Genomic DNA, 1,087,805 nt, shown 5'->3' on the forward strand with positions numbered 1-1,087,805 from the left:
CTTATATAATTCTTTTCATAAATACAACCTTAAAAAGTTTAACCCAAGGGTAAACTTCTATATACATATGTTGATTTAGGAAGTTGTCAATTTCCACAACCTTTACAATTTCAGGACAGTTTTTCTTCCAAAGAAATACAAATTATTTTTTTTATCACCTGCTGAGAGTGGATGCTGGATTAGAACCATTTCCTTCCATTGATACTGCATTTTTAAGGTTGGGTTGAGGTGGGAATCAATTCTATTCTCTTATTTCCAATCGTATGCCTTAATCTTCTTAAACAAGAAGGGCTCTGCTGTTGACTGAATTGCTCTAATCCTGTAGCCAGGTCTACCGCCAGCTGCTGTATACTGAGTTCTAGTAAAGATGACCTTGTTTAAATCAGTATATCATCTAGGACATTTTTTTTTCAGAGACTGGATAAAGCAGCTACAAAAGCTTCCCTTAGCACCCAGCTCTTCCTGTATAGGTACCACATTTTTTATTCTTACTTGAAAGTCGAGGTTTACAAAAGTATAATTATTCCACTGGGTATACAATTCAAGTATTTGTAGGACAGGGTGACTTGTCTCCATTTCCTAGCCCACTTCCCTGCCCAGAAGCATCTGCTGTCCATCCCCGGGACCCCCTTCCAGAGAGCAGTGCGGGTTTCACGCATTTCTAAGGTGAAGGCTATTAAGGGGCAGGAATTCAGAAGGAATTTGAGCTTCCTACTTTATTTTCTGGAAGTGCAAGAGACAAGGCCCCCACTTAGCTGGGTCCACCGAATAGTCCCAAGTACTGCAGTAACCTGTCCTAGGACAGGCAGGCCCACTGCTGACACAGTAACAAAAGGCGCCCCACTTACCTTGTGGCTGATTTAATGTTGGGTATCTAACAGGCTGTGCAGGTCCTCTATGGAGTATCTTTTCCATTTGACCAAAACCCATCTCTTCCCATTTTCCACCTAAATCAGATAACTCCTAGATTATATCAAAATGAATAGAGGAAAATGTATTAAATAGACACCAGCTGTCTAGCCCCTCCGATGGGAGATGAGGTGAGTGTGCCTGAGTCTCTGCAGACGTGGCAACTGGTCCATGCAAACCTTTTCCAGGCCCACCAGCCACAAGCAAGGAACCCGCAGTGTCCCGCCCTGGACAAGCAGAGGGCCCAGCACACACTGACCCTCCATAATCCTGAGGAGCTGGGTGTCACGGTCATTCCCCAGTGATGGTCAGGACGTGCTGTTTCTCATTCTCAGCCGTTCTAAGTATACAGCTGATTTAATTTTCCTGAACATGTAATACTCTACTTCTAAATCACAAAATGTTCTGGAAGCAAATCATTGTTGCTCATCCAGTAATTAGGGACAATCTCCACTAAGTCAACAACTGAAATGGTGTCTGAACTACAAAAGCATAAATCTGTACTTCTTCAGGTGGGTCATCTTAAATACTCTCTTTAAGGGGCTCCTGGGGGGGCGCAGGCGTTGGGCGTCTACCTTCGGCTCAGGGCGTGATCCCAGCATTCTGGGATCGAGCCCCACATCAGGCTCCTCTGCTATGAGCCTGCTTCTTCCTCTCCCACTCCCCCGCTTGTGTTCCCTCTCTCGCTGTCTCTGTCAAATAAATAAATAAAATCTTTAAAAAAAAATACTCTTTAAATGCGATAACTAACCAGTGCTCCTTAAGGGAATATAAACGGCTTGGCCCTCCCTTAGTTGAGTATCAGCAATCTGAATAAACTCTCCCATATCCTTTCACCAATCAGAGTAGGAATCATGCCATCGCCAAGTCACAAAAGATGCTTCTGAACCTTCCCTACCTGTGCTACATGTACACGGAGATGGCTGGGTGGGTGTCCAGGTGAGTGGACTGCCAACTCATCGTTGATGTAAGATTTGTGCGTGATAAGAGCCCTTTATCAGCAGGAGTTTAGATGGTGTGGCCACCCGGTACACCGCCAGGCTTCCGGAGTTTGGCTTGGTCAGTGCGGGGCTGACTGGCTCTCCGCCCGCCAGGCCCAGCCCCGGGTCAGGCCGTGCCACATGCCGAGAAGAGAACATGTTGAAGCGGGGTTGACTGTTGATTAACAGGCTTTCTTCCGGTTTCTAGAAGAACAAAACCAGGCCTCGTGTGAGAGGCCAGAACACATCACTTCCTGTCTTTTGCCCCTGGGGCAAAGCATTCACTATCTCATCCTTACTTTCTTCGTACATAAAATGAAAATGCAGAATGGCCATATGGATTACATAAAACAACACATAACAAGTGTCCGCACGGAGATGCCATCAATACTTGAGCTCTCTTAAAAATCATGCAGAAAGCCATGGCCCACGAATTGCCTAGCAACAGAATTTTTCCACCAAATAAGCTGCCTTTTGTGACAAAAATTGAGGGGGCATTTTAATATGAACCTCAACAGCAATTGCAAAATGTCATCCCTTCTCCTAGGCAATCAGGTATTTTTATTTTTACTCACGTCTCTGGCAAACTGTATAAATAGCTGCAGATTAAGCTAAGTTTTCATTGTAGTTGATGACTACCTCTCATGGCCCTAAGGGGAGGGACCATGACTCTCCTCTTCCCAGCTGAGTCCCCAGCTCCTGGCACAGGGTCACCTCTATAATAGGCCCTTGCTGCACATTTGTGACTGATGGTCGTTATTAATTTTCTAGAGCCGCCATAACAAATTACCACACACTTGGTGGCTTAAAACAATAGGGATTTATTCTCTTACAGCTCCAAAGGCCAGAAGTTCAACATTAGTTTTACTGGGCCAAAACCAAAGTGCCAGCAGGGCCATGCTCTCTCCAGAGGCTCGGGGTGGGGGGGGGGGGGAATTTGTTCCCGGCCACTTTCAGTTTCTGGTGGCTGCTGGCATTCCTTAGCATGTGGCCACATTGCTCCAATCTCTGCCTGTCTTAAGACCTTCTCTTTTGTGCATATAAAACCTCCCTCCACCTCTCTCTCTTAAAAGGACATTTATGATTAGATTTAGGGCACACCTAGATAATCCAGGATTATCTTTCCATGTCTGGGTCCTTTCCTTACTTTATTCACATTTGCAAAGACCCCTTTTTTTTTTTTTAAGATTTTATCTATTTGTCACAGAGAGGGAGCGCACAAGCAGGGGGAGCAGCAGGCAGAAGCAGAGGGAGTACCTGGCTCCCTGCTGAGCAAGGAGCCTGAGGTGGGGCTCGGTCCCAGGACCCTGGGATCATGACCTGAGCCAAAGGCAGAAGCTTAACCGACCGAGCCCCCCAGGGACCCCTGCAAAGACCCTTCTTTATCACATGTTCAGGTTCCTGTGATTGGGACCTGCTCTCTTTGGGTGGTCATGACTTAGCCTCCTGTGGTATCTGGTGATATACTATCTCAGGGCCATGAGCACAGAAAGGGTAGATTTGGGGGCGGTGGACAATGAGGCAGCCACCCGCAGGTTAGGAGCTCAGAAACCAGGTCTCCTGACTCTGATCCTTCACTGTATTTGATGATGGGCTTGGGAGAAAACAAAACAGGGTCTTCAGCCCTCCTGGGCCCTGTGCATCCTCCCTTCCATCCCCAAAGCCCTAAGTTATCTTTAAATCGAAAAAAACCTTAAGATTCCAAAGAAACCTAAACCCAGGCCTCTGTAACAGAAGAGCTTGCCTTCTTTGCTGGCAGTTCTGTAATTCCAAACTAACTTCAGAAAGAGGCAGGAGAATACCTATGGTGACGACCGTTGCCGGTCCTGAAGCATCTCCCGAGGGGAAGGTACTATTTTGTTCAATGCTTCTCACAGGTCTTCCAGAGAAGCTTAACCTCCTGAATTTAAAACAAACAAACGAACAACACTAATAGAGGAAGCCAGAGTAAGTGGCAACAAGGAGGGAAGAAATGAGCAGCAGGAATAATCCTTTAATTTCGCTAAGAACTACCAAACCAAGTTCCCAATAAAAAGACTCTCCGTACCTTGCTGTAACCAAGACATTAGTTGACCTTGCTTGCTTCCTCTGAGAATTTTTTAATACCTAAAATAAAATTAACTTCAGATTTATTCAGTCGCTTCCTTTTGAACGTGACCTTTTATTCCAAAGCAGTAACTCCCAGCAGAGCGCTAGGGGCCCCTAGAAGGACATCGAAGCATCTGTTCGCTAAATGGTGCAACAAAAATGCATCTTGTGTCTGCACGTCCCAACCCCCACGATATAGGTGCTCTCTGTCCGTATTCGCTGCGGACATAACAAACGCTCTGACAAACAGCCACATCATATCACAATATTACATGTTATTTAGAACCATAAGAAAATAAGCATTAATAACCTATGTATCTTTTCCAATACAGTGATTAAACTCAATTGTCTGTAATACACAGACCTCCTCTTGGCAGATTCTGGGCTTTCCTGGGGTGCTCACTTTCATCACGTATTATCTGACCACTACCCGCTGGAAAGAGCTTCCAGGCTCTCAGGAGAGTGGGGATGCAGAAGCAGAGGACACAGTCACGGAGGCCTGCGGGGAGAGCCTCTGATCTTCTGCTCTTCAGACAGCACGACTACATCTTGTCTGTAAATCACATGCACCCAGATTCAGGCATACAGAGGTTTGAAAAGTGACGCAAACATGGAGTTAATGGCTTGACCATCTACCTGTGCAGTGGTTCACCTCTCCCTCTTGCCAGAGACAGAGGTTCCACCCCGGGAACCGGGCACCACTGGGCTGAGGGGTTCCTGTGGAGGCTCGGCCACCACCCGGGCACCAGCCACCCCGGTGTGGCCCCTGGCAGTGCCTTCCCCACTGGACACCTTAACTTCTGATGACCGGTACTCAAGTGCCAAGGACTACATTTGTCACTCTGAGGTTCTCTGTAGACAAAATTTTAAATTTCCATTTTGTTTTGGGAACTTAGTCAATTTTTTGAGAAAATGAATTTTTACATAAGAAGTAAGAGAGTTGCACAATAATTCAGTTTTTAAATGCTTCTCTAATTTTTGCATCAGCATTACAATGGAGCAAAACAAAATACATGGATAATATGGTGATCTGTATGAGGTCATGCTAACAGGTCCTGCAAAAAACACTGATGCCTAATTAATAGGAGTTACAAAAGGCACATTGGCGGGCACTTCCCACTCTATTAACACAAAAGAATAAACAACAACAAGAAAGCCAAAGGGCCTGGAGGCCATTCCAAGCCAGAGTCCTTCTGACGAACCTGAGAAAAGGTTTCCCCAATTCAGAAGGTGAGCCTTTGGAGCTGTTTAAGGCCTTACGCCCAAGAGAAGAAGTTTCCAGCCATGGCATTAAACTCTATTTATTTAGTATTTGAAACATGGTGTACATTTATGAATTTGTATAAACATTTAGTACATCTAAAATCCACAACTGGTAAACAATCTGTGCTTTCTTTTTGTGTACAATTTTGGAGTTTCCATCTGGATATTTTGGTGTCGCGGAGAGACCCAGTCTGTGAACCTAATCAGCCCGCCTCACATGCCCTCAGTAACTGTGACCGAAGTGATCCGCTCCGTAAAACGGCTGCTCCTTGCACAGAAAAGGTGTCACACTTTGGAACTACTAAACCAGGTGTCAAGGAAACACGAGAAACACAGCTGACACAATGACGAAGTGTGTGAAGGAGACGCCGAGAGAGCCCCATCAGTGCCCAGCGCGGCCCACGCAGACACCTAGACATGGACACTCCCCTTCAGAACCTTCGGATGTTAGTGTCGAGTCTCTTCACCCCCAGCTGGAGGGACTCTGTCCAGCAGGAATTTGCACTCTTGGGCACACTTCTCAGGGTTCCCACTGGTGTCACAGCTGCAACTCTGCGGTGCCAACCAGGCCCAGGGCTCTGGCTTCTTCCGGAGTCAGGCCGCTCTTGAGGGTCCTTCGCACTGCAGCAGCACCCGCAGATCACGTAGGGATGAGAAGACAGGGAGGTGTTAACAGCCAGCACGTGGTCATTCATCGCCCCCCCCCCCCAAGACCCCCCAGGGTAGTCACTGGGCTCACAGATGCTCAGCCCCACCCTGCTCCTGATGAATGCCTGGCCATCTACCTGCCAGGGCAGGACAATTCGAGGGCTGCAAGAGGCTGACCTGAAGAGCCAAGTGGAGGGACTGAGCTTGTAAGAGGGTAGAAAGGAGGCCCACCCTCGTAAGGTTTCTGAGAAACGGGTGCAACAGTGAAGTACAGACGGCATGTGGAGAGCTCAGCGTCTGGCCAGCATAAGGAGTGGATCAGAGCTGGAACAGTCCTTACAGTTCCAACGACTGCAAACTAGGTAAGATGACCCCATAAATCTGTAGGATGAGCAATGATCTGGGGGACCTGGTCCTGCAGAGCAAGGTGTTAACAGAACTGGGCAAGGGGCGGCAGTCAGGACGAATCTCTAACAGCGTTGTGGCTCTTAGTCTCCACTCATCAAAGGGGCTCTGGAGGCAATAACTGTTGACTCCTTATGGACCGGCTGCCAGGGAGCAAACTGCCAAACTTCTGCCCGGATTCAGTAGATGTTTTCTGTGAAACACGCAAGGCTCAAGAAGGACCTGTGACACTCTCCTCTGGGGCTTACGACTGGCAGGTGGACGAATGATCATATGTGACTAAGAATTGGCTCGTGGTTAGCTTGGCATTATGGGCTTTCCCATTGTTTAGTGTTGATCAATTCTGACATCAAAATAAAGGCTGGATAAGGGTGAATGAGGAGGCAGCTGTCCCTTCCAAGACAAGTCCTTTCATTTGAAAGGTTGCCTAATTACATGTCCCTTAATTTCTAAGTTGTATTTGGCCTACTTTCTACAAAAGGTCATAGGGAGTTTGGGGTATTTGCTCTATTTTCAGAAGAGATGTGCTATGGATATACCTTCCACCCTAAACCCTAAATCGGACAGCGGACCTGAGTTGAGCAGGGCAGGCCCTTGATCAGAATGTGGAGAAAGTAAAGCTCACCCCAGTGTCTTCCCATCTTCCTGTGCCACACCCAATTCCCCGCACCCCCTGTGGCCACAGGGCCTGTATTCGCCCCCTCACGGGGAGGCCTCAGATGATACAGACGCCAGGATCCCAGCTCACGTGTCTACAAGCAACACCACATATTCCATGCCTTCCTGTCCTCCTCTAAGCCCACTCAGCCTGTGGGCAAAGGATCTGAAGAGACCTGGTAAAACGTACAGGGTCTAAATATCTATGAATAAATGGTTTCTTCTCTCCCGGGAATCAGCGCTTTGAACAGGGGCCAAAACCTAACCCATCAATTGGTCAATCAACAAATACTTTATGGAGAACCTATTGTGTGCTTGGGACTTATAGAATCAAAACACTGCTAGAAGACTCACAGATGTCAAGTGTGGATTTGACACAAACAGAGACACAAAGCTCTGTGCTGAGGGTTACCCTCAAATCATGCCTCCACACACGACCGTAGCTCTGGGCTCCCCAGCCATCCGTCTGCAGCTGCTCTTGCACTGGCTCACCCTCCCCCCACCCTTGGCCCCTGGGCTCCAGACTGTCTAACTTGTCCAGACAAAATGTTTGGCTCCAGAGCCTCGGCTGGAGGCAGATTGCATTTAAATGAGTAATGGAATTTGTTCTATGGGGCAGCAATAAAAATACTAGTTTGTAATAACCTTTTATGTTCTTTAAACACTCCTTCAAGTGTTTGTTAAAGAAAGATAATTTTAATGGCAGAAAATAAGATAAAATGTTTCTCATTCTTGACAAGGACTGCCAGGACTTCTAAGATACAAAATTCGGCTTGAAGAAGTCCATGCTGCATGAGCAGGCCATCTCGAATTTCATTAGGCACAGAAGGCGGCAGGGACATGAGTCTGCGAACTGTAATCCCTGAGCCTTTAGGTACACGTGCTTGGCCAGGTGACTACAGAAGCCTTCACAAACTGATGGGCATTTCACAGGAGGGCTTTTCAAGATGCTTCCTTAACCTCTGTGCTTGCATTTGCTTTAGTCCTGTAACTGTGGTGTTCAGTTCAGTTCATGTAAATATGGTAAATAAGGACCCTGGCACCTTGTAGGGTGTGCAGTCATCTCACGGATACGGGCATTGGGCTGGCCTCTCTGGAACAGGTGCAGAGAAGAGAACAATGCTTAATGGCATTGCTTTGGCCTGAGCCTCGTAGCCTACTCTTTGTTTTGAGGGGCCACACCCTTTGGGGTCCTCCCTTGCCCCTTCTGCCTGGGCTCAGGTGTTCCGTGCTGTGGGGGTAAAAGCCAGCATAGGCCAGGTCTCTTTGCTCACCAGGTGTGTCCCTAAAAAAGAATTCATAGGAAAACCTACCCCATTAATGGAATCCGACTTTCCGTGGGCCTTCGTGACACTTGAGATAAATTCTCTCATATTAAATACAACCAGCCCATCATCAATAGGTGATGTATATAGTAACGTACATATACATATACAAAGTCATATAGTAACCCCCCCAAAGACCTTAAGAATCTGAACCCTTCCTTTGCTAAAAAGTCACACTACCACTTGAAAAGACGTGTGGAATGAAGATGAGCAGTTGAAATCGGTTTTGTGCTCCTGTTCAAATTACACATAGAGAGGGCCTCTTGGGGTAGCCATTCATCCATCTGCCTGCTCCTCAGTTCTTTCGTTTGTTCATTCATTCACTCACTCACTCAGCCAATGTTACTTGCGCCTCTACCCTGAGCCAAGTGTTGCAATCAGGGAGGCAGGGGACTGACAGGGACACGGTATGAGGAGACAGCTCAGGGCAGCAGACCCCGGCTGGAGAGGGTGTTGGCTCTCAGTCTCTGGAAAGCAAAAAAGGACTGGGACATAAGAAGAAGAGGGCTGGCAGGATAGGGAGCCTGTATAATAGAAACAAGTCATCAAGTAGGGGATTTCGCCAGTCCTGCGGGGGGCGGGGGGCGGCGTATGTCTGATAGAGAACGTCTGGGCCGCTCTCCGCTCCTGCTTCCCGCCTGAACGCTCCGGCTGCCCCGGAGCGGCTCCCCAGCCTGTCGCACGCGCCTGCCTCCCCTCCCTGAGCCGCTTAACAGACACCGGCCCGTGCGTATGTTCATCCCCGGGTGCCCGCGGCTCTTCCGCAGACGGCACGGGTCGCAGTGCTGGCACCAGCCTCCGCTCTCTGCCCCAGGCACTGGTGACAGCTCTCACGAGGCGGCAGTGACAGCAGCGGATCAGACACAGGACAGCCTCCGCTGTCAACACGCAGCACAGGCGCGTCTGGGGACCCCGGGAAAAACTAAGTTCTTTTTCTCTCCCCGCCCCCAGAACGGAACAATATTTGATCCCACAAAGAGCTCTCAGGTGGCTCTTTGCTAAAAATGAGCTGAATCTGAGAACAACAGTGATGGCAGCCTGCCTTTCCTGAGGGTTAACCTGGATGATTCCATCTATTCTCTATGGAAACCCTAGGAGAAGAGTGCTGTCATTTCTCCAGCAAGTGAGCGGACAGCACAGAGAGATCAAGTCCCTGGCCCGAGGGCACACAGGAAGTGGTCCACAGAGGGACTGAAGGCAGGACGTGTGAGACCCCGTCCGCCCTGGAAATGGCAGGACACATTCAGACCGGCTTTCATACCCATGGGACACCCGCCGAGTTGTACGTCCATACGACAGAGGTCTATTTGCACCCTTTCACCTTTAGATCACTGAGAGGGTTTTTTCTCCTTTGCACATAATGCCAAACAATTTGGAAATAAGTGAGCTTTTTCGTAATCCCTAAGATTCTACTGAAGATTTTCTACCAAGTATACGGAGAGTAGTGTGTCCAGGACTGCGGGGACTAATACCAGAACTACAAGAGGTCTTAAACGCATGTCTCTGGTGGCTGGGAAGTCACAAGACTGCTGCTGTTATCCACACCTCGTTCCCTGAGGGACCCGTCCACTGACTGGAGCAAAAGCGCCAGGTTCAGTCATGCCTCTTAGACTTAAATATAAGGAACTCTTTTTAGCTCTATCACGATTACTGATTCCATATTAGACTGTCTGTGGGTTGGTTCACTTTGTTCTGTCCATGTTGATTATCTAACCATCTGAGTTCTTTTTGTTGTTTCCACCCTCCATCTTGTTTTTCCTCAAGTATCTGTCCACTAGAAGCAGAGGTTTCCCAAATTGACAGGCATTCTACAAAATAACTGACCAGTACTTTTCAAAAGTGTCAAGCTCTTAAAATGTCCTCCACACATCAGAGGAGACATGCCGTCTCAATGCAGCGGAACAGCCCAGGGAGGGCAGTGGAACAGAAAGAGGACATTCATGGAAATATCGGTGAAACCTGAATCAAGCCTCTAGTTCAGCTAATGGTATTGCACCAAGGTTCATTTCTTAGTTTCAGTGTTGTCCTAGGGTGTGCAAGGTGCTAGCATTAGGGGGCGCTGGGTGAGGGACACAAGGCAAGTGTACTCTTTTTGCAACTTAAGTCTAAAACTCTTTCAAAATAAAAAATAAACAACAACAACAAAATTCAGAACACTAACGAAAAGTAAAGGTTCCCAAACCTGGTTGATTTAAATTCAACTTTAGACTCAGCCCAGATGCACTGAACTCGAGTCTCAACGAGAGGTCCACGCACTGCATTTTAACCTTCCCCAGGAGATCCCGACGGCCAGCGAGGCTTGGGGTCCCGACTTAAATCACTGCCACCTGACTGAGACCCAGGGAAGGGCGGGCCCTCAGGAAAGCAATGGCCTTCATGACAGCAGAGCTGAAGTCTCCGAGTGCTGCCTAACCCAGGAGTAAGCTCACCCACGAGGAGACAGCTCTTGGAAATACTTACGGTAGCAGGTGCTTTCTAGAGCCAGTGGTCTGGCCATGGTCTTGGCTCGGCAGACCTACCTCTGCCTAGCCCGTGGCTACATTCGCATCCAGGACCCCACAGTAATCCCTGTCGCTCCTAGGCAGGCCTTGACCAGAAAGCACTTCCGAAGCAAGAGCAGACTGCCCCATAGGAGTTGTGCTATGGGTGAGGGAAGGAAGACATGAAATAAGTTCTCTCCACTGTTTCTGGGAGAGCCTATGTGAACTTGGGGCATTCCGCAGACAAGAAGGAAGGGGGCTTCAAGAGTCACAGACTCCTGGGTTGTCAACATTATTTCCTGGGCAGGACAAAACTGCCCCCCCTTTCCAGATGATGTCCGGCCTGGCAGTTCTCCATCAGAGATGTAGGCAGAACCAGACAAGCACCATGCTAACAACCCAGCCTTGGGTGCACAGCTCTAAGCCCACTCAGCCAGCGCCCTGCGGTACGAGGAGAGGTGAAGCTGGGTCTGGTCTCATCCCCGGGGGCCAAATCAGGTGGGTGCCGGTAGCAGAGTGACGGCTGGGTAGGTGTGGCTTCAGCTTCATACTCCCCCCGGGCTGGGGTCCTGTGGGGGCAGCAGTGAGACAGAGCCCGGGACGGAGGACAGTGGGAACCCGTCTGAGGCACCTCACTCAATGCTCACAACCACCTGGGAGGGGGCACCGCTGGCCTCACTGGACGGCAGCAGACTGAGGCTCAGTGGGGCCGAGTGAGTGAAGAGGGACCCCGACCCCTCCTCTGTTGTATGAATGTGTACATTCCGCACATGGAACAGGATTCCATTTGAACTGGGCAGCAACAGCAATGAGATACACTCACTTTGTGTCGGGAAGGTGCTCGGCTCTTTCCACAGCCCCCTTACAGGATCCCTCTCCGGCTTTCCTTTCAGAGCAGCTCTCACAGGCAGGACAGACTCCTGGGCTCCTCTTTTCACTGATCCTCCCTCCTCTTGAACCCCCAACACTGAGCCAAATGGGTGCCCGGCACCCAGACTTGGGGGGGAGACAGGTAAGCCAGCCTCTCCTCTTTCAGTGTGCTAGTTCCCAGTTTGGGGGGGGGGTCATCTGAACACGAAACCAGAGAGCCATCCAGCACAGTAAAATATTTCCAAACTCTTCCTGCATCTGCCTCTTTGACCCGAAACTTCTAGCTGGGCTTCTTCCTACATCAGAGTCCTGACCTCTGGCCCGGCCTACGGGCTTGGGTGGGAGGCCTGTACACCCTGATGTTGGACCCGCCTTCAGGGCCTGGGTGATGTGGGATCTGTTGGCCATTCTGACAACACCTCCTCTTGTTCGGGCCTGATTTCTCTTCCAAGTTCCCAGACCCTGGTTAAGCCCCCCATCCCACCTCCACCCCTGCATATACCTCCAAGGCTCTTTCCTGCATCTGTCCATCCCCACCTCCAAGACCCTCCCAACCCCAAGCAAAGACTGCCCATGCCTTCCTCACTTCCTGCTCTTACTTTGTTAGAGAGAAGGTCTTCAAATCACCAGAGGCTTAAAGCAGGACGCAAGAAATCAGAGAGCCACCATCAGCTCCATCCTGTCCCGGTCACCCCCTCCCATAGCCTGGAGGAGACACGGATGGTGTCACTCTTCCCACGAGGCACGTGCCCTCCGCTGACCCTCTAGAGGAAGAAACTCTTGGTCCTCTCTTGGACTTCTTTTTGTCCTCCTGTCCTGTGGCCTGGACACATGGGTGGGCACCCTCAGCCATCTTTAGAGGAAGGTCAGTCCCTCTGTAATGAGCTCTAAGAATAATGAGGGGCTGAGTAAATAGGAATGAGGTTGTTGTGGAGAAGCCAAAAGTTTGAGAAATTTTGGTCCTTTCCACTAATATCTTATTTTACTATATTGCAAGAGCATTAGTTTTCATTATTGCCATGGTTAGCTTGCCCTATAAAAGAATATAAAATTGATTCACAGTAAGCAAAAACTAAACAAAACACAGGGAAGTTTTTCTTGATGGGATTAATGGGAAATTCCTGGGTATTTACCACTTTGGAGAAGGAGAGACAAGTGAACGAAGTTGTGTACAGATCAGATCCAGGGCTAGATCTAATATTTTGTGAGGCATATCTCCCGTTTTCCCTAAAACAAATTGAATAATTTTTCAGATCTGTTGGTTTTCTTTCTCCATGAAGTTCTACTTAACAGCGTGTTTACATCCCTGAAAGTTCTGTAAAAATAAGATGTGAGTTACATAAATCAATGTGAGGTATGTCACAAGCCCTTTGAGGGGGATGTTGAAGCTTTAGGACATGATGAGGAGGCAGTCATGGTGGGGGGTGGGGTTTGGGGGTCAGGGCGTCAGATCAAATCAAGATTCTGTGCTCCTTTCCCAGCAGTCCCTGGAACTAGACTCTGGCTCTTTCCACTGAGAAACTGTTCTTACAAGGGTGACCAGCCTTAAGATCTTAATGAGCTAAGAAATTGGCCAGTTTATTTGTAAGTCACATTAGCGTAATCACATCTTTATAGAAATATAGCTCTGTGCCCAAACTTCATGGTTATGTCACTGGTAGGGCCCAGACCCCCACCTTAGAAGGAAACTCAACACGAAAATGGTACCCAGCCTCTCACTACTGTGACAAGATCTGGCTCCCTGGGGAAAAGAGAACAGACAGACTGAGTCCCTAAACCTGTTCTGTTCTGCGACAGTCTGGGCTGGTGGCCATATGCAGCCAGGGAGCTAGGCAGAGACCTTCTTCCAAAGATAGGCCCAAGAGAAAAGAACATGGGGGAGCAGCTTCTCCTCCTTACAAGCCACCAGGGCCCATCCGGCAGAATCACACTGGTAAGGATATTTCAAATGCCATTCAGCTTCAGGATTTTCTAGAAAAGGCCAACAACCAGGACACCAAAGAGAACAAACAGCCCTGGGACAATATAGTTGCCTCAATATGATGAAAAGAGAAACCAAAACAAGAAAAAACCAAGAAGCTCCCAGAATGTTCTCCCTCAATCTGATCCACCAGCCGATCGGAGAACCTCAGCTGGAATCAGGGGCAGGCACATGAGAGGGCATTGGGTCCACCATTCCACAGACTAAAAATCACTGTACAAGTCAAAACACTTGAAACCCGGATTGTCACCAGCTGGAAAAGCAGAACTGAGCCACGGGAACCTGCAAATCGATTAAGACGCCTTCCCTGTGCCCCCACCAGCTGCATATTTCAAGCTTTAGCAGGACATTTGGCCGGCGCAGTCCCAGTCACCAGCATCAAACACGAAAGCAGACATTTAATTATCTTGGAGGATGCTCCAGCGGCTTGGAGGTTGTAAATTTCTAGGTTATGGGGTGGATTCTGTTTGGTTTCCTGCAATAGCTGGACTATTACTGTCTTTAGCCAAATGAGTGATGGCCCAAATACGTTGGTTATTCATTACCCACTTGCCTCATCATGGCCATTAAACAATCAAATCAAATACAGCATTGTCCAAACCACGGAACTTCACATCGATTTTGCAAGCTGGTTTTTTTCTCATTCCTTTAACCTCTTGCAAGAAAGCTGGAGTTTATCATCCCTCCTCAACAGAAATCAAAGTAACTTTCCCCCGTCTTAAATTTCTGTTGATGGTGCCATTACTAATAAATTAAGCCTGTCAGAGATAAACACTCACATACAAGCAGGGCTGTATTTGTTGTAGTAACTGCACCACAGAATAAAATGTGTTTGGCTGACTAAAAAGAATATATGGCTGTTTTGCATAAGATTGGAATGGAAATGGTACCACAGGAAATTGGTTTATGTCAACCACAAACACAGGCAAAATGTCTCCCTGGCCAGATTGAAGAGGAAAATTAATTATGACTGTGTTGTTGTTCCCAGCGACATTATGTGTCTCTCTAAGAATCTGGTTCTCTCTAGACCAGAGGGCAGGGCCTACACTCTTTGCCAACACAGGCATATAACCCAGGGGAGGAGCACATATCCTCGGCCTCCGGGCACTGGCCATGTCACTGCCTCACTCGGTCTCCTTTTCTGAGGCCTCTGGCCCCACAATGCCCACCTTCCGTGAGGGCATTCCCCTGCCTGGCATCTTCTCTCAGCCCTCTTCCTTGGGCTCTGCAGCTCAAACCCTGATCCCCTCCTGCGTGAATCTCAAAGGTGGCACCAAATGGAGTCCGAGTTCTTACTGAACTCCTGCCTACCTGGAGTCACTTTCCTTTCACTTTTTGGAGCCACTACTGGCAGAGGTAAGCAGTCTTCCCTCTTGTGATGGTCACAGATCCCTATGCTCCTTGCCATCCCTCATTCCTGGAGGCAGAGCCGGTACAGACTCAAGCTGGTCTCCTGAGCTGAGTGATGCAGCACTGGGCCAAAGGTTGGGGGCTGAGCTCTTTCCTAAAACACGCGAGGGTCATGGCTCATGCAGACAGATACAGAGGAACCCTGTTTCTCTACGGAGAGCGGCCCCTTTGAGAGTTAGCATGGTGCCCACAGAGGCAGCCCCATGCCCATCCTTCCATGGGCAGGAGCAGGCCGTGGGCTCAGACAAAGGGGAAAATCAGTCCCTTTGATTTAGTGGAATTCTCTGGTACCAAAACAAACAAAATAAACTGGTCAACCTAGATTAAGTATTCTGAGCACCCCAATGACTATAAAATCATTGATTTTCACCTTTGACATATCTGTGAGCAGCAGTGAATCCCTAGGGAACCCATCTTCAGCTAGAAAATGGTCCCTGATGCAGAAATATGGCCTCAGCAAAGCACTGGGGCAGTGCTTGGCAATGGCCCCCCTGTACCTAACACTGCACGTCAGAGATATTTCAGGGTCTTTTGGACCCTCTTGGGAACAGAGTAAGAATTGAGGGAGGCCTGACCAGAAGTGGCAAATACACTGGACAGGTGTGGCTGCAGCCCCACCCCGCCCACAATGGTAACATTGATCATCAACCGAGAAACCTTTCGTTGATGAGTCCGGGTGACCCTCCAGGCATCACTGACAACTGACTGGAGCTGGCCTCTAAGTGTCTGTCCCTCCCAGGGCATGTAGAACAAGAGGCCAGGTCCCTGTAGGGCCAGTCCCTCACCCCAGCTCCAAGGCACTTACGAGACTTCCGGTTGGCCCGGGAGCGCTTCCTCTCCCGAGGCACCACTCGCTGACTGGGCACCTGGGTGGCCGACTTGACAATGCGATCCATGATCTCATCGGCTGCATCATCCGTGACGTTAGGGGAGTCATCAGTTCCCATAGTCCATGAACTAGCGGATCCTGAAGAATGAAACAACCAGAGAGAAGGAACACACTAGAGAAAATGCCAACGCTCTCTTCCAGGCATGGAGCTCTGTCAGCAATGGATCACACCTGCGGCCAGAGCAAGCACATGAGCCCGCAGATCCCGGGGTACTCACCCGCCCCCCACCGCAGGGGCGCCACGGTGACCTGTGGCCGCTACTGCCACTCACGCGCACTTGGAGCACTTAACTAATAGGACCCTGTAACACAGCTACCGAAGGCCTCCACCTGACAGGCCCCATGATGGTGGGAGGGCAGACCCCACAACACAGCGCACAGCACAGACACTCGGTGATGCACACCCAGTGAGGTCCCGAGATGTGCGTTCATTCAGCTCTCCAGCCATGGCTGTCCATGCCGAGTGAATGTCAACCGACCCTAACTTTTCTTCTAGTTAAAAGAAAATGGATTTTGTGGAGAAAGGGGATCCCTCCTACATTGTTGGTGGGAATGCAAGTTGGTACAGCCACTCTGGAAAACAGTGTGGAGGTCCCTTAAAAAGTTAAAAATTGAGCTACCCTATGACCCAACCATTGCACTACTGGGTATTTACCCCAAAGATACAGCCATAGTGAAGAGAAGGGCCATGTGCACCCCAATGTTCATAGCAGCAATGTCCACAATAGCTAAATCATGGAAGGAACTGAGATGCCCTTCAACAGATGACTGGATTAAGAAGTTGTGGTCCATATGTACAATGGAATATTACTCAGCTATCAGAAAGAATGAATTGTCAACATTTGCTGCAACATGGACGGCACTGGAGGAGATAATGCTAAGTGAAATAAGTCAAGCAGAGAAAGACAATTATCATATGATTTCTCTCGTCTATGGAACATAAGAACTAGGAAGATCAGTAGGGGAAGAAAGGGATAAAGAAAGGGGGGGTAATCAGAGGGGGAATGAAGCATGAGAGACTATGGACTCTGAGAAACAAACTGAGGGCTTCAGAGGGGAGGGGGGTGGGGGAATGGGATAGGCTGGTGATGGGTAGTAAGGAGGGCATGTATTGCATGGTGCACTGGGTGTTATACGCAACTAACGAATCATCGAACTTTACATCAGAAACCAGGGATGTACTGTATGGTAACTAACATAATATAATAAAAAAATATAATTAAAAAAAAAAAAGAAAATGGATTTTGGATTTTATAACCGCTTATCTTTGGATTACTTGATCTTTTTTTTTTTAAGGAACTTTATTTTTTTAAGGTTTATTTATTTTTAGAGAGAGCGAGCTAGCCCAAGTGAACGCATGGGGGAAGGTACAGAGGGAGAGAGAGAATCTCAAGTAGACGCCCCACTGAGCCCAGAGCCCAACGTAGGGCTTGATCTCATGACCCTGAGATCATGACCTGGGCCGAAATCAAGAGTCAACTGCTTAACTGACTTACCCACCCTAGATTACTTAAGCTTTAAAAATCATAACAGGAGGAGCACCTGGGTGGCTCAGTTGGTTAAGCGTCTGCCTTCAGCTCAAGTCATGATCCCAGGGTCCTGGGATCGAGTCCTGTGTCAGACTCCCTCTCTCACTCCCCCTGCTTGTGCGTGCTCTTTCTCTCAAATAAATAAATAAAATATTTTAAAAAATCGTAACAGGATTATCTTCTTCAACTAGCAAAGGAGGAACCGACATAAATTTTTCTCTGCTTCTTGACCAGAAAAATACATTTATAAACAATTGTATATTAAAACAGAGCAGGTCTAAATCTGGCATAAAAGCATCTGCCTGTAGACAAGCAAGAAGAAAGCCCCACAAAAACATAAGCTCCCAAGTCATGTTCAACAGTTAGAAATGAATGCTATAATATATCAAGAAATGTGCCTTTGTGACAGATTAACTTCCTTGTGAAATCTCTAAGATGGGAAATAAGCTTCTGTAAGAAGAAAAATGTGCAATGTGCTCAAAAGTGTGAATTTCCTCCACAAACACGGCCCTTTGTAACAAACATACAACTTCAGAAGCCTGTAGGTGCGTTCTCACACCCTGTGCCTATGGAACACAGGTATGTGGAGCCGAAGGTCCAGCTGAGGCTGAAGACCAGTCAGCTTTTCTCAAACCACAGGCAGAAATGTTAGTACCTCTTTACCTTAAATTCTTTTTTTTTTAAGATTTTATTTATTCATTTGACAGACAGCCAGCGAGAGAGGGAACACAGCAGGGGAGTGGGAGAGGAAGAAGCAGGCTCCCAGCGTAGGAGCCCGATGTGGGGCTCGATCCCGGAACGCCGGGATCACGCCCTGAGCTGAAGGCAGACGCCCCACGCCTGCGCTACCCAAGCGCCCCTCTTTACCTTAAATTCTTGAGTTCTATTCCCATACTAATTTTTAAAACCTTTTGCCATTTGGATATCGATGGTAATAGCTGGGAACAGTTGATCACAGTTCAGTAGACTGTGATTCTTGCGGACATGTGTTTGTGGTTGAAATTTTACAGTAAATACGTAATGTGCTATCATTTAGTCCTAATTTCTGCCAGTAAAATGCACACTGCTGAACTGCATACATAAATAATTCACACTTTGCAAAAGGAGTAGCAGGATTCCTGGACCCCCCACCCCCAACATGCATGGATCTGTGGCTAGAGGTCAATATGTTTTCCAATGACAAAGTTTTGTTGTTGTTGTTGTTGTCATTTTAAACCTTAGTTGTATGAATGGGAGCATAGCTACAGCGCTGGCATATACAAAAACAGCAAATTGTATTTTTTCTGCTTATGCCCAAGGGCACTTGATCTACTTGCTTCCATCAGATGAGATTTTTCAGCATCATAAATCCCTTTAAAAATAGGCTCTTCTCAGAAAAGAAGTTTTGAAATGGCTGAACTTTGCTGCATTCTTGGGATGGTCCAGGTGGTCTAACTGGAGGCAAGAGGCCTCCCATTGGCACAGCTCTACACTGGGACCCTTCGGCGCCTCTGATCAGTGGTCTTCCTCAGAGCAGACAGGGCAATCCATAATACAATTGTGTTTTGCCCAGCAATTTCCTGTTTTCCCTTCTACCTAGTGATTTATAATTCTGTATCTCATTTTAAGAGATGCCAAGTTACCCTTCCAAAAACACACAAGTTTCAATCAACTGTCTTTGCTCATAATACATTTTCAGAGCACTGGGCCAAAAATGAAGGCATCATCTGATTCTCCTACTAAGAATTCCCTATTCTTCCCATCTTCGACATCCCTAGGGATCCGCTTTCACTGTAATATGTCAAGAGAGGCTTCAAAGGGACGTGCTGCCATATGTTCAGGATTGCCAGACCTGGTTTTGTGATGATTTCATTCTTTTATGGCCTCAGGCCTGCTTCTGCTTTTTTTATCCCCCCCTCTCCTAGGTTATTTTCCTGCCTGATAACTTTATATGCATTCTTTCTGGTCATGTATAAGCTATTTTCCCTGGAACCCTGCACCCACATTTAGCATCAGGGAACCACTGCCCATACTTTTTACAGACCCCAAGAGGCCACTGGCTCACCACAGCCTCCCAAGTGTTAGCAAGACATTTATTTTTTTTCCCAAAGATTTATTTACTTTAGAGAGAGAGAGAATGTGTGGGTGTGAGTGAGGGGGTGAGGGCAGAGGGAGAGAATTTCAAGCAGACTCCCCCACTGAGTGTGGAGCGCAGTGCAGGGCTCGATCTCATGACCCTGAGATCATGACCTGAGCTGAAATCAAGAGCTGGATGCCTAACCGACTGAGCCACCCAGGTGCCCCACAAGACATTTATATATAGTGAGATGTGGCAGAAGGAATGAAGTATTACAGACTATGATAGCACCGTATCACTTTATTTTGACTTCAGTTTTAAAAAATGTGTAAATTGATAACATACGCTTATTGAATCACTGTCGTACACCTGCAACTCATGTGACATTATGTGTTGACTATACTTCAATTTTAAAAAATGTAAACTGCAGTTTGAAAGAAAACACTGTAATTTATTTTTTCTCTAAAAAATCTGACCTAAAATAATAGTCTAAAAGGGTAATAATTGTATCAAAAAAGAGATTATATTTTAACGTAATAAAAGTTTTCCTGTGTTTCTGAAAGAATTTCCCTGGATACAGACTTCTAGGTTTAAAGGTTTTCCCCTTGGCAGTTTGAAGATGTCATTCCACTTTCTTCTGACTTCCATGGCTCCTGATGACAGTGAGCCCTCATTCTGATGGGTGTACCTTAGAAGGGTAATATATCTTTTACATCGGCTTTTTAAAAGATGTTATCTTCATCGTTGGTTTTTAGCAGTCTGCCTACATTATACCTAGGCATGGTTTTCTTTTTATTTATTCTCCTTGGGTTTGCTAAGTTTCTTAAATACGTGGGTTGATATCTATCATCAGCATTGGAGATTCTCAGCCATCAGCTCCTTAGTTAATGCTTCTTACCCTCCTGCTGCTGCTCCAATTACATACAGGTGAGACCATTTGATTGTGTACCTCACACCTTACATTTTATTCTGTTCTGTCCATTTTTTCCTATGCTTCACTCTGTGCATTTTCTAATAACTTGTCTTTTGAATTCTATCTTTTGCTGGGCTGAGTCTGCTGTTAAACCCATCCAATGAGTTCCTTATTTCGGATATTTCTTTTGCAGTTCTCCAATGTCTATTTGATTACGAGTAAGTTCCAATTTGCTGTTGAAATGATCCACCTTTTAATCAATTTGTACGTATTTCCCTTTACATTAACATTTGTCATGGTTAAACCTTGGCTGTAAACTTCAACATCTGGACCACCTTTGGATCTGCTGCTTCTGCCTCCTTTTCCTTGCCGGGCACATTTTCATCTTTTCCTCTTAGCTTGTAATTTGGACTATGCACTGCACTTTGTGTACAGAAGGATGCAGAGACCGGGGTCGGTGTCCTTTCCCCCAGCCTTCACTCTTCTGTGAAGCAGACATGGTGAAGTACTGAGTGGGGTTGGGACTGGACTGTAGTTTTAATGAAGAATCCGTCCACCTCTGTTTCTAAATAGCTGTATGTATTTGTTGAAGATGCTCAGTCCAGTTTGGTTTTGTTTCCTCAGACCTTCAAGGCTACAGCAGACTTCCTCCAGCCTTTCTGGCTCTGCCTCCCTCTCTCCATGCTGCCCCGGCACTTAGCAAATGTCTCACGGAGAACACGGTCTCGGGGTTCAGAGACCCTCTACTTCCAATCCCTTATGGCAGCACCCCATGGCTGTTGGACGCTCTGCTGGCTTCTCTCCCCTATTCGAGTCTCTCTGCCCATGGCAGATCCAATTCTCAGCCTATGCCCGGACATGGCAAATGGTCCTGGACAGGCACGCTCAGCTCATCTACAATTCTAGTTTGTCTAGTTCTCTTTCCCTTCACAGGTCACTGATACCTTTTAAAAGAAAGCTCTTGCCATTAGAAAAAAAAAAATTGCAGTTGTTTTAGAAGGAGTGGTGGCCTGCCACTCCCTACTACGTGCCATCTGGAAGCAGCAGTCCCTGAATGTGCAGAGAAACTGAACAGCCTTTCTTTCTAATCCCTTTCTCTTTTAAAATTAGCACAGTCTGTTATGTTCCATTAGACAAACTAGGCTCCATCTCCCTCGATGGCTTCCACCAAGCTACTCTTGCACCCACCCAGGTACAGGGGCTCAACGCTCCTGATGGCTGTGGTCAACTCAGTGCAGGCATTAATGTTGCCCTTCATCTTCGTGGTGGCCATGTTCCCTCTCCATACTCTTCGTGGCCAGGACACAAAGCCTGCAAGAGCTGCTGGGGCCCACAGAGTCTAGACTCACCCACGGAATGTCTTAGGTCTTTTTGAGTACCACAGGTACAACGGATTCCCTTCCACACACCCCAAAACACTGCAAAACTGTTTTATTTATTCTTATCCTTGTTCGATGCTCCATCTAGAATGAGAATCTCCACTGCAAAGCATTTAATGGTACTATTTTTTTCACCATCTGATCTTCCCCACTTTTTCCTATTTTTTCTTGCTTATGCATTCTTTCTCTGTGTCACTACTTGGTTTCCTGAGAAATGGAAGCCTTCTATATATAGCACTGGCCAAGAAGAGGACACCTCTCCTTCCTTGTAGAAAACCAGGTCATCAGGGGTGCCTGGGTGGCTCAGCTGGTTAAAAGTCTAACTCTTGATTTTGGCTCAGGCCATGATCTCAGGGTTGTGAGATCAGGCTCTGCATTGGGCTCCACGCTTAGTAGGAGTCTGCTTGAGATTCTCCCTCTCCATCACCCCCCAACCACCATGTGTGCTCTCTCAAATAAATGTCTTTTAAAAAAAAGAAAGAAAATCAGACAATCAGAACATACCACATAGAGTATTCAGGACTATGGTTCTTCATAGCTGTGTCTGTCTGCTGTTGGTCACCAAAAGGGTGCCCTTTCATTGCTAAAGCAGAGTATTTATGTATTTTCTTAACTCCACAGTCAAGACTACCGAGAACTTAGGGGGTTTGGGAAAACCAAATCCCAGAGAACCCAATCTTTGATTCTTTGACATAATAATAATATTTGGAAGTATTTGGGGTATAGTTTGGGAATCAAGGTTGTAGTAGAAGATAGAACTTTCCTACTTTGTCTGTGTCTCAGGATAACACTGGGGCAAAGGTGGAGGGAGGCAGCTCTTCTTCTGTCATGTTAACTGCTTATCAAAGTAAAAACCCTGCTAAAAGGTAAAGACGGAAGTCCAACATTAAGAAGCAGAGAAATGAACTAGGGTGATACAGAACTCACATGAAATAAGAAAAACATCTGCTAATTTCAGCTCCACTAGGGAATCCCACATAAACCATAGGGATCTGGAACATGGCCTGAAGCCCTTTCAAGACTCCTCCGTAGATGGCTGACAAGAAGCTCCAAGAATCTCTATGCACCATGTGACCCACTTTCTTCTAAAGAAAACTTGAAACTACATTTATTTTTTCTCTTATGTTGAATTTATTGTTACTATCATTCTTTGTTTATATGTAACAGAGTTGACAACAGCAAAATTCCAAAGCACTGGTCAGTCCGCAAAGGCAGAAGTCACTGAAGGGCTTTCTCAGGGGTTTTTCCATTGCAGCTCAACCTGCCTTTCTGTCATCTTGTGAGCTGGAATGTTCTCCTGAGCCTGGGACGATGCCTGATGGGTACTGCATGGGCTCATTGCTTTACCGAGTTTCTGTGAGAGGTAAGCTAACCCACAACCCAGTTTACCTGGCCTGTTCTCTTTTGTCACCCAGTATAATCACTACCAGAACCGCTGTCACATGCCAGAGCATAACAGCTTAGACAGTAAGTGATAACGCCTTCTTCTAGCTGTGCACATTGCATGTGTTAAGCAAACGCCAAGAGAAGAAAGCCTGTCCTCCAGGAGTTCATTCTCTTTAGTGATAAAGTCTGTAATTTTGAGGCAGCCTGAACTGGGGGTTCGGGAGTGTGTGGGAGGAAGGCGTGGCCCTCGAGTTGAGGAGTATGGAGGAGTAGGTAGGTTCTGGAGGTGAATGGGGGCTGGACTGGCAGAAGAAAAGGGGACAGCATCAACAGCAGAGGGGCTCAGGGAGACACAGGGTGCGGGGAAGGGCGGTGCTCACAATGTGGGAGTGCGTGAGTCCCAAGTGTGGGAGACAGGCTGGGACCAGACCACAGAGGGCCCCAAGGGACAGCATGAATAGCATGGGCTGCGTTTTGCAGGCAGTATGGAAGCTGAGGAGGGGTTCATGTGCTGTCAGTCTGGATCCGGGAACACCGCTAAACATTCTCAGGTGAAAAATGCACCTTAATTCTCAATTAAAGTAAAATATCCCTTCCAAGTTATAAAACAAACCTAGAAACTCTTATCTGTCTTTAGCACCTTTAGTTTTCATTTCTTCCTTGCCTCTAAAGATTTTAAAAGGCGCAAAGGGGCAGTGCTTGAATCCAGCAACCTTTCCCTACACAGGGCCAGCCAGTGAAAACCTGAGGCTCTACGGGCCCCCGAGTCTCTTCTACAACCGCTCACCCATGCCACCACCGCATTTGTGCACCATGGATAGCACCCACACAGTCCGCCTGGCTGTGCTCCAGTGAACACCTCATTTACATAACAGGTGGCCAACTGAATTGGGCCCAGGGCCATGGCTTGCTGACCCTCACTTTAACCCATAAGGGTTCATTCATAATCATAACTCCTCTTGTGTGAATGGAGTTACACTTGTGGGAGCGCCGTGTGGCTTGAGATGAGGAACTACAGTGAGTCACAGAGATGTGAGTGAAGGCAAGTGGCTACGTCAGCCCTGGCGGTCCTGGGGGTGTGGTGGTCCTTAGCAGATACTTCCTGGACACAGCCATCTGTAACCCCATGACAGGGACCAGACCAGAGGGGGAAGGCACCCCGCCCACCGTCCCCCAGCCAGGAGTTACCTCGGCTTGCTCGGCTGCGGGTGCGGATGCCCAGCACCGGGGTGGCGTCTTCCATGGCGGGAGACGAGGTCTTCAGCACAGCCTTCATGTTCTCGTGCTCCGTGGCATCCTCCGCGTAGCTCAGGCCCTGCGGCTGGCTCAGAGGTGCTGGAGAGCTGCTGGAGAACTTGCCGGACTACAAGACCAAAAGTAGGGGTTAGGGCGTGAGGGGACTCCCCAAAAACCAACTTCAGTTGAGGAAAACCTCTTCGTGTTTATATGCATTCTGCAGACACGCTCTCTACGGCAGTCCCTAAGGTTGTCCGTGAGCCAATGACAAATGTCCATGGATACGGGAAGTTCTCCTCTCAGAAAGAACAGAGCTGCTCCCAGAAGGCCCACACACCCGTCCGCTGCAGTGGCTCTCCTGCCCCACCGCAGCTGCCCTCAGTGGGTGCCTGCTAGCGGCGAATGACCGGAACCCTGGGAAGAACTCAGAAACCCCATCTGTTTTTAACACAAAGCCCTGATATGAGAATTAAAATATGCCCAATTAATCAAATGTATTGAGATTTTTTAAAAATTTAGCACCAGAGAGCAGTTAAAATTTTTTTATAGATCACTGAGGATGTTAGCATTTAAAAAGTGGGATTCAGTTATAAGAATCCTACTATGGTAAGCACTGGGGAGACTCTTTCCAGGTCTAGTCCCATCCCACTTGACAGAGAAGGAAACTGAAGCCCTCCAAAATTCAGTGACTTGCCAAAGGCCCCAGGGGAATCAGCTGCAGGGCCCAGACCAGAACATGACATAGAAATTCATGCTGAAATGGAGTCTGGCAACTCATTGCTTCTGGCTGTGTCAGAAATGGGGTTGCTTGAACACGCATTCCATGTACATGATCATATTCTCTAACTGTAGCTGAGCAAAGAATCAGGGCATATATGCTTTAAAAGAGCTATGCTGGAATACTGGGCCATATGTACAGAAGGCCAAACCGCTGGATGAGAAGGAGAAAGTCAGATCAATGTTTGCAAAGAGCAGTCCCACAGATTCTTGGCTTCCTCTTTTCATCGAGTGTCTCAGCCATGGCACCAGGGCCCAGGACACATCTGCTAGTACCCTCTGCCCTGCTCCCTCACCTTCCAGGGCCAATTGGTCCTGACGTCTCTGGTTCTCCCCTCTGCACCTGGGCCAGGAGGAGGAGCCCCTGCCCTCTCACCCCTGCACGCATGAATTCCAATGAATCCAATGGAAAAGGGGCCCAAGTCAAAGGCTGCCCATGAGTGATGACCACTTCCATGGCTGCTGTCCCAATTCCTCTTTGGTTTTAGGGCTCTTTCCATGGTTATTCTAGAATCCAGTTCTCATATTTGGGTTGCCAAAAGGCTCAGGCAGGGGGCTGGAAGGAGGAGTCCCTGTCCACTTCTCCAATATTGGGAGAATATCTCCAATATTAGATCAGCTGAACCTGGCATTCTTGACAGGCCCTGGGACTCAGGAATGGCTTGGAAAATGCAGTGAGCCTTTTGATTCCTGGCATACCCATCATGATGAGAACCCACGTAAGGTTAGTGATCACACGGAAAGCAACCGGAAAACGATCATGCATGGTTTAGAGCACTGGGTGGTGCTGAGGCCTCATGCTGCTTAGGTCAGGTTAGACTCTACAGCACACTTGGGAAGGTCAAATGTGGCGTTCTTCAGGTTTATTCAACAGTCCTACCTCCACTTCATCCTCTTCATCAGTCTAGAGGACAGGACGGGATGGAAAAGACAGAAGGGATTCTTAGAAGGTACAGAAGTTAGTAAAGATGAGATCATCTCAATGTCATATCAAATTCCAAATACAGAAATTGGCCACCACAACCGGAGTCCGCCCTTCTGATGTGGGAGCGGCCAGGCCCTGACTGCATAGCCCTCCCGCCCGTGTCCAGACATTCCCTCTCTGAGCCCCAAGGCCAGTTCTGACCAAAGTCAGGAGGAATTTGTGGGGCTCCAGACCAACCTCCTGAGGCCGCCCAAGGGCGCCCAGCCAGTGTACCTGGTGTCCTGACTACTACAGACTTAACTCGCAGCTCTGTGCCCTGCTCTTCAGCTGGCCATGTCCTGTGGAACCCACCACAACCCACCAGTCATCAGGGTCTCTGCAGGTGGACCAGCCTCCACCTGCCTGGTGCCACCTGTCAGCTACTACCGCCCCCCCCCCTTCCCCATCCCAAGTGCTTGAGCCCTCCCTGCCCAGCTGCCAGGTCCGGGCCTCCATGAATCCTTCCACACACAGGCCAGACGGGACAAGTGCTACGGCTCCCCAGGCAGACTGGCTCCCATTACTCTCGCCTCAAAAACATGAAATTCAGTTCTTTAAAAAATCCTACCTGCCCCTCATGGAAGCTTTCTGAGTGGACATGCCCAACTTTTAATTATCACCAGATAAACTTCTTTAAGTACCTTTTAAATAAATATTCCTTTCCTAAAAATAAACTGAGGGTGGAGGTCATGTCCATTTCCTGGTTTTAGATTAAACACACCCTCAACATAACCTGTGTTTCCACTGAGGTTACAAGGCCAGGCCTGCAGATTAGACAAGGTTTTTGAGAACTGACTAAACTTTCAAGAGCTGAAATGACAAAATGCTTCCGGTTCATCTCATTCCACACCACCCCCAGGCAAATGGCATTCCACCCAGAGATGACAGTCCTGCTCTGTTTTTATGTCTACCTTAGAGCTTATTTATTTAACCAGGATGGCTGGTGTTTTCTCAACCATCAGCCCATGTGCAAGGAACTACATATACAAAATCTCTAGCTTTCTCAACATCCGTCAAAGGAACTTTTTATAGGAGACAAAGCTGAGGTGACATCCTGCGAAACTGAAGGAAACATTTAAAATAGTCAGGACACTGGGGTGGGGGGGCTCTCATGCCTTACTATGGTCATCAACCACAGCCCCCAACAGGAAGTAGCCGACCTTACGTCCCAAGAGAGATGAAGATTTTCTCCTCACCTGGCAACAGACCAGCCAATGAGAAACTGCCACAACTCAGCCAATGAGAAACCACTGCCACCCGGGATGCTCACTTTTTTCCAAAGGACTTTCATTGGAAGCAGCCCCTCCCAATGCCCTCTTTGCTCAAAGTCATGTTCCTCTCCTTTGTTCTCTGGACTTGCCCATGGTTTTATCATAGCCTGCATGTCCCAAGTTGCAATTCCTCTGCCATTCCTGAATAAATAATTTTGCTGGTAAAATAAAATGACCTTCATTTTCAAGGTCAACAGAGCTCCCCACTGCCCCGATATGGAGGGCCTGGGATTGATGGTCTGAGTTCTTGCAGCCTGTCTTGAGTATGACCACAGCAGACAGGGCTACGGTTGTCTTATGCTTCCTGTCTATGTCACCTTTATGTCTAGAACTAGCTCGGGGAGCAAGGACGAGGAATCCCTTAGTTTCTCACTGACTCCTACCTGGGAGGGTCCCCGGATTTTGAGAAAGAAAGCCTTCTGCATTTCAGAAACAGAGAAAGAAGAGGAAGGGCAGGCACACAAGGGCAGATACAGGGCAGACTCGAAACGCAGGGTGTTCAGACTTTACCCAGATTTCACTATGTCTTAAACAATAATTGTTTTTCTAAAATCATCTCCGCTTAATTGCTACCACTTCCACATTCATTTTACCCAGCATCTATATAACAAATGATTCGCCACACAGTTTTCTCTAAAAATTGAATTGAATTTCCAGCTCTAATGTTCAGGGACTCCATCTATTGCTGGGTTTTGTTTTTAGAGTTTTAAGTTGATATGGTTTTCTAACCAGATCATGAGGACACCCTTGGGGTATAAGCTTGTCTTTTACTGTAGTCACCTGCTGGTCGGTCCCCAGGGCAGCGCTGGACACACAACAGGGAAGCTAATTGAGAGTTGGGAAAAGCAGCTCTACTTTGTTTTAAGTGACAGTATCCTAATCTTCCAGCAGATGGCAGTCTCTCTACGTGAATGATGCCACTGTGCCCACTGAAAACTGGATGACATTGAGGATGAACCCTGAAGTCCGCCCTGTCCATGTTTTAATGGGAATTTAAATATTTTTGAGTCAAACTCCAGAAATATTTATTCCTGTTTATAAATAGGCAAGCTAGATGTTTTCAGAGAAGGGCAGAATTTGAAAATTAGTGGGATCTGTAAAAAAAAAAAATCTGAAGAAATTGGCAAGAAATTTTTGTGTTTTCCTAACTATAAGCATACCAGGCTTGTAGTTTTCACCCGCCAATGTGTCTCACTTCCACAGAAACGAGGCAGCCCCTTTTAAAACTTTTAAAAATAACACCTTGGAATGAGAAGTGGGCCACGGTTTGCCCAGATGGATTCAGTTTGCTTCCTGTTTCTGTCCTCTGGGAGGCTACACATCCTACTGAACCCAGATTTCAGGAGACGAGAAGGGAGAGTCTCGGCAGGTGGCACTGGCATCCAGAACCACCAATGGGCTGTACACAGGGCCCCTCTGCAGAGAAGTGATCTAAGGGTTGAGAAATTTCCAGGGGAACAAGGAGTCTGGTGAGGGAATGGTGAGGGGATGAGTCCCTAGTTGTTCTCAGAAGTGCCTTAAAATTACAACAAAATTTCTAAAATGATGGATCCAGTCTCCACATTCCTGAAGAATGTGGACAGTAATCACGCGCCCTCTGTTTCTCCTACAACCTGCACACCCTCTGGGGAGAGAAGGCAGAACTGATTTTGTTCCTCCCCAAAGAAATCGCCCTGACTTGAGCTCAGTTGAGGCCTGCAACCCCTAGGATGATGGCATTCTATTGCTTGGACCTTTTCCCATCCCATTCTCCATATTACTGAGAGCCAATGTGCTTCTTAGATCCATATACAGATGGCTTAAGTTTTACAAAGACCCACCAGAAGGAGGCACCTGCATGGTATGTCTTTGTCTCAGGCATCTTCCCACATCCCTTTCTCCTCTACTTACAAAGCATCTTGCATCTGAAAGCCCACAGCACTTGTGTCCTGCAGGGTTCGGGGCTGAGGTGGGAGAGGGGAGCCCAGGAGCTGGGGCAGCATACACATGTGCAGCCTCCCACCCCCACCCCAAGGGGTTCTGGGGAACTCCTGTTGGATTCACTGTTCTGCGGATCTCTTCCCACCTGAATATTCTCTGACTCAAGGGACTGCCAAGAACCCCTCGGATTATGTCTTTGAGCAACCACATCCATTATTTCTCGATTCCGATGCCTCGAATGGGTGGTCCATGTGTCAACTGATTGGTTATATAGCATTGTTATGGCGATTAAAATCCTGAATCAGTATATCTATTCTCCTAGGATAAATGGCATTGTCTCTTACATTTTTTCTTTTCTTCCACTTTTACCCACATCCCAGAGGTTGAAAATGGAATCAAACCTTTAATGACACCACATCCTACAACTCCAACATGGGTTAAAGTTCCTCCACTAGCCACACATCCTTAATTTACATGTATTTGTCCCACGTATATTATATAGCAGATTTTCACAGTCATAGTAGAGGAACAGTTTAAGAGCACTTTTTAAAAGATAGCATTTTTTTTTCACATAAAAAAAAAAAAAAGGCACAGCCCCCAAACTGCGGGGGTTGGTCTACTTTCACAATAAATGACACAAAGAGACAGATTTCATGGAACTTACATCGGTGATCATCTTCCCTCTGGTCTTATTTCTCTCTCTGTGGTTGGCCCGTTTCTGTTTCTGCTGCAAAACCCTTTCCCTGGTGGTGCGATACTCCAGTGCAAACTCGCTAATGATCCTGCAGAATTTGTTTATGTTCACTTCCCGAATTGCATAAGGCGGGTGACCCATGAAGAGCAAAAAGGAATGGAACCTGCAATGAAAAACCCAATAGCAGTGATGACTTCAGTTCTAAGGAACAAAAACCAATTGCCTGAAAACTTTCAGCAAGAAACCAATCAGGCAGGCATTGGTCTTCATTTCTGGGGCTCTGGGGCTGCAGGGTCTTCTTGAGCGAAAAATTCAACTGGAAGTCAAGTTCAACTCACTTTCTCACTGATGGAGGATGTCTAGGTGGTAGGATTTTAGGAGATTAGTTACTGTTTTTGCTTCTCAGTGTCTTAATGTTTTTCTAAAATGTATGTGCAAAGCTTTTGCAAGAAAAAGGATAAAGCACTATTTTAAAGAAAATACTGCACAAGTTTCTAGGTTATGTAAGAACTGAATATGGAATAAAGAAATATAGCTTAGCAATTCCTTGAGAACCTGCTTTAATGCCTATTGGAATAAACACAAGCATATGAGCTGTTAACTGATGGTTTGTAAAAATGCTGATTAAGTTTTCCGTGAGTATATCTTCTGAAATATTTTCTCATGATCTTATATACAATCTTTTTTCTTTTTTTTTGAGAGTACACAAATGAGTGGGGGGAGGGGATGGGCAGAGGAAAAGGGAGAGAGAGAATCCTAAGCAGCCTCCACGTCTGGTGTGGAGGTCAACGTGGGGCTCAATCTCACGACCCTGAGATCATGACCTGAGCTGAAATCAAGAGTCAGATGCTTAACTGACTGAGCCACCCAGGCGCCCCACATACAATCTTAATTTTATTAGGAAACACCACACAAGCAGCACGATATAAATTTCAGCTATTTAACTTAATAAATGAAAACTTACTGGATTTTATTGACTTAAACGTTTTCTAGAGGAAATTAAATAAGCAAACATGTACACCATTTTTAGTTATCAGGAAATGAGAAAGAAGATACTAGGAGACAGAGGGACATTTGTATGTAGACCAAACAGTCTTATATAAATGATACCACTATTTGTGGACAACTATTTCTGTGTTCGATTGTTCTAATATGTATAGATTGAACAGGGGTTTCGTTTTGTTTTCAAGTGAGGGAAATGGGCATATTCTTTATGTGAAGAATAATAAAGTAAAACATACAACTTGTAATTGAAGAGGCTGAAAAAATGCTGTTTAAAGACAGAAAATTTAGCTACAACTATAAAGCTCTTAGAGGAACATGGCCTGTTAGTTTTCATGACTTTGGATTAGCCAATGATTTCCTTCTTATGTGTGACACCAAAACCACTGGCAACTGAAGAAAAACATAGATAAACTCAACTTCATCAAAATTAAACACTTTGGCGCTTCAAAAGACCACCATTAAGAGTGAAAAAACAACCCATGGAATGGGAGAGAATTTGCAAATCATATGTCTGATAAGAGATTTGTATCCAGAATATATGAAGAAATCTTACAACCCAACACCGAAAAGACAAAGAAAATATGGACAAAGGATGTGAATAGACATTTCTCCAAAAAAGACACACAAATAGCCAATGACCAAATGAAAAGTTGCTTCACATCCCTAGTCATTAGGGGAACGCAAACCAAAACCACAGACAGTAACAAGTGTCAGTGAGAATGGGGAGACACTGGAGCCCTCATACAGCAGCAGGTAGAAACACAAAACGGTTCAGCTGCTATGGAAAAGTCTGGCAGTTCCTACAAAGTTTACACAGGGTTACCATATGATACAGCAACTTTGCTCCTACGCATATACCCAAAAGACATGAAGATGTGTGTCCACACCAAACCTCTATAGAAATGTTCATAGCAGCAGTAATCATAACAGCCACAAGGCAAAAATGACTCAAACGTCCAACAAATGAACAGGTAAACAAAATGTGGTCCATCTGTACAAGGTACTGCACGACCGGCCCCACTTCCTCTCTCAACTCCACTGAACCCAGCCACAATGGACTCCTCAAGATTCTTGGAAGAAGCCCCAGGCCCCAGGGGTGATATGGGGGGGATCCTACAGGGACACGGAGATGGCTGAGAGCCTGTAGGGCCTGTGAAGAAGGGCACGGAGGCCATTCCAATGGCAGGACCACAGGCTCTGAAAGGTGTCTAGTCCCAGCCATTCCCTCTCTCTCATCCTACAGGATTCTGCCCAAATATCACCTCCTCAGAGAAGCCTTCCCTGGTCTTTCTATTTTGTAAAACAGCACCTGGTCACTCCCTGTGTTGATTATAGTCTTATCTTTCTTCCTGGCTCTTACTACTACCTGCATTATATAGTGGATATAGGATCAGTCTCTCTGCTCTGTTCCATCATCCACCCTTCTCCTCAAGTGTGCTAATGAGTAGGGGGTCTGGCCCAAGAAGGGGAGGGGTGGAATTTGGGCTACCAAGAAGCCAGTGTGGGTGTCACCTGTCTCCCCATCTCTCCCGCCAGCCCCTTGCTGAGTTCTCCGGAGGCCTTCCTCCACTGGCTTCCGGGCCCAGTGCCCACCACCACGTGCGTAACTCAGCCTAACGAGTCTATGGGAGTGAGCGAGTGCACTTGCTCATTCGTCAAGTGGACGAGGCTGCTGGGGGGGCACGGTCAAGCAAGCAGAACGAGAGCTTCTTAGCCATGCAATGGTTTGAAAGCTGAGTGTTACTTAAAGAGGATTGTCTAAGTTCTTTTATCTGCCCCTTTACCAAGAGGAGACCCAGTGGAATAACTAAGGGGGGGCCAGACAGGAAGGTGGGTGGTCAGATGTGTGTTCTCGTCTCTCTCCAAGGAGGCCCTGGAGTGGAGAGAGGTCTGTTGAGAGGCTAAGGGGTGCTGAGGACAAGAGGGATTTCTGTCCCACCAAGAGGTCCCTGTGCAAGACAGAGGGTTCCAGGCCACAACAGAGCACCCCAGGCAGAGTGCAAAGAGCAGCCTGGTAAGGAGAGGAAGCAGGAGGGTCTGGCCAGACTCACTGCCCTTCAGGGGATCCTGCGTGGTGTGCAGTGGACCCTAGGGAACACAGAGGGTGTGAGCAGAGAGCCTGCAGGGTCTGAGGGGATGAGTGGAGCAGAGGGGAGACCTGACCACTTGTCCCTTCAGCTGCCAATCACAGCAGGAGGTGCCCGTAGAGGCGGGCCAGGCCTGTCCACATGGGAGGCTCCATCTGAGAACCTATCCCCTTCTTCACCACTGAGCTCTAGAAATCACTGTTCTTTCCCAAGGCCAACTTTGAGAGGGGTAGCAGGAACGAGTTGAACTCCTGAAGACCAAGCATTCAGGAGACTAAAAGTTCAGCGGCTTACATTATTGGCTAGGTCAGCAGACGGCTACCCCGCCATGCAGTGGATCATTAAGGAGTTGGACTGAACACCGTGAAGGAAACAAGAGTTCTTTTCTCTGCGTATCTGAGTGTCATGAGAACAGATCCGCAGCTCTGCTACCTGTGGAGGTTTGAGTTCATCCCTAGGAGCCAGATAACCTTCACACCCCGAGAACCGCCGAGCAGTTCTGTGAACAATGGCGTCTTTCAAAAAGTGCCCTATTAAATGAATTCCTAATTACACAGATAAAAATGTAACTCTTACACTTGCAGGTGAGGAAAAAAGATGCAGGCCGAGCTACTTCCAACTTTCTGATCTGAAGTCTTCTATTTAGGCTGATCGGCATGCCCCAAAGGATTCGACCTGTACCCACCTCAACCAGGGTTTTCCTCCTCCCTGCGTCTCAGTTGCCCAGTGTGTAAAGGGAACATGTCCGATCACAGCAGTCATGGGCTATGCTCCTGGGAAATGCTGGTAGTTGGGGAGAGAAAGAGGAAGCATAGCCTCTGCGGCTCTGAGGCCCCCATGGCCATTTCAGCAAGATATTCCTACTTTCGTCACTTCTATATATGGCATTCCTGCTACCAACTTCATTTGAAGCCAGGGTTCTATGGTTTAGGTGCTTTGGCTTGGCCATTACCTGGACCCATACTTTAGCCATGGCCCCTTTACCACCCAGATTCCTAGCTTGTGCTGGTCGTCCCCAGTGGGACGGGCACCAGTGAGTAGACAGGGCTCTAGGTCATGCAAGAGCAACCGTCATGTGGGTGACCAGCTTACCAGGGAGAACAGGACAAGCAGAGCAAACATTATACGCATTTTATGCACACACACACACACACACACACACACACACACACACACACGCAGTAGAGCCTATAGCTTAAGGAACAGCTGTGTCACCAAAATGAGCTCTTACCTGTCCGGGGTAAAATGGCTAATGTGATCAGGCCTAACAGCTTTACAAGACTTTCGGAAAACTGTTCCAGTTTCATGACATTCCAAGTGGAAACTATTTGTTTATTTGAGCAGTTTTAAGTTGGAAATTGCTCGAATCATACAAAGCATGGAGGGCCAAAGCACCTCACATTCCCTGCCTCCACTTTTTAAACATGTTAAAAGCATAGTGTACTTTGATTTCACTAAGAAACCTGACCAAATCTCTGATAAGTCCCTCCTGCCCAGAAGGCCCTGTGAGGTCAAGGTGGAGTGCAGTGAGCAAGGTTTATAACTGAATTCCCGAAGCACTGAGTAATGGACAGTCATCAACCTGGAGGGAAGAGTCTGTTCCCTATTCTTGTCCTGGCTAACGTTTAAAGACTTCCACCACCTTCTCTGCCCTACAACAGTCTGGATCAAGACCCAGGAGGTATACGGTTACCAAAGCAGCAAATGGCACAAGGTGGGCAAGAGCTCGCATGCAGACAAGACAATTAGGTTATTAAAGTGCTGGTGGAGGGGGCGCCTGGGTGGCTCAGTCGTTAAGCGTCTGTCTTCAGCTCAGGTCATGATCCCAGGGTGCTGGGATCAAGTCCCGTACTGGGCTCCCTGCTCTGCGGGAAGCCTGCTTCTCCCTCTCCCACTCCCCCTGCTTGTGTTCCCTCTCTCGCTGTCTATCTCTCTCTGTCAAATAAATAAAATCTTTAAAAAAATAAGTGCTGGTGGGTTCAAGGAGGGTGAAGGAAGGAAAGAAAAAAGAAGGTTAAAGGAGGGAGGGAAGGGAAGAGAAGAAAAAAAAGTGAAAAAAAAATGAAACACACAGGGATAAATGAAAATACCACCCATCTGTTTAAAAAAATAATCAAGTGCTTGGACACCAGCCTCGGTGTCTACCTGAGAGGCAGGTCTCCAGGAAAGGCCCCGTGGGGAGGGCTCCCTTCACAGAACCGCAATGAGGCCTGTTTCAGAAGGCCCGTCACAAGAGTATCTGTTCCCGGTAGACCACAGCCTGCAGGTCTGGAGACTTGCACATTTATTCAGTAAGGCCCAGAACAGAGCATTCAGACCCCGAAGGTCAGGACCTGGAGCCTACAACCGTACTCTGTGATATCACAAAGAAGAGGGCGATGGTGCATGGTCAGAAGCGGCCTGGCTCAGGAAGTCAGAAGACCCAGGCTCCAGTCTTGGTGCTGCCACTGCTTACAGGTGAGCCACCCTGGACCGCTGTGGAGCAGTTCTAGACCCCAGCCAGCCTCCCTGCAGGCAAGCAAGGCCTCATACAGCCCTGCACGTCTCCCAGGGTCCTGTTGGATCCTGTGACTCTAAGGGCGGCTGGTCCAGGGGCTGGCACCCATGGGGGCCCAGGCCCCATCCAGGTGGCCTGCAGCAGAGTGGCCTTGGAGAATCAGCAAGGGGCAGGTCTTGGAGGGGACACTGCAGATGATGTAAAAGGAGCTTGTCTAACAAGTCAAGCTGCCTCACAAGGACACATGCTGTCTGTACGCAGAACTGTTCAAGCAGATGCAGAGATAAAACTTGTCAGAGATCTCAGAGAGGCAATTCCAGATCAAACGGGATTTTTGGATCACGTTATCTCTGAGATTCCTTCCAACCTCAGAATTCAATGACATTATTGGGGTGTGTGAGTGTGTTTGTGTAAGAAAAATACCCATGAAACAAACATGTGCAAAGGTGTGTTTTCTATGTTCCCAGAATTTAGAGTACAACTTTTGTAAACTTAACCTTCAGATATTGGTTTCTAGAATATTTTTAACATGCCATTGTATGGGTGTTGCCATTAGTTCCTTCATCCACTTACCTGTTAATTATTCTTCGATGGACAATCTTTAAAATTATAATTCGCTCTGCACAGTCTTTTAGGAACTCTGACATTCGCTGTTTTAAAACTGGTTTCATTTCATGTTTTGCAATTGCCTTGAGGTGATCCCATGAAGCTTTGCATCTTCTCTCCATCTGACATAAATTATCCTGAAGTTGATCAAAGTCAACCTGAAAATCGGAGGGAGAACAATTGTAAAGGCGCTGAAACCACTGGACACCAACCTGCACCAGGAAATTCAACTGCCTCCGGGAAGAAACAAACATCAAAACCAAATTTACATCTTGAAATACAAACGTATTTATGACCTAAAATTATCCACATGTGGATTTGTCATTATCTTAACATCAAATTATTTAGTGATAAAACTGTTCTCCAAATGAACCCAATGCAAATATCACTCTTTTCCCCCCCATATTTGGAAAGAAATCTTAGGAAAGTCTTCAGGAACTGTAAATTAAAACATGATATCAAGGAACTCTAGTACAAGAGGAACTGAGCAGATGTCTCATAAAATTTTTCAGAGCACTCTTGCTCTTCAGAGATGATTTTTCACTCAGGGCTATAGGAACAGACCGGTCATACAGGGACGGTTCTAATAGGGTGGGGCCAGCTCAGGGGCAGACAGCGTCTCTTCACAGTGATCTCTTACACTGTGTGACAAATGTTATTTATCCACCCACTCATTCATTCATTTGACCCACACCCATGGAGAAATGGGTGTATGTCAGTTCCTATACCAGACACTGAGGATGCAAAGATAGATGTTGAACGAGACTAGGCTGCTGTTCTCAAGGAGACTCAGTGTATAGACAGGTGTACAGACCAGACATTGAGGATGTACAGAAGCCATCAGGCATGCGCGTGCGTGTGTGTCTGTGTGTGTGTGTGTGTGTGTGTGTGTGTGAGAGAGAGAGAGAGACAGAGAGACAGAGAGAGAGAGAAAGAGACAGAGAGAGAGAAGTCTTGCTGGCAGATGCAAGCCACATGTGCAACGAACAGATGTGCTCTTCAGGGAAGTGGGAACAATCTGGATTAACTGAGGTAGCCTGAGCGGAGGCTTTCTAAAGTGATGCTTTGGCTGAATCTCTAGACTAGAAATTATGTGAATCACAGAGTTCATCATGAAAAGAATGCACTTGAGGGCATTTAACGCAGAGAGCTGTGGGACAGGGGAAAGAAACTGAGAAGGCGAGGAGGGGAGGCAGAAACAGATAAGTAGGTGAGCTGTAGGCAGGAGACTGAGGGCACAGAAGTAGATGCAGAGGGGAAGATGGTGGGAGAAAGCGAACGCTGGCCAAATCAAGGTCAGAAGGAGAAATCAGATGCCTGGAGGTGAGGCGCCATTGCTTAGATGACAGAGGTCAAGGGATGTGAGCCTGGATGTGAGTGCGCTTGCTGGAGTGGTCCCGCCCTCCACGAGACAATGGAGGGGATCAAGTCAAGGAAGGTCAGAGAATCTATCACCAGGCGGGATGAAGCCAAGCTGAGCACAAGGGATGCCCTGGGGGCCAGGCAAGACCTCGCAAGTTCTGGGTTTCTTGGGTGCTGAAGAGCCAACAACAGAAGGCAAGTTTAGGCAGAGCCCCGGCATTCAGGTAAGCAGGGGGTTCGTGTGATTTGGAGAAAAATGGCCTGAAACCAAAGGAATTCTGGGCCCAGAGTAGAAAAAGCTTCACTTTCCTATGATAGACTGGAACTGAGAAAAAAAATCAGGTGCTCATCTGAGAAGGAAAAAAAATATAGATTTAGAAAGGCACTAAATAGTTCAAAGAAGAAGTCTAGAAAAGGATCCGGATGACCTGGGACTGACAAGTAATGTCCAGGAGATTTTAAGCCAATTGCTACACGTCTAATCCTAACTCTCTGGATCTGTCCTCATTTGCATCTGGCAGCTCCCGGATGGACAATAAAATAAGCTCAGTTCCGCTCCGACAGGCACCGAGCAGCCCCACTCAGTCTAACCAGGTGACACTCGCCCGGCGCGGCCGTGGACACAGCAGCCGGCGGACCCCGTGGAAGGGATGGTTTTCCAGGGAAGAGAGTCCGCCGTGAGCCCTTAAGGGGGGGGCGGGAGGCAGGAGCCCACTGCCACCAGAAGCCAGGTGCGGAGGCTTCCGACGAAGTGCAGTTTGGGGGTTGAGCTTAATGCAGCCTCTCCTGAGGGGGCTTGGAAGCCTGCCTCCTCTGGCTGGCTGCCCGGCCGCAGGCCACAGGCACAGGTGTCCTGAGTCTGCACAATTCTCCCCGACCTCAGGTTCTGTCACCAGCTCCACTCGGGAGGGGACGAGCAGAGGCACAGAGAGGTGAAGTAGCTTGTGAGAGACCACACGGCTCGAAGGAGTGGAACTGGGATCTGAACCCAAATCTCTCAGGCTCCAGTCTAAGTTCTCAACCAGCATGTGGTAAGCCTAGATTTGCCCCTAAAAAATTCCACCCCAGAGACACAGCTGGCCTGGCCGCCTTCTTTGAGAAGGAACAGCTCTCCTGAGGACTGATCCACAATGGGCCACTGTTGTGTGTAGGAAGCCCCATGAGCTGTGCTCTGAAGCAAAGTCAAATCTTATCAAGTCAGACTGGGACGCCGTGGGACAGCTCAGGGGACACAGTTATCCTGCAGATGCCGGACAGCCTGCCCCCAGGGGCTGCCGTGCTGAGACCCCACGTGCAACAACACACCAGGGGACGGAGCGAATGCAAGGAGGAGTGAGGTTTCCTGAGGCTTATTTTGTGCCTGTCTACACAGGACGACCCCTCAGGACCCCAAAAGGCATTGGGAGTAAAAGCTGAGAAGGGGTAGCTGCCCTCTTGCAGGTCACAGGGAGCTGGGTCAACAGTCGTCTTTAGCAACTGCCAGAGTTAATAGGTAAAATCGACCTGCGCTTCAGGCTTGTGCAGCCAATCTTCGCACAAGGATAAGTTATTTTGTTATGACTTAACTACAAACTGAACATCCTCTGGGGATGGGGCGGGGCGGCGGCCGGGGCAGTCGCTGGGGGCCAGCCTGGTGTCAGGACTCCGAGGCCAGGGCTACTTTAGTTCCAAGCAGGCTCCACCTAGGAGAAGACCGTGGGAAAGAACAAAGGACCACGTATAACTACGGAACGGATTTGTCCTGTGGGGTCTGGAAGCAGGACAAAGAGGCCTCCAGATATGCAGCAGACTCTGTCTCAGAGACAGGTGTTCCTAAGGAACTGCCATCTGAGAAGGTGCTCAGGGCAGGTGTCGGAGCAGCCGTTGGAGGGCCCCCTGCTGCCGCACGCAGAGGGGCTCTAGGTCTTGGTTAGGAGACGGATGCGATATCTGTAAAGACTTCAGAACACTGTCTGGCACGGAGTAAACACAGAAAGCGTGCCTGTGAAGTACAGGAGTCTGCGTCTCAGAAGCCTGCGGTCAGCGGTTGGAGCTGCGGGACTGCCGGCCATGCGTCCTTCGGCCTCAAGGCTGGGCCCCCGTCAGGCCGGCCCGGGGCCCCCTGCTTGCTGTACTTGGCAGCTGCCGGCCTGTTGCTCCTGAGTTAGGTGAAGGAGGGTCCCAGGCCCTGGGGTCCCACAAGCCAGTTCTGTGGGAGAAGGCGGTGAGAGAGAGTTCCGTGAAGGAGACCTCAGCAAGGCCCCTTCCCCACTGCCTGCCTCTCTCTCTCCTCTTCTTATACTAGGGTCCAGAGTGTCCCAGAGCTAAAGGTCATCTGCTTTCAGCTTCTCAGCCTGCTCAGGTTGGGTTTCCAGAAGTTTTCCCCACACTGGCCTGACTCCTTTTGCCCTATGAAGCCGTTCCCCATGCGGTTCCTGTGGCTCCCGAGACCCTCACATTGTCCAGCTGTGCCGTGTTGGGGATTCCTCGGGGGTTCTTCAGCCTCAGAAGTGCTCCTGCAAGTGGGGGCAGCTGGGTGTCCAGCTATTGCAACTGTCTCTTTTCTAATAAACTACAAGTTCATGAAGATTTTAACTGTGCACTCGATTTAAGAGTTTGCAGCTGAGGGGCCAATGCTACATACTGTTTACAGCCCTATAAAACCGTTCCCTCTGTGTAAGATCATAGGAATAGCCAGCCAGTCTTTGGCGGAGCAGAAGGCCAGGTGCCCTCTGTTTCCTGGCTCCACGCCTCACTGCAGGGTCCTGTGGAAGTCTGAGGAGGAGCCAGACTGCATCGTTGTGACATTTTTGCCCACTGAAACCTAGTGGAGAGGTGTTCATGCTCGGGAGAACCCAGACCTCTGAGTAACACTGCTCCATAGTGGACGCGGAGCTAGGACCAGGAGGGCAGACCTGCCTCACATACCTCAGTAGGAAAGAATCTGACAGAGAACCAGAGATGGGGAAAGGATCTTACAAGTCCATTAGAATCGGCATCAGACGAGTCAGATCCACAAACTGTAGAGCAAGGGTTGCAAGCAGCACTTGGACATTTTTACTTAATAGAGGCTGCGCTCCTCCAAGATGACTGACAGAGATCCAACATCTGAGGGAAAGGCACGGCCCACTCTTCCGTGCCCACGGACGTACCTTGGCTGACCTGGTGACGGCCCCGATCTCCGAGTACAGATCAGAGCTGTCTGGGAAGTTTTCTACCACCATGGTGCACACGTGGTGGAGAAGCGACTGCTTGTGCACGGTGTCTTTGACTTCTGGAACCTTCTCGAGGTAGCTTAACTCAAACGCTTTGGCCTGTTTGGTGAACGTTAAATAAAAGGCAAGAATAAGTTTTACACAGGCTCTCAGAGAGGCACAAAGGGCTAGAAGCAATGCCCTGTTGGAGTACTGGGCATGAAATAAGCCTCTGGCTCTTTCCCACCACAGCCGTCAGCCACGAGCTGTCCCAGGCCTCTACCCCGAGATCAGGGAGCTGTGGGGCTGGGTCTCCACCATCTGGGTATCTACAACTTCTTTCTCTCTTTGCCCTCTACTTTTCTACTTCTTGACCAAAGATAGGCCAATTTTTCTAAAAAGTTGGTTTATAATGTGTATAAGTACAAATATTTGAGTGATAAGTTCAGGGAAAAAATGGGGGGAGGGAAGTGGAAGAAATTCTTTCCAATGTCAGTTTTGAGAGTAGCCAAGCTTCATAAGGAACAGGGTGCTTATTTTTCTAAATTTTCTTATTTAATAGCAAGATACAGACTCAAATAAGTAGGCCCTGGTAAGTTCAGGATGAAATCCTTCCAGATTTTCCAGCAAGAAAATACAAAAGTTACTTCATTTGTGCTTTGGAGGACCAGAGGTACAACCTCCCTCAGCAAATGGAGAGCAGGGATTTTGTGACAAGGGAGGTAGGAGAATAAGGGATACAAAACACTTACATTAGTTCCATTTAGAAAGTTCCCAATGGCTAAGAGAGTAGACAGGATAAAGCCCAAGGTTTTATTGTTCTCCAGTTGGTCTATTCCTTCCTTCAGATCCAAAAGTGGTTCTGCCACTTCCTTTCAATTAAAAAAAGTTGGAAGGTGATGATAAAGAATGCACATTTTGGCTTTCCTTTGTTCTTTTCAACTTTTGTACGAGGTAACAACAGAGGCGTTCTCTTGGTATTAGGCAGTCCCATGTGATGGGCGCACGCACCTAAGTATGGAAAAGTGCCAAAGGGCAGTGGGGAAGTCTAGTCCTCAAAGTCTCTTCAGTGGGGACCAAATGGGTGTGCGTGGCTACCTGTGCCGGGGTGACAAATGCTCTGTCTTCCCTCGTCCCTGCCAATCCACCAAGCTCAGGCAGGACCCTTAGACCACCCTCCCCTCTTCTCTACTTCCTCTGCATGTACCTTCAGCATTTGGACCATGGTCTTCCTTTTTGCTTTCTCCTTCTAGGCAGATGACACCAGAAACTGCCCCTCACTGTCCCTGGACCCCTCAGGTCTCCTAACCTCCCCTCTGGGCACTCTGTGGCTGGCCACTTCTTTGCTCTGGTTACTTTCTAGAAGACTGCCACCCTCATGACCGCCACTGCCTTTGTAATTCCCACTCTCGCAGACTTTCACACTGGCTTTGAGACTACGTCATGCCAAGTCACCTCAGCAGTCCTACGTCTCTTCATCCTCGCTTGATTTCTGAATGAATTCAAACACCATGGTTCCCTCCTGATGCCCCTACACCCACTGCCACCTACCTGGTCCTCAGCATAAGACCCTGCTGCCTCCTTTGCCAGAGGATGGAGACTATACGGGCTTCTCAGTTAAGCTATTCCAGCTCACCTTCCATCTCTTTCCTCCCTACTGGTTCCTTCTGCTCAGCCTGTAAAAATACTCCCATTTCCTCAGGTAGAAGACACCTGCTCCTTCCACTTCTTACTCAGATGAATCTCCCCATGCCTTCACTGTTAAGGTCCCTTTCCTTCTATTCTCCTCTCAACCTCTTAGTGTGTTTCGTCCTCAGCTTCCTACGGAGGTACTTTCTCAAAGTGACTCCATGCCAGGCTAACCGCCGCAGTCAATGGTACTATAGTGACTCGTCAGGTGGAAAGATAGTAAGTTACTTTCTATATTGTGCATTTCTGTGTTTTCCAAATTTTTACAACGAGTTTACACAAGTCAGAAAGTTAAAAAAATTTTTTTAACCGGCGATCTGGTACCCTCGAGCAAGTGTCTGAGGCTGAGGCCAGGCAGCCACTGGAGAAAAATGCCTCAATGGCAGCCGGCCAGTCACTTAGTGTAGACACAACCTCACCATAACCAACTTGCCCTTCAGACCCTCACTCAAGAATGATACTTCATAACCTTCACTCATAAAAAACTGACTTTCTCAACGCTGGGGGTGAGGGCTGGCGGCCTCCCTTCCTAAGTGCATACCTTTTCTGTTGTTTCATAATCCATCTTGAATGCCCACAGGTGGAGCCGAGCCGAGAGCTCGCTGATGGAGGACAGCGTGAGGAGGAACTGCTCAGCACTGCCCAGTGGCACGTCAGGGTTGGCCAGCTGCGCCTCCTGGATCTTCTGCTTCTCTTCTTCGGTGGGAATCATGGTTAGAATTTTCTGGAAAGATGGAACAATGTAGTACATTCTTAGTGACGGACCCTAGCCCAGCCCTTTGATGTTTCCAAAATCATACTGTAATTTTCCAACCAGGTAGTGAAAAGATTCTGTCAGCGTTCACATCATTCACAAGTGGTACACCATTATAAACCAAATACCACAAAGAAGAAAAGTCCCAGGAAGAGTCTAAATTCACATTTATTGTTCTAAACTGGTCTCTCTCTCTCTCCTTTAATCTCCTGTTTCAGAAGGAATTTAAAAAACTTGCCCCAAATTTTCTGAAACTGAGGACATATTCCACATAATAGTCACACCACATATTCCCCCCACCAGTAAGTATGATTTCTCAAGCACCTAGTAGGTGCCACTTCTGTGTTCGGGCACTTTATTATTATTATTTTTGGTTTCTTCTGGCCTCACCCCCCACATGGGCACAGTCACAGAAAGGACATGGCAAAGTGAGGCGATTGAGCCCCAGTTTTAGCTAGAGGACCAAAAAGGAAAGCCCCAGGGAACTAGAAAGTGCTAGGGAGGTCAGGGAAAAGGAAACCCTGGCAAAGCAAGTGCAAAAATGGTGTTTAAGAACTTCTGGGGTCATCCCTGAGCTGTTGATGTGTGAATCTGACCTTAAACGTTGTATCAAAGACTTGGAAAACTGAGCTGACATTGGAACCACAGCCCAAAAGAGGCAGGTCAGAACCTGTGGCCTGAATCCAAGCGAGTGAGGGAATAATTTTCTTTTCTTTCTTTCTCTCTTTTTTTTTTTACGAGACCAAAATTACCAAAGATACTACAAGAAAACTGCAGACCAACATCCCTGATAAACCTATATGCAAAAACCCTGAACAAAACTATTTTTAAATATGTAAATGTCAATATATTAAGATATATAAACATTGTTATATTTTATAAAGTGACCTATTAAGAATAATAACCACAAGTTTGGTTCAGTACAAAAAACCAATCAATGCAATTAATCTACCATATTAGCAGTCAGAACAAGAAAATTCACATAATAATATCGGCTGATGGGGCGCCTGGGTGGCTCAGTCTGTTGAGCGTCTGACGCTCAGGGTTGTACGACTGAGCCTGATGTCGGGCTCTGCGCTCGGGGGGGGGGTCTGCTTGAGAGTCTCTCCCTCTGCCCCTCTCACCCATCTTCTCTCAAAAAGTCTTTAAAAAAAATAATGTCAATTGATGCAGAAACATTTTTTGTAAAATTCAATATCCATCCATAACAAAAAACTCTCAGCAACCCAGCAATAGAATGAATCTCCTCCATCTGATAAATGACATTTATGAAAAACCTCATATCATGCTTAACGGGAACAGACTGAACACTTTCCCTCTAAGACTGGGAACAAGATGGGGCTTATAAAATTAAAAAAAGACATAGAGATCAGAGAGGAAAAAGCAAAACTATTCCTAACACAGACAGCATAACTATGTGAATCTACAAAAAACTTATAATACTGTGAGTTTAACAATATCGTATGATTTAAAGTTAACATATTAAAGAACCATTTTATTTCTATATTGACAGCAAACAGTTACAAACTGAAATTTTAAAAAAGTACTATTTAGAGTGAAATATTTAGGTATAAATCTAACAAATCACGTGCAGGACCTATATGCTAGAAAGTAAAAATGTTAGTGAAAGCAATCGAACACAATCTAAATAAATGGGGATATACCATGTTCCTAGACTGAAAGACTCAATATAGTCAAGATGTTAATTTTCCCCAAACTGATCTATAAATCTAACTCAATTCCAACAGCAATAACACCATGAATTTTTTGTGGATATAGACAAGCTCGTTCTAAAAAAGTTATACGGCAAAACAGATGAACCAAAACAATTTTGAAAACGGGGGAGATCTACTGTACAGCTATAGGAAGAAGACAGTGTGGCCCAGGCCGTGGGACAGACACACGGATCAGTGGGACAGTACAGGGAGTCCGAAAATAGAGGACACAAATACAGCCCAGTGATTTTGACCAAGGTGCAAAGGCAATTCAATAGAGAAATGACAGTATTTTCAACAAGTGGTATTAGAACTGGAATCCATATGCCAAAAAAAAAAAAAAAAAAATTGAACCTCAAACCTTAAACGTTACGCATAAATTAACTCAAAAGGGATCACAGATCTAAAAGTACAAAGTACAAACTTGAAAGTACAAAACTTTCAAAAGGAAACACAGAAGGAAATGTTTGTGGCCCACGTTAGGGCAACAAACTCTCAGACACGATAGCAAAAAGAATAGGTTGAGAAACTGAACTTCATCCAAATTAAAAACCTTTTCCTCTGTGAAAGACACGTGAAGAGAACAAAAAGACAAATTATAGTTCCTCAAAGTTATTAAACACAGATTTACCATATGACCCAGCCATTCCATTTGTAGGTATTGACTCTTGAACAATGAAAACTTAGGTTCACATAAAAACTTATAAGTGAGTATCTGTAGCTTTATTCACAGTTGCCAAAAACGAGACCAGGTTACACAATCCTTCGACAGACGAACAGAGCAACCGTGGCACATCCCAGTAATGCAGTGGTGCTCGGCAATGAAAAGGGACCAACTATAGACACATACCACAACTTGGATGAATCGCAAAAGCATCGATCACGCCAAGTGAAGGAAGCCAGTCTCAAAAGGTTACACACTGCATGCTTCCATTTACGTGACTTTCTCGAAAAGACAAAACCATAGTCATGGGAAGAGATCAGTGGTCACCAGAGGCTACAGGTGGGTGAAGGGCGTGACTAGAAAGAGCTAGCATGAGACTTTTTCTGGGACACAGGATGGTTCTGAATCCTGACTATAGTGGTCACTACGTGGATTTATAGATTTTTAAAAGTCCTAGAACTGGGCACCAAAACATGTCAATTTTCCTTTATATGAATGCAAAAAATTCAAAATAAGATAAAAAACAGGACAAGACAGCATAATCCACAAACACATCATTCACATGACTATGATTCAGGATCTGTCCGGGTGGGGTGGCTGGCATCCTGGGTCTGATGGGAGAGTTCTCAGGGCTGGTCATCTTTGTAGTTTCTTAGAAGCCAGTGATACCAAACTGTTCTGTGCTTTAGTCATAGTGACGCTGCACAAGGGGAGCCTAGCTACGTCCTCTTCCAACATTCCCTTCATCGTGGCCCTCACGCTGAGACAGTGGGGGTGGTTGTAGGCATCAGGGCACACATCCAGTAGCCATGCTCGGTGCTCCCACCTGTCCACACAGATGGTATTAAAAAAATAACCAAAGCAATCTGAGATGTCACTCCTTTAAAAACATCCAGGATCTGAACTGAACTAGCCTTCAAAGCAAAAACTGAATTTGTATTTTAATTTTCTTACTGCTTAAATTGTTTGAAGCGTGTACGAGAATTCCAAAACAGAAAATTGTCAACACTCCACCCCCCCTTCCTCAGAAGGCATTTTCCTGCAATGATTTTAGCTGCTTCTTTCTTTTGGGAAAGTAATCAAACACTCTTACTTTTGTTTTTTACTTCTCTAATTTAAACCATTTGTTCACCACTGAAGATTTATGAGGTTGCCATCTGCCAGTTTATTTCACTTTATTTTTTTACACATCCCTGGCAGTCAAAATAGCCGCCAGGTGGGGGAATGGCGGGCTGAAGCCCTCTTCAATGAGCCGATGGCCCTCTCTTTCCAGGAGCAGAAGATAAGGGGTGAGCGGGAAGAGGTACCTTTAATTTGCCCCTCCGCCATGTCTGCGAATTTACTGATGATCTTACCGTCATCATTTGGTTTCACAGGGAAAAAGACATCAAACAAAACCACTACAAACTAATCTCACTGTTTGTTTTCTTTTTTTGCTTTCTCCCGGACGGTGTCCTGCCAGCTCTGCTTTAAGTCTGCTTGCTTGGTTATCTGAAAACCGTAGTCCAGAGAAAAATGGAGAGGTCTCATTTTTTATGAACCCAAATGCTTTTGGGTTTGGCCATCTCATTCACCTGCAGATAAGACCATCACGAGTTATTATTCTGCCCCGTGAGTCTGGAACAGAGCTGGAGAGAACCTAGCACAGGGATTTTGGTGACAAGAGCAGAAAGCTGGAGCACTCAGAGCTGGGGCTGGTTGGTGTACAACTTGTGTAATCTCATGAGTCAACGGCTCTCTGCTCATGCACTTATTCTTACGCAGGGATTTCTTCCCTTTGCTTCTCAAGGTACCTTGAGCGTATTTTCTTTCATTTTTAGGACTCCTCGGTGAGGCCTGTGGGGCAGAAACTGCTGCATCAGATTTGCAGGTGAAGTGGTTTGCCCGAAGGTAGGTTGGGTCAACCACGGCGGAGCTGGAGAGCCACCGAGGGGGCTGCTCCTACTTTCCCAGCACCATTGCCACAATTTGTGGCTATTCAGCCAGAAAGGCAAGACCCCCTGTGTGGCTAAGGCGCCCGGCTGAGTGACTGTGGCTCCTGGGCCCAGGCTCACCCGTGTGTCCAGCGCCCACTCCGATGGCAGTTGCACAGCACGAACAGCCTGAAAATGTGCTCTCGTTCTGTATATGCGGCCAAAGGGACTCTGTTTCTAGGACCCTGGCAGGCCTGGCAGCCACAGTGAGCCAAGGTAAGTGTCATATGGGACCATCCACGTGTGCTACTCTGCAGATACAGACGATAAAAGTCAGAAAAGCAAGAGAAAGAAGGAAAACCCTTCATACTTCATTTATGATAAGCCGATGACCTGTTTTATTTGGGAAAATGTCATGAATACTACTTAGAGATGGCCCCGAAATGTGCTCTCAAGTTCAACACTCTTATGAAAGATGAATTCCTTAATGCAGTGACTTAACCACTCTCTCAGGCCTTCGTGACAAAGCCGGACACACATCGCTGGGTTGCTAAGCAAAGCCGCAGGACGTAATTAAATACGTCCTAATCACATTTGGTACACAGAGGTTTCGAATGGCCCTATCGAGCCGTGGCACCATGCTACAGGGCCTGCGGCCAAGAAGCAGACAATTCGTTTGACAGAAGGCCCTTCAGGCGGTAGCTGGAAATCTTATTAGTAAAGATCTGTAAGTACACCACTTCCATCTCTTCTCCGTCCTGGCTTAGCTCTTGAACAGCAAGCCCAGAGAGTAAGTTCCGGGTAGTGGCTCAGGACAGGGATCTAGAACAGCGATGTCCCCTCAGGGCCAGGAGATCAACGGCCAGAGACAGCAGGTGACAGATGAGTGTGTCCGGTTTCCACTGGACTCTTCTCAGCACGACTGACCAGAACTGAAAAGCAAACATGGTCCCTGGGGCGCCTGGGTGTCTCAGTTGGTTAAGCACCTGCCTTCGGCTCAGGTCATGATCTCAGGGTCCGGGTCGGACTCCCTACTCAGCGGGGAGTCTGCTTCTCCCTCTGCCGTTGCTTGCGTTCTTTCAAATAAATAAATAAAATCTTAAAAAAAGAGAGAGACAGAAAGAAAAATATACACGGTCCCTGGATTCACAGGGGTGGCCTCAGGTCAGGTATCCTCAGGGGGATTTTGCCCCCAGGGTGCATCTGACGAAGCTGGAAACATATTTGGTGGTCACCGCTGGGGTGGTACCACTGGCCACTTTGGTGGAGGCCAGGGACACTGCTAACCATCCTACAACGTAGAGGACAGCTCCCAAACAAAGAAATGTCCAATCCAGGATGTCAGTAGTGACGCGGTTGAGAAACTGTTCAGACACACACTGTTAAAAATGCGCCACTCCCTGTGCTGTTGTGACTGGGGGTGCACTCACTGCACACTCACGACACAGCGAACGCTCAGGAAGGGTTCAGCGGTGTTTCTGTGGCTGTGTCCCCCCCGCTGTCACCAGTCCGCACCTCAGCTACTGCCCCGGGGGGCACACTGCAGGTGGCGCTGTGAGGCGGACTGCTTGCTTCAGGAGTCTTCTCCCTCTTGTTCCTTTTGTCACGAGCCCGGGCCCTGACTGACACTGGGACTCTCTCCTCATCCTCAACATAACAGCTGTATCACGAGCATCTGCCCACAGGAAGGAAGCTACGGAAGGCACGTTTACTGCCGCGTTGCTCCCATGCCCTCAGCCGCACTACTGGTGCTCTGCTCCTTCCTGGATCAAAAAGGTCCTCACTGGAAACCAGTCAGGAAAAAAATAAAAGTAATTTGCGTTATTCTGAAATCGAAGTAACTTATTGTACCTGAAACTTTCCCTACCCACGGAGAGCTACATTTCAGGAAAGAACAAAGGCAAACCCCAAAGGAATCAATCTTTCCTGACGGACTTTCAAGTTCTCATGACAAGAAGGGGAAATATTTTTAACAGGGGAAGATGTCATTTTTCCCTTCCATCAGGCTGGCTCCAGCTGCATTTGAAGCCTCTCTTTGGATGGATCTGAAGCTTTTGCGATCTCCAAAGGACACCGTGAAGTCAATACGACGGCTGGAATGTGTGCTAGGGCCTACCACGTAGTTCGCCCCAGATGAAAGACACGTTGCGCTGGGTTCATCCAGGTTGGCAGCTCCCACCTGCCTAGTGGCCAGCCAATGCTCTTCTCTTCCCTCGCTTCTCTGGGGGCCCCAGAGAGGGACTGCCTCACACTGAGGCCTGGCCTGCTGCCTTCTCACTGTCCGGCAACTGCCTCAATGTTCCTCTCTGTATTTGCCTGCTGTCACCGGCTCTCTCCTTTAGACCCCTGCCTCGGCCTGCCACTCGCTCTCATTCCTTGGCTGCCCACCTAGATATATTCACCTGGTCTGTTGCCTGGCCTGACTCCAGGGCTGGGGCTCAGTTTCCTCCCCACGCAGACAGCAGATGCAGGCTCCACCTCATACTGGCTCCTGGAACCGGGCGTGTGTGTGTTTCTCAGAGTGGAGCTGCTCGGGCTTTGCATTGGTTCCCTAGGGTTTAACCACCAAAACCGGGTGGTCAAAACAACAGAATTCTCTCAGTCTGAGGGACTACAAGTCTGACAGCAAGGTGTCAGCAGTGTGGTGTTCTCTACGAAGGCTCTAGGGAGGAACGTTCCTCACCTCTTCCTAGCTTCTGGTAGTTGCAGGCGATCCCTGGTGTCCCTTGGCTTCTAAACGCATCACTCCAATCTCTGCCTCGGTCATCACGTGTCAGTCTGCTCTGTTTCTGTCCCTGTGTTCTCGGTCTTCACAGGATGGCATTCCCCTCTGTGTCTCTGTCCAAACTTCCCTCTTCTTATAAGGACATTAGTCCCTGGAGTAGGGCCAACCCTAATTGAATATGACATTATCTTGATTGCCTCTGCCAAGACCCTATTTCCAAATAAGGTCACAATCTGAGCTTGTGGGTGGACATGGATTTTGAAGGGACACTACTAACCCAGTATAAGCCTCTAGGAGCCCAGTTTTTCCTGCGGGGGCCTCTTCTTTCCAAAGCACAGAGGCATGCCCGCCCTTCTGGGTTCAGACCCACTTGGCCCCATGGACCCCAACTGCTCCTTCCCACACTTGGGGTCATGGGTGAGCCTTGCACCGTGGTCCTGGGCCCTTCCGCCCCGTCAGGAGCTCATTCTCCCTCTGCAGCCAGTCTTCACTGTCCTGCCCACTCTCCAGTCCCTCAGATAAGACTGCGCATGAATGAACCCCAACTATGGGAAGCCTTTAAAGGGATCCCGGGCTCCTTGCCACAAAGCAGTGTCTTCACATCCCCATGGTGACCCAGCAAGCCCCAGGCTATATTGCTCATCTGGAGGAATCTACGTGCTGGGCCACTTGCTCCACACACTCTTTCTTTGTTATTAGAAGAGAGGCTTTAACTTGCCGCAGAGTGGAAGCATCCCATGGTGGACACAGAACAGAGCCTGGTAGACGAGCGCTGAGCCCGGCAGGCCATACAGTCCCAGCCAGCGACCCACCTCTCTCCACTGCTGCCGTTCAGACCAACAACTGCCAAAGGCGCAGGGGGCGTGGGTTCTCCAGCTTATCACCCCCGAGCTAGCTCTACGCATCCCACTGAGCGCCGAGAAAGAAGGAAAGTCATTGTTAGGGAGGTGAGCATGCGCTAAAAGCCCTACTCATGAAACTGTTCATTCAGCACGTGCGGTGGGAAACGACGTGAAACAGACCCCACCAGCCCCCTCAGGAGGTTATCCTCGTCTTCTTCCATGCTGAGGTAGGTGAGCGTGGTCAGAAGGCAGGCAGTAAATGAACCAGAGAGTGAGGCTCATTGAACTTCAGGCCAAGTGGGGCTTCCCCGCATGACCCAGAGCTTTACTAAAAAAATGTGAGAATTCTTAACGTTATTCAGAGTCTGGCTGAAACAGCAAAACGGCAAGCCACCCTGTGGAGAAAGTCATATTGGACACAGTAACGCTTTACATATGGGACACGTTAACAGAACACAAATAATGCTTGATAGAGCTTCTCTTACCTCAATTCCTTCTTTGTTTAAGGCATATTCATCAAAATTCAAAATGGCTATCTTAATCGTTCTCGGAGGTGGCAGCACTGTCAGACCAATATTAATGGCATTGCTCCTCTTGGGGTCCAGGACGATGACCTCCTGCCTTTTCCCATCGGCAGCAGTTTTCTTGGTGATAAAAAAAGGAGAATCCAAGATTAATGCATCATCTTTGGTCTTTTCTGTGTTTCATTACTAAAAGCAAACTCACTACTTATTTAGAGATGAAAACAAATGGCCCCGATTCAGCTCAGGGAAGGGCTGGCTACCGCTCTGCACAGAGGAAAGAGATCAAGGATTAGCTCTGAGAAGCCGCCAAGCATGGGTCAGCAATGGAACTTCACGAGTCAGACACATTACAAAATAAAATTGATTTTCCTTCAATTGGGAAAAATGTAATATTTGGCAGGAAGAAAAAAAACCCTGTTTTTTTCCATAGAAGCAGTGGAAACAAAACTAAAACCTCTCAGAGCTCCCTTCCTACAGGCTGCAAGGTGTTGGAATGTGCCTTGGTTGGCCCTAGCGCAAATGGTATGAGCCCGGAGATGGAGACCATCAGTGTACATGCTGAGAAAACAAGAGTGACGAGGACAATCCGACCTCGTTGGTCAGTCAGCCCCTCTGCATCCCCGGCTGCAAGTCTCCAGGCTCCTCACACCATTTCCACAGCCTGTGCCCCTGCCAACAGAGGACCTGCCACCCTTAGACACCAGGCGGCTGCCCACTGGGAGGTGAAGAGGGGCCTTCTGAGGAAGGGAAACCAAAAGGAACCCGCTCAAGAAGAATGAGGGGTGAATGGGCAAAGGGGCCAAAGAGAGGGACAGGTGTCCTCACGGAGCCTTGTGTGTATGGCCTCCCTGCTGCCCTGGGTGCTCCTTGGGGGGCAGGCCCTCAGCTAGCACGTGACCAGAGCCTAACAAGTCTGTGAGGTGGTAAGCCAACAGGGGCCAGGGCCGCGATGACAAGGCCCTCCGCGCCCCCCTCAGCTCTCCAGAAGTTAAGGGTGGGTGGCAACGGGGGCCAGTGGATGAGACCCGGCTCACAAGCACCCTGTTTGTGCTCAGATTTCCCTTGAGACAAAACAGAGCTGGGAGGATGACTGTGTTCACATATGGAACGAGCCCAGGACAACACTGATGAATGTGGCACAACGAGCCTACTGAAAGAAAAGACCTGTTCAACACGATGGTGGGTGTGCTCCCCATGGGAAAGAGCTCAGCAGCGGGGTAACCACCATACCTGGGGCTGGAGGGGGTCAGGGTCTGGAAGGGCTGACACTTGAGCTGGGCCCTAAACATTGTCTAGGATCGAGCCCGGAACTGGGCAGTTAAGACAAGGAGAGAAGAGGCTTTGTCTAGCTCGCTGGGAACTGCCAAGGATGAGGCTGGAGGCTGGGGGGCCACATGCAGGGGAGCTCAGGGGCTGGCTGCTCCAGGCCCCAGCCGAGTGGCTGATGCTTGGACGGCCGGTCTCCTGTGCACAGGCCCTCCCGACTGGCCGGGCCTGCGAGTGGCGGAGCTTTCTGGAGAGGCTGGCTTGCTGCAACACTGGAGGCTGGAAGCTGGCAAGGAGAAATGGACTGTGGTTCCTTAAGTCCTCCCAAGCCCTTCCAAACGCAATTGCTAAAATTCTATTTTAAATCCTTAAATATGCATTTGGGAATAAATTAAAATTTCCTCATGAAGAACTGAAAGCATCCCAGCTGTTCTGGGGCCTGGTGGCCAGGAGGAACAATTCCTGTGGGTGTGAGCAGTTTTGAATGCCCAGGGACATGTGGTGCCGAAGGTTCACCACTCTGCAGGGCAAACCGATCTTCTATGTATTTAATCAAGTAAGCTCACTAGTAGCCCCTGAAATTCAGCTTTCAAACCTAAGATATTATTTTGTGTGTGGAAAGTGAAGAAGGAACGAGAAAAGGTTTGGCAAAACAATGAGAAGAGGCAGTGAAAAGGGGTGCCAGCACGTGAGGCCTGGAGACCCTACGGTAGACATCCCATCAGCATGTGGAATGGTGCCACATGAGGAGGGTAGCAGGGACGGCGGGAGGCAAGCACCCCCAGCCAGGCTCCAGGACAGCAGGCATCTCCTGGAAGGCAGGGGTTCCCTGGGAATCATTACTCTTAGCCTCTCATCTATAGAGCCCCTCTCACTCCAAGAGCCTGGAAAGATGACTGAGCAGACTGAGCCCAACCCAGCCTGTGTTCAAATGAGGAAAAGATGCCCCCCTCTGGCGAGACAGAGCCCCTGGCAAAGAGCTTGAGAGAGAAGCACCACTCAGATTTCAGTCCTTTCCCCTCAGTCAGCATTCAGGACAGCCTACAACGTGCAGACACCTATGTGACCGGCTCTGAGCCTGACCTGTCCTTGTCCCCGTTCCCAACAGAACTCAGTTGACACCAGTGGACACGCCCACACACTCCCCTGCGAGTCAGGGAGCAGCAAGCCACTGAGCATCCCGAAACGACAGGGAGAGCTGTCCCCAAAGATGACTCCGCATGTTTTCAGAGCACTTCGACCCACTCGGCGAAGGAAAGAATAAGAATTAAAGCAGTATCTGAGGAGGGCACGTAGTGCACGGGGCACTGGGTGTTACTGCATCAAAAACTAATGTGCTGTATGGTGACTAACATAAAAAAAAAAATCAGAGTAATATCTGAAATTGAATTTTTCAATCTCTGGATTTTATCCAAGAGGTGTTCTAAATGCTGTTCTTCATAATTAAAACAGACTCCACTAGATGCTGAACACGCAAGTGCCCTGGGGTCTGTGCTGCCCGAGACAAGGGAGGGGTCATGTGGGGATGTCCGTTCTCTCCCTCCCTCCCACAGTAACCTAGAACAGCACCTTCAAGGGTGGGCCCAAGGTCTCTGTGCCCGGGAGCACATGTCCGTGTCTCAGGATCAGCAGTCATCAAGTCTGAAGCATCTCAATTGTCTCTCTGTGGTCAAAGCCCCAGATCAGTAAGTGTGACCTTCGTGATGTCCTTCACATGGTCCCGTGACAGAGTCTCTGCTTGCAGGGCCCTGCATCTTAGAGCGGACTGGTTCCAGAGAGCAGCCCCAACCCAGGAAGCGGACAACTAGGTGAATCTGGGGCTGCAGGGAACGGTCACAGCCCTCCCCCAAGCCTTAGCAGCCAGCAATAATCACTTAAACCAACTACCTCTTCTATACTTCTCAGAAGTCCTCTAACCCCTGGGGCGTGGGTGCTGCCTGTTTGGAGTCTCTTCCTGGAAGGGCTCACTTCTACCTTCCTGGAAGCTAGACCTTCAGTCTTCTTGCATAGCTTGGAAAAAGGCTGTTGAACTGCCTTAGGGGCCTCCTTCCCGACCCTTCTGAGAGGTCTCTGTTGGCCTTGACAGCACTCTTTCCGTGGAGGGTAACCTCTTCTCTTACCAGTTTGGCCATTTACAACTCCCCCCCCCCCCCCGCAATCTTCTTGGCTGAATCAGAAACAAAAACAAACAAAAGCCCTACATGGCGTCCAAGGCTGAAGCACTTCCCCAGAGACACATTTCTGGAAAGGCAGCGGTTGGCGTGCTAGAGGGTCCCTGAGAGTTGGGGCTTCAAAGGCGGTGCTCTCTTAGATACTAAGCATTACTGCCTGGTTCCGCTCAAACGTTTGGGTTAACCAGGCTTTCTGGAAGCAAATAGAGCCTGGTTTCTTCCCAGGGTACCCCGTACCCCTTAAGGAAGTTCCTCTTTTCCCCTGAACACTTCGGGACATATTTGGAAAAGTGGCATGTTCAGAGACATATGGTTTCCCCACCCTCCCTTGATATTATTCTTTGGTTGGCGCAACTATCTCACCCCAGAGTCCGCTGCTCCTGTTTTCACTTTCTGCCAAGTCCTAGCCTAGCATGCTGTGCCCAGAGCCCGGGCCCCCAGGAGCCTCCTTCCAACAATCCTTTCCTCCCTGAGAGTTCTTGAGACTCTCTCAGGTGGAGGATAGAGCTTTGGCTGATTGACTTTTTGTCAAAGAATACTAGAAACAAAATGGAATCCAAGGATCACATGGACAGACTTAGGAGCCCTGAAAGGTAACTTCAGCTGGGATCTGACCATTCATGGCTGTGTGACTTTGGCAAGTCACTGGACCTCTCTGTGCTTCAGTTTCCTCTCTGGCACATATCTCACAAGGTTTGCTGTGAGAATAATATGACAATGGATGTAAAGCAGCAAGAACAATGCCTGGTTCATGGTAGGAACTACAGAAGTATTTGCTAGAACTATCAGAATAGTATTACTGGTATTAATACATGCAAAGTACTTATGACAATGCCTGGAACATAGTACTTTCTAAAAATGAGCTCTTACCTGTTTCCCAACAGCGATTCCTTTTTATTGTTTTTACTCTATTGACATTTTAAAAATACGTGGTCTACCAATATATATTTTTCATGCCTAATGCATCTACCACATTTACTGATAAAAGGCACCTACATAAATACGAATGTCAGATCAGATCAGTGGCCCCACCCTGAAGATGATAGTTCCAGAGGAAAGCATAGAGACTCCATACTCAATGTAGCCCACAGAGCTGCTTGCCGGGGACACGGACAAATTGCATGGGGCTTTGTGAATGACTGAAAATAGCTCACAGGTGTTCATTAGAGTCTGCACAGACCTTCAGGCACATAGAATCCCAGAAAATGAGCGCATCTTCAGGGATACTAAAGATCTTGCAAAAAAGAATGTAGAGAACATCTTGGTTTCTGTTTTTAACAAAGAATATCATGGTGATTTCCACATGCCGAATTCCCTTCTGAAGCTAATAGACTGGTCTCCAGGACTAATGCAAAGGGATATTCTAGAGAAAGAACAGGAGATTTTCCTTTTCCAGAAGACATGGCTGCCTCCATGACTGACGGCAGAAAGGGTAAACATTAAGTCACTACCACTAGCTGGGAAAAATTCAACATCATGTATCTGAGGAGGAAGCAGGACTGATCAATCTACTAACACTTTCTGAAGGGAAACCAGAAAAGCATTTTAGACCAGTGCTTTACAACTGTGGGTACACAAAGAATCTTCAGTGGTACTTCTAAACATCACTGACGTGTGGATTCTATCCTCTGAGATTCTGACCTCCTTGGTCTAGAACAGGGCCATGGGTCATAGATGTTAAATCATCTCTCATGCAATTAGAGTCACTGATTCAGACTTTTTGTAAGTCTAAAGGCTTTTGAGACAGGACTGTTGAGTAGAAAGGCATTCTTTCAAGAGGAATGCAATTTAAAAATAGGAAACAAAAGGCAGGGATAAGAGAACATTTCTTAAAATAGGAAAACAGTAACAGGGTCCTCCTGTTCATTCTAAGATGTAACAAGGACTGGTCCTACCATTTTTATGAATGATGTAGGATAAAGTCCCAACAGCTATAGACAATGTGGGGAGTTTTTATCAATGTTACAACGCGAATGACGTACCCAACAAATGCCAAGCTCACAGCCCAATGCAGGGAGCTGAACTGGCAGCTACAGAGAAAGTCTTTCCACACTCAGGGGTAAAGCAGCTTTGGATGCTGACTCCTGAAGACACGGCCACACATTCTGCCACAGCTAACACCACACAACCGCATTGTGGGTGTGGTTCTTGGAAATAAAACAGAAAACCTGGCTCCACCTCTCCACACAGTCCTCGGGCTTCTGCCTGCAGCAGACCATGGTAAGGAAGACCAAGGTCAGACTAGCGCTCCATGGAAGGCAGAAAATTCCTCATGAGGGCAAATATGAAATAAGCATGGGGGGAGAGGGGACCCACGTGGGGAGGCATGCCATCTGGGCAGGTAAACAGGGCTTGGTTTCCAGTCTCCTGATGCTGCCATGAAGAATCAGTCCTCTGAATCTCTAAAGACTGATTTTACTAGAAATAAAGGACGCAACCTTTAAAGAGTGGATATTCAGTGTATAGAACTTGTCACCCAGATGGTGCTGTGACTGAACGTAGAATCTGTGCTCAGGATGTGATTAGATGAACACCCCTAAGCCGAGAACACTCCCATGAAATGCACGACCTCTCAAAACGCTTCTTAGCATCGCTGTCACAGACCCTGGGTCTGGCTCAGCAAAGCACGGGCTTTACGATGATAAATCATTCCTCCTCACTCCCTGCTAACTGCCAAAAGAGTGACGCCAGAAGATATTTTCAAAACTGCCTGTTGAGAAAGTGACAATGACAATGAGGCCATGATACAGATGTCATAAAGATGTGACAGCTGTGGAATTTTCCTAAATCCTGTAACAAGGGAGACTGATACACATGGGCGAGCATTAAGGCAACAACATCACCCAACTATGTCTAAATAAAGGCTGAAAATCCCATAGTTAGGAAGAGAGTTTCTGAGGAACTTGCCAGAATAGGCTTGCCTTATCATGACGTTTAGGGGAAAAAAAGTATTAATTTCCCCGTTCTGCAGCAGTCTTCTACAGCTGAGGCTAGCTGCAAAACAGCTGTGTTTCCAATGGTCATCGTGTGTGTATAGTACCCTAACGAGGAGACCCCTGAGGGAGCAAGGAAGTGCTTTAATAATCATGCTGGGATGACAGGCATACACAGGGGCCAACCTGGAAACACTAGATGTATGGTCAGCCCACTGAAGTCCCAAAGTTGGGTTTTGAACTTCCAGACAGAATTCAGTTTTCTGAGGGTGATGTTAAATAAAATACCATTTCTGTATGTCCTGAACTTGAATACAAGGTAGAAAAACTTGACTCTCTTCTTGGAAGAATAAAACAGATTGGGGCGGGAGGGGGGAGTCAACATGGAGAGTGGTGGGGTGGGGGGATCAATACCTTCCTCATTGTTGCCTCAGTTTTCACTTTAAATCAGTGGTGTCAACTTTGATTCAGTCCCTGGGAAGCTTTTAAAAATAACCCAGGCTGGGGCTCACCCCAGACCAAATAAATCATCATTCTCTGAATTTTCTTAACAAGTCACTGCTAATCATTTCTGATACCCTTTGAAATGTCAGGGTAAATAAAGTTGAAAAAAATTTCTCCAAACCCATTTTGGAGCTCCCTTCCCATGATAAACTTAATGAGCCCAAGGGAGTAAGACAGGATTGAGTCCCCAAAGGGGACACCAAGTCTCTTCCTTCTTTCTGTTTCCTCTTCCACGCTTCACCTGTCTGGGTCTATCTGTAACTTAGGACCTAAAAACTGCCTTTTGGGAGCAGGAGGGACTTTGCCTCTCTTGATTAGGCACACAGGGTGAAGACCACTTCCTGGGGGCTCCTCAGGATCATGGCAGGTCCGCAGAGGTACTTCCCCTTACGTCCAGGGGCTTTCTGCCCTGACACCTTTCTCTGGGGTCACTCCTACAATCTCCTATGTGATTCACCACATCTTAGACCAGCAGTAGAAACACAACGTGATGAAATTTAGCACCGGATTTCTGCCTTTCTCCACAAAACATAATTAAAGTCATCTTACTAAAAAGCTATATATATTTCCTGCTGAGAGAGAAAAACTATTCCTAAAACTATGTGGAAAGGAAATACAAAAGCATACTTTTCTGTTCTTATTTCCACTAAGTGGTCACCCAGCCTTGGATCTGGAATGTGAATCTTCATTTTGGGGGTGACCTGGATGGTCATAAGCATGTTCCGGAACTCTGGTTTGGTGTAAGCTGCCTGACAAAACCCAAAACCGATTCCCTTTGCTCTGTGCTGGCTCGTGAAGTCTATTTTATTTTATTTGTGTTGCTCGTTATTGTGTTTAATGAAAAACCTCTCATGAGCCAGAATTCGGAAGTGGCTGTTTACAGCTGTGTTTTATGAAAATCACAATCGAGGATTAGAAACAGAAGTAAAATTGGTTATATCTGCACTGCGAATGTACACTTAAGGATTCAACTCTCCAATGTGATATATTTTTATCTTCATGTGCATTTTCATCTTTCGTAACATTTGTGAATTAGTTCCTGCTCACATTACTTATCCCCCCCCCCCCCCCCGCCAAAGAACAAAGGTACGGGTTTCTGGGTCCCACTGAAGAACATACTTGAATCCATGTGGTAAATTTTTCAATATACTATTACTTTTCTCTTATGCTCTCACCTTATAAAAACTAGGCAAACACGTGTCCTTTAGCCAGGCAATAAAGTATTTTATGAGATCATCACCTACTTCAAGCAAGAATGGAACTTCGGGCTACTGAGAGGGCGCTGACCAGACTCTTGTCACCAACCAGAGCAGGGCCAAAAGAAGGAAGGAGGCAGGTGGACCGCCCTTTTGGGTTTTCTCAGTGAAGCTCTAAATCTTGCTATTTCCTTTGTAAAAATGAAGTCAGAAGTAATTTCATTGCCAAACCATTACTCCCTTTTCTTCCTCCCACCCGAGTCAAGGGCCAGCAATGTAAGGGTGCTGAGCAACCAGGGGAAGCCCAGAGGGCGTACCCCCAGATGAGCCCACATGGGAGGTGGGGGCTGAGGGAGACCAGCCAACTAGATCAGTGGGTTGGAGGGTGGTGTGAGCGAGGGCAGGCCCCGGGTAACTCCGGGCCATCAGACACTGCTGTTTAAACCAGCCGGGCCTGTCTTCTCCCAAATGCCGGGCTGCACTGGAAGAACCGAAGGGGGTGTGCGGGCGGCTCAGCACCACGTCACCAGTCCTGGGAAAGTCAGGACACAGACGCACAGAGCGGGTGCCCAACCTCACCTTCCTCGATGTCATTTCCTAGAGAGGACCAAAGGGCGTCTCCTTTCGGCTGAAGGAGCGCACTGACAGGACCTGATTTGCTGTGCTGGATTCTAGCCGTTTGGATTTATAAGCAGGAGGAAGCTTTAATTCTGACATGGGGGGGTTCCTGAGGCTGGAATTGTTTAGACTCACATCACTGCTGAGACTGGGCAGAAATTAACATCAGTGTAAAGGCCAACTTAGGAAGAGCTGCCCTACCCTCCAAGGCCCCACCCCTCCTCAACCAGTCACTGATCCTGTCACTTGGCTCCTCGTCTGAAGAGCACTCTTGTCTGGACAATGCTGCACGTGCTTTTTGATTCAGAATTCATACTGGACTGGCAGGTTGGGGAGCCCGACTCAGGTGGCTTTATACTCACCCAAAACGCTGATAAATGGAACACATGTGGAGCTAAAACTAATTTATGGTAAGTTCCGGCCGGTAAGTCTTGCAGACTCTAAATCTAAGGACTCAGATTTAAACTAAATTAAGTCTTAGATTAAATCTAAGACTTAGACTCAGCTGTGTGGTTACAGCTGAGGTTCCAATAGACTACCACTACCATCAACTAGAATCAACCAAGGTAAGAGTAAGTAGACCCATCCCCTGGATAAAATCCATCTGTCTGATAAATCTGCACGACTGCTTTCCTCCAATTAATGCCAGCATCTATGATTGGGCTATGCTCATGTTCCCTGGTGGATCGTGCTGTCTTTTCCTCTGGGTTATTCGGTTCTTTGAAAGCTACTTTGCCTGACCGTGTTAGGAGGCTGCCGTCCATGTTAGCCAATCAAGGGTCCTGTACTGGTGCAGTTTACGTCTAGCACAGGACACAGACTAATCTCGGAAAGGGCAGACTTTTATACGGACCGCCTCTTTTTACCACATAGCCAAAGCAGCATGAAAGGATTTTGAAATACAATAGAGCTCTCAGTCCTACTCAAGAGCTCAAGAGCGGAAAGGAACTCTGCAAATCAAGGAGCATTTGGGATGCTAGCGGTACCTTCGAGACGGACAGTTCCTTAGATTTAGACTCAAACAGGTGCTCCAGCCTGGACGTGTCCACCTTAATAGGTTCCAGTTTCGACCACAGGAATTCTCTGCAGCGCCGGTTGTTCTTACATGGCCACTCAAACGGCCGCACTTCATTCCAGAAGAGACGGATGGTCTTCTTTTTCTTGGTGAATGCAGGCTGACCCCGGGGGACCTGGGGCCACCCTAAGCCCTGAGGAGCGTTGAATACTGGAGGAGGAGCCAATAAATTACCGGGGACTGGAGGGGGAGGCACGCTGTCCAGCAGGGGCGGTGGGGGCGGGGGCGGCAAACCCAGAAACGTGGGCGGGGGCGGGGGCGGCGGCCCCGGGGCCTCCCTGGGACCCAGGTCCACGTCCAGGACGTCCACGTCGTCCTCCTCCCCCAGGTCGGTGAAATCCATGTCTTGGATTCTGAGCTCCCTCGGATTGGCCATGAGCTGGTCCCAGATGTAGTCGGATTCTGTCTTCGGCTGTGCGGATGCTTTCTCTGGGACCTTGTCATCAGGCTCGGCGTCAGGGGAGACGGACCCTCTCCCTAGGTCCCCACTGTTGAATTTCTCAGCGAAGGCTTTCACGCTGCCCCGATTGTCCAGACAGCCAACGTCCATCCTCCTGACGCTCTCATCCTGGGCCAGAGAGTTGGCCTGCAGCGTGGATATCCTGCTAGCCAGGCTGGCTACCGCCTCCGCGCCCGGCTCAGTCCTCCCGCTCTCGCTCTCCGCCTTCTCCTCGTCATCCGTGGGCTTTCTGTTATGGGCATACAGCATGTCCAGCATGAACCTTTTGTTGGTGAGGATGTCGCCACACTGTTCATTTACACCAGCATCCTGAACACCCGTGGACCACAAACCTGAAAGCATACAGGTGGGAAAAAAAGTGAGCAAGTGGCAGGTGCCTAGTCTCATGAGAAAGCCGTTAGGTGATAGAGAGGCCTTACACACAGAGTGACAGAGAAGACACTGAAATAAAGCGATTGAAAAGGAAGGGGTCACAGCGGACAGGATGCTCTTGACCAGGAAGAGATGCTGGTCAAAGTCACAATGACCTGCTCCAGGACCCAAGACACTTGTAGGTAGGATGCTGCTCTCAGCTCCCACTGTGGCTCATGGGAGTCTTTTCCTCACTTTTACTGCCCACCCATGACAGCGGGTCGGGACCCACCCAGCCACAGGTAACTAAGGGGCTTCTGTCCTAACTAGACACAGGGAGGCAAGGAAGACGCTCCCTCGCCCACCATAGGACAGTGTTGGAAAGGCTGCAGATATGTTTGTTTCCCCCTCCACTCCACATCTGTATCAGCGCACCCCAAATGCCTGGGGACACACATAAACCATGTCTCCAGTCGTATTTTAAGTCTGTGGTCACCAGTCTCCAGGAAACCCTTAACGCTGCCTGCAGCCTCATTCACCACCTTTCCTGGGGGACCTTTCCCACCTCCCCTCTCTCCTCTACCCTCCCCACCATCTCATCTGCACACCAGCATAGCCTTGCTTCCCAGTTCAACAGATTAACAGAAGTCAGAGGAGATCTTCCAGGGTCTCATCTGGCCTTCCGCCCACCTGCACCTGAACCCCAGCCATGGCCTCCCTCCAGTGACTGCCAATAAACCACCCCCCTTAGCAGGGTCAGTCACTTCCCATGTGCATCTGGAAGCCATTCCAGCAGTTCTCTGTCTGGCATTTCCCATGCTCCTCCCACTAGACCTTCCTGCTGGCATGTTAACATGGCGTAATTTCACCCATCTTAAAAAAACAAAAAACAAAAACAAAAAAACAACTCCACTCCACTTAGCCCTCCAGCTATAATCCAACTTTTCTCCTTTCCTTTAAAGTAAAGCTGCATATCAGAGTTGTTTTGCTCACTGCTCCGATTTTTCTCCTTATTCTCTCTCTTGAACCCAGTCTCATCAAGTTTTTGCTCTCACCGCTTTCCAAAGCTGCTCCTTCCCAGGTGGTCAAAGACTTTGGTGCTGCACTAGACCCAGCAGCTCACTCCCTCCTTTACTCACAGCCTTCCCTTGGCTTCTAGGATGTTGTACTCACCTGGGCTGCTTCCATTTCTCTGGCTGCTCCTTCTCAGTCTCCTATGCCAGTTCCTCCTTATCTTTACCCTTTAAATGTCCTTGCACCTCGTGTCCTTGTACACTTAGTTCCCATCTCATCCAGTCTTCGGGCCTTAGGTACCATCGCTGCCCTCATCCCCACCCCCTCTCCAAACCTGCTTCTCCTGCAGCCCTTTCCTATCTCAGACATGGCAACTTTCATCCATCTTGCTGCCAATTCCAAAAATCTCAGTCGTTGGACTCCTATTCTTTCACATGGGCACCTAATACAGCAGGGCATCCTGTTAGCAAAATCTTCAAGTCACATGCAGAATCCTCCCACTTTTCTCATCACTTGCCCTGCCATGGTCCTAGTCTGAGCCAGCATGGTTTCTGGCCTGCAACACCGCAGGGGTGTCCCCTAGCTGGTCCCAACTTCCATGCATGTCTCTCTAGAGTCAGTTCTTAACAGCAATGCGATGTGTTAAAAGGTCTGATCAGATCTTTCTGCTCAAAGACTTCTAATGCTGCCAATTCCACCAAGAAAAAAGCCAGTGACCTTTCCACGTTCCCAAGCCTCGTGTGAACCCACATTAATTTTCTTGACAAACATACCTGGGCCTCTTTAGCTACAGTAGCTGCTTGACATTTCCTAGACCTCACCGGGCAAGATCTGGCCTCAGGGCCTTTGCCTATCCCAACACAAAGTGCACCCATCTAACCACACAATTTGCTTCTCAACCTCCTTTTAGGTCTTCCCTCAAACGCTATCTTCTCAGTGAAGTCTTCCCCAATCACCTTATTTAAAATTGTGCAACGCTCGCTCCCTCTCCCCAACGCCATTTATCACCCTTGCTGGCATTCGTCACCAGAGCACTTAGTACTGCCTCATCTTCCACACACTTTCCTTATTTATTTTATTGCTGCCTTTGTCCTACCACTGGAATGATTATAATTACTTGTTCAACTGTCCTCTTCATTGGAATGTAAACTCTACAAGAGCAGGGATTAGAGTTATTTGGTTGCTGTTGTTCACTGTTGTACTCCAAGCATCTAGGATGAATCAATGAACGGTCAGGAATATTATTCCTCTGAGTTTGCTTCCTAAGGGCCAGCAGGGCTGTTTGGCGGGCATTCAGGATGTGAGTTCCATCATGTACCCAGGGCCTCTGTGGATACTTGTGTTGGGGAGTGGCAGGGACCTAGGCCACGGACACATGCATCAGGAGCTTGTGTTCCACCAAAGGAGAATGGCCCAATCAAACCTGCTGGGAGGGAGGGACACTGGTCTCTCCCACATGGCCCTGCCCTGATCTTAGAGGAGGCATTACTGGAGAAGCACAAAGGTCCCCTGGTGCTCTGTTTCCTTTGAAGCTTCGTCCTCTGCTCAGCAATGACCTAACCTCACCAAAGGACCAATAACCAGAACAAGGAGCTCTTGAACCCTCTCAAACAATACACTTAGGAGACAACCACCATCAAAGAGGGAAGAGATGGCATTTGAGGACATAATGGGAAAATCTGGGTGCCCAGAGTCCCTACACCTGGCCAGACAGCCCCATAAGTGGGAAGACTGCTTTGAGGTCAGGGAGCTGTAGCACATAAAGTGGCTGAGTCTCTCTCCTTCTCCATTTACTGAGAAATGTTGCAATTTCTTATTTTGTCAACAAGGAAAAGGACAAAATCAGGTGGTATTTTAAATGCTGGTGTTCTCCCTTACTCTCTTTATTCACTTAGGTCTTCTTGGATCATTACGTAGTGTTGCTTCTTTGTCTCTAGTAATTTCCTTTGCTCTGAAGTCTACTTTATCCGATATTAATATAGCCTCTCCTGCCTGTCTTTGATTAATGGTAGCATGGTATATCTTTTCCCAACTTTTAACTTTCCATCTGTCTATGCCCTTATGTTTAAAAGGAGTTTTGTATACATGGCATATAGTTGGGTTATATTTGTATCTACTCTGCACATCTCCATCTTTTAATTTAAAGTAATTATTGGCTGGCTCAGTCAGTAGAGCGTGTCACTCTCGACCTTGAGGTTGTGGGTCTGAGCCCCTCGTTAGGTGTAGAGACTACTTACAAAACATAAAGTAATTATTATGTTAGGGCTTCAGTCTGCCTCTTTATTTTTTGTTCGTTCTCTTTGTTTTAGTTCCTGTTTCTCCTTTTATGGTCTCAGGTGGGTTACCTGAATATTTTTTAGAATTTCAATTCGATTTTTACTGGTTTTGGTTATGCTGCTTCATACCATTGTCTTAAAAGTTGCCCTGGGAATTACGATGTGCACGCTAACTTCTCTGTGTGCTGGGATTGATATTCTGCTACTTGAAGCCCGGAACCCTTACTTCCATCTAGACCCTTTTACCGTCCCTTCCACTTCAAAAACAGAACTGTCCGAACTATTTCCTCTACATACTTGAGCACGACACATCACATTTTAATTTTTGCTTCCACCATCACATAGATTTAAGAAACTTATAAGGCAAAGATAGTCTTTTTTATTTATTATTTTTACCTATTCCATTGTTCTATTTCTTTCTGAAATTCCGAGCCTTCTTCTGTCATCATTCCCTTTCTGTTCTGAGAACATCCTTTAGCCATTCTTCAAGAGTAGCCTGCGAGTGGCAAATTCTCTAAGTTTATCTTTAACTGAGAATGTCCTCATTTTTCTCTTCATTCTTAAAGGCTACCTCCACTGGATCCCGAATTCAAGGTTAATAATTCTAGTCTTTTAGCACTTGACAAATGCTGTGCCCCTTCCTGCTCGCCTCCATGTTTCAGATGAAACAGTTGGAATTGGCATTCTTCTATAGATAACGCATTGTTTCTTCCTACTCCCATTCAAGACTTTTTATTTTCGATCTTTAGTTTTCAGAAGTTTGATTATCATTTGTTTTGGTATGAATTTCTTTGGATTTATCCCCGTTAGTATTTGCTTAGCTTCTTAAATCTGGAGGTTTACACCTTTTGCTAAATTTGGGAAATTTTCAGTCCTTATTTCTCCAAATATTTTCCCAGCTTTCCATTGGTCCCTACTGATTCTGGGTTGGGAAGAATAGATTGCAGACTAGTTCTACCTCCAACCACATCATTCTGCCTTTTTTTTGTGCTGGGTGGGGATGGAGGTTGAGTTCCCTGCTGGGCCCAGCTGGTGTCAGAGAAGGAGGGCAGGGGCAATAGAATGCTGGTTAGTCCTCTTCCACTGCCTCCTTAAGTCTCTCTCCTACTGGGTGAAAGTGAAATCTCAGATCTCTATAGGACCCCATTGACACTACCTCAATAGGGGTACTGGGATGCCCCTTGCTTCTGCCCTGTAGGGGATAGAATATCAGTTCCCTATTAGCCCAGAACTACCCCCAGCAAGGAAATGAGAGAGCATTACTGGCTTCGGTTGGGCAGGGGACAGAGGACTAGCTCCCTCCTGAGTCCCACTGACACCACAGAATTGGAGGGAGGGGAGAATGGGAACTGTGTCACCCCTGTTTCCATGGAGTGGAAGTTATAGAAGATCACTTCCTCTTTGGTCCCACTGAAATTACTAGGTGGGAGAGGAATAGGACAGCAGCAGATTTTCCATTACTGCTTGTCTAGGGTAGGGCATGTATTAATAGCCAAGAAGGTTTTCTGTTCTGTTAGGCAATCCTTTTCCCAATTCTTTGGCTATGGGAATAGGATTTACTTAGAGCTTCACTGCCATGTCACTGAAGTCCAAAGGTCCTTAGACAGTCTGCCTTCTTTCCACTTTTCAGAGTCATCCTATGATTGATTGTTCTGTTATGCCCAGGGTGTTCCTATTTTAGTTGTAAGAGGAAGGGACTGGGAACTACAGAGCTGCTCCATCTTAGCCAGATGCCTCTTGATTCGATTATTCATCAGCGGTTTTTTTTGAGCCTCTACTATGTTCTAGTCCTATGGCTAGGAAGTGAGGACTCACAATGAATAAGACAGACATCCCCATCCTCACAAAGCTTACACTCAAGTGGAGGTAAAAGACAGTTATACAAGGCATTACAGCGAAGTGTAACAAATGCTACGATAAAGCCTCTCACACTAACACCGTGGAGTGGAACACATGAACCAAAAAGAAAGCCACACAACCAGAATAAGTTGAGACTCTTTCAAGCCCTACAGATTCATTTCTGAGTAATGGATACAATCACTAGGATCATTCTGATTGCTTTTGTGAATTGAGAACACTCTGAAAGGCAAGAGCTATGATGACAGAGCTGCCTGACTTCACAGCTGCTGATGGTGCCTAGGAGCAGGATTTTCTAGGAACTAAGAAGCTACAACAAATAAACACAATCACATCTCTTAATAGCCCCAGACTGAAGCAGAAAAAACCACTGCAGAGCCCTAATTCCTGAGTCAATAGTCTTGGACACCACCAGCTTTTGGTAGAAAGTCAATGGTTCTTCACTGGGAGTAGAGTCTCCATTTTTGGAAAGTTGCCCTTATTTGGAAAAATATTGGACAATCTGATCCAAGAAAGTTCTGTTCCTTGGCTTCTTCTCACCAACCCAACTTGTTGATATGTTTTAGGCTAGCTAAACCTAGTGGTGATGAATAATGCCTACAGCTATTTATAATAAAACATGATTTAAGACCAAACTGATCAAGAAGACTTACCCGACCCAACTCCCTGTACCGTGACCATAATCACATTAAATGTGAATACTAACAAGTAGAATTTGGGACACTAACTGCCATCCGATTTTGAAAGAAAATTAAATATCAGTATATGTAATTCCTTCTAGCACATACATCTTCAACTAGACACGAGATTTTCAATACAATAATTACTAAGATGTGAACTCACAGACTTCCAGTTCTTGTTCAGTGCATCATAATGGCCAGCAATATAAAGAATAAAACTTATTAATGTAGCTGGTGAAAACTCAAATATCAAGTAGGACTAAGCCACTGGTTGATAGGTCTCATGGTAGGCATGATGGCTCCATTCATTCATTCATTCAATTTTCATTCACACACCCATGCCTCAGGGACCATGTATCCTTAATCTATGAGCTAACGAGCCATGCACAGGTCATGTCACTGGCTGGCAGGCCCCAGCAGAGCTTCCATGATGCACTTTGGGCCCAAGACATAGGGTCCTTGAGTGTGTATCAGCCTGTAGGTTAATGAAGGCTGGCTAGTAAGACTTGGGTCCACTGGTGGAGGGTGTTAGTCGAGAGAGGTGGCTGTCATCTCAACAGCTCACAAGTCATGGGTAGAAAAATCAATCTTATGGGGTTGCATATGAACCATAAATCAATAATTATTCCTATAATCCTCTGTGGCACCCTCCCTGAGTCCCCAGTGAGGATTAACATTCCATTTGGTCTCTCATCATAAAGTCACCATTACACAAATGAACTGAATGAGAATCCGCTATAATGACAAAAAGATCTAATTTCATAAAGAAAAGCAAATACTTTCTAACAAAAGAGTGGCCCTGAGCATACTGAAGAAAGTTCCTTAAATTATGTTTATGCCACTGGCGTACATCAAACTGACTTCAGCACATTTCGAGCTGCCACTTTCTTTCTAGAAGTACTCATTCAATTCATTTTAACAAATTTGCTCTGGTCTGAAATGTCCATCATAATGGCTTCGCACACTTCACTGAAGAAATTTTCAAGGGAGCGGATACCAACATGACATATGTCTAAATTTAACACAGAAAAAAAAGCTACATTTGCTGTTAAAAAGAAATTAGAAGGAAATGAGGAATTTCTCTTTTGGGACTTATTCCTCAGGAAAAGTCCTTTGCTGTCCTCATTATTGGGCCATTTTTCCACCTGTTGAAGTGATGGTACAACAGCCTGGCACAGGGCATGGGGGCCACCTCCCCATGGGGCAGGAAACTGAGGGCTGCCCACAGCGTGGCCACACCCCTCACCTCCAGACACCAGGTGACACAACCCAGTGAGTGAGCTGAGCCAGCAGGGTCACCTCTGGCCAGCAAACCAACTCCCCCGCCCAGGGTTCCCTGGAATGTATTTACGAAGAAAAGGGGCTATATTACCAGTTCCCCTGTCCCTGGAGAGCTTGTCCTCCTTCTCCTCCCTCTCTAACGTGCTGCTGGAGGACGAGATGCTGGAGGCAGAGCAGTTGTCCTTCTCGTTCACCTCCTCACTCTGCCTCTCTTTCTCACTGAGGGAAGCCCGCTCTTCCGGCTCTTGCTCCAGTGCTCGCTCCACGTCACTCTCTGCTCCCACGCAGGCAGGGGCTACTTCAGGGCTGGCCTCATCCGTGCCCTGCCCCACCTCCACCTCCGCCTCCCGTCCAGGCTCAGGATCCCCAGCACTCCCTGCTGGAGACAACAATGGAGATTTTAATCACAACAGGAATTTCTTGGGAATGTCAAGTGAGGTGTGAAAGTCGACATGAGGTTGATTCCTCTTTGCTGTTTGGTGTGGGCAGATTTCTAAAGATGGCCCCCAGGATTCGCATCCCCTGGTCATTCAGTCAAACACTCCTCTAGGGACTGCTGATGGTGCAGTCTCCAGTCACTGGACTCTAAGATGTGGAGATTATCTAGGGGGGCCTGATACAACCCAGTGAGACTTTTAAAAGCACAGTGTTTTCTGATTGGCCACAAAAAACAAAGAGAGATTAGAAACATGTGGCCTTAAAGATGGAGGGGTGATGTGACGGACAAGGAATGTGAGTGGCCCTCTAGAAGCTGAGAGCAATTCCTGGCCAACATAAAATAAAGAACAGGGACTTTGGGTCTATGAGTGCAAGAAACCGACTTCTGCCAACAACGTAAATGAACCTGGAAGTGGATTCTTCCCAGGGCCTCCAGTAAGAGACAGGCCAGCCTCTGCCTTGAGTGGGCCCTCGTGATACCCAGGGCTGAGAACCCCGTTGAACCCTGCTGGACTTCTGACCTATGGAAACTGTGAGAGAATGAACGGGTCTACTGTGAGTCACTGTTTGCAGTATTTTGCTACAAACCAGGAGCAGCCATGTGTTTTATCAGTAGCCAAACCAATGGGCACTGTCGCCCTTTACTTGAATTAGGTTTGCTCATAATTTGATTAGCCCATGATTTTGAAAGTTGTTCAGGAGAATCACTCACGGGCACAGAACTATGTATAAACCTATCAAGACTGGAGATTTGATGCCCGTAGCAAGGTAAAATGTTCATGCTCCCATGTGTGACATCCTCTACAGAACAGGAAAATGGCATAGTATGGCCTTGCGTGGTTTTACTGAGCAAAATTCTCAGCTGGGCACCATATATCGGTAGCAAATGACTGAGAATACAGAAAGTTCTGAGTCAGCTGCCACACGTGAAGGCCAGAGGGAGACAGGTGACTCCTGAGAGCAGGGCTGGGCGAAACCACATCGCTGGAATCATGGCAGTGTGCCCTAAGAGCACGTGCTCAAGCCCTAGGCATATGCTCCGCAAATACAGAAAGTCAGCAGGGTCTGCACAGGGCAGGAACTGTAAGACACTTGCCCAGACCCCAGGAAAACAAGCAGATCAGGGCGTTCCCTCTGGGGAGGCAACCTGCTGGCTCAGGTAAGGGGGGGATGGCTGCCAGTGGAGTTTGCAGAACTCGCCCTCCAGCAGGCCAGCCAGTGCCATTCCTATGGGACAGGAGAGCTCAGGCCTCACTGGCCAGGAGCCCAGCTGCCCTCAGCTTCCCAGCCAGAAGTCATTCTGCCAAGACTCCTTGGGTCCAGCACCCCCACCCCCCATCTGCTCTCAGGCTGCCTTCCTCCGAGAAAGAGGGAATTGGGGGAAGGTGCAACGTCAGCTTCTCCTTATGTCCTTGGGTAACTTCCAGCCACGGAAGGAAGAATCACTCCTCCAGGAGTCTCTCCAGTGCCCATCAGGTAGGACGTGAGTGTAGAGGTCAGAGAGCCTCTCCGTTCCGCCTGCCCGTGGCTTCATGACAGGCTGTCTATCTTCTAGTCTAGTACAGCAACCTGCTTCCCTGGGAGACTGGAGGAAGGCAGGCCGGGGCAACAAAGGCCCTCTGCTGTCTACTGGCTGTCCTGCTGGGTGTCCCCAAGAACTGGTGATATGAGGACAAAGTTTCCAGGCCGAGATGTGCTGCCTGGCAGTAGCAGGAGGAAACCAAAGGACATACAACCATGAGCCCACATACGTAAGTGTGGTACCATCGGACACTCTTCCTCAAAAGCAAAGACTGAGCTGAGTACAGGGAAAGAGTGAATACATCCTTGAGAAAAATTCCCTTTGGTATTAGAGGAATTTTTATGGTGATTTCGTCTTCATCTGATAATAAACTATTTAGCAAGGAGCTACAAACACCCCTTCGTTTACGAGCAAGGCAGAGCACCGTGTGACCAATACCACTGTCATCCTTCGGTTGACAGCAGGCATATGTCCTTGCGCACATTTACTTCAGAGCAGCCACATCAAAACGAAAATGTGTTTCCAACCGTCTAGCATGTGGCAGGCATTTGAGGTTTAATTGGCGAGCATATGGCGAACACTGGCTGGGGTGCCTCCCTGTGGCTTTATCACTGACAGGGTGGTTGCCGTGGGTCTGTGTCCACTCTCCATCCCCAGGACACTGGGCATGCGAAGTGGGAAAGACCCAGGATTCAGTGGCGGTTTGACTTCAGCGCATGCGCACGCCGCCATCATGCGTCCTTCCACCGAAGCAGCGACTCTGGCCCCTGATGAGCCGTGGCCTTCTGGACAGGTGTGGTGACAGACATGCACGTGCTAGCGAGCCACACATCCTTGTGGCTAAGACACGAAACAATTTCACACCCCTCCGCTAGGGCCCCACTTCATGGAGGCATTTCCACGTGCGATCGACCAGCGGGTGGTCTCTCTGTCATGACTGCTGGGGAGGTAGCCATCGCCACACCCGCCTCCTGACCAGAACGCAGACTCAGTAGCACAAGGCCAGACTGCAAATCTGTGGCATGGGAGGCTGTCCTGGCGACGGACAAATACACACATTCGAGTCAAGCAAAACCAGCACAGCTAGAGAGTGACGATGTGGGCGCAAACACACACCACTGCTCCTTCCTGACAACACCCGTCCTGCACATGCCTGGCCGCACACTTGTCACTGACAGAACACACACCCCGGCTTTCAGAGGGCTTGCTCCTCAGCTACGGAAACAGGACGTGAGAACCCATCAATGGGGATCACAGTGGTATGTCGCTGGGCACCCAAGGGAGGGCACTGGATAACAAGGGACAGGGGATCCCTGGAAGGAGCAGCCGGGACCCACGGCAGAGCCCTTCTGCAGCTGCATTAATCAAACACAGGAATGACAAGGGCAAAAGGTCCCCAAGGGCTGAGACCTGACCTTCCTCTTGTGTCCACGAGCGCCCAGCACAGTATTGAGCTGACGTCTGCTCTCCCAAAGTCTTCGCTGACACCCAGGAAGCTCTCTGAGGCTGTACCCCAAGTTTCAGAACATTTCTGCTCCCCTTTCCCATTCTTCTCCATCAGGTCCCCTCTTATCAGCACCCTCTCCACACATACACCCCCATTCCTTGACACTGCCCTCTGCCAGGCTACCCCACTCTGGGCGGACAGGGGGAAAAGTATCATCTACCCTCCTGGAGTACCCAGGAAGCAGGAGGAACCATATCCTAGGAGTCTCCAGGAACAGCCCTAAAGAGAGCTAAGGCATTTGTCAACACCTAAGGGTGGAAACTGCTCACGACTTCCCCCTATTGCTGGTCCTTGTGTTTAGTGAACCTTTCTCTGGCCCAACAATGGTGTTGGTGGTGAAAGACACAGTGATCCGTGAGTGACACAAGTGACAGACCCAGTGCTTGTCATCACAGGGATCACAGAGGAGCAAAGAGAACCTATGTGCCTGGCCATGGCCCCCGTATGGCAAAGGTGGGGGAACCCTACCCCAATGAACATGGACATCCCAGCCCCCAGGCTCACCCAGACACGGTTAAACATACCCATACATGTGACAGAGCTCTAAAAACAGCAGCATGGTGCCCTGGGGGGCGGGCGGGGGGCGGGTATGGCAAGGGACTTCGGCAAGGCCTGGGAAGGAACATAAGCCGCTTTGCCAAAATGACATTTAAGCAGGGTCTCCAAGGAGGAAAATGAGTTAAAAGGGTGAAGAGTGGCCATGTTCTGGGCAGAGGGAAAAAGCATGTGCAGAGACCGGGAGCACAGGGCACGCTGGAGGAATGAAAGCTGTCTTGCTGTTCTTGCAAGGCGGGGTGAGGACCTGGGACGTCATGCTAAGGGCAGTGAGAGCTGCTGTAGGTAGAGACAGGCAAACAACACTTCCCGCTGGGACAGCTGACACATGCCTGGTGCTATGGGTGAAGCTCATCAGTCATGTGGAGCACCCAGTCCCGGAAGCAAGCCCTGCAGACAGAGACTCAGGAGGAAGAGGCGAATGCCAGACACTGGGGCTCAACAGACCATGATGAATAAAAACATGACGCCCATGGGAAGCTGATCCCACTCCAGAGAGCCACTAGGGGAGCTAGCCAGTCAGCATCTGAGGGAAGCATGGGGTGCTGTCTCCCTCTGAGGACTGCAATGGAGCACACCTCACATGAACGGTCTCCTAAATCCACACAACCCCTCTGTGGGGAGGCCTCTCCTATTGTCCTCAGAAAGCAAGGCTGGGGAGGGAAGAGTGAAGGCCCAGGCCATGGTGCTGGGCAGGGTACCCATTCCCGAGCACATGCCTGTAAGGACCCTGAAGCCCTGCCTTTGATGCAGGGTCAGAAATGACTGCAATAAACCAAACCTGCAAGTCAGGGGCTGCCAGGGCTCCCCGCCCCCAGCCTTTCCATCAGCAGCCATGCCCGCCTATCACCCCGGACGAAGGAAGGACGTGAAGATCTGCCGCATCTCTGGGACTGGGCGGAGGAGGAGAGGAGTTAAAAGAAGTTCCTGGGCCAAGCACCAGGTAGTCCTTCCCACAGCAGGCATGAGTATGGAAGCAAAGGGAGGACATGGCAAGAAATGCCTGGCAACATAAAAGGCATCCAAAACCGGCACCTGTCTTCCATCCTAATGGAGCAGACTGATGGGATCCTGGCATTGCCAGAACGCACTTAGCAAAGGCCAGAAAAATGTATTTGGCCAGATCCTGCACAGACCTGATTCAAAGGGCTTTAAACTAAATTTTAAGGTGGGAGTGCAGAGAGGAGAAAAAGGAGGGAAAAAAATCAAAATTAAACTGCATAAAGGGATATAGGAATGGCTAATTTAGGTAATGTGGAAGAAATCATTGAAAGGAAGAGATCCACAGTATACTCAGAAAGAAGTAACAAGGAACCTGGTTGTCGCCATCCTGGGGACGGGCCTGCAACCCAAACATGGCCACTGAAGGGAATTCTTTATCCAAAGAAAACAGACATTACAGGAGAGAGAGACTGGGCGTGGGAGCAGGATGGGAACCCATCAACATGAGAACCACAGGGAAAGAGGGAAAACGTCACTGCTTTTGTTGAGAGAATATAAACAGGGTATCCACCAGATACTGGGACTTCCCTCATGCAGATCACAGAAGTGGGAGGGAGATGAGAGAGAGCAGGCCCTGAGCAACTTAGCCAGGGCAGAGGATGGCTCCTAACAGCTAGTTCTCTTTGTCCCTCCGAAAGCCCAGCACCAACTCATCTGGTCCCGAAAATCTCACTAGACATCAGGCCCAGCATACTGGGTACCGAGCGCCTTCTATACACTGGAGCGTCCCCGGAACCGCATACACGCCACGCAATGGAGTCCTCACACCAGCAGTATGAAGATTTGTGTCCCCGTGTGGGAAGTGAGGACACCTGCCCAGAGAGGTTAAGCAACTTGTCCAGGGCTACACCGTGGGCTGGATGCTCACGGCTGCTCCTCCAGACCACTCTCTGCTCTGTGCCCTGGGAGGCTGGCTGCCTCTCACTTTCACAGGGAGGTAGCAGCAAGGGAGGGAGGGAGGGAGGGAGAGGCTGCAGTATTTATGACTCCACTCTCTTCACATGGGGCCTCAGTTTGGCAGAAGTGATCAGGCCTCCGTTTCTGTCCTGTGCCCTCCTTCCCAAGGCCACAGCTCTCACTGAGTCCCAGGCATGGACCAAGTTCCTCCAGGCCTGGAGGTGGGAGCAGTGTGGACAGTCTCCCACCACTGCTCATCTCCGGAGGCTTCTCCACCGGATGGTCCTGTGACCTTCCCCACACCTCCGTGAACGGTTTCTTCACTGGCTGCCCTCAGGCACCCTCTGAGCACATCTGTCTCCTTCCAGCCTCCCCAACAAGCAGAGCTGGGATTTGCACCCCACGGGACTGACTGAAAGCTCAGGCTATTAATCACGATGGCTGTGAGGTGGGAGACTTATGCTGTAAAGGAGAAGTACATAATCATTCCTGAGGAGACAAGCAAATATACCATGCAGCGTGCACGAACCTTCCAGGTCTGCTTTCATCCATGTCCCTGACAGCTGAGTCCAGAGTGTCCAGTTGGGATCTCCTGTCATGCAACTTTTCTCTGAAGAGATAAATTGCTGGTAGAAAGATCTGAACTTAATAAGTCTTTGGGTGGCTTCAATTGATTTCAGTCTGTGATGGTGTCTCGATGACTCTGCCAGGACTTGGCTCTCTGGCAGGTCTTATGAAACCAAGGGCTGGGCCAGCCAATTCTATAATAGTTGCTCCAAATCCTGTACATTCCAGGGACCTCCCCAGTTCAGAGCTCATAACTAACACCATCAACGTTAAACTTGGGGTTTAATCACATAAATGTGAAAAAGGTCCCAAGAGAAAAAGCTCACAACTTTGGAAATTCTTTAGACTTTGCGTTTGGTGTTGGGCCAGTTCATGCTAAGCTATTCACTCAGATTCACTCTAGAGCGGGATTTCTTGGCCTTAATACCATGGATATTTGGGGTTGGAGAATTCTGGGGTGTGGGAGGGCTGTCCTGTGCACTGTAGGGAGTTCAGCAGCATTCCTGGCCTCTACCCACTAGAGGCCAATAGCACCTCCCCCTCAGTTGTGACAACTAAAAATATCTCGAGACACTGCCAAATGTCTCTTGGAGGGAGATGGGGGGGGGGGGCAGCAGGGATCGTCCCATGTTGAGAATCACTACTCTAAGGGAACGGTTTCATTAGGATGGGCTCAACTCAGCCTCCTCAGGCTTTACACAAACAAACAAAAAAACCTACTTTATCATGTGCAAAATACTGACCCATCAGTCTAGTGTACTCAGATGTCTTCAAAATTTAGCCCAGTTTTATTCTCAAAATTGAGATCTAGATTTTCTAAACAGGCTCAGCCTAAGTCACGTCTTAAGATGAAAACCATATGTGGCCAAAATTACCTTCGGAAGCCCTTTTGGAAGATGCCATTTTATAGACACCACACCAACCCTCACAGTTCCAACAGTCAAGGTGTTCATTTAGCTTCAGTGGAATGCCATTAAGAAGTATGGGGTTTGTAGTGGTGGGCGAGTTACCATGAAACACAAATCTTCATACTCTAACATCACTTTTGATGCAGAGCTGTTCACACTTCATGAGGCACATGAAAGTCAGAAATGACTCAAGAAAAAAACAGATCCGTGGGCCTTGTGTCATGCTCACATGGAAACCTACACCTGAGCTGGGGGTTGGGCAGGATTACAAGCACCATTCGAATTGAAATCTGCACTCCCCCCACCTTTGCCCCTCGGGTTATGCTTCTGATGGCGTTCACAGGATATAATTCCACTGTATTATCATGTAGGACAAAAAAGAAGTTTCTAGTTTCAGGTCCAACTATTGCAATATCGGTTAATGGATAGATTCTATTTTACACTATAAACAGAAAATGAAAAGAAAAAAGAAAAAGCAATTTAAGATTATTGTATCGTGTATCACTACTCTGTATTTTGTATCATTGTTTTATCATTATCTTGAACTCAAACCATACGACCCCAGATATCAACCCCTGGATATGAAGACTTCCTTTGAACTTGTTTAAATTCTTCTAAAATCAGATGGACAGATCTTGTCTTGGCTCAGGATCAGTTCGGGATCAGAACAGGATCAGTTCCAATATTCATTTGTCTTTCCATGCCCAGTAGGACTGGTGGACCTCCTAGGTTAACTACATGCTCATTTTCTTACAAGAGCAAATAGGAAGACAGCAAGACTTTCCTCAAGGATGAAGACACTAATTCCAAACTGGCAATGCATGTCAAGAGCACCGCTAGCTCTTGTCATAGTCCCAGACAGAACATCAGTGACATCCAAACAAAACAGCTATTTTGGAAAGTATATACTAGCATTAAAATGGATCGTCCTGAATAATAACAGCTAGCAAATAAATTGACTGACCTTGAGTTTTTTTGGTTAATTCACTTTTTCAGGCTTAGCAGGAGGAAGTTACTTTTAATTAGATGTTCTAATGTAATTAGTAGCAACACTCGCTCACTCGTCAAATTTAGTGATACCTCTGTTGTGTCAGGTGCTGCACTAAGGCATAAGGAAGTCAGATGTGAAAAATATCTTCCAAAAATATTTTTCAGGATAAAGTGGTCTAGCCAAGAGATATTATGGTATCAAAACAACTATTAGCTAAAGAAAATACTAGCTCTTCCTGCCAGTAGTGTCTGACCAGGCCTAGGCAGAACCAGCTGACCTACAACTGGGGTACAACTAGAAATCTTAAACTCTCACCCCAAACAGTTGACTCTTCTTCACTTATAGTCACTAATCCATCTAGTCAACAACTTAGTTTATCTGAACTTGTCAGCGCATTCATATAAAAGGAGAAAGATCCATTTATATTAAAATCCATTTATATTAAAATAAGGGACATTTTAATAGGTGGTTGAATAAATATCTCAACTATCAATTTATCAAGAATCATCCTCTGAATTTTCTTCTTCCTTTAGGGTTAGATCCTCAGAAGGAAATGGCCCACATAATGTCAATTCTCTGTAAGAGTTCTTTTTCTACATTATCCCACCATCCTTCCTTCAGTCTTTATAGAGCAGACTATGTTGTCAAAGATGTGTCCTCCATCATGACCCATGTAGTAAATTTCTGGATACAGGGGAAACAGCTGTCTCTATAGATTACTGTATTTTCTTTTTTCATGCTATTTGTTCATTCACTAGCTCATAAAACATTTACCGAATGTCTATTCTGCTCCAAGCAGTGGGAGATAACAAAGGTGAGTGCAGGCATGGGCTCTCCTCTGGGGAACACACAGATCAAGAGGGGGGACCATTTACTGCATATACAGTGAGATAAGCCCTGTATCCCTGGTATGCACAAGAGGTAAGGGAAACACATAAGAGGAATCAAAGGGGGCTTTAGAGAAGATGCTTCAATTAGATGGCTAAGAGCCCAGGGGACCCCTAGTGGAAGAGAGCTCTCAAGCACAGAAGCACACGTGAGAAAACATAGCCCCCTTCAGGTAGTGCCAGTGGTTTGGTGCTGATGTAATCTAACATGTAAGGGTGGTTGTGGAGGTTAAAGACTGGTAGTAGGGACTGGATAACCAAAGCCTTGAGTGCCACGTAAGGTCTTGTCTTTACGCTATAGATAATGGAGAGCCACTAGAGCTGTTTAAAAACAGATATGATTTTTTTTGGTTGGGTTGCTAATAAGAACCTGGAAGATATGAGATCTATTAGAAGTTATTGAAATGGTCCCCATGAGAGATGGTTGAGAGCAGGACAAAGGCAATGGCAATTGGGAGACAGGAAGGAGGGCTGAGTTGAGAGAAAGGAGCACATGAACACTTGGTGATTGCATGCCAGTGTGAGCACTGACGGAGGAGTTAAAAATTATATGCATGCTTCCAGCTTAAATGACTAGGCCAAGAGAGATGGTCTACACCAATGAGGACTGGAAGGTATGAACGAACAGGCTTGGGGGGTAGGGAGTTTATGGGTGAGAGATGGGCAAATCTCCCATCTGAATGCCCCTGACTGGCACCTGTTGAGTGTGACATGTCTGTGGAGCATTCAGATGCTGATGTCTAAGGAGGCTAGATAAATGTGTCGTGAGCTCCAGAAGGCCAAGGCTGGAGATGCAGGCCTGGCGGTTTTCATCATATAGTCGGGAGTTAACAATCACAGGTGGGGATGTGAGAAAACAGCCAGAAGTCAGGCATAAAAACAGAGGGTTGCTGGGAAAGGTCCCTTGGGAAAACCCAATACTTAGGAGGCAGGCAGGCAGAAGAGTCAGTAAGAAGACTGAAACAGAATGACGAGAAAGACTAAGGTAAATGATGAGAAAACAGTGAGGAGAAACGCAGGAACATATGATAAGCCAAATAACACACTGAATCTGGAGATTATCTAGAGGATACACAGGGACCAAGAGCTGCTCGATCTAGAGAGTCAACAAAAATCTACTGGAACTTCCAAATGTATCTGGCGGAGGCAGCTTTCTCAGAGGATGTCCCAGCTTCAGAAGGCTCTGAAGATTCGTGCCATGTTCAGAGACAGGTAAGATGCACTGCAGGGTCACTGACCCGAGGAGTTCTCTTGGAAAAGCATACTTTAGGGACTGGAAAGCTAATGTGTGATTATCCTGCCACACTGCAAACAGTGTATCATTTTGCACAAATGCCTTATCAGGGTGGGTGAGGGAAAGGCAGGGGTGGTAGAGTGGGGGCAGGGGTGCTGGAGGGAAAAGTGGAATGGCAGGGGGGTGGTCAAGGTCCTGATCACAGGTAAGAATGCTACAAGGGACTGGGTAGTTACTCATCTTTGTTATTTCTCAGTTCTTAATCAACAACTCGGGAAATTCAAAGTACCACACTGACTGAAGAATGCTCAGCATCCCTACCTGTGGAGGCCTCCGGAATGTCCCTGGGAACATTTACCCAAGGCTCCCACCTGGGATGAAAGACACTAATGTCTTTCCAGATTGCCTGTTAGCACCTCCAGATGCAGACAAGCTCATTCACCCCCAGTGCCTGCTCCAGACGGGGTCTTGCAACTCTGGATGTGCTTTCTTTTTGTCAAATAGGAACAAACAAGCTAATTCCTGTTCTAAAGTTGAATATTTTGTTTTCATTAAACAGATTTTAAGATGCAAATTTGTAAATGTTGGTTAAAAACCATTATAATCCAATGCTTGGAAACTTTTCTCCATGGGTCTCTTGTGTTTCTGCAGTCTTACAGGCAGGGGCACTGACAGTCTTAGCTCTGGAATATCTTTCCAAGGATATGTGCACAGCAAATGGTTTTGGAAGACAGAGATGGTGTCTCCCCCTGGAGCAAAGCACTGGTTGGTTTATAGCTCACTGTGATGAAGATAATGTCTCCCTCTGGGACAAAGGGAAGACATGTTTACTGCCCACTATAAAAGATGTGGTGTCCCTAAGTTCAAGGTTCCTCTCTGTGTATGCAGCCATCACTTGGGCCTATTCACATCAACTTGCAGGAACTGGGGTTTGGAGAAATGGCACAAATGCTGATACTCCGGCTACTACTATTGCCATGAGTAATAAAATCCATTGTCTCTGACCCTGGAGTTTCATGTCTTGTGCCCCCATCCACAAAATTGTGGCAGGCTAACTTGGTAACTTACAAGTCGGTAAAGTCTCAGACCCTTCAGAGATTTTGATACCTAATTACTACCTATGAAATGATCATGTTGTTCACATAATACCATTCTTTAACAACTTTTCCAATGCCATTCCCTGCCTTGTCTTCACTTAAGCATACTTAAGTAGGACTCATACTCGATCTACGTCAAAAGGATTCAAGACTATGTTTTAAAATGTGGTGCATGAAAGCACGCTGCAGGCAACTGTCATTTTCTATAGGAGGGGAAAAAGGGAAAATTTTTACCCTTTTCCATTTTTAGAGATGGAGAAAAAGCGAGGCAGGAAAATCCAATGATTTGCAAAAACTCTTAAAGCAGTTCCACAGCAGGTGTAGCAGGCAGTGCCTTGGCCTTGGGTAGAGTTTCTGAGAGGTTTGGTCTAACTGACCAAATGGCATCAAGTCGCAGCAGTCAGGTGAGGTGTGGGGAGGTGGGGCCGCCCTGAGTCACAGAACCACAGGAATCTAGTTTCCTGCCAATTCATGAAATACTGGACTGGAGGTGTCCAAAAGGTTTATGCAAGGGAACCAGCATGCATTAGGCTGATGACTGATGATATTCCATTGCTACTGTGCCAACTGGAAACAGGATACCAGATGTTTCTGATTTCTGCCATGTGGATTGGGTAACTGAGGAGAGTGTCTACACCCGAAGGAGACTCAAAACATGTCACACAAGGTGACAAAGGTGCTCAGTCAATGACTGGTAACAATGACAGCAGCTGTGATGATGAATGATGCCTAGGTGAAAAATGATTATTCATTTAAGCTAATGGAACAATTCAGGATATAACTATAGGTCTGTGTTTTATTTCCAGGTGAGAGGACAAGGAAGCTAGAGGAAGAGTCCTATTTACCAGCACTTTAAAAGCTTGGATCTGTGAGAGGAAAATATCAGTACAGCATGTCAGTCATTTCTGTAAATGCCTCCAGGTGAATGCTGGTGAGTAGGTCATGGCCATATAGGTTATATCTCCAAGGCCCAACAGTAAGACAATTGGAAATATCTAGGAATCCAGTTACGGGAAGAAAAAAAATCATTGAACATATTTTCCCCTGACATTAAATTAATATAGTGTGGTAAAATTTTTAGATGCATCTCTAAAGTGTTGTTTCTGTGTGTGATGCAGAGAGCATGGAGCTAGAAATAAGACAATAATCTAGCCACTATGTACACTTTCATTGGCTGCATTAGTGGGTACAAGCCACTGGTGAACTCATGACAGCAGCTGCTTTCGAATGGGAAAGGTAATTTCTCTCCACTTAGCCTCGGGATGGACTCAGGTGTATCAGCCTGGGAACAAGAAAGCCACACAGCGCTAGCCTCCAGGAAAGGCAGTTCCCAACGGGGCCACCCTGCAGGGACCAACAGCAACACCTGGTTTTGAGATGGATGGCGTCTCCATTTTGTTTCCACAAAACAGGTTATATGGATCCGCTACCCACTGGGATAATAGGTGACTTGGCTAAAATGATTTCACTTGTGGGTACACATTACTTTTATTCCTCAGTAACTTCTGCAAGAGTCATAGCAAAGAATTCTGTCCCAATAAGAATACTAAACTTCTTTCTTGAATTAGTGAGAATCACTTATTTCCAGAGACAGTTGTGAGTTTCAGAAAATAATAGGAAGTAAACGTATTAGATATTCTGACCTAGACTACCAGGGCTCAGTGAAAGTAAGGAAAGGCTAATTAAAGCAATGAACAGAGAGGACCTTCATGTTTAGCTCAATCGGGGGCTGACTGTCTCCATTAATTGCAGCACAGTACAAATGAGAACACGTGTATTTGTTCGTTCCTCACTTGGGCCTGGTCGTTTCACACAGAGGAAAAATATTCAGACCATCACCATGAAGTCTAGGCAGCATTGGGACACACATCTGCTGTGAGCCACAAGAGGGCCAGATGGAAAAGTAATTCAAGCACACACTGACTGGATGGTAGGGGTAGGGCTTCAGTTATACAAAAGTTACAGCAGATTTAGCTGGGAAGGCTTTTGGCTGAAGCGTCTCACTAGATGGCACCTAATGCTATTGCTATTTTCACATTTACCCTTCCTTCTTTCTAAATACATTGTGTAAGAGCAAAGGTAAAGAAGTGTTTAATGTTTTCCTATCTTCTGCTATTAACAATTCTCCAGACTCTTTAATTTAAAAAAAAACCCATAAATTGACCTTTAATACTGAAATCTATATCATTCAGTAACAAATATCTGTCTTTCCTTTTCTTTGCAGACATAACTCTGAAATGTAGGCTGCAACGTTTGCAGATATTGGGGAAGGGGTCAAAGCAGAGGGATGGTGTGGCATTAATGTGAACACCACAAATATTAGGGTACCATGATGCCCTCATAAATGGCTGCACTGAGCGTGAAAAGATGGGTTCTACTCCCAGGATGGTGCCAAGAAGATCTGCAAATGGTGGCCCTTTCCATTTACTTGAGTCTCAGTAAAATATGGATAATAGCATCTCCCCTGCTTCCTCAGATGCCCAAGGACGTGTTAAATAGTAGCATTTGGGAGGGAGGGACAGAGCACTACACAAGTGTGAAGATTATCCTCATATGATTCCACAAGCAGAGAGAATGAAAAAGTGAGTCAACCCGGGCACGTGTAGACCACACAGTGCCAGGTGTTCGGAGCAGGACAAACATCTGCATCTGGAATTAGATTTTTTTATTCTTCCCCCAGATGTTGGGATATTGTAAACATTAGGGAGAAGCAAAAAATTACTTTGAGCCTTTAAAAATGGGACCCAGTAAAAAGAATAGATCGTGAATTGGTGGCTAGTAGAATGTTTCAGAGAACAATAGCAAGCTAGGCTGAGAAAAACCTTGCCGCCAGCCCGACTCTGTATTTCTGCCATAAGGGCAAAGGTGTCTAAATCAGAAGGCAGTCTCGGCACCTTTCTCAGACAACCTCTTGTCATACGCTTGTAACTGCCACTGTATAATTCAGGGATGTACTGGAACACAGACGTCAGATTACTTTGCTGGTTCCGACTGGTTTGGGTAAGTACTTAGCGTATGATGCACAGCTTGTCCAGATCCCACAAGAACCACTGCTTTGCTTTTTTTGACAAAGCAAACGTCATACGATGCTATGTCATTAATCTGTAATTAGGCTTCATTTCAAGCCCAGTATTCCTATTTCAGATGCATGTGGCGTGAGTTCAGTCAAACATTTTCTCTGAGTCCCTTCTCCGGAGAGGAAAATGACATTTACTATTAATCTTTCTGAAAACATACTGAAATAAATTTATTTTCCTCCAATGCATATGGCACGTAGCTCAAGTATTTTCTGTGTTCTTCCTGAAGCTTAAAATATTCTGCCTTTTTGGGCACCTGGGTGGCTCAGCTGGTCAAGCATCTGCTTGGGCTCAGGTCATGATCCCAGGGTCCTGGGATCGAGTCCCGCATCAGGCTCCCTGCTCTGTGGGGCATCTGCTTCTCCCTCCCCCTCCCCTCCCCAATCCCACTCATTCTCTCTCTCTCTCTTGCTCGCTCGCTCTCCCTCTCAAATAAATAAAATCTTTAAAAACTTTATTCTGCCTTTTTAATTGGATAGAACAGCCTCAAGTTTGACCATCACTGGGCAAAATATTTGAGGAACTGTCTTCTCATCACAAACATCAAGAAGACTAAAAGTTTTAAGGACAAACAATATTTATATATACCAACAATTCTCTCTTGACTCGGGGCTGCTCCGTATTTCCCAGTTTAGACAACCATTCCGTAAACTAGAGAGGGTACAACTCTTAGAGTTAAAAGTCCCAAGATTAAGTGCTGAACCACAACTTTGCAGGGGAATGTTTTTCATCTCGCCTCTGGAAATACCACAATCCTGATAGAGCAGGGATACCAGGCAGGGTCTGGAAAGCACAGAGCTGTCACAGAACAGTCTGTTTTCCTGATTCTTCGAGTCTCGGGATTTTCAGACCGACATTACTCATCCTTGACCGAGCCATCTGCCTGGGACAATGTTCCACGGCTCAGGGACCAGCAGGAACTGGACATGACGGAAAGCTGCAGGGAAGCCAGCCTGCTCCTGCAGAATGAGCCCCAAGGCTTGGAGAGCCAGCGAAGACTCGGACAGATGAGATTGTTCCGTTCCATCCATCCTGCTGAGGTCATGCAGTCCTGCCTTGTTGAAACTAAACTTGACGCCATATTTAGTCAGCCCTCTGAGAGTTAAAAGTTGAGCTCCTCTGCTGTCTTCAGTTGGCTAAGCCTCGGTCAGGCTGCAAGCCATAACACCCGGTCATGCTGAATAGTGCTAGCTGCAGGCTCGTCAACACGCAGTGTAGATGGTAGTACCCAAGACCTATCCTCTCTGTTAATGTCTGAGAAAATGGACCCACCGTCCTCAGAGCAATCAGGAAAACAGCTGATGCTCTCAGGCTGCAGTGTATAACATTGTTTTCTCCAAATAAAGCTAAGATGACAGACAATTTCTCCAGGGAGAGCTTGTCTGCACACAAGCATCTACACCCACACCACACGTGCCAGTAATCGCTACTATCTTCCCTTTTTTTCTGCTTCAATGTTTAACTTCTATTTCCACTAGGTCCACATTTTTTCCTTGCTTGCTTTAATTTTATTCTCCATCAGTTTAACTGAAAACAGACCCACAATTCCTAAGGTCAGAACATTCTAAAGTGGTCACTTCATTGGGCAGAGCCAATAAATAAATAATATCCAAATTAGAGAGTACTAAGTTAATACCCTGTGATTTAGGAAGAAATGGCCAAGTAAGCCTTGTTTTCAATATTCTCCCTTCTCAATGACCGTGCACTGACAATCTTCACACATAATTTTGCTTTAATAGAAGCAGCTCTGAAGGCAGCTGGTTTATTAGTGTGGTGCATTTGCCCTGAGTTTACCCTTCGTTACTACTTGATACCACTTTGCACGTAGTAATGGTCCCTACTGCCCAGAAGCCTCACGTGAATTACCCCATCAGAGTTCCCTGTGCCCTCCCAGCACTCACCTTGGGGATGCGGAGGTGTTCCTGGAGAGGAGGAAGATCCCGGGAGAGCCTCTTGTGAATCTAGACACGGAGGGCTACGGCGCAGAGGGGTGGGGGAGGCAGGGGCTGCCGGGGAGGTCAGGTCCAAGGAGAGGTCACCTCTGCCCCGGCTCGCGCTCCGGCTTCTCAGTTCCTTCTCGTGCGCCTCGGCTGCCAACTGCTCCAAGTATTTGTATCTGAAAGTTAAATTCCAAAGGGTTTCCGTAAAAAGAAAGAGGAGCCCGTGGCTGATGCTTGTTTATGGCTGAGACACCTGCAGAGTGAGCTGGTTTCCTGATGCACGGAGCACGGCTCAGGGCTGGCTGGAGGGCCAGTCTGCCAAGAACAGCCAGCAGAGCCAAGATGCTAATGATTAAAAACCCCGCATCATTCATAACCAAACAAATTGGGAGAAATGGCAACATCACACAGTCTCCAGATACTGGATCACTGCTGCACAGTCCGATTTTGCTCTTTTAGGAAACATTTGTACAAATAAGCAAAACAGCCATAATGCCCATTACAGAGCCCCAGCAGTGACAGCTGAAAACCACACGCACTCAGAGCTTGCAGCTGTGAGATGGGAGGGGGCCCTTGGTGCGGCGGAGAGAAACAATGCCCCCAAAATACCAAAAGGGGTTGTTGGACGAAGCCCTCCCTGAATTTCTGAACCTGCTTCAATGCTAACAGCAATGCGACTGGAATTCACTTTGTTCTCTCAGTGTCGACCATGGAAACTTTTTTATATTCTAAAATATTTCTGAGTAGGACTCAGACAGCCAATAGCTTGGACCTGACGTCACATATAGTTTATTCATCAAAGTCAGTTTAAAAGAACAAAGATACATCTGTTTTGCATTTCAGGCAGGCAGAACCCACTAACTGTTTATTAAGACCAGCTACCAATCATAGTCCTCATAGTGTGCTTTACAGATCAGACCAAAATAACTTTGAAATACGTGCCTCTTCCAGATGTCTGCTAATTTTACCCACCATTATTTGTTCAGAAATAAATTTACGAATTCAGCTGTAGCAGGTTTCTATCTTACCAACCACGACCCTTTGAGACAGGTTCTTCCAGACCCTCACTCACACCTGTCCAGATTCACTGCTTCAGTTCCTCCCAATGGGCAAGCCCCCCAACTCTAGCCCACCGAAGCCCCCACCAGACACCGCACACGGCATTCCAAGTTCACCCGCATAAGAAAGGCAGAGTGCATCTACGAAAACTTTAAAAAGAATGCACTGAAAAAGCACGCATTCTGCATGCATCCACAAGGTGGCTGTGGCTCCCCCACGGCTGTCTGTCCGCGGTCGTCACCCCTTCTCCCTGCCAGTCCAAAGGCCATCTGCCCCACAGGCCAGGCTCGCACGCGTGTCTCCCTCAGCAAGGCCTGCCTTGACCACCACAGCTGGAAGTGATCTTGGCCTTGCCTCTGAACTCATGTCGGATATGTAGTCCATTCAACTCAGATGGCATTTTACATTTACTGCCTGGCATATTTAGTCATCTTTTCACATGTGTGTGTCTGTTCTCAACAAGCAGCTAATAGGATTTCTGAGAACAGAAGATTACCATCCTTTGTTCTTTCCCTCGGCGCCTTGCATTTGCAGGCCGAAGAGAAGCAGGCAAGGCATGCAGTGAGGGGCCTGCGAGAGAGTGCCCCGCCTGCAGGGGTCTCCCTGCAGCAGTGGAGGCCCAGGGTGGCAAACACACCGATTTCACTTGCCGACAAAAGACCTGTGATGGGTCCGCATACCCAACGTCTGGGGCATGGTTGGGAGAGCAGCTGCCTCATGGTGACAGGGCGTGGGAACTCAGCCCAGAGAGAAAGCTTTAGAAACTCTGGACTTTCTTCGCCAACAACGTCACCTCTCAAAAGGTAGGAGAGGTAACACAAGGAAGCTATCTGAACTTAACTTAGACCCGCAAGGAAAACCACCCGGCTGTGGAATCTTGGAAGAAAGGGACCTTGAGGGCAAGAGTCAGAGCCCCAACAGGAGGCATGTTCTAAATGAGGTGGAGGCACCCTTGGCCCGGGAATTGCCGTGAGCCCAGGAGGGGGGTGGGAGGTATCCCCATGCTGAGTCCAAGCCTTCTGCCACAGGAGAAAGGGGCAGCCAAGAAACGGAGTGCAGACAAAGAGACCTACATAGGCCCAAGGCTTCAGGCCAGGAGGACAAGCCATTTATGACCTTCATTTCCGGTGGCCCAGCCCTGGGCCTGGCCTCTCCACACCCCTACCTGCAGGCAGCCAGACTAGCGGGGACGTGGGGTTCACCCCACTTTCCAGAGGTTGCCAGGGGTTGTTCATCCAGCGTCTGGACAGATAGGACTCAGAGGCTTCCTGCACACCCTCCGTCTCAGAGATCTCATCCATAGGGGAGCTACAGGACATGGGAAGTGCTGAGGACTTAATATGAATTCTTCTGAGGAGGCTTAGCTGGTAGACAAAAATGGCAGGGGAGGGGGCCTGGGGACTTGTTTTATGGATATCAAGTTTCAGTTTTACAAGAAGAAATGAGTTCTAGAGATGGATCACACAGCAATGTGACCATACCCACCACTACTGAACTGATACGCTTAAAATGGTTAAAATGGTAAATTTGATGTTATGTGTATTTTGCCGCAACTAAAGACTTTTCATTTATTTTTTAGAGAAAGAGAGAGTGCACGCATACGAGGAGAGCGGGGGCAGAGGGAGAGGGGGAAAGAGAGAATCTTAAGCAGGCTCCATGCCCGGTGTGGACCCTCACGACCATGAGAGCATGACCTGAGCCGAAACCAAGAGTCGGATGTTTAACAGACTGAGCCACCCAGGGGCCCCTACAATTAAAGACATTTAAAAATGGCAGGGACAGGGGCGCCGAGGTCAAGAGTAACTAAATCTTTGTGAAAAAGCAGTGCCAGTGTCCACTTGCAACAGGCCAGAGAGGGGAGGGGACCCGGTGCGCCTGGGAAGGGCTAAGCCCCCTGGCATTTACTGCTGAGTAGCTTAGCAACCTCTCCTGACCCCGTCAACCTTTGGCAGTCCTTGGGGAAGAAGCTCGCTCTATGTCTCAACCTTCCCTTACAGACAGACTCTGAGCGCCCTTAGAGGCCCAACAGTACCTGATCCCAGGAGAACGGCAGCCCATGTGAGGATGGTCGTATGTCCCTGTGACTTTGTGACACACCCCCAACCAACAGACTCTCCTTAAGTTTCCTGTGTGCAAAGCACTGGGTTTTCTACCCACAGACCACAGCCTCAAGGAAAGACATTTCACCATTCCCACCTTCATCTAAACATTCCCATTTATCCTACTTCTGCCCGTATCTTTTGTTTATTCATTCAGCGTTTCATTATTTATTGAACATTTGGTGAGTGCCTGTCATGTGCTAAGAGCTGCCATAGGTACGAGAGACTTCATAATAAACAAGAAAACCCCCACCCTGGTGGAGCTCACAGCTCGGTGGGAGAGACAGGCAAACAAACCTTAGGAATGAATTCACACATCCACCAAGGTCATGGGCTGCAGGGGCCGGGAGGACAGTCGAGGGAACATATACAGGGCTCTACAGAAACTGCTTGACCGGAGCTTAACCTAAACCTACTTCCAGATGACTTTTCCTGCCACTCTCCTACTTGTGAACTCTCCCTTACATTAAGCCAAAATCTGGCTCCTTCTAAGTTCTACTCTGTCCTCAGACCTGCTAAGCAATGCTCAGAATCCTCTTTACTGCTTCACTCATCACCTTCATGCATCATTTCTCCAATCCTAGCTCAGTCCTGACCTTCCCCCTGCCCTCTGTTCCCATTACCCCCGCTTGTCATAGGCATTTCCTATGCCATCCCCCTCAGACGAATCCCTGCTCCGACCCCATCCCAACATATGCTCAGCCTGGATCCCATTCCTTCTTAGTCCCTTAAAAAGATTATTTGTGAATATCACTTAATCATGATCAGATAAAGCCTTTCTCCCCTCCCCCCCAAAATCAGAAGTAACACTTCAACAGTCTACTCTGGGTCTGCACCATTGTCAATAAAATAGTTTGCCTGAGATTATGGAATGACAATAGGAAATAAATCAAAGTAAAATCTAATGGGCCATTACACCTCAAAATAGCAAAACTACATTCATCTTGTTATACGACAAACCTCAAAAAACACTCTGCTATGACTCTGGCCATTCTTCTCGGAGTCATTAAATTTAGAGCAAGAGACATGGGACCCAACAAACACACCAGGCTCTACCAAGAGTTGCTAGGGGTGCCTGGGTGGCACAGTCAGTTAAGTATCTGACTCTTGGTTTCAGTAATGACCTCAGGGTCGTGAGATCGAGCCCCCTATGGGGCTCCGCACTCAGTGGGGAGTCTGCTTAAGTTTCTTTCTCCCTCTCCCTCTGCCCCTCCCCTTGCTCTCTCTCTCTAAAATAAATAAATGTTTTTAAAAAACCCTTTCTAGATGGAGTCCTCTTCCTTACTTCTGAACCTCTTTCCACCTCTGATCTCCAGTTTCCCCATCCATTTCTGAATCCCATTATACTTGGCAATCTTATCTTTTCCTGGTCTACCAGAAAGCCCCAATAGCTTTCCAAACAGAGACAAAAGTTTATATCCCTCTCTCCCTTCTTCACCAGGTTATTCAAGAAGCAAATTAACCAAGAAAAGTGGCTGGTCCAAACCAAAGGGAAATTCTTGGCTGCTTCCATAACGTTCCGTGTAAGCAGAGATAGGGCCCACATGAGGCCAGAGAGAGCCCACTCCTGCACCGGCGAAGAAGGCCCAGGCAAATGGGTGGCATGGGGCAAGGACTGATGTAAGAACAAGAGGCACCAGGAGACAAGTGGCAAGCACCCCTCTGTATAGGTTTTCCAGGCATAAGTGATGCTGTGCTTTGATATCCAGAAAGAGGGAGCCTTCAATGGTTTGGGGAAATTTTGAGGTCAGTCTGAGCCAGTACAGGCCTTGATATCTCCCCAGAAGCTTTCAAGCCTTGCTGGTGCAGACATAACCTGACAGTCAAGTTGTCAAAGCTAAAAAAAAAGAAAAAGAAAAAAAAAAAAAGGCAGAATCTGGAGGGAAAGCTAAAAAATAAAATTTGGTTTCTTAAGCCTGGGCATGAAGTCGACAGCATTTTCAATAAAAGTCTATGTCCTCCAATATCAAAAATGGGTATGAATTAGAAAAATAGAAGTTTCTTTAAAAAAAAATAGAAGTTTCTTGTTTCTTTTGCTCTAACTTTGCCGGCTACAACTGGTTATTATGATGGCAATAATCTAATAAAACACTGGAATTAAAGCAATGCCATAGTTTTTTTCTAAGTCTGACCTAAGCATCTAATTTTTTAATTGGATACAGGCAGGCTCCACTCTTCCCTGCCCTCAGACTGTCTTGAACTATTTAGCTGAAGGTGTCTAAGAAAATTCAGCAAAATTCCACTTTTTGGCATAGTTCACAGATGGTGAGGTTCCCAAATGGCTCTAGTAGGAAATCAGCCTTTCCATTGCTCCATGTACTATCGCCATCTGGTGGTTGATGGAATTACTACAAGGTCAAAACTTGCCTTGCTGGTTTACTTCCAAAAACAGTTTCTTTTGCTTCTCTTAGTTTATCAGACATTGAATACATTTACTTTGGATATTTTAGGATTCAAAGAATGGGGCAATTGAAAAAACAAAATAGTTTACAGCTTAATATTTTAAATAAAGCTGTGGATTCATTTGTTCATTTATTTCATATATCCTTCCTAAGTGCCTACTATGGGCCAAGCACTGTGGAGGGCACTGGGACAAGGAAAATGAGACGTGGTTCCTGCCATCTAGGAACTGAGAACAGTTCAGTAGGGAGACAGGTAAATGATCAGGCACATCCTGCAAGAGTCTCAGGAATGTTCGGCACTTCAGCTAGCGCCTGCCATAGTGTGTGCATTCAAATATTTGTTAAAGGAATTCTGAAGGAGTGACCTGGAAGTACACAGTACGGACACCTACCCCAGGCTCAGTGGTGGCAGTGCAGGGTATTTAAAATACATACCATATGTCAATATGCAAAACTAGTGTGCTCATGTGGAGAGTAGTCTGGAGGAACAGACCTATATTTCACACCATGATGGCACTAAATAATAAATCTGTACTTTCTTGGAAAATTTAGATAGCTAGGACACTTCATTCTACAAAATACCAGTTACCCAAAGTCTTAGGTGTCTTAAGTGAAGCTATTTATTTTAATTAACACAGTCTACTCAGCATGCTCGGTTAAGAATGCAAAGTCAAGTGCCATTTGGTTGTAATAGGAAAGAAGAAATATACAAACCTTTCTTCTCTTGCTTGTCTTTGCTCCTCTCTTTTGTCTAAATACTCTCGGCTAATGGAAATATGCAGAAGAAACAAAGTAGGGAAGGAAAATAACAGAATTAGATGCTCATGAATTGCCAAGAAATTATTGACAGTGTATCATGAAAGACTCTATTGCCTCAGAAACGGATAGTGGTTGTATTGGATTAAAAAACAACAACAAATATAAAGGCTATACTTTAAAAGTACTAAATACAATGGATTTCTTATAAAAGCACAGGGATGAGAACATGGGAGACTCTACAATTAAAGAAAGAAGAATTTAGGTATATGGGGGAGAGGGAAGAAGAAAAAACTTTTTAAAATGTCAAACAATACACAAGTAACATATGTCAATTGCAAGCAATAGCTTTCAGAGACAATTAACATCCAATCAAGGTCTGGTAGGCTCCACAACTTTGGTCTCAAGAATTAAATCTGAGTGGGTCCAGGCATCTTGGCCATTTTGTGTTGTACTCTGCAGTTTGGAAACTCATCCCACAGTGCAGGATTCTTTCTCTTCACCTTTCACACTCCCAGTTTCTCTGCAGGGATCATGGGAAGCCCTTGCTTTGTACATTTACTTGTTTGCACTCCCAAGATGCCAAACTTCATCCAATTTTAACGTTTATTGCTCTGCTCCTGCTGATGAGATTCCAGCTTAAATCTAAGTTTAGCTAAGTTAGCTAAGTTCAGCCACTTCTCAATGGACCTCTTATTTGCTTGAAAAATTATGACTTCATGGTTTTCTAAACTGGACCTCACAATGTAGTTAAGTATTCTATCCCTGGGGCACCGGGGTGGCTCAGTGGTTAAGCGTCTGCCTTCAGCCCAGATCATGATCCCAGAGTCCTGGGATCGAGCCCCATTTCAGGCTCCCTGCTCAGTGGGGAATCTGCTTCTCCCTCTGCCCCTTGCCCTGCTTGCGCTCTCTCACTCTCACTCTGCTCTCTCTCTCTCTCAAATAAATAAATCTTTAAAAAAAAAGATATTCCACCCCTCCATGCACTGGTAACAGGATATGAAGGGGCAGTACATCAGAGCAATTAAAGCAGATCAGGAGAAGGAGAAAACACAGCAAAGACCCAGATTTGTTATCATTTATAAGCACCTCTCCTCATCACTTACCACATTAGAAATAACACATCCCATAACCCAGAAAGCTTAAGATCATATTCAACAAAATAACAACAGATAAGGATAATTTGCAAGGGAAAAAGCATAAGAAGACTAAGTAACCTAAATCAATAAAATGGCTGAAGAAAGGTCAGCCATTTGAGTCATCTCAGGGACTACTTGATAAAGCTTTTCCTATTTCCTTTTTTGAATTTCTTTTCATTCACATCCTAAGACTTCAGGATGGAACCACAGTCATCATAATTAATAGCTGTATGTGGTCTGTCCTGATGGTCAGCATTCCTTCTTGGACAGGGTTGTTTTGCCAGGATCTCTCTGTGTCTTAAATGAGAAGTAAGACCCACTTGGGACCAAGGGCAAACTGGATAATTACAAGTACAGTCTCTGCCTACATACATACATATGGCTTAATATATAATACAATGCACTCTTGTCCTGTTCTTCTGGGACTCTAACTACATGAGCGTGAGGCATTCTGTTATTGATCTATGGGTCCCTGAGACACTGTACATTTTTTCCAATGTTTTGCTCCATTTTTTGGATTGGATAATATTTCTATTGTTCTATCTTCCAGTTTAATGACCCTTTCTTCTCTCATCTCCATTCCGCTATTGAACCCATCCAATGAATTTTTCATTTTGATTACTATATTTTTCAGTTCTGTAAGTATTTCCATGTGGTTCTTCTTTAAAGTTTCTATTTCTTTACAGAGACTTATCTTTTCATTAGTTTCAAAAGTATTTGCCTTTACGTCTTAGAACAAGTTTATAGTAGCTGCTTTAGTCTTTGTCTGATAATGATGTCTATGTCCTTTTGTAGTTAGCATATTTTGATTCCCTTTTTTCCTCTAAGATTCTCTTGGTTTCTTTGTGTGACAAGTGACTTTGGATTGCATTGAGAACACTTTAAATATTTTGAAAGGAGACTCTGGGTCTTCCTTGAATTCTATGGAGAATCTTGTTATGCTTTAGCAGGCAATCAACTAGGTTAGGTTCAGCCTTCAAGTTCCGACTGCCTTCTGACATTGGTTCCCATATTAGCTCAGTTTTCAAATATTTTTAATTTTCTCCAAATCAAGCCCTGTGTGTACCCACTCAGTGGCCAGTCTGGGAGCTGAGTGGTGGTCCACTCTATTTAGTTCTCAAAGTCTGTGGCACGCTGTTCAGGTTTTAAGCCACATGTGCACAACTGGAGATGAGCTCAGGAGTGCTCTCTTGATTTCTCTACTCTTTGTGAATTTCCTATAATTTTCTGGCTTCCCTGGGTCTCCCTTCCTGCTGCTCTAGCCAGAAAGCTTGGGCTTTATTTTCTACGCTCTGCTGCAACTTGCAGTAACTCCATCTGCACGCATCTGCAGTGTGCCAGAATGACACAGAGAAAAAAATGGTGATTTCCCTAGCACTCTTGGAGTCACAGTTCCTCTGGTCAGAGGAAGGGTTCCCCTCCCTTAGAGTTTTAGGCACCTGGCTGGACACTGCTGCCATCATTGTGCTTCTGTAAAAATATAGCTTCAAGGCTGGGGTAGGAAAAAAGGGGAAAATATGGAAAAACAAGACATTTCTCCAGTCTCTGACTCTTAGGACCCCATTTGCTGCTCCTCGGTCCAGAGAGGTCTTCTCTTAGAGTTTTTTAGTTCACACTTAGTATGTGCTTCTGAGTTTTGGGGTACCTCTGACGACACACTAGGTGACAGTGGAGGAAAAGAAGGGTACGCTCTCACTGGCTTGGAACTTTGAAGACTAACCTCTGTCCCCAGTTCACCCACTCCCTTTTACAGCTCAGAATTATCAGAGCTCTCAGCATTCTGTCCATGATTTCTGGTTGCATTCAGTGATGCAGTAGAAGAGACAGGACGGAGGATGCATATTCCATCTTCCCCTGAACTGGCACCCCGTTTTAATAGGTTTTTCCAACAAAATCCTTCTATATGTAAACAAATCTCTGAATCTTCCATGTTTTTCTGTCAGATTCTCTGCTGCTACTTGGTGGCAAAATATGCAAATCTCTCAGAAATCCCTGATTAGGAAGGATTTAATCTGTTCCAGCGGTTTTACAAATGGGTCTTTCCAGAAGTGACAACTTCCAGAGTTACCTCATGAGAAATGGTGCATATAGGTGTGGCATTTCCATGTATAATTTGGGAAGAGTGACAGCTCAGGGTATGCCATGCAATCACAGTGGAGGACGATGTTGGTTTATTTCCTGCAGGCAATTAACCCAGCCTTACAAAAGCCAGGATTAGCATTTCACCCACAGACTTGGGATATTTGTTTCCATGTAATAGTGAGTTACAATTAAGGCAACTTCATAACTCTGCTTATATTTTCACCATTTCTACAATTACACATGCTCTCCTGGGTTCTGGAAAAACATTACTGAACCTGTAAATCCTCAATGACAATGTTTGATATTCTTTGTGGATTTAAATGGGAGTAATTGAAGGGAATATGGTTTGCCAAAGAAACTGAACTGAGGAAACAGGAAATGAAGATGGAGTAAGAAATGAAAACAAGAAAGAACATAGGAGGTCTAGGAGCAATGACTGGAAAGATGACAAAGGGAGAGATTCGGAGGAGGAGAGGAAGCAGGGAAAGGAAGAGGAGAAGGAATGAAATGTGTCAGGAAAGAGTAATCAGCAGAATGGCTTTCTCCTTCATAGGAGGAGAGATTATTGTTTAAAAAAATATATTGAAGATTGCTACAGGGAGCAAAGAAGCAAACCAGAAGGTGGGAAAAGCATTTTCTTTTGGCATCCAATAGAATATGAATAAAACATGAGTAGCTTTAGGGGAAATGACAAATTAAGTTAAGACAATTAGGCTCTCAGTCTTCAGGAAGGCCTGGATAAGACCATTTTTGATAATGGAGGACCCAAAAATACACAAGTTCCTAATTGTATTTGGCTGGCTTTCTGTGCTTCCTGCCATATGGTTAGAGGAAGAGGGCCATAACAAGCCAGAGCTAGCCCATTTCAGGAATGTCTTACTGTTCCTTAAAAACAGAGACAGAATCTAAAGCAAACATATTACTACCTAACCCTTAAGACCCATATGAATCATACAGAGCATGAAGGTATGTGCTTTAATTTTCAATTTGTTATTTACAAAATCTTGAAATTTCTCTTACTTGAATTTGTTCCTTTCTTCCCGTTCTATTCTCTGCAACCTTTCTTCTCTCTCCTGCCGCCGCCGCTCTCTCTCCGCTGCCAGTGACTCTTGGTGCTGCCTAAAGGATGATGTGAGAAGACCACTCAGTGATGACCTAAAGATACAGAGTTAACGTTTTAGTGGCTTGGCCTGTGATTAAAAGTACCCAAGTAGGAACCAGCAAGACTTCAGTTAGAATTGAGGGTCTGGTCCACTGGTACCTAGGTATTGCCAGGGGAAAATTACTGAGTGTCTCAGGATCTTCATCTGTAAATGGAGGTAAGTAACACACTTCATGTGCCAGAAGGACAAGAAGGTGGCAATGTCTATAAAATACTAAGCATCATGCTTGACATATAAGCAGTCATCAATAATAGGTGCTATTATTATCAAAAAGAATTCCAGTAATATGCATAACATGTAAATACAGGTTCATCCCCTCTCTCCCCCTCCCTTTATCTCTCTATAGAGAGAAACACACACATTTTAAACGTGTCTATGGAAAGACTTTATAGAATCATCATTCAATCTAAAACTGTTTTCTTACTCAGTCATCAGTTTAAAAAAATGATATCTTACCATTTTCAACAACATGGATGGCACTAGAGGGTATTATGCTAAGTGAAATAAGTCAGTCAGAGAAAGACAATCATCATATGATCTCACTCATATGTGGAATTTAAGAAACAGAGGATCATAAGTGAAGGAAGGGAAAAATAAAATAAGACAAAATCAGAGAGGGAGACAAACCATAAGAGACCCTTAACTATAGGAAGCAAACTGAGGGTTGCTAAAGGGGAGGGGGTAGGGGGGTGGGGTAACTGGTGATGGGCATTAATTACATGATATAATGAGCACTAGGTGTTATATACAACTGATGAATCACTGACCTCTACCTCTGAAACCAATAATACGTTATATGTTAATTGAATTTAAATAAAATAAAATGAAATACAATAAAAATAAATAAATCTTTAGGGGAAAAAAAACTGTTTTCTATTTTACATATGCTAAAATATTTTACCATACACCAGATTCTCAATATACCCCCTCAAGATAATTGTGTCGTCTTAAAACAGGTGTTGGGATAACAGATGAAGGAAAAAAGACACAGCAATGGTCTGAAATCTGATTGGAATTAAGGAAATTTCATTCTACGTCAAGAAGCAGTCAAGAACATACAGCATGTTCAAAGGACTTGACTCTTAGTGATAGCTCCCAATCTTGACTGTCCACTGAAGATGGCATTATGGGGACAGCCAGCTGTGGGAGGCCTCAGTGAGGGATCACAGGGGTGGGTATCACAGGAAATGTTAAGTCAGGAGAATGGGTGGGAAGAGGGAAAATTATGTAAGCATGTGAAAAATAAGGAAGGGAGTTTGTTGGGAAGAGGAGTCTGTTGGACCTCTGGGGAATAACAAAACAAATCTGTATGGACAACAAGGCCTTAATTTATTGAAAAAAATTCCAAAACTAAGATACAACTATTTCTGAAATATTGGTTGGGTGAAATCCTACCTGAACTCAGTGAAAATATGCCTGCCTAGTGGAAAACGCAAGGTTCCTTAGTGCAGGAGAAAGATGTGATTCTGGTATCACGCACATTCTGCCATAAGTCCCACAGCCGTTCTCCCTAGAAGAGTGGAGCTGCCTCTCGCTCTCATTCAGAGGTGGAAGAAGTAGAGGGAAGAAATTGCCTTCCTCATAGCTACAGGAAGGGAGTAACCAAATCCTAAACTCCAGGCTCACTAGGGAGCTATGACATCAGCCCTGGACAATCAGGCATGTATAGAATTTGATTTCTCCTTCACATAAATGAAATCCAGACTATCTTGCTTAAGTTGCTGTTATTTATTTTTCTGTTATATGCAGTTGAATCTAAGCCACAGAGTGGACAGGCTTACTATACCTCTCACCCAGTGATGGATAGAAATTTCATGGACACAAGATTTTTTTCAACTTGATTAATAAGTTTAACATAACAAAGGAACATATATACCCAATGCCCCAAGTTAGAGAAAACACATTCTTCTCAAATACACAGAGACCATCCAAACACTGACCACTAATCCTGCCACAAAGCTCATAAAGAAACACCAAAAATTGGTTTCATATGGGCTACCTTCTTAACCACAATGCAACTGAGTCGAAAATAATAAAATTTAAAAATTGATATAAATGGAAAATTGTAAACACTTCTAAATAACTCAGGCCAAAGAAGAAAAATACAGAAAATCAGAAAATATTCAAAGGGTACTATAATGAAAAAGCTATATATCAAGATTTAGAGGATGTTTCTATATTAGTACTTAGATTTATTGCCTGCAGTGTTTATATTAGGAAAGAAGTTAACTCAATAATCTGAAAAGCAACAGAACAAATTCAAAGAAGGCAAAAGAAAGGAAATAAAGGTATGAACAAAGATGAATGAAATAGAGAAATCAAGATATATAGAGAAAAATCAACAAAATCAAAGCTGATTTATAATTTTTAAAAATAATAATACATTCTGTCAAAATTGTTCAAGAAAAAAGCTACGAATAAGCAATATTCAAGAACAGCACATAGATACAACTACAAATATAACGAGAGAAAAATAATGACGAAAAAATGGGAGAAATTTCTTTGACAATACATCTGGAAACTTTGAAGAAATGGATGATTTTCTAAAAATAACTTACCATAACAGACAGAGGAAGAAATAGATATTTTAGATAGCCCTATTAACCTTAAGAAATTGAATCAATTCATTACAGATATATCTACACACACCAAAACAAAACAAAAACCTCACAAGGCTCAGATTTTTTAAAGGTATTTTCTATAAAGTAATCAAAGAAGAGCTCATCTTAATCATATACAAAGTTTCAGAATATATGAAGAATGAGTTCACTAGCTCATCTTATGTGATTAGTAATACTCTGACACAAAAACTGAACAAGAACAGTATGAAGATAGAAACTTAAATACTGACTGCAAATATAAACACCACTGCAAAATCTGAAATAAAATCATGTTTTGTTTGTCCAATGAATGCGAGGATGTTTAAGATGAATATATCAGGGTGCCTGGGTGGCTCAGTCGTTAAGCGTCTGCGTTTGGCGCAGGTCATGATCCCAGCATTCTGGGATCGAGCCCCCGCATTGGGCTCCCTGCTCAGCAGGAAGTCTGCTTCTCCCTCTCCCACTCCCCCTGCTTGTGTTCCCTCTCTTGCTGCCTCTTTCTCTGTGAAATAAATAAAAAAATCTTTAAAAAAAAAGATGAAGATATCAATGACTGTAATAGATATAGGAGAAAAACCAATGACTACCTCTTTAGATGCAGGAAAAAGTTTAAATGCAATACTCATTTGTTTAAAAAAAAAAACACACGCAACGAACAAACCAACTTCAGCAAGCACTGGATTGGAGAGTACTGTCTTGGCCTGACAATGGGTATTTAGCAAACAGAATTTTTTAAAAACCTATGGTAAACATTACTCAATGCTGGAACATTAAGAGCATCTTAATGTTAGAATTGATCAATCAGTGGGAAGTGATGGACTATTTAACAATTGGACTATTAGCCACATAAAACAAAATACAATTAGGCCTTCCACATACCAAACACAAAAATAAATTCTGAGAGTTTAAGTGGAAAATGTAGAAAGCACAACTTTGCAATGTTTAGATTTCAAGAAAAAACTTTTATACGAGAAACCAAAAAGGGCAATCAAACAGGAAAAACTTGATACATTTACATATATTAACATTTGAAATTTGTGTGCATTTAAAGAGTATTTAAGAATAAAGAAAAGCCACCACTTCGGAGGAGCTACTTGTAATACATATAAACCACAAAGGACTAGTATACATGCAACAAAAAGAACCACTCCACATCAGAAAAAAGAAATCACTCAGTGGAAAAATGAGCAAAAATGACCCAAAAAAATGACATTTTGCTGAAGAAGAAAACTAAATGGCCAATAAATATACAAATGATTATCATCTTAACTAGAAATGAGGGAAAAAGCAAGTTAAACCCATAGTGATATATGGTTTCAGATGTCTCAGATTGCAGATTGACAAAAACTAATGCCTGATGACATGAAGCACTGGTACAGAACAAGACAAGAACTCTCTTATGTTGCTTCCGGGAGTCTAAGCTGATATAATCATTTTGGAAAAGCACTGAATACATTTGAAGATATACATATCCTACAACCCAGCAAATCCACTTTTAGATTTATATTAAAGAGCAACTTTTGCATGCTAAAGATGGCCAATATACAAGAATAGTATATGTTACACTGTTTTGTACTGTTAATGGTTAATGATTAGAAACATCTATATAGAAAAACATAGTATATTTTTACAAAGAAATACTCTATACCTGTGAAAAATGATTTGAGTGAAATGGATGAGTCTCAAAAGCACGATATATTGACCGTGAAAAGTACTTTGAAGAATATGAATAGTAGGCTGTTATTTCTGTGATGTTTAAATATATGCAAAACAAAATCATACACTATTTAGGGATATGTTTATCTTTAGCAAAAATATAGTAACATATATGGAAATGATTAAACCAATTTCAGGTGGTCGTGACTGGGGAAGAAAAAAGTTAAAGGGACAAGGGCTTCAATTTTTATATACAATGTTCTTTATAGGTCTATAACTTTCTGTCATTATCTAAAATCTTCTGTAAGCCTGGAATATATTTTTGGAGGTCATTCTTTTGCTTGGTAAGAATCAAAAATACTTCTCTTTTAATACCAAATATCTTTGAAGCCTCAAGCTAGCTGAACATCAAAAGTTAAGTCTAGTTCCAGAATTTTATTTATTTATTTTCAAGATTTTACTCATTTACTTGAGAGAGAGAGCAAGAGAGAGAGCACAAGCAGGGAAGAGGAAGAGGCAGGCTCCCTGCTGAGCAAGTAGTCCTATGTGGGGCTCGATCCCAGAACCCTGGGATCATGACCTGAGCCGAAGGCAGATGCTTAACTGACTGAGCCACCCAGGCGCCCCTAGTTCCAGAATTTTAAAACAAAAAATAAGGTCCTCTACACAGGAGAATTATGTTAGGGACTACGTGGGGGATTTGAATCCAGCCCAACTTCCCAGCCTGCCCTGTGCGGTTGTCTTTTTAAGTGCTAGCAGCTTTACCTTAGGAGTTCTCTTTTCAGAGGTAAGAGACAGGAGCAAACTTGGTGGTCTGCGCTCTTGGGTGAAGAGCAAGGTAAGGACCTTGCCATTTCCCCTTACACTTCTGACTTTAGTTTGTTCTTCTAAATGTTCCCACTTATTTCAGGAAAAACTTAATACATAACTTAATAATGGGCCATTCAAGGCTATGCTAAAGAAGTCTCAGTGAAGCTTCTCTATATCATATATTAACATGGTTTCCTTACATAAACTGGATATTAGAGCCTGTATAAAATTAAAGTAGCATTAGAACTTGAGAAAGTTAAGGAGGGTCCAGTTTAGTCAAATGGACAGGCCATTCGTCCTGCAGATTGTGCTCCTGCCCACTTGGACCTCGTAAGAAGCGCTCTCATCTTGACTCTCTGGTCAGAGCACAGCAAACACACTATCGGGCAGCATTAACAATACATGAAGTCTCCTTAATTTAAAATTTCAGTGTGGAAAGAACTGAAATGTGAGTTGTTAACTCCAAACAATACAGAATGGTTCCTCTTTTCTGGAAATGATACAAAAGGCCTTGAGCAACTTAAGATCCATTCTCCTGAGCACCCTAACACAGATCCCTGTGGCAGGAAGGGAGAATTAAAAGACCCCCTCCCATGAGATTTCTGTCCTAGATGCATATAAGCTACTTCAGTCATACTGGAAACAGAAGACTATAAACATAATATTAAAAAATTAAATTTCCCTAGGTCTCCTGGATAAGCGCAACATGTGAGAATATAAACTGTGGTCCTATAAAGCCCGTTTCTGGAAATGGGCTCAACCTACAATATCAGTGCCAGAATGCATTCAAACCATACAAAGGGGACTATCCCAAATCATCCTCAAAAAAAAAAAAAAAAATCAAAAAACAAAAAACCCAACACCCAAATAGCAAAATTCAAGCTAGCATGGTAATTTCTTCTCCTTATAAAGACATCTTTAACAGATTTTTATCTTTCATATTAAGTTTTCCAGGAAAAATACCTACAGTGATTGGAAATTGCTGTGATGTTTCATCTTGGCCGGTCTGAGGGCCAGCTATGGCGGAAAGAATGAGCACAAGGCTTAGAGAAAACCTGAGCATGGCCGATCATTGAACACCTGGGAGCCTACTTTACTTGTTTGTCAAATGGTGGTAATACTACTTGCAACTCACGAAGCACGCGGTAAGGTTAACAGGAGAGTTTAGGTAGGCGTTTGCTTAGAACAGCATCTGGGCCACAATGGGTGCATGACACATCTCATTTTATGTGGGGAGCCTAAAATCTCTAAATGTGGGGGGAATAGCTAAGCTGCCATCCTCAAGACTAGATCTGCAATATGACCCAGGCAGTTTCCAGCCTGAGGCGCAAGTTGGCTGGGGATTTGATCTGCACCTTCCCGCCACGGCTTCCAGCCGGCTGAGTCACCAGGACGGCGTGCCACCCCGGAACGCAGCTGGAAAGCTGAAGTCATGGAAGTTACACCCGAGGCAACTGCAACCGAGTGAAGCCACCTAAGAATGCAGGTGGAGAGGAGCCAGAGAGAGATTTTGCAATGGAGCGGATGATATACTCTGAGGGAGAGGAATTGCAATAATTAATCTTGGCCATCCCAGGCCCCCAGGGGCTGCCCCAGAAACCCATCTGGTTAAAGCCTCCCTCGCCAGGATGTCTGAGACAGGAACTCCATTTCACTGAAATGTGGGGTACTAAGAGTTACCATTTATGGAGACAATACCGTGTGGCAATTATTTTATGTGAAATGGTTCTTTTAACCCTATGACGTCTTGCACAAAGTTCCATTATTCTCCCCTTTATAGGGGAGGAAATGGAGGCCAGAGGAGTCACACTGGGGAGACAGCAGAGCTGAGCATTTAAACAAGCCCATGAGGCCAGACCCCCCAGTGTGGACCAATGTCTTAGAGAAAGTTCAAGAGGAAGGAATACATTTCATCTCATTTTATGAGGCCAGCAGTACTCTGGTGTACAACCATTCTGGAAGACAGCTTGGCAATTTCTTAAAAAGCTAAACATGCCCCTACCATAGGACTCGGCCATATCGTTTCTAGATATTTAACCAACAAGAAATGAAAGCACACTTCCATACCAAGACTTACAAACAAATGTTCACAGCCAAAATTTGGAAACAACTCAATGTCCACTAGCAGGTAAACAGATAAACTGTGGTATATTTATACAATGGAATACTAGTCAGCAATAAAAAGGAATGAAGTACTTAAACGTACAACAAAATGAATGGATTTCAAAACAGTTATGCTAACTGAAAGAAGTCAACCCTTCCCTGGGAGTGCATACAGTGTGATTACATAAAACTCTAAAAAATGTAAACTAATCTATAATGACAGAAAGCAGACCCGTGGTTGCTTGGGATGGGAAGCAGCAGCCATAATCACAAAAGGGCATGAGAAAATGTCTGGGCTGATGGATATTTGCATTATCCCGACTGTGACAATGGTTTCACTGGCATATACGTATGTCAAAACTTTGGCTCAGCTTTTTTATGTCAATTATGCTGCAAAAGCTATTTAAACACACAACACCCCTTTTGGTAAGTTGGAGTTAAGTAAAAGTCTTATCTGTAAAAGAAGATCTTCAACATTTTTTATTTAAAAAATTATCTCTGGTGATACAGTAACAAAAGTCAGACTAAGTTCACAAATCATCTGATATTTGAAATGATCACTTAACTCACAAGTAGATGATTTAATATGAAGATACAGAGGTCAAAGAACAGTAATAAAATGGCAATTCAACAATGCACAACAGTGAGGTTGTCCTCACAACCTGCCTATGAAATTGGGGGTCCCCCAATCTAATCACAGGAGAAGAGGTAACTCTGGGTTATGCCTAGCTATAAAAGGCATGTGCTTGCCCTGAAATGAGGAAATGTCCAAATCTTCTTTCACACTTTGGGGCTACGAATCAGCTCTCAAGATGAAATGAGCAAGCCCCAAGAAACAGGTAACCTTTCTCCATGAACACTGCTACGATCCTGGAGACCTCTGCCATCAAAGATGGGGACATGGGTTTAAGGGTTCCTTTTGCTTTCCCTTCTCCAGGCTGTCACACATGGCTTCAGCACAGGCCCGAGTTTCTCAGACACGGAGGGGAAGAGCAGAGTGCATACAGCATGCCACGGAGACTGGTCCCACGTGCAGCCTCACGTGACTATGCTCACTTACGTGCAGGGCATGAGACCATTCCTCTAGGCCTAGCTGGCATCGTGCTTTGACCTGTCCCCTGTCCCCTTCTGCAGGCCCTGACCCCAGGCTCACAGCAGTTCTTGCCAGTTCGTTCTTACTTTCTACCCCTCTGTCCAAGACTAAATGAGTCTGCCAGCCAGGAGGCCAGTCTTCCTGTCACAGCTCCAGGACCAACCCAATGTGGCTTCGTAATTAAACTCTTCTCCTGGCAGCTTCCAAAATATGGATTGCCACCAGCACCTCCTGTGCCATGGCTTCCTGGCCTTGCTGGCCCAGACCGAGGTCCATCCTCCCTGACTTCTATCTTCCTCTCCTCTCCAGGCCAACTTACACCTCCCATGCCTGCCTACCCCTTCTCTAAACACCGAATCTCTTCCAAACACAGTTCTCCAGCTCAGGATCATGTTTCGAAGACAGATGGGGACTCTATTTTCTTTTAAATTTCCCTCATTTAAATGGGCTTGCTCATCTCATCATGAGAGCCGTCAAACCTGGGATAAAATGCAACAGGTCTTACATTGGTGACTCAGTTTCCCAGACCTCTTACGAGAGGTGTCCCTCACCAGGACAGAGCACCTATGCTGGGCTCTCCACTTTGATGGCCTCTCTCTAGCTCTTCTATGAAATTTCATTTTCTTCACAAATTTACTGCAATGGAAACTCTCTATTTGCTGATAGTTTGCTTATCTTCTCTTTCTGACGCTAGAGTGTGAGCCCAGTGAAGCCAGGAGCAGGGTCTGATTAAATCAATGCTAGATTCCCTTGCTGGCAGAGGTGGTCCGTCGTGAGCGCTGAATAAATATTTACTGAATGAAATTCAGGAGTCACTGTGTGTGTATGAGTCTGTGCAGCCCCCAATGGCTAGGATTCCGGATGTCACTGGCTACCCTGGTTTTGCACTGGCACTGTACTAAGATTGGAGAGTGAGAAAGGGTGTGGGTGTGGGTTCTATCTAAATATCTTGCTATCTGTCTACACACACATACTCTTTCTCACAATCAACCCAGGAAGAAAGTCAGCCTCTCCCATTATCATAGTAAAGCTTATTTACTTATGGCTGGGCTTTGTAGGAAGCGGTGGGGGAAATGGGACAAGGGACCCAGGAGGACATTTTCCGAGTGAGAAATCTCTTCCTCGTTCTTACCCTTTTTCACTCTGTAATCTTTGTACAAGGCTAGTGCAACACCACGGTGGCCAGTGATAACCGGAAACCTGGTCATGAGGGGCTGACCCACCAGGAGCAGGTGCACAGAAGGGGGACGGCTCAGGGGCTCAGTGTGCAGCTGTCTGCCGCTCTGTGGGTGTAGCTGCTCCATCCGCACTTTGGTGGGGAGTGATGTTTGCATTTCCTTGTTATAAATCGCACCTAACCCTAAGTGTTACACACACTGTTCTTGCTTCCCAACGGAATTACGAAACATACCCTTTAAGGTTGCTGTGCTTACCTTTTATATAAACAAGGATGAGAGAATTGTCTAATTAAAAAAAAAAAATCTATTCTAATCCCACTTTCCAAAGGAAGAAAACAGGATTCTGTGAGGTTAAACCTGGCCAGGCATCTGTTCGCCTATTCATTTGACAAAGAGGTATGGGGCAGGGCAGTGAACAGGAGCTGGGGAGCCTCATGCGGGAGACACAGAAATGGCTGCCGCCCAACAGCACTGAAGCAGCAGCAGTCGTCCTACAGGAGAAGGCAAGGGACGGGAGATCAGCACCAAGGGCTTTCTGCCTTGCAAAAAGAAAAATGGTCTCTTTCTCAGTCATGTGAACATGGTTCCCATAGAGCACAGTCCTGCTTGTCTTAATGATTTTCCCCAAATCTTATAATAAAATGGCCAGTCTAGGAAAGTCAGCCATCCTGATCCCATGGCTTTGGGGGACCCAAGTTCATTCCCATAGACTACCGCAGATTTGTGAGCCCCATTTTGGAAACAAAAGGATAAATACATAATGATTTGAAGGGTCAAGAACTGAAATAGAGGTATATGAACCCACAGAGACGTTACAACTCATTCTGTCTGAGGAAGTCAGAGGAGTTTTACAGGACAGATGTCATCTACGTGGCTCTTGGAGGCCAAAAAGGAATCAAGTGAATGAATAAAGGAGAGGTTAGTCAAAGAACAAACAAATTTGAAGGAAGGGGCCTCAGGAGAGCCTGGTATGCTCATGGTGGCATCTCCAGGGGGTTGAAGTGCAGTGAGGACGGGGGACATGATGGCTGATGAAGCTGGAAGGTGCACGCAGGACCCAAATGTGAGAGATCCTATCGGTGATGTTAATCATTCTGGGCTTCCCTGACAGGCGGGGGGCGGGGGGAATCATTCAAGGTTTCTAAGCAAGAAAAGCCACCTGCTCAGATCTGCATTTCAGAAGGACATTTATGGCTCAACAGCTAGTCCAGGCATGACCTAGATCTTGAACTAAATCTCTGTAGTAGGAATGGTGAGGAGTCGGCCCCAGAACACATATGGGAGAAAGAGTCTCTAGCGTCTGCTGAGGATTTGGAGTCCTCCTGCAGGACAGAGGGCTGAAGGTCTCCCAAGACCCCAGGTCACCACATGAAGCTGCCGTCAGGGAGCCAGACCTACTGCAAACTCGCTCGGCCACTGTACCGGCGCTTCTCCTCACCTGTGCTTGGGACGTAACATAGCTGGTTAATCAGGACCACCCCGAGCCTCACAGGAACTCAGTGCAACAAGACTGCTTTCAGCACTTAGCGACAGGCAAATAGGAAGTCCACACGGTAAAAGGAGAACACAACTTCTTTGAATGGTAGGGACTCAGTCCACATTGGTGCCTTTTATTTCCTATTGGCAGTTATGGACTGGGTGTCATTAATTGTGATCACATAATAAGGCAACATCTTTTATTCAGTTTTATGAGCAATTCAGGGTTTTCTCAGTGATGTTCGAGGTTTATTTTTTTTAAATCTACTTTGACAGGGAGCCTGAGTGGCTCAGTTGCTTAAGTGTCTACCTTGGGCTCAGGTCATGATCCCAGGGTCCTGGGATCGAGCCCTGCATCGAGCTCCCTGCTCAGCGGAGAGTCTGCTTCTCCCTCTCCCTCTGCTGCTCCCCCTGCTTGTGCTCTCATGCGTGCCCCCTCTCTCTCTCTCAAATAAATATTTTTTAAAAACCTACTTTGAGCAATTTAAATTGAAAATTAAAAAAAAAAAAACTTTAAAGCCCCACTGTACAGTGGGCCTCTTGACTCTACTAACACAATTTTTAACATGATCTATATGGTACTTTGTTCATAGATCAAGTGATGGAACATAGCCAGCAAGTATTTGAGATCCAGAAAAACACATGAATCATATATTTGGAGAAAGCAGTGGTTTGAAGACCAAACAAGTAAAACCTCAAGGTACATGTAGGTACTAGTGAAGGCAAGAAGTGATAAAACCCAAAGCTGACCAGAGCAAGAGAACACAAGCACGCGGATCCACGCTGAACAGAGCCAACGTGGAGGAGGAAATCAGGCTGAGGAAGATTCAGGTATCAGCAAGTTACACTCAGGGCAACAGTCAAAAGGTCTGCCAGGCAGGTAATAAATAGAAGAGCTAAAGTTACTGAAAGGCAGAAAATGCATGGAAACAGACATCTTCATTCCGAGGAAGAAGCTGCCACACCAATGGTGGAGACAGGCATTGAAGGGGGTCACAGGAAGTGAAATCCCACAAGGGGGAGCCTGACTCGGGAGAAGTCACAGATCAACACAGCAGGCTCCCATTCCCCTAGTCCTCGCTGCTCCGTCCCGGGCTCCCCAAATACCCCTCATTCTCTATTCCATATGTCAACCACCATTTAAAAAAACACAAAACCACACAATAGCAGATGACAAAAATAATGGGACTGTTTCTAGGTGGCCCATGATACATTCCTACTGTGAAGACAACCGACTGAATGGTAAAGACAAGAACTGGGAGGAAGGAGAGCTCCTGACAGCCTCAGAGAAGGCAGGAGACGGGAGATGCTCCTAAGGGAACAGTTTGAACACAGACCCACGCACAAATCTGTGTTCCTGTCGGTGTAGGACAAATTGGTAGGGAAATGATGGATTATTCAAAAAATGGTATGCAAACAAGCGACAATATTTAAGGTGGATCTCTGCCTCATGTTAAGTGCCAAAATAACTTCCGGATAGATACGATATTTCAATGTGAAAATTGTAGCTCGAAATTCTAGAAGCAAGCATGGGAGAAAAGGCTTTCCTGTTGGGGAACACAAAACCAGAAGACAAAAAAGATTAATACGTTTAACTCATAAAATATAAATTTTTCTGCATGGCAAAACCACCAGAAATGAAGTAAAAAGACCAATGATTGAGAAAAATAATTGCTGCTCTTATCACAGCCTATAAATTACCTCTACACTTGGGTAAGAACTCAATGACCATGAACCAAACATTCACAGAAAAGGAAATATTAAAGGCTTAGGAAGTATGAGAACATGCTCAATCACATTTAAATTTTACTGACATGTAAAATTCTTCACTACCAGGTGAGCAATGGTTGAGATGTTGAATGATCCTTTTGCAGGGGGATGGGCAAACAAGCTCTCTCACACTATGGTTGACACTCAAAACTGGTACAATCTTCATGAAGAGCAATTTGACAAAAATTAAAATGCATCAACAACTGACTTACTAAATCTATTTCTAGGAACTTATCCTATGGATAACCACACACATGTAATGTGACACATGGGTAATGATTACACAGCAGTGTCACTGGTCACAGCAAAACACGGGGGCCCATCAATATGGAACTGGGTACAGGAAGAGAAAAAAGTATGACGCAGCCATTAAAAAGAATCCAATAAGTACTGTGGTGGGAAGGACCAAGATATATTTTTTAAGTGAAAAAGCAGAATGCAGAATAGTCTGTATAGTATATGACTATTTGTGTAAAGATTATGAAGCATGTATACGCTTCTGTGAACATCAAAGGTCTCTAGAAGCATACCTAAGAAATTGCCAGGAATAGCTGCTTCTGGGGAGGGAGCTTCACTTTCACTGTACAGACCTTCCCACCTTCTAAATGCTACACGGTGTATGCGTAAAGCCCATATAAAAATAATATTTAAAGTTGCATCCTTTACTCATCCCTTATTATCCATTATTACTCCAATGGAGGTGCCATTACTTATATGTGGGTTTACTGTTGTCCAGGAAGTAGGAAAAACTCTGCTGGGACAACTATACAGGACAGATAATTCCCAAATTTTCTAAAGGCTCCTGATATGCATCTATAAAACGGGCAGGTGACCGTCATTTCCAGTAACCAACGGTACTGTTGTAAGGGGAAGAGAGAACACAACCATTGCTTAAGGCACATCCTGCTCCTTCAGGTTTCAGCTCCTGAGTGCACAAAGCAGGCGCCCCTGCCCCCTGAAATCTGGGCCCGGGGTTCTTCCAGTGCGCTCCCACTGAGCGCTCAGTGTGTTCACCGGCTAATGCCCCCTTTCGTGGTATAAGCTGGGCCTCATTATCAGAGAACTTCCCAGGCCCAGCGCCAAGACTAATGGCCTCAAAGTACCTTCAGCCCCAGGCACCGGACTTCCAACCCCCTCACAGTCACCCAGGAACTGCAATCACCACACCAAACAAGCACCTGGCCGCCATTTCTGAAAAGGCCCACAAGATGGAGATGTCACTGCAGGAATGGGAAGAGAACGCGCCCTGCCCTCCCCAACTTCCCAGACACGTTTGCTCTGGTGTAATAATCGTTGCTTGTTTGTCTCATTTGAATACTCAACATGAATGGTTCAAATAATCTTGTAGTTTTTTCTTTAAAATATATTTAGAACGTTTCCATTCAAAAAGCACACTTTCAAAACTGAAGCATTTAGAAAGTCTGCTTTCATGAAACACTTGCATCTTGCATCCCTGAAGTCCTGTGCAAATAGTTCTGGTTTTCTTATTTTCTTTTGTTTTGGCATCACTCGACTTCCAATTTCATGGAAATTAATGTTACGTTGTTTCTGAAAGAGAGCCCTATAAATGAAGCTGTAATAGGAGATGTGGAGATGGATTCATTTTAATACCCTTGCCTTGGCTTAATTCTGTATATTGTTTCTTCTAGGTCAATTTATCATTGCAAATTTGATTAACGTCCAATATACGAGTATGCTTGGGAAAAACATGGAAAACTCTAAGCTCACAATGATGCCTGGTGGTATTTGGGCCGGTTGTAAGTGGCCCAACATGCCTGAAGGGGTGTTTTGGCCGGCCTAATTCTCCTAGGACTTCAGGGAAAGGAGTCTTACTTCCAAATCAAGGGAATAGAGTTCTAGATCTTTCCAGTACTGCACAGCACCCTGATAAGCTGTTTATTCGTCAGGAGTGTGTTAACAGAAGATGTGGTTTCTCACTGCAAAAATGCAACTATTCTTCTTAATACTTGAACGTCTTTCCTGAGTTTTTTGTTTTGGTTTCAATAATTATGGGTATGTAAAACATCTCAATAATCTTACAGATTCTACTGAAGTATATACCTCAGTAAAAACAATCATATACCTTAATAGGGCAGGAAATCGTCGTAAATGTGAACAGATTATGAGTGACATCCAAGACTCATTAAATATATAGTATCAAACTATATATTATAATAAATACAACTGACATTGTACATTTGGGTGATGGTATACAAATATGAGTTGGAGCTGGGGGCCCTCCTTCTCTCTTTTTTTTTTTTTTTTTGTAGTCACCCAATATAAGCCAGCAAGGTTAGAGTAAAACATGGTGGCACAGACAGGCCTGGGGACTTGCTGGTCTTAATAATGAAGCGGCACATCTGATGTTTCAAATAATTCATCACATGGTTTTGCAAAGCCATAGACGGTGATAGTTGGGGAAAAAAAACATGCAAATGTAAAGGAAGTGATAAACTCTTTGAAGCTTTACTTGCTAGTGGATACAGTAGATGGTACAGGTAAAGAACTTCTGTGGCAGAGGGTGCTGTAAGAGAGAACAGATGACTTAGGAGAGGAAAGGACCCTGTTACTGGTTTCTCTGGTCACCAGGTCTCAGTAGGCTGCCTGAAGGGATTTCGTGCCAGTATGTACTTCAAGCCAAGGACCACTGAGTCCACCTCTCTGTGCGCCGCCCCCCCCCCAACATCTCCCTGGGTGTCATACAGACTCCTCATGCCTTGCATACCCCAGGCTGAATATCTCCACCTTCTATTTGCTTTTCTTCTAGTAACTTCTGTCTCAGTTCCTAGTTTCTAACATCCTCATGTTCCAGCAAGCCTGAACCCTCACTCACTCTGCTACCCCTGCTCCCACCCTCCTCCAAGTCTGCCCAAACCCACTGTACCTCTCAAGTGGCCACTGCCCTTCCTGGGCATGGTCAACTCTCTCGGACTCAGAGGCATCTTCTGGCAGCCCCTGCCCCGTGGCCTCAACCCGTGGACTCCATTTATGGGTGTGTCAGAGCACCTCACCAACTGCTTCAAAACCCTAACAGCTCCTGAGGTCTCAGGATGAAGACGAGCCCCATCCCCAAGCACTCTGGGATCCAGCCCCACCCTTCCTCTTTTAATCCTCATCCCCGCCCCACCCCGGGCCCCAGGAGACATGCAGCCAGACCAAGCAGGGAAGGAGACACAGGCAGGAGTCTTTCCAGAGGACTCCCCAGCTCAAACCTGGAACTGGGCTTCCAGGGGATGGAAGGAGGCAGAGGCTGGGGCTTCCCCTTTAAGACCTAGGGGAAATTTCCCCTAAAGCCCAGGGCTTTGGACACCTGCAAACTTCCCATCCTTATAACTCGTCAACTTCAGGGTTCTCCACACTGTTCCCCAGCCAACAAGTAGGTAATTCACCTGATCCTTCAACTAGTGTTACCACCAGCTCTGCCATAGCCAGGCCCCAGGTACTATGGGGGACACAGCAATGAATGGGCCCTGGTCCTTGTTCCCAAGTTGCTGTCCACCTAGCAGGTACAAGACGTGAGATGTAATATCAGAAACACTCTAATATTCCTGACTTTGGCCTCAAATCCCACATCCCTTAAGACAAAGATCCTCTTCATCAGTGACCTCTCTGGGACCAGAAGTGATCCCAGCTGATCCAAGAAGAGGTTCCCCAGGGTGAAGGACAGAGTGTCTTCAACCTAATCAACTTGTTATCTTATTGCCAAGGCCTAACAAAGTCCAAATATGCCCAGCCCAGGGCCATGCTGGGCTGTGGAACCTGAGATTTTGACAGAGTGGAGCTTACATGACACCTTGGAAATTAACGTGATGGGTTAAATAGCTTATTGGACAGCCCCTCTTCCTGGGGCTGTAAAGTGTTGCCTGCTGTCCATCCCAACCAAACCTCGAGTCACCAGCCATGCTCAGCAAAACACACTTCAGAATACACAGATGATGATCAGAGTACGGAATACAGGTTGAGTTTGCTTTAAATTCATGATTTGAGGCAAATGATCTTGGGGAATTGCTCTTGTCTAGATTTCTGATCAGTCATGAGCCGCTGGGTGTTCTATCTTAATCACATATTGTCACTTCCCACTGGACCCACATGGTGGGGTTCACACTTTCATGGGTACCTTTCATGGGTACCTTTTCATTGGCTCATCAAAACCACCCTCTAAGGTAAGAGTTGGCATAAGTGGCATTTCACCCTCAGGGATTAAATAACTTTGCAGTGAGCATTTTGGAACCCTAGCCAGTCTTCTCTAACTCAGCACTCTTGCCCTATAAGGGTAACTGTTTTTAATTGTTCTAAAATTACAGGTCTTACCTTTTCCTTGTAAACACATCCTTGTGCAATCACTCGCTTCCAGAAGTAATAATTAGTTAATTTCTAGTGGTCTAATACTCTTGCCAAGTTACATTCCTTCCATGGACCAGTGCAATTCTTTTCTCTTCTGGTAGGTCCTGGATTAATTACCAAGGTACTGACCTTTATGGGCCCACTATCTCCTGATTTATATGGAATTAATCATTCAAAGGTAAAAACTGATGTGTATAGGACCAAATACAGACCTTACACAAAATCTAGAACGGTTTCTCATAGGTCAATCAAAGCATTCACATTTAAATATTTGGGAACAAATTTTTATACTTTCTATGGAAAGTCTGTAGGCAGATGAGGCAATAGTAACAAATATCACCTCTAATAAAATATTTACTTTGTAGGTAGTGTGAAAGAGAAGATATTCTTGCCCCTGGACTCTATTATATAGAGGAAAATACCTCAGATTCTGCTTTTTATTTATACTTTTCCTTTAGTCCCTCAATCAAACGGATTTCCTTCACTGGACAACAGTGAAGCGATCAGCATGCTTATAAAACCTACCTTTCCAGCCTGGCCTCCTGTGGGGGTGAGAGAGATGACGTGGGGGTGGTGGGCACAGCAGATCCAGAAGGTCTTGAGTGATAAGAGGTGTTGCCAAGGCTGTTGTATCTAAATAGTGTCAAAGTTTAAGGTGGGGAAGAGGGTGGAAGGACAGAGAAATGAGTACAAGTCAGTAAATGAAAAACATTTATCAAACTATCTTCATTTTTGCAAGAAAAACAGGCTTGGAAATGTTAATACCATTAGTGATTATTCTAACTTAAAGAGATTTACTAATTGCTTTGTTTTGATTACTTCTCATTTAGAGAGGTTTCCCAAAGGCCAACCCTGTTAGGCAGCAGGATTTATGATAAAGGGTTTAAATAAAGCCGTCATCTTTCCTTGTTAAATGTACGTTAAAATTCTTTGCTAACAAAAAATCCAAATTATTTTCATTTGAATCTATGAAGATTCTTCATGCCTCTCATGGTGCTACAACTAGTGTTAAATCCATCAAAGATCTGTAGAAAATACCAAATGATTAGCTAAACCAACATCTTATTAAAAATTCTCCAAATCAATGCCATTCATTAAATGCAATCTTGTCACGTGACCAATGACCAAGGAGAAAATGTCCTCAGATCTTCTGAACCGATCTACTGACCAGAGGTACACGGATGCACGATTTCAGCCAGTATTTCTTTTTTTTTTTGTATTTTATTTTTTTGATTTTTTTATTATAATATTTTTTATTATATTATGTTAGTCATATCCCTGGTTTTTGATGTAAAGTTCGATGATTCACTAGTTGCGTATAACAATATTTCTTTTGAACCAAGAGTACAGCCACCGGGTTTAAATGAGCCTTTATCATTTCCCAGTCATCTCTGACAAGTTTCAGGATTTGTTAAATTCTAGAGTTTTCTGTTTTTCAGAATAGCTGTCCTTTAGCAGTTTGCACTTAGCTATCATCACTGTGTATTCCCAGAAAACAAATCATCCCCTGAAGCCCTTGTGGGGGGGGGGGTGGAGAGCCGACACCCATGATTAGTTACAAATAATGAGATTCAGCGAGTTCTGCCTCTCAACCTAGTCAGCCACAAGGCAGGGCCAACTCCTTCCCCTAAACTAGCAGGGGACACTGTGTGTGGGTGTGTGGGACCCCCTGGGTCACTATGATATAAGCGTACAAAGACCTTCCTACACACAGTGAATCCAGTCCAAGCGCCCATCAACAGAAATCAGCATGAATCATTTTGGGAAGCAACTTAACTTCAAATGTGGATATCTTTTCACAGAAGCAAGCCTACTTTTGGGAAGCTAACATAATCTTATGATTATTTACATATTGAAAATGTCATGCATGGCAATACTCACTGGAACATTACTAAGATCATGGTGGAAAAGCTGGAAATTACCCAAGTAGGTAACAACGCAAGAATGGCTAAAAATTGTGATCTGTTATTTATCAATGGAATATTATGCAATCATTAAAAATGATTGCCAATTCTGTACAGGATAGCAGGGGAAATGTTTATATACAGGCTGAAGCAAAACATCAGAATATTTATACCAAGTTAGATTACAACTGTATAAAAATATTCTCAAAGATCAAAAGCTTTGTATAGAAAAAAATTAAGAACAGGTCATCTATTTTAAAAAGTGGAATATAGACATACATTTTCCATTTGACTTCATAGATTAATTATAACGGGAAATAAAATATTTATATTATCCCAAATCCATCCTGTGCTAAGTCTGGTCTGCTCAGCTACTGCTCCTCTTGTGTATTTGGTGTCACACGTCAGGCCCGTGCTTAGTACCCAGGCATGCCACCAGGCAGATGACGGCTCAGATCACACAATCTTACTCTACCGGCCTCCTCAGTTAGCACAACACCTTCATGGGACTTGGTTTCTGGGCTTTCCTTTTCTTTTCTCTTTAAAAACCCACCATGCTACATGTCTAACCGGTTAACTGCTTCTCCATGTGAGGGTTGGTTTGACTTTTCGAGAGTGCTCCCAAACCACAGGGCATGGAGAAGGCAGAGAAGCAAAGGATGAGAAGAACATACAAAGAAAGGAGCGGCAGAGAAAGGAGAAAGCAGCTCAGGAGCGGAGAAGAGGGAGAGAAGTGGGCAGAGAGCACTGTGACGTGGGTAGGGAAGGAGGCTACCGTCAGGAGCTGAGTCCTCAGGGAGCCGGGGCCCCTGTGCTCAGGCTTCAGCCCTGCATCTCCCAGCCGCCTGGACACCCAGCTTGTTACTCCACGCAAGCGTCTAAAACAATGCCCTTCCCACCAAAAGTGGGCATCTTGGAGAATGTTTTAACAGGATTACTTTACTAAAATTGAGTTTAAATGGCCTGATGGAAATAAAAACAAGCATAACGCATATTCCCCCTGCTTTGGTTTTTCTAATGGCTGAGCAATTAATTCGAATACCTCACAGTCTGTTCAGTTTTGCTTCTCAATTTCAGCCCAACGAACTAGATCATACGACTCACTCAGTCCACTATACTTTTTTTTTTTCCTTTGGTACTTTCCACGGACTAACTGGTTGGTATCTACTAGAACTGGTTCAATGGCAGTCAACCACTGAGCTGTACAGACTCCATGAAAACCACAGTCAGTGAACATCAGAAAATTAACAGGTACAAACAATATTTATACAGCATTCAAATTCCTGTCAGACAAAAGATTAATAATTATAAAAAATTCTCAGTTAACTATAAGGCAATCCTATGCACAAGCATGAAGCTGTTTTTCTTAATTTATGTGTATACTCATCCCAGCGATGTGTTTCTATTACTCCCATCCCCCAGGACTATAAGCAAGTAGCGACAACCAAGTGGGAAGGACCTGGGCCCAGGAAAGCCTCAACAGAGGCTGTGAGACCATCACCAGAAAGTCCAGAGTCACCCTCATGGGCTAACACCACCCTGCTGGCGAAGATGAGGTTGCCCAGTTATTTTTATTCCAGTCAAACGTACAGCTCTTAACTTGCACATAGATACTGTTCTCGGAGGGCCTAAGAGCCGTGTTGGAGGCGCTCCATAAAAATCATGTGAGAGATCCAGCGAGCCCACAGTGTGAGACCCAGAGGAGACTCCTAGAAAACCTGCAGTTTGGAGGTGCTCACGGTGGAGTTCACACACTCCTGCAGGCATATAAAGCCACCCTGGAAACAAGAGGAAATGAGCTTCAGAGCCCCAGGCTCTGTATCTGCTCTTTTCTTAAAATGGGTCTGCCTATGGCCTCTCCGAGGGTCTCCAAGTTCTCCTCTCCTGCCTCCCCTCCCAAGACTGCCTTCCGCATTTGGGGGAAAAAAGCAACACCCTCACTCAGGCCAAATCAGCGTGGGGCACTGCTTTGAGCGTCAACAGCTCCAGGGTGCCGGGCAAAGGAGTAGTGCGGGCAATTCTTGAGGGAATCCCTTAAGAAATGCTGAAGAAGGAGAAGGCACTACCTTATCCAGGAGTAAACTCAGAGCCAGGCCTCCCCCACTTTCTTTATCTACCTGCCCACCTGCCTATGAATTGTGTCTAAATGGAATTAAAGTAATAAAATAAGCATAATGCGCTTTTCCCTCCATTGGTTTTTCAAATACCTGAGCAATTAGTCCAAATACCTCACAGTCTGTGCAGTTTTGCTTCTCAGTTCTAGAAGTGAGGTGGTTGTCACAGGGACATGTGCATATTTGAATTGAAACATGAAGTCAGACTTTTTCTGACAGAAATTCAGTCTCATTCGTCTGAGGACAGGCTTTGCCAATCAGGCATATGTAGGTGTTTCCCAGAATTTAATTGCTTAAATCTGAAACCCCAAGGTTTTGACAAAAAGGAATTTAAAGCACATATATAATAAACAAATGACGTCTTTTACAGCTTTTTAAACTCCTAACAAAAAACTTTAGACAGGCTATTTAAAACTTTGAGGGAAGTATGGGGCACCTGGGTGGCTCAGTTGGTTAAGCCTCTGACTCTTGGTTTCGGCTCAGGTCATGATCTCATGGGTCATGTAGGGCTCCACACTCAGAGAACAGTCTGCTTGAGATTCTCTCCCTCTGCCCCTCCCCAGCACCACGTGCATACTCGTGCTCTTTCACTGTTTCTAAATAAATAAATCTTAAATTAAAAAAAAAAACAAACTTTGAGGGAAGTTTCAAAAAATTCTTAGGTCATATGTAAGCAGAAAGGTTGATGGTCACAGTTCTAGATTAATTCTTCTATTAGACGGTGTGTCTGACACCTGCTGCAACTGGTCCTATTTGTGGTGTGAAAGAGCTGTTCTTCAGGTCTGGGTCCCATAAGCCTTCATTCAAATCAAGGCCTAACTTCTTGCTGGGCACCCAGGCCGAGGGTCCCCCAAACACAGGCTCTGGCAAAAGCATTTTGTTGACAAGGACTTGCCCTAAGAACCCCTGGTGGGGAGCGTCTGGGGTTCAGGCCTGGTATTTGGAGCTGCTGTGTAGATGGCCCCAGGCAGGAGAGAGACAGACTGCCTAAAAGAGAGGCCTGCACAACCTACAAGTTAGAACCAGAACCTGGAGCAGGATGCTTGGGGCAGAAACCACTCCCCACTTCCCTGGGTCTCTGTGCTTTAGCTTCCTCATTGTAAATAAGGGTTGGTAACAGAACCTACCTCTTAGCATTAATATTTTAAGATGTTAATTTCATAGCAAGTATAGGGCCCAGCTCATAATATACAAGTGTTATCAATGATTATTACTCTAAGATAGGAGCAGTCATCAGTATTACCAATCATTGATTTTGGACAATTGGTTGCTCAAAATATTCAAACCCTCTGTCCCCCTTTCCCCACCCTGCAGAGAACTCCTAACCCAGGCAATAGTAAGGGCAGGCACACGGGCACGCAACAGGCACCTGCTAAAATTTCCTTGTGCAGTTCTGATTTACACACCTCCCTTCCTCTGCTCCTCTCTTCAATTTTTACAAGAATTATCACATTGCTCATACTTAAACAATGTACTTGCATCAATGCCTGTGAAGGGATTCAAACCACAATTGCTTGCCATCTCATGGGGAGCTATGAGCAATCTTTGAAAGAAAAACGCATACATTAGAATAGAAAGAGAAAGCAACAGAAAAGGAAGAGAAAATAAAGACAACCCACCTATTAGATGAGAAAGACCACAAGTTGTAAGGTTCAGAGGCTGAATACGTGCTCAAAAGGAGAGAATCAGAGGGACTGTTAAAGGAAGGAAAATCCCACTCAAAACACTGCATGGAAAGGGGGCAGGACACTTCACTATATCCTGCAGGTCCCACACCACACAGGTAGGTGCAAGATGTAAAGATTTTGTCAAACCATGCATATTTTTAAAAACCTATGCTTAAAAATCCATTTTTAGTAATTGTATTATAGCAGAAGAGCTCCTTGATTCAAACAGATGACAATTTTCTTCTGCCTCTTGCCTAAATGCTGGTAGTTAGTGGTTAAGGAGTTAGTTTACGCCACAACTGCCCTCTGCTTGGACTGGAATCCACACAAACAAAGCAGAAGGCAAGCCCGAAGGTACAGTCAACATGCTGTGTCCCCTTCCCTGGATGAAGCTCACACAGGCCTCCCAGGAGGCGGGATCTACCTGCTTTCCTTCTGGGACTCGGCCTCCTTTTCCTTGGCGGACAAGGGCGAGTCTTCAAAGTCATAGGAGAAGAGGTGGAAAGGGCTGTGGGGCACATAGGGCAGCTTTCCTATGGTCGGTGATGCCTTCGGGGGACCAGGTGCAGTGGAGGAGGGCCGGGAGGTAGGGGCAGGGGTCAGGGGCGGTGACAGGAGGGCAGGCCCAGAGGACCCGCTGCACAAGGGACTCCCCATCGCAGTGCTGGCTGGAAGCTGTTTTCCCTGCAAGGTGGCACTGGAGAGGGCTGAGGTCTCGGGAGCAGCATCCTTTCTGGCGGGGCTCTGCTCCGAGGCAGGCCTGGCCTCCCTGCTGAGCCAGCAGGGAGGAAGGGAAGCAGGGGAAGGAAAGGGAAGTAAAGGTTAGGAAAGAGAAAAAGACACAGAAACCCCACTACTGTTATGGCCATTTAACTCCAGAATCCAGCTGTTTCTCGAACTGCAGCATGGAAGCCCACCACCAGAAGCTTTGGTTTGCCCAACAATCCTGGTGCCCTGGGCTTGTCAATCTGGGAGGCAAGGCTTGCCAAACGCAAGGACACATCTCTGCAAACCAGTCTGGCCTCTGGGCTTTCGGAGGCTTTCGTGTGGGGAGTTAATGGAGCTCCCCCTACGGCTCTTCTTCAATAGCTCCCCAGCCTCCCCAGTTTCTCCCCACTGATTGTACTGGGACCTGAATTTCCACGATTTGAATTTCATTTCTTTCTCTCGGTCAAAATCAAGTTCTGTCCTTCACCTAAAAAGCCCAGCCTGGAGGAAGAAGTATCCCCCAAGCCTCAGCGTTTAGGTCCCTATTTTCAGGTGCTTCCTCAAAAGCAGGTATGGAAAAGGACAAAGGAGAAGAGATGCCAGCAAGGAATGGAAAGAGCCATGAAAGAGGGACTGGCACACTCAAGTCAGATTTTGCCCGCCTCACACTTTCCCCACAACCCACATCTACGACTAAGCCCTAGACATCTGGACTCCTTCAGACAGCCCAATTCTGCCACAGTTGTAAACTTTTTCCGTCTTCACAAGACTGCATTTGGACTACTTCAATCTTTGGAGGTACCCTCTTCTAAACGACAGTCTCTGTTCAACTATGCATTTTTCAAACCATTTTTCTTCTCCCGGAGAACTTGACGCCCAGCCATGCCCATCGTCCTTCTTCCAGAATTTGACTCCCAGCCATGCCCATTCGAGAATGGGACGTGATCTGTTTTCTTTTCTACCTCAAATTGGGAGCTCCCTCTGTATAGAAGGGCAGGGACAGAGTAGTTCTCCTGGCCGGATGAGGGGACGGCAGGAGACCTCGCCGCAGTGCTCAGCGCAGGCCCGGAGCCCGTGACATGCACACAGAAAGAGCAGCCAGCAAGCAGGTCACGCAGGGGAAGACACGAACCCAGCAGAAGCAAGCAGCATCTTTCTCGCCACTTTAAGGTCTGAGTGGATTACACCAAGAAATAAATACATCCACGTCAAGGTTAATGAGTGCCTTAGTCACTGTCAAGATCAAGCCCCAGTGTTAAATATGCACCACTTTATTTCCTAAAACTGGAAAGCTTAACTGTAGTTTGATCAAGGACGCCTCCAGCATCGGGTCGTACAGAGAAAAGCCCTGACAGAGCAATCCGCCACCATCTACCCGTGGAAATAACAACCCTATGTAAAGACAGCACGACATCAAGAGGGATGCCTTGAAGGTTGCCCTTTCTAGCCAGATTCTTCCATCCGGTCCGAGGTGCTGTACCATGAGAATAGCCGAGGGCGGATGGGTTTGTGTGGGTGGGACAGATCACCCACATGTAAGCACGTATGGAGCCATACCAGCATATACATTGAGGGTCTCCAGGATCTCCTGTGGCAGATTTTCAACCTAAGGTGGGACTATCAACCAAACTCCCTCCCTCCCCAGAGCACCCCTGAGTATCATTACCCCCAGGCATGGCAGTTCCCCCTAGGTGACGGGCTCTGGCTAATGACAACTTTCTCCCCCTGCATTCTGACATGGGTGGCTCACTCTTTGTGACCAGGTCATTCTTTTCTTCTCTCCACACCTGCACCCTGCTGGCTTCTTCCCAGACACTTCCAAAGCAGGGAAACAATCACTAGTTTGTCGGATCAGAGAGGAATCCATGACCCCTGGGAATGGCGGGTGTCTCAGCAGGTGAAACGGACCCCTTTTTCGTGCACTGGTGGCCTGCAGAAAGAGGCCAAGCAGCAAGGAATCACACTAATTTTGAAGTTCGTAAGAAAGAGGTTTCACCCTAATTTATCTACGAGCTTTTTGATTTTGCTTATTTGTGGAAAAACTAAAAATGTTAATTTGCAGTGGTAATCAGTGAAACGAAAAATATTTCAACTTTTGAATTACTTTTGAATGTTAGAAAATGAAATTACTGGTGATCAAATTTTTATCTTTTAAAAACACATCATGTGGGGAAAATACCTATAAAATTAAAAAATATCGGCAAGATGCCTCTGTTAACGTTGCCTGAAGACAGAAAGAACGCATACTTGAAAAGTATGAGCAGAGGACAATAAATTCCCTCAAAAGGCTGTAGAATCATGGTACATTTTTCTGTGCTGCATGGGGTGAAAAGTACTCCTGTCCATTTGGATAAAAAACAAACCTGCATCATAAACACAATAGTTACCCACACACTTTAGCAACTATTATGTTGGTAAAATCAATAGGAGGAAGGGGACACATGGTATTATCCTTCCTACAACACTGGAAGAGTTAATAACATTTTCCGAGCAGACACGAACGTCCTTCTAGCCAGTGTCAATCTAAGCCAGCGCGCTAGTGAGGGAGGGAACAGCAGGGAGAAAACCAGTTACGTGATTTTTTTTCTATAAAGCGTGGTCAGGAAGGGACGGTGCAGTTCTCTAATGAGCACGTGCTCAGCTATTTCTACAAAACCAGTCACTCTGGGGCTCTGTGCTCAGGGTACAGCCTGCCAGTGGGAGCCAGTGAGGAAGGGAGATTCCCGAAAGGTGGCTGCGAACTGTGGATTAGGAAGGAACCGGGCTATTAGTGGGAGCCTGGGAGGGTCCAGGCTCAGTACCTGTCCTTGCCCTGACAGGGGGCATCGTCCTCTCTCTCTTCCTCTGAATTGGGCTCCGTGACTGGCTGCTCCTCTTCCTCCTCCTCCTCTTCCCTGAGACAAGGCCAGGAAAGAGAAATGCACAGACACGAGATGGAAAAGCAAGATAAGCATTACAAACAGGAAGATGAAGCAGAAAACAGAACACAACACAACGCTCCAGCTGGCTGAAATGAACAGAACACACTCAGTGTGTTAGGAGAGAGGAGGCAGTTCTGAGATGAGGCAAGTTTAAATGTGGGTAGAGATACAATAACCCAGCGCAGGCCAAGATTCTCTGTCAGGTTGGCTGGATGCCCCCGCCCTGCACCCCTCCCCCCACCACGCGGTTCAGAGCAGCTGCTGGCCTTGGGCAGGCCCCTGACGTGGTTGGCCCCCTCCACACAGAATCAGGCAGTGAGTGTTCCCGGCGGTGTCCAGCTCCTGCAGAAAGCACAGAGTCCTCACTGCACTCCCCCCCGTCCCCGGGGTTAGAAACCACTGAGTGTCAGGCCAATCTGAAACCTACCTCCATGGAGGGCACGGTTTTTACATTCTACTCCCTCGTCCCTAGGGAACTTGGGGCAGGGGGCTGATCTGCTCCCACTTCGAGGGTGGACACGTGGTCCTGGTGGAGTCAACAGTGTCACCCCTGGGATTTCCCCTGGTGCCTTCCGGGATCCGTAACTGGAAGGATACCCCAACTGCGTAGCTACAAGCGGAGGAAGGCTGCCTGTCACGAACGCCGAGCCAAGAAAAGCACAGTTGGGCGGGGGCGGTGCAGGTAGACATCCAGGACGATTCTAGTACTTGGACCCAGTACTTTGGAAGCTCTACCCTAGCCTTTCACTAACGGAAGATAATAAATTCTCACTTGCACTTAAGACAGTTTAATTTGGGTTTTGTCCTTGCAGCTACATGAGTACAGACTTTGATAACCAAATCATTACCCTCCTTTGGGCTCTGAGCCCTGTCAACACCTGACTCATGTCACTCTCTACATGGAACACCTACCCCAGGGCCTGTGGACCTCTCCATCACTTGTGTTCTTGAACTCCAGTGACCTTCACCTTCTTTCACTTCGCCCCTCACACCCTGGACCTCACCGTCACACAGAACCTGTCTACCTCGGAAAACGTACGTTCAAACTTCCTACCCCACCGCCGGCCACAAACCCTCACTCACCCCCATCTCTCATTCCTCTCCTCCCACCAGAACCCCACTGCCATCTCCTCGTGTCCACCCTCTACCTTCTCAACGCGGCCAGCTCCTTCTTGCCTTCAGTCCTCACGAATCCACCTTTCCCCACCCCAGGCATCATTTTGCCAGGATCTTTAACTCTTTTGCCCCCTCCGTCCTTCACTTGTGTTTTCTCTTTTTACTGAAGTATAAAATACATTCAGAAAAGTACACAAATCACTGACGTTTCACAAAATAATCACATCCCTATAACCAGTATTCCCTTAATGCTCCCTTCCAATTGCTTCCCTCCCGTACCTCGCCTCAAATAGCGGAGATCAGCCTGGCCGGTTCTTCTTCTGTCTAGAAGGAACCACATCCAGCTTCTTTTGTTCAATAGAACATTGGTGAGACTCATCTTCGTTGTTATATGCCCTTGAAGAGCACTCATTCCCGTTGTTATGTAATACTTCCTTGTATGAATAGACCACAGTTTAGTTACCCATTCTACTGCTGATGATTACCAGTCACTTTTCAGTTTGGGGTTATTCTGAGTGGGGTTATTATGAGCATTGCAGTATATGTCTTTCATTGAATATGTGTATATATTACTAGGCAGTATGTATCTAGGAATAGCATGTCTGGGTCATTGATGCTTGGGTTCATCTTTGTTAGAGACTGTTAAACAGTTTTTTAAAATGTACATTCCCATAAGTAGTATATGAACATCCTGGCTGTCCCACATCCTTGCCAAGATTTGGCTTTTTCCTCTATTTCATTTTAGTCATCTGTTTGTAGTGACATTTCACTGTGGTTTTAGTTTGCCTTCCCCGATGACTAGTGAAGCCAGGCACTTTTGTCATACTTCTAAGTGTCCTCCAGATAGATATTCTCTTTTTGAAGTTTAAGTACTTTGCCCATTATTCGAAACCCAGTGTGTTTTTCTTTTTGATTTGTAGAAGTTCTTTATATAATTTGGGTACAGGTCCTTTGTCATACTTAATATGTTGCAAGAATCTTTTCCTTCTCTGTGGGTTGCCTTTGGATTCACTTCATGGTGTCTTTTAATAAATGAAAGTTCTTAATCTTAATGAAGTCCATTTATCTTTCTTCTTTGATAGTGCCCTTTTTGTGTCCTGTTTTAAAATGTTTTGCTTACACCAAGGTCTTAAAGGTATTCTTTTGTGTATCCCCCTAAAAGCTCATTACCTTTGTTTATATTTGCAACTCATCCAGAATTAATTTTTGTACATCACGTGCAATAGGTGTTTAGACATATTATTCCTCTATATGGGTATACGACTGGCCCAGAATCATTTAGTAAAAAGGTCATTCTTTTCTCCACTTCAGTGTCATCATTATCATAAATCAGGTAAATATCTGTGGGTTTTGGGACTTTTTCTTACCAAAGGTGAATTTTTTTTTTTATCTGTGAATACCTTGCTATCTTACTTACTATAGTTTTATGACAGATCTTGACATTGTATAGTGTTAAGTCCTTAGCCCTTTGCACTTCTATGAGAATTTTGAATCAGCCTATCAATGTCCATAAAAACCCTGCTGGACTATTTGGGATTACACTAAATTCATAGACAAATTTGCAGAACTGACATCTACGTACTGAGTCTTTCAAACCATGGTATGGTATAGTCTTTATTTAGCTCTAATCTTATTCCAACCTTCTTTAATATCCCCTAATAGTGTGGTAATTTTTCAGAAGAGATCCTACATATCTTTTGTTAAATTTATTTCTGGTATAAATTTTGATGCTACATTACATTTATCAATTTCTAAACTTCATTTTCTATTTGTTGATGGTATAATCTTTTAAAAAATCTACCTTGTGTCTAGCAACTTTTCCAAATTTATTGACTGTAATACTTCTTATATAGATTCTTTAGACTTCCTCTGTAGACAATCATATCTGTAAGTAATGACAGTTGTTTATTGCTTTCAAATTCTCACGCCTTTCTTGCCTTATTACACTGGCTATGAACTCCAATAAGATGTTAAATTGAAGTGATGAATTTAAGTATCCCTTTGTTTTTCCAAATATCAGGGGAATCTATGAGGTTTGCCATAGTTTTGTGTGGATATTCTTTACCAGATTAAAGTTTCCTTATTTGCCAAGAATTTTTATCATAAACGAATATTAAATTCTGTCAAATTTTTTTCCATTTGAAAGAATAAGTGTATGATTTTCCCCTTTCTCTATTAACAATGAATTACAAGGACTGCTTTTTTTAAAATATTAAACCAAACTTTATACCAGGAATAAACTCTATTTTGTGGTATTATTCTTTTTATATATAGCTGGGTTCTATTTGTTAATATCTTATGAATTTTTTTTACATACACCTTCTGCAAAAATTGGCTGTAATTTCTCTTTCTTATCATGTATTTGTCAGATTTTGGAGTCAAAGTTATGCAAGCCTCATAAAAAATTAGGTAGAGCAGAGAGGGAGACAACTGTGAAACTAAGGAAGAGGAAGGGGTCTGAAAAAGATGAAAGCACACTTGGCTGAACTTGGTGACTGATTAGATGGGGCAGAAAAGGGAGAGAGAAGCATTGGCAATACCCAATGATGACATGCCCCACACCTGGATGGAAGGGTGCCTCTGTCACAAACAAGGAGGCCAGTGGAACGGGGAGGCCAGCATTCCTTCTGTAATGCCACCAGACACACACCCACACACCTCATCTGTCCTTCTCAGCCTGGTACAGCTTTTACTCACAAGTCACCCCTTATCAGCCTTCGTCTTCTTTTCTCCCACCTGCTCCAACAGCAGCCCAGATAAAAACTGTTCCCTCAACCTTCAGTCTGATGCCACCCTCACTCAGCTTGAGTGGCAATTTGCAGATGCTATTATTTCTAGTCTACTGAGGCTGTCCTCTCCTGACGCCCTCCCTCCAAAATGTCTTGATTTTACTTGCTCCCCCAGGAGGTAAAGTCATCAGAAGCAAAGTCTGCTAGAGTTGGAGACGCTCAGAGCCAGGCTGCCTGGGTTGCACTCCAGCTACACCACTTACTGCTGTGTGACTTTGGGTCTTATGATCTCCTCCCCCCCCCCCCATGGGTTAGTAACAGTACCTACACCTTGCAGGAGGGTTGCATTCATATGTAAAAGCATTTTGAAAAGGCGTGGCATATGGCGGACAAATCAGTTTGTTTTAGCTATTGGCCATCATCAACAACGTCACCGTTGCCTTTTGGGCCCTCTCAGGAAATCTCTAACATCTCCCACCAACGGACATTCAGAACTCTGCTCAATGCCCTAAAAAAGAGGACACAGTACTCTGCAAAGCACTCTATACCACTGACAGACAGCAACACTTTTCCATTTATAACTTCTACCTGTGTAAAACTCTTCTTGATCCTTCTCTCCTCTGCATAGTTGCCCCACAGATGTTTGAAGATCACTGTCCTGACCGACATCCCAAACTGTATCCTCTTTGGGCTCCACACCTGCCGATCCTGCACCAAACTGTCACATGACTTGTGTGTGCCATAGCTGAGCGGTGGGACAGAACCAATGGCAGGCAGCACAATGACCTACTTGGAGGGCCCACTTCCAGGGTGCCCTATGGTCAAGGCACTGGCCTTGCCCTATAATCCAAATAGATGGAGAAAGAAATACTCTCTCGTGGTACAAAGGATTTTCTATGCTTGATTTTAGTTTCAGCCCATGATGACTTAGTCAAAAAGAATCTTTTATGCTGATAATATTTAAGATGAAGAATTAGTTCAGACAATTTTGCTTTTCCCCTAGCTAAATTTTCTCTTAAAGTGTAACTTAGTTTTGTTTACATTTGTTCAGAAAGAATTCTGGGTCTCTGGCCTTTGGCTTTCAAATACCACGAGGGGTGTTTTATTTTTAACTGATAAGGAGTTACTCCAGTGCACAGGTCTACTCTGAACCCAACAGGCACTTTCCTTTCTACCACAGGCAATCTCAGACTGGAGGCCACCCTTCCATATTAGAAAAGAGACCCAGAGGCCCACAGTCTGACCAATTCTGCAAAGCCTAGTTTCCTTCAAAGCAAACTTTACTTTCCAAATTTGGATCTCAGGCTGAGGTCACATTTCCTAGGCTCCAAAAGACAAACAAAAAGGAAAATGAATGTTGCTGAACCTTTCAAAAGTACAAAAAAACATTTAAAACAGTGTTAAAGTCTATTCTAAGACCAAAATACTACGGATGAGGGAAAGTCAAGCAACGCATTCAGAGAAGGCATTTCAGTACATCTAACAGACAAACTCATATCAAAAATATACAAAAATATATTTTAAAAATAAAAACACAACTATATGATTGGGCAAAATACATGATCATGGGCAATAAACTTCTATGAAGAGATATTTTAACCTATCCATCAGGAAATATAAATCAAGACCACAGTGACATACCATCTTATCTCTACTTGGAAAAATTAAGAAGTCTGGTAACACCACGTGCTGAAGAGAATGTAGACCAACTGACTCAGATTGCTGATAGGAGTGTGCACTGGTCTAACCACTTCGGCAAAGTAATTGGTGCTATCACATGAAGCCGAACACCCGTATTGCGACCCAGCAACGCCACTGCTAGATGGCACCGCGATCCCCCAGAGCAGTGGTTCGGAACTCGGGTGATTCAGTCCCCCAAGGGACATTTGTCAATGGAGATGTTTTAGTTGTCACAGCTGGGGAGGGGGTGCTGTCATCTGGCAGGTAGAGGCATCGTGCAATATGCAGGACAGTCCTCCACAACAAAGAAGAATTCAGTCCAAAATGTCAGTAGTGCCAAGGTTGAGAAACTCTCCCTAGAGATACTGAAACACTCATGCAGCAAGATAGGAGTCTAAAAATATTCTCAGCAGTACCGTTTCTAATTGCCAAGAAATGGAAACAACCCAAATGCTCAGCAAATGCTCGCCAACAAGAAAAATGATACACGGATTGAGGTAGAGTCCAAGCGGTGAAAAATAAATGAAGGTCAGCTTCACGTGACGATATGGATGAACATTAGCTACGTAACATGGAGAAAGTGTAAGAAGGAGCACACAATAGGATACACTTTCTAAAAGCTCAAAAAGGCAAAACTTATAATGGGTTTACTTACGCATATGTTTGATAATATTATAAAACAACAAACACGTAAAGACGACAATAAACAATATTTGAGGGTGTTGGTTATCCAGGCAGAGGTGGGAAACATGGAAGCGCTCAGATGGGTGTAAGTTAGGGGAAAGGCTCTGGTTTTTTAGGTAGGCCATAGTCTCACTGATGTTTTTTTTTATATCACTAAGTAAATTTTACATCAAAACAAACGAGGAAGAGGGCCACACGTGGACCAACAACAATACACCATAAACCAAGGATTATCATTGATCCAACACTGTTAAACTGGGATTTTTATAATAGGTTTTTCTCAGAGCAGTTTTAAGTTCACAGCAAAATTGAGCAGATGATACAGAGATTTTCCATAAGTAACGACCGTTTTTTCAAAAGCAAAAAAGTCTAACAATGGGACAAGAGTGCTCTCTTCCTTTATCCAACAAATATTTATTGAGCATTTATTTTATGCAAGACTCTGGTTCCTACCCTTGGAGTTTACAGGCCCGTGGGGAAGCAAGACATTATACAACAAACTATACCAGGAAGTATTCGGCTGGGGAGTGGAGGACTGACTGGTCTGAAAAGCGAGACTTCCACACAGTTTTGCTGTTGGAACAAAACTCGGAAGGCTGATGAGGCATGGACCAGAGGAGAAGATAGGCTTTGCGCATGACATTGCCCTACTCAAATCTTAGGATTCAATCCAATTTGCCCAGCTAATACCCTAACTCCCTCTACCATCTCTTCAACTTCATCTCTCACTCTCCCTTCCTAAACCTCCCTCCCCCCGTCTTAATCGGTCTATTAATCTATCCACCCAATGCCCGGTGTATTTCAGCTTCGGGGTCCCCCCGCAGAAGCCATTTCCCTGCCTGGAGTTACTCCTCCAGCTATTTCTCCAGCAGACCCAGCCCCCAAGGACATCCAGTAAATCCCTGCTGACTGTTGCGGTTCTTTGGCACTGTGAACCCAGCATGGTGCTCAGCGCAGAGGCACCTGTTAAGGGTGGTCAAAGAACAAGACTGGCAAGAATGGAGATAGGGCCGTAGAGACCTCCCCATGCTGCAGAAAAGAAAGATGAGGTCCAGAGAGGGCAAGATCACACAACCTGCCAGGAAGAACTCTGGTCTCTTGATATCCAGGCTAGCGTCCTTTCTACCAGCCAGCCTACCCAATGAAACCAAAGCAGAATCTCAGCTGGTTTTATCGCTCTGTCATCAGTGCACTGTCCTTCTAAGCCACAGTCTCCTGCACTGTGCTTCTCAATCCTCCCGCACAGCACAGATGATAGGATACACAACACAACAGAATAATGGATGAAGTTGCTTATGGCCCCCAGTTACCCCAGACCTGCCTGGTTGCCTTGAGGAGATCAGCGTCTTGATATAAGTATGACTCTTGACATAGGTATGACATTTGTGGCAATTAATTGGAAAGCTCTGTTTTAAGGTTTAGAAATAATGCATACATTTTACATGCTCCATTCAGTTCTGTAAAATGTGCATGACTTATCAAAATTAGATGAAAAAATATTGCATAGAAATGCTTTGTTAAATTTATGACAGAGAAAGCATCCCCTTGGCTCCATTTGCCTCACCCTGTGTTAACGAATACTTAAACCACTTCAGATTTAGCTTTAGCAGTGACTCACACTTTCTGTTAACTTTAAGACTGTTTCCAGGTTACCAAGGGCCAAGATGAGATTTGAAAACGTCCAATTAGTGATCTTAATCAGTTAAGACATATAGCTGACCAAGTAAAGCAGTGATTTCATTCAAAAATAGTTTTATTATCCACCAAATTAAAAAAAAAAAAAAGTTCCCTTAAAAAATTTTTGCCGGCCAAGAGAATGAAAAGACATTTAACCGAGCCCAGCTGTTGCTCTGATGTTTCCATGGTGAGAACCCAAAGTTAGACAGGAAAGTATTTATTGTCCTTGTAGCATGCAAAGTTTAGAAGGAATATAAAGCACAGGCCATGGATGCCGAATATATCTAAGAACTGGACTCCACTGGCAGAATCTTAATGCATAAGCCATTATTTTGTTATTCTGTTTTAGAAGAAAATACTAATGGATCCAACACATTCTTTCTGCTGAAAACATGCAGTAGTTTAATATAATGGAATTCCAATCTACAGAGTATAAGCAGCAATAGGAAAAGATACATTAGCTAGGTTGCAGTTAATTCAGGTGTCAAAGTAATTCAGGTGCCAAGCAAATCAATCCAGTGATAACTACAGACAGAAGTGAGGCGTCTCACTACTTTGTATCTTGATTTTATGTTTAAAAAAACCTTTATTCCAGGCCATAGATACTAGTAAATTGTGTTAAGTGTCCCTTACAGATCTAGGAGAGAAGTGAAACTAGGATAAAGGGAGACTGGAATTCTCTATGAACTTTTGGAAATGGACGGGATGCCAAATCCCAGGCTGAGGTTTCAAGATGGCGGCCTCCAGAGGTGAAAACAGTCCTGCCCTGGGTCTGGCTTGTCTTCCTACTTATCTCATTCATATAATAAAGTGGAACAGGAGGATGGTAGCTTCCAGCTCTGGTGGTCTGTGATAGCTGAAGACACAAAATTGCATGGACGTTGGACAAGTTCTCCCATTTCCAGAACTCGTGCAACTACTAGTCTAATATGTGTTTACTGGTCAAGCTTAATTATAAATGTTTCAAACAATGGCCCCTCTTACACACATTCTTTCTCATGTTTTTCACAAATGGGAAGAGAAGTATAATAAAGAGTGAAAAACTTTTAGTTATAAATCAGAGAAACAGGATATGTGTGTCTTTGTGAACCAGATACCAAATGCAACCACCATGAGGAAGCCAACGTGTTTCAGAGTTTGTGTGCAGTAATATCTTTCTAACTCATGACTCAGTTTGCTTCTAGAATTCTAATTGCCCTTTCACATGCTTTAGACTTGAACCCACCAGAGTCAACTCTTAATATGGTAATAAAGTACAGATAATTGACATCTGGAGATAAACCTCAAATCTTATATTTCAGCCAGGGTTTTTCTCAACAACCTCATTTTCTATTTTCTACCCCCTCAAGTCATGCCTCCAAATTACCAATAGTAACCACACGGACTTGTGTGGGTAGATTGCTTTCTACTTCGCTGGCCATCTGCTGGTGAAGATGCCAATGAAGAATGAATTGTATAAAAGGGAGATAATAGGAAGAGAAAAAAGAGCAGCAAAGGGCCAGAATTATCTATAAGGACCATCACCAAAGGAACTGGACATGGGCCACCAGTCCCCACGCTGCTCTGTAAAGTCACACAGTCCCCAGAGTGTCCCAGTGTGGGGCTCAACCTGGTCCAAGACAGTGGTCCTGGGACATAAAGCAGTGAGGACTACTGATTCTTTCTCCAGTGTGGGCCTCAAATTCTCCACAGCCATAGCAACCTCCAGCCTAATGATCCTCTCCCTTGAGATACAGGATTTTAAAATGTTAATGCTCAGGTCCTACCTTCAGAAATTGTATTCCACCATTTTGAGGTGTAGTCTGATCACAGGTTATTTTCAGTGCTCCACAGGGTTGAGAACCACTGCCCTAGTTCAAGGGACCAATGTTTTTCAGTAGTTCTGTGTATTAGCTACGACCCACCATCCCCGTGTCCACTTTTCTTCACCTCCAATCTGATCCCCACCAGGAAGACAGGCATCTCTTCAGAGGTGCACGGCTAAGCCTTGCATGTCAAATAGCCGCCAGACTCCATACTATGGTTTCCAAGGTCCTGCAGGACTTAACCTGCTTGCTGTGCAACCTCATCTCATCTCCATGGCACCTGTGTCCCCAACCATGCTCCACAACCCTATTTCTGGAAACCCCTATTCATTACCTGGGGACACCAAACCCTTTCCTCCCTTTGCCACCAAACATGACATTCCCTCAGCCCAGGGAGTTCTTCTCATCTTTCAGGATTCAGGCTAAGTGCCTGAGGAGACGTCTTGGTCAACTCCCATCCCACTATCCTTTTTTCTAAAGAACCTTTTAAAAATGAATATGTAATTACAGGAATATATGCTTCCTTCAAAAAAGTATAAGACTGCTGATAAAAACTGAGTTCCCTTTGATCAGGGATAACCACTGCTACAAATCAGGTGGGTAAATTTCCAGATTAAAAGAAAATTTAAAAACGTTATTCTATAATGTTTTTATACAGCCACTGATATAGCAAGAATGTTAGTACTTCCGGTATAGTACATTTCTTATAACTGGTTTCATTACATAATATGCCTATTCAATGTTTTCCTTAGCTAGCCATTTCCCAATTCTTTGCTCTTATAAATGATACTGTAATGAAATCCCTGCCCATAGCTTTGTGCCCCTCTGCAAGTTCTTCTCAAGGATGTATCCTCACATCCCTGTTACCCTCTACCATACAGTCCTGTTTACTTCCTTAGAAAGCCCTCTGCCGAAGCTGCACACAGTTATTTGCTATACTATTTGCGCACACGCTGTCTGAGGCTTCCTGAGAGTCATTTCACCACTGTAGCTCAGAACCAAGAAAGTGGCAGGTACAAGAATATAGGAGTTGGCTGAACAATGAAGAATGAATAGGATTTTGCTTTCCTTTAGCCCATAAACTAGGATTTCTGCCACAGACACAAAGCAGTCATCCTACTATCAAGGCTCATAAAATGTCAATACTAAGAAGTCTATCGAGTTGAAGTCTATCCCTGAAATGAGACGCTCAGGACTGGGGGTTTCTCATCCAGAGGTTTGGCGGCTTCCTCATGGACTTAGACACACAAGCTATCATGATGAGGACCCAAGCCCCAGCCATGTTTTTACAAATACAAAGGCACTCATCTTCGCTTGTTTTTTTCCCCCCATTCCATGATCAAAATTATTTACCCTTCTATTTTGAAGGCAACTTTACAAAGCTTGTCACAGGTGAAAAAAAAAAAAGTTTTCCAGTATCTTCTCAAGTCCAGTAAGTCAGTATTGGTTTTGGTCTGGAGGCCTGCTGCTGACACAGGTCACTACAGCCTCTGTCCCCCTCACACCCCGTCCTGTCCAACACCTGTACGAGACAGACACCTGCAGGCAGCGGGCTCTGACCAGCCCACTTGCTCATGGGGCGACTCTCTAGCCATTTGTAATCTCATGTTTATAAAATCAAAACCACAGTTGGGGGGGGGAAAAAAAGACACCAACTCTCTCAGGAATGAAATTATTTCTCTGGGACAATGTGAATATCCCAGTTGAATACTCCTTAAGTGTGGTATTAGTGTCTCTGAAATCCTCTCTGAGTTTCTGTGTCTTTAGGAATTATGCTCTATCATGATCATCAAAAGGTATTTAGGCTGCAGATACCTGTCCCAGATGTGCCCGGGCTTCCTAGAATTCTCCAGCGCACTCTCGGAGGGTAAGGCTGGTTTCCCTCTTGGCTGGGCTCTGACTCTGCTCTGAGGAAAGCAGGAGCTACTGGGGTGAAGGGAGGCGCCTGTAGTCACTCATTTATTCTAGTTATTTAATGTACACTGTGTGGGGTGTTCTCCTGCTGCACACTTTGCCTGGTTTACTCCTTGAATTCTCACAGGAGCCGCTGAGGTAGGTACTAGTATTACTCCATTCACAGACGAGGAGCTGAGGCACAGTGTGGTTAAGGAGTTTCCCCTTAGTCACACAGCTAGTAAGCAAGCCAGGACCTGAACCCAAGTAGTCCAACTCTAGCATCCAAGCTCTTAACCACTATGCTTTGCTACCTCAGCTGTGATCATTTCTCTGCGGGTGGGGGCGGGGGAAGCCTTTTCTATGTAAGGACCAGAAAAGGCCATTAATCCTTCCTTCTTCCGAATTCTTTCCTGAACATCAAGGTCTTCTCACTGCATTCACGTGCACAGTGAGTTTACTGGCTCTCGCCCCTTGCTCAGCCCACCAAGGCTCCATCCCTCCAGAAGGAGATACAGCGCCGGGCACCACGAGACACATTTGGGCCACGGCTAGAGTCCATGTTAATTCTGGTCAGTTTCTGAACCATCAACAGTACCTCACTCAGGAATAAAGATTTTTTTCAACATGAATCCGATGCTTCAGTGATCACGGTCAGCGTGCTGAGCAGGTGCCGACAGACAACAATGCCATCAGGCTGGGTCTCTCTCTTTCTCGTTGGGTCTGTACCCTTCAATTTCCCAAGCCTATTCCCCAAAGGCTCCTTTGCAAAATGCTTCACCAGCTACACTGCTGGCCACTCTATCTTCTTTCACCAGGTCAGATTTGGCCTCTTCCACCTATATTTTCGGGGGTTTATTTCCCTGTTCATCCAACCTTCCTGAGTGAAGAGTCATCACCAAGCTTCTTCCGCAGACTCCTGTCAAGCAAAGGTAATCACATTCCTCCTCACATGACCGGGACCAAACAGGTCACTCAGTAATCATGAGAAAGCCTCTGCTCCATTTCCACAGGCATCCTGGGACTCGCACGAGACAGAGAGAGAGAGAGAGGCTCACCCTCCAGAAGGACCACCCCACCCACACCCACACAGACTACCACGGAAAATCAAGCTTCTCCAGAAAGGGCTGTGAACATCCAGAACATGGAGGGGAAGGTGCACGTTATAGGAAAGGTGGTGTTTGCACGGGTCAAGGGGACGCAGCCTGGACACTGAAAGAAAATTCCCAGAGCAAGTCAAAGATTTAATGAGAAACAAGGACCTGTCCTTCTCTTTGAAATGTGCTCACTATGGCTCTCCCAGTAAAGGCTGTCTCTTCCTGAAACATCACACCAAAGTGGGCCACTCTAGCTTGAAACATAGTCACACCTGAAGACAACCAATTTCAAGGTTCATTGACTTGGCAAGTAAGTGAGCTTCTCGGTTCCAGCATTTCACACGACGATGAGCCTCCACTTTGCTTTCCAGGGCTTTCCCCAGTCACTGCTCCGCGCACTTGCTTTCTCCCTGGGTTATGGCATTTAAGCCTAGACGTCAACCATCACCTACACATACCTGAGTTCCAGAAATGTCTATACAACAGTAGGGGAAGTTGTACTTGTGATCCACTGACACTTGCACTTAATGCCCAAAGCTTGCAAAGTGACCTAACAGCCACCCCATGATGCTGGGCCAGTGGCTGCCTGGGAATCGCCCAGACTCCTTTTTCTCACCTTAAAATCCAGTCACTGTCCTGCAGATAATGCCCTCCCTGTCTCCTCAGCTGCTCCTAACTCGCCACTCTCCCGGCCACTGCCCGAGTCAGGCCCTCTCCCGGACTGCTGCCACCTGCTCTCTGCTCTTCTGAGTCATCTCCCTGGAACACAACCCTGATCACACGTCACCTAAAAATTCACTGGTAGCTCTGCTCAGTTTTAAGGATAAAATTTTGCCAGTTTCCTCAGAACCTAGAAAGATCCCCAAATTCAATTCGGCAAAGCTCCGAATGTATACAAATGTTGGTCAAATCCCTACGTTGTGCACATGGAACATAATACAGTATGTCAATTATACTTCACTTGAAAAAAAGCAGCAAGGTCCAAACGCCCAATCAAGTCACAGCGAAATTTTAAGAAACCAGAGATCCTGCCCCAGAAGTCAGAGGAGCTTTGCGAAGTCACCTCTTCTCACACTTCAATGCCTCTGTTTTTTCTTTTCAGCAGTTCTACCAGTTCCAAGCTAACTCCCCTTTGCCCCCCCAGCACTCTCCCCTCCGGTCCACCCCCTTACTATTCAATACTCGGGAAACCAGAAAGAGCCTCTTAGACAGCAAATGGCAAATCTGAATCACCGGCTGTATTCCAATCATACCCACCTCACAAGGTCACATCCCTGGTCCATGACTCCCACTTATAACAAATCATTTGCCATCAGATAAATCTTCCCAGGTAGCCACTTGCCACTCAGGGTACCAGTGGTTATTAATCTGGCTGTTGTGAAATCCTCTAGCATGTTTACGCCAGGGCACAAAATCTTCTCCCCAGCTCGCATCCGTATTTATTTAACAATTACCTTCCTTAATAGAACAAAGCCCAGGAAAGCTCCAGGGCATGGAGTGGCTGTAATAATAACAGTGAGCTAAGCACACATTTGGGCTGCGTCTCTTAAATCACCCACCACCCTATTAAAGAGGTAGCATCATCCTGAGTTTACAGGGAAGAAGACCGAGGCCAAGCCTGGACTTTTACGCAGTCACAGGTTGTGAAGACCTACCCTGTGCTCTCGGCCACTTCCGCCACTGCTCCTTTACTGCCCTTGGCCAAACCTTCCTCCCGGAGCCAGGACCGACCACGGCACCCAGTTGTAGATCTCGCAGGTTAACACCAATTACACACCACCTACTCGTCTCATGCTCTTCGTCGGTCAATCCGTTGCTCATTGCTGTTTCCAAGAAAGAGAGCTAGGACTAGTCTGCTATTTCTGCTACTGACCCTACAACTAACCAGCCGAGAATTCTGTGACTCCTGGCCATGAAGTCCTGTGGACAAGGTGTGAGAAAGACCAGAGAACAAGGCACTGCCCCAGAACTCGGCATCCAAACACGCCTCTTCCCGTCAAAATATGGGAAGATGAGCTCACCCACCCTGCTAATGTTTCCATAATTAGGCTCTCCTTTGCCCACTGGTTCCTGTGGCTGGTGGAGAGGAGCCAACACCCCTTCGTACTTCTGCAGGAAAACAGAAAACAACTCCCTCTCCAATTGCCTCCCTCCTGCTCCCACTCAGAGGCTCAGCCCCAAGGCTTGGCTCCCACCACTCGCCGGGCCACTAATTGGTACACACCAGGTATGAGCCCCCAAAAGGTGAGGACAGCCTAGCCTCTGACCATTTTTAACTGTGGCTTCCTCTCAACCAGATGAATTTCTGTTCCTATACCTTCCTTCCTTCCTCTATCACAAGATAAAGGCTGCTTCGTTATGCTGAACGAGGAAGGCTTGCTCCAGTGTTGCAGTTACTGCTCTGAACATTTTCAGAACTCCTTAGGAATCGTCTTCAGTGCCAATTTTTGAGAAAAACAAACAAATCAGTGTGATTATCTCAAGATCAAAATCTAACAGGGACTATAAACAATACGGCTCATTAGGATTACCAAGTCACAGTAAATATTTGCTCTGAGTGATTTCTTGCTTTTTCAACAATCCTGATTCATCCTCGAAAGAGAAAAAGTTGTTACTGCTGAGCACGTTGTGCAGGTTCAGAGCACAGTCCCAGGGATATTTGGTTCTGAGCACATGCTCTGGACTAGGAAGGAATGGGTTCAAACTCAGCTGTGCCGCTTACCACCTGTGCGATATGGGGCCTGCTCTTTAACCTCCGAGCCTCAGTTTCCTCACCTTAAAAAGGGGAAGATTCTACCACGTTCTTCACATAACTTACAATTCATGCAAAACTGCTCAGCATGATAGCGAGCGCAGAGTCAGTGCCCCATACGTGCCGGCTCCTGCGATCACTGCGTATCTCCTAGACAGGGAATGAGGAAGAGCAAAGCATCCTCCCCGGACAAAGTAGAGGCTGGTTAGGAGGAGGATACACTTTCCTGAATCAGCACGCCACCTACAAGCTGCACAGGAAGAGACTAATAAATTGGGTACCCTAGCAATATCTTTTACGCATACCAAGGGACAGTGGAAGTGAAGATGTTTAATAGACAAGGAAAAAGTATTTGTGACATAGCTGTCAAACTTATTACCTATATCGTATAGAGGATGTTTACATTCTCTCTGCTTCTGTATCTGAAAATTTCCCTATTAAAATAGAGTAGGTGCTCATCAGTTTAAAAGGACAAACCATTCAGGAGACAGATGAGCCAAGGATATAAACAGGCAACACTCAGGAAAGGAAATTTCAACAGCCAATGAGCAACCTCAGCGGTAATCTAAAAGTGCACAGGGAAACACTGAGGCACCACAATTCACTCTTCAGAAATACGAAACTTCGGAACAACTCCTAACACCCAGTGCTGGTGAAGGTGTGACAAAATGGTCAGTCACGTGCGGGGGGGGGGGGTGGGCAGCAAAGTGGTATCGTCTTTTTGAGGACCAGTGGTGTGATATCAATAGTTAAAATGTAAGGCCCTTTGATCTAGAATCTCACTCCTACGAATCTCTCCTAAAAGAATGCTAACATATGTGTACAAAAACATGTGTGGATGCTTATTCCAGCAAGTTTAATACTAGGAAAAAAAATGGGAATCAAGCCATAGCAAAATGAATGAAGGCATCCTGTTTTTATAGTACCCCGTATAATGGAACACTAAGCAATAACTTTTTTAAATGTACTGACATAAAGATCCGGAAGTAGTAATATAAAATATGGCAACGTGTATTTGATAGTTGCTTATTAACTGCCAAGTACCAAGGATATTTGTTTTATATTTATGGAATCCCAGGGGAAGAAAAAGTAGTTGAATAAAATGGGACTCTGGAGGCAGAGCCCTTGAACTCGAAAACCAGCTCCACCAGGAACTCTAAAATCAATCTGATCAGCTGTGGGACTCTGGACAGTTCCTTTAACTCTCTTTGCCTCAGCTTCTCGTCCTGCCACACAGAGATCCTATCAGCACCTACTAATGGGGTAATGATGAAAATGGACTTGGTGCATTGAAGCTCTCGGCAGAAGGCCTGGCAGGTAATTAGGTGCCCAGGAAAGGCGAGCCACAGCGACAGCTGCTAATTGCCATCATCATCCTCTGCACCGTATGGTCCAACTAGGTCTATTTTACACTGCATAGTTGCTACCACATCTTCACATCCTCGATCCTTTTTATTGGAAAACAGAGTTGCTATGTAGTTGATGCCCCCTGTGTGCCTGGGGCCATATCTAAATTGCTACACGGCTCTTAGTGGTGGAGCTAAGCAGCCCCTCCCCTGCCTCAGTACTTCCATCCTAGGTGGGGATGGGAGGACCTGTGCAGGCTGAGGGTTCCTCTGCTCTCGAGGAGCCGTAGCCTATTCTCCGCCAGCGGGTTCACACTGAGCTCCCGATGTGAGGGTCCACACCATACCCAGCCTGACTCCCCCTCCCTGAAACGCGGGTGAACTAGCTATCTCCTGGTCAGGACCCATGGCCTGTAGCCCAGGTGGGCATGGTCCCTCTCGGCTTCCCCCTCTCTGGGACCCGCCAGAGGCAGGCCGCAACTTTTCCCTGCGGCTTGCAGATCAGGTATGTATACAAATGACTGTGTCTGGTTCCTCCCAGCAGCAAGCTCAAGGCCTGGCCCCAACCCTTATCTCCCCCATCGGCCTGTTGACTTCCTTATCAACTTATTAGAATGAGTACTTTGGCGCAACATATGTTAAGCCTTTTTTTTTCTTATTTTTACCTCCCGTCTAACTTATATAACAAAGTAGCAATTTTTGAATTCAACTTCTATTTCTTGACCACCAGTTGATAATACCATGAGCCAAGAGGACAGTGCCCATTGCTCCTTCTCAGAACTGACTCCTCAGTGCCACCCGACCATCTGAGAGCCCTGGGTAGTCAGAGTGACTCTAGTGAGCTTGTCTTGTGTTCCTGTTCCTCCAGATTCCTGAGCCTGGCTGCAAAACAGCACAGCTTCCACTACAGAATCATTGCTCAATCTTGCCGCTTTGTAATATGGCTGGCGTCACGTGCTGTTATGTCAATTTGGGGGAATGTGATAGATATAAAGCTGATTGGCATTGGGTATACTGGGCTTTTGGACTACTGAGAAAAATCAGGAGGTCTAGTCAAACCTTTGGTTCTTCCAAAGAGGGTTCAGCATATTCCCTAAGAATTTGAAGCATAAACTTTGCTAAATCAATTACAACAAAAACAAGCAGAAAAGGGACTCTACTTTGTGTACAGTAGCCAAGAAATCTGAGAATTCTATTCTCTGAAAAAAAATAAAAAGCCAGCTTTGACCCATGCACATGAACGTTTGAAGGTAGATCCACAGAGTTCCATGTGCTGCTAAGAAAGACACCACGTCCTTCCAACAGTTGAAGCTCTCCCTACCTCAGCATCATCCCAAGGAGGAACGAAAAATTATAATCAATTACTTGCTGTCCTGTAAGGTGGGGTTTCTCAGACTCAGCACTACTGATATTTCAGAACAGATCATTCTTTGTGCAGAGGGCTGTCCCGTGCCTTGTGGAATCTTCAGTGGCAACCCCAGACTCTATCCCCCAGGTGCTGACGGCACTCCGCGATGATCGTGGCCACCAAACACGTGTCCAGACATCGCCAAATGTCCTGAGGGACAACACCACCACCTTCATGGGAACACTGGCACTGATTCCAGGCTGTTTCCACCTCTTGGAGCAGCCCCACCTTTCTTGGACTCATCTCCAGATCCCCTTCTCCTTGCTGGCTCTGTATGTCCCCTCATCTAACTCATCTCCTGCCTTGTCCAATCCCTTCAACCGCCCACAGTGCCCTGAGAACCTATGAGCAGCTGTCAGCCAAATCCCGGATAGTCTCAATGTCTTCATGGAATATTCCCTGCTCCCACCCTGAACTTAGCACACTGTTCCCTACAGCCCTCTCCTACGTCATGATGGGCTCTTCGGTCACACCCCATATACTCCTCTTTGCCAATTCCAGATCATTTCTCGGCCAACCTCCCTCTAGAAACTGAGCGTCTTAGAACAGGGGCTGGCCAACGATAGCCTGTGGGCCAAATCTGGCTTACCACCTGTTTTTATATAGTCCGTCTGCTAAGGATGGTTTTCAAATTTTTAAATGGTTGAAACACAAACCAGAAGGATATTTCCTGACATGTAAAATTGCAATCTCAGTGTCCGTACACAAGCAAGCTCATTTGCTTACCTGGTGTCTCGGGCTGCTTTTGCAAAGGCAGAATGCCATTGAAGGGTTGCAACACAGACTGCCCGACCTGCAGAGCTTAACCTATGTACTACCTGGCCTGACAGAGAAAGCTTCCAACCCCTGCCTTTGAGGTACGTGGCAGCAGTCTGGGCCAGCCAGTTGTCATCATCTACTACCTGCCAGGTCACTCTTCCATGTGTATTAAAATATACACAGGACCGAAGGCTGGATGGCACAACTGCTAACGTTAGTGACTGAATCAAGTTCAAAATTACCTCCGTGGGTTGGAATGTTGTGTGGAAATCAGCAGGATGAAAGGTTTCATATATTAAGTCCCATGCAATGTTCATTATCAGAGAGACTGACACACAGAGCAGAAAGATGATCTGGTGTGTGGTGACAGAGGTAAGAACTATGATGAATAGGGAAACACTATGGGGAATTTCATCCATGTAATGGCATACGAAGCAATAATAGAGCTAGAATATTATGGAGTGCATTTAGGTCAGAAGACCTTCCTCACAAACAGAAAAGTTCAGGGATAGAACGGGGTGCCCCAGAGAGGAGAGGGCCTAAGCCTAAAAGTGCATAGAAAGTCCTCCTGCTATAGGCTTAAAGATTTTTTTTCTCTTAAGATTATCTACTATTTATAATTTAAACCAGCAACACTGGTTGTTTTGCTGATTTGAGGCTGCAAGTAATTTTTCCTTGGTAAAAAAATGAAAGCACCCACAGTTTTCTTCCAGTGCAAAGATGAATGTTTTTTTCTTTTTAGAAAGAGAGAGAGAGCACACAAAAGAGCGGGAGGCAGGGGGCGAGGGGCAGAGAGAATCAGAAGCAGGCTCCACACCCAGCACAGAGCCCAACATGGGGCTCAATCTCACAACCTGAGATCATGACCTGAGGCGAAATCAAGAGTTGGGTGATTAACTGACTGAGCCACCCAGGTGCCCCTAAAAGCATTTTTGGTGACTATGTGCCATAATGAGCTTTATCTTTACACTTACATTTTGGATTTCATTCTTGGGGTGCCTGGGTGGCTCAGTCAGCTAAGCGTCTGACTTCTGATTTTGGCTCAGGTCATGATCTCAGGGTTGTGAGATTGAGCCCTGAACTGGGCTCTGTGCTGGGCGTGGAGCCTGCTTCAGATTCTCTCTCTCCCTCTGTCCCTACCCCCCCACACTCCCTGCTACCCCTTGCACTCATGCGTTCTCTCTCAAAGAAAAAAAAAGGTGATTTTAGGTGATAGATGACCAATAACCAACAAACTTCTACCTTATTTGATAAATGCTCAGTGCAGAGTTCTATTTCTTATGAAACAAAAGCAAACCAATCTGTTCTTGGAGTCTCAGTTCTTACTGGAATTAAAGCACATAGCCCAGCAGGCTTAAATCATAAGGAGACTTTGAAATTTTCTCCTTCCGAACTCTGAATTTTTAATATTTGCATCAAAAAAATATACTTACATAGTATATAAATAAAATTTCTTCTCACTCGGTGACTGTGCTTTGGGATAGTGGGTTGGGAAGTGATTCCGTGTGATTTGGACACTGAAAGGCAAAGGCCAAAGACTTGTGTCGAACCCACAACTCAGCCCCTTAGTCCTGGGATCATCACACGGCACCAAGGCCCTGTCTCTCACTTGTAAAACGAGGATGAAGACACTTGTCCTGCTAGATCCTCCAGAGGACCATTGTGAGAATGTCAGATGATGTTAAAGGACCATCTGAGCAGGGAATGCCATATGCATTTTAGGGCAACGTGAATCTCTAAACTCTAGCATGTTCCTATCATCTTCTTTTCAGAGGTACCGGCATTAGTTGGGTCAGAATGATAAAATCCAGTCTAAAGATCCTATGTGGCATACACAAGGCACGTTGCCACAAGTCAGTGCTGAGCAGGGCCAGAATGCTCACATACATGAGGAGCCAGCTAGGTCAGGCCTGCTCTGTCTTTCAAGGTCTGTGGGGAGTCGGACACAAGGAACTACTTGATGCTAAGGTGCCGTGCGGAGGCACAGGTGTTAAGCAGCTGACGAAGCTATGCATGCAGGGATCATTTCCCGTTTGGCCTCTTGTCACCCTTTCCCCCATCCCACTCCCACCTCTGCCAAAACTGTACTGCTGCTTCGGGGCCGGAGGGCCAAACCCCTCCAACAGGCTTCATGAAGCCACTTCATAATCAATCTGTAAAATGTTATGTCTTTACAAGTGGGAAAGTGTATTCTTCTCCAATAAATGCTGTAAATGTCCGTCAAAGTACTCATTTCAGTAAAATGAAAACTCAGTCCTGTTTGAAAAGAATGAGACAAGAAACATGCAGAGCATCACGTGTGGCTCCCATTCCAGATCCCCCCCAAGCCCCACACCTCGAAACCGTGAACTGTGCCCATGACGGTCTACTCCACTGCTGTCATCCTTGCCAACCTGCCACAAGGTGTGGCCATCTGAGCTCACAACATGGGGACCTTTGAAAAGTGTAACAGCAAGAAACAGACCAGGCATCGACAGGACACAAGGCAGACAGAACAAGAGAACGCCAAGCGCTGCTGACAAGGACTCCGAATGACTGGCCTCAGCATCTGGGGTGGTTTTACATACCGATTTGCAGCCTACTGCATCCCCTTCTCTCCCTCAGCTAGGAGCAGTGCTGAAAGAACCTTACGTGCCCTTTGAGCACTGCCTAAGTTTCTTGAAGATCTTAGACCACAAGGTGCAACGTTTAGGATAGACGCGCTCATTCCTCCGTCTGTTTAGAAGTTTGTCTTCTTTTAACACCTTGTTCTACACAGACTCTTAGAAAAATCTGTAGATGGATAGTTACGTGGTAGAGAAGGGTGTCAACGAGGATCGTGGCTTGCACATCACTCTCGGACTAGTGCCTTCCTCTCCTTCTGCGACAGGAGGCACCCAAGGGCATGGCCAGCTCAGCCTCCAGGGGCTCTATGCACGCCAGACTGCTCAGGACATCGCTCAAGATGGGGGTGGATGTTCCTCAGGGATACAGAGGAGGGGACATATCTCGATCACTAGCTTAAGGGCATCCAACTTATGCAGAGTGACCTTCTTCTTCACCAGGCAGCCTCATGACTCACATGTGGCTCCCAGGTGGATCTCCATGATGACAGAAAATGCTCCAGCCAAATGATGTAAGCAGAGCCTCCACGTGCCAGCAGCAGGGGGTGACGCACTGGCAAACCAGTGCACCAGTCAGTCCAGGTGGACCTGGCTGGCATGGACTGGTCCACAGAGCTCCATCACCCTAGTGAACGGACAGCATTCCCTTGGGGAGCTATCAGTGGACCCAGACTCCAGAACAGCATGGCCCTCCATCGTGTTGCACCTCTACTTTATAGAACCGTTTCTAAGTTCCTATTGATTTTGTCAAAATCTATTACTTTTGTGTGTGTGTGTCAATGGCATTTACTGAAATTTATATATTTATATATTATCTACTCATATAAATATAATATAATGTATATGTACATCTATGTTTATATTTATATAATTTATCTGTTTAATTCACACAGGCTTACTCTATTTAACTAAAATCACCCTCAACTATGCATTGCTACAAGTATCTCAAGACTAACGATCTTATATTTACAGGATGGCGCACCATTCGTTTCTAGGTAAAGTCCTGTGTTTTGTATTCTTTTCCATTTGATAAAGCACAGATTTTCGTACAGATATTAATTGAGATAGGACTGTGAAAACACAAGTGTGTGAAGAAGAGCTCGTGGAGTTAATAAGATCACATCTAGGCCTTGCCTGGGGACGTTCCAAGGACCTCTGGGGTGGCGTTTTAAGGGCAGGGAAGAACCCAGAAGCCGGGAGCAAGTCAGGAGAGGTTGTGTGGCCAGCAGGGCCGGGATGGTGGTGGGTGCCTGCTGGGTTGTGACCCCGCCCACCTCGTCAGGGTCCTTGCGCCCCTCGAAAGGGCTGGGGTAATGCTTACTTTTCACAGTGCTCTCGTACTTGACTGGGCTTGAAGCCAGGAGCCGACTGGGAGCAGGGACTGGTGGGGGCCGACAGGGGACTGCCAGTGCTCTGCACCGAGTGCCTGCGGCTGCGCCTGCGGTCCAGGCCCCGCTGCTCGCCCGCGCTGCCGCTGCCGCCACCGGAACACACGCTGGCCCTCCTCCGGTCCCGGCGCCCGCTGGGGGGCGGCTCTGCAGTCTCATCGCCGTCCTCCAGCCGCAGTGCCACCTGAAAAAGCAGAGAGCGCCCAGGGCAAAGTCAGACTTGACAGCCTCTCAGCGACTTTAGGTGGGATCTGCATTTCAGGTTCGCTCTAATGTGACTCCACATTCCTTCCATCCTGCGAACTCAGCTTCTCTGCAAGATCTTCACAACCACAGGCGTGCCAAAGTGCAGTCTGCAAACGGAAAGATGCTTGCCACTGTATATTTTCCCAGTCAAATGGGGATGAAAAGGCCAACAGATACCCTGAGCAGGTCTGCGAAGTACTCTGCAATCAGACAGGATCTTTACCCTGGAGCCCAGCACTGTCCCTTCCGGGGCTGCATCTCTCCCGGCCCACCCTGTGCTCTGCTGTGGTCCAGGAGGCGATGTCTGTCCTGAAGCCCAGCCGCAGGGAGCCCTCCAGTGCCTGATCATTCCTGAGCTTGCTTCCCAACCGAGCGCAGCCAGGACTGTGGTCAGGGCAAGGGCCCCAAGACGCAGGTGAGCGGAGTTGGCCGCACGCACGATCTTTCCGAGAGGCCCGGTGCAGCGGCACATCCGGCCTGATGTCAGCGCCCCAGCTTGGCGCTGCGGCTACGGGGCTACCCTCCCTCTGCCTGGTCCCTGGGGTTGGGGGTGGAGCCTGAAGTGACACCAGACAGCCTGCATATGCCAGTCACAAAAATATACACCAGAGATAAACTTCACCTCTAAATTGTTTTTAAATCTTCCCTTAAAAGTCATGCATATTTATGCAGAAGAATAATTGCCTTACACCTTGCCACTGTGGTTTCACGTGGAAACCGGAGCCAGCTGGCACCACACCCCCACACCACTGCCCTTGGCCGAAGGGTATTTTAGTCCTGCTCCTAGATGGCGCCCTTTCCAGAGGCCCAGCTCTGCCATCTTGTCCTCTCGCTCTGCCCGGGATCCTGCTCCGCGGCTGCCTCAGTTTAGGCTCTGACACCATCTGGCTGTGCTTTTGCACGGCTCCCTCCTTGCCCGTGCCCGCTCTCCTCGGCCAGGGGCACCGCTTGGCAAAGCACAAGCTGCCAATGACGAGGCCTGGCATGCATGCTGGCGGTGCCACTCACCAACCGGGTGTGACCTGCAGCTAATTACCTGCCTTTTCTCTAGCTCGCCCCAGGAGGTAACAGTATTGCGTTCGTGGGACTGCGGGAGGAATCGCTTCTATAAAGATGATTTATGTGGCTGGTACTCAATAAATAGGACTATCCTTCCCCAAGCTAGGCCGTCAGACGAAGGGGCCCAGGATGCCCACAAATTCCTCCATCGCACATAAGTGGCAAGCCTGAGCCCATCCCAGCCAAGTCCAGCAGTCTCTCTGACTCGTCTACCAGGGAGTTCCACAGTCCTGCATCCCCCGAGGTGCCGATTCTCCAGCCCTACAGGTGCTCTTGGTCACATTTCACAACTCAGTCCTGACAGGTGAGAGAATGGAGACCGAGATTGGCTAACCAAGCAAAATGGTTTTCATATCACCTATCTATAGAAAGCCAAGCTAGTGCAAAATCAACAGTCCCCTGTGTCCAAAGTTTTGGCACCTGCGCTCATTTAACAAGGTGAGCTTGACTGTGTCAAGGCCAGGTTGGCCACCCGCATCCCGGTTCACAGAGATGAACACCTGGGACAGGTGGCCTGTTTCACAGGGGTGTACTCCCCCGCTTTACCTGTCCCATCTCCAGTTTCTTCCAGCTCTGACTTTTGGGTAAGATCAATGTAGTGAAAACTCTATCTTTGTGCCAGATACATTTTATAACACACTCTCAGATGGATATAGGAAGACAATTTAATAATATTTTGACTATTTGTTCTCCCAGAATTTACTAGTCAGACATAATTTTGGGAGGTTTGAGGTAACAATTGATAAGAGTTGAGAAAAAGCACTGTTGTAAAATGTCACTAGAAAAAAAAAAGTCATTGTAAAGTCGGTTTCCTAAGGGTCTTCACTCCAGTATCACTGCAGGAAGTAAGAAAGAAATGATGCATTTGGTTAATCACATTTATCATCTCAACGTTAACACTTTAAATGGCATTCTCTAGGACAGTGGGAGAAGGACTGTACATCTGACGAACGACGGTATTCTTAAATATTTCTAACCAGTTGTTTTTTCTTCATTTTTAGATATGAAAATTCTAGACCATTTGAACTTATTCTGACCCGAAGTATTGATTCTGCTTCTTATTAAGGCACACATTTGGAATGATAAGATTAGGGGATAAAGTAGAGTTCAGATATTTCTAATTCCTTGTCTAACCTCAGAGATCCAAGGATCAAATAGCATGCCTCTCACAGCTCCTTTCAGAGAGGAGCTTTGTGTTCTGTGTGCACAAAGCAAAACCCATTTTAACTGCCTTTCGTCAGAGAAGATGGAGACAATCAAGAAGTTTAAATGAAAAGAAAAACCTGGAAAAATTATCAAAGCAACCCCATAAAACAAATTTTAATGAGGGCTTTCTAAAGTTCAGAGCCTCGGCAAAACATCTATCTCTTTTACAAAAAAGAAAGAAAGAAAGAAAGAAAGGGGTGCACGGAAGGGTAGTTACAGAGCACAGAATCCCAGTCGATTCAGTGGCAGCCTGGGGCCTCACAGCGAGCATCTGCGTAACATGAAATTTGGGCCCAGTGTTCACTCGTGATTTTGTTTTTACCAGGAGAATCGTAGAATCACCAGTATCCACTGAAGACGGGAAGAGAGGCTTTACTTTCCCACACAAGGCTACGGTGGCAGTGCCCAGTTCTTTAGATTCTAGGGAGTGCAACAAATTAGTCAAGAACACACAGAGCTGGCAAAGACCTGGAGGGCCCAGCACTTACCACGACTCCTCCTCCGAATCTCGGGTGTCAGATCGAATTAACTACAGCTCAACCAGCATCCTCCACCAAACCCAAGATAAGACCAACAATGTCCCAGGGAATCTCTAGTCTCTCCCTAATGAGGAAGTGTTTCACTTGCTGGGCCCCTCAGCAAATGCCTTCTAATTCTTGTAATTAAATGTAGAACACAGTTTATACACTAAAACCCAGTTGAGGGGCAAGCGGTTTCCAAATCCAGCACTGAATGCTACCACACTCTATCCCACCTTACTAGGAAAGCAGTTAGAAGATAGGGTGCTATCTGTGACAGCTTCCTTCCGTCGTTGAGGCCGGTGAGTGATGTGGACACTCTTTTCAAGTTTTCATTATGGAAATTTTCAAACATACACAAAATATGAAAGAGTATGAAGACTGTGATGCATTTTTCAGCCCTGATAGTCCGACAAGTATCAACCCCATCCAGTCTTGTGTTATTTATACTCCACTCCTCGCCCCCAAATCCCAGACGATATCATTTCATCTGTAAATATTTTAGTAAATGTCCCTAAAAGATAAGGATTTTTAAAAACCATAACCCCCGTACCACTGTTCCACTTAAAATAACTTCTTAATATCATCAAATATCCAACAATGTGAACATTTTTGATGGAAGTCAAAAGCTACCACATCTCTTCGAATTTATATCATTATTACTACTAACATTGTGGCAGGCTGCCATCTTGCATAATAGATAGTCGTTTTCCATATAGCTATCTCATACCTTCTTTTTAATCCTATACCTGTACATGCATACCTATACGTCTTGGTTCAGCTTTTAGGTGAAGTGGATGCCAGCGCTAGTACCATTTCAAGAAGCAACATGCCAATGGCAGCTTGTAGGAAATGGTCACAGCGCTAGGCTCCCAGAGTACCATGCCTCCTTGTTTCCTCACTCTTGTGTAGCCCCCTCCTACACCGAGCCCATTTCCTATGGGACTTGCTTTGGCCAATGGGACATCAGCAAACATGATGCAAATAAGGCTTGACAAGTGTTTGCACGTTGGGACTGGCCCTTCTGAAATGCTGCTACCACACGAAGAAGTGCGAGCTAGCCTGCTCAAGACTCAGAGCCCAGCCAAGAGCCAGCACCCAATGCCAAGCCAAGTGAATGAGGCCATCATAGACCATGCAGCCCCAGTCAAGCCACCAGATACTCTCAGCTGAACCAAGCCCAAATACCTGACCCACAGAATTATCAGCAAATTCCTGTGTTGGACCACTGTGTTTGGCTTACTTGACATGCAGCAAGAGTAACTGATACACATTTTTAAAATCACCTATGACAGGAAAGGACTTGAAGAGACTGGACTATTAGTTAATTATTCCTAACATTAATAGCTACCCCTCTCTTTTAGGGTCTCTGGACCCAATTCCAACAGTGGGGGGGGGGGGGAGTCAAGCAATTCTTGAACACCCGCAGGGTGTCTAAGAATTAACTCCATTCAACTCAGTTCTGACACTGTCTCCCCAGGGCCAGCATCAAATATTCTAGGTTAAGAGTTCAGTTCGACAGGACTGCCTCACTGCCTCCCACCCCAATTCAGATCCCAGCTGCAAGCTCCAGGCTGTTACCTGTGTTTCTGACCAACCAGACTGGAGGTTCCAACATCCTCCTCCTTAGGTTCAATGAATTTGCTGGAGTGGCTCACAGAGCTCAAGGAAACACTTACTTACATTGACCAGGTTATTAAATTATAGGATAAAAAATATAAATCAACAGCCAGATTAAGAGAGACACAGGGCAAGTTCCCAAACAAAGGAGTTTCTGTCCTCATGGAACTTGGTGGAATGTGTCAGCATTCTGCTTCCCTGAGACTGGAAGCTCTCCAAAAAGGACCAAAGAGCTGCCCTCGTGGGTGTTTATGGAGGTTTCATGATGTAGTCATGATTAACTAAGTCATTGGCGATTGGCTGATCCAACGTCCAGCCCCTCCAACCCCAGGAGGTCAGGGATTGGGGCTGAAAATTCCAACCATTCCTTTGGCAACCAGCCCCATCCTTAGGTGCTTTCTGAAAGTCACCTCCCTAATATAACAAAATATACCTTTATCACTCTCAACACATAGGAAATTTCAAGGGTTTGGGGAGCTGTGAGCCAGAAATGAGGATAATGACCAAATACATTTTTCTTAAAATAAATCACGTTATCACACTCTCACCCCCAAAGTCTTCAGCCTTAATATGCTTTTCCATTACCAGGACCACATTTTTAGAATTAAAAATTAGAACATATAATCTGACAAAAGTTTTCATATTTGATTTGTGAATTTATGTATTTGAAAACTCATATGAAGCTATAAAAATTAAAATGAATTTAATTAAACAGGAATTAAATCACCTCTCTGAAATGGAATTAAATTACATGGAATTGGGCCTGTCCCCAGAAAGTCCAGGACATGTGGTCACCAGACATCCTTCACTTTTAGCAAGAATTCTAGAAACCGAACCAAGTTCTCTGCAATTATTTGAAAACATTCATAGTCTTCTGTGAGGAAAAGCCTGGCTTTGCTCATAGGTCTCTTTGCTGTCCCTGCATATACTGAACTTAGTTGTCCTGTGGCAGTAAATAGTTTTCAGAACATTCACTTTCAGAAAGGAATAAAAACCCTGATTCCGCCCCATATCTCAAGCATCGAGTTGTCACCTTGGGATGTTACTCTTTCCTTTAAGATAGCTGCATCCTGATTAAATCATGCCCTTCCTTCAACCCAGCATCTGGCAAATATAGTCATAAAACAAGTGATATCTAAAAGAGACTTTCATTCGCGCACTTACTGAACATCTACTCTGGACAAGCACACTGCTGGGCTCTGGGGCAAAGAAAGAAATGAAATATGACTCAGAGTAACAGCTCAAAGGAAGACAGACAGACAAGTACGTCCTGAGGACTGCTCAGTCCAAGCTATGGTCATAGCGAGCTCTCTTTCCTAAGTTATGAGCAAAGAGCAGGGGACAAGCAGGAGGAACTCCTTTTACCTTGGCACGAACGCCTTGCGGATAAGGGGACATCTATGGATCTATGGTGACTCCTACAGGAGTAAGAATTTGCAAACTATGAGAGCAGGAAGGAAGAACTCTAGGCAAAGAAGAGAGAATGAAGGAAAACTCCCTGCCCACCCCCGCAAAGACCTGCCTTCCATGTTCTAGAGACAGGAGAGAACTTCAGAGACATTGTAGGAGTGGCCAGAGACAAGGCCACAGGAGCATAAAGGCCACAAACAATGTAGGTCTCTGTACCAACTCAATGTGTTTGGGCTTCATCCTCATGGCCACAGAAAAGGTTTTCTCATGTATTCATTCACTCATTTGCTTACTCAAGTTTGTTCTCTTAGAGGAATGGCATAGTCAGATCTAACTTTCAGGAAGATCCTTTTTTTCAGTTGCTGGGAGTTAGGCAGGGGAGAACAGAGAGAGGTCTTAATGGGATATAGCCCCTGCAGGATGCCAGCCTCTCCAGGCTCAGATCATGCTGCTGTCCCAGACCCTAACCTCTCCAGTCACACCAATCTCTATTTGACCCTTCACACCTGCCAAGCCAGAGCTCCTCTGCTGCTTTGCCCTCCATCACTATCCTTCTTTAGGCCATCTTCTCAGAAGGCCATCTTTCCTGTCCCTGCCTCACTTTCTCACCCCTACTTCATCTTGTCTCTCTTCATAAACATGTTTGGAGCTTCCAATTCTCAATTAATTCATGTACTTGGCCACTGTATGCACCCCACTAGGGTGTGCACTCCCTGAAGGCAATGGCCTTGTCTGTCTAGCTCACTACTATGTCCTAGGGTCTGGAATAGTGCCTGGAACATAGTAGGTGCTCAATAAAGTTGTGCTGAAAAAGCAAATTTTGAATTTGTTAAGAAGAGAAGATACTACAATGAGAAGATACTACAATAATCCAGGTAAGAAACAAGAGGACCAGAGCTAGGGGAATGGAGAAGAAAGTGAGGTTGTCAGCTATTATATTTCTAAATGGGAGGGGGGGCAGGAGAAAAAAAAAATAAAGGAGTCTAGGATAGCTCCAGGTTTGTAACATGGAAGACTCTACTGTTTATAAAAGCGGAGAAACGAACAGATGATACAGGACTTTTATTTTCTTTATGGGAGAAAAATAAAGTTCAGTTAGGGCTGGTTACATGTCATGTGCAGCTTCCAAACAGCTGTGCCCAACATAGAGCTCCCTAGGCACCATCTATGTCCCTCTGCACTGTTACATTTGGCTCCTGGAGGAATCAGCTATTTGCTTGTCTTAGACTATAGGTTTAGAGTTCCTTGGATACAGACAGAACTTCTCTCTGCACTTTTAGCCCCAGCAAAGTATATGATATATAATAGGCCCCATGAATGAAAGTAACACAAGAAGAGAAGCAGGAAGAAAAGCAGGCAGCCATGGGCCTTGGCAAAAGCTCAAGGTCAAATATCAGCCACCAGCCTCAAAAACTGAACTCACTGGGTAAATCAGAACAGGCCACACACACTGAGAGAGGAGGTCTGGAACCCCGACACTGAAAGGGAGGTCAGAGAAGGATCCAGGGGAGGACACTGAGGATGAATGATCAGAGAGAGATCCTGGAGCCGTTAGCACACTTAGCCACCAGAAGTACAGAAGCAACACACAAGAGTCATCTCACAAACACTAACATCATTCTTTCAAAATGCTAGCAAAACAGTGATGCCCAAACTGATAAAGACGGCATACAAAAAGAAGGAAAGGAAGAGAAGAGGTGGAGGGAGGATGAGGGGGAAGCCAGTAAGACTTAAGAATACTTGTGCACAAATCCTAAATAAGTTAGTAATGAACAGAATTCCAACAGCATATTTTAAGAAAGAATACATCATCACCAAGCGGGTTATAGTCTAGAAACATGAAGATGGTTAAAAACAAGAAAAAGTAAAGAAATGAATTAAATAACCAATTCAAAAAACTAGAAAAAAAACAACAAAGTAAACTGAAAGAAAGTTAGAGATGAAAATTATAAAGATAAAAAATTGAAGAGGAAGGAACACCTCCAAACTCATTTTATGAGGCCAGCATTACCCTGATACCAAAACCAAATAAAAACAACACACACACACACACTACAAGCTAATATCCCCAGTGAACATTGCTGCAAAAATCCTCAACAAAGTATTAGCAAACTAAATTCAACAGAACATTAAAAGGGATCATACACCATCATCCAGTGGAATTTAATCCAGGGATGCAAGGATGGTTTAATATCCACAAATCAATCAATATCATACATTACATTACCAAAGGGTAAAAATCATATGATCATCTCAACAGGTATAGAAAAAGCATCTGAAAAAATTCAATATCCATTTATGGTGAAAATTCTCAAAAAGGTGGGTATAGAAGGAAATACCTCAACATAATAAAGGCCATATATGACAAACCCAGAGCTCACACTCAATGGTGAAAAGCTGAAAGCTTTTCCTCTAAGATCAGAAACAGACAAGGATGCCAGCTCTCATCACTTTAATCAATATAATATTTGGAGTCCTAGCCACAGCAGTTAGGCAAGTAAAAGAAATAAAAGGCATCCAAATTAGAAAGGAAGAAGTAAAAGTGTCACTATTTGTAGATGACATGATACTATATAAAGTCCTCAAGACTCCACCAAAACAAACAAACAAACAAACAAAAATGATTAGAATAAGTGAATTCAGTTAAGTTACAGCACACAATATTAGCATACAGAAATTGGTTATGTTTCCATATACTAATAATGAGCTATCAGAAAGAAAAATTAGATAAAAATCCCATTCACAATTGCATCCAAAAAAATACCTAGGATTAAATTTAACCAATGAGATGGAAAATTTATTTTCCAAAAACAATAAAACACTGATGAAAAAAACTGAAGATGACACAAATAAATGGAAAGATACACCATGCTGTCAGATTGGAAGAATACTGTTAAAATGTCCCTACTACCCAAAGTAATCTACAGATTCAATACAATCTCCATCAAAATACCAAAGGCATTTTCAGCAAAGTTGAACAAATAATCCTAAAATTTGTATGGAACCACAGAAGACCCCCCAAATAGCCAAAGCAATCTTGAGAAAGAAAAACAAAGCTGGAGGTATCATGCTCCCTGATTTCAAGCTATACTACAAAGCTACAGTAATCAAAACAGGATACTGGCACAAACATAGATACACAGATCAATGGAATAGAATAGAATAGAATAGAAATAAACCCATGCTTATGTGGTCAATAAATCTCTGACAAAGGAGGCAAGAATATACAATGCGGCAAAGACAGGCTCTTCAATAAATGGTGATGGGAAAAACTGGACAGCTACATGCAAAAAAATGAACCTGGACCACTTTCTTCTATCATACAGAAAAATAAGTTCAAAATGGAGTAAAGACTTGAGTATAAGACCTGAAACCACAAAATTCCTAGAAGAAAACAAGCAATAAGCTCTTTGACATCAACCTCAGCAATAGCTCTTTGGACCAGTCTCCTCAGGCGACGTTAACAAAAGCAAACATAAACAAATGGGATTATATCAAACTAAAAAGCTTTTTATACAGTGAAGGAAACCACCAACAAAGCAAAAAAGGCAACTTACTGAAAAGGGAGAAGATATTTGCAAATCATAGATCCAATAAGGGGTTAATATCCAAAATATATAAAGGACCTCCAAAGCTTCCCAAACAACCCAACTAAAAAATGAGCAGAGGACTTAGACATTTTTCCAAAGAAAACATCCAGATGGCCAACAGACACATGAAAAATGCTCACCACCACCAATCATCAGGGAAACATATCAAAACCACAGTGAGATATCACCTTACACTGGTCAGGATCAGCTGTTATCGGACAAGAAATAACATGTGCTGGTGAGGATGTGGGAAAATGGGAGCCCTTGTGCACTGTTGGTGGGAACATAAAATGGTGCACTCTGGAAAACAGTACAGGATTCCTCAAAAACTTAAAAATAGAACTACCATATGACCCAGCAATCCCACTTCTGGGTAATTCTCCAAAGAAAATGGAAACACCAATTCTAAAGAGATATATGCACCCTTATGTTTACTGCAGTTTTATTTATAATAACCAAGATATGGAAGCACCCTGAGTGCCCACTGACAGATGAACAGATAAAGACGACGTGGTATATATACACAATAGAATATTACTCAACCATAAAACAGAATGAAATCTTGCCATTTCCAAAAACATGGACGGACTGAGAGGGTATAAGGCTAAGTGAAATAAGTCCAATAGAGAAAGACAAATACCATATTATTTCACTTATATGTGGAATGTGAAAAACAAAACAAACCAAAAAAACAGACTCACGGATGCAAGAAACAAGCTGTTACCCGAGTAGGGATACCCTCAGAGGGCAGGGGAAACAGATGAAGGGAATTAAGAAGTACAAACTTCCAGTTATAAAATAAATAACTCATGGGGATGTAACGTACAGCATAGGGAATGTGGTCGATAATATTGTAATAACTTTGTACAGTGATAGACAGCTAGATTTATCCTGGGATCATTTCATAATGTATAAAACTATCGAATCATGATGATGTATACCTAATAGGATATTGTATGTCAACTATACCTCAATTTTAAAAACAAGTATTGAAGGGCACCTAGTTGCTCAGTAGGTTGAGCATCTGACTCTTGATTTTGGCTCAGGCCATGATCTCAGGGTTGTGAGATCGAGCCCCATGCTGGGCTCCAGGCCACATTCAGTGGGGAGTCAATCTATAAAAATAAATAAATAAAAAGTATTGAGTTACAAACAGAAAAGCAGTGCAAATCATATGTAAGTCAAAATTATTCAGAAAAAAAAACAAAAAATAGACAAACTGCTAGTTTATTTAGAATTACAAACAAAAATTATGAACTATCAAAGGGAAAATATCTACTGAAACAGAGGAAATTAAAAACATTCATAGGAGATTTATACATCTCTTTGCTAATCCATTTAAAATCCAAAAGAAATGAATGATTTCCTAGTAAAATATAATTTAGCAAAATTGATCCCAGTAAAGATAGGGAGTTACAGAAGATTTTCTCTTGCCGCCAGCACATGCATGCACGCACACACACACACACGCACGCACACTCTTTCTTCTCCTCCTCACACAGGCCCACACAATTCCCTAAAGGAATTCTATCAAATCATCAGAGAAAAAGGAGACAAATTTCTAAATATTTTTATAAAGCAAGAATAAAACTGATATTTAAACATAAAAAGTATTGCATACACACACAGAAAGGAAGTACAAGAACACTCAAGGCAACACTGTTTGTCATGGCAACAATACCACAAACCAACCAACATTCATTTCGAGAACAGTGGGTAAATAAATTGTCATACATTCGCCAGCAATGAAAATGAATAAACGAGAACACCACACAATAACATGGGTAGGCTTTTTGTTTTTTTTTAAGTAGGCTCCACGCCCAGTGTGGAATCCAGCACAGGGCTTGGGCTCACGACCCTAAGATCATGACCTGAGCTGAGATTAAGTCAGACACTTTGGGATGCCTGGGTGGCTCAGTTATGTGTCTGCCTTCAGTTCTCCCAGGATCGCATCCGCATCAGGCTCCCTGCTCAGCATGGAGTCTGCTTCTCCCTCTGACCCTCCCCCATCTCATGCTCTATTTTCTCTCTCTCAAATAAATAAAATCTTTTAAAAAAATGTTTAAAAAAAAAAAAAGAGTCAGATACTTCACCGACTGAGCCACCCAGGTGCCCCGACATGGGTAGGTTTAAAAAACGGTAAGCAAATGGGAAAGTGTAAAAGGGTACAAATGATATATTTCCCTTTATAAAAAGTTTGAGAGCAGACATAATTAAACAGTGTGTTGTTTAGGCATACAGACTGGGAGGAAGGAGCTAGAACAGCTGGCCTGTGACCTCTTCACTCCTTTTATAGAGGAATGCCTCTGGAGAAAGAAACAAGGCAAGTGACTTCTTCTAGTCTTTTAAGTATACCAATAACCAGGCTACCTAATAAATAGCCTAATGATATTTGCTAAAATGAGAGCTCTTGTTTCTGGAATGCCCTTACCAGGATAGGACTGGCTAAGGATCTCCTGGCCGAGGATTACCTGTAGTAAATAAATGTAGAATGTGTGGGCTCACGAGCCACGACTCTCTGAGCCATGTAGTAGAGATGTCTCACAATGGAATAGTACTCGATGGGCGGGGGGACCTGTGATCCCCACACTTGGAGACCTCGCCTATTCCGGGTCAGAGAGCACAGGTATGATGAAGAAAAGACCTAAGACAGACCCCTCGCGGCTCCCTCTGCGCCTCTATAGTCTGTATTCTTGAAAGTATTAGCATAACTAGATTAGCACAGCTAGATAACAAGATCTCTGATCTGTCAACTGATTTGATATTCTGATGTTTTGTGTTAGCTCACAGAGTAAGGGATTTTCAGGTAAAAGTGTAAAGAAAAGAAGAGTGCTGGGGGATAGTGGGATGACAGCAGGGAGGGCTACAAAGGACACTTCCGAGTTCCTGGTAATGTTCTAATTCTTAAATACATGAGGGTATCAGTCAGGATTCTCCAGAGAAAGTAAACAAATAGGATATGCATGGAGATTTATTATAAAGAATTATTGGTGGTCCAAAGGCCTGAGAACCAACAGTGTCAGTCTCAGAGGGAGTTCAAAGGTAGTAGGCAACCTTTGTCCCAGCTCATTACCATCAGGCAGAGAGAATCTGTTCTACTGAACAGATTGGATGAGGCCTGCCCACACTGGCAAGGGCAATCTTTACTCATTCTCCCAACTCAAATCTTAATCTCATCCAGAAACCCCCTCACAGACATGCCTAGAATTATCTGAGCACCTTCTGGTCCAGTCAAGTTGACACATAAAATTAACCATCCCAATAGGAATTTGTTTTATTGTTCTTTAAGTAACACATAGATGCTATATTTGATGCTAAAAGTATGGAGGAAATGCAATTCGATAAAAGGAAGATGGTGAACACAGAACAACTTTTGAAAAGGTTGATGGGAAGGGGGAGAGGGAGATGGGGAGGTAGCTTGAGAGTCAGGCAGGCTGAAGAGAAGGTACAGCCTGAAGCGGGAACTTTCCTGGGGTAGGTATCCAGGCCACTTTTCAAAATTCTCTCCCAGTTGGCTCACTAACGGGAAATTCACCTGCATTATGCAGTCTTCCCGTATACACTGACTACAAAGAATCCAGAGCTGTATTCATGCAAGCCTCTGATTGAGCAGAGTCTCAGAGATGGGCGTTCTGATCGGGGGGCTAAGGTAAAAAGGTTGTCTGTACCAGGAAAAGTCCACCTTTCACCTCCATGTAAGCCAACTGTCTTTGGTTTCTTCCTGCTCCATCTCTAGTATTCTTACATTAACCTCTCATTTAGGAGTCGTAAGAATATACTCCTCCACCAGCCACTGGCTTCCCAGGGCCATTGGGCAGTGATAACAAAACACAAAAGTCAGAGCAGATAACTGGGGAAATGAGGGTCAGCTGGAGAAGATGCCCAGAGCAAGGACACAAAGAATTGGGCCTGCTGGGTGGCTATGGGAAGCTTTAAGCTCTGATCACAAGTATCTCTGGTTTAGTGTCTTCTGATCTCTCCTAAGATTATAAAAAGATAATTCTGTTCTGTCCCTCAACTGTCACTTTTTATGACAATGACTTGTAGCAAATAGTGAATTATATGTCAGTCTGTTCACTTCTACCCAGTAAAGTCACAATGGAGCCTCTTAACTGGGAAATATCCTTCCAAGGACTCTAGCCATGCACAAGAAATTTATGAATAAAGCTGTCCATCATAACAGCATTTCTAATTGCAAAAGTTTGGAAATAATCCAAATCTGGAAAAAAAAAAAGGAGATTTCTACATTATGGTACATGCATACAGGTAGAATATTGTGTTCCTAATAAAATTAAGTTATTGAATATTTAATTTAACAAAAAAAAGGCTCTAACACATATTTACTAATAAAGATTCAGCACACGACCCTGTGTATAGACAATTATCTCCATAGTTAAAAACATACACCTGCATATACAAAAAAGGCTAGAAAAATGGACCAAAATGTTAACCATGGTTAGTAATAAAATCATGGGTGATTTTCTTCCCTGTTAGACTTATATATTCCTCAGTAAGTACATATCATTTTTGTAAGTGAAAAAAGGAAAGATTAAAAATATAAATCACTATGAATAAGACTGATCAGTTAGGTCAGACGTGGAACAATACAACCCATCTACTGGGAAAAATGTATTAAAATTTATATTTGATAAGGATCTAGTATCCAGAGTATATCAAGAACTCTTACGATTCAAGAGTGACAGAACAACCCAATTAAAAAATGGGCAAAGGATCTGAATAGACATTTCTCCACAGAAAAATAGAAAAATGGCCAATCGGCACATGGAAAGGTGTTCCACATCATTAGGCACTGGGGAAACGCCAATCACAACCAAAATGTGTACCACTTCACATCCACTGGGATGGCTATAATTTTTAAACAAGGACAATAATAAACACTGAGGAAGATGAAGAGAAATTGGAGCCCTCATTACACTGCTGGCGGGAAAGTAAAATGGCGCAGCCTCTGTGGAAAACAGTCTGGCAGTCCCTCAAACAGCTACACATCAAGTTACCATATGACCCGCAATTTACTCTTACAGAGATATAGCCAAGAGAAGTGGAAGTATGTCCACACAGAAACCCTGTACACAAATGTTCGTAGCAGCATTACTCATAGCTGCCAAAAATGGAAATAACCCAAATGTCCATCCAGTGGTGAACAGATGAAGAAAATGCAGTGTTATCAATGGAACATTAGCATGAAACGGAACAAAGTACAGATACATGCTTAAAACATGGATGAACCCTGAAAACACGTTACGTGAAAGCTAGTCACATGTTGTACGGTCCCATTTATAGGAAACGTCTAGAAAAGGCAAACCCATAGAGTAGATTCGTGGTTTGGGCGTTATGCAGTACGCGGGGCAGGGAGAAATGGAAAGTGTCTGCTGACAGGTATGAGGTTTCTTTTTGGGGTGATGAGTACATTCTGGACCATGTCCTCAAGGACAGCCTAGTTCATACCGTTATTATGGGTAAGCATGTGTATAATTGTGTCTACAGTAATAAGCTTTCCTGTGTAGTCACACACCAGAGTGGAATCAGATCTCCAGATTCTGCCCCCTTCTGGCCATGGAAGGGAACTGGGACAGTCAGGATCAGCAATAAGGAATGTGAGTGGCTACTCATAAAACGGGCTCTAACCTTCATTTAGAGTCCAGACAAGAGTCACATCAAATAAGTAACTTCAATAAGAGGGCATTTGACTTAAAACTAACCCACAGGGAACAGTTTGAACTCCAGTCAACAGGCCACAAAGTCATGATGCGTAACCCAAATCCAGGCCACCTTGATGGATGTGTCATGCGGGCTCCATGCTCACACTCTGCAGGGCTCTGTGCTTGTTCTAATACTCTTTTGCCAGCTTGAAATTCTTATTAATTTTATCTTTAAATTTCTGAGGGTTTTTTAAATTTATTTTTTAGAGAGAGTGCGAGCAAGAGCAAGCAGGGGGAGGAGCAGAGGGAGAGGGACAAGCAGACTCCATGCTGAGGGCAGAGCCCGATGTGGGGCTCGATCCCATGACACTGAGATCACAACCTGAGCCGAAATCAAGAGTCAGATACCCAACCGACTAAACTACCCAGGCGCCCCTAAACTTGTGTTTTAGAAGTGAAATCCAGTGGGACAATGGAGTGTGTGCATGAGTAGGGGAAGCAGATCCAGCACGCACGTGTGCCAACCCCTGCCCCCGTTAGCACAGGGTGCTGATAGAGGCACGGTCCACGGGGCTCGGTGAGAATCAAAATGAGCACAAGGGAGGCGTGCTCCCTTGGAACTAAGCAGAGGCACACACAGCCCTGGAGCCCTAGAGGCCTTCCGTGCAAACCAGAGCTGGCTCTGAATGCACAGAGATGGCAACCCAAGGGTCCTACCATATCCCTTCTTAACTGGGTTACTCTGCTGTACTAGCCAACCACTTATGCTGCAATGACACAGAAAAACTAGAAAGTTAAGGCAGCCCACAGTTCCTTTTCCTTTCAGCCCTTCCTTACTCATCAGTCGAAGGTAGAGTGTTAACAGAATAAACACATACCAAGAGCTGAAGTAAAAACAGAGTTCACCTTGTACAGTATTTCCACTGTTCCGGTAGGAACAAAGCCCACAGGCCTGTAGGAGCCAGGAACTGCACATTGCATAGGATTCTGCATAGAAGTTAAATGCTCTTATATTTGCGTTTTGAACTGGCATTACATAATATGAAAATGGACGGTAAAATCTATGCTAATATTTTAAAATTTCCATTTTTATTTCCTTACGATGGCATTAAATAGCAAATAAAACACCACAACGAGGCAAGAGAGGCCTCAGAGGGAAGGGAAAAGCTGTGTAGTATCTTGAACAGTCAGCAAGCGACCAAGTCTCCTCCAGCAGGGGCTCTGGCCTTTGCGTGAACACCAGCAGCACCTGAAGCTTGCAGCGTGCAAGCTGCTGCACCCACTCCCAGAGTTTCTGATTCAGGAGGTCTGGGGGTGGGCGGCCCCAGAACCTATGTTCTGTAAAGCTCCCAGGTGCTGTGGATGCTGCTACCCCACACTCAGGACCACCCATCTAGAACGCGTTCGCCTCAGCCCCTGACAAGCTGTACGACGCCATCCAGAAGGGACGTGCTGTTACCTCGTAAATGTTCAATTGCTCCACCAAGTCTAGGTCGGTTCCTTTCTTGTTCAAGTGCCGCTGGGACACGGCCGCAATGCCCAGCTCCTCCAGGCAGTCCACCACATCGTAGAAGCTGTCTTGGTCTGGCAATCCCGACAGTGTCTGAAGAAAGAACAGGACACGAGCATGTTTTAGAGGACAGTCTCAAGGCTCTCGAAGCATTTTTTTGCAGGGTAGCCAGTGGCCAGGATTCTAACTATATGGGACAAAACAAGACAAATGACCAGATTGTTCGAAAAAAAAAAAAAAAACCCTATAGCGTGGTAAGCAGAACACACCCCAAGAGCCCACTCCTGCTGTATAGGTCCTGTATAATCCCCTTGAGTCCAAGCAGGACACTCCCATCATTGAACTACATTATATGGCAAAGGTGAAGGGATTTTACAGATACTCAAATTCCAAATCAGCTGATTTTGAGTTAATCAAAGGGAAGAGTATCCTGGGTGGGCCTGACCTCATCAGGTGGGCCATTTAAAAGCAGGTTTAGGCATTTCCGGAGCTCGGAGACTAGGAGAGAGATTATCCCGCTGGCCCCGAAGAGGCAGCAAGCCACCATGAGTTCTCCAGCTGCAAGGAAATGAACTCTGCCAACAACCACGAAAGCTTGGAAGAGGCTCCCAAGCCTCAGACCAGACTCCAGTCCTGGTCGACACCTTGACTATGGCTTTGTGAGACTGAGCAGAGGACCCAGCTAGGCGGTGTCTGGAGCCTGTCCCACGGAAACTGTGAGATGATAAGTCTGTGTTGTTTTAAGCTGCTAAATTTGTGGTAATTCGTTACATGGCAATAGAAAACTAACATGCTCGCTGATTAGAAACTCCTGTTAGGAAAAGTCTACCAACAGCTGGAGTTATAACAATGCGATGAGTCCTTTTTCTTTCAATTTGGTAGCCCTTGCCCTTGGTCTATGAAGTTTAGGAAAACATGAGAAATTTCAAAGCAACAACCAAGAGAGGAAAAGATAACCCAAGAGTGGAGAAAAGCAGACTTCTTTTTGAATTCTGTGTCTCTTAAAAGAAGGATGATCTTTCAGACGGGGCTTCTGCTCAGAACTGGAGGGACCCTTGAGGTGATTTACTGCAAGCCCTTATCTCTCGAGTGGGGAGATGAGGGCTGGGGAGGGAAGGGGTTTGCCTGAGGGAACAAGAAGTTCCCGCAGACCTGGGACAGAAGCCTCCCCTCCCCTCACACACTCATGCTTCTGCACAAATTATTCTGGCCTGGAATTCCCAACACAGGTCTTTACTCCCTACTTCATTGCCTTTGCATTTCCAAGAACCCTACATACAGATTTCAAAATTATTCTGAATTCAGAAGAAAAAAAGACCAACACTGTCTTAAGAACAGTTTGAAGCACAAATTTTTCCAATGCTTCTATTTGGGGGCTAGTAATAATTAGAGAGAATGTCTCTATTCATAACCCAAATAATGGATTTTTTCCTTTCAATGCTGACTGAAGAGGACTCAAGTTACCGCTGTTGAGATCAGAAATGAATGAAAAATAACCGAGATGGGATAGCTTGATTAATGAGGGGCCCCAGCAAGGACCCAGAACGGGAGGCTGTGAACCAGACTCCGTCATAAACACGTGCTCACACCTACGGCACGGCAGCATCTCTGCATTAGCGGGACAACAGTCCCCGGAGCTGCCCCTGGCTCCCGACATGAAATGAAAGAGCATGCAGCCTTTTAAAGAATCCCATCATCCTAACAAGCCATCTTCTGGTTTTAGCGAAAACCTTGAACTCGTTAAAAGATGAGGAAAAGAAAACAGGACCCCAAAGCCTGGGCAGGGCTGGTGAATGGAGGTGCCCTGGTTTCGGCCCAAATTCCCCATTCGAGAAACCCAGATGAATTGACATTTAGTGTTGGGTTTATGGGGCACCTGGGTAGTTCAGACATTAAGTGTCTGACTTTGGCTCAGGTCATGATTCCAGGGTCCTGGGATCGAGCCCCACATCGGGCTCCCTGCTCTGCGGGGAGCCTGCTTCTCCCTCTCACACTCCCCCTTGCTTGTGTTCCCTCTCTCGCTGTCTCTCTCTGTCAAATAAGTAAAATAAAATCTTAAAATATCTCTAAGCTTTTAAAAAAATAAAAATAAAATAAAACTTCCTACTCAACTGTGTGGGGGCCACGATGAGGCACAGAGTCCTCCTCACCTCTCACTTCCCTTCCCTTCTTCTTTCCTTTTTTTCCCTGCTGAGAATCAACTGAAGTCCTTACAAAAGCTTCCAGGGGGTTAGATTCCTAGACCTAATTCCCATTGCCTTAGCAAGCCCAACCACGATAAAGGGGGCTTACTATTAATTAAACAATTAGGTCCACAGAACCGAACAGATTCAGGGAGACTTGCTCAATAATAGGTCCAGAAGCAAGGGTATTAAGAGGTCATTTGTCATTTCCGCCATGGAAATTCAGGCTGGAGCCAAGCCCACACACACCCCTTCCAGGTATGGCTGCAGGGGACATGGCCTTTTGCCACCCACACACACAGGTGCTTTTCTCCAGGTGCAGAGGAAGAGGACTATCCATCCTAGAAGCACATTCGCCTATTTTCAGCTGATTCTCTGACATGCTTAGCAAATTGTACCATGCTCCCTTTGCTCCCTGGGTCCTGTCCTCGCATTTCTACCCTGACATGTCACCGCTAAATTGCCTCCTTCTGGCAAAGGGGGCAGCTAGCCCAGAGAAGTCTGTGAGGCAAATGTCTTTTGATGCCTTCACTTTCAGACGACAGTCACGACCCACCCCCCACCTGCTTTCTCTCAGACCTCGTCCTGCCAGGGCTTGTGACACGTAAATCTTCACAGGCATCTCTCCAAGGGAGAAATTTCTGTCCTGAAGGACATTTTCTTTTCCTCTCCTGGGTTCTCACTGATTGCATCAAATATTTCTTCTAGGAAGAACCCGGTGTGGCAATGCATGCACACAAACTTTTAGAGCACCGTTACTGGTGAAATCCAAAAGCTGCAAAAAGCCAAGTCTCCTTCAATGGGAGAATCCATCGTGGTGTATCTATATTATAGACTAGGGCGCAGCAGCAGAAAGGAGCAACCATTACTGCCCTCGGTAACAGATCAGCCTCAGAGACAGTATGCTGAGTGAGAGAAGCCAGACTCAAAGGGTTACATCTATCCTGTGTGGTTCTATTCGACACTGATGACATGACAGAACTAGTCTAGACAATGGTTGTCAGGGCTAGGAAGAGGGAATCAGGAGATCACTACAAAAGGCTACCATGACAGAGATTTGGGGGAAGATGGGAATGTTCTATATGGTAACTCTGAAGGTTATGCATAGCTATCCAAGTTTTACAACTGACACAGCTGAATTTTTTCTTACAAGTTTCCGGTATGGTAATTAACAATAAGTGAAATGCAAAAGCCAAGGCGAATACTCAGCATGAATCCCATCCAGGTTACTTACCCCCCTTCCCTGAAAGCTCCAAGCCAGCCTCACAGAAACAGTAATACCTCTTGTGACTCACCCTCCCCCATCAGCCTCTTCCTATTCTACAAGGTGGTCAATATCTGAGCCCCTCAAAGCGGGGGGTTCCCACTGAGGGGATTTCAGCTGGATCAAGACAGGGCATTAGAGAACATCAGCTTGCAGGGTGAGAAATGGTTGGTTTCTGATACTCCTTCAGATCTGACAACACAGCGTCAGGAGGTAGGAGCAGGAATGGGGGGAGATTAGTCTGGATCTTGGAAACCCCCCATTAATGTCCCTGTTTAACAAAGACAGCAAACGCCAGTCTTGGAACCCTAAGCAGGCTAAAATGTAGCACCCTTGTTTTGTCATAACAATGTTCATGTTTTGAATTCCATGTTGGTAGTCCCTCTTTTATTTTGTTGAAAGAAAACTTAGAAAAGCAATATAATCGTTTCCCAGATTTCAGAGTCTGAATTTTTTCCAGACCCATATTAACACTTCAATTTATTTATTTATTTTGTTTGGGATCTCAGAACATTTACTCACTGGGGCAACAAACAGGCCTAAAATTCAACAAAGGAAAGCAAACCCAGTGTGGGTGCCAGGGGTTTACTTGACCTTTTTTTTGAGGAAAGGATGACATTTGGAGTAATGTCCATAGGACCTTCCTCAACTTTCCCTGAGCCAGAACTAATAAAAGATGAGATAGAACTGCCCTAAGGGAAAGAGTAAGCGAGGAATTCCTGGACATTAAATGCCATCTGATGCCAGGGAGAATGTGACATGCGCTGGGTCTTTGCCAGTGACTGGCAGCAAGATGCCCACACACTCCCCGCCAACACTGCTGGGACCGTCGGAACAGCCCAGCGCGGCCTCCGCCAATAGGATGGGTAGCATGACAATGGAAAACATCAGGCAAGAAAGAAAATTCCATTTTTGCTCAAGTCCACGTTTTCCAAAACAATGTCACTGACTGAAAAGGGTACGAAATAGATGACCTTAATCTTAAAAAGAAAAGAAAATTGCTTTAAAATTGCAAGGTAAAATCAACTCACAAAGACGTCTGAAAACATAAAGAGAATTCTTAGGATTATCCTACAGAGAAGTACTGCCCATTCCTCACCAGGACTGTAGAAGAATTTCCTGGGTCCTCATCAACAAATGGCATTTCATTAAAAAGCAATCCCTGCCAATGAGACCTGGGGGAAAACGCCTGTTGTTTTAGTATATATTTCTTTACATCTTACTAGATTTAATGTCCTTCATTATTCCACTGGGTTCTTTATATATCGAGGATTGGGTAACTTCCTGCTCTATTGTTTGCAAACAATCTCCCAGTTTGCCACTTGCCCTTAGCTTTTGTTTGTGGTTTTCATTTTACAAACAAGATCCATAATTTCATAGTTTCATGCAGTGAAATATTTAAAAGTCCTTCCCTTTGGATTCTTTTTGACAGGTTTGTTGATTAACATGATCTTCACCTCTACTTCCCATTTTGCTACTGTTATGTGTTACATCGAACTCTAACCTGTCTGGAATTCATTTCAGTACCTGTCAAAGGACGTATTTGTTTATTTCCATTTAGCACACCCCCGCCCCCAGTCATGAATGATGCTAAGCCGTTCCCCGCTGACTGCAGTCCTAGAGTGAGTTGTTCCGGGCGGTGAGGTCTGTTTCAGAGCTCCTCCGCTCCCATCATCTGTCTGCTGAGGAAAGAGCCAGGACCACATTGTTCTAATCCTTAGAGTTTGCACAACAGTTTAATATCTAGTGGAAATTTCTGCTCACAATGCTTTCTACTAATGTGTCTCCAGTTCATCAGGGGAAATGTTTCCCTGGTTGTACTTCATGCAGAGATTCTGAATCTTCTCTAAAGAACCTCCCATCACTGCAGCCGGTACTGTAGGCCTACGCTCAGCCGCTTGGGGAGGAAAGGCAGGTCCATGGGGCGGTTGTGGGATTCCTGGGGTCAGAGAGCCATCTGAGGGACATACCACCCCTCCAACCACAGCTTCAAGGAGAAAGTGACTCAGGTCCCGAGAGTGGGCTGTCCCAGGGCAGCGTGGGGTCAGCACCCTCTCCAGGGAGGGATCCTTAAGATGGCTGCTGCCCTCCCAGCTGGTGACCAGGAGGGATGTGTTGGGAGGGAGGGGAGCACAAGGGTGATATCACCTTCATAAAAGGAGGATGGGACCTGCCCCCAGCAGTCAGAATTCATTAAGCAGTGGAACAAGAGTACCTTCATTTCTCCTGGACTGTAAGCTATTTTCTTTCTTTTTTAAAAAAAAGATTTATTTGAGAGAGAGAGAGAGAGAGAGAAAAAAAAAAAAAACAAGCAGGGGAAGGGCAGAGGGAGAAGCAGACTGCTGGCTGAGTGCAGAGACTGATGCTGGGCTTGATCTCAGGACGCTGAGATCATGACATGAGCCAAAGGTGGATGCTTAACCGAGCCACTCAGGCGGCCCTGTAAGCTATTTTACTTGGGGAAAACTTGTGGATTTATATTCTTTTTTAAAAAATGATTTATTGGAGAGAGAGAGAGCAAGCAAGCACACATGCATGAGCAGGGGGAGGGGCAGAGGGAGAGAAAGAGAATGGGAAAGAATCTTAAGTAGACACTGTGCTGAGCATGGAGCCAGACATGGGTCTCCATCCCACGACCCTGAGATCATGACCTGAGCCGAAACCAAGAGTCAGATGCTTAACCGGCTGAGCCACCCAGGCGCCCCAAAACTTGCTAATTTATATTCTTAAGGAAAAATGTTTTTAAGGGGACATCTTGATAGGAAAAGTAATCATAAAATTCTGTCATCTCTCTGGTTTTGTTAGAAAAGACCAAAGCAGAGAAAGCACAGACACTCCCAGGCCTGCACACACATGTGCACTAGCCACGCACGCACACACACCATTTCCTCTTGCAAACAACACTGTAGCCATGGTTCCAGCCACTATCATGGGGGTCCTAGGTGACGTGGCTCTTCCTCAGAGGGCAAACTGTAGATTTTCACATTGTATGAGTTCCCTGGGGCTGCCGTAACAATGTATCACAAACTGGGCGGCTTAAACCAGCAGAAATTTATTTTCTCACAGTTTGAGAGACAAGAAGTCTGATCTCAAAGTGTAAGCGGGGCCGCAGAGAAGGAGGGTCCTTCTCTGCCTCATCTTGCACTGGCTGCTGGCAATCCTTGGCAGTCCTTGGCTAATAGATGCATCCCTCCAATGTCTGCCTCTGTCTTCACACAGCTGTCTTCCTCACGTACGTGTGCACACATTGTCTTCCCCCTGTGTGTGTGTCTTCTCCTCTTCTTCTAAGGACACCAATCATGTGGGATTACGACCCACCTTAACGACCTCATCTTACCTTGGTTGTTTCTGCAAAGACCCTATTTCCAAATAAGGTCACATTCATAGATATTCATAGGGGTGAAGACTTCAACATATCTGTTAAAGAGACATAATTCAACCCTTAACAATCATCAACCAACCTTGTTCACTAAAGTCATCGCATAAACCAGCAGCTCTGTGTCGACCCCATCTTTTTCCTCCAGGATTTCCATGATATTTGACCAGGGTTTGACTCCTAGGAGTAAAGCAAAAATCATTAGAAACAGCAAGTCAGTGCTCCTTATCCAACTCGTATCACAGTTTATCCAAAGACTTATCACCCAATGATGGCAGTCTTTCAGTCGCCAAATTTCAAAGTGTAACATTCTCCTGAGGATGGACTTGAATATGCTTCTAATTTGGCAATAATATACCACTTCATTCTCATCCACTTGAACATGTGTACTCTCTATTGTCAGCGTGGCTATCAATTTGCTTGAAAGTTCCCTTTACATTAAATATGTAATTTGAAAAAATCCATTCGTGGGCATTTCCCTCTCTGAGCATGGAAACTCTTGGTAAATACTCTCTGTATGTCCATCAGCGTGGTATGCTCTGATGTCCTGCAAGGAAAGGGGACATGGAGATCTTTACATTCACTCCAACAGTGGACTCCCAGAAATACCAGTGAAACCTCTGTCTAGCAAACATTTCAAGAACATAAGTATATTACCTCTATTCAATCCAGGCATAAATACCATTTAAGCATTAACAGGGTACAAAGAACCCACCTCACTAAGAACCTGGTCCTTTGAACCCTGTTGATGCTTAAACAGTATTTGTGCCAAAGGTGGCAGAGGACCTGGTACAAGAAGTGACTCTTAAATGGGGCTCTGCTAGTTAAGATTCAGGGGTGGTTATTCCCTGGCTCCCAGAGAGGGCGGGAAACCCATCACGTTCAGGACTGCCAAGCCAAGGCCAGGGTCACAAAGGGGATGCAAAACCTGGACACAATTTCCTACATCTGAGATAAGCATTTGAAGTGAAGTATTGCCTTGCCCTTGGCATGGCCACGTGGAGGATGAAGCTCCTTCCTGCTTTCTCTATAAAGATCTCTAGGGATAGTGTTTATTTTTGCTGCTAAGAGTAAATTCTGAAATACTGTAAAATCGGTGGCTTCTTGGCTGAGTTATGTCTGAGCTGATTTGCTGGCCTTGAGAACTAAGCTCCCCAAGGACAGCAGTGATCTCGGTCTTACTTCTTTGCTCTTAGCACAGCGTCTGGCACATAATCGGTCTGAGTAGTAAGTGGAGATGTCTGAGAGGGCATGAAATGGGTAAAGCTGGAGGTGTTCTGGGTTTTTTTTTTTTTTAAAAAGCTTTTATTCATTCATTTGAGAGAGAGAGAGACAGAGAATAAAAATAGGGGGAGCAGCAGAGGGAGAGGGAGAAGCAGACTCCCTGCTGAGCCAGGAGTCCCATGTGGCGCTTGATCCCAGGACCCGGAGATCATGACCAGAGCCAAAGGCAGATGCCCAACCATCTGAGCCACCCGGGTGCCCAGGCTGGGGCTCTTTTAAAAGAGCCAGAGGGGGGCACCTAGGTGGCTCAGTCGTTAAGCGTCTGCCTTCAGCTCAGGGCATGATCCCGGCATTCTGGGATCGAGCCCCACATCAGGCTCCTCCACTGGGAGCCTGCTTCTTCCTCTCCCACTCCCCCTGCTTGTGTTCCCTGTCTTGCTGGCTGTCTCTATCAAATAAATAGATAAAATCTTTAAAAAAAAATAAAAAATAAAAAAATAAAAATAAAAGAGCCAGAGGGCAAATGCACACAGTAAGAGAAGGAAGGGGGTCAGAAACAGGCACCTACTACGTGATGGTTAAGAACACAGACGTAGTTTGCTATAGAGGCGCACGGGCTCTCCTAGCTAGCTAACAGAAGGCCGTTTCCTTGGGCAAAACTGCCCAGCTGGTTAGAACCAGGCAAGCTTCTCTCACCCTAACTCCAAACACAAATGCCTGACCCTTTGCCTGCTAATGGCTCATGTTTACCATCAAACTATTCTGAAGTCCACACCTGTTCTTCAGCCCCCAGCAAGGCAGCTCTTCCTGCCCTCATGCAGTCAGTGTGGTGAGGAGCTCTCTAGTCTGTCAGGGCCAGTCTGAGCACCGCAAGTCCTTCTGCTGTGTGCAGGACAAGTGCAACTGGCAGTATTCCCAATCCGCACCCAACCTCAGCGCAGAACACGGGTTCTAGTGGGTTCCCCACAGATGGCTACAAGGGAGACTGCAGGAGACAGCGCTGAAGCTAAGCACTTCCAGTGGTGCTAGTGGGCCCAGAACGGCTTTCTGGTTGCATACTTTGGAGCCAAAGATGCCAAACGGCCTGGGGAAGAGAAGGGAAGTGTAGCCAGATCATCTCCTCCCTCTCACATACGGACATACTCGTGTGCACACCATTTAATCCTTTATCATGAACACATTCACACACTGGCTTCTTTTAATTGAAAAATTTAATTGAAAAATGTGTTCTTCAGATGTGGTATGTGATTACCTTTTAAGGATATCAAAGCCTGGAAACTTGCATATATTCCTACACTACTGAGATGAATGTTTACTCTCCATGGATTGTTTTGGGGCCACAAAATGGGAAACATTTTAAAGAAAGAAGGTGAAGGGGAGGAAACATTTTGGTGCAACAAAACAGCCTTGACAGGGCTCAAGCTGGCCCGTGGGAAGCACCAGCCACTCAACTCGCCCAGGAGCTGCCCCCACTGGAATGAAATGGTCCAGGGCAACCCCACCCCCACCTCCGCGTGCTCCATAAAGTGTGTGTGTGTGTGTGTGTGTGTGTGTGTGTGTGTGTGTGTGTGTGTGCGTGTGTGTGTAGGGGGGGTAGCCCTGTATAAACCATATGATCTGACCTCTTCCCGTAACAGAGAAAGAAGCTGAGCCCCAAAGTAGTGGAATGAGCAGAGGCTCGAAAATGCTTCTATGTAGGGGTGATCGTGTCAACCTCAGAGAGTCCTGGGACGTGTCAGGGAGAGAAAGCACTTTGTCTTTTTGCCTCAGCGCTCATGAAGGACCCCAGGAGACAGTAATTTCCTTAATCATGTCCTTCTGTCTCCAGCTCCACCTCCAAACACTGGCTCTGTGAGTAGAGGCTCCATGAGAGCCCGTTTTTCCTCTGATGTTTCAAGCACATCACTGGCACTGAAGTATTTACTGAATCAATGAGTTTTATATGAAAAAATACTTAGCACAGTGTCTGGTACATAACAGGCACTTGAATATCAGTAGCTGTAACTGTCATGGTGGCGGGTGGCAGTGGTGACACCCACACTCACCCAACCGGCTTCTACACACTCCAGGGCAGGTCCCCTCTTCCCACCAAACCGCAGGGCCTCGCTCTCAACCCAGAAAAAGCAAGCACACCGCAGATGACTCAATGCCTTCTCCCCCCGACTTGCCTCCTAGGTCCCTGTGGTAACTGCTCCCCCACCAAATAAAGGTTTTTAGCCCGATGCCCTGTACGTGAGGTGGTCTACCCCGCCATCAGAAGGGCAGCGTGTTCCGGGTCTTTCTACATGACTGACAAACATGCTTATCTATGCTTCGTCTATAGACAACCATGGAAACAGAGCTTAAGTTTTGTCACCTAACTCCCACCACGCTCCAGGAGCACTCCACAGATCAATATATCCTCGAGCAGGAGGCAGAGACGGGCTGGCTTCAGAGGATGGCTGGATTTGTCTTCCCTATTAATCAGGTGTGATCAACACGCTTGGGAATGAAGTCCTATCTCATTACCTCACATCCCAACGAACATGGAACTTCTTCGAAAGCAGTGCTGACCTCAAAAGCACTTGCTGACCCAGTTATGACTGAAATTTCAAAATAAGTTCCCCAGTCTGGTCACTTGCCCCACCCTCTCTCTGAGAGGCAAACCCGTAGAGTTAGTGGAAAGGGCACCTTCCAGAGGAGCAGAGCGTTCGGTTCTCAACCCGTTTCCTGCCAATCCCCATAGGGACAGTCTCAACCAAAGGGAGTCTCTGATGATGGCAAAGTGACAGAGCAAGGCCCTCTCACAGGCGCCTGTCCACACTCACGGCCCTTCCCTCTTCCTGCCACACCCTGTCCACGAAGATGGGAATGTGACCTGAAGATGGCAGGAAAGAGGTGACCCAGCAGTGTGAGCAGGCGGCTGTGATACTGCGCCACGCCCCGGACCCTGGCGCCAGTCCACCTCTCCATTCCCACCCCTGCGCAAATGTGCCACCTGCCGGGCTCAAAGGGGGCATAATTCATTTTCCTTAACTCACGGGTAGTTGTTAGTCCCTATGATGGACGTAGACCCCTCAGCTTCCATACCCGCTCCACGGCTGGCCCACTCCTGGCCAAAGGGCAAACCATCCACACTCACGGAATGCACCCTTCTGGGTAACAGCCATGCAGCCTGCACAGTCTTTCCAAAGCAAACGGGCAAATTTGTGCTGGATTCATCCACTGTAGGCGGTGCTAATTTTTGAGGACTCCTAGCTTACTTGTTGGCTTTCTTTGCTGATTATTTAAATCTGACAGTTTTCATCAAAGCCACTTTGAGGAGTCAAATTTATGGCTTATTTATACACTTGGGCACCACCGGCCATGCTCCATTGGCCCTCAGTCACCACCGGCACCTCTGTCTAGCCCTTCACCCAGCTGAGAGGGAAACGAAGAGCCGCTTCTAAACCGGCCAGGTGGAAACACAGCTGGGAGTCACGGGGCTCTCTGCAGAGCCCCGTGACATATTTAGATGTTTTAATTCCATCCTAGGGCTCGGGAACAATTTTACTAGCAGTAAAATAGGATGATGTTATATGTATGCATTATAAAATCACAGCCAAGACCACACATGTCCGCAGAGAAACGTGCTATGGAACCACGTGAGAGGCTGTGTCTGAGTTTTTCCCTCAGTGTTGCTTTTCACTCCGCTGCTAGCGCTCAGTAGCAGACAGATGGCAGTAGCTGCCAAGAAGTTAAGAAATTTTATAGGCAAAACCATCAAGTTGAGAAAACAATCCATTAGCTACTTTTTTATTTTTTTGAACAAATTGGGAAAAGATGGCCATCGTTGTGTCTTGGGAGAGACACTGAAGATAGCAGAAAGCCTCTGGCAAGGCTGTTTGGTGGGGTCTTAGATGTGGGGACCAAGCCCTGGGTTATCCCAAGATCCCTCCTCTACCCCCCGCCAACACACCCTTCATAGAATGTGAAGTCCAAGGAAGGAAACTCTAAACTCCCAACTCGATGAAGCCAAAGGAGGACCCCAAGGCTGTGAGAAGGTTTATCCCTTACATACAGCCCCCATGAGAAGGGCCCATGGGTTACCCAGAATTTAGGACAGGAAGAAAAATCCATTAACTGTCCTAAAGTAATCTCCAGAGTTGGGGAATGGAGTATGACCCCTCCAAGGACCAGTAAAAGGGTCTGCCTCACTGTCTTCCCATACACCCACCTTTGGACCTAAGCCTCATTAACTGGCCTTGGAAACACAACCCCTGGTTTCTGAGGAACTGGCCGTCTTCATTCAGGATTTTCAGATGGCCCCATAATCTGCTCTTGGCCATAAGAGATTTAAAATGTGGCACCAGATGGAAACATGCTATGGTAGAAACACACACACAGGCCTGCCCTGGTCTGAGATCCATCTTCCAGATTCATGGCTCGTGTCTACACACGAGGGTGTGTCTCTCTCACACCCCCACCCAATGCACAAGCCTAGAGTTACCTCCAGCCTGCAATCCACCATGCCTGGTGCTGACATCTGCCTGAGCATTCGTGGGAAACGTATGGGAGCTCAATTTATGGCCCTGGATGGCTTTCATTAACTTATATGAAACTGTTGAAGTAAGCAGTGAGCTACTTTCTTTCACCTTTGGATTCAGCACTGGGAGGTGGGTCTCAGAGCAATGCCGAGTCAGAGGTACAACTGGTCTGAATCAAAGAGCGCTATTTAGGCCCCTTGGTTCTGACAGTTGTATCTCGGCTGATTTGTGCATAAGTGTGTGCACAGAAACACATACATGAAACTGTAAGGAAATATACCAACGTGTTAACAATTATTTCTGTCTGGTGAGATTAGAGGTGATTTGTTATGGTCTCTTTTATACTCCCCTCCCCCCCCCCGCCAAATATTCTGAGAGTATTACTGTTATAAAAAGAAAAAAAATGTTACCAAGTTTTTGTTCTTCTTTGGGTCTTTGTGGGGAGGATAGTGGTAATAATAATGTCCTACTGGAGAACAAACCCCCAAATTTTGTTAAAAGGACAAAACCAAAAGCCCGTAACATTTCAGTTTCAGGCTTCACAATGTTACAGGGGCCACAGCATGTTACACACTAAACCAAATCCAAAGGCATTTTGTCTTCAAGTGTATGGAAGGCCTGCCTGCTGTGGGCCAGCTAGGTGCTCGGAAGCCAAGAGGAGAGCCAAAGGTCCTGCCACCCTCCAGCAGGGGGCACACTCTTCGGAAGGGTCAATGACAACAACAGAGCAGAGAAGTGAACATATGGGGTGACTGACCAGGGAAGGGGCAGTGCAGGTCAGGTGGGAGGTGGGGGGTGGCAGGTGGACGGGGACTGGATGGTGGTCAGTTGCAGGGCTTGGACCTAATTCTGTGGGAAGCCACTGACAGGGAAACAACGTGACCAAATTTGTGTTTGAGAAGAATCTTCTAATAGCAGGGGTGAGGGTAGCACTTCAGGGAAGTGAGGGATGCCAGGTGACGACAGATGGAGAGGGCCCCCAGGAGGGGGGTATGAGATGGAGGGACGGAAGGGAGCACATTTAAGGAACATCTACGGGTTAGAGCCAATAAAGCATGTGTGAGAGCGGGGCGAGAAAGGAGCCACGGTGACCGGAACGACATGGGAAAGGGGAGAAGGAGCTGGTTCTCCCGGTTGAGTGGAGGGGGCTGGGGACAGGACATAAACGTAGACCTGTCCTGGGTAAGCCCATGAGTGCTTTTCTTTGCACTGTTAAATTTTCTTTGCACATGTTCCATCCCTGATCTTTGTGTACTTACAATTCTAGAAAATATGTTGCCTGCAGCGGGGAGCCCGCTCCCAGCAGACATGTCCACCTTGATGGAATAGTGTTTGCAGACCACTTACCCCTTTTAGTGTCCACAGCAGAGACAGCCTGGATCAGAAGAGGTGCATTGGACTCGGAGTACTCCACAAAGACGAGCAGCAGCTTCAGGGCTGTCTTCACCACCAGCCGGAACTGCCCAGAAAAGAGAAAAGCGTCACGCAGCTGTGGACAGTCTGCGTGCACCTGAAGGCAGGCTGGCCCCCAGCGCTTGCTTTGGCCTGGGGACTCTTCTCCTCAAGCAACACAGATGCCTTAGCCAGATGCCTCAGAAGCAGGAATTCATATTAGCTCTACTGCACAGATCAAGAAACTGAGGCACAGACTATCCTGCCCACAGCCAGAAATAGAACCAGAATTCGAACCCAGGGCCTCTGGCCCCGGAGCTCACACCCTGTGGTCTCTCAACAAACAAGGTAGCACTTGCCACGTCGGTTGCTTAATTTTATCCACACTAGAACACTATGGTAGGAACCATCACAATTCTCGTTTTTCTGGTAAGGAAGCAGGCACAGCAAGGTAAAAGACTTGCCCAAAGTCACACCACTGAGCTGAGGCGAGCAGGAATCTGAACCGAGTCCCATCCTGCTGGGCCCAGGGCACAACATTGGTGAAGAGCCACCCATAGCCCAGGGCCCTTCCGTCACACAGGCCACCAGTTACCCACCCAGAGAAATTCCCAAGCCTCCCAGCTGAAGCTTAGCCAACCCTGGGGACTACCTGTGGGAGCCTCGGGGGGAAGGGAGGGCTCCAGGTCACCTCCTTCCACATTCCCCCAGGTGCTGCTGCCACAACTCATTACCTACAGTCTCCCTTCCCTGAGCCCCGCCTTCTAAGAACTTCCTTCTAAAGGAACTCACCCACCAACTCTCTCCTGGAAATGGGTTCCAATCATGCATCTAAGAAATAAAGAGCCTGCTCTGGGCTACCATCCCAGCCCCAGCCATTTGGTTGGCAACGCCCCAGCCCCACAGACCATAGGGGAGGGGAGTTTATCTGCATCGTGTCGTGTGTGCAGGACCCAGAACTGCATTTGGCTGGAGTGGGCTCTGCGACGTTTGCTCACTGAATGGATCAGTTAATGGCCAGTCAATGCACGACCCCTCGACTCCATCACCTTGGCTGTGCAGAATCAGCTCCAGGTTCTCCATTTGCAGCCCGAGGAAGACCCAGGGCCTCCCGGAGGCAACAGCTCACATCAAAATACTAGGGACACATGTAGATTTTACAAGGACCTCGGAGCATCGTGCGCCCCGCGGTGAATAGTGTCAACACCTCACCCGTATCATTTCCCCAAAGTCATGCAAACACCTCGACCCCCTTGCCCTTTCTCGAAACTCTGGCATACTTCCCTAGTGAACTCTCTTCTCCTTGACTCCACGTCTCTCTCCAGCCAGTGCCTTGGTTCTCAGCTCCCCCTTACAGGAAAACGTTTCAGAAGGATTGCCACACTCCCTGGCTCCACTTCCTCACTTCCCACAGACACCTCAACCCAGTCTGATAGGGCTTCGATCACCATCGTGCAAATTAAACTTCTCTTGTTAGGGTTGACAATGGCCTCCATGTTGTTAAATCCAATGGTTGCTTTTCTGCTCACCGCAACCCCCAACAGCACATGACACAACTGCTTCCTCCAAGAACAGTTTCCTGTCACCATGGCCAACCCGTCTCTGACCCGAATGGCCACTCCTTTGCTGGCTCCTTCTAGGGTACTCAAACTCTAGGTGGGGGAAGGCCTCAGAGCTCATTCCTGCATTCTTTCCTTCTCTTTCCATACACTCCCTCTAGGGGAGTCCATCCAGTCTCTTGGTTTTAAATTCTATCTGTGACTCAATGCTCACTGTTGCACCTCAGGAATGACCAAAGTCCTGGGCTCTGACACCCACCTGACCCCTGACATCACTACTTATATGCTAACAAGCACCTCAAATTCAGGTGGCCAAAAGGGAACCCTTGATCTCACATGTGCTCATTCCATCCCACCTACCATCCCAGCCTGTTCCTTCCACTCCCCATGTCATCACAAGGTCCTGCCACACACTGAGTGGCCAGTGGGGGTCACCCTGCACTTTTCTCACCCCATTCCCACAACAGATCCATCTGCGAGTGCTTGCCTTGAGAGCTGCCCTGAATCCATCCACCTCTCTGACTCCCTGTCCATCCTGGACCACTGTAAAGCCTCTTCAGTACTTCCAGACTTGTCCCTGCCTCCCCTGATGTTCATTCCCCAAGCTGTAGCCAGAGTGACCCCTGCACTCTCCACCCTCCCTTCATGGCCCACCGAGCTCAGGATGGAACCCCCTCCCACAGGCTGTCATGGTTCACCTGTCACTCCTTCTCACCCGGTGTGTTCCCACCACCTACATTTCTGCAGTCATGTGACTATGTGTTTTTAACATACCAAAGCTTGTTCATGACTCAAGGCCTTCTCAGGGGATATTCCCTGCCTAGAAACAGTCACCACAGAACAGGCCTTTTCTTATTTCCCCTCATGGGAAATGCCCTCCTAACCCCTTCATCCAAAGGGGCCCCTTGGTCACTCTCCTATCAGGGCGTTATATTCTTTTCATCCTTTATCATGATCTGAAATTGCTACATACACAGCTGACATTCCTCTACTGTCCCCAACGAAGACATAGGCACCTGGCAGCAAAGGTGTTCTCTCAGACACACCAGAAACAGCGTCTCTCCCAGAGCAGCTGACCAGTCAGGGCTGCAGGTGAGGCTTGGTCTTCAAACGCATCCCCCCTCATGTCAGTGGAGCAAGCCGTTCCCCACTCCACCCTCATCCTCAGCAAAGCTGGGGCCCCTCCACAATCACACTGAAGACAAGCGGTGCCTTGGGCTTCTGTCCTCACCATTATGTCCTTACCACCCCGAAAACGGAATTCTTTAGAGGGCTCGAAACTCTTTAGAGAGTTTTTACCTGCATAACTTGAGTCCTGCATTCAGTCCTCTGCTCTCAGACTAGGAACAGACTGAATTCCAGAGTATTTTTTTCAACCACAAGGTTGGGGGTAGAAGGGGAAGGCAAGGCATAATGAACTGTTCTATCTTTGTATGTTTAGAGCTGTAGACAGTTCTTTAAGTAAATAAAACAACCTAGCAAGCCCAGGCAACTTCCTCAGTGGGCGGACTATTATTAAGTAGATTAAGCCTTCTCAGTGCCTTCCTGGGCAAGATCCTGGCTGGTGCCCACCCCACTCCTCCCATGAGCTGGTCTCAGCGGGGGGGCTGCCCTTGTGCCCCTCTCATCAAGGTTCTTCCTGAGCATCTCTGTGGTCACAAGATCTTGGCCAACACAGTCCCAGGGACCCAGAACCCCCTAGCCATTCTCCCTCATGAGGCTAATTTTTTTTAAAAAACCCACTGTTTTCTAGCAAAGTCTTTTTTTATTGGTCTCAACATGTCTATTCATGTCTGCTTCTGCTTTGCTGTAAAGGGCTATGTTTGGAGCTCTTTTGGCATTGTATTTTTATTAAAAAAATACCAAACTCTTCTGATTCATGGTTTTAGGCTTCTATTGAGTCTAAGTTTACATTTATGTGTGTTTGGAAGCCTAACTATGTGAAATTAACAAACATGTTCGATAGCTAAAGTACTTTAGAAAAAAGAGCAGAATGTGAATTTATGGAAATGCATGATACGGATTGCAAAGCATGTCCTAACTAATCACCAAATGTGTCCAGCAGGACTCCTCCCCAGAAATACCTTATTAGCATTACTGTAGAGACTTGAAAGTAATAAAAGCACATTACTTTAAAAGGTTTCTACATCAACCCTTATTTATCCAGAAATCATTTAATTTGATGCCCACAAGTATCTGGAATGCAGTCAAAACCCTCCAAAGCCTTGGAACAGCCACAGCGGAGGCCACACACCCATTCCTCCAAGTCCAAACACGCTGCTCCTCGCAAAGCTCTGAAAAATCCACACTTGGTGCGTCTGCACTGATCTGAGACACATTCTAATAGGAACGGCTATGGAGGCCGCCAGCCCACATCCACTGGGAAGGGACAGACCACAAGCCAGCGACAGACCGGAGAGGCAGGCCCAGCATGGCAGCAAGAGCAAGGACCATGAATGAGGAAGGTGGGGGCAAGCTACATGGGGGCCAGCACACACACCACAGCCCAGCTCAGCCTCTGAAGGCTCCTCCAAGGGACAAGGCAGCGTCCCTCCAATCTGAACTGTTGGATTTTCAGTTCTGCCTGGTGCTCCCTCATGTTTTGCAATGACTTACTAAAGGCTCAAACATACGCCCATCTGTCTAACATCAAAGGAAAGTCAGTAAGAACTGATTCTCGTTGTGAAGGCTCATCGATCACATGAGAAGAGAGAGCAACCAGTCATAAAACAGTCCAAGGAATACAGGGCAAAAAGGAGTCGGTCTCAGAAGCAGTGGTACAAAGCCAAATGGGCACATTTCTCACGTCTGGAGGTTTCTGAGGGGCCACCTGCTAACGCCCCTGCAGAAGAAATTCAGAACCTGGATGGTGGCGGAATGGCCTACCCCGTTTAAGGTCCCTCCCATCCCAAGACGCTGTGCTGCTTCTTTCAACAAGATCGGGTGCTTTCCAGACGCCCAGCACCCAACGAGGTTCTGTGAGGGGATAACAAAGCCATGGTCCTGTCTTCGCAGACATGCTCATCTCGCTGCTGAGAGAGGACTGAGAATACCTCCACACTCCACAACGAGTGTTCTCTGTACTAGAAGCCCTCAGAGTCGGGTTGCTGAGGAAAGAGAGCACTTGCCAGAAGCCAGCCCTGACAGTGGGGAGGGAGAGTCAGTAGAACCAGCTTGGAGCCGATCCAGCTGCCTGTGGAAGAGAAAAGCTGTGTGACAGCCTTTGGGTTCATGCTCCCACAAATAATGCCCCTTCCTTAGGGCTAGAGGAAACACGCTGGGGGTCTAGATTCAGCCTTTGAGTTGCACGTTACCTGCCTTTTATGTAATTATATCCTAGGGAATACTGGTATTCTATTTTAACACAAGTCCATTATAATAAATTATGCTTTATATTGCTTTAAACCAAGTAGCTAAATCACAGTATTTAACAGGACTCTGAGACAACCCCTTTGTTATAAGGGCAGGACAAGAACACGAAGCCAGCTGTGAAGTGTGCTTCTCTTAAGTATTTAGCGCACTTTGGGGGCCACTGGGCTGAGCTTTACTTTCTGCTGCAACTACCACTTTGCACTCCATTCTTACTCGGCGTAAAAGAGAGGCCACGAGCCTTCAGAGGAACAGAGATGCCTTTTGACCAAGGGATGTAATATTTGTCAGGTCAAGCCTCAGTCCGGGGATTGAGCCTCCAGATTCCATAAACAACTTGGGGATCCAATGTCGCCTCCATGCCAGGGAGGCTGAGCCTGAGGGAGGGATGGCAGGATACTGTCAACATAGCACTTTCCCTTTTTTTTTTTTTAAATTTTCTGGGCCAACCCACAGAAAGAGTGTGGCGTCAGCCGATACAGAACCCAGGTGTCTGGATTTTAGATAAAATGTAACTACCAGATGTATGGAAAAGGAATTAAAGCCAGTTTCTCAGTCATCTTGCACGTTAGAGCAAACTGGAGCTCCCTTCATGTTTTATTGTACTTAGAGAAACACAAGAACTATACTTAGAAGGTCAAATATGCTGCTTATTAAGTAGAAATAAAAGTATTCCAAAAAAAATCTCCAAATTCCTACTCCTCTTCTAAAAATTCAACAACCATAAAAAGAAAACAATTTCCAAACCTCAGGATTTAAATTACAAAGGAAGTTAGAAAAACATGCTTCATTTTATTTGTTTCATTTTCCACTAAAAAAGCATAAATATATGTTCTAGAAGCGGGTGCTCGTTATTAAAGCTGAATTAGAAATTGGTAAGATAACTTGACTTCTAAAGCTTTGCCACACTGTTTACCAGCTTACCAGAACTAAGAATATACTGAGTATTTTAACAACAACAAAGAGCCAAGTGACTAAAGACACTTACTTTTAAGACCTTCTCATGTAAACACTTTATTCCAAAGGCATATTATCCTTAAGCTCAGAATTCCTGAGCCAGCAGCTCAGAACAGGCCCCAAAGCATTTTCAACTGGTTATCAAACAGTCCAACAGATACCTCAGACCCTGAATCTATCCCCGTTTAAGAGACTGTCTCCAAAATGAGACGGGTCTGGTCAGAAATCAAGTGTGGGCCCAAACAGATTACCTGAGTACAGAACTCTGGGCCATGGCTTTGCAGGCATCTGGCATGGGGGCGGTGGGGGATGGAGACCAGGGTTGGCGCATCTGCCAGGACAGGACATCACCTGCACCAAAGCCACGTGCTATGGCCTCAGGGCCTGATAACCGACCTGCTTATGACCTAATGGAATTTGTAAAAAGGGAACCAAGCTACACTTGTGATTCATGTAGTAGCCAAGTGTGAGTCTGGGAACCCCTTAAGACTTCACTAGTTAGTGGAGAGGAAATCTTGCAGGATGCAAGATACAGCAGAGTATTCAGAAACAAATATCAAAATAATAAAAAAAGCTACAAATGAACATTTTCTTTCTACTGAGATAAAATTCAGGGGTTCAGCAGGAGGTTTCTTTAGAGAACAGTGGATAAGAATGGGCAAGGCCAAAACATACCCACTTTGCTAACTTTCCTTTAGGACACTCAATGGAGTTATGAGGAGCTGGTTGAGAATAGGTAACACAGATTCACTCTGTTATTGTTAACTAAGGAACACCAAAAACTCTGCACTAAACTACTGCCTTAAAGAACACCCTGGTGATATTTACAAAATGAAGGAGAGAAATCAACAAGTTGGGTCCTTGTCCAGTTAGTGATATCCCCATTCTCAGATGCAAAGTCTCGTGTTCTGGAAGGCTACCCAACTTGTCACATGACTCATTTCTGAAGAAAGTCAAATGAAAACACAAAGGCCAATCTGATTCTTTCTACTGTACCATGGGGAGCCCCATCTTTCCCTCTGGTGCAAAAATTTAAGCCTTGGGGAAATGAGACAAATATGCTCTTAGGAGCTGTAATCAAGGTTAAAGAACTTTCCTAAGTAAATAATCCACCCTGGAAACATGACAGAGGACAGCTAAGCCTGAGGAATGGTGAATGTGAATTAGTGAGAGTTTGACAACTTAGAGTGGGTGGAGGATGCTGGCAGGTGAGCCCTGGCAGGTGGAGAGAGGCTTCGCGAGCGAGCTGAGCAGCGCTGGCAAGGGCAACCCTGAGCCTGCAGGGCCACTCCCAGGCCGGCTCCCAGAAGCCTACACTTGGTCTGGTTCTCCTGCCCAACCAACTCGCCTAGAGCACTGCTTGCTGAGGAACAGCGCTCTGGCTCCTCTGGGGTTTCTACATCACCCCAAATATTCCTCCTTATTAGAACCACCCATTCCTAGTCTCTTCAGCTGCCAAAACACAGCTGCTAGTCCTCAACCAAATGCCCTACCAGGGCAGAAGGGTCAAAGTCCCACCCCTGCTCCTGTTTCATGAGGATCTTGCCTGTGTAAATTAGTTAGCTACTATTCTGGTTTATCAACAAGACTCTTGAGAGTCATGGTTCCTACCACAAATAAGCTCCCTGAAGTGGATCATCTCAGTGTGGACGGAAGAAGCTGCTGTCCAGCCCTGTGGCTGGAGACCCATCCTGCTGATGGAGAACCATCGGGTTCTCTCTGCATACGGGCTCCTGTAAGGTCTGCCTCAAATCTCTGGTCTCTCCCCGTAACATTTTCCTATAATCATAATGAGTGGAACTACTACTTCTCTCTTTTTTTTTTTCTTTTTCTTCCGCTGAGATTATCCTCATATGGGGCTTCCAAGCGATCACACAGGTGAGAATTCGTTTTCTGGCTGTATGTAGCCAAGTAACCAGCAAGACGGTGATCACCCTTTGGACCCACCATCTCTTTAACACAAATACTACTTGAACATGCCATTAAAATTTGTACAATTTTTTAAACCTTAAAAATGATCCACTGATAAACATGGAAAAATATTCAAACACCACCTCACTCACTATGTTTTCATGAAGTTAGTAACAAAGCTCTTTAAACGGAAATAACTCAATTAATATGAGAAAAGTCAAATGAACTATAGTCCCTTTCTATGACTATCAAATGGGTTTTAATGTTTTAGTGTAATAACACAGGAAAATGCTGGTACTATAGAGTTAACTATGTAAGAAAGATTCCAAAGATTAGAAGAAAAAGTACAAAGTTAATGTTTAAATCTATATAGAAGTATTTCAGGTGATTTTTACTTTTTTTGTGTATTTCTAAAGTTTTAGACAAAGAGACAATATTACTTTTTTGATCATAAAAAAATTCACTGAAAGTTTTAAAAACCCCAAGTCCCCACCCGTGCTATCAAGAAACTAAGCAATCAACAGAACCAGATTTAACTCAGTGTTGGCACTTTATAATTCACAATGACCAGTATGTTAAAAATTTTGGTGGAAAAAGTGGACAATGTACATGAACAGATGAGGAATTTCAGGGGAGGGAAACTCGTAAGGGTCAGATGAAAATGCTAGAAATAAAAAGCACTGTAAAAGAGATGAAGACTGTATTTCACAAGCTCATCAGGAAGACTCGCGTAGCTGAGCACAGAATCAGGTAACTTCATAAGTCAGCAGAAATTGCCCAAAATGCAGCAGAGGAAAGGAGAGAGAATCAGTTTTAACCACACGAAGCATATTTTTATGTCAATCACAGGCAGCACTTTAAAGACTAAAACTTTCCCTTCCTGGACAGAGAAGCCCGACGCAGGAACATCTTAACGAGCATCCCACTGAAGGTAAAAGGATACTAATGAAGCACACCATCTCCATTTCCTCCGGTGAAGATCCAAAGATGCAGAGATTAAAAACCTTGGAAAATTATGTATCTTAAACAATAGTACATATGACGTTCCCCTAGAGTGAGAACAGGAATTCGGATAATGACTTCTCAACACAGTAACTCTGTTTCAGTTTTTACATGTGAACATGTTAATTAACGTGACCCCTCATGATACGGGTAAGAATAAGTGAGCACCGTATTTGCCGTTCTGAGACTTTACGACGTGGGCACCTCAAACAATGCAACGTTAATGTCCCAATTTTCAGAAAAAGGATTACCGATGAAGTCGAAAATGGAGAGCCCACACTTTATGAAGCCCTCTATTGATCCCTGGCAATGTGCTCCAAAGGCTTTCTGGATGGAAGTCTTATAAGCGCTTAGGAAAGAGAAGGAAACCCCTGGAAAGCAGCTTCTGGCTGGCTGAGCATACCTCCCTTTTTTAAACAGGAAGTTGGTAGAAGTTGTGGGAAAAGAGAGATTAGCTCACAACACTGGGCACTAACGTGCAGACACAATCAGCAGTGTTTTACATATTCTTCACTATTATGTGCATCCCTATTTCATAGATTATCCCCCTTCTATAGATGAAAAAATAATCCACCCAAAGTATCACACAGCTGTATTTGGTCTCAGAGCTCTGCACTTAACAGCAGATGTAGCGTACCTTGACTTTGACCTTGGAACCCAACGAAGAAATGAGGCTGGCCAATCAAAGTTGGGTGCCTTCCCACTAACTGCACCAAAATGGTCCTAAAACAAGTGATGAGTGTCGACCTGCAAGCACCATTCACCGGCTTAGGCACCCTTGCCTACACCGACATTGTGGTTAAGAACAAAGAAGCTCCACTTGTTAAATTTATGTTAAATAAAACTAGAATTAACAGTTAACATGATGAATGGCCAGAGCAAAATGCAAAATAATCTTAAGGCTGGCCCTCTGACCTGATCTCAAGGGGAACAAAAACAAAGCCCTGTGTTCAGGTGTAAATCAGTCACAGAGGTGCAGAATGGGAGAAACTAGCAAATAAGGATGTATAAAAAACAAACAAACAAAACCCCTGGGAGGTTTAGTGCATTATCAGTCTGATGCGAGCCAGCACCCAGGGCAGCTGCTGCAAGCCTAGTGAGTCAAAAGTGGGATTTGTGGCGGGGGGGGGGGGGGGGGGGGGTGCTGTCTCCAGTATACTGAGGAATTGCAAATTATGTCGCCAAGGACTATCTGTGGAAACCATCAAGCTTAGCTTGGACAGGATGACATGTTAACGGCTTTAAATACTCAAAGAGCTTCCACGGGGAAGTGAGGGTGTGTTGCTCTGAACAGCAGTGCATAATGTTTGGTTAAGGTCAGAGAGGTGGACACAGGTCCCAGGAAGGAAGGCTTCCCACCTATTCCAGGGCCCAGCAATGGTGCTACCTCTGCCTCGAGAAGGATCAGGAAGGTGGCTGGTGAGTATCAGGAACATCTTTAACAAGACTTTGTCATCTCTTCAAGGCCAGGGTTCTGTTTGATATTCCATAACTCAAAGAGTTTCAGATCTCACTTCCATGTGGGGCATCTGAAGGGATCACACAGCAGTGACATGCCAATGACCCGAGACCAAAGGGCTCCCTGGATCTCCTCTCCTCTTCCTGGATCAGCTGCCACCGTGGTGGCCCTGTGGACACGACCTTCACCTCAAAACCAAGGTGTCAAAGCTTTCCTGCCAATGAATCCCAATATGCAACTTCTCCGTTCCTGCCAGAGGCCATACCGATTCCTGGCTGCCCTGACTCAAAACTGTGACCCTATCTTTGATTCCCGCTTTCACGTATCCACATCCAGAAACCCAAACCTAGGAGGCTTTTCCTCAAAATGTCCCCATGTGTCCATTATTCTGTTTCCATAGCAACTTGTGCCTAGGGGTCACCATCCCACAGTTTTTTTTTTTTTTTTTTTTTTTTTTTTAAAGATTTTATTTATTTATGTGACAGAGAGACAGCCAGCGAGAGAGGGAACACAGCAGGGGAGTGGGAGAGGAAGAAGCAGGCTCCCAGCCGAGGAGCCTGATGTGGGACTCGATCCCGGAATGCCGGGATCACGCCCTGAGTCGAAGGCAGACGCTTTAACGACTGTGCTACCCAGGCGCCCCACCATCCCACAGTTTTGATAGTGTGTGAGCATGCCTGTCGCCAGCCAGGCACGAAGAAAGCCTAGAGATCTGTGATCAGCAACCTGGGGCACAGCTAAGAGAAATTAGATTCCACAGGGCTGACAGAAAAAGAGAGACAGCAGGGCAAGCCAAGGTGGACAGCCAACCAGAAAGTGCAGATTTCATGACTGGAGGCATCCCTGGAGAACCCACAAGGAAGTGGGGGGCCCTGGGGCCTCCCCGATGGGCCAGAAGGGGATCCATATGGAGAGACAGACTTTCTGTGTTAGAGTGACAAAAGGCCAGGCTCTACAAGCCAAATCATCTCACCCCAATTAATTAGACTTCCAGATGTAGGAAGAGAAGAAAATCCATGCTGTGTAAGTAGTCATGGGATGGGCATCTGCTTCGTACCTCTGACTGGGGAGTTTAAAGATGGGCTTTTGTAAATAAAATGAAACATTTTATTGAAAACACTTTTTTTCTTTCTTTTAAAAAGTGATTATTTGGCTGCAAATGCATCATTTTCTCCTCTGGCTAGGAGTCTCAAATATCTGCAAATATGCATTGCATAATGACCCTCTGGCAGGCTGCAAAATCACATCTTGCTGCCTTTCATGGAAGGAAAATGAAGAATTATGAAAACAGAATGACAAGGTTTCTCTAACCCAAGATTTCATGTATCAACACTGTGCCTGTTTAAGGCAAAATGAACAGAATCTTAACGTAAACCTTTTAGGTTCTGAGAAATCGGGCTTTGAATCAAAACAAAGCCCTAGGACCTCTGGCTTTCCTGATTTCTTCATGTGAACGGGGAAACCTATGTGTAAGGAGGGGACAGAGGCTTCCTTCTCCAGACCTATGAGTTTCAGGTCGGTGCAGCCATGCTTCTCGTAGATCCTCGCTATCCAGGCACGGGGGTGAGGGGGGAATGTCAAGGGTCCCCGTTACTGGTTTTGCAAACAAGAGGTGATCTCATGAGAACTACACCAAACATCAGTTCGGTGGCTGCTGCCACTGTTGACTTTCAGCCACTAGCCCAGAACCGAGCACACCCTGGAGAGCAGAGCGAGACCTTTATCTGACATCACAGTAAGTGGACATGGGTGGCGGGTGTCACCCACAGTCCCGTCTCACAACACTGCAAGCTCCAAGGCTCAGGCTGACCATGTGCTCTATTTTCTCGCCTTCAGAGTGACCGACTCAGGGTCAAGCACAGGAGACAGAGATGATTATGGACCCTTTGGGAAATAAAAGATGGGGAAAAACCAGCACTGAATCCCCAGCTGGGAAGGAAGCAAATGCCCCACCCTAGACAGAGGCCCCAGGGACAGATGCCCAGGGTCACAAACATGTGGGTGCTGGGCAGGGAAAGGAGGCTGGGGAGGCAGAATTCCGACACACTCATTCTTGAAGACTTTGAATTTTATGATTTCTCCATGTTATTTAGAAATGCAATAAGGAGGTTCCCTTTTTTTTTTTTTTTCAAGATTTTATTACTTATTTGACAGAGAGAGAGAGAGTGAACACAAGCAGGCAGAGTGGCTGGCAGAGGGAAAGGGAGAAGCAGACTCCCCGCTGAGCAAAGAGTCTGACGTGGGGCTCAATCCCAGGACCCTGGGATCATGACCTGAGCCAAAGGCAGAGGCTTAACTGCCTGAGCCACCCAGGCACTACCCTTTCAATTGCTTTCCTTAAAAGAATGATTCTCAAGAAACATCGGCAGGACTGTGTTGCAACAGGTTAGACTCTGAGCCCTCCTCCCGTCTACTGAGCAGAGAAATGATCTCTGTTTGGCCTGTTTTCTTTTTCTCTTCTCCTCTTTTTCTTTTCCTCCCCTGGGGTCTCTCCTATCATTTTTCTCCACCTTCCCCTCTTTCTTTGTGCCTTTCCCTCTGTATCCTTGCTTCTTTCCTCGGGTCCCACCACCTAGATTTTGCCTTCACTCTATGCCTTCCTGCTGATGAGCTAAAAGGCTGTCATGTGTCCTGCTGTAAGTATGTAGGTTTTGTTTCCTTTTAGAAGTAGGGCTGGCTATTGGTGTTTGATCATGGCTGTATTAAAGCTACGAAGATTTTTTTTTTTTTGGAGGGGGGAAAGAGGGAAGGCAGCAGGAGAGAGAGAGAATCTTAAACAGGCTCCACACTCAGGGCAGAGCTCAACGAGCACAATGCTGGGCTCGGTCTCAACCATAAGATCACCACCTGAGCCAAAATCAAGAGTTGGACACTTAACGAACTGAGCCACCCAGACACCCCCAAAGATTTCTTTATTCGTCTACAACATGCACCAGAAGTCCATTTCTACTGCAGAATCTCCTTCCATCTCCCTAGACTGTGGGGTCCTTGAGACCATCCAGAGAGCCTTGGGAAGGGAGAAGCTTCCAAATGAACATGAAGATGGGGGAGGGCTCCCAGCATGAGGAAAAAACAGAAAACACTGAAACAGGATAGGAGATATAAATCTTCCCGCAGCCTGCCTAATTCAACCTGGCAAAGCCAGCATGTCATTCAGCATCTAAGGTCACCCACGGCTGTTTGTAAATAGAGTCATTTCCATTTTCCATAGAAAACAAAGCCAAATACAAAAAAGAGAGAGAAGATTGTCAGCCTTCTGAGAGAAACCATGGCTATTTCTATTATGACATGTGTGTGTTTGGGAATCTATCATCAGTAATAGGAGGAAAAGGAAAATGAGAGGGAGATGTAAGGATCAACCACGGATTTGGGACCCAAGGAGTCCTGCGTATCAGCACCACGCACAGAGAAAAGGCCCTCCCCACCGCACACGGGCGCCCTCACCAGGACTCTGGAAGTCTGTAAGGGCCACAAACCTCAAACGGGATCTGTTCTCCAAAGTCAAATCACAGCTGAGCACTCACTCCTGAAGTACAGAAGCGTCTTCAGGAAGCAGGTAACAGGAGAGGTCGGGCCAAGGGATGGGACTTGCCACCACGAGCGAGATGCTAGCACCCACCAGCCTTGATGGGCTTGCCGAAGTGTGCATGGGAGCAAGTACGGGGACGGGGAACAGTTTGGGCTGACCGCATGCTCTCCAGGGACGCCCAAAAAGTTGTTGATTCTGTGACCTGTGTAAGTCAGGTTCAAGTCTCCCCTCCAGACCCCCTAGATGCCACCCTGCCTGACCCTGGTGCCCACAACACGACAGTGACTTTGATCTCCTCCACGATGCCCACCCATCCTCACCCCAAAAGCTGACCACATTCCAGCCTGGGTTCATTCGCACCTGCTCAGGACAGGATCCCTTCTTACACCTCCTCCATCCCCCCTCCAAGCGGGTCTCCCATGGCCCCATGGGAAGACCCGGGGAGGACCCCACCAGAGCCCTGCCCAGCTTTCGGTACACTTCAAGAGACGGGGAGGTCTTTTTTCTTAGTGGAGCACTTCCAGAGTGTGGGGACCTCACGCCACATCGTGCCTGGATGAAGTCACCACATGCCAAGATCTGTGGGGGAAATCAGAGGGTCCTCCTAACTAAGCACTACTTTCTCAACTACGAAATGGGGTAATGTTATTTATCTCATCAAGGGCTTCTGTGGATTAAAGGAGATCATGCTTGTAAAGCACCTACTATAGTGCCTGGTCCATCTGTACTCCATGTTAGTTACTTTTATAACCGATGGGAGAGTTGGAAGGTGGTCTCACATTCCTTTACTGCACATAGGAATAAGCATAAACCTATGTACAACACAAAAATACGTCCCTAAGTAACTGCAAGATGGAACAGAGCAGCTAAGCTTGATACTCTCTCTGTGGTACAGTCTTTTAATTAAGCACTAAAACCCAGAGGTGCCGAAAGCACCTGATCAAAGCTGAAAAGAAGAAAACATAAAATGCATTAAAAATCCAAAAGCTTTTTGCAATTTGAGTGTATTTTTAGATCTACAAAACCATAGTCCCTCACTTGTCCTGTTACAGGGCTTGGAACCAAGCTGAATAGAATTTCTTTCTGCAAAGCCAGCTCAGAGAGGAGAATAAAAAGAAAGGTGGGTGACATGCAAACTGAATGAAATGTCCAACTACAACCTTCTCTTACCTTTGACCCAATGAGCGTGTACAGCCACTGAATGGTTTCATTGTGGGTTATGACTCCATTCATCCCATCCACATACAACATAATCTGGCCCAAAGCTACAAAAGAGAGGAGAAAAAGGAGGAGACATTATGGTTTTATATGTACATGTAATCTTCAGGAGACATAATGGCAGCTGAGATTTTCATACTGTAAGTACACGGTGTATCACGAACCAAACCTGAAGAGATTTCCTGAGCTCTGACATTAGCTAAATCTCATCTCGGAGAGAAGGTGTTGACCATGGCAGAGGAAGCAAGGGCTATTCCTGGTGTCTGGAAGATGCAATTAAGGTACCAAATCTAGTGATTGTTGTTGCTGTGTGTCTTGATGTATAAATGCATGTTTTTATGTTTCTATATCTGTGTGCAGTCCCAGACGGGGCAACCATATCCCTTGGATGGTGTCTGGGTTGTGGCCTCCCACTGGGGCCAAGAGGAAAAAATCAAGTTTTTAAAAGCAACCTGGCAGGTCTCAGATGCTATGGGACCATCCTGAGCTCATACAATTTTAATCCTTTAGATAAGAGATAAATATGTGTTTCATTATTTGCAATTCCTTTAAAAGACTTCTCAGATTTAGAAAAAGGTCAGAAAGCAAGAGAAACATCATTTGTCAGATGCCAAGTCCCAAATTCCTAGTTAAGAGGAAAGACAGTCACTACATATTATCTTTATTCACCAGAAAGAAAATACAGGTCATGTTACTACCTTTTTTAAAACGATTATTAATTCTAATTTTTCGGTTCCACTAATACAAAAAACCATTTGGATTCTAGAAAATGAACAGAAATTACGTATGCTGAATAGGTTTCCTTAAATCACGCGTGACCTCCTGAATCTTCTTTCACCCGTAATTAATTGGCACAAGATTGACATTTTTAGGCAACACTTTTTTTTCCTGGTCACAGTAGGATATCTCATTGTAGAGAATTGGAAAATATAGAAAGTGAAAATAACTCATAATCCCATAATTTAAGGATAAACATTCTTAATACATGGATTTATCTTCTTCCATTCTTTTATTATACACATGCACGTGCACACACACGTTTATATGTAGGTCATAGGAAAATGGTGTTGAATGAAAACAGTAAAACACAAAATAGTGAGTATACACTAATTCCAAGCATAGAAATATATGTGATATTAAGAAATACTTATTATCCTAGCCAACAAAAGATCAAACAAAACCACATAATCATTGAGAAAAAATTCTCTTAAATATGCAAAAATTCAATATTTTAAGAAATTATATATATTCGTGACACAATAAGCACTGTATTTTTCAAAATAACAAATTCATATTCTATTTAATGGTGAAACACTGGAGATATTCCTATTAAAATCAGGAAAACTCGAAGATGATGCCCACTAATACCCATGATTATTTAGCTCTGTTATAGAATTTCAGGTAAATGTAAAAGACATGAAAATTAACGAAAGGTAGGATGGTCGGAAATGAATACATAATATTGTCGTTATTTGCAAGAAATATGGATCCAGTTAAAAATTCATCTATGGAATTTACAATGAAGAGATCACAATTACAACCACTTTCTCACCTTCATAAGAAAGGTGGACCATATAAAGAAAGTCAAGTTTAAGGTAAAGATGTAATAGATAAATGGACATATGACAGCAAGTATGATAAAGGTGTTATTATATAAATAATTCATAAATTGATTAGAAAATACTAAATGCCAAGAGAAAAAAGTCAAAAGCATTTCATAAGAGAGATGACAAGCTAGTTTACAATAACACACAAATTTGTCCATCATCACTATAATAAAAAAATTACAACGAGGTAGCATTTTCAGTTAAATCAGCAAAAGCATTTTTAAAAAGAAATAATTAGGTATCAATTGCTAGAGAGTTAAACAAATAACTTCACTCATTACAGGTGGCAAGGCAAACTGATATAAGTCTTGTAACAAAGCTACTTAGTGCTGTAATTGTTTTAAATTGTTTCCATTTGTTTAATGCCCACTGTGTGCCACGCTCTGAGGGGATATTTTATATGCATTATTAATACAACAGCCCTCTGCACTGGGTATTGTTACCCCCGCTTGACAAGAAAACAAACAAACAAAGAACAAAAAACCCAAGGCTCTGGAAAGTACAGGAACGTACTCTAAACCTCCATTGATACCAAGGGGTGGAACCCACCCTCAGTCGGGGTGGGCAGACTCCCTTATGTAAGTACTAGGAGCCTGAAAGTCCTGAGTTCTTCCCTGTCGTAATTTCAGGAATCTGTCCTAAGGAAATAACCCTAAGGGGAAAAAATGAAGCAGCAGAAAAGATAGTCACTGAAGTGCCACCTGTAATATTAAAATTAACTAGGACCTAAATATCTATCATAGTTCTAGAACTCAGCTTTGGTAAATGATTACATATGTTATGTCCTAACCCATAAAATGTTTCTGATAATTAAAAAGTAGAGAATTATAAACATGAAATTATGCAATAAAACAATCAAGTCTTCATGCATCAAAGGGAAGGAAAACAAATGAAATAGTAAGCTTATGATTGGGTGTCTATTCTTTGGACATGTTTGGGTTTTTTCCCATTATGGGCATCAATTATGTCTATAATAGAAAAGTAAATAAATATACAAAAGGAACAAAATAAGACTATAAAATAAAGTGTTAGGTGTTCTTGGTTTTCAGAATTTTTTCCTAGCCCATCCCTCTCAATGAGCTCCTCCCTCCTTCAGAATGATAGACCCCCCACTCCAGGGAATAGCTCTGAGAATTTAGTACATTCCACCCCATTCTTCCCCTTTCCCCCCTTCTTTCCTCCTCTCCCACCCAAAACAAACTGGCAAATCTCCAGGGAAGGGGAGTGCGCACCTCTGTCCTTTTCTCATTCTAGTTCCACTGCTGAAGCAAATCCAGAGGCAGAATTTAACACCTGCCTCTAAATTAGCCTGAAGGCACGGGGTAGGCCGTCTACTCGCCTGCCTTTAGGGACATGCAGCCTTTGGAAGGACCCTGCCCCTAAGGCTGAACAGCTGGGCCCGGAGGTCTTCACCCTAACTGCCCAGGGCCTGGTGCCAGTGCTAAAGGTACCCCAAAAGGCCAAGTCCCTGCTACAGAAGAAGGCAGCCAAGTGAGATTTAAAACCAACCGGAATTTCTCTAAGTCTTCTGTGACCAGCTTCCCTCCAAGATCCTATCGTTATTAACAAATCACACTGGACGTAACTCACCAGAAAGTTCACGTCTAATGGAATTCAAGATTCTGATCACACTGATTTGTCCTATTTTGGTCATCAGAAGCTTTCCCACTAGATCTTTTATTCCCAGCCCTAACGCGGAAGGACAGCTTCCTGTCAAATCCACTGCAGGCACAAGAGGGCGCTAAATAGATTTAAGTGAGTTAATACCGCACTGACTCAGTCTCTAAAACCCACCAACCTAAATGTGGGCCAGTGAACAAAACTCACACAGAAACAAAAAGCAGAGGGCCTGGGTCACAGGAGCCATGAAAAGCAGTGATCTGCATTTTCAAAAAGGATGAGAAAGAGGAGAATGTCGAGCAGAGTGGTGGGGAACAGCCGAGGTCTGAAAACAGACGGCCCAGAGTATCTGTCCTTCTGCCCCAGGTGGACTTTGCTCTGGGCACACTTATGAATATCTGTGCCTCGGTTTCCTCATCTCAAAAGTGAGTATCTATATCACAGGGGTGTCGCAGGGACTGAGTGAGAACAATGCCTGACTCAGAGCAAAAGCTCAAGAAATGTCAGTCATATCACCATCACCTACATCACCGACATCGGTCCATTATCTACTGAACAGAAACACCCCTGAAAGGATCTCAAAGACACCAAGCAGGGGAACAGACCCTCTGCTTGAGGCCAAGTCATAAAAATTTCTCCTGCATTTTGCTCCAGACATTTTGTAGTTTTACTCCTTCAGATATATGATCCATTCGGGGATAATCTTTGTGTAACTTGTGAGATTTAGACGGAAATTCATTTTTTTCCCATACAGATGTCCATTTGATCTAACACCTTTTGAAGAGACTGTTGTATTTATTGCACTGCTTTTGCAAATTGGTTAAAAAAAAAAAATCACCGGCTCTGCTTGTGTGGCTCTATTTCTGGACTCTGTTCCATTCCTCTGTCTCTCCCTCTGCCAATACCACATTATCTCGATTACCGTAACTAGAGTAAGTCTTATCATCAGGTAGTAGGATTCCTACAATTTCACTCTTTTTCAAAATTGTTTGGGGTGTTCCTGTCCTTTGGCCTTTTCATATAAATTTTAGGAACAGCTTGTCTAAAATCTACAAAAAATCTTCCTGGAAGTATTATGACAAATACATGAAGTCTACAGATAAACTTTGAGAACCGACATCTTTGCTAGGTTGACTCTTCTAATCCATGAACCGTCATGTCTATTAATTTAAATCATCTGACTGCTTCCATCAGTGCTTTGTAGTTTACAGATTCTGTACGTGACTTTTTGCTAATTCTTAAGTCTTCCTCATTTTTTTGGAGGTATTAGAAATTACATTTTAAAAACTTTTCCATTCTCAACTGCTTATCACTAGCACGTAGAAATAAAATTGATTTTTGTCTGTTGACCTCATATCCTGTGACTTTGTTAAAATGTATTAACGCTTGCAGTTTTTAGGTTTTGTTTTTGTAGATTTTCGAGACTTTCTACTTAGACAGTAATGCTGTCTGTGACCAAGAACAATTTCATTTTTTCCTTCCCAATCTATAACCTCCTTCATCCTCCTTGCCCGACCACAAAGGTTTAAGATTTTCAGTACAAAGTTCAACAGAAGTGGTAAAGGTGGACATCCTTGCTTCCTCTCAATAATTGGGAGAAAGCATGTAGTCTTTCACAATTATGATATTAGCTGTAGGTTTTTTTATATTGCCCTTTGTCAAGGTGAAGAAGTTCCCCTCAATTTCTAGTTTGCTAAAGTTTTTTTTTTTTTTAATAAGTGGATGCTGAATTTTGTCAAATGCTTTTTCTATTTCAACTAATAGGATCATGTGGTTTCTTCACGCTGTGAATGTGGTGGGTTACACAGAGTGAACTTCAAATATTTGAACCAGCCTTGCATTCCCTCTTGGCCATGGTGCATTATTCTTGTTATATATTGCTGCGTTTACTAATATTTGCTGAGGATTTTTGCTGCTTGGTTCATGAGAGATATTGGCCTGTAGTATCCTCTCTGTCTCATCTCATAACGTGGTAATTCTGGCCTTATAAAATGAATTTTGGGAAGCATTCCCTCCGCTTCTATTTCCTGGAAGAGATCATATAAAATTGGTTTTATTTTGTCTTCAAATGTTTAGATTCACCAGGAAAATATTTGGGTCTGGAGATTTCTTTTTAAGAACATTGGTAACTGCAAATTAAATTTCTTTAGTAGACACTGTTAATAACAGTTAAAATAGGGCTAATCAGGTTATCCATTTCACCTTGTGGGACCATTGGTAGTGTGTGGTTTTTAAGGAATTGGTCTACTTCATCTAAGGTATCAATTTTATGTGCTTAGAGTAGTTTATAGTATTCTATTACTCATCTAATGTCTGCGGGGTCTGTCATGATAGTCTCTCTTCATTCCAGATGTTGGCAAATAGTGACTTTTCTTTTCCATCATCATTATTGCTGGTCATTTTTCTTTTCAAAAAAGTTATCTTTTTGTTTCACTGATTTTTTTTTACTGTTTTTCTGTTTTCAATTTCACTAGTTTCTACTCTATTACTTCTTTCCTTCTACTTGCTCTGGTTTTTCTTTTTCTTATTTTTGGTTTTTTAAGGTGAATATTTGTATTATTTTTTTTCTAACATAAGCATGTAATGCTAAAATTTTCCCTCCATGCATTACTTCAACTGGATCTCTCAATTTCTGATATTTTTATTTCCAATTTTTTCAAAATATTTTCTAACTTCCACTGGGAAGTTCTCTTTGACACAGGGATTATTTAGAAGTATGCTGTTTAATCACGAAGCGAACGGAAATATTCCTGTTACGTTTGTTATTTATAGCTTAATCCTATTATGGTCAGAAAACTCATTATAGGGTTTTCTTTCTTTTAAATTTGCTCTAGTCTGCCTTCTGACCCCGGAGGCAGGCCATCTTGGTAAACGTTTTACGCACACTGCAAGACCGTGTGTGCCTCCCTGTAGTCGGGTGGAGTCCGCGAAGACTCTCGAGAAGAGCTGGTTGCGGGCGGGCGGGCGGGCGGGGGGTGGGGGGGCTGTTTAGCTCCTCCATAGCTTTGCTGATTTTCAGTCTACCAGTTCTATATATCACCAAAGAGAGGAATGTTCACGTCTCCAACTATAACTGACCATTTTCCTTTTCTTATTTCAGCTAAGTTTCTGCCTTACGTGTTGAAGCTCTATAGGTTTTCCATTTCTGGGTGAACTGACCCTTTCATCATTATAACGTCCTTTGTCTTTTTTTTTTTTTTTTTTAACGTCAAAGTCTACCTTCTCTGATGTTAACATAGCCTTCTTTTGATTAATGTTTGCATGGTATTTATTTCTGTATCCCGTTGCTTGAAAACTACCTACGGCATTATCATTAAAGTGGATTTCCTGTAGGCAGCATTTAGTGGGGTCCTGTTTTCATTTTGATTATCTCTGCCTTTTAATTGCCATGATTAAGCCAGTTATGTTTAATTATTGGTGCATCTAAGGTCAGGTTTATCATTTCTAATTGTTTACTGAGCTCATCCAGTAAGCTTTTTATTTGGTTATTATATTTTTCATTCCTATATTTTCGATTTGGTTCTTCTTTAGATCTTCTGTATCTTTCTTTGCTTAGGCTTTCTATCTAAGTGTCACCCTTTCTTCCTGATGCATTTTTAGAATGGCTGCTTTAAAGTATTTGAAAAATCTAATATCGATGTTGCCTTGGCACTGGGGTCTGTTGATTTATCTTTTCCCATGCAAGTTGAGATTTTCCTAGTTTATTGTATGCCAAGTAATTCTGGCCTATTTCCTGGACACTTTGAAAATTTTAAGACTCTGGGTTTTGTTTAAATATTACAGAAAATGTTGACATTTTTGTCCCAGCAGGCAACCAACCTGGTTCAACTCAAGCCACAAGTTCTGACCTGCCTTTCATGGGCTCTGGTCCTAATGCCAGTTCTGTTTTCAAAGTTCTTACTGTGCTTTTTGATTGATCCGGCATGTGTCCCATCCAGTTTGAGACTTGGACATGACCCACCTTGTTGTTTCAGTCTCAGATTCTCCGGTATGCCGTTTAGGGTCAGACTTAGGCATGTACAGTTTGTAGGAACCCAAGACTTCCTAAGAAAAAGTCTCCAGGTGACTTTCCTGAGCTTCTCCTTCGATGTCTCCCTGATACTTTTAGGCTCCCGGGGCTCCCCATCAGCCAGGACACTGGGCCATCAAATGCCCTATTCTGCCCCTTACTTTCTGTGACTATGTCCTCCTCTGGAGCCAAGATGTGGGAGAACCAAGGGAAAAAAACAACAACAGAAGTTCACCTGAACCTCCTGGGCCACAGTTCTATCAGAGAAAAAGGTTATGCCTCCCTCCAGGTTTCAAGTGTTGCAGACCCCGCTGTTCGCACATTGCCCTGGCTGTTCTCACCCTGCCATTACCTAGGGGGCTGGGGCACAATGTAACATAGAAAGGAATAACAAACATGGGCAGCTTTTGTACTCTGAGTGTTTGCAGTCCTTTTTCCTCCTACTCAAGGCAAAAGCAGAAGGCTTCTTCTGGAATGCTCTCTGTCCACACAAATGCCCGCTTCTGAGTTTCAGGCTGATTGTGGAGTCCAGATCAGAGAATACAAGAAAAATGTTAAAATGTTAAAAGTACCATCAGTTCAATGCTATTTCACAATCTAGACTTCTTCCCTCACCTGCCACTCTTCCGAGGCCTTGACTGTTGCCCTGTGTGTTTGCTCCAGCATTACAGCTGCATTTAATGGGTCGCGTGTGCTCATTCCATCTCACCCCGAACCAAATCTCCTCCTTCCTCCTCTGCTTTTAGAATAAGAACTGCAGCAGCACCATAGGAGGAAGGTGGCCTGGAGAGCGCACATCCTGTGGGGTGGGGGCGGGGAGTGTGTCCACCAGAACTTGGCCTCTGCAGTCTAACCCCATGGTTTTCAATCCTTTCTCTCTCCTTCCTTTCTCCTCCTTCCCTCCCCCCTCATTTTTACTTTCTTTCCTTTCTTCCTCTTTTATTTTCCTTCCTTTTTTAAAGCTAGAGGTCTTTCACTCCAAGAAGCTCTTAAAAATAATCCAAACACGGTTAACAGATGCTTTGCTGGATTTTGACTGCTTCCCCCACCGCACTGGAACCCCTACCGCACCCTGCCTACTGCACACAGCACCCGGTCACCCAGGCTAGGTACTGGAGCTCAGGTGCAAACCTGCATCTTCAAGCACCCCCCGTGAGTCAGAAAAGCAGCCTAGTGAATCCAGACCAGCAATATTTTTTTTTTCAGGAAACAGAATAGAAAATAGAGTGCATTTCATTTATTCAAATAAGGACTATTTTTATTCTATTATAAATAAACAGGAATCTTTTTTCCTGTAGGTGTCCAGCCACAAAAGTTTAGAATCTCCTCCTCCAGACTCCTTCCCTTCCCTTATCTTCCACCTGCATCCACATGAGTCACCTAATTCCCTCAATTTGTCTTCTGAAACAGGCTGCAAATGCATCTTGTCTTCCATCACTGCCTCAGGTCCAGCTTTCGTTGTCTTTCTTGAATGACAGCTGCTGGTGTCCCTACGTTGACTCCCACTCTTTAGCTAATCCACAGTAGATGTTGTTACCACCCAATTTTCCAAAGCATCAAATGTCTCAGCTGAAGCTGGAAAACCTTCCAGCTCCCTCCTACCTCAGGACGAGGCCCGGGCCCCTCACCTCCCCAGCCAATCTGCCAGCCTATTGGCTTTTGGCGCAGACCCCCCGGGCTCCTGTGCCTCTGAATCTTCTGCCACCATCTAAGGGCTTCAACGCAACCCTATCAGCCTTGAATTCATAACCCATGCCTCGCATTTAAGAGAAGTCCTTACGTATAAAATACACATTCGTTTTACAAACCAGAGCTAGATGTAAATTTTCTAAAAAAAAAAAAAAAAAAAAAAAAAAAATTTCTTACACCCCAGAGACATACAAGAAAACAATTCCAAATCAGTCATTGGCCTGCTTGTTCATGTCCTTTCCTTTGGCCAAAGATGCCAAAAATGCCGTGGAAGAAGCTGGAAGGTAATTCCTTCCCAGCAGAGTCACTCTGACTTTTTAAACAAAGAGCTCAAACACTGCTGCCCCATGTAGTCTTTTAATAAACCCTTCACCCATGCTTTCCTCTTATTCAGTGTTAGTGACATTATAGGTCACACATGTTCTGGAAACAGATTCAGGAGCTACGTTACCTTCTTAGGGGAGTTCCTATGACTTACGCCTACATTTTTTTTATTATTATTATTGTATGTTGGTCACCATACAGTACATCATTAGTTTTTGATGTAGTGCTCCATGATTCATTGTTTGCGTATAACACCCAGTGCTCCATGCAATGCGTCCCCTCGTTAATACCCATCACCGGGCAAGCCCATCCCCCCACCCCCCCTCCCCTGCAGCCCTCAGTTTGTTTCCCAGAGTCCATAGTCTCTCGTGGTTCATTTCCCCTTCTGTTTACGTATTTTAAATACAACATTGTTGCTGTTGTTTAAAGTGCTGTTATAAGTATGGCTATATCACACAATTTATTCTAAAACAGCTCTTTTACGTCCTAGATAAGCCTTGGTTTGTAAACTAAGTATCCAGGGACATAGTTGACCCTGCAGTTCCATCATGAAACAAAAGATGCTGCCTCCTGAAGTCGGAGTATTTCAATTTACCTTTTTTCTACAGCATCATCCTACTACTGTTTTTTTTTTTTTTTTTTTGGCATGTTTGGGTAACTTTTCGTTTTGAAAGAATTACAAAATTACCAAAAAAGCTGCAGGAATAGCACAAGGAACACTTATTTACTTGTATACATTTTACCCGAATTAATCATTTACATGGTATACTGTGTACTTTATCGTTCTCTTTCTCTGAGATTTTTTAAATTTTTCAATTAAAAAACGAGTATGTTTAAGGTGTACAACATGATTTGCTAGACATACAGTGAAATGATCACCACAGTCCAGCTGATCAGTGTATCTCCTTGCGAGGTTCACGTCTGTGTGTGCTGAGAGCACCTGAAACCTACTCTCTCAGTCTATCTCAGGAATTTAACAGCATTAACTAGAGTCAGGCTTGTCCGTTAGATCACCAGACGTATTTATTGCCCTTACCCATTCTTGAGTTTCTCTTCACGAAAGCAGGAGGGAGGAAAGCCTGATCTACAGCCATTTCCTAAGATATCTTACCAATTGAAAATGTGACTGCAAATCACTATTTATTTAACCCAAAGTAGAGAAAAATAAGCTGTATGAAAAATTAAAGAAAAATAGCCTCATCTCAAGGGCAACTATCTGCTACTAGCAACTATTACTGGTCACGAAGGTATTTCCTGGAGGTGGGGGAGGCTGACCTGCAACTTGCCCATCGGGGGTGAAGATGGATGTTGCCGTGTGGTCAGACACCATCAGTTCCTCCTGGAGGCAGATGTAAGCACAAGACTGACCCGGCTTTCTTCAGCCAGAACCCTGTGGGGGCTCCGAGAATCTGCAGGGAGACTGCTTAAATCCAAGTTATCTCCATGGAGGGGAAAACCCCTACTACCACTCAAACCTTATCTTCTGGGAAGGGCTAATTCATCTCAGACTCCAGATTCCAACTTCTTTGAATCAGACCATTAAAACTTACTCTTCTTAATACTGAAATGGATTTGCCAATCCCCAATTTCCATTATTCTCCAAAGTCCGCAAGAAATAGTGAAAAGAGGTCGATAACGTTGACATTCTTGGAACTAAGGGGAGACCGTGGAGTCTGAGTTATTATTATGCTCTTCCACTTAACTGTCCGCCCTCAGTAACAAGCCCGGGCCCAGTTTTCCCCAAGGGCAACTGTCAAAAAAATACTCTTTCAACACTGATTACCACATGAAAATTAAGGAGAATAAGCTGCCAATTCTAGACTGGAGACAAGAATGTAATCAGCACAAAGAGCTCCAACAAGGTGTCAAAGTTTTGAGTCCCCAGCTGACATTTAGAAGGATTTGCAATGCAAATTTTCTGAAGCACTCTTAGAAAAATGACTAACCTCCCCTCACCCCTGAATGCCCAAAAGGTCCCCAAGATAAGTTTTAAAGTAAATCAGACCTAAGAGCCTTGCTTAACACTTGCGAGCTTCACCAGTAACACCCAGAGAAGGGAGGAGGGCCTTCCACCCAGGCTCCCTAGAACAGGATCATTGGCCTGGTTCTTTCTGATAGATCTTCCCACCAGGTCATTATGCAGCCCAGCTGTGTCCGCATCCAATACCACTCGCACAGGACCGAGTTGTTGCTGGTCTATTCCTTCACCTTCCAACCAGCAGCAGAGTTCAAACCCGTTTCTGATGCTCAAAGTTTAAAAGGCCTTCCCCAGCCATCAGTACAGGAACAGCCTCATTACCGCCAGGTCTACTGTGGCCTCAATCACCCCTAGGCTCCCTGGCCTCTCTCAGTCTCTGCCATTCCACATTACCCCATTTTTTAGATAAGGAGAAACCAAAGGAATAAAGATAGGTTTAATACATTAGCAGCTTTTCAGCTTCTAAAAAGTTTTGGCAGACCCCTAATTTCTCTATGAAAAGAAGAGTCCCTCTAATAATGCGTTCTATGATGATCTTCCAGAACTTTTAGCCAGTGACCTCAGAGCAGACGTGCATGCCCTTCCCAAGGCATCTCAGAGCCAGAGATAAGCTAAACCAGAGACTCCACAGGCCCAGCAGTGACCCACCCATCCTGCTCATCTCCTGCTCTCCCTCTAAACCCTGCTCTTCCCCACGGGGACCCGGGGTGGCCCCATGAGTCCATGACAAGGGCTTGCTTGAGAATGCCTCTGGAGAAGCAGCTCCTCCCCTGACCTAGGGAGGGTACACGCAGGAGGCAAAACACAAGGGGTACCACCGTCTGAGTGGCTTACCTCGACTCTGGGATGACAGAGGCCATAGGCACGAGGCTTGGAGGGAGCACTTAGACCCAAGCGGGGTGGGATGAAGTGGGATGGAGCTCATAAACACCCCAATTTAGAGAAGGGTGGGGTTGGTATGAGCCTAATCATGGAAGAGGGCAACAGAATCATACCTTAAAGGCTGGGGCACCCTTCACTGCAAGAAAACAGAGAGCTTCCAGGGCATGAGAAGAGAGAAAGTACATCGATGCTTCCCCTGATTTCTGCTTTCAGGACAGTGTAGCACCAATGAAAATTCACAGAACTGGGACCCAGGGAGAAGTTGTTTTCCATGTTGCCGCCACCAATTCCTAGTTCTAAACAAGTGCAACTTATCCAGCCTGGGCCTCAGTTTGCACATTTCTAAAACGGAGGGTAAGTCCCACCTGGATCCCCAGTTGTAAAGATGAGACGAGGTTCTGTATTAGCCCAGCACACGGCTGACGGTCCAGCGGTCCTTGCCAGTGTGGTTGTTGAACTACATCTCTGGGCTTCAGCTTTGTCATCTGGGAGATATAAGGGTTTAACCTGAAGACCTCCTAAGCCCCCGCCCAGCTCCAAAATTCTCCCTTCTCATAACATTACTCCAAAGCCCCTTGTGGGGATGTAATATGAAGTGTCTGGCACCAGGGGGAGCACTTCTAATGGACTGCTAACCCAGGCCACCAAGATGCAACTCCAGAAAACTCAGAAATATACTTCCAGGCATTAAAGCAATCACAGTATATCCCAGTATACTAATTCTGTACTTCTATTTAGAATTTCAACACCTTTAGGATTTTAACTTCCTAAAAAAAAAAAAAAAAGAAAGAAAGAAAAGCCTGTCTTACTAAACTTCCAAACTTACTAAGATTCTACCAACTACTGGTGAGTCTGCGTCTACAGGGGACTGGCCACTGGCCCCCTCCACGGTGCTGGCCCTCTTCAAGGTGTTGCCTCTGCAGGACCTACAAGGAACCTGTGTCCTGTAATTACCTCGGATGCCAGTATCCCAGGCAATGATCCTCCTCAGGGCTCTCAGGCAGGGCTGCAGGGGAAACCCATTGCCTGGGAAGCCTTAAACCGCTGCTCCCGACCCCTAGAGCCCCACCTCAAGCAACCCCTGGGTCCTGGGTGTGGATCTGGCATCCAACGCTGTCAAAGGTCCGCAGGTGTTTCTCCTGAGCAGGCAGGGATGTGAACCACTGGTGGGCACTAAACTAGTCATTACCTAGGAGATGTGTTTGGGGTAGGCTCTCTCCCAGCTCACTCGCTCTCAGTACTTGTTTTGAACCAAAACCAAACTCAAAGGCAAACACGGAAAAAAACAAATTCCCGTGTCCAACAATAACAGTTGCTCCATGTTTTCCAATGGGGCAGAGGACTGTGGATAGGGACAAGGTAGGTGACACTGGTTTCTACGAGCCCAGCCTACATCTCTCCCAAAACTCTAAATGGCTGGAAATGGTTTCCGGGTCTCGTCTTATTTGAAGGACAGTTTCAAAATTTCAATTTTTAAACATTATTTTGAGATCATAACATAATGTAATGCAGTAAATAATGTTTTTAAATAAGACAATCCCTTAGTCACTTCTCAGAGGACTTTATTACAGACCTCCACAATGGAATTTCAAGGATGTTTTAAAAATGTGGGTCCAGTGTAGGCGTTACTTGCCTATGACTTAAACTTAAGTGTATTAGTATGACAAGCTTGCCAAATGTATTTTTATGATATTTTACACATTTTCAGACCTAGAACAATACCAAAATAGGCAAAATTGTCAAAGATCTGGAAGCCTTCCTCATGTGACTCATTCTTACTTGTACCTGTTGCCTCTAAATTGGTGTTCAAAGAAAAGGAAGAGAAATAATGAAAGCTCCTTTAAACACAAAAATAATCAAGTCCCTCTTTTGATTGCACATGCCCACTCCATTTTCTATATGCCATAATGCTGAAATAAGTATGGAAACATTTTTAAAAATCCTATCAGATGCATGCTACATACAACACAGATGAACCGTGAAAAAACATCCCACTAAGTAGAACGAAGCCAGAGGCAAAAGGACTATACTAAGATTTCATGTACATGAAATACCTAGAAAAGGCAAATTCAGAGAAACAAAAAAGGGGTTGAGGAAGGGGAAAATGGGAAGCCACGGCTTGGTGGGTACAGTGTGTCTGTTTGGGGTGATGAGAAAGTTGTGGGAATAGGGGTGATGGCAGTACAACGTTGTAAAGAGAATGCCACTGAATTGTACAAAAGTGGTTAAAATGGCAAATTTTGTTATATACATGTTACTTATGTATATGTTATATGAGATATATTTTAAAAAGAAAACAATAAAAACCGATGGCCTCACACCCATAGCAGAAAACCCTCAAAGCAATTAAAACGTCTTGGGAGTCATGTGGCCTGAGCACATTCCACAAGTCCCTCCCTGGCGCGAGTATGCGTAAGACTAGACCAGCCCTTGCCGAGCTGACCGATTGTTACAAGGCTGTGCATCCACGGACGCCACTGCCACCCATCCTGTCCCCTTAGCCAATGCATTAGACTCCCATTTAATTAACAGCTCTTCCCTGGCAGCTGTAGTCACATGTTCGTTAGAACTGGATTGTTTTGCCATGCTAATAGTCATTATGGGCTGTCAACAATGAGTACTTTATTTTCAATCCTATAAATCCATGAGCATTTCACATGTCATCAGCTAGTGAAGCTAAACAAAGACTTTAGGCCATGCATTCTCAAACAAGGCCAAAAACCAAAAAACAACAAAAAAAGTTCTCGGTTGCAAAAATACTGTAAATATTAGGATGGTTTATGGTCTACAGACACACAGTGCGTAAGAAATGCACAGTATGTGTGCAGCATTAACATTTCATGGCAGGGTGCGGGGAGGAGATGGGGTGATTAAGAAAAAAATGTCCCTAGGGGGGCTGAAAATGAAGAAAGGGTTGATAAACATGGCTTTGAATCCTATAATTAAAGATTTTTCCTTAAACCAAAAATAAACAAAAACCAGCTGCTCTTCACAAAAAAGAATAGAAAGAAAGAAAAGGGAAAAAAAGGAAAGCTATGAGAAGTTTTCACTGAAGACCAGGGTACAGCATTGCTGCAGACCTCCCTCTGGTCTTTTCCGCGCTCTGCGAGGGGCCTTCCTCTCCATGTGGCTCAAAGTCTCTCAGCTTTCCCTAAGACTGACATAGGTATTCCTTCCCCAAGCCGTGGCGCACAAGTACTAAGTGCCAGGCATTCCGCTAGGCCCATTCAGGCAGGACCCTCATCACCAGAAGGAACAGAGCCCCATGGCCGTGAGGAACAGAGGTGGCTGGACCCCTGGCCCGACAGCAGCCTGGAAGAAAAGCAGCAGGGGGAAGGCCAGGGAAGAGCTCACAAGCATGGGCTCTGAAGCCAAGAAACCTAGGTGTCAGGCCACGTGGCCCTGCCTCTTACCAAACTAGCAACTTTGGGCAAATGATTTGACCTGTGTTGCTTCAAAACCCTCTTCTGAGGGGGAAAAAAAAAAAAAAAGACACACGGTTGCATTGGGAATCAAGTGAGAGAGGACAAAATACACTGGTCTCTTGCAAGCTCAATTAACTACTGGTAAGGCTCTACCAGGTGAACTAGGATAATTCGAAGGGACACAGCTTGCTGCCACAATTTCCATCAGTGGACCCGGGGCACCGACATCATTCCACACTCCTAGGGCCCTGTAACATCTCCTGGGGCGACTCTGGCTTCAAGGTCAGCTTACAGGAGAATGGGCTCCAGCAGGTTAAATGCAAAGCCCAACCTGAAGGACCCGAGGACTACGGGAGCAGCGGCAGGCAGGGTTTCTAGGTCAATGAAGAATTTCAGCAACGTGTACCCATTTTTTAGTTGAATTCATCTAGCTAGGGTGAGGCACTGACTCTGGTTGCCCAAGGACATACTGAAAGGACACACCGAGTTCACTTCCCACAAACTAAACTAATGAGCAGTTAAAAAAGTTGTCTGCATGATATCATGGGTCCTAGAAGGAATAGGCCCTTGAATAGATGCCTCTTGCTAAAACTTTATCAGCAGATACATGCTTCCATGCCACAAAGGTAAGGTTAGGTTGCAGCACACATCGCCTTGTGGGGTTAATGTAACTTATGACATAAAGCTTATGTTCCAGAGCCCTTCGCTCCTGCAGGTGCCTTCCCAGACCTTGAGGGGCCCTGGCAATGCATTCTCAGAGCCCTGTATTTTCACATAATTTGTAAGAGGAAGGTACTTTAACAGCAATTGCCCCAGACCATGGTTGCTTTCCACGCTGGTTCCCTCCATCATCCTTTCTCGAGTGGCGGGTAGAAGGGTGGTCATGGGCATTTGGGGAATCCAAATAAGGGAGGCGAGGTGGGGGTTTGGTGGGTATATTTACATGGTTTACCATCTCTGTGGCGTACAGAGGTTTTTGCTCGTCATCCCGATGAAGGAACGATTCTCCAGAATGTTCCTGCTGCCCAATGGGGCAACTCACCTGATTGTGTGACCTGAGGGACAGACCCTAAGGTCACACTGTAATATGAACGTGACCTAACTGTGAGGCAACACGAGTATGTGAATGGGAGAACCAGTGCTTCAGGTGGAAAGAGCTAGAAGTTTGTGGTGTATTCTTCCAATTCCTATAGCTCCCATATGAAACTAATAGAGGCTTACATCCATTTGAAAAAAAATCTCAGACATTCCCAAAGGATTACCAAGAATGAGCTGTGAAGATAAAAAAGAATAGTCTAAAGCAAGGGTTGGCAAATTATGGCCCCACAAATTATAGCCCACTGGCCAGATTTGGTCTCCTGCCTGTTTTTATAAATAAAGTTTTATTGGGACACAGACACACCCATCCATTTACATGTTCATAGGCTGCTTTTGCCTATAAAGGCAGAATTGACTAGTTGATACAGAGGCTCCCAAGGCCTAAAATATTTATCATCTGATCTTTTACAGAAAAAGTCTGGTGATCCTTGCTCTAAAGTATCAGTACAAAACAAACTGCAGTCATACCAGAACAAAGGCTGGATTATCTTCCTGCTTTCTCTATAGAAAACACATTGCAACAGTACAAAATCATTGTAATAGTAAGAACATAGAAAGCCACAGCCAGAAAGTGCAGGGAAAACTGTATTATAGACGCACATGTTAGTATGCCAACTAAGAAAAAAACCAAGATTTTTTTTCATAGTAAGTTTTTCTGGGTTTGGAGATGTTTATGGTATCTGTCAGCCTCCTATAATCTATAATTTGTTGTGATTCATTTTCTCATTTTAAGATATTCACTTCTGGGTCCCCCCAAGTCACATTAGCTTCAGGCCACACAAGTCTGGATAACATACACCCACTAATGTATGAAGAGGTGGTACCCAGACATTTCTGTGGACCCTAGTCATCCCCAGACAGAACTCTCCTGGACTTTTCTGAGGGGAAAAATAAACACTGATAGGATGGAAAAGGCAAGTAGTTGGAGACGAGAGCTCAGAGTAAGACAGTGATTATAACCAAAATAGACACGTCCTCAGGGAGCGCCAGCCTCACACAATGAGGAAAAATCACTGTGCAGCTCACTTTAAAATGTGTGTTCTGTCCAAGCAAGGTGCTAAAATGAAACACAGTCAGGTTCAGAGGAGCAGAGGCATTGGTAGCCAAATGACATACAATCACTCAACAAAAATCACATGTAAATTGCCACCTATTAAGAGGGAAAGGTAGACCAGCTAGTCCTATTTTAAAAGCTTCCTTCTGAGCTGGGGAGGGATTTGTGTGGGAGCAGGGACAGCTGCTCTTCTTTCTCTGCTTTTTCTGCTGGGCTGGGAGAAGCAGCAGAGAGGGGGATCCTGGGAAGACAAAAAATGCTACTGGGTCGACAGCAGGTAGGTGGTCTTGCTATTGCAGGGGAATCAAAGGCAGAGAGTTTTGAAACCTTCTAGCTTTTCTACATCATCCTGCCCTGAGAAGCTGAGCATTATCAGAAAAATCCAACTCCCAGAAACCATCAAGGAACATTAGGAAGTGATAACTGTGATCCAAGCAGAAGATCAAGAGAGAAGACAGTGCTTTATACTAGGTCAGGATAAGTGAGGTCGCTGGAGCCAGGTGATTCTTCCTGTTCTGTCAAGACAATGGGGGCAACAGGGTAGCTACCAGGGGCAGCGGGACTGAAAGCTGAGAAAGTACCGGCAGGCAAACACGGAAGATGAGACAGACCGGATACCTGGCAGCTCAGTGGGGCTGCAGCTGTGGTGAATTTAGCCTCAGGGGGTCCAACAGGAAAACCCCAGGAGTCTCATTATACAGCAGCTCAATGCGGAAGGAATCACGTGTGAATGGCACGGAAAAAGATACTGAAATTCTACAAGACTCTCCTAATTCTAGATAACTAAGGCATAGCTCTGTGGATTAACCACAAAGGTTCCAGATTCTCATTTCAATTTCAGTTAATCTGACTAGTAATGCCATTTATGGTGGCTTTTCTTTTTTTAAGAATCACATAAAAATGTGAATATGTACTTAAAGACGTAAGGCGCCCCTTCTCCCAGAGAAGAGGTAAAACGAGAGAGGTTATGAAACTTAGCTCCATAAAACATAATTATTAACCTCCCAAGCCTACAACTTCTCTTATACCAATACGCTCTTGTCTAGAGAAACTCTCACACATGCGTAAGGAGACATGTGCAAGAATCTTCGTAGCATCAAGGTTTGAAACTGAAAAACTGAGGCAACTTAAATGCCCATCAGCATCAGGAGGTGGCTCATGAAACTGTGTACCCATATACGAACACACCACACTACCAAGAAAATAAATACGCACATACATATAGTATGCCTGCAGGGATTTATCTTATTTTTCTTTACATCTCTGCATGCTTTTGATATTTTGTAATAAATTAAAAATTATATTAATTGCAAATGGACAGATTCTAATACAATGATTAACACATTCTTAAAGTAGAGGAAACTGGCCAATTCAATCTTATCAAAATGCTATGTCATTTTGTGTATTCTCTTGAGTGTTTATACATATGTTTTGTGAGGCTGTACTGATGGCATACCATGGAATATTTTTGTACATCAGTAATGAGTTCAACATTAAACATATTTAATGTTGAAAATCTTCGAAATTTTCATTTAAAGTAACCCACTGTTTTATTGCATATAGATGCCTCAATTTTAACCACTCTCCTTTTCTTAAACAGATTTCTTCTCATTTTCCATTATAAATCACACTGTACAGAATATTCTTGTGTGCATAGCTTTTTCCTTTTAGAATTATTTAAGATATGTTCCCAAAAGTAGGATTACAGTTCAAAAAATTTTGATTTTTTTTGAGTCATTATACATTGTCAATACATTTTAAATATAAATGGTTGCAAGACTTCTTGTTCTGGCCGAGATTGAGAAACAGGCATCAAATTTCCCCTGCTGCTTAAAACATAAAAAATCCCAGCTTACTGCCTTGAAAAAATTTCCAGACATGACACGGGGAAGAGGACCCAAAGCAGAGCTGGGGAATCATCAAACTCCCTGAGTGGGAGATCTGAGAGAGCAAGATAGATTGAGTTCATAGGACAGAATACAAAAGAGAGCTGTACAAAAAGAACTTGGAAATCTACAAGGATTCCCTTTGAGCAGTCAGCAGACTATTAATCAGTGCACGTAAGTACCTGAGGTCAGGAAAAGAACCACCCAAAAGGATTAGAAAGAAAAATACCCAGTGCTCATATACGGCTATTTCCACCATACAGACTAAAAAAAAAATCTCATGATTCACAGGACATTGGGTACATACAGTACTCGGAAGTACCTTGTCTTAGTCATGGATAAAAATTAGCCGTATACTACATGCTTCTCTGATACCACCTAATTAATCCTAAAAGCAAAATTCAAAGGATCAAACTGTTTTCAAGTAACCGTTCCAGGACAAACTTTAAAAATGTTTATAAATTTTTTTAAAAAATCAGCATTCCAATAAGGTAAAATCCATTATGGAATTCATAAAAATCACCAGGCATACAAAGAAGCAGGAAAAAAACATCCCTAGTCTGGCGAAAAATTAACCAAAACTGACACAGATACTGGAAATATCAGTCAAGGGCATTAAACAGGTATTAGAACAATATTCCTTATATTCAAAAGCTAAAAGTAGGGACATGAAAAATGTTAAAGAGACCTAAATTGAACTTCTAGATGAAAACCATAATCAGACTAAAGATGAAAGATGAAAATTATACTACGTGGAATTAATGGCAAATTAAATACAGAAGAAAGGATTAGCAAAATTGAGGGCAAAGCAACAGAAACTGCCCAAAATGAAACAGAGAAAAAAAAATAATTTAAAAATAAAGAGAACATCAGTGAGCTGTAGGACATCTTCAAGCACGTGTGATTAGAGGTCTTGTGGAGAAAAGATGGAGAAGGTGTCAAAAAATACTTGAACAAATAATGGCCAAATCTTTTCCAAATCTGATGAAATGAAAATTGTAAACCTACAGATCTATGATGCTCGACAACCACAAGTAGAAGAAACATGAAGAAAACTACACCAATTCACATCATAATCAAATTGATCAAAATCAGTGATAAAAAGAAATATTAAAAGAGACGTAAAAATGACAGTATATACAGAGGACCAAGGATAAGAATGACAGCACATTTCTTGCCAGAGACAATGCAAGTGAGAAGATAGTGGAATAACATATTTAAAACACTAAAAGGAAAAAAAAAAAAAAAAACCTGCCAGCCTCATTTTTACACCCAGTGAAAACATCTTTTAAAAACAAAAGTGAAATAAAGACTGCTGTGTACAGACAGGCGAAAGTGAAATAATTCATCAACAGCAGATTCCACTATAAGGAAGAAGGAAGGACGGCAGAAAGAAGATGATGCCAGATGGACATATGGATCTACAAAGAGGAGTAAAGAGCATTGGAAAATGTAACAATGTGGGTAAATACGTAATTTTTAAAAACATCTAAGTCTCTTTAAAAGATAACTGGCTGCCTAAACAGAAAAATAACAGTGTAGTGGGAGGTTTATAACATACGTTAAAGTAAAGGATATGACAACAGGCACAAAGACTAAAAAGGGAGAAATGACACTATATCGTGAGTTTCATATATGGTACATGAAGTGGTATAATAGCACTTGAAGAATGTCATAATGGGTTAAAGATACATGCTGTAAACCTAAAGCACCCACAAACATAGCAAAGAATTATAGCTAAAAAAAAAAAAAAAGAAATCCTAAAAAAATAACCTAAAAAAAAAAAGAGGAAAATGTAACAAAGTACAGATAGAAAACAAACAATAAAATGATAGGTTTAAACGGAAACATCCTTAATCACATCAAATGTCCTAAACATTCCATAATTTCCTATCAGATTACATTTTTTAAAAAAAGACCCAAGTGCTTCCTCCAGAAAAGAATTTTTCTTCTATAAAGGCAAAAATTAGCTAAAAGCAAAAGGATGAAAGAAAAACCATGATAATGCTAATCCAAAGAACACTGGAGTGGCTGTATCAACACTAGATGAGGTAAATTTAAGATAAATGAATATTGCCAGGGATGAAAGAGGTCATTTCAGAACAATGTAGAGGTCAATTTATCAAGTGGCAATAACAATCCTAAATATAAATGCACGCAATAACAGAGCTTCAAAGTACCTGAAGTAAAAATTGACAGAGCTGAAAAGAGAAGCAGAAATATATACAATTATCACTGGAAACTTCAACACTACTCTCATAGTCATCTACAGAACAGTAGACAGAAGATCAGTCAGGATGCAGAAGACTGGAACAAAACTATCCATCAACTTGACCTAATTGACATTTATAGAACACTGCACCCAACAACAGCACAATGTACATTCTACTCAAATGCCCAAGGACAGACCAGATTCTGACCCACAAAAATAGTCTCGATAAATTTAAAGGGTTTGAGTCACACAAGACATGTTCTCTGACCACAAATTAACTTATAAACAAAAAATAGTAAGATCTCTGAAAATTCTTAAATATTTATATAATAAACACTTCTAAATAGCCCATGGGTTAAAGAAGAAATCAAAAGGACAATTACAAAGTGTTTTAAAATTAATAAAAATACAATATGTCAAAATTTGTGAGATGCTACTAAAAAGCGGTGGTTAGAGGGAAATTTACAGTACCCAACCCATGTCACAAAGAAAGTTCTCAGGTAAACGACATTAGTTTCCACCTTAAGAAACCAGAAAGAAAGAGCAAGTTAAGCCCAAAGTTAGCAGAATAAAGGTAATAATACCTATCAGAGGAGTAATCATTGAATTTTTTTTTAAAGGACAACATTAAAAGAAAACCAATCTGGTTCTTTGCGAAGATACATAAAATTATACATCTCTAGCCAGGTTGATGAGAGAGAGAGGGGACACGAATTACAATATCAGAAATGAGAGGACAACACTATACACTCTGCTGATATTAAAATAAGAAGAAAATATTATGAACTTTACGCAAAAACATTTTGACAACTTAGATGAATGGATAAATTCCTTGAAAGGCACAAACAAGCCCTTACTCAAGAATAAATAGCCTGAATGGCCCAACATCTATTAAAGAAATAAAACTTGTAGTTAAATTTTTCTAGGAAGGGATCTTCAGGCTCAGATGGCTATACTGGCAAATTCTAATAAACATTTTAGGATGAAATAATGCCAGTTCTACACAAACTCTTCCAGAGAACTGAAGAGGAGAAAATTTTCCCAATTTATCCAATGATAAAAGAATGAGCATCACTGGGGCGCCTGGCTGGCTCTGTCGGAGTGCAACTTTTCACCTCAGAGTCATGTTCAAGCCCCACCTTGGGTGTAGAGATTACTTAAAAAGTAAATAAATAAACTTCTAAACAAAACAAAACAAAGAATAAATATTACCATGAAAATGAAAACAAACAGAGGAAAACTATAGATGAATATCTCTCATGAACTTAGCTGCAACAACAAAAGAATTTTTAGCAAATCAAATCCAGTATTAAAAGGAAAATACAGGGGCGGCTGTGGGGCTCAGTCGGTGGAGCATGCTACTCTTGATCTCAGGGTCGTGAGTTCAAGCCCCATGCTGGGTGTACAGATTACCTAAAAATAAATTTTACAAAAAGAGAAAAGAAAATACATCATGAGCAAGTAGGGTTTACCCCAGTTTAATAATTTAAAAATGAATCAATGTAATTTACCATATCAACAAAATTTTCAAAATGATCTCCATACATGCAGAAAATTATTGAACAAAATCTAATGTATATTCCTGATATAAACTCTCAGCCAACATGGAATAGAAGTTAACTTCCTCAACCTGCTAAAGGATTTCTACAAAAAACCTACAGATAACACCATGGTTATGGTTAAAGACCGAATGCTCTCCTCTTAAGGCAGAAAATGAGAAGAATGTCTACTCTTACTACTTCTATTCAACATTACCCAACCTTACAGACAGTGCAATGAGGAAAGAAAAAGATTAAAAGGTATCTACTTGGAAAGGGAAAACCTAAACTGTCTTTATTCATCAGACAACATGATCACCTAGGGAGAAAATCCTATGGGATCTACTAAGGGCTGGAGTTAATAAATGACCTTAACAAGGTTACAGAATACTAGATCAATAGTCAAAATCCAGTTTTAGATCTATGTAATGCCAATGAGCAATTCAAAAATGACATTTTAAAATATATCGAAAATATGAAACACTGAGGGATAAACTACAAAATATTGCTGAGAGATAGTAATGACCTAAATAAATGAAAAAATAAACCATGTTCATGGATTAAAAGACTCAGTATTTTGAAGATGTCAATTCTCCCTAAATTGATCTAAAGATTCCATGCATTCCCAATTAAATCTCAGCAGGATTTTTTTTTTTTTCTCTAGAAAGTGACAGGCCAAATCTAGAAATTATATGGAAATGGCAAGATTCTAATATGGGCTCTTTGAAAGAGAAACACAAAATTGGTAGACTTACACTACCTAACTTCAACACTTACTATAAAACTACAGTAATCAAGACAGTGTGGTATTGGCATTATGATAGACAAATAATCAATGGAACAGAATAAAGTCCAGAAATAAACTTACATGTATATGGACAACTAATTTTTTTTTAAGATTTTTTATTTATTTGAGAGAGAGAGAGAGGCAGCCAACCAGAGAGGGAACACAAGCAGAGGGAGTGGGAGAGAAAGAAGCAGGCTCCCAGCTGAGCAGCCTGATGCGGGGCTCGATCCCAGGACCCTGGGATCACGCCCTGGGCCGAAGGCAGATGCTTAACAACTGAGCCACCCAGGCGCTACACAACTAATTTTTAATAAAGGTTCAGAGATAATTCAATAGAGGAAAATAGTTCCTTTTTTTTCTTCAACAAATGGTGCTGGAACCATTGTTTATACATAAGAAAGAAAACTTTGATCCATACCATATGCAAAGACTAACTCAAAATAGATCATAAATTTAAAACCTGAAGCTATAAACCTAGAAGAAAACGTCAGAGCAAATCTTTGGGACCTTGAGTTAGGTAAAGATTTCTTAGATATGACACTAAATGTACAGTTGATAAAAGAAAAAAAACTCATAAATCAGACTTTTTCAAGATTAAAAATACCTTCTTTGAAAAACACCATTAAAAAAATGAAAAGACAGGCCACAGACTGGGGAAAATATCTGCAAATAACATATTTGATAAAAGACTTGTATCTGCAACATATAAAGAACTCTCAAAACTAAAAATAAATAAATAAATAAAATAGGAAATAATATAATTAACAAAATAAAAAGTAACAGAAAACAGATAATCCCATTTAAAAATTGGCCAAAGATTTGAACTACTTTACCCAAAGAAGATAGGCAGATGGAAAATAAGCACATAAAATGATATTCAACATCATTAGTCATTAGGTAAATGCAAATTAAAACCCCAAAGGAATACCACTACTCACCTATTAGAATGGCAAAAATTGAACAGACTAACCATATCAAGGATTGGAAAGGATGTGGATGAATGGGCCTCACACACAATAGCGGTGGGGATGGAAAATGGTAAAACCCTTTGGAAAAGTTGGTAGTGTCAAACACACATCTATTTTATGATTCAGTAATTCCCTCTTAAGTATTTACCACACAGAAATGAAAGTATGTGTCAACAAAAAACACTTGTACACAAATGTTCACAACAGCTTTATTTTGAATAGTCTAGAACTGGAAACAACCAAATGTCCATCAACGTGTGAATGGGTCAACAAATTGTGGTGTCTCCATACGGGAGGACACCCCTCGGCAGAAAGAGGCATGAACTAGTCATAACACAACGTGGATGGATTTTACAATAATTAGGCTGAAAGAAGCCAGACTATATGATCCAACTTATATAAACTTGAGAGAATACAAACTAATCTCCACAGAAAAGAGATCAGCGGTTGCCTAGGGAAGGGATGGTGGGTTGGGGATAAGAGAAATTAATACGAGGAAAGTTTCTGGGGGTGGGGGACACATTTCACTATGGTGGCTGTGATGACCATGGTTTCACTAGTGTATACCTACATCACAATGTTTTAGATTGTACGTTTTAAATATGCAGTTTCTTGTAGGTCAATTCAACCTCAAGAGTGGTTTTGAAATATCTATGGTTGTACCTCACAACGCAGAAAAAGAAATATTCTAAAAACTAAAAGGGAACAATGGCATAACAAGTACACTCTCCGCAGCAAGTCAGTTGGAAGTTTCTCGCAATCTCGGAAATCCTTGCACTCGCCGAGCTAAACAAGGTGCCTGGCAAACTGTCAATTTTCGATGGATGGTTTGCTCGGTAAATGAACAAACCTTCAACACTCACCAAACTCAAATATCACTCCTCCACATTCTTTTTTTGCTCCAAGCCTGGCTCAGGAACACCCACTTGGTGAATGGAACGGTCTCCCCGGTACCCGCACACTGGGCTTGTGCTGGGGGCTAAGTCAGGCCAGGGAGAAAAGAGCACATGCTGTGTAAAGCTACCGGCACAGGGCCAGCTCCCACGAACGTGACTTCCCTGTCTGAACTTTTTTCTCTCTCTCCCCCCTCTTGTCCTGTATATTTGTGGGGATAAATGTTTGAGGTCTTTATCCATAGTTTTAAAATTAGACCATTTAAACTGTTAGGAATCTACCTCACAGTAAGAAAAACAAAACACAATGATATTCCCTTCTACCTTTGGTTGTTCTCCTCTAAGCCTTGGGCTGTTGTGTTTTGAAACAATCATCCTGAAGACAGTGAAGGGAAGGGAAAGGCTCTCCCACCCCAGTCAGTGCATCAGACCTTGGACTTCACCTGTGCAATGGACCAGCCCCTGGACTGCCAGGGACTTGCCCTTTCCTCGTCTATAGTCTCCTGTGCCCTCTGTCCCTACAAGGATGCCACTCCCCTCCAGCATCACTCTGTGCCTGCAGGCAGGGGGGCAAGGGGGCCAGGGTGAAGGCTGTCCCCAGGAGAAGCTTGGCGCAGGGAGGGATCAGCTGTGTGAGGTGGTAGGAGTCAACACTTCAGTCCCTCTGTCACGGGCTGCGCTGACTTTCCAGTCCCTACATCACAATTCTTGCTTTGAGCTTCTATACCGATTTCCCCATGAACAACAATGAGAGAAGAACAGAAGGCTTAGAGAATCAGCGTTGGAGACTCGAAGAGAAGCATGTATGCAGTGGCATTGCTTACTTCTTCATGCATTTATTGGGTGTCTCCTGCAACACCCAATAAATATGACACCAAAATGCTCTGGGCGTAGCGGAGACACCAGTGAGCAAGCAAACACATCCGCGTCCAACTGTTAGGAATCGACCTCACAGCAAAACAAAACAATATTCTCTGCTCCCTTTGGTTGTTGCGCTGTAAGCCTTGCCGATCATGTTTTGAAACAATAATCTCGAAGAGAGGGCCTCAAGTCCAAGTTTAAAACAGCCCCCTTCATCCCGAAAGAGAAGAACCTGGACTCTCCTTAATGAGCATTCCGGCCCGCCTGCCCCTCTCCCTTCCTGCTGCTGGACAGGGAACATGGGGGACGTCCTCGAGTTGCTCGTGAATGTGACTCTGAAGCAAACAATAGACCAACATCTGAAAAAAACGCTTTGCTCTTCAGACGGCCGTTCTCTGTGACCTGCACCTAAGCTGAAACTCACACCCACCACCACACACGTGTTGGAAGTTGCTCTGGGGGCTGTCCAGGGTCAGTTTTCTAAATAAGATATCACGACTCTCAAGTGCAAATGACAGGAGCTGGTGCAAAGAAACAGAAAACTGTAATAAATACACAGATGTGAAATAAAAACAGCCCGAATGCCACTAGAAGCTGTGCCGTAAGTACAGCCTCGGGTGGTAAGCAACGCCCGTGTAGGAACACCAGACACAGGAGTAGCAGAAACGTTTGAAGGTGAAATGCGGCGGAATGACAGCCGAGGGAAATGCACCCCGAAAGGGATTGCTTCTGCCCGTACACCTACAAAATTTCACTCCAGCTCCATCCTCCTGAGTTCTCCAGGAGGAGCAGCCTGCCCTGACACACAGATCCGAGACAGATTTCACGCCGGTTGCCCTCCAAAGAGGTTGCCCTCCAAAGAGCAAGCCTACGTCGCACATGGAGGGCCTTTCCCAGTAGCTAGTTCTCAGCAGCTCCTTCCAAGCAACCAGCTCGGTCCTCTAATAGTTGTATGGGCATAAAATGCCTTTTAAACAGCGTTCTTTTTTACTGTCAAAGTAGATTTTTTAAAAAGAGAGATACATCAAGTTTTCCCCTATTTCTACAAGTCAAAGAAGCAACAGTAGTTCATTTCAACCTTTTCTTGAGGGAGTACCAAACACTAACATCACCCGAGTCCTCCACCGACTACGGAACCTCTGACAAATCCTGCTGCTGAGAAGCTCGTCTTTCAACGGCGTCTTCCTAAGATCAAGCGTAACCCATGCTGAGGAAAGGCGCTTGCTTTCCCCCACTCATCAAACACACACAGAGAAACACAGAAATCGTTTCCAGAACCTAAAAACATTGCATGATAAACATGTCTGTGCTCATATGTTATCAGCAGCACTGCTGGTTGCTAAGGATTCAGGAATTTATTTCAAATGCCTTAAGCCCCCTATTTTTTAAAAAACATTTTGGGTACCGATTAACCTCCAGCTTGGTCCATTCTTTTGGTGAAATGTCAGCTCTTCAGTGAGACTCTGCTTGTCCACACTGTGTAATATAGAGCCTGCCCACCTCACCTCTCCACTACCCTCCGTCCCAGAGCCCCACTTTATCTTTCTTCACAACAATTAGAACCACCTCTCATCATGACATACACCCTTTATACGTGCTTGTCTATCTCCTTGGCCAGAGCAGAAAGTTCCACGAGGCAGGGCCACATACAGCTCACCACTGTATACCCTGGTCCTGGCTCACTGGGGACAAAATGAATGTTTGCTGAGCAAAGTGAGAAGAGAAAGGGGAGGAAAAGCAGGCTGGGCATGGAAAAACTTTAAGTTCTGAAGTGTCAAGTAAAAGTCTGCCTTAGTAACTCTCGCATCGTTCTAACCTATCCAACACTGAGCCCTTCTACAGACACGGCTTCACTGCATCCTCGTGAGGACATTTGGTTGATAGGACTATTAGTCTAGTTTTAGAGATGAGAAAACTAGAAAGTTATTTAGTCCAAGACTTTAATCAAAGAAATTCCAACTTCTGAAGATACTGTTTTTTGTCTCATTTTTAAGTTACAATTATCTATAAAATTTCTACTCAGAGGTTTACATAGAGCTGGAAAAGTACCCACCACTCTGTTCAAAGAACTGCCTGGGAAAGATGTGAAGGTAGGAGGAGACAAGTCTGAGAGGTTCAGCAGGAAAGGGGCAAGCACGCTTGACTACCAAGCCCCAACTTGTCTACCCACACTCACCTGGTTTTTAGGTTTCCTCCAAAACACATTTACTGCTCCACAACCCTGGTTGGTTCTCCTTGGTTTTTTCGATCTGGGGCCAACTTTTCAGCTTGCCAAAACTTTTCCACATCCAGAGGCACTGGGGTAGCCGGTTACTATGACTGGTCACTGTGGCGTCTACAGCCACCCAACCTCCGAGTGACTCAGGTGCCCAGGCACCTCACGGCAAGAGCCGACTTGAGACTCAACCTGATTCATGGGGCCCAGAGATGCCTGGGCTTTGGCCCCAACTAATAAAGCATTTACCTATGGACTAGATGCAATTAGATGAGAAACAAACAAGGACAAGTAAAAGGGAAAGTCAACACGTGATAAGCAAGCAGGGAATGCTCCTCCCCAGTGATATCCCACGAGAGGGCTGGGGGTAGCATTGCAACAAAGAGCGTGTGTGGGGACACGGGGCAGGGAGCCTGTGCCAGCTTCCGGTAGGGACTCTACAAACCTACATCTCTCCTTAGAGAAGAATATGGTCAGGAGCCTTTCTTCCAGGGTAACACCCCACCCACTCTAATATTCAAGGATAATACTGCATAAATAAATATATGGATCTATCTCGCTAGAGAACAGCCAGAGAATTTCTCATTACATGACATGACACCTATCATGTGCCAGAAGCCTATAAAAAGACTTTAAAATAATTTTATGTTTTGCATGAAGATTTAATTCGCTACAACTATGTTGGAACCCCTCCTTCTGCCCTGGACAATGAAACTTGGGTTTGAGCCATGAAGTGCCCCGTTTTCATCACGGAGATAACTGGAAGAGATCAGAAGCATGATCTTTTTCCATAAACATTCTTATTTTAAGAAGTAGAACTGGTTTTGAAACACTAAGCACTGGCAATATCATGAAGTACTATTTAAAGGGTAGAGAGAGCAAGCTTTGAGAACAAGCACTTGTTCCTTTTGATGCTTTCCTCCACGGCACTCAGTAGGACCTCACCTTAATGCCGACACACAGCCCCATTTCTTTACCTCCACCCAAGTCCCAGTGAGTGGTAGGACTCCTAGGTCTTCTGAACCTTAGCCCAGCTTGGCTCAAAAGCTTTTCAGCACCCTCAAGCTTCAAGAATGTTCTCTTTTGCTCACCTTAGGTAGACAAACCAATTGAGATTCTTCTTGGCTCTCAACAGACTGTTATTTCTGAGTGCCCTGAACTTTCTTCTCCGGACATAAGCAGGAAAAGTACATATGTGATGGCATATGGCCCAACCAGGGTATCAAGGAAAACATCATGCAATTAATTACTTGATCACAGATTTCTCTGCTGGTCGATTTCTCTAAAGGGAAATGTACTAGTCAGGGTTCTTCTGAGAAACAGAACCAATAGGGTGGATGGATGGATGGATTCACACACACACACACACACACACACAGAATTATTTTAAGGAATTGGCTCATGCAATTGTAGAAGCCAGCAAATTCAAAAGCTGCAGGGTGGGCTGGCAGTCTGAAGACCTAAGAAGAATCAATGTTACAGTTCAAATCTGAAGGCCACCTGCTGCAGAATTCCCTCTTGCTTGAAGGAGATCGGTCTTTTGTACTATCCGGGCCTTTGACTGATAGGATGAAGCCCACCCACATTAAGGAGAGTAATCCGCTTTCTTAAAGTCCACTGACTTAAATATTAATCTCATTCACAAATACCCTCATGGAAACATCCAGGATGATGTCTGACAACTTATCTGGGCACTGTGGCCTTGCCAAGTAGACATATAAGATTAACCAACACAGGGGGCTGATGCACTCCCTCTCCCTCCTCCTCGCCTTGTTGTTCTTCCAGATATACTTAATATTTTGTTAAATATAGGAACATGTCTCCTGCAATACGGATGCCCCTAGTAACTGTGAGGCTTTATATACTATCTTTGACAACTTACACGTTTCTCCCTTTACAAAGGAACTCGCACAAATCTCAAGGTCAAGAATTTTCTTTTCTAAATATGACATTTTTTTTCTTTGGGGGAAAAAATCAAACTTTTGAAAACAAACTAAAAAAAAGTGCTTTAAGGCAGAGTGGATATTTTCCCAGCATAATTCTTTTTCAGCCAATTTATTCTGGGACAAAGATGATCATTCAGGAAGCACCACATGTATTTATAGCAGGTAAAAGGGGTAAATGTCAAAGCCAAGAAATCCAATACAGAATACTCAATGGAACTGTGTGGCCTTTCCTTTAACTTCTTGCTTTATTTTTAGGAACTATTAGTGTGAAACAGTTGCCTACTATTTTTCTTAGAATTTACACACACACACACACACACAAAAAGGTTAATTTTTTAAATGCTTAAAAATGAAAATAAATTGAAGAGATGGGAGTCTATAAAAGAGATCAAGGCACCTCCACCCCTCCCTACCTACTGGCCTTGGCATCCGTGGGATGAAAGCACGTTGACCACCGAAGTCATGACGGGTTGTACTTCCTGTTTGGGCTCCAGCTCTGATCCTTCTAATTTTCACAGAGCATCTGTCTTCATAAAAAGGCAAGGACGGTACTAGCTCTACAAAGGGCTGTGGGGAAATCCATTAAATCAGCCTCATCATAAATAGCTCTATCCACGGTACATCAGCCTTTTAATTCCAGCATTATAAACTGGGATCTAAGTTCCCATTTGTGAAACAGCTTTGATGTGGGGCTGGTGAGGACTGGACAAGCAAGCGTAGATATTTCCTGGGAGCCTTTAGATGCCAGCACAGATCTCCTACCTCTGCCTCTGGCTAGTGCACTAGTGAAGGATCCTTTATAAGCAGAGACTACTGTTATCTCAAGATCTCTAAGTACTTAAAAGAAAGGGCATTAATTTCTCAGAATTCTCAAGGGGGATAACCTGGAGACTTAGTTCAGTTCTGAGGTTCAATTTCAATTGTGCTCCATAAAGAGGCACATGAGATCAAATGCCAACTTTAAAAAGGTTAAACTTTAAAAAGGTTTTAGGAAACTTTGGACCCAGAATCTCAACCATGTAACAACTTTCCTACTATCCTAATGTCCTGGGGCTAGTTCTACATTTTACTGACCACCCGATTAACTTCCCATGTTACTTGGAATGAATAAACACACACATCTATATCTTGTTTCAGATTTCTGACTGCTAAAATGGAAAGCAAAACAATAAACTTACAGCAACATTTCTCACAATAATCTCCCTCTGAAAAGCAACACTAACAGGAAAAGAAACTAAACAGAACCAAACACACTTCCTTTTGGTAAGGGCAAGCCAGTCTTGAAGAAGGTGGGAAGACAGAGAGGTCGAGGGAAGGGGCACGGGATTAAGCATGCTGTGCCCCACTGATGTGGGGCCTGGTGACAGGAATGCCACACGAGTAACCAGGGGACTGGAGGTGGGATGGGGACACTTGCAGCTCCTTCCCTGAAAGCTGCTCTCTAGCCAACCAGCCCTTCCTGTCCTCACTTTGTACAAGTCTCCCTCCTCCTCCTGCACTCCGTCCAGCTCCCCTCCCTTATGCCTGCTTTTACATCCTTGAGTACCACTCAGTAAATAGATCTCAGGTGAGAGCAGGCCTGGAAACAGCAGCGCTGTCAATTACCTCAGACACATTAACTTTTTATTTATTATTATTTATTTATTTGACACAGAGAGAGAGACAGCCAGCGAGAGAGGGAACACAAGCAGGGGGAGTGGGAGAGGAAGAAGCAGGCTCCCAGTGGAGGAGCCTGATGTGGGGCTCGATCCCACGACCCTGGGATCACACCCTGAGCCAAAGGCAGACGCTTAACGACTGAGCCGCCCAGGCACCCCTACATTAACTTCATTCAATCAGCAAGACCCACAAAGTCTCCGGGTCGAACTGGCACCATGAGCACCCTTCCGCCCAAGCGCACCTGTCTATGAAGGCCCTACCCCGAGTAAGCCCACGTTCTGCTGATGAGGGTGCCTGACGTAGCAACAGATGATCTTTGTTCTAGCAACTACTTACACTTTTAGCCTTTGCAGTTCTGGGAGTCATTCCGAAAAGAAGAAATGTTGATGGAAACTATACTCGGCTGCTCTGCGAGCTGACAAATATAAATACAAGTGGATACTGTTGCCTCGGATGCACAACTTGACCACTGTAACTGGAACCTGGCCACATCGGGTGTACTGGAGATGCAGAATATTTTTCCTTTTTCAGGGGCCCTACAAACTTGCCTAACATTTCAGGCCAACCCCACCCCACGTCTGCAGTTGCGTGTGTGTCATCGAGGAATCTGCTTTGATCTGTGGAAAGCGTGTTTGTTGGGGCAACATAATGAAAGGCTTATTATTTAAATGTAGGCTCCATGAAGCCAGAGGCAGCAGGGAACATTCTGCAGGGCTTCTCTTTGTTGAAGTCCAAGCCTTCACAGGATGCATAGAGCTGCGCCCCCATCACCACCCGTCAGAACTAGGCCTCTGCCCAAGGCCTGCTGCTTTGATTCATTATTGCTCTCCGTTCCGGGGGTGTGTTAACAAGCACATCATCCCCAAACTTGCCATTCCTATTCTGGAGCCGGTATCCTACAGGGACCAAAAATAATCCCAGAAAATTCTGCTTTGATTCTCTCAACATAGTGGAGATGGGTCCCAGTCCCATTTTAAGGTTTGGTCACCCCTGATCCCACCCACCTAGTGACGGATTTCATTCATCGCCACTGGCCAACAGCCTTGGTGCGCCACTAAAGCGGCCACGGAGTCCTCATTTCTCCCACGGCAGTCACCTCCTTGACAGCATCGCGGACGGTTATTCACCGAGTCTCTGCTCACCTGCGCACGTGTGTTTGAGAAATGGCAAAGCCAGAGGCTGTTCTCTGGCCAGGGATCAGGTTTCCTTACACAGAGCCCCAATCTCACTCCAGATACGTGCCATCCAGACCCTGGCAGGGGTTCTGGCCTCAGGGCCTACACATAGCACAACTTTGTGTCTTCTGTATCTGTGAACTATCCAAATAAAGTCATAGCAGGCCCTCCCTTGGCCAGCCTTGTCTGGGTTCCCTCAACTGCTCCTCGTGTGCTGGATTCCAGCCAGCTCGGCCCAAGCAGTCTGAAGTGCAGAGTAGCCTCAAGCTCGGCCTCGTCAGCACAGACAGCCTGAAGATTACGATGTCCCTTTATCGGACACGACAAAGTCATCAATGCAGCAGCCCACACTGCTTGTGGATGCTTTGGGGGCAGGGAGGGGGCCAAGGAGGGGCCTATTAGAACAGCTGAGTGACAGAGGATGCCCACTGCTCTTTTTTACTCTTTTTATTCTGAAATAGAAATACACAGAAAATTACAAAAGTAAGTACAGGTAGTCTTCACCAGTTTCCCCCAATGGTTACATCCTCTGTAACTACAGCACAGTATCAAAGCCACGGTGTCACATCGGTAGGGCACGTGTGGAGAGTCCCGTATCATTTGATCACATGTGCAAATGTAACTACCACACAGTTGAGACAAAGAACTACCCCACTGCTGCAAAGATCCCCTTGTGTCCCCCGTTCACGGACGCATGCACACCCCTACCCCAACACCAGCATCTCCAACCCCCAGCAACCCGTTTTTCATCTCGGTAAGTGTTGCTTCAAGAGTGTTACATACAGCATGTGACGTTCTAGGATTGGCTTTCTATAATCAGCATGATGCCCTTGAGATCCATCTGAGCTGTATGTGCCCATGGCTCATTCTTTTTTTTTTTTTTTTTTTTATTGCTGAGCCATATGCCATGGTAGGGATGCACCTCAGACTAGCCAGCTACTCACCTACTGGGGGACAACTGGTCCATTCAATCGGGTTTTTTTATTTTGTAATTTTTATTATTTATTATTTCCATCCTTCTGCTTGTTTTACGTTCATTTTGCTTTTAAGCTTCTGGAGGTGGGAACACAGAATATTCGTTTGAGATTTTTCTGTCTTTCTGACGTCAACATTTAGTTCTATAAATTTCCCTTTTGCACTGCTTTTTTGCATCCCACAAGTTTTGAGATGCTGCATTTTCATTCTTACTCAATTCAGTGCATATATTTTATTTCCCTTGAGACTTGCCGTGATTCATGGCTCTTGGAGAAGGGTGTTGTTTCGTTTCCAAGGGTTTGGAGATTCTCCTGTTATCCCTGTGTCACTAATTTCTAGTTTGATTCCACTGTGGTTGGGAGAACACCCTCTGTAGGACTTCACTTCCTTTAAGTTTGTTGAGGTTTGATTTACGGCCGAGTGCATGGTCTATCTTGGTGTACATTTCACAGGCCTTTAAAAAGCTTGTATACTCTGCTATTATTGGTTGGAGTGCTCTGTAAACGTTTGACAATATTAATGCATTCTTCTGTATCCTTGCTGATTTCTATTTGTTCTACTGATTGTTGAGGAAAGGGTAATGAGGTCTCATGCTAACCACAGATTGTCTATTTCTCTCCTCAATTTAATCAGTCTTTGCTTCACTTCCTTCGTAGCTCTGATGTTTCTTGCACACACATTTAGGATTGCTGTGCCTCCCGGGAAAACTGAACTTCTCATTATATGATATTCTTCTCTGTCTCTGGTAATTGTCTTTGCCTTGTTTCAACTGAGTAGCAGTAAAAGCCCTGACTATCCACCTGGTCTTCCACCCCAACAAGGAAAAGGGCAGGCCCCTCACTTCTACCTGATAGGGGTAAATGTCCAGACTCCCCATGTGGTCTCCACCAACTCCTGGGGGAGAGACACTCCCACTGCCAGAAGGAGATAAATGTCTCAGCTCCCCATCAGAGAACAGCGTGGTGACTGTAAGGAGGAGACCAGATGTGAGAGTGGAGAAACCCAGAGCAACTGTTTGACATGATAACAAATGGGGATGCCAAGAAAGCTGGAGACCTTGGGATCCTGGCCCACAGCAAGTGTGAATGATGGGGGAGTTTCCAAGGATCTCAGAGGCCACAGCCCCGGCTCTGAAGTGAAAGCATGATGGGGGTGGGGGAAGGGGAGTTAATGTCTTATCTACAGTGAAGACAAGCCAGCCTGACCACACAATGGACCCAGCAAATCACTGCAGGCTGGAGACTAACCCCAATGCAGCAAGAAGGCAGTGTGAGCAGAAGCCTTGGCTTTAAAACGAGACAGGCCAAGGAGGGTGAGGGGTCTGTCCTTAGGGGAAACCAAGGTCATGTCAGATTTTAGTCATGGGAAAACATTTTAATCAAGCTCCACTTGGATTCTGTAAGTTTACCTTTCTCTGCTTTTGTTTTTCTTTCCTTTTTTATTGTTATTTCTAGAAAAGATTCCATTTGAAAAATTACACTATTTTAGCTGAACTAAGGGGAAAAAAAGGACTATTTCGTGGGCACTGGTGTTGGGGCCAGGATTGCTAGCAGAATTCCTGTGTCCCGACTGGCCTGGTGTGAAGCAGCCTCTGCACAGCGAAAGCAGACAGGAGTGTGGGAACAAGGCCTTCCCTCCTCCTGCTGATTTGACCCCCACCAGGATGCTACGCAGCCTCACTCTGCCTCCAGCAGGGAGTCTGCGCTCGGGACAGCTTCCCAGGCAGGTGGCTGCGGTCACAGAGGCAAAAGCGCCATGCGGGGCCAGCACGGGGCCTAGATAGAGAACACCCGTGGGGAGCCGACTGTGGATACAGGAGGAAGAGCTCTGTGAGGGACCCCTGTCCAAGCTCACTCTAAAACGTCTAAGTGGGCACAGTGGGGGTACTGACTCCCTGAAATCCACTTTTCTTAACGATGCGAAGTCACCGAGACTTATTTGTAAAATTACACAAACACACAGAGCAATGGTTCAAAATCCAAGCATCATAAACATTAAAAGACCATTCAGTTTTGACAAAATTGTATTTGTGTAAGGCCAGACAGTTACTGTGGCCCCATTCGCGAGGAGGAGGGATGAACTTTCTAAGCAAATCATCCGTATAAATCAAAGTCGGCCAACGACAGCCGATGGGCCAAATCCAGTTCACCACCTGCTTTTGAACAGCGTGCGAGCTAAGAAGAGTTTTGTGCAGATAAACACGTCAATCTGATGATAGAAAACACTAATTTTTAACCTCAACTAAGGGAAATGCTATCTCCCCCCCCCCAAGATTCTGTTCACATCATTAGCAGACCTGAGTTACAAGAATACAGTACTCATTTATTATATTTGAACTTAGTCAATAAAAAGTCTGTACAAATTTGCTTTCTCCATCATCACAGAACTGCCTATTCGATAGTCTCGATTTTGTCTCTTGGTCTGCAATGCCTAAAATATCTACTGACTGGCCCCATACAGAAAAAGTTGGCTACCTCTGGCATGAGTTAGTAATATAAATAAATAACAAAAAAGAAGTCTGAAATATTGTTAAGGCTATCATACAAACAAAATGTATGAATTTTTAATAATTACCTATTCACTATAGCATAATTAAGCAACACTCAATGTGCCTGTGGGACTCTAACTTAAAGGTAACAAGCTTTTCCTCCCTCCCTCCCTCTTTTTTTTTTTCTTTCTTTCTTTCTAGAGAGGGGGAGGGGCAGGGGGGCAGGATGAGACAGAGAATCTTAAGCAGGCTCCACACCCAGCACAGAGCCCTATGCGGGGCTTGATCTCAAAACCCTGAAATCATGACCCGAGCCAAAATCAAGAGTCAGACGCTTAACTGACTGAGCCACCCAGGCATCCCACAGGTACATTTATCTTAAACCATTCTCTAACCCAGACATTTTCACGCAAAGGGAAATCACACCAAACCTGATTAAACGGATTCTAGCTAAACGCTTGCCTCACTGACCCAAATTTTTACTTCTGATGAACTTGAGTGTTCAGCCCTCAGATTAACTCAAAAAGTGGCTATGGGAGGGAGAAGAGCAAAGTGTGGGGAGGGAGAGGAAGCATCGAGCTGGACAGTGGCTTCTGCCAGCCAGACACCAGCCTGGGCTTGCAGGCTCTGGGGGAGGCAGGCTGAGAAACCCTGACCCAGGGACCCATTTTGGATCTCCTCATCTGGGATAAAGTCTTCAGCCTAGAGCACACAATTTTCACTCCTGGAGACTGAAAACTGCACATGTAACTTAATTCACCAATTTACTGAGCCTTGCCTATTAGCTCACAGCCCAGTGTCACGGGCAATGCTGCTTTGGTAATGCTAAGTTTTGTTTGTAACACTGATACTTTTCAGTCTGAAAAAGTGGGCTTCTTAGGGTAGCAGTGAAGTACAGTTGGAAGAAACAAATGGGGAAAGTTTGTAAAACAAGAAACACAAGAAGAAAAACATGATAAAGACATCAAAGTGGCCCAGTGGCCCAGTAGGGTCTCCATGCCTCCCACCCCCATGGTGGGTAAACTTTCACAGATGGTCCTGAGTGTTTTGAATGGCCTTCTAAGGACAGAAAATTTACAGTCAAGTAAAAACTAGACCTTGGAGTTTGCAAATTAGCGCCAGGGAAACAACCCCCTCTCTCATGCTGGAAGGGGTCTTAGGAGCCACCTGGCCTAGTGGAGCTCTGAAAAACAGGGTAACGGTGAAGGTACTCGGGGTACCTTCAAAGGTACTGGTCAACTATAACAACCCAAGGCAACTAGATAGGCAGATGCTGGATTTCTAAGGTGTACTAAGGCGTACTAATAAAATTCCATCACTCTTGATTTTAGTTTTTTTAAGATTTTATTTATATCTTTGAGTGAGCAAGCGAGCAAGAGAGAGCAGGGGGAGGGGCAGAGGGAGAAGCAGACTCCCCACTAAGCAGGGAGCCCAGCGAGGGGTTCAATCTCAGGACCCTGGGATCGTGACCTGAGCCAGAGGCAGATGCTTAACCGACTGAGCCACCCAGGCGCCCCATAAACTTCCATCTTTGATGGTCATCCTGGGTGGACAGCAGTCCCTCGCAGGATCAGCTGCAGGAATGTCCCCTCCTCCACATCACCCTGGGGTCTGGTGCCCGCCCTGTCTCCACAGCCGGCCATGAGAAGCTGCCCGCCTTCCCAAACAGAAGCATGGCGAGCGGCAAGCAGAGGCAGGCAGACGACAGCCTGACCTAGCTGCAGATCTCTCCACTCCCGAGGCCCAGACGAGAGCAGACAGCAGGACTGCGACCACTGTCTTTGGACATCTGAAGGGCTGCCACCAGATGGGGGATTCGAGCTACCGCATGTGCCACATCCAGGGCCAAGAGAGGCCACATCCAAGAGGCCAAGATGTCAAGAAGGTGCAGATTCCAGGAAGGAGGGACTTCAGTCATCAGAAATGTCCAAAACTGGGTTGGGTCCCCACTCCAGGCATGTTAAGTTTCTTTTCACTGGAGGTAGGAGACCCATCAGTCATGGAGGGGAAGTTAATTCAGAGGACCCTGTAATCTTGGCGTTCTTAACACTAATGGGGAACCTATTTCTCAATAGAACACATGCATTTTAGATATCCTATTACACTCTTCAGTTTTCCCCTTCCCCACTCCTGTCCTCTACACGCCCCTTTGGAAGCCTCTGCTGTCGGGTTTTTCTTAACCTCGTGATTTGTGCACAAGCCCCGGAAGGCAGGCCAGATGGAGCCGTGGCTCTCTCAGTAACTATGACAGCACGTCCTCTTCCCAGGACACTTCCGCGAGGGGCCTGGCCGCCAAATGCTCAGTCCCACTCGCCTTCATAGTTCTCAACCTCATGCCTTGTGACAATTATCTGAAGACCACCACCAAGACCCCCGGAACTTTGCAGAGCCCCCGGGCATGTCACAACAGCTCGCAGCCCTGAGCTCCATCCATGCCACCCCGTGGAGCCGCTGCTAATGGTCTACTTTGAAGATCAACACTTCTGGATGGGGTTGTTTCCAGAGCATGCCCCCAAAAGAACAGGCGCTCTGTAAACATCTGAGAACAGGCAGGCTGGCCTCTGAGATGCGGCCAGAGCTCCCTCCTCCATCCCTGGCCCGTCCCTTCTGCCAGACAGGCCAGGAGTGGACTGGGCTTTTCTACAGCCCTCACTACGTGCTGGGATGAATTCGGGGCATCACACGCACGCCGTCATTCAACCCTACAGCAAGCTATAAAAGAAATACATGTGTTCTCCCGTTTAGAGAGGAAGAAACTAGGCCTTGGAGAATTTTGAGCTCCTGGTAGTAAAATCTGGCTGTCTACATTCTGCGAGTGGCCCAACTCACATTCTCAGGGTCTCCTGAGGTTTCACAGTTCCCTTTGATGAAGCACCAGCATTCCCACCTTGTCTGTGACCTTGAGTACCCAGAGTAGAGGTCCATTCTGGTCCGCACCCCGGTGACCCTAGGCATCTGACCCCAGGTGGCCAAGACAGTCCTGAGTGTCCTCCTGATTCTCTGACCATTTCCTTCCTGCTCCCTCTGGGCATCTGGTTTCTCCTTGTACCCTGAGGGCTGGAGTCACCAAGCTGTGCTCTTGGCCCTGCCCCTCACTGTAGAGTACTGTACACACAGTTCCTGCTCACACTTGGGCCCAAGGATGATTTCGGCGGGCCCTGCGCCATATCAGTCACACTCCTGTCCCCATCAGTCCTCAGGACGGAAGCCGTGGCAGCCCACCATGGCCTAGGACCCCGGCTGGCAGGGCCGGTAGCTGCCTCTCCATCCCCTAGGTAACCTTGAGGCCACCCAAACCTGACGGCCCATCCCACCTCCCTCTTGAGCTTTAGGCTCGGGTACCCACCTGCCTGCTGACAGTCACACGTAAATGTCCACAAGCAGCTCCAACCCAAACACCGCCCTCAAACTGCTCCTCCGACTGCCCTCTCAGACTCATTCCATAGTGTCACCACGTGCCTGATGACTCTGGCTGGGCAACCATTAGTCACCCGATGCCTCTGGCACCCTCAAGCCACCCACCAGCAGACACGGATGCTTCTACCTCCTGTTTGGGAAGCAGCTGCTCCCCTCACCCCCCTGCTTGGGTCAGGATCTTCTCATCTCTCACCTCTGTCCACACTGGCGCTCCCTCCGCTCCCCCCCCAGCCCCAGCATGGGATCTCCCCAGTCCGAACCTGGACCACACCCCCTCCCACCCAGACCCTTTGCATGCCCCACCCTCTGCTGTACGACTGAGTCCAGCTCCTCTGCACAGCCGCCGACACCCAGCACCAGCGGGCCCTGCTATACCTCCAGCCTCCACACTACTCATTCCAGCCTTGCACCTGCCCTGACCACCCACTTGGCAGCTGGAAGCTTTTGGCAGGCATTATGCTGTCCCTTGCCTTTGTGCTTTTATTCTCTTGTTCCATTGCCAGTCGTAATCATAGATGCCTCCCTTCCCAACCCACCATTCTCTACGCTCGCTCAGTGACTCCCTCCTCGCTATTGCCCTCCCCGTCCCAGCCAGGATGGTTGCTATCCAGGTAATTGTGGGTAGTTCCCCACCAGAGCCCCAGGGGTTCTGCTGTGCCGGCACTGACCCCCTGGGGACGAGATGGCCGACTTGTATCCATTTTCCCAGCCAGACTGCAAGGTGGGGGCTCTATCTTATTTCCTTATCTGTAGGTCTAGCACTCAGCAGGCCCTCATCACTACAGGAAGAACCGTCTCCTCACCTTTCAACATCCAGTCTGGCTGACGAAGACGCAGCATCCTTGAACCAATGGCAGAATGAATGAAACTGGGCAAGAGAATAGCACCTTTAATTCTTTCTCTACAACTAGTGAAACAATGGCGTCCCATGCTTGGACCTAAAATGTAACTTTCTTCTCCCCCTCCCTCCCTCCCTCATCTTTCTCCTAGTACTTCTCTCTTCCTCTGGCATTGTGAGCCTATGGGCATGAAGACTAAACACACAGGGCTCCTGAGTGGCTCCAGACAGCAATGGTGACACAGTGGCTGAGAGGCCACCACAAGAGGGCTGCTTCCGGGAATGTGCACAGCCTCTTGTCACTCGAGCCAGGGTCCAGGCTCTGGGAATGGAGAAATGAGCAGGGAGGTCCCTGACAGGTGCAAGGACACTGACTGCTCCAGAGCCCTGTTCTCGCGACCCACAGGCATGGACCTAGATCCTAACTGACAGCACTTGGGCAGGAGACGTACATGCAGAGGACGCATGGGTCAGCTTCACACAGGGGGTGTCCTTACAGAGCCCCACTACCACCACTGCAGGGAGCCCAGCTGGGAGGACCACCAGGCAGGCGTTGTGCTAGGGGCGGTGAGATGAGCATCCATGTGGAGATGCATTACAGAGAGCCTCGAACGACAGGACGAAACACTCCATTCGTCCCCTCTAACAACGGTCTCTGACCTTTAATTGTTTTAACAGAACCTTTTTCAAAAGAACACCTACACACAAGCCTGAAATATAAAACAGACCGAAGTGAAGACTGTGGTTAAAGAGGAGGTGGGGCCTCGGAGGGACCATAGGATTTGTGGAGTAACACATGGAAACCCCTGGTTCCTTATACAAATGGGGTCAGAGGGGATCCGAAGATGACACACAGAGGTTTTTGGGGAAATGTCCAGTCTCCCACCAAGAGCAGAGGAGGTGGGCGTCTCAGAAATGTTTTCAGCAGTGAAGGAAACCCACCCCCGGCCAGGCTGAGAACAAGTCATATATCAGCCCCTTCCACCAGCCATGTCACCCCAAAGACACCTCGGCTGGCCAGCCTCACAGCCGGAGCCTGCAGAAACACCACAGCCATCTGCCCTCCTGCCTCCTCTCTTCCAGGGAGGGTGGGAGCGGAGGCACAGGGCTGGAGGAAGAGGAGAGGGAAGGCCCTGGAGCGTCTCAAACACATCGACCAAGACTGAAGTCCTTCTGAACCATGGCACTCACTGCTATGAGCACAGGGCAGACCTACTGAGAAATGAGACACTCCATACTTTGCAGACTTGAAGCCTTAAAATTACAGAGCCTCGCTATGTCCCCAATTACAGTGATGGAGAACACACATTCAGGGGCATGATTTAGGGCATGGGAGGAACTCCAGGTTTTCCTCCAATGATGACATAAAAGCCGCACGGTAGGAAGATTTTTCCAGAAGCCAAGGGCAGAAGCAGGCAGGCGGCAAGGCCGAGAGGGAGAGGGTGGGAAGACCTACAACGAGGAAGTACAAGACCACGTGAGACACCCCGGGGAGCCTGGAGTGCTGGGCAGGGCAGCATGGGACCCATGCCCCCCCCACCACGGAGACCCCAGGAGGGGCCAGCCTGCGGGCAGACAACTCTGGTTTGGGGCGCTACCAAGAGGATGGCAGGTTGTTGACAGCTGAAGATGTGGGGCAGCAGCCAAATGAGGAGTCAACCCAGAGACTCGCATTTTGGAGACATTTTTCCTGACTTCAGTTAGTTTTAACCTGTTCCTCTAAGTTTGGTTGGAACAGGTGGGGTTTCGAGGCACATTTTTTAATATCAAATAGGCTCTTTTCAAACCAAGGAGTTCGTGTCATCTGAGGTGCTGCAAATGAGTCCTGGGGATAGTCTGTCCCTCCTAATGAGGACACAAGGAGTGCTTTTCAGAGGGGGCACAGAGAGCTGGCCCCCATGCAGGAACGGAAGGTCCCTACAGCCGGAGTGCCATGGGACAGGAGTGAGAAGGAGTGCTGAAAGAGTAGTCCTGGCTGAATGAAAAGGCAACAGGACAAACTGAAAGCAGGGTCGCCAAAGAGAAAGCGGGTGAAGGGTCAGCAAGGGGGAGGAGGGAGGCGTGCTCATGTGCATGAGGCCACAGACTCCTATGAGGTGGGCCACAGACACATCGAGGCGTGAGGGAGGCACAGGTGAAGACAGTGGCCGTTTGCACACATCGTGTTGGGGCTGTTGTTAACCCTGTGGAACGTACCCCACTGTCTGACACCCCTGGCTCAGACACTGTGCAGCTGTGAGGCTGTGGGCAGGTCACTTCAGCCCTCCGAACTCAGTTTCTCTCTGGGTGCGATGGGACGGGCTGACCGGGAGGCATCTTCTGGCTCTCGTGTCCTGTGTCCAGGCAGGCCAGCTCTCGATGGGACACTGAACTAGGACAGGCACGGTCACAGAGACAAGGCCCGGGGAACTGCTGGAAATGGGCCAAGGAAAAGCCTCTTCCCAGCCCAAAGACGCTGGTACTGGGGTCCCCAGCCCATCTAGGTCACATGGTCGCCCACCCCAGGGGCAAGAGGGGAAGAAGACTCAGAACCAAAGCCCCAACAACTGAGAAGCAGCCCACTGGGATGGAAGGTGGCTGTGTTCAATCAACCGTAGCTCTTTGGACTCAGGCTGGAAAACACAGCAATTCCACTCCTCAACGCACTCCCCAGAGAAATTCACACGAAGGCACAAGAATGTGCATGTTCCCATTGTTTGCAATTCCAGATACACTGGACACAACCTAGGTGTGGACCAACTCGCCAGCCAGAAGTACCGTCAATGCACTGGAGTACCGTCAAGGAGTGAACACGGGCAGACGCAGGCCCCGTGCACAGTCGCATCAATCTCACAGGGCTCTAGTCACTCCTTTCAACAAGCACTCACAAGCACGAGCCTCTGTGCGAGGCGTGTCCAAGGCAGTGGGGATACGTGATTGAACAAAATGGATGAAGCCCCTGCCCCGCTGGGGGGACAGAGAGAAGAAACCACCACCGAGTAACCCGTGTCGTAGGACACACTATGCTGTGCCCTATAGAGAAGCACGAAGCAAGAAAGAGCAAGTTCGGGAGGAGGCACTGTCTTACGCGGGGGCCAGGAACAGCTGAAGCGTGCATTGCTGACCTTAGGCTGGGGGGCACAGCTGGGTCCGTCTGTATTATTCTTTATACCTTTTTCTAAGTCTGATATATTTCAAAACAATAACAGTTTTAACTACAACTGAGAAGGGAAGCAATGAACAGCTGAGAATATAGGTAGTCTTCTACCTTAAACATATCCCATCCTCATGATCCCAAGCCACACACCCCCTCCTCCCTGCACAGACAGCCTAGTGCTCCCCTGGGGTGGGGGGAGCCATGCCCTGGCAGATGCATCCCTGAGCCTCTCCACCTTTGGTTGGAGGAAAAAACATTGCAAGGCACGGGTCCTATCTTCCATCCCCACGTGGCCAAACCTCCCACACAGGGAGCTGGCGTCTCTCAAGAAGCAGAGGCTCTCAAGGCCAAAAGCGATGCCCCTGGAATGCAGCCAATCCTTGTAGCACCTTCTGCTACAGAGCCCTACGCGGACCCTTGTCAGAGATGTGACTTCCAGCATGGGACAACGGGCTTCCTCTCCAAATTGCCCAGACTTTTCAGCCTTTAGGATGCCTTAGCCTTTTTACATCTTTAAAATACAAGTGATATGAAAATATTCCCCCCATTGAAAAGAAAAGTCAGAAAGCAAGATGCACTTATTCAATGAAGGCCCTCTCCCCCTGGAAATAGAAAGTGGCTGAAGCAGACGACGTCCAAATCTTAATCATCGGGACATTAGGAAAAGACATGACCACTGCCTCACTGTACCACACTAGCAGTCCGCAGACGGAATCACATGTCAAAGTCTATCCCTCTGATAAAGGAATTGGAATTTAAACCCATCTGTCCTTGAACGCTGCCACGTTTCCAGAACCACCATAGGAACTTCCCACCAAAAGGCTATTCAGAGCTAACACCAGAGTGTTTAGCTGTATCTAGGGAAGCAACATCCAAAGCCAGCCTGTGTATCACCAGCAGCCATATCAACTTCTCAAACTGCAAGTGAGAAATGTGCCTCCAGACCCCCTCTTTACAGCAAATGATGGTGACATATGCTTGGGGTCAAATCCCCTCCACACACACACACCCCTCAGCCCAGCGCCAGATTCGATGTGTCACATTCAGGCCAGCTGACTCCGATCCATGAGCAGGGTCCAGAGCATGAGAGAAGCAAGGTGAACAGGGATGTGGCACAGCACACCGGTGCAGAAACACACGTGAGAATGTGTACACGACCAGGCTTCCGAAAGGGCAGAAGCTAGGCCATGAAGTCAGCTTCTGCAGGACCCTAAACCTTCAAGCCAATCTGCCAGAACAGCCATGTTCCCTCGTTAATACGATACAAAGTCCAGTTAATAAAGGAGCTAATGGCATACAGCTGTGCATGTGGTACTGGCCTCGCATCAACACTGGGCAAATGCGCTCACCCAGCACCCCGGGGGCCACTAGGGTGAACTTCCTACACTACCCGAGGCTAAAAGGGAAAGCCACAGAGAGACCAGGGATGCCAGCTCAGATACCCAGGCTGGAAGGCTGGTCACCTCGAGGAGGAAGGAACCAGGACATTCAGCAACTGCCCTCTGCATCTCTCAGCACTGTGCTGTCCATAAAGGAAAACAAAGTGAGCTCCAAAAGGCAGACTTTCCTCCTGAGAAACACAGGGCTCCAATCAGGAATGTAGAGCACTCTGTTCCCAGCAAACCATCCCAAACACCCAGAATGGGGTACATCATTCCAGATTCCCCCTAGCATCTAATACAGCAAGATTCCATCTAACTGTCCTCATGTGCTTAGACGTGGTTTTGGCTAGGACCATGTTCATCTTTTTTTTTTTTTTAATATTTGAGAGAGAGTGTGTGTGTGTGTGCGCGTGCGCGCGCGCGCACACACACACACACACACACACACACACGAGCTGGGGGAGGAGCAGAGGGAGAGGGACATGCGGACTCACGCTGAGCCTGGAGCCCAATCCCACAATCCCAGGATCACAACCTGAGCTAAAATCAAGAGCTGGGTGCTCAACCGAGTGAGCTCCCCAGGTGCCCCAGCCACATTCATCTTTTGTGGGTTTTTCTTTGTTTTCCTAACTTTTGATTCTAGGACTCTCTGCCTTATCCTTGTTGCAGATTTGCTGTCCCCCACATCGTCTGGTCAACAGCTTTCCCTTGATGAAGGGCCTTGCAGACACCAGGCACCGTATGAGTGGGACAGGCCTGCTCAGAGTGGGACAGGGGTACAAGTAGGGAAGAGTGTCTGCTTCTTAAGGAGGATGCTGCCTGTGGTGGGAAAGGACAAGGGCATATATGGTCACAAATATTCTATGAGGTAGGAAGGCCACACCCACAAACAGCTTTAGGAAGGGCTCTCCAGAAGGCATCACAGTTGGGGGTCATGGCGAAGGCATCAGTGGGTAACAAGGAGCCCTGCATTAAGCCAAGGAGGAGGGCGAGGCAGAAAGAAGGGTCAGCACGTGCAAAGCGAAGAGGTCAAGGGCCCAGTAGATTCAGACACTTCCGGAGTCCAGTCTATGTACGCCCCTTCACAGAGCCAGAGCGGACTCTATCTTCCCCACCGGTGATATAAATATTTTCTCCCTTCCATGGCCATATGCCAGGAAAATGAACGTGCCCTAAAGGTGCTCATGCGGCAAGTTTCAGGAGACCCCACTGCACTCTCGTGACAGAAGACCTAGATACTGACAGAGACAGTGAGTTTGCCCACCCCTTGCTATCAGCTGCATGCGAAAAAACAGCCCCAAACCATTCCCCCCTGTAGTGCCCTGCCAGGGCAAAGAATGAAGAGGGAAGTATTGGTCGATTTACTCAAGGAGTCCATTAGGTTACGAGACAGGTTGCACTGTTACCATCCCTCAAGAGTTGGCAGATTCTAGACACTCAGTGTACATTCAGTACCTTTTAAAGAAATCCCTTTTTATGAGCAATTATATTTATTTCTTAGTGCTAGTCCGAAAACCTAATTTAGAGCAGATGACTCAGATGAGGGTACACCTCTCCCCTTCAGTGTAAGGAGTGTATCAGCACCGCCTGCTCACAGGTCGGCCAAACGCGGCCCCCCACGGGAACAGTGGACGGGCCTTGGGCTGGAATGTGCTCCCAGGATGGAAGAGCAGCCAGGCAGCCACCGCTCCCTCCCCCAGAGCCACAGAATCCAGATGCAGCCTCCACAAAATATCTGCTTGTCCAAACAGATGGGGAAATGACTGCCACTTAACGCATCTGGAAGGTTACTAGTATCTCAACTATACTTTACAAAGCTGTTCGCCGTTCTCGGTTGCAAGCACCTTTCACATTAGGACTAGAACTCCTACAACAGGGATTTTGTAATCCACATGGAGTTCAGAAACAACACCTTTCACTCGCATATTTATTTTCGAGCCTGATAATGCCTAAAAACCTTTGTGCTATGTTTGGTGTACACGAAAATAGTTGGTTCAAGTGCATTTCATGTTTTATGAAATTCTCATGAAACCTAATACATCAAGCTGATTCTGTAAAAAAAAAAAAAAAAAGCTGAATTATGAAAAGCAAACATCTTGAACGACTAAGTGAGGAGGAAAAACAGTAGGAAAAACGGTTTCCTATGTCTTTGAAATGGATCATATAGGACTGAACTACTTACAATTTATCAACCACCTTTGGAAACATAATGCTGATGCAAGCAAAGTTGAGGAACAAAAACATGATGATTTCAGGATTTTCATCCAAAATCTAACTTAATACAGTGTTTTTTGTATATCCATCCTTACTCGATGGCTCCCATCCTAAGGCCACTGCCAAGTTCCTTGTGGCAAGGGGCCTCAACTGGAGCCCTCCCCCGCCCCCACTGCAGCTCTCTGCACAGGACACGTGCCGGATGTGTGAACACGTGAAGGAGCAAATGGTGTGGATACAGGGAAAGATGAACCAAAACCATCTTTGGAGAGGAGCAAGACTTGCCCCAGAGCCCTTGTGCCCCAGTTACCCACGTCAGACTTTACCAGCAAGATCACTGCCAGGTGACCCAAGTGATTGCTTAGGAACTTTCCTTTTTTTTCTCCTGAAACTCAGCCCAATCTTAAGACCACCATGTTTTCTCCTGACACCGGCATACTGGAAATACTGAGTTTTCTTCTGAATCACCTTCTTCAGTGACTCATTTGTGTACAACAGAGAGCCCTCTACTTGAATGGGTATAGACAATGCCAAAATTGAGAGACCCAAAGGAATGACTGCCACCAAGTGAGGGGTCAGAGCAGACGGCAGGAGAGGGTCACACACAAGCAGCAGCAGGGGCACAGAGGGGAATTCAGCTGGAAGAGATGGCATGTGGTTGCCGAAGCAGCCGAGGACGAAAATAAGAAGTCGGTGACCTCATGAAACCTTCCCCTAACTCCCCACCAGAGACCTCTGCCTCTCGTGTGTTCACACGGTATTTTGTACCAATTTTAGCAGGTCCAGATGGCTTTGCATTGTGATTCTTTGTGTGTGACCAAATCTGTTTTCTGCTGCTGTAGAACAAGCCACCGCAAACTTCGCGCTTAAAACAACACATATTAGCTCACAATTTCCATGGGGCAGGAATCCAAGCCCAGCTTCGCTGGGTCCTCTGCTCAGGGTCTCACAAGGCTGCAATCAAGGTGTCAGCCGGGACTGTGGTCCCATCTGAGGCTTGGGGTCCCCTTCCAAGCTTATGTGGTTGTTGGCAGCATTCGTTTCCTTGCAGCTGGAGAACTCATGGCAACGTGCTTCTTCAAGATCAGCAGAAGAGAGAGTTCTCTGACTTCAAGACTTTTAGGGGTTCACCTGTTTAGGCTCATCCCACCCAGGCTTATCTCCCTTTAAATGGACTCAAACTCAACTCCTTTGGGACTTTAATTACATCTGCAAAATCCTTTCACCTTTGCCATATGATGTAACCTAATCACGGTTCCATGATATTCACACATGCATCGTAATCACAGGGGCCATCTTAGAATTCTGCCTAGCATAGTGAGCACATCACTTCCCCTACTAAATTCTCAGCTTGCTCTCCTTAATGCCTCATTCAGGGACTAAACAGCACAACTTGTTAACTGTTCAGTTTGTATTGTTCTCTGCTACTTGATACTCAGACCCCAAAGTGACTGACTCATAAGGTAATCAAGTCACACTAATGAATGAATGAACCATTTGACCCATCTTTATTTATTGAGGCCTCTAACCACAGAAAAATTGGGACCACCAACTGACAAAAAGCAATGACATCTATAACTTGGGAGAGGTCAACCTTTGTGCAACCCCCCAGTTAAGACCTGAGGAGCTGGAAAAGACAGGAGGAAAACATGGAAAAAAATATAGGGCAGGAAAACGCACATGGGGAGAGAAACTATTTAGACCACGATGGTAATGCGAGTAGATACCAAGGAAAGTCAGGAAGACAGCAACAGGTTGTCCAGCCCGTGGACACCCTCCTCATGGCTACCAACCTCCTTCTCCAGCCCTACCTTGCTTTGACCAATGAGTCCAACCTCACAGTGCTTCTATAAGCCCTCCTGGCTCCTGGGCCCCAAGCTCTGGAGGAGCTGCAAACCCACCATTGTCTCCTGTTCTCCTGACCTCACAATGTACATATAAATTCCTAGATATAAACCAATACTCAGCTGTGCTAGTCCTTTGAAATTCTGTAGATTAACATGAACATTAGCCCCTTAATGACTATGGGCAGTTCATCTTCCTTTTCAATGACTCGGCTGGGCTCTGTGTCATGCAACCATATGGGCTTCTTTGAAGCTGAACCAGGACAACATAAGCTCGGGGATAGGCTGGGGATCTTACAGCAACTAACACTGAACACGTAGAGGAGGAGCCAAGAAGCTCTGCTTTCATCCCCCATCGGCCTTTTATATTTTACTGAGAGTCAGTATCTTAGAGCTGAAAGGGATCTTAGAGGTCATCCAGCTTCACCCTTCCCCAAGCCTTATAACCCTAACAGGTCATCTGCTCTCTGTTGGAGCATTCCCAATGCAAAGTAGTGTGTTCTGTGGTTAGAAAATTAATTGCCACTCTCCTGTCTGAAATCAACTCAACAACCATTCTGAAAATCCCCAGTATTCCCCAGAATAAATACCATATATAGTATTCCTATTCATTCGCCACCTCTCAGGCTGTTGACAGACATCACTAATCAGCGGTGGCACTCTTTTCTGCTGATGCTGGATGTGGCTTCAGAATCCTCAACAGAATGCTCCAGAAAGTCACCACTGATCAGTTTATGTTGGCAAGGGAAATAAACTAATTTTCCAACTCTGTTCTTGGAGTTTGTCTTCAGTCAAAAACCACTTTCCTATAACTCCTACTCACTGCTCTTAATCTGCCTTGAAAAGCATCAGTTTTGTCCCTTCCTCCAAAAACAACCCCTTACTTATCTAACCACATCTAAAACTTATCCCCCCCACTTAAACCCCTGCAGGCTCAAGCCCCGCTCCACGGAAGTGTTACCTGGAAGGGAAAGGGAGGGAGCTCTAATTGTGGGGTGATCAGGGTGCCCCAGTAGTGTTTCAGGGAACCCTGGAGCCAAAAAGTCACTGGGGGCAGAGATGATGGTGTGCCTGCAAGAAGTGGCTCCAGAAATGAGTGAGGCCAAACTAGCATAGGAATGGCTATGGTGGAATCCAATTTTAGGAAGCTGGGGACAGGAGAGGCAAGGCACAGGAAGCAAGAGATAATGTGGTTGAGATCCTGAGAATATCAAAAACCAAAGCAAATGAAAACCCTCCAAATCACACTTCATCATTTACTATAATACTACTGTCTCAACGCTTCACATCTTCAGATCCTGTGTGCACAGTTCTCGATATAAAGTATATGCTACCTACAATCACTCATAAAACACTAAGACCAAGACAGAGCTCCCCTCCCATTCATTTTTTCCATCAAGTATCTGTTTAATATCTAACAAGGCACCAAGAAGCAGGCTAGAGCAGGGGCCACAAAGACTATGACAACACTGTTTCTGCCACCAAGGAACTCACAGTATATCTGGTTCAGAGGCAGGTGAATAATTCCTTGAGATACAAAGGTTATACAATATAATCCACTTTGCATGTATTTTATCTGTAGAAATCATGGCATATTTAAAATCAAAATATATACCACTTTGACCTACTGAACATGCAAAATTAGCAAAAGGAAAATTCAGTAACTTGACCTTCTTTTTAAGTACTACAAACAAATCCATTCATGCCGTAGTGCTTCAGGAGCAAGAGATCTGTTGGGCTAAAGCTTCACGATTAGCAGAACTGAGCTCTCTCAAACCCTTAGCACAAACCAGCAGCTTCCTTGGGAGTCATAAGTTCTCTTCCCTGCAGACATTCTGTCATACATGTATCCTCTCCTTCAGCCAATTTTTGCTAAACTCCTAAAATGTGTCTGGCATCAGGGATGGAAACGGACACACAGGCAGCCAAGTATCATTCACAGAATTAGCCTAGGGTCTCTGGCCCATAGGGCATGCTCAACAAATATCAGTGAGGTAAGTATCAGAACCAAAACCTTGGGGGCAAAGAAAGGTCTCCTGCAGAGTATGGTATGCAAGCCCCATTCTGAGTTGGAGCAGGGAGCAAGGGATAAAGTGTGAAGCAGGTGAGGAAGGGCCTCCCAGGCAGATGCCCAGGTCAGAGAGAGCACTGAAGTGGACAGACAGGTATACCCAGCAGGGGAGGGCCCAAGGTGGGCGCTACCCACGTGGAAGAGTGAGGGCTTCATCCTGAGGACGAGAAGAGCCACTGAAGGATCTACACCAAGGACTGAGGAGACAGCTCAGCACTGGAGAAAGTCAACAAGGTACAGGGTACAAACTGGACCAAAGAGAGGCAAGAGGGAAAGCAGAGAGACTCATCAGCAGGCTGCTGGAGCAGATCAAGAAGGAGCAAGTGATGATCTCAAGTCAGAAACTAGAACTGGGAATGAAAAAGATGAAAGCACGTGAGAGGCAGTGGGGGCAGAGAAGTCCAGATGTGGGGACTGAGGATCACGGAGAGTGAGAGAGAGACAGGGGTCTAGGAGGCAGCGGTCCTGAGTATATGATGGAGGACTGCTCTTCACCGACACGGTGAACAGAGCCATGGGGGTGCTGACCAAGGTGTGAAGATGGGTTGGGTTTGGACAAGGTACACTCGGGACACCCAGGACATGGCTGGCTCCGCAGGTCTGCAGCATTGCAGTGACCTGGGCTGGGGACCTTGTCCACAAGGATGGCAGGAGAGAGGGCAGCATCCCACTGGGAGGCTGGCCCAATCTACCAAGAGCTCTCAAAACTCCAAAATGCAGCAATCGATGGACATAGTGAGTGATGTTTCCCCTGTAAACTCCAGGCAAGAAGATAATTTTAATCCACGTTTGGGGCTAGATTTAAAATTTGCTGAAGCCATTCTGTGCTATTAAAAGCCTGCATTTGTAAGGAGAAGTCCTAAAAAAGAAGATCACATGTAAGATAAAAAGTTACAGCCAAGGAAATAACCATTATGATTGAAGGTAGTCCTGGCCTGCAGTTCCTCGGGAAAAGTCTCCTGAGCAAGGAGAGAAGGACGGGGTGAGGCAGCACATCTTCCATATGAAGCGAGCAGAAAAATTCCTCATGAACACACAGCAGTGAGATTTGGTCGTGGAAAATTCCATACCTAGGAATGACCAAGTAACTCTGCCTTTCTTTCTTCTATCTCATCTCAGATAAAATGAAGAAGATTGAAGTTTCTGGTAGAGAGGAACATTCTGGAGAAATCTCTTTGGCTGAGACTTTGACTGATATGGTTTAGGTTGAAAGACTCAGAGACATGACAGCACAACATTTCAAGGGTTTTTGTTGTTGTTGTGTTTTGTTTGGTCTGCAAACTGGCCTGAACTTCTGGAAGGCTGTAATTCTATCTAAAGTGCAAGGTGAATTTTAAAGAAGCATCTAATCCATCTGGGAATTAGTCGAGATTAAATGATGATACTAATATTACATAAAACCATTCAGGTCTACCATTTCTATAAGCAAAAATGGACAAGTATCAGCAATTTCACCTGATTTGGCCTCATGATGCTCGAGGTCGGAAATAATGTTTCCCAGGCAGACCTGGCTGTCTCCTGCTTTATAAAGACTGCTCTACACAAGTGTTTCTGTTACTATTTAATGCTTGCTACATTCAACAGTATTTTTTTTTTAAAGATTTTATTTATTTATTTATTTATTTGACAGAGAGACAGCCAGAGAGAGAGAGGGAACGCAAGCAGGGGGAGTGGGAGAGATATTCAACAGTATTAATAACTGATTTTTATTTTAGGAAAATTAAAGCTTCAAAGAAAAGCCTTATTAACCCCAAACCCTAAAAGCAAAATTATCAAGAAACAAACATTCTCTAATTACAGGGGGAAAGCGCCTTGGAAGAGGGGTTAGCAGGGAAAAATCAAAATCCTCTTAAAGCCCAAGCATCCACATAGTTAGAAACTAAAGGCAAATATCCTGCTGGCTGCCAGTTGTGGTGAGGGGCTCAGGGTCCCACAGGTCACCTGTCTCACCTGGGGTGTCTCCCAGTACCGTCCTTTCTCACCTGAGCACTCAGAGGGAAAACAAAGGGCACTGTGTCCCAACGAAAGTCAGGACCCAGCTGTGGGCTTTCCTCGCTTTCTCAGGCAAGAGTTCCCTCATCGTCCTGACCCACCGTGTTCCTGTCCACAGCACTGACAGACCAAGCTATGCCAGGGCACAGGCCACAAGCAAGGAGGATTCAATAACTGAGTACTTCCAGAAAAAACGGCACCACAACAAGCAGCCTCCAAACCACCCTCCTACCAATCTACCCAGAAGACCAATGAGAAGCCCCAGTGGAGAAGAGATTCCACAGCCCCGAGATGAGGGGGAGCCAACCCCATGCCGCTGACTCTGAGGTCCACCCACATACATCAGAGATGGCAGCAGGTCCAAGGGGAAGGCTGGACCCAGCATCCGATGCCCTCTTTTGAGAAATGCATTGTTGTAGACGGTCATGGAGAAAAGTTGAACAAACCCATGGTACCCCATGATCTGGGCAGGACAAGGGAGAGATGTGAACTGCCCCAGTGTGAGCCCATTTTTGGCCTCTGTGCCCAAAGTGGCTGGAAGTGGAAGGACAGAAGTGTAGCTCTTAGTTGTTCTCTCAGTTGTTGTTGTTGTTGTTGTTTTAAAGGGGGTGCAGGCCTGATAAAGGGTGGTGGTGGCAGGGTGACAAGAAGGGACACAGATGGGACACTCAAAGCCCCCTGGGGTGGCACTTCTGTCCCATATACAGCAGCCACAAGAGGAACTCAGCCTTCCTCCCCAAGCAGGACAGGATGTGGTTTCCCTGCCTCCCGACCCAATTTCTCAGCAATATGGCTGCTTCCACCTGTAGGCCACCTCACCAACAGCACGCCAAGTGGGTGAGCAGAAAGGTCAGGCTGAGGTCAGACACAGCCATGGCCCAGAGATCCTTAGACGCCAAAAGCAAAGGTTTCAACACGGGGAGAAAGGAAACAAACAAAACATAAGACCACATCCTCCAACTACAAGTGGCCCACCTCCCCCAGCTGGCTGGCAAATGCCAGAACCCACAGACCAAATCTCCGCCAGGCAGCCTCCAGTCTAAGAAGAGATTCAAACATGTCAACACAGAGAGAGAGGAGCTAACTCTCCCTCACCGTCTTCGCCAAGCAGTTGCTACAAATAAAGAATGCAGGGCCCAGACACAGATTGCTCCCTGTTCAAAGCAGCACACACACAAGGGCAGGGGTGGCATGAGAAAGACCCTCTCCGGAGATAACACTCCAAAACCCAATTTACAGAGCAAGTAAACAACAAAAGGTCCCAAGAGAATATTCTCACTCTATCACATGGTAAATATCAAGGCCCAATTCAAAAACGAGACCAACAAGAATAAATACAAAAACACCAAGGAGGAATAGACCCAGAATTCTGTAACCAAGGCAAAGGGAACAGATATCTCCACAAGAGTCAGATGAACACATACAGGAGTTATACACTTGAAAAGCCTGGGACACAGAAGTGCATGTAAGCAATAGTTTTGAACTTTCAAATAACCATGTCAATTCTTCTCAAATTAATCAACAGATTTAACATGGTGACAACCAAAATTACAAACCACTTTTTAGAAAGGAGTATAATAATTCATTGGTAGTGATAAGGGTGTCCTGATCACCAGGAGTGACTAGGGTTAGAGAAAATGATCACCCCAGGCCTGGAGCAAATGAACAGAAAGGAACTCAGGTGGGAGCATCAATTCCCTCATCCTTTCTCAGGACAATGATTCAATCCCAAGCAAGATACAAATGTATGTACCATCTAACACAACAACCCTATCCTCGGAACTTTCACCCTAGGTAATAGACAAGTAACCCCCAGAGGGTTGTGCGCTAGGAAGTGTATCAGTCTGCTCAGGCTGCTATAACAAATACCACAGACTAGGCGTGTAAGCAGCAGAAATTTCTCAGTTTTGAAAGCTGCAAGTCCAAGATTGAAATATCCACATGGTTGGTTCCTTCTGAGCCCTTTCTCCTTGTATATGCCTATATTCTCCCTGGGTTTTCACATGGTCTCCCCCTGCACAGGCCTTTGTCCCCTCTTTTGATAAGGACACCAGCCATACTGGATTAGGGTCCACCCTAATGACCTCAGCTTAAGTACCTCTTTAAAGGACCCATCTTCAAATACAGACATTTTCTGAGATCCTGGGAGTTAGGACTTCAGCATATGAATTTGAGGAAAGTATACAATTCAGCCTGCAATATGTGGTTACCTCATTGATATCATTGATTATTACTGATAATAACTGTCATAGTTACAATCTAATCCTTTATTTAGGCCTTTCTATGAGCCCTTGAACACTCACAACACTCCTATAAAGTAGATACCATCTCCCTGGAAACTGCAGTTGAAAGCAGTTAAATAACTCTACTGAGGTCTAAGAGATGTCACAAAGCCAGCTTCCAGGGTCCATATTTTCAAGCCACTCCCAGGCTTGACACAGATGGACAGCATACTTAGAGGACACTTCATTTTTGTAAAAGGCATGCATGAAGTAGACATGAACATGTGCGGGTAGGAAGTGGTTTTTATCTTTGTGTAATAGGACTACGGGTGATTTTTATCTTTTTTTCCCCTTTGTATGCTGTTTGCTCTCCATACAACAGTGTGTTCACAAACTGCACAATAAAAATTGTAAAAGGCTATTTGTTTGAAGAAAAGGAGGTATACCAACACTCGGTCTTACTCTGTTTTCTTTTCAGACACGTCCATCTGAGATTGCCTCTAATCTGCTAGCCTTGACACTCTGACATTCTCATCTCGGGCACACACCTGGACCCCCCCCCCCTTTGATAAGTGGACAGTAAGGACTTTCTGCAGTGGAGCCCAAGGCACATGATTTGGGATGGAGAGGAAAGCCTGGCTTTTGTCACGTTACAAGTGCAACCAATGCAGCAAATTTCCAATGGGAGTCTTCTTGTCAGTGTGCTCTGGCCTCAGTCAGCCACTCTACCTACTCTCGGCCTCAGTTTCCCAAGCGTGGCCATTCGGACTGGAGAATGCCACTATCTGGGTGGTGACACAATTTCTCTCCCTAGATAATACCCATGTAAGGGCTTGGGTGGGGGAGAAGGCAGAGGACAGTGCTGAGCTTCACACCTATTGAGAAACGCCAGGGTGGGGTACAATAAAAACACTACTCATGTTAGACTTGAGATCCAAGTTCACAAAGTAGCAACTACATCACAACTTATGCCCTGCTGTGACAGAGCTAGACTCTTCCGCTTTATCTCATTGTACTCCTAGTTTCACCGTCTATGATGTCATCAGTCAGAGATTTCTAACTTACATGCCTACAGGGCACAGAGGCCACGAAATAGGTGGAACCACCCAGGAGCAACACAAAAAAGAAGCGGTGGAAATGGAGGTAAACAGAGCCCACGTGCCCCATGTCAAGGGAACAGCTGCTTCTACTCTAGCGAATGACAGCCATGCAGCAATGAGGACCCCGTGTTGGCTTGAGCTTACAGTTTTTCAAAAGAAGTCAGAAATCCATAGTTTTATGTCCAGATCTCCCAATTTTTAAATATTCACCACTACTTAGAAAAGGTTTAACATACTCTTCTGGGCAAATAAAACACTTGCCAGTTGAGTTTGGCCTCATGGGCTGCCCATCTGTGCCAGCCAACAGGATTCCCTACTAGAACAGTCCCTGTCACACAGACCAAGCACGAGAGGGACATTAAGTGCAGAAGAGCTCCATCACTGACACTGGCTTCACCCCCCAGGAGCGGGTGACAGACCCCCCCCCCGACACGTGTGCACTTGTGTCATGCGCATCAAAGCCTGCCCATGCGGCCGCCATGACGGATCCCTGAAGTCCTGACTGAGCACTCTGACACGCTCATCTCAGGAGATGAAGTTTCCTCCAAGAAAGGTCTGGGCACCCCAGGACCAGCGTAAGGGGATAGAGAGTCAGGCCGGGATATTCAGAAGAAAACACAGTCGCCAAGGACTTGAGCTTGGTTCAGGAATTGAGCAGCTCCCCACTTCTGCTCCCATCCCCACCACCCTGGGTCCAGTATGGGCCCCTCCCTACACTCCCCATCTGCTGTCTGAGCCAAACCTCTATCCTCCTCCTTTGTTTAGAAATGGCAAAACACAAACTTCTAAGTTTTTCCAGTATGGAGGATTTTGGTTTAAACACCATTTGATCATTTTGTACCACCTAAGATCACAAATCTCTTTCCAAGCTGTCTATAGCGTGTCTGTTCCTGGTGACGCCGATGCCGATGAAAACCTCCTGGCCAGGAGTCTTGAACCTCATTAAGAGATCCCCTAACATGGAAGGCATTTTTTCCCCTAGACTGGAATATAGTTAAATGATATGTGCCGAGGCACTGAAATTCTCTGGTTCCGGTTTTCCCCGAAGAAACCTGAAATCTGGATTTTTTTTTTTTTTAGGTCAAATGTTCCAATTTTTAAATGTTGACAGGCATTAAACCATTTTTAACATGCATTATAGGGACAAATAAAATATCTGCAGTGAAAGGGCTGAGCTACAGTAGTTCTAAAACCTTACCCAGCTCTGATAATGATGGAGGTATTTTATGATTAATGGGGACTTTGCTTCAGGTGAAATGATCAAATCAAATTTCTCCATGTAAGACTAGCCCTAAGAGGCGGCTTCCCTTGAAGTACAGCCAGAAAAGGCAGCTGGTCCCACTGATTCTACTCATCTCTTTCTCTTCCCCCACCCCCAGCCCCGAAGCAGATCACCTATATACACTCTTAAAATATATAAGGCGTGGGAGACACAGCATGCAAAGTGGCCCATGCACAGCACCTTCCAGAAAGCCTCACCAGGGCCTGCTGGTTTCATCGTCACATCCCCAGGGCCTGACGGGGCCCACAGTGAAGGCTCAGTATGTGTGCACAGAGTTCCCAGGAATATACCATTCTAGGTCCTACTTTAATAAGAATAATTGGGAGGAACAAAATTCCACAGGAGACTTATATTAAATACTGGCTATCACAAAAAACTTTACATCATTAGCTAAAACCATCCAAGAAAAATAAGTCAGATAAATATTATTTCTGCATGTTGTGCATTTAGACCTCTTCCCAGCAGCCGGCTCACATTTTTGGAGAGCACGTGGCTAACACCATCACTCAAAACCTATCTTGACCTCTCAGCAGATACATCCTCTACTAAAAGCAACAAATTCCTGGGCCTTAAGAAAAAAAAAAAAAAGGCTGACAGACGGCTGAGCACAAAAATAAAGATAAATTAATCGAGTTCTAAAAGCAGATGTGGAAAGCACTGGGTTCTCCAAATGCTCTTGTTTCCTTTGGATCTGGGGGACTCACACGTGGTCCCACGGAGCAGAGCTCCTAAGGTAATTTCATGAAGGGCACACTCTCCCCAAGAGCAGTTTGACAACCAACCCACTTCAAGGACTGTAATATTGCTTTTCACATGTCTGCTTCTCCATGCAGTTCTGAGGCAAGGGGTAGAGGTCGGTCAGCTCTTCTCCAGCAGCTCAAGTGCACACCTCCAGCCACCAGCCACGTCGGGCTCTCACACTCTATGCCATGATACTTCCACCCTAACTGCCCCAAAACCCACAGAAATTATTCAAATACACCAGCCCATCCTAAGTCTACTTACCCCACCCCACCAGCTTCTCCCCATGGAAACTACAACAAAGGTGCTGGCCCTCTTCCTCTGCCTCATGACTGACCTCCATGCTTCTCCTGAGTGGCCTCTGGGGGGCACGCTGGGTTCTCCCCAAGGAACCGTGAGTTACAAAACCATCACACTCTCTGCAGCCTCTCTCCAGATCTGCATCTGGCCTCACCATCTCTCACCCAGGGTAATATGGTTGAAACGAGGTTGAACAAAGATGCAATTCAAAGGTTGTCCTTGATGGCGAATGTCTGGTGGCTGCCAGCAGCTGATCACAACCTAAAAAAGCCTACAAGAGAAGTTCTTCAAAGTCAGGAAGGGGTGACTCAACATGCGGGCTAGGAAAAATGATAGTTTCCTTATATAAAAATACAAAAGTCACACCCCGAGAAATCTGTCATTTACATCCCTCAGAAGGTATCTTCCTGGCACGGGCTCTGGTCAGATACATCACAATGTGCTGAGGTTTGCACACCGGGCCCTGCTCACACCGAGGCTTCTGAGATTTAGCGGAGGTGGGGCAGGCACACCCGTTCTGGAAAACAGAACATCTCCTAGTAACCTGAACGGGAGCGAGCACTTGCTCATTCCCCACGGTGAGCCTCTGGCCTTCAGTAGACGAACACGACTGGAAAGGAAAAGTCTGAAAGCAAGGCCCTGGCGGTGGCAATGAAAACACAGAGCCTGCTTCTGTGTAAGAAATGGGTGTCTGCAGCAAGGGTCTTTCGTCACACAGAGAAGCAGCAGGAGGCCGACAGGACTCTCCCCTCATTGTGCTTGGGCATTTTTTTTTTTTAAGATTTTATTTATTTATTTGACAGAGAGAGACAGCCAGCGAGAGAGGGAACACAAGCAGGGGGAGTGGGAGAGGAAGAAGCAGGCTCCTAGTGGAGGAGCCTGATGTGGGGCTCGAACCCAGAACACCGGGATCACACCCTGAGCCGAAGGCAGACGCTTAAGGACTGCGCCATCCAGGCGCCCCCCTCCCTCTTTTCTAATCAGAAGATTAGAGGTGCACTGGCAAAGGGCTTATAATTGATGTTCTTCTCTCCCAGAGTTCCAGGCAACCTGCCCTTTCTTTTTTTTTCTTTTTTAAGATTTTATTTATTTATTTGACAGAGATAGAGACAGCCAGCGAGAGAGGGAACACAAGCAGGGGGAGTGGGAGAGGAAGAAGCAGGATCCCAGCGGAGAAGCCTGATGCGGGGCTCAATCCCAGAACCCTGGGATCACGCCCTGGGCCGAAGGCAGACGCTTAATGACTGAGCCACCCAGGTGCCCCATGCTTGGGCATTCTGATTCTTAAACATTTGGTAACTGACTTTGGCACCTTCCTGCTACTGCAAACTGCAAATTAATAAACCATTGCCAAAAAATTACAAATAAAATCAATCAACCAACCAACCATTGCCAGTGTCACGAGAAGCACTGAGGTAGAGCCCCGCTGAGGTGTTTTGCATCAGTACCATCTTTCCCCACCAGGAAGCGCAATTCGCACAGCTCACCATCTGGGGCCACGTGCAGCCACTGAGGTTACTCTGCCCCGACACGATTTCCTCCGTGGCAGGGAGGCCCTCACTCCCTCCTCCTGTGCCACCACAGGGCTGTTCACTAGACAGAGCTTTCTCAGCAGGGCTGAGCTCTTTCCTGCTAACTCCAGCTATGTGGCAGAGACCAGAAACCATATTCATCAGAATATGGTTAGAGTCCAGGAAGCCAAATGGTCTGCCAGCCTCCCTTACAACTACAGATGGCCCAGTTCCAACCTATGAGAGAGGTCTGTGAGGGGCTTCTGACAAAAATGTTGCCTTCCTGGGGCGCCTGCGTGGCTCAGTTGGTTGAGCAGCTGGCTCTTGATTTCAGTTCATGATCTTGGGGTCCTGGGATTGAGCCCTGCATTGAGGTCCACACTCAGTGGGGCGTCTGCTTGAGATTCTCTCTCTCCCTTCCCCTCTGCCCCTACCCTCATGCTGTCCCTCCAATCCCTTTCATAAATAAATCTTTTTTTAAAAAATGTGACCTTCCTGGTAAGGGCTGATCGCAGCTAGCAGAGCCACCCCCTCAACCCAGGCTTGCATGTAGGTCACCCTGGCGTTACACTATAAAAACATACATATTCGCTCCTAGATAAGGGTCAGAAGAAGAAAGATAAACATGTAGATGGGTATAATATTAATTCGACAGAGAGGTGTGTGTCTATGCTTTAAAAATAACAACAACAACAAACCATACCGTGTGGACCCACTATTCAAAATTAGGTAATTTTAGGTTTCTTTCCTTCCAAGTGGTTCGACTTATAAACATCCCTAAGCCAGGTAGAAAGTAAGCTAGAGGAGTTTCCCTCACCCTTATCTCAGTGCCCTCCACTGTTCTAGGTGTTGGACCCGTGTGAAAGGAAAGCTAAGGATGAGAATCTCTTCAAACACAAAGACAGCCTCATTGGGAGGGAACAGCAGGACACACTGTAGGATTCATCTGTCTACACACCCCGTAGAAGCTTCCAGATTTTCATTACAGTGGGGATAGAACTCATCAAATTCATCCTTAAGCCACCTCTGACAACTTGTAATGAGGATCGACCACACACCCAGAAAAAGATGGAAGGTGGGTAAAAGGAGACGACGACTCCCCAGCCTCCTGAACGCCGTGGAGCAGAAGCAGGAGGCTGAGGAACGCTCTCTCACGCACACATTTGGATTTATCAAGAACAGAAACAGCAACGACTCAAAAATACGTCCTTTTTTTTTTTTTTTTTTTTCCAGGAGCCCTGAGTTTTCTCTCTTGCTCTTTGCTGCCCTGGCTCCGCAGGGGCACGGTCCGAGAGGGCCAGCCTCAGTTGGCTGTGCTGAGTAAAGCACAACAGGAGGCGCCTTCTCAGGGTGAAGCACGACAGGAGCACTCTGCCCCATTCAGGGCTAACCACGGTCATCCGGGTCATCTGAGAGTAAATCTCATGTCACATACTTGTCCCTCACCCAAGGGAAAGGGAAAAGCACTCTTTCTCCCCTTTTGTGAACACGGAAGAGGGCGCTGTGGGGTTGCAGGTATACATGGCGATGAGGGAACAAGACCCGGATGAGACGTGGGCCACGGGGTCTGCGCACAGCCCCTACTTGACCCTGCCCTAGAGAAACGGACTCCATTAGACAGCTGCTCCAGGTCTTCGAGGCTCAAACCCTTCCATTGCAAAATGGAGATAAGGTTGAACTACATTTAAGCTCTCTTTTCGTAGGTCAGAACTTGATAGCAGTCATTTCTTAGAGTCCAGCCTAATAATTCCTGCTCTCCCTGGTCACATTTTTATAGGATCAAATAAAATTATTTATATGAAGGTGGACAAAAATACTTTAACCAAAGAGCATTAACTTTATGAACTGGAACAATGATCAGTGCTTCAAACTCAGCACGTGCCTCACTTGACAAAAAAGGAAGGAGGGAGGGAGGGAGGGAGGGAGGGAGGGAGGGAGGGAGGGAGGGAGGGAGTTATACCGATAGCTTTCAGAATCATTCTTTAAAGTGTCAGCTCTGGACCCACCCCAAACCTACCGAGTCAGAAACACGAGGACCCAGTGGGGAATGTGAGCTTCCGACAAGCGCTCCCAGTAACAACCCAAGTTGGAAAAAAAATTTTTTCCCAGGAAATAAATTGGCCTCTTTGGTTTGGGGCGACTTCCTGCTGAAATGCAGGCCCTCTTAGTGTGGTCTTTGCCTTACCAAATGAAAGAGAGTGTCAAAAATTTAATGTGAAGTAGGTTTTTCTTAATAACCAGGAGGAGATGTGAGGTAAAAATCAGCCAAGTTAGCTCAGTCACTAACCAGTTACTAGGAAGTGATAAAACTTGAGGTAAGCGTCAGCTTTTGCTCTAGAGCGTCTTTATCACCTTACTCTGTAATCCAGGTCTTCTAAAAAACTCCTGGTATGGACTGTGGACTCCGGGAAACAAACTGAGGGTTATAGAAGGGGGGGGATGTGGTAACAGGGGGATGGGTATTAAGTAGGGCATGTGTGGTGATGAGCACTGGGTGTTGTACGCAACTAATGAATCGCTGAACACTACATCAAAAACTAATATTGTACTATATGTTGGCTAATTGAACATAATAAAAAAGAGAAATGTTAAAAAAAAAAAAAACTAAAAATAAAATAAAAGTAAAATAAACGTCTCAGTATTGAAGGTCCTGAAGGCGATGCCAGGCCCCGCCTTGCAGCAGGGATGTCATAACTTACCCCTCAGAATGTAGTTCTGATAATTCTGGTCTGCCTCAGCTCCCACCTTGATCAAACACGTCAGACCTTCAGCCACCACAAATTCGTGCACCAAATCCTTGTCATCCTGGCAGGAAAGGAGGGAGAAAAAAAGACTTCAAATACTGTCCTAGTCCTTCCTCCATCCATACTGTTAAAACTATAGACGAGCCTTTGAAGCCAGACTGACCCTCTCAAGACTGTTCTGCTCTATTCAAATGAGGCATCTAGAACCGTTGCCAGAGGAATTTTACAACCAGTCTCCACATTGTTGGTTGCCAAAACCAATTATTGCCTTCTGGGCAATCTAATAAAGATAAAGCAAATGAATCCCCTGTCAGGAATATTTACAGTGTTCTGTTATTCATTCTTCAAAAATCACCAGGCTCCGTGCCCTCACAGGTCCCCAGAGACTGGCCACATGAAGCTTGCTGGCTTTTAGCAACAGGAAATGTTCGATTGCAGCACAGACCATCAAGTGCAGGATTCAAAGCCACTCGTGTGTTCCAAAAGACAGTCCTTAAGTTCAGTGGTTACAAGGGTCTTGCAAATGGTATCTCGGTGAGGAAGCAGTTGCTTTAGCTCCCAGGAGCTCCTGCTCGCAGGGCAAGCCGGGAAGCAGAGCGCACAACGGGCTGTGCGTTGGGGGCAGCCACCTGACCCCGCAAAGGGGCCACTCTGGCAAGCCAGCAGACTCAGGTCACAGAAGACAGGACGTGGAAGGAATCTCAGGGACCATCTAATTTAGCGGTGGTTCTCAAAGAGCGGTGCCCAGACTCACAGGTGGCATGAGCGTCACCTGGGCACTTGATAGAAATGCAAATACCCCAACTGACTACCTCGGAAACTCCACCCTGAGGCTCAGCAATGGGTCTTAACGCATCCTCCAGGTGACTCAGAGGTGCTCAGGATGGTTCCCAGCCCTGACTCCTTCACATTAGGACTATCCGGGGAGCTTTAAAAAGGAGTAGAAAGCAGGACCCTACCCAGATTTAATCAGAATTTTTAGGGTTGGGGCTCTGGCTCTGTTCTTAAATTCCCCAGGAAATCCTAAAGGGCAGCCAGTTCAAGGACCACTGACATAAGCCTACCTTCTCTTTACAGATAAAGATGCAAAACTTTGGCTGAGATCACCTCTGTCCAGCCAGCCCCATCATTTTCTGGAGTACCAAGTTCTACAGAGCTCTATGAGAGGGATTTTTCCACTACTATTTCAGGAGATTTCCTCAATTGAACAGTGCCTGGTCTCAAATGCAGCTAGCCTAAGACTGGAATATTCATCTTCAATTATAACAACAGAGAAAGAAAAAAAACCCTCAGTGATGTAAATAGTAGAAAGCTTAATGGAATAATGAGGGGTTATTATTATAGAAATGGTCAGCAACCATAGTTTATCTCCAAAAAAGAAAAAAATAATTTAGACAAACGAGCGTAATTCTCCTGTCCCTCTGTGAAATCAGCCCCTCATTTTGATTTTATGGCATTTTCCAATTATATGGATGGAGGACTTGAGCTTAGATGTGGGCAGGCCAGGCGAAGGCTCCCCCTTTGAACCAAGAAAACACTCTCAACGTTCAGAGGGCACTGGGGGGAGGGGGGACTGATGCTTGTGCCCTGAAGGTAATGAAAGACAGCTGTGTTAACTCAGACTTTAAGATAATCATGGCTTTGGAAGCAAGAGAAAATGGGACAATATCATGAGTTTTTGGAAAATTACTTTACACTCATATGTATAAAGGAAATAAAAATAATTCTCCCTCCATCCATATCCTTTTCCACCAGCATATGTGAAAAGTGAACATTTAGATGAGCTCATGTCTAGTCAGAAAGTTTTTCCAAGCATGTAACAAATGTTTATTACTTTAACTAAAACTAGATTCACACATGACTTCATGGTGAAAAAGTGAGAACAAGCTCTCAAGAAACCACTCAAGCTAATCACTAATATTAATACAGCAGAGAGTTGGCTGCCCGGCAAAGGCATTTGGAAAAAACATGGACAGGGGAGACAGTGTTTATAAAAATTCAGAACCATAACTAAAATTTATGTACATATGTAGATAAGGCACTTAAGTAATAGACATTTGTGGATAATAAATTGTGGAGAATGTCTTACAAATTGGCAATGGCTGAGATTTTGAACACGTATCCTGAAATACTTAGGCACTAATAAATGATTTTGAAAACATTGGTTTCCGACTAGAATGAAATCAAAATGTTCACACCAACTGATTAGAGATGATCCCTGCATTTCAGAATTTTCTACACTAGCCATACTTTAACCTGTGGTTTTTTTTTTTTTTTTTTAATGTCTATTAGTCAAGGAATATTCAACTCAATGCAAAAGACCAAGGACTTTGTATTTTACACCCTTATGTTCTAAGTTTTCCAGAAAGAACCCCTGCATGTAGAAAACACAAGATGATGAAAATGCAGACTGTGGGTGTGGGAGAAGGCGATCCAAGCCCCAGACAGCTTGCAGCCTGTGTAATCCATTCAACACCCAATGATGCCTGCCCTGGTTTGAGCTGTTCGGTGCCCGCGTGTGTGGTCTCACAAACAGATTATACACTGCTGGTAGCAAGCACCTTCTTCCTTGCCTACATAATGCCAGCAAAGGCTGCTCAAAAATACCAGTTTGATGAATACATGGGAGCAACAACATCCCTGAGAATTCAGATTTAACACTACAGAAAAAGAACTCGGTGAAGGAATGTGCAACAAAAACCCCAAACATGTTTATTTTATTTTTAAATTTTTTCACCTTGGAAAACTTTAACCATATACAAAAGAAGACAGAACAATTTAGTGAACCCCAGGTGCCAATCAATTCATACCAATCCTGTTTCTTCTATCACCCCATATTAATTTGTCTGTCTGCTGCCATATTAATTTGAAGCGAATTCCAGACATCACATCATTTAATCCATAAATACTCCAATATCCATCTCCAAAATACAGAAACTCTTTTTAAAATTATGTACTCATAATAAAAAACTAATACTTTATTCTTAAATGTCCAATCAGTGAACAAAATTCCAACTGCTTCATAAATACAGTTTTGTGTTGTGTGTGTCTTTGTGTGTTTTTTTGTTTTTCTACATTTTGTACCAGGATCCAAGTAAGATCCACATGTGGATTTAAAGGTCTTTTAATTCACTTTTTTCCCCCTTTAAATGTATGTGTTAAAGAAACTGGGTCATTTGTCCTGTAGAGTAGCCTACAGGCTGGATTCTGTTGACTGCACCAGTGAGCTGTAGATTAACATGCACCTCTGTCCTAGATCATTTATAAATTGCTTACTGCATATGGAGGCATGATGAGATCCAGGGTTGATTTGTTGGCTTGACCACATCGTCAATGGTAATGTGAATTACCATGGGGAGCCACATACAATCTGGCTGTATCTCCTTTCCACCATGTCAGCAAGTCTTGATGCTCAATGCCTAGATCCCTTCGCTTAGAGTTGCAAAACTGTGATACTTTAATTCTATTACTCCTCCTTACTTATAAGCTACAAGATTATGACAAACAATACTTCCCCCCTCAACTACTATTTGATTATCCTCAAGTTCACAGAGAAAACTTATGATTTTTGCTGCAATTGTAAAACTGCTAGAAGAAAACATAGGCAGTCATTATTTTGACACCAGCCCTAGAAACATTTTTCTAGACATCTCCTAAGGCAAGGGAAACAAAAGCAAAATTAAACTATTGCAGCTACACCAAAATAAAAAGGTTTTGCGCGGTGAAGGAAACCAAAAAGGCAACCTACTAACTGGAGAAGATATTTGCAAATGATATACCCAATAAGGGGTTAATTTTCAAAATATATAAAGAACATATACAACTCAACACCAAAAAAACAAATAATCCAATTCAGAGCTGAGGACCTAAATAGACATTTTTCCAAAGGAGACATCCAGATGGCCAATGGACACATGAAAAGATGCTCAACATCATTCATCATCAGGGAAATGCAAATTAAAACTATAATGAGTTAGCACCTTACACCTGTCAGACCAGCTAAACTCAAAAACATAAGTTGTAAATAACAAGGGTTGGTGAGGATGTGGAGAAAAAGGAACCCTCATGCACTGTGAGTAGAAATGCAAATTTGTATAGCCACTGTGGAAAACAGTATGGAGGTTCCTCAAAAAATTAAAAATAGAATTACTATATGATCCAGTAATTCCACTATGGGGTATTTACCCAAAGAAAATGAAAATACTAATTACAAAAGGTATATACACTCCATGTTTATTGAAGCATTATTTACAATAGTCAAGATATGGAAGCAACCCATGTGTCCATCCACTGACGAATAAAAAAGATGCAGCGTGTACACACACACACACACACACACACACACACACACACAGTGAAGTATTACTCAGCCATAAAAAAGAATGAGACCTTGCCATTTACAGCAACATGGATGGACCTAGAGGATAGAATTCTAAGTGAAAAAGACAAATACCATATGATTTCATTCATTCTGTCTTAAATAAATAAAATCTTTTTAAAAATAAATTCAGGAACACAGAGTTTTTAACTTAACCTCTTCTACCTTTTTTTAAAAGGATTTTTATTTACTTGATATATATACAGAGAGAGAGCGTGCAGAAGTAGGGGGAGCAGCAGGCAGAGGGAGTGAGAGAAGCAGCTGAGCAGGGAGCCCAATTTGGGGCTCAATCCCGGGACCCTGGGATTGTGAAATGAGCCAAACGCAGACGCTTAACCGACTGAGTCACCCAGGTGCCCTTCTTCTACCTTTCTATCTTCTTTCTCCCACACACCAAGAATCCTAATCCTCAAGAACTCTAAGAATGACAAAGTTAGAACACACACACCAGTCTCAGAATAGCAATACAACACCAGCAGCAGCAACAAGATGATTATAAATAGTTGGTTGTGTGTGTGGTTTCTTTTTGTTCTTAGAGTAGATTTACTCAACGTACACAAACCACAATGTTTTAAAGTCACTTGGAATAAGTAACACTTCCCTGGTCAGTTTGGCCACCAGCTGGACACTCCATGAGGTGAACACGGGTTTTGGAAGAAGTCAAAACTGAACAGAAACAGCAAGAGGCTGAGGGACTCTGGGTTAGGGCGAGGAGTGGCAGGAGCATGGCCCTCTGGTGGCACAATGAGAGTCCAGCCCAAGTGCAGCTGGGGAGCTGAGTTAAAAAGAAGGAAGTCATCGAAGGTAAACAAGTTTTATTTTGTTCAGCTAAGGAACAGGGAAATACAGATGGAAATTACTCAGAAACAGGAAAGACTGAAGACATAGGCATCTTCTAGACTATCCAACTCACCTAGTCCATTCACTCATTGCTTAAGCAGCCCCAGACATGCGCTGGGCTCCAAAGACCCAGCGATGAAATCCAGGGAGCTCGCATACAGCCAGACTCAGACAAGTGGCCTGTAGTATCTTAAGTTCTATACTAGAGAGAAGCACAGAGAACTTCAGAGATATTTGAAGGGACTAAGAGGAGTCACTTAGGGAGAGGGACCAAAGTAGGAGGGGATACCAGGAGAGGTCAGAGAGCAGATGTGGGGTGGCAACACATTCTGGCATAGAAGCAATAGGTCCAGGGGCAAAGGTGCAGAGAAGAGTGTGGCTTGCTCCCAGAATGCAACCATGAGTAGAATTTAGGATGCAGCCAAGGGCAGAGAAGTGGGCAGTAGAGGCCAAATCCACAGGGCTTCCATGTTATACTGAGAAATTCAGATGTAATCCAGAAGGCTCCATGGAACCAGCAAGAGAACGATTTCCTCAAACCCCTCTGGTAGGAAGTTAAAGAACAGACTGAGATGGAGAGAACCAAAAGCAGGCAGTGCCCAAGGACAGCTGTTGTGATTTTTCCAGAACAAACAGCCTGAACCAAGGCAGACCCCAACCCTCAAGGTATCATGAGGGGCAATGATACAGTAGGTTCACAACCATAATTGTCAGGAGAGCCAAGAGGACTCATGTCCAGAAATGCTAACATTGAGAAGAGACTCAGCTTGGGGAGAAGGGAAGGGCATGGTTGAACAAGTTTAAGGACCAGTGGGATGAGAATGTTCAGATGGGATGGATTTTTGGCCTTTTTGCCAATCCCCTCCCAGGAAGACATCCACGAGGGGGACCGCCACTCTACTAGAACTATCACTGAAACGAAAATTTTTTTAAAATACGGATAAGACAGGAATTGAAGAGAAGTAGACTATACACTAGAGTCCAGAATCATTACAGAAGGAACAACGAACCTATACAGACACCAGTTCTTGCAAGTTCCATCCTGATTCTGCCCAGGCAGCAGCCTCTTCCTCTTCCCCTGGCATGCTCGCTCTCTCTCTCCCCTCTGCAGTCTCGCATGAGAGGCTTGGAGCTTGTCTGCCCTCCCATCCTAGGCTCGTGACTTCCTCAGGGCAGGGACAGAGGGAAGGCTTAGGAGGAAAGGATAAAACAGACCCTGAAAAAGGGGCACACCCATGTGCACAAGGGATGTGTCCTTAGCAGCATGGTTTATACAACAGCCAACACCTGCCAACAGAAGAAGGAACAAGGTCCCTTGTGCTGTATTCGTACACTAGAACACTCCGAGCGACACCAGTCAGTCATGCCCACCGCTAGCCCACTGTAGTAAATAAGCTGGACTATGACACATGCAGCAGAACACATCTGGAGTCAGCAGAAGAAAAACACAGATACTGCCGGGGACTCTTCACCATCAGCATGGAAACACACATGCGCACGACCATCAATTGAGAGGGGACCTGGGGTAGGGAGAGGATGGTTGGAATGAGGGAGAAAACGTGACCTCAATTATAACTGTGGTAGGTTTGTCTTTTTAAAAGTCTGAGGTAAATATGGGAAAACATGATTTGATAAAGTTGTCATTACTTCTTAATGTCTGAAATATTTGATGCTGTAGAAATATTCTCAACTGAGATGTTGACCTCATTGACATTTTAATCCAAGGAAACCTTTCTTCCTGTAATCAGTGAGAGTAGAAACATGTCTGTATCTAATTCCATAAGCAATGCAAAAACAGGACCTAAGAGCATTTTTTCTTCTTTTTTACCTGAAATATCTGCTTCAGGGAGAAAAGGGCCCTTCTTAAATCTCGCCCACTGGAGTTGTACAGTTTTTCTGAAACAAAAAAAAACATAACATATAGAATTAATTAAACTGACTCAATGAATGGTAAAAACATAGCATGTGAACAATGAACAGAACTTCCACTGGAGAGGTGAGTAGACTGAATGCTTCAAAGATACAGCCCTCATGTCAGACAGTGCAGAGAACAGTCTGGGCTGCTACAGGTGGCCGGAAGAGAGGGTGAGAGGGTTGTGGAGAACAAGGCCCCATGTGCACCCTCAGCCCCCACCCTCCCTCTCTCCAGACTTGACTCCCAGCTGTTTGTAGACCATCGCACTTGATGGCCAACTATATCCAGAAAATTAACAGAGCCGAGATGGAACTCATCCTCCCACCTCCCTCCTTCCTTGCCTCACAGCCTCTGCACCACCATGCTTTCTGCAGCTGGGCTCCGCTTTGAGGCACGTCCTTTTCTCCTGGGATCTAATGGTCACCTTGAGAGACCCAAGGGCAGCACAGGGACTTTAAGGACTGGATTCCTTAGTGATGGCCATCTAAACAGCCTTAGCTCTGGGTCTACCTGGACTCTCACTCATGTTCAAGGACGGGCCTGGCCCTAAGCAAGCACATGAAGGAGCCCTGTGTTGGTCTTCTCTGGCTCAAGACCCAGGCCAACTCCTACAACTCCCAGTGTTCTGTTACTCACATTTAACATGTACCAGTTAGGCCAGGCCTAGTGAATAAGGAGGTGACCTTGACCTAGGACCCATCCTCCAGGGGTCACAATGTAGTAGGGAGACAAATGAATATGCCAAAATTACTAGTTAGCCAGCAGAGGAGAGCTACAAAGTGCTGAGGGCACAGGAGGGAGGGAGAAACCAGTTATTCCAGGGTACGTAGAATGCCTGGGAGCACGGACCCAGCTCAACTTCACACAACTCAAGCTTGGCCCTGACCCAGGTGACTCAGGGGTCACGTTAGGTTCCTAACATCAGGTACCAGACTGACCCAATAAAACTCATCCAACACATATTTCCTGAGCACCTGCCAGGAACTGTTGTAGGCAGAAGGTAGTGAAGAGTGGAGCAAAGACTAAGCAGTCAGAAAGCCTACATTTCAAAGCCAGTGTCACCACCTACTTGCTATACGACCTTGAACAAAGTAGTTTACCTTTCTAAGTCTTGGATCCCCAGTCTACAAAATAAGACCATGCAACAATAGATTTAGAGGAAGATAGTTTTTGTGTTAAACACTGAAATGATGCAGGGTGATGCCAAATTATTTAAAACGTTAAAGAATAAAGCAGTCAAAAGCAGTATTATGCTGGAGGCCAGCCTCTCTGAGCTTCAATTCCAGCATACGGGGGGCAATGCGCAGACCCACATTCTCTGCTTATGTCACAGACTTGAGTGGAAGGGCATGGAACACATAGGTGTATAAGAGTTGGCAGAAGTCTGGTCACAAGAAGAATATGCCTGCTTACACAGTAACTCTGGAAGGGAACAGGCTCCCACCTTCGATTTAAAAGGCTGTAGGGGATGTGGGGTTCAGCTTTTGCATGGCGGTAGCTTCCCCCAAAGGCCTCCTTACAGACATCTTGCCCTCTTCCCATGAACTCTCCACACCAAGGCCAGAAGGGTTGGGTCAAAATGACCACCTGATGATATCACTGCTCCCATTTAAACCCTTCATGGTTACCACTGCCTGCACTGAGAATGAAATCCAAAATCCTCTGCATGACCCGTCAAGCCCTTGGTCATGTAGCCCTGGCCCCCTCCCTGTGTTGCAGACACTATGGTCTCCTCTAGGAAACTGGGCAGGTCAGGTTCCTCCAGACTCAAAACCTACGAAAACACCCAGAAAGGGGCAGAGGCTAGATTGTGTCAGTTTGGGGGTCTAGGGGGTGGTGTCGGACCCCAAGGCCTTCTTGCTATTTGACCGCTATGGATCTGCCACCTCTAAACAACGTGCAGGACACGATCGCTTACTGATTATGGAGAGTTTTGATTAAGACAGAAGGCATCGCCTTCCTAAAAACAAGCATCTGAGAAAACTCCAGAGAAGTCAGCCTTCCCTAAAATGAACATCTTGTTTATCACAGACCCTAAGACACGAGGCCCAGATAGCTTTCAAGCAGACCTCTAAGGTGTGTGCATGGCCACAAAACACACAATAAATAAACGGAGTGAACTGCATCACCCCTGGGTCAGTTTCGGCAGCTAACCTCTCAGACTGCTCAAATCCCAAGAATAGAAATTTTGATTTTTGCCAGTACCACTTCTAATAAATAAAGATAAATCTATCAGATGCAAGCATGGGGATATAAGCCCTGAAGAAAAGGGGCAGATTTATCCTACCCAGGAAGAGCATCGAAAGAGAGGGTCAATTCCAAGTATGTCTTCATAAGGGAATAAGACTTGCAGGCTTTTCTTGCAGATGTGCCACTAGAGGACAAGCAGAAATAGGTCTTAAGTGAATTTACAATATCAGAGTTGGTTATTGATGATCTGCCCTAGCTTCTTATTGATGTGAATGAAAATTATGGTTGTGTTCAGATTGTTAAGGTTTTTGTACTCCGTATTCTACTCAAAATCAGTTTTTTAGCTGAGAATAACTTAACATATTGTTGAGGATATTTTACATCTATATTCACGAGGAATACTGATCTGTGTTTTTTTTTTTTTAAGATTTTATTTATTCGACAGAGATAGAGGCAGCCAGTGAGAGAGGGAGCACAAGCAGGGGGAGTGGGAGAGGAAGAAGCAGGCTCATAGCGGAAGAGCCTGATGTGGGGCTCGATCCCATAACGCCGGGATTACACCCTGAGCCGAAGGCAGACGCTTAACCGCTGTGCCACCCAGGAACCCTGATCTGTGGTTTTGTTTCCTTTTCATGGTATTGATGTTGTGGCAATACTGATTCTCATGAGTTGGGAGTATTGCCTCCTCTTCTACTTTCAGCACAAGTCTGTGTACACTTGGTATTATACATTCCTTATGTTGGGCAGAATTCTTCAGTGAAGCCATCTGGGGCAGGAGTTCTCTACATTGGAAGGTTTATCAACTATGAATTCCGTTTCTTCAATTAACATAGGGCTATATCTGATTATTTCTTCTTGAATGAGCTTTGATGATTTGCATCTTTCAAGGAATTTTTCCAATTCATCTAAGTTGTTAAGTGCATGGGCATCGGGTTGTTCATAATATTCCCCATCACCATTTTATTGACTCTAGCAATCTCCTCTTTTACCCCTGTTACTGGTGATCCCTTTTCTCTACTTAGTCTGGCTAGCGATACGTCAATTTTATTTATCTTTTCAAAGAATCAGCTTTTGATTTCATTGTTCTTCCCATTTCTTTTTTGTCTTTATAATTTTCTTCCTTCCACTTGCTTTTGGCTAAATTTGCTCTTTTTTCCTACTTTCTTAAGGTGGAAATTTAACAATTGATAGAAACCTTTCTTCTTTTCTAAGTGTTGAATGCTACAAATATCTCCCCAAGCACTGCTTTGGCTGCATTCGCACAATTTGCTATCTTGTGTTTTCGTTTTCATTCAAAAACTGAGTGAATGCTGAATTCAAAAGGGAATAAATCCTGTGATTTTGTTTTTGACCTATGGTTTATTTAGAAGTATACTGTTTAACTTCCAAATATTTGGGAATTTTCCACATATCTGTTATCAATTTCTAATTTCATTCCTTTCTGATGAGAACATAATCTTTTTAATACATTTTAAGTTTATTAATGTTTATTTTATCGCCCAGAATATGGTTAATCATGGAACATCTCATATACACTTGAAAAGAGTATGTATTCTGCTGTTACTAGGTAGACTGTTCTAGAAATATCCACTAGGTCAAACTGAGTGGTAGTGTTTTCAGGTCTTCTATATTTTCATGAGTTTCTGTAGGTCACTATGAGAGGAGTATTGAAACTTCCAACTATGACAGTGAATTTGTCTATTTCTCCTTGCACCTGTATGAGTATTTGCTTTACATACACTTTGCCTTTCTCTTGTTATGGGCACTCACATTTAGGATTGCTATGGTTTCTAAGTGCATTGACCTTTTATCACTATATGATGTCTTTCTTCATCCCTAACAATATTCCTTGTTTAAAGTCTACATTTCTAATATTAATATGGTCACTTTTGGCTAGTATTTGCATGGCATAGTTTCTTGTAGTTATAGTTGCAACTTGTTTTTATCCAGTCTGACACTAGCTTTTAATTGATATGCATTCATCATATTTTTAACCTCTAGGAGGACATCACAAATGATTCTTCGTGACACTGAAACAAAAGATCTCAGGGAGGCCTGATGGGGCCACTTACCCTTTGATGAGAAACATCCTTGCACAAATGCCAAAAACATCTTTGAGTGGTGCCAAAACACTCTCCCCCTCCTTTTTTTGCCAAGTCTCTTTTAATTAAAACAAAATTTCTATTTTTTTTTAAATGTTTTTTGAGAGAGCTAGGGAGATAGAATCCTAAGCAGACTCCATGCCTAGGACAGAAGCCAACTTGGGGCTCAATCTCAGGACCCTGAGATCATGACCTGAACCAAAACCAAGAGCCAGATGATTAACTGACTGAGCCACCAGGAGCCCCTATAATTTCCATTTGAAAAGTACTATTTCAATTGTCCTTAATTTAAAAACTGTTTATAGTTATTCATTTAAATAATTATTCTAAACAAAGCTGAATAACGAAATAGTAATGCTCCCAAATAATTCTTTCATGTAAGAGAATTATCACTACAAAATTCAGAGAAAGATTCACATATTTTAATGTAGTTTTTTACTATCAAAACTCAAAAGATCAGCTTTCTTATTTAAGAATATTACCTATTTTAGCTTAAATGTCCTTTAAAAGGCAAAGTTTTTTATTCTATCTGTTAAAAGCACTAGGTGATGTCTAGATCAGGAATCTTTCCAGTCTCAAACCTGTTAAGTTGTAGCTTTTTCTTTTTTTTTAAACCCTTCATAAAAGCAATTAGCAGTGAAGCTTCATTTTTATAGACAAAGATATCCTCGCCCAAAGTACTATAAATCTTTTTTTCCTCCACAATCGACATTTTTTAGAATGTCATGCATTGGTCTAACATATGAAAGCAACATTGAAGTTATCACCATTGTGGTTGAAATTAAAATGACTTTTATTCAAAGAGACATTTCTCTAAAGCACTCAGTTTTTTAAAGATTTATTTATTTATTTTAGAGAGAGTGTGCACGCAGGGGCAGGGGAGAGGGCAGAGGGAGAGAGAGAGAGACTCTCAGACTCCCCACTGAGCACAGAGCGCAACGTGGGGCTTCATCTCAAGACACTGAGATCATGACCTGAGCTGAAAGCAAGAGTTGGACACTCAGCCGACTGAGCCACCCAGGTGCCCCTATTTTTTGATAAGAGCATTGACATTATCTTTCTTAAAGAACCAAAATCATGGTATAAAATGAAATCACAGCACTTAATTAAAACAAAATTATTATTTTTTAAACATAGTGGTACTGATAGCGTCTATACCCAACCTGACCTGTTCTGTTGGTTCTCCACATACATTTTAGGAGATACCACTGTTCACCTAGAGGACAAAAAAGGATTAGGAACCAAACATGTTTGTAAATGACACAGAGGCATACATTGGAGATATTCCAAGCTTGGTTCCAGACCAGTGCAATAAAGTATCACAACAATGCCAGTCAAATGCATTTTTGGTTTCCCAGCGCATATGAAAGTTATGTTGACACTATACTGTAATCTAGTAAGTGTGCAATAGCATTATGTCTAAAAAACAGTACACATATCTTCATTTAAAAATACTTTATTGATTAAAAAAATGCTAACCCCCTGAGCTTTCAGCGAGTAGTAATCTCTGATCGCAAATCACCATAACAAATATAATAATGAAGAAGTTTGAAATATTGTGAGAATTACCAAAATATGACAGGGACACAGTCAGCAAACGCTTTTGGAAAAATGGCACTAATAGACTTGCTTGACGCAGGGTTGCCATAAAACTTCAACCTGTAAAAAACGCAGTTGCTGCAAAGCGCAATCAAGAGCACTAAAATGAGTATAGTTTGCCGGTATGATGTGTCACTGTGGGAAGCACAGTCCCTGCTGGTAGAGGAGGAGCCCGCAGACATTTCATCACATCAGGTGTCATGCTCGAACCAGTGACTACTGATGGCCTTTGGTGTCGTTCATGAGCAGCCCCCACAGGCCAAAGGAGAAGCACTTTCCCACAGCCCAAGCCCCAGCTTCCTTGACACAGGGCTAACCATGCCATGGGAGGGGTGGTCTGGAGCCTTCGGTGCTGGGGACGCTCCAGAGTTCAGGAAACAGAGTGTTCTATCTGTAGCACATCCAGGCCTCACCATACAGAAAGTCAGACTCACCACGGCTGTGCAGGCCTCCCCTTCGGGTTAGATGGGACTATAAAGGACTCCCCTAGGAATAGGGCTGGCCTGGCAGCTTCCTGAGGCGATACCGGACATGGCTCTTGGATGCATCCCCTATTAAAGCAATCACTCCTCCTTTAGAAGCAGCCCATCTATGCAGAGCTCAGGTGTGATTCGCAGTCCTGGGTTACATGACCGCATGCAAGACTTCCTTAGGGAAGGACGACTGAGCCCCATGGGGCTCACTTGTTCTGCCCTCAGTATCCGCAGCCTCTGCTCTCTGTGTGGGTCCTCATGTGCGCAGATCCAGGTGCACCTTGGGCTTCAGCCTGTGGGTGACGAAGTAGAGCATGGGGGTCCTCTGATTCTCCAAATACACCCAATACACTGCAGACTGTTCTCATGGGTCCCGAGTCCCAAGGGAGGGAATTCCATATGTCCCTACTGCCTGAAACTCAGGCAATGCAGAAGAAAGACGCCGCCAAATGTAGAGCAGGGAGAGAGGCCCAAAGCCCACCCTGTGCCAGCAAGAGGGCAGCTCCAGAGGCTTCTCCCGTATGCAAAGGAACTCACAAAGGCTCTCCCTTTTCCTCTTTGTCCACCTACATTGTAAACACATGCCAAGGAGCATGCAGCCTCTACCGGGGGATGGTGAACGAGAAGACAGATCCTGCCACGCCAGGCTCCATGTAAAGCCCTAATTCAGAGCACCGGGGAGTAAGATGTCTACGTGACCAAGACGTGAAATGTGGGCCCCTTCCTGGCAAATATCAAAAAAAACCCCACAGCATCTCAACCCAAAGCTGATTCCTACGAGTAAAGGGCAGGGCTGGGCTCAGGTTGGAGTCCAGAAGATTTGCCATTCTCCCAAAGCCTGGAGATGGCCAGGTGGGAGGTATGCAAAGAGAAGCCTGCCTCCCACCAGCACAGCCCCAAGGGTGGGACAGTAGCTCTCGAGAGCTCAGGTGGCAGAAGGTCCCAGGGAAGATGCAGTGCTTGTCCCAACAGCTGTGGGGAGCTATGGGGGGGGGGTTATGCATTTATTCCTATTAAGGTCAAGCACAGCCTGTGGTTGGCCAGTAAGTGAACGTATGAATGTATCCTCGAACCTCCTTCCAAACTGAATCTACCGAGGGCGCAGTCCTATGTACAGCACTAGCCTTTGGCTGAAAGGTCATTAGGAGCCTGCATTTGGTGGGGAAAGGAGACAGAACGAGAACATCATTTGTTAAAGTCTTTATAACTGCCCCCATCTTTTCTTTCCATGGTTCTTGCCTTTTAAAATGAAACACGTTCCTAAGAGATACAATGAAAGTATTACACTTTAAACCAGCTTATAATGATGAGCAGAGGGCAAACTAATTAAAGGCCATTCAGGACCATTCCTGTTCCGTCCTCGGGAAGGAAACCCACATGGCCCGCCCACACGAGCGCCGAAAGGCACAGCCTCAGCAGTCCTGTGTTTCCTGCTCAGCCAAGAGCACAGTGATGAAAACCTTGGGTGGGGAAAGCAGACCTGAACATTAGAATGAAACGGTGGGAAAATTAGAACCAATTTACATTTAGTGAAAAACGTGGAGGGGAGGAACCCAGGGCATCTGTGAGCGTGCCGAGGCAGTGGGAGAATGAAAGATACATCCAGAACTTCATGCTTCAGACTCATAAAAATCACTGACTTCAAGCTAAGAATTTCAGCACATCCTTCTCTCACCAACCGCCCGACACACGAAGCAAGCACTCTGTGCGAATACTTGGACCGGGACCCTGGAGACCCCCCTCTGCACAGAGGAGGCCATAACTTTCCTTTAACCCTCGGGCTGCCACAAGAGACATCACACAGAGATTTATTCACAAAGTGTCCACACCTACATTTAAAAATCTGTTGGCACTGGCTACAGAGAATGCAGCCGTCATGATTTTTCAGATGGAGCAGGGAGACGTGAGCTCGTCCTTTGCCAGGCATTAGTGCGTGCTGTTCGCTCTTTACACTCACCCATCAGAGAGCTGGTGAAGAACAGCTCTGAGATGGGGCAGAAATCGCTGGCCAGGCTTAGGTGATGCTCCGCCCCCCAGCCGGGAACTCTGCAGTCCCAGGCTCCTGTCAGCACCGAGTCAAAGGGATTCCACTCTGGACATTCTCCCCATGAATTTGAATGAGCCACTGACACACTGATGACCAGCAAGTACAACCCACTTCAACCTGCAACTGTTGCTTCGTTAGGACATGTTGATATTTTAAAGACATCCACCAAAGTGGCCCAGTAGAAAATTTTGCAGTGAAAAAACCACTTGGTCGGTTTTAAAAAATCACTCTTCCCAACAATGTTTAATTAAGTGCTTTAGAGTCATGGTTTCACTTATAAATTATATACAGGTCATCACAAATGTTCACATCAGACAGTACGGGTACTTCCTGTGGGCCTCCAGACCATTCCACGGACCACGGGTGAGCAGCCTGGTGGAACTCAGCATCTTCAGTTTACAGGTAAAGAAACTAAGACCCTAGCGCTGGAATCACGGGCCCGAAGAAGTGGGGGAGAGTGACTGAAAATGGCTAGCAGAAATGCAAACTGGCTGTTATGTTCTGTTCATACAATAAAAATGAAGTGGGCCACTGAAACCCGCTCACATCCTAACCAGAACATTCATGTCACCATGTTAATTCAGAGACAAATCACACATGTACAAAAGCAAGGGCTTGTGTTCTGGAGGTGGGCTCTGAAAAGTACCTGGGGGATGGTGGGGAGTAGGGATTCATGAGGGTACCCCCGCCCCCCATTCATCAGGAGGCAGCCCTTTCAGCCTGAGGATGAAGAGGCTACATGTGAATGATGGCGAGGTCGTGAGTCCTGAGAGAGAAGACTGCTACAGACCACTGTATTTAAACCCAAAGTCCCTTGGAGTATAATCGGTTTCAGTATTTCTGTCTTATAATCCTTATGCTAATCGCTGACTGATTCTCTACTAAGCAGATGTGAAGGAAGACCGTCTCAGCCATCCAGAGTTGAGTGAGGGAGACAGACGTGCCCCCCAAGTAATGCCCAAGCTATGTGAGAAGGTGATGGCAACACTAAGGGGCCACCAAGGAAGGACAGGTGACACCTGGGCGCCTGAGGCTGGGGAGCAGAGATCCAGAAGAGGTGATACGGAACAAATTTTGAGGGTAAGTAAAAACCACAGCGAGAAGTGCGGTGCAGAGGGGAACCCGAGGACGAGAAAGGACCAGGTGTACAGCCTGGACGCTGCCAAGGGAGGCACCGGGTTCAAAGAACACCAACCACCTCAGCGTGGCTGGCACCTGGGCAGGTAGGTTGCGGCGGTGACGGCATGAGGCCGGGGACACTGCGGAGTCCTCGCGGTCAGGGTCTCACACTGCCACGCCGTGAAGTTTCAACTCCATGTCTCTCTCGGGCAGTGACAGAGGGTGCCAGAGGGATTTCAAGCAGGAAGGACTCTAATGACACAGGGTTCTAGGAGGCTCACTGCCGGTATCCAGCCAGGGCAGAGGAACTCCTGGAATGGGGATGGGTAGGAGCAGGAAACCAAGTAAGAAGCCTCTGGAGTCCCCTGAGCAAGAGGTGATAGGTCACAACAGAAACAGTGGGGATGGCGAGGAGGGGTTGACTTGAGTGTGATTGAGGGATAGAGCTGAATGTGGGGTGAGACAAGTGAAGGACCCCCAGACCTCCAGCTTGCCATCTGGGTTTGTGGGGAAGCCACTCCCTGAGACACGGGACAGTATGGGCAATTGCTGACAGCAAGCAGAGCCTCTGCCCTGACATGGACCCCCCAGGACAGTGAATACCATCCTTAGGTCTTGGGGGTAAAAAGAGGCCACATGCCCCAGGCTGGAGCATGGTTTTCCTGCTTCCTCCACCTCGCTCCCCGCTGTGTGCCTGTCACCTCCTCCTGAAGACACCGTCCTTCACCTCCCGAGCCGCCTGTGACCCCTAGTCTTCACCTGTACTCTAACACCTGTCCTGCAGGCCCTGAAAGTGGCCAGCAGCCTCCTGGGAGCTGTTGGCTACAGACGCTGCACCAGACTTCAAACCAGGAGACTCCGTGCTTCGTGGCTTGTCCACCACAGCCAGCCACGTGAGCCCCGCCCAGCTCCACTCGTGGCCACTGAGGAAGGCATCGGGCAGAGCCAGGTACCTTCATTCCTGACTTTACTCGGAGGCGACTGTTTCTCCCTCTGAGTTTTAGGGAGTTGGTCAGCTTTGGGCCCCAGGGAAGCATACTTCTGTCTATTCCCATCTTCGCTTTCACAAAGTGTCCCCTCTCAGAGGCAAAGAGGCCGGATCGGCTGCTGCAGGCCACTTCTTGAACGGAATTCTGGGGAGAATTTCTCCCCAGGATCCAATGGCAGAGACAGAAGGGTCCACGAAGACATCCAATCCTACCACCACCCCCTGGAGAAGCTGAGCCCCTCGCCCAATCCACAGAACCCCCGCTCCTGAGCCTAGAGCGATCAGCACTTTGACAGCGTCCCTCTAAAAAGGGTGCTGACCCGGGGTGTTCAGATCATTAGCATCTGAAAAGCAGCAAAAACACCCTGAGCCAAGCAGTGGTGTGAAAAACGGGTGACAGGGACCTTTTCTATCAGAGTTCTGGTCTGTTGCTTCAGAACTCCTGCGTCTCCGTCTACACCTCTGCCTCTCCGTGTCCTGTAAATGGCTTGGCTCCCTGCCCTCCTGCCTTCTCCCTGTCCTCCTCTCCTGCTCCAGGTCCTTTCTTTGTTTTCTTCTTTCCTCATTAGGAAACTGGAGAACCTCCAGATATTTTATTTATAGGCTTTTATCATTCCCTTTCTTTTAGAATTCAGTTAAAACATTTAGATGTATGTTTTGTCAAAATTATATCTCTCTTTCTAGATCTCTCTTAACAACAACCAGGAAAGCACAGTGCTAAATGGGTTTTGCTTGAGGAGAGGCTGCTTCTCCCAGAGCCACACAGCATCATGGCTTCACTGCCCTGCAGCGAACCCTGCTCGCCCCCTACTGGCGGGGCACAAACGGAAGGGCGTCAGCCTCAACAAAGGAGGCCAGCTCTCTCTTCTGGAAGTATCCCGAGTCCCAGGTGGTGTCCACAGGAGACCATCTCTCTCCGTGCAGTGTCAAGCCCAACTCTGCTTTCCTAAGGAGAAAACTTAGAAGAGAACCATCCCAGCCCAAGAGCCAGAAACCACAGACACTCCCCACCAGCCCCTGAGTGAACATATGGAAAACACTGAGCCGTATTACCTAGGACTGACTGTAGCCAGAACGGTCCTAGGCTTGGCCTCTGCAAAGCAGCTCTTTCTCCCCAGCCTCTGCTCACTGAAACTGCCACGCGTGGCCCCTGACCTCCTGTCCTGCCCACCCTTGGGGCACTGTGGACACTTCACCTGCCCTCTCCTGCACTCCCAGTGGGCAAGGTCCTGGCCCTGCACTGTGCACTGCTATGGTTTGCCCTTAGCCTTCCGTGCTATTCTGCCGTAGCCTTGGATAATACCACCATCCAGACTCCTAAACTGATGTTTGCATTTCAGAAGAGATTCCTCTCTGTGCCTCGGTTTTCTTACAAGTAAACAGTTTGAGAAATACACATCCCCACATTTTGAAGCACACAATAACATTGGTAAAGCATCGGGCACATTTCAGTGCTCAGTAAAAACCACTTTTCCTTCTCTCTCCAACCCCAAAGGCTTCAACAACATTTCTAAAAAATACCCAAGACTCTCTGTAGTGAATAGGCGAGCCTCTCATGGGGCCGGCGAGGCACCTCCTGTCGTCTGTCGGGTCCTTCTAACTGTGCACTGAGAAGGCCGCCTGAACACAGACAGCCCTGGCTGGGCCCTGGGGGTGCCTCTCCAACCACGACCACTGCCCCCAAGAGACGGCCTCTTCCTTCCTGGGGTCAATGGCTCTTGACAGGGAAAACGTTCACCATCCCTGCACTAAACATTTTGAGGAAAAGAAGTAAATGTCTAATCCCTAGAGAAAAGATAAGGATCATTAGCTGGGGTCAAAAGGGAACAATCTGGCATCAATCATGTCACTGAGCAGAGTGGCAAAACTCCATAGTTCAGCTGACCCACCCCATGGGGCCGGGCTCTTCCTTTAAGTCTTCTTCAAGACGGAAACAGCCATTAATCTATGGCAAGTATCCTAACACAAACAAAACTGCACCAAAGATTGGGTTTTTTACAACAACTGTTTTGATAAGAGTTTATTCTCTAACCAACGGGTGAGGACTGGGAGGACCACAGCATTTTCACAGTTAAGTGCAGGACGCCTTAAATGTTGTTTTGTCTTATGACAAATTCACATCTGAACTGAAGGTCTCTAGACATCAAAAGGACAAGCTGCATCCCAATCCTTCCTGACCTCCTGACACTTTCCCTCTGTGTTTATTTCCAGCCTGTGCCAAGGAGGGCTAAGCCCAGGGTTCATAAATGACCCAAGCGTCAGGTCTCATCCCCTCTATGCTACCAGCTAGGAGAGTCCAATAGAGTGGAAAACATAATTAGGAAGCATCGTGCATACCGCCTCACGTCTCAGACAGACTTCCATTGCAGAGGACCAGAAAACCCAGGGATCAAAGCTGCTGGGGAATCAGTCTCTCTGACCCTAATCTCTCATCAGTATTTGCTAATGAAATCGACTATTTGCCTATCTGTGACTTCTCCTTGCAAACACGGCGCTCCAGAGGGACGTCACATAAAGCACAGGGACTATCGCCTCTGAGCCACTTGCAGGCAGTTACTTTAGCAGGAAGGAGCACTGCCTCCCAGCCTCAAAGATGTGCAGAAGATGGTGCTCCCACGAGGAACTGAGAGTCTAATAGGGCGGATCTATCGACAGATACACTCAGTCTCATGTGAAAAGTGATCAAACAGAGGAGGGCTTGCCGGGGGCGGGGGGCGAGGGTCCAGTAAACTTGGGGGTTCAGGGCGGTTTCCAGAAGCCGAAGATGTCAAGCAAATTCTAGGGTCAGAGTTATCCAGGTGAATAAAGGCAGATAGAGATTTCCAGGATGAGAGCACAGATGTGACACACCCCAAGAAGTGAGAGCACCGGGTGTCTCTAGGTAACCTTTGCACCTATGACACTATGGACAGGAGCCACAAAGGGGCAGGATCATTTCTCTGGACCAGACACATGCTGACTCCTGGAATGATCATCAATCATACTCATGGTAGGTTGACAGAATGACTTTTTTTGATATTCACCCAACCAACACTACGTCACTCATTAGGTACCAAGCTTCACGCTAAGTTTTAGGTTCATTGTGTGTGGATGGGGTCTTACCATGGTGGTGACGTTTGCAAGAAAATGAAAGCAGTCCAACAGTGTTTGCCCCACCTGCCTAGTAAGGCGCACTTCTCACATCTGGCTGACTCTGACCCTCCAGGGTCTCTGCCTCAGGAGCAGCATGTCCACACTGGGGTCCACCTGCTCCCCTGAGTCAGGGCAAAGAGGAAAGTACTAGGACAGCCTCTGGATTCACAAGGACTGATGGGGAGCGAGGGCTGGACGCAGCTAAAGGGTAGACAACCCACAGGCTTTGGAGCATGGTCGGCTCCCGCAGTCAGCCTCTCACTGTCCCTGTGCCTTCACCATCAATCCACACTGGAGGCTGAGCCAAGGGAGCCTTTAAAAGAAAGATTCAGAACCACAGGCCACTGACAGAAGAGGACAAGCAAACAGGCACGTTCTTCTAACCGCACGGTGCAGTCATCACATGACCATGAAGTGGGCAGACCTACTACTGGTTGGATTATCTCGGACAGGGAAAGTGAGTAGACTTCTCGATGGTCCATGACAATAAGCAGGGCATGTTGGTGGTGAAGGGGACCCTAGAGTGCCTTTGTAAGAGATGAAGTTCTCTTTGACTTGAGGTGATCGACCACCCACCTACCCCCTAACGCCCGAGCTCCACACATACTCCCCTCCAACATGGACGGCAGCCTGCATTCCCTCCCAAGGGCAGACGTATTTCCAGGCGTAGGAACTCGAGTGATAAAAGGGTACAGGGTTGACTCCGCCACACCCTCTGTGTGAACAATGATCTTGGTGGCAACCGCCAAGGGCAGGCGGCATTTAGAGTGACAGAACCAAGAATGGGAAGCTGGCCAGGGTGGCTCCATTTGGTGCCCCCGGTGGGTTCTCCCTTGGGCTCTGCACTAACTCCACACAGACCAGAGCCACAGGCATGGAAAATGTCCTCAGTAATCTTTGTGGTCGGACAGCAGGGCCCCAGCCTTCACCACACCCCCCAAGGAGCTGGAGCTCTTTCCTCAGGAAAGAGACATGAATACCCGTCATTATACCACACTTAGAGGCTCCCTCAAACACTGCCTTCAGATAAAGGAGCCATTAGAACAAAACCAAGCACCCGAACTGTTGCTTGGCATTGCAAGGAAGGAGAGATCTGTTTCATTTTCTCCTAGCCTGAAAATTATGAGGTGGCCTGTTTCATATACTCTCTCTGGGATCTAAGACTACTAGATTTTAGCCTCATTTCACCAGTTAATTCCTATATTTACAGGATATTTAAATTTAAGCAAAATCAGCCTTAAGTCAGGGAAGCATTTTTAGCACCTCCACGAATTAAGTAAGAATTTAAAGAGCCACCCAACCCCGTCCAGTCCCATATGTAGCATATGGCATACGAGGGGCATAGAAGGTATACGGCCACATCCTATCTTTGGTTGCAAAGCAAATTGTCAGCAAATTTTCTGTGACACATATTAAAAGAGCTGGACAACTGAAGAGAAAAAAGATCTTGAGAAACCGGCAACAAAAGGAAGCCATGAGAGGCAGGGCTGCCCAGACGAGAGGAGCCCTGGTGACTAGGACCATCCACGGGGGAGACAGTCACATGACAGGGTTTCCTTTACAACAGGCCAGCAGAAGGTTGAGGCACCTTTCACCTCCTCTTGCCGGAACGCACACAGAAACCGTCTAGGGAGTTGGGCAGCTGCAGATCTGGGTTAAGTAGGCCCAACTTTCTGCATGTCTACCAAACTCAGAGGTCCCAGAACCATACTGGGAGAACCACTGATCGTGGGGCACTGAGTTACCACCTGAGGACCCTGAAGGAGAGGCCACCCACCAGGGGAGACTAGTTAGAATTTGAAGGAGTCCATGGAAAGCATACCTACTGCCGGTGCTTCTAATCCTGCTGTTTAAACCCACTCTCGGAGCTCGTTCACCAGCACGGGAGAAGATAAAACACTCTCCAACTGCGCGGTGTGTGGTAAAGGCAAATTCACCGGCTAGACAGACTAGGGGGCCACCTCCATCCTTGAACTGCAGTTAATCTCCCAACCAGTCCTTCACCAGAAAAATGAGGGTAATATAAAAACCCACCCTGTTCCTGTGAAAATACTTGGTAATGTACTTTACTAGCATTATGACCTTTCCACCTGGGAAGAGAACAAAAGGAGCCAGTGGAGGATAGACTCCTGATATATACATGATTTTCACACCCAAGGAATAGATTTCCTCTACAGGAAAACACCAGAAACTGACCAGCTGGAAGGGGTAAAGAGCAGGTATGAACTGGCTCCCACTTGTCCTGTCCTTCTTCAGCTCAGAGACCCTGTCTGGCTTTCTGAGTGGATCGTGGAGCTGAGCCTGATTCCACTGGGAGCTCTGTTCACATCTGGCAGCGCTGACCCAGACGGCTCCTGCTTCTCCATGAACCATACTGCCCTGCTGCCTGGTCCTGGGTTTGGGACATGCTAACAACTGTGGGTCCCCTGCAGTGACTGGCCTTCCAACCGGAAGTCACCACCTGGCAAAACCCCAAAATCTTCTAAACCTTCCCTCCCAAAGCACAGTCCTCCCAGGCTGCTCTGGAGCCAGGACAGGGAGCCTGGGGGATGCATTAGAAGTGAGGTTCTGCCTCTCTTCCCAGCGTTCTAAGTTCATGCATCTATTCCTAGGGCATGAGTGCATCAGGTTGGCTCAGAGAAGAGCCCACCGTGGCCCTTGGCTATCATTCTTACCACAGGTGAGTCATGCGTTTTGAACCTGTAGGTATTCTACAATGTTCTGTCTCTTAACTGATCTTCGAATATTTAATTCAGTTCAAATCAACATTTACTAGGCTCCATGGGGTATGAAGGAGAGATTAAATAGCTTGCTCCCAATGTGCTTATAAGCTAGTGTAAAACAATTCCACAAAGTATAAAACAAGACAAACCAAAAGTCTTTAGGTAACTGCTTCAGGGACCACAGCAGAGGGACCAGGAGCCTGCTCCTATTCTCAGGCTAGAGCCCTGTGGCCAGCCTTTGTGCTTCTCCCTCCTACACGCCCAGGCTCATCTGGCAAGGGACTCCATCCAGCCCTTTCTTATGACTGCCTTTCCACACCCCTGGTCTAGTAAGTAATCTTCCCTCACCTGGGTCATGCAGTGGTGTCCTATATGGTCACCCTGCTTTCGCCCTTGTCTCCATTTGATTCATGGCCTCACATCTTCAGACCTTTAAGAAAACATCCCCTTCTGGGTGAGATCTTCCCTGGCTACCCTATTTTAAATTGCCAGCATGCACCCAGATAAACACAACTCAGAACCACTCTCCTGTTGTTCTTCTCAACACATGCTACCCTCTAATATTTTACTTACTTGCCTTGCTTACCATCTGCCTCCCCTTTTGCAATGTAAGCTCCACAAGAGCAGAGATTTTTGCCTGCTTTACATTGCTATAGCCCCAGGACCTTAAACAGTGACTGACACATAATAGGTACAGAATACATTTTTGTGGAGTAAATGAAAGAAATCAGTACCTTCCCTCCCCTCCCTCTTCCTCTGATCTTATGAATAGGGTGTTTGAAGTCTGTTCCCACCCCCTTCTTTCTTTTACAATTTCTGAGAGCTAGGAATAGCTTTCAAGATCTTTAAGTGTCAGACACACCTACCTTCTGCCTAATTCCTTACAACTCCAACCCAGATCCTGATGTAAAATAGTGGCAGGCTGCCTTCACATCATTGTTTGGAATTAAGGAAACATGAATTAATTTGTTCTCACTCTCAGCTAGATCAATGGCAGGCGTTGCATGTTCGGAAAGCCTGCCTCTGATTTGGTAGAGACTTCTCCTTTCGTGGGTAGGAGGGGAAAGAACTGCCTTTTAAAATGCTAGCTGCCAGATAAAAATACGTTTGTCTTTGGTGGTTTTGATTGCATTTAACATATGCCTAACATTATTTTCCATAGTTAATTTACTTAGGAAGAATAAAAGTCACATCTTTATAATTTGCATTTTAGGTTTATTTTGAGGTGAGGCGCTAATTCAAAATATCGAGACACAAATATTTGTTTGGTCTCTGTCCATGGTACCAGCAGGACACAAGTGCCCCCCATTTTCAGAACCACATAAAAAAAAGCTCTCTGTGGCAACCAACTTTGGGGAAAAGAGGGTAAGGGGGGGAAAGGAGAGGTGGTAAACACTGACTCCCAAAAGCAGAGTTTTCCACCTTTTTCCCAGCCACCTTTACAACAACATAAGGAAGTTTCACAATCTCAATAGAAGGATCACACGTTAATAGTCCCCTTATTTTCATTGTCTTCTCTGAAATTCTGTGGTCCTAGAGAGTTTTGGCTCACTTGAAGAGCTTGGTCCAAAAGGAGGCCTTTCAAGAGTAGATTATAGCTGACTGCAGAAATTCCTGAGGCAATTTACTAAGAAAAGAGAAGTGGACAGCAAACACAGAATGCAGCAATGATTTTCCACCACTCCCCTCCTTCCTTCCAGCCTGTTGCTTTTCTCCTTGGGCGGGGGCGGGGGGGGGAGACTAGGGGAAATTAAGGTTTATTTCCAACACCAGCTACAGAATGCTTTAAAAACCTTAACAAAAGGAGTTACACTCTTCAAAAGCAAAAAGGCTCCCAATGCTTCCAGCCCTGTAAATACAGCACAAGAAAACTCAGCTTGGAAATGGCCTGAGTTTCCAGAGAATTCTTGAATATTCTTTTAATGCCACAAGAAAGGAAGGAGTCAAGACAGGAGAGGAAAACTGCTGGAATCCCACCTTTGGATTTGGGGGAAACTTTGGAATCCCAAAGCAGAGCAAGTAAATGGAGACCATTCATGACATCGTGGTAATCCTTAATTGAGATCACCAATACCCACTTATACGTAAGATATGCAAGTTATTCACTAATACTGAAGTTGGTCTGTTCTATTGAACAAGGTTGCTACAAAGATATAAATCAAGGACCAAACGCTATTTGCTACATTTTGTATATGACACCTCCTCACAACAGTGAGCAAGATGATTGAAGTCACTCTCCCACTTTTCTAGAGTCTAGCAGAAACTGCTAACTTCCAGAATAAAGTTTAAAAACCATTCAAGCAGAAAAAGCTTTTGAGAAACTTGAGTAGTTGTCAATAGTAATAATGTCCGTGAAGCCACAGGCAAGAGCCTCATGCTTCATGTTCCTAGGACGAAAGAACCATATGAGGCTGCATTTCCTTTTCTGGGTGGACATTTCAGCTACCCCCAGTTTCTACCATACAAACCTTTGATGGACACTGGACATCTCCATGCATGTGTGCAAATATTTCTCTACAGAATTAAATCAAATGTTGTCCACGGTTGTAATGGACCTGGTGACGTGCTGGTTGAACACAGCAAATCGAAGGCAGTACCTAAAGCGTGGCACGGGCTATGAAGGCTCGGGATGCCTAGGGCAGCACTGAGAAAGAGAAGGCTCTGGCAGCGGACCCAGAGTGTCTGAAGCTCAGAGAAAAGCCATCTCCCACTGGGCCAAAGTGTCCCTGCACGGAAGAAGGCCAATTTGAAAATGTCCATTTGCCTAAACCTGATCTGCAGAATTGACTTGTTTCTCTCCATCATTTAGGAAGTTTTAGCAATCTGAGTGTGATGGGTGTTGCAGCTACTTCTCCCTAGATCTGGATGATCGGTTTCTAGGAAAGGCTAGTTTGTTTCTGAGCCAGCCCCCTGCAGCTGCAGCTGGGAAGTCATGGGGGGAACATCAGCACGGCCTAACAGGGCAGTCGACTGGAAAGGCAGGTCAGAGGAGGAAAGGTGGGGGCGGGGGAAGGTACATGGAAGCAATTCAGGGCATCATGATGATCCTTCCTTGAGATCATTACCAAAATCTGCTTATGTAAAAGAAATGCAAATTATTCACAAATCGTGAAGTCCTTTTATAGGACAAATGTTTTTGCCTCCGATACTGCCTAGCACATTCCTGGTATGTACGTGTGTACACACACACACACACACACACACACTGGTAGTATACATACATTCTGACCATTTTCATGTCATTTGACCCTTTAGATCTCAGTTACCTCCTCTGTAAATAAAGGACTTTAACAGTCTCTTTGGTCATGTGTTGCCCTAAGATTCAATGAAAAAGGATTAATATTCAATGGCTATCTAATCTCCTTTAATATCTGTTTCGTCAGATTATTCCCACTTTATCACCTCCATTTCTTGCCTCCTGAGGAAGAGTCTCTGCTTGACCAAACTCTAGCCAAGCTCCTCTGAGCCCTTTTTCCACCAGGCCTCAACCTTGGCCTGTCAACACTTGAGCTGGGACACCTGGCTGGTTCAGTGGGTAAAGCATGTGACTCCTAATCACAGAGTCATGAGTTCAAGCCCCACGTTGGGCTTGGAGCCTATTTAAAAAAAGGGGGGGGGCGCCTGGGTGGCACAGCGTTTGGGCATCTGCCTTCGGCTCAGGGCGTGATCCCGGCGTTATGGGATCGAGCCCCACATCAGGCTCCTCCGCTATGAGCCTGCTTCTTCCTCTCCCACTCCCCCTGCTTGTGTTCCCTCTCTCGCTGGCTGTCTCTATCTCTGTTGAATAAATAAACAAAATCTTAAAAAAATAATAAAAAATAAAAAAAAATTTAAAAAAAAGACTTGAACAAACACTAACAGTTCCTAACATTTCAAGGTCACATTCCTAGGATGACTCAAGCCTCCCCTTAGACGGCATGCCTGAGAAACCTTATGGAAGCCAAAAGAATTCAGTTTGTTGTAGCCAACACCTGAAGATAGGGCCCCTGTCTCCCAGCCTCTGCAGGAGGGTAGGAGCCTAACTTTGCTAAGTGCCAGTTCACAAACCCAAAGCCAGATGGGTTTCACATGGACCAACGTCTCCTTCCCACTTTTTATAATCTTTCACTTCCCTGACTCTGAGCCCCCACTCACCCCTCCCTATTCCGTCACTCTCGCTTTCAATGGCCCAGCCATCTCTGCACAAACCGAAGCTGAGTTCAGTTCACGCTGGACTCTTTCCCCTCTTGCAGTAGATTACTGATTAAAATCTGCCCTTACTAATGTCTGGCTTTATCTGTGGCATTCCATCCAGCCACAGGGACCCATCCTTGGAGAGGGCCACTCCACCCATCCCACTTCACCCTCCTCCCCACCCGAGGAGTCAGCACACCCCCTGCAGCCCCCTCATTCTTCTTCTCCTTCTGGGGTGCCCCACTCTCCTCTCACCAGGCTCTACAGACCTCCACGGACCTGCTGTGAAATCCCTCGTCACCAGACAACTACTGCCAAGCTGCTTTCTCTCGTCTGGAGTCTCACAGCACATCCCACTGTAGCACCCAGCCCCCCATGGATCCAGATTCCACCAGATACTTGTGTTACACACGGTCCTTGCTTCCCCAGCTAATGCTAAGTGCTTTTTGGACAAAACCCTCATCCTGTGCTTCTTGCATGTTCTGGCAGCTCCGGGAACACTCCTTGGTCAAGACCGTGTTCAATGAGTCCTGTGGTTGAACTGACTTCTCCATCCCCGCCGCACCCCGCACTGTATCGGCTATCCAGTTTGGATCTTCACACTTAGCAACAGTTGATTATGGAAGGAAGAAAGGTCAAGAGATGTTCTTCTTTGATCTATAATTCAATTTGCTTTCAGATTCCTAATTTTTTCCATGACTTGCTTTGAAGTGCTAAAAGAGGTGAAATTATTGCCTTTGATCACAGGGATTCAGTGACTCAAACTGGCTTAAAATCGGACTTAGACATAAAAGTGCCAAGTAGTCTACAGACCTTTCCCAGTGACAGGGAGCCAAAAGCCAGAGAAGTCGCCTTGAGCAACAACTTGGAGAGGGAGTACCCGGATCTTTTCATCCTCAGTCTCGGGGGCTTCGAGAAAAGGGCAATCAAGGAACAAAACCCTATTGTGCCACCATAAAGAAGCTGCTCCCCTGTGGTATCTCTGTCATCACCCCAGGCAGGGGGCCCAGCATCCAAGTCCACATCCCGTTCCCACACACCCAGGTCTCCGGGCTGTGGGCAAGGGAATCCGCCTGGGACAGCCCGCCCTGGCCTCCCAGCTCTGTCCTCCACATGTCATGAATGGCTTGGCCTCCACCGTGGCCTGTCTGGCCATCAGTGATTCATAAAATGGCAAGGGTTTACTGCCTCGTTAGTTTTGAGAGCGTTATGACTTGTTCCTGCAGGTTCCTGGTCCGGAGATGAGCCACAGAATCCTGGGATCTGGACAACCAGGGACTTGGGATACAACCAGGTTATAATCAGATCACTTTATCTGGCCCAAAAGTCTTTGAGTCCTTTTCCCCTAAAAATCATTAACCCCCAAAAACAAACACAATGGTAAAGAAAAATTTCATTTCGTTCCCGTAATAAGGAATATTTCAGAGGGGGGAAAAAAAAGAGCAGGACATCTGTTATCTTTAAGAACCTTCAAGTTGTTCCATAAGTATGGCAAGTAAGAGACACAACTTATTTCAATATTCTGACAAGTCAGGGCGAGCAGAGAGAATCAGGATGGGACAAACCGAGAGGAACAGGAGAGCAAGCTAAATGCCCTTTCCCCCATCTCACCATTTCCAGACCTCCTGTGGGGTCAAGATTTCTCCAATCCAGCCTTGCAAAGTCAGCCTCTTCCTAGGAGCCCTCCTTGGATGACACCAGCTTCGTGCGCTCTCCTCGGAGCCAGGCCCCGAGCCCCCGGCAAGGGAAGCCAGGGCACCAACCACATGTCATTCCCGATGCTGGGCAATTTCACTCTCCACCTTGCTGCCCTGTCTCCCCCAGGCCACAGGGCCACAACCAGCTTACCCTATGGGGCATAACGGGCTTCAGCTCATGGTCCCAAACCCTGTGGCCAAAGGGGGCATCCACGGACTGGACACAGAGATCCCTTCCTGCCCACTTGATGGCATCACCTTTCCCACCACCGCAGACACGAGCATGCGTCCTGGGGCCCCCTGGCAGCCTGTGCAGATGTTCATTACCAGCAGCACCTGGAGGAAACGGCACTGTAGGGGGCCAGGAGCCGGGGCACCTCAGCATCCTTGGGACAGGCTCAACCCTGCGACTGACAACAGAGCTCGATAAAGGACTGACAGACCAAGTAAGTGAACGGACGAATTCATCGAGTCACTCTATTAGTTAAATGCTTTTTAAAACAAACTTCTTTTGACCAATCCCTGGGTCATATGTTTGCTAATATAGCTAGTGAATTATAAATTCTGTCAGTCACATTCTTCTCAATTTATAGCTTTTAGATAACATTGTCTAGGCCATTATTACCTTTTTAATTGTTTCTATTTTCTCATTATAAAAATGCATTCCCACTATTTAAAAAGTGCTATAATTATACAGAAAAGAGAATAAAACACTACAAATTATATGTCTGTATATGAAGTGAAAGTCTCCTGTAATCCTATCCCTGTGGATTTGGGAATATATGCCTCCAGATTTGTTAAAGGAAGAGAATAACCTCATATATACATTTAAACTAAGCAGTGTGAATGACCGTTTCTGCACCTCATTACATGAGGGAAAGTTTTGCAGAAATTGCCTTATTTCAGAGTAGGTCTTTCCTATTAGAATTCTCAATCCCTTTGTTTCTTCACCCCTCGCCAAGATTTGAACTACTTCACCGACTTAAAACACCCTCTGTGGCAGCCAGTGAAGACACACACTTTTCATCAGCAGCGGCTGGAGCACAGAAACCCCTGATGTTTCACAAGATGCAGACAACATGAAATTCCCAGAAGACTGAAACCCCTCGAACATTCTGGTACTAATCCTACCCTCCCCGAGCCTTAGGATATTTGACCCCCTCGAAAGACCCTGAAGACTGAACTGGCTCCAAACTAGCCAAGAATGACCTGCAACTCCAGGCAGCTTCGACCTTAAAGGGAAACTGGCCACACTTTCCAAAGTCCGGAAGTAACAACCTGCCAGGGGACAGCAGGCCTCGGGAATCCGCTCTGGGCCAGGAGAGGAGCATCTGGCCTTCTTGGTTCTGTGAGCCTTTCCCACCCCAGCATCCGAGGCCAGATCCAAGGCAGAGGTGATCTAAAGGGTTGGGGCGGGGTAGGGAGTGGGGGTAGCTGAGCACCAGAACTCAGCCACCTCAAGGTTTTTCCCTGGGGTTTCCAAGGCTTGCACCACAGGACCCTATTCTCTGACTCCTCAGACATTAGCCTTCCTGGGTTTGAGAGCCCTTTGGAGCCCTCCTCATCTTCCAAGGACTGTCAGGCTCTAAGCCACCAAATGCAGGGAAACGGCGCCAGCCCTCAGTTTGCAGTTTGCTTCCTACTCTAAAAATCCAGCTTCCCAATTATAAGACATGGCCCAAACAGTGGCCAGGATAGGATGAGAATGGTCTTTAAGGCATCTGTAAAAACCTGCACAAGTAACATCAGTGTCTCAATCCTAATTTACTCCCTCCTATTTGACATTCCCATTATCATTAGTGCATCTCTTCTGTAGGGTCTGAACTTACAGGACAAAGCAAAGGGAACCATGTTCCCATGGACACAGTAGAGGAGTCAATAAAACCAACAGGTAAATATTCTGGAGTATAATTTGTAAAGTCAACCAACAATCCTGATGGCCCCTTAGGGACCTTTAAGTCCTTTCCAAGCTCTTCGTAATTTTCTATGTTGCATAGATACTAAAAGAAACATGGTTTCCTAACCGTCTTTAACTGTTCGTGGCCAACGGAAGAAGAAAGTTGGAAGGAAACTGATGCCTTAAATAGAGAACTTGGACATCACTGCTATAGGACTGTAACACAGGGGAAGGGTGGGATGTGGGATCAGCAATATTGGGATCAGATTTCCCAAAATGGGTTCCAAGTTGTGTTGGTCAATTTTGTATGTCAACTTGACTGGGCTAAGGATTGCCCAGAAAGCTGGTAAAACACTACTTCTCCGCGTGCCTAGAAGGGTGTTTTCTCAAAGAGATTAGCATTTGAATTGGTAGAGGAGTAAAGAAGATCACCCCCACCAATGCGGATAAGCATCGTCTGATCTTCTGAGAGCCTAAATAGAACAAAAGGTGAAAAAAGGTAAATTTGCTGTCTTTCTGCTTGAGCTAGGACATCTAAGTTCTCCTCCCCTTGGATGTTCATGCTCCTGGTTCCTGGGTCTTCCTACTTAGACCAGGACTTACGCCACCAGCTCCCCTGGTTCCCTGGCCTCTGGACTTAAACTGAATTACAGCACCAGCTTTCCTGGTTCTCCAGCTTGCTTACCATTTATGTTAGGACTTCTTGGCCTCCAAAATTGCATGAGGAAGTTCCTGTAATAAATCTTTTATATATACTGAGTTGACTCTTAAACAACATAAGTTTGAACTGCACAGGTCCACTTATATGTAGATTTTTTTTTTATAGTACAGTAAATGTATTCTCTTTTCCTTCTGATTTTAACGTTTTCTTGTCTCTGTTTTACTTTATGGTAAATATACAATATATAACACATATAAAAAATCTGTGTTAATCAATGCTTTGTTATCTGTAAGACTTCTGATCAACAGTAGGCTATTAAAGTTCTGGAGGAATCCAAAGTTGTATGTGGATTTTCAACTTTGCAGGGGATGGGTACCCTAACCTGTGTTGTTCAAGAGTCAACCGTATATACTATTGATTCCGTTTCATTGGAGAACACTAATACAGGCATCTCTCATTTTATTGTATGCCACTTTGAGCTTCACAGATACTGGTTTGTGGCAATCCCGCATTGAGCACGTCTCCCTGAGCCGTTTTTCCAACAGCATAGGCTTACTTTGTGTCTCTGGGTCATGTTTTGGTAATTCTTACATTATTCCAAACTTTTTCATTATTATATTTGCTATGGTGATCTGTGATCAGTAATCTTTTGCTTTGGGGTGCTACAAACCACACCCGTATAAAACAGCAAACTTAATAAATGCTCTGTGTGTCCCGACTGCTCCACCAACAGGCAGTTCCCTGCCCCCCCGCCCAGGGCCTCCCTATTCCCTGAGACTTGACAATATTGAAATTAAACCAACTAACCCCACAATGGTCTCTAACTATTCAAGAGAAAGGGAGAGTCTCATGTCTCTCACTTTAAATCAAAAACTAGAAACGATTTAGCTTAGTGAGAAGGCATGTCAAAAGCCAAGATCAGCCTAAAGCTAGGCCTCTTGTGCCGGACGGTTAGCCAAGTTGCAAAGGCAAAGGAAAAGCTCTTGAGGGAAAATAAAAGTGCCACTCCAGGGAACACACATATGATAAGAAAGCAAAACAGGCTTCTTGTTGATACGAAGTTTTAGTGGTTTGGATCGAACCAGCCAGAACATTCCTTTAAGCGAAAGCCTAATCCAGAGCAAGGCCCTAACTCTCTTCAATTCCATGAAGCCGAGAGAAGTGAGGAAGCAGCAGGAGAAAAGTCTGCGGCTAGCACAGGGTGGTTCATGAGGGTTAAGGAAGGACGCCATCTCCATAACACGACAGAGCAAGGGGAAGCAGCAAGCGAGGCTGAAGCTCCGGCAGACTCTCCAGAAGACCTAGCTACTGCCGTTCATGAAGGTGGCCACACTCACCAACGGAGTCTCAGTATAGACGAATAGCCTTCTACTGGGTGAAAATGCCATCTAGGAATTTCACAGCTAGACAGAAGTCGGTGCCTGGTTCCAAAGCTTCAAAGGACAGGCTGACTCGTATTAGGAGCTAATGCAGCAGGGGACTTTAAGTTGAAGCCCATGCTCACTGACCATTCTGCAAATCCTAGGACCCTGACAAATGATGCTAAATCTGCTCTGCCTGGGCTCTTGAAATGGAACAAAAAAGCCTAGATGACAGCGCATGTGTTTACAACACGGTTTACTAGATATTTTAAGCTCACTGCAGAGACCTACTGCTCAGGGGAAAAAAAATCCTCTAAAATAGTACCCTTATTGACAATGCACCTCATCACCCAACAGTTCTGATGAAGATGTTCACTGAGATTAACATTTTCATTTCTGCTAACGCATCCATTCTTCAATCCACAGATCAAGGAGTCAACTTTCAAGTCTTCTTTAAAAAATACATTTTGGGGACACCTGGGTAGCTCAGTCAGTTGAGCGTCTGACTCTTGGTTTTGGCTTGGGTCATGATCTCGGGGTCATGGGATCAGCCTCATGTTGGGCTCCATGCTCAGCATGGAGTCTGCTTGGGATTATCTCCCTCTCCTCCTGCCCCTCCAACCTGCTCTCATGCACTCACTCTCTCAATAAAAATGTCTTTGGGAAAAAAAAAATTAAAAATACATTTTGTAAGGCTTACAGCTGCCATGGATAATGGTCCTTCTGATGGATCTGGGCAAAGTAAATGAAAACCTTCTGGAAAGGATTCACCATTCTAGATCCCATTAAGAACATTTATGATAGGAAGAGGTCCAAATATCACCATTACCAGGAGTTTGGAAGAAGTTGATTCCAGCCTCATGGGTGACTCTGAAGCGTTCAAGACTTCATCGGAGGAAGTCACTGCAGATGTGGTGGAAAGAGCAGAAGAACTAGAATTAGAAGTGGAGCCAGGACACAAGACTGAACTGGTGTAATCTCCTGATAAAGCTTGAATGGATGAGGAGTTACTTCTGATGGATGAGCAAAGAAAGTGGTTTTTTGAGATGGCTTCGACCCCTGGTGAAGATGCCGTGAAGATCGTTGCAATGACAACAAATGGGTTAGAACATTACATAAAGTCAGCTAATAAAGCAGTGGCAGGGTTTGAGAGGATTGACTCCAGTTTTGAAAGAAGTTCTACTGTGGGTAAAATGCTATCAAATAGCATCACATTCTACAGAGAAATCATTCACGGAAGGAAGATTCACTCGATGCTTCAAATGTCACTGTTGCCTTATTTTCAGAAATTGCCAAAACGTAGGCAAGACGCTCCATAGCAGAAAGACCCCAACTCACTGAAAGCTCAGACGGTGGTTAGCATTTTCTAGAAATAAAGTATTTTTAATTAAGGTATGTACATTGTGTTTTTTTTGTTTTTTTGTTTTTGTTTTTTTACAGATAATACTATTGAACACTTAATGGATACAGCACAGTATAAGCATAACTTTTATGTGCACCGGGAAACCAAAAAATTCATTTGACTCACTTTATTACAATATTCCCTTTAGTGCAGTGGTCTGGAACTGACCCCACCATCTCTCTGAGGGATGCCTGTACAAGTATTACTGATTCCTAAGGATGCTTCTCAAAAATGTGTCCTGGTGTAAAGAGCTTTCTTTACCAAGTTGTTCTCAGAGCCACTGATACATTCCTGTGGAACCAAAATTTAGCAGAGGGTGGTTAGACACCGCCGGCCCAGGGGACTTGAGGGGTTAGCAGCACTCTGACAACGAAGAAGGGTGAAGAATCTTCCTTTGGGTTTCACCTCTTCCACTGAGTCCACGCTGATCTCATTTTTTCAATGCCCTGAGGAAGTTATTAATCTTTTACAGAACAATAATGCACTCTGAAAATGTCTGGACATGCTGTGGTGGGGCAATCCCCCAGCCTAGAAAGTTTAGGCAATCACAGCTCCAGCCCCGGCCGTGAGTCTCCAGGCTTCATGAGCTCACAGATCCCCCAGGGAGCATGAGAAAATGCAGGTTTGGATTCAGCAGGTGGGATGTGAGATTTTGCACTTCCGACAGGCTCCCAAAGGAAGCCGGTGCTGCTCCGGGTCCAAAGACCGTGATTTTGAGTAGCCGGAATCAGACAATCGTTTCATTTCCCTGGGCTTGGGTCCTACCTTCAAATGAAGGAAGCTCAGAACTGGCTTTGTTCATCACCAAGGACTCTCCTGTTGTAAAATCCTAGTCGCTTCGGCGTGGATGCAAAGCATCTGTGACAACCGCACGCAGACAGCAGAGTTGAGAGCCTGGTGCAAATTCTAGCTCGTTATGCCCACACCATGTTCAGAGCAGTATGTTGCAGAACAGCTAAGAAGCAGACACAACCCGAGAGTTCATCACATGATAATTGGGTAACTGAAGCGTGATATGTACATACAATGGAATTTTCTCAACAATAAAAATGAGGTACCGATACCGGGTACAACATGAAATTCAAAAACATTACACTCGGTGAAAGCAGCCAGTCACAAGAGACCAAATATTGTATTATTCTATTTTATGAATTTCCCAGAAAAGGCAAATGCGTAAGGACAGGAAGGAGCTTAGTGGTTACCTAGGGGCTGTGGAGGGGAAAACACAAATGAGGAGCAACTGCTAATAGATATGGGGTTTCCCTTTGGGGTGATGGGAATGCTCTGGAATCAGACACTGGTGATTGTTGCACAACTCTGTGGATGAACCAAAACCTGCTATACACTTTTAAAAGGATAAATGTTATGGTAGGTACATTATTTCTCAATAAAGCTGTTTTTAAAAGTTCTAGCTCCTTCATTTGCTATATATGTGACCTTAGACAAGTTAGAGGATTTTTTCCCTCATCCGTGAAACAGGAATGATGTAAGGGTAACTCACAATGAATTGCTGTGAAGCTAGCTGCCATTCTGTTCCCACCAGCGATCTGAACTTGCTCCCACAAAGCCTTCAACAGCTTTAGTACCAGATAGGACTTCGTGCTTCAAACTCATAGAAGTTGCATCTCTGATGCAAATCATGGAGGGCAAATAATTTATATATCGGAGAGTATAACATGTGACTATAGGGAAATGGGATTTGCATATACCATTCTTTACTTTTGGTTAGAGACTTCAGTTTTTTTCAAGCAACATCATTACCTGAGCTGACGATTTTTTAAAAGACTGATTTATTTATTTTAGAGATAAAATGGGCGTGTGTGCAGGGTGGGGGGCAGAGAGGGAACCTCAAAGCAGACTCCCCACTAAGCACCGAGCCCGACCCACGGCTCCATCTCATGACCCTGAGATCATGACCTGAGCCCAAATCAAGAGTCAGACACTTAACCAACTGAACCACCCAGGCAACCCCCTGAGTTTGGTGATTTTTATCAGCTCAGCCAGTATTTGCTGCGGCACTGGGAACCCTGGGTGCTAAAACCTATGCTAGTCATTATTCCTATCATCTAGTTCAAAAAAACTTGCTGGGATAGAAGCAAAATTGTACTTTTGAGAGCTATATTCCTAAAACAAAGAACCTTTCCATGTGCTACAGAGAAAATATCCCCTCTGCTGTGGACAGACCAGCAACTGTGGGAGCAGCAGAAAACCAACTACCTTTACACAGGGTCATTTTCCCATGGGGAGGTTCTCTGTTACTGTCTTCACCCTAGTGATTCTAATTTCCTACAGCAAAACCTCAAGAAGAACTTTCCAAAGTCAGCAATCCGGACAAAAGGAGCCTTTACTTGGAGAAGCACTCAATACACCATTGTTGGCTCCTAACCACAAGGACTACTCTTTGTTCTGAATAAGACCAGTGCTCAGGAGAAGCCGGGGGCCACTCGTGCAGGGCAGCTGGTGACAACCACTTGCCCTAGACACAGGGTGATCTAGGGAAGTATAAGGGGTGGTTTCCACTCCCAACAACCTTGCAGCCCTTGGGAAGAAGATACTACTACGGGACACCTTGGGAAAGCACATGACACAGCAGGAAGCAAGCCAGCAGGGGTCAGGGAGCAAGCCCCAGCCTGCAAGGCCCTGGCAGGAGACGGAGCTCCCAGGAGGCAGCGAGGCTTTCACCTGTTCCTGACACCTGTGGCAGCATCCCCAGAGCATGCACGTGCACTCCTCGCCTTGTGGGGCCAGGCGGAGGACCAGGGCTGGCATCTCGAAGCCACCCCCTCCGAAAAGTGCACACCCTCTGCCCTTATCACATAGCAGGAAAGCACGAACACGATTAACTCTGGGGCGCGTAGTATCTGAGTCACAAGGAATACTCGTGAGCGTTTAGAGCCAGGATCCAGAGCCCTCAGGTCTCTGCTCAGAGAGGTGGGGGGGGGCCTCCCACACCAGGGACCAAGGCCTCTCCCCAGGAAGGTGTGATCAGTCGAGGGGGGAAGCTGCTAGTTACTCACCATTCACCACCTGATTACAACCTGACGGCTCTTTATCTGATACGTTCTTCCTTTCCAACCCTGTGACCTTGGCCTTTTTATCCCTTATTGCCCATGAGAACATCAGTGTCCAAGAGGCTTCAATACTCTGCTCGAGGTTCCATTGCTAAGCGGGAACCTGGCTAAACTCTGTCTGCCTTCGCCCTCTAGAAGCAGGGCGCTTACCTCATTTTGCTCCCCAAGGAATGTACAAAGTCACTGAATGCATCCAGTGTCTGTACAGATCATCGGGCACTAGCCCAGTTCAAAGTCTCTTATACCCTGGAAATATATTAATGATCTGTCATTACAGAACCATAGGGGTTTTAGAGAGTGCGGGACATGAGAAAGTCCCCTTAGGAAGTGCACACTCTGCCCTCCCCAACTTCCATACCAAATCTTTGTCCCCTAAACCTCTCCACAAAGCTCCCCTGTCCTCCAGACAAGTGTCGCAGAAATGAATGATCAAACCTTTTGCCATTTCTGAGCTCATGGAGTTCCTTCCCGTTATGCCTGAGCAAGCAGACACCATGCGACACTCGTTCCTATCACTAATATTTACTGAGCATTTCCTGTACGCCGGGTACCTGGTAAGCAATGAGGAGACGATGGTGGGCCAAAAAAGAAGGGGGAGTCCCTCTGCCCGGGAGTTTGCAGGCTTTATAAGAGGATGATAACTGCTGCCCCAAGTTCGTACATTCTTGGGGCACCATGTTCTGCCTGTGACTTTTGTCAGGGTCCCCAGGGAAAAGCAACACAAAGCCCCTGCCTCAGGGCACTGCACCGTCCCACCGTCTGGAACCCCTGCCAGCTTGCCACGACAGAACTTCCCTTTTAGGTCAGCCTCTTGACAAAGAACAGGAGCTGGTCTTCCAAAGCCTGCTTCCCACACAGATGCATTCCACAATTGCACAGATCAGGACACAGGGGGAAACAGGCATGAAAATGGCTTGATTTGTGGAAATAATAATGCTTATTCTGGCTTAGCCACAGAGTGCTGGAGCTTCCCCCCCCCCCCAGACCCACTGCCACCCCCTTAAGCCCCCACAAGTTTCCGTGGGGCCTACTGAAGCCCACAGCTCCCGAACACACGAACTCCCTTAAAACCTGGTCAGAGCACCAATCCGTTTCACAGTACGACCGCAGCGAACATGACACTGAGGCCTTGCAGCCCCTTGTGAAGCCTACCATCAGCAGCTTGTCGGTCAAGCAAGAGCGGAGGAGGAAGGCTTGGTTTCTGGGATCTTAAGCAGCACTTTGGGTCCCAGGTCTCAAGCATGGCACTTTGCACTCCCACTCCTGCTCGCAGAGTGTGGCAAGGAGGGAGGGACGGACCCTCCACAGCTGCCCCCAGCCTCCCCCCCCCAGCACCAGGCCGGACAACTGTCCACACGGCCACGCACGTGATCAAGGCCCAGGGATTGGGGTGTGGCTTGCACGTGCCCATCATCTGTACCCAAATCCACAGAACCCAAGTGCCGAAGAAACGTCTCCTTAAGCTTCCGAAGGAGGACGTGGGCAATAACCACCCAGCCCCGCAAGGCTCAGCCTTCAGACACGGAGAGGAGCTGGCTCTGTCCCTGATGCTAGGCTAGGGGACAGGAGCATGTGCAAAACAGGAAATTCACCCCAATTCTCAGGAAGGATCAGAGTGGTCACCATTCCAAAAGGAAAGACACCCCCTGCCCCCCAGCTAGGTAAAGGAAGGCCAACTCCACCACCAGAGCAGCCTCAAGGCCCATGTTACCGCGTCCCTCCGGGGGCTCAGCCCAGTCTGAACTAGCATCGCTGTGTGCTTGTTAACGTCTCACCTTCCCCAGGCTCCAGGAAGGCACAGGCCTGATCTCTTGTATGTCCCACTGAATCCCAGTGAGAAGGCCTGGAGCTGAGGCCCGGAAGGTCGTCCAAGGTTCTCTGCGGGTTTGTGAACAGCTGTACCAATGCTGGCTCCCGCCCAGAGGTGCCCTGCCCTCTGGGAGCACAGCAGAGGGAACAGCCACAGGAGGGCCTGGCTGGGGGGTAGGGGAGGTGGGGAGGAACCCTGTGGGATGCCCGGAAGAGCCAGGATTGGGCTAAGCTCCGCCACCACACTTGTAGGAATGCATATCTGAGCCACGGAGGTCTCCGCCATCAGGTACGGGGCGGGCAAGGTGGGGTAAAGCTGGAAGATCACTAAAATCCTCTTGGTTCTGTGGGCTCGCCCTTCCTTTACACCAGCCTGCACTCGTAGGGCGCACCCAGAGGGCAGGGGCGGGGGGGATTGCTGGAGGCATGCTCCCACAGACATCTCCAGAGCCCCAGCTCTGTGTGCAGTCCCTATCTTATCACCCTGTTCTTTCCCCACCACCTCCGCTTTCCCTGTCCCCAAGTGACATCCCTGACCATCTGGGCCCTTATCACTGTGTCTGGCTGGCTATTCTTAGTACCCCCACTTTCCCTAGCGGTCCTGTCCTCCTGGCTCCCAGCTGGGCCTCCCTGCTCATTACCCCAACAGACAAGGGCGGAGACACCACCATGCACATGGCTCCAGTACTGCAGGTTCTTTAAGGTGGAGGGGACAGAGGCAATCCAGTCAGACTGAGGCCCCGCAGAGGACAAATATGGCTGCCACAGAGTTGGCACTAGAAAGCCAGTGTTGGCTAGTTCTCACTTGGTTGTTCCCCCCACACCCAGCAGCTCACACAGGAGCACCTGTCTTCATGTCAGTGTAGAGGGGGAGTGGGGAATGTGAGAGGCCCTGGGGGCCACCCTAACCATCTGAGGACAAACCTACCCTCTACCTGCAGACATGCACATCTTTGGGGGTTTCTTGGCATTTGGATTTATTTTAGCAAGTATCTCCATTTCTGCCGGGTCTACAGTGTGGGCACCCACGCCACAGTTGACCTGAGGTCACCTCCCCACCTGCACGAACCACAAGAGGACCCAAGTCCTATCGGGTTGAACGTTATATAGGGTAAATCAAGTCTTGGAGAGCAGAGGCAACACAAAGGCTAGCACCGAGTGCTTCTAGAATGTTGGATGGTGTGATAAGCATTTTACATGTGATCTTCATTGACCCCCCCATAGTCCCATGAGTTGGGAATGGTGTTTTCTTGGTTTTGATAAACAAACTGAGGATAATAAGGTCCCATGGCCATTCCCCAGCTATGAGCTGAGGAGCTGGGATTTGAATTCAAGCAGTGAGAGCCCAAAGCCCTTGGCCCCCTCACTCCTTCCTGGCCACGCCATGGGAGTCAGCCTGGACCACCTCCTGCCTCTGCCCTGGCCACGAATGGCTGCAGTTGGAGAGCTTCGAGGGGCAGCCACACGGTGATGGTACCACCTCTTCACCCATAAGGTGGTTCTCTCTCTCTCCTCTCAGAAAAACATGGTACCTGGGAAAGGGCATTTCTACTTTAAACATTGCAAATATCCTGCACACCGTGACTTTCTCGCCACCCCAGAAGAAAATCTATTCTGTGGCAGATTGGAAGTCTGTCTACTATGAAATCCCCAGAGGAGCCAAACAAAAACAAGGAGGACAGTCCATCTCCCAAGACAAAGGTGAAGGTAGAAAGTATACAGGAGAGGTTGGGACCTACAACTCCTACCTTCCTAGGCACTCCCCAGAAGGCAATGTGTCCATCTTATTTAAGGAGCTGGAACTGTTGGTCAGCAGGAGAGGATGAGGTCTGGGAAGACCAGGCCAGGAAGCCATACCCAGACAAGCTCTCCTTCAAGCTGGAAGGCAAATTCACCCGTTTACAGTGACCTCTGTCCCTGCCGGTGGCCTGAGAGTCTCCTCCCTGGGAAAGCATGGACCAGAATACCTTACCCAGAGGTATGGCAGCTCTCTGCGGCAGAGCTGGCAAATCTTTATTCCCTCACCGTGTCAGCATTACATAAGGTTTGTAGGGATGGGGCGATGGAGAGAAGGCAGGGGCAACAGGCATACACGAAGGTGAGAAAGCTGGAGGGTCTACAAGAAACTGACAAGTATTATCTACTTCAAGGACTTGCTCTAATTTTATGGTCAAGAATTGAGGTCAAAGCCAATCTCAGTCTGAGCAAGCAAAATATACCTATGCATGGAGAAGAGGGAGGAAAATCTAAGTTTAGTGCGATTCAGAAGGATTTAGATTATAGAGGGGAAAAAAAACCACGCCTCTTTCCCACTATCCTCACGGCATGCACTGTGTACTGAACCCACCAGGCCCAGGCACCACTTCGGCGTCATTCTTAACACAGGATTCTGGGAATCTAGTATCAATAAATATGTGTTACCCCCCCCCCACCCCAGAAATAAAAACTTCACAGGGATCCTTGATTGAAATCGGTGTGTGGATGATCAATCCCTAACAGAGGTTTGAACCTAGAAGCGTGAGGAGGCCCGCAGCTAAGCCTTCTCACATTACATCCCTGATGACAGTGTCAGGAACAGAGCAACAAGCTAGAAGGGCCCCACGGGGCTGGAAGGCCGGTGCTGCACAGCCTGGCTCCCACCCCAGGGCTCTGCAGAAGCCAGCCCGTACCTCTGCTCACTCTAGCTCACTTCTGGACCCACAGCTACAGGAAGATGTCAGCACAGGTCACTGCATTTTGATACCCTTATCTATTCTGTGTCTGAAATTGTCACATCCCTTTTTAAAATTTGTTTTACTTAAAAAGTTTTAAACATGGTAGTTTGCCTGTGTACGTGCACTTTTACAGGAGACAGACACTGGAGGGCAGCCATCCTGTGGATGTCCAGGGCCCATGGCTCCCTCCCACCAAAGGGAGGAGGGGAGAGGGGACGAGATAATGGGGAGGGATGAACAGAGGAGCCAAGAGATGGGTCTTTGTTCTTGCTTCCACTGAAGCCAAACTACCACCACCTACTCCTTGGGGCCTCCCTCCCCCTCTCTGCCTCATCCTGAGCTCCTGCCCTCCCCCCCCCCCCCCCCGGCCAAGGGGACCCAGCGGCGTCTCCCTCCCTGACACTGGGTCTCTGGCACGCGTGCTTTCTCCACTTGCGCTCAGATCCTTTCTACTTTTGCAAGTTATCACACTGGCAGTCTGCAAGGAAAAGAAACGCAATGTCTCTTAGCTGTGAGTTGATGGAATTTTTATCTTCTTGACCCAAGTTTCCCTGGCTGGGCCTGACTCACTCCGCAGGAGCCGATCCGTCCCTGGCCTCCGGCTGCTGGGTGCTGGGGCCCAGACCACAACGTCACACAGCACAGGGCGGGCTGGGCTCCCCGGGCCCCCCACAGGTCGGCCTGGCCTCGCTGCATGCCTCCAAAGGCAGGAAGCATGCTGCTACCATTCAGAGCCTTTCCTGGAAGAATTTTAAGAGCAGCAAGATGTCCTCAGGAGCCATTCGAACGTTATTAATGAAAGGAATGTGCATTGCTCTGTAACAGACTTGTCCGTTTCTAATCCTTTCCCCAGATACCTTTTATCAGAGAGGCACGCAGTTCATTTCTTCGACACGTCAATATGGACACAATCATCTGAAAACTCAAGTAGAGTGGCATGTTTCCCAAGAGAATTATCAACCTGGCCACAGATATGGTCCAAGTTGAAGGCCAGCTATGGAAAACAGAAGGCTTTTCTGACTAACTACAAATGAAAGCTGGTCTCTCTCTCCTGTTTAACCTCATTGCAAAAACCACCGGCCATGTCATTCAGTGAGAACATTTCCATCGATACTGTGGCTTTCTTTTTAGATTAACCTCTTTTCTGAATTTTAGGGCCTGAGTATTTCATCAGTAAATAGGGGCCCATACAAGAAAAAAAAAAATGCTCTTTTAAAGACAACTGTTACATTAATCTATCCATGTATGAAACACTTGTAAGAAATTACTGGATTTTAATTTCCCCAACTTCTAATATCTCCCCAGCCTAAAGCCACAAGAAAGCACTGAGAACTTTAATATTTTCTGCAGATAAACCAGCGCTTGGGCGAAATGCCCGTCACAGCCTGCAAGGCTATCAGGAGGAATTCTGAGCTATTCAGCTCTCACCGTGCAGAGATCATGGAAACCGAAAACCACCACCCTAATTTGGATTTTACTGAGAATGTTTAACTCTGGAGATAAAAACTAGTTCATCTCTGGCATGAAGATTCCCCATTAACAAAATCGCCCATCTTAAAAATCCAGAAATCACGCTCATCAGAGTTGAAGTGGGTTAGTGTGCAACAACAACAACAACAAAAAACAGATTATTGGCTGCTATCTTTACACCACTAGGAATATTCCAGGGTCAGTAAACAGTAATCTGAAGGAATCGAATATAAATTATCTGGGGCCATCTAATACAAAGATCGGAGAACTAAAAAAAAGTAGCTAGAGGGGAAAACCTACTTGCTTGTACCCAGAGAACTGCACCAAAGCCACAGGGAGGTCTATCTCCTTTTCCCACCCCGTCTGGCCAGTGAGCAATCCTAAGCAGCCCAGCACTGTCTACTAGGGGGCGGAAAAAGGGTAAAGTAACTTCAATGAAAACGGGTTTGTATAAAATCATCTAAACATCACCACAACCAATTTCACTTTTGCGTATCATTCTACAGTGGAGCCTAAATTCTTAGATCTGAAAGAGACCTTCGATACCTTCAAGTCCCACTGATTTTATTAAAAAAGTAAAGTTCAAGCTTAGAAGGGATTGGCTCAGGCTCCCCGTAATTTGTGACAGATCCATGACTAAGGCAGAGGGCTTCCAACTCCTAGGGCAGCTCTTTCCACCGCATTACCCTTTCCCTGCTGGAACCCTGCTTTTTCTTACACAACAGACAGGCAGAACCCCAAGTCTGCAAGGCGAACTACCTACGTTCCAAGAACTTACTGGTAAGTCAGTTACTTGAAATTTAAAAGAAATCTCCCTATGAAAGCAACATTGTCAGGCCAGCCCACAAAAGTGAATTGAGAAGCAGAAGTGGGTAATCCTTGAGCCCTCTGAGTCCTGAAGTCCTCCAAAACCTCTAATCCAGGTACCAGTGCCGGGCAAGCACGGACTCATGAGCCAACTCACTGTCGACCCATGAGGGCAAAGAGGGTTAATATAAAGGCTTTGGAATGAGACCAGCCTGGATTCAAATTCAGGCTCACCCAACCTTAGCAGATAGTGATAGACTTTATTCTCTCTGTAGGAATCTCATGGAAAAAGAGGATGGGATGAAGAAATCCTTTCCCTATCCCTGCATGTGCCCATCGTATGGGTGGCTTAGAAGTCAAAACAGCCCTTCTCCCTTCAGGAACAAGGGGAGAGAGAGAATGGGGGAAAGATGACATCCCACAGAGGAAAGAGGGAAGCCTTGCTCCAAACAATGGTTGGTGGCAATGGAAAAAGGACACAGGCAGCCAGCCCCAGTGTCCAGGACAGAAGCCTAGGGCCATAGGAAGACTTGCAAAAAGGTACCATATAAGCCCCGCTCTCCTTCGCTCTGTGGGGACACCCCAGCCACTAGCTAGTCGGTGGCCCCCCAATCCCCATCCTGTGCTCCTCCCGACTTCTAACAACTCTCCATCTGCTATCATGGGAGGGGTCATCACCAACACCCCAGATTCCGGGGGGCTTCCCTTTCCCTGATCAGCAGGCACAGGGGTGCAACAGGGGCAAGTGGGGAACTGAACAATCATCTGCTCCATGTCACACATCTCACAGGTGGCTCCTTAGTCACCTCCCACCACCACCCTCCCACACAGGTCTTAATGTCCTCATGTGATCCATTCGATGCTAAGGCTCACACAGATTTAGTGACTTGCTCAAGGTTACATGGTAAGCAAGAGGGGAATCAGGACTCAAATCTACAACTGTGTGGCCACATGGCAAAGTGGGAGGTGTGCCACCGCCATCACTCGATGCCTGTTCCCATAAACCACTGTGCACAGAAGCTAGGAGCTACTGAAGCCCACAGTCCAAGCTGTGCACCGCACAGGTGTCTGGGACCGTTCAGGAAATAACATAGCAACGCTTCATGGGGAAAGTGACCTACGGGATGGCATCTAACACAATGATTGCATTAATGTCTCACACCTGCATCATGATTGGTGGCTTCCCACACCTCTGCTCCAAAGTAGTACTGGATTACCCAGTAATACAAGAAATACCCACAAGTCTACACTGATATAAATAGAAGACTGAATAAAGGGGAAGAACATACAAGAAGAGAACTCCCCACCCCCTTGAGTTTGGGCTGTATCTGGTGAGTAACTTTCTTCCAAAGGTCCAGTACAGAAAGGGGAGACAATGAATAACTTTATAGTGGAGACACTGGACATACACCACATCAGCCAAGTGATCAAGGACACATCTAGATATAATAATGCAGTTCAGAAACAGGTCAAGTTCAGTAGAGAGACTGATTTTTTTTTTTAGGCTGGAAAGAAGTAAAATTTATTTGAATATTAAGGTAAAAAAAAAAAAAATGAGGATTCATGAAATTTAGTTTGGGCAAATCATCCAGATGGTGCGACTGAGCCATTTTCAGGTTTCATGATGAAGGGAATTGGGGGGATGATTTTCCACCAAAAACAAATGAGCATGTTTGTTAAAAGGCTGAGACTGTCCCACCTCCCCTCGCCGCAGCAAAAGGTCGATGAACCAACAGAGGCAGGGAAAAGGGCCTGAGCAGAGGGGAGCACAATGAACCGAGACACTTCCATCCTTAATTCTCGTTTTCAGTCTTCTCTGCAACGAGCTCTGATGTGCAGACATATTGTCATACAAGTGACAGGGGTAAGTGAGTGCTGGTAAGCTGCATGCTCCCCAAAAATACTTTTTGAAAACTGTTCATTCTCTTTTATTTCACTTCTTACAGAATTATCAAGGGGTAAGGGAATGAGACAGCCACCCGACGACAACCAGAAGGGACCCCAGACAACCTTCCTCCCGCCTCCACTGCCCAACCTAACTAGTATGTCTTCATGTCTGTCCTTATTTCACCAGAGTCATTCCTATGGGTTTTCTGCAAACCTCCAAATACCCCCAGGGAGGATTTTACCGATTGATCATTCACACCATGCCAATGACTGCTTTAATCAAGTCTCAGAGTAGCGACCCCCTGCTACAGGTACCTGGGAAGAGATGGATCCCAGGGGGTGAAGGGACTCCGTGTTGCTCTTCCTTCTCCCTCTTCCTCTAATTTTTTATGGATTCTCAAGTGTTCTCCTCCTCCCTGGGGACTCCAAGATTTACCCCTCTATAAGCCCAGGACTTTCTATGTTACCCAAATGTTATGAATAAATAGCACATAGACCATGAGGCTGTAATTTGTCTTAGATCTTGGCTTATTACATGGCATGGGATTAAGCAGATACAAAATTCTGTCTTTTACAATCTCCAAGCTGTGATGACTTGAGCCCAGTTAACTTCACTAAGCCCCAAAGGTGGGTCAGAGAAATCAAAAGCAAGCAGGAACTGAGTCAGAGAACAAACACTCAGAGCAGACACCTGGCTGGCTCTCCACCTGCCGCGACCAGCACTGCGGTTTTCCTCATTCTCATCCTACCGGGCAAGACTGTCAAACTCTATGCCATCAGTTTCAGCATTACCAATTCTACCAATCGAGGCAAATTACAAAAGCTGCTCCTTTTTCTTTTTTGAACACTCTGCCTCTGAATACTCTGAATTCAGACAACTGTAGTGTTTGAATGTAAGCCAAAAGTCTTGCAAAAACCAGATGCTCTGTACAGAAGCTTAGCTTCCTACCACATCTGAAGATGCTCGTCCCAATGGATAACCCACCAGTCCTGGTGGCTGTAACTTTCACCAGGAGGTCTGTATGACCCATCGCAGGAGGACCCTAACCAAGCTGAGTGACTTGCACAGCTATGCCGCAGCAGGACCCAGCGTCGTTAAAAAAAAAAAAAAAAAAAAAAAAAAAGGCAAGTCAACACAAAGTAACCCTGAAGGGCATTTTAAATCCATAATGAAATCTCTCGAACAGGTATCAACACACAGGAAAACCATCGCAAGGTTTTCTCCCCCGGTCTCTCTCTTCCAATCACATGCATCCTGGTAGCTACTCCTTTAAGGATCTCTCTCCTCCCAAAACACTCTGGTCTTTCTGGCTCACTTCCCACTTCCTCACACGCCAGGTCGAAGGGCCGTGCTCTGAGCAGCCTGACCCATATCTTTCTAATACTTCTCTTCACTGTTCCACAAAAGCGAATGTACAGGTGCTAAATAGGGAAACACACAGTCCTTGAGAAGGCGATCCCTTTCAAAGAGAATATTTATACACCAGTGTGTTCCTCCTCAGACTCATTCATCAGCACTAAATGGCACTGTGACAAGTCCCCCCATGACAGAGGAAGGATGGTCGTTGCAGCTCCGGGGTCCTGCCTCACATGCACAGGCAAGAGCTGGGGCTATCCGAAGTCCAGACTTCAAGCAGGGCTCTCCTGGGAAGCTTGGTACAGCCCAGAGAACTCAACGCAGGAAGGCAGCAGAAGTGGGGGTCCCTTCTCTGACCCTGTCACTGACACGGTCACCCTTGGGGAGTCCACAGGTTGGAAACCCTTTTCTTTCCCTCCCAGCGGCCCCCAAGGAACATTGAGGGCCTCAGTGAGCACTTTGAAAACTATAGGCTAGAGGATTTCGACAGCCCTATCCTCCTACTCCATCCTGCCCTAGGGTCAAAGAGCACACATTTGTCTTTACAAGAAATGACCGTCTCTTTTCAAAATACTTTCTAATACAACACAATCAACTGCCTTCTCTGTCTCAAGAAGCACATTCAACCTATGAACCCCTGAGCTGGCACAGCTGTGAAGTCTACAGCTTGAACCCCAGTTCTCCGTGCAACCTTTTGCGTTTGTCAGAGAATTCCTCTTTCCGATCACTGTCAGAAGTTGATTCATCACAGGCCATCAAATGTTGTACAAACACGGAAAACCATGCATAGCCGAATGCTTTAAGACCCACAGTTAATTATAACTGTACCAGGGGCCCAGGAGTTGGACTCACCTGTCACCGTTCACTGCTTCGGACAAAAGGAGTTCAACAGGAACAGAAGCCCCATTAACTCCATGGGAGAGGCCTAAAAAACATCGGAAAAGTACAGGTCCTCAGGGACGGGGACCCAAACACCAGTGCACACGGACTTGGCAGTATTTACTAGCAGAGGTTCTGCACTGGGGTTCAGGACCCAGGAGACACAGATCTGACAGGTGTCTCCAGCCATTAACACATCATGGTCGGGGAGGGGGTGCAGAACCAAACCACGGATGCCAAGAAGGGAATGTGCCACTCTCCTGAAGACTGCAGCCCAATCTGCGTCTACCTTTGCCCCCAACAGTGGCAGCAACCAGAATCAAATGTGCGCGGTGATCACTCCAGTAACTGCTGAGTCATCTCGGAGCATGAGGAAGGCAGGCCCCACGGCATAGTTTATATTTTTTAATAAATTCTTTGGCTCTTTCCCATATCAGATACATTTACCTATGATGCTTAGACAGCTTTTTAGAAATGGAAGTTTAAAAAAATATTGACAGCACCTGTCTCAATGGACAACAAGTCTCTCTTAATAAAATTGTCTTAAAAGGTTTTGCCCCAATAGGCTCTTTCTAGTGCCAGTGCTGATAAACTAGCACAGTGGGTGGGCTCCACGCCAGAAGCAGGGAGACGGGATTGCAGGGGCCCTGCAGATTGGAAGGTTCTGGAATAGTCACTGCAAGACATCAACTAGAAAACTGATAAGAAACTGAAGTGCCTTCCAGCTAAACACAGCAGCTTGAACACAGGCAGTCTGGTTTCTGAAATATTCCTAGCACACCTGCTCTGCTGGCATTTCCTCTCCCGTCTCCTTTGTTCTCGTGGCCTTATGCCTTTGTTGCATCAAGAGCGAACTTCACACCGGCGGGTCTGAAGAAGAAAGTGCTAAATGGGCCTGTGCTCAGACTTTGCAGACCAGGGAAAGCTCCCTAAGTAGGAGCATGAGGAAGCAAGTTAGTTCAGGATGCAGAAAGCAGGACACAGGACAGAGCTGAAAACAGGACTGGTTGCAAGTTTTAAAAGGAGAAGTTAGATACTAGGACACCCTTTCCTGTACCAAAAGGCCGGGAAACCAATTGTGCCTCCATCATAAGACAGTGGCAGGCTGTGGAGACACTACAGAGAGACAGGAGAGATGGACACCAGAAAAAAAGTCGAGAAAAAAATTGAATAGGTAGAATTTCTGGTGTGTCCAAACAGATTGAGGATTTTTTTTGAAGCTCTGTCAGAATTCAGGAATAAATTCACAACAGACACACAGACAATCAAGCAGGATGTCCTATGTCCTGACATCCCAGGGCTCCCTGCTCCAGCTGTTTCCAGGCCCCCTGATCACCCCACTTCAAGGTTGTGGGCAGTCAGCACCCATATTGATACCCATGTCCCCTCCAATACACAGGCTCCATGAAAGCAAAAACCAGATAGCCTCTTGGAGAGGCCTCACGTGGGAAACACGGAGGGAGCACACGCCCACCCACGACCATGCCAGAGCGCGGTGAGCAATAGGATTTGACTGGGGGGCACAGGACTGTTTTGAAGATCCAGCTTCTCCTTTCCCACTGGCTGTGTGTCCTCCAGGCTGACTCTCCTCGGAGCCCCTTTTCCACAGTTCTTACCTGACTACCTTCCATTGGTGGGGGATCAAATCATCATGTAAATTAAAACCTCTGTCTAACCAAAGGTGTTTCTAGACCCAGAACTGCGTTAAGCTGATCCCTTGGTCCTGATGTCTCCACAGCGTGGGACCTAAGACAAAAAGCTAACAGAAAATGAGTATGTGGTCAGGGCAAGAATTAAGCTTGACCACGAAGAACTCTGGCAAAAGTATTTAGTCTGTATTTTTAATTTTTGGAGGAGCCTCCATGCAGTTTTCCATTAGCAGCGAATACCATTTTATCCAGCAATCCTACTTCTGAGTATGTACCTAAAAGAATTAAAATCAGAATCTCACAGAGGTATCTGCACTCCCATGTTCACTGCAGTACTATTCTCAAGAGTCAAGATATGGAAACCTAAGTGTCCACTAACAGATACATGGATCAAGAAAAAAGTGGTACATACATACAGTGAAATTCAGTCTTAAAAAAATGGAAATCTTGAAATATGCAGCAACATGGATGAGCATGGAAAATACTATGCTCAGTGATATAAGCCAGTCACAGAAGAGCAAATCCTGCACAACTCCACTTACACGAAGTAGCTAAAATAGTCAAACTCACAGAAGCAAAGACTAGAAGAGCAGTTCCCAGGGCCTTGGTGGAGGGGGCAATGGGGGGGTTGCTAATCAATGGGCATGAAGTTTCAGTTACATAAGATGAATAAATTCTAGAGATCTGCCGTATGAGATGGTGCTTGCTTATAGTTAATACTGTATTATACTCTTAAAAATTTGTTAGAAGGCTTGACCTCATGATAGATGTTCTTACTGCCATAAAAAATTAATCTCTAAGCCTCAAGATCCAGAGATAGCTACCTCTGGTTCTCTTCTTGACTCCTCAGATTCTCTGGGCTTCTTTTCTTGACTCACATTGACAACCAATGGTGAGTAATTCCAAGCCAGACAGGCCTGCTTTGCAGGCAGACTTCATTAACTCCCTGAGGAAAAATACTGTCAGATCCTACGGCTCTGGAAAGGCAGCCCAAGTACCAAAAAGGCTCATGAGCCTTTATGAGTCAAGTCCCAAAGTTCTCCACGATTCGGCACAAAAAAATGCCAAGAGGCACCCTCATAATCCTAACTCCCGATGACAGTGAGCCACAGTCACAGTTGCGAGGGTGGCCAGTCGCTCCAGAGGGTGAGCAGGACCCCAACCCCCCCCCCCCCCGGCTCAAAAGAACTTGCAAGCAAATGAGGTTGCTGATTATGGCTGATTATGGCAAATGAGATGCTTCCAGGGCCATGTCTGGGAGAAGGAACCACAGGCAGGAAAAAAGGAACAGGGAGAGCAGAGCAGTGTGAGGCTAAAAAGGAGCGGACGCACGACCACAGGTGTGCTGAGCAATTGTGGTGGCCCGAGAATGCAAACTGCATTCTTACCCGGTCAAGCTCATTCTGTACACAGGACCTCTGACAAGCAGGTATGACATGCAGGACAGCACAGCACAGTCCCAGCCTGGGTAACTAGCTGTAAGCCAGGTGCCTTTCCTTCCTCCCCACTCACCCTACCACCACCACAGGGAACTTGTACTTTGCCCTGGGTCCGGGGCGGGGGGGGGGGGGTGCTCTGCACCTGTCAGGCAGCTTTTCCTGAACACTGGTGTGCAGACTCCCAGACACTGGGAGGAGGAGAGAGGAGGGAGGCACAAGTCTGAGGAAGTACCAGGTTGGCTAGGCCAATCTACCGCCTGCGGTACTAAAGCAGAGGGGGGTGGGGAAGGGTGAGATGGGCAACACCATAGTTGCCAGGTGGGGAAAAAGGGCTAGTTTTCGGCTTTTCCATCGTAGGCAGCTTTGAGTTCTGACAGACAGGGAGAGGAGAGAAAGGGGGATTTGGTCATCACTTTGAAGAAAGCAAAGGTCCCATGACTCTTCCAAAGTGACTTTTGGCTTCAGGAGCCTTTCTTTACCCTGGTACCACTTCAAGACGCGACCGGCTATGTGCTGGCGTCCTAAGGCAGGACACGGCACCCAATTCAACTCCGATCTGTGACCTCAGCCGCGTGCTTTAACGTCATGCATCAACTAGCTCTCTTTCCTGCACCCATCACATTCCAACTGCTGACCACCAGCACGGGACGCTGAGATACACACTAGGTTAATGTGGGACGTCAGGACAGGGCGATCTTGTGTTTTTCAATTGCTTTAGGGTTTTTCTTCTTTCTCTGGGATCAAGACATGAAAGTGGTTTGCTAAGAAAATTCATCAGGCCAATGTGGGTACATTTAGCTTGTAAAAAGAAACTAAATTGAAGGACAGTTGCAGTAGGAGCAAGTAAATGAATGAAACGGATTATCAACTCTTCTTCTTTAAGACCCCAGGGAATGGAAGCCAGGTTCAAACTCTCTGGGTTTACTGCTCATTAAACAGTTATTTCAGATGCCTAAAGTCAACGTTTTTTGAAACAATACCATGTTTTCTAAATATTCTCTAATACAATGAATTTTCTTTTTAGAAAAACACGAATGCTGTTTGTCTAAAGGCTCCCATGTTAAATACTTAACTTCAAAACACCATAGATGATCTCGCCTTGGACCCCCCACAGCCCTGCCTCCCCCAACCCGCGAGGGAGTCCCACTTCTCTCCTTAGTTCTGCTTCTAGATCTGTCACTTGCTGCTCATTAAGGGTGGACATTTCTTTCCTTTATCAAACTATAATAAAAACATGACTCCAAAAGTCCCCCAAAATATCATATGTTCGTTTTCATAATTATCATATAAAATCTTTAGTGTTTTTCTACCCACCATGGACCTCCATTCAATAATGAACCAATAATGAAATTGGACTGGAAAAACACTTTTCCCTAAATAACTCTTATTTTAAAATACATGTATCAAGAAAAGCTTACTGGACTAATTATTATGCACATCAGAACAGGAGGAGAGAAATGACATTTTTAAAATTCCAAGAATTCTAGCCAAGCATAAAAATATTGGAAGTTTTTTAGGCTTTACATTATGCTACTATTTTAGAATGCATGTAATTATCTCCCGCAGTAAAATTCTGGGGAGCAAGTTGGGGAAGAAAGGAAGTAAAGTGAGGGAAACAGCTAACACTGTGACTCAAGTTCTGCAGTGAGAATGACTTGGGCTCCGATCCTGCTCTTTGGTCCCACAATAGTGGGCAGGTGCCTTAAGCACTCACCATCTCTGCCCTCTCCCCAGAACATCAAGATAACGAGGGCATACACAGCATGGAGCTAATATGGGCACGTAAAGAAAATACAGAATAGTACCAAAAACTATTTCAGGCTGTATACTCAAAATTATATGCCTTCCCTACATGTTTGATTTTGACATAATAAAAACATAAAATATGTATGTACCATTTCCTCCCAATTCTCTAGCAGTTAAGCCCAGGGATAGAACTGCCTTTAAAACAGGAAATGTAGGTCGCTTCTAAAGCAGAGTGAGTTGAGAGCCACTGAGCCACATCTTCAGTATGTCCTTGCTAACTATGCAGCCCCAAATTTTACCATTAGGGATTAACTGCTTTGGTTAAAACACTGTACTCCCGAATCATCTTTTAAACACTAATAACCTCATGAGGTCTCAGAGTAAACGAGTTCTTCCAGTCATTCCCAGAAAAAAAAAAGAGCACTGACAAATGGCTGTCCTGAAGGGGCAAGTTGGAGGGGCTGGCGAGGTCGAACAGGGGAGAATGGGGAACCCTGGGTTGAGTCAAGGAGGACAGAGGCTGCATGTTTAGTCACAGAGTGCAAAGAGGTAAGGCCTCAGGGATCAAGAAGCGCAGCAAGGAAAGGCACCAAGGACAAACATCTCAGTTGCAAGACCCAGTATGGGTCGCCCCCGGGGACAGCCACAGATGGCACACAAGCTTCCTTCTGCACCTTGGCAGGCAACCGATCCTCAGTCATCCCACACACTCTGCCTGGAGCTTGACTGGGCCCAGTCAAGGCTGTCTAAAGAAAGCACTCTTTGATGCAGGGGAAGCAGGGACTCTTGTGCACCAGATGTTTGGGAAGCCAGGTCAGCCCGGTCCCAGTGAGCCGTGGGGCAATGGTAGCCGTCCATCTCCAGGCCTCACCAGCCCAGGCAGAGGCACGCTGACGAGGGTGCCGGCAGGGGTCTGCAGGACAGGGCTTCAGTATTATAATAAATGTATGGCTCAGAAACAGAAAATCCAGTCCACGCTTTCAAATTACTGTCACATACCCATCGTTTTGCATGATCTGGGAGCTGGCTCCTCCCCCATTCTTCATGCACCAGCATGGAAAATAGAGACTGAACTCTCTGCTGTGAACATGTGAGCAATGTCACGGAAATTCTTTCTCCATGTATATACTCACACTTGCCCTTTTATTTCAAAATAGTAATAATAATTATCTTAAGAAGGCTGGCGTGAAATGAAAACCGGCTTCATGGCTTCCTCGAACATAGCTACTAACCTTCTATTGCTACATTTCATTTTTTACCTATTTCTATTTTTGAAAAGGAAATACATTTACAATGTATGAAAGTCAAAAGGTACAAAAGCTTATACAGTCGCTCAGCCCTCCTATCCCCCCAGCTATTTGATTCCCATTCTCAGGGGCAGCCAAAGAAACCAGTTTCTTGTTCAGATATGCATCGAATGTGTTTCTAAATTAAGTGCAAAATCTGCAGACGAATGGCTAAGGAAGATGTGGTACACACACACACACACACACACACACACACACTGGAATATTACTCAGCCATCAAAAAATGAAATCTTACCATTTGCAATGAGGCAGATGGAACTGGAGGGTATTATGCTAAGTAAAATAAGTCAATCAGAGAAAGACAATTATCGTATGATCTCACTCATGTGGAATTTAAGAAACAAAACAGAGGATCATAAGGGAAGAGAGGGAAAAATAAAGTAAGACAAAATCAGAGGGAGACAAACCATAAGAGACTCTTAACTATAGGAAACAAACTGAGGGTTGCTGAAGGGAAGGGGAGTGGGAGGATAGGGTAACTGGGTGATGGACATTAAGGAGGGCACATGATGTAATGAACCCTGGGTGTTATATAAGACTGAAGAATCACTGAACTCTACCTCTGAAACTAGTAATTCACTATATGTTAATTGAATTTAAATGAAACAAACATTTTTTTAAAAGTAAAAATTTTGCTTTTATATGCCTTAAAAATCCTTTTTCAGGGGGCTACACTAAAAATGATGTTAGTGACTACATGATATTCCATTAAATTGATAGTTTGCTTGAACTTATCCTGTTGCAATTAAGCATTAAGTTTGCTTTCAGATTTTCATGATAAATAATGCTGCAAAAGCCAACTGGGGACACTGGTTGGCTTTTGTCATATTGTAGAAAATTTCCTGAGGCTGGAACCGCCTATCCTCCTCCCCAACTCCACCAACCCTTTTGATAACTATACTGGAGGTAAAGAGAAGCATGAGGTCCACACCAGCCTTGCTAAAGACCAGCTCATGTGGTCAAACTGAGCCCGGTCAGGTTGATGATGCCTGGACACCTGTCACATACCAAGGCCAAACAACATCATTCCCAGACCAAGCACAGAGGTATGTGGATGATGGCATCCTGAGAGATGCTCTGGTCTGGGCCCCTCCAACACGCGCTCATACCCCAGGGATCCTCAAGGACACAGAAGTAGCCTGCAGGGTTAATGGTCCCCATCCTGAGCCTCATTCTTACTCAAACATCTGGGAAATGAACTACTACATTCATATGAATCACTGATCCTTAGAAAGTGGAAGGCCTAGTCCAAGTGAGTTTCTAAAAGAAGACTAAGGAAACAAGAAAAGATTTCAACACTTTGGGAGAGGCGGGCAGTGAAGGCGCTGCCCCCATTCGTCCCAGAGTTTCCAGTGAGGAATGCTGCCCTACAGAAGTTCGCACCACTTACTCCAAGCTCTGCGTCATAAAAACACTGGTGTTTGAAGGAAGTCCACCTCCAATTCAAAAGAGGAGCTGCCACAGGTGCTGCATGGCAAGGCCTTTTGGGTGATCACAACAGGCCCAGGGCGAAGACCCCAGGGCCCCTGTCGCACGCTCCACCACCTCCCAGTGAGGAAAGTCCAAAGCAGCCCCACCTCTCCGCACCTACATCCCAGACGTTCTCCTATTCATTTGGATACACTTCTATTGTGGAAGACTTAAGGCCACGCACAAACTAGACAAATCAATGAAGATGACAGTCACCTTGCACTAACGCTCTCTGGTCGAGGGAGGCAGATACAACCGCTCCTGGAGCACCCATTACACCAAGGGTGCAGCCAGTGCACAGGGAGGGGTCACGAGAAGCTGGCCAGGGCGAAGAGCAGCTTTCCTCCAGGACCAACCATACACGAGCTGTGACTTCATGACCTCCCCAGTGGGGTCGGGGGGGGGGGGGCTCCCTCAGTTCCACCTACTTTCAGATCCTGACTTGCAAAGCCTTTCCATTCAAAAAGGGTTCAATTTGGGACGTGCGGACTAAAGTGAGGCAAGACTTGCCAATGAGAAATTACCCCATGACCTCCCTGGGGAGCAGTCTCCAGGGCTGATGAGACGGCACGCTGGAAGAGGAAAATGCCCGCAGAGCTCCTGCTGCTGAGTAAGAGAAATCAATACGTAGATTTAAAGCTGTGAAAAGACAGCCTGATTCTGCTGCTGGCTTCTCATGTTGCTGGTGAGGTCACTGTCACTACCGATGATCCATCATTCTGATAACCCCCAGGGCCCTTCTAGATGGCAGGGAGACCAGGTTCCCAGCATTCCGGAGTCCCAAGTGGTGGCCAGGGGTGACATCACATTTTGAGGTCTGGTTTTCACACAATTTGTTCACCGTGGATGGATCAGTCCTGTACCTGCTGCAGGATGAACCATGGTCAATTCCTGGGCAATTCTAAACCCTTTCGCATCCGGCCAACCTGTTCCTGCCCTCCAAGCCTGACCTAGCATAGGAGCCGGGGCATCCGTTCACCAGTACAAGCCTCAAGGAAGGCTTCAGTGTTCTGGATGCAACAAAAACACTGGAAAACCCTGGAAGAAGGTCAAGAAGCCTTCATTAATTGATTCAGAAGACATTTGCAACTTCATTTTCAACCTGACTGTATCAAGATCCATAATCGCAAGTGTGTTGGCTAACCAGATAAAAAGCCTCAGTGGTAACTACCTGGAAATGCCCCAGTTCCTGGAACTCACCAACAAGCCATCCTCCGCGGGAAAGAGGAAATCCGAGAGGAGGCAGAGACCCAAACCTTTCTAATCACACCAGTAGCCAGGCTGTCAGACATTGAAGTGAAACAAAGCTTATTTTTGTAGGCATTTTAAACACAGACTCATGGTCAGTGGAATGATTTAGAATCCCTCTTCTGACTTTAAATAAATTGAACCGGATTTGAGAGTGGAGAAGGGAAATACGTTTCAGTGTTTACCACTCCATTTACGATTTCTTTACTCCTCAGACCAACCCTATCAACCTTACCAGACACCATGAAATGTACTTTCCATACATTACTATTTATTTCTGCCATTTTTCAGGTTGGTTAAATAAAAAGCCTGCTTATGAGTCATACCACCGAAACTCAGGGCAGGACTCAAACCCAGAAGATTTTAACCCAGCCCCCCGTCTCAGCCCAGGCTCGTTCCCTAAAAGAGATCATTTCATGCACCACCATGAAGAGCAGCCCGTATGTCCCTGACGCAGCCTGGGAAGCATGGTTATCTACATCCCAGGCTGGCCTCCACTCTCTGTCCACTACACTGTACTGTTGCCCTAGAAGACAGGAGGAGAGAAGGGACAGTGGGTCCTCCCGGAGAACCACCATGCCCTCCACGGCCTTTCCATAAGCCCTGAATGTCATCGCAGCCCACCACCTCAGGGACACACGAGTCAGTACGATAGGCCTGTCCTATTTAAATTATCCTACCACATCTAAACTGTAAAGGCCCTTTATCTTTTACTCCTAGGAATTTACCCTGACCATACGCCTCCTGCAACATGAAAATATACACACAAGAGGCTTATTCCGTGCGGTAATCGCAATATATTGAAAACAACCTAAATGCCTTACATAAGAGGGTTGAATAAACTGGTACATCCACACAATGGAATACGAGGCAGCTATAAAGAAGAATGGGGAGGATCTCAACGAACTGATAGGAAGGGATTTCCATGGCATTCTCTTTAAAAAAAAGTGCAAAAGAGTATCTATAGTATTGCTACCCTTCACGTTAGAAAGAGGAGACACTATTCATGTATCTGTGCATTTGTGCAATAAGAAATACAGAATGATAGATGAAAAACAGATTGGTTACCTACAGGCTGTGCTGGGAACAATGTGGAAGGAAGGGGGGGATGGTAACATGATGGGTGAAGGGGAAAGCAACACTTCTGAGTACCCCTTTTTGAATTGTTTCGATTTTTAAAATTGGGATAGGCCAGTGATGGGTATTAAGGAGGGCACATATTGCATGGTGCACTGGGTGTTATTCGCAAATAATGAATCATGGAACATTGCATCAAACACTGGGGATGTACTGTATGGTGACTAATATAACAAAATAAAAATTATTTTTAAAAAATTGTGCTTAGTTTCTCACATTTTCAAAAAAAAATAATTAAAATCAACCAAGTTGTAAAAGGAACCCAAAATGGAGTGCAAAAAGAAACAGATCTAAACATGTTACAAATGAATAATTTAACCACACTGAAAGAATGGGTAAAGAAATAAGTATGTAATTAATATGTTCTCCAAAGAACCTATCTTTTTTTTTTTTTTTAGATTTTATTTATTTATTCGACAGAGATAGAGACAGCCAGCGAGAGAGGGAACACAAGCAGGGGGAGTGGGAGAGGAAGAAGCAGGCTCACAGCAGAAGAGCCCGATGTGGGGCTCGATCCCATAATGCCGGGATCATGCCCTGAGCCGAAGGCAGATGCTCAACCGCTGTGCCACCCAGGCGCCCCCAAAGAACCTATCTTGACTAGATACTGTAAAGCTAAAGATGAAAGGACTCTACAGTAACTATTATACTCTACTTAGTCCCCCCCCCATAAGTGCATGGGTTAATGATTCAGAAACTATTGCACTTTATTCTGCTTTCTAAGACTGAGTAAATAAGTAAACACATTGTGGCTAACAGGAGCCAGGTTTCTTTTTGATGGAGAAAGGAGTTACGAATAAGAAAAAGGGGGAAGACCAGAATAAGCCCTGTGTGGGCAGATTAGAATAGGTCCTTTCATTACAAACTCAAATATTTGGATACAAAGAGATAGGGAAGTATGTGAATTCATACACACACGTACATACTTACACATATACGTGTTTTCTAGTTCTGTGCTCTGAGAAGGTATAAAAACCAATGACACTCCAGGATCAATGAGCACACCTAGCATTTGGGATCTTGTTCTCTAGACACCATTCTCCACTAAAGGCAACAGAGCTCCTTGGAGAAACCACAGCTTCCAGGACTGAACAGGATAAACACAAGATGAGCATAAAACATCTCGAGATGGGAAAATTTTCTTAAGTCCAAAAAAATATAATGAGAGAATATCTAAAGGACACAGGAGTCAACATGAATGATCTCCCAAAGGTCAAGTCTGGAAAAATTGGAGAATAAATGATAATAATGGGTTAGAACCCATAGAACAAAACAGATATCCCTAAATTCATGATGATATTAATACATAAACACATAGAAAAGGGAAGACATCCGTTACAGAATTTCAATTCATAAATGCAAATAAGAGAGAAAATTACCATTAGGCAAACATCACAGTAATGATTGTCACAGGCAAGAATTACAAAGAGAATTGAAAGTATGATGAAAAGCAGAATATTTGCTTCATCTCAAAGGACCTCCTGGCAGGATGTTTATTAATGACAAAGGGGCAAGAGCTTGCAGACAATACCTGACCCACACGACCAAAGTTACCATCTGCAGCAATGAAACAGACTCTAACATGCCACCTTCTCTGACAAACGGAGAAGAGCACAACACTTCTGCCATATGTTGGTCAAAAACATGTAACTTGAATCCAATAATGAGGAACCATCCAACAAATCCATTCTGAGGCTCATTCTACAAAATAATTGGCCAGTACTCTTGAAACATGTCAAGGTCATCAAAGAAAAAGACTAAGAAATGGCCACAAAGCAGAAGAGACAAGAAGATGTGACACCTGTGAGACGTGGGATCCTGGATTGAAGACTGAATTGGACCCTGGAACTGGGGGGGGGGGGGTGTGGGACAGTTGACAAAATTTGAATAAAGTGTATAGAATAGTTGGTAGTATTGTAGCAATATTAATTTTCTAATTTGGATGCTGATACTATGGTTTGTAAGAGGTTAACATTTGGGGAAGCTGGGTGAAGGGCACACAGAAAGTCTATGTAATATTCTTGTAATTTGGGGGGGAAGGTCTCCAATTATTTCAAAAGGCAGAATTAAAATATACTTAAACAAAGTTTCCCCCAATAAATCCTCATTTCTTGGTAATCTGCCTGTGTTTTTCTATACAACCACTTAAGGTAAAAGAGAAACAGACTGGATGAAAAATAAGTCTATCAATGTAAGAAGTCATCCAATAAAAAAAATCCAATTAAAAAAAGTATCTAGGAGGGAAAATCCATTTGTAAAGAAATGAGGAGTAAAATCCGCTATTTTTAAGCTAAATATGGAAACACATTTCTATGTATGATAAACATTATCATGAAAATACCTTGTAAGAAAAAAAAAAAAAACCTGTTAGCCTCAACAGACTCTTTTCATCTCAAAGAATGCCACATACTTAGAAGAATGTCTGAACCTCTATCTTGCAAACACATTACATGAAACAGAGGGAACAGGAAGGGGAATGTGGGGGAATGGGAACTGGGAGGGGCAATCCAAGAACACGTGGAACGTCCAGTGTCTGGAAGGTGCTGAGTATTCCAGACGCTGGCAATGTCATTTCCAAATTGTGAAAAATAATGACGCTCTCTCACAGAGTGACTCATAAAGGAAACACTCCGTAATCAGTCATTTTTTATTCTATTCCTCAGTTTTAGTCACTGTCTTTCGTGAACTGAAAAATCCTAACTTAGCATAGCTTGGCTTAGCCTTTCTACTTTTGGCGGGGGGTGCGGGGGAGGACTTTTTTCTATCAAGCAACGTGTCACTAACTTAACCAAGGTCTCTTCTAGCTCTACCGAACAAATTCAAGGAGTCCCTCATTCTGAGAAGGTACATTTTGTTCCCCAGGCACTTCATCTAAAATGTGATAGAGAGCTGGAGCTTATAATTAAGGCTCATAAAGGCAGTTGCACAGCCCAGCTGTTTGAATGATGCTTCCACCATGGCATGCGGTTTCCCCATGTACCATCTCTATAATGACCTTAGAAATCAAAACTAAGGAGCCCACCAGCAAACACAGAGCCGAGAAGAATCCCGCCAGGGAAGGCTCTGCCTGCTACCACAGCTATCACACACCCAGCCTGCAACAGGGCTATCAGGACATGTGTGAACTCTTCTGGGCTCCCCACCGAGGCCTCCCTGTCTCCAAGCAGACTTCATTTAGACCCCTGGGTCTCAGAGTCTGGCCCTCCTCCTCTATGTTCCCAAAGATCCCCATACTTCCACACTTGCCAGCACTTCAAACAATCAAGTCTCCCAGCTGGACTTGAGCTACCTGAAGGCAGGGTAAACGCACAGCACTCTGCACCAGCGTCTGACGTGATGCCGGGTCCATACAGACACTTACTGCCTACTGGCGGCCAAGTAGAGCCGGTGGGAGGCACAGCTGACCATGCGTGCAGTCCGGCTATGGAGCACATGCTTGTTCGTGTGACCCACTTGACTGAGCTCCTACATGCCTAGAACTAGGCAGTGTTCTAGGTGCCGAGAATGTTGCAATGGCAGAGACAGTGAGAGACCAACCATCCTATGGAACAGAGAATTTAGTGGGGGGTGGGGAATGGACTTTAAACACATAACCACGCAAATGATCATGTAACTATGAATGCAAAAAAAAATTGTCAAATAAAACAAAAATATAGCAGGGCTCTAAGATCACGTAACTAGAGCAGCTGGCTCGTGATTTCTGCTCAGGTCCTGGGATCCGGCTCAGTGCTCGGGAACAAGTCGGCTTGAGGCTTCTCTCCCTCTGCCCCTACCCTTGCTCATGCATGCACGCACGCACTCCCCCGCCCCCCCCCCCCCCCGCCAAATAAAGCTTTAAAAATATATATATCATGTAACTAGATGACATGAGCACATAAGTTCCCGATTTTTAAAGGTTATCCAAGCCAGTAATGGGGGTTGGGGAGAATCTCAGCAGACACAACCCCAACATTGAAAATATAAAGGAAAAAAACCTGGAGGTGAGCCAAGTGCCAGCCTCAGGGGAATGACCCCACATGGCCTTATCCAGGCAACCTGAGGGAATGGAACTACTGAGCCATTTAAAAATGACAAGTATGTGAACTATGTTGATATGTGGGAAGATATTCATAGAGTTTACTACAGATTGGATTTTTTTTTTTTCTACCATAAAGGTGCTTAAGCCCATTAACAAAAACTTTAGAACTCCGCCCCAGCCACTGCTGCCTCAAGATAATCTACACCCTGGGGACCAGCAGCAACGGGTGAGCCTCGGGGTCTTGGTGGCAGAACAGGAGTACGTGGAGGGCTTTGGAGGTTGTCCGGTCATTTTCCAGATGTACAATCAGCTGGTCCCAACACCCAACCGGGACAGCACCTCATGCCCTTTCCATCCCACGTGCAGGGGCGCCTCAAACAAGGAAAGGGGATTGGAGATCAGGCGAGCAACCCCATCCTCTATCAGGAAGAAAAGGCTCCCCCCTGGGGTGGATGCCGAATGGCTTCCTGAAATGCCCTGGGGCCTGCTCCTCGCACAGGAGGCAACATCTGAGCCAGTCCTCACAGCACGTGGCTGGCTGAACCTGAAGGCCCCCCCTATTTTTTCTTAAAGGTTACTAGTTGAATCCAGAGTTATTCGAAGTGTGGAGCCTGGACCAGCATCACCTGGGAGCTGGTGAGAAGCACAGAACCTTAGTCCCACCAGACCTACTGAAGCACCACCTGCATCTTGACAAGATCCCTGCAAGAATCACAGGTACGTTAAGATCTGAGAAGCAACGGTTCAGTCCTAGACGGCAGGAAGATGGATTTATTCATTCCTCAAGCATTCAGTGACTTCTCTGCTAAATCCAGGGGGGAATCCAAAGATCTGACCAGGCACCTAACAAGGCCCTGGGCGAGAGAGCCAAGAGAGGCAGTGATCCAGCTGCCCTCAGGCAACCCCGGGGAGGAAATCCATGGCTGACCAACTTAAGAACTTTTCAGAAAGATGCCAGAGGGTCCAAGGCTGGGGATGGATCTGGACGAAAGTCTTCAGGAAAACGATACATTTAGCTGCGCTGAAACCGCACTCTTAACATCCATAAAGGGCCCCTTACAACCTGTGCTGGTCAATAAGGTGCTGTACTGCTCCTTCCATCCGACCTCCTCTGCCGGCTAGAAACTTGCCCATTCTCTCCCGCCCCACGTTTCCAGGAGCCGCTAGATTCTCTTTGTTCTGTGGCAGAAAACATGAACCCACCATGGCCCATATCAGCATCTGACTGCGTTCAGCATGACTTGGAGTTCAAGGTGGACACAGAGTCACCCCAGGTGACACCAGACAGGCTCGGGCCAGGATGTGGAGGGTCTGGGCCTCACCCCAAGGCCACCGAGAGGTCAGGTCAGGATTAGAACTGTTTTTTTATGTGAAAGCTCAGGTGTCTGAGTGATGGGTGAGCTAGAGGAGCGACAGGAATGGGGCACAGCATCTGTCAGACCGTGAGGGCCAGAGCCAAGTCAGGCTGGGAACTGGAGCAGAGAGCAAGGCTGGAGGGCTTCCCGGCCGTGATGCCAGGCATGGGTCTCCAAGACTGGTCAGTGGGTGGAGAAGGAAGCCAGCTGGGTGGGGACCACCAGCAGCTTTTGCTGACAAGGGGGATACTAAACTGTGGCGAGGCTGAGTCTGGGAGGCTGCTGGACAAGACATCCGTGGGCTGACCCAGGTGCGGGCCAGAGAGGAGGAACTTGGGTCTGATTAGAAAGGCTACTGAAGCCACAGCTGGAGGAGAATGGACATAGTAAGACCTGAGCAAAGGCCCAAGGGGGAGTGTGACCCCAGGAACCAAAAGAGGACCCACAGCAGCTGTCAGAAAAAAAGAGGGAAAAAGCACGGAAGCCTGTTATCAGGCGAGCCAGTGGGAGAGGAGAATGTAAAAATCATAGACGACAAATCACCTCCAGTGCTTCAGGGGAAGTAAGGACACAAGAATAAAAGGTCCCTGCCTTTGGGAACTACGAAGCAGCAGTAGCTGGTGACCTATAAGCACGCCCCCTGCTGATGGCGTCAGGGAGGGCGTGCGGACTCAGGACAGGGGTGCTGGCCCATCCTCAGAACAGAGGCAAAAGCAGTTGCTGACAACACCCGCCATGCTGGTGTGCTTGGTATGCCTAAGGTTAACTGTATTGCTGGATAACGCCTTCTACAGTCTAGTCTTCGGCGAGGCTCGCCACAGCCCCGTGGTGGAACCCGCCGGTAACAGGTCCTGAGGCAGCCCTGAGCGCCGCCTCTGTAGAGGTGGGACACGGTGGGCAGTCCAGGGGATGTGCCACCTAAAATAAATGCTCTCAAAGAAAAACCAAAATGATCCCTTAAGTGCTTCTCTGACTATCCATGTTGGAGGAACTGTTTTTTAGGTTATAATTTCCAATACATGCTAACCAATGCTTTTGTCAATTACACTCAAAGTACTAGCAAAGGAAATAAAACAGGACCTACAAATAAATACCAAATGTTTTATCACTGGACTCGATCCACAAAATTCTGCATTAATAGGATCTAAAAGACTTAACGTGAAAAGAATTACACATATAAGCATCCAAAAGAAAGCACATAGGCAATTAATGTAGAAAGTCACTAAGACTCTCAACTTTGTTGTCATGCAAACAAAAAGTCACAAGTGAAACAGATTCCCACATTAGAGCCTAATACACGTGCGGTGAAGAAAAGCTACATATATCAGCATTCAAGGTCTTTCATGAGAAAAACTACCTTAGTTTTCACTTATTAACTTACTTGGTATCAGCCAAATTACTCTTAAGGAATAACATATATCTAAATTGTTTCTGTATTTTGTTTAGTAACACTCATTGTAGCAACCAGTCTTACGGAGGGGTATGCTGATGGAAATAGGAGGGGAAGAGAATTGAGCATGACTTTGACAAACCCAGAACATTCCTTTTTAGCTTTTATTCAAAACAAAAGCAAATGATGCTGCATTTCCAAAATCCAGCTTCAATCCTATAGTAGTTGCCAGTTCCCCATCTATCCTGTGCAGTTACAGCTCGATTTAAATTATCTTTCGATGAAATAATTAAATACCAGATCCATAAATTTCCCAAGCATGGATTCTTTTGATAGGAAATCAGATTCAAAATGTTCAAATTCAGAAGGTATTCAGTGATAATGTTTCCTAGACGTTCAATGTCAAGATCATTACCTCCTTCACCGATAACTGTAGCTGAATCGTGGAAACTAACACAGCCGTCTGTGGATTCTGTTCTTACAAACTTCTTTTTGCCCTTTGATCTTACCTGCCGTTGAAAAACATGATGCCTTCCTCTGTTGCGTGCAGCTTATAACACCTAGGATCTCCAACAACTAAATCTGACTAACTGGTATCTTCAAAGAACTGAGAGCAAGCAGGTTCCTGGTCTCCGAGAAACACTAACAACTTATTCTGCAGTTCCTTTTCCACAGAATTCTTCCATAGGTAACCATCATACCTCAGCACTCAGTAATAGTTTTTAATGATTAGCATCCATATCATATAAAAGGGAGGATACACTTTAACACCTTTGCCTTTATATAATTTACAATTCTTACATCGCTAAGCACCCTGTTTAGTTCAGATGACATTTTTCCTATTACGGCTTTTTCAAGCCTTTGAAAAAGGAGGAAGGAGTGCATGATCTCCACTGCATCACGACCTCCCTAATCCATGCGCCTGTTCTAGAATATTCTCTTATTCTGTCAGAACACACTCTCTTACACAAAAGAAATCCCAAAGTACACTCGTTGACCACAAACTTCTTCAGTTTTATATGGTTCAGAGTTAGTTGTGTTAATCAGGAAAGCTGAGAATTTCTCCCATCTCAACATCATGCTCGTATTACACATTTACTAGAATTGCCACACCAGCAAATCTGCATCTTCTTCAAGCTATAATGAAAAATTCTCTACTATTTGTTCTATGGATTGGTTTTCTGTAGCACTAGTTTTCAGAATACATCATTGGAAAGTGATACTTGAGCCAGCTTCTTTGCCCTAGATTCACCCACCATTTCCACGCAAGCATTTCTGATGCCAGTCTCAACAACTGTCTTGGGGGAGTGGGGCAGAGGGAGAAAAGAGAGAATTTCAAGCAGGCTCCACGCCCAGCGCAGAGCCCGTTCTCAACCCTGAGATCATGACTTGAGCCGAAATCAAGAGTCAGACACTCAACTGAGCCACCCAGGTGCGCGTGTCTTTCGATTCTTAGCAAAGCAAAGTGTTATTTAATAAGAAGCCCACGAAGTACTAAAGTTGACACGTGCAACAGTGAACACCTGAGTCTGTCAACTCTTAACTGGATATTTTCAGATAATTCTTTGTTTTTCAATATATTTTTTGGTTTATCCGTTAATGCTCTAAGTATCCATGCTCTTCTCTCTCCATCAGCCAGTACATTCTCACAAAATAACACATTGTGCTTAAGCAGTTTATCTGGCTAGTTATGGTTATAAAACTAAATGTACAAAGGTCCATACAGCCAAGAAAAACTAATACAAAATCTTTGCTCTCAAAATGGCTTCTGCCGTCACTGCATTGTTTACTACTACTATGCATTCAGGAGTTTTTTCTTTGCAAAAAAAGTTCGGTGACATATGCTTTGCCATCATTAAAGTTAGAACCAATATACATTTACTGAAAAATATTTAGCAAACACTGAGCTTTAAGAAACTATCTTTATTCACATAGGAGACAATTATGCATTTAGAATATTTAATGGAATTTTATAAAGCTGTTATGAAGGAGTATAGCAAAACTGCAGGATAAAAGGCCAATATACAAATATCAATTTTATTTCTATATATAAGCAATAAGAATTGGAAATTTAAACGTATAATAGCATCCAAAAATGACATACTTAGGGATACACTTCAAGTATGTGTTTAGGCCTGTACCCTGAGAACTATAAAACACTGCAGAGAGAAACTAAAGACGGTCTAAATAAATGGAGATACGTATCTTTAAAAAGCCTTGTACCAAGACTTGAGATTAAGTTGTCAATTCTCCTCAAATTGGTCTACAGATTCACTGCAATGTCAATCAAACTCCCGTGTTTTAATAGAAATCCACAATCTGATGTCTAAAATGCATATGGAAATGCAAAGGCTATAGAGGAACCAAAGTAATTTTGAAGCCTTACACTACGTGATTTCCACGAGTACTATAGAACGACAGGGAAGACAGCATGGTATCGTCCTAAGCAAAAACAGACAGTAGGGGAAGAGAATGCAGAACCACACACATGTTGTTGATTTTCAACAAAGGGGCCAGCATAATTCAATAGAAAAAGTGATTTCAACCACTGGATGTCCATACCTTACATTATCCATAAAAATCAACTCACACCTGAATCACAGACCAAGATATAGACCTAAACCCACAAAGCTTCCATCAGAAAACCAAGGAAAAGATTCTTTGTAATAGCAGGATAGGCAAAAATGTCTTAAGTAGAATACAAACAAATTTAAGCCTAGAAGAAAGCACTAATACACTGGACCCCATCAAAATTTAAAACCTCTGCTCCTTGAGAGATACTTTAAGAAAATGAAAACAAGCCATTAAAAAAAAAAACAGTCCAAACGTACATTTGGCAAAAGACAGGTATGCAGAATACATGAAGAAATCATAATTTGATAAAGACAACCCAATAATAATAATAATAATAATAATAATAAAGTCGGGGGAGGGGCAAAGATTTTTGGATAGATCTTTCACAAAGGAGATACCTGGTTGGCCACAAAGCACATAAAACAATGCTCAACACCATTAGAGAAAAAAAAAACATCTAAAATGAGATATCATAAGAAGCCTCTTAGAATGACTAATACTAGCAGGACTGGAATATTGAGTGTTGTCAAGGATGTGGAGCAACTGGGACTTTCATACGCTGCTGTTATTAATGTAAAATGGTATAATCATTCTGGAAAAAAACTCAGTTTCTTACAAAGTTAAACATACATTGACCATAATGACCCACCAATTCCACTCCCGGCTATTTACATAAGAAAGGTAAAAAATATATGAAACTTGTACATGTATGCTCACAACAGCTTTACTCATGCTGGCTAAAAACCAGGAACAACCCAAAATCAATCAACATTTGACATTTGATACAAATTGTGGTCCATCCATACCATGGACTAGTCATCAGCAATGGAGAATGATAAGCTACTGATAACACAAAGCGTCGATGGGTCTCCAAATCATTATGCTAACTAAAAGCCAGACCCCTCCCCCCAAAAAAGTAGTGAATAAATCCATTTGTGACACTCTAGAAAAGATAAATCTAACCCATAGTGACAGAAAGCCTGTCGGTGATTACCGGTGGCTCTAGGATGAAGGGTGGGAAGTGGACAAAATGTCAATGGACTGCGAAGAGGCACAAGAAAACCTTAGGAACACAGACTGTGGTCGTGGTTGTTATGTGGACGTATACATTTGTCAAAGCTCATCAAACTGTCACTTAAACGGGTGCATGCTTCGGAACGTAAGGTATGCCTCAATAAAGTTGAGTAAGAATAAAACAACACCATGAAACACAGTTGTAAACCACGTGACTGACGCACAGCCTAGGCCGTGTGTAACTCCACACATCAGTCCAGCAACACCCCATCTGTTCTACACTCTGGCCAACAGGACTGTCTACTGACCTCATGCTTGCATCCTTTAGTAATGTTACGTTATTCTAGAGGCATACCCTGGAAATACTGCAGGCTCGGCTCTAAGCCAACGCCTACAGTGAATATCACAAAGGGAGATAAATGAATTTGTTGGCTTCCCAGTGCATATAAAAGTTATGTTTACATTATACCATCATCTATTAAGCGTGCAATAGCACTGCGTCCAAAAAAAAAGTAGAAAATAATTAAAAGACAGTTTATTGCTTAAAAATTTTGCTAACCATCACCTGACCTTTCAGCAAGTTGTAACTGCCAATCACAGACCACTGTAACTAATAATGAGACAGTCTGAAATACTGCAAGAATTACCAAAATGTGACACAGTGACATGAACCATTCCAACAGATGTTGGGAACATGGCGCCAAGAGACTCACTTGACACTGGGTCGCCACAAACCTTCAATTTATTAAAAAATGCATCATCTGTGAAGCACAATTAAGAGAAGTGCAGTAAAAAGAGATACCTGTGATTGTTTCTAAATGCTCTCTCGCAGGTTCTGTACTTCGCTCACTGTCAAGTGCCAGCCAAGAGCTCACAGATCCGCAGTCATCTATGGATGACACTTGGAGTAGCCATGTCTCAACTGCATGCCTGGAATGCTTTAGATTCAATAAAACCCCAACGTGCTCAAAATTGAACAAAATTATTACCCTCTTCACTTATGCTCGAAGTCGTACTGAAGTTTATTCCCTTATAGGGATTTTGGTGACATTCCTAATAAAGTACTAATTAGGGAGCTTGAGGAGGCAAGGAATGTAAGCTCCGTAAGGAAAATTGTTACTATCCCCTGCAATTCTTTGAGGTTTAAATTAGCAAATGTTTAGAGGAGTGTGGTGGATAGAATTTTAGGATGGTCCCCAAGATTCCCCCTCCCTGATATACAAACTCTATAATCCCTTCCCCTTGAACAGTGAATGAGACTAATGAATAGGACACAATATCACTCTCACGACTAGGTTACACTATAAGACAAAGAGGAAGAGATTTGTGCATGTGTAATTAAAGTCCCAAATCAGTTTGAGTCCATCAAAGGAGAGATTATCTTGGGTGGGCCTGACCTGCAGGTGATCCCTTTAATAGCAAAGAGACAAGCAGTGGCAGAGAAACTCTCCTACTGCTTTGAAATAGTGACTGCCATGTTGACAAGAGCCACACGATAGGCAAGGGCAGGTAGCCTGTAGATGCTGAGGGCCTCAGTCTTACAACCTCAAGGAATGGAATCCTGCCAACAACTAGTGAGCTTGGAAGAGGAATTTGAGCCTCAGATGAGAACAAGGCCTGGCTGACACTTTTATTTCAGCCTAGTGATATCCCGAGCAGAGGACCCAGGTACGTGATGCAGGGACTCCTGCCCTATGCAAACAGGGAAAATAGATGTGTATTTTTAAGCCACTAAATTTGCGGTACCTTACTATGCAACAATAGGAAACCAATAAGAGGGCACCCGGGTAGCTCAGTCAGTGAAGTGTCTGCCTTTGGCTCGGGTCATGATCCCAGGACCCTGGGTTCAAGTCCCGCATTGGGCTCCCTGCTTATGGGGGAGTCTGCTTCTCCCTCTACCCCTCACCCCTGCTCGTGATCTCTCTCTCAAATAAATAAAACCTTAAAAAAAAAAAAAAAAAGGAAACCACTAAGAGAATCCAAAAGTATAATTTACATTTATATACAAACAACTTTTGGCAAGTTTCCACCCCAAGGATGTGGAAGTATACAGAGATATCATCATGAAAGAAAAGCAGATGTGACCAAGTTATCCCAAGGAACAAGCTGTCTCAGTTCACAGAAAAGCCCATGGAGGCAGGCCACATGGCAAACTGGTGAGGGCAGTCTCTGGCACAGGCCAGATCTGGTTTCCAACTCAGCTCCACCCTTCTGACCCCAGGACCTGTGGAGAATCATTTTTCCACACCTCATCTTGCTTATCAGAGAGACAGAAGGTTAAACACCTACTAAATCAGTGAAGTCTCTAGGGCCACAACCAAGAAAGTTACTGGCTAAAACAAACAACAGAGAAACGCATTAACAATATAAGCACGGGCTTCAGAATCAAAAGAAAGGCTAAGGGCTGGGCCTTGGGGAGTGCTGGAAACACAGTAGCCTGGGGGTGCGGGTAACTGACCACCAGCGTCTCATCAGGAGCCTCTGCTGTTGGCCTGAATCTGCTCCCCTCCCCCACAAGATCAGAATTCCACCAAGACAGAGGTCCCAGTGGGACCGAGAGTCAGGGAGCTCTGTTTAAGTTGATTCACAAGTGAGCCTCCACAAGACCTCTCCAAACATCAGGCCCTGCTGGGGGGGGGAGGTCCCTCAATGGGGCAGTGAGGGTGGGAGGGGAGTCAGACAGGTGGAAACACCACAGAGCACCCCCACACACACCCCACCACCTCCTCACAGAAGACGAAGTACGATACGGCAAGTACTACACACGGCAAGTGCTCAGAATGGCAGCAATTACTAGCCTCTACTCGTCATCTACTTGACACCCGAGTTGTGGTAAAAGATGATGATTTGGAAACATAATCCAACCACACATGAAGGCTATACGCTGCTCGGTAATACTTACGGGCTTTTAGATTTTGCTAGTTCTCTCGTTGGCCCTGGTTTGTGCTCTTCCACAACTCCCAGCATCTTTCCCACATGAGGTACACATTTCTGTGCAATTTCACTAACTCGCATTCACCTTGCAGTACAGAATTCTGTCTTCAACGTCACTAAACCGATGGCTAACCGTCTACTGAGTATGCACATTACTCTGATTTTTCAAGTCTATTTTTTCATAACATTTGTATTCTTATGCCTTAAATTCCTTCTTGTAGATCTCCCATAGTTTTAAATATATTTAATATTCTCTATCCAGCGATCTGTTATTTAAGTTTATAGCATTTTTTAATCTGAATCATTCATTATACATATATTATTTAATCAAGCACAATTGGCTATAAATCCAGTTTCCGGTTAACTTCTTACAGAGTAATGAAGATCAAGAACACATTTCTGCTGCTTTCAAATTCGGGGTATTTTTTTTTTTTTAATGTTCAGTTAGCCACTGTAGAGTACATCATTACTTTTTGATGAAGTATTCAACGATTAGTTACGTATAACACCCAATGCACATCACAACTCATGCCCTCCTTAATACCCATCACCCTGTTACCCCCTCCCCCACCCCTCTCCCCTCTGAAACCCTCAGTTTGCTTCCGGGGGTCCATAGTCTCTCATGGTTCATCTCCCTCTCTGATTTCTCCCCCTTCAGATTTCCCTCCCTTCCCCTATGGTCCTCTGTGCTATTGCTTAGGTTCCACATATGAGTGAAACCATATGACAATTCTCTTTCTCTGTTTGACTTATATCACTTAGCATAATCTCCAGTTCCATCCATGTCAATGCAAATGGTGGGTATTCATCCTTTCTGGGGGCTGAGTAATATTCCATTGTATATATGAACCACATCTTCTTTATTCATTCGTCTGTTGAAGGACATCTCAGCTCCTTCCACAGTTTGGCTATTGTGGACATTGCTGCTATGAACATTGGGGTGCATGTGCCCCTTCTTTTCACTACATCTGTATCTTTGGGGTAAATACCTAGTAGCACAATTGCTGGGTCAGAGGGTAGCTCTGTTTTTAACTTTTAACTTTTTGAGGAACCTCCACACTGTTTTCCAGAGTGGCTGTACCAACTTGCATTCCCACCAACAGTGTAAGAGGGTTCTCCTTTCTCCACATCCTCACCAACATTTGTTGTTTCTTGCCTTGTCAATTTTTGCCATTCTAATTGGTGTAAGGTGGTATCTCAATGTGGTTTTGATCTGAATTTCCCTGATGGCTAATGACGTTGAGCATTTTTTTCTTGTGTCTGTTTGCCGTTTGTGTGTCTTCTTTGGAGAGGTGTCTGTTCATATCTTCTCCCCATTTTTTAACTGGTTTATTTGTTTTCTGAGTGTTCAGTTGGAGAAGTTCTTTACAGATCTGATATCACAGCATTCTAACTCCACTGATGACCGTCCACACAGTCTCCAGTGTGGCGGACAGCTCTCTCAGGGGGCCTGTAATTTTGGATTGTGAGCTCATCTTCGGGAGCATTCCGTATGTGAGAATCCTGTGCCGCCTGAGTACAGCATATCCCTCAGGAAGGGCATCGCCAGCTTCGGGCCCCTCTCATGTTAATTTACCAGCTTGGGGATTCTTACACAAGTTAATGCAGTTCAACCCCCTAACCCAAGAGAGGGCTGGCCTGAGGTTACCAACCCTACCACCCCCAGCCCTAAGCCAGGGTGCGTCAACTTCCTGGTGATCTCCCCGATCTGATGCACACACTTTCTGGGGCCCATTCTTTCACCAGGAATATAGTCCCGAGAGACCTGGCTTTAAATAGGGGTCCCCACCCCTCTTGGGCTTTCGGGCTCATCTTTCCTGCCCTCGCCCCAAAAAAGACCTGCAGTTGCCAAGACTGGCCAACTTTCCTGGAGCTGCTCCAGCCTCAGCTCAGAGTCCTCACAAAAAGCTTTTCGGGCACTCAGGGTTTCCTATGAGTGCTTGTTCTCTCTACACACATTCAAAAGGATGCTCAGTGTTTGACCTCCAGCAGTGCTGGCATTCTGTAAGAGGAGAGCTTCCAAAATCTCCCATTTCCCATACTACCAGGGACAGAAGCCCCAGGGTATACATTCAACAAGTAAGAGATATTTTAAATCAAGCATCTTTTTTTTCTTACACAAGCTGTGCATGCAAAGTGATTTAAACCTCATCTAGTCTAGCCTCTCATCCATAAAAGATCCAGTCCCGTGACTTACTGGAACAAGTCAAATGAACACATTTAACAAGATGGTAAAAAAAAATACAGGCAAGTAGAAAGAAGAAATAACACCAATCCCCTTACCATTAGACATAAAGTTTGTTTACATTATTAGAGCTCATTGTTATAAATAATGCTTTAAAATGGACGTGTGGAGCTTTTGTATTTCATAAGATTTCCTTAGGATTGATTCCTGGAAGTTAAATTACTGGGACAAAGAATAAATTTGTAAAGGTTTTTCCTAAATAGTAAAAATATCTAAACACACTGCTTAATTGCTTTTCTGAAAGAAGTGTACTTCCAAAGCAAGAGCAGAGTTTGGAAATGTCCACTTCATGTCCTATTAAGCTTGGGTTGTAGAAAGGATTTTGTGCAAAAGTCCATGAGTGGGCCTAAGACATTTGAACAATTAGAGGGAATGTAAAAGATTAAAAAAAAAAGATGAAAGCCTTAAGAGTTTATTTTATTTTGCCAGAGAGAGAGAGAGAGAGCAGAAGCAGGGGGAGCTGCATTCAGAGGGAGAAGCAAGGAGCCAGATGTGGGACTCAAACCCAGGACCCTGGGATCATGACCTGAGCTGAAGGCAGACGCTTAACTGACTGAGCCACCCAGGAGCCTCTAAGGCTTTCATCTAAGCTGAAAAGGCAGAGATTCATACAATCAAGAAAAGCCACCCCCCCAAAAAAAAAAAATACAGTCCAAACTAAGAACACTAAACAAAAGTCAAGACAGAGCCATTATTATATGTGAGTGAAACATTTGCTTTACAAAAACAGCAAGAAGGTGCCATTTACTGCCCTCTGTGGTTGACCGTGACCCACGAGTGCCAGCAGTGTCTTGGCCCCGCCTGCCTTCCTCCCTTCCACGTGTGATCCCAACACACCCAGAGAATGGCAGGGCCAGGCACCCAGCACACACTCCTGAGATCACAACTTCCCAGGCTGTAATCAGAGGACTAATTCCAGAAACCTGCTGGTCCTTCCATCCTCAATGTCAGATGAAGGGGGTGGAGGAATTCCTACCCCCTTTTCTACTTGGGGCGGGGGAGGGACCTTCAACAGAAATCTCGAAGTGGTGATTTCATTTTCAACCTCCCCACACACTGAAGGTAAGGAGACCAAAAGACGCATCTCACCAATTTCTAAACAGCAAACACCAAAATTGACAGTCCTATTTAAAATTTTAAAAAATAGAGAAAGAAAAGAAAGTCTTTAAACTAGCATCCAGCTGGCGCTCTGTAGACTCTTTGTATAGTGGATTTTAAATTACAGATTAGAGTAAAACAACACGAGCAAAAATAAGGAGTAATCAGGGTCTCTTTCTGAAGAAAATCTCCAGGCCAGCCATGGGCCTGACGGTCTTCAGCTACCCATGCCAGCTCTAATAACCGCTCTGAAAAACACTACTCCCTCAGAGGCACAGCATTCTTGGGAAATCAAAGCTATGATTACTGGAAAGCGGAAATGCTCAAAAAGAATTACCAAAGGGAGAAAGGACTTTTTGTTTTATCTTCAAGATTTATTGAATGAAGTCAACCTTTACAGACTCAATGCAAATGCATTCTTGGGGACACATTCCACACACTGCCCGTGTCCCCTGCCCTCTCTCCCCTCGCTCTCCTGGTTCAAGTAACAGGATCATTGTATCCCCACAAGTACATTCCACAGGACTCGTTCTCTGCAAAAACAGTCATGGTTTCTCTCGCTTCGCTGGAAATTTCCTTGAGCCTTCCCACTTAAAGGACCGTCCTATCACAGTTTCCTTTTATAGTATTACACAACCCAAATTATAATGATAAACTCATCTCTAAACCATATGGTAGTGACTCCAAAATTAAAACGTAGATTGTCCAATACTGCAAAATCTCTGATTTAGAGAGGCTACCAAATTCTGCTCTCCACCCACTGAAGACACACCCTAACCCAGCCATCAGGCTTGTTCACAACGGAGTTCAATCTGTCCACCAGTCACCCTGACCCACAGAGTTAGTGCTGCACTCGGGGGCCACCCAGAACAGACGTGACCAGTGGGAAGAGGCTTTGGACAACCCTGCCAGGTTTCCCAGCCAGGCCTCCCCCAGCCCTCTGGCCGTCCAGTATTCTCCTGCACGCTCTTCAATACACCCTCCAAAGAGTCAGGGCCCCCAACATAGGGCTTGCAGTGTACTGCGGCTGGAGGCACTTTATGTGCCTTTAAAGGAAAGTAAAGATTTATAGGCCGTCTCCTCCTATAAAGCTTTATATTCTGTAAATGTGGTCAACATACAGGTCTTTTATAGAATTGCTGTTTTTTTTTAAGCCTATACTCCTGTCAAAATGTTTAACCCAAGAGGTAAGACATTTATTTCAATTACATTCCACCTTTTTGGTAGACTTGAATTGAGATCATAACTGGTCCCGCAACCGTTGAGGTATTCTTGTCAGCTTCCCAGCACTTGAAATTGCTCAGAGTATGTCCCCCAGATATAGGACACTTTTTTTTTTTTTAATGAAAATATGAAAGCCTTGTGGCATTCTTGGGGTCCATTCTGATAACTTACAAAAAAATAAAAAGATTGCTTTTGAAGAAATAGTGATTTTTTTCTATACTAACGTCTAGTCCACAAGGACATTACAAGAATCCCTATCAACTGTATTCCCTAAAATAAGACCTACCACCCCATGTTATCTCCTATCTGAGACTGGCTCGGCACTACTCGCTCTTAGCTAACCCACAGTGGTTCGCTCCTACTAATTCTGCATCATTCAGAAATGCTCACAATATGCTTATCAGTCTGCCCCCAATTTCACACGTTATTCAATAAATTTTTATCTCCTATGTGCTGAGTGGTATAGATTTCACTCAAGACTGCTGCCAGACTTCTAGGAGCCCAACATTTTGACCTTGTTTCTTTTCCAGTTTTAAAAACTGGCTATTCGCCCTACCTAGTCCTCTGGCAAATGGACAGCCGTCACAACGAAATAACCGGAAATTTCTATCAACACCAATGAGCTGTCAGAGTCCCTTATCTTTGTTCTCTTTCAAATAAGGATCTTTCAACTGTAAGAAGAGATGAAACTCTGTCCTGTATTCTGAGGTCTCTCAGCTTCACAGTCTGAACCTCGAGGTCTGTGGAGAGAGACCCAGAGGTTCAGAGTCTGCACGAGGCAACAATCGTCCACCTCCACCAGTGAGCTCAAAGAATCTGGTCGGGCTTCCCCCCCCCCACCCCCCGTGGAAACAAGACCCACTGGTCTGCTAGTAGGTCAGTGCTCTCGACAGCTACTGCTCACCGTTGCTCGCTGCAACGCAACATGATTCCTTCCCAGCGCCGGCACTGCCACGCTGCCTTCGGGGCATTCCAGGGAATAGGAAAGGCTGCTCTCCCAAGAGACACCTTCTCCCGGCACCTCCACGGATGCTGAGCTGCTTCCTCCCTCCTGCCCTCTATGTCGTGCTCATCTCCTATTAAGCTTGAACTCCCTTTCACCTTGACCCCAGTTATTTTTCCAATCTTAAGACTTCTTTAACCTATGTTAGTAAGCTAGAAATAGACATTTAAAAAATTTTATTATTTTCAGAGGTAGAAGTTAGGGATTCATGAGTTACATATAACACCCAGTGCTCATTATATCAAGTACCCTCCTTAATGCCCATCACCCAGTTAACCCATGCCCCCAAACACCTTCCCTCCAGCAACCCTCTGTTTGTTCCCTAGAGTTGAGTCTCTTATGGTTTGCCTCCCTCTGTTTTCATCTTAATTTCTCCTTCCCTTCCCTATGTTCATCTGTTTTGTTTCTTAAATTCCACATGAGTGAAATCATATGGAATTTGTCTGACTTATTTTGCTTCACATAATATCCTCTAGTTCCATCCACGTGCTTGCAAATGGCAAGATTTCCTTTTTATGGCTGAGTAATATTTCATTGTGTATATATACGACATCATCTATCCATTCATCTGTTGAAGGACATCTGGGCTCTTTTCATAGTTTGGCTATTGTGGACATTGCTGCTATAAACATTGGGGTGCAGGTGCCCCTTCAAATCATTCTATTTGTATCCTTTGGATAAATACCTAGTAGTGTAATTGCTCCGTCATAGGGTAGCTCTATTTTCAACTTTTTGAGGAACCTCTATACTGTTTTCCAGAGCGGCTACACCAGCTTGCATTCCCACCAACAGTGTAAGAGGCTTCCCTTTCTCCACATCCTCACCAACATTTGTCAGTTCCAGAGTGGTTAATTTTAGCCATTCTGACTAGTGTGAGATGGTATCTCATTGTGGTTTTGATATTTCCCTGATGTCAAGTGATGGTGAGCATTTTTTTCACGTGTCTGTTGGCCATTCGGATGTCTTCTTTGGAGAAATGCCTGTTCATGCCTTCTGCCCATTTCTTGACTGGATTATTTGTTTTCTGGGTGTTGAGTCTGACAAGTTCTTTATAGATTTCGGATACTAGCCTAATCTGATATGCCATTTGCAAATATCTTCTCCCATTCCATCAGTTGTCTTTTGGTTTTGTCGACTGTTTCCTTTGCTATGCAAAAGCTTTTCATCTTGATGAAGTCCCAGTAGTTCATTTTTGCCCTTGCTTCCCTTGCCTTTGGAAAATTGTCTAGCAAGAAGTTGCTGCAGCCAAGGTCAAAGAGGTTGCTGCCTGTGTTCTCCTCCTCTAGGATTTGGATGGATTCCTGTCTCGCATTGAGGTTTTTCATTCGAGTTTTCATGTATGGTGTAAGGAAATGGTCCAGTTTCATTCTTCTGCACAGGGCTGTCCAATTTTCCCAAACCATTTGTTGAAGATATGGTCTTATTTCCATTAAATATTTTTTCCTGCTTTGTTGAAGATTAGTTGACCACACAGTTGAGGGTCCATTTCTGGGTTCTCTATTCTGTTCCATTGATCTATGTGTGTGCCAGTACCATACTGTCTTGATGACTACAGCTTTGTAATACAGCTTGAAGTCTGGAATTGTGATGCCTCCAGTTTTGGCTTTCTTTTTCAACATAACTTTGGCTATTTGGGTTCTTTTCTAGTCCCATACAAATTTTAGGATTGCTTGTTCCAGCTCTGTGAAAAATGCCAATGGTATTTTGGTAGAGATTGCATTGAATGTGTAGATTGCTTTTGGTAGTAGAGACATTTTAACAGTATTTGTTCTTCCAATCCGCAAGCATGGAATGTTTTTCCATTTCTTTGTGTCTTCCTCAATTTCTTCGTAAGTGTGCTATAGTTCTCCAAATACAGATCCTTTACCTCTTTGGTTAGGTTTATTCCTGGTACCTTATGGTTTTCGGTGCAACTGTAGATGGGATTGATTTCCTGATTTCTCTTTCTTTTCTGCTTCATCATTAGTATATAGAAATGCAACTGACTTCTGTGCATTTACTTTGTATCCTGCAACTTTGCTGAATTCCTATATCAGTTCTAGCAATTTTTTGGTGGAGTCTTTCGTGTTGTCTGCAAAGAGTGAGAGTTTGACTTCTTTGCCAATGTGAATGCCTTTTATTCTTTTTGTGGTCTGATTACTGAAGTTAGGACTTCAGTACTAAATTGAACGAAAGTAACGAGAGCAGACATCCCTGCTGCGTTCCCGACCTTAGGGGAAAAGCTGTCAGTTTTTCCCCATTGAAGATGATAGTCATTGTGAGTCTTTCATATATGGCTTTTATGATATTGAGGTATATTCCTTCTATCCCTACGTGATGGAGGGTTTTTTATCAAGAAAGGATGCTGTATTTTGTCAAATGCTTTTTCTGCATCTATTAAGAGACTGATGTGGTTCTGGTTCTTTCTTTTATTCAGGTAATGTATATCACATTGATTGATTTGCAGATGTTGAACCACCCCTGCAGTCCAGGAATAGATCCCACTTAGCCATGGTGAATAATCCTTTTAATGTACAGTTGGATCCTATTAGCTAGTATCTCAGTGAGAATTTTTGCATCCACGTTCATCAAGGATATTGGTCTGTAGTTCTTTTTAGTGGGGTCGTTGTCTGGTTTTGGGATCAAGGTAATGCTGGCCTCATAGAATGAGTTTGGAAGGTTTACTTCCATTTCTGTATTTTGGGCCGGTTTCAGAAGAATGGGTATCAATTCTTCTTTAAATGGTTGGTAGAATTCCCCCTGGGAATCCATCTGGCCCTGGACTCATGTTTGTTGAGAGATTCTTGATTACTGGTTCAATTTCTTTGCTGGCTATGGGTCTGTTCAGGTTTTCTATTTCTTCATGTTTCAGTTTTGGTAGTTTATAGCTTTCTAGGAATTTATCCATTTCTTCCAGATTGCCTAATTTGTTGGCATATGATTGTTCATAACATTCTCTTGTAATTGTTTTTCTTCAGAGTTGGTTGTGATCTCTCCTCTTTCATTCATGATGTTATTTGGGTCCTGTCTCTTTTCTTTTTTGCTAAGTCTGGCTAGAGGTATATCAATCTTACTCTTTTTTTATTTAAATTCCATTAGCCAACATATAGTACATCATTAGTTTCAGATGTAGAGTTCAATAATTCAGCAGTTGCATATAACACCTCAGGTGCTCTCCTTAATGCCCATCACCCAAATTCTTTCAAAGAACCATCTTAGTTTCATTGATGTGTACTGTTTTTGATTTCTGTACCATTGCTTTCTGCTCTAATCTTTATTATAAAAATAGACATTTTAGGGGCGCCTGGGTAGCGCAGTCATTAGGCATCTGTCTTCGGCTCAGGGCGTGATCCCAGCGTTCTGGAATCAAGTCCCACATCGGGCTCCTCCGCTGGGAGCCTGCTTCTTCCTCTCCCACTCCCCCTGCTTGTGTTCCCTCTCTCACTGGCTGTCTATCTCTGTCAAATAAATAAATCTTTTTAAAAAATGACATTTTAAAAAGATTTTGAGAGCGAGCGCAAGTGAACAGAAGGAGAAGCAGACCCCCTGCTGAGCAGGGAACCCAACATAGGGCTCAAACCCAGAGCTCAGATCATGACCTGAGCCCAAGGCCGACACTTAACCAACTGAGCCACCCAGGTGCCCTTAGACATTTTTAAAAGCCATTCTTTTTCCCCGCTAGCAAAGGAATGAACTTCATCTCTAACAGATCTGAAAATTGCTTCACAATACAAAGGGAATAAGGAGGCCCCTCTACAGCAGATTGGTCATCTATGAGAATGGAGGCCTGTGTGGCTACCACTGGGGCCAGCCAGAAAACTGTGTTCTCCACACCTGTTTGGCTGGGGCTTTGAATATCATTAGTTATAAGTCTACTTAGTTCTTCAGCTTCCTTTCCCACTGAGGTGTACTCATCTTTGAAGATTAGTAGTGATTAATACTATCATAGGTGTCACTTCCATCCCCCTGCACAGATACAGCAGATACAACAGCCCAAAGAAGTCCTGTGCCTTCCAGCATTGCCATTCATAGCACAGTAAGCACCCAAATGACACTCCAGTTACTGCTTGCCATGCCAATTTGTTTTTCCCAGATGTCCCTGCCACAAAGAAGTCTGACCATCTTCAATTTCTAATGGGACCTCAAAACCTCTCATGAGGTGCCACTTCCTAGGCCAAAGCTTCATGTACCAGCATGGTATATCCTTACCTGAAGTCCGAGCAACATGGGCCCCTCAATTTAACATTCTCCTCTCAACTGATTCCTGCTGAAACTTTTTTTCCAGAATCTTATCAACTTTATTAAAAATTTTCAAAATTTATACCTGACCGTGGTCAATGCCAAAGCTCCGATCTACTAGAGATACTTAGATTGACTAAAAGTGACCTCAGTCTTATATTTAAACAATGCCCATGTTCAACTGTAAGAGCTATATTCTTTAATCCTCACCTACAACCCTCCTCATCGTAACACAACGAACATGCCTGTCCTTGTGAAGCTTACATTCTAGCAGGGAACAGACAATAGGTACACAATAAGTGAACAAATAATCTAGTTTGTCTTAAGCCTCTTGAACAGTGACCATGAGTACTGAATCCCAGGGCCAGCGGCTATCAGCAAAGCTTCATTAGAGAAGCTTGGCATGTTTCAGTAGGAGATCTCCATTATTCTAAGTTCACGTTTTTATTAAGCTTTGTAGAAACGTGTCATCACTTCTGTTCAAATCTCCTCCTGTAATTTTTCTAGAAACACACCTTACCGCAACGCATGCCTTATTTACGATGGAAAAAGAAAAGCTATCAAGACAGACTTGAGTTTAAATTCTAACTGTGCTGCATTCTGTGTGTCTTCATCATTTCTCAGATAATTCCTATCTCACTGTTTGGTGCATGAGAACCAAACAAAGCCAAAGTGACTTTGGACATATTCTTTGAGTTGTATGGAAGATGAAGGTAACAGAACCAACCTCAAAAATATTGTCAATATTAAATGAAACAGAACTAAAAGCACTTATCCCAAAGTCAGGATCCCCAATTATCAGTTCTTAATGTATAAAAAGCAACTGGTCTTAGAATGAAGTAGAAATCGAATAAATGTTATTTCCTTCCTACATCTACATGCCTGTGCTTTCTTCTTTTGGGGGAGTTTTTGGTTCCTTTCGATGTAGGCCACCTTCCAAAGCACCTAGTCATTGGATAGAGGGCCCATGACATAAAGCGGGTAGGCCTCTGCTCTGCTCCCCAAACCTACCATCCTCACGCTCTGCTCACATGGGACCCAAGATCACTGTTATTTCTTATGTACATCTCTATGTCCTCTGAGGGGGGCAGGAAACACATCTTCTTAACTGGAATCACCAAAACCTATGCAATCCCCTCAATGCATGGAGACATGGGCTCTGAATCCAAAATCCCCACATCCCAGCTCTATCACTCACCAGCTACACCACCCTCTCTGGGCCTCAGTGTCCTCATCTGAAAGAGGACAAAGTAACAGCAGCTGTCTTGTCAGGTTGTTGTGAGGATAAACTGCTATCAGCACATGGCGCACATCCCAAAGTCATAGCAAAGTTACATGTGTGTACATGTGTTATACACGTGCACACATGTGTCAACAATTCCAGCTAATAGTTTTATGCACACACCCAGTCTGTCCTTTACTGAACACTAAGTACAGACATATTTTCAGTACACATGCTAGGTGCTGAGGCAATGATTCACTGACTTAAGAATTTTAGTTTAAAAATACAAACTTGGGTCCTTCCTAACAACTAATCCAAAGTATCTTAAAATTCCTTTTTTATTTATTGAATTCTTTTGGAGTCAAACAACACCATTATGATCCCTTGTTTTTTTTTTTTCACTCTTTTTACTATGTGAACATAACCTCTTCCACAGGGCTGGCCACTTGTATTATTATTCTGATTGTTCTTACTTTAATTGATTTTTAATATGTTGTTAGAACATTTCTTCTCCGATTCAAATTCTCAAAAGCTATGTGACCTACATTCCACACTACCATTTTTGCCTCCCCTTAGTGGGCTATGTCAGCCAAAGAGCCAGACCTGTTTGCCAAACTCATCCACTATGCTATATCCCTTAACTGTAGTAATTTTAATAGGACCATTAATTTGCAACAGAATGTGGCTAGAACGCCATTTCCAGCAAAAGATCTGATAACTCATTCATTCACCAAGTATTTGTTAAGCACCTGTTCTGTGCCAGACACTGTTCCAGGGCCTGGGAACGCAACTGCGAGCCAATGATCAAAAGGCTCTGCCCCCTTGAAATGACGTTGTTGGGGGAGGAGGCAGAGACAAGACAATAAGCAGTAAACCTAAAGCAGTCATACTCCATTCCTGTGAGACCACCACACACGCATCCCTAAGAAGTCATTGTGCTACGCAAAAAATCACACAACACCAAAGGCCATATATGGGGGAAAAGGCAGAAACGTAGTAAAAATGACCACAATTGTAAACACACTGAGAGATTAAGATAGACACAAGTACTACAATAAACATGGCACTTTACTGCAAACAAACAAATAGAACCTGAAGCGCGCTTGAGGAAGCGGACGCTGGGGCTGCAGCTTGTGAGCAATGGTGGAGTGGTAGGAGCATTATCTGAAATCAGATGAAGTTGTCACATGGGGACAGAATGTGCCTCGTGACTAATGAATCATCGAGCCTTACATCGAAAACCGGGGATGTACTGTATGGTGACTAACATAATAAAAAATCATTATAAAAAAAAAAAAAAAAAGAATGTGCCTCGTGAAACAAGACGTGAACGGAGGCAGCCGGGAGATGTTTCAGGGGTGTGCATGTGCTCGCCGTGTATTCCTCTGTGGCTCGGCTCAGCTGGGTGCAGTTTTCTGCATTCATCTAGCGCTTTTGCAAAGGAAATCACACATCAGCAAATCTGAAACCCGTGTTATGGTCAAATGGTTCAGTACTGTATCAAGCATGTTGAAACAAACACGTGCTTTAAAAACAAGTGGTACACAACATTGGGCATATAAGGTGATAATTGCTGTGAGAAACTAGAGCAGGATAATAAGGACAACTGAGAATTAGGATATTGTTGAGTTTTTTAACGTATTATTCTCTACTACCGTTTTCACTCTATACCTACGGTTAAGAAAAACCCCTGGGTGCACTGGATTTACGCACAAGCCTGCCATCCTTCTGGTGCTTCTTCCAATCTTCCCAAGTGCATGCTGTGGTCCCAGGGCCTCCCAACACTGTGCCCACCCTCACAGCCCTCCCATGGGGCATCAGGTACTTTTTACTATTCATCCAAAAGGATTCGACACACTACAATGACAGCACAGTATTTCGAAGTCAGCCCCACGTGTGATGAGCGAGTCCAAACACATCTGAGTGTCCACCATTGGATTGGTTTGTGTTCAGGAATTCGCAGATTCACCCTGGCAAAGAAGCGGTAGATTATCTTCTCTTCACACTTCCCCTGTGGTCAAGACGCTGTTGAGATCTTTCAGCTGTTCCACATGCTTTGAGAGCTTCACTCCAACTCAGCCCATTTCCAGCTTCCTTTTCCACATCTGCTCATTCCTTATTCTAACCCAAACTAACCTCTAACAAGGCTCCAAAATTGTAATCACAGCTTCCAATCAAATCCTGCAAATTTTCTATCATAAATGTGTACTCTTCTCTAATCACCAGAAAGCTTTCAGTTCTTACATTTGAAAGTTCATAGCCGAAAGAGGATTCGGATACAGAGCTTCAGGAGGAGGAGAAGCAGAGAGAGGGGCTGGGGGGCACGTGTGCACGGTAACCCCCAGAAGGCAGGCCCTGAGCAAGGAATGGCGGGGAAGGCGGGGAAGCCTGGGCAGTGGGACACCCAGGAAGGCTCCCTGAGCCCTGCTTCCCATCCTACCACCCCCTGCTTGGTGGCTTCCTGTCTTCATGTTGCAATGATGCAAACATTAAATCTTTTGTGCTGTCAAAATAGAGAGATTTCAAGCTGATTGCTCATCTCCCTGTTACACCCTTCTTACACATCTGATGAACACAGCTCCTGTCAGTGTTTAATTAAATCAGATTTGATTAAGGCCTTACTCAGGGACCCTGCTTTGTGTTTCCTAATCTGAACTGGATCTTTTTTGTTTCTCAAAAGGCTTTTTCAGCCACAGCTGCTGCTGGGGTATTAGAGAATGATGCCCCTCTGGGCAGCCAAGAGGCTGAGCTGGATCACAGGCCCATTCAAGCTTTCTGGGATGGGTGTCCTTGGTCAGGGTCCAACAAGCCCTAGTGTCCGGGGAGGGCTCCTCTGACATGACAGCAGGCCTCTGTGGGTCTCCTGTGCTGTTGGGAAGTGCTACAGCCTCATTTCTGATGGTGTTCTCACACCTACATGCAGAATAGGTTTTTTCCATTACTATCTGACACCCTAGGAAGTATTCCAACCTATTCAAATCAATCTCAAATTGCTGGTGGGAGGGGAAATTAGAACAAGTCCTATGAAAAGCTATTTGGCAATATCTATCCAAGTTCTAAGTGCACAGACCATCTGACTCTGGAATTTATCCTGCTGATAAACTTGCACATGTGCAAATGACACACATACAAAGTTACTCATTGTAGCACTTTCCTATGGCCAAGAAGAAACCAACTATTCTTCAATAGGGGGTGAACTGAATAGAGGTTTCTACATACATGTAATGCTGTATTAGGCAGCTGTTAAAACAGGAAGCACTTTATTCACTAAAATGGAAAGAGCCTCAAGAAATATTAAATGAGGGCCCCTGGGTGGCTCAGTCAGTTAAGCGGCTACCCTCGACTCAGGTCAGGATCCCAGGTTCCTGAGATCGAGTCCCACATTGGGCTCCCGCTCAGCAGGGAGTCTACTTCTACCTCTCCCTCTGCCCCTCACCCTACTCGTGTTCTCTTTTTCTCTCAAATAAAATCTTTAAAAAAAATACTAAGTGAAAAATAGTGCATATGATAGGCTAAATTTTTTTATTCTAAGGAAGAAGTAAATTATATTTTTTTCTCCATGTATAAAAACATAGGGAATTAATAACACTGATTACATGTGATGGCAAACTGGTGAGTTTGGGGGATGGGGCTAGAGAACACTACCAGAGAAGAAGGTAGGATATTTTACTATACATCATTCTACACTGTTCAAAGTTATAGCCAGGTGAATGTGCCACTCTTGAAAAAAAAAAAAAAAAAAGTTTAAACTACTTTTAAAAATTAGAATAAACATTGTACACCTTGTTGAAATGCCAACCCCACTCTGAAAGCGACGGCTGTATACCAATGTAGGAAGGAGGCTTTGGGCATACTGGGATCCAGCAGACCCCTGCTCTCCTCTTCCTGTCTCTTTTCTGGCTCCACCCATTCCGACACTGACTCCTTTGTAATTCTTCAGGTAACCTACCTTCTCTCTCCATTATCCACTCCCTACTCACACAGGTGCTACCACCCAGGAACCAGCATGGCCCTGTTGTCCCCTAGAACTGGCACGTGACCCAAAGCCACCACCAACATCCACAGCAGTCCTGGTTGGATGACAAAGTTGCACGTCACTACTGTGTTCTTGTCAACTGCTAATGGTGGAGAATTATTCCAGAAGATTTGCTAGCAACCTCCATTGGACTTGGAGCCACATTTATAAGTTTTCAACAGTACATATTACATTTATTGCTATGCCATATTTTCTAAAGAAAAAAAATTCAGCCGTTCACCACTTTACTGTCTTCTTCCTTCCAGAATTTAACCCATACAAAAAATTAACTATGTACAATCTCCAGTCTTGCTTTAGGTTGCAGTGCTTCTGGTCTTTGAAATCTCAGCTCCACAAATTCTTGGTTCAACCCAAGTTTTCAGAGCCAACTAACTTTAGAAGAATGAGAAGCTTTACAGAAGAGGCTATCCAACCTCCTCATTGGTTACTTCAATCAGTTTTTGAAAATTCGAAAACATCTTTTATCTAAGCATAAAAGTTAGACTTCAATTGTGTGTCTTTCCTCACCCGTGAATGTCCCGTGTCAAATCAATCTTATCTATATTTTTGTTTTAAAAAATGCTTTAGTTTTTGAAACATGCCTGGGAATACATTATTAGCTAATGGTCAGAATAAGTTCTAATAATGAGCTATGAAAACCTACACGAAGACAAAGACCAGTTGAATGCCAATTCTAACAAGACTTGTGACCATGGCACCATCTTCCCCGATGGTCATGACTGGGCTTCTGCCAAGCATTGGCTGAGTCACGGCCATATTTAACCTCACCATTTGTCTTTTGGGTAAGGAATGGGCGGGAGTGAAAGAAACAGTGATAAACATCAAAACCCCAGCACTACTGCGGAGTCATCAGCTGAAATTAAAGACGAGAAAGACACGTCTCCCCTTACTATTTACACCACCCAGACTGTGTGACTTCCTACTTGTTATCCTCAACTGCCACCAGACAGTCAGACCCCAACGGTCATAAAGCTGCTGGAATGGGAAAAGAATTTATCAAGCATCTAAGCTAATCACAGATAAGCTAAAGGATGCAGGCCAAATACTAGGGCTCCTGCCTGACCTGTTTCCAGAAGCTAGTTCGGACTTTAGGCAAATACCACTTTTTTAAAGCCCCTGAAGTGTGAGGATGAGACCTGTTTAACACTGAATTTCTAACTGTTGTGATCTAAGGGCTTGTTAGGAAGCCAGCTGTCCTGCCCTCACAAGGACCAGCCCCATGTAAAACTAAGAGCTCATTTAATAGACCCGCTCCCAGCCCCACCCTCCGATCCCGTGGGGCCACCGTCCCGAGGCAGCACGCAAGGCACGGGTGCTCTAACGTGAGCAGATGGGCACTCATGGTGTTCAGCCACACTGGAGGGGCACCGCATCAGGTGACAAGGAAGACCCATGATTCTAGACAGGCACACGACAAATAATCCACTAAGTGTCTGCAATAGGCTCACGACTGGCAGGCTGCACACCTCCATCCACGTGATAGCTGACTGCATGTGGTCATGGGCTCCGCTCTGCTTCCAAGTGTGCTCACCATCAGTGAGTTCAATGCGGACACGTGCCTGGCACGGTTATGGATGGATCAGTATAAACCCACAACAACTGTCAGGAATATCCAGGGCCCACCTCCTTCCTTTCTAGCGCCTACATTCAAAGAGATGGTCAGCTTCATAAAGGACTGAGCCCAAGAAGAAACGCAAGAGTTAATCAAGTGTCACTTAACAGGATCCTCCGGTGGGAGCCATCTGATGCCTCCACGTCATAGATGCCAGTAACTTCAAGAAAAGGGACAAACCCTTTCTCAGTGCTCTTCCAGGGCTTCCCAGGAGCCTGTGCTCCAGAGCTAACACTCTTGAGCCAGCTCATTTTGTTACTTAAGCATCTGCTCTTCTTGATATGGAAAGGAAGGCAAAAACAGAGTGCGCCCTCTTCCCCTCAGCCACACGGGCCTGTGCTGGCCCCAGGAAGCCCTCCCGTCTCTCGGAGCTCCGTGAGACACACAAGCCCCCTATTTATAGATGCCCCATCCACCCATTACTCAGGCACTTAAAAGCGCCTGGGCTCCTCCTAATCCAGGGTCAGCACAGATGCACGCTGGCTGTCAGCGTTCGCTCTTCCAGTAAACCTAAAAATTACAAGTAACAAGCTGCTACAGGGTAACTCCTGGGTATCAGCATTCTTTCCTTCCATGGTTTATGTCAATTCATGAAAACATGTGTGAAGCATCTGCCTTTTTATTTAAACAGAAAGCAAGAGCTCAGATTGCTGCACTGTGGCATTTCATGCACAAACCCAACAGCTAAATTGGGAGCTCCATCGATGGGAGGGGCACCCTGGAGTTAGGTCACCACAGCTGCCCCGGCCACCAGCTGCCCAGGAGGCCTCCCCGTGAACTGAAGGGGAGACAGTCAACCACAGAGCAAGGCCAAATGCTTAGAGAAGGAGTAATAGTTCCTTCTGACTTCGCTGCCGGGCGTCCGATTCCAAAGTACTCTCGACTGCAGAGAAGACGGCAAATTATAATTATTTTAAAATTCCTTTTACTGCATCCAGTATTATTTCACAACATTTTCCTTGAATTTGATACTGGTAAGAATTTGTTTATGGCCAGACCAATTGTAAAACGAATAAGCCTTCATTTTATTCAAGTTCTTCTGAGAGCCCTGTTTTGTTTTGTTTTTTTCCCTTTCTCTCCCACTAACACGGAGCACTCCCTTCCCGCACACGGTTTTCGCCCTATTTGAGAGTGAAATTCCCATCTGGCGAGAGAATGTAGGTTCTGACAGAAGGGGCTGACTTCTGCATTCCTTTCATGTACACATTTTCACCATAAACCTCAACTCCCGTTACCTCCGTTTCACTGCGGCACCCCTAAACCCCAGCCAAGTTCTGGGGTACAAAGCAGTCAAGCCAACGTGGAGAATCTGCACACTGGTTTCACAAAAGCAACACGTGGGCCTTCTTAAAAAAAAAGAATAAACTGCAATAGAGGAGAAAGCATTTTATTCCATCTTTCTACCCCTAAAGCCTTCACTTGAAATGAGACACATTCTAGATGCTAATCTCTGTGAAATTCCTTTTCAGAATACATTAAGACGGGAAGCTGTGGTGACCATCTATGTTCGGAGCTAACCCCACCACTCTGAACCCCATCAGAAATGTGGACGTTCGTCTAAATGGAATGAGGTGAAGGGCTGCCAAGTTCCAAACCACCACCTGCGTACGGGAGCAAAGGTCAGCGACTCTGAGACAAAAAATGATGATTTTTGGTGGGAAAACTGAAGAATACGACTTCTCTTATAATATGCTTAATTATATGTATTAATAGATCTAATGCTTTTCCTTTTTGTTAAAAGTAACATGTTTCAGCCTAAATTTCTTGAATTCATAGTAACATTAAAAAATAAAATAAAACCTCTACACCAAAAAATTTTCCAAGACAGCAAATAGTACTTGATTAGATGCATTGCAAGGAAATGAGAAGTTGGTAAAAGAAATTAAGGCCAACATTATAATCTTCTCTAAGGCAGTTCGTTTGCTAAGTGGCTTAATTGTTTTCCAAGCATCTGGGGAGAAAGCCTCACTGAAAGTTCCCTATTTGTCTTCTTCCTCTCTTAATCCTCTGCCAGCTCCGACATCTACACAGCAGCAATAAGAAACAGAGCATGTGGTTAAGGAAATTTCTAAAGGATATAATCTCACAAAATAAAATCATGGGCATACAGACACATTTTGGGTCTTCTAGCATCTCTCACCAAGGGGGGGGGGGAGAAATTTAAATAGAATTAAGGAAGCAGGTCTCCTTGGTTTTGAACTTTTGGACAGACAACGGAATGCTGGACAGCCAAGGAGATAAGAGGCGGGGACACCGTGCAGGCAGAGAGAAGGGCACGGGAGGGCACAGGACACTGGGCAGCAGGAGGAAGGGCGTGTGTACTAGAAGGGTACAGATGTGGCTGGACGGCAAGGGTGGGGGTGGGTCTTGAAAGCAGCAAATGTCCTAGTTAGATCTGCATTTCAGTTGCATCACCTGCAAAATGAATGACGGGTTGTCAGGGAATCCCTCCCAGAGGAGAGACCCCCCAGGGACAGTGCCACCGAAACTCCAAGCAGAGGTGTCAGGACCCCAAATTTACAGTGGTAGCAACTGGAATGGAGAGAGGGGGCTCATAGGAACAACTGTACAAATCAAAATTATGGGTTTTCATTAAGTAGAAATTAGAGATCAACCCAAGTGAGCGCTATTAACCCAACAGCTGTGGAAGGAGAGTGTATTACTGTTCACTTCATCACCTGTGTCTGAAGCACAGCCCAGCTCCCCCATATGAAGGAGGCGGCCCAGGATGGGGTCAGGACTCCTCATACTTCCTAAGTGATATCCAACCCACCTTCTCATATTCCTGTGTCATGACACATGGTTAAGAAACGACACCCATGTCCAGGATACTTAGACACTTAGGGTGTTTGAGATTGGTTTGAAAAGCAAATTTATTTCCAGCCGAATCACAAGTTAAGCAATATGGAAAGCAAAGAGATCATCTGATGACCGCTTAATTAGATCATCAACCTTAATCAAGGAGACCAGATTCCTTTCACTTTCGGGGATGCTGTGGCGTGGGAAGGGGTGGCACCACCCTTATGTGGTCTTGGAAAAAGAATCACTTGCTGGTGGGACAAAAATGACTGTCTGAAATTGAGAATAAACAACTGTAAATACCCCAGGGTTTGGTATTTCTTTTAGGATTTGAGAAACACGCTGATCATTTTAATCCTATTGGAAATGACTAACAAAGTTACTGCGGTGTATGCTAAATATAGACATACAGCAGCCTGGTAAACTTTAAAACATCAACCAATTAAATATTTATTGCCTTAATAAAACAGTTCAAATGAAATGAAGCTGAAAAGATCCTGTTTGTCCTCAGTGTCAAACTGAAGCATACAATTTAAATTTTAATGACGTATGAATAAATCCTTGCACACTAAGTCATTTTTACCAAGTCAAATTTTCTTCCTTCTCTTTTCTTCCCCTTTCTCTGACAGCCCAATCAACTCCCATCCTACACCCTTACTTCTTGCTGTTAGGACTATCAGAGGAACCTCACCGCTCCTAATTTGATTTTGTGGATATTTTGTGACTAAGAAATGAAATCAAAGCTGATAAGAATATATACAGGGTAAGAATAAACAAGCATCGTGTGAGAACCTTTCCCAATTAGCACCAACACCTAGAATTCTGGCACATGACTTCCTCTGATTGTCTTGGGCTCGAAGCCTGCCCCCACCTCAGCCTGTGTTGTTTACATGAAGAAAGGGGCACTCCCCAGAGGTCCAACACCTCCCTGAAACGCTGAGGGTCTTCCAGCCAAGGAGTCCAGAAATGGAGATGTCCAACACCCCAGTCCTGCAGTCTCTGCTCCCCAGGCCCCCAACACCCCCCTCCTGCTGGCCAGGTTCCTTGGCTACTCAGGTGTCAGTTTTGCACAGAGGAGTGGCCTGGAAGAAGGAACCTTGCCCTACCCACTACCCAGCACAGGACAGGATGCAGCAGGGGCTAGAAAGTCGGCAGCCCCCAAGGAGCCCCTCTTAAGCCCCACGCTATCACCACCAGCCAAGTGCTCTCGTGACAGCTTCAGCTGACCTCCGGGAGCTTCCATTTCCCCATGCTCCATCCACTGCCATCTCTCTTATGGACTGTGAGAGCTATAGAGAATGTTCATGAAACGCCTTACCCAGGCCCAGCCCTTGGATATGCTTGATACACATGTAAGGGTGGCTGCTACTGTCCCCACAGTTGTCATCAACACTGGCAGCCAGATGGGGCCGCTGGCTCACCCCCCAGGGCCCAGCATCAATGACGGACTGGGGATGAGCTGACAAGTGTAGACAAGTGACCCACTGGCTTTGGGTAAGGGAGGGGCGCCCCCTGCATTGTCCTGGTGTCACTCTGGCCCTCCTTAGTACTGCCGCCACCTTGCGCTCTGGAAATCACCCTGCCGAATATGACAGAGAAATGGAGGGTCCCCACCCCCCAAAATGTCCTTTCTGCACTCTGGAAGACAGTCATCATAGAGATGGACATGTTGAGGTCAGAAGGGTTTGGGTTTCTAACTCCTCTATTAACAGGACTTTTAGGTCAATGAATTTCACAATGAAAATCAGTTTCATCGTCCTAAAGCAGGAATGACTCACTCACTGAGGCTGCATGTGGAGCTGCTCACATCGACGTCCGCGCAGCTCCTCTGTGCTTGCTACGTGATACCCCCTCAAGACCTCCCCCCTTCAGCCCGTCTTCTGTCTCTCTGAGCAGTGGTCCGAGGGTGGAAAATGAGGCAGATCTGATGTAAACTGCTCCGCTGAGAAACTGTACGACCTGAAGCAAGCTTTTCAAGTTTTCGACTCTCATATAAACTTTGCTTCTAAGACCAATTGAAAATAGTATTTTAAATTAGGTTTTAAAATTATAGGCAAATTCATAGCGACAGAAAGTAGATTCAAGGTTACAGGGCTGGGAGAGGGGAGAAAGGAGAGTTATTGTTTTTTGTTACAAAGTTTATTTGGGAAGATGAAAATTTCGGCAATAGTGATGATGGTTGCAGTGCCTGGGTGGCTCAGATAGTTGAGCGTCTGCCTTCAGCTCAGGTCATGATCTCCAGGTCCTGGGTTCGAGCCCCATGTCATGCTCCCGGCTCAGCAGGGAGTCTGCTTCTCGTGCTCTCTCTCTGCCTCTCCCCCTGCTCGTGCTCTGTTTCTCTCAAATGAATAAAGATCTTTAAAAAAAAATAGTGATGACTGTCATACAAAATTGTGAAACCTAACTAATGATACTGAGTTGTACTCTTAAAATGGCTAAAAAAGCAAACTCTGTTATATGTATCTTACCACAGTAACATTTAGTTAAGTTATGTAGAGGATATGGTGAGCGCTGGGGAATAAGGAGAGCATAACTATTTCAACAAATAAGCGGTATGCCTTAGAACAGGATATGAATGAAATCTATAAACCCAGGCTGCCTAACATTATGGGTCTGGCTAGGATTGATAAATGGAGATCTGACATGGGACAATCTTGACTGTAAAATCAATGCACCATCTACAGGAAAAGCAGCCCCTGTCGCCCCGAGGCTGCCTAGCAGTAAGGGCTCCCTGCTCCGGTCAGCAGGCCTGACCTCAGAGCACAGCCCCCAGAACTAAGTGATGCCACGTTCCGGGCTCGCAGTTAGGACACGTCACACTTTCTACTTTTTTAATCAAGGGAAACATTAAAGAAACCTCTGGGAGGGAGCCACAGGCTCGTCGGGGTCTCAGTGCACACATCCTGCAGGTGAATATGAACCCAGGCCGGACCCGGCCACTCCCCTGGGAAATAAGCACATTTACCTCTAGGCCCGTAGGACATCGCCGGCCACCCATGCTAAGGTCTCTTTATCCAAACACCACCAGACAATAACTTTGGGCTTACGATGGAAAATGTGAAGAGCCCACCTTTTTGACAAGTTTCTGATCGGTATTACTAAAAACTAGGATGTTTCGATTATACTGAGTTTCTGAGAGAGGTGCAGTCCTCTGGGTCTGGCCCGGCCCATCGCTGGCTGTTCCACTGAGTCATTCATGGAACCAAGGTTCACCATGTCGCCTTGGTGGGCAGAGGCCCTGGCCAGGCTCTGGGGACAACTTCACCGGTGAGCTAGCTGGGACACACGTGCCATAGCCATGGGCTGCCAGAGTGTGAGAAAATTCTATCATTCACTCTTTCTCACATATTGGATTTTTATGCTTTTTTCATGGTTAGATTTCTACACCTAATCAATATTTTTTATCCTTAATATTATTCAATAGTGAATTTTCACTAATTAAAGCAAAAAGTCTGAAATGACTAGTCGACTAGTCGACTATTTCGACTTTTATAAAATTGCTTTAAGAGCCAACGCTTCTGTCTACCTTAAGTCTTGCTTTAGAGGGGAATAAATTCACCTGGCCAACTGTTGCCCAGAATCCCATTTACTTTCACATGAGGAAAATGTCACAATAACCTTCCAAGACACGTAGATAGCTTTCCCAGCTGTTCAAGAATAAATACGATTTTTCCCTCATCGCTTGTCAATTACCCTGATTTTAAATTATGTGTATTTAAGTAACGTTTAGCTTTTGTTGTTTTAAGAATGGCATCACCTTTTCCCTTTAGAGCTTGCCATATTTCTATAAATTTTAGCTTAATTTTAAATAGAACTAAAGTAGCTTTTATTTTCTGGGTAAGTAGCTTTATCTCACAGTGGTCTTTCAGTGCATGTGTGAACATACCCATGGAAGGCCCTCGTCTTTGTACTGACACCCTTATTATAGTTGTTCTAAAAGTGCTAAAGAAAGGGCACTGTTTGAAAAGCTCTTCCCCCTGCCACCCTCCCCCCAAGGCCATAGCCCCAGCACTGTTAACATCCCCCCACCCCCCGCCCTAGCCGCCTGTGCAGGGTAGGGGTGAGAGGCGGTCCTGGTTATAATTAGGCAAGTACAGAGCACACTTTATACAAAGGGCTCAATTCCCACTCTACAACTCCAGGGATCCATTTGTCACCCCGCAGATGGCCCATCGGGCAATATCTATTCTGGGAGCATCTGAGTGGGAGGGAGAGGGAGGCCAAGGGAGCAGCCATTGCCGGGCGCAGGCGCTAATCAAAGGCAGCAGGCAGGTCAATCTGCCAAGGGTGGGACGGTGGCCTTCGTTTAGGTTCTGAAGCGAAAGAGTGTCAGATAACTCTGGAATGATTTAGGTACTCTCACTTTGTGAAGAGGAACCAGAATCTTGGTTCTGCTCTCTTTTTGGAAATTAACAACTGCAGCATTGTCCCGTGCCACGGAGGCCAGGTTCTGGAGATACATCCATGGGAGTACCTACTCTATATTGTGCTCCAAACATTTTCAATGTGGGCACTCTGTTATACCGAAAAAAACAATTAACAAAGAAGCAAATAAACATAGAACACAGTGAATAAGAGAAAAACAACCACTGAGAAATAGCAACAAGGGGTCTAGAGGCCAGACCTTTGTGTGTTTTAAGAACTAAAATTCAGTGACTAAATATCCTTTTATAAATGTTAAAATATACACAGAGCTATGAAGTCAATTGCTTCTTCCTTCAGGATCACATAATTGCCCTTTGAGGAATTAAATTTTTTTTTTAGCAACTCTCTTTACAACAGATCTCACGAAATTAACAAAAGCACTTAAGTTATAAGATTGAAATTTCAAATACATTAATTCATCAAAAATGTAGGGGGACAGTCTTTTCAACAAATGGTGTTAGGACTGGGTACTAACATGCAAAAGAATAGCTTGGACCCTGCCTCACACCATATACAAACTCAATGGATCAAAGACAAATGTCACAGTTAAAATAATAAAACTCTTCGAGAAAAACATTGGAGTAAAACTTCATGGTATTTATGATTATGATATTTGATTAGCCAATGATTTCTTACACAGCACCAAAATCAGAAGAAACTGATTGTAGGCAATGGGGTCCTTGGACAATGTCCTTTTCTTCTGATCATTTTTCTCACAAATATTGTTACTCTCTAACTGTTCCCTCTCCAAAACCAATGGGCGAACTGACAGGGGCCTTCAGGGCAAAGAGGACATTTGATTTCCAAGTCCTGATAAGAGTTGCACAAGCCACCATGAAACCACCTTTCAAGCAGTGAGCGGTATTTCTCCCTCAAGCTGCCAAAGCAGCCCCACCAAGCCACACCAGCAGAGCTATGGGACAAATATCAAAGCTTTGACTTTTTCCAGTGGCCAGAAGTCTGCATCTGGTGGTCAGTTCTGAAGACTGACAGCAAACTATGACCTCTTCCTTCATTCACTCAAACAACAAACACTTACTGAGCATCCATTTATTACCAGGCCCTAAAATACACATAGTACTTGGTGCTGAGAGCACAGATGAAAGACAAAGTCAAGGAACTCAGAGACTAGTAAAGGAGAAAGCAAGTAAATAACAATGCATAAGGGCACCTAAGAACACATATGTGGGCATCTAGACCGGCAGATGAAAAGAAGGAGGTTTGCTGGAGGAGCGCGCACAGAGTTGAATCGGGAAAGACAAGGCACTAACCAGGTAAGGAAAGCAGAGAAGGGTGATCAGCATGGAACAGACATGTCAAGCAACAGCATGGATGAAGAGTTTTTATAGACTCTTGGAACTGCCAACCATGTGTTACCATCACTCTTTAAAACAGCCATTCTTGTCTGTTTATTGATATCATGCCTGCATGTTCAGACTAGCAACTTAATTCTTCCAGGCCTTGAAAAGCAGGAGCTAAAGGAGATGAGCATATGCCTCAGCCACACTGGAGGAGAAGTTACCCACTGTCAATGAGGATGGTGGTTCAGATGGTCTCCTCCTGGGAGAGAAGGAATTTGGCAGGCTGCCAGGCTCAGCTATCCAAGAAGCAAGGGCAAGGCCCAACTGAAGTCTTTGCCCTGATTTTAACTGGTTGTATCACCTCAACCCAGTCACCGAAGCCCTCAGGCCTAGCTCCCCAGCAGGGAAGTAAGCAAAACATCTCAGGAGCCCCTCCCAGCAGTAACAAGGATTGCATGACCTGGTCAGCTTATCCATGACAGGCCACTTGCCCCAGTCATCCCTCATACTTTTTACTTAGCCAGCCCAGGAATGTGTCCCTTTCACTGTGGAGTCATGAGGCCTGCCCTTTCCAAGGAGGTGAACCACCACACATTCTGGGCTTGGCTCCTGGGCCGGGGACATCCTTGGTCTTCCTCATGATGGACACTCTCCAAGCCTGGCCAGATTCCAGTACCTCTACCCCCAGCTGCTCCCTGACAAGTCCCCGGCTATCCAGCCCTCACTCCGGGTGGCCAGTGGCACTGCATCCTGGATATGAGCCAACTGAGCATGCTGGTCTTCAGCTTCGTTCTCTGGTGAGGCTGCCACCTTTCCCACTTGCTGCCATCAGTGCTCCCACCCACCCCATGCTCCCTATGTCCTTCGCATCTCCTTCTCAGCTGCCCTGTAACACCTGTCAGCCCTGTCCACAGCTCTTCCACCTAGAGGGGTTAACCCTTACCTTTTGAAACACCCATCTCCTGGGCATGCATTACTATCCACTGATGCAGGCCCTGCCCTGTAAATCCTGCCAGCTGGGACTCAGTTTCACCAGGCTGATATGGGCATTTCCTCTTCATGACAAAGACCATCTTTAAGATTCCACATTAATATCCCCCAATTTTGCACACCATTCAGCTCTTTTCTTCCTTTACAACTGACTACAACCACCACGAAGTTCCCTGCTACTGATTTTAAAGGTTGGTAAATGGACAGAAGTTTACATAGCCTGCAATCAGTTTCTTGCTTCTGATTTTGGTGTCCTATAAGAAATCCTTGGCTAATCAAATATAATCATAAATATCATAAAGGTTTACTCCAATGCTTTTCTCTAAGAGTTTTATCATTTGAACTCTGACATTTATGTCTTTGATCCATTGAGACTGTATATGGTGTGAGGTAGGGTCCAACCTATTCTTTCACATGTTAGTATCCAGTTCTAGCACCATTTGTTGAAAAGACTATCTTCCTACATTTTTGATGAGTTAATATTTTTTAAGTTTCACTTTTACCCTGGAGAAGATATCATCAAGCATAGCCCAAGAGCTCTGCAAGGTGGTCTCACGGCAGCAGAGGCTCTCCCTGCAGGAAGCTGATCAGTCAAGGCCTCATACTTCTCAGCCTCAAACATTCTCAACAGCATTTGCCTTTGTTTCCTCCTGGGAAAGGACTGTGTTACTTAAAATAATATTTGACAATCACTGACCACGTCACCCTATAAATGTTATTATTACCCTTTTACAGATGAGGACACTGAGGGGCATAAGTTAAGTAGAATGTTCAAGACCCCAGCCAATGAGTGGAAGAGCCAGGATGCAAATCCTGTCCACACACTGAGACCGAGTCTACACTGAATGTGACTTAATGTAGGGTGTCTACAGAGCTCAAAGTAGAGTTTAGTGAAGCAGCCTAACATATGAGAAGAATATGGCTTTGGAGTCAGGCAGACCTCCCTACAAATTCTTGCTTGACCACTTACACCTGTGTCTTTGGTGGTCTGTGAATCTTTCTGAGCCTCAGTTCTTACCTGTAAAATGAGGATGCGAATACCCATTTTACAAGGCGGTAGACTTGAACCTGATTGGAATAATGAGTGTGAGGCTCCTAAAGCCATGCTGAGAGTCCATGGCAGATGTGCTTCTCAAGCACCAGGGCTGTCACACCCATCATTGGTGTTCATGAGCACAGACAACAGAGACAGCACCCGTGGAGAAATGCAGAACTAGGGAGGGCCAAGGAATTCCTGGAGACTGGAATTCCAAGAAGAACTTGTGAAGCAGTAATTCTTAATTTGACTGCACTTGGCGTCACCCAGGAAGCTCTGTGGCCTGACAAAAGCACCCTAGGCCTGCCCTACATCTACTTTTTCAAAAAACTCTACACACATGGGGAGGAAGAAGAGGAGAGGCAAGTAGAGAGGGAGAGGGAAGCCAGAGAATGGGAGACATACCCTTATCACTGTGTGATCCAGGCAGACCATACACTTACACTGCCTATCGATGGATCCCAGGGGCCTTCTATGTACAAAGCACTGGACTCATACATGACCTTATCCCTCAATAGGCGCAGAAGCATGTGTGCTTAGTACATATTTATAGGTGGGTGGGTGCCAAGTGGATAGATGGGTGATGTGACAAGCCCAAATGAAAACTCACATATGGTCTGAGTACACCCAATGAAGAGGCTCAGTGGGGCCTACCATTAATACACAGCCTCCTGCCAACAACCCTTCCTCTTCACCAGCCCATGAAAGGGGGTTACAGACTGTTCTGACTCTCAAGCTGCCGGCGAGAACATGCAGCATCAGTAACTTCAAAATTCCCTAATAACACTTCAAAAATAAGAGCACCCAGTCCCAGTGGGCAGCTGATCTCAGGTAAAAGACAATCAGATCAAATTCATTCATCCCAAGGTGAGAATGACTGATAGACAAGAGGGGGCAGACTCTCCGAGGAGTTTGCTAGTCTAAGTGCACCTCCTCTCAATGTCATGTGTCAGAGCTATCTGTATCCCTCTCTCACCTCCCACTTCTAACCCTAGGCCAGAGGGTTCTGGCACAAACACACCACTCTCATCCCCACATATCCCAGGCTACCTTTCCAGGCATACTTGGAAACTCTTGGAAAGGAAAACCCTTACAAAGGTGTAAAATTTAGCTTTCAAAAACACAAAAATACCAAAGAAGGCAGGAAGATGGGTGGGTTGGTGAGCTGTCCAGTTCAGACAGCCTAAATCCGCATCTCTTGTGTTGGGTCACATTTCTGCAAGTCCATTTGCAATGGCAATGCCTGTTAATGGCTGAATGCAGCAGACATGTGACCCAGCAGCATCCCATGAGTGCCAGCACTCACTTCCCTCTGCCTCTAAAAGCATCTGCTGGTGCCACCTTAAACACACACACACACACGCACGCACGCGCGCGCGCGCGACAAAGCCCCAGTATGAGCTTGGGGCAGATCAACCTCCATCAAAGTACCCACTCCTGAAATGAATTTCCCATCAGGCCATCATTGAGAAACTCCTACGTGCTTGGCAATGCTGGGCAGACCCCTGTGCAGCTGGTTCAACTTCTGGAACCCACAGGCAAGTTGACATACCATGTTTTAAATAGAAACAGTCTTGCTTCATTTAACCAAGAAAGAAAAGGGAAAATATTTATTATGCAATGCCCAGCATCCATGAACCTTACAGCCACAAACAAGAGTTATTCCTCCATGTGGACAAGCAGCACATCTGTTCCGTATTCTGACATGTTCACAGTCATAAAAATGTCCTCACAGCTGGGTCCTTGGGGAGTGTATGAAGATGTGTTATTTGTTCGTCCCAAGTTCCACAAATACGGGCCCTGAGCTTTATTCCTTGGGTTTTTTATCCTATTTTCACCTGCATTTTTACATGTTCAAGAAATCCTTCATTAAGAGGTCACACATCCATCAAATAATGTAGGCACAGAAATTAGAACTGTAAGATGTAAGTTGTATCGTGCAAGCATCCCATGCTCGTCAGTTTGGCTCCTCGTGTGACAGCACCCCTCGCTGCTGCAACCACCTCAGAGGGCAGAGGGGCGAGAAAGAGGAGCAGCTCCAAAGTTCTAAAAATATATTTTGATCTTAGAACTAAATCCTCCTGCAGATTAAAACTTTTTTCCCCACAAACTGAGGGCTTCAGAGGGGAGGGGGGTGGGGTATTGGGATAGGTCGGTGATGGGTATTAAGGAGGGCACATATTGCATGGAGCACTGGGTGTTATATGCAAACAATGAATCATGGAGCATTGCATCAAAAACTAGGGGTATACTGGATGGTGACTAACATAATAAAAAATTATTACAAAAAAAATTTTTTTCCCTTAAAATATAATTAGACAAAATGGTGGTCTCTGTGGCTCGCGATGGTTTCCAATGACCCACCCAGTACGGTGAGTACCATCGGGCCCACTTCCCAGATGGACAGATGGAGGCTGGAGAAGTCCTTGGAAACAGCTACTAAGTGGCAGTGCCGGGAATTAAACCCAGAACTTCCAACCTTGTGTCCATTTCTCATTCTGCTTGATGGGGCTGATGTTTTATAAGACAGAAATGAACAGTAATGACTTCACAAAAGCCCAGAAATGAAAACCATTAGACACATGATCTAGTTGTCCATTGGTTTTACATCAGTGTCAACATGTCATTGACTTCATAATCCTTCTATAGTCGTGGGTAACTCAAAGGACTCAAAACCATTCTAGACCAAAGCTAGAAGCACACATAGCCATGCCAGGAGGAAAGCAAGCAGGGCAGCCCTCAGATCTAGGAATGGGAAGAACAGCACCCTGAGCACAGGGCACCTCGACTCAGCCCATGGTCGTGCCGGCAGCACCCTGCGAGCCACCGTGGTAGGGGCAGGAGAATCCCAGGAGCAGACTTGGGCCTTAGTATCATCCAGGAACTTGTCAGAAACAATCTCAGGTCCCACCCCAGACCTACCAAATCCGTGTCTCCAGGGGACACACGGGCACACTGAAGATGGACAAATGACCCTTTGGGCATCTGCAGCCTGGGAGGGGGTCAGGCCACATTATATGCAGCTCTCTCTTGTTCCTGTACTGGCCACCATGCCTTGTCCTTCAGGCTTCTAGCTCATGAAATCCCATCAACCCTGTAAGACTGGCATTACAATCCCTGATCTACAGATAAGGGAGTGGAGACCCAGAGAGGTGAAGTGAGGTCACGGAGCAGCAAGAGGCTAGGTCCATACACCCAGCCAGCCCCCAAGGCCCTGCTGCTTCCCTCCCAGGAGGCATGTCATCGATACCTGAAGCAGACCGCACCTCGAATCTGCCCAACCTAGGGCTGGCTCTCCAGAGGCCTTGTCCAGTCAGACCATCCCTGCAGGAGGCAGAGTAACCAAGGAGGTGAGGGAGGCCTAGGCTGGGAGCCAGCACTACCCAAACTTTCAGGAGGCAGCTGGGGGCTAGAAGGGGGGACCCTTAAGTTACTTAACACGGCTAAGCTCAGCTTCTGCCTCTGTATGAAAGGAATAATCAAACCTCTCTGCTAATGAGGCAGAAATGTGATCCCATAAGTGGAGTGCTTAGCACAGGTGGGGCACAGAGCAAGCTGATGGCTTCTAGTTACCCTGAGGGCACCGGAGCATGAGTTAGCACCCTTGACAATCACCTGGGGAAGCTTTTCAAGGTCACCAATGCCCAGGCCCCACCCCCAGAAAGTGGGACCCCACACCGGCCTGCAGTGGGGTCCAGGCACCAGTTCTTTTTAGAAATTGCTCGGATACCCTAATACAATCACTAGTAATTTCTACCTTATATTGAAGCGTCTTTGACAGACACTGGGAAAACTCTAGAATAACTTATAATGTGAATTATGCTAATAAAATCGGTAAGGATTGCACTAACATCTTGTTACAGCTTTTTATTCTTGTTTTTTTTGTTGTTGTTGTTTTTTTTGTTTTAAGATTTGAGAGCGAGAGAGAATGAGCAGGAGAGGGCGAGCAGAGGGAGAGGGAGGGAAGCACACTCCAAGTTGAGAGCAGAGCCTGACACAAGGCCCCATCTCACGACACTGAGCTCAGGACCTGAGCTGAAACCAAGAGTCAGGTGCTTAACTGACTGAGCCACCAAGGCACCTGTTTCTGTGTTTTTAAATCTCCAGTTTTTGCTATGACTAAGTTTGAAAAGTCTTTATTGGGGCTTATCTTTTGTCATAAAGATGACCAGTGAGGTCCCTAAAATACTAACTTCCATGTTCAGAGCACACAGGATTGGTAAAAACGCACTGACACATGAGAGGGCTTCTCACATGTCGATCCTGGTAGGCGGCCCAGAAGGAAGACTTGCTGCCCATCCCGCAGGTAGCTCAGACATGTAGTTTATTAAAAGTACGAAATGAATTATGGGCTTTTTGTGAACTAACCAGGATTCTTCTTTCTACACTGACACCCTTGGGTACATGTCACCTCAAGTGATACCTCACGTTATTCTGCCAGTCTGGTTCCCAAGGGCGGAAAGCCTGTAGAGGACAGAAGACAACACTGGCCAGCCCCCCCCTACCCCCGCAGAGTCCTCTTCCAGCACCCTCCACTTGCCCAGGCCCTCCTCCAGCTCCGGCCTGTCACTGAGCAGTCCATGCAGAGCCAAGGTCCCCGAGCCCTGCACCACCCCGGCCCCTCCCCAACAAAACCATCCTCGCAGATTCTCTCTTCATGGTCATGACTTAGCAAAGTCTAACCAAGGAGAGCTTTCCTACCACCGAGCCAGCTTGAGTTTCTAACTTGCGTCACTGTTGGCCACAGCTTCAGGCCGAGCAGACACGCCTCTCGGCATATGTGAAACAAAAGATGCTATGAGTAAATGTTGGGTTTTCTGCAGCTGATGGAAACTCAGTGTAGTTCTAGTTCAGATACTCTGAAAACTGGAACCTATTTGTTGAGGCCTTAAAAATTCAGAAGGATGAAATCCCACTCGGCACAAAGCCCTCTCCCTTTCGGACACAAAGGACAGGCATGGCTCAAAGAGGCCCCACAATGTCACACCAAAGGAGAAGCACTGACGGTCAGGGAAAGAGGACTGATCTAATATCATTGCATAGTGGACTCCAGTCCCAGCCTTGCCTGTCACTAGTTGTGTGACCTTAGACAAGTCCCTCTCCGGGGGCATTTGCATATATATAGCTAGACATCAACCACGAGGAGCACTCGGGTTCTTCACAGGCTTCAAAGCTAAGGAATCTTCGCTTGGGCCTCTTGGCTGTTATAAAAGAGAGAGAGACACATGCTGGCCTTCTTCAAACCTGGAGTTTTATCAGGTTTTCTGCTTTTAAACACCAAAAGGCAAAGCCCTGCTGGCTCAGTATTTCTATCCCACCTACCCCAAAGGCCACTGCTCCCTGTCATCATCTCCTGTGCTCAGGGCTATGCACAAATCATCACAACTTCAAAAGCACCATGTTTAAAAGATTTCTGCTTTTAAAAACTAATGGATTTTTTTAAATGAATTTTTTAAAACATATGCAAGAAGACTGGAAACAGGTCCACGTAAACACTTCTATATCAGAGTTCATACCAACATTATTCCTAATAACCAAAACCGTGCAAACGACCCAAATATCTATCAGCTGGGGGGTGCATATGCAGAGTATGGTATATCCATACACGAGAATATTAGTCAACCATAAAAATGAATCAAGTACTGGCTGAGCCAAGCTACAACAGACAAAGCTTGAAAATATGCTAAATCAAAACCAGACACAAAGGCCACATGTCACAGGATTCTATTTATATGAGATTTCCAGACGAGGCAAATCCATACAGACAGAAAGTAAGTTCGTGGTTGCCAAGGACCTGGGGAGAAGACTGGGGAGAGCTCTAACGGGCACAATCCAGGTGGTCAAAATATCCTGGAGTTAGCGAGTGGTGATGGTTGCACAACTCTGAATACATTGAGCAACCAGGGAGAATATATTAATGCTTTTTCAAAGGTGGGGAGGAAGTTCTAGGGTATGTGTACTTGATCGCAAAACATCAAATATTGCGTCTGTGTACCTGGCTGTGTGGGATACTCCTAGAAAATTCTTCACAGTTCTGCTGGCAGCATCAGCGAGGTGCGACCCATCCTGCCCCATAGCCTTCAGTCCCTGTGAGACAGGCTGGTCACACTAGGCTACCCCCTGGGAGAGAGGTGAGCCGCCCACGTCTACAGGAGCATCGTCTCCTGGGTGACTAACGTGTTTCTACACATCCATCAGGAAGTTGGCAACACGGGCACTCAGCTTGGTGTGGCCAATTATGGCCATCCCGTGGTGCACTCCGAGCGAGAGGTCCTACGTGGGACGCCTCATCGGTAAAAGCTGAGGGCCTGATAAAGTGCTTCACAGGTTTCTAGCACGTTTACTTCCTTTACCACAGCTGATCCTCACAGACAGAAGCCCAGAGAGCACAGGGTGTTACTGTGCCCATTTCACAGACCAGGAGACCGAGGGTCAGAGAGGTGCAAGGACCCAACCAGGGTCACATTCTAGTAGGAAACGGTGCACAGCATGAAGCTGGGGATCCAGCCTCCCAGGCCAGCACTCTCTAAAAGACACTTGCCTGCCCCTTCTTGCCATGTTCTCGGCAGACGAGAAGGATCAAGCATCACATCCTCCAAAATGCTCCTTCACTGTAACTCGTACTCAGTGGCTCACCCCTGGAATGAAGAGTCATCCCGCTGTCCCCCCAGAGCAAGAGGCCAGCCAAGCTCCTGTCCTCCCATCTGAGACACAGAGGTGGAAGCCTGTGGCTCTCTCTCCTCCTTAAAACTCCTCCCTCAATGTCAAATGCCCCTGCAACCTTTTCTTCTCTGACCATTTACTCTCCTTCTGGGCTACGGCTTCTCCTCTGTCCTATGGAGACAAAGAGAAGGATTCTGCTGCATTCTAACCTGGTCCGGAGACCGCACTTTGAGTAGCAGACCCTGGGGTCTCCACTCAAGAGCTAGGAGGTAGGGGGCAGACAGCAACCAAACAGATTGTTTTCTAATGCCCTCCCATCTACAGGGAGTGGGCAGGAATGCTGTTTCCATCTCTTTGGAGGATTCCACTTTTCTAAAGAACCCAGAGTAGTCAAATTCATTGAGGTAGAAAGTAGAATGGTGAGTGCCAGGCCTGGGGGGGAGGGAGAAACGGGGAGTTGTTGCTTAATGGGTATGGAGTTCCAGGTTTGCAAGATGAGAATAGTTCTGAAGATGGATGATGGTGATGGTACAATGTGAGTCTACTTATACCACCGAACCACACACTCAAAAATGGTAAGACGGTTATCTGTGTGTATTTTGCATTTTTTTAAAAAGTGGTTAAAGGGATAAATGGTCCATAACTTGCTTGCAAGTGTGTGTGGCTTAAAACCAGCTTGCAAACCAGCATGGCTTGGGTTAACGCATTTCCAAATATTGAGATTCTGACCAAGCAAAGGGAACGAGCAGGAAAGACAGGGCACAAGGGACAACAAAAGAGAAATTATGATGAAACAGAGCCAAGGCCTTTAATTTTATTAAAGATCAGTTGTCTACTTAAGAAAAAAATGCCAATTTTTCTATTGAAGATTCTGGGTGTTTCTGACTTGAAGACTTAATTTGAATCGTCACTGAGAGACCTAAACCAACCCTCCCCCACCCCCACGAAAATGGTATCAAGACATTAGTTACACAGCGCAGCTTCCTTGGGGAGAAAAATCCGTATGGGTGTTAGAGTATTCAGAGATTAGTATCTCGCCCACATAAGCAGGATTTGTATATTTAGACTTTCGATAAACAGCAAATAATTTTTAAACACGCAACGACAAGACCTTCGCATTTTAAAAAAGCTAAAATATTTCCCTGCCCCTGAAGATTTTCTAAAAAGGCAATTTACTTCAGCCTGTGTGCTTTTACTGCACTTTCTTTTTGCCAGAGCCATGGCCCCACAGCGCAAGTACGATGAGGTAACGGTTTCAGTGCAAGAGTTGAATAAATGTGTCCATGAAGCACCCGGGGGGCTTCCTTCGGCCCAGCTGGCAGCACTAGCGCCACCTGAACACCTGTCATATTCCAGAACAAATACCCTTTTGACACAATACCCTATGATTTCTCCAGTCAAACAGAGTGAAAGAAGGGACTCAAACACAGAATGGCAGAAATGCAAATTAAAACCTCAGTGTGCTATCGGCTCACACTCCTTAGAATTGCTATGGAAAAAAAAAAAAAAGAAAAGAAAAGACTGAAGAAAATTAAAAGTGTTGATGGAGATGTGGAGAAGCCGGAAGCTCATGCACTGCTGGCGGGAAGGTCCAATGTGCCATTACGATGGACAGCTATTCCTCAAAGAATGAGAAACAGAAGGACTCGAGGATCTAGCAACAACGCTTCTGAGTCTATGTCCACAAAATAACTGAAAGCAAGATCTCAAAGAGATTTATACACCAATATTCACAAGTCACATTCTTCACAATGGCCAACATACACAGAACCGCAAAGGGAACGTGCTTTCTCATCACCCAAGCACCAAAGACCATCTGGGGCTCCACACACTTTACACTAAAGTGAGCCCAATACAGATTTTTCCAGCCTAACATCAGACTCAGCTTCTGCCAAGTTCTTTGACTCTAGTCAGTCAGGGAACTGCAGAAGCTCCCACGAGGCCATCCCAGCCTCAGGAGGAAAGTGGAAAAGTCACCTGGCACTTTTGTCATGATACGTATGTTTTAGTGGCTTATTGGATGTTTACCTATCTAAATAAACAAAAAAAAGCCACGGAATCCTTTAAATCCAGTCATCACAGCATGGATGTACTCAGGGATTGGCATAAGACCACACTGACAAGTCAGTGATTTAGGCATTACTGCTAGAAAGGCAGACGGCAGAGCCGCCCGTCCCTCCCACCAAGAGATTCAGGATTTGCACTGAGATGCCATCAGCAGTCTGAGCTTTGTGCAAAAAGGTCAACCCATAACACTGAATTGTTTTCATTTGCAGAACAGCATAAATTTAATAAGAAAAATATGTTCGAGATTACAATCATATTCAAAACGTCCTTTTAACTTCCTACATGTTTACTCACTTTCTGTAGGTTTGTTCGTGCACCCGGCAGGAAAGGTCCATTTGCCTGAGCTGCCTACCTCAGTATTCACACTCACATTCTTTCTCGTGAGAAGAATCCCAATTTTCCTGAGGGTGGCCCTGAAGCCAACTAAAAGAATTTATTTCCAGGACTCCTTAGCAGCTATCTATAGCTACAGAACTCAAATCTGGCTAATCCGATGCATGCAGAAACTTCCGGAAAGGCCCTTCCTCAGCCCTCCCTCCTCTCTGCTGCCTAAAATACAGAAGGGATGACTCCAGTTCAAGTGGTCATCCTGGACTGTGAGGGGTTGTGCCAGGAATGACAGAGCCAATGAGAAAGAGCAAACTATGTCCCTGATGACCTTGGAACCGCCACACTAGCCCTGGAGAGCATCCCTCCAGACTTCCTGTACACAATAGGGAAGGAACCTTCTATCTTCAAACCATTCACTGTTGTTTTGAGGGCTGCACTATAGAAAGGTAAACTGAATTTTAAGTAAACAATGTTAAGGACATTCTATCTTTAAAAAAGCAACCAGACAAAACAAAAACCCCAATAACATCTTTTCCAATAAAATGATACATGTCAAATACAGGAGGCTAAGGAAAAAAACCCAAAACACTACAATTTAAGTGGTAAGGACAACCACCAGTAACCTTAAGACATGTATGGTATTGTCATCTGCTTAGCAGAAAACAGAGGAAACAATGAGACATCTGACAGACATGAGAACAGGAGAACCCAAAATAGCTAATAGGTATTCACTGGAAAGTATGGTAGGCCAATTTGAGAACAGCAGCAGAAACTGAGATGGGTATTGACCAATCCACTACCAGGCAAGTCAGTGAGCCCATGGTTGGGACTGAATGATCTGGAGCAGTCTAGCCCTGTGAACTCTTAAAACTGGCTGCCAGGGCCCCCTTCCAGGATAGGAGAAATGCTGGGAGCGGCATCAAAACTGAGCAAGATAGGAACAATACGGAGGAAAGAGATGATCCAGTTAAAAATAGACAGGAACAGAGCCCAGAAGTCTAAGAATGCAACCAGCCAAGTCTCTGAACACTATACTGAAATAGATATGGAAGCTCTATGGCTTAGGAAAACAACACTGAACCAAGCCACCTTCTCAAAGTTCAGGAAAACTAATTTCATATAAAAATGAGCAACATAAAGTATAAAAGCCAAATTGCATGCAGAGTTACTACAGGGAAAAAGTGATTAAGGAGCTGAATGACAGCTTATAGGCAATGAAAGCCTGCCAGAAAGGCACACCTAAAGAACAAAGCCATAACCTCCTTGTTAAAAAGTGAGAAAAGATAGAGAATTAATATAAAAAACAACATAAATCAGAATTAGGAAAACTTAGAAATGAAATGACAGAACTTGGGTATTTGAAATTAAAAAAAAAAAAATCACTTCAGAAATATTAAACTAGAAGAAACTCCAGAGTAAATGAACACAACAGATAATGCTTTAAAACATGTGTACATTTAAATGAGGACTTTGTTAATTCAAAAATAAGAAAATGATTTGAAACAAAGTGAATTACCAAAGGTCGACAAAGAAGATCTAACATACAGAAAACTGGAGTCCCTGAAGCCAACCAGCAAAGCAAGAGAACCAATACTAAAACCTAGAAAACAAGAAAACTTTCCTAAAATTAATAAATACATTTATTTGACAGTACATACTAGCACACTAGGCACCTGTGGGAAGAACCCACGCCAAGACACAGTCTGATGACTGAGTGTTACAGAAGAAGAATTGGGGGGCGGGGGTTATCTAACCAAAAACAGGTGACTTATGAAGGAAAGGAGAGTAGATGATCACCAGACCTTTTTTTTTTTTTTTTTTTTTTTTTTTTTTTTTTGAGAGAGAGAGATTGAGCTTGAGCAGGAGGAGAGGGAGAGGGACAAGCAGACTCCGTGCCAAGCAGGGAGCCCGATGCAGGGCTCATGACCTGGGTCTAAGTCAGACACTTAACTGACTAAGCCACCCAAGTGCCCCCACCAGACTTGTTTTAAAGCACTATTTTATATAGAATGAAAATAGAGTAACAAGAAAATGTCAGCCAAGCATATTACACAGAGCAAAAACACTTAAGTATCAAGTGTATCAGCAAACTTACCAATGTGCAAAACCCCAAAGCCCTTCCTGAATAATCTACTAGAATAAGGATGCTCAAATTGTAATCGGACTCTTTACACTCTTCAAATTATTGAGGAGCCCAAAGAGCTTTGTGTATGTGGGTGAAATCCACATAGCTTACCTTTTAGAAATCAAAACAAGTTTTTAAATGTTTTATAATCAAAAAAATAACAGACCCGTTTTATGCTATCATAAATAACATTTTAGGAAAAGTAACTGTTTTCCCAACCAAAAATAATTAGTGAGAAGAGTAGCATCGCTGTTACTTTTGTAAATCTCTTTCTCTCTTAATACATGACAGCCTGACTCACTTACCTGTTTATGCAATTTGTTGTGAGATCATAAGTCACATAGCAGCTTCTGGAAAACTCCACTGTATGCTCATGACACAATGAGGTGGGGGGAGGAAACTAACACTTTAGAATTATTACAAAAACAGGTTTGTTGTGTTGTAAGATTTCATTTGAGAAAGAGAGCGAGCACGAGCAGGGAGGGGGGAAAAGGGAGAGGGAAAAACAGACTCCCCATTGACGTGGGGCTCGATCCCAGGACCCTGAGATCATGACCTGAATCGAAAGCAGGCGCTTAACAGACTAAGCCACCCAGGTGCCCCTGAAAACAGTTTTGACCTCAAGGACTCCCTAATCAGGGAATGAGCTTTGGACACATCAAAGGACTAAGAAGGTGTCCGCATAAGGGTTGGTGGTGAATGTTAAGCATGAAGGTGCCTGTGCACCTAAGAGTAAACGGGCTCGAATGAAGAGGACAGTTCGAAACGGCTCTGCATTTTGATAGCGTAGATTCAGAACTACACAAGTGAGCAAAGTAAAAAGCAGAGGGAAAAAAAAAAGAAATTTAACTCTTCTAGGTAATTATATTGCCAGTGGTAGTAGTGTTGTTATTCTGGTACCTCTGTGAGTATGGGCTGACTCTAGGCTATTCTGATTCTATCCCCCCCGCTCTGTGTGCAGCATCACAAGCAACCCTGAACTCATAGCCCCCCTCTCCCCTTCCACATGCCTCCAGGAGCATCCTTCTCGGCAAGGTATCTCGTCCTTATTCTCAACTCAGCCTGCCCCAAACTGAATGCACGACCATCTCCCGAAGTCAGCTGCTCCTCCCAGGCCTGCCAGGCTCCACCGGGCCCCAGCTGAGCTTCAGAAAGGGGTTTGGCAAAAACAGAAATGACCCCACTAAGACCAATGAGGCAAGATTTTTAATTGTGCCTCCATTTTTCCAAAAAAACTCAATAAAAGAAATGTACATTTTAACAAGGTTTGGGTGGTGGTGGTGTTTTTTTTTTAATTTGCAGCTAAAAACATTCTGTGCTTTTGTATAACAATCTAAATCAGAGCCAAAACACTGGTTTCTTCCTCTAGACCATCTCAAAGGGATACCCCAAATCAAGAGCAGCATCTAGGTTCTAACACAGTGGTTGCCCTTTGCAACTGAACTAGCAGCAAGTTTAGTGCTAACGTTGAATGACCAGCTGCAGTAGCAAGTTCATCCCAGAGGCCTGGTATCTGCTTCTTTGTTCGTTCTGATTTGTTATGATCCATAAGTAATGTGCTATTTTGTGTTGTTTTGGTTTTTTAAAAAGATTTTATTTATTTGACAGAAAGAGCACGCAAGCCCAAGCAGGGGGAGTGACAGATGCAGAGGGAGAAGCAGACTCCCCGCTGAGCGGGGAGCCCAATGCGGGACTCGATCCCAGGACCCTGGGATCATGACCTGAGCTGAAGGCAGACGCTTCACTGACGGAGCCACCCAGGTGCCTCTACACTATTGTGCATTGTTTTAATACTGTACATCACTTCTAATCATTTTGGGGAGCAGGAAAAGTGTAACCATCCTTAGTTAATCATGGAACCCGGTCAACCACTGCATCCCGCAACCACGCTTCTCAGTTATAACCCTGGAGTCCCTCCTTACCACCAAGACCCCCTGAAGTATTCTGGTAGTGGGCAGCAACACCAGCCTCCTCTCCACCCTGACCTTTTGGCTTCTCCCCATGCAATTCATTCTATATACCATTTCCAGAATATTCTTCCTTATAGCCTATTTCCATCTTACCCCCTACCCCGTTCAAAATCTTATTTCGATGATTCCCTGATTTTCTTTTTAGTAAATAAAGTAAAAATGGCATTTTGTATTTAAAGACTGTCTACACAAAGACCTTAATAATCTTTATTTGGGCAACCCAATATTTAAATTGATATTATCTTGTTTGACCCTAACAATGAAATTATGAAACAGACTGTATCTTTCCCCAGTAGACAAGCCAGAAAACCAAGGCATTTCTCACCTCCCCACACCGCGTGCCCACCTCCCCCCACCCCCACAGCCGCCCTGCACACCCGTGTTGTTTCCTGCTTCGATCTTCTATCCAAGTAGAGTAGATTCTCTCTGCTGCCACATTCATTCTGCTCCTGCCTGTGCCCACTCAGGTGTCTTTCCTCCAGGCACCTCTTCAGCCCCCCTCTACGTTACCTGTATAAATCCTTCCAGACTTTCATCAAACCACTCACCACCTCCCAAGACCTCCCCTGAGACAGTTCAACTGTAGACCCCACGCCTGTGAGTCTACGTGGCTTAACTCTGCCCTCACAGAGCATATCCGCAGAACTCCAACTTTTGTGAAGGTTGGGGCCATATTATCAACGCAGTTAGGAGTTAGGAATAGACCAAGTTAGCACAATTTAAGAAGCAGCAGCCAGTTCTGCCCTCCAAGGAATATCTGGCAAAGTCCAGAGGTGTTTTTCACTGTCACAACTAGGGATGTTGCTACTGGCGTCTAGTAGGCGGAGGCCAGGGATGCTGGAAAACATCCCACACTGCACAGGGCGACCCACAACAATGAAGTATCCTGCCCGAAATGTCAACCCTGCCGACGTGAGGAAATCCGGCTCTAGCAGAGGTAAGAGAAAGTGCCCAGGAGACCCAGGCCCTCTAAAAGTGAAGGCAACATCATGACATGAGATCCAGAGCCATCAGAAATGCTTTCAACATTACATTTCGTTCCTGAATTCTAAAATTAAGCAGCTCAGCCTCCGGCCGTGCAGCCGTCCCCGAAGCATGTGGTGGGCAGGGCAGACGCTCCAGAATGACCACATCACCAACGACTGGGGCTGGCGGCCGCACGGCTGCCTACTAATTTTAATCTCTCTTTCCCAAAGGTCAGGAATATTTTCAGACCTCTTAGCACATGCATATTGTGGACAGACTTGATATATGTCGCTTCCAGTTGGCAAAGCGTTCCATTCGCCAGCACCCCGAGCTGAGTTACAGGCTTAACTTTGTCCCTGTCACTTTCCAAGGGACTTTCCCGTCCATTATCCTAATTGGCAAATGATATGTAAGTACCAGAAGGCTAAGTGTCCCCAATTATATTCATAATGAAAGCTTAATCTCCAAAAGAAAACAGTAATTCATTAAAACCGCCCTTCCCATGTGCCATTACAGGAGCCAAAAGTAAAAGAACGTGCTCCATGGTGAGGGACAAATTAGCCGCCTGAGCACGGAATGCAGACGAGGCCAGAGGGGAAGCAAGAGCTGCGTCCTCCTTGGCTCCCGTCGAGCTCTGTCCTTGCTGCACGCAGCCCTGCCGCCTCCCTAGGGCAGGGGTGGAGGACGACACAGAGGATGGGGGTCAGGGCTGGCAACAGTGGGAAGCAGTCCTTTCTCAGGGCCCTGCTCAGGGCACCTTTTTAGCAGACACTTCGGCCTTGGCCTCTATATCTTATCAGCACTACAGGGAAGGTTTCAAGGGGGGTGGGGGGGGGAGGAAGACAACTCTCTGGCCTGATATTTCAGCTTGACTCTCCATAATCCCAAACTTTTCTGCCCTTCCTCTTCCTATAGGTCTGTGAAGGCCCACCATATGCTGCACAATGTGCTGGGGAAGCCCATCGTATCTGCTGCACCCAGCTTACAGAGGGCTGACTGTGTGCCCCGGGGGGGGGGGGCGGTCTCACTACCTGATGTGGACTAACTCATTTAACCACCAACAACCATATGATTGTGTCATTTTACAGGTGAGAAAAGACAGGCAAGAGAAGTCACTTGCTGAAGTCGCACAGCCCTTTAGTGGTCAAGCCAAGGTGTGAACCCAGAGGACCAGCCCCAACGTCTGCCCTCCTAAACAGGGACCAGCAGCGCCACAGAACAGCCAGCACTCCTCACGTGTGGGGGTGGGGGCTGTGAAAAGCACTCCATATGTCCCATCTCACCCGTGGGGGACGCAGAAGGCCACCCATCATTTTCCTTGTGGTGTGGCGGGGTATGTGAGCCAAGCCCAAATGTCTCACTAGGAGTCAAAAAGTGGAGGGCACAGAGTCATGGGGCTCTGTGGCCTGTGTGACAGGTCCCCAGCAGCCCTGCAGAGCCAAAGCTGGAGGGGCAGGACAGAAGGCATCTTACCCAGATCCCCAACCACCCCATGACATGCACAGAATGATGACCACCGCTTTACGAGAAAGTCACCTGCTCAAGGTCACCTGCTGCTCAGTGGTAGAGCCAAGGCTCCACTACCCCGGCATGTCTCAGGACTTCCTAGGCCCAGGACATGCCCCTGGGGTTGGAGGCCTTGAACTTGCCAGAGCTCCAATTCCCTGAATGTGCCATTTCCACAGTATCCCCTGTAGAACCCACTACTGTTGTGAAGAAGCTTCCCTGGGCAAGAGCGGCCAACGTGGATGATGGATGGATCCCCATCTGGGCTCCCAAGCACCCAAGAGCACCCCTTCAGATGCAGGGACCCTGGTGCTTGTATGGGACGAGGGCCAACCCCTGGCAAAATGACCTCTCCACCTGTTGCATGAGCCCTCTCCCTCAAAAGCAGGTACTCACATGCCAAGTGCCTCTAAGGTCCTCCAAACCCAGGCCATGGAAAGGCTCGGCATACGTCAGGCCTCCATCCAAAGCATCCCCTCCCAGGAGCACTGGCATCTGCACATGAAACTCAGCCTTCTGCTCACGGGAAGATGCTCCAGCATCAGAAACAGAACCCTGACTAATGACTACAACTCAAGTTCTTGGGCTCTTTGCCCTCCAATTCCTGATCTCCCAGTGCACACAACCGTCACTCCTTGGTCAGTACTCAGGGCCCCTTTCACAGGCAGGAGGAAAGAAAGCTAAAGCAGTGTCACTTCCCACCCAGAGGTGGCCTCCTGATCATTCACGGGTGACGGGGTATCGATCAATGTGGTCCTGTCCTTATTTCCCAAATTTTGCAATCCCTGCTTCCATCAATTCTGTTCCAGATTACTCCAGGTCTCAGAGCTTGACAGCCGAGCTTCCCGCTTTCCCCTCCGAATGCTGAGCGGAGAATCACGCCAGGCCTAACGGAACCACCACCATCACTGAATGTGTCCTGTTACATCAGTTGCTCACAAAGGGACTTTCTACAGCAAGTCTGCCACACACGCACTCATCTCAAAACCATGTCTGGGTCACGCCTTGATATGCCCAGCCGGAAGTTAGAACATGAGGTCCTAAATCTCTCGTTAAAGAAGTGTTGGCCAAAAATTTCTAAGAAGAAAATGTGCTCCCAGAAAAAAAAATCAACACAGGCTGAACTGGGGACAATGAACATCACGCAGGTCAGAACCAGACCCCAGCCTGGAACAGGCACCATCGCTTCTAGAACAGCAAGCACCAAGAGAGCATCTGGCTGCACACCCCCAACAGAGTCACAGTTTATTTTAGACTCACTCCCTCTCTTTAACCTCAAATACTCTAGCCTTAAAAAGCAGAAAGCTCGGGGCACCTCCAGTTTTAATTTAGCCTGGCGCAGCCACGCTGCTGCAAGCTGGAAACACTGCAGAGGCAAGAAAGGCAGAGGCAGCTGTCTGTCTGCTCTGCTCCGGACACATCACCCCTTCCTGCTGAGCACACAGCTCATCTCTAAGCTGCTTGGCAACGGCGCTCTATGCCTGTGGGAGAAGGGGTCGAGCTAAAGTACCCACAACCCCAACTGCTGAGCCTCACATACAGAGAATTGCTGTGTGGGGCTCCGGGGGTCCACAGATCACGCTGCAGTCTCTCCCTCCTGAGTTCAGAGGCACACCGGCCACACTGATGCCTTCCCTTCGATGCCACCCAGGAGAGAACTGGCCTCCCACCCATGGCCAGACAGGCTTCCTCGTAGTTCAGGGAATGACCCCAGGCCCGCTATGGGGACAGGCTGCTCGCCCATGGCCAAGCAAAGATCTTGAAGATCCTCACAAGAGGACACTCCAAGGAAAGGGAGAGGCTGGGCCTCACTGGATGACTGCCCTCGCCCAGGCCCACCCATCTTTCCCTGGCAGGAGTGAGGGCAGCCTCAGTGCCCCGAGGAGCCGGTAGAATTCCCAGCTCCCACTGCACATGGGAAAAGCAGGGTTCAAAGATTCCCCTAAGATGTACCCGTATTGGAGGAAAATAAAAATCCATACCCCATCATCCTAGGGCCAACATGTACAGGGAGCTAGGATTTAAAAAAAAAAAAAAAAATCACTGCTCCAGGAAAGGACAATAACCAGTAACCGTGTACATTCATTAGGAAACAAGGAGAGGAGTTCTTCAATTCTTGAGTCTGGGACTGTTACACTCCTCAAGGAGTAAGGAAAGAGAAACAGCAATGCACCTTGCGGCTTCAGGCGGGAATGAAGGGCTGCCTGTTCCCTTCGGACATCCTGGGCCTTTTCGGGGGGCTGAGCTCTGGTCCCCAAAACACATTTTGTCCACTTCGTTTCTATCTAACAACGGACCTGGGAGGCACATGGGGGTTTGTTTTATCTCTGCTTAGCTTGACACATCTAGTTTAACCGTCTTATCAGTCAGATTCTGTACACAGGATCAGGAGAAATGAAGAGTATAATTAGAATTTTATGAGCAAACTTCCTTGGAGAACAATAAAGGTAAGATTCAAGAGAAAGCTCAGTGTAACCATACTATCAAAGAGACCAAAAAAATGTATTTTCAACGTGTATGGGAAATTCTCCTACTTTGAATTGAATTCCATCCCCAAGATCAGGTGGGGAAACAGAGGCTCAGGGCAGTTCTATGATTGGCTCCTAGAAATCCAACTCCTTCTTAGAGGCCTCTTTACCCTTCCACCCTGAGAGAGAAGAAGGTCCTCCATCCCGGCCTTAAGGATCACAGGACACAGATCACCCAACTGGAGGAGAGACGAACGGTCAGTGTCCCAATGCTAAAGACACTGGGGCACCAGGGGCTGGGGAGCCAGAGTCCTTCCGACGGGGGTGAGGAACAGGAGATGGATGTGGGACCAAGTTCAGTATCCAGTGGACCCAGCACAGATCTCGACGGCAGCTCCTGAACTCCAGGAGAGCTGGAGCCTGCAAGTCCACAGCTTCTAGTTAGAATCAGGAGTGCGGATGGAAAAGCCTCATGCCTATTTCCTTTCTAGCACTTAACACGGTGGTGGCACCCAGGAGGCATTTAATAAGTGTTGAAGAGCTCTTTCCCAAGTCAGGTGGAGAGCTAACCAGGTCCAACATTACAGTCGCATAAAGGACAGTGATGTTTTCCAACCCCCCACCAGACGCTGCTGACTCTCGGCGGCAGCAGCCACGAAGCCCATGTTCATGAGAATCGCACAGGGCAACCAGATGGCAGGTCCTTGACCTAAGACAGCGCATGGCTCATCAGTGCCTTCAGCGGTTCCGAAGGGAAGCGTGAGGGTCTCCGTTCCTGGGGAAGCTGGTGCCATGCCCCGGGCCTAGCCGCCTGACTATGCCGGTTCCAGAATTCGGATCCCGCCTATCACTGCTCTTCCCTCACCCACCTTCTCCCCTCAACTAGGACACCCCTGAAGAGGAACCAGCACCCTCCACTACAGGCGGGGCGCCCACACCTCAGCAGGACTGCGCCAGAGCATCTGCTTTTTATTTTTTTTATTTATCTTGCCTCCTCAGTCATTTGTTTAAGTAAAACGAAAACATGCCAAAGGAGGGTTCTATAAAATACATGTATATATGCTGGTATGTGTTAAATATTTATCCTTGGATCCTAGGGACAACCTCATTTGGAGTCCTCACAAGTCCTCCCCACAAGGCCCAAGTCTGCGGTAGCCGGCCCGGCCGTGAGTGGGGTGGACTCTGCAGGCTGTGTTCCCTAAACCCCCGAGCCAGCAGCCACAGCCTGGCACTCCCTAAGAGCCCTGACGAAGGCCAGGCCTGCAGTCAATCCCAGAAAGGACTGCACTCCAAACCTTGGAGGACAGCCAAGGAAAGGCAGGGCTGCGACTATACCCAAGACCGAGCTGCCCTCTGACGATCACCATCCCGATACCTGCCGTGAACACATCCGCCCGCCACCACCCCGGAGAAGCCTGGCCTCAGCCGTTCCAGGCAGTCTGTGAGGCCATCCCAACAGACATTCCTCACTTCTAGAATCTACCGTTTTCCATTAAAAAAGAAAAAAAAATGAAAAGGAAAGAAAGAAAGAGGAAGAGGAAAAAAATCCACAGCATGAATCTCATCAGTGACTCACATGGGCCTTGGCAATTCCCAGGGAGGACAGCTCTGTGGAGCTCCTTTTTAAGTCCCTAATGGGCTGGGAATTGGTTTTACAGCTTTCTGATGAAGTGTGAAGTGCTCCGTGGCACCCTGCTTTGCTTCCTGGTGGCTTCCGAGGGCCCTCCCGGTGAAGGGAAGAAGCGCCTGGTCAGCCCATCCCCACCCTCAGCAACCCCAGCCCTCAAGGTGCAGAACGGGAGGCCGAAGAGACACCGACACATGACATGGTGGGAGCTTTTTAAGGTACCCTGGGCCAAACAAGGCCTAAAAAAAATCCTCCGGATACAAAGCCAGCTGACAATTGCTGTGATAGGCTATTTATGTGTCCCAGTTTACCATCACTAGAGTAGCTGTAGACAAAACATACAGATTCTTTTTTTTTTTTTTTGGTGCAATTTGAACAGCTTATCTGACCGTTCTGTAAATATCAACCCATACAGAATATTTTGACTAGTTTTATAGTGCTTAGAACATCATTTTTCCACTTTAAAACTACACAATGTAACTAGCACTTGGTGTGACATTATGGTGTTTTCACTCCTTTCATGTACCCAACTGTCTCGTGTAGTGCCTGAGCAAGTTCTCGGCGTCACCCTCCATGTCGGCGGTCCCTTCAGGAGGACACTGCTGGGGAACACAGAAGGGGAGCATCAAACTGCCTTCACACTCACAAAACCCACTTAATTTCAGTCAAAATTAGAGTTTTTCAGCACACACGCTGATTACTTGATGCTTGCCAACACTGGAGTATTCTAAAATGCATCAAAACCAGGGTAACTGAAGAGAAGATCACCACAAAAAGACCCCAATGCCACCAGTTACACAGGAATCACGGACTCGGGGTGGCCAACTCCATTCTATCGCATCAAGTAAAATGTTAATAGAACCCTACCGACCTGCAGTTTCCAATCTGTCCACCGAGCAGAAACGGGGAGCAGCTGAATCATACCGTAAACACACCGGTTGAGCATTATATGGGTTTTACATGTCTTACCCTAATACAATTCGGATATCCAGTTCTGGATAAGGAAGGCCCTTCAAGCATGGGAGGCAAGCCTTGCATTTCATCCACATCAGTTTTCTTCTTAATTTTTTATTATGTTATGTTAGTCACCATACAAGTCAGTTGTGTCTCTAAACACATCAGACACTCTTCAAGTACTTTGAGAACCAGTGGCTGATCCCATTTCAACTTCGATCTGACAATTTGTAAAGCAACGAAACACAAAGCTGTGATGAGGAAGATGATGCGTTTACCACCATTGGCTCGAGGTAGCGCACGCCGGGCAGTGCTCGCCTGTACACACACTGTCTCCATAAATGCTCACAGCACTGCCAGGAGGGAGGCACCAGGGCCCCCCTGTCCTCACCATTACAAATTCGCAGACAGACCTCACAAGGTTGAAGGCAGGGGAGGTAGCGATGGAGGCCCCAGGCCCCAGTCACATGGCTCTGGCATACATGCGGGCCACCCAGGCCACAAGCCGTGTCAGGCCCTGCATTCCGGATCCACACAGCACCCCCACAGAACCCAGAGCTCTCCTGGAAACGCTTTAAAATGGCATTCCACCCACGTCCACAGATTTGTTACTATTTACTTTCACATTCTACTTACTGCCTTTTATTCTCCTTCCTAAGAAAATACCAAATTCATTTCTCAAGTAAATAAATTAAACATGCATCAGTACCATGAACCTTTTAGCAGATCTTTTGGGTTCCTGGACCAAATTGCAACATCTGTGTGGGTAGGCTTTCCCACACCACCAAGCATTAGACACCAACTGGGTGCCCTACAATTCAACTCAATTCTGACACTCCCTGTAGATAACATCACATGCCGCAGGTTAAGCGCTCAGTCTTCCAAGACTGCCCACCACCTTCAGATGCCAATCACAAATCCAGGTTGTCACCCGTGCTTCTGATCTACCAGCTTTTGATCAGAGGTTCCAATGAATCCCTCCTTGGGTTTGATTAATTTGATAGAGCACCCCACAGAACTCAAACATTCTACTAGCAAACTACTAGTTTATTATAAAAGGATGTAACTTAAATGGAAATGATGCATAGGGCAAGAGAAAAAGGGGTATGGCCCTTCCGTGTTCTCTCCCCGAATCTTCCTGTGTTCACCAACCAGGAAGTTCTCTGAACCCTATTTTCTTGGGTTTTTAAGGAGGCTTCATTTTTGGTATGATTGAATCACTTGCCAATGGCTAAGAGGTCAGGGATAGGACTGAAAGTTCTAACTCTCCAATCACATGGCTGGTTCTAACCCACCACCATCCTTAAGGTGGGGACCAAGTCACCTCATTAACCTAACAAAAGGCGCCTTTGTTGCTCTTATCACTTAAGGAATTTCAAGTGTTTTAGGACCTCTGTGCCAAAAACAGGATGAAGGTCAAATATTTATCATAAATCACCAGCACGGTGGCTTTCCTCAATCAAATACTTTAGGGTCTGCTTCTGTGGGCTGGACACAAAACAGTCCACCTTCAAATGCTCAAGAACTAACTGCTACCTGGAACAAAACCCCTACCTCCTAGATCTTCCCAGATAAGGACCAGACCTCCAAAGCGACAGCAGGAGGACTCACAGCCTCCAGCCTCAAACCCCTGTGTTCCTTTCGGACAGCTCCTAAAGCCAGAGCTGACAGCATGTAGTTCTGATCAGTCAAGGGCCTTCGTTTCCAGGTCTTCCCCACTTGAAGCCCAAAATGAGAAGCCATGTCCAGCCAGGCAGGATGGAAGCCTGGAAGGATGTGGAAGCTCTAGCTCCTTCTACAGCAGTCAGCACCCCGGCTTGGAAAAAAAGAGATTTCAACTGCATAACTAAACACAGTCAGCTCTTGAAGGGTGAAATCCATTTTTCTCAGCTGATTAACTTTCCCCTAGGGCCATCTGTGAACCACACCAGAACTCCAAAACCATCCTTTGAAGGATGGTGAAACCTCACTTCGGGAAGATGTTTTGAAAGATTTAGAGATTTGGGCAGAACTTCAGACTTTTTGGACCTGAAGGGTCGCACTGGGCTCTACAATCACATATCTAGAAAAGGGCTAAAGACCATATAAATGCCCTAAAGGGCTAAAGACCATATAAATGCCCTAAAGAGCAGAGGAACAGGCCAGCACAAAGAGCACTAGTTGGAGAATTGAGAAATTCAAGCTTTACTCTCTCAGCCCCTCCCATGGCTAATGAGAGTCCGTGAAACCAAGGGTGGAAAGGACCCAACTGCAAAGGTGCCGCTCCCTGAACATGATTCACATTACTTTGGTTTTTTTAAATGCCCAACGTAGGGGGCACTTGGGTGGCTCCGTCATTTGAGCATCTGACTCTTGGTTTTGGCTCAGGTCATGATCTCAGTTGTGGAATAGAGCCCCACATCGCGCTCTGCACTCAGCTCAGAGTCTGCTTCAGATATTCACACTCTCTCACTCTCAAATAAAATCTTTAACAAATTAAAAATTAAAATGGCCAAGGTAAATAGTCTACAATTTAGAATTCTTCTCAAACTGTCTTCATGGCATTTTACAACTTGAAATACTTGCAGATACATTATCTAATTTTTAGAGTGGTAGTAAGCTAACCATTGAATCTAAAGTAGAATCTTTTTAAAAGGCTAAGAAATTATTGAAATATCAACTACATGCCAAATGCTAGACCTGTCGCACAAAGATTTCCCTAAATCCCTGAAAATGCACTCTGCTTCTGCCCACACCATCACAGTCCAGTTACTAGGATAGAAATAAACCACATTACCTTTCAGTACAATTACCAATGTTTTCATTTTGTTTCTTTTTTTTTTATTTTATTTGAGACAGAGAGCACACAAGAGTGGGGGGAGGGATAGATGGGAGGAATTGTGGAAGGAGCCGAGATGCCCTTCAACAGATGACTGGATTAAGAAGATGTGGTCCATATATACTCAGCCATCAGAAAGAACGATTACCCAACATTTGCAGCAACATGGACAGGACTGGAGGAGATTATGCTAAGTGAAATAAGTCAAGCAGAGAACGACAATTATCATATGGTTTCACTCATTTATGGAACATAAGAAATAGCAGGAAGATCAGTAGGAGAAGGAAGGGAAAAATGAAGGGGGGATAAACAGAAGGGGGAATGGACCATGAGAGACAATGGACTCTGGGAAACAAACTGAGGGCTTCAGAGGGGAGGTGGGTGGGGGATAGGTTAGCCTGGTGATGGGTATTGAGGAGGGCACATATTACATGGAGCACTGGGTGTTATATGCAAACAATGAATCATGGAACGCTACACCAAAAACTAAGGATATACTGTATGGTGACTAACATAATAAAAAATTATTTTTCAAAAAAAAAAAAAAAAAAGAAAGAAAAGATGGGAGGGGAGAAGAAGAAGGATAAGCCTGACGTGCGACTCCATCCCAGGACCCTGAGATCATGACCTGAGCCGAAGGCAGACACTTCACCGACGGAGCCACCCAGGCGCCCCTGTTTTCTTCTTTCCAATTAAACTAACGAGATTCCAATTCTGCTAACCTTTTTTGTTTTCTCCTTTTGCTATTCTGTCGCTACCACTCTGGCATCTGAACTTGAGACTGCAGCACTTATAACCAATTCCCAAACACCTTTTTTTTTTTTTAACCTCCTTCGAATTAAATATTCAACTGGCTGCATGTGTTGAACTACTAATGCTTTCCATGTGTTTTGATTCCCAAGTTAAAATAGTTCCCATTTGGTATTTCTAACGCAACAGGAATCGGTAAAATGCGCCAAGAATCCCCACCCCAGAGCCCATTTTTTCTAAGTCCCTCAGCAAGACCTGAAAAACACATGGGTACACATCTAATCATTGAGGAACCCCCTTGTGGCAAGGTATATGCAAGCCATCCGTCTTACTTTTCAGCTCTCATGCCCTCTGGATACCAAAATTTCTAGTAACCAATCACTTTGCTTCCTAACATACCCTTATCGCTCCATGACAAAAAATGATGCTGTTCCTTCATGGGGGGTGGGGGGAGCCTCAGTGCAGCAAGCCCATCACTGGAGCTTGCGTCACATGCCTCAGGCAGCTCAGACCTGCAAGTAGAAATCATTTACAGCGACACTCGAGAATTCCTTCGAAAGCATGGTGCTTTCTTTACCAGGGGTTGTTTTCTGGATAAAACTAAAGGTTCTGCTGGACAGCAACTTTGGAGTCTAGCAGCCAGCACGTGGTTTAAAGTTGGAACATCTACGACAGGTGTCCCCACCACTAGGACTACCTTCTCCAGAGTATTTCTGGACTCTGGAGGAATGTCATGGTCCTTGTTAAGGATAGAAGCAATTATTACGACAGGGCAAAGTAAACATCAATAATGGTTCCAAGGCAAGCCTCAATTATCATTCAACAATCTAAACTCTTCGGAGGTAAAACGTAACAAAGTCCTAAAGAGGCAAAGAATGAATTACTTAAATAAAGTCAAGGGGAGAGGTAAGCGCACAAATGTGAAGTCAAACTGCCTTAAGAGACCCTGGATAAATGTTTCTTTCCTATGGGTCAATCCACATTTGTTCATTTTTCCTTCCTCTTAATTCCCATAGCTGACCTGAGTTTCCAGCTGCATCTGGAAGGTTCTCATGCTAATTCTCTCATAGGTGTGTGTCTCCTTTTCTTTATTCACTTTCTGTATTTATGTTTGTTTGTCGATGGTCGAGTCATTTTTTAAATTCATTCTCTAATTGTACTTTTAATTCCTGGCAACAAATCATTCCTGACCTATCTATATACTGTCCTCTAAGATTACAGCCTGTGTGGACAGGTGTGACAGTACTGAATAGCCATCAGCATTTAAACTCCAGACTCTGGGCAGTTTAACCATCTAGTGGAATGTTCCACGTGCTTCCCCATATGCTTTCTCCCTTGGGGGCTGGTGGCGAGGGCACATCTGTCAATCACTGTTTGGCCATAAGTAGAGGTAGCCACCTACACAGAGCTGAGAGGCTGACAGGCTAGCCTCTCCCAGCCCACACTGAGTGGCCTTCTAGACATGTGGACATTCTGTGGGGTCCGCACCTGGGAGCTGAGGTAGGTTAATAGTAAACAGATGATGGGAGGTGTTTATCTGATTAGCCCAGAGAGCCTGTTTTCACCTAGAGAACAGAACTGTAGGTAAAAAAAGGGTCACAGAGTTGATGGGATATTAAAGGGAGGTTTAACAATATATATGAGTACTAAAAGTCTCCTGCTACAAAGGGAGACGCAGGATTTCAAACCTGAGCCCAATTTGTGCCAAGGCCATAGCCAGCCACTCAGGTCTCTACAGAAAGGTGGGGATAAGGGATGGATCCCTACATCAAAGGACAGAAAATTGGAAATGTGACCCACTATGCCTAACCCCACTAGGGAAGGACATAGCCAGGACACGGAGTTTGGCCATCGTGACATCCACAAACAGGGCAGGAGGAAACCCTGCCCCTGTCTCAAGACCACGGAGGCAGGATAAGAGCAGAAGCTGGGGAAATGCAGAGCAGAGTCAGCAAGAAGCCCAGGCCCAAGACTTGGAATCAGACACAGCAGGGCAGGGGGGCCAGGAGGGGAAAGAGGGATTGTGGGGGTGGTTCTGGTCACAACAGCCTAGGTTATGGTTTCCATGGTCATCCAGTGGATGCATGGGGGCCCGCCACCTCAGACAACATAGGGCCAGCAGCATCTGTGTGGACCCACTCCCCCTCCCAGTGCCCAGAGGGGCAGGACCCCCAAGCTACCACACAGGCCTCCAGTGTCTCAGTGTTGTTGCTGCCACGCGTGCGCCCCCCCACCCCGTGCTAAGGAGCTCCTCTTCTTGATTAGCTAATTTAGAAATACCACCCAGATGCTATGAAGCCCAAGAAGGTCAAAAATACATTTTGCAGTTTGTAGAAGGAAACCTGTAGTTTTCATGGGCATTCCAGAGTCAAGAGGTAGGGAGGACCACGTTGGAATCCAATTAACAGTCCAAAACCCAGTGTCACATAACAACCCACCTGAGGGGCAAGTGCAACATCAAAAAAAAGTAGGGGGGAGGCCTCCCTGCAGGGGCAGGAGAGCTCAGCCACATAAAAGTCCAGCTCAAACTTAACATGGAGGGGGAAAGACGCTCAAAGCAGGGGACGTTGTGCTGGGCCCAGTCAGAAAGCTTGGCAAGGTGGAAGAAGTTGGTACAAGCCAGGCTGATCCACAGGCCTAAGAAGGCAGAGCCTGAGGAAAGGATTGGAAAACAAAAATGTATGGGTGGGGGTGGGGAGTAGGGTGCAGTCAGGGGTCATGAATCCCCTCAGTCACTCCTGCACTAGAAGGTTCTTCTTGAAATGCCACCCTTCCCACCCCCCTTTGTCATTTGTCTCTTCACTGGGACAGTATAGTTCAAAGCAGAGCTGCATGACTTAGGTCAGGGGAGAAGAAGTCTCAGCAAATGATATCTGATGCCTTGTTCTGTTGTTTGTGTTGCTGCACATGGATTTTTTGCATCAATGGGTGAAGCCGCCTTCTCGTGTGATTTTCTGGTCTCTACAAGGGTCCTCTCTGGGATTTGACCTTTAACGAGCGAGGAGACTAACCTAACAGAGAGATTAGTCACCTTGCCAGTTTCTGCCTACCTCAACTGTATCTTCATAGGCAGATCTCATCTCCTAGGTTTGGGGGGGAAATACCTCTAAAGACTCTAAAAACCCTTCGTACCCAGTTGTCCTTCACAACTGCCATCAGAAATGACACTTTGCAACCTTCAGCCAATTTATCCTTTTAACTCAATGCTGGATACTTGAAAGTGTCCACCTTATGGGCCACAGACAATCACTGGACAGAGTTTATTCTCTTAATGAGAAGACAAGGTCTAGTCCAAAAAACTGAGCACAGAGGTTTTACGTCCAACAAAATGCCTTCAAAGCAAGCCAGTAGAAAACACTCAGATATTACCTTTAGGATCCTAACAACTTCAAATCTTTTTTGTTTTGAAATCCTCAGTTCCATCCCTCACCCCTACAATTCTTCCACTCCGTTTCTCTTCAAGATGAGATTGAGTCATCAGAGCCAGTTGGCCCTCTGAACATTTTTCTGGTGTCTGGAAATAGGATCACTTGCAGAGACCAAAAAATTTATTTTCTCTAGCTAACCTCATAAAAATGCAGACTTTACATGCCTGTCAGATTTTTTTTCCATCCATATCTAAGTTCATGCCTACAACATGACCACTGGTTTTTCTGAGGGACTGAAGCTAGATTTGGAAGGCGAATCATGCATTGTCTGCTACAATGTTACATCAAGTGGTCATACTCAAAACCGTGCAAAGAAATAAAAATTACAGTGGAGAAGAGCATCTCTCTCCATCCCGAGATCTCATTCCAACTTCCTGCTTCAGCTCTGGCGCGCTATCAGAAAAGGCCTGTGTCGGCTACCAGCCATGACCTTCAAAGCAGTGCCCGATGGCCTTCACCTTTTGTGAGGTCTGTTTGGTTGCGGACCATAAAGACTCCACTCTTGTCCCAATTGGGTCCAGAGTTCCAAAGTTAACACTGGAGAATTCCAACAGCATGTCACTTCCAATTATCAACATGCAGTCCTGGATTCTAAACATTCCTATACTTAATAAAAGCAGGAATGAACGAGAAACGATTGTAGGGTGAAAAAAACATTTTGGAGAAACTTACTTGATAGCATTTTCAACCCATGAGCCCAAACTGATTCTGGACCCTTCCAGTCCAATCGCGTGGTGGGAAAGGGGTCATTGGGGAAATGGCGTATGGTGTCAGCGGTAAGGGAACGGTGATTGTCCAAAGCCTGTAATAGTTCAACCATTGCTTATATGGCAAGGAGGGGAAGTCATCTGGAAAAGAAATGAGGACTCAACCAACTGATGTAAAAAAGGTTTTCTCCCCTCTTGTCATGTTTTCTTTCGTCATTTCGGCTGAAGATTGTTCCAGGTTTGGGTTTTATATCCCAAAGAAATCTCATCTAATATTGCCATTTGGAAAGGGAAAGAATATGTCACAATGGGGGTTGGTACTTTATACATACGATTCCATTTTCTATACATACATTCCATTTTCTATACATAACCAAAGGATAATATTTAGTGCTATTATAATAAATCTATTCCAGATCTTGCGAATAATAGGAAATGGGACAAGAAAGAAGGTTTTTTTTAGTACACAGGAAAAACTTTGCCTTCTTGGGTACTGATATTAATTTATACAGTCAAAACCTCCCATCCAACATAATTAGGGCTGGGGTAATGAATGGTGAGAACTAATTAAAGCACAAAATCCTTTTGAAGTAATAAACACCTTAAGACTTTATTTTAATGTGCAGCTATAAGACCTGATCATGCTGGTTTTGCCTGTGATGAGACCCTGGGCATCCAGTATGATAACGACACACACCTTCACACCCACTTTCAAGCTACGACGTTTCTTTAAATAAGGGTCTACTTACTAGAACTCTCTGTGGACCTGCTTTCATGAACCCCTCCACTGATGTGGTCTGGGATTTCCAATCTCAGTTTCAGTGAAGTCAAGCAAGAACAGACACTTGTGAAGACTATAGCCCTTCTAGATTTTTTGCAATATTCCAACTTTTATAGTTGTTGCAACCCACCTATGTTGACTAATGCTTTAGTAACCAATTTTGAATCTTGTCCAAAATAGCCTGTAAAGTTTCAAAGCACTGACCTTTTATACTCCTGTTTAATCAATATATATGATATTCACCTACCACTTCATTCAATTACTTCATTCCAATACCAAGTACACCTGGCATTAAGAAGGTTTGGGAACAAACACCCTGATTCTGTTAGCACCCAGCTCAACCCCTCCAGCAGGAAGGACTGCGTGTCCCGGGAGAGTGTAAGACGGGCTGCTGGCGCTCAGCATGCTATGGGGAGAAGTTGTGTGTTTTACGTGGTACATATGTTACATGAGACTATAGAATACCTAAGTTAATGCAGCAAGTCAATAATATAGAAGCTGGTTTAAAAAAAAAAAAACTCCTGTACTTGAAATATTTATTCACAAAAAGTGAATTTACATAAAAGGAATTAGTTCATTAGGATTCTGATCTAGCCTATTTTAGTGTTAATCTGCTTTCCATTGCCTTACTACCTTGGGAAATACCAATTCATCCTCGTGTCCCAAATCTCTACAGGTTATCAGCTATACTTCAACCAATAGTTAACTTCAACAGTATTCAGCACATTACATACTGGAATTTGCTCCAGATCTGGATGTGGGGGGAAGGTGGGGTTACCCAAAGTCACAGGTCACAGGCATTTTCTTCAGGTAGACATGATTTATATATATGAAACAACAGGAAAAAGTGTAATGCAGGTAATTTAAAAAGCAAATGATTAAATATATAGTGTATGTTTTTACAGTACATAGTTCATGTTAACTCAGTACCACCGGCAGTTGAGAGGTGAACAGTCACTGCTGAAGGTTCTACAGATCTCACTATGTCTCCAACAAGATTAGGGTCCCTCCCACTCTGAGGCTGGGGAGTCTGCTCTACAATTCCTCTCTGCCCACACAGAGATTGTCACTGGACGTGCTTACGGCCTCACATATTTAATAACACATGACCTATAATTACACAGCTTCCCCTCCACGTTCAGCCACCTCCTCACCCCATCCCTGGGTCTCCAACAGGGAAGCAGGGAAGGCACCGGAAACAATCCTTTCCACTCCACTCCGTCCCCACACTCCAGGTATGAACTGGGCCTCAACATGACTACCTGTGCTCTCTTAACAAGAGGCCTGAATTAAGACCACAACCTATAATAAAAGCAGAATGACTCAGATAGGGAAAACTTCTATGTCGAAAGTGAATTTTAATTCTCTTCTTCTTTTTAGGACACTAGATATTTGCCTCAACTTAGCCCAACGCCAGGAGGAAACCAGGCCAGTTTTAGATATGCTTCACATAAAAATGCTTTACTTCACATCAATAACTGCTTTCATTGCCGTTCAACTCACACGTGTAGGTAGGGAAACCAATAGGTACAGGAAAATGGCTGCAGGAATGGCCCCAGTGGGGTCCCTGTGTGACCACTCACAAACCATTCCGAACCACAAATACATCCCCTTGACACCATATTGGCTGTATCCATGTACGCCCCATCCTCCACGGACCTGAGAAGTCCCTTTTTATCACCTGACCCCAGCCTGGAGCCTCAACCCCCACGGCCCCACAGGGAGCTTTCTGAAGCCACCAGAAGGCACATGAAGATCACTTCAACCAGCGGGAGGTTCACTTGGACACTGCCCCACGAAGAACCTCAACAACCCGTCTCCCCTCCCCCTCTCGTCACTCACGGAGCAGCAAAGGAAGTCAGGATGAAACAGTTGCTGGAAATTGCCTCATGAAACTAACAACCTGGGATAGGGGCTTACCCAAGTAGACAGTGTAACCCTATGTATTTTATTGCTTAGAGGACATTTCTTATCACACATTTAATCCCTTGAGGGCAGATGGCAAGTCTCCCCTTCTGCGCATGTCACTCACCGATGCAGGCGTGGACCCTCACGGACAGCTGTGTCCTCAGGATGATGCTGTGCTTCTTGCCCCGCCTGATGGAGACAGAAGACAAGATAGACATGGGTATCCCGGAGGTCGCCAAGACGACACCTACGTGCCGCCGATCTACTTGAAGGTTCTGGCACACCCACGTCAGAGACTCTAGACAAGTAGGGACCAAACAGAACGAGAATCTACCCTGAAATAACATGAAGTCACAGGGCTTTACAGAAAATTAGACGCCGAAGTTTGACCCTGTTGGATGGCACACACATTTTATTACCAAACCTGGTCAACAAGTTCCATCCACAGAGTGAGTGTGTACTCATGCTTGACCATGTTGGGAAAATTGTAAAATCTGTGCCCATCAAGTGACACACATCTGCTTGACCATCTTTACATTTTTTTTAAAGCTTTTATTTGACAGAGAGAGACAGCCAGCGATAGAGGGAACACAAGCAGGGGGAGTGGGAGAGGAAGAAGCAGTCTCGCAGCGGAGGAGCCCGATGTGGGGCTCGATCCCAGGACTCCGGGATCACACCCCGAGCTGAAGGCAGACGCTTAATGACTGAGCCACCCAGGCGCCCCTACATTTTCTGAATATAGAAGGGCACACAGCAGAATCATCACAAAAAGCCGGTTTGCTGTGTAGTAAGTCAAGACTACTAGGGCTTTTACCCTTCACTCACGGGAAGGTAGGAATCCACCAAAGAGCTTACAGGCCATTTATTCTCAAGAACGCTAATTTACACCACAACTTTGCATCCTACTCACTTAAGAAAACAGAACTGGGGGGGGGGGGGTGGACAGGAGTGGCTCAAGATGGTTAAGTGTCAGACTTCAGCTCAGGTCATGATTTCAGGGTCCTGGGATTGAACCTCGCATCAGGCTCCCCACTCAGCAGGGAATCCACTTCTCCCTCTGCCCCCAACTCATGCTCACACTCTCAAATAAAGTCTTTAAAAAAGAAAAAAGAAGGGGCCCTCCTCCCCAATTCTGCTCCTAGTGGGGCTCGGCCCACCTTGTGCAGAGAAGGACCAGGCACACAGCAGTTAAGAGGATAATTGGGAGAATACAGGAGTCCTGACTCCCTAGGGGTGACAGAGGCTTTGAGATTTGGACAAAGGCCGGAGCCAGCCAACCAGCACCTCAGCAGATAACCTATGGGGTCTCTCAGTGGCTGAGCCCCCTTCCATCACTGGGAGCTCCTCTCTCATCAGGGCTCCCCCCAGAACAGTCTGGCAGTGCTCTCCTTCCTGGTTTTGGGGTTGTGTTGGAAGGAAAGGAACAAAAATCTCACCAGGGCACATGACTAATATCGTGATTATGAATTCAGAGTAATCACTGCAACAGTTTTATTCATTTTTTTAATTATAATATTTTTTATTATGTTAGTCACCATACAGTACATCCCTAGTTTTTGATGTAAAGTTCGATGATTCATTAGTTGCGTATAACACCCAGTGCACCATGCAATACGTGCCCTCCTTACTACCCATCACCAGCCTATCCCATTCTTGAGACCCGGTAAGAGGGGAAAGTACAGCTTTTAAGAAGGTCTCTTCCAAAGGGGAAAGGAAAACCCCTCGCATAGTCCTACAAAAACATGTAGTGGCCTCCAGTCCAGCAGCTGCTTGTAAGCAGCTGCATTCACGACTCCTTCATGTCCCCATGAGCCCCTCCCTGATTCTTTGTTCATCTGATTGTTTTACGATTGCTGTGTGCAAGGCAGTGGTCTCGAGGAGCTTTCCCCACGTACACAACACTTGACCCATCTTCCCAAGTCTGGGATTCCTATAAACACAGACTGCAAAACTTTCTTCACACATGAAAATCTTTCTCTGGATAATCCAGGTGTCGACCCTCCTTCAATTCTTGTGATCATGCTAGAAAGTTCTAAGTGCACGGAACTGAATTATTAAACAGATTTTGGGGGTGTTCTGGGATGGGGGCAACCACCAGGTGTTAGCTTCACCCAGAGATGGGCAGAGGTCAAGCTTGGAGCAGTAACCAGAGAACCAATGAGTTAAGGCCAGACCCTAATGAGGAGTAACAGCAAACCCTGAGTCCACAGACCTAGAGGATTTTCTGTAAAACTCATGTTATCAGCAGTTAGGAGTCAATAAATAAAGCAAGTAGACAAAAATACATGCTTTAGATGCCTGGATATGGGGGGCTGGGGGGGAATGGAATGACCAGGGAAAAGATTTCAGAACATCTCAAGTTCTGGAAAAGTTCAAGACAGCCGATTGCTAGCCCTGTTTTTATCTTCAAGCAACTACAAAAAAGAAAAAAAAAATCGAATTTTGAGGAAGTGCTTGTTTTCCCACAGAATTCTCCAGTCTCACAGTGGGGGTGTGGTGTGGTGCGGTCTGGGATTCCGGGCACCCGCACGGAAACAAGCACAGTCTTCCTGAGGAAGCTATGGTAGGCCCACCGTCTTGGAGGGGGCGTCTTTTCTGTGCTCATGCACTGAGAAAGCAGGCAACTGGCTGGTAATCCTAAACCCTAAGGGAATTTAAAAGACCACAGAAGACAGGCCTGTTTTGTAGTTTTATCACTTACGATTCCTCTGCTTCAACATTCTACCTCCTTCCCATGCCCCTGTACATGAAATCCTACAATGGAAGAAACCTGTGTAGAATTGGGGGCCACAGGCTATGGAAGTTCCCTGAGAGGAGGCCCCAGAACCCAGGAGTTCCTAGCGAAGGAGAGGACTGGCCTCAGCTGAGAGGAGTGGTGATGAGTGGCAGCTAAGCCCACAGAAGGTGTCCTCCATCTCCCATCCCTGGTTTCTCCCACCTTCAATGTGGGTACCATTGTTGTGCCCATTTTGCAGAAGAGGAATACGCTAGTAGAAAGGAGAAACTGCAGCAAGTCACATGGCTAGTAGAGACAGACCCAGGCTGAAAGAGTGACTCCATGATCACCTGCACCATCCTGCCCATTGCTGGACGACGGCCTGACCTCCTCCAGGGCTTACAAAGGATCAAGAGTCTAGGCATTCTTAGGGAACTGATATAACCACAATACTAAAACCTAACAAAAGGGACATACATTAGAAAATTAAGGTGCAAATTAAGAAAAAGTTAGAATCAACTTAATTTGGTTAGCCAAGAACTCAAGAAGAATTACAGGAAGTTCTAGGTTTTATTTAAATCTATAAAAAGGGGGACCCGGGTAGCTCAGTCGATTAAGCGTCCAAGTCTTGATTTCAGCTCAGGTCGTGATCTCTGGGTCATGAGATCAAGCCGCGTGTAGGGCTCTGCGCTCAGCAGGGAGTCCGCTTCTCACTCCCCCTCCGCCCTCTCCCCTACTCACGTTCTCTCAGTCTTTAAATAAAATCTTTAAAAATTTAACAAAACAACTAGTCTGGATGCAGAGATAGAATCCTCATTTTGAGGATGCTATAGCAGCTCCACCAGTCCCAGGGAGGACTGCCCACATTGAATTCCACCAAGATACAAGCTCATTTTGGTTGAAGGTATACCCTACCCACTACATGCCTTCTTGCCTTACATGATGCTGGAAAGCGAGCAGCCGTATCTGAACTGTGATGAAGCATGAAAGATGGAAGCCACATCCTAAGGATGGCAAAGTAGAGAGATAAGCCGGGCCCCTAAGAGCACCTTATCAACATACCGTCCTTCAAATGGCCCTAATTATTCACTTTAATTAGACTTCATTTTTAAGAGAAGTTTTAGGGGTACCTGAGTGGCTCAGTGGGTTGACTGTGCAGCTCTTGGTTTCAGCTCAGGTCATGATCTCAGGGTCATGGGATTAAACCCCTATTTTGGGCTCCAGACCCAGCAGGGGAATCTGCTGGAAGATTCTCCCCCTCTGCCCCTCTAACTCGTGCACTGGCTTGCGTGTGCTCTCAGTCTCAAAATCTTTCTAAATAAAGAGAAGTTTTAGGTTTACAACTCCCTTCCTCCAAGGAATCACCCCAGCCTCTCTGGCCTTTGATGCTCTTCACCTGGGTCCCAGACTAACATTCCTCACCTGGGTGCCTCACACCTTGAGTATGGTTCAAGGTAACCTCATTTGTATAAATGCTCTCTCCCTCCCAATTGCTCCCACTCCAGAAAGCTCACTACTTTTCCAAAGATGTCATGTGCCCGTTTTACTCTTTTCTTGCCATAGTCAACTAGTACCACAGCACCCTCCCCTCCACCACAGGCCCCAATCCACCCCCACCACGCCTTCCTCAGCCACCAAAGCTCAGGTGCTTGAGATCACAGGGGGCCACATCGGACAGCAACCTCCCTGCTCAAAGTTCTGTCCATTCACGCCACCCTCCCTGCTACTGGACTTCCAGGAGGACTCCCCCCTTTGCAGGCCAGGTCTCTTCTGACTCCCACCATCACCTTAAAGCCCAGTGCCCACCCGAGCTCACCCATTCCTGCTGGACGCCATCTTTGTTCAGTGATGTGATTGGCATTTGAAGGTACTCAGAGCCTTTCCGCTCCTACCGTCCACTCAGCATAGGAGTGGATTCTCTCCTGATTTCCTAAACCCATCTCCTTCCCAGGCAGCCCAGGAGGGCTTTAAAAAGCACCACTACCTAGGCCCACCCCCAGGTTCTGATTTCATTGGTCTGAAGCTGAGCGGGAAGGGAAGTTGAAGTTCCTCAGGTGGGTGCAGTACCCGCCCCAACACGGAAAACCTGTGCTGTCAGTTCCCGAACACCAGGCCACCTGAGGAGCTTTTAAAGAGGCGAGAATCCCGAGCCCCACGCCAAACCTCCGGAAGCAGGCGCCTAGAAGCCAGCATTTCTAGGCAGCTTTCCTCCAGGTTATTAAGGCAGCCCAGCACTGGCCCAGGGCCGTGTGCAAGGTTTTAGGCGGCGAGGGGTTCCACAGCCTTCCATCAGATTCTCAGAGTTCTTTGCATCCCAAGAGGTCAAGTTTGAAAGAATAGCTTTCCCTTCTTACTATCTGACAGGAAAGGAAACCTCATCACTCACCTCTTTGTGTCTCCTCTGCTTCTAGACTTAGCATTGAGAAGTCACCCACATTTTGAACCCAAATCTAAAAACTCACTGAACCTGAAAATCCAAGCCATACACAAATGGGAGCTCTGGACAAGTTGAGAGACCCTGGTTCGGGTGTGGACGGGAAGCAGTGCGCAACTTTTCCTTCTCCTCCTTGGTGAGGACTTCCAGCTGAGAGCGCAGGCGTGTTGTCTGGGGCTCCTCTGGCAAAGCAGCGAAGGAGACGAAGAGTCTCCTGTCTTCTCAGTGGGTGCCAGGCTCAAACTGCAGCCCACCAAGCCCTTCCGCTGGCCCCGGGTGAGGGAGAAAACTGGCCATTTTCAAACAACAGGGGCCGTCCCAGCAAGGTCAGGGCTCTGCTCTTTGCTGCCGAGCTCTCCCACTCAAAACCCTGTGTACCCACAAACCATGCAGAAACCTCGGAGGTCCATGGGCCCCACACACATGGTTCCCTGGGGTTCACGAGCTACGGGCTGAGAAGCTAGGCATGTTAGAACCAAACCAGGGCTCTCCCCAACCCCCTCGTGTCCCTAAGCACGTCAACAGCAAAGCTGGCAGGCTCGGGACACAACGGGCCCTGCAGACCGGCTTCCTCACCTGCACTGGAGGGGACTGAGAGCCGTCCCGTCGCACCGTCCGCCCAGCGCGCACAACTTCCGGCCGCATTTTCAGGACTGGCCTTCCCAGGCAGCCCTGGAGGGCTTTAAAAAGCACCACCGTCTGGGCCCACCCCCAAGGTCTGATTTCATTGGTCTGAAGCTGAGCGGGAAGGGAAGTTGTTAACGTTCCTCAGGTGGGTGCAGTACCCGCCCCAACACGGAAAACCTGTGCTGTCAGTTCCCAGCCAAAGAGCAGACCACCTGAAGAGCTTTTGAAGAGGCCAGGATCCCAGGCCCCAGCCACACCTTCTGAAGCAGGCGCGTAGAAACCAGCATTTCTAGGCAGCTTTGTCTGGGGTATTTGGCTCTAAGTACCTTCACAGGTTCAGCCTTTTCCAGCCCTGCCTGGCCTGAGCCACCAGCCTCACGCTGCCAAGCTCTCCCCACCCCACCCCCACAGGGTTGTTCCCGACGTCCCCCCACACACACAGTGCTGGGAGGACCAGCAGGGGGGTGTGGTGTAGTTAGCAGTGCCCAGCCAAAGAGGAAACTGGGAGAGAAGCAGCAGCTGTCTTCAGAGCTGACCCTCTGGCGCAGGCCTGCACGGAGCCAAGCGCAGGGAAGGGTGAGTACCCTAAGTGACCGAGACAAAGGCAGCAGCACTTGGGGACGCACACCCCACGTGCAACAACCCCACATCTCACCCTGCAGCTCTCAAGTGCTCTACCACGCTCCCCCTGACGGCCCCCTCGCCCATCTACCTCTCAACCACTGTCCCCTCCAGGGCTAACTTCAAGCCCCACCTTTTCGGTGACAGGTCTCTGTGCCCCTCAACTGGCACTGGTTTTTTTTGGAGGCAGTGGAGATAGAAATAAGCACAAAAGAGGCGGGGGCTCTCTGGCCCAGCTCTGTCCTGTGGAAAAGGATCCAGCCTTGGTTTCCTTAACTAAAAGAAATGAGATTTCAGAGTGCTTGGCCTGCATGGACCCTTCCAGTTCTAAAATCCAGTGATTCCCATTTCCGTGTATCTGCTTCTCAAATTCTGACTGTAATTATAGTAAGGGCTGCAACTTTTGAGTTCGTATTATATGCTGGCAACTAGCCTGCTGTTTCAGTACTATACGTCATTGCGTTTTTTCCTCACAACAACCCAACGAGGATGCGTTATGATGATCCCCAGTTACTAGGAGACTGAGGTTCAGAGAGGGGAAGTAGCACCCCCATGGTCACACAGCCATGAGACTAACAGCAGAGACCACGTCCCTAACCATTAGGCCATGCTGCTCCCCGCTGTGCTCGCCTCTGGGGCCAGAGACCTTGTTGGGATCCCTGCCGACACGGGGAGCTAAATGGAACTGGGTAGTAATCTCCTCGTTTCATAAATAAATTTTATAAACTCCAATCAGAGATAAAGTGACTTGCACAAGGTCACACAGGAAGGGTCAGGGATCATCATCCAGAGGCTCGGGGTTTCTGGCTGTGTGCACTGTGCTGTGCTGGCTCGTGTCCCGGCCTTGGACAGCAATACATGGACATGGCTCCATTTTGGTAGCATAATAATTGCTTTGTCCTTCTACTTTTGAAGGTCTTTCTCCTCTTCTCTGATTAGCTATAGCTTAAGTGATCATTCTAAACAGGGAGTGAGTTAATTTTTAGTCTTGACATAAAAGAGCAGGGTAATGGACAAGCACCAAGAAACTCCTCCAGCAAGGAAAATGCTCTCAGAACACCCTGTGCAAAAAAACACCACCATTTGCACACCGCCTGCCACACATTGTCATTATATGGTCACAACATTAGCAGATTTTTGCTATAATTCACACAAAGAAATCAAGAGAAAGAATGGCTTCATTTGTCCTTTTCATGCCTCAGAAGGGCAATTCCTAACTAGGAAGAAATTATATTTTAACTCCCATTCGTGGGAGACAAGAGTTCTCAGGCATACAGACTTTGCCAAATGCCACCCTCTTAGAGGGACACTCAGTGCGAATGACAGATGTGCCCAGACGCCTCCCACCTGTGCAGGAAGGCTCAGTCTGCCGGCTGCTTCCAACCAGCTCCCAGCAAGCTGCCATATGCTGCCAGGGCTCCGTGGTGTAAGTGACCCGGGGAAAACGGAGGACCCAGCAATGCCGGGACAGCATCATCCTGGCCTGTCTGCTGCAACCTAGGCCAGGGACAGAGGGGCCCCACCAGTGGTCAGTAAAAGTGGCTTCTTCATACTCCTCCCGACAAAAAGGAGTGCCATCTTGACTACATTCCAAAGGACAAGGTGGGGAGGTCACCACGAACCAGGACTCTTGGAAAGACATAAAGCCCCCTCTGGGGTGAGTTTGGGGCCCACCTATCAAAAGTACAGCCACCCAGCATGGTCTGGCTACCTTCTATTGACACTTTCCCACATATGAATCCTGCCTTCTCATCTTGCCATAATCCATCTGAGGTGTAGGGTGCAGAAATGTTGTCAAGGTTGCACCTATCAGATGGACCCATGGCCAGGTGAAGATTTGCAAGGAAGCGGAGTGAGAAAGTAAGCCCCAGGATCTCCTCTGGGGAGCCTGCAGCAAGGTTCCTGGCTCTTCAGGAACGGCTGCAGGGACTACCAGCACCTGGATGCTGATGCTGACAGGGCCAGATGACGGCAGCAAATACATTCCCCCGCCCCCGCCGCCCCCCGGAGCCACCGTGAGGCGTGCTTGAGTGCTATTTGAACCAAATCCAGTGTTTTAGCCTAGGACCGATGATGTCCTTGCATGAACCAACCTTATGTCACCAAAGGTGCCAACGTACTTCAAGTAAACCTGAAATGCCTTTGCCCAGAAGCTCCTGGGATGGTCAGGGGAGCACAGACTTGGAATCGGGTCCACCTGTTTTCAAACTTGGCTCTACCATACTGGCTCTCTCTCCCCAGATGTGTAATTTACCTCCTGACCCTCAGTTGTTTCAAATGAAAAACAGAAACAATGAAATCCAGTCACATGACTGTTAAGAGAATGAACTATTAAATAAACAGACCGTGAATAAGGTGCCTGGTATTGTGGTTGGCAGAACAGGTGCTCCCTAAATGTTATTTTCTTCCCCGCTCTAATTTTCTTTTTTAGAGAGAGAGTGTGCACCTGCTGGGGGCGGGGGGCAGAGGGAGAGAAAGAATCTTAAACGGACTCCATGCCCAGCACAGAGCCTGATGCAGGCTCAATCCCAGGACCATGAGATCATGACCTGAGCCGAAATCAAGAGTCAGGTGCTTAACCGACTGAGCCACCCAGGTGCTCCTTTCTTCCCCGCTCTTAACTCTTGATACTGCTGTCTACTGTAGTGATGCTTTTCTTTCCCCTAAGCTCCCATCTCCAAATTGAATTTTGATAAGAAAGAAAAAAAAAATCAAACAGGGCATGGTCTTCAACTATAATACCAGTAGAGACATTTTTCAGGTTGATAATAATCTACTCATAACATTCCTGGTGTATGTTTAATCAATGAGCCATTAGGTCATCCAATTAGACTGACATCCAGCCTGAATTCTGACATCTTACATAAAGGAATGTCATTGTCAAATACTCGGTAAAAACTATAGCAATGAAATTTTCCCGTCGATCAATCTAATACTGTTATTTTTTTTTTAAATAATGATGAGAAGAATCTGGTATGACATAATAATGAGTGTGTGTACAGCCTATGGAAGTTTCCAGGGTCTGTTCCCATTGGGTCCTCAGAAAACCTTGCTGGTTCCTACCAAGGATCCTGGCCTTAGTGCTCATGGTCGTGTTATTCAGGAGTCCATTCTGGGATCCTGTCATTTACCTGACTACCAACGTTCAGTAAGTGCCTATAATGTGTTGAGAAGATGCCAGATAAGAGATATTCAGACAAGCCCAGTACTAACCTAGTAGAGCTTTAGAAGCAGACAACTAAGGACAGGGGGGGGACAGTTAAGAAGGAAAGCACCATAAATTGTGGCAGGTGTTAAAGTAAGGGAAACCCAGCAAACCACCGTAAATACTAGAGTCAGGTAGAAAACTAACACTAAGAAGGTTTCCATTTTCCCTCATTTTTGAGCCATTCAGGAAGAATCAGCACTCCCAGATAAGATTCATCTGGCTGTAATCTATTTTTAATTCAGGCAAGGTAGCTTCAAAGCAACTTTTGGGGAGGTCCTCGAACACCAGATTAAGACAGCTAAGCTTTATTTGGAAAGCAACAGGGAATCTCTGAAGGTTTCTAAGGAAGAAGGTGATGAAATCAGAGATATACTTGGTTCTGAATGGATGAAAGAAGGCAGGGAGCCCCAATCAAAAGGCTATTTCAATAACCTAATAAATACAGGAATAGCTGATCATGTGGGTATATGTGATTTATATATGATTTCACTTCCTGCACACCTCTCTGATTTTTTATGTCTATTGCTTTATTCAGATTCACAGCAATCAGCAGTATTAAGCAATTCTAGATGTAGGCTAAAAGTGACTTGATGACAACACCATCACAAGTCATTTTCTCCACTGCTGTGAGTTTGAAAGATAATATAGTTACAAAATAATCTACTAGGACATCTGCCAAGGAAGCAAAATATCCTGGAAGTTATCATTAAGAACAATGCTTAAAATAGTTGTCAAGCTACTAAAATCTAGAAAATATTAATTTAATTATATTCGGTTTAAAAAATTCTATTCGGTTAGAAGGTCAATATAATGTGCTTCATTAACTATATCAGAAATTTTCCTGCCCCCGAGCAGCCTTGTCAAGAAGAATTCCTCAAAATGCAAACAGGTTTGCTATCACTACCGGTCAGTCACTTGCATCTGCCTTCTTTGGTGTGACTGTGAGTGCAGAGAAGGTCAAAGCTACAGTGGCCTCTTCCAAGAATTAAGGCCTTACTGTACCCCCATGTCTTGGAAGCTTGGGACTAGTCAGCAGAGACAACCATTGCTCTTACCCAGCATCATCCTGGAAGCCTTCCAGCTCGTCCCGTTGCTCAGCCAGGGTGGCCTCCAAGTCCAGGTAGGCGCCATTGTGGGAGAGCTGCAGCGTGCAGTCATCGAGCTGCAAGAGAAAGAGCCTTTAAGCCCAGCCTGCTCCTGGGATGCGGACTTTGGATGCAGAAATCACTTCATGTTGCCCTCAGGTGTTTTTTTTTAAATCAAGCATGATTCTGAAATTCAGATTGTAACTGGAAGAGGTAGCGGGTTCGTACAAATAAATTGGAAGCACACGACATAGTGAACAGATGGCAATGACACCTATGAAGGGAGTGGCCCTGATAGGGCCCAGGAGACGTGGACAGGGGAAGAGAAGGAGCCCTTTGGTACCCGTGTCACTTTCCACTCTGAGGGCCCCAGGAATACGCCACGGAGGATTTGGGGAGTAGAAACCAAAATCACAAAGGTCACAGAGTTTAAAAGGCAAATCTGGTGCAGAACATGCCCTTTGCTTTGATTCAGTGAGAAGCCTACTCCTTCAGATTCAATGGTCAGACCTGGCACATGACAATTAGTAGTTGCTCAATAAACATTTTTACGGTTGAATTGAAAAAAACGTTCTCCATCTGAATGATGCCATACTCAAATGACAACATACCAAAGAAGACATTAGGCCTCTTTGTTACTAGTCGTATTTTTTAAAAAGTCGTTTAACACTTTCATGTTATTATGTCCCATGCATAATTCTAAGCATTGTACATACGTTACATCATTTGATTCTCACACAAACCCTATTAACATCTATTGTTCTCCCCATTTATCAAGAGGAAACTAAGACACAGAGAAAGACTAAGTTATTTGCCCCTTGTCACATCTGGGAAATGGCAGAGCTGGGACCTGGATGCTGGTAGTCTGTGTGAATCGAGGCCATGCTCTCGATCATTATGCCTCCTCTCTATGGCCACAAACCTACAAAGGACTTGAAAATACCACATTTGCAAAATGCAGTATGTGTCATCTTAGTGTTCCAGTGTGGCCAAGGCCATGCCACATGTTTGCCACCCCATTCCCTTTTCCTTCTGATCACGGAGAGCACATATCCCAGCCTTACCGTCGGGCTAACAGCCATGTAACTGAGTACTGACCAATGGAATATTAGGGAAAGTAAGAAAGGCTCCCAACAGGCCTGGCCTTGACACCCCCGCACACCCATCCACCTTTCTTCTGCGCACAGCCAGAGGCAGAGAAGCCAGAGGCTGGATGCAGAAGAGCCACAGGAGGCCTCCAAAGTCAAGAAACCAGCAGAGCCCCGGAGAGGAGGAGCTCTGGTTCCTGAATCACCGCGTGGAAGAGAGCATTCTGCTGCCTGGCGTCCACTACCCACCCTGGCTGGTGACTAGAGCACAAGCCGTGAGCTTCGCTGTGGTAAATTGTTAAGATTGTGAGGCTGTTACAACAGCCAGCATGACATGACATTGGGAATGATCGATACACTTAAAAATACAGGGAAATAAGTTTACTAAAGTTAACATCCTGAGGAAAGCCGACTTCACGCTTGATTTCTTGGGCCACAAGTGTGGTTCTTAGCATTCACCTACCTGATGGGTTAAGGCTCTTATTCCAATGACAGGAGATTGGGGGAAAGCAAAGGCAAATATTTAGCTACTTTAAAACATCTAGATAAACGCCTGATAATCCTCCCACTATAAGTGAGATTTCAAACTAGGAATTAGTCTCTTTTGATGGAAAAGCTTTGCTCATTATCCTCAACAAGAGAAATGTAGACCGTCGACTTGTCTAGAATTGGCATCTGTAACAGTCTGCTAATTCTTGTAGAGACCCCGCAGCTCCTATTTCTAGTTATCCTCAACAGAATGAAAGGAATTTGTTTTATATTATTTGTAAGAAATACCTAGCTCAATCATTTGAAGGGGTTAATCCTATTTGATTCACTTGTTTTCTTTCTCTAATAACAAACTGGTCCTCTTAGATACTAAAGGCACGCTGGTAAGGTTCAGCATTCTTGACTGGCATTTTACAGAGGGATCCTCTCATCTGAGAAACCATTTAAACCCAAGGATCCAATTGGCCAAACTCCCTGTACTGTGGTGTGAGAGGTGCGCCCCAAGTTTGGGGGGAACACGCAGGGGAGCTGTTTCCCCCAGCCTGCGGAAGCAGCAGACAGGAAGGATTTCCTGCAGAAGGCATCTCCTGGGCCAAGGGTCTCCTGTGGACTGAAATCAGACTTCATTGTTCCTAGATGGAAAATTCCATTAGAAACTGGACCTGTTAACATGTACACTAAACCATGGGTAGAGCTGGAATCACTCCAGCTCAGTTTGCTTTGACCCCCTGTTGAGGTTATTAGCTAAGAAAACTGACTTGATCTGTCCTGTTGATAGTACTAACACTTTTGCTTATTTTACATCCCACTTGTTATCAACAGACCAGAAGATGGGGATAATGAAAGCCCTTTAAGCCATAACAGTTTCTTTTGCCTCAGCCCCCTGGAAACGTGGGAGCCCAGAGAAAGAGGCTTTTGGATAAAGAGTTTCTGCTTCTCCTCCAGGGGGGCCTGAGTCATTCCGAGGCTGGGGTCCACACTCAGGCCAGACAGAGAGAACTGAGTCAGAGAGGAAGTGCTGCTGTGGGTGTGGAGAGAGGCAGAACGTGAACGTGCATGTGGTATAAATATTCCCACGAAGGCCCATTTCAAGCTACCAAAGGGAAGTCACTGAGCTTAGAGTTGGAAAAAGAGACACAGGAGCCCACCAGTACATAGTACCTTCACCAGATACAAGAGATGTCAGGAACCTCGAACGTGTGGGTAGCAGTACAATATAATAAAACAATTAGGAAGTAACATGTTTTGAGGATTTATTAGCTTTGTTTTTAATATAACGTGTTTAATACATGTTTACATAATTTACTTTTTAATAATGGGTACATTCAACAACTAGCTCATGAAATTCCCAAGAATTGCCCTGTCAGCCCCCTCCAGTCACCCAGGCCAGCTCCAGCACACACCCCTCTGGCCCTCCCACGTCATTCATTGGAGGAACCCAACGTGGAGACAGCAGGGAGTGGGTAAGTGGCCGAGGAACCTGTCCCGGCCTTCCGTCCTCACCACCCCACCCAGCCCTATGGTCATCTCCTTAGCTGGGGCAGAGGTGGGGCTCACTGGCTACCAGCAGATATAGCCCTGTTCTTACTGGCAGCTGTGGCCAGTTTGCCCATCTTCTCCATCCCATACCTTTTGCTTTATGCTCAGGAGCCTGAGATGAATATGAATATCCGGCTTTCCTCAACATTCACCAAGGATCTGCCCACCAAGTCTCTGCCTCAGCACGCTCCCGGCCAGCCTGGAACCACAATACAACAGCCCACAGTCTCCCTGGCCTCCAACAACAGAATCCCAAAAGCGTAGCAGAACTGCCTGTTCTCATCATTCCTCTCCTCACATTCGAGGCATCATGACTACCCTTTTCATAGTTCAATTTTAACAAAATTATATGTCAGGCACGGGCTGGGCACCAAGGAACACATAAACGCTTCCTCCCTCAAAGATCATTTTATTGAGTAAATATAACACACAAATAGAACACAGAAGAGAATTAAAAGCCGTTTAAACCAACTGTTATAATGTGTGGAAGTTCATCCTCAGTCGTATTCCTTCCCTATAATTAGCAGCCACAGGCTCCCGGGACCCAAGCATCCTCCATAAAAATGCCCCAGTCCTCCTCTCAGCAGAAAGGCCGCCATTACTTCCTAAGCCAGTGTCACAACCCTGCTCCCCTAATTAATAGATGGGCAATTTGTGCTAGTGTTAGTTAACTAAAACAGGAGAGATGAATATGGGCCTTTTAATCTGTCAGGAAGTGTGTGTGGCGTCCTCACAGGAGCGCTACCAGAAGGGGTCAAGGTCAGACGTCACAGCCTTTAGCGAGCTGGACACGTGAGCACCACGGGGGTCCCAACAACACGTGCAGCCTGTGAAGACACCACACAAGTCAACGCACACGGCTCGCTCCACTCCCCCACCCAAGCCCCACCTCCTCTGTACGCCCAAGACACAGGAGATTAATCTTCAAACCATCACATGAGCCAAGGAGTCGGAATGAAGGGCTTCCTTGCTGGACACTCACACTGAAACAGCGAAATCCCCTAAAAGAGGGTCCACTTTAGGTACCACTTTAAAAGCAAACTGGTGAGTCCACTCAACGAATTCTTCAATCTCGTCAGGGATAACTGTTCCAAAAGAACGCACCGACCTGAATAGGCAGTGAGTCAAGGTTCGTTCCAAGCTGGCTGTTCTAAAGATTCAGACAGAACTATCCCGACTTTGCCTCCGCAGTGGAGGACACAGACACCTCCCAGCGCCTGACAGGGAACCTCAGTTCCTACTTCCACCGAGGCAACCTGATCCCCTCCCTTGGCCGCTCATGTCAACCATCTTCCTGAGTGACTTAAGGGCCCTGGAATTTCCTGACTCCGACAATTTTCACGTCAACCCTGATCCCCTGGCTGCATGTTCCCTGCACTCCTTTCTTGGCTTTCGGTGCGGTGGCCAGGACACTGCCGGGCACTTCAGGACAGAAGACAAAGCAGGGAGTCCTGTGGGAAGATCCCATTACAGGGCTGTTCCAGAAGTGCGGCAGCAGGGAAGTCTAGCGGTGGTGGTGGTGACCCCGGCGTGGCAGGGAGACTTCGGCTTCGGCTGCCGGCTGTGAACGTGTGGCCAGGATTCCAGGGAGGGGGCGGGGTGCTCAGGAGGGGGTCAGCCACCGAACCACAGGAGGGCTTTGGAACTGTGTGTACCCCCGCTTCACACACCATTAAGGCAGGCCCCCCACCCCTTGCAGGCAGGTTGCACTAGGCCACTCTCGGGCTCTTTTGCCTGTTCTTACAAAGACAGGGCATTCAAATAGAAAAGGCAGACTCGCCATCCTGGGGGAAAAAAATATATCTAAAACAAGGCTGATGTCACGTCTCCATTTGTATATTCTTTTCTTTCCTTAATCCAGTGAAGTGGCCTGTTACTGGTGGTTTAATGATTACCTCTGTTTGGCAGCAGGTCCCCAGTGATCCTTAGTCTAGGCAATAAAATAGATTTGCATGGAACCGTTTTATAAATATACACGAGGGCAATCCTTTAAGCTAATTTTGGTGATAGTTCAGAAGTGGGAACACATAGGCTGATTTTCAAGAGAAGAATAATAAAAGCTAAAATATCATTTGCTCGTGTCATTTAATTGGTGCCTCCCATCCTCATATCCACACAGCTGACAATATGATTTTGAGGCTCCTTCCGTCAAGAGGTAGATTCTTTCTCTACTCCTAGAATCTGGGTTGGCCTGTATATGGCTTTGGCCAACTCAGCAACAAATGTGACATCATAGAGACTTGAAAGATACTTGTCCCCTAGGGCTGTCCTCTCTTACTGCTCTTGGAACTCTGCCAGCGTGTGAAGAGGCCTGGGATAGCCAGCCTCCGGGGTGACTGTTTGTTCCCACTGCCCCTGCCACATCCTGCCAACTGCCACACACTAAGTGAGGCCGACATGGATCATCGAGCCTCCAGATGACCCACCTGCTGATGACAGACACAAGAGAGCCCAGCAGATGCCAGCCAAACTGGCCCAAACCAGAAGAACCACCCAGTAGACCCCCAGACTCATAAGCAACATCGTAAGATTATTGCTTTAGGTCAATCTCCCTTTCCCAGGGCCTGCCCCTCCATCCACAGCAGACACGCTGCCCCCTGGAATGCAAGTTCACACAATAAGTGCTCAGTGCCTGGATCAGTGATGGGTGAGAGGCTCCCATCACCAAGGTGCCCGCCAAGCACACCACGACACCGCTAGCTCCATGCAAGAAGGCCACCACGATGCCCAGGCTCTGAGGCCACAGAGCAGGCGTGTCCTTCCCGGAGCCCCTACCGGGGACAGAGGACAACAGCAGATGCTGGGCAGAAAGGCTGGGAGCATCAGGGAGTGGGAGAGTAGTCAGCTGAGACTCCCTCCCAGGGAGGTAAGGAGGCAGCAGAAGGCAAAACCATGCATGAGCCGTGCTTCTGAGCCCTTAGAGCGTGTTCCGTCGTCCCATGGCACAAAACACACGCTCAAAGATAAAAGTATGAAGACTCTCAAGATGGCACCTGCAAGCACAGGGCCCTTCGGACTGCACTGGTCACACACCCACAAAGCTGGCCCCGCTACTGGCTCAGAAATGAAGCATGGCTGTGGGTCCCATCTCTCTCCAGGGCAGGCTGACCGGGGGCTCCCTGGGTGCCCCCCTTTCAGGCTCATCCCAGCTCTAAGAGCAGCAGAAATGCAGTCAGCACATTTCCATTCATTGGGTCTAAGAGCACTATGCCTGTTTCCCCCTCAAATGGTGTTTCTTTTGCTAGGCAGTCACCAAGCTTGTGGCTTCTTTAAATTTTGTCATTCCTTCTAAAGGCAGCAGAGACAAGGAACTAGACATAGGTGACAGGCAAAAAAAAAAAAAAAAAAAAGTTAGGAAAAGAGAGCTTTCCAATAAGCAGTGCCACAAGGTCCGTCCACAATTTCTTAATAAAACCTGCACAAAACCCGGGCTCAGCCATTCCAGCATCTATGGGCTATGGTTCCCCCATAACCCATACAGACCACTGCAGAGGGACGAGGTGGAGAGGGGGCACGCACGTCGTGGCTGCCCTCTGCCATGTCCTGAGATGGACAGTGAAGACGTGCCATGTGTTTCATTGTCCTTCAACCACACAAAACTTTCACATTTGTTCCTTTGTACATACAATACATTTCATAATAAAAAATGATTCGTTTCACATATCGGTCCATCTTCTTAGAGAAAAACCAAATGAAGCTGATTTACATGATATCAGAAGAAAATAGGTCCTATTGGTTAACCCCAGCAAACCTTTTTCAAACTTTTAAATCCCTAGGGGCCCATTTAGCTTCTTTGGAACAACAAATACATCACAGGTACTTTTTTTTTTAAGATTTTATTTATTTATATGAGAGAGAGTAAGAGAGAGAGAGAGAGCACAAGGGGAGGGAGGGCCAGAGGGTGAAGCAAACTCCCCGCAGAGCAGGGAACCCAAAGCAGGGCTCCATCCCAGGACCCAGGGATCATGATCTGAGCCGAAGGCAGGTGCTTAACCGACTGAGCACCCAGAGGCCCCCATCACAGGTACTTTAATAAATGTTTTAGGGTCAAGTACAAGGATATTTTTGAAGATCCAGCATATATGGGTTATGAAATAATATGAATGTATTTACTTTGAAAGGGGCTGGATTTTACTTCCTCAGAAACCTTCAGTAAGTTGTGTTATCTGTGGCCACCAACTTCAGCGAGAGAAACAACGTCCTGAAATTGATTTAGGCAGTTTCCAGATTTCTATTTAAGTCAACAAAACCGTACAGCTCACCAACCAAAGGCCAGGGCTTCTGCCAAAGTCTACAAGAAAGACAAAGGCAAGATTTCGCCAATTAAGAGCTTAAGCCAAGGGGATGTGATAATCTGGTAAATATTTGAATTATTTTAAAAGACTTTGTTATCATTAAATAAATAACCAAGAATGCATTAACCTTCTCTCTTAAAGAGGCTGGAATATTTACTTATGTTTACAGGTACCTTTTTTCCATTTTCTGTTTCACTTTGGTCAATCTGAAAAACAGTATCAGCACTAAATTTCAGGATTATATCTGATCCATTACAGTCATCCATTCCTTCATGCAGGTTCATAATTCCTTCCTGTGCTTGTTCTCTGCACCAGGCACTGTGTCATGTCCTAGGGAGCCAACCATAATCAGGACAGCCCCGGGAGCACTCACAGCTGTAGATGGGGCTGATCCCCAACAGCGGGTTGGAGTTCAGGGAAATGTGAACAATGAGTTCGTCACCTTTGTTGTCTGTTCTTGATTTCATTGTGGGACAGCAGGACGGGTTGGTGGAGCAGGGAGCTAAAGGATTCAAAATCCCTGCCAGGGCAGAAGTGTGAGTAGCCAAGACGCTGAGAGAAGGAAGCCAAGGGCTCTGAGAGGGGAGTCTTCCTGGCCACAGGAGAGTTTGGGCTTGATTCTAGGGCAACGGGAAGCCATGAAATGGCTGTAAAGGGATGCATGCAGGACAGCTTTGCCATGTGGGGAAGGAAGGGAGAAGAAAAATGAAGATGCCAGTGCTGGAATTAGAGGAGATCTGAAGGGGGGCTGGACAATGATGGAAGCTGTGGGAGTGGACAGAAAAGAGGGAGAGGGCTGATTCAAAGAAAGAGAGGGGAAGGGAGAAGGAAAAGCCAGGGCAACATGGGCATTGAGGAGATGCAGTGATACCCAACAGAGAGAAGCAAAATCTTGAGTTTCTGGTTTGAGCAAATTAATATCTTTTGGTGATACCTTTTACAAACATGAGAAACATGAGACGGGAAGCTCTTGGGGGCAGGGAAACAGGATAGAATAGGGGTTTTTGTTGTTAACATGCTACCTTTGAAACAAGTGGAGATGCTGAGTAGAGAAATCGATTTTGGGGGTTTGGGCGTACATACGAACATGGCAGTTGAACTCTCATAAACGCACTGGTGTACCGAAAGATAACAGCTAACTTTTTGTATCTTGAAGTTCTGGAATGCTATCCCCCTTTTCATTCCTGATAGTGCTAATTTGTGCTTTCTCCATTTTTTCTTATAGTTTAGGGAAGGTCCCTCATTCATTTATTAGTCTTTTCAAAGAACCAACTTTTGATTATATTGCTTTTCCACCATTTAAGTTTGTTTTTTTATCTCCTTAATTTCCTTCCTTCTACATTTTTTGTGTTTCATATGCTGGTTTTTTCCTAGCATCTAAAATCTTATGATTTTCAGTCTTTCCTCTTTTCAATTATGTGCATTTCAGACTATAATTTTCTTCTGTCAGGTTTAGCTACAGCCCACAATATCTGATATGCCGTATTTCATATTTTTATTACCCTCAGTCCGCAATATTTCCTAAATTTCATTGGGATTTCTTCTTTGATTCATGGGTTATTTAGAAATGTGTTACACACTTCCCAAATATTTGAGGATCTTCAAGTAGGGACGCCTGGGTACTCGGCCAGTTGATTGATATTTCCTACTAGACTCTCTTAGCAGTACGAGAGTCCCTCCTTATCTGCAGTAATGTTACTGACCTTAGACATGACGTCATCTGTTGCTAGGACAACCAGACCACTTTTGTTAGGTTAGCACCCCATGGTTTACCTTCTTTCCATCTTTCACTTACAACATTTGGGGCCCATATATGTAAGATGCATCTTTTTTAAGTAGAACATAGTTTGGGTTTTTTTTTAATCCAATCTGATGATCTCAGTTTTTTGATACAAGTATTTAATCAAAGTCTGTTAACCTAAAGTGATTGCTGATATTTAGGTTCAAATCTGCATATTCTAGTTTCCTTTTTCCTCCTTTCTTGCCATCTTTGGGATTAATCTACTCTTCTTTATTACTCCATATAGCCTCTGTATTTCCTATTATTCTATTTACTCTTAGCTCCCCAGTCTTATTAATTCTTTTAGTAATTTACCCTATAGGTAATCACATGGCTTCCTGAGTCAGAAGTACCTACCAAAAATGAGCATTATCACTTCCCAGACAATGTAAGGGCACTAGACCACTTTAATATGGTCTATACCTTCTGAGATATTGAGATATGTATTTTGAACCCCATGACATAGTATTGTTTTGAGCAGTCAGTATTCATTTAAATTTATCTACATATTTACGTTTTCTCTTGCACTTCATTCCTTCCTCCATTTCTGTGCTGCTATCTGCGATAATTTCCTTCTGCCTGAAGAACTCTCTCTAGTATTTCTTTAGTGAGAGTATGCTGGCAATAAATTTCTTTAGTTCCTAGTTTCTGGAAACATCCGTACTTTACCTCCATTCTTTGGGTAACTGCTTTGTTGAGATATAATTCATATATCCTATAACTCACTCATTTATATTGTACAACTCCCTGGCTTGCAGTTTATTCACAGAGTTGTGCCTCCATCACAACAATCAATTTTAAAACATTCCCATCGCCCAAAAAAGAAACCACATATCCATTAGCTGTAACTCCTCATTCCCACAATCACACCCCCGGCTAGCCCCCAGAAACCACTAATCTACTTTCTGTCTTGAAAGATCTGCCTATTCTAGACATTTCACATAAATGGAATCACACAATATGTAGTCTTTTGTGGCTGGCTTTTTTCATTTAGTGTAAAGTTTTCAAGGTTCATCCACATTATAGCATTTATCAGTACTTCATTCCCTTTATTGCTAAATAATATTCCATTGTATGGATATAGCAAATTTGATTCATCCATTCTTCAGATGATAGACATTGGATTGTTTCCACTTCTTGGCTACTATGAATTACTGTGAACATTTGTGTATAATTTTTTAAATAGACATGTATTTTCATTTCTCTTGGGTACACTTTTTAAGCAATTGCCAGGCTGTTTTCCAAACGGGCTATACCATTTTACACTCCCACCAGTGATGCATGAAGGTTCCAATTGATCCATAATTCCGCCAACACTTGCTTGCTTTTAGCTTCTAGCCATCATAATGAATGTGAAGTGGTATCTCATGATTTTGATTTGCATTTCCCTGATGGCTAATGATTGTGAGCATCTTTTCATGTATTTATTATTGGTCATTTGGGGATCTTCTATGGGGAAATGCCTATTCAAATCCTTTACCCATTTTTTTATTGGGTTATTTGCCTTTTTGTTGTTGAGTTATATATTCTGGAAACAAGTCCTTTTTTGGATATGTGATGTGTAAAATATTCTCCCAATCTATGGGTTGTCTTTTTACTTTCTCAGTGGTGTCCTTTGAAGCACAAATGCTTTTAATTTTGAGAAACTACAATTTACTTATTTTTTCTTTCGTTGTCTGTACTTTTGGTACCGTATCACCTTCACTTTGAAAGACATTGCTGGAGGATACAGAATTCTGCGGTAGCAGTTACCTTCTTGGAGCAGTCACCAACTGTGACCCCTGGTGCTGCAGCTCACGCCAGCTCAGTTGAAACATTGGCTGCCAGGCCTACTGTTGTTCTTTGTAAAGGGAAACTATTTTTCTCAGGCTGCATTTAATGTTGTCTTTGTCTTAACTGCCAGGGCTTTACTGTGAAGTGCTTATGTGTGGTTTACCTATTATTTATCTTGCCTGAGGTTTGTAGCACTTCTTGAACTTGTGGCTTGCCATCATCTTTTGGTCTTGGAAAATCTTCCCCATTATCTCCTCAAATATTGCTTCCATCCCATTTTCCTTCTCCCATTCTGGGACTCCAATATGTGTATTTTAGACACATGTACCATATGCCTATTATGCTCTTTTCTGCATTTTCCATTTTGACTCTCCATAAATTGGTCTTCATGTCTTCTGACCTATGTTCCAGATCATTGACTTTCCCTTCAACTGTGTCTAATTTTCATTTGAACCCATCTACTCCATTCTTAATTTTTGTATTTTTCATTTCTATAATTTCTATTTGCTTCTTTATATTATATACCCCCACTTTGTTTTGTTAAAATTCTCCATCTTGCCTATTTTCTTGAATGTATTTATCATAATTGTTTTAATGATCATGTCTGGTAACTCTAGTATCTATATACCATACAGATATTTCTATGATCCAAGTCTCTGGATGTACCATGTATATTTTATTAACTACAATCATTGTTTATGAAGAAATATCAAGGCGCTGGGTGATATCTTTCTCCAGAGAGGATTTTCCTTGGCTCCTGGCAAGTTGTAGGAGTGCATCACCATAATCCAATCAAGGATTGAGCTCATTCAGAACTGGGTTTCTGTCTTTGCAGGCCTAATCTGTTTGCAGTAACCCCTTACTTCTAGGTGTAATCTTCAGGGGTCTCAAATGAATGCATGGAGAGTTTATGAAGATCCGTCTACCTTGGTGAGCTCTGAGCTCTGTTTTCTTCTCCCCAGCACTATGAAACTGCTAACAGCTTTCCCTGACTTCTCAGCCTCCTCACACTCACTTTCTGCTTGCCTTCATCGTCTCTGCACCTGCCACTGATGAATTGCTGAGTGCATCAAGGTGAAAAACAAGTTAGGATGCCAGGCTCATTGACTCTGACCTCAATGACTCTCCCTTCCCTCTGGGATCTTAGTTTCCCAAGTTCTGGCTGCCTTGGGAGCTTCTCTGGTGCCTTCCAGAAGATATTTCTGATACTCTGTCTACCTTAGCTGGTTGTCTTAGATAGAAGTATTGGTCTGCCACAAGCTAGTTATTACAGTCAGAAGCAGAAGCCCAAACATCTAACTTTTAGTCACTAAAAACATTTCCTATTCACTTGACATGAATTGAGATGAATTATTTAATCCTCACCCAGGCCATGGGAAAGGGACTGTTACTATTCTCACCTGCCCAGCGACATAAACCCATGGAGCACAGGCTCACAGAAAACAAACAGCTCCATCAAGATCACCAAAATTAGTGGCAACTGAACCCAGACAGCCTGATTCTGAGCTCATGTCTTTAGCTACAAGACAGTATAGAATGAGTTGGAAAGAAAGGCACAAGAGTAAGCCCTCAGAAGTCCAGCATTTAGAGACTGAGTCAAAGACAAGAGAAGGAGCAGCAGAGGGAGGAGAGCAAAACCAGAAGACCATCCTATCAGCCAAGGGAGGAGAGGGTTTCAAGTAGAACGTGGTCACTGAGACACAGACCGTAACCACTTCTATCTGAAGATAACTAGGCCTAGCGATATCAGCTGCTCATCTCTTTGAACAATAAAAATCAAAACTTTTGCCAACACACCAACACATCCAATCCTCACATCCCACACTTCTACAAACATTCCCTGGGCACACCCCGTGTCCCAGGTGTACCATGCTAATTTGGCCTGCCAGACTGAGGCGGTGCAAAACAGTCCTGACTCGCTGAACCACGTAACCAAATTCATGTGGTTAAAATGGAACTCTTCGTAATTAGAGAAACCGGGCAAATATGATAGCTTGCAGTTTCTCCTTAAAATCTGCAAAACTCCTACAGGAAATTTACAAGGGAATTTTTAACTTATGATTGCTTTATTCTTCAAAATTTCTTTTATTCACATTCATTGGAAGAAAAAGATTGGAATGCATAATACAAAGATACTTGTCAACATACAGAAGGCTCTGGGTATTACAATCAGAAGGAAGAGTTGAGGAAATGAGGACAAAGAGAAGGCGGAGGGGAAGGAGTACATTATGTCACTAATGTGAACCACCAGTCAACCAGATCCACTGAGAATAGAATTTATGCCTAGGGTCCTCCAGGCCGGCCATAGAATTTACAAGGCCCGGTACAAACTGAAAATATGCGGCCATGTTCAAAAATTAGGAAAAACACTTTTCCCTTTCTCAGCAGTCTCTCTTTCAACCTGTCACAGTGTTGTGATATTGTGTTTTGTTTTTTATCTTCTATTTACTATTTCTATTTCTAGTAGAAATAGTATTATTTCTAGTACTATTTCTAGTACTATTTACACTCCTTTGGGCTCAGGGATACTTACTGAGCAGTGAAGACCTCACCAGCACCTCCACAACTCAGCACGCTGGCATGGGCCTGCACCCAGGCTCCTGCTGGGGTGGGGGGCCGTGGAAGCCACTGGGCAGGCAGGGTGGGTGGTGTGGGGAGCCCACAGCAGGGAACCTGTCCTAGGGAGGTGGGGAGACAGAGGCAGGCAAAACCACATATGAGCAGGGGCTCTAACCCCCCAGGTCATGCTCTGTTGTTCCATTAGCCTTCATTTAAAAGACAAAATCAAAAATAAAATTAAGAATTTCCGAAGTGTTTTCAAGAGGCACCTGGGTGGCACAGTCCAACCCTTGGTTTCAGCTCAGGTTGGGATCTCAAGGTCATAAGATCAAGCCCCACATTGGGCTCCACACTCAATGTGGAGTCTGCTTAAGACTCTCTCTCTCTCCCTCTGCCCCTCCCCCTACCATGCACTCACTCTCGTGCTCGCTCTCTCTCTCTCTCCCTAAAAGAAATAAACTTTTTTTAAAAAGTGCTTTAACAATGAATCATGAAACACTACATCAAAATCTAATGATGTACTGTATGGTGACATAACATAACATAAGATAACATAGAAACAAATTAATGAATGAGTGAATGTCTTAAAACATGCTTTTTTAAAGCAGGTCATTAAGCCCCAAGTGTGGGGCGCTGTGTGACAACACTGATTGCACACCAGTGAAAGCATTCCTGTGACCACCCCTTAACACTGCCTTGTGGGTTCTGGGCTGTGAGCCAGAACATTCTGGTTGACCCGCCAGCTCCTCTGATCTGCTTGTATTCCTGTGCGGTGGGACCTACAGGACATGGCTTGGATTCACAAGACCCTATTGCCCAGTGTCTCTGCTATCCCTAGAACAGTCCTTAAGCTTCTGAGTGCATATCTGAGTGCATAATAACCTCCTAGGACATGTGTCTAAGAGGGAGTTCTGGGTCATACCCCAATATTTTAGTTCTGAGGGTCTCAGTGGGCTGGGCTCAGAACACTGTTCCTTTCCCAGCATCCCCAGGTGATCTGATGCAGGGGCCTTGAACACTCCTCAGAACAGGTGCCAAAGATACCATGTTAACTCCCGGGTTGGGATGGGGGTGGTGGGTGGGAGTGTCAGGTTAGGCTGGGGACCGAGAGCAGAAACTCAGCAGGGAGAGAGGGGGGTCCCAGTTCCTTTAGATTTTTTGGACCTTTGCCCTCTTCGCCCTGTCGCCAGCACCTCCTTCATACTCCCCCACACTGGTGTGTGGTGTTCATGCTGAGCCAGTGTGTCTTGGGGTCCAAGTGGGGGATGGAGTATTAACTCCATGCCCCGGAGAAGGTATCCTGATATCCTAGGAAAACACACAAATGGGCCAAGAATCCAGCTCCACCTGGCATGTGTGCCATAAACACCCAGGAGCAGAAGCCACACCTCAGGGGAAGTCCAGCTGGCCATGACTGCGACTTCTAGGAAGAGCTTTCAAGAACCCTAGAGGGTGAGCGGCCTGCCAGCCAGGAAACCCTAAATACCCCAGTCGCTCCACGGCACCCTCAGAAAGTGGCCCGTGGGGAGACAAGAAAATCAGCCACAGAGTCAAGAGACCGGGTCTCTAGGCCTCGGGCTGCTGCCAAGCCAGGAGCAAAACCCAGGGCCGGCCAGTTAGCGCTTCCTGTAAAACGAGGGAGGCGGGCGGTGGCGTGCAGACTGGCAGCTCCACGCCACGCTCGGTTTGGCCTGCATGGCATTTTAAAATATTTCTGGTTAATTGCCAAATAGTTCAAAGAGGTTGTACATAACATTCCAAGTTTCCAGCTTCTCCTGAAGGACGGGAAGATCCAGATGCCCGGGACCATCCCTTCCAGGCCCAGAGAGGCTGGGCTGAGCAGCACCCATCCTTTATTTGGGGTACATGGTCTTCTGGTCCCCGGGGCTACCTGCCCACCTGACTCTTTCCATCATCTGTCTGGACCCCAGCTCAGCTGACTCCAAGGTCATTTTTCCTTAAACGCTCTCTGACTAAATGTGCAGTTTCTTCCTTTAGTTTCAACCGTGCAGAACACTAATGTTCCCTGCCTGACACATTCGCACCAACCAAAGGATTTCAAAATCAGCAGTGTGAAATCAGCAGACTATTCGACTCTGCTCTGTTCCCCGAGTAACTCATTAACCATGCGACCAGACAGCCCTAGTTTAGTGATCAGCTGGGACCCCTCAACACAACACTCTACCCTTTAGTAGCTCACTGAGGTTTGTACTCAGCGTCCCAGGTACCAAGTCAGCATCCACCGCCCCCCCCTTCCTCCTTCCTGTCACCATCGCACATAGGAAGCGTCCTCGTGAGATGCCTGATGCCCCGGTTCTGAGAACCCAGTCTGGTGGCGATGCCTCCCCCCCACCTCCCATGACAAAGTATAGGGCTGGTGAGAGCTGTAATTAAAGCCTGGTCTCTGTATTCCTGACCACAACTTTTTAAATCCAATTTCAAAATCCATAGGCATCCACGTATTTCTAAATTCCAACTGGTCCGTGTTTAACTTAAAAAACAAAAACCAAACAAAACACGGCCCTGGCTCCTGAGCAGAAGACCACATGACCCTCAGACAGCTCCCTCCTGGAGTCTCTGGACCCAGGAGGACCCCCTTCCAAACAGCCACGTGCACGGAAAGCCAAAAAAGTAGAAACACTTCCATTCATGACGCTGCATGCTTCAAGTAAAGATTCCCTGAAAAACCCCCAAACATGTTGTCATCTCTAACGAGTGTCTGACAAATGTTTCTAGAGAGAAAGTCACCACCTCACGTTATATGGCAGCCGCGAGCAGGACCAGCACCGTGACCGGGTCTGGGGCATTCAGGGATCGCACTCACCATGCAGGCTGTGCGCTTCTGGAACCGAAAATAAAGACCGTCCGTACACGACTCCAGCTACGTTCGTTCTAAGGCAGCTCATTGGAGAGTCTGGAGAATCCGGCTATTTATACAGAAATAACTGTCAATCTACGATTGTTCAGGAACAAATTTTTGGAATCAATGAACACTTGTTTAACGTAGTATATATTTTCTGGTGAGTGAAAATCCACACTGAACTTTTGAATTTGTAGATTCACACCAGTCGTCAGTCATCATTGTTTGGGATCTGGAGATACTCCACAGCTGAAAAGTGTACTACAATGTTGGCTTTAAAAAAAAGAAATCAAAATCAAAATTTTCTTCGTGTCCCAGAAACAGTTGCAGCAGCTTCGGTTAGAAGTAGAGGCACGTCGGGGACAGAACTCCACTCAGGTCCTTTTCTGACTGGACAGTCAGGTAAAGGGACTCTGGCGAGCATGGGAAAAAACCTCATAGCTACTACTCTCATGGAGGAGCACACATGAGCACGTTTGCCTGCTTATTTTTTTTTAATCCACCTAAACGCGAATTTTGTATGGCCGCCTCACAGTTCGGTTGCAGGCAGAGAGTAATCGTTCCCAGATGCTCAAGAGAAAGGCTGTGGCCACGCAGCCACTGCAGCACCAGATGTGTCTGGTGTATGAGCGCATCCTGTGTCCTGTAAGGTGGCCACTGACACTAAAGCTATTCTTGCAGCAAGACACCCAGACCATCACGTGCACAAGCACGCCCGGGTGTCACACGCACCTTCATGCACCCTCATGGCCGAACAGGCAGGAGCCACTCATGCCTTAGGTCCCTTGTGCTGACCCTATCAGAGCCACAACCCCGTAGCAACAGAGGTCTGTAAGGAGCACAGAAGCGTCCAGGTTTCCGCCCACCTGGAGGACAGGAACAGTGATGAGCACACCGGCATCGACATGAAGCAAGGTGGGCCTGTCCCTGAGCCAGCTCGAGCAAAGCTGGACAAACAGGACAGAGTGTACTAAAACGAGACGCTGGACAGCACTAGAACCTTGAGATTATGACTCCAAGGTCACGGCTGTTTTACTAGGCGACGTCCACGGGCATCCATGAGCCCATACCAGGTCCTGGAGGGCTGTAGCTGCTCCCAAGGCCAGGAGGGTGGCAACACGCCTCAGGCACAGCTACCGAATGGCAGGGCGCACAGCCAGGGGTGCCAGGCTGAATGGGCTAAAGGTGGATTCTGGAACGCTTCGGACGGCCTCTCACCAGCTGCTGGAGCTCCGTACAAGATTAATTAAATTAGTCCCTAGGCTCTGAGCCAGAGTGGCAGGCAGGACGATTCCCTCTCTCCTCAACCCCGCCCCCCTCTCATTCCCACTGGAGAATTCTAGTAAAACCTGCAATCATGTCATCAGTTACAGTTCTCAGAGTAGGTCAGAAAGTGGGTTTCCTGGGGCACCTGGGTGGCACAGCGGTTAAGCATCTGCCTTCGGCTCAGGGCGTGATCCCGGCATTCTGGGATCGAGCCCCACATCAGGCTCTTCCGCTATGAGCCTGCTTCTTCCTCTCCCACTCCCCCTGCTTGTGTTCCCTCTCTCACTGGCTGTCTCTATCTCTATCGAATAAATAAATAAAATCTTTAAAAAAAAAAAAAAAGAAAAGAAAGTGGGTTTCCTGGTACAGAGCCTCTCAACCACGCCTGGGCACTGCATGCGGCAGATATTCCCCCAGCTTCACTGGCCCTCGGGGAAGCCAGGCCGTGCAGGTTTCAGACATGCACTAGGGCTTAGCAGCCAGGAAAACTCAACCAAAAACAGCCCTGCTCTACCTCTTTAATCTACGGGGACTCCAACTTCTAGAAAGGAGACAACACACCATAGTAGTAGAGAATTCTTAATTCCTTCTTTTGTGTCCTGAAATAGTTATCGAACCCCTGCTTTATGCAAGACCTGGTGTGAGCTGTTGTTTAAAGCATGACTCCCATCTCAAAAACAGGTCATCTGAGTATAGCTACTCCTAGAACAAAGGTGAACCAGGTACATGAATAATGACCCCCAGAGAGTCTGCTCATGTCAGTGTCAGTCTCTTGGGTTTCTGTATATTTTTTTGTGGTTTTTTTTCCTAGTAAATGTATTATTAAAATGTAATCAGTAAAAAACTATTTTTTTTTAGTACACTCAGAGTGGTTTGATCAGTGCTTCCTAATCCCTACACAGGAATCAGCTACAGATCTTGTGAGATGCAGATCCCAATTCAGTAGGTGGGGCAGGGCCACGATTCTGCATTCCTAACAAGAGCCCCTTGATGCTGGTGTTTCTTTGGGAAGACCTTACGCAATAAAGGTCTGAGAGAGAGAGAGAGGGAGAGAAAGAAAGAAAGACAAAGGGGAGGAGGAAGCAGGGCGGGAAGGGAGAAGGAGGAGGGATGGAGAGGGAAGAGACAGAGCAAGCTCCATCAGGAGGGAGAAGGCGCACCTGTCAGAGGTGGGGGAGGGGCGTCCAGCAAGGCATCATGAAGGAAGGAATATGTGACTATGGCCAGGAATACGGATGTGATTTCAAAAGGCACACGTGAAGGATGGAGGGGTGGGTAGGGATGAAAGCTAAAGAAAGGAAGAGAAAAGAAAGCACAAACTGGACTCGACGCGCACTAAGGTATCCGTCCATGCAGTCCGACTACCGGGTGAGGCAGCAGTTCTCAACAGGAGCATGGACAGTCACGGGGTGGGGGGGGCTTCCCACTACACAGACTGCTGGGAGCCACCCCCAAGCGTCTCTGGATCGCTGGCAGAGGGGCAATTTGCACATCTAACCACTACCCAGGTGTTGCCGAAGCTGCTGGTCCAGGGACCGGACGTCAAGAAGTGCTAGGATAGGGGCGCCTGGGTGGCACAGCGGTTAAGCATCTGCCTTCAGCTCAGGGCGTGATCCCAGCGTTCTGGGATCGAGCCCCACATCAGGCTCCTCCGCTATGAGCCTGCTTCTTCCTCTCCCACTCCCCCTGCTTGTGTTCCCTCTCTCGCTGGCTGTCTCTATGTCTGTCAAATAAATAAATAAAACCTTTAAAAAAAAAAAAAAAAAAGAAGTGCTAGGATAGGTTTTGGCAAAGACAAAGGACTTGGCCCCACTCCCACCCGCACTACATTCCAGGGAAGATAATCGGATTGTCTCAAAGAGTGGACTGTTCCCATCTGGAAATGGCTACGACCACTCGTGTTACAGCCTGCCAAGGCAAAGATGGTTATAAATCCAAAAGGGTAAAATCGTACATCCCTCTGGATAGGCTTTACAATGGGTTCGAATCCGTCCCACCAAGTTAAGTGGGGACCACATGGAACCCTTTCAGTCTGTAAATGAATTCCCAGAGAAGAACTCGAGTTGACAAACAGCCACCCTCCATGTCAGCCTGTCCAGTGTTCCAAGACAAAGTTATCTTTGCCCCACAGTCATCGTCTCCAAGACTAATCTTCCTCCTTCCCTCCTCTGGCAAGTAATAATTGGGCCCTGAGAACGTCTAGAAAGCCAGCTCTCACAGACAGAGTCAGGGAGCTTCTGGGGCCGGCTGTGAGGTAAGCCTGGGGGCACCAGCAACTCCACTGAGTCCAGGAACCAAGGCCTGGTCGGCAAGCCTAAGTTACAGAGAGGCTGCTCCTGGCCAAGGACAGTGCGGGCAACAGATACACAAAGAATGAGAAGCTTCTGCCTTCAAAATGCCCGCAGGCAAGAGCGGAGCGAGACACGGAGGAGACAGGAGCCAAGAAGTGCCACCCCAGGGAGCAGACTGGCTCAGACATGGGGCCTCTCCTTGGCTCTACTTTCCAACCACACGGCAGGGGTAGAGGTGCGATTAAAGCCTATAGATGCCAGAGCCCACCTGCGATCCGTGGTCAGAATGTACAGGAGCGAGGGCCCCGGCAAAAGGATGCTGAAGGCCTCAGCCCTTCCCCTCCTGCACCTGGCACCTCAGCTTTAAGGGCACGCCCGCCCACCCCAACTGAGCCCGAGAGCTCGGTCCAGCCCTCATGGCAACAGGCCAGAACCTGCCCTTGTGCCCAAAGTGTGCCAATAAAGAGAGATTCTTTCCAGAAATTGCCCAAGCTGTGCCTGGAGAGTCCGGGCCTGCAGAAACACGCGTCCTTCAAGCATTTTGTACCTCCAGTGGCTGGAAGAGAGAGGAAGAGAGTGGGGCATCCTCTGTGAGCCGTCAGAGATGCCACTGCCCCAAGGCACCAAGTCAAAGTCATAATGCAGGCCTCTCCAATAGGGGCTCAGTTCCCAACACACACGATCCCTGTGCCACAGGCCTGCGACAGGGGCTCACGGTCCTCCTCCACCACTGTCCTTGCTGCCCTGGCTGCCCAAGAAGCTGCAGGCTTCTAAGGAGAGCCAGTCCCTGCGAGAGCCAGACTGGAGAAGCAAACAGGGCAGCCCAGAGGAAGGGGGCACCGTGCATCCTCATAAACATGCTGGGGCCACAGGTGAGGCAGGAAGGGGGACCCAAGGAAGCCGGTTGTCAATGGATTTCTCCTCACTCCAGATTCACCCCTCAATCCATGCTCTGCGTTAAGGGAAGGAATTCTCCCTGCATTTCTCCTTCACGGAAGCACAACGTTAGGCTTTCTCAGCAGAGGTACTGGAAGGATGCTGCAGGAGGAAGGGGCTGCAGGGGAAGGGGTAAGCTATAGGGTGAGGCCATCCAATGGGGCTCGGCCTCAGGTCCACACCCAGAATGTTCTATCTCCCAGCAACCTTGCAGCCCCTGCACAGCCAGCCCGGCCATCGCCTTCCTGTAGCCCCTCTCACGACAGACATCAGGCCCTGCTGGCCTCCTGCCCACACTGGCACCCCGGTTCCTTCTGCTTACTCACTGCCTCCCCAGGTTTCTCTCCGATGATCCTCCTGATGCTACAGCCTTCTGGACAGAGACACTTGGGCTCCAGGCCTCCTGCCTGCACCGGTGTCCCCTCCCCCTGCACACCCACACCACCACAGCTCACCCACCCCTTCTCAACTCCTGTTTGTCTGGTGAGCAAGGACCAACCAAACCAGCAAACTTCTCTACCATCTAGTGCGACCAACTACACCTTCTCCAACGAGGTCTACATCCCTTCCAGGTCTGTCCTTCCTTGGGCACTTTCCCTCAGCCCCGGGGTACCATGGAGAGTTTTCGTATATCCTATGCTCCTTCATCATAGTTTCATAATTCTTAATAATAAACTTCCCCTGTTTAAATCACTGTGTGGTTTCTACCTCCCACCTGGACCCAGACCATGGTGCCAGAGGAAGTGTCCCTGAGGCGCACCCCAGAGCAGCCCTATAGTTATCAGGGGTGCAGCCAGGCCAGCAGACCCCGTGTCACTCACCTGCTGACACCGAGATCCTCACAGGATCGAGGGGTCCCTACAAAGGGACACTAACTTCCAGTGTAGCGTGTGTTAGTCAACTGAGTGTATACAGAAGCCAGGAACGGTCAGACCCTCCTCTTGAAGATTCTTAAATCACCTGTCAATCCCCAAGTTTTTTGGATGCTTACTAACAATGAGTATTTCATAGCTTATTTCTATCAAAAACAGGAGAAATTGTGTGTATCTTATTTTCAATGACTTTTTACCTCTTGACCAAAGAAAATAGGAAAGGGGCTCCTGGGTGGCTCAAACAGTTAAGCCTCTGACTCTTGATTTTGGTTCAGGTCGTGATCTCAGGGTCGTAAGATCGAGCCCCACATCGGGCTCTGTGCTGAGAGTGGAGCCTGCTTAAGATTCTCTCCCTCCCCCTCTGCCCCTGCCCCTCCACCTCACATGCACAAGCGCACTCTCTCTCTCTTAAAAAAAAAAAAAAAAAAAAAAAGGAAAGAATTGGATATACACCTCTTTGGAGGAAATCATACCCAGAGGTCAGGGGAGGAGCTTGGGAGGGAACAGGGAATGTCTCCTCTCGGGGGCAAGTGGACGATGGCACCAGCCCGGAGCATGCGCAGTCCCGGCCCCGCCACGGCCTGTGAGCCACTTCCCGGGCTCCAGCGCCACGTGGGCTCACTCGCTCGCTCGCTCACTCGCCAGAAGGTACTGAGCATCTCGCGGACTGGGATGGGATGAAATACGTTATCTGATGCTGCGTTCACTAAACTGCTCCTGACCTTGATGTGATTCCCCAAGGAGGCCTCCCTGCTGGGAGGGGACCGAGTCCAGACGCAGCCGGCTACCCAGCCACCAAAATCATTTTCAGGGACGAGGCTGGCCTCTCCATGTGCAGCCAACTCACACAACTGGAAACACAGCCAATTTTTCAGGGGGTGGACCTCCGCTGGATGAACTGGCCATCCAAGTAATGGACGACAGGTCCCGCAAGGCCACGTGCCCCTGCCTTCAGCCTGCCCTCACCAGCCAAACCTTCATCCAGGTCCCGCGGAGCTCATCCTCAGAGGTCACGGTCATGACCCGAGGGGAGGAGCTTCAGTGGAAGGAAGAGCAATAAGGAAGTCTGTTCCCTAATCGTTTGCATTATGGCTGAGCTGGTTTGCCTCAAGCAATAAATAATAATACGTCCTCATATTTATAGGGCACTTTACTGCGCTCGAAATACTTTTACAAACATTTCCTTTTGGGAAAGGAAATCTCCCGCTACTCTGGGTATTTCTTTCTCTCGGATGCTTGGTTTTCGCTTCTTGAGAAGCTTCTGTGTAATCCGCTCCATGATATAAAACACAGCCCACAACAACGTTAAGGGTCACCTCCAAAGTACAAGGAGAAAACCTGTGACTTGTAAAAAAAAAAAAAAAATTTAATAGATTTGGTTAATTTGCACTTAAGTTGGTTAATTTCAAGCCAGATCTAATTCGGTGGGTATCAGGCTCATGCAGCACAATCCCCCGCAGGTATGTGGGGAATGCCACGCACTGTGACAGTCCAAACACCCGCTGTCAGTGCAGAAACAGCCTCCAGGACCAGACAGGCAAACCCAGCCACACACACTCCCCGCAGACAGGACTAAGCCATCACCTTGCTCTTCCACCTGCGACCTGACCTCCAAGCTGCACCACGGGCGGGCACTATCAGCAGATCTCACACGGCGAAAGCCACAGAAAGCTGCCTGCCCTTCCTAAACCACAGGTGCCCTGGGCGCCCTGCTCAACGTCTTCCCTGGGATTCCATCTCCTGTTGGCAGGTGGCTCAGAGATCCACACTGGCATCCCCAAGACATCTGTAGTGGTGCCAGGAATGTGCTCACGTGGCAGGGTCACAAACCAGCTGGCCTCCTTCCTCCTCCTGTCCTGTTCTCCTCCTTCACCATCAAGCTAAAACTCAAGTCACCCACCTACCCCCCTTTCTACATCTCCCTAATACAGTCCTGCATGATTGAACCACCCTGGCCCACATGCCTGCAGCCATGAGACCACAAAGCCACAGCATGTCTCTGATCCCCGCTCCGGCCCCTTCCTCATCGTCATGAGGGAGTATTTCTAAAACATGAAGTCTCTCCACTGCAGTGATTTACATCTCTCCAGAATCTTCTCGTGCCTTTAGCACAATAGCTACCCTTGTATTATATAACGCTGGGTGAGGGAGTGGTTCTTCTGGGCAGCAGAACCGTGGAGACCAGGATGGGTAAGGAGAGCGACAGAACCTCCTTCTGCTTTGCTCACAGGCAGTGTGAGAGTGGCTGGTGGGGCACGAGACAGTGAGGAAGGGCAGGCCGGGGCTGATCTCACGGAGGAAGGTGCCCGCACACTCTTCTGCACGCTCTGCACACACAACAAAGGTTTCGGAGGGGAGGGACGGGGCTGGTGTCAAGTTTCTGGAATCTCTGGTAGCTCTGTGGGTCACAGACAGCAGGAAGTGGGAGCTTGCTTTTGCTTCCTTCTATTGCCTCTAAGAGCTTTGGGTCTGGAGGCCTGACCGCAGGCCGTGGGCTGCCAGAGTGTGAAGCCTGGGGATGGTGGATGACCCCCAAGCCGCAGCCCTTTTGTCTCTAGGGAACTGGCTTCTTGGGAGAGCAGGAGGTGCAGAGATGGTTAGTTTCTGAGTTTTAACAAATAAAGTAGAATCTAAAAAAAGTGGGGGAAAAGTGGTTTTAGGCAAGAGCCTGGAGGCACGAAATCAGGAGGGAGCTATGGACTCCAGCGTAGCCCGCCCTTCCTCTGCACGCACTTCCTGGTCAGTCCCAGCCAGCTCAGGACGTCAAAGCCCACCCATCCCTACTCCATAGCCCCAGCCGAAAATCCAAACTTGAAAATCCATTGCCTATTTGGCATTTGCACTCGGATATCCAACCAACCGCCCCAACTTGATACATCCAAACTAAGCCCTTCATCTCGCCCACAAACCTGCTCTCCCACAGTCCTCCCACCTCAGCAAGGGGCGCTCTGACCTTCCAGATGCTCTGGCCAAAACCGCCCATCCGCTTTGACCCCTCTCTTCCTCCCACATCCCATACAATCTGTTGGGAAAGCTCGTGGTTCTGTCTTCACCATATATTCAGACTATCTGACTTCTGCCACTATCACACTCCTGATGAGCTCCGGGTATCACCTCCGCTCACCCTACAGATTCTCTGGACCCTGCGGCTAAAGGGATCCTCTGCAGCGTGAATCAGATCCTGACACTGCTGCTCAAACCCCCCCATCGTCTACCCACTGTGAAGTCCTACAGTGACCTGCCAGCCCCACGGGAACTGCCCCTTATCTGTCTGCCTCTCCCACTACTCCTCCCCTCACTCGCTGCACCCTACCCACTCTGATTCTCGGTTGTTCCTCAAACGTGCCAAGCACACTCCTACCTCAGGACCTTTGCACTTGCTATTCTCTCTGCCTGGAATCTGGAATACTCTTCCTCCAGCGTGCCATGTAGGTTCTCCCCTCCCTTCCTGTAGTCCTCTGCTACAATGTCACCTTTCTGGAGTCCTTTCTTCACTGCTCTATATAAAATAGCAGCCCTGGCACTCCCTAATGCCTTGCCCTATTCTTCTTACCCTTCACCACCTGACATACACCTGTCTGTCTCCCCAGCAAAACGTCAGCTCCATATCAGGAATTTCGTTCTGGCCACTGCCCTACCCCCAGTGCCCAGCACACAGCAGCCAGTCAAACATTAGCAGAATATGGGACTTCGACGACTGAGCAGGTCGAATAGAAGGCTTCTAAGAAAACAGGAATGCTATTCACAGAGAAGTGGGAGCACCAAGGATGGAGGGGCTTGAAGAGAAAAGAAGGCAGCATGGAATAAAGCAGGGGTCAGCAAACTATGGCCCGCTGGCCCAATGCAGCCCCTCACTTGTCCCTGCAAATAAAGCTTTATCAGCACAAACACCTCTGTTCACGTTTCGCCAGTTGCAGCACAAGATTTGAGCAGTCCCGGGGGTGATTTTGCGGCCCACAGAGCCTGAGTGCTTACTCCCTGGCCCTTCACAGAAAACACTGGTCAACCCCTTACATAAAGCAGAATTTTTCAAACTAGAAACTCATGGACAAGCCTCCCACAAAAAACGTCCGCAAACCTTCCCAGAGGCTCAGACCCCAGTGTGCGGGACAGTCAGAGAGAATACGGCAGTGGCGGGAAAGTAAGGCTTGGATTCAGTGCCCAGTGCTGCCGCTCAGCACTGTGTGACCTTACGTAAGTAACTTAACTTCTCTGAGGCTCTTCTTCCTTGTCACTAAAACCAGAAACACTCCCAACCACCCTGCAGAACTACTGTACGGACTCTAGACTGTGGCAGGGAAGCACCCAGCAATGGCTAGCTCGCAGCAGAGCTCTGCCACTAACCACCGCTTGAGAAGGTCCTGAACCCACCCCCCAATGGTCTTGACGCTACACGTTTGGACTCCCCTGACCCTCACAGAGACTCAAACACGGCTGGGCCAGGACTCCAGCGGGTTCCCCTTAGCATGGAGGAACATGATTTTAAAAACTGCGTTTTTTCAAAGAAAGGGGATAAAGTCCATGGCTTCAGCATTGGGAAAGCACGACTCGGGGGAAGTCAGGGAGAGCCTTGAGCTGCCTTGGAGAGCCGACGGGGCGCTGGGACAGTCAGGACCCCTGTCAATCTCCTCAGCTGCTTCCCGAATTAGCAAGAAAATCTCCAGATCCAAAGAAACCTCGTGACACACTTTGCAGAGATACCGTGGAAAGCAACTGATTTGGCGGCTATTTTTGGCTGGTTAGCAGATAACTGGTCCTTGCTGAGGCAGGACTCTTCAATCACTGGCTTTAACATGCCAGGCTCAGAGCAGAGAAACAGCCGTGCGGCGAGGGCAAATTCTGTCGGGCACCTGCTCCCACTAGGGCTCTGTTTCCTAAGCCACTGATGTTCTTTCGACTTTTCCACAAACCGAATACACAGTATTATTTTCTCAAGTATTTTCTAAAGTTTGAACCACTTTAGTAATACGAAATATGTCGGGGGCGGGGCGCATGGGTGGCTCAATTGATTAAGCATCTACCTTCAGCTTGGGTCATGATCCCGGGGTCCTGGGATTGAGCCCCACGTTGGGCTCTCTGCTCAGCGGGGAGCCTGCTTCTCCCTCTCCCTCTGCCTACTTGTGCTCTCTCTCTCTTTCTGTCAAATAAATAAAAATCTTTGAAAAAGAAGGAGAAAGAAAGAAAGAAAGAAAGAAAGAAAGAAAGAAAGAAAGAAAGAAAGAAAGAAAGAAAGAAAGAAAGAAAGAAAGAAAGAAAGAAAAATATGTGGGAAAATTCTGCACCATGGAAACGTACTGGGTTTTTTTTTTTTTTAAGATTTTATTTATTTATTTATTTGACAGAGAGAGAGAGAGCACAAGCAGGCAGAGTGGCAGGCAGAGGGAGGGGGGAAGCAGGCTCCCCACCCAGCAGAGATAGCCTGACATGGACTCAGCGCAGGACCTGGGGATCATGACCTGAGCCGAAGACAGACACTTAACCCTACTGAACCACCCAGGCGCCCCGAACTGTACTGTTTCTTAAATCAGAGAAAAGAACTCTCAGCTCAGACTGGATACATGAGAAGCAGCACTAATTAAGAACCGATAGCAAATCCTTTAATGATGCCATTTTTTAGGAGTAAATAAGGTTTTTAACTTATTTAATTAGACTAACAACAAGCAGAATTTAAAGGGAAAGCCTGACTTGGAAGTCAACTTAATTATGGCCCTGGCGTGCATAGTTGAATCTTTTAGTTCTCGTAAACTCGTGTCTCTCATTTCATTCCTTGACTTTCCCATTACCAAGATGGGGCCAGACTGAAAACCCTAGTGCTTACACAGGGCATTTTTTATTTCAGCTTGACCACCAGGCTCACAAAAGATGGACTTGGCTAGGCTGCTGAGGGGTCCCAGCTAACAGCACTCCACCGAGAAATACCCTCAGGGAAGAGGTAACTGTGTTCCAGCCATTAAACCAAGTGAAGTTTTATTTCCCTATCTTATCTTGGGTTGCTATCACAAAATACCATAGACTAGGTTACTTTAGTAAGAGATATTCACTTCTTACAGAGGCTAGGAAGTCCACGATCAACATGCTGGCAGATTTACTTCTCGGACTTCCTGGCTTGTAGATGGCCACCATCTTGCTGCGAGCTCCCATGGTCTTTCCTTGGTACCTTCATGTGAAGAGAGGGATCTCTCCTGCCTCTTTTTCTTATAAGGATACAAAGTCCCTATTAGGCAGATATAAGGGCACTACTCCCTTCATGGCCATGGTGTATGACATCATTTAAATCCAATTACCTCCTAAAGGCTTCACCTCCAAATACCATCCCATTGGAGGGTAGAGCTTTAACATATGAATTTTAGAGAGACCCAAACATTCAGCCCATAACATTCCCTGAATAAAGTTTTTAAAACATTTTTTTCATTCAGGTTGTGAAAATTAAATTCTTGCCTTCTGAAAGAAGCCCTCTCTACCACCCACTGGGTCTAAGCTCTATTACATTCTGAAATCTTAGCATTTGTGTCTCAGTCTACAAAATACTAATTTACATCTGTCCTTTTGTTAAATAAATGCCCTTCTGTCTCTTTCATCTGTGGGTGTGGGCTCCCCTATCAAGAATTCCACTCTTTGCAACAGAGTAAGAAAAGAGGAGGGGGAAGGAGAGGGACAAGAGGAGACAAAAAAGAGCCTTTGCTTTCCTTCCTTCTGCCCACAGCACTCTGCCCACAGCCAGCGTCATCTATGGTGGATAAGGCAGAGACGATGGAGCTCTGGTGTCTCCAAGGAAGACAGGGGTCCCAGGAATGGCTATTTCAATGATGCCTGGTCCAGAAGCACCTCAGAGACCATGATGCTAAAAACGCTCACTGTGCTTAGGGATGAAGATAAACCTGCTACTGGACAATCTCAAAATCAGAGCATCTGAAAAATATCCCAGACTTTATCGTCACCTCCTTTTCCACATAGCCAGTTCCCAAATGGCAAAAGCCAAGAGATTCCATACCAATGGCTTCTATCCTCTGTGCTTTTTTAAGTAGTTTTTTTTTATTATCTAAGTATAACATTTAGAAAAGCGTACAAAGCAATGAATTTTTCCAGTGAATACGTCCATGTAACCACCACTCAGATAAGAACATAGAACATTCCTGGCATGCAGAGGCCCCAGCCAGCCACTAAATCCCCCTGCTCATCCAAAGGTAATTGCTATCTTAACTTGTAAATCATAAACTAGTTTCCCCGTACTTGAACTTGATATGAATTGTGTAGGTACTCGCCAGTGTCTAGCTTCTTTCACTCAACTGTATGTCTGTGAGATCCATCCGTGTTTTGCATGGATGTAACACCACATTGATTTTCAGGGCTATACAATATGCCATTGTATGAATATAACACAACCATCCATTCCACTGCTGATAAATGTTGCATGGTCTCTGTTATTTGGTATCACACAGATTGCTACTGTGAACATTTTTACATATGTCTTTTGGGGCATCTATGTTTATCTATCTGTTGGGTCTCTATGTAGGAATGGAGTCGGTGAGTCATGGAGCATGCAGATGTCAATTCGATAGCCTGTAAAAGAGTATTTAAAAGTGGGAGTATGTGAGCCTTCCTTTGGTTCCACACCTTTGCCAACCTTTAGTTTTATCACGCTTTTAAATTTTAGCCATTCTGGTGGGTGTGCCTGTCCCTTATGAATAAAGTCTATTGGTCACGTGGATATCATCTTGAAGTGCCTGTTCAAGTCTCCCGCCTCTTCTTCTATCAGACTGTCTCTTCTTATTTATTTGGTAGGAGTAGGGGCTCTTTATGTATTTTGAATATGAGTCCTTTGTTGAATAATACATACACATGGATAGATAAAGAGCCCATAAATATCTTCTCCCATTGTGTGACTTGTCCTTCAACTGGTATTGGTGTCTTTTGATGAACAAATCTTCATTTTAACATACTCCAAATTATCACATTTATTCCTTTATTGCTAGTACTTTTTGTGTCTTGCCTAAACATCTTTGCCTACGCAAAGTTGTGACTATAGTTCCCTTTACTATCATCTAGGGGCTTTACTGTTTAAGCTTTCGCCATTAGACTTATGATCCATTCGGAACTGGGTTTTTAATATAATGCAAGAAAAGGGGCAAGATGCATTTACTCCCATGTGGATATCCAATTAACCCAGGACCATTTACTGAAAGGACAAACCTTTACCCGTTACCTCTGTCATCACCAATACATATGTGGGTACGTCTCTGGAGTCCGTGCTGTTCCAAGGTCTAGTTATATGTCCTTGCACCAATACCACAATGTTTTTGGTGCTGTAGTCTTCATCATTGCAATGTAAGTCCTCTAGTTTTATCTTTTTCAAGACTACCTTGGCCATTCTTGGCCTTGTGCATTTCCGTATAAATATTAGAGTCAGTTTGTCAGTTTCTACAAAAAAAAAGAAAATCTACTTGGATTTTAATTGGGATTACACATACCAACTTAGGACAAATTACATCTTTGCAATACTGAGGCTTCCAACTTACGAACATTGTGTATCTGTCCATTTAATTCAGTTTTTAAAAATATCTCTAAAATTCCTGAGTAAAGGTCTAGAATATCTTTGGTCAAATGTATTCTTAGATATCTGATGATTTTATTCTTTCATCATTTTTAGTTTCTAGTTTTTGTCACTGTAATATAGAAATTGAGTTGATTTTTGCATACTAATCTCATATTCAGTGACTTTGCTAAGTTTATTTGTTAATTCTAGGTGATGAGTTAAGGTTTTGAATAAATTTTTTATATAATCATGATGTCTACAAATGACAATTTCATTCTTCTTTTCAAATCTTTATACTTTTTATTTCTTTTCCTGGCCTTGTTCCTGCTAGAGCTTCCAGCGCCATGTTGAAAAGAAATGATTAGAACCAACTTCCTCGTCTCAGTCTCATTTGGGGGCTTTCAATATTTTACCATTAAATATGATGGTTGCTCTATTTTTAAAGAGATATCCCTCATCGATATCTGCAGTTTGCTGAGATCTGAGTTTGCTGAGTTTTTTTAAAAAAACAAGTGAGTATGAACTTTAACAAACACTTTTTCTGAATTATGAACATGATCTTTCTCTTCAGCCTGTTAAAATATTGAATAACATTAGTTTTTAAATATTAAACCAAATTCTCATTTCTAGAATTAATCCAACCTGGTACTACTCTGTCTTATCCTTTGAATACGTTGTTGAACTTACTTTGCCAACGTTTTCTTTAAGTTTGTATCTATGCCGATGAAAGAAATTGACCCAGGCACTTTTCCTTCTTGTAATATCCTTGCCAGGTTTGGGGATCAAGGTTATATTCATAAAATGAGTTTGGAAGTGTTACTTCTTTTCTCACTCTCTAGAGGAGTTGGTATAAGATTGGTGCTAGTTCTTTAAATATTTGGCAAAGTTCACTAGTGATATCTGAGCCTGAGGATTTCTTTATAGAAAGAACTTATTTACAGATTCAATTTCTCTAAGACCCAAATATGGTAAATTTTGGCAAATGTTCCTGTGCACTTATAAAGTATGTATATTCCACAATTGTGGGGTATAATGATCTCTACATGTCAATTAGGTTATATTGGTTGATAGCATTCAGATAAAAATCTTCTATAACCAAACAGATGTTTTTGTCATCTTCTTCTATCAGTTACTAAAAAAACATGCCAAAAAGCCATTCTAATTGTCTATTTGTAAATTTGTCTATTTACATGATATTACATGTTATTTTGTCTGTCAAAATTTATTTCATACATCCTGTAATTAGATGTAAGCAAATTGGAGTTTCTGGTGTCTCCTTGGTTGATTGTCCCTCTTTGTATCTAGTCATGTTTTCTGGCTTAAGTTCCACTTTGTCCCATTGCTATATCACCTGATTTGCTCATGGAATATTAGTTTTCCATTCATTTCCTCTCAGTCTTCTTCTGTCCATATATCTAAGGCGTTTTGGTAAGCAGCATTCGTTGGATTTTGCTGGGTTTTTTAAAATCAAATATCACAATTTCAGAGTTTTAATTGGAATATTTAGCCCATTTTTTAAAAGATTCATGTATTTATTTGAGAGTGGGGGGTAGGGGCAGAGGGAGAGAGAGTCTTACGCAGACTCAATGCCGAGCACCGAGCCGAGCGCAGGGCACGATCTCACGACCCCGAGATCACCACCTGAGCCAAACAAGAGTCGGACACTCAACCAACTGGGCCGCCCAGGCACTCCTAACCCATTTTTATTTAATGCAATTACTAACATATTTGGATTTAAATCTACATTCTATATATTTTCTATTTTTCCTAATGGTCAGTGTCCCTTTTTCTCTCAAGTCTCTCAATTCTTATCTTCTTTTGGGTTAGACAAGTTTTTTTAAATATTCCCTTCCTTCTCATCTTGCTAATTATATAATATTTTACTATTATTTTAAGGATTATCATGTAAATAACATCCTTCACTTATTACCGATTAGTACTTTTCCCATTCCCCAGGAAATAAAAGGACTTTAAAACACTTCAATCCTATTTAACCCCTCATTCTTTTTTTATTATTGGTTGTTGTATATTTTGATTTTATATGTACTTTAATCCCATGAGACATTATTATTGTTTTTTTAGAGTCAATATTCATTTAGATTTCCTCACATTTGCCTCGTCCATTGCTCTTCGTTCCTTCCTGAATCTCCTGCTTCTAACTGGAATCATAAATGCTTCCTTCTGAAGAACCACTTTTAGTGTTCTTTTAGGGTGTATCTGCTGGCAATAAATTGAGTCTTTGTTTCCAGAACTGATTTTATTTCATCTTTATCTCCAAGGAAAATCTGGGTATAAAATTCACTTTGGCATTTATTTTTCTTTAACGGTTTAAAGATGTATTTCATTGTCTTCTGGATTCCATCATTTCAGTGGAGAACTCTTGCTTCTTTGAAGGTAATAAGTCTTTTTTCTCAGGCTGATTTTAAATTTTCTTTTTGTCTTTGGCATTCAGAGCTATTACTGGCATGTGTTTGTGTCTTTCTTTACATTTTTCCTACTTGGGGCTGATAGCACTTCTTTAGTCTGTGTTTTGATACATTTCATTGGTTTTGGTAAATTCTCTGTTAGTACCTCTTGAAATATTGCTTCTTCCATTACCTTTCTGGGATTCCGATGACATACGTGTTAGACCTTTTTCATTATATATCATATCTCTTTTGTGGACATTTTCTTTATTTTTCATCTCTTTTTTCTCTTCCTGTTTTAGGCAAGATATTTTTTACTGGCCCATCTTCTAGATCACTAATCTCTCTCTGGCTGTGTCTAAGCCACTGTTAAATCCACCTGCTTATGCTTAATATCAGTGATTCTATTTCAGTTCTAGAATTTCTATTTCATTTTTTTTCTATTTGTTTTTTATGTAAATAGATTCTAATTCTTTGGTGAAATTCTCTATCTTGTCATTTACTTGTCTTGAACCTGTTAATCGCTGACATTAAAGCCCCTGTCTGATAACTACAATATCTGTATCACCTGTGTGTCTGTTTTGAATGTCTTCAATGTCTCTTGATCTTGCTTCTTATTATGCCTGGTATTTATTTACCTGAGTGATGGATATTATACACACACACATACACACACACACACACATACATATATATATATATGCAAAACTACAAAGGATCTAGATGGTATTACATGATTTTCTGATTTTCTTAGTTTGGGACAGGCAACTTACATCAGAAATAGACCATCTTAATCCAAATCAGCAACTGAGCTGATCTGAGGTTTAGTTTCAGTCTTTGTAAATTTGGTCTATTTCTGGGGCGCCTGGGTGGCACAGCGGTTAAGCGTCTGCCTTCGGCTCAGGGCGTGATCCCGACGTTGTGGGATCGAGCCCCACATCAGGCTCCTCCGCTATGAGCCTGCTTCTTCCTCTCCCACTCCCCCTGCTTGTGTTCCCTCTCTCGCTGGCTATCTCTATCTCTGTCGAATAAATAAATAAATAAATAAATAAATAAATAAATAAATAAATAAATAAATAAATCTTTTTAAAAAATTAAAATAAAATAAAATAAAAATTTGGTCTATTTCTGATCAGCTAGTTTGAGGTTGGGTTTCAGTCTTTATAAAGTTGGCCTATCTGGGGCGCCTGGGTGGCACAGCGGTTAAGCGTCTGCCTTCGGCTCAGGGCGTGATCCCGGCGTTCTGGGATTGAGCCCCACATCAGGCTCCTCCGCTATGAGCCTGCTTCTTCCTCTCCCACTCCCCCTGCTTGTGTTCCCTCTCTCACTGGCTGTCTCTGTCAAATAAATAAATAAAATCTTTAAAAAAAATAAAAATAAAAAAATAAAGTTGGCCTATTTTTGGCAAGCCATTTCTCCTAGGATATAGTCCTTCAGGGTTTCTGACTAAAGTGGGAGGGTATTTAGAAGCACGGGGTGTGTCCAGGATCTCTCCACCTTTGTAAGCCCTGAACTCTCCTTTCTATCTCCTTAGCATCATGAGACCGTGGACAGTTCTGCTCAGCGGTTCACCTTCTCAGCCTGCACTGCTTATGAATCAACCATTTTTCTTTGGAGAGGGGGTCTCAGAGACGAGACAGTAACATATGAAACATTAAGTTTGAGATGGAACTGACCTTTTCAGATTTAGTCTTTGGATCACCTTCTAATAACATACACACCAAAAACCTAGAACCAGGATGGAAAACTCGTCAAAAACAATTTTAATACCATAAATCTGAAGCACAGAAGAGTAAAAACGAAAAGGCTGAGAAAGTGTTGGAAGAGGCAGCGGCCATGACTTCAGGGGATACAAGTGATTGAGAGCAGCATCCTATCCAGTGAGTGCTTTTCCTCTCCTGAGGGAGAACGAATTCAAACACATTCTCATAATCTAAAAAGAAGGAAAACCTGAGGAAGGGGGAGACCCATCACTGGGAAGGCGAGCAGGAGGATGGTGACTTCTGGCCACTGTCGGCAGAGAAGCCTCCATCAAAGATGATAGCATCTCTCTGAGCCAGTTCAGTCCCTGGAAACCGGGAGGCCTTGGGGAACCGGAAATAGCTGAGCACCGGTGTGGGGGTGCACACGTGGCTCAGTCAGAGACGAGCTCGGGCGTGGGTGGAGGCAGCTGCCTGAAACCAAGTTAGCTCCTGCATCTCCAAACCTACCTGCACGAGTGTATACAGCTGGGGGAATGCAGGAGGATGCCATGTCCCAGGACCAGCTTCCCTTGGTTCCCTGCAGGGACCATTGCTTGTGCAGTAATGCGGATCTAGAAAAGAGGGATACCGCAAAGACACAAGAAATGGCTGGTGGACCGATGGGTCAGAGGACAGTGGGAGGGAAGGCAGGCTGAATTCAGGGTGTGGAGGGCCACGAATGTCAAATTAAGAATATCAAGTTACTTAGGCCTTTGGCCACAAGACCCGAAGCACAGCTCTTCTAACCAGACCATCCTTCTGCTCTCCACTCAGCTCAGCACATTTCTCTCACGAGCACCACGGCCAAGGCCACAAAAGGTGCAGCGTCGGCAGCAGCACACAAAGCAGATGGGAAGCAAGATTTAGAACACGAAGTCCAGCAATGGGGCACGTTGTCAAATTCTTCCCTTAGCACCATGGCAAAGACACTAAGAAAAAAAAAAGACTGCACTGGATGGGACTGTCTGTGAGGCAAGACTGGAGATAATGAGGAGACTTCAGACAGCATGTTTATTACTCACAAAATGCGGCCCCTGCTGGCTTGGGGGGTCACAGCCCCAGGCCAATCGGGATGCCTCTCCCCACCCCTTCTAGCCCCCCAAGAGTGTGTGGTCAGGCAAAGTGAAACTCTTGATCCCAGCAGCAGAGGACCCACCTTTGCTGCCAGCCTCAGTGCCTCAGTGTCCCAGTTCCCGCCACTCCTGCCCTCCACCCCAGCCCTGTGTCCCCTCAGAAGGCAGACAGACCCAGCAGCAGTGCTCTCAGGGGAATATTGTGAGAGTGCTGAAATCATTTTCCCCCAAATACTTTCACCTCTCGATTATAACCTCTATCACACAAGATCATAATTGTCAGTTTAACTGTCTTTCCAGATCAGGAATAACTGGCAGACGTGTTCTAATACCTCCCTGGATATTCGGTCCCCATGTAAGACTCAAAATACACTGATTGCATTTCTCAATTTGGTTGAAAGCCTTGGAGCTTGATCCCAGCTCTGCTGATCACCAGGACTCAGAATTATGATCATGATTATGGATACACCAAAGCCTGGTTTCAAGAGCCAGAACCTAGGCCTGGCATCCCAGGCTCTGCACCAACTGGCCTGGCTCATCCCTCTCCCCTCTCCGAGCCTCCAACCTACTCTCCACTTGCCCACCCACACTCACATCTTCTTTCCATGCTTGACTACATCCTACCTCCGTCTTGAGGCCACCCCTGACCACATCGGTCTGACTCCCACAGGGGAAGGGACCCAGTCAGGGACTCCCAAGCCAGTGATAAAACAAGAAAGAGAAGCAGCAGCAGAGGTCTCCCTTTCCCTGAGTGGGCCAAGCACCACGCTGAATGCTTTCCGAGTGTCATTTCATTTAAGGCTTGCAACCACGCTCTGAAAAAAGCACCATTATTCCCATTTTATATACATGGAAACTGAAACTCAGAGAGATTGGAAGCATGTCTGTGGGATCCAAAGCCTTGCTTTAAACCATTGTGCTGCACTGAACAGCCGAAGGAACGTTCACAAAGGGCTCCTACGTAGCCTGAGGGCGGCGGGGTGTGGGCAGGCCGCAGAGCCCAGCAGCCGTATCTGGCATCTTCCAGGCAGCACTAAGTGCCAGTGGAATGGATGAGTGCATTAACAGCAGAACTGACCGTCGAAGAAGATGAGGATGACCCAGCCGGGAAAGGAGCGGGGGCGGGATGATGGCGGGAAGGCAGAGGCAAAGGCAAGCAAGCTTGAAGCAGCTGGGAATGTGAGGAAGGAAGGCCGCCGGCTTGCTGAAGCATGAAACAGAAGACAGAGACTGAGGGGCAAGCCTGGACAGAGGGGACCTGCCAGGTCCCCGAAGGCACACAGGCCCCCTGCCAATGCCGATGACCAGTACCTGAAGGGAATGGCTGGTTGGGCCCTGCACCTCTAAGTCAATGTGCCCGACACTGAACCCACCAACTCCCCCACGAAACCTGCTCTTCCCTTCAGGCCCACAGGCTCCAGGACAGACCCAGCTCCCGACGGGGGCCTCAGCTCCGCCTTCCCCTTCATCCACCCCTCGCACAGCTCTAAGTGGGGCCCAACCTGGGCTGCAGCAGTGAAGAAAACAAGCTCGATTCACTGCCCTCCTGGAGATTTCCCAAGGACATCTCGCTCTCCGTCACCCTCTCGGAGGAAGCAGTGTGTCCCCAGCTCGTTCTCCTGGCCCAGGGCAGCCCAGGCCCAGGGTGGAAGGGGGGTCCTCTTCCGGCCACCCCCTGCTCTTTCCCTTTCAAGGGTGGAGCCATGCAGCAGCACCTTCCCTCCTCATCTGTCCTCAGGACCCTGGCATCAGCCCACAATCTCCACCCCACCCCTGTCTGCCACTCTCTTAGAAGAACCCTCCACCTCAATGGCCTAGCACCCCATTCCTCAGCAAGAAAGAGGCAAGAGGCCACGCTTACACTGGGTTACGTTTACCAACCACACAAACTCACATCCAGAAAGTTGGCAAATTCACATTCTTTTGCTTTTTTGTTGTTGTTATTTGGTAGGGAGGGCGCAGAGGGAGAGAGAGAGAATCCCAAGCAGGCTCCATGCCCAGCGCAGAGCCCCAGGCCGGGCTCGATCTCACAACCCTGAGATCATGACCTGAGCTGATATCTGGAATTGGATGCTTAACCGACAGAACCACCCAGACGCCCTCACATTCGAGCACCGCTAAGAGACAGCGTCCTTGAGGCAGGGGCTCTGCCGCAGCACGTGGTCACGTGGACAGCGAGGCTTTGCTGCGTCTCTGGCACTCCTACCCGAGGGAGCATCCAAGAACCCACGGCATCACCTGCAGCCCTGCACCCTTCCTCGTGGCTCACGGACACAGGAAACAGAAAGCCCACCCCCCTCCCCATGGGTGGGAAGCTGCCCTCCCCGAACATTCACCGCTTGGTTCTCGGGCACCTCGCAGGAAGGGCGGACGGCCCTGAGCTCTGCTCCTGGGCACTGGGCAGTCAGGCCCCCAAAGGGGTGTTTGCTACCTCCTCACGCTCGCATCCCCTGCACCTGGCCCGGTGACTGGTGGTCACGGTTTTACTTAAACTGGGCGGAAAGCAGCAGTTCTATAGATTCGGAAAGTGTGATGGTATGAATGAAGGTTAGCAGCAGCCCCATTCTCGGAGACCCCCAGCCAGGAGACAGAAGACAGAGGTATCAGTCCAGAGCCCCACTCGCCAGAAGCTGTGGAGACTGAGCGCTGGCCTGAGGGGGCCCGGGTCCCTCCGTCCTCCCTTGCGCACCCGCAGAGGGGGGCACCCATTGCTAAGTGCACCTGACCGCCCTCCGACGGCCACACGTGGGAGCACCGGGCTCAGCAAAACCCCCAGAAGTGGAGATGGGCTCGGGCCACAGGCTATGTAGATTATGGAGTCACACCACTTCCCTCCGGACACCTGGAGACGCACGCCCACTGGCACCGACGACGACGCAGAACCACACAGCTGGCAACGACGCTGTGTTCTCACGGCGCGTATCTACAGGTAAGAAGGACAGCCGGTTCTCCTCATGGACGATGCACAAAACGGATGAGGCGATCCAGAGAAGGGCTGGAAGCAAGGGCCACCGGGGTCCGGGCCAGCTTTCTCATTTTGCCGCTGAAGACACTGAGGCCGGGAGAGCCCACCACAGATCACCTAGCACGCGAGGCCCCTTGCTGTTTTGTTTTCTTTCTTACCCCTCTCTCTCTGCATCTCTGCCACTAGAATACACGCTCCAAGGAGGTCAGGAGGCTTGCCTGTTCTGTTTGCTGTTGTTTCTACAGTGCCTACAACAAGCCTGGCACATAGCAGGCACCCAGTAAAAACGGGACTCGCACAGCTAACGACCCACCGTCATGAGCACTGTGCTGCAAGGACGTCAGACCGCTTCTGAACACGCTGCCAGCTACTGACCCAGAAGGATTCACAACAGCCTCACCTAAAAACACCCCCAAGGGGCCGTGCTGCAGAATGACGGGCCAGCCCCCAATCCACGGATTATTCTGAGCCTTATATAAACCGGTGGAAAACACTAATGTCATCAAGGCCCTTCGATCAACGATGACTGATCCATACGACCAAACGGCACTGTGGACAGTGCAGACAGCCCCAGAAACCCAAAGAGTTGACCCTCTCCCCATCAGACGGGTGTTCAGCCCCAGTGGCCCAGGCGGGAGAATGAGAGCAATGCCACGTCAGCTGGTGAAGAGCAGAAATGCGGCCGAGTCCTCCCGGGGAGGGCCCACTCCCCCCGATGCAAGAAGGGAGACACAGAGCCTGGCCCTGGGAGTGCAGTGGGCAAACCCTCTCTTTGCCCCCTCGCAGATTCCAGACAAACGCTGCCCAGAATAATGAAATTTAAACTGTTTAGACTTCGCAGAACCGCGTGCACTAATTTAGTGGTGCTGGCCTGTTCTGCTTCAGGGACCAGGCAGGCCAAGGAACTCTGTAAAATGACAGCAATGGCTCTCCAAGAGTGTGGGGGAGAAAAGAGGCTTAAAGAACCTGAGCCCCGAGACACAAAGAACTCCTGGCCCGTGAGGGCCCCTCCTCTCCCTTCCCGCTCCTCAGCCTGGGATTAGCCCTTGTCTTTCTCATGGCCGCCTCACCAGCAGCGTGGGGCGAGAGCTGCCACTTGGGAGCCTGGCAGGTCACAGCACTGGGGGACAGCTCACCGAGGACAAGACGGGGGACACGCACCAAATCAGGAAGGCAAAACCACATTTACCAAGTCGGGGTGATGACAGAACCAGGGCGGGGGGTGCCGGGGTGAGCACGGCTGGTGTTCGCTGGGACATCGCAGATCAGAGGGGCCTCTGTGCGGGCGGGCATAGAGCAGGAGCTAATGAGGCACACATGGCAGCACAGACAGGTTCTGGTCTTTCATTGAAGTCTCCCTCCCTGCTGACATCAGGCCAGGCCCTCACCCAAGCGCTGTTCACAAACACTGATGTTAGAAGCAAAATTCAAAATCTCAGGATGCACCAGAGGCCTAAGCCCACATCCCATCAGGGGAGCTCCCCACTTCCCTCTAAAAGAGGAGCCTGGCGGAAGCTTCTGTACACTGGACAAATGACAGAACCAAGAGGCTCAGAGTCAGGCGGACATCTCAGAGGAAGAAGACTTTGGTCATAGGAGGCAGAATCTGGAAACAAGAGCTCTTGAGTGGCCAAGGACATGGGCAGAGACCAGAAAACTGAGAGAGAGAGGAAGAGACTGATCTCTCAGGGAGGTGACCAAGGGACATTGTCCTAAACATCTTGACAGAAACCAAAAGGGCTAATGAAACTGAATATAGACCAATCACGATTTCCTACATAAGCCCAGCCCCCAGCTTACCCCACGGGTGGCGCTCAAAAGTTCTCCATGACTTGGTGTCTGGAACTCGGAATGCATTTTTCATAGAAATAAAGCGATACCTATGGTGAGGCTATCAGGCCAGCCGGTCACCATCGTGGCCTATAAATGCTCAGCATCAAGGCCCGTGCTTTATTCTTCTTTGATTTCCAAATGCACTGCAGAGAACCTGACAAAGAGCAAAAACTCACATGGATACAGGGTGAGTGAAAGGCTTCCGTGAACGTCAGGCTTGGTTTCACCTTTCACTTCCCTGTGCATTCCTAGAGAGGACCTGGTGTCCTCGGTTTTTAAAGATACTCGGAGAATCACGCTGAACTCCCCGTTTAGGCCGTTTACCTGTTTTATGTACTAGGATATCCTAAGGAAACCAAGTATTCCTAATAACCCCACAGAATAGAAAGACAGCTAAATGGGCCCTGCTTGTGCATTCCAGGCAGGTCTCCGGGCTGAGAGCTTCATTTAGTCAAGGACAAATGGAATGTTCAAGAAGCCCTGACCAAGGGGGGAGGTCCTCCACTGATGGCCACCTTGAGGCCTTGGCAACTTTCTGGACCCTGAGCTCTCCCTTAGTAAACAGAAGGTAAAACTCATTCTAAAACCAGATCTTGGGGTGCCGGGGTGGCTCAGTCCTTTGAGCATCCAACTCTTGGTTTTGGCTCAGGTCATGATCTCACGGGTCATGAGATCAAGCTGGGCACTGGGCTCTGCACTCAATGGGGAGTCTGCTTGAGGTTTCTTCCCCTCTGAGCCTCCCGCCACTCACACCTTCACTCTCTCTCTCTCAAATAAACAAATAGATCTTTAAAAAAACAAACAGATCTTTAACATTCTAGCCTCTGAACTTCTTAAGGATTTAGCGTCTTCCCATTGTTCCCACCACGACCTCCTTCACTTTAGATGGGTCCCTTCTCTGCCTCGCCAGAGGAAGGAAACCACGGCGGTCTGGCCACCTACTCACCACTGCTCACTTCAGCTCTGTGATGATCGAAGGGCCGTTTTCACACTCTGAGGTCCTCCCATGCTGCCTGCGGCTTCATTTATTTATGGTATTTTGTCAACTGATAGAATTTCTGATGATCTATGCCCTGCAGGGTTTGAAAAATGGTCTCCATACAACTCAGTCACAGGCACTGTCCCTTTGTAAAGTCATGGAATGAGGGCACAGAGTGAGAGCTGGGTGACGTCACAGCTCGAGGTGATGAGGCCGCAGGCGGACCCCAGGGCTTCATCTCACGTTCCTCCCCAGCAGGGTCTCTGAAGGCTTAAGAATAAAGAATTGTCAGAAACCCAAAAACAATGATTTTTAAATGAATGGTCCTTTCTCTGGGCAGCTTTTGGAAAGATTCTTCTGCTCTGAAATTCAAAGACTGGACTAACAAATTCTTCTGACAAAGGGTAATTTGCCTAATAAGTACAAACCCCCTGACAGGCCTGCCAAGGAGAGTGCCAGGTCATTCTCTGCCAAAAAAGCAATCCCACTTCAAGGTATTTATCCTAGAAAACTGAAAACGTCTGTTCACACAAAATCTCTACACGAACATTTACAGCAGAAAAGGCGGTAGGACATCCTGGCTGAGACGCTGGCCTCCAGCTCAAATGTTTGCAGCGGCCTTATTTGTAATCACCGAACACTGGAAATAACACAAATGCCCTTCAAGGAGCAAATGAATGACCAAACTGGTAGAGCCATACAATGGAATACCACCGGCGGTAGGAAGGCACGAACTCTTGCCGCACACGACTCCGATGGGTCTCGAGGGCATTATGAAGAGTGAAAGAAGCCAGGCTCTGAAGGCTACATACTAAACGATTCTCTATACAGCCTCTGGAAAACACAAAACTATAGGGAGAGAGAAGAGACCTGTGGTTACCAGGGATTAGGGGTGAGGGGAATGTCTGACTACCCAGGGATAGCCCTCGGGAGTTCTTCAGGTTGCTGGAGCGCTCCTGTATCCTGTAGTAGCTGTGAGAGCCTCTGCATGGGTCAAAACTCCTAGGATTGCGCACCAAAAATCAGAGTGAATCTTCTTGTGTATAAATGACTTTTTAAGACGTTCGCAAATCTCTGACACTCCCACCGTGTAACGGGGGAGTCTTGAACAGTGGCCAGCCTTGCTGATTCGTTTGAATGTGTAGAGGACCAGTGAGAAGGACAGAAAAGGGGAGACAGCACCCCCCTGGTCTCCAGCCGGAGCCCTGAGCTGCCAAGGAAGAGTCCAGCTACCCGGAAGCCACCATACTAGAGACCCGCAGAGATACCAGAGAGATAACAAGACCAGAGAGATAACGAGAGATGCCCAAGCCGAGCTCAGCTCTCCGCATCTGCCCACCGAAGAAGCCATGACCTGGCTGCACCCTCATGACGACCCTGAGCCAGAACCACCTGGCAAGAGGCTCCCCAATTCCTGGTCCAAGGTAACTGAGAGAATATGTGACAATTTTAAGCAACGATGCCTCAGCGGGACTTGTTCGCAGCCACGGATAACCAGTCGGGCACACTCTTGAGCAACTGCCATGTGATACCTTCTCACACATAATCTTGCTTGTTTTTCCTTCATTTCATCTTTTGCTGGGCACTTTCTACATGCCAGGGACTCTCTACGGAATGGGGCAAGAAGAGTTGAGAGCCAACAGACTCCCCAGAATGTGGGGGCTGAGAGATGGCCGTCAGAGCCAGGGAGAGGGTGTTGGCTTGGACTGCTGGCCAGACATGGTCTGTTCCTCACAGAGGCAGCGCGGGTCTGTGGGAAGATCACAAGATCCAATCTCAACACAGCGTGTGTTCGGCATCTGTGGGACATCCAAGGGGAGCTGTCCAGGGCCACTTGGATTGTTGGCCTCAGGACCAGAGAGAGCACTGGGCCAGACAAAAGAACAAGGGCGTTATCAGATTGCACTGGGAGCCACCCAGAAAACAAGGTCATCTGTGAGGGGAAGGCATGGTCTTGAGACAAAGCCCTGAGGAAGGCCAACCCTCAAAGGGCAGGAGGACACCGAGGACTGAGAAGGAAGAGAGGGGAGGGGAATCTGTCACTGTAGAGCTCAGAACAGCCAGCATTCTTCCGAGGGGATGACCAGAACCAGCAAGTGCTGCTAGGAGGTTAAATAAGATAAAGACAGAAAACTGTCCCTGGCATGAAAGACGAGCTCCTCAGCAAGGGCATCTACGTGCTGAAGGAATGATCCTAGAGGGAAGCCTAGCTGAAGGTACAAGGAGGGGCAGGGGCTGCCTTGTCTCTGCAGTCATAGGTGGGGGGGGGGGCAGCTGGGGCTAGAGCCACTAATTCAACAGTAGGATCCTTTTTTGGTTTTGTCCACACAGTCCTGTAAGGAGGATGCTATTGGTCCAAGTTTTGGGAAGAGGGACTATGGAGTGCACAGGCGGGGCTAAAGCTGTCACCCACCGTAATTTTGCTGACCCTTGGTTTCCTTAATTTTGGTTACTGTGCTGGCCCTCCCAGAGTCTGACACTGAGCAGACACCTCATAAACGTGTGCGAAAGAGAGGAAAGAGGGAGAGTCCCCGAAAAGGGTCACATCTTAGCCCTCGTTGGCTAACACCTGCACTCACGGGGAACAGCAGTGACGAGGGGCGTGGACAGCGGGAGACAGCATCCTCCAGGCCTAGGCCAGGCCCTGCCCGTGGCTTGTCCCCGACCATCCTCCTCCTCCCACACATTCTTCATCAGTGGCTTCTCAGTCACTGCCTGTCCATCCCTCTCCTTTCTTCTCCCGCCCGTTCCTTTCTCTCCCCTTTTCTTTGTAATCATTCCCTTCCCGTATTTTCATTTTTCTCTCCTCTTTCCTTCCTTTTTTTTTTTTTTTTAAGATTTTATTTATTCATTTGACAGAGAGAGAGACAGCCAGCAAGAGAGGGAACACAAGCAGGGGGAGTGGGAGAGGAAGAAGCAGGCTCCCAGCGGAAGAGCCCAATGTGGGGCTCGATCCCAGAACTCCAGGATCACGCCCTGAGCCGAAGGCAGACGCTTAACGACTGAGCCACTCAGGCGCCCCTCCTCTTTCCTTCCTTTTCCCTTATGTTTTCAGTACATGGAATGGAAGTCACTTCTGAAACGGCTTTGTGCTCATTGTGACAGCCCAGTGTGCCAGTCCAGCCCCTCAGCCCACCCTCGTGCATCATCACTCCCACATTGCAGACTGCTTTCACTTGCCCAGAGCCATCCAGACCTGACCCCCACCCCAGGTGCCATCTACATGTCACCTTTCCATTCACGTACTCAATCCTTCCCATCTCACCAGGAGGCTTTCTGGAATGTGAGCCCACGTACATCTTTCCCACTGCCGACATCTCCATAGCCCTGGCCGCCTATGTCACACGTAGACGTGAGTCATCTGCTGCCTTGTCACTTGTGACTTCACTCTTTGTTATGTCTATGACTGATTTCCCCAACCAATCATAACCGTAAAGGAGATGATTTTCATGGCCTGGGATCAGCGGCCTTGATAGAAAGAAAGCTTCCCACTCAACCAACCTCTGCTCCACAGCTCCCTGGGAAATAATCACCAACTGGTGACATGTAACGTCTACGAACTCGGCCGAAATCTCCTCCAGCTTTCTCTGGGTGTCCAGCTATGCTCCCTATGCTTATCTCTGACAGACTGAGGCTCAGAGTCCTCGCTGGACAGAGAGTTGGGGGCCTGGAGGCCAGAAGACGTGGCCAAAGGTCTAGCCCTGCCATCCCCGGAGGGGCTGTTCCTGAGCATGGGCCATGAAGCCACCCTGACTTTAGTGTTCTCAACTTGGAGATGGAGCCTAACTAACCCATCCCCCCCCCTTTTGGGGTTGTGTAAGGATCAGCCAGGCAAACCCATGTCCCAGGGCCGTGTAAACTGCACAGACACGCCGTGGTTCCATTACTGGCAGATTCAGTGATGAATCACCGTCCACAAAAATGCACCCGGTTCTGGGAACAAAAAACCACTCACATCCCTGACTATTGTTCTGGACAGGAAGGCCAAAAGCTCTTCTTTCCTGCCCCCAAATAGCCGGTGCTATTGAACTTGAATGCAAGACCCCCGGAAAGGCTGGATAAGCTCTCCCACCTCCAAGCGCTGGCCCCTCAGACACCAGCCACTCGACAGCGCCAGGTCCTGCAGAAGCCAGGGTTGCTGATTTCTGGAAGCTGTGATCAGGAGCCAGCCTGAGCACTCCTGCAGCCCGTGACTACGACCTGATACGGCCAAGGGGTAACAGATCCGTGTGAGCTGAGTGGCATCACCTGAAACAAAACCTTTCCAAAACCTCTGAGGTTGGCAAAGGGCCGAAGCTTCCTCTGTGGAAAGAAGGGCAGCTGGACTCTGCCGACACCGCTCCAGGCTTCCAGACCCCCCTTCCTTGGGGACTTCCCACTAATCCCAGCAGCAGGGGTCTCCCCAGCTTCGGCGACCCTGCCCCCCACACGAGCTCACACCTCGCCCTCCCCACGGCGCAGCACGGGCAGGAACAGCAAACGAGGCGGTGTGCAAGGCCAGGAGCCAGGCGAACAGGGGCATCTGGCCCGTGAGGTGGTGCTGCTTCTCCATCTCGCACGGCAGGCCTCAAATCCGGCCCCACGGGGGACCCCTCACTGCCCAAACGCAGCAGAGCCCCAGGCTCGTCCACACCCTGCAAAGCCAATAGGAGATGCCACGGACAGGACGGGGGGCCTGCTTTTGCCGACCCCAGGCTTCCGATCTGAGATCCTAGCACAGACCCGGTGCAGAGAAGGCCAGAAAACCAGGTTTCGACACACTGAAGAATTGTGTCTACCTCACTCACCTGCCGTCTGTGGGGGAAATTGTAACATGCAGATCACGTTCACAGACCAGGATCTGAGGAAGGATCGTGAAAGTGAAGGGTCTACTCGATTGCTGCAATCATCACGATGGAAATGTGTACTGTGGTTGTCCACTTAACAGTCCTTCCAATATTCAAAAATTATGTATTAGGCTTTCTCATGTGCCAGGCACTGTCCTGGGAGGTAAGTTAAACCGCACTCCCTGCTCCAGAAGGGTTACCCCTGGTGGGAGGACAGGAACACAGTGTCATGGGGGAGGGGGCGCACGGAGCACAGCCCGCCTGGGTCTGGGGGGGCCGGGAAAGCCCCCAGAGGTGACCCTTAGATGCGGTCTCAGCTCAGGCTGGAGGGCTGAAGAGGTGGTCCGGGTGGAGGCAAGAACCTGAAAGACCATCCAGGGCAGCCTATGCGGAGATCTGCAAGGATTTAGCACAGGGTTTGGGAGGGGCAGGGAAGGAAGGACGGCCGGGGACCCTGTGGGAGCGGCAGACCAGAGGCCAGGTCACAGAGAACCCTGAGTGTCCCTGTGAAGGGCTGGGACTTCACCCCGTAAATAGTGGGGGGCCACCAGAGGGAAGAAGGGGGAGGCAGGGAAATCGGGCTGGGGGTGGGGGGACGGATCAGAAAGCTGTTTTCCAGAGCCAGGAGTCCGAATGAGAGCCAAGAAGACTCAGGAATGGAGGGGAGGGGACCGGGTGTGAGCAGAGGAGTCACGTCTGACTCGGCGTTTGTAACGAATAAGATGCAGAAGAGCGACATGACCAGGTCTCGGAGGAAGAAGTTACTCAGACATTTCTTAGCTCCATTTCCGTACGTACAATCTGATGATTCCTGTGAGTTGTTATGGACTGAATATGTCTCCCAAAATGCATATTTTGAAACCCTAACTCCCAATGTGATGGTATCAGGAAGTAGAGCCTTTTGGAGGTAATTAGGTTTAGATGAGGGTGGGGCCCCATGATGGGATCAGTACCCTTACAAGAAGAGGAAATTAAAGGTACAAAACCACAAAAGAAAAAAGGAAGGAAGGAAGGAAGGAAGGAAGGAAGGAAGGAAGGAAGGAAGGAAAGGAGGAAGGAAGGAAGAGAGAAGAGGGAAGGGAAGGGAAGGGAAGGGAAGGGAAGGGAAGGGAGGGAGGGAGGGAGGGAGGAAGGAAGGAAGGAAGGAAGGGAGGAAGGGAGGAAAGGGAGGGAGGGAAGGGAAGGAGGGAAGGAAGGGAGGGAGGGAAGGGGGAAGGGAGGGAAGGAGGAAGGGAGGGAAAGGAGGGAAGGAAGGGAGGGAGGGAAGGGAAGGAAGGGAGGGAGGGGAAGGAAGGAGGAAGGAAGAGAGAGGAGGGAAGGGAAGGGAAGGGAAGGGAAGGGAAGGGAAGGGAAGGGAAGGGAAGGGAAGGGAAAGGTAGGGAAGGGCAGGAGGAAGGAAGGAAGGAAGGAAGGAAGGAAGGAAGGAAGGAAGGAAGGAAGGAAGGAAGGAAGAAGGGAGGAAGGGAGGAAAGAGAGGGAGGGAAGGGAGGGAAGGAGGAAGGGAGGGAAAGGAGGGAAGGAAGGGAGGGAGGAAGGAAGAGAGAGGAGGGAAGGGAAGGGAAGGGAGGGAGGGAAGGGAAGGAAGGGAGGGAGGGGAAGTAGGGAAGAAGGAAGAGAGAGGAGGGAAGGGAAGGGAAGGGAAGGGAAGGGAAGGGAAGGGAAGGGAAAGGTAGGGAAGGGCAGGAGGAAGGAAGGAAGGAAGGAAGGAAGGAAGGAAGGAAGGAAAGGGAGGGAGGGAAGGGGGAGGGGAGGGAAGGAGGAAGGGAGGGAGGGGAAGGAGGGAAGGAAGGGAGGGAGGAAGAGAGAGGAAGGAAAGGAAGGAAGGGAGGGAGGGGAAGGAAGGAAGGAAGGGAAGGGAGGGAGGGGAAGGAGGAAGGAAGGGAGGGAGGGAGGAAGAGAGGAAGGAAGGGAACGTAGGGAGGGAGGGAGAGGAAGGAAGGGAACATAGGGAGGGAGGGAGAGGAAGGAAGGGAGTGAGGGGAAGGGAGGGAGGGAGGGGAAGGAGGGAGAGGGAGACACCAGAGCTTTCTCTCTCTGCCACGTGAGAACACAGCAAGAAGGTGGCCTATCCACAAGCCAGAAAGGAGGACCTTACCAAGAACCAAATCTGCGGGTACCTTGATCTTGGACTTCCAGCCTCCAAAACTGTTGAGAAGATAAATGTCTGGTTTAAGCCCCCCGATCTATGGTATTTTGTTATAACAGGCTGCACTAGGATAGGAGTTTTATTAGCTGCCCAATATTCTATCCATAGGAAAATGTAATATATTTAATATCTCCCTTGTCATGGGACATTGAGGATTGTTTAGCTCTTCATTATTAAAATAATCCTCAGGGGCGCCTGGGTGGCACAGCGGTTAAGCGTCTGCCCTCAGCTCAGGGCGTGATCCCGGCGTTAGGGGATCGAGCCCCACATCAGGCTCCTCTGCTATGAGTCTGCTTCTTCCTCTCCCACTCCCCCTGCTTGTGTTCCCTCTCTCGCTGGCTGTCTCTATCTCTGTCAAATAAATAATAAAATCTTTAAAAATAAAATAAAATAATCCTCAAATATCTTTATACATATAGCATTTTTATATTTTTATTTATCTCTTCAAATAATTCTTGTAAGCGGGGTCACCGGGTCAAAAATAATCATTGTTATGATTCGTACGTGTTGCCAAGTCTCTCGAAAGAGGAAGGGCCACTGACGAGGCCTCCGGCAGCATGCAAGCGCCCGGTTCTCTCACAGCGCCAGCAGCTAATGAGAGGTACCTTTGTCTTCCTAACACAATACTGATTCTCATCTGCATACAATGTGGCAGTTCTAAGTTTAGCTTTGACTTTTAAAGTATAGTCATGATTTTGTCCCTCAAAATAGGCAGAGCCCATGGGATACAGACACATAATTTACTAAGGGTTTTAACAGTCTTCTCGGAATCCCACCTGGTGGTACTCCCAGAATCCAAATGTTCCTCTCAGTCCTGACACCAGCTGCGTGTCCGGACAAGGTCACCCTGCAGCTGGGCTTCACAGCTTGGCCTAGCTCTTCACCAGCCCTCCACTGATTCTGGGACCACCTCTCCAACCATCTTCTTAAAATGGGGAAACTGTGGCCATCCCAGGTAAATTCCTCACCCTTCTGCTCAGCAACTAAACCCCTAGGAATTCATCTTAAGGAAATAATCAGACATAAGCACAAAGGTTTTCTTTCTGCAAGCATATATGCTACAGCCTTATCTCTATTTTTATAGTGACAACTACCTAAACGTCTAACAGTTCATTCATTTACTGCATTTGTTTACTGAGTATTAAGCCCCAAGCACAGGCAAATAAACATGGCAGAGACCGAGCCCTTTCCCGCACAGCGCAGGGGAGCAAGGCTTCCAAGGACCACAGTACGAGCACAGAATGAATCACCGCGCTGTCATTAAAGAGGATATGCTCCAAGAGTATTTAATGGCTTGGGAAAGTATTCATAATATTATAATTTAAAATGCATAGCTATTAAAATCCTGGCAAGACACAAAGTGGTAAGAGTGATTGGTTCCCTTTGGGTGGTGAGAAGAGTGGTTTTTATTGCTTCAGTGTGCTTTTCTGTAGTTTCCAAATTTATCCACGTGCTCGTTCTGTGATGGGAACAGATGCTCTGTTAGTTTCGTGTGGGTAGGACTCCTTGCCTCGTGGCCTTTCTCTCCCTGAATCCAGCTCTGCTAATGGTAACCTCTCCCCGGCTGCGTCACTCTGGATTCCACACACACAGTTTAAGTTCACAGCCAGGTGGAAACACAAGTCTGAAGACGGTTGAGGGTGTAAGCAGACACAGACCAATATAGATAATATCGACTCAGGCAAGAAAAACAGACCGCATTACTCCACGTTAACATGAGAAGAAAGGAGCTTCTTACTTCTGCCATGACAGGGTAAAGTGGCAGGTTGGACACTTCCAGCAACCCCATCTAGGCAATCTGCAGGTCGCAGCTCACTCCACTTACCAAACGCTGTGGTCACGGCCCTTCTGGCTTATCCATCCTATTACCGCCCTCTTAGCCACAGTCAACCAATAGTGTCCAGACCCATCCCCATCCCCTTCTGTGAAGATATGAAAATCCACTTCTGCAAGTGAAAATCAGGAACAAGTAAAGAATAAATTCTAACAAATAGAGCTCAAAAAGGGGAAAGGCTGCCCACGAAGGGAGGGGCAACTACTCACTCTCATACTAGACTATGCAAGTCAGAGGTTTTCCAGAAGGAACTAATGCCTGGAAAGAGTTTGAATGAGACCACACTTCCTTCCTTCTAGCTCTGAATGCTATGACCATTCGCCCGTTCGACAACCATTTACTAGACATGTACTTTGTGCAAGGCGGTTCTAGGCGCTAGGGCTACATCAGTAAATGAAACAGACCATAAAACCGGCCAACCAAGCAACCCTGCGTTCTTGGAGCAGTGAGCCGGCCATGCAAGGGCTTTGGATGACCCTGAAGGACAGGGGGCTAAGGGAGGTTTGGAGCAGAAGAGTGATGTTTTCTGACTCTCTCTTTCCCTTTTTTTTTTTTTTAAGATTTTATTTATTTATTTGAAAGAGAGAGCAAGAGAGGGCATGAGCAAGGGGAGGGAGAAGCAGACTCCCCGCTGAGCACAGAGCCCTACATGGGGCTCCTTCCCAGGCCCTGAGATATGACCTGAGCTGATGACAGATGCTGAACCGACTGAGCCACCCAGGCGCCCCTCTCTCTTTCCTCTTTAACGGGTCACATGGGCCCCTTTTGTAAGTATTCCTTCACATTAAAATCCATTAAAGGGACCCTCTTTCACCATTTTTCCTATTAATGGCTACGCTGCAAGGCAAGGAGAGAACGTCCACCCACCAGATACCCACCCTTAACTATAAACCACAGTCAGTAGACAGTGGGGCACCGGCACAAAGCAGACTGCTAGACAATGGAGCAGACAGCCCAGCAACGGCCCTCCGAGGCTGTGGACGTATGTGGGTCAGGGAGACACCGATGAGACCGGGCTCCACGCCCCCCACGGTCCCTGTGACTGGGATGTCGTCAGCCTCTCTCTTCAGTCGGCCGCCTTCCCAGGGAGTCCGCACCCGTGCACCTCGAGCCGCACACGGCCTCCCTGGTGACATCAGAGAACCAGACGGAAGTCCCGTCAAAATTGTTCATGAGGATCGAAAGCTTGTGAGTGGGTGTAGCACACTTAACAGCATTAAATTTCATTTAATTAAATTACAAGAGGAGAAGGGAAGGAAGCACTGTTTAAGCCCTTTGTCTCAACCCCAACACCGTCACACACGTGTTCATGAGTCGTGAGGGACTTACCTTTGACTCTGGATTAATTAACTGTCATGAGGGGAGGCCTGGGGAAGGTGAGCTCTAATCATAGAGAAAACAAAACAGCATTAAAGTGGTATAAAATGTAAGGGGTATAAACTCCTTTAGTCAAAACTCTGGCCAGCATTAACAGGCAAGGTGAGTGGCCGCAGTGCTGTGGGTGACCGCAACTTCGCCAGAAGGACCCTCCTTGTCATCCTCTCCTCTAAGGACCCACTGCTCCGTCTTGCACCTGCTCTCAACCTGTCAGAGTCTGGCCACTCAGCAGCATCTGCCCTTCGACTCATCTGCTACGAGCCCCAAGCCACTCTCGGGATCCGTCCGAAGATGCATCAGTTATATCTTCCATCCTGAGAACTTCGAAATAAACTTTGGGGTGTCCTGTGCACTCTGGTGAAGACCACCGCATTCCATTCGCTGCCATAATACCAGCACAAAGAAGCCTGATCGATGACAACAAAGCCTTCTGCGTTTTCTTCTTTCCAAGAATGTTAAAAATACTTGATGAGGCGATCAACAATCCATGTGTCTGTGTCCCTTTTGCCAAATCTAGGGGTGTGAGGCTATACTGAATTGCAAGTTGGTTAACATTTTCCCTTTTTCCAATGTGCTAACAATTTCGAAACATTTTTTTCCTGATATTAAGTTCTAAACATTCCCCCTTGGAGTTCACAATTTTACTTTCTGGTTACGAATCTAAGTGGTGAAGAGGAAGTATGTTCCCAAGTTGTAAATAGATACAATGTAATGTGATTTGTTACTATGTGGCTCTAAAAACGGACCAACTTCTGGGTATATAATTTTGCTCATGCATGGTAATCTTTTTTTTTAACGATCCATCTTCCCCCTCCCCAGTAGCTAATCCATAAACAGTTTAATCTGTCCATAGGAATCAAAAGCTGCCTGTAAGAGTGCCAACATATACCATCAACTTACATTTTCATATACATGACAACATCGCTGCCCGGCAACTGCATTCTGGGAAGCTCTCCTGGGGCGTACTCAAGGTCCAGGTGGAGAGAACCAAGTAAGACCCTGGGTGTGGCCGTGAGAGCAAGTGGCTCCAACAGCCACTGGGAAGCTGAGCGCCTTTATACTGGCATCATTATTTATAGCCTTCGCAACACCTTGGCTTCATGATAAAAATGGAGGGGCATCTACAGAAGCTGCACGTAGAATCTCTCTACCTTAACCCTTCCTTTACCAAACCGATGATCGCTGAGCTGGCTTCATCACAAGAACTGACTGAGCCTAGAAACATATCCTGAACGTAAAAAGACTGATGTCCTACACTTGTTTCCCAAAGATCCTAAGGAGAACGCAACCATCAGGGTGGGAAGAAAAACATCAGTGGGCGCACAATGACCAGTTTGCTGACAATTGGCCAGCTCGGCCACAGCGAACCCGCTCAGGACACCAGTGACACTGAAGGAAAGGACTCGGATCCCAAAGGGAACATTGGAACTCGTAACCTAATTTTTTAGCTCTTTTATTTAAAAAGTTCAAAAAAAAAGTTCAACATATATAAAAGTATAGAAGATAGTATAATGACCCCCTCATATACCCATAATCCGGCTTCAACTCATGGTCTACCTTGTTCCTCTGTAAACTCACCCACCTACTTTCCCCTCATCCGGGATCATTTTGAAGCAAATTCTGGACATCCTATAATTTCATCTGTAAATATTTCAGTATGTATCTTTGAAAAACCCAAATGTCCCTTTAAATAAAACCATAATATTGTTATCACACCTTAATAATTTTTAATATCAAATAATTTATTTTCATTAATTTAAATTTAATGAATTTTAATATCAGTCATTATTCAAGTTTCCCCAATGACTTCAAATATTTCTTTACTGTGTGTTTGTTCAAATTAGTATCCGATTAGAGCCACACATTGCGATTGGTTGTTATCTATCTCTTAAATCTCTTTTCATCTAAAGTTCCTTTCTATCTTTTTTTCTTTGCAATTTAATTTTTGGAAAAACTATAATTGCCCACAATCTGGATTTTGCTGATTGCACCCCTGTGGTGAGGTTTTAACATTCATTGTAACTTAATTTTCCCCATTCCTTCTTAGTTCAGAACAAGATCCAGAAACACTTCCCAATAAAATTGTCAAAGACAAAAACAAAAACAAAAAGCAGTCTGCTTGTCTCTGTAAAGGAGCAAATGCTGACGAACCCGAGATTCTGAAAACGCCCCCGAATCGGAAAGCCAGGTGGCCCTGGGGACCTTCCTGAGCCAGCCACAGGCAGCAGGGGCATCCCCTGGAGAGACGCGGAGGGTGCCGGGAGCTGCTGGGGGCGGGAGGGGGGGGGGCAGAAAAGTTCGCCAAGTGTTCAAAGTTCCCTCTTCACAGAGAAATAAACCCTGGAGGAGAAAGAAGGCTGGGGGAGGGGTGCTCAGCGCCGGCTTCAGCATGGTAATCAGTTTTAAATCTGCCACCACTAAGAACCAACATTGCAGAGCCCGGAGGGGGAGGGCGGACGCAGGCCTGCTGTTTTCCAGAGGGACCCAGGTTGGACTGCGAGGACAAAAGGCACAGAACTCACAGAGCTTCCACGCTGGAAGGACTTACCAGAGCACAACCGTTTAAGTCACAGCCCTGTGACAGGCAGCCGCGTGTGAAGGCACTGCAGTCGCCCCCCTCCCCCACCTGCACCTCCCCCTGCACAGAGAGCATGTGCTCTGCTGGCTTTCTAATAATGGGACACAGTTGGCTACAGGCTTTGGAGTAAAAAAAAAAAAAAAAAAAAAAAAAAAAGACTTGACCTTAAATCTCAGCTCCTTCACTTAAAAGCAGCGTGGCCTTAGATAACCTGCTTTGCCTCCCCTTGTCTCAGTCTCCCCATCTGTTACCTGGGGATACTACTGTCCACCTGCTAGAGCTGTTATGAGGATGGATGAAGTTATGCAGGGAGGCCTGCCGTGTAGTGCCCAGCACACTCCCAGCAATGTCTCCTTTTCCCCCCAAAGATTTCTGCCAGTCCCTTCGAACCCAGATCCTTGCAGGAAGCCATGACGGCACCTGCGGGACGTCTGGCTGCCTTACTGATGCTGTCTGTGGCCATGCATGAAGCAAAGCCAACTGACCCATAAAGAGTTCAATCCCATGATCCTGATCTCAATAGCCCGGCTCCAACCAACTGAGCTAATTACGGTAGAGTCAGATTCAACCCAGCTTCCACGGAGATGCTCTTAGCAGTTCATACAACATTCTTAAACAGTTTTGTCCTAAGACGCTCTGTGACACGACACATTTGCCAGCTTTACCAGCGATCTCATCTTTTAAAAATCTTAATGTAATGTAGCAAACAGATGTGTCCCTTAAGAGGATTAAGGTGGAAATTCATTACAGCAATAATACCAGTGGATTTGTGTTCCATAACTAACACAGATCGATCAACTTAGGGCACACTCCGTCTCAGCACTAGTCAGCTTCAAGAAAAACAGGGGAGAACTCGACAGCCAGGTCTTCTCCCTCAAGGAATTTATCTGCAACAGGGGAGACAGTCAGAGCCCCACCTACTGAGAGCCTGACCTAAGCGACCTCTAATCCATGCTGCTTGGACTGTAGCGTGCACAGGAATCACGAAGCATGTTGGAAAAGAACTCTGGCAAATGGACAGGCTGCCTGAAAGGAAGACATCCAAGACATTACCGTGGAGTCATTAAGAGCTCAGACCTGGTGTCAAATGCCAACCCTGGAATTTCCCCCTCATGTGACCAGGGGAATCCCATCTGCTGTGGGTCTCCTCTGCTCTGAAATGCAACAGTACCGGTACCTGATCCGTGCACTTGGTGAGATGACGCATGTCTAGGATGCTCCTTGCCTCAGGCAAGTGCCTAGAACACAGCCACTAGCATCACTCCACTCGGTCTGGTCCACAAAAGGGACCGAAACATCTCCTGAGCTAAATTACTGTCTTAATTGCCATTTTAACGGGTAAGCTAGTTATCACATTTTTTGTAAAAATATTCTCCAATTCCACTTTTGTCTATCAAAAGGAAACAAGAATCCTTAGCCTTTTGTATCAATCAGTCCAACACATTTAAATTTTGAAAGGCCTCTGACTTACTAATTCTACTGTATAGATTTTTCTAAATTAGAAGTCCTATAATTATAATTCTTTAAAACACTAAACCAGAAACAAACACCTATTCATACAACATTAGACAACAGAAGGCCTTACCTAGGCCAGACAGAACATAGAACCACCAAAATGAACATCTCCCCAGTGAGAATACAACATCTGCTTTGACCTTTTTGTTATCAAACTCATCATTAATGTAACTGTCTTCCCTGGAACTACTAGCCGCTTAGGGAAAAAACAAAGAAAGCATAATATGCATACTATATCTTTTTTGTCCAAGATGATACTAGTTAAATGAACAACTAACTTCTAAAGGAGTCAGCAGATGTGATCTAAATTAATATACCATTAAGTTAAGAAAAGATGCACAGGGGGCACCTGGGTGGCTCAGTAGGTTAAGCATCTGCCTTTGGCTCAGGTCATGATTTCAGGGTCCTGGGATCCAGCCTTGAGAAGAGCTCTCTGCTCAGTGGGGAGTCTGCTTCTCCCTCTCCCTCTGCTCCTACCCCCCCACACACCCTGTGTTCTCTCTCTCTCTCATTCACTCTCTCAAATAAATAAATAAAATCTTAAAAAGAAAAGAAAAAAGAAAAGATGCACAGACTCTGGTTTGGGCTGGGAAGGGCCTGAGAGATTATCCAATTCACAGGTTCCCAGCACAGGAGAATCCTAGGAAGGGGGCTGTACAAATGAGAGGTCCTTCTAGAGGCTGGTTGCACAGGTGTGTTCACTTGGTGACCGTGCCTCCAGCTGCTCACCTTTGCCCTAACTCTTCTGTACGTGTGATCTACTTCAAGCAACAAGTTTACTCCCCAGGAGAGTTGCACGTGCCGGACCACTGGGTACACCGAGGGTGTCTGCATGTTCCCCGGTCAGGCTTCTCTGTCCTGTCCATCACACAGATTGCCCTCCCCCAAGGAACTCCCTATCTTGCCAAGGCCGGGCTCACCCTAGGAGAAGCATTCCACGTGGTGTGCGAAGCCTTACTCATCGCAGGGGCCTGGAGTGACAGCTTGTCCACTCCCTCACCATCAGCTAATTCACGGCAGGGTTGGTAACTATCTGTTCCCACCTCTCAGGTGAACTCTACCAGACCAGGAATTCTGCCTCAAGGCTCTTACTCACGCTTGTAACATTCACCTGCCCCAGGCCAAAAAGTACCTGGCACACAAAGGCGATTTGGTAAGCTCCCCAAGTTACTGGGACGGAACCCCCACGAGGTGCTGCTTTCTGCCCACAGCCACACAGCTGGTCCAGGGAGCAGAGCAGCCCTGGGGGCTCAAGACACACAGGCCTGGCTTGAATCTCAGCTCTCTGCCCCTAGCAGAGAAACTAGGTTACTTCATTGCTCTCTGCCTCAGTTTCCTCATCTGCAAAATAGGAATTATAAAAGTATCCCCTTCACAGAGGTCCGTGGCATTTAATGGGACCGTGCACTCACGTCCCTGGTGGTGAGATATAGGTGTATACCGATATGCCAAGTGAGCAAAACTCGTTCACTCTTTCCATCGCAGGGGGGCCATGCAATTTGAAGATTCCCTGCTGGAAACTAACAAGCATTTTAGAACATGAATGTGCACCTAGGCACATAAATGCCCTGAGTTCTGCCTTACAGAACCCTGGCTAATAGAATCAGCCAATCACTCCGTTCTAGATGTAAAAAACAATGCCAAACAGCTGAACGTATTGCAGAGGTCTTTGGGCAAAAGATGCTGAGACTAAGGCTGGCAGGCTGCCGAGACAGGGAGTCAAGGGGTTCTATGGGATACCTTCTGGTTCTGCTTATTCTACAGGGGACACCTCAGAAAGTTCTGTGAGCCAGTGCAATTTCATTGCTGTGGCTTCTGCGCCGGGAGGGGGCGGTGGTGCAGGAAGCCCGAGCTGGAGCCCCAGGATTTCCTCCTACCAGACCAGACCAGGGACACAGGATCAAGACTAGGGGGCTAGTCCAGGGAAACATAAAACCGTACTTCCGCTTCCAGCTAGAAAAGTCAACCTATGTATATAGGGCTTGAAATCCAAGAAAACCACTTCAAGGTCATAGTGCCACAATTATGAGCCTTCTGTGGTTTCGACAAAAGATCACTGTAATCAGAGATGATAATGAATGGAATATCAGGATGCTGAAGAAGCCCTTCGAAAACCTGTGACTCAATCTACTGATTAAGAAGACCCAAATAATTTACAAAAGTGATTCTGATCAACTGAATTCACAGCACCTCATTCTGTCCCTCCATCTCCCAATCCAACCTGCTTTTATGACCAGAGAGATTCCCCCAAACAGTGACTGAGATCCATTCTGCACCAACATGGAGAGAATGAGCTAGCGCTGACCCCTTCCTTACTCCTGAAAACAGGTTACTAATTAAGTAAGGAGGGAAAGCACTGATACCCTCCTAGTAGAGGGAGAAAAACAGCACTGCCAAAGTTCACTAGTTTCCACATACAACCTCCCTCTCTTCCAAGGCAGGTGAACGTCATACAGAAATCTAAAGAATTTTCGAAAATCAATTTTTTCTTTTTGGTATCAAGGGTTATCTCTTCCAAATATTTATCAATGTTGATCTTCAAAGAATAAATCATCTCCAAGCTTTGATATGAATCCTAAGCAAAAAAATGTGCTGGGAAGTAATTAATTCTTCAAGGTGCAATCTGTTTAAGTAGGAGGAAGGGCTCTCCTGAGTCACTAAATGGTTAGCTTGCAATGCCCAGCTCTTTGCAACACACACTTTGCAAGATGCCTGTCCTCCTGCAAAGGGTTAAAAAAGAAGAAGAAGAAAAGAAGAAAAAAGCCTCTATCGGGAGGACTGAGAAGCCATTCTTCCCAGGGGACACTCATTTCGGGCTGCAAGGCTCAGGCTTTGTGCGCGCGCCGCCCCTCCGCGCCCCCGCCCCTCCTCCCACAGTGACTGCTCCTCCAAGGTTCCCAAGGCCACCTGCTTCTCCCGAGAAAAAGGGACTACTCGGAGCGCTATCTCAGTGCGCAGTCAGCGTCCCCGGCGATGCCCCGCGGGGGAGGAGGTGTCCCCAGGGAAGCGTGCTTTGTCGCGAGGGTCGCGCGGCCGCCCTCAGCGGCCCCAGAGGCCTGGGAGATTTAGACCTGAGTCCCCCGGGCCCGGGTTCTTTCCGCGCCCCGCTCAGCGTCCGCCCAGGTAGCAAGGCAGACCGCCGGCGTCGGAGCTCCACCCCGCCCACCCAGCCGAGCTAACGGCACCGCGCCGGGGAAATCTTCTCCATCCCGCCTCCGGCCGGCGCGGCACCTGCTCGGCCCCGCCCGCTCTGGGCCGGAGCGCGGGGCTCTTCTCCTCTCGCGCCCGGGAGATCCCGCGCCAGCCGGCGGATGCCCGGGGCCCCTCTGCCTAACCGGGAGGGGGAGGTCTGCCCTTGGGCGCCTGTCCCGGGGGGCCGCGCCTACCCCAGCCTGCGCGCTGTGTCCCCACCTCCGCGCGCCCCGCAGCACGGGCTGCGTCCAGGAAACCCAGCTGGCACCGGTCGGCCGTACCTTGTGCGGCGCCCGCAGCAGCCGGTGGACCCCGGCCAGCTGGGTGCCGAGAGCGAGGTCCTCGCGAAACGTGAACAGCGGCGGCCGGCTGGGCTCGGGGAAGTTGGTGCTGTTGAAAGGGTCCGTGTCGTCCAAGAACTGCACCCGGCAAGCCAGCGTGGCCATGATGCATCCCTGCCCCTGGGAGCGCGGGCGCCGGGACCGGCGGGGCCGCGGGCTGGGACGCCGGGGTCACGCCGCGAGCAGGGGAGGCCGCGGCCGCCGCTCGCTGGCTCGCGGGCTCGCAGGCTCCGGCGCGCCCGGCTGCAGCCCGGGCTCCGGCCGCGGGGGGCGGGGCGGGGGCGGGGCCCACGGGCCCCTCTGTCCCCTCCTTCTCCGGCTCCTCCCCTCCTCCGTCCCCTAGCGCCCGGCGCCGCTGCCCCGGCCGGCGGGACCTGCCGCGGGGAAAGGGAAAGAGAGAATGGCTGGCGCGGCATCCGCAGCCCCGCGCCGAGCCTGCTACCAGCGGCGGCGGGGCGGGAATCCCCGGCGGGCCGACTCCGGCAGTACGTGCGCCCCTCGGCGTAGGGAGCACCCGCGGAGCTGTACCCCTACGAGCTCCGGGAACTGGAGGGAATGGCCATCCTGTCTTCCCCATCTGTGAGAGGGCTTAACCCCTTCCAGATGAAGGCGGCGGCGCCGGGCTCCTGCTGCCTGGATCTGAAAAACCCCAGCTGGGCATCTGCAGGCGAGGGAGCCGGCCCCTGACAGCAAGCAGGGTGGCGGCAGCCACCGAAAGCCCAGGCAAGGGTGACCGGGAGGTTTCCCTTGGGGAGAAGGGAGCTTAGAAGAAGGAGGGTGAGCCGGGGAACCCAGGCAGCTCCTCATAGACAATCTCAGGAGGCGCTAGGAGAGACGACTGGGGGACTGCGAGGCTCTGCCCCAGGACCCCAGCGCTGGGCGTGACACCGGGGCCACCTGGTGGGTGCTAGTTGACCCTCTGTTATCACTGCAGCCTCTTGACCAATTCGGTCCCAAAAGCCCACACTGGACCTTGTGGGGCCGCGGACCGCTTCGGAGAGGTCACCGAATTGCGGAGGGGCCGCGGCGACTTAGAGACGCGCTCGCGACCGAGGGACGTGGAAGGAAGGGCTGCAGCGCGCCTGCCTCGGCGGCAGCGCGCCAGCCTCGGCCACGCCGGAGCACCGGGGCTCCTCCTCTCCGCCTCCCTCCGCTCTCCTCGCTGCTCGCGAGCGACCCCCTCCGTTTCCAATAAGGATTCGACAGTTCTCTCCTTTCCCAGGCGGTGACCAAGTCAGTGTTCCTCACACCTTATATAGGTACCTGGGCTAATACGCAATTGCTCTTAGCATCGGTGTCTATTTGCAAGGAGGCTCTATGACCTCTCTCTCTCCCTTCCCTCTGGTTTCAAGGAGAAAGAAACCCTTGTCCCATACTTACCCCCTTCACTGACTGGTTTGTTTTTAACATTTTATTTTTAAGTAATCTCTACACCCAACATGGGGCTGGAACTTACAACCCCAAGATCAAGCGTCGCCTGCTCCGTGGAATAAGTCAGCCAGGCGCCCCCTTCAGCAGCACCTTTAGCCTTCCCTCTCCATAGACTCTCCCTGCCACACATGCAACACTTAAGCCTGGTCTTAAAACAACAATGATCCATGACACTTCTGCTCATTCAGAAGAACTCGAGCTTTCCTTACTTCTGCTGCTTACTTGCTCGTTGAATGAGTTCTCTGGTCCAGGGAAAGAAAAAGTTATAACAAAAAAATCGGCTCCCTATTTTACAATCCCCATTCCCATCCCACCGTTCCCATCCCATCCCACTTCTCAGAGGCACACATTTCTCTTCTTTTTTCAGAGGCACCCATTTCTAAATAATGTAACCACACTGATCTACTTTCAATTATGAATTTTAGATAATACACTGGCTTTCTATCATGCTAAATGAAGATTTTTTTTTAGCTTTATTACAGACCACTTCCCTTTCTCCATCTTCCCAATATAGTTTTATCACAATTCTAATTGAATTCCTATTCAGTGATTTTTTTAAATGATGATTATGTTAATATTGTTCACTTTTGTGCCAAGTAGTGCACATGATTACATAACTTTTGTTGTACAACTTTTTGTTTTTCTGAAGTTAATATTTGTTTCAATTTTTTTCACTTCCCTATTTTTTTTCTTGAACAGCTGGTTAGGTCTTCTCATATCCTTTTTTTTTTTTTTTAAAGATTTTATTTATTTATTTGACAGAGACAGCCAGCGAGAGAGGGAACACAAGCAGGGGGAGTGGGAGAGGAAGAAGCAGGCTCCTAGCCGAAGAGCCTGATGTGATGCTCGATCCCAGAACGCTGGGATCACGCCCTGAGCCGAAGGCAGACGCTTAACGACTGTGCCACCCAGGCACCCCTGGGTCTTCTCATATCCTGCAACAGCTCTGAAAACACCTCTTTCAATACTGTCAAATTATTTCCCAGTGCTGTATTTTCTCCTAAGATATCCTTTTCAGAGATATTCCTCCGGTGTCCTCCATGCTCCTGGTCTCATTTGGAATGTGGCTCTCTCAGCCCTATCTTCCTGGAGAGTTCCTTGGCTTCTCTCTTGTGTGGGACCCCCTGGTTCCATTACTTGTCTTATTTTTACTTGATTTATATTCTCATTTTTGTCAATATATACCTTAGTAGTTTCCTGAAAAGATAAACTTTTGGTCACTCTTATGTCTGAAAGTATCTTTGCTCTCTATCCTCAGACTTGGCTCGATGTGGTTGTTTTGCTGGCAAGAATGGCCACAGTAATTCTTCCCATTCCTTTTATTCCCACCATTTCGCAATCTGACTTTTCCACTTCTTCCATAAAAAGGTGGGACTATTTCCCCACTGCTTGAATGGGGATGGCTTTGTGACTTGCTTTGACAAAGAGGATCTGTTGGAAGTGGCTTTGTGTGATTTCTAAAACCAAGCATCAAGAAGCTTTACAGCTTCTGCTCTCACCCTCCTAGAATGTTGACCTGAGGGTGTCATACACAAATAATGAATCATGGAACAAGACATCAAAAACTAAGGATGTACCGTATGGTGACTAACATAACATAATAAAAAATTATTATTAAAAACAAAAAACAAACAAAAAAGGTGCTGGGTAAATATTCAGTGGAAAAAAAAAAGAAAAGAATGTTGACCTGAGAATACCATGTGAAGAAGCCAGGTCTCGCTTTAGAAAAGCGGTAAGAGAACTACTACTGAAGACTGGCGATATGGTTAGTGGTGTTATGTAGTGGTGAAACAATTGGCAAAATGACTACCCAACTGCCTACAGTAATTTGGGAGATCAAAAATGTATCTAATGAACTAGGAGTCTTAGCTAAGGAGAGCTCTAGACAGTATGTCAAAAATATCTGATAGGTGCTTCTAACTGCATATAGTAAGATATTCTGTTTGCTAGCAGAATTTAGAGGAAATACAGAGGGCCTAAGACTTGCTGGGTTGTAGAATAAAATAATCTCTCAACCCCAGTCTGCCCAGCTAGTAACTGACTTTGGTAAAGATCAATTTTTAAGTGTGGTTATAAGACCCTTCGTTAAGATCTCACAGAGATTTAAGGTGGTGCCTGGTAACTCTCATTTAAGCAAAGGGACTTCTAAGAATCCTAATGGGTGTTATTCCACGGCAGCCTGAGAGACCCAAATGAGAAAGAATTATGGATATAGTGTTGGGAACACAGAGTAAACCCTAATAAGATTCATAGAAAATCCACAAAGTGTTTAAGATAGTTGCATTAATGGAATCACAGCAAATTTGGACTAAAAGGGAATTAAAATTATTCAAAATAAAAAGAAACCTCTGGAACTCCAACCTGCAGTGGAGTTCTAAGAGAGCTGTTCAGCAGCAAACATGGAGCTATTGTTTTGTGTTTGTTGGGTTTTTGTTTTGTTTTGTTTCGTTTTGTTTGGGAAAGTAAGGATCTATCAGAAGGTGGAGCTAAGAGCCGTGGAGAACAGTGAACTTGGGAATCATCACAGGGAGCAGAATGGGGCCCCACTCCCCGGAGCAGGAGGAGCTGGCAGCACACACCTGTCTGGAGCTCAGAACTGCCATGGGTCAGTGACCGCTGTGTGTCTCACAGTCCCTTTCTTTTTGAATGAGTGTCTGTTCTGTCCAGTCTCGCCATTGTAGATTAGGTGTTTAAGGGGCAGAAAACTTGTCTGTTTAGGTCACAGGTCTCTGGATCAGAGAAGTGGTATCTGAGGAGCCCATGCCTCATCTGTGCAGTGATTCAAATAGCAGTTTCCTCACCACCTTTCCAGCCTCTGCCCCTGCCCAGTTCCCAAACCAACACCACACATTTTGGGGTTTCATTATGGTAGCACTTCACTCCCTGGTACCAATTTCTCTTTTATTCAGTCTTTGTTTCATAACAAATCACCCCAAAAAGTAGTAGCTTAAAACAATAACTATTTTGGGGCGCCTGGGTGGCTCAGTCGTTAAGTGTCTGCCTTCAGCTCAGGTCATGATCCCAGGGTCCTGGGATCAAGCCCCGTGTCGGGCTCCCTGCTCAGTGGGAAGCCTTCTCCCTCTCCGTCTCCCTCTGCTTATGTTCCCTCTCTCACTGTGTCTCTCTCTCTGTCAAATAAATAACATCTTTTTTAAAAAATAACTATTTTATTTGTTCTCAATTGCAATTTGGGCTGGGCTCAGCTGGGGTCACTCATGCAGTTGGACTCATCTGGAAGCTTGACTGGGGCTGGTTGGACTAAAATAGCCTCTGTCTGAATCTGGTAATATGTGTTGGCTGTCAGCTGATTGATCTAGGGAACGTCACACGAGCTGGTTCTTCTCTCCTCCACATGGCTTCTCATCCAGTGAAGTAGACCTGGCTTCTTCCCACTGGCCATGTGAGCACAGCATTCTAAGAGTTCTAGAGCAAAAACCGCAGGATCTAATTTTCTCAACGTTTTCCACCCTGTTGATCTCTTTGATTATTTTGTTCCACGTTTTGAGTGATTTCCTCAACTATATGTTCCTTCTGTTACTGAATTTTTAGTTACAGCATTCATGTTTTCAATTTTGGGGAAATCTTTCTTGTTCTCTAATTTTCTTTTTGTCTCCAGGATTCCCCTGATACTATTCATTATCTTTTCTTTACAGTTTTAATTTCATTGCACTGCTTGTATGTTCTTTGGGGTGTTTTTTTCCCCCCTCTTACTTTCATTCTTTTTCTTTTATAACAGAGGTCATTCTCAAATTCTTGTGATCTCTAGCTGCTCATTCATATTAAAAACTGACTGGAAGCTCTAAGTTATAGAAGAGATCCTTTGCCTGGTGGGCTTCACTGTAGACCAAGCTGATAGGCAAATGGCTTTTCCCTTGAGTATCTTTGGATCCTCTCTGGGGTAGTTCACTGTATCCAGAAAAGTCCTTACGAGTACTTCCCTTAGCCCAGAGCAAGAGGGGCCCCTGCCCTAGCCTCGGTGCTTTAGAGAGTCTCGCTCAGCCCACCCCTCCCTAAAGGGCAAGAAGTCCACAGCACCAAGAGCTCATGCCCACCTGGCTCTTCTCTCTCTAGAATTCCCTGCCCAAATGGCACTGAACATATTTCCAAGGCCTGTGGGTGCTTTTTCCCTAGAGACACCCCGAAGCCTGAGAAGAAGTTAAGGAGTGGCCATTTGCAGTGGAGCACAGGCAGAGTTTAGCTGTATGGACATCTAGGGTTCATGACTCAGGGCTGAGAAGAAAAAAGGTATAGGCTGTGGCTGGCGACCAGGGGCTGGACCAGTTCTCCTCATGTCATCCTATTCCTGTGCAGAGTGCCAAGGAGCCAGAAGACTAAATTCACATCTGTCATTCTAAGCTGTTATAAAGATATATTTGTCAAAGTTGGTAGAACATATCTTACTTAACATTTTGTTTGACTTATGAATTTTAAATATTTAGACATATGGCATATGGACCCCCACTCGAACTTCGCCCAAGCCCCTACATATGTTGAAAATGGACCTTCATCTTTCTGCCTCCTCACCTCACTTTCTGGGGTGAGTGGGGGAAGGGGTGGGGTCACTTGTTCACTCTGCAGAGTTTCCCTTACTCTCCCCACTCCCCATTGCGGGACACACCACTACTTTCTCTAAATCCTGAAGCCATTCTGGCTCATTTTCTTCAGACTACACCTGCTGCCCACTAACGAGTTGCCATAAGCACAAGGGGCTACACCAAGGAAGAAATGGAGCATATTTTCCAGGTGATACACCTGGGAGCCCAAGACTAGGGAACCTGCAATGGCTGGGCCAGCATGCCGTTGAAACACTACAGTTATAAATCCGGTACATTTCTATTGGAAAATGTTATGACTATACCCAGCAATATTTTCATAATTATTGTCCTGGAATCCCACTCAGGTTCCTAGAGAATAATTTAGCAGAGGCAAAAATAAATGAATAAATAAATACATAAATAGCCATGTTTAAAAGCAGAGTATATTGCAGTCTTACTTAGAAAATTAAAAACTCAAACATGTTTCAATAGGGGTGTATTTTAATTACTTATAGTACCTAAATGCAACTATGTATCCATTTAACGTTACGAAGACCATTTTGAAGTACACCAAATGTTTAGAGTAAAATACACAATACAAAAGTGTGCACTGACTTCAGCCACTGGAAAGCAATTGTGTAGGGGTAGAAGGGTCCTGAGTATCCAATTTCCAATCCTTCTCCATAAGCTGACTTCATCTTTTCTGCTTAAAAATTTTAACTAGTTACCTAGTTAGCTTTAAAAAGCAACAACAAACAACAAAAAACCTGTATTTTACCAGACTGTGGATAAACATGACGTAGTATTTCGTTGTCCCTCACGAGGAGATGACAGTAATACTTTCTGATTACTCCACATGTCTCAGTCCATTCAGGACTGCTATAACAAAATATCCCAGAGCAGGTGACCGATAAACAACAGAAATTTATTTCTTACAGTTCTAGAGGCTAGAAGTCAAAGACCAAGGTGCTGGCAAGTTTGGTGTCTGGTGAGATCTTCCTTCCTGGTTCGTAGATGGCCATCTTCTGGCTGTGTCCTCACATGGCAGGAGGAGGGAGGAAGCTCTCTGAGGTCTCTTTTATAAGGGCACTAATCCCTATTCGTGAGGGCTCTGCTCTCATGCCTCCAAAAGGCCTCCCCTCCTAATGCCATCACATTGGGAGTTAAGCTTTAACACATGAATTTGGGGGGAGACAGAAACATTCAGTCTATAGCAATAAACTTCTGGCAACAGGGAGCCTGGACACCCATGCCGGAAGGAAATCCCAGGTCTTGGTACCAACCAGAGCAGGCAGGGTCCGGGGCAAGTCGCTATCCCAGAGTGATGATGACACAATTAGTTTCCAGCCACAGGTGGGAGAGAGAAAACCAGGACAGGTCTTCACGTGGCTGTTTATTTTAGAAAGTGAATAAAATGTGGTTTCTTCTGTAAACTGCAAAAAGCAGGAACAAAGTAGCCCTTGAGAGTTTGAGTGGTGCTCAGTTGCACTGGGAGAGGAGAGCTGCAAACAAACCAGGCAAAGGTGGATTGCTTGCAAAAGTCACAAAGCTTAAGCCTCGCACTTGCACAGATGCCTTCCAAAGCCCTTTCCTTTCACATGTAAGTTAATGTCCCTTTTTTTGCCTAATTTTTATTTTGCATTCTTTCTTAAAGATGATTTTTTTTTAGTCCTAAGAAAATAGGAGACTCCAAAAGAATGGTTGATGCCATGCCAGTGTAAAATTCATCTGACCCAGATGACTGGGTGACTCGGTTGTTAAGCCCCCGACTCTTAATTTTGACTCAGGTCACGATCTCAGCATAGTGAGATTGAGCCCCGTATGGCTCCATTCTCAGTGCAAGGTCTGCTTGAGATTCCTTCCCCCTCCCTCTGCTCCTCCTCCCAACCCCTCCCCCAGCGTGCTCTGTCTCTAAAATATATAAATAAATAATATCTTTTACTTAAAGATATTATTTATTTATTTGACAGACACTGAGAAAGAAAGCATAAGCAAGGGGAGCAGCAGGCAGAGGGAGAAGGAGAGGGAGAAGCTGACTCCCCGCCGAGCAGGGAGCCCGATGCGGGGCTCAATTCCAGGACTCGGGGATCATGACCTGAGCTGAAGGCAGCCACTTAACCGACTGAGCCACCCAGGTGCCCCAAATAAAATCTTTTTTAAAAAAATTTAATCTGACCAAGACATAATGCAGGAACTAACTTTTAAAGGATTCCAACATCAGTAATGAAAAGCGTCTCAGAGCTTCCACTAAGGAAGCCAGGCGGAGAGAAGTGAGCTAATGTTTGTCATCCTTTGGGACTTGCCCACCCGATCTGAACTAGTGTTCAGCCTTCTTTAAATAACGCAATCTGCAATTACCGAATGCTGCCACTAGGTGGTAGACGTGGCTTACTTGGCATAATTATTTTGCGGCCCTGTGCTAAACACAAATGTTTCATTCAATTCTCCATTCCCTGAAGAAACTCAGATCTCAGTTTTCAGATGAGGCTTAGATCTGTTCAATAGCTTGCTCATAAAGAATGAGGTTTGCTATGATTTTAATTTGGGGGTTTGCAAGGTCAGATACATAGAAGTTAATTGTCAGCACAAAACAGGTGAATTGGAAAAAAGGAAGCTAGAAAGTGTCTGCCAGCTTGCTCTCTGCTTCCTGTTGTGCCCTGAACTCCCCCTGCAGCGAGAAGAGCTTTGGCCTTTCTCAGGGATACTGGGAGCTCAGACCTCTGACTGCCTGGAGAACGTTTCATCCACTGCCAGGGTCCCCAGCAGGCACCTTGCTGAGAACACTCGGCGCCCACTGGCATGCAGTCTAGCGGCGGGTCTCTGCCCGCACTGGATCCCCGCAGCCTGTGCTCTCCTCGGCCACTCACCACCTCCCTCCCGGAGAAAGGAGAGCTGAGAAAGAGGGAGCACCATTGGTACCAATGGCTTCTTCTGGTCAGGACAGGGTCACTCCAGAGAGCAAATGCCAATCACTGGAGCCGGCCTTGCACAGCCTCACTTCTCTCACTGCAGCGGGAAGTTTGGGGAATGTCCCAGCATGGTCTCTTCATCTCTTTCCCTTGCCAAAGGCCCTGAAGGCCAGAGATATTTGTGAGTGGGTATGGACATGGCTTTCTTTCACGCACAGGAGATGGCACTGTTCTGATCAGCTTTGCAGAGCATTCCTTCCACCCTGCCCCCCACCCCGGGCCAGCCCCCACACTCCCAGGTGTGCCCCTGACCCTTGCACTTCCATCAAAGCACCATGGTCTGGTGATCCTCTGATATGAACCCCCAAGCTCTCTGAATATAGAACTGCGGCTTTTCCTTTTCTCACGGTCACCATCGGGTTGGGAGGGGGGGTACACACTAGCCGCCACGGATCAGGAGCGGTACTTTCTTTTTAAATAATGTTTCTACTTGTATCAAATGCAAAGCAGTCTGTTTAATAAACAATATGGCTTTCTTAACTTTACACCCCAAAAAGCTTTTAGAAAAGAGCAAAAAAGCCCAAAGTTAGCAGAAGAAAGGAAATAAGACTAGAACAGAAATAAATGAAATAGAAAATAGAGAAACAGGGGCACCTGGGTGGCTCTGTGGTTAAGGATCTTCCTTCAGCTCAGGTCACGGTCCTGGGGCCCTGGGATCAAGCCCCTGGGGTAGGGCTCCCTGCTCAGCAGGGAGTCTGCTTCTCCCTCTCCCTCTGCCCCTCACCCTCCGCTCATGCTCTCTCTGGTTCTCTCTCAAATAAATAAAATCTTAAAAAATAAAAAGAAAATAGAGAAACACCAGAAAAAATCAACAAAACTAAGAGTTGGGTTTTTTGAAAGGATAAGCAAAATTGACAAACCCTTCACTAGACTAGGGGGGAAAAAAGAGGACTCAAATAAAATCAGAAGGAAAGAAGAATTACAACTGATGGCACAGAAATAAAAGGGGTCATAAAAGACCGCTATGAATAATTATACTCCAACAAAATGGATAGCCTAGAAGAAGTGGATAAATTCCTAGAAACATACACCTTAACCAGAGTAAATCATGAAGAAATACAAAGTCTGGACAGACCTATAATAAATACAGATATTTAATCAGTAATCAAAAAACCTCCCAACAGAGAAAGCCCAGGACCAGACGGCTTCAATGGTAAATCCTAACAAACATTTAAAAGAAGAATTAAAGGCAATCCTTTGCAAACTGTTCCCAAAAAATGAACAAGAGGGGGCACTTCCAAACTCATTGTATAGATGCCAGCATTACCCTTACCCAAGATAGACAAAGACACCACAAGAAAACTAGAGGACACTATCCCTAATGAATATAGATGCAAAATACCTCAACAAAATACTAGCAAAATGAATCCATTAGCACATTAAAAGAATCATGCACCATGACCAAGTGGGACTTCTCCCTCCAGTGCAAACATGGTTCAACATATAAAAATCTGTTAATGCAATATATTAACAGAATAAAGGCTAAAAATCATATGATTATCTAAATAGATGTGTTAAAAAGCATTAAACAAAATGCAACACACTTGCACAATAAAAACTCTCAACAAACTAGGAATAGAAGGAACATATCTCAACATAGTAAAGGCCGTATATGAAAAGCCCACAATTAAAATTATGGTCAATGGCGGAAAACTGAAAGTATTCCTCCAAGTTCAGGAAGAAAGCAAGAATGCCCACTCATGCCACTTCTATTCAACACAGTCCCAGAAAGCCTAGCCAAAGCAATTAGGCAATAAATAGATATAAAAGACACCCAAATTGGAAAGGCAAAAGTAAAATTATCCCTGTTTAGAGATGACATGATATTATATACAGAAACCTTAAAGATTCCATTAAAAATCTGTTAGAATAAGTGAATTTAGTAAAGTTGCAGGATACGAAGTCAACATACAAAAATCAACTGCATTTCTACACACTAAAAATAAACTATCTGAAAAGGAAGTAAGGAAAACAATTGCACTTACATGGCACCAAAAAGAATAAAATACTTGGCGGGGGGGTGCCTGGGTGGCTCTGTTAGTTAAGCGTCTGCCACTCAGGTCATGGTCTCAGGGTCCTGGGATAGACCCCCATGTCGGGCTCCCTGCTCAGCGGGGAGTCTGCTTCTCCTTCTCCCTCTCCCCCCTCCCCCCTGCTCGTGCACTCTCTCTCTCTCCCTCTCTCTCAAATACATAAATAAAATCCTGAAAGAAGGAGAAGGAGGAGAGGAAGAGGAGGAAGAGAAGGAGCAGAAGGAGGAGGAGTAGGGGAAGAAGGAGAAGAAGAAGAAAAGCACCTAGAGATTCTTCCTAAAGACAAAATAACAGCGTGGGAATATGGCAAGATAAAGGTTCAGCATTCCCACGGAGCCTCATTAAAGATCTCACCTAATTACTTCCAGTTCTGGAAAGAAAGGAGTCACCGGAATAAAAGGTCCAGCACAGGGAATAGAGTCAATGATACTGTAATAGCGTTGTGCGGTGACAGATGTGCTCACAGGTGTGGTGAGCCCAGCATAACACACACAGTTGTTGATCACTGTGTTGTACACCTGAAACTAACACTGTACGGCAGCTACACTGAAATTTTAAAAAAAAAAGTAGTGATAGAGAAAAGAGACAGAGAGAGAGAGAATTATAATAGGAAAAAAAAACACCACCTCATCTGGGGCACCTGGGTGGCTCAGTTAAGTGACTGACTTCGGCTCAGGTCATGATCTCGGGGTCCTGAGATGGAGCCCCATGTCCAGCTCGACGCTCAGCGGGGAGCCTGCTTCTCCCTCTCCCCCAGCCCCTTCCCCTGCTTGTGCTCTCTCTCTCTCCAAAAAATAAATAAAAATCTTAAAAAAGAAAGAAAGAAAGAAAGAAAGAAAGAAAGAAAGAAAGAAAGAAAGAAAGAAAGAAAGAAAGAGAGGGAGGGAGGGAGGGAGGGAGGGAGGGAGGGAGGGAGGGAGGGAGGAAGGAAGAGAAAGAAAGAAAGAAAGAAAGAAAGAAAGAAAGAAAGAAAGAAAGAAAGAAAGACCCTCATCAGATTGAAGTTACCCTACTTCAAACCCACAGGGGTGCGGCACAGCTCCTGGGTGCTGCCCTTGCTTCAGGAAAAGCCCGGAGCCCTCAGAACCGGCCTCCTGAGCTTGGCAGTGCACACAGGAGAGCGGGAATTAGGGGAAGCCAACAAGGGCTCCCTCTACCCCCAAGAGAACGCTCCTTGTTCAAAAGATGGCGTTCTACTGAGCCATGTGCTGATCTCAATAAAAGCAGACGGAGCTGTAAAAGAGAAATTTTAATTAACGCCGAGAAAACATTTCCGGAGATAACATCCCGATGTTAGTCAGAAGCGGGTAAATCAGGGTGCTCTGAGTTTTCTTTCAACACAGGGAGCACCTGGGACCCTACAGACAGGAACCGTGGAGACGACAAGTCCAGAGACACATGCATCAGATACACTCCAAAGTTCACCTGTGAACAAGACAGCAGCAACAAGCTAGATTATTTTAGCAGTTGAAATAATTTTATAAAGAATGTGCAACTAAAATCAAGTCAAATCTTTGAAGACATGTCCTAGAATGTAGTGGGAAATGGGAATCCCAATTTCAGACACCAAAGATTCTCATTTAAAATGTCCTTTCCCAGGGCGCCTGGGTGGCTCAGTCAGTTAAGTGTGTGCCTTCTGCTCAGGTCATGATCCCAGGGTCCTGGGATCGAGCCCCACATCGGGCTCCCTGTTCAATGGGGAGCCTGCCTCTCGCTCTCCCGCTCCCTCTGCTTGTGCTCTCTCTCTCTCTCTCTGTCAAATAAATAAACAAAATCTTTAAAAATAATAATAAAATAAAATGTCCTTTCCTAGGGTGCCTGGGTGGCTCAGTCAAATGTCCAACTCAGCTCAGATCATGATGGTGAAATCGAGCCCTGCGTAGGGCTTCACACTGAGTGTGGACCCTGCTTGGGATTCTCTCTCTCCCTCTCCTTCTGCCTCTCCCACCACCCCCCACCCCCACCCCCGCTTGCACGCACTCATGCACGTACTCTTTCTCTTAAAAATAAATACATACATACATACTATCCTTTCCCAACAGTCACCCCACACCGATTAATGGCTGGACCCATTCTTTTTTCTCCTTCCTGTATACCCTGAGCTTCTGGTAGGAGGGCCTGCATCCTGCTCTCTGCTTCTGACCACTGCCAGGCCAATTTCTGCTCTGTTTCCTGATATAAAAATTATTTTGTGAAAATAATAGCAAAATCCTGCATTTTCTTTGATGTGATTTTTTTTTTTTTTTTTTTTGGACGTGGGGTAGGTTACATTCTCCAAACTCTCTAGAATAAAGATGGACGGTCCAAAATAAAGAGTTGTGTCAGTCTACTCAAAGTTTGCCATCAATGCAAGTGAGGCAGTAAGAACTGTTTGGAGCACACGACGTGCTCCCAGACCTGGCCATTACTGTGATAATATCAGCTGGACACCCCCATGTTCCAGGCCCCAGGCTAGGGACTGAGGCCAAATTAATTCCTGAGATTTGTGCACATGTGGGTGAACTGTACACAGGAATGCTCTGTAATATCTTTGCAATTTATCTGTAAATCTGAAATTATTCCAAAAATTATTTTTTAAAAAAAGATGTGTGCACAGATTCTAAGAAGTACTATTGTCCTTCCATGCCCCATAGTATTTATGCCCATCCATCCCCCCACCGCATGATGCAGACTCAAGGTCCCCACGCCCCAGGGGACACGGCCTGCACTCAAGTACAGACCAGTGTATCCCGTATCTGTAGGGAGACTGTGGCAATTACATAGTGTGAAACAAACCCCAGTTTTGGAGAGACACAGGAAACAGAGCAGAACATTTAAACCATGAGTGGACCTTCTAATTTATTACCGGAGAGAGATTAAATATTTACCCTATTTCAGTTAATTTTCAAGAAATGCTCCATGCAGCCTGTTTACCTGGCTTCCTAGAATTCTTGGCAGACAAAACCAGAACGTACTAGCCTAGACATAGATCTTCCTAAAGAATCAGTCTGTTATAAGTTCAGTTTCTATCATCTGGCATCCACAAAAACAACATTTGGTCATATGAACCTTCAAGAAGATGACTTACAGGCTTCTGAGAGTGAAATTTACTGAAATTGTCCATGCAGCTACTCTACTCACTAGATGGCATTTTACTCTCATGAGACATCCGTGGTGAAGAAAAGAATGATCAGGACAATAAAATCACTTCGCTTATGTACTCATTTCTTATTTATACCCCATTTATCATCAATGAAATTTGAGAGTACCAAAAATACACATCATAAGACCCCAAAAAGGAAGGAAATTGAGGGAAAGGAAAAATCAGTTGGTGCTGTGGATGAGCTCAGAACCTTAATGGTAGCGCATCAGCCGTAGACTGTCTCCCCACTTCTAAAGCTTACTCCGCGCTCTTACTCAGAACTACAGCTCTGGTGTGGGTAACGAGCCAGGATCATAGTTGGCAATCATGCTTACCTTTCTCTCGCGCCTCTCAGAAAGCTTTTGGAAAACATTTTGGTTTCGCTGCCCGGTTTGCTGGTCGATGCAAATCATCTGGCATCTGTGACAAGGCCCCGAAACCTGGGAGGTGAGAAGGGAAAAGACAGCGTTGCCATGAAAGTGACCAGGGAGGAAGCTGGGTCCGGGAGGACTGGTTGTAAGAGGTGGTCTCCAGCCCCAGTCATGCGGGGTGCTCAGTACTCTAGCTGCAAGGAGCCAGAAAGAGGCACCTCCTCACGTGGTCCTGGGGAATCATCCATATTTGCTCATCAGCTGAAAGACTGCTGCTTCAGGGCTTCATAGAGAAAGAGAAGAGTGGTTGCTATCTCAGGTTTCTTCCTGGATCCTCCCAGGAAGAAAAGAACTAACTGACTGGAGGGTAACCTGGGAGACAATAAACACCCATGGCCCCAGCACTGAGTCATCAGTAGAACCTTACTGTGTCCATGTTCTTTGACCCAGAAATTTCCCTACTAGGAATTTCACCTAAGACAAGAACCACAGGTGGGGCACCTGGCTGACAGAGGCGATGAGCATCCGACTCTTGGTTTCGGCTCAGGTCGTGATCTCAGGGTTGTGAGATCGAGCCCCACATGGGGCTCCATGCTCAGCTCTGAGTCTGCTTGAGACTGTCTCCCTCTCCCTCTGCCCTTCCCACTCGTGCATGCACTCTCTCTCAAATAAATTTTTAGAAAATGAAAGAAAAGAACCACAAGTACAAACACAGATTCATGTACAAGGATCTTTCTCACATTATTTGTAGCAGGGAAATCTGGGAGTATCTTAAACACCAAAGAGTAGAGAAGAATGGCCACACTCCATGTATATATCATGCAGGTATTAAAGTTAATTTATAAAGGGCTTTAAATAAAAGGGGTATTATTTATGTTTGTAATTGAAATAAGCAGGAAACAAAATTACATGTGTAGTCTTACATATATATATATATGCATACACAGATTCTTAACAGGGGTTATACCATATGGTAGAACTTCTATTCTGGTTGGCCTGCCATGAGCGTGGATTGCTTTATAGTGAGAAAATCTCCCATAAATGTTAACATAAAAAAAGAAAGTATGCATTCAGCAGTGACAAGATGCTTCTTCTTTTTTTTTTTTTTTTTTGCATATATAAAAAGGGCAAAGGTACTTGATTTTTCTCCTTTGCTCCTCTGCTCACTCATGAGCAAACACAAAGTATGCACCGAAACCAGAAACACCTAAATGTGGCTACATCTTGGCCTGTTCCTATCGCTCACCTTCTGGCTGGTGGGCACTAAGCCAGGGGAGATATAACCTCACTGTGGTACCGAAGTCAAGATGGGCAGTCTTCTGTAAGCAGCTGGGGGTGCTGTACGGGGCTCTACCCTGCACTGGCTTTGATACTGGGCAGACCTACAACCTCTCGAAGCGGCATTTCATCATCCAGCCCCTTAGCTTGATTCAATGAGGATTCCAGGTACTATTTCTAGGATGCCAAGCCCATACCAGGCACTTAGCCATGCTCAAAAGTGGAAGCTATCATGATTATACACGAGAATCCCCCAGATGGAACAGGACTTCCACAAAATTGGAACACTAAGCCCTCCAGGATCAAGGACAGACATCCTGCCTTTTCTGCCTAGAACATTATGATTCCCAGGCCAGGCTCCCTCTGAGCCTGCAGAGACATAACCCACGGAAGAGATGTCCCACAGAAGGGATGTCCCACCAGCCCTGGGCCCGGGGACCCCAGCTGCCACCTGACGGACAACACTTCAAGAAAAAATACTGTCACTTTAGTGAAAAGACTCTCTTAAAACAGTTTCTCAAGCTGGCAGAAGGAAAGATATTTTCCAGGCACTTTTTTCAAACACCAAAACAAAGAAATCAATTTTCTTAAAACACTGTAATTTTTAAGCTCTTTTTTCTAGTACTGTTATCCATTGGGATTTTTAAAAATTGTTTACAAGCATATGTGTTCTTTGAAAAATAACTCAAACAATACAGAAGCTTTAAGAATTAAAAGAGGGGCGCCTGGGTGGCTCAGTCGGTTAAGCGGTTAAGCGTCTGCCTTCGGCTCAGGTCATGATCTCAGGGTCCTGGGAACAAGCTCCACATCAGGCTTCCTGCCCAGTGGGGAGCCTGCTTTTCCCTCTCCCTCTGCCTGTTGCTCCCCCTGAGTGTGCTCTCACTCTCTCTTTCCAATAAATAAAATCTTTTAAAAAAGAATTCAAAAAGAAAGCGCTCAGCAGTGGCCTCCCTCTCTGTCCTCAGAGGCAAGCACCGCTAATGAGGCTGTAGGTTGCATGGGACTGCTGCTCGCAGCAGGACCCAATGAGCCATGCACCTGGGCAGCACTCTCCCTGGGCTCTCAGAGGCCACTGCACCCTCCCTGTCCCATTACTCCACAATACATAGTAGACCCCCTTCCATGTCTGTACTCAGAGACGACTCCATCCTTGGGCTTTGCAGCGTTCACGATGGCCTGGCATTCCTGGGGGCTGATGTTCTTCACTGTTCTATGAAGCCATGGAAACAGTTTCTAATTCTTTGTTGTTATCAATGATTTTGTAATAAAGGTCTTAATCCACATAACCCCCTTGGCCATTTAACATTTTTTAGCATCGATCTCTTTAAATGAGATTCTAAAGGCAACAGGTATCAAAGTTTTGATGACTTGATGATCCCCAGTAAAAAATTACTTTCCAAAAGAGACGTGCTAAATCTTTCTGCATTGCAACAGCCTCAGCCTGAGGATTAGCATCAGCAATGTCTTTTAAGCAGTTACTTTTTGAAAGGCACAGAACTAACTACAGTTTATACTTTTTAGCGCCTGCACAGGACTACACTGTATGAATATAGCATAATTTGTTTAACCAATCTCCCTTTTGTGGATATGTAGAATGTCCTCCAATTTCTCATATTTATAAAAGCACTACGATAAGTAAGTTTAAAAAAAAGATTTTTATTTATTTACTTGAGAGAGAAAGAGCAAGCAAGAGAGAGAGCATGAGCGGGAGAGAGGGCAGAAGGAGAGAGAGAAGCAGACTCCCCACTGAGCAAGGAGCCCTACACAGGGCTCCATCCCAGGACCCCGGGGCCATGACCTGGGCCAAAGGCAGACGCCCAACCAATTGAGCCACCCCGGCACCCCAATAAATAAGTCTGTAATATAGCTCTGCATACTTGTATGACTGTATTTTATGGAATAGATTTCTACCAATGAAAGTTTTGGGCCAAAGGGCAGGCATATTTTCACTTCTATTAATGAATGTTTATTAAGAACAGTGACCTAAAGAAAGCAAAGCATCTCAGAAAAGTTTCTTAAAGACTCTTTCCTGTATTTACGTCCCAGGGTAGAGCCATAGGTGCTAACATTGCCAGGACTCATGCTGACAGTGACAATTAAGCTAGTTCAAGTTCTTTCGCTTTCCTCTTTTCTTCCTTTATTTCTCCCTCCTTCTCTCCATTTATCAAACAACATACATTAATGTCTGTTCGGTATTAGGCAGGATACGTGAGAGCAAGTGTTTTAAAGACATGGCAGGGACAGAGCAACAGGAAATAAGAAGGGCAAGAGGAGGTCAGGACACAGGGATGGGTTGGGGGGTGGCGGGAAGGCTGATGCCAGAGAGAGGTCTGTGGGAGTGAATGTCAGAGAAGAGAAGAGATTGCTTTCTTCAAGCAGGAGAAGCTGCCAGGATAAGAGGAAGTCTGGGGAGTTAAATGGATAAAAGAAATTCTTTAGGACTTTTTGTGCCATTCAATTTAACTGCCCTCCGCAACCTCAGACCTCTGACATTCTTCAATCAAGATTTCAATTCTTGTTTACCGCTTTTCTGGATATTACAGTTGTGTTCCTTCCAAGTGCAGAGCCGGGACACAAGGTAGCCCCATTACAGTCAGTTTATATCACCGATTAATAACTCTACTATCAAAATAGTCTCATCCCCCACTTAAAGAACTGGCACATTCTGTGCAGATGACCCATCTTTCCATCCCTAGCTATTCCTTATCTATCCTGTCTATCCATTCTCTCAACAATCATTGAGCACTGACTCTGGACCAGGACTGCTCTGGGCCCTAGAGGAACAGCAGGGAACAAAACATACTTGGGCCCCACCCTTGGGTGCTCTGAAGGAGTAAGTAGGTGCTATGCAGAGTTGGACCTTTCCAAGGAGATGACCTCTGAGTGGAGAAGGGACAGCAAGGCAAAGACACTCAGACAGGAAGCTGGACATGTTTAGGGAATAGAGAGAAGGGCGGTATGGCTGGAAGGGGGAGGCTGGAGGGGTCAGGGGGCTCAGGTCTCAGGGGTCTCAGGGGTCCTTCTTGGCTTGAAGGAAGAATGCAGGTTTTAGCCTAAGACTTCCTCACATCTTCCAGGCCCACAGCACGATTTGGGGAGCTCAGAGGCTGGGGAGAGAGGGCAGACATGGCTTTGCTTCTGACGACAAACTACTCTGCAATGGCCAGTGAGGCCAGAGGCAGAGGGAGGGAAGGAGGTGGGGTGGCCGTGGGCACTGAGGGACCGCTAGGCGTCTGGGTCCTCCTCCACAAGCACCAGAGAGCAGGGAAGTCCAACGGGTTTCAAGAGGATAAAGTTCTCACAGACACAAACATTCTAAGAAGACAGAGTTTAAGCCTAAACATAATGATGAGTTGGGGACGCCCTGAGCCTGCGATCACCGGTACGGGGGCAGATTCTCTCTGCCCCCACAGGAAACAGACTGCTGCCACCCTCGTGGGGAATAAGCGATGGGTCCTTCCAAGGGGACTCCCAGAATGCAGATGTCACAAACCCTCCCGCTGAGGATTTGAGGGGCAGAGTCAAAGACAGAGAGGGATTCCCACCTGCCGCCCTCCTGGCCTCAGACAGAGGTCAGTCTCCATCTGCAACCCTTGAGGAAGGAACTGAACTTCCCCCAACTCACCTGGAAACGCAAGGAACCAATTGAAATCTCATCCCACTTTTCTTCTTCAAAAGCCCTTGTTCCATTGGTAATAATATTGGCACGGAACCGTGAGATGAGGTCTTTCATTGGGAATAATTCCTCCTTCCCATTCTCATCACTGTTTAAGACATACCAGAAGGGGGGAAGTGAGGAGGGGTGGATAACCGCACTGTTGTAATTGTTCAACATTTCTAGCACTCGATGCCTGACTTCATCAACTGTACCCTGGCCTGAGGCCTAGATGATCAGAACAAGCTCCTACCATGAGTAGCACGCCCGCAGACACCCATCTGTCACACAGACCTCCAGGGTGACCCCTAGAGGCGGTGCAGAGGGTGAGTAGATCTTAGCTGAAGAGATGAAGGACGCTGGAAACCAAGGGGACGGGGGTCAAGTGAACCAACTTCTCCAAAAATACCCGTTCTACAAGGTGAGTCCAGACGAGACATTTAAGGAGCCTCGACAGGCTTAATTACCAAGGACCTAAAATGTTCCAAGAGCTCTACTCTTTTGGGATATCAGAACATCATGAATCACCAACAAGTACATATGGAGGTTTTAGTATTTATTTCCCACGGAGGACAGACTGGTGGTTTCCAGCGACGGGGGTGGGAGCAGGCAAAATGGGTGAAGGGAGTCGAATGATACAAGCTCCCAGTTATAAAATACGTACGTCACAGGGATGTAACGTACAGCATGATGGCTATAGTTATTTATACCGTACTGTATATCTGAACGTTGCTAAGAGAGTACATCGTAAAAGTTCTCATCACAAGAAAAATAATTGTTAACTATGTATGGTGACAGATGTTAACCGAACTTATTGCTGTGATCGTCTCTCAATATATATAAATACTGAATCATTCTATTATACCTCTGAAACTAGTATGATATCGTGTGTCAATTATATCACAATAAAAACAGATTTACTTCCTGACTTCCATCCTGTTGGCAGTTAACTAGCATATACTATTTTTGTAATTCTTGCTGACAATTTTTTGTCTACTGCCATGAGGCCCCACAAAATGATTGTCTGCACCTCCGTGCACCCCCACCCCCAAGGGAAAAAGCACTGAAAAAAAGCATCTGAAAACTTCAACCAAAGAACCCACTGTATGATCCCATTATATTGGGTTCAAGACCAGGTGAAACTCTCTATGGTGAACAAAGTCAGAATGGTGGTGACCTTCCGTAGGGCTGAGTCAGACGGGACACAAGGAAGGTTTCTGGTTTTCTAGAAACGTTCTCTACTTGCTCTGGCTGCTGGTTACATAGGCATACACATTTGTAAACACTCACTGAGCTACGGATTATGATTTTTGTGCTTTGTTGTGCTTCAACCACAACAACAACAAAATTTAAGTTGGGGAGGAAATTCTTAAGCATGGCTGGAATTTTCTCTGGAAACAGAACTGAAAGGCTCTGGTGGAGGTTAAGGCCGTATCCCCTTCCAAGCAGGGAGTGGTGTGTGAAAAGCCGGGAGCCAGGAGAACCAGGGCTAGCTTTGCCACTAGATGCAACTCCCATGACCAAGGAGAGCGACAGTTTCCTCATCTGAAGTGCAAGGCTGGCACTTTCCAGTCCTAAAATCCTTTGATTCCGGATTTACCCTCCAGGTTACAAACCCTTCTTTTGTGCTTTTGGATATCAGAACATCATGAACCACTTGAAATAAAAGGAAAAATTTTATGTTCAAAAGCTATTGTGGTCAGCGTATGCATTATAGAGTCCATCAAATTTGAAAGTAGCACAGAGACACACCAACCAGAGCCCCCAGCAACCCTCTTGGGTACTAGGCACAGGCTGGTCCTCTCACCTGTCCCACCGACTCCCTGCTCCTCAGCCCTGCATTCAACCAGCTGGTAGGAAACACGGTCCCCTCCTGGTAGGAACCAGGACAGCCGCAAGCCTGTCTCCACCTCCTAGTTTTCCACACCATGAATCCCAGAAGACCGCTGCCCTGCTCTTTCCAGGGCTCTGGGGACCTGAGGAGTGTCCCTCGGTGCTGGGACAGCTCAGTGAACACCCAGGGACCACGCAGCTGCATCACACTTACGTACCCAAGGAGGGCGAGCTGGGCCACGGCCCTCTGTTGTGTGGTTTTGCCAATGACTATAAACAGGAATGACTAAAAACAGTCCATCTGTGTCATTTTTATTAAGCTATATTTTGTGAGTATGCACACACGTGCCCAGGACCACATGGCATGTGAGAGTCACAGGATCCCTGGCTCGTGATGACAGGCTCACGCACACCCCTCCTGGCCTGTGAACTAGGGATCAGCAGCTAGTCGCAGCTCTCACATAACAGTGGGGTGATTTTTTTTTTTTTTGCCCTAATGGTCTGACTACCTTGGGACTTCAATTTCCTCTAAAGAACAATGAAGGGGATTGAACGAACCCTTTCTAGAGCAGTGGGTGGGGGTAAGCAGGCAGCCGTGCTATTCTGTCTGGTGATACAAACAAATAATATCTCTAGCTACAACTCTAGAGGCCTTCACAACCGCTCTCCCTTTCCCTCGAAATGACCGTGGAAGTAGGGCAAGGCTCCTAGGGGACAGGGAGTGGTGCGAGGGTGGGCAACAAAACTGGGTCAAGTTCAATTCAATTAAAGAAAATGTTAAGAAACAGAATGATTAAAAAGCGAGAGTTGGGGTTGACTAAGCATCATGAAGGCATCAAGAGAGACGTGGGAACTGGACCTAAGGGGTTTGTAACTTCCCGGGGCCTCAGTCTCTCCTCTGGACTCCGTGACTCCCCAGGTAGGTGCCAGGCTCACTCCCAGAGTCAAGTGGGTGATGCCTGTCTGCTGTTCCCAAGGCAAAGGGTCTTACCTGGCATTTAATTGCTGCTGAAGTTCCAAAACACTGGATCTGTTTATCAGCAAATACTGTGCTTCATTCACCAGAGAAAGGGTGGCCGTTTTACTGGCAGACTGATCTAAAAGTGATGGAGCATTTTAAACAATCTAAGTATCCATCGATGGAGGAATGGATAAAGAAGATGTGATATACATATATATCATATATCACATATATGTACAATATTATATATATATCATATATACGTACAATATTATATCCATATATCATATCTATCACATATCATATATATGTACAATATTATATATGTATATATCATATGTAATATGTAGATACATGTATACAATATTACTCAGTCATAAAAAGGAATGAAATCTTGGGGCACCTCGGTGGCGCAGTTGGTTAAGCGTCTGACTCTTGGTTTCTACTCAGGTCCTAATCTCAGGGTCGTAAGAGAGAGCCCTGCATCTCTCTGCTTGAGATTCTCTCCCTCCCCCCTGCTATTCCCCCCACCCGCTCGCACTCTTTCTCTCTCTCTAAAATGAATAAATAAAATCTTTTTAAAAAATGAAACCTTGCCACTTGTGACAACATGGACGGACCCTGAGGGCATTATGCTAAATGAAATAACTCAAACAGAGACGCCATATGAGCTCACTTGTATGCAGAATCTGAAACAAACAAAAAACAAAACAAAAAACAAGCTCATAGATACAGAAAACAGATTGGTGGTTACCAGAGGCAGGGGGTGGGGGTGGGCAAGAGGAGTAAAGGGAGTTAAAAGATACAAACTTCTAGTTATAAAATAAATATATCATGGGAATATCATGTACACATGGTGACTGTAGTTAACAACACTGTACTGCGTATTTGAAAGTTGCTAAGAGAGTAAATCTTTAAAGTTCTCATCACAAGAAAAAAATGTGTAACTATATACGGTGACAGATGCTAACCAGACTTATTGTGGTGATCGTTTCTCAATATATACAAATGTCAAATCATTATGTTGTACATCTGAAACTAATATAATGTTATATGTCACTTACACCTCAAAAAGTTTAAATAAATCTAAAAAGAAGAGTTGCTTTCTTGGAATACAAATGAATCATGTTTCCATTAGCTTGCATTTTTAAAAAGAAGACACTATTTCTACAAGGGAAAAAACTGCCCTGGAAATTATAAAAATGTTCTAAGCATGGCTCAAACCTCTCAGAAACAGAAAGAAAATGAGCTCCTAGAATACTCTGTTAATAATCTGGGGGAAAAAATAATAATGAAATGGTGAAGTGAAATTGGTCCAGCAAAGAAGACCTGGAGGCAACATTTAGAGAAGGAGAGATGGGAGGGAGTGGGGGATGGGTGACTTCCCCAAAACAGTCAAAAGAGATGCCTTGAGGAGGACCAGAAGCCCAGGAAGATCTTCTGAAACCAGTCAGGAAAAGCTGGTTTTTCTCATCAGGCAAGTGTGTGATGTTGACTTTGAAATAAATAATACAGGGGCGCCTGGGTGGCTTAGTCAGTTAAGTGTCTGACTCATGGTTTCCACTCAGGTGGTCTCAGGGTCTTGAGATCGAGCCCCGAAGCAGGCTCTCAGCATGGAGTCAGCTTGATATTCTCTCTCTCTCTCTTTCTCTCTCTCCCTCTCTCCCCCTCTGCCCCTCCCCCCACTCTCTCTCTCAAATAAATAAATCTTAAAAAAAAAAAAGAAAGAAAGAAAGAATTCAAGTTTTAAAACTACTGAAAGGAAAAAAAATAGAAAACGAGTAAAAGAAAAGTGTGCCCAGAACCGCTAGCAGCTTCTGTCAACCGTTTGCAGGCTGGGCATCGCTGTCCTTAACGAGATGTGAAAAAAGGTCAGCCGGACCAAGGCCACGTTAGCTGTCTCCAAACCAAGCTCGTGGAACCCAGAGTACACAAGAATGGATACTTTAAAGAGAATTGCTCTCCAGACCCGCTACTTCCATAGGTCCTCTTTGCTGAAACGGCTGCGCCAGAGAAGGGAGTGGAGTCCGAGCCCCCTCTGCAAAGGCCCTTCCTGAACTTCCCCAGAGGAAGGCTCACTCACCTCTCCTAAAACGCATTGCCACGGGGGCTAAACCTCTCCAGGGCAGAAAACGAAAGCCCCATTCCAAGCCCTGGCGTCTGTGCTGAGAAAATACAAGCCTCTAAAGCACGAGTGAGTGAATGAGCCTCCTGCAGGTGAGAGGGGTTCCCATTCCTCACTCTACACAAACCTGCCCAACCTAATTAAGGGGCCAAGAGACAGACGGTCTGAGTCATCGTGATGGGAGATCCCTGGGCTTTAATCATGTGCCTCAGAAGGAAGGTCTGAGTGACAGTGCGTTCACCGAATTCCTTTCATCCCCAGCTTTTTACTGACTTAAATAAGGTTTTCCAGAGAAGAATCAGTGCTGAGCACCCGCTTTCCAGGGCACAGGTGACAGTCATTCAGGGACAGGGGAATTAATGGCAGCAGCAGGTGGGGCGGGGGCATCACATTAAGAGATTCATTTTCAACAATGTTTTTATGTTTATTAACTATTTTTTCAAACTTTGTAATATCTTGTATTGCTTTGATAAACTGTGTACTATTAAAGACTCATCCTAGAAAATACCTCCTAACACTTAGACTCTTATGATCACAGCAAACTTGGAAAATGTGTATATATTTCTATGTAACTGTAGTTTCAGATAAATATGATAGAGTGATCAAAGAAAGATTTTCAAGCATGAAATATATAACACTAAAACAAAATTCCATCAAGGAAGTGGGATGGAAATACAAATTGAAGAAGGAAAAGGAAAGAAATAAAATTTCTGACCATTAAAAGGCAGTTTGCCCATACGTATGTATTTTTTTTAAATGAAGACTCTTGAGAATCAAACCACTAAATATTGAAATTCCACTGGCCAATTTAGATGACAATCTAAAAATGTCCAAGGAGGTAGTGTAACTCTAAAAAACTTCCTCTCGGGTGTACCAACGTGAAAATATTCAAAGACCAGCGGCCTAGCCCATCAGAGACCACTCCACCATAAACAGCATCCATGCAGTTTAATATTCTCAAGCTGACACTCCCTGGCACTGCGGGGACAGACTTCCCTTCCCACCTACCTCACCAGGTCGCCATCTCCCACCAGGACAGTCACTGCCGCCTCCTGCCTGGCCCCCGTGCTCCCCTCACCTCCCTCCCTGATGCAGCCTCCACACAAGGCCAAGAGTGTCTTTGTAGCACACGTGACCTCACGGAACTCCTCAGCTTAGAGTTCTTCAGTGAGTGCCCCCAACCACAAGACAGTGCTCACTGACTCCTCAGCCAAACATTCATCTCTTCTCCCCAGCTCTGCCCCAGGGCGCCCCTCCCCACATGCAACCCTTCCTAAACCCTTCTCTGCGCCCATGAAATGCCAAGCCCTGCCATTCTGCTCCCGACTAACCTTCCTGCCTCTCTCTGCCTAGAAAACTCCTCTCTCATGTTAAGGTACAGCTCCAAAGTTACGTCCTCCCTGAAGCTCTCCGTGATTCACTCCAGGTGTGGGGGACGCCTCCCCCACACCCGTGCCCTTTGCATAGGTCTTTATTGTGACCTTTATGTTAACGTCACTGTCTACTGGTAAGCCATAGCTTCTAAACTTAGATCTCGAAGGACCATTACCATTGCTTCCTAATCTTCGCCAGCCTCCTGAAGACCCAGCTGAGCCCCAGGTAGACAGGAGGCACTGGGAATGATCAGACCTTATCCTGTCAGTTCATTTCTATGGTGGCCCTGGTCCTGTCGAGCCCCACTCCTTTCATGTCCCTACTCACAGAATTGCCCATTTCTCTCTCCCCTTTCAACACGTCTCTAAGGTCACCTGTGCCCAAACACCACCGGCTCACCTCCTCAATTAAGATGAGCATACATTTATTCCCCTTCTCCATCACACAGCAACTCAAATTATTGAACGACTTCTGACACGACAAATTGTCGACACTTCTAAAAGTGCGAGTAGATTATATCCTTTGAATCCTCTCTCTATTATACGTTTTCAGGGATTCATAGGTTCACCTGTCCAGGTCCCTCGATCCAGTCACTGGTCCCCATACTGTCAAAATGCTACTTGAATTTCCAAGCCAGTCTCTCTGGGAGCTAATCACTAAGCCAGGTCATCCCTACACAAATTAATAATGTGGCAATGACTCACCCACCCATTCATTCATCTAGTATTTACTGAGCAACTACTATGTGCCAGATGCTGTTCTGACACTGGGGATACAGCCCCAAACAAAGCATACAAAACTTCCTGTCCTCTCAGAGCTTACGATCTGTCACAATCCCATAAACAGAATAACTGAGTAAAAGGCATGGCCTCTGGGATGGGAAAAGTACCAGACAGAAAAATAAAACAGGGAATGAACTGAAGAGGTTCCAGTAGGGGCTCTGGTTCTAAGGAGAGCAGTCAAGCAAGGCTTCCCTGAGAAGGGGATGCTTGAGGAGACACCTGAAAATGATCTCTTCTTCCCACGTGGTACTGTTAACTTTCAGATACTTTCTTCTCTGCTGTCTCACTTCAGATAACAACAGCTCTGGCAGGAAAAACTGTCAGCACTTTTACAAGTGGAAAGAGTTGGGGTCTACACCAGTCGAGGCACCACAAGGCTTAACATTTGCCAAGCTCTTACGGCCATGTGGCAGAGCCAAGACTAGAAACCGGGTTTTCTTGTTTCTGCATACGATCTGAGGACATACCAAGCTACCCATGTTTTTATGTAACCCAATGAAACTGTGCTTCTAAACAGGGAGGACTGAGACAGAGAGCTTGTCGGTGGCAGAGCAGCTGGCTGGAAGCCCACCTCCACCTCCTTGGGGTCATCCTGGAGACCACACGTGGGTCCTGCAGACCACCCTGCTTTCCGCGCATGAGCAGGTCGCCCTGTAAATCCATTCCGCGGGCTGATTTGGAGTATGCCAGGGGAAAGTTCCTGTCCCCTAAGAACTACGTCCAAATGTGATACCTTTGCCCCGTCTCTTTGCACTTCTTTGAAAGTCTGAACTTTGTTTGATCAATTGACATGGACGGCCGAAAAACCTTGACAACCAGCTCGAAATTTTTTCTCCACAATTATAAGTATTTACCCTGAGGGAGAAAAAAAAAAAGGAGGGGGGTGAATGTTATTTAGTATTCCTTTAAATAATTTTTATTCTAAACAGCAAAAAAGTTAGATTGCAAAATATAATACAGTGTAATAAATATAATGTAATACGATATTGCATCCCAGGGAGAGAAGCCTAAAGCGACAGCGTGATCAGCTGAGGGGGGACGGCCAACGCAGGGGAAGACCCGGGGGCTGGGGCTTGCGCAAAGCCTTTAGATCAGATAGAAAGCTTTAGGTGTTCATCTTGAAAATCCTTGTTTATATTACTTATAGCCACTGAATAGCACAGAGCTTAGAATTTGAGAGCTTCCAGGGCTGTTCTTTGCTTTAAGAAGCCCTTGAACCCAGACATATGTTCTGGATTTTTACTATGGGCTTGACTAATATTTTTCCTCATGGCCAGGCCACATGGAATAATGGGTTTGGTTTGTGAAAAGAACGCTATGCCTTCAAGTTACCAATAGAAGTACATCTATTGATCCAGCTTTTTTTTTTTTTTTATTAATAATGATTTTTTATTATATTATGTTAGTCACCATACAGTACATCCCCGGTTTTCGATGTAAGGCTCGATGATTCATTAGTTGTGTATAACACCCAGTGCACCATGCAATATGTGCCCTCCTTACTACCCATCACCGGTCTATCCCATTCCCCCACCCCCCTCCCCTCTGTAGCCCTCAGTTTGTTTCTCATAGTCCATAGTCTCTCATGTTTCATTCCCCCTTCTGATTACCCCCCCTTTCTTTATCCCTTTCTTCCCCTACTGATCATTCTAGTTCTTATGTTCCATAGATGAGAGAAATCATATGATAGTTGTCTTTCTCTGCTTGACTTATTTCACTAAACATTATCTCCTCCAGTGCCGTCCATGTTGTAGCAAATGTTGAGAACTCATTCTTTCTGATTGCTGAGTAATATTCCATTGTATATATGGACCACAACTTCTTAATCCAGTCATCTGTTGCAGGGCATCTCGGCTCCTTCCACGATTTAGCTATTGTGGACATTGCTGCTATGAACATTGGGGTGCATATGGCCCTTCTCTTCACTACGTCTGTATCTTTGGGGTAAACACCCAGTAGTGCAATGGCTGGATCATAGGGTAGCTCAATTTTTAACTTTTTAAGGGACCTCCACACGGTTTTCCAGAGTGGCTGTACCAACTTGCATTCCCACCAACAATGTAGGAGGGATCCCCTTTCTCCACATCCTCTCCAACAATTGTTGTTTCTTGCCTTGTCTATTTTTGCCATTCTAACTGGCGTAAGGTGGTATCTCAGTGTGGTTTTGATTTGAATTTCCTTGATGGCTAATGATTTTGAACATTTTTTCATGTGTCTGTTAGCCATTTGTATGTCTTCATTGGAAAAGTGTCTGTTCATATCTTCTGCCCATTTTTTGATTTGTTTATTTGTTTCTCGTGTATTGAGTTTGAGAAGTTCTTTGTAGATCTTGGATACCAGTCCTTTATCTGTAGTGTCATTTGCAAATATATTCTCCCATTCCGTGGGCTGCCTCTTAGTTTTTCTGACTGTTTCCTTGGATGTGCAGAAACTTTTAATCTTGATGAAGTCCCATAAATTCATTTTATCTTTTGTTTCTCTTGCCTTTGGGGATGTGTCATGAAAAAGGTTGCTTTGGCTGATGTCGTAGAGGTTGCTGCCTATGTTCTCCTCTAGAATTTTGATGGATTCCTGTCTCACATCGAGGTCTTTCATCCATTTGGAGTTTATTTTTGTGTATGGTGTGAGATAGTGGTCAAGTTTCATTCTTTTGCATGTAGCTGTCCAATTTTCCCAGCACCATTTATTGAAGAGACTGTCTTTTTCCCACCGGATGTTTTTTCCTGCTTTATCAAATATTAGTTGCCCAAAGAGCTGAGGGTCCATTTCTGGGCTCTCTATTCTGTTCCATTGGTCTATGTGTCTGTTTTTGTGCCAGTACCATGCTGTCTTTGTGATCACAGCTTTGTAGTACAGCTCGAAATCCGGCATTGTGATGCCCCCAGCTTTGTTTTTCCTTTTCAACAGTTCCTTGGAGATTCGGGGTCTTTTCTGGTTCCATACAAATTTAAGGACTATTTGTTCCAGTTCTTTGAAAAACGTTCTCGGTATTTTGATCGGGATAGCATTGAAAGTGTAGATTGCTCTGGGTAGCATGGACATTTTAACTATGTTAATTCTTCCGATCCATGAGCATGGAATATCTTTCCATCTTTTTATGTCTTCCTCAATGTCTTTTAAGAGTGATTTATAGTTTCTAGAATAAAGGTCCTTTACGTCTCTGGTTAAGTTAATTCCAAGGTAACGTATGGTTTTTGGTGCTATTGTAAATGGGATGGATTCCCTGATTTCTCTTTCTTCGTTCTCGTTATTCGTGTACAGAAATGCAACTGATTTCTGAGCATTGATTTTGTATCCCGCCACGTTACTGAATTGCTCTATAACTTCTAATAGTTTGGGAGTGGCTTCTTTTGGGTTTTCCATATAGAGTATCATGTCGTCTGCGAAGAGAGACATTTTGACTTCTTCTTTGCCGATTTGAATACCTTTGATCCCTTTTTGTTGTCTGATTGCTGTTGCAAGGACTTCTAGTACTATGTTGAATAATAGTGGCGAGAGTGGGCATCCTTGTCGTGTTCCTGATCTTAAGGGAAAGGCTTCCAGCTTTTCCCCATTGAGAATAATATTTGCAGTAGGCTTTTCATAGATGGCTTTTATGAGATTGAGAAATGTACCTTCTATTCCTACACTCTGAAGGGTTTTAATCAGGAAAGGATGCTGTATTTTGTCAAATGCTTTTTCGGCATCGATTGAGAGGATCATATGGTTCTTGAGTCTTTTCTTGTTGATATGATGTATCACGCTGATTGATTTGCGAATATTGAACCACGCTTGCATCCCAGGTATGAATCCCACTTGATCGTGGTGGATAATCCTTTTAATGAACTGTTGGATTCTATTAGCAAGTATCTTGTTGAGGATTTTGGCGTCCATATTCATTAGGGAAATCGGTCTGTAATTCTCCTTTTTGAGGGGGTCTTTGCCTGGTTTGGGGATCAAGGTAATATTGGCCTCATAGAATGAGTTTGGTAGCTTTCCTTCTGTTTCTATTTTTTGAAATAGCTTTAGGAGAATAGGTATTATTTCTTCTTTGAATGTTTGGTAGAATTCCCCAGGAAAACCGTCCGGGCCTGGAGTTTTGTTATTTGGAAGGTTGTTTATCACTGACTCAATTTCTTCATAATTAATTGGCCTGTTTAAGAAATCAATTTCTTCCTTTTTCAATCTTGGTAGTTTATAGGTTTCCAGGAAGGATTCCATCTCTTCCAGATTGCTTAGTTTATTGGCATATAGCTGTTGATAAAAATTTCTAATAATCCTTCCAATTTCAATGGTGTTCGTCGTGACCTCTCCTTTTTCATTCATAATTTTAATAATCTGGGTCCTTTCTCTTTTCTTTTGGATAAGTCTTGCCAGTGGTCTGTCAATTTTATTGATTCTCTCCAAGAACCAGCTTCTAGTCCTGTTGATCTGCTCTACTGTACTTCTGGTTTCTGCTTGATTGATTTCAGCTTTAATTTTGGTCAACTGCTTCCTTGTGCATGGATTAGGCCTGTCCCTCTGTTGCTGTTCCAGCTTCTTGAGGTGAGAATATAAAAACTGCATTTTAGATTTTTCTATTCTTTTGAGTGAGGCTTGGATGGCTATGTATTTCCCCCTTAGGACTGCCTTTGCAGTATCCCATAGGTTTTGGACTGTTGTATTTTCATTCTCATTGGTCTCCATAAATTGTTTAATTTGATTTTTGATTTCCTGGTTTATCGAGTCATTCCTGAGCAGGATGGTTCTTAGTCTCCAAGTGTTTGAGTTTCTTCCAAATTTTTCCTTGTGGTTGAGTTCCAATTTCAGAGCGTTGTGGTCTGAGAATATGCAGGGGATAATTTCAATCTTTTGGTATCGGCTGAGACCTGTTTTGTGTCCCAGAACATGGTCTATTCTTGAAAATGTTCCATGGGCATTAGAATAGAATGAGTATTCTTTGGTTCTGGGGTGTAGTGTTCTATATATATCTAAGAGGTCCAACTCGTCGAGTATGGCATTCAAAGCCTTTGATTCTTTGCTTAGTTTTTGCCAGGGTGTTCTGTCTATTTCTGAGAGTGGAGTGTTGAGGTCCCCTACTATTAATGTATTTTTATCTATATGTCTCTTTATTCTGGTTAAGAGTTGGCTTGTGTATCTTGCTGCTCCCCTGTTGGGGGCATATATATTTATAATTGTCATATCCACTTGTTGAATACTTCCTTTAAGAATAATATAGTGCCCTTCTGCATCTCTAACTATAGTCTGTAGTTTAAAATCCAATTTATCTGATATGAGAATTGCTACCCCAGCTTTCTTTTGAGGTCCATTTGCGTGAAAGATGGTACTCCATCCCCTTACTCTCAGTCTGAATGCATCTTTGGGTTCGAAATGAGTCTCTTGTAGACAGCAAATGGATGGGTCATTTCTTTTTATCCAATCTGCAACCCTGTGGCGTTTGAAACCAGAATTTAAACCATTAATGTTCAGGCTGAGTACTGAGAGATATGCTTTTAATTCTGCCATGTTGTCAGTAAAGTCTTTGTTTGTATTGGCTGTGACTTTCTGTTTTGTATCACTCTTGGGGCCTTTTTACTTTTATAGAACCCCCCGTAATACCTCCTGTAGGGCTGGTTTCGTGGTTACGAAATTGGCTAGTGACTGTCGATTCTGAAATGTCTTTATTTCTCCATCAATTCTGAATGACAGCCTTGCTGGATAAAGGATCCTTGGCTGCATGTTTTTCTCTAAAAGAGCTTTAAAAATGCTCCCCCAACCCTTTCTCTCATTCCAGGTCTGTGTAGACAGGTCTGATGTAATTCTGATGCCTTTGCCTTGGTACGTGATAAATTTCTTTGCCCTGGCCGCTTTCAATACTGTTTCCTTGGATCTCATATTTGCGAAATGCACTATGACGTGACGTGGTGTAGGTCTGTCATGGTTGAGCTTGGGAGGGGTCCTCTCTGCCTCTTGGACACGAATTTTTGTTTCCCTTGCTAGATTAGGGAAGTTTTCAGCTACAATTTGTTCAAATATCTCTTCTAGACCTCTGTTTTTCTCCACCCCCTCGGGGATGCCGATGATTCTAACATTGGATTGTTTCGTTGAGTCAGTAATCTCCCGTAGCCAACATTCGTGGGCGTGGATTTTTTTAAGACCATCTTCTATTTTTATTTTTTCCTCTATTAACCCATCCTCCAATTCACTAACCCTTTCCTCCGCTTCCGTGACCCTGGCCGTCAGAGCCTCTAGTTTTGCCTGCATTTGGCTCATAGAATTTTTAATTTCTGTCAAATTCGCTCTCATTTCCGCCCTTAGGGATTGTATATTCTCAGTAATATTTTCCTGAATACTTTTTTCAAGTCTACTCATTATCTTGACCATTGTTACTCTGAATTCCATTTCTGATAATTTGGTTACATCCATATCTGTTACTTCTGTGGCAGAGGCCACTGACTCACTGTCTTTTCTTTGCTGGGGGGGGCTTCTCCTTCTTGTCATTTTGATGAAGAGAGGTTGCGGGGTTTCCAGAGCCCAAAATTATTGACTGGGTCCCAGGCCGTGCCCCTTGTTTTATAGGGATCTTAGAGATGTGGGCTTCTTCTTTAAAGATTTTATTTATTTACTTATCTGAGAGAGGGAGACAGACAGTCAGCAAGAACGAAACAGAAGCAGGGGAGTGAGAGAGGAAGAAGCAGGCTCCCAGCGGAGGAGCCCGATGAGGGACTCCTTTCCGGAACGCCAGGATCATGCCCTAAGCCGAAGACAGGCGCTCAATGACGGCGCCACCCAGGCGCCTTGGGTTGTGGGCTTCTTGATTTTTCAGCCTGCCTTCTGTGTTCTGGGGGAGGGGCCTGCCGCGCCGATACTCAGGCAACCCTGTTTGGTTAGAGTCTCCGCGTCCCCTGCGAGGGAGGATGGGGATGGGCACTCTCTGAGCCGGTATTTCCAGGCTTTTGTTCTCTGGCGGCTTTCCCTGGCAGCCGGCTATGCCTCTTCTGAGGGTCAGAGCAGCAGAGGCTGCATTGTCACAGAACAGAGGGATTGCGGCCCGTTCTCCACTGATGTTCTGGCCACTTTAACTCTGTTACTGTTGGTGCTGCTCAACCCTGCGGCCGGCCCGGGATGTGCGCACCAACTCGGCGACCCAGCCCTCACTTCCAGGGCCGGTGCGTCTCTGTCCTTTGTGTTTCTAATGCCGCCAGCCACCGGCCCGCGCGTCTCTGTCCTTTGTGTTTCTAATGTCGCCAGCCACCGGCCGCCCCGCGCGCTCCCGGGTCTCCCGGTCTCAGTCTATGCCCGGTGAGCACACCTCGATTCCGGAGTTTCGTGAGAAGCCTGGTGGCGCGCGCACCCGGTTCAGGGTCTCAGTCTGCTGTTTCGCGGGTGCCGACCGCGAGTCCGCCCGCTCCCCCGTGCAGGTGGCCCGCCAGCCGCCAGCCACCCCGCGCGCGCTCCGGGAGTTCCCGGTCTCAGTCTGGATCCCGTGAGCACACCGGGATTCCGGTGTTCCGCGAGATGCCTGGTGGCGCGCGCGTTCACGGCTCACCGGTCTCAGTCCGCTCTCTCACGGGTGCCCTCTGTGAGTCCGCCCGCTCCCCCGTGCAGGTGGCTGCCGCTTCCCGGCGCCCAAACGCGGCGGCTCCCTCCCCCTTCCGTTTATCTTCCGATATCCGTGCACGGTTTACAGCTCCCCTCTTGGTACCTCAATAATCAGCGCTGGAGATGTTCATTTGTAGAGATCCAGATGCATCATCCTGCGTCTCAGGCTGATTCCGTGGTTATTTAGGCTGGTCTGGTACCTATCCAGCTCGACTCAGGGGACCGGCTGAAAAAGGGGTCCCCTACTCCTCCGCCATCTTAACTCCTCCCCCAGCTTTTTTTTTTTTAACTCTGCAATCTTAGAGACTTCTTAAATGTAACTTAAAGCATTTAAATTTTTAAAAATTGCTTTAAACTCTACACATCACCAGGATTTATAATGCAAAATTGCTAATAACCTACATTGGGATTATAAGACAGACAGAATGGAAAACCTGTCATATCCTTAATTTTTACTGGAGCAAATAGCTGCCTACCTGTGTCTAGAAAGGGAAGCGTAGAATGAAACCTCATTTAGTTGCACTTTCTCTCCAATGCTCTGAGAGATTGCATGAAAGTCCATTTTCATCAATTGGGGCACTTACGGTTCTGAGCAGAAGATGCCTATCTACCCCTTTAATAGCCAGAAAAGAGCATTTCTCTCAAATGCAGCTAAATGAAATGTACAACCAGGAATGAGCCTCATAAAAAACAGCAGGTACCCCTAAATGGCTCCATTTCTCTCTGCTGGCATCCTGAGGAAGGAGCACATTTGGTAGGTTTGAAGAACAGCGTGGGGCAGTGTGGTCAGAGTGAGTTCGTGAAGGGAAAGGGGCAGCCGGCTGGATAAGGGGTGCAGCTGAGGACCAATCTACAGGGCCTTCCTCTCTTCCCCCTCTGTGGCACCTGCAGACGGATCTGAGGGTTTCACCTGCCGCAGACTCTCACCTGTCCGCGCAGACCTTGCTTTGGCAAATCTGAGCCCGTTCACCATTTTCCTCAAGAGGCACCTCTATAGGCTCCATCCCTAATGAAAAAGGTTAGAGACAGATTAATTATCAGGCAAAAAGAACAACTATTTAAGTGAAAGTCCATTATCATGAAATACACAAGAACTGTAATGACCCTGGAAACTGGTTGGATTAAATCACTGGCCAGATGTTGGAAATCTCCTTATAACTGAGATTCTCTTTCGCATGATCAAGACCACCAACTGTATGTACATCAAAGAGCCTTCTCATGGAAGACTCTGCACTCGGGCAGTCGCATCCACAGTCACTGGAACACTATAAACCCCTTAAAAGACTTCTCTACCTCTGGACAACTCCACATCCCAAGGTCATTGTTTTCTAAGCTACCTTAAGTCCTTTAGAAATAGGCAGGCATGAAGGCTCATTCTGTAAAGATATCAGCGTAGAGTGTTAATTCGCAAGAACCCATGGGAGTCAGCATTAAAATGGGCTCCTGCACCAATCGTCATTACCTGGAAAGAAAGACAGATAGATGGACAGATAGATAGATATACAGACAGATAGGAATAAAACTATTTCAGTAGGGTTGGGAAGCTTTTTTTTTTTCATTGTTACATGTATCATAAGTATGAAGGAGTATATAGCATATGTATGCAACAGTTTAAAGAATAATAATAGTTAACACTCATGTACCCATTACCCAGCTAAAGTGCTATTTATTCTTTAAATAAAGTCAGAGTGAAATACGTGGATGAAACAAGAAGAAACTGATCCAGTGCCATTAAGGAGTGAAAGACCTTTGGTAAAGGCTGGAACTGCTGAGGCCCTTGCTACTCTGCACTCCTTGCTCTCCGTGAGTCCTTAAGAATCCAGGGAAAGGCATGAAGCCAAGACGCCTGAGTGGAATGTGTGGCGGCCCCTACTCTGTGGATGCTAGAAGCAGGAGCTCCTCCTGTGTGACCCACCTGAGCCCTCCGGCCTTCTCAGCACTGCTGCCAGTCACACTGCTCACCAGCATGACCCATCCTGGCCCTCGGGCACGCGCATATCATGCACACCTGTATCCCTGCCCATCCCAGTCCTTCTTCATCACACAGAGCACAAGAAATGGGCATATCACCAGCTTTGCATCATGCCTGCTACTCAGGCCCTGCCCATCACAATGGGGCTTTCACCACGACAAAGGGAGAGATGCAACAATTTGAGTACTAAGTATTCCATGAACTGTGTCCCCTGCTCCTCTGCACCTTAGAGGTGCACAGCCAGTTCCATGCTCCTGTCCCCATGTGGGGAAAGCCAGAAGAATTACTAATCCAGAATGTTCCCGAAGTTTGGAGAAGGAATGTGCTGTGCTGAATAATTACAGATGCTGCTGTGTCAAAAGGGTGTGCATGGAAGAACGGCACAGTGCCAGGTATGCACCCACAGAGGAGAGCAGTAAAGTGAGCTTGGGACACTGGTTATGAGGAAGTAACCAGAGCAGGGAGGACAGCATGTGGACAACGGCACTCCCTGGGCAGCCAGCGAGGGGCCTGTACACACCCTCTTTCTATCCTTACACGAGGCTCTAAATAAATCCAGGGTCTTTGGCCCTCAGTTGCCTTCTAAAGGTCATTGCAGGCCTCTGGTTAAGGCAACAAAATCTGGGGTCCAACCATGAATTGAATTCAAGGGCCCCCAAAAAGTTCATGGGGAGTGAGTTCTTTCCATATGCACTAAGTCCTGTGCTCGGCTCAGAGACGCAGAGAAATAAAAGAGCCTGATGTCTGGACTCAAGATGGCTAGAATCTTTGGGAGTGACGAGTCACACGCATGAAACCATTATAATGTCTTGTTTTACTGTTTATTATTCAATTTGTGTTGTCATGCATTGCCAAAAGATGCCCTTACTCCACCCACAATGTGGGAGTTCCCTGCGAGTGAGCAGAATATCTGATACATGGTAGGAGGGGACACCACATGGCTTCACAGAGTGCTGCTAATTTGGAGTGCAAAATATCAGATATTTGTTTTCTTTCTCTCTCCCATTCCTCGCATTGTGGGATAAACCCTACATAATCATGATATATATTTTTATGCCTCAGAGAATAGAAAGAAAGAGAAGCAATCTACTCAATTCTTTTTGTATGTTAATATCCTGGATACCTGAACTTAAATAAGAAAAGCACAGTAAAAGAAGGTGATGTATCAATTTCACTAATAAATAGGTACAAAAATACTAAACGAAATATTAGCAAACCAAATCCATCAATGTATCAAAGAATCATTGCCAAGTAGTGTTTCCCCCCAAGAGTCCAAGGACAATTTATTACTAGACAGTCTACTAACATAAGACATCACAATAATAGACTATAAGAAAAAAATATGATAACCAAGAGATGCAGGAAAAGCATTCAATAAGAATAGACCATTAGTCATCATATGGCTAAATAAGAAAAGAACTATTTCAGCTTGGTAAAACAAATCTATCAAAAACCTACAGTAAGCATCATTCTTATTTTTGAAACTTTAAAAGCATTCTATTCAGATCAGTAACAAAGAAAGATATCTTCCATCACTGCTTCACCATTATACAAGCAGGCTAAGACAATGCAGTAAGATAAGAAAAAGAAAGAAGAGTAATAAAAATTAGAAAGAAAGATATGAAACTATTATTATTAGAAGATGATATGACAATTTACACAGAATGTGTGAAAGAAAATCTTCAGATTGACTAATAAAACTAATAGGAATTCAGAAAAAGTAAAGGGGAAAACATTATATACAAAAATCAATAGTGTCTCTATGTGCATTAAATGGTATTAAAAATATTCCAACAAACTATTACATAGCAGGGCACCTGGGCAGGTCAGTTGCTTAAATGTCTGACTCTTGATTTTGGCTCCAGTCATGATCTCAGAGTTGTGAAATTGAGCCCCACATCAGGCTCCACGCTGTGTTCTCTCTCTCTCTCTTTCTCCCTCTCAAAAATAAATACATTCATTCATTAATTAAAAAAAAATTTACATAGCAAAAAAAAGGTGTAAAAGTTTCTGGAAAATATTAAAATTTGGAGCAATAAAAGAAGTCCTAAAAGGAAAGAGACACTATTAGAAATAAAAGACTCAATACTATATGATACAAATTCTTTTGAAATTAATATATGGTATTATAATCAAAATATGATTGCAAATATATGACTACAAAATATGTGATTTTACAATCAAAATCCCAAGAGGGCACACCAATAAAAATACAGAGATTGTCAAAGTGGATTAAAGAGCGTGAGCCAACTCTATTCTGGATACAGGAAACTCACTTTAAATATCGCGATACAGGCAGACAGACTAAAAGTAAAATGGAGCCTTCAGAAAGATGAAAAAAAACCTCCACAATGGGAGAAAATATTTGAAAATCATAGATCTGAAAAGGGACTTGTATACAGAATATAGAATGGACTCTTACAACTCAATAATTCAAAAATAAATAAGCAAAGAATTTGAATAGATATTTTTCTGAAGAAGATAGACAGATGACCAATAAACCCAAGAAAAGATAGTCATCATTAGTCCTAAAGGAAATGCAAATCAAAGCTGGAGAGGTACCACTACACACCCACTACAAGGACTATTGAAAAACAACAACAGAAAATAACAGGTATTGAGGACGTGGAGAAATTAGAACCTCTGTGCATTGCTGGTGGGAATGTAAAATGGTGATGCAGCCAGCCACCTTGGAAACACTAAACATAGAGTTCCCACGTGACCCAGCAATTCTACTCCTAGGTATGTACCCAAGAGAATGGAAAACATATGGCCACATGAAAACTTGTACACAAATGTTCACAGCAGCATGATTTCTAATAGCCAAAAAGTGGAGACAATCTAAATATCCATCAACTACTAAATGGATTTTCAAAATGGTATATCCATGCAATGGAATATTATTCAACAATATGGATGACCCTCGGAAAACATAGTGTTAAGTGAAAGAAGCCAGTCACATACCACGTGATTCCATTTACACAAAACATCCAGAATAGGCAAATCCATAGAAACAGAAATTTGATTAGTGGTTGCCAAGGACCAGGGATGAGGCTGGCGATGGGAAGTGACTACTAATGGGTATGAAGTTTCTCTTTTATGGCGATGAAAGTGTTCTAAAGTTGATTGTGGTGATGGTTGCACAACCTCATGAATATACAAAAAAATGACTGACCTGCACACTTCCCTCAATAGCCACATGTAAGCAATGGCTACCAACTTGGACAATATAGACACTGAACATTTCCATCAACACATAAAGTTCCATTGGACAGAGCTGATCTATACTTCTGTATATGTTAGATAGTTCATAACAAAAAATCAACAAGGAAGAATTAAACCTTGAGTATGTACTATGACAAGTGACTGAAATAAAGGGAAGGTAAGTGAAAAAAACTATAATTTCACATTTTGTACATCTTTATTTCCTGAGTGAATTGTCAGATCTTTACCTCTCTCTAGGAATTTCTCAAAACAGAAGGAGCAAGAACTTTGTGTTGTCTCTTAGACAACATTTCACTTACTTTAGGATTATTTTAATATTTGTAGAGGAAAACCAATTGTTTTAGTTTCATAGGAGTATAAAAACTACTCTTGACAGTTGATTTGTGAAAATGAACCCAGTTTTCACACCTTTGGCTTTGATGACCATGACCTTTTGCTGCAGGTCAATGAAGGGCTGGATCAGGCAGAGCCGGGGCTCCTGCTTCTGACTCAGGCACACACCGTTGTGGTTCACAACCATCCAGCTCCGGTCATACAGCAGCCCTTGATTTCCTAGAGGCCACTTGGTCACCTAAACAAAAAGGTAAGTGCATTTTAGGGCAGGGCTCCTCAAAAATGGTCTTTGCATTATTGCACAGGTACAGACAGACTTCATGAATTCAGCACATACTCTGGAAGGAAGACATGAAGGAAGAAAAGAAAGTAAAGCAAAGAAGACGATGCAAAGGAGACAGTGCGAGAGCGAGATACCTTCCATTCACCCTCCAACTCCACTTCTGCCCTTCTCGTCTTCAACCTGTCTTTTAAATGGGTAATGTGTGTGCATGGAGCAATATTCAGAAAACACAAGAGTGTGCATGGAAAGTAAGTCTCCACTCCACCCCATCTCGAAGCTCCCCTCCCCGCAGACTTCCATCACTCTCACTTTCTCTATATCCTTCCACAGTGCTAAATGCTGTGCAGGCATACCCTCATGCTACAGACATATTTCTCGCACAAACTGTGGCTATCCTGGCATGGTCACTGAGTTGATCCACTTGAAGTGTACAAGTTTTCCTGAATTCTTCGTATTTCTACAAAATTAAAATGTAAATTACACCCACTGCCCAGATAGCTCTTGCCTTCTAATACCATTCTCCAATAAGAAAGAACTGGAGAAATGGTTGATTCTAGGGCTGGGTCAGGAGCATCTGGTGGTGATAGAAAAGTAAGGAAATACTCAAAAAACAAAATGATGGGAGTATGTCAAAAGGGTGCAGGAGTCAGCTGAAAGCATGCCCACTGGCCAAAACTGGAACAATTTGAGCAAAAATAAGAACAATGATGTATTACTATTGTCTTATAACCCAACATATAAAATACATATTCATGAGCCAATACTGAAATAAATACATGATGGAATAAATAATAAATAAATACCCAAATATATAAATAAGAGAAGTTAGCTCTCCATATAGAAGAACCTCAAATAATTGATGTAGATGCCCCCCCCCAAGAAGGAGTATAACCCCCAACCCCTTACATGTAGGCTGCACTTACTGACTTACTTCCAAAGTTCAGTATGGAAAGGGAGTGGAGGAGAAACTTTATAGTGAAAAAACCTGGTAAATATTCTCTCAACAAGATGATCAGGGTTAATTAACATCAATAGTGATAAGTCATGTTGATAGTATGCACTATGGTATGATATGATATGATATGATATGATATGATACAATATGATATATGATATTTGATATGATGAGAATAGCCCTTTGCCTCTGTGGTCCTCCTCCCCCAAAAAACCCATAACCCCAGTCTAATCATGAGAAAGACATCAGACAAACCCAAATTGAGGGACATGCTAAAAAATACCTGACCAGTACTCCTCAAAACTGTCAAGGTCATCAAGAACAAGGAAAGTCTGAGAAACCGGTACAGCCCACAGAAGCCTAAGGAGACATAACCGCTAAATATAATATGACATCTGGGATGAGATCCTGGAACAAAAAAAGGGAATTAGGGAAAAACTAATAACATTTCAATGAAGCATGGCCAGGTCTTCGGAAGAGTTTTGTTCACGGCTTAGCTGCTAACAGCATTGCATGCGACAGCACATGTACCGTAGCCCCATCAGTGAAGGCTCTTCTGGAACCAGCATTCCATGGAAGAAAAGCATAGGCAAAGGAGAAAAAAATGCTTTTGAAATAGTTAAGAGACAATCATTCTTGAACTGTGAATCAATTTCATCCAATTGTTTTCCTCTGAGCATTCAATTCAGCTACCCAAAGAACTTGAAAACTTCAATAGCGGGTGATGAAGAGTGGGAAACAATTTTTAATTAAGGGGCATTTTGGGGTGGGTCTTCCAGTAAGGGACCTCAGGGAAGACTGAGGCACCATGGAAGTGGAGAGGAGCTGCAGGGCACAGGAGGAGGGCAGAGAACTCAGGGAGGGAGAATGTCAAGGTGAACTTCACCTCAAGTGGAGCGAGCCCTGTATTCAGGAAGTGGAAATATCATGTGATGAGGGGTAGGGGCACTCTGGAGACTGAGAGACCACTGGGTTTAAATCCAATCTCAAGTGCTATTAGCTTTGAACAACTTCCTAACCTTCCTGAGTCTTGGCTTTGTCACATGTAGGATGGACATTATTATCATTTCTCATTGTATTGGCTAAAAGCTAAAATGAAATCTAAAATGTAAAGCAACTAAAATATATCAGATGATCCATAGATGTTAATCCCTTTACCTCTCCCTTCAACTTTTCTCATATCAAACAGTCTCCCCACAGACTATAGTTGCTTCTGTTGGTCCAACACTCAAGCTCCACAATATTATGGTCTATATAAGCCTTTACAGGTAAGCCCAGAAACCACCATCATTATTTCTTATTTATTTCTTTATTATTAATTATTATTTCTATAGGAAAGCCCAGAAATCACCATTATTATTTCTATAGGAAAACGTGTTTTGAATTACAAATAACTTTTTAGAAGACAATGTATTACTGGGAGACGATCTTCACGGTCTCTTGTTGCTGCACGTCTGTTGTAAGGAGCAGAAGCACTAAGTGCCTTTTTGTTGCAAACTACCATCATGAGTATGTTTGTATAGCGAATACAAATAAACACAGTGAATACAAGCTTCTGGGTAGAGCAGGTTTGCTCCCAGTCCAATATATCATGTCTTCCTCCTGAGCATGGCATGTTTGCTCACATCCCATTATGAGTACAGTTCCCTAAGTGAGGGGTTCCTCAGCCATGTACACAGCACCCACCTGGGCCCCTCTGTAACCCCTCTTGGGACTTGGGGGGCACAGGGAAGCAACACAAACATGAAGCTCATGCTGCCTGCTGTTCTGTCACTAATAAAGCCCTTTGTCTCTGACCCAGGAGTCTCGTGTCTTTAGCCAGCATCGAGAACACTGTGACAGGCTCGCGGGTTAGCTTACAAGGAGGGCAAACCTCAGACTCCTCACAGTTCTTCACCTATTTGTTGAGAGAGGTCTATAATTTTCTATCTTTTAATTTGCCATCTAAAAATGTAATGTGCTGGCCTCCCCTTTCCTCCTTTCTTCTTCCTGAGGGAGGGGGAAACTGGCATGTGTGGGGCTGAGCCTTCAGCTGTTGAAACGGGGGTTTGGTTCCAGAAGGAGGAGTTGAGCAAATAAGTATCTGGTGAAGATACAGAAGCCAGGTTTCTCACAAGAGTTACGAGTATGGAAAGGGGCATAGAAAGAATAAACAACGTGGTACTGGATTGAAAGAGGAGGTGTTAGTGGGAAATCAGGAGCATGGCTAGCTGATAAAGATAGATGTTAGATAGATAGATAGATAGATAGATAGATAGATAGATAGATAGATAGATATAGAAATACAGATGTGTGTATGCACACATGTATGCAGAGTATCCCAAAGTCTCAACACGTACACATATGTTGTGGACAGAATAAGGGTCCTCCTAAACAGGTCCACATCCTAATCCCTGGAATTAGGCAAAAGAGACTTGAAGGTGCAATTAAAGTTGAGGACCCTACAATGGGGAGATCTTCCTGGATTATCCAGGTGGGCCCAAACTAATCAGATGAGTCCTGTTAAAAGTTTATGATAATCTGTCACAGCAGCAAATATTCCTAAGCTCTGTATACTCAGAGGGCATAGGAGCAAGAACAAGGATCAGACCTGGCGACCAAGTATTTGTTTCTCAGTATCATTCTCTGATGTAAGAAGTGCGGTGCCTTTGATGAAATGACCTATTCCGTTTCTCAGGCAGGGAACATACAGAATGAGCCTAGAACACATTATTATACCAGAAAGTAAGGAAATGCTCATGGAATTACAGGGACATATCAAAAGGACACAGTAGTTAACTTGAAGGAGCTCCCAGTGGCGAAGTCTGCAGCAATTTAAGCATCAAAATAAATACTGGTAATGATGGGTTGAAACCTTTTGAGCAAAATCAGAATCCGTGAGTCCATGCAGATACAAAAAGAGACAGAGAAGAATTAATGAGTAAACATGGAAGAAGAGAAGCTCTATCCTACAATAGAATACCAACCAATAAATCTAAAAAGAATGACGGAATTTCTTAAATTACCATTTTGCAATCATCATCCCAATCATTGATTTAGGCAAAAGTCATCAATAGATGCTAAATCCAGTAAATAAAAGTTTGACAAGGAACAGGATATTTACATATCCTCAAAATATCTCTCTACAAAATACTGATTAATTACTAATTAATGAATTTTACAGTAGAGAAACCTGGCAGACCCCATCTTAAGCAAATGATGATAGTTAATGTCACCAGCACTGGGACAAATGAACAGAGTGTGTCTCCTTCTGGGATGCACTGAGAAAGCATAGTACCTCTCTTATGGAATTCCTGCCAAAAATACAGAAATCATAAGGAAACCTCAGATAATACCCTTGCATTGGGGGCTCGGGGGCCTTTGGGAGGTGACTAGGTCATGAGGGTGGAGCTGTCATGAATGTGATTGAAGATCTTATAAAAGAGGCCCCAGAGAGCTCCCTCGCCCCTTTGCCCCGAGGACACAGTGAGAAGATGCTGTCTGTGAACCAGGAAGTGAGCCCTCACTGGACTTCGAATCTGCCAGCGCCTTGATCTTGGACTTGCAGCCTCCACAACCAGGGGAAATACATTTTTGTTGTGTATAAGCCACACAGTTGATGGCACTTTGCTATAGCAGCCTGAATGGACTCAGACAGCCATCCAGCAGAATTCTGCCTGGTGCACCCCACTTCTTGCCTTCGTGGTTCCTATCACCAGGGTGATTCTATTCACTTGGGTGGTCCTTGGTCTTGTGTCTGTCCCCTCTGAGATATTGCACTCTCTGAGGGAAGGAACCTTTTCCATTTTGTTCATCAATGTATACCGGGTGCTAGCCCAAGTGCTGGCAGGCAGCAGGTCCGTGGCATGCAGTTTTTGAATGAGCAGATGGATAGAAGACCTTTAGCAAACCTTACTGAATATCAGTGTCCTACTCTGTAAAATGGGACACTAATTCCTGCCCGGGATATCTGTGCTATGTGGCTATCCTATGGAACATGACCAGTCCGTGAAAATACGAGTCCTGACACACAAGGGAAACATGGACTCCTCATCTTCCTCCATTAGGAAGTGAAAGTGAACTTGCTTGTTATGGTCTCAGCCTGGAGGACAGGCTCCCATGGGACCACCCTGCAAGGCAGGCCACAAACAGCGCTGACCGTGGTATGTCTGACCAGGAACCAAACAGCCTGTTATTCCAGAGGCTCCGGAGTCTGGAACCTTTGCCTGGGACTTGGGACACACATAGAGCATAAGAAGATAGCCGCAGTTTGGCCACCGCAGGGGTGTCAGGGCTGGATGGCCAGCCAAGGCGGGCACCCCAGGCTCCCAGCTCAGGTAACCACCAGGCTGGCACATTTCAAGACATAATAGTTCATACCCATAGGGAAGGCTGAGTAGAACAAGTCACATAAAAGCATTGACCCAAGGAGTCAGCAGACCCGCGTTCAAATCTTTCCTCTTATTGATTACGGGGCAAAGTACTTAACCTCAATAGCCCTCCACATCTACAAAATGGGGATGATATTACCATGTACCTCGTATGGTTGTTTTAAGGATGGAACGAAACAAAGCATGTAAAATGCTTCAGCAGGGAACCAGCACACGCACTTGGTGAAAACCGTATCCGTAATTATTAAGAGTAGCTAGGTGTTCCCCATTCAGAACAGGATCGTCTCAGGCGTAGCCCTAAGAGGAGCCACGTTCAAAAGTCAGCTCAAACCAAGAAAGGCAGAATGAGAACGACCCTTCATATGTCACAATACTCTGAATATGATTTTGATTTTCTGCATGCTTTGCTTTACCTTCTGTCCTTTTTCTTCACTTTATCAAAAAGAAATCATAAAGTAAACAACAACAAAAAGCAGTCTGTGTACCGCCATGAACACGCTTACCTCAAACGCAGCACAGGATTTGATCGGGTAGAGGTAAAGGTTGGTGATGACATGTGGCCCAAGGCCCCCATCCAGCACTCCTGCTGCTTTCTCTGAAGGGACCTGCTGGGTCCCGGCGGCCATCAGCGGAAGTGGGCACGAACCCACTGTATCCACAGCACTAGGCAAGTCGTTGCAAACCCCAGAAGCTGTGGGAGCGTCTTCCTGAGGGGAGGAACTGCATCTGTCCACGGTGGCAGGCCCGGCGTCCTGAGCCTCACTCTCTGCCGGGGCTCCAGCCTCCCCAGGGGTGGTCTGAGGGAGAGGCTGGCCATCAGACTGGTGCAGCTGCATTGCTATGATGAACGTGAGAAAGCCCTGGGCATCCTCAAGTGTAGACATATATCCAAAGGAAATCCTCACAGACCCTGTAGGCTGCCCATCTATGAGGTCCACATTGTCTCCGCAGACATGACCAGCCTAGAATAAAAGCGAAATAAGTCAGCCAGAGTGACTCATTCCTCATGGATAAATTAGAAATCATTTTGAAGAAACTTTATCCAGGACAAGGGACTGCCACAGTCACGTGCGCTGTGTGCCCGAGCCATGCTCTCCTAAGCGCAAGGACTCCCTTGTGAACCTCGCTGTACTCAATACCAGTCTCAATGGATCATCAAAAAGTTTAGAAGAAATACTGCATGGAAGGCATTTACCCAGAGCCGCACACCATGCCAACTCACAGACATATCAAGACAGACCAACATTTCAGCAGCGTGATGGGTCAGCTTCTTGGTCTCCCCTGGGCTGAGGCAGGAGAAACACGGGCTGGTCGCTACTTTGAGCCTCTCTCAGAACCAAAGGGAGGGCTGCATCCCTGAGAGCTGCCCTTTGACAAGAAGGCAAGACAGAGATGCTCCCTCTGTGAATGACCAGCCGAGGCCACTACAAAAGCCAAAGGCAGGCTGGGTGCTCCTGCTGGGAGGTGGAGAAATAAAGGCGAGAGGTCCCCAAGCCTCTCCAAGTGGGGCTGCCCGGTATCAGTCACTGCTAATGCCATCTTCCTGCCCAGTGCTGAACCCAGGTCAGTCCCCCGGCGAGTTGGGGTCACAATACTCCGCAGGATCAAATATTCTATCTAAAACTGCATTTGTTTCTCTGCCAGGCCTTCCTCTCTCTTTTTAAGTAAAATCCAGTTCATGGTTGGTTGGGATCTCTGACCCCAGACATGAGACCAGCCTCCAAGGTGGTCGGAGAGGCCACCATTGGAGACAACCAGCATTACCAACCTCAAGATGCTTCTTGACCATCTCGTCGCTTAGCCCCAGGTGCCGCTGGCAGGCCCCAGTGTTGCAGAAGCAGCCAGTTCGCAGGTGGATGTTATAAAGACTGGCCATTTTATCCACCTGCGGGTTCAATATGACATGAAACCAATGTTAAGGATGTCCAGTTCGCTCCGACTTCCTGGGAGAGAGCTTCAGACCAAAATGTGGACCTCCCTTTCCTATCAATAAAATGAAAATCTGAGCTGGGAATTTTGCTCCCAAGTGCCATGATCTATCATGGGTTTACTAAACACATTTTATAAAATGTCACTGATAAATAAAGGACTATAATGTATGCCTGAGAAAACCGAAAATATCAAATTCAGGCCGAACTCCAAGTTAGGAGCTCATATTTCAACAAACAATACTATTAAAAATGGACAGAAGATTTGAATAGACATTTTTCCAAAGAAGACATACAAATGGCCAAGAGGTACATGAAAAGATGTTCACCATCACTCATCATCAGGGAAATACAAATCAAAGCAACAATGAGATATCACCCACACCTATTATAATGGCTATTATTAAGAAAACAAGAAATAACAAGTGTTGGAAACAATGTAGAAAAAGGGAACCCTTGTGCACTGTTGGTGGGAATGTACATTGCTGCAGCCACTACGGAAAACAGTATGAAGGGTCCCCAAAAAACTAAAAATAGAACTACCATATGATCAGCGATCCACTTCTGAGTATCCGAAGAAAATGAAAATACCCTCTTGAAATGATACATGCACCCCCATGTTCATCACAGCATTATTTACAATAGCCAAGACATGGAAACAACTTAAGTATCCATCGAAGGATGAATGGATAAAGAAAATTGGTATACACACACACACACACACACACACACACACACACAGAGGAATATTTTTCAGTCATAAAACAAGGAATTCCTATCATTTGTGACAAGGAACTTGGGGACACGATGCTAAGTGCAATAAGTCAGACATAGAAAGATAAATACTATATGATATCATTCATATGTGGAACCAAAAAAAAAAAAATCAAACTCACAGATCCAGAGAACAGATTGGTGGCTGTCAGTGGCAGGGGGCAAATGGGTAAAGGCAGTCAAAAGGTACAAACTTCTAGTTTTAAGATAAAGAAGTTTTAGGGATGTAATGTACAGCATGGTGACTCTAGCAATCCTGTGTTATATGTATTTGAAAGTTGCTAGGAGAGTAAATCTTCAAAGTTGTCATCACAAGAAAAAAATTAACTATGTGTGGTGATGGATATTAACTAGACTTACTGTAGTAATCATTTTGCATTATATACATATATCAAATAATTATGCATACACCTAAAACGAATACAATATTATATGTCGATATATCTCAATTTTTAAAAAATAATAAACTAGTTATTTTTTTCTTCAAAGAACCCACATGCTCCAAGGGAGAGTCACAAGAATAAAATCTGAGGGGCCAGGATGCAGGACAGCTCCTTGGCATCTTCTCCCCCAGGGTTGATCACAGAGCAGTCCCCAGCTGAGTTACCACTCAGAGCCGCCCTGTCTGGGCTCACAGCCTGGGCCACAAACAGTACTGTGTTGACACTGTGTCTTATCAATTTGCTTTCTGTAAAATCCCTTAGTTTGAGTTGAATCACAGAATTGCCATTCAATCCAGAAGTTCCAAGGCTCTTTCCTGTCTCCTGAAGGCTCTGGGAAGCAATCTGCGTTCACTCAAGGCTCAAAGGGGGAGCTAACAAGGGGGATATTTGCCCGGTTGCTACGGCTGTGGGCCAAAGGCTCCATTTTCCCAAGTGTCTGGGAGCCCATTGAGGGTCCTCAGCCCGGGTGACTCCGCTAAACTCAGGGGAGTCACCTAACTGAGTTCAGGAAAATAGTTTGCCCAGCTGGGCAAACCTTTGAAGGTTTGCTCCCTGGGAATCCACACTGTGGGGTGGCCAAAGGCAGCCAGAAGCAGTATGGCCCTCTCTGCAGACACAGGTCACCACACGGCCAGGCTGTGCACAGCAATGGCGCCTCCCACACTGGTGAGACCATGGCTGTCTTCACGTTAGCTGTCTCCCCTGGACTGTCAGAGTGAGAAGAAGCCATTCTCTGGGTGGAACTGAGAGGCCTCAGGAAAACAACTCTGCTCCTTTACCCTGGGCAACAGCTCAATGACGTGGAAACCTGCTAATGAAATTCAGGCATTCCCTGGCTCTCAGAGCTGAGACCTGGCAGCACCACTGGGTCTGGCCAACTCCATCTCCAGAGTCAGGTGGCCTCCATTCAAAGGGCAGCTGCTAGGGAAGCTCCCTCATTACCCTACTCCAACCCCTGCCAACTGGAATTAGAAGTCTCCTGTACCCAGCCCCACACACACCCCACATTCACCATCCCAGTTACCACTGCTGTGAAACAAGCCACCAAACGTGGTGGAACAAAATAATAACCATTTTTTTGCGCTCACAGCTACTGTAGGTCAGGAATTCGGAAAGAGCACAGATGAGATGCTTGACTCTTTTCCATGATTTTCCAATTCTCAGCTGGGAAGACTCCAAGGCTGGGAGTGACGTGGTGTCTGGGAATAGGAATCATTGGAGACTCACTTATGTGTGTGTGTCTGGCCTCCCAGCCAGGAGGGCTCAAAACAGGACAGCCACCAGAGGGACTGTGCTTGGCCTCTCCACGTGGCTTGGCTTCCTCACAGCATGGCAAGCCTCAGGATAGACCTTCTTACATGGTAACTTGGGGCCCAAAAGTGGATGTCCCAAGGAATACTGCTGATGTGGCATTGCCTTTTCTGCCACGCGGCGTCCCCTTCTGTGGCATTCTCCTGGTTATCAGCGAGTCACAAATCCACCAAGATTCAAAAAGAGAGAAGGCCCCCACCTAGAAGAGGATGTGGGTACAGCAGGCTGTTTGGGTGTTCCTCCTAATTCCCATCATGAGGTGGTACCCTCTCACCTTGAGCCCTGTGGGATCCCAGCCCGCGCCCGGCCAGGTGAAGGATTTGGTTTCGGCGGCAGGAGGAGCACAGCATCCGGGGACAGCGAGAAAGCAGCCTGACCACAGTGCAGCACGGGAGCCTTCCCTCCCAGGTGCCTTCAGCTCGGTGTTTACTGAGCACTCGCTTCCTACTGGCCCCGCGCTCAGGTGTTCTAGAGCGTGTCTCATTTAATCCTTGCAGCAACACTATCAGCAGGGTACCTTGCTATCCCCGTTTCATGGACACTTGGAGAGTTTCCACTAACTTGCCCAAGCTCACAAAGCCAACAAAAGGCAGTCAGAATCTGAGCCCACAACGTAACCACTGAGTAGAGTGACGTCCACAGAGGGGAGAATGGAATTAGGGGGACTGGATATCACAAACAGGAACCCCAAAGCTTCTTAAGGAAAGCTAACTTCTTTGAAAAGAATCATAGATTCTTTTCAAATCTCCTGAAAAAAGAGCCCAACCGGCCACGGAGCCATCTGATCTTTCTGAAGGCCACCAGTGTCCCTATGGAATTCCCACACCAGGAAGGAGCCGGGCTGGGCCCTCCTGAGCCAGCAGCACAGCCGGCCATGCCTCAGTCATGGAAGCCACTCATCAATCATGTGACGAGCTCCCTCTACAAACACACAGAGGGAGAAACTTGTCCTGGGTCCGGCCTCGGGGAGTAAGAGTCCTAGTGAAGTCAGCGGGACACCTAGACAGGTGTCTCCCCCCGCCCCCACCCTGGGGATCTTCTCTTTGAGGCTTCTCTGGCCAAATGAGGCATTCCTTCCCTGCTCTGCCTGCCACAGCATACTTCATGGTCACCTGTCTGTCCTCCTCCACACCTCGCAGGATATACAAACTTATTTAGGTCCAAGAATGAGACTTACTTTACCAGTCACCCAGAATAATATATTTAAGAAGGCAAAACGTTTCCTCCTGGTGCATTTTCCACCATCCTCCTAAAGCCTTTAAAATCGCAGGGTTCTTTGTGGCGTCAGGCTGTCAGCGTCTTACTGGGTCGGGGCGGGGGGGGGGGGGGGTCTGCACAGTAAGCCTACCCAAGAGACAACCTCAGATTGTAGAGTGTCCACTCCCAGATACCAGTAAGAATCGACATATCCCCAGAAGCGTATTTCTCAACTTTGTTCCTTTGATAGTTTATGGCTGTTGAGGAAGGGGGGGATATGTTTCCTTGAGAAATGGATTTTGTTTGAGAAATTCTGCATTTAATAAAGGTGAATAGGGATTGTAGCTTTCAAGGGAAGATGAGCACCTTCACCCAAACTTATCTGACCATTGAACCTGTTCCTCACAGATTTGCTCTAGGAACCCAAGCTCTGGGATAGGCCTCGGCCCCCCATCTCTACCAGTCTGTGACACCCCATCGGGGAACCATCTACCAAGATGTCTGAGTGCTTGATACGACTCTGGACATTTTAGTGGACTAAACAGTGACCGGCTTACTCAGCTATGGCAAGGACCCAAGCAGTTCCCAATCTCCACTATTTGTCCTGTTTTCATGGGAAAATAGCTACAAAAGAGTACACTTGCACAAACTACTTTACCAAACTACTACATCCTTTAAACTCATAATATGCATGAGCTATGGCAGAAATAAGGGTTTTTGTGATACTAAGGACATTGTTTCTACTTGTCAGAAAGGAGTTCTGGGGTGCCTGGTTGGCACAGCGGTTAAGTGTCTGCCTTCAGCTCAGGGCATGATCCCGGCGTTCTGGGATCGAGCCCCACATCAGGCTCTTCTGCTATGAGCCTGCTTCTTCCTCTCCCACTCCCCCTGCTTGTGTTCCCTCTCTTGCTGGCTGTCTCTATCTCTGTCGAATAAATAAATAAAATCTTTAAAAAAAAAAAAAAAAAGGAAGAAAGGAGTTCTGAATTCCAAGCCACATGCAAATACATGGTGGTAACTGGCCCACGTTTTGTGTGATGCCATGATCCGGTCTGATGTATCACTGGGGACACCCTGCTGAATAGACACAACATGACCTGAGAAGTACTATTCTGTCTACACTGCTTTTCTGTCTACACTCTTTAGGGTGCCTTCCCTTGCTGGCAAGCTGTCAGCTGTCCCGTTGCACTGTGATCAAAGACTCTGCCCCTCTCTCCTCTCACTTGAAATTGACCATTTCTGGCTGGAAAAGGAGGGCTGGTAGACAAAACAGCCACACCTGTCAGAACGGCATGGAAAGGAGAGTTCGGCACCTCTAAGGAAGGGCCAGGGCCCCTCCACCCAGGCCCGGGCTGCCCTTCACACAGCTGCCGCAAGCACCCGGGGGCCCGCACTGCACATTTCAGGGCTCAGAAGGCGGCAGAGTGCCAGAGGATAGCATTCCTGCTGTGAACGAGGGCGCGAGGTGCTGAGGAGACCCACCTGGGAATAACCAATGATGTTCCCACTGGGGTCGAGCACATTAAAATTGATGACCGGACCCTGCACCTCCGGGCTGCTGAACTCAGAGTCGCTGTAAATCCGCACGACGGGGGCTCCACTGGGGTACCGGAGAGCAGACAGGGCAGTGTAGGTGTACTGAGCCAAGGTGAAGGTGTGCAGCGTTATATTCTCCATTCCACCTCAAAAACCATTGTGAAACGTCAGAGAGAAACAGGAACTTCACATGTAATTCACTCATTCTATTTATTTATTTATTTATTTATTTATTTATTTATTTATTTGAGAGAGACAGAGCGAGCACAAGCAGGGGGAGCAGCAGAGGGAGAGGGAGGGGCAGACTCCCTGCTGAGCAGGGAGCCGGATGTGGGACTCGATCCCACGACCCTGAGATCATGACCTGAGCCGAAGGCAGACACTTAACCAACTGAGCCACCCAGGCGCCCCAAAACAAGAGCGTTCTAATCAACAAAGCTGAAGCTCAGATTAATGATTGTAAATACTGGTAGAGAGTGTGTGGTACTGTCCGTATGGTTACTGTGTAGATGTGGGGCCCTGAGCAACACCTGACTGTTGCTGTTCTGTGGAATCTTCCACAGGAATTCTTGTCATCCTTCTTTTTTCTTTTTTTAAGTTAGACCCTTGGGTTACAAGTGGCAAAAATGCACAATTTTATCTTTATTCATATTTAAAAATTTTTTTTTTAATTTTATTTTTAAGTAATCTCCACACTCAACGTGGGGCTCGAACTCATAACCCCGAGATCCAGAGTCGCATGCTCCACCAACTGAGCCGGCTGGGTCACAGTTTTATCTTTAAAAGTATCCTTTTGTTGTTGTTGTTTCTTTTAATGTTTAAATCATTTTAACACTATCCAAATCAATTAAGGATACGTGTGATGACATGGATGAACCTTGAAAACATTATGTGAAATAAGCCAGAAACAAAAGGACAAATATTGTGTTATTCCTCTGATATAAGTGCCTAGAATAGGCAAATTCATAGAGACAGAAAGGAAAATCGAGATTACTTGGGGCTGGGGGAAGGGAAAAAGTTTGCAATGATGCTGAGGCCCTAGAGACGCTCAGCGCTGGATGGCTGCATAACAGTGTAAATGTACTCAGTGCCACCAAAGTGCACACTTAAATTGGCTAAAATGGTGCATTTTATGTTACAGATATTTCACCACATTTTTTTTCCAAAAGAGCAAATAAGTAGAAATATTCAGGGTTTGCTTTACTGTGGCACTGATATGGTCAGTCTGCTTTCAGTTCAGAGGTGCCCCTGCCCCGCTTGCGGTGTGGGTATCTACTCATCTCTTTCCTTGGAAAAGTGCTCATTGCTCATGCTTGTCTTTATTATCTCCTCTTTGTCCTGGATGATGTCCAGTCACCTCCCTGCATTACCATCAGAGCTACCCTCCCCTGCCTTCCCCTCCCGTGAATCTTGTCTGCCCCCAGTCCTGGGCTCAGGTTGGGAACCTAAAGGGTCTCGTTATAGTGACGAGAGAGAGAAAGGAAGGCCTACCTAATTATTAAGCCACATCCCTGGTTCACCACAACTCCAGCTCCATATGGATGGTACGAGCAGTGCCAGCCAGTTCTAGAAGCTCAGCCTCTGGAGCAGTGCCCAGGAGCGCAACCGGATGGCGGATGCCCGGCTCATGAGTCAGAGGTTCTTGCAGTCATGTATACCTTTGTGGCAAGCTCCACATGATGGGAAGTGGCATCTGTGTGCGTGTCAGCCCCCACTTGCCCACACACCCCAAACACTTGCCAGGAAAGAAAACGTGCATCATTGCAAAGTCCACAGCAGAGACAGAGGCCGGGGCTCAGGGTTAGGCATTTTTTTTAAGATGTATTTATTTATTTGACAGAGAAAGAGAGAGCGCACACAAGCAGGAGGAGGAGCAGCAGAGGGAGAGGGAGAAGCAGGCTCCCCGCTGAGCAGAAAGCCTGGCACAGGGCTTGATTCCAGGACCCTGGGATGATGACCTGAGCTGAAGGCAGACGCTTCACCAACCCAGGTGCCGCAGGCACTGTGAAGGCCTAGGTTGAAATCCCTGCCCTCTCAATACTACCTCCCTGACCCTGGGGAAGGCATTTGACCTCTCTGAGTATTAGCTCCTCAAGGGCAAAGCGGGCTCGTCAGAGAGCGCCCCCGTGTGACCGGAGGGAGGACCTAGCAAGGGACCGGCTGAGTAAGGTCTCAGGTCTGTAACCATTCCCAGTCCAGGGACCGAGGACGGCTCCTTTGTGGCTGTGAAGCTACTCATCTCCTGATTTACAGTATCTCTTACTTGTTAAAATGTTCTTTTAACTGGCCAAAAAAAGAGGGGGGGGGGCACTTCAGTCTCTTGCTCCTACCTCAGAAGTCATTCTGAAGTTCTTGAGAATAAGATTCAACTGTGTTCCGGGTTCAGCAGCCAAATGCCAGCCAGTAGCACTGACCCTCTCTCCTTATCCAAACTGCACCCATTCCAGGAGCAAATCTGACCCGGATGAAAGTGTCCACTGACCTGTGAGGCGCTCCAGGGCATCAAATCCATGTTTTAGTGCTATCACATCAAGGAACGAGATGGTGCCGTCTTCAAACCTGTAACAGTGTTGAGGGAAACAAGGTCACACTGTGGCCAACATCTCCCTGTGCATTTTGTGCTGTGTAACAAAGTTCTGATTTTTGGCTTAGCCACAGTCCCTGAATACTTTGTCTACCGCCTTATAAACCACTGCTCGCTCTCCCCGTCAGGACACAGGGCTTTGCACACCCAGATCCATGGACCACCTCTGGCCCTGACTCGCTCGGCAGCTTTCTTGGGAGAGGATGGCCATGGTAATAAAGGGAACTAAAAGACAGTCACCACCTTGAGAAACGCTATCCTGCCCCATGAAGACTGACAAAACCTCAAGTGCTTCGGGCTCTTGAAATGCTGCCCTTGACCCCAAGAGAACACCACTGACAGGGCATCGGTTCAGTGTGATCAACGTGCTATGCGTCAGGATCCTGAACTCTATGGAACCACATATCATCTTGGAAACACTACCATTCCAAACTCTGTGGAACCCAAGTATCATTTTGGAAACTGAGTTCACAGTTTCAGAGGGAAATGGCGTCCCAGGGAGAGGTTGCAGTAAAGACCCTAGGCTGGCCGAGGCAGGCACACTTCCCGAGTAGCAAGAACGTCAGTGCCGCTGGGAACGCGTGTGCGTGAGCTGGGAATGAGCTGGGAATGAGCTGGCAAGGTGGAGAGTGGTGGGAGACAAAGTCAGAGGACATCTACCTTGGGGAGATACCACGTGTCTGAAGGGCTCTGAGCAGAGAGTGGGGAGAGGACGGGACCCAGGCTTTGACAAGCAGAGTCAGTCGTCACACTGCTGCAGGAGGGGGGGAAGCTCGGAGACAGGAGGTTTCAGGGAGCATGGGATGACGATGGTGACAAACAGCAGCCTCTGGGAACCGGGCTGTGAGTTGTCAAAGCAAGTTGAAGCTTTCAACGGAAATACTGTGCTTTGTATTTTCATATTCTAGGGATAAGATTTGCTCAGAATATTGTTACTGAAACATGAATTTCTTTATAAAACCAATGTATTAACAATTAATTATGAATCAAGTATATGAACCAACAATTAATAATGAATCAATTGTGAATTAGTTGATAATGAATTAGTTGATAATGAATCAATTACTAATTGATTAATCACTAGTTAATTAATAAATAATCTTTAATAAAGTAAACAGCCTATAATGACTTAAGTTATTGATCAATAATAAGTAATTATTTATTCATCAGTAATTAATAGACTATTGGGGGAAAGGAAGGTTTTTGTTTCCATCAAAGGCTTTATCTCCTTGGGTTATAAAACGATTAAGAACATGGTTTGGGTACATGTACAAAAACCATTTGGGTTGAGTATTAAGGCTCTTGAGTTCTAGTCTTAAGTTCACAAGAAAAAAATGAGGCTTCTAGTGGTAAGTAAATACCTTCAGCTTTCTGGGAATCTTGGTGCAGCACCTGCCATGAGGCAACCTGCCCAATCGAAGGAAGCCCAGCCCAGCCCACCCGCATGCTGCCCGTTTCGAGCTGCCCCACTTCTCCTGGCCTTCAGATGCTCCTATGGGCTCAATAAAGTTTGAGTTGTTATTCTGATCTGCCTTTAATTTGTATGATGTGTGCCTGTCATTCTTTTCTCACTTGGTTATTTTACTTGCTATTTTATCACACTTGGATACAAAATGTTTTACATTAGCATTGCTGTTTCAGAATCCCCCAGCTATGGAGAAGTCCTAAATACAAGAGACACCAGGGGCACCTGGGTGGCTCATTCAGTTAAGCATCTGCCTTCGACTCAGATCATGATCTCTGGGTCCTGGGATCAAGCCCTGTGTCAGGCTCCCTGCTCAGCAACGAGTCTGCTTCTCCCTCTCCCTATGCTGCTCCCCCTGCTTGTGCATTCTCTCTCTCCCTCTCTCTGTCTCTCTGACAAATAAATAAAATCTTTAAAAAAAAGACTTTCTTTTTTAAAAAAGAAGAAGAAGAAGAAGGAAGGAAGAAAAAAAAAACACGAGGTGCAGAGATCAAGTCACATGCCCGTGTCCCCACAGCTGGTGTGGGGTAAAGCCAGGATTCAACCGCAGCAGTTCAGCTCTGGGGCCCACACACGTGACAGCGACTCTACCGCCAGGGACACGCCCCCACCCGCAGAACCCTGAGTCTGCACCTGGATCTGTGCGGGATCTGACCCACCTTCCCATCCAGGCCCCAGGCCTTCTGAGGCACCAGCAGGGTGACTAGCTCCCCAATCCCATGGTACTCCCCCCTGCTGGCCCCAGCAAGACCCTGGGTCGACTGCCATTTTTACCCTCTCACGCCATTGACCTTATGGGTCCCAGCCATCCCCACGGGAGAGCTCCTGGCTCCCCACACCCCCTGCCCTGCTGCCTGAGGAAGACAGAAACCCACAAAGCTGGGCCGTTTGCAGGCAAGCAGCCACCTGCCCTCAAACCCGCTTTGTCACTCACAAGGCTCGCAGAAGCTGCCCCACATGGCCGATGGCCTCTGAATTAACCTAATCTTCTTGCCAACCAGCTGCCAGGCTGAGCGGATTCCAGCCGCTGAATAGCCAGTTGGACGGTCCGTACACCAACCTGTCCCGAACATGCCATCTTTCTCAACGGCTGCTTGCATCAACTCTGGGACAAGGCCTGGTGGGCCCCCCCTCCGTCCTCTCCTGAGAGCCCTTCCCCTCTCCTGCCTGCGGCCCTCGTCCTCTCACAGCTGTGGAGAAGCCCACAAACGGGGGCCCTGTTCACTAAGCCGCCTGGGGCAGCTCCAGCCCACCTCGGCCTCCCAGATCGGAGCCCTGCCGCCAGCCTCCGCCCCTGCCTCCACTCCAAGCCGCCCACCACCCCACCCAGTGGCCCAGTCTGGCCCCTTGCACAATCGTCTAGGTGCCCCAGGCCAGCCCCTTGCTGAACTGCAGCCAGCCATTCCCAAGGGGAGCTTACCTTTCAGCCACCGAGCGCCTCGGGATATAGAAGTCGTCGCCGGCAAGGTAGGCAGCGGCCGTGCCCCCTCCAAAGTAGGTTTTCCTCAGCAGAGGAGCCACGCGGTTATTCACCAGCAGGGCGCCCAGGCCGGTGGGGAAGCCAAAGATCTTATAGAAGGAGATGGGGACAAAGTCGGCCTGGTGGACCGACAGGTCCAAAGCGGACGTGCTCACGTAGGAGGCCGCGTCGAGCAGCACGAACCACCTCCCAGGCACGGCCACGGGGCCCCTGCGCCCGGCCTGGACCTCTGCTATCCAGGACAGGGGGTATCTGGTTCCGGAGAAGTTACTCTGAGCCGGGTAACAAAAGAGATGCGGAGGCTGGCCGTCGGGGGCACGCGCGCCCGAGCCCCTTGTCTCCGCCCGCCGCATGTCCTCCGGCCGGACCGGGACGCAGGTGACGTTCAGGGCCATGGCGACCTTCCTCATGCCCACCACGGAGGTGTGGCTGTCCGTGAGGTAACAGAACCGGCTCCCGCCGCTCTCCGGGCCCGGGGACACCCACGGGAAGGCCTCCGCCACCAGTTTCAGAGCAGCCGTGCTCCCTGCCGTGAAAATCACGCTGTAGTCCTCCGGGGAGGTGTGGAAGTGCGCCAGAATCCTGGAAGAAGCACAGCGTCAGCCAACTGCGCGCTCTCGCTGGTGTCGCGTGTTCAGAGGCAGCCGTATTTCTACGACACGGGGCCGCTCTCTGCCTTCGTATTTAAGGAAAAAGCCCGGATCAGCTTCGCCACAATGGCGAAGTGGGGGCGGGGGCAGAGCAGGCTGCCCGAGGAGACGACAAACAGGCTCGGACTGGCAAACGCAGCTCCACCTCGCACGTCCCCCACCCCCACCCCAGAGAAGATAAAAATCCACAGGGCGCCTCGGTGGCGCAGTCGCTCCAGCCTCCGACTCTTGATTTCGGCTCAGGTCCTGATCTCAGGGTCGTGATCTAGCCCGGCCTCTGGCTCCACGCTCAGCGGGGAGTCTGCTTGGGAGTCTCGCTCTGCCCCTCCCCCTGCTCGCGTGAGCTCGTCTTCTTCTCAAATAAATAAATAAATATTTTTTAAAAAGATAAAAATCCACAACAACCTTAATCCTAGAAAACACTCTCTCCTTCGTCTGCTCTCTGGCTCTACTCACGGCAAGGTTTAAGTCATCAACTTATTTCGTGGTGCCTTTAATATTGGCAGCCCAGCATCCCTTGCGAATTGGAAATAACTTGAAATTATATCAATTCAAGTAACTTTAGGCACCACCTGGAAATTACTTACTAAAAACTAATTATTATATGTGGAAAAATATAAAGAGCTGTTTCAAGTTCACATATTAGTTAAAAGATTGGGGGGTTAATAATGCCTGATGAAACATGAAAAGAAAGCCCAAAGAAAACATTTTTCCTCTCTCTGAAAATGAGACTTAGGAAACTGGGTCCCTCCTGGTCACTCTGGCCCCCAGGCACTCTGGCATCAGCCCAAAGCCACATAGAACAGCTGTGCACACCTCAGGGCTGCCCAGCTGTGCTTCGGGGCTTTCCCACTCTGTACCTACTCGCTCTCACCTTCCCGTCCTCTGCCCCTGATGCTTGACACTGTGCACGTGACCATGTAGCTGCACGTGATCTTCCTGAAACCAACTCAGAACCTTTGTGGGATGCGGTGGGTGGTAGGAAAGAAGTCCGTCCACCTGGGAGTGCCGATCAGGCTGGCACCTCTGACACTCACCTGTAGCGCACATGCTCCACGGTATCGTGGGTGAGCCTGCTGCTGATATTCTGGCTGTGAGGATTACCTGGCAGGTTACAGAGACAAAGCCATCAAGTCACTACTTCCATTTCTCCTCTGCATTCCTCTAAAACCCTCTCCTTCCGTGTCTCAAAAAATTAAGCATAACTACTATATGACCCAGCAATACCACTCCTATATACTTAAGGGAAATGAAAAGGCGTGTCCACACAAAGATTCATGCACAGAAATGTTCATAGGCAGGTTTATTGGTAAAGTCAAATTCTGGGAACAACATGAATATCCATCAGCTGATGAACAGAGAGACAAGATGCGGTATATCCACACAATGGGAAAGTATTCACAACAAAAAGGAACAATCTACTGGCTATGTCATGAATGAACCGCAACAACATGCTAAGAAGTCACTTACTGTATGATTCCATTTATATGAAATGTCCAGCAAAGGCAATGGTATAGAAAGAGATTCAGAAAATAGTGGATTAGTGATTGCCTGAGACTGAGGGGGCAACAGGGATTGACTATAAACAGGCATCAGAGATCTTACTGGGGGAGTGAAAATGTTCTAAATAATTTATAATAGTAGTAGCACCACTTGATAAAGTTACCAAAATCACTAAATTGTACATTTGAAATAGATGAATTTTATGATATGTAAAATATAATTCCATTTTTTAAACAATGTTTTAAACAAATAAACCAATTCCTGTAGAACGAGATGGGATCCAGGAAGAACATTCTGGAGATGGAAGTCCGCTCATAGGCAACCAGGCCAATGTAAGAACCTTTGCTGCAAGTTCCCTGAAAGGTGGTTCTGATAATTCCAGGGAACCAAGTATGCAACCTCAGGAGGCTGCCCTTTCCCCCAGTCATGAGACAGAGCCATGAACACCACTTAACCTAAATCCCCCTCTGTTGTCCTGTGTTCACACCCCTGCTACTGGCATCATTCCTGCACACATCTAATTTCTCCAAATATGTGAAGGGGGCCATCACATCTCACTTTAGCCCATTCTCAAGGTTAAAGTCTCTCCTAATTTCACTTGTCGATTTCTAGTTTTCCTCCCCTTCTCGGATCCCCCCAGGGTGTGCCCCAAAGTATCATCATCATCTCTCAAAACACGGCCCCCAGACGAGGATGCAGACCTCTCAAGGGGCAAGACATGCAGGGATCAGGCATAAGCATTTCTCAGGAGCAGGACCACAGATGTGCGTTAACACAGTCTTGACCTTTTTTGTTTTAGGGTTTGTTCCTTTGTTTTCTCATTCCATGCCATCTGGTCACACTGGATTTCTGGCCACTAAAGCTACCAATGTTCCTTTTCCATATGCACTAGTAACCAGTTGGACTTGGTACTTCCCCTTACTGTCTCTCAACACGCTGGTTTTTAGCCCCACACCATCAACATAACCTACAGTCTAGATGTTGTTGCCCCTCGACACCTTTCCCACCGTTAGGACTCTTGCAAAGGTTCAAGTCTTGTGGATCTCCTTGCAAATCATGGATTCAAATCAAGATAAGGTCCCTCACTGGCATCGCTCCTAGAAACTATTCCCCAGATTTAAAGCTCCGCTGGCTGCCCAGGATCTTAGTGTGGCATGATACGATTATCATCAACTGAGGGGGTCTGGGGAGGGCTCAGGGCTGGTGCCCTGGAGATCCAGCTCCCCCAGCTCGGGCGCTTCCTGACTGTGTGGCCGCGGGTTAGCCACCTACCCTGTCCGGGGCCCAGTTTCTTTATCTGTAAAACAGGAGTGAGGACAGAACCTGTATCTTAGCTCCTTTGATAGCAGTGCCTGTACCCTAGTTTGTGGGAGAACGGAGGGGGAGGGTGGAGCTAAAGCATCTGGAGCAGTCCCTGGAGTGAGTGTTCAGGACACCAGGGCACTCACCGCTCTCACCCCTCCTGCATCTGCTACTGCTGCTTTCAGTTCAAGCTCCCTTTCCAGGCTGCCCATGCCATCCACAGTGACTGCCCATGCTTTCTAGAATAAACATCAGACTTCACAGGGCACCTACAATGCCGCTCCCTACCTCCTCCACTCTCCTCCCCTCCTCTGTGCTCTAGGGCTAATTCCCGGAACCACTAAGGGTCTTGGTTCAGGCTATTACCTCTGCCTGGAATGCCCTTCTCCTCCTCTTTCCTGTGTGAATCCCTGCTCATCCTCCAGGACTCACCCCACTCCTAAGGCAGCTTTTTCTGACACTCACACTGCCAACGCTGTGGCCCTTCAGCCACACCCCCCCCCAATGGTATTGGCGGGGGGGGGGGACTTTTGTTCACAGCCCTTCACATAGCTGGTCATTCACATTTATTTTCACTTGATTAAGGTCCTGTGTTGACTAGATCGCAGTCCATGAAGGCAGGACTGTGCTTCCTTTGTTTTCAGGATAGCACCATGCCCCCCTTAGCAAAGTGGCTCAAAAAACATTTACAGAGTGAAAGAATGGGGGGCACCTGGGGGTGTAGTTGGTTAAGCGTCTGACTCTTGGTTTTGGCTCAGGTCCTGATCTCTCAGGGTCATGAGATCCAGCCCCACAACGGGCTCTGCACTCAGTGGGGAGTCTGCTTGAGGTTCTCTCTCTCCCTCTCTTTCTGCCCCTCCCCCCTGATTATGCTCTCTCTCTCTCTCTCTCTCTCAAATAAGTGAATAAATCTTTAAAAAAAGAAAATGCCTGCATATCCTTCCTGCCACCCTACGCTCTGCACTGCCCTGTCCCACAGGGTCATCCCACCATAAACACAACAACTTTGTACCTCTGTGCCCTTCTGACACTGACCCCTCCTTCTAGAAGTAAACTGTGTCCCTGAGGTAATTCTTCCTATCCTGGTAGTGCATGTGTTCTAGGGACTGACCCGAGGGCTTGCTGACCCCCTCTCCCGTGGAGCCCATTCAGCTCTGTGTGCTCAGCACAGCCCTGGTCTATTAATCTGACGGTTAGTAAGCAGGGATATCAGCTGAATGTAGTTGGCCCCTATTCAATGCAAAACCAGTTTTGGTGTGTTGTTCTTTACCATAAACATTTTCCATGAGATCTTTAGTGAAGCTCGTGAGCTGACTCTGGGGGAAGAGTGTGGCTCCTGCATGGTCAAGGTAGACAGTTCCTGAAAGAAAACGCAGAATAACACTGTGGTTATTTTTCAGACGTATTCCACTCATTTCACCTAGATCCGGGTTGTGCGAGCTAACCCTCACAGGGGGCACCACCAGGCTACCGACTTCTCCCAGCCTCTTGATAGGAGCTCCTTAATCCAAATGTAGGCATGAGCAATGGAAGGTTGCACTTTCCATATTGAATGACCTTTACAGCCCCAAGCAAGCCTTCCTGATTAGCCAGCTCTTTTGTGACCGTGGAACAACATCCCACACAGAGGAGGAGCCCAACAGACATTTGTGATTCCTGACGGTAAAGCAATTTCACATTATGACTCACTTCCTCCCTGGGATTTCCTTGCCGCTTCCCTGGCAGGCGAGCCCTGATTCTGCTTTCCTGCATGTGAATTCTACATCCCTCAACCCTAGAACAGCTCCAACAGCTTTGGACAGTACTAGGATCATAAATGATCTTCCTAGAGTCTCTCATCAACAGAGACAGGCAAATTTAGATGAAAGTGAGATACTGAGGTTTTTCCCATCAGACGGTGGAGACCAGAAGGTTGGATAACTCACCATGTGGACGAGGGTGCTGGAAAACAGGCCCCCTGGAACAAGGCTGGTAGGAGGCTACATTGATAGAAATTCTTTATGGACAGCAATTTAGCAATATCGATCGCACTTTAAAAGCAAACCCATGGGGCACCTGAGTGGCACAGTTGGTTAAGCATCCGACTCTTGGTTTCGGTTCGGGTCATGAGCTCAGGGTCCTAGGATTGAGCCCCACACTGGGCTCCGAACGCAGCAGGAAATCTGCTTAAAACTCTCTCTCCCTCTCCCACTGCTCCTTCCCCATGTTCTCTCTCTCTTAAATAAATAAACAAATCTTTAAAAAATAAAATAAAATAAAAATAAAATGAAACCCTCTTTGACCCAGCAATTCCTCTTCTGGGAATTCATTCGTAAACCCCCATGGTTTGTGAAATGGCCAGCACGTGAGGACATTTAGTGCGACATAGGCTGCAACAGCAGGAGACTGGAAATGACTTAAATATCCACGAACACGTGTTTAAAATAAAGAATTCTTGTACCTCCATCTAGCACTTTATAAGGACTGACAGGAAGCAAACTCTGAGATACACTTTCGAGAACATCAATATGAATAGATTCATTCCTTCTTTCATTCACTTAAATGTTTTGTGGGGTTTTTTTTTTGTGTAGAATGGATTTTTTGTTTCTTTTATAACAGCTTTATTGAGATATAATCCCCATACCATAAAATTCACTGTTTTAGTGGTACTTTTAGCAGATTCACAAAATTGTGCAACCATCACCACTATCTAATTTTATAACACTTTCATTCATCCCAAAAAGAGAGCCCATACCCATTACCAATCACTCCCCAATCCATCCAGCCCTAGCCCCTGGCAACCACTAATCAACCTACCTTCTGTCTCTACAGATTCGCCAATTCTGGGCATTTCATGTAAATGGAATTATACACTCTGTGACCTTTTGTGTCTGACTTCTTTCACTTAGTGTAAGATTTTTCGGGTGCATCCATATTTTCATGTCGTTCCTTTTTATGACTGAACAGTATTCCATTGTATGGACACACCACATTTGTTTATCCACTCATCCCATGATAAACATGTGGGTTGTTTCCATTTTTTTGTCTATTATTAGTGATGCTGCCATGACCATTTACGTGCAAGTTTTTGTGGAGACATCTGTTTTTTCCCATTTGGTGGGTTGTCCTTTCTCGGTGGTGTCCATCGAAGCCTAAAAGGTTTTAATTTCGATGAAATCCAATTTGTCTATTTCTGTTGTTGCTATTGCTTGTAATTTTAGTGTCATAAAAAACTGTTGTCTAATCCAAGATTCTGATGATTATTGTTCATGCTTTCTTCTAAGAGTTTTATATTTTTAGCTCTTATATTTAGGACTTCAATCCATTTTCAGTTAATTTTTTAATACAGTGTGAGGTAGGGGTCCACCTTCATTCTTTTGCATGTGGATACCAGCTGCCCCAACACTATTGGTTGAAGAGACTATTCTTTCCTCTATTGAATAGTCTTGGCCTTCAGTTAAAAAGCAATTGACCATAGACATATGGGTTTATTTCTGGACTTACAATTTTACTCCATTGTTCTATGCATCTGTCCTCATACCAATACCACACTGTCTTGATTACTGTAACTTCATATAAATTTTACTTACTTTACTTTTATGGGAAGTGTGAGTCCTTCAACTTTGTTCTTTTCCAAGTTTGCTTTGGCTATTCTGGGTCCCTTCCATTTCTGTATGAATTTTAGGATCAATTTGTCAATTGCTGCAAAAAGGTACCTGGGATTTTGATTGGAATGAGATTCCATCTGTAGGTCAGTTTGGGGAGTATTGTCATCTTAGCAATATTTAGTCCTCAAATTCATCAATACAGGATGTCTTTCCATTGATTTAGATCTTCCTTCATTTCTTTCAATGACATTTTGTAGTTTTCCGTGTTTAAGTCTTGTACTTCTTTTGATAAATTTATTCCTATGTATTTTATTCTTTCTAATGCTTTCCTTTATGTCATTTTCATACCTCTTCTTGCTAGTGTAGGGAAATCGGGTAGATGTCTGTATATTGAGTTTGTGTCCTGTAACCTTGCTGAACTTGTTTTTTAGTTCTAACAGTTTATATGTGGATTCTTTAGGATTTGCTATATACAAGATTGTGTTACCCACAAATAGAGATGGTTCACTTCTTCCTTTCTGATCTGGGAGACTTTTATTTCATTTTCTTGCCTAATTGTCCTGACTGGAACCTCTAGTACAATGCTGAATAGAAGTGGTGAGACCAGATATCCTTGTCTCATTCCCGATCTTACGGGTAAAGCCGTCAGTCTTTCTCCAGTAAGTATGATATTAGTTGTGGGTTTTCTATGCAGATAGCCTTTATCAGGTCAATTAAGTTTCCTTCTATTTCCTAGTTTCTTGTATTTTTACACTCGAGAAATGTTTACTGAGTACTTACTGTGTGTCTGGCACTGCTCTAGGTAGCAGAGACATAATAGACAAAAGAGAAGCCAGTATAATAGCGACAAAGAAAGACCATAAACAAATAAATGTAAGCTGTGTCAGGTAACATGCTATGGCTCAATTGTGTAATAAAAAAAGGTACACACGCATATAAATAGACAACAACTCAAAAGAGCTGACTCTGGGGCAACCACCATGGCTGTGGCTGGAGTGAGAGGGGGCTCCCTGGCCATTCTTTACCCTCCTTTGGCATCATTTGAGTGCTGTGTAAATGTGCTACCTAGCCCAAAAAGTTAGTTTTAGAATAATATTCTCTTTAACTGAAGATTCAGAAATACAAAAGCAGTACACCAAAAGAAAGGCTTTTGTCCCCCCCCCCCCCGGCATCAGGGCGATGTTTATGTGAGGACACACCGCATGTGTGAAACCTGAGGGGTCCCCAGGGAGCACCACAGCCTTGGCCATGGTCCAGGGAGGGTTTTGGGAGAAGCCTGCTTTGGCCTTTGGTCCAGTAGTTAATTTTGCAAAACCAGGCAAGCGTGTTAGATTAGCTAGAGATCTGATCTTCGGAGAAGCCAGCTAGCATCGTGGTTAACAGCGCGGAATCCAAGTCAACCAACTTGATTGAATCCTGCTCTACCACTAGCCATTCTGGATCCCTGTTTCTTCATCTGCAGATGGGATGGGGGTTAAAAGAATTGGTAAACAGAGCCCAGTTTAGTGCTTGAGACACAGTAACACCTCATGAGATTTGGCAAGAAGCTGGCAAATGACCCCAAACCCACTGGCATTGGGTCTTCAAGAAGGAAATTCCAGGGTCTCTTCTAGATCATGCTTCTTCAGTTCTCAGTTCCACACAGTTTGAGTGGTCATCCACTGGCACCCTGAGACTTCAAGAACCATTTGAACCACATCTGAAAATTCAATATGCTCCCTTCACCAAGACAAGGGAATTCCCATCCTATTGGCTGGGCAAAATATTTCATTTAAAGATGTAATTATCTAGAACTACATTACATTAAGCATGTAATTATCTAGAACTACCACTTAACCAGATAAGCTCTCAAACCTGCACAAAACTATGAAGGGAAGGAGGAGGGGAAAGGAAGAGGAGGTGAAAGTTATGTTATTTTGTTTTGTTTTTCCCAGCCCCATGAGAGAAAAAAAAGTGAATATGTTCCAAGACTCCCAGCTGTGGGACGGGTGGATTTAATCCACAAAAAGTCTACTTGAACTATTAATGTAAAGGAAATGCTGGATACTTGCACTAGATAGATAGATAGATAGATAGACAGACAGACAGACAGACAGAATACAATACAGTAGATGTTAAAGGGGCTCTGAAGGCCAGCCTCGGATCCTAGCTATCACATTTAAATTTCACATTTAAGGGAAAGGGTGCTGTTCTCTGAGGGACACAAGTGAAACAAGTAGGGGCCCAGAACATACTTCTACTTTCCCAGGGTAGTGTTGAGGGGAGAGGACAGCCAGTGGTGGCTGTGAGGGACCAGAGCTGGAAGGATTAGGGGATTAAGCAGGTGTGGTGCAGAAATAATTATGGACTGCACAGTTACAGCCTCTGAGATTTGCTTCCAAAGAATGGGGAGCCTCCTTCCCTCCCCCCACACCTGTGGGTGTTCATTGTACCAGTCTATTTCTAGGGTGGAAATTTCCATAATAAAAAATGTCAGGGACAGCAGGCAGAAGCGGAGGGGTGAGGTGCTGTCTCCTCCAGGTGAATGTGCCACTGGGAAGAATGGGGAGGTAGTAAAGGGGCGGCCAGAAGGTCCCCTGTCTCCCTCCTGAGATTCCCTACTGAAGTACAGACAGGAGACACACGGAGAGGAGGCCACAGCCCTGAAAACCCCAAAGGGACAAAACAGTCACTACCCCAAACACCAGAACATGACCCAGAAGAGCTGAAATCAGCTACCAGATTAACGACACGGGAAATCACCTGCTGTTCCGCCACAAGCTTGGGAGCAGTCTCCTGTTGTTCAATGGGACAGAGTAAGTACACCTCCCATCCCGGTGCCTGGTGCCACGACGCGCCCACTTAACCTCCCGTCCCTCCCTGCTCCACGGGCAGGCAGTTCCAAAGCTCCAGGAAGACCCTCACACGAGGTCCCTGGCAAAACAGTGAGTCCTGACCCGAGCGGGAGCAAGCGCTGGGCAAGGCCACGGGGCCAGATGGAGCTCGATTTAAAATTTATTTATTTATTTTTAAAGATTTTATTTATTTGACACAGAGAGAGAGAGAGAAAGAGCGAGAAAGAGACAGAACAAGCAGGGGGAGCGGCAGGCAGAGGGAGAAGCAGGCTCCCTGCAGGGAGCCCGATGTAGGGCTAGATTCCAGGACCCTGAGATCATGACCCCAGCCGAAAGCAGACGCTTAACCAACTGATCCACCCAGGCGCCCCTTGATTTAAAATTTAACCAGCCTGTTCTGCCTTGAGGAAATCAAAGGGACGATGTGATCCTGGTCCTCTCGTCCAATTTACAGGCTCGTCCTGTACTTAAAGCTCAAACTGCACGGTTTGCTAATGCGCGTCCCCCAGCGAGCTGGAGTTCGGAGGTATTGTTCTGACCGCACGAGTGAGAGAGATGAGGCTTTGAAAATAGAAGATGCGGTGAACTCAGTCTCCCGAGGCTGTAGCCTCTCGGTCCCAACCGCGCGCGCCCCCCGAGTCGCGGTCCCAACCCCGCGCACTGGTCACCCACGCACTGCACCTGTCCGCAGGCGAGCACCTGAACAGTCAGGGGCGCGGGACATTCCTGCATTTTGCAACCCTGGCTCCAGTCGGACCTTTAGAGCCCGGGGTCTCGTAGCAAGCGAGGGCAAAAGGAATTCCTAAGCCTGGCCCGCGGAGGGCGAGGACGGGTGAGTAAGGACCAGGCTGGTCCTGCACCACGGTAAAGTCTAAGGAGCAAGAGTAGCAAGAAATCTTGGGCTGCCGGTGCGACCTCAGGGAGCCGGGTCCACGAAGCGGACGCGTGGACACGTCCCTCCAGGTCTTTCGATCCAACATTTATCCCAAATAAGGTGAGCTGCTTCCACCTAGAGCCAAAGCTCCTTCCACGTCAGTTCCAGAACACGGCGCCCGCCACGTACCCCATGCCCACCCCGCACAGGTGCCCCCGCCGGCCTCACCTGCCAGGCGGCCGAATTCGCGCTGGCGCAGCTCCCGCAGGCTGCGCGGGCCATAGCCGTAGGCGAGCGGCTGCTTGCTGGACTCCCGGAACCGCGCGAAGGCCAGCAGCTCGGCACCCCGGGGCGCCGCCCCGCCGGCCATGACTCAGGGCCGCCCGCCGCGCCGTCCGGGCCGCCGGGCCGGGGGAAATGCCGAGGCCGGCGGGCGGCGACTCCGCCTCCGCCGCGCCCGGGCCGCACCTCCCGGTCCTCCAAGGGCACCTGGTCCGCGGCCGAGGGCGGCGCCTCTCCGGGCGGCCCCGCTTGCCAGCGGCGCTGACTCACGGAGTTTCACTTCTTTGCGGCCCTTTTCCTGGGGGCGGGGCAAGGAAGTGCCCGTTTTCGTGATCCCTTTGAACAGCTTCCCAGTGGAGCCCACGGAGATGCCCCCAAAGCCCCGTCGAACACGAAGCTCTCGTTTACCTATGGTCCCACGAAGAGGCTGGTGGCAGAAGTAACTGCTTTTTCCTGCGAGGCAACCTGAAACCTGGCGATCCTCCCGGCCCGATTCCCCCGGTCCCTAGCCCCGCACGGCACCCGGGACCCTCACTCTCCGCGGCGGAACCCTTGTGGACGTGACCCGTGCCGGGAGACTTCTTGCTGCTCCGCACTGGGGTGTGCGCTCGGCGTGTCTGAAAATGCGGCTGAGCAAAGTGTGGGAGAGGAAAAAAGATCGGGGATCCTTGCGGTTGGTTAATACCTGGTTGCGCACCGTCGAAACCGTGGCTCGGATGCGATTCGGACCGGAGGGCCTCCTGCGCTCCGCCCTTGGGCCTGCAACCTGGGTACCGAGTCAGAGCGGCTCTGTTCCGGGCACCAGGGCCTCAGGACTGAGCAGCCTGCCAAGCCCAGGTGTCGGAAGTGCGGACCCCGTGTGGGAGCGAGTGGGCTGGGCACAGCGTGGGGCCCAGGTGCGAGGTAGGGAGATCTCAGGTGCGATGGCAGGGTGGGGCCGGTTCGGAGGATGGAGTGGAAGATGACCGGGTAATGGAGGCCCAGGCGAGATGCCTGCTGTGGAATCAAGTTAGGGGGGTCTTAGTGCAGAAGCAGCTGGGGAGGGGGGACAAAGTGCTGGGAGCCAGGTGACCTGACTCAGATGTGGGCCCAGTGGGGCAACACACCCAACGGGGGGGTGGACCACTGGCTTTTCGACCCATGGTATGGTGGGATGAGGTGGGAAGGGAGCCCATGCTACAAGTTCACCAACTGCACCGTAGCCAGGCCCACTGCAGCCCAGTGCGGTGCCTCAGGCCCTTGGGATGCCTGATGATGTGTGAGCCAGATCCCTGGGTGCAGACTCTGCCTGTATAAAAAGCATCCTGAGGGTTGCCTCTTGGCCCAGCGTGAGAGCCACCAGAAGGCCATGCAGTGTTGGCCCTCCTGGCCCAGCCCCCCTGTACCAGGTTGCAGGGGGGGGGGGTTCTATAACGGCCCTGACCAGAGGTTCCCCATCCTGGGGCTGCAGGCGTAAGAGCCAGTTCCCTGGGTGCCTCCATGCTTAGGTGGTCTCCACCTGCAGACAGGCGCGGCTCACCTTCCTCATTGCCAGATCCCCAGGTCCTTACTGGACAAGCATTCATACTTGTTCTGGAAGGAATGAATGTATCCATGAATGAATGCCTGAATTTGCTCTCTGGCATCACTGACCACCCCATCCTCTTCTGCGTACCTTCTGCCTACACTTGGAGCGAGAACCTTGGGCATTGGTGACATCTTGATCCCTCTCCACTGCACTCTCTCCTGAAATGCACCTTCTGGCAACAATAACAAGAGCAGGTATGCCCTGGGCACCCGCTCACCGTTACCTGTACTCATTATCCCACAGTTAATTAAGCAGATCTATGGCGCGGCTCTTACAGGTGGAAAGGTAAGTCACAGAGACATAGAGTAACTTGCTCAAGAGCACACAGCTGAAAGATGGACAAGTCAGCACCTGTGAAGTCAATTTCCAGAGCCCAACTGGCTAAATGTGTCCAGCAGCCTCTCTGGTACAAGCCTCTGTGGTCCTCAGGGCCTCAGTTTCCCCATGTCTAAGATGGGAGGGTGGTGAGAGTTGGTCCTCCCAGAGACTGTTCGGTGTGTGTGCTACTCACCCCTCCTTTAATGCCCTTCTTTCCAGGGAGGCTCTCCTCCAGGCCAGGCTTTTCAGGCATTAGCTTGCATGGATTGCCTAGAAGCCTATTAAAAGGCAAATTCCAATTCTTTAAGTTTGGGTTAGGGTCTGAGGTTCTGTGTTTCCAAGAAGCCTGGGGTGATGCTGTTACTCAGGTCCCTGAACTACACCCTGAGAAGTGAGAGCCTTCCTTATTTCCCTAGGAATGTGAGGGGTACCCCCCTCTCGTCAAGGTGTTCTGTGGCCAAGTAACAAATCCCAGCCCCACCAGGGCGCTGCTTTCAGACAAGCTTGCCTAGTGAATCATCTGATTGAGCCAACTCAGGGCAGAACTCTTTGTAAAAAATTTTTTTATTTTTAATTGTGGTAAAATATACAGAAAATTTACCGACTTACCTATTTTTTAAAAAAGATTTTATTTATTCATCTGAGAGAGATTGAGCACGAGCAGGGGGAGAGGCAGAGGGAGAGGGAGCAGCAGACTCCCCGCCCAGCTGGGAGCCCGACATGGGGTTCGATCTCAGGACCTGGAGATCATGACCTGAGCTGAAGACAGATGCTTAACCGTCCGAGCCACCCAGGTGCCCCTGAGTTAGCCATTTTTAAGTGTACAGTTCAGTAGTGTTAAGAATATTCACATTGTGTGCAACCAATCTCCAGAACTCTTCCCCTCTTGCAAAACTGAAACTTCCTGTCTTACAAAACTGAAACTGTTTCTATCCACAAAACAACTCCCCACCCCACCCCACTCAGCAACCACCATTCTATTTTGTCTCTGTAAATTTGGCTATATTAGTAGAATCATACCATGTCTTTTTGTGACTGGCTTATTTCACTTAGCATAATGTCCTCAAGATTCATCCATGCTGTACATGTATCAAAATATCCTTTTTAAGATGGAATATTCCATTGCGTGTATACACTGCATCTTATGTCTCCATTCATCCACTGATGGACACTTGGATTACTTCCAACTCTTGGCTATTGTGAATAGTGCTGCTAAGAACACAGATGTGCAAATACCTCTCTTGAGATTCTACTTTCAGTTCTTTTGGATATATAACCAGAAGTGGGACTGCTGGATCATGTGGTGGTTCTATTTTTAATTTTCAAGGAACCACCATACTGCTTTCCATTAGCAGCGGCACCATTTCATTCCAGCTGAGCACAAGGGTCCCAATTTTTCCTCATTCTCATTGGTGGGTTTTTGTTTGTTTTTATATAGTAGTCATTCTACTGGGTGTGAAGTGACATCTCCTTGTGGTTTTAATGTGCACTTCCTTAATAATTAGTGATGTTGAGCATCTTTTTCTGTGCTTTTTGGACATTTGTATGTCTTCTTTGGAGAAATGTCTATTCTAAAGTCCTTTGCCCATTTTTTCAACTGTGTTACTTTTTGGTTTTTTGTTTTTAGTTGTTCAGTTGTAGGAATTCTTTATATATATATATTTTTTTTTTTTGAAGATTTTTATTTGACAGAGCGAGACAGCCAGCGAGAGAGGGAACACAAGCAGGGGGAGTGGGAGAGGAAGAAGCAGGCTCGCAGCAGAGGAGCCTGACGTGGGGCTCAATCCCAGAATGCCAGGATCACGCCCTGAGCCGAAGGCAGACGCTTAATGACTGAGCCACCCAGGCGCCCCGTGGAGTTCTTTATATATTCTGAACATTAACCCTTGTCAGGTTATAATTAGCAACATTTTCTCCCATTCTATAGATGGCCTTTTCACTTTAATTGTATCCTTTTATGTACAGTGCAGAACTCTTGAAGATCATTAAAAATCACTGAACTACCATTCAGTCAAGAAATATCTTTAAGTTCCTGGCTCTGCCCAGGGCACCGCACGCATGCCCAGGAGGATGGGAAGGATTGTGCCTATGGAGCCATGTAGGGATATAACTATTGAACATCCAGCCACAAGGCCATGTGGCCTGAGTGCTGAAGGATGCAGGCGTAGAATTGCAGGGGAGAGGAGAGGGGCTACTTCCAACTAGGGAGTTCAGGGAAGGCACCCCAAAGGAGCAAGCCTGCAAACCTGGGCCATAGCAATGAGCCTGCGAAGAAAGGTGGCAGAGTAGTGGGGGACAGCGGGAGGCTCCACCTCTAACTGGCACCCTCAAGTTTATTTTACCAAGATCCCCAGGCCTCTCCTGCCAGGAGGACTGTCAGAAATCAGCCTGCACATTCTTATTCAGCCTAAAGCAGAACCAACGTCCTGCCTCCATCAGTGAAATGTCTTACACGTGTTCATCACTCGTGGGCTCCTCCGGCCTGTGCTGTGGGCCTGCCACTGCCTTGCCTGCCCTGGCCCAGCTGCTGACCCGGGGGCCTTGGAGGAGCCTGAGCTGGTCCATGATGAGGTCCCAAGAAGCTAGCTTCTGCATCCAACGTTTCCAGCTGCGTAGGGGAACAGCTCTTCAGCTCCTCCTTACAGCTCTCTCTCACCTTGGAACCGTGAAAATTATGTGCCTACAGGCCAGACCGGGCAGACATGAGACAGCCCTGATTTTGTACTTAAAATCTCTCCCCCTGGGTGAGGCTTTGTCCCTCGTCCAGCTCACTGAGCTTAGATGAGATCTCCCCAAAACCCCTTGCTCCCACGTTACCTGACTTCTACAGGCCCCCACCCCCCAGTCCTCGGGCAACGGACTCCGTTTGCAAAAACCTCCACTACACAGAAGGCATTCATTCCTGTATTCTTCATTCCCTCACTTGGCAAAAGTTCGATGAGTACCTCTCAGAATTAAAGTCTGTAGTGGTTGAGGAAGGCAAGGTAGATTTGGGGGGGGGGGATTTTGGAAGGCTGTAAGTCTTCCAGAATTTCATTCTGAACATTTTTGAGCACAAAAGTGGTCCCAAGAGATGATTTAGGTGGGTCTAGCTAATGGCCACAACCAGGCTGGATGGGTGCTAAGAAATGGGCGTAGGACCAGCTACAGCCTCCTGCAACCTCTAGGCTTGAGTCACTGAAGAGGAAAGTGGGCGCTGGCAGGGGCATCACCCAGTGCTCACTGGCGAACTGCTCCCCACGAGGCCCATGCTCAGTCCTGGGAAGCCAGCAGTCAGTAAGGCCGCCTGTGTGCCAGAGAGGCCCCAGTGAAGAAGGGTCCGCAGCTGGATCACCTCCTCCACACTGCACAGTGCCGCAGAAGGGGGCTTCACAAAGAGGTTGAGGCTGTGAGGGAGAAAGCCCCCCCAACCCAGGACTCCAGAAGTCCTGAAGAGAAGGTGCGAGAGGGAGGGCAGCATTCCATGTGCAAATGCTGGAGCTACAGAACAGCTCAGTAAACTATAGAAGCACAACCTCCACTGAGCCTGGAGCACTGGCTGTGGCTGTGCAGGCGTAAGGGGTGGGGACGGGGAGCGAGGACAGGGAGGAGGGCCAAACTCTGCAGCCAGGAGGGACAGGAAGATGCCAGGGAACCCTACAGCAGAGTGGCTGAGTCAAAAGTGTGCCTGAGAGCCCAGCAGCACGGAGGAGAGGCCTGCGGGGAGGCTGGCCGGAAGTGCTGGCAAGGAGCAATGAGGGCCCCCTTGGCACAGAAGGGATGGAATTCATCTTGGGACTGAGGGAGGACTGGCCCAGGTGACTCAGCACTGTTGGGAGTGGATGCCTTGGTGGATGCAGGGAGGAGGGGGCTCAGGCATAGGCGGACAAAACGGTTCAGGACATCAAAGTGGAGATTGGGGCTCAGGAAGGACAGTGTCAGGGTGGGAGACACAACTCATGGGAGAAGCTTGTGGAAAGGTCACTCCCTAGGCTCTGAAGCGTTCAGGGAGAGGCAGAGCCCTGGGAAGAGCAACATTTAAGCGGCAGCTACCTCCATGCCGATGACTGGTGAGAAGATGCAGGCGGAGAGAGGGGAGGAGAGCCAGAGGAGAACACCTTGGGATACTAGGGCTGACAGGCCGGTTAGGGCAAGGGCCAGATTGGCGAATGTGCTGGCTAGGTGGTGGTGTGGCAATCTTAAGTGAGACAATTTCGTTACCTTGGTGGGGATGGAAGCTCCATTATAATGGTCAACTTTTATTTTTTTTAGATTTTATTTTACAGAGAGAGAGAGAATGAGCGGGGGGAGGGAAAGAGGGAGAGGAAGCACGCTCCCCACTGAGCAGGGAGCCCAACATGGGACTCAATCCTAGGGCCCAGGGATCATGACCTGAGCCGAAGGCAGAGGCTTCACCGACTGATCCCCCCGGGGCGCTTCTAGAATGATCAAGTCTTAAACAGCAATGAAAGGTAGAGGTTTTCCTACTGGCTAACCCCCAAGGCTTCTTGATCCTGGAGGTATTTGGGGACTGAAATTACGATGGATCAAATTTCCTGCCAAGTAGTTGGGATGGAGGGTGGGTGTTTCAGAGGCTAAATTTGGTTTGGATGGAGAATTTATTATTTCCTGCTAGAGTGAAATGCATCCTTCTGTAACAGTGAGAACCTGCTAGCCGAGATCCTCTGACACCTGAGAAATGAGAAGGGAGTCGACAGAGCAGGAGTGAGACAGCAGCGGAGCAGGATTCTCTCCAGAGCCTGCCAGAGTAGAAGTTCTGGGAGAAACAACCTGAAAGCAGTGGAAAGATCAGAAACCCTAGGAAGCTCCCTCCCCTACAGGGACAGGAGACCTTTTCTGTGAATAGAAGCTAAAAGGGCAGGACGGAATCCAGAAGAAGGCTCCATTATATCTAAACCCCTAATGTTCAAAACAACAAACCCCCACTGGCCAGTACTAGGCAGACCACAGGAGTGACAGGGTGGGGGGACCCAAAGGGGTTACTTTCCTGAGGCTGTTTTCCAGGGGTCTCAGCTTCTCCCGGTGTTCATTCAGGGGCAGGTCCGCTGGGCAACCTTCATGGTCCCTTCCATGTTGACACCTTCCCTCCTGCTCTGTGCCTCCTACCCCTTTATGCTACCAAGACAGGGAGAAGATCTGATATCAGTCATTCTATTTACTGACTAGTGGATTACACCGAATCCTTCCTCCACCAGCCAGCCATCTGTGTTGTCAAATTTACTCATCCTTAAATGCAGCAAATATTTGACAATACACTGCTCGACACACTGTGCTAGATGCTGTGGAGAGCAAGAAAACACGTTTGGGCTTTAGCAGGCCTGTATAGTGGGAGTTCATCAGTTGCCTAGCCAGCACCCACTGCCCCTCTGACTTTGCTTTGGAAAACCACCCCACATAGAGCAGCCATGTGGTCGTAATGGGACGACCCTGCCTCCAGCTCCAGAGTCATCCATGGCTCTTCCACATCAGACGGGCAGGCCTAAGCCACTCAATGTGTGGTTCCCCCGCCCCCCCCCCCCACCGTCTTCCCCCCACCGCCCATTGTGATCAGGTCAGGATGTTTGGGTCAGAGTAAAGCTAGGGACTTAATGTTTAATTTATTCCCTTTGATATGAGCAAGGAAATCTGTAACTTCAACAGCTGCTTTCATCCATGGGGGAGGGCAGCCTTGGAAGAAAGCTGACCCCTGGAGAGGTCAGTTGAGAGTAGAGAAAGGGTCACAGCGCGCTGATGAAACCATACTTGAACTCTGTCCTACCACTGGATTGTTTTCAGTTACATGAGCTAGTAGCTCCCTGTATCATTTTGAGGCAAACTATCTTACTACAGGAAGAATCTAATTGACATAATGTAAGACAGATGTAAATAAAAGATAGGGAATGAGAATGCCATTAAAAATGGTAGTACTGTGGAACTCAGAGAAAGGAAAGAATACTTGGAACAAAGGGATTAATAAAGGCTCTATGGAGGTGACATGAACTGAGCTTTATTTAACCGAACAGTTGGTGTCTAAGAATATATATCCAGACCCTGAGCTAACACTTTTCATGTGCTGGCTCATTTAGTCCTCCAAACAACCCTACAAGGTGGCTGCTTTTTACAAAATGAGACTAGTATTTGTTCTTTCTTCCAGAATAAAGCACCTCAATTCCCAGCTGAACACATGGCCCCTGTAATAAAAATTTTATTTCCTAGTTTCTCTTGCAGTATGGCCACAAGACTAAATTCTGGCCACAGTGATTAAGCAGAACTGTGTGGACTTCCAAGAAGTTTCCTTAAAGCTAGGGACAAGCCTTTCCTTTCTGTTGGTTGGAATGCAAAGATCGTGGCAGGAGGCCAAGCAGCCATCCTGGATGGTGAGGAAGCCACACACTGAGGATTACAGATAGCAAAGAAAAAAACCTGGGTTCCTCATCATATTGAGAAGTCTCCCTGCCTGACTGGTCTGCCTACCTCGATTTCTTTTTCTTTTTTTTTTTTTTTAAAGAAAAAGAGAGAGCTCATGAGCAGGGAAGGGCAAAGGGAGGGAAAGAATCTTAAGCAGGCTCCACACCCAGCGTGGAGCTCGATCCCACAACCCTGAGATCATGACCTGAGCAGAATCAAGAGTTGGACGCTTAACTGGGCCACCCAGGCGCCCCTACCTTGATTCCTTTTGAGAGAAAACTTCTACCTTCAATAAACCAGAAAGAACATTTGGCATTTTCCTTCTCACACAGCTGGATGGAAGTCAGGCTGATCCACGAGTATTATCTCCATGTAGAGCTGAGGGGAAACGCTTACCCATACTTACTGCAGCAAGAGCCAGGATCAAACATGCTTCCGATTCCTCCAGTCCAGCTTCCAACCCCCAGCTAGGTGCCTTGAGAAACACACGGGAGTTTGTATAAACGTAATTCACAGAAGGCCTGGTATTCCTTAAACCACCCAGGATTTTCTGTGGTGGCCAGAACTTCTAATTTAAGAGAGAGAGAATGAGTCTGTCCTTTCACTTTATTCCTGAATTTGCAGTCTCCCTCCAATTCCCACATTCTCCCTCTGGAATCCATAACCAACTCTGCTTTCCCTGAGGTTACTGGGAAGTGATCTGGCTCCGTGCTGTACAAGGTAAAAATGTACTCAGAACAATCCACTTACCTCCCCCCGAGTCTAGGAAAGTTGTACACGTCAGAAGACAGCAGTTGTGGGGTGCCTGGGTGGCACAGCGGTTAAGCGTCTGCCTTCGGCTCAGGGCGTGATCTCGACGTTATGGGATCGAGCCCCACATCAGGCTCTTCCTCTATGAGCCTGCTTCTTCCTCTCCCACTCCCCCTGCTTGTATTCCCTCTCTCACTGGCTGTCTCTCTCTGCCGAATGAATAAATAAATAAATAAATCTTTAAAAAAAAAAAAAAAGAAGAAGACAGCAGTTGCTTAGATTGGCGCTCGACATCAATCTGAGCTCTGATGCTGTGAATCAGGCAGAGAAGTGAGAAGTTGGGGAAAGGGGCAGGGCAAGTCAGGGACTCTGAAATACTCCTCCACGCCTCTGGGGCAAAGTTCTAAGAGGTCCTTTTTGCTTTAGATATGATGAACAATGTGGTTCATAATACGATACGGTTCAAAGGGTACTCCTTTAGTAGACTGAGAGGCGTGTAAAATTACAGTGTATGTGTATGAATGACAATGCAGACCGCCCCACTGTACAGCAAGTCCTCTGAATGCTTACTGAACTGGATACTCAGGTGGTTACCGAGGAAGATGCTTCAGGGCAACTTATGAAAACTGTCTAATACAAACCCAAGTGACAAATTAAAACAATAACCATGAATTCAGTCTCTCTGAGACTAGGCCTATTTTCAGGGAACCTTAGGGGGTTGAGTTCTGTGCATGAAAAATGTTCTAAAACACCAAGTTAGTTCAGTGAATCTGCTCTGGGGTCCCACACACATGGGATTCAAACAAATCCCTGTGTGCCAATGGGGGTGAAGACTCAGATACTTTAGTTGATAAGCAAGGAAACTGTACTTCGGGGCATCCTGGTTCGAGGCTGGGAACTCAGATTCTCACTGCTTTGGTGTATGCATGCACGCATGTGCCTGAGGGCATGAGACAAGTTTATACAGACTCAATAGTCTAGAAGTGCACAGTCCAAATACGGATGGCCACTAGTGACATGTGGCTAGTCCAAATTAAGATAGGCTCTCAATGTAAAATACACTTCATATTGTACAAGGACTTTATAAAAGAAAAAGTATAAAATACCTCAACTATCTTTTATGTTGTATATGTGAAATGATACTATTTTGGATATGCAGGGTTAAAAGATGTCACTAAAATAAATTTCACCTAATTGTTTTTACTCTTATTATATAGCTATGAGGAAATTTTAAATTATTTACGTAGCTCAAATTATATTTCTGTATTTCTAGAAAAACTGGATAGTGGTCTAGAAATCTCGATTTAGACAAAATATCACAACTCCTTTGGAAGCAAACTGTCACATTAGATCATGGCAAACTCCAACCAAGAAAATCCTCACTTCCCCTCTTTCAGCATATTTATTACGCACAGTATTCATTTCATTGCCGATTTCCCAGATGACTCTGGGTCAGGGAAAGCCTCCACTCTCATGCCAATATTCCCCCGAGCTTAACCTCCCTCCACCCAACTCCCAAAACTCCCGACTCTCGTGGCGCATGTCCCAAACTTCTGGCACACCCAACATTCTGTTTCTAGCATCTTCTTCTTCCTTCTGCTCCCACTACACACTCACCCTCAAGGGCATCCTTTCTCTCATGATTCATGTATGTGACTTCACACCAACTCACATGAGACACAACTCTCCTTTTCAGCCCTGACATCTACCAGAGTAAATGTCAGGATAGCCTGCTTTAAGTCAAACTGTAAAAGAAGAATCAATCTATGTACTTTTAAAGAATACAAGAAAGCACTGACTGCAGTTCAAATTCACAACTGCCTGCCAAATTCCTAGAATGGTGGGCGTGTACTGGAAGAAAGGTCAAGACCACACAAAGTGTAGTCTGTTAAAATAAAAATTGAGTAATCTAGGTTTTATCTCTTTTTATTTTCTATGTCCTCTCTTTGAAGAGAGTAATAAATAATGAAATGTCCCAAAGAAGGGCATATGAAAAGAAAAGGCCCCAAATAACACAAAATTAGGCAAATTCACTCATGAAGAAAGAGAATAAACAGAGGTTCGGGACGCCAGGGTGGATCAGTTGGTTAAGCATCTGCCTTTGGCTCATGTCACGATCCCAGGGTCCTGGGATTGAGTCCCGCCATTAGGCTCCTTTCTCAGGGGGTAGTCTGCTTCTCCCTCTGCCTGCTGCTCCCCTTGCTTGTCCTCTCTCTCTCTAACAAATAAATAAAATCTTTAAAAAAAAGACAAAAAAAAACGGAGAGAGGTTCTTAATCTGGGACACATGGACGCAGGTCTGAATCCCCGAAAGTGTGGGCCTGAGGTTCTGAGGGTGTGTGCATACGTACATCTGTGAGGAAAGAGTCTGCAGCTTTCATCAGATTTCAAAGGGTCTGTGATCCAAATAGTATTACTGCTATGGGACTTAAAAATGAAACTCGATGAAATTAAAGGTGAAGAAAGCCATCTATTTACAGGATAAATATCTTAAGACACCAATGACAACATGTCCGTGGTTATTAAGCCCATCACAATGCACATCTGTTAACTTTGTAGATCTTCACAGTGTGATCTTCACCACAACTTGCAAAGTGTAACCACTCAGCGCCTTCTGCTTCATTCTGTTCAGTTTTTCCGTTACAATTCTTCCAGCATAATTTTTTGATAGCAAGTGTATGACTTTGACTAAAACAAAGATAGAGAAATCATGAAAGGAATGTATGCTAGGACTACAAAATATTTTATCTATGTATTAATTTAATTACCCTGCCCTTGCTATTAATGTTGTTAACATGAATGGAAGTCAAAACCTGAAAATCAAAATGTACCAGTCTTACAAAGAGCAGAATCAGACCTATAAATACAGAGAACAAACTGATGGTTGCCAGAGGGGAGTTGGGTGAAGGGCTGGGCAGAGGAGATGAGAGGGAGATTCAGACTTCCAGGTATGGGATGAGTAAGTCACGGGAATGAAAGACACAATGAGGAATACAGTCAATGACACTGTAATAGTGACATTAACAGGGACAGACGGAAGCTACACGTGGGGTGAACGTAGCGTAACGTGTAAACCTGTCAAATCACTAAGTTGTACACCTGAAACCAATGTAATGTTGTATATCAACCATACTCAAAAATAAAATTGTAAAAATTAAAAAGTACAGGTTTTAGAATACCATCACTAATACTTTAGCAATTTTATTCTACACTTGAAAACATCTTACTCTACTTAAAACTGTCAGACTAAATATCTTATTTACTGACAAAGGACACTACCAAAAAGAGCAAGAAACGAACAATGAATTCCTGTCAAATTTTGTTTAAATGATCAGTGGAATTCATGAAATGGCTGTTAAAATCAGTCTTTCAGATAACATTACTAAATGTGTTTCTTTTTAAAGAATTCCAACTTGCAACATATTCAAAATTATTTTATTCTTTTGACATCCCTGTGACACAGATGGACTCTTACGTTTTTACTGCTGGGTAAGGAAAGATCTAATAAACTGCCCAATGAAACAATCTTGGTCTCCAATGTGACCTCTAACTGCATGACCTTGGGCAAGACACTCATATTTATGCCCCTTCAACCCCATGACAGGCCTAGAATGCTACTAAACATATATTAAGAAATCCCTATGAAAACATAATACCCTCTAAAAATTTAACCTCCAAACCAAAGAGGAATAAAGTTAAAAACTTAAGTAGGTTTTAAGGCAGTAAACCCTGAAAACAATATCAGAGCACACAAATTATACTTTCAGATGCTGAGAGCCCACATGTCACCAGATGCACTCTCAGGATCACAGGGAGGAATGAAATAGAACCTTGAGGTAATGAAACACATTTTCACAAAATCGGCATACCAGAACCTATGCAACCCCACGACCGTGAGCCCGTGCAAGTGGCCACTCTGGAGGCTACGCGCACTTCAACAATGCTACTGTACATCAGAGTTTCCTGAAGTGCTTCTCAAGGCAGTGCTTCCATACTGTGCAGGCTATGACTTCAACACTATCTCAATGACAGGGCATCTTTTGTGAGTCTGACTCTAATCTGATTACTGAGGGTAGTCAAGAGTCATCAGGAGATGAGCTTTATTAAAGAAATCAATGCCAAACTTTAAAAAAAGTGATGAAGTGAGTACAATTATAAAACGTATTTAATTGGTTTTCTTGAATCACTTGTAAGCTGGTTCCTAAAGAGAAGTTCCAAAAATATTTTAAATGACACCAACATGACTAGAATCTCATTTGTTATTGATAATATTAAAGATATACCATTTCACTGGAGGAATGGTTTGAAGTAGTGACATTACTGAAACAAGTGTATAACAGTACAGCTGACCCTTAAACAACACGGGTTGGAACTGCATGGGCCCACTTACACACGGAATTTTTCAATACATACAGTACAGTACCATAAATGTATTTTCTCTCATGATTTCTTAACATTTTTTCTCTAGCTTATGTTTATGTTATCAATAAGGCTTCTAGTCAACTGGAGGCTATTAGTAATTAAGCTTTTGTGGAGTCAAAAGCGAAACACCTCTAACCCCCACATTGTTCAAGGACTAACTGTATATACTGCTTCCCAGGGGAGCTATGTTGAGGAACAGTACCTTTTTTCCTATGTAAGCTTTAAGATAGTGGGTTTCTTTCTTTCTTTTTTTTTTTTTTTTTTTGTAATATTCCCTCTAAATCTAGCATGTTAAGAGATCACATTTAGAAGACAGGGAGTTTGGGGGAGCCAACCTAAAAGGCAGTGTTTGCTTGTATTACCTCTGCATCTCATTATTAGCAAAAAGTTTCATTTGAAAGGTACCTGAAATTTGATAAGTGGGATATTAACAATCCAAATAATATAATGTGGTTAAGTCATGAATTAGTTCTTACAAATCTAACACCACCACAATGACAAAAAAAATCTTAAAATAAAAAATACAAATTCTGTTCTTGTCCCCTTCCCATGCTTTCTAAGGGGCTTCCTGCCAGTATCCCACATTCAGGATCTGTGGAGGAGAGCAAGCACCATGGCAGGGCAAGGTAAAAGGAAGGAGAAAAGAAGGGAGGGGAGCCCAAGAAGAGAGAAAATTTCAAATGCCTGGAATATGGAATTTTCACTGGAGTACTTCCCTCTTCGGTAAGCAACACCATGAACTATTTTAATTGCTAAACCCACCATCAGAGGTGGGAGAGAAGCCACAAGGGCAGCAGGAACAAAGATTAATTTTAACCAATATAATTATTACGAGCACTAACATGCTTTGCCAATAAGGAGACAAACCCCCATGGATGAAATATCTTATAAAAGACATGTGCTCACAGGTCTCTCTCCACTAAGCCCATCACTTTCATCATGATACTATCATTTGGAATTGTATCTGACATTCTATTTTGTTTTCTTTTTTTTGTTTTTTTTTTTAAAGATTTTATTTATTTATTCGACAGAGATAGAGACAGCCAGCGAGAGAGGGAACACAAGCAGGGGGAGTGGGAGAGGAAGAAGCAGGCTCATAGCAGAAGAGCCTGATGTGGGGCTCAATCCCAGGACGCTGGGATCATGCCCTGAGCCGAAGGCAGACGCTTAACCGCTGTGCCACCCAGGTGCCCCTGACATTCTATTTTGAACAGTGCAGATATATGAAGGTTGAAGAATCCAAAAAAAAAAAAAAATCTGACAGAATGAGGTTAATGATTTTTTGATAATTTAGACATTTTTAAAGAATAGTTTGGGTTAAAAATCAGATTAAAAAAACATCCTGCTATCTAAATGGGTGAGGGGGGGGAGAGGGTTATAAATGACAGGTGCTCTAAGCCAGCTCAGGCAGCAAGAGCCCAGGTCTGGGGCATGAGGCTCAGGGAGCACTTACTGTGCATGAAAGCAGGCATGTGACTTTGAGGGGCACCTGACTGCTCCACCATGGGATCTGAGCTGAAGTGTTCAAACACAACATGAGGCTACCAAAACACAATCTATGATATTTCAAAAACTCACCCACATTTTTAATCCAATTTTGTTACAAATCTACTCTAGTCACTTTCTAGATGACATCGTTATGAAAATCGCTTTCATCTCAAATGTGTTGTCTATAAAGATATTATGCAAACAAGCAATCTGTTCAAGCAAACTTTTAAAAACCAAGTGCAATATAGTAACAAACATCAATCTCAAGAGACTACCACAGTACCACTTGGTGGTAAGCACAATGAATAGAGATTTATGTCCCTCTCCATGTAAATGTGGCATAAATTTGCCACTAAAGACAAACACTATATGATCTCACATAGAGAATCTTTATAAAATAAAAACAAAAACTCATAGGAAAAGAGATCGGATTTATGGTTACCAGATGCAGAGGGTAGGGAGAGAGGGAATCAGAGGAAGGTGGTCAAAAGGTACAAACTCCCAGTTATAAGACAAGTAAGCACTAGAGACGTAACGTACGACATGATGATGACAGCAGACACTGCTGGATGATGAACGGGGAAGTTGTTAAGAGAGTGGATCCTAACAGTTCTCATTACAAGGAAAGACTTTTTTCCTATATTCTTTTCTTCTTTCCCTTCTTTTTATTGTATCCATATGAATAAATGGATGTAAACTGAACATACTGCGGTAACGTTTCATAATGTATGTAAATCCTGCTATAGGCTGTAAACTTACACAGTCACTTACACGGATCACTTCTCAATAAAACTGGAAAAACACTGCCACTAAAACCTCGATGCTTTGGGCGCCCATGTGGCTCAGTAGGTTAAGTGGCCGACTCTTGATTTCAGCTCAGGTCAAAATCTCATAGAGTCCTAGAATCCAGCTGTGTCTGGCTCCCCAGCAGAGTCCCGCTCCCGCTCCCTCTCCCTCTGCCCCTCCCCCAGCTCACGCCCGCTCTAATAAATAAATCTTTAAAAAAAGATCTATAAAAGAGCAACTTATTTTTTAAAAATTAATTAAAATTAAAATTCAATGCTTTATAACAAATACAATTATAATTTGTATAATTATAACAAAATCTAATCTGATGGAAATAAAAATAATAAGAAAATACCTTTGACTTGTTTCTACACAGTGGGTCCAGTCATTTATTTCTGGAACTTGATCAGTCTTTTTCCAGGTGTATAAACGAACCTTTCCACACTCTAATCCTACTGCAACAACGTATCTGTTTTTAAGGGAGGAGGGGAAGACAGTGATTAATCAGCATGAATTTTTGTTATCTCTGTCATCACTCTAACAGAGTTCTTTACCATGTTCCCAACTTCCGTGGCTTACGAAAGGCTCTGGTTAGAAGTGCCAGCCAGGAGAGAGTACACTGCTCCTACCGTGCCCTCATGGAGCCGCCTCTCTGTCAAGGGTGCACAAAGTTTCCCTCTGACCGCTACTGGCAAAGCTCACAAGCCAGTGTTCCGTGGCTGGCTGCAGGGGTCCTCGTTCTACCGCAGACACTTGTTACCGAGAAAGTACCACGGTTCTAAATTTGGTGAAATAAGGACCTTTGAGCCACACTCCCAACCCCCATTTTCCTACTCTGCATATCATCGAGTTCTATCAATTTAACAATTCTTAAAAGAAATGTAAGCATTATGAAAAAAATAGCAACTTGGAAGCGAAGAGAAACCAAGAATGAAAATATAAGAGGGCTACATATTAAGAAACCAAGTGTTAACAAAAATGTAAAACAAAGCCCCACTCAGAGACCGACCGTTGGGAAAGGCTGAGCAGCGGGCAGACACTGACGGCCGTCACTGCTCCGCCCACGTCCAGGACGGAGGAGCAGGGGCCGATGCTGTGCTCCACGGAGTCCTCACTGGAGTCGCACTCGCCCCACACAACCACCTAACAGAGACAGACCAAACTCTGTCAAGCTTTCTCTTTGCAAGGCTTCAGCAATGCATTAGAGTATCGATGGCACAGATAATGCAACATATTCACTCTAGCATTTAAAAAAAATTCTTCGTTCACATTTGCAGACGATGTTCCAGGATTTCAGAGTATTTCAAGCATCACGGAGAAGCCACGGTGTGACAGACAAGTCTGTGAGACCTCAATTACCTAAGTGTGCTGGTCTAAGCATGGACTGCCCCTGCCCAGAGACCAGGGATTGTCTAGCCCGCTCTTTTATACTCAGGAAACCAGTTCTGATCCAGGGAAAGTCTATCAGTCACATCCTCACCAAGAGGTTCATGCACGTCTCCAAGAAGTTACCAAACAACACATGGGGACCTATCAAGCCCTGGCTCTTCCTCTATACCACCAACTGCTGAGGCAAACGACTCAGCAGTCAGGAGCAGCTAACCTTGATGATACCCTGTGGAAGAAGTGACACTTCCCTGCAAGTGTTAGGAGTTAGTTGGACAGTTAGGTGGTCAGGGTCCCCAAGAAGAAAATATGGAGTCAGGACAGCTAAGATAAAATAGCACTGACATTCTGCTTTGCAGCCTTGCAGAAATGACTTCTCCAAAACATCCTAAAATAAGACAATTAACCAGAAAGTGCTTGTCAATATCACGGGCAAGGGGCAGTTAAGACCTTAGCCCCCAGATGTCAGCAAAAAAGGACCATCAGCACGTGGACATTAACCTAATAGGTAGACATATATGTGACCAAAGTCCTGATCGGCACGACTCAGCATACCCTGATTGCTTAAAAAAGTTCTGCAAAAGACCTCATAAAAACCCCTAAACTTAGAAACTTGGAGGGCAACCCTCTAGGGTCCCCCTCCCTCTCTGGGAACTTTGTACTCTTGCTCAATAAACTCTGCTTCGCTGCCCACCGCTCCTCATCTGGTCTACCTCTTCATTCTTCGAAGTGGCGTGACCAAGAACGCGGGCACTAAGGGGACACAAAATCCTGTAACAGAAGCTCACGCCTCCAGGGGGGTGACTGGTCACAAAGAAACAGAGAGGGAAGTGCAGTGGACAACACTTGCAAAATCCAGACCAAAGCAAGATTCCAAGCAGGAGGCTCTGACCAAGTAAACCGAAGTGCACTTCTGAGAATGTGTGGTGGGTGACACTCTGTGTGTTTCAGGCATGACACAGCCCTGGGAGCCACAGCTGGAGCACGTGCGAGTGCGCGCAACCATGGAGGGCAGAAGCAGTCCTGCTTCCTCGGTGGCCAGCACAGAAGCCCCAGGGAAGAAAGGAACCAGCAAATGGACACAAGTGAAGGTCTAAAAGAAATGGGTTTAGAGGCTGACATTTCAGTGTTTCACTGAGTGACATTTCCAAGCTAGTCCTCTGCTTCAGTAATTTGTACCATGACAACTAGAGAGAGCAGGGAGAGAAAAGGAAACGCTCAACTGTCTCACCACCTCTGATATGCAAGCATTCAGAAAATGGAAAGGGCATTTTAAAGTGTGTGAGGACAGGAGACACCAGAGGCCAGGGTGAGGGCCGTGGTCAAGAACCCATTCAGAGCTAACTTGTTTTGATTTTTTCAAAGCTTGGGAAACACACACCCACACACACGCACTGCTTCCTCCACTGAATGAAAAGGCAATAATCATCTATTGTAGAGAAAAATTTTAATTCATAAAGTATGAAAAAGAAAAGAAGCCAACTGTTTTCCTCCTTACGCCCCTCTACCCTCTCCTGCTTTCCTAGCTGGTTAGTCTTGAACCATTTCATTCACTACTTCTCTCCCACTGGGGACATCTGATGAACACCATGTGTCTAAAAGGTTTTCTTTTCATATTTGATTTTTCAGAGAAATGTATTTATAGAATTTAACAAGAAAAGTCTTTTTATGCATGCATATGAAAAACATAGAAGAGAATACACAGAATGATGTTTTTAATTGTATCAGAAAGTCAGGATTATGTGTTTTTATCCAAACATACCTGTAATATTATTTTACATTTGAAAAAATATTAAGTTAAAAAAAATTACCTTTTTGTCCCGACTCCCAGTGAAGAAATACTTGCTATCGGGACTCCAATCACAAGACCAAATAATTCTACTGTGCACAGCAGTTACCTTGTTGGTGAAGGCGAAGAGGCTGAAAACTGGGTCTGAAAGAAACACCATACACACTACTCACAGGGCAGACAAAGCTGTTTTTATCTGGTAGAAATTTAGGCTTATGTGCAATATACATCACACCCTTTAGCAATCATTTTATACATGCGGACTTTTGCAACAGACTAGGTTGCTGGCCCTCATCAGAAGGCTATGGGCATACAGTTACTTTTTCAGTAGGGAATGTCACTAGTCACTCTTTAGTGACTGGTGGCAAAACATCTTCCAGGCACTTAACTAAAAATTCAACTTATGCCCATGAAAGAAGCCTGAGCAATTTAACTTTACTCAGGAAGTGGCCAGATTTACACATATGGAAAAAAGATTAATGTACTCAAATAATGAAAAAAACCCAAATGAACGAAAACCTTAAAAAACCTTTTCCCTTGTAAAATTTCAGTGTAAGGTAACTTCTAGCCTTCATATGGACTACACCTAAAAAATAAAATTACTTATGAAGAGGGAAGAGGAATGTACCTATTAATCTATAATCCATAAGATACAATAGATTAATGGATGTATCATTAGTATCATATTAACTTTTTTTTTAAAAAGTAAAGGCCGCATGTTAGGAAATCACTAGTTGCAGAAGAAATCAGTCTGTTCTAACATGTACTGTTTAATATGCGTCAGTCTCTAAAATACCAGAAACTAAGAGACCAGGAACATCACACGATCAAACTGCATGCAAGTTATACCAATAGAAAGATTAAAACAGAATTAAACAACATGAAGATATCTTAAACACTCTAGATTTTACCCAAAGAAACCCGGGGAATAGAAATAGGCCATGCTCCAACAACACAAAGGTTTTCCCCCCTTTTGTTTTTAATTTATGCCAGGCTCAGAGGAGAACGCAGGTGGGTGTTAATATCCTGCCCAGGGGTCACGGTATTCACAGACAGATGCCTAAAATGCTCTTCCTAATTAACAAAGTGACAGGGGTAAACAGGAAAAAGGTAAAAATAATGGTCTTTCTAATAAATTTCACAATTTAATTGTATCTTCATTATTACTGTTCCATAAAAACCTAGCTCAGAATATGGTACCCATTTAGTTTTATGCTGGCATTCTGTAACAATTCACAAAATCTACATTTTTTAGATTTCTATGTTTCTTTTAACTGAGATGTCTGAATACACGCCATCCTGACTATATAATCACAAGGAAGTCAACTCAAAGATCACTGCATTTAAATCTTACACGGAAGGTCGAGTCTTCCTCAGAACACAACTTTGAAAGACTTCACAACAGTGAGACTCTGGTCTTCACCCTGTTATTACTTCTAGTCCTCTTCACCCAGTAGCTCCACATGTGATGGACATAAGTGTTTCACTAATAATCTTCCAATTGCAAGCTGTTTTACCTAACTCAGGTGAGACTGTGTCCTGCTTTTTCCACAGTGACCATGTTCGATCTCTGGAAACAGCTAGTAAGAACTTGTCATTAGGTGAGAAGGCCATCTGCGTGACAGTCAAACTGTGAAAAACTAAATTCTGCACCTGTTTCCAAGATGTAGTGTTCCAAAGAATGATGGCTGCATGCTCTTTCTTAGCTGCCTGGAGGACAGGGATGAAACACATAATTTAAGTAGAAATAAACTAGAAAAAAACTCACATTTTAAAAATAACATATTGTTTCTATGGGTACATTTTATGTATCTATATAAAGGGGGAAAAATTCTGAGGAGATACATACCACAAGCAGGTGTAATCCCCAGAAAGAGGAAGACTGGGATTAGACTAAGTGACTCATCAGACATGGACACTGTCATCACAGTGTTTCAATGTTTTATAAGAATATGTTCGTAGATTAATTTGTAATTAAGAGTTTAGAGACTTTCACTTTCAATCAATATAATGGAACAACAAGGACCAGACTGACTCTCTTGTATGAAATAACTAAAAAACCAAACATAATACCTGAAAATAATGGCACTCCCAAATATGAGATATTTGGCAACAAAAAAACACTGATCTCTGAGAGACAAAGTGAATTTGAGTAGGAAAAAAAAGAAAAAGGACCTCACTAAACTCTATGACAACTTCAAGCAGCCAAAGAGGTGTAACTTGAGTCCCCAAAAAGGATAAAAAGAAAAAATACTTAAAAAGATAATGGCCAAAAATTTTCCAAATTTGATAAAAACAATAAACAGACAGATCCAAGAAGTTCAGTAAAACCCAAGCAGAGCAAACATGAAGGAAATTATATCAACAATAATCGAATTGTTTAAAATCAGCAATGAGCATAAAATTGCAGTTGGAGGGGAAAAAACCCATCACCACGAAACAGAAAATTATAGCAGACTCCCATCAGAAAAAATGCAAATAAAAAAAAATGGAGCTACATCTTTAACGTACTTAAAGGAAAACCAACAATTTTTTACGCATTATAAAAATCATTCAAAAATTAGGGAGAGAGAGATTCTGCTGGACAGGCAGAAACTCAAAAAAGTCATGACCAGCAGAAGTGCATTATTAGGAATGTTAAAGAATATCCTTTAGGCAAAAGAAAATGATATCCGCTGGAAAATATTTTATTTAAATAACAACAAGATCTTGTGGGATTTCTATGAAGAAGTAAAGTGTCAAACAATACCACAAAGTAGGGGGAAACAAAAGTATACTTCTGTGAAGTTCTTAAATCATACACGAAATAGTGCAACATTACTTGGAGGCAGACTGTGGCATATTACAGATGTACAGTATGAAATGAAAGACAACCAATAAAATAACAGTGTTTGTATCTACTAGCCAAACAAAAGAAAGAAAATGGACTCATAAAAAGCAATCAGTCAATCCAAGATAAGTAAAATGAAACAAAGAAAGGATAGATCAAATAGAAAACGAATAGCAAGATGAAAGACTTAAATCCAAGCATATTATTATGTTAAATGTAAACAGTCTAATAAATACCCTGTTAAAATGGAAGATTATCAAAGTGAGTAAAAAAGCAAGACCCAACTGTAGGCTGCCTTTAAGAAACCCACTGGAAAATAAAAGGAAACAAATAGCTTAAGAGCACAAGGATGGAAAAAGATACATAATTCAAGCATTTCTCAAAAGAAAGCTGGAGTGGCTATATGAGCATTGGACAATGTAGATTTAAGCACAACATACTGCCAGAAATAAAAAGGATCTTTCCATAATGATAAACTAGTCAATCAAGAGAAGGTAACAAATCATAAATGTTTTAACAGCAGAGCTTCAAAATATATAAGGTAAAAACCGATTGAAATACAAGATTAAAAGTCCACAATCATAGTCAGAGTTTTCAAAATGCTACTCTCAGTAAAACTGAAAGGATAAAGAAGACGTGAACGCTATCAACCAATCTGACGTAATTCATATTTTCAGAACACTCCACCCAACAGAAAAAGAATCCACATTCTTTTCTAGTGAACATGGGAATTTACCAAGATTAAATTTCAAAGGACTCAAATCATACTATGTTCTCTGACCACAATGAAATTAAATTAGAAATCAATAACAGAAAGATATTTGGAAAACACTCAGTATATGGAAACAAATAAATCTCAAAATAATCCATAGGTAAAAGACAAAATCAAAGGGAAATCAAAAAACATTTTTAGTTAAGTGAAAATGAATAAAACGTATCAAAATTTGGGGCGCCTGGGTGGCACAGCGGTTAAGCGTCTGCCTTCGGCTCAGGGCGTGATCCCAGCGTTTCGGGATCGAGCCCCACATCAGGCTCCTCCGCTATGAGCCTGCTTCTTCCTCTCCCACTTCCCCTGCTTATGTTCCCTCTCTCGCTGGCTGTCTCTATCTCTGTTGAATAAATAAATAAAATCTTTAAAAAAAAAAAGTATCAAAATTTACAGAATGTCTCAAAAATAATACTTAGAAATTTATAGCACTCAACACCTATATTAGAAAGATCTAAAATCAACAGTCTCAGCTTTAACCTTATTAAACTAGAAACAGAAGAGGAAATAAAATCTAAGAAAAAATAAAGGGGTGCCTGGGCAGCTCAGTTAAGAATCTGCCTTCAGCTCAGGTCATGATCCTGGGGTCCCTGGATTGGGTCCCATATAGGGCTCCTTGCTCAGGAGTGACCCTGCTTCTCCTCCTCCCTCTGCCCTTCCCCCTCCTCCTGCTCTTTCTCACTCACTCTCTTCTCAATTAAATAAATAAAATCTTTAAAAAAAAACCCAAAAACAGCAAAACGCAATGAAGTAGAAACAAGAACAATAGCAGAGGAAAATCAACAAAACCAAAAAGCTGGTTATTTGAAAATATTTCTAAAAAATCATTATTTTCCTGATTCTCAGAATGCTTCCTCACAAAAAAAAAAAAAAAAAAAAAAAAGGCAGGGGAGGGCGTGAGGAGTGAGAAAGAAGACACAAATTGCTGACTGCAGTTATAAGAAAGGTGACATCACCAGAGATTCTACCGATATTAAAAGAAACATAAGAGGGGTGCCTGGGTGGCTCAGTCAGTTAAGTGTCTGCCTCTCGCTCAGGTCATGATCTCAGGGTCCTGGGATCAAGGCTCAGCGCAACAGGGAGCCTGCTTCTCCCTCTGCCTGCCCCTCTGCCTGCCTGTGCCCCCCTCCCCCATCAAATAAATAAATAAAATCTTAATAAATAAATAAATGAAGATCATAAGAGAGTATTATAAATAACTTCATGTCAACAAGTTTGACAATTCAGGTAAAAGGGACAAATTTTCTGAAAAATACAAACTACCAAAGTGCACTCAAGAAAAACTGGATAACCTACACAGTCCTATATCAATTAAAGACATTATATTTGTAGTTAAAAACCCTCCCACAGGGGCGCCTGGGTGGCTCAGTCGTTAAGCACCTGCCTTCGGCTCAGGGCGTGATCCCAGAGTCCTGGGATCGAGCCCCACATCAGGCTCCTCTGCTGAGAGCCTGCTTCTTCCTCTCCCACTCCCCCTGCCTGTGTTCTCTCTCTCGCTGGCTGTCTCTGTCAAATAAATAAATAAATCTTAAAAACAAAACAAAACAAAACAAAAAACCCTCCCACAAAGAAAACTCCAGGATCAGCTGGCTTACTGGGGATTTTTCTCAAACATTTAAAAAAAGAAATAATACAAATTCTACACAAACTCTTCCAGAAAATTGCAGAAAAGTATTTCTAAGAGGCTAGCATTACTCTGAAACCAAAACCAGATGAAGCCATTATAAAGAAAGTAAACTATACTGCAATATCTATCATATACTCTATATAAAAATTTTGAATAAAACTTTAGAAAAATGAGTCCGGTAGTATATAAAATGATAATGTATCACAACAAACAGGTAGGGTTTGGTTCCAGAAATGCAAAGTTGTTTTATTATTTAAGGTCAGTATAATTCACCATATTAGTAAACTAAAAGGAGAAAACTGTATGATAATGTCAACAGATGAAGAAAAAAATATTTAGCAAAATCTATCATCCATTCCTGATAAAAACTATCTGCAAACTAGAAATTGTAGGCAACCTGATAAAGAAGAATCACAAAAAATCTACAGCAAAGATCACCCGTAATGGACAAAGTAGGAATGTTCCTGAGGGAAGGAATAAGGCCAGGGATTTCTGCTATTACCACTTCTATCCAACATTAAGACATCCATATGGGAAAGGAAGAATAGAACTTTCTTTATTCATATGCAACGTAGGCATCTATATGGAAAATGCTACAGTATCTATAATAAATTTAACAAGAACCAGTAAGTTTAGGAAGCTTGCAGGAAATAAGATCAATATACAAAAAGTAACTGTATCTCCATATGTAAGCAACGAACAGATATAAAATATACGAAATAAGAGTAAATTTGACAAAACCGTGTAAGACCTGACACTGAAAACTACAAAACATTCCTAGTGATATTAAGATGTTAACACTGGGGGAAACTAAGTGAGAGGTATTCTATGTATCATCTCTGCAACATGTTGTTAAATCTACCATCATTCTAAAATAAAATGTCTACTTAAAACAAAAAATCATTCTTAAGAAATTAAAGACCTAAATGAGAGAGATACTGCATTTGTGTGTCAAAAGACCCAATATTGTTAAAATTTTCCCCAAATTGACCTATAGATTCAATGCAATGCCCATCAAAATTCTAGTAGGTATTTTTGTGAAATTGTCAAGCTGATTCTAAAATTTATATAGAAAAGTAAAGAACCTAGACTAGCCAAAATAACTTTGAAAAGTAAGAAGAGCTTTGATTCCTCATTTCAAGACATATTATAAAAAGCTATAGCTATTAAGAGAAGGTGGTATTAGCATCAACATTAAGAAAAAAAGATGAATGGAAGAAAATAAAAGTCGAGAAATAGACCCACACATACATGGACAGCTGATTTTTGGCAAAGGTGCAACAGGCAGTAGGTATAGTCTTTTCAACAAATAATGATGGAACAGTTGGATACCACATGCAAGAAAACCACCTTTAACCAATATTCCAGGCCAAATGCAAGAATTAATTAAAGATGTATCACAGGTCTAAACATAAACCCTAACATTTATAAAACTCCTAGAAAAAAATGTAGCAGATCTTTGCGATCTTGAGTTAGGCAAAGATTTCTTAGATATTACACAAAAAGCATAACCCAATATAGAAAAAAATTGGTAAATTAGGCTTCACCAAAACATACAACTTCTGTTCTTTGAAAAACACTGTTAGGAAAATGAAGATAAGTCACTGGGAATACTTATCTAAATAGCATTTATCTGATAGTTGTATCCAGTGTATATAAAGAACTCTTCCAAATTCAGTAGTAAGAAAACAATGCAATAAAGAAAAGGCCAAAAGATTTGAAGATACTTCATCAAAGAAGAGATACAGATGGAGAATTAGCACATGAAAAGATGCTCAACATCACTGGTCATTAGGAAAATGAAAATTACAACCTCAATGAGATATTACACACCAAACAGAATGGTTAAAAAGATTGACCATAACTTACAAAGTGTTGATGAGGGTGTGGCGCAATAGGAGCTCCCACTGCTAGTGGGCCTGTAAAAGGGTATAATCACTTTGGAAAATAGCTTGGCAGTTTCTTAAAACTTTAAATATACATCTAGGGATGCCTGGGTGGCTCAGTCGGTTAAGCATCCGACTCTTGATTTCGGCTCAGGTCATGCTCTCAGAGTCCTGGAATCAAACGCCACATTGGGCTTGGTGTTCAGTGCAGAGTGCACTTGTCCCTCTCCCTCTGCTCCTCCCCCAGCTTGTGCTGACTCCCCCCACCCTAAAATAAATAAACAAATTTTTTAATAAATAAATAAACATACATTTAGCAATTCTACTCGCAGTTATTCATTCAACAGAAACGAAAGCATATATCCGTATGCAGACTTGTATACAAATATTCACAACTGCTTTATAAGTTAAAGCCAAAAGCTGGAAACTCCAATGTCCATTAATAAGTGAATACATCAGGGGCACCTGGGTGGCTCAGTGGGTTAAGCATCTGCCTTCAGTCAGGTCATGATCTCAGGGTCCTGAGATCAAACCCCGCTTTGGGCTCCCTGCTCAGCGGGGAGTTTGCTTCTCCCTCTGGCCCTCCCCCATTTGTGCACTCTCTCTCAAATAAATAAAATCTTTAAAAAAAAAAAAAGTGAACAGATGAACAAATTGTAATGTACCTGTAAAAGGAAAAACTACTCAACAATAAAAAAGAATACACTGCTCACACATGCAACAACACAGATGAATCCCAAATTCTTGTACTGAATGAAAGAAGCCAGTCCACAAAAAAGAAAAAAGGGGAGCATGCTGTATGATTCCATTTATATAAATTTTAGAAGACTTACAGTACTCTATCATGATAGAAAGCAGATTAGTGGTTTCCTAGGGATGGGGCAAGAGAGGGTAAGAAGGGACAGGAAAGAGGACTTATCAAGGGGCAGAGGACATTTCTGGGATTGATGACTATGTTCATTATCTTAACTGTGGTCATGATTTCATAGGTATAAACAAACATATGTCAAAACTTATCGGGGCGCCTGGGTGGTGTAGTCGTTAAGCGTCTGCCTTCAGCTCAGGGCGTGATCCCAGTGTTCTGGGATCGAGCCCCACATCAGGCTCCTCTGCTAGGAGCCTGCTTCTTCCTCTCCCACTCCCCCTGCTTGTGCTCCCTCTCTCGCTGGCTGTCTCTGTCAAATAAATAAATAAAATCTTAAAAAAAAAAAAAACTTATCAAACTGTTCACTTTCAACATGTAACTTATGGTATGCTAATAATACCTAAATAGAATTGTTAAAAATGTTAGTTTCGGGAACCTGGATGGTGCAATTGGTTAAGCGTCTGCCTTCAGCTCAGCTCACGATCCTGGGGCCCTGGGATCGAGCCCCACATCGGGCTCCCTGCTAGGCGAAGAGCCTGCTTCTCTCTCTCCCTCTGCCACTCCCCTTGCTTGTGCTCTCTCTCTTTCTTGCAAATAAATAAATAAAATCTTTTTAAAAATGTTAGTTTCAAAGGAAGATACATCCAATCATTTGCTTTACCAATCAAAACCAAATGTGTGGCTGGCATCCCCCATTCAAGAAACCCAGCTAGCTTCAGGTAAACCTTCAGATTTAAACTTTCCAAGCCACACCTCTTTTCTACTGTTTATTAAAATATAAAATACACAGAAAAAGTATACAAATAACAATAAGAAAGTTGCATACATTTGCTATGAGCAAGCCCACGTGAAAAGGAAAAATAACCAATTATATGACTGCCCAAAGCTAAAAACAAAATAGCTGCCCAGTAGAAGCATGGCTATTCCTGCTACTATGCTGCATTCTTTACACAAGCCCCTATAACAAAAGGAAGTAGTCTCAGTACCAACCTCAAAGAGGGGACAACAAGCAAAGGAGGTGAGACAGGAGGGGCACAGCAATATTTCTTATGACGCCTCTCAATGCAGGCAGTGGCAAGAAGCCACAAGAAAAGCAGGGACAGAGGGGCCCAACCATATAGGTAGCTCGCATCATCAGCTTAAAACGAATAAATAAATTCTAGAACATGTAGAGAAATATATGGGTCTCAGGCCTTTCAGTCAATCCTCCATACATATTCACTCCACAGAATATGGATAAATACGGAATTGTGAGTTGGAGATCATTCTCCCAGGCAAAAGCTTGAAGAGCACTATTCCGCAATGCCACGTGCTAGTAAGCCAGCCACCACCGCGCCTCACCGCAGCACGGTCTGAGGGACTCCATTCACTCCAGTCAGTACCAGTCTGTTCCTGGACAAACTGTCAGATGGAGGGGAGCGCGCTCTGGGTCTCACCCTTTCACTCCCTGTGTCTTCAGAACTCCCAATTATTTCAATTTATTTATCGCATTTTTAGGTCACTGAAAAATACCTGATTAAATAAATCAGGCATAAATCAACTCAAACCAAGTTTAGGAACAAAAGTGTGTGCTGAAACAGATTTAAAATCCAACTGCAGGCTTTTTACTTTTTATTTGTTTTTATTTTTAAGTAAGCTCTACACCCAAAGTGGGGCTTGAACTCACAATCCTGAGATCAAGAGCCACAGGTTCTACTAACTGAGCCAGCCAGGCACCCCTCAACTGCAAGCTTTTAAGGGATAGAAGGGAAATGAAACTGAGAAAGCAAGATTCAGAAAAAACCAGGCCCAGTGGCCTTTCACAGAGCGTTCTGCCTCCATCACCACAACTTGCAAGAGCCTGAGGATTCAAATAACATGTGAACAAATAGAATGAAAAAGTAAAATTCCCTACCTTACATGCTGAGGCAAGCAGAGCCTTTGAATTGCTACAAGCAACACAAAATATTTCATAACCATGTCCATATCTAAAATTTAAAAAGAAAAAAAAATGCATGACCCCTACATTAGTATATGTACCTATTCTCATGCTGCAAAGTTTTCAAAATGTGAAAAGAACATCAGTTTCTCTAATATACAATTCTTTTAGGGATGTTACATTTTTGTCTAGACAAACATTTAGGGCAAAAACAGAGACTGGGGAAAATGCCAGCTTCCTAAAGGTGATATAACTTATTCAAACAATTAGATAAAAATACAAATTTTCACCCCCAGCCAGCCAATACAACAAACAAATCCAGGAAAGGTTTTGATAGAGAACCACAAAAGGGAAAAAATAAAAACAAACAACAGAATAATAAATATTAGAAGTCCTTTTAAAAAAGGCAAAGAAATATAATGTTATATCTCCCTACTTCAAAAATGAAGACCAGTAAATAAATCCAGTAAATAGAATACATAGTAATATAAAAATCTATGTGAAGTTTAATTCTTTCCCCTTAGGAAGGCCACTGAAGATTTTTAGATGAGGGGGGGACAGTATAGGTGAAAGGAAAGCAAAGGAGAAAATCAAATTGTGGGGAGAAAAAAAATCACAAGTTATGAAAGAATCATCAAAGAGCTTAGCACAGTTTAACTTACAGTTTTTGAACTTCAGGCCACAAAGTATTCTGCAGAAGATGGTCCTCAGTGGGAGGTTCTACAATACATGTATAGCATTGCAGTTCGTTTTTCTATTTTCATGCAAGTAAGTGAATTCTATAGCACTTACGTAGGTCAACGTAACAGGTACCATACCATGTGTACTAACGACTCTATTGAACCCCCTTTTTACCATTTCTTACCAGTAAGTATGGAGGGGTGAAAGGCCACTGGCTGATAATCGAAACTAGTACCAGTTAATAGTTCTTCTTCATCAGAAGGCTGAGAAGCTATATCTCCTAGTTTAAAAGAAACACACCAACATCATGAATTAGTCCCCATATTTATAGGTCCTATACACGTCCCAATATTAAGACCTTCAGAAAGCAATGGCACCTCAAAGTACTTCAAAGATGCATCAGTGTGATTCCAAAGCCATGGGTATATCCACTACTCCACTATTTTGCAATTGTGCTCCTTGAAGCACCAGTCAATTCCAGAAAGATTCCTTTCTTTTTCTTTGACCTAACAGTTCCCAAACTTAAAACAATCAGACAAGTTCTTCAGCTAGCCATATTAGCACGTGTGGTGGCAGTGCTCCATGAAACACACTTTGTGAAAGCTGCACCTATTTCAGGGTCTGCATATGGACAGAGCACTTAGCATGAAATGTCTGAGGCAGAAAGCAGATGCATGTATCGTGATTTAAAAAAAAATCAGGGGCTTTTAGGTGGCAGAGTCCATTAAGTGGCCAACTCTTGGTATTGGCTCTGGTTGTAGGGAATCGAGCTGCGCTTCGGGCTCTGCACGCAGCAAGGAGTCCGCTTGAGATTCTCTCTCCCTCTGTCTCTGCTCCTCCCCCCTTCTCTAAATACATAAATCTTAAAAAAAATTATTTAAAAACTCAGTAATGAACATGAGGTACATGTTACCCAAGTGTGTAACTAGGTTTTAAACACCACTATGGGTTCAAAACTTTTGGACACAAAGCCTTACCCTGAAAGACAGCTTTATTTGATAACCCCAAAGCAGGGACAGTAGCTCCTTCTGGAAGATCACCGTCTTGCTGGAATAAAAAGTATGATACATGTTTTAAACACTAAAAGTTACTATTACCTCAGGCACACAAAATGTCATCCTCATAAATGCAGAGGAACAATTTAAAGACCACATTGTGTGGGTATCTGCCCACACTTCCATTTTCTTCTAAACCAACAGATGGAATGCTCTCCAAAGACAGGCTGCAGTTAGCCCCCAACCCTCTACACCCAACCCATAAAATGGAGTATTTTCTCATCCATGAGCTCGTCAAACCCTAACAGCTCAGTGAGTTTCAGAGTCTGACAAAAGTGTACTTGTCTGGTTTCTAGCAAAAAGTGGGCTGAAAATGGCATGCCCGGGGCTCTACTTCCAAGAGTCTCCCAAGCACACCCCTAATGATGCTCGTGTAAACATCACTGTTTTCCTAAAAAGGCACACAGTATTTTCATTACACATATTTAAACAACTCAGTATTTTAAAAAAATTTTACAGAGTCCCATTTGAAGTGCCAATAATCTTATACCCTGCAATTTATACCAATCAAATTATCTCATAAAAAACTATATGCTAACCATCAAAACTGGCACGTGTCCATACGCTAAGAGCATTTCTCACAATTTAGACTTTAATACAGGGGCTGGAACTCAACACAAACATGAGCAATGGGAATTTAAGCCATCATCAAGAATAGCTACCCAGGACATAAGAGACTGCATGTTTTATCTCAGAAACCAAGAAAAACAAACCAGCATGGAAAAGAGCAGCAAGAAGCATTCCTACAAACCTATCCACACATTCAGAATGGGAACAAAACCCAAAACACGGCAAGAGGCTTTCTAGTCTAGGCAATTTCTGTATCTTGGGACACAGAGTTGAGTGTATACCTGGACTAAGGCTCTCATGGAATCCTAAAACCACATTTCAATCCCTAGAACTGAGAGATCCTGAAACCAACGGCCTTTCCACCCCCATAGCTCTATATAATAATCCCAATCAAGACTTCCCTTTTGATCTCAGTCCCACTATTATGATTAGAAACAAGCAGAACAGAATCTTAGATATTCTTCACATAATCAAGAAAGCCTGTGTCATGAGGTGCTCAGTATATGCTCAAGGAAATTTAGCTGGGACTTTTATTTCAGATGACTCACTTTCTTCACCAGTCTTAACCCAGCCCTGCCTTCAGGGTCTCCAGGCTCAAAGGCATCCTGTTCTCACATAATATTCTCCACCCAAAATACCTTTCAGGACTTTGTTTAGGAACCCTCCAACAGGGCCCCCTAGTCAAAATGATGCCTGCCTCCCAAGGTCCTCCAGCACTTGACTTTCTCCATTCTCTCCATTTCCATGGATATACTACTCTTCTACCCTGCTGCTCGCTCCCTCTCTCCTTCCTTCTGCCTATCAAGTGTACTTATCCTTTTCAACCTCAGAACCAAATCTGTGATCCATCTCTAAGTACAGCAAAGAACCATATGATACTCACACTTCTGTATAACACAACTATCTTCCTAATTTCCCTTCCTTCAAAACTACTTTACAATTTTCATAACTTACATATTTTTATAAGCAGCTCAAATCTTCTGTAAAAAGAGAATATAAACACTAAAAACAACTTACCTTTCAAAACCCAAATTAAGTCCCATTAAACATTTTCTCTTTACCCTAGTACAGTGTACTTCTTCCTTCTATGAATAATTTACTTAAGCCACAAAAAAAAAAAAAAAAAAAAAAAAAATTCACTGGTCTCATCTAGTAATTCCAGGTACTTCTGTTCCACTGCTCCCTACCCCTAACCTACAGCTACATGGACATCTCCTTGAAAATATGACCTATCTAGGGGCACCTGGGTGGTTCAGTAGGTTAAGCGTCTGCCTTCGGCTCAAGTCATGATCCCAGGGTCCTGGAATTGAGCCCCGTGTCTGCCTTCCTGCTCAGCGAGGAGCCTGCCTGTCCCTCTGACTGCCACTTGCCCTGTTTGTGCTCACTCTCTCTCTCTCTCAAATAAATAAATCTTTAAAAGAATTTTTTTTAAAAAGGAAATACGACTTATCTATTATATTAGTTAGTACCTATCAATGTGATGATATGTGGTATTCCTGCCTTGATTTAACACTGTAATTCTTTACAGTGTCTTAGGCTACTTTTTAAAGAAATTTCTGGTTTTAACGCCTAAATTATTACATGCCACAATGTGCACTGAAGTTTGTCAAGCCAATAATAACATAATTTGACTTCCTTTCTACCCATGAGCTCCATTTAAGCAAGATTTTGCTTAAAGCAAAAAGTTTTTTACATGAAGTACATGACTTTTTTAAATGACGTACATGAATTTAGTTGAAACATTTAAAGGAATACTCACAGTACAAAGCACAAGATTCAGTGACTGGCCCGTAATGGCACAAAAATTTTCCACAAAATTTCGAGGTGCAGAAAATACTCGAAGAACTTTTTCATCTGCTCCAGATACAAACTGAAACCGACTAATCATTGCCAAACATTTCAGGTCATATCCATGTATCTGAGGCCTGGCAATTTCATGCCAAGTCACCTGGTATTAAAATAGGATAAACAAAAATGATGTTTCAAAAACCAAATTCTTCTCAACAAGAAAATACCAGATGCAAAATCATTTAGTATGCAACAGAAATATAGCCACAGAGCAGATTCATTCATGTCGTGCTTACTGATAATTCAACCCTTTTTGTTACTAAGTAGTATTCCCTTGTACAGCTATGTGTGTGTATATAAATATGTGTGTGTGTGTATGTATATACATACACATATGGAAGCTTGTTGATCCATTCACATACTGACAGACATTTAGGTTGTTTCTAGTTTTTGTCTTTTACTGAAAAAGCAGTTGTGAACATTTCTGTACAAGTCGTTGCATGGACATGGGCTTCTATTTTTCTTGAGTAAATACTACCTATAAGTAAAATGGCTGGATATCATAGATGCATATTTAAATTTTTAATAAACTGCCAAACCATTTCCCAAAGAGGTTATACATTTCACAATCCCACCAGCAGCGTACAAGAGTGCCAGCTGCCTGCTCCCTCACCAACACTTGGTACAGTCTTTTACTTTAATCATTCTGATAGGTGTATAATGGTATCTCATGTGGCTTTATTTTGCATTTCCCTGATGACTAATGGGGTTGAGAATCTTTTCCTGACCTTATTTCCTTGTATCTTCTTTGGAGAAGTATCTCTTCAAATTTTCTACCCATTTTTTACAGGATTGTTTGTTTTCCTATTACTGAGTTCTGAGACGCTCTTTATAAACCCTGGATATCAATCCCTTACCAGAGATGTGCTTGGTAAATACTTTCTCCCAGTTTGTGACTTGTCTTATTTTCCTGACAGTGTCTTTCAAGGAGCAGAAATTTTACTTTTTGGTGAAGTCTAACTTATCCATTTTTTAATGGATGATTAATAAACAACAGCTGAGCCGTACCATTAACAAATCATAAAGAGTCACAGAAAAGCACTACAAATCACTTGCTTTATTTTTTTAATGGACGCTAGTGTTGCTCCCAATGTCCTCTCCTTTATCATTTGAATCTACCACTGTACTGAAGTATGGCAGGTTTCACTCATTTTCAAGGACTGACCCACAGTCAGTTTCAAGTTCTTTTGTCAGAAATTGAAGCTGAGTACACAGGCTTTCTCTACCACATAGCACAGTTCAATGGCTTGCCAGTGGTAAAGTTCGGTTGCAATTTTTTGAGCTCAGGGCCAAGACTGAAAAGTTTACTGAACAAAAACTGTCCTTAATCACTACTACCTAATACTGTATGACTTTAGAAATTAGATTTTACTGCAGACTTGACAGTGTTTCTTAATGAATTAAACCTAAAATTACAAGGGATAAGTGAACTTTTATATAGAATGGAAGTAAATTCATTTTGAAAACTAATAATTAAACTGAATTGTAAAGAGCATATGTATGTTTTGTTTAAGTTTTTAAGAAAATACCGAACCGTTTTCCTGACTGCTGTGTCACTTTGCACTCCTACCAGCAACATATGAAGGCTCCGGCCGCTCGGCATCCTTACTGCCGCTCCCTGCTGTCAGTACGTCTCACCTCAGCCCCTCTACAGCGTGCAGAGGCACCGCGACACTTTTCACTCGTGTTTCCGTAGCGGCTAACAATGTTGCCCCACTTTTCACGTGCTCAAGGATGTTTTTTAAAGTGCATCAGTCAAGTAGGAAGACATTTTACCTGGGATTGGTCTTTTCTCTTCCACGGAGCAAACAGTCGAGTTGTCTGGTCAGTACCAACAGTGATGATAAACTCTCCTTCTGGATCCCACATTAGGTCTTGGACACCGTCAAAGTGTCCTGAAATAACAATCTCTGGAGTCCACTCTCTCTGCAATGAAAGTACTCATGACACATCAAAATAATCAGAGATCACTACTACCCAGAATCAAGTCTGATTATGATAATGCCTTCCGCCCTCAGGGCTAATGATGGAAAAGACTGATGCCCCCGAGCAAGGCAAAAAGCTAAAAAAAACAAGACAGGACCTTAAAATAATAAGATCCTAAAATAAAAGGATGGGTTTTCTAATCAAGCATGTTTGAACTTAAACATTCAAATATGTGTTGCGTCCTTTGAAGCAGTAACCCTGGGAAATTCCCCTCTGTTCAGCATTTACTGAATGCCTCCTAGAAGCCAAACACTATTTAACTTTTCTCTGCCTCAGAGAACTCTTCTGTAAAAGAGTTACCAAGCTTGTACGGTTGTTATGAGAATTAAATTAATTTATATTTGTAAAGCGCCCAGAACAATGCCAGCACATACCAGGTATTATGTATTTTTCTGTTAAACTACATAACAGAGTATTATGCAAAATGAGTCAGTAGATTCTGAGTATGTGCCTGATTGGCTTTTTTTAAAAGATTTATTTAGAGAGAGGGAGAATATGAGGGAGAGAGACAGCGGGAGGGGGAAAGGAAGAGGGAGAAAGAATCTCAAGCAGACTCCACTCTAAGCACAGAGCATCAGGACCTGAGCCGAAACCAAGAGTCAGATGCTTAACCAGCTGTGCCACAATGGCTTCCTTTATCAAGTACAATGAGCTGCAGGTGTAGAGAACAGAGGCTGAATCAAACCCAGCTGGCTCACCTGAGGGAGCCTGTACCAGCAACCATGTGAACAAATAAAGACAATAAAATACAGAAAATGCCGTATGTCTCATCCACACAGCACAGGTGATGGTTTTGAACAACCTCAAGTAGTGGTAAAATGATCTTTTTTTTTTTTTTAAGATTTTATTTATTTGTTAAAGAGAGAGCGAGCGAGATAGAGAGTACAAGCAGGGGGAGCAGGAGAGGGAGAAGCAGGCTCCCCACCGAGCAAGGAGCCCAATGTGGAACTTGATCCCAGTCCTGGGATCATGACCTGAGCCAAAGGCAGACACTTAACCGACTGAGACACCCAGGCGCCCTAAAACAATCTTTAGAGTAAAATTAAACTTGTATAAATAGCTAAAAGCTCACTCAAAGCCAAGTATGATGAATACAATCAGTGATTAAGCTAAGCTATATTATTTTCTAGTCAAAAAAATTAAAAGGTTGTGACTAATAAGTGACATAATTTCTTCTGTGACATAAAAATTGATTCTGAAGTTAGCACTAATAGGAGTTTCCAAAAAGTCCTGAACAAAGGGCAGCACTTTTGTACTATCAGTACAGTTTTCCACTGTAACAGTCCTAAAGTACAGTGTTTGTTTATGAAATCAGCCTCAATTATAACAAATGTGCCACTCTGGTGTGGGAGGCTATGCATGTGCGGGGACAGAGGGTATATGGGAACTCTCTGTACCTTCTGCTCAATTTTTTTGTGAACCTAAAACTTCTTTAAAAAATAAAGTCTATTTTTTTAAAATGTCACCTTAAATACTTGGTAAGCAGCTATTACAAATCTGAAGTCAAATTATAAGTACAAGTCCTTGAATTCTGTCTTCCGGTTTGAGTTTCTTTTTACTTATCTGATGCTTTTTTCTATGAAGGCCCTCAAAAACTAAAGCTGAAATATGGCTCAAAGGAGCTCTGAGTTAAAAACAAAATTTATCCTAAAAAATATGTTATTTCAAAGTGTCTTAGGGGCACCTGGGTGGCTCAGTCGGTTAAGCATCCTCCAACTCTTGATTTCGGCTCAGGTCATAATCTCTGGGTGTTGGATTGAGCCCCACATCAGGCTTCACGCTCAGCGAGGAGTGTGCCTGGGATTTTCTCCCTCTCCCTCTGTCCCTCATCCACCTATGCACACCTGCACACTCTCTCTCAAATAAATTTAAAAACCTTAAAAAAAAAAGTGCCTTAGCTGATGATTCCCTGGCTCATTTCATAGTAGAAACAATTCTTCTGTTTTTTGGTGTGTGTATACAGTTGACACACAATGTTACATTAGTTTCAGGGGTACAACATGGTGATTCAACATATCTATACATTATGCTATGCTCCCACCAGTGTAGCTACCACCTGTCACCATAAACACTATTACAATACCATTGACTATATTCCCTCTGCTGTACCTTTTACTCCCATGACTTACTCATTCCCTAACTGGAAGCCTGTACCACCCACCCTCTTCACCTACTTGGCCCAACCCCCACCCCCCTTTCCCCTCTGGCAACCATCAGTTTGTTCTCTGTATACACAGGTCTGATTCCATACTAGTAGAAATAATCTTGAAGGTCAACTCCAAATGGAAAATATAAGAGAAAGAGTAAATCATTCCATGCATCGAGAAGTCAAATCCTCATATATGATACAACTATTACAAAGCCCACCAACTAAAGGTTATGCAAATCCGTGAATACTTACTTTACTTAGAATCTACTGACTCACATTTCACTCAATGCTATTACTTCTTTCATTTATTATTACCTGATTTAAAATATATTAATATACTATCCCTCCCGTAAGTGCCATGCCTAGGTTTTCATACTGTACAAATACAAACTCATTGAAGCATCACAGAAACCCTATGAGTAGGTGCTATTTCTAGCCACATTTCACAGAGGAGGAACCTGAGACAGGTTAGGCAATGTCCTCGAGGACACAGAGCTAGTAAATGCTGGTGCCGGGGTCTGAACCCAGGTTGCCTCCCTCCAAGGCCTATGCTCTTAGCTGCTGTTCCTGCAATGTTGTATCCTCACGTCCAAAGAAGCAGATCAAAAGCAAATTAGAAAGTAAGAGATGGAATAATGTGGAGGCAGCTACATGACTAGAGAAAGATTACCTCTTTGATAACAGACTAACAACTATAAAAAAAGATGTAAAAGAACCCAGTATCTAGAGGACCATTTAAAATTACACTTATCAACACCCCTGAGAACATTAATATATTCCTTCACAAAATAACAGGTGGTCCTATTGCCCTTTTGTCAGTTGGACCCAACTGTCCAAGGAAAGACCAAAGCATGCTATCTTCTTTAAGAAGACAGGGAAGTTAAACATTTTAGGAAATACTCCCATCAAAAAATTTACAGAACTTAAAGGCAGAGCTTAAAACGTATATAGCTTAAAGTTCACTTTTGTAGAAAGTTTACTTATGTGCAAATTTCAAACCCTCAACAATGCTGGACAAATGAATACTTTTAGTCTTAGAAAAGCATAAGTTTCTTACTTAGCATAACTACAGTGTAATGTCTATAGTAAGAAGTGATGTCATTTGAACTTAAACACCTCTACTATGTTTCTGGAGAGTATTGTAAGTATGTAACATAGTTTACCTAGGTTTCATTTCACTCTATTTAATTACAAATGCTTTACTTAAAAACACTTTTCTTACTGGGTTCGCTGCATTCTGTTTCCAAAGGTGCAATGCTCCATGGAAAGCATGAGCGATGATCATGGAGCCATCTTCATTGAACTGGCAATCATAAAATCCCAGAGTATTTCCACCTACTTCACCTACTCGAACCTTTGCAATAACAGAAAATAATTCACAATCAGTATTCCACACTTGTCACAGCAGAAATCGGAGAGTCCAGAGATTATGATGTTCCCTCTTACTTAGGGAACATAAAGAGTAAACATCTGCAGCTCCAGGAATATAGACTTGGAGGTTAAATATTGTTTATTAAACCCAATTTTCTGTTCCTTCAATATTCACATTTTTACCTGTTCTAGCCAAACTCCTGACTCTTCATCTGGAGCCCAGAGAATCATGGTTTTATCCATGGAGGCGGACAATAATCTCATTGGCTGCTGAAGAACACCATCTGAAGAATAAAAGCTAATGTCTTAAAGTGACCAACGAGCATGACGTTGGTAGATCAGCAGGAAAACACGACATGGGTACTGCAAGAACACTCACTTGCAGCATTACAATAGCAAAACTTCTGGAAACACACGGAAGTCTACCATTAGAAGAACAGATGAACAAGTTGTGGTATATTTAGACAATGGAATATTATACTTCAATAAAAATAAATTAGAGCTACATGAATCAACATGGATACATCTTCAAAACATGTTAAGCTGAAAAGACAAGTTATAAGATGAGAATACATATTGATATCAAGTTTTAACAACTGTAAAGCAATACTGTTTGTGGCTACATAAATGTGTAGCAGAAGTATAAAATCACTCATGGGAATGACACGCAGTGAATTCAGTCCCGTAGTTGCCCTAGGAAGAATGGAGGGGAAAGGGTTCAGGAAAGAATATACACAGGGGTCCCTCAATACCAATAATATCTTTTTTTTCAAACTGCAATAAATATGGCATAATATCAACAACAGCTGAATGGTAACTACCTGTGTATTCATTATTGGTATTTTCTACTCTTGCCCAGGGGAAGGGGCTAGGGGAAGAATGTGAGGCTTGTGCCTTGTTCAGCTCTACACCACAGCACCAGCTTCAGCAGGCAACCATCACACCATAAATGGAGATTGAGGGCAAAAGAAAGAGGGAGAAAGTCTTTTTTTTTCATAAATGTTGTGTCTCAGTATTACACCAACTTTCTATTTCCAGGGGCAAAAGTTCCAGTGAAGTTGAAGTTGGCTTACAAGTCAGTTTCTCTTAAATCCCATAATGACTAGATGAAAACTTTAAAAGGGAGTTAAAAGGGGTGTGGTGGTTTCAGCATCACAGCAGTGATCACACTTTTCCTACTCAGGATTGTAAGTTTCAGTGGAACTGGGTGTCCAGAAGAACATGTCAGCAGCTGCAGTATTGAACTTTGCCAACTTAATGTCTTGTAGTTGAGATTTTTCTTTATTTTTTAACCGGTTTTTTTTTTTAAGATTTTATCTTAAGTAATCCCTACACTCAACATGGGGCCCAAATTTACAACTCCGAGATCAAGCACTGCATGCTCTACTGACTGAGCCAGCCAGGCACCCCTATTTGAGATTTTTAATCAAACTAAAAAAGAAACCCTCCACTTCATTTGGTCAGCTTAAAATTCTAAACATGAGATTTAAATGAAATGAGGGATATGTGTGTATTCTTTTTCCTACCTTCGTAGAACGAAGGCTGCCAGTGAACTGCATTTACCCAGTTCTCATGACCAGCCAGCACAGTCTCCAGAGTAACTGCACACACTACCTTAGTACCTGTAACAGAAACAATGACATTTTCTTTTCTCAAAGCTCTTCTAGAAAGAATTTTCATAACCCAAGTTGTACAATTACATACGCCCCTTCAAAAATTAGAACATGATTTAGATTCAACAAAAAACTAAATTTCACTAATTTAATCCATTCAAAATCACGGAGAAAAAAGTTCTAAAGATATGTAAGTTTTTCTCTCAATTTTTCTCTATTTAGTCGTAAATACATGTTAAGGAATATATTCAATTTTTAAAGTTTTCTGGAACAGCTACTGTTATATTCCAATTAAAAAGCAAAACCAGACATGTCAGCCTCCTGGCTATCCACACTCATCATCAACATGCAATAGCCTAAATACCATTTTTTTAAAAACTTAAGATAAATGCAGAAAGAGAGGAGGTCAAATCAGTATTGTAACCTTTCAAATAAAATAATAAAAATGTCACAAAAATTTCATATTTGGGAATAGCTAGCTACTCGTAACATGCTGGTTAAGGATTTCTTGGTTCTCCCCATAAAACTACGTTACCAAAATCTCAACTCTAATGGGCTTTAAAACCAATTACAGTAATAATAAGAAAGAAGAGTATTCCTAGGTGAACAATGCTCACTGAGGGCTAACTTTATAATTTAGTTGAACACTCAAAAAATATTTCCTTCAAATACAACATTCTAGCAGGATCTATCACGCAACGGTACTGTTCTGATTCCAGACAGTAAGAAAATCAGATTTACATATACCACTCAAGTGTAGCGCTTTGGCTTGTCTCTTATTCAGTAAAGGTATGGATAATTCTCTTTATTCCTTTAGATCTTCCTATGCTAAAACTGCAAATTTGGCATCATTTTATAAATTACTGAGAATGTTTTACTGAGAAAACATTTAACATTTTCAGCAATTTTTAAAAATCTTACTAATATGGTTAGAAAAAAATAAGTTTCATATATGAAAAATAACTTATCCTCAAATAAAACCTTTTTTTTTTTTAAAAGTGCATAGTATCAGTTTCAGGTAGGGATTGGATACTTCTGAAAAACTAACCTTCACATAGGTGTGTAGTGAAACAGATAAATGAATGAGCTAGGAAGCTGTTACATCAAATATTTTCATTATTACTCACTTTCATTTTCTATTGTAAAAGTATTTTCCTTCAGTTTTATATTATCATCATCCTGAGTTTCTGAAGATGTTGATTTTATATACAGCTTCCATATTCGTATCAGGCAATCTTGTGAACAGCTTGCTAGGAAAAGATCTCTACCTAATAAAACAACAAATGTTACTATTTTTTAAACATTATATTCTTAAATTTAGGTATAAGACTTTCTCTCTACAATATGCTGATCTCTAGATTTCCTGAAAAAATGAGACCCTGCTTCCCTACCCTTTATTCATTTGACCTGTATTTTCTTAGTAACACTGGCAAATATACATACAACACTAATAAATGGTTACAATGTGCAGCATTGTTATACAGTCCACAAAATTCTACAAAGAACTCAAGAATGTTTGCATATGTAATAGTCAGCTAGTGAGCTCCTTAAAACATCAACTAGTTTCATCCTCTACCACCCAAATTAATAGTTAACAAAGGGGTAAGTATCCTCTTTTCTAATAGGGACAAAGAAAAATGTTACATACAAAGGAAACATTAAATGAACATATAAGAGGCTGCTTTCCTGGAAGTTCCACACACTTGCCCCATCATATGTACTTCAGCAAGATTTCATACTGACCAAAGGTTGCCCATTCCACGCCTCTTATCCAATCCTCATGTCCACAGAGAAAAAGCACTTTCTGAAACTAGTAAGATAACAAAAATCATCGGGCTTGATGTAAGAATTTAATACTTTATGTATATCAGTGATTTCATTTGGGGTCACAGCCAGTCCCAATGCACAGTTTTTGCTTGTTTGTTTGTTTTTAAATTGGGAACATTCTGATCAAGATAAAAAGATAGAGCTCTCATTTGGGAATAAAAATTTCATTATCATCTAACTCATCTGAGTAAGTAATATAGTATCCATAGACCTTAAATAAATACTGTAAATGTTTACAGGATAAAATGACATGTGCTGTCCTATAGAAAAAAGTTGGGTGGTTGGACATTCACAACCATTGTAAACTTTCTTATAGGATGCAAAGAAACAAGTATCTCCATGATTAAATAAATAAGCCTAAAGTTAAACTACCTCTTTTCTGGAACTTCCCTTCTGTAATTTAACCACTCAACATGTAGGTAAAGCTCAGAATGACAAATAAACACTATCAGGGGAATTTCACCATAGATATATGAAAATTTACAAAAACAACAAAAAAATCCACTACCACAACATCTTCCTCCTGTCCTTTCCCCATCCAACAATCTGTTTCCCACCTAACAACACTGGACCAGGTGGCCAAGGTAGCGCTTACTTGGTGTTCAAACAAAGTGGAAAACTGTCTAAGAGAAGACTGTCAAAAAAGATTCTCCTACTGGATTATTATGGTTTAAATTAGAATATCCCTAAAATTCTACAATCTGGAAATAATCTGTATTAAGATATGTAATTAAGCAGAACATAATTCTAGTATCTTAATGAAATCATTAATTACCTGGTCATCTCGCTGAACGAATAAATGAATTTTGCAGTCATCATCGCCACATGCTAATATTGGTACTGAAAGGATAAAAGAGGCTTTACTGTAAATATTCCATCACATGTTATGATTATCACCAATGCTGGATTCTAAGCACTAGGTAGTTAATCCAGGCTTCTATTTTCCGCACCCTGAACAAACATTGAAAGTGCTCAATAAATGTCTATAGGAATAAAATGAACACTCTAAAACGTGCTATTAAATGGTTGCTTAGAGAAGAATGACTGAGAGTCCTTTCCTCCATCCTGTGTCACTTGTGATAGAAGTAGTGGTGAAAAGAGAAACACAAACAACATTTCACCCAAGTCAACCAGAAGATTAATCCAAGAAGTTGTTAACCCAACTGAGTAAAAAAATGTAAGAGCTATGAGGCCAGCACCACGACTACTGCACAAAGATTTAAGGGTATGCTTGTCACTTCAAGTATCTTACATTTTGTTTGAGAATTCAAAAATAAAACCAAATTCATGAAGCAAGTGGAAAACAAAGTAAAAGGCTGTGTAATTATTGCACAATTTTAAGTTGCTAAGAGAGTAGATCTTAAAAGTTCTCATCACAAGGAAAAAAAAATTCTGCAACTATGCATGGTCGGGGACATTAGCCAGACTGACTGTGGTGATCATTTCTCAATATATACAAATATCAGATCATGATGTTGTACACTTAAAACTATTATGTCACTTATACCTCAATTTGTGGGAAAAAAAAAAAAAAAGCAGGTAAATACGTAATTAAAACACTATCAGGGTCTCCTGGGTGGCGCAGTCGTTAAGCATCTGCCTTCGGCTCAGGGTGTGATCCCGGCATGATGGGATCGAGCCCCACATCAGGCTCCTCCGCTATGAGCCTGCTTCTTCCTCTCCCACTCCCCCTGCTTATGTTCCCTCTCTCGCTGGCTGTCTCTATCTCTGTCGAATAAATAAATAATATCTTTAAAAAAAAAAACTATCAAAGATGAGGTATAAAAACTCCTATCACCAAAGGACTGCAAATAAATAAGGACTCTTTTTCTAAGTAAATGGAAAAATAAGTGTGTTTTTCAAGGATTTTCTCACTTTAAATCAAGTAAAAAATAAAACTCCAGTTACTGGCCTCAGTGTGGATGAGAAGAAACGAAATTCTCCGTTATAAAGCCAGAATGCGTGAGTTCCTCCTACCGGGATCCCTCACACAGAGCAAAGTGGGAGCATCACATGAAACGGGGGAGCTACAGTTCCTGCTGCAGAGCGCGCTGGAGGCTGGCGGCTTCCAGGCCTGCCTCTCTCCGCCAGTTACGTCCTCCAGGAACCTAAGGTGGCAGAGATGGACCGACTCGCACTGGCCATCAACTCTGGGGAGGATCATCAAAGGCATAGACAGACAGGTTTCATAGCAAAAGGGAGAATTTTGTGCTGGGAAATTTTAAGTGGTCTTGGGCAAATGGTCATTCTGTAGGATGTGAAGAGGCGCTCATCTTCACAGAAATGTTCACAGGGTCCATCTTCGGTATTTTTTCAACTTATTCTAGACCTTCACCTTCAAAGGGTTAATTTTCCCAAATCAGGTCTACAGATGTTGATAATATATCTGATAAATCGCAGTATCAATCCCAAGTACATGTTAAGTCACTTAAATTTTCAAGGGTTATCAAAATTCTTAACAGCTTCCCTTAATTTTATGTTCTATACAAAGATCATTTGAATACTGAAAACAAAAGTACACCATAATGTACAGAGTAGTAGAGTCATTATGCTGTACACCCGAAACTAATGAAACATTTTGTCAACTATACTTCCATTTTTTAAAAAAAGTATATTATCCACGTTTCAACTTGTTTCATGAAAACATTTAGATATGAAATTAAGACCTAATGTTTCTTTTAGGTTCTGGTTGTATGAAGACATAAAAATACATTACTGTTTCAGTGTATACTTAGCAGGATACTCACCATCAGTATTAGGCAAATAAGATAAGCAGAGAGCCAGAGTGAATCCATTTCCAAAGTTCAAGGTCTGAATGCACGTTACTAAGAAATAATAAAAAACACCATGAACAGCTAACTGTGAGCTCATCCGCCCTGAAAGCCCTAGGTGCAGAGGGGATCAAAGAGGTCAATCCTGACCCCCCGCCAATGACCATGTAACTTTAAATGATCAACCTTTAACAACATTACAGAGAACAAAATGACTTAAAACACTGAAAAAAATGGTATGTATGTTCTTCCATCATTCATTGGACAATTACTACTTCCTTTGGAGTATAATGTCCATAAACCTACCTTCTGCACCCTTTTTAGACCAGATTCGAACAGTAGAATCGGAAGCTGCAGAAACTATCAGTGTATGTAATCCAATATCCGATGCCCTCCTCTGGTAAAGAGCATGCACTGCGTAAACAGGTCCTTCATGGCCTTGGAGATGGACTGCTTTTAAAAGCTACCTCAGAAAGAATTGACAAAAACACGGTGATAAAAAAAGGAATTAACAGTTCCATCTTTATTTAACTAAAATCACAGAATTAAAGGTACAGTTAAAATGCCTGACCCAGAAATACATCCTTTCAAGTTGAAGAGAAGGTAAACTTCAGAGAAGCTGGTCTGAACACAATAAGAACACATGAACGTGCACAGCCTTTGACACAGCAATTTCCCATCTAAGAATCTACCCTGAGATGCTAACCACACTAGAGTAACAGATAACAAAAGATAAATGCAGAAAGACATTCATGACACACTCTTTACAATAGTGAAAAACTACAATTAATCTAAAATTGCTAATAGGGAACTGATTAAATTGTTACAGACAGACACTGTAGCCAGTAAAAAAGGTAACATGGAAAGACAACCACAACACTGACATTTTTGAAGACTACAGCCAGCTTTGTGAAATGTTCCTTCTTTTGGATTAGTGTGATATTTCCTCATGATTCGATTCCGGATATACATTTTGACATCATTACTATCCACGTACATCACATCAGGAAGCACATGATATCACTCTGTCCCTATTTTAGTGATGTTAACCTTGGTATCCTAGTAAAGGTAGCACCTGCCAGGTTTTTTCACTGTGAAGTTAAATTTTTTGGTGATACTACGTGAGATTATACTTTGGAATTGGGTAAATATTCTATTCTTCATCAAACTTTTACCAAGTACTTTTAGCATACACTCATGATACCTGCCTGAATCAAGTACAGCTAGAAAATGAAAAAAAAAATGGCAAATGGAACTAGGAAATCCCATTTGTTTATCAAGTCTACCTGCCTGCCATGCAAAATTATTTCCTATGGTATCATTTCTGCTATTTTAGGTATACTTTTTAGAGTTCGAAATGTGTGAGATTCCACCATGTCCTTTGAGAAGTGTTCTATAATTTGCTGTCTACTGAAATAGAGGGGCCCCTTAAAATGGCTGCTCAGTTGTTTTCACAATTTAAGCAAAACTCTGCCACTCAAGATGATTAATGTTATATATTAGGATCCGTACACTAGCTTCCTGTAATGATTGACCTTTGGCTTCTTTGAAAAACCATTTTAAAAAACTCAAGTACAGTATAATCTCTTTTATGTATAATTATACACACAAAATAGAGAGGTAGAACAACGTTCATTAGAACGTTAACTGTTTTGTACTTAGTTTTCCTTCTTTATACTTTTCTGTATTTAAACTTTTTTCACATGAGTCTATATTATTACTCCCTAAAAAATTAAATCTATTTAAAGTACTCACTTTACTTTTTTAAGCAGGGTTATATATCAACCATCAGAGACCTTTAAAAACTCAAACAAAAGAAACCTCTCAAGTTCACCAGCTTGTTAAAAAACAATGCTCAATCATCAGAGACTCAAACCTCTCATTATACCAGCTTAGAATTATTTCCTTTTATCGCAAGTCAAGGTGTGTTGAGCTCCTGTGTACATGGAAATGAATATGGAAAGGAACCTGTAAGCCTCTAAGGTTTTCATGTGTGAACCCATCCCCTAAATCCTCTTATTCCCTTCATCCCCCTTTTATACCTTTTACCTTCCTGCTGTCCTCCTCCTCGTTTGGCCTCACATTCTCTTCTGGCCTCTAAGTTTGCTGTCTGCCATCAGATACTCGCTCAGCCTACAGTCCTCTCTATTGACAGAAGCATGAGGCAACGCTGAGGAAACTTTTCCAAGGATTACCTCAAAATCTCAAAAATGAGTGCTCAAATCATTCTCTGGATTCCTCTGCCAAGATATGTCCAAGTAGGAGTTAAGTTTGCTACACCCCTCTTTGCTCTCATTCAAGTCTAGGTGCTTCCAAAATCCCCACCTCCACATCTGCCCTCTCTTTCTAAGGACAAGTCTGGATGTCTGGCCAGCAATTCAAGTGACATGTCTATAAGTAAATCCCACATCTTCCTTCCTACTTCCCTATTTTTCTTTGTAGAAGCACCTTTCTCCCAGAGCCTGAAAACAGAATCCCACTATTTTTAATTACTCACTCCCTTAACACCAGCTCCCACTCCTTTGATAACCAGTCAATGTCAAAATCATATTCCCTTCAAAAACACACCCCACACTGCTTTCTTCATATCTTTTCCTACTCTAATTTGGCACACTGCTGTCAGATTAATCTTCTTTTGACACTCATTTTCTTCTGCTTAGAAATCATCAATGACTTCCAAATGCCTGCTAATGAAGAACAAACTCTTAAAGCTGATATTCACATTGCCATACAATCTTCTCCTACTGTACTTTAGTACCACCGCCTACAATGAGTTACCTAGGAACATTTCCAAAACCATGTTGTTCAGAGTTATAAGGAATGCTAAGCGATTTAAAAGGAAAAAAAAAAAATCAAACTTGAAAGAAGTTTGGAAAATGCTAGTTAAACAAAAATACTCATGTTCATCCATGTCAGAACTCTGCAGGGATTGCACTATACTCAGGGTGCACTGGGACTCTCTAAAGAAGGTATAGCATATATACCTTAGGTATATATACCAAGGTTATTTCCCAACCTTGAGTGCCCATAGATTCCTTTTCTTCATGTAACTTCTTGAAAGATGAATAATTCTCTGAACAAACTTTAGAAAACCCTGTGCTAAAGACGTCTTAGGCTTTGGTTAAGACTGGATACTGATGACCAGGTGGTCTCCTTTATCACCTGAGCTTTTTTATTCATGCCATTTTTCCTACCAGGAATTCTCACTCCTTAAATTCCTCCCAAGGAAACCATCCACACTTCAAGACCCAACTCAAAGGCCACCTCTTAAAACTCTACTGAACTCACATGGTTGTGGTACAGCATGTTAAGAGTAAATATCTACGAAGCTACCCTTGTACTTTAGCTCATCAAGTACATTTTGCCATCAAAACCATGTACATGACTCATAAGCAGAATTCTGCCTCCTCTTCATCTTCTGCATGACGGATGCTCAAATGTCTAACATGCTTTTAATCTTTGCTTATAAGTAGAAACAACCCAATGCCCATCAATAGAGTTCCATTCATACTCAGCAGTGCACATTATAACATTACTTAGAATTATGTAAATCTATACCTACATGGTAAAAGCTGTCCTATGAACACAGGCAGTGTTAATTTTTGCTATCACTGAAAAGAGAACAAACGGCCCCTGTTCTAAGTGCAGTTTGAAAACTATTCCAAAGTGATGGGAAATTCACAGAAATGAATGACAGCATATGAATACTGGAGCAAATATTAGAGAAAAGGGTACAGGGCATGTGAAGTATAGAAGATACAGGATCTGGATTACTGATAAGAATGAAGCGACTTCATAAAAGAACACAGATTTTAGGAAAAGAGCTGAAAATAAAAGCAGATATAAGTTATTTAACTATAAACATGTCTACCCACCTGATCATTCTCTATTTCCCAGTGAATCACTTGATTATCAGATCCTCCAGAAACTAATTCGGTAGAAGAAGCTGAAAAAAAAATTGATTTCCATAAATATATTTATTTTTTTTTCCCAGCTGTTTTCAGAACTTTCAAAGCTATAGAAAAGATATAAGAAAACTCATATACTCCTTACCTAGACTTCCCAACTGTTAACATTTTGCCACGTTTAACATCTCACTTTCTCTATATATGTTTATGCATAGACATCTTTGTTTATGGCAAACCATTTAAAAATAAGTTGCAGACGTGAGGACCTCTGACTCTTAAACACTTTATCATGTATCTCCTAAGAATTGGAACATTCCCCTACATTGCCACAATACAATTATCATATTCAACAATTTTAATCGTTGACATAGTATTATTAACGTAACATACAGTCTATGTTAAAATTGCCCCAAATTGTCCTAGTAATATCTTTTATACCTTTTTAAAATTCTGAATCTAAGGACCACACATTGCATATTTGTCATATCTTTTTAGTGTCCTTTAACCTAGAATAGTTTCCCAGTTCCCCTTTTTTGTGACAATGAGTCCCAGCCAATTGTTTTGTGGAATGTCCCTAGTCTGGATATATCTGACTGCTTCCTCATGTAAGATTCAGACTAAACAGTTTTGGCAGGAATAACATATATGAGATACTATACTCAGCTGCTGCTACCAAGTATATGACATATTTTTGAAATAAGACAAATATTTCAAAGTTTTTTTAACCATTTATAACTTCTTAAAGATTTTATTTATTTGACAGACAGTGAGAGAGGGAACACAAGCAGAGGGAGTAGGAGAGGGAGAAGCAGGCTTCCTGCTGAGCAGGGAGCCTGATGAGGGGCTTGATCCCAGGACCCTGGGATCATGACTTGAGCAAAAGGCTGACTCTTAACGACTGAACCACCCAGGTGCCCAACCATTTACAACTTATTGTTGATAACAAATGGAGTAACAACCAAAAGGGGGGTAAATTTCATTTTGATTTGGATTTTCCACTTGTTTGTTTCTTCTGGCCTATGTGCTAGATACTTAGGGGAAGCAGCAGGGGGATTATCTAAAGGACATTAGACTTGTCAGAAGTCTCAGGTTCAGGGGCGCCTGGGTGGCTCAGTCGTTAAGCGTCTGCCTTCAGCTCAGGGCGTGATCCCGGCGTTATGGGATCGAGCCCCACATCAGGCTCCTCCGCTGGGAGCCTGCTTCTTCCTCTCCCACTCCCCCTGCTTGTGTTCCCTCTTTCTCTAGCTGTCTCTCTCATTGTCAAATAAATACATAAATAAATCTTTAAAAAAAAAAAAAAAAAAAAAAAAAGAAGTCTCAGGTTCACGTCCTAACCCTAGCACCAACCAGCTGTGATATTGGGCTTTAATTTCTTTATACATCACAGAAATTATGCCATTTAACTACATGATTTTGGAAATTACTATAAGGTACATAAAAGTAATGCGTTAAAATTCATTTTAAATATATAAAACAGTATTTTTTTTAAGTAGGTTCCACACCCAACATGGGGCTTGAACTCATGACTCCGAGATCAAGTGTCACATGCTCTACTGACTGAGCCAGCCAGGCATCCCTGAAAATATGAAATGTATTATTAAAATTTTATGTTCACTAATACTTGGGTTAGAAAAAACATCTTAATTATCTGGTGACAGAGCCCTAATCTTAGAGGAAATCAAACATAATAGTTATAGATTACAGTGAAACACAAGCAATTCATTTTATGTAACCTCACTTTTAAAGGGAAGATAAAATACACTAACCCAAATTAATATTTTATAATAAATCCCTATACAGAAATTCAAGTAGTCTTTGATGTCACTTGGTGGCAATTAATATAATTACAATTGTGCTTTAATATCTGCACCAACAGCCACTCTTTCTATTATTTAGAGGTTTTTACTGACCTAACATGACTAATCCTACATTACCAAGTGAAATCAGTAGCTTATTAAACTTTTTTTAATGTCACAGATAAAGTCATGGCAAAGTCTTACTCATTCAGGAACTTTTGCATTTGCACATGGCTCAGAATACTCTCAATAAATGTTTATGGAAAGGAAAATAAAATTAATTCAGAGTCCATAAGAATACCACAGTAGGTATCTATAAGACATTTGAGGAAATCCCATAGGATTTCAGAAGCACCATCTAAAAGCAGTATGTTAATTAAAAATTCTTGAGTCACAGAATCATAGAGATAAAAGAGACCTGGAGATAATCTAGTCCAGTAATCCTCAATTATTTTGGCACCAGGATTCTTTTACACTCTAAAAATTTTTTGAGGGGGCGCCTGGGTGGCTCCGTCGTTAAGCGTCTGCCTTCAGCTCAGGGCGTGATCCTGGAGTCCTGGGATCGAGCCCCACGTCAGGCTCCTCTGCTGGGAGCCTGCTTCTTCCTCTCCCACTCCCCCTACTTGTGTTCCCTCTCTGGTTGGCTGTCTCTCTCTCTCTGTCAAATAAATAAATAAAATCTTTAAAATAAATAAATAAATAAATAAATAAATAAATAAATAAATAAATAAATAATAAAAATTTTTTGAGAATCCCAAAAGCTTTTCTTTTTATGGCCTATATGTACCAATATCAACCACATTAGAAATTAAACCAGAAATCTGAAAAAACTTTTTTATTAGTTTATTTAAAAGTGATGATGAACCCTATCACATGTTAACATAAATAACATTTGTGAGGGTCAGGGGGAAATCTCTATATTTTCCAAAACAAAAAAAATTAATGAGAGGCACTGTTTTACATTTCTGCCAATCTCTTTAACATCTGACTTTATTAGACTACAACTGGATTTTCATACCTGCTTCTGTATTGAATCTGTTGTGGTATGCCACCATATAACTTGAGACAGAATGAGAATGAAAAGTGTAACTTTTTTTTTTTTTTTTTAAGATTTTTATTTATTTGACACAGAGAGTAAGAGAGCACAAGCAGGGGGAGCAGCAGGCAGAGGCAGAGGGATAAGCGGGCTCCCAGCTAAGCAGGGAGCAGACACTGGACTCGATCCTAGGACCCTGGGATCATGACCCAAGCCGAAGGCAGACGCTCAACCTACTGAGCCACCCAGGCGGCCCTGTGAATAACTTCTTGTATTATTCTGAAAATAATTTTGACCTCACAGGTGTTGTGAAACCCTAAGGTCACCCGATCGAGTTCAAGCGTTTACTTTCCAGGTGTTACTAAGGTGTAAAGTGGGGGTGAAGAGAGATGCAATGTCCTGCCTAAAAAAGCAACAGCTTGTCTGTGGCAGAAAGAGATCTCAAGCCAAATCCTCTGGATCCCAGCCTGCACCCCAGCACAGGCCCTGCTTACAGGCTTTCAGTCAAAAACTGTGGGCAATGGAGAGGGTCTAGCCAGAGTCAGAGGCTGTCTCTACACTCATCCTAGGCACTGCTGTGTTATCCATGGTTTAGTTCTATGAAGTACAGGTCAGATATTTCACTGGGCATACCATTTTTCTTCTGTTTTCCAACTGCATAAAATCAGATAAGCTAATGTTAAATTAAAACAAGTGATAAAAGAAAAACAACTAATTATACTTTATCAGGAAACAATTGAGATAATCTTTAACAACTAGATTAATACTTACAACCATCTTGTTTACAAATCCACTGTATGCAATTGACTCGAGCAGTGTGACCATTCAGGTTGGTAATAACAACTCTTTTCTTTACAGAAGAAAACACCAGTTAGTAAATTACAATTTATCCTACAGAGGAATTAATATATTAATAAAAGTCAGATATCAGCGGTTTTGATACTAATCAAAAGTTCAGGATTACTTCAAAACGAATCACCCCTCTTAATTCATAAACTTTAATCCATAGCTTAAACCATCCATTCTGATGTGTGCCTGCCTTTTCCACTACTCCACATTTCCTATGTCCTGTACTCTCAGCACACTGAGCTCTCTGGTTTTCATCTGCTAGCTCCTACTAATCGCCTCCATCCTTCTCTACTGGACAGCCTGTCTTGACAGCCCAGGCTAGGCAAGGTAACTCTTCCTAGTGTCCCCACAAGTCTCAGGGCCTACTTCTACCATGCTTACACCAATCTGAGGGCTTTATTGAGCAAAAAAAACCCTCAGTAAAGGAATTCATGATAACTGGATTCAAATTCGTGACTCAGCTTTGCATACCATTGCTAATCAGGTGTTGGGTCCTCCAGCCTTAATGATACAAAGTTACCAGCCACAACTACTTCCTCAGAGAGCAGATCTCTTCAGGGCCTATAGTCAAGTTCCCAGCAGCCCCTTAGACTGTGCTTTCAGCAAAATCCCTCCACACTGTTGGCTTTCTTTACTTCCCGCACCACTGACAATATTAACTCTATGCCTATACAGTGCCTTCCTCTTTAGAGCCCCTTTCTCTACTGCCAATAGCAGTAACTTCCTATTTGCTTATATGCCAACTGAAATTCTCATGACGAGAAGGTATGCAAAATAAATGTGCAAAAACTAGTATATTTCATATGTAAGTTATTTGAAGTTGTGAAACAACTTATAGTATATTTCCCTGTCTCTCTCACTAGATTAAGAACTCCTTAATGATTAAGATCTTCTGATTATCTTGGTGTCATCACTACCCAGTCCAGGGCGAGCCCACAGAGGGTCCTCAAAAATTTGCTGAACGAATATCACTCCAAAACTTTATTTTAGCATCTGACATGCTCTTATTCCTATACTAATTAAGTGCCCAAACAGTAAATATTTAACAAAACACAGTACTTTTTAGGCCCAATATACTTTTTTTGTAAGTTAAAATCCCCTAACATGACCACCAAGTTATCATTAAAAGTAAAAATGTAATGGAAGACACAGGCACAAATACATTAAATGGCTGTAGAAAGATGGGCTTCTACAGCTGACTGAGTAAAGTCTACGGTTGGTTTTCGTGCTTTCTCTTGCCAGTTAAGAATGCATGGCAGTAACCGGAAACTGCGACGGCAACCTAAAGACACGGAAAATGAGTACAACTATTTCATATATAAATTTGAAAAGGTTATGAGAATGGGATCTTTAATCAAACTAATAAAGCAGTACAAGAAATACCGACAGCTATTTCCTGCACTGCATTTTCATTTCTAGCACTTTTTTTTTTTTTAATACACTGAGGCTCTTTTTGAGAAGTAACACTAATTGTATCGTCCAAAATTAGACAATGATAATGGAGTCATAACAACTCTGGGAAGAGTGCAAAAACTAGGCACTTCAAAAGTTAGGTAGGTACCGCACCAAGAGAATAATCAACTGACTGGGTGAAGTTCAGGGAATGTAGAAGTCCTGCCTTAGTAGTAAGGTTACTGCTTACTTACTACTTAGTAAGTAGTTACTGCTTAGGATCCCTAACCCCTTCGACCTTTATCCCAACAGCGCCTTCTTTAAAATGTCTATTCCCAACGCCAAAATAAAAGTGATTTTCTTTGAAACTCAATACAAACTTATTAAATAAATCTGAAGGAAAATACAGAAATGAGCACCTGTGATACGGCTTTCATCCATACCTAAATGGCAAATCCTTTAAAACCCAAACCGGTTAACAGTATGACAGTTCCCACGGAAGGCTTCAGGTGGGATTACGGGGGCTAACAGGCCACTGGCAGGACCTGGTGACCCCAGACTGTCGCGGCGTGCAAGAGGACACGCGCACCCATGGGAGACTCCTTGCCCACAAACCCACCCAGCCGCTCCCCAGGAGCGTCCACAGTCTGCCCCGAGCGCACGCAGAGAATTCGGCCCGCCGAAGAACATGGAAACGGGCGTCCGGCCACTTCTCTTACCTTAGGGTCATACAGCACCACGGAACAGGACGTGCCGAAGGCCAAAAGTCCTCCGGGCCCGGAGCTCCAGCTCAGGGCTCCCCGCACCCGGTTTGGGCAGCAAAACACGTGAGTTATCTCCAGCACCGGCGCTACCATGCTGCTAGCTGGGCCGCGGCCGAAACCTGGGCGCGCACTTCCGCCCTCGGAGCGGAACTACTAGCGCAGTTGCCTCTCCCGCTGGCGTTATCCGCACCGCGTTTCAGAGGCGGCCGAGGGCGGGGCGGAGGCGGCTACGCCCCCGCCCCGCCAGGCCCGCCCCCTCTCCTGGCACAAGTGGTCCTCAGTGCCCGGGCGCAGATACTAGCTCTCTTCTGGATCGTAGGCCAGCGCAGAAGCACAACCTCCGTCCCAGGAACGAAGGCCTTACTGGAGTGGCTCAGGACCTTCCACAAAGACCCGGGGCTCGTGTGCCTGTCAGGACCATCCCGCTGCCCCTCTCGGCCAGGGAGGGGGACGGGGCTGGCCGGGGGGCCTGGAGCCCCAGCAGCGGACGGGGCTGGCCGGGGGGCCTGGAGAGCGAGTCTCGGGCCTCAGAAAGGCGCAGGGCCGCCGCGGGCCTCGAGGAAAGGGCCCTCAGCTAGCTGGTGTCAGCGCTCGCAGCCCACTCTGACCGCGCCTTTGCCCCTCCCGCTCCTGCTAGCCCCGTGGCGCCGGCGAACAGGCGGACACGCGGATCCGCCTCACCGGGACGGGATTCCGGGTCGCACTGCGCATGCCCTGAAGTCATGGCCGGCGGAGGCGGTGGTTCGCGGCGGCGCGCTGCGCGCGGCGGTAATTAGTAATTGTCCTCCTGCTCCCGGGAGGCGAGGCGCGTGGGGCGCGGCTTCCCGGTGGCTGCGCGGCGGTACCCCGGCCCGAGGGGTAGCCGGGTAGATGAGACCGCCGCTTTTCCGTGCCGTGTAGAGGTTTCTCAGAGAGAAGCACGGACCGGTTCCGAACCCTCCGGACCGCCCGCGGGGAACTGAACCGGCGCGCGGGGACGGGCCGCGGAGAGGTGAGTCTCGTGGGTCCGGGAGGGGACAGCGGAGAGGGGACCCTCGCGGGCCGTGGAGGCCGGACTTTCCCAGTTTCGGGTGCATGGTTAGGCTTCGGGATGCAGCGAAGGACTTTAGGAGGAAAACGGTCTGTCCTGTTCATCTCGTATTCGAAGAAGGTACTGTCGTGTTTAAAAACAAAAAGCCTTTGGAAGCAGTTTTGTGTCCTCTTTCCCATTTTCTCCACTCGCCCCTTTTTTCCAGGCCCTTGTCCTTAGGCTTTCTTTTTTTCTTCCACACAGTGCCGATTTGCAGGGAATATCCGCCGGCCGATTCGCCGGCCGGTCCACGACCGCCCTAAGCATCCTCGCTGGAGAAAGGCGTGGAGCTGCCCACTGAGCTATCGGTCTATGTCCCCACCCACCCCGCTCCTTGCCTCTCTCTCCTGAGAATGATTTCTTAATCTTTCACTTTTGCATTTTATCTGAATTTCCAAAACTTCAGACTCTGAAGATTATTCTTTTAGGAGTCTAGTCCTATAGTAGATACATACTTCCATTTTCCACTGCTCCCAGTATGATCAGCAGCAGTATGCAAGAAACAAATTACAGTTATGGAGCACCTGCACAGATGTTGGTTCATATTATTTCTTCAGTCATCCGTCAAATATGTATCATTACCAGCTTTTCCTGGTGCAGGAAACAGCTGAAAGTGGTAGAGCTAGGTTGCCCCGTCCTTGCTCTCAGGCTCCAGAACCCAACCCCTAGCCTCTTTGGCTGAAGGCAGATGAATTTGGTCACAATTGCCATCCATCAGAGGTGGTGGACATCTTCAGGGTCCTGCGATATCAGTCCATCTGCTTCTCTGGACTATATCTTCCCTTGTTTAACTGAGTTCTGCTTTTCAAGGCTCAGCTTGATTTTTTTATATATATAAGATGGGCTCTTCATTTTTTTTATTTTTACTTTTTTAAAGATTTTATTTTTAAGTAATCTCTACACCCAGCGTGGAGCTCAAGCCTACAACCCCAAGTTCAAGAGCTGCAAGGTCCACTGACTGAGCCAACTAGACACCCCAAGGCTCAACTTGAATCTTCTCTTTGGAGTGTAGGCCTTTCGTTCCAAATACTATTGTGTGGATGAGTGATGATAGTCTGTGATAAAGTTTTCACTGTTTTATAGCCACATAAGAACGATACAGTCTTTTATGAAGTTTAATTTACTTGAAGAGGTGTTATTTTGCAGTCTTTCAAGGGAACAAGATCAATCTATATGTACCAACACAGAAAGGTGTCATTTGTTGAGTGGGAAAAAGGATCCCGTTTGTGTAAAGGAAAAAGAACACATCTATTTGAGTATGCGTAGAAACTATCTTAAGAGATAATATAAGAAACCGGCAAAACTAGGTACCTTTGAGGAGTGGGATTGGGGGAAATAAGACTTAAATTGATGTGTATATATTTAAGAAAAAGTTTTAGATGTGAATTATTCTGAGATTGCCATTTCTTTTTTTTTTTTTATGTTAAAAGATTATTCTATGAAATGATGGTGGTGGGGGTAGTTGAGTTTTGTTTCGAATCATTGTTCTTACCTTTTAAGGGTCCCTTTTGAAAGGGTCCACAGAAGCAGTAATGAGAAGTTGCCAAGTATGGCTGTGACCACATGAATCTCCAGTTTCTGAATTACTTTTGCTTTTGCAGTGCTAATTACGGTCTCAGCACTCAGTTGTTCTCCAGTTGTTTCAAGTGTTTTACCAATACAAGGGTAGAGCCTAGGATTCTTCATATTTCCTTTATGTATATATGTAGGTCTTTATATTTTCATAGTATGTAGCGCTAAACTAGTCACACTAAATGATGCTTTGTAAACCTTCATTATTTGATAGCAATTTTCAGCATGAGATTTCTTAATTCAAATTGTTTTAAAAGTGAAGGCAAGAATTTTTTTTTTCTGTCTTCTCTAGGAAGGTGCAATGGCGAGGAATTTATCTGTAGTCTTGATTCTGACCTTCACCCTGTCAGTCACAAATCCCCTTCATGAACTAGAACCGGCAACTGCTTTCCCTCAGACCACTGAGAAAATTATTACAAATTGGGAATCTGGCATTAACGTTGACTTGGCAGTTACCACACGGCGACATCATCTACAGCAGCTTTTCCATCGCTATGGAGAAAATAATTCCTTGTCAGTTGAAGGGTTCAGAAAGTTGCTTCAGAATATAGGCATAGATAAGGTTAAAAAAATCCATATACACCATGACCACGACCATCACTCTGACCACGATCACCACTCTCACCGTAATCATGCTGCTTCCAGTAAAAATAATCGGAAAGGTCTTTGCCCAGACCGTGAGTCTGATAGTTCGGGTAAAGATTCCAGAAACAGCCAGGGGAAAGGATCTCACCGATCAGAACATGCCACTGGTAGAAGGAACGTTTTAATCAAGGATGGTGTTACTGCTAGTGAAGTGACCTCAACTGTGTCTAATGCTGTCTCTGAAGGAACTCACTTTCTAGAGACAATAGACACTCCAAAACCTGGAAAACTTTCCCCCAAAGATGTGAGCAGTTCCACTCCACCCAGTATCACAGAAAAGAGCCGGGTGAGCCGGCTGGCCAGTAGGAAAACAAATGAATCTCTGAGTGAGCCCAGAAAAGGCTTTATGTATTCCAGAAACACAAATGAAAATACTCAGGAGGTAAGATGAATGCTTTTCATTATGCCTGCTTGTTTGTCCTGTCATTGCCATTCTATCTCTAGTTGCAAGGAGTATAAAGTAAAAATAAAATGATGAGGTTATTGAAAAGGGAATTTCTACTTTCTCATCCAAGCACTTGGCCCAAAGGCCCTTGTCCCTACTGTGTTGTAAACATTCCTGATAGAAAACTTGGGGGATAATTTTTTGGTAAGAATGGTGCTGGCAGCTAAAACTATTTTCTAATATGGAACTTAAAATGAGTATGGAAAGCAGTAATCAAGGTTATTTTTGGATAAAGTCTTTAAAAGGGGAATATTGTTACTGAAAAGTAGAAAATGGGAGGTTGAAAAAGCATGCGTTAGAATCCCTGTTTTGGAGAAAGGTGTGGTTGAAGGCACAAAAGAAGGCTTGAAGAACAATAGTGTTACCTTTTTGGAAGAGGAATCTCAATGACTTACAGAGTGCTGAAACTGGAGCAGCTACCAAGAACCACGTGCTGGACATTTGGAAAGTCTGGGAAGTGAGATTCTGAAGTCATGTGTTTTTCCTAGACTAGACTTCCAGACTGTACATAGTTTTCCTTGGCTGAGAGATGTCAAGAGCAAGGAATTAGTTGGTATGCATTAATAAGCAAAACTTAAAGAGTACTTCATTCAAGTCATCCTATGACTGTAACAATTCCAGAATAATCCTAATGGTCATTCCCATAGCGACACCGATAATAAAGTTTATCCTGAGTAGTATTGGCCAAGAACTATGGAAATTTAAAGTAACTTTACAGAAGACGAGAAACAGGTGCTACTGCCAATTTTTGTGTGTGTGAGAAGGGGAGCTTAGATTACCTAGAGGGGATTCTCTTCAAACTAAGCTTGTCATCTAATTAAGTTGTTGAAACAGCTGCCTGCTGGTACAAGTTTGTTTTATTAACCAGCCTTGCTCTCTGCAAGAGTAATATACATAATTTAATATTCTCTCGTTGTAGAGCTTTTGCCAGGTGTATAGACAGAACTGAGCTAAGTTTTGCAAGTACGGTCGTTGGTGGAGGAGTGACGTGTCTTGGGCTTGTTTAGGCCAGGTAGGGTAGCGTTAGTACTAAAAGCAACATATTTCTCAATCTCTAATGAACTCCATCTCAAAATTAAAGCTCATTTCCTTAATAGGTTTATACAATGAGTTAACAGGCTTGTGAATGTCCATTTATCCTCAAGCTTATTCCACTCAGGGCTTTTTCGCTAGATTACTAGTGATTAACTACTTCTCCCAAGAAATAGACAGAAGAGGTGGGATATCCCCCTTGTGACATAGTATCTCCACGGAGCTTGAGGCAAGTTACAAAGTGCTCAAGACGAAAGTTGGATTTAATGCATTAACTTGAAAAAATAAAGAAGTAGCTTCAGTAGGGAAAGGGTGTCGTATCATCAGACAACTTTTTGGATTGCCTAATGAGAATGCTTTTTGGTGATTTTCACTGCTTTGTTTTCTGCAGTGTTTCAATGCATCAAAGTTGCTTACGTCTCATGGCATGGGCATCCAGGTTCTGCTGAATGCAACGGAGTTCAACTATCTCTGCCCAGCCATCATCAATCAAATTGATGCTAGATCATGTCTGATTCATACGACGAGTGAAAAGAAAGCTGAAATCCCTCCAAAGACCTATTCTTTACAAATAGGTAGAGTTGCCTTTCTTATGTAAAAATATAATTTTTTACATAAAATTTCATTTTACATTTATGTTGTACTTTTCCTTATACTTACATCGACCTATTCATTTTTTCAACATAATTCCAAGTATCTTAATTGTTCTCTGTCTTGAATGTGAAGAAAGCAAGCTGGTTAGCCTTGCCTTAAGAAAAAAAACAATAAATAAAAAAAACAACAACAGATTGTAACTGAGGTCACCCATAGGAAATCAGGGCCATCCGAAATTTGGGCTTTTTATGTTGTCACACTATTTCAGAAGGTCAGAGTTCATATCTGCTGTTTGGGAGCCTAAATCTGGTTCTTATTAATAAATGAACCCAGGATCAGTTCTGCTCTAGTGTAGACCTGTGTTGCTCAAAAACTATGGTAAATAAGTAATTGCTTTGTTTACTGAAGAAATCACTGAATTCCTGGTTTCTTTCTTTCTTTCTTTCTTTCTTTCTTTCTTTCTTTCTTTCTTTCTTTCCTCCTCTCTTTCATTGTTTAGCTGTATAGGGGAGTCCAAAAGCTTAGTTCCCAAATGATCTAGAATTCATCATTGATAACCATATTCTCCCCTCCTTTCAACCCCATCTGAAGAACTTTCCACGAGACTTCTGCTCTTTCCCAGGAGGGTTTAGTCAGATTGTTCATTTGTGCCAGCAACAGATTTCTTGGTTATTACTCTATTACCACAGTCCTCTTCCACTGAGTTTGTATTTCTTTAGCTTAAACTTGCTTTTATAAGTTGCTTTATGTTACTCTTTTAAAGTTTATCAATTGTAGGGGCACCTGGGCAGCGCATTCATTAAGCGTCTGCCTTTGGCTCAGGGCGTGATCCCAGGGTCCTGGGATCGAGCCCCACATCAGGCTCCTCCACTGGGAGTCTGCTTCTTCCTCTCCCACTCCCCCTGCTTGTATTCCCTCTCTCTCTGGCTGTCTCTCTCTCTGCCAAATAAATAAATAAAATCTTTAAAAAATAAACAAACAAACAAACAAATAAAGTTTATCAGTTGTATAATTTTTCCTTTGCTGTGTTTTATTTGACAGCCTGGGTTGGTGGCTTTATAGCCATTTCCATCATCAGTTTTCTGTCTTTGCTCGGCGTTATCTTAGTGCCTCTCATGAATCGGGTGTTTTTCAAATTTCTCCTAAGTTTCCTTGTGGCACTGGCCGTTGGGACATTAAGTGGTGATGCTTTTTTACACCTCCTTCCACATGTAAGTACAGTCATTTGTCCTATCAGTATATTTTTTTATTCAACAGTGAAAAGATTAATGTATTTTTGGTTTGTACTAGAATTCTTTGTATTAATATATATAAAAGGTTAGAGATTTGGTTTAGAAGAGTTGATTTTAAAATCTGGTGACTGAAAGCTGCATTTTTGTATTAGATCTTAATATTTGTTCGTGGTTTGTTTTTTGCTTTTCTCTTTAAGGGAATTTACTAAATACAGACTAATTTAACTTTTTGGACCCAGTTAATAAAAGGAGACAAATTCTGCACAGATATTATTACTGTGACAGATGGCAACAATGTGAATTATCTGCTTACATTAGTGTAATTGGCACAAAAATAAAAACTGATTATGTGCTCAAGAAGCGAGTTTTCCTTTAGAGTTGAATTTATGTGTGTAATCAGAGATTCATACTCCATTGACACAAGTAAATTCTTATATAAGTTGAGTAAAGTTTACTTAATAGCTCCATTAAAAACTTAAGATAAAGTATTTGGATCTCATCTTTTAAGTTTCCCTTAAAGACTTAAGGTCAGTGGGGAAAAGAAATCATTCCTAGAGCTCTTCTACATATCCCATCATGTTTCATTCTGTAGTGAAAAACCATTTTGCTGTGCTAAGCTTCCCCGGCCCCAGGTGACAGATGTTCAGGAACACCCACTGCACCAAGCAGCCCGTGTGTAGGGTGTACCCTGTGACCACCCCCGTCTCACCTCTGTTGCTGGGCTCCACACGCGGTTCCCTGACGTGCCCTAGTGTTAATGCCTGCTGCAGACTGCTGGGATGGCGTGCCTGATCTCAGGTACCTGCCAGGGCCTGTGACACACTAGGCTTCTTGTAAACACAGTGACAGGACTAGTATGGGCTTTTTCAGTTTGGAGTATAAACAGTAAACCCTGTATGCCTATTGAGTCTAGGAGTTCCCTGTTATTTGTGGCCATGGTAACTTGTCAAACACTGAAAATAAGCCGCTACCTTATGAGAGTCGTTAGATAAGGTAGCTGTCTTCACGCTAAACCAATGCACACCGTTATTGCCTTAGCACATTATACTTAGGCTCTAGGTCGCTAGCAGCCTGTGGGTTATTTTAATGTGTGAAACTTCCCCCTCAGCTCTGAAGCAGCCCATTAATTGCCTAATTCTGAATGGTTTCATATTTGACCTTATTATCTTAGCCAATTTTTCTGACATGTATGAAACTAATGAATTCATAAAGTACGTACTGTTTTTCCTGTAGTCTCATGCAAGTCACCACCATAGTCACAGCCATGAAGAATCTGCAATGGAAATGAAGAGAGGGCCACTTTTCAGTCATCTGTCTTCTCAAAACATAGAAGAAAGTACCTATTTTGATTCCACATGGAAGGGTCTGACAGCTCTTGGTGGCTTGTATTTCATGTTTCTCGTTGAACATGTACTCACATTGATCAAGCAATTTAAAGATAAGAAGAAAAAGGTAAGAGAAAGTACGGTGTACTTTCTATGCCTCAGACATTATCTGTGTAGTATTCTAACTAGACTGCTAGCTGAGCTTGTCCGGCAGGTATGATCTTTATTCGAGAAGGTTTCAGTACCCTGAGATAATTTTTGTTTCCAGAGGCATTCATGGAGAGCTGTTCTCTATCTCGATAACCCCGGAGTTCTCTGCTTTCAGTATTCCCTTCAAACTCCTGAGAGGGTAAGAATTTCAAAGGATGAACATTTGTGTAAAACCAAACAAGGCACAAGCAGAGCCTTAAGGTCCGAAGCATCATGATTACGGCCTTGATGGTGGCGATGGTTTCTTGGGTATATATACCCAAATTCATTGATTTATCTATGTTAAATATGTATGCCTTTTTCATTGTCAATCATACCTCAGTAAAGTGTTGTGGTTTTTTTTGTTTGTTTGTTTGTTTGTTTGTTTGTGTGGGGTTTTTTTGTTGTGTTTTTTGTTTTTTGTTTTTTCTTAAATAGGCTCCATGCCTAGCAAGGAGCCTGATGTGGGATGTGAACTCATGACCCTGGGATTAAGACCTGAACTGAGATCGAGAGTTGGATGCTTAACCAACTGAGCCACCAGATGTCCCTATGTGTTCGTTTTGTTTCGTTTTTTTTTAAAAATCATTAGGGATACATTGCCGGTATTTATTGGTAGTTATGAATAACTGTTGTGATTAACTTTATTCACCTAGTAGCTGAATATTCTCTTGTGTTTCAGAGGGTTTGTGACTTTCACAGTCTTGTTCTTTGCAAATTGCCACCAGAAAATAGCATGAAGCCAAACCAGCTCTTTATTTCCAGTAAAAACACCCCATGAGTTGCCTGTGGTTATCTGCCACCTCTTAAACTGATGTGACCAGGCAAGTCAGTCAGAAGACTGTCCTAATGGGAACTCTTTAAAAGGACATGTACACATCGTAGACATTTTAATTTAAAACATCTGTACATTCATATTCTGGTCGTTTGATGTTGACCAGGATTTTCTTTGAGTCAGAGCTCTGTATGGTCGTTTTCTTCGGTAGCCATGCTACTTCCTCTGTAGTCTCCAATTTTGGTTTCTCTCAAGTTGAGTGAGAGGTTACACACTTGGGAAGCTATTCGAGAGTAGAATTTAGGCTTTGTAAATTTTATGCAGTGGTTGCTTTACCTAACTTGCTAGTCTTTTTTTTTTTTTTAACAACTTGCCTTTGAATCTTTCAAAAGCATTCAGCTTAAGTTTTCATACAAGTTACTATTCTCACCATCATTTCACAGTTTGAGTTATGTGTAATTAAATTGTGCAATTACAATAACAAGCCTAACTGGCATGAGGAGGTTTGAAAACAAACGTAGTTGTTTTTTGCTGAGCACAGATCTCACTGTGGGAAACAAGTGCGTGTGTGGACAGGAGAGTTGCCTTCTCCATCCTGTGAGTATTTGCCCTTAGAGATTTGACCTTCAGTAAGACCTCAAGTTACAGATTGTGAACCTTCTCTTTACTGGACCTAAACTTAGAGGAAAGAAGTGAAATGAGAATAGCCTTTTCATTCTTAATCCAGAGGGTCCTCTTCCACGTTCCCATCGTCCCAGGTGCTTCACTTGGACTGACTGGAGGATATATACTAGTTGTTTATATTCCCTGAAATTCCTTTCTTAAAAAAAACAAATGATCTTTTATTAGTTTTCTCTTGGTGGGGGTGAGGCTTGGAGGTTTGTTTTACTATGTCTCTAGTTCACATGCCGTCATTTCTTTAACATGCTAATTTCAATTTAGTTTTCAAATTTTACCTGTAGATAGCTTTTCTTCAATCTGGTACTCTTTAACATGGGACTAAAAAAGTAGGCTCTCTGATTTATTTATTTATTTATTTTTTAAGATTTTATTTATTTGACAGAGATAGAGACAGCCAGCGAGAGAGGGAACACAAGCAGGGGGAGTGGGAGAGGAAGAAGCAGGCTCATAGCAGAAGAGCCTGATGTGGGGCTCGATCCCAGATCACCGGGATCACGCCCTGAGCCGAAGGCAGACGCTTAACCGCTGTGCCACCCAGGCGCCCCAGGCTCTCTGATTTAATACACAACAATTTTTAACTCAGTAAGTTGTGAAATCAATCTTCTGTCATGACCAATGTTTTTAAAGGCAGCAGTAATATTACAGTATATGACATGTTTTACTATGGCTTATAGTCAAAGAAGTTTGATGATCTCTTTTCTAAAATAGTTTCTACTGGAATAAAAGCACTTAAGACTTAGGACTTCCCCTACATCTCCAATGCCTAGAATAGCATCTGGCACATGATAGATAGTTAACAAACATTTGTTTAACGTATAAGAAACATTAAATGGCAAGTAAGCATAATTTCTACACTGACTTCCCACAGGAGTTTTGCAAATGTTACTTATTCTCTTCCTTTTTAAAATATATTGAGTTTATTTTCTGTTAAAGGTGTCCGGATCTTAGCATTACTCATTTAACAGTTTTAAATTACATTTGTTCTCTCAAAACAAAACAAAACAAAACAAAAACTCTTCATTATATGGTGAGTGTTGAGAACTTTTTCAGCCTTATAAGAGGACCTAGGATTTTCCTTAAGGATATCCATTCTGCATCCCTGGGAGATTCCATATATCATACATCTATGTCAATCTGAAATCTATATTCAAATTAGGGTTACATCTCATACTTGATATAGGTAGTTGGACCTTTGTAATAAGTTCAGCCTCAAAATCTTTTTTCTACCGGTGAAGGTTATTACTCACGCTAGGAACCCGCAAGTCGTCTATGACATCTCCCTTACCCTCATATCCAAGCTGGTTTTAGTGAATATATCCAGAGCCTTTCCATTTTCTCTCCCTCTTCCTCGCTATCATTCTAGTGTAAGCCATGCTTATCTCCCACCTGGGCGACAGAAGCCACTTCCTAACTGGACTGTCTACAGTATTTTATTGTTTTCATCTCCCAGTCCAGAGCAGAGCAAAGTGATTTGTTTCAGTGGAAATCTAACGAAGTTGTACACCACCATTTAAAATCTTTCCTTCAGTGACTTCTCGATACTTGAAGGACAAAGTCCACACTTCTAACTTGGTTTGCATTGTCTGGGTCTCCTCCTGCCACCCAGCCTCTAGCCCCCTGTCTCTGACCTACTAAGCCCCAACCACCTTGCACTCCTTTCATTTCTGGGATGCGGTTGGCCCCTTCCTGTTTTGGGGCCCTCCCACATGCTGTTCTCCCTACCCGGAATCCACCTCTCCACCCCTATTCCCAGCCCACCCTCCCCCACAAACTCTTGCTTATCTTTAGGTCTTGGTTTAAGGATCACCTTCTCACAGAAGCCTGCCCTGGGACTTAGTTAGGTCTTGTCATACACTCTCATAGCACTATGTGTTTTTCTTTTGTAAAACATATCAAAAATTGCTATGAAAGAATTGTTTAATCATTATATCTGTAAAGCCTCCCTCCCTGTGGATGATAAGCTCCATGAAACGGAGACCATGTGTATCTTGCTTTACGTTGTATTGCCAGCACTCAGTGTAGGGAACATTATAGGTCCCTGATACTTATAGAATGAAAGAATTGGTTAAGCTCTAAGTCCTTGGTCATTGCCCAACAAGAAAGGGTTAACTGAAGTGATATAAAATATCCTAAATTCATTTATTTTCAGAAATATTGAAGTACTTTCTCTGTTTAAGGCACTAAGCTAGGGGTAGATATAAAGATGTGTCTGTGTGCTTGCCTTTAAGAACTCTTACAATCTAAGAATGTACAGATAATTTACATGTTATCAGAGCTAGAATGAAATCTCGGGTCTGGTGGTGATTGTTTAAGTCATGTTCAAAAGTTCTGCAAATAAGAAATCTATTATTTGTGTGACAATTTTCATCACTTTGAGTATTCTCTTTTACGTAAGAAAAGTATATAAGTATTACTTCTACGTAAGTAAGTAAAGTAACAGGCACCATTGTTCAAATGGTGACTTTTATGCTTGGGCTCAGAGATAAGGACAATAGCTCAAGCATGGTATTGAGGTGGTTAAAAAACCTAGTGATAAATTCGAGGCTGACTAATAAGATTTGTTTAAAAAAAGAAAGCTTGTTGGGGCGCCTGGGTGGCTCAGTTGTTGGGCGTCTGCCTTCGGCTCAGGGCGTGGTCCTGGCGTTATGGGATCGAGCCCCACATCAGGCTCCTCCACTGGGAGCCTGCTTCTTCTTCTACTCCCACTGCTTGTGTTCCCTCTCTCTGTGTCAAATAAATAAATAAAATCTTAAAAAAAAAAAAAAAAGAAAGCTTGTTAATGGTGTTTTATTATAGGAGAAGTATTTTAGTTTTAATAGCAAACACCTAATCACTGTCATAGTATAGTTTTAGGTTATAAAAAGTATGGGAAGTATGGGGTTTCGGTGTCCAAAAGAGGGATGGAGAGTACCAAGCAGCTGGTTAGCAGATCACAAAATGCTGGAGAAAATGTCTCCAGTTGATTCTAAATTGATAACCTGAGGCAGAGTTCAATTTTAATATGTGTATGAATCATCCAGGCATCTAGTTAAAATCCCTGTGCTAATTCATTAGGTCTGGGGTGTGGCCCAAGATTGTTCATTTCTAACAGGCTCCCAGAGCACACTTAAAGTAGATGACCTAGGGGACATTGAGAAAGATGAATATGTGATTTTGCAATATTTCGTATTACTGAAGCCTTGATGCTTCACCTTCCTGAGCAGCTGTTATGCCTAAAACACACAACTAGGTGCTATACAAGTTAACTACAGGCCCTGCCTGCCCTTGGAGGACTTTTATCCCGATAAAGGTCCTTTCTGTTGTCTTTCTCTGGATCTTTTGCTTAACTGTTTGTCTATAGTTGTACACATAAGCACATCAATGGTTTTAAAGTGTTGCTTTCCTTTTCCATTTTAGAATCAGAAAAAGCCTGAAGCTGATGATGATGTGGAGATTAAGAAGCAGCTGTCCAAATATGAATCTCAACTTTCAACAAATGAGGAGAAAGTGGACGCAGATGATCGTAAGTCTTAACAAGTCTGAGGGCTGGAGGGAGTTTATTGCTCTGTGATTTGCAGGCAGCTTGGACTATTTGGGAGAAAGGGGACCATGTCCCTTTTTAAATTTTTTCTATTTTTTTTTTACTTTTGAATAATTTAATTGCCAGTAAGTTATTTATATTATATTTACTTTTTTTTATTTTGAAGGAATTTAGATATACAGAAAAGTTTCAAGAGTAATGTAAAGAATTTCTCTATCTTTCATACATCCCCCAGTTATTTTACCTACCCTTATCATTCTGTTTCTCTCTCTGAGTACACATACACATACTTTGTTGCTAAACCATTTGAAAGTAAGTTACAGATGAGAGGTCTCTTTATCCCCAAATGCTCACTGTATATTTCCTAAGAAAAAGGACATTGTCGTATATAACCACGGTTCAGTTATAGGAAATCAGGAAATTAATGTTAATACTGTGTCATTATCTAGTCTCTAGACCTCACTCATGTTTTTCCAATTGTTTTCATGATTCCTTTATATTTTCCCTCCAAAAGAAAAAAGTGGTCCTGAGCAGAGCCTAGGTTCAAATATTGCATCTAGTTGCCCCTCATTTGGGCTGCTTCTAATCTTTTTTTACAACTAGATTGATCACTTGGGGCATAATACCCCAGTGTGGTACTGTGTTCTTTTCAGTGATGTGGTGTGCCACCTGACGTGAGGCTCTGCTGTAAAGTTCCTATTTGTCCTGTAGCTTGACTGTTAGTGGCATTTCTTATTGGATAGATTGAGTTAGGATTAAATTTTTAAACCAAACTCCTTGCCATGACCTTCATGGTCCGACCCTGCCCTCCACTCTCTCCCATTGTTCATTGTGTCCAGTCTCACTGGCTTTCTTTTCATTCTGTGAGCACATCAAGGTTTATCTCTGAGCCTTGCATTCACTGTTGTTTCTGCTTGGAAACCTCCTATCAGATCTTCACACAAATTCCTACTCCCATCATTTGGGCTCAGAGTCCTTCCCCGATCACCCAAAGACGAAGGTCTCCCAGTTACTGTCCTTTTAATTACCTTTTTCTGGTTTTTTCCGATGCCTTCCCATGCCTCATATGACCTTATTTACATATGTTTCCTTATTAAATGTGGCTATCGCCCTACAAGAATGTAACTTGCTTGAAGTTAGAGACTTTGTCATGCTCCCATCCATCCCTATGCCCAGCAGCATACCTGGCCGGGTAAGTGCTCACTAGATAGTTGCCAGCTAACAAGGGAGAGTAACTGCTTAGTTGCTACTGCCTACCTGAATGGTTTCCTGTCCTCCCTTTGTTTTTTATCCTGCGTTTTTCTCTAAAGAGTAAATAAAATGTTCTTGCTCTTCTTGTGTCTGTTCTTTCTTCAACCTTCCTACTGGAGTCCAGTGAAATATGTAACAGTGAGAGGGAACGCCTGCCCTGGAACTGGACCACAATGTTGGGAATGTTCCTGAGAAAAGTGTGATCACCGAACAGGACAAAGGGAAAAAACAAAAGCTTATTGTTGCAATTTACTTCTCTTTACACAAGCAGATAATAAATGGTCCTTGGTGATCACTGCATATCAAATGCTTGTTTTTCCTTGAACTTTACCCTCAAAAAAGAAGTTGGACAACGGGATTATACATGCTTTTTATTTCCAATTATCAGTATTTTTCTTAAATGTTTTTCTAAAATAAGTATGTGCTGCTTTTATAATTGGGAAAAAGTCATCTTTTAAATGTAAGGAGGCAGATATTACACTACATGTTAACTAAATAGAATTTAAATAAAAACTTGAAAAAGAAAAAAATGTAAGGCAGAAGAAATCAGGGAGAATCTGGGGGCTGGTTATTGAAGGTTAAAGTTTAAAATCCATTCTTAATATGTGAGACCATTTAATTTCTCATATGTGAGACATTTAATGTTTTGCATCAGCAATACTCTGTTTAGTTCTGTATGTGAGAGATTGCCATGCTCTAAGATCTTTTTTGACTTTGTCAGTGGGAGTGTTTGAGATATATCTAAGCACATTAACAAAATCTTCTGACTTTGACCCAATGTCCTTTATGTTTACACTTAGGACCTGAAGGCTATTTACGAGCAGACTCCCAGGAGCCCTCCCACTTTGATTCTCAACAGCCAGCGATCTTGGAAGAAGAAGAGGTCATGATAGCTCACGCTCATCCGCAGGAGGTCTATAATGAATACGTCCCCCGTGGGTGCAAGAATAAATGCCATTCACATTTTCACGATACGCTCGGCCAGTCAGACGAGCTCATTCACCACCATCATGACTACCATCACATTCTGCATCACCACCACCACCAAAACCACCACCCCCACAGTCACAGTCAGCGCTACTCTCGGGAGGAGCTGAAGGACGCCGGCATCGCCACGTTGGCCTGGATGGTAATCATGGGCGACGGCCTGCACAATTTCAGCGATGGCCTCGCAATTGGTACACATCTACGTGTTTGCTTCTCATTGGCTGACTCTGAAAATGTCACATGAAACCACCAGTCCCCTTTTAACGAAGAATAGGGTGATTTTGATAGAGCTAATAACTTCTAAGATTATCAAAATGTTATTTCTCCTGTAGCTGCTTTGACAGTGAAGTACTCAGTAAACGTTACATAAGATTAAGTGCTGCAAACTGCCCACCCCATTACCTAAGTGGTAACTCTTAAAAGTTACTTTAATTTGTAGAGTCTTAAAATCAAGCTCTAACGCGTGTGGAGCATGTTTTTGTGGGTTTTTTGTTTTTACTTTAGAGTCCCCTTCTCTGCAATATAAACAATATTAAGGTACAAGACACTTTTTTTCATCATCTTTTATACTGAAGGAGTCTTGGCATATCTGATAAGTTGAGTTATCAAAAAATTTAGAGAGTTTTTGCTATTAAATTGTCCTATCGTGATCAAGAGATAACAGAATACTTATAAATTATAGTTAACTTGGTGCTGGAAGGAGCAGTGGAAATAATTACAGGTTAGGCAGCTAAGGCCTGGCAAGGTGAACCACTTGCCCGAGGAGGCAGTGCTGTTTTATAAGCAGGCGGAGAAGAACCCAGGCCTTGCCTCCCTGGAAACCTGATTCCCTTCCTCCTCTGTGTACTGTGCACAGCACAAGCAACAAAGGAGGACATGCGCATGCTCGGTCACACATTATAAGCGATCAGTTGTATACAGTGTTAGCTTTTAAAATGGGGGAGCTACGGGGGGAGCTATGTATCTTAGACTTTCCTTATTAGACAGCCAAAGAATGAATATAAACAAGTCTAATTACCTAGTGAATTCTTCTGAGGCCAGTGAAACGTATCTGTACTCTTGACTGCTGCGTTTTCTTCTAAACCTTTTAAATCAGTGTACTTTTTACATAAATGTTTTACGTGATAACAGTTACTTCTCGGGTCTGTGATAAGATCCTCTAATCACTCTGAAGCATAGTGGAACTTTCCCTTCTCACTTGTACCTGCTTATGCTGCACTGGGAACTTTAAACCTAATGGAATGTAATCTAACATGACTTGTAAAGAAGATGCAGAGTGCAGCTGGGAAAGTTCTGTTAATTCATGACTAGAATCTGGTTTACTTCGTTCACCTCATTATGTATGCTGGTAAGATTTTTTTTTAAAAAACACCCGTAAAATAATGTAGCCAAAATCTCTCTGATTTTTACCCAGGAGCTGCTTTTACTGAAGGTTTATCGAGTGGTTTAAGTACTTCTGTTGCTGTGTTTTGTCATGAGTTGCCTCATGAATTAGGTAAGAGAACCACGTAAACAGTATTTTCCAGGGGGATGAAGTATCCTAGTGTCACTGGCATTGGCTCTTGATAGTTCTAGCAAGTTTCCTCATAACTTTTGTGCCTTCTACTCACCCAGCTGGCTTTCTTTTCTTACTGAGTATAAGTGTGTTTCCAGCCAGAACTCTGACCCTATGAGTATGATTCCACAGTTGCCTCTGGGGGGTTGCCGGAGAGATACCTGGGCCTCCTCTCTTGTCCTTGTGCCCTACCAGATGCCTTCTTGTACTAGCATACTGGTGACATCAGTGATCATTATCTTCATACCTACAATATGAATAAGACCACAGAATTCAAAGAAATCATCTTCCGTTAACAGAGAGAAATTGGCAAAGAGACTGTCATTGAAGCTAAAGAAAAGGAAAGTTGATGAATTCTATTTTGAGTATTTTTCTCCCCTGTCACCAGGACTTAAAACCTTCCCAGAGTTGTTCTGGATCCCAGTTCATGTCCTCGTTTTTCTTCTTATAGATACATATTTGCACACACCTGTGCTGCCATTTTCAGTTTTGTTCCTTGGCATGTGTTCTGCCATTCAGAAGGCCTCCCATCTGCCTGCTAGATGCTTATAATCCTCAACATCTGGTTTATGTTCCACATTCTAGATCCTTCATATTCCATGAAGCCTCCCTTAGCTATTCCCATCTTAATTTCCCTTTTTATCCTTTTATAACTAGAATATTCGATTCCTTAGCTCTTAATTATAAATTGCCTTTATCATTTGCTGATCATTTCATGTGTGTTCTCCACCCTCCTCTTCTTTGTGCCCAATTATAAGCTTGTTGAAGACCGTGTAAGTTCATGGTATTTATCATTCACTGACAGAGTGGAAGCCTTAAGAAAAACTTTGGACAAAAAAATACCGTCATTTATAGAGCTGTTAGGGTGATTGACACTGACACTGTTACCCCTGGGTAATTCTTAAGTTTGCTGTTTTTTTTTCCCTCAGACAAATCAGAGAATTTCTTTTTTTTTTTTTTTTTTTTAAGATTTTATTTATTTATTCGACAGAGAGAGACAGCCAGCGAGAGAGGGAACACAAGCAGGGGGAGTGGGAGAGGAAGAGCAGGCTCCCAGCAGAGGAGCCTGATGTGGGGCTCGATCCCATAATGCCAGGACCACGCCCTGAGCCGAAGGCAGACGCTTAACCGCTGTGCCACCCAGGCGCCCCTCAAATCAGAGAATTTCTTAAATTGAGAAGTTTCTTGGGTATGTGTCTGAAAGTGATTTTTTTAATTACTTTGTCCCCTTTTTTGTTTTCTGTTAAAGGTGACTTTGCTGTTTTACTAAAGGCTGGCATGACTGTTAAGCAGGCTGTTCTTTATAATGCTTTGTCAGCCATGCTGGCATATCTTGGAATGGCAACAGGAATCTTCATTGGTCATTATGCCGAAAATGTTTCCATGTGGATATTTGCACTTACTGCTGGCTTATTCATGTATGTTGCTCTGGTTGATATGGTAAGTTTTTAAGAAGTCTAATTACAGTGTTGACTAACAATAAAATAAAGAAAATGTTCAGTGAAACCTCTTTAAAAACAAAAAAAAAGAGATTTATTTATTTATTTATTTATTTATTTATTTGAGAGCGAGAATCCCAGGGTTGGGGGAGGAGCAGAGGGAGAGAGAGAATCGCAAGCGGACTTGTGCTGAGTGCGGAGCCGACGCGGGGCTTGATCCCAGGACCCTGAGAACATGACCTGAGCCAAAACCAAAAGTCAGATGCTTAACTGACTGAACCACCCAGGCACCCCATGAAACCTCATTTTTAAAAAGGCTTTAGTTTAGGGGGTACCTGGCTGGCTCAGTCAGTAGAGCATGCAACTCTTGATCTCAGGGCTGTGAGTTCAAGCCCCCACTTTGGGCATAGAGCTTACTTTTTAAATAAATAAATAAATAAAATTTTAAAAAGGCTTTAGAGTAGGGGCGCCTGGGTGGCACAGCGGTTAAGCGTCTGCCTTCGGCTCAGGGCGTGATCCCGGCGTTCTGGGATCGAGCCCCACATCAGGCTTCTCTGCTAGGAGCCTGCTTCTTCCTCTCCCACTCCCCCTGCTGTGTTCCCTCTCTCGCTGGCTGTCTCTGTCAAATGAATAAAAAATAAAAAATAAATTTTAAAAAAAGGCTTTAGAGTAAACGCAGTAATAAGTGCGTCTATATAAGGTAGCATAGAAAACACAGGTTCTTTAGAGTTTATCTTTTTGGATTGTTGATCACAAGCACACTTTATCCTGCCTAATGTATATCAGGATACACAGAAGTATCTACCCCTTTCTGATGTGTTTTTTTGAGAGTAGACTCTCAGTAATCAGCCACTCATTTGTATACATTTGTTGGAAACCCAGCACAAGCCACATGTTGTTGGCATACTGTGTATACTTCAGAATGCTCATAATTTCCTTATTAATGAACAAAGGAGTTACTTCTTTTTGTCAGCAAAGTCTGCATAACAATCCCAGCCAGTCTGATTGCTATGATTTTATATATAAAGTGTCCATATCTCCAAATTTAGTGTTATATTCGGTTCAGCTCCAGGCAGTAACTAAAGCAGAGTAATCAGTATAGCTCTTCGTTTCATAGTGGAGCAAACTGGACCAATATAAACTTTGACTTGTTGAACATACTGTGAATAATCATTGTGAATTAAACTGCTAGGAAATGCTGTGTGACATTATTAGCTAGAGTCAGTAGGTATATGGTCCTGTTTCAAGGAGTTGGATCAGTATATCCAGCTGCGTATAAAGCTGATATTACTGCCCTGTAAATCCTTCTAAAAACTAATCTGTGGTTCTGAAAACTTAAACGTTGCTCTTGTTTTTTCTTTAAGGTACCTGAGATGCTGCACAATGATGCTAGTGACCATGGATGTAGCCGCTGGGGATATTTCTTTTTACAGAATGCTGGGATACTTTTGGGTTTTGGAATTATGTTGCTTATTTCCATATTTGAGCATAAAATTGTGTTTCGTATAAATTTCTAATTAGGGCATAAATGCTAGAGTAGCTTAAAAAAATATTGCTGTCTGTAGTTTGAATAGGTCATAGGGAGATGAGAGTTCATATGCTGTGATATGCAGCCTTTACCGTTAGTGGATTTTGTGATTTTTTTTTATTGAATATTTCCATTTGTTATGCTTATAAGGTCAGTTATGGTGATAACACAAAGGTACGTTTTAATATTTAAGTTATTCTATTTTGGGAATATGAGCTGTATGTGCAGTTTACCAGTTTTACCAGTTTATCGTATAAACAAGAGATTTGGCATGACATATTCTGTATATTTCAGGAAAAATGTCTTTAATGCTTTTTCTAGAACTAATTTAACACAGTAAGCCCCATGCTGGATGTCAGGCCTCTGAAGAACTGCTGGCATTTAGGAGTAGGCATACACAGACAGCCTGAGATACCAATAAAGCTCATACTAAGTTTTAGCTAAGAAACAAAGAGAAAAAAGAAGAATCTGTAAGAATTAAGAGAGCACAGATTTCCTACCAAAAAAAAAAAAAAGTCACAAAACTGGCTATGAAATAGAAAAGAAAACTTAAATTAAAAAGGCAATATTAGTAAAGTATAGAGTTCATTCATAAAACATTTTTGTCAGAGTAAAATAAACCAGAGTGAGCACTTTTTACTAAGTTAGTTGTACATTTAACTTTGTATAATAGAGAAGTCTAAGTATATTTAATGAATTCAAGCAATATATAGCTTAACCAAGAAATTGGAATGTTAAAATATTTCTGTGGAGTTATACCAGATGAGGATGAGTAAGTCTATGGCCAGAAACTTGGGTATTGAATGTTCTAGTTATCTGGTTTACCAAATGTCAGCATATCAGAGCTTGGAGATAGGCAAGGACATTAAAACCGTACTGAGTATAATTTGACTCCTTGGATCAGAAAGTACTTTGGTATCTTTCAGTGCTTCAGTGTTGTCATTATGAGCAATTATCATTTTTATATGTAGTACTTTAGACATACTAGAACTGTCTATGGCATTCTCTAGATGTTGCTTTTCTATAAAATAAATTCCCCATGTCAGCTTGATATCAGATATCCAATTTTCTTTTCTTTCTTTCTTTTTTTTTAACCATCATAACTATTTAAGCATAGAGCTTATTAGTTTTAAGTTTATTCACATTGTTGTGCAATAGATCTCCAGAGCTTTTTCATCTTGCAGAACTGGATCTCTATACCCATTAAACAACAACTCATTTCCTCCTCCCACAGCCCCTTGTACTACTTTCTGTCTCTGAATTTGAGATGTCTGATTTTCTTAAGTACCATTCAGATTATAGTATACTTACCGACTGTCTTATATTATTAGGTGGCCTTACTCAGTTTTAAATTCTTTACCACAAAGACACTTCAAAAAATATTAATCCACAGTTTGTTCCAAGGTGCCCCTAATTTTTCTTTTATAACAACAAGAGCCTTAAGCTTGAGAAGAAGCTCGATACCCTACATTCTAAAGAGAATTAAAAATAATAAAATGGACAAGACGCTCTACCCCACTGAGGGCCTACTGAGAGTCAACTGGACTAGCATTTCTATTCCCCAAGCCAAGTGAAAGGGATGGATGTGGGTAGCAAGAGAATGGCTTAGATTAACGGTGCCTCAAAGGATGACTTGAAGCATCTCCTCTAGCGGAATGATTGCTCTGCTTCTGAATTCTGCCCACAGACCTACCTTACTGCTGCTCGATCAGTGCAAGATGAAAACGGTCTGGAACAGCTGGAAATGTTCCTGAGTTTGGGGAACACAGACTTGCCTTTTCACAGATTCTGAAGGTAGAAGATGTGCTGGACCAACACACAAAACAGAGTGAACTGGAAGGATAGTTCCCACTCCAGGTTGAACTCCGTAGCGGACACATGGAAGAGTTAAGTAGTTAGTTTCCATGGCTTCGTATAGGGGAGAATGGAGATTAGAAGAAAGTGTAGGAGCCAAAAGCTGATCTCTAGGGGAAAAAAAACTTAAAAGACTGATAGAAAAATGCACAAGTAATACCTTGAATGAAAAAGACCTAAAGATAGAGGGGCATCTGGGTGGCTCAGTCGGTTAGGCCTCTGCCTTGGGCTCAGGTCATGATCCCAGGGTCCTGGGATGGAGCCCGGGTCAGGCTCCCTGCTCAGTGGGGAATCTGCTTCTCCCTCCCCTTCTCCCTCTGTCCTGCCCCCTCCCCTGCTTGTGCTCTCTCTCTCAAGTAAATAAAATCTTAAAAAGACCTAGAGACAGAGTAGATTATGTATACTTGAGAACTTTATGGATTAATTTTCTGAAAAATATAAATATTTACTAAGAAAAAATAGAAAGTCAATTACTATTAAAATAATCACACCAAAATCCTTCCCTTTCTCCTCCCAAACAAGGCACTGTTTGCTGTGTTCTATGAAAATGTCAAGCAGCACATAAATACCCAGCTTATTTAAGTAGTTTCTGGGATTAGAAAAAAAGAATGCCGTCATGTTAATTGAGAGTAGTGTAATCTTGAAACAAAGCCATGCTGGGAAAGGCAATCTACCTCAGACCCTAAGACTCCCTATACATTCTTGCTAGCTATGTCAACAATGGAGGGCCCTGACCACTCTTTGCTCAGGCCATTTATCAGTGAACAACCTTGAAGGAAGAGGTCTGTGACAAAGCTCAGGCCTTGTGTAAGAGGCGAATTCCCCAAGCTCCGTTGCTGCACAAATTCACAGCATGTGCAACATTCACCTGAGACCTTTCACTTTGCTATTGTGGGATAAGCATCCAGAGGTACTAATGCAAATGCTGCTCGTGCTGCTTGCTCTCGTGTGAGCAATCCAGTCCTTCGTGTCCCAGGAGTCTCATGTCTTCAGCCATTATCCATGAAACGTAACTGGCTAACTTGCAGCTTCTAAATGGGGTAAAATTTCAGACCCTCCCAAAACCTCACAGGATCATGTAGGAAAAGCAAAAGTGAATACAGATACAAGAATCCTAAATAGAAAATCAAACTCAGTATATAATATAATCAGGTAAGGCGATCCTAGGAATGGAAGCATGGTTTATCAGAAAACCTATTACTGTAATATACTATGTTAGCCGATTAAAGAGAAAAAAAAACTTAAGATCATAACTGAATCAAAAATTGAATAATTCCGGGGGTGCCTGGGTAGCGCAGTTGTTAACCTGCTGCCTTCGGCTCAGGGCGTGATCCCAGCGTTCCCGGATCGAGTCCCACATCGGGCTCCTCCAGTGGGAGCCTGCTTCTTCCTCTCCCACTCTCCTGCTGTGTTCCCTCTCTCACTGGCTGTCTCTCTGTCAAAATAAATAAATAAAATCTAAAAAAAAAAATTGAATAATTTGGGATTAAAGGAAAACATTTTAGCATATTAAAAGTATAAGAAATTTTTTAGAGTTCAGGAAGTCCTTTAAAAACTTATCTCCTTTGTGGTATCCCCACCCTATGAAGTCAAGGGCTTAAGAATGAGCAGAGGAGGGGAGGGGAAATGTGCAGAGAGGGAGGAACTAACATAGTCCAGAAAAAGAGAAACTACAATTCCAAAAACAGTAGAGTTTGAACTTCCCACTTAAGTGTAATGAAAATCAAAGGAGGTAGCAAATTACTATTTCTTAGCCATCATCATAAGCACTGTGTTATTGATAACTAGAAAGATTTTTTCCTTGTAAAAAAATTGTGGTAAAATATACATAACGTAAAATGTACTATTTTAACCATTTTTAAAGGTACAGTTCAGTGGCATTCCATACCTTCACATGTTGTGCAACCATCACCACCATCTGTCTTTCATCATCCCATACTGAATGTCTGTACTTTTTAAACAGTAATTCTCCATCCTCCCTCCAGCCCCTGGTAACCACTGTCCAATTTTTTGTCTCTATGTATCTGACTATTCTATACCATGTAAGTGAAATCATAAGATCTGTCCTTTTGAGTCTAGCTTATTTCACTTAGTATGTCTTCAAGTTTCATCCATGCTGTAGCATGTGCCAGAATTTCCTTCCTTTTTAAGGCTATACTTCATTGCATGTATATACCACATTTCGTTAATCCATTTATCCATCAATGGACATTTGAGTTGTTTCCACCTTTTGGCTGTTGCAAATATGTTGCTAGGAACAGGGGTACAAATAATCTTGTTTTCCTAACTTTCATTTCTTTGGGAGTATATACCCAGAAGTGGAATTGCTAGATGGTGTGGGAATTCGAGGTTTAATTTTCTGAGGAACTGCCGTACCACTTCCCACAGTGATGCACTATTTCACTATTCCAACTATCAAGGTACAAGAGTTCCAATTTCTCCACATCGTCACCAACGTTTGTCTTCTGTTCTGTTTGTTTCTTAGTTGTTGCTAATAGCCATCCTAATGGGTGTGAAGTGGTGTCTCGTAGTTTTGACTTGCATTTCTCTAATGACTAATCATGAGCATCTTCTTGTGGCTTTTTGGCCATTTGTTAATCTTCTTTGGAGAATTGTCTGTTCAAGCTCTTTGCCCCTGTTTTAATCAGGTTGTTTGGTTTTTGTTCTTATTGAGTTGTAGGAATTTTTCACATATTATGGATATTAACTCCTTATCAGAAATGTAATTTACAAATACTGTCCCCCATTCTGTGGGTTTTTTACTCGTAATATTGTCCTACAATGTCCTACAAAAATTTTCAATTTAAAGTTCAGTTTGTCAATTTTTTCTTTTGTTGTCTGTACCTTTGGTGGCGTATCTAGGAAATCATTGCCAAATCCAGTGTCACAAGGCTTTTCCTCTGTGCTTTTTTTTAAGAGTTTTATAGTTTTAGCTCTCATTTCTTTGATCGAGTTAATTTTTGTATATGGCGTTAGGTAAGGGTACAACTTCATTCTTTTGGATGTAGATATCCAGTTTTTCTAGCATCATTGTTGAAAAGAGTGTCCTTTCCCCACTGAGCAATCTTGAGCCTTGTTGAAAATCATTTGACCATATATGCAAGGGTTTGTGTCCAGGCTCTATTCTATTCCGTTGGTCTGCCCATCTGTCTTTATGTGGTACCACACTGTTTGCCTACTGTAACTTTCTGGCTGTATTTATTTGAATCTATTACTGAAGTTTCTATTCTGTCTTGATTACTGAATTTTTTAAAGTTTATATATTTACGTAATCTCTACACCCAACGTGGGCCTTGAACTCACAAAATCAAGAGTCTTATCCTCCTCTGACTGAACCAGACAAGCACCCCCGAATTTTTATAAGTTTGAAATCAGCAAGTCTTGAAATCGTGAGATCTCCAATTTTGCTTACTTTTTTCAAAAATATTTAGGATGAAAAAGAATGTTTAGGATATTCTAGTCCTTGTTTTCCCATAAAGATTTGAGAATCACTTTTTCAATATCCAAAAATATTGTGCTTGGATTTTGATTAGGATCAGGTTAAAACTATAGATAAAGTTGGGAAGAGTTGACAGCTTAATAATATTGAATCTTCTAATCAGTGAACAGCAGTATTTATTTATCCACTTATTTAAGTCCTTAAAATTTTCTTTCATCAGTGCATAGCATTTAGCTTGCATAATCCTCCACACATTTTGTTAGATTTATACCTAAGTATTTCACATTTTTGGTGCCATTATAAATCATTCTGGTTTTTTATTTTAATTTCCAATTTATTTCCTAATATACAGAAATAAAATCGATTTCTGGGTGTTAACCTTATATCCTGCAACCTTGCTAAACTCATTTATTCTAAGAAATTTTTTTTTAGGATTTTTTTATTTTTCAGTGGGTCTCAAACTCACAGCCCCAAGATCAAGAGTTGCATGCTCCACCAACCAAGCCAGCCAGGCTCCCCTGTTCTAAGACATCTTTGTAAAGAGTTCGGGATTTTCTATATAATACCATCTATGAGAAGAGGTCACTTTATTCCTTTCTAATCTGTATGCCTAATATTTCTTTTCCTTTTATTATTACACTGGCTAGGACTTCCTGTATGGTGTTGAATAGGAATGGTGGAAATGGACATTTTTGCTCTGTTCAGATCTTAGTGGGAAGGCATTCTGTGTTTACCATTAGATATAGTGTTAGTTGTAATTTTTTATACATTCCCTTTATCAGATTGAGGAAATCCCTTCTAGTTTGCTAAGAATTTTTATGAATTAATGTTGAATTTTGTCAAATGCTTTTTTGATATCAATTGATATGATCATGTGGTTTTAATATGGTAGATTACATTAATTAATTTTAAATGGTGAACCAGCCTTGCATCCTTAAAATAAATCTCATGTACATGATATCTTATTTGTGTATTGCTAGATTCAATATGCAAATATTTTATTGAGTATTTTTGTTTCTATATTTGTTCATGATAGATATTGGTCTTTAGTTTTCTTGCACTGTCCTTGTCTGATGTTAGTGTCAGAATAATGCTGGCTGCACAAAATGAGTAGGAAAGTTTTCTCCTCTATTATTTTCTGGAAGTGGTTGTGTAGAAATGGTATTGGTATTTATTCCTTAAATATTTGTTAGAATTCACTGCTTAAATAATCTGAGCCTGGAATTTTTAATCTCTGTATTCAATTTCTTTAATAGATATAAGAATATTCAGATTATATATTTCATCTTGATTGAGTTTTGGTATTTTGTGTCTTTCAAGGAATTAGTCCATTTCATCTAACTTGCAAAATTTATAGGCATAGAGCTGTCCATAGTATTTGCTTATCCTACTAATAACAGCAGTAGGTTATGTAATGATACCATTTCTGTTATTGGTAATGTGTCTTTTTTCTCTTTTCTTCTTGATCAGTCTAACTAAAGGTTTATCAGTCAGTGATTTTCACAAAGAATACACTTTTTGGATTCATTGATGTCTCTATTATCTTTTCAATTGCATTGATTTCTGTACTTATTTTTATAAGTTTTGGGTTTATTTTGTTCTTTGTTTCCTTATTTAAGTAGAAGCTTAGATCATTGATTTGAAATCTTCTCGTCTTCATTTAATCTTGTAAATTGCCCTCTAAATACTGCTCTAGCTGCATCCTACAAATTTTAATATGTTGCATTATCATTTTCAGTTCAAAATAAAAGGATAAAACTACATTCACAAAAATTTGTAACTTAGAGCAAATGAACCAATTCCTCAAAAACCACAAATTACCAAAATCATCCAAGATGACTAATCAACCTATACAATACCATGACTATTAAAGAAATTGAATTTGAAGTTAAAACCTCCTGAAAACAAATTTTCCAGGCTGACATCATTTCACTGGTGAATTCTCCCAAATATTTAAAGAGTACAAACAGTAAATGATTTTTCTTAGAAAATAGAAGGGAGCACTTCCCAACTTATTTTATAAGGCCAACATTATTCTGTTATCAAAACCAGACAAGAATAGTACAAGTAAACTACAAAAAAAACAAAAACAAAAAACCACATGATCATATCAATTGGTACAGAAAAGGTATTTGGCAAAGGTTAAACGAGTCATGATTAAGAAAAAAACAATAAAGCAAATTATATTTTTCCTTATCAATAAAGGAAAAATGCTTCTCCCCTAAAATTGGGTGTTAGGCAAGGGTGTCCAGTCTCACCACCAGTTTTCAACATCGTACTGGAAATCCTAGTCAGTACAATAAGGCAAGACAAAATAATTAAAATGTATATGGATTGAAAAACAGATTAAATTGTTCCTAATCACAGGTGACATGATCCCAAGGAATCTACAAAAATACTTCCTAGAACTAGTAAGTAATTTCAGCAAGGTTGCAGTACACAATGTCTATAACAAAAGTCAATCCTATCTCTATTTTTGGCAATGAAGAATTAGAAACTGAAATTTAAAAATAAAATTCAATTTAAAATAGCTCCTCTCAAAATGCAACTCTTAGTTATAAATCTAACAAAACATGCTGAACACTACAAAATGCTGATAAAAAAGAAAGACAGCATGTTCATTGATTGGAAAGCTCAACATAGAAATAAGTCCATTTCAGTCAAAATTCCAATGGGATATTTCAGGTAGACAAGCTGATTCTAAAACTTATATAGAAATGCAAAGGAACTAGAATAACCAAAGAATTTTGAGAAAGAGTAAAGTTGATTGAATTATACCATCTAACTTTACAACTTACTATAAACCTACTATAATCAAGACTCTGGAATTGGCCAAGGGATAAACAAACATATAAATTAATGGAATAAAAAGAAGAGTCCAGAAATAGACCCACACAAAGATGGCCACTTATTTTTTAGAAAGGTGGAAAGAAAGACAATTCAATGATAAATTCAGTAGTCTTTCCAACAAATGATTAAGGAACAATTAACATTTGGGGCAAAAAAATAAACATCTACCTAAACCTCACAACTTTTACAAAAATTTACCCCAAATGGGTCATAGATAGAAATCCATGAAACTTTTAGAAGAAAATATAGAAGAAAATCTTCATGTCCTGAGGTTAAGCAGTGTTCTTAGACATGACACCAAAGCACAATCTATAAAAGAATAAAGTGACAATTTGAACTTCCTCAAAATTGAAAAATTTTGTTTATAAGAATGCAAAAGAGAAACTTACAGACTGGAAGAAAAGTATTTGCAAGTCACATATTCAAAAAAATTCTTGTATCTAGAATATGTAAAGAACTCTAATAACACTAAGAAAAATTTGCTTTGAAAGTGAGTAAAAGACTTAACAGATATTTCACCAAAGAGGATGTATGGTGGCAAATAAGGACATGAAAAGATGTTCAACATCATTAATCATTAGGAAAATACAAATTAAAACCTTGGTAAGTAAAAACCAGTAAAAGAGAAAATTAACAATAGATAAAATCAATAAAATCAAAAGAGGTTTCTTTGTAAAGATCAATAGAATTGATAAGCTCCCTAGCCATACTGATCAAGCAAAAAAAGGGATGACATAAATTTCCAATGTTATAAATGAAAGAGGGGATAGATCCTATGGATGTCAAAAAGTTATAATGTTATGAGCAAAATTATGGCAATAAATTAGATAATCTACATGAAATAAGGAAATAGTATAGAACAGTGGTTCTCCAATAGTGATGTGTCACATATGTTGCTATTAAGAGGCTTTGCACAAGTGACATGTTTCCAATTATGGTTAAAATAATCTGTAACTTTTCAAAAATAAATTGGGGTGGATTCACAGTCGATCCTATATAACATTAGGAAATTACATTTAGTAATTTATGTACATCCAGCACTGGGAAGGATGGGAAGCTGTAATCTATCTTACTCATGTCTCTGGTACTACTTGGGAGAGTGTCCCACACGTAGACATCCTTCTATCATGGGTGGTAGCAATATTTGAATATCTCCCAACTATGGAAGTATCATACACAAATTAGTAGATCATGTCAGGGCTAGAAATGTTGTTGGTTGTTTTGGGGGAAGGTCTTACTGAGTTTTGAAAGGAATAGCATATTTCTAATGGCAAAGCTTAAGAAATGCCAGGTTCTTAGATCTAGAAAAACTAGAAATAAAACCATTATGCTGTATACTAAATCGAAAGAAAGAAAATTGACTAAAAAACAAGTACTATGAGAGAAAGAAAAATTAGTTCTTATCAAAATATTCCCTTTGAAGATCCAGGGCACACAACTTTTTAAGACGATTTAAAAACAAACCATGATGAGAGGGGCGCCTGGCTGGCTCAGTCAGTGGGCGTCTGACTTCGGCTCAGGTCATGATCCCAGTCGGGCTCTGCACTCAGCGGGGAGTCCGCTTCTCCCTTTCCCTCTCCCTCTGGTCACCCCCCACCCCTCACCCCCACTCATGCTCTTTCTCTCTCTCTCAAACAAATAAAATCTTAAAAAAAAAAAAACAACCATGATGAGATAGCACTACTCACCTACTAAAATGGCTAAAATAAAAAATACTGGTGGAGCACCTGGCTGGCTCAGTCAATAGAGCACATGACTCCTGATCACAGGGCTGTGAGTTTGAGCCCCCCATGTGGCATAGAGTTTACTTAAAATTTTAAAAACATTTTTAAAAAATACTGTCTCTCAAATAAAATCTTTTTAAAAAATACTGGCAATATCAATTACTGGCAAAGATACAGAACAACTGGAACTTTCATACACTGCTGGTGGGTAATACAAACTGGTACGGCCACCATGGGAAACCCTTTAGCTATTGCTTTGAAAGTAAACATGCACCTACGTTATGACCCAGCAATCCCTCTCTTGTGTATCTTTCCTAGAGTAATTGAAACTTCCATTTACACAAAATGCTGTAGAGCAGCTCTGCTCATAACTGCAAGACACTGAAAACCACCCTAACGTCCCTCAAGAGTTGAATGAATAAACAATCGTGGTGTATTGTTCAATGCAACACTACTCAGTATTAAAAAGAATGAACCATTGATAGAGGCAACCACTTCCATAACTATGAAAGGCATTATGCTATGCAGAAAAAGAAAGATAGAGAAGGTTACATATTGGATCTTACCATTTACATGACATTCTAGAAAAGATAGTAAGATAAGGAGAACAGATCAGTAGTTTCCCGAAGTTAGTGTTGGGGGAGGAAGATGTGACTCTGAGGTGGTAGCACAAAGAGTTTTTTGAAGTAACAGAACCCATCTATAGCCTGATTTTTGTGGTAGTTACACAATTCTATATGTGTATTAGAATTCATAGAATTCCAAGAAGTTTAGAAGTTTCCTGTATGTTAAACATTTTTTGGTAAAGATTTTATTTTTAAGTAATCTCTACACCCAACATGTAGGCTGTAGGCTCAAGCCTACAACTCTGAGATCAAGAGTTGCATGCTCCAGCAACTGAGCCACGCAGGTGCCCCCCCATTTTTTTTCCCCCCAAACGAGGAGGAGGCAGATCTTTCTCTCTTGATTTAGTTATACAATTTAAAATATCAAGTTATTTATTTACACAAAGGTGCAGATGTATGCTTAAAGATTTTGGAAGTACATACAGTAAAATGGGAGTTTTAGTATTTTTTATAAATTTCTCTATTTGGATTTCATTTTCTTTACCATGTCTTTTTTTAAATTGTGACAAAATATACATAACATAAATTGTACCACTTCAACCATTTTTATGGGGATGGTTCAGTGGCATTAAGTACATTCCCACTGTTGTGCAGTCATCACCACCATCCGCCTCCAGAACTTTTTCATCGTCCCAAACTGAATGTCTGTACTCACTAAACAGTAATTCCCCAGTCCCCCTCCCCCCAACCCCTGGTAACCACTATCCTACTTTCTGTCTCTATGTGGTTAACTATTCCAGATATACCATGTAAAGGGAAATCATGCAGTATGTGTCCTTTTGAGTTTGGCTTATTTCACTTAGTATAATGTCTTTAAGGTTCATCTGTGTTGCAGAGTATGTCAGAATTCCCTTCCTTTTTAAGGCTGAATACTGTTCCCCTGTGTGTGTATACCACATTCTAACGATCCATTCATTTATTGATATAGAAGGGTTGCTTTCACATTTTGACACTGTGAATAATGCTGCTATGAATGTGGATATACAAATACCTGTCTGGGTCTCTGCTTCACTTCTTTTCATATATACCCAGAAGTGGAATTTTTGAATCACATCTTTGGATGTTCAATGTTTTGGAGAGCTGCTGTACCTTTTTCTGCAACAACTGCACCACTTTAAATTCCCACTGCCATGGGTTTTCTTTAAAGCCAAGGATAAAGATATTTGCACTTGGGCAGAATTATGTAAGTAAATAAATTATTTCTTAAGTCTGGTTTAAATGTAAAATTCTATCATAGAATTTTCTATTACAACTAATTTAATGGTAAGATTAGTGAACTGATTTATAAAATTAAGCATCATTTGTAAACTTGTCTCTGGGAGAAAATACCTTCACAGATTCCCTATGTTGGCTTAAGAAGTTGTTTTATATTTGAGGATACCAATACTGGGAATATCTAGAATGTATTTAAATCGGTACAGTAAGCCCCGTTTAATGGAACCAGTCTGCCACCTTGTGGAATTTTAATGCAACTTAAATTTTACAAATTGAGAAGACAACTGTAATTTAGAAATGATGCTACCTGTGTTCAACTATTGGGTTTTTTCCCTGTGTCAACTTAAAGAACCAGTTTTATTTAACATATCTGTGCAAGATCTATGTGAAAATAATTTAAAATGCTCCTAATGGACACAAATATTTGAATAAGCCTAAAGTATTTCTTGTTCTTGGCTAAGGAGAAAGGCACACACACATGATATGAATTGTGGGGTCACAGGAAAAGAGTCAAATCACTTTTTATCATATAAAAAATTATATACTGCAAAATTTCTCACTCATGAGAAAAAATTCAACTCAAAAATATAATTGTCTACAACATGATGAACCATAATGAAAACATTATGCAAAGTGAAATAGCCAGACTCAAAAGGGCACGTTTCCTTTTTTCCCTGTATGGTGTTACCATAAAAAATAAGCTCTCTACTTCCACTTCATCGTAGCTGAAAACACTTGACAAATGGGAAAGGGTTATGAAGTAAAAATGACAGCATTTGTTAAGGTCTGGTATAGGCTTATGCATAATTCTCTCGATCCTTACAACAACTCTGCAATATAGACCTGATTGGTTACAAGTCGCAGATGAAGAAAATGAAGTTCGGTTAAATTCATTGGTTTGACGAAAGTCTCAGTGCTACTTGATGCCACAGAAGAGGCTTAAACTCCTATTAGTCTCTAAAGCTGAAAAATTTGGGAGTTCAAGATGGGCATCCCTGTCTTAAAAGAGATTTCCCAATCTGATATCCAGTGTCTTTTCTTCTCCATCTCCTTTGAAACAAGTGATTCCATTATTAGAGATGAGGCACATATCCTGAGCTCCGTGAAGTCAGCTGGTTATGAATTTTTTTTTCTTCTTCAGTTCAGTGGAAGTACGTGGTGCAGGATGGGGAAGCATGAAGTAGCAAGGTAACTGTCTGCAAACAGGCTGAGCTTGCTGGGCTGCACCATAAAACGCCAGGCTTTGAGCAAAGGAGAACCAGCCTAGTATCTTAGGACTTGTCTAGAACATACTGTCCTGGGGCCTCTGGTTTGCTGTTCCCTCTGCTGGGAACACTCTGAAAAAGCTGCCTGGCCCTGGCTAAGCAATTTAAAAATTCTAACATTAATTAATTAATTAACATTAATTAAAACAAATAAAAATTCTAACACACACTACTACCACCATCCCCCAACCAATGACTTTTGCTCATGGCCCTTACCCTAGCATGCCACGTATTTACACTTACATACAGGGTTCATTCTTTACCTCCATGTAAGCTCTACAGGGGCAGAATTTTTTGTTTGTTTTCATTCATTGCTGTATTCCCTACGCCTGGCTCCTATTGGGTGTTCCATCTGTCAATGTCCTCCAGTCAAAGATCTTGACGAACACACCAGTAGTTGAACAACATAGGTTTTTGGCTGTTGCAATGAGGGAGAATGTACGCTAGGGGGAACCATGAAGTGACTCAGTTAAGGGATGTTAGGAAGGACTAAAGCATTCAGATTTTTATTAGGTGACTTTGAGGGGGGTTTCCAGGAAGTGAGGCTTTTCTCTTGTTCAAGTATGTGTATTTTTGAATGATTTAGTGAAAGAAAATAAAGGTGGCCTTCATATACCTGAAGGGCTGCCATATAAGATTGATTTTACAAGATTTCAGAGGGCAGAGTTGGGACAATGCATAAAGTAACAGAGTGAACAAGCTTCCACTCACCGTAAGAATTTTAACAGAATGAGCCCCTCTGCAGGAAAATGAATCCCAATAACTTGACTTCCAACAAAGGCTGGAGGAATAATGGACTAGGATATTGTAGAAGTAACTAAGGCACTGAATGGAAGGCTGGACCTAATGGCCTTAGATTTCTATGAAGTTTTGTGAAGATCTGCCAAAGCTCACGTGGCCTCCCAGCTTTCTTTCTATGAAATTCCCGGGAAGAATCCAACAGTGGCAGGGCGCCTGGGTGACACAGTCGGTTAAGCTTCTGACTCTTGGTTTCAGCTTGGGTCATGATCTCAGGGTGGTGAGATCGAGCCCTGGTGCTGGGCTCTGCGCTCAGTACACAGTCTGTTGAGATTCTCTCTTTCCCTCTCCTTCTACCTCCCCCTCCACTCTTTCTCTCTCTCTCTCAAATAAATAAATAAATCTAAAAAAAAAAAAAAGAATCAGACACTGGCTACCTTAAGATGAAGAAGAAGCTCTCCGTGTTCTTTAGGATTTCATAGTCTAGAAGTGAAGACATCCATGAAAAGAAGCATAGGCAATGTAGTTCTTAAGGGCAGTTCTGAAGATGTTGTTCTCACTGGGGGCAATGTTGCCTCCATGGGACTTTTGGCAATGTGTGGAAACATTTTTGGTTGTCACAAAGGGGAGGAGGGTGCTACTTGTATCTAGAAGTGGAGGCTAAGCATCCTATAATGTACAGGACAGCCCCCATATCAAAGGATTATCCGTCTCAAAATATCAATAGTGCCAGTGTTGAGAAACCCTGCTGTAGAGGGAGGGGCAAAGAGTTGTGAGTCCACAGGGGGCAATGTGTCTTGCTAGCTCTAGGGGACGTGGGGAAAGGCTTTACAGAGGAGATGGTGTCTGAGCTGGGTTTTGAGGGAAGAATAGGAATTCCTTGGTAGAGAAATAAGTTCTTTTAGAGGAATAGTCTAAAATATTTATTGATGAAATGATCTAATGTCTGGAATTTTCCGCAAAATAATTCAATGTGTGTGTGGTGGAGGAAGGGTATGAGAAAGGGTAGAAGTTCAGCCAGGAGTTGATAATTGTTGAAACTCTCGATGGGTACATGGAGGTCCATTATATTTTTTCTCTTAATTTTTGTATGTTCCTGAAATTTTGTATAATAAAAATTCAAATCAAGTTTTTTTTCTTTTCTTATGGTAAAATATGCATTATATAAAATTTACCATTTAAAAATATTTTATTTAGAGAGAGAGAGAGTGCATGTACAAGTGGGGGGAGGGACAGAGGGAGAGAGAGAATCTCAAGCAGACTCTGCACTGAGCACAGAGCCCAACTCAGGGGTGGTGGGCTCGATCTCATGACCCTGGGATCATGACCTGAGCCAAAATCAAGAGTCAGATACTTAACTGACTGAGCCACCCAGGCACCCCATAAAATTGACCATTTTAACCATTTTTTAGGGTATATTAGTGGCATCAGGTATATTTACAATGTTGTACAACTATCACCACCATTTCCTGAACTTTTTAATCACCCCAAACAGAAATTCCGTACCCATTAGACAATAACTCCCCATTCCTTCCTCCCTCTGCCCAGCCCCTGGTAACTTCTACTCTAGTTTTTGTGTCTATGGATTCGCCTACTCGAGGTACTTGCCATAAGTGGAATCAGACAGTATTTGTCCTTTTGTGTCTGGCTTATTTCACTCAGCATAGTGTTTCCAAAGTTCACCTGAGTTGTAACATGTATCAGGATTTAATTTCTTTTTATTGTTGAACAATATCCCATTGCATGTATACACTGCTTTTTGTTTGTACATTCACCTGTTGATTCAGTTTTTAAAAGGACGTTCTTTATTGGGGAAAGGGCAGGCAGTTGCAGGAAGGATATTATTTGCGTGTTTAAGTGGATAGAAGGCAGTGGAAAATGGAATTGAATAGGATTCAGGAAATAAGTAGAGAAGTTTGGCACTGCTAGAGGCTCAAGAACATAGGGAAGCTATGCAAATGGGGCTGCTGGGAAGAGTGGAACTCAATTCATGAGAACTTTGTATGCCATACTAAGGATACGATCTTTTTCTTACAGGCAAGGGGAGCCAGTGGAGGTCCTTCTCTGGCCCTAATCAAATATATTTATTCTTTTTCTCGATCCATGCTTGCGGTAAAAAACTCAACCCATACTGCAATATATACATTGTAAAGAAGAAATTACCTGTTTTCTTACCCATACAGCTAACCACTAATTGATGTATATCCTTTATGAGACCTAACCAGCTGAAAGACCACAAGAACTACCTAAAGTTGAAGTTAGGGGTTTTTTGGTAACTTTTTCTTTTTCTTTCTTTACTTTTTTTTTTTAAGTAATCTGTACACACAACATGGGGCTCACGCTCATGACCCCGAGATCAAGAGTGGTGTGCTCTCCCGACTAAGCCAGCCAGACACCCCCTAAAGAGGTTTATTCAATTTGCTGCAGCAAGGAAGAACACATATCCGAGAAACCGGGGGCGTGTCTTTAGGAAAGAATTGGGAAGGGCTTATCAGAAGGTTTGAGCTTGTGTTGGCTGATTCTGCGGCAGTTTTCCGGAAAGCAGCGGTCTGTTCTGGATTGGGTGCTGTCAGGAAGCAGGGCCAGTTTGGTGAGTGGGTAGATCTTCGATAATTTTTATCTATAAGGCCAAAGGATTAAGGTGGGGTTAGAGCTATTATTGGTAGAGCACCTGTAATCATTTGTGTTTGTTATAAGAGGAAGATGTTAGCAATTTCTGTGGTTTCAAAGTGGCCTCCGTTCTGCTTGGTTCCGCTAAAGTCACAGAATGGCCTTATCTCATTATTGTTTATATCCTGTGAGGGTGGTTGATGTTTGGTTAGGAACACGACAGTCTAGCTCTCCACTTGCAGGGTTATCTTTTTCCTTTCTCACTTCCCCATTTTAGCAGGGAGCAGATGAAGTCAGCCTGCAGGATATATTATCCTCTGAAGTTCAGATCCACTGTGAAGATTCCATTGATTGGAAGGTTGTTTAGAAAACATCATCTGTTACTGAACTGAAGTCACGTTCCTTTTGTTGGAAGATGAGCTGTTGAATCATCTGATGCGACAATGGCTGTATGGCAGTTTTTACACGTATGGGAAAATCAGCCAAAGTACCTGATCTCCTAATTTATGTGTTCTCTGGAATAGTTGAGTAATACTAGAGATTTCAGAGAAGTCTGTTGGGTTTTACGTATACTGAACCCTGAACAAGGCAGGGTTTAAGTGTGCCAAACTCCCTGCACAGTCAAAAATCCATGGATAACTTTTGACTCCCCCAAAACTATTAGCTTCCTGTTGACTGAGCTTTACCAACAACATAAACAGTTGATTGACATATATTTTATATGTTATATGTATTGTATACTGTATTCTTACAATAAAGTAAGCTAGAGGAAAGAAAATGTTATTAAGAAAATCAGTAGGAGGTGCCTGGGTGGCTAAGTCCTTGAGCATCTGCCTTTGGCTCAGGTCATGATCCCGGGGTCCTGGGATAGAGCCTCATGTCAGGGGCTCCATCCCGGGGTCCTGGGATAGAGCCCCACATCGGGGGCTCCCTGCTCAATGAGAAGCCTGTTTCTCCCTCTCCCACTTGCCCTGGTTGTGTTCCCTCTCTCGTTGTCTCTGTCAAATAAATAAAATCTTTAAAAAAAGAAAAGAAAAGAAAAGAAAAGAAAAGAAAAGAAAAGAAAAGAAAAGAAAAGAAAAGAAAAGAAAGGAAAAGAAAAGAAAGAAAGGAAAAGAAAAGAAAAGAAAAGAAAAGAAAAGAAAAGAAAAGAAAAGAAAATCATTAGGAAGGGTCACCTGGGTAGCACAGTCGGTAAAGCGTCCAGCTCTTGATTGCAGCTCAGGTCATGATCTCAGGGTCATGAGATCCAGCCACGCATCAGGCTCTGTGCTGGTCATGGAGCCTGCTTAAGATTCTCTCTCTCCCTCTGCCCCTCCCCTTGTTCACGTGCACGTGTGCACACATACACACTCTCTCTCTCCAAAAAAAAAAAAGATAAAAAGAAAAATATGAAGAAAAGGAACTTATAGGGATTGTGCTCAAGAGGTATCAGGTATCTTAAATCAAAAGAGAGGAAGAAAAATTACTAAAAAATAAAGAACAGGGGCACCTGGCTGGCTCAGTCGGTAGAGCATGCGACTCTTGATCTCGGGGTCATGACTTCAAGCCCCACATTGAGTGTAGAGATTACTGAATAAGAAAGAAAGAAAGAAAGAAAGAAAGAAAGAAAGAAAGAAAGAAAGAAAGAAAGAAAGAAAGAAAGAAAGAAAGAAAGAAAAGAAAAGAAAAGAAAAAAAGAAAGAAAGAAAGAAAGAAAGAAAGAAAGAAAGAAAGAAAGAAGGAAGGAAGGAAGGAAGGAAGGAAGGAAGGAAAGAAAGAAAGAAAGAAAGAAAGGGCGGGCAATAGAATGCATATTAAAGCATGATAATCTTTGGTTCCAGGTATTTGGATCTAGTTCTGTGGGTCTTGGGTCAGAGCTGCGTACTCCATGCAGTTGTAAAGTTGGTTTGAAGACCTTGGGTGGATGCTTTTCCTATCTGTAGTTTTCTACTTCTGGAGGATTCCTGACTCACCACATAAGGGTCTTTAGCTGGAATAGTCTTGTAGTATATGGTGATTTCAAAACACGTCTGCAAGTTGTTGGCACTCCTCCCATCAAGAGGTGAAGTCTATGTCCCTACCCCCACAAACTTGGGGGGGGGCGACTCTCTCATCTAATAGAATAAGATGGAAGCCATGTTGTGTGACTTCCAGTTGCCCCTGGGACACTCACTCTAGGAGGCTTCAGCAATCACGGAAGGGATCTGCCTACCCTGAGGCTGCCATGTGGAGAGAGAGTGGGAAGGAGAGAGGGAAGGAGAGAGAGAGACATTGAGAGAGAGATGGTCTAAGGGGCCCCAGCTGTTTCACCTCCCAATTGTCTGAGTCTTCCCAGCCTAGACACCAAACATATGAGTGATGAAGCCTTCGGGGTGACTCTAGCCACGGTCTGGCTATAACCTCATGTGAGACTCTGAATGAGAACTATCTAGCTGAGCCCAGTTGATTCCCCAGATTTTTGAGCAAAATAAAATGATTTTTATTGCTTGAAGTCCATGTTTTAAGGCGATTTGTTATGCTTCCAGAAATACCACGAACACAATGAATTGAGTGTGGCTTGTGTCTCTCTAATTGGGAGAGTTGAGTCCAAGGATTAACACCTTGGGTTTTTACTGCTCTGTAAGTTGGTAACAGCACTTGCTAACGTCCTTCCCATTGAAGTTATTCTCTGATTTCCTTCAGAACTTAAAAGCTCTTGGTCTAAGATCAAGTAGAAGCTGATTAGGTGGCTGGTATAGACAGTGGCAGTTCATGATATTAGCGATAAGACTAAACAGCTTTCCCTAACTTATCATATTTAGTACCATTATCAGAATACGGGAGAGTAGGATACTCTATTGGGAATTAATTTATGATTATTCTGAGAATAGTAAATAATCTCCAGGGCCTTTAATTTAGTTCATAAACTATTGTACATTCTGTCAGCCAACAGGAATATTTAAACCTGGAAACCTATAAGTAAAATCTTTTGTAGGCTATTTTTGTACAGTCTTTGTACATAAACATTAGTATGGTTCTTTTTATTTTACTTTTCTTTTAAAGTAATCTCTATGCCCAATGCAAGGCTCAAAGTCACAACCCCGAGATCAAGAGTCACATGCTCTACCAACGGAGCCAGCCAGGTGCCCCTAGTATGCTTTTTTTATTCTGAGAAGTACATCCTTGAAACATATCTATATTAATAGTTTCTACGTAACTTAGAAAGACTAAACTCTTTTAGTTTGTAAATTTTCTTTCATCCTGGGTTTGGTAAACATAAAAGCCCTCAAAGCAGTTTTAGATCAATTAAAATTTGGAAAATATGAAATAAACCTAATTATTCCTGTTAGGCTTCCTTTTTTTTTTTTTTTTTGGTACTGAGGTAAGATGCACATAACATGGAATTAATTATTTTATTTAAGTCTTTTTTTTTTTTTTTTGTAATCTCTATACCCAACATGGGGCTTAAACTCATGAGTCACATACTCTTCCAACTGAGCCAGCCAGGTGCCCTGGGATTAACCATTCTTAAGTGTAAACTTTAGTGGCTTTTAGTGCATCTATGATGCTGCAACCATCACTTCTATCTAGTTCCAAAATTATTTTCATCACTCCAAAAGAAAATCTCCGTTAAACAGTCACTCCCTTGTTCCCCCTCCCCCAGCCCCTAACAACCATTTCTATCTTTGGATTTACCTATTCTGGACATTCCATATAAATTAAATCATGTGCTATGTGACCTTTGTGTCTGGCTTCTTTCACTTAGCATAAGGCTTCTGAGGTTCATCTATCTTCTAGCATGTATTACTACTTCATTCCTTTTTATGGCTTAATAATATGCCACACTGTTTCAATTTCTGTAGCTTTGCAGTAAGTTTTGAAATCAGGAACTGTGAGTTCTCCAACTTTGCTTTTCTTTTTCAAGATTGTTTTGGTTAGGGGCACCTGGGTGGCTCAGTCAGGTAAGCATCTGCCTTCAGCTCAGGTCGTGGTCCTGGAGTCCCGGGATTGAGTCCCACGTTGGGCTCCCTGCTCGGTGGGGAGCCTGCTTCTCTCTCTCCCACTCCTCTGGCTTGTGCTCTCCACTCTCTTTCTCTCTGTCTCTGTCAAATTAATAAATGAAATCTTTAAAAAAAAGATTGTTTTTGTTATATACCATCCTTTGCAAATTCACATGAATTTTAGGATCAGCTTTCCTATTTCTGTACAAAAGGCCTTTGGGATTTTAACATGGATTGCATTGATTTTGAAGATTACTTTGGGTAATAATTGCCATATTAACCATACAAGTCTTTCAATCCATGAACAAGGTATGTCTACAACTTATTTAGGTCTTTGATTTCTTTCAACAATATTTTGCAGTTTTCAGTGTATACCTGAAAATCTCCTTGGTTACATTTATTCCAGGGTATTTCATTATTTTTTATGTTATTGTAAATGGGATTATTTTACTGATTCCATTTTCAAATTGTTCATTGCTAGTACAGAGACCTACACCTGATTTTTGTGTATTTATCTGGTATCCTGTTATTTTGCTGAGTTAACTTATTAGCTCTAGTGATTTTGTGGATTCCTTAGGATTTTTTTTTTAGGATTTTTTAAATGTATAAGATCATGTCTTCTGCAAACAGAGATCATTTTACCTCCTCCTTTCCAATTTGGATGTCTTGCATTTCTTATTACCTAATTGCTATGGCTAGAACTTCCAGTGTAATGTTGAATAGAAGTGGCAAGAATACATACGCTTGTCTTGTTCCTGACCTTAGGAGGAAAACGTTCAGCCTTAAATCATTGAGTAAAATGTTAGCTATGGGTTTTCCCATACACTTTTTTTTTAAAGATTTTATTTATTTATTTGACAGAGTGAGAGAGCACAAGCAGGGGGAGCGGCAGGGAAAGGGGGAAGGAGAAGCAGACTTTTTGCTGAGCATGGAACCCAATGCAAGTCTTGATCCCAGGACCCTGGGATCATGACCTGAGCTGAAGACGGATGCTTAACCTACTGAGCCACCCAGGTGCCCTCCCATACACTTATTATGTTCAGAAAGTTTCCTTTTATTCCTATTTTGATGAGGGTTTTTTTTTTAACATGAAAGGGTGCTGGATTATTTTTTTCATCAATTGAAATGATCATGAGTATTTTCCTTCATTGTATTAATATGGTGTATGATATTGATTGAATTTTGTATTTGAACCACCCTTGCATTCTCGAGATAAATCCCACTTGGTCATGCATAATCCTCTTAATAGGATGCTGGATTGGGTTTGCTAGTCTTTCGTTCAGGATTTTTGGATCCATATTCATAAGCAATATTAGCCTATAGTCTCTTCTTGCAGTAGGCTTCTTTTTTTAAGTTGAAGGAGCATATCTCTTTGTTACTCAGTGGCTATTCTAGGAAAGCCAAAGATAGTTTATGAAAAAAATATATTATTCTGAATTTCAGGCCTGTATTTGGAAAGACAAAATCAAGAAGTAGTCAGATGATATTATGAAAATAAGTCATAATTATCTAAGGGCAGGGGTGCCTGGGTGGCTCAGTTGGTTAAACACTTGCCTTCGGCTCAGGTCATGATCTCAGGGTCCTGGGACTGAGTCCCAGGTTGGGCTCCCTGCTTGCTGGGGAGGCTGCTTCCCCCTCTGCCCCTCCCCCACCCCCTGCTCATACTCTCTCTCAAATAAATAAATAATCTTTTTAAAAAAATCCAGCATTTTGACATGTGACAAATGACTTATGTATGACAAATCCATGCATTTTGTCATAGTACTATGAGTTCATAAAGAAAGCAGAAAGATAGATACTGTCGCATTCCAAATATTAATATAAACTTCAAGAAAGATAAGTAAAAAACCACAGGAATTCTTATCTTTTGAAAAGTACTGTTCAAGAACTTTGCACCAAGTAGGCATCAGATGTGTTTTTTGTTTGATCATAATTATAGTTTATCATTCCCATTTTTATTTTAGTTTAGTTTTTTTAAGATTTTATTTATTTATTTGACAGGGAGAGACAGCCAGCGAGAGAGGGAACACAAGCGGGGGAGTGGGAGAGGAAGAAGCAGGCTCCCAGCGGAGGAGCCTGATGTGGGGCTCGATTCCAGAACGCCAGGATCACGCCCTGAGCCAAAGGCAGATGCTTAACAACTGCGCCACTCAGGCGCCCCATCATTCCCATTCTTAATGTTACTACGAGGTTCAGAGGATATCTCAAGAGGTGAGATAACTCTCCTCTCTCTTCCTCTCACTCCAATATCTATTTCTGTCTCTTCACACTTCTGTCCCTGTTGTACATCCTTTCGTTTTTCCAATCTGTTTAGTCTAGTTTTTAGCCTGAACTTAGAGTTTAACTTACCTGTCTTCTGACACCTCATTGTATCTTCAACAGTATTCCCTTCCATGAACACTGCAGCCACCAGAATTGCTACAAAATATCTCCCAAATTATGTTTTCACTTGATTCCAATTCTTCATACTCCCTTCTTCTCTACCTCAATTCTACCTGAAATTTAAAGACCACCGTAAATTCCACCTTCTTTTCTTTCCCAACCAGTTCAATGTATGTAAAAAGTTCCTTCCTGTACTCATTTACTGATTTGAATGCCTTATTTAGCACTTACACTACTCATCTGTGTTATTTATAATTATATAGTTTAAATATTCTCTCCCCAGCTAGATTTTGCTCTCAGTGACTCAGGCAAAGCATCAACTCTTCTGTTTGTTTTAGTCCTCAGTCTGATTTGGCTGCTCCTGCTATGGACTTATACAGTATTCTCTACATGTGTGTAACATGGCTTTCCACACAAAGCAGTTAAATCTATATTTATTGACATTGTTACTTATTGCTGTGTTTTCAAAATATTGGTTGTAACTGCATATGCCCTTAGATAATTTTTTTAAAAGATTTTATTTATTTGAGAGAGAGAGAAAGCACCCTAGAGTGCACATGAACAGTAGGGAGGGGCAGAGGGAGAGGGAGGAGACTCCCTGCTGAGCAGGGAGCCCAACGTGGGACTCAATCTCGGGACCCATGACCTGAGCTGAAGGCAGATGCTTAACCAACTGACCCACCCAGGCGCCCCAAAATGCTGGATTAATTATGAGATCTCTGAAATTAATTTTTAATTATATAAGAAATACATGAACCCATTCTTGTAAAAAATGAAAACAATATAAACACAGTTTAAGGGCTCCAATTCTGATCCTGTCTTTGACACCACTATTGATGTAGTGGGTATTCTTCCAGACTTTTTGCCATGCATTTACATACTTATGAATTCATATATAATATACACTTTTATTTTTTAAAGATTTGATTTATTTATTTATTTATTTAGAGCGAGCATGAGCAGGGGGAGAGGCAGAGAGAGAGAGAGAGAGAATCCCAAGCAGGCTCCTCGGTGAGCAGGGAGCCCAGCGGGGGTGGGACTGGGGGGGTGGCTCAAACCCACAACCCTGAGATCACGACCTGAGCCAAAATTAAGAGTCTGAGGCTCAACCGACTGAGCCACCCAAGTGCGCCACAATCTAGACTTTTATAAAACAAATGTTATACTCTATTTTTCACTCTGAAACTTAAAATAATTCTTCAATCCACCACTGGATTTATTAATCTTTTAAACTACTACATGTATTCTATAATATGCAGTATCACAATTAATCTAGCCATTTACCTTCTGTGAATGTCCCAGGTCTTTAGGGTTAGTGAGCCGGACCGAACAGCTAGCATACAGTTCCTTGTGCAAACGTGCTGCTATTTCCCTGGCACTGATGGCAATTAGCCAAATTGCAGGGTCACTGGGAAGGTGCAATTTTAAAATGTCAAATAGTCAAATAGTCTTCCAAATTGGCTGTACCAATTTACAACGTCGATGTAGAGATTTTCAATCACTCCTTTTTCAGCAGATAGTTTTACCCTAGAAGGGGGCAGGCTGGGCAAACCCCACCCCTCCCCTGGCTAAAAACCCGGCGGCACGCCCCCGTGTGCCTCCCTTGTGCCAGTTTTGGCCCCGCCCTTTCGCTAAGAGGTCCCGCCGCCTGGCCTCGCCTCTTCCGAGGGCGGGGCGTGGGTGGGCCCTGACGTCACTGCCGGCCAGACGCCATCTTGCTGGTTTGCAGCCGGTCTTGGATGTGGCGGCAGCCGTGGTAAAGGCGTGGGGAAGGGTGGGGTGAGGGGGCGAGGCCGCGGCGCGGGCGGCTAAACTCTCCTCCCCTCAGCCCCACCGCGTGGGACTGCGTGAACGCGGTGTCGGAGGGATGTCAGCCTTCTCTGAGGCGGCGCTGGAGAAGAAGCTGTCGGAGTTGAGCAACTCGCAGCAGAGCGTGCAGACCTTGTCCCTGTGGCTCATCCACCACCGCAAACACTCGCGGCCCATCGTCACCGTGTGGGAGCGGGAGCTGCGTAAAGGTGAGTCGGTCCGCCACCCGGCCTGTTCCCTGGTGCCGCCGGGCCCCCCTCCCTGCTAGCCCCATTCCCCCAGCGACCCCAGCTCCGTGCTGCTCGGCACCGCCCTACCCGGCGCCCCCGGCTCCCTGGCGTCGGTAGTCCACGGGCTAGGAGGAACGGCGTGCACCGCTCTTCCCGCAGCCTCTGCGCTTGTAGTAGGTATTATTGCATAGGGAATGAAGGATTAAAAACAACAACAAAACCAAAAAAACCCCCACACAACCCTCTGATTTAACACAGAGGCAGTAGTCAAGGGCTGAGGACCCTGTCCCTGATTAGGGCCTGAAATTCTGGCAGTCAGGTTTGGGGTTTTTTTGTTTTGTTTTGTTTTTTCATTCTGTAGATCATAATGGAGGATAGGGGTGGAAAAGGGAAGTGGAAAGGAAAAAAGATTGGTATGGGGATGGGAGTTAATACCATCATTTCTATAACACATCAACTCAATCTTGTAAAATTAATAGTGGAATCAGAGTTTTGGAATTGGGGAATCTAAAATTGTATCAATGCATGATGCAGTGGAAGAATTTGTAGATTGTAGAGGACTAGGATTCGGCGAATTTATTAATGTCTGGATTGCAGTTGCCTCACCTCAAAATGAAGGTGTTAGATTGAGTGATATAAAGTCCTTTCTTGCTCTGTGATTATATACTTCTAGGGCAGCGTGCTTGTTTTGCAAAACATTAGGGCTCCTGTAAATAAAGTTAACTTTTATGAGCAGTATGTGCTTTCACTAAAATATTCAGAATCATTTCACTTCTGTAGAGCAGCTTTATCTGTAAGAACTGATTGTATGTCAGTGTGACTAAAAATTAAAAAAAAAATCATTTGGTTAGGGTCTGGGTTTGCACCTTAATTCTTAATTCATTGGGTAGGGAGAATGGGCACTCCTTGTTATTGTTGCAGACATCCTGGTGTATCAATGTGATGGTTATTTATTAGTTAGGGGTTTTAACAACTGTTATTAATCAAAATAGATGCTTGTTTACAGACCCATATGACTTTTGTATGATGTGTTAATATGAGAGCTAAAATGTGTCATTGGCTATAGGGAATGGAGAACTGTCCTTGTGTATTTGCTTGTGGTTAATCTCTTAGGAGAAATTGACTTAGAGCCTTGTTTCTCAGTTCATATATAAGTGTATGTGTGTTGGCGCCCAAGGAGGAATTCATCTCCTGTGAGTGGTCAGAAAGGTTTGAGAAACCTAGTTATAAAAGTGAACTTTGAAAAGGCAGTAATTGTCTTTGCTCCTATACTTTAGTAGATTTCAAAATAAGCAAAAGGCTTGTACTTTTGGGGGGAGGGGATTTTAGAAACACATATAATCAATAAAGGATTGGTATCCAGACTATTTTAAGAACTACCACAGATCAATAGAAAAATAGCAATACCGGTAAAGGCATTTCACATGAGAGGAAACCTGAAAGGCCAATAAATGATACTTAATCAGGAAAAAATAAACCAATGATGTACCACTTTATACCCTTCAGTTTGCAAAAGTAAAAAAGTATGACAATATCAAGAATCAGTGAGGATGAGGAGAGACAGGAACTCTCATAGACTACTGGTTGGGAGTGTAAAAAGGAGATCAACTTAGTGACCTCTAATGAAATTGAAGGTACATAGTGTTTGATCTAGCAGTTTTCCTTCTAGGAGTGTATCCTAGAAACTAGTACCTGTGCTCAAGAAATTATATTTATTGCAGCTTTTTAGTAACAAAATTAGAAACCGCTTAAACATCTCATTAGTTGAGAGTATGGACAAATATATTGTAATATTCATAGAATATAATACTGACCAGCAGTTGTCATGAAACAACATGACTGAATTAGAAAACAACAAACAAGCAAAATGATGGGCCAAGAAAGCAAGGTGCAGACCAAAATGCCATTTGGTAAAGTTTGAAAACATGTAAAAACAATAGTCTCTTGTTCACAGATACCTGTAGTTACAGTTAAAACATGCATAGTGATGATTAACATCATATTGCAAAATAGTGGTTACCATAAGGAAGAGAGGAAGTGAAAATGGATCTGTGTTATCTTATATTTCATATATTTTTTGAAAAATTTGATACACGTGGGAAAATGATAAGATGTGCTATTTGCTGGGTTTGGAGGCATTTCTATACATTGAAATGCTTCATAATTAGAAAAAATTAAAGGCATATAAATAGATGCTTTAGGAGGAGAGTGGTATTGGGTGATGACATGAGGGTGGTAGTCGTGGTGGTGATGGTCATGCTGCTGCTGCAGTTTTGTTTGGTCTTGGATTATCTGCCAAAAGTTTCCTTTCCTTGACATGACTGTACCTTTGTAGGACACAGTCTTTGTGTTCCCCCACCCTCACCTCTGCAGTTCTGCTCCTCGGCTGGGATCCTGTATTGCCTGTAGCATAATGATAATGAGAATAATATACTGAGTATCAGGCATTGTTTTAGCCATCTTACTGTGATTTCGTGAATCCTCACATTATCTCTACAAAATAAGTGTTTATAAAACAAATTGATCAAACTTGAAATAAAGAAGTAAATGAGTAAAATCATTTGAACGTTTTATATTAAGTTTGGCATTCTTTAGTTTCTTGAAATGTTTAAAGAAGACAAAAATGTGACACTACTAGGAAAAATTACTGTTCAGAATAGAAGAATGAATAGGTAAAATGATAATGTCACACATGGTAATCATTCAGTTTTGAAGATTTCCTTTCTTGTTCTACCTTCCTTATTTTTGTCTCCTTTAAAGAAAGAGAATTTCTGGAGTGGGGACAAGAAAAAGAGAATTTCTGTTTAGAGGAATATACCCCAAGGCCTTTATGAAGACTAAAGTAGCTATAATTTCCCTGAGAAATGCAATAGAGTGTAACCAAAAACGTAAGTCAGGATTTTGTTGTTTCGTAACATCTCTTAAAAAAAATTTTTTTTTAAGATTTTATTTGAGAGAGAGAGAGAGAGGAAGATCAGGAGCAGGATGGAGGGGTAGAGGGAGAAGCAAACTCCCGCTGAGCAGGGAGCCCTGTGTGGGCCTCAGTCCCAGCAGCGTGGGACCTGGAATCATGACCTGAACCAAAGGCAGATGCTTAACCGACTGAGCCACCTAGGTGCCCTGCAACAACTTTATTGAGATATAATTAATATATCACACAATTCACTCATTTAAAGTATACAGTTCAGTGGTTTTTAGTGTATCATATAGTTGTGAGTCTGCCACCACAATCAATTTTAGAGTGTTTTCATCACCCAAAAAGAAACTGCCTTTTAACCATCATCCCCCAACCCCTTCCACCTTCCCCAGCCCTAGGCAACCATTAATTTACTTTGTCTCTATAGATTTGCCTATTCTTAGCATTTCATTAAATGGAAGCATACAGTAGCACTCTTTTGTGATTGACTTCTTTTTTTTTTTTTTAAGATTTTTTATTTATTTGACAGAGAGACAGCCAGCGAGAGAGGGAGTACAAGCAGGGGGAGTGGGAGAGGAAGAAGCAGGCTTCCAGTGGATGAGCCTGATGTGGGGCTCGATCCCAGAACGCCAGGATCACGCCCTGAGCTGAAGGCTCAGGTTAACGACTGAGCCACCCAGGCGCCCCTTGTGATTGACTTCTTTGGTTAGCATAATGTTTTCCAGGCTCATCCATGTTGTAGCATTTATCAGTATCTTATTCCCCCCCCTTTTTTTTTAAGATTTATTTATTGTAGAGGGTGGGTGGGAGGGGCGGAGGGAGAGAGACAGAAAGACAGACAGTCTTAAGCAGATGCTGAGCGGAGCCTGGAGCCCGATGCGGGGCCGGATCTCATGACCTTGAGATCACAACCTGAGCCAAGACCAGGAATCTGATGCTTAACCAACTGCTCAACCCAGGAGCCCCAGTACTTCATTCTTTTTTATGGCCAAATAATAATCCATTTTATGAATTGTTTTATTCATCAGTTGATAGACATTTGGGTTGTTTCCACGTTTTGCTATTATGGATAATGGTGCTATGGACATTTGCGTACAAGTTTTTGTGTGGCTATGTTTTCAAATTTTTTTTTGGAAGTATACCTACGGGCAGAATTGCTAGGTTGTATAAGAACTCTATGTATAACCTTTTGAAGAACTGCCAGACTTTTTTCCACAGTAACTGTATCATTCATTCCTACCAGTAGTGTATGAGGATCCAATTTTTCTACATCTCTGCCAACACTTGTGTTATCTGTCTTTTTGATTATAGCCCCCTATTGGGTGTAAATTGGTGTATGATTGTGATTTTCATTTACATTTCCCTTTGACTAAGGATGTTGAGCATATTTTCATGTGCTTATTGGCCATTTGTATGTTGTCTTGGGAGAAATGTTTGTTCAGATCCCCCTCGCCCCCCTTTCTTAAAGTAGGCCCCACACCCAGTCTGGAGCCCAGTGTGGAGCTTGAACTCACCAACCTAAGATCAAGACCTGAGCTGAGATCAAGAGTTGGACACTTAACCTACTGAGCCACCCAGGCACCCTGATCCTTACCCATTTTCAAATTGGGTTGTCTTTTTATTAATTGAGTTGTAAGTGTTCTTTATGTATTCTGGATACGAGTCCCTTATCACATCCATGACTTGCAAATATTTTCTCTCATTCAGTGGCTGTTTCTTGACTCTCTTACCTACTGTCTTTTGAACACAGTTATTTTAATCTCTGACTCAAGATTGGGGCTGAATTATAAAACTATTAACATATATCACTAATTAAATTATATATTGCATTCATTGCTATGGAAATCGTGACCATGAACATACCAGAATTTACAAAACAACACTGATATTTGGGCTCTTTTCTACACAGAAACACAGCAAAATTGGGCTCATTTGGTTGAGTGTCTGACTCTTGGTTTTGGCTGAGATCGTGATCTTGCTGTTATGGGATAGAACCCCACATCAGACTCTGTACTCAGCACCGAGTCTTCTTCAGCTTCTCTCTCCCTCTTATTCCTGCTCACTAGCTCTCTCTCTCTCTCTAAAAATAAAATCTTTATTATTTTTTTAAAGATTTTATTTATTTGACAGCACGTACAAGTGGGGAAGCAGCAGAGGAAGAGGGAGAAGCAGGCTCTCTGCTGAGCAGGGAGCCCAATGTGGGGCTCGATCCCAGGAACCTGGGATCATGACCTGAGCTGAAGGCAGATGTTTAACCAACTGAACCACCCAGGTGCCCCTAAATAAAATCTTTTTTTTTTTTAATTTATTTATTTGACAGAGATAGAGACAGCCAGCGAGAGAGAGAACACAAGCAGGGGGAGTGGGAGAGGAAGAAGCAGGCTCATAGCGGAGGAGCCTGATGTGGAGCTCGATCCCATAACGCCAGGACCACGCCCTGAGCTGAAGGCAGACGCCCAACCGCTGTGCCACCCAGGCGCCCCCCTAAATAAAATCTTTAAAAAAAATTAAGGACCTCAGATCTTTCGTTTATGTGGGTTTTTTTTTTTTTTAAAGATTTTATTTATTTATTTGACAGAGACAGCCAGCTAGAGAGGGAATACAAGCAGGGGGAGTGGGAGAGGAAGAAGCAGGCTCATAGCAGAGGAGCCTGATGTGGGGCTCGATCCCATAATGCCGGGATCACGCCCTGAGCCGAAGGCAGACGCTTAACGACTGCGCCACCCAGGTGCCCCTCGTTTATGTGGGTTTTAATATCTAGTTACAGTTACATTAGAAATGAAAACATTTTTCTTTCTTTCTTTTTCTTTCTTTCTTTCTTTCTTTCTTTCTTTCTTTCTTTCTTTCTTTCTTTCTTTTAAAGAATTAATTTATTTGAGAGAGAGAGTGTGTGCATGAGAGAGCAAGCGCAAGCAGGGGGAGGGGTAAGGGGAGAGGGAAAAGCATGGTCCCTGCTGAGCAGGTAGCCAGTTGTGGGGCTCCCTCCCAGGACCCTGGGGTCATGACCTGAGCTGAAGGCAGACACTTAATGGACTGAGCCACTCAGGTGCCCAAAAATGAAAACAATTAAAATATTTACTTAATAATTACTTATTTTAAAACTAGAATGCTAAATTGATTTCATGTTAATGTAAAGTAACATAATGAAAGGTAACTATTTCCTAAAAATATTAGGGAAAGGAGTGACTTACATTTTTTCAAATCTTCATATCTGTCTTACTTGAAGCCAGCTGGATTCTCATGTCTGCGTTTGCATTTAGTCTTGCTGTATTATGTATCACATGACATGGAATATACCACTCTACACGTGTGGGAGAACTAGAATGAAAAAGGCAAATAGTGTAAAAAAAAAAAAAGGCAAATAATGTCTTGGTGGTATTGTGAAAATAGTTCTGACTTCATGGACTCTGTGAAAACGTCTGGAGAAACCCCAGGGATCCATAAGCCATGTACTGAGAACTAGACCCTTTCCTGTAAATTGGTAGTTAGATCAGAGTCTATGATATATTGCATTCCCCAAAGCAGACATTGCTTTGCCTTAAGCAGACATGGTCCCTCCAGAATATTAATTCCTGTCCTACTCAGTGTGAACTTAATTTATGAAATTTTGCTTTGTCTTGTCATTTTTTTAGGTTCTCTTTCCTACTACATAAGCTTTTTAAAGAATTTATTCATTTGATGTTTTTGCTGGTACAAAATTTTAGGCAAATTACCCTTAAATTTCTTTTTTTTTTAAAGAGATTTTATTTATTTATTCATGAGAGACAGAGAGAGAGAGGGAGGCAGAGGGAGAAGCAGGCTCCCCACAGAGCCTGGAGCCCTATGCGAACTCAATCCCAGGACTCTGGGATGACCTGAGTTGAAGGCAGACGCTAAATTGACTGACCAGGCACCCTACCCTTAAATTTCTAATAAAAATAAAGGTGTGCTTCTAGATTAAACATAGTATGATATTTGATTGTGTCTCAGGTCATAATCTCAGGGTCCTGGCATGAGCCTTGTGTCCACTCCACACTCAGCGGGGAGTCTGTTTGAGGGTTCTCCGCCACATCTCTCAAATAAAAGAATAAATCTTTTTAGAAAAATTACTGCATGTATTCTGTTTTATGGGTGCACCAAAATTTACATAACCATTACTTTATTGATGAACATTTAAGCTGGATCTGTTTTTTAATCTTAAAATTTATAAATATTAATTCATGTTACTAAGTATTCTAGTTTTTTTCTTAGTGGTTTCAGCTGGCATAAGAGACCGGGATAGGCATTAGTGTATCACACCATTTTTTTAGGTTCATTTTTATCCCCATGTATTTGAAATGTCTTTTCTCCTAAATTAAGTTTTTATCTGTATTTGGTATATTTCTAGACTGTCATTCTGTTTAATTGGTGTGTCTGTTCATGTACCACTGTGACACTGTTTGGTATGTTTTCATATCTGGTAGAACATCTCCCCACCCAAGTCCTTCCTACCCTGCCCCCTGCAAATTGGTCTTTTTCTTACCCCCAGTTTTCCTGTGTATTCTTGTTTTGTTTTTCCAAATAAAGTCTAGAATCAACTTGTTATTTACAGGGGAAAAAAAAACGTTTTGGTATTTTTGGAGTTACACTTCAATTTATACATTAGCTTACAGAAAATTCTCATCTTTTTAATGGCAAATCATCTTAGGCTGAGAACCAGGCAATCTTACTCTAAATGTATTCATTGTAATTTTTTAAATAAGTTCTCAAACTTGTTCTGTTATCACTTCTTGATAACTTTATAAAGGTCGCACACAACTTTAACATAACTGTGCTAAAGGTATTTTAATTAATTCTAGTGTAGGCTAATAGAAGGAAGTGTTAAAGGATTAAGCTTTAAGCAGAAAGACTTAAAACTGAAAAAAAAAACCATATTTTTGTTAATTGAGACAACAGCTTACTTTGGTTGATTTTTGTGATGGCACACTTTGGTCCAGCTCATGGAATGTCATTCTGCCTCAAGAACATGGCTTTAAAATTCTTACCTATTCAGCAAATTGTCTTTGTTTTTTTAGTATTTGCACAAATTATAATGTGTACTGTATTCTCTTTTAAAGGTGTTTTTTTTTTTTTTTTAAGATTTTATTTAGTCATTTGACAGACAGCCAGAGAGAGAGGGAACACAAGCAGGGGGAGTGAGGGAGGAAGAAGCAGGCTCCCAGTGGAGGAGCCTGATGTGGGGCTCGATCCCAGAACGCTGGGATCACACCCTGAGCCAAAGGCAAACGCTTAACCACTGAGCCACCAGGCGCCCCTTAAAGGTTTTTTTTTTTAAACAAATGAAATTTGTTTGGGTAGTCAAGGACCATGTTTTGCTGATGAAAAAATTCAGTTTTCTTAGGAGAGTATCATGAATTACTGTCTTGAACCACACTTGTGCTGGCTTATTTTATGTGTCAGCCTGGCTGGTCCCTGAGGTGGCTAGATATTTGGTCAAAAAGTATGTCTTGAAGAAATTTCTGGAGATTTAACATTTGAATCTGTAGAATGAGTAAAGCAGATGCCCTCCTTTAATGTGAGTCGGCCACAGTCAACAGAAGGCCTGAATAGAACAAAAAACTGACCCTCCTGTGAGTAAGAAGAAACTCTTCCTGCCTGACTGGCTTCTTTTCCTGCCTTTGGACTCAAACTGAAACATGGATTCTTCCTGGGTCTTGAGTGGGTTTTCAGACTGAAACCGTACTGTCAGCTCTCAGGCGTCTCCAGCTTGCTGCCTGTAGATCTCAGGACTTGTCAGCCTCCATAATCTCATGAGCCACTTCCTCTTAATATTATAATCTCTTTATATGTATCTACACACACATTTTATTGATTATGTTTTCCTAGAGAACCCTGAGTAATATAGCAGCTTTATCTAGATTTACTACAATTTAGTTAGTAAATCAACTATATTTTTTGTGGATTTAATCCAAGTAAGTTACTGTTAGAGAATTTTAAAAATGGAATTGATGTGCTGTAACTAGCACATAAAAACTTTTAATGATTAAAAATAATTTCATTTTATGTCTATATAATTTGGTGCCTTAGTTGCTGTATCTACATTCTGCCATCAGTATGTTGATGACTCGGTGATCTTTTTTTTTTAAGCCTAGTCTCAGTGTTATTGAATGGTATTTCTTGAACACTGCAAACTCAGTTTGGACAAAGCAACCCTTTATGTCATCTTTCCCCACTTCTATCCCACTGTTGTTCTTCCTGGCTTTCCTATTCCACTGAAAGACATTACTGTCCACCAGTTGCTTAAGCTCATAACTTTAAGTTTGGTCTGGGCCCTCTGCATACATGCCTCACTTTTGGCTACTTTGTTGCTATTTTAGTAATATCTCTACTGCTCACATCCTCCTCTTTTACTAGCACCATTGCATTAGCCTCCATGTAATTTCCTTGTATCTAGCCCCTTTAACCAACCAGTTGTCCTACTTAGTAGTGTTAACATAGAATTACTATATGACCGAGTAAGTCTACTTTTAGATGTATATTCATAAGAATTGAAATATTTAGGTATTCAAACATATACTTTACAAGAATGCTTATAGGAGTGCTATTCACAATACCCAAACAGTGGAAACAACCTGAATGACCATCAGTGGATGAATAGATATATGTGATGCAGTGGAATTCATGCAGTAGAAATTATTCAGCCATATAGTGAAAAGGAATTCTGCTACAGTGTGGATGAACCTCAAAAACATGTGAGGTTGAAAGAAGCCAGACACAAAAAGTAACATATTTTATGATTCCACTTGTATGAAATAGCCAGCGTAGATAAATCCATAGAGATAGAAAATGGTTGCCAGGAGCTGGGGGGAGGGAAGGAATGGAGAATGGATGACTGTTTAATGGGTCTGAGGTCATCTTTGGGGGGAGTGACAAAAACGTTTGGAACTAAATGCAGGTGATGGTTGTACAACCTTATGTTTGCACATACTGCTGCTGAATTATACACTTTAATGTGGTTAATTTTATATTATGTGAATTTCCCCTCCAAAAAAAGTGATATAAACACCTTGCACGTTTATGTGCTTTTATATACTTTTTTTTTTTTGAGACACAGAATGCAAGGAGGAGGGAGGGGCAGAGGAAGAGGGAGAGAGAGAGAATCTTAAGCAGCCTTCATACCCAGTGCAAACTCCACGTGGGGCTCAGTCTCATGACCCTGAGATCATGACCTGAGCTGAAATCAGGAGTCGGATGCTTAACCGACTGATCCACCCAGACGCCCACATGTACTCTTTTTCTATTTCTACTCTGTCTCCTAACCTCCAAGCTCTGGGGTCAGTTCCTTTCTGCAGTTTCCTCTAGTCTCCAGGAAGAGTTAAGTGTCCATCTGTAGTCCTTAGTCCTAGTTTTTGGGATGAGGTTTTTTTGGGGAAAAAAAAGATTCCAGGTAACATCCTAAATTCATAACAATGTAGTTTGAATTGATACCAACTTTTCTTAAGTAGCATACAAAAACTGCTCCTATACAGCTGTCCCCCCCTTTATGTTATTATTGTCCCAACTTACATCTTCATCAGTTCTATGCCCATCAACAGACTTATAATTATAGTTTTATGCATTTGTCTTTTAAACAAAGGAAACAAAGAGTTACAAATCAAAATATAAGTTAATACTGGTTTTTATATTTACTTACGTAGTTACCTTTATTGATGATCTTTCTGTGGCTTCTAGTTATTATCTAATGTCCTTTCATTTCAGCCTGCAGGAGTCCCTTTAGGATTTCTTGTAGGACAGGTCTACTAGTGACAAACTCCCTCAGCTTTTGTTTAGCTTAAAATGTCTTAATTTCTTTAGTATTGAAGGATAGTTTTGCCAGATTTCTTTCAGAGGTTTTTTTTTTTTTTTTTAATATGGCATCCCACTTCCTTTTGGTCTCTGTAGTTTCTGATCAGAAGTTGGCTGTCCATCTTATTGAGCTTCCTTTGTACATGACTGGGTCATTGCTTGCTGCTTTCAGAATTCTTTTGTCTTCTGGAAGTTTCTTTTAAATGTGTCTCAGTGTGGATCCATTTGAGTTTATCCTACATAGAGTTCATTGAGATGCTTAGATTTGTAGATTCATGTCTTTCCTAGATTTGGGGGCATTTTTGGCCGTTGTTTCTTCAGATATTCTTTATGCACCCTCCTCTCTTCTGGGAATCCTATAATGTTTATGTTTGTTATATTGGTGATGTGCCACAGAACCCTTAGGCTCTGTTCACTTTTCTTTATTCATTTTCTTTCTGCTCCCTGGACTCCATATCAGTGGTCTTATCTTTAAATTTGCTGTCTCCTAACTCTGACATACTCTGTGGTGTCACCTCCCAAGTACTTTCTGTTGCTATTGTTATAGCACTTATCATCCAGTATTTTAATGGTTCTGTGTTGAGTTTCTTTTTACTGGAGGACTGAGCCTATTCCTTTGTTGACTCAGAATCTATCACAAGGTAAATATGTCTTGAGTGAGTTATTGAATGACTGTTGGAGAGTGTGTGGCATCTGAGATGTTTATTTATTTTATTTTTTTTATTGTGAAAAAAATTATGTTTAGATTTAGCCAGCTGGACTCAGTTTAGATGATCCCAATTTTGTTGGCAACATCCGAAGCATCATAATCAGGAGCCAAACATATGCCTTCTTCTCTCCATCAGGCCTGATCAAGGTGTTGACTTTGGCCACGTCAATATCATAGGGCTTCTTCACAGCCTGTTTGATCTGGTGCTTGTTGGCCTCGACATTCACAAAGAACATAAGTGTGTTGTTGTCTTCTATTTTCTTCATGGCTGACTCAGTGGTCAGGGGGAACTTGATGATGGCATAGTGATCAAGCTTGTTTCTCCTGGGGTGCTCTTTTGGGATGTTTGGGCTGCCTTCGAAGACGCAGTATCTTGGTCCTCAGCATGTAGGTGACGTGCGGATCTTTTTTTTATGACTGTGGACGCCTTTCAGCACCGCATTCTTGGCCTTCAAAGGCTTTGCTTTGTTTGGCTTCAGCTTTGGGAGGGGCAGGGGCTTCCTTCCTAGTCTTCGGCGCCATCTTCATAAAAGGGCGCATCTGAGACTTTTAGAGCTGGAAAGAGTATTGCAGAATGTTTTGCTGTTTCTTTTAAAGGTGGTGCCTGATTTAGGAACTTCTGACATCTTAAGGCAAATAATGAATTCAAATTCTGAACATTTCCCTTATTGAGAAAGACTTGGAAAATGTCTAGCTTTCTCAGTCTGTCATATTGTTCTATTCTTCCTATATTTATCAATTCTTAGAGTAGTATTCTTAAAGTGTGGCTGGTGAGTCACCAAGATTCTTTTAGGGGGTGTATGAGTCCACAAGGTAAAAATTATTTTCACAATACTTCTAAGACATTTTCCCCCTTTTAACTGTTGACATGTGCTGTGATAGTGTAAAAGCCAATGTGGGTGAAAACTGGTAGTACCTAAATATTAATCAAGGCAGAGGGACCACTCTGTACTAAGGTTCAATTGTGTTTTTCAAACCACATTCATAGCTAAAAATATATCACAGTCCTGACTGCTGATCAAAGTAGTTCACATTACTAATTTTATTATATCTTGACCCTTGAGTGCTCATCTCTGTGTGTGTGTGTATGTGTGTGTGTGTGCGGTGCACCTTTCTTTATCATGGTAAGGTATATGTAACATAGGGGCGCCTGGGTGGCTCAGCCGTTAAGCATCTGCCTTCGGCTCAGGGCATGATCCCAGGGTCCTGGGATTGAGCCCCGTATCTGGCTCCCTGCTCAGCGGGAAGCCTGCTTCTCCCTCTCACACTTCCCTTGCTTGTGTACCCTCTCTCGCTGTCTCTCTCTGTCAAATAAATAAAATCTTTAAAAAAAAAAAGTATACGTAACATAAAATTTAACATTTTAACGTTTTTTCTTGGTCTTTATGGTAATATAAATTTACCATTTTAATCATTTTTAAATGTGCAGTTCAGTGGCATTACATACTTTCACATTGTTTTGCAGCTGGGATTGCCATCCATCTCCAGGCCTCTTTTCATTTTCCCAAACTGAAACTTCATACCCATTAAAAAATAACTCCCCATTCTCTTCTCTCCTGGCCCCTGGCAACCACACTTCTACACTCTATGGATTTGACTACTGTAGGTACTCATGTAAGTGAAACCATATAATTTATTTTCTGTGTGTGTGTGTGACTGGCTTATTTAACTTAGTATGTCTGCAGGATTCATTCATGTTGTAGCATATGCCAAAATTTCTTATTTTTCTAAGGCTGAATAAGATTCCATTTTATGTATATACCACATTTTATTTATTTATCTGTTGATGCCACTACGGTTGCTTCTGCCTTGTGGCTATTGGGTATAATGCTGTTATGAACATGGGTGTACAAATATCTGTTTGAATAGGTTCTTCATTTCTTCTTAGTAAGTATACAGAAGTGGAATTGCTGGGTCATGCAATAATTCTGTGTTTAATTGTTTGAGAAACCACTGTAGTGTTTTCTGCAGCAGCTGCACCATTTTACATTCCCACTTGCAGTGTACCATGGTTTCAATTTCTGCACATCCTCGCCAAAATTTATTATTTTTTGTGTTGTTTTGTTTGGTTTTGGTTTTGAAAATAATCCTAATGAATGTGGAGTAGTATTTGCTTGGGGTTTTAATTTGTATTTCCATAATGACTAGTGATGATTCTATATGTAAGGGTTTATTTCTGGGCTATTGTTCCTTTGATCTGTTTGCCTGTATTTATGCCTGTACAATACTACTATTCCAACTACCGTAGCTTTCTAGTAAATTTTGCAGTCAGGATGTACAAGTCTTCCAACTTTAATTTCTTTTCTAAGATTCTTTTGGCCATTTGATATCACTTGAGAATTTATATGAGTTTTAGAATGGGTTTTTTTATTTCTGCAAAAATGCCATGGGGAGTTTAATAGGGTTTCCATTTAATCTGTAGGTCACTTTGAGAGGTACTATCTTATTAACAGTAAGTCTTGCAACCCGTGGACATGGGATCTATATGAATTTATGTCTTCTTTCATTTCCTTCAGCAGTGTTTTGTAGTTTTCAGTGAACAAGTCTACACCTCCTTGGTTAAATTTAATTCTAAGTATTCTATTGTTTTTATCTGATTATAAATAGAATTGTCTTTGGTTTCCTTTTTACATTGTTTATTATAATTTATAGAAATTGAATTTTGAGTGCTGATTTTATATGCTGCAACTTTGCTAAATAGGTGTGTTTTTTGTGGAATCCTTAGGGTTTTCTACAAGTAAAATCATGTCATCTGTGAATAGATTTTTGGAAAACTTGCATGTGTCACCTTGAGCCTAACAACTTCCCAATACTTTTAAACACTTTTCCAGTGAAATCAGTAATGATATTTATACTTTTGATACTGCCTAGTGAAATATTTCAGTAGTCGGAATGTCTGTGTAACTGTGAAGCAGTATTTTTCAGAAGACCAATGCATGATGTTACAAAATTATGCATAAGTAAAAGATCCAGAGAGCATGGTAGAGGCACCGGGGTGGCATAGCGGTTAAGCGTCTGCCTTCGGCTCAGGGCGTGATCCCGGCGTTCTGGGATCGAGCCCCACATCAGGCTCCTCCGCTATGAGCCTGCTTCTTCCTCTCCCACTCCCCCTGCTTGTGTTCCCTCTCTCGCTGGCTGTCTCTATCTCTGTCAAGTAAATAAATAAAAAATCTTTAAAAAAAAGAAAAAAGAGCATGGTAGACAAGGATTTTAACATAACAGTTTTTAAAGTTGATCAATATGTTTTAAGATTCCATATTACAATTTAGGATCTTTTTAAAAATTAGAATTTGTTAGATTTTGTTGTAGTTTCAAAAAAGAATATCCACAATCATCTGTAATAACTATTAAAATACTCGCACTGACTGTATCTGGGTGAAGTCTGCTTTTTTTCATTACTTCCACTGAGAGAACATTATCATGGTTTATTTAATAGAGAGCAGATATGAGAATCCAGCTGTATTCTGTTGAGCTGAAGATTTGCAAAAATGTCAAACAGGACTCTTCATTTTTAGGTTTTGGAAATACATTTTTTAAACATTATGTTAATACCTAATTTTTTATTACTACTTTGAAATGAATTAATACATATTTTAAAGTTGTTCTGTTTTAATTTTTAATAAGATAAGCATTGGTAAATATGAGCTATATGAATAAAATTTCATTGGTGTTCTCCATAATTTGTAAGAGTGTGAAGGGGTCCTGAGAGCAGAAAGTTTGAAAACTGCTCTCAGATTAATAAAGACCATGAATGTTTTACATAATTTTGTTTTATTTAATTCTAATCTTGCCTAATTTAACGTAGTAATTGTTTTAATTTTTAAAGCTTTAGCTTTCAAATCCTTTTGGTGTGAAATCAATGAAATTGCTATTAATGTCTAAATAAGTACGTAAATACCGTATGAAGTTTCTTCCAATTACCTTCTTTTGGGCATTGCTTGTGTAGTGATTCTTCGGCCCTGAAACTAGAGGTATTAATGTGAAATTTTTAAAAATACTGTATATTTTTTGATATTGTAGATTAATTTTCAGTTGTAAGAAGTAATACATCCTGTTTAGCCTTTGCCAGCTTTTTCCAATGGTAACATCATGCAGAGCTAGTTTTTGTGATTTAAAAAAAAAAAAAAAAAAAGTTGAATAAAAAGCCCAGCACAGTTGTGATGCTGACATTATTATAGTCAAGATACAGAACATTTCCATCATCACAAAGAATTTTCTTGTTTCCCTTTCGTAGCTATATTCACTTCACTCCTAGCACACCCCCTACTTAACTGCAATTTATCCAATTTTTCTATTTTGAATCATGCCTTTTTTTTTTTTTTTTTTTTTTTTTTAGATTTCTTTATTTTAGGACACCTGGGTAGCTCAGTCATTAAGCGTCTGCCTTTGGTGCAGGTCATGATCTCAGGGTCCTGGGATCGAGTCCCACATCAGGCTCCCTGCTCAGCGGGGAAGCCTGCTTCTCCCTCTCCCACTCCCCCAGTTTGTGTTCCCTCTCTTGCTGTCTCTCTCTGTCAAATAAATAAATAAAATCTTTAAGAGAGAGAGAGATTTCTTTATTTTAGAGAGAGAGAGAGAAACTGTGCATGTGCGTGAGCAGGGGGATGGGAGTTCAGAGGGAGAGGGAGAGAAACAAACTCCCTGCTAAGTGCAGAGCCCACTCCTGGGCTCTCTACTGAGACTCCAGGATCACTACCTGAGCCGAAATCAAGAGTCTGGTGGTTAACTGACTGAGCCCCTGGTTGCCCATAATTATGCTTTCGATGTCATTTAAGAACCTTGCTTAGCCCTGGATTTTTTTTTCCCAGTGTTTTGTTCTAAAATGTTTATATAATTTTATATAATGTTTTGAGTCAATTTTTGTATAAGATGTGAAATTTAGGTCAAGGTTTGGTTTTTGCATGTAGGTGTTCAGAATCCCCAGCAGTTTGTTCAAAGGCTATCTCTTTCATTGAATTGCTTTTGCACTTTTGTTTAAATTGACTTGGACTTATTTTTGTGACTCTGTGTCTGGGTTCTCTTCTGTTGATCCATGTGTCTTTCCTTCCACCAATGAATACCATACATAGTCTTTTTTTTTTTTTTTTTAAGATTTTATTTACTTGACAGAGAGAGCACAAGCAGGGGGAGCAGCAGAGGGAGAGGGAGAAGCATGCTCCCTTGAGATCATGACCTGAGCCGAAGGTAGATGCTTAACCAACTGAGCCACCCAGGCGCCCCACCATACATAGTCTTGATTACTGCAACTATGTATCTTGAAATTGAGTAAAATGGTTCCTTCTATATTCAAAATTGTTTTAGCTATTCTAGTTCCTTTGCTCTTCTATACAGACTTTAGAATAATCTCTCTATATTAATAAAAGTTATTTTGATGGGATTTTGATAAGGGTTCTTTAATGCTGCGTATCAGTTTAGGGAGAATTGACATCTTTATTACTTTGAGTCTTCAGTCTGTAAACATGGCACATCTTTCCATTTCCTTAGATCTTCTTTGATGTTTATAATCAACGTTATGTAGTCCTGTATGTGTTTTGTTGTTTTTGCACTTAAGCATTTCAGCAATTTAAAATGGTATTTATTTTTAATTTCACTGTCCACGTGCTTATTGCTTATGTATTAAAATACAAGTGATTTTTAAGTATTTATCTTGATTTCTGTGACCTTGGTAAACATACTTATTAGTTGTAGGAGTTTTGTGGTAGGTTTCCTTGGGATTTTTCTGGGAAGATGGTCATGTTATCTGTAAATGGGTACACTTTTATTTCTTCATCTTTGACCTTTGTGTTTTGTGTTTTTTTGTTTTTTTTTTTTCTTATTGAACTTGCTGGCATTTCAAGCACTGTGTTGAATAAGAGTGATGAGAGTGAACTTCCTTGTCTTCATTATTGGGAAAGCGGTCAGTCAGTCTTTCACCATTAGATAGAATGTTAGCTGTAGTTTTATTTTTAGATTCTGTATCAAGTTGAGGAAGTTCCTCTCTATTCCTGGTTTTTGAGAGATTTTAAAATAAAGTGTTGATGAATTTTATAAGAAGCCTTTTTTGCATCAGTTGATTAATGTGATTTTTTTCTTTAGCCTCTTAATATGCTGTATTATTGATCAGTATTCAGATCTTGAGCCAGGTATACATCCCTGCCATAAATCTCACTTGTTTGTGATTGTGAATTCTTTTTACATATTGCTGAATTCTGTTTGCTAATATTTTGTTAAGGATATTTACATCTGTGTTCATAAGGACTTTTGGTCCATTTTGTGTGTGTGTGTGTGTGTGTGTGTGTGTGTGTGTGTATGTGTCTTGTTTTGAAATCAGAGTAGCACTGACTTCATAAGATGAATTGGGGTTTGTTCCCCTATGTCTTGGAAGTGGTCGTGTAGAATTTTTAAAATTCTTCAAATATTTGGTAGAATTATTTGACAGAAACCATCTGGATCTGGAGATTTCTTTTTTGGGACCTTAAAAATTATATATTCAATTTTCTTAAATCTTACAGGACTTTTTAGATTTTCTGTATTGTACATTGGGTGAGTTGTTGTAGTTTGTATTTTTTTGAGGAAGTGTAGTCCATTTTGCCTAAGTTGTCAAATTTATGTGTCCTGGGTTGTTCATTGTATACCCTTAGTATCCTTACTGTCCTTTTGATATCTATAGTGATATTTCTGATACTGAAAATTTGTGTATTCCCTTTTTTCCCTTGTCATTCCGGGTAGAAGTTTGTCAGTTCTATTCATATTTTCAAAGAAACAGCTCTTTGATGCTTAACATTACTAATCATTAGGAAAATGCAAATCAAAACCACAATGAGGTATCACCTTACACCTGTTAGAATGGCCATCCTTAAAAAGATAAGAGATAACAAATGCTGGAGGGGATGTGGATGAAAGGGAACTCTTGTGCACTGTTGGTTGGGTTATAAGCTGGTACATTTACTATGGAAAACAGTATAGAGGATCCTCAAAAAATTAAAAATAGAGCTCCTATATGATGTAGCAGTTCCACTTCTGGGATATATCCAAAGGAATGAAAATGCTAACTTGAGAAGGTATCTGCATCCCCATGTTAATATCAGTATTATTTACAATCTCCAGGACATGGAAACTACTTAAGTGTTCATCCTCAGATGAATGGATAAAGAAATTATTGTATATATACACAGTGAAATATTATTCAGCCATAAAAAAATGAGAAAATACTGCTATTCATGACATGGGTGGACCCAGAGGGCATTATGCTAAGTGAAATAAGTCAGGCAGAGAAAGACAAGTACTTTATGATCTTATTTATATGTCAGATCTTAAAAAAAAAAAAAAAAGCCCTAGAAACAGAAACTCAGCAAAAAGACATCAAAAATGTAGTTACCAGAGGTGGGAGGGGGGTTGGAAGAAGGGGTCAAAAGGTACCAACTTCCAGTTACAAGGTAAATAAGTACTAGAGCCGTAATGTACAACATGGTGACTAATTTATCTCATTGTATTATATAAATGAAAGTCGTTAAGAGTAAATCCTAAGAGTTCTCATCGTAAGGAGAAAAAACTTTTTTTGCGTGTATATGAGATGATGGATGTTAAAACTTATTGCTGTAAGCATTTAAAAGTATATGTAAGTCAGACCATTATGCTGCACACCTTAAACTTGATGTATAACGATGTATGCTAATTAAATCTCAGTAAAACTTGGGGAGAAAACAGCTCTTTGTTTAACTGATTTTTTCCCTCTATTTTTGTTTTAGTTTCATTAATTTCTGCTTTTATTATTTCCTTTTTCTGTTTTCTTGGGTTACTTTTGCTCTTATGGTAGGTTTTTGAGGTGGGAGTTTAGATTATTGATTTGGGACTCGTTCATCTTTTCTTTTATATGCATTTAGTGCTGAAAGTTTCTCAGCCCTGCTTCAGCTTTATTCCACAAATTTTGATAGGTTGTATTTTCAGTATATTTGTATATGCTAGTTGAAGCATTCTTATGACGGCTGCCTTAAAATTTTTGTCAGATAATTCTAATGTCTCTGTCACCGCAATTCTAATATCTGTGTCACCATTAGCATCTATTGATTGTCTTTTTTTCATTCATTTTGAGATTCCTTTGGTTCTTGGTATAATGAGTGATATTTGCTTGATCTGTATTCTATGTGTGTGTTATGTTTTGAGAATCTGGACTTTATTTAATACTGCTTTATCTGGATTTCTGTGATATCACCCCATCGGGGAGGGAGGTACTCTTTGTTACTGTTGAGTGCAAGTGGAAGTCTGGCTGACACCACAAAGTGGGAGATTAGGAATGTGTGGTTGTAGGACTGCTGGGCCATTGTGGAAGTCCTGGCTCTCCACTAGGCCTTCTTTGACACCATCCCAGGGGGCACTGCCTTCTTATTGCTGGGTGGGCATGGAAGGCCCAGGCCTCCATGAAGGCCAGGCCTCACTAACTTTGCCTTCTCTGACACTACTCTGGAGAGATGTTGGGCTCCACATCACAGCCTGGCTTCCCATTTAACCTTTGTTAGCGTGGGTGTGGGTGGGGCACAGTTTTTTGTGCTGTTTTGTTTTATTTTTTTCCCTGTGGTGTTTGGCTGGAGTAGATTGGTTATTGTCTAAAAGTTTTCCGTCTTTCTAGGCTGCCCTTTTCCTGGTCATTTGGCTAGAATGAAAAGGTTTGTGTTGGAACTTTTTGTGTTGGCACCTGTTCGGATTTCTGGGTTGCTGACTTTTTCAACTCCCAATCTAAGATAAAGGCAAAAAGAAAACTCCAGGAACTCACCTTGTACTGTTCTTTGGGTCCCAAGGTCCCTAGCAGTCTGCCCTTGTTTCTCTTCTTATGTTTGTTTTATTTAAAAGCCCAGGATATGTAGTTGTACTTTGCAGGAGAAATAGGGAAAACTACATCTGCTCCATCTTCTTCGAAACACAAATTCCCTACAAACTGGTCTTTGTATTGGAACTGGGACACATCATTCGGAACTCTGAGACTAGTATTTTTACTAGTGCTTTCTTGTCTTAGATAGTATAAGATACTTTCTGGTTTGCGTGTTGTATTTTAACAAGCTTATTTTAATATAACCTATGCTAAACACTTTTAGTTTTTATTGCTTTAAAATACACACTTGTTGTAAAATTTAAAACAGCACAGTACTATGTTAAATTGCCAAGTAAAAATTAATTGCAAAAACACCAGTTATTCCCAATTAATTTGTAAATTCAGGGCAGTCTATAAGAAATTTGTTCTTTTTCAAGAAAGTTAAAGCTAAATCTAGAGGTCATTGGGGAAAGTAAATGTGGAGGAAGAGCCAAGGCAATTTTTAATTTTCGTCTTGTGAATTTTGACAGTTTTTTAAAAGATTTTCATTTATCTATTTGACAGAAAGAGAGAGAACAAGCAGGGGGAGTGGCAGGCAGAGGGAGAGGGAGAAGCAGGCTGCCCACTGAGCAGGGAGACTGATGTGGGCTTCCATCCCAGGACCCTGAGATCATGACCAGAGCCCAAGGCAGACGCTTAACTGACTGGTGCCCCATGAATTTTGACAATTTTGAAGGGAAAACAGTAATGGAGATATTGTGCTCTTTTAGGTGTCCACACAGCCTCTGAAGGCATTGAAGTTACAAGAGTATGATGTCAGTACAGGAATAATAATATATATGTAAGGAACAGAGGATACACTTATGAGGAAACCCATTTTGTGTAGGCATTTGGTAAATTAGACGCTTTATATTCATGGGAGAAGGACTGTAATATTAACAAATGATTATTAGATTTCTGCTCAGTGCCTTATGTAAAATTAATCCAGTTAAAGATACAACACTGAAAAAAATCAACTATGGAATCATGTAAAGAAAACATGCATTTATAGTTCTTTCTAGTCTTGCGTTGTGAAAAGACTTTCTAAGTAAGGCCCCAGGGGTCTTATAAGAAATACAAGGGGATCATGACCAGAGCCGAAGGCAGTCCCTTAACCAACAAAGCCACCCAGGTGCCCCTATAGTCATTCTTTTTGATGCTCATTTGCCAGTGGCAGCCTCTTAGAGGGTCGCTCCTGTCTTTTGGATACAACCCCAGTGATTTTAAAATAGCTTTCTTGCTTTCTATCATGACAAGTTATGCCAGGCTTATCTTAATGCATTTCCTGCTTTTATTGGCAGATGTGTAGGGACCACAGTTTGGGTCCTGGGATTGCTAATTGATTTCAGTGCATTTCTTTGAATGCATTTTATTACTTGAGTAATTGTTTCATTGGTAAATGGAGATAATAACTTACTTGTAGGGTTGTTTTGAAAATTAAATTAGATACACAGTAAACTTTCAGAGCAGTGCCTAGGTATAAGAAAATAGTCAATATGTATTTTTTTTTTAATTCGAGTATAGTTAGCATACAGTATTATTAGTTTAGGGTGTACAATATAATGATTCAGCAATTCTATACAGTTCTCAGTGCTCATTGTGATAAGTGTACTTTTATTTATTTATTTTTTTAAGATTTTTTATTTATTTGACAGAGAGAGACACAGCAAGAGAGGGAACACAAGCAGGGGGAGTGGGAGAGGGAGAAGCAGGTTTCCTGCTGAGCAGGGAGCCCGATGGAGGGCTCAATCCCAGGACCCTGGGATCATGACCTGAGAGGAAGGCAGATGCTTAACGACTGAGCCACCCAGGCACCCCATAAGCATATTTTTAAACCTCTATCTGTTTCACCTACCCTCCCCCCCACCTCTTCCCAGCAATCACCAGTTTGTTCTCTGTATTTAAGAGTCTGATTTTGTGTTTGTCTCTTTTTTTTCCTTTGTTTTGTTTCTTAAATTCCATATGAGTGAAGTCATATGGTATTTGCCTTTGTCTAATTTGGGATTATACCTGCTCGGTCCATCTGTGTTGTTGCAAATGCTAAGTTGTTTTCTTCTTTATGGCTGAGTAATATTCCACAGTATATCTATCTTTTTTATCAGTCAGTGGACACTTGGGTTGCTCCCATATCTTGGCAATTATTTTTTTTTTAAGATTTCTTTATTTATTTAGAGCGTGCGAGAGAGAGTGGGGGGAGGGGTAGAAGGCAAGGGAGAAAATCTCAAGCAGACTCCCCGCTGAGCATGGACACGGGACTCAGTTTCACAACCCTGAGAACACGACCGGAGCTGAAATCAGGAGTTGGATGCTCACCCTCTGAGCAACCCAGGTACCCCCATATCTTGGCGACTGTAAATGATGCTGCAGTAAACTTGGGGTGCATATATCTTTTTGCATTAGTGCTTTCATTGTCTTTGGGTAAAGACCCAGTAGTGGAATTACTAAATCATATGGTAATTCTGTTTTTTATTTTTTGAGGCATCTCCCCACTGTTTTTCACAGTAGCTGTGGAAATTCCACAATATTATTTTAAAAATACTATTCTTAAAGAGCAAAAAAGTTTTGGTCTCAGTCCCACTCTAGAAGTATAATGTGAATAAACTGTATGATGTGTATTCTTCCAGAACTCTTCCAGTTGACAGTGTCTTCTATAGTGGTTTCTTAAAAATTCATTTGTTGCATATACTAAAATCAAAATTTTTGAAATTATTTCGGGAACTTGAATTGTCTTTGACCTGTTAGACTGGGGAAGATGTCCATTTGCTTAAGTCTAGGTAGAGGTTTTTGTGAGGTTTTTTGTTTTTGTTTTTTTTGTTTTTTACACCAAACATTGAAATAAGAGAGATCGTGTACCTATAGGACAAAGTCAAATTGGAGCATCAAGTGAGCACTACCCAGAAACCCTTTTCGGCATGTAGGTCCAAGTTGATTATTTAATATATAACTCATTTTATTTTTTTTTAAGATTTATTTATTTATTTTAGAGAGAGAGTGCGTGGCAGGGGCAGAAGGAGAGAAAGAATCCCGAATGGGCTCCCTGCTGAGCCGGGAGCCTGATGTGGGGCTTAATCCCATAACCCGAGATCAGGACCTGCGCCAAAATCAAGAGTCAAACGCTTAACCCACTGAGCCACCCCGGTGCCCCATGTGTTTTCCCTTTATTACTTAAATCTTTGTTGGTAACTCTTGATATACACCCCCTCCCCAAATTATTTCTTGATCTTCCCCCGAAGTAGGTCTTTCTGCTCTCTGTGTAAATGTGTGTAATTTAACACTATGTTTGAGATACATGTTTGAGGTATCTTTCCATATCAGTATATAAATTTCTCTCTCTCTCTCTCTCTCTTTTTTTTTTTTTGAGGAGCGGGAGGGGCAGAGGCAGAGGGAGAGAGAATCTCAAGCAGATTCCACACTGAGTGCAGAGCCCGACGCGGGGTTTGATTCCATGACCCTAAGATCATGACCTGAGCCAAAATCAAGTCACATGCTTAACTGACTGAGCCACCCAGGTGCCCCTCTGTCTCATTTTTGAACAGCTGTAGAGTATTGGATTGTATGGATATACTATGATTTATAGTCATATAGTCATATCTTGTTATGATGAGTATCCTTAGTGATTTTTTTGTGCAATTATGATAATATATCCATAGGGTAAATTCCTAGACATGAAATTTGCAGGGTCAAGGGATTTGTGCATTTACATTTTTTATGGATATTGCTAAATTAATTTTCTAAGATGTTGCACTAATAAGTATATTAACCACCAATGTCTAAAGGTATCTAAAGGTGATAATCTGGGACGCCTGGGTGGCTCAGTCGGTTAAGTGTCTGCCTTCCTCTCAGATCATGATTCCAGGGTCCTGGGATCAAGCCCCTCATCGGGCTCCTTGCTCAGCAGGGAGCCTGTGTCTCTCTCTGCCTCTGCTGCTCCCCCAGCTTGTGCATGCTCACTTGCTCTCTCTGGAAAATGAATAAATAAAATCTTCAAAAGAAATAAAGGTGATAATCTTAGTCATACTCTTTCCAACTTAATTAGTGTCAGACTTTGATCTCGATCAGTCTAATAGGTGGATAATGATAATTGGTTTTAGTTGCCCAATATTTGTGTTTCTTTCATCTTTCCATTCACACTAGCCCATTTTTCTATAGGTTATTGACTTGTGAGAACTCTAGAATGGAGAAGGAGATAAAAATTTTTGAATTCAGTACTTTGAAAATAAGCAAGATTGGCTAGATCTGTAAGAAAGTTTGTGTTTCATAATCTGAATTTGAAGTCGAGGTGCCTGAGAGCAGTGTAATTTTACATTTTCCCCCCTTCAGCTATGCCGAGTGAGGTTAAAACCAGAGGCCAATTTAGTGGAACAAATAATTAAAGGAACAGGTCTAGGCCAAAAACTATTGATTTAGTAAATAACTAAGCAAATTTTGAATCAGCTATTGAGCTCGATTCCATAGATGGGTAGATGAAAGTGACAGTTGTTGCTTTTGATGGAGCTTAGTTTAGTTGGGAAGCATTAGATTAAATAAAAGTAATTATAGTTGGAATAACACTTTCTTATAGTGTTCCATAAGAAAGTCTGGGGTGCTATGAGACCATATCAGTGTTGCCTAACCTGCGTACCGAGTGGTGAAGGAAAACCAGAGGAACCTGTTTAACTGAGGTCTATAGGATGGGTAGGAGTTGGGGAGGTAGAGGAGTGGTTGTATTGGGCATGAAGAGAGAGTAGTTTAGAGGGCAGAGACAGACATTTTTGGGCCTTTGGTTTCTATTAAGGATTTACAATGTTATCTAGAGAATAGTAGAAAATCTTTGAAGGATTTTAAAGTAAGGGATGGGTTGCCAAAAGTCTGAGGCATTGTGGCAGTGGTACAGGAATACACTGGCTTTATCCACCTCATTTTTCACCCACCTTGGCTATTATGGAGCAGTCAGCTGTGTCTGACTGAACTCTTGGTCCTGTCTGGGACAGATAGAATCTATTCATGAATGACTTGTGGATTATGCACTTTCTGTGGCAAAGAGAGTTAAACCAGTTTCTGCCATATAACCAACTGTTCATCTATATGAACATGACTTGTAGTCTATAGTGATAATTAGTTTACCAGAGAAATAATTATGAGGCTGTCCAGCAATTGTTAGTAAGTCCTTAATAGATTTTTCTTTCAAGATCATGGCTTTTCTTTTGATTTCCTCCTATAGGACCTACAGTAGTGTTCATTGGTATGTGTGTGTCTGTGTGTATATATATTTGTTAATTCAGTTTTTTTGCTGCTTCTCCGACATAGAAGGCTTCCTCTGTAAAGAGGTTCTTGTGTTGATAGATAACACAGTAAAATTCTAGCTGTTGTATTTATTGGCATTGTCATCTAGTGTGGTTTTAAATTTCAGTCACCATAAAAACATGGGTGATTAACTTAGATTATGATATTCTGCATTATATCAAAATGAATAGGCATGTGGTTTGTACAGTTGTAAGAAAATAAGTAATGATGCTCTCACTTAAAAAAATTTTATTTATTTATTTATTTAGGAGAGAGTGAGTGGGCAAGAACACACCCAATTGGGGGAAGGAGTAGAAGGGGAGAGAGTGGGAGGAGGGGAAAGAATCCCAAGCAGACTCTGCGCCAAGCATGGGAGCCAACATGGGGCTCAATCCCATGACCCCAAGATCATTACCTGAGCCAGAACCCAAGTCATATGCTCAACCGACTAAGCTACCAAGGTGCCCCAATGCTCTCACTTTCTGATTATGAACAAGTAAAACTAGATTCTGAACTGATCATGAATTGGTGAAACTAGGTGGCATATATATAGTCCTTTGACTGGCAAAGTTTGTTTCATGTTGTTTATCTAAGAGCCCAGGCTCTTCTTTTTGAAGCTGTGTAGTTGATATTTTTTTCATTTGAATTGTGAATTATTATGTAACTGTTTCTTATTTATGTGATGAACTGAATTTGTATTGCCCTTTTGGGGGATGTGCTCAACATTTTAGGTAATACTATGTCCTTATACATTAGCCAGCCAGATTTTATTATCATCTATTTGTTTTGACTTACCTGTTCACATTACAAGTTCCAAGGAAAAGGGCTATACTTAATACCCGCAGTAGCTTAAAATTTTTAGTTCAGAGAGGTGAGAGATATAAGAAAATGATTCCTTACAATGTAACTATTGACTGGTCCTTATTTGCTTATACTTTATTGGCACAAAAGTAGCAGTATACACACATACAGTTACACTGGGATATAATATTATATTTACGATTGCTTCCAGTGTTGGTGTGATACATTAGTGGAGAGAAGGAATAAAGAGAACTCACCTTTTTAGTGATGTGACCTATCATGTGCCAGTCTATATAGAGCTTGAAAACTCTTGATTGAACAGGAAAGGTTATTTTTGGTCAGTGCCCAGCATGGTCGCTGGCACATAGCAAACATTAAATAAGTGCTAAATTGAATGGAAGATTTAGAAAATAGCTGTTTTTACAAGGAGCCCTGTGACAATAGAAATAAAGGAAGTGATTAGGTCAGCCCCATTTTTAAGCGTTATATTTTATTATCAACAGTTTTTTCTTTAAGGAATTATGAAATGGTATCTTTGCTCTTTCTGTTAATTTTGTATGCTTATTTAACAATTTATGGCTCTGTTATTTTCAAATTATCAAAATTCATTTGAAAATCATTTTTGTGATTTTCTTATGGAATTGCTTGTTGTGATTACTTCCATCAGTTTATTTTTGTTCTACATGAAGGTACACAAAGTTTTAAATGGAAGTAAGTTTTTTTACTGAAAATTTGGAAAAGGGTATACATTATAGCAGTTTCTAGGATTTTTTCATAGTTTAGCTTGGGTTCCACAAGGGGAAAAAAATGAAAATAATGTCTTGATATTTGGACCCCATACCAAATCCATGCTGTGGTTTTGGTTTGTTTTTGAAATATGCTGGGTTTGTTTTTTGGAATATGCTGGGAAATATATTTTGAAATCTTGTAAAATTTTGCTTTATTGTACATTGTCGAAACCATTCTGAATTGTATTTTTGAGAGATGGTAGCCCATGGATTTAAAAATATTGCAAAATACACATTTTAAGTTTGTGTGGTACAGAACAGAATTTACCATTTTAACCATTTCTAAGTGTTCAGTTTATTGGTATTGAGTACATTCACACTATTATGCAACCATCATCACCATCTATTTCCAGAATTCTTTTCATCTTATAAAACTGGAATCCAAACCCATTAAACAATAGCTCTCTGCCTTTCTCCCCCCAGCCTCTGGCAATCACCATTTGCTTTCTGTCTCTATGAATTTAACTATTCTAGGTACTTCATATAAGCAGAACCATATAGTATTTGTCCTTTTGTGACTGGTTTGTTTCACTTAGTATAATATCCTCTAGGTTCATTCCTGTAGCATGTATCATGATGTCCTTTCTTTTTAAGGCTGAGTAATATTCCATTTGTATGGCTTACCACATTTTGTGTATTCATTTGTCTGTCAGTGGATACTTGTGTTGCTTCTGCCTTTTGCTATTGTGAATAATGCTGCTAACATTATAAAATATTTTGGTTGAGTCACTATGTGATCTTTCCAAAAGGTAACATCCTTTTTCATTTATAACATAGTTATAAGAGGCATAGTACAGTTATTAAGAGGGAATGCTTAGGAGTTGGACTTTGGATTCAAATCCTGGCTGATCCCTTCCTGGATATTTCACTATGGGCAGATAACTCTTTTGATGCCTATTTGTTAAACTACCAATTGTAGGTAATGATGGTACCTTAACATTATTTGGATTAAATTAGGTAATATATGTAAAGTGCTTAGAATAGTGTGGAACACATAGTAAAAGTTTGATCAATGTTACCGCCATTTAGGAAAAGGAGCCTGTTGGTTCAGGTACCCATTTAAAGTACTGCAGATGGTCTCCCAATTAGATAATAATAAAAATTTGAGTTTTTAAACTCATTTTGACGCTGAGAAGGCTAATACTTGAATTAATTAATATTAACCTTTGGGTGGGATTTTCTTTGGGCAGGGATAGGTAAAAAAGAGACAGGCTTGAATATTGGGTAAGTTGCCATTATGATCTTCTTCATGGGAAAGGGTCCTGGTATCTTAACCAGTTATACTGAATGGTTTATCTAACCAGACAAGAGCCAGAAGAATCAGAAGTTGGTCTTTGTTATTGCCGTCTCTTCCATATCTTTATTCTGCTCCAGGACTTTCAAAAGCATAGTGGTGGTCCACATCTTTAGATAGGCAAATGAGACTATGCAGTGGATGGCACAGATTTGTAAAGTCTGGTCGTCTCTGACTCAGTATTCTAGTTTTTTGTGAGAAGGTGTGTGTGTCACTAGTTTCCCCCTCAAGAAAGACGTGAACTCAGAAGTGGCTTTTAATGTGTTGAATGATTAAACTGGAAACTCAAATCTAGAGGGCCAAATGTAGCCTGCCTGTTTTTGTCTTAAATGGTGCACTGGATTATCAGTCCTGACCATAAGTTTCCTACACCATTGAATGTGGATGCCACAGAGTACAGTGTTTCTGAGTATAACTATACTACTTTGAATAATTCATATTTAATTCTAGTAAAATTATATTATGAAAATTGTCAGTATAAAAGATTATGTTCAACTAACGAAATTTTACCTATATGTATGACTCTTATTTGAGTTGTACTTAATACTATACCACTTAACATTGTAGCTAGTAAAAATGTATCCTGGCTCACAATTGTTGAAATCTTTTCCCTTCTTTTAGAAGGATGATTACACCCATGGAATATTGTGAGAAGAGACATCTTTTTGTCTAGATGAGTTCAGTTATTTAAGGCCACGTAATCTAATGTGGGTGAAAATCTAAACTGCCCATTTGGTCTCTCCAACATTAACTCTGTTAGCTTGGGAAATATTTATTTCATAAACAAAAAATACATAATTAATTGAAGTGAGGTCTCTTTCAATGTATTTTACATTTCGTACTCTTGTTTTACAATACCTTAATGATAACTTTAAAATCAGTGTGGGTATTAAAATAGTTATAAATTCAAGCTTTAGGGTATCATCTTAACGTGACCAGTCACCATCTTATTTTAAATAAGTTGTATTTCATGTAGTGTTTAATAGTTTTAACAAAATTTAGTACAGATAGAGTCACAGAGATGCATTTTTACAGACCTAAGGATTTTGGTGTATAAAAGTACTAATTTGGGAATAGTGATAAGAGTAGGAATTGAAGGTAAGTAGTTTGGGCAACTTAGTAAAAGTTCAAGGAAACAAATTAATTATTGACTAGTTCCTCCTCCTGAGTCCTTTTTTTTTTCCTCACATGATGCACTTCCAGGAACTATAGAAACCCTAGTGAGTTAAAGAATAGTGACTTGATGTTTGGTAGTAGGATAAGAAGCTAGAGTTGAACCTGATACATAAAGGTTAGTAGGTTTGTTGTAGTTCTCAAACTCCTTGATTCAGGTATTGAGAAAATTTGTCCAAGTTAAATGAGGGTATCTCAAGTAGATTTTTACTTATTTTTTTTATTTTTCAGCCAAACCAAACAGGAAGCTTACTTTTCTCTACCTAGCCAATGATGTCATTCAGAACAGCAAAAGGAAGGGGCCGGAGTTTACAAAAGATTTTGCACCAGTTATAGTGGAGGCTTTTAAACATGTTTCAAGGTATGGTAATTGTTTGGGTACTAGGTAATCTGTTTTAAATGCACATAATATGTCCTTTTGTTAAAATTTGCTGTAAGCCATTCAAACAAAAAACGGAATGTATTTCATTGAAATTTTCATTTGAAAAGACTTACTATAAATGGCATTTGTAAATATGTTAAATACTTTGTGTGAAGGGAAATTTTTGAACGGTTGCAGTGGTGGGTATTTGGAGTACTTGAATTAACAGCTTTCCTTTAAGAGACCAAAAGCAACTGCCATTTTGGAATGAACTTCATTAAGAATGAATGAAGGTTTTGAATTGAAAATTTGTGTGGTTATAAAGCTATCACTTTTCCAGCTGATATTTCTGGGTAGCGTCATATCTTTTCCTTTCATATTGCTTTTAATTTTAAGGTGTTCTAGTGTTTGGATATATATCATAACATTTTAAAATGCTTTGGAACATTTAAAATGCTTTGGAACATATTAAAATAGAATATTTATGTAGAATAAGTATAAGCCTGTTGAAAAATTTTGCTACAGAAAAATTCTGAGGGTAAAAATCAGTGCTTTGGCTTATGTCCTTTTAAAATGCTTATTTCCAAACATATGCAAATATTTGGTAGGTTACTGGGTAAACATTATTGGGTAGACTACTAAATCAGTCTAAATTATAGAATCCAGGGGTAAATGAAGATCTGTGTTCAATGATTTAAGGATGAAAATAAACTCCAGGCATGCCCTGCAACTTTAGTCATAATGGATGCATTTTTAAAAAATTTACAGTGTGTGAAATACTGCTGTATGTTACTTTCTTAATGAATATTATTTATCTTTCCTTTTAGATATTGTCTTTTACCATCTTTTCAGATGTTGGCATTTTTTAAGAGTTCAGTCCTAGGCCCTCTTTCTTTGGTCATATTCTTCACTTGACCTCTGGATGATTTTATACACTGCATGTATTTAGTTATTATCCACAAACTAGTAACTCACAATCCTACCCTCCAGTCCAGATGTGTTTTCTTTGTTTTAGACCTGTATCCTGTTGGCTCATGAATTTCTAGTTGTATGCCTTCAGACATCTCAAACGTACTGTGTCTCGTATTGAAATCATATATTGTATCCTTGCTCCCTATCAGACTTGCTGCTCCTCCAGGTTTCACTCTCTCAGTGGATCCAACTCTATCTATCCAGATGCCCATATGAGAAATTAGCCGTCATCTTTAACTTTCTCTGTTACTCTGATTTATAGTATATCACATTCTCCTTTCTCCTTCACTCCCTTTTATCCCAGGTAGTATATATAGTTCGCACAGTTCTTTAGATTTCTTTCCATTCTAGTTTCCATAATGTCATTTTTTTTTTAAGATTTTATTTGTTAGAGAGCACAAGCGGGGGGGAGGGGCAGAGGGAGAGGGAGAGGCAGACTCCCCACTGAGCAGGAAGCCCACTGAGCAGGGAGCCCAAGGCGCAGCTCAGTCCCAGGACCCCAAGATCATGGCCTGAGCCGAAGGTAGACACTTAACCGACTGAGCCATCCACGCGCCCCCATAATGTCATTTCTATAATTGCAGGAGCCTCTAGTAGGAAACTAGTCACAGTTGCAGAGCTGATCATAACAGTCCCTTGCCTTTGAGTTGTTCTCATTTGTCCCAGAGATTAAGTCTAAAGTCCTGAGCAAGACTTGCTTCATGGCCCTATCCACATTTTCAGACTCCTGTCTCACATTTCTTCCACACACACGCTTTACAGTCCAAGTTTAAGCTAACTGAACTCACTCTTTTAGTTCTTTCTACCTTAAGGCTTTTAAATATGTTGCCTCTCCTGAGAAATTCAATAAAGTATTTATTGACTGCCTACTATGTGTTGGGCCCTAAGGATGCTGTAGCAAAAAGGATAAAGTTCTGTCCTAGTGGAGCTTGCATTTCAGTGGATGACAAAGGTAATAACTAGATGTACAGGTGAACATATATTATGCTAGTAGGTAAGTATTGTGAAGAAATAAGGAAAGAAGTAGGGAGTATGAGAGCTTTATATCATGAGATAAAGAATGACTATTTTGGGGAGGTGGCATTTGAACAGAGACTGAAGGAAAAGATGAATGAGCCACTTGAGCATCTAAGAGAGGATTCTAGGTAGAGGGGAATACTTGGCAGAAACAGTGAGACAACTATGTGCTGGACATGTTTGAGGATCAGCAAGGAGATTTGTATGGGAAAGGTATTTGGGGAATGTGGACTGAGAAGTAGCCAGGAAATAGAACATGTCCACCTTGTGGTCCAGGATGAGGATTTTGGTTTTATTCTTGGTATGATTGATAGCTCTTAGGTGATTGAAGAGCCCTGTGATTTGATTGACATTACGTAGAGCATAGAGTGAGGAGTAAGAGCCTAAGAGACCACTGAGACTTAAGAAATCCAGGCAAGAGGTATAGCAATCTATAATGGTAGTGATGAGGGCAGAAGGAGGTGGTTGGGAGTAGTCTGTTTGCCACTTCCCTGATGTTCCAGTCGTTGGATCTCAAATATTACTTCCTCAGATACTTTTTAAAATCTGTCTTGAAGTCAGCCAGGCCTCTGCATTATGCTTGTCTTTAATACCTTGTTCTTTTTTGTGGCCCTTATAAGTAACAGCTGCTATAAAGCTCCATTTGTATCTCAAAAGAGTGTCAAAGGTAGTGCCTTGGTCAATAAGTATTTGTTAAATAAATTCAAAAATCACCTGTTTGAAATCTTCTTAGTTTCATATTCAGCCCCCATTCAGTTAGGGGCACCTTCTTTGTAAACCCCTAGTAGCCAGTGTGAGCACTCTTAACATTTTTTTTTGTAATTTTTTGTTTAATAATGTGTCTAGGGGCACCTGGCTGGCTCATTTGGTAGAGCGTGTGACTCTTGATCTCGGGGTTGTAAATCTGAACCCTAGTTTGGGTATAGAGATTACTTAAGAAATAAAATCTTAAAAAAATATATGTCTATAAGCTTTTAAAGGAAGCAGGGAGTAGGTCTGTCTTGATCCACTCCGAACCTCTGGTCACATAGTGATGCTCAGTAAACATTTGAACAGCTTTTTTCAGGGAATGAATGTCTGATTGTATTGAAAATCACCATTACCTTTTCAGTAGCTCTATTAATTGTTATTATTTGTATTTTTTCTTCAGTGAAACTGATGAAAGTTGTAAGAAGCACCTTGGAAGGGTATTATCTATTTGGGAAGAAAGGTCTGTTTATGAGAATGATGTGTTAGAACAACTTAAGCAAGCTCTGTGTAAGTGTGTAATCTTTTATCATGATCTCTTCATTAAAATGTTTGCTTTCATTAAAACTTCAGTGTTCTTTCAATTCAGATGGTGATAAGAAGCCTAGGAAGCGAACTTATGAACAGATAAAGGTGGATGAAAATGAAAACTGTTCCTCTCTGGGATCTCCAAGTGAACCACCACAGGTAGAAGTTTTTCTCTGTTAAGGGAGTTATGTTACTGTTACTTCATGTGGCCACCAAGCTTTATTAATTTTGGTGTTTTATTTCTATAAATTGATTTTCATTATAATTCTGAGAACAAGAAAGAAGCTATGTGAATATTTCTTATTTTCTGATTAACAGATTGCTTATGTTTAATGTAGTATGTTGTATATTATATATTAGGCAACTATATTTTGCATAGAAAGAGGATATCTGATTGCTAAATATGATTAGGTCTGGTGAGATATCCTCCATTTAAATAGTTTCCTTTTAAATAAATGAAACATTATGTGATAAGACTATTTTGTTATATGATTTAAGTACACTGAAAATGCCATTCCTAGAGATAAACACTGCCCTTTAGAGTATTTTTTCTTTTAAACATGTAAAAGTGAGTATTATAGTAACAAGCATGTATTCATACAGTTCTATGTAACTATAGAGTTCCATGGTAAAATAAGTTGGATTAGAGTCATTATCTTAATACCCCATGTCCTCCCAGGTTGGTACAGTATAGCATTCTTTAGCCATCAGATGATTCCAGAAAAACATTTTTAACTTTTAATTATGTGGGCATTGAGTGTTAAAGCTTCCTCCTTCTATGTTTCAAACATATAGGAGGGACAGATAAAATTTAAAAGGAGAAAATGAAGACATAGCCATACTCATAAAACAAGGTAAATATCTTCGTGGGCTAGAAATGGTACAGAAGCACAACTCAGTATGTGAGCCAGAGCCTGGTTCTTGCTAAGCTTTGGTCCGGAAGCAGACATGGCTTTCCAGAAATACTAGGGTAATAAGAACTCGAAGTGCTCCGTGGGAGTTGGAGGACTGGACCTGAATTCATTGCATGAAACCAGAGGCTGGGTGAAGCTCTTTCCCCAATGAAAGGAGTTTGAAAGAAAGACAAAACCAATCACTGCCTAAATCTATGGGTGTGTTGTATCAGTGTTAATACTGGGGAGGCAGAAAGAATCTCAGCTAGGTGCTCAGCTAGTACCTGAACCAAACTACCCGTTCACTCCTTGGCAGGAGGTGCTGAAGCCCACATGATCACCAGGGACAAAAGCTTGAGGAAAAAATAATAACATTTCAAACAACCAAACGCTAAGGTTTATATTTCTTTCTGTTTGGTAATAATTAAGACAAAGCATTTTCTGCCGAGAGCCTATTATGATTCCATGAACAGTATTTTACCCAAGTTCTAGATATAGGGTCTGATCCTCTTGTGTTCTCCCTGATGAAAAGAGTAACCTCCGTTGTACTTCTTAGGAGTATTTGTCTGACTCTAATCTAGTACTTAAATAAAATGCTGTTGCTTTTCATTTTATAATGAGTATTTTCAGATTAGTTGTACTACTTAATTCTCAGTGGTTCGGCTTTGTAGCTACCATTTTATTTATGTCATTCTTTATAAGAATGGCTAAAATTCCTCTTTGTAGGATCCAGTTGAACTCATTTCATTTTCTTCTGTTAGAAAGTTGTAGGCTAGTGTTGTTTTCAGACAACTTTGTTTTTTTATCTGATCCTTGACCCAGTACTGGAAACTTAGAATTAATTCATGTGGGAATGTGAAGGCGAGATGAGAGGGGTTTGTAGTTAAAGCATGCATATCAAGACCATAAAGCCAGATTACTTCTTAGAACTTCAGAAAATTTTAGAACTTTCTAAGACTGATTAAAAAATGACAATATAAAAGTTAATTGGAGCACCATGAGAAACAAGCTTCCTGATAATCATCATTGCTCTTAAGCTCACTTTCATTTGTAGGGGGTTATATCTTACATCAAAATTATTTTTTTAATATTAGAATATTAAACACATAGTAATGAATGAAAAGCATATGCGGGATAGTATATTTCTTATTAGAGTACATTCATTCTTACCATGTTTGATGCTAGACTTTGTACTAGACCCCACTGACAGCATTTTTTGGTAAGGGAATAGCTTAAGGAAAAATCAGTAATGATCTGTCATTGTCATCTTAATGTATACACAGAATTGGTTATATCCTATATTTTTCAAGTGTATTTATAATTTCCTACTGTTCCAGGAACTAGTCTTAGGGATTAAAAAAAGAAAAAAAGAAGGAGGTGGGATGGAAATGGAGACCAGTAAAAAGAAAATGTATTCATTTTTCTCTGGAATAAATTTATAGACATTATGAATTGTGAGGTTACCAGCAAAGGCTTGCCGTTCCCTCCTAATTATATCTGATATGAAAACAGTGCAAGTAAAATATTCTAATGATAAAATAATTTTTATATTGGCTAAGTGTTTATATAAGTATTAGTCATAAGATTTATGGAATTTTGTGATATTTTAATGATCTTATTAACAAACTGTAGAATAGTTGAAGATAACCATATTTAAGCATATTCCCAAACTGTGTTGCTCTTGTGCTTTAATTACATCATGCAGAAGTAGAATCGGTGAGACTCTTCTTTGTTGTAGTAGAACATGATTTGTATCCCCTTACCCCAGATATCCAATTTAGTATTAAAAAATTCTGCTCATGTATAATGATAATATAATGAATATGTTGGATGTAAAACTTGTATTGTCTAGGTTGAAGTTATAGCCTGCTTTCCCTTTTGCCACTGTATGTATTTGGCATGTAAGTGAAGCTTGTCACTTTCAGAGTCTGATAATTATTTTTACACTATCTGTCTCTACCACTGGAGTATGACTTCCTCAAGGCTGAGAGCCATGTCTTATTTTAGTTTTCAATTTATATATTTCTAATACTTGACGTAGTGTAGTTTCTTTTTCTTAATATTTCTTAAAAGAAATGGACTGCCTTCAAAAGTAGTTTATATTTAAAACTTTGAACAAATATATAGCCCATAAAGAGTAAGGATTATGAAATAAATTTTAAGTCTTTTGTATTTGTTTAAGCTTCATTTATTATGGTTCTAAAGTTGTATAACTTTTTAGACTCTAGATCTTGTTAGAGCATTACAAGATCTAGAGAATGCAGCTTCAGGTGATGCAGCAGTTCATCAGAGGATAGCATCTTTGCCTGTTGAAGTCCAAGAAGTATCCCTACTAGATAAGATAACAGGTAAGAAAAAATGTGATCTGGAGCTTCTTTGGAAGTCAGGGTGAGGGAATGGCATATGGCATTGTTTTTGTTGTATAATAATGATGTTGTTCTGTGCTTTTCTTAGATAAAGAATCTGGAGAAAGGCTTTCTAAAATGGTAGAGGATGCTTGTATGTTGCTGGCAGATTACAATGGCAGATTGGCGGCTGAAATAGATGATAGGAAGCAACTCACTCGAATGTTAGCAGATTTTCTTCGTTGTCAAAAGGAAGCCCTTGCAGAGAAAGAGCATAAATTGGAAGTGCGTAACCTTTTCCTTCTTTAGTGCTTATTTGTTTAATTTATTTCTTGGTAGGCATTTCAAAATACTCTTGTTCCCTCACATTTTGCATTTTTTTGCCAATGGCCCAGGTAAGCTACTCCTTGCAGAAATGGGTATCTTTCTACTTGAAACAAATCAGCAGCCTAAGTAAACTTAGAAATTTGGTATTGTGAAAATTGGTTGCTTTATAAAAGTATTCATGTGGAATTCCAATAATAGTAATTCATCTGAAGAGTTTAAACTCTTATTTTCAAGAACGTAACTAATGGGAAAATAGCAGTGTAAAGTCTGGTGTCAGCTACAGTAAATTATGGTTGGATTTATTGAATTCCTGTTCTGAGTACATGTATGTACTTCTAGGTATATAATCAAAAAATAAAGAGTTTTTTGGCATATAATTAATTGTGGGTATGCTAGTCCCCCTCTCCCTGTCCCTGAAAAGTTCATCAATTCTGTTCAAGAAGTTAGTCTTCAAGTTACTCTTTTGTTCATCCCTGATTCTGATGTTTAACATATTCCCACCTCACTCCTGGCTCATACACACCCTTTGGTAAAAGAAAGTCTTCTCTCCTTTAAGTTAAGTAGTGATCGATACGATTGATGGGTCTGGAGGTACAGGGCTGAAAAAGAGAAACATTTTCCTCTTTCTTTTGAGCAGAGTAGCTGTTGTCAGGGGTGGATGGACCAGAATCTTTTTTGACTAGTTCTTGTTTAAATTGTTTATTGCTCTAGCAATTTCTTATTCTATGTGTATATGTGGGAGAATTTCTAACTTGTCTGGATCCCTTTATTTAAACGGTTCAATGTAAATTTGTAGGTTCGTTATGATACTGCCTCTACTAAGTGTCTAGTTCTTGTTTTAGCAGTCTCTGCCAAAGAGGATCGTCATTTCTACCTGTGAGACCAGCTCTTTGATCAAGAGCTCTTCCACCTCAAATTCTCAGCTTTTAATTTAGCATTCCCCCTTTTCAATTTGGAGCATAGTTATTGGCACCATGCTCTACCTTTAGAAAGGTTTCCCAATTGTACATAGAAAGGAAAAGGTAAAAAATTTTAAGAAGATACATGTGATATTTAAATTGGCTAGTTTTTGATCTTGTAATGCAACTTCAATCTTAAACATATTGTACTTGTTTTATTGTTAGCAGAATTAAGGGTAAGTAATGTGAAATTTTTGTCCTTAGTCTTTTGGTATGGTTTCTTTAACTTCTATTGAGCTTCTGTTGCAGGTATTGGACATGGGCGTATCTTCTAACGATGTCATCATCATTAGCATATTCTTCCTGCTAAAAATAAATATCAAACTCCAAAGCCTCTATTGTCTCATGTTTTTGAAAATTGAAGACTGAAACTGTCATTCTACTGTATGATGCTTTTTCACTTAAGTTGGTTATTTATCACTGGTTACAAAAATAGAATTTATGTTTGAAATGTAAGGAAGTGTAGAAATACATCAAATGCCACCCTCCAGTTCCCTCTTTTCCCGGTTCCTTTCAGCTAGATTGCAAAATTGGTAGTTTTAGGTGATGAGGCTGATGATAATAGCAGTAACATTTACCATGTGTCAGGTACTATTGTAAGCACTTTACATCTGTCAACTCATTTAATCCTATATAGCAGGAAGAATGATCCCCATTTTACAGGTAAAGAAAACCGAGGCACAGGGAAGTTAAATAACTTGTCCAAGGTCACGAAGAGGTAGTGAGTTGTTAAGAACCGAGGAACTCTGCCTCCAAAGGGCACGTTTGCTTCCAGGTTTTATTTAAAGAAATGTAAAATCACAGCAAAAGCTAAAAACTCTATCTCTCCAACTCTTTCTGCTTCCTTCCTCCTCAGAGGTAATCACTGTCTTAAAGTGTCTAGGAACTTTTTTGTTTTTCAGCATGACCGGATATTATCGTACTAAGAGAGACCACCTAAATTATGCTGAACATGTTTTTACAAGTAATAAAAATGTAGATTTCCAATAAATTAGGAAGTCATTCCACAGAACTCTTTGTAAGTTATCATTTATAACTAGGTGATTTCTTTGTCAGAGATTATGGAAATGATTTGAGATATTTAGACATTTTTTGTATCAAGTAGGTGGCATCACTTTGAAGTTGAGACTGAGAGGTCAGGATTTATACTTACCATATATATAAGCTGTGATACCATCAGATAGTTTTCAGTTATCTGCATCTTTGAACATCAACTGTCATTGACCAGGTATTCATGAGTAGTTGTTTTTTGTTTTTCTTTAAATCAAACACAAATTTAAAGTATTCATTCAGGGATTGTCTGTTTCATATTTTTTAAGGAGGTTGCTATTTAAAGCATTTGTAATGAATGAAAACATGAAGTGTTTTTTAAAATTTTGGAAATTATGAATCATTTTTGGAACTTGTGACTAACTTTAGTTATTAAGCAGATAACTGTTAAAATAGACTATTAATCTAATTTATATTTACAAAATGCATGTCACAGATTGCTGTAGAAATCATATTTCACCATTCAGGAGTTGAAATTATTGAATAAACTCTTGTTCACCTAGTTTATTATTTTGGAAGGCATTCATGGATAGGGGACTTAAAGTGGCATTTTGATTTTGATACTGTTTGGGGAGGGGAAAGTACGGAGATCAGCAGTTCTTTCACATTTAAGATAATGTCTTTGATGCTCAATACAGCTGATATAAGGAAATTTGCTTTTATAAAATCCCTATTTACGTCATAGTACCTGGATGTGTTTTAAATTGCTAGAATTCCATAGAAAATTGGAAATCACAATTTGATGGCTCTTAAGTCAAATTATAGTTCCAAGTTCTAGAAATCATATGGGAAAACTGTCAGAGAGGACTGTGTTATCTTTTGCAGTCTAACATCAGTATATTCAGATTTAACTCATTTTTGAAATTGAGGACGTAGTATTCATTGTATGGGTGTTATTTGTTGAGTTTATTTAAGTCTGTCCCTCTTCTCGTGGTGTCAGATTTCAGCTACTGGGTTGTTTTTATTAGTTTTGTGCATTGTAAGTAGTGCTGCAGAGAGCATCCTGGTGATGCAGGCATCCGAGTATATGTGCAGGATTGATTCTCAGAAGCAGAATAGAATATCTGGGTCTAAGGGAATGTATGTTTATGTGTTGATGGGATACTCAAGTCCACCAAAAGGTTCTGCCTTTTTATTTAATTTTTTAAGATTTTGCTGCATTTATTTATTTATTTATTTATGAGTATAGTTGATGCACAGTGTTGTATTCATTTCAGGTATAAATGTTCTGCCTTCTTAAACTCCATGCAGTATGAGTGCATCTTTTCCTGTACAACCTTGTCCACACTGAATATCCGTGATTTTTAAAAAACTTTTGCATATCTGATAGTTTAAAAATTATTTTTTTGTTCACTCAGATTGGTCGTCTTTTAAAAATATTTATTCACTATTTTTGTTGCAAATTCCATATATCTTTTGACTACTTTTCTATTTGGTTCTAAGTTTACATATTAATGTTTGTCTTTTCTTTTATAGATTCTGGGCTTTCTGGATATAGTTAAGATGGTCTTCTCAATTCATAACTTTAAAAATAGTGTGCTGTTTTCTGGGGTTTTTTCCCCTAGTAATTTTATCCATTAGGATTTTTTAATTTATGGTGTGACATAGGGATCTAATTGAAAGTGATAGTAAATGTCCCTTGTCATGTATTAAATAATGATTAATGACTTAATAACTCAGTTTATCTTTTATTATGTTGTGGAATGCCATTTCTGTTATACTTAATTCCTATATGTGTATACATGGGAACGTAGTCCCTTTTTTATTCTAATGGCCCATTTGACTCACCTTCCTTTAATTATGCAGTAGATTTTTGTTCGTATTATTTTTGGTATTGTTCGTGGCTACAATTTTAACTAAAAATGATTGTCGTGTATATGAATTTTTACTTTCCACTTATTTTATACATATTTGCTTTCATACTTAATATTTCAAATGACATTTTCCTAAGTAGATACTTCTTACTTTACTTGGCCTTCTCCCTGTTTCTGAACACATCGTTTACTTTTGCTGTCCATCCCCTCTATCTGCTAGACAGTATTTTCCAGGATTTTCAATAGTGTTTATTTTCATAAAACTTTGTTTTCCAGAAACTTCAATTTTCCTTTTTTAATGCTTAAGAGAAATTTTGTTTTGCCTGAGACATTTAATGATTAGAAATTCCTAATGTCTGTTCTCTCACTATAAGAAATGAGAATGTCTTAAATAGACAGCACTCAAAGTGCAAATTTAAAAATCTTGCTGAAGGTGTTACCTGCATATAGCTTTTTGATGGTTATTTATCAAATTTCACATTTTATTAAGGGTATAGTGGTAAGGATATGGAGAACTGCTTATGGAATCTTTCATCTTATGGAATCTTTCATCTTATGGAATCTATTACATTTTAATCTTTTTTTCATTCAAATCATTGATTTAAATTTAAAAGTAATTTGATAAGATGGAGCTATATGGATTTTTTTTTAAAAGCAGACATTACTAATTTCTTAATGGTTTCTTATTTTTTGAGATCTAAATATCATTAAGTAAAATTTTTATGGTTAATTTTTCAAGAATCATAATCTTAATATTTTTTATTAATTTTGCAGTTAATCTATTTTTATCATAGTTTTCCTATGATAAGCTCCCTGAGCAAAAGACTTAGCCCTGTGTTTCGGCTTCATGTATTTTGCATACTATCCTTTTCGTGTAATATATGTACAACTTAGGCCACTGTTTTCCTTTTTCATGAATGACTGTATCATAATTTAACAGCTCTGTGTTCTTTGACTAAGTGTTTCAGCTGCTTTGATATTGTTATAAACAGTATTGCAGTGAACATCTCTTTTAATATACTCTTGACTCATGTATGTCTTCTTTTGTGATAAATTCCTAAGATGAAATTGCTGATTCATGTTAAGGACTTGATACATGTTATCAATCTAATTTTCACTAAGATTGTACTACATCATTGTCCTCGATAATTCCCAAATATTATCTATAGGTCTTCTGGGCCATTCATTTTTTCTAAAAAAAAAACAAAAAACAAAAAACGCATCACATTTGCTGGGTAGATAACATAGGGCATCTGTTTTCAGAACAGGGCCGGCCTTTTGTCTGTGAGTTGGGTGTTCAGATGCAGATCTTTGGCTTGGTTTCTCACTCCTGTCTGTGGCTCTATGGGATAAGAGTTTTAACAGACTGATGTGGAGATTCTCAGTTGATCTTATTGTCAGCCTTAAGACTCACTATTACATTTCAAGGAGCTTGGTGTACCTCAAAGTCCTGACCCTCTCCAAAGTTCCTCAGGATGAATTATATCACTTTCGGTCATTATTCCTTGTTCCAGTTTTTTCCGTCTTCTTAAAGTGTCTTGGCAGCTGTGTACGATCATTCCCTCTTCTCCATTCCTTTGGGTTTCCACCTTAATAAATTGTTTTACTGTTTTAGTGGCTTTTTGAGAGGGAGTAGAGATAAATATGAGTTCAGTTTATTATAAAAATGGAAGGCCATTGTGTCTTGTAAAATAGAACTATATAGTATATGTGTTTCGTGACTTCTGCCAGACTACCCTTGTCTAAGTGGTTGTCATTCATTGCCTAGATTGTTAACAACTCATCTTCCTGTTCTTTCTCTTAATGCCCTTTGCAACTGCAGCGTGGTTTACTTTTAAGAAATCAGGGCTCATCATACCCTTGTTTAAAACTCTCCAATGTTTCCCATTACACTTTTAGAGCTTATTTAAACCTCCACGATATCACTAGTCATGAGTGTCCATTTAACATCATCTTGAACCATCTCAACAGCATCCGTTTTTACTACTGTTAAAGCAGGTGAAGCGTTTTCTTACATCAGGGTTTTGCCTTGCTAATCACTTAACAGAATAGCTGGAATGCTGTCTCCATCAGATCTTTACTTGGCTGGGCCTTTTTTCATTTAGATTTATGTTCTTGTGTCACCTCTTCAGCTTCCTTCACTGCCCTTTCATTCGGTTCCACCTACCCCCTCTCCTGCCCTCTTCCCACCTACAATATTAAACTGCTGTGTTTTTTTGTTTGTTTGTTTTGTTTGTTTTTGGCTTTTTATTTATTTTTCCTTCATAGTATGTATCACTCTTTGAAAATTTAAAACTTGTATATGTACTTAGTTATCATCTGTACCTGCCATTAGAATGTGAGCTCCGCGAGAGGAAGAACTCTGTTTAGTTTTTTATGTTTATTGCCATATGCTAAGCGCTTGGAGTAGTATTTTCTCCCGGTGATCTTGTTGAGTGAGTAAATGATTCAAGTGATGAATGAGTGAATACCAGTACAAATGTAATTTGCAAGAAGAATATAAATATATTTTAAATTGGTGATTTATTTTGTAATTAAATCAGAAAAAGAATAGTCCTTTAATAAAAATGATTAAAGAGATTTGAGGTTTTTGAAGAAAATTATATCAAGCATAGTAGATGAACTAATTTTTAAGTCATTAGTATTAATATAGTCCAGTACTTTAAAAGGTGGGCAGTGTGTTCAAGAACTGCAGCTTCTAGAACTGCAGCTGAGCATTTGAAACAAAGGAGTAAGTGGCCATTTAAAAATTGTAAAATTATTTTACCAATTTGCCCTGTTTTTCCTTCAGTGGAATAACATGTTAACAATGTTAGAAAACATGAATAACAAATGATTGGTACTCAGCAGGGAAGAAGCCCTGAATTTGTGAGTCACAGTGCTTGCTACCTGGTAGAAGAACTGGAGCCACAAATGAAATCAGTCTTTAAGCCAGTGTTCTTTCTTTTTACATAAAAATAAAGTAATTTAAGCTGTAATTGCTTTCTGCTTGCTCACCCATTCAAAGAATATAGCTGATAATAGTAATACCCTTCAAGAGGGGTGTTGTGATTAGTGAATTTATGCTTACAAAGCAGTTAGCACTCACCCTGAAGCAAAGTAAGTGCTTAATAACTGACAACTTCTATTGTTACTGTAGCAGCTGAGAATTACTAGGAGTGAGGTGAGATTGAAAGGAGGTTGGAACCAAATTGTGGAGAGCACTGAAGGTCAGGTTGACCTGATGGTTGTTAACAGTCCAAAGGTTGAAGAGGAATGGTAGCATTGGCAGTGTTTGCAAGCCTAGTTAAAGTTACGGAGTAGATTACAATGGGGAGAATTTGCAATAAGGAGACCAGATAGGATTTAATTAGAAAATTTTATATTATGGATAATGAAGGTCTGAGCCATAATTGATGATAGATAGCAGTGAGAAAATAAAGGAACGGGCAGGTATGGGAAACAATTGAATCACAAGAATTTACTAATTGGGTCTGAGGGAGAGAGGTAGAAGGAATCCATGATAAATGAAATTTTGAAAACCATGGGGCAAATGATTCTGACATTGACTAAAAGAATATTAAAATAGGGAACTAGTTTGGTGGGGATGATTTTGGTTTTAGGTAGATCAAATTTAAACTTTTTCGTTTTTATTTTTTGTGCAGTGAAGTCTGTTGTTTTTATTTTTTCCCAGGTTTATTGAGATAACTGACATAATGAGTGAACTATTTTAAAATTCTTTTTTCTTTCTTAAAAATCAAATAATTGACACCAAAGTTTTTCTGATTGTACAAGTAGTAAGTGTTCCTCATAGTTCAGAAACCATTTATAAGAACACACAGATACCACCTGTAATCTCATTACCCTTTAAATACCATTTACAAGATTTGGAAGATGGAATGATAGTAGTGCATGCTATTTTACATATTTTCTTTTTTTACACATTTACAGTAAACATTTTCTCATTACAAATACTATCTAAAATGAAGTATTTCTTTAACCAGCTGCCTGTTTAGCAGTTTTTTCCAGTTTCTTGCTATTGAACAACATTGTTTTGAATCACCGTTAGCTAAATCTTTGCCTATCTGTGATAATTTTTTTCATAAATTCCTAGATGTATGGGGGAAAATAAAGCCGTGAAGCGAAGTGATTTTCATGCTCAGTCTGCTACCATTTAAGAAAACAAAATGATATCCTGTCTGGTGACAAAAGGAGGTGGAAGTGGAGATGCCTTAGTTGATTTTATTGGTATAAATTCATGTGACACAATCTGTGTGAAGACGGTAATAAATATCAGAACCCCTTATTTTACATAATAATTTTTTCTGCTTTTATCCTTTTACCAGGTCATTTAAGTTGCATAATGCTCTAAAAGTAGCTAGTTAGTCGGGGCAGTTCTGGAAGCCATTAAAATGATGGCATAGTTCTTGCTTTTATATTTTAAAATATTGTAAAATACGCATTACATAAAATTGACCATCTTAAGCATTTTTAAGTGGACACTTCAGTAGTGTTAAATACATTCTCATTGCTGTGCAGCGTATCTCCAGAACTCTTTCATCTTTCAAATCAAAAGTCAATACCCATTAAACAACTCCCCAATTCCCCACTGTCCCCAACCCTGACAGCTGCCATTCTTTCTGTCTCTGAATTTGCCTGGGTACCTAATATAAATGGAATCATACACTCTTTGTCTTTTTCTTATTGGCTTACTTCACTCGGCATAATGTACTCTGGGTTTTGTTAGTGTTGTAGCAAGTGCCAGAATTTCCTTTTTAAGGCTGAATAATATTCTGTGGTATGTATATACCACAGTGTTTTCCAGTGCATCTGTTGATGGACACTTGGGTTGCTTCCACTTTTTGGCTGTTGTGAATAATGCTGCTGTGAACATGAGTTCTTAGCACATATCTCTTTTGAATCCTTGCTTTCAAGTCTTTTGGATTTAGACCCAGAAGTGGGATTGCTGGATCGTACGGCAATCCTGTTTTCAGTGTTTTGAGAAACTGCTGTACCGTAGCATACCGTCCATAACAGCTGCACCATGTTATGTTCCTACCAACAATGCACTGAATTCTAATTTCTTCACTTCTTCAACACTTGTTATTTCTGTTTTTATTGATAGTAACCATCCTAATTGATTCTTTATCATCTTGAAAAAATGTCCATGCCCTTTGTCCATTTTAATTAGGCTGTTTTGTTGTTATAAAGGGATGATAAATATAGTCTAAGGTTGATGATAACTTGTTACTAGAAAGAGTTTTGGAGATCATGTAATCCACCAGTGCTGGATTGTGTTAGATGTTATTCTAGAACATTTCCAAAGGATAGCCTCTGCTTGAATGTTTCTGATATAAAGGGAGCACGCTGTTTGGAGAGCAGTCTTTTCCATTTTCTGGAAAATTGATAGAAACATATGTACTTAATATTTTAAAATTTTCACAAAAGTGTATTTGCTCAAATATATATGTGTGTTTGTGTGTGTATCCACACACACAGATTTATGCATTGGGGAAAATGGAAAATATCAAAAATCTAGAATGGAAGATAAAAACCAGAATCTACTATTGATATTGAAAATGCATAATTTGAAATAAGAGCCCCTTCATTTTCCCCTTTCATCTTATAGATGAATTCTGTTTATAAGTTCTTAGACCCTTTATTGATGTATAAAGAATCATTTTTCTTATTTTTTTATTGTGTCATTACCATTTTTCATGTTTTGTCATTAAAAATTTTACTTGAATAGCTATCAGTCAACTATGTCAAAATAAAGGACATTATAGCAGTCATGAAGAGTGACAAAAATAGTGCACGTCCTTGCATGTCTGAGAATGGCTTTCCTTTCTACTCACCCATGAATGACTGCTTAGCTGAATATAGAATTCTTGGGTCATGTCTTTTTCTCTTTTGTCCTAGTTACTGTATTTTTCCTTTCTCTTGCACATTTAACACTTTACCTAACACATTTGTAGGATCTTGGTCTTCTGTTAACTTTGCTTGATATTTGGTGTTCCCTTTTATTGCAAAGATCTAAGTTGCCTTTTATTTTTGTTTCGATTTTTCAGATCTGCTTAAATACCTGTTATGTTGAATCTTCATGATGTTTATCTTTCCTCATTATTTTTCCTCATTTTTGTAATTTTCCTTGAGTTTTTTGTTGTTGCTGTTGTTTTTGTTGCGTTTGTCCTTATAGCATGCTTATCTGATGTTGGGGGTTGAGATCGTTTTCTCACATTTTTATGAGATTCTTTTGAAAAAGGGGATTTATTATAGCTTTCACTGGGACAGTTCACAGATTCTACAGTTCTGGGGCAAGTCGAAAGGAAGTCAGAGTCACAGGAGATGGTAGTGCCAGAGTTTTGTGAGTTTGCCAGGTCAACCCAGACCTGACCAGAACCTTGCCTCTGTTTTGCCAGCACACCAGCCACACCATCCAGTACCAGTTTGGTTATTGTGGTTCCTGAATCTTCATGTGTTGGGAGTTCCAACAGGCGCAGGTTGCCTTGTTAAAGTGGCCCACAGGAGAATCAGTATAAATGTCCATGACTACTAGAAAAGTCATGCCTCCAAGAGCTTGATACCAAGAGTGTTTGGACCTATTTAATGTAAATGTAAAATATTGTTTAGGTAGTAATTTTTATAAAGCTTTTATTGTTAGGTTGTAATTTTTATAAAGTAGTTTTTATAAATTTTTTTTTTTGTTGGTTTATTTATTGCTGCAGTGAGTGCTTAAAGCATTTATTCTCCTCGCTTTTAGATAACTTTTCCTAATTCATGGGTTTAGGAATAATGCAAGTAAATATTTAAAAGTGTATGTCTGATGAAAGTAATGGGCTCTGAGAAAGGATCTAAGGATCAGTTCAGTAAACAAAGTATGTAATTATAGTAAGATATGTAATGTGTCTTTATATTTTTTATTTTTTAAATAAAGAATATTTAAGGTCCAGTAAATAAAATTTTTACTATAGCATAAATAATTTATGACATTTATTTTTGTTGTGTATAAGCTTTACTTCTAGGCTCTGAAGTGTGCGTGTGTTTTTTTTTTATGGAGTGTACATATTTTTGAAAGTGGAGCATTGGCATTTTTTTGGTCATGTTAATTTTGGGACTACTTCAAACCTCTTTATTTTTTTTTAACATCAGGCATTTCTATGAATTGCTCATCAGGTTCTTACATACTTAATTTTTAAAGTATATGTATCTTTATTATCTTATTGAGTCAGTGTTTCAGCCCGTAGATTTTCTTGAAAACTCGACTTTTGTCATTTCTTATTTTGGCTCTCTTGGCTTGCTTTCTTTTGCAGACTTCTTAAGGATATATTCTGAGTTATAGATAAAATGTCTTTATGTGTTGAAGAGATAAGGCCAGAACACAGGTCTGTGGTTAGAAATTTTTCTTAGTTGACTTTGGTCTTAGACCAGTGGACACTTTGAGAAGCAGTTTAGCTTTGTGATGAAAAGTGGGAACTCTGGAACTGGATTATCTGAGTTTAAATTCTGGCTTCGCCACTTACTAGCTCATTGATATTAGGCAAAACATTTGACCTCTTTGTACATCAGTTTTCTTGTCTATAAAATAGAAATAATAATTATACCTGCTTTATATGGTTATTATGGGAGTTACATGAATTGGGTGCTTAAAACTGCCCAGCATATAGTAACTACCTCAGAAGTTCCAGCCCCACATAAGAAAACTTGGAGGTTTTCTAGCTAGTTTATGTCTGTCTTAGACCTATAGACCTTTCAAAAAAGGAAGTTCTTATATTGCTAGTTATATTCTTAGCATCTTAAGGATTGTGCCTGGATTCCTAAGTTCTTTTAAGCAATATGTTTAGTCATTTTTTGAGATACTGACTTAACCTGTATTAGGTTTACTTGTCTGTTGTCTATGGAATCTACCTTCTTAAAATTAGGTACAGTATTTGTGCACACGTTCACCCTTTTAGTTCTTCAGGATTTCTTGAAAGTAATGGTCTCAGAAATCAAGTTGATCTGAAGTGTTTTCTACATTTCACCCCAGTGTTCTGGAATGTAATTGATTATGTTGAGAGACTTGGATTCAAATAAAGTGTTACATTATTTCCTTGATGATTTAGATTTTTATTCTATTCTGTAGAAAACACAAAAGCAGGATAGTTGCTTAAACATTCTACCCTTGACTTCTATTTTAAGATGTTAGAATAAATGTATAAAACTTAGTACTGTCTGTCTTTATCATATAACTAAAAAAGAGGTATATGTAGATACCTTATATATTGTTACATATCTATTACATAAATACAAAATAAAGAGATATAATGAAAAGAGGGTCAGAGGAGAGAAATAAGGTGGAAAGCCAGATGAAGTAGAGGGGTTGAGATGAAATGTATAGAGATACAGAGCTGCATGCTTGTTCAATAGGTGGCCGGTGGCCACTAGCCACCTGTGCTATTTAAGTTAATTAAAATTAAATAAAACGTAAAATTTAAATCCTCAGCACCAGCTGTATTTCAAATGCTCATTAACCACATGTGACTTTTGACCACTTTGTGGGATAGTGTGGGGTACACAGCATTTTCTTTGTCACAGAAAGTTCTGTCCATAATGATTGGTCAAAGTTGCTTAAAAGACAGATATTGATACACAGACAATGAAGAAATTGTATTTACTATATATAATATATGACATAGCTCTGCTCTGATAAAAAGGAAATGATGGGTGCCTCCCAGTGGCAGTATTCTTAGAAGGTAAAATACTGACAGGAATTGAAGAGAGGAACTGCATCTTAGCATTTACTCTACTAAAAGTGGGAGCATTTATACAAATACTCTACGCCCCACATGGAACACCTAGAAGCAGGAGGTTGGAAGTAAGGGTACTCCAGAGTGGAAACAATCAGGAGGGTTAACTCCAATGCATCTCCTTCCTTGACCAGATTGCAGTGGTGAGGAATCTGTGTCTGCATGGGAGCTTCGAGCAGAGGAAAAGAGCAGTGTCCCGTTCTGGCTGGTGAGGCCTAGGAGTGATGGGGATCATATATATTCAAAAAAACTAATCACTGCTGTAGTTCATGTTGGATTTTGTCCACTTTACTGACAGTCAAAGCAGGTTACATACAGTCTGTAGTTACATAAAGATAATATCACCGGAACCACCAAGCATTTTCAGAAAGACAATGTATAAGACGGGCAGAGGGGAAAAATTTCCCCTAGGAAATAATAGAAAACCCAGCAGAGTGACGTACTGAAAATGCTTTAACACCTGGAGAGCCCAGCCCACCCCTATCCATCAGAAAGTAGAGTGTCCTCACAACCATGTTACGAAAAGCTCTGTACTTTTAAATTCTGATTGACAAAAGAATGGTTGGAGATTCTAGGCAAGTAAGGAAACAATATAAGCAACAGCATTATAGTCATAATGGCTGTGAAATGAGAGCATAAGAGTGAAACAGTGGGACAGGGAGCTACTTTGTGAGATTGTGGAAAAGTGCGGCTGCTGATGAAGTTTAGACTTACGTAGTCAGTGTTCCATCTTCACACATAATACATTCCTAAAAAATGTGAATAAAAATATAGGACATTTTAGCAACAAACTTATATATTATGAGGGACAGTGTTTTCACCAGGCAGATTTCTTAAGTTACAAATTACTATAGTTATATATATTTTTAAGTTGCTTTGTTTTTGTTTTATCAGAACGTGAACAGAAGATGGGGGTGCAGAGGGGGAGGGAGAGAATCCCAGGCGGGCTCCCTGCTCAGTGTGGAGCCCGAGGCGGGGCTCCGTCTCACGACCCTGCGACCCTGAGTTCATGACCTGTGTTGAATGCTTAACTGATGGAGCCATCCAGGTGCCCTGTAGTTAATATTTTAAGCCCTTATATGTTATTTGAGATGTAAAATTAGTAAGGACATTGATCAATTATTAAAAAGAAAATGCAGTTTTAAATAATATATCATTCTCTTAACTAAATAGGAATAACATTTAGTAGTCAGGAAGATTCAGTCTTCAAGTTGGAAAGAAGGATTTAGTTTTTAGAGCCTTGAACTAGAACTGCAATGTTGCTTTTGACCATAGTCCCGTCAACTTTCCTTCAATCTATAAAGCAAAAGATGTGCAAAAATTTGCCATCTTCTCTTGTCTTTTCATGAAATGTAAAGGAGCAATATACTTCTCTTTGGATTCATGAAATTCCCTTGTGTTTGGACCATCTGTTCGCATTTTCCTTTAATATGGAACATACAGACAACCAGCTGAAGTCCACGGAGTATCTGAGTGGATCTAAATATTTGCCACCATTAGCATGTCTTTCTATCATTCTTATCACAAATATTAGTACCCACATGTCTCCAGACTGCTGTACAAACTGAAATGACTGTAGCATCCTTATGGGGTAGTTTGACTTGTTTGCTAACTATTTTGTGAAACCTGAATTTGGTGTCAGAGCTGTTTAGAATTATCTGTATGTTGTGTACATACATAGTGTACATTAGGCATACTGGTATATATACATTTCAAGCAAAATGAATTTTGTGTGAAAGTTGGAGATGCCCTGTAAGTAATGCAGACCTGAAAATTTCACAGTACAGCTATAAATGATGACAGTGTTAAAGAGTTTCCTTTGACAGCATGAGGCAAGGGAACAAATGCAAAAGAGAAAAAAGATGGACGGAAGGAAAAGTGGGACAAAGAAGGAAGATAGGGACAAACAGTACCGCTTGCTTAATGCCTGCCAGAATTTAGTGTTGTGTTCCCATCCAACACCTTGTATCATGTATACCTGGTGACCCTTTTTCCTCAACTCACTGCCTGTCTTAGAAGTTATCATCTGGGGGTGCCTGGGTGGCTCAGTCGTTTAAGCGTCTGCCTTTGGTTCAGGTCATGATCTCAGGGTCCTGGGATGAATGTGGAGTCCCTGTATAGCAGGGAGCCTGCTTTTCCCTCTTCCTCTGCCCCTCTCCCCTGCTTGTGCTGTCTCTCTCAAAATCTTAAAAGAAAAAAAAAAGGAGTGGACCATATGGGTGACTGGGGCTAGTGGGTTTGAGTTCTAGGTTGTCAGGTTGGGCTCTGCATGGTAGATTACACTCTGTCTGCAATCCTTTCTGACTAATCAGTGAGCACCAGTGCCCTCTGTTTGAGCTTTGTAAATGAAAAAAAAAAGAGAAGAAAACACATGTATTCATCAAGAAGCTCTGCTCTTGAAGCCTCTAGTAGCTTATTAGTTTTTGTATACTCAGAATTATATGGCCTCTTAACTGAATCTGCCAGTAGTGCATGAAGGATATGTTTCCATGAATTCTGTGAGTGAAAAATTACCAGTGTCTTTGTACCTAACCTGAAACCCTGCTGTTGCACTTAAACTTCACTGTAGGAGAGAGAATAATTTAAAATTGAAAATTTTATCATAAAATAACTAACAGCATTTACTCTGTGCCAAGGTACTGTTGTAAGTACTATTTTTATTTGTAATTCTATGAAGTAGATAACTGTGGTTAAACATGTTTTACAGCTGAGAACACCGAAGCCCAGAAATATTAATATATTACAAGGAAATTTGAAAAACCCATTAAACTGAATACATTAAAGCCACTTACCTCCTAATGACATTTTGATATGTTTCCTTTTATCTTATAAAAATCATAGACTGAAAACGTCATTGTAAACCGTTATAAAATTTTTTTTTAAATAGTTAGCCATACTGCATGTACAAATTTACATTCTACTAGGATAACTTAGTCTTCAGTGAGTATAGAGTATGTATGGACTTAGAATAATGAACTGAGAACTTAAGAGTTACAGGTTCTGGAACTTACTATGTGAACTTGAAATTGTATAATATCAAGCCTGTTGTTTTCTCATCTTTCAAATGTAAATATCAGATCTAATGATTTATAAGATCTGTTCAGGTTCTAAAATTCATTGCTCTTGGCTTTTTCCACTATTCCTTATCTCATGCTTGGTAACTTCTAAGTACCTAAGCTTAATTCAACTTATAAAAGCAGTATGTAAAATTTAAAACTTTTTCTTTGTCTTTTTTTCCTAAAACACTCTCCCACCATGTAAATAATACATGTTTATTATAGAAAATCTGGAAAATAGGGGCACCTGGTGGCTCAGTTGGTAGAGCAGTTGACTGTTAATCTCAGGGTTGTGATTTAAAGCCCCGCATTGGGTATGAGAGCCTGCTTAAAAGAAAAAAATCTGGAAAATACTGAGAAATACAAAAAAAAAAAAAAAAAGCATTCATGAGTTTACACCAACCACTAAAAACAATTATTATTAACATTTTGATGTATTTTGTTCCACTCTTTTAAAAGTTTTTAAGTAGTTGTGTACGTTCACTTTGATTTTTTAAAAAAATGATGTGCAAGTGATTTTCTAAACTTAACATTTACAGCTGCTGGCCAGCATTTATTTTTTGTTTCCTTCATTTCAGATAGGAGTGGAACTTTGAGGGAAAAAAAAAGACCATTTATCCACATTGGGTAAATAAGTTATACTTATTGGACTTTTTTAAAGAACTAGGCGTCTGTGACAAAATTGTGGAGAGATGTACTATCAAGAATATTTAAGTTATTTGTTTAATAAAAGTTATTGCCTAGGTCCAGTTCCTTCAGTACACCGTTGTAATTTATGAGGGGAGTGGTGTTACTGGTAACTATGCCATCTAATTTATTCTCTCCTTGCTTTTGAAGTAAGATTTGTGTTAGAAATAGAACTTAAGTCTAGATAATTTTAATACCATTGCATACATCGGATTTGTTTCAGTAAAATATAAACCTCTCATGTAGTTCAGTCAATGAAAAATTTATGGAGAACTGTGTGTCATTCATACTAACCATCTCATAGAAAGAGTTCTGTCAGACTTAACTTCCTAAAGCAGAATTCTTTGTAAAGCATCTCCTAAGTCTGGTCATGTTTAGATCAGTTTATGGAGAAAGTTAATTGCTTCAGAGCAAAGCCTTTTCTTCTTGGAAACTTTCTAAGATCCAGTCATTTGATTCCAATATAAAGTGATATTCTTGGGAGGTTTTTAGGATTAATAAGCAATACATTTTATTTTTTAACTATGCATTTTAAAACAATTTACATAACAAAATGCACACAGATAGTAAGGCAGCTCATTATCTGTAAACTTGATAAGTTTGGTGACCTATTAGTTGCTAGACCTAACATGCCACAGTAATGTTTTGTATTCTAATTCCTAATGAGATAGTAGTTACCATTTGACTTGTGGGAATGTAAGTGTGTTTAGGGTTTTTTTAATTTAAAAAAGTGTTCATGAAAATCAGAAAGATATAGAATACCAGAAGAATATGGACATTCTTAACCTTTTTTGAGTTGCCAACAGCTTTGAAAAATCCAACATGCACACCGATTTGCTTACAACTTCAATTTAGGGCCACTTCTGAGACTAATAATTGTTCAGAGTTTAATGACCATTGTTCCATAACCAGTGCAAATTGAATGGGGATCTGTGGGAATCTTGCATTGCTTTCTCTGCTTAAAAACTTCCACAGTCAGTTCCTCCTAAGCTCACTGCATCAGTATGGTCAGGACCTGGCTTGGCATCACTTCATGAGAGGAAGCAGTAGTCATGGAGCAGTTAGCATGGTGACGTAGCTGGCATAAATAGTGTTAAGATACACTAAGTGTTATATGGCAAGTACATTCTGTTTTATTGGATGCTGGTTCAGTCACTGATGGGTTTCTTACTCAGCTTCGGATTCCACGTTAGCAAAAGGAATTAACTGCAGTGTATTCAGAGGCAGGGGCCTGGATGACGAAATAGAAACAGTACTTTGGAGGACATTTGAAGGAAATGGGGATATCAAAGATCAGACCTGGGGGCAGGCATAATTTATGTGCTGCTACCTGTCTTCACATGAAACTATCAGATAATAGTTTGAAAACTATCAGAAGAGAGGAGTTGGGTTTAGATAAGAGGGTAGAACTAGGACCAGTGGATATGGTATAGGTGACAAGACCATTCTGCCAGTTAGAACTCACTAATGTGAAAGGACTGTTTAATAAAGTACTGAGTTTAAGCCTCTGCCATCCATATCTACAGCAGACACAACCCGTCTCCTGGCCAGATGAAGGTAAAACCTCACAATAAAGATGTTTACCTAAGTTCCCATTACCTACAATCATGTTCAGCTTTTGAAAAAACACAAAGCATGCCAGAAGTCAAGAAACAGCCTGAGGAGACAAAGCAGATTCATGTAGGACACAACTTTTGGAATTTAACTGATGTGTTAATAACTCTAATGGAAAAGTAGATACCATGCTAGAAATAAAAAACACTGACAAATGAAGAGTGCCTTTGATGGTCACCTCAGTAGACTGGACACTGCTGAGGAAAGTATCAGTAAGCTTGATAATAGGTGAATAGAAACTTCCAAACTGAAATGCAAAAAGAAAAAAGAATAAGGGGGAAAAACCCAACATAGAACATTGAAAGAATTGTGGGATAATTTGGAAAGATGTCACACATGTGCTTGGAACACAAGGAGAACAATTGAAGCAGAAGAAATATTTGAAGAAGTAATGACCAAGAGTTTTCAAAATTATGACTGACATCAAATCACTGATCTAAGAAATTGCAAGAACAAATACTAGGCAGGATACCAAAAAAACCTACAGTCTACACTTAAGCGTATCTCAGAAAGCCAAAGCCAAAACCTTGGAAGAAACAGTAGGGGCAAGGGAGACATCTTATGAGAATTACAGTGAGTTTCTCAGCAGAACCACTCAAGAAGGGAAGAGGAGTGAAAAGTGTTTAAAGAAAAACCTCACCAACCTAGAATTCTATATCCAATGAAACTACTCTTCGAAAGTGAAGGTTAAAGTAGTGAGTTTGCTGTTTGAAGTGGTAAAGAGGTTGAATGACCAGGACAACAGAAACGTTGGGTCTATTGTTTGTATTCTATATATAAACTATTAGCCCTGGGAAATGGGTAGGATGTATTCAGCAAAAATGTATTTCAGTGATTTTGAGGAATGTTGTAAATCAGATTTTGCTCTTGGAGCTTTGCTCTGAAATGAGCATGTTAAGGGTTGGAGGAGGGATGTAGCAGAGAAACTATTTTTGCTCCCCAAACAGCTCATAATCTCTGACTTATGTTCTGCCTATTAAAACCTTGTGTAACAGTGTTCCATGAGACACCCAATTTGTTAAACACCAGATGAGCTGACCTTTATGACCCTAAGATAGTGTGATTCTTTAGTAACTGGATAATATGTACTGAGGGAGTGAGGCTGAAAGGTCACATAGAAAATGAAAATAAAGTTAGCATAATTAAGTCTACTTGCTCACTTAAATATCAGTAGAAATAGAATAGAAAAATTAACTTGATTGTTATAGCTCACTGACTTAAATTACTGCTCCCAACTTGATTTTTAAGTTGTTTAATAAACAGAATTAGCCTGTATACTATTAGCTCCTGGACAGCCTCTTCCCAACTAAAATCAAAACTGATAATTTATATCAGCAGGTTCTGCTTTCCTGGAATATTGGTCATCACTCCTGAGTAGACTAGCTCCTTTTCTTGTGTCATTTCCCTGTGTCTTCTCCGTGTTGTTGCTGCTTTTACTATTATTGGTCCTTTTTGTGTTTAAAAAAATTAGTCTTAAGGCCCATATGCTATTCGTAAGAAAAGGACAACTCTCCACTACTGGGAATTCGAGGGATGTTTAAACGGCAGAATTAGACTACCTAATAAAAGTCACAATTTGCTTGTTTATAGGATTTTGTTTTACGGACAAGACTTAGTCCTGCCACTGTGGTGATCCTGTATTTGATGTAGAGTAACTTTCAGTTGAATAACATACTTCCTCAGAATACCCATCCCATTAATAACTCCAAGATATGAAAGGGTAGCATAATGGTTAAGCATGAGAACTCTGAACCCAGACTGTCTAGGTATGAATTTCTTTTTGCTCCTTAATCTCTTGATTTTGGGAGAAGTTTCTTAATCAGTGGTTAATTGTGCTTTAATTTCATTATATGTAATGCATGGGTAATAATAGTTTCTACCTATGAAGATTAAATGAATCACTTAGAACAATGGTTGGCATTTAGTAAGCACATCAAAATTCTAGTTAGGATCACAATATGCTAGATTGCATCTGCCTTTAGAAAACTTATTTAAGAGAATGAGAGTAAACCTTCGAAAGATGTCAGAGGTTGTGTTAGAGGTTATTTACACTGAAGTATTTCCCACTAAATGCTAAAACTTGTGCACACAGTCAAGGAAAAATGGCTTCATCAGGAGTGATGTGAAAGGAAATAAAGGATTTGATGGCTGCATTTATGTATTTTTTTTTTTTTAATTATCAAAAGCAGGTTTAGATCCCAAGCCAAATTTGGGTATTTATAGAAGACAAGTTAGAGCAAACCACTGAATATCTTTATCTGCTTTGCCCTCTTTCTCCTGGAGATGGCAATAGACTTGACTACTCACAGTCTGAGAAAGTCCCTAACATCAGGGAATTGTTTGGCCTTGTTAAAAAAACAACCCTGTGCAATTTTTTTTTTTTTTAAGTCTTGATCAACTTCAGTTAACTTTTCCTATCTATCCTAGCAAAGAGCCCCAACCCCAGGGTAATGAAATTAAAGTCAAGTATAGTGAATCCTGAAAAATAAGAATCAAAGCTTATATTGAAGACAGAGGCTTAAGAAAGATGTGTATGTTAACATTTTAAGAGAGGCAAAGGTCATAATGAAATACACGTTAAAGAACAAAACCACTTAGGGGTCTGCAAGAGAAATGAAAGGAATCAAGATTGTGAGGATTGGGTTCTATAATATAAAAATTACGCCTCAGTACTATTTTGAGTGAAGATAACTAACTTTACCTTCAACACTAATTTGTTCTTTTGTCACCCAAGAATTTACTTATTTTAATTCTCAAATATTTAGTTACAATGAAGACTGGCAAGAATGATAAAAACATTAATTTTAAATAGAACTGAATCAGATTTCAGACCAAGGATAAATGTATTGAGATACATAGGAAGAAATTAAATTGCTTAGGTATTTGCATAGATATGCCTTTGGAAATACTTCGGAAATAAGGTGTCATGGATATACTACACCACTATCTCCATCGCTAAGAAATACTGTTGGGGAAAGTCTAACCATCATGCTCAGATGTTCCCTGTTTCCTTTGCTGAAAAAAAAATTACTAGCATATCTTTTTATTGGGTGTTATTCAGTCCCATCACATTGTTCTTGAAAGGGACCATAAAGATCGATTTTACAAATGAAAAGTGAGAGAGAATGACTTCCCAAAGCCCTGTTTTCAAAGCATTCTGAAACCTGGGCTATGCTCAGATTTGCATCCTGCAAACACTACACAGCTTGCTCAGTAGAATGGGGATTGGGCTTCCTGCTTGATGCATTCCTCCTCCCACTACAGCAGCTCTCAGAAAGTGGATAGGGAGAAGGGCTGTAACATGGTAGGCCTGATGCTTGCAGTTGTTGCCCAGTTTTAAATGACCACATGTGGATGCAGCTGAAATTCTCCCAAGTCTTTTTTTAAAAGTCACTGTCAAGTATGACCTGAGAGTGGAATTATTAGTAGCATCTGTAAGAAAACAGCCATATAAATATTTAAATTCAGAAATAGTTAAAACATTTATTTAAAGCAATTGGAATTTTAGAACAACTGTATCTTAGCCCTAAAATGAACAAGAACTCCAAATTTGGGGACTTTTATTTTCTTTACTCTTCTTAGTGCAAGATGATTCTGGTACCATCCCAGAATGGTGATCACAAATTATATAGCACTTCATAATTTGAAAACTTGTACATTTACTTATTTAATCCTCACAGCCCTATAAAATACGTGTCCCTGTTTTATAAAGAAAACACCTGAGGCTTAGATAATCTTAGGGAGTCCTTGCCCAAAATCACACAGGTAGTAGATTGAGGAGGCAGTACTTGCACCCAGATCTTCTGACTTCATGTCCAGAAGTATTGACTAGGGATCTGTTCATAGCCAGTGCTCTGCTGGACACAAAGTGTGTTTCACCCTAATTATGGATTTGAAGACTAGTAAACAGTATAATAGTATTTAAGTTCAGAAATAACTAATAGAAGTGGCTCATAGGAAGTTAGCGTGAGGCTAAAGTAGGAAAAGTTTCTGTGGCAGTGTCTGGTCTTAAAGGAGGTCTTCCAAAATGGAGATGATCAGACAATATATATTCAGTTGTAAAGAAAGGTTTTCCAAAGGTCAGATTTCAGGCTAGCTCTAACCTACTTTCAGTGTGCACAAGTCATCACACATAATTCATTAATGTCGAAGTACATGGTAATCAAAGTTTTCAGCCCTTGGGAAACAACACATAGTTCTAGCAAATAAAGGACAGAAATATGGGCCTTGTTAACTGAGGGAAATAGTGAAGATGTAAAGTGACTCATGTCAACGATGGGAATGAGGTAAATCTTTGGTTCTAAGTGCTACTCCTGCCACGGTGCTGCCTGAGAACATTTATTCTAGTAGTTAATGTGTGAGTGAAATTCCAAGTAGCACAACAAAGCTGAGATTATATGGATGTTGTTTCTTAGAATGAAGCTCTTAGTGAGTTGGTTTAAAGGAAAATGCTATATAAACAGTATAGGTGACTCGTGAAGAATTAATAAAAGGTGGCAATTAGCTAATTGAAGTTTGGAAAATAGTGATTAAAGGTTGGGAGAGGTAGTTTGAGGATCAAGCCTGGGGTTCTGAAAAGCCTATCTCTTGTAGAGTTTTGGGTATGTAACACATACACTACTTGAATTATACTATGTACAAAATAGTTATGGACTTACAGGGGCCCCGGCTGGCTCAGTTAGTGGAGTGGGTGACTCTTTATCTTGTGGTCATGAATTTGAGCCCCACGTTGGGTGTAGAGACTACTTTTAAAAAAATAGTTATGGATTTATGATGTGTCTCATTTAAAATATTGTAAATAGCTTTTGGCTAAACAGGTGGTTAAAATGGAAAAGAGCAGGGGCGCCTGGGTGGCACAGCGGTTAAGCGTCTGCCTTCGGCTCAGGGCGTGATCCTGGCGATCTGGGGTCGAGCCCCACATCAGGCTCTTCTGCTATGAGCCTGCTTCTTCCTCTCCCACTCCCCCTGCTTGTGTTCCCTCTCTCGTTGGCTGTCTCTATCTCTGTTGAATAAATAAATAAAATCTTTTAAAAAAAAAATGGAAAAGAGCAGAATTTGTAGAGGGAAAAGATGCAAAGTTGGTTCTCTAGTTAATTTAAATATCATTTGTTCCTAGTAGAAAAGCACTCAGGTAAGTTTTTCATTTGATTTGTATGCTGTTTTCAAAAATAATTTTTGGGGCGCCTGGGTGGCTCAGTTGAGTGGCTGGCTCTTGATTTTGGCTCCGGTCATGATGTCAGGGTTATGGGATCGGAGTGCATCAGGCCTGGCCCTTTTCAGGCTCCACCGCTCAGTGGGGAGTCTGCTTCAGGATTCTCTCCCTCTACCCCTCCCCGCCTAAAATAAATAAATCTTAAAAAAATAAAAGGTTGTAGCTAAGCCATTAATGAAGAAAAAGATCTGCATTTTCTTATGAATGTTGCATTTCTCAAGAAATCTATGTGTGTGTAAAACGGCTTTAGCTATTCAGGTGACTAGAATTGGTTTCTGTTATTTTTTGGTGTTCTCATTGTTCATTAACTTTCTAGTGTATCCTATATGTGTAGTATGTGAATAGTCAGTAGGATGTCAGAGCAAGATGTTGTTGAATGATCAGGTAGTAGTGAAAGTTCAGTGTGGGAGAAGTAATCAGGGAAAGTTCAGTTGGAGGGCTGGGGATTTGAGCTGGCACTTGAAGGATGAATAGAAATTGGATGCAGATCCTGGGCAGGTAAAAGGAATAATTTGGACAAAACATTCTGAAGAAAAATTTGTATCATTTTTGGCTCCACAAAAATTTTGTGTTCAGAGCAGGTTTAATACAATTCCTCATTATTTGTTAATAAATTTAGTGTAGTGCTTTAATATGTTATTTGGAGTCTGAAATTGCAGATCATTCTGCAATATTCTTAACAAATCTGTATCAGAATGTGGATAATTTAATATAAATGGAATTCTCCAAAACATCTTGAGTAGTTTTTGATTGTATCAGCATTTTGAATGGTGATTGTTGTAGCATTTGTCCAAGAATAACTAAGATCTATTAGTTTATTTTTCATTAATTTTGGTGAATGTTATTAAATAAAATGTGTTGCATGGCTGGCATCGGGCATTTCTGACTTGAGCAATTTAATGCTTAATTTTTCTAAATCTCAGTTTTCTCATCTGTAAAACAGGGATAGTGATACCTCTGTTGCAGGATTTTTGTGAAGATTAAGATAAGAATGTATGTATAAGAACTAGGATGATCAGTAGGGGAAGAAAGGGATAAAGAAAGGGGGGGTAATCAGAAGGGGGAATGAAACATGAGAGACTATGGACTATGAGAAACAAACTGAGGACTTCAGAGGGGAGGGGGGTGGGGGAATGGGATAGACCGGTGATGGGTAGTAAGGAGGGCACGTATTGCATGGTGCACTGGGTGTTATACACAACTAATGAATCATCGAGCCTTACATCGGAAACCGGGGATGTACTGTATGGTGACTAACACAATATAATAAAAAATCATTAAAAAAAAAAAAAGATAAGAATGTATGTAAAACAACTTCAGTAATCTAGGGAAATGTTTAATTTGTCCATTAGATTTTTTTTTTAAGATTTTATTTATTCATTTGACAGAGATAGAGACAGCCAGTGAGAGAGGGAACACAAGCAGGGGGAGTGGGAGAGGAAGAAGCAGGCTCCCAGCGGAGGAGCCTGATGCAGGGCTCGATCCCAGAACGCCAGGATCATACCCTGAGCCGAAGGCAGACGCTTAATGACTGAGCCATCCAGGCGCCCCTAATTTGTCCATTAGATTTTTTAAAAAATTTTTTATTTTAGACAATTTTAAGTTCACAGAAAAGCTGTGAAGACAGTACAGAGAGTTCTCATTGTACCTCATATCCAGTTTCCCTGTTGTTAATATTTTATGTTAGTATGGTATGTTTGTCACAATTAGTGAACCAGTTTTTATTAACTAAATTCCATACTTTATTCAGATTTTTTAAAATTTTACCTAATGTCCTTTTTCTGTTCTAGGATCCCATCTGGGTTATCACATTACATTTATTTGTCATGTCTCCTTAGACTCTTGGCTGTGGCACTTTTTCTGACTTTCCTTGTGTTTGATGATCTTGATAATTTGGGGGAATATTGCTCAGGGATTTCATGACATATCTCTCAGTTGGGATTTGTCTAACGTTTTCCTCAAAAAATTAGACTGGGAGGAGGGGGTGGCGGGGAGGAAGGACGACAGGAAGACACAGAGGTCAGGTGCCATTTTCGTCACATTTTATCAGGGTACTTACTATCAAATGACCTATCAGTGTTGATGTGCCCTTGATCGCCTTGCTGAGGCAGTGTTTGTCAGGCTTCTCTACTGTAAAGTTAGTTGATTCTTTCCCCTTTTCATACTGTACTCTTTTTAAATAAGTCACCATGTGCAGCCCACACTTAAGGAGTGGGAATCCATTAAACTTTTCACATATGAAATGCTTTAAGTGGACCTTTTTGAAATCTCAGATTATACCGATTTGTATTGAGTTGTCGCATAAGAACTTGGAGAGCAGATATTGAGTTGGTTAAGGATGATTACTGAGTTCTTCACATAATGGATGTGAATGGTATATTGTTCTGAGGGTTGGATAGTCATAGTAACAAAAGAATCTGTTGGGCAGATTGTATTTTCCTAAGAAAAAAAGTTCAGACCTTTCCACGTATAGGCCTTCTGATTAAGTTTCACTGTTTTTTTTAGTCCTTTTTAATACTAGGAACATTTCTGCCTTCTGTCATTAGACTACTTCTCTTTCTTGTATGTCTGATTCCCAACCAAGAATGGGAGGACACATGCCATATTTTGGTGTAATTAGAATCATAGGATGTGGCGTGGTATGATGGATAATTCAGTAAGGCAGGTTCAGTATACATTTATTTTTTTCTGAAACCACGAAAAGCAAAGTTTAACAATATCTTGGCTGATGGTAGATATACAGAAGATAGAGTGGGGGAAGGGTGAAGCAAAGTGGTTTAAGATGGCTCAGAAACATTTCTATGTATGCACTCATACAGGCCTAATGGGCTCCTGCACATATCATGGTTTATAGGTAGATTTTTATTTGCTGCCTCTGAAGCCCACATCTTACTTCCTGCTCAGAATGCTAGAACCACATTTCCAAGTGCCTTCTACTAGAAGTCCCAAGGATAACACACCTCACGTGTTGAAAACTGAACTGTTTATCTTCCCCAAAGGAGTTTCTACCCATCTTCACTATCTCAGATAATAGCCCCTCCATCCAACCACTCATCAAGCCTGAAACCTCATCGTTCTTTACATCAACTACAACCAGTCCTGCTGATTTTTCTTACTACAAATTGTTTTTGTCTTTTGAAGTAAGGTGTTGGATGCATTCAGCGTAGTTTGTAAAGTGCATTGCTGCTTGACATACAGTGTAATTTGTGAAGTGCTCTGCTACTACTGGCTTGGTTCAGGCCCTAGTCTGTCTGTCTTAGACATTTGCAGTAAACTCCTAATTGGGTTTCTTCCTCAGGGTCATCCTCTTAAATGTGATTATATTTGGTAATGGAATTAATTTCTTCACTTTGTACCGTGCTCTGTGTTGGTAGTGAATTGGCATGCTCATATCATGCTCTTTATCCTTCCTCACTGCCCTGTTATCTTGCTGTTCCTATGTCCTATTATGTTGTACTCACTTCTCCTCAATTCTGAAAATCTTCCCTGAACTCCGCAGAGTGGCAGAGTCCTCCATCCTCCAGTTCTGGTATGTCACAGAAAGTGGTTTTTACCTCTAATGGAATACATCATATTTTATTGTAATTACTCATTTGATTGCATGCCCATTAAATTGTGAGTTCTTCTAGGTGAGAATTATGATTCATCTTTGTGTTCCCAGCATAGTGACTGGTACTTTCTGTAGTAGATACTCAAGAAATGTTTAACTCAAGTATGGAATAGAGCAGTTGAGACACTCAAATTCAATATCAAATAACAGAATGGTGCATTTGTTTGAAAAATGAAAATAATATGCAGTAAGAGCTAGAGTCTCAAGTCAGAAGACTGTCGAACTGACATCTAAAATGTTGGTATGTAAATTAGTGGGTGTTGTAAGTTACAGGTGATGTATAGAAAGTAGGTTATGATAAACAATGTCTTTATTTTCTATGGCATTGATTTTGTTTGACGCTTTTGACCATCACTCATGTTCATGACTGGTTTTTGTGTAATATTTTCATTAACAGATTGGTCTTTTCAAGAAGGCAGGTTGGAATTTGTTGGAGAGTGTTTATATTGTATGAGCTTGGCATTTACTGCACCTAGAATAACAGGCTCACCCTTATCCTTGAATGTGGTTTTTTTTTTTTAATTGAATTTCTTAGTAAAGTAGCAGAACTTGGAATCCATTTTGCATTAAAAACAATAGCATTTGGGGGTGCCTTGGTGGCTCAGTCGGTTAAGTGTCTGGCTCTTTATTTTGGCTCAGGTCATGATCTCAGGGTCACGAGATTGAGCTCCACATCAGGCTCCGCATTCAGCGTGGAGTCTGCTTGTCCCTCTCCCTCTGCTTCTCCCCATAAGCATGATCTCTCTCTCTCTCTCTCAAACAAATAAGTAAAATCTTTTTAAAAAAAGAAACAATACTATTTGTGGCATTGAGTTTCTCAGCCTTTTTTCCCCTCCCTTTAATATTTTTATTGAGATGTAATTCACATACCATGTAACAACATACAAGTTTTTTGTGTTTTTTTTTTAAGATTTTATTTTTAAGTAATCTCTACACCCAACAGGGAGCTCCAGCTTACAACCCCCAAATCAAGAGTCACACGCTCTACCGACAGAGTCAACGAGGCACTCCTACAGTGTACAATTATTAAATATATTTACAGGATTTTGCAACCATCACTACAATCTATAATTTTAGACCATTTTTATCAACCCTAAAGGAAACTTCTTAACCATTTCCACTTCATCCCACCCCAAGCCCCTAAGCTTGGCTCTATAAATTTGGCTCTTCTGGAGATTTCATGTAAATGGAACCATACAGTATATATAGTCTGTTTAGCTAGCTTCTTTAACTTAGCATGTTTTCAAGGGTGTTTCATATTGTAGCATATATCAGTACTTTTTTTCTTTTTATGGCCAAATAATATTACATGGTAGAAATATATCATGTTTTGTTTCTCTATTCATCAATTGAGGGATATTTGGATTTTTTTTCCCTACTTTTTGGGTATTATGAATTACTATGAACAATCATGTTAAAATTTTTGTGTGGCCATACATTTTCATTTCTCTTTTGTATATTCCTAGAAGTAAAATTGCTGGGTTATAGTGTAACTCTGTATAGTCTTTTGGGAATTGCCAGACCACTTTACATTTCCACCAGCAGTGTGTGAGGGTTCCAGTTTCTCCACATTTGTCAGCACTTGTTATAGTCTGTCTTTTTTTTTTTTTTTTTTTTTTTTTTTTTGGTTTATTTATTCGAGAGAAAGAGAGTGTGAGTGGGGTTTGGGGGTGGGGAAGGGGCAGAGGGAGAGAGAGAATCTCCAGCAGACTCCCCACTTAGTGTGGAACCCAATGTGGAGGCTTGATCTCATGACCCTGAGATCATGACCTGAGCCAAAATCATGAGTCAGACGTTTAACCGACTGAGCCACCCAGGCGCCCCTTGTCTGTCTTTTTTATTATAGCCATGATTGTAGGTGTGAAGTGATATCTTTGTGGTTTTGATTTGCATCAAAAGTTTTTCATACTGGTAGAATAAACAATACTATACATTGGCAGTAGAAGTAGTATATATCAGCTCAGTATTTATTGCTAAGGGAAGGGGCTTAATTTCTTAATGATTTTGCTCGGGGGGAATTTTTTATCTTAAATTTTATTTTATTTTATTATTATTATTATTTTTTTAAGATTTTATTTATGTGACAGAGACAGCCAGCGAGAGAGGGAACACAGCAGGGGGAGTGGGAGAGGAAGAAGCAGGCTCATAGCGGAGGAGCCCAATGTGGGACTCGATCCCGGTAAGCCGGGATCACGCCCTGAGCCGAAGGCAGACGCTTTAACGACTGCGCTACCCAGGCGCCCCTATCTTAAATTTTAAAATTCAAGTTCTTCCCTTTCTTTGGAGCTGGACAGAATTAAATTCATTTAGGACTAAAAAGTTAAGTTTAAACACAAAATAAATTTTTTTTAAGATTTTATTTATTTATTTATTTATTTGAGAGAGAGAGAGACACACACACACACAGCCAGTGAGAGAGGGAACACAAGCAGGGGGAGTGGGAGAGGAAGAAGCAGGCTCCCAGTGGAGGAGCCCGATGTGGGGCTTAATCCCAGAACACCAGGATCACACCCTGAGCCGAAGGCAGACGCTTAATGACTGAGCCACCCAGGTGCCCCCAAAATAAATTTTTTGAAAGCTGTTTTTGCAAAATACAGGTTTAGTTAGAAAAGAATGAGAAGATTAGGAAAGGGATTTTAAAAACCAGTATTGGGGCCACCTGGGTGGGTCAGTTGGTTAAACATCTGCCTTCAGTTCAGGTCATGACCCCAGGGTCCTGGGATCAAGCCCCATGTCGTGCTCCCTGCTTAGCGAGGAGTCTGCTTCTCCCTCTCCCTCTGCCTGCTGCTCCCCCTGCTCATGCTCTCTCTCTGTCTGTCGAATAAATAAAATCTTTAAAAAATAAAATAAAAAACCAGTACTGGCTTTACCTATTGACTGACTTCTCAGGTTGACTTTCCCTGATACAGTACATGTGTGCCACTGGACCCACAAGTTTTGTTTTCTCTTTCATGCTTAGATTTTTTTGTGGAGTTTTTTTTTTTGGGGGGGGGGGTAAGGGGGCAGTGTTGGTTTACTAATAGGATAAGGACCGATTTGCTTTTCCCAGGTTTACCGAGGTAAACCTGGGAAATGGACAGATAAAATTGTATATTTAAACTGTACAGTGTGATGATTTGATACCTGTCTACTTCTTGAAATGATCACCCCAATCAGGATAATTAATACATCCATCACATCACATAGTTGTGTGTGTGTGGTGAGAACACGTAGGTCTCCTCTCAGCAAATGTCAAGTACACAACACAGTATTATTAAATATCGTCAACATCCTGTACATTAGATCTCCAGAGCTTATTCATCTTATAACTGAAGGCTGGTACCCTTTGACCAGCATCTCTCCATCTCCCCCCTGCTATCCCGGCTCTTGGTAACCACCATTCTACTGTTTCTATTGAGTTCACCTTTCCTTCCTTCCTTCCTTCCTTTCTTCCTTTCTTTCTTTCAGATTCCACATGTACGTGAGATACAGTGTTTATCTTTCTCTCTCTGACTGATTTCACTTAGCATAAGGTCCTCTAGGCTTATCCATTTGCAAAGGCCAGAATTATCTTTTTTCTTACAGATGAATAATATTCCATTGTGTGTGTGTGTGTGTGTATATATATATATATATATATATATATATATATATATATATATGCACCACATCATCTTTATACCTTCATCTGTTGACAGAAACTTAGTTGTTTCCATATCTTGGCTGCTGTGAATAATGCAGCAATAAACATGGAGTGCAGATATCTCTTTGAGATAACTGATTTCCTTTCTGAGGTCAGTGTTAGATTATTTGTTCTGACACCAGGAAGTTACCTTCCAGCTGTCTTCTTCCCTAGTTCTCTCCTGCAAATTAGTTGACCTACAGTTTAGCTTCTATTACGAATCTCTTAGTTGCCTTTTACCACAGCCTCCACTGTTATTGACGGTACCCTTAGACTTGAACTTCTTGCTTTGTTGTTGTAACTAAAATGTGAAGAGATTAGGTTCTGTTTTACTGCCTGCTTCTGTCAGGCAAAATCTTTTGTGTCGGGGGTCTGTAACTAGGGATGCAGACAGTGGTAAACTTTTTTGAGTGTTACCTCTGCTATAGGAGCTGAGCTCTTAGTGAGAGTGAGGAGGGGTGCAGCAACCTGTGTTCATCTCAGCTTTCCCTTTCTGATTAGACCATCACCTCCTGAGCCAGGGGCAAGGGTTTTCAGTGCCCCAGTATTCTTGGCTTCCCACATCTAAGGTAGAGCCTCTGTTTCACCAATGGGGGCTGATTGAAGGGCCCCTGGGCCCTTAACTACACTATCCTGAGACAGCCTTAGCAACAGGTAGCTGATGCTGGGGGGTAGGATGACAAATGCTGATATCTTGTCCTTCTCAGGAAGAAAGCCCTCTGACTGGGAGCTGCGAGAGAGTGATCCTTGTGTTATTGCAGTGGTCTGAGAGGAGTCTGCCTTGCTGAGCTGGGAGGCGGGGGGAGGGAACATCTTGGTTTAGAGACCACAGACGCTTGCATTTCTTAATGGATTTTTCTGGACTGGATGTTTCTTCATATGTTCTTTGCTTTTAGGATCATTTCCAGAGGCTTTAAATGGTAGTATGGTTTTTAAAAATAGTTTTCACCAGGAAGTAGGCTCCCTGCTCAGCAGGGAGTCTGCTTCTCCCTCTGCCTGCCACTCTCCCTGCTTGTTCTCTCTTTTTCTCTCTCTCTCTCTCTGGCAAATGAATAAATACATAAACAATATTTCAAGATAGCTTTAAAAAACTGTAATGTAATATTATACAACTTGTTTCTATTGGAGACAAACTCAAAGGTACTGATAATGCTCCTGTGCTTTGTTGCCAACATTCACAATTGAAAATAATGGGTTTGTGAAAACAGATATATAATTTTTCTTATCCAAGGATGCCTGAAAATCTTACACGTTGAGGTTAAGTATATTAATATATTAGTCTTCTTTTCACAGATGTGTGACAACTGTTTAAGATTGTGGTTTCTTGGGGCACCTGGGTGGCTCAGTCAGTTAAGCATCTGACTCTTGATTTCAGCTCAGGTCATGATCTCAGGTTGTGAGATCGAGCCCCGAGTTGGGGTCCATGCTGGGCGTGGAACCTGCTTAAGATTCTCTTCCTCTGCCCCTCCCCGCCCCCTGCTTGGGCTCATACTCTCAAAAAAAGAAAAAGATTGTGGTTTTTCATAATAATAGAGTTTACCTTGCAGTATATTTCCGAAGTCCTCCTTTGATCCTAATGCTAACATTGTAATCATCCTTTTTTATTCAGCATTAACTGAGTGTAATACCAGATTTTATGCAGAGTATTAGCTAGATAGTTCTCTCAACTCCAAGAATGCTAATAAAAGTGGTTTGATGTTACAGGAATACAAGCGCAAGTTAGCCAGAGTTTCCCTGGTGCGCAAAGAACTCAGGTCCCGGATCCAGAGCCTGCCAGACTTATCCCGATTGCCCAATGTCACTGGAAGCCACATGCACCTGCCCTTTGCAGGAGACATCTACAGTGAAGATTGATGACCAGTCTCTTTCCAGGGCCCAGGACTTTGCAAGAAGTGGAGACAGGTTAGGTGGACAGTCCTGTAGCGTTATTTTTGTATATGGCTGAGAGGATGACTAACAAAAGAAGTGACAAGTAATTTATAAAATTGTTTAAAATGTTGGTTTGTTTACTATTTTATTGGTAAGTTAACATGACTTAGTTTAAACAAAGTGATGATCTCTGTGTATTAATAAGCTCACAAATAGTGATTATTTTCAAAAGATCCTTTTGTAAATTTTTTTGATCCAGGGCCTTGTGAGAAATTCCATGTTTCTATTTCTTCGTGTATTTTCAAATATTTTTCTTTATTTTCTTCAGTATCTAATCACTGTAAAGTATGTAATTCCTAAAGGGTGAGAACTAATCAAGAGTTGGTAGAGACTTTATTATGGTATAGTTAGGCCTTGATTGTAGAAGTGATTAAATGTTCCAACTTAATCTTCACCCTTCTCCCTGACCAAAATATCAGTTCTGTGCCTCTTAATGCCTTTGATTCCTTATTCCCTAGAGGTCAGTAATTTAATACTAAAGTAAGGGTCAGATTCAAGCTTAGAGAACTTTTCCACAATAGTACTGTAGGGGTTCCATTCCAGCTGCCAGTGTAGAATAAAAGGAGTGTTAAATAGGGACCCCCTTGATCAAACTGTTTAGAATTATTTGAGTAGGTTAATATGAAAATGCTTTAGAAATGTAAAATTTGACCTTCTACCAAGAGGACAACTTTGATTCTGGAGCTGATTGCTATTTTCAAATCAGTCTCCTTTTAACATAATCGATCCCTTTAACATAAAGCCATCTAGGGGATTAAAAGAAACATAAAATAATGATACTTTTATTATTCGCCTAGCCATTTAACTTTAAAAACAATAGTATTTTTAGCTCTAAAATCTCAACACAATATTCCTTGAAGTTCAGTAAAGTAGCCTGGAACATTTTTAATGTTTCCTTAAGGTTTTTGAATGACTGTATATTTGGAAATTAAGCAGTGCTACACTACAGGGTAGATCTGGCAAATGCTATATTTGTATATTTAGAATTACCAAAACAAATGTACTTTTACCTTTTATTTCTAACCCTGTGTGTTAGAGCAGTTGCATGCTCTCCTGCTTTCTTTTTAAATCACATTGTTAAGCTGTGGATTTGTACTCAATAATGACTTAGGATAAACATTATTTTCATTCATTACATATTAGACATTTTTCTTTGCCTTGTAAGCAGATTCAAACTAGATAGTCAATAAAACATCTTTTAAATCCCACAAGCCAATTATGTCTCACTAGTCTGAATGGCTTCACTCTTTTGTTCTCAATATTAGAAATTATAGTTAAAATGAATTTATATGTGAAGGAGAAGGCAGATATTTATTTTTAGTACCCAATAGCTCTGGAAACAGTGCTTTTAACGGTTTGAGCTCTCTCCAAAACATAGACACATATTAGTAGTCCCCATCCATATATGGCTTATAGTCCAAAGTCTTTAGTCAACTTTTAGGACTCTGGGCGGATTTTCTCACAGAAACAATAGAAGTTAAGTTCCCTGTAAACACTACCACAGAAAGCTCACCTGGGAACCTAATCCACTTAACCATGAATGTACTTAATTTGTAATGTGGTTGACAAATTACTAATAGATCCTGACCAGCATTTGTAACATCACTCTAAGGAAATGGTGTGCAGCAGCCAGACTCACACATTGGGGTGTCTGTCTGTCTAGTGTACCTCTGTCCCTAGGTGTAGGATATGTAAGAAGAAGATTCAGCATGGGGGTGGTGGGGTAACCAATGCACAATTATAAAAACCTAGTTATACCTGTTATAAAAGTATACCATCTAAGTTAGTTTTTCTTGTTAAAGTGAAAGCAAAAACGTGTATATTAATTTATTTTCAACGTCTTGATCTTATTTATGATCTGCTAAAGTGGTGATTTACCCATTCAAAATATATTTTTTTCCATTTAAAGCTAATTTATAAACTATGTACTCCTGGGAAGATTTGAATTATTAGAAGTTTGTTGAAATATTTTCACCATTTAAGACAGACTTCTGACTTAGATACTGATTTTAATGCCAGTATCTGTTCTAAATATTTATGATAAAAATGCATTATTTTTTTAAAGAGCTTGATGCGATTTGTGATAAATGATAGTACTCAACCTGAATCCTACCCCCAGTCCCACCCTTTGACCAATCCTCCACAAACCTTTAGCTGTTGATTAATTCACTAACTGTAAACACAAATAATATGGTCTGGTTTAGAAGTTATCTTTTCAGCCTTATGATAGTTAACATGGTAAGCCTTAGCAGCAAATAGTCTTCCTTTCTAAAAGGTAGACTTAGATTTTCTCAAGAAATGGGGTAAGATGGGGTACTATAATACCAAACTCTAAATCATGAGCATTTTCTCCACTGTGTATGTACATGAGGCAAATCATGCGTCTTTGAGTGCGGTCTGGCCTGGCCCCTCAAGAGAAAAGCATGTCACCACACTTGCAGTAGGGGTGCTGTGGTTTGAATGGATACCATCACTCTTTTCTCCACAAACAGTGCAGAGAGCTGTCTGGAGTGGCAATTTGAACAGATCCCCTGGCGTTCCCTCTGCTCCTTCCATCACTACAGTAAGTAAAAGAACCACCTGGGGGAACCCGGGAGTCTGAGAAAATCAGCTGTGCTCAATAGCCAAACTCCCCCTCTAGGAAAACCAGTCCAGATGCAGCTATTGTGGTACCTCTTCTCACTTGCACTCTGAATCAGGGTTTTTCTATAAGAATTTCTTCAGAATCAGCAAAAGGTGGGATGACCTGGTTATCTCGATTTGCAAAATTAAAAGAACAAAACTAGGTTGTCAGTTGTCACTGTAGATGAGCAGATCGTCTATTAAAGTATAGTTACTGTGAACCGGCTCTGAGAAACCTTTAGAAAGAAAAAACTCAAAAGTACAAATTAGTTGGGAAAGTTAGAATGCCCTTTCTGAATTTTCCATTCTGAAAATTTGTATTATATGAAATAACGTAAAGCTACAAAACTGCTTTGTATTCTATTAAGAAATAGCTCCTAAAGATGTAGTCTTGTTTCATAGTTGTTGCACTATATCAAAGCTTTTTAAAGTGTAAACCCAGTTCTTCTCTGTATAGAAAGGGAGCGTTGTGTTACTGAATTTATTTATACAGAGCATTTGTTGCCGTCTGTAATTCCAGCCATCCGCACACAAGTCTGTTCTGAGGTGGCAATAGCACATGGGAAGATGAAGTTTCCCTGTTTATTTACCCGTTTTTTTTGGCTGTATCTGATGACAATATAAGATGTTCTTAATAAAGTTTTATGTTGTTTTTGAAATGTGTAGATGATTTCAGTGAATCTGATTAATTGAATGTGCGGTGGGAGGGGAGAGATTAATGGACTGGGAAGGAAGCAGAGTACTGAAGTATTCAGTGACTTTATGGTGCAGAAACTTGGAGGAGATTCCTTTGGCTCGGCCAGTGGTTCCCAAACTTAAGCGAACGTCAGAATCACCTGTAGGGCGATTAAACTACAGATCACTGGGCCCCGCTCCCAGAGCTTCTGGGGTAAGGCCTGATAGTTTAGATTTTTAACAATCTGATGCTGATGGCCACTGAGTTGAGGGACCACATTTTTGACAACCACAACTCTAGACCAACTTCGAAGTCCATGATGTGCTTCACAATTTGTAATTCCAGGTAATGAGATAATAAAGTATGGGTTTTACAGCTCATTCTTCAGCAAGTTCCTTATGGGGAGAGAACAGGATCACCTCTTCTTTTGTGACCTGCACAGTAATGCCGAAGTGCTTTTGAGTGGACAGATTCATTTGGTACTTCGCGCTTCTGGAGCACAGGCCCTCACCACATCTTGAATTTAAAGCAGAATTGGGGAATACTAAAAATCTGTGGGAATCTCTAGCGCAGTGTTTGTCAAACTTCTTTGATAAGACTCACTTGGGACATTTTCAGAAAGGGCACCTACCTACTAAATCAGAATTTTCTGTGATTCTTATCGTCTAGAAAGTCGAGGAAATGTCGTCCTCTGACCACTGCTCCTGGGTCTCCTCTGTTCCTGGAAGTCCTGTGGTCACTTTATCTGAATCTAGGTGTTAACCATTCATTCCCACTCCAGTTTTCCCCTTTGCAGTAGCAGGTTTTACATAGTGGAACCTATATCCAAAGATGCTGTTTCAGAAGATTTGGGATCTAGAAGTCTGCATTTTAAGCAAGGTACCCAGATGATTTTGATGCGCTTTGAGAAAAGACTGCACTTTGAGAAACGGTGCCCTACAAAGCAAATTATAGTCTGTACTGTACAATAATGGTAGTTCACACACATATGTTGCTTACCTGTGCACGAGAAACTGTTCTAAGCACTTCATATATCCTTTGTAATAGATACTCTGATTATCCACTTCTACAGATGAGGAAACTAGGACACAGTGTAAATTCTTTGTGACCCTGAACAGGTCACATGGTGAAGCTGGGCTTCAGATCCAGTTCCAAGTTCGGCCCTGAGCCTGGGCTTCTTAACCACTACACTGATGATGCCCGTTACACTGATACATTCTGTAAGCAGCTCCATGATTACCAAATTCATATTTTGGATCACATATCAAGTTATAGTGAAATTATAATATTGTGCAAGTATGCAAGTTAAAAACCAGCACTGCTGGAGGGGGCTTGTCAAAGGATGTTACACCCGGGTTTGTTTTTGCTTTTACTGAGGTAAAATACATGTAACAACAACAACAACAACAATAACAACAACAACAAAACACATGTAACAAAAAAATTACCATTTTTAAGTGTACTCTGGCATTAAGTACATTGATGATTAGCATTGGTGTGCAATCATCACCAGCATGAATCTTCAGATTTTTTCATCTTCCCCAATGGAAACGCTACCCATTAAACAATAACTGCCTATTCCCCAGCCCCTTGCAACTGCCATTCTGCTTTCTGTCTCTGTGAATTTGACTTCTCTAGGTACCTCATATAAGTGGGATTAGAAATATTTGTCCTTTTGTGACTGGCTTCTTTCACTTAGCATGGTGGCTTCTAGGTTCATCCATGTTGTAGCATGTGTCCTTTTTAGGACTGAATAGTATCCCATTGTATGGATATGCCACATTTTGTTTATCCATTTGTCTGTTGATGGATACTTGGATTGCTTCCACATTTTGTTGTGAATAATACTGCAGTGAACATGGGTGTACCAACATCTGTGCAAGTTTCTGCTTTGATTTCCATTTGTTTTTTTCAGAGCAGTACTTACATTCACACAAAGTAGAGTTAGAATGAACTATTGATAAGGGTATTCTAGACAGTAAATGTCAAACCTTTTGAGATATACAGAGATTATTCAACTGCATGTCTTCTCTCAATCTAGTGGGAATGAAATACAGTGACAACTTTTAGAATTGCCCAAAGCTTACTTTCATTTTGAAACTAGCATATTTTTTCTAAGTTAGGGGTTCCATAGGCCAGCAGTATTAGCCTTAGCTGAGAACTTGTTAGCAGTGTAAATTCTGGGGCTCCAGGTCTATTGAATCAGAAAAATCAGGATGGGAACCAGTGATATATCTTTTTAACAAGCCCTCTAGGTAATTCCGACCCACACTCAGGTTCCAGATTTGCTTTGTGCATCACAGGTCCAGGCATCCAACACTTTACCTCAAAGAGATTTCTTCTCCTGTATGAGAAGCCGTTAGAGGGAGTGAGGATTTGCTCCAACAAAAGCAACTGTTAAAAATACTGTGCTTTCTTGACAAGCCAAGAAATGCTTTTCATCTGTCTTCTTCCAAGTCTTAATGAACCCCACTCTCCACCCTGGCAAATTCTTCCATATTTCCTTATTTCATTTCTCTGTCCAGCGCATGTCTTGCAATTCTTCAGAGGTGGGTAGAGTGAAGGAGAAACTGAAATGCAGTCTGGGGTCTGGCCATCATCTACCCGATATAAAAGACTCACTAGCCCATGGTGTAGTTAAACCACCACAGGTTTAGCCATTTTTGTTGCTGAAATCCCTGTGATTTTATTTCCAACTATTCAATGATATCAAAAATGGAAACTATTTTTAGTGCCTTTGTGGTAAAGATAATAATTATCTTAATAATTATTGACTTAAAGTGGAATGTGAAATGAGTTTTAGAATTATACATTTCACATTTGAATTCCATGCACCATGGAAAAGGTACAAAACTGAAATTTTGAATTTAAGTGAAATTGTTATTTAGAGCCATTAGCTAATTCGGATATTCTAGAAAAATTAAGTTGTACTGGTATTGTTTGGTTAAGTTTATCATCTTTTTAAAGCCGTATTTCTTTGTTCAGGAAAAAGTTTCATTTTACTTGTGGAAATACACATCAGATGAGAGATTTTAAGAGGTTTTAAATCATGCATTAATAGTAGTATTTATTGTCTCCTTTTTCCAGCTCTTGATATTTAAATTATAAAGTCTTGTATTTTTATGGGCCAAGTTAATAGAGCACTAGTGATGCTGTTTGAACTCTTCTTAAAATCTCTTTGCGGAATCCAGTTATATAACTGCCCTAAGGTGGGAAGTGATGCCTTGGTTATATACTGCAGCTGGAGTGTGCTTAATGGAGGGAAATTAAACTGTTTTCATTCTTCTTTTTGAGCTGGTATTTGAGCTATGTAGGATCTTGGGTGAGCTTCATGTTCAGTTCCTTTTCCTAGCTAGCTGGTAGCACTAAATATTCTATCCTGAGGCAAATGGCATTATTAGGGCTTAACACTCTCCCTGTTTGGACTAGTCTCCATGTCTTGGCTAGCGTGATGAAGAAAGATCTAGTTCCTTTATCCTTGGTTTCTTGCTTTTATATCCATTGATGGACAGAATAGTTACGGTTGTGGTGAAATTTTACATCAGTCGCATAAAGCTCTTTTTTCCAGTTGCGTGTAATATTTCCCACCAGGAACCAATAAAAAGCTAACTGCTAATGATTGAGCTTATTGACTGAAAAAGTGTAATTTTTTCTTATGGCATAGACTTTTTTGTTGTTTTTTTTTAAGGCTAATATCTCTTTCAAAGCATGTGACTTGAAAATAATATTTAAACAGAAAACCCGTCTTTTTTTTTTAAGATTTTATTTATTTGAGAGAGAGAGAGAGAGAAAGAAAGAGAGAAACAGAGCATAAACAGGGGGAGGAGGGGGAGGGAGAATCAGACTACCCGCTGAGCAGAGAGCCAGACTGGGGGCTTGATCCTGATCAGGACCTGAGCTGAAGAACACACCCAACTGAGCCACCCAGATGTCCCAAACCTATCTTTTTAAACAAAAAGTGTTTTTGGTGTGAATTTTTTAGAAGTTCTATATTATTTAAATGAGTCTAAAAATCCTCATAGTTATACAGTGAAACAGCTGCTAATTAAAATAACCCAGGGCGGGGCGTCTGGGTTCCTCAGTTGGTTAAGCGTCTGCCTTCAGCTCAGGTCATTATCCCAGGGTCCTGGAATTGAGCCCCACGTCGGGCTCCCTGCTCAGCGGGGAGCCCGCTTCTCCCTCTCCCTCTACCTGCTGCTCCCCCTACTTGTGCTCTCTTTCTGTCCAATAAATAATAAACCTTTAAAAAGTATAAAATAACCCAGGGCAGGGCTCAGTCAGTTAAGCGTCTGACTCTTGATTTTGGCTCAGGTCATGATCTCAGGGTCGTGGGATCGAGCCCTGGATCAGTCTCCATCCTCAGCACAGAGTCTGCTCCAGATTCTTTCTCTCCCTCTCCTCTGCTCCTTCCCCTGCTTGTGTGCATGCGCGCTCTCTCTCTCTTAAATAAAATCTTTAAAATAATCCAGGGCAATAAGTATACAATGTTATTTTCAGATGTTACTTAGTCGTAGTAATATATGAAATAAAATATCCACTAGATGTATTTCTGGCAGCTTAATAATTACCTTTGAATACTCTAATGAGATTAGATACAATGAGGAGATTTACTAAGTGCTTGTTTGCTGTCATTTTACAAATTCTAAGTAGTTACTTTTATTATATAAAATTAGTGCCAGCATAAGCATCATTTGGTTAAAATATTCCTGTTTCATGTTTACTTTCAACTTTGATTTGGTTTCTGTTTTTGTTACATTAGTCAGTGCATCATATGGATATGATAGCATTCTGTTGCATCATATGGATATGATAGCATCCTGTAGGCACTTTAAAACTCTTCATTAGAAACCTCATTTGTTATTAAACTGCAGCGTTAAGAATGTATAGACTTGTTTCGTTGTATGCTACTTAATGAAATGGTAATTTGTATTTTCTCTAAGAATGCTTCTGCACAATGTACTTTTGTTTCCTAAAGGATAAAACTGAAACCTGATTTCAATAATTGTTCCCAGAGATCAGCAGATTAAAAAAATAAGTAGTCTTACTCTCTAGAAAGATATACCAGCTAAGGTAGTCAATAAGAACTAACAAACTTTAGTTATAAACTCAAAATTGTATCATCAGGTGCTTCCGATCCTTGAATAGTTTATCGAAGAACTCTGCAAGTTTTCATTTTGTTTGAATCATGCCACCTTTTTTTTAGAGCAAGAACGACACATATATGTCATACATGCCCTTTATCCCATTGGTTTCTCTGTCTCTGGCTTATGGCATATGTCTCTGTGAAGCCTCATCAAAATCAAAGCTTCGTGCAGCCATCACCTGTTGACTAGGGTTGAAACAGGAATTGAAATACATTTCTTTGATATCTGTCTAGGGGAAAAGTTGGATGTTTCTTCGGTTTCAAGAATGGTGCCACCATTCTGAACTTGAACTGTAGTAACCAGTAAGAGGAATAAGTTCTCAGAGTTTGTAGTTTCCCAAGAATACCTAGTCCAGAACTCTTCCTCAGCTTATCAAGATTTTATGGACCTAAATTGTCAGAAGCCCAATTAATATAGCCAAATAAATACCCCTTTTCCATTTAATAAAGCAAATACAGTTTCTGTGGTTTTTGAATGAATGCGTTGTTTAATATGCATTGTTTAATACATACCAGAAGCTGAGAGAATTGAAACATGAGGATACAGCTTTGCCCTGTAGAACTCAGAATCTAATGTGGGAGAGAGAGACACTGACTGTAATATCATAAGTTCTACACAATGGTATGAAAAAATGTTACCAAAAAGATGAAAGGCATTTGAACTCATCTCTTAAGGTTGATCAACTGACCATGGGTCGAAAAAATAATGAAAAGATTTTAAAAAATATGTTCTTTACCTGTGTCTCAACAATACTGATGAATTAAATGAAAAATTAATGGAATAGTATATATCAACATACTTTTAGCTCAATGGAAATCTGAAGGCATTAATCTTACTCATGTTGAATAACATGGCTAAGTTTAGAGTAGTTCTTTTGGATAGAAGGGTAAGGTTTTAAAGAACAATGTAGTTGCCTGATTTCAATCATGTGCTGTTTGGGTTAAATAACAGAAGCTGTCTTTAATGGGGCGCCTGGGTGGCACAGCGGTTAAGCGTCTGCCTTCGGCTCAGGGCGTGATCCCGGCATTATGGGATTGAGCCCTACATCAGGCTCTTCTGCTATAAGCCTGCTTCTTCCTCTCCCACTCCCCCTGCTTGTGTTCCCTCTCTCGCTGGCTGTCTCTATCTCTGTCGAATAAATAAATAAAATCTTAAAAAAAAAAAAAAAAGCAGTCTTTAAAATTGTTCCCTTTGTTCTTAACTCCCACCCCCAAGCCACAGCTGCGTACTTATTTTTCTCTGCTCTGTAGATAAAAAGGTGATAGTTTTTTATTCTGTTCATGTAGTATGAAATGCTATGATGGCTAGAACATGGCTCCATATCTAAAATCAATTGTAATAATTGTTATAGTATGAACCAGTAAAATAAAGACCCCCTTGCACATGAAAATGAAACATGATGGGCAGTCTAACTTCTTTCATTATACTTGTTGCCATGACTGGGATTGACTGTATTTGACAAAGGGACAGTGGGACAGACTGACTGTCTTAACTGTAGACCAAGGACCATGCCACTTGTTCTCACTGCTAAAACGACTAGCTTTACTTTCGGTTGGACACAACATCTAAGTTTGTCTGACCACATAATTTGAGGAATGCCATTTCTGACTGTAAAGTAGCTGAAGCAACAGCCAGAACTGTGTACTAGCTAAAGTAAAATATTTGAATTCTCCTTGAGGGAGCATCTCTTACCCGGCTTTGACTGTGTCTCTCAGACTTGGACCTTATTATAAAGACTTGAGTGAGGGTTCTGTTTACAGTTTAACCCAAGGACTGTCTAGGTGGAATGTATTCTCCTGCTTTTATTGAAGTTAATACTGCCTATGTGAGCCCGAAGGCTCACGTATTAATTGAGGTTATTGAATTCCCCCAGGTAAAACTAAGGCTGGCTGGTCTGAGTGTTTCTCTCATGAATTTAAGTACTATAGTTTTCAAGGAAATGCTTAGAATATTAACATATTTGGTTCACATATATTGACTGATTAGAAAGTTTATAAATTTTTTAGAATTGGTATGCCTGCAATATTTTAAACATTCTCTCTAATGAGGACTTTTATCCTAGACAAGAGAGTGCATTTTAGAGGTACCCTGGAAGCTCGTGGGAATAGTGAAGTTCTTATTGACTGGACGTGAGGAAACAACACAGCGCTTACCAGAATCTTAGCAGAGGAGTATGCTCCCTGCAAAATCCAGAAGTCCAAGTGAGAGTTTTAAACAGAAGCTTGAAGGTAGCCATACTGCTACCCAACTACTCCTTTATATTCCAATTGTCCAAAAGTCAGGTATTTGATCAGCCCAAAGGCAGAAGTTTAAACACATATTTAAAATTCGGAAACTTTGCTTGTGTTGACTTGGGAATGCAACATAAAACTGAATTTTAAAAAGATAAAAACTGTCACTAGTAAAAAAATAAGCCTGCTTTTGGCCACAAAATTTAGAAATTAAAAGACAATTTTAGACCTAACCTAAAAAAACTTCTATTTATCTCTTCTTGTTAGTCATATACAATTATATTTAAATACCAGATATCTCAGTTGGTGTTTTCCTGAGGGTATATGAAAAAAGTAGCTGGTACTATAGTTAGTTAATACTAACAGGGAGAATTTAGATCTATCCCTGTAAATGTAATTCTACGATATTGAAACAAAAACCCAAAACATAGATACTTAACACCACTATCTAATCTTTACATGAGTTGTGTGTGATCTTTTCCTAAGTTCAGAATAAAACGATGAAATAACTAATCTGAAACCAGTATGATTTAATGATAGGTCTAAAGATTTTATATTTCTAAAAGTTGAGGATTTAAAGACATTTTTTAAATACTGTAAATTATATGTACATTTGACCTGTGTGTGTGTGTAATTGTATACTAAAGTTAGTAAAAAAATGTTCTCTAAAAAGCTAATTGGTCTGAAAAGATAAATTTAAAATATTTCATATCAATACAAAAGGGCTTAACAAGATTGAAATGAATATTTAAAAAACTGTATACTTTAAACACTTGTACCACTGCGTTCTCTTTTGTCTGTTAACTTTAATGACAATTGATAATTGTACCCAAGATTTAAAACTAACATTTTGGGATGCCGAATTTATGAAAGAATATGTTAATTCCAAAAGTGTTGCTACAGTTTCTGTCTTTGAGAAAAGTAAAAGGTGATTTGGAATTATTCCAGAGGAACTTGGGTATAAAAATTTTGCACTTACCACTATGGATTGAGCCACTGCAAGAAGACATAACTGAAGCTGGAATGACCCCTTGTGCATAACTTTGGAGACCGAACCACTTGGATTTTCTGCATTTCATGAAGTGAATTCATAGGACAGGTTTCCCTTAATCTCCAGTACTCAAATGCTACCTCAAGGAATCAGTTGCCAAAGCTGTCAATTGTTAGAACACCAAACCGCCTTGAATTGAATATGAACTTAAACAATTAGACTGAAGATATATTAAGACAAGTTTTGATACTGTTAAAGAAAAAAATTATTGTAACACTTGTCAAAAGGGTAAGAAAGACTTTTTATTCAGGACTTTTGTGATATGTATCAAGACTATCGCAATAGGGGAGAGAGATGGGGCTCAACTCTGAAGATGTCAGACAGCTCGGGATTTATAGCCAAGGAACAGAGTGAGGGGAACAATGGGGTGGGAGATTACTAAGAGGAGACATCAAAGGTGAGGGGATTCTTGCTGAAGGCAGGCCAGATGATCAGATGTCAAGGGTGGGGGAATTCTCCCTCAACTGACCTAGCAGGATTCTTGCTAAATCTGGGTTAGGCAGGTAGAAGACAGAGCCCAAGGATGACACCTAGTCAAAAATAGGGCTCAGTAAAGTTTGGTCAAGAAGAGAGTCTTTGTCAGTATAATCACAACAGTTTTTTTACAAATGCTTTCAAAGGACAACCACCCAGGGGAATGCTAGATCTTATTCTTCTAGTGTTGTTTTTTTTTGTTTGTGTTTGTTTTTGTTTTTTACTGGTGTTGATATTCATAATTTTATAGATTTTTTTTTAGATCAATTATGATAGTAGGACAAATTGCTTGAGCACTTTCAATATGCCATCTACTCTTCTGGGTGTTTTTAACGTACCACCTCATTGAGTCCTCACAGCATCCTTATCAGGTAAGTACTGTTATTATTCTTACTTTACATGGAAAGAAACAGACTCTTGGAAATTAAGAATGCCAAAGATTACACAGTTAATTAAATGTCATAGACTACCACAAAGGCTACAGTCTTAACCAGTAGGCTGTACTACCTCCCAAACAAGTCATTTTTTTATCAGAATTAAGAATAATTAAAGGAATAATTGTATGGCTCATCACATTATAAAGGATACTGTCATTTGGTTGAAGGGTTAAAACATTCAAGTAGGCATTTGGTAATGTGAGAGGTAAATTTTAAATATGAGAACTCAGGATTTTTAAGAATTCATCTTTTCGAGCTCTCACTTTCTAGGAGTCTGGTAGCAGCACCATTACTATCCTTCGGTAAAAGTATCCACAACATCCTGTTTCTGGCATCACTACTTTCTGTTCGAAACTAGCAGGGTTTCTTGGAGAGTGGATACTTCCATGTCTTAGGCCTGAGAGAATGACGATGGTCCTGGAACTTTTTTTGCAAGAAAGCAAGGAGAATGCTTTCAAAGTTCTCATAGGGTTACAAGAATAAAGCCAGCTTAAAGGGGGCTCTCACTGGCCAAGACAGAACAATTTAATCATCCAAATAGAAAATAAAAATTATGTGGGGCACCTAGGTGGCTCAATTGGTTAAGCAGCCAACTCTTGATTTTGGCTCAGGTCATGATCTTAGGGTCCTGGGATTGAGTCTCAGGCTGGGCTCCGCACTCAGTGGGAAGCCTACTTGATGATTCTCTCTCTCCCTCTGCCTCTGCCCCATCTCTGCTCGCATTCTCTCTCTCAAATAAATCTTCAAAGAAATAAAAGAAAAATTGCACTTAATTAAAGCTAGTAGCCTCTGGAAAAATTGTCTCCATAATGGCTTTTAAAAGAAAAATTGGTATTTTCTTTTCAAATAACTAGTATTATTTTACAAATTTATTTTTATTTATAAAAATTCCTGTTTATATTTAATTGTAAATTTAGTCCCAGGATAGAGAGAAGCGTGTTGAACACTTTCTACCTGAATTATACCCTGGGGTTGCAGCACCCCCAGAGTTCGGACTGGGAGGCACACAGGCACAAGTCTCACCAGACCTCTGTGTGAGAAGACTGTGCAGGCAGGAAGGGTGCCTTACAAGTCCAGTTGAGGCATCCAACCCGGGCTTGTGGTCCAAGCTTTGAGCATTTCTCTGTGGGTGTTACACATCAATAAATGGTTTACTGAAAGAAGAAAAAGTGTGGAGGGGAAGGATCCAGAAGAGGAAGAAGCTGAAGATGAAGGAAAAGGCAGAACTATTCCAATGACTGGAGTCAGAGCAGGGGTGGCATCCAGGCTAGATGGGCAGACTGGCCTGTTGGGTAGGAGGAAGGCTGGCTCTTCTGGAGAGAGAAGCAAGAGAGGCACCGGTGAGAAAATGAGAGAACTCAGCTTTGAAGTAGAGTGGCGCCTCAAGTGTGTAATTGCATTTGAAGTCCCAGTTAATTCACTGGGACTGTCCTTCTGTCCCTCTCAGGGGTGAGCCACCTACGAATATTACTCAGAGTTCTAAAATCTGAGTAGTGGTCACATTAAAATTCACCATTGTGCTTTCTGCAGTTAAGGTCCAAGGGGCTGTGCTGAGGGAGAGAACAATGGCCTACAGATTGTCATCAACTATGTGACCCCAAAGTTCTTTGTGATGCAGATGAGGCCATCATTAGGTCTATGCTCTCGCCCCTTTCCCACCCTGTCTTGATTAGGTTTTCTTCCTCAGCATTCTGCCCAGCCCATCCCTCTCTGGATGGTGAGGGCCTCTTTTTCATCCTCATAATGGCAGCCTTTAGCATGGGGTTGCTGCAGTCCCCAGGGTCAGTGGTGCTCTCTGGTCACATGTTCTAGGCTCCTTATCCCATGACTGGACAAACAGCCCAGAGCTAACTGGAGCTGTCTTTAGGAAGCACTGCAGTAGATACATCAGTGTATGAACAAGCCGTATGGCAATGGGACGGACGTCCAGGAGTTAGAGCTGTACGAAGCCTGAGCTGTACAAAGCACGTTTGCTGCTTCTCTTTACGAGACTATCATTTTCATTTAATCCTAAGTATCTACACTGTAATCTGTTTAGGAAATGTTTCATTTTCATTTTTTTAAGAACAGCTTTACTGAGATAAAATTTACATACCACAAAATTCACCCTTTTAATTGTAGACTTTAGTGGTTTTTAGTATTCAGAGTTATGTGGCCGTTGCTAATTCCAGAACATTTTCATCATCCTAAAGAAACTCCATACTCATTAGCAGTTATTCCTTGTTCCCCCCCCAGCCTCAGGCAGCCACTAATCTATGTATTTTCCTATTCTGAGCATTCCTTATAAATTGAATCATACATTATGTGGACTTTTGTGTCTACTTTCTTTCAACATATTTTCAAGGTTCATCCATGTTCTAGCATGTTTCAGTAATTCACTCTTATGGCTGAATGATATTCCACTGTATGGATATATCACATTTTATGTATCCATTTGTAGTTAGGTTGACATTTGGGTTGTTTCCACTTTTTGGCCATTACAAATAATGTTGCTATGAATATGTATATACAAGATTTTGTTTTCAGTTCTGTTGGGTATGTAACTAGGTGTGGTATTGTGTGTCATATGGTAATTTATGCTCATCTTCTTGAGGAAGTGCCAAATTCTTACAACATGGTTGCACAAATTTTACAATCCCAGAAGCAATGTGTGAGTGCCAATTTCACCACATTTTCATCAACACTTGTTACTCTTTGTGATTTTAACCATCCTAGGGGGTATGAAGTGGTAGCTCACTGTTTTGATTTGCATTTCACTAATGACTAATGTTAGATGTAAGATGTTGTGCATCTTTTCATGTGCTTGTTGGCCATTTGTTTCTTCAGGGAAGTGTCTGCACAGAATCTTTGTCCGTGTTTTGTCTTTTTATTATTGAATTTAAAGTTTTTTATAATTCTGGATATAGGCCTCTTAAGAGATACATGATTTGCCAACATTTTCTCCCATTCAGTGGGTTATCTCTTCATTTTCTTGATGCTGTCCTCATTTTAAACACACGTTTTTAATTTTGAAGTCCAATTTATCTATTTTTTCTTTTGTTGCTTTTGATTTTGGTGTCATAGCTAAGAAACCATTGCTTAATCCAAGGTTATGAAGACTTAGTTCTAGGTTTTCTTCTGAGTTTTATGTCCACAGCATTAATATTCTCTTTAAAGATGACCAAAGACCCTTCTGCCAAACAGAAGAGAAAGTCAAGAATCCATAGTATTTTTCATTTGCGACTGAGTTAATGTGAACAACTTCCCACCTAGAAGTTCCTGCTTTTACTACTTCTTATCCATTTCCCAGTCAGGTAGCTTAAAGGACCTGTGTTCTAAACCTGGTCTGTAACAAGTGGGCTAATGAATTCAAATGTAAATGTAGGGGCTTAGGGATATTTGCCGTGCTTGTGCTATGTGCTGGGCCACAGCAAATGAGAATCATGCAGGCTGGCAAAGAGCTCACAAGCAGTTGGGGACACAATCAGAATCAGGAAATGATAGGGCCACCAGCACTTTGATAAAAGAGTGGCCCTTCATAATGTGGTGGGGTTGGAGTGGAGGGCAGTCTGCAAAACCATGCAAAGGCCCCAAACTGGCAAGAAAATGCTATGTCCTAAGAACTATAAAGAGGTCACTATGGGTGATAAGCAAACAAGAGCAGATAACTCCAGTGAGAAGTTAGCGAGAAAGGTAAAGTGCCATGACCAAAGTATTGTATTAGATGCCCTGGACACAAAGGGAAGGCCCAGCTCCCTCAGCCTGTGGCTCAAAGGCTAAAGAAGTTCAGAAGGATGACTCTTGCCATCCCTCTCTGATGCTGGCACTATTAGTATAATTTCACTTCATGTAACTACAAGACCAACTTGTTAATAACCTTGGACTTTCAAAGTTTGCCAGGCCCTAATAGAAGTTTAAGTTTAAATTTTTAAACAGCAGAGAGAGCTTGGAAACAGATTATAGTTTAAAGTATCTAAATTACTTATTTAAGGAACTTTTAAAAGACAGGTTGACTACAACCCTAGCCTATCATTTTAGTATATCTGTGTTCCAGAGAAGATTTAACATAGCTAAACTGTTAATATGTTGTATTCTGCTCTAAATTTTAAGACCTAGAAATAAGTCTTCACCAGAGCAAATGAAATGCCACTTGAGATAAAATATTGCTAGGAACAATAGAAAATTATAAAAATGAAACCTAGGGTATCTGAGTGATTTACAATTAAGAATGCTCCATATATTGACTTTTACATGCAAAACAGGAATAATGTTCAGCTCTATTTTTATTTTTGTTATTATTTTTTTTAAAGATTTTATTTATTTATTTGATACAAACACGGAGAGTGGGAGAGGAAGAGGCAGGCTCCCAGCAGAGGAGCCTGATGTGGGGCTCGATCCCAGAACACCGGGATCACGCCCTGAGCTGAAGTCAGACACTTAACGACCGTGCTACCCAGGCGCCCCTCAGCTCTATTTTTAAAAAATTTTTTAGTGTTTAGCTTTTACTAATACAGTTATGCAGATGATTGTGGAAAAACAAGGACACATACTTCAACCTTTTTCTGAATTAGCAATAAAGCCAAAAACACCTAGAAAGGAATGAGCAGGCCCTCTCATAAAGGTCTCAATTTCTTTCTGAAAGAAAATGACATAATGTAAACTGCTAATTATGGGAAGATAAAATAATATAATCACTCAATGTCCATATAGCTTTGCTACTTACAAGGACCTTTCATATATTTTACACCACCTCACAACCACCTGTGAGGTAGGCAGGATTCAGTTATTCATTTTCATGAGGTGTTCTCTCCATAAACACTGAAAAATGCCCAGAAAAGTTTGTTCTTGGACCCTAGTTTCCATGTATTTAAAGAATAAATAAAAGGTGTTTGGTTTCTTTTTTAAGATTGTATTTATTTATTTGAAAGACAGCAAGACAGCAAGAAAGAGCAAGTACAAGCAGCGGGGAGGGGGAAGCAGACTCCCCACTGAGCTGGGAGCCGGACCAGGGGCTCGATCCCAAAACCCTGGGGTCATGACCCGAGTTGAAGGCGGAAGCTTAACCAACTGAGCCACCCGGGGCACCCCAGAATAAAAAAGAAGTTTTAAGAAAGCTGTTTTTCTGACTAACTTTAGTTTCAGAAATTGCATTAAACATTTATTTTCACAGCCCATCCTTTACAAAGACAGTAAGAAATTTCTGAAGTCCAACTTTGAATTCTTTTGGGATTCACTCTGACTAAGCAACATTTTTAGTTGAGAGAAATGTTTCTTTGTTTTGCTCACATTTTTTGAGGAACAAGTGGGTGTTGACTGTCCAGATATAGGTGTCCTGAAAACAAACAAAACCACACTTAGGCATACTGATAAATACGTTTAAAAAGTGCTTTTCCTGCTTAGCCTAAATAATTGCTTCTAGAATCCCTTTCTACTCTTGTGTATTATGGCCATAAATGAGCAGTGGCTGGACGCAGCATTCATTCCCATTTTGTTAAAAATCTCCTCACTACATAGGCTTTAGGCAACCTTCAGGAGATATACTGGGTGGTTCTGGAAGTTTCTATCACACCTGAAGAAGGCTAAAAGTAAAGTGTCATCAGGTCTGAGTTCCCTTTAAGTCTGACATCAAGATTCATGACAATTCTAAGGACTTTAAAAACCTCTTTCTTCAGAGCTCAAGACCATTTCCTTTCTAAAAAATGAAGAATTTTAATCTACACGTGCAGGTACCACTCCATTGTATCTCCCCACCTAGAATGTAAGTTCCATAGGGCAGACTTTGTACTACTAATTGTATATTCCACTAATTCTTAACAGTGCCAGGCACAGAAGAGGTCTTCTAAAAATATTTGCTGGATGAAATGATTCCCCCGCTGCTGTGTGTGTATTTTTGTTTCCTTCTATTTCATGCCCTCCAATTGTGTTCCACACCCACGAAACTTTATTGGGGTTTTGTCAGTCTGATCCTTCTTCTATTACCCATCTGTACGATAAATGTGAAATATCTATCTCATTCTTGCATATAACTAAGAAGCAGTCTGATCTAAACGCAAGTGAATTATTTTAAATATGCCAAATTCTCTTTTATCTACATTTATCCAATAAGGTAGAAACCTCTATGAATTCCTATCATGCCAAATATCAAAATAATTAAATCAAAATATAGAGAAAAATAGACTTGAAATTTTAATTTTTATCCAATTTTATAAATGTCAACCCAATATAAAAAACTCAATGCAGTAAACAGATAATTCAGTCCTTGCTGAATTTTGCTATTTATGTTCAAGAAACTATCAGACTCAGTTTCTCTTTTGGTATAAAAATGTTCAAAAATTCCTTTCCCAGTTTCTTTTTTTTTTTTTTTTAAGAGAGTCTTTTTTTTTAAAAAGATTTTATTTATTCATTCGACAGAGATAGAGACAGCCAGCGAGAGAGGGAGCACAAGCAGGGGGAGTGGGAGAGGAAGAAGCAGGCTCACAGCAGAAGAGCCTGATGTGGGGCTCGATCCCAGATCACCGGGATCACGCCCTGAGCCGAAGGCAGACACTTAATCGCTGTGCCACCCAGGCGCCCCCCTTTCCCAGTTTCTATGAAACTAAATTTACTATCACAGTGAATAAAGTACTGTGAATTACAAAAATAGTTCAGTGCTCAGTCATATAGTTAACTGAGTAGCAGCTGACAAATCCCTATCCAGTGAGGTTTCCACAAGAATTTCTGACAGAGGAAATACCCAGAACAAAGGTTTAGAGCAGGAATGTAAACTGTGAGTTTACTTCAGTTCAGTTTTGCTGACACATAGGATGAATTAAGGCAAAGTAAGCCAGCAGATGCACTCGTGCCAGCTAGGAAGGGCCGGGAAGCCATGCTGGAACATTTGATCTACATGCTACAGCTAATCAGAGCTGTGCTTTAAGGAAATTATCAGACTAGAAGGGTTTGAAACTAGAAGCAGGAAACTAATGTAGTAGTCCCAGCAAAAAGTGAATACAGATTGAACACAGCAGGAGGAAAAAAGAACAGATGCAAACCCCATGGAGGAAGGACATTTAGAAATTGGCAACTAATTGGACAAGGACCAAGGGAGTAGGAGTTGTCTACTCTACGCACCATTTCACGTCAGACTGTCTACAAGGGCATGTTTACTGACAGAATAAGGAACTTAGGAGGACGAGCCGGTTTGAGTAGTCAGCTGTGGGGACATGTTGGGGTGATAAAGTGGATATATTTAGCAGGAGCTGAGAACAGGCAGAGGGAGAGGCTGGAAGTAGAGGAATATAGCTGGAAGTTATAAGCACAGATTATGTGTGCATATGACATTAGAGAAGAAAAGGGTATGGACGAAAAAAATGGGGGCCAAGGCCTGAACTGCTTGGCAAATTTAGGGAGTATAAAACAGAGGAAAGTAGAAAAAATAAGAGTTTACACCAGCAATGCAAATAGCTTAACAAATTAAGATACCTGAATATCAAGGCTGGACTCTTGCCCTTGGAACCACACGTATGACTGAGGTTTGCAGAACTTGGAGTCTTTCTCTCTGGTGTCTTCAGGCTGAGCTTACTCGTAGGAGTGGTAGGACTGCTCTTCAGTGCTGAGAGAAAGCTTCTACTTTTACCATGATGTTTAACTGTTCTGTTGCATGTTTTACAAGTAGTCAACTACCGTAAAAAGGAGAAATATTGGGCCTGATTTCTCTTATCATTTAATTCAATAAACTACATGTTCATTAAATTCTTGTACGTAAGGGACTACACCAGGTATGACCAAGTAAGAGAGGCAGCCCTCAGGGAGTCCGTAATCCAGCAGCAGTAATCAGACAAGATACAAATTTAAAATGAGAAAATCTTCAATAAAAAGTTACTGGCTAAACATCTGTATTTAATATAAAACACATTTTTTTTTAAATTTATTTTAAAGATTTTATTTTTAAGCCCCAGTGTGGGGCTTGAACTCATGACCCCAAGATCAAGAGTCCTATACTCCACCAACTGAGCCAGCCAGGTGCCCCTAAAACACCTTTTTAAAGATAACAAAGTCCCTACTTTTTCAATGTAAAACCATGTTTGGGGGGAATCAGACTGTGACTGATACCCTTTAACATCTGGAAGAATGTTCTTTATAAAAGCAGTTGACATTTAATATTTGTTGGAGAACTCCAAGCTGTTTTCCAATAAAACATGGCAAATTATCACTGAAAATCTAAGTGACCCCTTCAAACCCTTAGCGATTCTATATTCTATAAATATAGATCTAAATCAATTTATAAAACCAATCAAATGAATTCTCACACCTCTTTACTTCATTAATTCCAGAGGCTGACTTATCATGGTTGGAATTTCATAATGTATATAACTGTCAAATCACTGTGTGTAAACCTGAAACTAACGTATCAACTATACATTAATCAATTTTTTAAAAATAAGTTTTACTCTCAATGAAACATCAATCACTAGAAAAAGAATTTATGTATATATTTTGACAATCCATGTATACTATCACAAACCTCTGAGTTATAATGTAGCCTGATCCTTAACCTCATTTTAAGTAAAAGAAAATTCTAGTTTATATATACATACTGGAATTGAAATCTTACCAATACACTTTTAGAGTCCTTGTACTTTTTCAAAATTTTTGCTTCTTTAAAACTGAGTGTATAATTTCTTGCCTCCCGGTTAAGAAGTTTCTGTATTTTGGGTGTCAGTCTGGACTTGGGTTTGAGGCGCACTCGAGAGTTATCCAAAACCAGCAACTGGAAACAGTACGGACATGTTCCTTCAAAAGTGATGTTATCATCTGAAATTATACAAATGAAACTCATGATTCAGCAAATCAGAATATCTGTTACCTCAAACAGCCAAAATTCTGTGATAAAGTATACTATTTAATATGAACGGATATATATTCTCTTTAAGCAAACTCAAAATAGGAGAACTTGCAAAAAAGACAAATTGGCAATAATTTATTTTGCAAAACACTGTAATTCTACCCATTCACTCCTTTTAGCAATAGACATGTTAGGTCCCCACTCTTTGCTACCTTACTCATTACTTGTTACTAAGTAACAAAGGCTGTCTCACAATTTTACAAACATATTTATCACAAATCAATAAATTATATGTATACTGTCATTTTCTTTTTTAAACAATTAGCACAGTTTTGTGATTTGTGGGCCAGGCTTTCTGCAGGTAGCTCTCAGTACAAGGTAATAGAACAGACTTGCCCCAGACTGTCTATGCAATCAAGACAGCCATCTATCATGCTAGGCTGGGGAGTCATAAATAAGGAGTAAAAAAGCTGCTATCTTTAAATAACTCACACTCTAGGGGAGCCGTTGGCAAACAAAAGTAAGACTGGTAACAACTGTAACAAAATATGATTAAAATGCCCTGGATACTACTAAACTTTGTATGGACCAGCCAGAAGCACTCCAAAGAAGCGGCTTGACGAAGGTCAAATACTCCAAATATCTGTACTTGGAGATGGCATCCATTACTGGTAAAGCGCTTTCAGGTAGAAGTAGTGAAAAAGAAAGCGTGGCTATTAGGGAAAGGTGAGGGTGTGAGGGCGATGCAAATGGAAAGGGAGGCACACCCTGATTTTATTCACCAATTATTTGTTAGGGAGCACTCAACTAAGGACCATGCTTTCACTCAGCTCTGCCAAATGTTAAATTCATTCATACTTATTGAGTGACTGTCAAGTGCCAGGCACAGTTCTGGGTACAAGAGACAGAACAGTGAATAAAGGACAATTCGTGGACAAAGTAAATATAGCAACACCAACTGTGTAGCGCTGGGAAGACAAAAGAGGCGAACAGGGAGTGGCAATGGGGCTGCCATGGTCTTAAATAAGGTAGCCAGGGAAGGCTTTGTGGAGTGACATCTTTAGAGAGCAGAAGGAACCGAGGAAGGAATTCACACAGATATGTGAGGTAAGAGTTCCAGTCAGAGAAAGGGCAACTTCAAAGGCTGTGAAAGCAAGCAGGCCTAACGGTGGAGCTGAGTAAGCCAAAGGGAAAGCAGGTTGGAATGATAAAGTGGGCTTTTGATGTAGGGCCTCGGTAGTCCTTTTAAAAGATTTTCACTTTTACCCTGAGATGGGAAGTCATTTGAGAGTTTGTGGCAGAGAAGCAACATGATCCAGCTTGGGCTTCTCCTGGGCTCACTTTGGCTGCTCAATTGGGAATGGATGTAGACATGCATGAGTGCTGTTGGCAATAACCCAGCTGATGACTTGGTCCAGGATAAGATGGATTAGTGAAAAGAGGCTAGGTTCTGCATATATTCCAAAGCCAACAGGCATTATTTGCTGGCATGTTGGCTTAGAGAGGAAGGCTATTAGGGAGTCACGAATGGCCCCAGGGTTTGGGGGCTGAATTCACCCTAAGGATGAAATTACCATTTACTGAATTGGGAGGAACTGGAGGAGGGCTTTGTTGGGGGGTAAGGCTCAAGTTTTGGCCTGACAGACATTCAAAAGGTGTCAAGGCGGCATCTGGTTATGAGCCTAGAATGGGGAGAAGTCTTGGTGGGGTGTATAAATTTGGAAGCCATGAGACTGGATGAAAAACTGTCACCAAGGAAGTGAGGGTATCTAGAAAAGAGGTCTAAGGAATCCGGAGTTTTCACGAAACAGAAGCCACTGGGGGGGGGGGTTACGAGGGCAGTGGGTCGATGAGATTTCTCTTTTGCGACATCCTGAGCGCTGCGCGGAATGGAGGGGAGCGGGACGACGAGAACCTGACCCACAACCGTCGGACGTTCTCCCTACCGTGTGACGAACTGTAGGCCCAGCTGGAAAGGAGAAGAAGACACGTGAGGGACGAGGGGAGACCCCGCCGCCGCCGCCGCCCGCCTCCCCTCCGCCCCTCTCTTACAGGAGATAGCGAGCCTGGCCCGGGCAGCTATCGTATAGTTGCCGCGCCGCAGCCTCAAGGTAGTGCTTCTGCCTCATCGCTCCCGCCGCCCCACGCCACTAAGGCGAGCCACAAGACGACTCTCCGAAAGCCGGCTTCCCAACCTCCCGGCCTTTCACCTCGGAATCCAAGCTCCCTCCGGAAACCCGCGCTCGCTGCTGACGAGTTCCGGTCTCCCTCGCGTCCCGCCCCTCCCGTAGGCCGACCCTCTCCTCTCCCTTGGCCCCGCCCTAGACTCCGCCCCCAGGCTCCGCCCCGTCCCCCGCGGGCCGGCGAGGATCCTCCGCAGACTTGCGGCTGCGCGGAGCGGTGTGACCCAGCGGGTTGGCGACGTCTGCACGCCGGTGCTGTGCGGGCCTCTCTTTCTCGCTCCTGATAGAGCTTCTGTGGTACTCCTGTTGTCATTTCCTCAGCCCGCGTCGCCTTCTAGATTCTCCATCCGGGGTGTTGATTTGGGCCGGGCAGGCGGTGTGCGGCCCGCAAGGAGGCCAGCCTTGTCAACTCGGCCGTGGGCCTGGGAGGGAAGAGCAGGCCGGCCTGCTCTCAGAGCAGAAGCCAGCTCACCTTCTTTCCCGTTCTTCATGCACACAGCAGAACGTTAACAGTTCGGCACAGGTTCAGTGTTGTGCAAACCCCGCTGTTACCGAGTTTGGAAACGTTTCTGTCACCTTGAAGGGAACCCCATCCCAATTTAGCAGTTGCTTCCCATTCTCCCTTCCCTCCCAGGCCCTGGCGGCCACTAGTCGGCTTTCTGGCTCATTGGGCTTATTCGGGACATTTCTTGTAAATGGAATCATAGGCGTGATCTTTTGTGTCTGGCTTCTTCCACTTAGTATAATGTTTTTTAGGTACACACACCTTGGAGCTTATATCAGAACGGCATTCCCTTTTATGACTGAATATTACATTGTATGCATACCAAGTATTGTTTATCCATTCATCCATGCTGGACATTTGGGTTGTTTCTACCTTTTGGCTGTTGTGAATATTGCTGCTAGGAACAGGTCTGTTTTCAGGGGTTGTTTTTGGATAAACACCCAGGAGTGAAAATGCTGGGTCATATGGTAATTTCATGTTTAACAGGGTTTCCAATTTCTCCATATCTTCCCAACCCTCATTTTCCTCCTTTGTTCATTTTTTAAAATTTATTTTTATTCTAAACATCCTAGTGAGTGTGAAGTGGCTTCTCATTGTGGTTTTGATTTGCATTTCCTAGTGAATAATGACGTGGAGCATTCTTTCATGTGTTTGCTGACAACTTGTATATTTTCTTTGGAGAAATGTCTATTGAAGTCCTTTGCCCATTTTAAAATTGGGTTGTTTGCCTTTTGTTGTTGAGTTGTTAGAGTTTCAAAAAATAAATTCTGGAGACTAGACCCTTATTATCCTTAATTTTCAATATCTGAAAGGACTTAAATTGAGATAGGGAAACTGAAAGGATTCCATTTTTAGAAAGGCTCCATCTCTGCTGTTTTTCTGCAAGGCCCCATTTGTTCATGTTCTATATTTCACCTTGCCGCTGAATAAACCAAAGAAACTATGTTCCTGCTCCAAGGGGGAGGCAAGAAAGTTAATCATCCAAATACCTGATAAAATACAAATACTAGGCATCCAAATACCTGATAAAATCTAAGAAGAACTGAATCTTAAACATGTTCCAGGACATTAGGTTTGAACAAACCTCACCCAACACTGGCATCAATACCCCCACCTTTGATGATTTATGAAATAATACCTATTATTCACCTGTCACTCACCTTTGAATTCGACCCTACCCTGGATTCCTGAAGGAACATGTACCCTGGACCCCTTTCCAATATGAACCCCTAACCCCAAGTGTTGAAGAGACTCACTCTCCTTTCCTTTCCGAGTCTCCCAGACTCTCCATCTGCTATACTCTGTTACTTATACTATTCAATAAACTCTGCTTTCACTTCCCTGATTGCTCTCCTGCACAAAGACAAGGATCCTCTTAGCCAAGAGGGATCCTTAGCCTCTGGGTCCTCAGACCTGGCCTGTCTTATGTCAAAATGATACAGAAGTTTGTAAAGAGAAAAATATATTTACATCTGTAGAGACATATTTTAATTTTTTAAAAGAAAATTTATTACATCTGCTCTTCCCACCTTTCCATCCTACTTCTCTGATCAGCATTTAGTCAAATGATACAGAAGTTTCTAAAGAGAAAAATGTATTTACAATCTGTAGAGACATATTTTAATTGGGTATCTTCTCCTCTATGTCCACACATAAGTAAATGGATTAGTGTGTAAAAATCCCCTCTCACCACACACACACACACACGCACGCACACACACACTAAAAAGCCAAAACATACACAAAAAATGCTAAACCAAAAACAGAAAGTTAGTCCCTTACTACATAACTTGCCTTTTTCCTTAACCACAGATCATACACATCTTCCCAGGACAGGACATATATTTTTGCAACAGCAAAAATCTTGTATATACTGGTGCTTTTTATTTCTTTTGTCTGAATTCCTAAAGAAAAATTACAGAGTGGAATGCTATGCACATTTTTATTTGCCAGATCACCCAAAATAGTTTGTAGAAATGTGCAGTCCCAGCATCAATATCTGAGAAACTTGGGTCAGAAGATGTGATAGCCATTGGTTCACCTAAATACTAGTGAGATGAAGTCTCTTTTCATATGTTTCTTGATGCTTTACATTCTCTCCTGTGAAGAGAAATCTCCTGTTGGGTTGTTTATCAGCTTCTAGGAGATCTTTGTGTTTTGGGGAAATGTATCCCATGCTTGTCATATATAAGGCAATACTTTCTTACCTCTTATCTTTGGCATGGTTTATAGCATTTTTACCATATAGGATTTTGTATGTGGTCAAACATTTTTCATTATTGGGTCTGGATTTCCTGTGTAGCTTTAAAGATTTTATTTATTTATTTGACATAGAGAGAGAGACCACAAGCAGGGGGAGGGGCAGAGGAAGAGGGGAAGCAGACTCCCCACTGAGTGGGGTAGCCGGACTGGGGCTCAGTCCCAGGACCTGAAATCATGACCTGAGCCGAAGGCAAATGCTTAACCGACTGAGCCACCCAGGCACCCCTCCTGTGTAGCTTTAAAAAAGCCTCATGTAGGCTTGCTTCAGCAGCACATATACTAAAATTGGAAGGATACAGAGCAGATTAGCATGGCCCCTGTGCCAGGATGACATGTAAATTTGTGAAGCATTAAAAAAAAATTAAGAAATAGTAAAATAAAAAAGCCTCATTTATGCCAAGACTAGACAACTAACTATTCATCCAAATGTTTTTCTTATACTTTTCTAGTTTAATTTCTTCAATGCACATCTTTAATCAATACAAAATGTATTTTTACTTAAGTATAAGTAAACACATTTTTCTAAATGGTTAGCAAGTTGTGTGGATATCTCTTCATAGGTAAATTACTCTTTTGCTATTGGGATTGAAGTTTAAAAAAACGTAACAAACACTGAATATGTGCCAGGCATTTTTCTAAGCATCTTACTTGTATCTCATACAGTCCTCATAACCCCAGGGCGTAGGTGAAATGCCAGTTTATCACATATAAGCTTTTTAACATCATTGCATCTGTTTCTGGATTCTTTATCTGCTTCACTAACCAATACAACAGAAAGAAGAGAGATGCACTGTACGTGCACACATGCCTACTTCCCCTGCCTGCCCCCTGCCCCCACTCCGCACACTTTCCTTCAGTTCTCTCGCCTCTGAGTACCACACTCCTATATCCAGATGCCTCCTCAGCATCTCTGCTTGCATTGCAACTTGTCTTCTCAGATGCAGTGCGGCCCAGATGGCATTCTTGATTTCCCCCACCAACCTGCCCAGCCACCCTGTCTTCTTCTATCCCAGCCCCACCAAGTGCCATGGCTGCTTCCTCTTCCCACCCCTTGCAGCCAGTGCATCTGCGGTGCCAGCTCCCCACCAGGAGCAGATAGGGACTCTGGTCACTTCTCTGCACACCTTAGCCACCCTCCCTTTTGCCTGCACCCCTGCCATGGCCTCCAACATTCTTTTCCGGTGCCCTCTGTCGCCTGCTTCCTCTCTCCCAGTCCATTCTTCACAGAGCAAAGTGACTTTCTTAAAATGGAGGTCATTTTTTGGGACAGGGAGTATCCTTGCTCAGAGTTTCCAGGCTCCTCATTGCACCTGGAACGCAATTGCCTGGCTGTGCTGTGCAGGTCCCTGCATGGCTGCTGCCCCACTTCGGACCTCACCTTGTCTCACCCACCCACCCTCACCCCGGCCCTACTACACTGGCCTTCTCTGTCACTCAACATGTCCTGCTCAGACCTACTGCAGGGCCTTTGCTGTTTTCCACTTTGAGAGAGGATCCCTCCCATGGCTGCTTTTCTTCATCATTCCAAGATCAGCTCAAATATCTCTCAAGAGGCCTTCTTGACTACTGGAATAAAGAACTTCCCCCCAACACATACACCCTTGCCCATCAAGTCCCTCTCTGCCATAATTGGTTTTTATTATTGTCATCATAACCTCACTATCTGAAATTATTATTCATTCACCATTTACCTGTACCCCTCCTGAATGTGAACACCTGGCAGCGGGACTTGTTGGCTGCTCTGTACATGGACTCCCAGCCCAGGGCCTGGCACAGAGCAGGGGCTCAATAAGGATTTGCTGCAAAATCATACTGGAAGGAAAGGAAGTTGAAGGGGTTGAAAATGAAATTAGCTTGACCATGAGTTAACAATTGTTAACAGTGAGTTTGGATGTTGAATTTTGTCAAATGCTCTTTTTTTTCCCCTTTTTTTGCATCAGTTGAGATATAGGTTTTTTCCTTTATTACCTAAATATAGTGAGTTACACTGATTGATCTAGTCACACCGACTCTGTATTCCTGGGATAAAACCCACTTTCTCGTGACGCTTTTGTGTATTGTTGGATTTGATTCACTTATGTTTTATTTTTTAAAAGTTTTATTTATTTAAGTCATCTCTACACCCAGTGTGGGGCTCAAACCCATGACCCCAAGATCAAGAGTCTCATGCTCCTCTGAGCTAGCCAGGCACCCCAATTCACTTATATTTTATGAATGTTTTTTGTATTTACGTCATGTAAGGTTTAGTGTCAGAGATATGCTGGTCTCACAAAACAAGTTGAAAAGCATGCCTTTCTCCTTCGCATTCCAAAAGAGGTTTTTGGGGTTTGTTGTTGTTGGGGTTTTTATTTATTTATTTATTTTTGAAGATTTATTTATTTATTTTAGAGAGAGTGTGTGTGTGTGCTCAGGGGAAAGGCAGAGGGAGATGGAGAGAGAGAATCCAAGCAGATTCCTCGCTGAGCTCAACTCTGAGCTCATAACCTGAGCCAAAAATCAAGAATCGGACACTTAACTGACTGAGACACCCAGGCACCCCCTGAAAGAGTTTTTTGTAAGATTGCTATTATTTTTTCCCTAAATGTTTGAAAGGATTCAGTAGTGAGACCATTTTGGGCTGGGGTGTTCTGGGAAGGTTTTTGATAACTAATTCAATTTATTTAATAAATCTAAAGCTGTTCTATTTCTTTTTGTGTTAGTTTTGATAAACTATATTCTTAAGCAATTTGTCTATGTCATCTAAACTGCCAAATTTATTGGCATAAAATTATTTGTAATATTCTCTTATTATCTTTTTCATGTCTATAAGATCTGTAGTGATAGCTCCTCTTTAATCTCTTATTAGGGTTCTCGTTCTGGGTAAGAATGGAGGAAGTACACTCCATCCTGCCTCTCCCACTGACTGTAATCATAAAACCTGGGCAGACTGCATAGAGCACCCATAGGAAGACTGAAAAGTAAACAGTAGCAGGTTGAATGAAAAGAGGACTTAAAGTGCCAATGAACTGGAGGTGAGTTTACCATTATTGTTCCTTTGATATCTGCTGGCCTGAATGCAATGCAGCCTGAAGCCCAGAAGTGGAAGTGGGATGTGTGTAGGGAGAGCTCTAGCAGCACCCCTTGAGTTATGGCTGACTAGCTGAAAACATCTAACCCTCAGAGGGTGTGGAATTCTCTCCATTTTCTTTTCCTTCTGTCCATTAGTTGAGCCTTAGCCCCCAACCCATCCTTTGTTGGCAGCAGCAAAGGCCACAACAGGAGCCAGCAGGAGCCAAATTGTGAGGAAGGGGAACATTCCTCTTCAGTCAACCAATCTCTCTTGCTTTTCCTTCCCCTCTCTTTCTGCCTCTTCCCACTTGGCCAAAGAAGGGAGCAGTCACAGAGGAACACAAAGATGGAGTAACTTTCGCTCCCCAGCTTTCTGGCCACAGAACCAGAAAGGGGCATTGTAGAAAACTACTGGAAAGTACTGGGGAAATTATGGAGAAAGAAGAGCTCTTTCTTAACTTTATAGGAAAATCCCATTAAGTTGGATGAGAATTTCCAAGCTCACTGAGCTGTGCACACATGGATATGATCAGTTTAGCAGTGACTTTGTGAACAGAACTAACAGACCATCGATCAGGTTCCAGATGACCACTGAGTAGTAAATATGCAGGATCTACCCTAATGGTACTGCAAAGGCTTTAGAAACTGAACCTAAATTTGAACCACAACTCAGAGAAGGCGGGTTGAACTTGTAGTGTGAACCTAAGCAGGTCTATCGCCTAAAACAAAAATAAGTACATTCCCCATAGGACTTAAAAAAGACCCGAGTTCTCATTACATAATATTCAAAATTTCCAGGAGACAATCTATAATTACTTGGCCTATGAAAAAACAAGAAAATCTCAGCTCACATGGGAAAAAAACAAATCAACAGACACCAACAGCAAAATTGACACAGATGTTGGAATTATCTGACAAACAAAGACTTCAAAGCAGCTATTGTACAATAGCTCTACCAAACAGGCAGTCAAACTCTTGTAGAGTTTGCACACTTTTCCCACAAAGGGCTTGGTAGTAAGTATTTGAGGCTTTGCAAGGCATGTGGTCTCTGTTGTATGTACTCAGTTCTGTGAAAGCAGCCACATACAGATAACCACCCACAATACAGAAGCAAGTGAGTGTGGCTGTTTCCCAGTAGAACTTTATTCATGGGATTTGGCCCATAGACCACAGTTCACCAATCCCTGAGCTATAGTGTTTTTTAGATATTTTATTGATTTTTCTGTGTTTACTTGTTCCATATATTATCAAGAGCAGGGTCTTAAATTCTTTCATGATGATTTTGGGCTTGCTTATTTCTCCCCTTAGTTCTGTTAGTTTTTCTTAAGATATTTTGAAGCTCTGATATTAGGTGCATAAATACTTTCATTGTCATGTTTTCCTGATGCATTGACCCCTTTATCATTTTGACATTTCCCGCTTTATCTCTAATAATGCTCTGCCTGAAGGTCTATTTTGTCAAATATTAATATAGTCACTTCAGATTCCTTTTTTTTCATTGAGGTATAAAACACATAACATTAAATTTACCATCTTAACCATTTTTAAATGTCCAGTTTGGTAGTGTCAAGTAAACCCACGCTGTTGCGCTACAGACCTTTAGAACTGTTTCATATTGTTAAACTGAGACTCTTTACCCTTCAACGCTAGTGTACCCTCCTTACTCTCCCCAGCTCTTGGAAACCACTTTTCTATGTTCTATTTCTATCATTTTGACTACTTTAGATACTTCATATTAGTGGAATCATACTGTCTTTGTCCTTTTGTGACTGGCTGATTTCAATTAGCCTAATGTCCTTGAGGTTCATCCTTTTGTAGCAGGTGACAGGATTTCGTTCATTTTAAAGGGAGCATAATATTCCCTTGTGTGTATATACCAGACTTTCTTTATCTATTCACCTGTCCACAGACATTTGGTTTGCTTCCACTTCTTGGCTACTTTGAATACTGCTGTGATGGACATGGGTATGCAAAGTTTTTTTTTTTGAGATCCTGCTTTAAATTCTTTTAGATAAATACCTAGGAGTGGGATTGTTGGACTCTATGGTAATTCTATTTTTAGTTTTTTGAGGCACCTTCATACTGTTTTCCATAGTGGTTGTACCACTTCATAGTCCTGCGGCCAGCACATGAGCATTCTGATTTCTCCTCCTCCTCACCGACAGTTGTTGCTGCTTGACTTGTTTGTTTGTTCAGTAGTGACTGTCTTCATGGATATGAGATGATATCTCACTGTGGTTTTGTTTTGCATTTCTCTTATGATTAGCGATGTTGAGCATCTTTTCATATGTTTGCTGGTTACTTCAGATTTCTTATTCTTCCTCTCTGTCTGGTGTAACTCCTTTTACTTTCTTTTTTCCTTTTACTTATTATTCTTTTATTATTTATTTATTTGAGAGAGAGAGACAACGTGCGTGCGAAAGCATGAGTGGGGGACAGAGGGAGAGAGAGAAGCAGGCTCCCCACTGAGCAGGGAGCCCGATAGGGGGCTCGATTCCAGGACCCTGAGATCATGACCTGAGCCGAAGGCAGACGCTTAGCTGACTGAGCCACTCAGGTACCCCTGTCCTTTTACTTTCAACCTCTTTGTGTCCTTGTACTCAAAGTGCATTTTTTTTTTTTTTGGTGTATAGCATGCAATTGGGTCTTTTTTTAAAGTTTTGTTTTGTTTTTAATCCAGTCTGACAATCTCTGTCACTGAATTGGCACACCTAGTGTATTTAAGATAATTATTGATATTAGGATGTGACATCTTTGAGGCAGAGGACAGACTCTGGTAGGCAGCATGGTGGCCCCCTGAAATTGTCCATGTCCTAATCACCAGACATGTGAATCTGTTGTTGTACATGACGAGAGGGATTTTGCACATGTGATGAAGGTTACTGACCCTAAAATGGGGAGGTTATTCTGGATAATCTGGGTGGGCCCAGTCTAATCACATGATTTTTAAAAGTAGGGAACCTTTTCCAGGTAGGTCAGAGAGATGAGACAGAAGACAAAGAGGACAGATTTGAAGCCTGAAAGGGACTCAACCCAACGTTGTGGCCTTTGGAGATGGAGGAAGGAAGCCTCGAGTCATGGAGTGCAGCAGCGCCCGGTGGGAGCTGGCACTGATGCTCGGCTGACAACCAGCAAGAAGGCAGGACACTCAGTCACAGACCTCAAGGAACTCAATTCTGTCAACAAGCTGAGTGAGCAGAAAATGCATTTTCCCCTCCAGCCTCTGCAAAGAGACAGGCTGTGTCCTGTTATCTTTGGCCTGGTGAGAGCTGTTCAGGACCTCTGACCTCCAGAAGTAAGATTATAAATCTGCGTTGTTTTAAGCCACTAACCTTGTGGTAATTTGTTATGGTAATTCAATGGAAAACCATACAGCAATATTTAGGGGTTCATCCTTTGCACGGATTCCTCCCTGGATTACTCCTCTAACTTTCCAATTCTACTGGCCTCAAACTGTTTTTGTCCCCTCCCAGTCAGTAGGCTGTAGCTCTCTGCAGTTGGAGCAGCCCCTGTCTTGGGGGGCTGCCCTCGGGTAAAAAGCTGCCAACTCACAAATCTCAACAATTTCTGTTCGTCTTTCAAGGTTGCTCTCCTATCCAGTTTCTGCCTTCTTTTGGTCATTCTCCAAGGTCTTCAAATACTGCTTTTAAAAGTTTTGCTCAACTTTTATCATCATCATCTGCAGGAAGATTAGTCCACCATTACCAAAAGCTGGGACCTCATTATACTCTTCTGCCTCCTTTTACGTTTGCAATTTTCCTTGGAAATAAATTGTTAAAATTTAGTTTGTGCCATGTCTTAATGTTTCTCCTCCTCAGTAATCTGAGGGCTAAAACGGAGTTGCCTCCTCTTAATATGGCACTTTAAAAAATGAATAAAAGGCAACTTTTCTGACTTTTGATGGGGTGGAAGGTGGGAAGGACCCCAACCTTAGCAGCCGGGAGGGAAGGAAGCTCGGTGGCAGGTTTATTCCATCACCTGCAGTTCCCCATAATCACCAGCAGGGGGAAAATTAGTTTTCTGTTTCCGATGGATCCCCGCGCCCCGCCGCTAATTCCCTAACCAAAGGAAAAGGGAAGAGCGCCGGGGAGGTCTCGGTCAGTGTTCGGAGGGAACTGGCTTCGAGGGGTCCCTGAGAACGCCAAGACCCCGCGAAATAGGGTGTACCTACTCCCAGCAGCCGTCTCTTTCGAGGCACACGGATAAGTTGGCTGGACCTCCCTGCCGACCCGGCGGGCGGGGCTGCAGCAGAGCAGAGCCGCCTCCAGAGCGGCCGCAGCAGCGCGAGCAGGACGCGAACCCAGGTGCGGCCGCGCCGCTCCGCGGTGAGCAGGTGAGCCCGCGGTGAGCAGGTGAGCCCGCGCCGGGTCTGGGAGTGATCCAGGTGAGTCCGCGAAGGATCAGGTGAGTCGGCGCCCGGCTCCGCGGCGGATCCAGGTGAGCCCGCGTCCACCACTCCAGCGTCTAGGTCAGAGCCCGGTGCTGGGACTCGAGCAATCGGCGGGCGAAATGGGTTGAAGCGGCGAGCGTAGCCGGCTGGTGATTCAGGCTCGGGGCCTGGGCACAGTTGCGGCTCCCAGGGCTGGGGTCAGGAGATCTGAAAGGACCTCCTACTAAGTGGGTTCATGGTATAAAAACAAATCATGCAAATAAGATGATGTGTATGGGAGAGGCGGCTAAGTGGTTATTTTATTAGTGCTGAGCATTAATCATTCTCTTGAGGACCTTGGCCAAAGTGCTTCTTTTGTAAACGGTGGTACAGCCCTGGTCTGTGCCCCTGAGTTTTGAGTAACTGCGTGGGTAAAGCATGAGCTGCAGACGGGAAGACACGGCCACCACTTTAGGGGTGTTTTAAGATTGAAAGTCAGCGGATGCTGAGGCAGTGAGAGATTGGAAGCAGAAAGCAGACAATAGAAAGATAAGAAGCAAAGATACGGGAAGTAAAAGCAAAGTGAAACAAACAAAAGACTGCCTGGAAACAGCCTAGTGGGTCCCCTAGCTCGGTGGGGCGCGCAAGTGAGCAGCAGGAGAGCTGTGTGGGTTGCCGCGTGGGTGGGGACATGACCCTGAACAGGTCACTGGAGTCAGAGGCGGTCTCTGGCGAGGAATACATTGGTTACCGCTGGGATTTTAAAGTTACCAGAGGCGGTATAGAAACGGATGCAACATGTAGGCAACAAGTTTTCCTTTGACAAATTATCAAATGATAAGGTATAAACATGTAATTGGGTTAGTAGATAAATTGCAAGGTGCTGTGTTTTTCTATACCTTGATGAACATTCAAAGAGGAATCTCTAGAAGAGCATTTAGTGGAAATAATTAGACTTTAGGATCAAAGTGTTACAAAACAGCACGACAAATTATTATTCTAGGGCTCAGTTGTCTATGGCAGCAGAACGTTATATTTAAATGTATTTCAAGAATGTGTCCCTTTGTTTCAGATAGCTAACTACTAGTTTAAAATAGATGAGAATATAAAATATTCTAATACTTTGAAATATATACTAAAGTCAAATGAAACATTTGCTAAACTCTACATGAAAACGAGTGAAATAATAACATAGCCAAGTTCAGCTGCTTTGCAAAAGACTGGTATTATGCTTGGATGCAGCCATTTCCTTTGCTGTCCTATTTGAGGGCTGAGGAGTTGGTTGTCACTGCAGAGTTACATCTGTGTGCCCATCAGGCCTGTAATCCTAAATGGCCTTCCCACTTTTCAGTTTATCAGTCCCAGAGTCTTCCTAGGTACATCTTTTTTTTTTTTTTTTTTTAATCCTGTTCTTGTGTTATAAAACTTGCCTATTTGATGTTTTAAAAAAATTTGAAAGGGGAGAGAAAAGGCAGGTTACATATATCCAAGAATCAGATAAAGCCTCAATTATTGGAGAGGGTTTGTTGATTGAATGGGAAATGAGAAATGAGGGCATGGAGGATGTGGTGATACTATTTGAACTTTGCATACTATTTCTTCCTAAATGGTAAGGCGTTCAGAACAGACACTCAGGCTTAGTTTTGGCTGAAAGACATTAAAAGTATTTTTCTTAGGCAGTGTTTATATGAGGAGCCTCTTAGCACTTTCTCATAAGCTCCCAGGGACTGCCTCCTAATACCTTAGAGGCAAGGTACTTGTCACTAAATTGTTACTTTAAATCTTGCTTTAGTATATCTTATATGGCTCTAATGGAACTTAATAATCAGAATATGTACTATTAGTTACTTTTTTTAAAACAGGAAATGAGTGTGGGCTATGCAATTCCTTCTGTTAGTTATTCTCATTTGAGCCTGTGTCCACTGGAAAAAACAAATAACTATTGTCTAAGTAAGATCTGTATTTATTTTTTATTATTATTTTTTTAATGTGTAGATGCTCTGGAAGTAGAGGCTGTCCTTGGCTGGTATAGCAGCTCCTCTGTCTCACCTAGAACCTAATCTCCTTCTCTCTTTCTTTCTGCTATCCTCAGTGTGTAGTTTCCATCTTCCAGGTAACCTCATGGTTGCAAGATGACTGCTGAGGTTCCAGTCATCACACCCACATTCTAGACAGGAACATGGAGAAAAGGGAGAAAGGCAGAAGGGCACCTGGTGGCTAAGTAAGATTTAACAGCTTCCACTTAATGTTTTGTGGTAGATTGTCTACAAAGATAGCTGCCAGTAATTCTTGCTTAGCTCACTATTCCCATCAAGGAGTGGAATTTATTTTGCTTCTTCTTGAGTTGGGACTGGCCCTGTGACTTGCTTTGACTAATAGAATGCATTAGAAGGCTTTTCCAGGTCTTACTACTTCTGTTTTTGCCCTCTTGGAATCTAGCTGATATGTAAAGAGGCTTGCCTGAGACTACTGAATAATGAACAACCATGTGAGGAGAAATCTAGCCAGTCCCCAGCTAATCCAGCTACCTCACTTGAGGTAGCAGTCATGTGCTTGAAGCCATCTTGGATGTGCCAGCCCCAGCTGAGCACCAGTAGGCACCATGTGGAATATAAGAACCACCCAGGTAAGCCCTGCCAACTTGTAGAATTGTCCAGGATAATAAATCGTTGCTGAATTGGGCTGAAACATGATCAATCGGCCCCCTTTTTTCAAATGCCAGGATGTCCAAGAAGTGAGGTTCATTAATGGTGTCCTTGGCTGCACTGGCCATGGTAGAAATTCGTACAACACCCCAGCAAGCCCTCTGGGATGGTTACCTACACGCTTGGCATTGATGGGATTGGGTCACCCGCATAGGCTGCTGAGCTCCTGGGTTCAGCGTCAGCCCTTCTCTGCTCTGCAGCTTCTGTGCCTGCATCATCTCCAGTGGCCCCTGAACCCTCTCTGGGCGCACTGTGAACACCCAGCTCCCTGCTGCTGTCAGGTCGCCCAGCTCTTGTTCTCAGAGTGGAAGCCTGATTGGATCAGATCAGTTTGCAACCGGCCCATGGCGAGGCCATTGCTGTGGTGTGGATTTGCTGACTATCCCTTACTTCTTATCCCTTTCCTAGTCAGCCCTCGCAGGAGAGGGACGTGGTCCTTGAGCTCTGAAGGCACTGGATCCAGTTCTGGATACACGCCTTCCTGGCTACATGACCTTGAGCAGGCTTGATCACTTTTTGCCTCAGTTTTCTCATCTGCAAAGTGGGCCTAAGGATACCTACTTCATAGCATTATTGTGAAGATTAAGGCTGGAGTGCCTGTAAACACATGGTGTATGGTCAGTAAACAGTGGCCATGACTATTCATGTTTTATTGTAACTTACACAGCAACTACGTGCTCCCTTTGTGAAATCCATGATTGAAAAGTCAGCTATCCATCAAGTGATACTTTCTCATAGATGTCTGTCATAAAATGAGAATTTTTTTCCCCACTGAAAAGTTTATTTTCAACCCTGTTACTACATTTAACAACTTCCTTTAAAACACTGCAAAACTTTTTTCAAAATCATGAATCTAGAGGAACATTATCTGATAATATACTTAAAGATAATCAGAAGTCTTTGTGCACCATATACACCTGGTTTTGCTCTGTCTGGGGTGAGTGAGGAGGTAGAAAGCATGAGGTGTCCTTTCGCATTCTGTGTCACACGGTCCCCCACCGCAGCTTTTGGGTGGGACTTACACTGCTCCCCTGGGACAGAGGCAACTAAAGAGAAAAACCAGGGACATCTGGGTGCTTTTGAAGACACACTTTCTATTTGCTCTAGGCTGTGCCTTATGTGTACATATAAGCTTCCGTGCAGAGAGGGTTTAAAAATTTTTGTAAAGTGGATTCTCTCATAATCGCTTATTGCATAGCTAGGGCTAGGGATGATACACTTTGTTGATGCATTTACTTGATTTTTTTTGGTATGTGTTTATAGTGAGGACAGGTTTGCCATTCTGTTTATGATGTACCTTTAAAATTACTGCGTGCATTATATATTACTTTTGTAAAGACAAATCCTCAAAGGGGACCTTTTGCCCTTCCTAGACTGTAAAGCGCAATATAAATGTAGGCATCCCTCTAATTCTTTAAGTTGGATACACCCTAACTTGGTTGCGATATTGCCTTTTGTAACACTGGAGGGCCAGGAGGTGCCATATGTAGATAATGATGATTGATTGTGTGAGCTTGAGCGTGACATGGGCTTTATAACCGCTGATCAGAGTATACACTCACATCTCAGTGAATCTGTCGATAGGAGGCAAGGGCAGGATGCTTTTCCTAAAACAATGAGTTTTTACTTATTTATAAACCAATCTACTCTTATCAAGTTCAGACAAGACAGGAGGGTATGAGACCTCCCTCCCATCCCCCAGAGGTAGGCAGCCACTGCTAAGAGTCTATTATCCGCCACGTAGCAATTTTCTGTACATTAACAAACATGTACTCACAAGATTTGCTTCTATTTCAACACAAATGGTATCATACTGTATTTGTTGTTATGGCATCTTTTCTTTACACATCTCTAGGCCTGGAATGTATTTCCATTGCAGCGTCTACATGCCATTTTATTCTTTTTAACAGCTCCAAAACATCCCCTTGAATGGCAGGACCAAGATCAAACCAATCCCAGGTGGTGATCATTTCCAAATAGGCTGTATCTAAAACTAAACACTTTACTAGAATTTTTCAGAATTATTAAACCAATTTTTAATAGACTTTATTTTTTAGAGCAGTTTGAGATTACAGCGAAACCAAGGAGAAAGTACAGAGATTTCCCAACTAAGCCCTGCATCCACACATGCCCAGCCTCCCCGCTATCAACATCCCTATCAGAGAGTGGGATATTTGTTATAATCCATCAACCTACATTGACACATCATTATCATCCAAAATTTACAGTTTACATTAGAGTTCATCCTTGGTGTTGTATACTCTATGGGTTTTGACAAGTGTGATGATATGTACCCACCATTATAGTATCAGAGTAGTTTTACTGCCCTAAAAATCCTCTGCACTCCACCTCTTCATTCCTTCTGCACCCCACCCCTGGCCATCACTGATCATTTTACTCTCTTCGTAGTTTTGCCTTTTCCAGAATGTTCTATAGCTGGAATCATTCAGTATACAGCCTTTTCAGTTTGGCTTCTTTCACTTAGTAATGCGCATATAAGTTTCCTCCAGGTTACTTCATGGCTCGATAGTTCATTTCTCTTTTGTGTTAAATAATATTCCATTGTGGGGATATACCACAGTTCATGCATTCATTCACCTACTGGAGGACATCTTGGCTGCTTCCAAGTTTAGGCAATTACGAATAAAGCTGCTATAAACATCCCCATGCAGATTTTTGTGTGGGCATAAATTTTCAGCTCATTTGGGAAAATATCAAGGAGTGTGATTGCTAGATCATATGGTAAGAGTATATTTAGTTTTGTAAGAAACTGGCAAACTGTCTTCCAAAGTAGCCATACCATTTTGCATTCCCACCAGCAGCGAAAGAGAGTTCCTGTTGCTCCACATCCTCACCAACATTTGGTATTGTCAGTATTTTGGATTTTGGCCATTCTAATAAGGATGTAGCAGTATCTCATTTTTGTTTTAATTTGCAATTCCCTATTGACATATGATGTTGAACATCTTTTTGTATGCTTATTTGCCATTTTTATATCTTTTTTGGTGAGGTGTCTGTTCAGATCTTTTGCTTATTTTTTTTAATTGGGTTTTTAGTTTTCTTATTGTTGAGTTTTAAGAGTTCCTTTTTAAAAAATTTTATTTATTTACTTGAGAGAGAGAGCAAGAGTGGGTGGGCGCAGGGTCAGAGGGAGAGGGAAATGCAGAATCCCTGCTGCTGAGCAGGGAGCCCAACTCAGGGCTCAATTCCAGGACCCTGGGATCATGACCTGAGCCAAAGGCAGACGCTTAACTGACTGAGCCACCCAGGTGCCCCTAAGAGTTCCTTCTAACACTCTTATATCAGATATATTTTTGGCAAATATTTTCTCCCAGTTTGTGACTTGTCTTCTCCTTTTCCTGACTTGATTTTTTCTAATTACTGGAAAAAAAAAATCATGCCCATTATGGCAAGTCTAACAAAGCAAAGATGAATTAAGAACAGTGCAATAATCTTCTCTTTCCCTCTGATTGCACTCCTTCAGGCAACTAATCTGAATAGTTTGATTTGTAACCTTCTATATCTTTCTTTGCTCAAATGCTCATTTTTTTCTTTATATTTTGCCTAAAAATAAGCTTCTTTACATATTTATCCATAACTTTTTTTTTTTTGAGTAATCTCTACACCCAGCATGGGGCTCAAGCTCATGCCCTGAGATCAAGACTCACATGTTCTATTGACTGAGCCAGCCAGTTGCCCCCATAATTTTCTTTTAAATACACTCCCTCTATATAATACATCACTGACATTCCTAGGCAAATGTGTATAAATGTAACTTATTCTTTTTCATGGCTGTACAGTATTTCCTGGTACAGATACCATAATCTAGTCAGTTGCTCCTTAATTGTGGGTATTTAGGGTGTTTCCACACTTATTTTCCTTTTCTGTTTTTAACAATGATGGTGTTTTTATTCCTGTAGGAGAAATCTCCCAAAGTGGGACTCCTGGATCCAAGGTGATATGTATTGCTGATTTTAATGGGTATTGCCAAATTATTTTCCCGAAAATTGTAATAATTCATACTTCCACCAGCACTGTAAGAGGTGTGCATTTCCCTGCATTCTCATCAGTGCTGGTGTTAGCGGTCTTTAAAATGCTTACCCATTTGTTAGTATTGGGGTTTTTTTTAAGGTTTTATTTGAGAGAGAGAGAAAGAGAGCGAGAGCGAGAGAGAGCACACTTGCAGAGGGGAGGGGCAGAGGGAGAGGGAGAAGCAGACTCCCCACCAGGGAGTCCAATGAGGGCTCAATCTCAGGACACTGAGATCATGACCTGAGCTGAAGGCAAATACTTAAACGGCTGAGCCACCCAGGCCGCCTCCGTCAGTATTGTTTTAATTTGCATTGTTTTTACAACCAGTGGCACGGGGCATCTTTTTCTAGGCATGAGTGTTGGTCTTTTATATCTTTGCCCACGTGTCTACTAGGTTTAAATGTAGTAGCCTTTTACAGGCTAGAGTAGGACACAGCGGAACAGAGCAGCCAGCGCGGGCACCAGATTTATGGTGGGCAGGGTGCAGGGTTCCGCCCTCTGGGCAGCTGCCGTCCCCACAATAGGACAGTGATGCCCACCGGTGATGCCCCGCCCCCACCCATCTGTGCATCCACTTGCAGAGCTGCGCCAGAACGTCCGCGCGGCTCTGTTTGCCAAACTTTTAGACTCTAAACTTACTACACTTTGCTCCTCAATGCCTAGTATGGTACTTGGTACATAATTAGGCCTCCAAAGGGTTGGCTAATTGAATAAAAGCGTCTGCAAGAGCTGGCAGGCCTCAGGTGGTGGTGGTGGTGATGGGTGTGTGCGCACGCGCATAAATGTCAGGCAGTCAGGCAGGCCCTTAGGTAGGGGCTGGGTCAGGAAGTTCAGCCTGGGCATGGAGGAGTGGTACCCGGCAGGTGGGAGCCCCTTGCTTTCTACGTTCCTCTACCCGCTTCGCTTGGCTTCTTTCTGCTGTTCCCTTTCTCTGCAACTTGAAGTAGGAGTCACCGTCCCTTCCTCAGAACTCCCTCCCACCCCCAGCTTGAGGGGCCAGGAGATTGTGTTAGATGAAGCCAATTACTCCCCAGAATATTCCTCCCAGAGAAGGTGAATTCTACACACTAAACATTGCCTTGTGTGTGGTTTGAAAGGAACTGGCTGAAGCCCAAAGCGGGAGCTCAGAAAAAAATCATGACCAGCTATTAATGATTAAAGGAACTAAGTGTGTGTGTGTGGGGGGGGAGTTGAGATGCAAGGTGAATGGGGGGGATGGGGAAAAGAAATTGAATGGACAAGAAAAACCATTTTACTTAGCAATTTTTTTCCATTCATTCATGTAACAGATTTTAGACAGGTTCAGGATTTCCAAACTTTTTGAAGTCAACAAATTCTCTGAGTATCTGGCGAAAACAATTGACAACTTCTCTGACAAAAGCACAGGTTATATGCACAAAAGTCTCACATACAGTTTGGGGGGACTTCATCGCCGAAGACCTCTAAGTTCCTTGGTTCTTTGTCAGTAGCCTCAGAGGAGGACAGATATCCTAGAGGTAGCTGACTTCTTAAAGGACTATTACCACATTATAATTACTTTTTTCCCCCAAAAGCTAATTAAAGCACCCACAAAGCATTAAAATTTTCTTAGTAGGATTGAGTCGCAGTGGAACAGTAAGGAGAGGGATAGAAACGTCTGTTGCCAAAAGCACATGAATGCCAGGTGAAGATTAGAAAAGCCTTATAAGAAAGATAAAAGGCATAGTTTTCACTTTGAACTTGAAAAACATCCACTCTGCACAGAAGCAAGTAGCCAAAGTTAAACGTGACAATAACAGACAACAGGGTTCAGAGCCATAATCACAGGCATTTAAAGCTGTAGGGACTTTTTAGAAAGTGCGTCATGCATTTACCCTCAGGGCATTTTTATACATTTATTGCATAATTTTGTCATATTTTCCTGTTCTAAACCTCAGTGTCAGGGGCACCTGGGTGGCTCAGTCATTAAGCGTCTGTCTTCGGCTCAGGGCGTGATCCCAGGGTCCTGGGATTGAGCCCCACATCAGGCTCCTCCTCTGGGAGCCTGCTTCTTCCTCTCCCACTCCCCCTGCTTGTGTTCCCTCTCTCGCTGGCTGTCTCTGTCAAATAAATAAATAAAATCTTTTAAAAAAAGAAAAAAGAAAAAAATAAACCTCAGTGTCATCTCTATCATCATTTAATAGGAAAAGGCCTTGCAAGGTACCCGGGCTAGGGGCCACGATGCCCTTGTGTGACTGGGGGCGAGGCAGGACTGATGCAGCCACCAGGCCTGGAAAGAAGGCCCAGAAGTGGAGGGAGGGCCTCCTCCTCCATGGAGGGGCCGAGGTTTCCATCCTGAGGTCTTCAAAAGGTCCTCGCCCTCTCAGGCGTTGGCTGTGAGTGCAAATCTCACAGAGGTCATTTCCTTAGGATTTGCTGATTTCCTTTTCTCGATTGCCAGCAACATGCTCACTATCCCGGGACTTTGAACACGAGTTATTCTATATTAATAAATGCCAGCCCCTTACATCCACATGTCCTATATCTCTGAATAGAAATCATTCCAAAAACATAACACATGGTTTGACCTTACTCAACTGAACAGACTATTTTGTTTTGGAGGGATGGGGGGAGAGCCCCCCAGTGGTTAATGCCCCGGGAGGACTGTATGTGGGCTCACATAAGTTCCCAGTATTGGCCTGCTTTCCAGGTTCTTTCCAGAAGTACAAAGGAGAATGTGGGTCTGCAGACCTAGAGACAGGAGAATGAGGCTGCTTTCTTCAAAATTAATGAGTTCCAAGCAGAAGCAATCTTTTCCCACAACGCAAAATGCTTTCTTAAATGCCAGAAAAGCTCCACTTTTTTCCTTTTTCTCTGCCACCATACCTGTCCTTTGATTTTCCAGTGGCATCCCAAGTGTTGTCCACTGTTTATGCATCTCCAGCACAATGCGGTTCTTCAGCCAACCACCCCCCGCCCCGCCTCGCTGATGGGGAGCTTGCTCAAATATGCAGGAGCTGCCTCCCTCACTGTCTTCAGGTTTTACCCGAAGCCCACCTTCTGAGCTGAGTGCACTTTCGCCAACATAACAGGAGACTACAGTTCCTCTCTAGCTTCCTTGGTATTTTACCTTTTCACTGAATTCCAAGCAGAGGAAACATTTGAAAATCACAGCTTTCGTATTCTGAGGCTGAAAGTCTTGGTGAGTGCTGCGCCAGTCATTACGCTGTTGTGGCTTTGTTGCAAACCCATCGTTCTCTGCTCTGCGTGGCTGGGCTGGGACTTGGCAAACCCTTCTGTTTCCCCCTGCCCCCCACCTAGTTAGGCTCTGCCAGTAGGGGGCGCTCGATAGAACCTGAGGCTGCAGGAGGAGGGGACTTTCTCTGGCCCCCTTCTCCCAGTTTGTAGGTTCCTGTGACGATCACTTAAATAATGGTTCCCACTCTGGTGGTGACGGTTCCTCCCAGGGGGCAGCTGGATCCTATCTGATCCTGTTTGTAGTTTTTCCAACACTTGTGAAGCCAGATTCACCATACTCCTCTGAGAGACTGCAGCCCCAGCTACCCAGTGCCTCCTCCCAGAGATCGGAGTTGCAGTCACAGCAGGCCTCTGTCCAAGCTTAGCCACCTCAGCACCCACCATCCATCCACTGCCCCGTCCTCAGGGCTCTGGGTCCCAGGTCTGGATGTCACCTTTCTCTGAGCAGCTCAGAAACACCAGCGTCCGTGGAAGCAGCTTGCTCTCTGTGTCTGAAGAAATTAGCCTTCCCTTGCTAGAGAACTTTCTTGTGAAATGTCTCCTGAAATGAGATTCTTTAATAGCATTTTATTTTCTGAATAATATCTTGAAATGTTGAGGTAAGAGCGATGGTAGAAAAAAAAATCTTGGCCTCTTTCCTTGCTCGCCGCCTTGTCTAGCAGTAGATCCGTTTGCTGTCCTCAGGAAAACCCCTGGCTGTAGTGACCACTGGATTCAGTTGCATAGATACAACGCAATCATGAAAGGACCCTTTCTCAGCACATTGGCTCACGCTTTGCAAACAGCTGGTAAAAATTGAGAGCTTGAAGAAGATTAGGTTTCTTTCTTTCTTTCTTTCTTTCTTTCTTTCTTTCTTTCTTTCTTTCTTTCTTTCTTTCTTTCTTTCAACGGATGCCTGTAGCACTAGGATATGCAAAAGGAGTCAACATGTCCTTTTTTTTACGCTTCAAACTAGGGGCATGTGCTCCACTTAGAAGGAAACTGGCAAGCACCATTGCGAGACCCGTTTCATCAGCCCTGTACAACTGCCCAAGAGAAAGAGTACTTTGTAGCGCGTTTGTCTGAGAATTCCGCATGCGGTCCAACAACTGCATGGTTTGATCGTGCCTGTCATGACTCACTTTGAAACGGGCAAGTCAATCTTCAGAAAATGTATCATTCAGTCTGACGTATTATTCGGTCATTGAAAGCTGTCGTCTTTGGCCACAGAGCCAATCCTTCCCTAAACACCTCTTCCTCCTCCGCACCTCTTTCTTCAGAGCTGGGCAGCGGTCAATGATTTCTCACTAAAAGTCCAAAGCGGCTCAGAATCTGCTGAGCTGTCCCTTCTGAGCTGTGATGTCCTCTACGCTGCTGCCTTTTCTTGGCTAAGTTTGCATTTGAGCAGAGCCTGCGACAAGGGCTTTGCTGCAGGCAGTTTGTTGGGAGCTGATTCCAGGAGAGGGGACAGTGAGGAGGCATACAGAAGCCTCCAACTGCCGTCGCAGGGCCTCCTGCCGCGTTGCTCCTGGAGCATTTCTCCTCTGGCTCCCTTGGCCCATTGATGGCAGGCTTCCCAGGGCTCTTCATGCCTCATACTTGGGGCCGCGGGTAGAGTGAGACAGCGTGGGAATGTGGAAAGGTGCAAGCGAGCTGGAGGGGCTTTCACGGTTCACAAGGAACTGTCCCCCGGAGCTTAGCTCCCATTAGAGGGGATGGATGGGATGGACATGGTGACCACCTCAGATCAGACCCTTAGCTCCCTCTCTGATGAGCCATGAAATCTTGGTCAAAAAGCCAAACGTCGCTTTCCTCGTCAGATATTAGCATGATAATAGGGATAATAGTACTCCTAGTCCAAATTGTGTCCAGAGCTCCCTTTTCTCTTTCAAGGCAAGCACAATTTCTCTGTGCTTCCATATTTCTCCATGGAAATGTGGAGCCCTGTGTCAGCATAGGAAGCCTATCTTCTCTCTCCTGCCACATACATCAGGGTCTCGCAGCTTAGTTACCTCTCTGAGGACTCCCACATGGACTCCCTTCTCCTTTGTCATCTATCTGCTTCTCTGCCTTCCTGACCTGTCTGTCCTCTGGGCACAGAGGGGCTGCAGAGCATAAGCCCTCACTGTGCCCTCCTGTTTCTGGCTGGAGCCCTGTGGGGCTGGTGTCACATGGTGTTTTCTTTAAAAAAAATTCACTGCCGCTTGCTGTATTTTCTTGTAAGTGCTGACATAAGCATTGTAATACTTCTAGTACTTAGATTAATGCTGATGCTTTGACCCTCTAATACGGATAAGCTGAAGTGGTTTGGTTAATATCAGTGTTCAGGGGCCTAAACTTTCCAAATTGTCTACAATCACAGTAGAACTTACTTACTTATTTCTGGGTTAAAAATGCCATATCTTCTGGCAAAAAGGGATTTTTTTTTCAGATAATAAGAATTATGTAAAAATTAAGCTTTTTTTTTTTTTTTTAACCTTGGCTGCCAGGATGCTCTGAGCCAAATTGTTATGTTTCTGTATAATGATTATACTTCATTACTGTTTTTGCATATATCCATTTTTCCCTCTGGATATTTAATTTGTCTTTTAATTATCCTAATATATAGTGTTTTTAAAATTGTAAGCTCACTCAAATCCACTTAGGGCAGTGTATAAGTAGAAAACAGTGCATGAATTATTGGATGTGTCATTACCCCATGAAAATATACAGTTATTGTTGGTTTTTGGTCTTTTTGAGTATAGTACTTTTCAAAGCCAGGGTTGATTGACTGATTGATTGATTGATTGATAGCATGCGTGCATGCAAGCAGGGGGTGCAGAGGGAAAGGGACAGAGAGAATCAAGATGCAGGGCTTGATCTCACAACCCTGAGATCATGACCCTGAGATCATGACCTGAGCTGAAATCAAGAGTTGGATGGTGGGGTGTCTGGGTGGCTCAGTTGGTTAAGCATCTGCCTTTGGTTTGGGTCGTGATCCCTGGGATCGAGTCCCACATCGGGCTCCCTGCTCAGCGGTGAGTCTGCTTCTCCCTCTGCCTCTGCCTGCCTCTTTCTCTCTCTCTGTCAAATGAATAAATATAATCTTTTTAAAAATTATTTTTAAAAAGAAAGAGTTGGACGCTTAACCAACTGAGCCACCCAGGTGCCCCATAAGACCAGATTTTTTTTTTTAAGATTTTATTTATTTATTTGACAGAGAGACAGCCAGCGGAAGAGGGAACACAGCAGGGGAGTGGGAGAGGAAGGAGCAGGCTCCCAGTGGAGGAGCCCGATGTGGGACTCGATCCCGGAACGCCGGCATCACGCCCTGAGCCAAAGGCAGACGCTTAACGACTGCGCTACCCAGGAGCCCCTAAAGCCAGATTTCTAAAGCCTGTTACACAAGATGTTGGTAGTTTCCATTTTATTAACTGTTTAGTAATTCAGAAGACATGGTATTTTGGTCAGGCTGTTTTTGGTTACAGGTTACTGAAAATCCCATTTAATGCACAGGCTTGACCATCGGAGGAGATTCACTGGGATTTGTCCCCCAAGTGCTTGATGAGCTCCAGGAGTGGTTTGATCTGGGTTGTGTTTCTGGCTCTATTTCTCTTAGCTTCTCCTTGCTTGACTCTCCTCTCTGTTGGCTCTTTCTTGAGACTGGCTTCCCTTGGCAGGGGTGGGGGATGCCAGCTCCCTCCAATGAAGGATGAAGGCCCTGTGCTTCACTCTGCTCGAGTCACACTAGGGGAGCTCAACCCTGAACCAGACACCTGAGCCAGGGGAATGGGAGTGCTTTGACTGGGCCAAACTCATCAGACCCTGCTTGTAGCTGCAACCCCCCAAAGACCCCAGGTGCCATACAGTCGGCTGCAGGGGGAGTGAGTTGAAGACAGAGAGGGAGGTCTATTGCCATCTCCATTGAACAGGGCGAGTGAAAAGAGAACACGGGAAGGACTTTGACCCACCGTGAGGAGAGCTACTATAAAACTGTATATTTGCATTTATTTGCCACAGATGATGCCAGATTATGCCTTGATGGGCCTTGTAAGTTCTAGCAGAACACTCACGTTTTTGTTGGCCTGCAGAAAGAATTTGCCTTGCGACGCCTGTTGAATGGGGCAGGTGGAACGCTTCCTGCAATCGTATGCCTTATACGTCACATTTCTCCACCAGACGCTTGCAGGTTTATAGAGCCCATCAACCAGTGGGCAGCTGATTTGAGATCTGAGTTTAGTGCATCAGAGAAGGAGAGGCGGGCGCCCAGGGAGCAGACTTGGGCTTGGCTCAATGTATCCACTAAATGCCTGACACCAGGAAAATCCTTAAAGGAATGACTATACTTCTGAGAAGAGTGCTCAAAAAAAGCAATCTAGACACTTTGTCCTCTTACTTAACCAAGGAATATGCTACTTCTTTTAAGAAAATAACCCTTTTCTTTCCCAGTTCCTGTATTTTCCTATATCTAGTTATAATTAAGGTCTGCAGGAAGCATTTAGTAGAGGGTTCTCAGAACTTAGGAAAAGATGATGCCCGGAGAGCGCGTGCGTCCATACGCATGCGCACGCTTACACCCAGCCGCACAGCGACTGCGTCTCTTTCCTCCCGCAGGTTTTTCATTGCTGGACTAATTATAGGACGATGGCGTCTGTCAGAGGCATTTTCCCGGAAAAGTACTGTGGCTTTCAGGTTCCTTTGCAGAGCTTGGCTTGGCCATAGCCACAGCATAGGCAATGCTGGGTTTGTGAGTGGAATGATCCAGGGCAGAGGAATGAGAATACTGGCTGGGTGAGAATGGAACATGCCCCAAGAGACAACCTTTGCCATTTCTGTACCCTTCAGATGTCCTGAGAGCCTGTCCTCTGTTGGGTGAGGCTAGGGTGCCCGCATCTCACCAGGGCTGGGAGTGAAGTACGAACTTTGTGGCTTTGTCCTCAGTGAGGAAAACCAGGCCAAGGTAGCCTGAGATTCTCTTTATAACAGGAAAGATGCTGTGTATTCCAGGTGTTGTTGCCATCTTTTTGGTAATTTGGTAATTACTGTCAATGCCTCTCCCCACCTGTCTTCATTTCTACCTAAAAAAGCAGAAATGAAGAAGTCACAAAGGCCGTTTGTTGACTCCACTGTGGTTTTGGTGACAGTATGAGACAATTGAGTGAACCAGGACTGATTCCTGCTCTGGGAAACGTTGCTGCACACCTGTGCCAATAAATGTGAATTTCTACCCAAATGGAGCCAGTGGTGGAGATGTGCACGGGGCCTTCTGTGAGCGCAGCCACCGGGTGCCGAAGAGGACAAAGGAAGGTCAGGTCAGGGCTGGGGAACCAGACCAGCTAGAGGGCTCACCCTCAAAGAAGTGGTTAACCATTCAGACTACAAGGTTCCAAGGATTGTGGGTAGCTCTGGATTGATCTGACAGGGACGTGAAGCTCCGATTCTTGGGGCCCAGCCTGCTGATCAGGGCCCTGAAGCAGAAGCCCCATCATGGGAATGTTGTGAAGACTGGGATCTCTAGAAAGTCCCTCAGGTAGGCTCTGGGAGAACACTTCCAAACTTACCACAGTCTGGTCTTTAGCAAAAGTCTGGAAGATTACTCAAAGGCCATGGAATACGTCCCCAGCTCCCCCTGCTGGGGGTTAAACTGGGAATGCGGGAATGCTGGTCCCTGGACTCTGGCTGGGCCCGGCATCCACACAGCTGCTCACTTAACTGAAATCTCAAGGTCAAGCCGTCACCCTGATGTTGATGAGGACATCCATGGTGTGACACAGTCTCTGCTTCCCGGGCACCCTCAGGAGAAACGTGACCTACTTGAAGAAGAGTAAATGGCACTTCTCAGCAGGAGACTTATTTATATCTTAAGGACACTGTGAACTAAGTAAGCTTCTCTCTGTGCTGGAAGTTTCTTAAAGCCAAATGGGAGTATTAAACCTGTTTATAGGGCTTTATTGTATGCATTATTATTTTTACTAATTCCTGGCTCCATTTTATACCTTATCCTTGTTTCATTCCTTCTTTTCCACCTACTTTTTGCTTATGTTGCCCTCTTGCATTTTATGTACCTTTTAGTCTGCCTTCCAATGGTGTGCTAGAACCGTTGCGGTTGTTCAACACTGTATTCAGGGATTTTGTGATCCCCTTGTTAATGCCGATGGCTTGAAAACAGCCAGGGTGGGAGTATTTACACCATGGCTATAGGCAGGCACTACAAAACAGATCTTTCTTTTTCTTCCAGAGAACTAGTTTATCAGCATACCACTATCTCTCTTATCTAGAAAAGGTAGACTCTTAATAAATATCTTTTTAAAGTATTATTTTTAAAAGTATTATGAAAATATCTGTCTTATTTAAATATTCTATGTGTTTTTAAAATAAATTTTTTTAAGTAAGCAGTATTCCCATCATGGGGCTCAAACTCACAACCCCAAGGTCAGGAGTTGCTTGCTTTACTGACTGAGCCGGCCAGGCACCCCTTAGATGTGTTTTTAAGTCTTAAGAACAGTGGCCCTGTTTTGGGTCCAAAAATGTTTCAAGGGTAAATAAATTTATGAGACTGCTTTTTATTGATGGCAAGGGAAAAATGGGATTCATCCAAAATGGGCCTTCTGGTCAACTTGGCTACCGTGCAGCTCTTCTATAAAGGAGGATATTTATGTATGTGGATGTGGTGAAAGCTGTTTACATTTCTGTTTGTCACATTTTAAGTTACACTCTGGAAGAGCTAAGTTTTTGGTAAATCTAGCAGTATCAGAAGCAAGTTGATATCCCATTCAGTGTGTGATGGTTGCTAAGGGACCATTCAATGTAAATTAGGAGTAATAATAGCTCTGGTTTAAAAGGTCAGAGAATTAGGACAGGGAAGGGAAAATGAGTCCCTACAGAAGACAAGGGTTTTGCAGTGACAAATGTGGATGCCTGTTACACAACTCCTTTCTGCACTGTCCGGTGACGGAGAGCCAAGGAGGAATGGGGGACAGCACAGGGATGAGGAAAGCTACAGTCACTCCTCGTTGGGGCCCAGGCTACTCTGGTCTTGGCTTACCTTGGAATAGGTGCAAATTACTACAGAAAGCATGTTTGCTAGCCAGAGTTGGCGGTTTCAGCAAGCGCAAACTTCGGCAACAGCACCAAAGAGAAGAAAAAAAATCTCTGGCAGTAAAATTGTAACTCCTGGGCCACAAACAGCCATACCAAAGGCAGCTAGAAAGTGCCCCAAACCTGAAGAGCCCCCAGAGGCATGGCAACGGGATGGTTCATGGACTGTGGAAGAGCTAACGATGAGTGCGCATTTACTGCAGGACTGCGCTAATAAACACTTTCTTGGTATTAATCCATTTAATGCTCACAACAGATAAAGAAACTGAAGCATGGATGGGTAAATCCCTGCCTGGGGTGCTCAGTGGATAAGGGGAGCCAGGATTTGAGCCTCTGTTCTCAACTGCTCAGATCAAGTAGAAAGAAGGGCTTGTGTGGATGGCGGTGGTCTGACCTGCAGTGATCGGGGCAGGGTGGACAGTGAGGATATAAGAAGCCTGAGAACAGTAAGAGAGAGATGCCGATGGCAGATTGAGGGGTGGGGACGAGACAGGGCCCAGCTCAGGAGGTCTACAGCCTGAAACAGAGGGAGACAAAACCTACCTCCAATACCTAGACAATCTGCTATCGCCTGGCCAGGTCACACCATATCCTGAGGCCATCGCTGAGCCCCCCCTACAGTTAAAGCCAGCTCTAGGTGGGGGATTTAAGGGGTTGGGACTGTCAGGGAAAGGGCCAGCCAAGGCTTGTTCTCTTCTCTTTAGTAGTTCAGCGTTGAGAGAGAGGTTAGGCAGTTTCTAGAGGGGACCATGCTGAGCTGTATGTCGGGAGTGGTGACCTATAATCCAAGGGGTGCATTATTATCACTCTGTTGGGCTGGGGATTGGGACAGAGATTCAAGCTCCTGAGACAGTCAGAAGCAAACCCAAACTTAGGGGAGAAAATGGGAATCTCCGTGTCGTTGGAATAGAGTGAGCACCACAAATTGGCGGGATGAGCACAGCCTTGGTTCTTCCTTGTGAACTCCATCTGTTTATCCCTGAAGCCCACTACTGCTTATCAAAGAGCCTCAGACACCATACTCTTCCTGATCCCAGCAGGAGTTGCATCAGGGGGTCACAGAACCAGCCAGGAGGGTCCTTGGCTTTGGGAAGGATGGAAATCAAACATGAGCCAGCAGGAAGTGAGAGCAGTTTATTGAAGACACAGGGAGAGCAGCTACTGATGAAACATCAGGGAGACAGAAAAGAAAGGAGCATGAGTCTCATCTTTGTTCAGAGTCTGGGTTTTACTGAGGACGGTGGCCTGGTGTTCGTGTCCTCTCCGGCATCCAGGAACCTGTTAGAACAAAGACAAAGGCCCAGGTGTTATTCCTTGGAGCCACGGGTTCTTGGCGCTGAGATGTCTAGCTCTGGTGTTCTGAAATACGCCTGTGATAGATTCTCCTGGTCATTCTCACGTGGTCCTTCTTTAGATGTTACCTATTCTAGAGAAACCAGGAACTCCTGTCCCACTTAAGAGGAGGACAGACACTATTGGCATTACAAGGCACGTGTAGGGTGGGAGAATAGAAGCAGGAAAAGGAGCAAAAAGCAGATTTTTATGGAGTCCTTCAGGTTCTCTGTCTCATTATTAGCTGATGAAAATCTTTGTGGATTACTGGTCAAGTAATTACAGATCAACCACCATACGAACACACCAGGGGCTAGACCTTCTGTTTGAGGAGCTCCTGCTGCTCATTTTTACCAACCTGATTTCTGCCAAGTGACTTTGGTGTTTCTGGATCCAATAGCAATGAAGACAGGCTCTGGCTTATAAGAAGTGAGCTGGAGGTTGGTTGCATCCCCTCCTAGCCACCCCCTGAAGGACCCGTGTCTTCACAGAACAGTTTTCTCTCTCCTTTTATTTTTTTTATTTTTAAAGATTTTATTTTTAAGTAATCCCTTGATTTCATTTTATTTTTAAGTAATTAACCCAACGTGGGGCTCGAACTTACAACCCCGAGTTCAAGAGCCCACCAACTGAGCCAGCCAGACGCCTCTCTTTCTTCTTAGAAAAAACAGTTTTAGGAGATATAATTTATATACCATAAAATTCACCTGTTTAGTGTCCACTTCAATGGTTTTTAGTATATTTAAGGAGTTGTACAAACACGACACAATTCAATTTTAGAAAATTTCCATCACCCCAAAAAGAAATCTCTTGCCCATTTGTATTCACACCCCATTCTTACCCCCAGGCCTAGGCAGCCGCTAATCTACTTCCTGTCTGAACAGTTTTGTATGCTGCTGATACGGTGTTTTGTGCAGACTCGGCATCTGCCCTGCACCTGGGGTGAGGGAGAACACGGACACGTTGACTGCTTTTGTGTGAGCCAATGTGCAGTCCCACAAACTGATAAATTTGGTAACTTGACCAAGTTAATGTGTTAAAAAATACTATTGCTTGTCACCTTTGAATATATTCTGTGAAAGACCCGTTCAGAATGATTGGCTGACTTGAAGGTCCCAGCTTTTAGATTGCCAGATGACTGTAGAGGTGCCCTTGAGAAAGTATGGGGTACGGTCTAGATTTTTTTGGTTTCCCATTTTCTTTTCCTCTGCAATTCCATGTCACTGATGTAACACGTACCTTGGGCTGTCCTCAGAATACGAGCTGCTATTACAAAGCAGCCCTCATGAGGAAGCTGGTCCTGCATTAGACTCGGAACCTCACATGCATTTGCATCTTGCCTGTACTGTTTGATTTGTGGACAGCTCCCTCTCCTTTCTCTGGTTGACCCTTTGCTCTTGCGGTTTTCCTCCATTGGACCTTCTGGATTCACCCTTGCTGTAATTTCTCCCATTTACAAAAACCCTCACTTTGACCTGGTTTCCCCTTGGGACACTGCCCATCATCCCTGATTACCTTCTCAGAAGCTTCGGTGATGGAATTGTCTAAGGTAGCCGTCCCTACCTCGTCTTCGGTTCTCTCTAGAATTCTCTCTGGTCAGGACTTTGTACCTGCCACTCCACCAAAATGGCCCACGGTGCTGTTGCCAGTGACCTCCTTGTGGCCAACCCAATAGCTGACCCTCAGCCCCTTGTAGCTTATCGGTTGCATTGACACATTGATTATTCTTACCTTCCTGAGACACTTTCTTCTCCTGGCCTCTCAAGCAGTCCTGTCTCTTGCTCTTCTGTCCCACCGCCCTTCCTCTTCAGTCACCCATGCTGGCTACCACTTATCAGCTCTCTAACATGTATGAACATGTTGGGGAGCCCCAAGTCTCGCTGCTATACCTCATCTCTCCCCTGCCTGCGACACCCCCTGCGTGACCTCATACAGACTACTGGGTACATTAGATACTCTCTCTGCTGACTTCCCAGCTTATACCTCCAACCCATCCCATCCTAAAGCTATGGGACTGCAAGAGAATTGTTCACGGAGATGCTGGAAATTAGATGCACGGAGTTAGGGAGGGAGATGTGACAACAGAAGCAGGGCTCAGAGTGATGCAGCCATGAGCCAAGGAGTACAAGTAACTTCTAGAAACTGAAAAGGGCAAGGAAACCAATTTGCCCTTTATAACCTCCAGAGGGAACAGAGCTCTGCCAGCACCTTGATTTTAGCCCCGCGTGACTTATATTGAAATTCTGACTTCCAGAACTGGAAGATAGTAAATCTCTGTTGTTTTAAGTCCTTAAGTTTGCGGTATTTTGTGAATGTCAGCAATAGGAAATTAATCCAGTGGTAAAGCTGGCGTTGCAGTACCGGTCTCCTGCCTCCCGTGCTGATGCCCTTCCTGCCACAGCTCTGAGCTGGTGATGAAGCACAGTGATTCCTTGAGCAGCTTGAAAATTGCCTGGCCCTGGCCCGAGCCCTGGGCTGTCACAGAGGCATGGTAGGCGATGCAAGATGGGAAGCCTCTTTCCAAAAGATACGGCCGCCTCAGGTGTGATTCAGATAAGGACAGCTGCCAGGTTTTGAGACCCAGAATCCAGGCTGGTCAGTGCTCGAGAATTAGGGAGGCCACTTAGCGCTCTCTGCCTAAGTGCTAACGAGACCTTGGACTTGGGATCAGGAGGCCCACTGGAGTGGGGCAGTAGGACCTCAGCTACTGAACAGTGCTCCTGGGTTGGAACCAGAGCAGAAATGAGTGGGGCGCTTGGGTGGGGAGGGCTGGACCAGCAGGCATGCATGAGAGCCCTGTGGCGGTGTTAAAGGCATCGAGCGAACGAGACTTGGGAAATGCAGTGGTGAGCCTAGGCCCCTTAGCTCGGGGCTCGTGGGAAAGCTGGGTGACCTGAATCACTTCTTCCCACTGGGACTGCTTTAAGAACGGAGGGGGGCCTGGCAAGTTTGGAGGGAAAGGATGTCAATGAAGGCAGCTTCTGGAAGCTGAAGAAGGTGGGAACAGTTACGGAAGCTATCATGTTTCCCACCAGCCTCGTAGACGATTCAGTAGAGTCATAACAATTTACAGGTCACGCAAAGTCCTCCTAGCACTGGACTATGACTGTCATATAAGGTCACGTTTCCTTTTAAACGCCCAAATTCTAATAGCTTAGTGGCTCTCAACCTTGGCTGGATAATGCAATGGACCTGGGGAGCTTTGAAAAATCTTAGGGCCTGGTGCACCCCCAACAGGGGTCCTATCCCTGGCTTGACATGTTGGGAGGCAGCCTGGGCACTAGGATTTGAGGAAGCCACCTGCTAGTGTAAGCCCCACCATCTTACTGGTCATTGAAAGGGGAACATGCTGGAGAGCAGCTGACAAACCCTAAAGATAAGCTGGCTTCTGGGGCCCACAGAGCCAGGCCTATCCTCAGGGACCCTCACAGGACCACTCACTGCCAGGAAAAGCCAGCTTGTCCCCTGGCCCCCATCACCACCACTCAGCGAGCCGACCCCACTGCCCCAGCTGGCTGCCCCCTTCTCTCACCCAGCATCAAGGCCTGGTCTGAGCTGCGTTTCCAGCCCCAGGATGATCGACAGCGGGAAGGTCCACTCTCTAAGGGGGAAAACTGCCCTCCCCCTTATGGCCTCCAAAGATATTCGAATACAAATGTGCAACATCAGCACTTTCCGGGGAACTGTCTGAGCAACCTGTGGCCTGCAGAACCGCCTCTTCCAGTGGCAGGGGTAGGGTAGAATCTGAACCTTCACCGTGGACCCCAGGAAACAACCACCCAAATAACCCAGAGAGTAGTCGGTGGGCGTTCACAGCCAGGGCCCATCCGGACAATGGCCCTGGGTCTCCCAAAGAAACAGTCTTTAGAGGGGGGCAGCTTACAGAGTTATAAATACAAATTAGTTACAAAAATAAATATTTATATAGACTGAGGAAAAAAACCACAACGAACTTCAAATTGTAAAAGGCTGAAAATGCCTTAAGTAGCACAAAATGCAGGAAAACAGCCTGACGTTTTAATTAATCAACAGCCTGACATACCTTTATGTTTTTCCCTATTCTTTGGATGGCATATGCCTTGATCACTTACCTTATTCTACAGAAGGCAGGGAAAGATCATATTTTCTCTTTGGCACAATTTCAGATTAGCATAATTTCCTTTAGCATGACTGATGAAAATGTACTTTGGCTGGAACCCCCGATGTCATCAGGACAAGATGCGTCAGATTTATTAAAATGGAATCTGACATGTTGGGATGCATAAAACACACAACTCTACAGAGACGGCACCAGTGCTGGTAGTATTTTCCAGGCTTATGAAAAGAGTATGGTATGTTTATAATCGTATAAGCTTCATTTGTAGAGACTGTTCCTGACAAGAGAGAACATCCATTCTGACTAGGGTTGCTGAGAACTGAACCCACTGCTTACGATTTTATATGCCTGGTGATTCAAGGAATTTTCTGCAGAATTTCCATAGGAAATTTCCAGCTCCTGGCTCTGTGCATTTCAAACTTTGTTTCTCCTCCTACCCATATCTTTCTGTTGCTGGACGTCCCCACATATGTTCAGGTTACAGTACAGCCATGAGCCCTCAGCTTCCGTGACCAAGGAGGGGCCCCTGCCCAGAGCAGGGTAGCCCTGTCCCCAGAGGACATTCTTGTACCAGGGAAGTCAGCAATAACTTAACTCCACCAAGAGGTGACTGTAGGTCCCATAAATGGATCCGCTAAATCCAAACTCAATGGATGCCCACCCTCATGTCCTTTGTTGGATCCCCAAATGCCACGGCCATTCCACTGTCACCTGGCCTGAAGGTGAGTGTGACATAGAGAGTTTGGAGTAGACATGGGCAGTGGTCTCACTCGGTGGTTAAAATATCCTACCTTTAGGGGCGCGTGGGTGGCACAGCGGTTAAGTGTCTGCCTTCAGCTCAGGGCGTGATCCGGGCGTCATGGGATCAAGCCCCACATCAGGCTCCTCTGCTATGAGCCTGCTTCTTCCTCTCCCACTCCTCCTGCTTGTGTTCCCTCTCTCGCTGGCTGTCTCTATCTCTGTCGAATAAATAAATAAAACCTTTAAAAAAAAAAATCCTACCTTTAGGGGTGCCTGGATGACTCAGTTGGTTAGGCATCTGCCTGCAGCTCGGGTCATGATCTCAGGGTCCTGTGATCCAGCCCCACATCAGGCTTCCAGCTCAGCAGGGAGTCTGCTTCTCCTTCTCCCTCTGCTCTCTCTCTCTCTCAAATAAATAAAATCCTTTTAAAAAAACTTACTTTTAGAAATTTTACGGAAATAGATGATGATGTTTCCAGGGTCTGTGAAATGAGGTAGCAGAGAGAGGGACCCTGAAGCAGGAGCTCCAGAGGTGACGGCAAGCTGGAACGCACCTTCTCTGGACAGTGCGATACCCTCCTCTGGCTCTTCGCCTGTAGGTCTTCTAGGGGGGGGGTGGACCTCTAGACCTGAGGAAATGGGACTTGTCTTTCATCTGAATAGCCAAAAGGCCATCTAGAATGTTTTTCCAACAAAGGACACTGCCTCAAAACTCAAGCCTCCACCATTGGGGTGGTGGGGAGCCTTGAAATTTTAATTTAAAGTTTTTCCAGCCTCTCTTTATTAACAGCTTTTTTTTTCCCCATTCAGAACTAGCCACTTCCTTTTTTATATCTTCAAGGACACATTGCTGATGTCTTTAGTTATCTGTATCAGTCACTACATTTATGTTTTGCAAACTGGCGTCCATAAGTTCTTGATGAGAATTTAAAAATGTTATATTGAACAAAATGTCCCAGGTGCTCTGGAAAAGTTTAGAAGATTTTTTAAAAATAAAACTAAACATCCAATTACCACAAAACCCAGCACCCTCCCTCTTAGGCTTTCATCCCAGAGGAATGAAAATTGACGTTCACACAACAACCTGCACATGAATGTTCATCGTAACTTTCTTCGTCATAGCCAAACACTTGCCACCACCCAGATGTGCTTCGACTGGTAGATGGTCAGACAAGCGGCTGCACCTGTACCATGGATGTTACTCAGCAGCAAAAAGGAACATACTATTGACACACACGGCACTTCGGCTGGATCTCAGGCCATTATACTGAGTATAGTCCTGACACATTGCATCTTGTATGATTCCATTTGTATAACATTCTTTAAATGACCAGAGGACAGATTAGTGGTTGCCAGGGGCTTGGGGGCTGCATGCAGCACAGGAGGGAGATGTAGCTCCAGGGGTCCTTGTGGTGACAGGACTGGTCCAGATCTTGACTGTGGTGATGGAGACGACACATGTGATAACATCACATAGAACTAGATACACAAAAAATAAACACAAACGAGGACATGCATGTTAACCTGGTGAATTCTGATGAAGATTCGTACTTTGTCATTGACATTGTCAGCGTCAGTGTCCTGGATATGATAGGACTGTAGTTTCACAAGATATTACCACTGGGGAAACTGGGTGACAGACACATGGATCTCTCTGTATTATTTCTTAGAACTGCAGGTGAATCTATAATTATCTCAAAATAAGGAGTTTGGTTTTTTTTAAGATTTTCTTTATTTGAGAGCACGCGCATGAGTGGGGGGAGGGGCAGAGGGAGAGGGAGAAGCAGACTCCCTGCTGAGCAGGGAGCCCGATGTGGGGTTGTGGGGCTCCGTCCCAGGACCCTGGGATCATACCCTGAACCGAAAGCCAACTTTGAGCCAACTGAGCCACCCGGCACCTCTCAAAATAAGAAGTTTAATTTTTAAAAAAGTTACATGGTTATTTTCATGGCAATAAAGAGATAATTATTAGCATATTCTGGATGATCTGAGTGCCCTCTTTATAGCCTTGTAACTAGTTGCCCTGGGGGCCGTCTGTGCTGTCTTTGGCATGAAGGTTTATTGTCAGTCACTTTGCCCCAGTAACAACCATTAGGCAAGAACAGAGTCAAAGACAAGCCTCCCCAGGGAGCAGGCTGAGTGTCAGGCATGTGGTATAAACCAAGGAAGCTTTTGTAAGGCAGGACTGGAAAAAAAAAAAAATTCTTACGGATCCCCAGTGTTGGTTTTCATATTGTAATGCTACTTAAATACCTATAAGCTCATCTACAACTATAAAACCAAAACAAATACTAACCAAACATAATAAAAACGACAAAACCAATAAAATTCAAATTAGTGACATTAATTTGAGACGATGAATGATGTCGATGTGCTGAAACGAATTTGCTGATCACTTGTGGAGCTTATATTCACACTGCTACAGAGCTCGCCTGCCATCTCCGTCAGAGCTGGGATCTTTACACCTTGAACTTTCTAGGGCGCTAGGGAGCAAGTAGGAAAGGGCCTCAGAGCTTCCAGAATAAATGTAGCAAGGACTGCTAGTTCTCTACCTGAATAATACGCATGTGGCTCCGACACAGCCTCGACCAGCTTGGTTAGCCAGTTCCCTGGTCTTCACAAACAGGGCAGGGGTGCTCCTGCCGGCTGTGCCCTCATGAAATGACCACAGACAATCTGCCATCATGGTGGGATTGGAAATTTACGAAAAGCAGGTATAGAAACTAAATATTTTAGCACTTGAGAGGAAAAGGCACGGAGCTTTGAGAAAATCACTGTATGACTGTATTGCACAGTACATAGTGTCCATGATAATAACTCTGAGCAATAAATGAAAGGTTGAATTAGGTTAAGAATCTCATGTTTAGGAAGACTGGGCAGTGCCATCTGGACCCTCATGTGTTTTTGAAATCTGGTCCTTGAAGGAGTAGGCCTCAGTTATCTCCAGACCTGGGCATCTGTGGTGCTCCCTCCCAGTAAGGAGGAGGCAGCTGTGTGTGCACATATGTGCATGTGCGTGTGCGTGTGTATGTGTGGGGGGCGTGTATGTGTTGTGTGTGTGGGCTGTGGGGGGGGTTGTGTATGTGGTGTGTGTGTGGTGTATGTGTGTATATAGTGTGTATGTGATGTGTGTGTGATGTGTGTGATGTATGTGTGGGGTGTGTGTGGTATATGTGTGCATGTGTGGGAATGTGTGTATGTCATATGTGTGTGGTGTATGTATGGGGTGTGTGTATGTGGTGTGTGTAGGGTGTGTGTGTGTGTGCGCGTGGTATGTGTGTGTGTGTGGTATATGTGTGCATGTGTGGGAATGTGTGTATGTCATATGTGTGTGGTGTATGTATGGGGTGTGTGTATGTGGTGTGTGTGGGGTGTGTGTGTGTGTGTGCGTGGTATGTGTGGGGTGTGTGTGGGGTGTGTGTATGTGGTGTGTGTGGTGTATGTGTGTATGTGTGGGAGTGTATGTCGTGTGGGGGGGGCGTGTTTGTATGTGGTGTGGGGGTGTGTGTGGTATATGTGTGTGTGGGGGGGGTGTGGATGTGGTGTGTGTGGATGCATGTGTGTCTATAGTGTGTATGTGATGTGTGTGTGATATGTGTGATGTATGTGTGGGGTGTGTGTGGTATATGTGTGTATGTGTGGGAATGTGTGTATGTCATATGTGTGTGGTGTATGTATGGGGTGTGTGTATGTGGTGTGTGTGTGCGGTGTGTGGGGTGTGTGTGGTGTATGTGTGTATGTGTGGGAGTGTGTGTATGTCGTGTGTGTGGGGATGTGTTTGTATGTGGTGTGTGGGGTGTGTGTGTGGTATATGTGTGTGTGTGTGGGAATGTGTGTATGTCATGTGTGTGTGTGGTGTATGTGTGGGGTGTATGTGGCGTGTGTGTGGGTATGTGTGTATGTGGGGGGGGTGTGTAGGTGTGGTGTGTGTGTGTTTGGGCGTGGGATGGGGGAGGAGAGACTGAATTCATTGACATGCAGGACAAATGGCCTCATGCATGATTCATCACACCCCACCCCCACCCCACGCTCAAGGCTGCTGATAATTGTCCCCCGTTTCAGGAGTTTGAGGCAGCACATCTGACCTTCTGAGCTTTCATCTTCACACCTCTTCATGCCTCTCGTGACAGATAATTATGGCTGAGTATGAGCATCAACAGGAAAGCAGACCTCTTATCTTCACATTGGGCACTTAAATGAGCATTTTAAGACAAATTATTAATAACTGCTCGAAAAAATATCAGCAAGAGCTTCTGAGATACGGGATTGTTGTATTGTGACTATGGAAGAGAAAAGGCCATTTCTATGATAAATAGGGGCACTTTTATGAAGTAATTAAATATTAATGCATGCAACAAATATTTATTACATACGCTCAGTATTCGAGACACCTTATTAGGGGCCACAGGGTACACAAAGCCATACGTGATTGAGTTCCTGATCTACTAAGGTTTACAACCCAGACTTTAGAAAACATTTATGGTTTAGAAGTCTTACGCTATAAAGAAGTGTCAAAAATGTGGTTGCGTCCTAGCGCTCGAGGAGGTGAGAAGCGGGCGTGTCTAGTGAGAAGGGATGCCCAAGCTGCCCCCGAAGGACCGGCCGTGCAGTGACGGGCAGGGCCGGGGAAGGGCACGCCGGTGGAGGGACAGTGTGAGCAAAGTTGTAGCGTCAGCTCCTGACGGAGGAGCAGCTGGAGATGGACAGAGATCCGGCTGTAAAGCATTTTTAAATGCTGGGAGGCCACTGTCAGCTTCAGGAAGAAGGCCTGGAGAGGGGAAGGAGAAAGTTTTCAGTGGTTTCAGAGAGCCTGGGAAGACTGTTCAGTGAAGTCAGGAGAAGGGTGAGCCTCCCTTTGGGTCAGAAGATTGCATCGTGTCTGATAAGGCTGTATGGGGGACAGCAGGGTGGGGACCCAGGCTCTAAGGCATTCTTGCCCCCGCCTCCGGTGTCTTGAAATTAACCTTGCAAATGTCTCCTATCTGCGGGTTGGCACGTGCAGTTTTGAACCGATCCCAGTCATGTGGTTTCATGCGAGGTGCCTGAATCTCCCCCAGAAGGTAACCCACAGCTGGCAGTGAGTCCCAAACCTCTTGCTGGAATCGGTCAGCAGCCTTCTTCCTGCTGAGCATGCCTGGGACCCAGGGCGTGCACGGCATATGCAGAACTCATAACTGCAGTCTCCAGCAAAGGCCTCGCTCAAGTCAGACCTTCACCCACTGGTTGGTTCATTCAGCCGAGTATTCTGAGCCCTACCGTGTGCCGGCCGCTGGGCCAGCTCGGTGGCTGGCAGCCACAGTGACCTTCCTCTGAAGTCCCGCACTCAGGAACATCGGTGGCACATCTATGTTTGTCTCCCAGGCCTCTGGAGGTGGTGAGAGCGGAGGGGTCACCTGCTGGGTGGGATCTAGACTAAGCACCAGTGAGGAGTGGATTGAGGGTCACCTCTGTGTGGAGCCTGGGGCATAAGCCATCATGTCACCTCTGCATGTGTCACCGTGAAGGAAGTCCCACGGCTGGTGCCTACCAGGTACCGCGGGCCATGTTCTTTATGATATCTTTATGTGATATCACACCTGATCCCTTCAGGGCCGTTCCGTGAACGCAGCACTGTCACCCCCGTTTTCAAGATGGAGAAACAAACGTGTTTTAACAAGGATTATGTAACGTTCCCTGGGTTACACAGCTTGTAAATCAAATTTGAATCCAGAACATTCTGGCTCCAAAACTTAGGCCCTGGCTTACTTACCCTACAGCCTAAATGCCCCTACCGTCACTGTGGATCAAAGATCGGATTGCATTTGGCTGCAGGTAACGGTTGCTGGGCACCACGGCCTGCACAGGTGTGCTGCTACGACCTGATTTCCAGCACTTAGCACAGGGCCGGGCACACACCGGAGGCTCAGTAGCGTTTGTGACACGAATGCAGGGTTTTCCTTTGATAATAACTGCACTCATATCTTCCATCGACATAACATTGTATTGTTAGCGCTTGCTCCCATTTCGGGGGGTGACAGGGAAGACCCTCTGCTTCTCTACCTGTGAAAACAGCTCTGGGCAGAGGCCAATGCAGGCTGAAATCTCTCCATTTTGCAGAGGAAGACACTGAGGCTTAGAAAGTTTAAGTGACTTGTCTGAAGTCCCAGAGGAAGGGCATCACGGTGTGGAATTCAAAACCCCTTTCTTTATTTTTCTTCATTTATTTCTTTACTTCGAGGTCGGTACTCCTTCTCCATCACTTGCCTTTTCCTCTAAATGACGTGGTAGAAGGCGAGGTGCACGGACTTTCTCTTCTCATCAGCATTCCCTCCAAACGCGGTGTAGAGATTTGAGGCCATTCTATTAAATGCCATGAACCAGCAGCCCCCAGCCTTCCCTTCACCATGTGGGCTTCCGTCCTGCTTTGGGAAGCACCTGTGAGCCTCGTGTTCTGAAGCCAAGGGGAGAAAATGTATTAGGTTCTTTAATACGATAATAATATAGAAGAAATGTATGGTGCCCCAGAGGGAGAGCATTACAAATGGATGAAAGGTGATTATTTAATGTAGAGGCTTTTTTTTTTTTTTTTTTTTGGGTGTAAAAAGAAATAGAAGAAAATAGCATATAGAACCCTCGGCCAATGGAAGGCAAAAGGGGGCCTGTTCCATTGGCACCCCTGCACCCCCTGCACAGTGAGGCCATTTTTAACACGTCCTATTTTGTCATTTTGAGGCAGTTCTGCAGTGTCTCACTTCTTTGCCTGTCCTCAGAGCGTTTCTAGAGCTCCCAGTGAAGAAAGGGTGCATTTGGCCCTGTCTTTCCTTCCCTTACTTCTGCAGGCCTTGCCCCCACTGCCTCCCTCAGGGTTCTCTGGTTCTTCCTCGAAGTGAAACCCTGGGCCAAGCACAGCAGGGATGGGTGATGGCCAGGGCGGTACTCCCAGGTGCCCCCTCCGCCCAGTCCGCCATACTGGGACGGTCAGTATGCCTGGCTCGGGGCCCGCTGTGGGCAGCCCCCATGAGGGTCAGGGAGCCGGTCAACCAGGGAAGCCAGGCCTTTGCTGACACTCACACGTCAGGGTCCTTCATGTGTGCTGGTCTCTGCTACAGCGTTTTCCCTCCCAAACTCCTGGGCAGGTTGTCATGAGCTCCCCCCCACAGGGGGCACCCAGGGGCCGGCACCCCAGAGGCACAGCCCCAGATGGGGGTTCTGCCCATTGCCCTCCAACTGCAGGCCTCAGCCTGCCCTGTGGGCACCATGCCAGCCCTGGCGAGTGGGGAAGCCGCCAGGATGCTCCGTGCAGCCTAGTTCTGCCCTGAAATCCACCTGTGCTTTACCAAGGCCACTGGCCATTCCAGAAGTGAATTCTTGTTTCCCCAAGTCTGTTCTTGGGGAGGCCACTGACCCTCCACCACTACGGTCGCCACCTGCTGCGGATGCTCTCTGACTCACCCAAAGCATCTTTTCTCCTTTGTCTTGGGCCTGCTGCCCTCCCTGTATGGTTTCCTTATTCCGCCATCTGACACGTAGGGTTCTGTGAGCTACAACTTTTGCCCTAAGCTTTGCTTTTCATTTCTTTTCATTTCTTTTTTAAAGATTTTATTTCTTTATTTGTCAGAGAGAGAGCACGAGTGCATAAGCAGGGGTAGTAGCAGGGAGAGGGAGAAGCAGACGCCTCGCTGAGCAAGGAGCCCGATGTGGGACTTGATCCGAGGTCCCTTGGATCATGACCTGAGCCGAAGGCAACCACTGAACCAACTGAGCCACCTTAGGCGTCCCTAGCTTTTCTTTTTGATTCCTATTCTCTGTTCACGCTGCCCTCTCATTGGCTCCAACAAGCCACGCAGTTCCATCTCAGGTTGGGCATGGAGGAGACCACTGGTTCCCTCCAGGACCAAGATGGGTGGGGTGGGGGTGGAAGGGCCCAGAAGCTTGTCTTGCTCTCATCTTCCCGAAACCATGCCCCCTTCCACTGCAGGTCTCCTCTGGTCTCCACCTGTCTTGGACTCACCTTCCAGCTTGCGTGGGCCCAGGGTTTTCTGGCTGGGCCCCGCCTCCTCCTGGGCACTCGGCTCCCCTGCGCTCAGGGTGGGGCAGACGTCCCCCAGGTGCTGTGGGCGGTTCTTCCACCCCGTCAGAGGCCTGGCCCGGATGCGGCTCCGGTGGAACAGCAGAGAGGCGAGGGCAGTCATGGCTGGTGGGCTGAGGCTCTGCTCCTGCGTGGCCCACACTTCGGGTGCTGGTTCCTGGAGACCAGGTCTCCTAGCATCGGGCAAACAGGCAGGGCCTGTGTTTGCTCGTCATCGATCTGTTTCTGGAATCTGCTCATCATGGCCTCAGCAACCCTCCGTTGCTGTCTGGCCAGGGCTGGGGTTTGCGTCTCCCTGCCATGAACACCATGGCACTTTCTCCCTAGTTCTCCGACTGCCTCTGTGTCCCTTAGTTTCTCAAAACACACCACAGAGTGCCAGCTATATGCTGATAAATATGGGGACACCTTCATTTTCCTAAAACAGAACATCACACAAATCCACTTCTGCTCTTTCTCAAAGGCAAGGTCATCACGTACAGAATTTCAGTTTCTTCCGAGTCTAACCAGAATGAGCCAGCCCCCTGAGCCTGGCCACCTGGGGACGTGGATACCCTCAGTGGCTGGACTTTCTAAGCAGAGGTCCTGGGGAGTGGGGAGCTTCTCCCAACAGCCAGCAGCAGGCCACTGCCTGGTAGCTGTGACAGGTTCTCCTTTTTCAGAGGTCCTGTCCTGGGCCCTGAGAACACAACAAGATCTTAAAAAGGGAGTGACGTCCAAAAAGACAAGACAGAAAAGCTCCAGGAGCTTATGAAGGGCAAGATCAGGGTAGCCGGGAGTTTCTTGGTGGAGGTGTGCAGAGGGAGTGAGCCTACCATAGTTGGCATGGGCATGAGGAAGGGAGCCCCTTACCTGTTTAAGCCTTGGGGGTCACTTTTCTATTCCTTGCAGTGGCATGCAATTCTATTTAACATACAAGGGGACAGAACAAGACACTAGCCCTTGCCATCTCTACTGCCATCCACTGATTTTTTCTTTCTCAAGCCCGTGATATTGGTGCAGTCTGCTCTTTCTGCCTCCCTCCCTCCTTGGGGCACACGTCACATGGCCCTCGCACTGTCTTCCTTCACACCTTCCCAGGTACCCTTGTGATGTTTCCTGTAGCACCTCTCCTGCCCTGCACTCCTAGCCCTCTGGTCCTGCTTTATTTTTCTCCCCAAGCACTGCTCCCCTTCCATCATGTATTTGCTTCTTTATTTGTATATTATTTGTCTATCTCCCCTAGAATGTGACCTTGATGAGGATGGGGTCTTTGCTTTGTTCCTGCTGTGTCCTTGGTATCTAGAAGAATGCCAACTATCAGAGCCACTGTGGTAATATTCCTTGAATGAATGCATGAATGAAACAAGAAGCCTGGAGGCGGAGGATAGGGCTGGTGTGTGGCCCACTGAGGACGTGGGCTCTTTCTCCCTCATGCTCACAAGTTGCTTTCTCGGCAGCACATCCATATTCTGGGCAGGAGGAAGATGACAGCCAAAGGCCAAAAAACATATGCCTACTGGTGTGAGCCCTTATGACAACAGAAAAAGAAGAGCTTAAATCCCTCATGATTAGAACTATGTTACAGGCCACCAGCTGCAAAGGATGCTGGGACATGGCCATTGGGAACCCATGAGGTTGAGCTGGAGAGGAAGAAGCAGGGAAGGGAAGGAGGATGGCAGCCAGCAGTGCCTGAACTCTGTCCCCTGCTGTCCTCTGTGCCCTCTGCTGCTTCCCCAGGACCTCATTTGCTCTTCGGAAAGAATCATCTGGTTGGTGAAAGGAGTCTGGGGGAAAAATAACTTATTTGGGGAATGCGTACCTCCCAGACACTGCACACACTTAGATACAATGGGTGAGAATTCAGGTCCTTGGGGAAGAACCCTTTTTACATCATTTAGGCAGGAGAAGGAATTATTTTCCTTTGAAATGGTTCATTTTTAACCTGTTCAGTTGTTCAGTCTATACAAACGTGGGTGTGATATGTTACTTTGTGAGCCTCTGGAATTCTTGTCTTCTTTTATTGGTGGGAAAACCATGCGATGTTTAATTTCTACATTTTACTTAATATCCAATCTGTGCTCAAAGTCCACTGCCCTTTTGAAAGATGGGTTGAATAAAACTGGTGAGTCTGCGTTGGTGGAGGCAGAAGTAGGGTGAGCGTTGCTGTGTGTGGTTCCTCCATCAGTCCCAAAGCCCAGGACTTCAGCAGAGTTTAGCGGAAGGGGAGCCTGGAGCAGAAATTGTAGTAGGTCACCTTTGCTGGAACTGAAGTTGAGCATTCTTTTGATTCTGGACCCACCTCATTTTATTTTGTAAGGAAAACCAGAAATGGCTCACTGAAAAGAATCCACATAAAAATGATATGTAGGAGTTTTTGAATAAAAATAAGTCATAAATAAGTAATAAATCCTCCATAGGACCATTGGAAATGGATAGCAATAATGCCGTGTTTACTGCCTTACTCCCAAAGTACAGATATTTATTATAATTCAGGGCAATTCATTGTACTAGTCGGGCATTTATAAAATTCTCATCATAGTATTAGAGTAAGAACCCATTTCCTAGGAAGTATTGTTGTAATAAACTGTAATTAGTGGCTTGTAAATAGCCATAATTCATTCTTTGAAGGAAAAGTCATGTGGGCAGCTGAGTATCTGTGTGCCCATCGGCTCTCGGAGCGTTTCCATCAGGCCCCGGGGACTCACCTGGAACGCGCCGCACCCATGCTGCCCCAGGCGGGGCTCCGTGCTGCCGGCTCCAGGCCGCCCCACACTGACGCCATCGCTTTTCCCCTGCTGCCGTGGGTGCAGCCCCGGTCCCGGCGCCCAGACCCGATGCGGACCTCTGTTTTCCAGCTTGCTCGTCCCGGTGCACAGCAAGTCGGATTCGCCGAGCCGAAGCCAGGCGGCCCACCTAGAAGAGGAAGCGGGGCAGGGGCCCACAGGCCGGGCTCCTCACGACACGGTGTGAGACCTCGGGCTACAACACGGGACCCGGGCGCTGCTCCGACCCCTCGTGTCTTGTGTTGCAGCCGGAGGGACGCAGGTCCGCAGCAGAGCCGGCAACGCCGCCCCCACCCCGCCCCGGGACTCGACGCCGCTGGTGACACGGAGACAGCAGAAGGCCCGGCTGGGTGGAAGGTAGGTGGGGTGCCTGGCGGGGTGGCCCGTGGGCCGCCCGCCGTCGGACCCCTTCTTGGTGCGCGATCCTTCTCGGTGCAGGGCTTCGCCTCACCCCTGGTCCGCTGCGGGGAGCGTGGCCAGCCGCCCGTGGGCAGGCGCTCTTTGAGCCGGGCTTTGCGGGCGCTCCGCCGCTCAGCCCCTGCCCCCCGGCTCCACAGTGAGGCTTGAAGGTCAGCAAGGAAGAAGTAGCTCCCCAAACATCTCTCTGGCTGGTGGGAAAGCCTACCGTTAGACCTGCGTTCGGGACAGCAAGCACTGGCCTTTTTAGTTGTCTGTTACAACGTGAGTGTTTTCTGCAAGGTGCTAGATTAAGTGATGCCGCTGCGGGCACCAGCTGGGTTTCATTTCGTTTGATTATATTACTTTCCAAAGTAACAGAGCCTGGATCGTGAATTCCAAAAGGGAAGAAGCTCCAACACAGGGACCCTAGAAACGGAGGTGGGGGGCGCAAAGGGCAAGCCTCCTTCCCCCTTAGGTCAAAGCCGGCGCTGGGGCGGGGGCTGAGGACCCAAGGTCCGCTGAGTGGCCCCTGCCTTCACAGAGGGTCGGTTTTCTGCAAAGCACAATTCCTTCCGCCAGGTCGGCCGGGCGTGGCTCGTCCACACCTGCCCCCAGTTCCACGTAGAAAGCACGTTTATTCCCACACTTTTCACCAGCCTCGTGCTGTTCACAGGGCCCCCTCTTTCGGAAGAAATTTACTAGTATTTACATGTAATAGGTTCAGCTTTTTCCTTCTGATTTGGAGGGGACTGGAACGAGAGGAGAGGCTGTCCTGCTGGCGCAACCAGCTTGAGATGAAGGCATGACGTTCAGCCGCCCAGGGAATGCTGCTTCCGCCCTGTCTTAGGAAAATACCGGGGCATGGGAAGACCTTGGAGGTGTGGTTTCGCAGACATCGAGGTATCAGCAGAAACAACTAGATTGCTTTATCTTTGAAATGGAACATAATTGGGGGGTAGGGGAGAGCAGAAAGGGAAGGGGAAGAGAAGAGAGAGGGTCAGGGTGGCAGGGGTTTTATTGTGCGATTTGATGTTTGTGTCGCTGAAAAGGAGCCTAACCTGCCTCATTCGACATTCATTCACTCACGTTACAACCACAAAGGCTTCATGGGAATGGGGTTCTGTTGGTTTGTTGGTTTTGAGGGAACTTGGAGGAGGCTGGGTTTCACATTCGCAGCCCATGTGAGGTGGCCTGATGATTCGTGCACTGAACTAATTTAGGAGAAATGTTCGTTTGGACACCGTAAGAATGGTCAACCTTCAAGAAATTTAAGAAATCATGGTGGCGAGATGTAATGGTTGATTTTATGTGTCAGTATTTGGTCAAACATTATTCTGGATGTTTCTGTGAAAGTGCTTTTTTTGGATGAGATTAGCATTTAAATGGGTGTAGACTTTGAGTAAAGCTTGTGAGTGGGACTTACATATTACTTGAAGGCCTTGGTAGAACAAAGACTCACCTCCCCTGAGTAAGAAGGAGTCCTGGCAGGGGACTGCCTTTGCTCTGGAACCACACCTCTTCCCTGCGTCTTCAGTTTGGTGGCCTGCCTTACAGATTTGGGGTTTATCAAGCCTCTACAATCTCATAAGCCAATTCATTAAAATCTTTCTTTTTTCCTCCCTTCCTCCCTTCCTCCCTCTCTCTATATACATGTCCTGTGGGCTCTGTTTCTCTGGAGAACCCTGATAATTCAGGAAGGGCTATCAGATTTCCATAGAGTAAAATAAAGACCATCTTATCTCTATCATTTGAGGCAGGGAGACTGCTGATATACATGTGAAGACTTATTTTGTTTTCCAAAAAAACAAAACCTGATTTCTAGTTTAATTCCATTGTGGTCAGAGAACATATTCTGTATGATTACAATTCTTGAAATGTGTTGACTTGTTTAATGGCCCACTGTATTCTATATTGATGACTATCCGTGTGCACTTGAAAAGAATATGTATCCTGTTGTTGGATGGGGGGTTCTGTAAATGTCAACTAGGTTAAGTTGGTGGGTGGTGTCATTCAAATTTTCTATGTCTTTACTAACATTTCTGTCTGCTCATTCTAGAAATTACTGAGAGAGGAGTGTTAAAATATCCAAGTAAGATTGAGGATTTCTTTGGTTCTGTCAATTTTTGCTTCATGTATTTGTAATGTGAAAGCATGTCGTTGGGTGCATATATTTAGGATTGTCATGTCCTGTTGAATTAATCCTTTTATCATTATGAAATATTCCTCTTTTACTGGTAATAATTCTTGTCTCGAATCTACTTTCTCTGTTATTAACATAGCCACACGAGCTTTATGATTCATGTTAATGTAACATACATCTTCTGACCCTTTTACTTTTTTTTTTTTTAAAGATTTTATTTATTTATTCGACAGAGATAGAGACAGCCAGCGAGAGAGGGAGCACAAGCAGGGGGAGTGGGAGAGGAAGAAGCAGGCTCACAGCAGAGGAGCCTGACGTGGGGCTGGATCCCACAACGCCGGGATCACGCCCTGAGCCGAAGGCAGACGCTTAACTGCTGTGCCACCCAGGCACCGCTGACCCTTTTACTTCTGACCTTTGTCCTCATATTCAATGTGTACCTCTAATTAATAACATAGACTTAGACTTTAAAAATCCAAGCGACAATCCATATCTTTTATTGGAGCGTTGAGTCCATCTATATTTACTGTAATTACCGATATGGTTGGTGAAATCTGCTTTTTTTGTTCTTTTAAAAAAAATAAAATTTACCCTTTTTCTTTTTAAAGGATTTTATTTATTTATTTGAGAGAGGGAGAGAGATCACATGTGAGCAGGGGGAGGATTAGAGGGAGAGGAAGATAATCTCAGTAGACTCTGTGCTGAGCCCAGAGCCGGACATGAGGCTCAATCTTACAACTCTGAGACCATGACCTGAGCCAAAACCAAGAGTCAAGATACTTAACTGACTGAGCCACCCAGGCACCCTTGCCATTTTGTTCTTATCTTCTATTTGTCCCATCTGTTCTTTGTTTCATGTTTTCTTTCTTTTTTTTAAATTTAAATTTTTTTTTTTAATTTGAGAGACAGAGATAGTGACAGAGATAGCAAGAGAGAACATGAGCAGGGAGGAGAGGGAGAAGCAGGCTCCCCGATGAGCAGGGAGCCTGATCCTTGATCCCAGGACCCCGGGATCATGACCTGAGCTAAAGGCGCATGCTTAACTGACTGAGCCACCCAGGTGCCCTCATGCTTTCTTTTGTACTTTTTAGTATTCTATCTCTTCTATTTGCTTTTTAACTATGCAGATAGATAGATAGATAGGTAGATAGATGAGGTAACTTAGTGGCTGCTTAAGAGGTTAGAGTACCCGTTGTCAAGTTATCACATTCAATCATGAATTAATACTATACCGCTACAAAAAAAAAAATAAGAATCTTTAAACAATATTTAACTCCATTTCTTGCTTTGTGCTATTTTTGTTGTATATTTTACTTCTGTATTTGTTACAAAGCCCTGCACACATTGTTATTGCTTTTACTTTAAACAGTCAACCGTTTTTCAAAATCTTTTGCTTTTGAAAGAGTTACAGACTCACAGGAAGTTGCAAAATTAGTACAGAGAATCCTGTGTATCTTTCACCCATCTGCCCCTGGTGGTACCATGTTACCTGGCTGGAATACAGTGACAAAGCCAGGAAATTGTGCCTTATTCACATGCCACCAGTTTTCACGGGGGAGCGTGTCTGTGTGCATTGGTATAGTTCCGTTCCGTTTTACCACATGCACGCATTCGTATAACTACACCACAAACAAAATACAAGCCTGTTCCATCACTACTGAGAAATTCCCTTGTGCTACTTATTCCTTCATAGTCCCAACGCCCCCCCCATCCCACCCGCAAATTCTTATTCTCCAGCAACCATTCATTTGCTCTCTGTCTCTGTAATTCTGCCATCTTGAGAATGTTGTCTGCATGGTGTTATTCAGTATGTAATCTTTTTAGACTGGCTTTTTTTCACTCAGGATAATGCCTCCGAGATCCATGCAATTATCATGTATCAGTAGTTCACTCCTTTTGAAGGACATTTGGGCTGTTTCCATATTTTGGCTATTGTGAATAAAGCTTTAGTGAACATTCGTATATAGGTTCTTGTGTAAGCATAAGTTACCGTTTCTCTGGGATAAATGCCCAAGCATGGAAGTGCTAGGCCAAATGGTAAGTATATATTTAGTTTTATAAGAAACTGCCAAACTGTTTCCCAATTTGGTTGCCCCGCTTAACATTTCCATTAGCAATGTATGAGAGATCCAGCCTCTCCATAGTCTCATCCACACGGATTATTATCATCATTATTTAACTCATTCCAATTGGTTTGTAACAATGTTTCGTTGTGTTCTTAATTTGTATCTCTCTAATGGCTAGTGATGTTGACGACTTTTCTTGTTTATTTGCCATCCATATATCCTCTTTGGTGAAATATCTGTTAATGCTTTTGCCCATTTTCTAACTGGATTGCTTACTTTTTTACCTGTTGAGTGTGCGAGTTCTTTATAATTCTAGATACAAATCCTTTGTGATATCTGTAGTTTGCAAATATTTTTTCCCACTCTGTGGCTTATCTTTTCCTTCTCTTATGGTTTTCACAGAGCAAAAAGGGTTTTAATTTTTTTTAAAGATTTATTTGTTTGAGAGAGAGAGAGTGCACAAGAAGGAGGGGCAGAGGGAAAGGGAGAGAGAATCTCAAGCTGACTCCATGCTGAGCACAGAGCTCGATGCAAGACTTGATCTCAGGACCCTGAGATCTTGACCTGAGCTGAAACCAAGAGTTGGACGCTTAACTGACAGGGCCACCCAAGGGCCCCAAAAAGGTTTTTAATTTTGATGAGTTAATTTAATTTCGCAATGTGTTCTTTTAGGAACCCTACTTTTGGTGTCTTGTCTAGCAACTAAGTAATGATGCTGAGCTTAGCCCTAGGTTCCAAAGATTTTCTCCTATGTTTTCTTCTAAAATCTTATAGTTTTTAATTTAAGTCTGTGGCTCATGTGAATAATTTTTTATATGAGGTATAAAGTTTAGATAGAGGTTTTTGTTTCTGTTCATTTTGTCTTGTGTCTGCCAATCGCTCCAGTACCATTTGCTGACCGGACTGTCCTTCCTCCATTGAACTGCTTTCGTACCTTTGTCAAAAACTAGTTGGGCATATTTGTGTGGGTCTGTTTCTGGCTTCTCCATTCTGTTTTGTCGATCTATGCGTCTGTTCCTCCACTGATATCACACTGCCTTGATTTCTGTAGCTGTGTAGTAAGTCTAAAAATTTCTCCCACTTTATGCTTTTCAAAGCTGTTCTGGTTATTCTAGGCCCTTTGCCTTTCCATATGCATTTTCGAATAAGCTTGCCTTCAATTTTTTTTTTTTAAGTTTCTGTTTTGTTTCGTTTTTTTTTTTAAGGTTTTATTATTTATTTATTTGAGAGAGAGAGAGAAAGAGAGTGAGTGAGAGAGAGAGAGCACAAGCCAGGGGGAGAGGCAGAGGGAGAGGGAGAAGCAGACTCCCTGCTGAGCAGGGAGCCTGACATGGGGCTTGATCCCAGGACCTTGGGATCATGACCTGAGCTGAAGGCAGATGCTTAACCAACTGAGCTACCCAGGTGGCCCAAAAGAAAGTTTTAAATAGTCTTTTATGTTTACTCACAACTTTACTAATTCCAGGACTCTTTACTTCTTCCTACAGATCTAAGTCTTTATCTAAGATTATGTTCCTTAGGATTTTTTTTTTCAGTATGTTTCAGCTACTAATTCTATTTTTGTCTCAAAATGCCTATACTTTGTCTTCATTTTTGGAGGATATTTTTACTGGATATAGAATCTAAGTCAACTAATATTTTCTTTCAATGCTTTGAAAATGTCATTCTACTGTCTTGTGAATTCCATAGTTTCCGGTTAGAAGTCAGACATTATTAATATTGTTGTTCCTCTGAATGCAATGTATCCCCCTCCCTACATTGTCTGCCCTTTTTTTAAAATTAATTTATTTATTTTTAGAGAGAGAGCAAGCGAGTGAGAGAGAGCATGCATGTGTGAGTAGAGGGAAGGGCAGAGGGAGAGAATCCTTCAAGCAGACACCCCCCCCCCACCCCCCGAGCAAGGAACCCCATGTGAGACTCCATCCCACAGTCCATGAGATCACAACCTGAGCTGAAACCAAGAGCCTATGCTCAACTGACGGAGCCACCCAGGTGCCCACAGTGGTGCTTTTAAGATTTTGTCTTTCCCTTTGGTTTTCTGAATTTACTATGATGTGCCTTAGGTGTGGTTTTCTTAGTATTCATCCTGCTGGGGTTAACTTTGATCCTTGGATCTGTAGATTGATGTATTTCATCAATCTTTGAACAGTTTCATTCATTATCTCTAAAAATGTTTCTTCCCCATCTGTCTTCTCCTGTGACTCCATACATATATGTTAGGCTGTTAATGTCCCACAAGTCTCAGATGTTCTTGTTTATCATTATTATTACTATTATTATTATTATCTTCTCTATATGGTTCATTCAAAAAATGTTCTAATTAAAGAATAGTTGCCATACAATATCCTGTTAGTTTCAGGTGTACATCACAGTGGTCCTCTATTTTATACATGGTGAAATGAGCCCTGTGATAAGTCTAGTTATGGTCTTAAGTGGTTCATTTTGGATGCTTTCTGTTGATCTAGCTCTGATTTTGCTGATCATTTCCTCTTCTGTGTCCAGTCTTCAGTCAAGCCCTCCAATGAATTCTTTGTTCGGGTATTGCATTTTCAGTTTTATAAAGAACTGATTGGCTCTTTTTAAGAGTTTCTCTTTTGGCATTTCCCATCTATTCACATATCCCACATCTTTTCCTCTAACTTTTAAAACACATTTGTAGTGGTTATTTTATAAATCCTTGTCTGGTAATACCAATACCTGAGTCATCTATGGGTCTGCTTAATTTTGTATTTTCCCTCTTGATTATGGATCACATTTTCTAGAAATTTTTTCTGAATGCTAGAAATTTTAAGTGATAAATTGTATGGGTGCTGGGCTATTTTGTCTTTATCTGAAGATTGTTTTGTTCTCTCAGGCAGTGAAATTACTGGCAAATACTCTTGATCATGTATGTAGCTGCTTGGTTTTAGGCCAGATACATACATACATACATATATATGTATGTATATATATATATGTATATATACATATATATATGTATATATATACGTATATATATAATTTTTGGAAAAATGGATTATAATAAATCTCACTGGAAAACAGTAGATTAAGTGCTTAGGACCAATGAAAACTACATACTTTAGGACCTAAGGATGGGTGTACTTGAAAAATTAACTCTGGATTAACTGCAGATACAGGTTTTTCAGAATTTATTGGATGAGAATTTCTTCAGACTCTAGTATAATTACAATCATTTTAGATATCAAGAATCTTCAGAGTACAGGTCTAAAAACTACCTGTTTCAAAACATCTCATTAATCAAGTGATTGTCACCACAATTCTTAAATCTTTTTGTCACAGGTCCCAGTATCACAAATAATGAGACAAGTTTACAGAGAGGTTGTCTACAAGGATGTTTATTGCGGCATTGTTTATAATAGAGAAAAACAACCCAAATGTCTATCAGCAGATGACTGATTAAATAAAGGCGGCCTTAAGTCCTCTACTACAGAATGCTGTACAAGTAACGTATCTATATTTAAGGGCACAGGAAAATGTGTTCATTTTATATTAACTGAGAAAAGTTACTAAACAGAGTATATAATATTAACAAAAAATGTTGGAGTGTATAGAAAAAAGTGTGTGTGTGTGTGTGTGTGTGTGTGTGTGTGTGTGTGTGTTAAAGAAAAGATTATCTTTAGAAATAGGACAACAATTTTTATTTTATTTTTTATATTTGCATCGTGGATCCCAAGACCATCCATTATGTTCAATGATTCACTAGTAGGACTCACAGGACTCAGAAAAGCTTTTATGCTCATATTAAAATCAGCAAAGGGAAAAGGCACATGGGACGGAGTGCAGGATAAACCAGGACAAGCTTCCAGCTGTCCTCAGCCTGTGGAGTCACCCCGACGGTGCTCACTTTGCCCAGCAACAACGTGTGACAACACATGTGAAATGTTGCCGGCCAGGGAAGTTCGTAACCGGGGAGGCTCACTGAGCCTCAGTGTCCCGGGGTCAGTCACACGGGCTTGCACGCTCCGCGTTCCGGTCAGAGGTATATACAGCAGGCCCGAAGCCTCAAGTGTACAAAAAGCATTGTTCACCGTAAATCACGTTGTTAGCACCAACTGTCGGGTGTGGCCCAAGGCCGCAGGTATACAAAGACACTCTCACCGGGTAGGATACTCCAAAGGCTCAGAGGTCCAAGGGCAGGTCCTGGACCTGGGAAGGTGCAGGTTTGAGCAGCCCAAGCCTGCTGAGGTAACTCTTTACTGTACGATACTTTTCTTGTTTTGAATGTTTTATAATAACCACATATTGCCTTTATCATCACAAACAGTAATTAAATTGGGAAAATGCTGCAGAAAATGAAATGCATCAGAAATGTCTGTGTGTTGTCATTCTAATATTGTTAGATGTCACCAATTCACACCCTCAAAGACAACTTTCCAGGCTGCCAGAAGTGACAGCTGCCTAAGTATAGGTGACATATATCATTAGAAGGAGCTTTGCTGCCAGGAATTCTCTGAACTTTGTAAGTAGTCTCATGAATTTATACCAGAGACCAGGAATCAACTCTCTTCCTGCATTTTGAAGAAAAAAGTCTTAGTCCATGATGCCCACTGACTTTCCTGGGCAGTACTGTTATAATAAATTATAATAAGTGGTTTGAAGCAGATACTTTTTTCCTTTAAAAAAAAGCGTGTGTATCCGAGTAAAGAGCTTTGTGGGAGCTGTACCCTTTGAGTTAGAAAAGAGCTACAGTAGAAAATGGCTTATTCTTTTGGCAGCTGGGAGAAACTGTCACTCAAGAGCCTGAATATTATTCAAACAGGAGAGAATGAACCTTGTAGAATGTTCAGGTGTGGAGAGGCCCTCGGAGCCTTGGAAAATATTCTGCATTGCTTAATGCCGAATGCTAATTGATGGATCTCTGCTGATTGCTGTTAGTTTTAAAGCTGCGTTCAGATTAGGCTTTCTCTGCCTCAGAAAATGTGGCAATTAAAAAGCGCTTTAATATAAGAGAGAAGGGGCCCAGGAGCAACGCGGATGGCTCCGTGAGCTCATCCAAAATAACGACAGATGTGGGGCCGGTGAAAGTGCTCGAGGTGGGTAAACAACTCGGCACAGGCGCAGCGATTTTTAAACACAGGCTCAGAGGTTAGCTTGTGATAGTTGACAGCAGGGAGCTTTCTCCACTTTGTTCCTGTTACCTCCCAGCCCTGCCTTTTCTCCCTCTCTGTTGTCCTTTCCCCACCTTTTCTCCTTTGCTCTCAGCACCCTGGATTCTAGTTACAGTGATGGAAACTTTCTGTGGCTGCCTTCCCTGCGAAGAGCTTCAGCAAATCCAGTTATTTCTAGAACTACTGGAAATAGGAGTAAACCAGAGGTGGGTGATGTAGGAAAGATGTTAGGGTTCGAAGCTGACGGCCCAGAAAGAATTCTGGAGATGTCTTTGGTGCAAAAAGGTGGTTTTATTGAAGTACAGGGACAGGACCCATGGGCAGAAAGAGCTGCACTGGGGTCAAGAGGAGTGGCCCATTGTGTACTTTCAAGTCGAGAGGAGGTTAGGACTAGTGTAAGTCTCTAAGGAATTTTGGAGGCAAGGTTTCCAGGACCTTGAGGGGACTAGCTATTTTTGGGAAAAGGTCTTTTATCACTGCCTAATAAAGCCTTAGTCATGAGACCCTTCAGATGTATATTGGTGGGTCATGTGCTTGGGGGATGATTGCCAACACATATCTTGCAGGTTTAGAGTTAAAAGAAGTTTCCAAAGGAATTTTTATGTTAGAGTAGACTTAGAGGATCCTGGGGATCGGACAAAGGTTGCCTTTCACCCTTAGCAAAGTTTTCACATGAGGCAGCTGAGCTCCTAGCGGAACGTCACTCGGCCTGTGTCAAGGGCTTGTCAATGGGCTGTAAGTAGAAAGGAAGTGTAATTTTCCCACGTCAGTGGGCAATGGCTGGGAATTTTGTTTCCCCACCCTCCCCTCCCATTCTCTGCCCCCAAAGACTGACTTCTGTGGGCTGCGACAGCTGGGTGTTTTTGCCCTCTGGCTTCTGATTAGATCAGCCAGTGGGAGGCACCAGCCGCAGACGGGAGGATGGGAGACAAAGAAGTGGAGGTATTTTTTCTCCACCCCTGGTCCAGCCTGACTGCTCAGCTCCCATCAAGCACACCCTCTCCTGTGGCAATAGATTCCACCTGATGCCAGTAACAGCTCCCTTTCCTTGCCCTTTGAGGCTTGGGGGTCTAATAGTTGCCTTTATATCCCTTGAAGCTCCTCCATGCTTTTCAGTTCCCTTAACCCTCCTCACCCCTCTGGAAATAATCTATTCTTAAAACTCTCTTTAGGGGGCGCCTGGGTGGCTCAGTTGGTTGAGCGTCTGCCTTCAGCTCAGGTCACGATCACAGGGTCCTGGGATTGAATCCCACATCGGGCTCCCTGCTCAGTGGGAGCCTGCTTCTCCCTCTGCCTGCTCCCCCTGCTTTGCGCTCTCTCTCTCTGACAAATAAATGGATAAAATCTTGAAAATATAAAAAATAAACAATAACTCTCTTTAGTATCTATCCCTTTTTGAACAGTCATGTGTTAGCTTCTGGGACCCTAAATGACACAGGCAGCCACTTCGGTCCTTTCTGCAGGAGTGGTTAAAGCAAGCATCAGGTACCATTAAGGTACTGGGGAGTCACTTGTCACCTGTGCAGTCAGGTGGCTGCCCTCTTTGCTGCCATGCTGAGGTTCCAGTTAGGGCAGTGAGACACAGGGGGAGGTGAAGCCAGGGCAAGCTAAAGCAACGTGCAAGCCACAGAGAGAGCTACAACCACAAAGGAGTGGGGGTGGTGATTAGTAATAAATGGAACAGGGAGGAGAGACAGAGGCGAAGCAGCTCACGAGGGAGAGTTCCTCAGCTGCCTCAGAACCCGATGGCGTGCCCCTCTAATCCCTGGGCTAGCCAGCTGCACCACACTCTTTGCTCTTCAGTCCCATATGATCGCAGTTTTCCCTTATGTGCCAACTATATCCTATGAGTGGTGGACCCTTTAGCGGATCACTGTCTGTTCTTCACAATAAAAGCAAGCCTAACTAAAATATGTGTGGGCCCCCAAAGTTGACAGCACACCTTACTTGGGACCTGGAGAACCATAGCGGGCATGAAAGGTCTGGAGAAATAATGGAAGAAGTGGAGGAGGAGTAGGGAATACGTTCCCCAACTCCTTCCCTACCCCTTTTGCATGCTCTTCTCTATGGTTTCTGGAAGGCGACTTGTCTGTCCTCTGTCCCTTTTTCCCTGAATCTGGCAGTTCCAAAAAGTCTGGGGCTTAGAGGATGTGGTACAATGTCGTGATTTAGAGTGATGGCTCTGGAGTCAGCCGGCCTGAGTCTCAGTTCCAAACCTTTAAACTACTAGATGTGAAATCTTGGACAAGTTACTCAGCCTCTAGCTGAACTTCAACTTCCTCATTTGTAAATTGGCGAATTAATAGTATCTAGTCATAGTGGTGTTATGAGTGCTAAGTAGACTAATCCATAGGAATGGTTCAGCGATCAGTGTAGTGGGTTGTATCATGTCCCCCCAAAAGATATATAGTAAGTTCTACATACCCACCCCCGTACCTGCAACTATGACCTGATTTAGAAATAAGGTCTTTGCAAATGCTATTAAGTTAAGAATCTTAATATGAGATCGTTCTAAATTTAGGATGGACTCTGAATCCAGTGGGGAGTGTCCTTGAAGAGAAGAAAGGGGCACCTGGAGATACATTCATAGAGACATAGGGAAGAGAAGGTCATGAGGGGAACAAGGCTGAGACTGGACTGGTATGACCGCAAGCCAGGCTATGGCAGCAGCCATCAGAAGCTAGAAGAGACAAAGATGGATTCTCTCCGAGAGCCTATGAGAGAGCATGGCCCTGCTGGTACCTTGATTTTGGACTTATTTCCTACAGAACTAGAAGAGAAGAAATTTCTGTTGTTTCAAGCCACTCAGTTTGTGGTAATTTGCTATAGCAATCCTAGGAAAACATGCAATCAGTATGTTTTCTCTTGTTACTTTAAGAGGGATCCATGTCCACAGTGACTGAGGAAAGATAAGGGTAATGTTCAGATGCAACTGGAAACAGTCTCTTGATTTTTTGATGTCCTCTGTTCATTTACAAGAGAAGGGTGAGCAGACGGAAGAGATAAATTCATGAAAGTGGCCTCACTGTGATTTCTTTTTATTGTTAATATAATTTTTTTCAGTTTTATTAAGATATAATTGACATGTGACTGGCATAATTTTAAGATGTACAACATAATGGTTTAACTTACATATATTGTGAAATGATTATCACACTAAGTTTAGTTACCATCCATCATCTCATATAGATACAATAAAAAGAGGAAAAAAGGAGAAAAAACATTTTCCTTGTGGTAAGAACTTTTAAGGTTTATTTTAACAACTTTCATATATATAATAGACTGGTGTTAACTATGGTTATCATGCTGTATTTATATCCCTCATACTTATTTATCTTGTAACTGGAAGTTTGTCTTACTCTGATTCTTGAAGAAACAGGGAAATGCTGTGGAAAGTGTTTTGGCAATGGCAGAGTAGGCTGACTGACCCAACCCTTCCTTTGGAGGCCAAATTACAAGAACTGGATGAAATAGAAAAATATTTATTTGAAGGCATCAGAGAACTAACAAAACAGTGAAAAATTGCAAGACCAAGATCTGGAAGAGGAAAGAAGCCCAGAGAGGTGAGCATGGAGTCAGTTTAAACTCAAAGCGTTTGCCGATTCTGAAAGTGTAGAGACTAAGAAGCTGAAGTTCAGGAGACTCAGTGACTTCAAGGAATGAAGATGGGAGTTCAGGATTCTACTAGAAAGAGATCCTGTTGAACTCCAAGGCTTGGGCCTGGGCTAGGAGCAAGAATGAACCAGAAATAATCAGTCCTGGGAGTCAGAAGGAACCAGAAATAATTAGTCAGTATATGAACTGAAGCCATTTCAAATTCTCTTAATCCCTTTTTGGATTAAGATGGTCTGGGATTGAGAGTGCCTGTAGCTGCTTACCAGAAATGAAAGTAAATCCTTTCTGGGGAAAGGTACCAACATTCAGGATTCAAATTTTAACTATAATTTTTCATATACCCTGTCTAGTACTTGAAAAAATAGTACCAGGATACAAGGAATCAAGACTATATGACCAAAAATAAGAGAAGCAATAGACAATAGAAACAGGGCCACAGGAGATGCAGATACTTGAGATATCAGATATGGGATTTAAAATAACAAGGCCTAGAGGCGCTGGCTGGCTCAGTGGGAAGAGCATGCAACTCTTGATCCCAGATCGTGAGTTCAAGCCCCATGTTGGGTGTAGAGATTACTTAAATAAATAAACTTTAAAAAATAAAATAACAATACCTAATATATTCGAGGAGTTAAAAGATGCTATTGAAAATTCCAGGTAGCTCAAGGAAAATGCATAACTGCTGATTGGTCCACATATCCTCCAAAACGTGTGTAGATCAGTACAAAGAACAAATAAACCCACATGAAACAGCCGACTTCAGGACAACTAGAAGATAGAAAACACGACAAGCTTCAAGTAAGCTGTTAGTATAAATACACTAAATCCCAGCAGCACTGTCTCTCTAGTTTCTAATCCTTTGTGGAGAGTGGTTGGGGGAGGGGAGACTTGGAAAAACTGTGTGGAAGAGCGTGAGTCAAAGCTCATGTTCAAATCACTCTCAGGAAGAGAAATTTCATCCCAAATACAAAAATACTGAAAATGAGTTCTGCTAAATCAAAGCACTGACTACAGGGAAGGGACTTAAAAGTATGTGGAATTTGAAGTGGAATTCTGGGGAAGAAGAGGGTAAAAGTGAGGTCCTTTGTAAACTGAGTGGCGAGGGGAAGAAAGAAGCAAGAGGAGTTCTAGAATCCTGTGAGAAAAGAATAAAAACTCAAAGGAAAGCAAGCTCCTCTCATTCCATTACAAAAAAGCAATCCATTAAAAAAATGTGCGTCAATGCACTGACAGAAGAAGGTGCTCTCAACATAGAACTCTTGAGAAACCTGCCTCACCCCATGAATACACGAATGCACTCATCACCTGTATAAAACTTTTATTAGAAGAACATAGAAAATAAGAGTCAAACTTTCCTCCTAAACCAACCATGAAGCAAAAAACAAACAGATGAACACAGTACTTCAAACTGAATCAATATCCTCAAACAAATATTTTAGGATATGAAAAACTACCTTTTCTTAAGAAACAAAAAGGAATGAAAATAGATAAAAGCAGAAAAAATGAAATAAAAGTTGATTAGACTCAAGGAAATGGAAGAAAAAGACAAAATCATCTCAAGAATGAAGACTAACTTACAAGATAAGTAAGAGAGATCTAATGAACATTTAATCATGGGTCATTGAAGAGAGGCAGAAAACAACCAAGAAAATGAAAATGAAATACAGAGGATGTAAAAGGGATTGTGGAGAAAGTGGTTGAGATAGAAGACAGTCAAAGCAAATTCAACATAATTTCTGCTTCAGGGAATAGAGTAGAACTAATGTTTAAAACTATACAATAGAACTAGGGGCACCTGGGTGGCTCGGTTGAACAGCCAACTCTTGATTTCAGCTCAGGTCATGATCTCGGGGTCCTGGTATCAGCCCCAAGACAGGCTCCATGCTCAGCAGGAAGTCTGCTTGTCTCCCTCTCCTGCCCTTTCCCCTGCTCTCTCTCTCTCTCTCTCTAAAATAAATAAACAACTAAATAATAAAACTATAGAAGAGAACTAATGTTTAAAACTATAATCCAATGGGGTGCCTGGGTGGCACAGCAGTTGAGCGTCTGCCTTCGGCTCAGGGCATGATCCTGGCGTTGTGGGATCGAGCCCCACATCAGGCTCCTCCTCTATGAGCCTGCTTCTTCCTCTCCCACTCCCCCTGCTTGTGTTCCCTCTCTCGCTGGCTGTCTCTATCTCTGTCGAATAAATAAATAAAATCTTTAAAAAAAAACACTATAATCCAAGAAAAGACTTTGGAAAAAAAAATAATAAAACAACCCTGAATCTACATATTGGTAAGTTCCATAGGGAACCCTGGAAAATTCACCCAGAATGGTTGATTCCAAGAAATATCTTAATGAAACTACTAGATTTCAAAGATTAAAAAAAAAAAAAATCCTCAGAGCCTTCAGGCCAAAAGACTAAATGATTTTACAAGGGCAAGGGAATTAGGCTAGCAGCAGACTGCTCAGAAGCATCATACAAACCAAGACAAAAATGGAAGCCATTACAAAAAACTCAAGGAAAGAAAAGTGTGAAACAAAAATTTTATATCCAGCCAAGCTGTCCTTCAAGTATCGAGGCTGTAGAATAACAGTTTAAAATATACAAGAACTCAGCAAAACCTGCGTTCAGTGAACTCTCAAATAAGAACAGGACCTGAGAATAAGCCACAGAGATCAGTGATCTAAAGATAAAAACAAAATCATACATTTCTCAGAAGAAAGTATAAGTGAATGCCTTTATAACCTGGATATAGGCAAAGCTTTCTAGTTATCACTCAAAATATAGGGGCAATAAAAGAAAAGATTGATTAATTTAACTATATTTTAAAAACCTCAATCTTTGCATGGCAAAAACAAACAAAAAAACCCATAAGCAAAGTTAATGAATGAAAATATATATTTAAAACATACATTACAGAGAAAGAGTTAATTGCAGGAAAGTAACTAAAGAACTCAATAGAAAAATGGATAAAAATATATGAGAAGCGTATTCACACACACAATGTCTAAAATCACTCAACATTAGAGAAATGCAAATCAAAATTATTCTGAGATACTAATTCCTCACATAATGGATTGGCAAAGATTTTATTTAAATTTGTTGAGTCTAGTTGACCCACAATATTACATTAGTTTCAGGGGTGCAACATAGTGTTTAATATCTCTGTACGTTTGCCATGCTTACAACAGCATAGCTACCATCTGTCACAGTACAATGCTATTACAATATCATTGGCTATATTCCCTATGCTGTGCCTTATATTTCCATTACTTATTCATTCCATAACTCCCACTCCCCTTCACCCATTTTGCCTATCAAGGAAGCAGTGAAACTTAAGTTCAAATAAATGTTGATGAATAGCATTAATATAAGCTCTGCTGTTGTGTTACTTTTGGCAGGTAACATAACCTTATGTATACCTCATACACATGTTGGTAAGATTTGATGAATTAATGCTTCTAAGTCATTTAAGACAAGTTGTGGAATAGAGTATGCTGCTCTGTCAATATTAGTTGGCTATTGCCATTGTTATTAATGGTATTTTTATTATTGGAATTGGAATCTCAGATAAGTGTAGCATGGGAGGTAGCAGGGATGAGTCAGGGGAGAAAAAAGCTTGTGAAGTTTCTTAAGTTAACAGAAACACATGTTTAAGTATGTTTTAAATATTTAAGGAAAACCACTAAAAGAAAATGAAGTAAACAAAATTCAGTCAATCTTTAAAAAGGCAGTAAAGAAAAAAAAATACTAAACAAATCATAGTAAATTTGAAAGCATAAATTTAAAATTTAATCACAGTAAACATAAATGGGCTATATTCTATTAAAATTCACAGTGGTTACAATAAGTAAGTAAATAGGGGTGCCTGGGTGGCACAGCGGTTAAGCCTCTGCCTTTAGCTCAGGGCGTGATCCCGGCGTTATGGGATCGAGCCCCACATCAGGCTCCTCCGCTGTGAGCCTGCTTCTTCCTCTCCCACTCCCCCTGCTTGTGTTCCCTCTCTCGCTGGCTGTCTCTATCTCTGTCGAATAAATAAATAAATAAAATCTTAAAAAAAAAAGTAAGTAAATAAATCAGCTCTGTGTGGTACATGAGGTTCTCTAAAAATAATAAAGGAAAATATATGCCAGGAAAGTGTTAACAAAAAATACATACAGCATGACTAATATCAGGCAAAATAGAATTTAAGGCAAAAAGCATGTTTGGGGATAGTGGTATTGCTTCATATTGATAAAAGTTATATTCCAATAAGAAGATATAATAATCAGGGGCGCCTGGGTGGCACAGCGGTTAAGCGTCTGCCTTCGGCTCAGGGCGTGATCCCGGCGTTAGGGGATCGAGCCCCGCATCAGGCTCCTCCGCTATGAGCCTGCTTCTTCCTCTCCCACTCCCCCTGCTTATGTTCCCTCTCTCGCTGGCTGTCTCTATCTGTCAAATAAATAAATAAAATCTTAAAAAAAAAAAAAAGAAGATATAATAATCATACAGCATTGTATGTTTAAGAGTAGTTTCAAAGTACAGAAAAACCCCTAATAGGTAAAAAAAAAAATGCAAATGAAAACCACAGTGCACCACCACTTCACATCCAGTAGGATAGTTATCATCCAAAAGACAATTACAAGTGTCGGTGTAGAGAAAATGTAGAGAAATCAGAACCCTCCTATGCTGGTGGGAGAATGTAAAAGAGTGCAGCTGCTTTGGAAAACAGTCTGGTGGTTCCTCAAGAAGTTAAACATCATAGGTGATCATATGACCAGAAGTTTTACTCCTGAGTATATATCCAAGAGAAATGAAAACATCTGCACAACCGTTTTACATGAATGTTCATAGTAGCATTATTCATGATAATCAAGAAGTGGAAACAACCCAAATATCCATCAAATGGTGCAAAGATAAACAAAAAAATGGTGTAACTATTATTTAGCAATGAAGAGGAATGAAATACTTATCCATGCTACAACATGGATAAAACTTGAAAATATTATGCTAAGTGAAAGAAGCCAGTCACAAAAGACCACATATTGTATGATTCCATTTATATGAAATATCCAGAATGGGCAAATCCATAGAGACAGAAAAGTAAAATTCATGGTTGCCTAGGACTAGAGGAGTTGAGGGGAAATGGAGAGTGACTGATAATGGGTATGGGATTTGGGATGATAAGAATATTCAAAATCGATTGTGGTAATGGTTGCACAACTCTATGAATATACTAAAAGCCATTGAAATGTACGCTTCAAATGAGTGAACTGAGGCATGTGAATTATATTTTAATGAAGCTGTTATAAAAATAAATACAAAAAGAAATATAAGAGAAATTGACAAAAATACAGATTAAAAAATCAGTTGTAGTGTAATTGTTTAATCATGTATGCACAGTAGATTATTCTTGGAGCATTAAAAATGTCCATAAATGTTTGCTAATGCTGGGGTGGGAACTGACCCCCACAGATTTAATATAGTGTGAAGACCATGATTCTAGTCCCAGATTCTGATACCAACTTACTTGGGCCCTGAGTAGAGTCCCTGTACCTCTCAGGGCTTCAGCTTTTTCACCTATAAAATAAGAGGACAAGAGATTATGTGATCACTAAGAACTTTCTATTCTCACAACCCTTAAAGACTTAGAACCTTCCCTTGGTGTGCTGTCTCTGGTGAGCTCTGTGACATTGGCACAAGTCCTGGCATCTACCCCCAAGTGGGAATTAGAGCCCCACCCAGTCAGCAGCAGGCACCTGAAAGATATCTGTGCAAAGAGAAAAGATAGAGTGTATGTTCATTTCACTCTTGGTGGAAGCTATTGCTAATCTGGACCTATGTTCATTTTGGTTTTTAAGGAATATATTTTGTCTTCTATTTAAGATGTAGTCTGTCCTTATATTCAGGAATTTAATGGATATTTGTTTATTTGCATTTTCCTTTCTGGGAAATGTTCCTTTCTAGGAGTTCTTTCAAAAAAACTTAAGCAACCTTTTTTTTTTTTTAAGATTTATTTATTTATTTATTCATTTGAATAAATGGGGAGAGAGGCAGAAGGAGAGGGAGAAAAGCAGACTCCCCACTGAGTGCGGAGCCCAAAATGGAGCTTGATTCCATCACCATGAGATCATGACCTGAGCTGAAATCAGGAGTTGGACACTCAACTGACTGAGCCACCCAGCCACCCCCAAACTTAAGCAACTTTGATCCGAGGTAGATAAAGCAACGAGGGAATTTGCTACTCTGCATTTATTATTGACCAGTCAGGTAGAAACAGGCTGGACAGGTAGGAATGGGAAAAAATAAACTGGAAGGTCAGCAGCATCAAGGTGTAATGGAATGAATATGCAATTTAGAATCAGATCTGGATTTGAATCTTGGTTCATCTCATTATTAGATGTATGATCTTGGGCCTGCTAAATTACCATTTTGAGCCTCAGTTGTCCCAATTGTAAAATGAAGACAGTAGGCCTTCCCCTATAGAGTTGTTTTAAGAATTAGAGATAGGGTCGCCTGGGTAGCGCAGTCATTAGACGGCTGCTTTGGGCTCAGGGTGTGATCCCAGCGTTCCAGGATCGAGTCCCACATCGGGCTCCTCCGCTGGGAGCCTGCTTCTTCCTCTCCCACTCCCCCTGCTTGTGTTCCCTCTCTCGCTGGCTGTCTATCTCTGTCAAATAAATAAATAAATAAATAATCTTAAAAAAGAAAAAAAGAATTAGAGATAATAACAGTAGCTGTTATTTTCAGCTATCAAATGTGGAAACTATTTTATAACAGCTAGTTACTGCTCAAATACACAGGGCTGAGAAACTTCCTTTGCAGCACGGAAAGCCATGTCTTTGTAAGCATCTGTGATGGCTAAAATTTCATCTTTATGTTGAGGTGAAATATTCATCCTTTAATTTCCATCTATTGTCCTGGTGTTATTGTTTGAGCGATTGTCATCCTCATGATAGACTCCAGATACATCATATCCTACTCCTCGCACTAAGGAGTCTCCTGGCTAAGTATGCCCCACTGCCTTAATCTTTCCTTCTGGAACTAGGTTTCCGGATTCTCCGCTGTCCTGGATATCAGCTTGGTGACAGCCACTGTGATTTAAAACTGGGACCAATGGTCTAATCAGGGTCTGATTAACCCAAAAAATGGAGGCTATTTCCTCTCTTGATAATTGTAATGGAGCCTGGAGTGTCATTAGCTTCTTTAGCTGCCTCGTCAAACAAATCCTTAGTTCCTGCTGAACTTGCATTCAGCCGAGACCTGCAGCATTTTTCAAATGGACTTTTTTCTATCAGGTACTTGGTCCTTTTTATCCTATAGTTGTATATGTATTTTGAAACTGTATGTGTATAATACACACACACACACATACACACAAACATACACAGTGTTTACCCCATTTTCAGATAAGGAAACAAGTTAAATTGCTTGTGCAAATCTATATACATGCGTGCAAATAATATCTAACATTTATTGAAAACTCGCTGTGAGTCATCACTGATTTTTACCCCATTTTCAAATGAGGAAATAGGTTAAATCGCTTGTTCAAAATATCACAGCATGTGGCTGTCAGAACTTGTACTAAAGCTTGTGCTCTTTTTTTTTTTTTTTAAAGATTTTATTTATTTATTCGACAGAGATAGAGACAGCCAGCGAGAGAGGGAACACAAGCAGAAGGAGCGGGAGAGGAAGAAGCAGGCTCATAGCAGAGGAGCCTGATGTGGGGCTCGATCCCATAATGCCGGGATCACGCCCTGAGCCGAAGGCAGAGGCTTAACCGCTGTGCCACCCAGGCGCCCCTACAGCTTGTGCTCTTAACCACTGCTCTGTACGGACTCCTGACGGGGCACCAAGCACGTGTGCCTACACCAGCCTCTCTTCCGTTAGGGTTGGGAGGGCACTGAGCCGCAGATCTTAGTTAGGTCGTAGTCTCTCGGGGCCCCTGTCCTTAACTGTATGGTGACTCGTTGGGCTAGATAATTTCTGATGTTTCGCTCAGCCCCAAGAATCTGCATACATCCACCAAGACTCTAATCAAAGTGTAGAAGAGAAGTTCAACTTCTGACTTTCTTTCACAGGATTCTGCTTACACTTGAGCTCACGCGCAGCAGCGCACATCTGTCCCTGTTGAATTGTGGCTTATCAGATGTGCCGCAGTGAGGAGAGCTTCTGGGGCAGTGTTTCCGCCCACGGCCACGTTGCCGGCCCTCCTTCTCACTGATCCTTTTGGTCTTCTTCCAAGTCGCTGGTCACAAGCAGCAGCCCACACTGGCTGGCAGGGTCCTTGCATGGCCACTGGAAATACTTCTAGGACGTGGGGACAGTTTTGCATACTTCTGTCTCCACAGCTGTTTTAAAGATGGGTCACATAAGCTTCTTTCCTGGACTAACCATCTGTTGTCTCAACCAGGATGAACCATGACCAGTCTCTAGGTCAGAGTGACCCTGAGCAAGTCCCCTAACTGGCTGGCTGTGCCCAGGGGGTCAGCTTCCAGCAGACCCTGTGAGCACTTGGGCAGGGGTGAGGTGATACTGAGGAGCTTGCTTAGACCTCACTCCATCACCCTGTGCCCAGCAGGCTCTGTGAGCCACTTCTGCTTTGGTAAGATCAAAAGCTCACTTCTGGTAAGAAGACAATGTTGGCTTTTGTATTCCTAGCCTTCTTTCCTCTCACCCCCAAACCTAAGCACGAACCTTCCTTTTCTCAGTCAACACACATGCCCTGTCTGAAAGAAATAGAATTCTTTTTATCACAAGGATATATTTTTGCCAGCCATGCCTGTCTCTGGAATGCAAACACAGACCAAGCTCAAGTAACATTTGACTGGTAGAGAGACTCTGGTACTATTTTGGGAAATCTTGGGGGGGAAAGTCTCCTTTTTGGTGCTGGAGATTTTTCTTTCTCATTGGCAGCAGATAAAAGGAATAGAAAAAGTATCTTTTTCTTAAGCAACTGTGCAATGATTGATACATTCCTTTTCAGGACAAGTACCTGGTATCTGCAACCAGGAAAAGTACATGCAATTTTGTAAATTTCTTGTTAATTTTCCCTCCTTGTTTAAAACTACCATTGCTTGTTGAAGAACATGTGTAGTCAAGACTAGGGGGAAGGGTGTCTCATTGGGACCCACATGAGGGAAGAGTTTGTGGTTAGATGTCACCTTTAACCCAGAATTTCTGTCCTGAAGAAAGAGACAGAAAGAAGTCAGGCTCCCCTGCCGCTTGCATAGATAGAGCCTCAGGGGTAGCCCTCTCAGTTCTTTTGCTCTCAAAGGCGGGTAAACCAAACCAGACACCAGGGCATCTGGTCATGTGCAGAATCTCACGCTCAGAGGAAGTTACATTCAGGTAATATGTGGATTTTATAGGGCTTGACTTTCATAAGGCAAAGGAATAGACAGAGGGTATAAGAGATGGAAACCCTTTGTCTGCTCTCTGTCCCTCAGAGTCCCGTCTTTCTATCTCATTGTGGTAAAAAAGAATGTGAACACGACCTGACTCAGACAGGGACGGCATCCCTAATTTTGACAGGTGTTAAAGTAAACACCAAGTGTTTAAGTGCCTGTGCCCAGGTCACTCCATACCAGGTCAACTCCTGACTCTAAACCCACGGTTCTTTCCTTGAGTCTCAAGGGCCAGGTTTCCTTCAAGTGAAGAGCTAACAGGAGCTACCCAGGGCAGGGTTTCTGGAGGGGGCCTCCACTGACCTCACACTTCCTCTCATGCTGGGGCACCCAGCCTCCAGCGCTCTGGGGAAGGAGGTAAACGACAAAGATATTTCTGCCAAACATGCCACCTTTGAGCACGATGTAAGCAATAGGGTTTCTATTAAGACCGGACCCGAGGCTCGTTTTGGACGGTCTGGCCCTCTGCACAGCCGTGACCGCCACCGCCGAGGGCACTTCTTCCATTCGCTGTCATGTTGCTCTGAGCAGCCTGAGCCAAGCACAAAGCTGGATTCTGTCCCAACTTAGTGAACTGTGGTGACATCAGTTATTCTGGTTTTCTAGCTCTCCGTGGTTCACTTCCTCTGCTGATTGGTCTGTCCTTCATCACTGGATCTTGCTCCAGCTCCGGCTCCCTCTTGGCAAGGTCCGTGGACCATCCAGAGGAGGGCGGCTTTCAGGCCGCCGTGGGTGCCCACTCCTGGTCCGCTGCCCGCTGCCCTAGCGTCTTGCCTGTTGCTGGCTCTGACCACAGCGCAGGCATTCCCTCCAAACATGCTACTTGATGCCAGGGCCCCCACATGAAGCATTCGGAAGCCAGTTGATACAGAAGCGCTGGAGAGGCGCCGTGGCAGCCGTGCACCCTCAAACCCTTGGACTGCATTGCGTAACATCCCAGCCCGGCTGAGTGCCACCGACAGCCAGCCCGAGGAGCCCATTTTCCTGGTGACAGCGGGACTGGGAGACCAGGGTTCCTTCGAGTGCTGTTTCAGGTGCATTAATCCGCATTCCTAAACTGGTCACTGTTTGTGCCCCGGATCTGCAGGAGCTCTTGCCTTGACCCAAGAACGCGTCAATTCCTCTGCCTGATCTTAGTTTTTATGATAAATACAACCCCAGTGAGAGACTGAAAGTACAAACAGACAATGGCCAGACCATATGCGACAATGTGACTCTTACAACCTTTGCAGCAACCAGTCCCAGAAGGGCCAGCACTTGGGCAGTGACTGTGGCGTCCCTTTCTTGATCACACCCCCTAACTCAGGAGCGACCAGAGAAAGCGAAAGGAGCTCCCCAAACCAATCCCATGGGATGACCCGCTTCCAGTTAGCCCTCCCTCCTCCAGCTTCCCCATGCCAGCAGCCTCCAATTCGAGCATTCCTGAAGCCTTCCGCTCTTTTCCACTATAAGCTTTCCCACTCCCTTGCCTGCTGTTGAGTCTCCGCCAAGCACCAGGGATGGCGGCTGACTCCCTTGCCATTGCAAGCTCTGAGTAACTAGCCTCTGCCTGTTCTCATTCAGGAAGTCTTTGTTTATTTCCACACTGGGTAAGTATAATAACATAACAGCTCCTGAGCTCCAGCCCCCTCCTACCCTCAACTGCTCAGAGGGAAAATATCCTCAGTAATGGGAAGAGAGTGATGTTATGGTGATGGCTCTATTTCCTTAAAAAAAAAAAAAAAACAACAAAGTGACAGCAGAGGAACAGAAAAGCGTCTTTTTTTCTCAGTGTTTAGCATTGTCTCTGTATTACCAACATTGATGTTAAAGGAAAAGTGGCTACCCTGGGGCCGAAGCTCCACTGAATGGAAAACTCTAGAAGTTCTGCGAGAGAAGAGAGCGTTAAGGATTCCAAAATCCCCGCCCCCCCATAAGTGTCCTTTGTACTTCTAGCTGAAGCCCCACCCTATCCCCCCATCTCACCCCACCTCTCCCCCCTCCACCCCATTTTTCTCTTTGGAGACCTTTCTTTTTGCAGGATAGCTCCCTGGTCCCTCTAGAACCTCCTATTAGTAGCAATTAAAAAAAGTCTTCCAGCAACTTGACACTTTTTGAAATGCTAATTGATGCTAAGCAGAGCCATCAGGCTGTCTTTCACACCTACTCAGTCCCTGCCCCAGGCTTTTTTGCATATTTGAATCAATAAGTTTCTAAACCGAGGAAGTGTGAGATATGCAAATAGCCTGCTCCCACTGCCCTTGCTGAAACTGTTACCTGTGGGGACCCAGAAAATCCCATAGCACCCCACAGGCTGACAATGTCTTAACCCTTCTGCAGGTGGAATGCTCAGATCGTTTTGGAAGGAACGGTTGTTAGAGTTTGTCCAACGATTTGCATAGCACTGTGACAAACACTTGGTCGAGCCTGTTGCCCAGGTGGTGAGCTGTGTAACACGAAACCAGCACGCACCACCAGGGAAAGAACGAATGCAGAGACGAGATTGCTGAGCTAGGCACAGGACTGGCTGATGTTCACCGAGCAAGAAAACCACCATCACTGGACAAAACCCATTTACAAAGTATTGATCTCTGTAAGTCAGTATCTCATGTCCAGATGGATCCATAGTTGACAGTATGTTAATAGTATGTCAGACCAGGCTCCGTTTCTCTAGAGCAGCAAACGACCCTTCGGCTTGTCAGACGGTGATCTCCTGTGTGTTTAAAGGGGCATGCAGTAATCTTTTGCTTTTGTTTTAAATATTTCACACTTTCGGAGGTTGTCCCTGAAGGATAACAGAATATGCCACTCCAAAAGATGCCTCTTTGGCATAAGGATTGTTTTGAGCTGCTTATTTTTGAGAGAAGCAGGAGAAGCTCTAAAAACGGAGTAGAATTTACTCCTTTGTAAGGGAAATTTACATTTATAAGGAAATCTCCATTTGTAACACCCGCTCCCTCTTTGTACCAAAAAGAGAAGGATGACTAAACCACTGATGTAGGAAAGATGTTAGGCTGTTGAAGGCAACAGCCAAGAAAGAATTCGTGAGACGTTGGAACAAAAAGGTGGGTTTATTAAAGTACAGGGACAGGACCTGTGGGCAGAAAGAGCTGCACTGGGGTCAGGAGGAGTGGCCCATTATATACTTTCAAGTTGGGAGGAGGTTAGGACTAGCACAGACCTCCAGGTATTTTGGAAGCAAGGTTTCCATGACCTTGAGGGGCTAGCTGTTGTTGGGAAAAGGTCATTTATTACTGTCTTATGAAATTTTAGTCATGAAACCCTTCAGATGTATATCAGTGGGTCATATGCTTGGGGGATGATTGCCAACATATATCTTGGTGGGGGAATAGAGATGAAGTTTCCAAAGGAATTTTCGTATGTTCAGGTAGACTCACAGGATCCTGGGGGTCGGGCTAAAATTGGCTTTTGCCCTTAGCAAAGTATTAACGTTGAGGCAGCTGAGCTCCTAGAGGAATGTCACTCTGCCTGTTTCAAGGACTTGCCAATGGGCTGTAAGTAAGCAGTAAGGAAACGTAATTTTTTTTTGCCTTTGTTTCCCACATCAACCCCTGTCACAGCATCTGACTTAAAGCTGCATGACAGCCTCATCCATGTTTACTGGATTTTTCCTGCTACCTCCCCTAACTTGCCTCCATTCCTACCAACATCCTTCTTTTGTCTTTTGGTGACGATGGTCTCTAAAGTGATGGTGTGGGCATTTCAGGGACTTTTAGTGTTCCTGGCCCTCTCCCGGCTATGCGTGAGGTAGACATTATTAAACTTCTGTTTGTTTTTCTCCAGATAATCTGTCTTTTCATACGGGGAGTCTTCCACACAACCTAGAAAGGTAGAGGGAAATTATTTTTCCTCCCCTATATCCATCCCCACATCGACAAGCCTGCCCCAAGACTTCCATGTGAGTGGTCTCATCCAGGGAACACATCTTCGCAGTTCACGACTGCAGCAGGAGTGACCAAAAGCTCCTCTCTGGTGGGCCTTCCTGTCCCGAAGCCCCAGTTCGGGCAGCTTCTCTGACAAAGGCTCTCCTCTACCAAACATTAGTTAGGCCACCGTGAGCCCTCTTCTTCTTTTTTTTTTTTCTTTTGTATTAAGTTTTCTTTATTAGGTTAAGGAAATTGTTCCTACACATAATTTGCTGAGTTTTGATCATGATTACATTTTTTTAACTTTTTAAATTTAAATTTCAGTTAGTTAACATGCAGTGCAATATTGATTTCTGAAGCAGAATTCAGTGATTCATCACTTACGTAAAACATCCAGTGCTCATCAGAACAGGTGCCCCTTTTTAAAAAATATATATATATATATATATATATTTGTATATATATATATTTGTATATATATATATGTTTTTTATATATATAAATATATATATATATTATTCTTATTAACATATAATGTATTCTTTGTTTCAGGGGTACAGGTCTGTGATTCATCAGTCTTACCCAATACACAGCTGTGAGCCCTCTTCTTGACTAGGCCTTGACCATGGACTTCTGTGTCCATCCTTGCCGAGTCCCCACTAAGTCAGTTTAGAGAGAATACCCACCCTTGATATCTGATCAAGTTGTTCATCTTCTGCCTTTGTCCAAGTCTTTAGCCTGCCTATAGCAAGAATTTTATTAGATCAGTTTAGCAAGAATCCTGTCCCCTTCCTGTCCCTGCTTAGTCATTTTCCATCTACTGACCCTTCACCGTGCTCCTTGACTATAAATCCCCACTGGTTTTGCTGGATGTGGAGTAGAGCCCCATCCCTCGCCCTCGTTGCAGTAGTCTTGAGGGAAGCCCGCCTCACTGCTTTAACAAGTGTCACAGTAAGTTTTCTCTTAACACCATTCTCTCTGCCAGGCTCAGTGTTGCTGAGTTCTGGGGCTTGTAGCAACACTGCCCAGCAGGCACGCTGGGATGGAGAACGATGGCGCCACTGCTTTGGCCAGCACAGTCTCCCCTTCATCTCCTTTGGGTAGTGCCAGCCCCTCTCTTTGGCCACAGGTGGGCACAGGATTCAGGCCTGGGCCATCCCCTGGACATAGGCTGGTCCACATGCTCTGGGCCTGATACACAGACAGTGGTAGAAATAAGGTCTCTTCTGTTGAGGTTGCCAAGCTTGGAAGATGTTAAATTGGGGCTGCCTCTGCCCGCCAATAGGGAATCCCTCTTAAAATTGGCCAGAATGAAGCTAAGATGCAGAGAGCAGTAGGGCATAAGGGGAAGTGTCCTGAGGATATCCCAGACATTTCAGCTGGCCCCAGTCACTCCCAAGGCCAGGACATTCCCTTTGGGTCTGAGTTGAGATTTTTTTGTTAATAGCAGCTGAGAGCCCCGAGTATTGCAGGGCAACGGTTCAATTGCCCCCCTTATACATTCCCAGAACAACCCTCCCTCATCTGACCCACCAACCCCAGGAGCACCTTCCCTGTCAGTTCCCAGGCGCTCTCTCTCTGAGGGGGCACTACTCTGAGCATGTCTGAGCTGGGTGTGGCTTTCCTTTTTTTTTTTTTTTTCAGTGCTCATAATGATAAGTGTATTTTAATCCCCTTCACCTATTTCACCCATCCCCGACTCCCACCCCCACCGGCCCTCAACAACCACCAGTTTGTTCTCTATATTTATCTGGGTGGGTTTTGTTTTGTTTTGTTTCCCTTTTTTTCTTTCTTTGTTTCTTAATTCCACATATGAGTGAAATCGTATGGTACTCGTCTTTCTCTGACTTATTTCACTTAGCATTATATCCTCTAGATCCATTCATGTTGTTGCAAATGGAAGATTTCGTTATTTTTTATGGCTGAGTAATATTCCATTATATATATACCACCTCTTCTTTATCCATTTACTATTGACGGAACTCGGGTTGCTTCCCTATCTTGGCTATTACAGATAATGCTACAGTAAACAAGAGGGTGCATATATCTTTTCAAATTGGTGCTTTTGTTTTTTGGGGAGTAAACACCCAGAGGTGGAATTACTGGATGATATGGTAATTCTATTTTTAATTTTTAAAAAGATTTTTATTTATTTATTTGACAGAGAAAGAGAGCACAAGCAGGGAGAGCAGCAGGCAGAGGGAAAGAGAGAAGCTGACTCTGCTGAGCAAGGAGCCCGATGTGGGGGTTCGATCCCAGTCCCCTGGGATCATGACCTGAGCCACCCAGGTGCCCCTCTATTTTTAGTATTTTGGGGAAACTCCATACTGTTTTCCACAGTTGTTGTACCAGTTTGTTTTCCTACTAATAATATACAAGGGTTCCTTTTTCCCAAATCCTTACCAACACTTGTTGTTTCTTGTGTTTTTTATTTTAGCCATTCTGACAGGTGTGAAGTGATAATTTCATTTTGGCTTTGATTTGCATTTCCCTAATGATAAGTGATTTTGTGTATCTTGTGCCTGTCGGCCATCTCTCTGTCTTCTTTGGAGAAATGCCTTATGTCTTCTGCCCATTTATAATTGATTATTTGTGTCTTTTTGGCGTTGAGTTGTGTAAGTTGAAGGTTTGTATCATGAATGAATGAACGGTTGTTGTACTTTGTCAGATGCCTTTTCTGCATCTATTGAGATGATCATATGGTTTTTACCCTTTCTTTTGTTAATGTGATGTATCACATTGATTGATATGTGAATATGGAATAACACTTGCAGCCCTGATATAAATTCCACTTGGACGTAGTGAATAATTTTTTCAATGTGTTGTATTCAGTTTGCTAAATATGTTAGGGATCTTTGCATTATGTTCATCACAGATATTGGCTATAGTTTTTTTCTCTCTTTTTGAAGTGTCTTTATCTGGTTTTGGTATCAGGGTAATGCTGGCCCCATAGAATGAATTTGAAAGCTTTCCTTCCTCTTCTATTTTTTGGAATAGTTTGAAAAGAATAGGTACTAACTCTTCTTTAAATGTTTGGTGAAATTCACCTATGAAGCTATTTGCTCATGGACTTTTGTTTGTTGGGAGCTTTTGATTCCTGATTTAGTTTCATTGCTAGTAATTAGTCTGTTCAGATTTTCTAGTCCTTCCTGATTCAGTTTTGGGAAGCTGTATGTTTCTAGGAATTTATCCATTTCTTCAAAATTGTCCAAATTTTTAGCATATAATTTTTCATAATATTCTTTTATAATCCTTTGTATTTCTGTGGTGTCAATTTTATTTCTCCTCTTTCATTTCTGGTTTTAATTGAGTCCTCCCTTTTTTTTTAAATTTAAATTCAGTTACTTAACATATAGTGTATTATTAGTTTCAGAGGTAGGGTTCAGTGATTCATCAGTCTTATGTAATACCCAGTGCTCAGTACATCACATCCCTCCTTAATGCGGGTGTGGCTTCCCTTTTCTCTTTATAGCTGCTCTCCAAAGTCTGTCATAACAATACATTAAGGCAGTGTTTTTCAAATTTGAGCAAAGAACAGACCCCTTTCAAGGAAAAAAAAATTAGCAGACCCCCTGTGTGAATTTGAATTATTTTTATACTAAGTGCAAACATACAACATATGCCCATGGCTATATGAAACCAAAATAAATTTTTAACTATGAAACCAACAAAACTCAAATTAAAAACAATAATTTAATGACATATTTTGCTACAGCCACATTGCTGACATTGAGTTTATTGTTAGAAAATCCTCTCTAATTAGTTATGAATTTTGATGGAGAATAAATGGTGGGAGAAACCCTTGGGCCAATTACTGTTTCCAAACATCCTAACATTTTTGTTTCATAATGATCTCCTGAAAGGAGGCAAGCACTTTGGGGTCTGGGAGGGGTATGACCTCCAGGTTCATGACCTGAGCTGCAGGCAGAGGCTTAAGCAACTGAGCCACCCAGGTGTCCCTATTTATTTATTTTAGAGACAGCACAAGCCAGAGGGGCAGAGAGAAAGGGAGAGAATCTCAGGCAGGCTCCAGGCTCAATATGGGGCTGGATTTCACGACCATGAGATCATGACTGAGATGAAACTAAGTCAGATGCTTAACTGACTGTACTACCCAGGTGCCCCATGGCATTATTCTTACATATTTTTAAGTTCTTATCTTTTAGGGAGACACACTGAAAGACAGGAGGGGGAAATATGGTTAGAATATAGATGAAGCAGTACTGACCATGACCTGATTATTGTTGATCTGATCGTGGTTGAACCTAATACATGCCAGTTTATTATACTGTTGCCTACTTTTCAACATGTTTGGACTTTTCCACTGTAAATAGATTTTTTTTTTAAGGAAATAAAACAGTAACAGAAAGTCAGTTTTATTCCCGTACTTAGAACTTAGCTGATACCTCAGCTGTATGTGAATTATTTTTTTTTTAAGTAGGCTCCACACCCAACGTGGAGCTTGAACTCACAGCTCTGAGATCGAGAGTTATGTGCTCTACTGACTGAGTCAACCAGGCACCCCTTTTATTTTTTTTTAATCTTTTTTTATGGAAGTAGAGAATTTTTTTAAAGAGTTTATTTATTTATTTGAGAGAGAGAAACAGCATGAGCAGGGTGGAGGGGCAGAGGCAGAGGGAGAAGCAGGCTCCCCACTGAGCAGTGAGCCCAACATGGGGCTCAATCCCAGGACCCTGGGATCATAAGCCCATAAGCCGCAGATGCTTAGCCGACTAAGTCCCCCAGGTGCCCCAAGAGACAAGTTCTTTATCATCTGTTTTAAAGAGGTTTCTTCACTGATGTCTTCTAATTCACAGTAAAGTTAGTTTCTGGGAGGTCCAATGCTTTTCTGAGTCCTGATCATTGGTTATAGATAGCCTGGTTTTCTCCCTTTCTGTAAGTTTCTAAGAGTTTCCTTTTGATTATTTTAGTTCTGTAATCTTTCTTTCTTTCTTTCTTTCTTTCTTTCTTTCTTTCTTTCTTTCTTTCTTTCTTTCTTCTCTCTTCCTTCCTTCCTTCCTTCCTTCCTTCCTTCCTTCCTCTTTCTTTTGGTTCTGTAATTTCTTAATCAAATTCTTTGGCATAGGTCTTTTTCTCCTCTTCATTTATTGTACTAAGAATTCAAAGGGCCTTTGAATGTAGACTGTTTTGCTTGAGAAATCATATTGTTCTTTGATAATTTTTGTACCATTTTCTTTGTTCTTGCTGAAATTCCTATTGTTTGGATATTAAACTGATGCTATTTTTACTGGGATCACATTAAGTTTGTAGATAATGTTAGGAAGAATTGATGCTTCTTATCTGGTAGATTTTCTTACCTTGTACATGTTATGTCTTTCCATTTATTCAGTTGTCCTTTCGGTTTTGCCCAGAGTTTAGAATTTTTTTTTATCATATTTGACATTTTTAATCATCCTATTCCTGCTTTGTTTTTGTGTCATTTTAAAATGAAATCTTCTATTGTGATGTTTGCTAGCTGGTTATTGTTGCATGTACAAAAGCTACTGATTTTGTTTATTGATTTTTTTTAAAGCAAGTTCGCTAAATTCTCTTTATTTTAATAGTTTTCCGTTGTTCATCCCGGGTTTTGCTCCAGGTCTACATCCATATCATCTCCAAGTGAAGTTAATTTCACCTCTTCTTTTTTGAATTTTAACCTTTCTTTCTTTCTATTCTTCAAAAATAAATAGCGGGGTATTAATTTTTTGAGTGTGCTGCTACATTCTCTTTCCTAGTTTTTCCTTTTCTTTCACTATTGATGGGTGATATTGGGTTCTGTTGGTTATGGTGCAGAAAAACACGTGCTTCTGGCTTCCGTGTTTCCTGCAAGTTGGCAGCTGAAGCCAGAAACTGGACCAGACTCAAGTTTAATTCCTTTGGCAAGAATACAAGAGGCACATAATATCTGGTTGTTTTTCTTTTTGTGATCATAGCCACCGCTGATGCTTACTATCATATTAACTCACTGAAGGATTGCAAAACGGTAATATTCTGACATTTCTTTTTAAAATATTAAGTGAACTTTTTATTTTAGCAAAGTCGTAGATTTACAAAATATTTGCAGAGTTAGTACAGAGAATTTAGTGAAGCCTGTACCGGCTCTCCCTGCGGTTAGCATCTTATACTGCTGTGATGCATGTGTTACGACTAATGAACCAATATCAATACCTTACTGTTAATTGAACCGCATACTTTATTCAGATTCCTTTAGTTTGTGCCTATTTTTTTTTTCTATTCTAAGATCCCATCCAGAATACTACAATCCATGTAATTATCATGTCTCTTTCATTGCTAGTTGGAATGCAGAATGGTACAGCCACCTTGGAAAATAGCTTGGCAGTTTCTTAGAGAGTTAAACATAGGCTTCCCATATGATCCAGAAAGGATGCTCCTTGGTATTTACCCAAATGAGCTGAAAATTTATGTCCACACAAAAATCTGCACATAAATGTTTATAGCAGCTTTATTCATAATTGCCAAAAATTAGAAGTGACCAAAATATCCTCGAATAAGTGAATGGATAAATTAGTACACCCACACAATGGAGTATTACTTGGCAATACAAAGAAATGAGATATTAAGCCATGAAAAGACACGGAGGAAACTTAAATACACATTGCCAAGTGAAAGAAGGCAGGCTGAAAAGGCTGCCTACTGTGTGCTTGCAGCCCTATGATGTTGTGGAAAAGGCAAAACGAGGTACTCAGTCAAAAGACCAGTGGTTGCCAGGGCCGGAGGGACGGAAGAAGGCATGAATGGGTGCTTTTATGGTAGTAAAACTATTCTGTATGGTGGTATAATGCCGGACACATGTTATTGTACACCAGTCAAAACCCACAGAACGTACAACACAAAAAGTGAACCCTAGTATAATCTATGGACTTTAGTTAATAATAATATGTCAATATTGCCTAATAAATTGTAACAAATGAACCACACTGAGATAAGATGTTAACAATGGGGAAAACACTGTGTGTGTGTGTGTGTGTGTGTGTGTGTGTGTGTGTGTGTGTGTGTGTGTGTGGTGGGGGTGGGGATAATATACAGGAACTCTGTATAATTTTTCTGTAACCCTAAAACGGCTCTAAAACATGAAATCTATTAATTTCTAAAAATCTCACTTCTCCTCATTATCCCAATTTTGTTAATTAATTAATTACTTGTGTAAAGATTCGTAGATTCTGATTCTGTCCCATGGGCGCTACTCCATTATTATGAGAAAGACAAAGGCAGTCCTGAGGTGTGGGAGCCAGTGTGATGCTCACAGCCAGGTGTCAGTGTTTGAAGCTAGCCTGGTGTTGGCAGCCAGGCCGTGTATATTCTTCTGTTGGACACAAATCAACTCACAGACCATCAGCAACAGACAAGGTCCCTCTGAGACCATGGTAAATTGAGACAAAACAAGGCCACTTCGTAATTTTGTCTAGGCACAACAAAAACGAGATGCAACCCACAAAATGCCAAAGATCCCCCTCTTTCCTGCTTCTTTACCATTACAGCTTTATCCCTAATCTAGTCTGCCTTCCTTATACATATAATTTATTCAGATGCCTAATTGCAGAAATGTCTCCACTTTCGGACAGTGTGCAATCCAGAGTGGCCCCCACATTTTTGGACTCTCCTCAAACCCTTCCAAATGACAGCCCAATCCTATAATAGGTTTTTCTGACACCCTCTTATGAGACACTCCATGGTTCCCCATGGTGTGTGTTTGCTCTCACTGTAATGAGTAATGAACCCTACTGGTTCAACTACAGGCACTGACTCTATCATCGATTTTGATAATAGAATTGTCTCAGATCTGGCCTTTTGACAAACTGTTCTTTGAGCACTTTCCCACTTTCTGGAACAAAAAGATGTCCCAGGCTCCTTTCGTAGGTTCCCTGCCCCAGCCCTGGAATCAGCCATTTTTCTAAGGAGTCCTGGCTTCTTTTAGTTGAGAGTGATATTTAAAAGTTCTGGGAGGGGTGCTTGGGTGGCTCAGCTGGTTAAGCGTCTGACTCTTAGTTTCTGTTCAGGTCATGATCTCAGGGTGGTGAGATCGAGCCCCATGTCAGGCTCTACACTGGGCATGGAGCCTGCTTGAGATTTTCTCTCTTCCTCTGCCCCTCCACCCCTTAAAAAAAAGTTCTGGGAGCTAAGCTCCTTGCTTTTGGGGTGCCACTGCTTCCAGGTGTGGCCAGAGCTAGGGAATATATATACATACTTTGATTTACACACTTACAAACACTTACGGCTGTATCTTGCTTTGTCTTGATTCCCAGGTATATATAGGAATATGCGTTCACCCTGATACTGCCAATTCCAACCCAGCACCACGGGTTCATTCTGTTTTCTCCTTCCTTATTTGTAACTGTCATTTGTCACCCCCTCCCCACCCACCCCTTCCCCCTGCTGGGGCCTTCCTCACCTCACCTGGGCTCAGAGCTCCTGTGCTGGGCCGTCCGCTAAGCACCACAGCTGGGCTCTGAAACACCGCCTGGAGCCCCCGCGGCTTTCCCCCACCTTGCCCTGTGCCACCTGATGGCTTTAAGACTGAACTGAGAGGAAGGGAATGAAGAAGAGGGAGAAAAGCATTTCTGTATTTCCTTTAAATTAAAAAAAAAAAAAAAAGAATGGTGTCAGCCAGTTTGGTCTAGGCAAAAACTCTGCCTAAGGGAATATTCATGGCAGCTTGTATATTAAACGTTTAATTTTACTTAACACATGTTCGTTAAAGCATATGCTCGTGTTTTATTTTAATGTACTTTGGTGACCAATTTAGTATAAATAGGATATATTTCAGAGACAGCGCAGTTTGCAGCCTTGCGCCTGTGGAGACGGGTCCACGCGCCGTGGCAGCTCGGGGACCGGGGGCCGGGCGCAGGGCCGGAGAAGGGCAGCGCCAAGCTGCCCCCCCCCCCCCACTGGACCTTAGGTGTGGCCCCACCATCGGCAGCATGGGCAGGAAGGAGGGAAGTGAGTGTGGGGCTGGTGGCAGGTGGGGCAGGAGTGCGGAGGCCGGTGGCCCTGCGAGAGGACACTTGGTAAAGATGGTTAGGCAGCCTTTGTTCAGGACCCTCACGATAGGTGCAGGGACCACTGGGAGATTTTGCAGCAGGGGAGAGACACCGCCCTGAACTCCCAATGCAGCATGGGCAAGTGGAAATTTGTCGCCAAGGAGCAGAGTAGGGGTTTGGACTGTCACCGAGAAAGAGCAGCAGCAGTAAGAGGGGTCCTGGCTAACCCAACCCGACAGGCTGCTTGCTGAAGGCAGCGAGTGGGATCAGACAGCTCCTGGGGGAAGAAGAGGGGGATGAGGAGCCCAATCAGATCTGGGGGTGATCCGACATCGAGGGGGGGTTCTTGCGGAAACTGGATTTTATAAGGCTGTGCAGAGATGGGCCAAGGAGAAGGCTAAGGAGCCTGACTTAGGTTTGATCAGGCAAAGAGTCTTTGTTAGTCCTCACAGAATCAGGCTGGCCCATGAGGCCTGTCACCCACTCTGAGCCTGTCATAAGGGACCGTCCTCCAGGGACCCCATGCTGAGCTACCGTGGTTCCACCTCACTGAATATGCCTAGAATCCCCCACCATTTGTTGATTCAGTCAGATGAGGCTTGGGTTCCCCCCCCGAGACCCCATATTCACTAAAATGACTCCCGATAAAGCATGGGTTGCCTCTGTTACATGTGAACTTTAAACTAACAGATACCGTTGAGGGAAGATACCTCCCCGGCACACCACTGCGACACATAGAAGACTTACCGTCACCAGAGCGTGCTTCGTTGGGAAGCTCTGCCCCTCCCTGGAATGTCCCCACCCAGCCTTCCGTCTCTGCCCACCATGCCCACCCTGAGACTCCACTCAAATCTCTCCCTGACCCCAATGCTCACCAGACTCTCACCAGAATGACCCTCTTCATCTTTCCCCGCATTACCCAGGCACACAGGCACGCCTCCTTTCTACCGCCACGAGAGCACGCATCCCGTCTTGCTGTCCCCCGGTTCCAGTCTCTGCAGTCCCACACGGTGTGGGGCCGAACTCAGCAGCCTGGCCCAGAGCCCCTCACCTGGTGGTGCCCAAGGAAAGTTTATAAATAGATATTACCTTCTGCATCATGGACGTCAGAGATCATGACCCTCCAAAGAGTTTCCAGAGCCTTCTCTCCTCTGTATTCTCTTTCTCCATTCCCCCAAGAACTGTAGTGGGTTTTTTGTTTGTTTGTTTTTGTTTTAATAATCATTATCTTGACATTAGACAGAATTGCAGAGCTACTGTGATTTCACCCCGGCAGTGGCGGGGGAGTTTGGGGGGGTGGCATTGCGATCATCAGCTCTAAGGAAAGAAGACTATCCTCGAGTCATGGCTGAAAAGCCCAGAGGAGGCTGACCAAGTTCCTCAAGCAGTGATTCATGTTTTCAGGAAGCTATCAGAAAATTGTGTATTTTACTAGCTGCCTTGGGCGTCCACTCTGGTGAGTTAAGTGTTGACGCGCACCTGCTGCTCCCATTGGTATTCACCGGACTCATCCGCTGGCTCTCACTGTGGGGCTCTGTTTCCTCCCAGCAGGCTGCACCCTGTCCTCTGCCTCCGTCATCTCTGTGAGCTGCTTCCCCCGTGCCCTTGACACTGAGTCGTTAGCCCACTCCCTCAGCCGTCCCTGTGGTCACCCAGCCCTCCTGGCTCCTTTGCTGCCTACAGAGGGTAGATGGGGGATCCGTGATGTTCAGAGATGTCTGTCCATTTTCACAGACCCACTGACTGCTCCTCCCCCCCAACCCAGTGGTTACCCACCCTCCAGAGTGCCCAACCCCTGAACCACCGCCAGCCCTTTAGACAGTGGGAGTGTGAGTCATCAGGTTTTTCTGTCTCTACAGGGGTTTCACTTTCTTTTTTTCAACGTGTTTGGACTTTCATGGGCATCTGACGGCTGTATATTTTGCCAGCAAACGTATAGTCTTCTGATCTGGTTTACTTCTGGGACTGTCTCAACAGGCTGTGACTTGTTGTAGGTTGTGTGTGTGTGTGTGTGTGTGTGTGTGTGTGTGTGTGTGTGTGTGTGTGTAAATAAGGAGCCACAGGCTGGGAAAGCAATTTGCCACTTCCAATTCTTTATCCTCTTAAGGCAGGTGGCAAAGAAGCTATTTTTTTTTAATTGAAGTATAATTGACATAGAATATCCTATTGGTTTCAGGTGATTTCATACTCTTATACACTGCAAAATGACCCCCGCAATAAGTCCAGTTACCACCTGTCACCGTCCGAAGTTATTATATGATTGACTGTATTCCCTAAGCCGTACATGACATCTCCATGCCTCAATATTTTATAACCGGAGTTTGTACCTCTTCATCCCCTTCACCTGTTTTGCCCCCAGCCCCCAACTCTCCCCACTCCGGTAACCAACAGTTTGTTTCCTGTTTCTATGACTCTGTTTCTGTTTTGTTTTATTTGTTCATTTGTTTTGTTTTTTAGATTTCACGTAGAAGTGAAATCATTCGGTATTTGTCTTTCTATGCTTGACTTATTTCACTTAGCATAATACTCTCTAGGGCCATCCATGTTGTCACAAATGGCCAGATTTCATTCTTTTTTATGGGAGTAATATGCCATTATATATATATATATATATATATATATATATATATATATATATATATATATATATATATGTCACAACTTCTTTTTTTTAATTAACATGCTGTATTATTAGTTTCAGAGGTAGAATTTAGTGATTCATCAGTTGTATACAACACCCAGTGCTCATTACTTCAACTGCCCTCCTTAATGCCCATCACCCAGTTACCCCATCCCCCACCCAACTCCCCTCCATATGCCACAAGTTCTTTATCCATGTGCCTGTGGATGGACACTCGGGCTGCTTCCGTGTCTGGACTGTTGTGAATAATGCCGCAGTGAACATGGGGTTGCATATATCTCCTCAAACTGGTGTTTTCATTTTCTTTGGATCAACTTCTTAGAAGTGAAGTTACTGGATCACACAGTAGTTCGATTTTAATTTTTTGAGGCAAGAAGGCCATTTTTGGCGGTGTTCTCACTGGCCCAGCCTGGGGCTGGAGTATCCAGGGGCCTGGCAGGGGGTGGTCCTGAGCAGGCTCTGAGAGCTTTCTCTCCCTGCAGACCGTCCTGCCGTTATCTGAGGCGTTTCTGGGAGGTTCTGTGCTCCGTGCTTCCCTGCTGGCTCAGCGTCACATGAAATCCTCACCGCAGCGCTGGGAGGCAGCTGTTAGCAACCCCATTTTCCAGAAAAGGAAACCGAAGGGGTAGATACGGTGTCTCCGGCCCTGACAGGAGGCTGCTCCCCCAGCCCGCCCGGACTCGTTACGGGTACGCCGTCTCAGCTCCCGGCAGCACACCCACAGCCTCACCGCGAGAGGCCGCTTTTACTACAGTGCGGGCGCTAGTGGTCCGAATGACAAATAGGTTGTCCCGTGCAAGCGCATGATATGGTTGCAGTCATCTTTATGTGACTAGAAGCCCCGATCTAATTTCTCTCCCTCAAGTAACACGGACCCACGCTCCCCTAGGTCCCCTAAAGGAACTTGAGGGTAGAGATTCCTGCTTTTGTCCAACACACGGCAACCTTCAGACCCCAGCCCCCACCCATGCTTAGGAACTCAGACTGAGCAAGCTGTCATGATGGTCCGCTTGGCCTCCCCCTCAGGTCTCTCAAAGTCTTTCTGGGATCTTCTCTCATCCCCACATCAGAGCACATTCTTGCTCCTTTGGCCAAGGGTGTGATGGTGCCAGAAAAGCTAAGCTGGTGTTTATTATGGGATGGCCATCTAACTTCTTGGTCTTGGTTTTAGTCTTGGCCAGTAAACCAGTACAAAAAACCAGACTGGGTGCCCACTATGCCTCAGATCCATCCCGGCCTCTCTTCTGCTCCTCTTCATCACAGACACCTGCGTTTCCCCGGGCCCTTTACCAATGACCATTGGTAGGCATGCCCAATAGGAGGCCTAGTGGACACTTGGGGGGGAGGACAGGAGACTCCCTGGTGCTTTTCTCCCTCTCTTTGCTCTTGCATCTCAATGGTGCCTGCCTTTCTCCATGGCCCCACTCCTGCCACATAGCCCCTCCCCGTGGTCCCAGCTCACCACGGTCTCAGCATCTACAGGAAGACCTGGTCTGGCTGTGGCCACACACCCCTGCTCCTGCTGTCTCTTGGGCCCTGGTGTGTTTGTAGCTTCCTGCTGGGGCTCATTTCTGCTTTGTCCGCTGTCCCCTGTTGAATTCCCCTGTGCTCCTGTCACCTGATCAGTGAATTCCCTGTATTACCTTCCTCTATTCAAAGACCTAGAGAGATTTCTGTTTTCCTGAAAGACCCCAACTGTCACCACGTGCTTTTTGAACCATCCTGCCGAGACAAAGGGAAGAGGCTTTTGTTCCTCTGTTTTTCTCTGCCCATCTCAGAACTGAGGAGGCCAGAGTTCACTTCTTTAAAAAAGAAAATCTATATTTGTTCTGATTATAGACATAATGTGTTAGTGAGGAGAGCCCTGAGCGGCAGCCATGAGACCCTCCACTCAGACTGCGGGACCGGCCGCTCGTTCCCCTAGCTGGTCTGCTCTGTCAAGGGGAGTCAGATAGGGGCTCCTGGGTGGCTCACTTGGTTAAGTGTCTGCCTTTGGCTCCGGTCATGATCCCGGGGTCATCGGATCGAGCCCCACGTTGCGCTCCCTGCTCAGCAGGAGAGTCTGCTTCTCCCTTTCCCTCTGCTCCTACCCCCGCTCGCGCTCTCTCACTCGCTCACTCTCTCTCTCAAATAAATAAAATAAAATAAAATAAAATAAAATAAAATAAAATGAAATACGGAATCCGATAAACATCTATAGCCGAGAGTTCTTACCCCCAGATGCCCACCACCACCCGCTGGGAGCCAGGCTGCAGATCCTTCCTGGCGAGGTCGTGGCTCAAAGCTTCCGTTCACCACGCAGGGACTGTACCTGGAAACACACGGACACGTTCAGTCAGGGCCTGACAGCAGGCGCTGTGAGTGTGAGAGAGATCCTGCGTGAAAACTTCACATGCCATTTGCTGGGATGGGAGTTTTATCTGATAGGGTCTCCACGGAGCCCAGGAGGGGATGGGGTGCTGGGGAAAAGAGCAGGAGTCTGACGCAGATCAGCCCTGTAACCCCGGAGACCCGTGCGGTTGGTACATTCAGCAAACACGGGAGCCTTCTTTCCTCTGTGATATTTATTTCTTCTAATGTGTTACTATTTGACACCATAGTTATTATACTTTGTTAAAAAAAAAGGGACTATTACATCTGAAGGCGGCATTCAGCAGTTCTCTCGTGGGAGGGGAATGGAAAATGATTCTGGCAGAAGAAAACCTCCACTTCAAGTTTGTCAGGTGCCATTGAAGGTGGCCGTCCTGATGTTGCCACGACGCTTCTTTCCTGATGCTCTGATAGAGGGAATTGCAATGGTCCAGGTCCTTTTTCCCTTGTGTCAGAGCAGTGAGAGCTAATTATAAGATATCATTCAATATATTCTGTGTTGAAGGATGGCAGCCACTCTGTGTTCCCCTTCTCAAAATGCAGAAGCGACTGCTCCATTTCACGGCCGGGCCTGGCTGTGTGAAGTCTATCTCAGTGCACGTCCGGAATGCTAACTGTTAACATTTCTTAGAGCAACTTCCCTTTGATAAAGTTTTCCCAAATAGTAGATGGTGCATCCTACGCTTTTAAGAATGTGCCATGGAGCAGAGAGAGATCAACTGGGGCAGAAAGAGTCTACTTCCTGCCCTCCCAACCCTGAGACTGAATGCTCAGGGGTAATTCTGCTTCTGAGTCCCCGAGGGAGGGGGCACCACCTTCCCCAAAACTCCAGTCTGGCCCAAGGGAAGACCAGGCCCCAGAGTTTGCAAACTAATGCTCGCAGCTATTTGATAAGGGGTGAGAAAGAACCCCTTCCTTTGGGCCCTGGGCATGGCCTGGGAAGAGGACGATGGACCTCAGATGGACCTGACACAGGAATGAAAGGGCCCACAGAGAACAGTTATTCCCTTCCTTAGTGTTACACTGTTTTGTTTCTGGAAATCATCGTTAATCATTGGGGTGTGTGGGGGGGGTGTTGGGTGTGGGGGCATTACTGCCCAAAGACTATTGCAGGGAACTGAGGGAAAGTGGAGCAGGGGCTCCCCCTGGCAAAGCCCTGCGGGGTGGCTCTGGCGTAGGTGGAAAGCGGCAGGAGGAGCTGAAGGCCGTGGGAGCTGAGAACCGCACAGGACATCAGCCATGTGGCTGGACAGAGCAGGGCCTGCGTGAGACCCACACCGCCTTCCTCACAATGGGACGAACAATGAGCTCTGGTCGGTGGGGCTGATATACACTTGTCACAGATTCTTCCAAGGCTTAATGAAGGATTGTCCTAGATGTACCCATTGATCGTGATTTTGTGATTGGTCAGCAGGCATTTCCCCCCCAAACCCATGCTATTAGAAAAGTGAGTTAATATAATAAGTAGCTACTTAAGGGAAAAGTCCCACCCCACGTGTGGCAGATCATTATTTGGGAATGTCGGAGTGTGGTGAAGTAAAGCCTTAAAAGGCTTCATGTTATGATGGACAACTGTGAGGAGTTTTATGCTTTGAAGTAGGAAACACTGACAACAAATTTAAATCTCATTCATAGGATTTATTAAGAACTTTATTCTAGGGCTAATAGCCTAAAACTAGTCCAGTAATGAAATGGTCACTCATCCACACAAGATAGACATTCAAAGTATTTCACAGTTGAGTGGGACACGGGCACTTAGATTGCCTGTCAGCACGGAGTGCTGTGCCCCATGATGGCTCTTCGGTTGCCAGTTGTAGGAAGGACTGATGGCTTTGTGGGAGGAAGACGAGGACTCAAAGCAGCCGGGACAATCCGACGCACTTGAAGAGCTCAGGGAAAGGGTTTTTACCAATTTGTGTGGAAGTATTTTAATATTTTGGTGATCTGAATGCCCATACTGTTGCATACCATCTTGGCCCAGCTTGCTTGCTTGCTTCCTCCCACCCTCCCTCCCTCCCTCCCTTTCTCCTTCCCATCCATCCATCTATCCATCCACCCATCTACCTACCCACCCACACACTCCCTGTACACTCAGTATTCCACCTCGCTGTTCAGCAAGCATAGCCTGGGGACGTGTCCTTGGGGGATCCGCGTCAGAGTGCGTCTACCGATGAGTTGGAATGACTCCTATCCTTGGGGAGCTCACAAGTTATTCTTGTTACTTGTGGGAAGGATGCGTTGTAGCCGCTGCCATTGTGACGATAGTGAGATGTCGTAGAATAACAAATTAAATAAATTTACAGAGACTGTGTTTATCATTTTGTATTTTTGAAAGAAAGTTTGTATTTTCTTGCTCGTTCCCCATTGCAGTTCCACAAACAAAGACCCCGAGATACACAACACTTAGGTGACAGCCGCAGGGGAACAGAGCCAGGAATCTGGCCGGTGGATTTTTCATCAAGGGGGAAAACACTTTGTTAAGTGATTGTGGTTTCAAAGTATGGATTCTCTTCCTATCTTGGCACTGACATTGTCTGACGACCTGGACAGCCGGGAGGGGAGGGTCCAGTGGATTGTGGCTGAGGTGATGCTCTAACTCTGCGGTTACCCAGTGTTTGGCTCTCTGCTGGTTTGATAGAGTACGATGGAAGGAGGGGTCTATTGAAATTCAAGAGTCCCCTGTGGTTGGAATAATAAATTTTCATATAAAATACAATTATTTCGTCACCCTCAAATGAATCAAGTGCTTTTCATTTTCTTTCAAGAACCTATTGAATCAAGACAAACGTCCCATTGTTCCCACTGGGGTTTACTCTCTTCCTTTTCATGAAACCAGTGTTAGTGCTTACTTTTCAGTCATGTAGATCTTTCTGTCCTGACTCCGACAGACTCTGATAAAGGGACTGCCTTTGGCTTTGAGGGTGAATGGAGAAACATATTGTTGTTGTCGAATGAAAGACTACCTCCCAGAAGTTGGTTAAGTTTGAGTCAATTTTTAAACTGTCAGTAAGGAACAGCCTATAGGGTATTTGTAAGAGGAAAATAAAATTTACTGTCCTGTCTTCTCTGAACATCACTGAAGGTTTTGGCTAGAGAAGAAGTAACTGCAAGATGCATGACCTATCCTCAGGAGATTTATGACCAGGGTCTGCCTGACAGTGATTTAAGCTAAAAGCACCCAGTTGAAAAGCATGAGAGTTCACTCTTGGGTTATTGGTCGTTCAAAGGGTGAAACAATAACCAAGAATTATTACCCCCCAATCACATCTGCTTGAAGTGGGTCAGCACCTCCTGTACCCAGAGCAAGGGCAGGTGTATCCTTCTACCAAAAATCAGATGGGCTCCTTTACTGTGCATGATGGCTGAAACCACGGGAGGCTCTGTGAACAGAATAGATTGTTCACGCACAAATGATCAGAGGTTTTCATATGCCTGTCAGAGATGTTAACTGAGAAGAGGTCCTGGGGAGCCTGCACTTGACCCTGTGGGCTAGGAAGGGACCCTGGGTGGACGTGGGGGTGGGAAAGGAAGATAGAGCGTCACAGTCTGGTCCTGGAAAGCGGCATCTGAAAGAGGCAGAGCCAGACATAAGAAGGGGATGATTAGACAGGCCCTGTCTTCTGCATGTATGTGGCCTCCTGGCCACCTCAGGTCTCTCTGGTGACCTCCTTCACATGGACTCCTATAAAGTTGGGGCTTCCGTACTCATACATATACAACCCCAGAAGGCATCAGAAGGCCTGAACAGCACGTTAGCTATTACAAAGAGCTCAGATCAGTTGTCCATTGCTGAATTAAAAGCCACCCCAAAACTTAGAGGCTTAAAACAACTGTGTTACTTGCCAATGATTCTGTGTATAAAAAAGTGAAAAGTGGCACCAAGAGCCAACAGCTGGTAGTTCTCTGGCAGCTGTAGTGCTCCTGAGTGTACATAAGCAATTTTCATGACATATAAACAATATTCAGAAAAGGCCATCCTTTGACCGTGATGGAATAAAACAGAGGCAAGACTATTTCGTGATCATGCCTGAAACGATACAGAGAGGAGGACATCCCACAACTCAAAAATAATGAAACATCTCCCTCTTCCAGCTAATACAAATTACCACTGTCAACTTTCATCCGACTTTAATCCTCCCACTTTGTAGGTAAAAATTACCAAGAGATCCAGTCACCAGGTTGCCCCTCCTTTCTGACAGCACCTGATCAAACACTCTGCCTCTGCTTCTCTAACCCCTTCATGGAATCACCCAGCCCAGCAAACACCCAAATCCTATAATAAGGTCCACCCACCTTTCCCTTTCTGGTTCCTCTGGTGTACACTCTCCCTTTCTGCCACATGTTTAAATAAAACTAACTTCATTTGACTACGCATGTGTTTCTAGTGGTCTTTGACATGTGGGTCACTAATTTGGGATGGGCTCAGCTGGCTGGTTCTTCTGCACCTGGAGCCTCTTATTATATGGCTACAGTCACCTGGCAGCTCAACGAGGACGGGATGGTCTAAGATGGCCTCATGCACATGGCTGGTGGTTGGACTGGGTGATCGCTAAGTCACACAGCTCCAGCAGGCTAGTCCAGGCATCTTCACATGGTACACTTGAGTGGTATTAAGGCAGCCCCAGTGCACAGTGTGTTTTAAACCTCTGCTCAAATTATGTTTGCTAATGCGCCATCAGTCAAAGCAAGTCACACGGCTAATCCCAGAATCGATGTGGGAGGGGACCACCAGGGGTGTAGATACAAGAAGTGATTGGAGGGCCACTCCTATAACAAGCTACCATGGTGCTGAACACACGGTTTCATTCAGTTCTCACAAACGAGGACACTGTTATCCTATTTTTACTGATGAGAAAATTCATATTTAGAGATGTTTGAGCCTCGACTAAGGCCATAAAGCTAATAAATATCAGGGCCAAAGCCCAAGACCAGATCACCGAGTCATGCTTTAGAGTTTCTCTCCCCAGAGCCTCAGTGTGGATTTGCCATTTGGGTGCAGACGTATTGTCGCTTTGGTCCGTGGGGCCCTTCAAGTATGTTTTGTGACTGATTTCTTTCGTTTAGCATAATGTTTTCCGGGTCATTCATTCCTTCTTATGGCCAAATAATATTTCATTGTATGGATATACCATTTTTTGCTTATTCATTCATTAGGTGATGGGCATTTGGGTTGAAATTTCTTCCCCTGGAAGGAAAAGGTCAGTGAGTTAAATTATGAACTTTATATAAGAAATTCATGCCAACCCATTTAAGCATTTTCCTGGGGCAATTGGATAGTGAGGTTTAAACATCTCAATCTACAAACTGCCTTCTCTCCTCTGTGTTGAGGAAGAAAAGGTGTATTCCCCAGGTTGCAAGGATAGAGGGGGAGTCATGAAGGGCCTCAATGCACTGAGACTCTCCCAGAACCGTCTGAGCTGTCTTGCTCCCATGTTGAGGGGTTCCCCCACAGGACCCTGTCTGGGGCCCGGGCTCTTACTGTAGGGCACAATTTTATTGGTGAAGCATCTGGACACAGCTTATTTTGTCTATCAGGGATTTCTTCTGTCACCAGATCACCAACTACTGCCCTAACACAGCTGGGAAAAGATTCCCTAAAAATACGGATTGGACCAATTTCTGATTTTTTTAGTTAAACAGAAAAGGCCTAGGGTGAGGGTTGAAAATGAGGAGAGGATCTTTCTCCAAAGCTACTCCACAGCAGACAGCAGGATGTGTGGGGTGCCTGGGACAACTGGCAGGGCTGCAGAAACTAGATTTGGTTCTTAGATAAAGGCCACACAAAGCAAAACAGTGGTGCATCTAGAAACGTGTTGCCAGAACTGACTGTAAGAGGCAACGATGAAAATAGTTGTCAGGAGGTGTTCTGGGACCTGCTCCAGCTGCACGGGGGTCCTGGGAGTCCACCTGCCCCCACAGGGTTTACCAGGGGCATCTGAGGGCACCCAGAAATCCACCCTCTTCACAGAGCCCTGGGTGGTCTGAGCACCCCAGAACAGAAACACTGTCCTAGAGGCCACCTTTATTCTTTCCTGATGACGGTGTTCATTTCTGAAGGTGGAAGTCACAGGAGAAAGGAGACTGCTCTGGGGTCTTCCGGAGAGGAATGGATTAGTCCTCCCCTAACTGGAAAATGTAATTGACCAGCACCCATGCCCATTTAGGTCAATGAAAGGAATATTGTAGTATCGGTTCAACTTGTTTGCATTGAGAAACCCTCCAGGGAGGCAGAACCACATCATTTCTACTGGAAACCAATGGATAGTCACAGGTTGACCACGTTACGTTGTATTAGTCAGGGTTCCTCTATAGAGCCAATAGGATGTATAGGTAAAGAGATTTATTATAAGGAATTGGCTGATGTGATTATGGAGCCTGCATCTAAGTCTGAAGCAGGAGACAGGATGGTGGACCATGTAACTTCCAGGCCAAGTCGGAATCCCAAGGCAGAAGCCCAGGTCCCAGCTCAGACAGGTAGAGAGAAAGAGTGAATTTTCCATTACTCAGCCTTTTTGCTCTATTCAGGCCTTAATGGGATTAGGTGAGGCCCACCCATATTGGGGAGGGCAGTTGGGGTTACTCAAGCCTGCTGATTCAAATGCTAATCTCATCCAGAAACATCTCCGCCACAAGCCCAGAAGAATTTTTAATTGAGTATCTGGGCATTCCATAAGCCGGTTAAATTGACACATAAAAGGAACCAATACATATGTTTTTTCACATTTTAAAATAAAAAGGGATCTGAATGTATTCTATTACTCTGAATTAAACTTGGTGAAGGACCCCCAAGTCACAAGGTCTCTAAAAAGATACCTCATTAACCTGTTTTTTCTTGGGTTTGCTGGCTTCGTGCCCTTCCTCTGTCCCTGTGTTGTAACACTGGGGCTTCTTGACACCCTTTGGTTATCAGACTGTGACTTCCCAAAGCCAGAAGTCGGGTCTGTGTTGCTTTTCCAGTCCTGTCAGCCTGAGATGGTGCCCGGCACACAGAAAGTACACAATAAGCTTTTATTTAAAAATTGAACTTGATACGTGGCCCACCATACTGGTATGTTGAGCAGGTTTCCCAGCCCCCACCAACTCTCTGGCAGAACGGCTTGATGGCATTGTGCAAGCTTGGTTTGACAAATTAATATGAAATACGAAGAGAAATTATTGACATTTTTATGACAGAGAAAGCATTAGAATGAAAGGAGACTATAAAATAAAATTGTAGCAAATGACTAATAGAAGGGGCTCCAGTTAATAAACAATCTTTCATTTGTTTTAGTCTGGTGAATCGTGGCGGCCACTGCTGATTTACACAACAGGCTGGTTCTGACCAAATCCAGCTCAGCTTGTGATAAAGAAAAATAACTCAACAGTAGATACGAAATACGTTTCTTTTTTTTTTTTTTTTCTCACCAAATGTCATTGAGCCATTTAGAAAAATGTTAAAATACATTTCATGGATGATTTTTCTCCAGTAAATTTTTAATCACACCAAATACGCAATAAACAAAATGCAGTTATTTCCTCTATAATTAAATTGACTAAACTCACAAGTTCATCACATTAATTAAAAGAGCAATCACCCAGTTGTAAAATTGCAAATAGCTGGCTTCCTCTTGGGCTTCAGATGGTAGCTTTTATTAGTTCATGTATTTAATCATGTACAGGCTATCATTTGCCCTGAACTGTTTCAGATTTGTTAATTTTGCAACAAATCCTTTGTTAGAAAAAAGTGGAAACTTGAGTAAAATCTGGCCTTTGTCTGAAGCCCATGGTCAGACCTGGTACATGTAGCATTTTTTAAGTCAAATGCCAGCTATGTCCCTATAAATAAAGCTAGTTACCAACTTCAAAGTAATAGCTAACCTTGAACTTTCAGAGAAAAAAGTGTGTTGATTCTAATCCATTTTAAGCCTGGATATAAATGGTTTCAGGACATAATGGTGCAAAAACCCAATATTCCTGGAGACTGATTGTATTGTCTCTATAGACCCAGTGATAATACAACATAATTAAACACGCGGGGCACAAGTGTCTTTGAAATACATTCTCTTCAGGGTGGATAAAGAGAAAAGAAATGGGATTCCTTTTTTTTTTAATGGGATTTTTAAAATGTAAATCTGGCTTTAAAATGTTTGGCTAAGTCATTCTCTTATCCGTCTCTCGAATCCCACATGAAGTCCGTTTTCATAGACTCAGATTTGGACGCCGTTGAGTCTAATTCCGGACTCAGCGCTGGAACCTGCTCCGTGCTGCTCTAAGCTCAGGCGGCCTCTGAAGGCCGCGTTTCCCTCTGCGAGGAGGGCTGCGTGCCGGAAGCTGTGTCCTTGCGTTATCAGAGACGTAAACCATGCCCCTGTAGTTTCCACAATCATCAGTCCTTGTTCGACCCTGTTTCTGGAATGTGGCAAAAGCCCCCTCACCCCTAGAAATAACCCAAATTCTGCAACTGTGGCTCATATTATCTGTTTCTTAGACTTCTCTCCATTCTGGACACCATATCCCTGGCAGACTCAAACTTGTCAATACTAGTTTTAAAATGCAAATCACAAATTCATCTCTTTATTGAGTGCCACGTACCAGGTATCTGCTAGGAATTGGACATTGTAAATAGATCATTTATTCGCATATACAACAATAGTCCTGTTCTCCAGCAGTTTCTAGTTGGGATAGAATAATCCTGCGCCTCTCTGCACACCTCTCCTTCTGCCCCACCCCAGTCTCCCTCCCCGGGGGAAGCGGCACCTGCGGTTACGTAGGTCCCAGAGTAGTCAATGGGCCATATTTTCCTGGAGAACTAGCTGGCTGAGCCTTTAAAGATCGCCACCCAGGGGCGCCCTGCTGGTGCAGTCAATAGCGTGTGTGACTCTTGGTCTCGAGATTGTGAGTTTGGGCCCCACGTTGGGTGTAGAGATTACTTAAAAATAAAATCTTAGGAAATAAAAAGATTGTCTCTCTCCATCTCTTACACTGGAGGCGGGGGTGGAAGGAGGAAGAGTCTCACTTTGCCTCCAAGCCAAGACTGCCTATTCCAACTTAATTATCCTAGTGGGTTCTACTTTGTGGATTAAGGGCATTGGTTCAGATTTACTCATGGCACTTTATTCTCATTCTGCTAGTGTTCTTTACACACGGATTCCTCAGTTCGGGCCCCATGGAGCAAAGGCAGTTCTCTGAGGAGGAGAAGCATGACGCAGGCATTTCCGGGGCCCTCCTTCTGCCGAATTCCACCAGATGAACATCATCTGGAATTCTCTCTCTATATATATATATAGTTATATATGTCTCCATAAGAGCAGAACAAAAACATGGAGTTTTGGGGGTGGGAAATTGGAGGTGGGGGTGGTAACACAAGGGACAGGAAGGACTGGAACTTTCTGCAGGTGCAGCTGGAAGACTATGGAGAGAGATGGCAGCCAGTGGGGGGCTGGGAGAACTACAGTCAGAGAATGCAGAGATCTCCTATTTGGTTGACACATACAGGAGAGAGTAGGGAGAAGAATGCTGGAAGGAGGGGGTGGCCAAGGTACAGAGAGCTCTCTCAGACCAAGGCTTTGCACGTGATTTGGTAGGCGGTCAGGAGCTGCTGGAGGTTGGGTTGTATGGATATGGAAGTGGCCCCTGCACATACTAAAGGGGCCGGGGAGGAGCGAAAAGGCTGGGCACCCGGAGGCCAGAGAGGAAACGCTCAAGCATCACACCCTCACGTGGCCACCCATGGAGCGGGCGGTGCAGCCCCAGGGGCCTGCTCTCTGGCGAGCTTGAGACAAACCCGCCTTGGACCCATCTTTTTTAGCTGCCGCATAAAACTCTTGGTTGACATGGGGCCTGGCATTGACTGAGATCACCAGGTCCTTTTCTCACAGGAATTCCCTCAAGTCTTCCTACACTCACAATGTATTAGTGATGTGGAGAACGTCTGTGTAAAACCTGACCTTCCTCCTTTTGCAAATTAATCTTTATTAGTGTGAGCTTGACATCCCTGACTCCCAAGATAATTCTGAATCTTCACTCTGTTGTCTATCACTTTCTCTCTTCTTCCCAGCTCTGTTTTGGAAAACTGAAGAACCATCAACGTTTTGCTGAAAATGTTGACAAGGTTAAGAGCAAAGACAGGCCCCTAGAGTTCTAATCGAAAGCCCCACTAACAGCACTGAAGCCACTGACCAGCGGAGCGCAGGGACATGGCTTCCCCGGAGGCACGTCCAGCCCTCAGCCCTCACGTGCCCCTCGGCATTAATCATTTCATTCCATACAGACCTCACCGTCATCAAAGCCTGCGTATTCCCCTGGCCGGCGGACTCGGTAGTGCCAGTGTGATGAGAGAGAGGTCCATGTGACACTGTCATTCTGCTACTTCTGCAAATGCTGCTCGCTCTTACTTTTATTTTAAAGATATTCTCTTTTTTTAATTTTTAAAAGACTTTTTTTTCAAAGTAATCTCTATATCCAATGTGGGGCTCAAGCTTAGAACTCTGAGATCAAGAGTCACATGCTCCACTGACTGAGCCAGCCAGGCGCCCCTATTTTAAAGATATTCTCGTTTTTCTTATACAAATGCAAGAGGCAGGACTGCCGGGCCCTAAGTTTCCACAGTGGCTGCACCAGATGAACGTTCCCAGCAACAGAGCACAAGAGTTCCCTTCTCTCCACATCCTCGCCGGCACTGGTCGTCTCTTGTCTTTTTGAGAACAGCCGCTCTCACAGGTCTGAGGTGATATTTCATTTGGTTTTGATTAGCATTTCCCTGCTGACGAGTGATGGTGAGCACTTCTTCACGCACCTGTCGGCCATTTGTATCTCGTTTTTGGAAAACTGTCTATTCAGTTCCTCTGCCCATTTTTGAATCATTGTTTTATTGCTATTGGGTTGTGTGAGTTCTTTATATATTTTAGATGTTAACGTCATATCAGATATGTGATTCGCAAGTGTTTTCTCCTATTCTGTAGGTTGCCTTTTCATTTTGTTGATGGTTTCCTTTGCTGTGCGGAAGCTTTTTAGCTTGATGTGGTCCCACTTGTTAGTTTTTGCTTTTGTTCCCTTTGCTTTGGTGTTAAGTCCAAAAAATCATTGCCAAGACCAATGTCAAGGAGTTTACCCGGTATGTTTTCTTCTAGGAGTTTTATGGTTCCAGATATTATGTTTGAGTCTTTAGACCATTTTCGAGTTGATTTTTGTGTATGGTGTTAAGATAACGGTCCAGTTACATGTTTTTGCATGTGACTGCCCAATTTCATACCACCATTTATTGAAGACACTATCCCTTCTCCGTTCTATATTCTTGGCCCCTATGTTGTAAATTAATTGGCCATATATACCTGGGTTTATCTCTAGACTCTCTACTCTGTTCCTTTGAACTATGTGTTGGTTTTTTTTTTTTTCCAGTGTCATACTATTTTGATTGCTATAGCTTTGTAATATGGTTTGAAATTAGGACGTATGATGCTTTAACCTTATTCTTAAGATTGCCTTGGCTATTTGGGGTCTTTTGTGGTTCCATTCAAATTTTAGGATATTCTGCATCTATGAAAAATGCCATTGGAATTTTGATAGGGATTGTAGTGAGTCTGTAGATTGCTTTAGTATGGATATTTTAACAATATTAATTCTTCCAATCAGTGAACACTTAATATCTTTTTGTTTATTTGTGTCTCCTTCAATTTCTTTCATCAGTGTCTTAGAGTTTTCAGTGTATAGGTCTTTCTCCTCCTTGGTTAAATTTATTTCTAGGTATTTTATTCTTTTTGATGCAATTATAAATGAGATTGTTTTCTCAATTTCTCTTTATGAGGGTTTGTTATTAGTGTGTAGAAAAGTAACTAATTTTTATAAATTGATTTTGTATTCCACAACTTTACTGAATTCACTGATTAGTTCTAATAGATTTTTGGTTTTCTATATATAACTTATATAGTCTCTCTATATTATATATTCTTTATATAATTTATTTTATTATTATTAAAGAAATTTTTTAAAAACATACCCTGTAGGCAGAATTCTAAGGTAGTTCCGTGCTCACCACCTCCTAATGTTATGGCCATGATTAGGTTTCATTATATGGCAAAGGTGAGGAGGTTTTTCAAATGTAGTTAAAGTCCCTAATGAATTGACCTTAAGTTAATGAAAAGAGAGATTTACTAGAAGGGGCATGACCTAATCAGGCAAGCTCAAAGCAAAAGCAACTCCAAGCAATAGACCTCTCTCCTGCTGGCCCCAGTGAAGCCAACAGTCATGGGGGAACTGCCTAAGGAGAGCAGCAGCCCACAGACCTCAGTCCTACAACTGCAAGGAACTGAATTTATCCGCAACCTGAGAGAGTTAGGAAGCACATCCTTCCCAAGCTGAGCCACTGGATGGGAGCCCCGCCCAGCTGATAATTTACCGTTGCCTTGTCAGACCCTGAGCAGAGGACCCAGCTAAGCATTCCTGGGCTCATAGCCCATGGAAACTATGAGATAATAAATGTGTGTAATTTTAAGCCACTGAGCTTGTGGTGATTTGTTATTCAGTGATAGAAAACAGATAAACACACAGAAGTAGAGAGAATAGTACAATGAAGTGCTATTCAAACTGTAATCCATGGACCGTGGTGTCCACAGTCTGTTTCTGATTCATGAGAAGTTAAGTACAGAAGTTGAGAGTAAACACTGAGAAACTTTCATAGCAGTACGACGTTGCCATGACCTCAAAGTGGATATCACTGGACTCATCTCAAGGAGCAGGATGTAGACCAGTCTGGATTTGTTAAGCTTACATGATGAATTATGTATGGTGTGACCTGTGCACCAGACACACATTACAACATGCATAATTTTAAGTTTAGTTTGGCAACTAAAATCTGAAAGGGAACAAAAATGGGAGAAATGTAAGTGTGTATTTTTATAACTTTTAAAAAATCTAGTTTGTTCTTAATTTACCAAATTATTAGTTCAACTAGGAAAATAATAATCCAGTGGCTTATTTTTTAATTTTTATTTATTTATTTTTAAGTAAGCTCTAGGCCCAACATGGGGCTTAAACTCACGACCCCGAGATCAAGAGTCACATTCTCTACCGACTGAGCCAACCAGGCGCCCCTCCAGTGATTTATTTTTAACCCTGTTATTTTGATCCTATGTTTCAACAACCATAGATTCACATAGTCAGGAACTGCCAAGTAATACAGAAAGCCAGCCATAGAGCAAGTAAACCAGTGAACCATTTGTCACCGTAGCTTAAGGAAGGCCCAGGTTTGTTAGTGTGGCCGTTCTAGTCCATCTGCAAAGTGAACACGATGGTGGTATTAGCGGTTCTTTTTCACTTCATTTTCCGTTAGTACAACTAGCTCTGAACGATTATATAAAACTATGAAAGAATACACTATCAACAAATGTAGTTTGGAACTAAAGTTTTGTGTAGGAGGCTGTGTTCTGCTAGCACGGCTGAAGGCACGGGAGAATGTTCTGGAGCAATCATCTGGTTAAGGAGCTCGTGAACCAATGCATTGCTTCCTTCACTGACAAAGTCTTGCTGCCAAAAAAAAAAAAAAAAAAAAAAAACCCAAACCAAAAACCAAAAACTCAGGTGAACTAAATAGGGTACTTAGTGATTAATGAAGAACCTGTGAGTTACATGAAGGCAAATGCATTGAATTAAAGATCATCCGGCTTTTATGTGAGAGAGGGAAGTGGAGCCTAATTTCTTACTGTGTGCTGAGTACAATGTTCGTTTTGGGGGGAATTCGGTCAGAATGAAATGCAGAACAAGCCTTGGTGTTTCTGTGAGGCAAGGAATCAGTCTGGTTCAGTGTTTAAAAACGTGACTTGGACAACCAGACTTGCGGCTTTGTCTGATAGCTTAGATATATTTAATGACCTTGAAACTTCCTTAAAAATAACAAAGGAGGGGCGCCTGGGTGGCTCAGTTGGTTAAGTGTCTGCGTTCAGCTCAGGTCATGATCTCAGGGTCCTGGGACTGAGCCCCATGTCAGGCTCTCCGCTCAGCGGGGAGTCTGCTTGTCCCCCTCATTCTTCCTCTGTGCGCGCTCTCTCTAGCTCAAATAAATAAATAAAATCTAAAAAAAAAATAATAACAAAGGAATGCAACAAAAGATCAAAGGTAAAACTAAAAGTTAGAATTCCTATAGATTTGTAGGACATATTTCAACAACAATCAGAAATGTGGATGGTGGCCTATTACTGTACACCTGTACATCTGTGAATTTGAATTTTAGTTTCCATCAAAAGATAATGCACAGGTAAGGAAACTATGGCTCTGGAATCTATTTTTTTAAATCCAAAGATGTGGGTAATTTAAATTGAACGACAACTTTACAGGACCCATTGATGGCACTGGCTACTGATCAAAGACAGAGGGTGAATTCTTAAAATACAGCATTATTTGTTTCATTTTTGGTAGAAGTTAAAAGGATAGCCTGAGCTTGCTGAAATTACTGTAAACTCTCTTCTGCCTTTCCAGTCAACACACCTCTGTGAGGCTGACTTCTCTCCTGGACGTGTCATGACAACAAAACAGAAAAGTTTAGATGGACATTATCTCCTGTGAGTAGTATTGTCAGCAGTCCAAAGTAGGTTAGATAAATTAACAAACAGGAAGTAAGCTCACTCGTCACATTAAAAACTTTAAATATTGACATACATGACTTTTGTTCAAACTGGGTGCAGAGACATTTAATATGGGGAATCTCTATCTTGCTCATAACTCTCTGAGCTGTGATTGGGGAACTGGAAAAAGTTATGAATGTTAAACAGCAATTCCCCAAATTCATCACTTAGATACACACATTCAATGGAAAACATATATAGTTTAAAGCATTCTTTTCTCTTTCCATATGGTATGTTTGTTCGGATTACATTTATTGAAATATAATTTTATGTATGTTGAACCCAATGAAAAATTTTAATTTCTATATTGAATATCTTTTTTTAAAATCATTTAGCTGTTTTGGCAATGAAGTTTTATTGTACTTTATAAAAGTGTTGGTCTACAATAAATTAGAAATTTTTTATTTTTTTAATTTTTAAAATTTTTTTTATTTTTAAAAGATTTTATTTATTTATTTATTTGACAGAGATAGAGACAGCCAGTGAGAGAGGGAACACAAGCAGGGGGAGTGGGAGAGGAAGAAGCAGGCTCATAGTGGAGGAGCCTGATGTGGGGCTCGATCCCATAACGCCGGGATCACGCCCTGAGCCGAAGGCAGATGCTTAACCGCTGTGCCACCCAGGCGCCCCTAGAAACTTTTTAAAAAAGGAAACCAGTCCTCTGGATGAGATGCTACATGGGTATAAAAGTGCAGGGGCCAACAGCTACACCTACAAAGACCTACCCACCTTTCAGCATTCTTGTCTCAGCTATTCGCCCACTTATATATTTTGCAGGAGTATTTTAAAGCAAATCCAAATAATATATAACTTTATATGCAAATACTTCAGTATGTATCTCTAAAAGTAATAACTTAAAAATTCTAACCACAATATTATCATTTTCAACCAAATAAGTAATTTCTAATAGTATCTCATATCTGGCTTATATTCACTTTTCCCTGATTATCTCAAAAATGTATTTTTATAGTTGTTTTGTTCAAATCAGAATGAAAATAAGGGCCACACACCGTATTTGGTTATGACATCTCAGGTCTCCTTTGATCTAATGACACCGTCCTCTTTTTTTTTTTAACTAGATGTTTATTGAAAAAACCGGAGTTATTTGTCTAGTAGGATTTCTAACATTTCTGGATTTGGCTTATTGCTTCCTGGGATTGTCTGTTATTCTATCCTTGATAGCTCCTTCTCCTGGGAGTTAGAGTCAGGAGATTAGATTCAGGTCTTAGTTTCCTTTTTCCAAAACGTCTTCCTTGCTGGTGCTCTGTGCGTCCTACTGCATCACCCCAACAGCACGTGAAGTGTGGTTGCCCACTTTTGGAGATGCTAACTAACATTGATCAGTGGGTTTAATTTTTCACCCTGATCCATTCATTATAATATCCTCCATTGAATTTTAGTGAATGGTTTGCAGTCATTAATTATTACTACCTGGGTCTGTTTTTCATTAGGAATTCACAAAATGGTGATTTTCCAATTATCTCATTGCTTCCTCATTTATTAGCTTGAATGGCTTTCTAGAGAAAGAAACATACCTTCTTTATTTGATTATCTTGAAATATAGTCTGTAGAGGAAAGCAGGATAAATGCTCAGTTCTTTCCTTTCTTTTATCGATTTTCAGAATAAGAAATTTGTGCCTCAGCAACTTCCCAAGATGATCAATTAATTTGGGTTTTTTTTTTGAATATCAATATGAACTCATTGATTTTCATATAGTTGATGTGTTTCAAAACATTGTTGTCATTATTCAAATGGTCTCTTCGTTGGGCAATGGGAGTCCCTTCAAGCTGGCTGTTGGGTCGCTTGTCATCACTCTGGTAGTAGTTGAGAGCTCCTTGTTTTCAGGCATGACAAGGTGTGCCAGGCGTATGTTATATACTTTTGGCCGCACATCTGGGATCAGCCATTTCTCTAAGGAATCCGGGTTCCTTTAGTGGGAGTTAGCCTTTAGCGGTCACAGTCTGTGTTCTGCATTTCTAATTTCTTTAAATTCTTTTTCTCAGGGACTGAAAGAACTCAGCAGGGACTGAATATATTGGAGTTTGGGGCTAAGGCCATGGCTTCGTTTTGATAACCTAGTGTATGTGTCATCCTCAGGGGGCCAATGGGGAGGGGACCTCGGTCTCCTGACCCAGTGCCAGAAAATGTCACTTGTACCACCCCCTGAAACATCTGATTTCATGCATGCATTCGTTAATTTATTCCTTCCTTCATTCATTCAACAAATACTTAATGAGTACCTATTACATCTATTGTTTTAGGCCCCAGGGGGTAGCAATGAACAAATGGTACAGTGCCCGCTACCATGGAGATGACTTTCCAGGGAGGGGAAGAAGACAACAGACACACATGTGATAGGGTGTAGGAGGTGCTTTTCTATTCAGGGTAGTCAGATCAATGTTGGAACAGAGATCTGGAGGAAGTGAGGAAGGATGCCAGGCGGAAGTCTGGGGGAAAGTGCTGGGGCAGGGGGAATGGTCGGTATAAGAGCCCCGAGTCAGGAGTGTGCTCACTGATTCCTAATACTGCAGATACGGACAAATTCTTGGCTATCCAAGGTCTCAACGTTTCTTATCAGTTGCAAAATATTTTTTTCACAGTAAAATTTTGAAGTTTACAGCTGGTCTTTCAAAAATAATCTTTTATATGGTGACTGTTATGTCATCACTCATGAGGTCTTACAAAATATACCATCTTCTCCCCACCCCATGCTCATATTCTTAAAAATAACTTTTCTAATTCCATAGGTGTTTATTGCATAGGTGCTTATTGCAGAACACATGGAAAGCACAAAAAAATTACACAGAACAAAATAAAATGAAAACAAAACAGAAACCATCTGTTGTCCCCTCTACTCAGAGTCAAACTCTGTAACATGGCGTTTGGTGTCCTTCCATTCTTTTACAAAAATGCTGTCCAGCTGTGAGTTCTACATTCTGCCTCTCTACTTTCAGACCTGGGCTTCAGCAGCTGTAGAGATTTCTAGCTTTTATCTGCTCAATACTTCCTTGTCAGAACCAGAGTTCCTTGCTGAGCTCTGGCTTACACCTGCTGGCTCGAATTGTCCCTTCAGACCCAGGGGATGCTCTGGACCCCATCCTTCCTTGTCTCCAGGGGACATGCTGCTGAGTCCTGCCATTTCCATGTCACCAACCAGTTCTTGCTTCTTGGTAGGATAGAAGTGACAAAGAGAGTGTTTCCTCCCCCTCATTTCTCCTTTCTACCGAGAGAGATCATGGTGGAGGGGGATGAGGGACAGAGGAGAGGAGGCAAGCAATATTTCAAAGGTAACAGTGAGTCAGAATGTAATCAATTCTTCTTAAAAGGGAAGAATTTATTTTGGGGTAAAATGGAATTTTTATTTGCTGGGTTTGCTTTCATTACCTGAGGCCATGTGTAGTGTTATCACAGAGGACCTGTTCATTTGGTGAGTTTCATCAACAGTGACCTGACACTTGTCTAAGGGAAATATTCCTAACAAATCTAAACACGGGTGTGAGGGGTAGTCCACCCAAATGAGAACAAACAGATCCCAGGTGTTCGGATTTCAATCAATCTTTCTTGGGAAAACAGTTCAGTTCAACCTACAACAGGTACCTTGATACTAACAAAAAAGTATTTTTGAGACACAGAATAGCACGGTGGTTCGAAGGGGGATTCTGGGACCAGAATATCCAGATTGAACCCGCCTTTGCTGCTTCTTAGCGGTGTGATCTCGGGAAAGATAGTAGGTAGCCTGTACTTTCGTCTCTGCGTCTGTAAAATGGGGATGATACTAATCCACGTGCCGGCCTTTGGGGGGTCCCAGGGCACCTTGTGACTTAGCCCATGAGCGGCACTTCCCACAGCGCGGACGTTCCATAGGTGCCCAGCCCATGCTGGCCGTGTGGACTGACTGGAGTGCCTCACAGGATCAACCTTCATCTTCAGAACGACCCAGTTAAATGCATATAAGCATCATCCCCATTTTAAGCTGGGGCAGACAGCTTAACAACTAGGCCGAGATCTCACACACTGGAAAGGGGCACAGCAGCATTCAGACGCCGACTGTCTGGGCTCAGAGCCCGAACTTCACTGTAATGTCTGGTATAATGACCCACTGTTTCATTTACCCGGCGTTCCCTCCAGACCCATGGGGTCTGTTTCTCTTGAATGCTTTCTCTTCCTCAAATATCGATATGAATATGGTTCTGAGTTTAAAATGAGGCTTCTTTCTTCCTCCTCAGTCCTCTAGCTGTGGCCCCTTGTCCTGGGCTGTCCCCACTTCTCCAACCGCACAGACTTTTGACCTTCATGACGAACTCTCCAGACCCTTCCTGCCTTTGCTTCCTTGCAGGGAGCTGCCAGCAAGACTTCAGTTACAAAATGTGTCCCTCTGCAGACGGCTGTCCTCATGGTCTGCTGGCCATCTCTTGACATTTGCCCTTTCTCCCTTGTTGTGTTCCTTTTTTAGAAAAGACTCATTCCCAAGGCTGGTTACTTCATGCTTTATTTGTATCTGTAAGAAACGGCCCCTTTCACAGAGTTCACACCCCAGGTGCCCGTGAGCATGACTCAGAGGACCACACAGGGACAGAGAGGTGGCAAAGCCTGGCCACAAAGGAAGGAGGGGCATGACTTGACATCGGGTTCATTTTGGAGGAATTTATTCAGAGGCTGCTTTGAGGCACGGCTGGGAATACATGAGGAAGAAGCTCCCAGCCTGGTCTTGTAGTCTAGCCATGGGGGGCAGACACTTAGCAGGGTATGATGCAGGTGCTACATGGAGGGTGTGTGGAAATCAGGGAAGGCTTCCTGGAGGAAGAGACCCTGAGCTGAGTCAGACCCAGGTTTGCCCTGAACGTCATCACTCCCTAACTGTGTAACATCTAGCCTCTTTGGCTTTCTTCATCACTGGCTAAACAGAGCTGTGGGGACAACGAAATGTGCGCCATATGTGGCACCCCAGGGTTGCCCTATAAATCACATCAGGCGGTGCTAGTGTTCATATTGTACCCGCCGTTAATGACAGGGTTGCTTTCTAATGACATACCCTCCTCATGTTACATTCAGAGATTATATTCACTCCCAGTAACAAATCCCAGCCTACATACAAATACAGCTCTTTAAAAATGTGATTATAAAGAGAGGAACAAGCTTTTTAAAAAGGGGCTCTAAATTGATTTCGTCTCAGATCATTTTGTGCAACTCTGGCCCCGGCTGGTCTCTCACTTTCTTCTCAATGAGCATGCCATGAACCCCATTAAACATTTGGGGATTTGCAGAACCCGAGCCAGACTTTCCATCCCCAGTGCTGGCTTGCTTCGTGGGTGGTAGCCACAGAGACGTTCCCTGCGCCTTTAACACATTACCAGGGATGTGTAATTATGACAGTGGTGGAACATTCTTGGCTCCCTGGGCTCACATCCTAGTGATGATTCTTTTATAATATTGCCATTATTTCTCCACAGAGTACAACTGAGCAAAGCCAAGTTACTGAGACATAAATGGTGCAAGCATGTCATTGCATTAAATGGACATGTTCCCTCCCGTGGCCTTTAATAATTTATACCTTAAAGAAGACAAGTAGCTGTCCAGCTAGCTGATTAAAAATACGGAATCTCACAGATGAGAAGCATGGTTCTTATTAAAGTGTCCATTTGCTACCTTGACAGTTTCTAAGAAGCAAATATTTCTACTGCTCCAGATAGAAAGAAACGAAGTTACACAGCCATGTGTAACAATCCACTTTGGAGAACAAATGAATCCAGGAGACTCCCCCATGATGACATAGCCCTCGGTGGGAAATCAGGTGATGAAGTGGAGTGCCAGCAGAAACAATGTGGCTCTCATGCAATAAGGGAACTGGACCTTCTTAATTCCAATATCAGCCTCTGGTCCACATATTTCCATCGTTTCGCAAGGAGGGCATTTATTGGACATAAGTACCAGGCATCCCCTCGTGGAGGGCAGGGCCTCACTGAGGCGCGGTTCTCTGGCAAGGCGGGCCCAGGGGAAAGCTCTAAGGGCCACCCTCACACGTGCTGTGGGCTCACCTGCCTCTGATCCCTCCCCAGAGTCCTCTTACTGATAGTCAAGGGACAAAACAATTGTGTCAAAAAGCATAAGCCCTAAATGGAAAGGGACTAGGCCAAGAGAGCCCAGCTAGCTAATTAAGAGAGAGAAGGCCACAAATTTCGGGAAGCAGATCTTGGCACGGGTCCCTGGTCTAGCACACTCTTGAAACTGAGAAGCCTGCAGGCCCCGAGTGCCAAAGGCTGGCCCCCGGGCTTCAGGGACAGAGACCGCAGGTGCAGTTAGGACCCTGCTAGCTGGGAGCTGGCCTGGCACCCACCACCGGGCCACCATATTCTCCTGTTGACAGAAGCAGTTGTGCAGCAAACTTGCGTCAAACAAGGCTGCTCTGTGACGAGACAGATGAAGCTAGCAACAGGACAGTCCCTGACCACCCCTGAGCCATGACAGCAACCGGAACACTGCCCCCACCTGAAGACCAGAGACCGCCCCCCTTCCTGATGAAGGCAAATGACTTCTTTACTGATGAGGCTTCTTTACTGATGACAGCCTTAGCCTGCTTTCTGCCCTGCGGCTCCTACATGAAATGCGAGTATCCCTCATTGCCACACTGCCTGCACTCCAGAGGGAAATGCTCCCTCCCTGAGCTGTCCCCCAAATCACCTCACTCAAGTCCAGATCAGACCCTAAGTCCTTTCTAACCCTCGCCGAGACACCCACATTTCTCCGGGTCTGGCCTCTCTCAGTGCCGAAAGACCGTAAACCTGACTTTGACCAGGTGTGCTCCCGGTGGTGTCTGATGGACACAGACAGGCCCCAGAGCCCACCGGCTGCCCCACCCCAGTGCAGGCAGTGAAGGGAGGCAGGGTGCCCCAGAGAGATTGGACCCCGGGGGACTGAGGCCGCCGGAGCGCTGGGCCCTGCTGAGGAAGGGGTGTATTCTCCAAAACAGGGACATGAGATGACTGATGACATCACAGTTAGACCCCCAGTCCTCTCCCCTGCCAGGCTGTCAGGAAAGACAAAGCAAAGAGGAACTGTAACTGTCACAGGAAGCAGAGACAACGGCAAGAGACTAAGAGACGAAGAGACTGTCTCCAGCTGAAGCATATTCTTTAACAAATACATTACAAGAGCAAAATAAGTTGGAAGGGAAATTATACATTAAAAGAGATCTCTGAGTTTTATCAACCAATAGCCAAGTGTGGACCTTACTTGGATTCTGATTTAAACACACCACGAAAATAAAACCATTTATACAACAACCAGGGAAAGATGAATATTGATTGCACCTTTGATGCTATGAGGAAATTGTCAAAAAAAAAATTTTTTTTTTAAGATTTTATTTATTCATTCGACAGAGATAGAGACAGCCAGCGAGAGAGGGAACACAAGCAGGGGGAGTGGGAGAGGAAGAAGCAGGCTCATACCAGAGGAGCCTGATGTGGGGCTCGATCCTATAACACCGGGATCACGCCCTGAGCCGAAGGCAGACGCTTAACTGCTGTGCCACCCAGGCGCCCCTCAAAAATTTTTAAATGTGATTCTTGGGATTATATTTACATAAAAGATTCCTTATCTTTCAGAGGTACTATGAGACTGTGTGCAGGTGAAATGTTTTGAATTCTGGAATTTGCTTCAAAATAGTCCTCTGGGGGGTGGGGTAAAGATGAACCAGGACTGGCACAAAGGGAGATGTACAGAGGTTTATCATTCAATTAGCTCTACCTTTGTATATGTTTGAAATTTTCCACAATAGGAAGTGAACAAAAACAAGAAAAACAAGACAAAAACAAACGAAACTCCTAAAGGCTAACTTTCTTCCTTTTCTTTTTCCTTTTTTTTTTTTTTTAAAGATTTTATTTTAAAATAAAGTCTACATCCCACGTGGGGCTTGAACTCACAATTCCAAGATCAAGAGTCACATGCTCTATTGACTGAGCCAGCCAGGTGCTCCAGGCTATCTTTCTTTAACCTCACAAAAGTGCCTCTGTTTATCCAGACCCACCCTAGACCTCAAGCCAGGAAGATGTGAGAACAGTCCATCCTCAAAGCCTGCAGACACAGAAAACAAGGCGTTAGGATGCTCTTTGAAAATGGCATAAAACTTATCAAGGAGATTAAGCAGGGAGGTAAGAGGACAGCCCCAAGCACTGTTGTACATTGCTGTCTCTCCTCCTCCCCACTTCTCTGCCCTCACTGTTCAGTGAGCCTGTGGTTTCTGCAGACAAGGCCCCTTTCATAATCCAGAAGCCGCCTTGCTGAGCAGCTTGGCTGGGGTTCCTGGAGGTTGCCCGAGGTCAGATTTGGCCCTGGGTGGGAACAGGGAGGTGGCTTGCCTTTGATGCAAGGAAGGGGATGGAAACGCTCTCCACTGATGGGATAACAAGTAGAAGGGAGGCCTGGGAAGGGGAGGATAACTCCATCCGTGGCACCTGAATTGTTGGCAGAATGAAGGGTGGGGTGGGACTGGACTCCTGGAGGCAAGGAGCTAGAGCTCAGGGTTTTCCTAGCTCGGTGTCCAGCACCTAGGACAGCTCTCCGTACCACCATTGGATCCTTGTAGGGATGCATGAGAAGTAAGCAAACTACAGCATGCTGTGAAGAAAACCAAGTGCTGGGATGGTGCCTAAGGGGGGGGGGGGGGAGGCAGAGGGAAGATATCTCCGTAAAGGAAGTGGGGAGACCAGGGAGGAGGGATTTAAGCTGAGTCCTGAAGAATGAGAGCTGGGGAAGAGCATTTCAGATGGGAAGATCAGTGTGTACATAAACCCCAAGTCATGAGAGGTGTGCTGTGGTGAGGGCAGAGGAGGACAGGGTCACTGGGGCCTTGGGAGGGCACCTGATGAATCTGGAGCGTGGAAAGCACCCAGACACAGGGCCTTCTAGGCCAGGGTAGAGCTGCTGTTTTAATTCTGGGTGCTATGGGAACAATTGGAAGGTTTAAGCCATGGAGTAATACGATTTGATTTACATTTTCAGAAAAATCACTCTGGCTACTGTGTAAAGAATAAACCATGGGGAGTAGAGGACACAGGGGGCAGCTGGAGACCAGGTGTCCGGATAAGAGGTGATGGGGGCTGTTTGGGTAGAGAGGATGCATTGGAGTTGGTGAGAAACGGCTGGACTTCAGTGACCATTGGAGAGGCAGCCGACCAGGTGTGGTGATACATTTCATGTGGACAGAGGAAACCCCTGACTTCTGGCTGGAAGGGTGGTCTTGTAAATCACAGAGATGAGGAAAACAGAACAGGCTTTGAAGGAAAAATTATGAGTTCAGAGTTGGATGTATTGTGTTTAAAAGTTGACTGGAGATGTGGAGTGGAGACGTGAGGGAGGAGGAGCCCAGAGGTGGTGTTTGAGCTGGCAGCTGTCACAGCACAGGGCGGGGGGGCGGGGGGATTAAAATCTAGAGAGGTTAGGGGACACAGAGAGACTAAGTGGCCCTAGGGAGGCAGGCACAGGAGACCGAGCAGAGGGGAGAGTGGCCGAGGAGACAGGGCACTGACCTGGCCCTCGGTGCCTTCTCCAGGCCCTCTCAGTCTTGCTGGCAAGACCCTCTGCTCTTCAGCCAGGCTGCGGGGGCCCTGAGGCTGGAACACACCATTTCTACTAGAGTCTCCTCACTTGTGCTCTGCTCCTCCTGCCTATGATGCCCTCGCTAATCTTCTAGGCTTTTCTCAATTCTGGCCACCCCTTAAATCTCGGCTCAGTCTGCCTTGATGTCACCCTGGGGCCCAGCCTGCCTCTCACTTGCTCATTTTCCAGGCAGGCGTCCATGGTGCCCCCCCCAAACCTCAGAGAATGCTAAGCAAGCTCTCCCGGTGCTCTGCTAAAGGCCCTCTCTGTACTTGACGTGAAGGGGAACCCATCCATCCCAACTTTTAGGCCTTCTATGCCTTAGATGAGGGTGTGGGTGAGAGTCACAGGACTTTTGGACAAGTCCTGCATCATGGGCTTGCATCCCACCCTGGAACATGGTAGCGATATGGGACCTCTTCTCTAACTGCCATTCAATATCACATTTATCATCCTTTGTTTCAAGGGGAAAAGGACTGGGAAGTGGTGGTGTCTTCATGTGGGCCCTGGAGCAGGGGCAGGATTTGGAAAGGGAGGGAGGAGGAGAGGAGGCCATGGGGTAGAAAGGTCTGACAATTGGTATCTGGGACCATTTCAGTGATTCTCTTTTGACAAAAAGAATGCTTTGTCTCAGTCGTATCAGAATGGGCAAGCGTTCCTCTTTTAACCAATTAAGCTACACAGAGGTGTCCTTCATGTTCCCTCCCTTGAAGCTGCTCATCGTAAGCACCATGACTGGACTTCAGGGTAGGCTGGGTTCCTGAGAGCCAGAGAGGAGAGTTGTCGAGGGTTGGGGTCGGTAGCAGGGAGCCAGTGTGGGTCCTGGAGGAGGGGAGGGGCCTACAAGAGCCCCACGAGATGAAGACCTGAGAAGGGGCTGGAGTCTGAGAAATCAGTGAGGCGCTGCTCTGTCATCCAGGTGGGAGGAGGTGGGAGGCCAGGACCTTGGGATGTCCTCTGGATCAGAGCACCCGCTGGGCCTGAGGCGCCCACCTGTCTCCCAGGAGAGGCGGGTCCAAGGCTGAAGGAGAGGAGTGGGTAGAGATCCCTGTGCGGAGTTCCCTCGGAGTCCAGAGAGTGAGGGAGTGTGCAGGGAAGAGGACAGACCCCCTTAGCAGTCTCATTCCGCTGCTTTTGTTTGCTACTTTGGGCTACATCCAGAGAAGTCACGTAGGCCTTTGGCACTGGCCAAGCCGCCCCGGGCGTGCTGAGAGCCGCCGTTCTAGGAGGAGGCCGCCTGGCGCTGTCCGGCCCAGGGCTGACAAACAAGAAAGAAAGAAGGCCCACGGTTACTCAGGGCTGGGCCAGTGGCTCTCAGTGCTGTGCTGGTATGTGGTTAGCAACTGCCTCTTTCATAAAAAGGGGGACTGGTTTGTAAATGCTCCCACTGGGGCCAATTTTAAGCCACCAGCATAACCTTCCTGAATACCACGTCGTCCTTCCACCGTGGGTGTGAATGAGCGCAAGGACATAAATAGTAATAAAACCGTAACGAAGTAATGAGTTTTGAGTATATTTTACCTTCATGTTTAATATATTTTGTTTACTTAGAAGTTGATATAATTTAATTTTTAATAATGATTGTTGAGAAACTGGTTTGCAAATTTGCTAAAAACATCATCCTCAGCTCTTGAGAGGTCGTACAAGCCAGACCGAGCAGGCTACCGCTGATGCCGAGGACAGGTGTGACCTCGGCATGGGGGGCCCTTCCTGGCCGAGCTCCCCTGTAGGACGCAGCCGCTTGCCAAGGTTGGGAGGTGGGAGAGCGACCGGCTGACTTCTAAGAAGAGCTCAGACCTGGGACAGCTGGACCAGCTGACAAGATGAGCACTTTTTCTTTAATGCAGGTCCAGGGACTGTCTGATTTTTAACCAAAAAAGAACAAAAGACAGATTTAAAACTTGCATTTGCAAGTGTGTCATTTTTGTGGTAATGGCTACGATAAGACAATGTATCAGTGTTAAAATTAAAGTGAAAATTAAGCACACGCCACCCTATTAGTCAGCATTTTAAGGCTGTATTATTGTGAAGTTCAGAAAAAGAGTTAAAGAATCTATTTAAATGCAAATGTGCCATAAACCCGACTAACAGCAATGCATCTCCAAAATGCTCTCAGCCCTTCTCTCAACACACTCGGCTCATAATAGCATCAGGGTTTTTTTCAACTTGGGGAATAATATCTCTGAGAAATCCTGTGTTGCTGGAGTGCAGCTGTGTGATTACCTGGGGGGGGGATGTTTGGGGGTGGTGTTGCTGGGGTTCCCACTGGGGCGGAATCGGCACTTGTGCCCCCCCCGCCCCGTGCCCTCTCAGGACCGGCTGACCTGGAGTTGTGCTCACAGACCAGGGTACTGCGTGGTGCCCCCACTCACAGACTGAACGACACATGCCTCCAAAGGAGGAAAGCACAGCACCTGACTTGGACGCCGTGAACTGCCGTGTGGACCGCTAGCCCTTCCGCCCTGTGCAGGAGGGAGGCGGGAGGGGACAGACCCTCGCTGAGCCTCCGAAAGTGGCCAGTGCCAGCCTCACCCTCACAGCGGCCCTGCCAAGGAGGCCTCACTGCCCTGACTTGACCGAGGCTGGGACGAGGGGGCACAGGCGGTGGGTGGTCATGCATGTTCGGCTTGGGCTGGAGGATGTCCCCAGCGCCCGCCCCGCGTGTGGAGGGGACCAGGCATCAGGCAGTTAGCGCAGAGCTGGGTGATGAGCCCGGCCTCCTGCTGGGTGAAGCCATCGGCTGCTCGGGGGCAGCAGGGCCTCCACTCCTGTCAAAGCCCAGGCCCACTCTGGGAGCAGCCAGGGCCCCTAACGTGTATCCAGAAGCCCATGGCTACCCTTGGCCCTATCCCCTCAACTGAGAGGACACTGTGCACTCGAAAGCCCCTCGAACTCAGAACAATGTAAGAGCTACCTTGTTCAAAGCCCACCTGGCACAGCTCACCTCATCTCCAGCACTGAACTGTGGGCACCTCAAGGAAGGACCACGGTCCTGGCACCGAGACCAGGGCCCGGCCCATGAGCGCAAGCAGTAAAAACGTGTCAACTGCTTGGAAACTGCTACACAGGTACGTAACATATAGAGAGGGAGAATGTCTAGCTCTTGTAATTTTAATATAAAGTTAGCATTTCTATAGCTTTTTTACTTTGGTGTTTTTGGAGTCATTCACCATTTGGCTTGAGGGACACCACGCTACAGTGGGTCCTCTCCCTCCCCCTCCCTCCCCCTCAGAGGACCCCCTCCCCACAGGACCCACGAGGGGGTGCCCCACCTTGGGAAGATGGAATGCAGGGTTGTGAAAACCTCCACTTCTGTCCTTTCTGTGTTTGGGGACACTGTGGGGGTGGGCACCGTTTGGGTCTAGGATTGCTTTCTGCCTGGGAGAAGAGGCGAGAGCCAGGGCTGAAGAGGGGGCTGAACGTGGTGCCCAGGGCTTAGAGTACGTTGGTTCAGACAGGGCGGCATCCGTGTTGTTCCCCTCCTGGGAATCCAGCCAGGCAGGGATGGCCTGCAGACGACAGACTGCGGATGACGGGAGCCCCCACCCATGGGAGCAGGAGGGGAATAGCACCTCACAAGAAAGCATGAGACAAGCTGTCACCGGGGAGAGCCCACCATGTACCCGACGCATGCACTATTTTATGTGATCTCGCCTCCAACTACCTCTGTTTGCAGACAACGTAATCACGAATGGAAAAATCTTCAGGAATTTCAGGAATGCACTAAAAACAAAACCGAATTGGGATGCCTGGGTGGCTCAGTCCATTAAGCGTCTGCCTTCTGCTCAGGTCATGATCCTAAGACCCTGGGATGGATTCCCTCATCAGGCTCCTTGCTCAGCAGAGAGCCTGCTTCTCCTTCTGCCTGCCTCTCGCCCTGCTTGTGTGCACTCTCTCTCTCTCTGACAAATAAATAAATAAGATCTTTTTCAAAAAATGAAAACTAATGAGGTCAGCAAAATTACAGAATATAAGATCAATACACCAAAAAACATAAAGTGTACATACAAGATACAAAAAAATAATTGTACTTGTATATACTTGCAGTAAATAATCCAAAAGTGAAATTAAGAAAATAATTATTTATAATAGTGTCAAAAAATAAAACAGGAATAAATTTAAAGAAGTATAAGCCTTGAACATCGAAAATTATAAGACATTATTGAAAGAAATTAAAACCTTAATTAATAAAGGAGACAATTTTTTAAAAAATATTTTATTGATTTATTTGAGAGAGAGAGAGAGAGAGCCCTAGCAGGGCAAGGGGCAGAGTGGGGAGGGAGAGGGAGAGAGAATCTGAAGCAGACTCCCCACTGAGCGTAGAGCCCATGCAGGGCTCAATCTCACAACCACAAAATCGTGACCTGAGCCGAAACCAAGTTGGACCCTTAACTGACTGAGCCACCCAGGCGCCCCAAAGACTTAATGTTTTTAAGATGGCAATACTCCCTACCTAACCTGCAGATTCAGTACAATCTCTATACAATCCCAAGTGCCTTTTCGGTTGAAATCGATAAGCTGATCTTGAAATTCATATGAAATGGCAGGGACCAACAATAACCCAAACAAAGAAGAACAAAGTGGGGGACTTGTGCATTTCATATTTACTACATGGCTACAGTATCAAGAAAGTGTGGCGTAAGAATAGACATACAGACCAAAGAGAGAGAACTGAGAGTCTAAATATGAACTTATTCATGTTTATCGTCCATAGATTTCCAACACGGGTGCCAAGACAATTTAATGGGGAGAGAATAGTCTTTTTAGCAACTGGATATTCACACACAAAAGGTCCCTTCCTCAAACCATACATATGTCAAAATTAACTCAAACGGATCCTAGACCTAAATGTTCGAGCTCAAATGATAAGACTCTCAGAAAGCTCTCTTTTCCTGCCTGGCTGCTTGAAGCTTGGCCACCATCCTCAGTGACACAGTAACACTCCAGACCAGGAAGTTCATGACCAATCGACTGCTTCAGCATAAACAGATGGTCATTGATGTTCTTCACCCCAGAAAGGCAACTACCTAAGACAGATTTTCAGGAAAAACAAGCCAAAATGTACAAGACCACACCAGATGTCATCTTTGTGTTTGGATTCAGAACCATTTTGGGGGTGTCAAGATGACTGGCTGTGGCATGATTTATGATTCCTTGGATTATACAAAGAAAAATGAACCCAAACATAGACTTGCAAGATATGGTCTGTATGAGAAGAAAAAGACCTCAAGAAAACAGTGAAAGGAATGCAGGAAGGGAACGAAGAAAGGGGGACTGCGAATGCCGTGTTGGTGCTGGCAACAAGTGAGCTGGAGACTGGACGACAGAAGGTGTAAAGACTCTACAGTGACTTTATCTGTGGTGACCGCAGATTTTTCATGAGAGGGTTAAAAAACCAGGAACTTTTGGGGCTCAGTTGGTTAAGCGTCCAACTCTTGGTTTCAGCTCAGGTCATGATCTCAAGGTCATGAGATGGAGCCCCATGTCTGGCTTAGCACTCAGCAGAGTGGGCTTGTCCCTCTCCACTCCCCCACCCCTCCTTCCTTCCCCTACTCATGCTGTCTCTCTAAAATAAATAAAATCTTAAAAAAAAAAATAAATAAATCCACCAGACAAAAACTAAGCTTTTATGTGGAAAAAAAAAAACTCTTAGAAAAAAATATAGATATAAACAATTATGACCTTGGATTAGAACAAGCATTCTTAGATACGACACCAAAACACAAGCAACAGAAGGAAAAAAGATAAAACAAACTTCGTCAAAATTGAAAAGTGTTGTTCTTCAAAGATACCACCAAGAAGGTAAAAAGACAACTTACAGAAGAGAAGAAAATATTTACAAATCCTATATCAGATAAGGAACTTGTATCTAAAATATATAAGGAACACTTACAATTCAGTAATAAAAAGACAACCTAATTTTAACATAGGCAAAGGATCTGAAATAGACACTTCTCCAAAGAACATTAGAGATGGCCAATAAACAGATGAAAAGAGGCCCTAACATCATTAGCCATCAGGGAACTGCAAATTTAAATCACAGTGAAATGGTACTTCACATTCACTAGGATGACTAGAATTTTTTAAAAGACAGGAAATAGTAAATGTTGTAAGGAACCCCTCATACTGTTGGTGGGAGTCTAAATGGTACAGCTACTTTGGAAAAGTCTGGAAGTTCCTCAAAAAGATAAACACACAGTTACCATAGGACGGGGCAATTTCACTCCTGATATACCCAAGAGAAATGAAAACATATGTCCACATAAACCCTTACATACAAATGTTTGTAGGTATATTATTCATAATAGCCAAAAAGTGGAAATAACCCAAATGTCTATCAACTAATCAATCAAATGTGCTATATCCTTATGATGGAATATTATTTGACCATAAAAGGAACCGAAGGACTTACACATGCTACAACATGGGTGAACCTTGATTATGGTAAGAGAAAGAAACCAGTCACAAAGACTACGTGTTTTATGATTCCAAATTCATACAAAATGTCCAGAATAGGGAAATCCATAGAGACAGAAAGTAAATTAATGGAGCCCAAGGGCTGAAGGTTTGGGGAGGTAATGAGGAGTGATTGCTAATGGGTACAGGCTTTCTTTTTTGGGTGATGAGAATGTTTTAAAATTAAGTTAACTATTTTATGATGGGTGAGTTTTGGTAGATTGTGGGTTTTGGACAATTTGGTCCATTTCATGTAGTTTGTCAAATTCATTTGCACAGAGACGTTACTATTGCTTTAATGTCTATGAGATCTGTAGTTATATTTCCCTTTTCATTCCTGATTTGGTCATTTCTGTCTTCTTTCTTTTTCTGTTTGTTAGTCTGACTAGAGAAAAATCAATTTTATTGGTCTTTCAAAGAACCACTTCTTGGTTGCATCGATTTTCTGTTTTTCTGTTTCCAATTTTATTAATGATTTCTCTACATTATTTCCTTCCTCCTACTTACTTTGGGTTTATTTTGCCCCTTTCCCCACCCAGTTTCTTACTCTGAAGTTGGATGGTCGCTTTGAGACATTCTTTGTTTTGTAAGACAAGCATTTAACGTGGTAAACTCCGCTCCCACTTTAGTTATAGCTCACAAACCATGGTATGTTATATATTAATTTTCTTTCAGTTTAATCTATTTTCTAATTTCCTTTGAGATTTCCTTTGACAAAGTGTGTCATTTCTTTCCTACTGTTTGGAGAATTTTCAGTTCTCCTCCTGTTACTGATTTATAGCTTGATTCCATTATAGTCAGAAAGCATGTTTTGTGTGATTTAAATCTTTTTAAATTTATTAAGGTTTGATTTATGACTCACAGTGTGGTCTATCTCGGTAAACGTTCCATGTGCACTTGAAAAAAATGTGTAGTCTGCTGTTGTGTGGAGTGCTCTAGAAATATCCGCTAATTCAAGTTAGTTGGTGGTGGGGTTCAGTTCTCTCTTTGCTAATTTCCTGTCTTTTATTTCCAGATATGACATAGAGAGGATGGCTGCCGTTTCCAGGTATACTAGTGTATTCGTCTACTCCTTTTCTGCTCTGACAAGGTCTGCTTCTTATATTCTGAAGCCCTATTCTTGGCTATTAGACATTTAGATTTGTTATTATGCCTTCTTAGTGAATTGATTCTTCTGTCTGTATGTAATGTCTCTTTTAACTTGTCATTTTCTTTGCTCTGAAGTTTACCTTGAAGTTTACGGTCACCCTTGCTTTGTTTTGGTTGGGGCTTCCAAGTTATAGTTTTTTTCATACTTTTTCTTTTACCCTACCACTGTCGTAATATTGGAAGAATTTCTTTAGACAGTATGTACTTGGGTCATTTTTAAAAATCTGTGCTGCCAACCTCTATCTTTTAATTGGTGTGTTTACTTCATTTACATTTAATGTAATTATTGATATATTTGGATCTAGGACTCCCATTTTATTACTTCTTTTTTCCCCTCTATTTTTCATTTTTGTTTCTCCTTTCCTACCTTTGGGTTAAACTTTGTTAGTTTGTTTTTAGTATTCCATTTTAAGTTATCTAAAGATTTTTGACATTATCTTATTGTATAATCTTTTTCAGTGTTGGGGAACACAGTCCTTGAGCATCTGCTCTCCTCCATCTCCTACTGTGTGCACCGAGACGGCAAACCCTGACCACTGTTACCTGGGCCATTTCTCAGCACTGGGCATGGAGGTGCCAAAAGCACTGAGGACGGAGGACCATAGGTTGGAATGTGGTGGTCAGTGTAGGGGGAAGAAGCCCCAGGGCTCAGGCTCTAGAAACTGGGAGAAAGAAGTACCCATGCTCAGGTATAAACCCTGAAGGAAGGGAGAAAGGAAGCTGACCTTGTTTGCTTCCCTTTGCTTCCACTGTTCTCCCTGGGTTAGCCTCCACCCCTAGCTGGGGGATAGCCTGGTCTCCTGGTTTTAAGGACTTGGGTCATGGCAGTCCCTGACTTGTGTGCATGTGACTCTGCTCCATGTTCTCATGGAGAAAAAAAGTCTCCTACATTCAACTGAGGGGGGTTTGGTGGAGGAAAGGTAGGGAAGGAAAGCCTAGGTGGTCTCTGGGTGGGGCGCCGTGGGCCATGCACTGTACTGTGGGGGCTGCCCACTGCGGAGCCTTAGTGAGATTCCATGTGCTCTGGGTCTGCACTTTCTCTCCCTTAAGCGTCAGAGGGGATTCTCCCATCCCGAATGGCTGCATGTACAGAAATGCTAGTGGCTTATGTAGACTGCACCCTCCCCTTCACCCCTTACTCCCTAAACCATCCCTGGTGGTCCAGCAGAAACAATACAGAATTCCAGCAATATAAAAAGAAATCGGTTTTCATCAAAGATTTAATGGCTGCTGGGGTACTTAGGGGCATTTCCTAGTGTAACAGTGCCACCTGCTGGACGAGCCGCCAAATACAATTATTATTATTATTTTTTTTTTTTTTTTTGAGGAAGTTATTAATAGCAAGTTCTTGTTGACACTGAGTCTTGACCTGTAGCCTGACATCCCCATATTTTGGGGTAGATCAACTCAGACTCAATGACTAGCAAGGTGACAAGAGCCTGTCGGGTCTCTCTGTTCCATGGGAATGGCATATTGGAGAGCTAAATATCTGTTTTACATCAAGTGGCAGCAATGCCTTGCCGGCAAACAGTGCCCCCCAAGACGCCTCCTAAAGCAAAGCCTCTGACTTAACGGGGTCCTCCATTCAGGAAGAAGCTGGGGCCCGGTTCACTGGTGGTTTAGCTAAAGTGATGGCCTCCACAGCACCATTGCCACTCTTCCGTGTCACTGCCATCAAACAGAGTGACCATGATTGATCCCTCGGGGCAGAGCTCGATACCGTCCTATCTCCCCGGCCAATATTCCCCTTGATGAACCTTGCTACGTGTTTACTGTCTCTGAGCTGTTGCCAGTGGCCTGGCCACGGGAAAGACTCTGGTTGGCTGATTACAGGCACCCCTCTGTGGGACAGCAAACTGTGGGAGCAGATCACTGCTGCTGGTGGGACAGTGGTGTCACCGATACAGATGGACTCGGTAAGGGTTTTCCAGTGAGACCAGCTAGAGTCAAACTGCTGCTGAGGCCTTCAGGGCCCTGGTCCACGAGCAGGTTTCGGGCTGCCTTGAGCCCACGCAGGGGAGTACCACAGGTGGTAAGCTTACCACTGGGGCTGGGTGCTCCAAACATCACTCTCCCGCCCCAGTCCCCTGCCACGGTGTACTTGTCACGGTCCTCGGCTGCTCTGTGCAGCTGGCCGGGGGTGTAGCTGCCTTCAGTGGGACATGCGGGGTGGACTGTGCCTTTTCCGTCTTGCCCAGAACTGGAACTGTGGAAAGATTTGAGCAGGTGGAGATGAGAGGAGAGGGCAGTCCCTGGGGGCCTCAGCAACACCGCAGAGGCATAGAGTGGGGGATACAGGGTCCACATCTCGTCCTCAGGGACAGGAGTAGCCCATCTGGTGGCGTCCTGAGCTCTGCAGGGGAGCAGGGAGAGAGAAGTTTGACAGAAGGGCTTGGCCTGAGCATGGGGGGCCCAGTGTGGGCTTTGCTGGGCTGCAGTCATGGAGATCACGCAGGGGAACAAAGCCAAGAGACGGCCGTGACCAGAGCTGTGCTTCAGGGCCCCGTTCGTGCTGTCCCTTCCACCTGGAATGTTCTTTCTTCTGCTCTTCACTCAGCCAATTCTTTCTCATCCTTCAGGTCCCAGCTTAAATCTCACTTCCTCCAGGAAGCCTGCCTGACTGCTCACTACCCGTCCAGTTCAGACAGTGGCCTCCACAGAATTTTGTATTTTTCCCTCCTGGTCCTTACAATGTAACTGTTAACTTAGTCATTAGCGATTGTTTAACTCGTACCAGTTTCCCCTGCTAGACCATGAGAAGATGGTGTCCCGCTCATTGCTAAGTTCGGTCGGTCAGCAAACTTGTGGGGAGAACGTGCTCAGTGCCCACCATTGTGTTGGGCTCCACCGTGCCTGAGGACGAGATGCAGACCTTGCCCCTGCTCTTTGCCTGGGGTCTGCACAAACGCTGGAGCCCAGTGTTAACTGCCTGCCTGCCAGAAGGTGAGCCTGGCTGGGGGGGGGGGGGCTGGGGGCAAAGCAGAGAAAAGGGGCAAGAAAGGCCAGGCCAGGATCTGTTGCCGTAGCTCAGAGGTCATGACCAGGCTGTAGCTGGACTTGAAGTGGAAGCAGACACTGCCCTGATCCTTTTGAGACCCTAAGGATTAGGGAGTTGCCACCATGGAATCTTCTGGTGTTTGCCAGTCGCATGTAGGCTGTCATGAGCCAGGCTGCCCTATCCTCCTCTGGCAATCTCAGAGAACCATCAGGGCTGGTGGGAGGAAGGCGGCCCAGACCTAAGGCTCTACGTCAGTATTTCCAGCACTGTGGCAGATAAGGCCAGAGCCCAGAGAGCTTTGAGACTCACTCTGGGACCCCTGACTTGGGGAAGTGACAGGGCCAGCCTGTATGTTTGGAAGCCCCCCCCCCCCCCCCCCCAGCTAGAGCTCCTCTGGGACCAGCTTGAGGAAGAGGGGCCTGGGTGGGGAGGCTGCTTTGGCCAGCTCCTTCATCGTCCTCTCTTTTCCACACTCTGATTCCGCTTCCTTTTAACCTCTCTAGCGGCCTCAGGTCCTTGTGTTTTGAGGAGTTTGGCCTGCGGAGCAGAGGGCTCCGTCGCATCCAACAGGATTTCCCCCAGAGGGCGCGCTGCGACCTTCCTCTTGCACCCCGGGCTGGAGTCACTCTGACGAGAACACAGGGAAACAGCAGAGACTTGTCAAAATCTGTCTAATCCAGAGTTTCACGCACCTATGTCATCAGTGTCCACTTCCCACAAAACACCTTTTAAGATCCCAGGCAACCCCGACGGGGAAACTCCTGGATAAACTTTTTCCATTTTAGCCTAGTATGTAGTAGGTGCTTAATACATGTTTACTAAGCAAATGAATAATTGAAGGGGTTGTGCCTCCTCCCCCTCACCATCTTGGCCTCTGCAGGTGCACCGTCTTTTCTGCCCACCCTCCTCTGCGGCCCAGAGCTGACTCCTCTGGCCCTAAGTGCGTGCTCCCCCGGGGGCTGCGCACAGGCCACGCTCAGCCTCATCCATCGAGCCCTCCCCAGGAGCCCGGATCTGCCGCTTATTTCTAAGCCAAGGCTGAAGCTCTTCCCCAGGTGGAAAGGGGGCTGAGGAGTCCAATTTCCATTTAAAAGAGCATAGGAAATGCCATCAGCATTGGTTAAACACACCTTTTTTTTTATATATAGATTTATTTTTTGGGGGGGGGAGAGGGCAGAGAGAGAGGGAGAGAGAATCTCAAGCCAATTCTGTGCTGACCGTGGAGCCCAATGCGGGGCCCCATCTCACAACCCTGAGATCATGACCTGAGCCGAAACCAAGAGTCAGACGCTCCGTGGACTGAGCCAGCCGGGTGCCCCAGGATCGGGTAAACACATTTCTTAGGAAGTACTGTGTACCAGGCACGGCGTGGTTGCTTTTGGACATGTGTTCTGCTCTGAGACGTTCTCGCTGCTCTTGGGGGTGCATTATTTGATCCGGGAATGAACAGGCCCCCGTCTGCTTGCCCTGCACTGGCTCACAGAGTACCATTTCTGGACGTAGACCACACCTGGGCCCTCATTCCCAGCACCCTCCTACCTCAGTCAGTGCAGAGGGGGAGCTGGGTCAGACTAGGAAAGGCGAATGCAGTAACACACAGTGCGGCTGGAGCTCCGGGTTGGGGCAGGGGGGAGCAGAGGTGACCGGTGGCTGAGCTCCTGTGGTCTGTGCACTCCTCCAGCGGCTTGGACTCCTCGCTTTCCACCGCTAAAAAAAGAGGCAGAGACCCGTAAAACCCCCACATCTTGACATTTTAGAGGCAATTCTAGTCATTTCAGTAGACGTAAGCTCTAATGACTAGAATGCAAGGTCTGGCAATGTCTGTCTATAATTAAAGTTGGTATTCCCTGGCAAATTCATTCCTTTTAGAAGCAAATTATTTCAGACTCACATAAAGTCCCTTGCTCATTGCCGGTGGGTTCAGAGGCCCTCCTAGCTGGGTTACCGATGAGCCATGATGACCCTCGCCGTAGAAACCCAGGGTCCTTGTCAAAGTGACAAGCAACATGCAGCACTCAGGGGCTGCCTGAGTCTCGGGAAGGGTGATGAGGCTGGGGCTTCCAGGGTTAGCTAAGAGCCCACGCCTCACTGACGGTGTGTCCCCACCCCCCGTAGGCTAGGCTGTGGTATGACCAAACTGTATTGGGTCCTTTCAGCTGGGAGGTTCTCAGATGTAGGGGAAAGTGTATGATTTCATGGAAACTATGAATTGTTTAGATCGCATGCTTTGGGGATTATCTAATTCTGGTCTTTAATTGCCAAAGTGCTATTTTATTTTTTATTTTTATTTATGTTTTAAGTAGGCTCCACACCCAATGTGGGACTCGAATTCATGACCCTGAGATTAAAAGTCGTGTGCTCCATGGACTAAGCCTGCCAGGTACCCCCCAAAGTGCTGTTTTATAAATTGCAGATGACTGATAGCAATGCAAAACACTTCTTGTCTACAGGCATGCAAATGAACTCTCCACCGGAAAGACAAGCTCCTGCCCTGTGGAAAAGCCAGTTCAGGATCCATTTGCAAGTTCATTGACTACTCCCCACGTGTCAACATGGCTGTGCTTTGGATTGAACTGATTGTAATCCCCCTCAGGTTTCTTCACTAATAATGAGTTAAATGCAATCTTGAACGCAGGTTTATTTTCTATCTGTTGGAGTCCTACTTTGACTTTTTGCTGAAACGGATCCTGTAACACAACTTCCGTGCCCTGGAGTCGATCCCGGAGTTGCTGTTACACTAGGTCTGGAGTGGAGCCTGCGAGCGTGACTGCTAGTAAGTCCACGGGTCCCACCTGGGGAGTCTGCTCTGCGGCAGGCGCGGGGATGCCGGGGTGACAAGGCTCCATTGCAAGGGGCAGTTCTCCAGGGGTTACAGGGTACCACCCAGACTCTCACGGGGACTCGGCTTTGCAGAGACCAACCGAGGGGAACCTAATGAAGCGAAGCCAAGGCTCTTTCCTCAGTGCCCTCAACACACGTTGCCCGGGCTGCGGACTCTCGTCTGCGTGCAGCCACCACTTGTGCCCCTCAAGGTGGACATGGGGCCCAGGAAGGGTGGCAAGTCGGAGCTGCCTCCCCGGCTGCCCTCGCTCTCAGGCAGCACAGAGCCGCCTCCATGCAGCCCTGCCTTGAGCAAGGGGGGGCATCACGTACTGGGCTAGTCTCAGGACCTGGGACCCCGAAGAGGGAGGGAGGGGTCACTGTGGCACCCCATCCTACTACCATCCCTCACCGGGACCGCCTTCTTTCCCCAGACCAGGACCCAGAGGACAGGGAGACCTGAAGCTGTGACTAGCTGTGACCTGTCCGAGGCCGGGCTAGACTGTCCCCACAGGTTTCAGAAGGCAGGGGTCTTTCTGATTTTTCGTGGCCACACTTGAATCCGGCCCGGTCTGGCTCTGAAAGAGGGCTTTCTCTGTCACGGAAGGGGCTATCCACACATGGGGGGCTCCTCTGGCTGGAAATATGCCTGCTTTTGACATCTGACCCTGCAGTCTCCATCCTGCTTTAGGCCACGGCACACCACCAGCGTTGTGACCCAGGACAAAATACCTAGTCCTCCCAGACCTTGGTTTTTCTACCCATAAAGGGAAACAACAGTGATGGGACCTGGCTTGAGGAGTGCTTGTGGGGATTTCTTGTTCCTCTCCCCAGAAGCGGTAATCCTGGGGTCAGGCCTGCCATCCGCATCTGCCTGCCTTGACGCAGATGGTGCGGGAGGCAGAATCATGGCCCTCAAAGATGTCCACATGCTAATCCTAAGAGCTGAGGATTACGTGAGGTTTTGTGGTCAGTGGGAATTAAGCTGGTTGCAGATGGAACGAGGGTCGCTAATCTGCTGACATTCACATAGGTAGCCTATCCCATACGATCCAGGTGGGCCCACTGCGATCACAAGGGTCCTTAAGTAAAAGGGAGGCAGAAGAGGCGGTCAGAGTCATGGAATCTGAGAAGTTGACCTGCTGTGGCTTTGCAGACAGAGGAAGGGGGCCATGTGCCCAGGAATGTGGGCAGCCTCTAGAAGCTGGGAAAGTGCAGGGAACGGATTCTCCCCTAGGTGCTACAGAAAGGAGCACAGCCCTGCCAGACTTCTACCCACAGGAACGCAGGAGGAGACACTGGTGTTGTTTTTAGTATAAGCTGTTATAGCGGCCCTAGAAAACCAGTACGGACGGTGAAGGGGAAGGCCCCTTGTCAACCACCAGCAGCAGCAAGTGTGCTATCGTTCGTGGATGGAGACTCCCCATTTCATGTGCACAGGTCCCACCTTCAGAAACAGCAAAAGGTTTAAAAATAGTCAACGAAAATGGGGATTTATGGCTCCCAGCAAGACAGAATAAACACACGCCTCCCTCTTTGGCCTGCTAAGTGCAACTAAGAACTTCGGGCGTTACAGAGAACACACAAACCAGAAAGCACTAAAAGGTGGAGAGAAGGCGGCAGCCCAGGAGACTCAGGACCTGGGTGACAGGGTGATGTTGAATTCTGTCTTTTGTGTTTATTACTGTTGTGCTTTATATATCTAGAACTTGTGCTAGAGAAGCCTAAAACCTGGAGACCCCAGTGCGTGCAGACAAGATAAGCCTCAAGAAAAACACCAGGAAAGAGGCCGACCTAGGAGACAGAAACAGCTTTTCTGCTCCAGCCAGACATCACAGGAGGACTGGCTCCAACCAGCCCCATCTCCAAAGGGACAGCCTAGGCTTTTTTTTTTTTTTTTTTTTTTTTTTTTTTTTTTTTTAAGGTTTACGTATTTATTTGAGAGAGTGAGACAGGAAGGAGTTGCACAGAGGGAGAGAATCTCAAACTCCCCGCTGAGCGCAGAGCCCCGCGCAGGGATGGATCCCACAATCCCACAACCCTGAGATCATGCCCTGAGCTGCAACCAGTAGCGGGAAGCTCAGGCGCCACTCGGGCGCTGCTGGAGAGCCTAGACTTCGGTCGTTGCCCCACTGTAACAAGAAGCCCCGCGCCCCCACCTAGCTGGTGTTAAAGAAACCCAAGGGAGGAGCCTGAACGCCCACCCACGGCACCATCCCGCGCGCTTGCCCCCTCCCACCGCGTGCGCGCAGGCGGAGCGACGAAGGCCCATGCTCACCTGGCTGCAGCAGGGGGCGCTCGCTCCCCTCCCCGCCGCCCGCGCGCGGTCAGAGCTCGCGTGTTAAACTGCACATTTAATTAAGATCCAGAGTCTCATAACCCAAAATGTCTGAGATGAAAATCACTTATACCTTGAATGAGCAAAGGTAATTAACAGATAGCAACACTTCCACGACACAGACTTTGGTATGATCTGACAAGGATGTTAGAGCCGCTTTTATTTTAAAAAAAAGTTTCAATGAGCAGTTATGAAGCTTGAAACAAATGAAAAGATAAAAATTCTCAGCAAATAAAGTCCCACCAAAGAAACTGAAGATTTAAAGAAGACCCCAATGGGAACTTTAAGATATGACAATAGCTACAACGGAAAACTCACTTGATTGGCTCAACAGTGGAAAGGAAGGACAGAGGGGGGAAAAGTCAGTGAACTCGGAAATTTCAGAAGGGAAAGGCGCGTTTGGGTAATCGTGGCCTTGGACCTTGGCAGACATCTGATTGGGGCCCCAGGGTTCCGCAACAGACGCTGGAGTTGCAGCCCTGGGGCCATAAGCTCCCTCCGGGAAGGCTCTGCATCTGCTACTGCCCGCCCCCCACCCCCTTCGCTCCCGCGTTCTGGCCACTGCATGCTACCCCTGCAGAGTCTTTGGGCCCAAGTTCTAGGTACTGCTGGGCCCTTGGGGCCCAGTGCTGCTGTCCATGACTCGGAGGTGGGGGAGGCGGGGGGACATGAGGCGTTGACAAGAATTGGAGTTTGGTTGATAGGTGGTTTGAGCCAGACTCTTTAAGGAGCTTGAGATGGAGAGTCTCTGGCACGTGGGGCACCCAGCTGTTTCTCATTCCAGAACTCACCTGCCACCCCGGTGGATCTCCTGAGAGCCTAGATTGGGCTTCCTTTAAAGGAGTGGTCTCGGCAGCAGCACCTTAGGCTTACTTCCTCCATTCCCTGAGTTTCTCCTGAGGCTCAGTGCATTCCAGCCCGTTCTCTCCCTGCCCCCCCCCAAACCTCACGGTGCACCTTGTTTGCCCTCCTGGGATGCCCCACACTCTACCCCTGCTACTCCCCACCAGGCCCCAACCCTGGCACTCAGCTGCCCCTCATGGGGCTCAAAAGAGGAGAGCATTTTCTGATGGTGGGCCTGGGGTGAAGGAGCCAGCACCCCACACAGGGTGCTAGCAGTTGGGCTGCGTCGGAAGAGAGCAACATCCTGAGGCTGTCTTCAGAGGGAAGGCTGGAGCAACAGGAGGATGGTCCCCAGGACGAATGTCAGACCCCTCGCAGCCTCCAGGAGGACCAGCTGGCCTGAGGATGTGCGTGAGGACCCTAGTGGTGACGTATGTGTGTTTCTTTTTTTCTAAAACCTGTGTGAAGTGTACTGAAGTGACTGAGCCCTGGCTCTTTCTGGATAGCAGTGCTCAGGATGGGTAGCCCAAGGCGGCTGAGGACCAGCTGCAGCCTGTGTGTTCAGTAGCATGGCTTGGGCTCCGGGAGGAAGAGCTGTTTTTTTCTCCTGGGGCCAGCTTCTGCTGTGAAGGAAGAGACTGGCTATGGTCGGGCGGTAGAAGGTGGTCAAGGCTGACGGCGCTGAGTGTTATCAAGCAGACTCCCATTTAGTTCCTCTGCTGGCCAGCGAATCTTATTTTCTGAATTGAGAATGTAACTGTGTGTTCCGGGGTGCTGCAGCCTTTGACCTTGCCAGATGTGAGCCTGGAGCCCCTGGAGCCCCTGAACTTGTGCTGGTTTCCTGGGGCTTCAGCCTCCAGGGCCCTGGGTATCCTGGAAGGCGAGACTCCCAGGTGAGTTTCTCTCCCCCGGGTGGGCTTTGGATGTTTGTTCCCGCCCTTGCACTTCTTTGGGACAGAACCTGTCCCTCAGTCCTGCTGGGTCTTTGGGACAGCTGCAGTCACAGGGGGACTCTGTTGGGTCAGGAGCAGCTTTAAAGAGGATTTATGTTTGCTTGGTGGGTGGCCTGAGCCATAGTCCGTGCTGAAGGGTTTGGGTAGAGGCGCCAAGATGTCTGGTTGGCCAGCTATCCACTGGGGCTGTCCTGTACTTAGCTTCTTGCTTTGAGATGCCGGGTTAAGAGCTCATCTCATCAATGTGTTTGTGGCAAAATTGCTTTGGTGTGGTCTCTCGAGATTGAACACATGTGGGAGGAGGCGGGAGGGTGAGGGCAGGTGGAACCTATTGAGAGGTGACAAAGCGGCCTGAATGGGCAAGTGGGTATCTTACGCTGATCATTATTTGAGGGGGATGGAGGGAGTCCTGAAGTTTATAGGCAAGTAACAATTATTATCAATATCTATATGTATAAATTATATAATCCTAAATATAAAACCTAGACTGTTAAAGTATACATCTGTATAAAAAGGTAAACATGTAAGCAATAAAAAAAAAATAAAAATCACCCAATCTGAACAATAGAGGAAAAAACAGGTAAAAAAAAAAACAAACACAAAACCAGAGCCACAGGGAGCAGTGAGATTTACCAGTTGTATTACTGTAGTCTCGGAAGGAGGTGAGAAAAGAGTGTGGGGCTGAGAAAGTGTTCAAAGAAATAATAGCTGAAAATGTCCCTAATTTGACAAAAGTTAGAAGCCAACATATCCAAGAAGCTATCAAATCCCCAACAAGATAAGCTTAAGAAAGCCACACTGTGAAATATGATAAAAAGTCTGTAAAGGAAAGACAAAAAACTTCTTTAGCAATGAGGAAAATGACACCTTACCTATAAAGGAAAAATAATCCGAATGACAGAAAGCCTAGAAGCCAGAGGAAATGGCACGACATTTTTCAGGCACTGAAAGAAAAGATCTGTCAATCCGCAGTTTTATATTCTCTGAAAATGTTCTTTAGGAATGAAGGGTAAATCAAGACCTTCTCAAATGAAGAAAAACTAAGAAAAGTAGTTGCCAGTTGAACTACTTTATCAGAAGGGCTAAAGGAAATTCTTAACACAGAAAGGAAATGAAAAAAAAAAAAGGCATCTTAACACCTAACATATCCTATACAAACATTAGCTCAAGAAAGATCAAAGACCTAAATTTAAGAGCTGAAACTATAACACCCTTAGAAGGGGGCGTCTGGGTGGCTCATTCAGTTGGGTGTCCGACTGGTGATTTTGGCTTAGGGTGTGATCTTGGGGTTGTGGGATTGAACCCCGTGTCCAGCTCCACACTGAGCATGGAGCCTGCTTGGGATTCTCGCTCTCCCTCTGTCCCATCCCCCCACCCCAAACACACACGTGTTTTCTCTCTCTCTTAAAAAAAAAAAAAAAAAAAAAGTAAAACTCTTAGAAGAAAACCTAGGAGCACATCTTTGTGACCTTGGATTTGGCATTCCTTCCTTAAATAGGACACCCTACACACAAGAACCAGAGGAAAAATAGATAATTTGAATTTCATAAAAATTTTTAACTTTGGTACTTCAAAAACACCATCAAGAAAGTGCAAAGACTTGGGGTGCCTGGGTGACTCAGTCAGTTAAGCAGCCAACTCTTGTGATCCAGCCCTGCATCTGGCTCCTGCTGGGTGTGCAGTCTGCCTGGGGCTCTCTGCCCCTCCCCGCCTCTCTAAAATAATAAAACTTTTTTTTTTCCCTTAAGTGAAAAGACAGCCCACACAATGGAAAAAGATTTTTTTCAGATCACGTATCTGGTAGGGGTCTTGCATTTATAATATATATAGAACTCTAACAATTCAGTCATTTTAAAAAAAGGTTAAAAATGGACAAAGTATCTGAATAGACCTTTTCCTAAAGAAGATAAACCAATGGCCAATAATCAGATATGAAGAGGGTCCACACCATTAGCAGAAAAATGCGAAGCAAAGCCACAGTGAGATAAGCTCCCTTCTCAGTGGGATGGCTATTATGGAAAAGACAGTAACAGGTGCTGGTGAGGATGTGGGGAAATCGGAGCCCTCAGACGTTACTGGTGGGAATGTAGAATGGTGCAGCTGCTTTGGAAAACCATTTGGCACTTCCTTAAAGGTGGAAACCTAGAGTTACCACGTGACCCAGCAGTTTGACTCCTTGGTGGATACCCAAGAAAAATGAAAGCCATAGAAATTTGCACATAAACATTCATGGCAGCGTTATTCATAATAGCCAAAAAGTGGAAACAACCCAGAAGTCCATCAACTGATGAATCAAATATGGTGTATCCACACAGTGGGATATTATCAATATTATTTGGCGGTGTAAAGGGATGAAGGACTGATCCATGCTACGACAGGGATGAACCTAGAAAATGTTATGCTAAGTGAAAGAAGGCAGTCAGAAAACATTATTATTTCAAGATTCCATTTATATGAAATCTCCAGGATAGGCAGATCTGCACAGCGAGAAAGTCAATTGGTGGTTGCCTGGGACTTGGAGGGTGATAGCTGAAGAGTGGGGGGTTTCTTTTGGGGGTGATGAAAATGTTCTAAAGTTGATCATTGTGATGGTTGCACAACTCTGTGAATATACTAAAAACTGTTGAATTGTACGCTTGATGTCCGTGAATTGTATGTAGCTGAGCTAGCTCTCAATAAAGCTATTACAAAAAAAAGGAAGAATCTTAGAACAGCAGTAAGGAATACAGAAAAACAAAGGGTAAAAATATGAGTAAATACGATTTTCCTTTTTCTTTTGACTTTTCTAAATTATGTTTGGTTGAAACAAAAAAATTACTGCATTTTCTGGTGTGGTTCTCCTTGTATGCAGAGAAAATAGTTGACAGTTTAAATGGGGAAAGGGTTAATGGAATGAAAGAGATAAGGGTTTGGTTTTTTGTTTTGTTTTAGTTTTTTTTGTTGTTTTGTTTTTGTTTTAGTTTTTTTTTTGTTTTGTTTTGTTTTTGTTTTGTTTTGTTTTGTTTGGAAAATACATCTCCCCTGGATTTCTCAGTGTTCTTATTAAAGCCTCAGACTCCAGAGACCCAGAAATTAATATTCACTAGAGCATTTTTTCACTTCCCCCTGAGAGACATGTTACTTTGCACCTATCATTAGGATTAGATCTGCAATCATTGGTTTCCCTGCAGGCAGAGCGAACCATTTCCATCCAGTAGCTTTGTCTTATCTCGCCGAGAGTGCAAAAAAAAAAAAAGAAGAAAATTTTTTTTTTTGTTCTAGGACGGACACCTAGGTTAGAGCGTTATCTTCCTAGGCAGTGGCTTTTGAAATTTCAAAAGGGATGAAACCAGGACACGCAGACATTTGTACATTTTTAAAAAGCTGACATGTTGAGCTTATTTGGGCCCTGGGGATACTTATTTATTCCAAAGGGCTAGAGTAAGAGGTTTCCAAGGAGACTCTCGAAGGGGAGAGGACCCTCCTTCTCTTGTACATAAATGGCCAAATTTCTGTGTTCCTCACTTATACTACAGACTGTGTCTTTGCATTTGACCTAACTCGTTTCAGGGACACAGGAGAAGCACATGCTTGTCATTTTTCGTATGGTAAATACAGCTGACCCTTGAACAACATACGTTTGAATTGCATGGGTCCACTAACAGGTGGATTGTGGATTTTTCTTTTCTTTTTTCTTTCTTTTTTTTTTTTTAAGTTGACAGTAAAAGACACATGGCATTTTATTTTATCTTTTAAAATATTTTTAAAGATTTTATTTATTCGACAGAGAGACAGCCAGCGAGAGAGGGAACACAAGCAGGGGGAGTGGGAGATGAAGAAGCAGGCTCATAGTGGAGCCCGATGTGGGGCTCGATCCCAGGACTCTGGGATCACGCCCTCAGCCGAAGGCAGACGCTTAACAACTGCGCTACCCGGGCGCCCCCCACATGGCATTTTAATACAACTGCCCTGCCAGTCTCCCACAGGACTGACAGTAAGGTGACTGGCACAAAGCTCTCACCTGCTGCTCTCTGCGTATGTGGGGAGGTCCACTGAGACCAGCAGGCCCCAGAACTGGCAGGCAGAAGGTGGGGCTCACATATAGGAATGCACCCAGTGGGCAAGGATGGCTGGCGGCCCCAGTGCCCAGGTCCGCCAGTCCTCTGCTCTGGCCCTGGGACTGTGCAGGGGTAGCTGAGGACGTGGGACCTCCCAGCCAGGCACAGACTCCTGGTGGTGGGTCTCCCCCTGGTCGCCTCCTGGAGGCTGGCGGACTCCCATGTGGCCACTGCCGCAGGTGACCAGGGGCTGGCGGCGCACCTCCAGGCAGATGGGGCGGCTGTGCTGCACTTTCAGGCGCCCTTGCCACCCACAGGCCTCCCGGGCAGCTGAGCTGAGCTGAGGCCACCAGGCTGCTGATCATCATCGTCTGTGGGCCGGGCCCACCGCCCCTGTCCCGGCCACCTCAACACCGTATCTTTCTATAAATACATGTACAGTGCTATGAATCTACACTCTTCCATATGATTTTTTTTTCTTTTCAAAGAGATTTTATTTATTTGAGAGAGAGTAGGGGAGGGTCAGAGGGAGAGGGAGAAGCAGGCTCCCCACCGAGCAGGGAGCCCAGTGTGGGACTGGATCCCAGTACCCAGCGATCATGACCTGAGCCGAAGGCAGACATTTAGTCAACTGAGCCACCCAGACGCCCCTTCCATATGACTTTCTTAATAACCTTCTCTTCTCTCTAGTATACTTTATTGTAAGAATGCATGTAACATACAGAATATGTGTTAATTGACTTTTACCTTGTCAATAAGGTTCCTGGTTATTGGTAAGGCTTCCAATCGACAATAGGCTATTAGTAGTTCAGTTTTGGGAGAGTCAGAAGTTTTACGTAGATTTTTCAACTGCACAGGGGGTTGGTGCCCCTAACCCTTGCATTGTTCAGAGTTCAACTGTAATATGAAATCTGTTCCGTCCTTTCTGTCCTTTCCATCCTTTCCGTTACTTTGGAAGACAGTTGGCAGTTTTTTACAAAATTAAACCACCTTTTACCACAGCATCCAGCAGTTGTACTCCTTGGTATTCACACAAAAGAGTAGAAAACTGATGTCCATGCAAAAACCCACATGTGGCTGTTTATAGCAGCCTTATGCCTAATTGCCTAGACTTAGAAGCAACTAAACAATCAGTACGTTCTTATGAGTGGAAATACAAACCATAGTACACACAGACAATGGAATGTTATTGAGCACTAAAAAGAAATACATTATCAACCTATGCAAAGACATGGAGTAAACTTAAATGTATATTACTAAGTGGAAATAAAAGCCAATTTGGAAAGACTACATCCTGCGTGATTTCAACTATACGATATTTTGGAAAATCAAAACTATAGAAACGATAAAAAGATCAGTGGCTGCCAGGAGTTGGAGGAGGGAATAAATAGACCGAGCACGGAGCATTTTTAGGTCAATGAAATCACTCTGTATGATATTATAATGATGGATACATGTCATTATACATATCTCAAGCCCACAGAATGTACAACACCAAGAGTGAAGCCTAAGGTAAACTGTGGACATTGAATGATTATGACGTGTCAATGTAGTTCCATCCTTGGTAACAAATGTACCCCTTTGGTGAGTGTTGTTAATGGGGGAGGCTTGTGTGTGGGTATAGAACGTATATGGGAAATCTCTGTACTTTATATATTTTGCTGTGAACCTAAAATTGCTTTAAAGACTTGTCTTAATATCTACAGGAAAGTAAGAAAGTGAGAACTGAGAAATTAAAAGCAAAACAAACATTTAAAGAAATGGGAGACTTAATCCTTACATCAATAATCACATTAAATGTATGTGGTCAAGAGATGGAGATCGGCAAGTTGAGTTTTAAAATGTCCCAACTGTACAATGTCTATAAGAAACTCCTAATATTGCAAATAGGTTGAACATTAAAAGATGAAGAGAGATATTCAAACACTAATCAAAACAAAGCAGGTGTGGTTGTATTGTCAGACAAAGTAGACCGTGGGTCAAGGAAAATGATCGGGGATGGAAAGGAACATTATTAATAATAGAAGGGTCCACCTCTTAAGAAGACAGAGCAGTCTCACGTGTGTGTGCTCCAAAGAACAGCACTGCAAAATCGAATGAAGAGACTGCTAGAACTAAAAGGAGAAACAGAGCCACAAAAATACATTTCAAGACTTCAACGTCCCTCTCTCAATATTTGATAGAACAATTAGAAAATTAACAAGGATGTAGAAGAATTCATCATCAACCAATGGAAACTAATTGACATTTATAAAACATTCTACCCAACAATAGCAGATTATGCATTTTTTTTCCCCAGGTGCCCATGGAACATTTACCAAGGTAGGGCATATCCTGTGCCATAAAGTAAATCTCATCAAATTTTTAAAAGTTGAAATCATACAGATTGTGTTCTTTAACCGTAATAAATTCAAACCAGAAATTAAAAAAAAAAAAAATCTCCAAACACTTGGAAGCTGAACAACGCACTTCTAAATAATACCCAGGTCAAAGAGGAAGTCTCAAGGGCAATTAAAAAAAAAAAGGAACATGAATGACAATGGAATGAACTGAATGACAGTGAAAATACAACATAATCAAATGCAGGACAGCTGGGGTGGTGCATAGAGGGGAAACGTATAGCACTACATGCTTTCGTAAGAAAGGAACAATGTTTTACATCAATAATATAAGCTCCCGTCTTGAGAAACTGGACCAAAATAAGCACAAAGCAAGCAGAACAGAAATAATTGGGCAGAAATAATAAAAAATGAGGGCAGAAATCAAAGGAATTGAAAGCAGAAAAATAATAGAAAAGAATCAACAAAACCAAAACAGATTCTTTGACAAGATCAATAACATTGACAGACTTCTAGCAAGACTGAAAAATCTTAAAAATGGAGAAGAGAAATGATCAGTATCAGGAGTGAAACAAAGGATATTACTACAGACCCTGCAAACATCAGAAGGACAACAAAGGAATACTACACGCAGCTCTGCACAATTCAGCAACTTCGATGAGGCGAACCAAGTTTTCGAAAACTACAAATTACCGAGTTCACCTAACATAAAATCTAAGTAGCCCTGGAAGTTTAGAGGTACTGAAGCTGCAGTTTAAAACCCTATAAATATCCAGGTCCAAGTGGCTTAACTGCAAAATTTTACCAAGCAGCTGTAGAATTCTAATTCTAGAAATTTCTCCCAGGGAACACTTCCCAGTCCTTTATATGAAATCAGCATTAGCCTGCTATCAGGAGGCACAGTGATAGCACAAAAATGACATCTACAGACCAATAGCCTTCATAAGCGTAGATGAAAAAATTCTTAACATTAGAAAGCAGAATTTATCAATCTATAAAATTATACACCAACACTAATTGGGCTTATTCCAGGGATGCAGTGGTAGTTCAATATTTGAAAATAAATCCACGTAATCCGCCATTGTATTGGTTTCTTATTGTTACAAATGAACACAAACTAGAGGCTTAAAAACACAAACCTATTATCGTACGATTCTGGAGATTAGAAGTCCAAGATTGGTGCCATTGGCCTAAGATCAGGTGATCAAAGTAGGGCTATGTCCCTTTCTGGAGAGTTTAGGAGTTAATCTGTGTTGTCACACTTTCTAATGTCTAGGGGCTGCTTGCATTCCCTGGCTGTGCCCCCTTCGGTCTTCAAAGCCAGCAGTAGCCTGCTGAGTCTTTGTTATGTCACACATCATTCTGACACCGGTTCTTCTGCCTCCCTCTTTTATATTTAGGGACACTTGTGATTGCATTGGGACCACCCAGATAATCCAGAATAATTTCCTCATCTCAAGGTCAAATGAGCAACCTTACTTCTGTCTGCAAACTTGATTCTCCTTTGCCAAGTAACCTAGCATAATCACAAGTTCCAAACATTAGGACATGGCCATCTTTGGGGGCCATTACTCTGCCTATAATGAGCCCTCTGGTTCAATGCTTCTTGGTCCTGACTTGGGCCCTTTCCCTTCCCCTAGTTATTCCCTGGGCACATTGCTCTGCTCATCCTTCAGTTCGCTAACCTTGTCCCTATCCCAGAGCCTTGCCCTGTCTACTCCCCAATTGCCCCACAGCTTGCTCTTTGGTACCTTTCAGGCTGTGTCAAATAGCCCTTCCAAATAGACCTGATACAGAATGGCTCTGTCCCCTCTATGACTCCACTGGCTGCTTGAGTTTTCTCCAAGGCACATTCTTTATTTTGTTTCACTTTTTTTTTTTTTTCCTGTCTCTCCACCGTCCCGCCTCATGTCAGCTCTGTGAGGACAGTTTGGCATTCTGAGCCCCTGAATGGAGTGGGATGTGGAAGAGGCTCTTAGTGTATATTTGGTGAATTAATGAACCAATAAGTGGCAATCATCTGCAAATAATGAGGACACATTGTTGTTCTTGATGATATTTTTTTTGCCTCCTTTCTGTTTCGTGTCCTAATGTATTGCCCAGAACTTCCGGAACACCGCTAAGTGGTAATGGTGATAACAGGCATCCTTGTTTTGTTTGATTTAAATAACAAAGTCACTAGGGGTTTCCCACGAAATATAATTTTGGCTTTGGGTTTAAAATAACACGTTAAAGTACAAGAGTACTTAAAAAGCAACATGTTCAACACCTGCTCTTGCAACAAGCTCTTACCGGTAGTGTTTCATCAAACATTTACTGATACAATATAGGCATAGATATTTTGTTGAACCTTAGTTACATTTTAAGACAATTCCAACTTGGTTGAAGTGAATTGTCCTTTTCCTCTACTGTTGATTTCTCCCCGATAATAGTGTGTCTGGGAGTGTTGAGTCTGCAATCATGAGAAAGATTGACTAAGACTTTTCTCTCTTTTGGCCCTCTGTTTCAAGTTCTTGTTTTATCCCTGAAGCTGCCTGTGACCCAGCCTTGCCTGTCAGGCTGCAAGCTCAGGTGCCGAATGGGGCGGGCCGGGGGGGGGGGGGGGTTGCTGAGCTGAGTAAGAATGGAAGTGCCAAAGAGTACATAGTATCCTGTTTCTTTTTACTTTTTGCGGTTTTAAATGTTTCTTGGCTAGAGTTGAATCAGGCTGCGCATTGGTTAAGGAGGACCAGATTGACTGTTTTCTGAACCCGATCCTCTTCTGGCTGTGCGGCGGCTGGGGGGTCCTTGGTCTGGCCTGGTAGGCGGCTGGGTGCGGCTGCTCCCGCCACGGGCCCTGCCCCAGCAGCAGCAGCAAACGATGACCGAGGAAGGACAGGTCATGGGTTAGTGCTCTCAAGGTGTCCTAACTCCCCAACGAGTCATTTTAGGGATGACAGACTGAAGCCTGGACGGTTACTCGCTAAAGATGCCCCAGCTGATGCATGCCCACTTTGGGTTTGAACCTGTAACTGTCTGACTTGAAGCCTGTGCTCTTTGCACTGTGCCACGTCCCCTTTCACAGCTGGCACCCTCGCTTTGCCCATTCAAATGCCACGATTAGGAACTGAGACCGTGTACCCTCCCCTCTTCCATCCTCCCATGGGACGTGCCACGTTGCCTGTCGTCCTGAACTGTGGCAGAGGCCAGAGCTGAGGACGGAGAGCAAAGATTCTTCCCAGCACAGCAGGCGGGAGCCGAAGTAGGGCAGCTCCCGCACACAGGCGTCCATGGGGGCGCCAGTTCCTGACCCAGCCCGCCTGCCTTCAGACCCGTACCATGCTCCCCCTGCGTGTCTGAGCCTGAACGAGGAGCTGGGGCAGAGGGAGGGGCTGGTCCTTGAAGACACTCTGCCCTTCCTGGGGATGTGCCCACTCAGAGCGGGGTGCTGGCTGGAGGGAGCCCAGCTTCGGCAGCACGCACGCTGCCCGTCTGCTCAGGCAGTGCGGGGCTGTGGTTCCCTCCACCCCTGAACAGCAGACAGACCCTGGGCGGCAAGAGCTGCCTGGGGAGGGGACCCTCGTCCCTAATAGTCAAGAAGCAAGATGGCAAAGGACCCCAGACCTGGGAGCTGGTCCCAGAGGCCTGTCCCCACCTCACACGACAGGCCAATATAGGGAAGAACAAGGGCAAAGCTGACGGGAAGATCCCCCCGTCCCCTGCCGCACCCCCTTGCCTCTCCCAAAAACCCTCTGGGAAGGAGGACAACAGGAGGATTCAGCTCAGGACTCGCAATCACAGCAAAACAAATGAAGGGGGCTAAAAAGTTGTGAAACTGGGCCAAGGTGTTCTTAAGGGAACTGCTCCCAAATGGAAGACACCCCAAAAGATGGCTGGGGACAGTGACAGGGACAAACAAAAGCATTGCAGGTGAAGACTTCCCAGTAACCGGTTTCTGCACTGTTGGTTGGAGGGGATTCCTGCCCCTGCCCCGCTCCCACGTGGGGGGAGCGGAAATCCGGGACTCCGCAGGCGTTTGGGGGAATAGACGCTCAACCGCTTGCCTTCGCACACACTCAGCTGGCTGTGAAGCCTGCAGCTCAGACCAGCGGCATGCCCAGCAGGCCTGCAGACACGGTGTGGCCTGCGCTTGGGAGTTCCCGGGCCTTCGCAGCTAGGCCAGCGCCTCCTAACGGGCCGGGCTCTTCCCTTCCCGGTGAGACTTCGCTGAATAAACTCTATTCTCCTTCCGACCAGGGTTTGAAGCCTCCGCTGAGATAGAACTGAGGGACTACGGAGGAGGGGTTAAGGTAGGAAAGGTGCGTGAAGGCGAGATGACGTCCACAGGTAGGATTCCTGCCGAGGCTCCTGCACAGGGGCTGCGGGGAGAGCACAGATGAAGTGGCAGGCTTCCTAGCAGCCAGAATAGGGGGGCATCACTATTCCTGTAGGGTCACAGCGAGCACACGCCGGATTTTCCCGCTGGAGTCTGGTGGGGGGTACGAGGGTGAGAGGTGACGTGATGAGCATGCCCTGGGGTGGTATTGAGTGGCTTTCTCAACACCCCCTCTACCCTCCAGGATTAGTCTAAACAGCTCCGCGCATTCTCATCCCCCACATCGTGACTGCGGGGTAGGGGAAGAGTCCCAAGCCCAGCGATGAGCCGTGACAGGTGTGCTGGAGAAGTGAGGTTCTGCAAAAGGCGTTCTTGCCCCTAAGGAGGGATGGCCTTCTCCCTCTGAATGTGGTCTCCAGACTTGGGGCCTAAGATCGCGGCAGCCGTCTTGGCCCTGGCTGGGGGATGGGCTTCTGAGGAGAGGAGAGGATGCGGCCAGACAACGGAAGTGGAGCTTCTCTTTGAACCTCTGCTATGTGATGATAAGTGTCCTCATTTTGAAGGTCCTTGAAAGTGGGGTTGATATTACTGGGAGCTGGAAGCTTGGGATCTCCCAGTTAATAAGCCTGGGTTATCTCTCCATTTTGTAGGTATTATTTACTTTCTCTCGCTGTGCTTTGTTTGTTTACTTAGAGAAAGATTGCTAGCATACATGCACATGGGGTGCGGGGAGGGGCAGAGGGAGAGGGAGAGACAGACTCTTAAGCAGGCTCCATGCCCAGTATGGAGCTTGATCTCCCCACCCTGAGATCATGACCTGAGCCAAAACTGAGTTAGCTGCTTAACTGACCAAGCCACTCAGGACCCCTCTGGTGCTGCGTTTGTAATTGTCAGCATAAATATTTTGAATGTGTTTCATTAAATTTACTCTTGTCTGTTGGTTGTTGTGATGGCAAATATCATCATCTCTAGTGCTTTTTGTTCCTTTTTATAAATTTGAATGTCCATCTATTACCATCACCTTCAGCATGAAGAATTTCCTACAGAATTTCTTATAGTTCAGGACTATTGGCAACAGAAGCTCTCCGATCTCATTTATACAAAATTTATTATTTTACTTTCAACTTCTTGTTTACTTGGTTATTGACTCTTTAAAGTGTACGGTTCAGTAGTTCTTAGTATATTCACAAAGGTGTGTCCCATGTCTACTAATTCCAGAACATGTCTATAACCTCAAAAATAAACCTGTACCCGTTTCCAGTCACTCCCCAGGCCCTCTTCCCCAAGGCCCTGCCAACAACTAATCTATTTTCTCTATGGATGACTAATCTGAACATTTCATATCTAGAATCATAAATTGATGTGTCCTTTTGAGTCTGGCTTCTTTTGTGTAGCATATTTTCAAGGTATATCTATGTTGTTACATGCCCCAGTTCTTCATTCCTTTTATTTCTTGAGACTTTATATTCTTAGAGCAGTTTTAGGCTCACAACAAAATTGAGAGGGAGGTACAGAAATTTCCCATATACTTCATACCCTCACACGTGGATGGCCTCTCCCCTTACCAGCATCACTCACCAGAATGTACATCTGTTACCAAGGATAAACCTACACTGACATGTCACAGTCACTCAAGGCCCGCAGTTTACTGTAGTGTTTGGACAAATGTATGATGACATATACCCATCTTTATCACATCCGAGTACCTCCATTGCCCTAAAATCCTCTGTGCTCTGCCTAGTCGTCCCTTTGCCACTCAGCTCCACCTCCCACACCTGGCAACCACTGATCTTGTGACTGTCTCCATAATTTGGCCTTTTCCAGAATGTCCTATAGCTGAAACCCTACAGTACGTAGCCTGCTTGGATTGGTTTCTTTCACTTAGTAGTGTGCATTTAAGGTTACTTCATATCTTTTCTCACGGCTTGATAGCTCGTTTCTCTTTTTCTTTTCTTTTCTCATTTCTTTGTAGTACAGAGTAATATTCCATTGTCTGGATGTACCACAGTTTACCTACTGTACCACATTTACCTACTGAAGGACATTTTTTTTTTAAGATTTTATTCATTTATTTGAGAGAGAGAGAGTGTGCGCAAGCATGAGCTGGGGGGAGGTCCAGAGAGAGAAGCAGACTCCTGGCTGAGCAGGAGACGGACATGGGGCTCAGTCCCAACCCTGGGACCATGACCTGAGCCGAAGGCAGACGCTTAACCGACTGAGCCACTCAGGCGCCCCTGAAGGACATCTTGGTTGTTCCAAGTTTAGGCAATTATGAAAAGGCTGCTAGAAACATCCCTGTGCAGGTTTTGTGTGGACATGTTTTCAGCTCCTTTGGACCAATACCAAGGAGTGTGAATAGTGGATCATATGGTAAGAGTATATTTAGTTTTGTTAAAAAAAAAAAAAAAATCACCAAACCATCCCAAGTGGCGGTACCATTCTGTATCCCACCAAGCAAGTATGAGAACTCCTGTTGCTCCACATCGTCGCCAGCATCTGCTGATCTTTTTTTTTTCTTGTGGTAAAAACTATACATAGAATTTATCATCTGAACTATTTTAACTGTACAGTATGGTTATGTTAAATATATTTCCATTGCTGTGAAATGACCCTGTTAAACAGTAACTCCCTGGCCAGCCCCCCACCCCCGCCCCTGGTAAGAAATTAACTAGCTGAAAATAGTTTGTTTCAGTTTTGTTGCTTTCAGTTTGTTGCTTAAATTCCACATATGAGTGAGATCATATGGTATTTGTCTTTCTTTGACTGATTTCACTTAGCATTATACTCTCTAGCTCCATCCATGTTATTGCAAATGGCATTTGCAAAAGATTTCATTCTTTTTTATGGCTAAATATTCCATTGTGTATATATACCACACTTCCTTTATCCTTTCATCAATCCATGGACACTTGGGCTGTCTCCATAGTTTAGCTGTTGTAAATAATGCTGCTGTAAACATGGGGGTGCATGTATCCCTTTGAATTTGTATTTTTGTTTGGGGGAAAGAGAGAAGTGGGGGAGGGGTAGAGGAAGAGAGAGAATTTTAAGCAGGCTCCACGCCAGCAGAGAGCCCAAGGTGGGGCCCAATTTCACAACCCTGAGATCAAGACCTGAGCCAAAGTCAGGCACTTAACTGACTGAGCCACCTAGGCACCATGCTCTTTTTTTTTTTTTCCAGATTTAATTTATTTATTAGAGAGAGAGAGACATACGATGAGCAGAGGGGAGGAACAGAGGGAGAGGGAGAAGCAGGCTCCCCGCTAAGCAGGGAGCCCGATGGAGGACTCGATCCCAGCACCCTGGGATCACAACCAAAGAGGAAGGCAGATGCTTAACTGACTGAGCCACACAGGTGTCCCCCATGTTCTTTTTGATGCTATTGTTATAAATGGAATCAGTTTCTTAATTTCTTTTTCAGATTGCTCATCATTAGTATATAAAAATACTACTGTTTTTGTTTGTTGATTTTATATCCAGCAACTTTGCTGAATTTATTCTAACATTTTGTGTGTGTGTGTGTGTCTGGAATCTTGAGTTTCTACGTATAAAATCATATCATTTGCATACAGAAAACTTCTTCCTATTGTTTTTGGATATCTTCTATTTCTTTTTCTTGACAAATTGTTCTGGTTAGGACTTCCTAATATTGTGTTGAATGAAAGCGTCAAGAGCAGGCATCCTTGCCTTATTCCTGATGTTAAAGGAAAAATTTTCAGTCTTTCACTATTTAGTATGATGATAGCTGTGGGCTTTTCATATATGGCCTTTATTATATTGAAATAGTTTCTATTTTCAGCTAGTTAATTTCTTTTAATCAGAAAAGCGTGTTGAATCTTGTCATATGCTTTTCTGTATCAATTGAGATGATTGTGTGGGGTGTTTTACTTCACATGTTAATGTGGTGTATTACATGGATTTTCTTATGTGGGACCAACCTTGCATTTTAGGAAAAAATCCCACCTGGTCATGGGGATTTTTAATTGGGTCATTTTAATTTGCTACTGAATTACATTTGCCAGTATTTAGTTAAGGATTTTTGTTGGTGTATAGTTTTCTTATAGTGTCTTCATCTGGCTTTGGTATCAGGTTAATTCTCGTCTCGCAGAAAGAGCTTAGAAGTGTATATTCCTCCTAAATTTGGGGGAGATTTTCAGGAGGATTAGTGTTAAATCTTCTTCAAATGTTTGGTAGAATTCTCTGGTAAAGCCACCTGGTCCTGGGCTTTTCTTTGTTGGGAGGTTTCGATAACTGATGCAACTTCTTACTCATCACTAGTTCAGATTTTCTATTACCCCATGATTCACTCCTGGCAGATTAATGTTTCTAGGTTTTACCCATTTCTTCTAGGTTATTCAATTTGTTGGGGTACATTGTTCATGGTGTTTTCTATAATGCCTTTTATTTCTGTGGTATTAGTTGTAGTCCCCTCTCTTTCATTTATGATCTGTTATTTGAGTCTTTTCTTTTTTCATAATTAATCTAGATAAGGATCTGTCATTTCTGTTGCTCTTTTTAAAAATCTCTTGGTTTCATTGATTTTTTTTAAATTGTTTTTCTATTCTTTAGTTTATCTCTGCTCTAATCTTTATTATTTTCTTCCTTCTACCTTTGGGTGTAGTTTGTTCTTTTTCTAGTTTCTTGAGGTACTGATTTTGGTTAAGATCTTTCTGCTTTCTAATGGTGCTCATTTACAATGATAAACTTCCCTATTAGCACTACTTTCATTACATCCCATGTTTTGGTATGTTGTGTTTTATTTTTCATTTGTCTTAAGGTATTCTCTATATTTTTTTTGTAAATTCTTTGATCCACTTGTTTAAGAGTGTATTGTTTAATTTCCACATATGAATCTTCTCGTTTTGTGCTGCTGATTTCTAGTTTTATTCCATTGTGATAGGAAAAGATACTTCGTATTTCAGTTATCTTGACTTAAAGAGTTATTTTGTGACCTAACATGTGGGCTATGATGGAGAATGCACCGTGTGTGCTTGAGGAGAATAGGTGGAGTGTTTTGTGGACCTTTGGTAGGTCCATTTGTTCCTTGGTGGTGTTCAAGTCCTCCATTTGCTTATTGATCTTTTGTCTGGTTGTTCTATGCATTATTGGAAGTGTGGAATAGAAATCTTTAACCAGTATTGTGTTGTTATCTATTTCTCCCTCCTATGCTTTTTTAAAAAAAATCCCAGTATAACTAACATACAGTGTTATATTAGTTTCAGGTGTACAATATAGTAATTAAACAATTCTATACATTACTCAGTGCTCATCACAAGTGTATTCTTTTTTTTTTTTTTTAAAGATTTTATTTATTTATTTGACAGAGATAGAGACAGCCAGCGAGAGAGGGAACACAAGCAGGGGGAGTGGGAGAGGAAGAAGCAGGCTCATAGCGGAGGAGCCTGATGTGGGGCTCGATCCCATAACGCCGGGATCATGCCCTGGGCCGAAGGCAGACGCTTAACCGCTGTGCCACCCAGGCGCCCCCACAAGTGTACTCTTAATCACATTCACCTATTTCATCCATTCCCCCACTTGCTTCCCCTCTGGCAACCACCAGTTTGTTCTCTATGTTTAAGAGTCTGTTTTCTTCTTTGTCTTTTTTCTGGTTCATTTGTTTTCTTTCTTAAATTCCACATATGAGTGAAATCATATGGTATTTCTCTTTCTCTGACTTATTGTACTTAGCATTATACCCTCTAGATCCATCCATGTTGTGGCAAATGGTAAGATTTCATTTTTTTTATGGCTTAGTAATATTCTCTGTGTGTGTGTGTGTACACATCATATCTTCATCCATTCATCTATTGATGGACACTTGGGCTACTTCCATATCTTGGCTATTGTAAATACAATAAACATAAGGGTGCATATAGCTTTTCAAATTAGTGTTCTCATATTCTTTGGGTAAGCAGTAGTGTATCATATGGTAATTCTGTTTTTAATTTTTTGAGGAAACTCCATTATGTTTTCCACAGTGGCTGCACCAGTTTTCATACCGATAGTCCAAGAGGATTCCTATTTCTCCACATCCTCGCCAACACTTGTTGTTTCTTGTGTTTTTGATTTTAGCTCCTCTGACAGGTGTGAGGTGATATCTCATTGTGGTTTTGATTTGCATTTCCCTGATGATGAGTGATGTTGAGCATCTTTTTATGTCTGTTGGCCATCTGGATATCTTCACTGGCGAAATGTCCGTGTCTTTTGTCCATTTTTAAATTGTGGGGTTTTTGGGGGGCGCCTGGGTGGTGCAGTCGTTAAGCGTCTGCCTTTGGCTCAGGGCGTGATCCCAGTGTTCTGGGATCGAGCCCCACATAGGGCTCCTCCGCTGGGAGCCTGCTTCTTCCTCTCCCACTCCCCCTGCTTGTGTTCCCTCTCTCGCTGGCTGTCTCTCTATGTCAAATAAATAAATAGAAGCTTTAAAAAAAATTGTGGGGTTTTTGTTTTTTTTTTTTTTCCCCTTGGTGTTGAGTTGTGTAAATTCTTTGTGTTTTGGATACTAACCCCTTATCAGATATATCATTTGTAAATTTTCTCCCATTCAGTAGGTTGTCTTTTTGTTTTGCTGTTTCCTATGCTGTACAAAATCTTTTTATTTTGATATAGTCCCAGTAGTTTATTTTTGTTCTTGTTCTTTGTTCTTGCCTTAGGAGACACATCTAGAAAAATGTTGCTACTGCCAGTGTCAGAGAAATTTCTGCCTGTGTTCTTTTCTAGAATTTTTATGGTTTCAGGTCTCACAATTAGGTCTTCAATAGATTTTGAGTTAATTTTTGTGCATGATGTTAGGAAGTGGTCCAGTCTCATTCTTTTGCATGTGGCTGTCCAGTTTCCCGGCACCGTTTGTTGAAGAGCCTGTCCCTTTCCCAGTGTCTATTCTTGCCTCTTCTGTCAGGGATTAATTAACCACATATTTGTGGCTTTATTTCTGGGTGCTCTAGTCTGTTCCATTGATCTATTTGTCTATTTTTGTGCCAGTGCCGTACTGTTTTCATCACTACAGCTTTGTAGTATTTCTTTCTTTCTTTTTTTTTTTTTTTTTAGTTTCAAGGGTAGAATTTAGTGATTCATCAGTTGCATATAACACCCAGTGCTCATTACATCGAGTGCCCTCCTTACTGCCCATCACCCAGTTATCCCTTCCCCCACCCACCTCCCCTCCAGCAACCCTCAGTTTGGAGTCTCTTATCGTTTGCCTCCCTCTCTGTTTTCATCTTTTTCCTTCTTTCCCCTATGTTCATCTATTTTGTTTCTTAAATTCCACATATGAGTGAAATCATATGGTATTTGTCTTTCTCTGATTTATTTTGCTTAGCGTAATACCCTTTAGTTCTACCCACATCATTGCAAATGGCAAGATTTCATTTCTTTTTGTTGGCTGAGTAATATTCCATTGTGTGTGTGTGTGTGTGTGTGTGTGTGTGTGTGTGTATACACACACCACATCTTCTTTATCCATTCATCTGTCGATGGACATTTGGGCTCTTTCCATATTTTGACTATTGTGGACATTGCTGCTATAAACATTGGGGTTCATGTACCCCTTCAAATCACCACGTTGGTATCTTTTTTTTTTTTGAGAGAGAGAGAATGAGCGCAGGGGAGGGGCAGAAGGAGAGGGACAAGCCGATTCCCCACTAAGCAGGGAGCCTGACATGGGGCTTGTTCCCAGGACCCTGGGATCATGACCTGAGCCAAAGGCAGACGCCCAACCAGCTGAGCCATCCAGGCATCCCTGTTTGTATCCTTTGAATAAATACCTAGTACTACAATTGTTAGGTCATAGGGTAGTTCTATTTTTAACTTTTTGAGAAACCTCCATACTGTTTTCCAGAGTGGCTGCACCAGTTTGCATTCCCCCCAACAGTGTAAGACGGTTCCCCTTTGTCTGCATCCTCACCAACATCTGTTGTTTCCTGACTTGTTAATTTTAGCCATTCTGACTGGTGTGGGGTGGTATCTCATTGTGGTTTTGCTTTGTATATTTTGAAATCACTGATTGCAATACCTCCAGTTTTGTTCTTAAGATTGCTTTGGCTTTTTGTGGTTCCATACACATTTTAGGATTATATCTTTTAGTTCTGTGAAAAATGCTTTTGGTATTTTGATAGGGATTGTGTTAAATCTGTAGACTGCTTTGGGTAGTACAGACATTTTAACAATATTTGTTCTTCCGATCCATGAGCATGGAATATCTTTCCATTTGTTTGTGTCATCTTCAATTTTTTTTATCAGTATTTTCTAGTTTTCAAAGTACAGGTTTTTTACCTCCTTGCTTAAGTTTATTCCTAGGTATTTTGTTATTTTTGGTGCAGTTGTAAATGGGATTGTTTTCTTAATATCTCTTTTTGCTACTTTATTATTAGTGTATAGAAATGCAACAGATTTATGTATATTAATTTTATATCCTGTGACTCTACTGAACTCATTTATCAGTTCTAGTAGTTTTTTGATGGAGTCTCAGGGTTTTCTGTATATAGTACCATGTCATCTTCAAATAGTGAAAATTTTACCTCTTCTTTACCAATCTGGATGCCTTTTTTTTCCTCTTTGTTGTCTGATTGCTGTAGTTAGGATTTCTAGTACTATGTTGAACAAAAGTGGTGAGAGTGGACATTTTTGCTTGTTCCTGATCTTAGGGGACAAACTCTCCATTTTTCACCACTGACTATGATGTTAGATGTGGGTTTTCAATATATGGCCTTTATTATGTTGCAGTATATTTCCTTTGAACCTACTTTGTTAAGAGTTTTTATCATGAATAGATGTACTTTGTTAAATGCTTTTTCTGCATCTATTGAAATGAACATATGGTTTTTATCCTCTTGTTGATGTGATGTATCACATTGACTTGCAAATACTGAACCACCCTTGTGTCCAAGAAAAAATGCCACATGATCATGGCAAACGATTTTCTTTAATGTATTTTCTGATTCAGTTTGCTAATATTTTGTTGAGGATTTTTGCATCTATGTTCATCAGAGATAATGGCTTGTAGTTTTCTTGTTTTGTAGGTTGTTAGCTGGTTTTGGTATCAGGGTAATGCTGGTCTCATAGAATGAATTTGAAATCTTTCATTCCTCTTCTACTTTTTGGGATAGTTTGGAAAGAATAGGTATTAACTCTTCTTTAAATGTTTGGTAGAATTCACCTGTGAAGCCATCTAGTCCTCGACTTCTATTTGGAGAGTTTTTGATAATTAGTCTGTTCAAATTTTTTATTTCTTCTTGGTTCAGTTTTGGGACAGTATATGTTTCTAGGAATTTATCCATTTTTTTCTAGGTTATCCCATTCATTGACATATAATTTTTCATAATATTATAATTTGTATTTCTGTGGCATTGGTTATTTCAACCTCTTTCATTTCTGATTTTATGTGAGTTCTCTCTCTCTTTCTCTCTCTCTCTCTGTTGGTGGGGGGTGGATGAGTCTGGCTATTGGCTTATCCATTTTGTTGATCTTTTCAAAAAAAGCAGCTCCTGGTTTCATAGATCTGTTTCATTGTTTTTTTTTTTTAATTTCTATTTCATTTATTCTCTAGTCTTTATTATTTCTTTCCTTTCAGTGAGTTTTGGATTTTGTTTGTTCTTTTTCCAACTCCTTAGGTGTAAGGTTAAGTTGTTTATTTGAGATTTTTCTTGCTTCTTGAGGTATATAATCAAACCTCTTAAAACAGTTTTTCCTGCATCCCAAAGATTGTGGACTGCTGTGTTTCCATTTTCACTTTTTTTAAATGTGTTTTTTAATTTCCTCTTTGATTTCTTGGTTGACCCATTCATTGTTTAGTAGCATGTTATTTAACCTCCATGTATTTGTGTTCTTTCCAGAATTTTGCTTGAAGTTGATTTCTAGTTTCATAGTGTTGTGGTCAGAAAAGACGGATGGTATGACTTCAGTATTTTTTAATTTGTTGAGACTTGTTTTCTGGCCTAACATCTATTCTGAAAAACGTTCCATGTCTCTTGAAAAAAAAAAAAAAGTGTATTCTGCTGGTTTTAGATGGAGTGTTCTGAATGTATCTGTTAGATCCATCTGGTCCAATGTGTCAGTCAAAGCCACTGTTGCCTTGTTGATTTTCTGTTTGGATGATCTATTCATTGATGTTAAAGTCCCCTGCTATTATTGTCTTACTGTTGATTTCTTCCTTTATGATAATAGCTGCTTTATGTGTTTGGGTGCTCTCATATTGAGTGCGTAACTATTTACAATTGTTATATCATCTTGCTGCATTGTTTGCTTTATGATCATGCAGGGTCCTTCTTTGTCTCTTGTTTTACAGTCTATTTTGTTTGATATAAATATTGCTACCCTGGCTTTGTTTTTACTTCCATTTGCGTGATAAATGTTCTTCCATCCCCTCATTTTTAATCTACATGTGTTCTTAGATAAGAAATATGTCTCTTGTACACAGCATATAGATGGGTCCTGATTTTCTATCCATTCAATTACCCAGTGTCTTTTGACTGTAGTGTTTAGTCCATTTACATTCAAAGTAATTGCTGATAAATATGCATTTATTGCCATTTTGTTACTTGTTTTACAAAGTTGTTTTTACATTTCTTCTCTGTTCCTTTCTTGTCTTGCCCTCTTGTGGTTTGAGGGCTTTCTTTAGTGATATGCTTGGATTCCTTTCTCTTTATTTTCTGCATATCTATTACCAGTTTTTGATTGGTGGTTAGGTTTATATATAACAACTTAGGCATATAGCAGTCTATATGAAGTTGATGGTTGCTTAAGTTTGAACCCATTCTAAAAATTTTAAGTTTTTACTCCTCTGCTACCCGCACATCTCAGGTATATGGTGTCATACTTTACATCCTTTTCTTTTGTGAATCCCTTGATTGATTTTTATGTTATACTTGATTTTACTACTTTTGTGCTTTAATCTCTGTAGTGTCTTTATAAGTGATTAATCTACTACTTTTTTTGTTGTTGGTGTTATGATATGTTAGTCACCATACAGTACCTCATTAGTTTTTGATGTAGCGATCCATGATTCAGTGTTTGCATGTAACAGCCGGTGCTCCATGCAGTACGTGCCCTCCTTAATACCCTTCACTGAGCTACCCATCCCCCCACCCCCCCCCCCTCCAAAAGCCTCTGTTTGTTTCCCCGGAGTCCATAGTCTCTCCTGGTTCATTTCACCCTCTGTTTAACCCTCCCCCCTTCGTTTTTCCCTTCCTTCTCCTAATGATCTCCCTGCTATTCCTTATGTTCCAGAAAAGAGTGAAACCATATGATAATTGTCTTTCTCTGCTTGACTTATTTCACTTAGCATTGTCTCCTCCAGGCCCATCCATGTTGATGTAAATGTTGGGTAATCATTCTTCTGATGGCTGAGTAATATTCCATTGTATGTATGGACCACATCTTCTTTATCCATTTGTCTGTTAAAGGGCATCTCGGCTCCTTCCACAGTTGAGCTATTGTGGACAGTGCTGCTATGAACACTGGGGTGCATATGGCCCTTCTTTTCACTACATCTGTATCTTTGGGGTAAATACTCAGTAGTGCAATTGCTGGATCATAGAATAGCTCTATTTTTTTTTTACTTTTTGAGGAACCCCCACACTGTTTTCCAAAGTGGCTATACCAACTTGCATTCCCACCAACAGTGTAAGAGGGATCCCCTTTCTCCTCATCCTCTCCAACATTTGTTGTTTCTTGCCTTGTCAATTTTTGCCATTCTAACTGGTGTAAGTTGGTATCGCAATGTGGTTTTGATTTGAATTTCCTTGATGGCTAATGATGTTGAACATTTTTTCATGTGTCTGTTAGCCATTTGTATGTCTTCATTGGAAAGTGTCTGTTCATATCTTCTGCCCATTTTTTGATTTGATTATTTGTTTCTTAGGTACTGAGTTTGAGAAGTTCTTTATAGATCTTGGATAGCAGCCTTCTATCTGTAGTGTCATTTGCAAATATCTTCTCCCATTCCGTGGGCTGCCTCTTTGTTTTGTTGACGGTTTCCTTTGCTATGCAGAAGCTTTTTATCTTGATGAAGTCCCACAAGTTCATTTTTGCTTTTGTTTCCCTTGCCTTTGGAGATGTGTCATGAAAGCAATTGCTGTGGCCGATGTCGAACAGGTTACAGCTTATGTTATCCTCTATGATTTTGATGGATTCCTGTCTCACATCGAGGTCTTTCATCCATTTGGAGTTTATCTTTGTGTATGGTGTGAGAGAGTGGTCAAGTTTCATTCTTCTGTATATAGCTGTCCAATTTTCCCAGCACCATTTAATGAAGAGACTGTCTTTTTTCCATTGGATGTTTTTTCCTGCTTTGTCAAAGATTAGTTGAGGGTCCATTTCCTAGTCTGTATTCTGTTCCATTGGTCTGTGTGTCTGTTTTCATGTCAGTACCATGCTGTCTTGGTGATCACAGCTTTGTAGTATAGCTTGAAGTCAGGCAACGTGATGCCCCCAGCTTTGTTTTTCTTTTTCAACATTTCCTTGGCGATTTGGGGTCTTTTCCGGTTCCACACAAATTTTAGGATTGTCGCTTTGAAAAATGTCATTGGTATTTTGATCGGGATGGTATTGAAAGTGTAGATTGCTCTGGGCATCATAGACATTTTAACTATGTTTATTCTTCCGATCCATGAGCATGGAATGTTTTTCCATCTTTTGTGTCTTCTTCAATGTCTTTCATCAGTGTTCTGTAGTTGCTAGAGTATAGATCCTTTACCTCTCTGGTTAAGTTTATTCCGAGATATCTTATGGTTTTTGGTGCTATTGTAAATGGAATGGATTCCTTAATTTCTCTTTCTTCAGTCTCATTGTTCGTGTATAGAAACACAGCTGATTTCTGAGCATTGATTTTTGTATCCCGCCACATTACTGAATTGCTCTATAACTTCTAATAGTTTGGGAGTGGGTTTTCCACATAAAGTATCATGTCATCTGTGAAGAGAGAAAGTTTGACTTCTTCTTTGCCAGTTTGGATACCTTTTATTTCTTTTTGTTGTCTGATTGCTGTTGCAAGGACTTCTAGTACTATGTTGAATAATAGTGACGAGAGTGGGCATCCTTGTTGTGTTCCTGATCTTAAGGGAAAGGCTCTTAGCTTTTCCCCATTGAGAATGATATTCACTGTAGGCTTTTCATACATGGTTTTTATGAAATTGAGGAATGTACCCTCTATCCCTACACTCTGAAGTGTTTTAATCAGGAAAGGATGCTATATTTTGTCAAATGCTTTTTCTGCATCAATTGAGAAGTCCTTATGATTCTTCTCTCTTCTCTCATTAATGTGTTCTGTCACACTCATTGATTTGTGAATGTTGAACCATGCTTGCATCCCAGGGATGAATCCCACCTGGTCGTGATGGATAATCCTTTAAATGTACTATTGGATCCTATTAGCTAGGATCTTGTTGAGAATTTTGGTGTTCATATTCATCAGGGATATTGGTCTGTAATTCTCGTTTTTGAGGGATCTTTGCCTGGTTTTGGGATCAAGGTAATGCTGGCATCATAGAATGAGTTTGGAAGTTTTCCTTCTGTTTCTATTTTTTGAAACAGCTTCAGGTGAACAGGTGTTATTTCTTCTTTGAATGTTTGGTAGAATTCCCCGGGGAATCCCATCGGGCCCTGGACTCTCTGGGAGGTTTTTGATCACTACTTCAATCTCTTCACAGTTAATTGGTCTAGTTAGATAATCACTTTCTTCCTGTTTCAATCTTGGTAGTTTATAGGTTTCCAGGAAGGCATCCATTTCTTCCAGGTTGTTTAATTTATTGGCATATAGTTGTTGATAGTAGTTTCTAATGATTGTTTCTATAGCCTGGTGTTAGATGTGATCTCTCCCCTTTCATTCATAATTTTATTAATTTGGGTCCTTTCTCTATTCTTTTGAATAAGTCTGGCCTGTTGCTTATCGATCTTATTAATTCTTTTTAAGAACCAGCTTCTAGTTTTGTTGATGTGCTCTACTGTATTTCTGGTTTCTAATTTATTGATCTCTGCTCTAATCTTAAATCAGTTGTCTTTTTGTGCATGGCTTAGGCCTGTTCTTTTGTTCCATCTCCAGCTTTTTAAGGTGTGAGTATAAGGACTGCATTTTAGATGTTTCTATTCTTTTGAGTGAGGCTTGGATGGCTATATATTTCTCCCTTAGGACCGCCTTTGTAGTGTCCCATAGGTTTTGGACCAATGTGTTTTCGTTCTCATTGGTTTCCATAAATTGCTTAAGTTCTTCTTTAATTTCCTGGTTTACCCAAACATTCTTAAGCAGGATGGTCCTTAGTTTCCAAGTGTTTGAGTTTCTTCTGAATTTTTTCTTGTGATTGAGTTCCAGTTTCAAAGCATTGTGGTCTGAGAATATGCAGGGAATAATCTCAATCTTTTGGTATCGGTTGAGACCTGTTTTGTGACCCAGTATATGGTCTACTCTGGAGAAAGTCCCATGTGCATTCGAAAAGAATGAGTATTCTGTTGTTTTAGGGTGGAGTGTTCTGTATATATCTATGAGGTCCATCTGGTCCAGTGTGTCATTCAAAGCTCTTGTTTCTTTGTTGATTTTCTGCTCAGATGATCTGTCTATTGCTGAGAGTGGAGTGTTAAGGTCCCCTACTATTAATGTATTATTTATATGTCTCTTTATTTGGGTTAACAGTTGGCTTATGTAGTTGGCTGCTCCCCTGTTGGGGGCATAGATATTTATAATTGTTAGATCCTCTTGTTTGATACACCTTTTAAGAATACTATAGTGTCCTTCTGTATCTCTAACTACAGTCTTTAGATTAAAATCTAATTTGTCTGATATGAGAATTGCTACCCCAGCTTTCTTTTGAGGTCCATTGGCATGAAAAATTGTTTTCCATCCCTTCACTGTCAGTCTGGAGGTATCTTTAGGTTCAAAATGAGTCTCTTGTAGACAGCATATGGATGGGTCATGTTGTTTTATCCAATCTGCAACTTTGTGTCTTATGGGAGCATTTAGGCCATTCACATTGAGAGTGATTATTGAAAGGTATGATTTTTAATGTCATCATGTTGCCTGTGAAGTCCTTGTTTCTATAGTTTGTCTCTGTAAATTTCTGTTCTGTATCACTCTTGGGGTCTTTCTACTTTTATGGAACCCCCCCCCTTAATATTTCTTGTAGGGCTGGCTTGGTGGTCACATAGTCTTTCAGTTTCTGCTGGTCTTGGAAGCTCCTTGTCTCTACATCCGTTCCGAATGACAGTCTTGCTGGATAAAGTATCCTCAGCTGCATGTTCTCATTTAGTACCCTGAAAATGTCTTGCCAGCCCTTTCTGGCTTGCCAGGTCTCTGTAGACAGGTCTGACGTTATTCTGATGTTCCTCCCCCTGTATGTAAGGAATCTTTTTCTCCTCGCTGCTTTCAAGATTGTTTCCTTGGATCTAAGATTTGTGAATTATACTATTACATGTCGTAGTGTTGATCTGTTCTCATTGATCTTAGGAGGGGTCCTCTCTGCCTCTTGGAGACAAATGCTTGTTTCCTTCACCAGATTAGGGACGTTCTCAGCTACAATTTGTTCAAATATCTCTTTTAGAGCTCTTTCTTTCTCCACCCCCTCAGGGATGCCGATAATTCTGACTTTGGAACGTTTCATTGAGTCAGTAATCTCATGTAACTTTTTTTCATGAAATTGGAGGGTTTTTTTCCCATGTTACCTCTCTTTGCTTCTTTTCTATCATCTCATCCTCTTAACTCACTAATTCGTTCTTCTGCCTCATTTATCCTGGCCATAAGAGCATCCAGTTTAGACTTCAATTCATTCATAGAATTCTTAATTTCTGCCAGATTCGTTCTCATTTCAGCCCTTAGAGATTCTATATTCTCGTTAATATTTTTCTCAAGCGTATACATCTTCTTGATAATTGTTACTCTAAAATCCATTTCTGACAACTTGGTTATATCCATATCCATTAGTTCTGTGGCAGAGGCCACAGTCTCTGTTTCTTTCCTTTGTTGGGGGTTCCTCCTCTTTTTCATTCTGATGAGGTGTGGTTGGGGGGATATACTGAGTCCAAATTATTCACCAGCACCCAAGCAAGATGCACCTGTTTTGTAGGGACCTTAGGGATGTGGGCTTCTTGTTTTTTCAGCCTGCCTTCTGGGGGCGGGGCCTGCCACGCTGATACTCAGGCAACCCTGTTTGGGCAGAGTTGCCCTGCCCCCTATGTGAGGGGCCTGGGCTCAATGAGAACCAGTTTTTTGGGGCTTCTGTTCTCTGATGGCTTTCTCTGGTGGCTTTCTGTGTCTCTTCTGAGAGTCAGAGCAGCAGTGGCCGTATCCTAGCCTCTGTCTCAGAACAGAGAGATCACAGTCTGCTCTCCAGTGAGCTCTCCTGGCCACTCTAACTCTGTTTTAGTCGATGCTGCTAAAAACCCTGCAGTGTCCCAGGTCGTGCGCCCCACAGCCACTCTCCCAGCCCTTGCTTCCAGGGCTGGCACGTCTCTGTCCTTTGTGCTTCTAACACCGCCAGCCGCCCCTGGTTCCTGTGCACGCTCCCAGGCTCCCAGTTTCAGTCCGGTTCCAGTGAGTGCTCCGGAGTGCCGGTTTTCAGTCTGGTCGCGTGCGTGCATGCTCTCGAGCTCCCGGTTTCAGTTTGGTTTCCCAGTGGCTACTGGTTTGCGAGTCCGTCCTGCTCCCCAGCGCAGGAGGCTACTGCTTTCTGGTGCCCGAGCACGGCGGCTCCCTCCCCCTTCCGTTTATCTTCCGATATCTGCGTGCAGACTCTTGGCTCCCCGCTTCATACTTTGAGACCAAGCACCAGAGATGTTCCATTTGTAGAGATCCAGATGTATTTTCTTATATCTCAGACTGATTTCATGGGTGTTCAGGATAGTCTGGTAGATGTCCAGCTCGATTCAGGGGACTGTTGAAATAGGGTCGCCTACTCCTCCTCCACCTTCCCCCCCCCCAATCTACTTTTATTAAGTTTATATGTACCTGTGAAATTTTTCCTTGCCTACCTTTCTGACTCCTGACTATGGTCTTTCCCTTCTACTCAAAGAATCCCTTTAACATTTCTTGTAAGCCTGGTTTAGTAGTGATGAATTCCTTTAACATTTGTTTAGGAAATTCTTCATCAGTCCTTCTATTCTGAATGATAGCCTTGCTGGGTAGAGTATTCTTGGTTGCAGGTTTTTTCTTTTCAGCACATTGAATATGTTATGCCACTCTCTTCTGGTCTGCAAAGTTTCTGCTGAAACATCAGCTTATAGCCTTATGAAGTTTCCTTTGTGTGTAACTGGTTTCTTTTCTGTTGCTACTTTTAAAATTCTCTTCATCACTACTTTTTGCTGTTTTAATTACCATATGTCTTGGTGTGGACTTTTTGTGGGGGCTCTTTGTGACTCATGGATCTGGATTTCTGTTTCCTTCCCAAGATTTAGCAAGTTTTCAGCTATTATTTCTTCAAATAAATTTTCTGCCCTGCCCTTTTTCTTCTCCTTCTTGGACCCTTATAATGCAAATGTTATTATACTTGATGGTGTCACTGAGGTTCCCTAAGTCTACTTTCATTTTATTATTATTTTCTCTCTCCTGTTCAGCTTGATTACTTTCCATTACTCTGTCCTCCAGGCCACTGATCCACTATTCTGCTTTCTCTAGTCTATTATTTATTCCATCTAGGGTATGTTTAATTTTGGTTATTGACATTTTCATCTCTGATTCGTTCTTTTTTTGTTTTCAGTCTCATTGTTGAGGGTCTTACTGAGGTCCTCCACTCTTTTCTCAAGTCCAGTGAGTACTTTTATGACTATTACTTTAAATTCTTTATCAGGCATATTGCTTATCCCCATTTCATTTGGCTCTCTTGCTGTGATTTTGACCTGTTCTTTCATTTAGGAAATATTCCTCTGTCTCATTTTGTCTAGCCCCCTGTGTTTGTGTCTATGTGTTAAGAAAGTCAGCTGCATCTTCTGCTTTTGAAAGTAGTGGCTTTATGAAGAAGAGTTCCCATAGTGCCCTGCAGTGTAATGTCCCCACTTCAGCAGAATCTGGCACTTCAGGAGTGTCTCCTGTGTGTGTTGAACATGCCCTACTGTTGTGGCTAAGCCACTTTTGCCTTCAGTCCCGTCATCTGCAATGGCTCTGTTTGCCTATTGTGGGCAGGTATTGGTCCCTGTGTTGTTAAGCAGTCAGTCTGGTGCCACCTTGGGCTTGAGTTGGGTCAGATCAAGTGTTTGCCAGAACTGTGGTCACTCCAAACTGCAGGGTGTTCTCCCAGCATTGTCTCCTGAGAGGCTTTTCTTGGTACAGGTGGGGCCTGCAGTCAGACCTGATGTCGGCCCCCAGCCTGCTGCTGGGACTGCACTTGAACTTGTGCGTGGTTATTTCCCCCTCTGCCCAGGGCAGGAGTCATTTTGGAATGGTGCTGGCCACTGTTGGGTTTGCTTGTAAAATGTCATGCTTGTGGCACTGCTTTGGATGAACTCATGCTGAGGGCAGGTTGGATGGGGCAAGTCCATGGTAGAATGTGGGAGCATGGCATGCCATTAGCAAGCTAGGCAGAGATTGTTCATTCTCGTTCCCACAGGTGTCAGTGTATCTAGACTGGGGCGGGGGGGCGATGCAGGGGAGAGAAATGGCACCAGCCAGTTTTTTTCGTTCTTGGAGAACTCTATAAAGATCTCTGCACCTCTTGGGCATGTTCTGAGATTAGGAAATAAATCTCCCTTTGTATGCCCCAGATGTTTTTTACACTGTTGCTTCTATGCTGTATTTCAGTGGGGCTGTTTGTTATGCTGTCTTTTTAAGGATGGGGATTTAGTTTCCTGTCACCCTGCTGGCTCTCTCAGAGTGAAGCAGCTGATTTTTAAGGTTATGGGTGTTAAGCCCCACTGACTGTAAAAACTCATGTAATTAAGCCACTTTGGCTTTCAAAAGGAAATATTGTGGGGATTCCTCTTCCTGGCATGGGGTCTGCTCCTCTTCCTTCTCAATGCCTGTGGTGTCCCTCGCTCCCATGGTTAGTCTCACAGGTCATTTTGGTTCCAAAACACATCTCTGCCCTTCCTACCCTCTTCAATGTAGTCTCTTCTCTACATTTAGCTGTGGAGAGTCTGTTCTGTCAGTCTTTGGGTTGTTTTCTGAATTATTTACACTGATGTGGGTGTTATATAGGTCTGTCTCTGGGAAGAGGTGAGCCTAGGGTCTCCTACTCTACCATCTTCCCCGTAACCTTCTCCCTTCTAGTTTATCAAAGTTTGCCTCATATATTTAGGAGCTCTGAGGTATGGTGCATAGATATTTAAAACTGATAATGCTTCTTAGTGAAATTGATCCTTTTTTTCATTATAGCATATCCTTCTTTGTCTTTTATAACAATTTTTGATTTAAAGGTTGTCTGACTTCTGTATAGCCACTCTTGTTCTATTCTTGGTTAATTTATATGGAATATCTTTTTCCACCTTTACACTTTTAGCCTGTGTGCGTCCTTAGGTCTAAAGTCTCCTATAGATAGCATATACGTGGATCATATATTTTTAAAATCCATTCAGCCAATCTATGTGTTTTGAGGAATTGAATATTTATATTTAAATTAATTACTGATAGGGAAAGACTTACTATTGCCACTTTGTTTTCTTTTCTGAATGTCTTGTACCTTTATTGTCCCTCCTTCCTTCTCTTACTGCCTTCTTTTGTTTCATTGATTTTTTATTTTTATTTTTTGTAATGGTATGCTTTGATTCCTTTCTCCTTTCCTTTTAAATACATATGCTATAGATATTTTCTTTGTGGTTATCATTGCAATTAAATATCTTAAAGTTGCAGCATTCTGTTTTAAAGCAATAACTTCGGTTACATATAAAAACTCTGGTCCTTTGCAGCTCCACCCATCACTTTGTTATTGATGTCACCGTTGTATCTTTAAATACTGTAAACCTATTGATAAAAATTTATAGTTATTTGTATTTTTCTAATTTAAATTTATGCACCAAGGGGCACCTGGCTGGCTCGGTTGGTGGAGCATATGACTCGATCTCAGGGTCATGAGTTTGAGCCCCATGTTGGGTATAGAGATTACTTAAAAATAAAATGTTTTAAAAAAAGTAATGTATGCACCAAAATTACGATAGTAGAAGTTACAATATTTACTTACCTTTATTGTATAGCCTTATCTTTTCATACAGCTTTGTGTTATTCTTTACCATCCTTATATTTCAACTTGAAGGGCTCCTTGTAGCATTTCTCGTAAAGCAGGTCTAATGGTAATGAACTCCCTCAGCAGTTTATCTTGGAATTTCTTACCCCTCTTTCATTTTTGGAGGACGATATTACCAGATAAGGTGTTTTTGGTTGAGTTTTTTCCCCTCAGCACTTTCAATATATCATCCCACTTTTTGCTTTCAAAGTTTCTGCTATGAAATCTGTTGATAATTTTATGGAATTTCCTTTGTATATGACAAGTTGCTTTTCTCTTGCTTTCCAGATTCTGCCTTTGTCTTTGACTTTATACAATTGTATTATAATGTGTCTTGGCGTGGTTCTCTTTAAATTTATTCTAGTTGGAGTTTTTTGAGCTTCTGGAATCTATATGCCTATTTCTTTCCTCAGATTTAGGAAGTTTGGGGCTATAATTCCCCCCAATAAATTCTCTGCCCCTTTTCTCTTTCCTCCTTATGGGATTCCTGTAATGTGAACATTGGTCCATCTGACAGTGTCCCTTAAGTCCCTTAGGTCCTCTTCACTTTTCTTCATTCTTTTTTCTTTTTGCTCTTTGACTTGATAATTTCAAATGACTTGTCTTCAAGTTTGCTTTCCTGATCAAGTTGGCTGTTGAATCATCTACTGAATTTTTTAGTTCAGTATTTATATTTTTCAGCTCCAGAATTTTCTTCTTTTTTATAGTTTGATACAAGATAGTGTGATGCCTTTATCTTTGTTCTGCTTTCTCAAAATTGCTTTAGCTCTTCAGGGTCTTTTTGTGATTCCATACAAATTTTAGGAATAATCTATTTCTGAGAAAAATGGCATTGGAATTTCAATAGGGGTACATTGGATATTTTGACATTTTATTTTATTTTTATTTTTTAAAATATTTTATTTATTTATTTGACACAGAGAGAGAGAGACAGCCAGCGAGAGAGGGAACACAAGCAGAGGGAGTGGGAGAGGAAGAAGCAGGCTCCCAGTGGTGGAGCCCGATGTGGGACTCGATCCCAGAACGCCGGGATCACACCCTGAGCCGAAGGCAGACACTTAACGACTGAGCCACCCAGGCGCCCCAGAATATTCTGACATTTTAATATAGGCATTTTAACAGTATTAATTCTTCCAGTCCATGAGCATGGAATATCTTTCCGTTTATGTGTGTCTTTAATTTCTTTCACCCATGTCTCATAGTTTACAGTATACAAATATTTCACCTCCTTATTTAAATTTATTCCTAGGTATTTTTTCTTGTTTCTTAGATCTTAGAGGAAAAACTTTTAGCTTTTCACCATTCAGTGTGGTGTTAGCTTTTTGTTGAGGTATGTTCTCTCTATACACACTTTGTTGATATTTTGATATGATTTTTATCATAAATAGATGTTGAATAGTGTCAGATGCTTTTTCTGCCTCTGTTGAAGTGATTGTATAGTTTTTATCCTTCATTTTGTTAACTTGGTGTGTTACATTGATTGATTTGTAGATGCTGAACCATCCTTGCATCCCTGAGATAAATCGCACTCGATCGTGGTGTGATCTTCCATTCTTCCCGAGCTCAGCGAGCATCTTTAGGACCATTACTTTGATCTCTTTATTCAGTAGATTGCTTATCTTCATTTCATCTAGTGCTTTCGCTGAGTTTTTGTCTTGTTCTTTGGAACATATTTCTGTTGCTTCACTGTGTTTGACTCTCTATGTTGGTTTCTAGGAATTAAGTGGAACAGCCACCTCTCCTGATTTTGGAAGATTGGCCTTATGCAGTAGATGAAACTTATCATTCATCCCTACTTTGCTCTTGGTTGTCTGTCAAACTTTGTGATTGTCCAGGAAGCCTATTTTAAATGGCTCCCAGTGTTGAAGGGTCTACTAAGATCTGTTAGTGTCCCAAATGGGAGGATGTCATTCATCATCCAGATTTAGGCTGACTGGAAGCCAGACCCCTCAGCAGCAGCTTTTAAAAAATGCAAATATACAGAATCCTGTAGGACTGCAAGCATAATCCCCACTGGTCACTAGGGCCAGGATATCAGGAGATGGCCCACAAAAATCAGGGCTCCAGATGAGTGTGTTCTAAGCTCTTTTCTGGAAGATAACAGTCAGCTGTAGTGAGGCAGAGGGAGAACTCAAAGATGGTATCCTCCAGTCTGCGTTCCCTATCACCTATGTATCTCGTAGATCTGTGCCAAAGCAGAAGCCTGCCCCTCGTCTAAGCTTCAAGACAAGCACATAGACCTCTTTTACAGAAAGACTCGGGGTGTGTTTCAGTCTGCTCTGTGTAGTGCCCTCAGGATGGTAGCTTGCCAAGAACTGTCTCCAATTGTTATAGTCCATGGGACCCAGGAACACAAGCTCCCCCGACCACCGGCTAAGCAATCAAGGGGCATTCCATGGGTGGCAGCTGCACAAACCAGGTCACCAGACATAACAACTGGGGCACCAGATGCGTGTAGAAGCTCCCCTCTGAGAGATACTGATGCTATGGAGTGCAGCAGGTGGAGAGCATGAACATGGTACCTGCTGTCTAAAGCAAGGCAGGGGGAGTGCAAAGATAGCATCCACTTGAAAAAAATAGAAGATGGAGCATACCAGCTTTAACAAGGCAGAGGGAGAGTGAGAAGGTGGCACCTGCCAGCTTCTTCCCCCAGAGGGTATCCTAGCTGGCTCCTGCCCCTCAGACTGATGCTTTAAACTTAGCAAAGAGCCTTTCACATAAAGTCTAGGTGCCTTTCAAAGGGCTGCTTCTATTCTAGGCTATGGGGTGAGTCCTCTTAAAAACATTTTAAGACCCATTTCTCAGCTCACCACAGCCCCATGGGTCTCATGGGCATTAGCCCCATTGGTTTCCAAAGATAGATGTTTTGGGGCTCTATCTCAGGTGCAAGCCTTAAAAATCAGGGTTCCCAATGTGGGGTACAAACCCTTTGTTCCTCAGGGAGAAGCTCTGTGTTTTGTGTTCCCTCCCATTTGTGGGTCACAATGCTGGCATGGTGTTTATGGCAAGTTATCTCTCAGCCTTTCTTACCCTCTTCAGAGTGTGTGTGTGTGTGTGTGTGTGTGTGTGTGTTTCCTCATTTGCCTGATTTGAAGGCATTTCTCCACTAGTTTTTAGGGTTTTTCCACAAGAAATTGTTACATAAGGAGCTGTAGATTTGGTGTGTCCATGAAAGATGGCAAGTTCAGGATCTTCCTACATTGCTATCTTGAACTGGACTCCAAAAGCTTTTAGTTTTTGTTTTTATTTTTTAAAGATTTTATTTATTTGAGAGAGTGAGAGCACATGTGCACAAGTCAGGGGAAGGCAGAGGCAGAAGCAGACTCTCTGCTGAACAGGGAGCCTGACATGGGGCTTGATTCTAGGACCCAGAGATCATGACCTGAGCTGAAGGCAGCCGCTTAACCAAGCTACCCAGATGCCCCAAGCTTTTAGTTTTGATAAAGTTCCATTTGTTGGGGCGCCTGGGTAGCTCAGTCATTAAGCGTCTGCCTTCAGCTCAGGGCGTGATCCCAGCGTTCTGGGATCGAGCCCCACATCAGGCTCCTCTGCTGGGAGTCTGCTTCTTCCTCTCCCACTCCCCCCGCTTGTCTCTCTCTCTGGCTGTCTCTGTGTCAAATAAATAAATAAAATCTTTTTTAAAAAAGTTCTGTTTATATATTTGCTTTCTACTTTTGCTGCTGCTTTTGGTTTTATATCTAAGAGATTATTGCCCAGTGATCATGTTGTGAAGATTATGGATATGTTTTCTTCTACGAGTGTTACGGTTTTAGCTCTTACATTTAGGTCTTTGATACATTTTGAGTTAATTTTTGTATATCGTGTGATATAGGGGGTCTAACTTCTCTTTGACATATAGATATCCAGTTGTCCCACAACCATTTATTGGTATTCTGTTAAATTTTCTTTGTACCCTTGTTGAATATCGAGCATAAGTGTAGGGGTTATTTCTGGACTCTCGATTCTATTCCATTGATCTATATATCTATCCTTACTCCACTAACACACTGTGGTGATTACTGTAGCTTTGTAGTAAGACTGGAAATTGGAAAGTTTGAGTACTCCAACTTTTTTCTTCTGTTTCAAGATTGCTTTGGCAATTCTGGGCACCTTGAATGTCCATACAAATTTTTTAGGATCAGCTTATCAATATCTGCGAAAAAGACATTTGGGATTTTGATAGGAATTGCATTGAAACTGTAGCTCAGTTTGGGAAATATTACCATCTTAAAAATATTCTTTTGATTCATGAATATGTGACTTTTTTTTTTTTTTAGAACTGCTTTAATTTCTTTCAGTGACGTGTTTTTCAATGTGTATGTCTTGCACTTTTTTTGGTTAAATGTATTGCTAAGTATTTTATTCTTTTTGACACTATTTTAAATGAATTGTTTTCTTAATTTTATTTTGGAATTTATTGCTAGTGTACAGGAATAAAACTGATTTTTCTGTACTGATATCATATTCTACAACCTTGCTAAATTCATTTATTAGTTCTAGTAATTTGAATGGAATCCTTAGGATTTTTTAATATATGAAATTGTTATCTGCAAATAGTTTCATTTCTTCTTTTTCAACATGAACGCTTTTTCTTGCTTCAAAATTGCCCTAGCCAAAACCGCCAGTACAGTGCTGAATACACATAGCAAGACCGGACATTTTTGTTGTGTCCCTGGTCTTACGGGGAAAGCATCCAGTCTTTCACCATTAAATATGATAGTAGTTATGGATTTTTCGTAGGGGCCCTTTATTAAATTGAGGAAGTTCTCCTCTATTCCGTTTGTCTGTTGGTGCCATTTCTCCAGTGGCATTTGCTCACTTCATGTCTGTGTGTCATGTTTTATTAATTGTTACAATATTACACACTTTTTCATTTTTATTATACTTGCTATGGTGATCTGCGATTACGACTCACTGAAAGCTCAGATGACGGTTAGCATTTTTTAGCAATGAAGAATTTTTAAGGGCGCCTTAGTGGCTCGGTTGGTTGAGCATCCAACTCTCGATTTTGGCTCAGGTCATGGTCTCATGGTTGTGGGACGGAGCCCTGTGTGCTCTGTGCTCAGCAGAGTCTGCTAGAGATTTTCTATCTGCCCTTCCATCCACTGCTAGTCCACTTACTCACTCTCTCTCAAAAATATTTTCAAATTATATACATTGGACATGGTGTTTTTAGACATGTTATCACACACTTAATAGATTAACTTAACTTTCATATGTCCTGGGAAACAAAAAAATTAATTTGACTTGTTTTATTGCAATATTTGCTTTATTGCAGTGGTCTAGCATTGAGCCTGCATTACCTCCAACGGTGTGCCTGTAAAGTCTAAAGTGTTTATCAAACCCCTCCGAATGGGACGAGTTTGAACTCCAAACTCTGTTCTTGGTACTGGGAAACAGCTAAGAACTCTATTCAATTCTGCCTTGTAGTGACTTCTTGGAGTCTCGTTCTGTGCACACTTAGTCAAATCAATCAAATGCAGATTTGGGGGCTCCTTCTGTTCTAGGTATTCTCCAATTTCCAGCCATTCTGCTCATAAATAAGATTTCTCCTCAGCCCGAGACAACAGTCACTATCTGTATGACCAGTACTTCTAGTGTGTTGTGTGCACTGGAATGCTCTTTGGAGAAAAGCTATACATGTCATCTTACCCAGAAGACCTTTTTTAATAAGGGTTGAATCTCCTACATTTTTGCCTTTTGTTCATTCTCCAGGGCACTAAAACATTGTTTAAAAATTATTGTCCAGGGTTATTAATTTATTGGCAGGTTTAGTCTGACACAACTATTGTCACTTTGCCAAAAAAAAAATTTTTTTTTTTTTTTTGCTAACACAGGTGGTTCATTTTCTCTGATAGTGATTTCATTATTTAATTTGTGGGTGTATAGGGGCCTATATATATATATTTTTCCCTCCAAAAGACATTGTATTCTAATGGTTTCCAGCAAGTGCCATAAGTCTAGATTCACTTTATTTTCTTCATCTGCAGACTTCATAACTGTGGTTTTAAACTCTTGATTTAGGGGAGCCTGGGTGGCTCAGTTGGTTAAGCATCTGCCTTCCACTCAGGTCATAATCCCAAGGTCCTGGGATCAAGCCCCGCATCACACTCTATGCTCAGCAGGGAGTCTGCTTCTCCCTCTGCCCCTCCCCCCACTAGTACTCTCACTCAGTCTTTCTCAAATAAATAAAATCTTAAAAAACAAAAAAACTTGATCTATTTAAAAGCAGACCTTGGGACACCTGGCTGCCTTGGTTGGTGGAGCGTGTGATGCTTGACCTTGGGGTTGTGAGTTTAAGACACACACCACATTGGGTGTAGAGATTATGTAAAAATAAAATCTTAAAACAGAAGCAGGTCTTATGATCACAGTGGTGGCATCATCCTCATCACCACTTGCTACCTAGAAAAATGGCAGGGTCAGTCAGATTACCCTTTGGTTTCCTTTACATGGCAGGAGACTTCCTTATGCACCCTTTTACTTGTAGGTGTAACTGAATGTTCCAGTTTTACATAGGGATCTGACGTGCAATTCCTCACCTTTGTTCAGGCCTAAGGCCTAGGAGCTATCATTCCCCAAACTGGTTATTCTCTTTTGTTCTTAGGAGAGGAAGGGCTTTCGTATTTAACAGTTACTTCTGTGGCTTGTTTACGTAGATTTAGAAATTTTTTTCCCCTGGACTTTATAGATTTTTCCATATTTTCTTGTGAGTTCAGTATCTCACTTAATAGTATGTTTATGGCAACCGAGCCAGCCTTTGGGTGTTTTGTAGCAGTGGAACACTTTTTAGAAAACCTTGATGCTCTCTCTCTCTATATATATATATAGTATGATCCAGCAAGGTAAATATCTTATTTCCCCCCTGCACTTTATTGAGGTATAATTTACATATGATAAAATGCATATATCACAAGTATATAGCTCAGCAGAACTTTAACTTACATCCACGTTGCCATTATCTCAATCAGTTAAGACTATTTCCCTCATTCTAGAAAGTTTTCTTATGCCACTTTCAAGCCTATACTCACCCAGAGGTAAGCACCTTAGGTTGGTTTTGCCTATTCTTGAGCTTTGCATAAATGTACTATGTCTAGCTTTTGTTCAGTATTTTTGTATTTATCTGTATTCTACCAGTAATTCATTTTTAAAAACTGTGGACTAGTATTTCAATAACCATTATTTGATTATCCATTATGTTGTTGACAGATATTTGAGTAGTTTCCTGGCTGGGGGTTCTCTTGGGTTTCATCACTAGAAGTGGAATCACAGAGTAGGCATCAATTTACATTTTTAAGAAATGGGCCCGCTATTTCCATGGTGATTATGCTAACACTTCTGCTAGTTGCTGCTACACTTTCTCACCACTCAGGCAGGTGTGCAATAGTGTTTCCGGGGGGTTTCATTCTGCCTTCCCTGGTGGCTGATGTTGAACACCCTTTCCTATGCTAATTGTGCATCTGGATAGCTTCTGTGAAGTGTGTACTCAAGTTACGTATTAACTTGTATACTATGTTGCTTTTGCAGTGGCTTTTAAAGGTTCTCCGGCAAACGTGTCTTTGTCAGTTATGTGTACTGCAACTGTTTTGTCCTTGGCTGTTTTTCACTTTTATATCTTTCTGATAAGAGTGTAATTTTGGTGAAATGTACCAGTTTTTTCTTTCTTTTATGAAGTTTATGTCCTAAGATCTCTTTGAGTTTCCCAAGAGTCATGAAGATAGTCTGTTTTCTTCTCTAGGATTTGTTTTGCCTTTCACATTTAGGTCCCACGATCCACGCTGAACACATAGTGCAATACATAATTGAACACATGTGCACGTTGAATGCATAGTGTGAAAGCATCAATGTCCAAAGTCTTTGCCTATGGAGTTGCTTGTGTTTTTGCTGAAAAGCCAATGACCATATGTATGTATGGGTCTGCTTCTGGACTCTATTCTAGCCACTGATCTATTTGTCCTAACTCTAATACCACACTCTTAAGTACTGTGATTTTAAAGCAAGTCATGAAATTGGTGTAAGTCTTCCAACCCCCTCTTCAAAATTATCCTGGCTGTTCCAGGTCTGTTGGATTTCTATATATATCTGCAAATTTTTACAAGAAAGCCTCACAGGATTTTTCTCTCATTGAAATTTGATTTCTAGAAATCAATTTTTGGGCAAACAGATCTTGACAGTATGCAGCCTCTCAATTCATGAATATATTTATTGCAGCGTTCTATAGTTTCAGCAACATGGGGTAGTTTTGTAGAGTAGAAGTCTTACATATCTCTTGTTAACATTCTAGGTATTTGACTTATGTGATTACAGATGGTTAAGATTTTAAAATTTAATTTTTAATTGTTGCTAGTATATAGACAATATGACTGAGTTTTGCCTCATTTCCTGCAAAATTATTAGTTCTGGTAGATCAAGCAAATTCTTGTTAAACTTTAGGAAGTCAGAGAATGGGAGAAGTGTTATATAATTGAGAACATCTAATTTTCCAGAGTAAAAAATGATTCATTCTTTGTATACCTCTGCTCCCAGTTATTGCCTAAGAAACACTACCTTCTGATTTTCTTTCTTCTTTAAAAAACATAAAATTCTGGAGTTCAATTTGCTCTTGCTGTACTTCTTGAAAGATGGGGAGAGCACCAGACCCTTACAGAAGCACTTCTGGTTCTCAGCTAAATGTAGAATAGGGAAATGAGAACATGGTACCTGCTGCCCTTCATTTGCAGAATGGTGAGCAAAGTACTATTTTTTCAGAATGCCAGTTAGAACAGAAAGACATTAAAATGGATTGGGATTGGAATAAGGTGAATACATTTGAGAGATTCAGATTATCCTTGGCACATTTATAAATTCTTCACTGATCCAATAATCCCTCTTTTCATCCTTGGCTTTCTTTCTGATTAATTCTTTTCTTCCCAGTCTGATGTATAACAGAGTGGTTAGCATATTGCCTGATCTACAAATGGACATAATGACTAGGGATCCCTTTTAACTTCAAATAAAATCAATGTAAGGCACAACTATTCAGGAATATTTTGTATTTTCAAAGTATTTAGGAATTCTTTAATTAGAAAAATAAAGGCAATGGGATTATCCCTCAGGTTCTAAAAGTACCCATGAATTAAATCACTCACATTCCCCTCTTAAAAACAAAACCAAACCTTAAATCACATTGCTATTAAGCTTTCTTACAGTAAGAAATAAGACCAAGCTATACTAGAGTACAAACACCTGAAAATTCTGAGCATGAAAATAATTTATTAGACATCTGGTTTATTCAAACATTAGGCCTACTGACGACAGAATTAACAGAGCTCATGGAGTAGGAAAAAAAAACAACAAACCCACCCAGCACCTGCTTCACTGCAAATTTCCTGGGGACAGAATTCATGCCTTCTGTACTACAGTCTCAGCCTAAAGCATCCACACGTGCTTGATATTCTTGATACTCATTAACTTGAACAGAAGATGAGAAACTTCCCGAACACTCACCTTCGCAAGTAGCATTAGTGATATAACTTTCAGAAACATTCGTAGGCACAAGAAACAGCACTGCCTGCAGTGAGCATCTCTGATGATCAAAGAAAAGAATGTCACTAAATACAATCTTACAAATAAGAAGGAAAATACACACTTGCCAATGGACTGCCTTACATTATCAGGAAAAACGTCGCGAGATTTATGAAATTAAAACTGTTTACTCAACTTTTAATTGATTCTGAAGTTATTTTGTGGTACTAAAAATCAGAAAAAAAGAAAATGGATTTAACCTAAAGAATTTAGGGAAGAAATGCAGTACTACTATGCAACAGTAGCTGCACTTCTTTGGTTAACTCATTAAAACGATGTCCAACATTTTCAGTCAAATTTTATTAAAAAAATTATTACAATTCAAGAACCTAATCTAAATATGCACTTGACAATAAAGCACATCTGAGTATGGAGTGAAAAAAGGTTTCAAAAAACCATCCATGTATCCTCTCCAAATATCAATTCATCACTTCTGCAGGCCTTTTGTTGAGTGGAATCATAAAGAACTGAAGATTTATTGCTGTGAAAATAAATCTGTAGTACAGTAGTATGAATCTTGGGTATTAAGCATTATCAGCTGAATCAAGTTAAGAAGTTCAAAATCTAATAAGAAATTTGTGTGTGAAAGTCTATAAGCCAGTTGACCCAAGAGCAACTGAGAGCTCTAACATGTTCAGTGAGACCAGACATTTTAAATCTTCATTCTTTGAAGGCAATTAAAAATAACAATTCCAACAGCCCATAAACCAAATAAAAAAAACTGAAGAAAGCAATTAAAACTACGTTCAAAGAGCCATTTTTTTTCCAGCTCAATTTCAGCACCCCAAGGAAAAAAAAAAAGCATCCATGACTATCACAGATGAAAATGAATGTCACTGGAATCAGTTATTTTTCCCCACTGAGGTATAAAATCTATATAGAAATTTGATACTATACTATAACAAATTGTACTTCTCATAGTTCTGTTTTAATTTCCTTTAAACCCTGTTTAATATAGTTTCTTCTTAAATTGTAAAAATGTTGTTTTCATGATTCTGAAACTGGTTCCAGTTCTTTTTCACTTATTTTTATATCAATATTTAATATACTGGTTACCAGTTCTAATCAGAAAAAAAATCTTGGAAATCTCTTCATTATGACCGCACATTCAGCAGCAGTTACCGATGTGCAAGCAAACCGTACAAGGTGCAGCTCCGGAAAGCACGTTTTGTTGATTGCTTCATTGTCTGAATATTCTTTACCATGATTCTGGGTGAAAGACACTTTCCATCTTGTAAACATCGGTGTGCACAGTCTCGCTACTATGTAGTTTCACGTCCTCGGACAAGAAGGCTGGTTCACAGCTAGTGAAAAGCGAGAGGAGTCTAAGTTTTAATGGCTGATAAACCTTACATCCCCGCAGGAGGAAAGCACTTTTCCTTTTTTGCTACTTAAGAATGTGGCAGAAATGTATGCTGAGGTAGCCCAGTCAATCCTTTTTTTTTTTTCCTTTTCTTTTTCTTTTTCTTTTTTTTTTTTTTTTTTGTAAATTTGGTCTCAGAATATTTCTGGAAGGGTGACATTTCGAAGAAGCCACTGCTGGGAGCGGCTTCCATTGCAGTCTCTTATGCTGGGCACCTGGCTATCCTCTTCTGTGGCTTTATCCAGGCACTGATTACTGTTCACATGCTGCAGGGTTAATTTCTGAAAGTGACAGAAAAGAACCGTTAACATGAAAAAAATCACACACCTCAACCATCATTTCTGGTGAGCATGAAATTGCTCTGTAGAAAAAGTGTCTACATAAAGACTGCTGTAAGACCTATGTGGGAGGGAGAAAGGCACTGGGGTACGGTCGGTTACACTGAACTTGAAGTACAGTGACCAAAATGCTAAGTCCCAATTCTGGACAAGCTCTAGAACACTGTGAGAAATTTCACTTTTTGTGCTTCAGCTTCCTAAAAAAAAAAAAAAAAAAAATCAGATTAGTGGTTCCTAATTTGGGATCCTCAACCTATTTTCCAAAAGCTATTTCAGGGGCGCCTAGGTGGCACAGCGGTTAAGCATCTGCCTTTGGCTCAGGGCGTGATCCCGGCGTTATGGGATCAAGCCCCACATCAGGCTCTTCCGCTATGAGTCTGCTTCTTCCTCTCCCACTCTCCCTGCTTGTGTTCCCTCTCTCGCTGGCTGTCTCTATCTCTGTCGAATAAATAAATAAAATCTTTAAAAAAAAAAAAAGCTATTTCAAAATTGCTTCATTTCCCTGTGATAAGGCTGTTCAAATTCTGTGATTCCAAACCTCAAGTCCTTAGAAACTCAGGTTCTTCTGAAGACTCAAAAGCTTAAGAGATCGTAAGATTGATAAAGCAGCCCTTAAAAAATGGCTGAGAGATGCAGCTATATAATTTTGTGTACTTGTCTGTGCTACAGACTTGATTTTTAGAGCAATTTCAAAGCGTCAGGACAGAGGAGTGTTATGAGTGATAAGCGTAGGTCAGTTCATGTGTCTGTTACTCAAAGCAGCCAGGGAGGGATGTGAATTACACATTATCCTGTAAACGTATACAACTATAAGGAAACGTGAACTGTTTACTAAGACACATTCATCTGACTCTTGCTCATCCCTCTATTTTAATGTAATTCTTTTATCTGGAACATGTCATTTTCATGGGGACTGTGGTCACTGTACTCAGAAGAGGACCAGTCAGCACGACTAGTCTCCAGACAGAAAAACCTTGATGAAGGCAACTGAATAAACCAGTGACAGCTGTAACTTACGCAGCAGAGGATAAAAGCTGTAATTATCATTGCCTACAGTCTACTTGTAACCTAGAAAAGATCATTTTGGTGGCCCTTGCCCCTAATCTCTACCTATAACTAGGTCAAAATCATCTGCATTTTATTGTAGAAAGGACAGCTATAAGCATCAAAGCACAAGAACCTGGTGTCCTAAACTGTATGCAATATCAAATATAAATAAGACAAAGATTTAAGAAAATACAAATTTAATCAAAGAATCCTAGATCTAGAGTTCCAGCATTGTTTGAGACACAGATCATTTTAGCTGCTCTGTGACCCTGGGTACGTTCCATTCTGGGCTTCAATGTCTCTACATGTATTAAACAAGGCCCTAGGTTTTATTTCTAGGGTTCCTTTGGAACCTACGATGTCATGATTTATAGGTTTACAAAGGGGCACCCGGCTGGCTCCAGAGAGCATGTGACTCTTGATCTCGGGGTCATGAGTTTGAGCCTCATATTGTGTGTAGAGATTACTTAAATAAACTTAAAATATGTGTAATTTATTTTCTCTTTAGTTCTCCAGCTTGCTGTGTTTCTGACTGGTGGAGGCAGGACAACGCTGACACGCTGTCCCTGAGCTTCCTATGCAGCTGGCTGAGTCTGGGGGAGCTGCATCGTGGTGTGACTCCTACCTTTGCCCAACTCGGTCTTCTCCTTTTCCCAGGTGTTCAAAGGCTGCTCTCTAATAAACACCACAAACACTAACCTTTGTCTCCGAGTTTGCCTGTGATAGAACCCAGCCTGCAAACTAAAATTTTATCTCTGGGAAGACTGTGCAAAGGGCTCCAAAGTTGTTTAAAACTTAACATTCATAACTGGCTCTTTCTAAATCCCCTAAACCCACTTTAGCTCCTTCCATTTCTACCTTCAGCTACCTCTGGATAACAGGTGTGGTGCACTGTGCGGATCATACACAGGCTACCACTGCCATCCCCACTTCCTGTCTCCATCACACCGGAGACTGGAAACCCAACGCCTGTGTAACCAGCCTCCCTTTTAGCTGGTGGAGGTGGTGTCACGATGGGCTGAAGTTCTGGCCCATAAGACATAGCAGAGTCTGCAGAGGGGGGGTCTAAGAAAAGCTCTGGCTTTCCTGATAAAGAGCAAAACCTGGGGTAGTACGATGTCCCCTCTTCTTCAGCAGCAGCCACCTGTGGCCACAACCAAAAGGGGAGGAATATGCAGCAAAATTATCCCTGATGGCACTGTGCCAATGAATCTCTACCCCAGAAGCCTTCAGAATTATGAAGAAGAGTAAGCACTAATTTGTTCATGCTACTCTAAACAGGTTTTATGTTTCCTCATTAAAAAAAAATTCAACAAGCCTCCCAATGGTGTGTTCAATGAAAAGTGACAGTACATTAAAGATTTATTTTAGAGAGAGTAGGAGCTGGCGAGGAGGGGCGGAGGGAGAGAATCACAAGCAGACTCCCCGATAAGCTCAGAGCCTGCCGCAGGGCTCGATCTCACAACTCAGATCATAACCCGAGCAGCAATCAACAGTTGGACACTTAAATGACTGAACCACCCAGGTGCCCCTCATTTTTAAAATAACCATGGGGTGCTGCTGGCATTTGGTGTCTGAAGTCAGAGATGCTATACACCCTGTAGTGTCTGGGGCAGCAGCATGCGCCCATGAAAAACCCCAGAACACGTGATAGAGGCCATTTCGAATAGTCATTAACTGAAGTGTTATGTTTAATATTACTTTTACCATAGTTTGACACTGTGGAGGGAGACCCAGGATTTATAAAGCACAGTCTCTACCCTTGAGGAGCTAACAGTCTAATAGTGGAGAAAAGACTGGTAGAGAAACAAGTACAAAGCAGTTCAGTATGACAGAGGTCAGAGAAGATGTGCAGAGGAAAAAGAACCAGAGAAAGACCTACTGAAGATTCTGGTGCCAGTTCCAGAACTATAAAGCAAAAGCACAAATTGGGAGGTTAGCCAGATAAAGGCACAGGACAGAGACTTACTGGGGATGCTTTGATCTTTTATGCACTCCTGTGTGAGTACAACATACAGTGTGTGGTGAGCGGGTGAGGTTTCAGAGCAAAGATAAATATAAAAAGTTTTGTTGTATGTCACAGAAAAATCATCATGAGCCAGAGAATTTCATTATTTAAAGCTCACCTTTTTACTTAAGTGTTTAATTCAGCCATTTAAACAGTCTACTCCTGGCTCCATTTCTCCCATGCTAGACGACAGAGCTTGAGGACAGAGGGAAGAGTGGCTATAGTGACAACAAGGACCAGGGACTGGAGGCAAGGTCAATTACTGGGGAGATTACAACATATTTATATTACTTAGGTTGTTTATCCCATCTGTCCATTTTTAGAGTGTAAGAACAATTTGACCCATATTAAAACTGTACAAGAGTTCATTCTTTTCACTATAAAGAATTCATTCTTCTAGCTACAAAACACACCTAATTTCATTCCTCCATGCAACTGAATAACTTACCACTGGGTCATACTCCCAAAGTTGGTTGCCTTTTAGGTGGTGGCATTTGAGCATTGTGACTGGGCCATTAAGTTTGGAGACATCCAAGCAAAGGTCATCCGTTCTAATTTCTTTGTTGGCAGTATAAGAGAAAACCTGGAAAAGGTGCACACATGTAAGCTTTAACAGTAAAAGAAACCAGCCAATAGTCTGGCAAAAAAACCCACCCAAGTATCTCAAGATACGTGATTTTTGAACTTGATTAATGTGGTATTAGGAGAATAAATGACTCAGAAAAGCTACCACTAATTTTGCACAGAGGAAAGGAAAAATGACCTTGAGCTCTCTGTATACACTGACTGTATTGTCAAGGGCTGTCATCTGTTTGACTAAAAAGGGCAAAGTAAATCTCATGCACAGCAATGTAAATACAGTTCTCACAAAGGGGCCTTTTACAAATGTTTCACTTAAAAGTAATCATTAAATTGAAAGCTCCCTTCTCCTAAAAGGTCTTTATTATTGTCTCTTCATAGGTAGGAAAATACTTCCTGAATGACATAATGAGATAAAAGGGGCAGAAGATTAAAACAAATCCAAAAATTATTCCTTTTAAAGCTTAACTAAGAGACTTACCTGGTTACCTCCCATACCATGACAGTTAAAAATTCCAACTTTTTCATTCTCTTTTCTAGCCATGTTATCTAGACACTGATTTGTTTCCACATTTCTTATCTATGGGACAATAATGAAAACAGAAGTTAGAGGTAAACTAGACAAACATACAGATACACATGCACATCTACTGCAAACATATACACAGTGTGGACTGACAGCAGAATGCTCAGTGGCCTTGTTGCACTACTGATTCCTTCCAGTTTCCTCACATTCCAAGTTCCACCTTGATGACTGTCTTGGAAAGAGAAACGAGATGTCCTCTTGTTGGGTAAGATATTTGGTAATCTTCAGGATGTCTAATGACAATTGAGATTCTAAATTATTAGGGACCCTTAAACTAAAAGACTTCATGTAGGAAAAGAAGGGAGCTTGTCATCATTGGAATAGATACTCCTGAACGTAAGTATGATTCTGATGTTCTCCTTAGCCCAGCAGGAAAGTAACTACTGACGGGATGGTTTGGAAATCTGATACAGTACTTCCCTATGGAAGTTGTTCTAGGATGTACCTAAATTATTTGAGAGTAAAAATGATTACAGAGGGCATACACACAGAAGAACTTGAGACGATGGAAGCGTTCTATACTTATGCCATCCAATATGGTAGCTACTAACCATGTGTGGCTATTGAGTACTTTAGTATATTTTTTTCTTTTACTTCTTGCTATTGAGCACTAAATATGTGGCTAGTGTGACTGAGGAACTGACTTTCAAATTTTATTGAATTTTAGTTCATTTAAATATAGCCACATGTGGCAAGCAGCTACCACACTGGTTGTGCAGGACTAGATGTCGACACACAGGATAGTCTTCCACAGTTTGAGAGGGACTACTTGTCAATGATGGAGACAATATGCACACACATTAATAAAGCCAAGTTATATCCTTAGCCCTCTGTGAAAGGCACATGGAAGTGCCCATGTTCGGTTCATACTCTCTGGAATTAGTAAAAATCTTAGGGGATCTAAATAATTTCAAGGGGCAAAGTTAGCAGGCTAATGGCCCTTTTAATAGGATTTGTTTATGTCTGAATAACACACCTTTCCTTACAGAGCCAGGCTTGCCAATGAGCCAAACCCAAACGGTCATAAGCACCATGTACAAATGTGAGAATGCTAGCGGGTGAGGAAATAGGAAGCTTTCTACTTGGAACACAGCAACATCTGAACTATGGTGGTCGGGGGGAAAGGGCTGCACTTCTGAGGTATATGGAGGCAGGTGGGCAGGAGTGAAAGCTTAGGGTATGGGGACATGCAGACGTGGGCTTCTCTCCCTACCCTAGCATTACTAGCCACAAGACTGTGACTGGTTAGCACTCTAAGACAGTGATTCCCAGGACCACGATCTGAACAAAATTATCCAGCCAAGTGTTGACACATGTGCCACTATACAGGGGTTTTGTGATCAAATGTGTCTAAAAATTACCAGGTTAAACATATTTAAATAGGTTTCTTTGCTGAAGGACTTCTCAAAGCTGTTTACTATACTGTGACTCTTGGTAGGGGTGGGGACTGGTGGTAGAGAAGGATGTAAGATATAAAAAGCAGCATTTCCCAAACATCTCTGGCCACAAAATCTACTCCCTCCTCCCCTACCTTTCTAATCGAGCACCTTGGGGGACCTCAGACCTCAGCACTCTTTAGAACACAGTAACTGGGAAAGCTGGCTGTAAGAACCTCAGTTTCTCATCTGTGTAACAGGCACACCAATCTCTCAGGTTTGCTGGGAGCTCTTAATGAGCTAACACATACAGAAGCCCAACAGAGACGGACACATGGTAGGTCCATGGTCACTGTCAGGTTTTCCTCCTTACCCACACATTCAGCAGCTCTTCCACCACTTTCTGAAGTAACAACTTGGTGTACACAGCTATCACTACAATATTAGTTTTGACCTTGGAAGTTGAAAATAACTGTGAACACACTCATTCCTGGGAAACAGGCAGGAACCTAGAGCCTAGGTTTCTTAGTTTTTGCTCAGTCTCCTCCAGAATCTTGGTACCTCCACTAGGTGGAACCACCTAGGCAATTAAAGGATTTTTAGACTCTAGTGTAATGGAATCTGGATCCACTTTTCCCCCCTCTCTGCCATTAAGAGAAATATTGGTCAGATATGAGAAAGACTTGGGTATTAATGGTTAGGAGCACAAGCTCTCAAGCCATACTGCCTATGTTCAAATTCTGTCTCTTCTATTTTGTGGCTGTGACCTGAGAATATTGTTTTAACCATTTACATATGCCTCAATTTACTTACTGTCAAGTGGGGATAACAGCACCTATATCTCATAGTGTTGATAAGAGGATAAAATGAGTTAATGTTTGTAAAGCACTCAGACCAGCACCTGACACAGAGTTTATGCTCACTCAATCTTAGGGTTATTAGATCTGCCTAGAGAAGCCATCGGTTAGTCCACAGACTGGCTAAGTAGTCAAAAGGTCTGACTTGTTTTCTGTCATGGTTTTTTAGAGTATCTATCTCCTCAGTTAACAGTTATTAGACATCACAATGAAACACATTTACTCAGTTCCAGGACCTACAGGAGCTATGAGAGTCAGTAGTGAAGGCAGAGACTAAATTCATACCTCTCATTCCCCTTTCTACTCTAAAATCCTATGATTTCAGGCTTCTCTGGACCCTTTGAAGTATGACAAAAGATCCCCCAAAGTCTAAATTCCAGTTTTCAGCACAGTAAAGCTCATGCAGGTGGAGCTATGATCCCAGCATGAGAGCCCCAGCTGCACAAGGGTGGGTGCTTAAGAGCGACCCCAGCCCTAGAAGTTAGAGCTTTAATCTGCATAAGGTGCCCCGATACTAAGGGCAAACAAGCTTAAGACCAGCTGCTTCATTAAAAAGGCAGTGACAAGCAGGCCACGGATGGTAAAATCTGTTCCTTTTATAGAAAGCCAGCTGGCAAGAGGCAGGTAAAGAACAAACTTGCCTTGGCAATCATCTTTGTAATACACCTATATTCTGGCCCAGTGAACAATGTTATCCAAAATTGGGTCAGTTCAAGAGAAAAAAAACAACTCATTCTCTATTCTAAAGGCAAGTTATACTCACAACTATATGGTCAACTAATCTTCGACAAAGCAGGAAAGAATATCCAGTGGAAAAGACAGTCTCTTCAACAAACGGTGTCAGGAAAACTGGACAGCCACATGCACTAGAATGAAACTGGACCACTTTCTTACACCATACATAAAAATAAATACAAAATGGATGAAAGAGCTAAACGTGAGGTAGGAAACCATCAAAATCCTAGAGGAGAACACAGGCAGAAACCTCTCTGACTTTGGTTGTAACAACTTTTTACTAGACACATCTCCAGAGGGAAGGGAAGCAAAAGCAAAAATATACTATTGGGACTGCATCAAGATAAAAAGCTTCTGCATAGCGAAGGAAACAATCAACACAACTAAAAGGTAGCCTATGGGATGAGAGAAGTTATTTGTAAATGACATATCTGATAAAGGGTTAGTATCCAAAAATCTATAAAGAACTTATCAAATTCAACACCCAAAAAACAAATAATCCAGTTAAGAAATGGGCAGAAAACATGAATAGACACTTTTCCAAAGAAGACATCCAAATGGCTAACAGACACATGAAAAGATGCCCAACATCACTCATCATCAGGGGAAAAAAAAATCAAAACCACCTCACACCTGTCAGAATGGCTAAAATTAACAACACAAGAAACAGGTATTGGCGAGGGTGTGGACAAAGGGGAACCCTCTTACACTGGAATGCAAACTGGTGCAGGCGCCCTGGAAAACAGTATGGAGGCTCCTCAAAAAGTTTAAAAAAGAACTATCTTATGATCCAGCAATTGCACTACCAGGTATTTACCCAAAGGATGCAAAAATACAGATTCAAAGAGATACATGGACCCCAATGTTTACAGCAGCATTATCAACAATAGCCAAACTATGGAGAGAGCCCAAATAGCAAATGTCCATTGACTGATGAATGGATAAAGATGTGGGGTGTGTGTGTATAAAATGGAATATTAGCCATCAAAAAGAATGAAATCTTGCCATTTGCAGCAATGTGGATGGTGCTAGAGTGTTATTATGCTCAGTGAAATAAGTCAGAGAAAGACAAATACCATAGGATTTCATTCATATGTGGAATTTTAGAAATGAAACAGATGAACCTATGGGAAAGGGGGGGGGAGGAGAGGAAAACAAACCATAAGAAACTCTTAACAATAACGATAGAGAACAAACTGAGGATTGATGCGGGGGGGAGGTGGGCAGGGGGATGGGCTAAATGGGTGATGGGTATTAAAGAGGGCACTTGTTATGATCAGCACTGGGTGTTGTATGTAAGTGATGAATCACTGAATTCTACTCCAGAAACCAATAGTGCACTGTAGGTTAACTAAGTAAAATTTAAATTAAAAAAAAAAAAAAAAAGGGCAAGTTGTAGGAGCAACTGCTATAAATCTTCCCATGGTAGATTCCCATGGTACATGCCCCACTCTGGGCCTTCCTTGACTGGAATGAGGCTACGGCAAAGGAAACAGTCTCATTAATGAAGCAAGAAACTCAGCATACTTCTCATCTGTTTCAGGATGAATTTCTTAAATCACAACAAAGTTCAGAGGTGCTCAAGTCAAGCCTGAAGTAGCCTCAGTAACAACTAAGGGCAAACAGTTGCCTGTGCTCCCCCTGGCATGGGCTGAATGGTTTCACTCCGACTCACCACTGTCAGTCACTGGGCTCCCCTGTGTGATGAACTTGCCCTTCAACACCCTACTCTACTTTACATCTCTTCCTTGTTCCCACATCCCCAACATCGCTACCCTCTCTTCACTTTCAACTGATGATCTTCTGTTCAATAACGAAACAGAAAAATCAAAAAGCTTCCTCATACTTCTACCACAAACTACTTGCTTCTACCCTCAAATCAACAACTGACCTTAACAGTTGTCCCCATTCCCTCCACCCTCCTTCTTATTTCAATGGATGCCATCCTTTTCATCCCTTCCCATCATGATCGTCTACTAAACAGGACTCCTACAACCAACAGCTCTTTTCAAGCAAACAAAAAAACCCCTCCTTTAACTCCATATTCCCCTTCAGCTACCAACAATTTCTCTGCTCTCCTTCACAACAGAATTTCTTGCAAGACTTGCCACGCACATGATCTCTAATACCTCTTCTTCCCTGAAGTCATCAGGGATATTGTCCCTACCAATCTTCATGGGAACCCTTTTGGGGTCGGAGATGGAGCCCACAGACAACTTCTCCCTTGCCAGTCCAACGGCCAGTTCTCTGTACTAGTCTTACTCAACAGCCAACCACTTCCTCCTTCCTGAAACACATCCTTCACTTAGTCTCTGGGATACCACTCTCTTGGTTCTCTTATTTCAGTGGTCACTCTTTCTAAATCTTTTTGGCTAATTCCCTCTCATTTCATAAATTCTAAATTGTGGAGTTTCCTATGGCTTGGTCCTCAGTCCTCCCCCTTCTCCTCCATCTACACTTGCTCTTCCCAAGGTGATCTCATGCAGTTTTGTTTTAAAACCTACCTATATATTGATAATCCCTAACTTTAGATCTCCATCCCCAATCTCTCATCCAGACTGCACGTTTGTAAATGCAATGACCTACCCTGTATCTTTACCTGGATCCAATTTAACATGTCCCAACTGCACAGCTGAATGCCCCTGCACCCCCTCCACAAGCCTTCCCATCTTGATAATGCCAACTTCCCTGTCCCAGTTTCTCAGGTGAAAATCTTAACACAGTCCTTTACTACCCTTTCCTTTCACCAATACTCCAGCTCTACTCTTGTCTGCACATAGTTTTGCCCAATGTAGTAATCTGATCTTTTCCCAGTGAAGGTTTCCTTGTCTCTCTCTAGCTTCCCGTTCTCCTCAGAATAAAACCCAATGTGCTTACTGTGGCCTACCAGCTCTATGTTATTTGACCCTCAGTATGTCTTGACCTCATCTTCTACTACACTCCCCACCCCTGTTCACCCCATTCCAGACAACTGGCCTCTGTTGTTTCTGGAACGTGATAAGTATACTCTTGTCTTAGGGCCTTTGTACTTGTTTTTCTCTGTGCCCGGAACGCTCTTTCCCCAGCAGTTCAAATGGCTTGCTCATTCACTTCTTTAAATCTCTGCTCAAAAATCAAAACTCCAAAGGGGGAACTTTTTCAACTGCCCCAACATAAACAGCACCAATACTCAAGCCTGCCAGCCATTCTCATTCTCCTTTGCCCTTAGTACCGCCCACTATACTGTGTACTTTAAAAACCTGGCTTCCTCTACAGACTGTGAGACTTGCAAGAGCGGAGACTTTATTCATTGCTGTACTCCTTGTATGTAAAATAGTATCTACCACATAGCAGACACTCAAATATTTGTTGAATGCATGGGAAGACTGAAGAAGTGACGGCCTCCTGTGCAGTGGGGGTTACTTTTCCTAAGTGTCAGGAGGATTCAATCCTGGGATGGGTCCTGTTTGTGGCCTTGTCCACAAATATCATCTGCTGCTATGATTTATATTATATATGTTCTTTTAACTTTACTTCTTTCATTCAGGTTAATTAACACCAGGACATCATCTTTAGGAATATATGCTTTCAACTAAATGGTTCAGTTTGTTAAAGTAAGAAGTCTGCTGAAGACATTAAAATACTGAAACAACAGTCCAACACTGAAAGGTTAGGGGTGGAGCATTCTTATTTTAATAAACTATAACACGATGAAAAATTAGCAATATTTCAAGTTAGGAGGCAGATGGTGTTAACTGTCAAGAACTTTCTTGCACTTGAGGTTATGTATTTTAATATGAAAGGATTCCCTTGTTGGATGTTCAACCTCTATTGTTTTTGATGAATGAGAACATAAATAACCACATAGACTATAAATATTTTACCTCTCCCAAAGAGAAATAGTGACGTGGAATCTGAGAATCAGGATAAATATTCTCTAGGTACCAAGAGAAAGGTTTGCATTGTAGTTTGTGTCTTAGACCAAGTCTTGATGATATATCTCCATAATCTACCTTTGTAACACCTGTTGAAAGAAATAATGAATTATTCATGTTCTATTAGGTAACACATTTCTATTTAAATATTGCATTTAACAAATGGTACCATTTTGGTGATGTGTGGCTATACAAGTGATATACCACGAATCCATTGTCCAAAATAAAAACCAAGGAAATATATTTATATGTGTTTTATTTTTTTCAAAGAAAAACTAAATTTTTTTAAAAAGATTTTATGTCTTTGTCAGAGAGAGAATATGTGAGGACAAGCAGGGGGAGCGGCAGGCAGAGGGAGAGCGAGAGGCAGGCTCTCTCGGGTGAGCAGGAGCCCAATGTGGGGCTCGATCCCAGGACTCTGAGATCATGACCTGAGCTGAAGGCAGACGCTCAACCAACAGAGCCATCCAGGTGTCCCGAAAAATTAAATTTATGTGAGAATGAAATACAATGCTAGCAATATTACACACAAATGTAAATTTTCATAGGATCAGAAAACTTTCATATATGTGAAGGCAAAAACAAGAATCAAGATCTCTTTTGCCCAAATATTAAGCAGAGCAACTGTTTCCAGTCAGGTTTCTCTCATACAACTCACTGTGTGAACTGTGACTTGACGGTATTGTGGTAATTAAAAAACGAGGCTGGAATGCTAACAATGTCAGGAAGACTTATAGCTGATAGAACAACTGTTCCCACAAAACCCTGAATGGCAGTGAAGTTCCTGGACAGAAGTCCCTTGAGACACGCTACAGTGGCCCTGAGAGACTTGAATTTTCATATAAACGTTACACATTACAATTAGGTTAAAAATAAAACAGAACACTGGTAACACCTGGACTGACAGTAATGTCTGCAATACTGGCCCGGATAACTTATTGTTAATAATATAACAGGCATAGTGCTAAGCACTCTGTACACTGTGCAATTTCATTTCTTCCCTAGGACAACCCTGTGAGGTTGGTGCTTTGCCTCTCTCAAAGCTTTTCTACCCCTTCTTAACTCTTCTCAGATGCATTAGGATCAGAGGCAAGAAAGTTCTAGTCCTGTATTTCTAATGCAAAATGCTAACCTGGAGAAATTATATAGAAGAAATTCTTGAACTCATCCATCCACACTTCTGCAAGTCGTCTGTTATTTTTATTGATAATCTGTCCTGTGCCTCCTGGAAACGTGTAAGGTGTGGCTTTCCGAAACACATGTCCAACATGTGAGCAGGTGACAATCTCCAAAGTTCCTCCACATTGCCAAATCTGAAAACAATAGCAAAGAAGACCATATTAAGATCCTGATGGTTAAAAAACAAAAAAAAAGTTCACATCTATGGATATTCATAGTTAAAATTTCACAGAATCATGACCATCCACACAGTGGAGCTCCTGCCATATGATCACAAAAGCAGTGCTTCCTCAGAAGCATACTTTTCTGTAATTTTTGGTTCTGATCAAACCAGAAGTTGGAAGGTTAAATTCAGAAAAGATAGGAGGTCTGGAGCAATATTTTTCTAACTATAGGCCAGGACTCATAAAAAGAGCATAAGTTTAAATTTGAATTAAGTTTAAATTTTATTTTTTTTTAAGATTTTATTTGAGAGCGAGAGCAAGAGTGGGGGGAGGGACAAACGGGGAGGGACAAGCAGACTCCATGCTGATCATCAGGGAGCCCAATGTGGGGCTCGATGCCAGGACCCTGGGATCATGACCTGAGCTGAAAACAGACACTTAACCAACTGAGCCACCCAGGCACCCCTAAGTTTGCATTTTAAATTCAAGTTTAAATTTTGTGTGTAGTATATGCATGGCTCATAGTCAAAAAACTTTTGACCATGGAGCATTCACCCAGAGTCCTGTTACTCCTTTTCCAAACTTGTCATAGCCTGTACATGAAACAGACCCTAGAACTCTAAACTGGATCTCTCATGAGTTATCCACTGGGACAGTGACAGCATACTCTGTCATCTTCATGAGAATAAAAACCAAGACAGGGTAAAAGAGGGATCATCAAGTTTGGGTTCACATTCTTAGTTTAATGAAATTATCCTTCTGCTCCTTTCAAAATGCGTTTTTCTGTAAGCTAAAAATCTGTTATTTACAATTAAAACAAATTGAGAAGTTTTGATTTTGTTAAATATTCAGTCTACTTTAAAGTTCTCCCAGGATCATAAAGTGATACAGCTGGATAGGATTTCCAAGATGATCTAGAGTCCAAACCTCCTTTTATAAGACAGCAAAGTGATCCACTAGAACAAAGTGAGGTAGCTGGTTTAGATTACAATGCAGCTCAGTGTGGTTTCCACTATAAAGCTATGTGTCTCAAGTGGATTATTTTCAGAAATACGCAATGTCACTTAACATGTTGATTTTAGTGAATGTGAAATGCTTAAGAGTTTTATATAAGGTTGACTGGGTTAAATTAAGTTAGAGCAATTTCAGAATTCTTTTGCCTCTTTTTATTGAAAAATGTAAAGCCAGTAAAGTGACCACGTTTTATATAAGAGAGAATAATTTTCACAACAGAAGAACAAAGCATATTAGAGAAAGTGAAATTATGTTTTTGGCAGTCGAATACCATAGTAGCATATAGAAACTACATATTGTTTTTTATTTTTAGAGTTTGAATTACTTCCTTGAAAATAACAGAAATTCAAAATAACTAGGGAATCTTGTGTAAGTTTTATAGTTTAACCATTAAGATCACTGATTTATTTGCTTAAAATATAGTTTATAAGGAAGCCTTAATAGTAACATGAAATTTTTTAATGAACTGAGGTTCTGAAGTCTGACAAAACTCATACTAAATCAATTTTTATTTAGAGATATATAATATGAATAATTAGAGCATATCTACATTTAAGATTAAATAAAAGATTATTTTTTTTCAAAGGGAACTTACCCTAAAGGAAATTTCTAGGTTTTCTCCTCCCCAAATATCCATTCCAGCATCATATGTTCCAATTTCCTGAAAGTAATCTCTGTCTATTGAAAAAAGGCCTCCTGCCATTGTAGGTGTTCTGAAAATTCAATCATAATACTATACTGTTAATTTTAAGAATTTAAAATTTACAATCAGTTCTTGTTTTTAAAAGTAGAGAATAAATGCTTATTCTCACACTCTTCAGAAACTTTCACAGGGACCTAAGGATTTTCTTTGTTTTTGTGCTATACTATTTGGTCTTCAGACATGCAGACTGTTGGGCCTACCCTCTGTCACAGCTTGTGCCCTGAGAGCCTTCTCTGAACATCCCAAGGCCTCTCCTGTTTTCAGTACCTTTCTTGGTCCTCAGGTCCTGACTAAGCTTCCATCTGAAACTCCTTAAATTGAAGCTAGTTGTCATAATTCTCTTCATCTATCTTCCCATAGTTCCTAGCAATTACACTGACTATATTGACTATATAACCAACTAGATTCATGTTAGCAATTCAAACATACCAGGTTCTAAAGTGAGGCAAATACTGCAAAGAGATAGACTGCATAGGACGAAAACAATGAGGTCCTTCCCTTTCCTATACCTAACAGAAAACTTTAAGGAAAGGAGAGGACGTAGAGAATACAGTCAGTCACTCCCAAGGGGCTGTCAGCCTGACCAAGAATGGTACATTTTCTGCAGAAGAGGGGCCCAATTCATCAGAATATGGTCCAGGGATGTAGATTGGGTACAAACAGGTAGCATTAAGCAGAGAAATGATAACAAAGTAGGACTAAAATAAATGAATACCAGTTAACCATTTGATTTCCATGAAGGATGAGTATGGAGAAAAATGGACTCCAACTTAAAGAAAATAATTAAGTTCCAGGGACAGAGGAGACTATGGTGACTACATTTTAGGATGAATTATCACCTCTGATTCTATGCCCTAAAAACATATGAATTCCATGCTGTTGGAAGGGTGGCAGCAATTGCCTTTCCAGTACAAACAGTCGTTTCCACATAAAAGTTAAGACATACTTTGATTTTAGAAGAGAAAAAAAATGAGAAGTCTACTATGTTAGAAGTCAGAGGAAACAGGCCAACTACCATTTAGTACCAGGGTTTCTTGACCTAGGTTTTGAGAAATCTCTACATTTCCTAGAACTGTATGCTCAATCCTCTGTTCGCACATGTACATTTTCCCCCATTAGAGAAGACTCCTAGCTTTTAACAGATTTTTCAAAGAAGCCCACTGTCTACGAAATGTTTAGGAACTCCTAATTTAGATGGTTATTTGAACTGTCAGCAAAAGAGTGGAAAAGTACCTTTGCTATAGGAAAAGACTCAAAATAGAATTAATGAAATTCTCCTCAGCTTTGCCAGAACGGGATCTGAGTTCAAGGGAAAGCAGGCCGAGAAGGCCAGGAGGGGAGAAAGCTAACGCCTGGCTCTGAAGGGCTCTCCGTCACTAGAGAGGCAGCAGGCTGGTGCTGCCCCAACAAGTCCCAGGATGGTTCAGAGACTCACGGTCTCAACATCAAGGTTCTGAAAAGCATCAAGAAGATTCTTATCCCTTTCAGAAAAAAAATCTATAGATGACCAAGTATAAAACAGAGGAAAAATCAGAATGTGCTCATGGAAATCTTTTTTTATACTTCTGTCAATTCTGGTTATTTTTATATCTTAAACGAGCTTTTCTAACCTCATCAGTCAGTAACTACCATCCAGATGGTACAAGTCTGAATTTACAAGCTTGTATTTTGGTACTACGACCCACTTTTAGGTAATATTTTCACATTACACTTACAATTAATTAAGGGATAGTTGGATTTAAAGGTAAATATTATATCCTTAACAACTGAAAGCACAAATCTGACAGATTTGCAAAATGTTGTTCATATAGGAATGAAAGAACATATGCATGTTACCATCACCTTTCAGGTGCACTAGATTTATATAAATGAAAAATCCCAATTTTATTAATGGATCAGAGGAGAAAGCCCCCTTTAAAATAATAATAATATGTGTGGCTCTTAACTACATATATGGTACACAAATGCCTCATGTCTCTCAAAATACACCTAGAAGCCTTTTGGTATGATTCCCAAAGCTCCACTGTTCCCTGTCAATAACACTTTTGGAAAAATGTTTGACAAAAGCTCCACTGTTCCCTGTCAATAACACTTTTGGAAAAATGTCTGACAAAAATGTAGTTACCTGACAGGAAGAGTCCGATCACCTTTCCTTCGGTCCATCTCTCTTTGGGGAACAGGATACCAGCGGAAATTGAGCTTCCAGTTGAAGCCACCGTAGGTCATATCAGAGCCTGCCATGTACTCAAAAGTATCATCGCTGATCACATCAATGATAGGACAGACCACTGTTTTCCTGAAATTATAAAAGCAAATGAAAACATCTTCACTTTCCTTTTTGAGGCATAGCATAACAACTATATTATAACTATATGCCATGTGCTTTTAAAATAAAAATACATTCTATAATGTTAAAAGCAATGGTGGAAAAATTTCCTGCTATATCTTACTAAGTTACCATAATTTTTTTTTTTTTTTTAAAGATTTTATTTATTTATGTTGACAGAGACAAGCCAGCGAGAGAGGGAACACAAGCAGGGGGTGTGGGAGAGGAAGAAGCAGGCTCCTATCAGAGAGGCCTGATGTGGGGCTCGATCCCAGAACGTGGGGACCACGCCCTGAGCCGAAGGCAGCCGCTTAACGACTGTGCCACCCAGGCGCCCCTACCATAATTATTTGTTAAAAAGATTTATTTATTTGAAAGAGAGAAAGAGGGACGGGGGAGGGGAAGGGAAGCGGGGAGAGAGCGAGAGAGCCTTAAGCAGACTCTGCGCTGAGCGCGATGCCGGGCTCATTCTCATGACCCAAGCTGAACCCAACAGTCGGACGCTTAACGGACTGGGACACCCAGGTGCCCCTAAGTTAGCATAATTACTTATCACACTTGCAATTGTTGATAACCCTCCATCCTTTTTTCATTCATACGTTAACATATTTGCCACATGTAAAAACACTCCAAATATTTCTAGTTTTCAAAAATAATATTTTTAAATGATTACATATTTAATCATCTTAAGGTGATGATTTTTTCTTTCTTTCTTTCTTTCTTTCTTTCTTTCTTTCTTTCTTTCTTTCTTTCTCTCTCTCTCTTTCTTTCTTTCTCTCTCTCTCTCTCTCTCTCTCTCTCTCTCTTCCTTCCTTCCTTCCTTCCTACCTACCTACCTACCTACCTACCTATCTATCTATCTGGCAGGGAGAGAGAGCCAGCGAGAGAGGGAACACAAGCAGGGGGAGTGGGAGAAGAAAAAGCAGGCTCCCAGTGGAGCAGGGAGCCCGATGTAGGGCTCGATCCCAGAACCCTGGGATCATGCCCTGAGCCGAAGGCAGATGTTTTAACGACTGAGCCACCCAGGCGCCCCTAAGGTGATAGTTTTCTTAATAAACTCTAGGATATTTGTGTTCCTTACAGTTTTTTGCTATTAAAACTACGAGCACTGGGTGTTATACGCAACTAGTGAGTCGTTAAATACTACATCAGAAGCTAATGATGTACTATATGCTGGCTAATTGAACATAATAATTAAAAAATAAACTAAAATCTTTTTATTCAAAAAATAAAAAATAAAATTCTAAGTGAAAATGTTCATATAACCAGTATTTTGCTTTTAAGATAGGAATGGGTTTACTGAATTAATGGAAAGAAGTTTTTCTGTAATGCTAATCTTTACCTCTTTCCATATACATATGTATAAGTATATATTTCTCCCTGCAACTTCTTTATAATACTATCAACTTTGGATGCTATTTTCTTATATTTTTTTGCCAATATAATAACGTTAAATAGTAAGTAGAAAGGATATTTCCCTGCAGGTTTGTTATTTGTTCATACAAATTGTCTGATTCCCCCAGACATTTAAAATTTATTGTATTGGTATTGTGGTATTTTTTATAAACCTGAAAAAACTTCCACATGACCACAGCTCCTTCCTAGGAAAGATGCACTACTCATAGCCCCTAGCAGCCACATTCTAGAGTATGTAACATCTGCACCACCCCCATCTTTCCTGTCTTATTTAAGAAATCCTTCCCTACTCCAAAATCATAAAGATATTCTCCCCTATGCTGTCTTAAAAAGAATTGTATTTTTGCTTTTCATATTTAAGTCTTTTAGTCCTTATGGAATTGATTTTGGTACGATATACAGTAAAGTGTCCCAACTTCATTTATTTTCCTTAGAGATAACCAATTTTCCAGCACTATTTACTTGATGGTCTTTTCTTCCTCTGCTGTAATTACCAATGCCCTCTCTGTCATAAGTCAAGTTTCCATATAAACATGGGATGGTTTCTAGACATTACTGTTTCACTAGCCAATTTGTGAATTCCTGCATCAATAGGTCACTGCCACAATTAAGATAGCCTCAAAATAAATCTTGGTACCTGGTAGTGCCAGCCCTGTTGTACGTGACTCTTCTTCTTCAGGGGTATCTTAGCTATTTAAAAAAATATATATATGCATTTCCACACAACAGAATCAGCCAGTTCCTCCAAGAACATTCTTTCTGTTGAGGTTGCAACTAGAAATGCACTGAATTTATACATCAATGTGGGGAGAACTGTTATTTTTACTTTTCTATCCCTGAATATTATCCTCCTCTCTACTTAGATTATCTTCTAGTAAATTTCAAAAGTGTTCTATTTTATGCATTTTTAAAATTTTTATTTATTTATTTATTTGAGAGAGAGAGTGCCTGTGAGAACACGCGTGAAGGGCACAGGGAGAGGGACAAGCAGACACCCCAGTGAGTGCAGAGCCCGATGCAGGGCTCCCTGAGATCATGACCTGAGCCGAAGTCAGACACCCAACCGAGTCACCCAAGTGCCCCTATGCATATTTTGTTAAACATATTCCTAATTATAGCTTTTGATTTCCATTGCTATTATAAATGGGATTTCTTTTTTTCTTTTTACATTACATTTTCTAACTATTCCTTGCTGGTATGGAGAAAGCTTTCTATAGAGATCTTGTATTTGGCAACACTGCCAAATTATTATCTGTACTATTTTGTGTAAGATTTTTTTTTCCATTAAGAACACATCATCTGCAGTTGATAGCACTTTCCTTTCTAATCCTTTTTTTAAAAAAATATTTTTCTTTGACCTTGAGATTTCCTTTCTAATCCTTACACCCTTTATTTCTTGTATTACTGTAAAACTTAAGGCTTCTAATAATACTAACAGTAGTAATTCAGGGCACATCATAAGGATGCTCCATATCTTTTAGAAAATATTTGGGGGGGGGGTGCTGGGTGGCTTAGTCAGTTAAGTATCTGACTCTTGATTTCAGCTAAGGTCATGATCTCCAAGCCCTCTGTCAGGCTCTGTGCATGCAGCCTGCTTAAGATTCTCTCACTCCCTTTCCCATGTACTTTCTCTCTCTCTCTCTCCCAAAAAAACCCCCAAAAAACAAACAAAACAAAAACAAAAAACAACTCTTCTCTATGAATATGATGTTTGCTAGCTAAGGCTTTTTTAAAAGCCATCCTTTCTCAGATTAGTAAATTTCCATTCTGTAATAGTTCACTAAGTACTTTTAATCATAAATGTTCATTTTAATCACAAGTGAACACGTTTTTTTATCTATTGAAGTGATGACAGATTTTTAATGATAGGGTTTTAATCATAGTTTTAGAAATGTTAATGAGGATATATTATGTGAACTGGTTTTATATTATTAAACTAAACCAATTAGTCATATGTTCTTTTACGTATTTTTTACATAAAAATAAAAATATATTGGGGTGCCTGGGTGCCTCAGTCAGTTAAGCATCTAACCGGCTCAGGTCATGACCCCAGGGTCCCGGGATTGAGCCCTGTGTAGGACTCCCTGCTCACTCTGGAGTCTGCTTCTCCCTCTCCCTCTGCTGCTTCCCCGGCTAGTGCTCACGCTTGCTCTCTTGCTCGCTCTCTCTCGTTCACCCTCTCTGTCAAATAAAAATCTCAAATAAATAAAATCTTAAATAAAAAAATAAAATATAATTACTTTTCCTGCCAGTGGACTCAATTTTCTGGTATGAGATTTTTGTGTTAGTGTTCATGACTGGGTTTGGGTAATTTTCCATGTACTTCTTTTCTGGCTTTGATATCAAAGTTATATTAGTCTCATAAAGAGCTGAGTTGCTTCCCTCCTTTTCTATATTGTTTACAAATTCTTAGGGGAGATCTGTTTCCCTATCACCACCCCATACCGAGGCTGAAACAGGCGAGTTTTCTTTGGTGTGGTAGGATTTATTTCTCATTCTCTTACACGGAGATACAAGAGCCTACCTTTACACAGGTGTTTGCTATTCATCTTCCAGCCTCAGAAAGGGCCTAGACCCTGTATCTTATCTTCCCATCCATTTGTCTATCAAGGCAGAGAGGCAGAGAGGCTCTGTGTCCTCTGAAGTTTGGCAGAAATTCTCCAAGTGAGAGCTGGTTTTAGTGTCTGGACCACTCACTTGTCTCACTCTGTTTTGATGTTTGCAAAACTTCAGACTTCAGTGCCAGCTCAGTGATGCCTTTAAAAATGTGTTTTACAATTTATCCAGCATTTAAGCTCTTTCAGCTGGAAATGTTACTCAGGACACCTAATCTATCATACAGCCCAAACTGGAAATTGTGGTTGTCATTTTAGTCAATCCCCCTTTCATTTCTGCCATCTCCTCACACTGCTGCTTTCTCTCCCTGGGTCCAGGCTCCTGCTTACATGTGGTCTTATGCAAGCCAGGATTTCCCAAACCAGTCATGTGTTACAGAAAACAATTTACAGAGATATTCTCTTCCTTCTTTAGGCAATGTTCTCCTTCCTAAAGCTGCTGTGCCTTCTCATTGCCTCAATGCTGGTTTTTCCTATTTATTCATCTTTGAAAGGGCAAGATGTAGTCCAGTGTTTGGTAACAGAACAGATGCAGTGGCTTTGCCATGCTTTACTCAACTAGTACAAGTTTACCTTGCTAAAATCTAAACCTTAATTTAAGTTGGCACAGACAGCCTCTAGCTCAAACTGCAATGACAAGAAAAAATTCAACTAATGTTAAGTCTAGCAGATGGAAGGTAGCTTCCCTCCGGATACACAAGAATGGTGCCAGGGACCAGCAGCAGGTAATTCTATTGAAAAATGCATGCACTGCTCCCACTGCTCTTCCTGTATCATCAGAGACTATAGTACTTTTCCATATGCAATGAAGCACTTTAAGATGCACTGTGTTATCTCCCCACCCCCTTCTTCTTGCCCTGCAAAAAGTTGAGGGCTAGAGTCCTGGTAAGGAAGAAGACAGGGATGAGATGACTTGCCTGTCCCAGTCTTAGCCTTAGACAGCACGGACAATAAAGGGTTTCATCCCACCTTTCCTGAAGCCACTGTCTTCCGTTCTGCGCCCATTTAGTAAATACAGCAGAAGGTATACATCTGAACAACACGCTTCCTAATCCAGCCTCAACAACAAGACTACAAACATTTCTTCACGGTTGTCTTCCCTTTTAGTTTAGAGTTCTTCATGGGTATTTTAAAGGAAACTTCAGAGGAAATTATTTTTGCATTTATTTATATACTCAGAATTTTTCAGTTTATCATACAATTTAGGACAAACACACCAAAACAAATTTATAGACTTCAGAACATTACCTGTCATGTTTGATCCTGGCTAAGAGAGGCTCCAGCCACCCCACTGTACATTCACAGTGAGCATCTAAGAAGGTGATCACTTGGCCTTTAGATACAGCAGCTCCTTTCAATCTAGCTCTGATCAATCCAGAACGTTGCTCCATTCGAATTACGTGAACTGGTACTTTTAATTTTTTCACGTAACTCTCTAGAGGTCTTTTCAAAAAGTCTGAAAAATTAACAAAACAAAACAAAAAATGACATGAAAAGACTGACCTGGTGCTACCCAGATGTAAAGCAATTCTGATAGGCAATATTCATTCACCACCTATTTACTGAGCGGTTTAAGTGAAGCTCCCTGACTCAGAAACCCATTTCACTACAGGGAGCCTTTTTATTTCCTGAGAGCACGTCCTGAGAGCATATCCCAGAGCTGCCTCTACCTCACTACATGAAGAATCAGGACAGCGCCTTTGGGCTCAGGCTCAAAGACAGACAAGTGACCACAGTTCCCTAAGCAACTCTGTCAGCTCACTTCTTCTTTTTCTAATCACACTTAAGGATCAGGAGTAGAAAAAAAGTAGTTCAAGAGCATTAAATCCAGACCTCAATAGACAGAAGGAAGAGAATATGCAACAGCTGTCAGAATTCAGACAATTGTGGGATTTCTTCAAAATCCAACCTGAAGCCAACTGTCTCATTGACTACCACAGTCTTTGACTATGTAGTTCTTCTATCAGGAGGCAGGGAGTGAGATCAAGCTCAGAAGGGAAATGCTGGGCCAAACAGAGTTCCTTAGCAGACAAGTAGGTCTAAGTAATGGAGGTCTTAGGAGGGAAGCGCAACTGAAGGAAAAAGGGGGAAAAGGAAAGGGAGAGGAAGTGGTTGTGTGAAACCAGCAACTATCCTTGAGTGTTCAGATAAAGGTTATGCCTCTAAGACAAGGAAGTCTTGCCTCCAAAGTTATGTATCTGACTTTAAAAAGCAGGAAAGGCTCAGGTTCCTCAATGCAAAGAGAAAGAATTTTTCAGCTCAGGTTAGTTTGTGGAATTTCTGCTAGAGAAGCTACTGAGGGTCGTATGGTCAAATGTCCTTCCAACTAGTCCCAACAGAACTGGTATGAGGATAATCTCTTTAGGGGAGGAGAAACTTGAGAGAGAAGTGCTGGGACTTCTAGGACTAGAAGGACCCAGAAAGGATGGTGTATGTATTAAGTGGCTCCTTAAATACTTATCATAGGAATCCAAAGGGGTTCCTATGTAACACAGAGAAAAACAAATAGGAGTGACATGGTTCTTGCCTGCTTGAACTGGTGTGACCAGAATGACTCAATAATGAAATACTCAGGATATGAAAATTTGAACGAGAAAGGTCTATGGACCCCCCCATACCAGAATATTGATTGTTCTGCTAATGTATTCTGCTAATGTATTTCCTAGGCTAAAAGCAGGATCGTAAAATATCTGGAGTAGAACTCCTACTGGGTCACCACTGTGATTTTATGAACCAAATCCTAGGATGAGAGAGATATAACTCCATAAATAAAAAGGTGAGGGCAATGCCAATCCCGGAGAAGAACAAGATTTGGCAATAGTAGCTATCCTTTTCTGTCTGTTAGCATAATGCCAGGCTCTTTACCTATTTTATATCATTTAATCCTGACAACAGCAATGCTACGAGACTGTCATTACACATATTTTAGACACAGAAATCCAAGTCTCAGAATCTAAAATGAACCGATCAAAGTGACACAGCTTGTTAAGGCGTGGATCCAAGCTTCAAACCCAGGTCTGCCTGACTTCAAAGCTCATCTTTTCATCCACAACAAGAAATCCTAGAAGGGAACTAGAGAGAATAATTCAGGACCATGGAATCATCTGAGCTGACACAAATTAAAATTACTTTATGTCCAGAGTTTGATGGACTCCCCTGTGATAGGGTGTGAGATATATTCTAGTGCTTCAGACCGGTTGAGGTTGGCTGTGTCATACGCAAGATGTCTCCCAATAAGCTTTCCCAAAAATATCAGACAGCTTAAAGTCTTCTTAAGAATCAAAGCAATCTAATTCCCAAGTCCCACGTCTTTGAAAGTTAAAATACTCTGTCCTGTCTATAAATAAAATGAAAAATGCATGATTCTCTGGTCTGGCAGCTCAAAAAAGTTGCCATTCCACAAATTTTCTTGGCATCTTTGTTCCATATCTTTGTGGCCTTCATGCAATAAGGCTAAGAAATAGGTGTCTTCCTAACTGATGATATAGAATTATGCATCCAGGGCTAATTCTACAAAAATGAAGCCACGGGGGTTTAAGTGATTATGGGTAGAAGCTAAAAATAAGGGAGAATCTTGTTTATCAGAATATCTTTATAGCTATTAGCCCATAAATGGATCCCTAGGCATCTCTCCATCAGGGAATGTGAGGCTGCCAGGGAGTGTGTCAGGGAAAATTTCACTGCTTATAGCAACATCTGAGAAATCTTCGCCAGAACTCTAAAGAGCAGTCGAAAGAACAAGTAATTTAGAGTCTAAAAAATCTGACTCCTAATCCCTACTAAATAAGAATCTCTGCTTCCTTTTGTGAAAGACGAGAAAAACAATAGTCATCTCAGATTAGGAACATTATATCAGTTCTAAGTCTTAAGATAACTTTCTGAGATGACAATAACTTCTGACATGAAGTAGGGATTCATCCAAGCTCTGTCTTCATTTTAGACCTTGTAACAGAGAAGTTATGAGATGTGACGTACGTAGCAGTTAAGAGGTCAAGCGCTAGGTTTATGCTAAACCTCATCAGTAAAATAGGGATAATTATAGCACCTACTCCATATGTAATAAATGGAGCTACTGACAACTCAGCAGGTTAACTGTGAAATCGGGTAGCCTGAGGCCATAAGCAAACCAGGCATGCTGATGTGCCCTAATTAGAAGTCTGCACAGACAAGAAGAAAGGCAAGAATTAACTGACTAGTAGATTATTCTTTCATTCACTCGTTAAATTCTGGACTGTTTATGCAGTAAGTGCTGTGGGCACTGAGGAAAGAGGGGTGAGCACACCGCTCTGATGGGAGTGTAGAGTCTAGCAGAGGAGATGGTCATCAAACAAACATAAACAGTTAAAACTCCGATGAGAGCCGTGGAGTGTAGCGTTCCAGAACATGTCCAAAGGGACACGACCTGATCTCGGGAGTTCAAGGAAGGCCTCTCTAAATATATCTTGATTCTGAGTAAACATGTGAGCTGAACTGTGGGATGGGGTGGGCAGGGGATGGTTTGGGATGTGAGGAGAGATGCAGGTGGGGAGGCCAGGTCACACAGGCCTCAGAGAATGGTGTTAGTCAGAAGTGCCAAGATCAGAGTGGGTGTTTAAAAGCTCCCCGTGCATGCAGCGTGGGGAACAGAGTGGGAGGGCGAGGGTGTCTGCAGGAGGACCAGGCCACTAGTCTGTTTCAGTAGCCCAGATGAGAAGTGAAGGTGCCTTACCTGTGTCTCATGAGTAAGAAAGGCAAACTTAAAGAGTTACATAAAAACAGAGCCTGCTCTGGTTCTGGGGCCCTACAGTTCCCACCAAAACAAGAGAGCCAAAAAAAATTACACTAGAGAATTCTCAATCTGGATAGAAGGACTATAGTTATAACCACGACAACACAATACCTAGTGGTTTCCAACCATCAGAAATGGGGAGGTACCCATCGAGGCTTTCCAGGCAGAAACATGAAGGAGAACCAGACTCCTGACCGGTGGCTCTGGAGTAGGACTCCGGGGCCCTGCTTAGTGAACCGAGAGCCCCAAGTAGACCTCTGCCCACGTTTCTCTTATAATTTGTATAGGTAGGGTGATTAAGAAGGGCCCACATAAGGAAGGGAAAATATAACTGGTATATGTGACTGTGTCACGTTAGAGCTGTGGGCACATGTGTCTTTGATTAGGCCACGTCCTACAAAAACGGGCTCTTACAGCCCTCCCACGCACTCAATAGAATATCAGAGAACACAAAGGAGGAAATGGAAAAATAATTCATTTCATCTGAGGAAAGACAGCTCGCCTTGAGGAAAATTTTTTTTAGCAAATAACAACACATAAGTAAAACAAACACTAGTCACTCGCAGACTCAATGTTTGTACATATTACTACTTCAATGAACTTAAGCTAATTTTCTTAAAGAGGGATTAATTAACTCAGAGCAAACAATTATCCCCCCGAGGGTTTACACTTCTGTCAACAATAACTCTTTAAGTGTGCTATTCTTATTTTCTAACAGCTCATTTTGACATTAATTACATTATATACTATTATTTAAATGCTTTGTGTGTTTATAAACTGGTCATCTTTATTCCCATGAGGAGGTAAGCTATATTATTTTTTGTTTGTACTTCTACAGTCTGGCACAGTGGTGAGATTTAAACTGTTATTAATGTGCAAATTACTCCCCATAATTAAAACACGAAGTGACTGTGATTAAATTTACATACTCAGTATAGTCATGGAAGGAGAAGGTAAAATACCTAAATAAACCATCTTAGTAGATGCAGTGAGAGATTAGGCAAGAAAGCTGAAGTAGCAAAAGAGCTTGAAATGATGGTCAGGAAGTCTAAGGCAGGTCAAGGAAGGAAGAGCCATTTTCTGTAGTTCCTTCCAAATTTTTCTCATGGGAGCACAGGAATATTGGGGGAATGAACACAAGACACCAACAGTCCTCAACAGTGCTGTGAAAAAAAAGCCCGCTAAATGTTGGGTATGTCTGAGTTTGATAGGTTTCTCTACAGATGGGATTTAGCAGAGCCTTTTCTACACTACCCCATGGTGTAAAATCTCCATGAAGGATTCAAAATAAGTCATATTAGCTCAAGGTACTTTTAATTAATATAACTTTCCCAAAAGAGTGCTTCATAAGATAGTCTGAGAGATTTTAAGCTTGTTCTGAGATTCCTGGAAGAGTAAGAGTCATGTAGAAATTTATTATCATATTACATACCACTCTCTCCTAAATTCCTTCCTCATCCTTTTATATAACTAGCTATAGATTACTCTTGAACCCAGGAATGGAGAAAATGCGAAAACCTAAGAAGAATCTGGAGAACGAGGGCTTGCCCAGTGAAGGCTCCATTTTCCTGTCAGAGGTACTTCCCACTACACCTGGAACTCAAGCTCTCCATCCTGGCTCTAAGAAGGATCCAATCTCTCTCCACTAGCTCATGGCTGCAGCTGCCCACAAGGAAAACTCTAACAAAATCATGTGGGTTTTTTCACTGTTCTGCATAAATGTTTACATTATATAGCATTATTTCTTTTTAAAAACAAGATTAAGCTGTGACACAAATTAAATGCTAATTAAGGCAATATTTTAAGTTTCACAAGGGCGTAATTTTTTGCATATGTGAATGAGTCCAAATGCCACAAATATTTTTAGGATAAATTAGAAGTTTGTATAAAATTATTAGGTTAAAAATGATATCGACATTTCTTAACCATTAATGATAAAAGCTGTAGCATATTATTGGCATTAAAATTTAAAATTTACCTCTTTCACTGGCATCATCTACTAGAACAATTTCTTCTAGCATGTGTCTTGGTGAGCGATTAATGACACTATGGACAGTTCGCAGAAGTGTGCTCCAAGCCTCATTGTGGAAAACAATCACCACACTTGTTGTAGGAAGATTATCTGGATACACCTTTGTTTTACACCTAGAGACAAAGCAAATGCCTTTATAAAAAGTGACCTTTAAAACAGCATATTCAATGCATCTGGAGTAGAAGGGGTAATAGAACAATAAAGACAGTTTGCTCTAGTGGTGGAACTCTTGGTAACTGTTCATTTATTTAAGTTTTGGTTAATGTGTGTTTAATAAATAGTACCTATTTAAAGTTATAGGTTTAGATTTAAATTATCTTAAAGATGTCAACTGTATTCTTAAAATTAGGCACCTCTTCCTGATCAATGTTTTCTGTTGATTCATTTTAATGGACAATGCTCTAAGACTACACCATCAATCTGAAACTGAACGTGTTTCAAGAATCCGATTAGACAAAAAAAATCAGAACCATTAAAAGTCTATGCAGTTTAATGATCTAAACAAAAAAAAATAACTTCCACAAAAGAAGAGAACTAATATTTACTGAGTATCTATTTTGTATTAGGCACAGAAGCTTCCTAATAATTCCGTGAGGTACCTGGAGCCACATTTCACAGAGGAGAGGCTGAGGACAGATACAATGAGGCAGTGGCAGAGCCTGACTGAGGACTCCACAGTCCATGCTCTGTTGAACAAAGGCTTGATGTTGCTTCCTCCACAGTGAAATACCAACACGCATGTTGTGTAGTAAAAACTACATCTAGAAATGCAACCATCAAAAAGACCAAACACATCCAAAATATATGCACACAAAATCAACGTATTAGTTGTACGTTTCCAGCACTTTGTTAGGCAACATGGTCTCCTCCTGCCGTCTTGTTAGCTGGATGAAACCACCACACAGCCGAGAACAGCAACAGAAGTAAGCAACCAGACATCCAGGGATGCGGTTTAGAACATCGGCACTCCTAAAAAATGTGCATGTAACTCTTTTGTAGGTATCTCCCCAAACTGCAACCGTTGGCTCCAGCCTTCTCTTTCCACCTTTATTTCCAGCTCTCACAAGCTCCTCAAACCTTCTTGTCTCTCCAATCCCATGTGCTTTACCTGCCAGTGGGAGTGGAGATGGGAAAGACGGGGAAAAAAACTAAGAAAAATGCCAACGAACCCCTCTTCTGAAGCGGCCATGACGACCTAGCTACTGAAAGTGCCACCCTAGGGCTGCTGGCTGGCAGCTGGAAGAAAAGGAAAATGGGAGGGAAAGACATGACAAGGGACAGAGGCTGAAAGGAGAAATAGAAGGAGAGTTCACTGCGAGCCCATCAACACCAGTCCCTCCTCTCTCCAAGGAGGAAAGGAGAAACAAATTGCTTCCATTGTCCTTCATTATATTCCTCTTAAGCCCCTACCACCGTCTTGACCATTCTCCAGGCCCCTTCACAGTGTGCTTGCCATCTCCTCCTATTAGTAACCCCACTCTTACTCACTGGGGCATGAAGTGAATACACCTTTGTTTTACAAAGACTCCTTTTCACACCACGGTCTGTGCCCCTCACCCTGGGTTCGCTCCAGGCTCCACTAGGAGGCCACTGCACAGCCTGCCGCCCTGTATACAGCTCCTTTCCTCCAAGTCTAGGCAGCAGAGGTGAGGCCCCGAAGACCAGGTGCTTAGGCTCTGGGAAGGATAAAGCGTCCTTAGCATTCCAAGTAATACTTCTGAGAACAGCTTCCCATCAAAACTGTTACGTTATCAACAGTGGCTAGATTACACATTTATACATCTGTACGCAGTACTGTGCTTCAAATACAACATAGTGAGCAAGCCGACACACTCGTGTTCTCATCCTGAGGGCCTGACTCACAGACGCTGGCACAGGGCTTTGAAATCAGGAACAGGCCTGTGTATGGGTAAAGGGGGTTCAGAAAAAGAGTTTGTAACATTATTTAACTGAAGCGTACTAAGTCATATATGATTTCTTTTCCCCAATTAATCCTACTCATTACTGTAGGAGAACTGGGAAGCAGAACAGCCAGGGTGACTACAAAGCTGCTGGCTTACCAAACAACAAAAGAAAAAGATAGTGTGAGACACAGAGATGATTAGGTAATACGCACAAAGTATAAACAGTATTGATAGCCATGTGCATGGCTAGCAAGCGGACAGGAAGAAGAGAAAATTCTGATGGCAGATTCTGCAGAAGAAAAGTAATAAGCCAGATTTATTTCTTGGAAGATACAGAAAAGAATTCAATTCTGAAATTATGGAAAGGAAGACCATAAAGACTGTAAGAACACTAGGAATAGCGACTAAAACGGAAATTGTTCACAGGAGGAAGAATCACAAAGCAAAGCACATATTAGGATCTGGACAAAAAGGAAAATAATTTCCTAAATCAGTTAAATTTAATCATTCAGAGAACACAGCAAATTCATAAATATTCTCTCAAAATAACACAGGAAATATAGAGAAAGTATGAAAAAGTCAACATAACTGATCTCAGAACAGGTAACCTCCACCCCAACCTGGGAAATACATAAGGCACTCAAGAAGAACCAAAGTTCCTTTCAGCCTTCTAGTTAAGCTACTCCTATGGAGGGACGACCTGTCCCCACGGAGGTGGGAGTGGGGAATCCTTCTGGGGTTGGGGGACACAGAGCTGAGGGTGAGCAGCAAGGCCACAGCTGTGTTACCAAGCAGCTTTCTTCCACCCTGTCCCAACTGAGTCTTTCATCCTGAGGAATGAAAATTAGCCAGTGTAGGGTTGTGCTACTTAAAAAAAAAAAGTTACATGCAGGTTTAACAACAGGGTGTGGGTTGGGGAAAGGGAAAAGAAGAGGCTTAACTTTTTACTGAAATTATAATATACATATGAAAAAGCGGACCGACCATAAGCATGCAACTGAAAGAATTTCCACCAAGTGAATGTGTCAAGTAGTCAGCGCCCAGATGAAGAAACAGACTGTGACCTACACCCCAAAGGTTTATTTTGTGCCCCTCCCAAAGTAACCAGTATGCTGGACTGTTAGCATTACAGATGAGTTCTGCCCTTTTTTTGAACTTTATATAAAGAGAATAATATAAAGCAGTTCTCAAACTTTTTGACTTATAACCTCTTTATGTGTTTAAAACCTGGTGATCCCAAAGTGCTTTTATGTAAAGTATAGGTGTTGGTATTTACATTATAAACTAAAACAAATTTTTAAAACAGAAGACTCTACAAACACATATTACGCTATTCAAGAGATGATCCATCACTATCACAGAGTGTGCCCATTATTGATTTATTGCCTGTTAGCTCCAAATACACCCTCCACGGCCTGGTCTGTGATAATGTAACTGGCTCCCATAAGCCCTTCTTCTTTGCAGCTGGCAAGAGCCATACATAAGCTCTGCACGGCACACACACACAGAGGGTGTTGGAGGGACACTGCAGGAAGTGAGAACTTCCCTTTCTGCTTCCAGCACACTTCCTTCCATTTTTCCTCTCCCTCCTACTTTGGTGCTGCCAGTGGTGTGTGGTGGACACCCAGATGCAGTATCCCCACTGAGTTTCAGTAGCACCCACCCCTCAGGCAGACTCTCAGTAAGTCTCCCAGGTACTCAGCAGCTGGCTTCCCAGTTTTGACTTTCTGCACCCCAGAAGCGTGATTCCTGTTTGCCAGTTCTGGCTCTAATTTCCTGCCCAAAGGCATTTCAAGTATATTTCCTGCTTATTAGGCCTGCCTACCAGCCCTCACTTCTGGAGGGTACTTCGTGCCAGGTCTCGCCAAGGGTAACCAGCAAATATCTCCACCATCCAATGAGCAGCAATCACAACTTCTCCAATGAGGTCTGAACCCTAGCATTAGGGAGCGGGCTCCCTTTCAATGTTTTTCATTCCTTGGTACTCTCAACCCTAGGATATACTTTATAACTGTCTTTATCTCCTTACAGTTAACCCCAATATAGTTAATAATTATATTAAACTTTTTCTGTTCAAAGAACATAAAACCACCACCACTTTCAGGAAACAGAAGAGTTCCACCTCCAAAGAACCCCTTTTGTTATCCTTTTATAGTCTCACCCTCCCCTACACATAACCCCTAGCAACCAGTATCTGTTCTCCACTACAGTTTTGTCCTTTCACAAATATCCTATAAATGGAATTATACAGCATGTAATCTTGGAGACTGGTTTCTTTCACTCAGCATGTCTTTGAGATTCATTGCAGTCTTATGTATCAAAAGTTTATTTTTTATGAAGAGTAAATCAGAAATCCATTCTGCTCTATCAGTGTTTTCATTCACCAGCTGTTTCCAGTTTGGGGCTATTATGAAGAGAGCTGCTACACATATTCAGGGACTGACTTTTATGTGAACATGTTTTCATTTCTTTAGGGTAAATATCCAGGGATGGGCTACTACTGGGTTACATGGTAAGTATAAGTTTGTAAGTGTAATTTTTAAGCGGCCAAACTGTTTTCCAGATACTATATCATTTTGCATTCCCACCAGAAATGTATGAGAGTTCCAAATGCCCTGGATCTTTGTCAGCACTTGATACTATATTTTTTTTGTAGCCATTTAAAGAAGCATAGAGTGGTACCTCGTTATGGTTTTAATTGGCATTTCCTCAATGGCTAATGTCTTTTCATGTGCTCATTTGCCATCCATATAGTATCTTGGGTAAGTGTCAAGTCTTTTGACAACATTTTACTGCATTCATCTTTTCTTAATTGGGTTATGTTTGAGAGTTCTTCATATACTTTTCATACAAGTTCATACCTTCGCTGGAGGTATGGTTTGCCAATATTTTCTTCCAGCCTGTAGCTCATCATTTCATTCTCTTACCAGTGTTTCTATCAGAGTGAAAGGTTTAAAATTTGATGAAGTTCAACTTACCAATTTTTTATTTTATGAAATGATGCTTTTGGTGTCATGTCTAAATACTCTCTGCCTAATGCCAGTCGTGAATATTTTCCCTAAAATTATGAACTTTTAGAGGTTAGATTTATGATCCAATTTGAGTTAATTTTCAAAAAACACCCGAGATTAAGGCTGCGATTCATATTTTCGCATATGGATGTCTGATTGTCCTAACACCAATTGTTGAAAAGACGATCTTTCCTCTACTGCATGGCTTTTACACCTTTGTCAAAAACCAAACAGCCATATCCATGTGGGTCTATTTCTGAACTATCTCTTCTGTTCCACCAGTCTATATGTCTGCCTCTTTGCCAACAGCATACTGTCTTGATTACTGTAGCTTTATAGTACATCTTTAATTTAGGTACTGTTATTTCGTCTAACTTTATTCTTCTTTTAAAAAATTATTTTAGCTATTTCCTTTGCCTTTCCAAATAAATATATACTGATATGGGGCTTGAACCCAGAACGCTGGGATCACGCCCTGAGCCGAAGGCAGTTGCTTAACCACTGCGCTACCCAGGCGCCCCCCAAATATATTTTTAAATCTCTTGCTGGGATTTTGAATGGAACTGCATTAAATCTATACACCTACAGGGGGAGAATAGACCTCTTTTATGTTGACATTCCAACATAGCTAGAAAGCAGAGGCTTTGGTTTTCTCAATCTGCTGTGCACTGCTTGTCTGTGTCTGTGCTCTAGGCCAAGCAGCAGGAGGTAGGAAGAGATGCATGGGAGATTCTACCAATACTCTGTGGAGGCCAGAGATCCTCTGGTCAAAAAGATTCCCCTCCCTCAGTTTTAGTTGCTTGCCTGGCATGGCTCCCATAGCTGTGTTGCCTTGGCAATACTGTCTAGGGACTGGGATAGCAGAGAAGGGGAAAAAGGAAGAGACAAAAATGGGGGGGTTTCTACCACTAACCCCTAAGAGATCCCGTTCTCATTCCTAAGAACAGATAAAGAGTGGGTTTCTCTTGGGGGTTCTCCCTCTGCACCCAGTACATACTTCTGAGTTCTGGACTGCCTTCAAGTACTATGTTGAATAGAAGGGGGGAGCAGACATCCTTTCCTTGTTTCTGACCTTAGGCGAAAGCTTTTAGTCTTGTACCATTAAGCATGATATGATACTAAAAGCATAATACAAAATAATACATTTGACGTCATCAAAATTAAAATTTTTTGTGATTCAGAAGTAACCACTAAGGAAAAGACAAGTCACAAACTGGAAGAAAATATTTAGAAATTATATATCTGATAAAGAATCTGTATCTAGAATACATAAATAACTCTTAAAACTCTGCAATAGGAAGACAATCTGATAAAACATGGGCAAAAAAATCCAGAGAAATTTCATTAAAGATATAAGAATGCCAATAAGTACATGAAAATAGCCCAAATATCATTAGTTATAGGTAGTGCAAATTAAGATCACAATGAGATACTACTTCCCATGCTGCAGAATGGCTCTAAGAATAAAGACAGGCACAAAGAAGTGTTGGTGAGGTTGTGGAGAAACTGGAACACTCGTATATTTCACTGGTGGAAATGTTCATAGTGCAGCCACTTTGGAAAAAAGTTTGGCAATTTCTTAGTTAAAATCAAAGTTACCATAAGACACAGCAATTAGGAATCTACAAGACAAATGAAAACATAAAGAATAAACAACAGTGCAAAGCTTGCTTTAAAAAGCTGTTCTTGGGGTGCCTGGGTGGCTTGGTCGTTAAGCGTCTGCCTTCAGCTCAGGTTATGATCCCACGGTCCTGGGATCGAGCCCCGCATCGGGCTGCCTGTTTGGCGGGAAGCCTGCTTCTCCCACTCCCCCTGCTTGTGTTCCCTCTCTCGCTGTCTCTGTCAAATAAATAAATAAAATCTTTAAAAAATAAAATAAAAATAAATAAAAAGCTGTCCTCTCCCCTCTCTACCATTTTCTCCCTTGGATGCATCTCCCATGTGGATGCAATTCTTTGACCTCTTCCTCTTGCTATTTACACCTCCATAATTCTAAATACTATACCTGAATTTTTATTTGCTGATTTTTTTCTAGTTCTAGATATTACATATTAACTTACTGTAGAGTATAAGGATTTACTTCCCTCCTATCCCCATCCTAACACATACACTTGTTACTCCCTCAGTCTCCCAATGTAGTTATATTAGAAATTTGGTTGGATGTTATTTAATGTTTATATAAGGACTATGTAAAATGCTATTTATAGATGATTCGTATACTGTGAATACTTTTCCTTTTCTGCACATTACCTTCCACTTTACCCTAGGTTGTTTTGCCCCTTTTCTTCAAACCCAGACTCTCTACAAATCCTTTAAATAGTCTCTTAAGATGTTCTGAAGCACCAGCTATAATATGAATGAAATCTTCTTAAAGCTCTCCCTCCTGAAGTTTTCTGGGTGGTTTGCCTCTATGCCCGCACCACTCTGGTCCAGGGCTCTCCCTCTGCCATCCCCATGGGGATTCTATTAGCTGTCTTGCACACTGAATCTCCTGTTTCATATCCCATGCCTTTCTCTTTCCCTCGTTTACTCCTTTGTTTGGCAGAGAGCACAGACTGAGAAAGGATGAGGGGAGATAGGCAGGTTTTTAAAACTGTACCATCCCTACCACAGTGGACTGATGTTTTTAGTGGGAGTGAGTTATACACTGAAGTGGAGCTGGAGTTGTTTGAAAAATTAAAAGATGGCCTACACAACAAGCACTCTTGTTATAAGGGAGTGAAAGAATTACTGAATTAACTAATGCATGAAAATCACTATGTGGTCTGAGTTAGTTTGAGTGCCTGCCTGAGTGACTCAGCAGTGTTTTGGGAAATAGATTATTAACTTTGCTTAGGACAGTGATCATCTCAGCAAGACTGGGCTTACCAGAGAATCAATCCACACAGATACCTAACAATTCAGGAATGCAGAACAACAGAAGTCCCATGATAATTACTATTTATATTATTTTGCAACTGTTAAAGTCTCATTGTACTTATTTTAGCCCTCTTAGGGCCTGAAAAGGCATTATGAGTTTTTATGCATTACCTCACCTTATCCTCACAACAATTGTAAGACAGAGGCACTGTTCTCCCAGTTTTACAGATAAGGAAACTGAGGCCTAGGGAAAGGAAGTAGCTTTACGCTAAGTCAAGGTGAGTATGCATATATAATCCGATTCGCTTCTCTACGTCCCTGAGTTATAATTTTTTTTAAAAAAAAATTTATTTATTTATTTGACACAGGGACAGCCAGTGTGAGAGACAGCCAGTGAGAGAAAGACAAGCAGGGGGAGTGGGAGAGGAAGAAGCAGGCTCCCAGCGGAGGAGCCTGATGTGGGGCTCGATCCCAGAATGCCGGGATCACGCCCTGAGCCGAAGGCAGACGCTTAACGACTGAGCCACCCAGGCGCCCCTGAGTTATAATTTTTAAAGTATTTGTCATCCACTAAAGTTAGCCTGTCACTACCACTTACCAATGATAAGTCAGTATTTCTTAAGATGGCTGGCCATCTGTCTGGCAGTGTCTGGCAACGTTATGTAATTTCTCCTCCAAGGACTATCACTCAGACAAAATCAATGAAGCTCCACCATACAAGTGATGGCAGAGCACAGTGATTAAGAATACATGTTTTGTCACTGATAGATTTCACTTGGATCACTTATTAACTGCACTTTGCACAAATCATTTAATCTCCCAAAGTCTGTTTCCCCATCTGTCAACTGGGCATACTACTATTTTATTCAACTGCTTAAATATGATAATGTGTGTAGTGCCTGGTACATACTGAGCACTCACTAAACTGGTATTATTTTTTAAACATCTGAGACTAATTATATTGGATGGAATTGCCACATTAGATGACATGGAATTTGCCTCAAAACTCCTTCCCTAACATCACACATTACAAAAGTTATTCTTTGTTTTTCATTCTTTGTGACACTTGAACAATGTTATTCCTTCCCCCAGTTTCCTGCAGGAAATGTGTCCTTGGAGATCCTACAAGATGGTAAAGGTTCCTGGCAGGCACAGGATGGTCTGGATACTGCTAGCTATACTACCAGGTAAGCCCATGACTTAGATCAAGCAGGGCTTTTCTGGATTCGGACAAGAAGGTGAAAAAGCTGCACTCTAGGGGCTGTCCACACTATTTATTCTTCCACTTCTGAGAACTGGTTTGAAAAGCACCTGCTGGCCAGCTTTGTTCATCTTAGTGCAGAGATAGTTAAATATACATCTGATATTTCTCATTGCACATTTCATTGTAAATATACTTCAGAAGCCAGACAGTGATTAGTAAAAAAAAAAAAGAGTGGGGATGGAAAAGCATGCTTGTGGTTGGCTTTTCATGAGACTCGCACTAGCACCTAGAGCTTACTTCCTGAACAGAGGCCTTCTCTATATCCGAGGGGCCAGGAAGTATTTGAAACACTACAAATCCTTACAACAGCCCTTGTTACTTTTCTTAGTGTACAGATAAGGATCCTGAAGTATGGGTCACTGCCTCTTCCAAAGCCACAAAGCCAGTAAATCGCAGAGTGAGATCTGGACTTTGCCACTACCGAGATATTAATGAGAAATTCATTATATATAATTCAAAAAGGGACAAAGGGAAAAAAATAATAAAAGTATAGATTGAGAAGCTCTAGTCTATGCATATGAGTAATTCCAGAAGAAAAGGCTGAAGGAATGGTAACACAGCAACATTTGAGATTATAGCCAGAAATGTCCTAGAACTGAACAGTATGAATGCTCAGATCAAAAGTACACTATGTGCACTAAACATGTAGATAAAGTCCACACATTGACAATTACAATATGCCCAGGTCTTACTACTAAAGGAATAAAAATAAAATGTGCAGCTTCCAAACCAAAAGACACAAAAACAAGAATACTAAAAATTTTATCAAATGAAACTGTAACAGTTAGCGAAGCAGGAAAGGAGGAAAACATAAAAAGGATGATAAATAAAACAAGGTTAGGTTGAACTTTATGAAACTCGTTTTCACAGGTCAAAAATGGTTGAATATCAATTTCATATGGTTCAACCTAAAAGAAGTCCAAATTTAACAATAGTTACAAGTGTAGATGCATCAAACTCACCTATTAAAAATGATTAGAGTGAAATGAAAATATAAATCCATCCATTTAGAAATACACAGAAAATAAAATCATACAGATGGCTGAAAGAAATAGAAAAAAAAAAAAAACAGACACACCAGGAAAATGTTTTTGTTTTTTTTTTTTTTAAAGATTTTATTTATTTATTCGACAGGATAGAGACAGCCAGCGAGAGAGGGAACACAAGCAGGGGAGTGGGAGAGGAAGAAGCAGGCTCATAGCGGAGGAGCCTGATCCCATAACGCCGGGATCACGCCCTGAGCTGAAGGCAGACGCTTAACCGCTGTGCCACCCAGGAGCCCCACACCAGGAAAATGTTAAACAGACTAAAAGTAGTATAGCGATGTCAAAACCAGGGTAAAAAAATTAATACAGATACAGTGAACACTGGGCTTAAAAACAAGAATATCGTCAGGCTCCTCTGCTATGGGCCTGCTTCTTCCTCTCCTGCTCCCCCTGCTTGTGTTCCCTCTCTCACTGGCTGTCTCTATCTCTGTCTAATAAATAAATAAAAAATCTTTAAAAAAATAAAATAAAATAAAAACAAGAATATACTATCAATTACTGTAAATGCATCCAATGAAGCAGCCTTGAAAAATAAAAGAATGAACTGAGAAAGTGTCAAGTCCATAATCATAAGGGAGGTTTTTTAAAAATACAAATTAATCAGAATCTAATACAGCATGTACTATGAAAGAGAAAAAAATCCAGAAGTAACAGGCAACCAAACAGTTATTTTCAACTGCAGAGGAAACATTTTTTAAAAAACTGAACACTTTCTAGGTCAAGAAGGTTTCAACACATTTGAAATAGATCATGTTCATAAGGGTCATGTTCTCTGACCATGATAAAATTAATCTAGAAATCACTAATAAAAAAATGAGTAAATCAAAAGGCAAAAAGAAATGTACCTAGAAATATTTAAATGTATTTCTAGGTCATCCTGAGTTAAGCAGAAATCAAATGGAAATTACCAACTACTTAGGAATAAATAAGGAGGAAAATACATAAAACAACAGTCTGCACTGAAGTGTTCACAGATACAGAGTCTTTAATGACTATTAGAAAACAAAAAAATTTTTTTAAAGACTTTATTTATTTATGTGACAGAGAGACAGCCAGCGAGAGAGGGAACACAAGCAGGGGGAGTGGGAGAGGAAGAAGCAGGCTCTCAGCGGAGGAGCCTGATGTGGGACTCGATCCCGGAACGCTGGGATCACGCCCTGAGCCGAAGGCAGCCGCCTAACGACTGCGCTACCCAGGGACCCAGAAAACAAGAATATTTTAAAATAATAGGTTAAGCATTTAACTAAAGAAGGAAGAGAACAGATTAAACACAAAAAAGAAGAGATAATTACATAGAAAACAAATTAAAAAAAACAATCAGAGGAAACGCTACTTTTTTGAAAATTAAAAACTGCAAATCACTAGCAAGATTATTTAAAGAAAAAGGAGAAAAGTAATAAAAATATTAGAAATGAGAATAACTACATAATTATATACCTAGTGAAAATGTTCTAAAACTGTAAGATAATGCTGTGAACAAGTAACAAAAAACCCAGGCCTTCCAGTTATTATGAATTACCCAAATCCTAATTGCTGTTGGGCTAACTAAAGCTCCTGACCTGTGTGAAAATTAATGAAGAGAAATTTCATGAAAACGGTCAGGAGGCCAGGAAGGGGGAGCCATACCACCCAACTTCAGTTACAAGAATGTCAATTACAGACCCAAACAGAATGGTCAACAGGAAAGAATCACTAACTACAGGTCCCAACAGGAAAAGATGTACACTGTATCTTCTACAAGAGACTGAGGACCCGCCTGCACCTCAGCGAATGAGACACCATCATCACCCTGAACTCTTGCTTTTCTCTAATGAGCTTTCATTCAAAATAGCTTCTCCCGGGGCACCTGGGTGGCTCAGTCTCTCAGCGGAGAGTCTGCTTGAGATTCTCTCTCCCTCTCTCCTTCTCTCCCTCAAAACAAACAAACAAACAAACAAACAAACAAACAAACAAACCCTCTTCCCAACTTCTTCCTCCATAAAAGCAGTCTTCCCCTTTGATCAGTGGATGTGCCTATGGTTTTGCACAGTTTGTCCTGAATTACAATTCTCTGCTATTCCCAAATAATCCCATTTTGCAGCTAAAGTAACTGGCAGGGTTTTTTGTTTTGTTTTGTTTTGTTTTAGATTAACACCTGCAAACCTTTCCCCTTTGCTGCTGGGAATTCATGGTTTTGTTACCAGTAAAATCGGCTATTTTCATAATCTCTTTTTTAATATTCCCTTCTACCATTAATCTGATCTTCTTAGGAAGTGATCTTCTACCATTAATTGAAATATTGCCAAGAAGATCACTTCCTAAGTAGTCTCTCTCTTCTCTAAAGATTATTTATTTGAGAGAGAGAGAGAGAGAGAGAGCGCGCGCGCGCGTGCGCGCGCGCAAGTGAGGGGGAGGGGCAGACGGACAGGGAGAGAATGTCAAGCAGACTCCTTGCTGAGCGTAGAGCCTAACACGGGGCCCAATCTCACAATCCATGAGAACATGACCTGAGCCAAAATCAAGAGTCGGACGGTGCTTAATCCACTGAGCCAGCCATGTGTCCTCTGAGTAGTCCTCTTTCAAGAGAAGGCTGCTTCTCTTCCCTATCTCATGTACCATTGAATCTGAAGGGGGTGGTAGATCCATCCTTGTTCCTTACTGTTGATTTAAGACTGTTGCTTTTCCCTTTTCCCTAAGAAGCCCCAAGTCTTTTAAAGAATGTGCCAGTTCATCCTTTTCATGGCCATCTATCACCTTCCCTATCAGTTCCCCTGCTAGTCTTGTCATCACATTCTCGGTCATTTTAGCATCTATGTAGTCCATTTTTCAATACCCTGTCCTTTCAGATCTTTGCCCTGCCCTCCTCCAATGAAACCGTCCTCCACCACATCTCACCCATATACTTTCATGCTACATCCCTAGACCATGCCATTACCAATCACCTCCATTTTGTTTTTATTTTAAAGATTTTGTTTATTTACTTGACAGAGAGACAGACAGTGAAAGAGGGAACACAAGCAGGGTGAGTGGGAGAGGAAGAAGCAGGCTCCAAGTGGAGGAGGGAGGACCCTGGGATCACGCCCTGGGCTGAAGGCAGATGCTTAACGACTGAGCCACCCAGGCACCCCTGATCACCTCCATTTTAAGCATCACAATCTCTGGTCACCATCCTCCGCCTCCCCCCAAATCCTTGCTCTTCCAACTAAATTACTCTAATAATCCCAGATCTTTAGCTTCCTTCATGGGGTCTCCACTCCAGACCACCCCTCTTCCTACTTTCTGTTGCCCTCTTCATGTTTTCCAGGTCCTCTACTCTGCTTAGATCCATGGCTCTTTATGATTATCACCACCCTGGAGCTCCCCATTCTTTCATCTCACTTGCTGGAATATCCCAGTCCTAGCTAAATCCCACTTTCTGCTGATTTTGCATCTCACTTGAGCTGCTGAATACGGCTAAAGAAAACATGTGAGCATGCTGAATGGCCTCATTTTCAATTTATAACCACAAACCTCAAGCAGGCTCTCAGCGCTGTGCAGAGTTCTGCCTGAATTTCCTACTCACCTCCTTCAGTGTGCTTGTTTCACATGTCCACAGATTTCCAATACCTTTCCCACCCTCCTCACTCACAGGTGGCAATGTCACTGAAAACACAGAAGCTGTCAGAGAATTTCCATACTCCCATGAACACATTTACCATCCTGTAGGCATGTGTGATCGTGAACATTGTGCCTTTTTCCCACGACACAAGGCCCGAATTATCCCTGTTCCTGTCTGAAGCCAACTATATTCCTTCTCACCCACTCAAGTTAAATGCTCTTGCTGTAATACTCCCCTCTCAAAGTTACCCTCGGTGGGATCATTCCCATGAACACGCACAGACTGCACTATATACCATCTTTGAGAAAAGAAAGATAATGTCTCCCTTAATCGCACAATCTCCCCAGCTAACACCTCCACTTCTCTTTCTCTGATGACACCGCAAAAGCACTGCTGCACCTGCTGCCTCCACTGCAGCCCCTCCCACTTTGTTTCCCCCACTCTTTCTCAAGTTGATTTTATTTGAAGTAAAGCAGAGTGCACAAAACATAAATTTAGAGCTGAATGAGTTATCACACAGCAAATGCCCATGTAACCATGACTCAGGGGAAGAGAGAAAACGTGGCCAGCACCTCACAAGTCCCCCTTGCTCCCATTACCTTGTCCTTCCCCCCCCCCCAAAGGTGATCAATCGCTGTCCTAACCCTTAACACCGAATTGTGTTGCCCGATTCTGGCTTTCCTCAAGATAGCATAATTCCGTATATATTCTTCCGGGACTCTAGCTTGGTACAAATGGTGAGATTCATTCATGTTGTGACTTTTGTTCGTTTCCACTGCTGTAAAGTATTCCATCGTATGATCTACCACATTCCACTGATGATACACACTTAGATTATTTTTAATTCGGAGCCAATACAAAAGTACTATTAGCATTTTTGTCCTTGCCTCTTGATGCACACGTGCATGCATCTGTTAGATACGTCTAGATGTGGATCTGCTGGGTCATGAAGCATGTTAGTGTTCATTTTACTAGATACTGACATGTTTTTCAATGTGGGTTTAACAATTTACACTGCCACCAACACTATATGAGAGTATGAAATGGTATTTCATTAGTTTTGTGTTTTCTTGATTACTAATAAGGTTGAGCATCTTGTCCTATGTTTATTGGTCATCTGGTTGATCTCTTCAAGTCTTTCATCCATTTTCCTTTTCCTTTTTCAATGTGTAGGAGTTATTCACATATTCTGGATCTGAGCATTTTGCTGGTTATAAGTACCATAAATTTCTTCCGTGACTTATCTTTTCCATGTATTTTTCTTTTTACACTCTCTTTTTTTAAATGAACAGGAAGTTTTAAAGTAGTCCCATTTATCAAACTTTCCCTGCATTTCTGGGAGTCTCTATGTCCTGTTTAAGAAATCTTCCCCTCTCTCAAGATCATAATGAATTCTATGTGATCTGCGAGGGGCTTTATTGATTTGCCTTCACATTTATATCTGTAATACACATGAAAATGGTTTTCTATATTGTGTAAGAAAAAGTTAGTTTCAGTTTTACCCTTAAATTATTATCAGGATGACCCAGTACTGTTTACTTTTTTCTTTAGAAGAACATCTTTCTATTATGCAGTGCCATCTTTGTCCTAAATCAAGTGTTCAAGTAGTATGGGACCGGTTATAAATTCCCTATTTTGTTTCACCAATCTGTTTGTCTATCCTTACGAAAGTACCACACTATCTTAATTACTATACTTTCCTGAGAAATTCTGGTAACTGTTATTGCAAATCCTCCAATCTTATTCTTCTACAAAAATGTCTGGCTATTCTGGGTCTTTGCACTTCCAGTTACATTTGAGAACCAATCTGTCAAATATACACACACACTCAAATGTGGTGACTGGAAATTCACTGAATCTATAAATCAATTTGGAGAAAATGAGCATTTTATAATACTGAACTGTCCACCCATAAAGATGGGCATTTTTCCATTACTTAGATCTTTAATTTCTCTCAATAACATTTTAGAACTTCCTTTGAAGAGAGTTTCCGATATTTGATATTTTCTGATTGCACTCTAAGTGGTATTTTAAAAAAACTTATTGCCCACCTTTTGTTAAAAACTGACATAGAAATACAACTGATTTTCATTATAAGTATCAACCGTAAAACAATCAATAGTTATTGATTCTAATCTTTTATCTGTACTTCTGAATTTTCATTATATATAATCATGTCGAATGCAAATAATAAGTTTTATTTCCTTTCCAGTACTTATAACTATTATTTCTTTTGCTTGTCCTCCTTACTCTGGCTAAAACCTCCATCACAACAGTGAATAGAAGTGATAATGGGCATCTGTGTCATGTTCCAGATTTTGAAAGGAACACTTTCAAAATTACTGTTAGACCTAAGAGGCATTGTTTCATTTTGGTTTTGGTAGACACATTTTATCAGATTAAGGAGGTTCCCTTTCATTCATAGTTTACTAGAATTTGTCATCACCAATGACAAATTTTCATCAAATCCCTTTTCTCTATCTACTGAAATAACATAGTTTATCTCTTTTATTCCTGTTAATGTGGTGACATTAAATGATTTTAAAATATTAAATCAACCTACCGTGCTAGCATAAACCAATTTGATTTCAATATATTATTAATATTACATATTGCAGGATTCAGCTAACATTTTATCTAGAATCCTATGTTTATCAATGAAACTGGCCTGTCATATTCCTTTGTCATGTTCTTGTCAGATTTTCATCTCAAAATCATCCTGATCTTATGAAACAAGTTTAATATGTTCCTTCTTTTTCTAGTTATCTAAAAAAGTTTGTGTTAGTTGGCATTATTTCTTCCTTAAATATCTGATACAGTTCATTGTCACGGACACCAACACCTAGAAGTTTAGGACTGTGTGCGTCCATATGTAAAAATTTTAAATCATTTATTTCATTAATTTATTTAATAGTTACAGTACCTTGTTCTGTTTTTCTTGTGTTGGTTTTACTAAATTGTATTTTTCCAGGAATTAATAATTTCATTTAAATTTTTAAGTTATTGAGATAATGTTTATATTATCTACTTATAATTTTTTTAATGTCTGCACGATGTGTGGTAATGTCCTCTTTTTCATTCATGATAGTTATTATTTAGGAAAGGGTTCTTTGATTTTGTTATTCTTTTCAAATAACTAACTTTTGGCTTTGCTGACCCTATACTCTATGTATTCTCTTATGTTAATTTCTGCTCTTTATAGTATATTTTCTTGTGGGGGCGGCACCTATAGTAATGGTACCTTTTTCATACCTTATATGGATTATTTGTCACTCCTCTTATTTTCTTGACTGGTTAATTTTATTAATTTTTTCAAAGAACCAACTTCTGGCTTTCTGTTCTCTCTACTGTATATTTATTAAGTTTCTACTCTTCCTTCTATTTAAGTTTAATTTGCTGTCCTTTTTCAAATTTCTTATGATAGTTCATTTATATTCTATCTTTCAAAAAATTACACGCATTTAAAGCTATCTATTTTCATGTAGGCATGAAATGAGCTGTACCTTACGAGTTCTGATATGCAGTATTTGCATTGTTAACTAGGATAAAATATTTTTTCTTAAAGCACTTAATGCTTTTGGCCTTGAAGTTTACTCTATTTACCAGAGAGTAACTATCAGTCAGGTATCAAATATGGTATGTTTTGTTCTATTCTTTACCCTAAGTATTCCTATATTCTTTTTTTAAAGTTTGCCTCCTATAATAATACACAGTTCTCATTTTTTCTTACTCAATCTAACAACCTTTGTCTTTTAAGCAAAACCCTTAATAGATTTAATTATATACTTGAGTTTAAATCTAGCATCTTATACAAATAGAAATATTTGCCCTTTTTTCTCCTTTCCTTCTTTTAAATTTATATATTTATTATTTATATATATGGACTCCGTACCCAATGTGGGGCCTGACTGAACTCATGACTGCAATATCAAGAGTCACAATGCTCTATCAACTGAGCCAGGCAGGCGCCTCTGAATTTATATTTTTCTAATTTTTACTTTTTCCACTCTACTAAGATTTATCCTCTTCTGGTAGTAACCTTAAAAATTGCAACACGCAACCTTGACTTATTAAAGTCTAATACTAATTGCTATCTTTACCCACGACTTGACAATACATACACACCCCAAAAAAACCATACAACTGTTTAACTCCATTTATCCCCACCCAAGAAAATGCTTTCTTCTCTATTTTTAATTTTATTGATATATTATGTCATATCATTTACATAGTTGACATTAATTTATCTACATATTTACCAATTCCATTGTTCTTCCTTCATTTCTATACCTGATCATTCCAGTGATTTTCTTTCTGCTTAGAGAACATCCTTTAGTGTTTTTTAGCGTGGGTAATGAATTATCACAGTTTCGTTTCTCTTAAAGGTTTTTCTTTTTGAAAGATACCTGTGCTAGGTATAAAATTTTAGGCTTATTTAAAGTTATCTCGGACTTTAAAAGATACCATGTTATTTATTATCTTTTGGCTTCCTTGTTTTTCCTCTTGAGAAGTCAGCTGAGAAGTCAGCTGTCAGACTTACTGTTGCACCTTTGAAGGTAATTTTTATCTTCCCCCTCCACCCCTTTGCTTGTTTTTACAATTCTTTTCTTTAGCTCTGGCTTCCAACAGTTTTATTATGATATGCCCAAGTATGATGTGGCAGGTGTCCTGCTTGAAGGTTCATGAAACTTACTGAATCTGTGCCTTAATGTTTTTAACATTAGTTTTAGAAAATTCTTGGCCATTATACTGTTGAATATCACTACTGCTCTATTCTCTTTCTTATTTTGACTACAATTTGTTGACAATCCTAGACCTCTTTATCTTCTGTATCTCTAACTTATCTGTTCTTTATTTTCCATCCTCCATGCTTCATTCTGGATATTGACTTCTGATCTATAATTCAGCTAACTCTCTCTTCAGCTATGTCTAGTCTGCTGCTAAACTCATCCATCAGGACTTCACTATTTATTACTGTACTTCTCCAGTTCTAGAATTTCCACTTGGTTATTTTCTAATAGATTCTAGTTCTCTGCTTAAATTCTCAACCTTGTTTTTAAATCTCCTTGAACACATTAATATTATGTACAATCATTTTAAAGTCTGTGTCTGATAACTCCATTACCTGGAGTCCTTCTGGGTCTATGTCCATTGTCTACTGTTTTGTTTTCTTTCATATGCCTTGTTTCCTCGGGTGTCTAGTATAAGCCAGACACTGTGTATGAAGTACCATTTAAATATTTACTGGCCTAATAGCTTTCTTCAGAGAGGATTTACATTTGAATCTAGGGGGAGCCAGAGGCAACAGTAAATTCAATTTTCTGGAGTAAGATGGTTTAAACTCGGGCTTCAGTCACCACCAGGACTGATCAACTTCAATTTCATCATTATTTCTAGGAACCTAAAACTAAAGCATGCAGGATGGGTTATCTGACTTGCCACCCCATCCCCAAACACATGATAGGCTCTGGACTCCAGGTTTTCTGCCCCAGCACCAAAAGGCTATCAAAAGTACTATTTATGAACACTACATCCAAAACTAATGATGTACTATATGTTGGCCAATTGAACTTAAATCGCAATGTCAAAACAAAACAAAACAAAAAGTACTATTTAGGTATACACCTTCTGGAATGTGGAATGCATCAAGGTAAAAGTTCCAAGCTTGCTTCTCTGAGTTTTCATCTTCTCCCATAGTTTGGCTCCATAATTCTTTACTGCCTTCTAACCTCTATATGTTTTTAAGGAAATCATTTACACATATGTATTTTTCCTCACTTTTAAATGTCCTCAACTGAAGAGCTGCTCTAAATCACCAAGGCTGCCATCACAGAAACCGGAAGTCTTCCTCATTCTTTTAAATCAGAGTTTCATCCCTATCATTCCACAGAAACAATTTTATCTAAGTTCCAACAGCCACCATACACTGAAATCCACGGGTCAATTTAGAGACGTCATCCTTCATCGCAGCAGAATTTAACGGAGTTGACCACTTATTTCTTAAACATTCCCTTGACTTCCATATACTTTCCCCCTCATACCTCAGGTTTTCTTACCCTTTTGCTAGATCTTCCTCCTCTTCTCACTCTTCAAAAGCTGAAATGTCAATCATCTAACCTAACCTCTTTTTCATCTCATCCACTCCGAAGGCTATCTCAACCAACCCCGTGCCTTTAAATTCACTTGTCCAAGTTCATAGCTCCAGCTTCAACCTCTACCCTGAATTCCAGGCTTTTATAAGTATATGCTAATTGATTTCTTTCCCCATATTTCTATTTTCCTCTTCTTTCTATCTTGGCAAGTATTACTGTAAATGAGATGGCTGCTCAGGCCTAAATTCTTACTCCTCCCTTTCTCTTTTACTCCATATCCAACCCATCAGCATTCTGGTAGGTTCCATCATAAAAAATGCAATCAGAATTTTAAAACTTCTTCATCTGTGGTAGCCTAGCCCATGCCACTATCATCCTCTGCATGAATTCTCTGTGGCTGGAAAATGTAAATTGGTAAAACCAGTGTGGGAGCAGTTTAAAAAAAAAAAAAATTGAGTGAAATAAAAAAGTGCATACCTCTCAGCACAATAATTTCACTTCTACTGTTGAACACTTTTGGCCATAACCCTTGGTAACAAATACATTTTATGTTAATCTAATACACACATCCTGAAATAATGATTAATGAAAAAATACTTTACATAAAACACACTCTATCTTCTACTTCACTAATTAAAATGCTAACAGGTATTCACTAGACTGATTTTATGATCCATTAATGAGTAAAGGGTCCTGAACTGTAATCTGAAAAGCATTGTTCTACAGAAAACTGTTAACATCTGTAGAAGAGAATACATGTAAAAGGATGTTTACAGAGACACTATAACCATAAAATATGTACACATAAAGTAAAAGAACAATAGATAAATTATGGCATATTCATACAATGGACTTCTACAAAGCAGTTAAAATGAATGATCCAGAACTACATGCACTGACATGGATAAATCTCAAAATCAATGTGTGAGCAAAAACAATTTTTAAAAAGCTGCAGAAGGATCTGTGCCTATGCTGTACTACCATTTGTTAAGTTAAAAATATAAAACTATAAACTATGTTATTCATATATAGAGACATGAAGAAGTATTTCTAAACATGAACAGTAATGATAAATGGAAAAACCAGAACGATGGTTAAAGAGAACTGGGGAGGAGGATACAAAGGGATTCAACTGTAGCCATAAAGTTTTAGAGCTAAAAGCAAAATATAAAGAAAATATGGCAACTTAAGATTCAGCAAGGCTGGTGGTTGGTACAAAAGTTTGTTATCTCCTATAGCTTCCTGAATGTTTATATCAATTTATTTTTAAAAAATAACAGTTAGGGGGCGCCTGGGTGGCACAGCGGTTAAGCGCCTGCCTTCGGCTCAGGGCGTGATCCTGGCGTTCTGGGATTGAGCCCCACATCAGGCTCCTCTGCTATGAGCCTGCTTCTTCCTCTCCCACTCCCCCTGCTTGTGTTCCCTCTCTCGCTGGCTGTCTCTATCTCTGTCAAATAAATAAATAAAATCTTTAAAAAAAAAAAAAAAAAAAACAGTTAGGGGTGCCTGGGTGGCACAGTGGTTAAGTGTCTGCCTTCAGCTCAGGGCGTGATCCCGGCGTTATGGGATCGAGCCCCTCCTCCACTATGAGCCTGCTTCTTCCTCTCCCACTCTCCCTGCCTGTGTTCCCTCTCTTGCTGGCTGTCTCTATCTCTGTCAAATAAATAAATAAATAATCTTTAAATAAAATAAAATAAAATAAAATAAAATAAAATAAAATAAAATAAAATAAAATAAAAAATAATAAAGAAAGAGAAGTCTAGTTTTTCCAAAAGAAAAAATAAATAAACTTTCTAAGAGATACCTAGTAAAAGATGGAAAATACATGACAAAAAATACTTTAAGACAAATATCTTGAAGCATAATTTTTATTTTTTAAAATATTTTATTTATTTGGGGCGCCTGGGTGGCACAGCGGTTAGGCGTCTGCCTTCAGCTCAGGGCGTGATCCCGGCATTAGGGGATCGAGCCCCACATCAGGCTCTTCCGCTATGAGCCTGCTTCTTTCTCTCCCACTCCCCCTGCTTGTGTTCCCTCTCTCGCTGGCTGTCTCTATCTCTGTCGAATAAATAAATAAAATCTTTAAAAAAAAAAAATATTTTATTTATTTGAGAGAGAGACAGAGAGAGCACAAATGGGGGGAGGGACAGAGGGAGAGGGACAAGCAGATGGAGCCAGACTTGGGGCTCTATCCCAGGACCCTGAGATCATGACCTGAGCCAAAGTCAGACGCTGAACTGACTGAGCCACCCAGGCGCCCCAAGCATACATTTTTTAAAGATTCTATTTATTTTTTTATTTATTTGAGAGAGAGAAAGAGAGAGAGAATGCATGAGCTGGGGGGAGGGGCAGAGGGAGTGGGACAAGCAGACTCCCTGCTGAGCAGGGAGCCTGAACCAGGGCTCCATCCCAGGACCTTGGGATCATGACCTGAACAGAAGGGAGATGCTATACCGACTGAGCCACCCAGGCGCTCCCCTCCCCGAGCATGTTTTTAAACTACGAATTATCTCGTCTCTCTGAGGCAAAAGACAGAACAACAAGAACAACAACAACAAAATCAGGGAATTTGCTAAAGTTCTATAACAGAAAATTTACATTTCATGAAGCAGGTAGAAACCAAATCAGAAGACCAATCAGAGGTATGGTAGAAACCAAATCAGAGGTATGAAAAAGTAATATTTATACTAGAATGTACACAACAGTTTTATTTAACTGAAACAAAACACTTTATCAGCCTTAGAAATACCAATTATTTATAGAGCAATATCAGTTACTGAAAATACCTGGGAAATGTAAAATCTTAAAAATTATAAGCAAAGCAACCTCCACAAATTCATCATAATCATCTAGAGGAGCTTATCTGAGAAAACAAATATAATTTTACTAAATACATTATTTTAATCTGTTTCCAGAATTTAACTTAGCATTAAAAGGAATGGTTAAGAAAATGAGAAAAAATAACTTCCAGCAATCAGGTAGAGAAAAAAGAGAAATAAGAGCCAGACCTGGATCCAAACTCAATTTAATTACCCTGGGCCACAGCAATTTTTTTGAAGAACTTTAACAGCAACAGCCTGCTTCATGGAACTGATTATTTTTTAAAAATTTATTTACTGTGAGAGAGAGAGAGAGATTGCACACATGCAGGAGTGGAGGGAGGGGTAAAGAGAGAGAGAATCTCCAGCAGACTCCCCGCTGAGTACAGAGTCTGACACGGGGCTCGATCCCAGGACCCTGAGATCATGACCTGAGCTGAAACCAAGAGCCGGATACTTAACCAACTGAGCCACCCACACACCCCAGAACCGATTATTTTTTAAACGACAGTTAAATTTCCTTTAAAAACTAGAAAGATTAAAATGCTACCATTATACTAAATATCTCACAAATATTTATATGTATAAAAATAGTAAAGTGGAGGGTTTTGTGTCTACGTTGTTTAAATGCCAGATAACAATGACAAAAACTTAGCAATAAAAAACTTAAATAAAAAATTCAAGAGAATAGCTCAAAGACAGTCTAGAATATTTCCCTGGAAGAAGAAAAAAGATAAGAAAAGACAAAAATATAAGAGACCAAGAGAATCAATTCAAGTAGTCCAAAAAAACAGAAGGATGGGACATGCAAGAGACCTGTCCAATGGGGATGCACATGACTAACCAGAATGCACACCTTTAGTACCATAAGCACACAATCTGGCTGACTTGAAGGATGCTGGTACAAAATGCCTTTAACCTACCAGTGGCAGCGAACAGAGGAAACAGAACAGTCGATGACACCAAAGTGACGCAGTCCACAAAATGCAGGCTGAGGAAAGATAGAAGATACTTTGCCTGGTCTTCGGGGAGAAAAATAAAAAGGGAACCTACAGAGACTAAGAGAGGCTTAAGAGACATGTGCACCATTTGCAATGTGTGGACCTTATTTAGATCCTGATAAAAACACTACAAAAAAAGAAACATATGACATCACTAGGGAAATCTGAACACTAATTGGGTATTTCATGTTATTACGGAGTCACTGTTAATTATTTTTTTAGGTATGAAATGGTATCATGACCTTCCTTCCTATAGGAGTCTTTGAGAGATACATGCTGAAATATTTACAAATGGTACACCTTTGCCTGGAACTGGAGAATCTGCTTCTAATCACACTTAGCTACTTATTCACAGAAGGCCACGAACCACAGGGGCTTTACCATAGGGCTGCTGTTGTCAAGTTAGCTGGCTAATTCCGGAGCTAATGACCCAAGTGAGAGTAAAAAACCAAATTTGAAATCACAGTGTATTTTCTAAAAATGACACTAAGAGTGACACTCCATCACTTATACTGTGCTCTACTGGTAGAACATACAGACCAACCCTACTACAGCAGGAAGAAGATACACAGAGGTGTAAACACCAGGAGACAGAGATTGTTGGGGGATATATAAAAGGGTATAAGTAAGAGACAAGACTATTAGGCATTTCTAAACCGAGGTAAGGAACACATGAGGATTCCTTAGACTACTGTCTCTTTTTGTACACACTTGAAATTCCCCACAAAGTTATGCAAACAAAAAACTTTAAAAGATACCTGCACAGAGATGGAGCAAGAAGGTGTAAAAAGGCTACCCAGTGACAGTAGCGACTTTGTTCCAACTTGCTCAGCAGCCCACTCCCACAGAGACCAAACGGTTGGCGAGAAGGACTGAGTATCAGCAGCTTGTGCAAAGTGAGACTTTCAAATCTAGGCAGTCCTCATCAAGCCCGAAATTCAGTGCACAAGCATGTGTATCACACCATTTAAACACTGTTCAAAACATAAATGCTTAATAAAATGTATTAAACAGTAATGTACATAGGGGAATATTCTACCAGAACAATAATAATCAAGGCTCTTTTTAGCACAGACGCCATTAACATTTCAACTGCAGGATTCCCTGAACGGTGTAGCTTTCTTCAGTAACTTTTATATTGTTCAGGAGAGTTAACAACTTGGGAAAACTTAAGAGTACAACGAAGCTTCTTTTGACTGATCGCCACTTAACCAATCTGCTGGATGAACACACTGATACTCTCCACCCCCCACAAAGTTTAACTTTTATATGCACAACATTAAATGGTGGCGTTCTAGGACTCATTCACAGCTGTGCCATGTACTAAACTATAATTGCTTTTGCTTTCTCTGAACAACTTTTTAAAGTTTTCCCTGGAATTATGTTTTCCCTGCTATGGTTTTCTATGTACTTATTAAACGCATCCCAAACTCCCCATCGTCTAAATGTCTTCCAGAGGCATTCAGCTGTACCATCATCTGTCTTCTTGAAGTCTCTCCTGGACTGTGTGTCCTGCTTCCATCTGGGTGGTTACCTCTTCGCCTAACAACTCCCATCCAGGGCTCTCCCTTCACCATCCTCGAGGGATTCCCACAACATTTGTTTTATGCCAAATCTCCTGTCTTCCGCATCCTGTGTCCATCTTGTCCCGAGTTTAGGTCCTCATTTGGTAGAGCATAATCTCCAGTAACTTTCCAAGAAAGGGTGCATGGATGGGGCGCCTGGGTGGCACAGCGGTTAAGCGTCTGCCCTCAGCTCAGGGCGTGATCCCGGCATTAGGGGATCGAGCCCCACATCAGGCTCCTCTGCTATGAGCCTGCTTCTTCCTCTCCCACTCCCCCTGCTTGTGTTCCCTCTCTCGCTGGCTGTCTCTATCTCTGTCAAATAAATAAATAAAATCTTTAAAAAAAAAAAAAAGAAAGGGTGCATGGCAGTTCGATGTTATGACACTGCACATTTCCAAAAATGTCCTTTTTTAACCTATGCATTTGATTGCAAGTGTGGACAGATATGGAATTCTAGGCTCGCAAATCTTTCCCTCTGGAATTTTGCTCCTTTGTTTCCAGGATTGCTGCTGAGTTGCATTAAGCTTTGCCCTTTTTTTCTTTCTTTCTTTTTAAACTCAAAACACTCTTCTGTTCTCCTAGTGTATCTTTTGAATAGTATCCTATTCTTGTTTTATGGTTGTAATACATTTTATTTCATTGGGATTAATTCTTTTTAAGTTTTTTTTCTCCCTGAATAGTTTTTTCCTTCCTCCAACTTGCGTATTTCTCTTTTGGGGACTATATTTTTCATGTTTGGGGGTTTCTTGTGATTGTCTAGTATTCCTTGGTTACATATTTGTTATAAAAATAGGGAACCAAAAAGCTGAATATTAGCTCGGAGTGATGATGCCTCGTCCTACTCTATCAAGAATCATCCTGCAATCTCTTGCCTGGAGAAAGATGGCCTGGCTGTTGGCATTAATGGGAGGGCAAGGTGGCTAGGGTCTCAGAAGCCAAATGTGTATGCTCACTTGCTCCATGTGTTTTCTGTATAGGTCCTTTGCTTTTAATAGGGCCTGCTGTCCTCTAACCCAAATATCTTATTTACCTTCTTCATATGCAACAACTGGGCCTCTTAACATTGGTGGTGGGAATGTAAATTGGTACAATCATCCTGGAAAAATGTTTGGCAGCACATACTAATGCTATATAAATGTATAACCTATTCCTTTCCCCTGTACATACCAAATAGAAACGAGAACCTAAGTCCTCCAAAAGACATGCACAAGAATGTCACAACTGCATTATTCATAACAGTCAAAAGGTGGAAACAACCCAAATGTCTATCAATGTGTAAATAAATTATGGAATATTCACTCACATAACACATATATCTTGATGTGGATGATGATTAGACAGGTATATATGTATATGTAAAAATTCAGTAATCTGTACACCTATGACTGTATACATTACAGTTTTAAGTTATATACATCTTAAAAGAATCTTTTTTTAAAAAGCTGATTACAGGAATGTTTTGAGAAATTTAAAATCCCCTACTAATCTACTGAGACAAATCATTATTTTCCAAAGCCTAAAATTTATAGCCTAATGATCAGTAGTATTTTTATCAGTATTTAATTATTTAAAAGTGGGTAAGTAGTAACTTAGTGATACAACATTCACTTTAAGAACAGTCAACACTACTGGGAATTCAGAACACACTTTCATTCAAATTCAATGCTGTCAGTACCACACTAGGTACTTACCCTTCTAACCTGACGTCTGGTAAAGATCTGTTGAGCGCGATCATCTCACTCGCCATTAAATTGAACTGATTGATTTTAAACATCTCTTTCATCTTTTCTTGATCCTCTTTAGGAATGACAACTGGTTTCCCCATTTCTCCAGGACCTTCATGAGGCTTTTGTACTGGCTCTAGAACTAAGAATATGGAAGAAACTTAACATCAATTTTATAACAATTGATAAATGTTTCTGTTTAATAACGAGTTTAAATTGTACCCTCAACAACCAGAGCCATCTCTGAGCCCATCCTCTCCCAGTCTGTAAAACCTCCTAGGGGCTGCCCTGTCCTCCTCCTTCCACACTAGTGTCCTCACTCAAGATCTCCTCACCCTGCACTACTCACCTGAATCACCCACAGCCTTGGCATTCCCATCTCAAATATCACTACCACATTAACCTCTCTAAAGCATGACCTTCGTTGTGGTATTCCTATGATCTCCTAGAGTCTACTCTTCAATATGGAATTTAACCTAACTTTCCAAACCCAACACCTGCTTGGCCCTCTACCATGCCACTCCCCACACCCACTCCAGTACTTAATCCTTCAGTCAAACAGCAACTCACTACTTTCCTTAACATGTGCCTCATGTTTTCCTGCTTTGGCACCTTTGCTCACAGAGGTCCCTCCCATAACACCTCCCCAGTCTTATTTCTGTAATACCAAACACCTACTTGTCTTTTAAGGACCAGCTAAAACAGCTTCTCTTGTCTGAAGCTTTTCCAAATCTCTCTATAGTGATCATCCACTACTCCTGACTGCCACATCATTCCATCAAGGGCTCTTACGTCTCTAATCAATTGCTACCTCCTATAACGATTGTTAACCTGTCTTGTGGGCCCCCCACTAGATTACATCTTTTTATCTCAGGTTCGACTCATTCGTGTACTTTTTGTGGAATTCAGCATGATGTCCTATAGAAGTTTTATTAACTATATGCTGAATTAGTATGTGAGCAAAGTGCTATTCAAAATAAATCAAAATGAAATCCCAGAATTGATAATAGACATTATAATAAGCATTAAGCAAGGTGGAGCATCATGAAAGAGAATTCTAATCAGAAGTAACGTTATCTCTTGATATATACATAAAAAGAGTAATATTCAGGGTTACATGGGTGGCTCAGTCAGTTAAGTGTCTGCCTTCAGCTCAGGTCATGATCTCAGGTTGGGCTCCCTATTCAGCGGGGAGTCTGCTTCTCCCACTCCCTTTGCCCCAGCCCCACTCATGCATGTGAGCACTCCTCGCTCAGATAAATAACATTTTTTAAAAAATTAAATTAAATTAAAAAAGAGTAATATTCAGCAATTTCCAAATATTGTTTTTTGTTTTACACTTTTGAGGTCTTCAAAAGTGTTCCAAGAAAAACAAGTTCTCAGATATATTAAACTTGGAAAAAAGTGTATTAAACTTCTCATCTAAAAGGCATGGATAGAGAATGAGATAAGGTCAAGAATGGGATAAAAATACCTGTTTTGTACATTACTTGTTTATTTTTAAAGCTGAAATTTTTATTCTCCCGTTGTTTATTTTTTTAGGCACCTCTAAAAAGTCTTTGCACAAAAATAGAGACATCAAGGCAGTAAACAAACCATCTCTCTTCAGCCAGGTTTCATCTGCCCAAGAATAGCACTAGTGGGTAAATCTGACCTGTAAGATGGTTGTTTCAGATGGTGGTACAAAGCAACTGTAGAATACGAAATTATTGTGTCTTCAACAACTCTGTCTAGAATATAAAAACCTATCTTAGACAACCATCAAGAAAAAAATGGTATAAAATAATTTTGTCCCTGTTGTCAGAATGAACTGTGATTTTAGGAGGGCATTAAAATATCAGGAAATAACTAAAATTATAGAAAACTCATGTAAAACCATTTTAAAAAACAAATCCTGCCTAATGTTTGCCAAGTAACTAAGCTCTTTATTTTTTTATTATGTGTTTTTGAGAGAGAAAGCACGTGTGCGTGCAAGTCGGTGGCGGAGGGGGGGGGGAGATAGAGAGAGAATCCTGAGTAGTCTCCATGCCCAGCCTGGACTTGAGGTGGGGCTCGATCTCATGACCCTGAGATCAGGACCTGAGTCAAAATCGAGAATCGGATGCTTAACTGACTGGGCCACCCAGGTACCCCAGAGAGAGAATCTTAAGCAGGCTCCACATTCAGTACGGAGCCTGATGCAGGGCTCGATCTCATGATCTTGTGATCATGACCTCAGCCAAAATCAACAGTCTGGCACATAACTAATTAAGGCACGCAGGCACCCCAAAGCTCTTTAAATATTAGGGTTGATAGATTTCAAAAACTGTCAGTGACAAGTGTAATAAAAACTATAATACAAGTACAGATGTATAATCCCCATATACAATTTTAAATGTTAAAAATCATAAATTATAAAACTCTTAGGGTCAATTCTACTTACTTACCTGTCTCTGGAAAAAAATAAAAAGAGCAACCAACAGATTTGGGGATTGGGACGTTCAGGGGTCAACAAAAAGCAGCAGAGTTCTGGAGGTGGCAATCATCCTGTGTGCATGGCAGAGTTAACACAAGGAGTAAGTAGGAGACATCTAGTGGCCCTGATTATAAGTATCTTTCAGTTACCTGAGCCCTATTTTAGTATAAGATAAGATGATGCTTTAAAGAAAGGTTAAAATGGAAAAAACAAAACATTTTTATGCTGTTTAAAAATTAAGAATATTAAGTTATACAGAACACCATCTAGAACATATTTTTGCTGGGGTGAGGTGGTGGGGGTTGGGGGAGGTGGATCCTGAACTTGATCAAGCCTCTGGACCTACCTACCAATTCACAGAAAATATAGGCACTGAAGGACATGACAAAAAATGTTAAAGGGATGTAAATCCTGACTGTGGGAACCTGGAAAAAAGAAACAACCCAATTTCTTTGTCAACAACAACAAAAAGATTGAAACGGAGGACAGAGAAAAAGAAGTATCCATGTATCCATGCCACAAGACTAGTCTTGAATTGACAACTGTTGAAGCCAGATGGTGGGTATATGGGAGTTCTATTTTCTCTACTTTTGTTTATGTTTGACATTCTCCATGGGGGTTGGGGGAACATGAAGGAGGACTCCGGATATTATTACTGTGAGGATTAGTAAGTATAAACTTGATTGCTTACAGAATAAGAGACTATATAGCCAGAATGTTAAAATCTTGCCCCATCCTTATGAAGTAAAACTCTGGCTTTAAGATGTTAAAGAAGCAAACAAAACTGTACAACATATACAATCCTATTATTGCCACATTTTACTGATTTGACCACCTAGTACTTACTAATAATCTGAATATCTAGTATAATGTCCACCCTGTATCATTTAACCTAATGGTACACATGAGATCTCCAAGCTACAGTGGAAATTACCAAGAATTGTATGATTATTACATGACTTACAGAATCCACCACAATACTCTAATTTAGAGATTATAATATCCTAAAGAATTAAATGCACTAGTCAATTAGTTTTCATTGGCAAAGAGCTCAGGATAAAATGCATGTGGATAGTGAATATATTTTTACTACTACTGTGCTTGCAGATTAAATGGTAAGCATTAACTTTCCATGCATTCTACTTACCAGTCTTTTATGTAAATTAAAAGTGAGTTCAGTGAAATTTTTGTTAGAGCAACCGAAATGGGGTTTGGATATCATTTCCTGAACTGAAAAGAAAATTTTTCTTGGCAAAAAATTTTACATGCAGTTCATTTCTAAGAATCAAATCAACTTTGACAAGGGAGAGACTAAAATGTTAATCCAAAGTATTATATGAGAACAAATGTGTTTTATATTCAGGTAAACTTCATTTCTAAGGCAATGTAGTATCGTGTTTTAAAAACTTAATTACCAAGAAAACTACAGATTCACTCTGAATGCCACCAAATCATATCAATATACACAAACCACATGATATACCTTTGAATGTACTCTAATAAATCTTAGAAATTTTTAATTTGTGTTTTTCTCATATAAGTAAAATAAAGAAGTATAAAGCTATGATACCTTTGGGGGGAAAATACTAATAAAAGGCTAAAATCATTTCTCCCAAATGATTTTATCTTATTACACAATTATCACCTTTACTGTTTTTAGGCATTATATTTTACCTACCCCAAAATATTTTTTCTACATTTTAACAATCTCTAAAAATGGGATGTGGCTTACAATAACTGGAATGTTTTTGCTTTCTTAGTAGTATATAAAATATTAAACAAAAGTATGTAAGATGGTAATGAAATACAGCAAATTACCTGATTTTTTTTTTTAAGATTTTATTTATTTATTTGACAGTGACAGCCAGCAAGAGAGGGAACACAAGCAGGGGCGTGGGAGAGGAAGAAGCAGGCTCCCAGCAGAGGAGCCTGAGGCGGGGCTCGATCCCAGAACGCCGGGATCATGCCCTGAGCCGAAGGCAGATGCTTAATGACTGCGCCACCCAGGCGCCCCTACCTGATTTTTTTTAACATCAAAATTATAGGGGTGCCTGGGTGGTTCAGTGGATTAAGGGTCCGACTCTGATTTCAACTTGGGTCATGATCTCAGGGTCATGAGATCGAGCCTGGCATCAGGCTCCGTGCTGAGCATGGAGCCTGCTGAAGATTCTCTCTCTCCCTCTGCCCCCCTACCACTTCCCCCTTGTGTGCACGTGTGCTCTCTCTCCCTCTCTCAAAAAAAAAAGAAAAGAAAAGAAGAAAAAAAAACAAAGAAACACATCAAAATTATATAGCAAAATTCACTGATAACTCAATGCTACCTCAAATCCTTGTTGGTTTCAACCCTCATTCCAATTTTATGCTTGATTTATTTGCACTGTGTTCAGCACATAAAACTCTATACATGCAAAAAAACCTGTAAGTTTCTGAAAGCCTTTACTAACAGTATTTTTAGGTTTTAATCATCAAAAGGCTTGCTGATGTTTGATAATTGAAAAACTTCTAGCACACACATATGACAACTTGAATCACTAACATCTTAATGACCTGAAAATTGAGTACAGTGCTGGCATGAAAGATCAATTCCTACCTGAAACTGTATCTGTAAAAATACTCGTATTCTATACAACATCCAAATCCATAAATTGAACAAATGAGCTAATTCGAAAGGCAGAAGGGCAACAAAAATATTCCCAGGACACAACCCACACTAACCTCAGTTTTTCAAGGGGAGTCTGTCTAATTCTCCAGCAAGAAAAGAACTTTGCTATTCTCAGATAGCCTGGGGTATAAAATGCCAAATATAAAGTGGTCAGCAAAACAAACCAAAACCAATCCTTCTGTAATCACGAAGACTGACCCATTGTTACCTGAAGTAGGCAAGTAACAAGTAAATCCTAGAAAATGGATTATCAATGACAATCTTTTAAGAGATTCAGCAGTATGGTAAAGATAATCAATCCATTCCACTTAAAAACAGGACCCCTTTATTCACAATATAAAGACCAGAATTTGATTAATTTCACCAAATGAGCACGCAGAGCAGTTCAAAGAATGTTCAGAAATCAGATCTTTACAATACTGAAACAGTAATTCTGGAGTGTCCTATCTGTTCATTGCTCTCTGCCTTTTGCTTTTGTTTTGGTTTTTCAAATGCCATAAAAACCAAAGATCCTGGAGACTTCATGGTACTGTCAAGAGACCTCCAATATTCTGATCACTGGGTGCACCTGCTTATCCACTACGAAGGCCCACGTCCTTGGTGCCCTCAGCTATGTGTCCTTGCCCAGCCACCTCAGGGCGAGTTCCTCAGGGGTGCTCACTGCAAGCCCTTCCCAGCCTTCTGCCAAGAACCTGCTGACTTCAGGGTGCCGACACCACCTGCGACCTCCCAGCTCCTACCGCACTGAAACTTCACAGCCAGCAGATTTTTTAAGCCTTTCTTTCTTAGCATCAACTGTCCCCCTTCCTCAAATCATTTTCCCCCTTTCCCGTCAACTCCTTAAGGCTATAAGGAACAAAGCTGCAAAGAGACACTTTAAAGCCCCCTCTGGAACTGCCACCCTCCCACTAGGTCTCCCTTCATACGGTCTCCTCACCCTCAGGCATACTGCTCAGTCCCTTTCTCTTGTCCTCCTCTCCTTCTCAGTCACCCCACCAAACACCCAGATCCCCGCCGTGGCCACTGTAAAGCTTCTTCATCGTTTTTCTCCACAACACACAGGCCCCTTCCTCTGGACTTAACTAAAATCTGTCCTCCCCCAGAGCCCGCTAGCCTCACAAACCTCTTCTGGGAGAACTGGTCATTCTTTCTCAGGAGGTTCCGACAAGGGCTCACAGCTTCACGCTATTACTCCCAGACCATTTCTCCTTTACGTAGTACTTTTGTACTTTGTATAAAAGCCACTTCTTGTCTTTGATGCTCATGCCACAGTAGCTTTCAGGACTGTACTAACCTTGGCAATTTCTTCAAATACAATCCTTTTCTTATGGCTTTGATGCCTCACTACCTCATCTGCTAAGAATGTGCTCCTTCAGGTAATTACATTTTCCCTTGTATTTTAAACCTCCCCCTTACGGTACATAAAAATACACGCATACATATGACTTTGCCTCCATTCCTTTAGTGCACTACACCTTTTCTTCTTTGTTTTTTCTTTTTGTTAAGATTCTGTTTGTAAGTAATCTCTTTACCCAATGTAGGGCTCAAACTCACAACCGCGAGAGCAAGCATTGCATGCTCCACTGACTGAACCAGCCAGGCGCCCATGCAACACCCCTTTTCCTCTGTGTGGAAGCTTCCCGAGAGTAAGCTACACTGCATCTCTACTCCTGCATGGGGACATCAAATCTGCTGGTATTGAAGTGGCACCCGCCAGGGTCAAAGGAAATCGCATTACCAAACATAAACAAACACCTTATCTTCATCTCACAAAATCTCAGACAAACAACACTCCTGAGTTTTCATGACCGCCCTCCCCCTGGCAGCCCCTTCCACCTCTGACTTCCTGAGAAGCCTCTCTTCCTTTACTGACCTCCAGGAAGCTCTCCAACACTGGGTCTGTCTTGTCTAAGTCTACACGTGCTCCTGGCACAGTCTTCTGCACAGACAAGGCTTACACTACTACCTATGTTCTGCACCTTGAACAACTGTCTTCTGTAGTCAAATACTTCCAACCAAGCTCATCCTGCCACTTTCCATCAAAGCTGCCCCACCTCTGGGGGCCTACCCTCCTGCCAATTCATCAAATAGGGAAACCTGAAAGATATCTCAAACTCTGCTTTTATTACTACCCACATTCAGCGGTTCCCCATGTTATATAAATTCCACCACTGACATACTTCTCACATATATTTTCCTTTCTATTTCAGTATCACTTTAGTATAGGCCCCAAGAACTCCTCTAAACTGTCACAACATCCTTGCAGCTCGTCTCTTCTAGTACATTAGCCACATGACCACAAAAAGCTTTCTCCTGAAAGTCTGGATCCCATCAGGTTACTTACTCCCTTGTTTAAAAGCCTTCAATGGCATGCTACTACCTACAAAGAAATCCAAAACCCTCAGCATGCCATAAAAGGCCTTCTGTGATATGGCCTCTGCTAACCTCCCAAGCTTCCTCTGTGCTCCTTCCTCACGTTCTCTATCCATCAATTCTGTTCTCTCACTTGCTTGTCTTGCACATGCTTCTTTCCCTTGCTTATTCATCCAACCTAACAAACACCTGCTCACCCTGACACTGGTCAACATGAGCACTATTTCCTTACTGAGCCCTCTCAGACACATGCTCCTTCCGTTCTGCTCTTATGCACATCTCTAGAATGCTGTTTATCCTATTAGTATTTTACTATTATTCTTCCTCTCCTATTGGGCTATAAGTTCCCTGAAGGGAGGAATTTTGTCTTATTTTTTGTTGTTGTTGAGCTGTGGATCATTAGCTCCTAACACACTGCCTAGCGTATATCGGAGTTTTAAAAACATTCACCAATGAGGCATGTGGGTGGCTCAGTCGGTTGAGTATCTGACTCTCGATTTCCACTTGGGTCGTGATCTTGGGGTTGTGGGATGGAGCCCTGTGTTAGAATCTGCGCTCAGCAGGGAGTCTGATTCTCTCCCTCTGCCCCTCCTGCTGCTCACATTCTTGCTCTCTTAAACAGATAAATAAATCTTAAAAAAAGAAAATAACATTCACCAAGTAGATCTTCACATACTAATTCTTTCTTACTTTCTTACTTTTTCGTGTCTTTGCGTTTAAAATAGAACTCCCACTATCAATGACAATGAATTAAAGTGGAGGGGAAAACTAATCTGTTCTATTTGGGAAAAGAGTATCTGAGTTACTGGTGGATGGTAATACCCACACTTTGAGTAAACTGCAGACAAGAGTTATAGTTCTAACAACAGTTAAGGAGGCAGCATTTTTCACCCAACAAGGTTACTAAACAGAAGAGCCATAGAGTAAAGCAGGAAAGTCAGCAAATTAATAGGCTGACTTTGAATTAAAGTATATTTTATTAAAACTTAAGGGGAAAGTGAAAATTAAGAAGTCAGGGGTTAGCCTAGGTATTACTATAGCCCAGTACTAGCCAATGAGCCTAATTTTAGGCAAATTTCCCAAGAAGAAATAAATAGGACTGGTTAAGTAATCTCATCTACAAAAATTACAGTAACTAGGCACGGTTAACCAATATAAACAAATATTTTTAGATTATAAACTTCAGGCAACCAGGTCCTCTCATTATAAAAATATGAAAAATTTAAATATGATCATATACTCAAAGCTTACATTAAAACAAATCATTCACATATAATTCCTAAAAACAGAATCACTATACAGCCAGATTTTCTATAATTAATCATAGAGAGTTCAGAGCTCAGAACACCTGAATTATTGACTCATAATGCAAAGTCATTTTGATTATGTTAAAAAAAAAAAAAAAAAGGAGGGGCGCCTGGGTGACTCAGTTGATTAAGTGTTGGACTCTCGATATCCGCTCAAGCCATGACCTCAAGGTCATGAGATCCAGCCCGGAGACAGGCTCTGCACTCAGGGGGGAGTCTGCTTCCCCCTCTCCTTCTCCCCCTTTGCCCTCCCCCCCCAGCCTGCGCATGTGCAGTCAGCTTCCCCTCTCCCTCTGCCCCCCCCAAGCCACCACCTCAGCCTGTGCCCGCGCCTGCTCTCTCTCAAATGAATGTTTAAAAAAATAAAAATAATTAAAAAAAAAAAAAAGGCAACATTTGTTTGTTGGTTTGAACACAAGGAGTTCAAAACTGAATTTTCCAGGCATCCACTGACAAAAATGTTAGTACTTCCAACCCAGGTCCTTCATATTTGTGTTTCCTTTCTTTTCCATACCAAATACTGCAATCTTACTGCAGCCTCTATTATATGGCCTCATCTTTACAAAAGCCCTTCCTCAAAGTGCTAACTGGAGCTATCTACAGCATTAACAAAAAGAACTCGCCAGATAACATCTATCTAGAATGATTTCCCTCAAAACTGAGATGGGAAGGCAAGGAAAAAACATCTTTTGATACCAGATATTATAATTTTAACACAGCATTGCTGGCATTACACTAATGCCATACAATTCTGTTGGTTCCAACTATTAGTTATTATTAGTTTAATAACAGTTGATATTAGTTTCCCCACATTACTTGGTAACACAACTTGCAGAAAATTAACCACGTGTAACACTGAACACAAATAATGAATTTAGCAATTCTATACATGATACTTTAATATTTTAACCATTGGAAGAACCCACTGGAAAACTGTTAGTTATATGATTGTCATTATTTAGGATGCCAGGGATTACTATTAATCTAAAAAAATTAAAATTTTATAATATCCAAATTAGTGAGCAAACTAGTAATATACTTATTAAAAAAGATGTATTATAAAGTATCACTCACCATCCCCAGCAGGAAGTCCTCGCTCCTTTTTTTCATCACATTTGTTGCATTCACTGAAGTAAAGCAGCAGGAACATATCCAAGAGTACCCAAATCAAGGAGGTGGCTAGGACCACCTTGCAATATGCAAATTTTCTCATGGCACTTAAGTCGAACGCAAAATTTTAAAATATATATATATAAATATACAAAGATCATGAAAATTATTCCAATCCAGTTTCATCAGAAATCACGTTCATAACCTATAGAGACAAAAAGAATAAAAGATTAACTTAAAAATATCAGAACCTTAAAAATGAACTATAAGATTATTTAACATGCACATGAAATTTTACTATTCAGAATAAATTGAAAAATCAGGCTTAAAAAATACTTGTAAAATACATAAAAATAGTATCAAGAATGTACAAATAGCTCCTACAAATAAACATACGACAATCCAATAGAAAAATGGGTAAAGTATATAAACAAGCACTTTGCAAAAAGCAAACCTGAATAGCCAATAAATGTGGAAAAGCACTCAATTAAGTGTAATTAGGAAAATGCAAATTAAAACAATAGTGTGCTACTATCTCATACCCATCAAACACACAGGGCTTAACTCCCTTCTATTCGACTGTTTTATCAAAAATGCTAAGCTGTTAGTTGCCACAGGAGTTTAAGAAACCAGCGATTCTCAGTCCATTTCGACCACTCAGATTCAGTTCCCAGGTCCCAAGGAGCAATAGTTCTCCTAGTTTTGTACTACAGCTGTTTATTGGGCTAATTCTTATCTCTCTCCCATTGAATCCCATCTAAAAACACTGAATGGTCACCAGCACTCAGGGAAAGAAAGTATAATGGAGAAGAAAAGATAAGATCTGAGACCTAATCCTGGCTCTGAAGTATTTTTACAGACTTCCCTGATCTTTAGTTCCTACTCCCCCACCCCTGCCCCTCAATCTGTTAAAATATCATGAGAAAATAACTAGAGAAACTGTCACCAAATTTGGAAAGTCATTTGGGATAGTCTGACTAGTAACATTCCTGCTACATAAGGAGCTCATCTTGGGGAGCTCTGGAGCACACGGAGGGACCTCAGAGAGGTTGGGAGTCATTCTGATGAACAGCAGTCAAGGAAGCTCAAAGGCCTATGTCACTGCTGACCAGGAGGGAGATAAGCCAAGTGCATTCAGATGAAGCAGATAGAGGAAACACACACTTTGCACACGTGCCTCACAATGAAAGCCAAATGAGCAGAGGGTCTGAAGGACTGGGCTGATGAGCAACACAGCAGCTTCTCAAAGGGCGCCTTTACGTTCCATGGTGGGCGGCAGAGGTATTTACCTGGACAATTCAGGCCAGGCCAGCGAGTTTATCTACGAAAAAGATATAATAAGTCTTGCCTACTTCACGAGGCTGCTAGACAGCAACCTGAAAAGCACCCCCCAAAAATTTTAAGTGATACTTATAATGTATTATCTGTGCTCTGTTCTCTCTGGGACTTTTGCTCTCTTGCCTATATTCCTCCTTTCATCAAACCAATATTTCCTGACTGAACAGTGAACAGGGATGTATGTTACTGCCGTATTCCTGCCTCAAAATTGTACTTACTCAATATTTGATATTGTGTCACATGCAGTGAGGACTACTGATGAGTATGGTAACCACGGTGAGGGGAGAACGAAAAACATTATAGTGCACAGCCTCATGAAACAATAGTTCTTGCCAGAAAAGCTAGACAGATATAAATTTATATTTTGAGCTACTTTACATGACAAGCTACCTCTTTCAGTCACTGGCAAAGCAAACAATCTGACTGCCAGTACAGTATCTGAAATTCAAAAGTAACTTTATGTTCTCGAAAATCTATTTTTTTTAAAGCTTACAACCCAGATTACTTCAGTGCAAATCTCTATTACTTTGTATTCATTCCTATTTAATTTTTCAAGGCAGCACAATTAGACTCAAAAATTGAAGGTGAAATGCCGTGGGTAATGTATGTGTTTGGGAGAAGGAGTATGGAGGAAGCAGGAGGTGTAGGCAGAAAGGAGGATAAAGGGGAGGCATAAAGTCTTTGGGACCTTGGGTTAGGCAAAGTTTTCTCAACAAATCGTAAGACTGATTAAAATGATTTCACAATTATAATCTTCTTCAAAAGAAAATAAAAAACAAGTCACAAATTGGGAGCAAATACTTACAAATTACTTAGCTGATAAATGACTTGTATCCAGAAAAGGTAAAGAACTCTCAAAATACAATTAAAAAAACCCAATCCAATAAAAGAGGCAAAAGGTCTGAATGATCTTGTCACCAAAAAAGCGATACAGATGACAAACAAGCACATGGAAAGATGTTCAACATCATTAGCTTTTAGGGAACTGCTATTTGAGACCACAATGAAACACCACTAGGTGCCAATCTATATGGCTAAAGGGAAAAAGAAAAACGCCAAGTGCTAGCTAGGATCTGCTGCAGCTGAAACTGTAATATGGTGCCAGTGGAAATGCAAAATGGTACAGCCTCTCTGGAAAACAAGTTTGGCAGTTTCTTCCTACAAAAATCTGCGATTCCATTCCTAGCTATTTACTTAAGAGAAAGGAAAACATATGTCTACATAAAGACCTATACACAAATCTTTATAGACGCTTAATTGTAACCATTAAAATTTGGAAATAATCCAAATGTCCATCACCTGGTGAATGGATAAACAAACTGTAGTACGCTAAACAGTGAAATACTAACCCAGCAACAAAAAAGAACTCTTGATATATATGCAATGATATGGATGAATCTCAAAAGCATTATGCTAAGTGAAAGTAGTCACAAAAATGTTAGATACCGTATCCTGCATGATTTCATTTAAAGGGCAATCTGGCAAAGGCAAAACTATGGGTATAGAAATCAATCAGTGGTTGCCAGGGGCTGCGGAGGAAGGAGAGAACTGCCCAAAAGTGGAGTGAAGGAACTTGTGATCATGAAAACATTCCATATCTTGCCTGTGGTGGTGGTCAGACAACTATGTCCATTTGTCCAAACTTATAAGGGTGAGTTTCTGTGAATTCAACTTCAATCCCCTTAAAAATAGATAAATATGGGGGAATACTTCAATGAAACAATGTCGATTTTAGGAGGAGACAAATGGTGTACATTTCCTCAAATGACATATACCAGAATTTATCTTGGAAGTCACAATAGATTAAAGCCTTCCATTTGAAATGCATTTGACTGCCTAATTTATTTTAAAAGTTATAAAACCAGAATTTATGTGAATGTACAGTGATCAATTGTATCAGTAAATTTCTGATCCTACCGTAGCTACATGTCATACTGCCAAATTCCTCTGAAAACTGATCATTATTTTCTAGGGCTAAATAATTATTTTCTCCTACCCCTCATACTTCTAACCAAGGCTCTCCAGAAATTTCAAGCCTAAGAAGACACCTTGACAGTCATTACCTTTAGGAGAAAATGGAAGCTTCATTCCCTTGGACCTAAAGCTTTCGACTTCTGGGTACATTACAGTGCTTATCTTTCCTCTCACAAGAACACAGTACCCTTGGCTCCTAGGATCACTACCTGCATCGTATGACCCAACAGAGGTAGGAGAGACGGGACGTTTCAATAGATCTACTCAAGACTTAATATGTAGCTGGAACTTCTGCCAGAAAAACTAAAAGACTTAAAAATATGATAATCATCCTCTAACATAGTAAGGAGAGGCTAAATTATTTTATTTACCAGTTATATATTCTGTTTACTCTATTTCCCAATCAGAACCATAATCAAACATATTCATTCACTTATTAATTCGTTCAATGCACACAAACTCAGTAAATACAGAGAATGTGTCAAATGCACGGAATAGAAAAATGAACAGAATGCACACCCCTTGTGCCCTTATGAAATTTAGAGTTGGCTCCAGGAAAGCAGGGATTAGTCAAACAGCCACATATACATAAAATTTCACTGGTGATAACTTTTGAAGGGAGGTACACAGCAATATAAACATCTGTATTACAAAGATCGGACTTTGTCAGAAAGGCTTCCCTGAGGAAGACATGATTTGAGGGGAAAATAAGCATTGGGGGCAGTGAGTAGCAAGGGCTCTGTAGCAGGAAGGAGCCCAACACTGAAAGGTCAAGGGATCAAAAACAAAAGAAGAGGAAACTGTGATGTGAGATAAAACTGGAGGTGGTAAGAGTGGGCAGATTCAAGAGGTATTCAGGGACAAACTCAACAGGATTTAGGGACAAATTAGATGGGGGGAAAGAGGAGGAAATCCTGGCTTATACCACTGGATGCAGAGTGGTGCCAGACATAGAAACAGGGACCAATAAAACAGGACAAATTTTTGGAAAGAAGAAGCAAGACAGGAAGAAACTTCTATTAAGTTTGACTTTGGACATGTTAAGTATCAGGTAACCCTGATAACTTCAAGAAGAGATATTAACCACAGCTAAGGATACAAAAGTTTGGGGCCCAAAGGAGGGGTCTAGGGGCGCCTGGGTGGCACAGCGGTTGAGCGTCTGCCTTCGGCTCAGGGCGTGATCCCGGCGTTGTGGGATCGAGCCCCACATCAGGCTCCTCTGCTATGAGCCTGCTTCTTCCTCTCCCACTCCCCCTGCTTGTGTTCCCTCTCTCACTGGCTGTCTCTATCTCTGTCAAATAAATAAATAAAATCTTAAAAAAATAAATAAATAAAAAATAAAAAAATAAAACAAAGGAGGGGTCTAAGGTAAAGACATATGGATAGAAGCCCTAGCTCCTATGCAACGTCACTGGGGCAGCAGACTTTTAAAAAATCAATATGCAAAACAATTTTTGTGGAGTGTCATTTCCCTCCTAGCATGGGGCTGGACTTGGTGTCTTGCTTCTAATCAACAGAATACGGTAGAAGTGATGGCGCACGATTTCAAGGCTAGTCATAAAACACACGTCCTCCTAGCTCTCTCTCAGCTCACACTCTGGGGAAAGCCAGCACCAATGTCAGAAGGATACTTAAGCATCCTTATAAAAAGGTCCACATGGTAAGAAACTGAAGCCTCCTACCAAGAAGCAGTACTATCATGCCAGGCATGGAAGTGAATGAACCCCTTTGAAAGCAGTCCCAATCAACCCTTCAGATGGCTGCAGCTCCTGCTGACATTTTGAATGCAATATCCTGAAAGATCCTGAATCAACACCACCCTGCTAAGCTACTCATGCACTCCTGGCCCAAAGAAAAAAACAAGACAATAAATGTCTATTGTTTGAAGCCATTAACTTTGGAGGTAATTCATTATTCATCAATATAGGATTTCAACAACAAAAAAGGCTTAGAAAGAAAATTCTTTAATCTACAGTAAACATACTTAATGATAGGGCTGTTGACTTGTCATGCATTTCTGTAACGTAAGATGACTTATGCATCCTTACTTCATTTGACATCATGATAAAGTCTAAGCAATAAGACAAGAAAAGGAATAAGGATGAGGAGGAGAAAAAGACAAAATTATCTGCAGACAGCATGATTTCTATACAGAAACTCTAAAAGAAATCAACAGATAAACCATTAGAGCTAATTCATGACTTCATCAAGGTTGCTGAATGCAAGGAGCCGCCTGTGTGGCTCAGTTGGCTGTCTGCCTGCCTTTGGCTCAGGTCATGATCTTAGGGTCCTAGGATCAAGCCTGGCGTCGGGCTCTCTGCTTAGTGGGGAGTCTGCTTCTCCCTCTCACACTCCCTCGGTGCTCTCCCTAATAAATAAATAAAATCTTAAAAAAAAAAAAAAGGTTGCTAAATATAAGATGAACATATAACAATCATGCTCCTGTCTAGTAATAACTACTCGGAATATATAAAAGAAAACAAATCACATTCAAAATAGCTATAAAATCCCTAAGGTATCTGGGGATAAACTTTAAAAAAAAATAGGGGTGGCTGGGTGGCTCAATTGGTTAAGTGTCTGCCTTCAGCTTGGGTCATGATCCCAGGGTCCTGGGATCGAGTCCGGCATCAGGTTCCCTGCTCGGCAGGGAGCCTGCTTCTCCTTCTCCCTCTGTCCCTCACCCTGCTTGTGCTCTCTCGCTCTCTCTCTCTCCAATAAACAAATCTTAAAAAAAAATTAAAACTTTAACAAAATATGTGCAAGACATAGAAAAAGCTGTGGAGCTTTACTGAGGGACATAAGAGAACAACCAACTAATGGCTAGGAAAAAAAACAGCCTTTTTCCAAAATTAATCTATAAATTTAATACAATTCTAATCAAAACACAAGGAAGCTTTTCGGGACTGGATTTATAATAAAGCAGAAGAATCTAAAACCATGTGGTTCTCTAAAACAAACCCATACATGTACAGAAAACTGGACAGGTGCTACTACAAATCAGAGTAGAAAACTGATAGAGGGACAAATGGCTTTCCATATGGTAAAAAATAAATTTAGATCTTACCTTATACCAGTAACAAAGGTAAATCTGTGAAAAGATAATAACTAAAGCCAAAGTTGTCAAAACAAAGTCACAGCTATTCTGGCCTATTACCTACTAGCTGACATAAGTATGGCTTTAGTCCTGTATAGTTTTTAATTTTATAGTTTCCACTTCCAGTGAAGTGTTTAAGGCCAACATTTCTCCCACTGTCTTTGAGTTGTCAAGTGATTACTTACTAAAATTTGGCACTGAGAAGACTCATTCACCAGCCAAAAACATGAACCAATTTTTAGGTATCAGCATACTCTCATTCTGAGTATTTAACAAAAATTAGCTAAGAACTAGTCTAAAAATTCTACACAAAATGATTTCCACATTCCACATAAATTTGGATATTCTTTTTCTCTAATTGTTTCCCAGGTGTTACTCCAACTTTAGAGGTCGGGGAAACATGTTTATCATCTGGGGTACTCATAGTAAAGACTCTCAGAAAATTTACCAGTATCTTGAATAAAATATCAGTTTCCAAGGTGATAAACTGACTTAACTTCTAGCAATATCTTTAAAAAATTAATATTTCTCCTAGTTATAAAGTGGTATATGCTCAATGCAAAGAACTTGGCAAACAAAAAAGTAAAAGAAAACCACCTATAAACCCTCATCCCATTTAAACACTACTACCAATTAGTTAAGTGTCCTCCCAGTCATCCGGAATACAGCAGATATGTCTCAAAGCAACTTTGTAATGTCTAGTTTGACTCAAACATTTTAATGTCTTAAATGAATGTTCTTATCAAGGAGAAAAGAAAGGAACTGGTGTGACTATAAAGGGGTAGCAAAAGAGGTATTTGTGGTGGTGGTGTATTTCGATTTTTCTTTTAAGTAATATGTTCAACAGACATTTCTAACCCTTCTTACATCCCAACTACTGAATATCACGTTCTAGGCAACATCAAATGTCTTATGGGTCATTTCAAACTAGCCTTGATATTTACAAAGCTATGTCAAATGCCACATATTGACGTACATGTAAAGAACAGACATAAAATAGATACAAACCAAGGGGGCTTCCTGGTTCATGATGCTGACCCTCGCTCTCCTTGCCCTCCCCCAAAGGTTTCTCCTGGTAACAGACCCAGCCCCCTGGCCAGAAGATAGTCAAGTGACCTAGGCAGGCCAACCACAGGACCTCACCCCTTGGTTTCTCAAGTCACAGAACTGGAGGCTATGCATGTAGCTCTGCAGTCAGCCACACTGCCCAACACATGGAGAAAGCCCACCTGCAGTCCAAGAGAATGAGTCCAAGCAGAGGCATACAGAACAAGAGGCAGAGGGTCCTGATGGTGACCAAGTCCCTGACTCTTCCTTAGCTTCTGCAAAGAGCAGCAGTCCTTTTACTAATCCCTTTTCTGCTTAGAAGAGTTTGAAATTGGTTCCTGACACAACCAGAACACCTGGGATATGGGGGGGAGGGGAGGAAAGAGGAGGAGACCTATAGGTGAAATCAAATAGGTTCTGGTCTACTGATGAGGTTCCCTTCTACTAGTTATAAACATTGTACATCATGAGGCAAACTACACTATTTGAAAAGATACCTTTTAATACTCCAAATCACAAAAATATATCAACTATCAAAAGTACGTAGAAGGAACATCACTGAAATAAAGGATCACAATACAACATACATATATCATGTATCCACCACCCAGTTTAAGAATAAGAACATAATCTCTAAAGCTCCCTCTCCAATACCATCTCTTTCCCAGCTCCTCAAAGGCAACTTTTTTTTTTAATTTTCATTATTTTTTTGTATTATGTTCAGTTAGCCACTGTATAGTACGTAATTAGTTTTTGATGTAGTGTTCAATGATTCATTAGTTAAGTATAACACCCTCAAAGGCAACTTCTATTCCAAACTTACCATTCCCTCTTTGCCTGACAGTTTTACCCAACTGGTATCCTTAGCAATGCCTTCTTTATATTTGTCTGTTTCTGAACTGCTTATAAATGGAAAAATCTGTCTTGCCTTTTTTTTTTTTAATACCAAGTTCCTGAGACCCATCCATATGTTGCACGCAGTTACCATCAATTTGTTTTCACTACTAAATAGTATTCCACTGTCTTAGCACACCACAGTTTATCCATTTTACACTTAATGGACATGTGGTTCTTCCTAGGTTTCTATCGTTACAAACAGTACCGTTATGAACATTCCTACACATTTTCTGGCACACACGTGCAGGAGTAAGGGGGGCAGAGGTGGTAAACTTCTGCAAAGGGCAAGATGGTAAATATTTTAGGCTTTGCAAGACACAAGAAGTGCAGTGTAAGCATTCAACTCTGGTACTATACCACAAAAGCAGCCATAAATGATATATAAACAAGTAAGTGTGACAGTATTCCAACAGAACTTTATTTATGGACACTGAAATTTGAATTTCATGTAATTTCCATATTACAAATTACAAAATTTTTTTCACAATTTAAAAATGCTAGAAACCTTTTTTAACTCATGAGTTGTCATGCCAGCCCCTGATCTAGAGTACACACATAAGGGTATTAGGTCATAGGGAATGCATATTTTTCATATGACTAAACATGACCCATTTGTTTTCCCAGGTGGCTGAAGCAAAACAATAAACAAAATGAGAGCTCACCCGGATGTGTTCTATCCTTGGCAACACTTATTGATGTCAGACTTTCTTATTTTTTGAAAATCTGGTGAGTGTGTAGCTGGTATCTTAATGTAGTTTTAATTTGCATTTCCCCACTGTCTGACATTACTGGTCATTCCATTTCCTCTTCTCTAATGTGCCTATGAAGTCTAGTCCACTATTCTATTCAGTGGGTTGTTCTGTCTTTTTCCTACTAGCTTGTAAAAGATCTTTGTGCAGTCTGGATTCTAATCTTGTGTCGGCTACATGCAAAGCAAGAATCTTTTCCCAGTTTATAGCTTGTCTTCTTAATAAGAGGTGTCTTTTCTGGTTTACATTTTCTATGTCTTAAGAAATTCTTCTCTATCTAGAGGATGATTAAAAATAATGTTCTAATGTCTAAAAATTTTTAAGTTTTACCTTTCAGATTTAAGTAGAGATTCAACATCGCTTTCTCCCATATGGATAACCAACTGTCCTGCCACAATGTGTGTAAAGTTCAATCTCTTACTAAAGGTGTGCGTCCAATGCAAACTTTGTCATAAACCAGGGTTCTGTGTTCTGTTCCACTGGCCCGTCTAGCCTTACACCACACTGCTGTCTTACTTACAGCTTTATAATAATTCTTCATATACACTAAAGAAGTCTTCTGGCCTTGCACTACTTCTTGAGGAGGGCCGTGGCTACTTCTGACCAACTGGCCTTCCTTAGGTATAGCAACCATAATTACTAAAAATGATATTCCACCTACTGAAAAAAGAAATCTAGTAGTTAAAAATTTACATGTCTATGGTGGAACAATTCTACTATTAGGATTAAATTAATTTAAAAAATGATACAAGTCACAGAAAAGAAGCTAGTGATGAGTTCAAGAGCCATTTAAAAGAAAAATTCCAGGGGCACCTGGGTAGCTCAGTGGGTTAAGCATCCGCCTCTTGGTTTCAGCTCAGGTCATTATCTCAGGGTCGTGAGACTGAGCGCCTCGTGGGGCTCTGCTCTCACCAGGGAGTCGGCTTGTCCCTTTCCCTCCCCTGACTTATGTGTGTGTGCCTCTCTCTAAAATAAATATATTTTTAAAATGCTTTAAAAAAAATTCTGAAAATGTCTTACAAAATGACATCATTATTAAAATTAATGTACAGCACCTAACTTTTATGTCTACTATACTGCTGTTCCTTAAAAAAAAAAAAGTTTCAGTATTTTAGAGTCACAATTCATTCCATGCTATCTGGATATTTACCAAGTCTTGGCCACCTACATTCCTGATTACCAGGTCAGGTACCACAGACGGTACAAGCCTGAGGCAATGATTCACACCATGGAAGCCCTTATCTCACAGTTAAACACCAATCTAAAAGCCGTACCGTTCACATTACAAAAGAGAAACATCAACTCAGGAAACCTGGCAGGAAAAAGACAAACAGATAGGGAAGTTTCTAAAGAGTTTTTATCAGAAGGCAGAATAAGATACTAAACTTCTCTGCAACAAGGTTTTCTTCTCTTTCTTTTTAAAAGATTTTATTCATTTATTTGACACAGCAAGAGCACAAGCAGGGGCAGTGGCAGCAGAGAGAGGGAAAAGCAGGCTCCCCGCAGAGCTGGGAGCTCTATGCAGGGTTCAGAGCTGGATCCGAGAACCCTGGGATCATGACCTGAGCTGAACACAATCACTTAACTACCTGAGCCACCCAGACGCCTCTGTCCTTCTACTTTGTTCTAAAGAACACTGTAACTGCAGGACCCATACCTGTGGGTTCTTACTGAAGAAATTGCATGGTTAAGTAAGTTAGGGAAATGTTATAGACTTTATATGCCCTGGGAGGTTCATACTGCATATTACTGCCCTAAAGATTCTGTGAAGTTCTGCAATAAAGAAACATACCTAACTTCATTAACTCAGAACTTCTCGTTTTCAGGCATGGAACTTTCCCCATCTACTTTGCCTTTTTTGCACAACACAATGCAGGTTTCAAACAGCAATAAATAAAGTAATAAAGACTGGTTTCAAATCTTAGGATCAGCTAATTTTTAAACTATGGGTTATTCTTTTTCTGCAAAACTGGTTATTTCTGTGCACCTGCAAATTCCATACAAGAGAAATCCCACCGTGTTCACATGAAGACCTTCATAAAATGAAGGTTAACTCTGTAATATCTTAATTTAACTGTTTAAAGTTCATATTTCTGCACTATTCTTTAACATATATAACACACATAGTTGCACACAAAAATGGTAAGTCCAGAGGTCACCATTATATAAATTCCGAAAAGAAAAGAATCTAAAAGAAGTGAAATTTAGCAACTATATTTATTATTATTTTTTCTAAGTTTAAAATATCATATTCTAAAGAATGTATCAGCATTAAATGTTATATTCAACAACACAATAGGATGCTATAAGGAAAGGGTTAACACAGCAGGTCTGTTTTATTCAGGCCTTGCTAATCTCTGGGGGATGCCTGGAGCCATGGCAATGACCCCTGGCCAAACTCTGAGAACTGAATTTGTGGAATGTTCACAGTCACTGGGTAAGGATGTTAGAGGCAATGGGTCAGGACGTTATCAGGCTGTCAGCATTGTTTAAAGTAAGCATCAAGATTTATGATGTGCACCTGGTATCTGGTCGGTATTTAGTCACCAGGGCTGGCCACAGAAAATCATGTCCATGTGATCCTCACAGAGGAAAGACATGAACATTTGTGTCTTATGTTCCTAGCGTTCACCTGTGTGTAGCTTTCTCCTGCTGTTTCTGTACCGCATCCTTTGCTGTAATAAACCCTAGCCGTGAGTACAACATTATGTTAAGTTGGGGGAGTCCAGCAAATCAAAACTAATGGGCAGTCATGGGACACCCCCCAAAATAAACACCATTAAAACAACTGGTTTGCCGTAATACCTACTTCTAAATGCTAAACGATCATAGTCACGATCTGCTTAAATGAATAAACCAATGTACAGGATAAAAGTTAACACAGCAGGCACAAGATTACTATCCCTAGAAAGACATGGTTGCAAGGTGGGCCCTTGACTAGCATCTGGCAACTTAAACGATAAGCAATTTCCTACACTGATATAAAACTTATCTTAAATGATAAGTGTGCCTAACTGTGCCTAACCTATTTGTACAAACAATACGGTTTGTGCCAAACACCTGATTTCCTTCTGGGAGACTGAAATTTTGGTACATGCTAGGCAGAGGGTGCCACCATGACCAGGCCCAGTAAAAACACTGGCACTGAGTCTAATGAGTTTCCCCAGCTGGTAACACTTCACATGTGTTGTCACAATTCATTGCTAGAGCACATCATGTATGACTCCATTGGGAGAGGTTCTTGGAAGCTTGTGCCTGGTTTCCTCCAGACTTCACCCCATGCACTTTTCCCTTTGCCAATACTGCTTTGTATCCTTTCACTGTAAGAAGTCTTAGCTGTTATTATGACTATTTGCTGAATACTGTGAGTCCTCCTAGCCAATCACTAAACCTGGGGTGGCCTTGGGAACCCCCAACACAATCAGCATATTGAAAGAGAAGAGAGTATCTATTAGGCCCAATGCTGAAATTCAAATCTGGGTTCAAATTCCAATTCCAACACTCACTAGTTAAACAATCCTAGCAATGTTACTTTTTATTTGCATAACCCAGGGGCTCTTCATTCCTTTGAGAAAAACATACCCACCTTATAGTCCCATTTTGCTAAATTAAATGAGGTAATTCACATCACTTATATATCATAGCACACACTCAGTAAATATTAAATAGTATTTCTAGAGGTACTTTCTTAGATGAAACAAAAAATCAGGAACTTTTATATTTGTACTGATGCAATGATTATTCAAATGGCCATGCAGGGTACTGCAAAAACGAGCTCAGAGGTAACCTTTAACTCTGAATCTTCAACAATAATTCTATGAGTGATTTCCAGCCCACATGACAGGATTATTGGGTGAGCTCAAGCAGGTTAAACCCCATATAATAAGAACCTTTTTATTCCTAAACTTGATATTCATCTAGTCTTCAAATTGACCTCCCTAAGGAGATATGAATGCACTAATTAATTAGTACTGGGACTATGCTTGACGGTTACATTTCTCAAATAACTGAATTTGCATTTTAGTATAAGCCATTCACTTATGTATATATGAGGCATAAAGTCCCATCAGCATTAAGTGTGATACCTCCATAGCTGTAAGAGCAAGCCCCAAGGAAAAGAGAAGTGTAACCCTGAAGTCATTCACTCCCAGCTATCAACTTACCCCAAAGTGGTTTTTCAAATGAATTCATATCCCAAATCCAAATGTCCCACATTTCCTGTGGAAAAATAAATTTCCTAAAATCAGATTATTACAGAATAACTCTATCCTCCCCCTTATTACTTTAGCCACCCTATTCCACTGGACTTTAAGTCAGCCATAGCTGAGGGCAAAACCCATGTCTTATTTAGCTATTTCTCCAATGCTGAGCATGGGCACGTAACAGGTATTTCCCCAAACCTTGCACAGAATAGGTGTTCAGTTAATGCCTAGTACATGAACAAAATATTACTAAGATCCAACATCAAGCTCTGTGGAAATACTATAAAAGTGTCATTCCTCCTCTTAGAAATCTATCAGGATATTAACTTTCCAGGTGGGAAGGCCAAGACACAGAGATAGCACCTGCAGCAGGTACTGTTTATTTATTTTTTTTAAGATTTTATTTATTTATTTGAGAGAGAGAGATAGCAAGAGGGGAGGAGGAATGAGAAGCAGACTACCTGCTAAGCAGGGAGCCAGATGCTGGACTTGATCCCAAGACCCGGGATCATGACCTGAGCCAAAGGCAGCAGCTTAACCAACTGAGCCACCCAGAAGCCCCAGTACTGCTTATTCCTTATCCCACCCCCACCCACAATGTTACACTCCATTAGACCCCCAACTGAACTCAACTGATGATTCTCTGCTAGACTACCTATTCTTTATTCATTCAAGCTAGCCATGGCTGTTCTATTCCTCTTCCTGGTGCAAGTGACCAAATCTCAACCAACAGGACCCGAGGGGTCACAGTGAGGAAAAATTATGCTTTCTCAGAGGTGCTGCAGGAGAAATTATACTCATAATGGGGGAGCTATTTATGTGTGGGGGCAGAAGGCATATGGGAAATATCTACCCCTTCCTCTCAACTTTATTCTAAACCTAAAGCTGCTCTAAAAAAATGTCTTTAAAAAAAAATTAAAGCATGAAAGACTTACACACAGAAAGGTGAAACAGTTTATACTGGACTAACCTTCCCACAAATAATGATTATAATCCCTGGCCAAAATGTAAAAACCACTACTGAAAAGCACTAGATAGGTGAAATAGGTGATGGGGATGAAGGAGGGCAACTTGTGATGAGCACCAGGTGACGTTTGGAAGCGCTGAATCACTGTACTGTACACCTGAAACTAATTTTACACTGCATGTTAACTAACTGGAATTCAAATAAAAACTTGAAAAAAAGAAATTAAAAAAAATTAGAGAAGCACTGGATAGCAACCAAAAGACAGAAAAGAGAAGGCAACCCTTGAAACGGGAGCCATACTAGGTGAAATTTGCCTTTTTATGGCTGCTTGCCTGAGGGCAGAGACCACCCTGCACTGTGTAGAGCAGATGAAACTCAAGAGGGAAGTAACACACTCATCCGCTTGTGGCATCAAAGGATGAAGGCTGGGGCTAAAAGAGCAACTGGAAAGTTAAGGAAGAAAATCCTAGACATATTTATATATGTAAACTCCACCACAATCCTTAGCTGAGCTCTGAACACACAACACAGTAGACTCCAGAGGCCCCAACGAAAAGCAACAGCTAAAATGTCTGAAATAACTGAGCAAGAGATCAGGTGTTGCCCAATGCAGGAGAAAGAGCTTGGAATTTAAGTCCAGCCAGTTAACTGCCCGCTAGAACAACAAAGAATCAACACTCTTTCAGAGAAAACAGAATTATAGGTCACAAAAACATATTTACAACATTCAGTATACAATAAAAAATTACTAGACATGAAAATAAACAAGAAAATGTGACTATGGTCCAAAAAAAGCAGTCAATATACTTTGAACACACGATTACCCAAATGTTAGAATTAGTTGACAAGGGCTGTAAGGCAGCTACTATCAATGTGTTAAGGAACTTAATAAAGGAAGAAAGGTAACTCGTCAGATAAACACAAAGTATAAAAAGGAACCATACAGGATACCATGCAGAACACAAAATACAAAGTCTGAAATGTAGAATTCACTTGACAGGTTCGACAGCACATTAGAGGTAAGAGAATACAGGCATATCTTGAAGATACTGTGGGTTCAGCTCCAGACCACCATAAGAAAGTGAATATTGTAATAAAGTGAGTAATAATAATTTTGTTTCAAAGTTGTTTACATTATAGTTTATTAAGATGTGACAGCATCGTGTCTAAAAAAAAAAAACTAATGTACATACCTTAAAAAATACTTCATCGCTAAAAAAATGCTAACCGTTACCTGAGCTTTCAGTCATAATCATTTTGCTGATGAAGGATCTTGCCTCTACGCTGATGGCCACCGACTGCTCAGGGTGGTGGATGCTGAAGGTTGGGGTGGCTGTGGCAATTTCTTAAAATAAGACAATGAAATTTGCCACATCAACTGACTCCTCCTTTCATGTATAACTTTTCTGTAACGTGCTAGGCTTTGACAGCATTTTACTGAGAGCAGAACCTCTTTCAAAATTAGAGTCAGTTGAGGCACCTGGGTGGCTCAGTTAGGTGTCTGCCTTTGGCTTGGGTTGTGATCTTGGGGTCTTGGGATGGAGCCCTGCATCAGGCTCCCTGCTCAGCATGGAGTCTGCTTCTCCTTCTCCCTCTGCCACTCTACCTCCCATCTCTGCTTGCGTTCTCCGTTCTCTCAAATAAATAAAATATTGTAAAACAAACAAACAAATTTGAGTCAATTTTCTCAAACTCTACCACTGCTTGATCAACTAAATTTATACAATATTGTAAAACCTCTGTTGCCATTTCAACAATCTTCACAGCATTTTCACCAGCAGTGCCATCTCAAGAAACCACTTTCTTTGCTCATCACAAGAAACAAATCCTCATTTGTGCAAGTTTTATCATGAGAGTGCAGCAATTTAGTCACATCTTCAGGCTCTACTAATTCTAGTTTTCTTGCTATTTCCCCCGCATCTGCAGTTACTTCCTCCACTGATGCCTTAAACCCCTCAAAGTCATCCATGAGGGCTGGAATCAACTTCTTCCAGAGTCCTGTTAATGTTGATATTTCAACCTCTTCCCACAAAATCACGTATGTTCTTCATAGCATCTAGAATCCTTTCCAGAAGGTATTCAACTGACTGCCCAGAGCCATCAGAGGAATCATTATCTATAGTAGCTATAGCCTTACAAAACGTATTTCTTAAATAAAAAGACTTAAAAGCCAAAAATACTCCTTGATCCATGAGCTGAAGAATGGATACCGTAAGACATGGAAACAACGTTAATCTCATTGTATATCTCCATTAGAGCTCTGGGGTGACCAGGTCCATTGTCAATGAGTAGTAATATATTCAAAGGAATTTTTATTTTTTCCTGAGCTGTAGGTCTCAACAATGGGCTTAAAATACTCAGTAAAGCATGTTGTAAAAAGATGTGCTGTCATTCAAGCTTTGTTGTTGATTTCTAGAGACAAGGCACAGCATTTAGCATAACTCTTGAGACGTAGAATTTTCAGAATGGTCAGTGAGCATTGGTTTCAACCAAGTCACCAGCTGCATTAACACCTAACAAGAGTCAGCCTGTCCTCTGAAGTTTTGGAACCAGGCACTGACTTCTCCTGTCTAGCTATGAAAGTCCTAGATGGCATTTTCATCCAACAGAAGGTTATTTTGTCTATATGGAAAATCTGTCATTTAGTGTAGCCACCTTCATGAATTACCTTGGCTGGATCTTCTGGGAAAGTTGTTGCAGCTTCTCCACCAGCACTTGCTGCTTCACCTTGCACTTTTATGTTATGGAGATGGCTTCCTCCCTCAAACCTCGTGAACCACCTTCTGCTAGCTTCAGACTTTTCTCCTGCAGCTTCCTCACCTCTCTCGACCTTCATGGAATTGAAGAGAGTTAGGGACTTGCTCTGGATTAGGCTTTGACTTAAGGGAATGTTGAGGCTGGTCTGATCTTCTATTCATCCCACTAAAACTTCCTGCATATCAGTAATAAGGCTGTTTGGCTTGCTTATCATTCTTCACTGGAATAGCACTTTTAATTTCCTTCTTTCTTTTGCATTCTTTTGCATTCACAATTTGGCTGGCAGATTTCACCTAGCTTTCGGCCTATTCAGTTTCAACATGCCTTCCCAACTCAGCTTAATCATTCCTAACTTTTGATTTAAAGGAAGAGACATGCAACTCCTTTTACTTGAACACTGACTGAGAGGCCTGTAGGGTCAGAATTGGCTTAATTTCAATATTTTTGTGTCTTGGTGAATAGGGAGGCCTGAGGAGAGGGGGAGTCAGGGGTGAACAGTTGGTACGTGAAGCAGTCAGAACACACATAACATTTACCAATTAAGTTCACCATCTTATATGAGCAGTTTGTGGCACCCCAAAACAACTGCAATAGTAACATCAAAACCCACTGATCAAAGGTGACCATAGCAAACATAATAATAATGAAAAAGTTTGAAATATTGCAAGAATTACCAAAATATAACACAGAGACACAAAGTGAGTAAAACCACTGGAAAATATCAACAGACTTGCTGAACACAGGGGTGCCACAAACCTTCAATTTGTAAAAAACACGGTATCTGCAAAGTGCAATAAAATGAGGTATGCCTGTAAAGGGTCAATTTAAAGATACATCAAAAGCAAGTATCCAGTCTGAAGATCTGAAAAAAAAAATTTCTTAATGAACAGAGAGCCTCAGTGAGTTATGGTACAATATCAAAGTTTAACATATATGAAATCAAAGTCCCAAAAGGAGAAAATTACACAAAAATTATATAAATTATACAGAAAAGTATGTGCAAAAATAACAGCTGAAAACGTCCACAATTTGGAGAAAACATGAAATCGCAAATCTAAGTCCAGTGAATCCTAAGCAAGATAAATACAAAGAAAATCTCAACCAGAGCATATCATATACAAAGTGCTAAACACTAAAGGTACAGACCATAACCTGAAAGCAGCGAGAGGAAAAAAGACATACTATATACAGTGAAAAAAAGTGGCTGACTTCTTATTACATGAAACAATTTTCAGGTAAAGAGAAGCCAAAACAACTCATCTCTGCAGACCTGCACTACAAGCAATGCTAAAGGAAGTCCTTCAAGGCAGAGGGAAATGACACCAGATCTGTAAGGAGAAATGAATAGAAGGTGTAAATGTAAAAGTCTGCTTTTTCCCTCTTGCTTTCTTTCTTTTTTTAAATTTTATTTAGGGACACCTGGGTGGCTCTGTCTGTTAAGTGTCTGCCTTTGGCTCAGGTCATGATCTCAGGGTCCTGGGATCAAGTCCCACATCAGGCTCCCTGCTCAGCAGGGAGTCTGCTTCTCCCTCTGCCTGCTGTTCCCCCTGCTTGTGCGCTCGCTCTGACAAATAAAATCTTAAAAAAAAAAAAAAAAAAGATTTTATTTATTTGAGAGAGTACACAAGGTAGAGAGCACAAGAAGGGGGAGCAGCAGAGGGAGAGGGAGAAGAAGGCTCTCCGTTGAGCAGAGATCCCGATACGGGGCTTGATCCCAGGACCCCTGAGATCAAGACCTGAGCTGAAGGCAGTTGCTTAACCACTTAACTGACTGAGCCACCCAGGCACTCCTCCCTCTTGCTTTCTTAAAAGACATAAGGCTCATTAAATTAAAAATTCTAACTTTGTACTGCGTTAATTTCTTATTATGAAGATGTAATATACGAAAAAAAATAGAGAAAACAATAGAGGTGGGAGTTAAGTGGAACTACATAGTTGCCAAGGGACTTACAATTTTATGTGAAATAGTACAACCTAGCACCCACTCATATTTACAACAAAAAGGAAAGAAATACCAGGAGACTGAAATTACGAATAAACTTTGTTAACCTGATAAAGGATATCTACCCCAAATCTACAGTAAACAAAACAGTTTCTGGTAAAGTGTTGGAATCATTCTCTTTAAAGTTAGTAAAAGGATAAAAATGTATTCTACCACTTTTTCCTGTCAACAACGTACTAGAAATCCTACCCAGAAGAGTAAAACCAGAAAATGAAACAAAAGATTTAAGAACTGGAAAGAAGAAGGAAAAAAAAAAAAAAGATGACAGAAAATTTCAAAACAAAAAAGATAATGAGAATTAATGAGAACTTTTAGCAAGGTTGCTGGATACAAGTTCACTGCAAAATTTGATAAATTCTTATTGCCAATAACTAGAAAATTGCTTAAAAAGATCTTAAAAAAATAAAAAAAATAGCATGCTCAAATATGGATAGTTTATTAAAGAGATAAATTCTCTCAATATTAATTTATATACTTAATACAGAAATACAAAATCTCAATATAATTTTTTTTTATAGAACTTTAAAAAAAAAAGCAGGTTAAAATCACATGGAAGAACAAACCCATGAAAACCAATAAAATTTTGAACAGGGTGAAAGAACTCTGTCAGCCATATATCAAGCTACAGTAATTAAGTCTGTGTGAGACATGGGCAGAGACAGATTAAAGAACCAATAAAACAGAATGGAGAGTCCAGAATCGGACCCACATGAATGAGCAAACTTGATACACGACAGAGGTGGCACTACAAATCAGTGTGAAAAAGACAGGCTGTTTAATAAATGTTCATCCACATGTAAAAATGAAATGAAATTCCTACCTCACACCATACAAAAGAACAATTACAGGTGAATTAAAGATTTAAGGATATACGTTCTAAAACTTGAAAATAAAATATAGGCAAATATCTTCATATCTTCAGGTAAGGAAGAATTTCTTATTAAAAAAGCACAAACCGTAAAGGGAAAAAGTAATTTTCACTACATGAAAATTAATTTTTAAAAAAGATTTAATTTATTTATTTGACACAGAGAGAGGGAGCACAAGTAGGGGGAGAGGCAGAGGGAGACAGAGAAGCAGACTCCCTGCTGAGCAGGGAACCCAAAGTGGGGCTTAATCCCAGGACCCCTGGGATCATGACCTGAGCTGAAGGCAGATGCTTATCCAAGTGAGCCACTCAGGCACCCCAAAAATTAATTTTTAAAGTATAACCAATAATATCATCATGGACAGTCAAATGATAAACCAAAGACTAGGGAAAAATAATTTTTTAAAAAAGATTAATATCAGAATGTATTAAAAACTTTTCCAACTAAAAACAACACACAAGTGAAAAATGGCATGGTAATGGGCAAATCAGAGGCGAGGAAACATATATAGCCAATGAACATACGAAAATATGCTCAACTTCAGTAGTATGCACAAAAATGAATTTGACCTCATCAAACTGGCAGAACACAAGTGTCAGTAAGGAATAAAGAAATGTGACACTCATACAGTGTTGTTCCAAGTGTAATAATTTGGTACAGCCACTTTGGAGAGCAATCCAGCAATATCTAGAATAGCTGAAGAAAACACTACCCCATTATTCAGTAATTCCACTTCAGGTACGTACCCTGGAGAAACTCTCACACATATGTATAAGGAGACATGCACAAAGCCCACAGCATTGTTTATAATGGAAAAAAAAGGGTAACAACCTAGATATACAGCAAAAGGAAATGGATAAATAAACTGTGTAACAGAATAATACACGGCAGTTAAAATTAAACTACAACTATGTGCGTCAATATGGGTAAACACTGCTGAATGAAAAAAAAGCAATATATGCAGGGTATGTGTAGTATGTTCGTTCCATTTATATACAATTTTAAAGCATATTAAAATAAGACATTATTCATAGACACAAACATCTATTGTAAAGACAGAAATTCTTTTTGTCTTTATTGTAAAGACCAAATTCACATTACGGATATTTCTGAGGAGGGAGGGAAGGGCTTCAATAATACTGGAACTTTTTAATATAAAAGATCTAAATTGTGGCAGACTGCTACAGTTTAGTTTCTTACCAAATTCCTATTTTCCTCTTCGGTCTTACAAATCAAACTGCTCTATGTCTAAAAGTGGCAATTTACACATCTTGGCCTGCACAGCAGATTAAGGTAGTCAATAAGATAAAATCAGAAATCACTAGGTTGGGCCATGGGAAAGATACTGAAACGGTAAGGACTTCATGGGGGCATGGGCCCTTTTCCTTTACTCCTTCCTTTATCCTCTCGCCTGGGATAAGACATGAGGGATGGAGCTGCAAGGACCTTCTCAGCAACCATGAAATGACCTTGAAAAAGAGAGCCACAAGCTAAGGACTGCAAAGCAGAAAGGCAGAAGACGTCCAGTCCTTGATGACCGCACAGCTGCCATGTCCTGAGAGGAAAAAAGTCCTCTTTAAAGCACCTTTTCGGGGGGTGGGGGAAGAAGAGGTATAGGGATCCTTTAAATGCAGCCAAACCTAATGCTAATGGACACAGAAGAAAATAAGGGGAAAAAATGCTAAGACAAGGGGCGCCTGGGTGGCACAGCGGTTAAGCGTCTGCCTTCGGCTCAGGGCGTGATCCCGGCGTTATGGGATCGAGCCCCACATCAGGCTCCTCCGCTATGAGCCTGCTTCTTCCTCTCCCACTCCCCCTGCTTGTGTTTCCTCTCTCGCTGGCTGTCTCTATCTCCGTTGAATAAATAAATAAAATCTTAAAAAAAAAAAAAAGTGAAAAGTATGTTTTAAAAAAAAATGCTAAGACAAGACATAGGGGAAAGGCAAATTCTGCTACTGTACTTTTCTATATGTTTTTATTTTTTTCTTAAAAAAATCTTTCACCTCCCAGATTTGAAACGGAGATTCTGAAATGTTAACCACAGACAACTGCTGGCCCACAGATCAAGAAAAAATACAAAGGCAACACATATACTTTATGAGGTGGCCAACCAGAGTGGATAAAGAATTCACTAGAAACGAGCCAACCACACTTGGAGAGTGCAGACAGCTACTATACTATTGCCACCAGCACTGCTACCGCCGGTTTGGATAACAAACAATCCCACAGTCTCTTGGCTCTGGGCTAGGGATGAGAAAAACCAAAAACAATTTGCAGACTAAATGGAAAACTCTGTTGTCATTCCCTTTCCCTATTTTTCCTTCTCCATGCATTCCCCAGAGCTCAGTGCCATAGTTTTCTGTCTCCACAAGTGGATCCTCTGAGAAGCAAAAATATCACAGGCCAATAGTACCTTCAGATGAAATTTAGTTGTCTTTTACAATTGCAAAAAGGAAGGTTCTTTGGAGAACTACTTCTCCTAAAACACTGCCTGATGTTACTTGGATATTAACTCAGGTGACCTTCTGGGATCTAAAAGGTTTTAAAATTTGCTCAACAGGGGCGCCTGGGTGGCTCAGTCGTTAAGCGTCTGCCTTCGGCTCGGGGCGTGGTCCCGGAGTCCTGGGATGGAGCCCCACATCAGGCGCCTCTGCTGCGAGCCTGCTTCTTCCTCTCCCACTCTCCCTGCTTGTGTTCCCTCTCTCACTGGCTGTCTCTCTCTCTTTCTGTCAAATAGACAAATAAAATCTTTAAAAAAATAAAAAAAAAAAATTTGCTCAACAGACCAGATGAAAACACAAGTTTGGAATGAAGGTAGATTTTAGATTTTGACCCAAGATAATGGTCTGAAATAGTTAGTTATCATGTGAAAAAGAACACAAGAAACAACAACAAAAACTCTTGTTCACTTACGGGCCTGTTAGAGAAAGATAATGATCTAGTCAGTCATGATTTATCACAGGTACCACGCAGTGCAAAACATACTCTTCATCTTCTTTCTTTAGCTAGTCAGCAATAGGGTATATTCGTTTTTGTGGATTTTTTTTTCCTAATTTGATTTCTCACTTATTTGGTTTCTCTCTAATGCCACTTAATTTCGTTTCTTAGCTTATAACGTTAGTGGTTGTTCTGCATTCTCTCCTGCTGATTTTACTCACTTTCTGGCCCCTTGCCTTTTGTTTCTGTGAATAGCTATGCTCTGCCTCACTCCGTCAATTTGGTTTTCCCCTAGTCTCAGATGGCTTCTGCACTTATACCAGTTGAGATCCACACTAGGCCCTATCATCCCAAGACTCTTTTCCTGGAATTTTTTTTAGCCCTTTGGGGACAAATGATAGGATTTGCTTCCCAATCTTAGAACGAAAAAAAAAAAACCCCAAAACAAAAACAATAAACCACTGTGATCAGGATGTTTACATTTAAGAATGTATAGAAAGCTAACAGGAAAATTATTGAAAAAAAATCCCTGAAAGAAATCCTGCTATATTCACATCAATAACGCAAAACATTTCTTCTGTATTTTTTTTTCTATTCCACTGAATTCTCAAAATGTATTCTGCTTAAAACCTCTGAATACTTGGGTTCTCTCTCCTTCCTACTTACACTAAAGTGTTGCACATGTTTTTCTTTATTACTAATAAAAATGTAACTAAAAGATAATTTTTTCTGCAGATGACCTTTTTCCACTTCAAATTTAGAGAATTTAAGAATTGGGTTCACACACGAGCAGTTTTTTTCAGACATACTATGTTACAGCCTGGATTTAGCTTCCTTCTTCTCACTATAAATTCAAGCAGAATAATTAAAATAGTTAAGATACATTTAAACATTATCGAAGAGCATATACTTTTTAATGAATATAAAATAATTTTACAGCTTTAATGAGAAGTACTAACAGCACTGCAGAGAACAGTTCAATTTAACTATAACTCAGTTTTGCATTTTGCTGTGCTGTTAACTGTAGTACTGCCCTATATACATGAAGTGTTTGATTACCAAAAAAAGAACAGCAAAGCAGTCTTAAAGGAGAAGATGAAAGCTTTACCTGATACAGCAAAGTTTATGGTTTTATTATAAAAAAACTTAATCTTGAGGGAGAGTTATTTTAAAAGGAACAAAGAAGAAAGGGAGAGAAATAATAAAAACTAGATATTGTTCTATTTCTCCACAAAAGAGTTGTTTTTGTTTTTGTTTCATAAAAACCAAATGTAATGTGTGGATTTGTTTGACTTTTGAATCTATAAACCAACTCAGACATTTTAGGGACCATCAGGGGAAATCTGACTACACACTGGGTATCAGATGATACTAAGGAATTATTGTTAATTTTATCAGGAATAACAGCAGCATTATGGCTAGATTTGAAAAAAGTTCTCATTTTTGGAAGATCCATACTAAAGAATGGTAGAGGTAAAATGACATGATGTGTTGTATTACTTTAAAACACTTGGGGCTTGGGGGTCGGGGGGTGGAAGGGATTGAGAGGTGAAGCATGTGCGGCAAATCTTAACATTTGCTGAATACCGAAGACGGAGACAGGTTTAAAGGGAATCGTTTTACTATTTCTTCTACTTTTATATATGTCAGAATTTTTTGAAATACAAAGAAGTAACTTCTAAGTTTGTTCCAGATAGCTAAAAGCTAACGTAGGATTATGAATGGATTTAACATCCTACTCTGGCAGGCCATATATTGCAAACATTAGTGTTTTGTGAACAAAATCAAGGCATCAATACATTCATTCACTTAACTTCAATTTAATAACACCTACTTACTATATGCCAAGCATTTCACCAGACCCGGGAGAGCAAAGAAGAGTTAGACAATGTCCCTGTCCTCAGGGACACAACAGTCACCATGAATACCTGTGATAAAGGACTGAGGGTGGTCTGGCAGAGGGCGCGGAGAACAGCAGCCACAGACAGAAGACCGAGAGGAGAAATGTCAGACGGCCTGCGATGTTTCATACACGTTACATCCAGATATCACTGCTGCCCAAATGGAAGAGGAACCACTCGTGAACTTCTGTCTTCACACAAGACTCCGCCCCAAGCATAAATGAATCCGAATCTGTGGGTATAGTGTTCCTCTACAGATGACTGTGTATGAGGAAATTTTAGCCTAACAGCAAACCTTTCAAGTGGGTTTTATATTCATGTTTCAGCTGAGGAAGCTGAAGAGTCACAGGTTTTAGGAGTGAGCAGAATATGCACATTTGAAGAACCGAGAGGCTTAAGAGGTCAGAGAAGAATCTACAGAGTGGCACACAAAACCAAAAAAGAACGGAGTTCCCAGAAAGGAGTTCTCCACGAGGCTAACTGCTACGGGGGGTTAAGTGACACTGGAAGCTGTTTTTGTCAATATTTAGCAAGCTTCAGTGAGTTGGGTGATTTAAACACGACACTAAAAAACATCAGAGGGGGCACCTGGGTGGCTCAGTCGGTTAAGCGTCTGCCTTTGGTTCAGGTCATGATCCCGGGGTCCTGGGATCACCCCTTGATGGGCTCCCTGCTCAGAGGGGAGATTGCTTCTCCCTCTCGGTCTGCCCCACCCCCCGCTCATGTGCGCAAGCCCACGCATGCACGCTCTCTCTCTCTCTCACATAAATCTTTATTTTAAAAAATTATCAAAATAGGGGTGCCTGGGTGGCTTAGTCGGTTAAGCGTCTAACCTTCAGCTCGGGTCATGATCCTGGAGGATCGAGCCACACGTCTAGCTCCCTGTTCAGCCAGGAGTCTGCTTCTCTGTCCCCACCCTTCCCCCTGCTCCTTCTCTGTCTCTGTCTCACTCTTTCAAATAAATAAAATCTTTAAAAATAAAATAATTATAAAAATAAAAAACATCAGAAGGGATGCCTAGGTGGCTCACTCTGTTAAGCAGCCGACTCTTGGTTTCAACTCAGGTCATGATCTTGGGTTTGTGCTCATGCTCCGGGAGGAGTCTCAAGATTTTCTCCTTCTGCCCCTCCCCCCACTCATGCATGCTCTCTAAAATAAATAAATCTTTAAAAAATTAAAAAATAAAAAACATCAGAGGGTCTCATAAACTGTGCTAGGTAAAGAAATGAAACATTACTCGAGACTTCAGGATATTTCAAGCTTTACTACTAGTCCCATTAGCCATATGCTCTGGAAGCCTGGATAAAAAAAATAGAGTTCCTAAAGCCAGAAAGGCTATTCTTTCCTTTAAAGGGGACAGAAGTTAAAGGAGAAGGAAAGCACAACAAGCACAACAACGGCTACTTGGTACTGAGTGCTCAGCGGTTCAGGGCACTCTGTAACATAATCCTCCCAACAAGCGGTGAGCTAGTACTATGGCGCTCATCACCTCCCACATAAGAAAACTGACACTTCAAAAGGATGGGTAATTTGGCCAAAGTCACACAGACTTTGTCAAGACTAGAATTCAAAATTAGTCAAGTCCCTGTAATCATGGTAAAACCCATAAATCTGTACCCTCTATAGTCTACTTCCAGAATTTATATAAACGGAATCATAGTATAATGCATTCTTCTGCTACCTTTTTACTCCAACGTGTTTTTAAGATTTGTCCACATTGCTGATTAATAGTTCATTAACTTGTTAATAGTTCACCAACTCTTCTTTGGTGTCACAGAACAGGAGTTGGCAAACTGCTATTTCTATAAACAAAACTTTATGGGAACACAACCACACCCATTCTATTTCTCTACGAATGGTTTACGGCTGCTTTAGCACTATCACCACAAAGCTGAGTAACCACACCAACCGACTATACGGCCTGCAAAGCCTAAAATATTTACTGTGTGGAACTTTACTGAGAGCTTGCTGACTTCTGCCACAGAGTATTGCAGTGGTATACTTGATATTGTCCAAGTTTTACAATCAATGTAGTTTCATTTGCATTTCCTCGTTGAAAAATATTTAATGGCTATTCATTTTTCTTCTATGAAATGGCTTTTCTATTGACCATTTATCTTTTCACACTGGAATAGATGGGTGTATACAGACTGTGCATAGAGACATATAGACGTGTGTATATTACTGTGATAAAAATTTTTTTGTCAATCGTTATGTTAGAGATTCTTCCATTTCTGTACTTGTGACTAGACTCTGCACTCTGTTGTAAAGAAAAAATAAAGGATCTTAATTCAATATAGCCACATTTATTAACCTTTTCCTGTAACAATTTTGCTTTTAGTATCTGGTTAAGAAAGCCTGAGGTTATAAAATACTCTAATATTTTATTCTGAAAGCTTACGTTTTCATCTCATAATTAACTTTCTAATCCATCTGGAATTGGTTTTTTTAATATGGTGTGAGGTAAGAAATCTCTTTTTTCCCCAATGTGGCTAAATAACAACACCAATATCATTTACAGAGTATTCTATTTCCTTATTTGATTTGTAACACTAGCTCTGCTATATATCAGATTTCCAAGTATGCAGAGTTCTGTTTTTCACCTCGATTTTCTTCCATTACCTATTTGTCTATCCTTGCCCTATTATTACATGATCTCAATTACTGAAGTTTCACAATAAGTCTTACAATTTAGTAGGACAAGTGGTCTTCAGAAACATCTTGGCTATTCTTGGCCAAATTTTAAATTAATTGGTCAAGTTCCACAAAAACAAAGAAATAATAACCATACCCTGCAGGGTTTTTATTGAAATAGCAATGAATTTATATATTAATGACAGACTGATAAATTTACACAACATAGTCTTTCTCCCTATGAACATGATTGGCCCCCAAATTTATCTGGGTCTTCTTTAATGTCTTCCAATATAACTTTTATAACTTTCTATATAAAGATCTTGCCACCTCTTTTTATATTTATCCCTAGGCAGCTTTTTTTTTTTTTTTAACTGTTGTGAAATATCACTTTTTTTATTGTGAGCTGTTAGGTTAGAGTAATAGAACTGATTTTACTAAATTGATCTTATAAATAAACCCTAAAGATTTATCTGATTTGAATTTCCTATTACAATATTCATGCTGACTTTAAGGAAGACCATTTTGTTCATTTTCTATAGCCTTGCAACTTTTTTTTTCCCCACCAGTGCAATGCTGGAGAGATGAGGTGGTTGGTTTTTAAAGGAATGTTTTAAGAAGGTTATGGAATTTCTCTCCCACTCCTTAGTTTTCTGTATCCTAAAAGAATACTGAATTTTAATAAATGTTTTTCCTGCATCATTTCAGATGATGCTTTTTTTAAATTAAGAAATTTAGAAATTAACAGATTTTCTAATGCATGACCCAGCTTGCCTTCTTGGAATAAACCCTTTGTTCAATATGCAGTATTTCCTTAATACATTGAATTCAGCTTGCCTAATTACTTTTGATAGCCTCTTGTCCTTAGCCATATTTTTATACTCTCTGAACCTATCAAACATTTATTTTCTATTTTGTACTTAACAACTAGAATATCTGCAGTTTCTGAACGCCTGACGATACAGTTTCCTAGTTCAGCTGATTAACTCATGGTGACTTATTTGAAGCATTTTTTTTTTTTATTGTGAGCTCATGTTCCTAGAAACTTTATCTGTGTCAACTCCCTGAGGTCTGTGTTCCCCATATTCCTTCACAGACAATTTCCTTCTCAGGCCAAACAATTTGAGACCACTTTCACAAAATTCTTGGCTTGGGTTTTTTTCCTCTATTCAAGTAGTAGGAACTCCAACCCCAAATCCAGTGAAAATGAACTTGTCATTACCATTTCTCAAGGAAGACTCAACTCTCCAATGAAAGACAGATTGAGACAGGGAACCCTCCTTACCCCACTCAACAATTCTCCCCGCATTCTTTCGCTAGTTTACCCAGCAACACCTTTCAAGGAGTTTCAGCTTTACACAGTCTCTGCATCTTCTTACCCTGCTTGATCCGTAGACTGTACCTAGTACCCTACAGTCACCCTGCAAAATCCAAAGCTCTAGGTTTCCAGGGATCTACAGATACCAGAACCCCCAGCATAGCAGCCAGTATCACCCTTAGTTTATCTCTCTGGATTCAAGATTTCTTGTTTTTGACCGCTGAGGAGTTCCTTAATTGTCAGCTCAACTAATGCACTTTTCAAAAATATTTTGAATATTTAGTCCAGTATTTTTAGTGTTTCATAAAGGGGAACTTCAAAAAAAAAAACTATAATCTGCCACATTTCCAGAAACTGAAGCCTCTAAACATTTTGCATAGTCTGCTAGCTGAGTACTTTTCCCCAGAAGAAATGTATCTCTACTCCTAAAAGCCAAAGGAAAAATAATTCATATTCAATTAACAAATATCTGCCAAACACCATTCTAGACACTTGCATAAATCAGTAAATTAAACAGAGATTAATGCATTCAAAAACTCTATGAGAGAGGAGAAGTGCAGACAGCAAACAAAAAACATAAGTAAATTGAATTATAGCAGGCAGTAAGAGCAACTGGAAAGAAAGAAGAAATCAAAGGGTTGGGTAGAAGAATCAGGAGTAAGGGGCTGGGGGGCACTGCTCTGTTCAACAAGGCACCTATTACTACAGCTGTATTTCCCCACAACATTATAACAATTATTTTTTATTAAACATAAAATTACAAGAAACTATGAGTATTTTTCTCTTCTCTTGATGTGAAGTATGACAACAAGCAACCTATAGACTTGTTAATACTGTATGACTCCACCCACTTCAAAGAAATTGCAGCACATTTTAATATCAAAAATTGAAGATGATGCTCAAAAAGTTATGATGCTACCTATTCAAAAAATAAAACTGAGGGGCTATTCAAAAAATAAAACTGAGGGGCGCCTGGGTGGCTCAGTCGTTAAGCGTCTACCTTCGGCTCAGGGTGCAATCCCGGCGTTCCGGGATCGAGCCCCACATCGGGCTTCTCCGCTGAGAGCTTGCTTCTTCCTCTCCCACTTCCCCTGCTGTGTTCCCTCTCTCGCTGCCTGTCTCTCTCTCTGTCAAATAAATAAATAAAATCTTTAAAAAATTAAAAATAAAATAAAAATAAAACTGAAATAAATGGAATTTAAAAATAAACTTATGGGAGCACCTGGCTAGCTCAGCCGGAAAAGTATGTGACTCTTGATCCTAGGGTCATGGGTTCAAGCCCCGCACTGGGTGTAGAGATTACTTAAATAAACTTAAAAAAATATTTAAAAAAATAAACTTATGATGGGATCAAAGTAGGCACTTAAATATTTACTGGAAAAAAAGTTAAATATTATCTTTCATATTTCTAAAGACACTTAGAATTTAATTATCACCATTAGGCAGTTCTTATAAATGTTAAATTTACCTAATCCAGAAGGCAATTAGTCCAATTATATCTCATTCTATCTTTTGTGGAGAGATGTACCCTATTTATAACTCTTTAAAACAGGCTTTTCTCTTCCCATAAGAAGAATCATGTCTGAAGCTGACTTATAAAATCATGCCTTAAAATATTTAACTCCAAGTCCAAGACAGTACTTTTCAGTCCTGTAATTATTTTCTTTTATTTATTTATATTTACTTATTTATTTGACAGGGGGAGAGAGAGAGAGAGCACAAGCAGGGGGAGCAGGAGAGGGAGAAGCAGGCTTCCCGCTAAGCAGGAAGCCCAATGTGGGGCTTGATCCCAGTCCCCCTGGGATCATGACCTGAGCTGAAGGCAGACGCTTAACCGACTGAGCCACCCAGGCGTCCCAGTCCTGTAATTATTTTCACTGCTTTTCTCCATATCACTAAATTTTTCCTTCCATGTCTTATAAGGTAGACAATAAAGCTGGAGCTTCAGAAACACAGTGTTGTAATTATATACAATAGATGATCTCTCTCTTTTAATGATACAGGTAATAAATAATGATGGTAATGAATGAACGTTCCAGCACAGCCACTTTTATTTGTCTGTCAAATAAAACGTCCTAAGGACAGGACTGACAAAACTTAAATATTTACTTGCAACAACAGAAGCTTTACAGGAAATGTGGGACCCTCTTTTACAAGACAAAAAAATTAGAAATGGTTCCACATAACAAAATAAACAAACTTGAGAATGCTGCCTGAGGCAGACAATTACAGCACTTTAACACAGCACCATACAAAAATCAGCTGGTGTTAACAACGCTTAAAGCTCTACCCAAGCTCCGATCTCACTCCTGCTGGTCTCACTCCTGCTAGCTGCAGGCCATTCTCTTCCCCTCTCCAGATCATGAGAACTCTGCCTCTATTTGGCAACTAGAATTAGACTTCCTCCAGCTCCTTACTTTTCATCTTGATTGGGCCTCGACTAAATTTTATTTTATATACTCAGACATGCGAAGACAGCAAATTGTCCAAAAAACCCTAGTTAGATGATGTCTAATGACGTAAATACTTGTATAAAGTTGCTGCAAATTTCAGTTACGTTTTCTTACCTTAAACAAAATTGAAAAACCAGGAATAAAATTAGACCTCTGGTTGCAATTAAATCTTTTTATGAAAGCAAACCTATGATACTGTACTTAAAGGAAACTGGACTTGATAAAATATTAATACAAGTATTTCAATGCTTAAAATGATATAAAACTATGATATAAAAAGCCACAAAAAAAATTACTGAAAGCTAAGTTATGGTAAAGTAGGAAATCTCCAAGTACACCCACCTGCCTCACTCTCTCACACACAATATTCCCATGCTAGAGGTATTGAACCCTTGGTTCAATTTAGCAGCTTAGCCAAAGGAACCGAGAAAGGAAAAGCAGGGATCTCTCCTCTCCTCCCTAACCTCCAACACATATGAACTTTTATCTGTCCCATACATTGAAGCGTGGTAGAAGATATCTGAAAACGTATCCCTGCTACCAAAAAGTTTCAAAACCATCTACCTACTGCAGTAGGTCTTAAAATGGTAATACAGGGACCACCTCTAGGGGTCCTCAATATCCTTTCAAGGAGTCTTCAAGGTCAAAACTATTTGTAAACTAATACAAAGTTATTATTATTTGCCTTTTTACTCTCATTCTGTCTTAAGTAGCTGAGTTCCAGAGGCTATATAACATGTGATATCACAACACAATGAATGCAGAAGAACATACAAGAATCCAGCTATGAGAAGCCAAACATTAATGAGATTTACACAAATGTAAAACAAGGGTGCATTTCTCACTAGTTTTGTTTTGAAAGCAGTTATCTTCGGGGACGCCTGGGTGGCTCAGTTGGTTCAGTGTCTGCCTTTGGCTCAGGTCATGATCTTGGGGTCCTGGGATGGAGCCCCGCATCTGGCTCCCTACTAGGCAGGGTGTCTGCTTCTCCTTCTCCCTCTGCTCCTCCCCCCCACTTGTGTTCTCACTTGCTCTGCTCCCTCTCTTTCAAATAAATAAAAAATTTAAAAAATCTTTTTAAAAAAGTTATTTTCATTAAAATATATTTATATTAACATGTAATAGGTTTATTTAAAATGAATTAATAATGTTTTTTAAAATGCTTGGGTTTTTATCTTTAATTTCATAAATATTAATAGATATAACCCACAAAGCAGTAAACTCTTTGAGGTCTTCAATAATTTTTAAGTATAGAGGGGTCTATGAAACAATAATATTGACAACCACTGGTCCACACAATGCAATCCAAAATTCATATTTAAAAAAAATCGATACCTACATATGCTCCACAAACATTTGTGAAATGCCAGCTTTATGCTAGGTTCTAGGTGCTGGGGCTATAGCAATCAACAGCATAGACCAGGTTTATGCTCATGGAATACAGTTATGTGTTGGAATACAGACAATAAACAAAAAGTGTCGGCTAGTAAGGAACACTATAAATAAACAAAAGGGGAGGCGGTGCGTCAGATGGTGACTGGGCAATTCATTTACACTGGGTGATCAGGAGAGGCTTCTCAGCGTCATTGAGGAGGAGACTGGAAAGAAGGAGCAGGAGCCAGCCAGAAGGGTGTCCCAAGCAGAGCCCTTGGGACTCTGCCTCACATACTCGACCACACTTTAATTCCACTCTGCACCTCCTTCAGGTGCCCTGCCCTTCTGTGGCATCCAACCACTCCTAGTGCCCCAAATACGCCATGCTGTCTCCTGCTTCCATGACTCCACAAGTGTTGTTTCCTCTGTCTCATATGGCCTCTGCTTGTCCATCTGCCCAACTCACACAAGATTCAGGCCAAAGGTCCGTGAAGACAGAGGTCTTGTACTCCCAGGACCCAGGGCTGTGCCTGCTGACACACTGCTAAGACTCAAGAAACGGGTCCTCACCTCTTCAAACTCCCCCTCTATACCACCTCTACTGATGTCATCACACGGTTGTATTTTTGTACGCCAAGCTCACCCATTTGACTATGACTCTGTGAAGGCACTTCCGAATGCAGCATCGAGCACAGTGTCTGATTCATAGTGGTAGGTGCTTAATAACTATCAAACCATGACTAAATCACTGAATCACATTTGTTATTCAAACTACAGCTATTTTTATGTCTAACCTCTTAAAGGTGGGCATTATGTCTTATCACCCACTCAGTCTACCACTGGGCCTTATACATCATACATATTTCATACATGTTTGTCACATTACTGAATTTCATCTGCAAAGCACATAATAAATTTCAAAGCATTTTTGTAAAGGACAACATTCTCGAACAGGAATAGGTCTTGCTCGGTTTTTACCCTAATGGTGTAACAAAGAGGTGGCCAGTGTCCACATCACAGGTCTCAGCTCCCAAAGAAGCAAAGGCTCCTTGTTAGATAGACACCGGACCGTAATACAAGTCAGTCAAAAACTGAAAGGTAAAGTGGATTCCGCTTCCTAGCAGGCAACTTGCACACGGCAAGCAAAACAGTAAAAGATGACCCTCAAGCCTCAGTTAGAAGGGTGTCTGTTCCTACTGTTACTCATCAGCGGAACTGATTCTGTGACTTGAGAGACAGCTCCACAACACAGTAGCTATTTACATTACAAACTCCCTTAACCTCATTGTATTCTCAATTCTCATGTGCTATGAACAATCTGTTTACTCATGAACTTTTCTGGAAGTTCTCTTCAGTTGGCTCTCCAGTTATTCACCTGAGCCTGCGATGCTAGAGGACCGGGTCTTATTTGCATTTTATTGTCTGTGAGTTGAAACATCATACAAAACTGTGAACGCTAATGAAACAAGATACAAAAATGCCCCCAAAAGTGGCTATCATAGGGTCAATATTCAAATCTGAAAGTGATTTAACCATGAATCACACTTAAGTAACAGGTTGCTTCCATCTATTTCTATCAGCGGTCACAATTAAAGTGATTCTGCAGAAAGTGTGATTAATAGCTAAAACTATAGCAACGAGGGTGTATACAGCAGGTTTTCCATAACAAATACATGCTGCCTATTCTTCCACGTGTCCTATGAGCAACAGTACATCTGCCACAGTGACAGAGGCACCACCCTCACTTGTAAGGAGTTTGTTCATCTATATTATAGCTTATAAAAAAGGCCCTTTGCTTCTCTTCATTCCCCTTCCTGTGAGTCCTTTCAAGGCCCATTAGAGCTTTCAGAGAATTTACAAGAAAATAAAGAAGTTTAAATCTAAGCCAATAAATTTTGCAGCAGGACAAAAACTATGATCGATTAGAAAACAAAAGACCTCGTTAGATGGAAAATTAGTAAATAATTCAGGATAAAATTGTTTGGGATTATTTATCTCAACTACCCACACCATTATTTTTATGACCACTGAGAAAAACTGATAGTAATTTTAAGTTACACTAACTATGGCTGCAGATTTAAAGGTAGCAAAAAATTTAAAACCTTCAGAAGCATCAATTTTTTAATGCTGAGGTTTTGGTCCTGCTATACGGTAACGATTTACCAGTATTTGGTTGCATATAAAGGTTACACATCCTTATCTGTAAATGGAGGGACCTGCACTAAAAGAATTCTAAGAGTTCCTTGCAGTGCAGTTTCATGGACCCTGTGACCCGTGCTGTCACACAGGCACCAAACTTAGAAGGGCCCTCATTGGGTTAATGCTCTGCCATCACTGTCTTCAAGTTCTCAACAGTTTGTTTTTTGTTTTTGTTTTTTTTTTAATAAAAAGTGGCCTCATGTCTTCATTTTACACTGGACCCAATTATATAGCTGGTCTATTCCCTGAAAATCTAAGACTCTGTCACTCTGTGAAAGCACCCCTCCACCATTCCAGGAAGATAAAAAACACAAAACTGAAGTGACCCGTGTTCCATCTGTCTCAGAATAATTACTCAGAACTATTTTCTACCTCTGTCAAAAAGAAATATATGTACAGGGAAGACAATTCAAACCTAGGGATTGGGATGCCTGGGTGGCTTAGTCAGTTAAACTTCTGCCTTCAGCTCAGATCATGATCTCCAGGTCCTGGGATTCAGCCCCACGTCAGGCTCCCAGCTCAGCAGGGAGTCTGCTTCTCCCTTTCCCTCTGAGGCTGCCCCATCTTGTGCTCTCTCTCTCAAATGAATAAAATCTTAAAAAACAATAACAAATCCTAGGGATTAATTTCATTTTTAAACATGAAAAATATTAAATATCATTTGGAATGCCATTATTACAACATATGTCATTCAAAGCAGAGAATCTAAAGGGATTAATACTAAACACAGAGCTGATCATAATCAATACAAAAAAAATAATTCCCTTTGTCTCTACTAGTCACTGCTTTCTCCAAAATGCTTCTGATGATCTTTCTTACCTTCCACTTAAAAAAAAAAATTATTTATTTGACAGAGAGACAGAGTGAGAGAGAGAGAGAGAAAGAGAGAACACAAGTGGGGCAAGGGGCAGAGGGAGAAGCAGACTCCCTAAAGCAGGGAGCCAGATGCGGGGCTCAATCGTGGGACTCCAGGATCATGACCTGAGCCGAAAGCAGACGCTTAATTGACTGAGCGGCCCAGGTGCCCCTCCTACCTTCTACTTTTGAAAATACAGTTGATCCTTGACTAGTATAGGAATTAGAGATGCCAACCCCCATGCAGTAAAAAATCAGTGTATAAATTTTGATTCCCCAAATACTTTACTTACTGATAACAGAAACACTTAACACATATTTTGTATATGTATGATATATACTGTATTCTCACAATAAAATAAGCTAGAGAAAAGAAAACATTAAAATCTTAAGAAAGAGAAAACACACTCACAGTACTGGACTGTATTTATTGAAAAGTATTTGGATATAAGTGGACTCTCACAGTTCAAACCCATGTTATTCAAAGGTCAACTACAATTCTCTTATAGGAAAACTTCTTGGGGGGACAGTCCCAATAGTATCTATGATATCAAGACAGTAAAGAATTAAAATTAAAGCTATAATTAATCCAAAAATCTACTATGGAAAATAGTGCTTTCAATGCATACAAGGAACACAATCTGACAGAGCGAACAGAGAAGAGGCTCCATGGTAGTAATGGACTCCAGGTAAAATAATCAAGGAGGAAACACCATTTTAAGGAAGAAGTCTGAAAAACAATGCTATTTCCACATACCAGGATCTAGATGGGCTGCAGAAACAGTGCTTTATTAATCTCATTTTATCCCATATATTCTGCATAAGTTGACAGCACTTTAACTGACCTGAATTTTTTTGTATAAAAATTTCATTCCAATCTAAGCTTTTGTGTAGATATCCCCTAAAGCACCACTAATACCAAAGATCAACTTTTTAAAGACACAAAAAAAGTAAATGAGGATGAGATTTAAAGTAAAACAAAACACCACTGGTAAGTCAATGAAAAGACTGTCACGTAAAGAAATGTTCAAAAGAAAACTTGGTTTTGATAAAACTAGGTAATCGGATTATCTGGAAAACTGGGATTTGTATGAGAAGAATTTTCCATGACATAAAGCACTGTACATACAGTGTTATGTGTATTGCTCTTCTACTGTGGTAGGTTTAGGGATTTGTTTTTAAAAAGCTTTTATTCTGGGAGTGCCTGGGTGGCTCAGTTAATCAGCCGACTCTTGATTTTGGCTCAGGTCATGATTTCAGGGTCCTGGTGTCGAGTTCCTGACTCGATGGGGAGTCTGCTTGAGGATTCTCTTTCCCTCTCCCTCTGCCCTTCCCCCACTTGTGTGCACAATCTCTTCCTAAAATAAATAAATCTTTGCAAATAAAAAGTTTTCATTCTGTTCACTGATAGGGAAGAATTGGGGAATTCTCGTAAGAAAGAGTATCTGAGTTTGGACTGACACCGCCCGTATCAGGGCTAATGCTTAGTTAGAGCCAAGGTGTGGGTCTTCAAGTCACAGGACTTCAAGAAAAGAGAAGATACAGCCAGCATTCTTTGTCAGTCTAATAGGTATACTTTACACCTTTAACAAGAATCTTCATTATTACATTTATCATACTATACTATTATTATTTACTTATACACCTGTCTCTCTGCCAAACTGTGAGCTCCTTGAGGACAGAAATTACACACTATTTCATTTTGGTGTCTTTTCAATACCTAGGATCATACTTGAAGTACACAGACACCAATAAAATGTTTAATAAATGAACACACAACTAAATCTTTGTTTAGTTTGGCTGAACCAATTAATGGAGCAGAAACTCAAGTACAAAAGAGTGTAAAACGAAAGAAGGAAATGCTAAGAGGTCATTTAGACTCTCTTCATACCAAAGCACAGAGACTGCCTTAAGCAACAGTTTACTTTCAAGATACATAAAGCAGACTAGAGTCACTCAATATTTATGCCCAACTTTTCTGCAGTTACAGACCCCCAATTTTTACCAGACACATAGACTGCTGGAATAAAGATATACTCCCCTGCATCCCTTGCAGTTAAGTTCTAGTTGATAAAGTATGAGGGAAGTCTTGTATGCAACTTCTAGAGGAGTCTAAAAAGACCGGAGAATACTCCTTCTTCTGCTCTTCCTACAATTATTCTGCCCCTTCCCTGGTACGTTATATCACCTGAGAGAACTGAAAAGTCTATCTTCCAGAAAGAACCGGGGATCCAATTCTAGAAACTGGCATTTTTTCTCTTGAGGATGTTTTCTAATTATCTGATCTAAAAGTGGCAATAAGCAAGAGTTAGGGCGCCTGGGTAACTCAGTCGGTTAAGCATCCAACTGGATTTTGGCTCAGGTCATGATCTCAGGGTCGTGAGATCTAGGCCTGTGCTGGGTGTGGAGCCTGCTTAATAAGATTCTCTCTCTCCCTGCCCCTCTGTCCCTTCCCCCCCACCCCCATACGCACATGCATACTTTCTCAAATTAATTAATTAAGCAAGAGTTAAGAAAACAGTGAGGTTAATTTTAATAATATTGCCAACACTTGGCCTTGAAAAGTAAATAGGTCTTGAAGCCTGAGCTATTAACCCATAAAGTTCAAAGGCAGATGAGATGTTATATTTATCACAACGCTGTGACAGTCATTAGTTCTATCCACCAAATTTTTCTGGTTCTTTTCACAGACACATGACAGTTTTGCACTCTTCCATCCCCTTGTAATCTGTTTAGCCACGTGACTTTCTTTGACCCATGACATGTGACTAGAAATGACACACCTTAATTCCACAAAGAAGCTTAAAGAGACGGTGCTGCTCTGTTTACCCTGCTCTCTATCACTCTGTGACAATGCTGCCAACATACAAGGCAGAACTGCTCCCTCAGCATGGGTCCCTGAGGAGCATGAGGCAGAGCGGAGTCCCCAGCCAACCAGTAACAAAGCCAACAATTTGCATTGTTGTAAGACACTGAGATTTGGGGGTTGTATGTTAGTACCACATAACTCATCCTACCTTGATATGTACAAATATGAATGCCTAATATTCGCAACTGTCTGCCCACAATTGCTAATATAAAGTTTTCACAGTGTTGTAACTTCTTTTGAGGCCAAAAAGAACAATATTAAATAAACATATGCAGGCAACTGAAACCTTAAAAGCAAGGGAGACCTAATTTAGCTCCAAAGTTTACTTGGAAAAAGTTTCTGTCTCGAAGAGCCAAATGTAAACACTTAAAAGCTACTGGTTTTAAGACTGTTAAAATGTTGGGGCACCTGGTGCCTCAGATGGTTAAGCGTCTGCTTTCGGCTGAGGTCATGATCCTTGGGTCCTGGGATTGAGCCCCGCGTCTGGCTCCTGGCTCAGCGGGGAGTTTGCTTCTCCCTCTCCCTCTGCCTTTCCCCCCTGCTCATGCTCTCTTTCTGTATCTCTCTGTCTCAAATGAATAAATAAAAAATCCTTTACTAAAAAAAAAAAAAAAAAAAGACTGTCAAAACGTTGGTAATTCCCAAGATGAGAAGATAAATATATGGGAAGTTCATTATACCATTCTACCTCTACATATATGCCACAATAAAACATTAAAGAAACAAAGAAACAGGGAGAGAGAATATGAACAATCAGAAGAATCTTAAAGAAACAAACAAAAAAAATTACTGCTGATTTTAAGCCCTCAGAAAGAAAAAAGCTTTAATAACACTGTTAAAAGACTTTACCAGTGCTACTTACGACAAGTCATAGAAATCGAGTCTCTTGCACTGCTAGATTATAGTAAAAATCTGAGATGGCTCACTGCTTTTCAGAAAACATCTTCTTAATTCCTAATTAAGTGTAACTAGATATTTTCCATGTGTTCCAAAATTAGAGACTATCTGAGATGAAAAGTACAATATAGCATATCTAGGGCAACCTCCTTGTTATTACTGACAAGGAAATTTAAACCTGGTGACATAGGTAGTTAATGGCAAAGTAGAAACTAAAACCCAGGTCCCTTTTGACTCTGATTCATGCAGTTACTACCTTGCCAGGTTAGGGTACTAGCCTACTCAACAGTACCTTGTTCATTTTACTTTGAACATCCAGCAGAAAAAATCTTGTTACCTCTTCTCATGCAATTCTGCATTACGACATCAGCTCGGATACCATTTGCTGTTAAGTGAACAGTAATCACACCTCAAACTGCTTAAACATAAGGACATAAATGGTAGGCCATGGGTAGGATGAAATTCAGGGTTGGCTTAACCTAGCAGCTTTAGCTCCATCCCTCTACAATTCTCTCAGTTCTGCCATCTTCTTGAGCTAGTTTCCTCCTTAGGTTTGATAACAAGATTGCTGTAGCAGCAGCTCAGAGCTCACGTTCACATACAGCAATGTCTGCATGGAGAGGTGGCCACTTCCAATGCGAAAGTCAAGGAAAAAAGTCTTTCTTAGAAGCTTCTGCAAACTTTCTTCAGCCTAAGATGGTAACATGCCTATTTCTGAATCAATCCCTAGCAAAGGGAACAGGACTTCCATGATTGCCTTAGGGTCCACCACTGACTGCCACACAGGAGGAGAGCGCATGAGCCATGGTTGGGAAAGAACTACGTGTGATTCCTAACCTACAGCCAAAGAGCCTTGGGAAGTTGAAGAACTGCCTAATTCTTTCTGAATAAATTATATAACATGCTTGTGTACGTGAAACAGAGAGACACAGAAACATGGTTTCAAACCCATTAAAAGTATGTACAGATACTCTAAAATTAATAAAATACAAATTCAATTAAAAGTATTAACTAATTCAGGGCTCCTGAGTGGCTCAGTTGGTTAAGCATCTGCCTTTGGCTCAGGTCATGATCTCAGCGTCCAGCGATCGAGCCCCGCATGGGGCTCCCTGCTGAAGAGGGAACCCACTTCTCCCTCTTCCCTCTGCTTGTTCTCTCTCTCGAATGAATAAAATCTAAAAAAAAAAAAGTATTAACTAATTCATGGTAATTTTTAAAATAGCATTAGAGGCAATGCAGCATCAGACTACCTGGATTTGCAGCCAGCTCTGACACCAGCTATCAAGTTCACACAGGTGATTACCCACATCACAAGATTACTATTAAAGGGGCAGCATGTAAAGGGCTGGGATCAGGCAGAGCATAAATCATATCTAGCAAAGTACTAAATATATTCCTGCTATTATTTGTCTCATACAAGTAAACTACTAAGGCATGGGAAAAAAAAACCTAATTTTTTTTTTAATGTTGAAAATTGGCCTGTAGAAGAGATTTCTTTTTAGATGCCCAGCATCCATCTACTTCCTCTTCCCAATTTTCTTTTGGAGAATTACTTCTCCTCTGTCTTGTATAGTCTTGCCAAGACTGTAAACCCATGCATCTACCTTCCCACTATGGAGACCACGGGGATTCCACGAAGTTCCTGCAACTAAATCCCTCCCTTCACCACTGAGCAGGACCTAGGCTCAGCCAATCAGATGTGCTCTCCAGGGGTCTGAAATCTTGAGCAACTTACCTGCAAAGATGAAAGAAACAAGTAGAGTTCATCATCCCAGTGGTGACATCCCAACCTACAATTTTGTTTTCCAGCCCCCTACCCCAGCCCCTGAACTTTTGCTTGTTTCCAAACTTGGCTCTCCCCTAGTCCTGACAGTTAAGTTTCTGATTCCTTTCCAATAAATTACCTCTTAAGTTAGGTAGAGCTGAATTCTACTGCCTGCAGCTAAAGAACCCAACTGAGAAGCAGACTAAGATTAGTCACTGGAGTTTAGCCTGAAGGTACTGTGTTGAGACTCAAGAGTGGAACCAAGACTCTGTGAGGATGAAAAAGGCAAGTCTTAGAAAAATGTTTCTAGAAGTACTGGGAGAGGCCAGAGGCTAAGTCGTGAAGCAATGGGATAAAGTTTATTTCTGTGAAGGGATGTGAAGGGCTGCCCCAGAGATCTGGTCAACCCATCAGGTGAGAGGTAAGTTACACAGGAAGAAGAGAGCCCAACTACTTGCCCAACGAAAACTTCTGCCTGCTGAAATTCCAGGGCAAGTATTTTTATCAGACCTCTTTCAAAGAGTTACATGGTAAAAAGCATAACCTCAGGTACACAGGTGCCATCTATACAAGAACACAAAGGGGGAGACCTGCCCCCTCTTACTCTCTGGTGGAAATTCTTTTTCCCTAGGTCAGCACACTTTGGCATATAGAAGGTTCAAGTCCATAAATGAAACTCTATTATAGCTCAATAGTATTTAAAGAGCAGAGAATATTCAGAGGTAAGAGAACAGTATAAAAGTTATCCAGCGGGCCTGGTTCAGGTTTAAAGTCCTCAACATTTTCCAGAAATTCTATTTTTATTCCTAGTCTAAGTCACTAAATCCCAGTTTGCTTTGACTTGACTACCTATTTCCACCTTCGCACCCAATCTGAATCAAGCTACTGTTTTTAGCTTCCATGCTACATCTCTGGAGAAAAGAAGTTTAGCCCAGTCCAGGACTCAGATAAACTCATGTTAAGTGACCTTCCCTAACCTCTATATCCACCACTCAGTGTCCTAAGTTCTCCCTAAATTCCCCATTTCCCTGGTCTCCACAACGTCTTCTCTTTCCAAAATACACATTCCCTACTTTCTACCATTTCTCAAAAGGCACCCCAAATTTAACTTTTAAAAAAATGCCTCCAGCAAATCACAACTAATTGGTGGGTTTCTTTCCCTTCTGTCTTAATTATCATATACCTTCATAATATGTGTCTTCCACTTACAATGTTTAAAAAACAACAACAACAACAAGATGGAAGAATTACTTTTCACTGTATATTTTTGGTATGGTCAGGATATTTACCACCCAAACATGCTACTGTTTTTTTATTGGGAAAAATTCTAATTAGATTTAATAATGCAAAAAAATTTTTTTACCTTATTCTTCTTACTCTTCCAGTAGTATTTTTTTTTTTTTAAAGATTTTATTTATTTATGTGACAGAGAGACAGCCAGCGAGAGAGGGAACACAGCAGGGGGAGTGGGAGAGGAAGAAGCAGGCTCATAGCGGAAGAGCCTGATGTGGGACTCGATCCCGGATCGCCAGGATCACGCCCTGAGCCGAAGGCAGACGCTTTAACGACTGCGCTACCCAGGCGCCCCAGTATTTTTATACATAAATATGTGGATATTAGAGGAGGAGAAGAAAGCATCCCTAAACTCATTATTTTTTTTGAGTTTTGTTTTTGTTTGGATGGTGGCAAGTGGACAGGCAGCAGCTTTTTATCACTGATTTAAGGGCCGGTTATTGGACAAACTAATGGTCTCATACTACTGAAAGTGTAAGAGAAATCTGAAGACCTTTTTCAAGCCCCTGACCACTCAGCAAGTGATACTGCAAGTACTTTAAGATTCTCAGGTGATGGCATGACTGTGTTAGTCAATCCCACTTCTCACAAGTCTGGGAATTGCTGGTAAATGAGAACAGAACAGGTCAGGGCCAGCAATAGAGCATCTCTGTGGGTATAAGTAAAATGAATCCTGGTAGGCTCCACCTTGCCTGCCCTAAGCAAAACGGCTCAGCCCTAATCTCTTTATATATTATTATTTTGTTGTTATATAGAAGAATATTTTACATATGATATTTCACAAAATTTACAATAGCATATGTGATAGTTAAATTTGAATTGCATATTAGCCAAACCTGCTACTTAATTTAGCACCCCTGCCGCCCAAAAAAGATGTACCCTTATATTAGGAGACTGATCTTCAAGGCACCATCCAATTTCCCCAGTGAGTTGATGTTGGCACTGAATTCACCATCTTTCTCTCCACCTCCGACCTCCCTCAATCTTGTTGCTCCGACGATCAAGGCGACTTCTAACACTGTCGTCTTCAGCAGCCTCGATCCTGGTGATCTGTCTTCTGGCTCAGGGCCCAACACCAAGCTGCCTATCAACACTGTAAACTGACACCTCAGCCAAAACCAAATCCAGATGCAAACTATCACCCAACCCCCGTCTCCTGACCACCTGATGCTTAGATTCCCTTACCTTGCCAAACTTGCTCTTCTCCCTCTGCTTCCAAGTCCTGTCCTGTTCTACCTAACTAGATTTCTAGTTTCACGTGCTTGCTTAGCCACCAACCCAGAAGTCACACAACTTTTGGACGTCTTCAGCTTTTCAATCCCTAACCCTAGACAAGTCCCACTGTCCACTTTCTCTGCTTCAACTTCCAGGACGTTAACATCACAAAGTTCTGAAACAAGGCCAGCTGAGTCAACAGCACAGCCATGCTAAGTAGACAGACGGAGCCCTCATGCTCTTTACAATTCCTCTCCTGTACTCCCCTCACCACCCCCTTCCCGTGTGTGCACCCTCAGAGACGGCCCGCCACAGTCCTGGCCACTGACTCTACCATCTCACCTCCTGGAACTCAAGTCCCCTCCGCCTCCCTATCACCTCACATTCCCTTTGCTCCTCTCTCTGAGTCCCTTCTTCTTTCCAAGGATCATGCTCCTCACTTGTACACGTACCTGCACCCCCTTCCACAGCCTTGGAAGCCTTGTTGCACAACACCCCTCTCCTCTTTCACACTCACCAACCAACCTGACTAGCCCTTTCTCCCGAAGTAACTTTCAGGCGAACTGTGCCCTGAAAAGAGCATTTTGTCTCTCCCCTCTCCACAAAAAAATATTCTTAAAAACTGAATTGTCAACATTTGCAAATTAGGACACTTCACTTGAAAAATCAGGATTCCTGGCTTCTCTGGTAAGCTAGGATCCTCCACCACAGTGGAATAAGCACACCCAAACGGCAAAATCTCAGGAGCTGATCACTGGCCGCCCTCTTTCAATGCGTATTTATCATCTCCCATGCACCACACTACCCTTTCCTTGTCCTGGGTCAACTCTCATGCATCTTACTTCCCTGCCTCACGGACCACCCCCCAACTGCTTACAAAGAACAGGCTCTGCTCATTCCTGTCCTAAAAGACACGTCCCTCAACTATTCCAATTCAAGCTACACTCTCCCCCTTTCTCCTCCCCACAGTACTTCCTTCAAGGAATGGTTCACACTCGCTGTCCCCACTTAGCACCATGCACTCACTCCTACTCCCTTGTGATGTGATTTCTGCTGTTCCGTCTCTGCTGAAACTGTAGAGAGCAGAGAAAGCAAGAAAGAGGAAGAAACCTTTTCACATTCCTCCCTGCTCAACAGGACTGGACATCAGTACCTGTCCTTCTTCATAAGGTCTCTTCCCTTGGGTTTCTGGACTTTGCCCACTTCCAATTCTCCTGCTATGGAAATCCTGCAGACTTCTGCAGTTGGAGACCTAGAAACACCTGTGAATGGCACACGGGCCCCAGTCAGCACGCTTTCCCTGTAACACTGCCACCAGTGTCTCAGAGGTTCTCTCAGGAAGAAAAACAACAGAATAAAGACTCGGTCTAAAACCCGACCATAGTTTTACACCTCTGAAGATAAGCACACTGATTTTCTCAACACTTACTGATCACTTCTCAGTGGTCGGGACTGGTGCTTAAGGAACCAGTAAAACAAGGCCCATACCCCTGCCTAAAGAATTCAATCTAGAAGAGACACAGATAAACTGACAGAGTTGACCTGATACATGATATGACAAAGGGAGGGGTGGGCGGGAAAGGAGGCACAAAGGGAAAGGCCAGGGAGGGCCACGGCAGCTTGCTGAAAGAAACACTAGAGCCGCCCTCGGCCTCAGACACATCCACTGTCGCCATTTTAGGCCAGGCCCCCTGCAATTCTCCCAACTGGTCTCCATGTCCTTTTAGTCACCCTACCCTCCAAATCCATTCTCCACATTGCAGCAGGGGTGGTCTGCTTAAAATTCAAAATGGAGCTCTCTCCTGCTCAAAACCTTTCGACAGCACTGAGACTAAGGTCCTGCATCATCTGTCTCATGCCCATTTTTCTCCCTTCAGCTCACCCCCTTTCCCTCGTCCCAGTGGCCCTTCAACCACACTGATCTCACAGTTCCTTAAACGGAATGAGTTGTCTTCTGCTACAAGGTCACTGCTCATACCATTCTTTTTACCTGCAATCCTCTTGCTACCACTCTATTAAAAACATTTTGAACTCCGGGTCTCAGCTAAAATGTCATTTCCCCTATTTACTTAATTGTTTCTATTTCTGTCCACCCCATTAGAGTGTATGGCCAAAACTAAACCATGTCTGTTTTAGTCACTTTGTATTCACAGTATCCGGCATGCAGCGCTCAATAAATATTTGCTTGATGAAGACGTAAAAGACTCTTTCCTCCTCTAGAGCCCTAACTGTAAGCCTCCCCTCAGGCTCATTTCTTAGTCCTCTCTACCACTACTCCCCGTTTTCACCACCTCAACGCTGCTCGTGATCATCTGTGCCCCCAGACCTGACCTCTCCTCCCAAGACCGAGTTCTGCAACTATGATGCCTGCAGGATAACTCCACCTGAAGTCCCTTTCTGATACCTGGAACTGGACAGGTCTCAAGACTCACTCATTAACTATCCTCAAACTGTTTATTTTTCCATTGCTGTTAATGGTGGCATCCTCTTACAGGTGGAGTGACTGACTTCTCTCTTTCCTTAACCCACTGACAAGAACAACTGTTTCCATCCCTAAAAATGCACCTGTATGTTCTAAACCTCCACAACTGAACTACTGCATTAGCCTCATTTCCTACCTCTAATCTTTCAAAATGTGTACATTAAAGCTTAATTCTGATGTCGACCAATATTCCCATCAAAATCCTTCAATGGCTCTCTGTCGCCTTCCAAATAATATCCATACTCTTCTGCTTCGTATTCAAAACCCCTATCAATCTTGTCCACACTATCCTAACAAGGCAGTCTAGTTTGGTGGTTAGGACCAAAAACTCTGGAGCCAGACTGCCATGCTAAATGCACAGGAACAAGGACAGATGCAGACCCCAGATACACCACTTAATCTCTGCACTACAGTTACTTCATCTGTACAATGGGGATAATGATAAAAGTATTTACCTCCAAGGGTTGTTATAGAGAAACAAGTGACTAATATAAGCAGAACCCTTAGAACAGCACTTGGCACAGGTCAGTGCTATACACAGTGTGTTTTACTGCCCCATCTCCAATTAGCAATAGCCTATCCCAGTCTATCTGAACCAAATCACTCTTCCCAATGCTCTTCAAACTTTCCCTTCTGCGAAGAGCCCACACCACCAGCTGATAAGCATCAGCTTAAGTTACCAGTATGACACCCCCCTCCTCAAGGGCATTTCCAGTCAAAAGCTTCCACCACAAAGCTCCCTTCTCTCCAGGAGTGTCCTTATAGCTCATGTACTGAAATTCCCCAGAGGCTGCTCATCAAAGGATTTCCAGCCCTGTTCAAAGACTGTTAGTCTACAATTAGCCATCCTCTTCTTCCCTCTACTTTCTCAATCTCCTCCCAAGTTTCAGATCAAAGACCACCCTAACACCATTTTCCATGCCCGTGGTAAAGGTGTTTTAGTTCTCTTATGTCCCTAATTTGGGTAAAAGTTGAAACTCTCATGACTACTCTCCCCACAATGGTTTGATTGTATCAGATAGTGCTCCCTTTGCATGAAAACACTTAAAATAATTAAATTTAAGTTCTGTGCGGAGCCTGGGTGGCTCAGTCGGTTAAGTGTCTGACTCTTGGTTTTGCCTCAGGTCATGATCTCAGGGCGCGCTGGGTCGTGCTCAGCACGGAGTCTGCTTGTCTGTCTCCCTCCCCTTCTACCCCTCCTAGCGCTCACTGTCTCAAATAAATAAATAAATAAATAAATAAATAAATAAATAAATATTTTTTAAAAATAAATAAAATTAAGCTCTGTAATCTTATGAGCAGAATATGGATGAAGCAGCCAGCCCTCACCACCATGACAGTGCTGTCCCTCCTTTCTGAAATCCCTGCATCGCACGGGAACTTGGAAATAATAGTAAAGTGTGTATTAATATCCCACTTATTCCTAGGAATGGAAAAATGAGAGTTATAGCATTACCAGAAATTTTAATCTTAAGGAAAACAATAAATTATAAAATATGTTGTTTCCAAAGAACCCAGTAACTGAACATGTGGCTCTCCCAATGCAATGTAAATTCTGCTCCTTTTAATAACTGAACTGATACTTCAAATCAACATTTTTTTTAATGAGAAGGAAGTCATAACCACCAAAGATGCAAAAATATAGTGAAAATCATGACATCTTAACCTGAGGAACGGTCTTTAAATCACCGCATGGCTCCCCAGAAGGCTTCGCCTAGTGCCCCCGAGTGTCCTGCAGCTGAGGTTGTCGACAACAACAAAAACATACTGAAGCCTATGCTTAGACATCTTTACAGAACCAAAACCAGTCATATGTTATCCGTGTAACCTCAGAAGTCATAAATTGCAACGACTGCAAAAGATTCTCACAAGCACTTAAAAAAAAAACTTATTTTATGATTTGTAACAAGTTTGAAGAATTATAAAAATTAAAGGAGAAATGGGTCCCATAAAACCAGAGATGCACTCTCAACACTCATCACCATTGCTACAGCTGCCATGAACAATCCCAAACATTCCTTCCCCTTAAGGACTAAAAAGGTTTCACACTGAGGACACATCTACAAAAATACAAGGAAAACAGCAGAGCAGAAACTAAGCTGAACTGCTAATCACTGATTTATAACTTCAGAAAGAATCCGGTAGTCCTACCCAAGGCAGTGCTAGTCAAAGTGTAGTCACTAGAGAGCAAACTGCCTGTGCCTACTCCTTGAAAAGGTATGTGCAGAGACTGAGAGTAAGCATTTATAAACTCATAGCAATCTGACAGGAATTTTACATCTAACAAATCTAATGATTCAAAAAATTTGGGAGTTAAATACCGTTATGTTTTTTATTTCACTTATCATGTAATTCATTTTTTACATATGTTAGAAAAGAATCAGCCCATGACAAAGGGGGAATGTTAAAAACTGGTCCTTCAGGGATGGTTGCTTCTGGGAAGATAAAGTAATGTACTTTTCCCTATTCCTCCCATTAAGTATGACTAAAAATTCTGAGTATTACATATAAAACAAACATAAGACTCTTAAGTGTGCAGAGAAGAAGGTAGGCTGGCTGGGGACCTCAGGACCTGAGGAACAACACAATGGTGAGTTTCCTGGGTTTTATTTTTGCCTCATATATTCCAGACTTGGAGCCGAATAAGCTGGCAACCTGGAAATGCCAACAGGCACAGACAAAAAAAGCCCCAACAAAAGCCTGCTCCTTCCAGCCAAAGGACTAGAAATGGGACATCTTAGCAAGACAGAGAGCTCTTACAGAAAAAAACCACTCTACTTCAGACAAACGCCACAGAAAAAACTGTGGTCCCACCTAGGCCAGGTGGGTAGGTGGCCTTCCATATTCTCACCAAGCTGTAACAAGGCACTCCAACTCCCTCCACATTAGGGTGATGTTGAGAAGGCCAAGGAGGGAGCCCAGGCTTTCATCCATGTCAGCTGGTATCAAGGCACCCTTCCTCACCATCACCCCAGAAATCCTGGACCTTCACTCCTACCTGGCAAACAAAACAGTCCACTTCTGGGTCAAGAAAGTTTAAGTGGGGAGTCTGCAAACCTACTTCCTCTAAGCAATAACAATGCAGCACGACATGCTGTCTGTCCCTTTCCCCTACTGGAGTGGTGTCAAAAAAAAGCCAGCTAAAACAGAGGCTTAACTAAGATCCAAACTTTCGCAGAATATGAAAATTTCCAGGTTTTCATTTTAAAAAATCACCCATCATACCAAAACTTAGGATAAACTCAAATTCAATGAAAAAGACATCAGTGGACACCAAAACCATAATAACAGACTTGCTGGAAATATCTGCCAATGATTATAACACAGCTATGGCAGAAATACTTCAAGAAACAATTCCAGGGGCGCCTGGGTGGCTCAGTCGTTAAGCGTCTGCCTTCGGCTCAGGGCGTGATCCCGGCGTTATGGGATCGAGCCCCACGTCAGGCTCCTCCGCTATGAGCCTGCTTCTTCCTCTCCCACTCCCCCTGCTTGTGTTCCCTCTCTCGCTGGCTGTCTCTATCTCTGTCAAATAAATAAATAAAATCTTTAAAAAAAAAAAAGAAAAAGAAACAATTCAAACATGCCTGAAACAAATTAAAAATAAATAACCTTAGAAAAGAAATAAAGGTAAGTGGATGGGCTCAAGAGCAGAATGGAAGGAACAGAGAAATTAAACTAGAAGACAGAGCAAGAGAAATTAATCTGAACAGAGAAAAATAAAGAAAAATGGACAGACTTAGGGACCTGTCGGATTATAATAAAAATCTACTATTCAAGTCATCAGTCTTGAAAAGGGAGGAGAAAGAGAGAGCACTGAAAATGTACTCAAATAATGGTGAAAAATTTCCCACATCTGGCAAAAGACATAAGTCTACAGATTCAGAAAACTGAGTGAACCCCAAACAGGATAAACCCAAAGGGATCCACACCAAGATGTATCACAATTAAACTTCTGAAAACTAAAGTAAAAAAAAAAAAAAAAAATCCTGACAACAGTGACCCCTTAACCATAGAGGGATAAGTGAATGACAATGAATTTCTCATTAGAAACTACAGAGGCCAGAAGAAGTGGTACCACATTTTTCAAGTGCTGAAAGAAAAGAACAAGATAGAATTCTAGGCCCAGAGAAAGTATTCTTCAGGAATGAAAAAGAAATCAAGACATTCTCAAACAAAGAAAAACTAAGAATTTGTCACTGGCAGACCTACCCTAAAGAATGGCCAAAGAAAGGGACGACTGGGTGGCTCAGTCGTTAAGCATCTGCCTTCGGCTCAGGGTGTGATCCCAGAGTCCTGGGATTGAGCCCCGCATCGGGCTTCCTGCTCTGCTGGGAGCCTGCTTCTTCCTCTCCCACTCCCCCTGCTTGTGTTCCCTCTCTCGCTGGTTGTCTCTCTCTCTTTAAAATAAATAAATAAAATCTTTAAAAAAGAAATGGCCAAAGAAAGTTCTTAAAAAAAGAAAGGACAAAATAATGAATCTTGAGAAATCAAGAGAAAACCCAGTAAGCAAAAATAAAGGTAAACAGACTTTCCTTCTCCCCTTGAGTTTTCTTATTTATGTTTGACTGTGGAAGCAAACTCTGTAACACTAATGTACTTCTAATTGTATGTAGAAGAAATATTTACAACTGTATTAAAATTAGGGAGGGTAAAGGGATATAAGAGGAAGTAAGGTTTCTATACTTCACTTGAACAGGTAAAATGATGACACCAGTACACAATAAGTTGTGTGTGTGTGTGTGTGTGTATATATATCAATGTGTGTGATATAATATCAAGAACCATTAAAAACATTTTTAAATTTAAAAAAATACAAAGAGGGGCGCCTGGGTGGCACAGCGGTTAAGCGTCTGCCTTCGGCTCAGGGCGTGATCCCAGCGTTATGGGATCGAGCCCCACATCAGGCTCCTCCTCTATGAGCCTGCTTCTTCCTCTCCCACTCCCCCTGCTTTTGTTCCCTCTTCTCGCTGGCTGTCTCTATCTGTCGAATAAATAAATAAAAATCTTTAAAAAAAAATACAAAGAAATATAGTAAAAAACAGTATAGATAAATCAAAGTGGATTTTCAAAAAAATCTTCAAGTAATCCACAGTAAGTCAAGGAAAAAAATACCCAGAGAAACAAAAAACAGAAGACACAAAAAACAAAAAAAATGGCAGACTTAAGTCCTAACAGAAAAATAATTGCATTAAATGTAAATGGCCTAAATGTATCAATGAAAAGAGAGAAACTGGCAGAATGGATTAAAAAACATGACCCAGGCACCTGGATGGCTCAGTCAGTTAAGCATCTGCCTTCAGTTCAGGTCATGATTCCAGGGTCCTGGAATCGAGTCCCCAGTTGGGCTCCCTGCTCAACAGGCAGTCTGCTTCTCTCTCTCCCTACCCTCTCCCCCTCCCCGCCCCCGGTTCATGCGAGTTTGCACACGCATACTCTCTCTCAAATAAGCAAAATCTTAAAAAAAAATTTAAAAGACATGACTCAACAATATGCTGTCCACAAAAAAATTACTTCAAATATAACAATACAGGTGGGTTAAAAGTAAAAGGAAAGAAAAAGATATATTTCCCAAAGAGTTACAGAAAAACAATTAAAAGAAAAAGAAAAGCAGTGGTAATATTATTATCAGATAAAATAGCATTCAGAGTAAAGAAAATCACTAGAGACGAAGAAGGACATTACATAATGATAGAAAGGGTCAATCCACCAAGAAAACAAAGCAATCCTAGATGTGTATGCACCAAAAAGCTGCAAAATATGTAAAACTAAAAACTGATATAACCTAAAAGGAGAGACAGACAAATGTACAAATATAGTTAGAGACTTCAACACCCCTCTCTCAAGAGCTGACAGACTATCCAGGCAGAAAACCAACAAGGGTATAGAAGAGCTCAACAACACAACCAACATGACCTAACTGAACAAGCCACTCAACAATAGCAGAAAACATATTGTACTCGAATATCCACAGAATATACAGCAAGACAGACCATATTTTGAGTCATAAAACAAACCCCCAAAAATTTAAAACTGAAATCACAAATGATTTGGTGTGTTCTCCAGTCACAATGGCATCAAATTAGAAATCAACACAAAGATAACAATAAAATCTCCAAACACTTGGAAACTAAGCAACACACTTCTAAATAACCATGGGTGAAAGAAATCTCAAGAGAAATTAAAAGAAAAAAAAAAAAGAACCAAATGAAAAAAACACTATGTATCACAATTTGTGGGACAAATTCAGCTGAAACAATGTTGAGATGGAAATTTATAGTGCTAAGTGCCCTCATGAATTTAAATGCAAAAAATCCTTAACAAAATATTAGCAAATAGAATTCAGCAATATATAGAATTATACCCCATGACCAAGTGGGGTTTATTTCAGGGATGCAATGTTGACTCAACTCAAAAATCAATCAAAATAATCCATCACATTCATAGGCTAAAGAAGGAAAATCACACATCATATAAATGTACAAAAGGCACTTAGCAAAATTCAACACCCACTCATGATAAAAACTCTCAAAGACAGGAACAGTGGGCAACTTCCTCAACTTGACAGAGCATCTACAAAAAACCCTACAGTTAATACTATACTTAATATATTGTGTGTAGTGTAGGTGCCTGATAATTAGCTTTTTGGATAATATAAATGCTTGACATTAAGCTTGTGATTGTCCAGGCACCCGCCTGAAAGACATCCATCTTGAATAAACACAATGCCAACTACACAATCAGATAAAGGGCCAGGCTGCCCCACCCATGACGTCCCCCTCAACCCTTTTTTAGAAAGTGCTATTAGACTTACAAAACTAACCATTTGGCAGCTTTCTTTTCTCTTCCCATGCCCTAATTCCCACTCTTATGTTTTAAATTCACCAATAAAGAGTGAACCCGCAAAACCCTAGACGCCTCACCCTCTACGCCTTCAAAAGCAGAAGCCCAGGTCTACATGCTCTATCTGCAACCTCACTGTGTGGCCTCAGGCTTGTGGTGTACCCTGCAGGATCTATACGTAATAAATCTTATCTTTTCACCGTTCACCGATGGTTGTTGCTGAGGTGTGTCTTGTAATCATAATGAGAACCACAAGGGCAAGTCCAGCCACAACTCTGGCTCCAAAAGGGGAAATGTCTATGGGGGCTCACCAGGTGAGTGCTTCCAGGCATTTCTAGCCAATAGTATCATACAGATAAGCTGAGACTGGCCCAAAACATGGTGAAAAACTAAATACTTTCCCCTTAAGATCATGAACAAAGCAAAGATGTCCTCTTCACTATCCTTATTCAACACAGTACTGGAAGTTATAGCCAGTGCAAGACGGCAAGAAGAGGAAATTAAAGGCATGCTGAAAAGAAATAAAACTGCCACTATGTATACATGACATAGCTATCTATTCAGAAAATCACAAGGAATCTACAGAAAAAGTCCTAGAATAAAAGGGTTCAGCAAGATTGCAGAATACAAGATTGACATGAGAAAGTTAATGCTTCTCTATATTAGCAATCAATCCATGGACACCAAAATGTAAAATATAGTATCATTTTCAACTGCTTGAAATAAAAATGTATATCTAATGTAACAAATCCAAAAAAATTTAACAAAACAGACTTGTATAAAACTACACAATGCTACTGAAACAAACCAAAAAAGATACAAATGGAAAGACATACCATGTTCATAGATCGAAAGACACAATATAGTAAAATGGCAATCCTCCCCAGATTGATATACAGGTCTACTGCAATTCCTATCAAAATCCCAGCAAGATTTTTTTGTAAATATAGACAAGATTATTCTACAAATTATGTGGATAGGCAAAGAAACAAAAATAGTTAAAACAATTCTGAAAAAGATGTGGGAGGAATCAGTATACACCAAGTTATGACTTATTATACAGCACAATAACCAAGACTGTGTGATAGTGGTGGAGGGACAGACACATGGATCAATGGAACAGAACAAAGAACCCAGGAATAGACTGACACAAATATACCCAACTGATTTTTTACAAAGATACAACCAATTCAATGAAGGAAAGATATTGCCTTTTCAACAACAGGTGCTGTATAGCAAAAACTAGAAACAACCAGACATCCTTCAAAAGACAAATGGTTGAAAGAACCATAAAAGTACATTCATACTGTGCAGTACTACTAAACAATACCGAAGAATCAACTATCCATACACACAACAACCCGGATGAAACTCCAGACAATTATCCTGAGTGAAAAAAGCCAATTCCAAAAGTTACGTACTGTATGATTCCATTTACAAAACATTTTTGAAGTGACATAATTATAGAAATGGAGAACAGATGATTGTCAGGGGTTAAGGAGCAGGTAGCGGTAGGAAGCAAGTGGGTGTGGCTATAGAACACGAAGAAACCTTGTAATGGAAATGTTCTGTATCTTCACTGTATCAGTGATACCATCATGGGTCTGCTATTGTACTACAGTTTTACAAAATGGTACCACTGGGAGCAACTACGTAAAGGATCTTTCTGAATTCTTTTAACTGCATGTGGATCAACAATTATGCCACAAAAAGTTTAATTAAAAAAAACTGGGGATGCCTGGGGGGCTCAGTTAGTGAAGCGTCTGCCTTCAGCTCAGGTCATGATCACAGGGTGCTGGGATCAAGTCCTACATCGGGCTCCCTCCTCAGCGGGGAGCCTGCTTCTCCCTCTGCCTGCAGCTCCCTCTGGTTGTGTTCTCTCTCTCTGACAAATACATAAATAAAATCTTTAAATTAAAAAAAAAAAAAGCGGACCTTCACTCACTGCTCTAAAGTTTATCACTCAAATATTAACACCTCAGAATGGATCCAGCCTCTTAACGACCCTTTATTAATCTTGGCTTTGTGCTGGACTAAGTTAAGACACACAGATATAAATGTAAAATGCTATCCCAACCCTCAAACACCATACACTTAAGTAGAATGACAAAGGCATAAATCAACAGTGGAAGACTTCGTAAAGGAGATGGGATTTGAGCAAATTCTTGAACAAGAGGTAGTACTTCCACAAGCGGAGGAAAGAGGGGCATCTTGGGAAGAAATCATATATAAAGACACAGAGCTAGAAACAAGCACAGTTCCTATGGAGAATGAGGCATGTGTGTGTTTTGAAATAAAAGAACTATGAACAAACAGCGTGGAGTAATTACGGAAGGTCCCCAAAAGTCACAGAGAGTTCAAATGTCACTTATTCAAAGAAGCCTCCCTCACCAACCCAGCCAACCAAAAGCAGCAGTTCCCCCCACCCCCATTCTCTCCAACATCCTTTACTTTTTCTTTTTTCTTTTTTTTATTTATATGACAGAGACAGAGACAGCCAGCGAGAGAGGGAACACAAGCAGGGGGAGTGGGAGAGGAAGAAGCAGGCTCACAGCGGAGGAGCCCGATGTGGGGCTCGATCCCAGAACGCCGGGATCACGCCCTGAGCCAAAGGCAGACACTTAACCGCTGTGCCACCCAGGCGCCCCCATCCTTTACTTTTTCTTTACAGCACTCATCACAAGTGGTAATTATTATATACTTATCTGCATGTCTATTTGCTTAATGCTGCCCCACTTCTGGATATCTTGACTATCTAGTACTGGGGCTGGTACACAATAAGCACTCAATAAATACTAACTGAATAAGTGAGCAAACAGTAAGCATTCACTCCAGGTTCTCTTCTGTGCAGCTACTCACTCGTCTTACTCCATTCGCCTTGGTCCCTCTCTCACCTACTGTCTCTTTCAATCTCCTTTTCCCTTGCTCCTCTACCTCAGCCCAGCTCTTACCCCATCACAAAAATAAAAACTCGGTGTATTTTAAAAGAGTGGATCACAATCACAGTGCCGTAATACTCTTCTGAATCTCAATCAACGAGGAACTGTATCCCAAGAAATCGGTTACTGAAAAAAAGTACTCAGGTTGTATGTTGTTACATAAGCATAATAGATGTATATATTACATAAACGAACAAGAGCTGAAAGAGTTACTCCTTTCACAGCCTTATTTTCCTGAATACAAGAGCCATTTCCCAGAACTGGATGATCCTATCTGGTCTACAGAAAGCTGCCCAGAGAGCCAGGACAGTACTCCTTAATGCAACCAAGGTTATGGAAAACAAGGAAGAAACTGCCACAGACCAAAGACCAAGAAGACATAACTACTAAATGCAATGTGGTACTTGGACTAGATTCTGGAACATAAAGAGAGTAATTCATGGAAAAACCGGTGAGATGAAATCCAAATGAAGTCTGGAATTTGGTTTAAAAAATATATTTACATACATACGTATACACATACACATATATATACGGTATTAATATATGATTGAGATTTAAATGTTAATATTATCTTATATTATTAAAAAAGAGAGGGCACATGCAAGTGAGCCAAGAGTGAAACTCAGGTCACAGCAGTTGGAGCTTGGAGTTGAAAGGCTACAGAGAGCTTCGTTTTTGACTCCGGTCCCATGCTTTTACCTGATGCCATGAGAACTAACTTGACTGCAACTGCTTGAGTTTAACGACCAGTTCTGACTTCCTAGGAAGCTCATTCATATACTCAGCAAGCATTCACTGAGTGCCTGCTGCTTACCAGGCGCTGTGAAATCTTTGGGGATACATGGGTAGAAAAGGAAGACACAATCTCTGCTCTCATAAAGCTTATATTCTATTGGAGAAGCCAGGCATTTAATAAATATTTGCATAAACGGTTAATGTTCCCAAGAGTTTTAGAACCTGCTTCTTAAAAGCCCTACCAAGAAAAGGGGTGCCTGGGTGGCTCAGTCAGTTAAGCGTCTGCCTTCGGCTCAGGCCATGATCCCAGGGGACTGGGATCCAGCACCACACTGGGCTTCCTGCTCAGTGGGGAGTCTGCTTCTCCCTCTGCCCCTCACCCCACTCATGCTTGTGCACACGCTCTCTCTCAAATAAATAAATAAAATCTTTAAAATAAAATAAAAGCCCTACCAAACAATCCATCACAACATCTGTTAAACCTGGGTATCACTGGTGTTCTGAATAAGGACTTCAATGTGAACAAATCACCTGAGATAGATCTGTAAGCTATCTATCACCTGTGATCTGATAAATCACTTTAACAGGTACTCATTCAATTGATGTGGTTTAGGACCTGAGATTTTGCATTTCTTCCAAACTTCCAGAAGACAGGGATGCTGCTGCTGGTTCACAGACCGCACTTTGAATTAGCAAGGTTCTGATGTACCATGGAAACATCACTCAAACTATCATGTTAAAAGCAAGCTCCAAAAAGGCGAGGACATTCTGTCTCTTATTCACCACAGTACACATAAGACTTAAACTGTGCCTCATAAATAGCACTCAATAAATACTTATTTTCGTAATAACTAAATGGATGTAAAGTCCTGATAAGCACTGTTCAATAGTAGTCCCCAGCCACATCTGGCTACTGAACACTTGACGTGTGGCTAGTGCAACTGAGGAGCCAAATGATTTTTAAATCCACTTTAATTAATTTAAATAGCCACATGTGGTTAGTAACTACCACAATGGATAATCCAGGTCTAGACAAAAATATGATGTGAAGAGTACAGGAATTAATAAAGCCTAGGTTTGAATCCCAGCTCTGCTGCTTAGCCTGTGACCTGTAAAGTTACAACTTCTTAAGCCCTCAACTTCTTCCTCTGTGAAATGAGGACAAGACCCCCGCCCCCCCACACCCCTTCTCAGGGTTCCTGACAGGTATTATTATAAATTAATGTATGAAGCAAAAGCTATGATTAAGGTAAGATTCTCTGCCCTCCAGAAACAGTTCACAATCCCAAAGACTACTTTGCTTATGGACCATACTTGCCAGAAAATGCCAAGCGGTTTTGGTTGAAGGGCTGGTTAGCTCAGTGGCTTTGAGAATGAGGCCAAGGTCACAAGTTTCGAGGAGGGAGGACCCTCACTTAGCCAGAGTGATCAGGTAAGAGAGGCAATGACAATGCACATCATCACGATTCCTGGCAAATCTTTAAATGGGCATTGTGTTGACTATGGATGAGTAAATGACATTTCATTCATTCATTCTTCCAGGTAGAGCTGCCACATTACCTAAAGCCCGCTACTTCCCATCCACAGACCTTTGCTAAACCAGGGCCGGGTCCCCTACGGGGGCAGTGCGCCGGGAAGCCCCCGCCCCGGGCCGCCCGCGTGTCCTCCCCTCCCCCGTCGCGCCGGCCCGGAGAGGGTCAGCCTGGCACCACCGCTCCAAGTACCACACGGCCGGGCCGGACCCAGGAGCCATATTTAGCTGTATTTCTGGTCAATAAAACAAACTTCCGTCTTCTAAAGAAAAACGGTTCTAACTCAATGACAAACTAGGACGGAAACTCGCTGCTCGCCGCAGTTGCCAACCAGAGGCGCCGCGTGTCCGGCAGCCCCGGAGTCCCCGACTCGGACCCCGCGCCGAGCGCGCCCGCGCCCCGGCCCCGGCAGCGCTGGCCACAAAGGACCGGAGACGCGGACGCGGCCGGGCCTCCTCCTCCTCCCCGGCCCCACGCTAGCGGCCCCGGCTCCGGGACGGCCCGGGCGCGGGCGGACACTCACCTCGGTCCGCGCGCGGCGGCGGCGGCGGGCGCTCCTCGGGGCCGGCCCGGGCGGTCGCGGAGCGGTCCCGCGGGCCGCAGCGCGGGCGCTACTCTCGGGCCGCCGTCCGCCGCGCCGCCTCCTCGGCCACTGCCGGCGGCTCCCCCGGCGGGCGGGCGGGCCCGGCGCGGGCCCCGCCTCCGCCGCGCCCGCCCCCGCCTCCGCGCCGGGCCTCGCGGGCTCGGCGCGCTACTCCCGGCCGCCCCGCATGACGCCGCCGCTGCCGCTCGCTCGGGGCCGCCTCACGCGGCGGGCCGGGGCCGCAAGGCCGCCCGCGCAGGCCGCTCGGGCGCAGTGCTCGGAGCGCGCGGCGTGCTCGGCGGCGGCAGCGGCGGCGGCCCGTGCGGCTGCGCGGGGGAGGCGGGGGCGCCGCGCGCTCACCCGGATGCGCCGTCCCCCGCCGCTGCGGCGAGCCCACCTCCGGGCCGCGGCGCTTCCCTCAGGGCCGGGGGGGTTCCGGCGTCTCGGCGCCTCCACCCCTGCCTGCCTGAGCCGCGGGGAGGCGGGGAGGCGCGGAGCCGAGGCGCCGCGCTGCAGCGGTGGGGGCCCCGGGCCGCGCGGCGGGCCTTGTTCGCGGGCGCGAGACTCCGTCTGTGACCTGCTCAGCCGTGCGGTCCCGATCGGTGGCCTACACCTAAACCTGTGTACGGACAAAGAGGCTATCGCAGCAAGTAAAATAAAACTCGGGCCGTATCACGTCGAGCAGATAACGGGGTGGGAGGAAATGAAGGTGCCCTCACCTCGCCGAGGAGGTTCTGATTCGACCTCGGCCGAGCACAAGGCTGCTCCAGACCCGGGTGGAGCCGCCCAGGAGCGGCCGAAGAGCACTTGGAGCTGGAGGACTGCCGGTGGCACCTTCGTGCGGCCCTTCTGAGCCCCGCGCCAGGCGACGGGGATGCAGGAGGTCCAGGACCAGGGTGGGCGGTGAGAGGCGAGGCCACCGACCGGCACCGCCGGAAGAGGCAGCCAGGCCTCGGGGGACAAAAACGCCCCGGCCCCCTGCGGAATGGGGATTGTTGGGGAAGAGTCTCCTGCGTTGTGCTCTGAGAGGGGCCCTTCCACGGTACCCCTTTGGGAAACACTCCGCTGTAGCACTAATTCCATTACCCAGCCGTACCTTCTCCCTCTGAAGAGAAGACCCAACCCTCGTCCTCTATTACTCACACGAGGCATTACCAAGAGTTATCATAATAAATTAATTTTTTACTTTAAAATCTTCCAGAGGTCTTTGTGTCTTGATTGCCATCCAAGAGCTGGTATGATTGAGACTAATGTTGATACTATTATTTAAATGGCCCCATTCTTATTTTTTAAATAAATGCTGTATATGTCACAGAAAGAAACAAAAGGCTGTAAGCAAAAAGATGTTATTGAAGATTATCTGAAACTACCTTGTTTTGTGCTTACCTACATTTTCCAAATATTCTAAAATAAAAGGTAAAAGTTGCTTTTTAAAGGTACTTATATAATCATTTTGAAACAAGGTGAATCATGGTTGGCCTGGTAAGGGTACCTAAAGGAAACTTCACTTTTGTATCCCTTAAAAATACTGTAACAAAAAAATAAAATACCGTATCTAGGTGGAAAAGACTTGCAACTCTTGTATCTGATAAGGACTTATATTTAGGATATATATAGAACTCTTACAACTCAATAAAACTAATAATTCGATTTACAATGGAAGAAAGAGTTGAATCGACATTTCAACCAAAGAAAATATTTCAATGGTCAACAATAGCAAGAAAAGATGCAAAACATAGTCTCTACAGACAAAGGCAAATCAGAACCACTGTGAGAAAGCTCTTCATACCCACATCAATGGCTGTAGTAAAAAGGACTGACAATGACAAGTGTTGATAAGAAGAAAAAGAAATTAGATCCCTCATACACTTCAGAGGGGAATGTGAAATGGTGCACTTTGGAAAAGTTTTGTTAGTGTCTTAAAAAGTTGTACATATGACCCAAGAATTCCATTTCCTAGGTACGTACCCAAGAAAATTGAAAACATGTCCATATGGCAAGTTGTACAGAAGTATTCACCAGCAGCATTATTCATAACACCAAAAAAGTGGAAACAATCCAAATGTCCAGCAACTGGCGAATGGGTAAACAAAAGATGATACATCCATACAACGGAATGCTATTCAGCAATAAAATGAGATGAAATATTCATAGAAGATACAACATAGGGATGCCTGAGTGACTCAGTCAGTTAAGCACCTGCCTTTGGCTCAGGTCATGATCCTAGAATCCCGGAATCAAGTCCCTTGATGGGCTCCCCCCTCCCCCTCCTCCTCCACTTGTGCACTCTCTCTCAAATAAAATCTTTAAGGAATGGTATTTTTAAAAAAGAAGATACAACATACAGGAACCTCAGAAACCTTAAGCTAAGTGAAGGCAGATGCAAAAGAGCACATATTGTATGATTCCATTTCTGTGAAACATCTAGAAAAGACAAATCTATGCAGTTTACTGGTTGCCCAGGTCTAGGGGTGGGGATGGGAAGTAAATGCAAAGGGGAACAAGGGATCATTTTGGAGTGATGGAAATGTTCTAAAATCAGATTGTGGTAATGGTTGCACAACTCTAGATTTACCAAAAATCATTGAATTGTGCATTTGAAACTAATGACTTTTATGGTATGTAAATGTTATCTCAATAAAACATAAGGGAAAAAAAAAATCTGTGTGCCACAAAGTAGCCCAGGATAATAGTAGCTTATCTACTCATAACAAGTTCTTCACAATAAAAAACTTCCAAAGCAAATGGAAAATTGTATGCTGTTTGCACAGTATAAGGTAATAAAATGCACTTTTTGCAACTGGTTGTGTAACCAAGCACAGTAACCTTCCACACCCTCAATCTACCCACTCCTATTCATTCAAAATGTGTCTTCACATTACCCACTAAGAGAATTGGAAATAAGGCAGAAAAGGGTAAACAACCTTGAGAGCAAGAAATAACTGGGTATCTTACAACAAGGAGGGGGGTGTAAAGACTCAGACTGGGAATCCAAAGTTAGGACACTGATATAATCTTTCTGAATTTTTTCTTGTTTCCCGTCAGTCCTGTGCCCCAGACTCACCGGCTTCTTCCGGTTATGGAGATGTGTGCTTCAGGGGGAGAACTGCCTTTGGGCCGGATAATGGTATGATTTAGGATCTTTTCATGATTTTATGGGTTTTTCATGAATTCTATGATTTTACCATGTAAGAAATTAACCTTTAGAAGATTACTGGAGACAAAGTGGACTAACCTAGACGAACTAGTCTACCTGCCCTGACTTTCTCACCAAGGCCCCTGAGAAGCGCCCCTGGGGAGCTGCTCCGTTGAGTGAATGATTAATTCAGTGCCTTGTTTCTCTCAGACCCTCCCTGTTATTTGAATAATGCTAATATTCTTTTAACTTGTGAATGAGGACTAGTTGTTTGTTCCCAATTAGCTAGAAAGAGGGAGAATAGCACCTCCTTGGATTCATTATAATGGGGAGATGTGGGAGATTGCCTGAAGCAGGGTAAACTGCCCAAGAATAATTGAGCCCACGTGGTGGGTGGGAGGCGGAGGGAGGGGATCAGTTACATGGAATTGTGTGTCAAACATCCTGACAGGATGGGGAAGAACAGAAGAAGGTGACATTGAAAGAGGGATAGGCAAACACAAGCCCACACAGGAGTCAAATGACATGAAGTAGGTGGTAATTATGCAGAATGTGTAAACGCTATCATTTTATGATTTTTTACTCCTTGTTTTGCTTTTCCCACCAAAGGCCTGGCTGCCTTGCCTTGGGCTTGAAGCCTCAGGAACGTGGGTACCCTTTCTCTTCACACGTGGTGGATTTCGCCTGGTCTCTACACTTCCTCCCCATGTGTCTCTTTTATGCATGCATTTCAATGACCAAATCAAACCCCATGCCACATCTAACTTCCAAAAGAGCAGGAAAATGCCATCAATTCCAGCATTGTCCCCAGAAGGCAGAGAGCTTGGAAAATTGGTAACATTGATGACTCTCAGAAGAGAAAATTGGAGGATAACACTTTTTTTAAACTTTTTATTTTGAAATAATTATAGATTCACAGGAAGTTGTAAAAATGGTACAGAGAGGTCCTTTGTACCCTTTGTCCATTTTCTTCCTTTGGTTACACCTTTTTTTTTTTTTTTTAAGTAAGCTCTACTCCCAACCTGGGACTCCAACTCACTACCCTGAGATCAGGGGTGGTATGCTCTGCCAACTGAGCCAGCCAGATGTCCCCCTTTGGTTACATCTACAACATAAAAAGAACTATAGCATAAAATCAAAACCAGGAAATTGACGTTGGTACAATGGGTGTGTGTAGGTCTGTGCCGTCTTACCACTTGTGCAGGTTCCTGTAACAACCATCAGAATCGAGATGCAGAACTAGCCCATCATAAAGATCTTCTTCATGCTACCCCCTCCTAGTCACACCCACGCCTCCCCAGCCCCGTCTCTCTAACCCCTGGCAAATGCTGTTCTCCATTTCTATACTTTTGTCATTTCAAGAATGTTATATAAACGGAATCATACAGGATGTGGCCTTTGGAGACTGGCTTCTTTTTTATTTTTTATTTTTTTTAACTCAGTATAATGCCCTTGCATGTACGTGGGTCATTTTGTTTTGTTTTGTGCTAATCACTCTGTCAGCTGGGCCAGGATGAAAGTCCTGGCTCCCCACTTGGTCTTCTCTGCCACCACCCCAGCTGGGGGATGGGGAGTCACTAGGGGGGCCTTGTCACAACAGGGTGAAGGGGGGAAATTCAGCCTTCGCTGACTGGATGGGGTGAGGTTGCATTTTTGTTCTGCAGAGGTTGGCTGGAATCGGGTAGTTACTATGTGAAAGTTTTCTAAGTTGCCCCTTCCTGGCTCTTGAGTTAGCAAGAGCAGGCATTTCTTGGGCTTTGTTTTTTATTTTGTTTATTTTGTTGTTGTTTTTAAAAATCTGTTCCCATGGTGTTTCCAGGTTGCCAGCTTCTCCAGCACTCAGGCCAGGATATACGAAGCAAAAAAAAATTCAGGGAACGAATTGCCCTGTCATTCCTCAGATCCCAGGGGCCGTAGTAAATTGCTTTCTTCTCCCTACCTTCCAGAGTCTTCTCACCCTCATTTTATATACAATGTCCAGGGCTTTTAGCTGTTCTTAGCGGGAAATGTACCCCATTCACTATTCTATCTTGTTCTGGAACCAGAAGTTGAGAATAAAGTTTTAAAACATAAATTAGAGCAGATTGCAGAGTATTCCTATAAAAATGTCACCCCCAGTTTCTTGTGTTCCAATAGGCTTTCTTGAGTCAGAGAGGAAAGGGAAGATTTCCTGCAGGTTTACTGGAAATTCCACACATACACTAGGGACATTTCTATGGGCTACAATGTTTATTCTATGGAAAGGAATGGGGGAAACTCTGGGAACTGGTAGATCAGGGACTCAGTGGGGGCTGAGGTCAGTAAGTGAGGAGGAATGGAAAGGTTGAGAGAGTGAGAGCCTGAGGCACTGCAGGTGGAAAAGGCCTTGCACTGATAAGGCTCAGGAGACACCATTTGGACTTATGGTCAATGACGGCAAAGAAGAAACCAAGAAGTTGAAAATGAAAATGAACCCAAGAAACTGAAGATAAAAGAGTCAGGGGCACCTGGCTGGTTGGGTCGGAGGAGTACGTGACTCTTGATCTCCGGGTCATGAGTTCAAGCCCTCTATCTGGGTATAGAGATTACTTAAATAAATAAACTTTGAAAAGAATCAGAAAGTGATCAATATAAATTTTTAAAAAATTTTAAGAAAAGCAGGAGTCAAGATAGAAGGAAAACCTAAGTTGGGGATGAAAATCATCAAGGACAAAAGAAGCAAGTCTTAGATGGCACAGATTTGGGCAGTCATTACTTGAAAGGAAATCAAATGGCATGAACCTGAAATGAAGAGAAATGGAAGAGATGTTGAGTTTGGGGCTCAGAGAGGTGCTATGAGGTAAGATGACACAATTTTAACTATGAATGCATAGGAATTCATGGTATGGTTAGATGGCATTTAAGAAGAATCAATGAAAGAAAACATGTTAAATAAATAGCACAGAGTTGGGGAGAAGACTGTAGAATTTTTCCAGTCAAGACTAACTTTCAGAGATTTATAAAATACATTTTCTTGGCCTCTTGCATTCTCTGTCTACACACATCAACCAGGGATTCCAGGCCCTGCACAGTCTGGTCCCATTTCCCCCTGTCCCGGCCCTCTTGCCCACAGTTCACCCATAAGCCTCTGCTCCAGTCACACTGTCCACCTCCCTGCTGCCTCCTCCCCACATTCATGATGCTATTTGCTTCCTTGCCTACTTTCCTCCAACTATTTGATCCCTAAGGATGCCGTTCCAGGGCAATTTCCCCTACCGTCTACAGCTTCTTCAATCAGATTGGCCTTTTCTTTTCTTTTTTTTTTTAATTCCTATAGCTTCATTATCTGTAGCATTTTTGCCCCAACACAAATTAGCTGCCTCATCACATTGTTGCTATAATGTTTTATGTGTTTAAGGCTCCAGTCACCTCCTGGATAGTTTGCACTGTACTGTGTACCTTTTGAATATAAAAGTAATACATACATAGGATACAAAATTCAAATAGGACAGGAAGATACGAAGCAAAAACTTATAATCTCTCTCCCAACAGCATTCCCAGAGGTAACTACCTTGAATTTGTTTGGTGATTGCCATCCCTACCTCTCCTGATGAATAACTCTCCTAACTCTAAGAAGTATACTTATAGTTCCAATTCTTGGTTTATCAACTTCAGACTGTGTTTGTTAGTTTTTGCTGTCATACAAATAATCCCCAAATTATGGCTTATAATAAACACTTATTGCAAGCTCACAACCATTGGCTGCCGCTATGCTGGACTTGGCAAGGCTTGGCTCTATGTGTCTTCTAATTTGGGGCCTTGGGCTAAAGGAGTGTCTACCACTTGGGGTGTGCTCTTCTCATGGCAGAGAGCCATAGTTAAAGAGAAGCAACCAAAACACATTTCTTTGTTCAAAATCATTCACAGGGCTAAGCCCAGAGTCAATGGAGTAGGGATGACACTATATATGTCCTATCAGGAGGCACAGCAAAAATCATATGGACAAAGAGTATGGATGTATAATCTATTCCAAAGAGGGAGCAGAAAGTTGGGAACAATGATCCAATCTACCCCACACAATTTTCTATTGATTCCCGCTTATCAAAGATAAAGAATCGGGACACCTGGGTGGCTCAGTCAGTTAAGTGCCTGCCTTTGGCTCAGGGCATGATCCCAGGGTCCTGGGAGAGGGATCGCTTATCAGGCTCTTTGCTCAGCCAGGATCCTGTTTCTCCCTCTACCGGCTGCTCCCCTGCTTGTGGTCTCTCTGACAAAAAAAGTAATAAATAGTCTTAAAAAAAAAAAAAAGATAAAGAATTGAGCTCATTAACACCACCTCTGATTCCCTCCTTTTCTCAAAATTTTGTTAGTTGTATTATAAGTAGTTCTACTTTATAACTTTATAGAGAGAAAATACTTTCTCAATCATTTAACTTTGGATAGAACCTAAAGTATTAAAATTTAGCTAGTATCTTCAAGTCTTCATTATAAAAAATAAGGGTATGTACACCCTTACACTTTCATACCCTTTCATACCCTCTCTTCCCCTTCTATCTCATAACTCACACTTTGCGAAGTCTCGTAACATTTCCCTTCTGTTTTGGAACTATAATTAAGTTTTCTACATGTTGTATACAAGCTGATTCAAGAAAACTAAAATCCAATAAGAAAACTTAAAATACTCTAATTGTAGATATTATTTTCTGCAGAATCACGAAATGTAGTTGGACCCAGTTGCCTGGGTGGCTCAGTTGGTTGGGCGTCTGACTCTTGATCTCAGCTGGGGTCTTGATATCAGGGTCATGAGTTCAAGCCCTGTGTTGGGCTCCACAAGCCTACTTAAAAAAAAAAAAGAAGAAGAAGAAGAAGAAGGAAACGGAAGTCTTTTCCTAAATACGTATAGGTCGAAAATGAATATTTCCAATACCAAGATTGAATGATTTATCACTCATTATAGTCTATATCCTATTCAGAATTATGCTACATGTGATTTGTTTTATAGGGGCCATGATTTTGTTGTAGAGGTTTTCATTTTTCAGGGAGTTTCTGTTTGCCTTACTTTTTTCTCATTGACAGAGGAAATAATCACCTTCACTCGATCACTAAGTTCATACAACTCTTAAGTCATATTATTTGTTGAAGCAAACCCATTTTCCTCTCAAATACATTCGTCTGCAAGTCTTCTAGCTATGTATTTTACTTTGAACCAATTGCTTTTATACCTGCTGCTCAGCTAACAGCCTAAGGATTCATTTTATTGCTATTCTGAGTTGTGGTCATTATTTCTTGGATTCCCTATCTTCATCTTTTTTGATGTCTATTTTCATTTTCTTAGAGCATATACTCAAGTGATTTTTTTTCTCAGAAAGGGAAGTAAATATTGAGTTTGTTCAGTCTGACTTGCAGACTGATAAATTGGCTAGGTTTAGAATTCTATGTTCCAAGCCACTTTCTGTTCACATTTTGAAGGCATTGTTCCATTGTATTCCAGCCTAAGGCTGAGAGAATCTGAAAACCAATATGATTCCCTTCTCTGCAAATGAATTGTTTTTGCTCTCAGGAATCTTTTAAGAGTTTTCTCTCTAACTTAGTGCACTGAAATTTCATTAGGACGTGTGAGTTCACGGTGAATGCTTTTTGAAAAGCATTCAATTATTTAACCAACAGGCATTTTTGATATCCTATTACATGGTCAGCAGTGCTGAAGACATATGGGGTACATATAAGAGGAACACAATTATTTCTCAGAGAGCTTTAATCTATAGGAGAACACTTGCAGTCTAGCTGAAGAATGAATTCTTAAATGGCTCTTACGTAATGAATTCATAATGAGCCAAATTGGATTCAGACATTTATTTTGTGTCTGATGAGATTGGGTTTAGTAAAGTCTATTTATTTTTGCACCTTTTGGTAAAAATATTAAATTCTGTGACTTGGTGATGAGGGGACAAAGTCAGCCATTCCTTTGCTCTGTTGCCTCTTTTTGCTAAAATTTAGTTACTTTTTCTACTAATCCTTCCCCATTACTGTTGTTGAAAAATAATTCAAAATTAATATTTCAAATTGTATTATGACAGGCCACATATTTAGCAAATGACTATAGAAGCTGAAATTTTTTTCATTTCCTCTTTTTGGCTTGTCCTGCAGCTTGGTCACATCTACAATAAGCTTTTTGCTAGTTTGGTCTGTTCTCTTGAGACTATTATTATACTTTCTTTTTAGGGTCATGGAATCCACATTCCCTTACCTAGGTATCTATACCAGCAAAGAAAATAAAACAATGAGTATTTTTGTCTTTTTCTTGTGGGTACATTTCCAGATCACTTAGACCACGAAGGCCAGATTCCCGCCATCACAGTGAATAATGACATGATCTCCTTTCAAAGTAGAGAAGAATAAATGAAATATGACTGAAAACAAAGACCTGAGATGGTTCCCCCCTCCCCCCGCCAAAAAAATGAACAAAGTGAGAATACTACCTCCGAATGTCTTTATAGTCTCTGTGTCTCCAATAAAAGAAAAACGATCAAGGAATATTCTAGAGAAACTGGTATTTAAACCCTGGGAAAAGGGCTTACTTCTTTTATGAAAAGGCTTTGAGATACCTTAAATGCATGTTTCTCAATCCTAGTGTGATTCAGAATCCTCTGGAGATGCTTAGGAAAAATACAACTCTCTGGGTCCCACCCTTGGAATATCTTGGAGCCGGTAGAGCTGGCTTTCTCCACTCCCAGCCCCGGAGACCTTCCAAAAAATTCTTTGAGATTTTTTTTGGGGGGGATAGATCTTGATCTGGCAGTTTAAAACCTGAGGATCTGTATTGCAAAAGAACAGCTGACTGCTATTGCCAAGTAGTTGCCACCCACCCCACCCTGGAAAGATGTTGCTCTGTTCTGAAGGTCTCGCAGTGTTTATCTTTCTTCGCTTATCTGTTAGTAACTCTGACTACTAACTGTTGTTGACTTACTTAGATGATATATGACATTAAAATTTCCTTTTGGGAGGTTTTCTCAGACAAATGGTCAGAAGACAAATCTTAGAGTAGAGGAAATAGAAGTCCTGAGAGTGGACATGTGGGTACGTATACATTCTAACATACCAGAAATCATCCTCTTACATCTACAGACGTGTGCAAGACTTGTTACTTTAAAGATGAGGCTTTGTAATGAAATGGGAACGTTAGAATTGCCTTCTGATGCATGACTAACCAGAAAATCATCTAGCCCTAAGAGGATGAAACAATTTGAAAGACAATGGGAAAATGAGACAAAATATTAGGATTTCAGGATCGAGATGAACTATATGGTCATTAAGTCCCATCCTTTCTGTGGTGGTTTAATGTCCCCCACTGAGCCACTGATCAAGTGGTCATCACCTCAGATTTGAATTTCTCAAGGGATGGGAAATTCAGTGACTCCAGAGGTCACTCATTCCACTTCTGTTTGACTCCCTTAGAAATTTTTTCTTTATATCGAGAGGAAAATCTGTGTCCTTTAGTTTCATCTTAACATCTATTTTTTTCAGATGTTCATATTACACTACCTATTTTTCTGGTTTTGGCATTTTTTCCCCTATCTTTCCATTTTCAACTCTCTGCTCTAGGTATATCTTTTGAAAATGACACATAACTAGATTTTTAAAGTCTGTGCAACTAACCTTCTGTTTAAAACTGAGTGTATTCTACTTAGAATCCTATTTGAACTTGTTTCTGCTGTTTATTTCATACTTTATTATTATTATTATATACTTTCTATCTGTCCTATCTTTCCATTTTTCTTTCTTGTGTCCTTTTTTGCCTTTTAAAAAATTCATTCTGCTTTTTCTCCCTTCATTTTATTTTTACCCATCTAGTAGTTTGGAGATTATATACACTATTTTTATTTGTTCTAGAAAGGTTAAAAATATTTAGATTTACTGGTAATTTTATTGATGTGTTTCTCTTTGGAGACATCTCTAGTCAAATTCCTTGTACATTTTTTTCTCCTTGTCCATTTTTAAAAATTGGGTTATCTGCCTTATTACTGAGTTGTAAGAGATTTTATATATTCTGGATATAAGACCCTTTTTTTTTTTTTTAAAGATTTTGTTTTTAAGCAATCTCTACACCCAACGTGGGGCTCAAACTCACAACCCTGAGATAAAGAGTTGCATGTGCTACCAACTGAGCCAGCCAGGCGCCCCTGGATGTAAGACGCTTTTCAGATATAGGAGTTACAAATATTTTCTCCCAATCTGTGGGCTATGTTTTCACTTTCTTTATGGTGTCCACTGAAGCACATTTTTTAGTTTTGATGAAGTCCAATTTATCTACTTTTTCTGTGTCACTTGTGATTTTCATGCAATATGCAAGAAACCATTGCGTAATCTAAGGTCATAAAGACTTGCTCCTATGTTTACTTTTAGAACTTTATATAACTTTCGCAGTTAGGTTTTAGATCCATTCTGAGTTCTTTTTTTTTTTTAAGATTTTATTTATTTATTTATTTATTTATTTGAGAGACAATGCACATGAGTGGGGGGAAGGGCCAAGGGAGAGGGAGAGAGAGAAACCCAAGCAGACTCAAATATCATCATCAAAATACTAGCAAACCTAATTAAGCAGCATATAAAAAGAATTGTACACCAAGACCAAGTGGGATTTATTACAGGAATGCAAAGTTGGCTTAACATGTGAAAACCAATGTAATAGACTACGTTAACAGAATAAGGGACAGAACCCACATGAGCATCCCAATAGAAATAATATATACTCCAGAAAGAAAGCAACTAGGGAAATGTAAGATTCTGAGGAAGTGTACAGACATAAAACTTGAATCAAAATATCATTTACTATGGGTGCCTGCTGATTCACCTGGTAGAGCATACAACTTGTGAGTACAAGCCCCATGTTGGGTATGGAGATTACTTAAAAATAAAATCTTTAAAAAAACTATTGTTGACTAGACCAAAAAGCAACCAAACAGAAGTATGTTGTTGGCTATGTATTTTTTATAGATGGCCTTTAACAAATTGAGGATTTTTTTCTTATATCTCTAGTTTGTTGAGTGTTTTTCCATGAAATGCTATTGGATTTTGTCAAATGCCTTTCTGCCTCTATTGAGATGATCATGTGGTTTGAGTCTGTATTCATAAGGGATTTTGATCTGTAGTTTTCTTATGATATCTTTGCCTAATGGCATCAGGCTAATACTGGCCTCACAGAATGAGTTAGGAAGTAGACCCATCTGTTCTATTTTTTGGGAAGAGTTTGTAAAGGATTGGTGTTAATTCTTTTTTAAAGTTTAGTAGGATTCACCAGCGAAGCCATGTGGGCTTGAGTCTTGCTTTATGGAAGGAAGATTTTTATTCTTGCTCATTTAATCTCTTTAGTTCTTATAGCTCTATTCAGATTTTCTCTCTCGCTCTCTCTTTTTTTTAGTCACTTTTGGTAATTTGTGTCTTTCTAGTAATTTGTTCTTCATTTAGTTTATGTGATTTCATGGCATACGTAGTATTTCCCTATAGTGCTTTTTATTTCTGAGAGATTAGAAGTGATATCCCCTTTCATTTTTTTTTTTTTACGATTATATTTATTTATTTGACAGAGACAGACACAGTCAGAGAGGGAACACAAGCAGGGGGAGTGGCAGAGGGAGAAGCAGGCTTCCTGCTGAGCAGGGAGCCCAACGCAGGGCTTGATCCCAGGGCCCTGGAATCGTGACCTGAGCTGAAGGCAGACGCTTAACAACTGAACCACCCAGGTGCCTTTTTCATTACATTTATTTTTATTTTTTATTTTTTTTAAAGATTTTATTTATTTATTGGACAGAGAGAGACCCAGCGAGAGAGGGAACACCAGCAAGGGGAGTGGGAGAGGGAGAAGCAGGCTTCCCACCAAGCAGGGAGCCTGATGCAGGGCTCGATCCCAGGACCCTGAGATCATGACCTGAGCCAAAAGCAGATGCTTAACAACTGAGCCACCCAGGCGCCCCAATTTCATTCTTGATTTTAGCAATTTGAATCTCTTTTTTTTCTTTGTCAGTCTAGCTGAAGTTTTGTCAATTTTGTATATCTTTTCAAATCAGTGAAACTTCCAGTTCCATTATTTTATCTATTTTTTTTAATTCTCTATTTTATTTCCTTGCTAGTCTTTATGATTTTGCTCCTTGACTTTTTTGGGTTTAGTGTGCTCTTTTTTTTTTTTTTTCTAGTTTCTTAAGGTAGAAGTTTAGGCTCTTGATTTGGGATTTTTCTTCTTTTTAAAATGTAGACACTTGTAAGTGTAAATTTCCCTCTAAGCCCTGCTCCTGCTGCATCCCATAAACCTTGGTATGTTGTGTTTCATTTTGATTCATGTCAAAGTATTTTTTAATTTCCCTTGTGATTTCTTCTTTGATCCCCTGGTTATTTAGAAGTATATTATTTAATTTCCATATATTTGTGGATATTCTAAATTTCTTCTGTTATTGATTTCTAATTTTGTTCCATAGTGGCGCGCGCACACACACACACACACACACACACACACAATGATTTTAATACTGATTTCTAAATTTACTGGGACTTGCTTTATGCCCTAGCATATGTTCTATTTGGAGAATGTTCCATGTACACTTGAGAACAATGTACATTCTGTTGTTATTGGATGGAATGTTCTGTATATATCTAATTAGGTCTGGTTGATTTATAGAGTCATTTACTTTTTTGGTCCTTTAAAATTATGCTTGGTTCTTTTCTTTCTTTTTATTTTTTTTTAAGATTTTTTATTTTTTATTTATTTATTTTTTTAAAGATTTTATTTATTTATTCAACAGAGATAGAGACAGCCAGCGAGAGAGGGAACACAAGTAGGGGAGTGGGAGAGAAAGAAGCAGGCTCATAGCGGAAGAGCCTGATGTGGGGCTTGATCCCAGAACACCGGGATCACGCCCTGAGCCGAAGGCAGACGCTTAACCGCTGTGCCACTCAGGCGCCCCTAAGATTTTTTATTTTTAAATAATCTCTACATCCAGTGTGGGGCTTGAACTTACAACCCTGAGATCCAGAGTCAAATGCTCCACCAACTGAGCCAGTCAGGCACCCCCATATGCTTGGTTATTTTCAATTAGCTCTTTCTCTCTAAGCATAGTTTGCCTCCCTTTTTTATTTCTATATACAAATTAAGCAAATTTGTTTTATATTTACTATCTTATAATTCCAATTAATGCAAATGTGTATAGAGTGAGTCTGCTGTCTGCTCTCACTCATGTTGCCCTGTTTTCTTGGATATTACGTAATACTTGCCAGAGAACTCCTATTCTTTGGAACTTAATCTGTGGAAATTCTTTAAGGCCTGACTTTCAGGTATGTTCTTTCATAAGAGGTTTGGCTTGCTTCTCTGGGTGCCCAAGTTTACTTTAACCTTTTAGACTGAGGTTTTTAAAACCAGTAGGTAGTTGGAATTGAGGCCAAAACTTATAGGAGGCCTCCTACGGATGAAGTGTTACCAGGGCAGATTTTCCCCACTCCCTCTAACGCTGAAGTCACTATAGCAAGTTTCCTTCTTGTCATTTTCATCAGAGCAGATTCATTTGTCATGTATCATGACATTGGTACTATAGCCCTTGGGATTCCCAGCTTTATACAGGGTATCATTCTAGATTCTGCACTTTGGGCAGCCTCGGACTTTAGCTTCTGATTTTTGTACCCTGAAGGTCTACCGAAGGAAAGCTCAAGGTCATTAGAGTTGGGCAGATGGCCTCAAGGTGAAAGCCAACCTCAGGGTGATTTTTCCTGTCTGGATTTCAACTTTCATTTCCTTTTTGGCTTGTGAGCCTTTTTTACTGCAATTTCAGTGATGCGTTTATAAATACATGTTTTTAAAAATTTCATTCAGCAGTTTTAACTGTTTCTTCGGGAGAGCTATTTAAGGTAAACAGTTCATCATACTGCCCTATATTACCCATTAGTCCTCAGAAGCACAGCAACATCTGCAATTCAGAGAAAAGAACCTGTTAAAAAGTTGCTACTTTTGACTACCTTTTTGATGCATCTCACAATCTAAAAGGCTCCTCCTTAAGAGGAAGTGCTTGGGGCATAACCGTTCCCACTGCTCACCCTTAGCTTCTCCACTCTTGTGTCCATCAATCTCCTTGATGTCAAAGTCTTGCGTCAGAGAGAGTTCCCAAAGCAGAGAGCAGCAGGAAGAAGGAATGTGTGAAGATACAGAGGCCCCAGGGTGGCACAGTCAGTTGAATGTCCCACTCTCAGTTTTGGCTCAGGTCATGATCTCAGGCTTGTGAGACCAAGCCCCCAGTCAGGCTCAGTGCTCAGTGTGGAGTGTGCTTGGACTCTCTCTCCCTCTCCATTTGCCCCTCCCCCCTCTCTAAAATAAATAAATACATCTTTAAAAAAAATGTATGAGAAGCTAAGCAGCTGCCAGGCTGAGGGTCGGGAGCAGGTGGATAGTTGGATAAAACAGCAGAGGAAAATGCGAGCATCAGAGTGAGAGACTAGGGTCATGGCTGTGTAGAGCTAGAGTGCCCCAGGATAGCCCTCCAATATTTGAGGTCAGTTTCATGTCTCCTCCACTTCCTTAAGCTGTGCGTCTATATCTTTCACACGGTGGTATGAGAACTGTCCCTTTGAATGTTGCTAGCAGAGCCATGCCCACCCCCCCACCCTCCGTGGCAGACCGTGTCACTCCATTAATACAGTCAGTCAGAACTGCTCCAGCTTTGCGCAACGATGCATTTTGAGCCATCACCTAAAACATTCCAATTCTTTTCCACAAGTAACACTCATTCACGTGTCCCCCATTTCTTATCTTATTAGATGTGCATGAACGCCTAAATGCATGAACACACATTTATCACCTCACTTTGTTAGTTTAATCCTGCCACTCTAGCCAACAAGAGCTTTTAGTCCTGATTCTGTCTTTATCAGTGTTTATTCTTTTCCTTGTCATTTGCAAATTTGATGAGTACTTTGCTATCTATCACTCCAAATCACTGATCAAATATTTAGCTAGGTCGAGGCTCACGCCTTGAAATTTCCTTCCAAGTTGAAGTGGATGCATTACTCAGCACCCTTTGGGTATGACTGTTCAACCAGTTATTAATCCACCTTGGTTGTATTTGTCCCCAGAGCAAGTCTGCATGGATGACATCTATGTTCTTGTCAGTAACTTTGTCACAAGTACCTGCTCTGTCCACCTACCGGCACAGCAACCATCTCAAAAGACTGAAACCGAGACAAGTTCAACAAGACTTATTCTTGGTGCAACCGTTTTAGAGCCTAGCAATCTCTGCTACCTTTTGAAGTGACTCACCAACATCCTTTTATTAATCTACTCCAGAAAATGACCCAAGACTGTTATCAAACTCACCAGTTTAGGGTTGATGGACCATGCTTTCTTCCCTCTTTCGAAGATCAAAAAACCATTGAAACCCATTGAAATCATTTAGCTTACCCGGTTGAACTCTTGTGTTAAGTAGGCAGCTATAAAAGGAGGCCTAAAGCACAGGGGCTTAAGCAGAAATAGAAGTTTATGTCTCTTTCACGTGGAAGCTGGGTAGGTATCTCCGGTTGTTATGGCAGCCTCATAATCATCAGGGACTCTGCATCCTCCTCTCCTGTAGCTCTGGCATTCTTAACGCGTGGCTTTGACCTCACAGTTTAACGTGGCTTTACCTGTTCCTCCTCTCTTGTTCATTTGAGCCAGTGGGAAGACAAAAAGGAAGGTAGGGGAGGGCATGCTCTTTCTTTTAATGTGAACAACTCAGAAAGTACAGACATCACCTTTGCTTTTATTTTATTGGTCACAACTTAATCACAGAGCCACATCTAGCTGAAAAAGAGGCTGGAAAGTGATCATTTTCCTCTCAAATAGCCGAGGACCTACCTAGGGTGACCAACTCATCCCAGCTTACCCGGGTCTTTTCTAGTTCTAGCACTGAATGTCCTGCATCCTGGGAACCTTCTCAGTTTTGGGCAAACAGGAAAGTTGGTCACCCTATATCTAGCTAAAACTTGGGGGTTCTCAAGAAAGAAGAGGAAAATAGTTATTGGTAGACCACTAGGTCTCTTTCTTCCTCCCCAATATGTCTTATGGACCCACTATTTCTTCCTATATGTGGGGCTGCCTTCCCTCCTTTTAGCTTTCAGATTTTTCTCCATGAAATAGAGGAGTGAGGCGTCTGGTGGCTCGGTCAGTTAACTGTCTGACTTTGGCTAAGGTCATGATCTCAGGGTCTGGGTTCAAGCCCTGTGTCAGGTTCCACACTCAGCTCAGCAGGGAGTTTGCTTGTCCCTCTCCCTCTGCCCCTTCCCCCCTTCCTTGTGCTCTCTCTCTCAAATAAACAAATAAAATCTTAAAAAAGAAAGAAATGGGAAACTAAAGCAAACTAGGTGTTAAAGAGTCTGCTTATCTGTATCTGTCACACTGCATCTATTACCCATTCTCCCTTCTTTTGCCTCTCCCTGAACAGTTACTTACAGTCCCTTTTGCTGATCATGGCATTGAAAAAAATGTCACTCAGACAATTCACAAAAGAATGTATAAAAATAGCCAAGAAACAGATGAACAGGTGCTTAATGTCACTGGTAATCAGGAAAACTACCTGTTTTTCTATCTATCTATCTATCTATCATCTATCTATCTATCTATCTATCTATCATCTCTCATCTATCTAATGATCTATTCATTCATCCATCCTATGTTGCTTTTCCAGAAGGTGTTATAGATTCTCATTCAGCTGGGTTTCTCTAGCATTACACTGGTTGCTTACTTTTTCTTTCTTCTCTGCTACCCTTTTGTTCCAGTCAACAATAGCTTTTTTTTTACAATTTCATTTTTAAGTAATCTCTATACCCAACATGGGGCTTGAACTCACAACCCCAAGATCAAGAGTTGCACGCTGTATTGATTGAGTCAGCCAGGTGCCCCTAGTCAACAATGCTTTGATTCAAGTTTTACTTCTATACACTTCCTCAGAATCTTATATTTCCTAGTCTCTGTCTTTCTGGAGTGTATATTATTTCTTCCAATGGATCTAGGAAATTTACCTCTTCTCTCAAGTGGCATCAGAATAATATTAAATCGTTCTTTTGGCAGGGAAGATATGAATGCAGAAACATGAATATCCCTTTAAGAAGGGGCTCCGCTTTTGATGAAGGGGAAGTGAGGAAGCGATCTCATGACTCTTTGTTTATTCAGGTGCAGTACAGTAAATCACCTCTGTTCTAGAATATTTCCAAGGCTCGTGAGTTACACAGCTCATTTCCAAGCTTGCCTGGGCAGACTGAGATCAAAGGTCCCTGCAGACAGCGTTCAGCTCTACTTTGGCTTTCCCTCCTAAGTCATTTGCTTTTTGCTTATTGTCACTCAAGGTCCAAGGAGATGAGAACTCTCAGATGTGTTACAGTGTCAGCCTTTGTCTTTTAAAACAAAACACTATCCTCCATGCACTTATATACCGCAATGTCTTAGATAACCTCCCAGAGCATATGCAGTTGTACGAGAAAATGAGAGCCACATACAGGCAGAAGCCGACATACGAATAGAAAGAGAACACGTTGCTGCTGTCTCTGAGGCCTGCTCTGTCCTGCCTTGTCATAGATTATTTACTGTAGCCCAAACTTTCTTACTTAATCTGATAGGATCTGGGCTTCTGTTACTAGCATCCAAAAAATCCTCGGGCAGTAAGTGTGTCCCTCCTGCCAGTGGGATCCCAGTCAATGACAGCTCTTGTTAGTAACTGGATTTTGAGAAGGCAAGATCAGATCTGGAGCCTCCAGACCTGCAGGCTGGGACTTGGGAACCCAGATGGCAGGGAGGGTAGGAAAGAAGGCAACTCAACCAACAGTTCAGATGTGGAAATAGTGGCTTGTTCCTCCAGAGTCTGGGCCACGGTCACCCTGGTATACCAAGTGATCATCATCTACAGAAGGCAAAGTGAGAACACTTCCCAATTCTTTGGTTGAGTCCGTCACCACAACTCCTCCTTCATTGATGGAGTCTCTTCTGGAGAGTTGGAACGCCCCTCCCCCAATACTTCTAGAAACTTCTAGAAACCTTCGAGAGTGGCTCACAGAAAGGCCCTTATCACTCTATAATAAAGCCTATCATTCCATGCACTCTGAAGCTTTAGTTTTTGAATGTAAGTAGTCCTTTCCAATCAAGACTATCAGATATTTAGGGGGCGCCTGGGTGGCGCAGCGGTTAAGCATCTGCCTTCGGCTCAGGGCGTGATCCCGGCGTTATGGGATCGAGCCCCACATCAGGCTCTTCCACTATGAGCCTGCTTCTTCTTCTCCCACTCCCCCTGCTTGTGTTCCCTCTCTCGCTGGCTGTCTCTATCTCTGTCGAATAAATAAATAAAATCTTTAAAAAAAAAAAAAAAGACTATCAGATATTTAAGGAAGGTCCCTAATTAGTCAGGTTGCAAAACAAATAGGAGGGAAGAAAAGACACCTGAAGAAAAGAGACAATGAAGAAAGCAATAGAAAATTTAAACAAAAAACCCCTGAAAATGCCATCCTCAAAAAGATAAAAGAGGACATTTCACTCCGCAATAAAAACAGGAGTTTCTGAAAAAGAAAAATTAGAGAACAAGGAAGAGCATTTGGAAATTTAAAATATGGTATAACTGTAATATATGAATATAATAGAACACATGGAAGATGATGTTGAAAAAAAATCTCCAAGAAGGTAGGTTTAAAATGCAAAGATGGAGACATCAGGAAGGTAAGAGGAAGAAGATGAGAATATTGGAGACCTCTTATAAGAATCCAACATCTGGGGGCGCCTGGGTGGCACAGCGGTTAAGCATCTGCCTTCGGCTCAGGGCGTGATCCCAGCGTTATGGGATCGAGCCCCACATCAGGCTCCTCCGCTATGAGCCTGCTTCTTCCTCTCCCACTCCCCCTGCTTGTGTTCCCTCTCTCGCTGGCTGTCTCTATCTCTGTCAAATAAATAAATAAAATCTTTAAAAAAAAAAAAAAAAAAGAATCCAACATCTGCTAGTAGGAATTCCAGAAAACAGAACAAGGAACCAGAAGGGAAGAATTTGTATCTCTAGATTACAGGGGCCAACCAGATAAATGCGCTGCCAAACACACGAAAAAGACTCACACCGAGGACCATTATCATGACATCTCAGAACCTGAGAGATAAAGAGGAGATCCTACGTGCTTCCAGATTGGGATAGGGGGTGGAGGGGAATCACATAGAAAGAATGAGAAAAAGAAGAATTAGACTTTAGAAAGGTAACAGTGGAGGCTGAGGAAAAATGATGCAGTCAATTGTGTTGTTCAGGTCTTTTTTATCTTTATGGATCTTCTATTTGTTCTGTCAGTTATCGAGAAAGAAGAAAGTTGAAGTTTCCACTACAATCAGGAATGTGTCCTTTCAGCTCTGGGAGTTTTTGTTTCATGGAGGTTGGACGTCTGTTGTTAGGTGTGTCGCCATTGAGGATTGCTACATATTCTTGGAAAATCTACCCCTTCTCATGATGTAATACCTCTTTGAGTCCCTAATAACAGTTCTTGCTCTATAGTCCAATTTATCTGTGTTAATATGGCTACGGCATCTTCCTTTTACTTCCTGTTTTCCTGTTTTATCTTTCTCTATCTAAGCACATTTAATGTGATTATTGGTATGATAACGACTGGGTTAAATCCTACCATCTCGATAGCTGATATTTTCTACCTGTTATTTTCTTTTTCCTCCTTTTCTGCCTTCTCTTTGGTAATTTGAACACTCTTTGTGATTCCATTTTATCTCCGCTATAATTATTATGTATACCTCCTTAAAAATTTTTTTAGTGATTGTCCTAGGGTTTACAATATATTTTTTAAATTAATCAGAATCATCTTGAACCATCCATGGCACTTCACATGTAGGATAATGACTTTACAACCATGTATTCTCAATTTCTTCTTCCCATTCTTTGTGCTATTGTTGTCATACTTTTTTACTTTAACATTTACTTAAAACATGTAATACTTGACTACTGTTTTGCTTTAGGCAGTAGGTTATGTCTCAGAGTAATTAAAAATAAGGAAAAAAAGAATTTTATTTTACTTGATTCAATTTCTAGTTCTCCTTGTTTGTGGGTGTAGAGCTAGTGTTTTGTCTGATATATATAGTTTTCTGGCCTAAGAACTTCCCTTTACTATTTCTTGTAGACTAGATCTGCTGGCAGTGAATTTCCTCAGCGTGTGTTTGTCTGAGAAAGTATTTATTTCTCCTTTTTTTTTACCCCCAAAGATATTCTTGCTGAGTATAGAATATTCTGGGTTGAAAGCTTTCTCTTTCAGCCCTTTAAAGATGTCATGCCATTGTCTTCTTATTTTCTTATGAGGAATCTGCTGTCAACTTTAACCTTTGTTCTTTTGTTTCTCTCTAGCTGCCTTCAAGATTCTTTTTTTTTTTTTCTGTAATTTGAATATGATATGCGTGTGTGTGTGTGTGTGTGTGTGTTGCTTTGGTTTCGATCCATTTTGGTGTTCTCTGAGCTTCTTGAATCTAGGATTTAGTGTTAGTCATTAATTTTGGAAATATTCAGGCAATATTTATTTATTCATATATTTCTTCTGTCCCATTCTCTCTACCTCTCTCTTTTCATTCTGGAATTCCAGTTATGCATGTGTCAGAATGTTTGATAGTGTCCCACTGCTCTTTGAATGTTCTGGTCCCCTCTCCACTCCACCCCTCAATACACATACTCTTCTTTTCTATTTGTTTTTTTTTTAAGGTTTTATTTTATTTATTTATTTGAGAGAGGGAGATCTTGCACAAATGGTGGGAGGGGCAGAGGGACAAGCAGACCCCCACTGAGCGTGGAGCCTAAGTGGGGCTCCATCCCAGGGCCTCAACATCATGACCTGAGCAACTGAGCCACCAACGTGCCCCTCTTCTTTTCTATTTGTATTTCAGTTTGGGGAATTTCTATGAACCTATCTTCAATCATACTCATTATTATCTCGGTGATGTTGAGTCTACTGTGCTTTTCCTTTCTAGGATTTTTATCTGATTATTTCTTATAGTTTATTATAGTTTTCATCTCTTTGCTGAAATTAGTCATTCCATCTTGCATGTTGTTAACTTTTTCCATTAATCACATATTAATCGGAGTTATTTTAAATGTCCTGTCAGTTCCAACTTCTGTGTCATATCTGAGTCTGGTTATGATTTGTCTCTTGGGAGTATGTTGCTTCATACCTCTTTGTATGCCTCATAATATTTTATTGGAAACTAGATCTCTTGTGTAGGACAAAAAGACTGAGGTCATCATTTCTATGCCTGGCAATTGGCATGTCTTTCCTTCAGTGAGACCTTTAGTATGGGGGTTTGAAGTAATGTCGACAGACATAGGACTGGGCTTGAGAGGAGCTGTGGCTATGGTTCCCTTCTGTGCGCCACAAGCTGCAAATTCCAGTAGGGACACTTCATTTTTAGGATGAGGGTCGCTTTATCAGAGCAATGCCTGTTCCAACCTGAGCTTTAGGTCTCCCCTTTGTGCCACACATCGCAGAGGGTCTGTTGGAACTGCTGCTCTCCTGTGTCTCTCCCAGTATTCGGCTGTTAACTTGTTATTTAAAACGTGCTAGTTTAGCAGTGACGGGCGCACAGAGGGAGTGTGTTCTATACTTTCCGTTTCTTGAGTGTCAGATGTAGCCATGCACCATGCCCCTGGAACTAGGGGTGGAGGAGTGGTTTTCTCAGCTCCCTGCCCTCTTTCAGCGGTGGTTGTGGGCCTGCAGCGTCCTGCCCCTCCCACAGTATGCTTTTCTTTTTTCCCTGTTCCTAGCTACAGTGAGTTTTTGCCAGTGGCTGAAGAAAGCCTGGCCCTCCCCCACCCCCACCCCACCCCCACCTCCCGCACATGTGCATGCGCGCACGCGCGGACACACACACACACCCTGCACACGGATTAAAGCTTTGTATTCTGTTTAAAAGATTGAGGGGGGAGCGCCTGGGTGGCTCAGTCTGTTAAGTGTCTGACTCTCGATTTCAGCTCAGGTCATGATCTCAGTCGTGAGATCCAGCCCAGCATGGAGCCCCCCATCTGGACCCACAGTGAGCCTGAGGAGAGCCCTGTGTCGGGCTTATGCTGGGCATGGAGCCTGCTTAAGATTCTCTCCCTCTGCCTCTCACCCCCTCCCTGTCTCCAAGAAAGAAAGAAAGAAAGAGAGAGAGAGAAAGAAAGAAAGAAAGAAAGAAAGAAAGAAAGAAAGAAAGGCTGAGGGGGAGAGAATCTAGGGCAGGTTTTTTGTCTCTCCCACAAGGGCTGTTGTAAAGGACATTACTGAGTTAATGGAGAGAGTGGTGATATGTACTACAGATGAGATAAAAGTATTGTGCCAATGTGAAATATCCTGAAGTTGATGGCTGTAGTAGAGTTTTGTAAGAAAATAACCTTATTCTTTGGAAATCTACACCAAAGTACTAGTAGGTGAAGGGGCATGGGGCATGAATGACTCAGGATAGATAGAGAATAATCAAACAGATGTGGCAACATGTTAAAAATGGGTGAGTTCGAGTATAAAAGAGTTTTCTGCATCATATAACTGCAACTTTTCTGAAAATTTGAAGTCATGGCAAAATAAAAAGGTTTTTTAGAAGAATCAGTTTGTTCCAGTCAGGATTTAGAGAGCTAGAAGGAGTGTCACACTCAACCCTAGCCCAAAAAAATGAGGTCAACTAACTTCAAACTCACAATGTTTTTGAAGCCACTGGAAAGCTGAGGTTGAGCAACGACCCAATAGCCCAACATCTAAGGAGTGACAAGCACCTTCAGGGTGAGGGAGGCTCAGCCGCTCCCTTACCTGGGGTGGCTGTGAACACCTGTGAGAGCTCAGTGGCAACAGCTGATGGACTGATGAAGGGCCAAGTGTGAGTTGACGGGACAGTGTGAAAGCTTGCTGGCATTCAGGTGGTTCTTTCATTCAAGCTCTCAAGAAGAAAAAACCAGTTAAACACCAAAGAATTATCTAGAACTCTGGGGTTAGAGACAGTAGATGCAGACCCTCCACTGCGGGGAAGGAGGGCTCTGTCATTAGAACCAGGAGATGGAAGGGGTGCAGTGTGGAGGGAGCTCCTGATGGGAAATGAGATTTTCTGTCTGGGGATGCAGGCCGAGGAGGCAACCCATAGAAAGGGAGCTTGGGGGGAAAAATACCTAGAATTCATTCTCTTCCTTCCTCCCATGAATCTCCTGCTGGCCTCTCCCCAGTGGCTGAACCCAGAGAGCCAGGGAGCTGGCTGGCGCGGGCTGCCTCCGGGGCCGTGCAGCACGGAGGCAGGGCAGGGCCGTCTGGGAGCAGGAGTGGTTGGAAGCTGTCAGTGGTACCTGCCAAGCTGGCAGGTGGTAGCCGAAAAGCACAGAAATTAGATGTTTTGAGTCCTCAGTGCTTCTTATTAATCACATGCCTTTGGGCAAATTCCTTTCCCCTCTGATCCTGTTCGTGCTTTATAAATACCAAGAGTACTGCCTTCCTGCAGGATGGTTGTGGCTTTTAAATAAGATCAAGTATGTACATGAAGTGCTTGGCCCCAGTTAGTTTTCAATAACTAGAAACTTAAAAAAAATTTTTTACAGTAATTGGTGTTCTAAGTATAATTGTTAGCATATGAAAATCTTAGCCTCTCCCCGTGGAGATGCCCAAGAGACTGGGGGGTCCTACAATGTCAGTGAATGGAGAAGTTAAAATGGGAGAGACTGGTGCAGTGTTTACCAGGAATGTTCACATGCTCCTACCTTTCAACCCGGTAAATTCCACTTCTAGGTATTTATTATGAGGAAATATTATTTGAAAAGTGAATACAGAGGTGATCCATAATCTTGGCTCTACAGGCAGAGAGATCTAGACTGAAATTCCAGTTCTATCACTAGTCATATGACTTTGGGTAAGTTACCAGCTTCTCTCAGCCTTTCTCTATCCTTCTATAAAAGGGGCATGAAAATAGTACCTGCTGGATAATTCTTGTAAGAATATATGTAAAAACTTAATGCAGAGCCTGGCCCACGTAAAACAATAAGCATTAGCACTTTTACTTACAGTAGTGGAAAATAGGATACAACCTAAGTGTCTCAAAATAGGAAAATAGTCAATTTACAAAAAGAAATATTATGCAACCATTAAAAATGATGTTTTAGGAAAACTATCTTCACGGCCTGTTGTAGGCAAAGATTTTTATTTATTTATTATTATTTTTTTTTTTTTAAAAGAAAGAGAGCTCGGGGGGGAGGTGGGCAGAGAGAGAATATTAAGCAGTCTCCATGCCCAGCACAGAGCCCAATGTGGGGCTCAATCTCACCACCCTGAGATCTTGACCTGAGCCGAAATCAAGAGTTGGAGGCTTAACTGACTGAGCCACCCAGGCGCCCCTAGGCAAAGACTTTTTAAATAGGATATGAAAAATCTCAGTGTTTAAATGGAGATGGTGCTCCATGTCTGTAGTCACCAGGGAAGCGCAAATTAAAATCACAGTGAGAACCCGTGACCTACCCAGAGGAATGACTAAAATTAGAAAGACTGACAATGTGACAGAAGGAAAAACAGACTGACAATGTCAAGTGGTGGTGAGAATGGGAGTAACCGGAACTTCCTTCTGGTGCTGGTGGGAGGGTAATCTGTGTATCACTTTACACGGTTTGGTGATATCTACCGAAGCTAAAAGCACATTTATCATAACATAGCAATTCTACTTCCGGATGTAGGCCCAAGAGAAACGGGCACTTAACGTGCACAAAGAGACAGGTACAAGAATGTATAATACAGGTATTATAGCCCTACACTGGAAAAAATGCTGATGTTCATTCATTTTTTTTTAAGATTTTATTTATTTATTTGACAGAGAGAGAGTGAGAGACAGCCAGCGAGAGAGGGAACACAAGCAGGGGGAGTGGGAGAGGAAGAAGCAGGCTCCCAGCGGAGCAGGGAGCCCAATGCGGGCTCGATCCCAGGACGCTGGGATCACGCCCTGAGCTAAAGGCAGACGCTTAATGACTGAGCCACCCGGGCGCCCCAAGATGTGCATTCATAATAAAATAAATAAGCAAATGCTGATAGCTTCATACAATGGGATCAAGTGCAGCAGTAAAAAAGAAAAGACCACAGGAACACTCAAAACACAAATAAATCTCATAGAGCGAATATTTACCAGTGAAGAAGTCAGCTGCAAAAGATTACTTGCAATGTGGCTCCCCTGAAACGAAGCTCAAAAATAGGCAAGATTGGAGGGGCAATAGTAGTGGAAGTGTTTTCTGTAAACATGTCGATGACAGTTATGCAGGTATTTGCATAGGTCAAAGTTCATCAATCTGTACACTTAAGATCTGTGTATTCATTGAGTGTAAGAAATATCACAATAAACAAGTAAATGAAAAGGAAAAAAATGATGTTTACAAGAAATTCTAATGGCATGGGGAAAAGATCTGGTATAATGCCAAGTCAGAATCAAACTATTGGGGCGCCTGGGTGGCTCAGTCGGTTAAGCATCTGCCTTTGGCTCAGGTCATGGGCCTGGGATCCTGGGATCGAGCCCTGCATTGGGCTCCCTGCTCATCAGGAGTCTGCTTCTCCTTCTGCCCCTCCTCCCTGCTCGTGATCTCTCTCTCTCTCTCTCAAACAAATAAATAAAACCTTAAAAAAAAGAATCAAAATATTGTATGGAGAATAAACACAACATTACCTTAAATATTACAATGAGCCACTGGAGGGAAATACACCAGAAGGCAAACGGTGGGTCTCTCTGAGGGCGGGATTAAATGTTTTCTTTATGCTTTTCTGTCTTCAGAATGTTCTTCAATAAGCATTTGTTACGTATAATTAGGAAAAAAATATCTTAAGAAGTTAAAATGCCTTTTTAAAATTTGCAAGCCTGGAAATCAAAAGGAAAGAAAAGAAATAGCCTGGCAAAACAGCATTTATCTGAAATGCTTTAAATATTGCTGTAATTGCCTGAGTTTGAGGCTTTAAACGTAATCTTAAAATAGGTCATGTTCAATAACTTCGAGTTGCTTCATTTGCTCTTATTCTTTTATATTATAGGCAAGAATCAAAGGAATAAATGGTCTACAGTTAAGTAGTCACATGTATTCAAGACTGAAAGGATCTCATTTTGCATTTTTTGTTAGAGATATGCTCCTGTTTCATTTTGGTAATTAATGTGCAAAGCTGAATTAAAGACGCCTCATTGGCTTTTGAACATTTCGATGGAACTCCCATCTGTTAATGATACCTTGCATCTCGTCCTCACCTTTGAGGGGGTAGGTTCTGAGTACTCAGTCATTAGAGGTGAGGTGGGAGATTGTGGTTGAAGAAAGCCAAGTCTAGGGGAAGCAGGAGCCCGTCACGCCTTCTTGACCCCTGCCTGGGGCGATGCACTCAGTCTTGTCGGATTATCTGGTTTCTTAGCAAAATGTTCCCAGTAAATCAGAGCATGTGGCAGAGCCTGTCAGACCTGTGGTGGCCACAAAATCTACCCCATGCTGGTCTAGCACTGCTCTGCTGCTAACTATCCCCCAAATGGCGACAAACTCAGGCCCACCAGCTGGAGGAAAGGACCCCTGTCATTAAAACTACTCTAGAAGACCAGAAGGAGAGGGGAAGATTCAGGCCACACGGTCTTGCTGCCCAACTGGGTCTTCTAACAGTCCCTGATTCACTCAACAAACAGTTATCGAGCCCATTTTCCAGGCACTGGATCAGGTGCTGGGGATAGGTCAGTATCATGGGCTGCACTGTGTCCCCCCAGAATTCATATGTTGAAGCCCTAACTCCCAGTTGCCCAGAATGTGATTGCATTTTGAGGCAAAATTACTTTAAAGAAGAAATTAAGTTAAAAGAGGTCATTGGGGTGCACCTGGGTGGCGCAGGCATTAAGCGTCTGCCTTCGGCTCAGGGCGTGATCCCAGCGTTCTGGGATCGAGCGCCACATCAGGCTCCTCCACTAGGAGCCTGCTTCTTCCTCTCCTACTCGCCCTGTTTGTGTTCCCTCTCTCGCTGGCTGTCTCTGTCAAATAAATAAAATCTTAAAAAAAAAAACAAAAGAGGTCATTAGGGTGGGCTCTATTCCAGTAGGACTAAGAAAGGAAGATTTGGATACGGACATCAACAGAGGCACTTAGTGTGAAGGCCCTGGGAGAAGACAACCATCTCGAAACCAAGGAGAGGCCTGGAACAGATCCTTCCCTTGTGGCCCTTAAAGAAACCGACCCTGCTGACAAGTTGATCTCAGACTGTCAGCCTCCAGAACTAAGAAAATCAACTTCTGCTGCGAAGCCTTCAGTCTGTGGGGCTTGTTACGCCAGCCCTAGGGAAATTAATACGGAAGGAGGAAGATACAGGGTCCCTATCCTCCTGGAATTTGCTTTAAAACAAACACAAAAGAGAAAACAAAAAACTTTTTATTATGGACGTAGTCATCATACATAAAAGGAAAGAGAATGGCACAGTGAACCGCGAGGTACACATGACCCAGCTTTCACAATTAGCAACCAATGGCCAACCTCTTTCTTCTCTACCTCCCCATTCCCTCTGAATCTCCACTCATTATTTTAAAGCAAATCCCATCTTATTTCGTCTTATTGGAAATCATCTTATTTCATCTGTAAATAGTTCCAAATGTGTATCTAAGAGATAAAATCTCTTTTTAAAACAGAACAATTATACAATGATCATATCTTTGAAGCTAATGATAATTCATTAATATTTAATATCCAGTCAGTGTTCAAATTTCTGATTCGTCAATAGTTTTTTTTTTATTCGATACATTGGAAACATGATCTAAACAAATTTCTGAATTCCCCCGCCCCCCCCCCTTGCCTTTTTTCTTGCTATTTACGTGTTGTAGAAACCGAGTCATTTATCCTGTAGAATTTCCCAGATTCTGGTTTTGGCTGACTGCATGCATCCCTGTGGTATCATCTACCATATTCTTCTATTCCTTATTTCTTATAAACTGGTAGTTGGGTCTAGAGGCTTGGTAAGATTTAGTTTCCTTATTTGACAAGAACATTTCAAAGGAGGAACTGTGAGTTTCCTATTATATCACATCATGAAGCATGTCTGGTTATCTGCTTTTTTGATGATCTAAGATTGATCCGTGGCTTCAGGTATATTCTCCTGGTCTAGTATTATAACGTTTTTATGAGATTGTCGAGGAAAATATATTTCTGCACTGTTGGGGGCTTTCTGAGCAAATTTCACTGATTTTTTTTCCTGACCTGAGAGTCAGCTTAGAAGGCCATTTGTGACTGATCAGATAGTGACAGCATTCCTGAGAGATCTTCCTAACGCTGGTGGTAAGAGGCCCAGGGCCTTGGAGAGATCGCGGAGTTGTAAAACTATAGACACTGGCCTTATCTTTCCCCTCAGAGATTTATTTTCATACCAAAGGGTTAGGGTGAGGATCTCTTGCATCTGATCCCCAAGAATATTTTCAGAAGGTGATGGGGGGGGCAGGATGTGTTTGCCCTTCAGAAACAGAAGAAATACATATTTCTCTGTATCTTATCTATGGAGTGAACCTCCCAGTGGTGTGGGGCAATTTTTTTCCCAGCTGCCTCTTGCGGGGCGCTCTGTGGGGGTTGCTGAGCACGGGGGAATAGTGCGACAGTGTCCTCTGGCTGATGATCTTGCTGTGAGTATAAAAAGAAATCTGCCTCTGAACCAAAAACCTCGTGTGCACATCCAGGACAAAATTAATAAAGATGAATATTAAAATCCTAGCAGTTCCCCGCTGGCCTTTTACCCTAATGGTTTTTAGCAGTTAGTGTTGACCACTGCCTAGACACATTATTTCATTAAGGGTTGCAAAATGGCAATCTTCTAGCTGTACCATTTATTTTACATTTAAGAGCTTAAATCTCTTATAAAGAAGACATTTCTCTCATTAACTATAGGGTTACTTTGAAATACATTTCATATAGGAAAAGCAGGGAAAATAATTCCTTCCAATTATTTACCAATTTCTAGCATCCTCCCAAGGGGATCGGTGTGGTTTTCCAAAAGTATGATTATAAGCACATGGATTTAATAATTTTATATATTTCAACCTACTGCAGGCATTTTTTTTTTAAGATTTTGTTTATTTATTTGATAGAGGGAAAGAGCTCGAGCATGAGGGTGGGGAAGACGCAGAGGGAGAGGCAGACGCCCCGCTAAGCAGCAGGGCTCGAGCCCAGGACCCTGAGACCATGACCTGAGCTGAAGGCAGACACTTAATCAACTGAGCCACCCAGGCCCCCCTACTGCAGGTGTTAGTAAGTCCAAATCGCTCATCTTTGCCCCATGAAAGCTTTTAAGGTGGTTCCTGAGAACTTTGACAAGACTCTAGCAGCCTTTTTGCTGTTATGAAAGATGTTTCCGGTTCATCTTGTATATGTCACATCTCAGACCTGAAATCACCTATTTCTTCACAGTCTGAGTTCCTTTTAGTGAGAAATGGCCTTTAAACACTCCAATCTGAGTGTTAGAGGTGTTTACTGCTACTGAGTTGCTCACTGCTTTTTATACCTTTTAGCGGACAGAATTGAGGAATATTTTTTAAGAGTAAAATCATCATGATTGCACGTTGCTATTTCCAAACTTAAGATCGCAGAAATTTTATTCAACTTCCTTGATTTTTATATTTGTCTCTTTTTTCATGTGTGCCAAAAATCTAAATTCTTAATAATATTAACACATTTGCTTATTTGCTTTATCTTACTATATATGGATAATAGCTTACAGACTACACTAATAATATTATTATTAAAAGTATGATTATTGAGTACTGTGTAATTTTGTGTGTGTGCACAATTCTTTGATGTTAGAATCTACCTTACTAGGGAGATACAAATTACTGTGTTTTATTTATTTTTTTCTAAGTTTTCATTTTAATTCCTGTTAGTTGACCTGCAGTGTTACGTTAGTGTCAGGTGTACAATATAGTTATGCAACAGCCCCATACAGTACTTGGTGGTCATCTTGACAAATACACTCCTTAATCCCCCTCTCCTATTTCACCCATCCCCTCATCCCCCTCCCCCCAATTAAGTGTTTTAAAGTCACATTACTACCTGTTAGATTACATGGTTAAACCATCAATCCAATGTATCATGAGATTTGTTTCATTTTTCTTTTTTCTTTTTATTGATTTTTTTCATTTTGTTTCATGGTTGCACAAAACATTTATATAGTTCCAAAGTCAAAGCCTTAAAACAAGATGCATTCAATCAAATATAGTTTTCGTGTCTCTTTATTTCCTCCCTCTCCTATAAATAATAATTTTCAATAGATTTGCATTTATCATTTATTTTAAAAATTTTATGCAAAAATGTGTAAGCTGAAAATGGGCCTCAAAGAGAGCCAGATCCTAAGGAACCTGTGAATGTTACCTGACATGGTGAAAGTAAACATTGCGGAGGTGATTAAGTTAAGGCTTTTGAGGTGGGGAGGTTAGCCTGAATTATCACCCAGTGGGCCCTAAGTGTAATTACAAGGATCCTTATAACAGAGAGGCAGAGGGACACTTGCTAGACACAGAACAGAAGGTGGTGTGAGGATGAAAGCAGAGAAAGGAGAGATGCGCTCTGAAGATGAAGAAAGCTGTCACAAGCCACGGAATATAGGCAGCCACTAGGAGCTGAAAAAAGCAAGGAACTGAATTCTCCCCTCTGGAAGGAACCAGTCACACCAGCGCCTTGATTTTAGCACCACAAGACTCCTTTCAGAATTGTGGCTTCCAGAACAAATTTATGTTGTTTTAAGCCACTAAATCTGAGGCAATTTATTGCAGCAATAATAGGACACTAAGTGTGTGTGCCCAGCTAATTCTAGACATACCCTCACTATTGCTGTGATTAGTCACGGGCACAGGATGAAACGGGATGGAGAGGGGCAGGGATGGGAAACGAGACTTGACTGAAGGTGTCTTGTCTTACGGTTTTGACTTTGGCACCATGCACAAACACACACTGTTCTGCACCTTGGCTTTGTTCACTCAATGACATATCCTGGCGATCACTCGAGAACAGTTTATAAAGATCTTCCTCGTTCCTTTGTCTAGCTGTATTGTGCTCCACAGCACGGATGTACTATCTTTCCTTCATTCCAGTTCCCTCTTTATAGAAAACTGGGCTGTTTCCAGGCTCTTGCTACTTATTACAAATGGTGCTGTAATTCACAGCTTTTTGCTTGTGATACTGCATATTTTTGTCAGTGGGTCTGTGTGAAAGATTCTTAGAAGAGGAATTGCAGTGTCGAAGGTCAAAGCGGATGTACTTCTGCTGGATATTCCAGATTCCCGATCCCTTTCTTGGCAGTTAGTTATACCTTCTTTTGCTTTCCAACCAGTATGCATGAATATGTTAGCTCTTCCATTGCCTTATCAACAAAATACCTTTTCCAATTTTGGGATTTTTTTGTCTGTCTGGCCAGGAGAAAAGGTATCATGTTTCTCATGAATAATTCTGTTATTGTGAGAAAGACTGACCATCTTCCCAAATGTTGAAGGGCCACGTGTTTCTCTTTTTGGGAAAAGCCTTCGTATGTAGCCCATCTTTCCCACAGGGTCATTGATCTTTTTTCCCTTAGTATTTGAGAATGAACTTACTTTTGAGAGGGAAAACAAACAAGTAAACATGAGAAGTGAATGAGAGGCATTTGACTCATGATAAATTGAAGAAGAGAACGAATAGGCTGACAGAATAGAGGTGACGGAGTAAGGTAACTTCTCCTTTAGCTGGAGAAGTCAAGGACTCCTCTCTTCTTGGAAGAGAGGAATTTTTATGGTGAAATTTTAAGAAAAGCAGGCAGGTAAAGAGTGGGTGAGTTGCTGTATTAAAGGGTAATTGCATATGTTCTTTTTCTAGACGTTCCAGTTTCCCAACCCCTTCCATGGGAGTCATACTGTTTGCACTCTGACCAGTGATGCCCGAATTGTGACTCTATGTTGGGGAGTTTGTGGCTGACTCCTGAGACCTGCAGGCCTTTGCCCCTGGAAGTATAGCTGCCTCCCTTTCTTCTTCTTCTGCCATCCAGAGAAGCTTTAACTGCCATTTCCCGCTTAGATTTTTCTAAAATATTAGCCCACCACCTTCCAACAGACATGTGCCAAATACTCCATGCTGCTCCCTGCTCCCTCCACCTGGGAAACAACTTCCGAAGAAGAATCCACCACTAGTTTTACCTGATCTTCTCCCAGCCCTCCTTATATATCCTAGGAGGGGGTCCTGGGCGAGTGGTTGTTTTCTTAGGTCTAGTGTCGGTAGGTACAGCCATGCTGATCTGGCCCCTGTTGTTCTTGACCTCAGGCAGCGTCTCACTCACCATCCTGTTCTGCACTCGGTCTAAGACTCTTCTGCAGGCCGTATTTTTCAAGTTGAAGATTCAAGCCTGGGAACCAAACCCCGTTCATGCCCAGATCAACTGGCCCCTCCTGTGTGCGCTCACCCTTCTTTTCTGGGCCTGAGCAGGGACCTGGCTCCAAGGAGAAGGGGGGAGGACCTTGAAAGCAGTCAGTATGTGGTTCCTTTGCTGGGTCAACTTCCTCCTCCTGACAACTCTAGGATGTTGCTCTTGCGACAGTACCTGAGGAGACCCTGTGGCTTAGCTTCCAGGACAGCTCATATCCTGAACGTCAGTGTGCTCAGACTGTGATTTCTGGTTTGATTACCAGCTGCGAGGCTAGCCTGATCATTTGGTAACCTTGGTTGGCTTCTTGTGCTCCCGGTCTGGCTTCGCACTTCGATGCTGCCTTGGGGGACTCTGCTCAGGTTAGTGACCATCATACTGGCAGCTGGTCTTTACTGAGGGTGCCAGGAACTACTCTAGGTCCTTTTACATACTTAGCCCATTTATGTCTCCCAGTAACTGTGAAAGATGGACTGCTGAGATGATGCAGAGAGGGCAAGGGACCTGCCCAAGCTCACACAGCACAGGTGGTTCAAGAACAAAGTTGAGAATAACACTCAGTTCTGCTTGATTCCGAGGACATGTTCTTTCCTCTGCAACCGATTTATGACCTTCTGCTCAGCAAGGGCTCGGAGGGGATGCTGAGTTCTGGGTGTTTTGCGGACTTTTTTCTCAAGCTCTTGCCTGCTCCAGGTGGGCTGGACAATTGCTTGGGGGCAGTGTTCCGGTCTGTTCCTGCCTTCTTTCGGAGGCCCCCGTGGTGGCACTACAACCGGTCCAGCTCAGCGCTCAGCGGGCACGATTCAGCTCCTGTCAATGCCTCTGCATAAGGACAGATTCAACTTGTCCACCCTCACTCAGTAAGCCAGGTACACCCCACGGAGCAAAGTGGACTGATGTATTTGGAATTAACTAAACTGATGACATTATATCTAAAGTTATTCAAAAATACATAAAAAATTACGTAAAAGAGGGCTGTTTAAAAGCACTTAAAGGCGTTAAAGGCTTTGGGGCTGGAGTTCTGTTCAAACTGGCGGGGGGGGGGAAGGACAAGATGTAACATGCAGATTTTCTATTTAAAATATAGGGGAGAAGCGAGTGCTGAAAAGCCTTCTGCCCGGCGGGTTGCCATGGTAACACAGGAACACTGATCTGAATTAGGCGCAGTTACTATAGGTTGGGCTTTACCAGAAGGAAAGGTAATCTTGCGCGCGAAGTGAGAGAGGGAGACGGGGGAGAGAGTGTCTGGCTGAGAAGGAGGGAAGGAGGGGAAGCATTGAGGAAAAGGAAAAGGAGGAGGGTAGGGGGCGGGGAGAGGGGTTTGGGGACCATATCCAGGAGGGAGGGGAGGGAGAGATTGCTCCAGACTTTTCTTCTTTTTAAAAAATTCCTATAACTACAAGTAGAAAAGACTGGTGCTGGACGAACAGGTGAGGCTGTTCCCTGCGTCTTGGATCGGGCAACTCACTCACTCAGCCAGCGGTGACTGCTGGGGCAAGCCAGACCTGCTGCCTGGCCTCTGGGTCAGGAGCGCCAGCGAGCCTCTTGGATTCTGCTCTAAGTCATTGGCAGCCTGGAGCTGGGCTGGTGTTGGCTAAATGCTGGCTGACACTTCTGGAAGGCTCTCATTCAGAAACTGCCTGGAAGGAACAGGTCATGCTCTCTCCTGTTTGTTTTGAGCTTTAGAAAAGATAAAGCAAACGAGAAATAAAGAGATGGGTAAGAAGCACTTCCAGTCCTCTAAGAGCTTAGATGGCAGGAGACCAGTTAGCGCCCCCGAGTCACTGCCAGGCCACAGGATCCTTGATGCTCTGGAGGAGAGGGAAGGAAAAAAGGCAGAACAGTCTCTTAACCGCTATTAACAGGCCAGGTCTAAAGGGGCACAGGCTTTGGGAAAGCCAAAAACGAAAACACTTGGGTGCAAGCCACGGAACTACTACTCGCTACCTGGGTGACCGTGGGCCAGTTAATTAACTTAGTGCTTCGCTTTTCTGATCTGCAAAAAACTAATAGTTGTTCCTGTCTCACGGGGCTGCTGAGAGGCTTAAAAAAAGGGTTTAAAACTATTAGCCCTTAAAGTAGAAGCATTCCATACTGGATAATTCACGATTGGGTATGTTATTATGACAGTCTATCTGGGGAGCCACAATCGGGCCCAATGTGATCAAGCAGAAGGTCACCGAAACTATGCAGGGCGCTGGGCACACTGCCTTCTGTTCCTCGACTGCACAGTTTGAGGTGTTGGTGTTTTCTGTGTAACAAACCATCCCAAGATGTACTGGCATACAAAAACACCGGAGCAGAAGGCAGACACTTAACCACGTGCACCACCCAGGCTGCTGCTTTACCAAGTACAGCTTGATCCCTGCTCTAGTGAGCCCTTCCTCTAGATAAGTTTTATTGAGATACTCACAGAATTGTCTCACTTTCTGTCCTCACTTATTTGTGCAATCCAGCATCCTCCTCAAATACTCCCAAAGCCCAAATTCTACCGTAGCTCTTTCTAATACGCTCTTATGCAGATGCCCCACAGTTTCCCCTGGTGAACATTCTCTCTAGTATGATGAGTGTCAACCACAGGGGTGTTTCTGGTGGCCTTTGGCCACTTGCTTGTCATTATGAGCACTTTCTTTCTTTCTTTTTTTCTTTTTAAAGATTTTTATTTATTTGATATAGACAGAGAGAGAGACAGCCAGCGAGAGAGGAAACACAAGCAGGGGGAGTGGGAGAGGAAGAAGCAGGCTCCCAGCGGAGGAGCCCGATGTGGGACTCGATCCCAGAATGCCAGGATCATGCCCTGAGCCAAAGGCAGACGCTTAACAACTGAGCCACCCAGGCACCCCTATTATGAGCACTTTCAACACTTTCAGAGCTCCCCAGAGAAACAGAACCAATAGGATATACACATATCTTATTGACATATAAAAACAAACATTTATTTTAGAGATATGGTAGATAGATAGATAGATAGATAGATAGATAGATAGATAGATAGTAGACAGAGATTTATTATAAGGAACTGGCTCACATGATTATGGAAGATGACTAGTCCCAAGCTCTGTAGTCAGCAAGCTGAAGACTGGGAGATCTGATGGTGGAAGTCCGAGTCCAGAAGCCAGCAGCCAGCAGCCTGGATACCCAAAAGGAGCCAATGTTTCAAGTTTGAGTCAGATGGCAGAAGACTGATGTCCCAGCTCAAGGCAATCAGGCAGGAGATGTTTTTTCCCTTAGTCACGAGAGGTCAGCCTTTTTGTTCTATTCAGGCCTTCAACTGATTGGATGTTGCCCACCCCCATGGAGGGAGAGCCATCGGCTGAGCTGAAGGTGAATCTCATTCAAAAACACCTTACAGAATAATGTGTTTGACCAAATACCTGGGCATCCCCATGGCCTAGTCAAGCTGACACATAAAATTAGCAATCACACTGGGGTTTGATGTTGGCTGAAGGACTGAAGAAAGGCCTGGATAGAGCCAGCATGCTGCAGGTGAACAAACGGAAGCTGAAACAGGAAGGACCCAGTGTGACCGCTGCGGCCATATGCTTGTTGCCCTTGGCCCGGAGCACTGTGTTCCAATTTTCGAAAGCTCGTATTAGGGGAAGTTTGGTACAGGGCTCCAGTGAGAGGTGGAAGGAAGGAACATGCTGGGTTACAGCACTACCTGCTCAGCCAGGTAGACTTGGGGCCTTGGAGGCAAAGGGAGTCCCTAAGGACGAGAGCCAGAGGTGACTTTCTTAGGGGTTCTTTGCATAAATAGTCCACGCAATGGAAGGAGGTTAAAGAAAGTCACCTGGGAAATCTGGACAGGACATGGCCATGACCCAGGAGAGTTAAATTGTCCAACAGGGTGTATGCAGCCTGTATAGTAACACGGCATAGGTGGCCTGTGACTGGATAGCGCGCTCGGCTGGTCACAGACTTGCAATTCTCAACAGTTTTTAAACAAGGGGCCCCACATTTTTATTTTGTACTGGGTCCCACAAATGACGTAGCCTGTCCTGACCACGTGGTCTGCAGCCCTAAATGGGGACACCCATGCTAGATGCAGAGAGAGACTGATTTAGAATGGACCCCTATGTCCCCTCGGTCCAGATGTGGTCCCACCAAAGCACCTCCGGTCACTTCAGATCAGGCTGGGTTAGAACCTGGCAATTGAGGACCTGCGACTTTCTTTTTTTGTTCAGTTAAATTATCTCAGTAAATGGAAAAATAGAAATGACAGCCTCTCTCCCCCGAAACCTTAACACCTTGTGCGCGGCTGTCCTTCATGCTGAAGGTGGAGGAGGAAGAGGAGACGTGTGCTGAGGGTGGGGTGGAGCCAGGAAGTGGTCAGGGGATAGAGACTGCTGGGGAGGCTGGCTCCGGGAAGCCCAGGAGGGGAAATGTGTGGGTTGCTCTGACCTGCCAGGAATTCCATCACAATTTTCCACGTCTCCCCTTGTTACGTCTTTATATCCAGTGCGAGCCTTCAAGATGCAGGAAACAGCAACATTCAAGCGTTCTTGGAGACATTTTTAAGTACCGGGGTTTAAGCTAGTCGGTATTCTCTTACTTGGTCTTTTTGAATAGGCATGTTTTTTTCTGCTTGGCTTCATGACCGTATCGCAACAGTATTGCTTTGTACCAGTTTGACGGCGCGTGCTATCACGGATTGTTTTTCGCATGGTTTCTGTGTGAAACTGAATTCTGAGAGCCGACAAACCAACATGCACGTCTACTTTTGGAACACAACTTGTTTGTAAGCTGGGACTGTGCGTGTTTAAAATTAGCAGAATACTGTATTATTACAAAGTCCCAAAGAGAGTCACAAAGCAAGCACGCCCTAAATATATCTCTAGGAGAATTACAGAGGTAGCCAGTCTCCATCAGGCCCTCAGTAATGGGCAATGATGACGACAGGGGAAATTTTGGGTGCAGGGTGGCTTTATGCAGTCTTCAGAGTGTTTTTATCATTTAAGGCCACGAAATTTTATTTGACTCCATGCCAGTGGTGTGAGGTTGCTGGAACGAGCTCTGGTGTCTATTTTGATGGTAAGGAAAACCGAGGCCCCAGATAGAGATCCCCTGGCTGATCTAAAGGCCAAGGGTGTGTGCGAGCAGAAGGAGCCATGGTGCCCCTGTCAGTTTGGGAAGCCGAGGGTGCCTCCTTGCTCGGGCAGCCCTCTCCTTTACCATTCTGATCTCTGTTTTCTTCCTTTCTTTCTCCTTTCTTTCCTCCCTCCTCCCTTCCTCTCTTTTCTTTCCCTTTCTTTCTTTCTTACAAGGTTTTATTTATTTATTTGACAGACAGAGAACAAGCAGGGGGAGGGGCAGAGGGAGAAGGAGAGGGAGAAGCAGGCTCCCTGCTGAGCAGGGAACCCAATGTGGGGCTCGATCCCAGGACCCTGAGTTCATGACCTGAGCTGAAGGCAGCCACTTAACTGACTGAGCCACCCAGGCACCGCTGATCTCTGTTTTCATTTGCTCATTTTGTTTTTACTGGTGTGTCCAGACTGAGGGTTTCTGAAAGTAATCTCTACACACTTTTTCCTTCTTATATTTCCCTTTGCCCAGCTCCTTGTCTGAGCTGGGGTCAGCCCTGTCCTTACTTTCCCTTGGAAAGCAGGCAGCAGGCAGCTGAGTAGCGTGACCTCTAAGCCAGACTGAGTCTATCTTCCTAAAGTCTGTGCTCATAGGTCAGATCCAGATAGTCTGGAACAAACCGAAAGCAAGAAGGATTTCCCCGGGGAGGACAGGGTGTCCTGGGCCTGGAGAGAGTTGACCTATGTAGTAGGCTGAACCTGCAGGGGTGCAAACAAGAAATCCTTTATTTTGCCTTCTGTCTTTAAACATACGCATTGAATTTCCATTCCTGGCCCCTTGCTATCTCCGACTGACTTTTACTTTGAGGGTTGGAAGCATGCAGTGTCATTTAATTTAAAATGTCAACCCCGGAACGCCTGGGTGGCTCAGCCAGTTGAGCCTCCGACTCTTGATTTCAACCTGGGGTTGAGCCCCACATTGGGCTCCATGCTGGGCATGGAGACTGCTTGAGATTCTCTTCCTCTCCCTCTGCCTCTCCCATTCGTGCTCTCTCTCTAATAAATAAATCTTTAAAAAAAAAAGTCAACCCCTCCCAGATTGAATCCTAAATCTCTCCCGTCCTCTCAGATGGAAGCAGGGCAAGGAGGAAGGGGTGTGGCCAGTTTCTTTGCTCTGCCCCCCCAGCCCCCACACCCGTCTGCCTCAGAGGCAAGGAAAGGCCACCTCCCTCTTGAGTCACGGACAAGACTTCTCAGTGAGCTCTCCCATTGAATGTCTGTCCTCCTCTTTCATCTGGGTGTGGACTGAAGGCGGAGGGCCGGTTTAGCCTTCTCTCAGTTGGATATCCTTGAGGATGAGTGCATGGACGAAGGTGGAGGTACGGAGAGAGATCCCCGCACACAGGGCACTCTGTGGGGGCCTGAAAACAGAGACTTGCTCCAAACTGCGTGGCATCCTGCGTCCTCTGAGACGGGGCTGTGCCCTAAATCTCATCTTAGGAGAATTACAGAGGTAGCCACTCTCCTCGGGACTTGAGCCCTTCCCCAGAGAGGCAAGGCTGGCAACTGGAGGCCACAAGCCAGAGCCGGTGGTAGGGACAATGCCTTGTTCAGCACGGTGCTGTAAGCAATCTGGATGTCACTCCAGTCTGCTGTCAGCCCCGTGCTCTTTAGAGTCTGGCCCTAGAGGGCCCCACTCATGTCCACGCACCATCTGGAGCCTGGATGCCCGGAGCCTGGGACCCTGCTTGGAAACCCGGACCACGGGCTGCCTTGACCCACATGCCTGCTCCCTGAGGCGCCCTTGGAACAGATGCCGCAGAGAGACCCAGTCCCGAAGAGGCCATTTGGGGGCAGGGGATAGGAGCTGGTTCGCCTCACCACATACGTGCCCTGGTGCTTTGTAACCTGGGAAGGAGGCGGACATTCCAGCAGGGAGAGCTCACGTCCTTCACCAGCCAGGAAGACTAGGGTCTAGGAGCCAGCAATTAATTTATTGCTTAAAAAAAATAAAATCAATTGACTTCTTTGTATACTTGAGTTGCTGAGAGAAAAAAATGAAAAAGTAAAGGTAACAATTTACCAAGTTATCTTATTTCTTCTATCATCTTTCATCCATCCTTTCAAACATCTATTTTTGTGGTCACCTTCACCATTATTGACAGTCACTGCTTTTAACAAACGGATTTGTTTATCTGTTCATTAAAGCCAGGCACCTGCCACCTGCCTGTGATTGGGACTCAGGACAAAACCAAACAAACCACCAAAAGAAAAAAAAAAAGGGGGGGGGCACCTGCGTGGCTCAGTCAGTTGAGCATCCAACTCTTGATCTCAGCTCAGATCGTGATCTCAGGGTGGTGAGATCGAGCCCCATGTCAGGCTCTGCACAGGGCATAGAGCCTGCTGGAGATTCTCTCTCTCCCTCCACCCCATCCCCCACCCCTACCTCCCGCTCTAAAAAATAAAAATAAAAAGTCAAAAAGCCTCTCTGTCCTGGATGCATCCGAAGCCAGAGGAAGGAAAACATACGATTCTCAGAAACACACCCTGGCCACAAGCAGACACATCCTAAATCCTGGCCAATCTGCTTCTTGAACTGGAGGTATTTATTGAATAGAACCTCAGTGTGATGGGGTTGTACTGGCCCAACGGCCACTATCCCTGCACCCCCGACTTCCTGTCAGAGAGAGATGGGGGATGGAAAGCATTGAATCAGAACTGGTACCATCCTTCCTGGGCAACAGAGAGAGTCCCTGCTAAAGGCTCGTGGTGTGTGTATATGTGTATGTATGCGTGTGTGAGAGTGTGTGCATGTGTGTCTGTGTTATGGACGCACAGGTGTACGAGTAAGTACGTGCATGTTATGTGCAATGTGTGTGCATATGTGTGTGAAGGCGTGTGTGATATGTGAGTCTAGGTAGGCATGTATTTTGCTCATGGATGTGTATGTGTGCATGTGTGTATGAAAAATATGATGTCAAGCCTGGGGGAAGAGGTGGGTGGTGGAGAGCAAAATGCTTCTCAGTCCTGCGTCGCAAAAATGCAGCCTGGGGTGGGGCTGTGGGGGCGTTTTGGCCATTCGTGAAGACTGGATCCACACCAACAGGAGCGGCATTGTCTCTCTTTTTCGTGGGATCGGACCTGGTAGCCTCTGAGAACAGGAATGACCTTGAGCGGCCGACCAGTACTCCGACCAGTACTCCCAGAGAGCCTTGCTGGCCTGAGCACTATGCTGGCCGTAAAGCGCTGCAGGGAACCTGGGCGGAACCCTGGCTGAGAAGGGTTGCCTACTCAAGAGGCCTGCATGGAGAATCTCGAGTGCAAGGGGCCATGAACCCAGGGCAGGGAGAGAGGGGTCAGAAATCATTTGCAGGCTTCAAAAGGCTGCCACCCGATGAGGCAAAGGAACACTGGGGCTGCTGGAACCTTCAACTTTGCTCCTTGTTCATTGGGATACTATTTGAAACTGCCTGACTCATACATAATGTTAACACAATAACACCTGTCATAATGCTATGGGGGTTGGGCAGGGCTCTCCAAAATTTAGTGTTGTAGAATACAGAGTCAAGTTCCAAGGAAATAACCAAGTGGTCAGAGTGGCCTGTACAGCTGACAACTATTGAACCTGGCTGAGATTTATGCAGGGTGCATTCCTGGCTTGGGGGAGGGGTTAACATGTCCTCAGACACCTTGGCCTGGCAGAGGCTGGGGTGGGCGGGGTAGGCGGGGTGGGCAGGTGGCCTGGGAGGGGCAGAGAGCTCACTTCCTCACAGGCCCTTCTGTGGGATCACCATGATTTTCTGTGGGAGCTTCGGAGCTACCCCAAAGCCTGTGTCTATGAGAGACAATAAGATTCCACTTCCTGTTTGCTCCCTGAACTGTCACACGTCACCTTGTGGGAAGGGAGAAAGGAGCACACGTCTTTACAGAGACTGTTTTCCCTCCATGACACAAAACAAATGCAGCATCTGATTTCTGCAAGGCATATCATGGTATGGGAGGAAGTGAGTCACCCCGCTATCATGGGGTAGTCTGGTTCATAATTTGGTGACCCTGGTCAGGTGACCTGTGGGAAGGCCTGTGTGAGTCATTACTGGTGTCCCCTGCATGTCTTCTTCCAAGTGAGAGGTTGTCTCTTTACCTTTGCTGGGACATCATGAAATTAAGGACTCTAAAGCATAGTAGGTTCAGGGACAAGTGAGGGGAAGAGACCCACTGGTTACGTAGGGCTATAAGTCCCCTCCAAAAGACTAGGCAGAGGATGGATGAAAATGCATGTGACATGTTGGACACAGGTCCTGGCCTGCAAGATATGTCCAGGACATTGAATGCCTGAGGATTTTTGCAGGCTTGGTTCTCAGGCTGAACCTTGCCCTCCCCTACACACCATCTGGCTGAGCAGAGTGGAATGGAGTTGCTTATACTGGTGGCATAAAATCAAACTCAACTTCCCCTTACCCCTTCTGGAGAAAGACAGAAAGAGTTTAAGATTCCAATTTTTAAGATTCCCATTCCAAATTTCAAGTGCTATTTAAAACTCATTTCGAAACAACTTTGACAGTATTTCCTCCTTTTATAGTAATTTTACAATCTTAAGACTTTAATTAAAAGACCCTGAATAGCCAAAGTGATCTTGAGAAAGAAAAAGAAAGCTGGAGGCATCATACTTCTGATTTCAAACTATATTATAAAGCTACCATAATCAAAACTGTATAGCACTGGCATAAAAACAGATACTTAGATCAATGAAACAGAATAGACAGCCCGGAAATAAACCCACACACATATAGTCAATTAATTTTTGACAAAGGAGGCAGGAATACACAGTAGGAAAAAGGCAGTCTCTTCAACAAATGGGGTTAGGAAAACTGGACAGCCACATGCAAAAGAATGAGACTGGACCACTATCTTACACTGTACACAAAAATAAACTCAAAATGAAAGAAAGACTTGAGCATAAGACCTGAAACCATAAAACTCCTAGAAGAAAATATGGGTGATATCCTCCTTGACATTGTTCTTGGCAATGACTTTTTGGATTTGACAACAAAAGCAAAGGCAATAAGAGCAAAAATAAACAAGCGGGACCACATCAAACCAAAAAGCTTCCGCACATCACAGGAAGCCATCAACAAAATGGACTTTGTGGGCTTGTTTGGAGGTTCTAGCAGAGGAGCACCACTACTTGTATACCCTTGGCCCAAGAATGACCCTTCTCTATCAGGGAAGTTCCTCTGCTTCAGGAGGGATGCACATGGAGTGGTGAGGGAGGAAGGGAACACCTGCCCAGCCAGCCAAGTCAGCCAAATCAACCCTTGTGACCAATGGGATGACAGATGTCCCAGCCAGATTGCCCTCGCATCCACATCAACAAAATGAAAAGGCAACCTACAGAATTGGAGATAATGTTTGTAAATCGTATGTATCTGATAAGGGGTTAATATCCAAAATATAAAAAGAACTCACATAACCCAGTTAAAAAATGGGTAGAGGATCTTAATAGACATTTTTCCGAAGAAGACATACAGATGACAAATAGGTACATGGAAAGGTGCTCAGCATGACTCAGTATCAGGGAAATTCAAATCAAAACCACAATGAGTCCTCACTTTACACCTGTCAGAATGGCTATTACCAAAGAGATGAGAAAAAAACAAGTGTTGGTGAGGATGTGGAGAGACCAGAACCCTCATGCACTGTTGGTGGGAATGTAAATTGGCACAGCCACTATGGAAAAACAGTGTGGAGGTTCCTTCAAATATGAAAAATAGAACTACCCTATGATCCAGCAATTCTATTTCTGGCTGTTTATCTGAAGAAAACCAAAATGCTATCTTGAAAAGATATATACATCCCCGTGTTTGTTACAGCATTATTTACAATAGCCAAGATATGGAAACAATCCACCCATCAGTGGATGAATGGGAAAAGAAAATGTGGTGTGTACACACACACACACTAGATTATTATTCAGCCATAAAAAAAGGAAATGTTGCCATTTTTGATAACATGGATGGACCTTGAAGGCACATGCCAGGTGAAATAAGTCAGACAGAGAAAAGCAAATACCATATGATATCATTTTTTGAATCTAAAACCAAACCAAACCCCCAAAACCACAAAATCCCCCAAACTGAACTTGTAGATCCAGAGAACAGATGGGTGGTTGCCAGAAGCAGAGGGTGGGGTTTAGGCAAAATGGGTAAAGGGAGTCAAAAGGTATAAAGTTCTAGTTATAAAATAAGTCAGTCACGGGGATGTAATGTACAGCATGGTGACTATAGTTAATAATACTGTACAGCATGTTTGAAAGTTGCTAAGAGAGTAAATCTTAAAAGTTCTCACCATGAGAGAAAAAGTTTTATAACTATAGATAGTGACAGATGTTAACTAGACTTACTGGAGTAATCCTTTCACAATACATTCAAACATTGAGTGATTATGTCATACACTTAAAACTAATGCGATGTTATATGCAATTATACCTCAATAAAAAAATAAAATAGGAAAGAGAAAAAAAATACTTTAATCAATCCCAATATAGGATTTGCAGTTATAGGACACTGAGTTATGATCATTATGGGCCCATTGCATTAAATAGGTGATATATTTGAGATGCAACTGTCTTGAGTAAAATCAAAGGATTTTTTAATTGTGCTCCCATTTGAGTTGGTTGCTTTCCTTTGTTACGAGATTACTTCAAAGTGCATACACCCAAATGTGGTGTGACATTTTTTCAATCTGTCATTAGTTCTAAATGGGGATTTCAAACACTTTTCAAGGTCTATCAGCAGGAAATTGATGCAGGAAAGGTTTAGAAAGGTGTGGTTGGGTGTCAGGAAACCACAGAGAGGAGTGTGGCTCCCCAGAACTGTTATGGAAACCTGGAAGGAGAAGAGAAGAGGCATAGAGATGGCTTCCTTGAGAGGAACTGGATCCTCTGGTTGTGAGTTACAGCTTACTCAAAGTGACCTTGCCCAGAGGGAGCTAGGGAAATAAATACTCTGACCCCACTCTTCCCAACCCATTTCCTGCTGAGGCTCCCCATTGGCTGAACCCACGTGAGCACCAGAGGATGAGACAGAACTTGGTATGTCCATCTGGGTCAGCCCTCAGGTAGAAAGCAGGAGGAAGAGCAGAAGATAGCTCTGGAAGATCATTTGTCAGAGGAAGGTTTTCCAATTTTAGAGAGATATACCTGGAGTAGAGAATTGAGTGACCTCTCTTCAGGTGTGTAAAGTTTAAAGGGAATGGCATCTAAAGAAGAATTAAAACCTGAATGGTAAACTGAAGAGTTGTAAAAATGCAACATCAGACTTTTAAGGCTAAAGTGTTATTTTGTCCCCCAAACAGTTTGTAATGTAATAGAAACAAAAATATAATCCCATAAAATTCACATGCTCATAATGACAGTTAACCTGCCCTGTGATCTGGGTACCCACTGGAACTGGGGGTGGGTATGAGCTAAGTCCCTCTGACACTCAGGATGAGGGAGGTTCAAGATACCTGCTGTCTGTTACTCAATCCTAGGCTAACAGTTGGGCTGCAGATATTAGATAAGAAGGGGAAACTTTAGGGGGCGCCTGGGTGGCTCAGTCATTAAGTGTCTGCCTTTGGCTCAGGGCGTGATCCCGGCATTCTGGGATCGAGCCCCACATCAGGCTCCTCCGCTGGGAGGCTGCATCTTCCTCTCCCACTCCCCTGCTTGTGTTTCCTCTCTCGCTGGCTGTCTCTATCTCTGTTGAATAAATAAATAAAATTAAAAAAAAAAAAAGGAGAAACTTTAAAGGCACATGATTGAGCCAGCTTTCTCTGGGGCAAGAAGTGAAAACACGGAGTCTTCCCCAATGCTTCACTAGGGCCAGGCTCTGTGGCCAGGAGGGTTTCTGAGACTTGCTCTCTTTTTTGACTCCTGATGGCCAAGATGTGGTGTGACCTAATGCTGAGCCAGCCCAAGTTATGGCAACAGCCAAAGGGCGAGGAAGGCCACAGGGAAAGGCAGGATAAGGGAAGAGAAATCAAACAGCCAAGAGACCTGGGTCAACGCAGGACCACTAGCAGATTCAAAAAGACATCAAGATTATCTACAGAGAGAAGCAGGGGCCAGAAAAATGGGGAACTAGAAAATGGGGAGATGATATTTTGAGACTGTGGATTTGGGTGGTAAAGGTGTTTAACAACTGCTGATAGGTTGGTTTTGGATCATCAGAACAAATGCTCACTGCCCTTTGAAATACTAACTTTCCAATGGTGGAAATGACTTTCAACTCCCTCTTTATTTTTGAAATTAAGGTATACTTTATTAATGAGTTCTAAAGATTTTTTAAAAATAATATGTGATGAAGCAAAGTATGGTTTTAGAAACAACCCTCAAGCGTTTAATTCTGCTTGGGAGTGGAAGTGGATAGCATTCACTTGAAAATATATCTGAATTGGACCCTGGTGGATTTACAGGCCAAGGTCATGGGGGCCCAAGGAGTGAGTGAGTGAGTGGTGAGACCAAGAACCGAGGGAGCGTGACAATGTCAGGGCTGGAAAAATGGGCCCTGGGTCAGGTGAACTTGAGACCTGCTCCCTTCACTTGATGAAACGTAGGCAAAATGTTTCAGGTGTGGGAGGTATTATCTTTTCTCATACACGCGCTGAGAGCTTTTATTAAAAAATCAGGTCAGTTAATTTGTGAAGAGGAAAACCAAGCAATGTTTGGAAGGTATGCAGATCTGAGGTACAACATAGGCAATCATCTATGAGAGAAAATTGTATTTAAGAAGATATTCTCCCTGGTGTTTGTTTTCTAGGGGAGTGGTTGCTGAATGAGTAGGCAATTATGAAATTAGAAATTTCAATTAGAAATTAGAAATTCTTATTATGAAATTAGAAATTCTTTTTTTTAAAAAAGATTTTATTTATTTGACAGAGAGAGAGAGACAGCCAGCAAGAGAGGAAACACAAGCCAGGGGAGTGGGAGAGGAATAAGCAGGCTCCCAGGGAGCCCGATGCGGGGCTCGATCCCAGGACCCTGGGATCACATCCTGAGCTGAAGGCAGACGCTTAACAACTGAGCCACCCAGGTGCCCTGAAATTAGAAATTAGACTGAGCCACCCCAAGGTGCCTCCTTGGGCCCCCATGACCTTGGCCTGTAATACCTTGCTACAATGTCTAGGCTTAAATCAGTCAACCTCTTATCAGGTGTTCTGAGGCAATATAAGACAAGTAGTTTATAATCTAGTTAGAGAGCAACATGGAGGGATGAGAAATAACACAAGGCAGAATTTAATAAAAGACTTAATCGCGTAGTTCTGGCTGTCAGCATGACAAGAATTCAGAGCAAGTATCGTGTGGTGTTGACAGGTTCTCAAGAAGTTGGGAAAGACGCCAGCTGGGTCTGGAGGGATGGGGAGAATGTGAACAGTGCAGGAGAGAGAATATGCCATTTTGGGGGTGGGGGCCGTGGGACCACGGACTCAAAGAAAGGAATTCAAACCAAGTATACTGAGTGCAGGCCTGGCTGAGGGTCCTGAGTGACGGGTCTAAGGGGTCAGGGTCTGCGGGACCTGGAAACATCATTAAGCCGTCTGGAATAGTTAGTATTAACTCTCAGAAGCTATTGGTTTCTGAAATATTTGGGTCGCACGAGAAAGACACTCTTTGTGAATTCAGCCCCATCAGGTACCACCTGAGCGTCATTCAGACGCCAGCCCCATTCTTGCCAGAAGCTGGTGGGGATGAGCGAGAATAAGGACCCTGCCTGTTGCTGGTGAGGATGCTGATGCTAACAATAGCCACTGGGATTGGCAGTCGCTGATATTTCTCGGATTATAGTTTTTATTTTTTATTTTTATTTTTTTAAAAGATTTTATTTATTTATTTGACAGAGAGAGAGACAGCCAGCGAGAGAGGGAACACAAGCAGGGGGAGTGGGAGAGGAAGAAGCAGGCTCCCAGCAGAGGAGGGATCCCAGGACCCTGGGATCACGCCCTGAGCCAAAGGCAGACGCTTAATGACTGAGCCACCCAGGTGCCCCATTGGATTATAGTTTTTAAAAAATCACACTCAAGGAGCCTTAAAACAGCCACAGATAGCTTCTTCACTGGTGAATTCAACAAAATATTTGTGGAAGAAACAATACACAAATCTTCCAGAAAACTGAAGTGAAGGAAACAGTTCAAACCCAATCGATGAGGCCAGCATTACCCAAATACCAAAACCAGGCAAGGACACAAGAAAAGAAACTACAGACTAATATCTCTCATGAGCATAGATGTAAAAATTCTTTTTTTTTTTTAAAGATTTTATTTATTTATTTGACAGAGATAGAGACAGTCAGTGAGAGAGGGAACACAAGCAGGGGGAGTGGGAGAGGAAGAAGCAGGCTCATAGCCAAGGAGCCTGATGTGGGGCTCGATCCCAGAACGCCGGGATCATGCCCTGAGCCGAAGGCAGACGCTTAACCGCTGTGCCACCCAGGCGCCCCAGATGTAAAAATTCTTAACAACATTTAGCAAATTGTCCTGGATTGGGCTCCTTGCTCAGCAGAGAGCTGGCTTCCCCCTCTGCCTGCACTCTCCCTGCTTGTGCTCTCTCTCTCTCTGACAAATAAATAAAATATTTTTAAAAAACCCACAACATTTAGCAAATTGAATCCAACAATATACTGAAAGGATATTGCATCATAACCAAGTGGAATTTAACCCAAGAATTTAGGGTTGATTAAACATTCAAAAACCACTCAATCTAATTATCCATATTAAAGACTAAAAAACCACTGTATGATGTCCTTAATAGACACAGAACAAGCATTTCATAAAAACCTTGCCTCCATTCCTGACTAAAAACTCTCAGCAAACTAGCAATAGAAGGGGACTTCCTCAGCTTGAGAAATGGCGTCTGTGAGAAACCCACACTGACATCGCACTCAGGCGGTTGAAGATGAATGCTCCCCTGCTGTGATCAGGAGTAAGACGCGACGTCTGCTCTCACGCCGCCTGCTCAATGCCGCCCCGGAGGCCACGGGGAACTGCACTGGTTTGTTCCAGGCCGCCTTCGTTTGGCCAGTTCTCCTGCATACCTTGCATGGTTTTGAGGAGCTGTGTCACTTCTAAACAGGTGACAGTTGTGGCTTTGGGGGTGGAGTTGGTCTAAGGTGTGGATCTTTACAAAAATAGTGAAGAATAAAACACTGTTTTGATACTGTTTAGTTGTGATTTAAAAAAATCCAAAAAGAATGAACGACTGGTAATTGCCTTAGCTCCTTACTAACCAAGCCCTAATGGCTCCATATCTGAACCTCTTCCTGGCTTTGGGAACCCCGTCCCTCTACAAAAGCTGAAAATGCCAGATCCTCGTTCTCGGAGTCTCCCTTGCTGCTAGGGCCTGAGCCTAGGTCATGGGCTTCATCCACCCACCGGCCCAGCCCAGATTCTGATGCAGGAGGGCATTGCAGGCAAGTGGCGGGCGGAGATGGTGACAGCCACCTGCCCTGCCCAGCCATAGAGGACATAGGGGTGTGTGCTGCTGAGCAGTGAGGGGGCTGGCCCACAGTGACCCAAGCAATGCGTTGCCCTTGCTTCCTTCTGGACTCCGACTATTCTGCCAGCTCCGTCCTGCTGCCTGAGTGAAGTAACACCACTGTGGGGCCAGAACTCCTCTTGCCAATGTCTCTCGGTCATTTCCCACCTGCCCTTCCTAAGCCTTCAGCTGGTCAGTGTCCTTGCTCCAATTTGAGCCCAGCATTTGAAGCAGTGTGTCCATGGCACACACGTCTAAGTCTGTGGTTTAGCGTCCATCCAGAGCTGGGCCTGGGCCTAGCCCAGGAAGATGCCAGAAAGCATGTGAACAAAGCACTTCTCAAATAGCAGTGTGGATGTGGGCATATGAACACCATGAAATATTACATACACATTTTTAAATGGCATAGGTCCAATCTCAATTCATAGAATTTCATAAAATGGCCAAGACTTTTATAGATGGAAGTGGTCTTAAATCAGCATCGCCTCAAACTGAGGACGTCAGGGACCAGAACACCTGCAGGCTTCACCTGGGGTCTCACTTGGGTGTGACTGCTGCCATGCTCCACTGCTCCTTCCCTTGCTAAGGACGTTTATTTGACAAACACAGGTATATTATCAAGTTCAATAAAAGGTTTCTTGATCATTTGAAATAACCAGAACTCTCATTAGCTGCTGGTGGGAGTGTAAATTGGTACCATCACTTACCAAAACTATTTGGCAGTGTCTACTAAGCCATACCCTAGGACCCAGCAATTCCATTCCTGGTATAATCCAATAGAAATGTGCACATATGTGCACCAAAAGATATGTACAATGTTCGTAGCAGCTTCATTCAGCAGAGCCAAAGTGCCCTGGAGACAAGCTGAGGGTCCAGCAGCACAATGAATACAGGTGGCACGTCCACACCCTGGGAACCCACACAGCAATGAGAACAAAGCGCTGCTACTGGACACAAAGATGAATGTCGCCAAAGGAGAGAGACTCAACAGAGATACAGTGAGCACGACTGCATTTACGAACACTTCGGGACGAATCTCAGGTGTGAGAAGCCAGGACAGTGGTACACTTTGGGGAGTAGAAGGGATCGGCGATGGGCATAAAACAGGGGCTTTTAAGGTGCCAATCATGTTCTGTCTCTTTTTTTTTTTTTTTTTAAGATTTTATTTATTTATTCAACAGAGATAGAGACAGCCAGTGAGAGAGGGAACACAAGCAGGGGGAGTGGGAGAGGAAGAAGCAGGCTCCTAGCAGAGGAGCCTGATGTGGGGCTCGATCCCATAACGCCAGGATCACGCCCTGAGCTGAAGGCAGGCGCTTAACCGCAGTGCCACCCAGGCGCCCCCATGTTCTGTCTCTTGTCCTGGATTACCAATGTGTTTACTTTGTAAAAATTGACTGTACACTTACAATTCTTATACTTTCTGTGTGTGAGTTATGCTTTAATAAAATATTTTTTAAATGTCTGAATGCTTAGGTAAACAAGATCAGTGATTTTATTCTGCAGTAAGGAAACTGAGGCCCAAAAGATACAAGACTTAAAGACAAAGCCCTTAATCCGTCAGACTGAATCTTCCAAAGTCCACACACGAAAGCACATGACCTTGGTCCCTGGATGCCCACTCTGGCCCCACCAGGGGCCCTCCTCACTCACAGACAACTGTAATGATTTTAGACATCTAATACATTTGCAGATCCATCACTGTAGTCCACACCATATTAGAAAGAGAAAGTCTTCTAAGTATATGCATGTGCTGGGTGAGATGTCTAAAGCCAACTCTTTAATGGTGGAAATGAAAATCAGAGGGCAAGAACTCAAACTGCCTTAGTATAGGGAAAATGCCTCAAACACCAGTTTCGGGTTTTTGTTAAAGATTTATTTATTAGAGAGAGAGAAAGAGTGTGGTGCGTGAAGGGGCAGAAGGAGAGAGAGAATCTTAAGCAGGCCCCACACTGAGTGTGGAGGCCAACGCTGGTCTCAATCTCACGACCCTGAGATCATGACCTGAGCCGAAATCCAGAGTCAGACGCTTAACCAACTAAGCCACCCAGGCACCCACCTCACACACCAGTTATAACTCATGAGAACTTGCTTGTATCAGAGCAGAGTACAAATGTTCAGATGTTTAATTCACTCATGATTCCCAATCCTTATGAAAAGTTCAGATTCTTAGTGCACATAGGTGGAACCAGATAGAACATTTCAGAAAAAGCTCCACAAGAGTTGGGGAGTTGCTAACACAAGAGGCCAGAAGCCACCTCTGCACACAGGTCCAGCAATTGGGCTCAAAGGAGCCACGGCAGGACTGAAGCCAGGCTGGGGTGGGGAGTGGCCCCCAAAGAGCCCTGAGAGATGCGGGATGGAGGGCAGGGCAGGTGGGCTTGGTCAGAACCCATCCACGTGCCCCAGTGAGAATTAAAGACAAGGCAGAGATCAGTCATAGTGCATCAGAGGTAGCTGGAGACTTTGTTTTAAAAAGATTTTTATTTATTTATTTGAGAGAGAAGAGAGAGAGAGAACTAAAGGAGGGAAGGACAGAGGGAGGGACAAACACACTCCCCACTGAGCAGGGAGCCTGATGCGGGGCTCGATCCCAGGACCCCAGGATCATGACCCAAGCAAAGCCAGATGCTTAACCAACTAAGCCACCCAGGCGCCCCATAAGTAGTTTGAGACTTTATAGAATGAATGGTTTTCTAAGGAACTGCGAGCACAATCACAGGTTCCATTTCTTGGTCTTTGAAACAATAGCAGGCGGCAGCCTCATCAGCAAGCCTGGCTTCCCTGGATAAGGCGCAGGGGTGGGGGGTATAGGGGGGCGGCTCCTGCACCCACAGGCCTCTGGTCCTCTCCACTGTACTAGCAGGGAAGAAGGTGGCTGACACTCTCCTTTTGCTCAGAATAGGTGTCCCTTACTTGTCTGGCCAGGCCCTCTTCTGGCCCCGGCCCCTGTCCCCAGGGCTGAGGCACATTCTGGGAGCCGGACTGGTTGCTTCACCTGCCTTGGGGCAGGAGCAATGTCTTCTGAGGACATGGAGTGAAGGGCACAGTGGAGGAAGTCTCAGCTTCTCAGAGTCTTTGGAGGATTTCTTTTTGAGCTTAGAAAATGAACATCTCTGAGCCTCCATGCCACCTCTGTCTTATTCCACAAGGCAACTGTCCCCAAGGCTTTTTGGACTGACTTTTTCCAGTACTTTCTCAAAGTGCAAGTACAGTTGGTGGAAACATAATGTCATGGGAGAATAAAAACAAACAGAAATCAACAACATGGCAGCAGAGTTAGGAACCATGGTATGGGGAGGAAAAATCAAAGCAGGCTGACAATTTAAGCAGGCAGGTGTTGTCATAGCATGGGGATTAGCAAATTTGAGGTTTAGGGAGAGCAAAATAGGGAGGGAATCTCAGAGATGGGAGAATTATAGTAATTACAATTGTTTTCTTTCTCTATGGTATGCACAGAGTGTTAAAATAATAATTCATTTTAAGTAACAGGTAGGACCTCTGTTGAGGGAGGAGGGAAGGACTAGTGCTCAGGGGGGGCCAGGTTCACTAGCGTGGGTTACACGGACGAGGAAAATACTATCCTGGGAGTGTGATCCTGGGACTCAGAATTAAAGGTAAGCACCCCACTATTTAAGAAAACCTTTGTCAGCCTTTTGGGGCCATATTTGTAATGTTAAATTAGTGTTTACATAACAGGCCTGGACTTAAGAAGTAATTCCAGCAACCATAAGGGCCCTTGAAACTACTTTCCCTCATTCAGACTTGGCAAAACAGTATTAACTGTTAGGGCTCAAACAGTTTTCACACTACGGAGAGGAGATTGTGTGAGCCTTGGTCCACTGGGTGTGGCTGTGTAACAGGCACAGAACCTGAGTCAAAGGGTTGCTGTTCACACGGTGGTGATGGTAAAGGTGCGACCTGCCCCCGAGGACGCAGGCAGCCATGGCAGGCCCTCGGCACTGCCAGCAAGTTTCTCACAGCCTCCTTCCCTGCCCTTTCTCATGAAACTGGTAAACACTGGCTTTTCCAAAGTCTCCTATAACTTTCCCAAGCCTCTGCCCCTGTCCCTTCACCTAGGAGGTGACACTACCTACCCTTCACTGAGAAAACCCAGGCTGAGAGATGGAAATTACAGGAATTTCCTGCTACCCCCTCCAGAAATGGGTCTCTACCTCCCCGCCCTTTCCCTCCTCCCTCAGCTTCACGGGAAGCTGGAGCTCTCTTCCCCTCACTTGTGCTCCTTATCAGGACTGCCTTCTGACTAGGACTTCAGTAAAGGTGAATCCCTGGACCACACTTCTGCACTGAGCAAGGAGTCTATGCAGACAGGGATATGTACCCACCTGGGTCCATGCCACCCCTCTTGTAGGACATGCTGTGGGTGCTGGAGATCCCAGAAGCTCCTGTCCAAATGGCCCTGTGGGCTGTTTCCCTGGGCCCAATGTGTATACCCCCAGGCCCAAGGTATGGTAAAGAGGAAGCTGTTTACGAGGGTGGGGGAGAGGATGGATGACGTTGAATATCTGGGTTGGGGTTTCCACACGGCTGCACATGATGCCTCAGGGTGCCCAGTGGAGTAAGGGCTGAAAGGGAGCAGGTTAGGCGCTCCCCACGTGACCACCTCTGGAGCAGGACTCCAAGCACTCTGAGAATACTACGTCCAACTCTGGCCTTCTGAGTTATGAAGGTATGTTTGCCAAGATAGAAGGGTTGAATGCATTCTGTTTTACAGTCTAGCAGCTTGATTTGTACACTTAAATCTCAGGATATATGGTATGTAGGCCTCTATGTGTATTCCTGCCCCAGACCCTGCAAAGTTAGGGTCAGGCCTATTCTCAATCATTCATTTTTCCCTGCTTTTAAATATTTCCATGCAACTGTCAGGGGAAAAATAAGCAAATAACTCTGTGAACAAAGGTCCCTCCCTCCCAGCCCCCACTGCCTGGACTCTCTCCTTCTAGACAATGACTGTTTAAATAATGAGACACTCAGCAGATCATCCCCGAATGCGCGAAATATAGCGACGAAGAAGAAACTGTCTCTGCCCAAATGTTCCTACAACCCACAGGCACTTACCTTACTGGCCAATCTGTGATGAAGGAGTGTGTCCCCACAGGTCAGAAAATGCACCGCATGCTCTGCTGCCTCTTGCGGATGCTGGGAGGCAGGGAGCTGGAGGGTCTTGGCAGTAGCCTCAAGGTGTTTTCACCCCACCAAGGAGGCCCGTATCGACTGGAGCAGCCAACGTTCATACAGTGAGCAGTGACTATCACACTTGACACCAGTTACCAAGGGAAGATGGGCAGTGCGTCTTCCATCCGGTAGCGTGAGCCCAGATACCCGCCTTGTTTCCTGAGATTTTCGAGATGGTAACGTTTGTGCATGAAACGACATGGGAGAGCTTAACAAGTATACTATTCGTTTTTAATCATTAAGTCTTAACAGGGTCAAGACTGCGGGTGAGGCTGCTTCAGTGGCAGGTCCTGGGGGGGCATTCGCACTCCAGGGGAGGCTCTGGCAGCTCTTGCCAAAGGAAGAGTGCCACCGCTGAGGGACACGGGAGCAGCGGGTGCCAGCAAGGAGGCCAGAGAGGTGTCCCACTGCAGCAGAGGTGAGACGCGCCCCGCACATTCTCAGGAGCAACCAGGGAGGGGACTTGGGGAAGGCCCTGCCTCAACGCGCAAGCCAGCCGAACGGGGGTCATCGGTGTTCATTTATCTTGAGCAGTAGGCACGGGAGCGTGAGTGACTTGTTACATGTTACAGTTACACGTAGCTGATGCGCGGGGTCCCCAGGAGTGCCAACGCTGCCGTGCCAGGTGCTGCCGAGACGGACACAGGAGGGGATTCTCCCCAGCCCACGGCTGCCGCTCCCGAGTGGCCGTCTTCCCACTTTCTTCTCGCTCTCCTTGCTGTTATTTTCAGCCGGTGCTCTGCCACTCAGCCCTCTGTGACTCTGGCAACTGCCCACAGGGGGTTTTGTTCAGCCAAGAAGACCAATCGAGGGGCTCGTAGGCGGCTCAGTTGGTTAAGCATCTGCCTTCGGCTCAGGTCATGATCCCGGGGTTCTGGGATCGAGCCCTCCATCAAGCTTCCAGCTCAGGGGGGAGCCTGCTTCTCCCTCTCCCTCTGCTGCTCCCTCTGCTTGTGCTCTCTCTCTCTCTGTGAAAGAAATAAATATAATCTTAAAAAAAAATAAAAAGAAGACAAATCGAATGTCTCTTTTCCTGTATGACCTTGTCTCTGTCCTCAGGGCTTGGCAAAGAACACATAATCAACAGGTCCTAGATGACCGGCACTGAAAGAAACACAGAACAAGGGCGTTTAAACAGAATGGAGGGGTAAGGGAGGCTGAATAAAATAGCACGTCAGCCAAGACAGAGGGGTGGGTGGAAGTAAATGAGACAGAGGTGGGCCGCTAGGGGAGAAAAGCAGCTTCCAGGCCTGAGCAGGAGCGGTCTGTGTCAAGGCCCTGAGGGAGGAGGGAGCACAGCGGGCCTGTGGAACTGAACAAAGTGAAAACTGAACTGGAATGTGGAGAGCCGGGCCAGAGGCAAGGCTGGAGAGATGGATGGGCGGGTCTCCGAAGACCTCTGGAACCATGTTATGGACACTGGACTTCATTCTAGGAGACATGAAAAGCCACTGAAGGGGTTTAAGTAGAGGGCATGATCTAAACATACATATCTGTATTGTCAAAGAAGCCACTGGGAACCGCTAATGGTGACTGGGTTGGAGGGACTGGAGGTGGAAGCGAGACAATAAAGGTGATGTGGGAATCTGAGAGATAGAGGAAGACTGGCGTGGGTTACGTCCTGGAGGTGGATGAAGTGGGGAGGCAAAGGTGACTCCCAGGTTTCTGGTTTGCACAACTGGTGTATAATGGTGGCATTTACTGTTAGGAAAGATGGAGGAGGAGCACACTTTAGAGGATCAAGATGGATGATGAATTCTGTTTCTGCCATGCTGGGCGTGAGATCCTGTAAGCATTCTGAGTTTATATCTGGGTGGGGGATTTTATATCTGGGTGGGGGATTTTATATCTGGGTATGCATCTTTGGAGGAAGACCCAGGTAACAGAAGCCGATCTGAAAGTGGTCTGCATTTGGATGGTACCTGAAGCTCGATGAGTTGGAGAAACAGCTGGGAAAGTGCAGACTGAGGACGGCAGAGAGGCTTTGACCAAGCATCGAGAACTCTCAGTGTCTAAGGAGTGAGGAGAGAGACCTTAGCTCATCATTAGATTCACCTGGGAAACGTTAGCAACAAGTATCTGTTAGGGGAATAGGACCATATAACCTGTATTTTGAAAAACGTGTAGTAGGACTAGGACCCACTTGATAGAAGATGACAACTGTAAAAGGGGACAGGTGGTTAAGAGAGTGGAGAATAAGAGGATGGTGGCCTTCCAGATCCCAAGGGAAGGGCTTCAGGAAGAAGGGCTCAGACAAGATCAGGACTGAATTTACCAACGGGAAGCCAGATGGTGGTGTATCCACCTGCCTGACTCCTTAAAAGTAGGGAACTGGTATTTGAACTCGACAAACATTTACCAAGGGATTACAGGAAGGAGCCCAGCAGAGCTTCTGGTGCTCAAAGCTCTCAGAGAAGGGTGCATAGGGTGGGGACAGGTGAGGAACAGGAGGGGGGGGTGCACTAGATGGCAGAAAACTTTGTGCTGGAAGTAGCATTTGAACGGAGGCAAAGGAGCTAAGAAGTCCTGGAGACAAAATAATGAAAGTGAAAGTATGATGAGTTAGAGTCACATCCAGTTTAGGAAATAGTTAGTCCCTGGCTGGAGCACAGGGGATTAAGTGTTGGGAATGAAGAAGAAGGGGGCGGGGGGGGGGGTGAGCCCAGTTATAAGCCAAGGTAAAAATTCTTTGGATTTCAAGGTAAAAGGGCCTTGAAGAATACAAGAAAACAGCATGATTTGATTTGTGATTCAAATAGCCCATTGTGGCAGCCAGTGTGAAGGGTGGCTTGGGGTCAGGGAGGATTAGGAAAAGATGGAAGCCCAAACTTCCCTCAGGAGGCTGTTGCAGGGATCCAGATGAAGGGGGATGGAATCATGAGGGTAGGAGTAAAGGGGAGAAGTGAGCTGAGGGCGGTGGGGTACTAGAGAGGGGCGCCTTGGGTTAACACCTGGTTTCTGGCTTAGGTGACCAATTGATTGGAGGTGTCAGTCACTGAGATAAAAAATAAGGAAGACTAGATTTAGATGAAGATAGGGTGGCTCCTGGGGCATCAGAGAGGACATTTCAACACTGGTAAGTCATTCCTACCAAAGGAGGAAAGGAGAAAGATGCAACATTATTGCTAGTTTCCCTAACTATTCTCTCTCCTCTAAGTTTTCTGCAGCCTGTTTCCTTCAAATATCCATATTCATAAACACACCTGTCCTGTTTTAGAACACAGTTACTTCAACTAGTTACTGCAGGGGATTTGTTCATTTATGAATTACTTCATTAAGGACAAAGCAAAATTTGTTCCAAACTTGCAGGGTAGTATCACCCGGAAAAGGTAAGTGAACAAAACATAACTGGCCTTCACCTCATAGAACTTACATACTGTCAGGAGCCAAAAAAGACATTAACCAACTTATTACAACCATGTGGTATGTGGCAAGTAACAACGGGGCGGGGGGCGGGGAGAGGGTGTCCCATCGAAGTTCATAATTAGGTTTAGTAGATCCGTGAATTCCCTGAAATCCACATGTAAAATTTTGTCTACACCTGCATACATTTGGTGAGGGCGGGGAGGGGCTTACATGCTCCAAGGAGTTCTGGGGCTCGCTCCTAAAAGGTTAAGAACCTCTCTTCAAGTCCATTTGGACTCCCAGCCAATATACACAGACTTGTTCCGCATGCGAAGGCAGCGACCACGGGGAGAGCCAGCAGCTTGGCAGTCTGTTCAATCCACTCAGAACAACCCTAACTTTACTTAGACATTAAAAGTGATCAGTCTTCTGACTTAACGTGAGAAAAGACAACACGGTTATTAATTTTTAAAAGAACCCAGTGTTTGAAAAAAATCACAAGATGTTCTGTTCCTCAGTCACGACGAATTTCCTAGCACGTGCCCAGGTTCAGAGCGCCTGAGTAACAGGACACGGCCTGGCTGACACGCTCCCGCCTCCACGGATTGGACTGCTCCGACCTCCGCCTTTTAGAATTGGCCGAAAGAAGTCCGCGAACGCGCCGAGAGTCCAGGCCGGATTTTCGCGCCTGAAGGCGGAAGTAACGGCGAGCCGGAAGTTCCAAAGCCTGTAACCGAGAAACTGGGGGCGGGGGAGGAGGAAGATTCAGGATAGGAATGGCGGCTCAAATTCCAATTGTGGCCACCACTTCCACTCCGGCGATAGCCCGGAACAGCAAGAAAAGGCCAGCCAGTCCTTCCCACAACTGCAGCAGCGCTGGCGGTTACAGCGCTAGTAAGAAGAAAAAAGTGTCCGCCTCCAGCTTTACGCAGGTATGCTGCGGCTCGTCAGGCTGCGCGTGCGCGAGGCCGTGCGGGGCGGGGCGAGGGCGCGTGCGCAAGGCGGGGCAGGGCCCTTGAATCTGGCCTCGTGGATGCAGATCACTCGTGCAAATGAAACGTTTTCCTTGGTGTGGACAAGTGGACTTTGGTTTAAGCACCACCCGCGCTGCATTGTCCTTGAAAGCAGGAGAGGTGGGGATGTTATTACTGACTTAGTAGAATGATCGTCCCTTCCCGTCGCGTTTAGGTTGAGGCCTGGGACTTTTCTGTGAGTTTCAGTCTTGCACAAGTCAGCGTGTCTCACCTTCGTCCTTTCTACAGACGTGTGCCGAGTGTCCGTGAGGTGCAGAGCGCCCTAATATCCTAAAAATGGAGGAATACAGGATGTATTGATACTGATGGCTTCCCTCATTCTCAGAAAAGTACTTTGTTGACACTCAGTTTCCCTGTCCCAAAGTGGTTTGGTCTTACTCCATGGTGTTGGTAAAAGGATTCCATGAGATCATGGTCGGAAATCCCTGAACACAGTGCCTGGCACAGACCCCATGGCATCTGGGTAATCTAGGCTCCACAATTCGAGCAAAGGATTTTCTGCAGAGGAGTGATTTGGTTAGATTAGTGTTTTTCTTGGCTCCTGCATTTTATTTTAAGCAATAAGAGAGCACTGTCCCAGGCACTGTTCTAAGCACCTTTTTTTCCCCAAGATTTTATTTATTTATGTGACAGAGAAAGCACAAGCAGGGGGAAGAGCAGGCGGAGGGAGAAGCAGGCTTCCCGCTGAGCAGAGAGCCCCACGCAGGGCTCGATCCCTGCACCCAGGGATCATGACCTGAGCCAAAGGCAGACGCTTAACCAACAGAGCCATCCAGGCGCCCCCCTAAGCACTTTCTAAGTACTATCTCATTTAATTCTTTTTTTTTTTAAGATTGTATTTTTTTAAGTAATCTCTACACCCAACATGGGGCTCGAATTTAACAACCTCAAGATTAAGAGTCTCAAGCTCCATTGAAGGAGCCAGACAGGCCCCCCATCTTACTTTTTTATTTATTTATAATATTTTATTTATTTGTCAGAGCGCACAAGCAGGGGGAGTGGCAGGCAGAGGGAGAAGCAGGCTCCCCTCCCAGCAAGGAGCCTGAGGTGGGAGGTGGGGCTGGGATTTACCCCAGCGACAGACACTTAAGGGACTATGCCACTCAGGTGTCCCACCCCTATCTCATTTAATACTTAAACCTCTGTGTTTTGTTTTGTTTTGAAAAGATTTATTTTAGAGAGTGGCACAAGTGGGGGGAGGGGCAGAAGGAGAGAGAGAGAATCCCAAGTAGATTCTGAGGTGAGCGCGGAGTCTGATGCAGGGCTCCATACCAGGATCCTGAGATCATGACCTGAGCCAAAATCAAGAGTCAGATCCTTAACCAACTGAGCTACCCAGGTGACCCTACCCCAGCTTTAAAAAAAATCATAATGTTAGTTTTAGAAGTTCCTTTTTTCTATTTTTTAAAAATTATTTATTTTGAGAGAGAGCGCTCCCATGTGCATGAGTAGGTGGAGGGGCAGAGAAAGAATTTCAAGCAGACTCCCCTCTGAACGTTGAGCCAGTGGAGGACGTGTTCTCACGACCCTGAGATCTGAGCTGAAATCAAGAGCTGGACTGAATCTACTGAGCCAGCCAGGCCCCCCCTTTTTTTCTGTTTTTAAAGTGGACATAAAAAGTCACCCACTTCTTCCCTGACAAGTATTATAATTTGTGTTTTCTACCTTGAGATAGTTTTTCATGAGTGTCCTCGATATATAACTTTGTGCACTTAGCATTATTTCATGAATCTCCCTATGTTGACAGGCTTCTCAAGGAATTGAGTGCTCTTATTTGACTTTATCGAATATTTAGGTTGCTTCTCACAGTTCTGTTTTATGTCACCCCACTACAATACTGCAGTTCTAGATTAGGCTCAGCGACTTTATTCTAGAATACTGTTAGATTGATGTAACTGGGCATTTGATTTTTCAGTGACAAGACAAAGGGCATTAATCTGTGACCACACTATCCTCACGCCTGAGTCAGTTATGCAGGTTGCTGTCGGGAGAGGTGAAGCTGTTTATTTGGCAAGTGGAGGCCTTGCGGACTGCAGTCTCTGTTAGAGGTAGGCATGTGCTGCTTTGATAGGGCCAGGTTTCTCCTCCCTGGGACTTGCATCATCCCTTCTTGAGCTCCAAAGAGGGGACAGCCCTGAATGCTAAGTGTTACTTCTCTCCTCTTTGTAGGGTATTCATGTCTTGGGAATGGGATGGTTCATCTCATAAAGTCTGCGCAGTCTCTGTTAGAGGTAGGCATGTGCTGCTTTGATAGGGCCAGGTTTCTCCTCCCTGGGACTTGCATCATCCCTTCTTGAGCTCCAAAGAGGGGACAGCCCTGAATGCTAAGTGTTACTTCTCTCCTCTTTGTAGGGTGTTCATGTCTTGGGAATGGGATGGTTCATCTCATAAAGTCTCCTGGTGTAAACAGTGGCTTAGTAATGTGGAAACTACATCATTTAAAATTTTATTTTCTTGCGTTCCAGCCTCACAGACTTGATCTTGATCCTCCGTTTCACTGAAGGCTGCTCCCTCATCCCGTGGCTAATAGGCACCAGAGTCTCAGCCCCGCTAAAGCCCAGGGTGTGGAAGAAGGAGGGTGCAGTATTATGCAGGGTGGGGTTAAGGAGGAAGGAATGGCACAACACCCAGTTCTGGACCCCGGGGTGGGGGTGGGGGGGTGGGGGTGTACTTTTGGGTCCTGGTCTGAGAGGGAGGAGAGTCCTCACTGTTTCTCAGGCAGGATGCAGCTCTGGAATGATGGGGCTCAGTTCTTGTTGGGATGGCTTCCTTTCTCTGCCCCTTCTTCAGCATGGCTCCTCACTGGCCCTGCTGACCGGGAAGGACAGAGGATGGAGGGACCAAATTAACAGGAGGGGACCGCTCTGAAACTCAGTGCTTGAGCACATCCTCTCCATCCCTTGCTGCTGCTTCTCTGGCATGCTGCCCGGAATGGCGATGCACACTTCTGGCACTCTCTCGCACACCTTCCCCTTCCTCCCAGCAGACACACCTGTCTGACGGCGCGTCCTCTCCCCTGGCAGAGCTCCCAGACCTCCCAGCCCACACACACTTGCAGAGGTACCTGCTTCTCTTGGTGGCCTTCAGGGCAGCATCGCCTCCCCAATCTCAGCGAGGCCTTTCTGCCTGCCGGCGTTCTCCTGTCTCTCCCTGGGGCCTGGGAACAGCCTACATCAAAGAGTGCCCTGATTCCTTCCTAGGATTTCAGTGTGCACACAGCACTTGGAGCTTACCCACTAGGAATCAGGGAAGGGGCCTCCAGAGAAGGGGAGAGATGCAGTCTCTGTGCCCTTCCTGCACGGGAGGAAGAGCCAAGGCTGTTGCTTGAGGTTGGTGGCTGCCAGCTGGGCGTGTTCCGTAGTGACTGTCGGGGCCTGGGGCCTGCTTCCCCATTCCCCTCTGGGATCTTCCCCTTGCTTCGTGAGCAGTTCCGTTTGCTTATTTTCTCCCAGATGGAAACATTATATAAGCAGTCATTTTCTTTATGAAAAACTGCAACAGTAAAGTTGAAGCTTAAATGTATCTGGCCCTGGGAAACCTCTTACTTTCTGCCTGTTTCCCCTGAGTTGTCCCTAGCGGTCTGGCTTTTCTGTTCGGGCATGATGCTTGCTGTGTAGTTTTTAGGGCTGTCTTTCTCTCTCTCACGTACTTGAGGCCACCTGTAGGCCAGCCTCCTCATGGTCCCTGCCCACTGGCCTGCTCCTCACTGAGTAGTCCCATGGCCACCCTTACGAATTGCTCGATTCCTTGCGGAAAAGACCACTTTGCTTCTTCTGACACTGGCTGGTTTCCTTAGACCTGCTCATCTCATGTGCCTCCCAGCCAGTGAGCAAGGCTTCCTCCTTTGCCCCTGAACCACAGCCTCTTGGGAGAGCCGGTGACAGTCACTCTTCCTGACCCGCATGCCAGCTGTAGCTTCCTCTTGAGGTCCGTGGAGCCCCTGGCTCATTTGCTGTCTGGTTAGCAGCTGGGCGTACCCCAGGGGAGAGGTTTCTCTTGGCCACTGTATTTTTTTTTAATGCTCTAGATATTTCAGTGTGGATTTCCTACACCAAAGGCATTCTCCTATGTAACAATAGTACAGCCATCAAATTTAGGGAATTAACACTGAAGCAATGCTGACCCCTAATGCTGACCGTGTTCTTGTCTTTGCTCGGGTCCAGGATCCATCTAGGATCATGTGTTGTGTTCAGTTACCATGTGTCTTTAGCTTCCTTTTTATGTAGAACAGTTCTTTGGTCTTTATCTTTCACGGCCTGACACTTTTGAAGAGTACTGGTCACTTATTTTATAGAATGTTCCTCAATTTGGGCTTGTCTGATATTTCCTCATGATCAGATATGGGTAATACATTCTTGGCAAGGGTACAGAAGTGACGCTGTCCCCTTCTCAGTGCATCGTATCATGGCACACGATGGCCTGTGTTCTATTACCACCAACGTTAGCTTTGAGCACTGAGTAAGGTGGTGTCTGCTAGGTCTCTCCACTGTGAAATTATTTTCCTGTTCGTATTGAAGTATCCTGTGGGGAGATACTTTGAGACTAGCTTTATTCATTCATCCATAAATTTGCTTATTTGTAACTGCTTTATTGAGTTATAATTCACATACCATAAAATTCATCCTCTTAAGATGTGCACTTCTGTGGCTCCTAGAATATTGCAAATTGTGTAACCACCACCATCATCTAATTTCAGAGTATTTCCATGACCCCAAAAAGAAACCCTCTGCCTATTCACAGTCACTCCTGTCGCCCTTCCTCTGAGGCGCTACCTCTGATCTTTGACTGCTGTAGTTACCTCATGAGAATGGCCTTTTATGTCTGCTTTCAACTACCGTAATATTCTCTTTCCCTTTTTTTTATGATGTATTTATTTATTAGAGAGAGTGTGAGGAGGAGCAGAAGGAGAGGGAGAGAAACTCAAGCCGACTCTGCTCTGAGTGTGGAGTCCAATGTAGGGGCTTGATCTCATGACCCTGAGATCGTGACCCGAGCTGAAGTCAAGAGCCGGACACTTAACCGACTGTGCCACCCAGGTGCCCGTCAGTTATCATAGTATTTTCAGGGCTTATCCGTGTTGTTGCGTGGGTCAGTCCTTTATTCCCTCTGTGGCTGAATGAATCTGCCATTGTGCGGATGGACCACACTTCGTGTATTCATCGGTTGACGGACAGGTGGGTTGTTTGCACGTCTTAGCTATTATAGGAAATACTTCTATGAATGTGCACGTTTTTGCATAGACTTATTTTTTTAATTCTCTTGAGTTGAATTATTAGGTCACATGATAATTCTATGTTTCTTTTTTGAGGAAACACCAAACTGTTTTTCAAAGTGACCACACTCTTTTACTGTCTCACAAACAACGCGTGCGGGTTGCAGTCTCTCCAGACCCTGGCTGACATGTTCTTGTCTGTGACTGGCCGTCCCAGTGGGTGCGAAGTGACACCTCATTGTAGTTTTGACAATGCGGAGCATCTTTTATGTTGGCCATAAAAGAAGAAATGTTGATTGAAATCCTTTGCCCTTTTTATTTTATTTATTTATTTATTTTATTTTATTTTATTTTATTTTAAGATTTTATTTATTTATTTGACAGGATAGAGACAGCCAGTGAGAGAGGGAACACAAGCAGGGGGAGTGGGAGAGGAAGAAGCAGGCTCATAGCGGAGGAGCCTGATGTGGGGCTCGATCCCATAACGCCGGGATCACGCCCTGAGCCGAAGGCAGACGCTTAACCGCTGTGCCACCCAGGGGCCCCTCCTTTGCCCTTTTTAAAATAGAATTTTTGTTGTTGTTGAGTGATAACAGTTCTTTATATGTTCTGGATCAGGGTTATTTGTTTTGTTGTTCAGATTGTCCTTTGCTAGTGGGAACTTCTTCAAACTGGCTTCGATGTGCTTTAATAGACCCCCATCGTTTTCTGAGTGCTGTTGTGAACTGTTATGAACTGAATTGTGTCCCTTCGAGATTCATATGAAGTCCTAGCCCCCAGTACACCTCAGAACATTACTGTATTTGGAGATAGGGCTGTAACAGAGGTAATTAAGGTTAAATAAGGTCATAAAGGTGGAGCCCTAATCCAATATGACTGTTGTCCATATAAGAGGAAGAGACACCAAGGAGGGGAGTGTGCAGAGGAAAGGCCGTGTGAGGACACAGCAAGAAGACCATCGTCTACAAGCCAAAGATCCAGGCCTCCGGAGAAACCAACCCCACTGACACCTTGATCTGGACTTGGAGTTTCCAGAGCTGTGAGAAAATACATGTCTGTTGTTTAACCCACCCAGTCTGTGGTATTTTGTCAGGGCAGCCCTAGCTGCCTGATACAGCTATTTTCTTACTTTCTCGAACCACAAGGCTCATCCTGTACTTTCCTGCCCCAGCCCTAGAACTAGCTACTTTTTTAAGGATCAGTGGTTCTTGGAGAATCACATTTAGAAACCAGGATCTGAGCACAGGTGTGCCTGTTCTTGTTTCCAGCTGTCTCTGGAGAGAGCTAGGAAGGATGGGGGGGGGGGGTGTGCCCCCCTCCCCCATACTCTCTGTATCGGTTTCTCTGTTTCTCTGCCTGAGCTGGGTTAAAGCTGTGAGTCCACGCTGGGAACCTCTGATTTCAGTCCAGTAGCACAGGCTTCGCTCTAGCCTCCCCTCATTCCGTCTGTGCTCCTCCTCAGGATACACATGACAGTAGTTTCTGATCAAGTTTGATGCAGGGAATGGAAGACCCAGCCACGCGGTGAGGCAGGATGCGCAACCGCTCTGAGGCTCTCTCTTCCCTTGGTTGCTCACCTCTCTCTCTTGTCTCTCCTTCTGCTGGTCTGTTATTCCTGTTTCATAAAGCTGCGATTTTTTCCTTGACTAAGACATAAATACAAACTCTCCATCAATATATCTAATTTATAGTAGATATTAGTCTTACAACTAGTCAACCCAAAATAAATTGATAGCTGGCTAAAACTCTACAAGGTAATGTTGGTTATTGATTAAATGTGATGGGAAAATCAAATTTTCCTCATCAAATTGGGCCTCCCAGGATACATGTATCTGGCAGAAATGCCATGACCATGAAGGAAAAATTACAAGGGCAATAAAAAGTATGTACATAGTGCTAGATCTAATCTTTGTTATAAAATTAAAACTGGCATGGACTAATCCCAATGAAAATAATCTTAAGCATAAATGAAAATGGGGAAATTGGGAACTATTTGTGCCATATAGAAAATGACTCAATGGATTTTGTACCAGAAAATACAAAATGCAGGAAGGAAGGGTAGTGAAAGGTAAGGCTGGAGAGGAGGCCAGGATGTGTTTCTAACCTCAAGGTCCGTCAGGCCCACTGGCCCGCTGTAAAGGAGGGGCACCCCATCAAGCCTGCCTTTAAGAGTGCCTCCTGCCTGTGCTGGAGAGAAGGGAGTGGGCCAGGTGTGCACTGCAGAGCCCCTCCTCTAGGGCTGGGAGCTGAGGAAGGTGCCAGATAAGGGCTGAGGACAGTGGGAAGGACGGCTGGGAGAGGGGGGAGGGAGTGCGAGAGGAGAGAGAGACACAAGAACACTTGTGGCTGTGGACGGTGGGAAAAGTGAGAAATTGAAGGCCTCTTAGTTCTTACAGAGTTGATGTTGAGCTGGGCTTTGGAAAGATCATGAAGGGTAGGGGGGATGAGTTGAGGGGCATGCCAGACAAAAGAGGTGGTGTGGACCGAGGAGGTGCACAGGCCCACGTGCAGAGACCCTGGGAAAGCGTCTGGGAAGGTGTTTGAGAGGAGACCATTGAAGAACTACTGCAGTGAAGTGAGTGGCCCCCGTGTCACTGCAGGGGTGGGGGTGGGGGTAATGGTGTACACCCCCCCCAGCACTCTCCTACATTGCTGCCCGGAGTGTCAGAGAGGGCCACCATTTAGGAAGACGACTTGGCAGATTCTTATAATGTTAAACATACACTTACCCTATCACGCAACCATTCCGCTCCTAGGTATTTACCCAAGAGAAGTGCAAACACAGGGCCACACAAAGCCTGGTACAGAATGTTCACAGCAGCGTTATTTATAACAGCTGAAGACTGAAAATGCCGCCCGTGTTCATCCAGAGCAAATGGATAAACAAATTGTGGCACCTCCGCACGGCGGGATACCGCTCTGCCGAGTGCGCGCAGACACAGTGCAACAAATTACTGACCTCTGCAGCAACATGGAGAGATCTTAAAAACCCTCTGCTGAACTAAAGATGCCAAACACGAGTACATGCTGTCAGATTCCCTTTACATGAAGTTGTAAAAGGGGCAAATGTGGCGTGGTAGCAATCACAACAGCGGTTGCCCCTGAGGGTGGAAGGTACTGACTAGGACGGGGCATGAGGGAACTTTCTGGGATGACGGAAATGTTCTTTATCTCCGTAGGGACACAAATTACACAAGTGTAAAGATTTGGCAAAACTCACGAAACCTACACTTGAGATCTGTGCCTTTCACTGTATGTAAATTACATATCCATTAAGAATTTATTGCAGTCTGGGAAGACTGGAAATTGCATTAAAAATCAGAAGCGATGTCTTACTTTGGCTTGTTTTTTCTTGGTAATGGTGAACTTGAAAGGTTTTTTTGTTTTAAAGCATTTAGCCTGCTTGTCGGGGCGCTCTGTGCAGCCAGCTGACCCGTGACCGCGCAGCCCCCTCTCCCTGTCCTCTCCTTCCTCAGAATGCCTGCATCCCGTTGCTTGCCTGGAGCAGAAGAGCTGCAGCCTGGGTTCTCTGGCTGATGACAGACACCCTTACAGGGGCTGGCCTTTTTTTTTTTTTTTTTTTTTTTTGTCTCAGTGTTTTAAGGCACAGTTTGACAAGATCAGCAGGAGTAGGCACGACGTTGTGTTGTGGAGATGGTGAGGGCTTTGGAATTGGCCCCGCCTGGGTTTGAATCCAGGGGTAATCACTGTGTGGCCTTGAACCCATACCCCTGAGCCTCAATTTTCTCTTCAGAAAACTGGGGGTAATAGCAGTTGTCAGAGTTCAATGAGCTGGCTCAGGGAGAACACACACCCCTACTACTTGGCGCCTGGGGGAATCAGGAAGCATGGCAGCTGGGGTCCCGGCTGTCTCTCCCAGTCTGTCATGCCCTTTCGGTGCAGGCTACCTGCGAGGGCTCTGTGGCACCGTCTTCCTTCGCATGTCCCATGGTATCCTCTTCAGTCTTTTTGGGCGCCGAGTTAGGGACCTCAGCTAGAAGAAACCGACCTCAGACTATTCATTATATTTTAAGGGTATCAGCATGGAAGCCATGAGTGAGAATAAGATGGTGCCCTCCGATTTCAGCACGGGACCTATGGAGAAAGCTGCTAAACCATTGCCATTTAAGGATCCAAACTTTGTGGTAAGCTTCTAAGGTGTTTTATAAATGAAAAAACCAAACAGCCACACCCCAGCCTCTGATCCTGCTGGGCCTGCAGCCCGGGTGGCACTGGTGTCCCTTTCTCTGTCAGTCCAAGTCACCACCTTCTGTGCCCGGGGCTGTTAGGAGAGGGTGGGGGCAGGAGGAGAGCCCTTCCCGTTGCTCACCCAGTGAGCTGGTTCCCCAGGATTTTGGTGCTCCTCGTGGAACCGGTTAAAGGATAGTATTTGGAGGGTGGGTCATTTCCCTGGTTGTTCACCATCCCTTTTCATTGGGCTTACATAAGTTTTATGGGACTTAAAACAATTAAAAGGGGAGTTCTCCTCATTAGTTTAAGTAAATCTAGCTTATGTGGCTGTAAAGTAGAAATAGGCTACTCTTCCTTTCATTCTTGAGAGCTATAATAATTCCAGAGACTCATATGATGTCATTAGAAGTCTTTTTTTTTTTCCCCATTGGTTTTAAAAATACAGTATTACTAGTGCCTGCCAGATTTTGGTATTCTTTTCCATTTTATTTTATCATTTTTATAGAACAAAAAAGAAAAGAAATTTCCAGAGGGCTTGCCATGCCATGACTGAGGCTTATTTGGGTTTTCCAGCATCTCCCATAATTTGCCAGGCAGTGACCTGCCCTCAGAAGGGAGTTGAGAGATGTGGTCATGAGTTTTAAATCTAACTTTGGAATAAATTTATTTTAAAGTAATGGGGAATTCAGAGTGAATTCTCTAAAGTTAATCCAATAAAGGATGTGATTTTTCTATGGATTATAAAAAAGGACAACAAAAAAAACACCCTTTTTATTTCTGCTCCATGACCAACTACCTCGTGGGTTTTGATAATCCAAAAGCTTTGTGTTTTTATAAGATTGAAGTGTACAGTGTAATACTTAAAAAAAAACCCAGCCCTTCGGGGTACAGATAAGCTGACAGAATGAGGGCTGTGTTACGGTTAAGAGTAAGCATCCTTCAGATCCCAAAATGATAGCCTCTGCTGATTTCTGTTTCTTCTCCACGTCTTTCATGCCAGCACTCTGGCCACGGTGGCGCGGTCGCTGGCAAGAAGAACAGAACCTGGAAGAACCTGAAACAGATCCTCGCTGCTGAAAGGGCATTGCCGTGGCAACTGAATGATCCTAACTGTGAGCCGTCTAGAGCCTTCGTGTGTTTATAATGTTCAGAGTAGGAACTTGTAACAAACCTACGTGGCTTGCCTGTGTTTGACTTAGTGGAGGAAACGGCTTGTCGCTCAGGGATTGGAGCAGTGCATCAGCCTTAGGAGAGATGTGCACACAGCTGTGTGCCAAACCTGTTTGTGTCGTCGTGGGTGTGTGGTTGTTAGTGGCACCGGTAACATGTCAATCTGGAGAAATCGGTCCTGATATGATAACACTGGTGTTTCTGTCAGACAAACCTCTTATTCAGGAGTCTGCACTTAAAATGTTCTTTCCAAGAACAGGGTTGCCCAAGATTTAGGAGGCTTTCCAACAACCGTCTTAAAGGCTAACTCTGTGCCATTGTTTGTCAGAGTAAATGCTTTACGCTGTAGTATTTGCACGTCTGTGTAAAGCACTGTGCCGTGTTCTGTTCATCCTCACTGGAAACTTCGGGTCAGAGTTCCCTCCGTCTCCTGTCCCACAGCACATCTTTCATGGGGGTGACTCAGATGGGTGAGGAGTGAGCTAGTCAGGGTCTGGGTGTGGGCATTCCGGTGTCCGGATGCTCAGATCCAATTAGTGGGTCCTTCGGCATCGCCCACAGCCTGTGTAGCTTGCGGCAGTGAGAGTGGCCTGTGGGCAGATGAGTTCTCCGGGGGTTCTGCTGGCGTAGAGGGGCCCCAGGGATGGGGCAGAGCTCAATCCAGAGCCTGCGCTTGGTCTCTGACGTACTGCATTCCTCCTCCAGAGAATTCTGGGAGGACTTAATCACAGAGTAAACATTTCAGAAATATTATCAAACAGCATTTTTGGAGAAAAAAGGGAAGGGATCTGAATATTTTAAAGCCAGCTGAGTTATCTTCTTTCTTTCCCGCCCCCCCCCCCCCCAGACTTCAGTATCGACGCTCCTCCCTCCTTTAAACCGGCTAAGAAGTATTCTGATGTTTCCGGTCTTCTTGTGAGTATAGTTACATCTCTGGGTCTCATAGCGCTGAGCTGGAAGGGAGATTTCACAGTGCCATTTAGACAGGGGTGATACGGGCTGCCCCTGACCCAGCCTGGAGCCTGCGTACTTCAAACAGGTAGTGGGTTCGTGCTGAAGCGCTTACATGCTTATCGTAGAGTGGCCAACACCGGGGGCCTCCGCGTGGGCAGCCCGGAGGGAAGATTGCTCCAGAAAGTGGGAGACCCAGCTTTAACCTCCCCTTCCTCTGCTTGTTAACATGTGAGATGACAAGAAAGAAATGATTTCTTTTTTTACTGCTGAAATTTTTAAAATTTCTCATATTTTAGAGATGATTGTACTTTTAAAAATACAGTTAAACCAAAATGGAACACTTCACTTTTTAAGACTCACACATATCATTTAAATGCTTTACATTTTTATGAAAATGTATGACTGCAAACTTTTGTAACAAACTGACTAAACCTGGGGATGTACTGTATGGTGACTAACATAATATAATAAAAATCATTATTAAAAAAAAAAAAAAACAAACTGACTAAACCAATGATACACATTTTGTGCTGGGAAAGATTTGAGTTTTTCTTCTATTTTGGAAAATAATGTTATTTTCTCCGAATCAGTCACTTGGCATCCTCCCTCCTGTTCAGAATACTAGGTCAGGTCCGGTCTGCGCGAACTTTCATTGTAGCTTCTCCTCTGCAAAGCAGACTCCTCTGTGTACTACAAACTTTTTTTTTTTAAAGTAGGCTCCATGCCCAGTGTGGAGCCCTATGTGGGGCTTGAACCCACAACCCTGAGATCAAGACCTGAGCTGAGATCAAGAGTCGGATACTTAGCTGACTGAGCCACCCAGGTGCCCCTGTACTACAAACTTTTTAACATACAGCCTTAAATACAGTGATCGTAAAACACAACAAGGGAGAGTAGAGGTACTGTAACATGGCGTGCGTGTGCATGTTTGTGCGTGCACATGTGTGTGTGTGTGTCATGGGTTCTTCTGCCATCCATTTCAGGGCACGTATCTCTTTCTAACCTCAGAGGAACTTCACCTTTATGAGGAGTGTTGTGGTCTTACACGATCTCTTGTCTACTGCCTGAAAATAGTCACCTCATCTATTTCACCCATTTTAATAATTGTTTATAGCAGGAGAGCTAGTGTGGGAGCAGTTGTTCTGTTCCAGCCCCAGATGGACATTCCTCCTTGGAGAGGCCGTGGCTTATGGGCAGACTTAGGTGGTCCCTTACAAGGTAGCTTATCCTCGCCGCTGGGCAGCTCATCTGCTAGCGCAGTGACTTGCACACATTAGGAGGCACGAGAATCACTTTGAGAAGCATTGTTCCAGGCCCCTTTATGCCACAGGCAAGGACTTGTCATGTCATATGTAACCTAAAACCTCTGGCGCCATTGTATATAAGAATTAAGAAATTTCGAATATACAAAGAATGCTACCAAATCATTGAAAGGCAATCCCATAGGAGGACTGGCTAAAAGGATATGAAGACAGTTACAAGGAGGACATACAGATGAGCAGTAAGTAGATAGTCTCACTGATAATTAGGAAAAAGGCTCATGAGCAGGGAAGAAAGGAAGGTGTTTGATTATAAACATCATCAACACAGAGGAACAGATATCCTCAATTCACGGCCCTTTTGAGGTGGGAATACATTAGTCTGGATTCTTTGGAGGACATCTGGCAGTACCTGTTGAGACAGAAAAGCTAAAGCCTATGACCCAGCAATTTGCCTTCTAGGCAGCTCCCTAGAGAAATAGTGTGTACAAGGAGCTTCATGCAGAAATGATTATGAGAAAATGGAATTATGAACAAAATATTGGGAACACAATAAAGGTCAGTCAGCCAGGGCTTGGGGGTAGGGATGATTTCATACTAGTCTGTGAGCTTGATGTGTATGTAACCACAGGTATAAACTTCCAAGACGCATCATTTACTGAAAGGTGCAAGGCAGCATAAGCAGCATGCTACCACTTAAGCAAAAACCCACACACAGTCACAAAAAAATAGTGGGTAGTTTCCCTGTTGTGTTTATATAGGTGTGTAAGGGTATACACAAACAAGGTCTGGAAGGGTGCCCGCGTACAGTGGTTTCCTCAGGAAAAGGCAAGGACTTTTGGATGGTAGATGGTTGGAAAAGGGGACTTGAGTCTTATTAATAATGTTTTCTCTTTCTTTTTTTTAAGAGGAGAATGTGTCCATTTGTTACTTGTGTAAATTAAAGTTGCATAATTAAAAAATAAAGCCCCGCTCATGTTTACACGGACGCACCTGTTCCTGGCCGGCCAAGTAGCTGTCCGCCCCCCGTGCGTGGGCATGGCAGGAAGGCAGGTGGGGTCACATCTGTGTGTTGTCCTTGTTCCAAAGCTATGGAAAGAACCGTGGCTCCGGGTGAGACGGGGAGAGCAACGAGTGCTGCCTGTCACCTCGTGGCAAGGGAGGCCTTGGAACCGATGACTGCCACCCTACGGGAAGGTGGCCTTTGTTGCTCCTCTGGGGCTGGAAGCCAGAGGAGGGCAGACTGGAGGGGTGCAGTTTTTTCCTTGTTCAACTCTGGGGTGTCACTTGGCATCCTCCCTCCTGTTCAGAATACTAGGTCAGGTCCGGTCTGCGCGAACTTTCGTTGGTAACCGTTCTGTGGTGCCAGAGTATCTCTGTATTGAGCCTTATTTACTCAGCAGCCTTCCTGGCGGTGAGGTCTGAACTTGGGCGGGCCAGCGCTGCACAGTTTGGTGGTGGGAGTGAGGCAGCCACAGAAATGGGGCCCGGCCGGAGCTGGTTCCTCTCTGGAGGCCAGATGATCAAAGCCAGCTGTGCAGGCCTGCCCCCCTGCTTGCAACTGCAGGGGGGCCTCTCCTGCGGGTCCGCACTTCTAACTGCCTCGTGGCCAGTTCTCCAGAGGGGCTTGTTGCTGTTTTTCCGTGTAAGCCTTCCTTAATATTATGGTCGTTAAAGGAAATGTGGGACAGAAAGGCAAGATCTAGATGAAGCCAAAGGATCAAGGTTTTATTTTCTGGAAAGCTTTAATTAATCTTGAGGAATAATCTCCTTTTCCTGCCACGCAGATGTTAACTACCTTAGGGAGATCCCCTGAGGCAGAATTGAGGACTTTGTAGAGTGTGAGAACCCTGTGACTAAGTTCCCCTCAGCTATTGCTTCTGCGGCCTCCCCTCCCATCTTCGGTGACACAGCACTGCCGCCCGGCGGGGTCCACACAGACGGTCCGCACTGCAGTAACTGGACGTTATCTGTCTAGACTTTAATGGCATCTTTTATAATTTTTTAAAGGAGTTCCAAGTGACTCACCCTCATGGTTTCTGTTTCAAACTCTGTAAAAGCCATGTGACTTGGGGTATATAGTAAGTGAATTTTTTTTCTCCATTTTGCATGTGGGGAATACAGACCAAAAGAGAATTTTGATGTCAGTGAGAAATGAGTTCTCTTTTATGTGATTGTCCTGATCCTCCATTTGTTCATTTGTTCCTTCCTTCCTCATTGTACAAACGTGAGCTGAAGGCCCACGGGGCACTCTGCATTGCACTAGGAACAGGGATGCCATGATAAGCAAACCACAGGGTTCCTGCCCCATGGAGCCTCTCAGCCTAGACCTCACTCAGAGAGTCATGCAGATAATAAACGTGAAAGCAAGAGAGATAAGCATTCTACAGGAGACAGATGTGGGGAGAGTGGGGGAGCAGATGAGCCTTCCCTGGTGAGATGACTGGGGGCTGAGCCCTGAAGGATGAGCAGGCGATTAGGGAGCACGATGGCCCCTCCCCAGGAAAGGGCTAGTGGGGTATGAATGCAGGGAGGGACGGAGAGCCAGGGCAGTTGGAACCAGAGTGGGGACGTGTGGCTGAGGAAGAGGTTTGGAAAGGAGGAGGGCCCAGGCTGGCTTGCGGGGTCTGAGGAGCCATGCTGAGGACTTGAGAGGAGCTACTGAGAGATTTCACGCCAAGGAATGACACGATCAGAAGTGCAAGTTGTAGAGATGACCTTGGTTGCAGTTGTAGGGTGGTGGTCCCTTCCAGTGGGAGGTTGGGGGGTGGGGGGGTGGACCAGCAGCCCTGTGGTGTAGCCCAGGGAGCCATCCATGGGAGTGGCGCGGGCAGGGCGTAGAGCAGGAGAGAGCGCTTGGAGCGGGGGGGGGGGGGGGGGGGGGAGGGTGCCTGGCAAGCCCCTGTTCCCACCTTGGGGGACAGAGCTGGAACATCTGTTGGAAGCAGGTGGGAGTTTGAGGGCAGGGGCCAGGGAGGGCCGATCATCAGGAATTCCGTTTTGGACTGTTGCTTGTAGTCCTTGCAGCACCCACCAGAAGAATCCTAGTGTCTGATGTGGTTACTCCTCTTCTTCCCATCCATACCCTGAAGTATTTCTCAAGTCTGGGAAGATTAACAAGTCTTTGCCAAAATGAGCAATTTAGCATGCTTGGTGACAGAGTAAGACAAAATGAAGGTACTTCACTTTAAGTAAAACAGGAAAAAATTTTTAAACTTGAACTTCAAATATTTACCACCACCACCAACGTTCTGCCTTTCTCTGTGCCGGTTTCCCACCCAGGCCAACTACACTGACCCCCAGAGCAAGCTGCGGTTCAGCACCATTGAAGAGTTTTCCTACATCCGGAGGCTGCCCTCCGACGTCGTCACTGGCTACCTGGCCCTGAGGAAGGCCACAAGCATCGTTCCCTGAGCCTTGAGAAATGGGGAGGAGGTGGAAAACTGTTTCAAAGGCCGACTTTGGACTCATGATTTTGTTTCATGGAAACAAACTCATTCTGCTGTCAATCTGGAAATGTCAGTGCTGTGCCTTGGAAAGAATGTTTGGCTTTAATTTCAGGTTTTTTTTTTCTTTTCTATGTTTTCCCTCCAAGTGTGATATTTCCTGTTGAATTAAATTATACCTCAGTTGTTGCTTCAAGTGAAGTTGTTTGACAAGAAGATATAAAATTGTGCTTTTAACTTAACTCACGTACTTCCTCAAGTTTTTGCTTCAATGTGAACTCCCCTGTAACACATCTAAAGATTCTACGGTGACTTCTGACCACAGGGCTGGATTATTCCTGGTCCTGGTGACTCCCACTTTAGAGCAGATTAGTTTTTTCGTTTTTGTTTTTTGATGAGAATGCTTGGAGGAGGTCCAAAATTGGGACTGGTGAAGAAAGAGCTGAGTACTCTCCCTGCTGCGCTGGGCCAGCCTCTCCCAAGCCTCCAGAACTGAGAGAGATACATGTCTGTTATGTAAGCCACCCAGTCTGGCGTTTGTATGGCTGCTTTAGCTGGCTAACACACCAGCCCTAGCCCCACTTCTGGAGTATGGGGTGCAAGCACTGACACCTCTTCCGAGAAAGGCTCTTGTCCCGGTGCAGGGTGCTGTCCCTCTGACCAAAGCCTGCTCTGGAACAGCAGTGTTGGCTTCCTCTTCTCGAAGGGGGAGAGTGCAGAAACATGGCCTGGGCCTCTCTGAGTCCACTCCCATATTTCTCTAGGGAGGACAGTGGAACTAGACCCTGAGGCTTCGGGGCCTGAGCTGCCGCTGCTTTGGGGGATTAGGAGGCCAGGTGCCTTTTCTTTCTGAGGGAACACCCCTCCTGCAACCTCTCCTGCCTTAGAGAAAAGAAAAACAAAGCTGGGAGAGCAGCCTGCTGGGCAGGTGGCAGCCCAGAACCTGGCTTCCTTTTCTTCTGGTACAGCTGCCCCTGTGTCACCCCAGTAACTAGTGGTGAGAGTGGGAGGGGTGCAGGGTGGCTCCCCTCCCACGGAAAGGGACTAAGGGAGGACCAGGAGAGGTGGGAACCTTTAAGCCCGTGCACACTGAACATTCGCGCCTCTGGTGCAGGAATCCTCAAACCTGAAACCGAAGTTCTCTGAGAGACCAGAGGCTGCTTCTTGGGCTCCCACTCTGGCTCCTGCACTTGCTGCCAGCAGTCAGCCTTGGAAAATCCCCCAGTTTCCCTTTTGGTGAAAATAAGGAGTAAGTGAGCCAAGGGCCCTTCCTGTTTCACTTCCACCTTCTATTATACAAAGAAAACTTGGGGAAGGTCCACTTTTTTTCCATGAAAGCCCCCAACTGGATAGTGCCCCACTATCCAATTTTAACCATTTTTAGAGATGGAAGCTCTAATCATTTCTAACACTTACTGCTGGGCGATACCTCTGTCCTAACTGCTCCGGCTCTCCTGGGCCAAGGTCCAGGATGAGAGCGAATCCCTGCCCTGTATATGTGTCCCTCATGGGGGCCCCCAGACCATTGCTCCCTTAGGCCTCTCGGGGCTTCTAGGGGTGTGTGCATGCATGCTGTGAGCCCTCTGTCAGGGTCACCTGGGACCCATTCAACAGCAGATCCCTGGGCCACACCCTCGACTTCTAACCCTAGCAGGGAGTGGGACCCATGCATCTGCATTTGACAAATACCCCGCACGAACGTGACATGTAGGAGTGTGAGGACTGCCACCTTCCCCAGGCAGAGGGAAGCACGTGTGCCACACACCTGGCTCCCAGCTTTCCTGTTCCCCTGCCAGGCTGTCCTTGCTGGCCTCTGCGCAGAGCACTGTGTTCCAAAGGTCAGGTTGGTTCACCTCAAGCAAGGGGTCCAAGCTGAGCCAAGCTAAGCTTCAAACTGTGAACACTTCCAACCAGGAGTCCAGGCAGGTGATTTTGTGCTGAAATAGCCCTTGCTGTCCATGCCTGGCCCAGAGGTTCTCGGCCCTGGCTGCACATTAGCATCCCCTCTGTTGCTAATGGAGGGGATGGCAGGGAGAAGTGTAAAAGTACCCAGGGATTCTGACTCAGCTGGCTTGACTGGGGCCTGGGCACAGGATTGTCAAACTCCCCAGGGGATTCTAATGTGCAGCCAGTGTTGAGAACCCTTGTGGCTCTAACTACAGAGTGGATATTTCACATGGGGTATGTTTTCTAATCCACAGATCAGCTGGCTCTTTCCATTGCAGGGCCATGGGCAATTCAGAAGGGTGTGTGTGTGTGTGTGTGTGTGTGTGTAATTCGGAAGGGTGTGTGTGTGTGTGTGTGTGTGTGTGTGTGTGTAGGATTCCTTTTCACACAGCAACCCAGCACTGGAGATTCCTTCCTCTTCCCTCTTTATTCCCCACTCATCAGTCCCCAGATCCCCTCTTCTCTTGTACTGATCCTTCCCCTTCTGTCTGGTCCTCTTCCTACCTGACTTCAGAAGGAGCACGGCGCCTCCTGCCTGGACATTTTCAGTGTCCTCCTAACTGCCCTTTCCAGTGGTCTGCTCCCCACCCCTCCACTTTCCCCTCTGCCAGCGGAGGGTCCTTCCTCAACTTTGGATAAGAATTTGACTCTGCCCATCACAGCATGTCTACAGGTGATTTGTCTCAGATACCTTATCAATTCTGCCATTGGCCTATAGTATCCAAAGGATACACTCAGCCCCTTAACATCAGATTGTTTTCCTAAGACCAAACTCAGGTCCAATCTGCTCTGAGTGGATTTGACTCTCTCCCAATATCTGTCCGATACTTGTCTTCACTCTAAGAGGAGAAGAATCTATTATTGCACATAGATTAGAACCTCTTGTAAGGTTGGACAAATGCCCTCCAGGGCCCATGTGGATGAGAGGGACCCATTTTGCTCCTGTCTCCCAGGTTAAAGCATACATCCATCTGGATTTTGGATTTTGTTTTATAATTGGGCCAAAAGTGTTTTTCAGTGAGAAATCTCTCATTTCTGAATCTGTGGCCATTGGAAAGAGACATCAGACTCTGGATGCTGCTTCTAGTGACCTATAACTGAGTTGGGATGCTTAACTTAGTAAAAATAAAGGGTAACGAAAGAAATGGATGGAGTAGGGAGTAAAGAACCTGACCAAATAGGACAGTTACCTTGGGAAGAGATTGAGAATGATGTCCTCTTCCAAATATGTGAAATGATAACTATTATTTAAAATAATATTCTCTCTGATAGGAATGTGTAGGCCTTATCTGGATACTGATTCAAACAAAAAAGACTTAAAAAACATTTTTGAGACAATTAGACATTTGATATTTGATGATATTTAGGAACTCTTATGAATATTGTTAGTTGTGATAATGGTTTTGTAATGTTAAAAGAAAGGACTGGAATCTTTTAGAGACACATACTGAAATATTTATGGACGGAATGATATGATCTCTGGGATTTGCAGCAGGACAATATGGGAGAGAGGAAGTGGATGGGAGTAGCACTGAAACAAGATTGGCCATGAGTCAATAACTGTCGAACTGAGTGATGGGTGTGCGGAGGTTCATTATAGTATTCTGCTTTCATATGTGTCTGAATTTCTCCATAATAAAATGCTTTTTAAAAGAATATGATGTTTTGGGGCACCTGGGTGACTCAGTCGATTAAGTGTCCAACTCTTGACCTCAGCTCAGGTCTTGATCTCAGGGTTGTGAGTTCAAGCCTTGTATTGGGCTCCACATTGGGCATGGAGCCTACTTTAAAAAAAATTATGATGTTTTTAATACTAAAAACTTAAATTTTTTCCTAAAATTGGTGGTCTGTATTAGCTTGATGCTGTGGATGCTGGCAGTTTGAGAACCGCTGCCTGAATGGCATGAGGTCTTGAACAGAGAGAATACCCAATTCCTAAAACATTGCACAAAGGACACGTTGGAAGAAAAGAACCACAAGGCAGGTGAAGTTGTCCTTTAGTGTGCTCTGTGATCCCAGAGCACTGTAAGAGTACGTCCTGACATCGGCATAGGAGTGGAGAGACCGAAGACGTCAGCTTCAAGTTTCTCCGGGTGTATAAATAATTTGTACTAGAGTAGGTTTGGGATGCAGTAGAATGACTGACTATGGTTTGGGAAAATACTGGTTGATCTACTGCCCAGAGACACAGGCCTACAAAAATCACTACTGCCACCGATACAGAGATACCCCCGAGGGCCCCCCACTGCCCTGCACTTCCTGATGGGGCACCCACACACAGAGCCTGAT

The 1,087,805-nt window shown here is 43.7% G+C and overlaps 9 protein-coding genes, 4 long non-coding RNA genes, 1 other non-coding gene and 1 pseudogene across 50 annotated transcripts in view; 6 read left to right on the forward strand and 9 right to left on the reverse strand.

Moving 5' to 3' along the window:
* Positions 1-5,262: 5,262 nt before the first annotated feature.
* Positions 5,263-455,995, reverse strand: FHOD3 (formin homology 2 domain containing 3). 22 transcript variants are annotated; one of them, XM_045777861.2, is made up of 29 exons: positions 455,689-455,995; positions 396,632-396,738; positions 386,095-386,159; positions 262,768-262,835; positions 255,677-255,782; positions 191,591-191,685; positions 176,590-176,701; positions 169,599-169,693; positions 162,640-162,783; positions 145,805-146,055; positions 122,815-122,907; positions 119,730-120,074; positions 119,258-119,332; positions 114,146-114,253; positions 96,448-96,582; positions 92,165-92,215; positions 85,852-86,066; positions 69,360-69,644; positions 61,261-62,141; positions 51,548-51,706; positions 42,991-43,173; positions 41,513-41,632; positions 40,719-40,880; positions 36,193-36,383; positions 30,001-30,193; positions 26,062-26,085; positions 24,357-24,531; positions 15,822-15,983; positions 5,263-5,861 (listed from the first exon to the last, which is right to left on the reverse strand). In XM_045777861.2, exons 1-29 carry the CDS (start codon positions 455,851-455,853, stop codon positions 5,779-5,781), a joined length of 4,848 nt encoding a protein of 1,615 aa, XP_045633817.2. In that variant the 5' UTR covers positions 455,854-455,995; the 3' UTR covers positions 5,263-5,778. The 22 variants fall into 22 exon arrangements, with proteins under 22 accessions (XP_045633817.2, XP_045633815.2, XP_045633821.2 ...); XM_045777859.2 differs by having other exon boundaries at positions 69,360-69,647; XM_045777865.2 differs by having other exon boundaries at positions 69,360-69,647; positions 96,448-96,546; positions 119,730-120,077.
* A 6,155-nt stretch (positions 455,996-462,150) lies between these two features.
* On the reverse strand, positions 462,151-524,752 carry MOCOS (molybdenum cofactor sulfurase). 2 transcript variants are annotated; one of them, XM_087869865.1, is made up of 15 exons: positions 524,611-524,752; positions 518,358-518,447; positions 515,320-515,386; positions 513,573-514,214; positions 510,586-510,662; positions 508,050-508,249; positions 502,683-502,799; positions 501,418-501,876; positions 495,382-495,544; positions 490,704-490,782; positions 482,950-483,071; positions 477,966-478,071; positions 475,112-475,250; positions 470,173-470,277; positions 462,151-463,216 (listed from the first exon to the last, which is right to left on the reverse strand). In XM_087869865.1, exons 1-15 carry the CDS (start codon positions 524,750-524,752, stop codon positions 462,923-462,925), a joined length of 2,802 nt encoding a protein of 933 aa, XP_087725991.1. In that variant the 3' UTR covers positions 462,151-462,922. The 2 variants fall into 2 exon arrangements, with proteins under 2 accessions (XP_087725991.1, XP_045633836.2); XM_045777880.2 differs by lacking the exon at positions 462,151-463,216 and adding an exon at positions 467,951-468,141.
* Positions 524,753-525,287: 535 nt separating this feature from the next.
* LOC148108488 (uncharacterized) lies at positions 525,288-559,384 on the forward strand. Of its 4 annotated transcripts, none has more exons than XM_087869866.1 (3): positions 525,288-525,567; positions 538,670-538,831; positions 541,660-542,541. In XM_087869866.1, exons 1-3 carry the CDS (start codon positions 525,288-525,290, stop codon positions 541,743-541,745), a joined length of 528 nt encoding a protein of 175 aa, XP_087725992.1. In that variant the 3' UTR covers positions 541,746-542,541. The 4 variants fall into 4 exon arrangements, 1 of the variants encoding a protein (XP_087725992.1); XR_015727709.1 differs by lacking the exon at positions 541,660-542,541 and adding an exon at positions 559,177-559,384 and having other exon boundaries at positions 525,430-525,567; positions 526,199-538,831; XR_015727708.1 differs by lacking the exons at positions 525,288-525,567; positions 541,660-542,541 and adding exons at positions 525,574-526,425; positions 559,177-559,384 and having other exon boundaries at positions 528,227-538,831.
* Positions 536,137-579,291, reverse strand: ELP2 (elongator acetyltransferase complex subunit 2). Its single transcript, XM_045777881.2, has 22 exons — positions 579,021-579,291; positions 576,832-576,910; positions 573,196-573,266; positions 569,627-569,783; positions 569,297-569,374; positions 567,325-567,389; positions 566,466-566,532; positions 565,850-565,990; positions 564,636-564,731; positions 563,293-563,393; positions 562,961-563,092; positions 559,380-559,529; positions 557,515-557,703; positions 555,108-555,177; positions 554,315-554,410; positions 554,112-554,169; positions 553,426-553,498; positions 545,075-545,267; positions 543,580-543,701; positions 541,392-541,525; positions 540,738-540,851; positions 536,137-536,374 (listed from the first exon to the last, which is right to left on the reverse strand). Exons 1-22 carry the CDS (start codon positions 579,156-579,158, stop codon positions 536,218-536,220), a joined length of 2,481 nt encoding a protein of 826 aa, XP_045633837.1. The 5' UTR covers positions 579,159-579,291; the 3' UTR covers positions 536,137-536,217.
* Positions 579,292-579,709: 418 nt separating this feature from the next.
* On the forward strand, positions 579,710-599,955 carry SLC39A6 (solute carrier family 39 member 6). The gene is made up of 10 exons (XM_045777883.2): positions 579,710-580,056; positions 581,999-582,733; positions 584,220-584,403; positions 585,464-585,633; positions 586,888-587,106; positions 592,021-592,126; positions 594,196-594,573; positions 595,797-595,877; positions 597,187-597,377; positions 598,741-599,955. Exons 2-10 carry the CDS (start codon positions 582,008-582,010, stop codon positions 598,891-598,893), a joined length of 2,208 nt encoding a protein of 735 aa, XP_045633839.2. The 5' UTR covers positions 579,710-580,056; positions 581,999-582,007; the 3' UTR covers positions 598,894-599,955.
* A 16,934-nt stretch (positions 599,956-616,889) lies between these two features.
* Positions 616,890-623,166, reverse strand: LOC148108489 (uncharacterized). The gene is made up of 3 exons (XR_015727711.1): positions 622,854-623,166; positions 621,537-621,682; positions 616,890-619,289 (listed from the first exon to the last, which is right to left on the reverse strand). It is a non-coding gene; the product is annotated as an uncharacterized LOC148108489 (long non-coding RNA).
* A 105-nt stretch (positions 623,167-623,271) lies between these two features.
* On the forward strand, positions 623,272-696,007 carry RPRD1A (regulation of nuclear pre-mRNA domain containing 1A). Of its 4 annotated transcripts, XM_045777837.2 has the most exons (8): positions 623,272-623,587; positions 653,411-653,540; positions 656,680-656,786; positions 656,866-656,963; positions 659,919-660,045; positions 660,152-660,327; positions 692,502-692,699; positions 695,219-696,007. In XM_045777837.2, exons 1-7 carry the CDS (start codon positions 623,437-623,439, stop codon positions 692,649-692,651), a joined length of 939 nt encoding a protein of 312 aa, XP_045633793.1. In that variant the 5' UTR covers positions 623,272-623,436; the 3' UTR covers positions 692,652-692,699; positions 695,219-696,007. The 4 variants fall into 4 exon arrangements, with proteins under 4 accessions (XP_045633793.1, XP_045633792.1, XP_045633794.1 ...); XM_045777836.2 differs by having other exon boundaries at positions 692,502-696,007; XM_045777838.2 differs by lacking the exons at positions 692,502-692,699; positions 695,219-696,007 and adding an exon at positions 673,092-684,567.
* LOC123779578 (large ribosomal subunit protein uL23 pseudogene) lies at positions 635,078-635,565 on the reverse strand (annotated as a pseudogene).
* A 14,221-nt stretch (positions 696,008-710,228) lies between the features above and the next one.
* Positions 710,229-716,414, reverse strand: RMP24 (ribonuclease MRP subunit p24). Of its 2 annotated transcripts, XM_045777857.2 has the most exons (5): positions 716,217-716,414; positions 716,111-716,133; positions 713,934-714,133; positions 712,802-712,998; positions 710,229-710,672 (listed from the first exon to the last, which is right to left on the reverse strand). In XM_045777857.2, exons 1-5 carry the CDS (start codon positions 716,291-716,293, stop codon positions 710,519-710,521), a joined length of 651 nt encoding a protein of 216 aa, XP_045633813.1. In that variant the 5' UTR covers positions 716,294-716,414; the 3' UTR covers positions 710,229-710,518. The 2 variants fall into 2 exon arrangements, with proteins under 2 accessions (XP_045633813.1, XP_087725993.1); XM_087869867.1 differs by lacking the exons at positions 716,111-716,133; positions 716,217-716,414 and adding an exon at positions 715,431-716,104.
* A 93-nt stretch (positions 716,415-716,507) lies between these two features.
* Positions 716,508-725,945, forward strand: LOC123779593 (uncharacterized). Its single transcript, XR_015727712.1, has 4 exons — positions 716,508-716,644; positions 721,960-722,125; positions 724,560-724,719; positions 725,133-725,945. It is a non-coding gene; the product is annotated as an uncharacterized LOC123779593 (long non-coding RNA).
* Positions 719,374-719,476, forward strand: LOC123779601 (U6 spliceosomal RNA). The gene has a single exon (XR_006776237.1). It is a non-coding gene; the product is annotated as a U6 spliceosomal RNA (small nuclear RNA).
* Positions 725,946-882,931: 156,986 nt separating the features above from the next.
* GALNT1 (polypeptide N-acetylgalactosaminyltransferase 1) lies at positions 882,932-1,007,850 on the reverse strand. Of its 4 annotated transcripts, XM_045777852.2 has the most exons (14): positions 1,007,713-1,007,817; positions 965,989-966,150; positions 962,315-962,369; positions 949,017-949,257; positions 939,113-939,287; positions 912,230-912,396; positions 906,732-906,939; positions 901,252-901,422; positions 899,019-899,136; positions 897,199-897,379; positions 896,016-896,155; positions 889,080-889,178; positions 888,468-888,602; positions 882,932-884,907 (listed from the first exon to the last, which is right to left on the reverse strand). In XM_045777852.2, the coding sequence occupies exons 4-14, from the start codon at positions 949,153-949,155 to the stop codon at positions 884,761-884,763; spliced, it is 1,680 nt and encodes a 559-aa protein (XP_045633808.1). In that variant the 5' UTR covers positions 949,156-949,257; positions 962,315-962,369; positions 965,989-966,150; positions 1,007,713-1,007,817; the 3' UTR covers positions 882,932-884,760. The 4 variants fall into 4 exon arrangements, with proteins under 4 accessions (XP_045633808.1, XP_087725995.1, XP_087725996.1 ...); XM_087869869.1 differs by lacking the exon at positions 965,989-966,150 and having other exon boundaries at positions 1,007,713-1,007,850; XM_087869870.1 differs by lacking the exons at positions 965,989-966,150; positions 1,007,713-1,007,817 and adding an exon at positions 973,814-973,929.
* A 36,362-nt stretch (positions 1,007,851-1,044,212) lies between these two features.
* LOC148108490 (uncharacterized) lies at positions 1,044,213-1,066,834 on the reverse strand. Its single transcript, XR_015727714.1, has 3 exons — positions 1,066,535-1,066,834; positions 1,062,842-1,063,926; positions 1,044,213-1,044,362 (listed from the first exon to the last, which is right to left on the reverse strand). It is a non-coding gene; the product is annotated as an uncharacterized LOC148108490 (long non-coding RNA).
* A 118-nt stretch (positions 1,066,835-1,066,952) lies between these two features.
* On the forward strand, positions 1,066,953-1,083,765 carry INO80C (INO80 complex subunit C). 5 transcript variants are annotated; one of them, XM_087869873.1, is made up of 6 exons: positions 1,066,953-1,067,235; positions 1,076,584-1,076,694; positions 1,077,741-1,077,852; positions 1,078,758-1,078,825; positions 1,083,216-1,083,300; positions 1,083,406-1,083,765. In XM_087869873.1, the coding sequence occupies exons 1-6, from the start codon at positions 1,067,080-1,067,082 to the stop codon at positions 1,083,417-1,083,419; spliced, it is 546 nt and encodes a 181-aa protein (XP_087725999.1). In that variant the 5' UTR covers positions 1,066,953-1,067,079; the 3' UTR covers positions 1,083,420-1,083,765. The 5 variants fall into 5 exon arrangements, with proteins under 5 accessions (XP_087725999.1, XP_045633810.2, XP_087726001.1 ...); XM_045777854.2 differs by lacking the exon at positions 1,083,216-1,083,300 and having other exon boundaries at positions 1,066,989-1,067,235; XM_087869875.1 differs by lacking the exons at positions 1,066,953-1,067,235; positions 1,083,216-1,083,300 and adding an exon at positions 1,067,301-1,067,436.
* A 153-nt stretch (positions 1,083,766-1,083,918) lies between these two features.
* LOC123779583 (uncharacterized) overlaps positions 1,083,919-1,087,805 on the reverse strand; it is a 70,740-nt gene continuing 66,853 nt past the window's right edge. Inside the window, exon 5 of the long non-coding RNA XR_015727713.1 lies at positions 1,083,919-1,087,805. This exon is cut by the window's right edge and continues 2,694 nt beyond it. This is a non-coding gene — a long non-coding RNA (uncharacterized LOC123779583).

The sequence above is a fragment of the Ursus americanus genome, chromosome 19, assembly GCF_024610735.1.
Source record: "Ursus americanus isolate L20-20 chromosome 19, mUrsAme1.1.p, whole genome shotgun sequence".
Lineage (NCBI taxonomy): Eukaryota > Metazoa > Chordata > Mammalia > Carnivora > Ursidae > Ursus > Ursus americanus.

What these genes read in the sequence shown, in the direction of transcription:
- FHOD3 (XM_045777858.2), bottom strand. Translation starts at nt 455,853, where the DNA reads ATGGCCACGCTGGCTTGCCGGGTGCAGTTCTTGGACGACACGGACCCT. An exon ending in ACACGCTCATTGGGTCAAAG is followed by an intron (nt 176,702 to 191,590) that starts GTAAGAGAAGGT and finishes TTTTCTGGGCAG; the next exon opens with TTCCGGCTGGTGGTGAAGAC. An exon ending in CTCCAGGGACAGGGGAACTG is followed by an intron (nt 62,142 to 69,359) that starts GTAATATAGCCC and finishes GTATGCTTTCAG; the next exon opens with GTTTGTGGTCCACGGGTGTT.
- MOCOS (XM_087869865.1), bottom strand. Translation starts at nt 524,752, where the DNA reads ATGGCCGGCGGGGCGGCGCCCCGGGGTGCCGAGCTGCTGGCCTTCGCG. An exon ending in GTGGAGCATGTGCGCTACAG is followed by an intron (nt 514,215 to 515,319) that starts GTGAGTGTCAGA and finishes TGCTTCTTCCAG; the next exon opens with GATTCTGGCGCACTTCCACA. An exon ending in TTGGTTCCTTGCGTTTCCAG is followed by an intron (nt 470,278 to 475,111) that starts GTGAGTTGGGGG and finishes CTCACCTCCCAG; the next exon opens with GTTTCGGGGCCTTGTCACAG.
- LOC148108488 (XM_087869866.1), top strand. Translation starts at nt 525,288, where the DNA reads ATGCGGCTGAGCAAAGTGTGGGAGAGGAAAAAAGATCGGGGATCCTTG. An exon ending in GCGTGGGGCCCAGGTGCGAG is followed by an intron (nt 525,568 to 538,669) that starts GTAGGGAGATCT and finishes ATGCTTTCTAAG; the next exon opens with GGGCTTCCTGCCAGTATCCC. An exon ending in CTGGAGTACTTCCCTCTTCG is followed by an intron (nt 538,832 to 541,659) that starts GTAAGCAACACC and finishes TCACATTTGCAG; the next exon opens with ACGATGTTCCAGGATTTCAG.
- ELP2 (XM_045777881.2), bottom strand. Translation starts at nt 579,158, where the DNA reads ATGGTAGCGCCGGTGCTGGAGATAACTCACGTGTTTTGCTGCCCAAAC. An exon ending in AGAGAAAAGACCAATCCCAG is followed by an intron (nt 557,704 to 559,379) that starts GTAAAATGTCTT and finishes TTTTAATACCAG; the next exon opens with GTGACTTGGCATGAAATTGC. An exon ending in AAATAAAGCTGTCTTTCAGG is followed by an intron (nt 554,411 to 555,107) that starts GTAAGGCTTTGT and finishes CTTTTAAACTAG; the next exon opens with GAGATATAGCTTCTCAGCCT.
- SLC39A6 (XM_045777883.2), top strand. Translation starts at nt 582,008, where the DNA reads ATGGCGAGGAATTTATCTGTAGTCTTGATTCTGACCTTCACCCTGTCA. An exon ending in CAAATGAAAATACTCAGGAG is followed by an intron (nt 582,734 to 584,219) that starts GTAAGATGAATG and finishes TGTTTTCTGCAG; the next exon opens with TGTTTCAATGCATCAAAGTT. An exon ending in TGAGTTGCCTCATGAATTAG is followed by an intron (nt 595,878 to 597,186) that starts GTAAGAGAACCA and finishes TTTCTGTTAAAG; the next exon opens with GTGACTTTGCTGTTTTACTA.
- RPRD1A (XM_045777836.2), top strand. Translation starts at nt 623,437, where the DNA reads ATGTCAGCCTTCTCTGAGGCGGCGCTGGAGAAGAAGCTGTCGGAGTTG. An exon ending in GCTTTTAAACATGTTTCAAG is followed by an intron (nt 653,541 to 656,679) that starts GTATGGTAATTG and finishes TTTTTTCTTCAG; the next exon opens with TGAAACTGATGAAAGTTGTA. An exon ending in ACAACTTAAGCAAGCTCTGT is followed by an intron (nt 656,787 to 656,865) that starts GTAAGTGTGTAA and finishes CTTTCAATTCAG; the next exon opens with ATGGTGATAAGAAGCCTAGG.
- RMP24 (XM_087869867.1), bottom strand. Translation starts at nt 715,542, where the DNA reads ATGCATGTCTACATCCATTCCCAATTGAGCAGCCAAAGTGAGCCCAGG. An exon ending in AAATGACTTCCCATCTCAGG is followed by an intron (nt 714,134 to 715,430) that starts GTAAAAGTGAAA and finishes GTATAATTTCAG; the next exon opens with ATGATAACATCACTTTTGAA. An exon ending in AGTCCAGCCTTGATATTCAG is followed by an intron (nt 710,673 to 712,801) that starts GTATCTTAATTT and finishes GTTTGTTTTCAG; the next exon opens with GACACCTATATCTGGACAGT.
- GALNT1 (XM_087869869.1), bottom strand. Translation starts at nt 949,155, where the DNA reads ATGAGAAAATTTGCATATTGCAAGGTGGTCCTAGCCACCTCCTTGATT. An exon ending in CTTCTATATAATTTCTCCAG is followed by an intron (nt 896,156 to 897,198) that starts GTTAGCATTTTG and finishes TTCTTTCAACAG; the next exon opens with GTGTTACAAAGGTAGATTAT. An exon ending in ACTATTTCTCTTTGGGAGAG is followed by an intron (nt 889,179 to 896,015) that starts GTAAAATATTTA and finishes ATTGTCCCATAG; the next exon opens with ATAAGAAATGTGGAAACAAA.
- INO80C (XM_045777854.2), top strand. Translation starts at nt 1,067,080, where the DNA reads ATGGCGGCTCAAATTCCAATTGTGGCCACCACTTCCACTCCGGCGATA. An exon ending in GCAACTGAATGATCCTAACT is followed by an intron (nt 1,077,853 to 1,078,757) that starts GTGAGCCGTCTA and finishes CCCCCCCCCCAG; the next exon opens with ACTTCAGTATCGACGCTCCT. An exon ending in CTGATGTTTCCGGTCTTCTT is followed by an intron (nt 1,078,826 to 1,083,405) that starts GTGAGTATAGTT and finishes TTTCCCACCCAG; the next exon opens with GCCAACTACACTGACCCCCA.